This window comes from Ursus americanus, chromosome 6, assembly GCF_024610735.1.
Source record: "Ursus americanus isolate L20-20 chromosome 6, mUrsAme1.1.p, whole genome shotgun sequence".
Classification (NCBI taxonomy): domain Eukaryota; kingdom Metazoa; phylum Chordata; class Mammalia; order Carnivora; family Ursidae; genus Ursus; species Ursus americanus.
Window position 1 is genome coordinate 50,284,633 of NC_142132.1, and position 1,153,433 is coordinate 51,438,065.

At 38.8% G+C, this 1,153,433-nt stretch overlaps 11 protein-coding genes, 1 long non-coding RNA gene, 4 other non-coding genes and 2 pseudogenes across 45 annotated transcripts in view; 9 read left to right on the plus strand and 9 right to left on the minus strand.

Moving 5' to 3' along the window:
* Positions 1-4,018: 4,018 nt before the first annotated feature.
* Positions 4,019-18,420, minus strand: LOC123782869 (small ubiquitin-related modifier 1 pseudogene; annotated as a pseudogene). The gene is made up of 2 exons (XR_006777066.2): positions 17,270-18,420; positions 4,019-14,305 (listed from the first exon to the last, which is right to left on the minus strand). The product of XR_006777066.2 is annotated as a small ubiquitin-related modifier 1 pseudogene (transcript).
* Positions 18,421-18,593: 173 nt separating this feature from the next.
* Positions 18,594-25,871, plus strand: COMTD1 (catechol-O-methyltransferase domain containing 1). Of its 3 annotated transcripts, XR_006777065.2 has the most exons (8): positions 18,594-18,962; positions 19,118-19,245; positions 19,503-19,608; positions 19,699-19,817; positions 19,919-19,973; positions 20,230-20,363; positions 21,322-21,462; positions 21,674-25,871. XR_006777065.2 is itself a non-coding variant. In XM_045783294.2 (7 exons), the coding sequence occupies exons 1-7, from the start codon at positions 18,740-18,742 to the stop codon at positions 21,379-21,381; spliced, it is 825 nt and encodes a 274-aa protein (XP_045639250.1). In that variant the 5' UTR covers positions 18,594-18,739; the 3' UTR covers positions 21,382-25,871. The 3 variants fall into 3 exon arrangements, 2 of the variants coding, with proteins under 2 accessions (XP_045639250.1, XP_045639249.1); XM_045783294.2 differs by having other exon boundaries at positions 21,322-25,871; XM_045783293.2 differs by lacking the exons at positions 21,322-21,462; positions 21,674-25,871 and adding an exon at positions 20,602-20,857.
* VDAC2 (voltage dependent anion channel 2) lies at positions 23,036-34,897 on the minus strand. Of its 2 annotated transcripts, XM_045783295.2 has the most exons (10): positions 34,741-34,897; positions 34,487-34,541; positions 33,349-33,417; positions 32,486-32,535; positions 29,108-29,260; positions 28,963-29,015; positions 28,117-28,344; positions 27,096-27,246; positions 25,072-25,129; positions 23,036-23,787 (listed from the first exon to the last, which is right to left on the minus strand). In XM_045783295.2, exons 2-10 carry the CDS (start codon positions 34,515-34,517, stop codon positions 23,696-23,698), a joined length of 885 nt encoding a protein of 294 aa, XP_045639251.1. In that variant the 5' UTR covers positions 34,518-34,541; positions 34,741-34,897; the 3' UTR covers positions 23,036-23,695. The 2 variants fall into 2 exon arrangements, with proteins under 2 accessions (XP_045639251.1, XP_087719131.1); XM_087863005.1 differs by lacking the exon at positions 32,486-32,535 and having other exon boundaries at positions 34,741-34,884.
* Positions 34,898-38,973: 4,076 nt separating this feature from the next.
* SAMD8 (sterile alpha motif domain containing 8) lies at positions 38,974-98,334 on the minus strand. Of its 4 annotated transcripts, none has more exons than XM_045783374.2 (6): positions 98,108-98,334; positions 79,331-79,923; positions 69,851-69,946; positions 67,751-67,868; positions 62,251-62,401; positions 57,412-62,076 (listed from the first exon to the last, which is right to left on the minus strand). In XM_045783374.2, the coding sequence occupies exons 1-6, from the start codon at positions 98,279-98,281 to the stop codon at positions 61,772-61,774; spliced, it is 1,437 nt and encodes a 478-aa protein (XP_045639330.1). In that variant the 5' UTR covers positions 98,282-98,334; the 3' UTR covers positions 57,412-61,771. The 4 variants fall into 4 exon arrangements, with proteins under 4 accessions (XP_087719132.1, XP_045639330.1, XP_045639331.1 ...); XM_045783375.2 differs by lacking the exon at positions 98,108-98,334 and adding an exon at positions 92,319-95,228; XM_087863006.1 differs by lacking the exons at positions 57,412-62,076; positions 62,251-62,401 and adding an exon at positions 38,974-41,617.
* Positions 98,335-98,448: 114 nt separating this feature from the next.
* On the plus strand, positions 98,449-116,310 carry LOC123782980 (dual specificity protein phosphatase 13B). 11 transcript variants are annotated; one of them, XM_087863012.1, is made up of 9 exons: positions 99,949-100,171; positions 100,946-101,163; positions 102,693-102,745; positions 104,791-104,994; positions 106,025-106,119; positions 108,759-108,848; positions 109,705-109,878; positions 111,350-111,570; positions 112,272-116,310. In XM_087863012.1, the coding sequence occupies exons 1-9, from the start codon at positions 100,023-100,025 to the stop codon at positions 112,472-112,474; spliced, it is 1,407 nt and encodes a 468-aa protein (XP_087719138.1). In that variant the 5' UTR covers positions 99,949-100,022; the 3' UTR covers positions 112,475-116,310. The 11 variants fall into 11 exon arrangements, with proteins under 11 accessions (XP_045639487.2, XP_087719136.1, XP_087719135.1 ...); XM_045783531.2 differs by lacking the exons at positions 99,949-100,171; positions 108,759-108,848 and adding an exon at positions 98,449-98,522 and having other exon boundaries at positions 102,538-102,745; XM_087863007.1 differs by lacking the exons at positions 99,949-100,171; positions 108,759-108,848 and adding an exon at positions 100,227-100,479 and having other exon boundaries at positions 102,538-102,745.
* A 14,229-nt stretch (positions 116,311-130,539) lies between these two features.
* On the plus strand, positions 130,540-167,755 carry DUSP29 (dual specificity phosphatase 29). 4 transcript variants are annotated; one of them, XM_045783621.2, is made up of 5 exons: positions 130,540-130,718; positions 141,936-142,163; positions 154,675-154,895; positions 162,714-162,929; positions 163,073-167,755. In XM_045783621.2, exons 1-5 carry the CDS (start codon positions 130,555-130,557, stop codon positions 163,081-163,083), a joined length of 840 nt encoding a protein of 279 aa, XP_045639577.2. In that variant the 5' UTR covers positions 130,540-130,554; the 3' UTR covers positions 163,084-167,755. The 4 variants fall into 4 exon arrangements, with proteins under 4 accessions (XP_045639577.2, XP_045639576.2, XP_045639578.1 ...); XM_045783622.2 differs by adding an exon at positions 141,214-141,291 and having other exon boundaries at positions 130,658-130,718; positions 162,714-167,755; XM_045783620.2 differs by having other exon boundaries at positions 162,714-167,755.
* Positions 167,756-168,125: 370 nt separating this feature from the next.
* Positions 168,126-345,822, minus strand: KAT6B (lysine acetyltransferase 6B). Of its 4 annotated transcripts, none has more exons than XM_045783444.2 (18): positions 345,703-345,822; positions 334,667-334,737; positions 330,427-331,305; positions 233,599-233,707; positions 221,708-221,823; positions 221,385-221,466; positions 218,864-218,996; positions 215,180-216,111; positions 214,040-214,161; positions 212,379-212,494; positions 210,428-210,569; positions 207,097-207,258; positions 203,678-203,771; positions 178,667-178,898; positions 178,194-178,353; positions 177,261-177,596; positions 174,868-175,159; positions 168,126-171,949 (listed from the first exon to the last, which is right to left on the minus strand). In XM_045783444.2, the coding sequence occupies exons 3-18, from the start codon at positions 331,045-331,047 to the stop codon at positions 169,386-169,388; spliced, it is 6,213 nt and encodes a 2,070-aa protein (XP_045639400.2). In that variant the 5' UTR covers positions 331,048-331,305; positions 334,667-334,737; positions 345,703-345,822; the 3' UTR covers positions 168,126-169,385. The 4 variants fall into 4 exon arrangements, with proteins under 4 accessions (XP_045639400.2, XP_045639399.2, XP_045639401.2 ...); XM_045783443.2 differs by lacking the exon at positions 345,703-345,822 and adding an exon at positions 344,597-344,918; XM_045783445.2 differs by lacking the exon at positions 345,703-345,822 and adding an exon at positions 344,597-344,915 and having other exon boundaries at positions 215,729-216,111.
* On the minus strand, positions 318,035-319,045 carry LOC123782939 (ATP synthase F(0) complex subunit f, mitochondrial). The gene has a single exon (XM_045783447.2). The coding sequence runs from the start codon at positions 318,430-318,432 to the stop codon at positions 318,166-318,168; it is 267 nt and encodes an 88-aa protein (XP_045639403.2). The 5' UTR covers positions 318,433-319,045; the 3' UTR covers positions 318,035-318,165.
* A 63,333-nt stretch (positions 345,823-409,155) lies between the features above and the next one.
* ADK (adenosine kinase) lies at positions 409,156-950,041 on the minus strand. Of its 3 annotated transcripts, none has more exons than XM_045783164.2 (11): positions 949,890-950,041; positions 909,120-909,194; positions 883,476-883,529; positions 770,922-771,000; positions 686,163-686,335; positions 683,011-683,119; positions 575,123-575,293; positions 513,743-513,778; positions 504,731-504,845; positions 442,582-442,668; positions 409,156-409,979 (listed from the first exon to the last, which is right to left on the minus strand). In XM_045783164.2, exons 1-11 carry the CDS (start codon positions 949,952-949,954, stop codon positions 409,855-409,857), a joined length of 1,089 nt encoding a protein of 362 aa, XP_045639120.1. In that variant the 5' UTR covers positions 949,955-950,041; the 3' UTR covers positions 409,156-409,854. The 3 variants fall into 3 exon arrangements, with proteins under 3 accessions (XP_045639120.1, XP_045639121.1, XP_045639122.1); XM_045783165.2 differs by lacking the exon at positions 949,890-950,041 and adding an exon at positions 927,295-927,453; XM_045783166.2 differs by lacking the exon at positions 909,120-909,194 and having other exon boundaries at positions 949,890-950,005.
* On the plus strand, positions 412,152-412,257 carry LOC123783153 (U6 spliceosomal RNA). Its single transcript, XR_006777135.1, has one exon. It is a non-coding gene; the product is annotated as a U6 spliceosomal RNA (small nuclear RNA).
* LOC148109805 (uncharacterized) lies at positions 481,216-504,719 on the minus strand. Its single transcript, XR_015724818.1, has 2 exons — positions 491,286-504,719; positions 481,216-488,977 (listed from the first exon to the last, which is right to left on the minus strand). It is a non-coding gene; the product is annotated as an uncharacterized LOC148109805 (long non-coding RNA).
* Positions 496,036-496,113, plus strand: LOC123783172 (small nucleolar RNA U2-19). Its single transcript, XR_006777150.1, has one exon. It is a non-coding gene; the product is annotated as a small nucleolar RNA U2-19 (small nucleolar RNA).
* Positions 496,274-496,347, plus strand: LOC123783171 (small nucleolar RNA U2-30). Its single transcript, XR_006777149.1, has one exon. It is a non-coding gene; the product is annotated as a small nucleolar RNA U2-30 (small nucleolar RNA).
* On the plus strand, positions 721,227-721,295 carry LOC123783175 (small nucleolar RNA SNORD2). Its single transcript, XR_006777153.1, has one exon. It is a non-coding gene; the product is annotated as a small nucleolar RNA SNORD2 (small nucleolar RNA).
* A 126-nt stretch (positions 950,042-950,167) lies between the features above and the next one.
* Positions 950,168-971,161, plus strand: AP3M1 (adaptor related protein complex 3 subunit mu 1). 2 transcript variants are annotated; one of them, XM_045783161.2, is made up of 9 exons: positions 950,168-950,451; positions 959,493-959,768; positions 960,430-960,601; positions 963,380-963,517; positions 964,677-964,762; positions 965,787-965,920; positions 966,744-966,951; positions 968,426-968,570; positions 969,049-971,161. In XM_045783161.2, the coding sequence occupies exons 2-9, from the start codon at positions 959,496-959,498 to the stop codon at positions 969,147-969,149; spliced, it is 1,257 nt and encodes a 418-aa protein (XP_045639117.1). In that variant the 5' UTR covers positions 950,168-950,451; positions 959,493-959,495; the 3' UTR covers positions 969,150-971,161. The 2 variants fall into 2 exon arrangements, with proteins under 2 accessions (XP_045639117.1, XP_045639118.1); XM_045783162.2 differs by lacking the exon at positions 950,168-950,451 and adding an exon at positions 950,474-950,727.
* Positions 971,162-972,443: 1,282 nt separating this feature from the next.
* On the minus strand, positions 972,444-1,076,248 carry VCL (vinculin). Of its 4 annotated transcripts, none has more exons than XM_045783160.2 (22): positions 1,075,976-1,076,248; positions 1,042,194-1,042,264; positions 1,017,867-1,018,017; positions 1,017,575-1,017,683; positions 1,015,799-1,015,921; positions 1,013,612-1,013,772; positions 1,005,787-1,005,877; positions 1,004,825-1,004,972; positions 1,001,400-1,001,553; positions 1,000,076-1,000,251; positions 996,483-996,673; positions 994,683-994,882; positions 993,415-993,543; positions 988,588-988,737; positions 986,888-986,996; positions 985,470-985,772; positions 984,100-984,224; positions 982,620-982,805; positions 979,565-979,768; positions 977,363-977,566; positions 976,858-976,962; positions 972,444-974,538 (listed from the first exon to the last, which is right to left on the minus strand). In XM_045783160.2, the coding sequence occupies exons 1-22, from the start codon at positions 1,076,141-1,076,143 to the stop codon at positions 974,392-974,394; spliced, it is 3,405 nt and encodes a 1,134-aa protein (XP_045639116.1). In that variant the 5' UTR covers positions 1,076,144-1,076,248; the 3' UTR covers positions 972,444-974,391. The 4 variants fall into 4 exon arrangements, with proteins under 4 accessions (XP_045639116.1, XP_087719140.1, XP_045639115.1 ...); XM_087863014.1 differs by having other exon boundaries at positions 1,005,787-1,005,880; XM_045783159.2 differs by lacking the exon at positions 979,565-979,768 and having other exon boundaries at positions 1,075,976-1,076,247.
* A 22,928-nt stretch (positions 1,076,249-1,099,176) lies between these two features.
* On the plus strand, positions 1,099,177-1,100,275 carry LOC123783023 (actin, cytoplasmic 2 pseudogene; annotated as a pseudogene).
* A 49,583-nt stretch (positions 1,100,276-1,149,858) lies between these two features.
* The window catches only part of PLAU (plasminogen activator, urokinase), a 5,840-nt gene continuing 2,265 nt past the window's right edge, over positions 1,149,859-1,153,433 (minus strand). Inside the window, exons 7-11 of the mRNA XM_045783588.2 lie at positions 1,153,208-1,153,424; positions 1,152,845-1,152,993; positions 1,152,132-1,152,272; positions 1,151,633-1,151,781; positions 1,149,859-1,150,982 (exon numbers count right to left, since the gene is read on the minus strand). Coding sequence (XP_045639544.1) covers positions 1,150,806-1,150,982; positions 1,151,633-1,151,781; positions 1,152,132-1,152,272; positions 1,152,845-1,152,993; positions 1,153,208-1,153,424 — 833 coding nt within the window. The 3' untranslated portion in view covers positions 1,149,859-1,150,805. The remainder of the gene's footprint in view (positions 1,150,983-1,151,632; positions 1,151,782-1,152,131; positions 1,152,273-1,152,844; positions 1,152,994-1,153,207; positions 1,153,425-1,153,433) is intronic.

The following is a 1,153,433-nucleotide window of genomic DNA, read 5'->3' on the forward strand; positions in this document are numbered from 1 at the left end:
CGGCAAATCAGTTAACCTCTCTGAGCCTCAGCTTCCCCATCTGTCAGATAGAAATAATAATATCCATCTCAAGATGCTGACCGGATGATTATTAAGAATAATACTAGATAACATTTACTTTGCTATGTGCCAGCGGCATTGCATTATCTCCTTTAAACATCCCTAATGTTAGACATTTCTATTCCTACTTTACAGAGGAAGAAACAGGTTCAGAGAGGGTAGTGACCAGCCCCAAACCACACAGCCGGGAAGAATCAGGGCAAAGCTGGACACAAGTGTGCTGGTTGGAAAGCCCTGTATTCACCACTACATGCAGGATGCACTGAAGCACCTGGCCAGGCACAGAGTCCCAGGCAAGGTGAATTTTCTTCTTCCCTGAGCCTCAGCTCTGGGGCAGATGAGCCCCACTCCAGGGTCTGAAGGCACCGAGAGCCAGGTGGCCCTTACTGGACTGGTTTGAGGCCGCGGCAGCAGTCCCCACCCCCAGCCAAGCACTAGCCGCCTGGGTTGGCTTCAAGCTTCCAGCAGGTGGCAAGAAGCTCCTTCCCCAACACCCCCTCCCCAGCGGGGATCAGGCTGGGCTCACCCCTGCAGAGGAAGTTCAGCTAGGTCAGGCCTGCCCCTTTCCCACAGCCCCGGAGTGACCCTCCACAGCTTTTCCACTCACCTCTGGGCTGAGAATCTCCCAAGGTCCCCCGCCCAGGGCCTGCGGGGATTATGCTGCCATTGGTCTCGCGCCTTCCATAGGGGACAGCCTAATTCATGCATGACCCACACCAATAAATCAGGGAGGGGTGGGGGGGTGGGGACATTCATAAATCCATATCAAACAGTCCCCAAATTATGACAGATGACACGGCAGTCATAAAATTGCACAAGCAAAACTCACCAAGTCATTAATTTCATGGCCATAGAAAATAAACAGACACATTTTTTCGCAGCCCTAATAAATTTTTAAAAACTCAAAGAATGGTCCATCTGCTTCGAATAATTTTTAATTTCCTATTCTGTCTCATTCCCATTAGCTATTCCACTGAGATATTTGCTAAATTCTTTCATTTACCTCCTCCCATCTGTATTCAATTACCCTATTCCCAAATAGAGTGAGTTTTTGTTTCTCCTAAGCGCGGGACAAAATACCCCCGCCTGTACCTTAAAGCAAATGTTATGTGTGTTTTATTATCTGTTAGACCGTATGAGTCATTCTAACTCGATTGCCTGTGTGGAAAGGTTTGGAGAGCAATCTGATTTTGATGTTTTTTGGCTTGGGTGGAAAACACCTGCCCGATTCTCAAAGCTAATCTATTAACGTGGTAAATGCTGGAGCAGATGTTCCTGAGTGAGCGAGGGGCCGAGCTGGGCTGTGACCAGGCCCGGAGGGTCGGGCACACAGTGGAAATGCTCGGAGATCAGAGGCCAGAAACGTCACTGCGGGCCTGAGCTGTCACAGAGTCGTATTTTCTGGCGGCCCCAGGCTCTGGCTGTGCGGTGACTCCTCGCTGCCTCCCTGGGCTCTGAGCAGCCACTCAAGATAGAAGGACATTTCAAGGTCACCTGGTCCACTCCACCACCCTCCTGTTTTTTACCTAAGGGACACCGAGGCCCAGAGAAGAAACGTGTCTTGCCCCAAACCACACAGCATCCTGAAAAAGGACAACATCCTTTTAGGCTGATCCGATGTCAGGAGACCCTGCAAGTGAGCTGAGACCCATGTTATGGAGCTGAAATATGGACAGGAGGGGGTTCTGCGAGCACACTTTCCCCCCAGTGCCTTCTACCCAGGAAAACAAGATCACTGACGGCCTTTCCAGTCTAAAACTTTTCTATTGCGGGCGCCTGGCTGGCTCAGTCAGTTGCGCATCTGCTTTCGGCTCGGGTCATGATCTTGGGGTCCTGGGATCCAGCCCCACATTGAGCTCCCTGCTGGGCAGGGACCCTGCTTCTCCCTGTCCCTCTGCCTGCCACTCCCTCTGCTTCTGTTCTCTCCCTCTCTCTTTCTCTCTCTCTTTTTCTCTGTCAAATAAATGGACAAAATCTTCAAAAGAAAAAAAAACATTGAACTTTTCTATTCCATCTTTCCTCATCCTGCAGGAGTTGGGCCAGGCCCGCAGGAAGCGGGGTGAGGGGCTGAAGCCTTGCTCCAGGATGGGTTAGTTTCAGCACTAAGTACACACTGGGAACTGCGGAGCTCAGGAACCTGGACTTCCAGGCCAGGCTGCAGATCTGAGGGGGAATCAGGGTCTTCCGAGATGCATGGTATCTATGTAGCTGCACTCTGGGTGCCCACATCCCCTGAGCCCTCATTAAATCCACGCTTGCTAGTGACTTCCTACTATGGGCACCTACGACACTGCCTGAGAGCCTTCTCTGGCCTGGGATCATGCTCAGTAGACCCTCACGACAGGCCAGAGGGGCCAGGGACTTGATACCCCCAAAGGCAACCCTAAAACAATGATGAATGGGAGTTGGTGTGCAAATATCCCCGCTCCCTCCCCTCTTGGATGGGACAATTCTGAGACATGTTCTATACACCTGGTTCTCAACCGGGTATGATCTTGCCCCCAAGGGACATTGACAATGTCTGGAGATATCTTGGTGGAATGGGTGCTACCTGCATCTAGTTGGTAGAGGCCAGGAGGCTGCAAACCTCCTACAGTGCACAGGACAGCCCCCCAGCCAATAATTATTCAGCCCAAAATATCAGTAGTGTGGATGTTGAGAAACGCTATTCTATACCCTCTCCCAGAGGGTCCCAATGGGATTGAGCCTCAGATGCCCATATCAGTAACCTGCTCACTAAGGCACACTCTCCTGACTTCTTTCCCTCCCCTGGCCCACTTCCCCACTCTCCTTTCAGCACTTCCTAGGACCACCTCTCACATAACTACTTTTACTCAAATCCTCATCTCAAGGTGTGCTTCTTGGGGACCCAACCTAAAATCATCCATTACTACAGTCATAGCAACAACCTTGGAAGGTTCTCAAAGACCTGGGTTCCTATTTCAGCCATCTACACTCTTACCATGCATATTCGGTCCCAGTGACACCCACACTGACGTGGCCACTTAAGGACTCACATATGGGGGCACATCAGACCAGCCTGGCCAGGAGGCCCTTTGGTCCTATTCAGGTGCACAAGGTGATTGAAGCTGTGTTTACCCTGAAAAGTGACATAAGACTTGAGTACCAATTCAATATAACCCCTACCAGAACCTCAGCTGACTTCTTTATAGGAACGGATGAGGGATGTCTGCATGGCCCAGTCGGTTAAACGTCAGACTCTTGATTTTAGTTCAGGTCATGACTCAGGGTTGTGAGATTGAGCCCCCACCATCAGACTCTGCACTCAGTGGGGAGTCTGCCTGGGATTCTCTCTCTCCCTCTGCACCCCCTTTCTAAACTAAATAAATAAATCTTTTTTAAAAAATGGATGGACTGATTCTAAAATTCATATGGAATTCCAGGTGAGCAGGAACAGCCAAAACAATACTGAAAAAGAACAGAGTAGGAAGACTCATACTTCCTGACTTCAAAACTTGTCACAAAGCAACAGGAGTCAAGGTAGTGTGGTACTGACACAAAGATATGTAGATCAATAACCTAGAATTGAGAGTAAATAAATACCCATATATCTGTGGTCAACTTTTTTTTTTTTTTAAACGTAGGCTCAACACTGAGCATGGAAACGAATGCAGGGCTTGAACTCACAACCCTGAGATCATGACCTGAGCCGAAACCAAGAGTCGGATGCTTAACTGACTGAGCCACCCAGGCACCCCGACACTTATCCTTAAAAGATAAATTATCATTTAAGAAATCATTTCAGTCTTATTGGGAATTCAGGTATACAATTTTTGGTTGGTATAACTTTTTAAAACCCTTTAAATCTACTTCTCTTCTTTCATTGTTACTTTTAATACTATTATAACTAATCAGCCATTAGTCTAATTTCTTCTAACTATAGCAGTTGTGACCCACAAAAATTTTTCTTTCTAGAACTTTAAAGATCTTCTCCTTGTCCTTGGCATTCCACAATTTGACTATAATGTATCTTTGTATGGACTTGTTTTTATTTATCCTGTTTGGGATTCACTGGAATTCTTTAATTTGAGGATTCACTGAGGTTTTTTTTATTATTTTTTTTACAAATATTTTGCTTATTTCAATGAAGCTGATACAATGTCCATTTAAAACCCATATCCCAGGCTAAAAAGTACAGATAAAATTAAAAAGAGCAGTGTTCTGTTGAATACACTTCTGCATGAATAACTTTATTAACTGCTAATGAAAATTAGAACTTTTCTCAATCTACTGACAAGACTTTTCTTTTACCTTGAAATGCTTTCTCTTCAGTGAAGACATCTTTGGAATTAGTCATTACTCTCACCATCTCTGTCATCTCGACTCCAGCCTGATATTTCTCATCTTTTGGTCCAGACCCTCAAATTTTATAAGTACCTTCAAGTTAAGGAAAGGTCATTTTTTCACAGTTCAGTTCTCTGAAAAACTTTCATCTCCCACTGGAAGTCATAGTCCAGGAATGAAGCAATAACATACCAGAACTTCAGGGCCAACGAGAAAGTCATTATGGACACTTGCATTGGTCAATCTTACTTATCACAAGCCTGAAAATGCAATCCTGGAAAAGGCAGCCTCTCTGTGCACACATGTAATTTTTTAAAAAGGAGAGGGCAAGGGGGCGCCTGGGTGGCTCAGTCGTTAAGCGTCTGCCTTCAGCTCAGGTCATGATCCCAGGGTTCTGGGATCAAGCCCCGCACCAGGCTCCTCCGTTGGGAGCCTGCTTCTTCCTCTCCCACTCCCCCTGCTTGTGTTCCCTCTCTCGCTGGTTGTCTCTCTGTGTGTCAAATAAATAAATAAAATCTTAAAAAAAAAAAAAAGGCAATATGAAGGGGGCTGAGGTTTGACCACCAAAAACCAGCACAACGAAAACAAGTGATAATGAATAACAGGCCTGAGAATTCAAATTACCAGATGTTTTAAGGAGATGGGGTGCCAGTTTTCAAATCCGTACTGAATACCATATTACAAAAGAACTATTTTTAAAAATAAAAAAGGATTGAGGGTAAAGAAAAAAAAATAAAAAGAATAACTAAATCACTGCATGACCCCCTTTTTAATCCTGATAAAGTTCAATCACATCTCTTCCTCCATTCCCGGTTTTTTGCAGTGTGATTATCAGCAGTTCTCTGACCTTCAAAGAGAAACCTGAGTGCATTCATTGGCACTCCCTGTCTTTGACAGTACGATTCTTTGAGTTTCTGGAGACGTGTCGTCATTTTCACTTGGAAGTGAATCTCACTGCTATCCTGTCCAATGACTTTGAGTTTGATGTATTCTCCTTCCTTCTTATCCCCCAGGTCCTCAGTGGAAGGTTTTGCTTCCTGGTCAAACATAGTGATGGTGGCTTCACCCACGGTCTCTGCATGGTAGTGGGCTCGGGGAGGCAGAACCTCACTCCAGGGTTTACAAATCCGCCTCTCTTCCGCACAGCATAACACCATGGCTGGAGGGACTTCCGGGCCACCTCACTCCCCCAGGATTCATGTTTTCTTAATAAACATAGAAAATTCTCAGCTACTATCTCTTTGAACATTGCCTCTCTCCCATTATCCCTATAATTGCTTTCCAAAAAGCTGACTAGACATATCTTAGAGCTTTTCATTCCATCTTCCATGTCTCTTAACCTCTTTTCCATTTCCATTTTTCTTTCTGTGCTGAATGATGTGTGGTATTTTCAGGTCTGTCTTCCAGTGTACTAATTCCCTCTCCAGCTGTGTCTGGTCTATTTAACTGATCCATTGAGTTTTTCATTTCAAATGTGATACACTTAAATTTCTAGAGCCTCTTTTTTTCAAACCTGCCTGGTTTTTTGAATCCCTTGCTTCTTTCTTGTGCCACAGAAGCTCAGGGTGTGGAAGCTGTCAGCTGCCCAGCGAGGTAAGTGCCCCTAGGGAGCGCAGCAGCCCCAGCAACCACTTTCTTTTCTGGGCTGACATTTCCAACTTGTTCCTGGCCTCTCAAAAATCCCGTATTTTCTTACAGGCTCTTTTGTTTACTAAAGGGAATTTCAAAACATATTTCCCAGCATCATTAGATATTTTGTAGCTGACATATTTGTAAGCCTTTAGTCCTCATACAGATTTTAAATCCCTTTGTTCCTTTTCCAACACCCATGTTTTCAGAAAACAACTATTAAGAACCTACTGTATGCCAAGCACCATGCTGGGGATTCAGAGGAGAACAAGGAAGAGACCGTCCCTGCCCTCAGGGTTGCTTATGGTCTAGAGAGAAGCCAAATACTTAACCAGACATCTGCACCCCACCGTTAATCAGCGTGCTCTGATGGGGGAGGCCTTAGAAAAGAAGACCGTGCCAAGATACGCGGAGGCCAGAAATACTCTAATAATCAAGTTGATTCTCTTTAAGTAAATATTCAACACTTATTTAAGGGACTGGAAATACCTTACAAAGCAAAATCCAAGCTCTATTCCTGCATTGGAAGGCGTTAGGGAAGCTGTCTATTATTATCAAAGCACATGTTGTTACTGGAACATGCGTCTTTCGGGGAAAGGATCTAGCCCCACCCCAACCCCAACTTACTTAGAAAATCATTTCCTCCAACCACATTCCTCTTGGAAAGATGGTCTCATAATTTTTCCATCTCCTTACATGTCTACTGGTGTTTCTATTGCTTCCCCAGCCATCCCTTAATTCTGGTGTTCTGAGAACTACTGCTGTATAACGTATCACTCTAAACAGTGGCTCAAAACAACCCTATGGTATAGAGGGTTGAATTATGTCCCCAACAAAGATATGTTGAAGTCCTAACCTTCAGAATATGATGTTATTTGAGAAATAGAGTCATTGCACATGTAATCAGTTAAGATGAGGTCGTACTGAGGTAAGGTGGGCCCCTAATCAAATACGACCAGTGTCCGTATAGAAAGAGGGAAATCTGGACCAGAGACATGGGGAGAACCCAACGCAGAGATGGAGGCAGAGATTGGAGAGATGTATCTGCAAGCCAAGGAATGCCAAGCATTGCCTACAATCACCAGAGCTAGGAGAGAGGCAGGGAACAGATTCTTCCTCAGAGCCCTGGGAAGGAACCAACCCTGCCAACACCTTGATTTTGGACTCTAGCCTCCAGAACTATGAGAGTATAAGTTTCTGGTTTTTTACCTAGTCTGTGGTCATTTGTAACCTAGGCAGTCCTGGGAAACTCACACGTGATCATTTATTCTGCTCCTGAATCAGGAGGCTGTCTGGACTCCAGGCAGTTCCCACTCGGGGTCAAGCATGCGTTGGTGGCTGGGGTTGTGGCCATCTCAAGCACTGGCATCTGGGCTGGGAAGACTCAAACAGCTGGGGCTGGATGCGCTGGGGCCCCTCGGGCATTTGTGTCACCTGGCCGCCTCGGAGAGACGGACACAAGCTCAGGCACACGCCCTCCCACCCCCCAGGCCTCTGCTCTCCAGTGGAGGCCGACCAAAGGTTTGTCCAAGGTCGCGTCCCCCGCCTCTCCAATCCTGCCTCTGCCCTCAGAGCAGCAACCAAGACCGTCAGAGCAGCGCATGCCCGGCAGGAGCACCCATTCAGCTGAGCATCTGCTGCAGGTCGGTACTGCACCCTCGGTCCTCGCCAACCTCCCTACAAGGGAGTGTTCTAGACTACTCCATCACAGGATGAAGCAGCTGAAGCTGCAGGAGGAGGGAACATTCTAGTCTGTGCCTGAGTTGAGACTCATCGTCATGTTTGTCTGAACATTTATCTCTAAAACCTAGACCCTTCTCTTCTCCCTTCCTCCTGCCTTCCTCCTACTCTCCCTCTCCCTCTCTCACCCTGTTCTTCCCCACCTCTATCTGTCTATTTTTGTGTCTCTAGGCTCCTTCTCTCTCTCTTTGCTGTAACCCCCCACAAGTGTCCAGGACTGGTTAGAAGCTAGAATTATCTCCAAAATGGGTTCAACCTTCTCTTCAGTCTTTGGTACCAGATTTTGGCCACACTCATTAGGGAAACTTCAGGAAGGAATGAACGGTGGCTACCTGCCACCTTCTTCCCCCCACCCCACAAGGGACCTTTCCCAGGTCTCTAAGCTGAGACCCAGGCGGGATGGATGGGGGAGGGAATGACCAAAGACCAGAATGGTAAGGGAGGGGGATTATTCCCAGGGGTCAGACTACAATAGGATACATATGCCAGAGGAGACAGGAATTAAACTCTTATCAATAATCAAAATTCCTCCAACTTGAAACCTCCAGCCCAAAAGAATGCTGCCACTTGCCAGCTACGTGACTGTCGTTGTATCACTTAACCTCTCTGAGCTAGTAGTAATCCCTAATTTGGAGAATTGTTACTATGATTTAGTGTTGATTTGTTTGGAATGCCTTGGACAGCAAATAACAGAAAAGTCAACCAAAACTTCTTGAGCAATGAAGATACTCAATTCTTTCACACACTGAGATTCTAGAGGTAGGTGTTTTCAGGTTTTATGCAATAATTGAGAACGCCATTAAAAATTAGTTTCTTTCTATATTTCTGTTCACCATCCTTATTACCCTGCTGTTTTCATTTCATGTTGTTTCCTCATGGTTCAAAGATAGCTGCTGCAGCTCCAGACATCACGTACCACATTTAAAAAGTGGGGTTGGGGGAGGGGGGTTATTAATAATAAACACCCGTTCAGGCACTGGACTCTATTGCAGATGATCTAAGGATCCCACCTTGAGAAATTCTGACCTGCAGCATGATCTCCTAATGTGAAACTCATCGTCATCTCAAGTTCAGAGAAAAGGTGATGCCCCAGTGGTAGGTAAGGCTCCATGCACATGTGGGGATAGGTATGGGCAGGAGAAGCCTTCTTAGCATCTCAAGTCATATCACAGACCTTCAGAGCTGGAAGGGACCAGAGAGAGCCTCCCCCAACCCCAAACATACAAATGAGGAAACCGAGGCCCAGGGCACAGAAGTGATTTCCTCATTGTCACACAGCAGAGCCAGGGTCAAGGCCAAGGATTCCTGGCTCTGAGCCCCTCTTAGCCCTCTGGGGGAAGCCTCAGAAGGGAGGGCTTGGAGCAGGAAATGCAGGGTGTCTTAGGTGGGTTCCCCAGGAGCAGAGCCTGAATCAGGGACCCCTATTCAGATGGTTTCCTGGGAGAGGCTCTGAGAAAGGGAGTGAGGGGAAGCAGCAGAGGGAAAGGGTAAAAGCTAAGTCAGAATGTGGTCTCAGCGGGGGTCTAGCCGCAGTCTAGTCCCACTGAGGGCTCTGCAGCCTGAGCGACCTCACAGAGTTGGTCCTACCTTGAGGCGTGGCGTGGCCTGTTGTACTGCATCGGCCAGTCACTGGCCGCAGTCCGCCCAGCTTGCGTGCGGCCTTCTTGGGGTGGGGTGGGGGCTCGTCTGCCGGAAAGTTGCTTCCAGGGAAGGGGCAGCTGGGAGCCATTAGCAGCAACGCTGCAGCACCTGGGGGATGAGCCCGCCAGCCGGCCCGAAGGAACACAAGCAGCTCTCCTCCCCAGAGCCCTAAGTCATCCCTGGCATTCCCAGCCACAGGGCACAGCGTGCGACAGAACGGGCACACCCCCTCTGCTGCCTCAGTTTCCATGTGCATAAGACGGGCATGCGGGACCGAGGGACTGCTAGACTCCTTGCTAGCTCTTCCTTCCCAGCTTCTTTGATTCCACTTCCACCCACCCCAAAGTTCCAACCGGGCAGCCCAGGCACTGGAAGGACCAGTGAGACCAAAGTAGGGCCTCCACCGAATCGGGCTTAAACCCCATGAGGCGGGCAGAGCCAACAGTTTCTTGGCATCTGTACGTCTCCAGCCTGCTGAGCGGGCCTGGGGAGTCAGTATTTCTTGAAATGTAAGTACCGAGACCACACTGGGTTGTCAGTAAATTCATTATCCCATTACGCAGGCCTGAATTATTCAGCGCTCTTGAGGCCGCCTCAGGAACGTGCCCGAGCACAGTCGATGCCGGCATTAGTGGGATGGATGGAGTCAGGCCCGGGGCAGGGTTGGTGCCAGGATGACGGATCTGGGCCCAGAGAGGCTGCCAGTGCTTGAAGGCACAAGGGAGTGTCTAGCGAGCAGGACCTGGGCCCCGGGTGTTTCTGGGGCCTAGGAAGGGGATAATGCACATATCCACTGTCCGCACACACCCCCACCCCAGGAAATTGGCAGAGTGTGTCCTCGGAGCCCTATCTGTTCCACAGGGCCCAGGGACAGAAGGTCCAGGCTTCATCTTTTTTTCTGGCTGTGTGACGTGGTCGCCTCTCAGAGCCTCAGTTTCTTTATCTGTAAAATGCAGCTAAATGTTCCCAGTACCCATTCTCCCTTTTAAGTTTAATGAACTGATTTCTCTCGGAGAATATAATGCTCTAAAAGAAAGACTATTTCTAAACTGAAGTGTGGCCATATGACTAAGTGCTGATCAAATAATGCAAGTAGGAGTATCCTGTGAAACTTTCAGGAAGTGTCCTTAAAGGAGGGAGGTGAGTCCTGTTTTGTCCCTTTCTTTCTCCTGAAAATTAGGGTGAAGATCGGATGGCTGGAGCTCAAGCAGCCATATTGCTCAATGAAGAGAAGCCACATGATGAGGATGGCAGCACAACAGGGTAGAAGCCTGAATCCCTGTTGGCCCTGGAGCCTCCTTACTAACTCCAAGTTGCACCTCTATAAAATAGAAATCAAATTCTCTCTTGGTTAAGTTGCTACCCTTTTGGATTTTTCTGTCACTCACCACAAAATCCAACCCTACCTTGTTGGGCAAGTCTCAGGGTGAAATAAGACATGATAGGAAAAGCAGCCACCTCCATAGGAATTTCCTGTAGGACACTTCAGTGATTAAGAATTGTAAGCCCTGGGCACCTGGGTGGCTCAGTTGGTTAATCATCTGCCTTCAGTTCAGTCATGATCCCAGGGTCCTGGGATCGAGTCCGACATCGGGCTCCCTGCTCAGCAGGGAGTCCACTTCTCCCTCTCCCTCTGTCCATCCTCCCTGCTCGTTCTCTCTCTCTCTCAAATAAATAAATAAAAATCTTCAAAAAAACAAAACAAAACCTGTAAGCCTTGAAATCTTAGGATCAAAGATCAAATCCCACCTCTACCACTTACAGGCTGTGCAACTTTGGGGAAGTTGCTTAACCTCTCTGTGCTTCAGCTTTCTCATCTGAAGATGGGGATAAAAAATTATACCTTGCCCCTCACAGGATTAATGTGCGGACTAAGTGAGTTAATATGATGTTACAAGAAATGGCCGGAACACAGTAAGTGCTATATAAGTATCAGCAGTTAGTATCCTATTTTTACACATCTAAAAGGGATTCCCTATGTAGCTCAGGGACCTGGGTTCCCACAGCATCTCCCAAAGCTTCATCTCAGCTTGGCTTTTCGCCTGCAGGAGACTGTGCTCTCAGGGCAGCAATGCCAACGGTGTTCCGAGCTTCGGCTGTGACATGAACAGCTTTGCTCTAAGGGAGAGGACCCGATCCGAGCCAACAGAAGCGGGTGGCAGAGACTGGGCTGCCGGTGTGGCCCCTAGAAGACGGACGCTCTCCAGGATGCAGATGAAGTTCTTAGGAAGACAGACAGAGAAAAGAGGCTCCCTTACTGGCTACGTACCCTGCACAGATGTCCCTCCTCTCTGGGTCTTCGGGGAGTGCGTTAAATCAGAGGTCACAGCTCAGGTGCCAGCAGGACGGAGACCAGTATGAAATGCAGGTGAAATGTGTTGGGTCTGAAGCAGTAGGGAGCGGTGGAGACCAGGGCAAGGGCACCAATCCACCGGGGGCAGACATGGCCCAATGCCAGTTAACCTGCCAGGCTGCAAAACGGGCCTACTGTTCTCGAACCTTCCGCCTTTTCAAAAGACATGGAAATCAAATCTGAATTCTTGTGAAGTTTTCTGATTGTTTAGTGTGGCTCCATTCAAACACACAAAACTCTGATAAAGGCACACACACTGTCCCCGGGCCAGCTTCAGGCCGCTAGATGTACACAAGCACAGAGAGGCGTCCTATGCCACCGTCTGAACCCTTGAGTCCCAGGCTGCCTCCCTGGAGTCCCCGGAGTGGGTGGGCTGACGCCGAGCACCGAGCAGAGGCTTTAACCCCACAAGTGTGGTCGTCCTCCTGTGCCCGTGCTGTCTGCGGGGCGCGTGCCTCCCCAGGCAGCCTTGGCCTCAACGCTCTTAAGCCACAGCTGCCGCAGGAGCCCCTCAGCCGCGCTGCTGAGCCAGGGGAGAAAAGCGCATGGCTGTTTTGGAAGCCTCGGCCGCTTGGGCCTGCTACCGGCACTTCTGCCGCAGAGACCTGACTGTGAGGCCGGGAAGAAGGCGCCTTCCCCAGCCCCACCTCCAGCTCACTGCACAAAATCTCCCAGCCTGTGCGGTCATCACCCACTGCCCCAGAAGCCGCTATGCCCCTTGCCCTGAGGCAAACACAGAGAATCCCCCTGGAGTGGGGAGTCCCCCAGGTTGTGGGCTGCGAGACCTTGGATGAGTCACTTCCCCTAAGAGTCACCTGTAGGGTGTGGGTGATCACGCCTACTTCACCAGGGATTGGGAGAGCTCAGTGATACGCCACAGGTCTGAGGGGGGGGATGGGGGAGTTGGGGCGGTGGCCAGTGCTGGTGTTTGTGCTCATCAGGATGGGAGGGACTGGACCAGCCACATGGGCGGATCGCCATCTCCTATGAGAAAGCTCACCCCTGAGGAAAATGAGGGCTCACTTTTGGAGGGCATGATTTTGAGGACAGTGGGGAATGTGACACTCTACACCGAAGAAAACGCAAACAGGGTTATCTAAACCACTCCTGTGAGTGCAGGCCACACTATTTGGAGGCCTGTATCAGGAATGCTTTTGAGCCTTACGTACAATATACAGTTAATTATGGCTTAAATACAACGGGTTCCATTTTCTCTTGGAACAAGGAGTCTGGAGGGAAACAGTTGCTGGCGCTGGTTCAGTGGTTAGATAATGTCTTCAGGGACCGACATCCCATCTTTCCTCTTGCCATCTTTACTGTTTCTTTGGGTTTTTTAAATCATTAATCTTATTGCCTCACAATCACAAGAGAGCTGCTATGGTTCCAAGCATTTCATCTTTACACAACCCCATTAACAGCTAAACAAGAGAAGGGAGGGAAAAGTCCTAGAAGCCCTGCTTTACCCCTGGCCAGAAATTCACCGCAGGTGAGGGTGAAAAAGCACGAATCTTCAAAAAAGGACTGCGTTGGTCCTGACAGCCTGAGACTAATTACAATTCATCCGCCAACGTTGGGCACATTGCCTGAACAAAACCAGGCTCCTGTCGGCAAGGCACAAGGAAGCAGAGGAGCTACAAGAGAGACCAGGCAGCCCATTAACAGTGTCACTGGAGGTGGGAGAATCAGTCCCACCGAAGAGTGCGTACCAGGCAGGACTCTTGACTGCGAACCTTACACGCTGCTCTGTGACAAACAGCAGATTTCACTTAGTTGCAAATAGTAAATTGCACCCTGTTGCAAACCGCTGGCTGGCAGGACCAGAGAATCAGGCTTGGGTGCTGTACGACCCGGTCCGCCGCAGCCAGAAGGCCCACCCGCTCCCCCCATGGGACAGTTCTAGCGAAAACACAGCTGCCAGCACAGCCCACCTCTGGGTCGAGGCTCCCCCGAACCACCCCAGCAGAACAGGCGCGGCCACCGCTCTCACACTTGCTTGCCAGGGATCCACTTCCTTCACGCGGCCCACGCACACTGCCCACACGGGCGCTCAAGTCTTGGGCAGCACCTCTGATCGGCGGAAGCTACATCCCATGCTGGCAGGGGCCTCTGGGAAGTGTGTGTGTTTGTCTTCTTTTTGGGAAGGAAGAACACACAATGTAGGCCAGTGTCTCAATGTGGAGAGGTAAGAGCTGCAAGGAGGCTCTCTGCCGGTTCTCGGAGGGCCCCATGAAGTCTTCACCATTTGAAGGCTCCTGAGGATCAGCCAAGGTGTCCCGCAGAAGCCATGACACCCAGGAGTCACCATGACCACTGTCCACCACGGCCACCCTGGCCATCCCCACTCAGACAAGGAGGAAAGAAACGGGTGACGCCATGAGACACACACCTAGGTCATCAGGGGCTACGGCAGGCAGAATTTTGCCCCACTACTGCCATGACCTCCACCATCGATGTGAATCCTGTGGTTCGTATCTTCAAGGGGGCTTCACAGATGTAACTAGGGTTACTAACCAGTTCACCTTAGAAGAGGGACATCGCTGTGGATTATCTGGGCAGGCCAGTGTAAGCACGTGAGCCCTGAAAAACAGAAGAGAAGGCAGAGTGACTTGAAGCCCCCAAAAGATCCAAGATGTCGTTGCAGGCCTTGCAGGTGGAGCAGCTTCCTGAGATGGGAGTGAAGTCCTCCAACAACTAGTGGGCTAAGGGAAGAGCCCAGAGACCCACAGCAGAACTACAGCCCCAGCGATACCGCGACCTTCGCCTGGTGACACCTCGAGCAGAGAATGCGGTCACACCTCGCCAGACCTCTGCCCCACGGGACTGTGAGATAGTAAATGGGGGCTGCTTTACGCCCCTCCATTTGTGGTAGCTCGGCACAGCAACAGAAACGTCAAGACAGAGGTATCACCCCCATTTTCTAGGTGCCAGACTCTGAACTCACATAGCCACAGAGTGGGGGGACTGATGACAGACCCCAAGGCCACCTGATTCTAGAGCCCATGCCATCGCGTGGCCACTCGGCCTGTCCAGGTAAGGGAGCAGGGGCACCGGAGACTGGGACCTCGCCCGCCCCCGCTCTGTAGCCTCTCAGCTCAGTGGAGGCACAAGCAGGCCGTGGCTCTCCAGCCTCCCAGCTCATCTGAAGAGCCCCAGAAGCCCCTAACTCGTGGTCTATCTGCATCCACCCACTCGGCCCAGAACACCCCCCAGAGTCCTTGGAGTCAGGCACCGCCCCCCGCCCCGAAGGCTTAGGTTAACAGGTGCCGTCCTCTCCCCCAGCTGGGGTCAGACTTCAGGCGGCAAGTTTCTGTGTGGGGAGGCCTACGGAAGCAAGACCTGGAGGGGCGCCTGGGTGGCACAGCGGTTAAGCATCTGCCTTCGGCTCAGGGCGTGATCCCGGCGTTACAGGATCGAGCCCCACATCAGGCTCCTCCGCTATGAGCCTGCTTCTTCCTCTCCCACTCCCCCTGCTTGTGTTCCCTCTCTCGCTGGCTGTCTCTATCTCTGTCGAATAAATAAATAAAATCTTTAAAAAAAATTAAAAAAAAAAAAAGTCCTGGAGAGAGGGTCAAAGGTGCTTCTGGGAGAGCCCACGGAGTGTAGGAAGGGGATGGAGGGCCCACAGGTAGGAAGAGGATTCCTGAGGTGGGGGCAGGGCAGAAGCGTCAGCCAGCCCCAACAGACTCCACTCCTATGTCTTAACTTCTCTCACCCATGCTCCCAGTCAGAGGAAACAGTGGTCCCTTGGGCACAGAGATCAAAGAGTTAGTCAGTTTGGCTGATGCAGGGCTAAAAAAAAAAAAGAAGAAAAAAAAAGTCTAATCCAAATGTTTAAAATTATGGTTTCATATTACCGGCCAGATTTCAACCTTTCTTGAGAAATCAGCAGCTCTGGCCACACTGCACCCATCTTCCCATATGGCGGCATAGGCCACAGCCAAGCAGCTGCCATGCCTGCGGATGGGGAGTGAGCTTTGGAGCGCCACAGTCGCCACTGCCCCCTACTGTCTCCCCTCACCTACCTGTGCGGCCGGTGAACACTTCCCCATTCTAATCCCTTAGGCCTCACTGGACTCTATGACCCTAGTCTTCTCCTCCTGCCCTCAGCAGCCCTGGGGGATCCTGGGGGAGAAGACCCGGCCTCTGCGATGTTAGCAGGAAGGAGAAGTAGAATTTGGGGGTACCAGGATAGAAATCCAGGGGCCTCTTCCAGACCCATTTTGTGGCCAGCTGTTTCCAATGGCCTGTTTTGGCTAAGAATTTGCCAGGGGTCATAGCCCTCCCTTCCTGGCATGGACCTAAAGGCATGAAGGGGCTCCCATGGTCTCTGCCCCCCTGAGCCTGAGGGTTCCTCCGCGCCTAGTGGGGCATTTGAGCTACATTTGACCAAAAAGGCAACTGAGAGAGGTAGAAATGGTCTTCCCCCTCCCCAGCTCCTCCTGCCCCTGGGGGAAGCTGCCCACATCCACAGGGCCCTTTGGGGAGGCCCAGCTCCCCCCTCCCCCACCCCCACAGGGCCACCTCTGAGGAAAAGAAACAGAACCGACAGTTTTCAGCCCCCTGGAAAAGGCGCTGTGGGATCCTGGGGCGACGCTTTGCTCCCTTCCTTGTGAGCGGAGACACTGGTGCTGCAGCACGAGAGACAAGAAATGAGTAGCAAACGGGGGAGGGAGGTGGAAAAATTAAATTTTGCGTGATCAGCAAGGTTTCAAACAATCGCTCGCCAACTGAAGTGGGTGCCACGTCTATAAGTCATTCTGTTTTATAGACCATTAGGATCTCCAGAGAGAACCTGCATGGAGACCACTGCTTTTTGTTGAAATTAAAATGTCAGAGAAAAAGAAATAGAACAAAACAGGGAATCTGCAATTAATTACCAGGCCATAAAAATTCAATAATCAGGAGGCAGAGCGGCCGCGGGCCCAGAGGTATCGGAGCCAGCGTAACAAGAATGGAATACATTAATCTTTTCAAATTAGTTTTTTAATCTGACGGGGATATATGGTGACATGCCTCCCCTCCCTGCCCGCCCCCACCCCCACCCCCTCTCCGGGGCTCTCGCCTGAAGCCGGGCTCGGGGAGGGAGGTTCGGGTGTGAGCTGGGGGCCGGCCCGAATCCGGACCCCCAGACAGGGGAGAAAGTGCTGGTCCGCGGCCCAAGCTGAGCCCAGGGTCCCCATGACCGCGGGCCTGGTGCAGGGAGCCCAGCAGAGCTGCCGGGAAAGCGCTGCTCGGGAGTCCGGCTCCCGCGGGGCCCGGGTGCACGGAGTCAGCGTGCAGAGGGGGCCTCTCTGAGCTTTGGTTTCCTCCTCTGGAAAATGGGAATCCTATCCCAGCCTCACAGGCAGGCTGGCTAGAACGCCGGGCGCTCAGTAGAAGGCCCCTCCGGTTACGGTGTTGACTGCACCGGCAGCTCAGGCAGCAAGGAGCCCGACGCAGCTCCAACGTACTATTCAGAGAGCAATTATTGAGCGTTTGCTGTGTGCTCAGCGCCGGGAGAGACCAGCAGCCTCAGCCCTTACTCTGGGGAATGAGACTTACAGGTCAGAGAAACATTTACTGGGCCACCCAGTGAGGAAGCAGGCGCTTCTCCTCGGAGCAGGGCGCCGGCCGGGAGGCGGGGAACTGGGAGGAGCTAGGACCGCGGCCTCTGGCCCACCCGGCGCACCCCAGCCCAACCCCGGACGGCAGGCTCCGCCCCGCGCCCCGGTCAGTCCCGCCCGTGTGTCTGACTCGAGACGTCGTCGGCTCCCGGAGACTCCGCCGGACTGGGCCTCCTCCGGCGGGCCTCCCAGCGTGGGTCAGTGCTGTGCTTCAGTTTCCGTCCAGCTCGCTCTGATCCTCAGCCTCAGCCGCGCCGCGGCCTCATACCGACCACCCCCAAACCTCGACAAACCTGTCTCCGGGCCTCGGAGTCTGGGGGCCTCGCGCGTGGCCTCCCCTGGGCAGCCCCGGGTGCACTGGTCTGGACACTAGATGGATTGTGGGAGCAGCCACGCCGGGGGAGGTGACCTTGAGCAGCAGTCGGATGACCGTCTGCCCTTTGGACTTTGACTCCTTTGCAGTGTAACAGTATAGCTCACTGAGGGCCAGCTCTGTGTAAGTCCTTCGCTTGGATTTTCTCATTTCATCCATTAATGCCCCGGGGGGAGGGGGCATTAATAACCCCATTTTGCAGAAGAGGAAATTGTGAAAGTGGAGTTGCCCCATTTTTGTGTGTGCTATGCTCCCCGAATGCAGCTTCTCTACGAATAGGCGCCAGCAGTTTCTTTCCCCTTCCGCACTTTGTGTCACAGTAAGTGTCCCACCAATGCTCACTGGATAGTGTCCCTGCGCAACAGCCCTGCGAGGGACCTCACCTACCCTTCCATCACTTTCCTTACCCAAATGTCTCCACTCCAACGCTGCCGTTTCTTGAGCACCTACTGTGTGCCAAGTTGTGGGATCTGGTGCCTTTTGCGGTAAGAATGTGGTTCCTGCTTTACACAAAGGAAACTGAGGCTGAGAACGATGGCCCCAAGAGCTCACACCCATATCTGGCTCCTTGTCTCAGGAACCTTGTCTCAGAGCCCCATCAACGAGACCAGTCTCAGGACTCCCACGCCCCACCTCTGGTTTTGTCCCCAAACCAGGTCCTTCGTTCCTTCAACCAGATACCCTTACTCACCTCCCCCCCAAAAGCCCCCCCTAATTCTCTCAGTCCCTCTCAGAGCTCCCTCTCATTTCTATCACGTTGTACTCATTACTACCTTGTTATACCAAGGGCCCAGCCACCCACCCACATACGCCCCAGGGTCCCAGCAGAAACAGCAGCGGTAAGAGGCATACCCAGGAGGGGGTATCAAATTCCTTCTCCCTGACCCAGGACCGTAGACCTCAGGAGCGGGCAGGGAAACCCCGGACACCACATGCAGGGCTAGCGCCCCTCTCCGGGCGCAGTTCCGAGTGCAGCCACCAGATGGCGCCAGGCTCGTTCTAGCGGGGCTTGCAGTAAAGCTGTGCGGTCGCCAGATGGCGTCCGAGACCTCACCTCCGCGGGCAGCGCCGGGACAGGGCGGAGACTGGAGGGCAGGCGGGTCCCAGTGCGGGCCCAGGAGCCCCAGCCAAGTGACCTGTACGTCGCTGCCTCCTGGCCGCACCATGATCCAGCCCGCACCCCGGCTCTCTGTGCCCGCCGCGCTGGCCCTGGGCTCGGCCGCGCTGGGCGCCGCCTTCGCCACCGGCCTCTTCCTGGGTGAGTAGGGCGGGGCCTGCGGTACCCCCCGCAGAGCCCCGCAGGCGGGGCAGGTGCGGGAACCGAGCCCGGAACTCCGCGAGGCTGGGTGTGGCTGAAGCTCTGCCCTGGCGCCCCGGAGTCCCAGGCCCTGACCCATGACCCCTCCCCGGCAGGGAGACGGTGCCATCCCTGGCGATCCCGGCGAGAGAAGCGCCTGCTGCCCCCTGAAGACAGCCCCCTGTGGCAGTATCTGCTGAGCCGCTCCATGCGGGAGCACCCGGCGCTGCGGAGCCTGCGGCTGGTCAGCAGGGCCAGGGGCGGGAAAAGGCGCCCACCTCGGACCCAGCGGGTCCCACGTGGTTGTGTGACCTTGGGCTGGGCCATGGCGTTCTCGGGACTTCCGGGACACAGCTGGCTGGGAGCGGTGGGCGTTCCCTGAGGGCCTGTCCCGGAGACCACGCCCACGGCCGCGCACCTGGAGGGGGTTGTGGACCCGGGGAGGAGCTGGGTGACTGGCAGTGCTGGCGCGACCCTCTCCCCTCCACCACCGCGACACAGCTGACCCTGGAGCAGCCGCAGGGAGATTCCATGATGACCTGTGAGCAGGCCCAGCTTCTGGCCAACCTGGCGCGGCTCATTAAGGCCAAGAAGGCGCTGGACCTGGGTAGGGCGCACGGCCGGGATCACTGGGAACCAAAGTCACCGGGATGTCCCCCGACTCTGGCCTGAGCCTGTCCATGTCCCTTGCCCCCAGGTACTTTCACAGGCTACTCAGCCCTAGCATTGGCCTTGGCTCTGCCCCCGGCCGGACGCGTGGTAACCTGTGAGGTGAACCCGGGGCCCCCGGAGCTGGGGCGGCCCCTGTGGAGGCAGGTGAGTGTCCCACACAGTTGAGACCCTCATCAGGCCCTTGGAGCCTGGCCACTCTCAGCTCCAGAAAGGCCTTGCTGGCTCTGACCCCACTCCTTCCGCAGGCTGAGGAGGAGCACAAGATCGACCTTCGGTTGAAGCCCGCCCTGGAGACCCTGGGTGAGCAACGGAGTGGAAAGGGCCTTGGCGCCATTTCCAAGTGGGGCCACTGGGCGCGAGCTAGTGACCAGGTCGCTGGGTGGGCTTGAGGCAGTGATAGCCCCCTGCCTCCTGGCCATTCGGCCACATGCTGGGTGGCAGAGCACCCCTCCAGGCCAAAGTCCCTGAATGGTCACAGCGCCTGGGCGGGCCCGGGCAGGGGCTTCGGACCGCTGGGGCAGCGAACTCAAACGCATCTGCCCCCCTCCCCCGCAAGATGAGCTCCTGGCCGCGGGCGAGGCCGGCACCTTCGACATGGCGGTGGTGGACGCAGACAAGGAGAACTGCACCGCCTACTATGAGCGGTGCCTGCAGCTGCTGCGCCCCGGAGGCGTCCTCGCAGTCCTCAGGGTAAGGGAGAGACTAGGGGGAGAAGAAAAAACTCGCCGGGGCTGGGTCTCCCGTCTTTTCACTCGGCTCCTCCCTTTGCCCTGCCCCCATGCCACAAAGCCCCGCCCAGTGCACGCATGTAGTCCCCTAGGCTTTCCCCACCTGGGGTCCTTGGTCTCCAGCTCTCGCTCTGCCCCTCGCTTAGGCACCTCCCCCTCGGCCCTGCGCCCGCCCCCCATGATGCCCCGCCCCTCCACAGGTACTGTGGCGCGGAGAGGTGTTACAGCCTCAACCTCGGGACACCGAGGCTCAGTGCGTGCGAAACCTGAATGAGCGCATCCTGCGGGACGCCAGGGTCCACATCAGCCTCCTGCCTCTGGGCGACGGCCTCACCTTAGCCTTCAAGATCTAGGGCTGGCCCCCAGCGGATGGCCTCTAGAGAGGGGACCTGGGAACCCCAGACACCAACCCTGAGTTATTTTAAATTCAACAATAAAGTGGGGCCTGGGACACGATCTTCTGAGCCTCCGTATGTTGCGCTAAAGTGAGGTAGGGAGGGAAGGCCCTGCACTGGTAGATTCTAAAGCAGAAGGGGGCCTTGAGGTCACAGATGTCATCCCCTCCCTGGCAGAGTCCTAAGGGCCACTTGGCACCAGGTCTATAGCCCGAGTAGGAGCCTCCAGCTAACTGGAGGCAGGATACAGTTTTCATTGACCTGGCCACATACAGGACCCCAGCTCCTCAGGTTTGCCTCCACTCCACAGGATCTGAGGGCTGGCTGCTGCATAGAGCGCCCACCCCTTGGTCTCCCTCCTACTTCACTTCCTAGGAGGGGCAAGTGAGTGAAGGTCTTGTTTGGTGAAGCTGTGACTGGAAACCCTATCTGGGGTCTGAGAGGAAACCGGCCTTGCAGCAGACCAGGCTTGCCACTGGGCACTTTCATAGGTTATGACAGTTCTATTTGCCCATATTTTCACAGAACTGTCAGCTCAACCTCACCTCTGCAGTGGAGGCTCTGCTCAGTGGACATCACCTCTGAGAACCAGGCCACTTGACTTAAGACCTGAGGACCTCAAGGTTGGAGTGTATATCCTGTCCTCCTCTGAAGTCCTGGAGGAAGGTGAGGGACTGGGTGCGATCACTGGCCAGAAACGTGTGAAATGGGCCTAGAGGTAGAAGACCATCAGTATGGCAGTTTTTAAAAGTTCTGCACAGGAAGAGGAATATAAAATTAGGCTTTCCCACATCAGCATCTATGGGAGGTGGTAGACAGGGAGCCGAGTGCTTCAATTCTCTCATTTATTTGGGCCTCCCTAATCCCAATCCCACAGGAAGATCCTATCGCCGCGCCACAGATGAAGATCAGGTGCAAATATTGTGTTTTTTCCGCTAACTGCATGAGCCTAGAATACAATTAGGTTTCCACCACTGGGCTAGGCCTGGGTGCTAGAAGGCTGGAAACTATCAGAAACAAGGCCAGAGGAGGCCACAACTGGCAACTTCCACATTCCTACACCTCCTGAAACATACCTGGCATTTTATGCAACCCTCTGGGCCCTGGTTTGAACCAACCTTCTCTCCTCCACATGTTAAAAACGTTATTAGGATGCACCTGGGTAAATACATCGTTTACTCTTAAATATATCTTTGACCAACTGGTAAGTCACTTGTGCCACACCCCAGTCCTGAGAACATGACCAGGTAATCTCCAGCCACACTGAGGGAAGGCCACCTGTTAGCTGTGGGGCAGGTCATCCAGGGGGCTTCAGGAATCACAGGCCTATGACCAGTTGCTCCCCACCAAGCAGAGTTTCAGAGATGTCTGCTGGTCTACTTCACACCTCTCTTGAGTATCCTAAAAGCAGATGTGCTTTCACACCTAACTTGCAGACATCTTTCCCTGTTTGACCTAGCAAAAGATCCTGACTCAAGCAAATCGGCTCAAATTCCAACTGTCTGCCATTAAATCATGTGTGTCTTATTCACATAGGCCATTCCTGCCAGTCCCCTTAGCACAAACAGATCATAAGGAGCCTTTTATCGCCACAGTGTGGAAAGCTTGCTTTTCTCATCTCTCATCAGATTCTTTCTGACCTGGAAATTTTCAGCATGTTTCACTTTTTTGGGTGCTGAGTCTCAAAGTACTAGATTTCCTTCTCTTAGGCTTCAAACGGTACCTCAGGTCTAGTAGTATAAATGTGTTGAACAAGGCTCTCCCTTCTCTAACCTTTGATCACATCCTTCAAACTATCTTCTCCCATCAGAAACACTTGCTCTTTCCTACTTTTCCAACCAGAATCATCTATTAATTTCTGTCATTCAGCCCAAATGCAGATGAAGGCCAGTGGCCACAAAGCCTGAAGGCACTGCTCTGGTCTCACACTTAAACCCAACCCTTTCAGCCAGTGTCTGCCTAGAAAGGAAAGACTAATGACCTCTCACGGAGGCACACACACTCCCTTCTCACAGTCCCTCTGGTTCCTGACACCTCACTCCATTTGCCTACACCTCGTCCCATCCCACCTAGGGCCTCGTTCACTTCCTGCAGCAACAGCTCACAGGGGTATGGTGTATGTGTATACAGCCGTCAGCATCACCCCTTCATTTTCCTTTCTTCATTACTTCCTCTCCAGCCCCTCTTGGGATCAACAATGATCCAATGGAATTCTGGACAAATTTACAAACTGAAGATATAAAGGCATATATCCTCTTTATTGTAGTCCAAAAAGTTCACGGAGTTACTTTAGGGACACAGAGGACTTTATGGCACAGATTTAGGTAAAAAGCAAAATGCTCACCAGAAAAATAATGTACTACCTAGATACAAGGGAGATCTGACCCTGGCAAATGTTTAAACTCTGCAAATACTTGGAGTCATTAGTTATGTACACTTGTTTTTATTCATAATCTGTAATGTTTGGTGATACCAAAAGTAATTCTAATGATGGCTGAATTTAACAAAAAAATTTTAACCTCATCCTAAAACTTCCACTGATCCATCTCACTCAATGGCAATTTTCCATGTTAATAGGAACATAAAAACAAACATGCACACAATTGCACAGTTTTCATAAAGGTCTATTTCATTATTGGTGGGTAGCGCATTTAACAGTTAAATACATTTAAATAATGTATAGGTGACTGCATGACTGCAGCATTGGTAACTAGATAGATAACCAATTCAACTAGAAACCAGCTAACAAGTAACTGTCTAAATATTTAAAATACAGCTCTTGTTTAGATCATCCTGTTTTGATCACCTTCTTGGGGGGGAAAAAGCCTGCTGGTCACACTGGAAATATATTAAGGCCAAATCTTCTGATATCCATTCCCAGAGGTTTCTTTCAGCTGGATTAAGCCTCCAACTCCAGGGCAAGCCCAAGTTTGTGGCCTCCAGCATTAATGCTCTTCCCGTCTACCAGAGCAGACAGTGTAAGCTTGACACCTGTAAACAAAAGCAGGCAACCATGATTTGCCTGAAACACCTCAAGAGTCTGCAGTCTTAATAATCACCCCAGAGCCTGCCTGTCCCTCCCTCAGCGTGTCAGGTGACCTACTAGTGCCAGCCACCAGAGGGCACTTGGGAGTCCCAGAGATACCAGAGAGAACTCAAGTAGTCCCATCCTAGATTAAGGGATCAAGTCACAGAGCATTAAAAATGTTACTGATAAAGTTCAAAGTGCTCTAGAAAATATAGCAACGTTCAAAACACTACCCAGACTATAAGACACTAAAAGACAATCATAATTGGACCAGGACAACTACAATGAGGAGACAAGTTGGGGAAACTGAACAGACTACATATTCGTATTGCTCAACTAATGGTAATTTCCTTAGCTGTGACAGTGCTATAGTTATGAAGAAAAATGTCTTACTCTTGGGACATGTGTGTTAGGTAGATATGTTTACATGTCCGCAAAACATACATTTAAATAACTGAAAAGGGAATATGGAAAAAGGAATTATGCATGCAGACATGGAGAGGGTTTCAAACAAATGTGGAAGATGTTAGTGAATGTGGGGAAGGGTATACAGGTGTTCTTCATACCAGTCTTTTCTTTAGGTTTCAAAAAGGCCAAAACAGAAGTCTGGGGGAATATCCCTATTTGAAGGGGGAGGGAGTTCCAAGTGCTTTAGAACTTGCTATTTAAATGGTGGCAAGAACCAGTGATGCTGGCATCACCTAAGAGCTCGTTAGAAAGACAGAACTCTTCACCCCAGATCTGCTGGATCAGAATGTGCACTTTAGCAAGAATTCCCAGCTGATTCACACACACTGAACTCTGATCAGTACTGCTCCAGAAAATACAAGGCTCAAAATACACATAAAATAAATGAGACTATAGAGACCAAACAATGAAAGCAGTGAACCTTGATTAGAGAAATAAACACTACTACAAGGCATTTCAGGTACAAGTGAGGAAAGTGACGACAGAATGGACAGTAAATAATATGGAGTAAGTTATTAACTTTCTTAGGTGTGATAATGTTATTATGGTTATGCAGGAGATCAGAACGTTCTTATTTCCGCGCAGACACACGCTGAAGCATTTAAGGAAGTATCAGGATAGCTGCAACTTCCAAACAGCCCAGCAAAAGAAAAAAGAATTTAAAAAATTGTGGCAGAAGGTAAACGTGTTCATTGTACTCTGAAAGGTTTACAAAGTAAGAAGCTGACAAATGAAAAATAATTTTTAAAACACCAATCCTACTTATCAAGAATACTCACCAGGCCTCAGAGTCTGAGTGTAGCCCACTCCAATTAAACTAGAGTTGTTGACTTTTGCCTAAAATAAAATGCAATAACAGCTGTAAAAATTTTTTTTGAATGCAGAGTCAAAGCCCCTGCAGGTTTCCCTATTATGCTGTCAGTAGGACACAATGTTCTTGGTAGCATAAAGGTGACAGCCTCTGGGATCAAAACAGATTTGGAAATTATTTGATGCCTTCGCTCTTTTACAATGTGTAACATCGAAACAGTCCAGAGAGAGAAATACGTAACTACAGGCAGAAGTCACATAAACAGCACCTGTGTTCACATGGCAGTAGAGCCAAGTCTTCAGAAGCCACCAATGACCACGTGAGCTATTAGTCTAAGGAAGAAATGCCCCACTAGTGAACACGTTGTGCCCAACAAATTAAGAACCTGAAACAACTGGATACAAGTTTCTCCTATTTTAGAACAGAAATAAACCACAAAACTGATGGGACATTAAGCAATACTTTGGGGGCGATGCTTAATTGGGGGCATAGCAGCACTACTTAGATGGGAAATGCAAGATACACTTCCAAACACATCCTCAGAAGTCACTCAATGAGGGGCGCCTGGGTGGCACAGCGGTTAAGCATCTGCCTTCAGCTCAGGGCGTGATCCCGGCGTTATGGGATCGAGCCCCACATCAGGCTCCTCTGCTGTGAGCCTGCTTCTTCCTCTCCCACTCCCCCTGCTTGTGTTCCCTCTCTCGCTGGCTATCTCTGTCTCTGTCAAATAAATAAATAAAATCTTTAAAAAAAAAAAAAAAAAAAGAAGTCACTCAATGGCACACAGATACAAAGTTGCCTTCCCATTTTAGGCTATGAGAGCACTACACTGGCTGGCATGAAATCCGTGCTGCTGCCGTAAACATACACTTGAAGAGAACAGCGATGTAGCTACCAGGGAGTAATGTACTACGTAAATCCTAAGGTTTTCACTGCAACAATGCAATCAGAAACAGAGAAGGGAAAATAAATTAATCACTGCCTTGCCAATGGGAAAAGCATTCCGGATGCCTCTCGTGCTCTCTGATTACAGCTGCTAACATAAAATAAGAATGGGGCTAAAAGCTTAACTGCCCAAATTATCAAAAACATTGTTCTCAGGAATGAATATCACTTTATATAACAGAAATAACTCTTGTGGAAGGTTTAACTTTTTCATTCCCAGTACATACAGTACAGGCAGTGCCTGACCTGTAAGACTGACACACAAAACAGCTGCAGCTATGCCTGAAACTAGAGCCAGTGCCTCACACTGTCAGACGCTGCACTCCCTCCTACCCCAAACCCACTATGACTGAAGGAAGAAGTAGCAAAAAAACCCAAGGACAGGAGTAGAGTGTCCATCCACCCCCAACGAACCCAGGATAGGTGGGAGGGAGTCCCTGGGGTGCAGGACTTGTAATGCTAAGGCTGGAATAGTCCCAGGCAAAGCAGGATGAACTAGCTGGTCACCCTAGACAGGAGGGAAATCAAAAGACATGCAAGCCCAATCCTGGCTCTCCCCCATTTCCCCCGCTCTCCTTCCCTAGCAGAGATCCAAGTCCTTTTTCTTCCAAGTTCTGGTATCTACACCTGCAAAATGGCATTTGCACCACCAACCTCTAAGATCAAATCTAAAAGATATTTTGTAAACCTTAAAGACAAAGTCAAAGTAACAAAGTATTATTCCACATAGAAAGACAAAGTAACAAAATACTATTACTCCTGGCCTAGGGCCTGAAACAATGGCTTCCCTGGGCTTAGACAGGCTTGGAGCTCAGGGTTATTATCTACACTAATTGAGTAGCTTTTGAGGTTAAACAAACTGTTGTGCCCTGGATATCAAACACTGCCTCCACAGAAAATGCATGCAGCCTTACAAATTCTCATCTCCATCTGTGAGTAAACTAGGGAATGGGTGAACCAAAGTTCAAATTTTCAGCACAATTCAATATACCAAAAGATGAATTCCCACAACGAAAGACCCCATTGTAAGCCCACAGTAGTACTCACAGAAATGGAAGCAGTGGGATCCAACTGGTATTTGGCTGCAATGCCAAAGCGAGTGCTGTTGGTACCTGATGTCCAAGCAAGGTTTACTGAAGTGTCAAGATCTTCACATACTTTTTGATAAATTGACCCTCCAAATTCTGTCCCATCATTCCTATAAGATATTTTAAATTTGTAAATCTAGAACAGACAATGTAATGTCTATGGCACTAGGTTGATATTGTAGCATTATAGTTAAATAAAAGGCATTGCTCACATGGGGCCGTAGTATTCCACTGAAAACTTTTAAAAGGTCTTTATATCCCAACCTATGCCCCAAAATAAGAGGTCATATAAATCATGATACATCCATCCAATAGAATTACCATACAGCCACTAACAATCATGTTGTAGAATACATAATGCTATAGTAAAATTATTAAAATGTATTAAGGTAGGAAAGAGTTATAAACCAGCCTGGTATGTATTTTATTCATACACACACACACACACACACACACACACACACACACACACGATGAAACTACCAAACATTAACAACAAAGAGTATATATCTAGGTGGTGGGATCATGAGAAATTTTGGTTTTCTTCTTTGTACTTCTGTTATTTACCAATCCTTTATTTTATAAGGGAAAAAAATTCTTAAGTCATTTTCACATATACATCTGATTTGGGTTAGGTAAAAACACCAGACACTTTAGGCAATCCCACCAACTCAGTACCTCACATATCACAATTAAGTCAAATAAACACACTGGTAATTTGGTAACATCTTAGCCTTTACTAAAAATCTAAAGCACATCAAGCCTCATATAAAACAAACATCTACTCTCTCAGCACCAAAAGTCAGACTAACATTTTTTACTATATACTTTGAGAGGTGCCCAGAAATGCCCAAGGATGATGATCTATTTGTGTTAAGAGAAATCCTTTAGATTGTACCTAGATTCCTAAGAGATGACAGGTGACATCAGTATCATCCCCAGGTCATACATCACAATAATCCCAGAAAAGAAATACTCACACATTAGTGTGTAGTTGGAAGTCCCCAGTCCTGTAGCCCACTGCAAAGTTATTTCTTGTCAGCTTTGATTTGGCACTGTCAAAAGTCATCTGGTACCCGGCAAGCCAGCCCTCGTAACCAAAGACAGCTGAACCATGGATTGCAGGTCCAGCAAAATCAAAGTCAACATCACAACCAAGGTTTATACACTCCCTCTTGTAAGAAGACTTGATTTTACCACTTTTCTTTCTGGAAAAAGAACAAACTGACTTAAAACTGATGCCAGTGGGAAAGATTTACATACATAACTTCTGCACAAAGGGCACAAAACAGATTTATGAACAGCAGTATAACTGGGGGAGTAAAAGCAGTAGCATAATCCTAAAAAGTAAAGAAAACATAGCTCAATGAGCTAAAAAACAAGGGCACGGCGGGGGGTGGGGGGGGGTTACTGGACTTTTACCACCACGAGAAGACTGCTTTTGCAGGACTGACAATCAGTCACAAAAGCCTATTAGAGACATGTTAATTACCCAAGTTAGTCCACAATGAAAAAAGACAAATATCTGAAGGGAAGCCAACAATAGCAACCATAGTACTCATGATGCTCCAAAGGCAGAAAGAGAAATTCACCACCACAAGGCAGTTAAGTAAGCTATCAAACAGTAAATGTGCATCTTTCCTAAAGAAACAAGAGAGAAATGCTTTTAAATTTAAAACAGATAAAGGGGCACCTGGCTGGCTCAGTTGGCAGAGCATGTGGCTCTTGATCTCAGGGTCCTGAGTTCAAGCCGCATATTGGGTATAGAGATTACTTAAAGATAAAAATGAAATTTAAAGCAAACAAAAATGTCTGTCCATGCTTACCCCGTGTTTGGTGAAAAGGTGGTATCAAATGTCAGTTTCAAACCTTGACAAATCTATTTTGAAAGAAAAAGAATTTGTTTTCAGCTTTATTTCCTTTCTGAAATACAAAAACAAACTCATACTAGAACACATGTTCAAAAGGTACCTGGTCTTCAATTGCGATTTCTGTTCCCAGGGTGTTATCAGTGTTCCATTTTTCTGTGAAAGTCAGACCATACTCACACCATTTATATTTGGTCTCCAAGGTTCCAGTAACTTTACCAGTGTCCGTATTAGATGAACCAGACGTTGAGAATTCCTAATAAGACAATAAATGACTTCATGAACTTTCTTGTAAGCCTAGAAGAATCACTGCCTAGCTTACACAAAAAACCCACTGAAACAGTAATTTTACTAATCCTTTTTTCTAGTTTCCCAAATACTTCTACACTCTGCTACTGTATGTACAAGAACAAATTAGCCTGTCAGTTACTACTAGCTGCTGTCTTATTTACACATACTTACATTTTCAACCAATCAATGACAAGTTAATCTGTATCTAATTCTCAACAAACTGTTTTAAGGGAACTTCCTTAAAAGGTGATTTTATTTGGAATTCCAGAATCAGGATGGGAGAGGGGAGGAACGAACATTTTAGCACTGTATCCAATCTGCCTGATATTAAATAAAACACTGTTAAAGGTCAGTATTGTTAATCACAGACCCCCATCACTAAAATGAGCACTCATAATAACTGACACACTATTAGGAAATGTTTCCTGAAAATTCTTTTTTTTTTTTTTTAGACTTTATTTATTTATCTATCTATCTATCTGAGAGCAAGACAGAGCACGAGTGGGGAGCGGGAAGAGGAAGAGGCAGGCTTCCCTGCCCAGGACCCGAGGATCATGACCTGAGCCAAAGGCAGATGCTCAACCCACTGAGCCACCCAGGCATCCATTTCCTGAAAATTCTTGAAAGGGAAAGCACCCCACTATAGGAGTTCATGTCATGAAAAAAGACTTAAAAACTTTGGTAACCCCAATATTCTGTTTTTCTGAGATAAAGAGTCTTCACCAGATTTCATACCTCCCCAACCATCTTTCACATTCTCATTTAAAAAGAAAAAAAGTAGGGAAAGGGAATTATAGGAGATTTACTCTACAGCTGATTTATATGATACATAATGTAAACTATATTCAGTACAACAGATAATATCAGTAGAAAAAAATCTATTTAATACAGGTATCAATTTGAAGTGCATTATATAATCTTATGTTTATAGCAAATACAAGTAACTTGCCAGTCCCTAATTGCACAGCAAGTGAAAAAGGCATAATATGGAGGGCTTACTGAAATTTAAAATCTGCTACAGAACATCTAGAAATCTAATAACCTTTCAGAGCTTGGTAGATAGATAGGCAAACTTCCAAGACAAAAGAGTAAAATACCATTTGAGCATTCTGATTCACAATTTGTCTGCTAATGATGGCTACATACTTTGGCCCACTGACAAGGCAAATCTAAATAGACAGCTGATCCGAACTAATAGAGAAGAGAACTCGACCTCAAATTGTGATACCTACAAGAGTGAAAAAAATATCAAAAACTGTATTAATAGGAGAAAAGGCCAATCATCCTTCACTTAGAAAATAGAACATTTGAATAACTATTGCTCTGCAGTGAGACAGACTCAATCTCCTGAAATAAGACACTTAAACAGGAATTTCAAGTCAAAGCTTGGCATTCAATGCCCATATTAAAAAGCACCGGATTATGTTAGGAAAAAATGCTGGATATAAAATTAGAGGAGTCCTGGCATCCAGTTCTGGCTGTCATTTGCTAAATGAATAACACTGAAAAAGACGCTTAACTCTTCTGGGTCTGTTTCCTCAAGTGTAATAACAAAATCTACCTCTGGAGGATTAAACTGGACTGGCACTGTGAAAGCTCTGCACATTTTCCTGTGCTCTATACAAAAGAAAAGCATTATTAAAACAATACATATGGAGCATGTTCTTCTAGCAGATACTTGGAATGGGAAATGTGTAGAAGTAGGTATTTTTAATCCTGAATGACAATGATTAATGACTCTTGAGGCCCAACCCCCTACCACCTATAGATTACGAGCCAGCCTATATACACCCAAGGAATCCTCAAGACACAAAATCAAGATCACACAGTGGGACCAGAATTGGGCCAGATGACACCACTGGCCAAGCTTACACCCTTCACTCCATCACCAAATACTCTGGCTTCTACATTCTGGAATGAACTGGACAACTCTGCAGTTTAGGTGAGAAAACAGAACCGGCTGTTAATAGGACTTATTTGGGGCCAGGCACATACTACAAGATCAGTACCACGCTGAGGTATACATTAAACAGAAATCAAAAAAACTATATGGAATCCAGATCATATACATCCTTCATGATCTTAAACCTAATTCCAAAAAACTTTTAACCATGTCCACAAAAAAAAAGTCTTTTCTCTCCAAAAAAGACTTTGATTAACCAAACTAGTACTAGATATGCTTCTCTCAGTGTTCCCCAGTTTAAAATTTATTTTGTATCTCCAACCAGCAAGTAATAAGCTTTTTAAACACAATGATTGAGTCTCCCTTTTTTGGGAAGGCCTTTCGTGTCTCAACTAGTGCAGAGCGAGTGTTTATAAGGGACCTCAAGAGGGTAAGAGTGGGAACACAAAAAACAAACACTAAGTCACTGCTCTGTACCTTGTACAAGTAAGTCGCTCAACCACAGTGAATATACTCAGGCTTCCTTCCAGACTAAAGAAGCCAAACGACAGATATGACCAATATAAAACCCCAGAAATCCAAGTCTGGGCATTAAAAAACTACAACATGAATAATTTTAATAAGTATCAGTTATATGCACTGAGGGAGTTAACAACAAGAACCAAAATATAACCAGCAATACTCAATATTCACACACTATACCCAGTCTCAAAAAATTTTTGAAGAAAAAAATTACACAAAATTAAATTTTATTTTACTTCCTTTGAGTTAGGCAGAATTAAGACATCCAAATATCAAAATATTAACATCTTTAAAAATACTCAAATCAGGACTCTCTAAATTCACAAAATTCACATGGAAATCTTCCAGAGAAAGCAGCTAGAATATGCCCTTTCTATAAATGATTAGGACACTCCAATTAAGACTTACTGAGTATTTTTATGCCAAGAACTCACAATGCTTAATAGCATAAAAAGTAACGATTACAAAAGAGTGTAACAGGTTCCCTTATTTCAAGCTTGTAATCTTACAGAGTAAACAATCCAAACAACCAATCTTTTCTGCGTTCCTTGTGTGTACACAGTAATATGGCAAAAGACCACCTGAAAATCAGAAATTATATTCAAAGCCCAAGTAAATCAAGTTTCATGCAAATCCCTTAAAATAAAATTAACTTCTGCCTCTTCTTCAAGATAAAATGGGTAGACATTTTTCAGTGGTGACTCTTTTATGGGTTGAAAAATCATATAAAGGCTCATCAGAATTTATGAGATATCTAACACTCACCACACCACTGCATGACTTTGTTTTCACATCCAGTTTCACCAACCCAAAACCTTCAAGTAGAGAGCAAAAAATAACAGAATGATTCCTTTGTATAAAAGACGCATACCAATAGCTGACAACACATTAAAAAAAAAACACAAAAAACAGTAAGACTTCATATGTTCAGAGGGGCATAAAAATGTGGATTGATAAACATTTAAATGAAAAAAAATTTAATTATCCTATATAAACTAACATACACAGCATAGAACATCTCTATGCAGCTTTGCCTAGTGTTGTGGTGTTTATCTGGCACAAAAAATTTTGCTTTCAAGCCATTTTAAAAACCTAAATATCAGATCAGAAAATCAACTCAACTTAAATCTCAGAACAGCCAATAGTTTATTATAATACAGCCATTTAAAACAATTATCCCACAAAGGTAACTTCCTTTGGGATTAATAATCTAAATAACTAGGGAAATAACCTAAAGTGGAGGAGGTTTATGTGGAATAAAACCTGCAAGAAGAAAACCCAAATTCATTTAAAAAAAAACTCATAACCCACTAGGAGTCACCACAAAAGCAAAACAGTAATACATAATTCTAATCAACCAAGGCCTAAGCTATATCCAAAGGAAATGAAAGCACAGTTGTTTTTTTCTTACAGGTAAAATCCTTAAAATACAGTTTGAAAAAACTGGAGGAAACTGAGCTAGAGGGAGATGTGGATTATTACAGTACTATTTTATGAGAAATTCTATCTAAAATGTATCTCATAAATGAATACACCAAGATATTTACAATTTGAAAAAAATTATTAATTTCCCCCAAGCAATCCAAACACATTTCACTTTTGATATGAAAGAAAAAAAAAATTCTTACCAAATCCTTTGTTGAAAATATCTCTGGCAGCTTTGCCAAGGTCAGCATACGATGGAGGAATACACATTGCTAGCGAGAAGAAACATTCCAGCGTTAACCTTCCTGTTCTTCCACTTTCTGTCCAGGAACTAGATTATGACCCACTACTATCCTTAAATTCAAGCAGTCCAACTTGTTGAAGACACTTTTGATACTACCAGGAGCTACAGTGAAACTATACTTCAATGATCCGTGAGATATCACCAATAAAGATTTATTTCTAAACCATAGGTGGCTACACAAACTTGGGAGATTCCTTCCAAAACACAAAAAACAGACTTTCTATTCCTAAATTTACCAACAGCCTCTCACTTCTTAGGACCCAACTAGTAAAAAGGATCAAACACATACACATAAATATATCTATATACACATATCACAGATAATATCCAAAATTCACTGTAATGGGCTGATTTAACCAAATGACATAAAAGCAACACCTAAGACAAGGCCCTCTCCCCTAATATCTCTCTTAGTATCCTCAATGAGTTCTTAAACCAACATTCTGGAGTGGAAAGAGAAAGGTAATTAACACTCTGGTCGTTTAAATGCTGGAACTTAGAAAAAACACGATCATCTAGGTTTCACTATTGTCTACATCAACTAAATATCAAATGGCACTTCGAGCATATTAATATGACACTCAAGTCCTCGGCCAATGCTACTCGGCTTAAGGGCAAGCAATCTGAGGTGGTTACACCAGCTCATTCATTCTACAGAGCACGTCCACGCCCTTAGGAGCACATGTAATGACCTTGCGCTCTCACAAAGGGGGTTACTACTTCCTCTAAAAGAGTGACCCAATCCTCCAAAGGCCGAGGTAACTTTTTGCTTCTGAGTTCGTCAAAGGCACGTCCTGGAACTAAAGGTGAATGAGGCCAAAGACCAACTCCCCTTGCCTAGACCCTCCATCCGAAAACCCGCAGTCCAGCCCCTCCTCCGCAGAGGGAGAGGATCAGACCCTAGAGTGGCTACCGAAAGGGGGGAACTTCCAAGTCCCTGGAGAGATTAGGGGAAAGAAGTTGCGGTTTTCTGGTCGACAGTCTTCGACTGTCCAGCCAACCCCGCCCCATCCCGCAAAGATCTCGGCTCTACTTACGCCGCGCGCAGCTCTGTCCGTAGGTCGCCATGGCGAGGCCACAGGAAGAGGTGATCTGCGGGAGGGACAAGAAGTGCGGTCAGCGGGGTTCAGAAGCAGGTCAAGGGGCCAGAAGGGGGTCTCACACACAGACAGGCGAGGAGCCACGGGGCAGCGCGGCCATCTTAGGGAGCCAGGGCCGACCCCGAGTCTGGTTCAGGCGTCTTGCTTGGCCGTCGGGGCCTAGGCAGTCAAGTGATGCGGACGCAGCGTACCTGGTGGTCTCCTGAGAGGGACCGCTACCGCCGCTGGGCTCGCAGCTGAAGCCGCTGGGCTCGCTCAGGGTCGGGCGGTAGCTACCCCGGCTGGAGGGCGAAGTGAAGGAGACACCGTTCCGCCCGCCGCAACCCTGTCCTCCCCCCGCCAGGACCCCGCCGATGCCCCCGCGGCTGTCCGCCGCGCCGGCCCCCGCAACACCGCCCGCTGCCCACCCCAACCTGCTCCAGAACGGCCACGAGGACCGAAGGCACCCCCGCCCCCGGGGTGGGCTGCTATTCTTCTTCGGCGGGGGCCGGAAAGGCAGAAGCTGCTGGACCTCGGGTCAGGCAGCGACGAGGGCAGCCCCAGAGGCGAGGGGGCGGGGAACGGCGGAGGCAGCGCGGTAGGGACTGCGCGTGCGGGGGATGGGGCGGAGGCCCCGCGCGCGCTCCTCACGGGTGGGGTGGGGCGTCAGGCGCGTGCCCGAGCGGGGCCCGGCGCCACTGGGCGCGGCTGCGCACCACAGGGGTCACGTACAACTCTCCAGCTACCCTTCTCAGCTGTGGTTATCGTGCTCTGCGGAGACAGTCTCCGTACGGGGCATCTGGAAGGAGTCAGCTGAGCGTTACCCGGTGTACACTGAGCACGCGCAGCGTGCGCTTCTGAAAGACTCTTTCTCCAGGCCCAGGGAGAGCGAATGCGGCACGGGGGCGCCACCTCCAGCCCCACGCGCACTCGCTTCCTTCGTCCACCTCCCACCGAGTTGTAATTGCCAGGCTGAGCCGGACTCCGCCGGAGAGGCTTTCCTGGGGCGACTCTCCCAGAGCAAACTTGAGCCTGCCTCGGGGTGCCCCGCCCCTTTTCCTCGCTTCTCGCCTTAGGGTTCCTCTTCTGCCGCCTCCGGGTTTAGAGGATCGTGCCGCTTTGCACACTCGCCCAACCGGAGTTGTCTTGATGAGTCAAGCCTGCTAGAAAATTTAGGAGTCTTGCTGACCAGGCATTAGAATGTTGCACTCGAGTTCCTTGGGTGTGCGCGAAGAGTGAGGAAGCTAAGGGGGCGGGGGGGGGGGGGGGAGGACGAGCCGTCTAATGAGAAATAGGATCAACTGAAGCTCTGGAATCAATCTCCAATCTCAGCATTTTATCTTCACAGTATCGCAGTTCCCTCATCAATAAAACAACACGTTTAAGTGAGACGAAGTGGTCTTTAATAGCCATTCAGCCACACACAATGAGCAAAACCTACCCCAACCCCCATCTCCTCTGGCTCAGAAATCCACCTCTACTCAAATGCTGCCGAGGTTCCACCTTCCTCCTAAACCAAACGATAGCTATATAGACTTCCACAAGGCGAACCCAGATTAAAGGTGCATCCTGGTGGACTCCCTCCCATGTGCAAGCCCAGCCAGCAATCTTGCCTGGTCATGGTAGGAACTACTCCTGCAAGGGATTAGCAAAGGAAGAGTCTCTGCTCTGGCAACAGAAACACTGATTAATTCCTTCATTCAAGCTCAGACAGGTTGAGCTGAAAGCAGCCCAGCTGCACTAGAACTGGTTGTGTTCTCTTTTGTGAACCTGATGGCAGAGACCAAAGTCTCCTCCGAGATACAGCATAACACACCACCTTCCTGGAAAACCCAGTCTGTGCTCAGTTACCTCCATTACCTGCCTAGCGCTTATTCACACTGTGAACTATCTGTAGCATTTTTAACCCCCAGAGAATTTTACTTTGCCACAAAACACAGATTTGAGGCTTTCGCCTCTAGGAACACAAGGAATGTACACAATACCTAATAACCAGGAGAATGATGGCAATTTATTTCAAAGTTGGATTCAGTAAATATATTCTAGTGCTTTCATTCAAAGCTCTTTTGAGGTGCCTAGGTGGCTCAGTTAAGCAGCCCTTTTGGGGCACCTGGGTGGCCACTTGGTTAAGCGTCAGACTCTTGATTTTGGCTCAGGTCATGATCTCAGGGTGGTGAGATCGAGCCCCACATCAGACTCCGGACTCCGTGTTGGGCATGGAGCCTGCTTAGGATTCTCTCTCGTCCTCTCCCTCTCCCTCACCCTCTGCCCCTGCCCTGCTCGCATGTGCGCTGGCTTGCGCGCACTCTCTCTCTCTCAAAAACAAAAACACAACAACAAAACCCCCCAAAACATCAAAGCCCTTCAGAACAACATCAGTAGCAGCCAACACTTACAGAGCAACTAACTACCCTGTGTCACCCATGGGGAAAGCAGAGTTCACTCAACCACACTTGCTTCTCTCAAGGCACTTACGGTCCAGTGTGTGTAGAGGTGTCAAGAACTCTGAAGGGTCCAAGATTTTACCCTTCTCCCAAGTTAATCTAACAAGTTAGTCTGCCATAATTTCATAGGTTCATAAATGCGGGTAGAAGACATGAGACTCGAAGGCCAGAGACAAAGGACTCTATTATTTGTAGCATGGCAGGCAACATAAGGTTCATGTTTGAATTAGTTCCCCTTGCCCTCTCTGTCCACAGGGGTGATTCAGAGCATCCTGTACAGAAGCTGTGCACACTATGTGTGTATGTATGAGACACACTTCTCAGTAAATAAAATCTATCCTCTGCCCCCAGAGAAAGACATTTCCTCTACCTTCCAAGGCTGTTGGCTATGCAGACATCTTGAAAAGAGAGTTTGGGATAAAAGCAGTCACAAGACACATAGAAACTCCATGGAAAACTGTCCCACAACAAAGGATGGGGAATTCAGGAATTGCAAATACAATGCTAAATGCAAGCACAGAGATTTGTGGGCATTGTCAGACTGAGAAGACACTTGCCCTAAAGTCTGAAAGAAGGACTTACAAAATTAAAAAGCCAATAGGTCAAGGGCTGGAAAAGCAAAACTCTAGAAAAAGGCATATGCAAAGCCATACATGGTTCAAGGGGCAAGAATCATTTGGAAACTTCAAGTAATTAAGTAAAGCTGGAAAAACCTGTAGGAAAAGTTGAGAGATTAGTCTAAAGATGTTGGGTGGAGTCAAATTCTGAAGGTCCTAAAAGCAGCAAGTGAAGAGGACTCTAGGATGGCTGGAAACAACATTTCTGACCTGAGCAACTGGAAGTTCAGAGGTTCTACCCAATGTTTTAAGGACTACAGGAAGAGGGACAGGTGTGAGGATGGAGGATGAGGAAGTGAGAGGAAAGAGTATGATTCCATTTCAGATAAGTATGAGGAGCCAGGAGCCACATCTAAATGGAGTTGTGCGGTGGACAATTATAAAGCCTAGGGGAAAGGGTAGGAGACACTGGTATGAAATTTTAAGTTTTAATTATGACTATCCATGGGTGTGATTAAAGTCAATAAAAGATGAGATAGCAGTAAAACTAGTAGAAGCCTTTAGGAGTATTGGTATTCCAGGGGCAAGCCAACTGGCCAGGAGACTAAAAGCAAATTCAGGAGGAAGTACCTTCCTGGAAGCCAAAGGGGGAAAGCGTGAGTGGAAGGTTTTCATATCTTAAAACAACAAACATTTTATTATCTGAAAGTTTCTGTGGATTAAAAATTGGCCTAGCTGGGTGGCTCTAGCTCAGGGCCTCCCACCAAGGTTGCAGTCAAGATAATTAGCTGGGGCGACAGTCATCTGAAGGGTTGGCTGTGCTATAGGATCTGCTTCCAAGATGGCTCCCTCATGTGGCTCTTGGCAAGAGGCCTCAGTTCTTCATCATGTGCATCTCTCCCTATGGCTGCTTGAGTGTCCTCGTGACATGGCAGTTGGTTTCTCCCAGAGCAGGTGATCCGAGAGAGAGAGACCAAAGCCTCAATTTCTTATATGATCCAGCCTCAGAAATCACAATGTCGGGGCACCTGGGTGGCTCATTTGTTAAGCATCTGCCTTCGGCTCAGGTCATGATCCCAGGGTCCTGGGATCGAGCCCCACATTGGGCTCCCCGCTTCTCTTCTCCCTCTGCCTGCTGCTCCCCCTCCTTGTGCTCTCTCTCTGTCAAATAAAAAAATAAAATCTTAAAAAAAAAAGAAAGAAAGAAATCACACTGTCATTTCTGCCCTATTCTGTTTGTTAGGAGTTATTAAAACCAGACCATGCTCAAGAGGAAAGAAATCAGGCTCCATGTTTTGAAAGGAATGTCAAAGAATTTGTGGATATATTTTAAATTACCACAATCTGGTCACATTATTTGCATTTATCCTACATGGAAAACATATTAACTCCCTCCCAAGACTCCCTCCCCCCCAACCCTCCAGCCTTTATAGCATCAGCAAGAGGCTTCTCAGGTCGATTTCTGGAAGTACAGCAACTCCAGTACAGTTCCTCTTGATCTGAAGACCTGTGAACTAAACAGACAAGCTGTCTGCCCCTGACACATACATACATCCAACACGCATGGCATAGGATAGGCACAGGATAACTGCTAAAGACACCCCTGGGCAAAAAGGGGGAAACAGGACATACACCATCATCCATAGCAGTTCTGAAATCCAGCCAGGCAAATTTTGAAGGTTTCCTTATTAGGACTCAGTCCTCTTGCTGCCTATGCCAGATGAGGTCACATAGGGCAAGACAGCCCGAGATTCACATTCCCTCTTTTCCTGCCCCAGGCTCTGTCCCACAATGCAAGGGGTACATCCCAACCCACACGTCCACTCCATCCCCCCTCACATACACATACTCCTTGACCACTGCGTGGGCTTAGGGGTGTGTCACTGGCAGTTCAACCCATGCTCAAGAGAAAGGACTCTGGGAAGGAAATCTATGCAGGCCCCAGAAGCAAGCTCAGAACTGTTTCAGTGGGGAAGACGGATCTTCTATATCGAGCGTTTGGTCCAGGTATGGAGAGGGTGAGCGTGTGGGCATGTTTCTTTGGCCCTGCAGACTCCTCACCCCATTGGAACAGGCACAATCTGAGAAGGGTTTGGGTGGGGCCCTCTTAAGTATGAGGCCCAGGGTGGGAGGGCCCCCTTGCCCAGGTCTAAGGACAGTGCTGGGGCTAAGGACTAGGAATCTTCATGTGATTGAAACAAACACATATTGAGATGAGAGAGAGAGGACTGTAAGCTGTGGTTATAGTTAGAATGTGGGACATTGAGATGTGAGGTATAGCAGTTGAGCATTCTGGGCGGTGAGTATCCATGGAAGGGTGGAGTGGAAGTGAAGTTCACTGGAGTTGAGGAGGTCAAAGATGACAGGTGAGGCTAGGTTGTTGGAGCTAACTGCCCCGCACATATTCAATACACAATGGTGGGATAGGCACAAGTTACTGGCAGGGATACTGAAGTCACCAGGACATTGCTATGATAAGAGGTAGAGAGGAAAACTGGGAGTCAGGTGCCAAAGTCCTCAGGGAATACGGGGGAGTAACCAGGAAGCTGGTCATAAAGGATAACAAGTAGAGGATGGTAGAACTGATGATGGAAGTAATTTTATAGGAGGGTGATTTTATAGGAGGGTGGAGGAGTAAGAAAAGTGATCACCTTCCCATCCCCAGGTCCAGCCCTTGAGTGCAAAAGGGCATGGGAGAATGAGCAGGCTTCCCTCTGGGAAGACGGAACATCTGTGGGTAAAGGTCCTTGTTTGCTAAGGTGAGAAGAGTGAAAGAGCATTCAGCGGTGAAGCTGAAGACTTAGGGTAGTTTATTTACATTAGAACAAGATTCTAGAGGGCATCAAGGGAGAGGGTGGCAGGAAGGGCAGCAGTGAGAGGACAAAACAGAAAGAAGGACATGCAGATAGGACTGGGGTGAAAACTAAGGAGGGTACAAGTGAATAGAGGGACTTAAAATATTTGGGGGAATTAAGATCCATGGCTGGAGGTGAGGGGCATCCTAGGATTAACTGGGCTCAAAAGTAGAGCCAGCACCTGTGAAAAATCCCTGAAATTGTGCATAAAGGACAGTGGGCCTGGTTTTGTGCACACAACTTTGGGCTATCATTCTCAGGTACACCAAAGCATGAAAATCACTGATCTGAACTGCCTATCAAAGCTGAGCAGTGACTAGGGGAAAGGAGAAGGATTCTACAGCTCTCCGGATCACATGCAGTGTGGTCTCGATTGTGATTTCGTATTTAATATAAGATGGGATGATTAAAGAAAATAGTGGAGCTACAGCTTAATAATCAGAACACAAAGTAAGTGCAAGTTTCATAAGGTTCCTCCCAGTTACTATTCTGGTGGAATGATCCTGGTTTGATGCAGAGAGTGAGATAAAAGAACTTTGCTATGTATCATGCAGTCAGCAACCTGTGCTCTTGCTCAGAGCTCCAACTAGAACACTGGCGAAACATTGTTTGTTCCTTGGAAAAGTTCACACCTTCCTTATGGAAAAGCTTCGCCCAAAGTGACAGGGAAAATGAAAAGAGGCTTCTGCCCAAGAAATGTCAGTGACTCCCTTTGCCCGTGGCATCAGGTCCCTGGTTTAAGGAATAGGACCATGACTCTACTCTGCCTTCCATCACAGTCATGTTACCTACCTGCCACCGGCGCTAATTCAGGTCACAGACTATTCCCAAACCACAGTGTTTTCAGTCTCACTCCCTTTGCTTACGCTGCTCATCCCACCTAGAATCTTCCCCATCCCCACCATTTTGAGTTAAACCCTCCGTATCCCTTTAAGCCTGAATCCAATGTTCTCCCACCGCAGTGTTTTCTGACTTACCAGCTTTTACTTTCTCTGAATTTCTATGGCGTTTGTTACTTTATGGCATTTATTACATAGTTTCCCAATATTCTATTATGAAAATTTTCAAACATACAGAAAAGTTGAAAGAATTGCATAATGGATGCCATATATCTACTATCCAGAGTCTACAACTGCCATTTTGTTTTTATGCCATATCCATCCATCTATTCATCAATCCATCTTACCTTTTTGATGCGTTTCAAAGTTAGTTGCAGACATCAATACACTTTACCTGTAAATATTTCATTATGCATATCATTAACTAGAGTTTAATATTTGGTTTTTTAAAAGATTTATTTATTTATTTGAGAGAGAGAGAGAATGAGTGGGGGAAGGGCAGTGGGAGAGGGAGAGGGAGAGAGAAAAATCTCAAGCAGACTCCCCACTAAGTGTGGAGTCCGACTCAAGGCTCAATCTCACGACCCTGAAATCATGACATGAGCCGAGATCATGACCTGAGCCAAAATCAAGATACGGACGCTTAACTGACTGAGCCACCCAGGTGCCCCTACATATTTTTTTTTAAGTAAAATTTACTTACATATCATGTCAAGTTTTTTTAAAAAGTACTCTGCCGTCTGCCTTCCCTCTGAACCTCTTTAATGGTGAGAACTATTTCTTACTCAACTCTATCCCCGCCCACCCAGTATCTAATAATGATGACACTAGTAATCAAAATAATCATGGCTAACACGCATCAGGAACTTTCTCTGTGCCAGGCACTGTTCTAAACACTCCATATGCTTTTTAAAATTCTTTTAACAACCCCATGAAACACGTAGTATAAGGAGATCTGTTGTAGATAAGAAACATAAACGTACAGAGGTTAGGTAACTGGTCCAGGATGCATAGCTAGTTATTTCAGTGAGTGGAGACAGAATTTAAACCCAGCTCCATCTAAGTCCAGGGCATACGCTCTTAACCACCATTCACATTGCCACTCTATGGTCAAAACCTTACCCGTTGAGGGAAATTAATTGTATTTATGGAACATTCAAAAAGTCCACTGCTTTGGACCATCCTTGTCACGGTGCATTGACAGAGATAGTTGGCTTCAGAAATTTTCCCTGGTGAATTTATAGTAGGGGCACGAACCTCCACAATGAAGGGAGAAGAAAGCTGGCTTCTCCAAAGACTTGTCACTGGGTCACTGCTGAGACTGTCTCGTGACTCAGATCCCACGGCGGCCTGCATCTACCGTGTGGCTGCCCTGTATCTTTTGGACCGGTGTGGGAGGCAGTGGAAGGAGGGTGAGGGAGAGTCCTGAAGCCAGGGAAAGTCACGAGGACAGTTTGGCTGGCAGCCTCCTGGACACTCAGAACAGAGCGAAGCTGATGAGGAAGCCAGAGGCACAATAGGCCATTATTTCTGGCTGTAGGAGGTCAGTCAGTTTGCTACTGGGTGACCCACCATCCTCCCACCAGTTGAGTTCTCCTAGACCTTCGGCTGGAATTAAAGCAATTATATTTCAAGTGATTCACAGGCTATGTCTGGAGACTGGGGGAAATCCTGAGGGTCATGATGGCTGTAAATAATCAGGGATCAACTTTGAGGACCACCCTCTTGCTCCGATCCTCACCACACAGCACCTCCAGAGAACACAACTGAGAGCATGACTGCCCTCTTCAGAGCCCCTCCATAAAGCTACCAGTGCACCAGGTTAAACAGGCTAACGCCCTCCACAATATGGCCTAACCTAACTTTCTAAGCAAGCACAGAGTTTTGTTGGCCACTATTTACACAGTGCAGTAATAGAATTTACATATATATAGAAAGAACTCTGTAATCAAATGGATTTGGGAGCTGTTGGATTAGTGACCCCATTCTTTAAGTGGAACTTCTCAGAACCTTGAAGTAATGTGCACCATGAGTCTCTGAAAGGAGAATGCAATATGTTCCCGGTTTAGCTTTTTCAAGAAGTATCACAAGAGACCAGTGTTCTATAGAAAGTGTGCTGTCTCGAATGTCATTCTCAACATAGCTATCCCCGAACTTTACCCAGCTCTCCTCAGCGGCCGCCGTGAAAACGTACAGTGCAGTCTGCCGCAGTGCCCAGCACAGACTCCCGGCTCCCGCTGCGGCCCTGGTGGATCCAGCGCGGTTACGCAGTCGCAGTCCCGCAGTCATCCCTGGCTTGAGACCGAGCTTAACGATGAGCAGGGGTCCTCATCCAGATCCCTCCGCACAACGTGGGACTCCTCTGATAGGTGACTTTTGCTTAAGGATGTCCCTTTGGTCTGGCTGAAACTTTCCCAGAACTGTGTTGCCATCCGAGACTTCCTACCCAATCCTCTTTTTTTTTTTTTTTTTTTTTAATGACAGAGATAGAGACAGCCAGCGAGAGAGGGAACACAAGCAGGGGGAGTGGGAGAGGAAGAAGCAGATTCATAGCAGAGGAGCCTGACGTGGGGCTCGATCCCATAACGCCAGGATCACGCCCTGAGCCGAAGGCAGACGCTTAACCGCTGTGCCACCCAGGCGCCCCTTCCTACCCAATCTTCTTTCCTGTGTTGAACTCTGAAGCTTCTCCAGCTTTTTCTCCTGTCTGTTACAGGCGTGTCCCTCAGTAAATCTCCTGCACATTTAATTCTACCTCAGGCGCCGCTGCTCAGGAGATGTAAACAAGCACACCTATCTCGAACGTGTTTCTAAAGCCTTCCCAGATTCAGCTGGCATCTGCCTTTACGATCTGCACGGGGACAGTAGTGCAGCTCCTGGAAGACGCAGGTTTGAGTACCAACTTTGCACTTACTAGCAGCATAACCTTAAGGAAATTCCTCCACAAGCTGTAAATGGGGGACGATACCACTATCTTACAAGGTTTGCAAGGATTAAATGAAACGTTACCATTTAAAGCACCAGACATATAGCGGGTGCTCAAAAATAGAACAATGATCGTTTATAGTCATTTGTGTTTTTTCTACTTTCCCCTATCAAATTATAAGGACTTGAGGGTGGGCAGTGTGATTTTCATCTTTAACTCCCCCGAAGGGCCTGAGACATAGGTGTTATTCACATGGATCAACAAACAGCTGTTAAACGAAGTGGGAAGAAATGCAGAAGGAAAGGGGTATCTCAGAGAAGAGGGGCAGAAGAGCCGATCAGGAGAGTCAGCCAATGGTATAGGAATGCAAATAGTCAAAATATATAATACACGTATAAAATAGAAAATGTTTACACATACATGTATAGCATATATATTTCATATATATGTTTTAACGTATATTTACATTTAAATATATGAAAGAACCATTATTTCAGAAATAACTGCTCAGAAGAGGGCCAGGAAGACTAAAGTTGTGCTTCCAGACCCCTTTGCAGAGGTTTGCACTCTAAGCCCTGTGAACACAATCTGGAAGGAGAGTTTAGCAGTGAAATCCTCATACCTAAGCTCAGTGCAACGAGGAAAACCCGGCAGGAATGCAAAGCAAGGAAATTGCAAAGATGGATGAGAAACAGTGTGTCAATGAAGAGACACAAATCGAATATACAGAACCAGGGGTTTCCATCCAAGTTCAGAGTATTGCCTTCCTGTTCAGGGTATCAGGCCACCCTGATTTTGGCCTGGCTCAGGGGGGGAAACCACAGTAGTGGTAGCCCCCAGAATAATCTTCTGTGGGTCTTTGCAGGAGGAAACTACTGGAATTCCTAGATCTTATGTCTATATGCCCAGCTATGGCTCCACCTCTGGGGAAGCTCAGGAAAGGACATCATCTGTCTCGGGAGCCCAACATTGCTCTCTGATGGGAGGGGAGGCTTTCATACTCACCTCAGCTTTTCCCAAAGCCTCACTAATTCCTTGAAACACCAGCTCCAGGAAATTTTTAGTAGAGTACAAAAATCATAGCTGGAAGAAATGCTTAAGGCCCTGTTTGTGGAGAACAGCCCTGCATTAATGGCCTCTTTGCTTTCCCAATAGACGTGTGTTTATGCATAGCAAGATTCCCTTCCCAGGTAACACCCTTCTGTTCTAACAGCATGACCTTCCATGACTGGCCTTATGCTTCCTTTATTTAAATCCCTTATGCCACAGGAAAGCTCTATGGGTATATGTGTATAGAAGTTGGATTTTTTTTTTTTTTTTTTTTTTTTTTTTTTTTTTTTTTTTTTTGGAGGACAAGGAGGAGGGGCAGGGGCAAGTTGGGAGCGGTTGCCTGCTAAAAGTCAGGGCTGTTGCTACAGGTCCCCTACAAGTAGTAAGTCACCAAGCTCACTAAGGTTCAAATCTAGAGGCCAAAGTGTATTAGGGACATCTCCTTTATCTCCTTCAGAACAGCATCAGTTTTCTCTGTTTCCAGCAATTTTATGAGACAAGCTACAAAGACACACCACTTGAATGAATCACTCTGCTCTCAATCTGTAATGCCAAGACTTCAAGCATAGTTAATTCAGATTAACTAGGTCCCGCTGACAAGAGTTGGCTTGACTGAATCATAAAGCATTTTAAAAGAAATTCAGTTTTATTGCCTTCAGGAATCTAGTGGAAGTATGCTAATAAATTGCTCCTCAGTATAGATCTTAAGGGAAATCTGTTTTAATGAACAGACGAGAATATCTTCTAATTCAGTCCATCAATTGTTTATATAGAAAGGGTTCCTTGGCAAGTGTATAATGGTTACCTGAAATGCTTGGTCTTGTTTATATCACGTATTTAAGTTGAACAAACTGTTGATAAGGGGTATAAAATAAAAGATCCAATTTATTATTCCTTCAAAATTAGCAAAGTCCCAATTAATGCCACAATGGCTCTCTTAGCCATGAAATCAAGCGAGTGAATTCATCACAGAGAAGGAACACTCAGCTTTCGCGTAAGCTATTCTTCCAGCTCCGGGGACATCCCTGTCCTTTCAGATTTTGTGACACACATTCCTTCCTCTCACACTTCCTTCTGTAAGTGTTTATTAAGCAACTAGTGTGTGTCAGACATTGTAGTAGAGACTAATCTCAAGTCTAGAAAGGGAGACAAACATGAACAAATATTGTAAAGTGCCGTAGGCACAAGGATTGTGATATCAACAGAGGACCATGGATTATGAAGGAGTCAGTTCATCCTGAGAGCATCAGGAAGGCCTCAGATTTAAGCAGATTCTCCAAAATGGAGAATATGTTTATGCGGCCAGCTAGGAGGGAAAGGGCCGCATGCAAGGAAAGATGCCTATGCATGATAGAGCATGGCATGTTGAACGAACTGCAAATAATATGGCAAGAAAGGTACAACAGATGGGATGTCAGCGGAGGAAATAGTAGGAAGAGGGGTTACTCAACAAGGTCAGGCTGGAGAGGTCAGAGGAGGCCAGATCAAGGGAAGTATAGACGGGCTGTCCTCCGTACTAGGCCCACATCACATCTGGAGTATATTTAGGATGATGGTGACAAATTAAGGGGCAACAATGAAGTGAGAGGTTAAATTTGATCCCTATACTCCATCTTGGCCACAGGCAAAAGTCTAAATTTGTGATTTCTTAATAGAAAATTTTTGAAAGCATATGTGTTGGTCTATTTAATTCCAGGCCAAGTCAACTGAAAATGCATCAGTGACTCACCCATGAGATTGCATTTAAGATATACAGCCTCAGAGCTGAGACCAGCCTTGTGAGAGCAGACTTCAGGACAATATGGGACTGGATATTGGCCAAGAAGCCTGGGAAAACACATTCTGACCTCTTAAAGAAAGCCAGGCCTTTCAAAATATAGAAGACCAGTGGGAAGGGGGATTAGAAGGAAAATGTTAGGTCTATCAGTTATCTATTGCAACCTAACAAATACACTAAAACTTAGTGGTTTAAAATAATTTATGTCCAGGATTCTGCACATCAACTAGATAGTTCTCCTGAGCTCTATCGGGCTTACTCATGCAGCTGTCTCCGCTGATGGGTCAGCTAGAGGCTGGGCTCAGCTGGGATAGTTTGGTCTGCTGCGCCTCTCTCTCTCCTTACAGATCTTTTTTTTTTTTTTTTTTAAGATTTTATTTATTTATTTGACAGAGAGAGAGACAGCCAGCGAGAGAGGGAACACAACCAGGGGGAGTGGGAGAGGAAGAAGCAGGCTCCTAGCACAGGAGCCCGATGTGGGCCTCGATCCCAGAACTCCGGGATCACGCCCTGAGCCGAAGGCAGAAGCTTAACGACTGCGCCACCCAGGCGCCCCTCCTTACAGATCTTTCATTCCAGGTTCCTTTATGGCATGGCTATGTCAGGCCAGCATCCCAAGAGGGTGAAAGTGGTAGCCTCATGAGTTACATATCAACACTTCCATCACATTTTATTAGTCACAAAGACAGCTTCTGTAGAGGGGTGGGGAAATAGACTGTCTCTTGATGGAGGGAGCCGTAAAGTCATATTACAGAAGAGTGTGAGTCTACCACAGAGGGCTTGATCCCTACTGCTAAAACACCTGTATGACGTGGGGGAGTGCCAAAGGGCTGCCAAGCAAAGAGAGCCTGACCACACTGGAAAAGCTGAGTGGCAGAGGGGCCAAACTTTGACCAAAGCCTTCAATGAGTAACACTTAGAGGGTCATCTAGCAGAAAAGGCTAATCGGGGCAAACATAAAGGTCAGCAAAAGAGCCCTATGTCAAAAGAGGGCATACTGCTTGGTGTTGCAACTTAACTAAACAAAAAATGAATGGGGGGCGCTTGGGTGGCTCAGTCGGTTAAGTGTCTGCCTTCGGCTCAGGTCATGATCCCAGGGGTCCTGGGATGGGGAGTCGCCTTCTCCCTCTTCCTCTGCCACTCCCCCCTGCTCGTGCTCTCTCTCTCTCTGTTAAATAAATAAAATCTTTAAAAAACGAAAAAACCCCAAACTGATGGTTGCCAGAGGGGAGTGGGGGGGATGGGAAAAATAGATGAAGGGGAGTGGGAGGTATAGGCTTCCAGTTATGAAATGCATAAGTCACAGACATGAAAGGTACAGCACAGGGAATATAGTCAGTGGTACTGTAATAGAGATGTGTGGTGACAGATGGCAGCCACACTGGTGGTGAGCACAGCATAACATACAGAATTGTGGAATCAGTATGTTATACTCTGAAACATTATGTCACATTATGTGTCAACTATACTTCAATAAAACAAACAACCAAACTCCCCCCCCCCCCAATAACAGCCCTCCTCAATCTGTAGACCAAGCACAACTAATTCGACTCTTAAACAGCTTTGGTAAGGTAATAGTCAGAGAGTGGATATCACTTTTCAGTTTCAAAGTACTTTCACACTATGAGCTCAACAGATCCTTATCATGTGATAATGATACCCTATACTTCTGATGTTCCAGATACTATTTTATATCCTTTGCATGTATTAACTCATTAATCCTCATAATAGCCCTATGAACTTAAGTATGATTAGCAACTCAAAACTGAGAGACAAAAAGCCTATACAGCTAGTAAGTAGAGGGGTCGAGATTTAAGTCTGGTCACCTGGCTTCAGAGTCTATGCCCTTAAACCACGATACTATACTGCCTTCCAAATATTATCATCCTATCACATCAAATAAGGAAACTGAGGCAGTGATTTGGTGACTTGCACAAACTCAGGCACAGTACCATTGTATCACATGTAGGAGACGGAAGCCAGGCTTTCCCCATCAGCCAAGCCCTATTACAGTGTAACAGTTGAGGTTATTAGCCATTTCTATTTGAAATGGTTTTCCTAACAGGAAGGATTATATGGGGGGAGAGAGGTGGAGCCCAGAGCGGGAGGCCAAAGGCAGTACAAATTTTTAATCTATTCCAAAACATGCTATACTACAGCTAGGGAAATGAAAACATAATGCATTTTAGACATGCTATTTTCCTTGAGAAGACAACGGCTACCTTTAAGTTTTGAAGCAAAGGAAGGATGAAGCTGTGAAAATGGGAGCTACTTAGTGAATAGACCCTAGAAGCTAGTCCCCAGGAAAAGGAGCTTGACAAAGGGAGGGCCGAGGAAGGTCATGCTCCCAGTGCCAATGTATGAAGGCACCAGGCAGTGTACAGGGAGAGACAACCAACGAATTACATTGCTCCCCGATGCCCTTTATCCCCATTCAACTACTACGCAAGAAATGGCAAACTTCCTCTAGCCTGCTGCCAAGGTTAGAAGCCCAATCTGTTGCTTTCCTTTTGGAGCCCTCCATGAGCATGCAGTTACCAATTCCCATGACCTATCAAATGGGCTGAGGTCTACCTTCACCTCTGCCAAGCCCTGGTCCAGCCCAAGGCTTAACCCAAGAGTCCCCTTGGATGCTGCAACTCAGATACCTGACCCACACAGGAACTCCTGGCTTAGAGTGGCAGGACTGTGCTAACGGCTAGACTCTTCCCACTCCTGGCTAGAGCCTAACCTCCCCACTGTAGGAAGGTAGGGTTCTACTCTTTAGCTCTGGCCAATGAGAACTATTTCGAGGCTAGGTCTCTCTCATCTCAGGGCCAACACCCTCACCATTATTTCAGATGTCTTTCCCCTAAGCGTCCTCAGTAGTCACGTAGAATTCAGAATACTGTCAATTGCTTTGTGACTTGGTGTGTTAACTGCTCCTGAATATCATGACAGAATGGGGTCAGCAGATCTAGTTCTGGCCACGAGAGAAACAAGAATTCAAGATGGAATGGGGGAAGGATAAAATGTCACTATTCATTGGTGGATGAGATTGTCTATGACTATGTGCAAAATCCTAAGAAATCTACAAAAGAACTTCTAGAACTAATACAGTACATGAATTTGGCTGTGTCACAGGATAAAAGGCCAACATCCGGAGCCAATTGTATTTCTGTACACTTCCACAACTGGAAACCAAAATTAAAAGATGGAATGAGAGAACAAAAAAGCTAAGCGTGATGCTTATGGCAACTACTTGTATAGAGCCTCAAGGGACAGAGTACTTTCACAAGCTAGAGGAGGGAGGAAGGAACTCAAGCAGGAACTCTTGCATTCTCACTCCACCCCCTTCTGAAATGCCCTTAGGGGAGGGCGCCTCAGACTGTTGAAAGGCTCTTCAGGGGATTCTTATCACCGCCAGAAAGAGAAATAAACTCACCGGGAGTATCAGCATCTAACGTCTGCACCTGCATCTAACCTGGGAACCTGTTAGAAACAGGAAGGGGGAGGGAAAGCCAGGGGATGGTGATGCAATTTCTATACTTCATTCTGTGCCTGAGACCAAAGCATCCAGGCTGCTGAGGTTTATAGCACCCTCTGCTGGTGCCTGTCTGCAAAGGCCAAACTCTGAACCAAAAACAAGGCTCTCATAACTAATTTGCCCGCCTGTGAATTTTTTATTCAAGTGAAGGAATGTTAAGAAAAATCCTGTTTCCTATTACATCCACTGACGCCTCATTATACCATAGAATTTCTGAGATCATGGTGTATTTTCCTTTGGTTCTGCTGTGGCTTTCACTGCCTTGTGCTTCCTTCCTTCTTTCGGACTTCTAATAAAGGACCCAGAAGAGTTTGATGAAATGTTCACAGACAACGGTCTGCAAGAGGCCAGGCAAGTCACCCGCATAGGAGGTCTTCTCTGCCTTAGCCTAAGGGCAGTGTCACTCTGGCTACAACGGAGTTGTGAGTCACTCGTACACCAACCCAAATTTCTCAATGGCTTCCTCTAACTTGAAACAAAATCTATCTGGTCTTCACCAGGACCTTCAAGGCTTGCATGACTGGAGCCCTGGCTACTTCTTTCTAAGTTCACTTCCAATCATTCTTTCCCTTCCTCACTCTTAAGCTAAGTTGGCCTCTTAATTGTTTGGAGAACATACCAAGCCTATTCTAGAGGTCAGTGCACTCCCTTTGCCCTCAATCCCTAGATATCCACATGGTTCCTCCCCCATTTCATTCAGGCCTCTGCTCAAATGTCACCTCTGCAGAAGGCCTTTCAGTGCTGTCAGATGGCAAGTGCTCCCATTCTCTCTATCCTTTTATGTTTTCTTTCTTTTTAAAAATATTTTATTTATTTGACAGAGAGAGAGTGTGAGCACAAAGCAGGAGGAGTGGCAGGCACAAGGAGAGGGAGAAGCAGGCTCCCCACTGAGCAGGGAGCCTGATGTGGGGCTTGATCTCAGCACCCTGGAATCATAACCTGAACCAAAGGCAGATGCTTTAACTGAATGAGCCACCTAGGCGCCCCTCCTTTTACCTGTTTTATTGTGTGTGTGTGTGTGTGTGTGTGTGTGTGTATCCACTTTTGGCTACCAAAAGTTCAATTCCCACCAAGCAAAGATCATGGCAGGGGGGGGGGGCGCATTAGTCAAAGTTTTTTAAAATTCACTTAGCAAGAGAGACAAAACACTACTGAAAAGTATAGGAAAACTCAGTAAGAGGGTGTTAGGAGGGGCTTACACAGGATTTGGGCTTGAGTTAGGAGATGCTACGGAGGGTTCAAGGAAACACGGAGGTGGGATGCTATTGTGGGTTGAGTGTTTTTAGAAAGCTGGGACAATTCAGTATCTTAGTTACTTACATTAATAGGGAGGGGGTATCTGGTTATTTTTGTGTTGCATATGTCTATCCAGGCCTGTTTATGAGTGAAGATGGTCCATCACAATCATGCAGAGCCCTCATCTGCTGTGATATTCTGTAACACTGTCCGTGTTCGGGGACACCACTGCCAGTTACTAGTTGACACCTGTCACATGCTTCTTTCTTTCTCATATGTTATTATTATTTTTTAAGATTTTTATTTATTTATTTGACAGAGAGAGAGACAGCCAGTGAGAGAGGGAACACAAGCAGGGAGAGTGGAAGAGGATGAAGCAGGCTCCTAGAGGAGCAGGGAGCCCGATGCGGGGCTCGATGCCAGGACTTGGGGATCACGTCCTGAGCCGAAGGCAGACGCTTAAAGACTGAGCCACCCAGGCGCCCCTCTTTCTCATATGTTATTGTTTAGAAAGTAAGCTTCCTGAGGGCAAGGACTTTGTTTCATTTACCACTGAAGCACCAGTCCTTAAATAGTGCCTGGCATATGGTAGGTGCACAATAAATGATAAATATTCATTTAAAACATCTTCCATACTTCAGGTCCTACATATCTAAAATGGTACCCTCTATCTGGGACAGGGTAAATTCAGATCCTTGGAATGGCTCATAGGTCGTGGCAGAGCAAATAGTAGCTGCTGGCGGGCAGGCAGGTATTAACATTTACCTTTATAGAACTTTAAAATGGAAAGCAACTGAGTCGTCCAGACTCTCCCTTAGACTAGAAAGGACTTAGCTTCCTTCGGTGCTTGGGAAAACAATTATCACCCCCCCCCTCCCCTATGCAATGACAAGAGATGGACAAGGTAAAGACTATGCTATAAATAAAACGGGAGAAACCCTTCTAAATCTGTTAAATCATCTTCCTTTTCCCTTTCGATATTTTATAGTCATATGGGCTTTTAACAAAATATATGACACAGTCTGCAATGCAGTTAGTCCTCCAGAAAGATGTGCACCCCAATAAAGCTGTCACGTTCCCTTACTATATTACTATTTAAAAATACCTCTGCAGCTTATGTAGAAAGGAAATTAAGGTATCATTTTTAAACCTATCAGATTGGCAAAAATGATAAAGTTCAGTAATACATTATTTTGGCAATGGTGTGGATTAACTGGCAAAGTCATACATTGCTAGTGGAAGAATAAATTGGTACAACTTCTATTAAGGTCAATCTGACAATATCTAACAAAATTTAAAATGTACAAATGCTTGGACCCAACAACTTCACTTTCAGCAATTTATTCTACAGATGAACTCGCACACATGCAAAGTAATATTTATTGCAGCATTGTTTTTTGATTTTTTATTTTATTTATTTGACAGAGAGAGAGACAACCAGCGAGAGAGGGAACACAAGCAGGGGGAGTGGGAGAGGAAGAAGCAGGCTTCCAGCGGAGGAGCCTGATGTGGGGCTCGATCCCAGAACGCCGGGATCACGCCCTGAGCCAAAGGCAGACGCTTAACGACTGCGCCACCCAGGCGCCCCTGCAGCATTGTTTGAATAGTAAACAATCTAGAAGTCCATCTTTCAGGAAATGAGTAATATATTATGAATGACATCTATACAATGGAATATCATGTTGCCATTAACAAGAATGAAGCAGATTACATTCTTTATGTACTTATGTGGAAAGAACACTAATATATCACGTGGGGAAGAGAAAAGCAGTTCTTGACATTGGGGAGCTGGCCCGGTACCATAAGCTAGAACTTGGATATTGCTAGAAGCTGGCCTGGCACCCACAGCTAGGACTATTGTTTTCTTGTTGAGCATAAAAAATTTCACGGAACACCAACATATGACAAGGAGACCTGTGACCACGATAGAGTAAGATAAAGCAAGGCTATCAATAATCATGTCTGAACACAGATAAAAACATGAACATTATTGAAACCACAAAAACGACCAAATATTCCTCTATCCTAATATGAGTGATTTTTATTTCTTTACCAACTATAACATTTGCTTCAATTCATTCTTCCTGCCTTAAGATTTATAAAGATACCCAATCATAGAATTGCCCCAGCATCCTGAAAGCATCCAATCCAGAGCAAATCCACGCTTTCTTAAATCTTTCCTCCCAAACCACCTAATCCAAACCCACATTCTTTAAGTCCTTTCCCAACACCCTCCCGCTGAGATGCCCTACAATTCACAATGGTGTGCATTCTCCCTCACTGCATTGAACAATAAATCTAACTTATTCAATTAAGGTGTGTCCTTGGAGGGGAAGGCATTGGCATATGTTACGTGAAATAAATAAGGCACAAAACCATGTATATATGCGCATATAGGTATATATGCTACAGTTTGTTTAAATGATATACATAGAAAAAATATGTATTTGTTTGAATACGCATGGAATGCCTCTGGAAAAACATACTAGTTAAAAGTGATTGCCTCTTGGGGCGCCTGGGTGGCACAGCGGTTAAGCGTCTGCCTTCGGCTCAGGGCGTGATCCCGGCGTTATGGGATCGAGCCCCGCATCAGGCTCCTCCCCTAAGAGCCTGCTTCTTCCTCTCCCACTCCCCCTGCTTGTGTTCCCTCTCTCGCTGGCTGTCTCTGTCAAATAAATAAATAGTCTTAAAAAAAAAAAAAGTGATTGCCTTTGGAAGGAGAACTAAACGCTGGGGCACAGGGGTGGGAAGAAAAGATTTCAGTTTATATAGTTTGTTACCATGTTCATTAATTACTCACAATTAATAACTTTTTAAAAAGATACTAAGAATCTTGGCGCCTGGGTGGCTCAGTTGGTTGAGCATCCAGCTCTTGGTTTTGGCTCAGGTCATGATCTCAGGGTCATGGGACTGAGCCCTCCGTCAGGCTCTTGGCTCAGTGTGGAGTCTGCTTCTGTTGCTTGGCCCTTCCCTTTCACCACCTGCATGCGTGCGAGCACGCTCTCTCTCTCAAATGAGTAAATAAATCTTAAAAAAAAAAAAAAGATAGTAAGAATCACAGGTACCCCTATGAACAACAGTGACAAATCATAACCTTGCCTGGACAGTTAGGCTTATCAAACATCTGCAGATGTGATTTCCACCAGGTTGGAGTCCCTCAAATCACATCACTACTGCCAACTGCTCTCCAGCTAGGCCTAGAAAATCAGTCTTTGTGGAAAAAGAGGATCAAATTTCAGGTACAGTGACATCTTATTGATGAAGGCTGCTAATCTGATCAGTCTGTACTGAAAAGCCATTAGGGGGTGTCTGGGTGGTTCAGTTGATTGGGCATCTGCCTTCGGCTCAGGTCATGGTCCCAGGGTCCTGGGATGGAGCCCCGAGTCTAGGCTCCTTGCTCGGTGGGGAGCCTGCTTCTCTCTCTCCCTCTGCCTGCTGCTCCCCCAGCTTGTGCTCTCTCAAATAAATTATTAAAAAAAAAAAAAAGGGAAAAAAGAAAAACCATTAGGTACACGTGTTTTCTTTAGAGTAGGAACCAAGACTCTTAAGGCTGGAATATGAACAGTTCGTGGTGGTTTTATACTTCTAGCTCTCATAGGGGCCCTGTCAGCTGAGAACATACAGCATTTAAATACCATGCTGCTCTAGCAAGGCCTTAAAGCTATCAAGTGGTCTTCAAAGTTACAGCTGATGGTGGTCACTGAGCTCCTCTGAGGCATTCTCTTGCCCCAGCACTCATCTCAAGTCTCTGCCAGAGCTGCTCCCACTCCAATTCATGCTGGCTGCCCAGCACTTAGATGGGTGGGTGAGCTACTTGACCATAAAATAGACCATTTTGGATACAGGGTATATTATATCCTACAGTCATATTACACAATCCAGTAGCACTTGGCATTTCATTTCTGGGGGTCTTGATCTTCCTTCGCTAGGTGCAGAGGCTTCCTACAAGCTGTGCCCAGGCCTGGTCCCGTGACCTATTATATTGGGGTCTGTAGCCTTTCCTTTATCTCCAGTTTGATCTTTTGTGTACTTTCCATCATCCTATCTCTCTCTTTTTTACTTATATTTGTGCCCTTAACTAACCCGTTTCATAAAACTACGTATACCTGTCCCAACAATTCACATCCTGGCAACAGGCATTCCAATGCTCGTATTAAAAACACATACCCTGTCAGGGCACCTGGGTGGCCCAGTCAGTTAAGCATCTGACTCTTGATTTCAGCTCAGGTCATGATCTCAGAGTTGTGAGACTAAGGCTCTGCACTCAGCAGGGAGTCTGCTTGAGATTCTCTCCCTCTGCTCCCCCCCACCTCTGCTCGCTCTCTTTCAGATAATAAAGTAAATCTTAAAAAAAAAAAAAAAATTAAAAAACACATACCCTGTCCACAGTTCCCTAATACATACACAAATCCAATTTTTTGCATGACAATAAGTTTTCTAAACCTTTCATCATGTTCTTATGAATTTTTCCTTCAGGGAAGGCTCAGTTTAAGTTTTACATGCTTAGTAAATTCTGCTTGGACCCTCAGTCCCCACTGAGCCCAAGCTATCATTAAATGAAGACAGTAAAATTATCTATTGACTCAGCTGTTTGCCAACATTTCCTTCCACTATCCTCAACTCTTTTTTCAAAGGAAAATCAAATATGTAAAACACCAACTCTGCATGAAAATGGTACAAACTCCCTACCTCCCTTTCCCCTATCCCTGAAGATGTTTAACCAGGCAGTTTTAAAACTGCAGGTTTATTCTACCAATGAATGTTGTTGGCTACCTTTTCATGTCAACTTCCCAGCTAGATTATTAATTTCCTGGGGGGCATAGGCCCTTTATTATTGACCTAAATTCAACTAATATTTCAGCATTATGTACCAGCTACTAAGCCAGGAAGGGTAGAGTTCTTTTATATATGGCCTTTAATACAACCTATGAGAAAGGCATTTTTTTCTCCCCTTTTTACACATAAAGTGGAGCTGGAAGAAAAGACCCAGTTTAACCAGTGGCAGAGATGCAACTCATACCCAGGCCTTCAGAGTCTAAATCGGTGCATTTTCTATCCCACCAAGTAGCCTCTAGGTCTGTCCTGGACTATTCTTTCCCAGAGTTCCCGAGAGACACTAGCTGGGGCCACCACCAGAGAGGCTACAATTAGTAGTGGTCATGAAAATAAGTTCAGTCATGGATTCAGTTCATCTGGCACTATGACAATGCTTAATGTTTCAATTACTCCATGGTTCTGGGCTACTGAGCTACCTTGAACAGCTGTTTTCCCTTCTTTCCCTGTTCATCATTATTTCCAAAGCTGACCTGCCAGGATGATGGCATCTTCCCATATAATCTACAATTAAATCAAAACCAACCAACCAAACAAAAACTTTAATGTGTTTAGGAATAATTAGCTATTTGCTTCTTTTCCCTCCCTCTCATCTTAATCTACAGTCATTCTAATGCCCTTAGGAAGATTACTTTTCTTTCCTCGTTTACACAAATGAAAGGAGAAAGGGCAAACGGCTTATCTGATAGACAACTAAGAAATTAGCCAATGCCAGGAACTAGATACTGTGTTAAAATTTAAAGTTGCTGGGCCCAATCATTTGCAAAAATAAAAATTTACTGTATAAAAAACAGATGAGCTGCATTAGTAATGCAAAGACATTCAAATAAAAGACTGCAATTCAACTTTCAAATGTTTTATTTTTAGTGTTTTTAAACATTTTAATACAACAAAGATATAAATAATATATAGTTAAATCTGGATTTAATTTAGAATCAAGATATTTACTTATATACAACACTGTGCTTCAAGGTATGGCTACCACAGGAACGTTCACATCTTCAAGTAATACTAGTTTCTCTGTGGACAGAGTTACATTTAAGTAGAGTTCTTAAAACAAAACACGCCCACCTTAGTCCAAGCTAATTTTGCTTCCCCCACTAAGTACCAGTTTCCACTTCCTTTGTTCCGTATCAGAAATATTTCAATTGTCCTAACAATCCATAGATTCTCTGAATAAAAAAGTATTAAAATTCAGCATTCTTAAGACGACATTAATAACATGGCTTGGCTACCATTCAGACAACCCAGCAGTTCATATTGAAACCGCCCTGAAATAACAATGAAATTATCATAGTATTCCCTCTCCCTTCCTATCAGGCACAAACCTTCCTTATGCTTAAACATGGAATGCACTGAATAAAAAGTTCTTTGGCTAATTTAGGGTAGAACATATTCTAAAATCAACTTTACTGGTAGCTGAATTATGGTTTACAGATTTCATAGATATTTTTATTGAACTTGATGTAAAGTAATAGGCCATTTTAGTTACTTGAAATTGGTGGCATTCACTGGGTGTAAGGGGTAGGTGAGAGGGGAGACCAAAACCTACTTTCATAGTAATTTCAGTCATTCAGAGCCACTCAAACACCAAGAGGGAAAAACCCTCAACCTCTTTCCATTCTCATTGGTCACCTGAAACAGTCTGACTTTTGATGTTACTAACAAGTCTCTGTAGAGGTACAGGGGTAATTCAACCTACACTTTCTACAAACGCAAACCATCTTAACCGGCCAGTGAAGATGGCATTAAAACTGACATGCTTTGTTGGCTTTGAAACTATCTAAGAGAAACCAATACTGTTTAAGAAAGCTATTGGACTATTCTAAAAGAGAACTTTCTTGTCTCAAATGCCTGTATACCTTAAAGAACTGACACAGGACGATTACTGTCACTACTCTTTGTAAGGGATAACTTGAGTCTACAAAAAGATTATCGAAGAATACATTTATTAGATCACGGAGTTTAAAACAAGAATATGGTTAACGTTCTCAAGCATTTTGGAACAAGAATCTTTAAAAAATGTTTACTATAAAACTCATGATGAAACTGCCTTTTGCTGAATACAATCAAAGCAGGTTAGTGTTACATGACTTTGAATATATAAATAACACTTTCCAAACAGATGACTCTAAAACAGACTGTTTCATATCAGCTATAAAAGGATTTGGCTTCTCTGTTCTCTGTTTACAAATTGTAAGATTTTTGGAATTCTAAGTAACAACACCCTGGCAGGTACAGGGTCAGAAAGAACACTACTTGCAGTGTCAGAGTTACACAACCAGCAGGTCTTCAGTCAATGGATTTTTTTCTCGTGAACAGTCCACATTTCTTTAGCTGACTGGTTCTAAGGCTACTCTCATTACTTTCCGATTAAAAAAAAAAAAAAAAAAAAGACTAGTAAACAGACCCAGCATGTGGAAGTTGTATTTTTACTCTAGCAATTCTAGCCACTGAGAACTATGGAGAGGGTAACCATTTGAGAATTCTGGATCATAGCCAAGAAAGGTTTCTCCCAAATTATTCAGTGGTAACAGCACACTTGCCTTCTACAAAACCTCCTACTCCCTATGAACTTCAATTACCCTTTAGTAATAATGCTGGGCATAGACTTAAAAAAAAAGAAGAGAAGAGAAGAAAGGAGAGGAGAGGAGAGGAGAGAAAAGAAAAAAGAAAAGAAAAGAAAAGAAAAAAGAAAAGAAAAGAAAAGAAAAGAAAAAGGAAAAAGAAAGGCTACACTACCCCCAGGAATATAGAGAAATGCATTGAGGACTTTCAATACAACCTCCAGTTTGTAACCCCAATCAAAAACCTTCTTGGTTCCTTCTATACTAAGGTCTCAGTATTTAAGAATATAAGCCTCTCATAAATCTGCAACTGTAGACAGGATCAAAAAATATGTACGTAACTTCTCCACCTAGGCACATTCACAACCAAAATGTGAATATAAATACCACCCTTCCAATGGTTTACACTTTAACAAGATAAAAAAATACAAAGACAAAATCTGGAAATTTCTGTACAAAACAAAAAAACAACTAAAACATAGGTTTCATATTAAAAAAAGAAAAGAATTTTGTGTTAAAGTTTTTCAAGAAAGAGACTTGGAGATGATGAATTTATGTAAACACTGCCTTGTATTAGTTATAACAATAAATTATAAATCTAGCTTACCTTTTTCTCAAATCAGATATGATAAATGCAAGGCTGAAAACTTATTTTACAATCCTCACTGCAGTCTGCTATTAGGACTCAATATCAACAGTTCTGCAAAGTTACTTGCATTTTTTTTTCTATTTTGTTCTGGAATTGAATCCATATGAAGGAAAGAAGACTGATGCTAGGAAGTTTACCATTAAGTAGCTATCTAACATTCTTGAATTAATGTTGCCACAGATTTGCTGTGTCACTTGGAAAGAATGGCAGTTACAGGGCTTTGACCTTGAGGGTCAAAGTACTCTAAGTGGTATAGGTATAGGAAACATCCCTTATCCTTCATGATTATGCAATTTCCTTAGATGAAATGTTGACATTTTTGTTCCTAGCATGTATTAGAATCAACAATTTAGGATATTATAAGATTCTGAAGTATGAGATTTAAAAGCATAATAAAACTTGAATTGCCTTGTGCCATTTCACAGGTGAGAAATAGAAAACAATATTCAGAGTAGACTCAAATTGGGGTGATTTAGCCCTGGCTGAAATTTGTTTGCATAATATTCTTCTCCTGCGCAATCCATTCAAGCTCTTCTATAGCTTATACAGGGGTAGGAATATGACTCAAAGTGCAAAAATAAATATTTCACCCACATTCGGAGCGAGTTTCTGCTAAGTGGCCTAATTTTGGACCTCAATATGCCAGCACTTTTTCTAACTCCTTGCTTTAAAATGGAATGTAAAAACTACACAATTAATATTCCAAGTAGCTAAGCTCAATTAGTTGGGGCTCAAAATCCAATCCCATAACTATTCTACCATCATTACTATTAACCAAAATCATTAAAAGTAAAGTGACAAATGTTATCACAAAGGTCAAATACTTAAGGTACTAAACTTCTGGTGTTGTAAACAGCAGCTAAGTTATATCACTTCCTGACTGCCAAATTAAGACTAAATAGAAAGAATGTATGTACACAATTGTAATTAAAAATGAGAAACAACAAAACCTTTTTTCATATCCAAATATGTCTGAGACTGTTTACTTCTGATGGCCAAGAATGACAAATTTCAAAATCCAAAAAGTTGTATTATGCCTGCAACCATTATAAATTTCTTTTCAAAAATAGAAAAAATATTCTTTGCATGCATACCTCCCTACTTACGGACATAAGAACTTTATTTAACATTTGGTAAAACACTCCACTATTTTGCTCATTAAGTAACATCATTTAAAGGCATAAAATTGGGCTGTCATATGTTTAACTAACAACTATAGCACAACATTGTTCCAGGTACCTACCTCACTAAAATTAAGCCAATTTTATTTTTATGGACGCAGCCATTTTCCCCTCATAAACACTTACTGACAGTCATACTGAATCCTTAGAACAAAACAGGAACCGCATCTTTTGTCGCAACTTTGGTAAAAAATGCCAGTACTATATTTGTACCTTGTCACCTCATGTATGGCCCCTTTCATCCTGGGATGTTCAGTATACTTTTCTTAAAGATGGTTCAGAAGGCAAAAATTATTTGTTAGTAACACAGATCACTTTTCTAGAGTAGCATTTTTTAAAAAGACAGAGATTAGTTCAAAGAACAAGTACTGCTCATCTGGTAGGGGTTTTTCCTTTGAAGATAATAAGGACCTTAAAAAAATTATTTCTTGACTAGTGTCCTAATGAAGTTAAAAAACAAAACAAAACAAAAACACTTTCAATCAGCAAACTGCTTAAGTTCAATAAGCAAGTACTGAACAGGTGAGGGTGACAGCCTGACTTCAATTACAACATTAAGTCTGCCAAAAGAGAAGGGTAAAAAACATCTACTTAAGCTTCCTATTCAAATGGATGTGTAAGGACTCTTGATTGCTCTTTCTTGATTTCTATAATCACAGCCTTACTCAGAACATGGAAACTCACTTTGTCAACATATAAGCCAAAAAGCAAGGCATCCAGGAACAGCTTAGGGGGAGAAACAAAGTTATTCACTTTCAACAACTACTGTATATTTAATCAGGAACCCATTACAACGATAGACTTTATCCAATTAATCTTTTCATTATTGCTGGCTTTGAAAATGGCCAACAATATTCATTAGGTACTGTACCATTCACATTGCATTCAAAGAAAGAAAACATCGGAAACCAAATTCTTGCTCTCCTACTCTGCTGATATGCTCTAGTATTGGCTAGAGTATGGTAGTACAAAAAGAGTCTTGTTGTGATATAAAAGGCAATAAACACATCAATGGAATAATGTTCATGAGCAGCCAAAATGAAGAAGATTCCAAAGAGGTTGAGAACCCAGGATAAAGTGTGCAAGAAATTCCAGCTTCTTGGTGTATCTGGGAAAAGGACAGAAAGCTCGTTTTAAAACCACATTCTTTCCAATGCTTCTAAGTCACATGTTTCTTAGGTCAGTCTATTACTCTCATTCTTCACAGAACTTGACACCCTTCCCACAGCCTCCTCTGCAGCCAGTCATCTAATATGCATGGAAGCACTAAAGAGATACTTACATTCAGTGACAAAGAAATTCAGCATAGTTAGGACGACTGTGTGGCCACTGAACATGTAATCTCCACAAGTGTGAACACCAGTTAGGGTCATACCAAAGCCACTCCAAATGGCAAAGGCCCGGTGCAGTTTCTCCCATACACTGCCATATATCTATAAAGAAAGCTACAAATTAGTGCTTCAAGAGCTTAGAGAGGTCGGGGCTTCCAAACATCCACTCACATTGAAACTGAAATGCTGAATGACTTAGAAATAAGATCTAAACAAAAGCAACCAGACTCCCAGTCTAATTAATTCCAGACATCAAGAAAGGATGGTCAGAAATATTCTGGTAATTACATGAAATCAATGTTATTCAAATTTCTCTATTAAGAGTTCCTTTACAATGAAAAGGTCACTATTACACAAAATATTTTCAAGTTTTTAATCCAATAATACAGTAGTATTTATTTGCTGGTTGTTCTTGCCAATAAGAAATAGGCTATGACAGAGACAATAGCTACTTTCAATATCTATTCTCCCCTTCTTCACTGGTAACAGAATGTCAAATTTATTTGAGGTAGCAACGAACTCAACCAAAACACTGCATTTCCTAGCCTTCCTTGCAGCTTGGTGTGGTTTTGTGACTAAGTTCTACACAATTAAGATGTAAGTGGAAGTGTAAAAGAGTTCTGGGAGGGCTACTTACAAAAGAAAGAGATAACAACTAGGAGGAAGTCTTTCACCTTTCCTTCTTTGAGCCTACAACTCAGACATGATAGTTGAAGCTTCAGCAGCCATCCTGGACCACTAAATGGCCTTGAGGATGCAAGCCAAGTGTTAGGACAGGAGAGCAGAAAGAAGAATCATGGGTTTTGGTAACTCCATACAGAAGTGTTAGGATAGGAGAGGAGAAAGAAGAATCATGGGTTTTTGATAAGTCCGTACAGTTACACATGACCTAATTTCAGATTTCTCTTATGAGAGAGAGTAAACCATTGTTTGTTTATTAAACCATGCCATCTGGAATTTCCTGTTATTAACAGCCAAACCCAATCCCAACTCCCAAACGTAAGCTTAAAAAAGCAATCCATTTTGAAGAAGAGTTTGAGTAATGGTCCTTCTTTTTAAAAAAGACATTTAACATGTAATAACAGGACAAAGAATTCCTAAAATTTTACATGCATTTACTATGTGTAAGACACGCTAAGTGCTTTATGTGCTCCTGTATTTAATTTCCACAACAATCCTATGAAGTGATTCAATTATGCAGCTGAGGAAACCGGCTTAGAGAGATCACACAGCTGGTAAGTAACATAACCAGGATGTGAATCCAGGAAGTCCAATTCCAAAGTCCTATGTCTTAGAGGGCCTCTCTACTTACTGGGGTGCTGCCCAGTTCATGAATCATTTAATAAAGTCAGATCTTAAAAACAAAACAAAACAAAACAAAACAAAACAAAACAAAAAACAAAACAAAACAAAACAAAAACACCTCACTAAACAAAACAAAAAAAACAACCAAACAAAAAACCAAAGTCCTATGTTTTAAAGATCCTACTATGGCTAATTAACAGGAACAACCTCATTGGATAACACAATTTCATTAGAAATCTCACCTGCTGATTATATGCTACCTAGCTTTCCCTTTCTGCCTCAGTGAAGGGGAGGACAGGAAGAGGGATTTATTATTAGAGAAAAGGAAAGAAAAGTTACTAAAATACACATGGTTTGATTCTATTCTATTCTTTGATTCTTCCAAGACCTCTAATAAGAATACGGCAGTGAAGAACAGAGACTGCTAGGAAAATCTCTCTCAGACAAGGGCAGGAAACAAGTGATGCCAGTCAAAAGAAAACAATCATTGCTCTGTTACTCAAGTATCCTTGTCCCTTCCAATTTTAAATGTCTCAAATATTCTGTATTTTCTTTCCTTAAGGTGGGCCCATTGCTACATTTCAAAAATAGGTAGGTTCTTGGTTCTGTCCCTAAACCTCCTACTTCTGGGAATGAGATTTCAAGCAATTACTTTATTTCAATGAAAATGCCCTACGGAGTTTACTGTAAGGGACTTGATTGCTAGTTACTATCACCTTAACTTTCTATTTTTAACAACTGCTACAAATAATACAGGTCAATAAGTAGGTTATATTGTAATGTAAAGCAATTAACAGTATTTAGGGCAGATTTGAATAGAAATGTCCATATATAACTAACTGATAATGAAAAACAGTCATTAGAGACAGAAAAAGGGCTATCCATACTGTAGAGGAATGGTATCTAATTTAATTTTGTAGCACACATTACAGGCCTATGCACATATAACATTCTTTTTAGTGGCAGACCCACAATTAAATTCCTCAGCTACAGGAAATTCTCTTTTCAGTGTAATAAGCTTATATTTTTATTCTTTAAAACCTAATCAATTACCATACTACTTGGGGGGAAATTGTTCTATCCCTACTTCACACCATGTGCAGAAATAAATTCAAAACAGTAAATATTTAAATATAAAACATAAGACTGTAGGGGCACCTGGGCAGCTCAGTGGCTTAAACTTCTATCTTCAGCTAAGGTCATGATCTCAGGGTCCTGGGATCAAGCCCAGAGTTGGGCTCTCTCCTTCTGCCATTCTCCCTCTACCCCTCTCCCTCAGCCCCTCCCTCTGCTCATGATCTCTCTCTAATAAATAAATAAATAAAAATCTTTAAAACATAAAACTGTATAAGTCTCATACCATCACCTTTCATTAATCAGAATGGCAATGACTCCAATAATTGATAGTAAGTAGTGCTGGCACGGGAGTGGGAAAACTGACATGCATACAGTGTTGGTAGTAGTGAAAAATTTGTTTTTTCTACTGGACATTTGTGCAATGTGTATTTAATGTGCATATTCTTTGATTTCATAATTCTACTTCCAGGAATTTATCTTAAGTAGATGATTAAATAATGGAAAATGCATAAATGCATAAGAACATTTACAATGGCACAATTTATAAATAGTAAGATTTGAAAACAACACAAATGTACATGATTTGGAAACTGGTAAATCATACAATGTAACACTGGTAAATCATACAATGTAACATATGGCTACATATGGCTATATGTATTTCTTCAGAAAAAAGTAAACTATATACTATTAAAAAAATATAAACCAAAGAATCATGTCAGCAATATAATCTTATCTTTTATTTAAAAAGTATCTATTATAGGGGCGCCTGGGTGGCACAGCGGATAAGCGTCTGCCTTCAACTCAGGGTGTGATCCCGGCGTTCTGGGATTGAGCCCCACATCAGGCTCCTCCGCTAGGAGCCTGCTTCTTCCTCTCCCACTCCCCCTGCTTGTGTTCCCTCTCTCGCTGGCTGTCTCTATCTCTGTCAAATAAATAAATAAAATCTTAAAAAAAAAAGTATCTATTATATAAACTTATGTGAGTGTGTAAACATGCTTAAAAACAGTCTATGTGGGGGCACCTGGGTGGCTCAGTCAAACGGGCAGCTGCCTTCAGCTCAGGTCATGATCCCAGTCAGGGTCCTGGGATCGAGCCCTGCATCAGGTTCCCTGCTCAGCCGGGAGTCTACTTCTCCCTTTCCCTCTGACCCTCCTCCTTGCTTGTGCTCTCTGTCTCAAATAAAATCTTAAAAAAAAAAAAAAAAAAAAAAAGTCTATGTGGCTATATACCCAACTGTTAACAGGATTATTTATGGGATGGGTGAAAGAAGAGGGGATGATGTGAGCTTTTACTTTTTAATTTATATATTTTCAAAAACATTGCCTTCACAATAAATCCGAAGTGTCATATTTGACCCTTCTCCCTTGCTTACTGTCAGTCTCCTGTTCCTAATACCTGGAGAAAGTTTTGTCACCCTTCAGCTCAGGCTATATTTTTAGTTATTGATCTCCCTTTGGCTGTTTCATCTTCCCTTGTTGGCATTTCAGCTGTTTATACTGCAACAAAACGGACATGTAATTTTGTTTTACACATATACAAACGATATTAAAATAACAACAAAGGTGCTAACACATATACTTGAATATTTGGCAATACATAACTAAAGCATGGAAGGTTAGAAAAGTAGGATAATAAATTCTTTTGTCCAAATTTAATGAGTCAACAAAGGCCAATTCTGTATATAAAGTACAGGTGATTTTCAGGTTTTTAAATTTATTTGTTTTTTTTTTTGTTCCCATCTGCATAATCTCCACTCTCTCAATTTAATCAGAAGAGAAGATATTGTCTATAATATACCAAAACAAGCTACAAAATTTAAAACAAAAATAATAAGTAGCCATTATTTAGTATATCCCAACAAAGAGTCAAGTTTAGAATAGTGGGTACTTTATTTTAAATGGAATATGGTCAAACTGAAATAAAAAGGAGTATCATGATAAGGACATTGAAGGGACCACAGTCATGTCATATTGATGTGGAGAACAAAGGCAAAAGAAAAAAAGTTAAATTTCCTTGCAACTTAACAGCCCATTGACAAGTCCTTGAGAGAGGCAGAGTGACCTTCCTCTAGGAACTCAGGGGCCTCGATGTTAACACTTTGCTAAGGGCAAAAGGCAATTTTAGTTTAACATTATCCTGACCTCCAAGATCTTTTAAGTCTCCTTTAATATATAAAAATTCCTTTGGAAACTTCCTTCCTTTATCTCTATCCCCCAAGATACATGTTAGTGGCCATCCTCCAAGATAATGGACCCCTGATATGCATATGAAGGGTCTCATGACTAAGGTTTTACTAGACAGTAATAAATGACCTTTTCCTAACAACAGCTAGCCCCCTCAATGCCCTGGAAACCTTGCTTCCAAAATTCCCTAGAGACTTAACACTATCCCCTAACCCCCTCTCAACTTGAAAGCATATAATCAGTCACCCATGACAACCCCAGTGCAGCTCTTTCTGCCCATGGGTCCTGTCCCTGTGCTTTAATAAAACCACCTAACTACACCCAAGATGTTTCAATAATTCTTTCTTAATCATGTTCTTCGAACCCCAACACTTCCACATCAATATGAGGAACTAAAGATGCTCAGGATGGTGGGAAAGGGAAAACGATAATTGAAAGAAACTTGTTTACTGCAGCTCCACAGCAAAGAACCAGTATCAATGGACAGATGTAACAGGGGGTAGATTCTGGCTTAAGATTTCTACCAAATTATTTCTAGAGGTTTATTACAGGTATTGAAAATACTAAAAACGCACATTTTCAACATTTCATTCATTCATTCACTCATTCCTTAGAAAGAAGAGAGAGGCAGAGGGAGAGGGAGAGAGACAATCTTAAGCAGGCTCCATGGCCAGCTTATGAGCCTGACGCAGGGGGCTCAATCTCACAGCCCTGAGATCATGACCTGAGCCGAGATCAAGAGTTGGACACTTAACCAACTGAGCCACGCAGGCACCCCTAAAAAACATTTTAGTATTAAAAGCAAAGTCTTAGCTCTATTACATATATGGTGCCATCAACCCACCAAGAATAAGAAAGAATGATAAAGAAGGTAGCAGGCTACCTTTCCAGTACACTGCAGGTGCTGTCCTGGCACGGAGAGGGAGGTCACAAACATGGTAAAGCAGCGAAGCAAGAATACAGTGCCCATCAGACTACAGAGCCTTCGGAGAAGTATTGACCTGTGAACAGAGCGACCAAAAAGAGAGAAAGATCACAAGAAAGCAAACCAAAAAACTCCAGGCATCAAGTGTTTATGTAAAAGGAGAGCATGCAGGAAAACCACTAGAACTAGATTCTCTGAAGAAGACAGAAATCTTAGAGAAATCTTAGATCTGAAGCATCACTGTCCAAGAGAACTTTCTGTAATGAAGGAAATGTTCTATAACTGCACTGTCCAATCAGGTATCTACATGTGGCTCTTGAGCACTTAAAATGTGACTAATACATCCAAGGAACTGAATTTTAATCTTATTTCATTTTCATTAATTTAAATAGCCACATGTGGCTAGTATCTGCCATGTCAGACAATGCTGACCTAAGAGCGTCATTTTCTTGATAAGAAAATATGGCTAAAGAGAAAGTAAAAGAAATATGCAAGAAAGAAGTAAGACTAGTACCTATCTTGACTCTTAATGTTAGTGCTGTTATTCATATATTGCCCATAAATTATTTACTTTACGAGAGGTAAAATTAAACATGATTCTAGGGAACTTCTGCTCATAAATAACATTGTAAATTGATTACTGATAGTAGCTATCCTAAACATTCTCTAACTTGTCCTAACTTAAAGTATAAAAATATTAAGTTTTTTTAAATACCAAGTTTTATATTAAGTATACCTAGCAAAAATTTTGAACTGCATTGTATTATCACTTGTGCTGTCATATTAATTTTTTAAGATGTCCAAACCAAAACAGACTATAATCATCTTAAGCACAGGGACTATGCTTTACACGTTTTCAAAATGCTCTTTCCACCCTCAAAAAAGCATTGAACACAAGTTAAGAGATCTCATATTTTAGTGTGTATACCTGGGATGGAGCCTAGGAATCTACATTTTAACAAGAAGCCCGGGGATTCTAATGAAAGCAGTACAAAGGCCACATTAGAAAGAAACACTTTCTTCGACCAATTAAACACCAAAACTTGTATTTAACTGGCCACAGCTATGCTTTGCTAGACCTACCGGGTAAATTCTTCCTTGGTTTGAAGAGTGGATAAACTCAAATTCAAGGGGTCTTGTGAGCCAAAATTAAACCAGAAAGCAGCAGTGATGTTACATGTTTTTAAACCACCTCTGGTTTTAAGCAATCCAGAGTTAAAAATATTGCTGGAAAATGGGAAAGAATGAAACACAATACAGCCTAAAAGTGTGACAACAATAATGATCGACCTTTCTTTTCACCTTCAAAGCAATGAAATAACTGCTGCTTAGGACCTAAAGCACATCGCTGGTTTACCTCAAATACCTCCTGGTGAGGAGAAAGGATAAAAAATTCAAGAAAGTGTCCCTATTCCTCATCAGTGTCCACAGACAATGGAGAGCAGATCCACAAACTTTACAGTTCTTCAAATTTTTTCATTATGCCTGATTTTTTTTTACTTAAATCAAGTAATTTCCCCTTACTAAAGTAGGAAAGAAGCCTCCCCTTACATTCTTTCCTTTATATTTCTTAGTGAAAGTGCCAAAGAAACACTTTCCCTATTCAGCAATTTCCTGTATCATCTTAAGCAAGCCACCTAACTAGATGTATATGGTAGGCAAAATAATCCCTTTTCTAATGGGCCTCCTCCAAGCAGAGAATTTCTTTCATCCAAACATTGCCCTTGGCCAAAGACTGTTCTTGGAGTAGTTTCTATCCTTCTACAGAAAATGACATTTTTGATTTGTTTTCAAAGAAAGTTACGGCTAGACTATTTGTGGTTGGCTCATGGCTGAACATCACCATCTCTGATCTTTGCCTGCAGAATATATTCAGAATACTACTAAACATGTAGGTATTACCTCACAGTGATTTTCTTGTTGATCAAACCCAAAACATTTTCCATAATGACTAAAGAAGGAAATTAACAGGGAAACTACAAAGGAAGAGACAAGGTTTGATGAACTTTATCCAAGACAGTCAAAATACTTTGTCTTTTAATGGAATAACTGAGGTACCTGTGTTTGTGAAGAAGAAGAACCAGGAGCCAAATATAGCACAAAATCATGCCACATACTTCTGTCATGGCAAAGGCCCATGGGATTCTAGGAACACTGGAACAGAAAAAAATTACATTTTGGACTGACAAGAAGTGTATGTACGTAAATGACACCCTTTGCAGTAAGATACTCTTCTAAATTGCTTCCTATAACTTTTATCTCTTTTAGGAGATGGTATTTAAAGAAACTGGGGGGAAAAAACTGTTTCATAAAGTATTCCATTTATCAAAACCTCTTTGCTGTCTGTGATTCCCAATTAATGGTTGTCTGTGAAGAGGTAACAACCCTTTTCTTCCTCCCTGTAGCACGGTAGACCTGGGTACAGAACTGCCCACAAACACCAATGGGAAAAGTTTCACTTCTTGCATGATGCGCTAATTGAAGAATCTGAACTTGACTTTTTTTTTTTTCTTATAATAAACTTGGTTTTGTTTTAGAGGCAGTAAATAGAGTTTTTGTTTTGTTTTACTCCTTTATTTCTCTCTGCCCTCCTTTGTTTTATATCCCTGTTTCCTTCTCTTTTCCATTGATTCCTCTTTCTTCACCAACTCCACAACTCCAGTGGTTATTCATTAGTCAAATACATGTCACATTTCTTAATTTAGAAAGAAAGAGAGAGGGCGACCGGCAGGCTCAGTCGGTGGAGCACGCAACTCCTGATCTCAGGGTTGTAAGTTTGAGCCCCACATTGGGTGTAGAGATTACTTAAAAATAAAATCTTAATAAATAAATATATACATAAAAAGAGAAGGAGGAGGAAAAGGAGACAGAGGAGGGAAGGGAGTAAAGATGAAAATGAGTTAGTGCAAACAGGTCATCTGGTAGGATTATTGTCTTATTTTTATTCTTTGTACATTTCCACTAAAAATTCTTGTACAATAATGTGTTAATTTTATAACTAAGGAAATAAAGGTATTTATTAAAAAGAAAACATGAAATCTGAAAGAATGATATTAATAGTCTACTTCAAACCTTATTCAGAGTTAAGAGAATCAATCATCTTTAGTCAGGGACTTATCTTTTATTTATTACCTCAGAAAAAAAGACTCCTCTTCTGTATTTTTAATCTATTGGTGCCTTATTTATCTGGCATTACTGGGGAAAGGGTTATTTCACATATCAAATTTTCAGATAAAAGAAAGATTCCTGAGGCGCCTGGGTGGCTCAGTCGGTTGAGCATCTGACTCTTGGTTTCAGCTCAGGTCATGGTCATGGTCATGTCTCGGGCTCTGTGCTCAGTGTGGAGTTTGCTTGAGATTTTTTCTCTCTCCTTCTCCCTTTGCCCCTCCCCCCTCAAATAAATACATCTTTAAAAGAACGATTTCTTTAAGTGACTTTTAACTATATACACTTTTAAAATGAACATTTAAAAAAACTCTATGTGTATAATACATACATATATATATATATATATATATATATATATATATATGTCCATATGTGTGTGTATGTGTATATATATAAATGTATACAAATGTTTCACAATGTTTAGGATGAAAATAAATTTTCTGCCCCAACCCTACCTAATTCTTGCTCCCCAGAGGCAATCACTTTCACTCTTCTGTTTTATTTAGCATTATATCTTTTAGTTAGTCCCCCTGCCACCCACTCCCACCATTTTTCCTCCCCTATTCTCAATACTGTTTCACAATTTTTTAAAAAATAATTTCTGGCTTTTACTTAACATATGTTGTAAATATCATTTGCAGCTGAGTCAGTAGAGAACAATGATTAAATCCCTTTCTTGTAGTAGACATTCTTAGAATTCTCTAAAGCTAAAATACAACTTTTTTTTTAAGGTTGCTCTGTTTTTTGTGTGCCATCACATTTCATCTTCAAACTATTCTACAATTTCAATTTTTCTTTTTGGGGAAATTTCTCCTAGAGCTCTTCTTTTTTTTCCAACTTAGTATGGTTACATTTTTTAGTCCTCCTATATGGCTCTTTTCTGAAATAAAACTTGACCATCATCTTGGAAATTCCTCTTTTCTGTATTAGATTCTTTGTTTCCTGAATCCATGTCCTCCTCTTTTTCAGTTTACTCCTTAGTTTTGATGGTGTGTAACCTCCAGTTATTTTCTGAGAAACACAGGCGAAGGATAAACTTGGTTGTTGTTGTTTGTTGTTTGGGTTTTTTTTTGCGGGGCGGGGCGGGAAGGGCAGAGAAAGAATCTTAAGCAGGCTCCGGGTCCAGCTCGGAGCCCCATGCAGTGTTTCATCTCACAACCCTGAGATCATGACCCAAACAGAAACCAATAGTCGGGACGCTCAACTGACGAGCCACCCAGGCACCCCCTAAACTTGTTTTTACTGTTAGTTTTATTGAGGTTTAATTAACAACCAGAAAAAAACCACCCCTGTTGGTGTACAGTTCAATGAGTTTTGACAAACGTATTCAGTCATATAACCACCACCACAATAAAGATTTATTTTCATCACTCCAAAAAGTTGCCCTGTGTCCCTTTGTAATCAATCCCCTCTCTCATTTCTAGCCCTGGGGCAATCATTCAACTGATTTCTGTCCTATAGAGGTTTGCCTTTCCCAGAATGGCATATAAATGGAATCACACAGTATTTATTTACATACCTTTTGGATCTGGCTATTTTCACTTGGCATAATATATTTCAAATTTACCCATGTTATTCCATGTATAAGTCTTTATCCATTCTTCTCTATAATTTCTTTGGTTGATGGATATTTTGGATATTTGATGGATATTTGGATATATCCAGTTTTGGGTGGTTTTGAATTAAGACCATGAGCCATGAAACTGTTGTGTCCTATGTTAAGGGTATGTTTAACTTTTTAAGAAACTGTCAAACTGTTTTAGAAGCCGTTCTGGGGACGCCTGGGTGGCTTAGCCATTAAACGTCTGCTTTCAGCTCAGGTCATGATCCCAGGGTCCTGGGATCGAACCCTGCATCGGGCTCCCTGATCGGCGGGAAGCCTGCTTCTCTCTCTCATACTCCCCTTGCTTGTGTTCCTCCTCTCGCTGTCTCTGTCAAATAAATAAATAAAATCCTAAAAAAAAAAAAAAAAAGCAGTTCTGTCATTTTGCATCTCTACCAGCAATATATGAAGACTATCAGGTGCTCTGGATCCTCATCAGGTGTTGTTACCGATTTTTTTCATTTTAGCAATTCTAGTAGCTGTGGGGTTGGAAAGTAAATATTTTAAGAATTGCAAACTTAAAAATTTCCTTGGGTCTAGCCTTGTAACTAATTGATAGTTTGCCTGGACAGAGAATTCTAGGTTAGACCTTATTTCCTCTCAGAAAGTTAAAGATAATTGCTCTTGTCTTCTAGCTTCCACTGTTGTAAAGTCTGATGCTATGTGGATTTCTAATCTTCGTATGTTACTTGTTCTGCCTCTTAAGAAGCTTTTAGGATCTTCAGTCTATACCCAGTGTTCTGAAATTCTCCATTTCTGGGTGCTTAGTGGGCCCTCCATTCTCCATTTCTCCTCCAATTCTCCATTCTGGGTGCTCCGTGGGCCCTTTCAATCTGTAAAGTCACATTCTTTGAATTTGGGAAATTTCCTTGTAGTATATCCTAAGTAATATCTTCCTTTTCTCTCTGTTTTCTTTCTAGAACCCATATTTGTTTACTGTTGGGCCAACTGGACTAATCTTACTTTTTCTCCTCTACTTTTTTTTAAGATTTTTTTTTTTTTAAAGTAATCTCTATGCCCAATGTGGGGCCCCAAACCCACAACTCCGAGATCAAGAGTCAAATGCTCCACTGACTGAGCCAGCCAGGAGCCCCTCTCTGTTACTTTTCATCTGTTCTACATACTAGGCAATTTCATCAAATCTATGTTCCAATTATTCTGCTGGATTTTAAATTTCTACTTTTTTTATTTTCCAAAAGCTTTTTTTCCTCTGAGTTTTCCTTTTTTATAGCCTACTGTGACTGTCTCATAAAATGTAACATCTCTTATCTGTGAGAACATGCTTATTTTTTTGAAGTGTTCTTCTGATCCCTATTTTGTGTTTCCTACTTTGCTTTTTTCTGTTTGCGTTGGTCTGTTTTCCTTAAATATCTGGTCATTCTTGACTGACCATTCATATTTAACAGTGAAGTACTAAAAAACCAATTTGATGCTCTGTGTGCATAGATTGAGTTTGTCATGTTGTGGGTTCCACTGTAGAGTGATAGAGATGAGATAGGGATATCTCCCCTACCACAATACCTACAGTACTTTTCTCTTGTGCAGGTTTTCCAAGGTGAGGAATCTGTTCTCCTGCTTAGAGAACTGGCACTGGGTAGGAGTGGGGATGGGAAGTCTGGCTACTTAAGGAAGGGAGCTAGAAGTCTCAGTGATCAGTATGTAAATTTACAGTAATCACCTTGAAAACATACTGAAAACAAGCACCTCTGTTCTCATTCGAGCATGGTATCCCAGAGACCCTCACATTTAACTAGTCTGGAGAATATACCACCTATCTTCCGTTGGAATCGAGAAGGTCTAAAAGCTTCATAAATTGCTTTTCAACCAATTCTCCCATATTTATCTGTACCTGGTCACGAAAGATGCTTGGTGCCACCTGTTTTGAGAGTTTTTCTGGAGCTCTGAAATACAAACAAACTCACCTCTTGGACACTGCTAGTCCCCATACCCAATCTTTTTTTTTTTTTTTTAATTTTATTTATTTATCCGACAGAAATAGAGACAGTCAGCGAGAGAGGGAACACAAGCAGGGGGAGTGGGAGAGGAAGAAGCAGGCTCATAGCGGAAGAGCCGGATATGGGGCTCGATCCCATAACGCTGGGATCACGCCCTGAGCCGAAGGCAGATGCTTAACCGCTGTGCCACCCAGGTGCCCCCCCCCGTTCCCAATCTTAAAACAGGCGTTCAGCATTCTACTTTCCAAATTTTCATCATTATCATTGTTTTTGCCTTCATGGGATTATAGAGTTCCCCCTCATCTCCTTTTACTGTCATTTTAGTGAAGTGTTGTGAGGAAATGTTTACTCAATATCTCATATTTATTTTGATGCAAAGTTTTCTAAAATGCATTACACATGGATACGCCTCTTTTTTCTGGATAAAAATTTAATTTTCTTTGGTAATTTAGTCATGATTGTGAACACTGATTATTGCATTGAACATGGTAATGACCTCAGGGACTATTGAGAAGTGAAGGTTAAGCTCCTGACTGGAGTAGTTTCTCCTTTATTTATGTTTGCTTTTTATAGTGCTTCTGGTTCTTCCCTTGCTATTATGGCTATCAGCCATCTTCTCACTGTTGTAAGTGGGATGCCTATAGAGGCATCCCTTTCTCCTTCTAATTTTCTATTTATGATGTGCTGAAGGTTTTGGAATTGTGTGACACAAGTTTAGAAAACAAACTCCGAAACAAAGATGGGTGTGAAAGTGAGTAGCAGTGTTCCCAAGAGAAACCTTAGTATAGTGAGGAAATGAGATCAGGAAGGCGAGTAAGCAAGGCAAGAGTGAAACATTAAACAAAGCCTTGTGGAGTAAGTATGGCAAGGGTTAACTATGCCTCAGTCCTGTGTGGAATTTTCGAAACAGTGTAGGTCCGACCTAAAAGTTGTCCCAATTAGAGTGAAGAAAAAGAAAATATTTATACCCCATCTCATCAGTCATTGGTTAAGGGCTGTTGCGGGTGGGATGTAAAGTCCTAAGTATGTTTGCCTCTCTTTCCAAGCAGGCAAAATGTGTTCAACGGCCCAGATGTAGCTCTCCAACAGAGACACATTTGCTGGATATTGGGAGTATTCGTGTGCAAGAAAATGAAAAAGAGATCTGAGAGTATACAGGAAGAACACTGACAGTACCTGCTACCATTCTCTTATGAATAAAGCATACTTGCTCAAGTGCATGAAGATTTGTAGTGGGAGGCACAATAGAGATGGAAAATTTGGCTTCAAATCCCCATTGCAAACTGAAAATCACATATAGGTCTACACAAAACTTTGTACATAAATGTTCATATGCACCATTATTAACTGTAGCCAAAAAGTGAACAACCATTCATCAACTGATGAACAGATAAACAAAATGTAGTATATCCATACAATGGAATATTATTTTGTAATAAAGAAGAATAAAGTAGTGATACATACTACTATATGGATGAATCTTGAAGATATTATGCTAAATCAAAGAAGCCAATCACAAAAAAGGCCACATATTGTATGATTCCATTTATATGAAATGTCCAGAATAGACAAATCCACAGATACAGAAAGTAGATTAGTGGTTGCCAGGGAATAGAGGGAGGGGGGAATGTAATGGGACTGATAATGGATAGGAGTTTCTTTCTAGGGTGATGAAAATGTCCTGGAATTAGTGGTGATGGTTATGCAACTGTAAATACACTAAAAACCACTGAATTGTACGCTTTAAAAATAAGATCCTAATTTTTCTTCCAGGCCAGTTTTCCTCTTTTCTCCCACTATGCCTTGGTTATAGTCTATATAAAACCTCAGCCTCAGAACTGTTCCATGTTCTGGATTTGTCTTATAATTTCCTCATGATCAGATTTAGGTTATATTTTTGGAGGGGGCAAGATTATTATATAGGTGATGTTGTGAACATCACATCCAATGCACATAATGTCACTTTGTCCCACAGCAATGCTGCATTTGATCATTTGGTTAAAATGATGCATGTCAGATCATGCCATTGTAAAGGTACCTTATTCTCCCTGTAATTAAGTAATATGTGAGATATATTCAGATTATGTGAATATCCTTGACCTTTCACTTAATGATTTTAGCATCTACTGATGACTTGCCTGAATCAATTACTGTGTTGGATGTTGCAAAACAGGCCATCTATGTTTATTCGTATTATTCTTGAAGAATTTCCCCTCTCACCCCACCACTTTTCATTTATCACTATGGATTCACAGATTCTCTTACTCAAAATATTAGAATCCATTACCATCATTATGCTTTTTGATGTTCCAACGGTCCCAGTTTGATCAGTGCAAGCACCTTCAAACCAACTCGAATGCTCTTTTGACATGCTTTCATTGGTTGTGTGCTCTCCCTTGCTTTACGGAACAAGAGCTGTTTTACTCATTTTATACTTTCCTTGCCCCACACTTAAAACCAGCTCACATCAGTTCTTAGAAATCTTCCTCACTCTTCTTTATGATTAAATAGTACTCTGCTATACAGATGTACTAGTATATTCAACCAGTTTTCCATGGATAAGCATTTAGATTATTTCCAATATTTACAATTACTACAAATAATGTCACAACGAATAACTTTATACATATGTTGTTTCATATTTGTGGATATATATCTTCAGGTAAATTCCAGTAAGTCTCCTATTCTCTTTTGAACCCATAACAATCAGCTTTTGTTCTTATTAACTCTTATGAAGGTCACAGATGACCAACATGTTGCTAAATCCAGTGGTCAATTACCCACATTTTACCTGATTCCTCAACAGAACTTGACACAGCTAATTATTAATTATTCCTGCCCTCTTAAAATACTTTTTTTTTTTTAACTGGCTTCCAGGATACTACTTTCTCTTTCTGCCCTGACATCTTCAGTTCTCTTTGCTTGTTCTGCCTTTACTTCTCAGACTTCTGTTATTATGTTCTTGGGCTTCATCTTCAATCTTTCCTCTTCCAAACTCATTCCCTGGAAGACCTTATCTCATACCATGTCTTTACCTATTCTGGCAACTTCCAAATTTCAGCCTGTATCTCTCTGAACTCCAGCTCATCTTTGCATCTCTTACGTGACATCTGATTTTGTGTAAAAGATATCTCAAATTTGACACATCCAAAACCAAATCCTTCTTTTTCTCTCCAGCTCAGCTCCTTCCACAATCTTCCCATCTCTGTAAAGGGCAACTCCATCCTTCCAGATGCTCAGGTCAAAAATCTTAGAGTAATCCTTGACTTTTCTTTGTCTTACACCTTACATGAAAATCTATCAGCAAATCTTGTTGGCTGTGTTTTCTAAATATATGACTAGAATTTGACTCTTTCACACCACCTCTCCCACTACTATCCTCATCCAATTCACCTCATTTCTGTCTAGATGAATTCAATAATTTAATCCCTGCTTTCCCATACCCACATCCACACCCAGGCTATTCTCAATACAACAACTACAGTTACCTTTTAAAATGGAAGTTAGATCACTGTATTCTTCTAAATACTTTCCAATGGCTTCCCTTCTCATTCAGAATGAAAGCTAAAGTCCATAAATGGTCTACAAGTCTCTACACAATCTGGATTCCTGTCTCCTCTCAGACTTCATCTCCAACTGTTCTCCCCATTTCTCACTTGCTGTTTCTTGAACATGCTAAGTATACTACCAATTCAGGATTTCTGCACCTTGCTGTTTCCTCTGCCTAGAATACTCTTTCCTCAAATAGCCACATGCTTTCTTCCTTACTTCCTTGGGTTCTTCTGTTTATAGTTGGGAAAACTGTATAGAATAGGCGAGGAGATTTAGGGATCTAACAGCTTTCTTAAACAGTTCTCACTCTATTCTTATTTTAGCACCACCCTTTCTTTCACCTGCAGTATCCAGAACTTTTGAGAAATCTGCAACATAGACTGATTGGTTTTGTTTTCCTAACTGCTGTACTAGAATTAGGTTATTTTAGGTCTGTTGGTTGCCACTCATCCATCTACTTTCAAACTTCTGAAAATGTATGACTGTTTTATCCTCTCTTATCTGCCCCATCCTTGTAGGCTTACAACTTAAGCAAACAAAAACCTCTTTACTATACTTTTAGTCAGGGTTTAAGAGGAACAAAATGTGATATGTATGTCATTCTACCATCTTAACATGGATACTTTGATTCATTTCATTTTAAAAAATATATACTATAAGGCACTTTCAGAAGGGTAAAACATTTTATAAAAACAAACAAGAAAGCTCTACAAACTTTAAAACTTAAAAAACCACAAATATAAAAACTAATAGTTTATAATTTTGTTCTATTCTTATTTTTTATATGCATATACTATATTCTTTTTCATGCACTCAGCATTTCATAAAAATAAGAAGACACTACCAACGAATCAGTTTGTACTATTCGTGATAATTGCAATTTATGTGGTGATACAGGAGCCCTCCCCCTACTTTTAGAAAAGCTAAACCCCATTCATCATTAAAAAAAGTAACCAAATTTCATTTATTACAGACAATATTCCATGAAACCCTTTTATAATCTCAAGTGCCCAAGGAGCTGTAATATAGCTATAAAAAAAATAAACTAAGCAGCGGCCTTTCCCACTCACATAGGCTTAAGATCTAATTTACACTAGGACAAAAAGGCAATTTCAAAGCGTATCTTCATATATTACCAGATAAAGTAAACAGAAAGTGTATATCAACCAAAATAATAATAAACAACATAATTACAATACATTATTATCATCGCTGTTATAGCAACATTCTACAAACTTGGCAACTACAAACAAAACTTACCTGTCTAAGAAGATATCTGGGAGTGGTGGGTAGGTCTGCATATCAGGCACTCGCTCGTGGACTATAACCATAATGAAAGATGTAAACCCAAATACTATAAAAACATATATACAACTCAATATGGTCTTCCAGTACTCTGGGTCCAATCTTCGAATAGAATGTTTGTTTTTACCATTCATGTACTGGTACTGATCAGAATTCAAATCAGTGATGGGTCCATCACAGTCATGTGAAGGCTCCCCATTACAGAGCCACTCTGTGCTCTGAAGAGCACTGATGAAAGGTGTCATGGAACCCATGGGACTGTCACTGTTGTATCCCATCTCTTCTAAAACATCAATATGTATTTTCTGCAATTTTCGGACTGAAAGCATTAACCTTTTAATGTCCCCTAAGATTTTGATTTCCAGAGGAGGAGACCGGAGATCATATTCAGTCAATGTTAATAATGTGATTCCATCAAGTCGATGCTTATTACATAAAATGTCCACATATTCAAAAAAGCCTTCATCCTTCAGCCAAACAGCTACATGCTTGGTAGTCCAGCGACGAATGCAGAGGTGATTAGGAACAGCCATTTCCTCCTCCACTGCCTGTCCAGGGAAAACAGGAAAACAAAACAAAAACTCAGTGTGTCCTAACAACTCCTTTAAGACCAAATACATATAAACATACCAGAAACAATAATTTATTTACATTGATCTATTGGCTTCTAGAAGAGAGTAAAAGGAACAAAAATTACTCAGTGATTGGTTTTCAGTAGATTAACATTCTAATAATTTTATGCATATAAACCCAAGAGCAGAAGGAAGGCTAACTAAACATTTTTACAAAAAATTACTCTACAAATGGCTTCTCCACACCATAGCAACCATAACTTAATTTAAAAAAGCCTACTGTTGAGAATAATTGAGAAAAATCCTCTATTAAGGCTTTTCATAAAATGAGATATAGAAAGATATGTAATACATAAAAATAAATCAAATTTCAGAAATCTTCATGTTTGATCAAATAAGTATCTCCCACTTCGTCAAGATTAGAAAAAAAAACCAACACAAAGGCAGATAACTACTTTTAGGAAACTCCTTAAACATATTTCTATCTACTATACAAATAATGATTTCTATAACAGATATAAAAACCGTAAACTAGATATAAATATCTATAAATATCTTAATAGCTCGTTCTTTCTATACCTTGAATATACCATTATAGAACTGAGTAAGCAATTTCCTTCTTAAACTATCACTGAGATTTCAGTGACAAATTTTTTTTTAAAGATTTTATTTATTTATTTATTTGACAGAGATAGAGAGAGAGAGAGAGAGAGGAGGCAGTGAGAGAGGGAACACAAGCAGGGGGAGTGGGAGAGAGAGGGAGAAGCAGGCTTTCCGCTGAGCAGGGAGCCCGATGCAGGCTCGCAGGCTCGATCCCAGAATGCTGGGATCATGACCTAAGCCGAAGGCAGATCTGACTGAGCCACCCAGGTGCCCCTCAGTGACAAAATTTTTAAAAGGAAGCTGTCATTTCGATGTACTTAAAATTTGAGGACCCAAACTTTATATTGGCTTATATAAGGCCAATAACGTACTGTTTCAAAAAGCACTAATGATTTTTACTACTTTGATCCACACAGTTCTGTTTATGTTCTTTTTCCATTTTAAAACTTTCAGTATCTTGGGCCTCCACCAGGTTATAAGATACACAGGAGACAAAGGCCTACATTAAAAAAAACCCTATTTCCCTAAAGTACTTTTCTCAATTACTAAAGCATGTGGGTTTTCTGGCATTTTCCAGATGATTTTTTAAAAAACACAGCAGGCAAACTTTAAAGCATAACAACAACAAAGAATCATACAAGAAATACTCATATGCTCATTACCCAGCTTGAAAAAATATAAAATACTCCCAATACAGATGTTCTGTTTCTTAATCTGGGTATTAGTTATACAAGTATGTTCACATTGTAAAAATTCAAGAAGCTGTATACTTATGATCTACACTTTTCTCTACATGTGTTAAACTATGTTTTAAAAAACATAGTTTTGGCTTTAAAAAGCCAAAAACGAAAGATCAATACATGTGAATGTCCCTCTCTGATATCGCCCCCTTCCCCCCTTTCCCAGATGAAATAATTATTGATTTTGGTACTTATCATTTATAACATGTATATTTGGCTATGAAAAACCTTCTATGCTTACTTATGCTGAGAAAAGTAAAAAACTGCTACTGTCCTACATTCTGTCCTATCCACACAAACTCTTGCCATGAAGACTCATAATCACTTGAAAAAGGCAGACACTTAACTACATGAGCACCACTTACACCATCAGAAATATTCAGTCAGCAAGAAACACTCACTAAATATTTCTCAATTGCTAAAAAGCAATCCCAGTTTTTGGAAGCCTTAAATCATATTTTGTTTCCAAACAGAGTTTTTCATATTATCAATCCACAACAGCTTTTCAGTTTTAGGAAATTAACAGCACATCCACCTGTAAGGATCTGTATGTTTTAAAAGGCTAATTCTTTTATACTGTATAGCTACAAGAACTCTTACTCAGCTCTTTTTAGCTACATTGCCATCCCTAAGGCCAAGGAATTACACATCTTATGCAGTTTAACACTGAATTTTATACATGCTAATGTATATCATTTTATGTTATTACATATATATAAAATTCCATTAAAATATGATTTTGCTATTTTAGTTCATATATATACCCAGATGGTTTCATCCCACCCACTACATAAATCTTTTCCCCGAGATATGCTCTGAATAAATTACTTCATCTTTGAATATCCAACAAGCACATGCTACAAACTCTGTAGCAGTTGCAATGTAGCAAATTTTGGAAGCTCATCTCACACACAAAAAGGCCAGATTTCTTCTGTCATTTTTCTATTCTGTTGCCTTTCTCCTTTCTCCAACAGCTTACCACCAATGGGTTCCAAGTCACTCCCATCCTTGTAGTATTATCCTTCAGTATGGTTTTGTCTCAGACACTGCTCAAAATGATCATCTCTCTCATGGTAGTTTTTTTTTTTTTTTAACCCTGTCTTATATCACCAGTTCTCCATGCCCTCAATCAGGCTAACAAAGAGGCTTTGAAACTGGTGTTTCAGCTGCTAGAAAATATGAGTTACACAAGGAAGCCTTCTGGAAGTCTTTGAGCCTGCTGTGGCAATGCCCTAAAAACATGACACACTCCACTAATGTGCTTCATCAGGTCAGGACATGTCCTTTAATTGGATGCTACTACATATATTTAGAGACCTGTATTTTGCTAACACTGTGAAAACCTGCTCTAAAGAGGTATATTAAAAAGATAATAAAAGGCTTTAGGGCCAATTTAATATTTATGTTGTGCCACAGAAACTACATGAAACAGGAGACCTTGAACAAACATATGACAGCTATACGTTTCATACAAATCCAAAAAATGAAGAAATTAGGTTAGTAAGTTTTTAAGAACACTTCTGGCTTTTTTTTTTTTTTTTTGAGGGGGAGGGGCAGAGGGAGAGGGAAAGAGAATCCCAAGCAAGCTCCATGCCCAGCATACAGCCTGATGCAGGACTCTATCTCATGACCCTGAGATCATAACCTGAGCCAAAATCAAGGGCCAGACACTTAAACAACTGAGCCACCCAGGAGCCCCAGGACACTTTCAACTTTAATCTATAATATGAATAAAGTATCAGTTAAAAGGACTCTGTTTCTGACTAAGATATAATAAGAGGGACCAAATTTATCCTCCCATCTCTAACAACCAAACAAGAGACAAAATATATGGGGGGAGAAAAACCAGCTTCAAAACATTGGGCATCAGACAAAAAAGATCCCCGAGAGACGGGAAACAAAGTGAGCCCTACTGCCCCAGCTTACTGCCTTGAGAGTTTCCAAGTGATGTGTGGCACAGGGCACAAAATGGGTGAGGCCTGGAAGACTTATTGAGGGGAGAAGATGGAGCTGAGAGTCTGGGGAGATCCAGGTGGCTAGTGCTCACGAAATAGAATACTGGAGAGGAGAAGGATGCACAGAGAGAACTTGTTATGGACTAAATGTTTGTGTCTCCCCAAAATTCATATGTTGAAATCCTAGCCCACAATTAGAAGGTGATTAGGTCATGAGACAGAACCCCCATAAATGGGATTAATTCCCTTATGACAGATATCCCAGAGAGTTTTATCACTCCTTCCACCACCTTCCAGTCAGCTACAAGATGACTGACTATGAAGCAGGAGGCAGGCCCTCACTAGACACCAAATCTGCTGGGCTTTGATCTTGGACTCCTCAGCCTCCAGGACCGTGAGAAATAAGTGTGTTTTGTTTAAGCGACTTAGTCTACAGTAAGTTTGTTACAGCAACCCAAAAAGACTAAAACGGAACCCCAGAGACCTGCAGAGACTCTCCCTTGAATATGCAGCTAAATACCGATCATCACATATATATGAGGAAACAAGACAGGACAGAAAAAGAACCATCCAGCAAGATTAGGGGAAATAACATCCAGTATATAAATAAGACCAATAAACGTGCCTACCCCAAACAGCCAGACTGAAAAAAAAAACCCTCAAAATCCATGGGGCATTGGGTAAGGCACACAGGAAGATCTTGCCATAGTAGTGAGACAAAATTAATCCTAAAGCAGTAGTTATTCAACTGGGGGCAATTTGCCACCCCTCCCCACATTTGGCAACTTCTGGAGACATTTTTGGTTGTCACAACTGGGGGGTCACCTGAAGGGTAGAGGCTAGGGATGCTGTTAAATATTTTACAAAGCACAGCATAGCCCTTCACAACAAAAGAATTAACCGATCCAAAATGTTATAGTGCTGATATTGAGAAACCCCGCCCTAGAATGAACATGTCTCTGGTCCAGCCAAACAAATCTTAAAAGCAACATCCAAAAGGATCAAATTGTTTTCCAGTAATTTAACTACCTCCCACAACAAAGTTCAAGAATATTTCTAGGAATACAAAAAGTATTCAGTACCCAACAGATAAAATCCATAATGTCTGGCAGCCAACCAAAGATTGCCAGACATGTAAAGTAGGAAAATTCACCTATAATGAACAGAAAACCAATCAGTCAAAATTGACCCAAACTGATACAAATAATAGAATCAGCAAACAAGGAAATTAAGTTATAAGAACTCTATTACATATGTTCAAAAAAGTTAGAGACATGGACAAAAAGAACATCCAATTCAAACTTCTAAAAATGTAATGAAAAATACGCTGGATGGGATTAACAGCTGATTCTTATCTGTAAGAAGGTAAGAATAATAAACTTGAAGATATAACAATAGGAATTATTCTAAATGAAACACAAGAAAAGATTATTTTTCCCTTTCTTTTAGAAAAGGAGAAAACCAATCTCTCTTTCTTCCTCCCTCCCTCGCTTCCTCCCTTTCCTTTCCTCCCTCTCTCCCTTTCTCTCTCTTTTTTTGGGGGGAGGAGGATAGAAGGAGAGGGAAAGAGAGAATCCTACCATGGGGCTTAATCTTACCACCCTGAGACTATATGACCTGAGCCAATATCAAGAGTCAGATTTTTAACCGACTGAGCCACCCAGGTGACCCAAGGAGTCACCTTCATGAATTCATTCCATGAGGCCAGTGTTACCCTGATACCAAAACCAGGCAAAGACACCACAAGAAAATAAAACTACAGCCTGATAGCCCTTTAAGAACATAGATGCAAAAATTTTAAACAAATCTTAGGCAATCAAATCCAACAATATTTAAAAAGGAATTAATACATCATAACCAAGTGGTTATTTATCCCAGGAATGCAAATTTAGCTTAACACTTGAAAACTGAAATAATTCACCATATTAATAAGCTAAAACAGGGAAACCACAAGATTATCACAAAAGACACTAAAAAAGTTGGGGTGCCTGGTTGGCTCAGTTGGAAGAGCATGTGACTCTTGATCTCAGGGCCGTGAGTTTCAGCCCCATGTTGGAGATAGAGATTACCTAAAAATAAAATCTTAAAAAAAAAAACAAAACACTAAAAAAGCATTTGACAAAAACCAATATTCATTCCTGATAAAAACTCTCATCAAACTAAAAAATACAGGGAAGCTTCATCAATTTGATACAGGGCATCTTTGAAAAACCTATAGCTAACATCATCGTACTTAATGATGAAAGACTGAATGCTTCCCTCTAATATGAGTCACAAGGCAAGACTATCCATTCTTGGGTGCCTGGGTGGCTCAGTCTTTTAGCGTCTGCTTTTGGCTCAGGGCGTGATCCCAGGGTCCTGGGATCGAGCCCCACATCGGGCTCCCTGCTCCACTGGGAGCCTGCTCCTTCGTCTCCCACTCCCCCTGCTTGTGTTCCCTCTTTCGCTGGATGTCTCTCTCTCTGTCAAATAAATAAAATCTTAAGAAAAAAAAAAAAAAAGACTATCCACTCTCACCATTACTATAAAACATTGGACATTCTGGTTAATAGGATAAGGCAAGAAATAAAAGCCATACAGATTAGAAAGTTAAGAAATAAAACTCACGATTTGCAGAATTTACAAACAATATGATTATTTATGTAAGAAATTCAATGGAATTCACACATACACACGAAAACTGACTAGAACTAGTAAGTTAGTTTAGCGAGATTGATGGATATAAAATCAACATACAAAAATCAATTGTATTTCTATATACTAGTAATAAAAAATAAAAAACTGAAATTTATAAAATACCATTTATAATAGCATCAAAAAATATCAAATACTCACAGATAAATCTGACCAAACATGGGAAAGACCTGTACACTACTTAAGAGAAATTAAAGATCTAAATAAACAATGAGAGATGGGTTGGTCAGAAGATTCAATATTGTTAAGATGTCAATGCAATGCCGATCAAAATCCCAGCAGACTTTTTTTGTAGATATTGACAAACTTATTTCACAAAAGCTCATATGGAAATGCAGAAGATTCAGAATACTGAAAAAGAACAAAATTTGGGGCACCTTGGTGGTGCCTGACTCTTGATTTCAGCTTAAGTCATGATCTCAGGGTCCTGAGATCAAGCCCCAAGTCAGCTCTGTGCTCAGCTGGGAGTCTACTTGAGACTCTCTCTCCTCTCTCTCTCCTTCTCCCTCTGCCCCTCTTCCTGTGCAGGTGCACGTATGTGCACGCTCTCTCTCTCTCCCAAATAAATGAATAACTCTTTTTTAAAAAGAACAAAATTAGACAGCTGATTTCAAGAATTATCATACAATAATTTTTTTCTACTGATATGTAGCAAATTTCCATAAACTTAGTAGCCACCCATATTTCTTGCTATGTGGCCTCTTCTTATTTTGAAAACCAGCAGCTTCTCCTGTGTTGAATTCCCCTTGTGCCTGGAATCTCTCCAAGAAAAGCACATTCCTTCTTAAGGTCTTGCCTGATTAAGTCAGGTCCACCAAGAATAATCTGTTTCTTAGTCAACTGCGCCATATAACATAACCTAATTACAGCACTGATAGCCCATCATATTCACAGATCCCTTCCATTATTATACAACAGTCACTGGAGGTCATTTTAGAATTGTCTATCATACTACACTAAATCAAGACAAAGTGGTAGCGGCATAAAGATAAACAAATGTGACAGAATGGGGAATCTGGAAACAGACTTACATAGAAAGAAAGATATTTAATTTTCTATAAAGGTGCAAAGGCAATTTAATGAAGAAAGAATAGTCTTCATCAAATAGAATTGGAAAAAATGGATATCCATATGCAAAAAAAATCCATCTCTCACTACATATAAAAATTAACTCCAAATGGATCACAGACCAAATGTAAAATCTAAAACTAGAAAACATCTAGAAGAAAACATAAGAGAAAATCTTTCTGATCTTAGGTTAGGTCAAGATTTTCTTAGCTATGATACCAAAAGCAAATCCATAAAAGAACAAGTTGATAAACTGGTAGGTAGGAGACTGAAGGACTTTTATGGATTTTAGTCTGCAAATTTCTTCATTGTTTGAATCTTTTATAGCAAAGTATTTCTATAATAAAAAGAGAAAATACATAAAAGCAATATATTCATTGAAGAACATTTAAAATATAATTTTAAAATTACCTTTGAGAACTATTATTTGTAATTTGTTATATACCTCTCTCACACAGAATTTTCTATAAAGAGAAATCATGCCATAGATAAATCTGTCTCATTTTACTTAACATTATGACAAGAATCCTACCTAGCATTATTAAATTATCTTTTGAAAAGGACATTCCATTCTATGGCTATACAATAGTTTGTTCATCTCTCCATTGTTGGCAATTGTTCACAATATTATTACTATTACAAATAGTACTGCAGAGCTTGAGATAAGATTTCTAGGAGTGGAATAACTGTATCAAAGAATCTGAAGTGTTTACATACTAATGTCATTAAAGTTTGATTCACATTAAAAAGCACTGCATGCAAAGCTAGTACTTGTCCCAAATGTTAATTAGTATGTATAAAGGAAACATTCCAATTTGAGATAAAATTTTAAAGTTTATTCTGAAATCACGAGCTATTAAGAAATTAATTATCAAAGTACTTTACTATCAAGGCAGTGAGAGAATAAATAGTCCACCCCTGCAGAAAGAACCTCACTATCAATAAGCTTTAGTCAAACAGTTTCAAGTCCTAGATAACAGATAAACAAAAAGAGCTGATTGGTCTGTACAGAGTGGAACAAAAGATATCTTATGGGTGGACTCTGGTTAGAAATTTTTGAAAACTATAAAAAATGCTACTTTCAGCACACCAACTCTTTTACTAGCATGTTTATTTCTTTTCTCTCTAAATATAGTTCCTACTAATTAGCGATTTCACCACCCCGAGAGCAAAAGAGGTCAGTACATTTCCTCTGACGACCTTACCTCCATACTTAAGAAAATGAAAAAAGCTTATCATAAGAACTTTAAATCTGATATTTCTTAATAGAAGCATAGCTATTCTTTAATAAATGAGCCTTTAAGGCATGCCATTAGAGTGACCCAAATATCTTCACAGTAATAACTCAGTTGTCTTCTACTATATTAAAATTGCAAATACTGTATGTTAGTTCTGACGAACTGAGTACAAACGGTCCAGAACAACAAAAGGAGATAATGAATTATCAATAAACTCCTTCCCTACTCCTCCTGTTGAAGCTATTTGTTGTGCTCCACCCTAGCTCCCTATCACCAGCTGCAGGACAGTCTGGCCACCACTGAAAACCACTCAACTAATACTTTTAGAGCATTATCTTCTGTGAATCACCAGTGACTCAGTATCCGTGACAAATATGATATATTTGGCACTCAGTATCTTTTCCAATCTCCCTCTAGTTGTTTTCTGCTACTACAGAGTTTGAAAAGCTAAGAGTTAATCCCCAGGATCCCCTGCAACTAGGGTTCTAAATGTGAATTAGGTTCGGCCAACTAGACCCTCTGATGTGAGATACAGAAAGCAGAAAGTGAAATAGGAGCCGTTTTCCTAAAGTTTTGGCTATTCACAAGACTATGTAACTGTTGATTTTGTGTGTATGTGTGTGTGTGTGTGTGTGTGTGTGTGTGTGTGTGTACATGTAATTCTCCAGCTTTCAGTCACTAACAGTTGAGTGTAAGGAAGCAGTTGCAGTTGTGGAGAAGCGATACTGGCTTTCTAACACCTGTATCACAGAAATGATGGTATGTTCTTTGTTTTGTTTGTGTGTGTTACACTATACACAAAACTTATGATTTTAACCATTTTTAAGTATACAGTTCAGTGGTATTAAGTACATTCACATGGATGTGCAACCACCACCACCATCCACTTCCAGAACTTTTCACCATCCTAAATGAAAACTTTGTATTCATTAAACAATAACTCCCCTCTATCCCCTCTTCCCTCACCCCACAACAACCACCAGTTTACTTTCTGTCTCTATAGACTTGATTATACTAGGTACCTCACATAAGTGGAATTATACAATATTTGTCTTTTTGTGTCTGGCTTATTTTCCTTAGCATAATGTCTTTGAGGTTTGCCCATGTTGTAACATGTGACAGAATTTCCTTCCTTTTTTAAGGCTGAATAGTATTTTGTTGTATGCATTTATCAAATTTTGTTTATCCATTCATCCATCAACAGACATGGGTTGCTTTCAACTTTTGGCCATTGCAAATAATGCTCCTACAAAAGTGGGTGTACAATATCTGTTCAAGTCCTATTTTTCCTTCTTTGGGGTATATACCCAGAAGCAGTCATCTGGGTCACTTGGTTATTCTGTTTACTTTTTTCGGGAACCACCATAACATTTTTCAAAGCAGCTGTACCATTTTACATTTCCATTTCCAATATGATCTTTAAAAAAAAAAAGTATATTCTTAAAAAATTTTACATTTTCCCTTTGTTTAAGCATATTTTAAATTATACAACTTTATTACAAATTCTTCAGGGCTTCAGACAGTTTTACATCAACAAATTTATAATGTCTAATTACCAAGAGATAACCCCTGGTCACTAATTTGATAAATTCATAAGGAATTAGAATCTGGTAATCAGCCTCAAAGATTCAAAACTTGATCTTGTCATTACCCCAGAGTTGATAAAACCAAGGGAGACTAAGAGAAAACTTATAAGGTACTGATAAATAAACTAGAATGCCTCTTAAGTGACTATGAAGGATAGTCAAGAACCTTGTCCCAGGCAGACTCTTTCAAATCTCTGAAGTACCTACGAGGCTGATTTAATAATCAGAATATTACTTATAGAATAAGTAATCAAAGTGAAGAAAAGCAGATGATTTTCTAAAAAAGATTTTATTTATTTGACAGAGTGAGAGAGAGAAAGCGCATGAGCAGGGAGGGGCAGAGGAAGAGGGAGAAGCAAGCTCCCAAATGGGGCTTGATCCCAGCACCCTGGGATCATGACTGAGACTAAAGCAGACACTTAACCGACTGAGCCACCCAGGCACCCGACAAGCAGATGATTTTAAGCAAAATTTAATCCAGATTCTTGTGAGACTTAATGTATAATGTCTGTGCCTCACAGAGTATCTTTCTAGAAAAAGTTGTTCACATCTCCCAGTTTCTCTATCTCCTACACAAAGTAGGATATAAAAGCCTTTGACTCTGGGACACCTGGGTGGGTTGGTCAGGTAAGCAACTGCCTTCGGCTCAGGTAGTGATCCCGGATCCTGGGATTGAGTCCCTGTCGGGCTCCTTGCTCAGCGGGGAGCCTGCTTCTCCCTCTGCCTGCCACGCCCCCTGCTCATGCTCTTTCTCTAACAAATATATAAATCTTAAAAACAAAACAAAACAAAACAAAACAAAACACCTTTGACTCCTCCTTTGCCTACGCGCCAAGGAATTGATATATACAACGGTTTTCAACCTGACTACATGTTAGAATAATCTGAAGTTTAAAAACATGCCTGTTCCACTGCCCATGCCCCACCCCAGAACAACTGGATCAGAATCTCTAAGGGGACAAAAGCTTGACATCTGCATTTTTTTAAAAGTTCCCCCAAGTGATTCTGAAGCACAGTATTACACCATCCAATCTAATTCTGCTTGTTCTTCTATTTCTGGCTTGGCTAACATTTAATCTTTCAAGTCCTTTCACACACATCTTATTTCATCAATTGTATGCTGATTTTGTGTTGAGTAGCTGTCTCTCCTATAATATAATCTACATGACACAACTGAATAAAACAGCTAAACATATACATAGAACTGCTGGTAAAGAAGTATCACACTCTAGGGTTGACTGCTGGTATGTATTAAGAAAAACTGCATTTATTTTACGTTAATTCTTTAGAGTCTATAGTACCAAAACCTAATACCCAGAAAACCCAGAATTTTTATTATTTTATCTTTTTTTTTTTTAAGATTTATTTATTCATTTGAGAGAGAGAATGTGGAAGACTGAGTGGGGGAGCAGCAGAGGGAGAGAATCTTTAAGCAGACTCCTTGCTGAGCAAGGAGCCCACAGGGCTTGATCTCATGACCCATGAGACCATGACCCGAGCCAAAACCAAGAGTCAGATGCTTAACCACTGAGCCACCCAGGTGTCCAGAGAATTTTTATTATTTTTAAATAACTGATCAAATTTATCCACAATTTATGTATTTCTGATAATTATAAGAATAAGGAAATAAGTCTTCAAAATATAGTAAGAATGCTAAAAAATATATCTATAATAAATATTTTTAAATCTGTAAGTCCCTGGTAGGATTTAATAGTTTATTTTCAACCTGTCCTTTGGCTTTAAGGAAAAGCAGCATGATATCGTGAAGAGCAGTGAACTGGTTGTCAAAATTCTTGGAGCTTAAGTTAATTAATATTAACATTTTGAGTGACTTAAAATAGTCTAAACTTTTTGGCATCTAAATACCTTATCTGTAAAATGAGGAGGGAAAGAGCAAGCTAATAGAGGGAAAGCCAGGAAGTGTTCTAAGTGTCTTACTTGCATGCTCAAATAATTTTCACAACCATATAAAGCAGGTATTGTGATCGTCCTCATTTTACAGATGAGATAACTCAAGCAGATGGATTAAATAACTTGCCAAGATAAATGTATACTAGTAACTACCACAGACAAAATTTTCAACCCAGGCAATCTCATTTCAAAGTCCATGTTCTTCCTATACCACACCATCTCACATAAGCTGAAGGCTCTTGTACTTCTGTAGGGACTGAATCTCATAAATATTAAATATTTTCTAGTTATCAGCAGAGGAATTTATCAAAGGTTTTCAGTTATATGACATAAAGATTACATAAATGAGACTGCCTAATGATGAAGGCTTTTTTTTTTTTTTGATGGAAGCTTTCTGAATCACAAATTTTGCACTGTTCAGTCTCAAACATTTACTGCTATATGCGGGTGTCAGGTAATAAGGCATTGGGGATACAGACAGTATTAAAATGCCCTCATGTTATGTTTGTTCACCTATTAAATATTTATTGTGCACACACCATGTGAAGGGTATTGCACTAGGCACGTGGCACTTACCTAGATGAATCTGAAATAGATCCTGCCCTCAATGATTTTAATCTAGAAAGGGATATTAAAGAAAGTCATTTTTTAAAAAAAGGTAAAATGAATTACAGCCGCTAGTTCTTTATATACATTAGATCACTTAATCCATAAAACATTAACAAAGCAGTTTACTTATGAAACGTGCTTAAAAAATTAGAAGGTTAAGGGAGTTGGAAAAGAGGTTATTTCCAGTTGGTGAGATCAGAAGAGTTCCTGGAAGTGACATCTGAGCTGAGTCTTTAGGGAGAGATGAAACTGTGGATAGAGATGGAGAAATAAAAGTATACTAGAAGAAGAAAACTGCATGAGCAAGGGTATGAAGACAAAACAATGGAGAACCATTAGTTTTCACGGGACATAAGGGAGTACTGGGATATTAAGTTGAAAATATGAACTGGGGGCACCTGGGTGGCTCAGTTGGTTAAGCGACTGCCTTCAGCTCAGGTCATGATCCCAGGATCCTAGGATCGAGTCTCACATTGGGCTCCCTGCTCAGCGGGGAGCCTGCTTCTCCCTCTCCCTCTGCTTGCCGCTCCCCCTGCTTGTGTGCGCTCGCGTGTGCTCTCGTTCTCGATCTGACAAATAAATAAATAAACTCTTACAAAAAAAAAAAAAAGGATATATGAATGGCAGAGAAGTACATGAAAAGATGTTCAGCATCACTAGCTGCTAGGGAAATGCAAATTAAGACCATGGTGAGGTATTACTACACACCTGTTGAACAGGAAAAATAAGCTGTGCCAATGTGGAATGCTATCAAGGATGCAGAGAAAAAGGTCCTCTCACACACTGCTGGTAGAAAGTAAAACTGTACAGCCATGCTGGATGATAGTTTGGCAATTTCTTTAAAAACTAAGCACGGACTTACTATACAGCCTAGCAACTGTACTCCTACTCCCAGGCATTTATCCCAGAGAAATGAAAACTAAGGTTCACGCAAAAACCTGTATACAAATGTTCCCAGCTTCATTACTTGTCATAGCTGAAATGTGTATAAAAACAAAGTATCTCACAATATATGAACAGTTAAGATGTGGAACTGTGGTACATCCATAACATGGACTACTACTCAACAATAAAAATTAAACTATGGATACACACAATCGATGGGTCTCAAGGCACTGTGCTAAGTGAAAAAAGTTGATCTCAAATTGTCACATACAGTATGATTCCTTTTATAATCTCACATGATAAAATTATACAGGTAGAAAATAGGTTAGAGGTTGCCAGAAGTTAGAAAGAAGCATGTATCAGGGGTGTGTAGGTTAACCCGAGATCTTTATAGCAATGAAATAATTCTATATGTTTTTAAAAATTTTTTTAGGCTTTTTAAGCTTTTAAATTTATTTAAGTAATCTCTACACCCAGCGTGGGACGAATTCACAACCCAGAGATCAAGAGTCACATGCTCTTCCAACTGAGCCAGTCAGGCGCCCCTCTGTATCTCGACTGGTGAAATGGTTAAACAAATCTACTCATGATAAATGACATACACACATTTTGAACCAATGTCAATTTCCTGGTCTTGATACTGACTGTACTCTAACTATATAAGATATAACTAGCAAGCTGCACCACATTCTATACCACATCCAGAACCGTCTCAGCTCAATGAGTAAGAATCTAATAGATAACAATAGATAACAATGCCCAGTTTAAACCCTCAGTTACAGTAGAAGTTTTTACACAATGATGAAAATTTAGTAAATCTGATGAAGGGTTCTTGATCTGGCTGCATGCCAGTACAAAGAAATACACCAGCAAAGAAGCATATAAAGTTCCAATTCTTATTCTAATCACTAAAATGATATTTAGAAAGGCTAGTGGTTTGACATATTGATTAGTAAAATTTTTATTTTTAAATATGCTATACCTCCAAATCAAAACAACATAATGGAAAATGAGAAACTGGCTCAAGATTTCAAAATCTATTACAATATTGTGAAAATATACTGGACTTGGACCCCAAATTTAATGTATGGTTTTGGCGGTGTTTGACTTTTATGACAATATTTTATTGATGAAACTAACATTGATTTAATTCAATCTCAAAGTTCCAACTAAATCTCATTTGCAGGCATTTTCAGTAACTCGGTGATACAGTTTCACTTATAAGAAGACCCGAAATTAGTAGAATTCGTGGTTCTCATCTCCTACTAGAATGTCTTACAGGTCACGAATTTTAAGAGAACAAAGGGTCAAGATAATAGATACATTACTACCTCTCTTGACCTCTGGCACAATTCAAATGCTTAACTAAACCCACAATAAAAATTTGAGACAAATATAAACATAGGTCACTGACTTCACAACATCCTTTTTAAGGACAAATGATAAAAAACAGTTCTATGGTGAAACACTGTGATTAAACTATTGTAACGAAGTTTTCCCAGTTTCTACTATCCTAAGCAAGAGACAAGACAGACTCATGTTACATTCTGCATTGAAGTGATTTTATTACTGGGAGGACCCAATGTGTAGTGAAGTAACAGAACAATTCAATATGGAGGCATGAAATCTAGAGTCAGCTAGAAGGGGTCAGGCTTAAGATTCAGTGATGATGGTGCTGTGTGTATGGGGGGAGGAATATTGACACCACAAGTCTGTCACAAATCCATATCCCATACTCATATAACAAATTATGAACCAGTGACAGAGGCAGCATGTAAACACTGAATTGATCTCCAAGCAAGTCTGGCTCACACTCTCCAATTTTTGTTAACTTCTGGATTTCTCAAAGCTAAGATGACAGTAAGACCTAAAGTAAGAATCACTGTCATGATTAATGGTCATGTTAGAATCACACTATTAACGTCATATATTACATCAGGTCTAGAGGTAAGAATTTTCAAAGAATATCTAATTAATATGGAAATTCTATAAGAGAAAATAACAATAATATTCATTAGAACATCTGTGATACAACAACTTCTCAAAAACAATGTTCAAATTTCAATTCTCAAAAAAGCAATGAAAATGTCTCTAAATCAGCTATGGCAAAGTTTTGAAAAAGCAGTGAAGATCTGGTGGTTAACAAAATAAGAATGTTTACAAGCAGTTGTGCAATGTGAATTAGAGTCTTTACAGAATGGACAGTACTACTGAAATCAAAACTGATTTATCTAAGTATCTGCATGTTCTGCCATGTGGTCATGATGGCTTCTTCTTGTCTTAGGGAAACTGCTCAAGCACAAAACTGATTTTCTTTACGACTAAGTGTGAGAACTGTCAAAGGGAAACAAAAATAACTATTAGACATGCTAATATATTAACTGTAAACTCCATTTGATGGTTTATTTAATTTCATAGTAATATTAAGATGTAACCTTAATAGAGAGTTCTATTTCAGTTCAATTCCATACATTTTTAAATGCTGACTTTTATTTAGAGCTAAGTATTAAGACATGGTCTTTAGAGAATCTCAGTCTGGTGTCGGTAAGCAGAAACATAAATAATAGTAATACTATCTAACTTCCAACTAAAGATCATCTGTATTAAGTTAAAGAAAAGGGAGTTAATCTTTTGACAACAGTTAAAGAAAAGAGAATTTATCTCTTCTTTGAAGAAATAATTAATGGAGTCCACTGAGCATCTGAACATATGACACAGTCTATACACATAAACTAATATTGAAAAGATTTTGCAATCCGTACATTTTCACTGCATTAAGATTAAACAGTAAATACCCGTTTAGAGAAGAAACACTTGATTAAAAGTTTGTTTTGAAACGGCCAACAAATTTGCAAAATGTATAATCAAATAAAAAGCTGAAAAAGTAGGGGCGCCTGGGTGGCACAGCGGTTAAGCGTCTGCCTTCGGCTCAGGCCGTGATCCCGGCATTATGGGATCAAGCCCCACATCAGGCTCCTCCGCTAGGAGCCTGCTTCTTCCTCTCCCACTCCCCCTGCTTGTGTTCCCTCTCTCGCTGGCTGTCTCTATCTCTGTCAAATAAATAAATAAAATCTTAAAAAAAAAAAGCTGTAAAAGTAATTTTATGAAACACAGCTAAAGTTAAAGCCATGTTGTAATTTAACAATTACAAAAGGAAATTAACTTATTTCTACTAAAATGAATATAAGTATTGCAATAATTTTTCTGGTACAATTATTGTTCCGGTACTATGTCTTCTATAAAAAGTATCTATGTACCCACCTATCCCAGTTCTGTTTATTGCCTACAAGCATCCTCTATTCTTATTTTTCTAGATCACTCTACTAAAAATATTACTCATACAATATATGCAAAATTGCATTAATATTCGTCCCGCAACTTTGTCAAAAGTACCCCCTCCAATTTTCAAGACACCCCAATCCAAGACACTTATGAGTGAGTGAAAGAGCTGGTACACCTGGACGGTGGTGATTTCACATATAGCTGACCCTTGAACAACAAGGTTTGAATTGTACAGGTCCACTTACATGCAGATTTTTTTCAATAAATACAGCACACTCTGTAAATTTATTTTCTCTTCCATATGATTTTCTTAGCATTTTCTTTGTTCCAGGTTACTTTATTATAAGAATATAATACATAATACACATAAAATGTGTTAACTGTTTATGTTATCGGTAAGGCGCCTGGTCAACAGGCTATTAGCTAAGTTTTTGGAGAGTCCAAAGTTATAGGGGATTACGACTGCATGCTTCTGAACTCCTGTTGTTCAAGGGTCACTGTAGTTCTATAAATTCTTTTAACCCAGACACCTGCACCGACCATATTTTTACCCTGTAGGAAATATGTGTCAACTCAAGTTGTCAAAGTGTAACCAGTCAATACTGAGTATCTGTAAAACCTAAGTGTCCAAATACTCGTTTTAATTTTTTAAATTTAAAGGTAACATATTAAATCTTTTCTTTCTTAAAGATCTAAACTTGTCTGGTATTTAAAGTAAACTTTAAGAAAAAAAAAAAACCACACTATTACTGATAGAAGAAACCCAAATGATATCTTTATTGTCAGAATATCTTTTCCGAACATCACTTCCTTTTTACTACTTCCCCCAGCCGTTCCGGCAAATCAGTGTTCAACACCGCCCCATATTCTTAAAAGGATCCACAGAAAGCCCCACAATCCAAGCATATTACCCTAGCGATCTTCGGTGCTTTCAAAGACACCTGTGAAAATGCGAAAGCCTTGAATTAGATCCCCAAAGGGCTCCTTTTCTTTCTTGACCCCATTTCTCTTTTTTTCCCCTAGCCCTTCAGGTCAGACGACTTCCTAACCGACAGCCCCTCCCTCTTCCAATCAAACCTAAACCTTCTCCTAATTAGCAACCCCCCACCCCCACCCTTCGGTCAGCTACCTCGTCATTCACAACACACGGTCCCGTCTCTCTCGCCAGGCCGTAATACCGACCTTGGTCCTGGCTGCTCGGATCCCTCACCCCCACCGCCACATCCCAGAGCATCCCTTCCTCCGGCCCGGCATTCTCGCAGGACCCCTTCAATCCGCTTCCGTCACTACTCGGCTTCCAAACCCCTCCAAGCCCTTGCCTCTTCAAAGCCGCCTCTCCTTCAGGTCTCCCACTACCGTCGCCCCTCCGCCTCCTGCCATCGCACCCCCCCCCCCAGGCCCTCGGCTCAACAGCCTCCATTTCCCACAGATTCCATTCTAGAGCAGACTCTCCCCGCTCCCTCAACTGTCTCCTGTGGCACCTCCGGATCCCAGTCCTCCGCAGTCCGGCTCCGCCCCTGACTCCCAACTCATCCTCGGCTGCCGGCGCCCCCCAAACTCCCCTCTCCTCAGGCACTGCTTCCGCTCACCTCCGAGGTCCGAGTCGGGCTCCCCCGACCCACCTCCGAGTCGGCGTCCGAACCGCCGTCGGAGTCCCGGGCCCTCCGGGCCTCGCCGGAGTGAAGCGCCTCGGGCGGCGGAGGCGGAGCCCGGGGAGGCGAGCCCGAGTGGAGGCGGGGGCGGTGGCGGCTGCGCGCAGGCATCGCTTCGGCTCGTCTCTGCCGCCCCGGCAGCCGCTGGAATCCGAACCGGAACTGCTTCGGGAGGAGGGGCCCTACAGGCGTGAGGCGGAGCCCTACGGGCGTGAGGCGGAGCCCTACTGGCGGGGGCGGGGCCCAAACCGGAAGGGACGCGGCATTCAAGATGGGCGAGGGAAGGAAAACCGCAGCGAGGAAACCCGAGAGCGCATGCGTCAGCCCCAACGCGAAAGTGGGAGAAAATAAGGTGCTGGTGAAGATGGAGGGGGGCCTATGGTAGATGAGGGGGAGCAAGAGGAGGTCACCTAATTCCTTTGGAGGGAGCCAGATCCTCCGCAAGAGCCAGCATCCAATGATCACCGTTACAATTTATTGCCCCTTTAGTTTCTGACAGCCCTTATTCCAAATGCTATATAAATATCTCACTTACTCTTTGTGCCAACTCTGCAGGGTGGTATAACACAGAAGGGCCAAGAAACCTGCTTGAGGTGCAGCAGTTAATATGTCCTAAAGCCAGTCTGCCTACTTAAATCTGTCTAACTTCAGAACGTGTGCTCTTCTCCATTATCTGAAAGTCCCCAACACAGGCTTAGAATTGGCATAGACCAAATCCAAAACCACCTGCGACCTGGCTCCAACCCCTCCTTGACCTTCTTCCTCATCAAGTGCAGGGCAGATTTCAGGGGCTCTGATGGGGTGGAGGCAGGTTCTAGGGTGGACATGAGTGCATACTTCTCCCACCGGGTCCCCTGGTGTAGCCTTTACTCTCAGGCTGGACTACTCTCTTTACACTGCAGCTTATACTCCTTCCAGCCCGTCTGGACCTTCACAAAGTCGCCTGAGAACAGGCAAAGCATCTTACCTCTTCTGCTGGTAACTGGCTCTGACAGAAGGACAGATATAGACCTTTCTCAGTTTCTGTTGTGGGGACAAAAGCCCTTGTAAGCAGGGGAATCTCCCTCCCACCTCAAAAATGTTTCTAATGACAGTTAGTCCTTTGGGTCTAGGGCAACATTCACTTCCCTTCTCCCCACTTTGGTATACATGGCTCATTTCAGCCTCTCTTTTGAGAAATCAGCTATTTTCATTATAGAACCATTGTTCAAACCTTCCCCCACAAACCCCGTGGGAACCCTTTAGATGAAGTCCTCCATGCTTCCTCTCCACATTTCTCTGACTCTACAATGCAGGAAACTTCCCTTGAGCCACATAATCCAGAGGCTCACTCAGCAGCCATATGGTTCCCCCCCAGTTTGTGGCCCACCCAGACCTGCAGAGCTTTTTTAACATCATTCATTGTTGTAACCAACCACCCCCCTCCACCCTGGATCTCCACTTTAACTCAGTCCTCAGAACTAAATAGCCTTATTCAGGGCCCTAAGCCTCTTAGTTCAACAAATGTTTCTTAAGCATCTACTACAGTGTTAAACACAGAATATCCTTTGTTTTATTTAATCCTCATAATTCTTTGAGATAGGTATAATTACCCTTACTTCACGAATGAAGAAACTGAAGTAGAGAGGTAAAGTGACTTGCAGAGATATGACTGATTCCATGTTGTCACGGAGTTTGGGATTAGGGGGGTGACTTGGGGAGAAAAATGTTCTGTTCTTTCTGGAGGCCTCTGTAACTTGCTGAGTCACTTGCTTCTGTCCCACCTGTCCCTGCCAATCTCTGGGAAGGAGAAACGACACTGGAGAGGCAGAGAGGAGTGACCGCAGAGACAGAGGGGTGGGTGGGCTGGCCCATGGCTGAAGCCTCGGTCCCAGAGCTGAGGGGAGATGCCGAAACCACGCCTTGTCCCAGCGTTCTGGAATTGGAGGAGCTCCTGAGGGCAGGGAAAGTTTCTTGCAGCCACGTGGATGAAGTTTGGCCCAACCTTTACATAGGAGATGCGTGAGTGGTAGCTGGTTGAAGGGGTGCGGGGAAGGGGACAAGGTGAGACAGTTCTTGGGCTCTTTACCAGAGATGGGAGCTGGGTGGATAAAGGAGAAATAGTTCTGCTCTGCACATCCCAGGCGGGGGACTTACTCCAGGACCCCAGTGCGCTGGGGACCATGCAGTGATCAGGTGTGACCACCAGGGGGAGCAGGGCTCCTGCCTGCCTGGATGACTGGAGCTCCCAGAGGATCCTGAAGTCTTCTTATATATCCAGGACAATTGGCGAGTCTGGGGGACAGAGGCCTGGGGAATGGTGCTTTCAGGTAGGACATGGGATGGACAGAGAGCTCCCCTTCCTGGTCCCAGCCTCCCTCCTCTGGACACAGAGTGGGTGAGAAAGGTGAATCAGGGAAGGTGTCACCATTAAACATTTGTAAATTAGAAGCAGGTATGAGGTAGTGACCAGGAGACGCCAGATGTGGGTGGGAAGGCATGGGGCAGGAAAGGAGGGGCAGCTGGATTCCAGGGCTGAAGCAATTCTTTCCTTCCTGTCTTGGCCAAGGCAGGAGCAGATGGTGTCAGGAAGTGAAGAGAATCTAAAGATAACTCCCTATACCACCAACTCTTCCACCAGAAAGCTCTGAGGGTGGGGCTCAAGCTTACTGGGTTCCTTGTGGCTCCTTTTGGACCTGTGTGGCTCTGTCCCTCTGAAGCAGGGGGCCAGAAAAAAACCTCCTTCCTGGACCCCGTGGCTCAGCCAGCATCCAGCCCTATTCCTCCCCTTCCTAGGGCCACGGCAAATAACCGCTTTGAGCTATGGAAGCTGGGCATTACCCACGTGCTGAACGCAGCCCACGGGGGACTCTACTGTCAGGGCGGCCCTGACTTCTACGGCAGCAGTGTGAGCTACCTGGGGGTACCAGCTCACGATCTCCCCGATTTCGACATCAGTGCCTACTTCTCCTCAGCAGCCGACTTCATCCACCGTGCCCTCAGCACACCTGGGGGTAGGACTTGGGTCTGAGCCCACATCCCATCATGCTCACTCATGGGGGGCAATGTCCAGTTTCCCCTCAAATATCAGTGCCTTCCCATCTCTACTTTGTTAAAAAGCCTTCACGTTTTTAAAAATCCTCTGCTCAGTGTTCCAACAATTTAGCCAACCTTCTTCCTTCACAGACAGGGAAACTGAGGCCTAGAATCCAAGGTCATGTCGTGAGTTAGGAGCAGTCCCGGGACTGGAAGCCAAGTGTCCCAAACAGCAAAACAGTTCTTTCTCTTCATCATTCAGCCTTGAGAAATTGTCATTTAGTACCTAGATGTCTGGCTTCCATCCCAAAGTATTTTCGAATGGAAAAAAATTAAAAAAACCCAACCCAAACAAACAAACAAAACCCCTTCTACTACCCAGGGTAGAACAGAGGAGCCTGGGGAAGCTGGAGCCCCTGCTTTGTGTTCAACCTGCTTTGTGAGCGCCGTGGCCCTTGTTGCCTGCCCCTGGGTTAGCCAGTATCCCTCTCTGGACTTCAGTTTCTCATCTACGTGACAGGAAAGACAAGACTATGGCTCACAGCACGTTTTACTGTCCAGAGCACTGGACAGTCAATTGTTCGTCATCCATTCGTTTACCGGCTGTTTATTATCTTCTCTGTGCCAGGCGCTGGGCTAGATACTGAGCTGCACTTAGACAAGGCAAAGTCCCTGCTCTCATGGAACTCGTCCTTCTATGTTTCGTGGAGAGACAGTCAAAATTATGAGTACTAGGCATATGAATGGGTACATGTGAAGAGATCTAGGAGAACAGGAATAGGGCAAGGGTGCTCAATCCAGAGGACCAGGGAAGTGAGGGGCCCACCCTCTAAAACAGTATTCACTGGGCCACATGCAGAAAGGATGAGCTGCTCTGTGATTCAAGTGATACCATGAGTGGTCAGGAAAGACTATACAAGGAAACCATGTCTTAGCTGAAACCGGACAGATGAGTAATAGACATTAGTCAGACCAAGAGCAGGAGAAGTTTTACAGGTAGTTGGAATAGCATGTGCTAAGGCTGGAGGCCAGAGTCCAGAAGAACTTTAAAGAACTGAAAGTTACCAAGTGATCCTCAGGGTAAAGGTCAGGGTGGGGCGGCCTAAGATGAAGCTGTAGGGTCAGCAGGGGTCAGCTCACGGAGGGTCTTGTAAGCCACGTTGAGGAGTTTGGACCCTATCCCAAGGGTAGGCTAAATAGGTGTTGGTTACCCATTTGACAGATCAGGAAACTGAGAACCATAAAGGCTAAACAGTTTGCCCAGGGTTACAGAGTATACCTTGGGTCCCTACCCCTGCCCCTGGGTGGGCCAGCAGGTGGGAAAGGGTCTTTCACCAGGATGTCTTCCTCAGCCAAGGTCCTGGTGCACTGTGTGGTAGGGGTGAGCCGCTCCGCCACGCTGGTCCTGGCCTATCTCATGCTGCACCATAGGCTGTCCCTGCGCCAGGCAGTGGTCACCGTGAGGCAACACCGATGGGTCTTCCCCAACCGAGGCTTCCTTCATCAGCTCTGCCAGCTGGACCAGCAGCTGCGGGGTGCAGGCCGGAACTGAGGGGCCAGGTGAGGGCTGGGCAGGGCATGAGGGGGTGAGGGGGCAAGGCTGGGTGCAATTAGAAGTGAGAGGTCAGGTAAGAACTGCGCAGGGAACACGGCAGGGAAGGCCAGTGAGGGCTGGCAGGGGATGTGGAATGGAATCAGTTCAGAGGTGGGTTGCCAGGGTTGTGTGGGGCCAGAAGTGAGGGTGGAAGTGGGCTTGGCCCACTCCTCAAGCTGCTGGGCTCCCTCACCAGCTCAAGGCCTCAACAGGGCCTGGCAGAGGCAACCTTCCAGAAGGACCTGCTCTCCCCAGCCCATCCACATACTTCAGACCCCAGAGAGGATGGAAAGGCCAGGGAGGAAAGAGGTGGAAGGCATAAAATGGAAGAGGGGAGGCTTTCTTACCTGGTCCTGATGCGGCGCTGCCCCGAACCCCACCACGGCAGCAGCACAGCCCGTCCTGACACCCGTGGGCTGCCTGGACCCTCCCACAGCCCTGCATCCCTTCCCCTCGGGTCCGGACCCCAGCTACAGCTCTGGGGGGACAGCATGGCTGCAGCTGTCACTCCACGCTCAGTTATTTTCAGGTCAGCCCTGCATCTCCTTCTCACAATGGGGAAGGAGAACAGGGGCTCCTGCCACCAGCCACGGCCTCCTCTTGATACACAGTTCTCCTGTCATCGTGTCATTCCATTCCCTGCCTTGGACCCAGCGCCCCACTCCTTACCTGCCCTCCCCCAGTCAGTCTGATCTCAGAGTTCCAAAGAAGGAGCCTCCCTAACTTTGCTCCCTCTCTGGTTCTGGGGAATCCCTGTGGGACATAAAAGTCCTCCGGAAGTCTACCCAGCTCCTCTCTGCTTCCGTTTACCCCCTGCCCTGCTGCTCTGTGTGCGGGGCATTGGAGCATTAGCAGACGTCCCTAAGTTGCACATGAGGAACAGACCCTCAACACCTCCTCCCCTAGGTCTCCCCATTCCTGCTGGAGGCCCCAGTGTCCCCAGCTGCCTAGGAGAAGGAGTTGCTCCCCCTGCCCCGAACCACACTGCTGCTCAGGCTTCCAGACCGCAAATGGTCACCGAATGCTGCTTCAGTTTCCTTGGCATCAGCCCTATGAAAAGTGTTCCTCCAGCTCCTACCCATGCTGCCCCTCCCCTCATCTCTCCTCAGCCCTGACTTGGGCTGTGTGTCCCACTGCCCCCTGGCTCAGAGGGGCTGCCCGCTAGGGGTGGGTGACTGGCCTAGGCTCTCTTGGGAGTTGGAAAAGTGGCAGCTTTCTCCTGCCAAGAGCTTCCCAGGGTGTGGATGGAATTTCCCCCAGCCCGATCCCCCACCAAAAGCTGTTTTTGTCTCTGAATACATAACCAGTGCCGCCAAGGGAGAGCACTTTAGCACCCCGCCCTTCTTCCTGATGCTGTCAGGAGGGATGGGGATTAGGGCAGGACAGAGAGCCAGGTTTAGAGTTTGGGGGTGAATGTAATGGAAGAAAATCAGGGTTATAGCTGGGTTTGCGATGAGGCCCAGGGCTGAGCTGGGTGGGAAACTGTTGTGGGGAGCTCTGCAGGTATGGGGAGCCAAGAGGGAGACAGGAATGGCATGTTGGTTTCAGGAAACTGGTAGAACAGCAGATCTCTGATTATGCCCAACTGCCCCACTTCCTTGGCCTGCAGCCCTTAAATACCCTGACCTCTGGCCTCCACATCTTTCCCATCAGGCAGCTGGGTTTGGGGAAATCAGTTGGGCTGCAGCATTGCAAAATTCCTGGAGGTGCCATCCACCAAACATCCTGTGCAACTGGAACCCCCCGGGAATTATGCAGTGTGCAGCCTATGCGGCTGTACAGAGCAGCCCTTGGGACTCTGAAAGATGATGGGGAGAGGTCATTTCTCTCTATGAGCCCTGGACCCCAAACCTGCCTTATCTCTCTCAGCACCCATACCCACATGACCTTACACAGAGGGCTCAAGGCAGAGGCAGGTTTAGGTGGCCATTCTTGTCCCTGTCCTAACAAGTCCCAACCAGTGTGGGCCTTGGGTTGCCAGCCTATAACATGGAGCTCATCTCTCCCCCAGAGCTGGTCCTTCCTCCTGGCCACAGAGCTGTGCCATTTTGTTTCGCTGGCGCTGGCCCTGTTGGTGCTGTGGGAGGCTCTGGCCCAGGTGGATACCAAGAAGATGGTGAGAACCCGGTGTGCCGTCCACCCTAGAGCCCGCTACCCCATCTGCTTCCTCCTGCTGCCTGCGTTCCCTGTCGGCCACTGTCTTCAGTCCCCACAGGTGGGAATGGGCTGCCTTCTTAGCCAATCCCAGAGGCTCCTCAGTCTGGGATTTCAATTTCCCTGGGGTGGGAGGATGGGAGGAGAGTCGGGGGCGGTGGGGGATTCTAAGTGTTCATGAGAGCCCTTGGCCCCAGCTGCCTCCACCAGCTCTCCCCAGAGCTCAGGGAATTCCAGCAGGGGTGAGCCCGGCTCCCTGGATTTCAGACTTCAGAGACCCTGTGTGGTGTGGTTGCAGGTATGCGTATGTCTCTGTGTGTGTCAGTCATTGGGGAGTATGAGTGGAGAAGAATACTGAAGTATATGAGTATATGAGGAGGGTCTCTGGGGAGCAGGAAGGGTTCTTAACAGGCCCAAATCCAAGGTCCCGAACTGACCCCAGTGGCCTTGGGAAGGACCTAAAAGACCATTTTGGTGGCCTCAAGGGACAGTGATGTCTGGGTTAGGAATGCCTTCTAGAGGAGGGAGGAGCCTGGCAGAAGGCACAGTGGCTTCTGGACACACAGCTTCTGACTGCAGGCCAGGGCAGGTCTAAAGTCCTGCTCTGAACCTCACCTACACCTTTGTAAGTGTACCCCCACTTTTCTCAGCCTGGGTCTTCTAGATCTGAATCCTGGGCTAGTCCTATAATTGTCAGCTCCCAGCTAAGCACCCCTGGACCTGGGTTCTGATGTTGGCATTGCTGCCAGTTTGCGTGTGGTTTTGGCTAGTCTCTTTTCTGTCCTCCTCCATGGAAGATCGTTCCAGCTCCAACCTTCTGCCCATGCTTCGCACCACCCTTGAAGGCCAAGGGAGCTTTGAAAATGGCTTATTGGCCCTTCCTTCTCCCTGCCCCACAATCAACATATGCATACACACAGACCACAAGCAGACCCCTGCGGGCTGCCTCCACTCCCAGCAAGGCCAGGTGCCTGGCTGGGCTTGGCACTGACCATGCCAGGGACCAGTGGGTGAGTTGGGAGTGTCAGGGGGAGGCCAGAAGAGGGGAGCAGCACATCATCCTTTATAATTAAACTCAAATCAAAAAATAGAAACAGCATCAAGTGTGCGGAGACAGGGAGCCAGAAGCAGACAGCACAAAGTGCCCGTCAGAGAAGACCACAGCCTGGGCCAGATACCCCCACAGGTGGGTGAGTGCCCCTATTTCAGGGGGGCCACGGAGCATGCTGGGTCATGAGGGCCAGGGCTCCTGGGCCTGTGTGTGTTGTGGATGGACTGGGTTAGATTGGAGGACAGACTGGATTAGACACAGAGGCACAGACAAGGCAGAGTAGTCAGAAAGACGTGGTCTTGAATCCTGGATCCCGTGCTAATTGGCTGTGTGACCTTAAACATATTGGTTAATCTCTCTGAGCCTCAGTTTCCTCATCTATAAAATGGGAATGATAATATTATCTGCTTCATAAGGGTACTGTGAGGATCCAATGAGAAAATGTAAGCATTTAGCTCTGTCTAGTACATAGTACATCCTTAGTAAGTGGTGAATATAATTACAATTATTGTTGAACAGAGAAAGAAACCTTGAGAAACACAAAGAGGTAGAGACTAAGCCTCACTGTCCTGTGGGGAGGTTATTCTCCAGCCAGGATATGGCTGAGGCTTGAAAGGATAAGAGTAATAATAATAGTAATGATAATAATAGTTAAGATGCACCCTTGGGGGGCATCTACCATAAGACAGTCCCTGTGGAAGGGGCCTTGCATTTAGTATCTCATGAAATTCTCGCAGCAGCCCCATGAAGGAACTGGGTCAGCAAAAACCATACAAATACCAGACCTGAGAACTCTGCCCAGATCTGTCCTCCTCCAAGGCCTGCATGCTGAGTGCAGAGCCCCACTGGCAGTCCACCATTGGCTGCCCACCTGCCACCTGCCCCAAGGCGTCCTTTGCCAGACTCCTCATGTGTCGTGCCCTGAGATCTCTGGCCTCCACTGTCCTGTGGCCACAGTCCCATCTGCGTGGGGAGGGGGGGAAGCAGAGAGACTGGGTAGGAGGGAAGACCAGCGGGAACATCTGGAGCTTTAGCTGAGGGGGTGGATGGCCACAGCTGCCCGCTTGCCCTGAGGAGGCCTGTGCCTTGGCCTGAGGCCCCGGGCATGCAGGGTGGTGTGGAGGGAGCATGAGTGCCAGGAGAGGCTGGGGAGAGCCACATGGAGAGGAGAAGGGACACACGCAAAGACAGAAAACCAGCACGTAAACCTGTAAACAACAGCAGCACAAGAGCAGAGACGCCTTGCCTATGGAGGCCACTGCTGGGTTAGGGAGAAGACACAGGAAGGAGGCAGAATGAGGGCTGGAGTGAATGAGGAGAAGAGCCAGGCCTGGCCTGTCCCTACGACAGGCGCATGCATGCTTCACTCTACGGTGGCCAAGGAGATGTGGGGGAGGAGTCAGGCCAGCCTGGGGGCAGCAGAAACCAGGGGAGCTGCTGTAGCCACCGACTTCTCCTCCTTGAAGGATGAGTCCTTGGGAAGGGGGCTGGACCCAGTGGGATAAAGCAGACACTGTGGGGGTACATCTGTGAGCATCAGGTGTGAGGCTCTAGGTAGGACCAGACAAGGAGTACCCCTAAGTCCAAGGAAAAGGCCCCATTCTCCAGACTTGGACCTAAGGCCCCTCAGGGGTTGAAACATGGACTGTGGCCTACCAGCCCCCAATCCTTGACGCCTATGCTGTTTCCTCCTCTTCCCTGGAGTCCCCTGGGGCCAGCTCTGTCTCAGCCAGACCCTGGCTGCTTACTCCCTGGCACAGCTGGGCTGCAATGCACCCACTGGCCACAGGGTGGCGGCCATACCCCATGTCAAGCTCAAAGGCCGGGGTGGGCCTGCCCAGCTTCGCCCAGCTCCATTTCAACCCCACCTGTGGCTCGCTCATCCCCAGCTTTTGGCTCCACACCAGTGTGGCTGTTGGACAAGTCTGGGGCCAGGAGCTTTCCCCACCCCAACACACGACGCTGCTCCCTAACCTGTGGTTCCCACAAACGCAGCCACTGCTCTCTATTGCAGGTCAGAACCCCCCCACCCAGGGAACCCTAAATTCAAGCAAGGCCAGGATCTAGCACATGAGAAAGACAGACCATGGCCCAGACGGCAGCAAAGACTTGCTGGAGGCCATAGAATGAGTTACGGCCACGCTCTCCTCCCTCCCTCCAAAGTTGTCTTTTCACAATTTCTGGTAGCCTCCCATGTCCATGGGGAGTTCCAGGGCCAAGAGACTTTCGTCCCAAAGAGATGCCAAGCAGAGAGCAGCCTGGGGGTTTGGAAGGACTGCACTTCAGTCCACAGCAGCCTAGGTCTGCTGTCGGACCCCACCCCCACCGGCTCCAAGGGAAGGACCTGGAATTCTAGCCACTTCACAGCATTTGTGTTCTGGGCGGAACCTGCCCTGGTTCCGCTCGAGGGCTGAGTCCTGTCCCTGTACCCACTCCCCCATTCCCGGCCTCAGGCCATGCCCTAGGTAGGTGGCAGGCCACTCAGCCTGCCCTGAGAGGTCAGAGTGGGGGATGAGGGGGAAAGCTGGGTCTTCACTTCCACCCTGCCCACCAGCTGCCCACTGGGTGAGCTTGGCCAAGCCGGTGGCCTCCTGGGTACCCATTTCTCTTCCTGGGCCCATCACTGCCTACCCAAGAGAAAAGATGTTCTTTCCAGTTTGTACCTTCCCTAGTTACTGGTTGAGGGGGCCAGGGACAATTAGCCAAGATAGGCACTCCTTCCCAGCACCTCACCAGCCCCAGGTTCTGGTGCCGCTGACCTCCCAGCTCTGCAGGGGCCTGGACACCCCCAGAAAACCGACTCCTGACACAAGCCACCCCACCTGGGTGAGGCCTGACCTGCAGCACTGGCCTGAGTCATGGGGGTAAGGAGGAAAATCCTAGGGCCTAGAGATAGAGGTGTGACAGCAGCACCAGGCTCCCCGTAGAGACAGATGGGTTAATGACCACTCCCTGGAGTCCCCAGAGGTGGCAACTGGAAGGCTTGGAGACAGAACCGAAGGGGCACAACTGGACTGAAACCCCAGCCTTGCTCCCTATCAGCCAGACAGCTTTGGGCATCACTTAAAACATTCTATCTGACCTCTGGCTTTCTCCTATGTAAAATTAGGGACTTATTCCAAGTGAGGTCTCAGGCCCTTAAGAGGCATCTGCTTACTTTGTATGGAGATGCTAACAAATGCCATTTCTTGGCCCAGGCCCCCTCATTCTTGAGATGTGCTCTGTCCTTCAAGCACTGGAAACTGGAAGGGAACGGGGACCTGGGGATCAGCCCTGGAAGTAGCAGAGGCGGGGGCCTGAGATGAGCTGCCAGGTTGTGGGGGCCTTCCTAGGTGTACTCTGGGGTCCCCATCCCTACAAAGTCCCAAGTACCAGTGACTTCAGGAAGGCTGGGGAGTCTGTACTGACTAGTTGCTACAGAAAGGGCACTCCAAGGGCCCCTTGGCCAAAGCTTCCAACATCAGGGACCTCTGGAAAGGGCAGAGGAGACATTCCCAGCTCCAGAGCAGCAACAAGAGATTGATTCCCTTGTTCCCTGGGAAAAGGATCTAGGCCTCAGCCCCAGCTGAGCTGGTTAATAATCTCATCCGAAATAGCTGAGGCCTTTCCTGCTGCATCCTGATGGCCCCTGGGCACTGCACCGTGCCTGGGCGCCCCCATTAGCTGGACTCACCGGTGGGGATCCTGCCTCCAACCACCACAGTGTCCACTCTGTTTCAGGATGGACTCGCTGCCGAAGCAGGATCTCCGGAGGCCCAAGATCCACGGGGCAGCCCGGGGGTCCCCCTACCAGCCGCCCACGCTGGCCCACCTCCAGCGCTTGCTGTGGGTCCGTCGGGCCGCCATGCTGAGCCACGTCAATGAGGTCTGGCCCAACCTCTTCCTAGGAGATGCGTAAGTACAACCCACAGGGGGAGGTGGAGGCAAAAGAAGGGGAGCCTCTCTCAGGGTCCTGCAGGGGCAGAGTTGGCACCACCTCTTTCCACACATCACTATCCTTCTATGTTATTAATTTTAACTGTGGAAATAGAACACACATAAGAAAAGCGCATACAGCACATATGGACAGTTTCACCATCCACGTCAAGAAACAGGACATTCCTTATCCCAGAAGTCACTGGACCCTTCTGAACATAACCCCTTTCCCTGTAGATAACTACTAAGCGTTGAAATAATTATCTCCTTGCTTTTCTTTATAGATTTAACATCTACGTCCTTAACAATGAAGTTAGTTTTGCTTGTCTTTTAAAGTTACATAAGTGGAATCATATTGTGTGCGTCTTGCCCCTGGCATGATGTGCTCAATATTGTCAGATTCGCCCACGTTCTATGCAGCTGCGGCTCATACGTTTTTCATCGCTGTGCACTAGTCAGTCGTAGGACTTTACCATGGTTTCTCCATTCAATTGTATGTGGACTCTGAGTTGTTCTGACTTTTTGGCTTTTATGAACAGTGATCCTAGGAACAGTCTAGTACATGGATCCTGGGAGCACACACACGAGTTTCTCCAGGGTGTACAGTTATAAAGAAAGTAGAATGGCGAGTCATTTTCCCAAAAGTTTTCCTAAAATTTGAAACATATGAATCAATATATGTGGATTTTAGAAATTTTCCTTAATATTTAGAAAATATGGTTCAGTGTCTTGTTAAGAATATGGCAAATATGCTGTCCCCCCACCAGATAACCAGTAATAAAATCCTTGCTGACTTTTAAAAACTGCATGCACACATACGTACATAAATGCTTTTTCACATTTTTTTTTACAAAAATGATACCTCTTTCTAGTCCCATTTTGTAATCTACCTTACATAGAAAGCTTTTTAAATGGAACCACATAACGTCTTTTGAAAACAGTTTTAAACAACGTGCCGTATTGTATCCTGCATTTTTCACAGGTTCTCAATATAGCACAGACGCCTTTCCTCCTTTACGTGCAGCCACAACTTTTAGTGGTTGCATAGTATTTCATTTAGCTATACCATACTCGGTCTCTTGTTACAGGATATTTAGTGATTTTTTCCCAATTTTTCGCTATCTTGAATGTCATTAGATCCACTTTATACACATCTGTAGGCACGTTTTGGATTTTTTTCTTTAAATTCCTCGGAGGGGACTTGCTAAGGCAAAGTATGTATATATTTTGTATATTTTTAAGGCTTTTGATGCATGTGGCCAAACTGCCAGAGTGAAAGGGAGTCTTGAACTCCAACTAGAGGAGCCCCTTCACTCAGGCCTGTGCACTCTTTCCAGTCTCGCACTTGGAGGGGGATGGCAGAGGAGGGAAGGGCATAAGTTCCAGCCCAGCCAGAGGGGACCCAATGAGACCTGCTCCACCTCTCAACTCCCCCATGCCTTCCCTTCAGGTACGCAGCCCGGGACAAGAGCAAGCTGATCCAGCTGGGCATCACCCATGTTGTGAATGTTGCTGCGGGCAAGTTTCAGGTGGACACAGGTGCCAAGTTTTACCGTGGAATGCCCCTGGAGTACTATGGCATTGAGGCTGATGACAACCCCTTCTTCGACCTCAGTGTCTACTTTCTACCTGTTGCTCGATACATCCGAACTGCCCTCAGTGTTCCCCAAGGTGAACTGCTGGCGAAGGCACTGGGGTGGGGGTTGGGGGTGTGTGTGGGGTGGGATCTGGGGCACTTTTTCCAGTAGCACTGGTGGGTTGGGTGTCCAGAGTTATAAACCTCTTCAACAACCTTCCCACCCCATGGAGCAATGAGCTGCTACCATTTAGTGAGTGTCCCCTTCAGGGGACCAACGATCACAGACATAGCTAAGGTCCAGTGTGGTCGTCACTGTAACCATATCCCTCAGTAAGTGTATTGGGCAGAGGGTACAGGGCCTAGCAAAGGCTGAGCAGGCCCTTCTAAGATGAGGCCTTCGCATAGGGCAGCAGGGACAGAGGAAGGGGCAGAACGGGGGGAAGGAGAGGTAGGTGGACACCCCCTGTCATCTGCCTCAAATCCAGGGGACTCTGGAAATACTCTACCCCCTCCCACCCTGCCAGAGTTACAGAGGATGCCAGAGGAAGCGCCTTGGACCTGGAGAAGGGAATCCCAGCTGGTAACCTTGGCTCAGCCACTAACTTGCTGGTGACCTCGAGCCAGTCCCCTTCCCTCTCTGGGCCTCAGTTTCCTCATCTGACTGTGAGAACATTGTCAGTATTCCAGGGTGCTGTGACAGGGGGGCTGAAGGATGGCCAGAAGGATCTCCAATTCCCAGTGGGGTGGTCAGTGCGAGGGCAGGTAGCTGACGCTAGGTTGGGTCTTCCCACAGGCCGTGTGCTGGTACACTGTGCTATGGGGGTGAGCCGCTCTGCTACAGTTGTCCTGGCATTCCTCATGATCTGCGAGAACATGACCCTGGTGGAGGCCATCCAGACGGTGCAGGCCCACCGTGATATCTGCCCCAACTCGGGCTTCCTCCGGCAGCTCCAGGTTCTGGACAACCGACTGGGGCGGGAGACGGGGCGGCTCTGACTTGGTGAGCAGCCGGGAGCCCTGACCCTCTGGCCGGCATGGCCCAACCCAACCAGCCTGGCCCTGGGGACAGCTGCTGTTTCCAATGACCTTGAGGTATAAATAGCAAGTGGGGGCTTAGCTGAGGCAGAAGCAGGGAGAGTCGAGTGGTGACCTTTGGCAGGTGGATTTCCCTGACCCAATCCAGAGATTCTTTATACAGAAGAGAGTTCAGTCTGTCTCTATAATAAAAGGTTCATCATAATAAAGACAGGAGATCTTCTGGTGGTTTGTGGGGTAGGGTCTTGCTCCCAGGATGGCCATGAGGGTCCAGAAGTCTTGCCAGCTCTGAGTCAGCATGATGGCAGCCTACAGAAGGAGTCTGTCAGTTTCCATGAAGACAGAGGGCAGGTGAGGATTAATCAGCGGTATCTGCCTCAGGTGCAAAAGGGAGGAGCGAGGGTACAGGTGCTGAGAATTTGCTGGCCCTTTCCTCATCTTGTCCTCCCTCATACCTTCACCCAAGAGCTAGGCTGTGGGAATCGAGCCCGATGTTCAGTGCGTCAGCATCCTCTCCTTGCCCACCCTAGCAAAACGCGATCGTCAAAAACTGGCTGTGCAAGTAGCAGCTCTTGAATATTTTCATCAACGCTGTACTTTCAAAAGGACTGACTCAAACGAGAGGCATCTGGAAAACACAAGCATGAACCGAGACGATCGGGTCTGGGGAGGAGACAGCCCAGAAATCCCAGGCAAAGGATGGTTATATGATGGAGCAAAAGATTTTGTTCTGAGTTTCTTCGTATTTGTGCCCTAATAAAACAATGTAAAAAGCCCCCAGGTTCCTCAGGGTTCTGGCAGCTGCCTCTTTTCTCCTGCAGAGTTCCCACCCTGCTTGGGGGGAGGGGTGGTCCCCTAGCCCCCACAGCCTCAGTTCCCATCTCCGGGCTGATGATTCTTGGACCCCTCTCGGCAGCCCAGTTCCCCCCGCCCCCAGCTTCAAACCTCTGTATCCCACCGCCCACCTCTATTTGAACATTGCACTTGAATTTCAAACTCAGCTGCACTTTGCATCAGCCCCGCCCCACAGGCTGAATTCTTCCTGCTTCTTCCTTTGAGTGAAGAGTTCCAACAGCCATTGTAGCTCAAGTCAGTGATGGGCGTTACCTTGGACTCCCGCCTCTCAGAAAACTAGCCTGTAATTCTGCCTCCTCAGTCCCACCCGAATCTGCATGCTCAGCTTCATCTTTGGTGTGAGTACCCAAGTTCGAGGCACCCTCACCTCTTCCCTGGCCCCTGGATCACGAGTAGCAGCCCACTATTGGTCTCTCTGCCTCCAGCTTTGCCCAGACAAGTCTCCATGTAGACTTCTTACTAAAATGGAAATCTGATCACGTCACTACTCTGCTTACAACCCCCTAAGTACAAATACCTTGACAAAATATAAAGATGCTTCATTATCTGAGAACCTTCTCGTATCTCTAGCCTTATTTCTTGTAATTCTGTTCCCATACACACCCTGTAATTAAGAAATGCTAAATGCCCTTGCAGTTTCCAGAATGCACCACATTCTCTTACCTCTGGTACTTTGCACAAGCTTCAGATTGTACCACCTGAATGCATCACCCTCACCCATTCTCACCGGGGTCTCTAGGAGTCTCGGTTTAGCTCTTACTTCTGGGAAGCCCTTCTGGACCCTCCAAACCTGAGAGAAGCGCTCTTCCTTGGGCTCCCAAAATGTCCATCCACCTTTTGTGATGTCACCCGTCACTCTGAATCGTAATTTACTGGTGCCTCGTCATTCTCTTTCAAGTGGCTAGCTCTGATCAGCTTCCCATGGTCTCAAGGTCCCCGTGGCTCCCACACTCTGGCTATGATCCTCCCCCCAGGGGGAGCTCTGTGGTCGTGTGGACCACAACGACAGGTTGTCCCCACGGCGGCCATAAGGTCTTCTCTACAGAGGTCACCACGGGGAGTGGACTCCTGCTGGCCCCAGGAGCGGGCCTGCCTCCAGAGGGCACCTCCTCTTCCCCGAGCACCCCGACACCCTCTTCCCAGTGCATCTTGTTCTTCTCTGGCCACCTTGGACACTTCCTACTCACTCCTCACCAGCGCTCTCTGGGGCCAGCTCTGCCTCCTGCGCAGAGGGGTCCTTGCCCTTCTCCGCCATCTGGTCTATTTCCAGAGGGCAGGTGCTTTTCCCTTGCATGAATCAAAAAAGGTGCCCTCTTGAAGCAAATCAGCCCTTCAGGCTTCATCACTCTTGGGCTTGGTTGAGGAAAGCTGTCCCTTTCTCCCAAGCGGACGCAGCTCCGTGTCAGGGTGCCCATCTGAGTGAGCTGAGCACAGGCTGTGTTTTAGTCCCCAGTTCTCCTTCTGCAACTCAAAAACCGCACAAACGTACGCTGCCTCGTCTGATACATAGTGATGAACACCCCGTTTTATCACTGAAGATAAAATGCAGATGGCGTGTTGCCTCAGGTATACAGGGTCTCTGGGCTCCGGCCTCCAAAGGCAAGTAGTGCCCAGCCAGCTCCCTGCTCTCCTCCCTACAGCACTTGGTCCTAATCCCTGGTTGTTGACTACCTGAGGTGCTCTCAGAGCCTTTTCCAAAGGGTAAATGTACATCCTCGCTGGAGGACTGCAGAAGGGCTGCCACTGCGGTGCCCAACCCGCAGGGCCCCTCTCCAATCTGGGGATGGAAAACGGTTCTCAATTCATCCTCAGGTTGGTGGCGCCTATTCTCCAGAACAGACAAAGCTAGTCCCTGCTCAAGAGACCCATCTGCCCACCCCCAATTCCTGTGGATTCCTCCCTGTGCCTGACAACTCAGCCCTTGTTGCTATTTCTTGCTCATGCACTGTCAGCGGGACCCAAAATAGTGGTTCGAAAAGTCAGTCTCTAAACATCCTGGTCTAGGAGTGTGGGCAGCCTGTCCCGGCTGGCTGGGCTGGAGTGCCCAGAATCTAGGTCAGAGCCACACCCTGGGGCTTGAGTTTCAGCAGGTGACCTTCTTGGGGCTTTGAGGTTTGGGCTCAGAACCGGAGGCTGCAGGGAAAAGAGGGAGGGAAGCCTAAGAAGGCACGTGGTAGGAAGGCCAAACATTCCCCGGAGCATCTGAGGAAACAGGTTGAGCTGGGGGTTGGCATCTCCATCGGGAAGAATTCCTGCCCGCCACGCTTGCCCTGGGATGTCCGCCATGATGCGTCTGCTCCCTTTCTTCTCTAGAGCAGCCTCGTGAAAGAAGTGGGGGTATGGTTAAGAGGATGACTTTGGAGCCAGATTACCTGGGTTCAAGTTTTACCTGTGCCCTTTACCTGAGGCGTGTGACCTCAGTGAATCTGTCCATAACTCAGTTTCCTCATCTGTAATGTGGGAGTCATGATAGCCAACATACACGATTGTTGGAAGGATTATGTGGGGAATATAGGAAGTGCTTTGTGCAACATGTGGAGAGCTCCCCAAAATGAGAGCTGTGATTATTGTCACAGTACATAGTCCATGGGCCCCTGGCGTCAGACGAGGCACAGAATCCCATCTTGGACTAAAAGTTGGCTGTGCTCTCAGAGTGTTGAACGAATGATTAAAAATTAGCTGACCTAAATGCAACATCGTAGTTTGGATTAGATTCTGGAACAGAAGAAGGATATAAGTAGAAAAACTGGTGAAATCCGGAAAAAATTTGTGGTTTAGTTAATAGTGTGATACCAATTTTGATCTCTTTGATAAATATGCCACGGTTACATAAGAGGCTAACATTAGAGGTAGCTGGGTGGCAGGTATACAAGAAATGTCTCTGTTAGTGTTGTAACTCTGTAAATGTAAAATTATTTCAAAATAAAAAGTTACAAAAACTTGCTGATGATTACGGGCTGTTTTGCACATGCCAAGCACTATGCGGAGTGCCTCAGATACATCTTTTTTTTTTTTTTCCAGTTTTATTTCTTTAGGGAAGAAAACACAAATCAAATATAGCAAAATATTAAGATTTGACCATATTGAGTTGTAGGAATATAGGTGGTTGTTACATCTTTTCTTTTGTGTTCTTTTTCTTTTAAAAAAAAGATTTCTTATTTATTTATTTGAGAGAGAGAGTGTGCGTTAGAAGAGGGCAGAGGGGCAGGGGGAGAGGGCGAGGGAGAGAGAGGATCTCAAGCAGACTCCCTGCTGAGTGCAGAGCCTGACACAGGGCTCGATCTTACGACCCTGAGATCATGACCTGAGCCAAAACCAGGAGTTGGATGCTCAGGTGACTGAGCCACGCAGGGGCCCCTTCTTGAAATATTTCCCAATTTTGAAAGTAAAAAATAGATTATCTTCTAAAATTAGAAACATCCTATTCTATATACTTAGGTTTTTGAAACCCATATCAAATGGATTTTAGGAAATACTATGAATTTAAATGGTACCATTTTTACTGGCTTCAGGCCTAAAATACTGCAAATTCACATGTTATCCTTTTAAAACTTTCAAAAAGCTTTATTACGGATATTTTGTTTGAAGAAAAATGTAATGATGACCTGGTTTATAGTGTTAGATGAAATAATTGTAATCAAGGAGGAGCTAAGCCATTAAGTCAAGCTACATATTATTTTATCCCATCCTCCCATCCTCACAGCCCAATGGGATAGGTTCCTAACATCACCCTCATCTTATAGATGAGAACACAAGTGTAGAGAGGTTAGGCCAGAAAGTCCCTCACTTCAATTGAGAGTTTATTATGTACCAGTGCCCTAGTCAGGGTAGGCTAATGGCTCCGACAAGCAAAGCTTTACTTTTCCCTCGCAACACAGGTTGGTGGAGGCATGAAGGGTAGGGGAAACAAGCACGGAGGATGTAGAGGCCAGATGTGTCATGTCCCCTCCAGTTCCACGGGCCGAACTCAGTCACATGGTCACACCCAACTGCAGGGGAGCCTGGGACATGTAGTCCATCAGAGTGCCGAAGAAGGAGAAGAAACTGCAGATACTGGTGATCAGGAATAGGCTTTTATACAGCAGTTGTTGATGACACATGTACAATTATTTAATTCTCATAGGCCATAAGAGGTTGATACTATTGCATTCTTCCCATCTTATGGTTGTGAAAACTGAGGCTCAAAGAGTTTAAGTAAGCTTTCTCAAGGTTGCTTAGCTAGCAGTGGTAGAATCATAATATACATCCTGAACCTTCTTCATTCTGTGTTGGCCTTAGTGACTTGCTTGCCCCTAGGATTTGGAGCAAAAGTGGCATTCTGGGATTTCTGAAGCTAGGTCAGAAGATGCCTTATAACTTCTGCCTGGGTTTCTGGGAACACTCTGGGAGCCCTGAACACCATACACGAAGTCCTACTGCCCTAAGACCACCATGCTAGAGAGTCCGTGTGTAGATAAACTAGTCAACATTCTCAGCGGAGTCTAGCCTTTCAGCCTCCCTTCCAAGGTGCTAGATATTTAAATGAATCCATCTTGGACTCTCCAGACCAACATGTCTCGCGGCTAAATACCACTGAGTGACCTCCATCCAAGCCACATGGAACAGAAGAATAGTCCATCCAAGCCTGCCTGAATTAAGGACCCATAAAATCATGTGATATAAGGAAATGCTCCTGTTTTACGATGCTAAATTTTGTGGTTCTTCATTATGTATGAATCCATAACCAGCACAGCAGCAGAGCCAACTCTGACCAAGAGCCCTGGCTTTTAAACACCCAGTTTGCCTCTGGAGGCATGGGTGAGTGAGGGAAGGACAGAGCAGCCACATCCATCCTCTCCACTGCTGGCAGAGTGTGTGGCGATGAGCTCCCACATCTACAGAGGAATACGGAGGACAAGAGGGCCCTGGCTCGTATCTGCTCAGAGCCCCACTCAAGACTGGAAGATAGTTAAGGGCTCCGGGGGAATATTGGTGGCAAAGGTCTTGAGGTGGGCAGGGTGGAGAGGCTGCAGGAAAGGGAACATCTCCCTCCTCACCTCTTTCTGTTCTAAGCTCCAACCAGCCCACCTTCTAGGCCAACAGACTCCTGCTGAGCAGCCCAAGACTTCCTGGCTACCAGGGGCCCCTGTGGATCTGCTGGCCTCCAGCTCCCAGCCTGGTCTTGACAGCTGCCTCCTCCATTTCCTCCCCCACGGGGGGTGGGGAGGGCAGCCACAGTATGGGCTCTGCAGCCACTGGGGCCTTGGGAAAATCTGGTTTGAGGAAAACTCAAAGGGAAATACCCACCCCGTCCCTACCCAGGTACTGCCTTACTGCCAGCTGGCGGGCAGGAGGGACCAGCTCCCAGTATTCTCCCTTTCCTCGGCTCACTCTGCTCTTCCCGGCTTATTCCCCCAGACTCTGCATTAACTTCCTTATCGATGCTTCTTGAGTGATGTGATGTCTGGTCAGCCTGGTCCTCTCTCTTCGGGAGCTGCTAGAATTTTCCCTGCTCTGAGATTTCCTATACCCCAGCTCCTATCTCAGGGCCTTTCATCAGTCCATCTGTGTGTCCTCCCTCCCTTGAAATCCTTCCCTTTTCACATCCCTGTACAGGTATTCGGGCTTTGCCTCCTATATCTTCTAGGCCTAAAATGGGGCTCCTGGGACCCACAACTGGGACCCCAAAAGACTAGCTATCAAGCTTCCCAGGACTCTGGTTCAGTGCTGCTGGCTGCTAGGGCCATCCTGACTTTGGTAGTGACTGGGGATGAGGGTTGCGGCTTAGGCTGACATGAGAAAATTCATAAATAATTTAGTACATGTTGGTTTTCCCAGGATCATGTGCATGCTTTAAAAGGAGTGCTGGGGAAGGTGTTGGTTTTACTGGAATGATGAACTAGCTGACAGGGGAACTACTAAGGGGAAACTTACGGGAGAGGTGAGGGGATGCTTCTAGTTCCTTTTGGAACACACATCACAGATGAAGATAAGTCCTCTGTACCATCCATGCAAGGCCCCCATCAGGCCAGTACCGGCATGTATTCCTTGCTCGGGTATTCCCGGTATCACACGCTCTCTACCATATGGCTCGGCTGTCCTAGCCATAGATGGGTGCATCAGGACGGGCACCTGGGCACAGGTTTCTCCTTGCTCCCAATATCCTCCCCTTTTGGTAAAGAACTTCAGTTATGAGCTGGCTGGCAACGTACCCAGCTAACATAGAACGTCCCAACCTCCCTTGCTGGTAAGTGTGGCCACGTGACTACATTCTGGGGATTAGGATATAAGTGGAATTAATGTGTGGAACTCCCGATAAATCTCTCTAAAGGGGGAAGGGGAGTGCCCTTTGATTTCTCCTCTTCACGGTGTTGCCTGAAGTGGGAGGAGCATTGGCTCATCCTGGACTGCCTCTGCCTCCACATTTCCTTTACGAAAGAAAGAAATGCTTATCCTGTTGAAGCCACTATTTTTCAAGTCTCTGTTACTTGCAGACAAACCTGGCCTCAACTGTTAAATCTCCTCACCCACAAGAAGCCAGAAGTCTGTGGGGTGGTCTAATGTGGGAGGCTGCCCCCATGGGTGCTCTTTCTTGGACAAGACTGCTGACCCAATGAGGTCCTCTCTTTTGGAGAGTTTGAGTGAGAGACGGTAGCAGGATGGGTGGGAAGCTACCCCGAGAGAAGTCAGGAAGCAGGAGCCATAATGTAGCGGTGTCTGGAAGTAGAGAAGCAGAGGGAATCAGCTGGTAGCTACGAGAATATCAGAAGCCAAACGGGGCAAAGCCAAGTTCACTGAAAGCCAGAGCCATGGGATGAGGAGCAGCCTGTACTTGATGAGACCCCAGGCTAAGCTGGTCACCGGAGTCATGGTATAGCCTGGGGGGCATTCCCATTCTCCAGGAGAGCTTGTTTTCAAGTGTATTCTTTCAGTGAATCTCTGAGGTCACATGATTTTAAATCTATCTTTTAGGCTGAAAGAACGTCATCTATTCATTTCATGAACTTCAATCGGACCACAGGCACAGCCGGGCAAGAATGAGTCCTTTTGGCAGGACAATGGGTCAGTGGATTCAGGACTGTCCCAGAATGACCACCACACAGAGGTGCCCAGCTGACCTGCCTCACTCTCAATCCAGCTTTGTCCCTCCTGAGAAGTAGCCGTGTGTCTCGCCACAGCGACCGTAATAGATATCACTACCACCAGCAAGCTGAGCTGCCTGGGGCGGGAAGGGAGTGACGGCAAGAACAGGAACCTGGGGTATATGCGGACTGGGGTTTTCACTCAGACTCGTCCTTGAACCGCCTGTGTGAGCCTGAGCAGTTAGCTGACCCCCCTGAACCTCACATTTCTCAAGTGTAAAACCAGGGAGGATAAGAGCATCACACAGGTCTGTGGGAGGAGGAAAACCAGCACCGAGTACATAGTAGGTGCTCAACAAAAGCTTGAGTTTCTTTCCTTCCAGGGGGTTGGGAAAGAAGATCCGGGTCTCCATCCTTCCTGAACGGGGAGGGTGAGAGGGTCACACAGACCCCAAGAGACATGCAGTCTTTTCCTGCAGCTTCCCAGAACAGCAATGGGGCACAGTGTGGCGGTCACACCCAGTCTGTTTCTAAAAGGCCATCATCTGGATTTAGTTTCGCATTCTTCAAAATAAATGTGTATGATTTATAAACTTTTGCCAAGCAGTTTTACACACATAACAGGCTCTGCATTCGATTACAGGTTTCTTAAGTATGGTTGTAAACTTACATTAGGCGATTAGGCTGTAATGACAAATACAGCCCTCTTACATAAAACCCCAATTCTCCAAACAGTAGAATATTTGCTTAATGAAAAGAGTTTTACAGGCTCTCTGGGCTCCCAGCTCATCTTTATTCTGGTCCTTAATTTAGAGAAAAAGAGAAAAATTAAATGTCACACACACACACACACACACACACACACACAAGCATGCACCTCCTCATTTTTTCAACAAAAACTCTGATGTGGTCTGGCCAAAGTCTATGAATATTCATGCACACACACAAACACAGACACACATACATACACACGCACATGCGTGCACACACACACACATTTCTGAAGGAGGCTTATGAGAAAAATCTGGAATGTCTTGGAATTTTGCTTCTTTTCAATTATAGCTTAATAAAAATGTCCTCATAAAAATTCTAGGTAAGCAACCACTTTGCCAGCAGGATGGGGCTACCCACATCCCAGGGAGGCCTGGCTGGTGAGATTGGGGGGTGAAGGGCAAGAAGCCAAAGGTGGCTCCTTCACCATCCCTCTGCCCCCCGTCCTCAAACACACATACTACACACACAGTGAATTCCTCTAAGGAATCAGGAATAGCCTATGCTAGGAAGGAGGTGGAGGGAAGCTTTCGTTCTGAAGCCCCTCTAAGTCTGTCTAGACAAGAGGCCAGCAGGGGCTAAGCCTTATTTGGGGCATAATATTTTGAAAATTATACAGCTGTGTTTTTCATTGCTCTCTGCCATAGCCAAGTTCCCTAGAAGTAGAAGTACCAGAGAAAATATAGGACACCAGTTAGATTTGAATTTCAGATAACCAACAATTTTTTGGTATAAATATGTCCTAAATATTGCAGAGAACATACTTATGCTAAAAATTTACTTGTACATCAGTCAACCCTACCTGGAAGTCATTTTGTCAGTATGGCCCCAGAGAAATGGGAAAGGAAGGCCAAATCCTTCCAAATCCAAAGGAGGAGGCCCAGAGGATGTTCTGGTAAGAAAGGAAAAGAAGTGGATGGTTAAAGAAGAAGACCGAGGAAGGGGAGCTGGTGGTGAGGCCTACAGCTGGTGGTGACCTCCATTGTGAAAGACAGTGTCCCAGGGACAAAGTGAAAAGTGGGGCGCTTTACTCTTTCGGCATCTGGAAGAAATAATTTTGTCCAACATCAGCAGCAGCCAGGCTCAAGGGGCCCCACACCATCCAGACCCCCTCCCCACTTTGCCTCTTACAGTAAACCTTGAGGTACACCCATAATCCATGTTGGGGAAGAGAGGATTCTGAGGGCTTGAGCTTTTAACTGGGAAAAAGACTGAGATATTATTATTTAGCAAATGAAGTGTCCTGAATTCCCAGCAGGGGGGATGGGGCTTGTGGGGGAGATTAGATGAGCTAATGGAAAATAAATGTGCCTCACTTTTCTTGCATATCCCAGCGAAAAGAAGAGCAGCAACAAGAGGGCAGTGACATCATATATCTTGTTGTCATTTTCCCCTCAGTTTCTAGAACACTGCCTAGCACACAGTAGGTGCTCTATGGGGATGGGCAGAGTGAGTGAATTTTGAACCCACTGTAACCCAGACTCCCTGCAGTGATGAGGGTCTCTCTGGGTCTGGGCTGTACTCTCTCCCCAAGACTGGCCTCAGAGACAGTCTGAGACGATGTGCACAGACACCAAAGGAGTCCCAGACTAGTAAAACACGAACTTCTTTCCTAACTCCATCCATCAGCACCTTGCGCAGGGATAAGTTACGTCATCAGGGTCAGAAAGCCGTTATTGAAAGAGCCACAATACTACTCCGTGCCGGCGCCTGTGTTGGACACTGCATGTTGTTCATTTATTCCTGAACACGCACACCCCTCACAGTCAAAGTTACGAGGCGACACTTCATGATCTACCATCAAACACACCTAGAGTCCGACTCCTTCTCACACACTGCCCCCACCATCCTTGACCAGACCACTGGCATCTCTTGCCTGAACAACCAGAAGAGCCCCTCCCTGGTTCACCTTTTGCTTTCCACATCCCATTCCCCACATACCAGTCAAAATGTTCTTAAACATGCAAATTAGATCATGCAAGCATCCTCCCTAGAATAAAATCCAAACTCCTTTACCGTGGCTGCAAGGCCCTGCGGTCATAGGGTCTCTCATCTGCTAATACTCTCTCCCTCGCTCTCTGTCGAGCAACCACACTGGCCTTCAAACGCATTAGAGCAGGTTACTGTAACACACACTCCAAAACGCAATGGCTTAAAGGGACAGCTGTTTATTTCTCTCTCACATCACTGTACAGAGGTAGGTGGGCAGTCCAGACAGGCAAGGGGACTTGGCTTCAAGAGGCCATGTAAGGACCCAGGTTCCTTCCACCTCATTGCTCTGCCATCTCTGAGAGTGTTGTCCTCGTCTGGTGGGTTGAGCACCTCTGTATTCTATGGCTCCCCAGGTGCTTCAGCTTTACTTATTTGTTCCCGTAACCCCACTCACACTCTGCATGGAATCCCTTCCTTAACATCTTTTCATGTAAACCGTCCCCGATGAATTCTGTCCTTTTTGGACTGTGATTGATCAGGGTACACGAGGGGTCAAAGTCAATCCCTTCCTAAAATTGAGCTCACTCTGGCCGATAGGATTTGCTCAAGGAACCTGTCATGACTAAATTATTATGGGTTGGCCAATGCCTGTCATTGAACAAAAATGTCCATGACAGTATGAGGTAATATTACTCTCAGGGCAACATTTATTGAGTGACTACGCGGTTCACGGATGACCAGCATATGATCATGTGACACTCCCATTCGGCCTTCTTCACCCAGTGCCAAAGTGGGTCTTCTCTGAGCATTTTTACTGAGTCTCCTGGCTCTTCTGGGCAGCACATGGCCCTTGTGCACCCCATCACAGCCGTCACTCACTGAATTCACCCCAGGCAGGGCCTGATTTCCAGCCTCCCTGTTCTGCCACCTGCTTCTAGAACAAAGTCTGGACACAGAGTAGGGTACCACCTCAGTCAATGTCTGCTAAATCCACAGGAAGATTTGGGCTCCCAACAGTTTGTTAATTCAAGCCTTTTTAAGGACTGCTTCATCCTTCCAGTGAGCAGTAACATGATTAACCAGAGTTGAAGGAGAGTGAGGAAAAGAACAGCAGTGACTAGTATGTGTTGGTTGCTTCTTCCAAGCCAAGAGCTTTACATGCATTATCTTATTTAACTTGCTCACTAACCCTATAGGTGAGGTCCTGTTAGCATTTCCAATGCACAAACTCAGAGAAGTTAGGGGACTTGCACCAGCTCAGAGCTAAGTGGCAGGGGCAGGATTTGAACTCAAGTCCTCCTGTTTTGCAAGCACATGCCCTTCACTCTTCTGCTCTCCTGCCTCCCACACACGAGTAACCACACTGTCAAGCCTCATCAATGTCACTTGGATGCACTAACAGGCCGTGAAGAGGAAAGTGCCATCTATCTGCGAAATAAACAGTCCTGACACGAAGACAGAGGTGCTAATAGAGACACAATTTACCCATTTGTCGAGGTCACTGACAGACTTGAGTGCGGCTCAAATGGCATTTAGCCTCCCGGGAAAGGGAGGAGTTTGGGGGACCCCTGCCACTGCCCCTGCCCTGGGTCCTAGGGGCTCCAGAGCCCCCCAGCAGGAGGCTGGCAGCAGGCACTCCCAGTGTTTTGACAGCCAGGGAGATAAACAGAGGTATCGATTTCAGAGAAACATCCTCGGCCCTTAGACCTTCTCTCCAAACACAATGTCCTCACATCGCTTCACTATCAGAGTCAAGAGTGACAGCTTCACAACAGATGTGGCACGGCCAGCTGCCAGCAAACTCCGGGCAAACCACAGAAACCTCTAAGGCACCCACACCACAGGCTTCAGGACCTGGGGACGACTCATGCTGGGAGTAGGGAAGGTCTGCGGTCATCCAATGGGAAGGAGGCAGGCCAGGCCTGGGCAGAAGGACAAATGGAAGTCCCCATTCCATATTCCCCTCCCCACACCGACGTGGCTCATCCTCAGTGATCTAGACCTGGACTGTCTAGTAGGCAAGCCATCAGCCCCGCGGGGCTACTGAGCACTTGCAGGATGGCCAGTCCAAATCGAGGCGTGCTGCAAGCATAAAATACAGATTTCAAAGACTTTGTCTGGAAAAAAGAATGTCAAGTATCTCAATGATTTTTCATATTGATTACATGTTGAAATGATAATATGTGGGGTATAGTCAGTTAAACAGGATATTTTATTAAAATTAATTTCACCTGTTTCTTTGTACTCTGTAATGTGGCTAGTAGAAAATTTTGAATTGCATACATGGCTTGCGTTATATTTCTGCTGGACCGCGCTGATCTGAAGGATCAAAAATAAAATGCAAGCGAATTCGAAGTGAACCAACGTAAATATTTTTATCAAAATGTAAAGTAAGTGAAAACAGTAAAAAACTAAAATTACTTCCATGTAGATTTTCAAAAGGGTTCTTTTTCTAAAACATTAGAAGTTTCTATTAAAAATAAAAGGGAACACAGAGTTATTGAATATCAAATTTTTAAATCAAAATTACCTAAATGAACCTGAAAGTCTTCACCGACTTCTTTGAAAGGTCTTCTAAACTACTGTTATAAAAGTAAAATCATTAAAAAAATAAAAGAAAATCCTTGATAATTCTAGTTGTCAATGTAAAGAATTGGAATTATGCTTCACACTTCTTACATCTGGACCGACCTAGGTATGCCCGAAAGAATAGTCTGAATCGTTTAGTACACCAACATCTTCTTCAGCTGTCCTGTAACAGCTGTGAATATCCGACACTGATTCTGGACCCGCTCCAGAACCCCGGAGTAGAGCACGGGGACACTGTGGGCGCTCACCGCTACCAGCTTTTTGTACTGGGTGGACCACTGGTTAGCCGACTAAGCTGTCTTCTCCCTCACCGAAGCACTTCCACAGCTCAGATCCTCCCCACACTCCAAGCTGAGCAGCAAGCAACACAACCCACCAACCCGCACGGAATTCAAACTCGGTTACCTTTTGTTCTGAGGACCCAGCGCAAGACTGGTATTAATCACAAAAGTGGCCAGAACTTCCTGTCACACTTGACCAGTGCCGAAAGCCAGATCCCAAGGGAAAGAGGCGCCCATGTATTTTTTTTTAAAAGATTTTATTTATTTATTTGAGAGAAAGCACACACACGAGTGGGGCGGGAAGGGGCAGAGGGAGAGGGAGAAGCAGACTCCCCACTGAGCAGGGAGCCCTGACTCTGGCTCCATTCCAAGACCCCAAGATCATGACCTGAGCCGAAGGCAGACACTCAACTGACTAAGTCACCCAGGCGCCCCACCCATGTATCCTTTTTATTTCTAAATTTACATATAGCAAAATCACTCCTTTTGGTTTTACGGACAAATGCACTTAGTTGTGTAACCATCACCGCGACGAAGATACGCAACAGTTCCAGCGCCCCCCAACATTCTTACCAAACTATATCATTGGGTTTTTGTTTGTTTTTAGCCGTTCTAATGGGTATGTAGCAGCGTCTCAATGATTGTACGTTTGTGATATGCAAGGACCTCTAAAAAACCTCAGGGCAGGGCCTCCTGTTTCCAGGGTCTACAGATATTATTGTCTAGGGAAGTAAAAAAGTTCCCCTTTTGGGTTGATGACATAGCCAGGAAAATGCCTTGGGGAGGCTTTTGAATGAGAGAGGGAGGCCCCAGGCTTACTCAGTCTGCTTGGGAGGTTGAGACTGAGAGGGAGCACCTGTTCGGCACAATCAGAAGGGACGAGGAATCTGGAGCCCCTTGAAAGACTCAGCTCGAGAGAGGTAGGTGGGAGACCAAGAATGGGAAAGGAAATCTGTGGTAGCACCTACAGAGAGGAGCCTCGTGGACAGGGCAAGGACGGGGACAGAAGTCTGTGGAGGGAGAAATTCCCTGGGGAAGGGGCCCAGCCAACAGTCTCCTTAGAACAGGAGGCTAGAGATGGAAGTTGTCTCCTGCTTTGTGCCACGGTCCCTTCTGCCTCACACAATGGCACTGGGTGGATTGTTTTTTGCTTTGCTTTGTTTAACGTGAAAGCAGAGAGAGACCTCTGGGAGAGCAGAACGCTTATGGTCATCAGACGACACACATCGGTTATGGAGATGTGCCCTTGGCCCTCTCCGGGTGGAAGCCCTCTTCCCTGGGCTCAAGCTGGATTCAGTGTCCACATAAACTCAGGTATCCACAGAGCACTTGGAGCCTCTGGATCTTTTGGACTCAGGAAAGTCATGTATTAGTCAAATCTCATGTATCGATTTCCTATTGCTGCTGTAACAAATTCCCTCAAATTTAGTGGCTTAAAACAACACATGTATTATCTTACAGTTCTGTAGGTAGGAAGTGTGACGCGGGTCTCGCTGGGCTAGCATCAAGGTGTTGGCAGAAGAGCCTTCCTTCTGCAGGTGCTGGGGGAGAATCCATTTCCTTGCCCTTTCCAACTTGGCTGTGGCCCCTCCTTCCATCTTCAAAACCAGCAACGGGGAGTCGAATCCTTCACACACTGCATCACGCCAGCCTCCCCTGCTGCCTCTCTCTTCCACTTCTTAGAACCTTTGTGATTACACTGGACCCACCTGAATGATCCAGGACACTCGCTCTATTTTAAGGTCAGGTGATGAGCAATCTTCATTCCATCTGCAACTTTAACTCCCCTTTGCCTTGTAACATGATATGTTCACAGGTTCCAGGGATTAGGACATGGACATCTTTGGCTTAAGGAGTGCATTTCTTCTACCGCACCTTGCCACTGGACACAAGTGGGATTCTGATCCAGAGAAGTTGGCGCAAAGAGCAGTGTCCACCTGTATCTGAAAGTGGAGAAAGTATGGGAGATTCTGGGGAAAAGTTTGCTTGTGAAAAGCACACAGGTCAGAGAAGTGGTGGTGGGGAGAAACACATGTCAAATGCTGACAAATAAATTCCCAAGAAGCTACAATGAACGTAACAGCTGGTGCTACAGATCTTACTTTACTTACCTGCTAGTGCTGCTTGCTGATGCGCAGAATCCTGGCGGATTAACCCTGGAGCTTGGAATGAGTCTAGCCGATGCTTACCTGGCTTGCTCCCATCCTGGCAGAATGGTGTGTTTGCTGAGTCCACATAAGACAACACTTGGGGGGGACTACCCATTGCCTGAGTTCTACCCTTAGAGTTGTGCATAAAATACTATTGTAGAGCGCCCAGTGGCTCAGTTGGTTAAGCCTCTGACTTGATTTAGGCTCAGGTCATGATCTCAGGGTGGCGAGATCGAGCTGCGAGTTGGAGTGGGTGCTCAGTGCAGAGTGGGTGCTCAGTGCAGAGTCTGCTAGAGATTCTTTCTTCCTTCTTCTCCCTCCCCCTCTGCTCCTCCCCCTCCTTGTGTTCTCTCTCTTTCTAATAAAATAAATAAATAAAATCTTTTTAAAAACTGGAGGCACCTGGGTGGCTCAATTGGTTAAGCATCTGACTCTTGATTTCAACTCAGGTCATGATCTCAAGGTTCTGGGATCGAACCCTGCATCAGGCTTCCTGCTCCGTGGGGAGTCTGCTTCTCCCTCTCCCTCTGTCCCTTCCCCCCATCCCGCTCTCTCTCTCCCTCTCTCTCTCTCAAATAAATAATCTTAAAAAGAAAAGAAAATGCTATTGTTTCCATCACAGGTCAGCCCTTCAGCTGCTAGAAGACAGACCAGATGTCTCCTGACACCACCACCACTCTTTTCTAATAAAATCTTCCTAGGGCTTCCTACAATTCCTCATAATTACTGGTGTGGTTTTTCCACCCTTCCCTAGTCTTCTCACCCTCTTTTGGGCATACTTGAATGTGTGAAGAATTGGGGCATATGGGATGTGGGGAGGGGGTCGCCACAGTCTTCTGATCAAGTGCATGTAGGGTCTACTCTAATGCAGGGATAATCCAGCAACCCACCTAATTCTTTTCTTGCCTTTATTTACTTGAATATCCCTCCTAGACAGTGTGAAATATTACCTCCCACTCTTATCAATCATCTATCTATCTATCTCAGATGTCTTCAGATATTTGATTTTTGTCCCCTGCTGAACCTATATCTTCAGAAGCCCCTTTTGCTTCCTGAACCCTTGACTAGGGCTGGGGTTAGGGCAGGGGCTGGGACTGGCCCTTCAGGCGCCTTAGCTAGACAGAAATCATTCTCCAACTTTTGACAGTTCCAGCATCTCCATCTCCTTCCGTTCTCGGGGTAATTGCAGAAGAGCCTTTGACCCCGCTGCTCTGACTCCAGCACTTGGCAGTGAGGACATTTGGACCCTCACATTTTGACCTTATTATGCACTCAGGTCCTGAGTCTGTGCCTTGTGAATATTCTTTGTACCAAGAAATCAATACAAGCTAAGCGTTTCAGCAGTTTCACAATGAAAGATACTGGTAGAAATAATCACCCTAAATAAAACTGGTAGTAGCTAAACATGCCAATTGTGAGGAAGAGCTGAGTTGCTGAATACAAAGTTGCAGCGGACAATATAATCACCCCAGCATAAGAAGGCTTCGGTAAGTGAAGCATATGGGGAGACTGGTGACCCCGTTACCTTCCCCCTGATCCTTCACACTTTAAAGTAAGCCCAAAAGGGGGTGCCAAGGATGCGGAAGGATAGAAGAACACCTCATCCACTACAAGGAACTGTAGGAAGCCTTGGAAAGATTTTAATAGAATATTAGAGGAGCCTTGACAAGACGATGGCCCTCAGCACTAAAAAGAGAGATCATAGTAGCAGGGCATGAGAGGGGGCTCCTGGGGCAAAGAAGCCTAGAACCAAAGAGGCAGGAGGTTGAGAGAAGGCACCACCAAGAAGAGAGACCTGGGAGTGACTTTTAAATTGGAAACATTTCTGGGCCTCCTCGTATCATTTTTAAATGTTTGCCAAGTGTTTTCCATACTTTATTTCATTTAACCATCCTAATCACAAGAGGACAGCATTATGATTATTTTCCCCACTGAAGCCCAGAAGGGTTGGACACTTGCTGGAGGTCTCACATGAAATGACATGATGCAAATGAACCCAAGCTTACAGAGTCTCTGTCTGCTGTGTTTCACGGATTGCCCCCCACACTGCAGCATCCCTTCCCTCTACCTCCCCAGAGACAGCTGCCCAAACTTCTGGAAAAGACTGGAGTGGAGAGTCCTTCTCCAGTCTGGGTGCTCCCAACCTTCCCACACGCTCTGTGTTGGCTGGCAAACCTCCCATTCCAGCTGTTCTGGACCAAAGCCCAGGGCAGGGCCCCACGGACACCTGTCCTCGTCCATCCCAAGAAGACAAAGCTGGGAAATCCCCTTGCCTGTCCCCGCCCTGGGCGGCCATGTGTCCTGCCTCTGTCACTGGGCCAGGGACAACTATGTGGGCTGCAGGTACAGGGCTCCCAAAGTCAAGGGTTTCAGGTCACACTGGCACATCATTTTGCAAGCAGATGCCACGGGTCTCTTCCCAGACTGGGCAGCAGGCAAGGTCAGCGTCAGCAGATCTGACCCTAAAAATAGGCTCTTGGATGCCAGTGGAGGTGGCCGGGTGTGCGGCTGCCACCCACCCCACAGACCAGCACCTCCTGACCCGGCCAGGCCCCAGCGCACACAGGTAAGGCCCATTGGCGGGGAGGCTGACACCTCTCGGGTCCAGTCAAGTTTTTGGGGGGCCTGGGTATGGGGGTTGGAAGACCCCTTTCCACTTTGTTTCTAGAGTGGCAGAGAACAGCTGATATCCTTTTAGTATGACAGGTTTCTTGTTGCCCCATCTTTCTCTAGAGGCTCCATAGAATATTCTCAACTTTCCTCCTTCTCAATCTGAGCTTCCAGTTCAATGACCATTTCTCACGGATAATCGGGTGGGTCACAGCCCCGTGGACCTTGTGAGGCACTGGATGCCCTGGATCACATATCATTTCCCAGCTAGGTTCTGCATTTGTCCATTTAGCCAGCAGAGGGGAGAGGAATCTCAGCGGGAGGGGAGAGAGAAACACTGTAGGCTGTCTCATCGTGTGTGTGGAGCAGCACGAATTACAAATATAAGACTCAGAATCCCAGGCAGGAGAACTCTTTCTGTGTTCTGGATAATGGTAAGCATTATTTGGAAAGAGTCACTATTTTTAAAGCTTTTCCCAGTCCTGGCGGGTGGACGAGGATGGGGATGACTGCCCTGGTAGAGAAGGGGAGGCTGGGTCACCAAGGGACAGAGCCACTTGACCAAGACAGCAGCATGTGTGGATAAGAAGGTGGGAAGCCATCCTGCATCTCAGACCAGGGCTCTCCCTGTAGACCCTGGTGCTCTTGTCCTGCGGCCCAATGGCTCCTCATGGGCCTAGAACCCGAGAGCCATGGGAAGTGGGGGGCTCTGACGGTTCAGGAAAGCTGAAAACATTCCAAGGGAAAAGGCTCCCAAGTAAGAAGGGAGGGGGCATGAGGCGCGTGCGTGGGGAGGCCTCCTCACTTCAGGCCCCAGCACCCGAGTGTCCCTGGTACTTGGTATTTGTTCCGTTGCCCTGATCTTCCGTTTGTGGGCCCTTCTTGTTCTATTCATGAGAAAATCATTTTGGTCCCACCAATGACATTTATAAACAATACTTGAAGGGCTTCTGAGCTGAGATATGTTCAAGAAAAGAGCCTTGGGCCTAGGTTTAGCGGGTGGGATGTGGGAGAGGGTCTGAGGAATTCGGGGGCTCTTCAGGGGCAAAAGCACATCTGTGCTAAGGGTGACAAAGGAGGCCACGGTTCGCCACCACCTGGGAAGCTGGAAGCCCATTTCAGTCCTGGGGCATCAGTGGGTTGGGGGAGACTCTAAGTCCTGACTGAGGGTGGAGTTCCTGTGGCTCTTGTCTACCCCACAGGAGATGAGGAGCACAGCAGGGACACTGAGGCTGGAGGCCTGGCTGTAACCCTGTAACCCTGCCGAGGCCCAGCTGAGTCCACCTGGGGAGGAGGCCACCTGCCCTCCACACAGCCGGGGTCGGCTCTGCACAGCCTTATGAGTCTGTACTGTTTCCTGGTACTGATGACGTGTCAGGCACGGTTCCAAAAGCTTTCCTTATAAGTATGAACCCGTTTACTCCTCAGACCTGGAACAGCCCTGTGAGGGAGGTACGTCCTCATCTCCATTTTCAGATGAGGAAGCTGAGACACAAAGGAGTGGAGAGGTTTGTCCGCGTCACACAGCCCAGACAGTAGTAGAGTGTGCCTTCGAGTAAGCTGGCATAGGACTGTGCTCTGGGGCCCCTCCGTGGGGTGGGGGCAGGGGTGACATCGTACTCCCCTGCTTCCCTTGATGCCTGAGCTCCAACCTGGGCCTGGCCCCCAGGGAACAGCCACTCCGGGTCGTGGTGCCAGGGGTCACGGCTCCGCTCGTCCTCAGCAGCCTGACTCCAGAGCAGACGGTGTTTGAATTTTCGCCTCCAGGGACCCCTGATGGTCTGGACCCCCTACTTCCACAGTAAATAGAGGGTCAAGTGTCATAGCAGCCTGGCATGGCCACCAGATGTCAACAGGCTGGAGAGAGCCCTTTCTCCTCCTCCCCAAAGCCTTGCTCATACTTTGCACATGAGCAAATGAGCCCCATCATCCATAGGAAGATGTTCAGGCCTTTTTATGCCCCAGCCCATCACATCCTCCAGAAACCCTCGGCCCTGGCCAAACGGCTCTCCCTACTATTCCCTACTTCCGGTTCAGAACTTAGGTCCCAGCACAATTGGGAATTCCCCATCCGGCCTCCCCACTGCTTCCTTATCCCCTTTCGGGGAACATTTTCTGAGCCCCATCGATGTGCCAAGGACTTATACCATCTCATTTAGTCCAACAACCAGTGAGGTGGATATGATCCCCATTCTACAGATGTGGAAGCCAAAGCCCGGGTTTGTTAGACTCCAAGGCCAGCGAGAGCTCTTCGCACGACTGCACACCACTCTGGGATGCACATTAGGGAAGGAGGCACAAAAATGAAAGGCCCAGGCCTGCCCTCAGGAGTGCAAACCCTGGGACCAAGAATACAGCGACCTTCTACTGACACGGGTGGGGGTGCCTGGCTGCCTGGGTGGAGCCCCAGCCATACCACTTGGTGTCCTGTTACTAACTCTGACCTTCATTTTGCTCGGCTGTGAAGTGGGGGCAGCTAGTCACTGTCTAACAGGTTGGAGAGTAGATTATCACGGGGCACACGATACAGGTAACAACTGTATGATTATTTCCCTGGGGCCTGCCAGGCCTTGATTACTCAGTGAGCTTTCGTGGAGCTTTAAGAAGTGAGTGCTTGGCCCAAAGCCCTCCCAAGGCCCAGAGCCACCTCTGCATAGTACCGAGACAGGCCTAGTAAGCCTAGACGGGGAAATGGAGAGGTGGCAGGCGCATGGTGAGGGCCGCACCCCCACCATCTACCCCAGCTCATCTTTTCCCCATTCACTGAAGCCTCGTGTCCTGGGGTGACGCACAGTGGGAAATAGCTCTTGGGAGTTGTGGGCTAAGAGGCCATCTTTTCCTGAATTCACGAGCTGTGAAATCTCCTGCACTATTTCCACACAACCTCAGAGAAGGCAAAAGCCCAGCCACTTAGGAGTCAGGAACCACAGCTGGCCTGGTCAGACGTCATGGTCTCTTGTCCCCTGAGCCAGAGCCTCTTCTCCCCCACCAGGGTCCAGGCCGCAGAGGTAGAGTCCATCCCAGCCTGCTCCCACGTCTGAGGAGGAAGCCGAGTGTGGGCCTCCAGCCTCCTCATTGTTTCTGGGAGGCTCAACTCTGCCAAACCAAGATTGCGGACATCAATTAGGAGTTCATAAACTACCACCCTGAAGTGCTTTGAAACCATTTGAAGAGTTAATCAAACAAGTTATGACATCAACACCATCACAGAAGGAATATTAAATTACCTCTTTAAATGAAGGTTTTTCTGTTTTTTTAATAAAAGGATTTTCTATTAATTCACATAATTGCCTCCTGTTAACATGCTTGCCAGAATCCAAAAGAAAAAAAGTCCGTTAAACTTGGATGTGTCGGATACGTTAGGAATTAAATTATAGACAACAAAAAATTCCCCGGGTTTTCACATCGAGGTTTTAATTTTTTAAAAATCCGCAACTTTTCCTAGTTGGGATCGTTTTTATGGGTTTGAGATGCGTAAAGACAAGCACTGACTTGCAGTAAATTAAAAGTATGTTTATTTATATATGTACATGGCTGCCAAATTCCAGCCCTTCATATACCCCAGCAGAAGGCATTACTCTCCTAATAGAGTAACTTATCCAACCACAGTAACATTTTTACTTTCCCTCTTCTTTCAAGGCACATTCCAAGCCCAACTTGGGTGGTGTCATGGAAGAAGTTTGGTGTACATGCATTTAAATACAGACTAACTTGCCCCCCGAGATCCCGATGCACTAGGAAGGTGAATACCCAATGTACGCATACGCACAGATACCAGAATGACTTCAAAGGGAGAGGAAATTGTTTTAAACTTACTTTTGAAACTGCTCTACTAGACCAAAAACTTCTAGAGATCTCTCTGGCCCTGGCCATAGTGGGTGCTTAACAGAGGGATGTGTGAGGAAAGCCTGGGGGTGGAGGGCAGGGCCAGGCCTAACTTAAGAGGTGAAGTCAAAAAGAAAACGAGGCCACTCCTCATGCCCATTTGTGACCCCCCGGAGCACCCCTGATGTTGGCTGACTTAGGCTAAAGCAAGACCAGGTAAGGCAAGTCGAGGATGTTGGCTTGGGCACCAGGGGGCAGGGAAAGGGTGCTGCCCTCTTCGCCTGCGGTCTGTCTCCAGTCAGAGGGGAAGGAAGTTTCCCTCAGAGGTGGATTTACCCCAAAGCTTCAGAACCCCACATTTACATGGGCCTCTTCCAAGGCCCTATACCTATTTTGTTTCCCTTTCCTTTTCCTATTTATTTATGTATTTATCAGAGAGACAGCACAAGCAGAGGGAATGGCAGGCAAAGGGAGAAGCAGGCTCCCCACTAAGCAAAGGCCCGATGTGGGGCTCAATCCCAGGACCCCAGGATCATGACCTGAGCCGAAGGCAGAGGCTTAACTGACTGAGCCACCCAGGCGTCCCTAGAATGACCTTCTGGCATGACGTAGGCCTGGCTTTGCTACCAGAGGCCTCAAGGAGGGCATGCTCCCTTTGGGGAGCTCACACCTACTGGGAGGGCACCCAGTACCATGTGAGATGTAAGGACCACCTGGCCAGGCCTCGTCCTGAGGGTCACCTGCCTGTGCCTTAGCCCGCAGGTTTACGGGGAGCATCTACTTTGTCCAGAACAATTCTGAAATAGAACTTTCACGGGCTTCCCCCCCACCCCCACCCCGCTTCATATACTCAAGTGATACGTGTTCAACACAGGAAGTTTAGAATACAGCATTCCGTAGAAAGAAGAAGAATCACATACAATTCCATCCTCCTAAGATAAGCATATAGCCAGTGTTGACTATTTTCGTGAATACTGTACATGCTTCATAAACTTGTGGTCTCTTCTCTCTACCTGCTCAAGCCTCTTTCCCTTTGATTTCTCAAAACCACTGCCAACGTCGCCGCCATCTGTTGCGTCTAACAGTTTCAAGGTTTAGGGTGACAAAGGGCTGCCATAGCCTTAGGGCACTGCCCAGTTCAGCACTGGGAATCCCCGTTCTCAGCAGAATGGTGTGCGCTGGACACTCCACACCTGGCTGTCTGCGGCCCACGTCCTCCCTCCCTTCCCTCCAGCAGGGTCCTTTGCCCCTTTGGGGAATGTTCTAGGAGGCTCAGAACTCCCCTTGCTTCCTTGGACAGAATAATTTAGCTCTTTGTTTCGCGCTGCCATCTTCCCGGTCATACTTCAGGACTTACTATTTTCTCAACCAAAGGGTCCTCAAATGGTATTTTTTGTTGAGCAGGAGGCCTGTTCTGTGGCTCGCATTCCATGGTTACCTGGTCAGTCTTTGCAGGCTCAAGGGTCTACTTAGAGATTTAATTTTCCCCCTGAAATAAATAACGCATCTCTCCGCCTGGCTTCTCCCAGCCTCCCCTTAGAAAGACTTCAGGTTGGGTTTTCGTTTATTTGTTTTTATTTTTTTAATTTTTTTTAAGATTTATTTATTTATTTACTTGAGAGAGAGCATGCACGAGCAGGAGGGGCAGAGGGAGAGAATCTCAAGCAGACTCCTCGCTGAGCAGGGAGCCTGACGCGGGGCTTGATCCCACGACCCTGAGATCACAGCCTGAGCCGGAACCAAGAGTCGGACACTCCATCAGACGCCCCTATTTGTTTGTTTTTAAAGCCATCTTTACCCTTCTTGTTACAGCTCCGTTTCATCAAGAAGAAAGGGACACTCAAGGAGGAAGCGATGCACAGATCTGAGAGTCTTCAGGGATTGTTGGGGCTGTGAGAGCAGACAAGGGCCTCAAGCCAGTGAATGTAGGGAGAGAGGGACAGGGAGGCGGAAGGGCCCCAGGAAAGTGCCAGGTCCTGGGAGCAAGGAAGACAGAGTGGAAATCACAGATTAGAAGTTGCAGGCAGCTTCCTGCTCAGCTGTTCTGTTTGGTCAGCACAGTTTAAAAATATAGACATGGTGGGGCGCCTGGGTGGCACAGCGGTTAAGCGTCTGCTTTTGGCTCAGGGCGTGATCCAGGCGTTATGGGATCGAGCCCCACATCAGGCTCCTCCGCTATGAGTCTGCTTCTTCCTCTCCCACTCCCCCTGCTTGTGTTCCCTCTCTTGCTGGCTCTCTCTATCTCTGTCAAATAAATAAATAAAATCTTTAAACAAAAACAAAAACAAAAAAATATATAGACATGGTGATTTATTATAAAATATGATTATTTATTTGAAGAATCCCAAAACAGAAAACAGAAAAAAAATTCTCCCAGAGTCCTGACACTTGCTCACAGCACTGACATTTTGATATTTTTCTTCTAGTTAAAAAAACAAAACTAAACTAATAAGGTGTTTTGTTTTGTTTTTACATAAAGTCAAATTATGGTATTGAAAGGACAGTTTTGAATTCATTCAAAGCCTTCCCTCATTGGTCAGGGGACACCTTTAACCAAACGTGAGCTATACCTCAAAAATTGTGAAATGGAGTCAGAATTAACAAGGGGCCCCTGTGTTAATTATTCCTGGAAATAGCACCTCGAAGTCCAGGCCACTGTTTCACAGAGGGAATGCCACTCTAGGCCTTAGTGGTCAAGTGTCACTTGGCCTCTGAATTTTCTGTGATCACAGTGTCTTCAAATGTTTTAAAATTAGCAGTAAGTGTCTTAGTTTGGTTTCCCTCCAGAGCTGACCTTGAGACCAAGGTTCGGGTTCACATTGTTTATTTGCAGGTGCACCAGGAGTGTGGTGCAGAGCGAGGTGAGTCTGGGAGGAAGGAGAGGCAGAGCGAGGTGAGTCTGGGAGGAAGGAGAGGCAGAGAGAGGTGAGTCTGGGAGGGAGGAGTCAGCACGGGGGGGAGCACGAGCAGGTCACCATTCTGGGCTGCTGGGGCTGGAACTCTCTGCGGGGCCTCCAGGAGACTGTGTAGAACAGACTTCCCACTGCGGTCCCCCTGAGCGGGGAGGATGCTGGGGTGCCTATTCGCCGATGCCTGCCCCTCATTAGCAATAACTTTTGAGGGTAACTCCTCATATTTTAGGCCTGACCAGCACGAAGCCCAGAAAACACCCTCCAGCAGGGAGATGCGGGGGCTTGAGGGAGGAAGTCTTCTGTGTAGCATAAGGGGACTGACCACTTCCACGGCAGCCATCTGAGCTGAGGAATGGGACAGGGCAAGGATAGCATCTCCGTCAGCTGCCTACACGTAAACAGCAGCAGATTTCTCACAAAACTCTGGCTTTCTGACTTCTCATAAAAACATCAGATAATCTGGACTCGCCTTCCCACAGGGAAGGGCAAGCTGCTGTCCCCTTCAGGGGAGCATTGCTATCGTCACTGCCGCAGTCCCCACCACTCCCTATACTCTCCTGCCCAAGGCCAACAGTAAGGGGGTTTTGTCTGTGTTATTCTCTAACACCCAACCCACTTCCCTCCTCTATGGTACCTGCCTGGCCCCTCCAGGAAGGAGCCTGAGTTTGCTAGCCTTTGAGGAGGAGACAGGCCAAGTAGCCTTCAGGTTGGCATTTGGTTTCCTGGGACCGAACCTTTAAATATGAAGCTGTAACAGAAACCTGGAGGCCTCTCTTGACAACCTGCCCAGCTCTCATTATGACATTTAGCCTGTGATTGATATTATGTGTGTCATTGAGACCTTGGCAGTTAATCTCTGGGTCGAATCTATGGAAACCAAACAGAACAGATTTGTCTTCCCCTTCCATTTTGGCTGTGGTCTGGGAAACAGACGCTCTCGGCTGCTCTGAGATTCAGAAATTTGGGAGCCATGCAGAGAGGGATGCACACAAGCCGCCTTCAGGATTTGGAAAGATTACAGGTCTGTGGTTTCTGGACTGTTCTGTGCTTTGTTCTCTTCCCCCATCAAATCTGCACACTGGAGGATAATAGATCCCAGAGCTCCCTCTGTGTGCCAAGCTGCTCCGGGGAGACCGCACCACTTCCTCTTCTGTCTGGAAATCCAGCCGAGGCTTTCAGCACGGAGATGGGGATGGGGATGGCTCCTTCCAAGTCTAATGAAGGAGGAACAGCCTCAGCAAGGCTGAGGTCAGCTTCAGTGATCAAAGGAGGCAGGCGGAGCTTCCAGAATGCAGTTTATGCCAGCATCTCCCTAAAATCACCTCTCTAAAGCCTCCTTTAGTGGCAGACAGGGTTGCTTGGGCTGGTTCCCGCAACAGAAGTTTCTGGCCATCCCTGGAAACAATGCCTCCCTTTGAAACTGGAAACACCAGCAGGCAGGCCCCCACAGCAGAGTTTGGGTCTGAGAACCACGGGAGACTATCCGTCCTGCACAGTGCCCGTGGCTCACCTTTGCCCCTCCTCCAGTAGCCGAAAGACTCAGTCCTGCCCACTCATTTCTGGCTGAGTCCTTATTAGCACAGGCCATATTCTCCCTTCCTCTCAGCCGTTCACTCACTCATTCCATTCATTCACTACCTGCCAGACACTGGCGCTCAAGAAATAAACACCAAGGAGCCATCGTCAGGGAGTCCCTGGGTGAGGTCATCCAGCTCTTCCCTCCTCCCAGTCCTGCACCTTATTCGGGGCTAGAGACGTGGCCTCTCCTTCATTGAGAAGACAGGAAGTATACTGAACACCTGTTATCTGTCTCTGTCCTTCTCTTGACTCACCAGCTCCTTGACTCTTCAGCCACACTCTTGGGCAATCATTGTCGATCTTCAGTGAGCATCAGACTCACTTGGGAGCTTGTGAACATACACACTCCTAGGTCCCTAGCCCCAGGCCAGGATGTAACCCAGGGATCTGTATTTCTAGCAAATGCCAGATGATTCAGACAGAGGCGGTCTTTAGATCACACTTGGAGAGAATCCCGTGAAGGGTCGCCTCTGTTGCCGCCATCCCCAACTCAGGATTTTGCAGGAGGAAGTCACAGATCCTGGCTTCCCATGATCCCCAAAGACACACAGCTAGCTAGTAATCCTTTAATCCGTCTGCTGTGAACTTAGGAGAATCCAGGCCCTCAGAGCAGTTTCAGCCCTTTCCTTTTCTTCTTAACATTTTTTAACGAAAAATATCAAAGACACATGAAGAGAAACCACAGATACCCTGCAACCACCATCCAACCCCAACCACCACCACCCATGGCCAATCCTGCCTCTTACTTAACCTCCACCACTACTCCCCACCCCAGACACAATATATTGTTACATTTTTCTAAGAATATTATTTTTGAAGCAAATCCCAGACATTATATCATTTCAGCTGTGAATATTTTGATATGTATTTCTAAAAGGTAAGGACCTATGGTATAATTTAGCTGTCCTTGGAATCTCCTGCAAATTGGTTGTGAGGTCTAGACTCTGAGGACTCTGCTAAGATTCAGGTTTTCCTTTGGCAAGACCCTCATGGCGATGGTGTATTCTCCCAACAGTAGGTCCATAATGTCTGATTCTCTCTTCTTGGGTTGTAAACAGAGTTGACTGTCTATAACCAATCATCCATCAGGTGTTGTAAAATGGGGCTTTCTTCCATCTTTATTATCTGGAATACTTCTATAAAAAAGCAAATTTCCCTCATCTACCCAGTAGTACAGTTTGTATCAGAAAGGGACAATAAATGCTAGATTTTTTCCCTTTACTTATCTGTCTTCAAAAGAATGAACAGATCCTCTCCATCTTCCAACAGCGAATAATGTTTTAAGTATCATTATGATTTAAATGTTTGATGCTTTTCAGTCCATTGCAGTTATTTTTATTATTCATGTTCAAATTGTCCCCTTTGACCAGTGGGAGCCTCTCTGAGTTGTGTTCTAAGTCCTTTGACATGATCCTAGTGGTCTTGGAAGCTAGCAACATCTTTTCTTTTTAAGATTTATTTATTTGAGAGAGAGAAAGACAGTGTGCGAGTGAGTAGGGGGAGGGGCAAAGGGAGAGGGAGAGAGAGTCCCAAGCAGACTCCATCCTGAATGTGAAGCCCAGCGCAGGCCTCCATCTCACAACCCTGAGACCTCGACCTGCGCAGAAACCAAGAGTCGGAGGCCTAACCGACTGAGTCACCCAGGCGCCCCACACTAGCAAACTTTTTTTTATGTTCTTCAAATCCCTGGCCTGCCCCCCCTCACCCTGCACCCCCACCTCCCAGCAGCTATTTCTTTCTCAGAAGATTAAGACCATGTGTTACAGACATCCTCAACTTACAATTCTCCTGGCCGGTAAAACAGAGATAATAATAACAATGCCTACCTCAGAGCATTGTTAAGAAGATTAAATGAGTTAATACTTGTAAAGCACTTGGAACAGTGCCTGGCGCAAAGTGAGTGCCAGATAAGTATTTGTTAAATAAAGAACACTCCCTCTCCATCACTCACCTCCATATTTCTCAGTCTTGCTGCCCTTTTCTCCTCCCCTCCAGTCTCAGCGCATAACTTCCCGTCGGGCTGTCTGAGTGTAGATGCATCAGTCACTGAGCTCAGGGAACAAATGCTGCCCAATTCCACAGCGAATTCCTTTCCTTGGGGACAATGGAAACTCTTCTCCCGTATTCCATTTTCAGAGCCTCACAGCTCTCCAAATATGCATTTTAAATCTGCAAACGCAGCTTTCCAGCTTGGAACATCTCTTCTGACCCCTGGTAAGTTAGCACGACTGCCAACCCCCTAGTGTGAGAGCTGCCAACATTGCCTTCAACTGTCCTAACACGCTGAGCAACCCTCATACAGCCAAGCCTCCTTCCGCCCGAGGGCTGCTGAAGCTTCCAGAATGTGCATGGCTGCTCGGATCAAAGAGGCTCTGCATTTACAGGTGTGCCCTCTCCACTGGTGAAAGCTCCCTGCAGGCGTGGAGAATCACAGGCCTGGAATGGCAGGAACCAATGGCCAGAGCCAGCAGATTCCGATCAGATAAAGGAAAAACTAGGCACCAAAGGAGGGCTAAAAGCTAAGAGAAAGGAAGCAAAGGACTGGCAGCCTACAGGGATTTCTGAGGCTTGAAGCCTGTCTTAGGTCTGCTGCAAACCCTCCTTGGCCCATGCCAGAAGGCCGCCAGCCCTCTTGGACCGAAGAAGACTGGAATGTTGGTGAAATGTGGTTTAACTGTCATCATGGTCCTCCTTGGTTACCCCTGTGGCCCGGGAAGAGGAAGCGGGAGCACAGCAGGCAGGGGAAATGCCTGCTGAATCTTCAGATCAGCTTATTCCCACTGCTTTTTGTAAAGACCAATCCCTACCTCTGTCCCCTGCTAACCCAAATTCTGACCCTCTCTCATGACCAATTGCAGAAAGGAAAGAAAATCTGGTGGCTCCAAAATGACATCGAGAGAACCGAAGACAAGCATCCGGAATGCCTACCCATCTCCCAAGAGGCTGCTGCCACAGGTGGAGGGGGAGGCAGAAGCAGACGACTACTGTACCCCGGGAGCCTTCGAGCTGGAGCGTCTCTTCTGGAAGGGCAGTCCTCAGTACACCCACGTCAACGAGGTCTGGCCCCAGCTCTACATAGGTGACGAGTAAGTGTCCAGGCCAAGCCCCACCTCCGACCTCACCCAGGAGAAGGCAGCCCGCCCCTCTGCGGGTCACACCCTTCACCTGCTCTTAGCCTTGGTTTGTTGCTTTTTAGGCTAGTTGTATTGTGAGAACTCAGTTAGGGCTGGGTTTATCTTCATATTATAGAAAACCCAGAGAAGGGGCTTATGCAACATAGAGGTTTATTGCTCTTTCATATAAAAGAAGTCCAGAAGAAGGCGAACTGGGGCTGGCATGGCGACCCCAGGGTCATCAGTGTCTCAGGCTCCTGGTGCTCCTGCCCCACCATCCTGAGGGTGCGGCTTCCTTCCTCGAAGTTGTGATATGGGCCAAGAGTGCTAATAGGGCTCCAGCTACCGTCTGTGGGATGGATCCAGGCCATAGAAGCATGGAGAGAAAGGAAGAGCAAAAGGGCATCTTTCCAGAGGGAAGGGTCACCCAAGACCTCCCCTGCCCCTCGCTGCAAGGGAGGCTGGGAAACGGAGCCTTTTACTTTAGCTGGGTATAATACCAGCAAGAACAAAGCCAGTTCTCAGACTGGTGGCACAGGAACACATCAGCTGATGAACTGGGAAGCATGGTAGGCCTGGCAAAGTTGAGGTCATCATCCCCTCCTCTAGATGTTTGTAGCCACCCTTCCCCACTCCTCCAACAACTGGGAAGCATCTAAATAATATTAATAATAATAATGCCTATCATTTATTGACTACTATGTTCCAGGCACTGTGCTAACCATCTCGCATGAATGATCTCATTTCATTTTCACGACAGCCCAATGAAAGAGGACATCTAATTACTCCCACAAGGCACAGGGCAGTTAAGCAACTGGCCCAAGGTCCACAGGTCAGCAGGTGGTAGAGAGCTGGGATTCAAACGCACTTCTGCCCTACCCAGAAGCTTTTACCTTGAGTAGCGCTCCTACTCCTCCCTCCATTCCCCAGGATTCCCACTCAGGTTTCATCTCTTCTGGGAATTGGTGGTGCAGGAACCCTGAACGCGCAACGTTAACACCTTGCTGTTTAAAACCTAGAGATAACTGTCTAGTCATGGGAAATTCCGGGGGCAGCATCTCCTATCCTTTTTTTTTCTTAGTATTTTTAAATTGAAAAAGTTAGAAAAATTACATGCCCTTTTATACTGCATTAAACTAAATAGAGGGTTGTAAAAACAGACTGCATAATTTCCCTCTGTCCTCTCTCAATTCTTCCATTAAGCAGTATTAAGTTCCCTTGCATACTTGTATTATTTTAGGTACACTTTTGCAAACATAAGGTAACATATACACACACATAAAGGGTCTTCATTTCTTTTAAACAATTTTTAAGGAGAAAAAAAGGAATTGTACTATCCTGTACTTCTACTATTCCATAGTGGGGCCGTCCTGTAATTTATCCAATCATTTCCCAGTTGTGAACATTTAGGGAACCTCCCTGATGGGTATATGAGATTCTCTGTACTGATTTCTTTTTTAAATAGCTATATTGAGAATAGTTCACATTCCATAAAATTCACCTTTCTAAAGTGCAAATTCAGTGGCTTTATTACATTTACTAAGTTGTGTGACCAGCACCACTCATTTGAAAGCATTTTCATCACCTCAAAAGGAAACCACCTCAAAATTCTCCATTCCCCATCTTCTTACCCATGCAACTGACCCATCTGCTTTCTGTTCTATAGATTTAAACTTCTTCTGGGCATTTCATATAAATGGAATCATAATGCATGACTTTTGTGTCTGGCTTCTTTCACTTAGCATAATGTTTTCAGGTTCATCCAAGTTGTACCATGTACTAGTATTTTATTCTTTTTTATTGCCAAATAATCTCTGTACTATTTTTGTGCCTTTTCTGTAACTCTAAAATGAGTTCAAAATTAAAAAAAGGTACACATATACTTTGACCCCAATATCACTTTAAGAAATGTAATTCACCAAAATAAGAGTATCAGGACATAGGAAATATGCAGAACAATGTGTATTTTATCCCTGAAGTAGCAAGAAAAAGGGGGGGATCTGAATCTCTTATCTCTTAATTATAAAATATTACATAAATGCAGTAAATACAGGTTTTCCTATACAAGTAAAACAAGTATAAATATAGAAGTCTTACGTTCTCTATTTGGAGTAGGTTAACAAGAGGACCTTCCTCATTGGTTGTATGGGTTAAGCGAGATAGTATATGTAAAATATTAGTGCAGTGCCTAGTACATAGTGAGCGCTCAATAAAGGTTGCTCTAGTAATAGTGGTCAATGTAAGGAAGAAAATTTAATCTCAGAGCAATCACCAAACCCCATTACTCTGAGGCTACTCCTATTAATATTTCCTCCTCGACTTTCTGTGTATTATTTTGATTTGGTTTGAGTTGATCGATTGATTATTTTGGTTTTAAAACTTGCTTTTATATAGTTGTAACCATATTGATTATTCATCTTATCTTTTTTCCCACATAGGATCATTCATAAACTTCTCCCTTACTACATGTATCTCATACACTTAATTATAATATAATACTATATATCAGATAATACTGTATCCGGTGGGTATAAGGTCACTTATTTAACCACTTCCCTACTGTTGGACTTTTCAGTTATTTCTATGTTCTCACTTTTATAAATACTTCAGTGGCCATCTTTATGGATAAAATCTTTCCATATTTAGGATTATTTCCTTAGATCTGACCCTAATAATGGTAAAACTGGGGGAAGAAGGATTAAGATTTTAAGCCTTACACTGTCTGTCTTTATCTATGCTGTTCCCTTTGCCTAAAATGCCCTGCCCATCACCTCATCTCTGTATCCAGATTCTATGCATTCTACAATGACCACTCAAGTCACTTCTGCCATGAAGCTAGAGTTCCCCAATCCCCGTAGTGAGAAGTTTTTTCTCTGTATATTATATACTATATTTACATTTCCTACAGCTAATAATAATAACAGCTACATTGTGTCGTATACATCTTACCATGTGCCCTGCCCTGTGCTAGTTAACCCTATGAAGGAGGTTCCGTTATTATTCTCATTTTACAAACGGGCAAACTAGGGCTCAGAGAGTTCATCCATTTGCTTAGTCAGTATTTACTGGGCACCTTGCTAGGTGCTGTGGGGGATACAAAGAGGAAATTGAGGCTCAGAGAAATTAAGTGACCAGCTCGAAGTCATACCAACAGTAAATGATAGAATTTATACCTAAACTCAGATCAAGAAAATGTGGTCAATCAGGTAAAGAAGTACTTTTATAGCTGAGGAGAAGAGAGGTGTAGAAATGGAACAGGGAACAGAAGAAGAATGGGTAGTGGAGTGGAAGGAGCGTGGGGTTCGAGTCTTGGCTCTGGCAATCACCAATTCTGTGATCTTAGACAATTTATTTTACCTCTCTTCACCTTATATGGCAGCAGAGATAGGGCTTATTTCATGGGGTGAAGATGAGATGAATTAAAACAAGTAGAGTGCTAGGCACATAGTAAGTAAATGCTTCTCAGTGTTTGGTACGATTATGATTCTGAGAAAGTGTCACAGAAGGGGTGAATTCCAAGCGTGACTCTGGAAGATGCGTAGGACTTCAACAGAGTTCTGGGCAGAGACAGCAGGATGAAGAAATGAATGCAGGTGAGAATAAGCAGGGTGGTTTTTCTGGAACACAGGTGATAAATGTGGTAGAGGTCCACTCTCGGGAGGTCTAGAACTGAGACATGTTTGACCACCATGCGTTCAGCTCAGATTTAGCCGTGCTGCAGTAACAGGTGACCCCAACGTCTCGGTGGCCTACCACAGCAATGGGTTACTTCTCAGGCACGTGACATATCCATGGTGGGCCAGGTCTAACTCTGCTCTACATCCGTGTCCCTCCAGGACTCAGGATTCAGGCTGACAGGGCAGCCCCTATCTGGGATACTGCCAGTCTTCTGGCAGCGAGAAGGGCCGTGGACAATCATAAGCTGACTCAGAAGTGACACGTGCCACTTATGCCCACACATTTCAGTGGCCAAAGCAAGTCCAAGACAAACCCTCATGTTATTAGGGCAGAAAAGCTTGACCTGTCCCTAGGCAGGGTAACACACAGTCCACTCCAGGTGTAGTGGCTTTGGCCAGGTGCTTTTACCACTGTGTGCCTATGTCCTTATCTCTAAAAATGATTACTAAAAAGATTCAAAGAGATATGGAATATAAGAACATTTTGTGTAGACAAATACAAGTATTATCATTATTGCTACTTAGTGACAAAGAAATGTGGGAAGGTAGGTCAGGGCCAGCTTGTGGAAGACTGAATGCCGGCCAAGGGACTCTCTTCAGGAAGCCACTGAGTGTCTTAACAGGAGAGGCAAATTCTAGTTAATAGAGTGCCAGACAACAGGGTGTGATGCAGTGAGATATGCCTGCCTCCTTGACATCTGACCACAATCTTGCTTCCTTCAATCAAGAAAATGTCACCGCCCTTTCAATTCATTCCAACTCTGCCTGGTTGAGCCCCAAAACAAACACACATACGGCCAGTCTAGGCAGGCTCCATAGTCAGTGTGTATGCCCTGCGTGCACCGCGGGGCAGGGCTAACGTCAGCATGGCACAGGGCTTGTCCTCAGCCCTGTTCAGGGTCCCTCCTCGACACCCATTTACAAGGGTAATGAGACTCACAAATGCTTATTGAGAGAGCAATTCATTCCACTGCCAATGCAACCGCATGGAGGCTACGACCCTGCTGACAGCAGGCAGGGCTGCCTGTGTTTCTTGGTCTCTTTGCCCAAAGCAGCAGCAAAAAGCTCACAGCTGGCTCCTTGTGCACAAAGGCTCAGTTTTAATTTCATAGTTGCATTTAGGTTGAACTTTTCCTTTCCTTAGAAGCACCTAAGATTTTTGAAAGGCAAGTATGAAGGCTCTGGAAGTTAGGGCGGTCAGGATCCGAGCGTGAGGATGGATGTCCTGGGGTAGCCAGAACCACTGGCCTAGACCAGTGATGTCTGGGGCCCGCTGGGGACCAGACTTAGCCCAAAGAAGCAGCTCATGTTTTCTCCCTCCTCTCTATGCCCCTCAAGGGCTTCTTTATGGAGACGCAGAATGGCTGAGCATCTGCTCCAAGGCCACCGTGCCCAGTCAAATACTGGTCCCCATGTGGCCTTGTGAACGTCACTCATGCTTTCTGATATTCTATTTCTTTACCTATAAGAGATGGATCCAATGAGTTAATACACCTGCCACTCAGCACAGTGAGTGGCACACCCAGTAAGTGTGAACTATGACAGATCAGGCAGGTTCCTGAAATTCAACTCCCCATGTGCGACGGAGGTAAAGAACAGTCACTGTGCTCTGTCATTAAGGGTTGCTCTGTGCTAAGGGCAGCCTTGAGACAGAAAACACCCCTGGCCAAACTTCTCCCATGGGATGCTATCAGGAACCCAAGGTCAGGTTGGAAGGAAGGTCCCTCCTAATGGGCTTTCTCTGGCTCATGTACCAACCTCCTCCACAGATACTGTCCTGGCCTTCCAGAAACCCACGTGGCCTAAGCCTAAGAAGGCAGAGCCACACCAAAACCCTATCGGCCTGTGGATTTCGGAACTTCTAGAACATTTTCTCAGTCTCGGTTTATTCCAAGGGGATTTACCAAGTGGAGGCCTGGTAACTCTACGTCCCCATGGCTTACCAGCTCAGGGAGAGCAGAATGGATGCCACCACTGAGGCCTGGTGAGAAGAAGCCACAGACAGGAGGGAGATCTGGTTGGTACTGAGTGTGCTGGGTCAGTGGAAGGGGCTGGGCCAGGCCAGCTGGCCACCTATCAGGTATTCTCACCAAGAAGTCATTCTGGCTGGCTCGAGGCACAGCCACCCTCTCCCCACACATTTCCCACAGCTTGGTAGGGGGTCTGAATCTGCCACAGGCGGGAACTGTAGGGTCAGCATGGAGTAAAGCAAAAAGCCTCAAATGGGATTCAGGGCACAGAGTTCAAGCCCCCAGTGCAGGTGGTCCTTAGGTGCTGCCTAGAGCAAAACATTTTCTTGTTCTGGGACTCAGTTTCTTTATTTGTAAAATAAAGGGATGATTTCAAAGGTCCCTTCCAGCTCTAAAATGAAATTCTTTAAGAAATGTGCTATTAAATAAATTAGGCTTTATTAGGTTCAAGCACATACTTGTTTTATTACTTTAAGTCATTCAAATTAGATTCAAATTAGGTTAACCAAGTGTTGCCCTCCAGAGAGCCAGGGACTGGCGTCAATGATGAGATAAGAATAATTCATTGCCTCTTATCAATCAGCAGTCCCTAAATGGGTGCTTCAAAAGTGCTTGAGTATGCTTGAAAGCACTAAGTTTCTGTAATTTAAATATTCTCCCTTTAATCTTATTCACATCTTTCATTTGCTTAGCAAAATCTTTTTTCTTTTTTCTTTTTTTTCCCCTGCAGTCAGCAGGAGGGGAAATATCCTGGCTACTGTCAAAGTGATTGCAAATTCTCAGGCAGGACAGCCTCCCACAGGCTTGGCTGAAGCAGGAAAATTGAGAAATCGCTCTTCTTCCTCCCCACGTCAGCATCCCTGTGAGCCAACGCCACCGCGCTAAGCTGCTCTGTCGCTTGAGTGGCAGGGCCGCTAAGCAGCTCTCCATTTTTATTAAAATGCAGTTGCCTCCAAGGTCTGGCTTTTGGGGGTCATCAACAGCCAGCTGCCTGTCCCCATAAAGCCGGACTCCTCCCTGTGGCCATCCCGACTCAGCCTGAGCATGCTATCGGGGGGTCTTGCTATCTTGTCCTTTCTGTTTTTCTCCTCCCAACCAGACCAATAGCCTCAAAAGCAGAGCCATCTCCAGGCCTCACTTGTAGTCGAGGAGGCTGGAAAGTGAGGTGAAAGCAAATCAGCCAGCTGAGATGGCCCTCGGCCTGTGAGAGGGCCTCTCACCGGTGCACACAGCTGCACCCTCTCCCCACCAAAAGAAGGAACTAATTCAGCCTTAAGGCACCAAGCAGAGTTAACCCTTGACTGGCTTCTCCAGGGTGGGCCATGACTGCTTTAGGACAAAGTGAAAACACAGCCAAGGTTCACAATTTAACAAGCTGAATGTTAATGGAAAGAACTAGAAAACCTGGATTCTGAACCTCCAAGTACCAAAGGTGACTTAGATACAACCGGGCACCGGTCATGGGCAGAGTGAACGGGGGGACCGGGCTGGACGTTTCCAGCTTCTCAGCAAGGGCCTCAAGCAACATCAACTACTTCCTTTCATGGGTAGCAAAATGCCTGGTCTAGTTAATAATACAACATCATTTCTTAGTTCTAGGCCTCCCAGTATTCTCTTTCCCCTTTTAACCTCCATCCCCGGGGCAGATGAAGAGGTTTCTAACAAGAGTTAAAAATGCTGGGGCCACCTTATACCTTTGAGTAGCCAGTGTCTCCGGAGAACTAAGGAAAACATCAATAAAATCATGGTATATGCTTACTTATTAAAGGAATATATGACATATTCATTACCAAAATTTACAAATGAAAGGAAGAAAAATTCTCTATAATCCCCTTACCCAGGGATAGCCAGTGGTAACATTTTGTTGTACATCTTTCTACTGCTTTTTTCCCTTGAATTTATCTTTTAACCTTTCAAAGAAACTAGAGTGCTGCATCAGTTTACAAGAATCTTGTAAGGAAAGTACTGCCAGAGTAATTGGTTCTGTTTAACAAAGGAAGAAAACTGGAGGTCCCAGAGGGTCGGCTGTTTCAGCTCGTGCAGCAGTGTGTAAGCTTACACACTGCACCTGTCAGCCCCGTGTGTTTGGAGAGGACTCCAAAGCAAGCAGCTTCCTCATCAGCATGTAACAAGAACACCCAAGAAACCAGAAAGCCAGCGAATCTCCCTTTCCTATCAGGGGAATTGATGGAGATCAAAAGCTAGAAATGTGCCCGCTGTTTTGAAATCCACCTGCAAGGGGCCGGGATGGTCAAGACTCCAAAGGAGACGGTCCCCATCAGGGTCATGCCCATGAAATGACACGAGGCCACAAGTGTCAAACACACCAGAATGAACAGGATGCCAGACTACAGTCAGGGGCAGGAAATCGGCGGGTCCTCACAGACACAAGGGTGTGGAGACCCGGCCGATCATTAGCGGCCTTTCTTCAGTGCCCAGTGCAGAATGCTGGCAACAGGGCAGCAGCTGGTTTCCTGCCGGAGGGAGCTGGGGGAGGGCTTGTGGAGATGTAGACATGTGTGTCCCCCAAAATGGGCTTTTGGGCAGATGCTGAGGTGTTTGGGCTGGGAGTCAAGGGGGCACCGAGAGGTCTGGAGAAGTGGAATGTCAGGAGTGCTGCCTAAGGAGGCTGCTTCCCCAGGAGTGCTCTGATTCGCAGTTCCTCCAGGGTGGTGGGTTGAAACAAGCTTCCGGGAGGAACTTCAGAGGGGCTGGAAGGAGGCTGGGCCAGGCCAGATAAGGAGGAAGGGAGGGGAGGTCTCGGAATGAGGAAACTGGTCCAGACCAGAAGGAAGTCATTTCCCTGGCCCTCCAATCTAGAGTAAGAACCCAGAGCCAGGTCAGAGGTTTCACAGGGAGAGGAGACAAAGGGAATTGGGTCAAAAACAGAGATAACGGCAATGTTCTTCAAAAGTAAATTGCGTGAGTCCGACGAATGTGTGAGAAAATTTCCAACCTTATTGCTGAAAGGAATGAAAAGGAGATATCTTTATTTATTTACTTATTTTTGCCTATGAAATTAGCAAAGAATAAAAATCAGAATGTAAAATGAGCAAGCTTTCTGGAGGATAATTTAGTAACACGTATCAAATGTGTTAAAAATGCTCATACCCATTGACCCAGCAATTCCACTTTAAAAAAAAACAAACCTCTCCTAAGGACATAATCAAGAGATGTGCCCAAAGAAATACAGCGAAGTTGTTCATTTATAGTGTTTCCTATAATACCTGCCACTCCCCCTTCAGGAGAGAGATAAAGATAGAGACAGAGCGAGAGGGAGAGAGAGGAGACAAAGTCCAAAAATAGGAGCTGGGTGAGGTAAAATTGAGATTTCCCTGCAGAATGGAACAGCACACAGCTCCTGAAGGCTGTATGTTGACAGAGGAAGATGTTTGCAATATATCACCATGTCAAAGTTTTTGAAACTTACATATGGTATCATACCCCAAAACGAATCTCTATATAAAATATATAAATCTATGCATAGAAAAGCAACTGGAGAATCTTACATCAAAAAGCAAAAGACTTTATCTCTAGGGGTAGAAATATAGGTGATTTTTCTGTGCGTATGGGAGGTGGAATCTGGTTTTCACATTCTGCACTGGGCATGTGTTATTTTTATAATTAGATGACATATTTTGATGACATATTATTCTTTAAATAAACAAACTGCTTATATTAGGATTTAATTTTTTTTTTTTTATTAAACCTCCAGAAACTAAGGCTCCTGCATCATCTAGGTTCTAGAGTAAATTCCTAAGTCTGTTTTTCTCTGGAGCTTTTCTCCTCAGCAGAAGCACATTTTTTAGTCTCTCCCACATAACATATCTAAGCAGGTGGGCCTAACATTTAAGAAAACCACAGTACAGGGCTAGGGAGCCCCCTCTGACCCACTCCACTCCCAGGAATTGCTGAGCCAGGCATTTGGGCCAGTTGGGGCCCTGTGTCCGTCACAGCTGCTATGTACCAAGAGTGCTAAGAGTTTCTCTGTCTGCAGACCCCCATTCTGCCATGGATACTCTTCTGAGCTCTTAACTGGACTGAGTGTCAAGCTAGGGGGAAATCCCCAGAGCGGTGTGTAAGGACACCCACCACCTCCCTTTCCTGGCTCAGGCAGCCAGAGCCCATGAAAACCTGCAGTGGGCCTCAGACACCCAGCAGGTCTGATTTCCCCAGGGGCCCTTTTCTCTCCCTCAGACACAGCTAAAGCCAGCTCTGTAGGCTGACTGTGGAGGTGTCAGGCAATGAGTCTTGTCACATATCTACCCTGATCCTTGACCCCCTAAGCAGCAAAGTGCAAACTGGTATTTATTCAAACTGCTGTTTGATCATGTTGAAACGCAGTTGCTGAACCCAGAGAGAACAGTCTTTATGGTGGGTAGGGACTTCCTGTCAAGGACAGTTAATTTTCATTTTTCCACTGAGCTCAACCTCAAAGTGAGGTTGACTGCTACTCTGCAAGATGGACTGCATTAGTGGAGGCTTTAATTGAGCGCAGATCTATGTCCCAAAAGCATAATGTTTGTTGTATACATACTTCGGGACAAGAAGAAAAATGAAAAACAGGTCTTTCTGAGGAAAAATTGAAAGCAGAATGTAGTCCATTGTCAGGATGGCAACACCAAAGGCCAGCTGGGGGGCTTGGAGGAACTCTCCACCATCCCATGGCTCAGTTCCAATGGGCTGTTTGCAAATGTTTCTAAAAGCTCAATGCCTGTGTTTGGGTCTCTCTTTCCCAAACACTGGACTCCATCGTGGTTCCTCTCATGACTCCAGGAAAACAGCAACAGACGAGGGGCTCTTGGCCAAGGGGCCATGGCATATGTTTCCTGCCACAAGGCTCCTTTTGGCCCAAGGTATTGATCAATGTTGGCATTCAATATGGTGCCTCTGTCTACATCCTTTTATCAGCGACCTTGAGATGAGCCCTCAGCTGGAGCGCAATGCTATTTCTGGCCTCTTATTGTTATGGTTCCAGACCCCTTATCTCTTTCCTGAGCTATAGAACTGGTCTTTGTGCTGTTGAGGGGAGATGTCATCTTAGAACCTAGTTAGGATCTCCCCTCCTCAAACACTATCAAAAGCTGTCCTTGAGCCCCCCAAATAGAGATCTAGGCAGTTCCATGATCCAACCCCACACTCCCTCTCCAGACCTTTCTCTCCCCTTGTCTCACATCCTATGCTCTAGCCAAATCAGCTTCCTCCTCCCTGTCCCCTTCCCTATCCATCGGCAAGGTCTGCTGTGACCCCACCTGCTCCAACCGCCTTCCTGTCTTGGCTGTACAACTGCAACAGCCTCCAACAGAGCTCCCTGCTTCTATTCTGTCCCCGTCTCCAATCCATCTCCACACATCTCCAGACTGATTTTTTAAAAAGCAAACAATGCTCACCCCTTTCTTCAAACCCTCCGTAGAAAGGAACACCCTCAGTGTTCCACCACACTGACAGTAAAATGCTAGCTCTTCCCTATGGCCTAGAGGGTCCACCATGACCCGGCCCCGTCTACCTCTCCCACTTGCTCTTGTGCCACTAGCCCTCTTGCTACTAGAGCCACATGTGTTTGCATTCTCTTCTTAGCCCTTGCTGTATCCTCAGCCTGGATGAGACATTCTTCCTCCTGCTCTTCCCCTGCCTAGCTCCTCACCCCTCAGTCTTAGCTTAAATACCACCTCCCAGCAAGGCCTTCGCCAACCACCTTACCTAAAGCAGGACCACAGCCATTCGGTGCAGCTCGTACTGCTATCTGAAATTGTCTTCTTTCTTTCTTTGTTGTTTATATGCTCTCCCTATGAGAATCTGTGCTTCCCAAGGGACCTTGACTAACCTGTTCACTGTTGCATCATCAGCACCCAGGACAGTGCCTGGCACACAAGAGATTCTAAATCATTATTTGTGATAAATGATTGATTACAGGAAATAATAAACATTTCCTGAAGGGCCTTCATTATCTCCAGCCTCCACCCCTTGGGCTGTGCTACTTCCTTGCCCTTGCCTCCCTCTTCCCCTCCATCACCAAGTGCTGACATTTGTAGTAAGGCAAACTCAAAGGGCCTTTGCCCAGGAAGTCTCCCCTGGCCCCTCTAGACATAAATAGCTCCTGCTGCTTCTGACAGCCTGCCTCTGCCCTATATTCCAAGACCACCTACTTCGGTAGAACTTTATTCTTTGTTCTTGGAAATTCTTGCCTAGAAAGATAAGGCTACAAATCAGAAAATCACAGTTGGCTCCAGGAACTTCCTGAAATGAACTCAAACAATAGACAGCTCAAATAGCTCTCCTCAGAAAAATGCTTTGCCCAATTAGGCAATGATTCACCTATCAAAGCAAGAGTTCTATACTGTGTTCACCACCCCTGTGGACAAAAATGTCAAGAATTTTGCCCAATCCCAATCAATTCCTTGCACAGAAACAGCATCTTAAATCATTCATTCGAGCCCCAACCCACCAAACCCCACAAACATCTAGAAGGTTCAGAGGAGAGGCCTGCTCTAAGGCTGAGATGAACAGGTTTTCTGGTGGCCTTTAGGGGATTTGGCAGGTGCCAGTGCGTAGTGTCTAGCACCAACTCTTCTGTAGCTGGTGAATGATGAGAGTGAAGGGACCAATGACTAGCTCACCTACCCCACCCTTCATTCTCTCCCTTCTCAAAGCGGCGGAACTGGGAACATGCGCCAAGGGGTCCGTTAGAGCAAGGCTTTGGACTGGGAAGTCCTATTTCAGTGACTAGGCCTTACTTCGGAATCGATGGCAGAAACTCACCGGCAGCCCCCGAGTTTCCTCCTGATCCAGGCAGGCCAAGCCACCACGCAGCCAAGCAGCCTCTCCCCTTGTGCCCAGGGCGACGGCGCTGGACCGCTACCGGCTGCAGAAGGCGGGCTTCACGCACGTGCTGAATGCGGCTCACGGCCGCTGGAACGTGGACACTGGGCCCGACTACTACCGCGACATGGCCATCGAATACCACGGCGTTGAGGCCGACGACCTGCCCACCTTCGACCTCAGCGTCTTCTTCTACCCGGCGGCCGCTTTCATCGACGCTGCGCTCAGCCGTGACCACAGTAAGAGAGCCGTCACCCTCGGTAGCTCGACCCCAACAAAGCTGCCTAAGGCCCCGCCCCCGCCCCACGAAGGCCCACCCCCAACCCATGAGGCCCCGCCCCTCGCCTTGGCTGGAGGCGGGATCTGCGCACTCTCAAAGCCTGTTCTGCGGTCGGGGGATGTGTGTGATTGAGCTGGGACTGTCTGAGCCCCAGGAGGCTGGGAGCCACACCGAGGGTGTTGCTAGTGGGCTCTGGGCCTTGATTGCCACTGTGAGGAATCGGGATCGGGAGGGTTCAGAGGAAAGTCCTTCTGCCTGAATCCCAATTTCCTAAGGCTCACCAGCAGTCCTTGGAACAGCAGGGACGTCTGGATGCCCTCAGACCTGGGACTACAGCCCAAACGCTAATTGTGCCTGGATCCAAACCTGACTAATAGCTAGGGGCTTTAATGCCAGAAAACCTTCAGGGAGCTGACTTGACTGGGAATCCATTGAGAGACTTCAAATTCTCCTGCCAACCAGCCGAGCCCGTGGCCTCCCCCAACTCTCCCCGACACACACACACACACACAGTCTAGTGAGGCCTCCTATAGAAAGCTTACAACCTAGCCTTCTAAGTGTCAAACTGTATTTGAGAATCTGAGTTTTGCGTCCGTGATGTCCAAGTTTCCAAGGTTAATTATCCATTTTTAAAATCACAGTGCTAGTCCTTGCACTCAAAATGCAGTTTTAGCTGTTTTAATCCAGGTAAAGGCTACAAGGCTCTTTTGGAGAGAAGCGTTTGGCTTAGGTCTGATTTGAGGTAAAACAATACGTAGTTATTGCTGCAAGGGGGTATTTCAGGGGCATTTCATAGAGGCCAGAGGGACTTCTACTCCCTACTCTGTGCTCTGACTTTAGGCCCACTTGTGGTACCTCTTTATGGGGCCATCACATAACTCAGGGTGTCCAGTTACTGAAAGCCTTCCTTGCCACATGCGGCTGAGATTACGAGGCTCAGCGACTGGCTGATGCCTGCTTGGGGAACTTGCAGTCTGCTGCTGGGCCCAGGCAGAGTCCCAGACCTTGATGGCTGTCCCTTGGTGGTCTTGGCCCCACAGCTAGGCACCAACAGTCTGTCATAATTTTGGTTCAGAAAGCAATGTCGCAATGAAAAAGAAAAACACCTCACAGAGCTGAAGGGCTTCTATTAGGGGATGCCTCTGATTTCAAAGTCATGCTTTTATGAGACTATTTATGGACCATCTTTGCATTCTGCACATTCTGGGTTTCTAAGCAGTATCGAAAAGCAACTGCACTCTGACTCATCAACATGAGGTAAAATTCACCTCTGATTATTTGAAGTTAACCGAAAACATATTTGACAAGAAAAAACAAAAAGCTGCCACAGCCCAGTCCTTCGGTTTCTGTTTAATGTACTCTTTCGCCATTACTGTATCTCCAAACTTTCTCTTAATGGAAGGGGTCTGGCAGGCCTTGGAGAAGACAGGGTGGGGTTCAAATTCACGCCATACAACTTACTAACACTGTGATTTCTCTAAGCCTTGCTTTCTCAATCTGGTGATGAAAATATTTACCTTGAAAGGTTATAATGAGGGTCAGTAACCCACACAGAGCACTTAACGTCGAACCTGGTGCACAGCGGGTTCTCAGATGTGTTTGATAAAGAGAGGTCGTGCACCATGAAACACATAACCACACTAGCGTGTGTGCATCATAATAATGAAGTTTCCAATCCCAAAAGAAAAAAAAAGGAAAAAAGACATTCCAACTTTGAACTAGTACAGTGACTCACATGACAGCTTGTTTCAGTTCCTGGCACACCATTTTAGGGTCCTCAACCCTCTGCTGAGTTAGGAAAGAATGGGGCCGCAAGTCATATGTAGGCCTGGGGAGATCGCAGAGCACTGATGAGATGTCAGGCTGGGGTGGGACCCGACTCCTGGGTCATATGTTTGAGAGCACCTAGCAAAGAAAAGGGAGGGTCAAGTGAGAAAAGTACGTGCTCAAGTCTGAAAACATGCAGGGGCTAGAATCAGTGGGCGGGGGTGTGGGGCTAGACCAGTTGGCTGGGGAAGGGGAGCAGTGCATGACCTCATGGCCAGGTGGGAGACTGGGGTCCCTTCTCAGTGCCTTTGCGCTTGAATATCTTCAAGTCTGGGGCTCAAATCAAATGTGAACCCCGCAGAACCTGGCAGGGAGAAGAAGCTGGACCGCGTGGGGGGTGGGGAGGGCGTGCTTGTGGCCAGGTGGAGAGTCCCATATACTCTCCAAGGGGGCGCCTGCTACTCAGTCTCAGCCAACATGAGTCTTGTGAGAATCAGTGCAAATGGGGTAGATCTGATTTTTCGGGAAAAGTCTTCAGTCTGGATTTTAACGTGAAATTGCCCAATTTTTAACTGTTGGCAACACCTTGAAAATTTCTTAAAATACTACAAAGGCCACACAAAAGAAATCCAGTGGCTGTCCGTTTGTAACCTAGGCTGAGTCGTCCGAGTAACGAAATAAAATGCTCATTAGCCAGCAGTGGCATTGTTGCAGGCTCCATCCAATGGGGACGGCAGGTGCTCAGCCTTCATGGGGCATGCGGTGGGCGGCATGGTGGGTCTAGTCACTCAACGGAAGTCTAGGGGACACGACTCGAGCATATTAGAGCCAGGCTCCCTCATGTGCTTCTTATTATACTCGTGATGTAAGAGGTGTTGATGGACAGCCTGGCCCGAACACAAGGCATCTCTCTCTCCCCTCTCTTGTCTTTCCTGTCTTCCTTGGCTGGTTTCAACCGAGGGTACACTGTTTCCCTCTGCTGCCCCTTGCGTGCAGTCTTGCTTACTCTTGTTGAAAAGCCTTGCTCATGGTGTTGCAGAGCTGTACCCGTGCCTGCTGTGAGCCCCATGGGACCCACCCCTCTCCGGTCCTACCCTGACCCATCTCTTCCGAAAGAACTTCCCAGACAACTGTAGTCACCCTTGCAAAATCTCAGAAATAAGCTAGTCCGGTGTCTGGCCCTTAGAGCTGGGGAAACAGAGGCCCAGAGAAGCCAAGTCACGTGCCCAGGGTCACAGAGCTAATGAGAGGCCAGCAGGAATTCTTTCTGTCACCCAGGCCTCTCAGAAGAGTCCTGTGCCCTTATTTTGAACATCCAGTGACTTCTCTGTATAAGAGGTCACCAAAAATCATGAAAGGTGAGGCACGCCAGCTGGTTATAAGATCTGAAATAGCTGAACGTGTCATTCTTCAGCCGAGAAAGAACTACGGACAAAATACTGCCGCGAAACCCCGTTTGGACGGCCTGCACCGCTCCCGGCGTGGCCGCTTCGGAGGCGAAGTCACGCGGTTTTAATTTACGAAAGCCCGGCGCAGATACCGGGAGGCTCTACGGATCAGGTTTTAGTATCGCCACTCTCCTTTTGTTCTTTCTTTCTTTCTCTTAAACAGTCCATAGCCTGCTTTTGAAGCCTTCTTAAAATCTACTATGGATAAGGCGGGTATGAACCCTGGCTCTCCGGTGTTTCTAAGCTTTACCCAGACCAGACTGTCAGGGTATTTTAAGGGTCCCCTGCCCCACGGCAGCACACGCAGCCCTGCCCCCTCGCAGTTCAAAACACCGCATGCACCCTTTTCCAGACGCCTTCCACATACCCAGAGCTGTTGCAGGGGGAGTATGAACCCCGCCTCTGCGGGGTGCTGAGGAAGGCAGGTGAGTGAGAGACGCGCGAAGAGCATTCCTCCAACACCAAGGAAGGAGGTTGCTTATGAGAGAACACACCTGGCAGGGGTGGGGTTGAATTGAGGGTGGGGGTTGGTGGGTCTGGTGGGTAACAGGCATGGCCTGTATATCTGATTTCAGTGACGGGGCCTATCTTTTGGTCACCAGTGAAAATGTGCAATTGGGGACTAACAGAGTTCTGGATATGGGTTTTCTTTATATGATTGTGGGACTTTACCTTTTGGTAAAGGCTAAGGCGAATTATTGCATTGAAATCACCATTTTTGAAACATAGATTGGGACCTCTCAGTGCATCATAGAAATCAATTTAGTGGGTGCAACCAGCATTTCTTTTAAGAAAATGAATAGATTAGAAAAGAATTGAAAATATCAGCATGTATTGCACGTAGTAAAAGTTCCTATTACCTTGTGGAACTTTTGTCTGATATACACACACTTGTGATGCCACCAGCATCGAAGATCTCCGAATCGGCATCAGGTAGCCTGGGTGCGAATCACGGTTCTGCCACTTCCCAGCTGTGCAGACTGGACAGACCAGCTCTTTGCACTTCATCTCCCCTGTAAAGCGGGCATGATCATTGTATCCACCACATCCGTTTGCTGTGCCGATTGGCTGTGGTGAACTATGTACTTAGATTCGGGGGTGAGGTGAGTAAGCTGTGAACCGTGGTGTGCTGCAGGGGGGTGCACTGAACTAGGAAATGCCAACCCCGACAAAGCTGCCTTCGTGAGGGGCCCTTGCCCTGGCTGGTGTCTAACAGAGAGCCTCCCAGCGTCTCTGGTGTGGGCCATGCCCGGAGCAGGCCCCATGCAGCTTTCCTTGCCCTTGCCCTTGTCTTTTTTTTTTTTTAAGATTTTATTTATTTATGTGACAGAGAGACAGCCAGTGAGAGAGGGAACGCAGCAGGGGAGTGGGAGAGGAAGAAGCAGGCTCCCAGCAGAGGAGCCCGATGTGGGACTCGATCCCGGAACGCCGGGATCACGCCCTGAGCCGAAGGCAGACGCTTAACAACTGCGCTACCCAGGCGCCCCCCTTGCCCTTGTCTTCTGAACCCTCCTGGGAGCGTGCTCACCACCCCACCGGACGCTGGACCCCAAGGGGTGGTGCTTAGCTGAGCCACGGAGCAAAGAGGGAGCAGTGCCCTGGGGGTGCCGAGACAGGCCCTTTAACCCAAGGGAGACCTACTGAGCTCACAGGGCTGATGGCATTAATGCTGCTTTTGTAAAACCAAAATTCAGCTCCTGGAGCCTCTGCCGGAGCCAAGTGCGCCGTTCCCTCCCTTCCCCCTTTCTCTTCCAACCCCCTCCATCTCCCTTCGCCCTTTTTCTCCCCTCCCCTCCTCCCACTTAACAGACTTCAGGCTCCCAAAAGACTTAATGAACTACAGCTTTCGTCTGTTTCAAGCATTTAGTCATGACAGAAAGAATTACCCTTTTTGCCAGGAGAGGAAGAAACGCTTTAGTTATCAGCAGAGCTGGCAAGAGGCCAGGCAGCCTCTGGAACAGTCTGTGGGGATTAGAATGCCAGAGGTACATTCCAGTCCAGGAGCAGTCATGCCACGCAAGAGCCAGGGCCGGCCTCCCCCAAACCCGACCCAGCAATAAAGAAGCCGGCCCTGCTTCTCGCCTTCCTTTCTAGCCCGTGTGCACAAGGAAAACGTTGTGTACTCACGTTCTTGTAGCTCAGCAACATGGCGGGTGGGATTGAGGGCCCCGGCTAGCTTGTGGAGATTCGTGAAAACGAATGGTGATAAAGAGAACAGTTCTTATGACGCACGTCTCTGTGCCAGCACTGGGTGTGCAGAGGGACCAAAATGGAGTCCTCCCTGCCGGGCAACGTGTGCGGGCCTCGCCAGCCGGGGGAGGAGAGAGAATCCCCGGGCCTGGTGGTCGGGGCCTCCTGGATTTCTCATGCTGCCTGGGCTGCCGACCATCGCCACTGTCCTGGGCATGGTCCCCTGGCAAGGTGAGGGGGTGAGTGTGAGAAGGACACGGGGGAGCCACACCTGCTCGGAAATGTCCTTTAGCAAGCTGTTCTCGTATCCTGCTGACGTTCCACAAAGCCAGTGACGTCCCTAAGTCTTCTCTGTCATCCTTCTGAGCTTCAGGTCCGAGACTCAGGAATAGAGACATGGCTGGGGTCACAAGTCACACAGCTCAAACTGCCCCAGCCATCTCAACCCCAGCCGAGCTATCCCACAGTGACAGAGAGGGCAGCGGCTGGGGCGGCCGTGGTGGGGACGGGCGGAGAGCTGAATCTTCTTACTTTCTCTGTCCACAGAGCACTGAGGCCAGTGGTCAGCACACAGAAGGGCCTCAATAGCAAGTTGCTTTAAACCATTTCTAGGGACGGCACTTGCTTTTTAGGTGACCTCTGGTATGTCATTTCACCACGCTGAGCCCATTTCCCATCGGTAAAACAGGGACGATGATAATGAAGCTTGAAGGTTCTGGTAAGGATAAAATGAGATCAAGCACGCTGACGCTGTGTGAGCTCCAGAGTGCTACCAAATTCTGACCTGAAGGTCGGACAAGCTGCTTCACCTTGTGGCTTCTCAGCCGGACTCAGCTGACGCCATGGTCGTGTCCAAAGGGAGTTTTTTGGTTTGTTTGTTTATGGAGATTCTTCTAGATCTCTGGTTCTCAAGCTTTCTAGTCTCAGAACGCTTTGACACTCTTAAAAAGTATTGAAGTTTTCATAGAGCTTTTGTTCGTGTAGGTTTTATCTATCAATATTTATGCTATTAGAAATAAAAACTGAAAAACTTAAAAATATTTGTTCAAAATTTGAAAACCCATTGCATGTTAAAATAATAACATGCTTTGATGAAAAAAATTGTATTTTCTAAAATAAAGCTAGGGAGAAGAGTGGCATTATTTTACATTTTTTGCAAATCTCTTCAATGTTAGGCCTATTACGATTCTGTTCGATTCTCATATCAGCTTCTACATTCAATCTGTTGCGGTACGTTGTTTCGGTTGAAGTATATTAAGAAAATCCAGCCTCATTCAGACATGTAGTTGGAGAAAGGAGGGTTATTATTTTTTAAATTTTTTTAGGGAGGGATATTTTAATAGCTTTTCCAGATAATTGTGGATATTCTTCTTTAATACTACACCAAAGCTTGACAAGTAATAGTTTGTTTTTTTATAATAATTTTTTATTATGTTATGTTAGTCACCATACAGTACATCCTTAGTTTTTGATGTAGTGTTCCATGAGTCATTATTTGCATGTAACACCCAGTGCTCCATGCAATACGTGCCCTCCTTACTACCCATCACTGGGCTATCCCAATCCCCCACCCCCCTCCCCTCTGAAGCCCTCAGTTTGTTTCCCAGACAAGTAATAGTTTTTTAAAGGCTAGCTGTGATGTGGCAACTGAAACATATTGATAAACTTCATACATACTCTGTTATATGAAAATCCATTGGTCTGTCTCGCACTTTGAATGGATTTTTTTTTACCCATGCATGATTTCATAATATTGGTCATTTGGAAAATATCAGTTCCCTAAGTTATGTTGATCTTTCAATTGTTGACACTTTTCATTTTACATTATCAAAAGAACACATTTATTAATATCATCAGTATTAGGAAACTGTCAACCTCACAGTAATAGATAAAAGTTTTCAAAAATTCTAATTTTGTGCTCAAAAGCTTGGATTTTATCACTGGCAGCAAATACCATTGGTTGTTTTCTTTGAAATGAGAGGCTTACTTTGTTCACTTTTGAGACAGAGCTTGCCAAATACCCAAGTGTGAATTATCCTGGTTTTTCTGTCATTTGTTCTTTTAAGTAAAAACAGTGTTTCATGAACAGTGGCTAACTCAGCTTGCAACGCGATCTCCCATGTGTTTTCCTTGAGATAACCATCTTACTTTGGTACTCAGCCAAAGCGCTTTATGGGAACGTACCATTTCATCACACAGAATATTAGGTAGAAGTGTAACCCAAAGCTGAAATTTGATAAAATTTATTTTTACTGCTTCATCAAGGGTGTTCGTAAGGGCAATGGGCACTTCTTCCCCCGAGAGTGCGTGGTGGCGAAGAACGCAATGACTACTAGTATAGTTTGGTGCCTCTTCTCCCCACTGCATTTCAGGTAAGATCCTGGTTCACTGTGTCATGGGCCGCAGCCGGTCGGCGACCCTGGTCCTGGCCTACCTGATGATTCACAAGCACATGACCCTGGTGGACGCCATTCGACAAGTGGCCAAGAACCGCTGTGTCCTACCCAACCGGGGCTTTCTGAAGCAGCTCCGGGAACTGGACAAGCAGCTGGTGGAGCAGAGGCGACAGACCACGCACAGCGACAACGGTGAGAAGGCTGGTGAGACGGAGCCGTAGGGCCCCTCGCAGGGCACGCAGAGACCCTCGGAACGGAGAGGGAAGGCCGAAATCGCCCTGCCCTGGGGCTTGGGACAGTGAAACCAAAGCTTGACCTCCTCTTAAACTTCCCAGGTGCGCGCTGACGAGCAGGGAGGATTCAAAGCCGCGTCCTGGATGAGCGCTTGGCTTCCCGGCAGAGCGAGGCCGACAGCCTTCAGCAGAACTGGTTACAGATGAGCACAGCTCTGCACCGAGGCGCCTGTATTTTTTAAATTTTTTTTATCTGGTAAGATGGAAGCAGAAAAGGATTGGAAAATGTGTAGGCATTGTGCTGTGATTAAATGTTTTGCCTTTGTCTGAAAGTCATACTTTTTTTTTTTTTAAGATTTTATTTATTTGTCAGAGAGAGCACAAGCAGGTGGAGCAGCAGGTGAGGGGGAGGGCAGAAACAGGCTCCCCGCCGAGCAAGGAGCCTGATGTGGGACTCGATCCCAGGACCCTGGGATCATGACCTGAGCCAAAGGCAGATCTTAACCGACTGAACCACCCAGGCATCCTTGAAAGTCATATTCTTAAAAAATAATTTTAAAATATAATTTTTTATTTTTCTAGCTGCAGGAAAGTGCCCTGGGGAGTTGTGTTACAGGAGACTTGTGTTACACAAGAGTTTGCACAGCTTATTAGCAGGCCCCCTCTTTGGGGCATCCGTACTTTCTCACCAACTCCTGCATCCTCTTTTCCACGGAATCCCCAGGCTTGGGTCGCCCCCCGTAGACGCTGCTCTCTGCAAGGTGCAGAGAGTAACTCATTTATTAGGACTGGGGTGGGTGTCCTGAGTCTCTGTACACAGGCCCCTGCCTGGTGTTCTTCCTCCTTCCTCAGGAGCCAGGGCTCTTTAGAATCTTAGCCAGAGCTGCCGCTACCCAGAAAAGTTCCATGAATTGTGGACAAGAGTTTGACTTTACAATTTCGGAAAAAAGAAGGAGGATACTACTTGGAGAAGCTCCTTTCATTTTGATTCTAGTCAAAGTAACAAGGGCTTGTTTTCAGTCACACCAGAAAGTATTTGCAAACGTGTTTGCTGTTTAATGGGAGCATAAGTCAGGTGAGTTCACGTGTGGAATTTCCCTGCCCCTGAGGCCTAAGCCAGGAGCCACGAGTGTCTGATTTTTATTCTGAAGGAGAAAACAGCAGGAGGCACCAAGCAGGTAGATGGCTTCTGGAACCAGGAACCCTAAACTAGACAGAACGCACAGAGAGATGCCGATGGAGATGCCAGAGGTCAAGGACCAGAAAGGACCAAGATCAGGTCTTCATAATGACTCAGATTTCAGTGTGATGGGAGCTGTACACAGGCTCTTGGGAAAGATATACAGACCAAAAGGGGCTCCAGGGTCACAGAGGTGCCTACCTCGACTTTCCTGTCACAGGATCCCAATAACCCACTCAAAACTCATTTATCTCCTATGTCTAATCTATTCCTTGTCCAGAGAGAAATTAGTATTTCCATTTTAATGAAATATTGTATTTAATACATCATAATGAAATACTTACATTTAAATGAATCCATTATGTAGGAAGGATGTAATGCTGGTGTTCTCTTGAGCTTCTCCGCACCTTCCTACATGCTCCCACCCCTTTGTGGGCTACGAATCCTACCGAGGACAGCAGAAGCAGAGAACTTTAAGGTTGGTGTACTGGTCTCTTCAAGATGGCTCCCGGGCACCAGAGGTAGGAGAAAGTAGCAACAGAAATTTTTGCAAAAGCATTTCAAGTCTTCAGAGGTAAATTATTTGGTCAACAAGTATTCACTGAGAACCTACCACATGCCCTAAACTGGGTTAGGAAGTCAAAAGTCAAAACAAAATGGCATGTTGTGATCGAGTACAATGAGGAAACGGGTACCGAGGTGAGGAACAGTTGGGCATGGGGCAAAGACCTCTCTGAGGAGATGCGGTGAGCAGAGTCTTGAAGGATCACACCTTCCAAAGGGGGAGGGATCACTTTAGGCCGGGGAACAGAACAGCACAGGTGAAGGCCCCAGGGTGACAAAGAGGTGTCTTTGAGGAACTGTCCCTCAGTGAAGCTGGAGCTCGTGGGTGAGAGGGGAAGTGGAAGAAGAGGGTTATAGAAACTAGATTTTATTCCAAATGCAGAAAAAAACCAGAGTGGTATTAGGCAAGGGAATGGTATGACCTATGTTTTAAGGAGATCACTCCTGCCGAACTATGGAGAATGGCTTGTTGGGACTTAAGAAAGGAGGCAAGACGACCAGTCAGGAGGCTGATGGAACTGTGGACAGGAAGAGGAAGGTGGCCTAGACTGAGACAGCACCAGGGAAGTAGTCCTCAAGATTTGTTTGGAATTACTCTGGAATCAACAGAACCTGCTGAGAGGGGAGAGAAAAATGAAAGATACTGATTTGGTTTCTTGCCTGAATATGGAGATGGGGTTTACTAGAGCAGAAATGGGGGGAGGGGGCTGGAGATCACTAGTTCTGTCAGGTTGGTAAGACATACAAAAGGTGTCCCATACCATTTGAGCTTGAATCTAGAGGGAGCTTAGAGGAATGTTCACAAATGCTGATTAATTCTGGGTATTATCTGTATACAGGTGGTGTCTGAGCTCATTGTAGGACGAGGTGAGATGAGAAAAGAGAGGAAGCCCCAGGCCTGAGCGCTTCAACATCCATGTTTAAAGCTGGGCCTGGGTGGCAGAGGGAGATCCAAGGAAGGGGACAGAGAAGGGAGAAGGAAAACCAGGAGTGTGGAATTATGGGCACCTGGGCACAAAAAAAATGGAAGGTACTGCTTCACAACATAACAGAACTGGTACTCTGAGTATTGACTGTAGACTGCTGGAGACAACGCTTGCTCTTAACAACCAAGTAAACTATATTCGTATGGCACTTACCAGTTCCTATAGCATCATGGATTTGTTGGCTAAGCCTTTGAATCAGAGAGAGGACTATGGCGTTTTCACAAAGTCAGGTGTTGTAGGAAGAGCTGCCATTTGGAGAACCGGGTTTGTTTCAGCTCACAAAGTTTAGCTGAGGGAGTTTGGGCAATCGAGTTGGCTCCTGGGAGCCCCATCTCCTCACCTACACGCCAGAGACAACTGCCCCACCTCAGGCTGGGCGTGTGGATCACGTGGAAGCTGTTTGTGAAAGCGTGGCAACAACATTGAGTCATTATTTCTAAAACAGAACGTCGGTGAGGAAGGCTAATGCTTTCACACCCGGGAAGGAACCGCTTGAGTTATTCAAAAGTTAACGGTCGACAGCTGACAGCCACTAGACTCTTACAAGGTAAATGAAAGAACACATTTCTGGTCTTAAAAACGTGGCTTGTTAACGCATCTCAACCTAATGGTGACTCCATGTCACTCCTGACGAATCCAAGTTCCTGTTTTCCAGGATCCTTGGCATCACATTTAGGTCTGAACTGCTTTCTCTAGTGAGAGTGGGTAAGTGGGGAGGAGCACGCAGGGTGTTCTGAGGCCACTCTGACCCGCAGCTCCTCTCCTCCCCAAAGCTTTCTGTCCTGCCCGTGAATGTTGGAGATTGGGCCTCTACCTGGCTATGCTGCAGTCGCTTGGGAGCCTGTGACACAGGGTCCCCAGTACTGGTATCTAGCAGGTCTGGGGCAGTGACCACAACTTCCCCACGAGCTCCCTGGAGGACTGTGAGGCAGGCAGGGTGTGGGGGGTGACGGAACCCCAGTTTCACACAAACCATAGGGTGTGATTAGCAAGCCACTGCGAAAGGGAAACACAGGGGAATCTCAGTCCCCAAAGAACCTCAAGAGAAGAGACTACATAGGTGAAGGTTTCAAGAGGGGGCCTGTGGAAGCTTCCAGATCAGCTCGTTAGCAGGCCCCGCACCCCAGCTCCTGGGCTCAAGGCAGCCTCTTGCCTGACGGGCACACCCACTGGGTGGCTGAGATTCGAGATTGCAGCCCAACTGAGGCTGTAGCGGATTCGAACAAGCGGCACACCATCACCTCCCACTCGAGGTGGATTACTTTCCTCTCAGACCAGAACAGCACCCAAAGTTTCCTTCCCTTTGTGACAACAGCCCTTGCAGAAGCGTCCTGGAAGCGCTCCCTCAGCCACTGCAGGTATCCCCCTCACCGACTGCATCTGTAGAAGGGAAAGACCAAAAGACAAGGTCTTGCCACTAAACCCAGACGGCTTTGTAACTGTGACAGAAACATAGGGTGAGAGCACAGGGCAAAAAACCCAGCGGGCATCCTCCCTCTGCAGGGCCTGCGACCCCGGGCTGTACGAACTAGCCTGCCTTCTCCGTTTTATTCTGAGTCGGCTTGAGGTTTGTGTCTACGATCTATGAAACAGGTGATTTTTTGTGTTGAACCACTAGTGGAAAAGCAACGCTCTCCCTCAAAGAGGTCTACAAGAAGTGGCGGGAGAGTAGTAAGCACCCACATTTAGACATGTTGCGAGCTTAGTGGGCCGTTTTCACATGGGTGCCAAGTCAAGCATTTATTTCTATGTCTGTAGCTTAAACAATAAAATATTTGAAGGGTCAGACAGAACTTTCTCTGAATGCCATAAAATAATGTTTGTGAACAATGACTTTTTTTGGGGGGGGGTCTAACCTTAAGAAAACATCCAATCACTCATTCACAACAGAACAAAACTTTCACACTTTTTTTGAGAAAATGATTTTTCAAATATGCAGTCCCAAATTGGGTGCTTTTGGGTATTAACTTTTATAAAAATGAAGTTTGCTACCACTGTGCTGAGGCCCTGAGGGGTGTTTATACAGACTGTACAAATGAGGCAAGTGGCTATTTGTGCAGGGTCCCTTTGCAAATGAAGATCAAAGTCAAAAAGAAAAAAACAAATTCACTTTATTTTAAAGACAATGATTGGCATACAGAAGGTATGCACCAGCATAAAATAAACTTTCATGAAAAGCATTAAAATCCATTATAAATTAATTTATTAAATAGGTATTTGGTATATGTGATGGTTTTATTAGATATTACTCTTATTTATTGCCAACCCCCTCCCCCAAAGTCAAAACAAATCAGAAAATCTCATAACTCCAATTTACACTAAATAATTTATTTTCCCAAAATGTGTATGTGTTCTGAGATGTGACACATGATACAGTTCAATTGGTCATTCTCTATCAATCATAATATGACAGGACACAAGAGGCTAAAAATGGCTCATCATAATTTATTTTATGTTAAAATGTACAGCTTTTTTTTTGTTTGTTTTTTTTTTCTTTTTTTTGAAGTGACTGACTAAAAAGAGAACAGATAAATACAAGAGTGTCGCTGGCTCCTATTTTATACAAGGATTACGCCTCTCCTGCTTGGCCCTCACAGTCACCCTGTACAGGTACAAAGGCTACAAAAAAGGAAGCAATATAAACAGACACAAATAACTTTTTTGCTTTTTTACATGCGGTTTGTAAGCTTAGTTTGAGCTATTCACAAGCTACTTCTCTATTTTTCCTTAAAAAATAACTCCAATATTTTATAAAGATAGAAAAATCTACAGATGGAATGAAAATGTAAAGTTAGAGGCATTTCCATAAAATAGCAACTTTACACCAAATTCACTATTTTTTTTTAAATCCTGCCAAGTATTTGGACATATATGAAATGTTTCAAAACCTGACAGATAAACACTGAGATATGCTTCATTCAATAAACAGAAGTCTGCATTTATAAAACAGAAAGCTGCCTTTTTTCCCCAAAGAAATCTGTCACCAAAATGGAAAAGGGTCTCAACTTTACACCAAACATTTAGCAATAAAACCCTTTTGACTAACCAAATGGGAATAGCTTTTATAGCTCTTTACAGTTTTATAATTAACAAAAATATAGTTTTTTTTTTAAACCCTCAAATCAGGGCACCCTAATCAAGGCAAAAAACTTAAGAAATGGCTTACTGTTAGCACAACACTTGTACAGTACTACAAAATGCACTGTCACTAACAAAGACATTAGCGGCATGCTCAAGTGTCACCTTAAACAAAATATACAATAACTGAAAGGCTAAAGGCATTTACATGGAGTGGACAGGGAAGAAAAAAAAAAAGTTCTCGGTTCAGTATTAAAACAGATAATTTGGTGGGGCGGGGCTTGATATCCACATCGTTTAATGGAAGCAGGCACAACAAGTGGCTGCCTTCAAACTGTAGTCCAGAGAGGCCTTCCTTTGCAGAGAATTTCATATAAAAGTAACAGAAACAAAGATACCAAAAAAGAAAAAGGAAAAAAAGAAAAACAACTTGTATAAGGCTTTCTGCTGCATACAGCTTTTTTTTTTTTTTTTTTAAATAAATGGTGCCAACAAATGTTTTTGCATTCACACCAATTGCTGGTTTTGAAATCGTACTCTTCGAAGGTATTTGTGCAGATTCAATCCAATAGTGATGCCCGGGGGATCCTGTCACTGCCCCTGCCGCCTACCTTCTCATGTAGGAGCCATTGAGAGACTGTTTGGACATGCCCGTGTTCATGTAGCCGTGATGCCCGGGGGCCGTGTACATCATGTTACCGTGGGGCGGGGTCTGCATTGGCTGCTGGGCATATGGCTGCGTTCCCATCATGCCCATCTGCATCTGCATAGGGTACTGGGGTGTTTGATTCATGTAGCCATGATTGCTGTGGTAGCCACTGTTCATCATCGGCTGGGACATGCTGTACCCATTCATGGCGTTGAGAGTATTCATGTTCATGTTCACAGAGTTGACATTGTAGGCTGGGGCTGGCATCAGGTTCACACTCATGTTCATGCCTCTCTGCATCGTTAAAGTCCGCGCGGGACCCTGCATGGCTACCGTCTGGGAGCGCCCATAGATCTGCGACTGATGGGTGGCAGCGGCTGGTGACAGAGACGCCGATTTGGTTCTCATGGAGACGTGGCCCTTGCTGGCGATCTGGGTTTGCAGTCTTTGGCTGTGGGAGATGCCAATATTTGATGCAGCCATGTTCCGTTGCAAAAGAGGCGGTGGCAGGTTCATTGGAGGAGGAGTCAGGTTGGGGGGTGGGGTCATGGTAGCTTGTGCTTGGGGTCCCCCGGGGACAGAGTGCGGAGACTGAGAAAGCTGAACAAGCCCTGTGTTACTTAATGGTGTGGACAAAGAGGCACTGTTTGCATAGGAAGTTACAGCAGCGGAATGGCTGTAAGGCAATGAATGATCAATAAGTGTATTAGTTAACTGCTGTAGTTTGGCAAGGCTGAAGGTGGCTGACGGCTGTGGGTAATGCCCAGCCCCAAAATCACTCTGACCCATTCGCTCGTATAAGCCAAGGTTGGCGTTGCCGGTCTCGGGGATCTCAGCCAGCTGCATGGGCGGGGTGAAGTTGGCAGCCATGCTGCACTGAGCCAGCTGCTGGCTGCTGCTCGGGGGCCTCTCCACCACACAGCCTTGAGGAGACTTGACCCCGCAGGTCGGGGGGGAGCTGATGCTGGTCTGCTGCAGCATGCTGCAGCTCCCACTCATGTTGGACATCTGCTGGGTGACAGCACAGCTGCTCTGCGTCAGATTGCTGGAGGTGAGGTTGCTATAGGAGCAGCTGTTCTGTGAGGAGCCGTTTCCACAAATGCTGCCACCCATAGTAGAATCATAGCTACTCGGGTTTTCGTAGTTCTCGGTTGTGCTCTCAATACTGCCCAGGTCACTAAATCCGCTGTCCACGACTTGCTGTGAGTGGTCTGACACTGACGGGACATCCATCATTGGACTGGTTTCCATGTTCTGCAAAGATGGCACCGAGATGGCACTTTGATCTGGGCTGATTTGGGCATAGCTGTTTTCCAGGGCAGGGACGCTTGGGCTGTTGACAGAACGTACTGACTGGCCAGGATGGGAATGGACGGATGAAACGGGGCTACTGTGGTCTGACTGCTGGCAATCGTCCAGAGTGGCGGCGATCTGTGGACTTTGGTCTGCGTGGGTGTAGTTCTGTAGGCTTCTACAAGCCTCCTGAGTCTCGGTGCAATCCTGGAAAGTGTCGTCCTGTTCGCTGTTCTCCTGGGTTAAGGACTGAACTGCCTGAACGGTCTCAGAGTCAATTTCCAGGGTTGCGGTATTTCTCTCTTTGAACCCAGCGTCCACTTCTTCGCTGCTCTTTTGGTCCTGCTTCTGTGCCTGTTCTTCTGGGGATTCCTCATCAGACTCAGGTGCAGCGTCGGTGTCTCCAGCAAGCTCCTTAGGTTCACTGTTACAAGCAGCGGCAAGGTCAACGCCACAGTCCATTAAGACTTCTGAGTTCGAATGACTAGGCTGGACACTAAGGTCTAAAAAAGCCTCCTGGTTTTCTAGTACTTCTTTGAAGGCTTCTCTCGGGCGTTCCTCCTTCTCTGCTTCTGTGCACTCCATGTGACTGTCATCCTCATCATCCGCATCATGGCCCTCGTTGTGAGATGGCTCTTCATCCTCTTCCTCCTCCTCCTCATGCTCATCCAAGGGAACGGGCTCTTCTTTGTCCATGCAGACTTCTGGTTCCTCTTTCTCCTGACTTTTAGCACCACCTGGGTCTTTGTCTACATTTTCTTCTTCTTCCTCCTCCTCCTCTTCTTCCTCCTCCTCCTCTTCGTCATCTTCCTCTTCCTCCTCCTCCTCCTCCTCCTCCTCCTCAGGTTTGATGAGATCATCTTCTGGTTTTTCACCCGGTGATTTGTTTGGACTTACAGGTGCACATGTTTCGTCCCTTCTGTTTTCGTCCCGAGGCAGCAGGGGCTCCACGGTTTCCTTGACCTCCTCCTCAATCCTGGTGGGAGTGGGGCTAGTTTTGTCTTCCGGAGTCTCCTTCTGTTCTTCTACTGTTATCTGGTCATCAGGTTCCATGGGTGTTTCTGGCGGGGTGTACAAGTTCAGTTTAAATCCGGTCTTCCTCTCTTTGTTCGGCCTCCACTTAGACAGACCACGTTTTGTTCCTTTTGGCCACACTTGTTTGCACTTTAGAGGTTCGGGATTGTCTCTACTGCTGTCTTTCAAGTTATCTGTGTTGTCATCCATATTGTCTTAGCGAGGAGACAGAAACAGGAGGAGAAAAACAAAAGTCTTAGAAAGTATCACCTTGAACAACTTGAATTCATTCTTCTAAATTACTTAGTATGCAAGAGTTGATGATAAAGACACAATCAAAACTAATACAGAATCACATTGTGCCATAAACCAAGTAAATCACCTAAGTCTGGGACAATAATATGTATCTCAAATAGTCCCTCCCTCCTCCCCCAACAGAAAGTTGTACTTTTTATAGAAAGCATGTGGATGCAGACAGCTATAATAAACTGCTTTGAGTTTAACAAGTAAGACGTTCGTTCTCTGACGTAAAAGCCCAGAATTCCGCAATGTAAAAAAATCAGTTTGAATACGTACGAATTAGAACCTACAGGGGAAAAGGAGTTAATGCTAGCTCATCTCGAAAGCACCACTGTCCTGGAGAAATGAACAGAAGCCCAACTCACACACCTATCCTGAGAAAGTGAACTTCTGTTTGTGGACATTTACTGGATTTAAATAATCTCAGATGACATTATTTACTTTGATTCGAATGTTCTCTCTGGCATAAAAAGAAACTGTGCACCTCTGAAACAAATGAAGAGATGCCTAAGTGTCCCGATCAGATGCGTCTGTAATGTACTAGAGGGTCATCATTTCCTGCACGACACGAACGATAACGTATTTACCATGAAATGAATATTTAAACTACAGGTATTCTCTCGACTGCTAATTCTGTCCACATTGTATTGAGGATCAACTTGCTGCTCGAGTGTAAGGTCTGAACGCTACAGTAAATAAGAAATAAACCATAATTGTCACGTTCATTTTAACTTGGCTAATCTTATTTTTACTGTACCTTTCTGCATGCACATATGATTATAAAGAGATTTGTAAATATATTTATCTAAATATAAGCAAACAAATATACGAATAAATACAAATATAAAACACCTAAGTCTTCATGAGATCTTTAGAAAGAAAGTTAAAGTTCACACTGATCTGGAAGGGTCAATGTAAAGGAAAAGCTTTACAAAGAAAAATAGCCTTATTACAAACACTACTTTGGAAAACAGACATAAGATCTCACATTCAATGTGGAACTGAGATCCTTTTTGCCAGAATGGAGTGATTTCTAATCCAATCAGTACACAGCAGGGTAAGCTCTTAGTTCATTTATGTAACAAAAGGATTACACATAAACTTACCTCCAAGTATTACATTCAAATTGGCTAGCTGAGAAGAACAGGTAAGTGAGGCAGACTGATTCCTTCAGAAGTACAAAGTACAATACCCAATTAACAGTCACTCCAAGGTGTCCAAATGGTTTTATTTCTAGTCACATGGGCAGGTTAATAGCCATGCCAATGTGCTCATATTCCACATGCTACTGGACCTACCAGCTTTTGTAGGAACACCTCTCTAAATCAGAAGATGAGTTTTCTCATGATTAAGGAGATCCTGAAAGGAACCAGTTTAATATGGCCACTTAGAATTTTAAAGGCAAATGGCCCTAGAGTGGAGAATAAAGGTAGTGATGATTCCTTTACAGGCTCCTGAAAAGAAGCAGAAATAAGGCTCAATGTCCACAAACAAAAAATGGTATTTTACTGCAGTTTGTTGTCACTGTTTGTTTGTTTAAAGAAACTAAAGAACAGGGGCGCCTGGGTGGCTCAGTCAGTTGGGAGCCTGACTCTTGGTTTGGCTCAGGTCGTGGGACAGAGTCCCTTGTGGGGCTAGCGGGGAGTCTGCTTGAAAGATTCACTTCCCTCTGCCCCTGCCCCTCTTCACCCCTCAAATAAATAAATAAATCTTAAAAAAAAAAAAAAAAAGAAGAAAAAAGAAAGAAAAGAGAAACTAAAGAACAAGGCTTGGATTCTTTATACCCAGTGTAAGATGTCATTCTCTCAGCAAACGACTGTATACAGCAATAGTATTCCAGCTAATTATGAAAGTCAGGAAGATGCTTGCTCATGCCCTTAAAATTGTGGCTTTTCTTTTCTTTTCTTTTTTTTAAGTAATCTCTATACCAAACATGGGACTCAAAGTCACAACCATGAGATCAAGAGTCTCATGCTCCACCCACTGAGCCAGGTGCCCCAAACCGTGGCTTCTCAAAAAGCAAGAGACACTAGCAATTCCCAGGGAAATGAGATGGCCTGTTTCTAGATTAGAAGAGATACTAGATTAAGTTCTTAAATTGAGTCATTTCAGCTGCAGAGCAGAGAGACTGTCCGCAGATCCTTATGATTCAGCTGGGAACTCAAGAATCCAAGCCAAAAGGCAAGGAATGGCTGCTTTTAAACACAGCATCTAAGATGATTTATTGGTGCTGGTATTTTTTTTTTTTTTTTTAAGGAGATGGGGTGGGGTGTCCCTGCCAACAGCAAATTGTAAAATAGTAATTTAAAAGGAAGGACAATTTCCTGATTTCCACATTATCCTATATTATCAAAGCTAATACTGATGCTGTGGTGAGTTTAAATGGTTCTTGGTAATAATGTATCCTAAGACACCACTAATTACAAGCTGCACCATCCATTTACTAAATTCATTTTTCAGGAAGAAAGAAACTACTGCATTCGATGCTCACATTGACAGGAATATAAACCCTGATTCCGGAAATACTAGATGTGAAAAAAAGTACCTATGAGAATCAAGGAAATGCAGTGTGTTTCTTATTGAGAGACTTCAGAGTTTTTGAGGACAAGCCAATTTGTGGAAAGTAAGATGAACCCACCTAGAAGAATGTTCTGGCCTTAGAAGTTGTTTAAAATAAAATCCAATTCCAGGAAGAAGGGATAGAACCTTTCATGAATGAGAGAGGACATATGAGCACTGATTCCTGGTGGGCCGACACAACCTCAGAGCTGCCTTTGGGCGGTCATATACGAGACATGCACAAGGATGAGATTTGTATAATCCCTCCACTTACTTCTACAAGGGTCAGCATTCTTAAAACAATGATTGTCTTTTTCTTCGTCTTCCTCTGTTTGTCTTTTCTTCCCAGGCTGATGTTGGAACACTTTTCTCAGGACTGGCTTCCCGCCGTCTTCCTCCACTTCAATCTCACAGGTAGGCTCCAGGTGCGGCATTGGCCTCTCTTCATCTGAGTTGTCAAAGGGCTCGTTCAGGACTTCTGTCGTCTCAGAAATGGTCTCAGTTGTTACGCTGCTGTTGATCCTCCTGCGTTTACGACCCCTTTTCTTCTTTAGCACAAAAGGCCTCTGAATTTAATTCCAAACATAATACATAAGAGCTCATGAGAAATTAAATGGTTGAGTCGATAGGCAGCAAACATGTACCAAAGGCCTGTCTGAGAATCTTAACACGTAGAGACTTCTGGAACGCCTTTGTACTTAACCTTCCATCTGATGTTTAACATCCCTCTCGGGCTCTAACTACACAGGCAAGTGTCTTCCAAATAAAACAGCTGTTTACTCAAGAAGATGCTTTGAGAGGGAACACTGCCTCAGCTTAACTGTAGATTTTAAAAGCTAAGGTTTGCTTTTCTAGCATACATCTTCCAGTGGTACCTGCAGACTTCAATATCCTGTACATCATCGCTATTCAGTCATCACCAACACACGTTTCCGTAAATGTTGCAATAATCGACTAGCCACTGGGTCACTCATTTAATACTTGATAACTTCATGGAGCACCTGCTATAAGCAAAGTGCTGTAAAGATTAACCTACTTGTTCCCCGTTTCACAGGACTTCAGAACGATGAAAAGGGGATGAGGACAGGGTACTAGAAGAAAGGATTATTCTACTGCTTAAAATATTAAGGCAGTCATGTACTGATGACTGCAAGGATGTCAGCAACTGGTAATTCTATAAAATATTTTATTATAGAAGGCATCTAAAGAATGGAAAGACATGTGAAATCTGTCTTATTTATGTAAGACAGGAAACTTTTTTTTCCCCCCAATTGCACCACAGGCTGGCACAGAGGACTCTCCATAATAGCAACTATAAAATACTTCTGCCCAAGCAACAAAGTATTTAATGAAGCAAAACTAAAACACAGGAGTAACACTTTTGCTGCTAAAATGCAATCTGTCAATAAAGGGCCTGAAAACTTATTTAAAATACATTGCAAAGAAGGTTCAATATGCTTGGTTAAAACTCTATACAAACTGTATCCAAGAATTATTGTTGGCTCACATTAACTCTCTGAACGTTCACCTATAAACCTGATGACCATATTCTATAATTTAACATTTATGGTTATTAACAGCCCCAGTTGGCCTGCCCTCCCTAACCCACTGGAATTTACTCAAACGTGAGTACAGCTGATATAAAGAACTGTTTTTTTCCTGACTGAATCCATTTATATGATGGGAATCCATATCATGCCTTTGATAATTCTGGTTTTGATGTTTTTAAAACAAATTTCTTTTGTAGTATATACATAATAACTGAACACATTTTCCTTGTAAGCAATCAAAAGATTACCCACAAACCTGAAGTGTGCTTTACGGGGTGCTCTTTTCTACCCCCTTGCCACAGCTGCCCTCCCACTAACAGACGACCAAGCTGGGGAGTAGAACAGCAGGTTCTTTGACAGGCGGTCCACCAGACAACCTTGGGGCAGAGCCTCAACCTGCGATATTTCTAGAAGTCTTGGCTAGACTAACAATAGCTGGTCCCTCACTATGTCACAGATACTGAAGACAAAGGTATCAGATCTGGGTTGAACAATTACCTAAGGACAAAAATCAATTTTTTACTTTCTGCACAAGGTATATCTAGAGAGACCACCCAGCTCTGAGAAATTTCAGCAATGTGACTTGGCCACAAAAACGAAGTATCAGCATGAACATGGACAGCCTGAAATACCTTCTAACAATTCTGTGCCAAGAACAAGAAACAGACACAGTTACCAGGGGCGCTGGGCTTGAAACCGGGGTCCTCATCTTGTTCTGGCTCCATCTCTAAGGAGTTGTGTGACCTTGGACAAGTCTCCTGGCCTCCTTAGGCCTTGGTATTTTCATCCAAATGCACTGAAGGGTGGCTTTAAGTGCTCTCCAGGACCCTTTTCTGCTCCCATAGCCTGACTTACTCTAGTCCCACACACCAGCAGGTGGCAGTAACTACTAGGCGAGGAAGCCTGCCTGTCTCTGTTTCCTGTCCCGGCACTAACAAACCTCACAAAGTAAACACAATCATGACTAAGAGAAATGATGATGATATATGATCAGCAGGACTGAATACAAATAAACTACATCTAAAGAACAGAGAATGAAACAAATACTAATAGACTGTTTGCAATGACAAGATTTGATTGAAACGGATTCAGAGTGCAAATCTAAACAGACACATACCTTTCTCTTTATGGCAACTGATTGTGGTTTAGTCAATCTTGGAGGAGAACTCTGAATATTTTCTTCTTCCTCTTCCTCCTCCTCCTCCTCCTCCTCTTCCTCCTCCTCTTCCTCCTCCTCCTCCTCTTCCTCCTCCTCCTCCTCTTCTTCGCTGCTATCTTTAGACAGCTCCATCAGCTGCCCTCGCTCCCCTGCCACTGGCCGGCTCTCCGGGGAATGCAAATATTTATTTTTCGATTGTACTTTTGCAGGTGATTGCCTACTGTTCGCTCTAGAGGACAGGATTTCTTGCTCCTCCTTTTCCCAGCAGCTAGCTTGTTCCATTAGCCGCTCAGCCTAAAGTGGGGGAGGGTAAAAACGGTGGGCCAGTGAAAGGGCAGTTAAGCCAGAGCCTCTAAGGATCAAAGGCAGAGGATGTCTTAAGTCGTTTCTGATCAGGACAGTCAGCCAGGCAAGCAACATTCCAGCTGCATCATCTCAGGACTCTTTTGCATCAGTTAGGATAACAAATCAAAGAAGATTGGGTTTCATGGGATATTTAGCAGTATTAATGATGCAGCGAATTGATTTGAGTCCTTTATCACTACATTACATGCTCGCTGGCATGGAGCACTTTAAGCAAGTTCATAAACACAAAGAATCGATTGACACTGCAGCCTTGGAGCTCAGCACCAAATGTGATCTGATTACATGCTGTCAGTAGTGAAAAATGCTGCTTTGTGATCAATGATAAATGTTTCATTTTTCATACTCAATTCAATAAAATTATCATGTCTTACCATGCAACCTCAGTTAGGATAAATTAGTGCCATATCATTTCACAAGCTCTCTCTACATAACCAAGCCTTTGACAACGACGGTAATGACTTTCTTAGCTTAAGAATGCTGTGACACTGAAGTCACACGACTTAGGCAGATGAAGCCAATCATTACCTCTTTCTCAGCTTCCCGCTCTTCTTCAGAAACTGCAGCATTAGAAATTAAAATTGGGGTCCACCTTAGACTTTCTGGATCAAGTTCATTGGTCCGGGAACAGGTTTTCAGCTTTTCCATGTGGCCCAATATCAACTTTTCCCTTCTAATGATGACAAATCTGTGATGTGATGAGGCAGAACAAAGCACAATCAAAAGCTGAAATTCCATTTCACCTTCACACGTTGACAAATGCTAGTGCTATTTCCCGGGGTACGACTGATGAGGAAGCTCATCAATGAAAAAGTATAGCGAACTGAAATCTGACCAGCAAAAAAGTATCATTTCCTGTTTTCTATTTAGAGGAAAGGTTCTGATAATACCTTTTATCAACCTCTTATCTTAAACTGGAATACATTCCCCTAACGCCAGGGACCCCTCCTGGTGTGAGATGCTTGAGAGGCAGCCAACGACGCCCCGGCATTGGTACTCACCTGCCATCCCTCTTGTCAATCATATGGAGGTGCTGCAGAGTGGTGGCGATGTCATGTGGGCACATGCCCGTAGCTCTGCTGATGGCCTTGATGCTGATGTGCCTCTCCTGGTGGTGGTAGAGATATTCTAAGATGACGCTCTTCCAGTAGGCCAGGTAGGAGAGACGGCCCAGATCAGAGAGTGGCTTTTCAGGAGACCCTGCTTGGCCTTCTCTTCTAGAAAGCAAATAGCCTAGGGCAGAAAAAGCCAAAGTTGACCTCACTGTGGTGTTTTTAGACATTGGAACAGGGGCCACTTGGAAATAACGTTAAGTAGCAATACGGTAAAAACAGTGTGACTTTATGTCTGTGGTCTCTTCCCAGTTACAGTGATTTGATCTCCATGAAGTTTACGCTTTTGTACCTTTTATAGTAGCACTCCAAGTCAACTCACATAGCTGGCGGCAGCATTCCAAACACACGTCACGGCATATTTAACAAAGCTAAGGTTGAGGGACGTTACTTCTGATAAATTTCAACATCCAAGTTTCCCACCAGCTTTAGATTAATCTACTTTCAAAAAATGAAATGTCAGGCACTTACTCAGAAATCCTGTCGAGGGACCACCCCAAACATTAATGGGCAAGTTGTTTTCCACAGGAAGGACCTAATGACCCTTTGACAGCTGGGTCTTAATAAAAGAGAAGGGTCTCTGTTGACTCAGATTCTATATTGCTTGTTACATTTAACTAGTCGGCTGATCTGAAGCTTTGTTTGAGGACTAATAAAAGAATGTCTTTTAAGTCAACTGCTGCAACTCACATCAGCTCCACTAGCTCTATTTTCACCTCTTTCATGTAAATTAATTTATAATCCAAACCCAGAAAACTGCCTCTACAAATTAAAACAAAACAACTTCCTTAAAATAAACTGTTTCATGTATTTTCAGAAAATCCCTGGGCATGGTAAGCTTTGAATGTGCATCTATAGCATTATACGGTGAAGGTTCCTTGGCAAAGGGACTTTAAAATGATTTAAAACCTTAAATCCACTTGAAGGTAATGAATGAAAGCTGGCGGCGGTCTTGGTAATTAAGAGCCACTTATGGAGCAGAGAAGAAATGCTATAAACTAATGATGGCTACCTTGCTCTAATTATCGATTTCAATAGCCTCACCTTCATGAACTTCCTAAATTTAAACAAACATCACCCACGTACAGTAGGTGGCAGCAATTACAAAATCATGCTGCTCTGTACACCACCCGAATCTTCAGCACTTTTCTTCTTTATCTGCATTTCCAAAATGGCTGCATTCTCAAGAATTTTCTCAATTTTGGATTTTTTTCTTAGAAGGAGAAATCATGCCTCTGATGCATTTTCCTGCCTCTCAAAATCACTGTGCATAATGCAGAAATAGAGAACAAGAAATCCACCCTGACCCTAGAGGGGTGTAACCACAGCATTTTGCATTTTGACGGTTTTAATCTGAATGTCATTATAAAGAATAAGCATATATTTAACTTTAGGCTTTCCTGAAGTCTTCTGACTTATTTGTCTCTTTAACTCATGTTTAAGTGTAACGTATTTGATCAAATGCAAACAAGCACCACAAAATTTTGCAGTCAAACCGCTGTCGACACGTCATTCAGCTGCATACAGAGGCTTTCAAGAGCAGTGTCAGGAATGCTAACAGTGATGACCACGGTGCTCAATCTCGCCCAGATCATGCCCTGTCAGTTTGGAGAAGAGCTCTCTGTCACTCAAGTACAAACAGTGCCCAGGCCTCACGACGACACAGATAATTGGCACATCCGTCACCTGCCTCCTAAGTGCTTGGCACATGCTGAGAAATTTACTCAGCTGGCTGGAGGACCCAGCTCTGTCCCCTCTGTGCTGGGGGGGAGAGGACCAGAGTATCCAGGCTATGCAACTATCCTCTGGGGACCATGAGATCCCACAATTAAAAGTCCCCTGCAATGCCCGTGAAATTCCCTAGTCCCTCACTGGTTCTTATCTGAACCCCATAGGTAGGGACAGAAAGCCCCACTCCCACAGCCCAGCAGCAAGATTTCTGTACGACCTTAGTCAGAAGGCGGTAGGTGCCCTTCCTACCTTCTGTTCTCCACTCCTATGAGCAACCTTAGCCAGGAAGCACATGGATTTCTTTGTTCTGTCTTCTCTTCCCTTAATCCCTACCCCGGGCTCAACCAGAATCCCCCCAAAACATATTTTACACAGCTGTTCATGTTTTCACACCCTGGGGCAGTACAAACACCTTTATCAGGGCCTTAGCCTGAACTGGTCGGGCCACTGCAACTCTCAGGCAACATGGGGTCTGCGGAGAGCGTTTAGGCATGAACTGAAACTCAGCACCTGCGATTCCCATCATGGTAAGCGAGGGTGTCCTGGGACACTCCCTCGGACACAGTGTGCACTCTGTGACTGCCACTGCCACGGGAGAGTCCTGGGGCCCAAGGTGGGCTGGGGAGGCAGCAGCAGGGCAATAAGCCCCACTGAGCGTGCATACTCTGAGCCTGCTGAGCCCACTGGATTTTCACAGCAAGCACCCTACACCGCACCAGCGAAGACTACAGAGCAGGAAGGCTACCAACATCCGCCAGCAAGGGATAGTCTCCTGGGTGCTGGGGAGAAAAAACTGCCAACCAGAACTCCAACCAGAACACATCAAGCAGGTTTTCAGGGATGCTGTGCACCAACATTCCAGACCACACGGTGCCACTGTCTAAAGGCGTCCCTGCATTGCCTGAAGCTAGTTTTTCCTTCCCTGATTCATGAGACCCTCCAAGAGCTTATCCCAACGGAAGGAACTTGCACTTAAGCTGGAAGCCAGTAAGTCCACAGTCTCTTTCTGAAGGAAAAGTTTTTAAATTAAATGGCATCCATTTCACAATCAAAACGACCAAAGGTAAATTTCTGATTCCTTACTACTTAAGTGAAATCACTTGTAATATGTTAAAATGCATAGCTTAGAAGAAAAAGCTGTCGTGTCTACTCTATTCCACTGGTGACCAGGTTGATACAGAACTTCACCTGCAGGAGGCACTTTCTCTCGAAAAAGCCGTAGCTGGTAGCACTTCACTAATCTGACTTTTTTAAAAAGATTTTATTTACTTATTTGAGAGAGAGAGAGAAGAGTGTGTGTGTGTGAATGAGAGGGACAGGGAGAGAGAATCTGAAGCAGGCTCTGCCCTGAGCACAGAGCCCAACATGGGGCTCGATCCCACAACCGCAAGATCATGACCTGAGCTGAAACCAAGAGTTGGATGCTTTACCGGCTGAGGCACCCAGGCGCCCCCTACTCTGACCTCTGTAACATGGGATGATTTAAATAATGAATTTCTTGCTACTTTTGTTTCATTCTCCTTTTTCTAGGCTCCTCAAATCATAATTACTACATAGCCAATTGACAGAATAATTTTTGGTAAGAACATTTAGATTATTGAGTAATTATAGCAACGTGGTGGTTTAATGTTACAGCTCCTACATTTAACTTACCAAAAAGATTCCAAATAATTGATCTAAGATGAGGGAAATAAAAGGCACTTATCTTGGAACCCGGTGTATTATCCTGAAGATCTGAAACAAGTACAACACACCCCTGGTGAATAGATTCCCATGGTGCTCGAACACCTTTCCTTAACTGAGGACACTTTCAATCAGAAAACCTGAACTATCCCCTGGGGGAACCTGACTGTTCAGGCTAAAAACAAAGTGGTGTTTGGAGGACAAATCCCAGTAGCTGCAGTCTGATTAATTGCTGGTGAAATTATTCCCTTTAAAAGGTCCGTGAGCCAGAGGTGCTGGTGAAGAGCACTTACTCTGTGATCAGGAGACTTGTAATTGGAAATTGACTGGCTCGTAAGCCCCTCACCCGCATCAACTATCTCGATACTACTGAAAGCCGGCTTTCTCTTTTGCTTTACTGGAACAACTTATTCAAAAGAAGACGAGTCTAACTTTCAGTGTATAAACCACACACTTAATTCAAAAGATTACCAAACTGTTTGCTTAAGTGGAAAGGTAAGAACAATGTGATATCTACAAAAAGTAGCATTTCTAAGCTGTACTGACTGCCTGGGACCCAAATTCCGTTAAGGCTGACCTACTTGTAGTAAGAGAATCAATTCTCATGTTAACTAGCCCTGATCCCTTGTGTTTGAAATGGTTAACTCTCTTCTAGGGAGAGGGGAAAAAAAAAAAAAAAAAAAAAGATGGTAGAAAGTTGCCTTTTTTTTTTTTGCCTTTCTGTTGACAGACAGATCTATTAGGATAAAGAGGGAACTATAGACAAGGTCAAGATTTGTTTTTACAGACCTAAATTCCCAAATTAATTGAGCTCCCAGCATATTAGCTGCAAGGTTAACCCTTGTTTAATATGAAACATTCCTTCCTTTTAAACTAGTAATATTTCAAAATTGTAAACTGGACCAGAAGTGGAATAATATTCATGGATAAGGATTTCCCCCCACAAAGGCAGCCACCCCTCCTTCTGCACACCTTCATCTTCTACCATCTGGAACCAAACCATACGAACTTTCTCAAATACAAAGTGTGAACTTTGGCAAGCTACTCCCAATTCCCATCTGTCTGGATTATGTGAGTCTGGGGTTACTAGCTGCTTCTAGGGGAAGATAATCTTCAAGGATTACACACCTTTCATCAGACACCTGTTTAGCTCAGCAAACCTTGCTAAAAGTTTCATATCACTAGACAGCAACTGGGTTTGCAAGCCTGGGAACTGACACCAGGCCAGAGATTTATGGCAGCTCTTGAGCAGAGGAAATTCGATGGCTCTAACCATGTATCTCGTGACTAGGGACTGAAATTCACTGGTCTGTGCTCATCTGTTACTGGTTTCTGGGGTTAAGCAGCTCTGTGACCAAGTGCATGAATGGCGTGTTATCAGTTTAAATAGTGATAAATGAACCTGACAGGCTATTTATGTCTCCTTGCTGAAATCTTGTGGTGATTTTGCAATTAGGAAGGAAGCTGAACCTTAGTCTTCCTACTGTTTTCAGAGAACTGGAGTGTTCCAAATGACCCATGACCTGCCAGATTTCTTACTACTTTCCATTTATTAAAAGATGTAGATGCATCCCTAGCAAAAATGGAAATTTCGAATTTTTGAATTATTTTATAATTTAAGAGATTGGTTTTGAAAAGGTGAATGTGATATTGTTCCCATAACTCTATGGGCTCGAAAAAAATATTGCTTGACTTTTCTACAGACTTGCTCTACTTCCTATGGACCAGTGGTTTTCAAAGACTGGTCTCCCAGACTGGCAATATCAGCATCACCTGGTAACTTATGAGAACTGCAAATTCTCAGACCTCCGAACCAGAAACACTGGGGGCAGGACCCAGCACTTCTGCTTTAACAAGCCTGCCAGGTGATTCTGATGCACACAAAGTTGAGGACCACTGCTATAAACTCTGCTACGGAGCTGCTGGTTTTGACGAGGATGTGAAAATCACCTTTTGCAGGAGGAAAGCCACTAGGTAGACAGTGGGACTGAAGAATCTCGATGGGTAAAGAGACCTCACCCAGCAACTCAGTGGTAGAGAACTGGGGACAGGAATCTCCAAAGCCCCACCAGACAGAAATTTAGCAAGAGGTCACTGATTTGCTGAGTGGCTTTGTCCATAAATTTTATGTCTGTGCTTCCCAACCTTCACTGTGCAATCACCTCTTGTTACAAAGGGGCTCTGAATTGGCAGGTCGGGGGTGGGGCCTGAGATTCTGCATTTCTAATAAGTTCCTATGCTATGGGCCACATTTGAATTGTAAGGGTTTATACACTCAATCTGGTTCTCAAGTTTTTTGGTCTTGAGACCTCTTTACATTTAGAAAAGTATTTAAGAGCTTCTGTTTGTAAGAGCTATACCTACTAACTTAACAGAGAAATTTGACAAGTATTTATTAAGAACCGATAAACCCATTATGTGTCAACATTTTTTTATGAAAAAAATTGTATTTTCCAAAATACCAAAAAAAAAAAAAAAAAGTGAGGAGAGACACTGTTTTGCATTTTTGCAAATCTCTTCAATGTTTGGCTTGAGAGAAAAGCTAGATTCTCATATTTGCTTTGGTATTCAATCTGCTATGATATCACAGGTCATGAAATTACTTGACAACTCCAATGTACACTCGTGAGAGTGAAAAGGACAAGCAGCATCTTAGTAGTACTTTGAAAATAGTTATGGCCTTGTGGACTCCCTAAAAGGCCCTTAGGGATCCCCTGGATCATACTTTTGAGACCATCTGCATTATATAAAAAATGACAAGAATTTTTAAAAGTTGGGCAACAAGGCCATAGGTATTTTAAAACAATATGGCATTTATTAAATACAGTATGACAGGTCATAAAAGGGACTACAGGCTGCTTAAGAGCAAAGGTGCTAGAATGAGACTGCCTGGAATGGAATCCAGGGTCCACTACGAATTAACTATGTGACCTTGGCTGGGCAAGTTATTTAACCTCTCTGTGCTTCAAGTCCCTCTCATCCATAAAATTCGGAGAATAACCATACCTATCTCTTAGGGATGTCATAAGAATTAAATGAATAAATACAAAGCATGCAGAACCATGCCTGGCATGTTACCGAAAGGCTACGCGTTAGCTAGTATCATTATTCAACATACTGAATGAATGGAATCTCAAGGGGATCATTTGGGTGACTACATACAGTTAATGTACGGGAAAGACAGAAAATGTGGAAGAAAATGTGGACAGAAGGAAGAAGACAGACTGCTCTATAGAATCAGACTGAGAAGAGTTACCTCTCTTTTCCTACTTCTGCCTTAGGCACCTGAAAATCATTCCATTTACTCCAATGCCTCAGACAAAAGTTCTCCTCCCCCTACCCCCCAGCTAACCACCCAAATATAAATTTAATTAAAGAAAGAAGCCATGAAAAAACACACACACAACATATTCTGCCTCAGGAATGATCTTAAGAAACTGACGACTGCAGTTCACAGTAAGCACAGTTCTGTGCTCCCCAAATTCCCTTTGGCCCTTAAGTCCTTAACTTCAAGGACTATCCTCAGAAAACAGCAAGGCCTGCAAACCACAATAACAATGATTGCTTGAGGGCGTCAGAAGAACCCAGAGACAATCCCAGGACAGATGAAACAAAGACCCAAATGTTCTAGAAGACCCAAGTTTGTCCCTGCGAAAATGGTCTGAGCCAGCGAAACCCAGAGAAAGGAGACAGTGGGTCTTTGGGGGAAGGCAGGCTGGCTGCTCTGGGTCATATACCAGACTGTGTCTATCTAAGCCCCCTCTTAAGATCTCCCTTCTCACAAGCTCCTCAGCACACTGCTCAGGACGCTGAGCTCTGGCTCAATTATATGGCGGCAACACTGGACTTTCTTACTGCACGCGGCATCCGCCTCCTTCCTGGCCAGGTCCACGCGGGGGAGGAATGATGCTCCTTCAACTCCCCCCCACCCCCCCAGTGGAAGAGGGTATGGTAGGGGCATGACTCCCCTGCTGCTGTTTGTGTAAGAACCTACAGACCATGCTGGAACTTACCAGAAGAGTCCCACGATTCCATGACTGGGCGTGAAGGAGGTGGTCACATTCTGTGTGTCAGTCACCCAGGAAATACATGAACTCACCTACTGTATGAACTCACAAATAGGGCAGCAGGCAGCAGGGAAGGGAATGCTCCTCCCTCTGCGGTACCCTTGTGTTGAGGAGCGCGAGCCCCTGTGAACGAGCTTCCGAGCTGGGGATGACCAGGGCCAGAGACAGACCTCTGTGAGATAGTCACAGGCCAAAAACAAGTCAATGGTATTTTTTTAACTGATAATCTAATTCACTGAGAATGTCTCTAGTTCTCCTTTCTTTACCCTCTCGTCTAGCCCAATGCTTCTCAACCCTGGCTGTACATTAGAATCACTCAGGGGCTTTTAAAAACTACAGATGTCCGTACCCTACCCAATATCAACTCATGCTTATCTTGGGCCAAACTGGTCATAGACGTATTATGGGTTATATTAAGCGAGGGGTCTTGAGGACTATCCCATGGCCAGAATGTTAAACAGGGGTGGAACACCAGTCCCACTCCCCCACTACTGCTACCCCAAAGGGCTGTGGTGGTAGCACTGGTGCCTGATGAGGGAGCTACGGAGAAGGGGAACCTTGGGGAAAATGTAGGCATCTAAGAGTTGAAGCTAAAGGGAGGAGATGGTCACTTGGTAAAGAGAGATCTGTGACAGACTTCACAGGAGTTTTCTTTCTTTAGACATTTGACTGAGGAATATTTGTTTGGCATGTCACCATACCAGCAAAGTTCTGGCCTGGTGTATTAGAAGAACGTAATTTTTCTTTCTGAGAAGATGATCGTATATAAAATAGATTCAGCCTCTCAATTTGTTATGAAAATGAGGCACCTCTGATAAAGGTTAAAATGGTCATGGAGCAAGAGAACTGTCAATATCACTTATTCCCAAACTAAATCATTTGGGGAAGGATTTTCAAAAATATCTTTCCTTAAATATAACTGGGAAGTAACTGCATTCTTCATGAAGCCCACTGCTTAGTACAAATCTAACTTGAAGCTTGGATCCATCACCCAGAGGCACCTCTGGTTAGGTAATGATAAAGCACTAGGATCATGGCCCTTCAAGAGACAGAAATTAGAAAGACATGTCAAAATAATGTCTTCCCTCTTTGACCTTTTTGATTTTCCACAGTTCAAGTCACTTTTAAATTCTGGCAAGTTTTGAGAAAAACAGATTTACAAACACAAGTCATTTTTAAGATGGAGTAATTTGGCATTTTAAAATTACTTCCTCGTATAAATAGGCAAAAAGTCCAGACCGGCAATTCAATCTGCAAAACTATTTCAGAAACAAATTTAATTCTCCCAAGTTAAAACCTGGATAAAATTTTCACACCTAAGTAACAAAACCTTGGTAACAAGAATTCACCACTGAGAAGTTGTAAGACTTGAAACATTGCATTAAACACATATGCACTTCCAATAAAGCATCCGCTCCAAGCAAAGAACTGCATGTACTTTTAATGCCTCACCTGTAAGACCGCTCTCCAGTTGTCAGAACACTACAATTAAACCTGTGGCAGCGTGGACACTGCCACTGATTTCAGAACCAAGCTCTGAGAGTCAGAATTGATAGAAGAGCAACTCTCCTTTTCACTGGCTCTCCCACAACCCACCCCAAATTCTGTGTGTGTGTACCAGCTATAATTTTCTAAAACAGAACAAAGAAATGTAATTCTAATTCTGAGTGATAAGCTCTCACTCAGCAAACACAAATCTCCAGCAAGACTGAAGAAAGGAAAAAGTGGGGAATACAAATCTCTCTAAAAGTTTTGTCTTCCAATTACATTTCAAAGGGAATCTGTCAGTTTTTGGGGATAACATTCGAAAATCAAAGCACAGGCCACCGCCCAATCTGACTGATCAATTTAATGTTGAAAGCGTAAGGTAGAGAAACTATCTCTAGTTGTCCTCAGGTCATTTAGACAAACAGTCCTATCCCACTGTTCTGCAGAAGTTGAAAACTTCTCTTTTCACTTATTTTTTATTTATTTCCCATACGCTTTCCAACAGGAGTTGAGGTAAAAAGCCTCTGGCGATAAATGGTGGTGTCCCCACTGAGTTACTGTCGAGCCCGTTCTGACAGACACGTAGGCTGGGGTGGGATGAAGTGTTCCCTCAGTGTCTGGCTGCTTTGCCAGCAGATCGGTGTCATGTAGGTATCTAGCCCTTAATCCTACAGGAATCTTAAAGTCCAAAGTAGCTAGAGTTAGATGCTAGCTGTTGGGAAAACAAAAATGTATGAAATATCATCACTGGCAGTATTTATTAAAAGATGCCAGTTACTAGCCCCCTCAGTTAGTAGGTGACACCTTTCTCGAAGTGCACTGTTTACATTGCCTCCCTAATGCCAGCAACGCTTAGTGAGCCTTCAGTAACAATATATTAGTATCAGCACCGCTTTGGCCACAATATTATCCCCATGAGCCTTTTACTGCAGGGTCACTGTTAATCAAAGAAACTCCATTCATCTTTCCAAGGACTGAAATGGTTTAGTCCTGTGTTCAGCAGTTGAGTGCATCCTATGTTTCAGGCACTTTTCTAGTTAGGGTGTGCACAGACACTCCATTTTCTAAATTTAATAAGGAAAAAAGCTCTGGGAGTTTAATTTCTTAACTACTATGCAACTGCTGAACGCAAGAACCACAAACTACATAAATAACAGGAACTCAAATAGACATGTTAACAGCTCAAGTTCATTTTTAAGAATCAATTCAATATGCTACATTGCAAGCAATCAATCACCCTGCAATCATCATTTACAAATCAAAGTACAAGGCAGATACTCATGGGGGTATATACAACTAGGTGGAAGTGTGTGATTATGGACGAGCAGATTGAAACTGTAAATTATGTAACTGTCTCTTGTAATTACCCTGCTTGAGAACCAAAAGAAACTTCCTGTATAATTTTGCAGGAGAATGGGGATGGAGATACAGAATTGCTTTTTAGTTGGTTTTAACCCTTCAACAGCTATTTAATTATGTGTGATAAGGTCAAAGAAAGTTTATGCTTAATTTATGAAAAGTTGGCAGGGAGGTATTTCAAAGTAATCCTCCGAAAAGCTCCAGATTATTAATGAAACCTGATGATTTCGCTTCCTCCTCAGGAAAGATTTATCTAAATTATTTGGTAAAATAAACATTTAAAACAAATTCACAGATGTCATTCATTTTATTTTCTAACAACATTCATTATGGTCTCCAAGTTTTTAACTGGATGCAACTCGAAAATCTGCAGGAGTACAAGACTGTCAGAGTCCTCAGACATATCTTCTGCTTTGGTAGGAAAAAAATCTCATTAACTTCCTTAAATTCATGGGGAAAAGCTCCAACACTGGGCAAACCACAGGGCAGGACTTCTAATCTATGAACAGAGGACCATCATCTTCTTAAGAAGAAGGGAAGCCTGTTTTTTGCAATAAATAATCAGTAAAACTTCGTTTCAGGACATTCTAGCCCTTTTCTTTCCCTTTCTTAAAGTCTAACATTTAACACCTTTTCTCTTCTGTAAGCATGGTTTCTGGTGCCTAAAAATTTGCCCCAAATATCAGAACTCTGAATGCCCAGCATTCTGGGAGGAAGGAAGTTACAGTGGTGCTTTCCCTCATTTTAAATCAAAAAAGAAAAGGGAGGGAAGAAGGAGGGGAGAGGATAAGAGGGGAGAGACAGACAGACAAAGAACATGAGAAGTTCCAATGCTGCTGTGGCCTCTCTTTATTGTATTTTCTCTCCCATCCACCCCTATCCTCACGGCCATTCTTTGTCTGAATGCACTGTTTTATCACCACTCTGTTAACATACAACTCTTCAATTATGTTTCTCTAGGTTTAAGAGTGGAAACACAATTTACAGGAATGCAGTTTTCTAATGGACTAGACTCAACACTTGAGAGGATATGATTCTGGTACATTTCAGTACATTTCCTTCGCATAAAACTAGTTTTGCAAAGTCTGATGTGGAGAAGCTCCTAATACACCAAATACCCATGTACTCGCATTTTATTTAAAACAGTAAAGGTGAAAAACTGTTATCTCTTTTATTTTACTTTTTATTTTATTATTTCTTTGAGAGAGAGAGGGAGAGAGAGAGTGACTGCTAGCAGTGGGGTGGGGTGGGGGGCGGAGGGGCGGAGGGAGAGGGGGAGAGAGAATCTTAAGCAGCCTCCACGCCCAGTGCCTGATGCGGGGCTTGATCCCACGACACCAGGATCACAACCCAAGCTGAAACCAAAAGTCAGAGCTAAACCAATTCAGCCATCCAGGTGCCTGAAAAACTGTTATCTCTTTTAAAAACATCACTAACATAATGCCACCAATAAATCAAAAAATTTTCACTTTAAGAGTTACAAAAATCTAAGCTCCAAAACAGATACCGTAGGGCGTGAACTCCCATTTTAAAACCATCACTTTCTTAAAAAACAGTAAAAGGCAAAAATAAAACAGATTTAGAAAACGACATTAAACAAATATATGAAAGGCAACCACCTTTGTAATCATCAGCCAGGATCAAGAAATAGAATGTTTGCCAGTCACCCTGAAAAACCTTCCATTTGTCCCATCCCAGTCACCCCTTCTTTTTCCCTCACAAGTAACCACTATCCCAACTTTCCTAGTAAATCCTTGTGTTCCCTTATGCTTTTATCACCAACATAGCCCCAGGTACTACAATACGGTCTTGTCCATTTAAAAAAATATGTATCTTTTAAGTCTCTTTTAGTCTATGCGTTTCCCTCTCCACTCCCTTTCTTTTCCTTGTAATTTATCTATTGATGAACTGGGGCCATCTGACCTACAGAGCTTCCACAATCTGGATTTTGCTGACTGCATACACGTGATGCAGTTCAATTTGTTCCTCTTTCCTCTGTGTTCCTGCAAAATGGCAGCTGGATCCAGAGGCTTGGTGAGACTTTGGGTTCCATCCTCTGGATGGTATGTCCCTTGATCAGCAAGCGCGTTAATTTCTGGCTGTGTCCCTTTTCACAACGCTGTTGTTGTTGAAGTTCAAGGTCTAGATCAGTTAGTTCATTGGTAGAATCACAAAACGGCCATGTTTTAATTTTATCATTTCGTTTCATTTGTTAGCTGGAATATCTTTATAAAAAGATGTTTTCCCTCATTAACTATTTGTTTACCTAGTGGTATAGTTCATATAGGAAAGGCAAGTTAAATGCTTTATTTATCCATTTGTAAAATAATGAACTGGTTCCTATCATCCTCTAAATTCGTTTTTAAGTGTCATTATGAATGTGTGAGTTTAAACATTTGGTGAGTTTCAATCAATTGCAATTGTTGTCTTTACTGTTATATTTATTGTCCCATGGGAACCTCTTCAAGTTAAATTCTGAGCCCTTTTGACAAAACCCTGATAATTTTCACCTCCCTGCTACCAAGTATGAAAGAAGAAATATTCCAAACACTCCTTTTTACAGAAAGAACTCTCTACGTCATTTTAAATGATTCAATCAGCCCCCCAAAAAGGAAATATGCAAATATATTGCATACAGCGAGGTCTACCTGTATCACATTTCCTCAAGATTTCACCGACACGTTTTCAATTCTTTTTGCTATATAATCACACTGCGTATTTTTTCAATGTGGACAAATAGTTACATGCATAACTGAATCGCTTTTAATCCACTCAACTATTTTAAAGCACTTTATAAACTTTAATTTAAAACAATTTTATTGAGGGGCACCTGGGTGGCTCAATCGTTAAGTATCTGCCTTCGGCTAAGGGCATGATCCCAGGTTCCTGGGATCAAGCCCCATGCCCGGCTCCTCCGCTGGGAGCCTGCTTCTTCCTCTCCCACTCCCCCTGCCTGTGTTCCCTCTCTCACTGGCTGTCTCTCTCTGTCCAATAAATAAATACAACCTTTAACCCCCCCCCAAAAAAACAATTTTATTGAAAAAAAGGAGCTCCTCTATGATGTTAACCCAAAGCAGGACTCAATAGAAATAATTACAAAACAGAGGCTTTTGGATTAGTGAACATGAACATGGACCACTAATACCAGAGTAAAGACAAGCTAACCACAAATTGATGGGGGAGGGAAAAAAAAATCAGATTCCTAACTAGTATTTTCCTACCAGAATGCTGAACAAATGAGAGAAAAATCTTTTGCTTTACCCAAAACAAATTGATGTGGGGGGGGAAAAAAAAACCCTACTACCTCATAGACAGCTGAGATTATAAATGTGCTGGTTAGAAATCCTATCATGAGAGGATGTTATCCTAGGATATTGTGCTACAAATATAAGACTACAAGCTGGAAAATATATTTAAGGGGAATGGGTCCCTGGAAACCAAAATCAGGTATAGTACTAATCTCAACCAATCAAAACAGAATCTTCCTTGATCTTGTTTTGGGTAACGTACAAATGCTTCCCTTGCATGTACCTGAACTGGGAAAACAGAGAGTTGCAGGCATTTCCTCTCTGGTCCTGACACAGCCCCATGTGCCACCCAAACATTCAGCATCGCACACCTGGGATGAATCCTTCGTGCATCTGACTGCCCACTGACCTGTGGGCAAGGCCGAGACCCTTTATCCTTATGGTCTCACCACCTAGGCCAGCCCCTGGCACAGTCCACGTAAATAAAGCATGTTTACTGAAGGAAGTGATGAGGGAATAAAAAAGGGGAAAAAGACTGAGAAGACATCTCCGGTCAAGCATCAACTGCCATAAGCCAGCCAGGTGAATGTGGCAGGTGCCGTCAGGAACACAGAAGAGCACTGATGTGACGTCGGCATTCCTCTATTCACTGACTTCCACAACAAACCCTTTTCTGGCTCACCTACTATGTGCATCCCGCTGTGCTCACGGCTTAGAGTTCAGCAGTGAGCCAGCCTGGCCCTCATGATAGTACTGTCAGGCTTCCATTTACTGCTGAAGATAGGTTTTCCTGTACTAATTACGTGAACACAATTTGCCCAGTAGTAGGGTTCCAAAATGACTCACTACAAATGCCGGTCAGTGCTAGAAATCCAAAAAGACCAAAGGTCTCTAAAAACAATCCACCTGCATGCCAAACCTTGGAAAAATTCTGAGCTACATGAGGCAAAATGGTAGCTGTGGACCGTATGTGTCTTACTTACAATGTTTTCATTGAAGCAATGAATACAAACTATTCTATAAGACCTATTTATTTGCTCTGATTTATGACAAGCTTTGTTAAAAAAAAAAAAGACACATAAATAAATCGTTAGCTGCACTGCCTCGTGCCACTTATTTCTAGGCATTTGGTAACAGTCAACCTCTGAATGAATCACCGAGCTCAATTTTCAACCTTCACGTTATCTTCAACATATTAAAATATATTGCACTTCAGTCCAATGTCATAAAACAGTCATGACAAAGGCTTTTAGCACAACATATTGTAGTGAGAAAATAAGGAAAAGTAGCCATTTTCTTTATTATATTATAAACTAGAATCCTATTAAAATATATGTCACCATGATACTTATTCTTCTGTAAGTCAAAACACATCTTCTAAAACCCAGCAAAAATCTGAGGACACAGCCCCCAGTCCTATCTTTCCACACGTGTCATGGTGGAGGTGTGGGGAGGGTATATTAGAAAAGGCTATAAAGGACTTGAGCCCCATTTCAAAAGCATAACTGATTATTCTTTAATGACTGCCTTGGCTGTGCCCACCCAGGGAGGAGAGTTGCCAGGAATGTTCTGCAAAGAAAAAAAGCTTTCTCGACAGTTCCTTAACACCAAAGTTGGAATTTTCCTTCCAAAATAAATGCATAAGGAAATGAATTATCTGATAAAAGTCAGGAAAAGATAAGCTTCTCTTCAACCAACTGTGTGTAAATGTGAATTTTGTCACAGCTCTCATCTCTCAGCCCAAGGGTTATGGTAGATAATGGCAATCTTCTTTCTGATGCAGCTTAAATGATCTTAAGACAGAACAAAAACACCAGCCCTCAAAAGGAGGCAGGGCACACCCGACATCATGTGTAAGTAAGTAAACCACAGCTGACTATGTTCTAAGAAAATAAAATTCTTCTTCCTAAGAATCACGTGTGAGGAGAGAAAGTACATTAAGAGAGCTCTTCTCATAGTAATTCATTCAACATTTGGTCAGCAAACAATAAGGACCTACCAAGTGCCGGGCTCTTTCAGGAGGGAGACTGCCCCAGCGAACAAAGTCTCTACGCCCAGGAATCTTACTTTTGGTGAAGGAAATGGGCAATAAACAATAAATATACAAAAGACACATGCAACTTTCTAAATGACTTTACACTTGCTCAGTCTTTAGCTGTTTTAATAGTCAGTGCCACTGAAAAAAGAGAAAACTATTAACTACAAGCTGCATAAGGAAATACTTACAGGGAATCAGAGGGTTTCAGTCCTATAACATGTCCCCAAGAGACATTGTCACAGTCCCTCAAAACCTTTGATGCTCGGCTTGTGGGGCTCAGAAATGGGGGAAAGTGAAATATTGACACTGCAATCCACCAAACTGAGGCCCCAAGTGAGTGCTTCATGGCCTCTACCCCATCATGGAGGGGACAGAATTCACATGTCTCGCTGGGGTAAAAGGATGAGGCTGCTCAGAGTGAGGTGACAGGCGCCAGAGTTCTGGCCACCATGGGGCTGAAGGTAGTGCTATTTGTGCCTCCCTGTAACCATTCTTGGGTCACCCACTGGGAAGGGTAGTGATGCCCAGAGACCCTTCCTAAAGAAGTGGGATGCCTCACCAGGACCTGTCAGGCCAGGACCCAGCTCCTGGGAAGAATGTGCTTACCCTAAAATTATACTCAACTTGCTGTCAGAGAGAAGTCAGTGACCCCTACACAGTCTCAGCAACTTGGACTTAACCACCAGTCAGGTAAAACATGTCTTACGAGAATACAACCAACTGGATTTCTAAATAAAAACTCCTACTCAACTGGAGAGAGGCCTGTCAGTATCAAGAATTTACTCCAAAAAAGCAATTTTCATGTAGGATGAAACAACTCTAAATCTCTGGTTAAAAGTCGTCTTAAGTTCTTAAGCTTTACTTAAATTGTGTTTTGCAAAGTTTGTAAGTGGCAGGCCTTTTAAAGTAGTCTGCTGAAAGCTGACTATTAAAACTCCAAGTTGCTAGCTGATGACCTCAACTACTATGACACGTATTCCTGAATTCAGGAATCATATATTACAACATTTAAGCCAGTAGCTAGCATCTAAGATACGGGGGAAGAAGCTGTTTTCTTTGAGAGAGTGGATATGGTTACCCTCTGAACATCACACTCTTCTAGGTTGAGATGAGGTATGCGGCTTCTTTCTTTCTTTCTAATTCTGCTTCATGGACCTAGAAGAGCTCTGAGAAGTAGGAAGTGGAAACCAGACAGAAGATGCTTTCTTGTTCTAAGGAGTGCTTTTTCAGGAAACCCGCCAAGAGTTATAAGGCGGCTAAGAAAGACAAGCCTGGGACTCTCTAGGTACCTGAGAGATCCCTGTCATCAGAACCAGAAGGGGGAAAGAATGAAGGTGTAGAAGATTAACCCACCAATTCTCAGTGAGAAAGAAACAAGATAGTAAATTGTACCAAGAGGCATCTTTCCTCCAAAGTTTCTTTTATTCCTTATTTTTCTTAAATCCAGGTATGTGTGTGTATATGTGTGCCATTTTTAAGAAAACAGAAGTCAAAGGACATTGCTGACTACACTGACAACGTGACCAAGTCGTAACTTGCAGGCACAAAACTGGGTCATCTGCACCCATCTTCTAGCAGCACTTGCTAAACACAGACTCAGTTCTTACATGGTATACATTCCTCATGAAAGCCACAGAGAAACCCCTCAACAGAAATCACAGGAAAGGTCAGCAAAGGGGACTTTCTGAAATGAGTGCTTAATTCAGCCAATCACTCCTACTTCCTCTCAAGTTCTATTCCATGAGAACAGTCCTGAGACACTGCACAATATTTTAATACTGAATAAAGAAAGCCAAGAATTTAATCTGCTTACAAACTTTCATCATTAGTCTACAAATAAACAGACATTAATTTTAAAAAATGCCTAAATGTATAGTTAATGGACCATTTACGTAACTGATAAACTTACTGCAAGACCAAAGGTGTAAGTTTGTAAACTTTTGCACCTACTGTCATCTACCCTTTATAAAAGCTTCCCCAAGGTTATGCCAAGGCTGAAACAAACAAGAAAGAGGATTCTTAAAATTCTCGTATGTTTGATTATTTAAAATTAGGAAAGAAATTGAATTTCATCAAATGCCTTTTCTGAATTTGCATTAAAAAAACCCATCTAGTATCACTTTTTGTTTTTCCCATCACTGCTCCCTGGCCTTCTTTCTACCAGTGCTCTAGCCTCTGTAGTTTAAAAAACAAAAACCAGGTTCCTGTGCCCCAGCCCTTGATGGTTGAGCTTTCTGAATTCACTTTTTAAAATTCCACATACACCACGGTCCTCCAAAGTATACTTCTTAGACCTTATCTTAATCTTCTTCTCTGGGGCACTGGGCACTGAACACAGGCTGGGGAGTGATTCTGGACAAGCTTCTCAGTGGTAACTTAACCAACCTCCTGAGGTCTTTGCAAGGATGAAGCAAATTAACCTGTGTAATTCAGGTGACGGGGCCTGGCACACACTAAGTGCTCTAGAAAGGTCAGCTAAGATTACGACTATTGTTGTTGCAATGCTGACGTCTTTTGGCTTCCCTGACCCCTTTCTCCCCTGATCCTCTTCCTACTTCTGGACCCTTTTCAGTTGCCTTGATAACTTCCTCATCCTCGATTAGCCCTTAACATGTTGGAACTTCAAGCACTCCAGCCTCAGCCCTGTCTCCCTAACCTCCCCTGGCTTGTCCTCATCTATACTTATGGTGGCCACTACAGTCTGCCCACCACTCCCAGCAGCCCCGTTTAATGCACTCCCCTGCTGAGCTCCAAACTCCCAAGGAAAGCCGCGCGTGGATGTTCAAAATCACAGTGAAGGCAACACAACCAAAGCTGCACTCACTACCTTTCCAAGCTCAGTTCATTCAACCATTCGCCTAGCACCTACTGAGCAGCTCGAGGTGCCAGGGAGAATTCTACCTGCTGCAGAACAGGGAACTACCTGCTTCATTTCCACGTGTCCTCATTGCCACTCCCCTAGGTCAGGCCTTCGCGGAGTCTGAAATTAGTTTTCTTTCTATTTATAGCAAAAAGTATGAAGAAGAAAATTAAAATTGCCTATGATTCTAATTCGAGAGAGAATCTGGAAGTGTGTTTCTTTCCCTTCTTTGCATATACTTTTCATGTAATTGAGAACACATATATATACAATTTTGAAAGCCATGTATTCATCATAACCATCTTCCTATTTTATTAAAAATTCTTTAGAACATAATTCTTAACAGCTAATAATATTCCATTATATACATGTACCGTAATTTTCTCAGGGGAATGGTTCTGTTACTTTTGAATGTTGAGATGGTTTCAGTTTTTTGTTTCTACTATGAACAATGACACTGTGACAGACAACTGTACCATTGACTCTCTGAGTAAGAGAAGTGTGGGGGGTTTAATTTTCTCTTGTTATCTTATCTGTTTTCTAATTTTCCACTACGAGTTGTTATACTGCTGCAATTGGGGGAGGGGGTGAAGGGAGAAGGGAAGTCCACTCTTTAAAAAACTAACACAGAACAAAACATGCTGTTACATCAAATATGAAATTAATGCACAGTGATTAAAGTATACTGATTTCCTTAGAATAAATTCCTTTCTGATGTTTTTGATATATACTGTCAAAGTTCTGGAAAATGCCTACCATTTTACACCTTCTCCAGTGTAAATGTAATAGCCCACCTATGTCAACTTAGATTTGGCTGTATTTAAAAGTCTTTACTAATTTGGTAGGCAAAAAATTATAATCTTGCAGTTATTTGAATTTCCATTTTTAAATTACCAACAATTTTTTTTCACATTTTCATTAGCCATTTGTACTTGACAGACTTTGGAGCATTGTGGCCAAGAGTCCAAGTGCTTGGACTCAAACGAGAGCGGTGCCATGTATTGTTTGTATAGCTGTGCCTTGTTTCCTCACCCATAAAGCAAGATTAAAATGTCTCAACCCGTGTTGTGAGAGTTGAATGAGTCAGGACTCTTAGGAAAGTGGTTGGCACACAGCAGGCACTCAGCAAATGTCAGCAATGTTGCTGCCACCAAGCAGTTTCCTTTTCTGTGCATTTCTCATTCATGTCCTCTGCTCATTTTTCTATTAAGGTTTATGCTTTAACACTATCAAACCTTTCCTTTTAAATATGTTTAAATACTACAGCTGTCAAAGCTTTGCCTGGCATGTTTGTTGCAAACATCTTTCCCATTATATTGACTTTTAAATATTAATACTTTTTACCGTACAGACATTTTACCTTTTTATACAGTCAAATCATCTGTATATTCTTCTGTGATTTCTTTCGTTGTGTTAACACTTAGTGTTAGGATGTCCTTGACCATTCAAAGACCTGATAATTGTAGAGCCTTTCTTCTACTTTTTACAAGTTTTTGTGTTTTCATTTTCTGTTAATCATCTAAACCTTTTTTTCTTAAAGAGAGTGAGCGAGCGAGCAGGGGGATGGGCAGAGGGAGGGAGAGAGTCTTAAGCAGGCTCCACATCCAGCATGGAGTCTGACACACCAGCCCAAGATCATGACCTGAGCTGAAATCAAGAAATCAAGAGTCGGACACTTAAACGCCCAGGGGCCCCAATCATTTAAGTATTTCATCTACCTGGAGTTTCCTTTGTAGTTATTCAAACATCTAACATGTTTCCTCCCATGGTCATGATTCAGATTCTCTCAGTCTGGAATGTTTTCATTCAACTTCTTATGGGCTCTCAATGTATACTTTACAAACATACTATCCAGCAACTTTTGACTTAGTGAACTTGACCACCCAGAAAGAACTATGTCTTCTTCAGTTCTGTCACTGCTGTTTGGCAGAGTGCCAACGAGGGTGCCCCCCATCAACAAAGGTTGCATGAAGAGGTAAAAAAAGAAACAGTCACACTTTGCTATCCCCCTCTGCTATCCAATTTAAAATCAGATAAATGCATTTACAACAAACACACCAGTAAGTTAACGATGATGCCACCTTCTTTCACAACTATCTGGCACAATTTTCTGCAACCTACTGCTCAATCAGTTTGCTTTCCTTAGGTCAGCTGAGAAGGATGGGTTTTGCATCCTGCTCCCCAGGTGGGTTTCTGGCTCTGCAGGCTCGAGTAAAAGACAATTCATTATCAGCTTATCTACTGCCCAGCCAAGCAGAGCCCTGAACAACTAAAGCATATATAATAAACCAAACCTGCTACATAAGTATGTATCAGTCAAAATATGCCCAAGGCTACTCACTACAGCACTTTTAAAACTGTGAAATATTGGGAAACATCCTATGTGCCCATACCTAAGAGAGCGGGTGGATAAACTGTACATCCACACACTGGAGTACAATGCAGTTCCAGAAGACAATAAGATCGTTAAGTAGTAGTATGGAGTGATTTCCAGGATATATCGTTAAGTGGAAAAAAGCAAAATATAAAAGACTATCTATAGTATGCTTCCTTTTGTGTAAGAAAGGAGGAGAAATTAGAAAATACACAACTTCTCATTTGTACAAAAAGAAACCTGGGAAGGATAAATGAAAACCCAACGAGGTCAGTGACCTGCAGGAAAGGACTGGGGATGGGTAGAGGGGATGGGGGAGGGGAATGACACTTCTCTGAGGGTACCCTTTAATATAGTTTCAACTTTGAAAATCATGTTTTATGTTTCAAAAACAAAAAACAAGGATATAGAAAAAACTAAATGGGTAACAAACAGAAACAAAAAAGCCTAATTGTATTTCAAATGAATGATATAACCACACTGAGGGGAGAAAAAATTAAAAAGAACTAAGCCAAGTAACACTCGAACACAATATTTTGACTAAATACACTCACGATAAAGTTAAAAACAAATATATACAAATATTGACCTCTACTTAGGAAGTCTGATTTCTAGGTGGTGGTATGAGTATTTCTGAAACTACTTAATGTGTAACCTAGGGCTGAGCATGTCAGGAAATATATTGTGGATAACAGAAGTCAGATTTCTCACTGTCAGAGAAAAGAGTTACAAATATGGAAATGTGGAAAGACAGAATAAAACCCTGTGGTGTTGCTGATCTGGAATGCAAGGTTCCAGTATGAATTCAGAACTGGGGTGTGGGGTGTGGTGTATGTAGACAGAGATGAGGACGACTTAATATCCTGACTGAAGAAAAGAAGGAATCTCAGATTCCAGGAGAGAAGGGATGGGGTATCAACTTCAACCTTGACAGTCACTCCTTCCACTACCCATTTAAGTTCTGAGCAGAGAGTCACAAAACCCATGAGGTGGTTTATGAACGTGCTGGGAGTTGGTACCGTTTAGTCACTTTGGCCAAGCTCCACAAATGACCCCTTGGGGAGCTCTGCTCCGACAAATCCCAGACAGGCTGTTTCAGGAAGAGTAAGACAACAACTTATTCCAAGGGCAGCATTTGGTCCCATGGATGACCATTCCCCCTCTGGATGGTCCTGGAGAACAGTGCTCAAAGTTTTGGGATTTGCAGTTCTTTATATACACACACTTCACACTGTATGGCACCCCTGTCTCTAATCCAGTGTGCAAGTGGGAGGCTGGGCAGCTACAGCTTTCTTCCTACTGCTCCTGTCTCAGCTTCCTAAACTGGCAGTTACTATAGACAGAATGTCTTCCTGCCTTACAACTTTATTTGAATTACTGAAAACACATCTTTTGACCAAAAGACCCTCAGGCTCATGTACAAAACAGAAATAAAATAAATCAAACCATTAAAAGGTCCCTTAAAAAAAAAAAAAAAACAGCACAGTTTAGAAAACCAGTAACCTTGGTTATCTGTTTTGCCCTGAGTTCTGAATTATAAGGTTAACAAGGATTATGAGAGGTCATGAGGTTTATCTTCTTACTTTGCAAGATTGGATCCAAATCATTCTAGAAAGATATTTATCTACTATTATTTTAAGTAACTCCAAAGGAGAAGATGTTATCAATTTTTTCAGCAGCCTACTCTATCTTCTTTAAAACCTTTGTGGCCAAGGAATTTTTTTTCGGTTTTAAATTGAATTTCTATTGGGTTTACACCAGTTCCCATTTTCATTGAGTATTATAAAATTCTTCCCCCGGTTTCCTCTTCTCTGAAGGAGTAACACCAAGCCCTTTTCAACTTTATTCAAATCATTCACCACATTCCTTAACCCCACCCCAGCGTAGGGGCAATGTCAAGTGTACAGGAAAGAGAAAATCTACAAATTATACCCTCAGCGCTGTACTACCCAGGCACACCCTAATGGATGGCATTCATCATGATGGCCCTGAGCAATCCAGCAAGGTTCCAATGGGCTCCAGAGTTCTGGTTTAAAAATACAGGGTAGACTCAAATACAGTTTTCACTAAAACAGTTAACATAAAGATTCAGCATTTGAAGGGAACGTCTTTGTTGCTGGGTTGATCTCTTATGTAGGAGGCCTTAATCTCAGATCATGCTGTACAAATAAGATGCTACTGTATTTAGAGACTTGCGTTTTTATCTGTTAAGTACTAGTCCCTTTAAAAATTTTAGATAGAAAATCATTGTGGGCAGTACCGTGTATCACTTTGGAGATTCCATTAAAATCAAGAAAAATACATTAAATGCAGATCACTGATCCTACTGACCTACTGAAAACAAGAAGGTATCCAAGGAATTTACAGTCAGTTGGAAGTATGACACATCAGTTATCAGCACTAAAGCAGGCGCTAAGTCTAGGTGCTACGCTACAGAGATACGGAGCCAAGAAGGGAACGAAATCAATCTCCAGGAGGGGGGATCAAGGAGGGGAGATCAAACAGGAGAGATTCTTGAGCTGGTTCTTAACAAGGGGTAGGATTCTGAACAGGAGGAGGATGGGGAAGGAGGAACTGGTCACTTCAGGAGAGGGACTGCATAGACAAGAATGGAAATATGGAAACATGCTCAGAAAATGTGAGGAAAAAGAGATTAGCAGATGAACAATCAGCTGGAAGTAGGTGTGAGGAGACCTTCAATACTGAGCTCAGGAGTGCCGTATTCTGTAGGCACGAAGATGCTAAAAGTATCAAAAGGTTAAGGCTTGGACCGTTGCTATGCACATCGGAAACCATAATGTTTATGAACAACTTCTATATGGTGGCCACACACACAAAAAAGGGATTTGCCCATAGAACCGATTACACCTAGAACTCTGTAAAATAAAAATGGTGACTTCCTGGTAAAATGGCCCTCCATGGGAGAACTAGATCAGGAAATGAAGGATAAGACTAAGATAATAAATTAATAACTGGAAATGTTAACTGAAAATATAAAAGTCACTAGATAATACTTCAAAAAAAAGAACAATATCCTCAATGTCAATAAATTGCTTAAATCTGCCCAAAACTGCTATACGGTCATTTTTTTACCCCAACTTTAATATTTCAATATCTAGTAATACAGATTTGGACTCAACGTATTTATTCATTATTTTCCTTGAGCACATTTATATTGTGGTTTTTACATTTGATGTACCTTATGAAGATTATGCAATCTCCTAAATTTTCCTTCTTTCAGTTTAAAATCAGACAAACTACAATCTAGTAATGAAGAAGCACACAGTTCCCAGAAATTACTATTATCATGGATACTTGGCTTTTGTGTTATCTGGGTATTTTGAAATGAATTCTTCCAATGTAGCCTTAGCACTCCATTTACACACAAGGAGGAAAAAACCTACCCATATTTTTTACATTAGTGTGCATACTTTTTTGTATTAGTCCAATTTTAATTGAAGAGACTCTGAAGATACAAATGTATATAAAAAATATTTCTTGGGCAACCTTCTAGATAAAACACTGTAATAATTTCCGTAACAGAAAAAGGGAAATTAACAAAATAAGACATTTTGTTATTTCTACTAGAAAAGACTCAAAAGGATAAGCCACCAAAAGAATTGTTTTCTAGGTAGAAACATCCCTTTCTTGCTCTGTACTGATAAGATTATAGGTAAAATTTTAGAAAGCTGAAAATCCTTTTAAATAATACTTCCGTTAGCTCTAATCACAAATAATTGCCTCTTCTGGTGCTAATGAGCGTGAGCGCCATGGAATGGAATGTAATTCTGCCGGTTCATTCAGGGTAATGGCTTTGTGAGCTAGTGACACTGCCGAGAAATCTAGTCTCAATTTCCTAGAGCACAGTAAGTGAGCAGCAGTAAATTTTTCACTTGAGGAAGATTTTCTAACCTATGTAAATATAAAAAGTAAGCCTATTATCTACTGATAAAAACAACAAAGTACGTTAAATAAAGTTTTATGTGTTACTCGTTTCCTTTAACAGCCATCAGCTCCCTGGGTCATGAAAGTAAGTAAAGCACTTCACTTACTGAAATCAATGAGAAACCGTCCAAATCCTTGCCTTTGGTGCTGGGGCATGATCATTATGCAGGAGACATTATACTTCTGCTGGCAAAGCTTTTCCTGAGGGAAGGAGAAACAGATCAAGTATGTCAGAGCTCTGCTGAAGTGGGCAATTCCCTGCACCTGCCACCATCCTTGCACGACAGTCCACTAAGGTGAGCCAATGTGTTAGGTCGGGATCAAGCAGATTAATCCCATTGTGTTGATCAATCAAACTACCTGCTAACAACAAACCATCAACTCCAGGCATGCTTCTCAATTACACCTTTATGCCTGAAAGTTGGGAGCATAAAATACGAATAAAGAATCCAAGTAATGACGAGCCAAATGAAATAGAACACAGACAGTATGCAAGAAATTATTTCCGTGCTCAAACAACTTGGGAGATGGAGGAAAAAACCCAAATATCCAGAGAGTCACACAGCGGGCTAAGGTAGGACTGTGCTGGCTACCTTGCTAAACAGCTTAGACTTTGAAACAGCAATCTGTCTTCTGCCTTTGACCAAATGCCCCAGGGAAACGAAAACGGTGCACGTGTAGGCAGATCTGCGCAGATACATTTCTCTTATGGATAAAAAGTCAAAGTAAAAAGCTAGAGAAGTAATTAATCTCATTTCAAACCGGGAAAACAAATCAAAACAAAAAAGACCAGGGCAATAGAAACCTCAAAGCCTCCACACAAAAGTGAGGCCAAAATATTACCAACAGTATGAAACCAGGAGGGGAAGACTGGGAAGAATATGGTGGGAAACCATCCTTAGAGTTAGGAAAAATTTGCAATTTTCATGGGATGTGGCATCAGAGCAGCAATATTTTATTCAGAGTACACAGAAGCAGCCAAAGCCTACACAGAGAAGATCTGGAAAAGGCTTTTGAGGTTGTGAATGCTCTGGCCAAATATAAACCACAAATAAGACTGACCACAAATGGTACTAACCACATGAAAGAATTACTTCAGAACACCCAGATCTTTAATGAACCTATTTGAAAGATCATAGGAAATTGTTGTGGAAAAAACCCTACAGGGCAGAATTAGAGATTTCTTTGTGAAAAAGATGTGCTCCCAACATTTCACATTTATAGCTGTCCTTGGAGTCTCTAAGAAATGAGAAGGAAGAAATAATGTGTGTCAGTTTCCCTAAGAAACTGGATTGTCCATCACTGGATGTGCACATCAGAGGGAAATGTTCAAATAATTAGTCTTCTCTGCAAAGTTAGACAAATGGTTCACTCTATCTAAAGAGAGATGTACTCTGCGTTGAAAGGAGTCATCCTTTATGCCATTCTTTTTTTTTTGGTCCCAAGCCATTCCTACCTTTTGATTTTGTAAGCCACCCCAACCCTCCCCTCCACCCCACTTCCACCTTTAACACATGTTACTACAGCTTAATTCTAATCTATGGATAAAGTAACTGTTCCTGCTTTCCCTCCTGTGTAGTCTTCTATTATCTGCCTGCAAAGTCATATGCATGTAATGACTTACAATGAAATTTTCTAGGTCATCTTGGCCATTCTCTAGCTATAAACTCTAGTATGGCTGGTTTAAGTATAACCCCAAAGGGCCACAGTCCTTCACACTCCAATTGACACATTAGAATATGGTTTAATTTGCATGTATCTCGACTTTTAAAATGGTTTTTTTAAGATTAATTTTTGTTTTACTACACTGCCCAAAAATGAGTTTTCCGGGTAGGAAATGACAGTAGCTGCTGCCATGCTGTAAAAGAAAACTGTGGCAAAATGAGAAAAGCTTTGCTTGTTTTAAGTAAAATGCTGGGTTCCCCGGAAGAAGATAGGCAGACACCAAAACTATAAGAGTCCCCATCAACTGTAGACCCAGAGGCCAATTTGAGACAAGGACCATAGGCACCATTAAGCATCTACATTTAAACAGACTAGAAACATCATTCTTTTTTTTTTTTTTTTTTTTTAAGTAGACTCCACGCACAGCATGGAGCCCAACATGGGGTTGTGGGCTGACTGAGCCATCCAGACACCTCAAGAAATGCCATTTTCTAACAGGAAGGACAATCATGACCACTATTCCTTTTTTTTTTTTTTGAAGAAATTTCTACCCAACGTGGGGCTCAAACTTACGACCCTGAGACCGAGAGTTGCATGCTCTACCGACTAAGACAGCCAGGCGCCCCATGACAACCACTCTTTTTAACTCATTGGAGAAAAAGATCTTTATAAACCTAAACAAAAGGTAAGATGTTTACATTATATAAATAGATTTCCTATTTATTGTTTTTTTTGTGTGTGTGTTAATTCTCTGTCATCTTTTTAACCTGTTATGTGCAAATTAACTTTTGTCTTTTTTGTTTTGGAGCCTTACCAAATATGTGTACTAAAATACTGATGCTGTTTCCCATGAATGCTATCACTTATTTATATTTTTGTTTATGACCTTTGGGTTGATTCTAAACTTTAGAAAAACTGCAGTTTGCAATGGACCTTCACATATACTCTATCTTTTGATATTCCATGAAAACGACACTTCCATAAGGCATTCCATTTACATTATTATGCAAGAGTAGATTCACTAAAATTCATTGATCACCTAACACACAAAACTGTATCATAAAATAAATAAAATATAGGGTTCAGCTCATTTACTGTGTGCATGGAAGTCTTATAATTACCATCCTGGCACATTAAACTATCTCCTAGGTGTGTAAGAAAAGTTAAGCTCATTACCTGGTAAATATCTCCAAACTCAGTTTTTCCTTATTGCATATGAGTTATTATCAGAAGCCTTTGAACAGAGGAATGTGAGTATAAAAGACAAACTATAACCACTCAGTATGTCACGGGCTTCCCTATTAACAGCTGGAGATACTCAGGCTTTCTAAAGGTGAGGCTGCTTTAGATCTTAAAACAACAGCATAGAGAGTAAGAGACAAAAGAGTAAACCTAGTCATTATATCACCTTGACTGTCCAAATGCCAACCTTCCAACTCACTGAGATACTGATGACCACAGAGGGAATACACTGAGGAGAAATGAGAACCATCTCTTAAATGCTACACTACACTGAAACCTTCATGTTGATACCACTGAGAGGGGGCAAGGGAAATAAGCTTAACATTTAAAAAAATCAAAGATGCTAGGTGGTCCAAGGCAGCAATTATAATGTTACATGGTTGCTGACAGTTAAGACAGCAAACACTGCTGAGGTCCTTTACACACTTTCTAGGCATGATGTTTACTGTTTTTTTAAATTAGCTCTGAACAAGAACCTGAGCTTTCAGAAATATGTATCACTTATTCAAATTATAGTCATTAAAAAAAAAACAACAAAAACCAACCCTCTCCAAAGAATTGGGCTCTACCAAAAACATTTTGAATAAGAAAATGAAGGTCATACTGGCTCTTGTTTTACCTTAGAGAAGTATCCAACCAGATGACAGCCCTTTTCATCATTTTTTGTAAGGACATAAAAAAGGAATGGCTCGACATCATAATACAACGTTTTGTGGTCCAGGAAGAGCTTGGCTAACAAGCAAAGGTTTTGGCAATAAATTTTGCTCATATTCCCATCAACCTAGCAAAGAGAAACAGACATTATTTAACATAAAAATGCCACTCAATATAAAATTATTTTTATATGGTATTTTTGGAAAGTATATAATTTTATTTCCAAGTCCCAAACTGAGAGATTGAACTACTCCATTTAACAAGTATAAAGTCAACCAGAAAACAGTTGTCACCTGGCAAATAAGAATTCCACTTTTTCTCTTAAATTAGGGTAAATTTAAGTTCGCTTAAATCTCTTTAAGCTACCTGAAGAAAGCCGAAACCACTAATGAAAGAGTCATTCTTATTTGCAATTTACTACAAGTAAAACAATCAGGCATGTCCTCCCTGTTTGAACCAAGTAAATCTGAATTGAAGAAATGTAAACACATCAAAATACCGCTCAAGGAAGTTAAACTTTATGTAGTTTTCAAAAGGACTTCATATGAAAATAAAATAAATGCACAGTATTATTCTGATTCCTCAGAAGTGTAGATTAGCAAAAGAGGATTCCATTTTGGTTTTATCCCAAGCATCATTTGCAATATAATTGGAAGAGATAAAATTTCTATGTTGGGAATACTTACAGAGAAAGTGAGATGAATTTCAACCTACAATAAGTACCATGATTACAGTCTACTTCTCTTCAAAATAAAAGAATCAAGCTGTGATACTGATGGTTATAGACAGGAGGCTAGGCACAGATGCCAATTTCTTTGATCAAATGTAGTTACTTGTTGAAAACCAAAAGCACAGCAGATTCAAGAATTTCCCTAGCACTATTCTTAAGGGAAATGGGTATTTGCTAACCAGAGCTCTGTAACAATGAACTTGACCGTTCTCCAGTCTCCTGTGGACCATACACGTTCTCATATTGCACAAATTATTTTTAGACTTCATATAACTATTTCCCTTGGATGAAACCTAGGTCCCACGCATAGCAACATAATCAAATATGGGCAATGGACACAGAGGATACAATTCTCTCTTTAATTAAAGGAAGTTTTTATGTATTTGAGAGTACGGTCCTTTCGGAAATGATAGTTCATTACAAAAAGGAAAGACAGAGATGTAGGTGTTGACAAACCAGAAAAAAAGAGGATGCTGCTGAAGCAAATTCTTATCAGCTGTGTAAGGTCTAATATGCACGCTTTCAAGAGGGATAAAGACAGGAAAGTATTAATTTATGATTACTCTTCGTTTACTATAAAGGTTACTTAGGAGACTGCTGAGAGAAAAGTTTCCTATATGCTATTCTCTAAATATTAACTCAGACTCTAGAATAGGGACTTTGGCACAGAAAATCCAATTCTTTCAAATATTTTTATGCGTGCATTTTACTAATTTGTTTTCATTTTTCCCCTCTGATCTTGGTGATTGTTCAAAAGCACCTGCCCTGAAATAGCAGATCATTGTTGTCAGACTTCCAAAATTGACTCTCTTATCCCTGAGAGGACTCTGCCAGGATTTATGAGAGCTTAAACCCCACAAGCAGGTTCATGACGATTTAGTTCACCATTACTTAAAGGCAACAATGTGTTTTGTCCTTTGGGAAACAGAGACAGTGATTTTCATTTCATTTCGGTTTTAAGAAAGGATCCCAGGCATGAAGGAAGGAGCCAACAGGAAAGTTGAACTTGTGACATAACTTAAGTCTCCAATGAGAATAGCTCTGTTGTCTCACCTGGTTGGGGCTGACTGAGTGACATCCCAAAATGAACTTAATGACTTGCATTCACTTTCCCTCTAGCCCAGGGGGCCTCAAGGGGAGTAAGTTTGCCTCCTAAGCGACACTATGCCAGGAAAAAATTGTGCTTGTTACAGCTGGAAGCAATGTGGTACTACTAGCAGTTAGTGGGTAGAGGCCAGGGATGCCACCGAACACTCTACGATGCACAGGATGCTCCCTACGCTAAAGAACTATCTAGCCTGAGAAGTGAATAGTGCCCAGGCTCAGAAACCCTGCCCCTATCCTCTGGTAAGTACTAATAAATTATTAAATCTTCCTAGCAACAATACCCTTCTTCCTTCAAGCTTACCAAAAGAGCCTGATATAACCAGGAAGAGGGTCTTTAAAAAAATCCTAACACGCAGCTGGAGTTACTGTGCTCTCTGACTGGCCTTCAGAAAAAGCAGCGGGCCCTGGCTAGTCTGCAAGAGGTAGCCTAGTCAATGAGAGAAGCCTATGTGTGACCGTCCCCTATTCTAAATATAATGCAAGACATTACACACCAGAACTAAGGTGAAATTTGGGCAGAATAATAAATTTCAGTCTGACCAACTCAAAAATAGAGAAATCTAAAGTAAAACTGTATTTCAGAGAAAAAAAACACATGTCTGCTGCGCAGGGAAGGCTTGTTCTGAACACCCATGCATGAAAACAATGCACCGAGATGGGTAACAGAGAAGGGAATTAGGCAGGGCAATGGAAGTGCTCAACTGGAGGAACGAGAACAAAGTAGAGAATGAAGAATCCCTGAGAACAGGCAAGAACACGAAAGAAAGGCATGGTCTCTTCAAGGTACAAGTGACACAGCTAAACTGACAATAGAACATGATTAAACAATGAAACGATATGCAGGCAAAGACCTTTTGCTATTAAATCAGTTCTGAAAACACAAAATGTCTTTAAGAACCCACAATGACAGACACATGGCCACAAGGGGTTCCTGTGAACAGCAGAGTTCTCCAGGGGTGGCCATCAACCCAGATGAGGGGGGCAGTCCCAACATCTGCTAGGGTCTCACCAAAAGGATTATCCACCCTGCCAAGAAATGGATGGAAACACAGGTGGTTGTGTATTGAGGAGATATGTACAGCTGCTCAATTCCCTGGAAGAGTGAGCACCTGCCAGACATTGGCTGGAGCTGCTGAACAAAGCGAATTTCTCTTGCCAAAGAAAGTAGAATTTACAAAGAGTTGAGAAGATCATAAATTCACTGGTGAATATATCTGGTGCAGACAGGGATTTGGGGGAAGACAAAAAAGTTAATGTGATGAAGTAGGAATTCATCATCAATCTAAATGGTTGCTCAATATAGTTAAACATTCCAAAACATGGAGATATTTTAAAGAGCAGTCTAAATTTGAAGCCAAAATCGAATACACTGTGCACCTTCTAGAAACAAATGAGAATGTAATCAACAATTGGAAGTAGTAGGTCTCAAAAGCTGAATTTTTTATTTACACATGCTTACCTCAAATACTGAAAGGTCTTTCCTTCGGTAAATTTCATTTGCTGGAGGATGAAACCATCCACATTTCTTTGAGTGTCTTAACAAAATATTTTTACTTTTCATATATTTAAGACAGAATTCACACAGGTAAAGCTTTGGTAATCTGTTAAAATTTTAAAATCAAAGAATCTATCAGATTGATTATACTGTTCAGGAAAAAAATATTAAATATTGTTCGATTTTCTCCAAGTCATAATAAGGCTGTACAACAGTATTTGAAAGAAGTGGTTTCAAAAAAAGAAAAAGAAAATAGAAAGCCAATAGTAAAGAGAATGTACAAAGCTTACGTTATTTTTCAGTATAATAATATTTGCTGCCATTATTTTGTGAACAAATCATTTGTTTCCTTAGAAACACTGTACAGACAAAAAGGTTTTCAGACCTAGAACCACTACTTGAAAAATCAACAATAAGGATGGCCCGCTGTCAGGTAAACATGAATATTTTTCAAATTTCAGATTTAATGTCATAGTGTCAATAGTATGTATGGTCAGTGGTGTAACTAGTCATCTTTTACTCTGAGGGAAGTACATTCATTATTTTAAAAAATGATCTGTGTACTTATAAGGCAGAGAAGTCCTAGAATTTAATTAACATTTCTATTGATGGATGAGGTAACTTTAAAGTCTTATCACAATTACATATACATCTAAAGCAGTAAATGTAGAAAAATCCAAACATCTTATTTCTACAAATTTCACTGACTCTGAGTAACATTATACAAATAGGTTTCTCTTCCATGATGACTTTTTCTTCACTTTTAAAATTATAACATTTTTAATGTGTGCCCGATCACACTTAAACATATAGTTAGTATCGTTAAGAAAATGTTTAGAAGCACTTTACAGGTCTTTGGGGTGTAAGAATGGGTAGAACGGTTTTGGGGAAAATTAGCTACAGACTCAGAGAATAGTAATTTAAAAATCTTGGAGTTATATACAAATTGTACTCAAAGCTCTCAGAACACATGACTTGTGATTACCCATACCAATTGAAGCTCATAGGTGTTTTTAAAAGTTGTTCAAGAACACACAGCAGAGTCATATAAGCTAGAAAGAGAAACCGAGACTCCTGACTCTTACTCTGCCACTTAACTTCTAAAACACCCTCCCCATTTTCTCCAGTAGATGATGGGCCAGACACCCATGTGGTGGAGAAAAGGACAATTATCTACTGTAGAAGAAAAGCAAGTTTGTGATTACCAGAAACTTCGCAGGCTTAAAGCATTTGAGAAGATACTAATCAAGTATATCCTGGTGTACCTGAAGGAAGAGATCTGGTCACAGGATAGCCACTTCTAGATACCTCAGTTCAAGACAATTTCACAGCTAATCTTAGTTCAAGACAAAAAGAACTCTAGATCATTATTTTCTCTTCATTTTTAACAAGTTAGTCACAAATGGCTCTAAAAGTAAAGATTTGGTGAAAGGTCTCTTAAGGCTACCCACTCCCACCTACTTTCTTTCATTTTTCCTTCTGCTACTTTTCTGTAAAAAACTTGAAAACAAAATGTCAGATATCAGAGATAAAACGAACAGGGCTAATTAGGAAAATAAACAGGGCAATGAGAAGAAACCACCAATTACTTTACAATGGTCAGTGTTTTTTCTCCTTATTTGGTTTCATCCACAAACAACATTTGTCCAATTAACCAGAGAGAGAAAGCATGATCTTAGAAGCTCAAAGGCAAAATTTACAATGCCTGTGTAAGTAAGGAGTGGAAGGAGTCTATGCAGAATAGTAAATACTACTATAAAAAGACACTGACAAAAGTAATAGTTTGGGAAGCGCTTAGACTTGACTATTGAAATTTATGTCCTATAAATCATCTAATTCCTGCTTCAGAACTGAGAAATCCCCTTCCTCACATATATGACATTCAAGTTATATGCCTTCTGGGCTGTTCCATTACCTTGCATATTCCTGTGGGTAAGGCGAGGAGTACCAGGTTTGGATTTCGTATTTCCCGAATTCTATTACAGAAGGGTACCGGCCACAGTCTTCCACTCCACTTTCACACTCTATTTTCTGTCAGAGAAAAGAAAAGGAAGGAAATAAAATGTGTGTATTAGAAGAGAAATTCTTCACTTACCTTTTGGTTCTTTCACCAGTGGATATGAAAACCTATCAAGAACAGACACTAATCTTCATGGGGAATTTTCATGTTGTTGAAAACACATTAGAGGATCTTGGTAAAATAATCAACTTTGTGTAAGATTCATATATGAACAAACTAATACCCTAAGAAACAGTATCACCAAGACAGAAAATGAGTACACGGTAAATACATACAAATGTCTACTGAACTGAATGAATTTAATGACCTGGTGCAATGCATTAAAACTGAGTAAATGAGAAGATGATCTAGCCGTTAGACACTCTCACAGTCCCCTGTTCCTCCATGAAGTTAACAGCGATCCCAACTGTAATTATATCATCAACTGTGAAAGGCTGCAGTTTAATAACCATCTCCTCTTTCTCCCCTTACTCGCAAGCAGTACACTCCATGTGGTTAAGAAGTTTGCCTGCCTGATACAGAGAAGAAATGTTCTTGAGTGAAATGCCTGTGTTACTGTACTGGAAAGAAAGGGCTTAAAATTTAACAGCATTTTTCAGATAATGGCCTACTGTTCATCAAGTCTGTCTATGAATGCCAGAAGTACGCTGAAAATGTGATAATATTTAAGGACTTCAAATCTCAGAAACTGGGAGAATTTCTGACATTTATTTTAGCCAAAGGAAAACAATACACAGCATACTGATGGGGAAGAATGAGGAATGGAAATATCCAATGGCTCCTTAAATTAGAAACTGTCAGAAGTATTTAGCCCAAGTGGCTGCTACTAAAAATAAAGCTTGAGAGCCTACAGATAGCTCCCTCCCCACACCACAAAAAGTGAGATTAGGTAGGAAGTCTCTCTGAATAGTTTGCCATAGAAACTGAACATGCTCTACTGACGTAACACATTCATGCTCCATAATAAATCTGACCTCGAAAAGCCCAAAGCCTTGCCTGTCACCTGTTTTGGTGACAATAAACTACCTGGAGTTACTATTTTAAGTGGAATCATTTAAACAAATTACTGGACAATGAAAATAAAAGTGATTATAACTGATTGTGCAACACAATATTGTCTTAACGCCAAAGTGTTAAAATTACGAGACATTTTTCATATGGCTGGCCATCTGTGTTGGAAGAACCATTGGTAAATTTAAAAGTGATGTTCTTTTTAACCATTTAAAACTGCTGTTTTCTACAGTTCCACAAAAATCGTAAGAAATCTAGTCCTTCATACCTAGAAGCATTTTTCCAAATCTGCTTCAACTACTGCTACTCTGGTCTATTTTTTGAGACCAGCTGAGCCCTTATCAACTTTTGAGAGTGGAGACAATTTTATAAAGACACTCTGCTTTTGAAGCTAGAGTCAACACGAACAATCATGTAACAGTTAAAGGACCACAAAGGATTCTGAGGGGGATTCGCAATAAAAGCAAAGCAGTAATTTTGTAATAGTCACATACAGAAAAATCACATCTTATCCTTGTTACTATAATGTGGTATCCTGGCCTTACCTCCCAAGAAAGTTCCTGGGCCTGCTTAAAAACATCCAAATCCTCTTCAGTAACGGTATCCTTGTTTCCAATCACATTTATATCTGTACTTTCTTGTTTGATGCTTATTTTGATTTCAGTATCTGTTATTTAAAACCAGCAGAAAGTGCATTCACTGACTTGAATCATGAGTAACCACCATATATTACCAAAATGGCACCAAATTAGCATAGTGGGCAAATAGGGATATTTTTCTAAGCTTTATAAGCTTTTATATCTAAGCACTGCTCCAAGATCCAGCAGTACCCTTTCCCTGCTGTACCCAAATTTTTATTTGAATTACCACTATCATCTTTTTATAGTTTCAACAAATAAATGAGGGAAAGTAAGAGCAATACAAAGCAAAATCATATTTTTCAACCGAGATTAGAAGTTATATCAATGTTTAGTTATAGAATTCCCATTATCCCTTTTGAGATTAAAAAAAACAAACAAACTACCGCTTTGTCGAAATGACACATTTTTGTTTTTTGGTTTTTTTTTTTTTTTGTTTTATAAAGGGTAGCAAATGTAACGGGCCAATTTGTTAAATGAAATCATGAAATCCGTTTTCTCCCTACGGTGAATATACACACAGACACACTCACACCCAAAAGCACACTTCACAGAATCACAGATCAGGCTTTGTGGAGAAGGAAGCAGGATGAACTTGGTCATGAGAAAGCAATGGAGCAGAGGGAGCGGAAATGAGGAGCTGAACCCCCCCTGCGGAAGCACTGACGGCACGGAAGCAAGCGGCGCCGTGGCTGAGGGGGCGGCATGGCGGAGGACATGGCAGAAGCGTGACAGTGGCTACTCATGCGGGACTACAAAGCCAGAAGCAACACTATGGAGGCATCTGGGGGTCCTAGTGTCACTACGGATGGAAATAAATAATAAAAGGTGGGAGAGTATTAGTTGGAAAAAAAAACAACATTTTGGAGGTTTAGTCAGCATTAGAAAAAGGTCAAAGTTTCACTGCTTCTGTATGAAAGTGAAGTGAGAACAAGAGAAATAGCTAAGACCTATGTGACAAATAGGAATTGATTGATTTATTTTTTTCGGGGTTGGGGAGAAAGGGACGGGACGCAGGTTTGGTTGGAGCTTTGACCTTTTGCTTACCATCATCCTGATCAGGTTTAATCCTTCCGTCTGTCAAGCTCCCCTTCCCTGGTGAGGGGGTCCCCATCTGAGGGGTCACTTTATATTTTAATCTGCCTAGCATCCTGTGCTTTTTAAGGAAAGTTGTTCGCTTGAAGTGAGCAATTGCTTTAAAAATACGTCCTCTAGCCATCCCCCAGCTAGAGGAGGAGGAGTGAGCAATAAACCTACTTCTAATATCTCTTTTTCCAAAGAAATGGGCTTTAGATTTTGCCGTGGAAGATAATTCAGTTTTACGACGCATACGTTTGGGTGGTGCATAACTTGGGTGTCCCTTTTTTCGAGACTGTCCCTGAGTGGTATAGATATGAGAGAGTCCATCAAAGAGTGCCTTCAGCTGGCTGTTCTTAGTCAGACTGCTAAAGGAGGGCACACTGGACTGGCTAGAAGAACTCTGGGGAGAGGTAGAAGAAGTGGAGGTGCTGGACTTTTGTGAACTGGGGCTCTGACCAGAGATGGGGGTTGGGGGTGGAAGTGAAGAAGGTGGAGGTTTTAGCTTTTGTGTGGTACCTGTAGCCAACACATGAGAAGTGCATGACTGTTTCTGAGAGACCTTTTTCCTTGGACGATAGTGCTTTGAAAAGTCTATTATTTCACCTCGTGATCTGCGACCATCAGGTGATGGTGTAAAAAACTTAGTAAGGCCATCAATGAGCCCTTTGGTTTTCTTGTTAACTTTAAGTGTAGAGGCAGAAATGTAGGTGGAGGTGGTGGTGATTTTGGTGGTGGCACCAGGCCGAGTGGGGTCTGTAACAGCCAATCTGCTGCTTGAGTCCTTCCCAGATGCAGCATGACCAGATGAAGGTGTGGTACAGACTTTAGTCTTTTGACCCCTACCAGGTGACCCCCTTCCTGTGAATGCATTCATGGATCCTTCATCACTGGTTACAGACCTAGGCAAAAATTTAGAGAATAGTATCAGCATTTAATAATAGAATTATAAAGGTATCTAAAACAAATTTATAGCAACTAGATGCATTCAATGTGCTTAAACTTAAGAGCTGAACTGCAACCCTAAGAACTGTGTCTGTGTGTGCACCTCCATTTGGTGTTTCTCTGTTCAAACGGGAAGTGGCCACTACATGTGCATGTCGTGATTCTCCCAGGGCCCTTCCAGGAGGACTGGAAGAAGCCACGTGGACCCAGGGGCAATAGAAGTAAGACAATTTTTGAAGCAACTCAAAGAACATGCAATGCTTTCATTATACTTAAATAAAAATGGTACCCCCTGTGTGGTCACAAGTCATTATGATTTCCTATGTCTTTTAAAAAGTATTAAAGGACATAAGTCGTTAAGCATTATCTAGAAGTGAAAGAATAAGCTCATCTAATCTCTAGTGAGAAGCAATTTTAACTCAATTGGAAAATTTATATAAATAGAATTTGAGTAAGTCTATAAATTAGTACTTTGTTGTTGTTAAAGAAAACACTGAAGATATCCTCTTCCTCTCGGCAGTTTATGCTTAGGATGATAAGATAACCAATAATACTCTCTAAGTAGAGGAGACAATTAATTACAGCATAAAATATTGCTGAAAAAAGGACAACAATAGCAAAAACTGAAGAAATGATTAAAGAAAAGCTACAGCGGGTCAGACATGACATGGAAAGTCTGGTGAAGAAGCAGCACATTAACCATGGTCATTATCAGATACTTGGCATCAGAATCTTTATACACTACTTCAGCTCATTTGAGGCTGGTCCTGCCCATCCAGCTGTGTGGTCAATAGAGACCAGAGGCCACTCTACAACCACAGCTGCTTAGAACAACAGCAGCTGCCTGCCTTCACCTCAGGCTAGGGCTTGGAAAGCTACCCATTTTGCAGCAGAATTTTATACAATAGAAACATTTGCATGTGAATTATGGCAGTGCTGGGGCCCAAGAATGCACTTTAAAAATTATCAATTTAGCTGAAGGCTCATAATGAAGAAATGGAAGCCTGAAAATGATATGATATTCCATTATAAAAATATCTTAATTACAAATAGAAGAGCACATTTTAGTGGTCATCCTGTACACTAATGAACAATTTCAGCAGTCAGCTGCAGCGGATTCTGGTGCAGAGCAACTGGGCGAGCTCCTGGGCTCACGTGAGGCAGCTCCGCCGCCAGGAGCTCTGCCCAACACCAGTGATACAGCCGAATCAGGTTAACACTGGAGATCTCTAGTGTCACAGTGAGGGTTACCAATAAGCAATCATCCGAGCTAAAATGTTTCCCATTAGAATGCTGCATTTGGACTGTATCTGGAATCGATTGCCCAGAAAGGATAAGATGCTTATAAAGCATGTAAAAAGGAAAACTCCCTAGACCGTCTTAAAAATTCCTAAGCTCAAAGGACAATTTTGGACAAACAAAAAGTTAGGACTGGTGCCAGATGCAATTTTCAGCTGTGTCCTTTGTTTAGAAAGTTTATATCCTAATTTGGTTTTTTTAATTGGGCCCTGAGGATACAGTCCCATTTTGAGAACAATGCTTACACAGGATGAATGCAAAAACATATAATTTCTACTTCAAATGATGCTAATATGAAAGATTTTATTCATAAATGTTTCATGTTTGCCTCGAGAAATTAACAAAAATTCCATTTAAAAATGTCCACCAGTTAAAGGGCTTTCATAAAAAAACTCTATAAAGGAATGTGCATTTTCTACTTCTCCGCTGGGAAACAGAGGTGCAGGAGAAGATAGGTTTTTCTGAGAGTAGGTAAGGTAGTGAACTGCTTCAGATAAAATTAGGGGGAAGAGTAGCAAGTAAGTAAGATATCTGGTGTTTTGTTCACAGTGTGTGCAGAGCATCTGTTCATTTCTACAGCACAATGACCCTTTCATGAAGCTTAGAGAGGCGGGTGATGGTTTTATTGATAGAACTCCTTTAGATATGCAACTCCCTATTTGAATTGATAGTCAATTCTATATTCCAAAGGTTTAAAAAAACCCATCCATTTCTCCCATTATCTCTCCTCTACTTCTCTAAGTTAAACTCCTGCTAAATGCTCTACTGGGCCTTAATGGCAACTATACTGACACAGGCTAGTAGAAACGAGATTATCATAGTACCCGTGCAGGCCACCACGAACATACTATTTCATATGTATGTCTGCACACATGTGCACAGATCAAATGGTTCTGTCTAACTCTGTGTGTGCAAACATGAGGACAGTCATTTACAGGTTTCTCAGGGGCTCCTATTTCATATAAGGGATCTTAAATGCTGTAATACTAAATTAGCACCAGCAAAGAGAAGTACTTTTTTCTAAAATGCTATCTGGGGTGACAAAAGAGAACTCACTCATGGATGTGAATAAATCCCTCTCGTTTTAAAATCCCCATAAAAATATTTATATAATTAAGCTTTTCTAATGCTTAGCCAGTAATAAAGTAGGCAGAATGATTGTTTCCAATTCTTACATTCTGCTTCCATCCTGCTGCATCAGATACTGCCAACAGAAGATCCCCAAATGCCAATTGTAATTAAAAATGTTATTTTCAAAAAATTTCCACAGCTTATGCAAAAGGAGAACTATTCCTCAACCCGTGAGTTTATAAAATGATGCTAAAAAGTTAATGGAATCTAAGGGGGTTACAATCGCCTATATTTTAAAGCACAACATAAAAGATTTCTTTTGATAAGATCTCAACCTACAACAATCGTTGCTTTAATTTATTTTTCGGTCGTCCAATGGGTTTTGCATATCGTCGTTTTATTTGTGCAGCTTTCTCATGAAGCAGTTTTCTTCCCTTTTTCTTTGGTCTGCAGACTTGGCAAATCCACATCCCTGAATTAATATATATATGAGAAAAATATTTTAATGTTTCATTTTAGGAGAAGATATTAAATATAAACTGCAGCTGAAATAAGCTGCCCAAGGGTGCCTGTATGCAGAACTTTATTCCAGAAGGTAGGTCATTCCCTTGTGTCATCCTCCTCAGGGAGCCGTCATTAAAGGTTAATTTCCATTTCCACCCCCCCCCCCCCCGGGGTCAAGGTGATGAGAGGGCTGCCCCTATCTCCAAACCCTTCTGTGAGGCTTTTTGCAACATGTCACCAAACCTCCCTCCACCACATAAACACACAGGAAAACCCAATCCTGTCAGATATATCTTTCGAATAGAGGGACACATTTTCAAGTCAATTGGTTTTTGGAATTTCGGGGAAAAAAATTGTTTTATTTCTTTCTGGAAATCTTCCACACAGAAAGAAAGAAAGAAAGAAAGAAAGAAAGAATCAGTATAAAAAATAATTTTTGAATTAAAACAGAATTTTTAAGTACTCTGGAGCTGCAATAATTAAAACTATACGTCTGGCATAGGGAAATAGGTAACTGGACAAGAACTTTTAGACCAAAACAACTAAAGCCTATAGAAAAGTTGAGCATATCAAAAGGTCATATTTCAAGTCAGTGGGGAAAGGATGAAATGACTCAGTGAAGTGGTGATAGAACAAACAGCCATCTATACGGAAGGAAAATAATTACTTCTTATCCTTTTTAAAAATAAATTCTGGGCAGATGAATATTGTGACAAATTAAATGTTACAAGTATCAGGAAAAATATATGGATATTTATTTAATTTAGCATGACTGGCATTTAAGACTGAAGCCATAAAGACAAAGATTCACAGATTGGACTACATAAAATTATAAAGAGCTTCTACAAATCAGTAAGAAAAAGGTGAAAACACCAAGAGAAAAATGATTAATGGGTAAAAACAAGCATTTTACAAAGATGATATACAAACAGCCAATAACCAAACACAAAATGCTTTCAGTCTCACTGCTTAAAGTAAAAAATTATCAGACATCTTTTTTTCTATTATCAAACTGGTAAAAATTTTAAATAATAGCATTGTATTTCACTGAGTCTGAGACACTACTGACTATAAAAAGCATCCAATTTAAAAAAAATGTGTCTAGGCTTAATGAAATATAGTAACGGTGAGTGTTGGGCATAATACAGGGAAACAGGTATTCTCACACACTGGTGGTCGGTCTGAAAACTGATACAACTTTTCATGTACATAGCCTTTGATCCAGCAATTCCTCCCCTAGGAATTTATCTTAAGGAAATAATTGTGGATGGAAAAAATTGAAAACATTTGTAATGTCCACCATAGGGGATTGGTTAAATAAGTTATGGTTTGTTTATACATGGGGTTGCAAAATCAAGTTATGTTCAGGAGCCACCCAGGGATAATGCATGTGACTGAAGCAAGCTGGAATTCAAGACAAGAGGGAGGAGTGAGATTGGAGCAAGTTTGAACATGCATACTCCATCTAAAGGACGCAAATTCAAAATTTTAAAAATATTGTACCAGCTCGCCTATAATGCATTTAGAGAAGTCTTAACATAGATGTATGTTTTCTCAACAAAGCCTACCTATGGCCCACAGTCACTGGGTGTGTAACCCCTCTCTATACTACGGAGTTCTCTGCACTCATTAAAAACTGTTTAGGAGAACATTTAATGATATGGGGATGTTAGTATCATAAAGATGGAAAAGACATAAGATTACAACATGTATAGAATGTCCCATTTCTTTTTTAAAAAGTGTGTAGGGAACTGGGAAGGAATTTCTGATTATTCTTCATACGCCTTTTTGTCAATCTGTATTTACTAAATCTTCCACAATAAGAAATGGATAAATTTTGTAAAGGAACAGTTATTTTTAATGTTTAATGTATTATAAGATGAGGAAAAGGAGGCTGAGCTAGGCTTACTTACACAACAAATAAAAGACAAAAATCCATATGTCATATGGATATATCCAGATAAAATAGTTCAGATGCTCATGTCGTAGGACTTTGGAGACATCATTACAACCATTATGGAAAATATGTAATTTCTCACCTCTGACCACAGTACTGAATAATATGGAGAATGTTCTGAACTTCTGACCTACCTAATCTAAATTTATTCTAATAAGGGAATGGTTTTGGGAGAGGAATGCTCTTCTTTATCCCTGTGTCTGAATTAGAGTCTTTATTATATACATTACCCGAAAACTAAAAGCTTTTACACTCCTCTGTTCACAACCTGTGCCAAACCCACAGGAATAAGGAAGGTGGGAGGGATGGATAAAGCTCATGGAATCTGTATACCTCTGGGCTGGACAAGGCTAATGAGTATGTAATAAAACACATTTTTACTATGGTTTAAAAGTTCACCTTTTGGCATTCTGGAAAGTGGGGGGTCACAGCACTCCATATGGAATCCTCTATCACAGGAGTCACAAAAAAGCATATTATCCTGTAAGATAACATATTAGAGAGTTAATTAAGACTGAAATCAGCTATAAAAGGTCACAAATTCTTATCTTATCTGATGAACAATAATAAAATATAATGGAGGGGTAGCACAATCTCTGCTGAAATCTGGTTATCTCCTGTGTTTAAATCTTTGAAAATAGCAACAGTCTACAAAGATGAAAAATCTTAACACTGAAAGCTCGCCATTTACCTGGAGGTGGACTACTGAAGGCCGTACTCACCGCATTTTTGCCTTGGATTCTACATGCACTGCACGTCTTGCATTCAATACACTGCCACCTTAAGGCCTTTACGTTTGTTGTTAGTTCAGGACAAAATTTCAAACAGGACGGGTGTCCTAGAAGAACAAAAAGCAAATTGCTTTATGGGAATGTGGCTTTAGATTTTTTCAACTCTCATTCCCTCATACTTAATAGAGAGTGATAATGTCAGTTAACGACCTGAAGAACTTGAAAACACAAAAAAGATCAGAGAGTCTACTTCCCTTTCTGCCTTTCTTCCCCCCCCTGTATATAACTGAGTGACTATACAAATGTTTCCCTAAGAGAAATTTGGGCAATTTATACCAGTTCCCATCACAAGTCTTGGAGACCTTGAAGATAACGTGTGCTCCAACCACGTTCTCATTCCTGTGCCTTCGGCGCATCTCCTTCCTGCCCTGGCCCTCCTCATCAACCACCATTTACGCAAAGTTTGCCGGTTTGCTGGACTGTGAGGAGAGTATGAAGTTCAAATAATTCCTGCTCTGTGTAATGAAATCATAAAATTTAAAATGACAGCTAAATAAAAAAACGGGCTGCTTAACAATACAATTGCAAATGCAAAAAAAAAAAATATTCTACAGCGAATATCCCATTGCTGGGGTATACAAAGATGATACTGTTGCCACCTTGCCCCTGGGTCCCTGAATTTAAATTTTGGAAGTAGAGGCAGAAATCATGAATTTGAGAGTTAAGAAGTTGGCAGATCCAGGTCAAATGGAATATGCCAAGAAGCAACACCCCCAGCAGGATTCCCCCATTTTTTTGAGTGTCCAGCTTTTTCACACTGTTTTGGGCATACTTTTCATCTAGCTTCGCTCACATCACGGAGGAAAAGTGGAGATCCTGAGGGGCAACGCCATTCAAGGAAGCCACCCAGGCTACACTGAGTCACAGATTCCTCCAAAAGGCTTAGGGAGTGTGAACCTACATTCTTTGGAAGACAGTTCAGTTTAAAATGTGATGGTCTTTTATCACACAGACCTGAGATCTCTAAACTTGATTTTATTTTTCTAAATCTGGTCTTAAAATAGTAAGAACATTAGTAAATCCCATGTGAAAGAACTTATAACCAAGCTGCAAAAGAAACCTGAGGGTAATAAAAAAAGCAGATTCTGCAATTTCAAAACTGTTTTATAATTTCCTGACTTTGGCAGGCTCATTGTTTAAATATGTATTTTGGGTTTCTGCCAAAAAGGTCCTCCTCCCTAAAGCTTAACAGGTGCTTCATAAAATTCCACCCACTAGGAGAGTTGGCTTTTTGAAGTAAAAACATTCAAAATCAATCATCAATACCGTTAATAAAAGCACACTATTCCTGAGTTAAAAAAAAAAAAAACCCAAACATCTGTATTTAAGATGTTGAGCAAATAAAATGTTGTCATAAGATTACAACCTCAGGCTGCAGAGACACCCAGGCAGATGCATTTAACCTGTGACACCATTCTTTTATAAGGGCTCCTCTCATTCAAATGAGTAGTACAGGGGGAGGTAGTTGGAATATATAAAAATGGTATCAATCACCTCTTTCTGTTCAGGAACAGCAAATAAAGACAGCTTGCTGGTCTACTTTAAGAAGAATACTCTGAAGGGGGAGGGGAGAGATCTACTTTGATCAAGGTTCCCCCACCCTCGGCCGCTTATATAGTTAGGGGGTAAGAACTCAAGTTTTAAAGAACAGCAATTTAAATTCCACCCTTAAAATAGGTCCCATCAGCTTAAAAGTATACCATTTACTTCTCTTTTCCCCCTTTTTATTACTTCCTGTAAGTCATACATCACTAGCACATATGACCTCAATTTCATGCACTAAATTTTTTTCTACGTTTAAATCTGCTTTTGTACTCTGTAGTTTAATATTCAGTAACTAAGGTAATTCACATCCTATTATAGTTTACTATTTATTCTCACAGAGATCCTATGGAAAATACTCTTTAATAATTGCACATTTTGAAAATTAATGGATCTTCAGCAACTGTCAATCAAAAGCAAGGAATATTCTTCCTCTTACCACTTTCTCTCACTTTAAGCAGCATTATATCTCTAAACTACCATTTAAGCTACCTTGTCAAATTCTAAAATCTTCAGCCTATCTTTCCTTTAGGCAGCAATCTTACCTTTATTTAGCTCAAGAGAATTGGCCATAGATCCCTTCCAGCTCTAAATTTCTATGACTCTGTAAAGGATGCTGAGGGATGAAGAAACATTGCCATTTTATTTTCTCACGACCACTTTAAATTAACACAGAAGACTGTAACTGAGTCTTGATATAGCACTACACAATTACAGTAATCAGATAAAGAACAAAAATGCTACTGATAATGAAATTCCTTACCTCCCATTTAACCATTCCATAAACTCAACAACTCCCTCTAAAATGTAGGATCTCTCTGCTGACACAATTTGTGGTGGTTTGTCTTTCTGGAGTTTTACTTTTGTGACGTGCAGTTTGTCAGATCTGAGAGCATAATATGTATTTATTCACTCATTCATTCTTATTACAAACACATATGAAGCACTAGTCGCTTACAGTAGTTTTATCTAACAAAACCAAAGGAATACTGTTTAAAACTAAACAAGTACCAATGAAACCACAAACCAGTAAAAATAATTTTTGGAGGAAATACTGTGGGAGAAAAAAAAAACATGGGTTCTGTAGTAGACAGAATAATGCCCCCCAAAGATGTCTATGCCATAATCCCTGTAACCTGTATCTATATTACCTGAAACGTTAAACAGGACTTTGCAGGTATGACTAAGGGTACGACCTTAAGACAAGAAAATTATCCTGGGTCATCTGGGTAGAGCCAATCTAATCATGAGTACTTAAAAGCAGAGAATCTTTTCCAGATGGGTTAGTAAAAAGAGATGAAAAAGGGAGGATGTGAAAGACTCCACCCAGCTTTGTTAGCTTTGAAGATGGGAGAGAGACCAGAAACCATGAAATATGAGTGGCCTTTAGAAGCAGGGAATGTCATTCACCTAACAGCCAGCAAGAAACTGGGGGTCTTGGCACAGCTAACATCATACTCAGTGAGGCTTTAGGGGTGCCTGGCTGGCTCAGTCAGTGAGGCATGCGACTCTCGGTCACAGGGCCATGAAATCTGAGCCCCATGTTGGGGAGAGAGTTTACTTAAAAAATAAATAAATAAAATCTTAAAAACAAAAACTGAAAGCTTTATCCTTAACATCAAGAATAAGACAAGAATATCTACTCTCATCACTTTTATTCAACAGAGTACTGGAAGTCCTAGTCACAGCAATCAGACAAGAAAAAGGAATAAAAGGCGTCCAATTGGTAAGAAAAAAGTAACACTTTCACTATTTGTAGATGACATGATAGTCTATATAGAAAACCCAAAAACTCCCCCATAAAACTACTAGCACTAATAAATGAGTTAAATGAAGTCACGGGATACAAAAATCAATCTACAGGAATCTGTTGCATTTCTATATGCCAATAATGAACCAGCAGAAAGAGAAATTAAGAAAACAATCCCATTTATGGGGCGCCTGGGTGGCACAGCGGTTAAGCGTCTGCCTTCGGCTCAGGGCGTGATCCCGGCGTTCTGGGATCGAGCCCCACATCAGGCTCTTCCGCTATGAGCCTGCTTCTTCCTCTCCCACTCCCCCTGCTTGTGTTCCCTCTCTCGCTGGCTGTCTCTATCTCTGTTGAATGAATAAATAAAATAAAATCTTAAAAAAAAAAAAAAAGGTAAAAAAAAAAAAAAAAAAGAAAACAATCCCATTTACGACTGAACCAAAAATAAACTTAACCAAGGAGGTGAAAGACCTATACTCTGAAAACTATAAAACATCAATGAAAGAAATTCAAGACGATGCAAAGAAATGGAAAGATATTCCATGCTCGTGGGTTGGGGAACAAATATTGTTAAAATGTCCATATAACCCAAAGCAATCTACAGATTTAACGCAATTCCTATCAAAATACCAAGAGCATTTTTTCCCAGAACTAGAACAAACAATCCTAAAATCTGTATGGAACCATAAAAGATCCTGAATGGCCAAAGCAATCTTATAAAAGAGAAACAAACCTGGAGGTATCACAATTCTAGATTAGTTATACTACAAGCCTGCAGTAATGAAAACAGTACAGTACTGGCACAAAAACAGACACATAGATCAATGGAACAGGAAAAAAAGCCCAGAAACAAACCCACAATTGTATGGTCAATTGATCATCGACAAAGGAGGCAACAATATGCAATAAGAAAAAGACAGTTTCCTCAACAAATGGTGCTGGGAAAACTGGACAGCTCCGTGCAAAAGAATGAAGCTGGTCCACTTTCTTACACCACTGACAAAAATAAGCTCAAAATGGATTAAGGACCTAAATGTGAGGCCTGAAACCATACAAACCCTAGAAGAAAGCACAGGCAGCACCTTCTCTGACACTGGCTGTAGCAACTTTTTTCTAGATGTGTTTCCTGAGGCAAGGGAAATATAAGCAAAATTAAGCCACCGGGACTAAATGAAAATAAAAAGCTTCTGCACAGCGAAGGAATCAATCAACGGCACTAAAAGACAAGCTACTGAATGGGAGAAGATATTTGCAAAAGACATATCAGATAAAGGGTTAGTATCCAAAACATATAAAGAACTTATAAAACTCAACACCCAAAAAACAAATAATCCAATTAAAAATGGGCAGAAGACATGAACAGACATTTCTCCAAAGACAACATACAGATGGCCAGCAGTTACATGAAAAGATGCTCATCACTTCTCAGGGAAATGCAAATCAAAACTACATGAGGTATCACTTCACACCTGTCAGAATGGCTAAAATAAAAAACACAAGAAACAACAAGTGTTGGTGAAGATGTGGAGAAAAAAGAACCCTTGTGCACTGTTTGTGGGAATGCTAACTGGTGCAGCCACTGTGGAAAACAGTATGGAGGTTCCTCAAAAAGTTAAAAATAGAACCACCATATGATCCAGTAATTGCACTATTGTGCATTTACCCAAAGAATCAAAACACTAATTCAAAAGGATATCTGCACCCTGATGTTTATAGCAGCATTATTCACAACAGCCAAATTATGGAAGCAGCCTAAGTGTCCACTGCAGATGAATGGATAAAGGTGTGTGTGTGTGTGTGTGTGTGTGTGTGTGTGTGTGTGTGTGTGTTGGAGTATTATTCAGCCATAAAAAAGAATGAAATCTTGCCATTTGCAATGATATGGACAGATCTAGAGAGTATAATGCTAAGTGAAATCAGTCAGTCAGAGAATGACAAATACCATATGATTTCATTCCTATGTGGAATTTAAGAAACAAAGGGGGGGGGGAATAAAGACAGACAAGCCAAAAATAGACTCTTAACTATATACAGAACAAACAGATGGTTACCAGAGGGGAGGTGGGTGGGGGATGGGTGAAATAGGTGAAGGGGATTAAGAGTACACTTATCTTGATAGAGCACTGAGTCACTGAGTTGTTGACTCACTATATTGTACACCTGAAACTAACATAACACTGTACGTTAACTACATGGAATTAAAATTTAAAATATATATACATACAAACATACATACACACACATAATATTCACATTAGCTTCATGGTGAAAGAGCTTCCCAAATGTATGGAGGGAGATGATACAGAGAGCCTCTGGTGATTGATCCTGAGTTGAGAAAGCACATTCACAGCAGCATCAGGGAAGAAATCCAGACTGGGTTCCTGAGGAGCAGAGAGGTAAATTCTTTGGACATTTTTTATTTACCTCTACTGGATTAGATCCCATTTTATCTATCTTGTGTGTTTTTTTCTAAATGTCAAGAAACATTATCTTGGAATATAACTTTGCTATCTTTATAAGGAGATGACTTTCTGAAATGATATATACAAGCATTTGTTTAAAAAAATAAAGGAAAGAAGGAAGGAAAGAAAATGGGGATCTTGGTCCTACAAACACAAGGAAGTGAGTTCCGTCAACAACTGTGGTAATTGGCTATAGCAGAAATGGAAAACTAATGAACACTCTGACATTGGGTGCCTCAGACTGGCTATCTGACCAATCATCTGTCCATCTGAGATGCCATAAGGAAAAGGACAAACATTTCAGATCATACAGTCTAGCAGGAAAGAGACACATTAAATTAAGAATTAGAATCAATGTCTGACAAGGCTGGTTCAGAGATATAGATGAATCTAGCAGGAGATCAGAGGAAGGGCTTCCTAAAGAAGAAACCCATAGGATGAGTGGCATTAGATGGGAAAAGGTGGGAGAAGCTAGCATGTGCTGAGGGAGAGGGGGACATGGCGCATTCACAGAGGAAAGGTGCAGTATTACCAGTGTGCACAATATTGGGGGGGGGGGTTTGTGATGCAGAATAGAGTTAACAGGAGCCCAGCCAGAAGAGGGTTTGGGGGCTAGATTCAAGAATTTGAATTTTTCCTAAGGGTAATTGGTAGCCACTAAAATAAATCTGCGAATAGATTTTGAAGTTTAAAAAATTCACTTAGCCTGCAGCATGGAAAATGGATGAGGGGAAAGAGGGTCAAGATTAGATTTAGGTTATTGTAACAGCAGATCTGAGTGGTTCTGGTAGGAGTGTGTGGATATATTGAGGATGTGGGATATAGATTAGGACATACAATCAATATATTTTTGGTGATTTCTTGGTGTGAGAGACAGGACAGAGGATGGCTTGTGGAAATGAGTGGCCAGTGGGGTGCCATTTGCTGAAACTGGAAATCCCTAAGGAGAAGAAAGAGGTTAGTTTGCTGAGATTTCTACTGTTACTGCAGTGTTCGCTGTTTTGGGGCGGCAGACGTACTGCAAGGTTGACAGGCTGTTTGGGATACTTAACTCTGAGAAGCCTATGGGGCGTCCAAGTGGAGAAATTCTGAAGGCATTTACATCTAAGGATCTGGAGCTCAGGGGAAGCTATGAGGCAGAGTAAGAAACACAGGGCTAAGGACAGAAGCCTGAAGAAACATTTAGGGGATGGAGAGAGACAAAGGAGCAAACAAAACATGTGTGAAAGGAAGTGATGATAGAACACACAGAGAATATGGGATCACAGAAGCCACAGGAAAAGAATGGTTAAGGAAAGAGATTTTCCACAGGCCAAATAGGGCTGGGGACTATCTGGTGTGAACTGAAAGATGTACGCTAGAGTCTGATACAGACTGAAAAGTGACCTTTAAATTTTGCCACATGCACGTCACTGGTAATTCCGACCTGCACAATTTCAGTGAAATAAAAGACCGGGCGCAAGGTTTCTGCTTCCTGTTTCTCCGCTTGGATGGTCAGTCCAGTGCAGACTATTGGAAGGTGGGGCTCACCAATCCTTCCTTCCTTGACCTATGTATTCCTCTTTGGATTCCATCTTTAAGTTTCTCTCTAGTCAAGGGTCTCCCTCCCAACCTGCTCATTCAAGCCTTGTCTACACAGCGTGAAGCTGGGTAACTAGACAACCAACCCCCGAGGCATTTTCGCACAGTGACCTTAAGAAACTAGTGATTTTGTAAATATACCTATTTATCTGCATACCACACCTACCAGCTGACTCTGGGAGCAGACAGCAGGCCAGTTTTGTTCAGGGTTGACACACGTATAAAGACAAACCCCGCAGAGACGTCAGGTGTCCTGAGGGCAGACTGGAGTCTGGCGCCACAGCTCCCGTTCCCTTTGCTGTATGAAGGTGTTTGCCTTACCTTCCCAGCTGCACCACAGCAGCCCCTCTCTGCCGCCGATTTCAACAAGCTTCCACTTAGAATGATGCTGTAATTTTGAACTGTACACTTATCGTAGATTTGCTAATTTGAAAACACGCATGCATACAACTCATCTGTAAGTAAGATTTAACCACCCAGCAATCTGAGCAGCAGACACAAAATTTCATTTGGTATAATATCTAATACTTATGTGAAGCTAATTAAAGATAATTTGGTCTTAATGAGGCAAAGAGAATATAACAGTGTTAATTTCAAAGTAGGCTGATCCATGAAAGTCAAGTAAAATCACTTCCTAGGCCCAACATTTCCAAAGACCTGCATATAACTATCTGATGATTCCCACATTCATATTAGTGGTTAGAATGAATAATCCTTCACCACCTGTGTGATGTTTTAGAGTTATTGATAATCTTCATATCGTGGTCTCGCTGGATGCTCACAACAGCTCTATGGAGCAGGGCTGCAGACGTCACCCTGGACATTTTACAGATGCGTGAAAGGTGCAGTTACACAGCCGGCAGGCAGGAACCTGGAAAACTGTATTTGGGGCTCTGTGCACTCTGCACCTCACCTCATATTTTTACTACCTGCAAACCTGAATTATTTTTTCAAAGGAACTTGCAGCAGGAAAAACACAGTTAAAGAAAATACTGCCCATTTGCAGCACTAAGCCACATTAAAAATAGAGACATTTCTAATTGGCTTACTTTATGATGTAAGGAGAAGGAAACATTTATTACTCCCATCTATGAAATCTAAGCAGAGTTTAAATGTGACATCATACAAATGGTACTTCAGACACAGGCGACTACAAACCAACAGGCACATATGGGAAACACATTTAAGAATGATCTTCCTTATGGGCTGCCATCTATATTTCCTATTTCTGGTTTTATACTGCTATGGGTATTTTTTTCACATAAACATTTTACATTAGGGAGTCCTTTGATCATTACAAACAGTTTCAATTCAGTCCTAGAACAAACGGACTCTTTGGAGTGTGAGATAGTGGCCATTTCCATAAGGCCAACTAGGGGTGCCACCCACTCTGTAATTCCCACTTGAGAAACTGGACTGGACCATGACCATGGGGCTTCTGCCATTATTAGAGGGTAGTGTTGGGCCATGCCAGCCTATTTTATTACCTTCCCCCTCTAATTATCAAGTGTCACAACAGAACATTATAACTGTAAGAATCCCCCCCCAGCTCTCCAAACAACTACTATATTTGATTTTGATTCGTCTTATTTAAAGAGTAGCACGTAATAAATCTACTCATCTGATCTACCAGAGAAACTAAATGTCTACAGTCCATCTCCCTAAGGTAGGAACAATGCTTTTTCTCTTGACTAAAGTAGCTAAATCCAGATTGGCACAGTACATTCAAGGAAACATTAAGTGAACCTCAACATTGAGCCAGATCCCATGGTGGAGTGCAGAGAAGCTCTCTCAGCCACCCACTGTCCTTAACAAAGGGATATGATGCCCCCAGGGCTTGAATTTCCACCATGACCCAAACCTTGACTCCAAAGCCTCTGGCTTTTTCTACCTGAAAGAAGGTGGGAAAGGAGAACTGGCTCACAAAATGACTCAAAGCTATATAAGCCTTCCAAGACAGTATCCTTAGTCCATTCTTCTCCATTTGTTAAACGAGAAAACATAACATTACACCTACATACCCTGGTAAAGTAAGAAACTTTAGGGGGAAAAAAAAAGTTCGGTGACCTCAAAGTACAAAGGAGATCAAACTTCTCCCCTGGCAGGTTTTCAATCTGGTAAAGACGAAGGGAGATTGATTACATCAGAAAATCTAAGATGTACTTGTTTAGAATTACACCTTTATACCTTGTGAAGGAGGCCTTGAAGTTATGATCTGGTAGATAATGATCTCAAATTCCTTATCAACTCAAGTAAGTGTCTCAGAAGTAAGGAAATATATGAAGGGAACTTTTCTTCCCACATTTAAGTGCATTTTTAATCTGTCTCGGAGCCCAGACAAATAGATACTCAAAAAAATAAATAAATAAGTAAAACAGTGAAGGTAGTTTTTAAAGTACCACCTTAAAAATCACAAAGGGTAAACCCCAGAGAAGTGCACACCACTAAACTGATCAGGCAGTTAAACAAAAGAATAATTCATTCAGAGTGAGCCTCGTAAGAAAACCCAAAAGATAACTCCAGAGTCAGACCTGATGAGTGAGAGACTACCTCACCAGGATAAAACAGGGCGACTGCAGGATTGAAATTTATTAAACTGAACATACAGATAATGTTTCCATGCCCTTTCGTCACTATCTATGATACCATGGGCAGGTAAAGAATTTTAATGACTCTGTAAAGCCCATCAAAAAGACTGTCAGAATGCATTTCTCAGGCAGAGTTTGAAATGTCTTATTTCCAAGGCTCCCCTCCTAGTCAGGTCCTGAGAGCTGCAGAACCACATAGAGCTTATCCAGTTAAACCTTTATAGGAGGAGGAAGAATCATTACACAACACTGTCATTCCCCAGTGAATGAACATTTCCTCTAACCAACCGTCAAGCAGCTGTCAAAAATGATGATAAGATTTGAAATCATTTGCAGCAATCAAGAACAGTATCAAACGTGCCAAATAATGACAATAGCTGACATTTATAGCACACTTACCATAGTTGCTGTAGACCCTGTGCTAGGCTATTTACTTGTGTTCTCTCATTGAACTCCCACAAAATCCAAGAGGTAGGTGCTACCATTAGCTTATTTTTCTAGTGAGCAAATCAAGGCACAAAATAGTAAAGTAACTAACTCAAAGTAGAAGAACTGGGCTATGGCTGGCTCTTGAATTTTCCTTAACTACTATACTATACTGACTTCCTAAATGATGGTATGCTATGGTATTCTGCAAGACTGTTGTTGTTTTTAAAGTTAACTGTAATTAGAGAAATACTTGGTTATGAATGTTAAAATAACACTTCGGGAGGAAAGAAGTTTCTGTAGGCTGAGAGAAGAAAATTTAAAGATTAACACTAAGAGATTATTTTTTAAAAATCCAATTAACTACCACTCAATCTTTTGTGTGTGTGTGTGTGTGTGTATACATATACATAGCTATATATAAGACTATGTATAGGGGCGCCTGGGTGGCTCAAGACGGTTAAACATCTGACTCTCAGTGTTGGCTCAGGTCATGATCCCAGGGTCCTGGGATCAAGCCCCAAGTCAGGCTCCCTGCTCAGGGGCAAGTCCGCTCCTCCCGCTCCCTCTGCCCCTCCCCCTGCTCACATTCTCTCTCACTTAAATAAATAAATATTAAAAAAAAAAAAAAAAAAGAAACCCTACATATATAAAACCTAGGCAACTATCACATGATTAGCAAGAAGGAAGACCAGCTTGGTAAGACAAATTCTTTTAATGTAAGCACAATTTGACTTTTTTCCACTTTAAAGGTATGGTCTTAAAATCTTAGATTGAGAAAAAGGCAGAGGTGCCAGTATCTTGACAGCATTTTAAATATTGCGATTTGCCAATGGTCAATCCAGTGTCCCCACCCAGCAAATCCTTGATTTCAACATCACCTTCTATTTGACCACTCTTTTCCTCTCTTATCCTAGGCAACTGGAATTTTTTCATGATGAATTCTAAATTCTGTCATTGCAGTTTCCAGAACATTGTCCCTTTCATTTAGAGTCACACAGAGCTAGGTTGTAAATATTACATTTCACCAGTAGGTGTCATGACCTTAAACACTATATATTCCAACTCAAGAATCTCTTAAATTGAAGCCGAGGGTTATAGAAAACAAGTGATTCTAGTCGTATTCAGCTTGAAGACTTAGAATTCTCTATACTGGATTTACCTGCAATGTAAAATACTCCATACTGAATTACCAATGCTGGTATGAAATCAAAGCTTAATTATAAATATTAATATATAGTATTACATAAACATAAATAATATCTTTGTTACTGCTAATACACTCACTCTTCTTCCCCCGCTACCTGAACTTACTTTTTAAATTTGAATACTACGCTATAACCAAGTAATTGCTTTAAAAAATAAATGCAGTTTTGATAGAGATACAAATAACAGTTCTGGAGGAGACACTGTACACACACACACACACACACACACACACACACACACACACACAAAACAATACCAACTTACCACTACTGCCACAATCTGCACAAGAGAGGAGTTCTTCTGGTTTCTTTTCACGATTTGATTCTTTAGTCCCCAAACAGAAGCTACATATTGGAATGGGATCAGCACGTGGCTATGATAAAAATGAAAAAATACTGTCAGTTTTCCACTTCAAAATTAACAACAAAACATTAGAGTCAAAGCTTCTTATATATTTCTTTAACAACAAAAACCTGCTGAATAAGGTATTCCAATCAACATTTTCTAATTTAAAAAAATCTCTTTAATTATTTGATGCTAAAGTATTACCTGAATAATGCATTTAAGATTCAGAAGTACTTTTTGCTAAACCAATGAAATCTAAGACATTTACAGATTATATAACCTTCCTAAAATGAACATTATTAAAGATTCTTTTGGGGGCGCCTGGCCGGCTCAGTCCAGACAGCATGCAACCCTTGATCTCCAGGCCACGAGTTCGAGCCCCCACCTTGGGTATAGAGATTACTTAAAAAAAAAAAAAAAAAAAAGATTCATTTGAAATCTCAATTGTTTCCATAATTTATAGGCCTATAATAAATTGACTCATCCATTCAGTATTATAATTTATGAGTATCATCTAGTTGTTATTTCAACTATCAAAAGCTTTAGTGCAGGTTACTATTACTCATCTATTAAATTTTTTGACCTATAATATATTGGTAAGCTTTTAGGTGACACAACAACAGAGAACTAAGCAAGAACTTTCAAATTCTGCAGGACCACTTGGGAAGCTCAAAAGATCATGGACAAGGACTTTCTGGCACCAAGGTCTTCAAAAGTAAACTGCACCATGCCACACAAAGGAGATAAACTCTCAATCTCTGACATTCCCACTTTAATAAAAGAAACAACAAAACATTTGTCTAAGCCCCTAGTACTCTTTAGCTCTCACTGAGGAAATTGCTTTTAACAATGTATTAAGGCTGCATACATCTCAGTGTCTCCAATGTTATTTATGGCTACCAGCAATGCTAATATTCCCATTCATATGAACAGTTGACTGTGCCTACAGATCTGGTCACATTTATTCTGAACAGCCAAAACTGTATGAAAATTAAAATTTTATTGCATATTCCAAGCCTTCACACATGTTGTCTCTAGCCATCTGAATGTAACTATAACGTATTTATATTTGAATCTCATGAATCAAAAATTCAGGGCAAGAAAAGTTAGCATAATCATACATGTTTTTTTAATGTAAATTAAAAAATGAGATCTTGCAAGGTCTAACTTTTAAAATATACATCAGCAGAGAATAAACCTCATTTATTCAGCTACTCTATCCCAAATGCCTAATTAATACATTGCCTGATACACAGTAGGCACTCAAAATATATGTTAACTGAATAAATGGAAGAAACATATGCTAGTTAAGAGAAGAAACTCTCATCTCTAAGATACTATTTCAAATGGTTATAAGGCTCCAACAAATGTCTTGGTTCACTGTGAAAACATGTCATCAAAAACCAGAATTCAGCTTATGACTGAGGATTTGTAAAATGTTCAATATGATTGTTAATTTCATCCTACAACGTGAGTGTTCATTATCTTGCCCTTATTTTCAGTTTAATTTGTTCTTTTAATATGCACAGCCTTTACTTTCTGAAGTAGCTATGCAAATGTGTTTTTGTAGCCCCAGTTAAAAAGCAGAATATGAAACACTTTGTACTAGAAAAACCCAAAAAGACAAGCTACAACAAATTGGTCACTGACTCCAGCCACAATTTTTTAAATGCCAGATAATCAGCACTGCATAATTATGGATCCATAGTTATTACTTGCAACTGCTCAACTGTAGTACCTTGGGAACACTTTTGTTCCTTTAAATAGCAATTAAAAGAACAATCTGGTTTTAAAGTGACAACATTCCCCTGATAGATTTTAGCTAAAACCCAGTCCTTGTACTAATGGGATTCCTGCTTTCATTTGATATAACAATGCTCAAGCCATTGCTGCCATCCTTGCGGTGATAAATAATTTACAAAATGTCACATATCATTCATGCAATGAAACAAATCTGAATCTGCAATCCCATTTTTCTTTCCCCGATGAATTTTTAGCTGTAAGAAAGGCATGGCCATCAGCCAGCACTCATGCTCATTTTTCGTTTTTAACTAAAGGTAACACAAAGGACAAAGGTTGCTAGTAGTTCATGGCCAGAAAGACTGATGTCCCACACTTTGCCCAATAATAGAAAGCATAGATGCTATCACTTCACGCTACATTCAAGTGAACCCCACCACGCTGATGTATGCTCACAACCATTTATTTTAGGGGTAACTATCTCACAATACTCTATAAAACCACTGCATTATACAGAAATGTCTGCCCTGCTGAATTATTGATAATTCAAAGCACTTTTTGCTAACCTCAGTATAGCCGAGTCTAATTAACTTTAAAAAATTGTCACTTGTAAGAAATGAAACTTTTACAGTAATGCATGTAAATGGGTCACAAAATTATTATGATTCACTGTTCTCAATCAGACTTCATATAAACTGTTTCAAAAAATAATCCCTGGTAATAGATTAAAATGGACTGCAGTCAGAAAGAGGTCCAAATAAATGGCAATTCAATTCTACACAAGTCCACCACAGACAAATCATATTTAAGATGTCTGAAAATGAAACCAAACATCTCCTAATTCTTAACCACTTTCTTTGAAATTTCATAAAGGCACCTAACCTGTTGATCACATTTTTTTTTTTATCAACGTGACTGAGTATTTCAAACTAATCTCAAGCATTAACACCCATGATGGATAGGTTTAAACTCTGCAAGCTCGGATCAGGAAGCAACTTCTCCTCATCTCCCGTGCAATCCGTGGTCCTCATGTAGCTGCCAGGTTACACTATCTCATTTAATCATCTCAACAATCCTGCCAGGAATGTTTATTATTATACCCATTTTAGGGAGGAAACAGAGGATCTGAGAAGTGAGGTAACTTTTCTAAAGCTGCCCCAAGTTCAACTGTGGAACTGGGATTCAAACACAGGTCTGTCTTCACTAAAGCCCATTTCTCACCTTCAGAACTTAATTCCCCCACCCCCCACTTCTCTCCTCTCAGAAAAACAAACATTTAAAATTATCTTTCCATCTGTGGGAATAACTCTTTACTAATGTGCTCATAATCTTTTCCACCCAATTTCTGCCATGACCAATGGCATATTTTAAAAACGATTTTAAAAGCAACCACTACTATCCTATAGATTATGTATTAATTACAATGGTGAAAAGGTACCTTTACAATGGAGACACCTCCTCACCCAAGTGATCAGACCTATCACCAGCATGTGATAAACTGACATTATGTGTCTCCCAAGTGTGGCATTAAAGGACTCAGCACAGCCTATGCAGGATTCTTGCGGGAATTATTCACCCTGAATCTAACCATAAGGAACCAATCGGGCAAATCCAAATGGAGGGACATTCTGAAAACAACTGGCCTGGACTCTTCGAAAAATGTCAATGTCACATAAGACCCAATTACAGGGCTGAACCGATTTAGGCAACTAAAGTGGAGTGGCCTGAAAACTAAATACAATTTGTGATTCGTATATGGATTCTGGATTTTTAAAAAATTGACCCTGGGACGCCTGGGTGGTGCAGTCAGTTAAGGGTCCAACTCTGGGTTTCAGCTCAGGTCCTGATCTCAGGCTCAGCGCCCAGTATGGAGTAGGCTTAAGACTCTGCCCCACCACCCTTGTGTGCACACTCTCTCTCTAAAATAAATAAATCTTTAAAAAAACTTTACTCACAGCTAATAAGGACATTATTTCGATAATTAGGGAAATACACACTAGATAGTAGACAATATACAAACAGGGTAGAACATAAACTTCTTCAGTCAACACAACTGGGTTTATATGAGAGAATGTCCTCGTTATTGGCAATTATGTGCTGAAATATTTTGGAGTAAAGTGTCATGATGTCTGTAACTTAAGCTCAAAAGATGCTGGGGGGGGGAAACTGTGTATTTGTACATGTATTAACAGTGTTAAGGGTTGGTCAATCTATGTAAAGGTTACATGGGTGTTCATTTTATTTTTCAATTTTTCTTCATGTGTGCAGTTTTCTAAACAAAACAGTGGGGGTGGGTGTAAAATAGTACCCCCTCCACTGTTAGAAAAAGATCTATAATGGATTGGATTATTATATAACTGGATTACAAGCGTTTATAAAATAAAGTATCTCAATCCAATTAATGATTAGTAGGCAATAGAGAGGACAGAGGACTTGTCAATCCGTACAGCAAGGGGATGCAAGTTACCAACACTCTTGAGGACAAATGACCCAGTTTTCTTCAACAAATAAATTAAAAGGGAGACAGAGTGAGCAAGCAAGGAGAGAGAGCAATAGATTCAGAGTAAGAACCAACAGATTAAGAGAGACTTAAAAGGCTAATCTGCCTATCACAATGTATGGTCCTTATCCTGATAATTTTTTTTTTTTTTTAAGATTTTATTTATTTATTTGGCAGAGAGAGCACAAGCAGAGGGAGCGGCAGGCAGAGGAAGAGGGAGAAGCAGGCTCCCGGTGGAGCAGGGAGTCGGATGCAGGGCTCGATTCCTGGGATCATGACCAGAGCCAAAGGCAGACGCTTAACAGAGCCACCCAGGCGCCCCCTCATAATGATTCAAATAAAGTATAAAATAAAACACAACAGGATGACCCACTGAAGGAACTGGGGCTAGTCAGCCTTGAACAGACTGTTGGGAAGGAACAGGCTGGATGTCTTCATCCCCGGGAAGGGCTAGATTTGTTCTTCATGGCTTCAGAGTGCCAAACTTGAGTAGGGCTTATCCTAAAGGGAGTTAAAACTTTCCAACAGAAATGTCCAGAAACTGAATGGATTGTTTTTTCCTGCTTCCTTTATTTTTCTAATTGTGGCAAAATATACATAACACAAAATCTACCATCTTAACCATTTTTAAGTATACAGTTCAGTGGCATTAAGTATATTTACACTGTTGTACAACCAATACCATTATTCATCTCCAGAACTTTTTCATCTTCCCAAACTAAAACTCTGTCCCCATTAAACATTAACTTCCTATTTCCCCCTTCTACTTTCTGTCTCCATGAATTTGATTATTCTAGGTACCTCATGTAAGTGGAATCATATAGTCTTCACAGAATGGATTATTTTTGGAAGGCCCCCTATAATCAGAAACCACCACGGGAGAGGCTGGACCAGGATGGTGAGGACGTCACAGAAGACAAAGCAATCTCATACAAGCTGGGGACACGGGACCCTTCCACGGTCCTTTCCAGATCACATATTCTAATGGTTCCATAGCTGGATAACCTCTGAGCGCCTTCCCAAGTCTGCTTTAATTTTTTTATTGATTCTATTATACTTAAAAGACATTTAAAAATAAGTCTTCAGGACCCTCAGCCTCAAAATTAAATAATCTTTTCTGAGAAAACATTCTTTAATTCCAAGACCATTCATTTTGAGAAGTTTTGTATTTGCTTATGGTTACTTTTGTTTCTGCCCTGAAGGAAACATGTTGATTAATCCTGTCGGTCTAAGTAAGTGGAGAAAAATAAATGAAAGTTCATGCTAGTTTGGAGCCAGGTGCACATCCTCTTTGACAATGACACAAAAAGAGGTTTTGTCTCCATGATCTCCACTCACAATGATCAGGGACACAGCCCTCTCTTTTCCATTATCCATATGCATTCACGCCTCGAGTCATCTAGAACTTTCTCGAATCTACTTAAAAAACATACCATTTTAGTAGTTTCTAGTGTTAAAAGCAGCTCACCATTTTTCATTCATATATTCATACCTGTACCATTGTAAGATCTGGATTTAAATACTGATCTCAGCCACAGTTCTCATTTGTAAAAGGGCACAGTAGTGTCCACGTTGTCTAGCTCTGGGGTTGCTAAAGCCCAAAATGTGAGTGTGTGAAAGTACTTTGTACACTGTAAAGCTCTATACAAATATTCTGATTATTGCAAAATTCACTTTGGCCATAAAAATAAAAAGAACAAACAAACAACTTCAAGTCCTTAACAAACATCGGCACAAATGAATTGTTGTGGAGCTTAGAATTATTCTATAAAAGACTTTGACTCTGTGAGTCCCCATGATAAATATTAATCTCAGAGGGTTGTTATGGTTTTTTTAAATGAATTCATCAGGGAGTCAAAGAACAGGATAGAAAATGTCTCGACTGAGAGCCAAGAGGCCTGATTTAATAAAAGGAAAGGTCAAAGAAAAAGATGCCAAAGGAAGAAAAGCACAAACAAATATAAAATTGTAAATACCACAAAAGTAAACGAAGATGAATATAAATCCTTTTTACCCAAGTATCAAGCAGTTCATCTTTGGAGAGTGTTCTCTACACTTCAGCTCAGACAACTTAATTCGCTAACTCCAAAGCGTGTTGTATAGAAGGGTTCTAAGGCTCGTCCATATGCATCTCTTCACATTGTACCCTTTTACCATCTTGTACTGCAATCTCAAGTTTAGGTAATGCTTCGCTGTTTACCAAAATGCTTTCTTCAAGTGCTCACAAGTGACAAACACAAACCCTATGAGACAGGACTGCAGCTTTTTCTGGCTCCGTTTTACAGGTAAGTTAAATGCCTCCCTAAGGTCACACAGCTGTCAAGACAGAAGGTCCCAGGCTGCTGACGGCAAGCCCTTTGCTCTTCCACTTTTCTACAGCTGGCCCCTTCGTTTCCATTGGAGCTCACATTCAGATATCACCTTATCAGAGAGGCTTATCCCTGACCATTCTCTCTGAAATTGCATTCCACCAGCACCACTCCCGATTCCCCAGGCCTTGCTGTATTTCTCTGCAAAGCATTCATCACTGCCTGGCATATTCTGTATCATTTGTCTATTTTGTTTCACTTACTGAACTATCAAAGCTCCATTCTGAGGGCAGAGACTTTGTTCACTGCTGTGGCTCCAGCTTCAAAGTGCATTTTTTGAATAAATGAACAAATGAACAAACTGCTTTTAGGTTAGGAAGTGGTTCCTCTGGTTCGACAAGGTCCCAAGGACTATTGTTTTGTAACATGCATCCTTAATAACTACAATGTGACGTGGGGTAAGCAACTATCAATGGCAAGGCGGCTTCCATCACGGTCTAACCTGAAGGCTTTTTTTCAACTTTGACCATTTATAATGAATGACCATTTGGGCATAACTGTACTTTTCTGGGTATAACCTGACAAGACAGAACCACAACTTAAATAGCAGGTGGGAGGAAATTCTCTCCACCGCTACTGGGGCTCCCTCAGTGATAGTCACTATAGGTTGTATGTAAAATACATCTGGGGCCGTGCCCAGTTGCTAGTACCTAACTGGGAGCCTCCTTACCTTGTTTCCCTCTCAAGAGAGAATACAAGTTTAAAAAAAAAAAAAAAGTAGGAGTAGGAGTAGGAGCAAGAAAATGAATACCCTGAAGTGAGAATAACAAAAGTATAACAACAGCATGAATCTGTTCAAGCTATTAAAAAATATTTTACAAATGTTGGTGCTCTGTTATTGCTAGTGAATCATTTAAAATCCCACAGACTTCACAACTGATAGCACGGGTACCACAGAGGTTGAAAAATATTTGTTTTTAGGGTAACTTTTTTTTTTTTTTTTGACGCTTATCTAATAAAGAATTAGGTTTCATTTCTTGCCACTTAACCCACTCATTCAACTGATCAAGCCGGCTCCTATTAGGATACAGATCACACACACTCAGCATTTCCCTGTGCGGCAATCTGCTGTAAGACGTAGTCTCTGAAAATACAGTTAACTCTGAAAGCAGAGACTTCCCATGATGATCTAAATTGTCTCGGATCTTGAGAGCACTATCTTGTTCCCATCGGCATGTGCTGTAACTGTGGTCAGTACAGCCCTGCCTCTGCAGGAAGGTTTGGTGACTGGCTCACGCTCATGGCCGTACTACGGCCACTTCAGGTCCTTCAGGGGCACAAAAGAACCTTGTTTGTGACATGTCTGTTGCCGTTTTCTCTACACTCACGAACCCTTTTGTTTTATTCCAACGCTATTCTTACAATTCTATTACGAATTTTGAATTGAATAGATGCCTAAATAATTTCTTCCAGAAGATAATTGGAGATACACTTACTGTAAGACTTTCCACAGGCAACAATTTTACCCTAATTTTATACTCGCTGTATAGATTTTTGTTTTATCACCTCCCCTGCTCATTATACTTCTCTGTGGGTAATTGGTTCTATGAGGGAGCACTACATTATCCCCACTGGCTCTGGACTGAGTTTCCGCATTACTCTGGGCAAAAGGATTTATTATTGCTAATGTATGGAGATCTTAAATGTGACTGCTTTGTATTTCACCTCCTTGCTACAGTGAAGAGGGTTCTCTGTATTAAGAGTGACAAATAAATTAAATCTAAAAAAATAAAAATATTTAAAAACATCCCCATACATATTCATAAATATGTCACTTCTTTTTTCATTTAAAGAATCCCTTAGAAACAAAAACAGTATCAATGACCAATACTAGGAAATACCCACAGTCAGAGGCTGATTCAGAAGCAAAAAACAGCAAAAGCCTGACATCAAAGAAATAAGAAAAGGACATAAGGAAAGACTTTCTAAGAACATCAGCCCCAACAGTTATCAATTGTGTAGAGCTAATTGAAATGCTCACACTGTATCTGTACTCTAGAACTTGTTCTAATTAGGCAGGTGTGCCATTTATAAGAGTGCTGATTAAGGAAAGGGATTCTATTGGAAGGAAACAAATTAATCCGGCATACTGCATTTAACAATAGCATCTCATTTTTTTTGTTGTTGTTATTTATTTGTTTTTGTTTTTGGAGATAAAGCCTACAAATTTGTGGAGGGTGGGGAAACCCATGAAACAATTGCTTTCACCAGCATCTTTAATTTCTTATCTGGACAGGGACTTAGCTTTTAAGATTTCATCTGAACGTCTCTCCTCCACCCCTACCATTAGAAACTGCAGATACTGCATTTATCTTCTTAAGAGGGATCAAAGTCTGATTCAACACAGCTGGAAATTCAACACATGGTTACAGGAAGTCTGCTTAGGATTTACAAACTATTCTCTTTGGCAAGCATGTCACAATATTAGCAAGAGAATATAAACTCTACTCTAGGTTTTGAAAAATGGAATTTAAAAATCAATTCATATTCAAGTGTCACAAATCTTTAATTTTTTTTTTCAAACTTTTATTTTTTTTAAGAGCAGTTCTGGTTCACAGGAAAACTGAGAGGAAGGAACAGAAATTTCCCATATCCCCCTGCTCCACACATGCATAGCCTCCTCCATTATCAACATCTCCCCACCAGAGTGGTACCTTTGTTATAAGTTAAGAACCTACAATGACACATCAAATCATCCAAGGCCACAGATTACATCAGGGTTCTTTCTCACCATTCCATGTTCTACGGGTTTGGAAAAATTTATGATGCCCTGTATCTACCATCATATTATCATACAGAGTATTTTCACTGCCCTAAAAAATCTGCCTACTCATTTCTCCCTCCCCTCTAACTCCTGGCAAGCACTGACCTTATTTACTGTATCCACAGTTTTACCTTTTCCAGAATGTCATATAGTTGGAATAATAAAACTGGCTTTCTTGGTCACCTGAAGGCATCCGTTTTGATCTAGATGTGGTGCCAAATACCCCACGTAGGCACAATGTGAATCGCAGCCATTCACATTGCCAATTCTACCAAGAGAAACCTGCACTAACTGCTAAGAGACACAGGCTACTGAATCTATTGTAATTAGATGCAAAAAGGGAAGTAGAACGAGGAGATATAGGTAAGTAGGTATTAACAAACTAGAAAAGTCACATGTTAGTTTCTCAATATCACCATCGCCAGCACCGCTGACAATGTTCTGCATTCAGAGATTTATGTCAGTTAAGATGCTATGTACTATTCAAGAAGTTACTAATGTTTACTCAGCACCCAACTATGCCAAGGAGAATATAATTGGTACTCCAAGTGCTTGTCGTCACAGAACCAATAGAAGTAGCGTAATTCCATTAACACACTTAATTCTCAATTGCCGTGGGTACATAAACCATCTGGTCTACAGAATTTCCATGCCCTTGACTTTTCTGCTTTTGTTTTCCTCACTTTCAGATGACCTTTGACCCTTTCAATTACAGTAGTCACAAGCAGTAGGAAAAGAGAACTGCTTGGGTAATTACTGACTTGACCTTGTTTTTTTGGACTCTTCCCCAACTTTGTTGTGGTGGAGGCTCTAAATCTACTAATGCTTTAGGTCAGGCACCAACTGAGCATTACGGACACTCTGCTCTTTGGTGCTCCAGCAGCATGGCAGGCTGTGCGGGAACTGCACAAAACAGCCTCCCCACTACAAGTGCAAGCTACAGCAAGGCCAGGAAGAGAAACACCAGATGTCACAGGTTTTCCCCCCAAGGGCAAAGGTTTTTAAGCTCAATTTCCTAGAACTTTAAGTCTTACAGAAGCCTACTAAAGGGTATTCAATAGGTACAGGAAAAGCTCTTATTTACGTGAAATCTTTTTTTTTTTTTATTTTAAGTCAAAGCTTAGTACACTGTGAGTTCTTTGAAGAAGATCCATGTTTGTTTACCTAAATTAGTGCACATAATGAAGAACTCTACACTGTAGATGTTTGATAAATATTTGCTGAATATATAACTTTAACATTGTTTCTCATACCTGGTACTTTCTCATCATTTTCTAAATTACATTTCTACTTTAGTATATAAATGGTAAGTAAACAATAATAGAACAGCATGTGGTTATGGGGGACAGTAAATACTTTTTAAATGCCTGCCCACTTAGAACCTTCACATCCACCCTCCTACATTTTTTTAACTGTAAAATATATATAACACAATACGTACCACTTCAAGCATTTTTAACTCCAAAGTTCAGTGGCACTAAATACATTCACACTGGTGTACAACTAAGTTAACGTGTATTTTCACATATAATGAAATTGACAGTTCAAAGTTTTGAATAAATGCATATAACTCATGTAAACTCATCACATCTCTATCAACATATGGAACACTCCATAACCCCAGAAGTTCTCTCCTGCCCCCTCCCAATCAAGTCCTTTCCTGTCTCCTTCTCAAGCACCCACTACTCCGATTTCTACCACCACATTTTGATTTGGTCTGCTCTAGAACTTCATGTAAATGGAACCAAACACTGAATTCTTTTTGTGGGGCTTCTTTCAACTCACTATATTGTCATAATCATTCATATTGCTGCATATATCAATAATTCATTTCTTTTTACTACTGAATAATATTTTATTGTAAAATCCACAAAAACTTGTTTACTCTCTCTATAGGTGATCAGCATTTAAGCTGTTTTCAGCTTAGGGCTAAAATGAATAAAAAATTGTTATAAACATTCTTACATAAGTACTTTTGCAGGCATGTGCTTTCATCTCTCGGGTAAATACCTAGGACTGGAACTGCTAAGTCATAAGGTAGGAAGATGCTTAACATTATTAAAAACCTGTAACTACAGGCACTCTACAGTTTTGAGCTGTATGAATAAAGCCACTATGAACATTCGTGTAAAAGTCTTTCTGTATCTATGTTTTCATTTCTCTTTGGTAAATACTCAGGAGTGGAATTGCTGGGTCATAATGGTAAGTGCATGTTTAACAGCTAATCAAGAAAAGGAAAAATAGTTAATTACCAAAATAAGAAGTAAGAAGGGGATATCACTACAAATTGTTAAGACATCAAAATGATGGGCAATACCAGGACAGCTTCATGCCAATAAATCAGACAACTCAGATAAACAGGCAACGTCACTGACAGACCGAATTAATCAAACAACACAAGAGGAAACAGAACATCTGAATAACTGTAAATCCATTAAAGAAAATGATTCATTACTTTAAAAACCCCTACGAAGAACTCCAGGCCCAGACACCTTTGCTGGTGAAATCTTTCAAAGATTTAAAAATACAATACCAATCTTATACAATCTATTTCAAAAAAAAAAAAAAAGAGAGAGAGCGAGCAAGCAAGAGAGAGAAATGAACTATTTCTTAACTAATTTTACTAGGCCAGCATAATTCTGATACCAAAATCAGATGAAAACATTACCATAAAAGAAAATTAAAAGAACCACCAGTATCCCTCATTAACATAAACCCCCATTTGTTTTCTTCTTAAATTTTACTTAAAAAAAACAACTTTACTAAGGTATAATTTATATATAATAAAATGCACCCTTTTAAAGTTTGTACAAATACATATATTTATGTAATTTTCGCAACAACAGAGAATCAGAATCCTTTTGTCACTTCAGAAAGTTCCCTTAAGGGTGAAACAGGTGAAGGGGATTAAGAGTACACTGTAATGAGCACTGAGCAACGTATAGAATTGTTGAATCACTATATTATACACCCGAAACTAAGAGAACGCTGTATGTTAACTATACCAGAGTTAAAACAAGACAAAACAAAAAACAAGTTCCCTCAAGCACTTCTGTTCCCTCTACAGACGCAGGCAACCACTGATCTGCTAACACCACACATTATTTTGGCTGTTCCAGAATTTCATATATGACGTCATACAGTGTGCACTCTTCTGTGACTTCCTTATACTCAGCATGTTTTTGATATTCATCCATGTTGTTGCTGGTGAACAGTTTATTCCTTTTAATGCTACACAGTATCACATTGTATCAATATATCTAAATTAGTTTATCCATTCACGACATTTGCACTCTACAGTTTTGAGCTGTATGAATAAAGCCACTATGAACATTCGTGTAAAAGTCTTTCTGTATCTATGTTTTCATTTCTCTTTGGTAAATACTCAGGAGTGGAATTGCTGGGTCATAATGGTAAGTGCATGTTTAACTTTTATAGTGTCAGTTCTTCCACAGTGACTCCCAGGACTTGCACTTGGTACTGCCAGTCTTTTTAATTTAACCATTCCAGGCAGTGCGTAGGCATGTCCTGTAGAGCTTCAACTTTGCATATCCTTGACAGCTAATGACGTTAGATAGGTTTTCATGTGCTTAATGGCCATTCATACATCTTCTTTTACGCAGTTTCTGTTACATCTTCCACCGGTCACCATGGTCTACTGCAATCTACTGCCAGACCCTTTTACAGTGAAAAATCTGCTGTCCCAGCTAGTGAGAATGCTACAGGCAGTTTTCAGTTGACACTCCCTTCAGGGACTGCTTCAGCTGCAGGGAGTCATGTCATCTAAGGACACGTGACATGCCCCTTCTTGGGGTGGCCCACATCCAGGTGGTACAAGTCCTCCTCACTGACTGATAAATATATAAAGGCATGCTCAACTTGACCCAACTCTTTTTCCAATTCTCTCCAACACTGAAGAACCAATCTAGCTCCAGAGCTACATATGAAGTCAGCCAAACTGTTACTGAGCTGCGTCACTGCTCTCCCTCCTCCCTCTACATGATGCACTTTGTTGCTCTTCCTCCCAGTGCAGGTGATAATCCTAAGGGCATCCCTTAATAAATATCCTATACACAAAACTTTTATCTCAGAACCTGCTTTCTGAGGAACACAATCTGTAACACCTATTTTTTAACTTGGGTTGTCTTACTGAGTTGTAAGAGTTCCTTAGATATGTATACTGAATACAAGTCCTTTGTACGTATATGTATGTATAATAATGTGTATTCTGAATATTTTCTCTCATGCTATGGCTTATCTGTTCATTTTCCTAACAATTGCTTTTGAAAAACATCAGTTTTTAATTTTGATGAGGTCCCACTTATCAATTTTAATCTTTATGTCCAACCTAAGAAATCTTTGCCTATTCTAAAGTTGCAAGGGCTTTGTCCTATATTTTCTTCTAATTTCATGGTTTTAGTCTTCAAGACTATGATCCATTTTTTAGTTAATTTTTGTATGTGGAGTGAGGTAAGAATCAAGATTCACTTTTTTCTGTATGTACATCTAGTTACTCCAGCATCATTTATTGGGAGAATTTTCTTTTTCCCACTGAATTAGTCCTTCAAATTTGGTCTTTTGTTTCCAAATTTGTTTTTAGCTATTCTAGGTTCTTTGCACTGCCATGTAATTTTAAAAATCAGCTTGTTAATTCTAGAAAAAATAGTCTGCTGGGATCTCTCTTGGGATTGTGTTGACTGTATAGATCAGTTTGGAAAGTACTGACTTTGTAATATTACTGAGTCTTAGCATTTATGAACATAGATTTTTCTCCATTTGCTTAGGTCTTCTTTAATTTCTTTCAACAATGATTAACAGTTTTGGGGGTATACCTTTTGTTCATATTTTGCTAAATTTATCCCTATATATTTTCATACTGTTTGGAAGCTACTGTAAATGATATTTCGATTTCTGAATGTTTGCTGCTACTATACAGAAATACAATGGGATTCTGTATATTAACCTTATATCGTTGCTTCACTTCACTCTACCTTTTTAGTAGCTTTCTTAAAGATTCCTTAGTATCTTCTATAATATAAATAATTGTGATCTGAAACTAGAGACAGGTTTACTCTTTCTCCCAATCTGTATGCTTTTCATTTCATTATGCTGCCTTACTGCATTAGCTAGGAACTCCAGTGCAATGCTGAATAGAAATGATGAAAGGGGGCACACCTGTCTTACTCCCGACTTTACCAAGGAAGAGGTTGGTCTTTTACCATTACTAATGGTGTTGGCTATGTTGTATTTTTTTTTTAAGATGCTTTGTATCAGACGGATGAAGTTCCTTCTATTCCTAGTTTGCTGAGAGGTTTCTTTTGTTTAATGATGAATGGATTTTTAGTTTTGTCAACTGCTTTTCCTGTATCTATTGAGATGATCAAATGTTGTCTTCATTTTAGAGTATTAAGCCAACCTCACATTTCTGGATAAATCCCATTCTGGATAAACTTTGTAATATATTATTCTTTTTATATGTTTCTGGTTGATTTGCCAATATTTCTTGAAAGATTTTGGTGTTTATGTCATGAATAATATTGTCCCATAATTTCCCTTTTTTGCAATGTCTTTGGTTAGTTTGGTATCAAAGTAATGCTGATCTCATAAAATGAATTGGGATGTGTTTCCTCCTACTTTCTGAAAGAATTTATCTAATGCCTGCATTATTAAATGTTTGATGGACTTCACCATTTACATTCACTGCCTACTCTTAACAACTGTAGGTCTAAGGGCCCCAGAGACATGAGCTGATATACATGATAATGCCTTCAAAGTAAGAAAAAAATATGTAAGTGTTAAAAATCATCGCTTAAGGGGCACCTGGCTGGTTCAGTCGGTGGGGCATGACTCTGAATCTTGGGGTCATGAGATCGAGACCCACATCAGGGATGGGGTTTACTTTAAAAAAAGAAAAAAAAGACACGGTTTATATCACTTCAATGAGTGGGTTATCTTGTTTTTAAAATTACAGAGAGGGGCGTCTGAGTGGCTCAGTCGGTTGGGGCCTAACTCTTGGTTTTTGCTCAGGTCATGATTTCAGGGTCATGGGATTGAGGCCCCACGTCCGACTCTGCACTCAGCATGGAGTCTGCTTGAGAGATTCTCCACCTTTCCCTCCATCTCTACCCCTCCCCTGACTCATGCTCCCTCACGCTCTCTCAAATAAATAAAATCTTAAAACTAAAAAAATAAATAAAATTACATATATACATGGCTACCAAAAATAAAGTACAAAGATATACAGAATGGAAAAGAAGTCTCCCAGCTATGTCTAATCCCTGGACATTCAAATCCACTTTCTAAACTTCCGTTGATAGGCCTGGGGCATGCAAATATATAACATCTTTAAAAAGAAAAACAAAAGTGAGTTACACTAAACTATTTTCATTCTAATAGAGGTTATTACCACCCTTTTGCTCCTACAAAAATGTACATAAGTGTATTTGCATGTGCAAATATACCTGTAGGATAAATTCCTAGACACGATAGTGGTTAGTCACAGAACATGGGCCCTTCTAACTGCATGAGGTTGTGCCACTGCATATCCCTTACATTTTGTCAAATTTTCCCTTGTCAGTTTTAACTTAAATTTGTTTTTCAAATCATTTGATAAAAAAATGGATTCAAAGGTCATACTTTGAGAGAAATGAGAATTTTTCCTCATCCCATAGTATATGATAATACAAACAAAGCTGTGCCTCTACAATCTTTCATAATTCATGGTTCATCAGTGGTGTTATATATCCTCACAACTTTTACATAGGAGGAAACCAACCACAGAAAGGCAGAAGCACTAGCCAAACAACACAGAGAACGGTAAATGAAATGCTACTCTCCCATCCAATGATCTTGCAGGATCAGCACATAAGGGACATCATCTTGACACCAAAAAGTTAATTAAAGTACAATTAAGAGAACTGCACTGTGTGTGTACGTGAGAAAAGAAGAGGTATGTAGTAACTGCTGATGCTGCGAGTTAAAAGTAAACTCTCCGAAGCCAGCTTGACAGATACCAGCCCATAAAATTTCAGTCTTCTTTTCCATTCAGTGTCACAACAATGAACAATCTGAAATCAGTGAGCACAGACCCATCAACAGAATTAGAATATTAGAATTGTCAGGCATGGTTCTTCTTCTCTCTTTCCAATTACCTGTCACACGTCTACTGTGAAGGCCTGGTTCACGTAGTACTGTTGGTTGTCCACTGCTCGTAGTGATCTCTAAATTATTCAGATGATTTTGAAGATAGGTTGGGGGGGAGGGTGTGACAGGAAATTATGTAGATCAGTGCTTCTCAAACCTTAATATGCAAACATACGCCTAGCGATTTTGTTAAAATGCAGATGCTGATTCAGCAGTTCTGGGATGGGGCCAAAGAGTCTACATTTCTAACAAGCTCCCTGGTGATACTGACAATGCTGATCTGCAGTCCACACCTTAGAGTAATAAGAATAAAGATACTTTTAAACAGTAACCCCCGAACTCATATTCAAAGTTGGGATAGGATTCTCCACTTTAATAAGAGGATGCACCAAAGAGCTGAAAACTCTGGAGTGAATGCCCTGAAGGGGGAGCTATTATAATAGTGTCAGTAATAGTTGGTGTGGCAGTAGTTACAGGGTTAGTAGCAGCAGCAGTAACAGTAAATGGCAGCAGCCAACATTTGAAGAGCACTCACTATGAACAGATACTCGGGTAAGCATGTATCTAATCATTAAAATGTTAGAAGGTAGGTACTATTTATTTCCACATTACAGATGAGGAAGATGGAGTTAATTTTCCCAAGACTATTATTATGCTCCAGGACCATGCAGAACCCTTGTCTCTGGTTATCAAGTCCACCATCACTGTGTAGTAATGGATGTCATCATTTCTCAACCTGACACATAGGAGGGGATGATTGTTTAAATGCCTTATTTTTTAGTTCCTGTAAAGTCCAGCTTAGATAAATAAATAGACAAATCATTGTAACGGATCACTCTGAGTCAAGGTCAGGAAGAATTTTAAACTATTATTTGACACAACAGATAATCTACCCCGAATAATCAAGACTGGCTGTGTTCAGAGGCCGCAGAGATGATAATGTTGTTGTTTTTAAAATCTCTTGGCTCTATGTGTTAACTATAGTGTGACAGAGTGGAAGAGCTTGCTTTTGAAGTTATCTGAAGACTAACTTTGGTTACAATATGAATTCCAGCATATTTGGCTTCGAAACTACATTTTACGCTTTTTAGAGATCAAGCTAAACATACAGTTCTCAGTAAAAAAGCCCTGTAGAGTAACCTGATATGAACGGGGCGCTTTAACTCAATGCCAAATAAAAAGCATGATCTCCTTATTCCACACAAATACCATTCTCGGATAGGCCAATTAATCATGAATATAACTTTTCAGACATTACATAATTTCACATAGACTTGCTTCCAGTAGCCTGCCAAAGAAAACAGCAATTTGTATCACTAGGAATAAATCTACATTTGAAAAGAAATGAAAGTTACAAACATGATATACTGCAGCTCTGGTCACCTTTTTCATGCCATACTCTGTCATAATTTCTCTAATAATTTTGTTTTACAAAACCTAATTAATAAAACCTAAAAATTAAATTTAAAAACCTAATTAATTAAAATTAATTAATAAAACCTAAAATGTATAAGCAATGAAATTACATCAATAAAGTAAAATAAGGAAATACAAGTAATTTTTATACCAACAAGAGTAGCAACCTCTCAGATATGAGTAATGTCACTAAATATATATATATTTATTATGACCTTATTAGTCATATGAACACTTCATACTTCTGGGTCCTCCAAGATCACACAAATAACACCGGTGCATTAAATCATTTATTGTTATTTTTAGAAGGTTCCATTTTCCTACTTAAAATGATTTTTGTTCTCTAAATAAATGTTTCACTGATACATTTCATGGCAAATCAGGAATAAGAGATTAATTTAAAAGCAACCAACCAGTATCTACAGTCAACATTTTAAAATAAAAATAATCAATATAAGCTGGTAAGTATTCTACATAAATACACCCCATCAGGGTGGCTCAGTCAGTTAAGTGTTGGAGTCTTGATTTCAGCTCAGGTCATGGAGCCTGCTTAAGATTCTCTCTCCCTCTGCAACCACCCCCCCGCCCCGCACGAACTTGCACGTGCTCCCTCTCTCTCTAAAGAAATAATAAAAATTAAGAAAGGGAGGGAGGGAATATACCTGTCAGCCCAGGATTACCTTCAGCATGTTTATAAAATTCCTTAACAGAATATTTATAAGCAACAAAACTAGGAAAACAAAAGCCATTAATTATCCTCATGCCAAACACAAGCTGTACTGAAGATAGATAACAGCTTTAAGGGGCATGCATAACAAGATACATATTTATCCGAACCGGCCCAAGCCATTTTCAAAGAGGATGTTATCCATGGCACTATCCTTTTTTTAAAAAGTAATTTCTCTTTCATTTACTTAAATTGGGTGATTAGGGTCTGCTTCTGAAACTTACCTAAGGAAAATCTGTCACGCTAATCATTATCGCTCAGAAGCACGCAGGGGCCTATATATACATATGGGGCTCCAGTGCTTTTAAGCAAAGACCAAACCACCAACGCCAGATCTTTAGTAGATGCGCACAAACAACCAGCACAGTGATTCCTAAACCCTCGCCTCAGCCAGGATTTTGTTAATCTTATGTTGTGTGTTTTGCATTTACAAATATGTACTTTTTCATTTCTTAAAAAAAGTTACATCACAATTCTGAAGATTTTTCCAAACTATGCAACTAGGTATGTGTATGTGCAGATGTGTGTGCACACGTGTGTATGAAATGTGGCGGTGTGCCTTTCATTCTCCCCCCGCCCAGGCAATAAATAATCACAATAACAGCTGATATTTACTGCCTACCTATTTTGCGTCGGGTACCGTGTGAAGTGCTTAAATTATTTCAACAATCTCAGGTAGGTGTTGTGATTTTCCCCATCTTATTAAGGAGGAAACTGTGGCACAGAAAGCTCAAATAATGGGCCCAAAGGAGCACAGCTGCAAGTGGCAGAGCTCAGATTCCAAGTCAGGCAGTTGACCTTAGAACCCGCTTTGTTCACCCCCACCCCCATGTAAGTCTCTAAATTAGGAACAGTAACCAGAACAGGGTTGGGATATACTGTTATTACACATAAGTCAAGGTCAAGGGTCATTGTGGAAGTGGGAAGCAGAGATGAGTTTATAATGGGGGTGGATATTAGAGGAAGGAGCTATGGGAGGTCTGTTACTGTGAGGAAAGATGAAGAGAAGACCATCAGCAATTCTCTGCTTAATTCAAACTGACTATTACAGAAGATGGGATTTCAGGAGTTATTCAGAACAGAAGAAAAAAGAACAAGAGAGTCTAAGAAAATGACAGTGCTTGGGAGATGGCTCAAAGACTGATGTAATGAGTTCACAAGCAAGGTGAGAGAGAGAGAGAATGAATGAATGAAAAAGCTGGGGACCTAAGTAGCAGATGAGAGTAATGAGATAATCCAGAGCCTGCCAGTGACTGGCTTTGATGCATGGGGCGAACAGCTAGAGTAGATGCAAAAGGAAATGAGAAACCACTGTAAAGATTTAAGGAAGGGGTAGGTATGGTCAGGAAGTCCTCACAGCAGGAGTAACCGCCCATTCTAGGAACTTGGAAGAGAAGGCAAGGAGAAGAGATGGACAGGTCTAGGAGCTACTGAATTTAGTGGATTCCATGATGATTTCATAAAGATTGCTGTTATTCTGGACAAGTCTGTATGTTGAGGGAAAACAGTCGGCCAGAAATGGCTCTAAATTCAATAAAATCTTCAGAAAATATTGCCAAGGCAGAAAACTTCCTAATGCCTTTGCCAGTAAAGCTAATTGCTTAGCAGTTACTGGCCATGAGCATAACAGAAATTGCAGACATTTTAAAAGTCTTACACCACGAGGAACTATGTCTCAAAGCCCTTGAAATTTTTAGTGGTATTTGGGCATGCTCTGAGCAAAGTTCTCTACCCATGTCATCAGAATAAAGATGATCATTTTCCAAAGAAAATTGTTGTCTCCTCCATTAAGTCAGTTACCCTCCGCTAAGATGTACATATGAATAATTTATACTCACCTGGAATGGTTAGCAGATGAGCATACTATTCCAAAGATACAGCCAGTTTTCTTACACTTCATATCACAGAATTCCTACCAGTCTTTCTCATTTCATTAAAGGGATAAAATACAAACACTTACGGGGGGAAAATAACTTTAGTAGCTTATTGATTTAGCTTTAGGTGTATTTCACAACTGAGTCATTTCTAACGGCATACAATCAAGGGCATATCTAATCAATACTGAACATCTACCTTGCAGTTGGGGCTCATGAATTAATCAGCATCTATTCAAACCCAAAGCATCAGGCAAAAATCAACAGTGACCTAAATCTCTTTGAATACGGTTGAATCCCCCAAACGATGTTATTGTTTACAATAATGACAGCAAACTAAAACTCCCAACCACAAGCAACAAAACCAGTACCTCTATTCATGAGTTATTTATTTTTAGGTTACCTCTTTTTTTCCAAGGAACTATGAGCAGGAATTAAGGTTGCCACTTGCAACACCTCCCACATTGCTGTATTAGCCACATCACGTAACACTACAAACCAAAAGCTGAGAAGGGGCCAGGGATAACCCCAAGGCCACGTGGCAAAATAAGGGGGTGCGGGGAATCTGGATCTCTCCAATAGATTCAATGGTCTATTGTTAGGCCAAGTAACCTATTTCCTGATCAGCATGTGAGACAATAGAGGAGAAAATGGTGGGTGAGCAGAAAGTCTTTCCTCATGAGCTGCAAATTATATAAAGAAGGTTTTATTTCTAATTATGGTCATATAATTACAGACACTTTAAGGAGAAGAGCCTGTTTGTTCTCCCTGGTGTGAGCAACTCACTGATTTAGGCTCTCTTGAAGCCAGCAGCCAAGTGGCGGTGGCACCGATCCAGGAGTTCCTAGAGGAGAACAGATGGACAGCTATCCTAAAAAAAAGAGCTCCCTGATGTCGCCCCGCAGTGAGATGTGAGAGCTTGATAAATATACCATCCTCATTCAGGTGTTATACGTATAAATGAAAAGGTTCGCAGTGTAAGCAGATATTTTTCTCATTGGGTAGCAGACAATACCATACTTGGTCTCCTAGTCTCTCTCATTTTCTAATGAGGTCTTACCAAGGCACCCTATTTGGCAAAAATCTACTTCTGCTAAGGATTATTTTTTAGTTTTTCATTAAGTTTGGTTAAGAGAAAATGTATATATTATCTAAGCTTTTAGAACTTCTTACAGAAAGTTTCCAAAAGGTTGGTGACCCACACTATAGTAAAGGAATTAAGGGCATGGAATCTGAAATCAGACTCACTAGGTTTGACTCCTAGCTTTAACATTTTCTAGTATGACCTCAGCCAAGTATCTGACTCTTTCTTTAGTTTCTCTATCAGTAAAATGGGAATAACAACAGTTGTGTGAATCACATATATAAAGTGCTTAAGACAGTGTACAGCATGTGGTAATTGGATCAAAAGATGTTAGCAGCTATGAGATGTTATTTTATTTGATGTAGATTTTTTGGCCAGCATTTTTTTCAGTACCTGCTACTTACTTCCAATGGTTCAAGAGGACAGACTCTATCCACTAAAGCCAAACACAATTCAAAGAATGCGAACATATGACCTATGCCTTGAAGGGTTTACACATTACATAGGGAAAGATCGTATGTATACAATTCAAGAACATGCTTTCAGACAACAAAATCCCACCAACACACGTTTCTTGCTTTCTTCAATAGTATATCCTGTGGAATGTTAGCTAGTCACATTCTAAAAGGCCAGTTCCTTGACCATGCTTTCTTTCCCCCCTCTACCCCTTTTAAAAGAAAGGTATGGTGAACAGTTTGGACAATTAAACATCTCAAGAATTGTTATGTAAGTCAACTGTATCTCAATAAAGGTGGGGGGAAAGTTATCCCATTATCTAAGTTCATACGGCTAAAGAAATATTTGCACACTTATTATATACAGGACATTATACCTGATACTAAAATTCAGGTTTCTGAAGTTTTGTTTCATTAAAGCTGTATAGACAGAACATAAAATTATCAATAGAAGTATAAAAGTTGAGTCCAGTTGATCCATAGGGCTTCTATAAAGAGGTGAATTTTGATGCAAATTTTTAAATGGAGGGTAGAGAGATTTTAGTTAGAAACAAACAGCAGAGGTTAAGGATATGGATAGGAAAGGGAGGGGTGGTGGCCACGGCGATTAAAATATATGCACTTAAGCAAGGATTCAGGCAGGGACTGGAGAAAAAGGGAGGTCCTTCAGATAGACAGCCAATCTGGCAAGAGCCTCAAATTAAAAAACAAACAAAAAGCCTATGCTCTCTAACTGACCACCATGTGACAGCCTCAGCAGTGGAGAGCTCTTTATTTCCCCACAAAATGCTCATCACTAGTGGCTAATAAGCTATTGTGTAGGACACCTGTGCACTTCTGCTTCCACCTGTTGAGTTCTGTGCTTAATCGTGTTTGTTTTCAAATCTGTTTATGTCAGTTATGCCTGTTACTATAATTAAATACCTTAAGCAAACACTGTTCTCCAACAGCCAATAACCTATGTGTACAACAACAGTTGTAGTCTCTACGGACACTTAGTCAAATGCTTTTAGATCGGTTTGACTAACAGTGAAAAACATTACTGCAAGATTTGGAGAAAATTACAATCTAGAAGAATTCTGCATTCAGACTGCTTCTCAAGCGCCTCTAAGGAAACTGAGACTGAAAATCTTTGAGAAAAAAAATGAGACACTCCAGCTCATGCTCCAAAAAAAAGCCTGGAGCCCCCACTATATAACTGGCAAATATGTTATATACATCTTATAAGTTAAAATGTTAATTACATGTTTTATAGGGGCACGTGGGTGGCTCAGTCAGTTAAGCGTTCGACTCCATCTCGGCGTCATGAGTTCAAGCCCTATGTTGGGCTCCACACTGGGCATGGAACCTAATACATGCATATAAACATACATTTATATAAATGTATGTATGACTTGAAAAATGTCATTTTTAAGTAGTGTTTACATATATAACTTCTAATTCCTTTTAACACACCTATTTAATTGACCAACCAATTCTTACCACATCAAATAAAAAAGCTTCTATAATGAAAACAAGTGGACCATACAATCATTTTTGGAAAAAAATTACCAAAAACCTCACCTGTATACAAGTGCGGGAAATCCTAGTCAAATACTTAAGTTTTTATATCTATCCTCACTGTCTTGTCTCATTTCAGCTAAGTCTCCATAAGTCAAAATAACAGGTAAATTTACACAAACACTGTTAAATATTTTGCCCAGAAAACTCCCATCTCATACTAACTTAGATATTTGTATTGTGTAGCCCCATCCTTAATATGTTTTCATTTTATCTAATGCAAAATAAAATTTCACAGTATCATAAAATAATCAAGAAAGGATATATACTGCAAGGATACTCAGTCTATGAAAAGCAATCATTTTTTAAATAATATAATTTGACTCTTTTCCTTGAGTGGGTTAAAACACAGGTAAGAATGAGACCTAAGATGTATTAATAAGAATTATTTTATTTACTATGAATTATTTTGGGTATACACTTAACTGCTTCTGAGGCTAGCAGCCTAGTAAGAGCCACACATATTTTCCCATTAATTACCCAGAGCAGGTTATTAATCATAATTGCAAACAAATTGTTCAACTGATGGCTCCTTGGTTTTTTTGACATGACCATTTCACAGATAATTAGACTATAAAACCACTAAATAGGGACTGTATCTTGGACTATGTCCTATACATGATGATGAATACACTGGTGGCACTCAGTCAATGTATGACTAATGATAACACTGCCATTCGTTTATTTTTCAAATACTTTATGTTCACTGAAAAATATTTATCACAGGATTTCACTGTATGCAAGAGCATCTGTAACACAGGGTAGAAACGGAATGTTTTCAAAACAGAGAGCCTGGAAACATTAGCCAGAACTCAGGCGGCCAGTATTTGGGGATTTTTTTGGCAGGCACATAAAATAGATCAGACATTCCAGTTAGAAAACTAAATTCCCCAGCAATAGGTAGAAGAAACCAATTTCATTCAAGATAAATGATTACTTTCAAATTCCATTAAGAGGAAAGAATCTCTGGTAGAAACAGGCATAAAGTCATGAAAGACTATATATGCGATGAGGCCCAAATCACTACCACCTCGTATTACGCAGCATTTCCCATCACAGAGCCCCAAAGACTTTACAAATTATTTAATTATAAATCACTAAACAAATCCTGGCAAGGGTGAGGACACACCTTGGACAAAAAGAGTCCGAACAAAGAGTCTAAGTGCTACCACACAACAAAAGAGAAAAACATTCAGCAAAGGAAAACCAAGGTTCTTGGCTTAATGCTCAACTCACCATCTTGTACTTATCAAAGTCATCTTAAGAGGCATTATTCTAGGGTTACTCTACTGTTGTCTAAAATCTAAAAAATGTACATGCATTGGCCCAAGGTCAGTGCTCAGTAAATACTTGCTGACTTGATGTCTTAATTTTTCAAGAAAAGGGCTATGAAATCTTTTGAAGTTTTAACAACTATGTATGAAAACTAAAGATGTCTTTCTCCAAAAAAGGTTAAGTTCATATGTCAAGTGACATAAATAAGCTAAGAATTTTAAACTACAGAATAAAATCCAGGCTCTCCCACAGTGATTAAAAAGGTAATCCAAGTTTTTCTTACTGAGAAGAGAACAGAAAATATTACAAATATTTATTTCTCCCATAGTAGTGGATTTTACTAAATAATATTTACATCTCATCTTTCTTCCTTCCTACACATACAGTACTTAAAACTGAAATCATGCACTATTACACTTGATTCCCACTCAAACTATCTAGCATTCTCTGTTTCACATACATAAGTCTTATCCACTCAATCACACTGCTAGTTTCTTGAGAGAGGGTCTTATGCTTTTTACATCCTCTTCAGGGCCTAATGCACCATCAGGATATAACAGACTTTCAAAACATTACTTATCTATCAGGCAAGTGATAATTTAACCAGGCAAAGAGAAAGCAAACTCTTGCATCTGGCACAAGCAAGGGATACTTGCTTGACTCAAATATCCTGGCTCATAGAAAAGGATTAACAATTTCACACATTTTGAGCAGAGTAAAGAACATGGTATTACAGCTATAGAAAACACAATTTACTTTTCTCAAGTTTTGCAATGTACACCCTTGCATTATTACCCTTGATGAAATAGAGGACTGCCAGTTAAAAGAAATTTCCAAATAATCAATGCCAGGTAGACCATTTCTTTTTCCTGGAGCCCTCTTTGTGGGTGAGTTCAGATGTCTGACTTATGATCTGGGTTAGCTGGCATAAGACTGTGGAGTCCTCTAGAGTTTAAGCTCAGAGGGTCTTTCTACCTACAAGCATTGGAAAGCAGGACGTGAGCACTTGATCTGCATGCTTCCTAGGCTGGAGAGCACACAGTCCAAGGGCAAAGATCACTGTGGAAACTGCCACACAGTCTCCAGGTGCACTGCAGTGATACTGGATGCTTGCAAACAGCCAAGGACATCAACAAAGGCAAGTGGGTTAAGAAACATGGCGTCCACTCCAAGCCCGCATGAGAAAGACACCTGAGGTGAGGGGTGAGGGGCTGCGGAGATGAGTGGCTGAAAGAACCTAGAGGTCCCTGAGCCTTCCTCATCCCCTCAATGCCCAGTGAATAATCTAGCCCATCATTACTTCCTGATATTCTGAATCAGAAAGGATTTTAAATTATCTGTTTTTTAAAAAGGAGATTTTCAATTTCCTCAACAAGTCTGTCAGAGCCAAAAAAATGTTTCTTACAGCAGGCTCTAGTCAGCCAAGAAGAGGTGCCTCCTGCTGAGCCGCTGGCTCCCCAGTTCAGATTTCCTGAATCATTCAGGCTTTCCTGAGAGGTTTCTTTATATTCACAGAAACAGTGAGGTCTCACTCCACAGGGATGTGCTCTAGGCAGTCCCTTGCCAGTTGACAGATATGACTCCTAATTCATTAGCAGTCTGTACTACTGGGGTGGGGGTTTTAAGTGATGCACAGAAGCCTGAAAGGGGCCTTGTCAAGCACCTATACTGGGTCAACACACTAACTGGTGGAGAACTACTTATTACATCAACATTTAGGTCAAACCTAGAATACTGGTGTCCTTAGTAAGATTCTGAATTATATTTCTGGAATGTGCATTCTAAGGAACAATAGTAGTGCAGTAATAATTAATGCCAAGTATGAGGATTCCACTGCCTTACATTTACTGAATATGCTTAATTCTCACTTATTACACTTAATCTTCACAACCCTGTTTAAGAGGAAGGACAGATACCCCAAAATGAAGGAATGAGACACAGAGCTGACTTGACTAGAGGTCACTCCTTCCTGGGAGAGCTAAGCAGGAGCCTCTGATGTATACCGAGGAAGCTATGGAAACAGATAACAGTCCTTCATGAAACTTCTGTCTGATGCCTCCATGTGAAGTGGAGGACCAAGGTCTAGGACTTCGTAGATAAATATAACATGGTCCTTGTCCTTTAGGAGTTGTGAGATGCTATGGAAGGACCAAGGTGGCACGTAGGGTGGGTCTCAAAGGGTGAGCGGGCATTGCTAGGTGAACATGTGAAACTTGTTCAGAGGCGTGAACCCAAGAAAGAACTTGGGTCAGGTTATTTTTTTAATCTTTTTTTTTTTTATGATTTTATTTATTTATTTGTCAGAGAGAGAGCGAGAGCACACAAGCAGGGGCAGCAGCAAGCAGAGGAGCAAGGAGCCCCGCTGAGCAAGGAATCTGATGCGGGCTTGATCCCAGGACCCTGGGGGTCCTGGGATCATGACTTGTGCCGAAGGCAGACACTTAACCAACTGAGCCACCTAGGCGTCCCTGGGTCAGATTATTTTTAAAACTATGTAAAATAAGTAGTAATAGTCTACTATTCTAAGTAATAGACATCGCTATGAATAGTCTAAGTCTAGTCTAAGTCTAGAAATAGCCTATTATCCTAAGCAATTCTAAGAAACAGACATACAATGGTGTTTTGTTTTTGATCACACATTCCTTTCTTGACTAGTCCAAATCTTCAAATGTCCGTCCAATTAGAAAATCAAATTCAACAATTATTTACTGAGTTCACAATATACCTATTATTATACATATTAGGTACCCAGTTAGACACCCACTGTGCCCTGCACCTATTACCATCGTAACTACACGGTTATCTGTGTGATGCTCTGTAGACCGGCTGCCCTGCCCTCCACCCTGCCATGGGCTATATAAGCTCCATGTGGTACAAACTCCATCTGTTCCGCTCACTGCTCTCTCACCTGCACACAAGCCACAGCCACATCCGGCACATAATGAGCACTCAATGCATTCTTTCAGTGAAGGAATAAATGTCTATCAGGCACTGTGTTCTAAAAGAATTCCCACTCTTCAAAACAGAGTGACACCCAAAAACTAATGATAACACTATGTAATGAGAGCTGTAAGAGTTATTGTTAAAGAGCTTTGAAGACACAGATAAAGGAACAAATAATCCAGTTCAGATATCCTCCTACATATCACCCTATATAGTTTCTGCCTCTTAATAATTTGCTTTTATAACAAATACTCATCTAACAGAATCTATATTATCCTGTGAAGGAAATTTAAGCAATAAAAGTGACTCAATTTCTAGGTATAGGTTTCACAAAATGCTTTATTCTCTGCCAACCACTGTGATTACCAGCGCCTTTGTAAGGATTATCAAAAAGAAATGTTATTATAAAGAAAGACTGGAACAGACTAACCCTAGACCTACTTAGGAAATCCTCTTCACTGAAAATTCTGTGGGCTAGGGGGATAGGGGTGAGGCCTAGGGAGGGGGGAAGTGTAGAATGATTATCCCACCCAAAGAGAGAAAGAGAGAAGAGAGGGAGATTTTACATTTTGGTTTGGATACAGAGGCTAAAAGATCTCCTCTAGCATCCCATAAATTCCAATATCAGACCTTCAGCTTTCAGATGTTAAGAAATAGTTTATGTCCCAAAGGCTCAATTAAAACAAAGTTGAAAAAAATAATTCAATAGAGCAAACTGACAGATTCCATCATCTGATTTCATCACAGAGCAGTAGGAAACATTTAACTGGCCTATGGAGAGACAGAAAAGTGGTCCTCTTGGCTGGAAGGCACACAATCCCACTTTCTAGTTTTTTGACAAAAGGATTAGGATGTCCAATCAGCACAGTGAGGAGCAAGTTGTAGAAGTTCTAATTTTTAAAAGTCAATTTCATAGTTGAAAAGTGGTGTTCACTGGTAATGAATACCTTTTCATTTTTAAAACCTGACCAGAAGAATTAAGTCAGGAACATTCAACTAAGATAGGTATTTCCAAGGGTAATGTCCCTTCCTTTCAAAGTTGAAACTCCTAATATTCACTTGGCTTGGAACATGTTTTTTAGTCATTCCCATTCTTTGAATCTTTGCCTAATACAAGCTTTCATTTGGATACACCACTCCTATTGATGTTTATAAGAATGTCTTGCTATTAACCTCTAACCCAATTAGTCACCAAATTGGCAAAATACATTGCTATTTGGAAGCCAAGAGCTTATGAACGAAGTTAAAAAAAAAAATCTGAGCAAAATGAGCTATATTATGACTTTATTTATAGTTTTTCAAGATATTCTAGGAAAACTACAGTAACAAAATCAGAATAAAAGCAAGTACAGGTCCTTTGTGTGCAATGCCCAAGGAGTGGGATTATTTTAAATAAAAATAAATTGAAAAAACTTTGAAATGGGGCGCCTGGGTGGCGCAGTCATTAAGCATCTGCCTTCGGCTCAAGGTGTGATACCAGCGATCTGGGATCGAGCCCCACATCAGGCTTCTCCGTGAGGAGCCTGCTTCTTCCTCTCCCACCTCCCTCTCGCTGGCTGTCTCTGTCAAATAAATAAACAAATAAATAATCTTAAAAAAAAAAAAAACCAACTTTGAAGTTACAGCCTACCTTCTACCATATGCATCCTTTGCCCTTACTCTCACTACTAACTGTTCATCTCAGTAAATGATACTTCATCCTTCCAACTACTCAGGCCAATAACCTTGAAGTCTTCTTTCTTTCTCTTTTAAAAAAAAGATTTATTCATTTATTTGAGAGAGAGAGAAAGAGAGTGTGTGCATGCATGTGAATGGGGGAGAGGAGAGGGAGAGAGAGAATCTCAAGCAGACTCCCCGCCAAGCTCTGAGTCAATGTGGGGCTTGGTTGTGACCCCAGCAGAATCCAAGAGTTGGACACTCAACCTACTGAGCCACCCAGGCGTCCCAGTCTTCTCTTTTTATAATACTGTACACTGACGTCTATCTACAAATTCTGGTGGCTCTACTTCAGAACATATACACAATCCGACCACCCTCTCCACCATCAACACCAGTCTAAACCCTCGTATCTCCGGCTTGATATACAGCAGTAGGCTCCTAGGCGGGCCTCACTGTGACATCCTACAGTTTATTCTCCACACAGGAGCCTTGTTAGAACAGTCAGTCAAATCATGTCTCTCATCTGCTCAAAACCTTGCAAAGGCTTCCCATTTTACTCCCAAACCAAGCCAGAGGCCTTCCTTCCTGACTCTACCCTCATCCCTTACTACTCTCCCTTCTTACTCCACTCCAGCTACACTAGCCTCCTTTCTGTTTCTCAAACGTGTCAGAGCACACTCTATCAGGGTACTTTGTACTGGCTATTCCCTCCATCTAGAGTGCTCCTTCCCCGAGCACAGCATGCTCCTCACTGCTTTCAGAATCAAGTGTCACTTCCTCAGGGAGGCCCTTCAAATCAAACCAATTAAAATAGCAATCTTGACTTCCCAACCCAGTCGCTCACTAACCCTTCTTTATTTATCTCCATAGTAATTATCACCAAGTGACACGCTATACATTTACTTGTTTATTATGTCTCCTCCCGTTAGAATGTAGATGATTTTCATGAGGGCAGAGGCCTGTTCCGTTCCTTACTGTATCCCCAGTGCCTACAACAGTGTCTGACATACTACAAGTGCTCAAGAAATACCATTTGAATTAATGAATAAGTGGGTGAATGAATGAATGAATGAATGCATGCTAGGTTTCTCCCACTCCTCCATATTACTTCTAACAATAGCATTGTTTGCCCATAATTCCTCAATAAAATTGTCTTCAGTTTATAATTGTCTTGAGTTTGATCTGTTTTAAATTATTAACTCTTACAATCCTGGGCCTGCACACAATAAATAGGCAGGAACTGAAGAAACCAACTTAGTTACCTTCTGGTTAGTATTAGGGACCTAAGACCTTCCAATAACCCCTGCCTGCTTCTGAGGCCCTGCAGTTTCTTCTGTCACAAGGTACAATTCAGTGTTTCCCAATTCTCAGTCATTTCCAGACCCCCCTCAGTGATTTTGCTTCATCCACACATCACCTGTGTTATTCTTTTCTGTTTAACTTGACTCACTTTTGTTCTTTTTAGAAGTGTATATAAAAAGAAACTCATCTTAAGCAATATCCTTGAAACGGCAGGTTTGAAGCATTCCCTTACCCCACGCCTCATACTATCAAAATAAAAGTGTGGCATAGAAATGAAGTGTTTGTCCACAGTCCACGACCAGTGGTACAATACCATACTCTAGGATTCACTGATACAAGCCAGAGTTTACCATGGAGCCTGCAATACCTTTAGGAAGTCACACCACACCACACCCCCCCACACACACTCCCCACTGCCTGCCTTTGCTTTACACCATGTAAGAATTCAAATCACAACTGAATCAGATCATCTACGGACTTGAAATACATCATGAAGAAATGTCTAATTTTCTAGCCAGATTGATTTAGACCATCGCAACTAAGCTCCTAAAGGGAAAATCTGTTCAATTATCTGTTGGGCCCTTTTGCAAGATATCATCTGCTAAAATGCTCCGGTAGGGGTGGCTCGGCGGCTCAGTAGGTTGAGTGTCTGCCTTTGGCTCGGGTCATGGTTCCCAGGTCCTGGGATGGAGCCTACATGAGGCTCCCTGCTCGCGGGGTGGGGGGGAGTCTGTTTCTTCCTCTCCCTCTGCCCCCCCCGTTCATGTTTGTTCTCTCTCCCCAATAAACATATAAAACCGTCAAAAAGTAAAAAAAATAAAATGTTCTGGTAAAGACCAAACTTGCATGTTTTTCTAGAAAAGATCTTTGAGCACCATTTGATTCATCTATATATGTATCTATCTTCTTTCCTTCCTCCCTAGTTCCTTCCTTCCTTCGTTTTAGAAGGGGCAAAGGGGCCTTTCTTTTTTAGGGTGGAGTAAAGGTGCCCGGAAGATAGTTCCTAAACTTGATAGATTTCTTCATATCAATTTCGTTGTTTATTTCTAGTGCCTTATCAAATTTGAAGTAAGAATCTCTGATTCTTAGAAAAAAGAACAAAGATCTTTTACAAGCTAAAATGGCATCCTTATTCTCAAATGTTTTAAAATGTTGAGCAGTATTCTAGACTTCATTCAGACACCCCCTACAATCACAAGAGTTATTTTAAGAAAAAGCCTCAGATGGACATGTCTACGGAAGCTAATACTAATGTGCTGTTCTTCCAACGAAAAGGTTACTGACCTATCAGTAGGAGTTGTCTTTTCTGGCAGAGATGATAGATTTGCCTTGTCTTATCTACACCCCCTGCTCTGTCCCCATAATGAGCCATGGCATACATGTGCAAGACAGCTGGCAAGGGGGAGTCAGGGTCTGTGGCCATGGGCCAGAGCAAAGCTTACCAACCCACTCAGAGCCTGGACCTATGACCCGTGTCTCATTAGCACCTTGCTCCAAGCAACTGAGCTGCCACAAAGAGCAACAGTGGCTTAAGCCATTTTGTCTACAAGTGAAACAAATCAGGTTAGACTGACAACCAATAGTTCAAGCAGCCACTAGAGAATTGCCAAAGTACAGAAGAACCAATAGTGAGGAAGAATCACAAGGGTCTTGCAGTCCTGGTTTGGGGATACCCCTCCACCCAAGCAAGCATGAATTTGGAAGGGGAACAAGAATGTAATTTGAATATACCAAGTATTCAGTGCATGTTAATGGGAGATAATAAGAGAAACAGCTACAGCTTCATAGGTAATACCCTTCTTACTCAGTGGGTAGAACATACTTGGGTAGATGCATAAAGAAGAGCAAGAAACTGTACTCAGGAACTGCAAGCTTGAAAAATCTATAGTCTAAAAATACTTTGATTATAGTAATCCGTTTACATTAGGGAACCACTTGATTTAAGGCAAAATGGAAGAAACAAAAATAAATTAACAGCAAATCAAGTTCAAAAGAAATCATTATACAAATATCTCATTAGCAAAATTTTGGATTTCCAAAACATCCAAATAATCTTTCCTTTTAGAGCACACACAAGTTAATATTAAGAAAAGCTCCTTGTGTACCACTTTATGCAAGGCTTTTAGTGGTTACTTTAATTGGGGTTATCCCACCTTGGGGTGGAACAGTAAAGGAGAGGAGAAAAGTGGATATGGCTATTTTTTTTTTAAAGATTTTATTTATTTATTTGACAGAGAGAGAGACAGCCAGCGAGAGAGGGGACACAAGCAGGGGGAGTGGGAGAGGAAAAAGCAGGCTCCCAGCAGAGGAGCCTGACGCGGGGCTCGATCCCAGGATTCTGTGATCACGCCCTGAGCCGAAGGCAGGCGCTTAACGGATGAGCCACCCAGGCGCCCCGGACATGGTTATTTTTAAACTGTAACAAATCTCCTTTTGAGGAACAAAAGCAGCCTTATGAATAATAAGGAGAAAACACCAGAGGTTGGAAAATTGCTGCTTTAATCTGATTTAATCAGTCATTCAACCAAGAGATAGTTATGAAGAACCAATTATCCAGTTACCGTTGCAATAAATGCTATGCGATATGGATAAGAAATATTAACACAGAGCCCTAACCACAAAGCTTATGATGTGGCTGAAGACCTAAGATTAACAAATGTTAAAAAAACAAACAATCCAACTAAAATACTGATCTAGTTTAGGCAAGTAAATGCTGGAGGCATTCTTCTGGTGATGGCAGAATAAAAAGCTGAACAAAGTAAATATATCTTCATACAAGCACCGAAGAGCTGAGATGGGGCTGAATTACCTGTCCAAGATTGGTGAGGAAAGGAGGCTGGAGCAATAAGCCCAACACCCACGGCCACTTTTGTCCTGAGGGTATTTACAATCCCGGAAGAGAAGCTGAGATGAAACTGTGACGGCCTCTAAGGCCAAAAATGCTGGGTGTCTCTAGTAGGCTAACCCCTACTGTGAGCTGGGCCACAGATAAGGGGGAACCATGAACTGTAAGTAACTAGCCTACACCTGGATTTGCAGCCCAAATCACAACACCTGAATTGTGAACCTGGACTGAGAAGGCCTTGAACCGCTCAACACTGAATAACTGCAATCAGGAAATCAATGAATGAGTTTAATGGCAGATTAGATACAACTATAGAAAGAATTCGTAAGCTGCAACTGAGAAGAAATTATTTTGAGTAAAGCTCAGAGAGATAAAAAGATGAAAAATACAGAAGAGGGGGTAAAAGGCATAGGGCATACAGTGAGAAATTATAACATATGTTTAAGTGGAAACCCAAAGAAGAGAGAAGAAAGAGGATGAATCAGAAACAATATGTAAATAAATAATGGCTGAGTATTTTCCTGAACTAATGAAAGATACCAATCCTCAGATCCCTAACAAAGTAAACTGAATGACATCTAGGCATATCATAGCAAAACTTCAAAGATAAAAACCAAAGAAAATAGTTTAAAAAGGAACCAGAAAAAAGGCAGTTGCCTAGACTGACAAATGAAGTCATAAAACAATGGAACAGCTTCAATGTGTCCAAAGTAAATAACCACCCAGAATCTATACCTAGGCAAGAATGAATGTGAAATAAAGATAAAATTATATTAGAACTAGAACCACTGGAATGTATTAGAACAAGAGCAGGAATTTTTCTGTTTTCTTTGTTGCTATGTCCCTCACCTAAAACAGTGTCATCACATAATAAGTGTCCAATAGATACTATAAAATAAATTCATAGTCTCATTACTGAGAGAACTTTTAAAATATTAGATGCTACCACTGACTTGAAACTCCAAAAATACAATAAATTCTTAAAGTGCATTCTAGAATTAAAAACACTAATCACAAATTAAACGCCCAAGTATGGGTAACTTGAAATTAAAAAAAAAAAAAAAGCCAAAACTTGCCTCATAAGTATGAGAATATATTTATCTACTATTAAAAAAAAAAAAGGAAATCAAAGGGGCATTTGCACCCCTATGTTTATAGCAGCAATGTCCACAATAGACAAAATATGGAAAGAGCCCAGATGTCCAACAACAGATGAATGGATCGAGATGGGGGGGGGGTTATGGAATATTACTCAGCCATTAAAAAGAATGAAATCATGCCATTTGCAATGACATAGATGGAACTAGAGGGTATTACGCTAAGCAAAATAAGGCAGCAAGAGAAACAGAAATATATGATTGCACTCATATGTGGAATTTAAGAAACAGATGGGGGCGCCTGGGTGGCTCAGTCGTTAAGCATCTGCCTTCCGCGCAGGGCGTGATCCCGGAGTTCTGGGATTGAGCACCGCATCAGGCTCCTCCGTTTGGAGCCTGCTTCTTCCTCTCCCACTCCCCCTGCTTGTGTTCCCTCTCTCGCTGGCTGTCTTTCTCTCTGTCAAATAAAAAAATAAAATCTTTAATAAAAAAAAAGAAAAAAAAACAAAACAGATGAGCACAGGGGAAAGGAAGGAAAAATAAGACAAAATCGGAGGAGACAAATCTTAAGAGATGCTTAACTCTAGAAAATAAACTGAGGGTTGCTGGAGGGGAGAGGATGGGGGGATGGGGTAATTGGGTGATGGGCATTAAGGAGGGCACTTGATGTAATGAGCACTTTACATAAAACTAAGCTCTACAGAGCACTGTGGCATGCTACGGAATAGGAAACTATGCCATTGATAAAACTGTTAAGATTGTAATAATACAAATGCGAGGTCAGTTTAACTTAAGGAAAAATATGAATTATCAGGGAAAGCACCAATTCAGTAAAACATTTAGAACTACAGATATAAATGAAAGTACAAAAGTGATCTACAAGACAAGTTACCACTAAGCATTATGATGTCTCACAGGGTCACTTTGATGGCAGCAGCAGTATAAAAAAATTAGAGATTTTTAAATACTACAATCACAGGGCGCCTGGGTGCCACAGTTGGTTAAGCGTCCGACTCCTGTTGTTGGCTCAGGTTGTGATCTCAGGATGGTGAGATCCAGCCCCCCGTTTGGCTCCGCTTAGCACTCATCTCCCTCTGCACGTCCCCCCACATTCTCTCTCCCTCTCTAATAAATCAATCCTTTAAAAAAATACTACAACCATAAGCAATGTAAGTTAATTTTAAATCCTCTTTGGAACATTGGTAACAGTGGCAATGGGCAGCAAATACTGGAGTGGGGGATTTGAATTGATCCACCAGCATGAGTAATCTTGTGAAACGGTTTCCATTTCAGACAAAGGTAACTAGATAATTCTTTACCTGAAAGACCTATGATGAAGAAAGAAAACACTTTCAGTCTACAAATATTCCCAGAAATTTATTATGTGTCAGGCACTGTGTTAGAGTTGGGGATACAGAAAGATACAGCCCTCACTTTACTGGGGTTTAGGAGGAGACAGTACTAGTAAATGTGATTGTGTTGTGTTAGTTATAAACAGGAGACAGTGGCGGCTCAGAGTCTAGGCAGGGAAGACCTCCCAGATTCCAGTTACATTTACACTCAGATCTAATGGATGAGTCTCAGCTAGATAAAAGGAGTGGAGGTGTGAGGTAGGGTTCCTGCAATGAGGCACCTAATATGAGAGGAAATCTTCAAGTATATGGAGCATGGCCGATTCAAGGAAGCAAGGAAAATCACAACACTAGAATGTACAGTGGGATGGGGTAGAACCTGCACTGATCAGCCTGCAGCATGATTCTCAAAAAACTGAGAGACTTACATGGATGCTTTAAACAACTGGTTCTCTTAAGCTACACATAGTAATAATTTATCACTGTGATTACCACTACTTTTGCCAAAGTAAGTATATGTTTTAATGAAAACCTGTATTTTCAAGTATGTTTTCTTTGCTTTTAGGGAATCTGTATAAACTAGGCTTTGAATACAAAGCAGAATCTGTCAACAGAAAAACTAATCAATTTGTACTGAGTGTACACTGGAATCATAACCTAGCTATGCAGGCCTTTTAAATTGTTGAATACAAAAAAGGATGGCTCATTATTAAAGAAATTCCTAATTTCTTGAGACAGCTGCTTGAAAAGTTACCAATTTTGGCTGAAGTCCCTTACTCATAAGATCCTAAAATTTTCCAGAAGAAATAAATTGCTTTAATCTTCGCAGTAAATAAAAATTAAACATGATAAATACTGAATTAACCAAATCCAAGTTGGTTCTAAGCATCTAATATCAGGAAAATTATGTTGAAAGCTACCCACATAACAATTTTTCAATTTAGAAAGAATTCATTTAAATAATAAATCTGATTGAATTTTATTTCTCATTTTTTGTGAGAGAACAATATCTGTTTTCTGTCCTAGGACTTTTAATTTCTGGATTAACTAATTATACTTTGAGAAAGCACAGTGATACACTGTAAGAAAAAATGCTACAGTCTTGCTAAATAAATAACATTTACAGCTCATGCTAGACTTGAGGACAGGTCTACTGTACTGGCCTGAGAGAAATGGAGAAGCAGGAGACACGGGTGCTGGGCACAGCTCTCTGCTGGGGAAGCCCTAGGTGATGCCCACAGGTCAGGTTGCTTCACGTCTCCAGAAGCAGATATATTAGTGGGCCTTGGGCATACACGTTTTCTTTCATCCTTGTGCACTCTCTCTCTCAAAAATGCAAATTTCTAAAATACATTTTTGCTTAACTCGTATCAGGGAATGTGCTTCTTTAGCATGATCGAAGTCTAATTCAATCCTTGTGAATTCTAGAAGCAATTAACATTATGAGAGTATTTAAAAATCTATTTGAAAGTTTACCAGGAGGATGCTTAACTACAGATTGCCCTTAATAAAAGATATCTGCAGACTTCCCTAACATACAAAGTAACTACACTGAATAGCTTATTACACCAACCCTCTCTAACTAGTCTGCCTACTCTTTTCCCTCTCTTTATACCCCAAATTCAAGTAATACTTCACATGACACTTACTTATCTCCAGGATTATCATATAACTACCATTTATGTTTAGATCCTTTTTTTGCACTTGACTGAACTACCCAATCAATAGCAACAAGGACACTCTGCTGTCAAAAGCAGACGGCTGCTCTAGCTGCTGGTTCCCCCTGGGTCGATGTTGGGGAGCCATGTTAAAGAGCCCCTGCCAGGCCGGCACAATGCAACACCTTCACTGTGCTCTCTCCATCACAGAGACATGGACATCAGGTAGAGCACTAAATTACGTGGGTCAATTTAACGAACTTAGCCATAACTAGGCAATGCCACAGAATAAGAAATGAGGGAACGCATCCCAATATGTGTACAAATACAGGACAGTTCATCACAGCTTCCACTGTACTTGCAATTTTGAAAGCCTAAAAATTAGATATGGCTGCTTATTTTATAAATTGCAATTACACGTGTTATAACTATGTTAAAGAGGGAGAAACAGGAGAAAGCAAACTGCCCACATAATAAATAACCTTTCCATAATATAGGCAGAGAGCTAAATATAAGACACATGGTTGAACTTCTGCATAAACAGATTCACAATACAGCAAGTTATATATTGACTGACTATTTAATAGAAAATCTATTAAAAGTTGGAATTCCTCCTCCAACCCTTTCCCCCACCCACTTCAACCTTTAACTATCATACACATATATGCAAGACATTTGAGTAACATGCCCAAGCAGCCTAGAAATTAGAATATTTGTAGGCTGAACTCAATAGCTACTAAAGATATGCTTAGAAGGAAACCAGTCTAGAAATCTTTTGTAATACAAAAGGAATTAAAATTCTGGAGAACAATCTGCTTTTTAAAAAGTAATCACAGGGGCGCCTGGCTGGCTCAGCATGCCAACTCCTGATCTCAGTGTTAAGTTCAAGCCCCATAATGGGTGTAGAGATTACTTAAAAATAAAATCTTAAAAAAAAAAAAAAAGGGTGGGACACCTGGGTGGCTCCGTTGGTTGAGTGTCTGACTCTTGATTTTTGCTAAGGTCATGATCTCAGGGTTGTGAGATCAAGCCCTGTGGCAGGCTACCCACTCAGTGGGGAGTCTGCTTGAGATTCTCTTTATCCCTCTCCCTTTGCCCCTTTCCCCCTCGTGCGTGCTCACGTGCATACACACATGCACTCACTCTCTCTCTCAAATAAATAAATCCTTAAAAAAAAAGTAATCACAAACACTATGTTTCCCCCTCAGATTATGGACATAATACACAGTCTTTCTAGAAAATGTATTAAAAATTTTTAAAGATAATTTGAAATGGATGCAAGAATCCCAAATATTACAAAATAATAAAGATAAATCATAATGAGAAGGCATCAAGAAAAACCAGTAACATGGTTCTATAAGCATGGCATGAACAGCAGGTAGACTAAGGCCTCAAATGTGTGAAAACAGTGAAAAATTATGTTTAATCTATTAAAAAAAAAAGTCCCCACCTACACACAGTCACGTACACATATATGTAGTCATTTAAGAGCATGAATCCCAGAGGAGTTCAAACAGTGTTTATCAAATATTCTCACACATAACATACTCTGCTAGGCAACTCGTAGAAATCAAAGAAAAATATGACTTTGAAGATTTTAGAAGAAAGATATTTTACAAATAAAGTACCCAATCTCAAAATATATGTTTAAAAATGTTCTTTCAAGAATGAAGAAAAATACCAAAATCCTCTCTCAAGAATCAAAGAAAAGTATCTTGAAAATGGCCAGGTTAGACAAGATAAAGAACTCAAGCTCAAGATGGGAGAAGAAATGGGGAGAGAGGACACGACTTCTGTGTATATATGTATTTATACAGTGCCTTTGTCCATAAACACTGATGGTGCTATCTGCTTTACAGTAGTTTCCAGGCCCAGATAAACTTCTTCTTAAATCCAAGAAGACTTAACAGGGAGGCTGACGATCTGTAGTCTGCTAATTAAGTCTGAAAAGTCAGGAGGAATGGCTGAGGTGCCTGAAGTCCGAATGGGAGCAGATGGTTTGTGTGTGCATGCACGCACTCGCACACATGAAGAATAGAAACTCAGAAAATAACAGACAAGAAAATACTGCATTTACTCTCTGCAAACACTTGAGAGAAAAGTTAAACACATTATTTCTGAGTACTCAGAAATTAAGTATCTTTAGAAGCCAACATGGAGTTCGGTAAGCACTACACCTCTCTACTTGGTAAGGTCACAGAAAACGCCACCCAAGAAAGGCAGGTAATACATTCCTTTCATGCTAGAATTATGGAGAAATGAGAAAAATTAGCTTAAAGACAGGTGAATTCACTAATTGATTGAAAAACGACACTATGACCAGAGTAGACTGATGAATAGAGGCACAACGATGGGAGGTCTTTCCTTTGTCCCATCCTACTCAACAGGTACATGGCCTTAACACAGCAGGAGAGTAAAACAGTGGAAACATTGGGGGAAAGAGACAGCAGAATAGAAAAGTGTATTAGCCTCCTCCCTTAAAGTGGTTTGGGATCTAAGTTGTTTGGGGTGGGGCTCAGAAGCTGGGCACTCTGCTCGTCATATGAATACTACAACTACTCCACAAAATTTCATTTGAAACACAGAAAGGGAAAGAGCTGATATCCGATCAATAAAGAACTGGACAAGGACCCATTCTTCTGCACAATCAAGAGAGTAAATTCTACAATTGATTTTAGGGAACGGGACTGGCCTCATTTACACTTTAGTAAGGCCAAGATAACCAAATTACTTTTCACAGATTTCTCATGTCATATATATATATATATTTGTGGACATGATGATTAAGAAACCTTGGTTCAGAGTCCAAAAACCTGAGAATTTGGGGAACAATTCACAGCTCATCTGGGGAAGAGGAGCTAAGGCCGAATTTGAGCTGCAGTGGGCCAAATCCCTGGGGCCTATCAGAGTAAAGATAACATAAAATAATAAAAATATATAAAAAGAAAAAAGGAACTAAGAACCTACATTAAGGACTTCACAGGATGTTATTTAACTAGAAGAAAATATAAACCAGAAAAGAAGATCATCAGGAGGAAAACATTGGTCGACCCATACAAAATTGCCATTTTTATAGGTCAAAAACAGGTATCAGCAACTTCACAAGATTCAAGTGAATATACATTGTAACACATTTTGCACTGGGAAAGACTGATTTACTCCATGCAACTGCACTGGACAGCTTAGACTCAATATGAACGTTGCACCTGACAAATGGGCAGCCAAACTGGGAACTGGAGGTACGGAAACACAACAGGGTAACCCTCTCTACACTTCTGTAGTGAGTGATCTTTAAGATCCCTTCTGAATTATTCCGAAGGTTCTTGCCCACTTAGTCTAAGCAAATTTTGGCAGCTTTGGCTCTGCCTGTAGTGAGAGTGGAAGACAGGTAGATGCGAAAAGAATGCATTATGAAAAGAGAATGGGGCAAGAGAAATTCAGGAAGGCAAGCAAATGACCATTTCCACCAGTTTCAGCCCACCTTCTACAAAACCTGCAGATCACCCTGCCCTCAATGCCATGAAATCTCAGCCAACATCTGCAGGCAGAAAGGAGGAGGCCTGTAAGTATAGTCAGGACTTAGCACCACTAAAATGCAGTTAAGGGGTCTGGAATGGAAGGCTTCACTGAGCTAAAGGGACTTAAAACTGCAGAAGTGTGACTGGGCAGGTTTGGGTGGTTGGGTAGGGATGGTTAATTTGGGACAAGCACAGTGGAGAGCACTCCAGGGGTTGAAGTTCTAGAAGTAGCAGAGTAGAGAGACAATAAATTTAGCTGAACAGAGAGTCCGGGGCGATAAGTCAGGGAAAGTGGGCTGAGGCCAAGACTGGAAATCATCCTGATTGCCAAGCTCATGCTTACACTCTAAGTTTGTTCACTGAAATCTTTTAAGCATGGTTTATAGACAACATGAAAGAGTAAAGGATATATTTCATGTATTCATGTACACGTCTGAAATATAAATATCACAATGTTTAGGATTCAGACATAGAGAAAAGCAAAAATATGTTTTGATTAATCAGTTGTTTGATTTTTCTATTTCTCAGGTCAGATTTTGCTACATTCTACTCTTAGTGGTTTACGATCCGTACCAAAAATTTCTCATTTTTATTACACCAATTTTTGTACACACTTCTATCACACATGTTATTAGACCATGTTCACCCAGCATTGCCTCTCTAATGAAAACAATGAAAAGGTATTAATGAAGACATCTGAGCTGAGCTCAAATGTAAGAAGGGCAATAACAGCGTACGTTTTGAACACTTACATGGAAGACAGTGGCATTTCAAGGGGTAGATGGATGGAGTGGTTTGCCCCCCCGCCATGGTGCAGGCAATAAGGGGGAACCTTGCCTATAGAGAATTTAAAAACAGTAATAAACTCACTAAAAGTCGGTCTGTTTTTTATTATCACCTGCACTGGCAATTCCAAACAATTCTAACTTCTCCCTGCTGGGGCAAGATGGCTCCCACACAGCCACCCCTCCTTGGTTCACCGCCAGTATTAGTCCTCAGCATCCTGTCAAGTGTTTTACAGCCAGTCTCTTTTAACTCTCATTTCACAGACAGGAGAAGAAAGGCTCGGGAAACTGGGGCAAATGGGAGAATGGGGATTTACTGCAAGCAGTCTGATTCCCAGGTCTGCATATTTAACCTGTAAGCTACCACCACTCAAGGAAAATGAGCAAATGACAGCAGATACCCCAAGTTCAGCTCAACTTGAGTCACAGCTAAGTTTCAATGTCATCTTCCATTAGCCTACCTCTTACCTTTTCCATCAGTCAATCAACAACTGACTCCCTAGTTCACAGAACACTTTTTACTTATTAATTCATTGCCCGATTCTTGACAGTTTCCCTAGAGAGTGAGGCAGGTTAACTCTGCCACATTCTTGGCCACCGTGGCCCGAGGCAGTGATCTCCCACAACAGAAGGGCGACAGTAAAAACCTACCTCATGAAAACATTCTGGACTCCTTAGCATTCATTTTAATGGGCAAGGACATCTATGTTTATGTAATGTCAAAATCCCCATAATAGAAAACCTTTTCCTTAATTGCTTCAATTTTAGACTATGCCTTTTACTGGAAGTCACCACACTGAAAAATGCAGGAAATAAATAAGTAAAAAACAAGGTACTTGCATTTCTTAGATGGTTAAAAATTTAACTGTGCAAGCAACTCATTTCTTCTCAATTTCTCTATCTATTAAGTGGAATGTTAAGTTACAATCTTGAAAAGTTCAGTAAGGGTAGAATTTGTCTAATAATCTAAAATCTTTAGACCATGGAACTACAAACAGAGGCCACTGCTGTCAGGACCTTGGAAATTAAAGACACTGTCCGTCATCGCATTCCCCCAACTACTAAAGGGAGAAAAAAATAAAATTGCCTTCACCAATTTAAACTTTAAGATCAACACATTCTGAATATGAGCTATGTAGTAACTTTAGTGATGCAAAACAGCTTCCAAGCCTGGACTTCTAAGCGCTGGATGTATTACCACTGTCACAGTGGCTGCACACTCATGCAGTGGTAGGAAGGATTCTAAGATAGTCTTCTAGTATATACATCCTCTAGAATTCCCTCCCCTGAAGTGTGAGCAGAACCATGAATATGACGGATTTCACTCCCGATCAGGTTATGTTATAGGACCAAGGTGAGGGGAATTTTGCTGATGTCATTAAGACCCCAAATCCATCAATTTTGAGCCCATCAGGAGGGAGATCATCCGGGGTTGGCCTGACTTAATCAGATTGAGGTTTTTAAAAGGACCAGAGATTGTAAAGATTGGATGCATATAAGAAATCCTCAAACTGACCTGAAAAAGCAAAAAGCTATGTTGCAGAGAGGGCCATGTGGCAGAAAAGCCTCTAGGAGCACAGGGCCTCTGTCCTACAACCACAAGCAACTGAACACTGCCCACAGCCAGTGAGCTTGGAAAAGGACCTCAACCCTCAGACAAGATCACAGCCTGAGCCGACATCTTGATTTCAGCTTGGTGAAGCCCTAAGCAGAGAACCCAACTAATCCATGCCTGGACTCATGACCTATGAGGAATGAGATAATAAATGTCTTGGTTTTAGCTGCCAAATTGTGGTGACTTGTTAATATAGCAACTGAAAACTAATACAGCAAATCTACAGTAAGTTGGAAGTACCATCCTAAACACTGTCGAGGACATAGGGAAGGCATCCCTGTTCTGGTTAGATGCCATGCTCACTAATACAAGACTGGCTTCACACACAGGTGTCCCTTCACAGAAATAATATACTGACCATTCAAATTGAGAATCTTGGTCTTTGGGACAATTATTTCTCAGGCAAACAAATAAACATACTGGTCCCCTGACTTCATATATATGTTTCTTTAGCTGGACTAATGTGAGTCTGTCCCTACAAGAGAGCTCTACCCTTAACATCCAGAGAAAATCAGGATATAATCTGACAAAGTTGACAATCAGCCAGATCTAGAACTGCATTAGTTTTCCACTGACACAAATGGTGGATTAAAACAACACCCATTTATTAGTTCACAGTTCCATAGGCCAGACATCCAGACAGGTTTGACTAGGTTCTCTGCTTAAGGTCTCACAGAGCCCAAATGAAGGCGTTGGCTAAGACTGGCTCTTATCTGGAGCCTCTTGAGAAGAATCCACTTTCAAGCTAAATTTAGGTTGTTGGCAGAATTCAGTTCCCAGTGGTTACAGAACTGAGGTCCCCATTTCTTTGCTGGTTGTCAGCTGGGGGAGTCACACTCAGCTTCTAGAAGCTACCCATATTCCCCGGTACATGTCCCCTCCATGTTCAAAGCCAGGAAAAACACAATTGAATCAAATCCTACTCATGCTTTGAATCTTTCTTCCCAGTAACCAGAACAAACTCTGCTCTTAACCGGCTAATGTAATGAGATTAGCCTACCTGGACACTCTCCCTTTTGCCATACGAGGAAGTGTAATCATGGGAGTGCTATCTCAACATATTCACAGGTTCGACCCAAACTCAAAGGGTTACACAAAGGGCAAGGGTCATTTGGGGGGTCATTCTTAGAATTCTGCCTACCACACCAGACCATGGCAAATCTAACAAGATAACAAAGGCTACCCTGGGAGGGAGGCTGAAAGAGAAGAACCAGCCAGCTTCCTACAGAAGGCATCTCATACACCACATGGACTGTCAAAATTTGCATTCATCTTAGAGCAAGTAGGCTATTTCCTTTATTGATGTATTTTGAGCACAGACAGAAATCACATTAAAAAAAATTAAACAAAAAGCACAGACCAAACACTGGACAACCACTTACTATGAGGCACTATGTTAAGCATAAAAAAATATATAATATGAATATATATGGTGCGCCTGCATGGCTCAATCGGTTAAGCATCTGCCTTCAGGTCATGATACCGTAAGCCCAGGGTTCCAGCCCCTCCTTCCGCTCCCCGCTCCCCGCTCAGTGGGGAGTCTGCTTCTCCCTCTGCCCCTCCCACTACCTGTGTGCTCAAGAGCGCTCTCAAATAAATAAATAAATAAAATCTTTTTTAAAAAAGCGTAACTACTCTCAAAGGGACTGAAAAGTAATGCAAGTCGAAGATAATATAAATTGACTAATGATGCCACGCTTAATATTAGTCAGAAGTCCAGGAACTAATAAAATCTTCACACCAAACTGCAGAGCTTTTAAAAAATGCTTATAGCCAGAAGTATTCCTACTAATGTCACTGGTGACTTGCAGATATGAAGACCTTTAGAATATTACCAATATGAAGGAAAAAAATGCCAATATGATTCTAAATTTTGGGGAGTGTTTTATGTGTATACAATTTTTTTTTAAGAGTTATTTGTTTGAGAGAGAAAGAGAAAGAGACAGCAAGCAAGCACACAGAGGAGAGCGGGAGGAGAATCAGACTCCCTGCCAAGCAGGGAGCCTGACACCGGGCTCAATCCCAGGACCCTGGGATTATGACCTGAGCGGAAGGCAGATGATTAACCGACCCAGCCACCCAGGAGCTCCTGTGTATCCAATTTTTATGTGTAAACAAGAAAAAAATAAAAGAGGAAATATACCAAAGTTGTTAACTATTTGAATAGTGCTATTATAGGAGATTTTAACTACATTTTTATCAATTTTTTAAATGTTCTCATTTTTTTCAATAAGCATGTAGCATTTTTATAATACGGGGGAATTTATATACATACAAACAAATATTTATATTGAGCAAGTCATGGCATTTGGTCCAACCAACCTTTCTTTCAGGCCAAATCCTGTCTTGTACATAGCCCCTTGATCTAGAAAACACAGGCAATTTTCATATAGCACAAAAAAGATTAGCAAGTAGAGACCCCACTATCTGAAATCTGAACAAGAAAACAGACTTGTTAACAGCAAAAAACTAAAGCTGAAAGGATACAAGAGAGCTGAAACTAGTAAGCTCCACAACAAACAGCACAATATAACAGAAATGATGAATAAACAGACACTATGGAGGTAGAGGAAAAGCTACAAGAGCGGAGAGGGAGGAAGCAACAGAGGAAAGGAGGGAGCGGAACAAGCCATGTGCAGAGGAAGGCAAAGGCAGAAACCAGATGGGATGAGAGGAGAATGGATGAGTGGAGGGCAGACGGACCAGCAGAGAGAGGGATGGACGGACAGATGGACAGAAAGCCAGAGCTAGCTAGTGTCCAGTGTCCAGTTCTCCTAAGGTGCCTTTAATCTCTGAGAATTTTCCAGCCCCACTTTTTAATAAATGATTTTTCATTCCTTTTGACCAAAATGAGCCCAACTAAAATGACATTAAAAATATTACTTCTATAAAGCTAAAAATTAAAATAAAAGACAAGTTTTTAAGGTCTTCTAAAAGATAATTTCTAAATTTAGGGGTTTTTTTCCCTTCTTCAAATCTAGTTCCTCCCAAAAGCTGGTGGGAATCTGGGAATCTCTGAATCTCCCCACCGCCAGCACTCACAAACAGAGCAATCCCAGCCAGAAAAGGATTTGCCTATTAGCCACGCTATCTCTACCAAGACAGCAGCCTTATTAAATTACAACTGTTTGAACAAGGTCAAGCACTCAGAGTTTAATTCAAAGTGTTTCCAGGTATAATGCTGTCAGGTCAACTTAAACAAGCCAACAGAGGCTTGGAGCCTGATTAAATATTAAAACAGAATCTTTCACATCTGTTTTTACCCAAGGATGAAATTACTGTACATCACTTCAACCAGCTCATTAATACACTATCCACACATCTTGCCTCAAAGGTTACAGGAATATCAATGCTTCCGAGGCCTGCAGTGAAACCTGCTCACACAGCCAGAAGTGAGGTCACTGCATACTTTACAGGACGTCAATACCTCTTTACAAAATGTGAGAGATAATCAGTTAGACATAGACACATTTTAAATTAAAGGATGAAAACCTCCATGAAGTTAAGCCAGTTGCTTTTGATCTAAACCTTTTAATCATTCATTCAGCTGGCTTTGATAGGTAACTTGATAGCACACGTTGAGCAAAAATTTTGATTCAACAGTAATTATTTTATAAAATGGAGGGCTGTCACATCCAAATAAATGGCCAGGGTGACTACATGTTTTAACTTACAAAAGCACACATATAAAAGGCACACATAAATACTTTAAAGCACAAACATTTGGGACACTCATGGTGCATTAGGTAAAAGAGTGGCTGCAGATTTGCTACTTTTAAAACTACTATATAACAGGGAATAACACCTGGACAAACAGTCTAGAATTACTTAGACTATTTCTGTGTCCCCCATACCTGACAGGTATGTGTCGTGGTTGATAGGTATGTGTCCCGTAGAACTGAACCCAGTGAACAATTTAAAAACTGCAATACTATGTTTGCCGTCGATTGTAACACCTATACTGTGTGGCTGCTATGCACATTTCCTACCTTCTCCCCTTCCACTGGTACACTACCCCGTTTCTTCTGGGGAGTGCCACTTCATTCCTGGTCCTGGAGAGCTGTCACTCACAGTGCCCTCGGCCCCTACCCTGGATAGACACACCCCCAAACCACAGTCCCCAGGCCTCTGGTGACAGTGGCTTGTCTAAGGGTTGGGCACATCAGGCAGGCCCTTTCTATATGTTTCTATATGCATGTTGAGAGAGAAAACAGTCTTTGGTGGCTGGGATTGCTTACCTGGCAGGATGTATGGGCAGACACTTTCCCATCCCCAAGAGCGCAGATACACAAATTACGTATATAGAGGGAGCAGAGCTGACGATGCAGAGAAACAGCCCCGTCCACATCTTCTGAGCAACGGAAGCCAACTGAGCTTGGTCCACCCTCCACTTTCTGTTTTGAATATTAGACGACTCTGGATAATATTAACATTGCTATTCTGACCCAAGGTACAGTTAAATGCATGCTTGCTCTAGGAAATCCTACTATCTCTCTTTTCTTAGGTTCTACAGAACTTCAGCTTCTACAACATTACCTGGAGATTATACCTTGCACTTCCTTCTTACAGCTTCATATGTATAATTGATTTAAAATTTAAATTTCTTGTTGCTGTATATTAAGAATATAAAGGCTGCTTAAATCTAAGATATTTTAAATTATGTAGTTAGTTCAACATACACAAGGATAGTAAATTCAAGCTATGTAATATCTGACCAAAAATAAAGACGCTAGTATTAATGTGTTACTTGTGGAGTCTGTTTCACTACAATATTGCCAGACCTCATATATTAAGGTTTGTTTTCATGAAAACAAATGATCATTCACTTACTCAGAAGAAGAGATCAACTTCTCACCCAAAGAAGAGTGGTTACAGTGCATAGATCCCTTGCAATAAAACCGTCACAATCCAATTTGAACCTAAAGAACCAGTTGCTGGATTATGGAATTTTAAAAATCCACTTAGAATGGTGATATATTGTCTCAAGGAATAATTTGGGAGATGAAAAATCCAAGGTTCATTTTCCCCCCCAAAGGTATAATTACATTGGAAAATGAAGGTGACTGTAAGTAAAGAACTGCTTTATGCTCCTTTATCTGCCACAGCACAGTAAATAGTATTTTCAGTGGAAAGACCACTGGACGTGGAGCCAGGAGACCCAAAGAGGAGTTCTTGCTCTGCCACGAGCTGATCATGCGAAGATAAAATAGATAAAACTTTTCTTGAACCTGTTTTCTTAGCTGCGCAAGAGTAATGCCCACCTTACTCACTATATAAGTGGGCAGAAGACCCAGTGAAATGAAACCCATTGACATTTCAACATCTGAAAGCAATACACAAATAGAAGTTGCTGTCTAGAAAAAATACATTAGTTAAGATGATGTGCTATGATCCTAAACCTCTTCCAATTTTATAAATGAGAAAATAAAGCTCAAAGAGGTTAATCTTAACTTGTACAGAGCCACAGAGCCGGTACAAAAGACAGGTCTGTTCAGGGCCTACACCGTTCCCCATCAAAGCCCAGCCTTCAGTGACCACAAAACAAGGAAGCTACACACTTGACTCATGAGGATCCAAATTCTAGGTCACTTTGCCTGGTTTACAAATGCATTTCACATGTGCTGAGAAGATAAGAGTTCTATAATAGGCTCTTTATTTTTGTCCGTTTTTATTAAAAGCAGTTTATTACTGACAAAGAAAAGGCCTAGCAAATAGGCCCTGCTGTGTTTTGTTGAACAAAAATTTTACAGTATCTATGCTAGGCTTGATATGGTTAAAAAGCTAATTTAACACGGCAAAAATATCTGCAACTGAGTTCTAGTTAACTTCCTATGGAATTTTCAAGTTCTAAGAAATAAAACAGTTCCCAAATTTTCAACTTTTGGAGCCAAAACAGCAACACAGATCCCTACTTATAGGTTCATAGTGTTCATTTACTGAATGTAAACCGTGATGAATATATTTACATTTTTAATAAGATGCATTTTTTATAGAAACGCTGAAATTTCCTGACTAGTGATTTATAACATGACGCAAGTCGAAATCATTTAAAAATCAAGTCCATCTTGGATGAAGATCATTGCTAAGACGCAAAATAGATGCTCACACCATCTTTTATCTTCTGCAGGATGTGACCAACACGCCTTGTTAGTAGGTAACAGAAAAAAGAGAGTCTCCGGGTAGTCATGACTCACTGGGTGCTCCCTGCCCACAGGCCTAATGGAAGTTAAAGGAAATAATCAATCTACCAGGCCAAGGGTGAGAGCTGTGGATGCCTGAGGGGCTGCCCCAGTGGGGAGAGGGCTGCAGCACAAGGGCTACTAGACCACTCTGGGTGCACAATCTGATGATTTCTTGGACAGACATTTCATATCATGTTGGGGTGAGGAGGACGGGAAAAAGGAAGGCTCCCTGGTGTGTGTGCCAGAGTGTCTATGCCTGGGCTTGTTTCAAGGGTGGAGAAGGATGCGGTGAAACCAGAAGGTTAGGCTGTGTAATTATAATAAAAGCATTCAAATACTTAGGAAAAAAAGGCTTTTTAAAATTTTAAACCATTAAATTTAAACACCAATAGTTAATAAAATACAAATAATTTGTTTAACAGAACTCCAATACAGCACAATCTTATACCACACACAAATTCATACTTGAACGATACAATCAAGCAGAGTAAACCATACTAAATGTAAAGTCAATAAATTCTTTTTTGATTGTTCAGCCCCACCACCACCACCAGAGAAGACTATAAGGAATTTAACAGAAGGAAATTAATCATTATAATACTCTGGTTCAATACTGAGCTATAGTGAAATAATTTGGGCATTAGTACAGTTTACTTGAAATAAGATTTAAAGCAGCACATTTAAATGAAGCAGAATTCATTAAGCAACCTCTCAAAAGGATCATTTCCTCTAATTATTGCTTTTATAACAGAAGACAAAAGCAACCCAATGTAAGTTCATAAAATCCACAATTAGCTGCCAAAAATCTTACCAGATAAAATTAGAAGAGAAAGGTTATTTAGAAACACCATTGGTAAAAGTTCTGTTGTTCCTTTAAAAAAGGCATTTGCTCTTTCTCCCCATAATCATTTAAAGCAGAGAAAAATCATGGGCCAGATATTGTGGTAGGTCCTCAAGAATGAAGGGGGGAAAGGAGAAGACCAAGCGGGATGCTCCAGCAGCTCACTGTGCTGGGGTGGAAGGGAGGAGGGTGACAAAAACTCACACTACCTCCAGACGAGTGTTCTAACATGAGCTGCATCGAAGAAGCTATGGGAGAAGGAAGCTGTGACTACCTGGTTGAGTGGAGAATCTCCACATTTAAGCCGTGTCTCCTAGGAGGACAATGAGCCTAAAAAACAAGGTAAAAGAAGAGGGAAAGTAAGGCATTCCACAGCCTGTGCAAAAGAAACAACAGTGTGTGAAAGGGTACCAAGGATGAAACAGAGTATTTGAGGGAATCTTTGGACAGATGAGGAGTGGGGGAGAATAAGAAGGCATGATATGGGGTGCACACAGCAGGAAAGAAGAGTGTTTCAGTCTAACTATGGAATTAGCTCAAGCTTTATGCCTTACTCAAAAGGGCTTGCTGGGAAGATACTGAAGACCAGATCAATATCTGTCATATTATCTATTACACTTTTCAGTATTCCAAAGTATTTAGTAATTATACTGGTTTAACTGCAAAAGACATATATGTATAATTAAAGGCAAAATGAAAAGGCAACCCATGAAATGGAAAAAAATATTATCAAACCATATACCAAATAAGGGGTTAATTAATATCCAGAATATATAAAGAAATGCTACAACTCAACAACCAAACAACAGTATGATTTTTCAAATGGGAAAGGACTTGAAAATGGCCAGCATGCACACTAATGGAAACTCAACACCACTAATCTAAGAGAAATACAAACCAAAACCACAATGGGAAACACCCTAACATCCATCAGGATGGCCTCTATCAAAAGTACAGAAAAGAACAAGTGTTGGCGAGGATGCGGAGAAATCAGAACCCCTGTGCACTGTTGGTGGGAAGGTAATTTCCTGTGGCCATTATGGAAAACAATATAGAGGTTTCTCAAAAACTTAAAAAGAGAATTACCATAGGATTCCAGCAAGCCTACTTCTGGGAATATATCCAAAAGAAATGAAAACAGGATCCTGAAGAGGTATTTGCAACACGTTCACTGCAGCATTATTCACAACAGCCAAGAGGTGGAAGCAACCGAAATGTCCATTAACAGACCAATGAATAAAAACTGTGGTATATACATACACTGGAATATCACTTGGCCTTAAGAAGGAAATCCTGCCATACGCTTCAATATGGATAAACCTTGGGGATATTATGCGAAGTGAAATAAGCCAGTCACAAAAGACAAATCTTACATGATTCCACTTATATGAAATGTCTATGGTAATCAAACTCTTAGAAAGTAGAATGATAAGGGACTCCTGGCTCATTCACTCCGTAAAGCATTCAGCTCTTGATCCTGGGATCATGAGTTCGAGCCCCATGTTCTGCAGTTACTTTAAAAAAATAAAAATATTAATGGGATGCTTGAGTGGCTCAGCTGGTTAAGCATCAACTCCTGATTTTGGCTCAGGTCATCATCTCAGGGTCGTGAGATGAAGCCCCTTGTTGGCTCTGCACTCAGTGGGGAGTCTGCTTAAGATTCTCTTCCCTTCTCCCTTTCTCCCACTCCTGCCCCACACATGCTTTCTCTCTAAAATAAATAAATAAATCTATTTAAAGAAAAGATTTGAAAATCTACCGTACTATATACCTTAACCTTAAAAATGGCTACAATGGCAAATTTTGTCTTGTTTTTCACCACTATAAAACAAACAAACCAATTAAAAAAAATAAAAAATTACAATGAAAGGTTGCAAAGTTCCAGGTGAATTCATAAGGAGCCCCTGAATGCCAATATGGGGACATGACCTGTATTAGCTGTATAGTGAGTTATCAAATTTACAGTGTCCCACTTATAGGGAAATTTCAACTTTCTCAGATGACACAGTAATTGCTGGCAAGCTGTATGCCTGAAATCCGCAGGGCACAGAATAAATGAAACTGCACGTACCTGTAAGACCCAGCTCTAGTCAACTGGTGCTGAGATTGTTCACTGTGCCGTCATGGAAGGATTTTTCAGGGTTCAGTAACCTACAACTACTGATTGGTAGCTAGAATTTAAAAAAGAAATCATGATCTCAAATGAATATAGCCAAACTTCCAGTTATTAAAAAGTCCAATTTAGTCTAAATCAAAACTAATTGCATCCAATGTGAAGCTTTTTCCCTCAGACCAGTAGCGAGGCGAGGGCAGGGCTCAGAGAATGACATGAGGCAAGTGTGAGGCAAAGAAAGCAGAGAAGTCTATCCACTATCTATGGTCCCCTGGCCTGTAGAAGAGCTGCCAGTTGCAGGAGTTCAAAGGCAGGCTCTCTCTAGTGTGACTCCTTCACTGGGACCCCCACGATGCCTGATGCAGGCAATAGGGGCCCTTGGCTCATCTCTCACCACCTCCTCTCAGCTACCGCCCCTGCAATTCACTCACAGCCTCTTTCTGCTGGGGTCCTACAGCTGGACTGGCGGGCAGTCCTTGTACCAGGGACCGTCTTTCAAGATGACTCACAGCTGCCCTCCAGGCAGACCTCCTGGCCAGCAGGAAACGTCAAGCATTTGCCGTCCCCTCTCCACACACTGTCCCCCACCCCCACCCCAGGGTAGCTCCAGCCACTCGTTCCCGTCTCTGTGCTCACAAGACATCGCCAAACTCAAGGAGATTCACACTACAGTCTCAAGAACTCTTTCTTACGATTCCAATCTAACCTCATACCAGCTTGGGCCTCTCTCAAATGGGCTGTGGGGAGAATACAGAGAGGGAACTTACTTCCCCCAGAGAAGAGCACACTCTACTCCTAGGAGTTCCTTGCATGGAATCCTTTCTAGTCTTCCTGACACAGCCTGGGTTATAGGGTGGAGGATATAATAGTTGTTAGATACATTTGGCCACCTCTTGACAAATCCTGCAATGGATGATTCTACAGTCTCTTCAAACAATGTGGGTACTTACCAAACCTACTGGCAACTGCTTCGGGGGCTAGGTCAAAATTTCATACAACGGGAAAACTCCCACTTAAACTACAGTAATATATCTGTACAGTAACAGGAGAGAAAAACCATGAAGACTCCATCCAACTGAGGTACTCTGTTATCAGGTGCCCAAGGTACCTTCATGAGGCCCAAAATTCCTCAGAGGACAGTCTGAAATTCAGCTCTAATAAATATTCAAATAACAGCACAAATAAGTGCGAAGACAGCAACACTACTGAACGCAAACTGCTGGCTGGCAGGCAGTGTCACCATGCAAAAGCTTAGACTGTCACCCAATGCTGAAAGTTCTGATTATGTGCACAAAGGTGGTTAGAGATATCAGTGCAAAATGTACAAAAGTAAACACTGTATTAACTCTGATGTGTGCAACTAAGACTATCCTGGAAGGAAATCTTCATAATTTTAGTAATTCTGCCACTACTAGAAGTGCCTACATTTTAGAACATTCTCTCCAGATTCAAACTCCGTCGTAAGAGCAGTCAGGAGGCTGAGCCTAAGTAGTGCCCCCCGCCCCAACTCCCAGGAGGAAAGAACAGGAAACACTCATTAGACCTAAACTGGCTTCCACGCAGAAGGTAAACCCTACCATGGCCCACCAGTGCATAACCTATAGTGAACATCTTCCTTAACTCAGAATGTAAGTCGAAACAATACTAGCAATGACAAACTATGTTATTTCTGGCAGTCCACATTACATGCCAGTATCATTTCATCTAAAAAATAATTTATAAAAGCGTATCATCACCACAATCTGCCATCACCCGTCAGAGTCAACAAAAAATGAAAGCTCCCAGAAGGGCTAAGATCATTAATGCAAAGCTGATAACAAAGATGCCAGGAGATTATTTAATTTTTTATGTCATATCATGTTAATTGTCATGTTTAAATTTGTAAATTGTTGCTTGTTTAAAAATCCATTTACTAAAATAATAAATAATGCATGTTGTGACATATTAGTGAAATTATTATTTTTTAAAGCATCACAGGCACAGATGAATAACCATTTCAGTGCAATCGCTTGTACCATTCAGAGAAAAACAAGAGGATCTGATTAAGTTACATCATGGCAGAAAAAGCAAGAATTGCTACCACATTTCCCTACAGCAAACTGACCCTCTACATTTCAGATTCTTTAGGTCAGCTCAGCTCAGCAAGGCACTTGGGGAGCCAAAGCCAGAACCTGAAGCAGTATCATCATCAGCGAACACGGAAGTTGAGCTAGCAATGGAAAGGTGGCCAGGTTTAAAAGAAGGGCTGTAAGGAACTGCCAGGACAAAAGATTTTCCAAATCATGCTATAGCAAAGAAAGCAAGGGTCATGGCTCTGCTCTAACTTTATTCCATAAATCTTTCATGTGGAATTTTCACCTCTTCATGCAGGACTCTGTTCTTTCATTGGATAAGGGTAAATACTAGCATCTCCTTTGAAAGTGAAGTGGTTATTTGCAAATGTTGGCAGGCAGAGAGCAAAACTAGAGTGTGTAGCACAAATGTAATTTTGAAATTCAGCCATTTACAAGCAAAAAAACTCCAATGTTCTACTAACTTTTAACACAAGATTTAAACCTCTATCATAAACCCTTAGAAAATAAACTTGAAGTGACTGAATTAAATAAAAGTCAAACCAATGATGTTACAAAAATACCTGGTAACCAAAGATTAAACAGAAAACATGAGCCTACTGAGTCAAGGTCAAAGTCCCAAACCTGACATTCTCAGCTCTCTGTGGTCTGGCCATAAGCTACCTTTTTAAATCTTACTTCCTACTGCGTCCCTTTTATACACCTGTTCTATATACCTGTTTGTATGCCTGTACCAAGGAAACTACTGCTCACAGTTCCTCATATTCCCCTTTTTGTGCCTTTGTTCACAGTGGTGAGCCCTCCTTCCTTTCCTTTCTATCCCTCCTTAAAAATTCACAGGTCCAAATTCTACCACCCCAAATGACATCTTGGCCAAGAAGCTTCCCTGGATTTTCCAGGGACTGCTCTCTCCTTCCTCTGGCTCCCACAGCTCTGCCTGTCGTCTTACAATAAATGACACTCTGTGCCTTTTTAATAGTCATCTTTGGTGATAGTGTCACTACTAAACTCTCGGTGTGTATCTTCACAATGCAGCTCTCATGGACAGCGAGCCACCCACACTATGCCCTGTTTACATACAAGGAGCCCAGGGTCCAGCCTCCAGAGCACAGCAACCTCTCATCTAGGGTAGGTCATCTCCTACCTGCCTCGTTACACCCCCCCCCCCGGGTATAAAAGCACATTTACTCCTTTTACTCTTCCCACTAAGCCTTAGCTCCCCACCTGGACAATGCGTTCTCCTTTCAATGTCACTGGGTAATATTCCTTGGTTTGACCTATTTTCTGCCTCACCATAGAACTCCTTCATCCAAACAGTGGATGGGATACCACCGACCGGGTGTGCAGCAGGGAACCCCCAGTAGGTGATGGGTAACCCTGCAGTAAGTACCCCTGGCTAACCAGGCACCACCTTGTAGGCTGAGGTCTTCAATCTCTTCACACAGACAGGAAAGGTTACAAAGAGCAACTGGCCCTGGTCTCTACAGAGTCCTGCTCCCTCTTTTCTTGGACCTCAGCACCCAATTCTCTCCCACTCAATCTTTACAGCTATTTAACTTCTTAATGGAGCTGAACAATCTCTCAGTCATCTGGGCCTTGAAGTTCTCAGATGAAGCAGAGTATCAAGTATAATGGCAGAGGCGGAGATAACTCAGAGAAGTGAATTCATTTTCATCATCAAAAGAATTTCAGGGACGCCAGGGTGGCTCAGTCAGCTGGGCGTCCAACTCTTGGTTTCAGCTCAGATCATGATCTTAGGGTCGTGAGACCCACATCGGCTCTGTGCTCAGCAGGGAAATCTGCTTGAGATTCTCTCTCCCTCTTCTCCACGCTATGCATGTGATCTCTCTCTCTCTCATTCTCTCAAGAGAGAGGCTCAATCTCGGGACTCCGGGATCATGACCTGAGCCAAAGGCAGATGCTTAACTGACTGAGCCATGAGCCACCGAGGCACCACTAAAAAAATCTTTTAAAAAAATTTTCAAATAATACAGATGATACAGATGAAGTCAGTCTCTACTGACATCTCCTCAATCCCATCCCAGTCCTTCGAGTCCTTTTCATTAATGCATTTATGTATCATCTGCCATCAAATCTAATCTTATCACTTATAATATATATCATGCTTCACCAAGAAAGAAGTTTAACTACTAAACTATGCCACCAATTGCTAGATACACTGATTTTAGAAATTCTAACATGTGAAAAACATGTTTTAGAATCCATGAAGAACACCTAGAATTCAAATGATTTTATATATAGATTTCATATGCACAACACATACAGAATCTATAAAATGCAATACATATAGAAATACATATAGTTTTGAGGAGTTTTTTTTTTTTACATATATTTTATAATTTATTTTTCTCAATAAAAATGTATCAGGGAGAGTTTCCCACCTCAGTTGCTACAGATCTACCACATGCTTTCAGGTGTTGCGTAGTATTTCACATGGGGGCTGTACCGCTATGCATTCAGTTATTCCATATTTTACCACTACTAACAATGACAGGATACGACTGTACACGGGTGTATCTTGCTAGACACAAAATTACTGAATCAAAGATACCTGACCTTATTTTCATAGTTACTGCCAAACTGCCCTCCCAAAAAGATCTGAACAATTTATACATTCACCATATGTAAATGATACCCATTCTTCCTCACTGTTGCCGAAACAGATTATTCATCTTTTTAATTCCTGCCAATCTAATGGGAGAAAATCATACCTGATTATTTTGCAGAAGGTTCCTTATATCCTCTGCATTTATAATTTGTCTATTACACATGGCCTATTTTCTCCCAGTCTCCCATTTGTCTCTTAATTATATTTGTAGTTTTTGCCTTCAGTGATACAGACATTTCATATCTTTAAAAAGTCAAATGTACCCATCTTTTCCCATCTATAGCCAAGATTACTTACTTTTGGAAATATTTTCCTCTAATAGTTAACCCATTCTTTGCAAATGCCACTGATGTTCTGGCCTGGCAGTGCTTAGAGGGAGATGGGATATACTCCCATAACCCCCACACTGGAAAATTTCCACACAGTTATCCTGAGCCCACCTCTGACAGGGGCAGGTGCCAGTCAGGGCTCTGCAAGCCTGTGGGCACTATGTCAGGAAGGACTAGCCAGTTCCCTTCCTTAATGTCTGAAGCAGAAGCCTAACCCATTCCAGGCTATGTGTGCCAAACCATTCCAGGCTACATGTGCCAACCCAGTCAGGCTGACATCATGGCCCAAGGCCAGAGACCAAGGACCCAAACACACAGACAGGCAAGCATCCCACTATCCACGGCTGAGTTCTGAGCCAGGAGTGTCTGGACACCTCGTGTGAAGACTGTCAACCCATGTCCCCGTACTCCCTCAGTCTCAGATGTAACAGACTGCCTGAGGAGCTGTATCCCTGACCTGGCAAAAACAAACCCCAGCACACTGGGTAACTCTGCTGACTCGATCCTGATGGACCCAGCTGCCAAGACACAAGTCCATGTGACACAAGTCCCCTGTCCCAGGGAGCCAAGGGGGAAAGGCTGGCTCTTCTCCCACCACATCTGCACCATGAGATCAGATCAGTAATTCCTGTGTGTCCAGCTCACCACTGTTTACACGGTCTCCCTTTCTTACTCCATAACCTACTGTTCCAGCCTGTCTGAGCTTCACCCTTCAGGCCCTCATGACTCACCCAACTGCCAGAAAGAGAGCCCAGGACAGTTAGGTTCCGAGTTCCCTGATTGCAAACAGCATAAAGTGAACGCTGGTTAGTGGCTCAGTGGGTAACAGACTGGTGGGAACACACACCCCTCTGCTATAAGTTCATGGTTTATTTAGCTAAAAACACAGAACTTAGTGAGCAAGTAAGGTGGCTGTACAAGTAGGAGCAGATACGGCCTGTTTTTGTGTGGCTTGTCCTTGACCCCTGGGTTTCCAACTAAGAGCACAGCCAAGTGAACTCAGGTGGGGTCTTACCAGTTGGGAGGGAAAAAAAAAAAGCTGAATTCTTACTGTGACTTTTAAAAATCTGGCTTGCCTAACAATCTCTATACTTCTGTTTAAGGGAATATTTATTTCCATTATTCACTGCTGGTTGTTGAGCCAAACTCAGCATTATCAAGAATTCTTCCTCAGCTCAGTGAGGGGGAGTGTGGATGGGGAAGGGTCAATGTTCAATGTCTCTGCATCCAGCATTCCAGAGACCAGGGAAAGCCCACCTCCCGGAGGTGGGGGAGACCTGAGGGGCCTGCTCAGACACACTGGAATCCGGCAGAGCTTCTTGCCGCGCGCACCTGAAGAAGTCCCAATCCCGCCTCAAGTCTCTCTTGACTGAAATCAATCTTGCCTGTCACAGCGGACAGGCAGCTCTCTGTTCCCGGGTATCAACAGTTCCTCCTTGAGCTGTTAAGCCCAGCCCTCCTGCAAAGCAATGAAGCCAAATCCTGATGGTAATGCCCGACTTGGCATTCTGTGATCTAGAGCGACAGAGCTCACCCGCTGGCCTATCAAAGCCTCTGGAGGAAAACTCAAACAGAAAGCTCCTTGAGGGGATGACCTAATTCCACTCACCTTCTAGCCTCCATATTCAGTATACTTCTTTATACATAGGAAATACTTTCCAAATTATTTGTTCAATTCATTATATGCAATTATTTTTGAAATGGAGACTTGCCTTCTCAAAGAAGTTCACTTCTAATATATTTAAGTCCAATAAACTCACATCTTTGTTAAAGAAGTCTTTCCCCATGGCTAAGAGCAATACTATCCATTATCAATTTCAAATTTAACCAGCCTCAACTTCCCAACCAAAAACAAGGAAATTTGAAATTCCAGGACGCCATTATACTAAACAGAGTTTTTCTACGTGCTCGAGATGTCTGCTATCCAATATGGTAACCACTAACCACATGCGACTACTTAAAATTTTAATTTTAAAGAAATTTAAAATGCAATTTCTGTCTCACTAGCCACATTTTAAGTGCCCCACAGTCATCTGTGCCTATTTTACTAAACAGTGTAGATATTGAACATTTCCATCATTCTTTTGCTCTAGATGCATTATACATCTTAAAAACCCAAAGAATTCTTAGCTTGCAGCCAGTATCAGATCATCAAAGTGCCATAATTAAATTTAAAAATACACTGCTCCTTTAATTAAAACAACAGAAAGAAACACTCTCACTGATGAGTAGAGAGCTTTTATAGTAATGGATTTGTCTCATCACAATGAAAAATTTAAATGCAGCAAAATTCTCATCTATCTCTGGTTGCCAAAATTAATATGCTATGCAGAGGGCAATGCATACTTGGAGTGGCATGAATCCTGTCTTTGGACAGATAAGATTTCTGGTTAATGGTCATTTAGGGAGCTAATTTTTATATAACTCTTAAAGTCCTAGGCTGAGTAGAGTGTGTAAACATCCAGGAAATGTTCAACCCAGGGATTTCAAAATGTATGCATACAAAACCAAAACATCTAAGTCTTCTAAGAGCTCAAAATTTGAAACTAGGAGGAAGGGTGCTATGAATACGTCAAGAGAAACTATGTAAATTAGAACACAGGAAGCCTCTAGGTGGAGTGTACTCTTTCCCCCTCCCCACTGAACGCCAACATGCCTTAACAGATAAAACACACATATAGGGAGTTAAAGCAAAGGGATCTTCTATTTCTTTTATAGACTTCTAGGACACTGAGACGTCAAGGTAAAAGTCCCAGGCAGCAACATTACAGCTCTGGAATAAAAAAGATCTTCCCCCACAGTGAAGCAATGAGAGGGATAATAAGTGTGCAATGAAAATAAATCAAAACCCAGATGGATAACGATGTACAGAAGGGGAAGCCTGGGGGTAAGACAAAAGATAACTTATCCAGGAGTGTCAAGGTATAGAACAATGCACTGGAGTCTGAATTTTACACATTTTTGTAAGTATTTGTGATGTTCTCATTGGGTTTCCATGACACTGTCCAATCAGTTAAGAGTTAAATGCCCAAGGTCACTCACCTGAAGACCACCCCAGTGGGTCACAAACAACTCTACTTTGTTTTCAGCTCAGTTTTATGCTGGATCCTAAGGCCTAAGACAGCCTACTAATGTAAAGGTCAAAGGAAATACATCCCTAAAATATTTCCAAGACAACAGCTAGAGATATTACAGGCGACAAACAACTGGGAGCTTAGTGGTATCAACTTCTAACTTTCATCTCACCCTTTCCCCTCCACACTATCTCCTGCTCCTCAAACAGTGATCATCCTTTTATACCTGACTCCAGTGTCCTTGAAAAGTTATTTGTTATCATGAGATCAAACCGTATTTTCTCCTTTGGGAACACACATGTTGTATGACAAGACAGAAAATCCTTAGACCATGATGGGTAGAACTGTATTAGACTCACATACTGACCTTGACTTTACTGGAAAATTTCAAGCGGTAAAAATTTCATCAAGGTAAAAATTTCATCAAGGTAAGAGAGGAACAAATGAGAAACATTTTTCCCTCCACTTTACATATTCATTATTTCAATTCTGTTGCCAAATGTTTGTAATTTTTTTATACTCTCAGGAACTCAAGAGAAAACAGTGCATGAGTCACTCTCCCAACAGCATATAAATGATGAAAAATATATTATCATATGCACACATTCATTGAAATTTTTATTTAGTTTTTTTTAATAAAAACCCGTATGATCATCAAAAGTGTATTTTAAGCATGTTACAGATTCTAGCACAGATTTCTTAAAATTCAGAAGAAAGTATGTGGACCAAAAAGGCATTAATACATCAACCTTCAGGAAGAGGCTTAAAAGGTTTAAAATATTAAAAACAAAATGTTAAAAGCCTTAAAAGATTAAAAACAAAATGTTTTAACTAGAATTTATCAGATTTACTAAAAAATTTCTTGACTGAAACATTAGAGAAGAAATTAACGTTTTAAACAAAGACAATTTCTTACAGTAAGCAATCTTACAAAATGTTTATCTAACAGAATCCAGGCATTCTGGCTATAGCATCTCTATTGACATACCTAAAAAACCACAAATTACTATGAAATTCAAGGTCTGGAAACATGTGGCCCACGTAGAAAAGGCCTTTAACAAAGAGAGAATTCTTTCTGAATTACGTCGGTGCTCAGGAGGTGGAACAACTGGTTACAGACGAAGAGCATTAGTCACACACTAAGTAACGCCTTTACCAATAAGAGAGTATGTCCGAATAGCACACCTTTTTTTTTTTTTTAACAAAACTTAATCATCAGAGGCTAGAACTGAGAAGCATAGGGACTAGTTCCAAGATATCAGATAAGAGGATGGCTACAGAATGAAATTATCGTTAAATATTAACTAAACGTCAAACATGCAAGAAAATATTAAATACGCATCCCAGTTTTAGGATGAGGTTAAGGAAAGAAGCCAGTGAGCCAGGTTCCTATTAACAGTAAGAGGAGAAGTAAGAGGACTCTGTTCAAACAGCGAAGGGAAGACAGCGGAGGAAAATCTTGAAGAAGAGAACTCTGGGCTGTAAGTGAAGTGAAGGGGAGGATCCTCCTGACTCCTGGAGGCCCAGCAGACACATCCAGCCCATGTCTCAGCTTCAGGTAGAGGGGTGGAGAAGGGAAAAAGGGTTCTTTCTGATCCTATTCTCCCAACCGTGCCACCTACGAAGGGTCTACATTAGGGCTGCTTTCAAGATCAACCTCAGCAGCAAGCCTGGCGTCACCAGGGCCTCTGGTGTCTAACAGTCTACCCCACGTGCGTGCTAGCGAGTACACGCCTGCAACAGAGTTTAACACGCGTACCCTGCCGGAGACGACGTACAGTTCTTTTCAGTATAAGCAGTCAATTAATCAAAAGTACGGCAGAATCAGTTCTAGGCGGCTGTGAACAAAGCCCCCTAGAGTTGGGTAACACTGCAGCCCCAAGACACCAGGTCAAAATCTCACAGCACTAAGCAACATGGAGCGCTGCTTCCAATCTGCTCCACGGACTCAGTATCATTTATTTCTCATTGTAAATTATTAAAATATTATTTAATAGTTCAGTCATGATTTTATATAATTTATAATTAAGTTACTATCCTATATTATTAAATTATTTTTTCAGTTTTTGTAAGCCTAGTGAAGGCGGCTCCATACTCAAGAGATGACACAGTTAATAAAGAGAATAGGACAGGATGAAGGTGACAATCATCCTGGTTTTCCTACAGACTGTCCAGGTTATGGCACTGAAAGGCTTACCTCCCAGGAAATGTCTCAGTCCCAGGCAAACCAGGACACCAGTCACCCTAGGTAAGATCCAGAAGTTGGTAACTATATCAAGATAATACTGCCCTAAGAAGAGTAGATACTACGTAGACTGATAAAAACACACTCCACCACCTTCTCCTTCGCATTCTAACCAAGAAGACTGGAAAGTTAAATTCTTGGCCTCCCTCACTACCTCAGCTAGGGGATGACCTTGTGACTCAGCTCAGGATAATGAAATAAAAGCCGCTGGTGGGAAGCGGCCTGCCTCATTTACTAAATATGAAGGAAAAGCCTCAACAGGAGAAAGCTTTTGCTGTTACCCTTGGCCCATTCCCTCTGTTCCCTGCTGGAACAAAGAACTGGTGCGTAAACACAAAGAAGTTACTTTGTGAGAAGGGCGCCTGGGTGGCTCAGTTGGTTCAGCATTGCCTTCCACTCAGGTTTTGATCCCAGGGACCTGGGATCCAGTCCTGTTTTCCCTCTGCCCCTTCCCCTGCTTGTGCTCCCTCTCTCCTCCTCTCTCTCAAATAAATAAATAAAATCTTTAAAAAATAATAATAATTTACTTTGTGAGAAGGAGACGAGCATGAGAAAAACCTCTATGCTAAAGTTGGTGAAGCTGAGACATGCAAAGGCCCTGGTTCTGGAGAGCACTATGGCAGCAAAGGCAGCTGGCGCCCCACTTCAGCGTCCTCCCCATGACTGCTGCAAGAGACAAAGAACTCCCACATGTTCAATCTCCACTGAAGGTCCCCATTATCTGAGGTGAACATATCCCTAACTTATATTAACTGTGAGACTTAAGAGTCAGCAGGTCACTCCGGGCTTAAAGTACTCATGGGAAACAACTTAAAAAAGTAAACTGTTCTCTTTTGTGGTTTTTTTGTTTGTTTGTTTTGTTTACAGCAGGTATGTATATTTTACCAAGGAAAACAAGGGGGAAAAAAAGGCTTAGGGATGAATAAGGCTTGGGTCAGACATGGGGTAGGAGCCTTTGCTAGGTATACAGCTGGGTAATTTTTTAAAAGCTGAAAGGCGAATAGTTTGTTTTCCATGGTCAGGAAACAGGTGTGAACATCAACTCTACAACCACAAAATGGCCTCTTCAAAATGTCAGGTAGCTTTCTTGGAGATATTCCGGTCTGAATTAACAAATGCTTTTTCTTTTGAAGCTTCCACAGATACTAATCTTTCCACTTTGCAGATGAGAAGACTGTGACTTCAAGATAAAGGAAAAGGCCCAGAGTCACAGAGTTCAAATGTGGAGAAGCCAGTATCCACAACTAGCATCAGCCCAAAGACTCCCACTGCCTCTGGCCCAGGGATGCGGGGCATGGACTAGAACACCCTGAACAGTGCACCACTCTGCCTGAACGAGGAGAGGGTACGTGGAGGTTACAGTGGCACATAGTACTTCATCATGATTTCTTCCAAAAAAAAAAGTTTTTTAGATGAGTTTGACTGTATTGTAAAGAGGCTTTATTTAGTCTTAAAGACAAAGATCTATACGTATTAGATAAGGAGGTATCATGTGGTTAAAAGTAAAATTTCTGCTAAGATATTTACTAATACAGGGGGCTAGTTGGTGGCTAGTTAGCTCAGTTAGAATGTGGCAGGGAACACCAACATCATGGGTTTGATCCCTGGAACAGGTCCTGAGGGCAGCAATTTTCATATTTAATAAAAATTAATTTAAAGAAAAGATTATTTACCAATACAATTACTACTTAGAGGGAACAAAATGGAAGTAAAACAGCCCAGAATACACAGGAATAACGAACAGGCCCCCTTCCTGGGCTACTCGTCGAATGTCGGTATTCCCAGAGACCAGTTCTCTTCTCCGCAACCATCACGCCTCAGACTCCTGGCTCTCATCTCACGACCATTCAGATCAGAAACATCTCTGCATTTTGACCCATCCTCTCAACCCACACAGTTGCTGCGCTACAGCAGTTCTCCCTTACCTCACTTAGCATCTTAATCCCCAGACCCACAATCGAGTTTCACGCTTCTACCTGTTTTGTACCTCAAACATAATTCTTTCCTCCTCTGCTTAAAAGCCGACTTACAGAATAAGGCCCAATTTTTTTTTTCTGGACACAACTCTACCATCTTCACAGCTTCGTCTCCCACACACGTCTCTGAGCCATACGCTCTGCTCGGCCGTCCGCGACTCACCATTGCTCACGCAGGCAATCTGGATGGATCACGCCTCCAAAACTCGGGGCTTACTGTTCTCTCTGCCTAGAACGCCCTCCCACTTTTGGGCTATCTGCTGCCCTCTGATACTCACTTGCAACCTGAAAGTTCCTCCCTCTGCAAAGCCTTCCCCAGCAAAACAAAATTCTCCTTTGTGCTCTCAAGGTCATTCGTCCACTACAAGCCCAGGCACTCAGCACACAACATCAGCATTAGCAGTTCGTTACTGACGCACCCACCCTACTAGATCCCAGCTGAACACTCTACTATACCCATATTAGATACTAAGTGAATAAATATGGAATATCTGATGAAATACTGAATGTAAGTGAACCCCATGAATCCTTGAGCTTCTTAGGGGAAAGAGTTCTCTTACTCATTTCTATGTTCCTAACATGAGCAAATCTGAGATGTCCAATAAATGTCTGCTAAACTTATTATCATCAAAACCCCTTACAAAAATGTCTCCACTGGGGCACCTGGTTAGTTCAGTCTGTAGGGCATGAGACTCTCAATCTCAGGGCCATGAGTTCGAGCCCCATGTTGGGCACAGAGCCTACTTAAAATTAAATGAATAAATAAATAAACAAAACAAAAAAACACTCCTTCGGTGAGTAACGATTTAATGTTGCCCCTTTCTGTGAACTGAGAAGTAGCATCATTCAAGGAAACTTCATTTCTATACATGTATTTCTGACTTGTCTGAAATCTTTCTCTTTATATAAACAGCATGCATTATTTTTACAATCAGGTGTTTCCCTTTTGGGGAAAAGGAGAAAGAAGAGTGGGAAGAAAGACTGTCAACGGTATTACTCATTGTTGACTATACAGGATTAGAATCCAAAATAAATTGCCTTTAAATTCAGAAAAAGCAGGGAAAAAATTCTTTCTTCTCAAACTTCTATGCTGCCTTGTCTGAGGATGAAAATCTTAAAAACCACATCATTCCCACATCATTCTCTTTTCTCCTTAGCTTCTAGGATATTTATAACCAAATTATTCATTCTAGACACAAGGTTTACCTATTCCTTCACCTTAATTATTTCTGATGCTTTGAAAAACAGGTTAGTATACTAAATATATTTTATTAACCTTAGTGACCTAAAATCATTTAGGGATGCAGGCAAAGTATAACCACCATGTAATAGATGAAATTAGGGAAAGCCACTTAATGCAGCTTGATCAAAACTGTAGTACAGCCATGAAAAAAATTATTTATCGCCGAAATCTGGGCAAAATCATCTCCCCTTTTCTAAAGTATCTCAATGTATTTTAACTAGCTTTTTCATTTTGATTGGCATCTTTAAACCATTACATACTCAGACATCATTTAAAATCTTCGTTTGTACAGCATTAGACTACCCACACTGACACACAAAACCTTAGCTCTACATTATTCTGTTCCCAGAAACCCTTGTGGCTGGCTTAATTTTGCCTTGGAACAAAAGGTCTACATAAATTGAGAAATAATTCTCTATGATAACTACAAAAGCAGTAACTCCTCAAAATAAAATTCTGTCTTGGATGCCTACAAAATAGTACTACAAAAAACAACAAAAAGTGAGGATTAGCTTTAAAAAAAAAAAAAAAAACAAGTCTTTGTGTGGAAAAAAAGTAATGCCCGTCACAAAGAAAGAACACTTACATAGCTCTTCCACATTCCCTACCTAACAGAGCAGACACACTCCTAAGAAGTTGAAGCTTATTTTTCTACTGCTATAGCAGAAACATGGGAGATACATTTACATTTTCAGAGCAATGTTGACATGAAGTTTCAAGTGTAAATATTTGTTCCCTTTTGGTTTATAAATTTCACGATGATAAAATTCTGTGTATAAAGCCACTAATTAAAAAGGAATCTATTTGCCTAGTAGGATGCTTGAGGTTGTATGTTTATTCGAGATGAAGAAAATGGTACACACTAGTAAGGAATGGGAATTAGAATTTTGAACTTTATTGGTTTAACAAGTTCCTCCTGGGAAGGAAAAGAGAGTTCATTTGTCAATTCAAAGAAGCTTCTTCAGATGATAATTTGTGTGAAGATGTAGCAATATAGTAAAAATTACAATCTCCCCGACCTTGAAAGTAACGAAGGATGGTATGTGAGGAAGAAACAGCAAATTAAATGTTTCAGAAAAAGACGACCATTTTCCATTACTTTGATTTTTAGGGTCACTTACTGTCACCATTTAATGGCAATCTAGTAACAAGGTCCCCTCATTGTTCAAGACTGCTTTAATATGCTGCTCAGCTAAACAAAATTGATTATCACATAACACATTCAGATGAATAGCCAGCACTACTACTATCTTTCTTCTCTACTAATCTGGAATCTAGACCTTAGGCCTGAATTGATTTCTTATAATAAGCACCACTGCCACTAACAACTCACAGTGACTGAGTTCTTACTGTGTGCCAGGGACTGTCTGAAGCACCCTCTGTGTATTAACTAATTTAATTTACCGAACAGCTCTGCGAAATGAGTACTATTATCACCAATTTATTCAATAAAACATTTTAAAATCAAAACCACATATATCTTACACAGAGGAGTGAGTTCTCAAAATCAGTAACTTTCCTTACTGCTAGTAGGTCTAGAGCTCAAAAGTAGGGAGTCAACTCTACAAAAATTAATATTAAGCACCCCCCCTCCACAAAACACTTTCTCTCCCACAAGGCTTTCCTCTTTTGTCACTGTTGCTCCTTTCTCTTACCTGTCCTGGCAATCCGGCCTCAGGCCTCTGCTCTTCTGATCCACCCTTTCACCCAGGTAAACTCAGGTAAACTCGTCAGCCCCACGCCAGCTGTATATTCATGGGTCTCAAATTTCTATTTCTAGTCCACACCTCTTACCCAAGATCCTGACTATCGAACTGACCCCAATGAGCCTCTTTATGGATGCCCAATAGGCCGTTCAACTTCATGGCCAGACAGAACTACAGATTTCTTTTTCTCTCAAATCACATTTTTCTATCAGCCTCCAGCCCTCCCTACCAGTGAACAGCACCATTATCTACCCAGATTGATCCTTAAGTCCTTCACTCTAAATCCTACATTCAATCCATGTATTAAGTCCTGTTGGCTTTATCTCCAACAAATATCTTAAATCTGACCTCCTCTCCCTCCACTCTCCCCCGATCCCTACACTACAGTTTCAAGCACCATATTTCTGTCCTCCTAACACCAGTGGCTTCTTTGCAACTCAAGGCTTTTGACCTGGGCTGCCGCTTCTGACGCTTTTCCCTGAGGCAAAGCAGGATCTTCAGTTTGTCAGGTCTGAACTCAAAACATCACCTTCCCAGACAAGTCCTACTGAATCAAAGCACCTATCAGTTAATACAGCGGAAGGAATATTTTGGTTTTACTTGGTAACATATTTAAAGGTAAGCTCCTTGAGGGCCATGTCTGTCCTGCTCACTCCTACTGCCAAGAACAATGCCTGGTACACAGAAAGCACTCGGTATTTGTTGACTTTAAGACTGAAAGTAAAGGATGACTAAGAAGTCAACTAAGAAAACACTGACTTATAGCTCATCAATCATTAAAGAAATAAACAACATAGGACAGCCAACAGTAGCCACCCAAGTGAGTTTGTCTTTTGCTTTCTTATTCCCATGGGAACTGCAAGACCTCTGTTTACAATAATCCTCTCTGCATGTCTTTCCAACTTTTGACTCTAACTCAAAGTAAAAAATATATTTTATCTTACGACCTAGTGTATAGACATATACATATTTAACCAAAACAAGTTCCATGAGACCTTACTTACACCTTTCTTACACGGAACATGCTGTTTATTCGGTTTGTTTCTTTCTTTAATGATAAAGTAGTCATTCACTACACTGATTTCACAACCACCTAATGGCAAAGAATTCAGTTTGAAGAGCACTAATCCTATGCTTGTATTTTGGTTTTTCTTGGTAAAGAAAGTAAATTTTCTAAAAAAGTAAATTTTCTGCCCGTATCTGCTGACTTTGAAGGAGTCACTTCTCCTCCCTGAGCCTCCCCTCACCTGCGAAACGAATCCCTGTGGTAACTACCCAGAGAGGGGCAGGCTGGAGTAAAACAGATTGGGGGTGAAAGCTACTGGAATTCAGTCCATAACAATCAGGGAGCCCCAAGGGGCAACATCTATGTTCCCCTCTTTCGTTGGCCACCACATCCAATCCATCAGCAAGCTCTGCCAATTCCCCCTCCAAAACACATTTCTGATCTGTCCTCCTCTCTTCCTCTCCACTGTGACACCCCAGTGCATGCAGCCATCATCCCAACAGCCTCCTGCCGGCCGCCTGCCTGCCTCTCTTGCCCCCATAACTTCTCCCACACACAGCAGACTCAGTGACCTTTAGTTTTATTTTGAAAAACTTTCAACCCAGAATATTACAATAAACACACATATGCCCTTAACAATTTGCCATCTCTGATTCCTCCTGTTTTATCCTGAACCATTTGAGAATAAGCTGCAAAGATCATGACCCTTTGCCCCTCCTAAGAATGAGGGCATTCTCTTCATAACCACAATGGATTATCAAATTCAGGAAATTTAACATTGATATAATACTATTAACTAATATCTGGTGCATAGTCTAATTCTGCCATTTGTCCTAATACTGTCCTTTAAAGCAACTTTTTTTTCCCAATCCAGAAACACACATTTCATTTAATTGTCATGCCTCTCAGTGATGTTAAAAACACAACCCGGGTTGTATTGTTCCCCAGCTTTAAACTCTCTGCTGCCCTTCCAAGGGTCTCTCTGCTTTAGCATGAGATGCCTTTTTCTTCCTCAAACACAATTACTGAAGCCTTCCCTCCAGGAGCTTGTCAGCGCTTCCCACAGCTGACCCCTTCTCATCCTTTCATCTCTCCTCAGGAACCTTCCAGAGCATGATGTCTACAGCCTCACTCCTTGGTTTTTCTGTCTCCCTTGGCTCAAGATTTCCTTCACATCACTTAACACAGTCCGTAATTACCTTGTTGGTTTATTTGCTTATCGTCATCTGCCCGCTAGAATATAAATTCCATGAAAGCAGGGGTGTCTCTGAGAACAGTGCTTGGCTCAGAGTATGCACTCAATAAATATTTTTGAATGAACAAAGGAAAGAATTAATAAATAAACTGCTGAAAAAGAGAAGTGGCCATATGTCAATGACATCCCTGGGTAAGACTACACACTGATAGGTACCAGTCAGTAAGACCCCTTCTCTTCCACAGGAAGCACAGTACAGTACGTAGTCACAACGGGGAAGCATTCAACATTAACACTCACCCTGAGATGAGCACTCCTGAAGGTTACCACAATGAGTAAGACCAAGATGGTTTAACATCCCCGAACAAGGAGGTTTACAGTGCTGGAAAGATACACATCCTCAGCTTGAAAGGAAAGCCCACCGTGGTATTAAAAAAAGGACTAGCTCTGCGGTCAGAAGATGGGGTTTGACTCCTATTATGTGTGACCCTACCTCTCTGGGCCTCAATTTCCTCATACGTTTAGTGAGGACAGTATGCATTCTGTAGTCCATCTGAGAGGAGAGGGTGCTACAGGAGAGTTGAGTGGCAGGCCCTTTAAACCCCTAAAAGGAAAATTGGCTCCTCAACAGAAGTGAGGAGGAAGTAAATTATCCTTTATTAAAAGTAACCTAAACACCAGGGTGCCTGGGTGGCTCAGCTGGTTAATCGTCCAACTCTTAGTTTTACTCAGGTCATGATCTCAGGGTTGTGAGATGGAGCCCAATGGCTCCACCTGCGTAAAATTCTCTCTCCCCTTCTGCCCCTCCCCACCCCCCACTCCACTCTTTCTCCCTCTCTCCAAAAAACAAAACAAAACAAAGCAAGAACAACCGTAACACCTATCATAATGAGCACTGGGTAATATACAGAATTGTTGGAATCACTATACTGTACACCTGAAACTGATGACACTGTATGTTAAATACATTGGAATTACAATTTTTAAAAAATTTTCTAATAAATAAATAAATAACCTAGACAAAACAAACCAACCAACCCCCCCCCCACACACACACACACACAAACCAGTAAGGTAAGTGAAATGTCCAGGACTGTGTCTGGCATGTCTAGGTACTCAGTAGTTCCCTTCTCCCTCCTGTTCAGCCCTATTTGGACCCACAGCAGAGAGCAGCTCCAAATATACAAATAGACAATAACACACCCTAAAGACAAAAACTGCTTCTGGGCATAGGGGCTCCCAACCTTGCAATATTTCAGCAGACGCTACATGACCATTTGTGAGGACTGCAGAAGCAATTCAAGCATGGGTTCAGCTACATGGCCCATAAGGTCTCTTTCAACTCTGAGATTCTGTAATTTTTTAAAAAACTGAATCAAGCACGTTCCTGTGGTAGGCAGCATGGATGATAAAAATAAGTTTAAGACATAGTCTCTATCCGCAGAAAAAGCATTTGACAAAGTACAATATCCACTCATGATAAAAACCCTCAACAGAGTAGGTTTAGAGTGAACATACCTCAACATAATTAAGGCCAAAAATGAAACACCCACAGCTAACAACATTCTTAATGGAGAAAAACTGAGAGCTTTAAACCCTAAGGTTAGGAATAAGACAAGAATGTCCACTGTCAACCCATTTATTCAACAGCATATTGGAAGTCCTAGTCCCAGCAATCAGACAACAAAAAGAAAAAGAAGCATCGAAGCCACTAAGGAAAAAGTAAAATCACTATTTGCAGATGACATGATACTATATACAGAAAACCTGAAAGACCACCGAAACACTGCTAGAGCTGATAGATAAATTCAGTAAAGTCACAGGATACAAAATCAATCTACAGAAATCTGCTGCATTTCTATACACCAATAATGAAGCAGCAAGAAGAGAAACTAAGAAAACAAACCCATTTACAACTGCACCAAAAACAGTTAAGATACCTAGGAACAAACCTAACCAAAGAAGTGAAAGACCTGTACTCTGAAAACTTATTTTAAAACATTGATGAAAGAAATTGAAGATGACACAAAGAAACGGAAAGACATTACATGCTCATGGATTGGAAGAACAAATATTGTTGAACTGTTCATACTACCTAAAGCAATTTATAGATTTAATGTGGTCCCTATCGAAATACCAACTGTATTTTTCACAGAATCCTAAAATTTGCATGGAATACAAAAGACCCTGAATAGCCAAAGCAATCTTGAAAAAGAAAAGCAAAGCTGGAAGCATCTCAATTCTGGACTTCAAGTTATATTACAAAGCTGTAATAATCAAAACAGTATGGTACCAGCACAAAAACAGATACATAAATCAATGAAACAGAACAGAAAACCCAGAAATAAACTCACAATTATATGGCCAATTAATCTTCCACAAAGCAGGAAAAGATATCCAATGGGAAAAAGACAGGCTCTTTAATACATCATGTAGGGAAAACCAGACAGCTACAAGCAAAAGAATGAAACTGGAGCACTTTCTTACACCACTGACAAAAGTAAGTTCAAAATAATTAAAGAGCTAAATGTGAAACCTAAAACCATAAAAATCCTGGAAGAGAATACAGGCAGTACCTTCTCTAACATCAGCCATAGCAACTTTTCTCTAGACAGGTATCCTGAGGCAAGGGAAACAAAAGCAGAAATAAAATATCGAGACTTCATCAAAATAAAAAGCTTCTGCACAGTGAAGAAATCAACGATGAAGGGCAACTAAAAGGCAACTTACTGAATGGGAGAAGATATTTGCAAATGACATATCTGACAAAGGGTTAGTATCCAAAATATATAAAGAACTGATACAACTCAATACCCAAAAACCAAATTATCCTATTAAAAATCGGGCAGAAGACATGAACAGACATTTCTTCAAAGAAGATGAAAAGATGGGGCGCCTGGGTGGCTCAGTCGTTAAGCGTCTGCCTTCGGCTCAGGGCGTGATCCCGGAGTTCTGGGATCGAGCCCCACATCAGGCTCCTCCGTTGGAAGCCTGCTTCTTCCTCTCCCACTCCCCCTGCTTGTGTTCCCTCTCACACTGGCTGTCTCTATCTCTGTCAAATAAATAAATAAAATCTTTAAAAAAAAAAAAAAGATACTCATCGTCACTTATCATCAATAATGCAAATCAAAACTACAATGAGGTATCACCTCACACCTGTCAGAATGGCTAACATCAAAAACACAAAAAACAGGTGTTATCAAGAATGTGGAGAAAAAGGAACCCTCTTGCACTGTTGGTGGGAATGCAAACTGAAGCAGCCATTCTGGAAAACAGTATGAAGGTTCCTCAAAAAGTTAAAAATAGAACTACCCTACTACCCAGCAATCACATAATACAAAAACACTATTTCAAAGGGATATATGCACCCCTATGTTTATAGCAGCATTATACACAATAGCAAAGATGTGGAAGCAGCCCAAGCGTCCATCAAATGATGAATGGAATATTATTTAGCCATAAAAAAGAATAGCATCTTGCCATTTGCAACAACTAGATGCAGCTAGAAGAGTATTATGCTAAGTGAAATAAGTCAGTGAGAGAAAGACAAATACCATACGATTTCACTCATGTGGAATTTAAGAAACAACAGAGCGAAGGGGAAAAAAGAGAAAGGCAGACTGACAGACCAACAAAAAGACTCTTTAACTATAGAGAACAAACTGATGGTTACCAGGGAAGAGGTGGTTGCGAGAGATGGGTGAACTGGTGAGAGGGATTAAGGAGTGCATTTGTCATGATAAGCACATGATTAAAATAAAAACTTTTTAAAAATTAAAAGAAAAAAAAAAGACACAGTCTCCCTTTCCAAAGAGCTTCCAACTAGCTTAGAGTGTCAAGACCCATAGAACAGAGGAGTTACAGATAGTACCAATGAGGAAGACAGACAATAAAGATCATAATGTTACAATGGTTCAGAAAAGGAGAAATTACTAGAGGCAAGGAGACTGTCAAAGGGGAGGTGAAAAAGTTCTCACCACAAGAAAAAAAAAATCTGTAACTACATACGGTGACAGATGCTAACTAGATTTGTTGCAGTGACCATTTCACAATATATACAAATATCCCACCATTATGTTGCACGCCTGAAACTAATGTAATGTTATATGCCAATTATACCTCAATTAAAAGAAAAAAAGCAGCAGCAGAGGCAACAAAAAGGCTGCTAGGATGCTACGACCGTGGAACATGTGGCTACTTGAGGGCTGTATCCTCTGCTAATCTGTATTAGTGGTACTTGCCTTCTCGTGCTGCTGGTTCCGGCCTCAGCCTGACACACAGCCATGTGTGGACACCGCCAGGACAGGAGGCACATCTAACTGCTGGTTTCATGTTCAGCACAGGTTCCAGAGCTTGTGGTTACTTGGCAAACATTCTGCTACTCGGATCATGACATGGGACAGTACGAAGGAGAAAGGACGGACTGTGGAAGAATCCTTTGGGGTGGGGTGGGGGGGCAGGAGAACAGTGAGCTTACAGAAGAAATAAGCAGACCTTGGCAGCAGCGGTACATGGTACGAAGCCTGCAGAATTAGAGTGAAGGGTGACTGAAATTAACTCCTGTTTCCATTTGTTCTCCTAAGACTCAAAGGCTGATCTTCCACCCCCTCAATTCAAAACTCTTCTTTTAAATGTCAAATATTAAAAATGACTTTTGTTTTAATTTGACTCTTCCTATTTTTTTTTCCATCTGCAGATATGTACACATTATTCTAGTAAGATTTTTATAATACTAGGCAGCTGGCTTTCTTACTCACCTAAAGTATCTGATTTATTTTAGACTTTCCTAATAATCACTATATACCCCACAGGGTTACGTGTAACACAGTCTCTTCTTGCAACCAAATTCTAGTCTCAAATAGTGACAAATCCTAATGTCTTTTATACTACAAACATTTGCAATGCTTAATTTGTTTCACTAGTTCATAAAAGTGTTTCGCAGGAGAGAAATAGCAATTAAAATAATCTTTCAATAGATAATTTAAGTTCAAACAAGCAAAATGAAAATGGAGATCAAATGGATCTATTTGAAATTAGCTGGTATCTGATAGGGAGACCCATTGGTCATCATTAAATAGATTCTTGCCACTGTTCATCCTAGATCAAGATACAGAGTAACCCAAGTGAGCAGCTTTCGACTGAAATGCAAACCAAGGCCTGCCATTTTAATAACCTAACCTTAGGACTCTGAATTTAGGTCTCACATTTAAAATGTCTCTATAGTACCTCTAACACAGACATATGACATATGTCTCCTGATCATCTTAAACACACTCTCCAAAAGCCCTCCAAGTTTGGTGAAAATCTGTCCAATAGTTTCTGGACAGATTGTGTGTTTCTATGTTGGAGTTAAGAGACAAACGGAAACCCAATTTTAGCTAATAAATAATGTAACTACTTGCACTCATTCAACAGAGGTGAGCAAAGAGATATGGTCTCTGTATTTGTGGAGCTTTTCCATCTGGAGGGGACAACTGAAGTTAAAAAGTAATGAGACAAATAAATACATAATTATAGACTGTAAAAAGGGCTAATAAGAAAAAATATAGGGCACTTCCTTAGAATTACTAAAGAGACTTCATTTAGATGGGAGGTTCAAAAGATCAGGAAAAGCCTTTTTAAAGACTGACATTTAAAATGGAAAATACTGGGGGGCGCCTGGGTGGCACAGCGGTTGAGCGTCTGCCTTCGGCTCAGGGCGTGATCCCGGCATTATGGGATCGAGCCCCACATCAGGCTCCTCTGCTGTGAGCCTGCTTCTTCCTCTCCCACTCCCCCTGCTTGTGTTCCCTCTCTCGCTGGCTGTCTCTATCTCTGTCAAATAAATAAATAAAATCTTTAAAAAAATAAAAAAATAAATAAAATGGAAAATACTGGCCTGCCTGGCTGGCTCAGTTGGAAGAGCATGTGACTCTTGATCTTGGGGTAGTGAGTTTGAGCCCCACGTTGGGTACAGAGATTAAATAAATAAACTCTAGAAATAAAATAAAATGGAAAACATTTATGAAATAACAGTGTTTTTTCAAAAGCAGAAGACAGTTGCAGATATGCTTTGATTATAGTTACGGAGAAGGACAAGCACACAGACAAATCTGGAAGAGAAAACCAAAAACCAAATAGTTGTGTTAGGGTGCTAAGATTATGGACAGGGTTCACACTTCAAAAAAGTCTTTTACTGTTGTTCTATTATTTTTACCATAATTATGACATGCATCGACACAGAATCTGAAACCCTAAAAGAGAACTTTTAGTTTGCCTTTAAGTTTGACCAAAAAACTAGCTCAGTAACAAGACTGACCTTCCTTAAAACTACAGTCGGGCAGGGGCAGGGGCGTCTGGCGGTTGAGAATCCGACTCCTGATTTCAGCTCAGGGAGGAGTCTGCTTGAGATTCTCTCCCCCTCCCTCTGCCGACCCCCACCACCTCTCTCTCTCTCTCTCTCTCTCTCTCTCTCTCTCAAACACATAAAGAAATCTTGAAAACAACAGCAGCAGCAGGGAAGAATAGAATTTGAGCCTTGGAGGCTAAGAGCCTTGGACTCCAATATGGCCCAGGTACTAATTAGCTGCATGATGCGGGACAAATTACTTGCGCTCCCTGGGAGGCTGTTTGGTCATCTCTAAGATGGAGCTAATACGACCTGCCTCATAAAGTTGTTGTGAGGATAGAACGAAAGGACAGAGAGAGCTGAGTCCAGTGCCCAGTGGAGAACATGTGCTTACTAAATGTTGATAGGCATTATGATCAATCCAAATGAAAAAGTGGGCTCTGTATCAAAAGTCTCCCAGGCCCAACAGAGGAGCAAACTAGAGAAATCAGATGGCTCCTCACCAATCACTAGTAAATGATTTCTCTCGGACAGTAAATCAACGAGGGGCTGCATTCATTTTCTCTGAGAACACCTACATTTACCCTGAGTAAAACCAAAAAGAGCAGTCCAAGAAAAAATTTTCCTAAAGGAGAAATGAGCCCCAAATTTTAGCAATTTACTAAAAACAATTAAGGACACGTTTATTAAAAATGAAGCCTCATGGGGCAGCTGACTGGCTGAGTCAGTAGAGTAGGCAACTCTTGATCTTGGGGTTCTGAGTTCAAGCCCCACATTTACTTAAAAAAAGAAAGAAAAAAGAAGAAGCCTCCTGAAACAGTTTCCAGAAACTGAGGTAGAATCCATATAAAAATGTGGTAGATTTACACAGCTGCAATTTGCCAAGCAATGACATCACTGAGGCATGCTTTCATTTCCAGACTATTTGTGAAAATAAACTTAAAAAACAACAAGTCCATCAGACTGCCATGCATCTTCAAACACAGACACTGCCATTAAATTAGAAGGCTCTAACATCAAATATTAGGGTATTTTCTTCAACTTAAAACATTAGGTAAAAAAAATTCGGAAGCATTCAGCCAAACACTCAAAAAACCATTACTTTAATCATTTAGTTAATTGAGCAAAAAGTAAAAACGTTTTTGTTCATTCACTTCCATCAGAACAGAAAACAGTGTCAAAAGAGAAGAAGGCTTTCACTATTGCTTTGTTGAATACCTGGATTAGACTGACCACCCTTTAAGATAGTCTTTGTGTACTTCAAAACTCAAACCAAGCCACACAGAGCAGCTGCTCACTGACCAACTGGTCTGCAGAATTCAATGAACGACAAAAGGTTACCTTAATTCAATAAGATAATCAGCACACATTTACCCACCACCCAGAGTCTAACCATCTGCAAGGCGGCAGAGCCAAATGCCTATAAAACAACTGGCAGCATGCAGACATGTCCTCGTGTCCCTCATGTCAATGAAATTTCTCTCTTAGCAACAGCTAAAAAGAAGCTGAACTTTCAGAAAATCAAGATATCATGATCCAACAACTTGTTAGTAAGTTATTTTGAGTGCCACTGAGATTTCCAGGCCAGATGGGTAATATGTTTTATTCAATTGAGTCTTGTACTGGGATAACAAAATGTGAGGCAGACTCGATCTGGATCCTTTCATTGTTCAAGAGGCAAAGCAACCTAGTGGCTTCCAAATAACAGCAGGAACAATACAGCAGGAAAGAAAAGAAAAGAAAAGAAAAGAAAAAAGAAAAGAAAAGAAAAGAAAAGAAAAGAAAAGAAAAGAAAGAAAAAAAAAAAAAACAACGAACCAGCAAAACCCCAACCACAAGAGCAACTTCAGAGCAAAAAACCAGTGACAATTCAGACTGCAAATCTGACATCTGCCTTTGGCCAGGATACCATTCGGCTAAACATGCATCTGTAGTGATCAAAACTACCAAATGATGATGATAATTCAACACAGAAGAGCACTGTAAACAGAATTCAATACAGAAGTTTATTTTCTTCCTAACACACTACACTTAAATCAATGGAGGCAGTATTTCCCAAGTATGGTGATGCTTTGAGGTGACCTGAATCTCAGAGTGATAAAGCTGTTGTTCCCTTTTCTATTTTCTTTCATACTCTCTCATTAAGCCAAGGAGAGGTCTCAGTTTGGTGCTAATATGTCTTTAACACCTCTGTAATGTTTGCTAATGTTCCTTTGAGAGAGCAGGCCTCAGACTCAGAGCCTTGGCAGATAGAAGTACCCAGCCACATTTTAATAAAATTTTTGAAAGTAACTTTTACAGTTACCTTCTATATCCTTTATGACAAGGAATGCTTGTTTCCTACTTATGGTAATAACAAAGTTTCCTTTTTCAATAGATCTATTAAAGTAAAGAAAGTGAGGCGATTTAATTTTTAATAAGTATTCTAATTATTTAGTTTTCCAAATTTACATTTTGAAAAAATTGAGTCTACAAAAAAACTGAAGTAGTACAATCATGCTTATATACTCTTCACCTAGATTCACCAATTAACATTTTTGCCTCATATCTTTATGTACGTCAGTATCTCTACGCATACAATCTACTCACACGTATATATTTGTGTACACACACCTCTGTTATGGTTGTTGTTGAACCATTTAGAAGTAAGTTGCATCAGCATGACACTTCACCATTAGATATTTCAGAATGCATATCCTAACTTATAAGCACATATCTCAGATAACCAAAATGTCATTATTGTAAGAGCATTAATGCCTTAATTTCCCCTAATATTTGGTTCAAATTTAAATTAATCTAATTATCCCCCAATATCTGGTCCAGAAACCAAGGTTCATGTGTGGCATTTCATTTGTTATACCTGTTTAGGGGGATAATCTGAAAGAAATATGAAGAATATAATTAATATAATATATGAAACTGGCAGAAATTGTGAAGGAGGCACATTCTGGTTTGAAAACAATGAACTGATTAATAACGTGAGGGGAACGAGGGAAAGAATAATGTAAATAATTAATAAAGAAGGAAAAAAGACCTCTGCTATTAAACTAAACTCATATTGATAGCACAAAAAGCTATGAAGGAAAATATTTAAGACCTTCTCTTTTTTACAGGGCCTTGAACGAAGACAAAAGTAAGTGAAAAGATCACTGTCAGATCATACAGTTATATGCCAAATTGTGCTTCATTAAAAATTCCAGAGCTGATATATGTTCAAAATAACTAGCTCATCTTTTTTTATTGAACAGACACTGTGCTAGGGCCTTAAATACATCATCTCATTAAATCCTAATTGGCAGCCCCATGAAGAGTATTTTTTTATTCCTATTTTACAGATGAGATGACTGAAACGCAGGGAGTTTGTATGGGCCATTGTTTTCTTCCTATCACTAGAACTTTCCCAAGAAGAATGCACTCGTATATTTCTTATATACCTAAAAAACAAATTTCAAAAGAACAAAAAACACCGAAAGTATGAATCTATTTTTTGTTAAAATATATATACAAATGTATATACAGTATTTATTTACAACTGCTTTAAAAGGGCTTGGAAGAATACATACGAATCACTAACTACGGCTGTCTCTGGAAGGCTGTTTTAGGGGAAGAACATACAGGGCCAATGAAAAACAACTCTTACTTTTTACTTTATACATTAAAATTTTTGACATTAGGTATTACTTTTATAGCTTCTTAAAAGTCAGAAACTAAATTTTAAATGCCCATATTCTTTCAATCATATTATGCTGCCACACATATGTCTTCAGTATTACCACCCATTAAGACATACTTGGTTTTGATTTAATGGTAAAAAAATAATTACTTTAAATTATAAATTATTACACTATAGTTTGTTACAACACAGATCTGGATATACCATGCATTACAATGTATTACATACATCACAGCTTCTAAAACCTAGGATGGTGTTTTATCCCTCTTGTATGATGATGTACTCTCTTCCCCTCCTTCCCCTCTCCCTCTTTCACTCCCTCCCTCCCTCTCTCTCACACACAAACATGCCCATGCACATCCGTGCGTGCGCGCGCACACACACACACACACTCTGGTCCCCTAATATAAGCATAACAAAAGGACTGGCAAGAGGGAATAAGCTTACTAATAAGAACACGTCTTTACTGAATAGACATGTTTATAAAATGCTAGAGGTATATTCATTAAGACTGAAATTTTAAAATATGTCAGGAAAATTTACTACTCAAAGGACTGTCACTCATTAAATAATACACCATGAATATGTGGGATTCATACTCTGAAAGTAAGGATGGTTAAATATTAGGAAATTGGTTATTATAATTAATCATATGAAAGATTAAAGGAGAAAAACTGTTCTCCATAAAACCTGAAAAGATATTCGGTAAAATTAAAAATCCACACCTGATATAACTTCTTTAACATAATGAATGCATAAGCCAGCATCACATTTAACAGGGAGATATTGAAGTATTCCCCCAAAGCATCTTCACTATCACTAGTATTCATTAACATCATAGAAAAAACCATATCATGCAAACAGTAATGGCTACCTGAGTATCAGAAAACAGACTTTAACATAAAGTTGTTACTAGAGGGATGCCTGGATGGTGCAGTCGGTTAAGCGTCTGATCCAACTCTGGGTTTTGGCTCAGGTCATGATCTCAGGGTTGTGAGATAGAGTCCTGTGTCGGGCTCTGCAGTCTGTTTGAGAGTCTCTCTCCGTCTCCCTCTGCCCCTCCCCACCTCCTGCGCGCTCGCTCGCTCTCTCTCAAATAAATAAATCTTAAAAAAAAAAGTTGTTACTAGAAAAAAAAAAAGACATTGTATAATTATGAAAGGTTCAATAAATGAAGAAAACATAGCAATTATAAATACATATGCACCTAATAGGGCCTCAAGACAGGTTAAGAAAAATGGACAATAATGAAAGAACAGACTATTCAGTATTAATACTTTCAGTAATAATCAAGGAGAAGATCAACAAACAGAAGGTTTGAACAGCACTACAAACCAACTAGATCTAACCGACATTTACAGATGTCTCTAGTCAAGAACAGCAGAATACATCTTCTTCTCAAGTGCACATAGAACATTTTTCAGATAGAACGCAGGTTAAGCCATAAAGCAAGCCTCAATCAATGAGAAAGGACTGAAATCATACAAACTATGTTCTCTGACCACAATGGAATGAAATTAGAAATCCGTTTTTAAAAAGTAAATTTAGGAAATTTACAGCCCATTGTAAATCTCTGAGCAACACTAAATGAGAGTGAGGTAGCTGGAAAGGTCAGGCAGCAGGATAGGGGCCAGAGTATGATAGGCAACAGTTCAAAGTATGCCCACCAAGAAACCCACTCTCTCCCAAACGTGTCAGATTTAATGCAGCAAGCATTTCTGACAAATGCACTTTTACAGCATTAAAGCTAATAGCTAATCAGTTAAAATAAACCCTTTTTGGAACCCTCAGTTTCACAAGATGATCATAAGAAGTTAGTGAAACAGGCTGGCTGACATACAGGGATAGCTAAGACCCTCTAGTGCCCCTTTAAGGGGCAAATGATTTCAAGGATATATCTATTCCAGCAATCCTTGGAAATGGGAATACTGTACCATGGAGGCCACTTGCATCTTGCTTCCTCCCTCCTCCCCAACATTCCAAAGGAAAACTAGAGACAGAGAGCTCCACAGGTTAAATAAGGTTAAGTGAAATAAAAGTTGGAAAGTTAATTTAATTAAAATTTTCAAAGGCAAAAGTGAAACTGTATTAAGAGAGATCTGGATTTCTGATAGATATAAAGTTACTATATAATTTTATAAAAGCATCATAAATTAGTGCAGAAAGTAAGAATTATATGATACTGAAATAATTAGTCCACTATTAAAGCAAACGAACAAAAAACGGATCCTTATACCATTTACCAAAAGAAAAATTACAATTTTAATGACTTAAGTATAACAGTACTAGAGACAAACCAAAAAAAAACAAAAGGAAATATTAGTAAATGCCTTCTCTTAATTCAAGACTGGGAAGAACATTCTAAAAATAACCAAGAAAAAAAAACAAAAATTGGTAATAGTATACAGTATACTTCATGGTTCTACCAGAGTAATATTTACATACTTATAAAAGTATAAACACTGAATACAAATACTGTCCTAAGCAAAAATGAAAGGCAATGGGAAAGGGAAGGGAATATGTGTATGAAAGAACTTTATCCTTATTTTTGCTCAGCAAGAAGTCAACAGAAAATGTCTAAAGTTGAAACTTAAGAAATAGCATTGTAAGAATGTTGTTTAAAAATACAAAACTCTACCTTCCAGAAGAAATGACTAAATATGGTTGAAAGAGTTGACGATGGTTGCCTCCAGGGGAAGAAGGATGGGGAGATAATCAAAACACAGTTATTGAACAATGGCTATTAAACACAAAACATGTTCGAGTTATTCATAAAGAAACGCAAAGGAAAGTAACAGGGGTTCACTCTTACGTCTACCACATTAGCAAGATAAGAAGCCAAGTGGATGACCAAAGCCTCTCATACTCTGCCTACTTTTTGACAATATGTTCCAAGAGTCTTGGAAAAAGAATTCATGTTTATGCTCCGGTATACCCCCTCCAATAATTTACCCTATGGGAAATAATTACCTCTATATGCACAAATTTTTAGTAGCAATAACAAATAAATATATAATAAATAAATAAAGGAAGGAAGGAATAAATAACTAAAACTGTAATAATATTACAGTATTATCTGTAATAGCAGAGCAGTTAGGAATATCCCACATGTTGAAAACATGTCAGAGGCAATACTTCCAGCCATTTAAAGTCACACTGCAAAGGATAATGAACAATATAGAAAAAGGCTCACAAAAGATTTTAAATGTAGAAAGCAACAGATAAAAGTATATAGCTAATACAGTCCTCTTTTTTAACAAATATATACATGTAGGAGGAAAAAAAAGAGTAGAAGTACATACAAAGTTTTTAACAGTGTTTATCTTTGGAGTGAAATCTGCAGTCAGGGTGTATCGCCCCTGAACCTTTCTGTATTTTTCAAAGTCTATCCAGCAAACATGTATTACTCTGAAAACATACTCTTTTTCTGACTATGTAAATAACAAGAAGTGGGGAAGCAACAACACAGAAATGTGGATGTTAGCAACTCATGGCCTATGTGAATAGAGCAAGCGTCCAATAGGAAAGAAGGTCTTCATGAGAAGGTGATACAGACATCAATTTACACTTTTCCCTCAAGAGCAGAAGGGCCGCTGCCCCTTCCACAACCTGGACTCTGCTCAGCTGCCCCTCCTATCATGGCCTAGGAAAAGCTCAGTACCTCGCTATCTGAGGGCTATGCAGTTGGAGCAGACAATCCCCATTCAGTTGGTGCTATTATCTCCATTCATCGGCCGAGGAAACTGAGGCACAGACTGAACTTGGCCAGCAGGAAAGTCAGGATCTGAACTAAGCATTCTGGCTTCAGAGCCTTTTTCTTTAGAATATCTGTAAGATCCCTTTCAGCAGAAACCAGGGCTTCACCCAACTAGCACAACCTAGACTTCCCTCAACCACCTGACGAGACTCCTGCACGTCTACAGAAGAAAGTTAGCCCGGGGAGGGATTCCCAAACTTCCACTGCACACCGGCATTTCCTGGAGCTTTTCAAGAAGTTCTAATGCCTGGCTCCCACCCTCAACATTGATTTAGTAGGTATGGGGTGTGATCTGGGCTTCAGAATTTTTTTTTTTTTTTTTTACCAGTCATCTTTTATTGGATGCTAATTCTGAATTAGGATATGAAAGGATTCAAGGGTGCCAGGCAAAGGTCACGGTCAGGAATGCCGAATGTGCCTCCACACTGGGCCCTCTTCAGTGGTACTTGCGTAGCCGCTCGTGTTTGAGTTCCTTGTAACAACGACAGTAGTTGAAGAGCACGTAAGCTGCCAGCACCATAGAAATCCCAGCCACGCCCCCTCTCTTCACATTGACATACTTGTTGTAATACCGGTAGTAACCTCTTTGAAATGCTCCGGCAATGCCCTTAGGGGTGAAATCCCGCATCAGTATCCAGCTAGGCAGCTCTCCTAGTTTCACATCCATGAGCTTCTTCTCCTTCACTGGTACTACTGACGCCATTTTGGAGTCCTGGGTGTCCCGGGCTTCAGAATTTTTAAATGCTCCTCAGATGATTCAAATGTGCAACAAAGTTTGGGAACCACTGGCCTGAGTCCAATGATTTGTTGAAGGAGAGGAGAGGGGAGAAACTCCAGAAAAATACTCATAAGCTAAGCCCAACAATTTGCATAAAACCTAGAGGTTCACAGCTCCCTGAAAACAGTCCTTGGAACTTAGCTTAAAACACATAAACTTGGGGTCACCTGGGTGGCACAGTTGGTTGAGCATCTGACTTGGTTTCGCCTCGGGTCATAATCTTCGGGTCATGGGATGGAGCCCCGAGTCAGGCTCCGCACTCAGCACAGAGTCCACTTGGGCCTCTCTCCCTCTCCCACGGCCCCTCCCCACCGCACTTTCTCACGCTCTCTAAAATGGATAAATAAATCTGTAAAAACAACACATGAACTTGGTGATCTTAAAGTTCACCTGCAACTCTAAAATCTTACTCTTTAGTTGAAGAATTATCATACAACAGTTTTACTGAATTAATTCATGGTAGACAAGAAATGAATGTGATGCTTTTTGGTTTTCTTCTCTGAACCACAAACTACAACTTCAACTAATGAATGATTTCCTCTGGGATGTGTATTTGGGAGAAATGAGGAAAGAGATCAGTTGTATAACCTTTACTTCAGCACAATCCAAACTCCTCAACCAAACACAAAGATGTCTAGACAAATGAATGGTTGTTGTGAAGAGAAAGGCAGAGGGGAGGGCCCATCATCAAACCATCTTGGGAAACTGAGGGTTAAGCAAGTTAAATATCAGAACTCCTCAGGGGCTTTGAATCTCAGAACATTATTAGCATCATGAACATCTTCCAAAGAGTACTTCATTCTACCTCAGAACATCATCTGGGAAAAGCCACCTTATGTGATGTCATACTATAAATTTTAAGTCTTTTCAGTCACTCCTGTAATGAACACTAAAAAGGCACTTAGAGGTCCAAGTTTATACAAACCTGTGTAACTCTCTTTAATACCTTTAAAAGAAGTTTTTCTTCAAGAGGCAAATAAGAGGTAGTGTACCATAGTGGTTAAGTGTACAAACTACAGAGCCAAGATGCCTGGGTTTGAATCCTGGCTCTACTACACGACAGCTCTGTGACCTTGGGCAAGTCCTTTAACCCCATGTGCCTCAATTCCCTCTTTTGTAAACTAAGAATGAAAAGAAGTACTACCTCATAGGCAAGTTAACTATATTTAAAGCACTTTAAGTAGTGCCTGCCTCACGATAAGCAATACAGAAATGTTGGTGATTTTTTTAAAGATTTTATTTGTATTTACTTGAGAGAGAGAGACAGCGTGTGCACACACACAAGCAGGGGGCAGGGACAGAGGGAGAGCGAGCAGCAGACTCTACACCGAGCAGGGAGCCTGATGTGGGGCTCGATGCCCATGACCTGAGCAGACATTTAAACGACTGAGCCACCCAGGTGCCCTGAAACGTTGGTGGTTAGTATTCATTCCTATAGAAAAGATGATCTCAATCACTCCGTAAATGAACACTACCACACTGGTCATTTGAGAAGGAATCATATAGCTGCGTGTTTTGGTATGTTTCAATTGATAATCTTAATTACCATTTGGATATCATTTATATTTTATAATTTCTATAGTGCCTAGTACAGTGCTTTATATGTTAGAATTCTGTAGATATGTGCTGATTTCATCCAGGTAAAGGAGAAGCCTAGAAAGTGATGCTGTGGCTATATTCCAACCTTTGTGCCAGGATTAAAACACCAGCTCCAACACGTCCTGTGCACTCTTGGGAAACGTACCTTCTCTGGCCTGTTTCTTCATCTGTAAAATTCCGTTAATAACAGTACTTATTTCTCAGAGTTCATATAATATTATTTTGTATATAGTAAGTACGTACAGTGTTACCTGGTACATAGTAAGCACTGAGTGTTTAATATTAGTATCTTCTTACATGTTTTCTATAGAGCCTTCCTATCTAATATGAACTGCTTATTAAGCACACTTTACAAGGTGCGTGCTTTAACCACATTCCTTTGCTTCTGTTGTGTATCAGAGACAAAATGGGGAACTTTAAAATAGTCAAAAACACAAATAATGAATTTTAGAAGAGCCAAGGTACTTCCTGCAAGATACATGGTGATGTTTATGTCAGATTAAAAACGACCTAAAAAGTGGCAGTCTTGTCGGTATCTATTTATTTCATTTTGCTCTGAAATTTTCAGGAGCTAGAAAAATACATACAATTTGCACTTGATCAATGTTCTGCAAACTGCCTGCAGGACTGTATGCATACCCCAGTAAGATTTATTGCTAAGCAACATGCCATGCTAAATTGAAATCAAGATATTACACAATATTCCAATAAAGAGGTTATTTTATAAGTTGGTATAAATGCTTTGTGAGGATGTAATTGTTGGCATCTTGTTATATTTCAATAGCTGGTAGAAAATGAGATAAGTTGGAAGGTTTACAGAGGGTCAGAGCTCATCAGATGAGAAGATCATCTTTTTTTATCAGCTCTACAGAGCACATTTATAGGCTGATAACTAAACAGCTATTCTTTAACAATTGGAACAGTCATTATTTCCAAAACATTCCAACCAAGTGCAGCTACTATGGGAGATTCTACTAAAACACTATGAAATGAAAGAAAAAGAATCCTTGAGGTTAACTGCCTTTGTGAATCTTGATTTGATATTTATCTTTTCTGAGTTTTTACTAAGAACTGAAAGAATACAATATATATCCACCTGCATATTTTACTTTCCAACTTTATTCAGATATAATTGGCATAACACTGTAAGCATGACATTGTTCTTTTTAAAATGAGTCCGTTTCTTTTTCAGCCTATTTAGAGTTTTCTAATTGAGGATTCAAAGACGACATAAAATTCTTCCAATGACACTTAGTATTTAAAATGTCACCAAAGAGCCTATCTTATTAAGTATCTTACATATTTTTTTCATGCACTCTGTGGGCATTTAAAGAAAGATCCTTCTTTACAACTTTAAATGCACTTCTCAGAGAACAGTCTGGATATCCAACTCCTATTGTTAAAAACTGCCAAATCCATCTTTCAACTTGCCAGTTAAGAAACACTAAGTGGAAGCAGGACGCAGCCCCTGTTCCTGTTCTTATGGAAATGATTCAGGATGTACCATCAGGCCACCTGACTCCCAGCCTTCAGCTAGCATTAACCCCATAAACTGTGATTCATTCTTTTCTAAGCAGATTTATAGACCGTGTTACATCATAGCCCCCAAACCCTCAAAGACTGGCAACCTCCAATGTAAAAACTGATTTAGGTGAGGATACCGAGACCACTGCGTGGGAAGCAGAATAATGCACCACCACCACCACCACCCTCTCAACCAGTATCCACTTCCTAATACCAAGAACCTGTGGATCTGTCACCTTATATGGCAAAATGATCCTACAGGTAGGATTAAGTTAAGGACTTTGAGATGGGGAGATTATCCTGGATTCTCTAAATGGCCTCAATCTAATCACATGAATCCTTTGAAAGCTGTCCAGGTTGTGGTCAGAGAGAGATGTGACTACGGAAGAATGGTCAGAGAGATTCAAGAGATTCAACGCTGCTGGTTTTGAAGATGAGGGAGATGGCCAGAGCCAAGGAATGCAGGCAGCATGCAGAAGCTGGAAAAGGTGAGGAAACACATTTTCCCCTACAGGCTCCCTATCCACGCTTTGATTTTAATCCAGTGAGGCCCATGTTGGACTTCTGACCTACAGAACTGTTAAGACAATAAATTTGCATTGTTTTAAGCTATTAAGTTTGTGGTAATTTGTTACAACAGTAATAGAAAACTAATACACACAAATGAAAAACTAATACACACCATTCACATGGTAAAGAGAAATCTAAGAGCACCTTAGTCAACTCATCAAATAAGCACCACCATAACGAGACAACCTAAAAGGATGTATCTCCTGATAGGACATCACCCACACAGTATTCTTGCCAAAAAGAATCTGATCATGAGGAACACAATCATGTAAACACTAGTTGTGGGACATCCCATAAGACAATTGTCCTAGACTTGATAAAATGTCACTGATGTATTATGTGTCACTTATACTCAAATAAAAAAAATTAATTTTTAAAAATCGTAAAAAATAATCAAAAAATAAACCGCAAAAAAAGCCACTGATGTGAAAAGCAAAAAAAGAGGGAAAACCATTCTCTATTAAAGATATAACAACCAAATGCAATGCACAATCCTTAACTGGATCCCAGATTAAAAACAAAAGTTACTGACATTTTCCAACCATTTGGGAAACCATGGTCTACTGGATAACACTCGTTTCACTGTTGAATTTCTTACATAAAGTAACAATATTGTGGTTATATAGGAAAATGTTTCTCAGTATATAATTATCATTATGACTTAATATCATAACATCTTAACATCTTAATGTCTGCCATTTATTTTCGTAACAGTTTAGCCAAAAATTATGACTACGTTATGTATTTGTATACACACACAGAAGAGAGAGAAAGAACAAATGGACCAAAATGTTAACAACTGGTGAATCTAAGTGAAAGAAATACAGCGCTTACTGTACTACTCTTCAACTTTTATGAAATATTGCAATTTCACAAATTACAAAGTTAAGGGGGAAATACCTTCCCAGTTCCCTTCACTACCTACCTTTCCTAGTCCCCTCACCAGCCACCAGAAGCCTAACAGGAATAAGGCATGTTCTTCAAACCACACTCTTCGTTAGCGGATCCTGTTTTCTGCAGCGTTACATACATCTCAAGCCTCAATAGCTAGGGTTGGGTTTTAATACAAGGTAGAAGCTTCTACATGGCATTAAAATACCAGTTTTGTAAACAAGCTGACCAAGTATCAAACAGGAATCATCATTTGATGTCCTTTAATTCTAGCTTTGAGTATGAGCCTCTCTCACTATTTCTCTTACCCCATATAACTTTTAACCTCTATTTCTTGAATTTCATCATGCCCATTTATGATTTGAGACAATCAGAAGCATGGCAGTAAACCATGGACAAAAATCAGGACTGGCCACATCAGATACTACTCCAGAAACATTCAAGTGCTGCCTGCCTCTGGCTCCCAGCCCACATCACTCTGAGTATCACAGGCAGCCCAGACCAAAGCTCACCTCCTTCCTGTAGGCCTCACTGCTGTCCATATGGCAGCTTACTGACATCAAAGAAGATGGAAGAAATTATCTAAATTCACCAGGCTAGTCCCATTCCCTCCCTTGAACTGTAGAAGAGTCACTGATATCTCAATTACCTCTTCTGCAATACCTTTTCCCTTGTATGCTAAGATTTTGCAATGCTAAATAAAAGGGGGGGCAAGGGGGAGGATACTGGACTAACAGATGGAGGATTAAGAACAAAAGACCTCCCTGACAGGGGGAACAAGAGCTAAAATGTTTGTATACCTACCATAATAGTACAGAGGAACAAAAATTGAACTTGTAAATAAAATTAAGTTGTTCTTCTGAAACGCCTGTCTAGCTACAGACAGGAAAAGGCCCAGCATGGTTTCTATGTATGTTATGCTGTTTCTAATAGAAAGGACACAATCAAGCCAAAACAAACATCTGTTAAACAGTTAAGTTTGTTAATGAAACAAAATTGCAGCTGGTTTTATCAAAGATCAAAAGTGAAGCAAATTAGAGAAAGGATGTCTGAACAAAGCTGGTTTCTAAAAAATAATGGCTAAAGAATTCTAAACCTACTTGTCAAATTAACACAAATCCTTCCTGGATTTTACTTAGACCACTGATTAGTATTTATTTTGTAGCTTTGTAAAGACCAGACTCACAGTTTAAATCTAATAACAGTCACTCTAGAGCTTTCGTCTCTATAGTTCATTTTGCAGATTTTTCAAAATGCTACCTTCATAAAGCAAAAAGTTATGCTCTCTGTTAATATTCTGTGACTTAAAAGGCTCACATGTAAAAGGAAAAAACAATAGTATACAGTTTGCAGCTCCTGGAGACGGCTGTGGGAAAGCAGTCTGACCCCAAGCAGAAGCCTAATAATGGATTAGCACTTCACAAGGCACGGCCATACCTCCTCTTCTTACATGTACAAAGCCCCCATCACCACCTGAAGACCGTGAGATAAGGGCACCTACACACAAATACAAACATGTTTTTTTCATGGCCCTGCTAACTCAAAATGTCACAAACAAATTACATGGCTGACTCATTTGCTAACTTTGATTTAGTCAGCTAATTGATGTTTACGTACTCAGAAACATTAATAGATCACAGAGATCAAGGTACCTGAGAAGATGCAGACTCATGTGTGAAATGCTGGTGTAACTAGAGATGAGCAGTTTCATCAAATCTACTGCAGCTTAACGTGCCAGCCAAGAAAACAATCTGTAAGCTAAACAAAGTCTTGACAATCAAAATTTGCCAGTGCAGTGATACACCAATGACGTTTTCTCGTGTACCCTTTGTACATGATTAATGCACAAAGAAAATACATAAAAAGAACAGAGACCTTCATTCTGAGAAACCTTAAAATATACTACTTATTAAAATAAAGTAAAATAAAGTTTGTAGAGAAAGGGCGAATAAAAATCTTTGCCATTCCAGATACAATCTGAATGAATCACCAAACAGCACTTAACTGTTAAATAACTTCAAAGCTATAAAACAAAGATTTTCTTGGCACTTCAAGTACATCAAATGTGGCTCTTGTAAGCCAAACAGGACCATGGGGTACAGTAAATTCCTGAATGCTGCTGAAAAATATCCAGAATTAGTCAAAAACCCACCCCCTTAGAATCCCTGACGCTTGGAAGAAAATGACAGGAGGAAATCAGAAAACAGACTGATCTATACACACAGATCATCCAGGACACATGTGCTGTCGAAAAGGCAGCTCCGGTATCAAGTACATCTAGGATCCAAAGAGTTAAAAAGGACGTTTTAAGACTCATTCTCCGACATAACGTTGCTACTTTACCTGAAGCCTACTCCATTAGGAGTCTAGACAAGTCCCATCTTGATCAAAGCTCAAAAGCGGAACAAGCTGTCGTGCCTCAGAGACCAACAGAAAGACTCATTCACTCTTCATTTTATCTTTCCCTTGACCCGACTAACTAGTTTGAGACAATCCAAGTGCTCGCTCAATAACGCCTCAACAACTGGTATTATTATCTGCCCACAAAGTAGTCCTCAGATAGTCTATTTGGAAGAACTACCGAAGCTTAATTATAGAACAACGTAAACTGCAAGATTTTTCCTTCCCTGACCCCGAAACAGAAGGTATTTGATCCATCTAGTCTTCCACATTGACCACACTGTCTGACTTTAGTCCTTCTAAAACTGACTTTTATCCACACCAATTCCAAAATTCAGGTTGTACGGAGGAGTGTATTTTACAATGTTTAGGGCTCTATCCCACTTTCAGCTGAATACACAGAGCTAAGCACTCTTTGAGAAATGTGACATCTGCAATACAAAGGACAGCAATTCAAAGGAAAACTAACAAGGTCAACAGAGAGGAGGACACTTGGACTCTATATAATTAGCAGATAGAAAATACACACATTTCTGCCAAAAAGATCCAGCGTCTGAGACTATGAACAATTCCCCTAGGGCCGAGAGACTTCTGGAAGCCTGCCACATCAAAGAACAATATGGACTAGTGAATGGTCCTTCACAAAGTACAGGCGATTGGAAAAGTCCCAGAGAAAGACAAGGAGGGTCTCTCTAGGGCAGGGATAATGGGACTGGAGAGGCAAGGACAAAGTGGAGAAAACCAAAGAAAGGGAACTAAAAATAAAGTTCTTTTATTTATGGCATTACACAACACAGGAAAGTAACGAAGGATGTACACTAATCTTATATTTATGGAAATATTTCATACTAATAACATTGTCAAAAGCCCTAATAAAGTATCTCCCTAAAAGGGAGCGGGGGACAAACAGAACAAACACTGAACGAGCCAGGACCACAAGGGATTTTTAACACAGTATGGTCTCTCAGCCCTGTTTCAGATCATCTGTGGTCCTTTTTAAACTCCTTATGGAAAGTGTCACTGTTTTTGTTAATTCTTTTTGAAGGCTTCTACAAGATTGTTATTTCACTTCTTCAAGAAAAAAAACATCAAAAGCCCTACCTGATAATAGAAGCATCTCCCTTTCCAACTATAGCAGCCTAAAATGAGAGTTCCCATATTACGTACTGTACTGGAAACAGCAATATTTGATACTTAATTATAGCAAACATTGCCAATAAAGTGAAATACCAAGGATTCTGTTTAAAATTGAACTAAACTGGGGCTCCTGGGTGGCACAGCGGTTAAGCGTCTGCCTTCAGCTCAGGGCGTGATCCCGGTGTTATGGGATCGAGCCCCTCATCGGGCTCCTCTGCTATGAGCCTGCTTCTTCCTCTCCCACTCCCCCTGCTTGTGTTCCCTCTCTCACTGGCTGTCTCTATCTCTGTCAAATAAATAAAATCTTTAAAAAAAATAGAAATAAAAAAATAAAATTGAACTAAACTGATTTTATAAAAATGCTAAAGCCCAAATATTCAAATGGAATCTTAATGCTACAAAGTGTGTGGTTGATAACTCAAGTCTCTCTCAGAATATTTGACTTTCCGAAGTCCTCATAATCTGACCTAATTGAGCTTTACCACTTTTAATGAGAAACACTAATACTATCCTTTAGGAGTTCCCTCACCAAGTCAAAGATAAAAGTTTTATCTTCAGTGGTTTAATTCATTTCCATATCACCTCACCAAAGAGAGCTTTCTTAAATAAATACAAAGAAGTTATGCTAAGGAGCCAGTGTGGTAATATCCAATTTGAATTCTAGACTATCAGAAAATGTGCAATTACATTTCAGAAAGGAAGGAGCCCTTCTATTTTAACTTGCATTGTATTCCTCCTAGCAGCCATGCATAGGAATGATGATGATGTTAAATCTAATTAGACACAGATTTACTACTTTCCCTACTGCTTTCCCATATTGCTAATATTATAAATAGTACCTGCTTTAAAAACTGTAATAAGCTCACTGCAACTACCAAATTTAAAATGCCAGAAATCTATTTGTTGAGGGAAAACTGCTTCTAAACATCCAAGGAAATGGAAGAGATACTTTTACTGTTAATGAAAAGCCACCACTGTTGACCAGTAAACAGCCCAGCAGTAAAGCCGTCTGGAGTCACAGTGTCTCCTCAGAATCCTGGCTTCACCACTCACCAGCTCTAGCAGTGATCTTGCGCAAATTACTCAGGCTTTGAGCCTCAGTTTTTCATGTGCAAAATAAGGATAAAAATCCTATGGCCCTCACCATTATTGTGTAAGTCAAGGAGATAATAAATATAAAGCACTTGGAATACTGCCTGCATTTAAGTGTTAAGAAATGTTAGTTATTATTTTTACCATTTTTGTCTTCATTTTCACAATTAAATGAAACTATTCAGCAAAAATAACTAGAGTAACAGCTTCTCTGAGACACATCAGTTGGCTAAATTGTAACTGAGATGACTCCATCTCTGTACAAACAGTTGTCATTTGTATGATGAACATCCTCCCACAATACAAACACTACAGATTTCTAGCTCATGGAGAACAATGATAATTTGCCCTTTGCATATATTACAAAAGTCCTATATATACAAAACCATAGTACAAGTAGTCTATATTCAGATCCAAGTTTAGCAGCTATAAAGTAAGAATAATCAAAAGACAACAACTAGCACATTATGGTTTTAGTAAAAAAACAACAAATATTTTCTAGAGTACTAAAATATTCACGTTGGCTATTTGACATTTTGGATCCCTTCGAGAATCGGGTAAGATAAAAACAAAACAAAACAAAAAAACGAAACAGACCTAAACCTTAGAAAAATGTGTGGATACAGATGACTTTATATTCCATTTCTGGGGATTTGTGGCCTATCTCAAGCTCATTCGTGGGCCCAAGTTAAGAATTTCTATTACATTTACTTAGCAAGTCTGCATGGTTGTAAACTATTTACCACTTGTAATCTGGAAGGGCAATATTACATTTTCAAAGAAAAATACTACTGTAACATACAATATAAACAATACAATAGCTTATGGTCAAATTGATTTGATATGATTTTTATTAAGCTATATTTCTTCTTTTTTAAGAATCAGATTATGACTACAGATTTTTTTTAAGAATCAGATTATGAATACTACAACTGATCTCCAAATTCCATTGAGTAAAAATTTTAGGACACATTTCCTCTGTTTTCCTTGTTCAATAATGGTGCTAACTGGACAATATAAAAAGATCAGCATCACAGAAGAGCAGTAACGACTGCAGGCTAAGCAATAAATTACTCTGTTCTCAATCCTAGATACTTTCAGACATGAATTTTCCTTTAGACTAAAAATACTTCCATACAGATGCTGCATGGAAAAAAGATAAGGTTAGCAAGAAATGATGGGCAGGGTTAAAGAGAACGATAGGAAAGGGACTGTGATCCCCTGGATCACAAATTTATTGAAACACTGTTAAGGTGCCTAAAGCTGCCTGAATTAGCCCATGTACCTGGTAATTATAAAACCTTAACACACCTCAGGGTAATGTACAGGTTTTAAAAACAAAGATATCCAAATCCATCAAGAAATGGTTCTACATTCCCTTAAGGAATTGCCCCATGGTGTATAAGCTTTTATAAAAATATTTCATGAGAAACAGAAGTGCTTAATGTGGCTGTGTCAGATGCATGAATTAGGATTTGAGTCACTCAATATATTTTTTTGAAACAAATGTTATTAAAAATTTTTTTCTTGTAAGTTTACTTACTTCTTTCTTTATGCCTACATTTTCTCACAAAGAACTGAGGGTTGGTTACACAAACACAAATGACACCAAAAGATAAATATATTTCAGGAAAATTAATACAATAAAAATTAAAAATTAAAAAATTAAGAAATAAATGCTAGGGTTTAGATTAGTCTGTAAGAGGCAAATAACCTGGTCCTACCCAGTTTCTGGAGCCTCTATCAGCTTAAACCATTGAGGAGAGCAGGGTCCATCTCCAGAGCTGGCAGCATCCAAAGAGGAAAAACAAGCCATCGGCTACACAACTTTTCCTAATACTTGTGTTTCCATCACTTCTAGAAATGTAATCAACACATACAACCACTCTTTCTAACAACAATGAAAGGCCTGAATAGAAACAATTTGCTGTTGCTCTACTTTGGTTTTAGTTTGGGAGGTAACTTCAGTAGCTTTGAAATGGAACAAAAAGCCTACTCTAATACTTGAAACTGTAGCCATTGCTTAAGGAGAAATCTGCCATGTATATATATAAATACTACAGAAATAACGTAAGACCCAGAGAAACCAAAGAGTTTAAGAAAAGACACGTATGAGACAAAATAAACGTTCACTTTCACCCACTGAGAAGTGGACAATAATAAATGACTTTAAATAGGCAGGATTTGGGTTGCATATTAAAACAATTCCAGGAATGCACAGGTTATCAGTATTAACTAAGTCTATAGTCTCCTCTGAAAATAATAAAGAAAAAAATTTATCAATTACACCTCAATAAAGCAGAAAAAAAATAAATTACAAACAATTTTAAAATTTTAAGAAAGAAAAATACACGATGGCCTTTCCTAGATTTTTGAAATACATATGGCTTGCCTTAATAAAGGAGGATTAAAGTTATCTATCCAGGTCCCTTCAAGTACTCGCCAATTAGAGTTTAAAAAACAAATCATATAATCATCACATTTAATTCTTACTTGACCAGTGAGGAAGCCCTCAATACATTAACAGTATAGAACAATTTATATTATAAACAATGTATACATTTCAAACTACAAAAGTCTGCTCTTAAGGCAAAACAGTTGATTTTACTCAACTTCACTTGGAACTTTTGCCCATATAAAATTTAACTGAAACTGTGCAAGTCAGAGGGGCAATATTTAGAATGTATTAACCTTCTCTTCACTTACCTGGTCTTTCTCATGGGGTAGAAGGCTGACAGGTGGTAGCGAGGATGGGAAAGCACTGGGATATTTGGGAGCCCCTTTGCCATCTAAGCTTCCATAATTGACCCTGTACTGAGGTCCATCTTTCAGTAACCTCCCGTTGTTCACTGCACGTTTAGCCCCTAGTCGCAGCCGCTGCTGAAAGGCTGGGTTGTTGGTGGTGCTTGTGAGATCACTTTGACTTCTGAGATACTTCTCGATGTTCTTCAGGGAGGAGCCATTTGGCTCCTCGAGTCCTTCAATTGCTCTCCTTAAAAGTTTATTCCAATCCACATTGCGGAGATCATTACATGATCCCCTAGACCCCTTGGTTGACTTAGGAAAAGTGCCTGGTTTAACTGATGAAAAGCGCCCAGGGTTGTCTGGGTCCTTATAGGAGGCAAGGCCTTTGTTGGTGACTTTGAGAACTGAGCCATCCTGAACACTGAGTTCCAGCTGCTCAGAGACTGTCTTCTTATCCAACCCATGGGAAGTGCTGACTGCATGGCAGATTCTCTCTTCAGAGGGCCTTTGCTTTTGCTTTTTTATTTTCTGTATAGCTTCAAGAATCCACTCTGTATAAAGTGGGTTTGCAAGTTTTACCATGGTTGACAAATGACTTCTTCAATACCAAAGTTACCCATAGAGGTTCTCCTTGTATTTAACAGAACTTGAACATTTAAAAGTCATTTACAACTCAACAAATGGGCAGAATATTCCAGACCTTATTAAGCAAAACCTCACAAACATCCATCCTTAAGAGATTAAAAACAGGACACACAGGCAATGTTGATAGTTGTCTTAATTGACCAACAGGAAAGACTGCATTCAGGTGAAGAACATCTTTAACAAGGAAATCAAGACCTTAAACGATAAAAAGGGGGAAAAGGCTCTTAATAACAGAACTTCTAAAAATAAAAGACTATTTAGTATTACTTTTCAGATGCAAAAGGACCACAGAAGTAATGACAGGCAGGTATTATGTAACAAAGCCACAGTGACTGTATTTCCTAACCAGAAATTGGGTCATAGCCTGAGAAGGAAATTTTTTTAGGAATTTCACCTGTTATTTATATGAAGTCATTTATGGAGCATTTAAAAGATCACACCTAAGTTACTTATTTAATGGATTAACCTTTGTTGAAATTAATAAAATTACATGAGTGTCCAAGATATATGTCTATCATAAATATAAAACCAACCTCAAAGAGTAAGTCTATGACACAAAAACCCTGATGAAAGTACAATTGACCTGGGGCACCTGGGTGGCTCAGTCATTAAGCCTCTACCTTCGGCTCAGGTCATGATCTCAGGGTCCTGGGATCGAGCCCCACATCGCAGGCTCTCTGCTCAGCGGGGAGCCTGCTTCTCCCTCTCCCTCTGCCACTGCTTGTGCCCCATCTCTCTCTCTCCCTCTCTGTCAAATTAATAAATAAAATATTTTTTTTTAAAAAGTACAACTGACCCTTGAGCAATATGGGGGATTGGGGCATCAACCCTCACACCGTCAAAACTCTTAGGTACACCAAAAACTTAATAGCCCACTGATAAATGGAAGACTTACCAACAACATAAATAGTTGATGAACACATGTTTCGTATGTTATATGTATTATATACTGTATTTTTACAATAAAGTAAGCTTAAGAAGATAAATTTGTTAAGAAAATCATAAGGATGAGAAAATACCTTTACAGTACTGTATTTATTTAAAAAAAACAAATCCATGTATAAGTGGACCTACGCAGTTCAAACCCATGTTGTTCAAGGGTCAACTATACATTAACCTTACCTCAAAAAACCCTGAACTTGGGGGGGGGAGGGGGAAGAGGCAATAACCTTTGATTCTTCTATTTCAGCTAGATATTATATTTCTCAAGTCTCACATGTAAGAAAATTTCCCATCCAACCACTTCTACAGAATCATATCCTCCCATCCCTCTGCAAAGGGTCTGTAACACTCTTTAACCCACAGGTTGGAAAACTGAAACTAACACGTTAACATAACCCTTCACCTTTTAAATAATATACCATTCTAGGTATCTTAATCCCTGCTCAGTATAAGGAAGGTTCATACAAATCTGATTCCAGGTGAACAGTGGTATTGCTCTCTGAAAGCCTCCTGTGTACACCAAAACCACCCTACATCACTTATCTGTACTGAGTACACCTGAAAAGAACACCAGGAGAAAGTGCCCTGGTCCCAGACTTGGGTCATATCTGGGCTCTAATCTTGCCTTCCAAGGATAATATCCACGTCTGAACTTTTCTTATACTTTCAAGTTTACAGAGTATGCTCACATGTAATTTGTCATTTAATCCGCAAGACAACTCTATGGGTAAACTGATGTTCAGGGGAAGATGGAACTCATGCAAGGTAACGGTCCACAGTAAACTTAAGGCTCAAATGCCATTATTCTAAAATCCAAGTCCAGTGCTATCTTCATCTGAGCCACAACTGCCTCTGAAATCAGACTTAATGGCATGAATACCAGCTCTACCAACATCCAGTGGAGAAACCCTGGTAAATGACTTAAGTTTCAGTCACCTTACGTGTAGGGCAATAGTAGTATATCCCGCACAGGAGTGCTGAAGGAGAATTAAGTGAATATGATATCTAATATTCAACATACAGTAGCTATCACCACTTCCCATTTATGCAATGTCTGTATGCTTCGAAAAATGCCTCATAAAAAAGTTAAATTTATCTCTGGTTATTTATTTAATGTACCTACAAGGGAAAAATAATACCTTTCCTCAAAACTTTAGCCAGATATAATGAAATATGTAACATTTGCTCTGTTGCTGAAAAACTGGGCCACTGAACTATACTTGCTCAGTCAGCCTGAAAGAGGCAGTTTAAAAAGGACCATCCTCTTTGCAGTAAATTGTAGGTTCACTCCATTTTTCCCCTCTCGGATTCAGAAACTTGAGGCTAAAGGGACTGGAGAGGTCACCCCATCTAATCTCTAGTTATCCAGTAAAAGATCCCTTGTTCAATAACCCCAACAGATGGGCCACCAAGTCTAAAATACTTCCAGTAACAGAGAATGTATAACTTTTTGAGGCAGTTCACTTCGCTGTTAGACAGTTCTAACTGTAATAATATATTCCTTGTTCCCAGGAGCCAAAATCTGTCTTCCCATAACGTCTACCCTCTAGATTGTTTCCCTAAAACAATCCCAAGAAATTCTCACTAATTCTTTAATATGACAGGCCTTCAAGTATTTGAAAACAAGCGTCTTTTGAAAACCACTAAAACTAACTCCATTCTTCCTCCCACCCTACTTTAGACCACTCATATTCCAGCTCCTTAACACTTCCACATCACATGGTTTCCAAGCACTTCCTTCTTTTGGTTGTTCACTAGTTTGGCTAATGCCCATCTTAAAACCTGGCAGTCCAGGCATTATCCAAGTATAAATGCAGTCCAAGGTTACATGAACTTTCTTAACAGCCTTGCCACACAACTGACTCATGCTAAGCATGCAGTCCAACTAAAAATCCCACATCTTCTTTCGAAAATGCTGTCAAGCTGAGTCTTTCCATTCCCTTCCTTGTGCAAATATAAATGCTGGGATTTAAAATTTATTATGGCTCAAGTTCATTTTGTTGGTTTGAGTCTATCTTCCAACCTGTTAGATCGTTTTGAATCTTGATTCTGTCATCTATGTCATCTGTAAATCTAATAAGCGCTCCCCTTTGTGTCATTATATAAATCACTGAAAACATGTTAGACTTGGAATATGGTGTGTTTAAGAATGAAATCACTGGCTTTCATAGTGCAACTACTTTCAAGATAGAACATGGGAATCATTGTGTTTTATTAAGTTTATAACAGGACGCATCTTTCCAAAGTAAAATGGTTTGGGGCAAAATTTCATTAGAAGACATTTCACTATGTCCAAGTAATTATTTCATCTTTCATCATTTACTCAGGATGAATCAACTAATTTAATTTGATTGCACAAAATACGACTGCAGGAAGCAGGAGGAAAGGTCACAGAAAAGTATCCAATATTGCAAAGGTGCTCTCAGGCATTTTGATTACACAAGTAAATGAATATACCTTAAAACAAAAACTAATAAATACTCAAAATATACCTTCATGACAAGCTATTATCACAATCTTTACACACAATCAACAAAATTGTTCTTATCCATTAACAACACACTTCAATAAGACTGACATTTTGTATCTTAAAAATATAATAAAGGGAAAATACCAGAATTGGAACTCCAAATGTATCAAAAGTCCATGACAAAAAAAAAAGATTGTCCAGATCTTCAAGCAAATCTGCCAAAGAAAAAAAAGTAAATGTTAATGTGGGCATAAAGACATCCTTCAAATTCAGGAACCATCTATGGATCTTCACAACCGTCCAATACAAACAACTGCAATGAGTTTAGCACTTTAATTTTGGTGCTATATTAACTCTTTCCTACCACTTAAGGGTATTTAAGAACATGGAATTCAGGACAGGAAATGAAGCCCCAAAGCAGCGCTTAAATAAAAAAAATTTTGCTCTTAAGACCAGATTTACTTTCTAAATTTTAAAAATCAGGTTGTGGGGGCACCTGGGTGGCAGTCATTAAGCGTCTGCCTTCAGCTCAGGGCATGATCCTGGCGTTCTGGGATCAAGCCCCGCATCAGGCTCCTCCACTGGGAGCCTGCTTCTTCGTCTCCCACTCCCCCTGCTTGTGTTCCCTCTCTCATTGGCTGTCTCTCTCTCTCTGTCAAATAAATAAATAAAATCTTAAAAAAAAAAAAAATCAGGTTGTGATAGGGACACCTGGGTAGCTCAGTTGGTTAAGCATCAGACTCCTGATCTCAGCTCAGGTCTTGATCTCAGGTTGTGAGTTCAAGCCCCACACCGAGCATGGAGCCTACTCAAAAAAAAATAAATAAATAAATAAAATAAAATTTAAAAATCAGGCTGTGATAGAGTCTAAGAAAGAATGTCATCACGGGGGGGAAAAAATCTTGGTATTACTCAAATAGCCAGGCAGGTATAACATTTTGTCTGAAAACAAGAAAGTCAAATGTTGTTTGAAGCTCAGTTATTAACTTTCCAGGAAACATTCACTATTTGTCCCAAAGGTCACCTGGCATCTGTGTACTGACTGGATAATCAAGATATGGCCAGTAACTGCACCTAAGAGAAGGATGTGCCAGTTTCCACAAGATGAGTATATACTGACACAGGTCCACTTCAGGACAATAGTGATCATTTTCACTTCACAGGCAAAAAATAAATGTAAAACAAAATTGTGAATAACTGCACTTTGATCTTACACAAACCAACCAAGGAACCTTAGGTCCTCCTTCTCCCCTCCCCCAGCCACAGACACACACACACCCCACTCCTCAATTTAATCTCAAAATTAGCTCTCATCTGACACCAACCAACAGAGTTAATTAGGCAGAAGCAGATGTAACTGAGCAGCTCTATGCTATAATCAGAATCTGTGCTAAAGTGTACACACACACACACACAGAGCTAGGAGAGGAACAAAATCAGTAGTCACTTATCTGTAGCCAATTCTCAACTAAACACATGTATATCATCCACTTTGTATATGATCCACTGCAAATTTTTTAAATCCTAGGAAGGTTTGTTACTGACATCCCACTGCCCCACTATAAATTGGTATACGCTAAGAGAATAGACTGAAAACCAATTTAATTTTAGTCTAAGCAGTATCCAACTAGAAAGACAAGTCTACAGGAAAAAAAAATGTTCATTCAAATAGCCAAATAGAAATGCTTTTTTCCCCCGATTTGGAATTATCCACACCACTTCTCTTTTTCAGAGTACTAGGATTTGTTCCACATATAGATAGGACATTCTATCAGAAGTACAACCTTAAAAATCATTATTCTCCTTTTATTTTTTTCTATAAAATGGAAGTTGGACTAAAAGGCCATCAAAAAGGGAGTGAATCATTCCAAATTAATTCTGGGGACTCATGCGACATCAAATTAAATTATTCTATTTTCTAAGGTTTTGAATCACTTTATTTTTAACTACAAAATAATATCAGTAAATTATATGGTTGTATGGATATATTTACATCGTTCATTACAAACTATTCTAAACAGATCTAGAGAAATGCTTAGTCCAACACGAGCTTCTGGCTTCATAAGGATTATATAAATATCAACACTATTCAGAAATATTCATGTCAGCATAAGAGGAGTCAAAATACCCTGGATCATAAATATTATGTGAAACCTCCTCAATGCTTTCACTAAAGCTGTGTGCTGTTTCAAAATCAATGTCGTAACACTCGAGTCGTATCATAGATGAGCCAAAAACAGTTGTTAAAAAAAATAAAGATTAACAATAGAGTTTACTCTTTTGTCATCCAGGGTTTTACTTGCTAACAGTTATTTTTAGCTTTCTCACTTTTATATGCTCCTGGATCTTTTCACAGCCGATTATGTAACTGAGTGAGGACCCACAAATCTTCTGCTTAAGGGAAGAGACCGTAACTTTTTTCTTGTATAACCACTCAGCACAGGCTATTTGCATGCTTGCTCAAAACAGTGTCCACAGTTAACAAATACCTGCTGTCTGACAACATCAAACATTATTCAATTTGTTATCTTTCAAGTCCTGGATGTATCTACTGCCCCGAAAATTAATGCTTGAGGCTCCAAATATGTGAATTGGAAGGAGAGGATACAAATACTAATCAACGAACAATCAACAAAATTTAGCAAGATATTCCCTGTATGCAGCCCTATGGTAGGTGCTAGGGGCATAAGCAGCAGCTCAGAAACAACAAAGCACTGTTTGGTAGTTCTTCAAAAAGCTGAACAGGAAATTACCCTAAGACCCACAATTCAACAACTAGGTATATACCCTGATGAACTGAAAACAGGTACTCAAATAAGTATACATACACACTTTTGTAACAGCACTATTTACAATAGCCAGAAAGTGGACAGAGACCAAATGTCCATCAACAGTTGAATGGAAACTGGGTGATGGGCATTAAGGCAGGCACACAATGGAATGAACACTGGGTATTATATGCAACTGATGAATCACTGAACTCTACCTCTGAAACTAATAATACACTGTATGTTAATTAATTGAATTTAAATAAAATAAAATTTTTAAAAAGTAATAAAGTAAAAAGTTTAAAAACAACAACATTTGAATGGATTAACAAAAAATGGTATATCCATGCAGTGGAGTTATTATTCAGTCATAAAAAGAAATGAAATACTGATACATGCTACAGTGTGGACAAACCTTAAAAACATGTTGCAAAAGAAGCCAGACACAAAAGTCACATGTGGTATAATGCCATTTATATGAAACATCCAGAACAGATAAATCCACACATAGAACATAGACCGGTGGGGCCTGGGGAGTGGAAGGATGGAGGGAAACTGCTTAACGGGTAAGGGATTTTACTTTAGATTGATGAAAAGGTTTTGGAACTAGATAGAGGTGGTGGTACTGGGAATGTACTAAATGTCACTGAATTGTTCACTTTAAATGGTTAAATTTGTTATGTAAATTTCACCTCAGTAAGTCTTAATCTAAAAAAAGAAAAGAAAGAAAGCACTGAACTATAATACCAGCCATTTTCTGACACCTACTGTGGGCCAGGGACTTTACACAGATCATCAGTACACAAACTAGATTATAAGTAAACCTTGAAACAACTCTGTAAGGTAGCACTGTTGCCCAATTTTGCAAAAGGAAAACTGAGACATGACTTGGTCAACGTTTCAGACCACTGAGTCATGAATGATTTTACCTCAGATGTTAAAACCTGAACTCTTTCCTGTGTCTCCACTGGCTTTCAAATGGGACTCCTTGGATCTCTTGTGAGAAAGTGCCTCAGGTATCACCTACAGGCGCTCCTGTGGGTTAAACACTAGGGTTAAATGAACTCCTTGCACCCAACAAAGGAGCTCCATTTTAACTGTCCCATTTATAATAGGCTTCTCCTGAAGATTCACTTCACAGAAAGGGTTCCTCTGACTACAGAAGGGAAAAAGTCTGGAACCACTGTGACTTTACCTTGCTGAGTGGGCAGAACACCCCTTGGGTGGATGGGACGTAAACTGGACCTTGAAAGACAAGGCGGAACTTGGAACACTGCCCAGTTTCTTCACCCAAATGAAATAAAAATTCAAATCCTTCATGGTCCAGTAAAAACTGACACCTTCTCAGAAGCCCTACATCTCTTTGTCTAACAGGAAGCTTTTAGCTATCTTAGTATTCTAGCATTCATTTTTCCACTTTGTATTATGCTCATTTGTGTACTGACCTCATCTCCCTTACTAGAACTGTGAAATTCTTAAGAGCAGGATTCATGTTTGATTTCACCTTTGTATGTCCCTAGATTTCTCGGGACCACTACTTGAACATAAGAGGGGTGCCGTGCCTTTTTGCTAGATGAACGCATCAGTGAATGAAAGAAGAGAATCTAGCAGAGGGCAAAGGAGCTAAGAATGAACTGCCTTAAAAAGGGACACCAAGTCCATGTGCGTGTCTAGAGCCAGCTGAAAAGAAGTTAAAGAAGTAAGAAATAAAGTTGGATGTAACAAAAACCAGGCTGAGGCGTGTGAACATGACAGATGAAGTAATAGGAAGCCAATGCAGGAGTAGCGACACAATACGGCATAGTGAAGCGCACCCACACACATGCACGAATTTGTTGAGTGTCTGAATCACTCCGGCAATAGTATCCAGCCAGTAGAAGTTGGAGGGAAGGATGACTGAACAAACAAAAGCAACCAGGACTTCATCCCTCCCAACATCAATCTTGTTCAACTTATATTTATGAGCCTAACTCAGCAGCAAGCCCAGAGTAGGCACTCAATAAATGTTAATTGAATTGAATATTTAATTCCCCGTTTTTTTGGAATAATAGTAAATTCTTTCTCACTACTCATTAACATCGAGAGTTTTCAATTCACAAGCTAATAATGTTTTCCAAGGATTTCTAAGAGGCTAAATCACCATGAAAATTATCATTTCAACTAATACATATTATATTAATTGGAGGTTTAATTTTTCATGTCATGCTCTCCTAGTTGACAATATCCTTGTTATGTCATTAAACTATAATTGTGTAAATCTGCTTCAACAAACAATAACTGAACCATCAATAAACTATTATGGCTTCCATAATCCCTAGCAAAGATTAGTTTCAACATCATCATCACAAATCAGTAGAGACATGCCCCAAATCTCCTGGTGAAACCCAAGAATTAGGTTTGCATAGTCGTCCCTACATTTATGTGCTCAATAGTTTTAGCCTCTAAACTTCAATCACACTGTTAGGAACCTCACAGGAAATTTGATCCCTTGTAAAACAGAGGATTTTAGACAAGATGAAAAGTCATTTGAAGTCATCAGGCCTTTGGAGCCAGGGTACACTGATTAGGAATGATATTATAACTAAGCACTCTCACTTAAGAAATAATCAACTAAATTTAGAATGTCTTTTTTGGCATTTAAAAATTCCTATTCAACCCTAGATTTCTTCCTAATTATACATTAGCTTAAACCAGGTTTTAATGAGAAAGACTGAGAAAAATGTATTGAGGAAAAAAAACCTGACATCTGAATTTTTAAAAGATTATTTTGAAAATACAGATCATATTAAGCATATTAAGAATTCTGCATTAGCTTTACTACAAGTCTTCAAACAGGACATCCTGTATAGCCTGAAAACCAATTAGTGTTCCCCTTTGAGTCAAGAAAACGACAGATCTATTTTTTAAAGTGAACACATGTACATACAGTCATTTGCATACAATTTCAAGGGTTTACAGGACCTCTATCACCTATCCTAAAACCCCTTAAGGCCTACTGACTACTCTACTTACTTTAATATATACAGAGAGGTCAATAATTTTATTGAGTTTCAAAGTAACTATCTCTATGTTTGCTTTATTTTATTTTATTTTATTTTATTTTATTTTATTTTATTTGAAGATTTTACGTGCAGAACACAAGTGGTGGGGGGGTAGGGGGCACAGGGCAGGGGGAGGGCAGAGGGAGAAGCAGACTCCCCAGGGAGCCTAAGCAACCCTGGGGCTCGATTCCAGGACCCTGAGATCATGACCTGAGCAGAAGGCAGACGCTTAACCGACTGAGCCACCCAGGCACCCCTCTGTGTGCTTTAATGAGGACATGTTACATTGTAAGTAAGAAAGTTTTCTCATTGGTTTTGGATATTATCAAACAGGGGTCTGAAATCTTATTCAACAAGGAGGTGTGCTGTGATGGGGCATACCTAGAGAGTTCAGGGATCAAGTCCCCACTTTGCAGCTACCTAAGCTGTGGAATACTGGACATGTTAATCAATCTAAATCTTAGTTTTGTCCTCTGTGAAAAAGATTATACATCCCTGTTTGACAGAACTGTTAAGAGGAATAATTGAGATAACAAATATGAAAGAACCAAGGATGGTGGCAGACACATAGCAGGTACACAGTAAAATGCTAGCTCATAAAAGGAAAAAGGCAATACAGTCAGCTGGAGACCTGTAAAATCTAATCTGGCTGAACTTCTGTCTATATGACCATTTTCTCCTGAAAGACAGGGGAAGTTGGCACCTGGCCCTTAGTTATAGTTGCAAACAAGTGAAAATTCAAGACAGAGCACAGAGGAAAGTGAACCAAAGCAAAAACAGATTTGTAATGGCAAGGGTAGGGTCAAGAACAGTGTATTTTACTCATGATCATACATCTTTTAACGTCAATAAAGCTTTTAGAAGATAATACCGCATAGGAGAATATCTTCTTGACCTGAGGGTAGGAAAAGAGTCTTAAAACAAGACACAAAAAGCACTAACCATAAAGAAAAGACCAATAAATCTGACTCCATTAAAATTAAGAACTTCTGTTCATTAAAAGACACCATAAAGTAAGTGAAAAGGCAAGCCACAGAATGGAAGCAGGCACTTGCAACATACACACGACAAAGGATCTGTATCTAGAGTAAATAAAGAACTTGGAAATACCAATAAAAGACACAAGGCCCAATTTAAAAAATAAATAAATTCCTTGAACAGGAATTTTACAAATGAGGAAATCCAAATGGCCAATAAATACATGAAAAGCTATTCAACCCGATTACTAACCAGTTAAATGCAAAGTTTACCAGATTCGCTAATTTGAAAACCAGCGAATCTGAGACTTGAAGAGGACAAGAAGCAACGGGAATTCTTATATGTCACCGAAGGGAATGTGGTCTGGTACAACACTTCGGAAAACAGTCTGACTATACCTAGACAAGTTGAAGACAAGCGTACCCCATGACTAGAGCAACCATACAACTCATCATCAGACACTTTTGAGAATTAAAGGTGTTATATTAATGATTACACTGCGAAAACAGCCATAAGCTAGGATAAATGGTCACCCTGCCCATGAACTAGCAATTTTGTTCCTAGGTGTATGCCTTAGAAAACATATGCACATGTGTAACCAAATGACGGGTACAGGAACACTCTAACAGCTCTGTTCACAATTTCCCCAAACTGGAAACAACTCAAATATCCAACAGTAGAATGGATGATTTAAAAAAAAAAATTGTGCAAGATTGTGAGTCTTACAAAAAGGCGCTTAAGGGTGCTTTGGAAATGCAAATTAAAACATTTTAAGGGAAGAAAAATATCCCTTCATCACACTTCTCCCACCCATACAATAGTACCATTCTGCAAGCAAAGACTGATCACTATAGCTCACACATCCCCAACTTTCATAAAACAATTTCCTTTCTGCACACTTTACACAAATATAAGCAAGTATATGCATGTGGAAAACTGAAGGTATTATGTAGAAAATGATCTAAGAGACTGAAAAGTCACCTGTTAGGAATCCTGGCATTTAATAAAGCCAGACCAGTTGGTTAACATGGTATATAAAAATCCATGAAGTTTTTTGAAGTATATTAAAATTACTTATTAAATTCCTCAGCTACCTTTCCACACTCACCCTATTTTACCTTTCACTCACGTTATGCCTTACATCTGACAGTTTCAATCTTATCTCCACAAGAAGTGCATGAGATAAACATTTGGCGTAACGGCAATGACGGAACACCCACTCTACTCAGAGGCCTGGGTATGGCTGGTAGGTAAAACTTCTACTGACCATGTCATCACCCCCAACCAGTCATTCCCCTAAGTTCCTCCTTTAATGTTACCACCTTCCTCTATGGTCTTTTTTTTTTTTTTTTTTAAGTCATTATTTCACCTCCCCAACCTTCAACCCTAAGTAGAGGTTCTCAGGTAAAAATATTATCCTTTATTGAAACATGCAATATTTTCCTATTCTTCTTAAAAACATAAAAAGATTGCCCCAATTCATTTTGATACATATGTGAAGAATTTATGGGTAAGAATGGAATGAATGGAGGGGCGCCTGGGTGGCACAGCGGTTAAGCGTCTGCCTTCGGCTCAGGGCGTGATCCCAGCGTTGTGGGATCGAGCCCCACATCAGGCTCCTCCGCTATGAGCCTGCTTCTTCCTCTCCCACTCCCCCTGCTTGTGTTCCCTCTCTCGCTGGCTGTCTCTATCTCTGTCGGATAAATAAATAAAATCTTTAAAAAAAAAAAAAAAGAATGGAATGAATGGAGTGTTTTATTTCAGGGCTATCCCAGAAAATCTAGGATACACAAGTAAAGGAAGAATGTACTTTACTCACAATTATACCAAAATAATAATAAGGATAACTTTTTTGGAGCACCACAGAACACTATCCCAATATAATTAATTCCCATGTGCTACTTTCACCTCCTGTCCATATACAAAAGAGTTTTTATGTACTACCTTGAATTTCTTCGTACCTCCACCCCAAACATACTTGATACTTGGTTCATTGGTTCTCTTTTCTTATTTTCCACACCTGTAATTCTTTACCACTATTCCCTCACAACCTCTGTCTAATACTGTTTATCACATCCCAATACCTTCTCCCAATTGCAGGGCTTAAACTCCTTCATGGGGCACAGGAAACCATTTGTAATCTCTTCCTTTGCCCCTTGTCTCCCACAACTTCCTGCACTCTACCCGTACTAAACTACTTACAAATTCAAAAAGACACAATGTCCTTTCCCAAGGTAGTACTCGAGCCTCCCCTCCAGACAGACACCCTGCCCCACCTTCAAGACTCCAGCTCAAGTTTCACCCAAGAAATCCAGCCTGTCAACAACCTGGTCTCCCAAACTAACACCTTTCTCTGCCCTATCCCTACTCCTGGTGCAGTCCACCACATCACATTCACCCAGCCCCACGGCCCAGCCCCACCCATTTTTTTTCACACCCACCACCTTTTCTCAACCCCCTGAATCCCCCATCCCCATAAGATCTTCTGCTACAGACATTAATGCAAGTTCTGCTCTGCTGTCTTATCATCGTTAAAGACTCTCCCAAGCATATCCATGTCATTCTTCCATGTTTTTTTAATGCTTCATAGACCCCAGACATTCTTTATAATTCCAATGCCAATTTACCCAAGTACCTGCTACCCACTACGGCAACTGTACTTGCGTCTCACATTCCCCCAATACTTTCCCCAATTCAAAATCTACTCTGCACTGCTCTCAATACCACTCCATATCCACCACACCCAAACCTATTCTTACTGTCCCCAGAAAATTGCAATCCCACCTTTCTGCATCATTTCACCTCCCCTCACATACCCCTCAATTCCCCTTCCACATCTCCAATGTGGCACCTCTCCCTACCCTCACTTTGCACCTGCTTGCACACCTCCAGTTTCCCCTCGGACCCACCCCCTCACCAGTCTTTCCAGACACTCACTGGCCCCCCCACGGTTCCTACCAGGTGACTCCCACTCAGAAAACCCCTCCAAACCCCCGCCTTCCAACCACCCGAGCCCCGCCCCCACCCCGGTATCGCCCCGCCCCCTCCACCATCGAGCCCCGCCCCTTGCCCTGGAGGCCCTGCTGAGGGGCGGGGCCTGTCCCTCCTCCCTTTTCCCCCCGCCCCCTACCGTCACGCTCAGGGGCAGCCTGACCCCGAGCGGCCCCGCGGTGACCCTCGCGCAGAGGCCTGTGGGAGGGGCGTCACAAGCCCCCGATCCCCCCCACCTTCCGCCCCCCTCCCGCCCAGTCTCCTCCCCCTGGGAATGCGCGGGGTGGATGACAGACCTGGCCGCGCGCCACCGCCACCGCGCCTGCCGGGGGCGCTGCCGCTGCCTGAGAAAGAAGCCGCGGCTGCCGCCTGGAGGAGGTGCCGTCGCCTCCGCCACCGCTGCCGCCGCCGCCAGGGGTAGGAGCTAAGCCGCCGCCATTTTGTGTCCCCCTGTTGTTGTCGTTGACATGAATCCGACATGACACTGATTACAGCCCAATGGAGTCTCATTAAACCCGAGCCGCGGCCCCGCCCCGGCGCTGCTCCATTGGACGAGACCACAGACACTTATGGCCACCCGTTGGCCTGCGGGTCTGTCCGTCACCCACACACTAGCCACTCTGCAGCCCATTGGGGCAGGTTCCTGCCGGTCATCTCGCCTCCGCATAGACACACCCCTCGACCCATCATCCCCCCCTCCGGAACCACCCTGGGGGTGGGTCCACTGCCAGTACCAATCAACAGACTGCGGGGCCCGCCCCTTCTGGGCACCTATTGGTCCAGCCCTTTTTCTCTCTCCCAGACACCGCGCCACCTCTACTTCCACCTACCCGCCCCCCCACCTCTAGAAATGGATTGGGTCTACTCGCAGTAGAAGCGCTTGGCCTTATTGGCTGCACACAACGCCAATCAGAAGGCCTTTTCCCTCTCCCCTCCCCCACTCAACCCCAAATCCCCTAGCCCGCAGCTAAAGTTTGTGTGAGAGCTGATCGCTGGCGGCGGCCGCAGGATTTAGGGGTGGGCGCGGGCGGGCGCGCGCGGGCGGGCACGCGAAGTTAAAATTCGAGGTTCTCAGTCGCCAGCTCCCGCGGTGGGGCGCGCGGACGGGCGCGCCGCCCGGAGCGTTCCATCCCGCCCCCTCCTCCACCCTCTCCCGTCCCGTCCCGGGCGACTACTCGCCCGCCCCCTGGCTCGCATCCTTACCCCCCACACACCCCTACCCTGCAAGCCCCAGGCCGGGTGCAGGCAGAACGATGTCGCTGCAGCCTCCTCGCCATCCCATGCCGAAGGGGAGCAAGCCCCCTACCCGCCGGGCGTGCACCCCCCGGCTCCACACTCGCCCGTGTCTGCAAGCACGTGCACCGTTCGCCGCTGCCTCCAGCCACCCCGGTCCCCGGCTAACCTCGCCTGCAGCCCGGCCAATCGCTTGCTGCCCTTTGTTGCTGCAGCCCGGGTCTCCCCGCTGCCTTCCTCAGCCTCCGCCTCGTCCTTTGCCAGCCGCCCGGGTCCGCAGCGCCGCGCTCCCCCCGCCCGGGACCCACCGCCGCCGCCTCCTTCTCCTCCTCCGCCTCCTCCTCCTCGGCTCCGGGCTGCAGCGCACAGAGCCCGAGGCAGCGCCGCCCAGCCCCGCTCCCCCCGCGCCGCCAGCTAGCCCGCCCGGCCCGGCCGGGGGCGCAGCCTGGACCCCGCCCGCCCCAGTCCCCGCCCCGGGGGTACCTGCCTCCGCCCTGGGGGGCTCCGCTCGCCGCCCTCGGGGGAGGGCGGGGATGCCGGTGTCCGCGGGAGGATGGGGAAGCCTGGGCCGTTTGGGGCGGGGAGTGTGCCCGCCAGGGCTGGGACTGAGAGGTGCGGTCCTCGCCAACGTGCCCCCCTCCCCCCCGCCGCTGTGGGCCCTAAACTTCGTCCTCCACCAGGGCCTTACACCCTCGGGTGATCGCGGCAGTTTGGGGGTAGGAGATGCCTCGGGAGCTGTGTCTACCCTGATCAGGAGGAAGAGGGAGCAGTGACATTCAGCGACCGCGGACAGGGCACGGCGGCAGCATCCTTGGGTGGGAGTGGGGATGTCAGACGCGGGCAGGAGGGGGAAAACTGCCCCCTCAAGATGCCCTCTCCCGGCCTGCGATGAGCTGGAGAGCTCAGAGCTGCGTTCTGAGTGCTTTCTTGGGCGGTGCAGCCGGATGGCAGAGGTGCTGGGGGCGGGGGGAGTGGGGGAAAGACCGCTGGGGGGCCCTTCCCCCTCTCCTCTAGCCAGCGCTAGAAGGAAGGCTGATGGCGAAGTTCGGTTTTCCAGGCTTCCCCTGGGCCCCCCGAGTTCCTGAGGCCCACAGGAGGGAGGCTGGGGCTCCTCTGGCCGCCCAGGCGAGGCCACTCTGACGCTGCCCACATACCTCCCAGCGCCCTCCAGACTCTGAAAAGAGCGTCCCTCGCTCTTCCCAAGGATGGATGGGATGCTGGCAGGGGAGACTTCAGAAAATAGGAAAAGTAGGCTCGAGAAATGGCTCCTACAGAGTTGGAGTTCGAAGTTTCCCTTCTGAGGCGCCATTTCTTCCGGAGGGGGAGAACTATGGCTTTGTAAAGGAACCAAGTTCCAGGCTTGGTGGCCTGGGTGGAAAACCACCTGTTGACTGAAGTCTGTCCCTGGAGTCAGGGAGATCTTGGGCCCTGGCAGTGAGAGGCAAGGTGCCAGGGAGAGGCCCCCCGGCTTCCTGCCCTGGTTGACTCCAGCATCTTCAAGCCACTGACACTGCGGCAGCATCTTCAATCCCCCATGCAAAACCACTGTGCGAACTAGGTAGGTACTTCGTTAGAGCAACTTATCTCTGACAAACAAAATAAGCAGCACAACCCTGACAGCAAATGCAGAGCACAGTACACACTTCACTTTTTAAAGATGTCTGCTCCTTCGGGGTGTGAGCTGCCCCTACTTTAGGTGCTTCTTGGCAACAAGGTGAGAAAGGAGCTAAGACAAAGAGCACAGAGTTGGATGAAAGGATAGAAAAAGGGAGAGGGGAGCAGAAGAGTTGTAATACTGCACTCAAAACTGTCACCGGTTCCATTATAAACCCCTTTTATAGGTGTTTTATTACTTGGTTGTTAGTTTTTAAAACAAACCTCTTTAGATTAAATCTTGGCATTCGCAGGCTCAGCTCAGGGAAACAAAACACGGGGAAACAAAACACGGGGAAAGTTCCCCCATCCACCACTGGCTTGGCTACTTTTGAGCTACATTACTGATAAAACAAACAAACAGTGGGTTGGGTTTCCTCAGTCTATCTCTCACTTAGTATCTTCAGTAGCTGGCTCAAGGTGAATTTTTACAAGCCATTAGTTCATAATTCAGCCTAGTTCATTTAGGTATTTCAAAGAGTAGGACATTTATAAGGTATGTTCTTTTTATAATGCAGGTGCTGGGTTTTTTCTTCTCCGAAGAAGTTACTAAGTGAACTTAAGAATCTTGGCAGACACATTAGCCTTTATGTTATTTTTTTCCCCCTACGGTGTGCCCAGATGCACTTTATTTTGTAACTTAGATTTGAGTCCCCCAGACTGCATTTTATCTCAAGTAATAAAAACAAACCATGTCTTAATTAAAAACAAGTTTCAAAACCCCAAATCTGTACACTGAAACTGAAGTATGCTAAGAAGCAATCAAAGACATTAAAAGCCAAAAAGTCCACATTTAAGATGTCTTCAGCCAATGAATTGTGGGAGATTTATGATCATCTAACACATGCTATCACTAATGAGTTAGCCACATGGATTTCCAGTGACACACCTTCAGAGGAGACACCTTTAGAAAGAAATGGTCCTTATTTGCCTGAACTTGTGCTCCTGTAACCCCCGGAGCTGGCAAACAAACACAGAAGAAAGAAGTATCTTTATCCAACATCTTGATGTGTTTTTTGATATTCTTAACATAGTTCTCTAATGGGCATGGCAAGGAAAGGGAATGTGCTGCTTTCCCCTTGATACTTCCCTCTAAGGTTACTTGTCCTTTGAGAAATCCTGGCTCTTCAGATAAGTGGAACTGGAAAGGATAAGAGAGGGACAGGCAGAGATACTTAATGCCTACTTCTAAACCTTTCTCTTATCTGTGGTATCTCAAGTCCTCTGCTGAGCTGAACAGCTCAATTAAGAAGTTACCCTAGAAATAACTTTGAACTGAAAACCAAGCAACCTGCAAAATTTGCAAGCTAACTGTGCTGGAGGATTATGAATCCAGGGGCTCATTTAACCGATCCTCCTCCCTACCCCAAAACAGCTGCCAGTGGCCACCTGGCAGAATTACTGACAAGTACAGTCATACTGCTCGGTCAGGTCCATAGATAGCCGGCATCAGAATGATCTGGCAACACAGTTTCCTTGGCCTACCCAAGAGATTCTGATTCAGTAGGTTGTCAAGTAGGGCTCCCAACTCTACATTTTCAGCCCCTGACTTGACTTGAAGCTTAATGATCACTGAATCTTGAGAACCACTGGCTAGGCTGAATCCTCTTCTTCCCAAGCTGGGAAAGAATGTTTATTCTGTGACTGTCTTAACCAGGTTAAGTACATTCCTAGCACTGGGATGATTCCATGGCATGACCTATTTGTCCTTGAGTCCTAAGTAAAGATAAAAAAGAATGCAGAGGAGCTTCAGGAGCTGAAGGGAACCTGAATGGTTTGATCTGTTGGGTTTGTTTACTTGCTCTTGAGGCAAGTGAGACAAACAGCCTGATAAGAGGTATCACTTCTACCAACATCCTAACAAGTCCTTCTGAAGGATATCAGGTAAGGAGGCAGCAAGCAGGGAACCCGATCTGATTTGTCCAGACCTCAGTGCGTGATGAATCTCCTTATTTCAGTTAGTCACTTAAAAAGCATTGGTCTGCACCCCACTTCCCACTGCCACATGGAATCCTCTCTCCTCACTGACCAGACACTGCGTCCCCATAGGATCATAATGTCTAGTTTTGTCAGTCAAGGGCGGAAGGGTCCTTGATCGGTCAAATCATCAATTTTAAATAGGCTAGCAAATTTAATCTATAGCTTTGTATGAACAGCCTATACTATCCTAAATACCAGTATTCTCTACCTACATCCCCTTTGTGCTTTTCCACTTATAAACACCTAATGTTTAAAATGCATTCTGGATCAAGTCTACACTCCTTCGTTAATCTACCTCTAAGGATGCGTACATCTGCACACAACCAATTACTCATCTCTAGCTTCTCCCAGCCTAACACACTCCTCTATGCAGGGCACACACTGTTCCCTCAGCAGCCGTGCCTCCCTACCTTATCTGATGAAGACCTTGAAGGAGGAGTCCTCCAAATCCCTGCTGGGCTGCTGCCTCTGCTATGAGGTTTTTCTGGTCTTTGCAGGTAGCCCGGAGAACGGTGAGCATACCTTTACTCCAGCCCTGGCACTTGTTAAGGGCACTGTTATTATTTGTTGAATTACGGAATAAATGAAAGTGCTGACCACACTCTTGTCACATTTCGCCCTTCTGTTTTCCTCATTAGCTTTTCTACTGCACAGACCAGATTGATCATCCTTGGAACTGCCCTAGTACCTGACACGTAGAAGCTACTTCAGAAACATGATGTGTACATAACTGTGGTTCCCAGGCCTGGGGGCAGGTTAAAATCACCTGAGGGATTTTTCAACCAGTCTAGCCGCCCAAGTCCCACCTGAGGCCACTTAAATAAAAATACCTGGGGGTGTGGCCCATTCATCAGGGTTTGTTTGGTTTGGTTTTTTGTCGTTGTTGTTTTACGTAGACTCCACATCTAACATGGGGCTTGAACTCAGGTCTGAGACATCAAGAGTCACATGCCCTACGGACTGAGCCAAACCAGCCAAGCGCCCCTCAGGTTTGTGTGTGTGTGTGTGTGTGTGTGTGTGTGTGTGTGTGTGTGTGTATGTGTGTGTTTTAAGTACCCTGTGCCATCAGAGTAAAAAAAACATTGATTTATAGAAACCAGCAGGATTCCTCAACAGTGAGAAACTGAAAGAGGATGGTAAAAGAGCTCAACATTAGCTAAATGTTGCTAATTTTGGAGAGGGCAGAGTTTTCAGGGATCTTTGCATTTTTGTTGAGACTTGAACGTGTGGTGGCCTCTTACTAATCCTAAGAGTCTTAATAAAGCAGTTTTTAGCATCAGGCTATACCTAAGAAAATCTGAACTACCCCAATAGTTAATGTAATGATTCCCAGTTGTTTGGATTTTGCAATTTGAGGGAAACTGACAAAGTTGCCAAATTTTCATTTTGCTCATAAGGGCATTTTTAAAAAGAACTAACTGCCATCTACTATCTGCATCGTCTCATAGAAAAAAAGGCATTTCCGCTCCCCAAATAATAAGAAAAACATAATCTGAATAAAGGTTAGCCCCCCACCTCCATGAAACGAAAGTGGGCAACTTTACATCAACATGTACAATTTCTTTCTTCCTCTTTTTTCCCCCCGTTTCAATGCAGACAGTGAAACGTTATCTCAAGTCTGGCTAGCTGACCTGAGTACATTTAGAAATCAAATCACTAAGCTATACTTTTCCAGGGGTTAAGAAACTATAGATCACGCTGAATCTAACCACTAACAGTTTTCTCCAATATGCCCTATACAATGTGCTCAACTGATCAAAGGTGGTCTTCCCTTATTCTGTCTACAATACAGAAAGAAAATGCACAGCTCAGAGGGTCAGCAGCAAGAGAAGATGGAAGAGAGCACCAAGTTAAAAGTAGAACTTCAGATTTTTACCCATCTCTGCCACCAACTAATGTATGTTCTTGGCAAATCACGGAGTAGTGAAAACTTGGGTTTTCTGGGACAGTACGCCCCATGTGGGCAGTGCATCCTCAGAGCTTAACACAGGCGCCTGGTTCGTCGTAGATGCTCAATAAATATTCGTGACATTAATGCAGAGATTAAATCAAGGGGGTAGTTTACATCAAATATGTAAAATGGTCTTAGCCAAGGCCCCAAATCCTATAAGTTATTTAAATAGTAAAGTCTCTGCCTTTATTAATTATTAATTTACCCTGTAATTCCTAAAAAGTCATTATTCTTGTATGTAAAGTGCCTGAAGAATGGATGAAAGAATGAAACTTCTGAATAACTACGGCATTTTTAATTGTAAAATGTGTATGCATATTTGTCACAGAAAGTATGGATAATACAGAAAAAGAAGGAAAATAAGGAGAAACATTAGTCGTAGGTCCTTACACTGAAAGAGAGTATTTTGGGACATTTTCTTCTAACTTTTTATGTCAGTCAAGATTTGTATTGTTAGTGGAGGTTGAGAAAAAATTTTCAGCTAAGGAAACTAGAGTAGTAAAAAGTAACTTCCAAGAAGTTACCAGAATGTTGTGCCTATCAGAGGGTTCTTCTTCTTATCATTATTCCATGTCTGGAAAAATAGCAATTTTTCAATATCATTACAGACAGAGAGCCTGACATAGTCTCCCCAGCCATTAGGTGTTCGATGCAGTCAACCTCCCATCATTCAAGTTAGCACACCTTTTACCAGCCTCATGCCTTTCTTGGTATTAGCAACAAACTGCTTGTGGGAGAACATGGTTGAGCTTGATCGTTAACAACCTTGCCAGAAATTCCTTCAGGGTTGGGATTGGGTTTGGTTTATATTCTCCAATTTGCCTTGCACACAGTAATAATAAATGATATTGAGTAAAATTAAAGCAGAGGTAAGGAATCTGTTGTCTATCTGCCTATCTAAAGCCTATGTTCTAAAATTCATAAATTAGACTGTAAACCTCATAAGCTTAAAGATTTCTTACGTAGTGTTTTACACACCATAAGCATTCGTGAAATAAATGAAGTTTGGACAGATACATTTCCTAACCACTGTAAAACAGTACTTCCTGTTACCAAATCTAAAACTACTTTTTATGTATGTTTGTTGAGGAAATGTTAAATGTTTAACATTTGACCAATGGGTGTGTTTTATTTATTATATACATTTGCTTTTTTTTTTTTCTGCTATGTATACATGTATATACATAGTCTGGAACCAGTCTCATCTAATATCAAGAGTTCCATACTTTGCAGAGCTCCTCTCCATTCCCGCAAAGGTTTTAACTCTCCCCCTCCTCCCCGCGCCCCCAGCCCAGAGTTTGTGGCCTATTAATCTGCTCCCTGTGGCTTTTCAGTGGCTGATGTGACTTGACATGTATCTATTAGCTGTGACTGAGATCTTCTGTTTTCTTTCAATTGTAATGCCACACATTGAGTGATAACCTTCAGTAAACGGTCTATAATGGCTCCTGATTTTGTTTCCTGAATCATAATAGATGACCTGAAATTACAACTTCAAGTTCAGTTTATTTGTACTTTGTAGTATCTCAATCTCTGACAGAGAGATTAATGTTCATCAAATATTCCCCACGCTCCCCTACATTTCACAGCCTTCCTTTCAATTAAGTTAGAACCATGTGGCTAGTTTCAGCCAATGGTAATGAGAAGTGGCATGCCTTACTTCTGGGTCAAGAGACTTAAGGAACCCGGGCGGGCATTCTCCATTCCTCTCTTTCCCTTCCGGAGCATCTCAGAAGCCATGTGTCCCAGATGAGGAGCCGCAGAGCCACTATTAGCCTGGACCCTTAAGTGACTCAATGGAGCAGATTCTTCCTAACCTCCTCCTACACATACCCCACCACTTGCTTTGACATGTAATAGGAGAAATAAACGTGGTTTATTTATTTCAAATACCTTTCTTAAATCTCACTGACTGTGTCACTGAAGCAAAAGCACTTCCCTTCCCACTAATCAACCCCTCCTCCAGCACCCCACTTGACTGGCCACTGGCCAGGGTTGCGATGGATACGTCAGCTACATCAAGTTATGGTGGAACTTCCCCATAGTACTTCAGCAAAACTATTCATAGATGGAAAGAACTGAAAAGTGGATTTGGTTCTCCGTGTGAATAAAGCTGGGAAAGCCTGAAGCAGTAGTGTCATCCTCGGGCGAGAATCTACTATTTTGCCCCAACGGGGGAGAAAAGCAAGTCAGAATAACCTTAGCCCTTCAGTGTGACTACATTGGCTTCCAAATAATTAACTTTCTCGCCACTGTATAAGTCGAGCTTTTGAAATATGGACATTCCTTGGGAAGACAGCCGTTGCTTCTGAGAGAGAAATTCTGTCCCAGTCCATTCAGCAGCCTGCTTCCATCTCCTCAGCCTCGTTTTGGGAGCTCCAAGAAATGACCAGTGACCTAGGAGCTGAGCTGCAATGTGGCTAGGAGAAGCACATTCTCTTCCCGCTAACTAAAGGAGTAGCAGGGGGAGGCGTGTTGGTCCTTGGGTTACACGTCTGTGGCTCCACACAAAACCTCTAAAGATAAAACAGTGTGGGAACTCGGGATGCTGAAGGGGGCTGAGAGCATGTCTGCGAACATGGCTTTAGGGTGCTCAGTGTAACTATATTATTAATAATAGCTAGCACTTAGGCAGTATTTACAGTGCTAAGTCATTTCCCCAAATTGGCTCATTTGATCATCACAACGTTTCTCTTTAAATACTGCTACTAGCTCCCCTTTTACAGACAAGGAAACCGTGGCCCCAAGGTGTTGAGCAGCTGGCAAGAGGTCCGAATTCCACCTGGCTCAACATTACACTCCGCCTGCGCCCCTCTGAGGCCGCTGCTGCGTGGTGTGTGCGGCCGATGAGGACCCGGAGAGGAACCTGCCCTCCCGGGACCGCCCAGGCGGCGCCCGTGGTCCAGGAGCAGCCCTGAGAACCGACGCCCTCACCGAGGCACGCAGGCCCGAGGCCCTTGGCCAGACCGGAGACTGGCGCCACCGATGATCTGAACGAACGAAGGAGGGAGGGAGGCCAGGGAGGGCAACGCGGTGTCTGGGGCGGAAGGAAGGGGTGCTGGCACGTGACGCAAAAGAGAACGAGAAGGTGCTGGGCAGCTACCCAGAAAAGAACCGTCTCAGGCCCGGCCTAGAAGAAGCCTGAGGCCCAACCATTTCCAGGCTGTAAGGACACCGTCATAACCACTTTTTGGCTTGCAAAAACCTCTCAACTTAATTCCTGCAAGAATCCTTGTACAGGGAGAGGGACAAGGGGCGAAGACTCCACCGCTTCCCCAGGCAGCGGCGGGAGCAGGGCCTGCTCAGCGCAAACCCTGTGCCCGCCGTGCCCCCGCCCCCCGCCAACCCTCGCCACCCGGCGATGCTCTGCGCCTTTGTCATTCCGCATCCCTCGGTGCCAGCGAAGTCACTCAGCTGTCACAATCCGGCCCGGAGCTGCAGGATACAGAGTAACTCAGCGAGACCTCCCTGGGGCGGGGGCGGGGGCCGGAAGGCCGGGCCTTCTCCGCGTGCAAAGGAGCACCAGCTGCATCTCGCAAGTTGCTAAATTAGCCGGGCTGTTGTTTTGCTTTTAATTTTTGTGTGAATTCAAGAATAGGTCGCGGATGTCTTGGCAGCGTGTGAATGAGACTCTTTCCGAAAGAATTCACCTTGCTGAAGGGCCGCTGTCAGGCGCACAAAACTCGTAGTGAGAAGCGGGCTTTGACAGAAGCCTCCTGCTCGCTCTCCCCACTTCTGCTTACTTGGCCTCCCTTCCCCGCGGGCCTGCCTCCCGGAACCCTGTGCCTCCGAGCCACCGCCTCCCCTTCCTCGCAGGGCAGTGTGCCTGCTCCCTTCCAGCCGGGAAGCCTGAGCCAGAGCCCGGCTCTGGGCCTGGCGTGGCCTCCGCACCCTCCGCAGTCCGGGAGCCCTCGCCCAGCCCAGTGGCTGGGGCAATCACGCAGAAGGTTCTGGAAACTGACAGGCTTGCTCCTGGAGGAGCTCTACTCTGCGCGGAAATGTGCGCCTGCCTCTGGGCACTCCAGCCAGCGAGTCCTGAGGCCATCACCAACCCATCAACAATCAAACGGAAGGACCATTCCAGTGATGATGGCCCCAGACGATCGTCATCATTTGTTGCCCTAGCAGAAAGGGATACATAGATGGTAACATCCTGGTGTTGGTTTTATTTAAGCACCACACCCAAGGCCTTGCTGCTACCTGTCTCAATCTGAATGTGTCCGATTTCTCCTAGAGCGGTTTGTCCCAGGCCTCCTAGACGTGGATCTCCAGCTTCAAGGCAAGAACACAGAGGCAGCACCACCCATCTGGTTGCCTCGGCGGCAGCTTTTGCCCTCACTTACCAAGTGAGACTAGATAAGAATCCACAGGCTACATTTTTAAGAAGTTTTATATATTTTTAAAGATATAGTCAACCATGAACACTTGACAAAGGAGAAGAAGTACGAACAGCTAATAAATGTATGAAAAATGTTCAGACTCACTAGTTACTGAAGACCTGTGAGACAATGTTTATTTCCCTTCCAAAAGAGCAAAATGAAAATATGGAATCCCCAACACTGGTCTGAGTGAGACGAATTTAGCACTCAGTTGGGGGTATAACCTGGTATGAGACTTCTGGAAAATAATTTGACGAAGCTTACTGAGACCCTGACATATACTCCGCTCAGATGAGTGGGCTCTAAGTCAGGGGCTTGGGAGCCAAGCAGATATGAGTCCTGACCACCCACCATTCCAGCTGTGTGCCCCACGACAAATGACTTTGCCTCTTTAAATCCCTTTCCTCAAATAGGAAAGTGGGGGCTGCTCCTCCCTACCTCACAGGCCTGTTGTAGGGAAGAGAAAAAATATAGGCTGCTTAACAGTGATGCTTGCTGCAATGGTGGTTATAAATTCTCTTTGGCCCAGTAATCTGGCCTGTCCCAAGGAAATAATCTGAGATGTGGAGAGAGATTCATTCACAAAAGGTTTGCACACACACACAAAAAGTCTATCTACGTTACTTAAAAAAACATGGAAACCAGCCACGTACCCAGCAGCAGGGGAAAAGTTAAGGAACTATGGTATGGTCTTATATAGAAACTCTGCGATAGTTTATGATATGCACTGTTCTGTACTTTGCTTTTTTCACTTAACAGTATGACATTTTGCAAGTTTTAAGTGTGTCTGTAGGGTAAGTACCTAGCACTGGAATTGCTGGGTCAAAGGATGTGTATTTTACATTTCGAAAGCTATGGCCAACTTGCCCCACGGGGAGGTTGTCCAACGCACACTCCCAACAGATACTGGAAAGCCTGTTTCCCCAGCTCTCCACAGTAAAATGATCAACCTTTTATTCTTGGCCAAGGTGAAAGGAGTATCCCATTGAAATTTCAATTTGCATTTCTCTTATTATGAGCAAGGTTGAGCACCTTTTCATATGTTTAAGAGCCATTCGTATTTTCTTTTCACAGAATTATAGGCTCAAGTACCTTTGGCCACAGTTTCTATTGAGTAGTGGGTCTTTTTTTTTTTTTTTTTTGCACTGTTTTAGCCACACATATGCAAATGTATTTTTCCTCCAGTTTCTCACTTATTTTTAAGTTTTAGTGGTTTTGCCATTCGCCTTTAAAAAAAAAAAAGCATTGTCTAGGTTCTAAACAGTTGCTTTTTCTGTGCTCTAACACTCACTATTGTCCACACCCACTGACTCTTGTCACGGTCTCTGAGCTCAGGGAAGGGACCATGACTTTCATCTAGTTCACCCGGTGAAGCCTCGAAGCCCCAGCAGGCACCCACCAGATACTTGTTCAGTGACTATAGTCCCACCTTGAGAATGAGCGCCAAGAACCTGTGTTCTTGTAGGTAAATTTACATAGTATACAAGGAAAAAACATTCTCGATTTCTATCAACTTCTGCCACTTGCCATGAAAGTCACATTCAAATTGCAACAAAAACATAGGGAATTTTCACAGTAGTATCCCAGCCTGAGATGTCAGCAGCCTCAACATCCAAGAGCACATGGGTTGAGAAACCCACCCCCAGCCTCCCACCCAGCTCAGCCCCAGCCCAACCCCTGGCAGACTCACTGCGCTCTGGGTCCCCACTGAGCGGGCTGACAGGCAAGCCCCCATCCACAGGGCCTGGGTCAGCTTCGGAAGACCCTCAACTTGTCTTCTCAGGGGACTGGGAGGAAAAGGAAACTCCTTTTCTAACAGCCGAGAGCAGGGTGGCTCAGATTGTGTCATGCAAATGATTAACTCTAATCTATGGAGATTTTGGAGCATTCCTGGCCTCACCAGGAAGAACCAAGAAAATTCAAATTTAAAAAAAGGAAGAGGAAGAGGAAGAGAATATAGAAGTATTTACAGTCTTCAGCAGAGGTGGGCCAGGCTAGGCAAGTTTGCCAGGGTCTCGTATATTATTTCTGGTCAGGGGCAAAATTGGGTAGAGGTACGAAATTTAACCTTGTCCTGGAAGCTGACTGCACTTTGGAGCTTTGCCATCAGTATCAGTTTTCGAAGAGCTGTATTTCATGAACAAGGAACGTCGTTGTGACACGAGGAGGACTGTGTTCAGGCGTCAGATCCTCTACTCCCATGGCTGAGCCCCCTCTTCCCAGAAACCAGAAGGGAGCCAACTCGAAATTATGACTCCAACCGGACCAGAGATAGCGGAGATGTTTTTATATTTTTGCATATAGTAAAGGCTTTTTTATGTCAAATTTTTTATTTTGAAAAATACATCAAATCTACAGAAAAGTTGCAAAAAACACTTCAACGAACTCCTGTACACTCCTCACCTGGAGTCACCAATTATTTTTGCTACATTTGCTTTATCTCTCTATATACAAGATATACTATTGGTATCTTTTTAATGAACTATGAGAGCAAATTTAGACTTTTACCCCTAAATATTTCTATCTTTGCTACTAGCATTAAGGACAGCCTTTTAAATAATTACAGTACAATTATCAAATTCAGAAAATTCAACATTGTTAAATTACTGTTATCTAATCTGCAGTTCATATTCAAATTTCACTAATTGTCCCAATAAAGCCCTTAATAGCTTTTTTGTTCCCAGACCAGGATCCGATCCTGGCTCCATTTAGTTGTTTTGTCTTCTTAATTTCCTTTAATCTGGAAGAATTCCTCAACTTGGTCTTTATGACCTTGATGTTTTTAAAGATTACAGGCCAGTTGTTATGTAGAATTTCCTTTAGTTTGGATTTTTGATGTTTTTCTCGTGATTATGCATTTTTGATAAAAAACACCTTTAATTGCTCCTGCTTCTTTGTATGGTATAACCAAATTATCAAGTGAGTCACATTTTGAAAGAAGTTTTCACGATAGTTCATATTCATTTGCAGCTTACTTTCTCATACACTATTTTCTACATTTTTGTACTATCTTGGTAAATTTTCAACTTGGTAAAATAAATTTTTTTGCATTTAGTGTTTATTCCTTTTTGTTTGTCTTGGATTTGGGATTTTTTTGTTTGTTTGTTTTCATAATCTTTTTGCCGAATATGGGGCTTGAGCACACCACCCAATGATCAAGAGTCCCAGGCTCCACTACGTCAGGTGCCCCTAGCATTTATGGTTTTGAACACAGATCAGGGTGTCTCTCTTGCTGGCTCACTCTCTTTTCGTCAGGTGTTTTTTGCATCTGTTTATAATATTTGGATATTGACAGTTTATTTTAAAACTAAAAAGTCGTTCCCCCCCACCCCTGCCCCAGACCAAGTCTCTTTTGTTCTCCTCTGCATGCCTGTGTCTAGCAACAGTAATACCTGGCAACACTCAGGAAGCCTTCGGGAAATGCTGGTGGACTCACTGAATTAATTTTGAGGCTGCACACTGGATTTTCTGAAATCAGGTCCTCCTTAGCAAATGGTGTTGGTTGTTCGTAATTACTGGACACACTGAGAAACAGAAGAATTCAGGGATTACAATTTTACAAAAATTTCTTCTACTGATGATTTAAGCATCTCCATCTTCCAAGTAGCCCAAAGTCCACCATCTTTGACTGAAGCCCTATTGAGCACTAGTGCATTTGAAAAGGGAAGGCTGTGGCTGGGGGTGGGGAGTTGGCGGGTCAGAAGCCAGGTTTCTCTCAGGAAAGGCTCCTCCCAGAAATGCAGGCAGAGACAGGCCAGAGGCTTTCAGCCTCTACTGAAGGACACAGAGCCTGAATGCGGAGAATGTGACCTCAGTCACTCCTAAGTCTGAACCTTCTAGGTTGCAGTATGGGTCACAGTCACGTCAGCCCGAAGCTCTGGGCGCTTAGTGGGCCAGGTCTGCCCACCTCTCCCAGCTCAGCCTCTCCCTTCCCTCTGTTCCTCTTCTCTCCTCCTTCCAGTTGTGATGTTTGCTTCATTGATGAAAAGAGGCTCAAAATCACAGAGAATTACACAAAGTTAAACTATAATGAAATATCCGTTTAAATTGATCAGACTGGCAAAGATCAGATAGATTAATTATACCCAGGAATGTGGCCAAAAATACTTTTATGGACTTTCATATATTTTATGGCATCTGTTTAAATTTAAGGGGTCTTTACCTGCGGGTCAAACCTGTCCACCCTGGGACTCTTTCCTATGGAAATACTCATGCAAGGACAGAAAGAAACATGTAAAAGCATGTTTGCTGTAGCTTTTTTGCAATAAGGAAAACATGGAAACTGCTCACGCAACTATCCACCAGGATGATAGGATGATACAACTGGCTATCAATCAGCTTAAAAAGAAAAGGTAGATCTGCATGATCTACGATGGAACATGCCCAAGATATGTAGTGAAATGGAGAAAGCAATTTGTAAAACAGATTAAATACGGTTACTAATATGGTGAAAATATTAATTAGCTTATATTTTAATATATGCACGGCTAAAAATCTGGGAAACCTACATTAAACTACAAAGAATGATTAGCTCAGGAATGTGGGATTATGGGAGGCTTTCACATTCTCTGTTCTGTACCTTTGTGGGGTTTTTTAAAAATTTTATTTATTTATTTGTCAGAGAGAGAGCACGAGAGCATGCACAAGCAGGGGGTGTGGCACACACAGGGAGAAGCAGGCTGCCCGCTGAGCAAGGAGCCCAATGTGGGGCTCCATCCCAGGACACCCCCCCCCATCATGACCTGAGCCGAAGGCAGACGCTTAACCAACTGGGCCACCCAGGTGCCCCTGTTCTGTGCATTTGTAATGTTTAAAATTTTTGTAAAAAATATTACTTGAGGGGCACCTGTCTGGCTCAGCAACTTTGGGGCACGCAACTTTGATCGGGTTGTGCGTTTGAGCCCCCTGATGGGGGTAGAGATTACTTAAAAAAATAAACAGAAAAAAGAAATATTATTTGAAAATCAGACAAAAACCCACAAAGATTTTAAAAAGCCCATCAGTCAAAAACACTGGTAGTGTGTGGGACCAGGAAATTGTTGGGGGTCCAGATGTAGCAAGACTGACCGCATGTTGACAATTACTGAAGCTATGGGAGGGGTACATAGAGATTCCTTCTATTCTCTAAATTCGTATATGTTAGAATATTTCATAATAAAAAGTAAAACAACAACAGCAACGAAACAACCCACGAGAAAACCCAGACGGGTAGGACAACAGCAAGCACAGCCTGTATGTCAGCAGCAGAAGGGCCTTCTACAGAGTTCCGTAAACATCTAAGTTTAGATTTTAGTAGGTAGAGAATGAGGAGCATTACTGACTTTTTAAAAGTATGAAAACTGATTTTTAGAAAAAATTTATATTATATATGAAATAAAATTATATTTTATATTTTTATACTCTGTATAAATCAAGTTGAAGACAAGGATTAGGGGTGAGGAGGCTGACTAGAAATCACTTTGCCACAGGCCAGCAGCAAAAAGGTAGAAAAGAAGGGTCAATTAGAGGTAGGATGGAAGTCACACAGAAAAGTCGTGGCGCCTGGCTGGCCCAATCCGAAGAGCACGTGGCTCTTGATCTTGGCATTGTAGGTTTGAGTCCCATGTTGGGTGTAGAGATTACATTAAAAAAAAAAAAAAGAAAACTTAAAAAAAAAGTCACGGTGACTGGCGGAGGGTGGGAGGGGTGAGAGGAGTCCCATCTAATGTCTCAGTCCTACTTCAGAGAACCTGGTAGGCTGGTGGGGCCATCAACAGACTCAGGAACCCATTGGTTTTTTGAGCGCCACACTCCATCTGCTTTGCCTGCACTGCCCACCCAGGAAACCGTCCCAGCCTCTCAGCTGGCTCTTGCCAGAGCTTGAGCAACTGGCCTCTGCTTTTATTCCACTTTTCCTCTCTATTCCTCCCAACTCCATTTTCCATTTCTTGTAGGGTTCCCTATTTGGCTATAGGAGTTAGCCAGAAGGTTGTGTGTGTGTGTGTGTGTGTGTGTGTGTGTGTGTGTGTGTGTGTAATATTCATTTATTCATCAAGTATCTTTATTTATTTTTTTTAAGATTTTATTTATATGCCAGAGAGAGAGAAAGAGAGAGCACAAGCAGGGGGAGCAGTGGGCAGAGGGAAAAGCAGGCACCCTGCTGAGCAGGGAGCCCAATGCAGGCCTCAAACCCAGGACCCTGGATCATGACCTGAGCTGAAGACAGATGCTTAACCCACTGAGCCACCCAGGAACCCCTCATCTAGTGTCTTTAAGTACCCACAAGCCCAGACATTGAGCACACACAATGATGAATAGAATGGACAATTACTGGTCTTTTGGAGTCTACCATCCATTTTCCCACCATCACATACGTAGCTTTGTTTATTTTTCTCCTTTAAAAAATTATTATGATCGTTGTAGTAAAATACACATGACATAAAATTTACCATCCTAACCATTTTTAAATATACATTTAGGCATTAATTACATTCATTCTTGCAAGACTGAAACTCTATACCTATTAAATAATAACTTCCTATTCCAGGCCTCGTCCCTGCCCTTAGCAACCAGCATTCTGCTTTCTGTCTCTATTCTATTTCTGTCTCTGATTTGATACTTATCTCAGATAAGCGGAGTTATACAGTATTTGTCTTTTTGCGTCTAGCTTACTTCACTTAGCATATGGTCCTCTAGGTTCATCCATGCTGTAGCATGTGTCAGAATTTTTTTCTTTTTCAGGCTGAATTAACATTCCATTGTATGTGTAGCCCATATTTTCTTGGGTTACTTCCACCTTTTGGCTATTGGGGTAATGCTGCTGTGAACACGGGTGTGCAAATATTTCTTTGAATCTCTGCTCTCCAGTCTTCAGGTATATACCCAGAAGTGGAATTGCTGGATCATATGGTAATTCTATTTTTAATTTTTTGAGGAACTGCCCTCCTGTTTTCTATAGCAACTGCACTGTTTTGCATTCTCACCAACAGTGAACCACAAGGGTTCCAATTTCTCCAAAGCCTCACACACTTCTTATGTTGTTTGCTTGTTTGTTTTCATAGCAGCCTCCTAATGGGTGGGAAGTGGCAGGATAGATTGTAAAATGTAAAACTGATTTGCAACTAATATTGCTCAAGGATACATGATCTGCGACTCAAAAGGTTCTTTCGCCCTGTATTAAACCGCCGCAATCAGAGGCCGAAAGCTCTGGGAAGGACCAGCAGTGAGCTCCTTCTTGCAAGGTGCCTAATCCCACCATCCCGAATACAGCACACGGGAGGGTTCAAAACAGGTTTTTGTTTGTTTGTGTTGTTTTGTTTTGTTTTTATTTGAGAGAGTGAGCAAGAGAGAGAGAGAGAGCACGATTACGGGGAGGAGCAGAGGGAGAAGGAGAAGCACACTCCCCACTGAGCAGGGAGTCCAACTAGGGTTCGACCCCAGGATCATGGCCTGAGCTGAAGGCAGATGCTTAACCGACCAAGCCACGCAGGCGCCCTGGAGGATTCAATTTACTCCACATCGGGTTGCGCTTTAGATCAGTCTAAGTTTACATGAGTTAATTCATCTAAGCACTTAGACCAGGGCCTGACATAGCATAAGCTCTGTGTAAGCACTTGTTAAATAAAATAATAAAAGTGTTTTTCCATTTTTGTGGCTTCTTTGGAGGTACGGATGGAATGTTAGAATTGCGTATTATCCTGGAAAGAAACGTTAGTTTAGGAAAGCTCTGTGGAAGTCAGGGACAGTTTGAGGCACTGGAAGGGGACACAGGAGATGGCCCCGCACTACCCAGGGGCTGAGGCACACCAGTAGGAGCAGTAAGAAGTTTCTGAACTCCAAGTTTCGGCTTACCCTGAATTAAAAACATGAGTGCTCATCGACTCTGGAACAGCACCGCATGCTGGGCACGGCCCTGGGCATTTTATACGCCATTTCTAATCCTGACCATAGCCTTCTAAAGCAGAGATTAATCCCAGTGTACAGATGATGAAATCTAGACCCTGTGGGGTTCAGTGACTTGTCCAAGATGGGGAGCATGGGAGGAGAGAAGTCTAGGAAGCAAACAGGGCCAGCTCACCCCAAAGCTTGAGACCTTTGGGTTCATGAACGTCTGCCTTTTACTGAGTCTTGCCAAGCCAGGCCCAGGAAGCCTTTACACGTGGGACTCATCATGGGGCTCATCATTAGAGGAAGAACTCTTCAGGGAGGGACTTTCACCAAAGAGGAACCGGAAGCAGAGTGAAGCTAAATCATCAGCCAGGAAAAAGTGGGTTCATTACCCAGTTGCCGGACATGTGGAAGGGTGTTTCAGCACTACCTTAGAGTTTAAAAAGAGACCACTTGCATCAAAATCGCCTGGGTTGCATATCAAAATGCAGACCTCTGGGCCCCCACCTCAGGCCCGCTAAATAAAAATCCGCTTAGGATTTGGGTATTTCAGTAAAGCTGTCCCTGGAGCCTGGAAATGAGGGGAACGGCCCACTGAGAGTTAAACCATGAAATCAGCATTAAAGAATCCGGCAAGATATGCAGTCACCTCTGAAGGGACAGATCAGTCTTCCTCTTTCCTCTTAACGCTAACCAGATTGATTGTATTAACAAAATAAGGGATGGATGAATAGGAGAAAATGCTATGACCTTGGCATAGAAGAGCATTTCTTAAATAAATCCCAAAAAGTACAAACCTTAAAAGGATTCAAATATTCAACCGTATAAAAATTAAAAACTTCTGTACAACAAAAGATGTCTTAAAAAAAAAAGTGACGACAAGCCAGAGAGGGGAGAAGATATTTACATTACATATAATCAACAACAGATTGTGTATAATTGACACAAGCTCAATATCTAGAATATATAAAGAACTTTTAAAAATCAATTTTTAAAAAAGGGAGAGGGGCGCCTGGGTGGCTCAGTCAGTTAAGTGTCTGCCTTCGGCTCGGGTCATGATCCAGGGGTCCTGGGATGGAGTCCTGCATTGGGTTCCCCGTTCAGCGGGGAGTCTGCTTCTCCCTCTGCCCCTCCCCCTGCCCGTGCTTTCTCTCTCTCTCTCTCTCTCTCTCTCTGACAAATAAATAAATAAAATCTTTAAAAATAAAAATATAAATAAATAAATTTAAAAAGGGAGAAATCTCTTCTCAGAATATGGACCAAAGGACGTGATCAGGTGATTAGAAGAAAAGCCCAAACCACAAATAAATGTGTGGAAAGGTGTTCAGCTTTACTGGGGATAGAAAAATGCAAATTGAAACCACAGAGTGATATTTTAAGGTCCAGGGAAGCTAGGCAGCGAATGAAACTTCACACACACTGATGCCCATGTAAAGCGGGACATGCTCTTTGCAGAGCAATTTGGCAAGAACTAATAACATTAAAGAGGCAAATACCCCACAATCCAGTCATTCTTCTAGAAAAATTCTCCCACATGGGCTCAAAGGACAAGTAAAAAAAATATCCACTGTATCACTGTATACAATAAAAATGGAGACAATTCAAACTAATAGGAGAGTGAAAAAATATGTATACAAGTGTATATCCTGCAGACCACGTGCGAAAGCTAAAATGAATGAACCAGATGTAACAATAAATATCAAATCCATGAACCAACATTTTATTTTTTTAATATTTTATTTATTTATCTGAGAGAGAGCGAGAGAGAGAGAGAGAGCACACGAGCTGGGGGGAGGGGCAGAAGGACAGGGAGAAGCAGGCTCCCTGCTGAACAGGGACCCTGACTTGGGGCTTGATCCCAGGACCCAGGGATCATGACCTGAGCCAAAGGCAGACACTCAACTGACTGAGCCACCCAGGTGCCCTGAATAAACATTTTTAAAATGTAAGTCAGATCATCACATCCCTCCTCTGCTCCAAACACTTCAATGGCTGCCCATTTCATGAGGAAAGAAAAATCTTCACAATGGCCTACAAACTTCTCTGTGATTGGCATCCTCCATCCCATCAATTGTTTTTCTGACATTACTTGGAATGTGCTCCATGACTCCCTCCTTCACTTCCGTCGAGTCTCGGCTCAGCTGTCAACTTTCACGTGAGGCACACTGCTATCACTCAATTTACAATTTATTGTTACAATTACAAATTACAGTCAAAAATGCCTCGCCACTGGGTGCTCAAGCCCACTTGCCCTGTTGTACTTTTCCTTTCTCTCTAGCATGATCTCCTTTTAAATATAATTCCCATATAATATTTAGTGCTTACTTTCTGTCTTCCCCGAGTAGAATGTAAGTTTCATGAGGGCAGAAATCTTTGTCAGCTTTGTTGACTGCTGTATCCCAGACTCCAAGAATGAATGAACACAGCTAAATCTCAAAATCATATTAACCAATAAAATCATTATGCCGAAGGTCATTTCTGGTATATCATACTACATAAAGTTTTAAGACCTGTAAAACACTACTGCATATTGTTTATATATGCATACATATAGTAAAAGTATAAAAACTTGAGGGAATGATAAATTTAGAATAGTATTTCTCTCTCATTTCAGGAGTGAGGGCCATGGATTGCAATTGATTTGTGATGTTTTGTCTTAAAAAATTGATGTGAGACAAATATGACAAAATCTTGACACTTGGCAAAGCTGAGAAAACAGTTCTAGTGTTTTCTTTGCATAGCCTTGAAATATTCCGTAACTTTAGAAGAAAAAAATAATAAATGGATTCAAAAGAAGTTAGGTGAGCCTGACTAACCTAGACAAGGACAAAGGCTTGGAGAGAAGCTGTCCACCAGGAAATCATTGCAGCTCCTTTAGCTAAGACCATCCTATTCTGAAAGGAAGCTATCAGCTACGGAATACTGAGCCACTAAAGGCCACTAAGTGCTGGCAAGGATGGGGAGTGATTGACACTTTTATACACACTGGAAAACTCTCTGTCAGCATTATGAAAACTGAACAGATGATGTCCTATGATGTAGCAATTCTACTCTCAAGGATATAACTAACAGAAATGCATAGGCAAGACCTCAAATGACATGTATACAAGAATATTCATAGCAGCACCATTCATAATTGCCATGAACTGGAAACAACCCAAAAGTTCACCAAGAGAACAGATACATATGGGGCACCTGAGTGGTTTAAGTCGGTTAAACATCTGTCTTCTGCTCAGGTCATGATCTCCGGGTCCCAGGATTGAGCCCCTTATCCCCACATCTGGTTCCCTGCTCAACAGGGAGCCTGCTTCTCCCTCTCCCTCTGCCCCTCCACCCCACTTGTGCTCTCTCTCTCTCAAATAAATAAATAAAAGATAAAAAAAAAGAGAGAGAGAGATAGAACAGATACATAAACTGCAGTGTGTTCATACTGGAGTACTTAGAACAATGAAGAGTACTACAGCACATCCGGCACCACAGGTAATGTTGAATCCAAAAAGCCAGATACAAAAAAACACATGTCCTGTGATTTCATCTGTATATGGTTAAAAATGAGCAAAATGAGGGGCGCCTGGGTGGCTCAGTCGTTAAGCGTCTGCCTTCGGCTCAGGGCGTGATCCCGGCGTTCTGGGATTGAGTCCCACATCAGGCTCCTCTGCTGGGAGCCTGCTTCTTCCTCTCCCACTCCCCCTGCTTGTGTTCCCTCTCTCGCTGGCTGTCTCTCTCTGTCAAATAAATAAATAAAATCTTTAAAAAAAAAAAAAGCTGCTGAAAAAAAATCAGCAAAATGAAAACGGGGTGTTAGAAGCCATGAAACTTAGTTTGGAGAGGAGGGAGGAGGTAGTAGTTGGGAGGAGTCCCAGGGGGCTGGTGCTTATTGGAAACAGGAATGTTAGATATCTTGACTGGGGTGTGGTTCCAAGGTTAGGTTCACTTTGGGTTCTTGTTTTGTTTTGTTTTTAAGGTTTTATTTATTTATTTGAGAAAGAGAGGATGAGCGCAAGTGGAGGGAGGGGCAGAGGGAAAGGGAGAAGCAGACTCCCGGCCGAGCAGGGAGCCCGAAACGGGGCTGGATCCCAGGACCCCGAGATCATGATCTGAGCCCAAAGCAGATGCTTGGGCGCCCCTGTTCTTTTTAAAGATTTTATTTTTTTCAGTCATCTATACACCCACTGTGGTTCCAACTCACAACTCCAAGATCAAGAGTCACGTGTTCTTCCTCCTGAGCCATGTTCACGGGTGCCCCATGAATACGATTTAGTTTCCAAGGGAGAGAAAGTGCAAGCCACATTATCTGGTTTTTCCATTTTTTTGCAAAATTTTCTTTTTTTTTTTAAGAAGTTGTTTTTTAGTAGGCTTTACTTCCAACACGGGGATTGAACTCATGACCCTGAGATCAAGAGTAACATGTTTTACAGACTGAGCCAGTCAGGCGCCCCTCTTTGCAAGTTATTCAGTCATTAATTCAACAACTATTTATAGACTACCTCCCCTGTGTTGAGCGCCCTGCGACATGGAGGATATACAATGATGAACAAAATCAGACATGGTGCTCGCCTTTGTAGGGCCTACAGACTCGTGCTAGAGACAGCGCTGATGAGCCATGCACATTAAGAGCACTATTGTTTTATGCTCTATACATAAACTGGCTTTTGGCCATGATGGAGAATGCTTTATAAAGTTAGTGTGCAAGGTTTTGGTGGGAACATATATTCTCATTTTTCTTGCTCTCTTCCTAGGAACGGCTATGTCATATGGTAGCTCGATGATTAAACTTTGGAGGATCTGCCAGACCGTTTTGTAAAGTGGCTGCATCATTTACATTCCCACCCACAATGTACAAGAGTTTTAATTCTCTGCATTCTTGCCAACATTTGTTATTATGTTTTTTTATTATTATAGCCACCGTAGTGGGTGTGAAGTGGTATCTCATTGTGGTTTTGATTCACATTTCCATGATGGCTAATGATGGTAAGCATCTTTTCATGTGCTTAATTGGCCATATATATCTTCTTTTGTTTTTGAGAAATATCTATTCAGATATCTATTCAGATCCTTTGCTCATTTTTAATTATTTTTCTATTTTTTTAAGTCAATTTATTTTTAGTTAATTTAGTTAACTAAATTAGTTAACTTAGTTAACTTAGTTAAATAAGTCAATTTTAAGTTAATTTATTATTAAGTCAACAATATTTTGTAGTTTTCAATGTACCATGCTGCACCCCTTTGTTAATTTTATTTCTAAATATTTTGTTCTTTTTTGAATGAAATTATAAGTCGTACAATTTAATTGTTTCCTTACATTCATTTTTGGATTGTTCAATGCCAATGTATAGAAATACAATTGATTTTGGTATATTGATATTGTATCCTGCAACCTTTCTGAACTTGTTTATTAGTAATAACAGTTTTTTTGTGGACTCCCCAGGATTTTCTATATTCAAGATTTATCATCTGTGAAAGATAGTTTTATTTCTTTCTTTTCAAGTCTGGATGCCTTTTATTTTCTTTCTTGCCCAATTGTCTTGACTATAACTTCCGTCACAATGTTGAATACAAGTGGCAAGAATGGGCATCTTGTTCCTAATGTCTTGTTCCTAATGTAGGAGGGAAAGCTTTCAATCTCTCATTAAGCGGTCTGTTAGCTAAGAGTTTTTCATAGACACCCTTTATCAGAGTGAGGAAGTTCTTAGTCTGGTGAGTGTTTGGATCATGAATGAATGGTGAGTGTTGTCAAAACTTTTTTCTGCATCTATTGAGTTCATTTGTTTTTGGTCTTTTGTTCTATAAATAGGTGAGTCACACTAATTTTTGCATGTTAAACCAACGTTGGATTCCTGGGATAAATCCTACATGGTTGTGGAGTATAATCCTTTTGATATGTCACTAAATTTGGTTTGCTAGTGTGTTGTTGAGGATTTTGCATCTATATTTTTATGGGATTTTGGTTTGTAGTTTTCTTTATGTTGATTTTGGGATGAGGGTAATACTGGTGTCATAGAATGAATTTGGAATAATCCCTCCTCTTCTATTTCTTGGAAGACTTTGTGAAGGACTGGTGTTAATTCTTTAAACATATTGTAGAATCCACCAGTGAAGCCATCTGGTTCTGGGCTTTACTCCATTGGAAAGTTTTTGATGACTGATTTGGTCTTTGTCTTTATTATGGATCTAGTCAGATTCTCTATTTCTTCTTGAATAGTTTCAGTACTTTATTTTTTCTAAGAATTTGTTGATTTCATCTACTTTGCCTGGTTTGTTTGTATACAATTATTCATAGAACACTTCTTTGGGTACAACTAGCAATTCATTCTTGATTTTAATAATTTGAATATAATTTCTTTTTTTCTCTGTCTAGCTAAACGTTTGCCAATTTCATTGATCTTTTCAAAGAACCACCTTTTGTGTTGTTAATATTCTCTGCTTTTCTAGTCTCTAATTCACTTATTTCTGCTCTGAATTTTATTATCTCTTTTCTTCTGCTTGTGTAGAGTTTAGTTTGTTCTTCTTTTTCTCATTTCTTAAGGTGAAAGTTTAAGTCATTAAGTTGAGATCTTTCTTCTTTTTAATATAGGTACTTAAAGCCATACATTTCCTCCTAAGCATTGCTTTCATTGCATTCCATAAGTTTTGGTATGTTGGCTTTTCATTTTCATTCATCTCAAAGTATTTTGTAATTTCCCCTGTGACTTCTTTGACCCACTGGTTGTTTAAGAGTATATCGTATAATTTCAACATATTTGTGAATTTCCCAAATTGCCTTCTGTTATAGATTTGTACTTTCATTTCATTGTGATCAGAGGCATATTTGTATGATTTCAGTCCTTTTAAATGTATTGAAAAAATTGCATGGCCTAACATATGGCCTATCCTGGAAAATATTCCATGTGCACTTGAGAAGAAAGTGTATTGTGCTGTTGTTAGTATATTCTATAGATGTCTGTTAGTTGGTTTATAATGTTGCTCAATTTTTCTATTTCCTAGTTAATCTTCTATCTAGTTATTCCACCCACTATTGAAAATAGGAAATTAAGTTTTCAACTATTTAAGTGAATTGTCTATTTCTTGTTTCAGTTCTGATTGTTTTTGCTTCATATATTTTGGGGCTTTGTTTTATTTATATTATATTATATTATATTATATTATATTATATTATATTATATTACATATATATCTCCATAGACGTATGCTTATTGCTTTGTCTTCTTTTTTTTTTTTTTTTTTTTTAAAGATTTTATTTATTTATTTGACAGAGATAGAGACAGCCAGCGAGAGAGGGAACACAAGCAGGGGAAGTGAGAGAGGAAGAAGCAGGCTCATAGTGGAGGAGCCCGATGTGGGGCTCGATCCCAGAACGCTGGGATCACGCCCTGAGCCGAAGGCAGACGCTTAACCGCTGTGCCACCCAGGCGCCCCTATTGCTTTTATATATTGACCATTTTATAATTACATCATCTTCTTTGTCTGTAGTAACTACTTTTGTTATAAAGTATATTTTGTCTGATACTCTGTAGACATCCCAGCTCTTTCAGTGACTGCATGGCATATATTTTTCCATTTCTTTGCTTTTAATCAATCTGTGTCTTTGAATCTAAAATGTGTCTCTCTTAGGGACGACAAAGAGCATGTGACTCTTGATCTCAGGGTCCAGTTTGAGCCCCATGTTCAGTGTAGAGATTACCTAAATAAATAATGTTTTAAAAGTTAAAAAATTAGGGGCACCTGGTTGGCTCAGTTGGTTAAGCGTCTGAATCTGGCTCAGGTCAGGATGATCTCAGGGTCCTGGGATGGAGCCCCATGTGGGGCTCTGTACTTAGAGAGGAGTCTGCTTCTTCCCCCCTTCCCTCTCCCTTTGCTTCTCCCCCTGCTCATGTTCTCTCTCTCATATAAATAAATAAAATCTTTTTTAAAAAGTTAAAAAAATAAAATGTGTTTCTTGTAGATAAAATATAGCTGGATTACTTTTTATCTTTTCTAAAATCCTTACCTATTGATCGGAGTGTTCAATCCACTTACATTTAATTTAATTACTAATAATATCGGGTTTACGTCTGTCAGTTTGCTCTTTGTTTACCATGTGTCTTAAGTCATTTTTATTCCTCTGTTCCTCCATTCCCGCTTTCTTTTTTTTTTAAGTAGATATTTCTAGTGTAGCATTCTAATTTCACGTCATTTCTGAGGCACCCAGGGGCCCCTGCAGTTCATATCTTAAATCAATGAACCTCTTCTCCCCCTGGGACAGGAGAAAGTGCCCAGCTGCCCCAGGACATCTATCTCTGCTGAGTGTTTCCCAGACTTTACAATGAAGTATCAGTATTACTGTGTTATCATTAGCTGAGCTGTAGTATTATTTGTGAAAAGCTTTATTTAACTAAACTGCTCTTTTACTTCAATGTAGTCAAAACAAGTATTTTTTAAAGATTTTATTTATTTGAGAGAGAGCAAGCAAGCAAGCACATGAGCATGGGGGGAGGGGCAGAGGGAGAGGGAGAGTCTTAAGCAGACGCTGTGCTGAGCACAGAGCCAGACACGGGGCTCAATCTCATGACCCTGAGATCACAACCTGAGCTGAAACCAACAGTCAAATGCTTAACTGACTGTGCCACCCAGGCGCCCGTAACAGAAGTTTTATATCAATATCATAAGTAGAAATGCCTGTATCACTTGCCTTCATTCATTTAAATATATATGCTAATGTTTGTTAATTTAAAAAAAATTCCTTTGTGTATTCCCTAAGGTGATCTTGGGTACCATACTTTGGGAAACACCACTTCTCACTCAGCACTCTTCCTATCATCTACACTGCCCGTTTACTTGGCATGTGGAATTTCTGATTTCTCCCTGTCCTTTGGCTTCCCAAGGAGCAGAGATGCTGTGTCCGATAGAAGACAAAATGTATTTCGCTTAATTTGAATTTATCTGGGGTTGTCTCAGGATGGTCCGGCAGAGCCCATCAGGCTGTGATGTTCCAGTTTGTACCCTGCTGTCCTCCATGGTTCCCAGTCACTGGGTCCCCGTGGTGCCCACTCAGGACTGAAGCCGCCACACCCTGCCTCTGAGTACAAAGCATTAGATTTTAATGATTTGTAAATCTGATTCCCAAAAAGATGAAGATAAGGGCCCACAGGAATACCTAGAACCACCAGGAAAAAAAAAAAAACCCATGCCATTATTACACACCATGTCATGGTCTCCAAATAGCCTGGGATTCGCTTTTAGACTCTGAAACTCAAGTATCTCTAAACATGCTAGGAGAAATTATTTTTTTTGGAGAAGTTATTTTTTGTAAAATATCCTACATAATTATATCATTGCTACTGATTTGTAATTTCCATTATAAACAATTTTGCTGAGAGGTTCATAACTCTGCTTTAGTTTCCATCAAGCTCCTTTTTGGCAGGTAGATTGTTGAATTGGATGCAAATCCTCTCTCTAAATTAAGTGAAAACTTGTTAAGTCACTTTATTTAGATCAAGGGGGGACTTTGATTTATTTTTGGAGAGGGTATGGATACTTTTTGGTCCTGCCACTCCCCACAGCTATAGAAGGCTGTTTTACAAGGAGAAGCTGGGGAGGTTTGCCTTGGTTCACATTTAAGTGCTGCTGAAAACTGGAAGGCCCTTTTCCTTCTTGCATGCTAAGGGGCAGAACTGCCAGGCGACAGGGAGCTAGAAACCAGTTCTCCTGTGCTCTGCTAGGGGAGAACCCACGCCTACCGGCAAGTGTGTCTTCCTCCTGCAGGGGAGGCCCCCAAATGTCCTACCCCCAGCTCTGCCCCTCCAGCCTGGCTGTGGTCACCAGAGTTCAGTTCTGACATGACGTGGCCCCAAGTGTCAGCAGGCCTGGGCAGGCCTCCAGGCTCTCATATCTTTGGTCCCAGCCTCCTACAGAATTTGATTCGAAGAATTTGGCAGGGCGGTGGGGGGGGGGGAGGGGTGCCTGGGTGGCTTAGTTGATTGAGGGAACAACTCTTGATTTCTGCTCAGGTCATGATCTCAGGGTCCTGGGATCAAGCCCCATGTCAGGCTCTGCACTCATGGGGGTTCTGTGGAGATTCTCTCTCTCCTCCCTTTCCCTCTCCCTCTGCCCCCCATCCCCCACTCTCACGCTCTTTCTCTCAAATAAATAAATCTTAAAAAACAAAAACATTAAAAAGGAAAAGAAGAATTTTAGGGACTCTTGTGAGAGGGACAGGTCCTCTGGCCAATCCAAGTGACTGGTTAGCTCCCCCAAACTGATAAGTGACTGTGGCAAATAAATCACAGTCACTAATTTCAGAATATAAAGTCTAAAAATTCCATCTTGGAAAGAATATCAGCTACAAGTTTTTCTTTTAAGGCTCCAGTGAAGTCAGTGATAAAGTAGTTTTTGGCTTCCCTTGTGTAGGTCTTCTTAAGTGGGTGTGAAGGGGAAGGAAGGTGTCTTTTGACACCTTCTGTTTGCATTTGTTCTTTTGAGCATTTTTGTTTCTCAGTGACAGCAGCTCGGTGACCACACGGAGAACAGCAGAGGCTCTGTCTTCGGTCTGAGTCATTCCCACGTGCTCATATCTTCATGTTCACACAGAATAATTCCTATGAAGAAGAATTCACTCTCCACTGATAACATACCAGTGATTCCTGCTTCTGACGCTAGATGTTAACATCCCCTGTGTTGGGGAGGCCGCAGTTGCCTGGGCTGCGACTTTCATCAGTCCGTGTCACCTACCTGGAAAGCCATCTATATTTTTAACTGCCCATCTCAAATGCCGGATCGTCCAAGTTGCTTTTCCATCTCTCCCTCCTTGAAACATCCATAGCACTTCGTGGGTTTCTCCTCCAGCTTCCCTCGCTCTTCCCACGTGCCGGGCTGCCTGCACCTTGAAAACAGGACCTGTGTCACCTCACGTCCGGAGTCCAGCCTGACCTCCCGGAGGAGCTGACTACATTATTTATTGAACTCAGTCAAATTGCATCTCTCTTTGCTTCTTTATTTTCTATTCTCCCTCCCCCCATTTGAATGCTTAGCTTCAGTCTTCACAAGTTTCTGTATGTATTTTCTCTTTCTATTCACTCACGTCTTCAGTCCTTGAACATCTTTGTGTGCCTTCCAAGTGTCAGGCACTGGACTAGGCACTGAGGAGGGCACGGTAAGCCGAACACTGTCCCCGGTGCCAAGAAGCCCCAATCCAAGGGGAAAACAGGGAAGAGAGGACGCACAGTGTGAGGGAGGCCACAGAGGCAGTTTCGGGAAGCCGGGAAGGCCTTCCAGGGCTGCGGTGTCTAAGCTGAGACCCCTGGCATTTGCTTGTGTATTTCCGCTGCTTGGAGGGACTCTCTTCAACCCCTGAGAGCAAATCCACATGGTTCTCTCCCCTCCAAAACCTCCTCCTAGAGGTGGTCTCCTCTCTCAGTTTTCAAGATGGTTGCCTTCCTGGTCTTCTGACATTCTGCTCTTTCTCAGGATCCAAAGGCTTTGGCAAGGTTTTGTTCTCCACCTCCTCCCCATTCTTCCTGGTTGGGCCTCATCCGGATGCAGATGACGTCTCAACGTGTGTCTCTAAGCCCTGTCTTCTCGCCTGAAATACATGGCTACCTGCCCGCTGTTGACGTGCTGCTGTATCTTCAAACTCTGGCCCGTCAAGAACAGAATGTGGTGCTTTTCTGAGTAACTGCTCCTGAGACACTCAGGTGGTTGTGGTTATTCTCTAAAGGTTTTAGGCTGGAACCAGGTAGGAGGCAGGGCGCCATTTGCTTTTATCTTTTTATGTAACTGATACAAAGTCTATCCTTGTCATGTTCTCTCCCAATTAGACACACTCTTTTGTGACAAATACAACCATACCATTTTATTATTTGTCTCTGTTCATAGGTAAGGTTTCTATTGTGCTGCCTCAAGAAGCCCAGCTCATAGCTTACTTCTCTGATGTGGCCCAGCCATGGCAAGCAGCTGCTGTGGGCTCAGCTCCCATTGGTTGTGTTTGCTTGTGGCCAGTTGTCTGAACGCCAGTCAGTGCTGCTAGTTTAGGGGGGTCATTCCTACTAATCACCAAATACTTCCAGCTCTCTGCCCTTGCAAGACATGCATTTCTCAGGTATGTAACTCGTAGCTCATGAGTCTTCAGGGGAAGTACTGTGCCTGGGCTGCGGCGTTTCATTGTGAGTGCAAGATCCTTCTGAGGTCCGTCCCTTTGCATGGCGACTGGCAATGTGTGCAGTGACAGCAGCTTCCCCAGCCTGGGCCCTGCAAGGAGGAGATGTGGAGCAGGGGCTTCAGCCAGCTCATGATAGGCACGGAGCTCGGGTGAGAAATAAACCTTTGTTGTTAGGAACCACAGACGTTTGGGTTGTTTGTAATGTATCTTAAATCGACTAGCATCCTACTAGTGTGACATGAAGTCCTATTGAGCACCTTTCACATTTTAAGCCTGCATCCTCCGATTTTTATAAGGAAATAGCTGACACATCAATTTCCATGAACTCTGTAGATAAAATTCCCCAAAGCAATAGGTTTTTCTCTCTCTCTAAACAATGGTTGAAAATATATACACATTCATAGCGTCTATTTTATGCAAACCTCACCTGGGTGAAATCAGACTATGGAGCGCACTGAATGAGTCAGAAAGGTAGGCTGGGCCCGCACTTACTGGCCAGCCTGCCCTTACTGGCCAGCCTGCCCTAACCACAGCTGCCTCTGCCGCCCGCCGCATGCTCGTTCTGCGGCTCAGTGCTGACTTGGGGTCCGCAGGACCCAGCAGGTGGTGGCTGCCTCCGGCCCCTTCGTTTCCACTGTCACTCACATTGACAAGTCAGAAGTGGTGTTTCCACTGGTGTGAACCCCTGTTCTAACCTGCCACCAGAGTTTCAAGTTAGAAGTGTCCCTGTGGTCACACACCCATTTCTCGAACCCTGGAACAGAGAAAGGGAAACCAGGTGGGACCATCTCTAAGTGGCAGAGGATGAACCCCCCAGGGTCCAGCCAAGGACCGTCCTTGCAGATCCTACCATAGACCTCATTCCCTCCGCTTCAAATGCTGCTCCAGTCTCTAACCCCGATGTGGGACTCGAACTCACAACACCAGGATCAAGAGTTGTATGCTCTACTGACCGAGCCAGCCAGGCGCCCTGCACGCAGGTTCTTAATAAAGAAGCTAATGTTCCATTGGGAAGACGCAGAAGACAGCTGCTTCAGCCAGGTCTTCTGACTCCGTGTTTTCCTTTGGGCCCACGTGATCAGGGGTCACTCCGCAGGCAAGTTCTGCGGTGGCCACGCCGACTATCGGATCTTTTGAGGCTTCTCCATTTCACATCAATTTCCTTCATTTTCTAGAGCATTTAGAATAGAACAGAATCTCCATACAAGGTCCACCCAGGTTTAGGCTGACCCCCCTCTCTGAAGCTTGAATCTTTCCCACAGGAGTCTGAATAAATTGTAGGCCTGTCTCTCTTTGGATGTATCCAAGGCCAGAGGAAAGTCATTGCTTTTTAAGTAATAAGTTCTGTTAGTGGATGACTTGGTGATGACGGCGACAGCAGCAGAGTTACCACTATTTCTTGTGCCCTCGCATCGAGGTCACACACATCATCTCCTTTTAATTCTTACAACAACCATCGGAGACAGTTACTATTAGTCCATTTCACAGAGAAGCACGGAGAACGGATCTGCTCAAAGTCACACTATTATTTTAATGGTGTGATCTAGGTTCAAACCCCAGGTCCACTGGACTGCGAAACCTGTGGTTCTAAGCACCATTCCCTTTCCAAATACACGCTTGTGGTAGAAAACAGATTTGAGGTTCTCTTCCCCTCTCCAGGCACACAGTAGGGCTACATTTCCCAGAACTTTTTTGGTTAGGTGGGAGTGTAGTACTATTTCTAGCCTGGAACTTCTAGGCTGAGGCATCTAAGAGCAGGTGTGAGTTCTCCATTTTCTCTTTTCCCTGTTGCAGGAACCCTGGAAGCAATGAGATAGGGGAACTATGACACGAAAGGTGCCTGGATTTAATTTGCATGAGCAGGATACAAACTCTTATGTGTTAAGCCTCTGAGAATTTAAGGTTTGTTTGTTCGTGTACTGTAGACTATCCCATCCTGAGTATTAAAGCTGCATATTATAATTGACTCCATTTTTTTCCTTTTGATTGGAGTTCTGCCTTCTAGGCAAGGATATGCCTGCCGCATAATGTCAGTTTCTGGTACCTGCTATCTCGTTTTATTTGTGTTTGTCTCCTATGTGTTGATCTCAGGGTACTGAATAGTTATGATCTTCTTAGCAGGTCAGAGATTACGTTTTATGTTTCTTCTTTATGCTAACAGCTCTAGGCACAAAATTGGTGTAGAAGCAATGCTAGTTAATTGTTTAATCTATAATACCGAGAAAAAAACTATTTGTATTTACTCTGGTTTTTACAAGTCACTATTCATTAGACTTTTAAGTTCAGTTGAGGACACTATTCTATTTATAAGTCTAGAATATTTTAGCAATTTCTTTTAAGGAACTTTTAAATAATAATTTGGTCCCATTTACAGATTCGGTTAAATACTTTCAACCATTTAAAACTGCATTTATAAATGTAATATATTCTATTTCCTTTTAGAAGTACTTCAATTGTCTGACAAACCCTCCCTAAGTACCTAAGTAATTTTTATAAATCTAATAAATTAAACATGCAGACATGGCGAACCTAATTTCTCTGAAATGTTTCACTACTATATATAAACTTGGTAAGATTTCTACTTAAAAATCATAAATGTTAATCAATTATCCGATTACATGTTTTTGATACAAATACAGATTTATACAAAAGTTGAAAGTATGGTACAAAGACCTTTTTCTTTTCTTTTTTTTTTTTTTTAAAGATTTTATTTATTTATTCGACAGAGATAGAGACAGCCAGCGAGAGAGGGAACACAAGCAGGGGGAGTGGGAGAGGAAGAAGCAGGCTCCCAGCGGAGGAGCCTGATGTGGGGCTCGATCCCATAACGCCGGGATCACGCCCTGAGCCGAAGGCAGACGCTTAACCGCTGTGCCACCCAGGCGCCCCCAAAGACCTTTTTCTAAACCATTTGAGAGTAAGTTGCCAATCCGATGCCCCGTCACCTCTGAGTATTTTAGTGTGTGCTTTCCTACAGACAGACATCCTCCTATATAAGCACCACACAGCCCTTCAAAGCAGGAAATTAACGCTGATACATCACTGTTATTTACCCTCAGACCCCACGCAAGTTTTGTCTCTTGTCCCAACGATGTCCTTTAGAGCAAAGGGCTCCTGTCCAGCATCATGTGTTCATGTAGTTGTCGTTGTCTTTGTTCTCCTTCAATCTGGAACCGTTCCTTAGCCTGCCTTTGACTTCCATGTTCTCGATATTTTTGAAGCTTGTAGGCCAATTATTCGGCAGAATATTCCCTGGTTTGGGTATAACTGATCCTCAAGATTAGGTTCAGATTACGTATCTTGGGCAAGAATATCCCAGAAGCAGTATTGTGTTCTTCCTACTGCATTCTGTCAATTTCAGTTTTTCTCATTACTTTATCATGTTCACTTTTTATTTATTTATTTATTTATTTATTTATTTATTTATTTATTTATTTGACAGAAAGAGATAGCCAGTGGAGAGGGAACACAGCAAGGGGAGTGGGAGAGGAAGAAGCAGGCTCCCGGCGGAGGAGCCCGATGTGGGGCTCGATCCCAGGACTCTGGGATCATGCCCTGAGCTGAAGGCAGATGCTTAACGACTGAGCCACCCAGGTGTCCCTATCATGTTCACTTTGATTACTTGATTAAGGTGGTGTCTTCACCCTAAACTGAATTTTTAACCCCTTTGTAACTTAACAGTATTTCAAAACTATGCAAATATCCTAATTTTGTAAAAGTTTTCTAAGACCTTTATTTATTTGTTTATGTATGCCTGTATGTTTCCTATTTTGTTGAATGGGCTCTAATCCATTGCTACCATTCTTGGTTTTGATTCTCATAGTATCTCTAATCAAGCTGGCTTGTTCCTTTTGACCTGCCACTGTAACTTTTTTGAGCATTCCTTTGCCTCATGGCACAATAAGATGTTTCAGGTTTATATTGCATCTTCCCTGCCCTAGCCCCAGAATCATCCATTTCTCCAAGGAGCCATGGAAAATAGTATTTAGAAGCCAGGACCTACCCTTCGTGTATGCTCATTGCCATTGGGGTAATGTTGCTCCCAGTCCTTCCATTGGACAGAAAACAGAGAGAAAATTGGCTTCCATTGCCCTTCATATGTTTACTTTTTGGTCAATAGCTATGTATTGATTAATTAATCAGTCTCCCATCTGGGCTGCCACCCTCTTTGCCCTGTTTGCACTCTCTCTCCTCTGAGCCTCCCCCTGCCTGGGTCTCATCCTCATCCTGCTTGGGATCTGCCACCTGCTGTGGTCTGCTGCAGCTCCTCACTCTTTCTGAAGCTCTAGCAGATTCTCATCAGAGGTAGATCTGTTCTATAAAGTTGTTGCAAACACTGAATTAGTGAATACCCAATCTTTGCTCCTAAGGGAAATAGAGAGCTAGGTTCCTGAGGGCCTCTGGCCACATTTTTGTCAACCAATCAATACATACTCTGTTTTATGGGCATTTCTTATTATTTAAGGCATCTTATTTAATAGATATTGTTGATTCATTAACTCACAGCCAACAGCACTATAACCCACGCCTGAGCAAAGCTTATCTACCACACATATGTTCTCCGTAAGGCACATCACAGCCTTCTTGCATTTGGGAAAAGCAGACAACACTTCAGGACTACACTTGGAGGCCATCTTACACAGTGAAATCAGCAATAAATAGAACAAAAATGTGAAACACACGGCACTAAGTAGACCAAGAAAAGGACAGTATTACTCACAGTACAAGAGCTAAAACAACAAGGCAGAGTGTCGCCTTGTTCGGCCTCAGCTGGGAAGGTGTTCCCGGGGTGTCTCAAATTTTCCGCCACTCTGTGCATGTCTGTGAATGACGGCAAAAGCACTGTGAGTATTGATTTTGAGGTTACAAATGCATTTTAGTCAGTAGGCGAATTTGCAAATATGAGATCCTCAAATAATGAGGACTGACTACGAATCTATTTTGCTCTGCCTCACCTCACGGCTTTTGGACAGACGGGGAAGGAGAGGGAAAGGAAGGAAGACGAAGGGATTGACTGCATATTTGAAATTACAGGCACAAGGCTGAGCTGTTACACTAACAGGCTGAATTCCTTTCAGCATCATAAGTACATAAAAGACTGAGGAAGTACAAACATTAACCTGAACATATTAATACTATGAATTGTCTTCTTTTCAACATTCCCATACTTAATTCTAAAATAATCATCCATTAAGGGAATGATAATGTTTCACACAATTTCTGAAGTTATCTTCACATATCATGTTTGAAGTTGCTGCGTTGACTTACTTAAGGTTGCAAGAGTGCCAGAGAAGTGGGCTGCTGATGGGATTCTGGTTGGTGACCTTGACAGGAATCGGGGAATCTGAGTGTACTGAAGCCACTCGCGTAGGATCACGAGAGACGGCGGAGCCGCCTCTTCCCAGCTCTACGTTCCGGGCCTTGTGTTAGTAATTTGAAATTGGCCATGTTGGGTGTATTTACACCATGGAAATCTGCAAATGCTACAAGTCAGGGTTTTTTTGGAGAACTGGTTGTTAAATCTTAACCAGCACACCACTGCCGTGAACCCTATTTATAGCTGCTGTGCCATTGACTCTATAACCCAAAAAGGGAATGCTCACAAAGCCAGAGACCTTCTAACCTCTCCTCGCGGAAGTCTTCAACCCTTATATTGCTTGTTCAGATACTGCATTTCTTTGCCTCTTAAGATACGTAACCTCAACTCTGAAGATTTAAATTTGATGGCATCCTGGAGCGCCTGGCTGGCTCAGTTGGGAGAGCATGTGACTCCTGATCTTGAGGTCATAAGATCGAGCCCCATGTTGGGTGCAGAGATTACTATAAATAAATAAATAAATAAATAAATAAATAAATAAATAAACAAACAAACAAACTAACTAACTAACTAACTTAAAAAAAAATCTTGATAAATTTGGTGGTTTCCTGCATTTTTTTTACCTTCTTAGGAGCACAACTCTTACAATATGGAAATAAAATCTGACTGAGTCTGGGCCCTCATTCTCAGCTTCGTCCAGTTCAGTCATGACCTTAAGGTGATTCTGTGTCCCCCCATCTCCACCCCCAACTTGATGCATGTCCTCCTGCAGTGTCCAGCCCAGAATCCTCGTGCTAGAAATTTTCCTTGTTTCTTCTTTCCTGTGTAGGGTCCAGATCCAGGCTCCTTTTGCAGAGAAGCCCCCTGGCCTCAGAGCTTGGGGTGTAGGTACCCCCTGCCCTGCCTGCAGGTCTCCTTGAGTGGGGTGAGCCACCATAGCCAGCTCCTTTAACACCTGGCACCAGCATGTGGACAAAGAACTCATGCTGTTTGCTGATCCTGGGGACTCAGGTTGTAAAATTGCAGGCCAAGCTGTTAAACTCAGAGGCAGGTAGACAGCCAAACAGGGCCACGGCTGCCCAGCATCTGGGTTTTGGCAGACAGAGCAGTTTCTCCATCTGCGGGGGCCTTGGTGTGGCCTTTCCCTCCAGGAGGCAATGCCAGTATAATTTATTGGGCCATAATTGTTGAAAGGAATAGTCCTTCAGGCCATTCATTCAGGCCAAAAATGTTTCTTTATGGAGCATTCTCAGTGTTCTCAGCCTTGTGCTATGCGGAGTGCGTGTGTGCATGTGTGTGTGCGTGTATGTGTGTGTTGAGAGGAGAGTCACCAGAAAGACCCAGACCCAGTCCCTCTTCTCTGATTTTCCAGTTGAGCAACAGTAGAAAGCAGAATATGCTAAATGTAGGGGCATCTGACTGACTCAGTTGGTGGAGCATGAGACTCTTGGTCTCGGAGTTGTAAGTTCGAGCCCCACACTGGGTATAGAGATTACTTACAAAGAAAATCTTTAAAAACAAACAAATAAAATGAAGGTATTCCTTTTTTTTTAAAAAAAGAATATGCTGAATGACAAATAAGCAGTAGAAACATGAAATGCTGAAGAATTTCAGAGGAAACACTGTTTATCACCATGACGAGCAGCCTTCACAGGGTGGGTCTGAAGGAAGGATAGGATCCGGTCAGCGAGGAGCAGGGTGAGACAGCGCCTCACCGGGAAGAAGAGCTCACAGGGTGGGGGTGGAAGGGCCCAGGACCCGTTCAGGGAGTGGCGACTTGCAGGTGTGCAGCTCCCAAGGTGGCGGCTCCTGGGGAAGGTCTCCTTAGAGAAGAGCTGAAGATGTGGACAGAGGCAACAGGGGAGAGGACCTCAAATAACCAGCAAAGGAATTTAAACTCCATTCAGTAGGAAACAGAAACCCTCCTCAAAAGTTGTTTTGTTTTTAAAGATTTTATCCATTTACTTGAGAAAAGAGAGAGCCCGCGAGCTTGCGCAAGTGGAGGGAGGGGCAGAGGGAGAGGGAGAAGAAGACTCCTCACTGAGCACAGAGCCCAGCATGGGGCTCAATCCCAGGACCCTGAGATCACGACCTGAGCTGAAGGCAGACACCTAACTGACTGAGCCACCCAGGCGCCCCTCACCAAAAGTTTTTAAGGAGAGGAGTGGCATGATCTGGTCTTTGTCAAATGAGGTCGAAATTGGGATTTCTGTTCTTACCGTTGGAGGTATTTTCTCTAAGAGGAGCTTTAGCCATGTTCTGAGGTTGCCAGGCTGAGGAGGTCATGAGTGAGGGAAGAAAGACGGTTTCCAAGAGCATCTCTTCTGTGCTCACTAGCCTGTTCTTGCCTGGTCACCACCTGCAGTAGATGTCAGAGATAATACCGTGGTCCATAACAATAACGACAACCATAAACAACAAGAATAGGTAAAATTTACTGACGAATTTCTAGGTACTAGATCCTGGGCCAAGCTCTCTATGATGATTTTGTAAAATACTTATATCAGTTGTATGATACTATTATCTCCATTTTACAGTTGAGAAAACTAAAGCACAGCGAAGTGAAGGGATTAACCTAAGGTCACACAGACTGGAAGTGACAGTGGGAAGATGAGAACCCAGCACTGTCCGAGCTGTGCCCTCCTACACTGTATATATATATTCTCCTCTGAGATGAATCGCTTTCTCTGTGGAGCCATCCCCAGGATATCTGTGACTGGATTGTGACTGGAAGGCCGCATTTCTACCCACGCAGGTGGTTTCACAAGTGATGGACGGACCACATTCAGCAGGTGATGGAGAGTGAACTCAGATTGCCATGGAAGGTGCTTTCTGGGACGTGTAGCAGGTGTTGGCCACCATCCTTAGAGTTCAATTAGCTTAATGATGAATGAATGGGTGAATGAATGAATTGATTGCTAACTGGTGGCCCACAGGATATCTGTTCTACAGATATTTTTGTCCCACATGCTGTTAAAAAGAAAACATAGAATCAGTGTTTTAAAATCAAGTGATTTTTTAAAAAATCCAGAATCCTAAATTCTCTTATGCAATTTGGAAATCTGGCAGGAGTACGTTTGCATTTCGGTGGAGCGATAGTCCGCTGGAATGAGCAGCCACCGTCCCCCACCCCCACCTATGCCAAGGGGCTTTATTCCCTGTTCACACAGCCCACAGCACTCACACGGAGTGTGCACTTACACCAGCCCCACTGATCCATTTATGTCACCTCCTCGGTCTCTATCGGTATTTGATTTTGAAACCCTGTTGACAGATGCTTCCCTAAATAATCATAGGTGAAGCGAAAATGGAAGGAATAGCAAGAAAATGGATAACATCAAGCTCCAGAAAGATTTAATCAATAGATGTCCATCTAGTGAAAGTTTAATCCAGATAAATATAAAATCTTATAACTGTTCATCAAATCAAGTGTGCTAGTGGGGACACAGGGATATGGCTTAACAGTAATAAACTGAAAAAAAATCCCCACAAGTTTCAGCTGATGAAAACCTCAATGTGAGTCAACGGCATGACGTAAGTGTCAAAAAAACTGTGACTTTAGGCTATATTAACAGAAGTATATAGCCAATGTTTGGCTTCCTCATAACAGGGATTAGAGGTGTACTGCTTAGCCTCCCGGGAAGAGTACAAATTAATTTTGCAGGGTGGAGGCTGAGGGAGGCCAGATATTGACACAGTGCAAGGACGCTGCCCAGAGCCGCCCAGAGATGGAATAGCGGCTCAGGAGGTGGCACGTTCCCTGGGAACTGGAGTGTTCAAGCACGGACAGGATGACCGCTTGGCACAAATCTGACAGACTGAAACGATCAGAGGATGATTGCTCTCAGAGAACTTCAGGTCCGTCTTGACCCTCACATTCCATGATTCCGTGTACTAGAAGTCTCTTTGGAGAAAGAGAAATGAATAGTACTCTTTGAGCCATTTCATGGGCGAGAGCTACACATATGGCCCTAGTTCGGCGGAAAGCACTGGTTAACTGTGAAAGCATCTAGCAAGATCTTTGAAAGCTGAGGGCTCCCTGCCTTAGGCTCATCACTGGAGGGCCCACCGTGGTGCTTCAGATGTGAGTTGGGCTGAAGATGGCATTTTGCCACCTCCCAGGTTTGCGGAATGGCGAACTTACAATGGAGACGTGGTGCACACTGAGGAGACCCACAGGCGTCGAGTTATTAAGTCACAGCCACTGTATGCAGACAACCTGCTAGTTTTCAGGGTTCCCTGGGTAGCCTCAAACCAAGTCTGGAAGTTTGCTCCCTGGCACCCCGTGGTAACCAGCGGGCTGGCCACGCGTCTGTTGTATCTAATGCCCATGATTGCGACACACAGGAGAAGACGCTACGCGGCGGGAAAGAACACGGGCTCCGGAGTCAGACGGCCCGGGTTCAAATCCTGCTCCAGGTTACTCCTGCGTAACAGACGGTGGATAATCACACCTACATACAAAATATATAAAGTGTTTTTAACTTAGGAAATGATGCACAGAAATTAACCAAAGACTTGTTTTTCTTTATGAATATTTTTAACACTGGCCTGTTTTTCTTGTTTTCATCCTGCTGTGGTTTGTCTGTGGGGCTGCTCGGATTTCAGCAGCTGTGGCCCCTTAGAGAAAATGTGTGTTGAGGAAACCGGATAGAGGAATTAGAAGACATGAGCTCCAGTTACGGGCAGAATCAACCCGCCATTCACACGGAGAGATCATCAATAGCGATTTTAAAAGGAAGCTCCTGGGGTGCCTGGTAGAGCTTACGACTCTTGATCTCAGGGTCATGAGTTCAAGCCCCACGTTGGGGGTAGAGCTTACTTAAAAAAAATATTTCAAGGTAAGAACTTCAAAAATTAAAAAAAAAAACATAAAAGGAAGCTCCTTATTTGCCATCTACCTCAGGATCTCCTGTAAGAGTCTCTGCGGGAGGAATTTCTGTCACTAGCTCCTCAAAGTGCCACCTGCAGGTCCTCAAAATGCCAAGCACACCCTGACGGGAGCCTTTTTGCTTACTGGTTCTTCTGCCTGGAACTCTCTTGCCTCGGATATGTGCATGACTCAGTCTGTTCTTCATTCAAATATTGCCTTGTTGGAGGAAGCTTCCGCAGCAGCATATCTAGAAGAGCATCTTTCCCTCGTCCCGATCTCTCTCTCTTGCCCCGACACCTGACACATGGTGTAATTAGTTATTACCTCTGTTGCCTCACTAAACGGCTGTTCCGTGAGAGCAGGGACTTGGTCATAAACAGAGCTCTTTCCCCGGGGCCTGGAAGCTGCTGGTGTCTGTGAGGTCTCCACGAACATTTTCGGGCTGGGTACTTTACTGTGACTTTCTGGGTGGCTTTATTGCTTCCCAGAAAACCTCTACCCCAAACCATCCTGAGTTCACTCCGAATAATAGGTCTGTGGCCAAACAGCAGTTCTAGAGAGACAACGCGACGCCCCCGTCCCGGGCACCTGAACGGGCCTGTTGTGCGATTGGCTCCCCTACTTTTTGCCTCCCTGCTGCTGAGGAAGGTAAACAGTAACAGCGAGAGCAGGAGCAGGAGCCGGGGCTCCTGGAAGAATGAGACACTTACTCACATAAAGGGGAAGCAGGACAAAGCGCCCTATTTCTATGGAGCCGACAGAATAATCCCTGGAAATGGGTAGCACTTACCAGTCCTGTCTTTCAATGGTCGGATTGTCTGGCACCACGGAGCTGTTAAAGCTGTTTATAGATGGGCTTTCACACTCGAGCAAGGCAAGAGTCTCCTTCTGATTGTGCAGCTGAAGGTAGACCTTTAATATGTCTCATCTGTATACAGCCATTGCGTTTTATTCACGTGGAAGCTCCTGTTTACTCCTTTGGCCCTTAAAGGGCTGATGCTGTTGAAGCAATTACTCAACCAGCAGTTCACCTGCTGCCTGAACCTGGACTTCAGAGCTGTGTTTGGCATGAGAGAGTCAATTGGCTTGGAGGGGGTGTGTGTGTGTGTGTGTGTGTGTGTGTGTGTGTGTGTAGCATTTGGCCTTGTTGGGCAGGGGGAACATTTGGGCTGACAGTTCAAGGAGTATCTTCTGATAGAAAGTGGTCAGATGGGGGCACCTGGTTGGCACAGGGGTTAAGCGTCTGCCTTCAGCTCAGGGCGTGATCCCAGCGTTATGGGATCGAGTCCCCCATCAGGCTCCTCCGCTGGGAGCCTGCTTCTTCCTCTCCCACTCCCCCTGCTTGTGTTCCCTCTCTCGCTGGCTGTCTGTCAAATAAATAAATAAAATCTTAAAAAAAAAAAAAAAAAGAAAGTGGTCAGATGGATATGGCCGTGGATCTGATGTGAGGAGACATTTTTGGATTTCTATGAATACAATTATGTTTTGCATGATATTGATTTAAAAAATCTAAACCGATAAAAGTAAACAACTCACAGAGTGGGGGAGTGAGGGCTGAAAAACAACATTTAGATTTTAGTAAGCTAATTAATTCAGCAATTAGCCGTATTTGGTATTCTGTATTTGTCCTTCATAACATGCAGCATATGTGGCATTTGTCCTTGTCACCAGAGCTTGCCGTAAGCTGCTTCTGGCCACAGAGAACGGACAGAGGCTCCCGCCTTTCCTTCAAATTAGGGGATGGAAATGTGGTGAGAGTATGTATTTGGTGACTCCTTAATATATTGAATATATTTTGTATATATTCAATGCCCATAAAAAATGGCCAAGGCCCAGAGAGAGGAGAGGCAGAGATCATGGCCTTTTTTAAAGGACCTTCAAGCATGTAATAAACCAACTCTGGAACAAGCATAAACATACCTATTTCCATCTCTGTGCTACTCCTCCTTGTCTCACTCAGTAAGATGGTGAGTCATTAAATGGTGGAGTCTATGAGTCATTCCCCTGGGTCTAGAAAGTGCCTGGCACAGGGTGCTCAATAATGATTGTTGAATAGAACTGAGTGATCACAGAACAGAATTTCAGAAATGGAAGGACTTCAGAGATCATCTAGGCCAAGAACCTGATTTCATAGAGGAGGTGAGAGAATTTGCCTAAGAACCCAAAGGCTGGCAGCCACCAATGACCAGGGCTCTTGCTTCCTTGCCAGACCTTTTTTGAAAAACAGGGCTAAACGTGGCCTTGGCATTTGTGAAACATCCTTCAGGTGTGTGTGTGTGTGTGTGTGTGTGTGTGTGTGTGTGTGTGTTTCTGCTAGTAGCATAAAGAAAAAAATCAAAAGTCATCCTAACACTTTCATTCATAGATGAGGAGGTGGAGGTCCGGATTCACCAGGCAGTTCAGGATTCCACAGTCGGTATATGGCAGGCAGAGCCAGGGTCTCCTTATTCCCTAGGAGGTAAGCCTGGGGTTTTCCTGGGTGACCCAGCACCAGGCTCTCCAGGGAACTGTGACTCTAACGTAGTGCTCATGGGGACGTGTGAGACCATGTCATCCAACCACAATAAAACCCTCCCCAGCGGCAAAGACCTTAAACCTACCGCAGTGCTTAGCACACACTAGGTGTTCAGAAAGCATTCACTGAATGAATCAACTACTAAAAGTATTTTGAAGTGGACGATGTAGAAAAGGCTATAGAATTACAGCATAAAAATTTTAAAAAACCCACTTTAACAGAACATTTATATCGAAATGAGTCTTGTCTTCCAAAGGATTCACGTTTCGAGGCTATGTACATTTATTTCAATGTGCTACTACTGTTCAAAACTGTTGAAAGTTCTCTTTTTGGCATTTCCGTCTGAGTTCTTTAATTAAGTCATATAAAACCAATGTCAGAAAGGATAAAAAGGGGGGTGCTTGGCTGGCTCGGTCGGTAGAGCACGTGACTCTTGGTCTCAGGGTTGTGAGTTAGAGCCCCACGTTGGATGTGGAGATTACTTAAAATAAAATCTTTAAAGAAAATATGATAAAATAAAACCAGTGTCATTACTTTATAGTCACATCCTCTTTTTTGACCTAAACAGAACTTTCGCAGTCAACCCTCCTGTCATATTCATCATATTTTACTTATTGAAAGATGTTTATTAAAAGTCTTTTGTATGCTAACATATCTGACTTCAAGATTTAGAATCCAGTCATACTATATATATGAGCAGTGAACGCTCATTGAATGCCAGTCACTGTGTTTATAAGCACTTCATAGAAAATGATTTATTTAATCCTCACAATTTTATTTATTTAATTTTTAAAGATTAATTTATTTGAGAGAGGGAGACACTGCGCATGTGCACGTGGGGGAGGGGCGGAGGGACAGGGACAGGGAAAGAATCTCAAGCAGGCTCCCCACAGAGCCCAACATGGGGCTGGATTTCACAACCCTGAGAGGATGACCCAAGCTAAAACCGAGAGTCAGACCCTTAAACTGACTGACCCAGCCAGGCACCACTCCTCACAACAACTTTGAAAAGTAGATATGGAAATTGAAGTTAAGAGAGGTTAACCAGATTGCCTCATGACACAAAACTTGGAAGAGATAGGTTTTGAATATAGGTCTGACTCCAGAGCCCAATGGCCTGAACATTCTGATATTTACTAAGTCAGAACATACTCTTCAACAGGATTTTTTTTTAATTTTTAAAAAAGATTTTATTTATTTATTTGACACAGAGAGAGACAGAGAGAGAGCACAGCGGAGGCAGAGGGAGAAGCAGACTCCCCACTGAGCAGGGAGCCCAATGCGGGGCTCCATCCTAGGACCCCGGGTTCACGACCTGAGCTGAAGGCAGATGTTTAACCGACTGAGCCACCCGGGAGCCCCAGGATTTTTTTTTAAAGTAAGCTCTAGGTCCCACATGGGGCTTGAACTCATGACCCCAAGATCAAGAGTAGCGCGCTGTGCTGACTGAGTCAGCCAGGCTCTCTTCAACATGATTTTTAAGGGCTCTGTGGTATTCCAGCATAACTTGACTATAACCCACCAAAGCAGCTTTCTATTCAGAACATTTAAATTATTTCCATTAAACATATTTTAAGGAATTTCATGATAAATATCCTCGAACACAAATCTTTACATACATTGCTTGATCTCTTCTTCAGAAAAAAATTCTAGATACAGCATTTCCAGGTCATATCTTAAAGTCTGTTAACCGCCTTCTACAGTATAGGAAGTGCTTGCTTCCCAGGACTTATATTAGCATTATTTAAACCATTGCCAGGCTGGGAGGTATAAAAAGATAACTTATTTTGATTTGTATTTTCATGTTTATTAGTGAGGATTAACATTTCTTTTTTCCATTTGTATTCTTTTGTGAATTGCCTTTGTTCTTTTGTTCATTTTATCTGAAAGGTTGTATGTCTTTTTCCTTCTGCTTTGCAAGACTGTTTTTCAAATTAAAAATAATAAGCCTTTGTCTATCTATCATGTTGCCAATATTTTATCCCTGTTTGTGGTTTGCCTTTTCATTTTTAAAAAAATCAAACATAAGTTTTTAAGTTTTATATAGGCAAATCTATGCATCTTTTATGATTTTTTAAAGATTTTAAAATAATTTTTATTTTTATTTTTATTTTTTTAATTTTTATTTTTTATTTTTTTTTAAAAGATTTTATTTATTTATTCGACAGAGAGAGAGACAGCCAGCGAGAGAGAGAAAGAACACAAGCAGGGGGAGTGGGAGAGGAAGAAGCAGGCTCATAGCAGAGGAGCCTGATGTGGGGCTCCATCCCGGAACGCCGGGATCACGCCCTGAGCCGAAGGCAGACGCTTAACCGCTGTGCCACCCAGGCGCCCCATAAAATAATTTTTAAATAATCTCTACACCTAACATGGGGCTCGAACTTACAACTCCGAGATCAAGTTATATGCTCTACCGACTGAGCCAGCCAGGTGTCCCCTTCTATGATTTTTGCTTTAGGTACTATCCTTTGAAAAACCTTTATGACTTACGATTACATAAAACGCTTTCTATATTCTCCAGTTATTTAAGGTATTTAAAAAAATAACTCATTGCGGTGTTGCGAAGTTGGTTAACTTCTGACTCTTGGTTTCGGCTCAGGCTGTGATATCAGGGTCACAGGATCGAGTCCTGCATCGGGCTCCACACGCAATGCAGAGTCTGCTTAAGACTTTCACTCCCTCTCCCACTGCCCCCACCCCCTTAAAATCAATCAGTCAATCAGTCTTTAAAAAAATAACTCATTTATTTGGAGCTTTGTCTTGATGATTGACATGTAGTAGGAACTCAAGCTTAATTTTTCCAAACAGAAATCAAGTATCCCAGCACTATTTGCTAGCATATTTTCCCCCTCTGAGTTTTTTAATTGAGATATAATTGACATATAACATATTAATTTCAGTTGTCAACATAATGGTTTGATATTTGTATATTGTGAAACGATCAACACAATCAGTCTAGTTAATATCTGTCACTATAGTTACAAATTGTTTTTCTTGTGATGAGAACTTTTAAGATCTACTCTCTTGGCAACTTTCAAATATGCAATACAGTGTTATCAACTATTAGTCACATGCTGTACATTATAGCCCCATGACTTAACTTATTTTAAAACTGGAAGCTTGTACCTTTTGACTCCCTTCACCTATGTCACCTTCTGATTTTAATTTTTTAAAAAGATTTTATATATTTATTTGTCAGAGGGAGAGAGAGAGAGAACAAGCAGGAGGGGAGCGGAAGGCAGAGGGAGAAGCAGGCTCCCTGCTGAGCAAGGAGCCTGATGCGCAGGGAGCCTGATGTGGGACTTGATCCTAGGGTCCTGGGATCATGACCTGAGCCAGAGGCACCCTCTGATTTTAAATGCTACTTTTATCATATACTCAATACTTGTATATATTTGGGTCTGTTGGAAAGTTTTAAATTTTATTTTACTGATCTGTGCCAAATCTCAATGTTTTAACTATTCTGCCTTTATAATAGGTTTTAATACTTAAAATATCCCGTCATATTTCTTTCTTTTCCCCCAAAATTCATTGACTCACCCCTTCCAATATCTCTTTTGGATTTTAATGGGAACTGCACTACATTTATAAATTAGTTTGGGAAGAAGTGTCATATTTATAATATTGCATTTGCTTATCCACGGATGTGACATGTCTCTCATATATTTATCTTTTTTTAAATACTATATTTTTTATTTTTGGTTTTCAGGATCATTTTGGAAATATTTCTTTCCTTTTTCCATCTTTATTGAGGTGGAGTTGACAATTTAAAATTATATATATTTAAGGTGTGTGGCTTGATGATTTGACACATGTCCACTATGAAATGATCACCTCAGTGAAGGTAATGAATATACACGTCACTTCACATAGTTAACCTTTTCTTTTTTCTTTTCTTTTCTTTTTGTGATGAGAACATTGAGGATTTACAGCTCACTTAGCAAATTTCAAGTATACAATCCAGTATTTTTTAAAAGATTTTATTTATTTGAGAGAGAAAGAGAGCACAAGCAGGGGGGCGGGGGAGGAGGAGAAGGAGAAGCAGACTTCCCCCTGAGCAGGGAGCCTGATGCAGGACTCAATTCTAGGACCCTGGGATCATGACCTGAGCCCAAGGCAGATACTTAACCAACTGAGCCACCAGGCATCCCTACAATACAGTATTTTTAACTATAGTTACATTGTACATATATTTATCTCCTTTTATGTACCTTGGTAAAATTTTGCTTTCCTTCAAGTAGATCTTAAAAACATTTTGTTTATTCCTGGATGAAACATATACATGTACATACATAAACACACACACACACATATAAACACATATATGCATTTTTATATACTTACATAGAATTGCTATAATTGCTACTTGAATGGGATCTTTTTCTCATTCTACTTTCAAATGGCTTATTGGTAGTGAATATTCATTTAGTCATTCAGCAAATACTTATTGTTTACTGTGTGCCGGTCATTATGTTGGATACCAGGACAATGTTATGTACCAAACAGACCCTGTATATAGTATTAATAAATTGTAGAATATTCATCACCCTTGCATTTCTGGGCCAAGCCCTGCTTGGTAATGGAATAATAGTAATGTATTGTACTGATGGGTTAGATTTAGTAGTATTCCATTTAGGATGTAAGTTTATTAATTCCATATAAATAACTTAAGTGAGACTGGTCTGGTCCAGACTATGGGGTGTGTGTGTATGTGTGTGTGTGTGTGTGTGTGTTTATGTTAGCTTTGTAAAATAAATTGGAAACCTCCCCATGATTTCTATAGTGTATATAACATTGGAATTATGTGTTTCATTCTTATTCCTTGACGATCACATTAAATCATTAGGTTCAAGCTGGACGACTAAAACTGGGAAAGGCCCCAGGTTTCCTGAGTCTCAGACCTTTGAAGAATTTATGGAAACAAGACAGAATGAGGATTTATACAGCAACAAGCCAGAAGGCAAGAAATGTATTTCATGTTTTGGTCCTGCCCCTTCCCTGGGGAACAGTGAACTTGTCTGTGCACTTCTTGGAAGGACTGGCTTTTTTTCCAGGGATGACACCAAGTAGGACCCCATTCTAGAGCTTTCCAGTACTCTTGGTTGGTGCCAGACTGGACTGATGACTGGAGGCAAGGGTGACCAATTGGCTTTGTACGAAGTGAATAGAAAACTCCAGTGGCAGCAAGCAAGGGGCAAAAAGCAGCACTCATTCCTTCCTCATAGAACCTCCCCATAGAAACTGCAGAGATTAGACATGAATAAAAATCCAATATCTCCCACTTATCTTTATCCTGCACCTTTCTGAATTTCTACAACTGTAGCTAAATCTGTCAGACCGGTTCCATGCCCGCTGTAGAGTCCAAAGTCAGAGCCGACTTGGGAGCCGAAAGCCCTGGTTCTGTGATATAATAGAATTCCTCTAATAATATTTTTAATTGATATCCCTGAATATGTCTTCCAATTTTAAAATGTAAGCACCACTCTCCTTGCCTTCCCTGACAAAGAATTTTTAAGCACACGGGGTTCCTAAATCTTTTCCCGATAACTCTTGTATTGGTTTTTTCTACCACCATGTAACATATTGGCACAATTTAGAAGATTGAAACAAGGGGCACCTGGGTGGCTCAGTCAGTTAAGCATCTGCCTTCAGCTCAGGTCACGATCTCAGGTCCTGGGATCTAATCCTGCATCAGGCTCCCCACCAAGCGGGGAGTCAACTTCTCCCTCTCCCCTGCTCATGCTCTCTCTTGCTACCTCTCTCTCTCAAATAAATAAGATCTTAAAAAAAAAAAAAAAACGAAGAAGAAGAAGAAGAAGCTTCAAACAATACACACCTTAGAGTTTTTAGTCACCAGTCCAGTGGTACTTCCCTTCAGATTTCAAAATGCCCAAATCGAGTGCTCTGCAGGGCTTTTTTCCTTACTGGCGGCTTTGGGGAAGAATCCTCCAACAAGTTCACTCTGGGGGTTGGTCAAATGCACTTCCTTGTGGTTGGACGGCTGAGGTCCCGTTTCCTTTCCAGCTGGAGCCCTGGAGCCCTGTCAGCTCATTACGGTTTCCTGTATTCCTGGTCACATTGCTTCTACATCTTCCAAGCCAGCAGGGGTGGACTGAGTCCATCCCATGCTTCATACCTGCCTGACTTCTCCTGCCTCATTTCTCCTCCTTCCTGCTGGAGAAAGTTCTCTGCTTTTCAAGGCTCGCCCAGATTAGACTGGGCTCACCGAGATCATCCAGAATAATCTCCTTATTTGAAAGTCGGTAACTTTAATTACATCTGCAAGGTCCCTTTTGCCATGTTACGTAATATGCTCACAGTTTTCAGGGAGTAGGGCACGCACGTCTGTGGGACTGTTATGCTTATCAAAGCTTTCATTTCTTTTTTTTCTATACAGGATATTTCAGGATCATCTTTTCCCCTGAAAAGGAAGACAGTTCCATCCTTTTGGAAAAAATAAACTGCCAGTCATCATCATGCCCAAAACTCACAGAAACATCATGCGTTCAGTTTATGACCATCAAGTTATTTGATTCTCGCATCAAACTCAGTGAAATTCGTTCGGTGGATTTAAAGATTTGAGACAGGGGCGCCTGGGTGGCACAGCGGTTAAGCGTCTGCCTTCGGCTCAGGGCGTGATCCCGGCGTTGTGCGATCGAGCCCCACATCAGGCTCCTCTGCTATGAGCCTGCTTCTTCCTCTCCCACTCCCCCTGCTTGTGTTCCCTCTCTCGCTGGCTGTCTCTATCTCTGTCAAATAAATAAATAAAATCTTTAAAAAAATAAAAAAATAAAGATTTGAGACAGCCAAATATTGACACACCATTAGGTGGCACTTGATTAGAAAACTTGCTTCTGCCTAAACTCTCCCAAGGCAGCAATCTGCCAAGATGGAAAGAAAACTCTGATGTAAATGGAGCAGAGTGGGGGATGGCGTCCTTAGTCATTGCATGAAAATCATTAAAGACAAAAACTATCCAAGACTTGAAAGTAATTTGTACATTCAAGCTAACTTTAGAGAGCTTAATTATTACTTAGCAACTGTAAACGGGTTATTTAAACTCTTTTACACAGGATAATTTTTATAAATCCTGGGGTCAAAAAATTACCTCTAATAATTTTTATTGGCTGCAACACTTGTATTATGTTAATAATGAGGAATTTCCATGGAGTGCTTATTATATGCAGGGGAGGGATATAATGAGCACTACAATGTCCTACTTACTCTGGCCCGTATTTTGCACCAAGCTGTGTTTCTCTGAAATGGTACCGTACAACAAAAATGTAATTCCAGCCATATATGTAATTTTTAACAGCTTTTTTTTGAAATATAATTTACATGCCAGTAAGTTTACCTGTTTAAGGCATATGATTCAATGGTTTTTAGTATATTTATAGAGTTGTGCAACCATCACCATAATCTAATTTTAGAATTTTTCATCATCTCCAATAGAAAGCTTGTATCCATTAGCGGTCACTTCCAACTCTCCCCTACCCTTAGGCTTAGGCAGCCACTAATCTACTTCCTGTTTCTACAGATTTTGCTGTTCTGGACTTTTCACATAAATGGGATCATACAGCACATGGTGTTCTGTGATGGTTCTTTCACTCAGCGTAACATTTTGATGTTCATTCATGTTGTACCATGTATTAGTACTTGATTTCTTTTTATATCTAAATAATAATTCTCCATTATATGGATATAGCATATTTGTTTACCGTTCATCAGTTGATGACATTTGAGTTGCTGTCATCTATCAACTGATGAATGAATAAACGAAGTGTGCTATATCCTTATGAGGTAATATTATTCGGCAGCTGGAAGGAATGGACTGCTGCGTCATGCCACAATATAGATGAATCTTGAGAAAATTAGGCTATGTGAAAGAAGCCAGTCATAGAAGACCAAGTCGTGTATAATTCTGTTTATACCAAATGTCCAGAATAAGCAAATCTGGAGAGAAAGAAAGTAGATTAGGGTTGCTTAGGGTTGAGGGAGGTAGTAGGGGAGATGGGGAGTGGCTGCTAAGAAGTACAGGGTTTCTTCCTGGGGGATCAGAAAAGATCTGTAGATTGCAGTGATCGTTGAACAACCCTGTGAACTTACTAAAACTAAAAAAACATTGCATTGTACCCACTTGAATGGGTAAATAGTATGGTTTGTAAATTATGTCTCATAAAGCTGTTAAAGAATCCACTTGTCATTTATATGTGTCATTTATATTTCCGTACTCTATTCCTTTCCGTTTGTCTCTTTATGCAAATGTCACACTGTTTGGATTATTGCAGCTTTATAATATATCTGGAATCAGGTAATGTGAATCCCCTAACTTTGCTCTTCTTTTTCAGAGTTGTTTTGGCTGTTATAGGCCCTGTGACTTGCATATGAATTTTAGAATCAGTTTTCACAAAAGAAGCCTGCAGACATTTTTATTGTGATTGCACAGCATCTATAGCTCAATTTGGGGACAAGTGGTATCTTCACATTGCCGAGTCCTCTGATCTATGAAGAAGGTGAATCTTAGACCTTCTTTAATTTGTCTTGGCAGCATTTTGTGGTTTCCAGTGTAGAGGGTTTTCACATATTTTATCAGATTTATTCCTAAGTATTTCATATTTTTTGAAAATAACTTTCTGATGATTTAAAAAAAGATATTACCCTTTATTTGACACAGAGAGAGAGAGAGAACACAAGCAGGGGAACAGTAGAGGGAGCTGCAGAGGGAGAGGGAGAAGCAGGGTCCCCACTGAGCAGGGAGCCTGACATGGGGCTCCATCCCAGGACCCTGACATTATGACCTGAGCCAAAACCAAGAGTTGCTTAATTGGCTGAGCCACCCAGGAACCCTGAGGAAGTTTCTCTCTATTCTAAGTTTACTGAGAGGTGTTGTTGTTGTTGTTGTTTTAAATCAGGAATGGATACCAGATTTTATCAAATGCTTTTTCCATGTCTATTAAGATGATCATATGTTTTTTTTCATGGTTTGTTATTATGATGAATTACATTGATTGATTTTGAATGTTAAACCAAATTTTGTATTTCTGTGATAAACCTCACTTGGTTCTAATGCACTAATCTTTTAATATATTGTTGGATTCAATTTGCTAAAAAATATTTTTTTTTTAATATTTAAATCAATGTTCATGAAGGATATTGGCTTGTTATTTTTTTCAAATGTCATTATCTGCTTCTGGCACTGGCCTCACAGAATGAGTTGGGAAGAATTCTGTTGTCTTCATCTTTTTTTTTTTTGGAAGAGTATATACAGAATTGTATTCTTTCTTCTTTACATGTTTGATAGAATTCATGAGGGAAGCCATATGGGCCTGGGGTGTTCTTTGTGTGAAGGCTTTTTTAGACTACAAATTCAATTTCTTTAACATATAATGGCAATTTATGTTATGTTTTTGTTTCAAAGTAATTTTTATTGAGATATCATTCACATATCCTAAAATTCACCTTTTAAAGTGTAAAATTCAGTGATTTTTTAAAAAGAATATATTCAGTTTGTGCAACCACTCCTGTTACCTAATTCCAGAATATTACCATCACTCCAAGAAAAAATTCCATAACCATGAGCCGTCACTCTCTGTTCCTCCTATTCTCCCAGTCCCTGGCAACCACTAATCTATTCTCTGGCTTTATGATTCTGATTATTTCCAATTTAATTTCAATAGTATCCAAAACCTTTGCTCCTATGTAGCTTTGTCCTCCTTTAATTTTGTATTCTATGTTGTTATTCTCACAAATTATATCTTTACACATTGCATGCCCATCAACATATATTTATAATTATTGCTTTATGCCATTATCTTTTTTTTTTTTTGAAGTGAAAACAGAGTTTACTGTATGTGTAATGGATACAGTACAGCAGACACAGTGTCTGGGAGACTTGGAAAGAAGAGGACAGTGAGTCTAGTCTCTCTGTCACTTGGGGTTAGGAGTTTATACTGGAAAGGGGTCCAGCGTCCATGTTCCTTCAGGAATTCAGGGTAGGGCAAGGTCCAATCAAAGGCAAGTGTCCGGCAAATAATAGGTGTTATTTCATAAGTCACTGAAGATAGGGGGTGTTGATGCCAGCATTGGCCCAGGTTTGTTTGAAGCTAATGTTCTGGAACATGTTTGGGATCCGGTTCATAGACATCATCAGGCGTCTGGGGGCTTATTGGTCCTTTGGAAGAGCAACTTGAGATCTTTCACAGGTTCGCTGGTATAAACTGGTGTTTCTTCCATGGGATCCTGGGGCGCCTGGCTGGCTCAGTCGGCAGAGTGAGTCCCGACCTCTGGGTTATGCGTTCAAGCCCCATGTTGGGTGCAGAGATTGCTTAAAAATAAAATCTTCTGCTGTTTGTCAGATGTCCCAAGGATTTCTCAGCTGCAGCAGTGTCCAGGACGAGCAATGTCTAGTGAGTTGAAGCATCCTGCCAACCATGCCAACTGTCAGGGAGGAAGACCTCCCTCTGCCCTGTGGTCCTTCTAGCTGGATTTAGAATCGAATTGATATGAGACAGATTAACAGGAGAAAATAAAGTTTAATAGGCATACCTACAAGGAATCCACACAGACCTGAAATCCCCTATGCGGTTAACTTTTAAATCAGATAGGATGAGTTACAATAAAAGTACATTATTAAAAAAAAATACTCACCCATGTAGTAACCCTGACCAGTGTTCTTCATTTCTTTGTGTGGATTCAAGCTACTGGCTAGTGTCCTTTCACTTCAGCCTGAAGGACACAGCATATCTTTCGGGGCAGGTCAGCCAGCAATGAACACCCTAAATTTTTTTTTTATCTGGGAATATCTCAATTTCACCTTCAGTTCTGAAGGATATTTTTGCTGAATTCTTGGCTAATAGTATTTTTTTTTCTGTCAGCACTTTGAATATGTCATCCCATAGCTTTTTTATTTTTAATATTTATTTTTTAGAGAAGTTTAAGGTTCACAGCAAAATTGAATAGAAAGTACAGGGAATTACCATATATATACTCCCTGCCCCCCCTCCACGCCCAGCTTCCCCTACTGTGAGTATTCCACACAAGAGGGGTACATTTCTGCAACTGATGAGCCTACACTGACACATCATTATCACCCAAGTGCATATTTTACATTAGGGCTCACTCTTGGTGTGGTACCTTCTATGGTTTTGAACAAGTGTATAATGATGTATTCATTATTACGGTTTCATACAGAATAGTTTCACTGCCCTAAATATCCTCTGTGCTCTGCTTATTCATCCCACACCCCCCCCCCCCCGTCAATCTTTGGAGACCACTGATTTTTTTTTTTTTTTGAGTTTTATTTTTATTTAAGTAAGCCCTACATCCGACACGGGGCTTGAACTCACGCCTCTGAGATCCAGAGTCACATGCTCTTCTGACCAAGTCAGCCAAGCGCCCCTGGCAACCACGGATCTTTTTATTGTTGCCATAGTTTTGTCTTTTCCAAAATGTCATATAATTGGAATCGTAGAGTTTGTAGCCTTCTCAGATTGGCTTCTTTCACTTAGTAGTATGCATTTAAGGTACTTGCATATCTTCTCGTGGCTTGGTGGTTTCTTCTTTCTTAGCACAAATATTATTCCATTATCTGCGTGTACCACAGTTTGTTTATTCATTCACCTATTGAAGGACATCTTGGTTGCTTCCGACTTTTGGCAATTGTGAATAAAGCTGCTATAAAAATCTGTATGTAGGTTTTAGTGTGGATGTAAGTTTTCAGTTTTTTTGGGTGGATACCAAGGAGTGTGATTGCTGGATCAATATGAGAAGAGTATGTTTAGTTTTGTAAGAAACAGTTAAACTATCTTCAAAACTGGCTGCACTATTTTGTATTCCCGCCAGCAATGAATGAGAGTTCCTATTGCTCCACATCCTCAATAGCATTTTGTGTTGTCGGTGCTCTGGGTTTTGGCCTTTATAATAGGTGTGAAGTTGTTTTAATTTGCGGTTCCCTCATGACATGCGATGCTGAACATCTTTTCATACAATTAATTTTCATTTGTATAACTTCTTTGGTGAGATGTCTGTTCAGGTCTTTGGCTCATTTTTAATCAAGTTCTTTTCTTTTTCTTTTTTCTTTTTATTTTTTTAAAGATTTTATTTATTTATTTGATAGAGAGACAGCCAGCGAGAGAGGGAACACAAGCAGGGGGAGTGGGAGAGGAAGAAGCAGGCCCTCAGCAGGGAGCCTGATGTGGGGCTCCATCCCAGGACCCTGGGATCACGCCCTGAGCCGAAGGCAGACACTTAACGACTGAGCCACCCAGGCGCCCCTAATCAAGTTGTTTTCTTATTGTTGAGTTTTAAGAGTTCTTTGTATATTTTTGGATAACAATTCTTTATCAGATATGTTTTTTGCAAATATTTTCTCCCAGTCTGTGCCTTGTATTCTCATTTTGTTCACCTATTATCTTTTGGCTTTCCTGATTTCTGATGAGAAATCAGCTTTTAATCTTATTGAGGATTCTTGGCATGTGAAGAGACTCTTCTTTTTTGCTGCTTTCAGGATTTTTTGTCTCTCTTTTGACAGTTTGATTGCGAATCTCTTTGAGTTTATCCTACTTGGAGTGTTTTGATCTTACCGGATGTGTAGATTTATGTTTGTTATCAAACTTGGGGAGATTTCAGCCATTATTTCTTCACGTATTCTTTTTCTCTCTTCTCTCGTTTTGGGATTCCCATGATGCATATGGTGGTATGCTTGATGGTATACCATGGGTCTTCATTTGTCTGCTTATTCTTTCTGCTCCTCAGAGAGATAATCTCAATTGACCTACCTTCAAGGTTTCTGATTCTTTCTTCTGCCTAGTCAAATCTGTTGTTGAACCCCTCTAATGAATTCTTCATTTGAGTTATTGTAATTTTCAACCTCAGGGTATCAATTTTTTTTTAAGATTTTATGTTTAAGTAATCTCTACACCCAACGTGGGGCTCAAACTCACAACCCCAAGATCAAGGGTCACATGCTCTATTGGCTGAGCCAGCCAGTTGCCCCTGTTTGATTCCTTTTTATATTTTCTACCTTCTTATTGATATTCTCTATTTGGCAAGACATGATGCTTTCCTTTAGACGTGTTTTCTTTTAGCTATTTGAACATAGTTAAACTGGCTGATTTAAAGTCTTTGTCCAGTAAGTCAATGTCTGGGCTTCCCCAGGGACAGTTTTATATTAGTTGCTTTTTTCCCTGTGTATAGGCCATACTTTCTTCCTTCTTGCATTCCTTTGAGTGTGGGAGATGGGACTAAGTCAAGGTAAAATGCCACAAAGCTCATCATTATTAAGATGTAGCCATTTAAAAATTTGAGTATAGTTGATGGATGCAGGCATTTTTCTTAAAAAAAGTGCTCCCTAAGTTGCTTCAAATTTTTTATTACTGTCCAGAATTCTGAAGAAGTTGATTTTCACAGTTTTTGCTAGTTTTTAGTTGCTCTTATAGAAAGGTGGACTTTTGGCATGCCTTACTCAGTTATTTTCACTGACACCTGTCTTCTAAATCTTTAAAATCTGGCTTGCTTTATACTTGCAGCCCTACTCTTCCAATTAGCCACATTTCAAGTGATCAATAGCCAAATGGGGCTAGTAGCTACCATACTGGATAGTGCAGGCCTATAAGAATATATTCATCGTAGTTATTTAGAAAATATAAATGAGAAATAAGGTCTCTAATCTAATTGCTTTCTTGTACCTGGGACAGAATTGATTTCATAAGTACTTTATGAGCCATAGATAGCAAATAATAACCACCACCTCTTAAGTACTTTACTTAATGCCAGATAACATTTGAAGACTTACATGTATTAATGCTTTTATTCTTTTCAAACATAATGGGGTAGGTATTGTTGTGCTTTAAGGATGCAGAAAATAAAACAGCAATAAGTTAAGCAACTTACCCAATATCTCACAGCTAAAAAGTGGCAGAGTCAGGATTCAAACCTTGAAAGTCTGGTTTAAGCCCATGCTGTTAACTTCTACTCTATGCTACTTAGCAGACCTTAAAGAAGGAATTCAGAGAAAATTATTTTGACCAAAGGAGAACAGGGTGGGGAAGAAACACCCCTATGCAGAATATTAAAAACATAATAAAGTCCAAAACACACTTGCAAGAAAAAACCTGTTTTATTGAGTGCTATATACCTGCACCTAGCATATTACTTGACACTTAATAAGCCGTGAATGTTTGTTGAATGAATGGATGACTCCTGCATATTTATACATTGTGCTAGTTCTTTAAAAATGTCTCACGCGAAGTCATTTTAAAGAGCAGAAACTGAAGCTCAGCCTGGAGTAATAATTTTCCCCCTTAACTGCTAGATGGTGCAGGGATTAGACTAGAGCCCGGTTCTCAAATTCTAGCTCCACTATAGCTTTTTCTGACACGAGAAAGGATCAAGAAGTCACAAAGGATAAAAGCTTGCACCATATCACACAATCATGCTTCATTTATGTGCATGTAGATTATGTGGTTGGAATGGGGAGAGAAGGTGTTTCAGCTGTGGTACTCTGGCTACCCTTTTCTCTTGCCCACTTAGGGAACAGACTTCTAAGAATGAAGATAAATAGGAAAGACAAGCGGGTTTTAGTGGGGAGAATGTGATCAGAAATATAGGCAGACACTATAAACAATTGTAACTGTCCTGGCAGCTAAAATCCTTGGTGATTTTGCCATCCCCAAGTCTCTAATTCACCACGGGGATCTGGAGAAATGAGAGAGGACTTCACTGAGCGAACATTTATTCAGCATTTACTATGTGGCAGTGGATAGTCCTACCTTAGATGAAGGTATATACATCAGTAAATAATGATATGATTGTATAAGCTACAGTAAGGCACATGTAGGGAAATATGCAAGGTACTTTAAGAGAAAAAAGGACAGAGCAGCAACTAACCTGGGAGGGTTAGAGAAAGCTTTTTAAAGGACCTGATTTTTGGACTGGATCTACAGCTGAGTTGTCGTAGAAGGAAAACAGTAATCCGTATAGAGGCATGAGCATAGATATATGCTTGGGCTGGAGTGAGGGTTACAAAGAGGGATGGCATTAGGAAGGCTGTTAAAGTGGTTAAATGGTGGATGGTCAAGAAGTTTAAACAGTCTTGTGGGGGTGGAGGCTTCTTGACACTGAAGAGAGCATAGGATTTTAAACAGATGAAGTAAGCAACTGAAACATTTACAACCCTTCTGGGCCCATACGAACATTGTTTTTCGCTTTCCGTACAGTATTCGAACATTACATGAAACATTCAGCTTTATTATAAAATATGCTTTGTGTGAGATGATTTTGCCCAACTGTAGGCTAAGGTAAGTGTTCCGAGTACATTGAAGGTAAGCTAGGTTAAACTATGACGCTCAGTAGGTGTATTACATGCATTTTTGACTTACAATATTTTCAGCTTATGATGGGTTTATTGGGATATGTAAATCCCAATCCCAAATTGAGGAAGATCTGTGTATTTTGTGTTATGTACTGTTTTATCTTCTTCATGAGATGCTGTTGATCAAGTTTCATAGGTTTTCCTAACTACTTTATATTTTCCCCAATGTTAGGAAAAATTTCAACCATTTGGAAATGTTGAAAAGCAAACATCCATTTACTACCTAGGTTCCACAATTAACATTTTGCTGTATTTGTTACATATCTATTCATCCCTCTTTCCATTCATCTTATTTTTTGATGCACTTCAGTGTAAGTTGAAGACATCAATGCATATCATTGATGTCTCTGTTGGCATGCATATCATTAACTAGAGTTCATGATTTGCTTAGGCTTCTTTGTGTGTGTGATTAAATAATCATGGAACTTAAGTAGGACAGTCTCTGAGTTTTGACAAATGCATACACCTGTGCATCCCATATTATGACACGGAACATCACTGCCAGCTTAGAAAGTCCCCTCATCTCCAGTCGTAGTTTCCTCTTCTCTCTTCCACAAAGCCAATCCTTGGTCTGATTTTTTCACTATAGGTAGGTTTTGCCTGTTCTAGAACTTTATATGGATTCTTAGTCTGTGCTCTTTCATGTCTGGCTTCTTTCACTCAGTAAAATGTTTCTGAGATTGATTCATGTTGTTTCATTAGTAGTTAATTTTCTTTTGCTGAGTATTAGTCCATTGTTTGCATATACCAGTTTTTCTCTCTTCTGCTGTTGGGCAACTACCCTGTTTCCAGTTTCTGGCAACAATGAATAAAACTGCTATAAATAGTCTAATACAAGTCTTTTTGTGGACATCTGCTTTCATTTCTCTTGGGTAAATACCAGAGTGGAATGGCTGGCTCAAAGAATAGGTGTGTTTAATTTTATAAGAAACTCCCAGGCCTTTTTCCAAAATGGTCGTTCCATTTTACACTTCCACTAGCCATGTTGCTTCATATCCTCTCTAACATTTGGTGTTGTCATTTAAATTTTAGTCATTCCAGTACAGAGCTAACTCACTGAGTAATTTTTAATGTTCGTTTCTCTACAACTAATGATGCTGAATACTTTATCATGTGCTTATTGGCATTCATATATTTTCTTTTGTAAGGTCATCTGTCTTTTCACTGTTGAGTTGTAGGAGTTTTTAATCTATTCTAAATATAAATTCTTTGTTGAAATGTATGTGTTCTGAATACTTCATCCTGGCCTGTGGCTTGTTTATTCATATTCTTAATGGTGTCTTGATGAACAAAAAGTTAGATATTTTTTGGAGTTCAGTTTATCAATATTTTTTCTTTTGTGGCTACTGCTTTCAAAGCCCTCTCCAAGAAACTTTTGCCTACCCACAAGCTGTGAAAATATTCTCGTATGTCTTCTTCTAAAAGCATACTAGTTTTGGCTTTTATGTTGTGGCCATGATCCATCTCTAACTTTTATGTATGGTGTGAGGTAAGGTTCATTTTTTCTCATATAGATATCAAATTGTTACAGCATTATCTATTGAAAAGACTCCTTTCCCCACTGGGTTTCTTTGGTACCTTTGTAAAATATCAAACTACTTCATATTTAAGTTTATTTAACCACTTATAAAATGTTTTTACGTATACTTTCTCTTAACATTCTGTCACTGGGAGTGGATATGTTTTCCTCATTTTACAGGTGAGAAAACCAATGCTCAGAGTAGTTCGAGAAGTTGTCCAAGGAGATACAGAGCTGGGGACTAGAACACAGAACTACTACTGAATCATTAAAAAAAAAAAGTTTACATTTTAAACCTATTTTTTCTAATGGAAATATTACTAAATGGACACTTTTTCTGAAGGTGATGTAGTTAACAGAAATGAGTAAGAGTGTATTTTTCTATTTCTACACTAGTAGTAGTTTTAGACTGCCAGCCAAACACATGCTTCCTTTGTAGGCTTATGTATATCTAAACCAATTTTTACATTATGCATCTTTGTTTTAAAAGGGTAAAAAATTATAATGCTTGCTTTGCAAAATTTGGTAAGAATAGCTTTTAGCCAAAGTTGCTTGGCCTTTAGTTAAGATAAAGAATGTATTTCCCTCACCCTGATCTTAAAAAAAAAAAAAAAAAAGGCCTTACTCTGATTTTTTTGGAGAAGTAAAGCAGTATTTAAAGGTACATATCATAAAGATAGATAGGTGGAAAAACTATAAGAAAACACAATAGCTACTCTTGTGTTTTTCTTTTTTCTTTCTCCCCTACTCTGTTATATACTCGAGCACCCAGCTTCTCTTCAAATGCTTGTACTACCTTCTTTTCCAATCTCATGGAAGCAATTTTCTGGCAGCCTTGATCATTTGCTGAGACTTGGCCAAACTCAATGTGCTAATTCTCCAGATCACCTATGCCCCCCCGCCCGAATTATCAGTCTTCTGTCCTTACCTCATTTGCCCAACTGTGACTCACAAATAAATGGCCTTTCTGGCTCACTACTCAGGGAAGAGCCACCTTTCCCCATGCACCTTTAAGAAGGCAACCTTATTAAAACTTTTACTAAACCTTAATAAAAATTTAAAAAAATTTAAGATAAAAAATATATTAAAAATATAATTACATTTTAGAGACATCACAAATAAAGTATCTACATCTGGTGAATTACATAGACTAAGGGTCACATGGGTATTTGAAGCCAACCTGGGGCCAGAGCTCATGTCTTCTTGATAACTTCATTATTCTTCTCTCATACTGCATGTCCTCCTCCGAATATCTGTTAAACCAGGATGCTATAAAGCAAGACTAGGTTAACTATTCCTCACTCCAAGATGCAAAAACTGAGGCTATAGTGGGGAATGCATAACAACCAGTCAGAGCCAGGTTTCCTGAGACCAAGTTTGTTGGGCTAGCTATTACCTTTCTTTTGTCCTTTATCAAAACAGAGAACTAAAAAAGGCGTCATAAACTCAAGGACAAAATACACATATCCCAAAGACTGTCTTTTATTACAAGAAAGTTATGTGATCTGTGTGCATGTTAAGTGCTACCAAATAGCATACTTTGGAATGTCCGTCTGACAATGACTGTCAGAAGTCTAGGTAGTAAGTGGTTCCTGATCAATAGTGTTGGGATAAGAAAGTTTCTCATCAGAAAGAGTAGAAAAGGTTTACCAGTGTCCCTCTTACTTATTTAAGAGGAAGACATTCTGTAGTAGTTTTAATATGATAAAGATGCCCGACCATTCAAACTAATTGTTCTTGAGAGACAAAGTTGTAGGACTTACACTTCCTAATTTCAAAACTTACTCAAAGCTCCAATAATCGAAGCAGTCTGGACTGGTACAAGGATAGACATACAGAAAATGGAATGGAACTGAGAGTCCGGCAATTGAACCTTACATTTATGGCTGGTTGATTTTTGACAAGGGTGCCTAGAAAATTCAATAATGGAGAAAATAGTCTTTTCAATAAGGTGCTGGGACAACTGGGATAGCTGGATGCAAGAGAATTAATTTAGACTCTCTACCTCACATATATATAAAAATAAACTCAAAATGGATCAAAGATTAAAATGTAAGAGCAAAAACTATAAAACTCTCAAAAGAAAACACACGTGTCATTCCTTGTGATCTTGGATTAGGCAAATGATTTCTTAGATATGAAACCAAAAGCACAAACGACAAAAGAAAAAATAGACAAATTGGACTGCATACAAATTAAAAACATTTGTGCTTCAAGGGACACCAACAAGAAAGTAAAAACAACCCAGAGAATGGAAGAACATATTAGTAAATCACATACCTGATGAGACATATCTAGAATATATAAAGAACTCTTAGAAGTCAATAATGAAAGGACAAATCACTCAATTAAGAATGGGCAAGGGAGGGGCACCTGGGTGGCTCAGTCGGTTGAGTGTCTGACTCTTGGTTTCGGCTCAGGTCATGATCTTGGGGTCGTGAGATTAAGCCCCGTGCAGGGCTCCATGCTCAGTGTGGAGTCTCCTTAAGATTCTCTCTCTCCCTCTGTTCTCCCCTAGCTTGCATGCTCTCTCTCTCTAATCTTTAAAAAGATAAAAATTATAAAAAATGGGCAATGGATACGAACAGATTTTTCTCCACAGAAAAAATTTAAATGGTCAAGAAGCACATAAAAAAGATGTTCCATATCATAAGCCATTGGGGAACTGCAAATCAAAACCATAATGAAATATCCCTTCCTACCCACCAAGATGGCTACAATCAGAGAGATAATAGCAAGCCCTGGGGATGGTGTGGAGAAATTGAACCCTCAAACCTTGTGATGAGAATGTAAAATGGTGCAGTCTCTTTAGAAAAAGTTTGGCAGTTTCTCAAAAAGTTAAACATTGGTTTACCGTGTCACCCAGCAATTCCACTCCTAGATATATACACCAAAGAACTGAAACCATAATCCACACAAAAAACTTGTACATGAATGTTCATAGCTACACTATTCGTAATAGCCAAAAAGTGCTAACAACCCAAATGTCCATCAACTGGTGAATGGATAAACAGAATCTGGTATATCTATACAATAAACTATTATCTGGCAAATTAAAAAAGTACTGATATACATTATAAGATAGGTGTGCCTTGAAAACATGCTAAGTGAAAGAAGCCAGACACAAAGAACACACATTATATGACTCCACTTTTATGAATGTCCAGAATAGGCAAATCTATAGTGACAGAAAATAAATGACTTGTTGCCAGGGGATGGGGAGTGTGGTGAATTGGGAGATACAGTGTCTCTTTTGGGGGTGATAAAAACGGTGATGGATATACAATTTTGTGAATACACTAAAACCCAATGAACTGTATGAATTATATCTCTATAAAAAAAGAAAAAGACAAGTAAGCATAGCATACCTTAAAGTCTTCCTAAACATATAATAAACAAAAACTTGTACACTTTTCTATGGTTTGAATTCAGTTTTATAAATGTTACCTTTTTCTTTCTTTTCAAAAATTTTTACTTATTTATTTGAGAGAGAGAGCACATGTGTAAGCGGGGGGAGGAGCAGAGGAAGACTGAAAGAGAGGGGGAAAGGATCTCAAGCAAACTGCGCACGGAGCCTGACGCAGGGCTTGATCTTACCACCCTGAGCCAAAACCAAGAGTCAGAAGCTTAACTAACTAAGCCACCCAGACGCCCACCTTTTTCCTCTTCAACAATAATCATAATGATAAAAATAGCAGGTACTTATTAAGCACTTACTAGGCATGTAGCAAGCATTTTATACTTGGTATTCTCTCTCAAATCATCTCAGTAATCTTGTACGTGGAGTTATTATCCCATTTTATAGAAAGAAAATTGAAGATAAAAGAGGCAGAGTAATTTGCGCAAGGTTATATAAAGGTAATTAAGTCTGACTCCAGAGGTTCTGCTATGCAATTCTGTTTTCCTTAAAACAGTGACTTACTGGTCTCAAATACTAAGTTATTTTTCAATGTATTATGTTGTTCTTTCTATCACCATCATTGAGTTAGGTATCATTTCAAGGCCCAATATTAAATAATGAGCTTACTTCCTAAGTTTATTGAGCACAGAGCAAGGATAGAAAAAATTCCCATATGACAAGTTTTTATTTGTATCAAATCAGAGTATCATAGGTAAATATAAGATTATAATTTGAATATTGTAATATAACATAATTTGGCAAGTTATTTAATTATCCAAAGTTTATTACATGTTTGAGTATGTGCTAAAGAGATTATTTGGCATAACTTGGCAAGATATATATTTCTGTACCTTATTTGACCATTTTTCATTTATATATGTGGTACACATATACGTATGTATGCATATACACACATACATATATACATACATAAATTCCTAAATTAAATATACTTGTATAAAAAGCTGAAGATTGATGTGTTAGAATTAATTCCTGTTTAAAAATCTATAATATTAAATTGCATCTGCATTCAAAGCAGAAATGTAAAAAAAACTGATCAATTTGCTAAATACGCATGAATTTACAAAGTAATTGAAAATGAAATAAAAATTTCCATTGAAATGTTATATTCCTGTTTAATCAACATTTAAGTGGCACTATCAAACTATGGAAATAGACATTATTTTTTAGATTGTTGAGAGAATAAAGATTCTACTGAGCATTACTGTACTCCCTAAATTAAGAATGAATATTATTATAGTAGGAAAAGATGGCAGATAATTTTCTTCTTTATTAATATGGGAATTCTCAGGAAGCAATCAGGGCAGTGTCTATACTCCTGGGCTTGGGTTTCCTCCTTTTCTATCAGTGGAAGTCTGGCTTCTCAGGAAAAGTGCAGCCAGTCCGCCTAATTATGACGCTTGCGGCATAGTGGCCAGCACGGATGCATTCGGTCAGAGGCTTCTCAGAGACCAGTTGAGACAGAAAACCTGGAACACAGACAAACGGAAAAACATGAGTACTACATAACAGCATCAGAAAGGTCATATTGGGTCAGGCCAAAAAATAGTCTATGCACCGATCGCTTTCTTCAGTGTTGATAGTTAAGTGTTTAACCTCAAATGTTAGAGCGTTCTTCCCTCAAACATTATGAGCTTCCCTCAATATTTCTTTCAAAGAGCTCAAGCTGGGACATGACAACTTATCATGAAGTCACTCTAATCTTTGTATGCCTAAAGCGTCATCATGCTTTCCTTTAGTTTTGAGATTAAGAGGTTGTGAGTAAGAAGTACTGGCCAACTAATATTACCTTGGGTTTTTACAGCTGAGAAGGTATTAGTTATCCCTCTCTCCAGCTCTCTGGATTCCTTATGTGTTGTTATTTCTAGCACACTGCTTTTGGACAAAATTCTATCATCTGGATGTCTCTCCAAGTACAGACGTAAGAGTTGAAGAGTTACAAAGGACCTTACATCTCCCTTTTACTCCCAGGAGTAACAGTGAAATGATTTCTATAGTCAAACATCATGGACCAGCTTGACATTAAATACATGTGATAAAGTAGAAAACAGTGTTGAGGACTTCTGTTTCTGACCAAGAGGAAATAAAAGGAACCACATTTATCCTTTCTCCAGAAACAACTAAAATAAAGACAAAGTAAATGAAACAATGTTTTTCCAATACTGTAAAAGATCCATGAAAGAAGAGAAACAAATGGGATAAACTGTAAAATTGCTCTAGCTTACCACCTAGAGAGAGTTACTAGGCTACAGCACAAGGAGCGACAACCTAGGCCGAGCTCAACAGTGTCACTCAGCTGAGGAGATGGATTGGGGAGTCAAAGTAGGACAAAATTAAACACGTAGGCAGGATGATCAGCAAGAAAGAGAGAGAAGACATAAATCACCAGTATTGGTAATAAAAGAGGTGATGTCACTATAGAATCTACATGCACTAAAAGAATAATAAAGAAACAATAACAACTTTGTGCCAATAGATTTGACAAGTTGATGAATTGGACAAATTCCTGGAAAGACACAAACTATCAAAGCTGAAGCTCAGGAAGAAATAGATAACACGATTAGCTTTGTACCTATTAAATATATTGACTTTACAGTTAAAAAGCTTCCCAAAAAGATAATTCCAGGTCCAGGTGGTGTCACTGGTGAATTCTACCAAATATTTAAGGAGTAAAAATAGTATCAATGCTATACAAAAACCTCTTCAGAAAGCTGAAAACTGAAAATACTTCCCAAATTCCTTGAGGACAGCATTACTCTGACACCAAAATAAAAAAAGATGCAAATACTTTAAAGAAAATTTTAGCAAATCAAATCCAATAGTATATTTAAAAAGATAATAAATTATTATCAGATGGGGTTTATCCTAGGAATGCAAGGTTGGTTTAACATTCAAAAATTAATTAATGTAATTTGGCATAACTAACAAAACCATAAAGATCACCTAATGCAAGAAGAAAAAGCATCTGGAAAATTCAACATATATTTCTTTTTTTTTTTTTAAGATTTTATTTATTTATTTAACAGAGATAGAGGAGACAGCCAGCGAGAGAGGGAACACAAGCAGGGGGAGTGGGAGAGGAAGAAGCAGGCTCATTTCGGAGGAGCCTGATGTGGGGCTCGATCCCACAACGCCGGGATCACACCCTGAGCCGAAGGCAGACGCTTAACTGCTGTGCCACCCAGGCGCCCCCTCAACATATATTTCTAATAGCAACTTCAAGCAACCTAGGAATAGAAGGGAACCTGCTCAACCTGATAAAGGGAACTTATAAAACTTACAGTTAAAATTATTCTTTTTTTTTTTTTAAAGATTTTATTTATTTATTTGACAGAGATAGAGACAGCCAGCGAGAGAGGGAACACAAGCAGGGGGAGTGGGAGAGGAAGAAGCAGGCTCATAGCGGAGGAGCCTGATGTGGGGCTCGATCCCATAACGCTGGGATCACGCCCTGAGCTGAAGGCAGACGCTTAACCGCTGTGCCACCCAGGCACCCCATTAAAATTATTCTTAATGGTGGATGATGTAATGTTTTCCCTTTAAGATCAAGAACAAGACAAACATGTTTGCTCTTAAACACCGTACTGGACACTTTAGCCAGTGCAATAAGGCAAACAAAAGAAATAAACAAAAGGCATTAAGTGCTCACTTTGGCAGCACGTATACTAAAATTGGAATAATACAGACAAGATTAGCATGGCCCTTGCACAAAGTGACAAGCAAAGTCGTGAAATGTTTCCTATTTTAGAAAAAGGCATCAAGATGGAAAAAGAAGTAAAATTGTCTTTATATGCAGATGGTATGTCTATGGTTCTCCATGTTGGATAATTTTGCTCCCCCCACTGCCCCAGGACATTTGGCAATGTCTGGCAATTTTTGGTTTTCATAACTGGGGCAGAGGGTGCTATTGGCATCTAGTGAGTAGAGTGAGGGATGCTGCTAAAAATCTTACAATGTCTATAATCTGAGATCGAGAAATCACTGGTCTTTGTAAAATATCCTATGGAATCTAGAAAAAAGTTACTAGAACTAGGAAGTGACCTTAGTAAAGTTGCAGGATACAAGAGCACTATACAAAAATCAATTGAATTTTCATACCATATACACATCATACTGTGTGTATATATAGCAACTGTATATATTAGCAACAGTTAGAAATTGATATTAAAAATACCTTGTACCATACCATCAAATATGTGTAATACATGATAAAAGTGTAAGACCTACACACTGAAAATGACAAAACGATCCTGAAAAAAGCAGTAAAAGAAACCTACAAAAATGGGGAGATAGAAAGTGTTCACAGTCCAGAAGATTCAATATTGTTAACAGCTCTAAGAAAATTTTCTGTGGATTTAATGTAATACCAATCAAAATTCCAGCAGGCTTTTCTTTTTTTTAAAAGATTTTATTTATTTATTTGTCAGAGAAAGAGAGAGAAACACAAACAGGGAGCAGCAGGCAGAGGGAGAAGCAGGCTCCCCACTGAGCAAGAAGCCCAATGTGGGACTTGATCCCAGGACCCTGGGATCATGACCTGAGCTGAAGGCAGATGCTTAACCAACTGAGCCATCCAGGTGTCCCTCCAGCAGGCTTTTCATATAGAAACTGAGAAGCTGATTCCAATACTAATGTGGAAATGAAAAAGACTAAGATTAGTCAAACATACCTTTGAAAAACAAGACTACCTGAGTTAAAACTTATTATAGAACTAAAATAATCAAGACACTACACTATTGGCATAAAGAAAAACAAGTAGGTGAATGCAACTGCACAGTCCAGAAATAAACCTACTTCTGTATCAATTGATTTTTGACAGAAGTATCAAAGCAATCCAGTGGGAGAAGAGATAATCTTTTAAACAAATGGTCTTAGAACAGCTGGATGGCATATTTGAAAAAACAAACAAACCACTTCAACCCTTACCTCACATCACCTACAGAAATAACTTGAAATGCTTCGCAAATCTAAATATAAGAGCTAAAACTATAAACTTTCAAGAAGGAAACACAGAAAATCTTAGTGACTTTGAATTTGCCAAAAATCTCTTGAGTAAGACATAAAAAGTACAACCTTTTATGAAGGAAAAAATAACTGGACTTTGCCAAATTAAATACTTCTACACCTCAATAAGAAAGAACCCAATAAAAAATGGGTTCAAAAGAGTTGAACTAACATTTTAGTAAAGAAGATAAACAAATGCCAAATAAGCTCAGGAAAAGATGTTCAATACCATTATTCATTAGAGAAATGCAAATTAAAATCACAATTAGATACTACTGCCAACCCACTAGAATGGCTAAAATTAAAAAGACTGACCATAACAAGTGTTGACAAGGGTGTGGGTGATTTGAAACTCTCATATACTGATAGTGGGAATATGAAATGATAATACCACTTTGAAAACCATATGTCAGTGTCTTAAAAAGTCAAACATACAATTACCATATGACCCAGTCATTCTATTTCTAGGCATTTAATTCAAGGTAAATGAAAGCATATATTCACACCAAAGGCTTGTAGTGAATGTTCACAACAGCTTATTTATAATAGCCCCAAACTGGAAATGATCCAAATGTGGATGAGAAGAGGAAGGAAGTCAGGATTACAAAACAGCACCAGAATAGTAGATATGTCTACACTGATGGTTTCATGGATGTATGCATGCCTATGTTAACATTTGCAAAATTGTACACTTTAAATATGTGCAGTTTATTGTATATCAGTTATAGTAAAATAAAACTATAAAAGAAGAAAAAAGGGAAAAAGTGTTGTAGTTACAAATAAGACAGGTCAAGAACAGAAGAATCTGGGGCTACTTTCCCTCCAGGGGAAACGTGAGCTGCTTAGCAGCACTCAAATACTCAGAAGAACAGATAATGAGAAACTGTTCTGTAGCCAGACTTCCAGGCTGTTCCCTAGGCCCTGGCAGCCTGCTGGGGGTGAAGATTAATTGAGAAGCTATGGTATAATGACCTGTAGAGAGCATTATAAGAGATTTACGTCCTTTCTTCTCTACCATTCTGACCACACAAGCTTTTTCCCTGTCAGATTTGGGGAATGCTCTGTATCTAGTAAAATAAGTATTCCCAACCAAAGAATAAAATTAATTTGGTTAATGGAGTGATATATTTTGAAGACATTTGCTTAGAATGTGAAATCACTCCCTCAAGAGGTTTAGTACGAGTATTTGATCACTGAGTTTTCAGGTAACAGTCAAAGGTCAATATTAACTTTCAGCCAAACTGTGAGACTAAAATGCTCAGCCCACACAGTGAATGGAGCAGACGCCAAATTCAGAGTCAGATCAGCTTACAGTGGAAACACGTCTATGAGAAGCCTTATACGCAACATCTGTTTTCCTCATTCCTTCTGGTATGATCTTTGTGAGAAAAGGAAAAGCTTATGTTTATGAAATATTTTTGTGAAGCTAAGTGCCAGCATCCTCTAAGAGAAGAGCTAGTTGATGTCTGAAGTGAAGTACTCTGAAGAGACATTTGCTTTGACAAGTGGAAAGCCTGAATGCAGAAAAAAGCTAAGACCTTTGCCCTAGGAGAATAACAGTTTTCAATAATCTATTTTGAAAAACCAACTGAGACAAACTACAGGGTTATACAATCAATTGTAAGTGGAACCTTCATAAAGTAGCTGATGTGAATCTTAGAAGTTGTGTAAAATGGTTTAAACAAAGGGAGCTTATATTTTAAGAATCCTAGGGAATCCTATTATAACACGAATAAACATTCTAAGATAATTTTTTATTGTGTAAAAGATATATAACCTAGTTTACCATTTTAACCATTTTTAAGTGTGCAATTCATGGCATTAAGATCATTTTGTGAAGTTGTGTAATTGTCACTTTCATCAATTTCCAGAACTTTTTCCTCGCTTCAACAGAAACCCCAAATTCTTTAAACGATAACTCTATTCCTCCATACTTCTGGCCTCTGGCAACTGCTACTCTACTTTCTGTCTCTATGAATTTGCCTGTTCTAGGTACCTCATATGAGTGGGATCACACAATAGTTGTCCTTTTGTATCTGGCTTATTTGAGTTACTGTAATGTTTCCCAACATAATAGAATTTTTAATTATTAGCTGACCAAAAGTGTATTTTAAATAAAATGCTTTATTTGGAAATAATTTCAAATTCACAGAAAAGTTGCAGGAATAAAAATAATGTGAAAAACACCATATATCCTTTACCCAGATGCACTTATTGTTAACATTTCCTCCTTTTGTGCACATAGACTCTCCCTTTCTACAGGTTTTTGCTGTATTTGAGAACAAGTTGCATTTATCATGCTTCTTTACCTTTAAATACAGCAGGGCTTCTTTCCTGAGAATAAGACTATTCTCTTAAATATCCACAGTTATTAACTTCAGTAACACTGTTAGAATACCGTTATCTAATTTCACTCTCCATATCCCAGTTTTGACAATGATCCAATAATCCAATAATTTTTTAAGACTTTATTTTTAAGTAATCTCTACACCCAACATGGGGCTTGAACTCAAAATTCTGAGATCAAGAGTCACATGCTCTACTGCCTGAGCCAGATAGGCACTCCCAAATAATGTACTTTATAGCACTTTTTTTTTTTCCCTTTCAGGATAGAATCCAGTGTAGGATTTGTTATGTTTTTGGTCTTCTATACTTTCGAACATCCCTCAGACTTTCTTTGACTTTTGTGACAGGGACATTTTTGAGCATATAGTCTTCCCCTAATTCCTATTTATCAGAGTGATTCTCATTTGGGTTTGTCTGATATTTCCTCATATTTAAGTCAGATTATGCACTTATGGCCAGAATACTAGAAAAATTACGTTGTGTCCTTCTCAGGGTATCACATTTAGAGGTACATTATGTCTAGTTGCTAATCACTGGCGATGTTCATTTTGATCACCTGGACATAGTTTCCAGTGCTTCGCAGTCACAAAGAATGCCAAAATGGATAACTTTTTGCATATATGTCTTTGTATTATTGAGGGGTGATGTATCTTCAGGATAAATTTCTGGATGTAGAACTTTTGAGCTGAAGAGTAGATAAATAAGTAGTTCTGTTAGATATTGCCAAATCCCCTTTCATAGAAGTTGAACGACTTTGTATTTCCACTAGTAATGTTTAAGAGTGCTTGTTTCCCCATAACCTCACCAACAGCGTGTACTGTCAGGCTTTTGAATTTTTGCCAATGGGTCAGAAACGGTATCTCAATGTAATTTTAATTTGTATTTCTCTTATTATGAGTGAGGCCGACATTTTATATGTTTGAAGAACAAATCTCTGGTTTGTTCTTATCTTTCACCTATTCTAAAGGATTTTTGGTCTTCCTCTATTTTTAAAAGTTATTTGCATTTTGGGGGTATTATTCTAATAAATTATTTTTTTAAGTAGGGAAAAATATCAACAGTAGCAATATGCTATTAATATATACAAATACTATGTCAGCAAGGAAACAAAGTGATTGTTCATATCTTATTCACTGAATGTGAATTTTAAAGAGTGTGGTTGGCACACACTATAACAGATAAGTAAGGCTTGCAGATATATATCAAAAAAGAAGTTTGCTCTCTTTTAGTGAAGGTTTTGGGTCTATCAGGAATTCAACAAGAAAAATCTTAAATGACTGACTTGGCATGTGTGCTCAATGAAAAAATCCTCTAGGAGACCTTTTCGTTGATGCTTTTCTCCTGGTTCTTATATTCCTCATCAGTACATTATCTTAAAAACAAAGGGTAAGGTACTGTATATATGCCTTCCAACATAGTCAAGAGAACAGAAACAGGAGGCATAAAACTGGAGAAGAAGAAACATCAACATAGGTTTTCAATCGGGAACTCATATGCTGAGCCAGCTGTTGCCTTTCTACTTTGGTTCCTTCTCTCTGGGATCTGAAGAACTGCTTTCTAATCCTTCTACCAATAGGCTTATCCTATAGCCTCTCTGACTTTTCTGAAATTTAGGTCATGTCATGGACCTTAGGTCTCAAGCTGTTGAAGCATATGGTGGGTGAAGGCTTCTCACTGACAATGAATTTGGTTCCTGGGCTAGTGTTGGCTGGCTCTGAATCTTGGAACAATCACAGATCCAGAGGTATCAGAATAAACCTCTGTCCATTAGCAATCAGTCTAGCTTATTACCTTCTGGTTACTTTCATTTGGATTTTTCTTTTACTGATGTTAAGGAGAGTGATCATTTTTAGCATAACTGAATACAGTATCTGAGATGAGACCTGAAATATATATATATATATATATTAATTATATGTTAGTCACCATACAGCACATCATCAATTTTTGATGTAGTGTTCCATGATTCACTGAAACATGTATTTAAACTATTCAGAGAGGAGGTGCTAGGCTAGTTTCCTCAAAGCACATGTAGAGGTGGGATGGCTGGTGTGGACAAAAGACAATATAATTTCCTGACTTAATATGTCTATTTTATGTAGTTACTGTATAAGAGATATAATACCCAGAATTTTTTCAGTGTGATTTACAGAAAAGTGAGAAATATGTCAGGAGGTATGAAAGCCTTAATCAAGACACTTAAGAGCTAGGGATATTTATGAAGAAATGAACAAAGTCTGTAAGTCAATTTTTTTCTTTTCCATATATAGTTCCTTCACCAATAGTTTTCACGGTGGGTGGAACTAAAAGCCAGTAGACTCTATTATTGTTCATTCAACAATTCACAACAAAAAGAATGACTTAGCTTTTCTGGTTGTCCTCACATAAGAAAGCTGTGCCACACAGATTTTACGAACTTGGAAGAATTAAGGTTTTGTTGTTGTTTGTTTGTTTTGATTACTGATTCAGTTTCATTGCTAGTAACTGGGTCTGTTCAAATTTTTGATTTCTTCCTGATTCAGTTTTGGAAAGTTATATGTTTCCAGGAATTTATCCATTTCTTCTAGGTTGTCCAACTGGCATCTAAGTTTTCATAATAGTCTCTCATAATTGTTTGTATTTCTGTGGTGTTGGCTGTTGTTCCTCCTTCATTTCTGATTTTATTTAGTGAGTCCTCTCTCTTTTTTTCTTGATGAGTCTAGCTAAGAGTTTATCAATTTTGTTGATCTTTTCAAAGGACAAGCTTCTGATTTCATTGATCTGTTCTATTGTTTTTTAAATTTCTATTTCATTTATTTCTGCTCTAATCTTTATTATTTCCTTCCTTCTACTGGTTTTGGGCTTTGTTCTTTATTCTCTAGCTTCTTCAGGTATAAGGTTAGGTTGTTTATTTGAGATTTTTCTTCTCTTGGTTCTTGAGGTAGGCCTGTATCACTATAATCTTCCCTCTTAGAACAGCTTTTGCTGCATCCGAAAGAGTTTGGACCATTGTGTTTTCATTTTCATTTGTACCATGTATTTTTTGATTTCCTCTTTGATTTCTTGGTTCATCCATTCATTGTTTAGTAGCATGTTATTTAGCCTCCACGTATTTGTGTTCTTTCCAGACTTTTTCTTGTGTTTAATAAAGAAAAGATAAACAAAGGAATCTAAGCATAGCACTAAAAAAAGCCATCGAACTACAAGGGAAGAGAACAAGAAAAGAAGAAAGGAGCAGAGAGGAAGTACAAAAACAACCAGAAAACAAGTAACAAAATGGCAATAAGTAACTTACGTATCAATAAGTACTTCGAATGTAAATGGACTAAATGCTCTAGTCAAAGACAGGGTGATTGAATGGATGAAAAAATAAGACCTATGTATATGCTGCTGACAAGAGACTCACTTCAGACCTAAAAACACATGCAGACTGGAAGTGAAAGGATGGAAAAATATTTACCATGCATATGGAAGCAAAAAGAAAGCAGGGGTAGAAATACTTACACTGGACAAAATAGACTTTATTTATTTATCTTTTAAGTAGGCTCCATGGCCAGCATGGAGCCCAACGTAGGGCTTGAAGTCATGAGCCTGAGACCAAGACCTGAATTGAGATCAAGAGTCAGACACTCAACTGACTGAGCCACCCAGGTGTCCTGGGCAAAACAGACTTTAAAACAAAGACTGTTAAGAGAGACAGAGAAGGACACTACATAAAAGAAACAATTCAACAAGAGGATATAACATCCATAGAGATCTATGCACCCAATATGGGAGCACCTAAATACATAAAGCAACTATTAATAGACACAAAGGAAGAAAGTGATAGTAATACAGTAACAATAGGGGACTTTAGCACCCCATTTACATCAATGGATAGATCATCCAGAGAGAAAAATCAACAAGGAAACAATGCCTTTGAATGACACATTGGACCTGATGGATATCACATATATACAGAACATTCTTTCCAAAAACAGCAGAATACACATTCTTTTCACGTGTACATGGAACATTCTCCAGAATAGATCATATGTTAGGCCACAAAACAAGTCTCAATAAAGACAAAAGATCAAAATCATATATCATGCATCTTTTCTGAACACAATGGAAGAATGAAATTGAATAATTCACCTTTTACAAGTGTTAGCATCTTGTATTAGTCTCAAATTGTTTCTCCAACAATACTGCATAAGTACGTATTAGTGATTATCTCTTTCCTACATAGTCTCCAAAGCCTTTTAATATATAGTAGACCACAATATGTATATGAGAGTAAAACATCTGAAAGTATTTTTAGAATATATATAATTTTCTTTAAAAATCACATTTTATGCTAAATTTAAATTTTTATACGTTTAGATAGTATAGTACTTTGTTTACTTGACAATACAGACAAATGTATATGTGCTTGAAGTAGTTTTTTTTTTTTTTTAAAGATTTTATTTATTTATTTGACAGAGATAGAGACAGCCAGCAAGAGAGGGAACACAAGCAGGGGGAGTGGGAGAGGAAGAAGCAGGCTCCCAGCGGAGGAGCCTGATGTGGGGCTCGATCCCAGAACACCGGGATCACGCCCTGAGCTGAAGGCAGACACTTAACGACTGAGCCACCCAGGCGCCCCTTGAAGTAGTTTTTAAGCCATATAATTTAAAGGTCAGAGAAAATTAACAAGGTGAAATAGAGTAATACCTCAGGTATAAGACTTGAAGCAATAGCTGCCATGGTCATGCATATTACACTTTCAATGACCACCCCTCAGAACTTCACTGAGAGCCTGTTTAGTTCAAGAAAGCAAGGGGAAAATTTTTTTTCCTGATTGCAAAAGTAATAACCAATAAGTGTAAAAAAAGTGGAAAAAAGTAGTAAAACAGTAGAATTAAGAAGTAAATAAAACACACGTAGTCCCATTATAAAGAATAATCAGTGCCATATAGCATGGAGATACTAACAAGAGCTGTAAGACTAAGAAAAAAAATTAGAAAGTGTAAAAAATGAAATAAATTTGCCATTATTTTCAGTTAAGAGAACTGTATATAGAAAACCTCAAATAATCTATAAATTGTTGGACTTAAGGGACTTTGGAAAGATTGCTGGATATAACAGAAATATACCAAAGTCAATTATTCATATACATGTCAGCAATTATTCATATATATATGTATCAGAAGACAAAAGAAATTTGAGAAAAGATATAAAAGCAACATAAATTATGCCAGTCTCTAATGAAAATTATAAATCCTTATCAAGCAACATTTTTATAAAGGACCTAAATAAATAGAGAGTTGTGCCAGGTTCTTGGATAAGAAGATTCATTAATGCAAAATCAAAGTCTCAACAAGGTTTTGGGGAACTGACAAGTTGATCCTAAAATCTGTATGAAAAACAAAGAATCAAGAAGAGCCAAACATTCCTGCTGAAGAAAAACAAGGTAGGAAAGACCAAATCCAACACTTAGAAAACTATAATAATAAATACAGTGTAGTATTAGCATAGGTATAGATAAATAGTGCAAAGGAAAAGAAAAGATAGTTCTGAAATGGGCCTATGCAAATGTGGAAATCTGAGCTTCAAAGGAATTAGCATTGTGAATCCATGGTGAAAGGGTCGTTTATTAGAAAATAGCGTTTAGGCAACTAGTTTTTGATTTGGCAAAATAAAATTACCTTATTCCACATTAAAAAAATCCAGATGTATCAAGGAATGAAATGTGAATGGCAAAACTAAGACTTTTAGAAGAAAATAAAGAATATACTAATGTTGTAGACGGAAGGATTTCTTAAACAAGACACAAAAAGCACAAACTAACTCCAAAGTAAAAGAATAAAAAATCCAACTATGCTGAAATGAAAACTTCTGTTTCTCCAAAGACACCTTAAAGAGAAGGGAAAAAATCAAATTTGTTTTCCGGATTCTAATATCTAATTGGTATTAATCACACATATGTGTCTCGATATCATACTTTAAATATTGTCATGTAACCTTTTTTCACTTAATATATTATCTAAACAATGTGATACCATTTTTCACCTGAGAGATTAGTAAAGATAAAAATAGTTAATACACTGTATTATCAAAGAGAGTGAACATAATTATATACTGGAGGGTAAGTTAGCACTCTTTTTGAAAGGCACTTAGGCAATATCTACCAAAACTGTAAGTGTACAGGGGTGCCTGACTGGCTCAGTTGGAAGAGCGTCCGACTTCTGATCCTGGGGTGGTAAGTTCGAGCCCCACACAGGATGTAAAGATTTCTTTTTTTTTTAAAAAAGATTTTATTTATTTATTCGACAGAGATAGACAGCCAGCGAGAGAGGGAACACAAGCAGGGGGAGTGGGAGAGGAAGAAGCAGGCTCATAGCAGAAGAGCCTGATGTGGGGCTCGATCCCATCACGCCGGGATCACGCCCTGAGCCGAAGGCAGACGCTTAACCGCTGTGCCACCCAGGCGCCCCAGGATGTAAAGATTTCTTAAATAAATAAACTTAAAAAAACAAAACCGAAAAACTTTAAGTGCACAAAGTTCAAGCTCAGCAATTCTTCTAAGAATTGGAAATGACCTCTAAACTACATATATGCATATATGTGTACAAAGGCATAAGTAGAAGGACACTGCAGCATTGTTTGTAATAAAAAAGACCAACTTAATATTAATACTGTACTATATCTAATATACAGAACATATTAAAGTATCCTTGCTTGACACAGTAATATCCTTTATAGAATTTTTTTCCTGCTTCAGAATCTAATCCAGGATCACAGTTCCATTTAGTTATCATGTTCCTTTAGTCTCTTTTAATCTAGAAAAGTACCCCCTCCCATTCAGCAGTTTAAAACTGGCATTTTTAAAGAGTCCAGCTAAGTTGCTTTGCATAATATCCCTCAATTTGGGTTTGTCTAATGTTTCTTCATGGTTACATTCAGGTTTAACAAGTTTGGAAGGGGTATCACAGAAATGATGTCGTGTCCTTCTTAGGGTATTTCACTGGGGGTACATGGTGTTGATTTGTTCCATCCTTGGTGATGTTAAGTTTGATCACTTGGCAAAGGTAGTATCAACCATATTTCTTCTTAAAAATGTTGTATGATTTATGTTAAAAAAAATCCATCAATTTGAAGAGGGGAGTGGTTAAATCCATGGAATGGAATAATATAAAGCAGTTAGCCAGAATGAGGTAGATCTTTATATGCTGCTATGAAACAATGTCCAAGATAGGAGTAAATGAAAGACCAAGGGTATAGAACAGTAAGCACAGTATATAGTATTCTCATTTGATAAAAACTGGGATATTAATACATACACAAACTTCACACGTGCAGGATATTTCTGGATGGATTTAATAGAAACTAGCAAAGAAAGCTGCCTCAAGGAGGGGAATTAGAGGACTGGGGTAGGACCAATGTCTACTTTTCATTGTATCTACTACTTCTACTATATGCATATATCCTTTTTATACTGTTGTATTTTCTACTTATTTTATTATTTCTGCAATAAAAAGTATATTATTTTCCCATATTTTTAAATATTCCTAGAGACAATGCTTTTTAAATGTGGATATAGCGTAATTTACTTAATCCTAGTATTGGGTATTTAGGTTGTTTCTTTTTCTTTCTTTCTTTCTTTCTTTCTTTCTTTCTTTCTTTCTTTCTTTCTTTCTTTCTTTTTACTATAAATAAACTGTTTTTTTTTTTTTTTTTTTTTTTTTTTTAAAGATTTTATTTATTTATTTGACAGAGAGAGACAGCCAGCGAGTGAAGGAACACAAGCAGGGGGAGTGGGAGAGGAAGAAGCAGGCTCTTAGTGGAGGAGCCTGATGTGGGGCTCGAACCCAGAACGCTGGGATCACGCCCTGAGCGGAAGGCAGATGCTTAACCACTGCGCTACCCAGGCGCCCCTATAAATAAACTGTTATGAATATCTCTATGAAATTCTTACAGCATTAATTATTGTGCACATTTTTAATTTCCTTAGGATAAATTTCCTTAAGGGTAATTAATAATTTTTCAGGCTTTACATACATATTGCCAAATTTCTTTTCAAAAAGATCTTATTAATGTACACTCCCAAAAGCATTCTTGCTATTAAAAATTCTGTTCAATAATTTGAAAAGTTAAAGGCAGAATCTTGTTTTACTTTAGTTATTTGCTTATTAGGGATATTGAAAACTTTTTTGTTTATATGCCTACTAGCCATTTGTATTTCTTTTTATAAACTGAAGGCAACTTTTACCCATTTTTCTGTTGGAATACTTCTCTTCTTTTATTGATTTTTAAGAGATTCCCAGTTTGTCTACTATATATGTTGCAAATACTTTTCCTTACTTTGTCATTTGTCTTTTATTTTTATTGTGATATAGATTAACCTTTTCTTTAGTAAATTGTCCACTGAATTTAGGCTGAGAAAGGTCTTCCACACCATGAGATCAGATAAATATTAGACTACCTTTTAATTCATTTGGGGTCATTTAACTCTTTATTCCATCTGAAAATTCTTTCCGTATAATGATTGGTAGAGATCAACCTTTGTTTTTTCCAAAAAGTTGTATTTTTGTTTCATTACCATGCCTTAAGTAATCCATCCTGCTCTAGTTGTTCTTAAACATTTTATTTGGAAATAATTTTAGATTCTCAGAAGAATTGCAAAGATAGTACAGAGTGCTATTGTACCCACCCTGGACCCATTTTTAGTTTTTTGTCAGATCCACGGAACACACTTTAGAAACCTTTTTTTCTTTCTTTACTTTTTTTTTTTGAGAGACAGAGAGAGCATGTGCATGAGTGGGGGTGGGGTGGGTGGAGGGAGCAGAGGGAGAGAGAATCTTAAGCAGCCTCCACACTCAGCATAGAGCCTGATGAGAGGCTCGATCTCATGACCCTGAGATCATGACCTCAGCTGAAATCAAGAGTCAGATGCTTAACTGATTGAGCCACCCAGGCGCCCTCACTTTAGAAACATTTTTATTCAAAATAATAAAAAGGCAAAAATTTTATGTGTGTCTAAAAAGACAACATTATCATTTCCAGATTTCAAAGATGATTTTTTTTATTATTTGCTCTTCTCATCTCCTAAATATTCTATAATAAGCAATATTACTTTTATAATCCAAAAAAAGCCAATAAAAGTTATTTTAAACAATAACATGGGGATATTTAACTATTCAGATAAATAGTTAAGAATAACTCATTCAAGAATTTCAGCTAAGTGATGTTTTGTTCTAACGGTTTTCCAGTTATGCCTTTAGATTTCATTAATAATTGTAGCCACTTGGGAATAGAGTTTCCACAAAGTAAATCAGTGTAAGTATCAGTATAAGTACAATGAAATTGGTCACTCTTCTTAAAAGATTCCTCAAGGACATAACGATCTTTACTACTTTCTGCATTCTTACACTTAGGGAAACACAGGCTGTGTGAGAGGGCACATCTTAGAAAGTTTCTGAGGAGACTTTAGCTCAGTCTTTCTTCCCCAAATGAAGTCTTCATCTATAGAAACTATATGCCAAGTAAATCAGTCTGCATCTTTTGAAATGGAAATTCAAGGACCAATGCTTCCCCAGAAGGGATTGCTGGGAAAATTCCTGACAGAATTAAGCAGAAAGGATCACTGTACTTGGATAGAGTGGCTATTATGTGATATCAGTGAAAACAAGCTTTTTGGTAAAAACTGTGAGGTCACTGGCCATAAGACACTCAGCACCATAGGACACCATAGCTGATGAAACACAGGGCATACACATATGCCGAAGATACTAGTAAAATGAGATAGGTGGAAGAAAAGTTTTTCCACTTTGGCATTTTAAAAAAATTAATAAACTCTATTTTTTGGAGCATTTTTAAGTTTCCAGAAAAACTGAAAGGAAAGTACAGAATTCCTTTATACTCTCTCATCCCCCATCCTTCAGTTTCCCCTATTGTTAACATCTTGCATTGGTGTGGTACATTTGTTACAACTGATGAGCCAATATTGATTCATTTGTACATTTGTTTGTTTTTTTAGAGAGTGCAAGTGTGCACAAGCTGCAGGGGAAGGGGCAGAGGGAGAGAGAGAATCTTAAGCAGGCTCCACAGTCAGCGTGGAGCCCTATGCAGGGCTTGATCTCACGGCCCTGAGACCTGAGCTGCAATCAACAGTTGGATGTTTAACCCACTGAGCCACCCAGGTGCCCCAATATTGATTCATTATTAACAACTAAAGTCCATGGTTTACACTAGGGGTCGCTTTTTGTGTTCATTCTATAAGACTTGAAAAATGTTTAATGATCTGTTTTCCACCATTGCAGTATCATACAAAACCCCTGTACTTTACCCATTTATCTGTCTCTACTCCCCACCCCAAGTCCTTGACAACCACTGATATTTTCACTGTGTCCACAGTTTTGCCTTTCCCAGAATGTCATATAGTCGAAATCACAGTATATAGCCTTTTCAGATGGGCCTCTTTCATTTAGTACTATGTGTTTAAGTTTCCTCTGTCTTTTCATGGCTTGACAGCTCACTTCCTTTCATGGTTGAATACTATTCCACTGTATGGGTGTGCCACAGTTTGTCTATCCAGTCACCTATTGAAGGATATCTTGGTTGCTTCCAAGTTTTGTCAGTTAAATTGATTAAGGCTGCTATCAACACCCATGTGCATCCATTTTAACACGGACCTAAGTTTTCAACTTATTTGAGTAAATACCAGGGAGTATGATCGTTGGGTCATATGGTAAGAGGATGTTTTGTAAGAAATTGCCAAACTGTTTTCCAAAGTGGCTGTACCATTTTGCATTCCCATGAGCAATGAATGAGAGTTCCTGGTGCTGCACATCCTTACCACATGGGCCACACCTATAAACTCAAGAAGCTGGAAATGATACGACTGAAAGAATGGTTTTTCCATTAAAAAAATTCTTGACATTTACTTAAAAAGAAAAACCTCCTCAAACAAAATGGACTGTTTAAAAGTATATATGCATTATACCAAACTCACTTATCTGTTCTACTGTTTGGTACATTTATTTATTTTATTGTATGTTTTTTGTCTTCAGAAAGCTATATCGTTCACCTCAGATTCCATTGGTACTTTCCAGGGCCTTGGCTCAGATCCTTGAGGACTGGGTCAATGATCTAATGAATCATTAGAATTCCTGACTGTTACAATACTATGATTTCCCTACTGTCTCTATCCCTTGCCCGACCCCAGCTCATTCATTTATCAATGTTCTTTATACACGAGTAATATCAAACTACACACTGTATAGTAGTGACAAGTTAATTACATAGTTATTAAGAGATAATGTGGGAGTAGTAACATAAGTTATCATGTAATTTACCTTTGTTCTTTGAGACATTACCATGTAATTAAAGCAAACCTGATATAATATTTTACAGCAACTAACAGTGCTGAATTCTATACTCTCCCTGTAAAAAATTTGCTCTCAGTCATTTCTGGGTCAATTTGATTTTTCAATTCTTTGTTTGTTTTCCACCTTTCTTAGATACCTACACTTTAGTGATGATTTATGTGCTTTCTTAAACTGGCCTGCTATACCTTCTAGATCAATAATTACCAGATACATGCTGCCACATGGCACACAAGACAGTCAACTTAAAGGCTGAATTTTTTTTTTAAGGCTGTATTTTTATTGCATGTAGCTGCTTAAGGGAATAAAATACATACTAAAACTTTGACTAGTCTAATCCTCAATTTATTAGACTCATGCCACTACCACTCCTATACTTAATGTTTCATTGTAAGAAGCAAAAGAAAAGGAAGTAAAAATGCTGAATGCTATCAAAAATACTTTGATTTATTCAATCAATCAACAGCTTTCAAATGCCTACCATTACTAAACATCATGATTCAAAGATGGATAAAATATAGTTTGTCTTTGAGAATTTTATTGTTTTAGGAGAGAAAGTTATGTAAATACTTTAAAAATAATCATAGCAGAAATGTGAAGGATGAACTTACTAGGAAAGAGATTGTTGGCAGAGAGATCAAATTGGAATCTAGTACAATATTTTAGGAGTGGTTCTCAAAGTGTGGTCTCTTGGGGCGCCTGGGTGGCACAGCGGTTAAGCGTCTGCCTTCGGCTCAGGGTGTGATCCCGGCGTTACAGAATCGAGCCCCACATCGGGCTCCTCCGCTATGAGCCTGCTTCTTCCTCTCCCACTCCCCCTGCTTGTGTTCCCTCTCTCGCTGGCTGTCTCTATCTCTGTCAAATAAATAAATAAAATCTTAAAAAAAAAAAAAAGTGTGGTCTCCGGATCACCTAAGTCCCACCCTCGACCTACCAAATCAGAAATTGGATAGGGCCCAGCAACTGCCTTTTAACAAGTCTTCCAGGTGATCCACATGCATGCTCAAGTTTGAGAACCACTGTTCTAGGTGATAGATAATAAGGACAGGAAGGAGAAAACTCAAGTTTAGTGATCTGACATGGGTGCTGATGAAAAGTTGAGCAGTTAAGGACAATTCTGTGGCTTAAAGCTGAGGAAACTGTGTGGACAATGAAACATGGACTATGTCCCAGACTCAGTTCATATCAAGTGCTCTTCACTAGAGATTCTTATTGCTTTCTTTAGGGAGGATCTACTTTTAACTACACTCCCACCTGTCAGTGGAGGAATACCAGCAAAGATCCTAGGTAGGACAGGACAGAGGTGCTGTTATTTGATGCACTGGACATTCACTGGGCATTCTGGTAAACCAAATATAGATATCTACAGGATGACTTCAATATATTCTGTGAAATCTTGAGTGGCGCCTCTGACCTGTATGCTACTGCCTATTGCAGCAGGAACTGATTTACAGATTTATGATCTTGAGAATTAGTTTTTTTATTTGTATTATACTTATGACAGTTGGTATTAGATGTTGTCTTCTTTCCTAACACATGTATACTCTCCATATTCACCTTTATTTTGTTTTTTTAAATAATCTCTCTGTGTAACGTGGGGCTCAAACTCATGACCCACCCTGACATTAAGAGTCACATGCTCTATGGACTCGGCCAGTCACATACTCTCCATATTTACCTCTATTTTAAGTAATAGTAAGAAAAAGGTAGCTGTGATCAGTCTCTATGTCACTGGATTAGTTACACACACGTTAGCATGGATTAATCTTTTTTTAAATTAAAAACAATTTTTTTTTAGCATGGGTTAATCTTCAAGCAAGGCGATCTGATACTAAAGTATGGCTTACTCTATTTCCTGACTCATTCCACACCTTCTGACAAAATCCTTTAATAACCAGTTTCTTAGATATATTGACTAGAATGGTTTTTATTTGATGGTAGGGTGAAAGTCTGCTTGCAGCTGGCCATGTGATTGATTGACCGATTCATAAAACTAATATTTGCTGAGTATTTATTCTATGCCAGGCACTCTGTTGGGTCCTGGTGAGTAAGACACACGGAGTCCCTGTTCTCTCGAAGCTTATATTTTAATGAGGGAGATAAAAAAAAATCCCAAGTAATAAGTTAGCAATTAAGATAACTAAGATAATAAATAAGTAAATAAGATAATTCTAGAGAGTGTTAAGTGCTATTAAGGAAAATAACTGTGTGTATCAGTAGAGAATAAGAGTGAAGGGACCCACATTAGACAGGATAATTAGAGAAGGTGAAACTGAGGATGAGAAAGAGCCAAGTAAAGAGTAGGGGAAGACAATTCTAGACTAAGGGAGCTCCATGTGCAAAGTGTATAAGGCCTAAAAGAAGAAGACCAATATAGCCAGAGCAAGAAAGCAAAGCTGAGAGCAGCATGAAATACAGATTCTTGGATAGCGGATCATATAGATCCTTTCAGGCCACTACAGGAGTTTAGATTTTTAGTCTAAGTGCAACTAGAAGCCACTGAAGCAAGGAAGTAAAGTAATTGTTTCTTTCTAAAAGAATTATTTTGGCTACTGTATAGAAAATGGAATGGAGAATAAGAAAGAGCGAAAGTATGAAGATCAGTTAGGAGCCACTATAGTTAAGTAGAAAACAGGCCTGACCTAAGGTGATGGGAGAAAAGTGGATGGATCTGAGGTAAGATGATATGAGATATATTCTAAAAATTGACTCAAAGAACTCACTGAAGGTATGGACAGGTGGAAAGGAATGCATCACTTGTGCACTGTTGGTGGGAATGGAAACTGGTGCAGCCACTTTGGAAAACAGTACGGAGGTTCCTCAAAAAGTTAGAAGTAGAACTGCCCTACAATCTAGCAAGTGCACTACTAGGTATTTACCCCAAAGGTACAAAAACATGAATTCAAAGGGATACATGCACTCCAATGTTTACAGCAGCATGATTTACAATAGCCATATATGGCAGCAGCCCAAGTGTCCATAGATAGATGAACAGATAAAGAAGATGTGGTGCATATATACACACATAGTGGAATATTACTCAGCCATAAAAAGTATGAAATCTTGCCATTTGCAACGATGTGGACAGAGCCACAGAGTGAAATGCTAAACAAAATAAGTCAGAGAAAGACAGGTACCATAAGATACCATAAACTCACATATGGAGTTTAAGAAACAAAACAAAATGAGCAAAGGGAGGAAAAAAGAGAGAGAGAGAGAGAGAGAGAGAGAGAGAGAGACAAACCAAGAAACAGACTCTTAATTAGAGAAAAAACTGGTGATTACCAGAGAGGAAATAGGTAAAACAGATGATAAGGATTAAGGAGGGCACTTGTGATGAGCACTGGGTGATGTATGGGATTGTTAAATCACTACATTGTACACCTGAAACTAATATAAAACTATATGTTAACAAAACTGCAATTAAAATAAAAACTTAATAAAAAAATTGAATCCTAGGTTTCTAGCTTGAGATACAGGGTATTTGATGTCCCATGTACTGTGTGATAGATGGATTGTGCTGTGAACACTTCTAGGACCGTAAGTATGAGAAAAAGGGTGTTGACAGGCATACAAACATACACATTGATAGAACCCATCCATTCATTACCTTTTTAAGAAAAATCACATCCTCTCTAGCATTGCTGGAGGGGGTCGGTTGGTATATTTTGTGCATGTAAATCAATCCTTAGTACTAACTGAACCAAGGGGAAGCAATCAACGTATGGTTCTGCCAGTGTTCTACTTATGAATGGCACCAAAATTGAGCTAACCTAGTGTTCTCTTTCAGGAGCCAGAATGGAAAGCAAAGAAAGACCAGAAAGCTGATTTTGAGGTAGGAGGAAGCCCACATGCAATGGCAGCTGAGTAACATTACTGTGTAAGCACTGGAGAGAAGATCCATGAATATCTGCTGTTCAGGTCTCTAGAATTACCATCTGGCTCCACTCTCAGTGAAAAACTGTCCGGTTTTGGCTCTTGTTTGAGATTCCTCTTATTACAGATAACACTTAATGAGGCCTTATGATGCTTTACATACATTATTTAACTTTCATGATAACCCAAATTAGGTAGGTGCTCCTTCTCGTCATTTTTATAGATGAGAAAACTAAGGCTTAGGAAATGTTAAGTTAACTTGTCCATAGTCCTAGTTAATGGCAGTCCCAGGAATCAAACCTGCATCTTGTGACCCAGTGACTTAATTGCTATGTTACAATGTCTTCCTTAATGCTTGTGTGCTTCCTTAAAAAAATTCCTTATCCTGAACTAAATGAAATGGGTTTCTGTTCCTTTTGTTCAAAGGAGTCAGATGAAACAGTGCCTTAAAGCTGAAGTATGGCTGCCTACTATATCTTGCCCTTCCTTCCATGCCAACAAGCTCCCTCACATAGTTGTCTTAAGAAGACTGAATAGAACAAAATATATTGCTGTATTGTGGGGATTTTGAAATGTACATGTAAAAAATAGGATGATATGTTATAATTATAAATCCATATCCTTTCTTTTCCCTCTGCTTTTGAATACTTTAATATATAATAGAGCTATAAATACAAATGTGAAGGGGCGCCTGGCTGGCTCAGTTGGTAGAGCATGCAACTCTTGATCTTGGGGTCGTGAGTTCAAGCCCCATGTTGGGGCTAAAGCTTACTTAAATAAATAAACACATACAACTCTGAAAAACCAACTTCCTCCTCTGCCTTCTGAAAAATTAAAAGAGCTCTGGTGGTGCTCTCTTATGTAACAAAACTTCATAATCTACTATTTCATGGCTTAAAGACTTAATTAACTCAGGGCAGAATTTGGCTTATAACTACATAGCATTTCAAAGGCAAAGAACCACAGCTCTCAGGGACGCCTGGGTGGCTCAGTTGGTTAAGCGTCTGCCTTCAGTTCAGGTTATGAGCTAAGGGTCCTGGGATTGAGCCCCGCATCGGGCTCCCTGCTCAGTAGGGAATCTGCTTCTCCCTCTACCTGCTATTTCCCCTGCTTGTGCTCTCTGATAAATAAATAAATAAAATCTTAAAAAAAAAAAAAAAAAAGAACCACACCCCCCCCAACATCTTTCACCATCCTTTTTGACAGTCTGTTGCTTCTAGGCTTTAGAAGAGGTCATCCCTCGGATTATCATTATTTTTACGAGTCATTTAGGCAGATTGGGGCAGTAGTACCAGAGGGCATGAGAAGTTTACTATAGTGCAGTGAAGAAATGATTACAGCTATGAGAGGAAGACTAATTTTAAATTTAATGGTCAAGCTTATTTTAAATAAAGTTTTCAATTTTATGTTCATCATCCCAGGTGAGTGATTTTTTTCGACTATGATGTTTTCCTAGCCATTTGCAAGAGGGCAGGTAGACTGTTTATATGAACACCTTTCATCAAATTTAATAGCTAGTTCAGTTTCTATAGAAGGTAAGCAACCCCTCAGTCTGACCTTTTCTTTTACACAGATGTACATCAACTTTTATCTTTAAGATGATGACTTATAGCTGCTAGAATATTTTAGATTCTTCTTTAATGAAGAATGGTATTTAAGAACAAGGGTGGCATTGACAGTTTTATGTGTCTAGGTCATGTTGTGCTACAAAAACATTTAAGTTTAATAAAGATGTTAACAGGATATTTTTTTCTACAACAACATGTGTTTTAAATATTTTATAATTGCTTTACCACTTTAAAATTGATTTTTCAGAAAAATCACATACTTTTTCTTCCTATGAGTGCAGATCACTGTCCCTTTACATTGTGTTCTGCTGTTAGTCTAATTACTAGAATGAGAAAAAGTCTGGAAAACCTTTACCCATTAAATTCATATATTTAACAAGTCACAACCTTGAAATCTTGCTCTACCTGAAAGCACCATTAAAAGTGCTTGACTATTATTACTAGAGGAAATTTTTAATAAAAGCTAATTAAGCTACAAAACTCCCAAGCGGCTAACTGATTTTAGGGGCTAAATTTCTGGTACTTCTAATTATCCTCTGATGGCTTTACTTAGTGTTTCACAACCATGACAGATGACAATGAAAAGCTGCAGTGAAATTCATCCACCCTGACACTGTGCTAAGCACCGGTTTCTCCCTCTCCAAGTTAAATCAATACTCTGTTTGAGTAAACACATTTACAGCTTTATTAGGATGTCTTGCTTGTTCTGTAACAGCTACTTGAAGCTGTGGTAACAAATCGACTCAACTCAGTTAAACCTAGAGAGCTGGGTAAGAGGCCCATCGATAAGGTTGTTATAAAAATAAACTGCAGGAGATCAGAAAGCTGGAGCAAACAGTCTGGTAAATGTCAATATTTTCCTTTACAGAGGATGACAAAAACAGTGAGATCATGTGGAAAGTCTTTTTTTTCCTCCCTTAAAAATGTTTCTTGTTTCAATTGGATAAGAGCATTTCTACTTTTTGTGTACAACTCTTCTGAATGAAATTTTTGCTTCCTAATTCCCATGTGCATCCAGAACAGGAAGTTCATGTAAATATTTGGTATTTTCCCTGCCATTTCAGATTCTTTATTTTCCTTCGTATTTAGAGGTTTATTTTGGTCGTCGGTGACTTTGTAAAATGACCTTATTCAAGTTATCTGGAGTACCTGCGTGGCTCAGTTTTACCTTCTTTTTATTAATTAAACAAAACTTCTGTCATCTATGTTTGGGAGGTCATTGCCATTGTAGTATTGACTCTTGCTATAGTATCTGTGAGACCTGATGTTGTACTTTCCGAATTAGGCCTTTCGTATTTATGTATTTAACAAGACCAAACAGCGTTCGCTTTAGGCAGGCCACACAACCTCCTGACTTGTGGTAGTACATAAAAATGTCTGCTACCTATTAGGAGCAAGCTTCCATAGTGGCAATAGCCCTACCAAACAAGAACTCGTATACCCTCTTTTAGATGTTCACAGGTTGCTCAAAGGAGTAACATCTGGCAGGAAATTCCCACTTCAATTTGGCTAGCTTAGACTACCCAGATGTGACAAAGCAATGGTTTCCCCCAGCGGAAAAGTGCTCTGCATGTAAACTCTTTTTCTTTCGTTTTCTATGTGCTCTAGTTAGTAAAATTTTGTTTTGTTGTGCTTTGACTCCATGTTGACTACCAACTAGTCATGAACTCAAGTAACACGTTATGACCAATATGCTAGAAAACACAGATTTTTCTGGAAAAAGAAAGTCAACAAACATTACATTTTGAAATAACTTAAAAAGCTACTTTGCCTGCCAGGGTAAGGTCTGACTTAGTAGGTATTTGCATAATGAAAACCAAAGCCTAAGTGGTGTCAGATGGTGCAGTGACTGACACGGACAGGAAGTCAATTCAGAGCAAAGGCTCCTTTGCAATAGCTCAGCACCACACATCCTCCCACACAGAGTGAGCAACCGAGCAGCACGGTGGAACATATAGGCAAGTGGCCAGTGCTATAACTATGAGGGTAACTTATTTCCTTTTTCTGGTGACTGAAAATGGAAACCTGTCAAATTCTATTAACATGGCATGGGATACTGCATGCAAATTAAAAAAACCTCCAAACCCCAAAACTTTTAAATGCCCCCAATTCAAGAAAGACCCTGAAGAGGACCACGAAACAGTATGTTCTACTCATATAGATAAGTTGCCCTTCTGCCCCAACCCCTTTCAAAATACTGCTTTAAAGATCACTCCTCCCCATGAAACAGAAATGTACAAGATCAGGTTAGAATTTGAATTTTCAACCTAATGTGTGATCTCTTGATGTGGCTCCCAAAATAAAAGTGTAGCATATGCTTCTGTTTATAAGTTGAAGTCAAACATCTTGGATACCCACATGCCAAGAAAAAGTACATCAAAGGCTTCTATCCATTTGGGATATTGACTCTTGACCTATATATTTCCAAGAGGCCTATGTAACAGATTGCTCAATGGACAACTTTCATTTGGGTTATTAACATGTATAATTACTGGACCATGAATTAACGAGTCAGGAGATCTGGCTCTTCTATTGCATATTTACAATTAACTCCCTTTCTTTGGGACTCAGTTTCCTTATCCATCAAATGGGGACTTCTGAACAGATCATGGTTTTCATACCCAATATTGTTTTGCTCCAGGAGTTATTTTATGGGCCACCAAATAAAATGTAGATAAGGCCAAATGAGGATTTGTTTAATCTCCTTTCACTCTGATTCAGATATGAGCGCATCTGAAGAACAGTTTCATGACTGAAAACAGTTTAAAAATCTGAAAACCAGAAAATGTGATTTTCAAAAATATTCCCTTCCAGGGACGCCTGGATGGCTCAGTTGGTTAAGTGTCTGCCTTTGGCTCAGGTGGTGATCTTGGGGTCCCGAGATCGAGCCCCAGATTAGGCTCGTTGCTCGGTGGGGAGTCTGCTTCTCTCTCTACCTGCTATTCCCTCTGCTTGTGTTCTCTCTCTCTCTGACAAATAAATAAATAAAATTAAAAAAAAATTCCCTTTCAGCACTAACATATTAAGTAACATAGTTAATATAGTCTTTAGGACAAGGTCATAGGTGCTAGAATGAGATGATAACAAGCTTATTTACGTGAGCTTATTTATGCCCTAATTCATAAGCAAGATAACTAATATTATTATTATTTAACTCAATTGAAAAGCTGTTATTTGATCAACTGACAATTCCTCAAAGCAGGGTGGTTCTAAAATTTTAAGAGCATTTGATGAAAGAAACTGGTTTTTAATTTGCCGTCTGTTTCATGGACTAGAATAAAACAAACATATCTCATCTCTATAAAACGTCAATGTTAACTGGATAATTAAGTGAAAAATAAATTAAGAGCCTGTGTTCATACCACAGACTTGAGAATTCATATATCTGAAGTGAGAATAGTTGTAAACTTAGTAACTCTGTAGCTAATTTTTGTTTTATTCAGACCTGATAGTAAATAGCTTTACAATATCAGAGGTTATGTGTTACACAAATTTCCATATAAGAAGTTTGGCAAGTTGTTTCTAATGACTTATTTACCAGGACTAAGACTTCTGTTAGGTCCCTGGGTCAGCCAGGCTATGCATCAGCACTACGAACATGATTTTATTTATTTTGATTTTATTAATTATAAAGCCAATAAAAGGTACATTGTACCAATTTCAAACATAAATGAGACAAGATTTAAAACTGAATATATTTAGCTTCAAGAAAACTTACAATATTGCTTCTACCTTTTTTCATCTTGGTATTGGCTGATAAAATCTGTTAGGTCATAGATAGGCATCAGTCTAAGGACTAGTGTTTAGAAAACCATTTGGTTATTCCTCCTGCCTTGGAGAGGAAGATATACTAATAGAGCAGAGTATAACAAAAGAATGAGGGGTAAGAACTCTAGGGTCAAACTTTGAGTTTGAATCCAGGTTTTCACTGTGATTTTGGGCATACTTAACCTCTTGTACCTCTGAGACTAGAGGACTGTCCACCTGACCCTAGGCCCAGTTACCAACCAACAGATTTGTGGAGCTAAGTAAATGGTTGTTGTTTTAGGTCACAAAGTTTTGGGGGTGGTTCATTATGCATACAACTAATACATGTTATATGAATCAGACAGATAGGGTAGGTAAAATGGACCAAATCCATGTAATAGCAGCTGGGGCCACTAGTAAATTCAAATTAGTTCCATTTGACTCACAAATATTCTAGGCCAGGAAACTGATACACGTATATTTTGCCATGTCACAATTCTAAGAAAATTAATTTTGCTTCTGACATTTTCTCGGGTCCTCTGCCACTAAATATAATCTTATAAACATCAACATTGTTTTCTTGGAATTAACATTTCTTAGTAATCTTCACATATAGGAAACTTAGGTTCATATTTGAGCTTTAGGGTCTGATAGTCTGGATGGCTCAGACTATCTTTGTCTTATCAAAACCTCCACAAGACAAAGTCCTTTGAATTCCATTACCTATCTGTAATTGCCTCTAGGTGGAGGCCATCCAGGACACTAGATCTTTGAGGAAACATTCATGTTTGGAGAGATTCCAGACTTTACAACTTAAAATCATCCAGTACTCCACATGAACTAAAGTTATTTCTCTTTTTTGGTCATGGTTGGTTATTTCGCTTTTTTGAGAAGCGTCTTTACCTTTTTCAACCAACAAAGGCTTGAATAATCTTAGGTAATATTCTTGAACTTTGTTGCTGGTCCCATATCAGCTTTTCTAATAGCATGTCATGAAGTGTTCTATGAATGTGTAAGGTGTGACTCTCCACTTCCATGAACTTGAGCTGATGTCTGTAGTGAATTTCATATTCCTATTGATGAAGTCAATTTTATACCTCATTGATGGTTTTAAGGAAAATTGCTGCTTAAGAGATAAAATACCAAAGATGTCCTACTTAAGACAGGGACAGATATTATAATTAAGAGACAGGACAAGGTATTATTGTTTCTTTGGGTGTGGGTGTGGGATGGGTAGGAGTATGCAGTTCTCATCTTGGTCACAATCAAATAAATCCTCTGCATACAAAGGTCCTATGAAAGTTCTGATTTTTGAGTGAATTAGTGTGAGAAATAACATATTTAAGTTATTTTCTAGTTTTCTGAGTTGGACAGCTAAGAAAAGAGGTGGTGCAGAAAAAAAAAAACAACAACCCATAAGAATTCCACACCACTTTTTTGCAGAGCACAATTTAGCAGCAATAAAGAAGAATGGGAAAGTAAGCTACACATGTTTGGGAGCAAACAAACAAGGTGAGACTAGAAAATACAAAGATAATTTAGAGAATCCCCATGACTCTCCGAAGTATAGCCATGTGCTACATGAGAAGGAAATAGCATCCTTGTTTTAGAAACTTAAATCTTCTTTAACCAAAAATTTTTTTGAAAATGAATTAGAAAGTAACATTAATGCTTCTTTTTATTAGATGGGAAATAGGATAATTATTTACATTGGGATTGCTAAGTGGCTTTAATAGTCATGTGTGTGCTGTAGGTATTATCCTTTAGGGTTACTACATTTTCCCTGCTAAACCTGTCATGAGAAACTTAAAAATAAAAAGTATTAGAGGTAGGTAGCACAGTTACTTTACTGTCATTCAAAAGAAACTGTTCTAAGCTATACATGGCTCTTAACCACATTTAACGAAGCTTTTTTAATCCTAAGAATGTTGGTCCTTGGGTGAGGTCTTCAGTCTTTTATCTGAGAGCTATATATATGTGCTTGGGTATAATCTGTCAAAGGCGTACTCACTTTAGTCTAAAGATGATTTGTAGGTCTAGTCCATATTCCTACAGCTGCCATAAAACATACAACTAAATCATATTAGATTAACACAGGCTGGTATTGACAGCCCACTGGGAACATATTGATTAGGTCCTCTTTCATGTTATTTGTTATGATTTTTCTTCTCAGTTTCATTTACTGGGAAGACACAGGGGAAGAGATTTCACCAGGAACAATGACAGTGCCTGTCACAAAATGTTCTCAATGTTTCCATTTGTTACTATGGCAGTGACAAAGAGGGTTCCAAATGAAAAGGCAGACCTGCTGTGACAAAGCACAGCAGGACAACAGGAAGAAATTTTCTCCTGACCTGGGAAATTAGGAAATCACACTTAGAGATTACAGAATTGTCTCCATTTCCAAGGGTACAATCGTAGCACTTGGGCTTTGAGGGAGAATGTGAAAAGGGTAGTTCCATCAGGCCTGGCTACGGACAAATAAAGGACAAATGTTACAGAGTGCTTAAGATCTCCAAATAGAATGAGAAGGCATAGTTGTAGAGGCTAGAGGGAATTGTCACTGTTACTGAACCCCTGAGATGGAACAATGAATTTAATTTATGTACATGTGGGGTACTCATTTTAAAATTATACGTGAAAATCTATGATGTACTATAGTTCTATATCTCTTATGTGGCTAATGAGAACACATGGCACTCTGGTACTGGGATATGTAATTAGCACATGGTAGATGAAGTGATGTTTTATCCAAGAACTTGAAATTGAGACTGGAATACAGTTATGCAAAGTCACGAAAGACAGAAATACTCTTCAGCCAGCAAAACTTGGAAGTAATAGGAGAAATATATTCTCTATCTAAAGATAGAATGTGTCAATCAGAGAGGAGATATGTTAATCAGGCAATAAAATAGAGCAAAGAAAAAGAAACTACATAGTAAATGCAAAGTTACCATTGCCTTTCCATCCATATTCAAGGTAGAGAAGTATGTTTCAATAGCTGGAGTATTTCCAATCCTAGTAGAAAGGCTTTCCTTAGTATAGAGATGGAAGTAGGGGTTTTAACCAATGGATTTTTTAGTATTTCCAACTGATAAGACCATCTCTATTGTAAGATGGAATGCATTAGCTTGGTGCTATTAAATGGTTGATTCATATAACTCCTTGTATTTAGATTCCATGCTGACCCAGCAAGTTTATGATCTGTCTTTCTGTATCTCTGTAGCGCAATCAATTCTACTGCTTAGCAAAAAGCTCCTGGTTCAAACTCACCAGGGACTATAGTCCTTCGATTAGTTTCCCTTTCCCTTTCTCTTTTTTTCTGCAACGATCTTACCCTAGAGTCCTCAGAATCCTATCAGATAACAAAAGCTCCTGTTCAATACATGAAATCATCTATTCAGATAATAGAAAGATTCTCTTTGGCAAAACCCAGCTTTGGTTAGTAAGGCTGGTCTGTGGCTCTCAGTCCTAATGATGAGATTCCCCTAAAAGTTGAGAGAAGCAATATAGTACAGCGAGTAAGAGCACTGACTCTGGAACCAGACTGCCTGGACCAAATTTTGGCTCTGGTACTCTATAGCTATGAGCCTTTGTGCAAGTTACCTAACCCTTCTGTGTCTCAGTTTTCTCATCAGTAAAATGGGGTTATTAATAACCTACTACAGGGTCTCCTGGGTGGCTCAGTCGGTTGAGTCCAACTCTTGATTTCAGCTCAGGTTGTGATCTCAGAGTCATGAGATTGAGCCCTGCTTTGGGCTGGGTCTCAGTGGAGTCTGCTTCTCTCCCTCTCCTTTTGCCCCTCCCCCTGCTTGTGCACGCATGCTCACTCTCTCAAATAAATAATTAAATCTTAAAAAAAAAAAAGCAGCCCTACTTCAGTGAGCTTTTATGAACATTAAATGAGTTAATGTATGTACTGAGCTTAAGATGCTTACTGGCTAGTAAGTGCTATATAAATGTTATCTATTGCTATATCGTATGGCTTGACTTACATAGAATGTGCTAAACATGCCAACGTAAGTATTTCAATGCTAAAATGACATTAGAGTCTTCATGTCATTGTATGACTCAGTCTTTCAGGATCTGATTATCCTGGAAACTGATCAGAGTAGGGTTAAAGTGAGAAAAATGGCTACCAGTAAAGTCCTGCCTAGTGTCAGCCTGCCTTCCACTTTCTCTAAAGTGATTTCAACAGCATGTAGTGAAACCCAGTGTTTGGAGCCAGGGTATGATGAAAGTGAATAAAGCTAGGAAGCTGCCAACATATTACACAAGGGGTTGACAAATTAGAGCCTGAGGGCCAAATCCAGTCTGTGGCCTGTTTCGGTATAACTGGAGAGCTACAAAAGGTTTTTACATTTTTAGAATGTTATAAAAAACCAAAACCAAAACAAAAAGCAAGCAAGCAAGCAAGCACACAAATAAACAAAACAAGAATAATATGCAATACAGCTTGTATAGGATTTGCAAACCTAAAATATTCACTATCTGGCCCTTTACAAAAAAACTGTTTGTGGCTCCCTATTCCACACTCTCCCGTTACTATTTACTTCACTATACCCCAACAATAAATACATAGGTAGATAGAGTGAGATAAAAAAGAGGCTTAAAATCCTGTAATAGAGAGCCCAAGTGCTTTGGTGAGGTAGTTCATTTATTATCCTTACCACAATACACATGGGTAGCTAGCTGTTCCTACCTTAGTACCCTAAGAATGACTTCTCTCCCTCAGAAAGTCCATATGTTCTTACATAGTACTGGGAACATTTTAGGTAGTTAGGTGTTTGTAAAGGAGTCTGTTTTTGCAAGGCTAGGTGGCCCAGGACCCAAGGTAGTGACTAATTAGGTCACCATCATATTTATGACGGCCTCACAATGTACCCTACTAAATATTAAAAAAAAAAATAGAATACTTACTGTTTTAAATATTTGAACTTAAACAATGTACACACAAGGAGTAAGTTTAAAAGTTATGTACTAAGATTCCTGGTTTAAACAATTTTACACGAGAAATCCATAGTGTTTCCTTAATGTATTACAGAATTTAGCTCAATTCTGGATAAGACATTTTTAGCATACATGGATTTATAGGTCTGAAGTATGGCATAGGAAAAACAGCTGGAAGACACTCTAATCAATGATTAAGTCTTTCAGAGCAAAGACACAAAAGATACAAGCATGACAGTAAAGTAGAATGTTATCTGTCGTATGTACTATTTCCACAGAATAGGGCATGGAGCATGTCTATTGGTAAACAGCTCATTGAAGAGTAGGCATGAAGTTTCAAAGAAGGAAATATGAAAAATTTATGTTGGTGAAAAAAAAATTAAAACAAAAGAATATCTATATTTGAAATACTATGTTAAAACCATCACATAATTTAACTTTCCCATGAGAAAGATAATTTGAATTATCTTCCAAGGAAAGGAGGACAATGGTCAATTCTATTTGCCTTTGTTCCTTGTCCAGCTTGATGTTATAAGAAACAGAGAGAGATCAAGAGGGACTCTTCTGGATTATCATTCAGGAATCAAAAGCTTTCTAGAGACCACTGTCTAGCTTAACTACACTTAACTAGAAGGGCTTTAGACATATCAAAAGAACTTTTGAACCAGATTTTAGATCAATCTAATTCATCAAGCCAAGAATCTTCTGATTGTCTTCTTATTTTTGAATACTCATTCCAAAAAAGACTTAGTCCTGATAAATTGTGCCAGTTCTTACTAAGTCTGAACCAGACAAAATTTTAACCCTTCCTAGTACATTTATAAACATTTAACTATTGTGTTAGAAACAGATGTTGCAATCAAATGATATAATCCAAACACATCATCCTTAGTTAATATTCATCACAACTTGTTTTAAAGAACAATGTGTTAACATTTAAGCCTGAAGGCCTAAGAATACACTACATACTGTACTTGATACAGCTTGTTTATTCAATATTCTCGCAGGCACAATTAATTTTGTGAAAATGACCTGGGAACAGCACAACAGCAAATTATCTTTGAGCCCCAAATAAGTATTTTTCCTGTAGTAAAATACCCTCACGATACTCACAGTGATAGTAGCATATGGAAAGAACATTAGGAGTTAATTATTTAAAAGAAGAAATTATTAAATTCATAAATCTTGGCTATGTAGCAGAGGCAAGGGTTAAAGAAAATGTTTGACTTGTAAGTATGAAATAAATGAATCTGTACCTCCAACAAATGCATCTCCAGCTCCATTGGTATCAACAATTTCTTTCTGGTCTTGATCCAAGACAGCAAAAGCAGTGACTTCACTTTCTGCAAGCAGAGCCAACGAAAGGCAGATTGACTTCTCTTTGTAACACTCAATACAGAAACTCATCTAGTAAAGTTTGAAGCTCCTTCATCATTCATCATTCAAAGAGCGAGATAACATGAGTTCCATATTCTGTACATGAGTACTTGGGAACCAAGGTGCAGTCATCTGTAAACAATGGTTTTTTTGGGTAATTTCCAGCATACAGATACTGCATATGTTTTGTTAGAGTTATTCTTAGGTAGATCACATATTTTGGGAATGACTGTAAACCACAGCAGTACCTTTTTGGACAGTATAAATACTTGCACAGAAACTACGAGTGAAAGAAAGTGTTTGTAAGGACTGGATCATGGATCTCTAATAAAGCTTCAAGCCTGACTGCATTCTTGGCAGTGAAATCTTGGATACAGTTAAGGAGCTGTAAATTTAAAATATATAAATAACGAGTCTTGGGTGTTTCTCTACAGAAAATCACAATGGCATAATAAAAACATAACTACTATTCTGTTATAATTCTTCATTCCAATGTTAAGAATTACTGATTTTACTTGGCTTATTATTAATAACCGTATCTGGTTACTTTTTACAAAGGAGTTGCTATTTCCTTTAAACTATCTGTCAACTAGCAAAAGGGAAAGCTAGGTAGAACAAAACGGACAGTGCAATGGGTTCCTGTCTTATAGCAGTCTGGACCAGGGCTTGATTGTTTTGATTATAAAATAACCTAACACAGTACTTTAAGCTTGGCACATGACAGTGGAATGGAGTTATTTGTGATGAAATTTGGCCCAGAGGACATCTGCAAAAGATTGGACAGTGCTTTTTATTAGTGGCTGGAACTTTTTTTTTTTTTTTTTTTTTTAAAGATTTTATTTATTTATTTGACAGAGAGAGAGAGACAGCCAGTGAGAGAGGGAACACAAGCAGGGGGAGTGGGAGAGGAAGAAGCAGCCTCCCATCGGAGGAGCCTGATGTGGGGCTCGATCCCACAACGCCAGGATCACGCCCTGAGCCGAAGGCAGATGCCCAACGACTGAGCCACCCAGGCGCCCCTAGTGGCTGAACTTTTGAAATCACAAATTTGCATCCCTTATGTGGACAGAATGTGGCCAAAAACTTGTAAACTTCAGTCTCACCTAAGATCTAGAGAGAGGGAAAAGGAGATACTGAGCACCTTAGGGTCTTAATAAAGAACCTAAGAATCTCAACAAGCATATTCTGTCTTCTGTTACCTGGTACTAATGGATACTTTCAACAAGAGATAAGCACAGTTATGATAATTAAAAAAAAAAATCCTACTGGAAAGACTGATATTTAAGAAGAGGATTCTTCACTAAGTGAAGGGTCAATCCCTTTTGACCATATGACTGTAGAGGTAAGAAGATTCCATATCAGAAGTATCTATTTAGGGGCGCCTGGGTGGCGCAGTCGTTAAGTGTCTGCCTTCGGCTCAGGGCGTGATCCCGGCATTATGGGATCGAGCCCCACATCAGGCTCCTCCGCTGGGAGCCTGCTTCTTCCTCTCCCACTCCCCATGCTTGTGTTCCCTCTCTCTCTGGCTGTCTCTAACTCTTCAAAAAAATAAGAAAATAAAATCTTAAAAAAAAAAAAAAGTATCTATTTAAATCCTTTGAAGTAGCTAACTTTCCACACTTTGTAACACCAGGACCTACACAGTAGTTCGCAGGATTTTGGTTAACTGGAAGTTAAGGCATAAATACCCAGGATTAAATTTTCTAGGGAGTATTCAGTACACACTGCTACACAGGCAAAAAGAAAAAAAAAAGAAAAAGAAAAAAAAGAAAAAAAGCAGACTTTATTAGAAATAATTAGGAAAGGGCTACAGTCTGATTTAGGAAAAAGGACTATACCATAAATATTTATAAAGAAATCTGATTTTATTACTTCCAAGTACAAGTCATACTATAAAGAGAATTAACAACTATAAAGTCAGAACAAACAGCCACTAAATAAGTAAAATGAGCTAAGTTAATGACGCTATTACCATTTATAATAGGGTTACATTATGCAATAATAAAATATGTCTATAAAACACTTTAGGTAATGTAAGTGTTAATATAAGAATTAATTACTGGATTATAGATTTGAAAAATAATTACATATAAATGGGAAGTAAGCCATAATTAGATATAATTCCTTGAGTTCTTTGAAAAAGTCATGGATTTTTGGTTGGATAAATCTTTATTTATGAATAGAACCTAATTCAAAATAGAACAGATTACTTGGAACTTTGTTCTTGAGATTCATGACTTCTTGGTCTAAACTACTGAAAATTCTAAATGAATGCAGTTTTCTGGATATACGTGTATATCTTGAGATGTTTTATCCTTAGGTGACATAGAAGTTCAATTTCTTGTAATAGAAAGAATTATTTTTCATCTTTTCTTTTTTTATGTTCAATTAGGCAACATATAGTACATTATTAGTTTCTGATGTAGTGTTCGACGATTCATTAGTTGCATATTACACCCAGTGCTCATCATCACATGTGCCCTCCTTAATACCCATCCCCCAGTTACTCCATCCCCCCATCCCCTTCCCTTCTGTAACCCTCAGTTTGGTTCCCAAAGTCCAGAGTCTCTCATGATTTGTCTCCCTCTCTGATTTCTTCCCATTTAGTTTTCCCTTCCTTCCCCTGTGGTTCCCCGCAGTACTCCTTATGTTCCACATATGAGTGAAACCATATGATAATTGTCTTTCTCTGCTTGACTTATTTCACTTAGCATAATCCCCTCCAGTTCCATCCATGTCAATGCAAATGGTGGGTATTCATCCTTTCTGATGGCTGAGTAATATTCCATTGTGTATATGAACCACATCTTCTTTATCCATTCATCTGTTGAAGGGTATCTCGGCTCCTTCCACAGTTTGGCTATTGTGGACACCTTTTTTTAGTTGTGTTTGTTTGTTTTTAATTTAACCTTTTTGAACAGGTAATGCATACATATAGTTAAAAAATACAAATTTATTAAAAGGTATCCTATAAAAAAAACTTTCTCACTTCTTATCTCTTGTTCATCCAGTTTCTAATTCTACTGCTTTCCAATACGGTTATCACAGTTACTGCTTTTCTGTATATCCTTCCAGAATTTCTCTATGCATATATAAGTAAACACATTCTTATTTTTTTTAATTCTTTTTTTTTAAAAAATATTTATTTATTAGAGAGAGTGAGTGTGTGGGAGGGAGCAGGAGAGAGAATCTGAAGCAGAATCCTTGCTGAGTGCAGAGCTGGATGTGGGGCTCACTCCCACAACTGTAAGATCATGACAGGAGCCAATACCAAGAGTCAAACCAAGACTCAGAGGCTTAATGACTGAGCTACCCAGGCGTCCCTCCTCTTTTATTCTTAAACGAAAATGTATCCATCTATGCAGGCTGCTTTGGACCATGTTTTTTCACTTGGAAATCTTTCTATGTTGATAAGCAGAGAATGTCTGCATTTTTATCGCTGCATAATAGTCCATTGTGTGGATATATTATAATTTATTTAAGCAATCCTTTATTGATGGACTGTTAGGTTGTTTTCAGTCTTCTGTTATTACACACAATGTTGCAAAGCACTAATTCTTTTATTTTAAATAGACTCTAAATTTAATTATTTTACTTAAAAGCCAAGTCAATAATCATTCCTACTTTTATAGGGAACTGACATAAGAAAACCAAACTGTTATACAAAGAGCATGAAATATGCCTGTGTCAAAGAAGAGGAAAAAAGTGAGAATCCAGGAAATGCTTTTCTTTTCATTAGGATACACATACCAGGATATGAGCAAAGACACCCTGCTCAGACTGCCCTAATAAACAGGGTAATGAAACAGATGACAAATTCTACTAATAATAGAGATTTATAGAACAATCCTAATTAACAAGGACTTTTGGGGAATGAAGAGCTCTGGGTTAATTTAATTTTCTGGTTAACTAAAGAAAAAGCAGAAAGTCTTTTTTAGTTAGAAATCTTTCTAAATGTATTAATATAATAATATACCATGACACCCCTGCTTTAATTAGTTTAGTTTATTGAACTGAATGAAATTTTTCTTTGATAATAGAGAATACTATTGCACATGTTAATGTCATTATTCTGAATATCAATTCTTATTGTAGCTCCAAAGGTGTAAGTGCTTTCATGAAAGGCAGGATAAATGGTATGGTTGGAGGAACACTGGATTAGGACTCAAAGGACCCATGGTTTTAGTCTGGTTTTGGTTCAGCTACTTTATTCAACAAATGCTTATTAAGAGCTTATCATGTGTCAGGCACTCAGAGACTGGGAATATAGATGTGAATAGGACAGACAAAAACCCTGCTCTCATGGGACCTATATTCTAGTGAGGATAGACAGTATACAAGAAACAAACAAACAAAAAATGAACAAGATAATTTGAGATAATAATAAACACCACAAAGAAAATAAAAGGATGATGTGATGAAGTATGACTGGGGAGGCAAAGTACTGTAGATGGGAGCACTTCTCGCTGAGGAGGTGATATTTGCTTTGAGATTTCAGTAGCAAGAAGGAGCCAGCCATGTGAAGATGCAGGTGCAGAATATGCAAGAGCAGAGGCTCTAGGCTAGCAACAAGCTTGGTGAACTAAGCTTGTTTAAGGTTAAGAAGCCCCTATAAGTAGAGTGTAGTGAGTGTGGGGAGATCAAGAGTGTGTGTGTGTGTATGTGTGAGTGGGGGTGGTGGTGGTAGAATTTCATTCTATGTAAAATGGGAAACCACTGGAAGGTTTTAATTTTTTTCAAAGATTTATTTATTTATTTTAGGGAGCGCTCGTGTGGGAGCGAGATGGGGTAGGGGGAGGGGCAGAGGGAGAGGTTGAGAAAGCCTCAAGTAGACTCTGTGCTGAGTGCAGAGCCTAACATGGGGCTTGACCTCAGGACCCTGAGATCATGATCCTGAGATCACAACCTGAACTGAAACCAAGAGTCAACACTTAACTGACTGCGCCACCCAGGAACCCCCATTGTAAGGTTTTAAACAGGAGAGTGACATGATCCCATCTTTGATTGAAAAAGATTATCTGGTACCCTTACACAAAATGGACAGAATGGTGGGGGTTGAGAGGAGAATCAATGATGCTACTTTTTAAGACCTTGCATGAGTCACTATGTTACTTACTTTCAGTTTTATTATACTAAGAAGATGAGATGAGTGCCTGGGTGGCTTAGTTGGTTAAGTGTGGAACTCTTGATTTCAGCTCAGGTCATGATCTCAGGGTCATGAGATTGAGTCCCATGTTGGACTCTGCTCAGCCGGGAGTGCTCTCTCTACCTCTGTCCCTCCCCCTGACTTGCACACATGCATGCTCTCTCTCAAATAAATAAATCTTAAAAAAAAAAGAAAAAAAGAAAATGAGAACACTGGTTCTAGCTATTTTCTGTAATTCTTATATGGATTAAGTATTAACATTATGAAAGCACCTTTTCAAATATAAAGCCCTATACAATTTTTAAAAAATTATTAAATATAGTTTAATACTCTTCATTTCTAATGCATCACAACACCAAGATTTTGCTGCTTAGGATCTCTCTGTAGAAACTATAGAGAATGCAAAGGCTATGTTTTTCACCCCTTCTTATTTATGTGTTTGTATGTGTAAATGTAATACTTATCACTATATATTGATACATAATTTTATAAGGTATTCTTAGGAACTTATTTTCTTCAATCAGGTAACAAGTATTTGTTGAGCACTTGCCATGAGCTCCTTATACTCTGCTAGATCCTTTGGGGGAGACACGGGAGAAATATTAAGACATCATCTGTCTTTTGAAATATTTTATAATCTAGACAGAAAGAGAAATCTAGCACATGTGAAAGAATCTGTGAAGTATCATACAATGTAATATTCATTATAACTGCAACAGGAGTTCAAAGGAGGAAAGAAACAATGTGAGTTTAATTGACTGGAGATGGTTTCATGGAGAAGACTGAACTTAAGCTGGGTTTTATAGAGGTGGATAGTGAAGAGGAGAGGAAATAAAGGTATATATATTCCAGGAGGCAGAGAGAAAGAAAGAAGTTTATATGTTAGATAAGGAAAGAAATAATGCAAGATGGGTGGGGTCCAGTCATCTCTAGGAAGACAAACGTTTGGATTTAATACATCAAATGATGGGATGCAATTGCAGGCTTTGAGCTAGCAAAGTGACACGGAAATGCTTACTGTGCACTAAGTACTGCAGCAAGTGTTTCATATACTTTTATCATGTATTTCTCACTGCAATCCCACGAGTTAGGTATTATTGACCTGACTATATAAATGAAGACATTGAAGCTCACAGAGATTGTCAACTGCATAGGGTCCTGTGGGAAAGGATTTTGGGACAAAAAAAAAAAAAAAAAAAGAGAGAGAGAGAGAGAATAAAATGGGATTCCAAAGTTACCATTTGAGCAACGTTGCTATCATTTTTTTTCTAAAAAAAAGGGTGATTATGGAAAAAAAACAAGATTTTGATTAAGCAGTATATAGCAGCTAATTGACATTTAAATTCCCATTCTAAGCCCTGTACTGATAACTAAATTTGACCAAATTAAGTAGATAAATACTCCTCAGAGAATAGAGGCAGTATAATATTGTATTAAGAATATAAATCAGACTGCTTGGGTTCATATTCCCAATTACTAGTAAATTCCCATTTACTAGCTCATCACCAAGTCAAACTCTCTATGCCTCAGTGTTCTCATGTGCAAAATAGGGGCAATAACAGTAATTATCTCACAGTGTTTCCTTGAGGCTAAATCAGTTAATACACGTACAGCACTTAGAGCAAAAGTTGGCACATAGTAAGCATTTAATGAATAAATGGACAAGAATATTATTAATCTTAAAATAAGACTCTTGGGTATAGGGGATTGAGATCCACACTTAAAATTGCTGCTACTGAAGGCATGGTTTTGATATGGAGCACTACTATCATTGTTTGCAGTTAAAGCCTCCCAGTTTGTTCGTGTTTTCTTTGAATTTTCTATAAATGTTTCAAGTAAATGTCAGTTAAAATCTTCAGTGCTGAATATAGACAGGTAAGAGAGTAGAAGAGTGTTTGCTTTGAATATGAAAATAGTTTTTCAGAGAAAAGTGACTGAGGGGGCATCTGGGTGGCTTAGTTGGTTAAGCATCCAACTCTTGGTTTCAGCTCAGGTCATGACCTCATGGGTCGTGAGATCAAGCTCTGCATTGGGCTCCATGCTCAGCAGGGCCTCTGCTTGAAGATTCTCCCCCTCTGCCCCTCCCTGCGCGCACTCTCTCTCAAGCAAATAAATAAATCTTAAAAATAAAAAATCATAAGAAAAGTGACCAAGAAAACAATGATAAATGGAATTACTGTTTTAAAATCTTATTTCCCCTTTGTTTAGTGTCTGCCTCCCTCCCTCTCTTCCTCCCTTCCTTCCGAGGTTTCTGATACCTTTAATAGCTTCACTACTTGAAGCATATCTCTTTAACTTGACATAAAGCAGTTCATTCAAACTGTTCTCTCTCTGCTTTTTTCTATGCACTTGCTCCATTCTCATATCTATAAAAACTGGTTTCCTCTGTGGCTTAGCTCATATGTCCCTGGCCATCTATAGACTGCCTAACCTTGTTGAGATTCCTAGCTCTGATTCAATCAGCTGTGCCCAGGGAAGCAGCCAGGGTTCATGGCACAAACCTTGGCTACTCAGGTAAGAAGGGCTACAAGAAAGGCAACTTGTCTGATGATCTTTAGTACCCAGAACTATGCTTTGCGCATTCTAGGTGCTCAGTAAGCATTTGCTGAATGAACAGACTGATTTTTCATGAGTACAAATCTGATCATGCTCTTCTGTTACAAACCCTTTGATGGTTCTCTATTGAAGTCTTAACTCTAGGACATGAATCTAGCCTACTGTTTAAACCTTATCTTTTACCATTTCCTGAGCTATGATTGTTTCTCTGTCGTGCTCATAATTTTTCAAATGTGTCATGCTTTTTTTTTATACCTATGTACATACCAGCTTTACTGCTCAAATCATCTTTCACTATTAATTCCAAAACCCAGGTAAGGTTGTCTTCTTGGACGCAGTCCCTGACTTCTCAGGGTTTTGCTTAGAAGCAGAGCTAACTGCTTCCTCTTTTATGCCATCATTTATAACCTTCACATATCTCTAAGAAAGGACTTATCTTATTTATAGTTCTACTTATTTACAAGCATTTTTCTCTACTAAACTATGAGCTCCTTATGGACTTAATCATAGTCCCAATATGCAGTAGGTGCTTGATAAACATTTATTACTGAATGATTATTTCTACTAGATTTTAACTTCTTTATGACTGGTCTCTTTTTCATGTAGTAGAGTATGTACTCATGATGTATTTTCTGAATGATTTTTGAGTAAGTGGTACCTAATTACAACATACTTCTCTAGGTTAGTTTTAGTAAACCAAGTAAACTAACGGTTCTAGTTGTCCACGATCCTGTTTTTTAGAGTTATTAGGATCTAATCTAGCATTCTAAATGCTTGTATGAAAGGAAATCATACAAGTACTTGAAAATCAGAGGGTAATATGTTATTTCAATAGTGAATAAGTTCAACCTTGTGTAACTTGTCCTAAAAATCTTTCCAGATCTAACTGTGCTGAACACATCCTGGAGAAATAATAAAAATATATGATTGGCACACCTTCAAGCAAGTTGCTATTATTCAGAAATGAAGACACTTCTATGATTCAATAAACCTAGGTTCAGATCCTGTTTAAAGATAGAAGGTTCTGATATAAGGACTTGGAGTTAACTCTTAGATTGGATCAAACCAGGGCAATCAAATGGATCATAGTGACAAGGGTGGGGTTCACCTCATGAAGACACCATGTAAGTCCAACCAACATCTATATGTATGTGATCCTTCCTTATAAAGAAATTGTAGGCTGTTAAAACTAGAACAGGAATAGGCATTTGTTACATAATCTGGACCAAGGTATCACGGTTATGAAAAAACAGAGTGACCAAATATCAACAGTGTTCTTAAATTTTGTGTGTGTGGTTTAGTCCTAATCACTGCAGTAGGAGGATATAGGACATTACTGATATTTTAAATGTACCCCTTCTTAATGTCATGTATTTCCTCTGAGTACAATAGTGAAGATTTTCAAAATGATATGCATATGCAAAGTTGTTCTCTTTTATTAGGGCAAAAGTGATCGATGCCAGTACTTCTTTCTTTCTTTTTTTTTTTTTAAAGATTTTATTTATTTATTTGACAGAGACAGCCAGCGAGAGAGGGAACACAAGCAGGGGGAGTGGGAGAGGAAGAAGCAGGCTCCCAGCGGAGGAGCCTGATGTGGGGCTCGATCCCAGAATGCCGGGATCATGCCCTGAGCCGAAGGTAGATGCTTAACAACTGCGTCACCCAGGCGCCCCTGATGCCAGTACTTCTAATCATGGACTTCCCATCAGTAAGATTTCTGTTTGAACTGCTGACAGTGGGAATGGCAAATGTTTATGAAATTTACAAAAGAAAAGCTGCATCAGATATAAGGGGACCAGTGTCTCCTTTTTTCTCTTCATGGATTAGAAGAAATCATAGAGTAAGAAAGTAATGCTGAGATATCACTGATGTTTTAGTGCAATCTGGTTTGCGGGGATGATAATGCTTCAAGGTAATGTCATAGATATATGCTGAAAAAATGTTTTAAAAATATTCTATACTGTACAATAAAGTTAAAGTTCCTCAAAGTATGAGGTCAATTTCATTGGGTGCCTCGACAAACATGGATAAAAGTTATGAGTACTATCTATTGTCCAATAAACTAAATTGGAATCACAGATAACTTGACTACTGGCAGTATAGTGATAAACACCAGTAAACAACCATTTTACCCAATTTAAACAGAATACTTTTCTTTATTGAGTCATTTGCCAATCTCTCTTGCACTTAAAAGTAGATTAAAATGTGTAAACGTATGGTTAATTACCTGTTAAAAAAACCCTCTCAAGTACCATATTTTATAATGCCTTTAAAGGTTGGTTGTACTTCTCATCATTCCTTCTGAACAGAAGTTGCAGCATCAGATTTTTAAAAAGTTACAGGAATAATTTAAGGATCATACTCATGCCTATCAGGATATTAAGAAGAATGGCATAACTCTATTTATGAAAATGATAAAGACCGTGTGTCAAAGCAGGCTGGCATTTGTCGTCCAAACACTGTGCCAGTTACTGCAATTCCTCTCAGAATTGGTCCTACTAAGGATCCTTAGCGGGTGCTTATGTTTCCCTCCCCAAGGTATCATTTTAAATGTCTTTTTAAAGTCACCAAATAATTCTCACCCTCAGAGAGAAGAGAAGCTGTTAGGTGTTAAGTCTTTACACTTTGCTAGTTATGTTGAACTACTAATAGTTCTTCCATCAAACAATACAAGGATCAGTATCTTTCTTTCTCAGACTGGAAGAAGGTGGCAGACAATTCAATTTAGTAACACCACATTGCATAGCTATTATATCATGTAGCTATTTATACTCTAGTCTATGTAATTGGCACCTGCTTGACTTGGCCTATTCATAGATGACAATACTATTTGTACTTCCTCAGATGACCCAGAGACAATATACAAATTGGTCAAGCTATAGAAGTCAGTGCAGCAAGGCTGGTGTTATTACTTGTGTGGTATGTGAAGTTTTAATGTTGGTTACATCTGGACAGAAGAGATTTGTGCGGTGCTAGTTAATGCTTTGAAAAGATAAAGTCTTGTACCCCTAAAGAAGTAAAATAAGCAACAACAGCCTTACAGGGCAGATACCCATTTGTTCATTCTTTTCTTTTCTTTTTTTCCTTTGAGTGAGGGAGGGAGGGATGGAGAGAGAGAAAGACAGAGAGAGAGAGAGAGAGCAAGTAAGTGTGAGCAGGGTAGAGGGGCAGAGGGAGAGAGAGCATCTCAAGCAGGTTCCACACCCAGTGTGGAGCTTGATGCAAGGCTCGATCTCATGATCCTGAGATTATGACCTGAGCTGAAACTAAAGTAGCATGCTTAACTGACTGAGCCACCTAGGTGCCCCATTTGTTCATCTATTTTATTTTATTTTATTTTAATTTTTAAAAATTTTTTATATTCTTTTTCTTATTTTAATTTTTTTTTTTTATATTATGTTAGTCACCATACAGTACATCCCTGGTTTCTGATGTAAAGTTCGATGATTCATTAGTTGCATATAACACCCAGTGCGCCAAGCAATATGTGCCCTCCTTAATACCCATCACCAGTCTATCCCATTCCCCCACCCCCTCCCCTCTGAAGCCCTCAGTTTGTTTCTCAGAGTCCACAGTCTCTCATGCTTCATTGCCCCTTCTGATTACCCCCTTCTTTATCTCTTTCTTTCCCTACCGATCTTCCTAGTTCTTATGTTCCATAGATGAGAGAAATCATATAATTGTCTTTCTCTGCTTGACTTATTTCACTTAGCATTATCTCCTCCAGTGCCATCCATGTTGCAGCAAATGTTGAGAAATCGTTCTTTCTGATAGCTAAGTAATATTCCATTGTATATATGGACCACATCTTCTTAATCCAGTCATCTGTTGAAGGGCATCTCGGTTCCTTCCACGATTTAGCTATTGTGGACAATGCTGCTATGAACATTGGGGTGCATATGGCCCTTCTCTTCACTACGTCTGTATCTTTGGGGTAAACACCCAGTAGTGCAATGGCTGGGTCATAGGGTAGCTCAATTTTTAACTTTTTAAGGGACCTCCACACTGTTTTCCACAGTGGCTGTACCAACTTGCATTCCCACCAACAATGTAGGAGGGATCCCCTTTCTCCACATCCTCTCCAGCAATTGTTGTTTCTTGCCTTGTCAATTTTTGCCATTCTAACTGGCGCAAGGTGTTATCTCAATGTGGTTTTGATTTGAATTTCCCTGATGGCTAATGATTTTGAACATTTTTTCATGCGTCTGTTAGCCATTTGTATGTCATCATTGGAAAAGTGTCTGTTCATATCTTCTGCCCATTTTATGATTTGTTTCTTTCTTTCTTGTGTAATGAGTTTGAGAAGTTCTTTGTAGATCTTGGATACCAGTCTTTTATCTGTAGCATCATTTGCAAATATATTCTCCCATTCCGTGGGCTGCCTCTTAGTTTTTTTGACTGCTTCCTTGGCTGTGCAGAAGCTTTTTAACTTGATGAAGTCCTACGAGTTCATTTTTTCTTTTGTTTCTCTTGCCTTTGGAGATGTGTCATGAAAAAGGTTGCTTTGGCTGATGTCGTAGAGGTTGCTGCCTATGTTCTCCTCTAGGATTTTGATGGATTCCTGTCTCACATCAAGGTCTTTCATCCATTTGGAGTTTATCTTTGTGTATGCTGTGAGACAGTGGTCAAGTTTCATTCTTTTGCATGTAGCTGTCCAATTTTCCCAGCACCATTTATTGAAGAGACTGTCTTTTTTCCACCGGATGTTTTTTCCTGCTTTATCAAAGATTAGCTGCCCAAAGAGCCGAGGGTCCATTTCTGGGTTCTCTATTCTGTTCTATTGGTCTATGTGTCTGTTTTTGTGCCATTACTATGCTGTCTTTGTGATCACAGCTTTGTAGTACAGCTCGAAATCCGGCATTGTGATGCCCCAGCTTTGTTTTTCCTTTTCAACAGTTCCTTGGTGATTCGGGGCCTTTTCTGGTTCCATACAAATTTAAGGACTATTTGTTCCAGTTCTTTGAAAAATGTCATCGGTATTTTGATCGGGATAGCATTGAAAGTGTAGATTGCTCTGGGTAGCATGGACATTTTAACTATGTTAATTCTTCCGATCCATGAGCATGGAATATTTTTCCATCTTTTTGTGTCTTCTTCAATGTCTTTCAAGAGTGATTTATAGTTTCTAGAATATAGATCCTTTACGTCTCTGGTTAAGTTAATTCCAAGGTAACGTATGGTTTTTGGTGCTATTGTAAATGGGATGGATTCCCTAATTTCTCTTTCTTCAGTCTCGTTATTCGTGTATAGAAAAGCAACTGATTTCTGAGCATTGATTTTGTATCCTGCCACATTACTGAATTGCTCTATAACTTCTAATAGTTTGGGAGTGGATTATTTTGGGTTTTCCACATAGAGTATCATGTCATCTGCGAAGAGAGACAGTTTGACTTCTTCTTTGCCGATTTGGATACCTTTTATCCCTTTTTGTTGTCTGATTGCTGTTGCAAGGACTTCTAGTACTATGTTGAAAAATAGTGGCGAGAGTGGGCATCCTTGTCGAGTTCCTGATCTTAAGGGAAAGGCTTCCAGCTTTTCCCCATTGAGATTGATATTTGTTGTAGGCTTTTCATAGATGGTTTTTATGAGATTGAGGAATGTACCCTCTATTCCTACACTCTGAAGGGTTTTAATCAGGAAGGGATGCTGTATTTTGTCAAATGCTTTTTCTGCATCTATTGAGAGAATCTAGAAACAGAAGGAAAGCTACAAAACTCATTCTATGAGGCCAATATTACCTTGATCCCCAAACCAGGCAAAGACCGATCAAAAAGGAGAATTACAGACCGATTTCCCTAATGAATATGGACGCCAAAATCCTCTACAAGATCCTGGCTAATATAATCCAACAGTACATTAAAAGGATTATCCATCATGACCAAGTGGGATTCATCCCTGGGATACAGGGTGGTTCAACATTCGCAAATCTCAGTGTCTTAGATTTTATCCAGAAAGAAAAATGTTCATCTATTTTAATACCTCATTTCAGATACTATTTAGGTAAATGTTCTATGTGAGCTATAATATACAATGAAAGTATCAGCAATTACTTTTTATTCTACTATAGTGGCTGTTGATAAGGAAAAGGAAAAAAACTCCATGTTCTGGTTAACTCATTCTGAAAGTCTAGAATTTGAGTGTCTGAGGGTAAGGTCCACATTTTCTGATAGTGATGGCAATACCCTAAATACTTTGAGAGTGAAGGGAACATATACTTGACCACATAGGTGGCTTCTACTCCTCACAGCCAGGTATCTTGGTTTTAAACACAGGGAGATAGACAAAAAATTTTCATCCCTTCAGGGAATCATGAGCACAAGTTTTCATGTTCCTTAGAGCATAGATGTGGCTGGAAAATATGAAAATGTGAACATTTTATCTAGCATATTCCAACACTAGGAAGCCACTCTAGATATCAGATAACTTTTCTTTTTTATTATACATTTATGAATTTAGTGGGAAGAAACAGGGACAACTATTGAAAGCTAGAAGAGGAGCATCTGGGTGGCTCAGTCCTTTAAGCGTCTGCCTTCAGCTCAGGTCATGATCTCAGGGTCCTGGGACGGAGCCCCGCATCGAGATCCCTGCTCAGTGGGCAGCCTGCTTCTCCCTCTCCCTTTGTGATCTCTCTTGCTTTCACTCTCTCTCAAATAAATAAATAAAATCTTTAAAAAAAAATAAGAAAATAAAGCTCATTATTTTAGGTACTCCATAAATACTCGGTGACTGACTGCCAGTAGAATTTAAAAGCCTTCTTTTTTTTTTTTATTTTTTTTTTTATTTTTAACCAGAACATTTACTTTATTTTTCAAGCATATTAAGAATCAGTTATAATCTACATTGTTTTCTTAGATATCTGCAGGTAAGACTGTCTTCTCTGAATTTCATATTAGCTTAGAACTAGAAATTCTCATCTACTCTCTCTCCCCCAACTCTACCACTTTAGATTTAGCCATACTCAGGGATTTTCATTTTTTTTAATGCTCCATGTGTTTCTACACAAGAGTAACATGTATCAATTTTCTCATGATATTGTGCAAGGTGAAATTAGGACATCTCCATCTTGACTCACTTAAAATGTTCTTAACATGGCCTTTTACATGACTGCTTAGCAAGTCCTTATGGGTATAAATAAAGAAAAATGACCAATTATAGATGGCTCTAAAGCTCTTCTGCTTGCTAAGAACTGACTGTTCAGAGGCCCCTGTCCTGTTAGAACTTAACTGTCTGAATAGGGTAAATTCTTTCAAAATGTTCTTAGGACCCCTCAGTTGCCTGTTACACATGCAAAAAGATAAATTGTCATCACTGCTGGTCTAGAAATCTTAAACCTATCTTAAAGATTATCATCACTATCTAGAAGTGGTTTTCAAGAATTGTTTTCAAGGTTGATTATAAATTGTGAGTAAAATTTTATATGCCTTGCCCAGGCACCAATTTTATAACATCACCTTTTCCTTTATTCCTTTTCTTTTTTTTTTTTTTTTTTTAATGATTTTTTATTATATTATGTTAGTCACCATACAGTACATCCCCGGTTTCCGATGTAAGGCTCGATGATTCATTAGTTGTGTATAACACCCAGTGCACCATGCAATACGTGCCCTCCTTACCACCCATCACCGGTCTATCCCATTCCCCCACCCCCCTCCCCTCTGAAGTCCTCAGTTTGTTTCTCATAGTCCATAGTCTCTCATGTTTCATTCCCCCTTCTGATTACCCCCCCTTTCTTTATCCCTTTCTTCCCCTACCGATCATCCTAGTTCTTATGTTCCATAGATGAGAGAAATCATATGATAGTTGTCTTTCTCTGCTTGACTTATTTCACTTAGCATTATCTCCTCCAGTGCTGTCCATGTTGTAGCAAATGTTGAGAACTCGTTCTTTCTGATAGCTGAGTAATATTCCATTGTATATACGGACCACAGCTTCTTAATCCAGTCATCTGTTGAAGGGCATCTCGGCTCCTTCCACGATTTAGCTATTGTGGACATTGCTGCTATGAACATTGGGGTGCATATGGCCCTTCTCTTCACTACGTCTGTATCTTTGGGGTAAATACCCAGTAGTGCAATGGCTGGATCATAGGGTAGCTCAATTTTTAACTTTTTAAGGGACCTCCACACTGTTTTCCACAGTGGCTGTACCAACTTGCATTCCCACCAACAATGTAGGAGGGATCCCCTTTCTCCACATCCTCTCCAACAATTGTTGTTTCTTGCCTTGTCTATTTTTGCCATTCTAACTGGCGTAAGGTGGTATCTCAGTGTGGTTTTGATTTGAATTTCCTTGATGGCTAATGATTTTGAACATTTTTTCATGTGTCTGTTAGCCATTTGTATGTCTTCATTGGAAAAGTGTCTGTTCATATCTTCTGCCCATTTTTTGATTTGTTTATTTGTTTCTCGTGTATTGAGTTTGAGAAGTTCTTTGTAGATCTTGGATACCAGTCCTTTATCTGTAGTGTCATTTGCAAATATATTCTCCCATTCCGTGGGCTGCCTCTTAGTTTTTCTGACTGTTTCCTTGGCTGTGCAGAAACTTTTAATCTTGATGAAGTCCCATAAATTCATTTTATCTTTTGTTTCTCTTGCCTTTGGGGATGTGTCATGAAAAAGGTTGCTTTGGCCGATGTCGTAGAGGTTGTTGCCTATGTTCTCCTCTAGAATTTTGATAGATTCCTGTCTCACATCGAGGTCTTTCATCCATTTGGAGTTTATTTTTGTGTATGGTGTGAGATAGTGGTCAAGTTTCATTCTTTTGCATGTAGCTGTCCAATTTTCCCAGCACCATTTATTGAAGAGACTGTCTTTTTCCCACCGGATGTTTTTTCCTGCTTTATCAAATATTAGTTGCCCAAAGAGCCGAGGGTCCATTTCTGGGCTCTCTATTCTGTTCCATTGGTCTATGTGTCTGTTTTTGTGCCAGTACCATGCTGTCTTTGTGATCACAGCTTTGTAGTACAGCTCGAAATCCGGCATTGTGATGCCCCCAGCTTTGTTTTTCCTTTTCAACAGTTCCTTGGAGATTCGGGGCCTTTTCTGTTTCCATACAAATTTAAGGACTGTTTGTTCCAGTTCTTTGAAAAATGTCCTTGGTATTTTGATCGGGATAGCATTGAAAGTGTAGATTGCTCTGGGTAGCATGGACATTTTAACTATGTTAATTCTTCCGATCCATGAGCATGGAATATCTTTCCATCTTTTTATGTCTTCCTCAATGTCTTTCAAGAGTGATTTATAGTTTCTAGAATATAGGTCCTTTACGTCTCTGGTTAAGTTAATTCCAAGGTAACGTATGGTTTTTGGTGCTATTGTAAATGGGATGGATTCCCTAATTTCTCTTTCTTCGGTCTCGTTATTCGTGTATAGAAATGCAACTGATTTCTGAGCATTTATTTTGTATCCTGCCACGTTACTGAATTGCTCTATAACTTCTAATAATTTGGGAGTGGCTTCTTTTGGGTTTTCCATATAGAGTATCATGTCATCTGCAAAGAGAGACATTTTGACTTCTTCTTTGCCAATTTGAATACCTTTGATCCCTTTTTGTCGTCTGATTGCTGTTGCAAGGACTTCTAGTACTATGTTGAATAATAGTGGCGAGAGTGGGCATCCTTGTCGAGTTCCTGATCTTAAGGGAAAGGCTTCCAGCTTTTCTCCATTGAGAATAATATTTGCAGTAGGCTTTTCATAGATGGCTTTTATGAGATTGAGAAATGTACCTTCTATTCCTACACTCTGAAGGGTTTTAATCAGGAAAGGATGCTGTATTTTGTCAAATGCTTTTTCGGCATCGATTGAGAGGATCATATGGTTCCTGAGACTTTTCTTGTTGATATGATGTATCACGCTGATTGATTTGCGAATATTGAACCACGCTTGCATCCCAGGTATGAATCCCACTTGATCGTGATGGATAATCCTTTTAATGTACTGTTGGATTCTATTAGCAAGTATCTTGTTGAGGATTTTGGCGTCCATATTCATTAGGGAAATCGGTCTGTAATTCTCCTTTTTGAGGGGGTCTTTGCCTGGTTTGGGGATCAAGGTAATATTGGCCTCATAGAATGAGTTTGGTAGCTTTCCTTCTGTTTCTATTTTTTGAAATAGCTTTAGGAGAATAGGTATTATTTCTTCTTTGAATGTTTGGTAGAATTCCCCAGGAAAACCGTCCGGGCCTGGAGTTTTGTTATTTGGAAGGTTGTTTATCACTGACTCAATTTCTTCATAATTAATTGGCCTGTTTAAGGAATCAATTTCTTCCGGTTTCAATCTTGGTAGTTTATAGGTTTCCAGGAAGGATTCCATCTCTTCCAGATTGCTTAGTTTATTGGCATATAGCTGTTGATAAAAATTTCTAATAATCCTTCCAATTTCAATGGTGCTCGTCGTGACCTCTCCTTTTTCATTCATAATTTTAATAATCTGGGTCCTTTCTCTTTTCTTTTGGATAAGTCTTGCCAGTGGTCTGTCAATTTTATTGATTCTCTCAAAGAACCAGCTTCTAGTCCTGTTGATCTGCTCTACTGTACTTCTGGTTTCTGCTTGATTGATTTCAGCTCTAATTTTGGTCAACTGCTTCCTCGTGCGTGGATTAGGCCTGTCCCTCTGTTGCTGTTCCAGCTTCTTGAGGTGAGAATATAAAAACTGCATTTTAGATTTTTCTATTCTTTTGAGTGTGGCTTGGATGGCTATGTATTTCCCCCTTAGGACTGCCTTTGCAGTATCCCATAGGTTTTGGACTGTTGTATTTTCATTCTCATTGGTCTCCATAAATTGTTTAATTTGATTTTTGATTTCCTGGTTTATCGAGTCATTCCTGAGCAGGATGGTTCTTAGTCTCCAAGTGTTTGAGTTTCTTCCAAATTTTTCCTTGTGGTTGAGTTCCAATTTCAGAGCGTTGTGGTCTGAGAATATGCAGGGGATAATTTCAATCTTTTGGTATCGGTTGAGACCTGTTTTGTGTCCCAGAACATGGTCTATTCTTGAGAATGTTCCATGGGCATTAGAATAGAATGAGTATTCTTTGGTTCTGGGGTGTAGTGTTCTATATATATCTATGAGGTCCAACTCGTCGAGTATGGCATTCAAAGCCTTTGATTCTTTGCTTAGTTTTTGCCAGGGTGTTCTGTCTATTTCTGATAGTGGAGTGTTGAGGTCCCCTACTATTAATGTATTTTCATTTATATGTCTCTTTATTCTGGATAAGAGTTGGCTTGTGTATCTTGCTGCTCCCCTGTTGGGGGCATATATATTTATAATTGTCATATCCACTTGTTGAATACTTCCCTTAAGAATAATATAGTGCCCTTCTGCGTCTCTAACTATAGTCTGTAGTTTAAAATCCAATTTATCTGATATGAGAATTGCTACCCCAGCTTTCTTTTGAGGACCATTTGCGTGAAAGATGGTACTCCATCCCCTTACTCTCAGTCTGAATGCATCTTTGGGTTTGAAATGAGTCTCTTGTAGACAGCAAATGGATGGGTCATTTCTTTTTATCCAATCTGCAACCCTGTGGCGTTTTATGGGATGGTTCAAACCATTTACATTAAGACTGATTACTGATAGATATGATTTTAATGTTGCCATGTTGCCAGTAAAGTCTTTTTTTGTATTGGCTGTGACTTTCTGTTCTGTATCACTCTTGGGGCCTTTTTACTTTTATAGAACCCCCCGTAATATCTCCTGTAGGGCTGGTTTCGTAGTTACAAAATTGGTTAGTGACTGGCGATTCTGAAATGTCTTTATTTCTCCATCAATTCTGAATGACAGTCTTGCTGGATAAAGGATCCTTGGCTGCATGTTTTTCTCTGAAAGAGCTTTAAATATGCTCCCCCAACCCTTTCTCTCATTCCAGGTCTGTGTAGACAGGTCTGACGTAATTCTGATGCTTTTGCCTTGGTACGTGAGAAATTTCTTTGCCCTGGCCGCTTTCAATACTGTATCCTTGCATCTAATATTTGCGAAATGCACTATGACGTGACGTGGCGTAGGTTTGTCGTGGTTGAGCTTGGGAGGGGTCCTCTCTGCCTCTTGGACACGAATGTTTGTTTCCCTTGCTAGATTAGGGAAGTTTTCAGCTACAATTTGTTCAAATATCTCTTCTAGACCTCTGTTTTTCTCCACCCCCTCGGGGATGCCGATGATTCTAACATTGGATCGTTTCATTGAGTCAGTAATCTCCCGTAACCTACATTCGTGGGCATGGATTTTTTTAAGACCATCTTCTATTTTCATTTTTTCCTCTATTAACCCATCCTCCAATTCACTAACCCGTTCCTCTGCTTCTGCGACCCTGGCTGTCAGAGCCTCTAGTTTTGCCTGCATTTGGCTCATAGAATTTTTAATTTCTGTCAGATTCGCTCTCATTTCTGTCCTTAGGGATTCTATATTCTCAGTAACCTTTTCGTTTATACTTTTTTCAATTCTACTTATCATTTTGACCATCGTTACTCTGAATTCCATTTCTGATAATTTGGTTACATCCATATCCATTATTTCTGTGGCAGAGGCCACAGTCTCACTGTCTTTTCTTTGCTGGGGGGGGCTTCTCCTTCTTGTCATTCTGATGAAGAGAGGTTGCAGGGTTTCCAGAGCCCAAATTATTGACTGGGTCCCAGGCCGTGCCCCTTGTTTTATAGGGATCTTAGGGATGTGGGCTTCTTCTTTAAAGATTTTATTTATTTATGTGGCAGCCAACCAGCGAGAGAGGGAACAGAAGCAGGGGAGTGGGAGAGGAAGAAGCAGGCTCCCAGCGGAGGAGCCCGACGAGGGACTCCTTTCCGGAACGCCGGGATCACGCCCTAAGCCGAAGGCAGGCGCTCAATGACTGCGCCACCCAGGCGCCTGGGTTGTGGGCTTCTTGATTTTTCAGCCTGCCTTCTGTGTTCTGGGGGAGGGGCCTGCCACGCCGATACTCAGGCAGCCCTGTTTGGGTAGAGTCTCCGTGTCCCCTGCGAGGGGGGATGGGGATGGGCACTCCCTGAGCCTGTATTTCCAGGCTTTTGTTCTCTGGCGGTTTTCCCTGGCGGTTTGCTGTGCCTCTTCTGAGAGTCAGAGCAGCAGCGGCCAAATTTCAGCCTCTGTCACGGAACAGGATTGCGGCCCGTTCTCTACTAATGTTCTGGCCACTTTAACTCTGTTTCTGTTGGTGCTGCTCAACCCTGCGGTGTCCCGGGATGTGCGCCCCACACCCGGCGTCCCAGCCCTCACTTCCAGGGCCGGCGCGTCTCTGTCCTTTGTGTTCCTAATGCCGCCAGGCGCCAGCCGCCCCGCGCGCGCTCCCGGATCTCCTGGTCTCAGTCTGGATCCAGTGAGCGCACCAGGATTCCGGGGTTCCGCGAGATGCCTGGTGGCGCGCGCACCCGGCTCACGGTCTCAGTCTGCTGTTTTGCGGGTGCCGACCGTGAGCCCCGCCCGCTCTCCCGTGCAAGTGGCTACCGCTTCCCGGCGCCCGAACGCGGCGGCTCCCTCCCCCTTCCGTTTATCTTCCGATATCTCTCCACAGTTTCATGGCTCCCCGCTTCGTACCTCAATACTCAGCGCTGGAGATGTTCATTTGTAGAGATCCAGATGCGTCTTCCTGCGTCTCAGGCTGGTTCCGTGGTTGTTTAGGCTGGTCTGGTACCTATCCGGCTCGACTCGGAGGACCGGCTGAAAACGGTGTCTCCTACTCCTCCGCCATCTTAACTCCTCCCCCTAAAAGCCTTCTAAGCTAGCAATCAAGTACATTTTCTAATAGACTAATTTTTATATACTTTTTTTTTTTTTTGAGAGGGAAAGAGAGCATGAATGGGAAGGGGCAGAGGGAGAAGGAGAGAGAATCTTAAGTAAGGGGCAGAGGGAGAAGGAAAGAGAATCTTAAGTAGGTTCCATGCTCAGTGTGGAGCCTGATGAGGGGTTGATCCCACAACCCTGAGATCATGACCTGAGCCAAAATCAAGAGATGGATGCTTAACCAACTGAGCTATGCAGGTGCCCCTAATTTTTATAAAGTATTCTAACAAAAGAGATAAAAATTCTGTATTCATTAGATATTTTTGTAGCGGATACTATGGGGATTATAACTAACATCCTAAATATATAACAATCTAGTTTGAATTGGTACCAACTTAACTTCAATAGCATATAAAACCTTTCTTCCTATACAGCTCCTTCCCTGCTACAGTTGTTGTTATAAATTACATCTTTATACATGTGTGCCAATTAGCATATATTTATAATTACTTTCCAGTGTATCTGTCTTTTAAATCATGTATGACATAAAAGAGTTATAAACCAAAAATACATTAATACTGGCTATTACATTTACCAACATAGTTCCCTTTGCTGGAGTTCTTTCTTTCTTCATATGGCTATGAGTGACTGTCTAGCATCTGTTCGTTTCAGCCTGAAGGATTCCCTTCAGTATTTCTCATAGGGCAGGTCTCTGAGACCTGAACTCCTAGTACTGAACTCCTTTAGGCTTTTGTTTAACTGGAAATGACTTAATTTTTCCTTCACTTCTGATCGACAGTTTTGTCAGATATAGAACTTCTGTATTCTTAGGCCCATTTTTTCAGATGTTAAACTACAAATATAATTATCAAAAAAGCTAATTCACCAAGTAGATTCTCCATTATTCATAACGCATTTTAATATGTTGAAGATAAAATCATAGTGTGGCCAAAGCTCAGTGTTGAGCTCAAGACAGGAAAGCTTTTCAACAGCTAGTTGCTGATTGTACTTTGATAATTAAATATACGAACTTATGATCCTTTTAGGCTCACCTAATTAGTATCAAATGAGTTTACTTAATTACAGCTGTAAATTAAATGCACAGAGTTTGCCTCATCTCAAAATAATTACATGTGCATTGTAATGTGAATTATGGAACATTAATTTGTAGTTTATCGATTATTCCCTAAATAGAGACTGAGACTCATTAGGACAAAGTTATTATCATAGCAGGTTTGATAAATAGCTCCTAGAAAGGGTTCCTGAAAATGTCTGCATATAAGTTCTTTAAGGGAAAGGTGTATATGTGTCAGAATTGGTACTGCAGACATTTATTGCAAAGCCCCAGCCTAGAAAAATGTGCTCTCTGAAGTATTCAGGTGAAAGGCATAAATATGTATATGTATGTATATAAAATCTTCACCTTCATTCTGCATGGAGCTAGACATTTTTCAAGTTTATAGGAAAGGCTGCAATTACTTCAAGAGTCTTTTAGTGCAGTGTTAAGTAATTACAAGTCAAACTATTACCTTTAACAAACCAGTTCTTAGCATCCCTCAGATAGAGGAAATGATAGGTTAACGATCATGTTAAAAAAGCTTCTGCTATGTTCTTTATAACCAAAAACCACAAAAAAGGGGGCAAAAACTCTATCTTCCTTTACTCTTTGGGTAATTAACTATAGCAGTGCTTTCCTCCCTTCTTTCTATGATCTTTAAAAAAATCTGAGAAGGGAAGAAAAATTTTCTGTTAGAAAATGAATGGAATTATTAAAGGCATAAATACAGACTAATCAGGTAGAGAAAATATTCTAATTCTAGACTTTTTTTTTTTAAAGGAAATAACTATGTTAATCAGTTGGGAAGAAATAGCTTAGCTCAAATGGGGCTCACTCAATTTAAGATTTTTAATTTTTTTGTGAGGGAAAGGAATCTTAATCACCAATTAAAGTATTTCAAATGCAATTTCAGAACAGGCCTCAGATTTTCCTTAAATATAAAATGAATTTAAATAAAAATGTGAGATTTTCTTGTTTAAATGGGACAAGCTTTTCAGAACAGACCCTTGCTTTACTTGCTTTAAATGCACCCATTGTTTTTCATATTTTCCTATTCCTGCTCAATGGTGAGGCAACTCCCACTGATCACACCAATAAACTTATTGAGCTTATATTATTTCCCTTCATTTTTGGGGGGATATTTTGCACTGTGTGCAAAAAAGGAACTCTGCTGCCACACAGCCTAAGGAATGCACGTGGCTGCTTACGGTAAATGCTCACATTTTTCTAGTTAGGAGTACTGGCATTATCAGGCTTCAAAAAAGCAACAAAGGTAAAGGCTGAACAAGTATGTTAAGCCTTTCTTCTACCCTTTGGAATTTCTAACTTTGGCCAGCATAGCTTTTTTCTTGCTATATTTGTAATTTTCTGCCATTTTCTCCCTTTAAATATAGAGGCTGAGGGGAAGACCTCGGCATAATAATCGTGTTTTATTTCGGCCCAATTCTGGCCTAAAGCAAACATCTCATTACTTGTGATTAATTCTTAAGAATATAACCTACTCTCATGTTCAATGGGTCTGTGTTTGAATCTAACTAGTGGCTTCCTCATTTTTTGCTGCCTTTCTTTCTTTTCTCTGTGTTAACTTAATCCCCCAAGTGACTGAGGAATCATAAACTGCCATTCTCCTGCTACACAAAATATCTGTATTATGCAATTCACATTTTAGGGACTTACATTATTAGCCTTGAATCATGTGTTCAAATTTAGACTTCTGTAAAAAATGACAAGATGCATGAGAGCACTGTAATCTAGGCAACCATAATTATACAATTATTGATGAAATTCCTGTTGATAAACAATGCAAACATTAGGAAATACTATTTTGCAATTAAATGATGAAGAAAGCTGTTTATTGCCTTCTATTCTATCCCCTGTTAATAAGACTGAAGTTGCAGATGTTCATGTATGCTGCATTGATGTTAAATGGTGCATGATGCTCTAGGTGGTTCCCATAACCTTGCTTTGTCTACTATGAACTGACTCAATTGATATGATAATAGAGAAAAGAGAGGGGCTGAACTGGCACAATTTGCATAGCCTTGAAATTTGCTATTATTGGACAGCCAACTGCTCCTAAAAGTTCTTGTTCAGTTGTCATTGACAACAATATGTTAGACAAACAATATTTTGAAATTAACCACTCAGGTGGGGGCATCACTTATTGAAGCTTTTATCCCATCAAACAAGGTACTCATCAATGCATTTCTAAAGCCAACAATGGGGAATTTTGTGATCTTCTTTGGAATCAATTACTATTAGATTTAGTACAAAGAAAGCAGACAACATTCAGGGGTCACAAAACAGTGGTAGCACTTGCTGCTTTTTGACACAGGAAATATATTTGGAGCATACAACTTTCCCTTTCAAAGAACCTATATTTCCATCTCATCATTAAATAAATACTATATTTTAGATTAAGAAATAATAAAATCTTCCATGTTGCTTAATATTTTACTTTACTCATGGAAAAAAATCATTATATAAGACATTCCATACAATAATAGTAGGAATTGCTCTGATTCATGAAAATGACACACTAGAAAACCTCAAACATTAAAGAAAATCCCAATACATGCCAAAAATGTTTTGAACAAGTAATAGGAGAATAGCTAGAAAAGTACCACCAAGTTTAATGGAGAACTCTGAGTTTAGAATTTATGGGCATATATAATGAATGAAAGGGTAGAAGACAGTAAATGTACCTTTGGTGGGTGGGCGATTAAAACAATTAGGAGAAGAGAGGAGAATTGCAAATAAATGGGAATAATGTAATTTAAAGTTAAAACAAACAAAATTGTTTAAAAAGAAATCCTAGAAAATCTAATATGGAAAATTTAGTGCTCATGAAAGCATAGTACAAAATGGAAAACACAACTGGGCCACTCTGTAATACCTAGAGGTCAATATTTAAGATTTAACTCCCCAAAGAGCAAATTCCTATATGACTGGTTGGATAAGACTGGTTGGGATAAAGGAATTTAGAGAAATACCAGATGAAAGAAACTGTGCACACACAGAATTAATGTTTTAAAAAAGAGCCTAGAGTGGTTTTTAAAACAAACTCAATTCTTTAGCTTAATTCAAGGTTTAAACAATAGTTTGTTCTGATGTTTTGTTTTCAGTTGGTTTAAATTCTAAATTACAACAAGATCTTTCATTCTAAGCATTAGTTTTAAAACAGGAAGACCAGAATATATATAAACCTGTGAAGGAAAATGGAGCCAATGTACATTGTATTCACTGTCTGCCCTTACTGGCCTTATCCCTGTGGGAAAACTGTAATCTGTTTAATTTATACTTCCTATCTGATCAATATCAGGCTTGGCCATGTGACTTGCTTCAGCTAATGAAATGTGAGGGGGAAGTGATGCAAGAGCTGTAACTGCTATGCGGTTCTTTTATCTTCCTACCTCTAATAAAACTAGCAATGTTCTGGATTGGGGCTGTCCCTCAGTTTTGGTCCTAGAATAAATACAACATGGAGTAGTGCCTCAACTAAACCAGTGTAGAACAAGAATGTAACAGAAAAATAAATATCTATTACTGAAAGTCATTCAGATTTTGAGAGTTATTTGTTAGGCTACTACCTTAGCCTAACCTGGTTAATAAACATAAAAAAGGCAACACTGTGACTTTTAATCCAAACAGAATTTACAATTATGAGATGAAGGCTATAGAGTAACTGCTTACTTGAATAATACCTTCCCTTTGTCTGAACCAAGTATAAAATCAGACTGAACATTCAAGAAGTGCTCTTAAAGAGTACCTGGATGAATGTGGTACAGATAAGATGTGTATATGAGGATGTTCTGGTAAGACATCCTGACCCTGTTTCCTAAGTATCCCAGAAGGCCAGAGAAGTATTAATATTAATTTAAGTAGGTTCTAGGGGCTTTTGATAATGGCAGACTACATAATTTAGACCAACTGTCTCAAGAAGAACAATTAGAACATCTGGGTAAAATGTATTTTAAAAGTGTGTTTGAAGGCATTGAAGGCCTAATTAACAAGTAAAGAATTACCAGAATGGGATCTCAAGGATGACAGGGCCCAGAGAGGAGTCTGGTGTTGGATACTGCTAGGAAGACAAAATTTGGAATCTAGAGTCTGTCAAGAGAAATGGCCCTGGTAAAACTTCCTTATGCAAGGAAACCCAAAGGGCTGCACCTATGAATATGGGTGAACAGGAAGGAGACAGGCCTAGGAAAGGACAACAGCTGACTTTCCAATTCTGAATTCCTAAACTTAGATCAAGATGACTCTAGTGTGCCAGTGTTTCTGCAACTGCCAAAAGCAAACATGAATCATCCTATGCTTCACATTATTTCTGCAAGGAATTTTCCAAATACACTGTCTTGCTCACAATAAAAAATGAATAGTAAATAAATAGTAAATAAGGAGACAAGGAAGGAAATTAAAACCAGCAGAAATGATATAATAGAAAGTAGTCTCAAATAGTTCCAGATATTAAACTTATCAAACAGAAACTGTGAAATAACTATGCTTACTGAACTTCAGCAGAGGACTATGAAGTATAAAAAATTGAAGTTAAGAATCAATAGGTTTAAATGGAATTTGAAAATAAGAATTCAGTGGATAAATTCAACAGAAACTTAGACACAGCTTAGAAAAGAATTAGTGAACTGGAAGGTAGATCAGAAGAAAATATCCAGAATGCAACATAGCCAAGATGGGTAAGATATATTCTACATAGTTCCTGAAAATGGAATTAGGACCAATGGACAGAAATGATAAAATAAATTCTGTTCAACAGAAGAAAAAACTTTCTAACAATTTGGAGTTTATAAAACTGAAATGAATAGATCTGGGAATTTGATAAGATGATGTCTATTCCCTTTTCAAGACCTTAGGTTTTTTAAGAATTCAGACTTATTAATTAAATGGAAGTGTCTCATGAGGTAAAGTTTGGAAAAGTACAGTATGATCCTATATATGCAAAATTATGTAATGTGTGCATGAAAGCCCGCAATAAAAAGACATCTGGAAGGATAATCACTAAATTGTTACCATTTGCTATCTCTGACTGGGGGAATTTCAGTGGTATTTTATTTATGGTCGTATGTTGAGGATGGCATTGGTAGACGAGATCAGAGGATTGCAACTAAGAGTATTACATTAGAGTAGGTGTTCTCAAATTTTATAGTTATAGGACTCGTGTTATACTCCTAGAAATTGAGAACCTCAAATAGCTTTTGCTTATGTGAATTAAATTTATCAATTTATTAATATTTACTGTATTAGAAACTTAAAAAGATGTATTAGTAAGCAAGTTACACTTCAACATATTTCTATGAAAAATAATAATGTATTCCAAACAAAAATGTGAGAACAGTGGCATTTATATTTTTGCTGACCTCTTTAATGTCTGGTTTAATAAAGGACAGCTGGGTTTTCATATCTGTTTTAGTATTTGATTTGTTGCTATATCACTCATTACATAGTCCCTGGAAAACTCTACTGAAATTGATGGTCAAAAAAGCAAATAATAGCTTAATATTACTGTGAAATAGCTTTGACTTCATGGAAGAGACAACTTGAAGGAGTCTCAGAGACCTCTAATGGGTCCATACTTCGAAAACTGCTGCATTAAAGTAAGGGTTATAGTTGTCAGCATGCTGAGATGGTAGACCTGCTGACTCTGGATAAGCTGTAAGTACAAGAGTATGTCAGTTCTGTTGGGCTTACAGCTGTGTTTAGTGAAGAATAGGTCAGTAAGGAATTAATGCTCTGAAGCTTAAAAAGTAAAGATCCCAAACAGTGCTGAGATGAAAGCAAGCTGGCAAACAAGAATATTTTAGACTTCTTTAGGCAGATAATGTGTCACTGTGCTGATCCCTTCATGTAATAATAGGTCTGAATTAATTATCCCAACCCGTGGTTGCTTTGTTGTTAGAGCAAACAGAAGTAAAGTTTGATATAAATGCACTAGACAAAGTAGATTAGCTGAGGCCTGAGGTGGGAGGACTAACAAAGGTCTCCCAAATGAAGACAGACCGATTTCCACATTAGAATCCTGGTAATTTAAGACCAAGATATAAACCCAACCCAAGATAGATGGAGATCTGAAGTCTGCCTAGCATGGCAGTCACTCTGTTCTGAAACACATACACACGGGGTCTGCAGCTCACATTATCATGAAAGGCATGATTTAGCCGATTTTATCAGAAACAAAATTAACAGGCATTGAACTCTGGTCCTACTAGGCTCAAAGAATTTTGAAGACTTTAAAGAATCATTAAGTGTTGTAGACATCATTATTCTCCCTTAATTGAGAAAGCTCAGGGTTCCTCAATTGCAGAGAATTTAATACAACAGTTTAGTGACAGGATATTTTTATCCTTTTCCCATGGTGTTAAACTCAGATAGTGAAATATCATTTTATATTTGACTAATCCTTAAAAGAAAAACGAAGGAAAGAATGGTGTCACAGAAAAAAGGTTTACATCCTATCCTCCCAAAGAATTCTTTTAATTACATTTCCATTATTTTAATATCTAGACCAGGGGTTGTCCAACTGTGGCCTATGGGCCGAATCTGGCTAGTGCCTATTTTTGTAAATAAAGTTTTATTGGAACACAGCTACACCCATTTGTTTATGTGTATTGTTACATATGGCTGTTTTCATGCTAGAGAAGCATAGTTGAACAGTTGTGACTGAGACTGTCTGTACTGCAAAGCTGAGAATATTTACCATTTGGCTCTTTAGAGAAAAGTTCACTGACTCCTGATCTAGATACATAGTTCATTAGAACAGCAAGCTATATTAGAGATTTTCTAGTCAGTCCTTTCATTTTATAGCTGAATAAAATGAAGCCTAGAGAACTGAAAAAGCAGCACGGTGAGTACACAGAAGACAACTGGAAGCACCCTAGCACATGGGATTCCTTCTTTGCTATTTTCTAGCCTCCTCATTCCACACTAGGAATGCTCTGCCTAAAGCAAGAGTCCTGTGGAGTCTCTTAAAAGCCACATATGGTCTTGGCACAGAAATCGTTTTTTCAACACCTGGGTAACCAGGCTATGTAGGTCCCGGGAGTGCAGCAGTGCCCTCAGCATCAGTTCTAGCCATTCCCTGAGGAGTCAGATCTGAGAGAGAGCCACTTTCAAGGCCCTGCCTCATTAGTCCCTGCTGCCACCAATCTAGCTCAGAGAAAATTGATCCTTCCCTCATGCCTGCTGCACCAAGGCCAGTCTTGGGAAAGAGATTTTGTTCATAGAGGATTTGTTTATTAAGTCATCACTGTACTAATGAAACCCCAGAGCTTCAGCCACTAGTTATCTATGTTACTTTAGGGTAGCTAAATTTGTTAATTAAAAGGAGTATGGTCTTTTAAAAATGACTAATAATTAAAAAAATAAAAAAAAATAAGATATGGAAAACACATAGTATTTATCATCTTACCCCCTACAATAATCACTCTTGCTATTTTGATGGTAATTTTATATTCTGATTTTTTTATACTTACTGAAAAGTCCTCAAATTTTAAGTTAACGAAGTTTCACAAAATGAATGAACCCACTGTATTGGTTTACTTTTCATCTAACATACATCTAACATACAAATTGCTGCATTATTTTTAATGGTAGTATCAATAAATAACATAGTTTACCCATTATATTAAAGTTCCTTTTAATTTTTACTGTTATATATAAAAATGACACAAATACATTTTCACATGTAGCTGCTCCCATATTTTTAGTTATTTAGATTAAACTCCATTAACTGAAGTTACTGTATAAAAGGGTATAAGTACTTTCACTATTTATACTCTAGCAATATTATAAGGGCATCTGACTGACCACACTCCAAGCACCAAATAGCAAATTCTTTTGAAAGTTTCTCTTATATCATATATCCCAATTTGAACTTCTTTATTAAAGTCATAGCCAGGACGACACTGTCAGAAAGCCATTAATAGTCTGATTCTAAAAGGAAATCTCATTAATAAAGCAAAAGTGTGCAAAGGTTAGAAGAAAGTTTTATTGAAAGTGTTTATTATGATGTGAGGCACCTGAAATACTGATCATTCTGCATCTCTCACAGGGAAAAAATATTCAAACTAATGTGATATTGATGTATTCTAAAAGCTGCTTAAAAGCCAGTTTAATGGGGTGCCTCGGTGGCTCAGTCGGTTAAGTGTCTGCCTTGGCTAGGTCATGATCCGGGGGTCCTGGGATGGAGTCCTGAGTCAAGCTCCCTCGCCCTCTGCCCCTCCCCCTGCTTGTGCTCTCTCTCAAATAAATAGATAAAATCTTAAAAAAAAAAAAAAGCCAGTTTAACATCCATTCCATACATTCCAACTTTCAAGAAAAATAATCACCAGAATCAGCATAGTGCCATATACACACGAATGTACAGCTTAATGAAGTGTATTACTTTAAGACTCTAGTTAAAAATCACTATACTCAATTCATCATAACTCAGGTAGTCTTGATTTCTTCAAGCTGTGTTTTTTGTATTTGTATTACATTTTATATTTATATTAAATAAATTAAAATATATTTTATATTTTAAAATGGCTAACTTTTCAATATGGATAATGGTGCAGGACTAAAAAATATTATATCTGACTATTCTAAAATTTTTTTTTTAAAGATTTTTATTTATTTATTTGACAGAGAGACAGCCAGCGAGAGAGGGAACACAAGCAGGGGGAGTGGGAGAGGAAGAAGCAGGCTCATAGTGGAGGAGCCTGACGTGGGGCTCGATCTCGTAACGCCGGGATCACGCCCTGAGCCGAAGGCAGACGCTTAACCGCTTGTGCCACCCAGGCGCCCCTGACTATTCTAAAATTTAATTAATTTTTTAATTAAAAGCTTTATTGAGGTACATCTGATATACAATAAATGGTACATATTTAAAGTGTACAGTTGGTAAGTTTGAATATGAATATATCCATGAAACTATCACTACAACCGAGATAATGAACACATTCATCACTTCTAAAAATTTCTTTGCTCTTCTTAGTACGCCCCCACTTCTTTCTGCCCTCCGGGCCCCAAGGAACCATTCATCTGGGTCCACAGTATCAAAGTTTGATTTGGATTTTTAATCAATTACTCTATAATGATTCAGGTAACGCTACCTGTACTCAGTGGGTTTTTTCCTCCATAAATGGATATGTAATTTGAATAATACAGGTTACTTTCTAGGAAAATTTCTGAGCTACAGATTCATTGGACCAATAGCAGCTTTAAGCATTCTGCTAAGTGCCAGTCTTCTGTGGAGATTGCCAGTCTTGTCATATATTAACACATAATTACAGACTTCCAGCATTAGCTGATAATTGGTGGTTCTTGAAACAACAGTATTTTAAAACAAATGAAAGAGGAATTAATTTGATTATTTAAAACCAAACCTTTGGAACATTCATAGCAAGTCTGTTTCTTCTTCAGTTGTCCTATATGTATTTAAAGATTTCTCTTTCTTCTGAGTTAAGAAAAACATTCATTCAGGTAATTTTTCTTTTCTTTTACATTCTGTAATTATTTCAATGGTCAACTGGCACAATAATCAATTCTAGGTTGTTGGTTGACTGTAAGAACCTGTGTATCTGATATTCAGACTTTCATTGATTTACTGTTATTCTTCACACATACTTAAAAAAGACCTCCTAGATATTTTATGCCCAAATCAGATGAAAACTATCTATACGCTATGTAATGTGATAACACTTTGTATTATCATCTTTCCAGTCACTTGAATTCAAAATCTTTGGACTACTTTTGTTTTCTTACATAGTCACTAAATCCTATTAAACCTTTCATGATGTCTTTTTGCCTTTAGTAATGTGATCCTTCTTTATCTTTCTAGCTTCTTGTACCTATGCTTAGCTTGCACTGTAGGCATACGAAATATATCCCCCAGGGCATGAGGCTTGACTCTTCTTTGCCTATGCTTTGGCATATGTTGTTTCTTCTGTGTAGATTTTTATTTTTATTTTTTGGCCGTCTTTGCTTGTCAAGCCTCAAATACCCATCTAATGTTAAATCTTGTATAAAGCATTTCTTAGACTCCTCCATGCAATTAATTGTTCCCTCTTCTTAGGTCTTTAACATTTTAAGCATTCATCTACTACAGCTCTTATAACAATAAACTGTGATTATTTCTTTACACATCTCTATTTCATATATTGTGAGTTCCCTGTAGGTAGACACCTCCACATATACAGTACATTACCAGTGCCTGCAATACAGTAGGCCCTCAATCCCTATATGTGAGTTATTAAATAAATTCTTTTCTGTCAGCTTTTCACTATTCTAATTCAAATCCCAAGGGTGCATATCCAAATTTTTGCTTCCAAAAGGGTCTACCTGGTTATAACCTCTGATTCTTCCAAGTGATTTTTTTTATACTAGCATGGAATTATATCTCCTAAAATGCTGTCTTGGATCATATTATTTCCCTGCCTAAAACCCTTTAATAACTTCCTTTCAAATCAGACCCAACTCCTTCACCAAGCATCCAAAATCTCAGTGCAATCTAACCCTAAGTTCTCTCTCTCTCTCTTTTTTCTTTTGCTTTATCATCATTTTCCTTACAAAAACTTTATACTAGTCATATAGAAGTACTTATATTTTCTGGAACATCTCGTAGTCTCTATTTTTGCTACATTATTCTTTATAAAATAGGTTCTCTACTGTTTGCACCCCCTTTGAAAGTAGACTTTTTGTTGAGGTATAACACCTATACAGGAAAGTGTACAAATTGGAAGCCTGATCCTGAAGTACTGAGTCAGACTAAATGGAGAGACAGAAAAGGTTCTAGCCATCCTTAATGAGTCCAGCCTGCAGCCAACACCTAGCTAAATGCGGTCACACTGGTGATCACTGTCAATGCCAGGAGAAGAACTGCCCAGCTGAGTCTAGCCTTGACTGCAGAATTGGGAGAAAATAAAACTGCTATTATTTTTAAGCTACTAATTTGTGGGCCGGTTAGTTGTGTTGAAATACTCTCTTCTTGCAATACCAATCCCCTCCAAGGGTAACCTGACTTCTGTTTCCACTGACTTTATATAAGCAGAATCGCATGGTGTGTAATTTTTGTTTATAGGAAAATGTATTAATTTTACTTTCATCCCTGAAGAAAAAATTTTGCTGGGTATAGAATTCTGGGTTGGTAGATTTCTTTCAGCACTTTAAAAAGATTTTACTGTTAAGTAATCTCCATAGTTAATGTGGAACTTGAACTTATAACCCCGAGATCAAGAACTGCATGCTCCACTGAGCCAACCAGACACCCCTGCTTTCAGCACTTTAAAGATGTTGTCCCACTCTCTTTTGACCAACGTTTTTTCTGATAAGAAATCTGTAATTGTTCATATAACCTCCCCTTTGTATGTAACATGCTATTTTGCACTAGCAACTTTCAATACCTTCTTTTTATCTTTTGGTTTGGTAGTTTGATTATAATTATAATATGTTTAATTTTGGTTTTCTTTGTATTTATTCTGTTTGTGACTCACTGAATGTCCTGAATCTACAAGTTCAGGTCTCTGATCATTATTGGAAAACTGTCAGTCCTTAATTCATCAAATACTTCTCCTGCCCCATTCTCTCTCTCCTTTCCTTCTGGAACTCCAATTACACATAGACTAAGGCCTTTGATATTGTCCCACAGGTTACAGAAGCTCTGTTCATTCTGTTTCAATCTTTTTCTTTCTTTGTTCTTCACACCTATAATCTCTATAGCTCTATATTCAAGTTTGCTGGCTCTCCTGTCATCTCTAAACTGTTGAAAGAGCACCTACTGAATTTTTTATTTCAGAGATTACATTTCTCATTTCTAGAATTTCCATTTTTTAAAGTTTCCATTTCTCTGTTGAGATTTTCTAATTGTTCATTCATATGAGCAAATTTCCTTTTACATCTTGGAGTACAGTTAAAATAATTATTTTAAAATTGTGTGCTAATTCCAACATTAAAGTCATTTCACAGTTGGTCTCTACTAATTTCTTTCTTTTTTATCTTTTGATTTTTTTAAAAATTTCAGTATAGTTGACACACAATGTTACACTAGTTTCAGATGTGTAACACAGCGTTTCAACATCTCTATACATTATGCTATGCTCACCACAAGTATAGTTACCATCTGTTATCACACGACACTATTATAATAGCAGTGAGTATATTCTCTATGCTGTACTTTTTATTCCTATGACTTATTCATTCTATAACTGGAAGGCTGTATCTCCCACTCCCCTTCACCTATTTGCCCTGTCCCTCTACTCCCCTCCCCTCTGGCAACCATTAGTTTGTTCTGTATATTTATAGGTCTAATTCTGCTCCCCCCCCCGATTCTGTTTGTTGTTCATTCGTTTTGTTTTTTAGATTCTACATGAGTAAAATCATACAGTATTTGTCTTTCTCAGTCTGATTTATTTCGCATAGCATAATATCCACCAGGTCCATCCACGTTGTCACAAACGACATAATCTCATCCTTTCTTATAGCTGTGTAATATTCCTCTGTGTGTGTGTGTATGTGTGTGTGTGTGTGTGTGTGTGTCTGTACCCTACATCCTACTTATCCACTTGTCTATCAATGGACACTTAGGCTGCCTGCCTCCACATCTCGGCTATAGTAAATAATGCCAAGGCTGGGGCACTTGGGTGGCTCAGCCAGTTAAGTGTCTGCCTTTGGCTCAGGTCATGATCTGGGGCTCCTGGGATCGAGTCCCACTGAGCAGGAGCTTGCTTCTTCCTCTGCCTGCCAATCCCCCAGCTTGTGCTTTCTCTTTCTCTCTCTCTCTGACCAAAACACACACACACACACACACACAAAACCTTTCAAAAAAAAAAAAAATGCCAAGGCTGCAATGAACATAGGACTGCATATATCTTTTTGAATTAGTGTTTTCATTTTCTTTGGGTAGATACCAGTTCCACTGTTTTCTTTTGTTCTTCATTGTGCATGTTTCTTTGTATGTCTTATAATTTTAGACTGTATCCTGAATATTATAAACGAGATGTTGTGGAGTAGGGGTTGGCGAACTACAGCCAGTGGGCAGGTCACCTGATTTGTGAATAAAGTTTAGTGGAACAGTCATTCCCATTTGTGCATGTATTGTCTATAGATGCTTTTGCATTACAGTGGCATAGTTGAGCAGCTGCAACAGAGACCACTTGGCCTATAAGTCTAAAATATTTAATTTTTAACCCTTTAAGAAAGTTTGCTGACCCCTGTTGTAGAGAGCAGTCAACTGTGTTTCCATGAAGAGGGTTAATTTTTTTTTCATAAAGTAGGCAGTTAATCTTTGCTAGACTCAAATTCTAACCTGTCAGTCAGACTGCATGTTTTCTATCATGTTTTAGGCGTGCCACTTAATGCCAACGTGGGCTTGCCCTAGAGATAAAAGCCATAAAAGGTGGAAACTTGAGACCATTCCCTTATTTCAAATATAGATTCTCCTTCAGTTTCTGCCTAATTTTCGTTGTTTTCTGGTGTTCCCAGGTTGTTGCTTTTATATTTTGTTCAGCGTTACATTGCTTCCTTCAAGAAAGAATGGTCTAAAAGGAACTATTTTTACTGTAAGTTGGAAGTCAGGATTCACTCTTTCAGTTTTGATTTTGCTCAACATTATGTTTGTTTAATTCATATTGTTAAGTGTAGTAATTCATTCATTTTCTTCTCATTACATATTCCACCATATTAATATATCATTTATTTATCCATTTTACTGTTTATAGACATTTGTATTGTTTCTAATTATTTTGGTCATTACAAATAGTACCACTCTATTTGTTGTAGCAAAAGACTAGAAATAACCAAGATGTACATAGGAAGATCAGTAAAATAAATGATGGTGCATTAATGAAATGGAATAGTATGTAGTCCTAAAAACATGGAATGATCTCCAAGATACATTAGCTGAAAAAGCAAGGTGTGGAAAAGCATGCATAATTGACTTCCAATAGAAGTACTGGTTGACTCTGGGAAAAAGAAATTAATAGATGAGGAAAAAGATTAAGAAGAAAAATTTCATGCTTTGTAAATGTATGATACATTAAAAACAAATTTATAGAAAAGCACAAATATATTATGTATACCTTCCCATGTTAATAAAATGCTTTTATGACTAATCAATTTCCATCTTACGGATATGTTAATAAATTCTCTATGGTTGAATATTTAGATTAGAATGAGTAAGATCTCTGTGAAGTAATATGGAGAGATTTCCTGGATATGTTACAAAGTGAAAAAACCGAAATACAGAGTACAACAGTGTGCCATCTTTCAAATAAAAAGGAAGGGGAAATAAGAAAATATTCACGTATCTGCTCATTGGGCATAAACAAATTTAGGAATGAAATGTCTTTCAACTGTTGATGGATAAACAGAATGTGGTATATTTATATGTAATGGGTAGAACAGAGTCCACTTAAAATTTATGCTCACCTGGAACCTCAGAATGTGACCTTATTTAAAAATAAGGTAGGTATAATTGCATACGTAATGAGTTAAGAGTGTCCTTATAATAAGAGGTGAGGACATACAAAAATACAGCTATAAGCCAAGGAATGTTAAGGATTGATTGCCAAGTACCATCAGAAGCTAGGAAGATACAAAGAATTCTTCCCTATGGACTTCAGAGAGAACACAGCCCTGTGATATCTTTATCACTCTAAATGCTAATATCTAGAGACTTTAAGGCTTTAGAACTGTGAGAGAATAAATTTATGCTGTTTTAAGCCTGCCAATTTGTAGTAATTTGTTATGGCAGCCCTAGGAAATTATTATACCATGCAATGGAATATTACATGGCAATAAAAAGGAATGAATTATTGATACATGCTATAAAATGGATGAACCTTGAAAGCATTATACCAAATGAAAGAAGCTTGTACAAAACACATTGTAAGATTCCATTTTTGTGGATTTCTAGACTAGGCATATGCACAGACAGATTAGTTGTTGCAAAAGATTGGCAGAAGTTGGAGAAACTGAGGAGAGAGTTTCTTTTAGGGTGATAAAAATGTTCTAAAATTGACTGTGGTGATAGTTGCACAACTCTGTGAATATACCAAAAAACTGAATTATACATTTTAAATGAGTAAATTATATGGTATGTGAATTATATTCCAATAAAGCTGTTCGGGGAAAAATAAGATGAAACACAGGCAGGATATATCAGAAACTCAAGAATTCAGTGCCTCCAAGAGGTAAGTGGAAAAAGGATAGAATGGGAAAATGGGAATGGAGAAGGGATGTGGGGAGAGGGACAGTTCACTGAGTATATCTTTGTAAATAGACACCATGGTATCTATAGAGCCATGGTAACTCTCTACATACCATTAAAAAAGTTAAAATTAACCATGGGGGGGAAACGCTGTTGTGTTATATTGGAGTAGGCAATATAAGTACGAACTCATATTTGAAAAAATAAATACGTATACACAGATAGATACAGGAATAGATATAGACAAGTAGATATAGAAATAGATAGAGATGTATGCATATATTCATTTATTTCTTAATTCCATCCACAGAGAAACCTAGGAGAAAAAACAAGCCAGTAGCAATGAGAACAGGTAGTGACAATAAAAGGAACTAGAATTTTGAGAAATGGCTAATTCCATGCTTAGGGCAGGAAAACTTGGAGCATCTTGTGTCAGAATATAAAGAAGTCAAAATATGATGGCAATATGTCAAAAGCGTGTAACAGCCATCCTAAAGGCACTTCCAATGGACAAATCTAGGACAATCTGAGCAAAAAACAAAAAATGATAGCAAGGAATTTTAATCATAGAATAAAATGAATATCCCACAAATCCATACTGATATAAATAAGTATATGAATAAGCAAATAAATGGGCAGAAGAGAAAGCTCTTCCTAACAATAGAATTCTAATTAATAATGTATAGGGAATAATAAAAATAGACAATCATTATTTGGCTAACACCACAGTAATAATTATTTTTATTTATTTCCTTTTTTTCTTTTTTTTTTTAGAGAGAGAGAGGGAGAGAGCATGTGTGTGCAAGCAGGAGGAGGGGCAAAGGGAGAGGGAGAGAGAGAGAATGTTAAGCAGGCTCCACGCTGAGTGTGGAGCCTGATGAGGAGCTCGATCTCACAACCCCAAGATCATGACCTGAGCTGAATTAAATCAAAAGTTGGATGCTTAACTGACTGAGCCACCCAGGCGCCCCCACAGAATAATTATTACTGATTAATCAATGGTGTTAAAATTAGATGGCGAAAGTATGATAAGACCAAAAAAGAAAAAAAAAAGATGAAAGACACATAATCTCAAAGTATTTCTCCACAAGATATTTATGGAGAATTAACATCATCACTATTGGTATCATAAGTGTCCTGATACGATATGCTAAGAGCATAATTTCATTTCTGTGGTATTCTTGCCTAAAATTTATAACTTGAATTTAGTCAAGCCCAAATTGAGAGACATTATACAGAATACTGGGTAGCACTCTTCAAAAGTGTCAAAGTTATGGAAATGGAAGACAAAGGTAAAACTCTTGCCACAGTGGCAAGAAAATAAGAGAAATTGACTACTAATGCAATGTGGGGTCCTGGATTGTATTCGAGACCAGAAAAACAACATTAGTGAGATAACTGGCAACATCTGAATAAGGTCTGTAGCTTTATTAACAGTATTCTTTCAATATTAATTTCCTGGTTTTGATAATTGTGCTACGGTTATATAAAATGTTAGTGTTTGGGAAAGCTGGGTGAAGGATATATGGAAGATCTCTACTATTTCTTCAATCTCCTTGCTGTAAAATGAGAAGTTAAAAATATTAAAAATTTAAGATCAATGCTGTTATGAATATCCTTGCATGTAAATCTTTGTGCATATGCTAAATTATTCCATAGGATTAATTCCTGTAACTAAAATTACTGAGTCAAAGGATATGCATATTTTAAAGGCTTTTGATATGTATTCTCAAGCTGTCACCCAGGAAAGCTGTACAAAATTTCACCCACCAGCAGTGGTTCTCAATTATTTTTCAAATTTCCAAAATGTACTAGATGATCTCTAAGGTCATTTCTAGTTCTTATCTGCATCAAAACCTCACTTATGTTGCACAAACCAGTTTACATGTCTCTTAAAAGATATACTGTTTTCCTGATCACTACTGTAAAGTGAACTCATGCTTGCATTATTATTTCTACAGCCCATTTCTTGGTAAAATTCAAATAATGTTTTCTATACATGGTTTTCTAGTGTATATCTCATCTGCTTTCTTTAAGTCTAAGCTCTCTGAAGGAAGGGCCTTATAACTTTGTTTCCAATATTACCCCAGCACAGTATATATGCTATACACAGCAGTGGTTCAATTTAGGGTTTTAGGAGTTAAGTTGCAACTTGCCTCTTGCCATAGACATGTTCAGATACCTTATTGGCTGGTATTTCAAGTCCTGTATTGTTTGCATGGGGGCCTTCCTCATTTTGCCCTCCTTCTATCTTTCCTGGGTCTTTATAGTTCAGGCTGTACTTGCAGAGGTGGGTACCCCAACATTAAGCCAGTCCTAACAAGGGCAGGATATGTTATCAAGAGTAGGGTACAGAATTCCTTTAGACTTTCAGATGCAAGCTGTGGTAGCCCAACTGGAACTGCAAAGCTTTTGTTTTACTTTAATAAATTGTCTTCTGCACTAATCAATCCTGAGAACTGGCCTGGGCTTCAGTCTAAGATGTCTATCCTCAGCCCTGAGTGATTATCCTACCCAACACTCTAGGCTCCACCTTCTAAAAACTAAACTGTTTGCTAGCTCCTGGCAACCTTTCCTTTTAGAAAACCAGTCCAGCTCCTTTTATGTAAGAATAGACTTCTCTGAATGGTATTCATTGCCTCCCGAGAAAGGACTTTTTTCCTTTTTCCACTACCACTCCTAGTTCACATAATATCTTGCTGTGTTCATACCAGAATTGCTCAGGCTGCCGTACCCTTAGAGGCTGTACTTAAAATGACTTAATGCCAGATTTGCTACCAACTCCTGTGTCCAGACACTTTATCTCAACATCTGCCTCACCTGAGTTAAGTTTTTTCCCAGTCCCTGCTGGCTCTGCTTTCCTGACCTTCCTGTTTAACCAATCTGCTATGCCTCCATCCCGGACCATTAATCTAACTTATTATAATCTACCTTATCACAGCTTTGGCTTGTAAACTATAGAAATAGCACAAAAGGTCAACACCTGAAACCTTTTTGATTGGCATGATTCATCTGGAGAAAAATTATCACCCCGATAGGATCTATTTAATATTTCCATTTTCCTCTGTTTAGGTAAAATTCAGAATAACTCAAAGGGAAAAGCTAGCTATGGTTTGAAGCTGAACCACCAAATAATACATAGTAACACATGGAAAACTGAGCTGTAAACAGATCCTAGATTAAATGTCAGTACTGTCAATGGTGACAAATGCCTTTATGCTTTATAGATAAGCTTACAAGTGGCATGCTGGGTTGGCTTCTTGCTATCACATGTCAAAGAAACCTAATGACCTCCATTATGATCCACTTCTTATGCTGGCATACCAAACAGCAGGTTTCTAAAAGTTTACTGCAGCTGAATGTTCAGTTAAGGCTTAATAGACATATTACACATATATTAACATATCCATATAATATATAATATAAATCAATATATTAATATATTTATCAAATATATTACATATAATAACCATTTATTTTTTCCCTCTAAATGGTTCTTTGTACTTATAAAAACACCCAATAAAAAAAAATCTAAATGTTGATATCTTTTACAGAGGAATGTGAAGACAGAAATGGATTAAATCTAAGGCTATTTCAAAAAAAAGCTTTTTTGATTACCCTTTGTGTCAAATTCTCAAAGTAGCTATAGCCAAGGCTCTAAAAAGCTTAAATCTATATGGATTTGCTATAATGGCTTAAGGTTTAAATGCTTTAACAGATTCCAGAATAGCTGACTGCAAAGCTATTTATTTGATCATAACAAAGAGAACTGTTGATCTTTTACAATAATCATGCTATGATCTGTAATTTATGATAGAAATGTAATGGTTAATCCTACTGCAAGTCACAGAAATTCAAGGCCATGGTTTACTTTCTAGGACTCATGGGCATATTCAGATTAACCAGCAGTTTAGACAGAAATATGAACCTTGCTAGGGATCCAAGTAATTGTTTCAGGGAACTGGACCTTTTGTCTAGGCCCCCATTCATTGTTCCTCATCCAATCTTCCTTAAGACCTAGATATACTCTAGGTATTTAAGCAACATCTAGAAGAATTAAGACCATTTTAAACCAGTTTCTTCATTAAAATGTGAATCACAGAAGGAATAGTGTTCTTTAGAAAATGCAATGACAAAGATCCACTTTGAATCATAGAATATAATCACATTATACAGGTTGTAAATGTAGACCCTTCAGGAAAGACATATTTCTACTACTCTCAATTTTAGCTGGCTCTATCATTCACTTATTAACCCTAAACCAGGAATATCTCGTGGAAATGGAGACATTTCTCTAGTGTTACCTGATGCTTCTGTATAGATTTAAAAATGGGGTGAACATAGTTTATTTAATTTTAAACATTATTTTGAACTTCTATTTCTAGCTTCCAGTGTTTATTATCAGAATTTCTATAATTTTATTAACAGCTATATTATCTCCTAATTTAGTGTCAACTGTAAATTTTATTAATGGGTTATTACTCTTTTTCCTTAAAATAAAGGAAAAAAAAACTTAATAAAGCCAGTCCAGCAGCATTTCCTTTAGAAAGCACTTTAGTATGAACTGTCTCCATGACTGAATTCATTACCCTTTTGCATTAGTCTTTGTTTATCATCTTTAAACCAAACCAATCTTTATTAATTTTCTAAGGCATTTTCCCTAGTGCTCTTACCATGATTTATATATAGCTTTTCTCTACAATTTTCCTAACCCTATCAAATTTGTCTCACTCTAACCCCATGGGTTTGTTCATTACTAATACCTTTTAGAGGGATTACTGCAGCTTTTATTCTTTGGCATTTAATTAAAAAAAAAAAAAGATCTTCATGTTTAGTATTTGTTGATCCCTCTGAAACAGGGCTTTATAAACAAATAGAAGTGCATTATGATAAACTGATCACAAGATGTTTCTCAGCCCAAATGATCTCTTCTTTCTCTGTATGCACTTTAAGATTTTATCTATCTATCTATCTATCTATCTATCTATCTATCTATCTATCTATTGGAGTGGGGGCACCTGGGTGGCTCAGTTGGTTAAGTATCTGCCTTCTGCTCAGGTCATGATCCCAGTGTCCTGGCATCGAGCCCTACATCAGGCTCTCTGCTCAGCAGGGAGCCAGCTTCTCCCTCTCCCTCTGCTTGTGTTCTCTCTCTCTGTCAAATAAATAAATAAAATCTTTAAAAATAAAAGAGAGAGAGAGAGGGAGAGCGAGAGTAAGCAGGGGGAGGGGCAGAAGGAGAGAGTCCGACTTCACACTTAGCGCAGAGCCTGATGCAGAGCTCAATCTCATGACCCTGAGATCATGACCTGAGCTGAAATCAAGAGTCGCATGCTTAACCCACTGAGCCACCCAGGCACCACCCCTCCAAGTATGTTCTTTAAGCATTTAATCATGTACTTTCCAGCAAAGCATTCAAAGGCCTATCACAACTTACCATTCATGCTTACCCACAAGTCTCTCCCCAATATTTGACATTCTCTGTGATACATTATAACCTTTTAGGCTTCTTTGCTTTTTTATCTTATTATTCCATTAATTTACATTCCTTTGTAATCTCAATTTGCCAAAAATGAACTGCATTCTTCAAAGCCTAGTTAAAACACACTTCTTTGTGAAACTTTCTCCAATTCCTTGTGCCTTCTGTTCAATACAGTGTAGTTCATTAAAATCATCTACCACTTCTCATTATTGTGTATAGGATTATGTCTCTCCTTGATTTCAAGGAATGGAGTTTTTGTCTTTATTTATCTTTATAACCACAATTCTTGACACATAGTAGGTACTCAGTAAAACCATACTGATTTGAATTCATTTGTACTGTTACTTTACTGTTTTATCTATTGGTATCTTGCCTCTCTGACCTGTCCTGTTAGAGATTCTCAGATTTCTTTAAGTTCTCTATTACCTGGCATATTCTTAGCACATGATCAAGAATCTTTGAGTTGGAAGAAATGTTAGAAACAGCACAGCCCAAAAACTCAAACCAATACAAGAATTCATTTCACTAAATACCTTTGTTTAATTATCTCTAATAAGGAGCAGGACAATATGGACTGGTTTGATCAGGATAACCCAGGTATAATTAATGGCACCCTTGTTCACTCTCAAAAGTATCTGAGTTTTGTTAAGTTTTGTGGTCATCTTAATAATGAAAAACTGCTTATTTCCTCACAAGTAGTGGACAGCTGAACAGTCCTAATTATTGTTGTCTTTTGAATTCTGAACCATGTAGATATATTGCCTATTCATGGAACACTTTTAAAAATTTCCCCTTTGCTATAGGTAAGTAAGGGTAGAGTTCTCAGACTAAATGAAATAATTAAGAGTACAGGCAAAATTTAGGAGCGCCTGGGTGGCTCAGTCATTAAGCATCTGCTTTCAGCTCAGGGCGTGATCCTAGGGTCCTGGGATCGAGTCCCACATTGGGCTCCCTGCTGAGCTGGTAGCCTGCTTCTTCCTCTCCCACTCCCCCTGCTTGTGTTCCCTCTCTCACTGGCTGTCTCTCTCTCTGTCAAATAAATAAGTAAACAAAACCTTAAAAAAAAAAAAAGAGTACAGGCAAAATTTAATATGATAAATACATCAGGGGTGCCTGGGTGGCTCTGTCAGTTAAACGTCTGACTTGATTTTGGCTCAGGTCATGATCTAAGGGTCATGAGATTGGGCCCTGCATTGGGCTCCATGCTGGTGTAGAGCCTGATTAAGATTCTCTCTTTCTCCCTCTCCCCCCACTTGCGTGCACAGGCATGTGCACTCTCTCTCTCTCTAGGAAAAAAAAAAAAAATATATATATATATAGAGAGAGAGAGAGCGAGAGAGATAGATATAGATAGATATAGATAGATATATATCTATATGTCTATATGATAAATAAATTGAATAGGGGTCTAAGTGCAAAATGATTAATTTGACAAAAAATTAGGACATTTTCTTGAGAGTTTAGATTGCTTATTAAACCAGAAAAGCACTGAATATAAGAACTTAAAATAGCTTAATAGAAGCAGAGAAAAGCTAAATAAACTTCATGGGCCAAGATTAAACAACAGGGAATCCTTACGAATAGTGGCTTCTATTTTGGCTACTTCAAAGGTCAATGAATATAAAAAATGATGTATGCTTCTAAAGAAGTTTAATTAGGATAAACTGTCTTGGCTAAGGCTTAAAGGAATAAGGCAAAGATAAGTCTTCATTTAAGTATAGTTTTTAATATCCAACGAGCAAAACTTTATTCCTTTTAACCCAAGAAATTTTAACTGTTCAATTATCTGAATCAGATTTTTCTGCTACACCTCCAAAGACTTTTATCTGAGCCAAAAACATGCATGCCATGTTTCAGCCAAAATAAAATTCTGCCACCAAGCTGTAATGCTCTGAAAAATAAATTTTGGAGTCTAACCGAATTTTAGAAGAATCACTCATTGGGTACAAACAATAATTATTCTGAAAAACATTTGGTAATATACTTCTTAGATAAATATCCATTTTTAATATATTTTCAAGAGCTTCAAGAAATTGATTATTTGGAGTTTTAAAAGAAGATGGAAACATTCTCTAAGAACCATTTAAGTTAATGTGTACATATATATCTATAAATGTGTACGTAAATGTAGCTATCATCTAGATAGCCATTCACATATACATAATCCATTTATGGATATTACACACCTCCACATGAGAATGTTTTAACCACCTCTAAAAATTCTATCTAAAGAATTTAAATCTTTATTATTAATATTCTATATTAAGAAATTAATATCTAAAGTCTTAAAATTGGAGATTATTTGGCTGAAGCTCTGAGAAACACAGTTCACCAAATATCTACTAGATCATATGTGGACGTTTTCTTGAGTCAAAAGGTCTCTGGATGTATTCCTACTAAAATCTATTGGTATTGATCTAATGGTTAAGTGTAATGAAGAAGCAGAAAGTGATCCTTTAAATATACATTCTCAGATACAGTATAAGCCAGGGTTTTCCCAACCTTGGCATTACTGATATTTTGGGCCAGATAATTCTTTGTTGTGGGTGGCTGTCCTGTACATTACAGGATGTATAAGTGGCATCTTTGGCTTCTATCCACTAGATGCCAGTTGAATTCTCCCATTCTCTACTGCCTACCCAGCTGTGACAACCAAAAGTGAGGGGAAAAATTGCTCCTGGTTGAGAACCACTGCTGTAAATAAGTGAGGCAATGTGGTATAGAACAGATTAGACTACACTGGGGTTTAAGAGGTTGGATTCTGATACAGGTTTTTTGTCTCTAACTTTGGGATCTTGCGTAAATTACTTCATCCAGCCATTCTCAAAGTAGGTTATAGATGCCGGTATTGCTAAATCATCTAATAACCTTATATAACAGATGAATCCACTTAACTTTCTTGGGCCATATATTTTTCTATTTTATAATTAAAAATATTGACTAGGAACTTTGATTTAGGCTCTAATGCCATAGCTTGTGATAAACCACTTCCTATACCACTTCCTATACAGCTAGAAAAGCTCTAAGACTAAAAGAATAATAAATGGAGGTATGAGAGTGCTGTCAAGGTAGCCAAGACTTGATAAGACAAGATCCCGGGGAGTAGAAAACCTTAAAGAATTAAAACCCTTCAGAGTGTAGGAATAGAAGGTACATTTCTCAATCTCATAAAAGCCATCTATGAAAAGCCTACTGCAAATATTATTCTCAATGGGGAAAAGCTGGAAGCCTTTCCCTTAAGATCAGGAACACGACAAGGATGCCCACTCTCGCCACTATTATTCAACATGGTACTAGAAGTCCTTGCAACAGCAATCAGACGACAAAAAGGGATCAAAGGTATTCAAATTGGCAAAGAAGAAGTCAAAATGTCTCTCTTCGCAGATGACATGATACTCTATATGGAAAACCCAAAAGAAGCCACTCCCAAATTATTAGAAGTTATAGAGCAATTCAGTAACGTGGCAGGATACAAAATAAATGCTCAGAAATCAGTTGCATTTCTATACACGAATAACGAGACCGAAGAAAGAGAAATTAGGGAATCCATCCCATTTACAATAGCACCAAAAACCATACGTTACCTTGGAATTAACTTAACCAGAGACGTAAAGGACCTATATTCTAGAAACTATAAATCACTCTTGAGAGACATTGAGGAAGACATAAAAAGATGGAAAGATATTCCATGCTCATGGATCGGAAGAATTAACATAGTTAAAATGTCCATGCTACCCAGAGCAATCTACACTTTCAATGCTATCCCGATCAAAATACCAAGGACATTTTTCAAAGAACTGGAACAAACAGTCCTTAAATTTGTATGGAAACAGAAAAGGCCCCGAATCTCCAAGGAACTGTTGAAAAGGAAAAACAAAGCTGGGGGCATCACAATGCCGGATTTCGAGCTGTACTACAAAGCTGTGATCACAAAGACAGCATGGTACTGGCACAAAAACAGACACATAGACCAATGGAACAGAATAGAGAGCCCAGAAATGGACCCTCGGCTCTTTGGGCAACTAATATTTGATAAAGCAGGAAAAAACATCCGGTGGGAAAAAGACAGTCTCTTCAATAAATGGTGCTGGGAAAATTGGACAGCTACATGCAAGAGAATGAAACTTGACCACTATCTCACACCATACACAAAAATAAACTCCAAATGGACGAAAGACCTCGATGTGAGACAGGAATCCATCAAAATTCTAGAGGAGAACATAGGCAACAACCTCTACGACATCGGCCAAAGCAACCTTTTTCATGACACATCCCCAAAGGCAAGAGAAACAAAAGATAAAATGAATTTATGGGACTTCATCAAGATTAAAAGTTTCTGCACAGCCAAGGAAACAGTCAGAAAAACTAAGAGGCAGCCCACGGAATGGGAGAATATATTTGCAAATGACACTACAGATAAAGGACTGGTATCCAAGATCTACAAAGAACTTCTCAAACTCAATACACGAGAAACAAATAAACAAATCAAAAAATGGGCAGAAGATATGAACAGACACTTTTCCAATGAAGACATACAAATGGCTAACAGACACATGAAAAAATGTTCAAAATCATTAGCCATCAAGGAAATTCAAATCAAAACCACACTGAGATACCACCTTACGCCAGTTAGAATGGCAAAAATAGACAAGGCAAGAAACAACAATTGTTGGAGAGGATGTGGAGAAAGGGGATCCCTCCTACATTGTTGGTGGGAATGCAAGTTGGTACAGCCACTCTGGAAAACAGTGTGGAGGTCCCTTAAAAAGTTAAAAATTGAGCTACCCTATGATCCAGCCATTGCACTACTGGGTATTTACCCCAAAGATACAGACGTAGTGAAGAGAAGGGCCATATGCGCCCCAATGTTCATAGCAGCAATGTCCACAATAGCCAAATCGTGGAAGGAGCCGAGATGCCCTTCAACAGATGACTGGATTAAGAAGTTGTGGTCCATATATACGATGGAATATTACTCAGCTATCAGAAAGAACGAGTTCTCAACATTTGCTACAACATGGACAGCACTGGAGGAGATAATGCTAAGTGAAATAAGTCAAGCAGAGAAAGACAACTATCATATGATTTCTCTCATCTATGGAACATAAGAACTAGGATGATCAGTAGGGGAAGAAAGGGATAAAGAAAGGGGGGGTAATCAGAAGGGGGAATGAAACATGAGAGACTATGGACTATGAGAAACAAACTGAGGACTTCAGAGGGGAGGGGGGCGGGGGAATGGGATAGACCGGTGATGGGTAGTAAAGAGGGCACGTATTGCATGGTGCACTGGGTGTTATACAGAACTAATGAATCATTGAGCCTTACATTGGAAACCGGGGATGTACTGTATGGTGACTAACATAATATAATAAAAAATCATTAAAAAAAAAAAAAAAAAAAAAAAAAAAAAGAAAACCTTAAAGAGCTAGGCTGACATTTTAAAAGTTGATTTTCCCCTCAGGGCATCTGCAAATTTTTGGCGCTTGGTTAGAGGTTGAGAATCTAGGAAAAGGGCTTTTAATAAGAGGTGGAGAAGCCAACAGCGCTTTTGACAATCTCCAGGGTTGCTGAGACAAAAATTGGAATTTGGGGCTGCCAAGGCAGTCAGAGTTGAGGTGTCATGTTCTTGAAGAGAAGGAAACATTTGGAGTAAGCCTGACAGTCAGGGGTCTTCTCTTTTGAGGTATTTGTAAAATTTGTAATGTTATAGGACAAGAAGGCAAGACACTAAGCAGAAGATCTCTAAAAGGCAGAGTAGTATTTTTAGCAGTTGTGTGGTGCCAACGTTCAAGGAGTATGGACCCTCATAAATAGTGCAGGATTTCAGGTGAAATTTCAGGAGAGCTACAGCATAGGAGTGGAGGCAAATTAGAAGCCTTACAAAAAACTGTAACCCAACCTTGAGTTGGTTCAGTCCTCAACAGAAACACTATCGTTTAGCATGGACAATATTTAGTATTTAATGAAAATTTATCAGGCAAACCAAGATATAAGGCCTTCCCAAAAGAAGTAAAAAAACCAGACTCATAGATGACTGAGATATTATAATTTTTGGACATGTAATTTATTATTACTATGATTAACATGTTCAAGAAATAAATGACAAGGTAGATGATTACAGTATGGAACTGACAGAAAAAAGAATCAAGTAATTAGGAAATAAAAAATGTGACTACTGAAATGAAGAACTCAATAGATGTGCTGAAATGCAGACTGGACAAAGTAGAAGAGAGATTCGTGAACTAAATGCCAGGTCAGTACAAATATATGAGCTGAATCTTGAAGAGGAAAAATGATAAAAAACACAAAAAAGATCATAAAAGACATATGAGACACAATAAAAAGGCCTAAGATATGAGTAACTGGTGTCCCAACTGTAAAGAGAGGAATGCAGTATCTAAAGAGATAATGGTTGGAAAATCTCCAAAACTGGTAAGAGTCATCAATCACAGATTCAAGAAGTACTAAAAACCCCAGCAGAATAAATACAAGAAAAATCAGAACCAAGCCCAAAGATAAAGTCAAAGAAAAATTCTAAAAAGCAGACAAAGAAAGTAGAAATATATCCAAAGAAGCAAGAATAAGACTAACAACTGACTTCTTGACAAAAATAAGAAAATCCAAAGATTATGGAAGGTCATCGTTAAAGAGTCAAAGAATATAATTTCCAATGTAGAATTCTATACTTACTGAAAGGCAAAACCAAAGTTATCTGCAGGGGGGCCTGGCTGGCTCAGCTGGTTAAGCATCCCTCTAGTTTTTGGCTTGGGTCATGATCTCAGGGTCATAAGACTGAGCCCTGTGTTGGGCTCTGTGCTGGATGTGGAGCCTCCTTGGGATTCCCTCTCCCTCCCTCTCACTCTGTATGCCCAACCCCCACACTCACTCCCTCTCTTTCTCAGAAAATAAAAAAATCTGCACACAAAAGCTAAGAGAATTCACACACTGAGTGAAAACTAAAAGAAGCTGTGTAGTCAGAAGAAAAATGATAAAATAATTCATAATTATCCAGACGAAAACACGGAAATGCAGGAAGAGGAGAAAAACAATGGGAAGAGTAAAATTCAACTGCACAAAATGATAATAGTATTTTGTCTCTACTAGGCATTAAAATGTAGAATTAAGGTGACTGACAACAATAATACAAAAGGTTAGAAGTCTTAAATGGAATTAAAATGTTCTAAAATCCCACCATTGTATGAGAAGTGGCAAACCTTATAGTTTATATTTGACTTTAATATGTCAAGGATACATTTTGTAATCTTTAGGGCAAACATCAAAAGGATATACAACTGCTAAGCAAATAGAAAAGGAAATGAAAATAAAAAATACTTGTTCAATCCAAAAGAAGCAGGAAAGAAGAAAAAAAAAGAAGATAAACGTGGCAAACAGGAAAAAAAAGTAAGATGTGAGACAGGAATCTAATTATATGAGTAATGTATATTAAATATAAATAGACTCCAATTAAAAGATAGAATGAATTAAAAAATAAAAAGTCACAAAAAATAATAGAGCAGTAAAAAGTTACAAAAAATCTTGTATTTAAGAACAGAAAGGTTGAAAGTAAAAGGATGGAAAAACCATTCAAACACTAAAACATAAAGCTGGCATAGTTATACTAATAACAGAGACAAAAGATATTCAGGCCAGCATCATTAGAGGTAAAGAAGGATATCTCCAAATGATAAAAGTTTCAATCCATCAGGAAGATACAAGAATTCTAAACTTATAAACATGTAAGCTATATAATTGTATATATAAACTTACACATGAAAGATAGCTTCAAAATATATAAAGCAAAATTAGATAGAACCAAAAGGAGAGATATAATCCCAATCATAGCAGGACACTTTAATAAATGTCTCTCAATAACTGATAAAACAAGAAGACAAAAACTAAACAAGAGTATAAATGATCTGGACAACAAACTCAACAAACTTGACTTTACTGTATATACTAAGACTATATTTAAGAATGTTAGCATATTAAAAAAGAATGTCAGCATATACATTATTTTCAAACTCACAAAGAACGTGTATAAAATTGACCATATGATGTTTAATAAGATAAAATTATAACAAATTTTTGAAGAACTAAAATCATTCTGCATATCTGACCACAATGAAATTAAAACAAAAATCAGAAACAAAAAGATAATTAGAAAATCTCCAAATATGTTCCAGATATTTAAAACTTATGCAAAACTTCCTAAATAACTTATGGAGTAAAGAAGAAATCACAATAGGAATTAGAGAATGTTTTGAACTAAAAATAATGAAAATAGATATACCAAAATTTAGAAATTAAATGTGTAGAATATAGAAGAAAGAAAATAGTATCCAAAATTTAAAAAATAAAAAACAAACATTCAATAGAGAAAATCAACAAAGGCAGAGTTGGTTCTTTTCTTTTTTAAGGATTTTACTTATTTATTAGGGAGAGAGAGTGAGTGAAAGAGAGAGAGCACAAGCAGACTCTACGGTCAGCAGGGAGTCCAACATGGGGCTCGATCATGACCTGAGCTGAAGGCAGATACTTAACCAACTGAGCCACCCAGGTGCCCCAGTTCTTTATAAGACTAATAAAATTGATAAACCTTGTTATGGCCATGAAAATGTGCCTCTCAGATGTGCCAAGTGGAGCTATGCTTTGAAATTCACCACTGCATTCATATTGAGGCCATGCTTCCCACAAGCATAACAAAATAGCATGGAGACCTATTCCTGAGATATGTGGGGCTCCTTTGGGCAACTGGCTTGAGGACTCCACACTGGCCTTGTCAAAACTTAACTATATTGCAAACTATGCCTCTTGCTGCCCAACCATCCTTCAGTCCTGCTCTCCAACACAGGGGTCAGACCTGTACTACAATTTAAGAGGTCTCCCTGTTTCCTCTGGCTCTTAACTTATCTTCCATTACAGACATTTCCTTCAATAAATCTCCTGAATGTCTAACCTCATCTTGGCATCTATTTCTTTGAAAATCCAAATTAGCATAAACTTATAGTAACAGTGATCAAGGAAAAGGGAAAGAGCATAAATTTAATTTTAAGATTAGGAATTAAAAAAGGAAAATCAGTACAGGTTCTATAGTAATTAAGAGGATGAGAGAATATTAGAAATAATTTTATGCTAATAAATTTGAATATTTAGATGAAATAGACAAATTCTGAGAGAAATACAACCTATCAAAACTGACACAGGAAGAAATAGAAAAAATCGGACATTCCTATTCAATTAAAGAAGAATCTGTAATTAAAAACTATCCAACAAAGTATTATCTAGGCCCGGATATTTTGATGGGTGAGCTCTTTCAAATATTTATATAAAAATAAACTTAAGCTTATAAAACCCTCCCAGAACAGAAAAAAGGCACTCCTTAATTCACTTTATAAGGTCATCATAATGTTCCTACCCAAACTAACAAGGACGTTTTAAAAAAGGAAAATTAAGAAACAAACTCTTTCGTAACAACACTGCAAAAACCTGAGAAAAATATAATCAGATCAAATCCAGTGATATATTAAAGGAATATCCTGCCTATATTGGGACTATCCCAAGAATGCAAAGGTGGTTTACCATTTCAAAATCATGCTGTAATTCACACATTAAAAAGGGGGGAATCATACAGTAATTTCTAATAGATGCAGAAAAGTTATTTGATAAAACTCAACATTCTTTCATGACTAAAAACACCTTAATATCATCGACAACGAAACTCTTTGCAAACTATTAATGAAAGGAAACTTCTTTAATCTGTTAAGCAGTATCTACAAAGAAACTGAAGCAAACTTTATCCTTTTTGATGAAATACTGAAGGTTTTCCACAGGAGACTGGGAATGAGACAAAGGTACTTATTATAACCTTTTCAATTATATTCATATTCATTGTGCTTCACTGTGCTAGTGGTGCAGTAAGAAAAACAAAAAAAATAAATACAAAGATTGGGAAAGAAGAAATGAAACTGTCATTATTCACATGCATATTTTCTATATGCATAGAAAATCCAAAAGAATCAACAGACATATTATTACAATTAATAAATGGAAACAATGTCATTATAAAAAAATTATATACCTGTGAAACACAAACAGAAACTGAAACTAAAAGGATGCCATTTAAAAATGGATAGCATCATTCCCTGAGATCTGCTCTTACTGAAACAGATCAATATGAAAATAGATAAATCTGAGCATCAAAGACCTTCCAGCCTATCTGATGCATGATCTCTGTAGTTCTGAGAAGCAAAAGTATTCAAAACAATAAGGGCCTGTATCTGGAGTTGTGAGTGTGTGTGTGTGCACCTGTGTGTATAAAGGTGACGGTGGGTAACTGAGGATTTGTTGATGGATGGTGAGATTGGGGGGTGCATTATGTATGTGTACGAAAGACTAATAAGTTCTGAGCAATGGAAAGGTGGAAAGGTTTTCTACTGACCTTTATAACTATGAAGGTTTCTATACTTGATCTGAGCTCAGAATTAAAAAAAAAAAAGGATAGTATCAAAAAACAAATAATAAGCAGGACGCCTGGATGGCTCAGTTGGTAGAACACGTGATACTTAATCTCAAGGTCATGAATTCAAGCTCCATGTTGGGCACAGGGATCACTTAAAAAAATACAAAAAACAAATGATAGGAATCTTATAAAAGTTATATATGTGAGACGATTATACTGAAAAAACAAACATTTTGAGAAAAATTAAAGACCAGCTAAATTAACAGAGAAAAATACTCTATGGATTGGAAGACACAATATTGTAAAGATGTCAGTTCTTTCCACACTGGTTCACAGATTCAATGTAAAATTCAATTCAATAAAATTCTGGTAAAAATTAAAAAAATTTCAGGGGGGCAACAACAATCTGATTCTAAAATTTATGTGGAAATGCAAAGAGCCAGGAAAAGCCAGGACAACCTTGAAGAACAAAGTTGGAAGTCTGGCATTACCAAATAAATAAAACTAATTATAAGTTAAATAATTAAGAGAATGTAAACTGGTTATAAGGATAAAACAATGGAATAGAATAGATAATCTAGAAGAAGACTCACAGATATAAGGTAATGTGAAATGTGACAAACGTGTCAATTTACTGTGGTAAGGGAAGGGATGTTCCTTTTAATAAATGATGGTGGGTTAACTGGTTATTCATATGGGCAAAAGAAATGAATTGTCCCTCTACCCCATACCATACATAAAAATTAATTATAATTCCAGAAGGACTATGAATCTAGATGAAAAGAGTAATATAAAAATTTTAGGGAAAAAAAAAGAGCAACAGGAAAATCTCTTAATGAGCTAGGGATATGCAAAGATTTTCTTTAAAAGACTATGAAAAGTACTACCCATAAGGGGAAAACATTATTAACTGGACTGTATTAAAAATGAAGAGCTTTATTTCTCAAAAGATACCATAAAGAGAATGAAAAGGCAAGCCACAAGGTAGGAGAATATATTTGCAATACATCTATCTAGCAAAAGACTTGTATGCAGACTGCAAAAAGAATTATACATCAATAAGACAATCTAATATGGGCAAAAGACAGGAACTTTACAAAAGAAGATATTTAAATTCTAATAAGCAGATGAATAGGTGCCCCACCTCACTAAATTAGGGAAATTCTAATGAAAAATACAATGAGAAACTAGAGCATACTCACCAGAATGGCTAAAATAAAAAACATGGACGGCAGAAAATGCTGATGAAAATGTATAAAAATAAAAGCCATTCTATATACTTCTGGTGGGCATATAAATTGGTACCACCACTTCGGAAAACTACAAGTGAAAAATAGAACTCTTCTCTGGTATAACTATGGTGGTGGTTGCATGATCTTATTCATTTGTTAAAGCACACAGAACTGGAACACCATGCAGGGTAAACTGTACTTATTTTAAAAACCAACCTAGATATGAAAGGAAATCAAAATGGAATATAAACTCTTAGAAACAAACCTAACTGTATTACAAATGATTAATGTAACCACATTGAAGTGGATGGAATAAAAGAACTAACCTGAAATGATTTTGGGTAACAGTATTTTGACTAGACATCAGAGGGCTAAAGATAAAAAGACTTGTAAACAAATACTGTACTCTAGGAAGTAAGTATGTTTCACACAAGGGTGTGGGCAAGTAATTCAAAACTACTTTGGGATGGAACAAATAAGTAAATGTATTTTAGATAATGAGAGCCAGAACTTTCAATGTCAGAGGAAGAAGTTAAACGGAAGGAAAGGGTGTAGACTAGAATGAACTCTGTTGCTGGAGTGGAATCAAAGGTATCAGCAGTTTCAACTCATGGAATTCAAATTTATAAATAGATAGATAGATATGGAAATAAATACAGATGGATATGTATGCATGAGTTATTATATGTACATATATTGCCAATCTATTTGCTAAGAAGGTCCCAAAGCAATGATTCTCAATTAGCAATGAACATGTCTAGCACCCAGATCTGGGTTTCTGAATATCATCTGCTAATTAAAGAAACCAGGGTTACTTGAAGAAGTGGTTGATTCCAGGACTGAAGCAGGGAAAATACAAGCACCTAAAGCATCATAGGTTGTCAAAAAGTAAGATAATGCTCAAAAAAGGATGGAGACAGAACAAGATAAAAAGTCTATATACTGGGTGATTCTATTTCAAAAAGAGACAGAACTAATTGTTAGTAGTAGAAACCAAAATAATAGCGGCTTCTAAAGTGCTACAAGTGGTCTATCTTGATCTGGTGGTAGTGACATGTATGTGTCACTATGTGACTACTATGTGACTACTATGAAGTAGTACTAACTTCATAGGCATAAAACTTAAAAACAAACTGTATAAGATGTTCTATATTTTGATTATGGTGATTATTTAGTGACATATGTGCATTTTACTATATGTAATCTATACCTCAATAAATCTGACTAAAGGTCCTACCAAAATAATTCTATAATAGGGTTAACTTTTGTCTAGGCTAGTCTCCCAGGGCTAGGTCTGAGATCATAAACCATACAAACCACGCCCAAAGATATTCCTTTGTCAGGAATGTGACAGTTCCACATATGTTATTCTAAATTATTTTTGACCTCTTGGTTAGTTAAAGGACTTTGTCTTTTGTGGTTACAAAAATCTAAAAATGGGACATGAGTTAATAACTTAGTTGTTTATATTTCTGGTTAAGAAATATACATTATTCAAAATCCAAGGAACTTTTTTCTATGAATGTCATACATAGACATTCTGAAAGAATGCTACTCAGTTTGTTCTATCCACACCATCACCAACCTATGCCAACAAGATCATCATTTAAAATTATTTTGGCTGTAGTATAGATAACATTTTCAAAATGACTTATAACAATATTTTGTAGGAGTAGGAGCTGTGATGATGTGCTGACATTATTCTTCCATCTGCTGAAGCCGTTTTTCTTTAGAGTTTGCATTTTCTATTCCACACTTTCTGTACTTTATGTCTACCAGAATTGCAAAGCACATTGACCTTTTCTTATAGAGTAATGTACAGCACTAAGTATTATCAAAGAACATGAAAACTTAACCGGCAAATGGGGTGACAAGTTTCTTTAAGTTCTCAGCAACATGAAGACAAGTAACTTTAATAACCCCATTTACTTATAAGGAAATGACAAAGGGCACTATGATGTGACTATCTTAAATTATAAGCTAATCAAACACAGTTACTATTTAAAATAATATATGTAGATTGCTAGTAATAAATGAGTACATGACACTGATTTATCAAGAGAGAGAAGCATTCACCAAGACTTACTGAAGTACTAGATGCTTAGCTGCTAAAAGGTTCTATTTCTATCATCCCAGAAAATCATAAACCTGAGGGAACATTATCAAATCACCTAATCCAATGGTTCCTAAAGTGAAAGATGGAGGATAGATAGCATTGCTACATTACCTAAAGGATCTTTTCAACAAATACCCAATCCTACACTTACCATCCCCCAGACTCTACAACCCCCATTCTCATACATCTTCTTGAGGATATATATTCTAATACTCTTCACAGGGATGTATCAGGTTGAATCAAACATACTTCTATGAAAGCAGAACTATATTTACTAAAAGTCCACTGGGTGATTCTGACATGGCAGCCCCTGTCTTCCAGTTGAAAACCTAATGACCTAACCTATTTTCTCCTGTTGGGCAAAATTACAATTCAAACAGCCCAGAAAGAATTCTGGAAGTATTCAGAAAAGTCTACAATTTATTCTTTAGTGGACCTATTTCATTGTGTCACATAAGAGCCAGAGTGTGAAATGTTATTATTTTCAATTTAGAATAAAAATCTTATTGCTCTTTCCAATTTTTAGGGATGTATTTGGTACAGAAACTTGGATAAATGTAAACTTTCTGTAAAGACATATATATCTGTATATGTATGTATGTATATATGCATGTATATAAAATATTTTTATAATTGTTAATAAAATAAAGTGTTAATATATGAAGACCTCACTAGCAGGTGCTGTCCAGTAGGTAATAAAAATCTTTAGTGCTGGTTTTTCTACATTTATAGACACAGGAATGACTTCCTTGACCTGACTCCCATGCTACCTAACAGATTCATTTAATATTTATTAAGAGGATCAAAATGTACAGAATCATATTTTCTTTCCTGGCGTCATTCCTGGCTTCTTACTCTTATTACTTTCCAGTGCTCCTTGCCCCACCTCCTACATTCCAAAAAAGCTTGGAACTCAATTAGCCTGCAAGCAATGAGACAATGCTTGATATGTGACAAAACCTCTGGGCTAGATGGTTATACAAAATGGTTACACAACTGAAATAGAGGTGACCAAAAAGACAGGTGTTAAAGACTTTAGATTCACAATTTAGCAAAGAGGAATTCAAAGAACTACATGTATAAAATAACAGAAAGTTGGTTTATAGACACCATATCTCACAAGGAGAAAGGTCTCTAGAATTAAATACCAAGAAAACTGATTTTGTTACATTATTGCTAAATGCCAAAAACTTAGCAATGATCATTTAAAAATACTCTACAATGTGAGATTTAAGGAACAATGATTCCTAATTAGTGTTTTAATAAGTGTGTTAGCACTGCCTTGTGCCATTCTGGAATGTCACTTATGGTAAATTAAGGGACACTTTCCCTCTCCATCTTCCATTAGTATTTTAATGCTAGGAGGTGGGAAAAAGCTGATCCATATTCAAGAGCAAAGGAGGAAAAACAATAACAAATTGGCATCTCTTCTGTGAATTGCCCCACAGGCCAAGCATTTTTATGTTCTTAATCATTATTAAATGACTTAACATGACACCCACAGCCTGGCGAATGATTGCATCCTGACATGAGAACGAATTACAAATGAAATGAAAGATCAAGCCGTATTAGAGGATTGCCTCTGGGAAATGAAAATCTTTAATTCTCTTTTATTATTGACATTTATTTGGCTGCCATGAATAACAACATAGCAAAGAGATTCAGCTATGCTTGTGCACTGAATAGCTTATCCCAGGGCTCAAAACTGCATTAACATTTATCATGTTTGCTTTTGTAGCTGACACCACTGAACAGATTCTCTATCCATCTTGTATTTATCATGCATTGCAGATATAGTGCATCCTCTAATTTAAGTTCATTTTCATACAGTAGGAAGAGCAAAGATTAGCCAATGTCTTTCCTCAAATAAATTCCTGCTAGTAAGTATTCCTAAGAATGGTTTAATAGATTTAATAAAGAACAAAATGAGTTGACAAAGAAATTGAGTCACGGGGGGGAGGGGGACTAATTTTCAAGGTTTCAACTTTGGGGAAATTGTGCAAATTCACAATGAAGAAGACACTTGTATGATATATGTATCTGGAATATATAAAGCCTTAAAATAAATGTCTCCATAAAGAGCAACCAAATAGCATTTTATAAATCTGAAGGCAGTACTACAGTTCCTGTAAGATAAGAAGTCTGCATGTTTTTCACTTTTCCAAACAGTGTTCATTGCTAAGATAGGAACAGGCCACATACTATATGAAGACAGCAATCCAGATAGTTATTATCAATGCAGGGATATCTTTTCATGACATTTCTTTTATCTCTTGCACAAAGTAACAGTGTGGCTTTTTCTGTCATAACAATAAAAGATTATATGGTACCTGATGCCTTTGCTCATATGATCTTCTTTGCTCATATCACTGGATTGCCCTCCTTTCTTTAAATCCTTCATAGAATTCAAGGCTCAGTAAGGATATCAATGTATCTTGGGAAAATCACTTAGTATCTCTGATTTTTTTTTAAAAGGCTTATTTATTTTAGAGAGAGAAAAAGAGAGAGCATGAGCATGAACATGGGGTAGGGGGACAGAGGGAGAGGAAGAGAATCTCAAGCAGACTCCCTGCTGAACACAGAGCCAGATGTGGGGCTCGATCCCACGACCCCGAGATCATGACCCAGGCAGAAACCAACAGCTAAAATCTCAACTGACTGAGCCACCCAGACGCCCCTGTACCTCTGATTCTTGATTAAAGATTATTTTTTAGTTTTCTGTCTTTCTGTTTTATAATTTTAATCATGGAAAACTTTAAACATATACACAAGTAGAGGTAATAACATAATGACAACCCCTCATATACCCATTACCCAGCTTCTACAATTATTAACTCAGGAAAAATCTCATTTTATCTATAACCCCACTTCACTATTTGTCACTCACTGAATCATTACGAAATAAATATTTTTGGAAGTAAGACTTTGAATCTTGCTTTTGACAATTCTAAAGTAAGAAAGTTGGAATGAATTAATTCTAAGGTTCCTTCTCCCCAGAATTGGACAATAATTTCTTCTTTGACCCTTTCCAGGCTTATAGATTTAATTCAACAAAAATTTACTTCATATTCACTATAACATCTTTCTTCAGGCTTAATCAATTGATCTCCTTCTCTGAGTCAATACAACCCATATAGTCTGTACCAATAATGAAGAAGTATAATTATACTTCTTTGTATTTATATTTTTATGTATATTAATTTTATTTCCCAGTTAGATGTTTAAGGCTCATATCTTAAATTTCTATTTAGCAGTGTACTAAAAAAAAAACCAAAGATAATTAATCGCTACTGTTTATAATAATTATTAATTAACTGATGGGTTTTAATCTTAATGGTTCAGATAGAATTAACAGGTTGGTATTTGGCTTTAATAGTAGGTAGCATCATACTGACAATATTAATCATTTTAACCAATAAAATGTTTGTTTACTAGATGAAATTCCTATTCTATTTTTCTATTTTTTTTTTTTTAAAGATTTTATTTATTTATTCGACAGAGATAGAGACAGCCAGCGAGAGAGGGAACACAAGCAGGGGGAGTGGGAGAGGAAGAAGCAGGCTCACAGCAGAGGAGCCTGACGTGGGGCTCGATCCCATAACGCCGGGATCACGCCCTGAGCCGAAGGCTGACGCTTAACCCCTGTGCCACCCAGGCGCCCCCCTATTCTATTTCTGTGTCATAAAATAGATGACTGAGTAAAAACAGAAGTGAGGTTTTCTTCTAGAAGTGTAAAGCTGAGGAAGTAACTTATCTCTGGATTTTATTTGCTTATAATTAGATATATTCATTTAAGTTAAGCATAGGAATTTGCTAAGTAAATTTTTTTTTTTCAGGAAAGACATTACAAGCTGATGGTATCTCCAAAATATCAGAGTAAATAAACCAAATCAAAGTGGATTTACTCAACTGAATTTTAATAAATTACCTTCTTGAAAATGAAATCTTTTCTACTGAGATAGAAGGTTGGTATATTTACTAAAATAAAAACACTACAAAAGGTACATTTTCACAGAAATAGAATAAACAACTCTAAAATTTATATAGAACCACAAAAGACCCCTAATAGTCAAAGCAATCTTGAGAAAGAAGAACAAAGCTGGAGGTATCACACTTCCTGATTTCAAACTATATTATAACGATACAGTAATGAAATCAGTATGGTACTGGCATAAAAACAGACAGACACCTGAAAAGGACAGTGTCTTCAATGAATGGTGCTGGAAAAACTGCTACATGCAAAAGAATGAAACTGGATTGTTATTATGGATGCCCAACAGGTACATGTAAAGATGCTTAATGGTAATCATCAGGGAAATGCAAATCAAAACCAGTGAGATATCACCTCACACCTGTTAGAATGCTTATTATCAAAAAGATAAGAAATAAATGTAAGGTGAGGACATGGAGAAAAGGGAACACTTGCACATTGTTGGTGGGGCTCTAAATTGGTAGAGTCTCTATGGAAAACAGTATGGAAGTTCCTAAAAAAATTAAAAATAGAACTGCCATATGATCCTCAATTCCATTTCTGGGTATTGATCTGAAAGAAACAAAAACACTAACTCAAAAAGATATCTACACCCCCATGTTCATTGCAACATTATTTATAATGCTAAGACAATAGCTTAGTGTCCATTGATGGATGAATGGATAAAGAAAATGTGGCGTGTATATATATATGATAGAATATTATTCAGCCATAAAAAAGAGAAGAAAATCCTGCCATTTAAACAATATGGATGAGCCCTGAATGCATTATGCCAAGTGAAATCATTCAGAGAGAGAAAGACAAATACTGTATGATCTTACTGGTATGTGGAATCTAAAAAAACAAAGCAAAATTGAACTTATACACAGAGAGAACACACTGGTGGTTGCCAGAAGTAGGGGTTGGGGTGGGATAAGCAAAATACATGAAGGTGGTAAAAAAAAAAAAAAAAAGAAAGAAAAATATGTTGTTTTCAAATAAATTATAATATAAAGAATATAGAATTCTATTATAAAAATTAATCTTCATTATACCGGGCTTTGCATACAATTTCCACACATACCTGTAGCCATTATAGTATCTTCTCTCCCTTGGGTGAAAACTACGATTCGCTGCCTCTTTGGGTTCACCTTTGGCAGAGCTTGTGCCTTTCTGGCTATCTCTTTAATGTCTTCAGTCTATCAACAGAGAGGAGGAAAAAGTTCTTATAACCAGTACAATAAAGCAAAACTTACTAAAGATTTAGCTTGTCGTGTTCAAACTAGGAGAGACACACACCCCTATTATAAGAGTTATTCTTTTAAAATTTTAACCATATACAGAAGTAAATAGAGAGAGTACAATAGCCTCCAAGGAACCCACCATCAAGTTGCAACAATTTTAAATTTATGATAAATTTTACTTCATCTGTAGTTTCATCTATTTGCCTTTCATATTATTTTGAAGCAAATTCTAGATACAATATAATGTTATCTGTAAATATTTTATTATGTACTCCTGAAAGGTAATGACTTAAAAATAACCACATAACTACTATATTCTAAAAAATTTACAAAAATTTATCAATATCAGCAAATAGCCAATTTTCAAATTTCCAGTTACAGAGAGATTTGTAAAAAAAAAAAGAAAAGAAAAGAAAAGAAAAAGGAATATTTAATTATTTTAGAGGTCTGGAGAATTATACTGACTCTGGAAATAATGTTTTTAAAATGTCAAATTTTTTAAAGAACTAAAATGAGAGGAGGAGATGCTGTTTCCTATAGACTTAATTTTATTTTAAAAAGATAAAGTTGAAAAAACCTAGAAATTATTTCTAGAAACCTAATGCTATTTTTCATATCACATAGGTCACCAAGTCTTACATCATAAATGTTCTGACTTGAAATCTAACTCTTGGGCTATTATTAGTAGGATTTTTAGAATCATGCTTTCAACAATTTTAGGTAACTTAAAAATCTATGTCTGAATTTAGTGAGCCTCTAATCCATCCATGGTTTGGGCTTTATTGGTACTCTGTTGTTGTGCAGTTTCAAACAGTTATGGAGAGAGACACATACCAGAGGAGAAATATATCTGAGTGGTATCGAGAAAGTTTAAATAGAATATATAGGACAGAAAAATTTAGGTACTCAAGGTAGACAAGTCATAATGGTTACAAAGAACATCAGAAACTATGACAATTTTATTTTTATTATTTATTTATTTTTAAAGATTTTATTTATTTATTTGAGAGAGAGAGAGAGAGAGCACGAGTGGGGAGGGGGAGGGGCAGAGGGGCAGAGGGAGAAGCAGGCTCCCCGCTGAGCAGGGAGTTCCACATGGGGCTTGATCCCCTAGGATCACAACCCCATCTGAAGGCAGACGCTTAACTGACTGAACCACCCAGGCACCCCAGAAACTATAACATTTTTAAAGGTATGAAAATCTTTAGTGAAATATTTGTATATTGCTTGTTCACTACATATTTGTATGTTGTTTGTTCACTACATACTTAAGAAATTCCAGGTGATACATGAAGCTAAGCTTCTACTACACCTAACATGATGATTCCAGACGACCGTTGTTTCTCAAAAGAATAGCCATGTGTGGTAAGACAATGCTGCTGACCTTTCAAACACGTTGACTATTTCACTTTTGGTTGCTTATTTTAGAACAAAACTAAGCCTGAACTCTGATAATATAAGAAGAGAAATTCCCTCAGTTTTTGGGGAATGACTATTAGAAATGACTAGTAACAGCTGAAAGGACCAAAAAAAAAATTTTTTTAAAAAGCCACATAATGACAATGTTTTCACTCTCTCAAATAAATGTATACATTTAATTAAAATGAATGACATATATTCTCCCAATCTCTTTACTACACTTAAGTTTTACAATTGTCAGAGTTTTGCTCATGTTGGAGTACATTCATATTTAATAAAGATAAAGGGGTAAAGCCCAGAAACACATTCACTTTATCATCTTGGGAGCAGAATACCATGTATGTAATGTTTTTTAAATAGAGGTCTTTCTTCAATGTGGTATAAGGAATAAATTAAGAATGACAATCTACGGTTGTCTTCTACCAAGCCAGTGGGAAGATACATATATTTTATGGAAGTTTTGGTAAACTAATCAAAGAAAACTTTCTTATGTCTCAAATGAAAGCTTATAAAAATGGCAATTCAAGATTGAAATAAACTTCCCAAATATAAAACACAAATCTTTACAGGGTGGTTAAACTTTATTCTACTTGTATCCATGTCCACAGTTCGTACAAAACTCCTCTGTCACTCTGGGATCACTGTCAGTGATCACCAAATCTAAATTTCTTACTATGCCTTTGAGGAGCCATTGTTTCGGCCTCAATAGTTGACCCCCATCTAGGATGAAAACTTTTCTTAAAACCTCAATTCTGTCTTCTCAAAGCTAAATGTTTCTAGTTCTGCAGCTACCTCCACCTCCCTATAGATTCTTCTCCCTTATACTTGGGCTAACATCTTAGCAGAATTATGAAATTACAAGGGACTTGAGAGTGTGACACACCTAGATTTTTGCACCTTGAGCAGGTAAATAAACCTCTGTGCGGCTCCATTTCCTCATCTACAAACTAAGAAAATATTTACGTTAAAAGACATTGGGGGGCGCTCAAGGGGTGCAGTCAGTTGAGCATCTAACTCTTGGTTTCAACTCAGGTTGTCATCTCAGGGTCATGGATGGGGTCAAGCCTGGCCTCGGGCTCTGTGCTCAGAGTGGGAGTCTGTTTAAAGACTCTCTCTCCCTCTCCCTTTGCCCCTTTCCCTGCATGTCTCTCTCTCTCTCAAAGAAAATCTTAAAAAAAAAAAATGAGGTTGGGAAAGAAATATGCCCAAATAGTGGGCAAAAGTTTGAAAACAATCAGGATATTTGCATAGTCTCAAAGTATCTCCCCCAAGATACTCCTCATTACAGATTAGTAGGTGAAATGAGATATTTGCATAGTCCCCAAATATCACCCCCAAGATATTTATTAAATACAATGAGAAAATAGTAACTTTACAAAAAATAAACTGGAAAACATCACCTTGACCCAGTGATGAAAGTGAACATCATCAACATTAAGACAATGGGACATCATATACCTCCCCAAGATCATGCACTGAGAAGGGCAAATCGCTTCTGTGATATTTCTGGCAAAATGCATAACCTCAACTTAATTAACAGAAAATATCAGAGAAACTCAAATTGAGGGGCATTTATAAAATGATTGGCAAGTACTCTTCAGAAGGATCAAGATCGTAAACAAGGAAAGAATGAGAAACTGTCACAGATAGGAAGAGACAAAGGAGACCTGACAAATAAATGCAATTTGTTTTCCTGGATTAGATTCTCAAACGGAAAAAGGAAATTAAGGAGAAACTGGTGAAATCAGAATAAAGACTGTAGTTCAGTTATTGGTAGCATACTAATGTTAACTTCCTTGTTTTGATCATTATACTTTTCATTTGTGTAAGATGTTACATTAGGGAAAGCTGAGTGTTTTCCCTATTTTTGCAAATTTTCTAAGTCTAAAATTATTTCAAAATAAAAGTTGAAAATAATTGTTGTGAGGATGAAAGAAGATGAGGTAAGTGAAAGACCTTAATGCAATATTTAGCACATGCTAAGTACTTAATAAATATTAATTTCTTTCCTCTAATGACCACCATTTTAATACTCTCCAAAACTGCCATATCCTGAGGTTGCCCCAAAATCTCTAGAAAAGGCCTCAAGAGTTTTGAGTATTGGGAATTCAATTATGTTATCTAATAAGGGAGGAGAGAAAGGAAAAAGGGGGGAGGAGTAGAAGAAAGCTCATACAATTTAGCTATGAGCCATGTATATAGCTCTGAAGTGCTCACTAAATCTTAACTTCTACAAGCAGTAGGTATTATTCCTATATCCTCATTTTGTAGGTGAATAAACTGAGTCACAGAGAAGTTAAGAAGCTTCCCAAGGTCATAAATATACTAAGTGGTGGAGGCAGGGCTAGCACCCACAAAGTCTGACCCCAGAAATTACACTCATAACCAATATTCCATGCTATGCACAGGCTGTACTGCTTTTTGAATTCCGGCAGTGTGCTTTCTGTTGTTATCACAAAACTATAGCATGTTCAACTGAAATAATTTTTCTACCACATGCACAAGTCATTACTGATCTTGTATTTAAGTTTCCTGTTTTTTTTTCTCTTAATTATTCTGGCTTGTATTTTAGCCTAGTGATTTTCAATTTTTGACTTCCAAGATATTTCTCATTTTCCAAGGTCATTTGGAAATCTAATCTCCTCCTCCAATATGTTAGGATGTGAATGAGAAAGAAGTGTAGTATATAAAGAGTATGAGACTTAAAGAGCTCGCCCTGGTTCTGGCTCTATGGTATATTAGCTATGTGTGACCTTGAACAAGTCATGTAGCCTATTTTTTTATCTGTTGAACTAAAACGGCAATACACGCCCTACCTACCCCCAAAAGGTGTGTGTGAATATTAAATGTATTAATCATATGTTGGAAAAGGTTTTATAAACTGCGAGGCATTTTATAAATGTTAAATTATGCTTTTATTGTCACTGCTGATCACACACTTAAATTTAGCATTGTCTTCCAAATTAAAGAATACACTCTCTTCATTCCATTTTTAACAAGCTGATGATACAAATGTTAATACTGTCATAATCTACCTACTCCTATAGAATACCAATTGTGGTGTTCCCACACATTGCCTCACTTAACCATATCACACTCCTTTGTTTTCCAAATAGAAACTCCTATAATAATTATGGTGTTCACATGACGTGTCAGTCTCCAGTCTTATCTCCTACTACCTCCTCCTCGCTTACTTCATTCCAGTCACATTGGCCTTCTGTCAGTTCTTGAAGTACATAGTACATTATGCTCTTTCCTCTTTGGGGGCCTATATACTCTTGTTCGTCTGTTTGAAATTTGTTTCCCTGTTGTGTGTTTGTTTTGCTTTTTTCTGTCAATGCTCTATATCCGTATCTTTCAAGTTTTACTTTCTTCAGAGAGTCCTTCCATGGCTATCGTATCTAAAAAACAGGAAACCCTCCCATGTTCTCTTTCACAGTATACTCTCTGGTTATTTCTGTCTTGTCTTCAGGGTCTATCAAAGTGTTAGGCACAGAGTTAGTGCTCAGTAAATATTTATTGAATGAATAAATGAGTAAATGCAGAGAATTAAAAGACTACCTTTCTCTTTCTGTTAATTTACTCTCTTAAAACTGTCCTCTTTTGGGACTCAGTCACCTAGAAAAGCAGCATTGTACTCTCTTAACGAGCACGACCTAACGTAGTGTCTTATTTCCAGACACTCTGGGTGATCATTCATTGTATTCCTTGTATTTGTGAGGAACACAAGAACCTTAGAAAAATCTTGGGAGAATTCTTTGGGAATCAATACCTCCTGAATACTCTGTGGACCTTCTATCCAGTGTTGATCAATGGCATTTTCTGTGATGATGGATATGTTCTATATCTGCACTGTCTAGTATGGTAGTCCCTAGCTACATAAGCTATAGAGTGCACTTGAAATGTCCTGTTGAGATTTAGGAACTGAATTTTAAATTTTATTTAATTTGAATTAATTTGAATTTAAATAACCATATGTGGCTAATGGATGCCATATTGGATAACACAATTCAATACTTTCCTGCCTTGGTGGTACAAGATGATAAAGTTATTAATGGTCAGAGAAAGATTACAAGTCTGAGATTCTCTGGATAGAGTCAGGGGCTGTGGGAAAAGTTGGAAAAGGGAAAAGGATTGCTTTGTTTCCTCTATGGTCAGAAGTAATATATCTTAGAGATCTAAAATAAAATTAAAATTCTTTGCTTGGAGTAAACTGAATAAATGACCCAGTAGAGAAGTTATGAATTACCTTCATCATTTGGCATAGAGTCCATTGCACAAAGAATGAAAATACAAAGAATATTATATTTAGGTTTTGGAGGTATTTATTTAATTTAAATCAATTTTCAATACAGCTTTTAAAAGGTTTCATAATGAAACATTTTTAAGTACCTTATTTTTATTTAGGTTCTAAAAATACAAACCTTTAATCGCTTCAGTTCAAGATAAAGTAGATTTAAAAACACACTGCAGTCTGAACTTATTTTCCAGAATAATAAAAGGCCTCATGAAACTTTTTACCTCAAGAATTGTCATTTTAAATTCTTAGCAGGTCTGTCACTTAAATCAGGCACTATGCAATTTTCTATCATATATATATATATATATATACATATATATATATCCTCTCCTGCTTTGTGCTCTGCCCAGCTTCAGTTTTTATCTCACTCTCCAGTGCCCTCCTAAGCTGCCTCTTCTTACTAAAAATTGCCCAATTCATTTTAAAGATTAAAGATTTTTTTAAAAAGAAAGACTATCTAAAATTTGCAGAGAAGCTAACCAGAATATCATAAACAATGCCACTGAAGATATTTCCTGATGAATAAACACTGGTTATTTTTAGAGGCATTTGGACTGGTCTGTTAACAGACATATCACTAGTGGCAATACTCAGTGGCTTTGGGAACTGATTGGGATTTATAATGGAAAATGAGGATAGGACAGCAGAGCTGGTGGAAAGAAAAAAAAATGCTCACCTTTCTTTTTAATCTTTTCATTTCTTTCCTCATTCATGTCCCAATTTAGAGGTAAAATTAAGGTTGAGAAGGATAAAATGTAGATTTTGTCTATTTTGTCACAGACCTGAGAGCACTGACACATTTCTATAGGTATTAAACCATTAAGATAAAGTGATTTATTCTTGTTTGAATCTTTAAAAACACCAAGTTTCAAACCTAGGCTTTCCTATTACTGTCTAATAGACTAAGGAAACTTTAATGACATTTAAAAACCACTGAATTCCCCTCGATAGCATTCCATATATGGATTATATTTATAATAACAAAAATATTCTACTCATGGCTCTTATATATTTTGCAATGCTTGTAGTATTTTAGGGAACCCATGAAGGGACACATCAAGACACGGTGTGCTTTACCTAATCTAACATATCACTGTCAACATCACCAACAGAGTAGTTTTGCTATGTTAGAAGGTAATAAGATATACTATTATAAACATCATCACCTTGTTTATATGCTGTAATCAATTACAGCAGATTTATGGTAAAAAAAAAATTCTAGAATCGGTAAATAAGAACAGAAAAGTTAATATGTGCCGGTTAGTAGAAAATAGAAAAAGTAGTTTGTCACTAAGACTGAATTTAAACCAAGCATATTCAAAGCATGTAGCTCAAGTGGGCAATAAAAGTATGAATTTGGGTTTAATAAACTATTTAAAAATTATTATCTGCACGTACTACAGAGTCATGATCATTTGTTAAGCAACATGTTATATTTCTAAGCATATATAAAACCAGTTATTTTCTAGAACTAAAATACATTTTTTAATGTTAGCACTGAAAACAAGCTATAAATTTACATTTGACAAGCTCTTATCTATGGAGAATACTGATGTAACAAAAGAGAGTATCGATTGTTAATATTACAACTTAACATTATGAAACCTTAAGACATGACTGCAAACATTTACTTAAATTCTCATGATCAAAACATTTGACATTTAAATTGAAAATTACCCTGAGTATATTTACTTGTGAATACCAATTACCAGTTTGGGAAATTACAAAGTGAAACTTAAATTAGATTAAAAAAATACTTGGAAATTTTTATTTCTTCTACATGTGAATCAACCCTACATTTATAAGAATGTATTAAAACAATAAAAGAAAACTCCCAAGCAGCTATCATAGTTCTAATAATCAAGTATTTTGAAGCAAGCTTTTCTGCTCTGAATTGATTTTTTCATAGAACTTATACCACAAGCTACTGACTTCCTCCAAGAAGAGGAAGCTTTATGTCTGGTTGTCAAGTCCTATGACATGTATTACTTTGTTGCTTGATAATGAATCTGTCTTTAGTACATTTAAATAGTAGTTCCATCACAAATTCATATAACACTTTTCTCTAAAGAGTTCAAAGTGAGCTTACTGATACATCTAAATCAATGCTCACAGCTTCTGTAGATGGTAGACAATACTGAGCATGTAAATAAAAGAGTTTCTATATTCCAGCTCTAGTCAGTTTAATTTTTAAAAATTACTACCATGCAACATTCCAAGTTGCTGTACAGAACACAGCATTCTACATAGTTCTGGCTCAATAATTATGATGCTTATAAAACTTATAAACTCAGTTTGTGAATTCTCTTTCACTTAACCTGGGTTCAGATTAAAGTCAGTGTTCTCTAACAATCAACTAGAAAATGGATATTATATAGATAAAAACATGGTCTTGTCTGTTATCATAATTTTGCCAACAACAACAACCACATGAAGTTTTGAATCTTGACAAGTAATACTTCCACTAGGAAAACAGAATTCGGACCTGGAAATTAAAGTCAATTATTGATACTTGGTTTCAGAAAATTTATATGTTTTATGCTATCAAAAAAAAAAAAAAAAAAAAAAAGAAGAGAAAGAGAGAGAAAGATGGAAAAAGAAAGATTAAAACAGGAAGTTTATATGAGCAGGATTTAAATTAATCAGTTCATAACAACTGTTAAGTACAACCTTTTGGAAATTAATTTGCATAATGATAATCTACATGTGGTAGGGGTGAAATTATTTAAATGACATTATATTTCACTATTTAGTCTTGCTCCACCACTGCTTTAGCAGTGAATCCTTATGAAATGTAATACAGCTAATGAGGTAGCTTTTTAACTGAACAAACTGACAGGCCCCATATCTGCAGAGGCAGCTTGAAACCGTGCCCAACCTCTTGGCTTCCCAAGAGGCTTTTCAAAATTCAATAAATAACATCTGTAGGCGATGTTGGGTGCAGACCTAGCAGAGTGCGTCATAACACTGTGCTGGCAGAACAAAGAAACCATGACGACTGCCAAGTTTCCATGGCAACTGCTGCGAGGCTCTGAGAGTATAATAGCACATCAATCACTGTCCAAAAGAACTTCATTATCAGCTAGAAAAAACCTTTAGGATCTGTTTAGTGTGCAATTGTGGGTTAACTCACCTCAAAGCCTTGCTCTCTAGCAAAAGTGGCAGCTTCCTGAAATAAAAAAAAAAAGAACAGTTAATTATAAAGTGCTAGGTAATGAAGAAATAATCCATTTTGAAACTCATTCAAACAGTCTTCTTTTTACACAATTATCTCAATATACCCACATAGTTCAATTTTTATTCTTATACCAAAAAAGATTTCTTCTTTTCCTTGGCATGAAAAAAAAAGGCAGCATAATGTCAACACACTTCACAAGTTGGAATAAAGAAGATGTAGTGCATGTTTTTACTGTAGCTGTCACAGTGAGTTCAGGTGTTTTGACCCCAGCAAAGAAAGACAATCATTTGAAACCTAAGGAACATACCGGTGGTTGTGTTTTAATTGAAACAATACCTTTCAGAAAGCTCTTCTGCAGAGAAGAATGTCTGCTAATAAATGTATAGATTCAGAAAATCACCATTTTGCAATCCCTGATGAAATTTATTCAGGCAAGGATCATCAATGGATGCTAAATTTATTAGATAAAAGGATGACGGGAAGCTGGGTATTTCATGGAATCAAAATATCCCAGATTATATGCCAGTCACGAGGAGCAAAGTATAACTTTATAATGGAAGGATCAAGCTGTCATCACCTTAACCCAGTGATCGATCTTATCAGTTTTCATCATTAATAGTGGAATCACTAAATATTCTGTGCCTGTCATTCTGATGCAGTATAAAGGACACAGCACCACCTATAAAGTTTTCTGACCACATTTTTAACATTAATTAATCAAAACTTTAATTCAATAACTGCAGTCTACAGAAATATAGAGGATAGGAGAACAAGTTAAATGATACAATGAGAAAGTAAATGGGGAAATCCAGAAAGTAGGCCATTCTACAGGACAAATAGCTTGGTCTCTTCAATAAATCAATGTCATGACAACTTGGGGAGGGGAAAAATGACCAAGAGCAATGTATAGACCTTAACTGAATCTTGTCTTTAACAAACTATTCAAGAAAGGCATTTTTTTGGACAATTAGAGAAATTTGATTATGAAGCAGGATTGAGATAACATTAGGAATTATTAATTTGATAATATAAATTTCCTTAATTTTAGGTTTCTTCTGAAGTATTCAGGGATAAAATGGCATTATATATGTACCTTATTTTAGAATACTAAAAAATTAAAGTGAAGTAAAAATGGCAAAATGTTATTAACTATTAAATCTAGATGTATTTTATCACTGAAATTTTTAATATATTGTCATCTCGTTTGTTAGCATTGTCTTTGTTATTTAATGCTCATTTCAAATTTGTATTTTGTTGCCTTTTTTCCAATCTAAGTTTTTCATGGAGCTAACTGTTCAAACATACCACTTTTTGGGATATTTTCTATTTTCCATTTTTTCTTTCTCACTGAGGTTATTCAGAATTATATAGTCAGATTTGGAGAAGGTTTTCCTCCAAAAAAAAATCTAGATGTATTTAGTATTTTTACTTTGTGTGTTTGAAAACTTTTATAGCACATAGTCTTCCTTCTCCCCAATTTCTCTTTTATATAGATGACAGGGTAACGAAAGTTGAACATTAAAAAAAAGTTAAAATTTTTATTTTTATTTTATTTTTTAAATATTTAATCTATTTATTAGAGAGAGAGAACGAGAGGGGGAAGGGGCAGAGGGAGAGAGAGAATCTCAAGCAGACTACATGCTGAGTGTGAAGCCAGACATGGGGCTGGATCTCACGACCCTGAGATCACAACCTGAGTTGAAATCAAGAGTCGGATATTTAACCAACTGAGCCACCCACCAGGCACCCCTATTTAAAATTTTTAAATCGCGGTTTTTCTAGGTTCCTAAATATCTTAAGGGCACAATCTGATGAACATTACTATATCCACTAATGCTCTTAAAACAGGCTATCAAATGACAAAAACACATCTGTGTAACCAAATCCTTTCCCTTTCTGTACTCTCTGCATATATTTTAATTTTAGGACTGATACAGAAAATAGAAGCAATATTACTTTTCAACTCAACTTCCCTCTTGAAAATGAAAAAAAAAAATACTGCAGACAACTGTCAAGAGCCTCTACATCTTAACTTACATTCCTCCAAAATTATCTTTGCCAAGAGATATTAATAGAAGGATGGGATTTGAGCCTGAGTAGTGAGCAGATCCAACTCAACTGAAACGACTGCTGCACCAAACCATGTAAGGCAGAAAGTCAGTGTCTCCAGCACAAATTTGGGTACTATCTACGTGTTAAGGAAAACACTAGGAAAAGAAGTATGTATGCACTTATGGTCCAATATACTAAAGACATATAGATTTAAAGACCCATTGTGAGGGCTTGAAAAGGTCGAAATGGATGATTTCAGCTAAACGCTGAAGTTAACAGAGATAAGCTGAAAGTACAATTCCTCAGGCTGTTTGCTAGAGAAGCATAAGGCTGATTGAGTTAGCCTTGGTGATGTAGATTAATGAAAAACTGAATTATGATCGTAACAATAGGCATGAGCAAGGTTAGCCTCTTGGACAACTTACTTATAACAGAACTTGATATACCACATAGTCAATAATATTTGCTGGCCTGAATGTCAAGGAAAAGGTTAAGTTTCAAAAGATATCAATGTAATATTTTTCCAAGCTGTTCAATCCAAGAATTAACCAAGCTAATTCTTATATCAAAAAAGATAACTGAAAAGCTCTGCTAGAATTGCTTATTTATATAGAGCTTCATCAGAGGCATGAAAGAAGCCCAGAGAACCAGAAGACAAAATTAATATGAAGAATCTGTATGACTAAAACTGCACTAAGACACAAAAAACTCAAAATTCAACATACAGTAGTTAAAATGCTTTTTTAATGTCCAGTTTTGCTCACACATTAACTGTGATCTGTTACGGTATAGTGGAACTGACTAATTGCAAGAAGACACATACATAAATGTCAGATCATTATTCTTTAAGGAAACCAGGCCCTAGGACACTTCCACATCTGTAAACTATTTGAAGTGCCAACATATTTCTGATTGAGGAAGGATACGCTGAAGAGAAGTCAACTCAATTTTTTATCTTAGCGCCCCCTCACTCAGGTTTGCAGAGCTGTGCCCTATCACTGAAAAGCTAAGCACTTGTTCTATAGCTTAAAAAGATCTTATCTCCTGACTTCCTCCCACCTTCTTTTGATCTTGAGCTGGTGCCCCCAGTCACTCCATTAGAGAAGGCAGCTGGCTCACATCATTGCAGATTTTCCCACAGCTAACCTCTGATCTGAAGGTGTTTGTAGATACAATGATGGTACAACATTTATTTTTTCCCTCCCAGCAAAACAAATAATAAAACAACATAGGGGAAACAGTTTGACCTAGTAAGAATTTTAACCAGAACTTTAGTCCTCAGATTCACTGCATGGAGGGACAGAAAGAAGAGGCATTAGGTCTGAAAGTAGGGAAGGAAAAAGGGGTATAGATGGTGGGCAGAAGAGTAAGGCAGGTTCCAAATATCAGGGTTAATTCCAAGTGAACTGATCATACTAAATTGAAAAGGACTTTTTAGTGTGTCTTTGCAGCAAAAGTGAGAAAAGAAAACAAGCACGTCCCCATCTGTGCTGCCCCAGGGCGCCACGTACTGAGTTCACAAATCTAATGAAGCAGTCAGGTTAAAATCCAACCGCAGAGTGGATGTGACGTGCGGAGAACAGCTAGGGTTAGAATAGAGAAGCAGGGCGGTTCCTAATGCAGGTGATTATCCATGTGATAATCATTATATTTACAGGCTTTCCATTTTAGATCTGACATCAAAAATCACAAAGGAGGAGGGATTAAGGAAATAAACAACTGACAGAGGCTTTCCTGTTCCCCTGAGAGTGTAGCACTTTCATTCATGCATGACAAGCAACAAAAGCAAAACCAAACAGGCCAGGGAAGAGTATTTCTGAGAGGGCTGGATTTCACATTAACACTTCTTTCCATTTTGATAACTTTTACTATTATTCAGTTTCCAAGACAGGTCACATTTTCAGAATTAGTTCCCATTGTTGTCTATGCTCTAATACAGTATCATTTTTGGTTTACAATGAATGATACTCACATAATATGTCTTTTACAACAGCAAAGACATTTTTTTCCTTCCTGGAATTGAGTGTTGTGAATAAAATGACATATAATTAAAGTCTCAGACTCTCATCTACACCACGTTATTTAGGATTTGCAGTAGGCTTGCTGCTTCATCGACCAGGCTAAAAGGGTGCTAGTGAAACAACCACCACGTATGGGTTCTGAGGTTTACAAAAGAAAGAAGCTGAAATTCATGGTTAATGAAAACTATGGAATACTTACATTGTGAGCTATTTAAAGGGATTAGCAAGCCACTATTAGAAAGCACAATCCTTAGATTATACAGAAAGGAAGGAGAAGCTCAGGTGCATGTTTGTGTGTATCAAAGAGCTATTTCCTTTATATTCAATTGAGGAGAAAACTGTTTTCTCTGCAGTTTGTCTGATAACACCACAGTTTTAATTTATAAAGGGGAATGATCTGTAATCAATATTAAACTAAAATCATAAATTGTCCATATTCTTATTTCAATTCCAATTATTTGTTGCTAGTTATAGGGAAATACAAATGATTTCTGTATTGACCTTGTACCCTCTGACTTTGTGAAATTTACTTTTTAGTTATAGGAACTATTATTTTGCTTCTGTAAATAAAGATAGTTTTCTATGGTCCTATTAAACATACTACAAAGTTATTTTGAGAAGTTAGAAAATGCCTTTAAAAACAAAATTTACCTCTCTTTTCTCCAGGGTTATCTGAAGAGTATGACTATTAATGACCATCACTACCACAGCTCATAACCCTTGCCCTTGCACTTCTTGCTCTGCACTTGAAGGCACTGAGCCCAGTTAGAACCATCATCTGCTTGCTAATGTTACCACTCTATTTTTAATCTCAGACATGAGGGGTCCTGGTATAGGCTGAAACTTCATGTAATGAAATAAAAATGCAGAAGATCCAACTCAGGACCAAACAAAGGTAACTTCTGACTATCCACAGAAAGGAGCCCATCCAACCAAAACAAATTACTTTGCTGCTCCAAAGTATGGAGGAAGCAGAAAATTCACGGCGGGGGTGGGGGGTGGGTGGGTGAGGGGGGCATGGTCCACAGTCAAGTCACAGGAGTCCAGAGCTTTTGGAAAAGCCAAGGGCGAATGGAGCCACCAAACCACTAATGTTGTTTTTACTTTGTTATCGCTCCATTTAACAAGTATTTATCTCCTATGTATAGTTTAAGTTAATCCTTACAAAAATCCTCACAAAAATCAAATCAAATCAAAGTAAGTCCAGTCAACAGATGAATCACAGGGTGAGCAAATTATGAAAAGATAATTCAAATACATACTATCTAAATGGTTTTGTATAACTGATTATGGTTAACAATTTCTTCTATACAGATAACCAGGATATATTATCTTTTACATAAAATTTGCTTTTTGGCCTCAAGTTTAGTTTCAATTTACAATGTCCTTCATTATTCTGAAGCAATGATTACCTTACTGAGAACAGAGTAAGGTATTTAAGTAGTGCCAGATCCTCGGGTGAGAAAAATATTATTGAATCAAGTCTAATACTATTATAAGGTCTGTGACAGCTGTAGCAGGGATACACTTCTAAATCATTCTAATATTTAATGATAAAGAACTACCTGTTGCTTATTTCTTTTCATGTAATATATCATAAAGACTTATGTTGCTTAAGCTTTTAAATATTTCCTCATGCTGTCCTTCAGACTAAGAATTACCTTTTCTTTATGCTATCTAAAAAGTCATTTATATACTTTTTATGACACTGCATTAATGTTATACTATTTTTAATACACTGATTTTGATGAAGAAAAGTTTAAATTTGAAAATAAAGTAAATGGGTAGAGAAAAATCAGTAAGTAAATTATGTGCCTGGGAACTGCTTTTTAAAATAAATTTTATTCACAAAAATTTCTGTGCTGGCTTCTCCAAGGAATATAACACACAACTTTTTGGGGATTTTCAACCTGTGCTCTGACATTTATTACCATATGCTTCCTGTCTGCAGAATGCTGAATAGAAATATTATTTAACATTTATTGAGTGCCAAAAACTCAGTGGGGCAAAGTATAAGCTATAAAGACATTCATGGCCCCGATCCAATAGGTTTATAATAAAAGTCACATAGACAGTATATAAATTATACCTCAATAAACATGACTGAAAAAAAACATTAGGCAGCCAAAATACAAGGCAAAAAAATAGTTTTAGCTTAGGACATACCTAACCCTTTCACAAAGTAGTTTATTAGCTGATGAGTCTATTATAGCAAGGAGAGTTGTTCATTCCCACCTTTAAGCATATTTAATGGTGGTAACTAAAAGAAAACAAAGTTAGGAAAAGTACTTCAACGAAATTGATTGATTAGCTGTTTCGGTAACTTCTAGACTAACCAAGTTTTTCAGATACTGAAGAAAGAGGAGAGATGATAGTATAAGAAAAATCTCAGACCTGTTATTGGGCCTCTTATTGGATATTATATGTCCATTTTTAATGAGACAACACATGCTTGACACAAAGGAAACACTCAACAAATGTCTATTATTTTCCTTATCTCATTTGATCCTCATAAAAATCCCATAAAATAGATTCCTCATCTCACAGATGAGTATCTGAAGGTTCAGAGAAATTAAAGTATGTCCAAGACCATATAGCTATAATTATTATAGGTAGCACTTGGATCTGAGCCTTCCTAAATGGTTTGTGCTGGTCTTCTACTGATGAATTCTTTCAGTTTTTATGCCTAAAAAAGTCTTTGTTTTGGTTTTGGTTTTTTGAAAGGTATTTTTGCTAGGTATAGAATTCTAGGTTGTCAATTTTTTTCTTTCAGTGCGCTATGCTTGCACTGTTTCAGATTCTAAGACTGCTATTATTCTAATCTTTGTTTCTCTGTACATAATGTGTCTTAAAAAAAATTAACCTGGCTGCTTCTAAGATTTTATCACTGATTACATGCAATTTCATTGTGATGTTTCTTGGTATGGTTTTCTCCTTGTTTTTTGGGGCTTACGATTTGTTGAACTTCTTGGATTTGTGGGGTTTATAGTTTTCATCAAATTTGGAACATTTATGAATTCAAATATTTTCCTTCACTCTCTTCTTTCCTAAGACTCCATATACGTATATTAGATCACCTGATACTGTCCCACAGCTCATTCATGCACGGATCATTGTTTTTCAGTGACTTTATTCTCTCAGTGTTTAATTTCAAATAGCTTCTGCTGCTGTGTCTTAAAGATCACTAATTACTATTTTTTTCTTCTGCAATGTCTGTTTTCATCCAGTGCATTTTTCCTCTCTAGAAGTTGTCTTTTTTATGTCTCTTCTTAACAGGCTTATGCTTTCCTTTACCCTCTTGAGATACAGAATATATTTAGAAATGTTAATCCTTGTCAAATAATTCTAACATCTGTGCCATTTCTAAATCCATGTCTATTGATTGATGCTTGTTCTCATTTTGGGTTGTATTTTCCTGCATCTTTACATGGCTCAGTAATTTTGACTGGATGTTGGACATTATGAATTTTATGTTTTTGGGTGCTGGATTTTTGGTATTACTTTACACATTTTTTGACGTTTACTCTGAAATTCAGTTAGGTTACTTGGAAATAGTTTGGTCCTTTCTAGGTTTATTTTTAAGCTTTGGTAGGTGAAATGACAGCAGCCTTTAATCTAGAGCAAATCTGATATCCTACTGATGTAATATCTTTTTGAGTACTAAATAAAATATCCCATTTATTAGAGAGAGGTTTCTCCACTCTGGCTACTGGAGACATAAACTGCTATCACTCTGTGTGAACTTGGGGGAATGTTCCATCTGGTTCTTTCCAGTGGTTTCATCCTTCACCTTGAATACTCTCCTCATATACACGTGCTGACCAGCGTTCACCTAAAGACTCCAGGGAACCCTCTGCAGATATTTAGTGTGTGTGTTTTGTGTCTGTGCAGCTTTCTTCTCTGGTATTCTTTCCTGTAAATTCTAGCTATCTTGGCCTCCTTCAGTTCTTAACTCAGTTTCTGTTCAGTTGGACCTCTGGGTTTAGGACCTCCCTTCCTGTACTGTAGACTAGAAACTCTGTTTAAACAGAATGCTATGGCAATTGTAGTATTCTCTCATTTGTTTACCTTCTCTGAGGGATCACTATCCTGTGCTGGCTATTGTCTAATGTCTGGAGACTGTTGTTTTATTTATTTTGTCTGGTTTTACATTGTTTAAGGAGGGAAGATAAATCCAGTGTCTCTTACTCAATTATTCTAGCAGAAGTTCAGTGTGGGTCCATCTTAAAGTACAGATTCTAAAATATCCTGGCACATTCAACAAATCTGTAGTTCTCTATTTAGTGGTTAAAAAAGCCAAAGACAAAACAGATTGATCATTTATCTTAAGCATCTCATACATTGCTTTTTGCATCTTATTGTACAAAGGATACAGTTCCTATACTTAGAGCTGCTGCACTAAATCATAAACACTCTACTTTATCAGTAATCTATATCTGAAATCCTTTGAAGAATAACTCTAGTTCTAAACCCTTTTTTACTTTACATGTCCTATATAATTGTCATTTTCTTGCTTTTTATCTTACCAGCTAGAAAGCCCCAGATAAGTAGCAACATCTTTCCTTTTTAAAAATTTTTTTTCCCTGAGCCTCTCCTTCAACCAATAGTGGGCTTTAATATAATGTATGATCAATACATTATGCCCAGGGTCAGCAGCCTACAAGACCAATTGGGCCCACTGCCTATTTTTATAAATGAAGTTTTACTGGAACACAGCAATGCTCATTCATTGACACATTGTCTATTATTGCTATCATGTTACCACAGCAGAGTTAACTAGTTCAATAGAGACCATACTCGCTGGATTTCTACAGAAAAAGTTTGCTGACCCCTAAATTATGTTATTAGTAGGGTACTTATATGTTTCAAAACAGATTTTTTCTTTTTAATTAAGTTACCAATGAAGAATTGAAGGCCCTATGAAGAGTAGGCTTCAGCTTGTTAGCCTTGAGGAAAGTAAAATGTGTATCTTTTGACAAGTCTTGTTTCTTTCATTCACTGGCAAAACAAAAACAAAAACAAAAACAAAAACAAAAACAAACAAACAAAAAACAAACCAAAAAACAAAAAAGCCAAAACAAACCAAACCAACCCAAAACACTAAAACCCAAATCACTAACGTTAAAAATAAAAAAAAAAAGACAGCAGAAGTCAGATAAATAATCAATTCTTATGAGTTTAGATACATATGTACTCACGACAACAAGAAAGGCATTATGGACCAGTGCTAAGTATTAGACAAAGGGAAAATCTCAGATGGGGAGAGATTAGCATTCTGTTAACTGCCTAATGATTCCTTTCTCTCAGTTTAAAGATGTACCAATATCCTTTATATTTTCCATATTCCATGCATGATCCTTCCCAAGTTGTCAGGGTGTGATACCACTGCCACCATAAAGCCCGGAGGCCACTCTAATGACCCAACTTATTCTAGTCTGGAAATCATACAAAATTAACTTTAAGAAAATAAGGTAAAAATAAAATGAAAACAATATGTAAAACACAGAAATGGACAACTGCACAGGGCAGAGTTGTTTTTATAAACCTTTCTGTGAGCAAAGCGGCAAGGGTAAGGCATAAGATATGGCAGAGGAATATGGATTTTACAGAGATCACCAGTTTCTAGTTGTTTTGACTCTTAAGTTCAGATCTATCACAAAAGCTCCTCTATTCCTTAGGTCTCTTGGTCTTCTGAGGAAGAAGAGAGAATATTAATATTCACGGTCCAAAATGTTACTGGACTAGTAAAAAAAGGAATTTATAGGAGTACATTGTGATTTAATAACGCAACAAAATATAGTAAAAACGAAAAAGCATCTAGTCTCCTACCTTTAGTAAAAAAAAAAGGAAACAAATAAGAAAAAGCTAATTTCTCCCCAGTCTGAATTTTGACCTATGGATATATATATATAAAATACCACTTTTTAAAAAAACCATTTATTTATTTATTTATTTATTTATTTATTTATTTATTTATTTATTTATTTATTTATCAGAGATAGACAGCCAGCTAGAGAGGGAACACAAGCAGGGGGAGTGGGAGAGGAAGAAGCAGGCTCCCAGCGGAGGAGCCCGATGTGGGACTCGATCCTGAAATGCCGGGATCACGCCCTGAGCCAAAGGCAGACGCCTAACGACTGCGCCACCCAGGCGCTCCTAAAATACCACTTTCAAAAATCACCAATACCAGTATCACTTCCTTCTTGTTGCTAGCTAATAATAATTACGTACAGAGTGGATTGTAACAAGTCCAACGTATAAACAAACTTAAGTTCACGATGGCCAGTGGGAAGTAGCAAGGATAGCCATGGAAGTAATGATCAACACAGGTATCCTCAGAGAGAAGAAAAAGAAGTCAAAGAAAAAAATCCAGTGAAAAAGAAATTAGCCAAATGTACAAGTCAGGCTATTAAAAAAAAGTCAAAGAAAAATGGTAGAAAACACCCAACAGAGCAAGTAGCAGGGTACTCAATAAATGTCAGATGGAAAGTGTGATTTCACTTACCCTTGCTGTATGAAAAATAGGTTTGAAAAGATATTAAATATTTCTGAAAAGCTCATATTGCATTTGATAATGAAATGGGAGCCAATCATTTTAGTCTAAAAACTAGAATTCAAGAAATGTCTATCTTTCTACTTCTTGTCAGAATCTGAGAGAACACATTATCCAATCTTAGTGCTTGCCTGTGGAGTTTTGGAGTCAAAGGATGAGTTTTCATTGGGTATCAACAACACATGGGTAATTGAAGGTAATACAGCACAGAGCTAGTAACAAAATACTGGCATTTTTATTGCACTGAACATTATAAAGTGATTGGGCTAACAGATGGGATTTTGCTAACAGCAATTTTGACTTATTGTACATTGTATTACAAGTTGGCTTCCACCTACATCCATTTCAGAGACTGTGTTCTCACCAATCTTAGCCTTTCCTCTTGACTTTTTTGAATAGGACTTAATTGCTTTTCTTGAAGGAAGAAGGATTTCTGCATAGTGTAAAATTTAGGAATAATTTTTAAAAATAAAATGAGTACTCATTTCCTTCTATTCTTTCAGAGGTTTAGTTTCAATCTCCAAATTTCTTTGCATTGCCAATTACTCTTCATTTCTTGAATAAATATTTTCCCTCCTTTGGGTCTTTGGACAATTTTCCCCAGCTTAATCCTGTACATTCAAGCTCTTTTGTTTGGATTTCCTAATTCCAGTGGATAATTTAATAGGTGAGAAATGAGACTTCACTGATATTTCAGAGTTTGAATTTCCTACCCATTCCTAGAAACTCTCCTTCCTACTTTTCTGTTGTGTATCTTCTTTCCCCCACCCCCATTTTTTAAAAGATTTATTTATTTGAGAGAGAGAGAGAGATTACGGGGGGGGGGCAGGGGCAGAGAAAGAGAGAGACTCTCCAGCAGACTCCCCACTGACTGGTGAGCCTGATGCGGGGCTTGATCGCATTACCCTGAGGATCATGACCTGAGCTGAAGTGAAGAGTAAGAGGCTTTTTTTTTTTTTTTTAAGATTTTTAAAAATTTATTTATTTGACAGTGATATAAAGCCAGCGAAAGAGAGAACACAAGCAGGGGGAGCGGGAGAGGAAGAAGTAGGCTCCCAGCAGAGGAGCCCGATGCGGGGCTCGATCCCAGGACCCTGGGATCACGCCCTTAGCTGAAGGCAGATGCTTAATGACTGAGCCACTCAGGCGCCCCAAGAGTCAGAGGCTTAACTGACTGAGCTACTCAGGCTTTTCTTTCCCTTTCTTTTCTCATCTTTGTTGCTTATCTTCTTTCTCATTTGTTAAATTACCTAAAGACAGTCTTTCTCTAGAATTCAGCTACCAATTTTCTGATCTGTTTTCTCTTTACATTTTTGGGAGGGTAATTTCCTCTATTATTTTTATTTGCTATCATCACCATATATCCTGTCTAACTTCCAGAGTCCCTTTGACACTTTCTCTTTGTATCTGATAGCTTCAAAGTTCTGCCAAGAACATTTTATAAGCATAAGGCCTGTAGTATCTGTAGCCTTGTTTCCATTCCTACCAACAAAACCCTAGGTCAGGCCTGTACTACCTCTTGCCTAGATTATATAGTCACTTAACCAGTCTTTGGTACCAGTCACCCTCAGCTTGAATGCATCCTTGCACATGACCATTAGATTGACCTTCCTAAATATCAACTCGATTAGCTTTTGCCCAAAAAGCTACCTATTGCTTCCTGATTAAAGTCCTAGTTCCACAGCCTGACTTTCAAAGGTCCTCCATAAAGCGCCCCTACTTTTCCTTTCTAGCCTGCTCTTTTACTATTCCCTTATACATGTACCAGATGCCACTCAAACTAGAATACTTGCTATTCTCTGAACATGCCCCAGGCTTTTTTGTCTTCATGCTACCTTGCACATGTAGGCACTAAATGAATTAGAATGCCCTTCAACCACCCTTGTCAAAATCCTACCAATCCCTCCAGGGTTAGTTCAACCATCTTCTGCTTAATGGAAGCCTCCTTGAATTGTTCATGGTCTCTCCTTTCCCTATCTCCAGAAGTGGCTTTCTGCATTGCAGAAGAGTTTTGCTCAATTTGTAAAGGTTTCTCTTATGGCAATTATGTGCAGACTGGAAATATAGTTATTTGTATAGACAGTTTATCTCTCCTACTAGATTATAAATTTTTAGCACAGAAACTCTTTCCCACTTTGTATCCTCAAAGCATCTAACATATTGCTCTGCACAGAATCCTTGTTGATTTACCAAATGATAAAGACAAAGCACTTGCCTACATTAAGCAAAGAATACCTCTGCAGTAGATTTATATTGACTTGATTTCTTGTGTTCATACTTTATTTTTGGGATCAGAGTTCACTAACTTAGTGCTGTGTATATGCCTCTATTATGCTATTTCTTGCTCTGAATTATAATTTATTTATATGGTCTCTTTTTTCCCTTAGCCTATGAGCTTCTTGAGAACTGGGTTTTATATCTTATCCTAGAACTTTGCCTTGCACATAGTGTGACTAGATAAATGTGCACTGGAATGAGTTAAACTGATCAAAAGAATGTTATTTAAAAAGGCAAAAGATCTTTGTATATCGGGGCGCCTGGGTGGCACAGCGGTTAAGTATCTGCCTTCGGCTTAGGGCGTGATCCCGGCGTTGTGGGATTGAGCCCCACATCAGGCTCCTCCGAAATGAGCCTGCTTCTTCCTCTCCCACTCCCCCTGCTTGTGTTCCCTCTCTCGCTGGCTGTCTCTATCTCTGTCGAATAAATAAATAAAATCTTTAAAAAAAAAAAAGATCTCTGTATATATGAGTATTGAGATTTTCTAAGATTTGGTTAAATATTTCATAAACTGCTGGTCTGCTGTGTTCTGTGAGTATTTATGCAATCCACATCTTGGTCATATTGGCAGTTCTGCTCTGGAAAGTTACCATAAAGGTTGTTGGCATTTGCCTCATTTCCAAGTAACATACAAATAATCACTCTGGACTCCAGAAGTGTGGGAAAATAAATTTCTGTTGTTTAAGCCAAAAAACCCCAAAACAAACAAACAAACAAACAAACAAAAAACCCTTACAAATAATCAGGGTGATAGCTTTTCCCAAGATAATACTTTATTCTGAATTTTAAAATTATAATTATATTTTCAAAGACACATAGAGTCCAGACATCACTGGCAGATACTGGGTATCAAAGAGTACCATATAAGGATAAGTGTCAAAGATTTACGATAGAAGCAGCAAGAACAGCAAAAAACAAACCAACAAGTTAACTAAACAAAAACCATAAGACACCCTACATACAGATTAAATAATAGGGGTAAATAGTAAACACAATTCAATTTGAGGACCAACTAAGCACTTTTATGACAAGCTACTATTTTACTTTGCTGACCTGCAAGATAATTAGAAAATTTATAGCATGTGGGATAAAAACAGAAGTCTAAATGAGCTTATAACCAGCAATAAGTGACTTTGGTACACTTCACGATTTAAAAATGAAGCCTTTCTTTTTTCTCTAGCAAATAAATACTAATATATACTTGTAGGACTTCTCTTGGTTGTGATGATTTAAGCAAATTTTTGATTATCTGTTGTAGGAATAAAACGGGGGTAGCAATAACTGTCTTACATCTGTTTCAAGAACTTTAGCAACCAATGAACACATTAGATACCACTTATTTCCAGGGTTATATGGAACTCTGCTAGACTCATCTGATTAAATAAAATAAGAATAATTAAGATAAAAGCAAAAACTAAAGTCAGAGTATAGTAGGTTGCAATTGAAATTAAAAGGAAAGAGAACAAAAGAAGGCTTTAGGGTGAAGGGAAATTTTTTTTAAAGCAAACCCCACCCCCAACATGGGGCTTGAACTCACAGTCCCAAGATCAAGAGTTGCATGGTCTACTGACTGAGGCAGCCAGGTACCCCAGAATTTGATATAAATCTAGAAACACAGGTAAAAATTAATGTGAAGCTATAATAAGGAAGGACACAGAGGTACGGAAAATGAAAGATATATTCTGAGAATAGCAAGTGGTCCATTTTGGCTGGATCATAAGGGATGAGTACAGGAGCAGAAAGCACTACAATTTGAAAGGTAGAGTTAGTCTTTAATAAGTTCGGGCAATGGATTTATTAATTTATTTCACGATGTAGTAAGTAGATGGAGAAGGTGAGAGATATTAAGGTTTTTGAGCAGGTAAGTGGCATAATTAGGACTAGATTTTAGAAAGATTAGCTTACTTAGCAGCATTATGTAGACTGGATAGAGAAGGGAAGACAAATGAAGATTCTTAGATGGCAATCAGAAAACAGATGACTAATGCAAAATATTTTAACTCAAAGAATAAAGTATAGAAATGACAAGTTCTGGGGCACCTGGGTAGTTCAGTCAGTTAAGCCTCTGACTCTTGGTTTTGACTCAGGGCATGATCTCAGGGTTGTAGGATGGAGCCCCACGTTGGGTTCCATCCTCAGTGAGGAGTAGGCTTGAGATTCTTTCTCCACCCCCCTCTGCTCTTCCCCCTGCTCACACTCTCTCTCTGAATGAATAAAATCTTTTTTTTTTAAAGATGTTATTTATTTATTTGACAGAGAGAGAGACAGCCAGTGAGAGAGGGAACACAAGCAGGGGGAGTGGGAGAGGAAGAAGCAGGCTCATAGCAGAGGAGTCTGACGTGAGGCTCGATCCCAGAATGCTGGGATCATGCCCTGAGCCAAAGGCAGACGCTTAACGACTGCGCCACCCAGGCGCCCTAAATAAATAAAATCTTTTTAAAAAAATTAAAAGAAGAAAGAAATGACAAGTTCTCAGATATACACAATATAATAAATTTTAGGTAAACAATCAGCTTGCTTTCCATGTTCATAAAATAATGGTATAAAAACAATCCTAGAGTTGGAATCAAGAAACTTGATTTCCAATTCTTGCTTTGCCTCTTACTTTGCCTCTCATATGACTTTGGACAAGACACAAACTGTCTTTCTCAGATTCCTCATCTCAAAAATGAGACACTTATAATATTGTCTTAAGTCCTTCTAATTCTAAAATTCAACGACTATAAAAATGACTTTTGGAAGGTCTCTAACAACCAGATAACCTCCTATCAGGGAGGGTTTCCTAAGCAAAAAGTCCAGCGACTTTGGCTTAAATCAGTGAGTAGATTTAATTATCTGTCATTTTCTACTGCTTATATCTTTTTGTAAAAGGTAAAGTAACTTTTTAGAAGACAGGAAAAGATTCATTCCTTCTTTAAAAGCCAAAATTCAAGAAACCTTTCGCCTTATTCATGGATACTTAAACCCTTGCCAAGAAAAACAAATTGTAAAATATGGAGGTTGGAAAATGTGAATCATCACTGGTATTAAAACCTACAGTTAATAATTATGTTGCAGTTTCAAACTACTGCTGAATCCCATTAGGTTTTTAAGCATAAATTCAATAAGAATTTATGATTTTATAAATGGCATTTAAATGTATTCAGAAGTAGAAACAAGAACCATCTGATAGAGAAGTGATTGTGGCTAAAACGAAAAGAAGGAGAAAATAAAGACATAAGGAGGCCAGAAGGTGAAGGAGAGGAAGGAAATAGAAAGTAATGATTCTATGGCTAAAGTCAGGCAAATGCTTATAAATTTATCTTTTGCGTTATTCATTTTCTTACTTGATGGAATTCTGAATTAATACTACAGTAAAAGATGAGGCACCTGTCATTTAAGAAGCAGAAATTATTTCAGCAGAACTTTGTGCCAAGTTCTTGAGGATTTTCAGAACATATGGAAATATGCACCACATGACTGAAAATAACAATTTGGCCTTTATTCCACATCCAATTTGGATTTTATTTAACTGTCTTCTAAAATTTTTATTCCATCTTAATTTTATCATATTCATTAATCTGAAAACTAGAATTGCAAGTGGGGTCTTGTAACATTGTTCTTCTTCCTAAAACAAGGTTTATGTCTTATTTTTGATATGATCACTTGTTTAAAAGATCACCAGTGTCATAGGCAGTAATCTTGAATTGTTAAAATCTTTAACTCGTAATTCAGTTGTAGGGAATAGTTTTGCAAATACTGTTTCATCAACTCAACAAGCACATATTAAGGATACAGTAATGTTCCTGGAGCATTACTGGAGCTAGGCTGAATTCTAAAACCTGTAATTTGACTTTCCAGGTTGTAACTCCCCTTTTCCCAATCCTTTTACTTTCACCCAATCTTCCAACTTCCAGGGCTTTAAAACCATATTTTAAAAAATTTAAGGCCCCATATTGTCTATATACCTTTTCTGTCCATGCTACTAAGCAATTTTCTTAGGGTCCTCAAGGACAGAATAGCGAAGGGAAGGAGTAAAATATCAATCCGTTTTTTAAAAAGGTTTTATTTATTTATTTATTTGAGAGAGAGAGAGAGCGTGTGCATGAGGGGAGGGGCAGAGGGAGAGGGCGAGAGAGAATCTCAAGCAGATTCTGTGCTGAGCACAGAGTCCAACACTGGGCTCGATCCCACAACCCTGAGATCATGACCTGAGCTGTAACCAAAAGTTGGTCACTTAACCAAGTGAGTCACCCAGGCACCTCATAAAATGTCAACCTTGAAGGACCAACAGAAAATACCGAACACAGGAAGTTATATCTAAGCTACTATAGCTATCAGCCTTGGCCAAGTTTCTCACACTCCAAGAAGGAGCAGAGCCACTGGACTTGAAGGGCTAACAGTGGGACTCTCAGTAGAGCCAATGGGGACAGAAGATTCATTGGAAGTGGGGGGGGGAGGGGCGGATGTTTTACTTTGTGAGAACCTTGAGGAGGTGAAGGAAAGTACCCCAGTAATGACTTATATTTAATTTTTTAGGAAAGGGATTTAAAATTGTATTTCATTTAATTCAAGGAAAATAAGATTAAAGTGATTTGGACAGTGTGTGTGGGTCATGTGAGATTAAGGAGCAAGAACACAGCAAACAGGGGCGCCTGGGTGGCACAGCGGTTAAGCGTCTGCCTTCAGCTCAGGGCGTGATCCCGGCGTTCTGGGATCGAGCCCCACATCAGGCTCCTCCGCTATGAGCCTGCTTCTTCCTCTCCCACTCCCCCTGCTTGTGTTCCCTTTCTCGCTGGCTGTCTCTATTTCTGTCAAATAAATAAATAAAATCTTTAAAAAAAAAAAAAACCACAGCAAACACACACACACACACACAAAGAGGCTACAATAAAAAAATAACGTATATTTGACTGAATACATGATAGTATAGTGTACAAAAGCTGAGAAATATATACTAACATGGTGAAAAAATTCAGAGTTCCAAAAAAAAAAAAAAAAAAAAAAGGAAGAGGGTTAGTCAGGAAAAGTTTATTAGAGAAAAAAGGATTTCTGAGTTGGATCTTGAAAGAGCATCTTGGGAAGAAAAACACTAAAAGCATAAAAGCAAAAACTATTACAGGATGCTAAGGAAATCACAGGACTGGGGCACATTGGCCATCAAAAAGAATAGATGAAATACCATTAGTTTTCAGGTTTTGAAAATTAAAGGTAGAATGTAATATATTTTCTTTTCTTTCAAGTGGCTTTCCTCCAAATCTTGATGGACTCTTTTAATTTAAATGGTCTTTTCTGGGAGATTTCAGAGATTCTGACTTTTGACTCCAAGCAAAGAACTATTAGAAGCCAAAGATACAGACAGAAAGATGCTTGGGGAAGTTTATATGTGAAACAGTTTTTTTTCCTAGACATATTTGTTAGGCAATTATTGCACAACAGTATTCACTAAAGTAGTAGCTTTCAAGGTTTCTTGACAGCAACCACAGTAAAATATTCACTTTACTTTGCAACATGCCATACACAAACATATGTACACATGCATTTATATAGATGTATATACCCTTATATCTTTCATACTTATTTCACTCAGAACTGCTAATTTTGGCCCCTAAAGTAAAAGTAAGTATATCATTTACAAAGTAACATGGACCTTTGAAATTCAGACTTGAGAAAGTTCCTTGAGAGAATTTTATAGTGACTAGAACATAGTAAGTACTCAATATATTAATCTATCCTTTCACTTCGCTAGGTGCCAGGGACTATTAAGAACTAGTAATATAGTAGTATTAAAGGGAATGTTTAAAACTGTATTTTAAAGTTGGCTGTGGTTTGCCTCTACCAACTAAGAGAATGGTAGTTGAGGCTTAAGAATGTATAAGAGTTAACTGGGTGAATAATACTGAATAATGGGGTAAAAATAGGTCAAGGCAGAAGGAAGAGCATTTGCAAAGAGCCTGAGAGGACAGGAGAAAGAATTCAATGGTTTTTTAAAACTGAAAATAGGCCAGCGTGGCAGGAGAATGTTAGTGGAGTGACAGTGTTATGGATTCTGAATTTTGTTCTCAGTGAAAAAAAAAAAATAAATAAAGCAAATACCCATAACACAATATATCCAAACAAAGAAAAAATGGTATTTGTTCAATATAAAACTAAATCCAGAAACCAAATTTAATTTTGCCCTTGACCTGGTTTGCAAGGACAGTTTTAAAGTTATAGAGCATAAAATATAATGCAAGTGTACTTGACACAAAGAACACTGATTTAATTTCTTGCCAAAGCAGGCATTTATTGAAAGCACATGTACTACACTAAAAAGGATCCTAAAATTTTATGTGCCACATTTGATAAGGGATCTAATTTATATTCTGGCATTTAGCTGGAAGCCTGGATTAGTGATGCAGTAACATAATAAGGACCTAATTTTCTCTGTTCTTTTATAGATATGTCATATTCACTTGGTCACTGACAATTCCAATCAGCACAAACTGATGCACTAATTTCAAACAAAGGTTAAAGGTCATGAACAAGGAGAATAAGACCATCTCTAAAGAAAATGAAACAAATTGCTCATCAGTGGAAATGGATTTGTACCCATTCCAATATACTCTAGTCCTTGACTCCATCCCCAAATCAGAACTTTTTATGGCTTTTCTACCTGCTCTACTTACCCTAGTTCTGTACAAAGTACCCTATAGACCTATATTTTTAAAAAGTCTATATTCCTTTTAAAATGCCATATAGGCCTTAATTACTCAAAAAGCATTTATTAAGTACGTAGTATGTGAAGGCAGTGGGCCATAAAGAAAAGACATGAATCATAGCCTTATACTTCTCCTGTAATGGTATTTTCCACAATTAATGCTGGTGTTTCCCTGTCTCACTTTTCTCCTAGACTACCCATCTTGCTCACTGTTTTATCAGGAGAAGTGCTTGGCACCCAGAAGGCAATTAAATATTTTCTGAATTAATAAATGGTTTTTAGGGACCTTTAGTGGTGAGAAGTTTGTGTAAATGCTCCAGAACACCAGATAATAGACGACTAAGCACCAAAAAACCCTCCCGATTAAATGTCACTTGAACTTAACTCTAGATGGTAATACCAGAGGTCAAACTTTAAGGATCCATTATAAAAAATTATAAGGTAAAGTTGGGAGGCAAGGCAATGGAGAAACAGTAAAACTGTGTCACTAATCCTTACAAGACCTTTTAGAACATATTTTGGACTCTCCAAAGAGTACAAAATTCATTCTGATAAAAGCCACGTCTATAAAATTCATTAAATATCCAGATTTTCAGTCTTGTACCCTAAGGAACACATTTTGCATATGCAGATATCTCATATATAATAGCAATATAAAGTGGCAAGTAGTTTAATTGAACTGTAAATGGAGTACTTTCAGTGTCCCACCTACTTTCTTATAGGGCCTTGGGTGAAAGACTAAGTCAAGTAAAATATATTCCTAAATGAGGTATTTCCTTTTGTAGTATTAAAAAACAAAAATTAACTTGACAGCCTTTATGGGCTTCAGATTTTACAACTGTAAAATGAAAGGATAGATTCAGATGGCCTCTTAAGGGGACCCTTCTAGTTCTAAGTCTTGTTTTATGACCAGTGACGAAGCTTATTTTCTGAGTGTGACTGGAGTTCTCATAGTATGATTATATTACATGAAAATATTTGTGGAGTTACCAGTCGTAGGGGAAGTATTTTTTGTGAATTACGATCAAGAAAATAATTATTTAAATGACGTCTAAAGGATTACAATGGCTTTTTTTTTTTTTAAATGTGTCAACTTGGTTAGGCTAAACTATATTCCCCAGTTATTCAATCGAACACTAATCTAGCTGCTGCTGTGATGGAATTTTGCAAATGTAATTAGAGTCCCTAATCAGTTGAATTTAAGTCAGTCAAAGGGAGATTATCCCAGGTGGGCCTGACTTAATTAGGTGAGCCCTGTAAAAGAGAGCTTAGGCTTTCCCTGAACTGAGAGACTAACCAGCTTATGTCCACAGGAGTTCAAACTATTTATGATCCTCCTTTCCTGAGAGGATTTTGGGTTTATTTTGCTACTCTCCAGAACTGTATATGCCAATTCCTTGTAACAAATTCCTATATCTGCATCTACTGGTTCTGCTTCTCTGTCTTAACTCTGATTCATATAATGATGCTTCACAAATTATAAACAGGGAACACCTTAAAATATTTTAATAATTCCAATCAATTTCAATAAAATGAGTGAAGCTGAGGAGTAGACACATGCATATTGGATGAAGTCTATATTCAGAGGAACCTCTGAGGTGTTCCAAGGTTACCTTTGATGTCCTATCCCCAGATTCACACTGTTCATCTTCTCCCCTTACCTCAGATACTAGTCTTCTCATTGTCTCTTACCTTCCATACTGAAAACTGAGATGAGGAAAGGCTCTTAAACTTATTCACACTGTGGTGTTAATACTTGACATTTCGAATGCTAAAATTTCCGAAAGGTACATCAACTTTAATAGAGTAAAAGCTTTAACACAAAGGAGTAACTGGCAAGTGGTGGGAAAAGCAGACTTAAAATCAGAAATTCTCAGATGAGTGTGTATTCTGCCTACTTGTAAACTGGCCACGTTCAGTTTTTTTGATGATTTCTTTTTTTTTTAAACACCATTTTATTAAAATTAAAGTTTGACTGACACACAATGTTACAATAGCTTTTGGTGTACAACACAGTGATTCAACAAGCCTGTACTTTACGCTATGCTCACCACAAGTATACCTACCATCTGTCACCACACAATGCTATTACAATATCATTGACTATATTCCCTATGCTGTACCTTTTATTCTATATTTCACTTATCTGTGGAATCTAAAAAAAACAAAACAAATGAATAAAAAAAAAAAACCCAACCAGAAACAGACCCCCAAATACAAAGAACTGATGGTTGCCAGAGAGGAAGGGATGGGAGGTGGGCAAAATGGGTGAAGGAGAGTGGGAAATACAGGCTTTCTATGATTTCGTTATTTTACATTCTAGAAATGACTACAGCCAAAGCTTCCACACCAGTGACATTTCCTTAGCAGACAGTACTGCTCCAGAAGAGATAAACAGTGTTTTCTATTGCTTTATTTTTGTTTTGGGAAGGGGTCTTTATACATCATTGGATAATTGTAATTTATTTAACCATTAAACTTTTTTTTTTTTTTTTTTTTTTTTTTTTTAAGATGGGAAGGAGGGAGAGACAGAGGGAAAGGAAGAGAGAATCTTAAGCAGGCTCCATGCCCAGCACGGAGCCCAACACCGGGCTTGATCTCACAACCTTGAGATTATGACCTGAGCCAAAATCAAGAGTCAGACACTTAACTGACTGAGCCACCTAGGCACACCTATCATTTAACTTTTAAAGTACTTATGCTACATATTCCAAACTAGATCACCACAAGCTCTTTGAAGATAGGCTAAAAAACAAAACCAAAAACAAATACATTCTAGGGCACCTGGCTGGCTTAATTAGCGGAGCATGCGACTCCTGATCTCAGGGTCGTGAGTTTGAGCCCCACATTGGGGGAAGAGATTAAATTAAAAGAAAAAAGTTCCACCACTTCTTTTTCTTGTAAGAGCTAGCAATTAAACAGGTACCCAATAAATATTTGTTGATTTAATAATTTCTAGAACAGTATGTAGAATGAGGATAATTGTGGTTTGGCTTTTATGTAAAGGAATCTTTTTTGCTCTCTGAGAAATGCCAGTAGCCATTTCTTTCATAATAATACCATAACTAGGAAAGGTGTAGATGTATTAGTCGCAAAACTAATAGTAAATACTAAGACATATAAAGACTAAACTAGCTAAATTTCAAAAAAGGACAGACTACTTGTTTGTTATATGTAGCTTCTAACTTTTGCTTAACATGTTACACATTATTTTCACTTTACAGTAATATTCAAAAGTAGTTGCTAATAATTCTAGAGAATTTGGTCATGTTATGTGTTAATTTGCTTTACAGCAATATTCAGAAGTACCTGCTAACCATTCTAGAGAATTTGATCTGTTGCTACCCTAAGACATTGTTGCAAATATGATTAAGTCCTTAGATTGTACAGAGTACTGACCCACCATCTAGCAGACACCTGCTAGGACTCAGATAATTAGATTCTGTAAACAAGTGAATGAATATGTACATGAGACCCATCTGAAATGTACAATTCAATTTTAATAAATAAGGGATAGAAGTTATAAAAAACAAGACTAACTATATATAAATTAAAAACCTCCATACACCAGAAAGCACCAAAAATAAAGACAAAAGACAAACTGGAAGGAACATTTTCAAGACAATTAGGAATTTTTTCTAGTGAACAAAGAAAAGGAAACACACAAGAAAAAAGTTAGTAGGAAAAAACTGAACCATCCAAAAGAAAGTTGGACAAAGAATTAAGGAGAAAACAGAAGATGAAAATACAAATGGCTTAGAAACATGAAAAGATGTGGAACTTCAAAGTAACTCCAGAAATACAAATTAAAATGAAGAGATGTCATTTAAAATTTATCATTTCAGCAAAGCTTAAAAACACATTTAAATTGGAGATATGGTTTGGTAGAAATTCTCAGGGCAATAGGCAAATTATATCAAAATTTAAAATATTCACTTCCTAAGAATCAGCAGTTATAGTTCTAGAAATCGAGCCTATAGAAAAATTTACATAAAAGTACAGAAACATATATTAACATAGCACTACTACAATTACAAAAAATGGAAAACACCCCAGTAGCCTTCAATAGGAGAACAAACTATGGTACCAGTCATATAATAATACAACTATTATAAAAAATAAGGAAGATAAAGTCTATATTAACAAGAAAAGCGATCTAGGTTGTTAGAAAAAAAGCTGCAAAGCAGAAGTATAGTATCCTCTCAAAATAAATGTTTTAAATACTTCTTATAATAAAAAATAATCTGGAAGGGTATAAGACATTATCTCACTATGAGATGTGGTGGGATTACAAAAGAGTTTCCTTTCTGTACTATTTCTGTAGTGTACAATCTTTTTTCTTTTTAGAAAGTCTTGTTTATTTTTAATTTAATGTTTTTTTAGATTTTATTTAAATTCAAGTTAGTTAACATATAGTGTATTACTAGACTCAGGGGTAGAATTTAGTGATTCATCAGTTGCATATAACCCCCAGGGCTCATAACATCAAGTGCCCTCCTTAATGCCCATCACCCAATTACCCCATTCTCCCAATCACCTCCTCTCCAGAAACCCTCAGTTTATTCCCTATAGTTAACAGTCTCCTATGGTTTGCCTTCCTCTCTGTTCTTATTTTATTTTTAATTTCCTTCCCTATGTTCATCAGTGTAGTGTACAATTTTTAAATAAGGACCAAGAAAGGGATGCCTGAGTGCCTCAGTCAGTTAAGCATCTGCCTTCGGCTCAGGTCATGATCCCAGGGTCCTGGGATGGAGTTCTGCATTGGGCTCCTTGCTCAGCAGGGACCCTGCTTCTTCCTCTGCCTGCTCTCCCTCCTTGTGCTCGCTCTCTCTCTCTCTCCCTGACAAATAAATAAATACATAAATAAATAAAATGTTAAAAAAAATAATGACCAAGAAAAAAAATAAGGTTCAAGGACAAGATTATAATGACATCTCCAATCACTTGTTCTATTTTGTTGTAAATTATCTGGATATTAAAGCACCCATATTACATAGGTTTTTTGTTTTTTGTTTTCGTTTTGGATTTATTTATCTGAAAGAGAAAGAGTGTGCGTGTGCTCGCGCATGGGTGTACGAGCAGGGGGAGGAGAAGGAGAGAGAGAAAAACCTCAAGCCGATTCCCTGATGAGTACAGAGTCTGACGTGGGGCTGGATTCTAGGACTCTGAGATCATGACCTGAGCCGAAATCAAGAGTCCGACAATTTACCGTCTGAGCCACCCAGGTGCACCTATGTGGTTTATGTAATACTAAATCACATGTTTTTTAAATTATAAAGGGGATGAAAAAGCAAACACAAATATTAAACAATCAACATATATCCCCCATTAGTAGTAGCCAGCCAGCCAAATACATATGCTTAGTTAGCTTCTTAAATTGACTAATTAGTGTGTGAAGACCTGTGATTCACCTTTACAAAATTTAGTCAAGAGTATAAGGTAATGAGGAAATAAAGCACTGGAGTCCTCCATTATCTATAGTGTAGCTGTTTCTAGTAGTTTCAATACATAATAATAAAAATTTTTAATTTATAGTTCTAGTGATAACTGGTAGCTCAAATTGAAATTTATTTCCTTATTTTATTCCAGTGCTTATTTTATACATGTTAGAAACAGTTACAGAGTAGCATCATTCACTGACATGTCATAGCCCTTGGACTATTTCAAGTAAATACGTAAGATCCACAGTAATGGGGTATGCTGTTTTATTTCTTGAGGTCTGACAGTCTACCACATACTCTAAAAGAATGCAAGAGTAAGGCAGAAGTGGGGACCTGACAGCACCAATCACGAAATCTGCAGCCCTCTTCTATCCATACACTGCTGTGTAACCTATGCTTAAATCTTACAGAGCAATAATGGTCCTAAAAGGGAACTAATAGCGTATCTCCAACTGTGCCTGGCGTCCTCCTCTCCTCAAATTCTCAAAAGAATCCTATTTTTTAAAAACTGGATACATAAAAGGAAACAGTAGGAGAAAAGCTAAGATTGGTTAAGGATTGGTCAATAAAACTGAGAAAATGTTTCCATCAATGGTATATATGCCCCTCCCATCTAATCTCCTGAGTGGTACTGATATTCCAGTAGAAGATGTTTGGTTAAATATATAATAGCAGAGTCCCTGCTGGTCAAAGCTAGTAAAGCTGTCCTTTTAGCTCAGTGGCAAAGAATACATACCATATAGTACAAGAAAGGTTGGAGACTTGATATGTACTCTTGCCAATTGCTTTTTACTTTAAAAGCTTTCTAAATCAATGACAAGCTATCTGCACCGAGAAGGGTATGGAATAGCCTCAAGTTGTATATGCAGTCCTTATGTAGAAAATAAGCATGGCTCATATGGCATATTGCTGTTCTCTATTTTAGAACTAGCACAGGAACCATGTGATGTGTTCATTGCTATGGTAACTACATTTCAGTAGTGAACAGGAGAGCAAACGGGCATGTAAAACATGTATAAGTTGTCAATATTTAAGTAATTGCTATCCTGGAATTGCGATAACTTAAAATGTCCTTGCTGCATGACTTATTAAAATAAAATTCCACCTTTTACATTTTTAAAAAATGAGGTTAATAAGCCTTCACTCCCCATATTGCCTTCCCCATTCAAGAAAACAAATGCATAATGTCTTTCAGACAGGGTTTCAGTTGCTTCATAGAGAACTACTGTTATTGTTATTAGAGATCTAGGCTTCTAAAAAAGTATGTGAAGTGTACTATGTGATGTAAAAACGAACGGAGTCATAGCCTGGTCAACAGAAAAACAGTGTTCTATCTTCTCTAATGTGTTGAGTCTACTGTTAGGACCAACTCAGTAAAGTTTTTAGGTTGATTTAGGGGGAAAAAAAATCTCTCATTTGACATAAGAGTTATTTCACTTCTATGTCCTTTCTCACCAGAGCAACCTAGAAAGAAGATTCTCCTAAGACTTGATTATCTTTGATTACCTTTAGATCAGTCTCTGATTGTCCTGCATCTTAATGAGATACTTACAATACTGCATATTTAATTTTAAACTTCCTGTATGATGCCACTTAGGAATAGAAATCATAACAAGTTTCTCTCACAGTCCTCTCTCTCCTCCAACTCCTCCCTCTCTCCTTCTCTCCCTCTCTTTTGATCCATGATTCTGATTTGTGGAAAAGTAAAAGGAATTTCACACCAATGACTTAAAAAAAAAAGTTAATTAGTTGAATGAGTTAAAAATGTAATGAGGGGCGCCTGGGTGGCTCAGTCAGTTGAGTGTCGGACTCTTGGTTTCCTCTCAGATCATGATCTCAGGGTTGTGAGATTAAGTCCCAAGTTGGGCTCCGTGCTGGGCGGGGAGCCTGCTTGGGATTCTCTCTCTCTCTCCCTCTGCCCCTCCCCCCGCCCCCGCCCCCCGGCTCACACACACGTACTTTCTCTCAACAAAAATATGTAAGGAAAAAAAATCAGCCCCTAATACAAATTATATTAAAACAAATTTATACCAAATTTCATATTATCTTAAGCCTGTGGTTACATTAATAAAATGGCTTACCACAATGACTATAATACTATGGTTATGGGGGTGCCTGCGTGGCACAGTCAAGTGTCTGCCTTCAGCTCAGGTCATGATCCCAGGGTCCTGGGATAGAGCCCTGCATCGGGCTCCCTGCTCAGTGGGGAGTCTGCATCTCCCTCTCTGCCCCTCCCCACCACTCATGCTCTTGCTCTCTTTCTCTATATTAAATAAATAAAATCTTTAAAAAAATACTTGGTTATGAATAAAAATAAGCTATACCTGCATGTACACAAAATTACGTTTTTATGTAAGTACTTTAGGGTTCTCTTATAAAGGACCATATTCTGTGAGAAATAAAACACTGTTTCACTACAACAAATATTAATATCAAAATGGACTACTAAAAAACCCATCAGGATTATGGTTATTCTTTATAGTGAATGACAATGTTCTAAGCTTCATATCTCATAACTTGGTATTAACTTTGACCTGCAACTTTTTTTTGTTACAACTTCCAAATTTAGAAAACATAGTACCATTTTATTGGAAAATGGAGGGAAATCACACCAACGTGTGATAAAGCACATTATATTTACAGTCAATACATTTTATACATATAATTATTCATATAGAAATTTAGCTGAAAAGATGATAAGTTTGTATAAAAAAGAGTAATTCGTACTCTGTGCTGTTTCAGCAGTAAGAACAATTTCTTCAAACTCATTGGTTCAGAGGCACCATATGGGGCATGTGGATCTTCAGATACCAAAAATGTCTCCAAGATACATTTCATTCTACTGTGTTAAAACTTTCTACCCTGCAGCTGTCATTATAGCTATATAATTCATACCCTACTATAAAAATGCAAATCATATAGCTTACTATGCTTATAGGAATAGAAGGAATTTCTAATGGTATCTGTATTTCCAAGTCATAATCACAACTCTTTGTTAGAAGCATTCCATACATGTGAAGTCACTGATAATTTTCCTGATTTAACAAGCGGGTCAAAGGATGAGAAAGGAAATGGGAGCAAAAAAATATTTCAACAATAGAAAATTATATAGCAATGTAAATTAATAAACTTTAGCTATGTACAGCAACATGGACGAATCACAGAAACCTATTATTGAAGGAAAAGACCAATACCGTAATACACCACTTCTATAAAGTTAAAAGCACATAATATATTGTATAAAAATATATATGTATATGTACACACATATGTATACATACACATATATATGCACATATGCAAGGTATAGATACATACACACACACAAGGAAATGAAAATACAAAAGTCAGAATAGGCATTAGCTCTGCAAGGGATTGCTAAAACCTTTAAATACTTCAAATGAAGAGGGAGGCAGAGGCATCTGCTTTGTAACGTATTACATATATTCTTTGATACATATTAAATATTTCATTATAAAGAAAAAAGAAAAAATATAAGAGAAGGGAAAAAGAGCTCATCAATGTATAATTACCTTTCCATGGCCAGAACATTATAGTTCACATTTTACCACAAGAAATGGTAAGAGAACAGAATACAAGAGCCTATGGTGGGAAATCACCTTTTCCCCTCAATATAAATGCATATGCAAGAAGGCAAAATATTCACCCTTTTCCACAGGTAATCTTTAGTCCATTTGTTTAGATAATATTTCGTAATTTGTATGCCAGATATAAGTATATAAAAATAGCATTAAATAAAACTGTTTTCTTTCTCTGGGAACAGAGAAGCAGGACTTATTTTTTTTATTAATAGAATCGTTTGGTTGGCTTGCGATCAGCTATTACGTACAGCATTTTGTATTTACTTGTTATTGAGACATAATAAATGTACGATATGATGTACAGATCTTAAATGTTCACCCCAAACAAGATACAGAACATTTCCATCATCCCAGAAAGTTCTCTACTGTCCCTCACTAGTCAATCCCTTTGCCTCTGTAACAAAGAAAAAACACTTTCTGACTTCCATTACAGATTGTTTACATGAAATATAGAACACAAATATCTTTTGTGTCTAACTCTTTTTGCTCAACATAATGCTTTTTGAGATTTATCCTTGTGGTTGGGGATATCAGTAGTTCATTCCTTTTATTTTCTAGTAGTGTATTATAATATGAATATACTATAATTGGCTGAAAAATTATCCTGTTGATGGACATTTTGGTTTCCTGCTATGAATATTTTTATGTAATTTTTTTTGTGGACATATGTTTTTGCTCTTCTTGGGTAAATGACTTGCTGAGTCATAGAGCAGATGTATGATGAACTTTATAAAACAAAATAATTCCCAAATAGTTCTCCAAATTTGTGGTCCCATCAGCAAAGAATGAGAGCTCCAGTTGTTCCATATCCTTGCCAACACTTGGTAGCTCTATTAACTTAAACCACTGAAGTGGGTAGGCAATGGTATCTTCACTGTGGTGTTTATTTGTATTTCCCTCATGATTAATGATGTTGAGCCCCTTTTCATGTGCTCATTGGCCATTATATTATTCCTTTTTTTGAAGTGTCCAAACATTTTTCCCAATTTTTTTTATTGTGCTGTTTGTCATCTTACTGATTTGTAGGAGTTCTTTATATATTCTGTATATAATCCTTTGTCAGATATATGAATTGTAAATGTTTACTCTTCGTCTGTGGTTGGCCTATTTATTATCTTAGTAGTGTCCTTTAAAAAAAGTAGCTTTATTAAGGTATTAATTTATACTCTACAAAAGTACAGTATGAGAGAGGTTAGTGACCCATGTCAAGCAGCAGATATTGGCAAGCAGATATTATTTAACTACCAAGAATATAAAGTCTTTAAGAAATGATTGTGCTACCCTGTTTCCCTACTATTATGCCAAGTCAACACACATTTACTATGCCTCTATTAAACATAATGTGGCCATGTCAAAGCACAGAGATTGTAATGCTACCACCACTGCTCAAAACCTTCCGATATCTTCCTTTTGTTGCTGCAAGCAGGACAAGACCACGGAAGAGCAATTATGAGGCTATTGTAATAATCCAGGAAAGTGATGACAGGATCAGGAACCAGAAGGAAAGCAAAAGAAGTGGTAAGAAGTAGTCAGATTTTCAATATATATTGAAGACATTCAAAAGCAACTGCTTTGATTAAAGTTAATGTGTGACAATGGTTATCAAAGCTCCCTGACTGCCAATCACTAGACATCTATTCCTGACCTAAAATTGCCACTCAAGGTCTATAAACTAAGAATGACATCTAGACACCACAAACTTCTTCAGGTTGCTCAAAGAATGAAGAAATAATCTCTTAGATGTATATGGCATAGCTACCACTATCAAAAGCTCACCCTATTCTCAACTTAGGTTTTTAAGAATATACCCTCATTTTATGTGATTTCAGAACAAAGTATTTTCCCCTTATAATGTGTCTGTTTGTAATTATAAATGAATGAGTGGTTTAATTAAATAATGTTTGTCACTCTCACTAGATTCTAAAATCCATGAGGGTAGAAATCATGTCTATTCTTGTTCACTGAAGTCTCCCTAAAATCTGATAAATGGTAGAAACTTAATGAATCATTATATTTCTTTTTAAAAATTTCTTTATATTTCACATTTCTATTTCAGCTGAATGAAGGAAGGCAGGACTTCCAAATTTGTCTGCCAGGTATTCCAAACTCATGGAAATTTGATTCTTATCAACTTAGATACAATGAGTAACTTTTCTCCAAAAGGCCTGATTTTGTTCATAGTGCAAATAAATTCATTCATTCATTCAGAAAATATTTACTGGGTATCTACAGTGTACAGGCACTGTTTAAGGGGTTGGGGATGTAGCAGTGAATGAGACACAAAGTCTTTATCCTTATGGACTATACTGCATAGAAACTATATTCACTCTTGCTTCAGTGGCATTCTCAAGCCATTCATTCTATGAAACGTTGTCTTCACTTCCTCCATCACTATCATGAGGTTTTTCTGAACAGTCAATCCTCCAACAGGGTCGACAGACAAAATACAAAAAACTTAGCTAAATTTGAATTTCAGCTATGCAATGAATAATTTTTTAATGGATGTCCCAAATATTGTGTGTCCCATCTGAAATTCAAAATTAAATGGATATCCTGTATTTCTATTTCCTAAATCGGGCAACCTCATTATCTGGTAATTTCCCCCGTTTCCAAATTTCCATTCTAATTATATTCAGAATCACAGAGATTAACATTTAATTATTGTCTTCTGTAGGATTTTTGTTTTATTGCTCCATGTTGTAAGCACTTAACAAACACTTGATAGATGTATTCAGAAATTTAAATTACAATGAAGATTTATTTATAAGATGTTCTTCCCAACTGCATTAGTAATACTAAAAAAAGAGAAACTGTAAAAATGTCCAATAAAAGACTAATGAAAATAAAAAATACATAGCCACCCAAAATGGTAATCGAAAGAGCAATTAATGACACTAGAAAATGCTAAAAATATAATACTAAATGAGAAAAAGGATATAAAATTATAATGGAAATAATTTCAATTTCTTGAAATTTTGCATATATAGAAGAGCTGGCTCTACTCTTTAAAAATGCCAATGTCATGAAAGAGAGAGAATGACCAAGGAACTGTTCCAGATTAAAGGAAATAAAAAACTAATGATGTACTGTATGGTGACTAATGTATCATAATTAAAAAAAAAAAAAAAAAAAAAGGAAACCAAGAGCTATGGTATGTAAAGGCAATGTATGCTCCGGGATTGGATTTTGGAGTAGGAAAACAAAATTGCTAGAAAGGGCATTCTTGGGAGAACTAGAAATATTTGAATATGTACTGTGGTTAGGTGTATATATGCAGAGAGAAGGAACGCTCAAAGCATAGGGGAGAAATGTAATTGTCCTCTTCTTACAACTCTTCTCTAAGTTGGAAATCATTTCAAACTAAAAATATGTTTAAAAATATGTATGGAAAAAACACTGTAATAAAACACATGAAAAAATTTAGAGTTGTTAATGCTGGTTGATGTGATGAATGTTGATTTTAATTTTTTCCTTTGCATGTTTCTATATTTTTCATTCTCTACAATGAGCATGCATTATTATTATAGCTGGAAATTTTAAAAAGTCATTTAAAGATACATCAATGAAATACATAATTCACAATTCATTAATTTCTCAAGTTTATCTATTTGATGTCCCATGCTGATATTTTATAAACTTCCAGGATAAGAAATTATTTTAAACATTTTACTAAATGATCATTGTAAAATAAATTACAGGATGAATATATTCTCAATTACTTTCCTAAGAATTAGAGGTACCAAAAATGAGTGTCAAAACAGCTTGTTCATCTACTAGTGTAAGTCTACTCTTTTACCCCACTACCCAGAACATTCTATTGTCTTGTAATATAGATAATTTTTTTTTTAAATACAGGTAATTTTTAAAGGCTCTAACTTGAAACTGATCTAAGTATAAGCAACCTTTTCAGACATATTCCCTGTACTCATGTTACTTATCTTACAGAGACAAAGGCAATCTGAAACTAAAATCAGCAATGTCTTGGGAATATTTTTCTATTGCTTAGGGGAAAAAAAGAAAGAAATACAAATCCTGAGATAAGTTAACATAAATCTGAGAGTATCTAAAGAAATTGAGATGAGAATATTTCTAGAAAAGGCCCACCTCTTCCTATGCCCTTGCCACACAGTAATTAATGCATTAAAATCACATTTTTAAAGGCAACCCTGTCTCATATATCTTCCACTTCCTCAATTTGTTATTTGAAAAACAGTACTAAGTACCATTTAGTTGTGATAATGTTGTTTGGTAAATTTAAATCTTTTTCATTCATTTTGTAGCTGTTGAAATGTCCTCAACAATAAGCAAAATTTCTGCTAATTTATTTTGCAGTATTTTATTCCTTGTGGTGATTTCTAATCCACATAACGAGAAATATAAACTCTGACTTTAGCATAACAAAGGTGAAGTTTGATTATGAAGGAGTAAACACTGTTCCTCCTGAAAGAGGTAGGTCATTTTTGTATTAATGCCATGCTGAGAGAAAGAAAATATGTATTTCCTCATATGTTAAGAAATTAATTTTCTACAACCTTTCAACCCAAGTTGGCTTGATGCTGTAAATAAAAGATTCTATTTATCAAATTAAGAATTCTACCTTAATTTGAATAAGTGATTGCTAATATCCACTCTATTAACTGTCTTCATGTTTAATATTAGTTTTATTCAGATCAATTACTGAAAAAATACATTGCCTCTCAAAACAAATTATTCCTTATTGCTTATAAATAGCTCATATAGCTCAAAAGGAATAGTAGTTTAACAGTAAACAACAGTAACGGAAACACCACATCTGTTGGGCTTGAAAACATCTAACACAAATCCTATGAGCAGTCATATTTCTGAATGAATATTAAAACACCCTTCCAAGGAAAAGGAATTAAAAATAGGAGGACCAATCAGCTCTTGAATATAGGAAATGATGATAGATTTAAGTCTTCTGTTATTTGGGTAGCAATATTCGACAACTGAGAGCTAAAGTCCTAGTCCCCTAGCCTTCTCTATGTTATGGATAAAACCAGAGAGGAAGAAAGCTGACAAAATGCTTTTAGTGGAAACCAGAATCCCTGGGCTTGTTAAATTAGTACAGGGTTACCACAAAACTTAGGCTTTTTAAACTATTTATATTAGCTGAGACCCCTAAGTTGGACCTGAACTTAATATGTGAAAACATATTGCAGATTCCTATTCTGAAAAAAGTTGAGAAGAGAGACTGTGGTAAGTAATTGACTGTATGTAATAGCAGTGCTAAACATTCTTAAGAAGTTTTAGAATACCTAGTACAGAATACCATGCCTGACACAGAATATGCTCTCAATAAATTCTGTTTAAATTGAAGGACATTAAATCTCTAAGAGAGTACCTTAAACTAAAAGGAAGAAATTAAACTTTCAACTCTATTTCTTTCAAAATCAATCACCCAATCACTCTGTTTTCATATTGATCACTTTAACAAAGTATGAAAGATATTCTTTCATACTTATGCCTGTGCTCCAGATCATACAGATTCTACTTTACTTTCATTGTATTCTGCAATAACAGAGAGAAGTAAAATAGAATATCACTGACTTGCTTTTATAGAACATTTTGTATTTCTGAAATCATGTTAACATATTTTACTTAATACTGACAAAACTAGAGTATGCTTATTACCATTTTTCAGATGAGAAAATTAAGGGCTAGAGAAGTTAAATGGACTTGTCATTGCCACACAGCGTAATTGGCTAACAGATGAGAGGTTCCACTGACTCCCAGGCTAGCACTCTAACAACCATATCATACTGGAGAGTACATCTAGCAAAGAGATAAAGTATTAATATATATATATCAATACCATTAGTTGAGGAAGAGGCTAAATGTAAATGATATAAAAACCGGGAAATCTATTGTTTATACTTGGACTCAGGTCCAATGTAGATGAGCAAGCCCCAGATACCCTGCTTCATGATATCCTTCTGACTTTGAAAAGGTGAAAACTGAAAGTAATATACAAATCTTAGTCACAAACAGTAATTATCTTCTGTGCCATTTTAACAAGAAAATGTTATCCTTGACCTTTTCTTGCTTTCTTCTTTAAAGATTTTATTTATTTGAGAAAGAGAGAGAGAGAAAGAGCACGAATGGGGGGGAGGGGAAGAGGGAGAAGAACAAGCAGACTCCCTGCTGAGAGCGGAGCTTGAGGGGGGGGGGCGGCTCCATCCCAGGACCCTGAGATATGACTTGAGTCAAAGTTAGACGCTTAACCAACCAACTGAGCTACCCAGGCGGCCCCCTGACTTTTTCTTTCAATCTATTAGTAAATCTAGTTGGTTCCATCTTCAAAATTTATTCAGACTTAAACAATTCTCATTACTGATACCACTGACACCTTGGTTTAAACCTCTGTTATCTTTTGCTTAGATTATTCGTATAACCTGACAATGAGTCTCTTTGCTTTTGCCTTTGCCCCCTTTCTAGTGTAGTCTTTCTTAGTGAGGTATCAGTTTAGGAAGGTGGGTATTTTTGTGTTTTGATTCTCAGCACTTAGCACATAAGAGTCACTCAAAAAGTATTTAATTAATAAACATAGCAGTCAGAATAATTCCTTCAAGAGGTAAATATTACCATTTCACTCCCCTGTTTAAAACCACACCCATTTCCCTCCTATCTATATAAAAGTTAAAGTCCTTTAATCGGTCACCAAGACCCTGAATAACCTAGCACCCTATACAGTCTGACGTCATCTCTTAACGCTCCCCTTTCTAGCCACACTAATCTCAGTCTCACTTAAGTCCATTTACTGTCCATCTGCTTGGAATGCTCTTCCCTCAGATATGTGTCCTCCAGATCTCTGCTCAAACACTAATTTTTCAGTGAGGTGTGCCCTGATCATCCTACACATATGTTTCAGATACATTTTTTTAGTGTCTAAAATAGATTATTTTTTAAAAAAATGAGTACAACACCACTACCTACTTAAAAAAAAAATTAACAGTATTTCCTTAGCAACAAATAATCCAATCACTGTTCATATTTCCCCCACTGCCTTGTACGTTTTTCTGTTTTTGATTTTTTTTTTTTTAGTTTGTTGAACTGGGATTGGGACACAAAGTCTGCTTTGTCATTGGTTGACACATCTGCTAGGTTTCTTATAACCTATACATTTTCTCTCTTCCTCTTTTAAAACAGTGAGTTATTTGTCCTGTAGCATGTCTCTGTGTTGAATAGATCTCTGTGATGTTATTTAACATGCTTCTCTGCCTCTTATATTTACCATCGTAGTTAGGTTTTGAGAGTTTATAGATTAAGGTTCAAGTTTGTTTTTGTTTTTCCTTACATAAGTGGTATTGTCTAGTTTTGAGAGACAGTGCATAATGACTGAATAGGATAGAATTTCTAAGTATAATGAAAGCATGCCAGAAAGACTGTTCACAAATTATAATTTACTATTTCAAAACAATCTAAAAGAGATTAAGAAAACGATACAAACCATGAAAAAAAAACATGTTAGAATGAGAAAAATGCAGAAATGAAGTAACAGAATTTAGGAAAGAATTACAATTTAAAAAAAATTTTCAAAAATGAAGAGTAAACTAGAATGGACAAAATAACAATTTTTGTCTTAAGAGAAAAAGAAGACAAAAGGAGAAAATTTAAAAACAATTATATGAAGACACAAAAATTTTTGAGTAAAAGAAACAAATCTTGAAGCCAGGCAAAGAAGATCCAGCATATGGATAAAAAGAGTGCCTGAAAAAAGAAAACCAAAGCAAGAAAACACCACAAATACCAAAAGCTGTATTTTAAGAAAAATTTCCTGAAAAAAAACAAACAACAAAATAACATTTAAAACTATGTATTGAAAAAGCATGCACACTATGTTTCTGAGAATTTAAGACCCACAATGAACAACACACCAAGACATGCTCTACTGAAATTAAAGAAAAAGAAGACTGCAAAAAGCACAAAGTACAAGTGACTTGTAAGGGGAAAATTAGATTATTATCAGACTGTGACAGCAAAGGAATGGAAGCAATATGTTTAAAACACAGAAGGAAAAAAATAAGGCAAGAATTTTATATCCAGCAAGACAAAGTTTCATGTATAAAAACTACAAACTATTAGCAACACGAGACAACTCAAGGAATATTGTTCCCATGAGGCTTTCCTGAGGAAACCACTATATAATAAGCTTTAGATAAAAACTACTAAAGAAACATCAACACAGGATAAGGGGAGTAATTAAATACATAGTTACTCACAGAACTAAGAATAAATGAGTGTTTAACAGTGAGAGAATAACATATAATGACTATATAATCTAAAAATGTAGTACAACTTGTAAAAATGGGAGAAAACATAGAGATCCAAGTAAAAAAAATAAGAATATATATATATATATATATTTAAGATTTTATTTATTCATTTGACAGAGAGAGACAGGCAGCGAGAGAGGGAACACAAGCAGGGGGAGTGGGAGAGGAAGAAGCAGGCTCACAGCGGAGGAGCCTGACGTGGGGCTCGATCCCATAACGCTGGGACCACGCCCTGAGCTGAAGGCAGACGCCTAACCGCTGTGCCACCCAGGCGCCCCAAAAATATTTTTGGTAATCACATTGGCAATGGTGGCATTAAGAATATTATTATGAGACTGCTGTATATGTTCAATGGAATAAAGTAAATGAGCAAGTATGTGGATTTCTACACCTATCATGTCCTGTGTTCTAAAAAACCAAGATTCTTAGTGTGAAAAATAGGGAATAAAACATATACTATAGAGGTTAGGTAAAAAGCCTGTAGCCTGAAAGTTGAACTGGAAGTAACAGCACAAATTCGTGGGTTAGTTAGGTTAACAAATTAAATACACATACAGATATATATGTATATACATTTATAAGTATGTGTGAGTGTGTGTGCATATATAACACCCATATTTCCTAGCTCTATCCACAGAAGGGGACTATAACAACAAAGAAACAATCTTTAAAAAATTGTTTTAACTTATTTTTAAAATTCCAGTATAATTAACATACCGTGTTATATTAGTTTCAGGTGTACAATACAAAGTGATTCAACAATTCTACATATTACTCAGTGCTCATCACAGTAAGTATACTCTTAAGCTCCTTCACCTAATTCATTCATCCCTCCACCCACCTCCCCTCTGGTAACAAGTTTGTTCTCTATACTTAAAAGTCTGGTTTTTGTCTGTCTTTTCTTCTTTGTTCATTTCTTTTGTTTCTTAAATTCCACATGAGTTAAATAATATGGTACTTGTCTTTCTCTGACTTATTTCACTTAGCATTATACCTTTAGATCCATCCATCTTGTTGAAATAGCAAGATTTCATTCTTTTTAATAGCTGAATAATATTCCACCATGTGCATACACACACACACGCACACACACTATCTTCTTCATCCATTCATCTATCGATGGACACTTGGGTTGCTTCCATTTTGGTTACTGTAAACAATGGTGGAACAAACATAGGGGTGCATATATTGCTTTGAATTAGTGTTTTCATATTCTTTGAGTAAATACCCAGTAGTATGATTACTGGATCACACAGTAGTTATATATTCAATTTTTTAAGGAATCTCCATACTGTTTTCTACGGTGGCTGCACCAGTTTGCATTCCTACCAAAAGTGCATGAGGGTTCCTTTTCCTCCACATTTATGCAAACACATGTTGGTCCTTGTGTTTTTGATTTTAGCCATTCTGACAGATATGAGGTGATATTGTAGTTTTGATTTGCATTTCCCCGATGATGAGTGATATTGAGCATCTTTTCATGTCTATTGCCATCTGTATGTCTTCTTTGGAGATATTTCTGTTCTTGTCTTCTGCCCATTTTTAAGTGCACTATTTGTTTTTTTGGTGTTGAGTTGTATCAGTTCTTTATATATTTTGGATACTCACCTCTTATCGGATATGTCATCTGCAAATGTCTTCTCTCATTCAGTAGGTAGCCTTTTAGTTTTTTGACTGTTTCCTTTGCTGTGCAGAAGCTTTTTATTTTGGTGTAGTCCCAATAATTTATTTTTGCTTTTGTTTCCCTTGTCTCAGGAGACATATCTAGAACAACGTTGCCATAGCCAATGTCAAAGAAATTACTACCGCTGCTCTTTTATGGGATTTTTAGTTTCAGGTCTCACATTTAGGTCTTTAATCCATTTTGAGTTTATTTTTGTGTATGGTGTAAGAAAAGTGGTCAATTTCATTCTTTTGCATGTAGCTGTCTTGTTTTCCCAACACCATTTGTTGAAGAGACTTTTTCCCATTTTATATTCTTGCATCCTTTGTTGTAGATTAATTGACCATATAATTGTGTGTTTTATTTCTTGGTTTTCTATTCTTTTTTCTAATTTTATTTAAATTCAATTAATTAACATATAGTGTATCATTAGTTTCAGAGGTAGAGTTCAATTATTCATCAGTTGCATATAACACCCAGTAACATGCCCTCCTTAATGCCTAGCACCCGGTTACCCCATGGCCCCAACCCCCTCAACAACTGTCAGTTTGTTTCCTATAGTTAGGAGCCTCTTATGGTTTGTTTCCCCCTCTGATTTCACCTTATTTTATTTTTTCCTCCCTTCCTCTATGATCCTCTGTTTTGTTTCTTAAATTCCACATGAGTGAAATCATATAATTGTCTTTCTCTGATTGACTTATTTCGCTTAGCATAATACCCTCTAGTTCTATCCATGTTGTTGCAAATGGTAAGATTTCATTTTTAATGGCTGAGTAATATTCCAGTGTGTGTGTGTGTGTGTGTGTGTGTGTGTGTGTGTGTGTGTATGTGTGTGTGTGTATGTATGTATGTATGTGTGTATACACACACACGCACACCCCACATCTTATATTCATTCATCTGTTGATGGACATCTGGGCTCTTTCCACAGTTTGGCTCTTGTGGACATTGCTGCTATAAAGTGTGGGGTGCAGGTGCCCTTTCAGATCACTATGTTTGTATCCTTTGGGTAAATACCTAGTAGCACAATTGCTGGGTCATAGGGTAGTTCTATTTTTAAGCTTTTGAGGAACCTCCACACTGCTTTCCAGAGTGGCTATACTAGCTTGCGTTCCCACCAACAGTGTAAGAGGGTTCCCCTTTCTCCACATCCTCACCAACATTTGTTGTTTCCTAACTTGTTAATTTTAGCCATTCTAATTGGTATTGCACTTTTTATTCTGTTGCATTGATTTATGTGTCTATTTTTGTGCAATAACCATACTGTTTTGATCACTACAGCTTTGTAGTGTTATCTTGAAATCTGGGATTGTCCTACCTCTAGTTTTGTTTCTCTTTTTCAAGATTACTTTGGCTATTTGGGGTCTTTTTTGTTCCATATGAATTTTAGGATTATTTGTTCTAGTGAAAAATGCTGTTGGATAATCTCATAGGAATTGCATTAAATCTATTGATTGCTTTGCATAGTATGAACATTTTAACAATACTCGTTCTCCCAATCTTTGAGTATGGAATATCTTTCCATTTCTTTGTGTCATCTCAATTTCTTTCATCAATGTTTTATAGTTTTCAGAGTACAGGTCTTTCACCTCTTTGGTTAAGTTTATTCTAGGTATTTTAGTATTTTTGATGCAACTGAATATGGGATTGTTTTATTAATTCAATAAAAAAGCAATCTTGTAGCCATGAGTATCCCTATCACCCATACTATGTTCTCAAAATAAACTTTCTAACAGATTTCTCAGTTTTCATTATTTACCTCTGTCATTTCAAATTTCGTGTATCTGTACTTAATCTCCTTTTTATGGATTACATTATATGATTCTATACTCCCTTACCCAATTACAAAGCTTGTGCAAATAATAATCTATTCAGTATAGCCTTAATGTGGTATAATAGGGAATGTATCTGGTCCTTGTCCTAGGTTCCTGGTACAGAGTTTAAAAACCCTTGAAATTCCCACCAACAGTGGAAGAGGGTTCCCCTTTCTCCACATCCTCGCCAACATTTGTTGTTTCCTGTCTTGGTAATTTTAGCCATTCTAACTGGTGTAAGGTGGCATCTCATTGTGGTTTTGATTTGTATTTCCCCGATGGCAAGTGATGTGGAGCATTTTTTCATGTCTGTTGGTCATTTGGATGTCTTCTCTGGAGAAGTGTTTATTCATGTCTTCTGCCCATTTCTTGACTGGATTATTTGTTTTCTGGGTGTTGAGTTTGATAAGTTCTTTATAGATCTTGGATACCAGCCCTTTATCTCTATGTCATTGACAAATACCCTCTCCCATTCCGTAGGTTGCCTTTTAGTTTTGTTGACTACTGTATCCCTTGCCATGCAGAAGCTTTTATTTTGATGAAGTCCCAATAGTTCATTTTTACTTTTGTTTCCCCTGCCTTTAGAGACATGTCTTCAAGAAGTTGCTGCAGCCAAGGCCCAAGAGGTTACTGCCTGTATTATCCTCAAGGATTTTGATGGATTCCTGTCTCATATTTAGGTCTTTCATCCATTTTGAATTTATCTTTGTGTATGGTGTAAGAGAATGGTCCAGTTTCATTCTTCTGCATGTGGCTGTCCAATTTTCCCAGCACCATTTATTGAAGAGACTATCTTTTTTCCATTGGATATTCTTTCCTGCTTTGTCGAAGATTAGTTGACCACAGAGTTGAGGGTCCATTTCTGGGCTCTCTATTCTGTTCCATCGATCTATGTGTTTTTGTGCCAGTACCATGCTGTCTTGATGATCGCAGCTAATATAGCTTGAAGTCAGGCATTGTAATACCCCCAGCTTTGGTTTTGTTTTTCAACATTCCCCTGGCTATTTGGGGTCTTTTTTGGTTCCATACAAATTTTGGTTCCATACAAAGAGATCACTCTTACACTGTTGATGGGAATGCAAGGTGGTACAGCCACCCTGGAAAACAGTATGGAGGTTCCTCGGAAGTTAAAAATAGAGCTACCCTATGACCCAGCAATTGCACTACTGAGTATTTACTCCAAAGATACAGATGTAGTGAAAAGGGGCACATGCACTCCAATGTTCAAAGTAGCAACATCCACAAAAGCCAAACTGTGGAAGGAGCCAAGATGTCCTTCAACAGATGAATGGATAAAGAAAATGTGGTTCATGTATACAATGGAATATTACTCAGCCTTGAGAAAGGATAAATACCTTCCATTTACATTGACATGGATGGAACTGGAGGGTATTATGCTAAGTGAAATAAGTCAATCAGAGGAAGACAATTATATGGTCACTCATATGTGGAATATAAGGAATAGCACAGAGAATCATAGGGACAGGAAGGGAAAAGTGAACGGGAAGAAATCAGAGAGGGAGACGAACCTTAAGAGACTCTTGACTCTAGGATACAAACTGAACGTTGTGGAAAGGGAGGTGGGTGGGGATGGAATAACTGGGTGATGGGCATTAGGGAGGGCACATTATGTGAAGAGCCCTGGATGTTGTATGTAACTGATCAATCATTGAACATTACACCAAAAACTAATGATGTATTAAATGTTGGCTAACTGAATTTAAATAAAAAAATAAAAATAAGAACCCTTGAAATTTTCTGACTGATAGGAGTGTCTTTCTTATGAGGTGACTCATTATGGGTCCCTAGACAGCTTCCAGATTGGGTTGGAACTTTGGGTCCACCCATCCTCCAAAGATGGGGGAACTAGAGATTGAATTTAATCACATGGCTAATGATATAATCAATCACACTTATGTAATGAAACTGCAATAAAAATTCTGGACACTGAGGCTTAGTGGAGCTCCCTGGTGGGCAAACACACTGATGTGGTAGGAAAGTGATATGCCTTGAGTATAAGGGGAGAGGTCAGAGAAGCTCTGTCTAAGATCCTCACAGACCCTTCCCTATGCATCTCTGCATCTGGCTGTTTCTGAGTTATATCTTTATAATAAAGCTGTAATTGTAAGTATAGTGCCTTCTTGGGTTCTATGAATCATCTAGATGAATTATTAAACCTGAGAGGGTTGTGGGAATCCCTGAACTCGTAGCCAAGTTGGTCAGAAGTGTAGGTGGCTAAAGTTCAGCTGGAATCTTAAGTATGAAGAGTTGAGCCCTTAAACCTATATAGTCAGATGTTAAATCTGGGTAGTTGCTGTCAGAATTGAATTGAAGCCCACCCTGTTGCTATGGAGACAAAACTAATGTAAAAAGTAATGATCAAGGAAAAGAAAAGTACACAAGCATACATTGTGCATGTTGTCACCTAGTGCTAGTGCCTAGAAGGCAAGAAAAATGTATGCATTTTTAAACTATAAAAATGATAGGGCTCAGTATTTTTCACTTTTACTTGATACGTATCTACAAAATATTTCTTCACACTGTTCCAAGAGTTATGAATTTTAGGGCTGCCATTCAAATTCAAGAGCCAACCTAATAGCCCATGTAATGTATAACGTTCTATTTTATGAAGGGAAAAGAAAAGTATGAGTCAGCAGTGAAGAGAACATTCAAAGTTTATTTCATTACAGGTTAATTTTAATTTTGCATAGTTTTAATTTTATGTTACACAGAATACATAAAACTATCAATGCAAGGGTCAATATTTTATTCTAAAAATATTTTAAATGTCAAATATAAAATAGTTACAAAATTTAGTTTGGTAGATTCATATTTAAGATCAAGTCTTAAATCTTAGATCTTTCTAAGATCAAAAGTAGTGATTAAGTAGGAGCATAAATATTTGTAAAGGTAACTATTCTCTATAATTTGCAAAGATTTAAATTCTCCTTATAAAAGAAAAAATTCATTCACTCATTTATTAAATATTTAATAATTACATATATGTTAGGCAGTAGGACTCTAATGAAGAATGAAAGTGTGCTGTGAAGGAACACATTCTAGTGTAAAAGAAAACCCATTAAGATGTCATTACTAAACAATGTTAAGTTGTATAATGACACACAAAATATTACAGAATCACATTTTAAAAAAGACTAGGAGAGTAGTGGTGGAGGGGGTAGAGAAGGAGGGGAGAAGGTGTGAAGGAAGCAATATATGAACTGAGATTTTTAAAAAAATATTTTATTTTTAAGTAATCTCTACACACAGAGTGGGGCTCAAACTCACAACCCCAAGATTAAGAGTTGCATGTTCTACTGATTGAGCCAGCCAGGCACTCCAGTATATGAACTGAATTTTAATGGATAAGTAGAAGTTTACCAGATAGAATTAAATTGGAGAGGAATGAGGATAAAGACAGAAAGAGTGGCATATGAAAGGGCATGAAGCCAAAAGTGGCCATACTGCGCTCTGGAAAATAGTTATGTAGTACAGGAGAAAAAGGAACTTGTGGGATAGAAGTAAGAGATAAAGATAAAAATAAAGGGCCAGAAAACAAAACTAAACAGTATATAATGGGGATTCATTCATATCCATCTAATGTTTTTAAACAAACAAGCAAAAATGAAATGAGTCTTTAAAGTCTATACCTTAAAGAATGATCCCTTTTTAGTTCTTGGATTATTTTTACTGTGCTAAAATGAAATGGCTAGTAGGGCTAAATCATGTTAGTCAATTCAGTTTAATTCTTGCAGCAACTAAAAAAAAATTTTTTTTTAAGTAAGCTCTACGCCCAACATGGGACTTGAACTCACGACTCTGAAATCAAAGATAACATGTTCTACCGACTGAGCCACTGAAATAAGACTAGAATTTTACCCTTTTAGTGAATTGTTATTAGATGGCAATGTCTTATAAACATCTGATAACTAAACATTAAAATAACTCCATTAGAAAAAGGCATTCACATGCATTGCTGTTGGGAATGAAAATAGTTATAATTCTTTTGGAGAGCAATTTGGCATTATCTAACAAAACCACATATGCACTTATCCTTTGACCCAACAGTCCCACTTATAGGAATTTACGCTGAAAAAAAAAAAAAACTTCTACTAACCTGAAAATATGAGTGCATAAAGTTATTCAATTAAAGACTTTTAACTGCAAAATACTGGAAACAACCTAAATGCCATATACAAGAGAGTGATGAATAAACTCTGCTACATTCACACAGTGAGGTAAAATGCAGCTATTAAAAAAAGTGAGGACGATCTCTCTGAGCTTTTATAGAATGATTTCCAAGATATAATTAATAACAACAAATAAAAGCTAAATGCAAAGAGGATCTACAGTGTACTGCATTTTATGTAATAAAGAAGGGATGTAAGAAAATAAGAAAATACACCTGTTGCTGCTAACTTACGCTAAAAGAAATACAGGAATGTAAGCCAGAAACTAATGAGATTACCCAGAGGGCAGAGGGCAGGTGGGAAGAAAGAGAGTTGGAAGAATGAGAGGAGGAGGAAAGAAGTAGATGAGAAATGAGGTCCTGGGGAGTAACACCCACACGTAAGCTTTCTGCACAGTTCTGGTGTTTAAAACCCTGTAAATGTTTCACATACTTAAATTAAAATAATTCAGAATGCTGGGGAATCCCAGTAGAATGCAAATAGTAGCAAATGAACCTATTTGTAATTAAATATAACCACCCTGAGGGATTGTGGGAAAAAAGAACTAACCTAGGTCACTTAAAAAAGAAAAGTATTTTGACTACAAAAACAGCTATACATAAATAGTGGAGTTTTGGGGCACAGTCAGTTAAGCGTCTGCCTCTGGCTTGGGTCATGATCCCAGGGTCCTGGGATCGTGTCCAGCATTGGGCTCCTGTTTATCGGGGAGCCTGCTTCTCCCTCTCCCTCTGCTCCTCCCCCTTGCTCGTGCTCTCTCTCTCATAAATAAATAAATACATCTTAAAAAAAAAAACAGTGAAGTCTAGTTCTTAAATCTCTTTTTCACAGCAAGTATTAGTTATCTATTATTGCATGAGAAATTGCTCCAAAACTTAGTGGCTTTAAACAACGAACACTTATCTCATAGATTCTATGGATAAGGAATCCATGGCTGGCTTAGCTTAGGTGCCTCTTAATCAAGGTTTTTCCAAAGGTTTCAACCATGGCGTAGGCCAGGGCTGCAGTCATTACATGTTTAAGGGAGCATGTGCTTCAAACCTCATTCATATGGCTGTTGGTAGCACTCAAGTCCTCCCTGGCTACTGACTGGGGACATCAGTTCCTTGCTATGTGAGTCTGCCTTTAGGGTCACTCAAAACATGGCAGAGTGAGGGCTCCAAGAGTGAGAACGAGAAAGGGAAAATGAGACAGAAGTCACAGTACTTTTGAAATGTAATTTTGGAAAAGACCTGTTATCACTTTTGCCATAGTCTATTTGTTACAAGTCACTCTAGCTCCACGGGCAAGGAGAGGAGACAACATAAGATCATGAATACCAGGAGGTAGCGATCAGTGTGGGACATTTTATAGGCTGCCTATCACTGTCTTCTAGTCCACAATTCATGTCCCTCCTACATGCAAAATATATTCACCTTCTCCCAAAGGTGATTTCACAATTCTGCAACTACTTTATATATACTTTAGATCTGAGCAAATAAGTCATTAAATTGTAGATAATAAAAGTCAGTTTTCTTACTGCCAAAGAAAGGAAATACGAATAAGGAAAGAAGGAAGGCTAGTTTTAACTCTGTGGTGTTGGACTGCAATCTGAGGTATCATTATGGTGTCATTTTTTTTCTTTTTTTTTAAAACTCAGTTAGCCAACATATAGTATATCATTAGTTTTTGGTGTTGTGTTCAATGATTCATTAGTTGCGTGTAACACCCAGTGCTTGTCATATCATATGCCCTCCTTAATTCCCAACACCGAGTTACCCCATTCCCCCACCCACCTCCCTTTCCACAACACTCAGTTTGTTTCTCAGAGTCAAGAGTCTCTCATGGTTTGTCTCCCTCTCTGATTTCTTCCCATTCAGCTTTCTGTCCCTTTCCCTATGATCCTCTGAGCTATTTCTTATATTCACATGTTTTGTTTTTAAAGATTTTATTTATTTATTTGATTGAGAGAGAGACAACAAGAGAGGGAACACAGGGGGAGTGTGAGAGGAAGAAGTAGGCTTCCCGCTGAGCAGGGAGCCCGATGCAGTGCTCAATTCCAGGACCCTGGGATCACAACCTGAGCAGAAGGCAGACGCTTAATGACTGAGCCACCCAGGTGCCCCAATACATGTTTTTTAATATAAACAGAGATACAGCAGATGGGCAGATAGATATAGACGTGTATATTCACATATACATACTTCTTAGATCTGTTTGTTGAGAGGACCCAGAAGTAAAGACAACCAACTAGTAGCACTGAGCACATCTAGTTCATAGCTCTTGGTTTCTAAATGTCAATTTCTAATAAATCCGTCTCCAAGGAACCAGGACTCTATAGAGAAATGGATGATTCCAGAGCTGAGATAAAGAAAATATAACATGAACTTGGAATGACTTGTGGTACCAGACAGTTAAGTGCTCAAAAATTAATGAAGGTACATCAAAAGAACAGAGGAGCCAACATGAAGAAGCTCCCAATGGCCAAAATCAGGACAACTGGAGAAACAACACTATAACCCATAGAATGAAATAAATATCAATAAATTTTAAGTTAAGAAATTAATAACTGGGGGAGAAGGTGCAGCACAGAAAAATCACCTTACATGAAAAAAATCATCATTTGGCAAATATCACAATACATCTGAATCAAACTGAATAATTATTAGAGGCAAGAATCATCAGATAGATGCTAAAAGTAGTGGGTAAAATATAATGAAAGGACAAAATATTTACACAGTCTCTTGTATTTTCCCATAACTTACTTATTAATTAAATTACAAGAGGAAAAATAATTTTAAAATAACTGGGTCAACATCTCCTTAACCAAGTGTTCAAAATATGACCAGTAATGAGAAATGTTGAAATCCTGATACACAGTATGAAAAACAGACACAATAGCATTTCTGAGATATTCTTGCCAAAAAAAGCATTAATTAGAGGAACTATTAGTCAATCCTACATTGAAGGAAAGTCTATAAAATAACTGGCCGAAACTCTTCAAAAGTGTCATGGTCTTAAAACACAAAGAAAAACCAAGGAGCTGTTCCAGATTAAAGAGACCAAGGAAACATGAAAACTAAATGCAATATAGGATCCTAGGTTGGGTCTGAATCAAAAAAAGGACATTAGGAACTTTCCAAATATGAACATTTTACACAACCACTGTAGAATCATCAAAGTTCAGAAATGACTGTTGATAAAATACTAATTTACAGAACCTATTTAAATTTTGCTAATTAACCTCCTAACATCCAAGAGGAAAGGCACAGAAAAAATTCAAGCTGAATCAAAAACCAGATTTTCTCAATAAAGTCCAGTGCTCCTTCCATTGTCATATAAATTTACTTTTTATGTACAAGGATAAGTCCATTTCATTTAATAATCTTAATAAGACACTTAAAAATTAATAAGAACTTTAAATATTTGCTCATTACTTTTATATCATGGCATACTAGATAGATAATAATAGTCACAAGTTTGTAGTACAGTAACTGAATCAAATAAATAAAAGATTAATTGAAATACCGAGTAACACAGTATATATGGCATTAGAAAAAAATATGATCATCTCCAAAGCCATTCAAGCTATTTCAAATTACTGTTTTTAAAAGTTTTTTTTTTTTTTTTTTTTTTTTTTTTTTACCAAAAATGGATGGTAGTCTGGGAATGACTTAAAAAACTTTCCTCTTTGGAGAGGCAATGGAGTTGGTAAGGGGACAGAGAGAAAGGGACCAAGAAAGGAATGGTATATTGCTGGGGATCAGAGAAATGGAGAAAAGGAGTTAAGTAGAGGGGAAGGAAGGGAGATGTAATTCACATAGTTACAGCCTTTGGCTCTTTCTGAATCCTTTCAATAACACATCTTTACAACATGCTACTGACGACATTAGGAGCCTCCCTTGTGCTACAGTGAATCTCATTTTTTCACCAGATCAGTAAAATATATCAGAAAGACCCCAAGGAGAAAGTTAAATCCAGGAACTAAATAGCGATCTTATGATGCCATAGTCCTGTCTTAATTGAAATTTCATTATCCTCAGCAAAAAAAAATGTCAGAATTTTATAAGAGTACCATAAGTTTTTATTTATTTTTTTGAAGGGGTTATGTACTGCAAACATCTCTTTCCACCTTCCTTGACTGATCTTATAACAACCTTAGATTTTGTCTATATCAAAGGCTCTTCTCACTGCTTATAGAAAAGAAAGAGGAATGGAAAGATCTGTATGAAGTTTTAGGAAGGTGTCTTCCACTTTTCCTTGGAAGAAATAAGGCACTTCCGTATACTTAAAAGGGTAGCATTACCATTTTAGATAATCCACATTCATGATGGGAATACCTCTAAACAAGGAAAAAAAAAAACCCATCTCTTCTACTGTCGGAATATGGATCTGGTGAGAGGTTGGCTCTCTGCAAATGTTTGAAAATCATGTATCTTAAGGACTCAGATTTGACAAAAAGATATAAAAATTAAAAAAAGAAATTCTCTTAGAATAAAACATGCACAGACTTGAGAGACAAAGAACTTCCAAAAATTAAAAATAATAACTTTACAAAGAACAGAAAGTTTCCTAACCAAAGAAATTATCTGAGTGAAGATGTATTCATGTACAGCACTTATCATATGTGGCACACATAATTTGTAGATTTACAGATTTTCATATTGAAATAGCAAAAATCTTCCATTTCACAGTTGCACAAAAACTGACAAAATACTTCAGCTAAAACAGAGTTTATCAAAGGTTAATTAAAATTAAAAGCACTATTGTTGCTTTTAAATTATTAACTTTTGTCATTTAAAAAAGAATCAATGGCTATTAGATCAAAATGGACTTAACAGTGTAAACAATAAATACCAATAAAATCCCCACCCCGACCCCCCAAATAGGTAAACAGAGAAGAAAAACCTAACCTATTCCATCTGGTTTAGTAAAAAGATGATTAAGAGATTACTTATAAGGAGACACAGCCATTAGTCAGGTTTAGAAAACATGGATTCAAATACCTAAAGCCAATTTCACATTTCTTTCAAAATGTCCTGATGCATTCCTCCAAAGCAGCATTCTTGCCTGGGGCTGCGTATCACTGTCCTAATGAGATTGAAGGGCTACTCAACACCACCACCACATTGACAAACTGCAGAATTATGATCGCTGTTTTGTGACTCATTCATTGATAAAATAGCTATTTTTTTTTAAAGTTAAATCATCACTTAGGAAAGAGTAATTTTAGTTTTCCTGGTCTATACTAGACATTTTTAATATAGTGAATCTTCTGTAGGGTCCAGAGATTTAAAATGGATTTCCCTGCAAGATAACATATAATATGGGAACATTGCCAGCAAAAGGACTGATGAAACAGAGTAATATATAGTCTTTATAAATAGAAATCATCTGTGAGATTCAAAATACTAGGTACAGGAGAGGGAGTTTTATCTAAAATGTTACCATTCTTAATCTGTCTGAAATAATTAAACTGCATTCTTCTGCCTGATTTTCAAGCTGTATTTTATTATTTAAACTATCTTAAAAGTGCATTGTATGGGTGATGTGACGTTTCACTGTGGAATTAAGTGGTAATTCTTGACAAAGCAGTTATTATCATGAGATAATTGACCTTATTTGAGAGTTAAGCATCCTGAGGCAAAGTTGAGTGTACTTAATCCTGGCAGGTTAATTATCTAGTGATTATGGAGCCTTGAAAGGTATTACTCTTAAGAACCATTTGCAAAATGACACTGTTCAAAAAAAAATTTCTTAATTTAATAAAAATGAAAAACAAGAATAATCAAGTTCTTTAGTCATGTATTTCTACATAATGACTACAAAGCAGCTTGCATTAGCAGGCATCAATGGATATAATTACCTGCATGTAGAAAGTTCTTTATTAAGCTGATTACACGTGATTCCAGCTAACAAATGTTTGTTGCTGAAGGGAAATATTTTAAACTTTGGCAATTTCAGAAAAAAATTAAAAATAACAATATAACATGTAAAGAAGTTCTATACCAGAGTAGTTTCAAAACTACCTTAACAAGAAATTGTTAAATTCAGGTGTGCAGTTTAAAAGTACAAAAATACAACGTAACCAGTCATCAAAAAATTTTGAGGTAACAGAGAAATTTGTTTCTATGCATTTCTGAATCTCTGTTAAAAGCTAACCACGCAAATCAAAATCACAAAGAGATGTTACTTCACATCCATTAGGATGGCTAGTGTCAAAAAAGGGCAAAATGATAAATTTTAGGAAGGATACAGAGAAATTGGAACTACTATGCTTTGCTGGTGGGAACAGAAATGGTGCAGCTGCCGTGGAAAACAATTTGGTGGTTCCTCAAAAAGTTAAATATAGAATTATTATCATATAATCTGGCAATTCCACTTCTAGGTAAATGCCTAAAAGTCCTGAAAGCAGGTACTCAAACAGATGCTTCTGCAGCAGTGTTCACAAAAACCGAAAACAAACTGAATGTCTATTAACAGATGACTGAATAAATAAAGACAAAATCCTGATACATGTTACATGGATAAACACTGAAAACATTCAGTTAAGGTGAAATAACACACACAAACAGATAACTACTGTGTGATCCTACTTAAATGAAGAATCTAGAATAGGCAAATTCAGAGAGACAGACAATAGAATAGTGGTTATCAGGGATGTGTGGAGTTATTGTTTAATATGTACAGAGCTTCTGCTTGAGATGATGAAAGGTTCTGGAAATGGATACTGATGATGGCTGCACAACATTGTGGGTGTATTTAATGCTACCGAATTGTACACTTAAAAATGGTAAATTTTCTGTTGTGTATTTTTTACTACAATGAAAGAAAAGAAAGAAAAAAAGTAAGTTATATCACTTAATAATTATAGTTCATTTTTATCACATTAATGCAGTAATGGTATTCCTGTGGACACTTCTACTTTGTGTCTGGATTTGCCCAACCAAATATTTTCAGATATTCCCTGGAGAAGAATATCATTTTCCCTGGGCAAATCAGATAAAAGAAATAGTGAGGATGAGAAATGGGAAAAATCTAGCTTGAAAGGTACTACAGTTGAGCCTGTAATACTAACAATGAAAAAAGAATAACTATCTAAAGTTAAATATGGTAGGCATTTTATTTTAGATTTCAGAACAAGGACTTTCCTGATTTAGAATAAAATTGGTTAGTGTTACTGAATATTAGAATATGTGAGAAAATGAATCCTTAGGTTTTTAAAAACATTTTAAGCTCTAAGAAAAAACTTAAAGAATCATCTAGTATTTCTACATAAATCCCTCACTTAACACATGAGGAAATTAAAGGAATAGCAGTTGACTAATAAATCAACAAGTTGATTAAAATAAGGAAAAATTATGCATTATATTAATACCTAAAATATATCATTTGCTAATATTTAAAGTGGGGTCAAAACTTTGAGTATGTGTCTGCTGACTGATATTCTAGAATCTTTCTTATAGAACCAAACCCATAATTCATAGTTTCTGATTTCCAGTTTTAGTTTCTTAAAAGCAGAGTGAAAACTTGTAGACATTCATAAAGCTACTCCTGAGTGTAGATATTTATAGCTTTTCACTTCTTTTAATATTTTATAATTTTCATGCCCACATCTAATTCAAGAGCAACTTTTAAAAGCAATTTATCTTTATTGCATTTTGTACCCCAAATTAATTCATTAAGCAAATCCTCATTCTATTTGTACTCACATTTTATCAGATTATATAATAACTAAATAATTAATAATGAAGACAAACTGCATTAAAAAGGTTTAGGAATAAATAAATTGACTCTTGGTAAACAAAAAACATTGTGGGAACAGAAATAAGGTGGTATAACAATGAAGAGCCTAATATCCACGAGTTCTCCCTCATTTACTTGTAACTACTTGTTATGTTTCATCAAGGAAATGAGGTGTGCATGTTATCTAAGCAAGCTAGTTAAGCAAAAATTAATAGAGGAATAAGATCAACATTCCTAATAACACTACCAATATCACCTAACAAAAACTGAGTACTTTCTATGAGTAGAGCTGAAATTTTATACACATTAGAAAACCAGCCACAGATTGTGTAGATTAAATGATTTTTAAAAACATTTTATGTATTTATTTGAGAGAGAGAAAGAGAGACAGAGAGAACATGAGTTCTTGACAGCACAAACTGGGGTGGGAGGAGAGGGAGAAGCAGACTCCCCACCATGCAAGGAGCCTGACGCAGGGCTCAATCCCCAGACCCTGGGATCATGACCTGAGCCGAAGGTAGAGACTTAACCAACTGAGCCACCCAGGTGCCCCTAAATGATGGTTTTTGTAACTTTAAAGCATTACTCAATGGTAAGGTATGATAATTTTTAATAGTCTGTAAAATTAAAACCCAGGACTATCAAAGCACTTCTCCTTTGGCTTGATAATACCATGGAAATTAAGGAAATGGTTCATAGAAATAACAAATTTGATACAGGGTCAACAAAAAAATAAATTGGTAATTATTCATTTTAACATTGGTTCTTTGGAACTTTTTATTTGAGAGACTCGATTAATTCTTCCTACTTTTAGACTTCTATAAATGGAATCACATAGTATATTTTTTAAAAATTTTGAGATATAATTTTGGAGACAATAATTGTCATATAATAATCTGCACAAATTAAGAGTGTATAAGTAGACAGGTGTTGACACATGAATCAAGTTCTGAAACCATAACCACAGTCAAGATAAAGAACATATCCATTACTTCCAACATTTTCCTAACGTCTGTTTGTGTGATCGTTGCCTCACAGTGCATCTCTATCCCTAAGCAACCATGGATCTATTCTCTGTCACTACAGATTAGTTTGAATTTTCTAGAACTTAATTTAAATAGAATCATACAGAGTGTACTTTTGCCTGGCATCTCATCTTTCATTCAGCATATATATTCTAAGATTCATCCATGTAGGTGCATGTATAAATAGTTGACTTCTTTTATAGTTGAGCAGTATTCTACTGTATGGATATGTAACAATTTGTTTATCCAGTCACCAGTTGATGGACATTTGGGTTCTTTCCAGACATTGGGTATTACAAATAAAACTGCCATGAGCATTTGTGTATGTCTTTATATGAACATATGCTTTCATCTCTCTTGGGTAAATACCTACGAGTGGAATAGCAAGGTGATACGGTGGGTGTATATGTGACTTTCTAAGAAACTGGAAAACTATTTTTCAAAGCATTTGTACTCTTTTACATTCTTACCAGCTGGATATGACAGTTCTAGCTCTATATTTTGCCAATATTTGGTATGGTCACATTTTTAAATTTTGGACACTCGAATAGCTATACAGTTGTATGGACTCAAGTTTTGCTTTTTTGGATATAGATATTCAATTGCTACAGCACAATTTGTTAAAAAGACTACTCCCCATGGAATGACCTCTGAAACGTCTTTGAAAAAATCAATTATGGGTCTATTTATGTAAATGACTATCCCTTCTGTTTCATGATCTATTTGTCTATCTTTAGGCCAATGCCACATTGTATTGATTACTGTAGCTTTATAGTAAGTATTGAAACCATATAGTATAGGTCCTATGAGTTTTTTTTTTTTTTTTCAAAGTTGGCCTGGCTGTTCTAGTCCAGGGCTTTCCATATGAATTTTAGAATAAGTTTGATGACTTCTACCCCAAAAAACTGCTGGGATTCTGATTAAGTTATGTTGGATCCATACTCCAATTTTAGAACTAACACTTAACAAGTCTTAAAATCCATGAACATGCTATTTCTTTCCATTTAATTCTTCTTTAAGTTTTCTCAACAATGTTTTGTAGTATTTAGCATATACAAACTTTGCACATCTTTTCTCAGGTTTATTCCAAATATGTCATACATTTTTATGATATCAGAAATAACATTTTTAAATTTATTTTTTAAAGTTTTATTTAAGTAATCTCTACACCCCACGTGGGGTTAAACTCACAACCCTGAGATCAAGAGTAGTAGCATCCTCCTCCAACTGAGCCAGCCAGGCACCCTGGTATCAGAAATAGTATTATAAAAAAATTAATTAATTAATTGTTATTTATTTATTTCTCTCCAGGAGAGATAAAATCCCAAGCAGACTCCTTGCTGAGCGCAGAGCCTGATGCAGGGCTCGATCCCATGACTCTGAAATCATGACCTGAGCTGAAATCAAGAGCTGGACACTTAATTGACTGAGCCACCCAGGAACCCCAGAAATAGTATTTTTAAATATCAATTTCTAAGTGTTTGCTGCTAATATATAGAAATACAATTGGTTTTTGTATGTTTATCTTGTATCCTACAGCCTTGCTAAACTCCCTTTTAGTCGTAATAGCTTTTCGCAGATTTTACAGAATAAAAAAAAAATAATGGTGTTTGATAATAGAGATAATTTTACTTCTTCCTTTTTAATCTGGATGTTTCTCATGCCTTACCAGCACTGTACAATGCTGAACAGAAGTTAAGAGTTTTGTTTTCTTCCTGATCTTATAAGGAATATATTCAGTCTTTCATCACCAACTATGATGTTAGCTGTACATTATTTGTGAATGTCTTTTGTTGGACTGAAGAAGTTTTCTTCTATTAGTATTCTGAAGGCTTTTATCAGGAAAGGATATTGGATTTCATCAAATGTTTTCTCCATCTCTATTCAGATGATCATGTTTTCTTCTTAGTTTTACTAAGGTGGATTATATTGATTGATTTCTGCATTCCTAATCATGACAATTATCCTTTCTACATATTGTTGGATTTGATTTGCTAAATTTATCTTAAGAATTTTTGGATCTATTTTTATGAGGGATATTGGTCCATAGCTTTTTAATTCTTTGATTTTTGGTACTATTTCTTATTCAATAGTTTGTATAGAACTATTATTATTTCTTCCTTAAATTTGTGCCAGAATTCAACACAGCAGCAATCTGGCTCTTGGATTTCTTTGTGGGAAAGGTTTTAACTAAAAATTCAATTTCTTTAATAGGTAACCTGAATAGTCCTATTTCTATTTTTTCTTGAGTGTGCTTTGGTACTGTATGTTTTTCAAGGAATTTGTCCATTACATTAGAATAATATTGTTATGAGAGGAACCACAGTATCTTCTACTCTAGTCTAATTTGCTCCATTAGTGTTCTGAGTACTCTATCTGGAGCCCCATGAATTATGAGGTTATTTACTCTGGCTCACAGAACAAGAATGATTACAGGTTCTACATGTACTCTGAGGATTATTCCCTCTAATCTTTTCAGGTGGTTCTCAGCCTTCACTAGTTTCCTGACAAATATGCACTGATTAGTTCTCAGCTGAAGATTTGGGTGGGACTCCGCCAATCTGTGTTTTCCGTCTATGCAGCTCTTTTCTCTCTGGCACTCTGACTTGCAAACTATAGCTGTCCAGCTGTTAGATTTCCTGAATTTTTAGCTCTGTCTCCTCAGTTCAAAAGACTGCCAAGAGGGTCCCCCCTTTGTGCTGTCGCCTGGAAATTCTCTCCAAGCAATAAATTGAGGTAATCATAGGGATCACCTCATTCATTTCTTGTCTCACAAGGATCAGTGTGAAGAGAGAACCTTGGTGGACAAGGCATTTTTACATTTTTAATATTAAGGTTATCAGGAAAGCTTTAAAGCATCATTAGTAGTGTATAACCTTCTGAAAAAGGGAAGGTGGTATCAAGTAGAAAATAAGAGCCAAGTTTGTTTTGTTTTGGCTAACTGCTAACATTTTGAAAATTTATAGTAAGCACAAAATTTTTTTAAAGATTTTATTTATTTGAGAGAGGGAGAGAGTGCACACATGTGCAAGAGCACAAACTGGGGTGGGGGGTGAGGCAGAGGGAAAGGGAGATGCAGACACCCCACTGAGCAGGCAGCCTGAAAAAGGGCTCAATCCCATGACCTGGGATCATGACTTGAGCCAAAGGCAGATGCTAAGTGACTGAGCCTCCCAGATGCCCCAATAAGCACAGACTTGGGGGTGAGGCGGAGAAAGAAAGATAAAACAATGCCATATGTATTCTCTGAGGAATATATTTTACACCTCATTGCATTTTAGAAATAAAATGTCCCTTTTTCTCCTGGAGACCTAAAGATAGTTTATGATTACTAAAGTATTCAAGAAGAACAATGAGAGATGAGATTAAAGAAATAAAACAATACCACACTTGCCTTTTATAATCAATATGGAATCATTTACATTTATCCTTATTAAATTTCATCACTCAACTGATATTTCCAGTCTATTAAAGTTTTCAAAAGTCTCATTTGACATTCAACTTACTTGATATTTGTTAAAGTATTGCATTATTTGCATTCTCTGCATTTGCATTATCTGCAAATACAGCTTTATCTGAATCACTGATAGCTGAGCAAAGCTCAGAGTAAACACCGAGGTATATCACTAGAAAACTATTTATTTATGAGCAGACATTTTGAGACTGGTTCAACAAAATACCAAATATATCTAACTGCCCTGTATCCAATATTTATTAACCTATAATCCACATTATGACAGATGGTCTCAAATATACTATACATCCATTGTTTATTGGTCTGCCATAATAGGTACTACATATCTACTGAAATGAATTCAAATGAATAGTAATTACACCAACAAAGTAAAAAGCTATCCTGACAGCACTTGTAGCTTGTAATTTTACAACTTCCTCTTCTAGGTAGGAAAACCAATTCCTTTAATTATATATACTATATATAGATTATAATAGCATAATATTCTCCAAGTCCTAGTCTAACTTTACTGGTTTATAGAAACAATCATTTCAACAACATAGCAAAATAAATATAAGACAAAATTTTACCATTTTAAGTGTTCAAATCAGTGACATTAAGTGCATTCATAATGTTGTACAACCATCACCATTATCCATTTCCAGACCTTTTTTGTTAGCCTAAATAGAAGCTTTGTACCCATTAAGCACAACTCCTAATTCCCCCTTTCTTGCAGTGCCCGGTAACCACTATTCATTTGTTTCTATGAATTTGACTATTCTAGGCACCTCATATAAGTGGAGTCCTTAGAGGAAAATCCAGTAGTTGTGTATGGCTTATTTCACTCAACATAATGTTCGCAAAATTAATTCATGTTGTATTATGTATCAGAGTTCCATTTCTTTTTAAGGCTGAATAATATTCCATTTTACGTACATATCAAATTTTATCTATTCATTTGGCTACTGGAAATAATGCTACCATAAATATTGGTGTACAAGTATTTGAGTCCCTGCTTTCAGGATTTTTGGATATATACCTATTAGGAGAACTGCTGGATCATATGGTAATAATTCTATGTTTAACATTTTGAAGAACCACCAAATTGTTTTCCACAGCAGCTGCACCATTTTACATTCCAATCAACAAATGCAAAAAGGTTTCAATTTCTCCACCTCCTTGGCAATACTTTTTTTCCCCTCCGTATTTTTGAAAATAAGCATCCTAATGTGTATCAAGTGGTATCTCATTTTGCTTTTTTAATGCATTTCAGTAATGAGTAGTGACGGTAAGCATCTTTTCATGTGCTTATTAGCCATTTATATATCTTCTTTGGAGAAATGTTTATTTAGGTCCTTTGACAATTTATGAACCGGGTTGTTTCCTTGTTAAGATATATATTCTGGATGTGAATACCTTACCAGATATATCATTTGCAAATATTTCCTTTCACTCCATGGGCTTTCACTTTTTTTTTTTAAGTTTTATTTAAATTCAGTTAGTTAACATACAGTGTAATATTAGTTTCAGGTGTGCATTATAGTCATTCAACACTTCATAGTGGCCTCATAGAATGAATTTGGAAGTTTTCCTTCCATTTCTATTTTTTGGAATAGTTTGAAAATAGGGATTAACTTGTTATTAACTTTTCTTCATATATTTTTTAAGATTTTATTTATTTATTTGAGAGAGAGAAAGAATGAGCAGAGACACAGAGGGAGAGGGAGAAGCAGACTCCCCATGGAGCAGGGAGCCTGATGTGGGGCTAGATCCCAGGACCCTGAGATCATGACCTGAGCCGAATGCAGACACTTAACCCACTGAGCCACTCAGGCACCCCTTAACTTTTCTTTAAATGTTTATTAAAATTTGCCTGTGAAGCCATCTGATCCTGGACTTTTGTTTGTTGGGAGTTTTTTGATTACTGATTCAGTTTCCTTGCTTGTTACGGGTCTGTTCAAGTTTTCTATTTCTTCCTGTTTCAGTTTTGGTAGTTTATATGTTTCTAAGAATTTACCCATTTCTTCCAGGTTGTTCAATTTGCTGGCATATAGTTTTTCATCATATTCTAATTGTTTGTATTTCTGTGATGTTGGCTGTTATTTCTCCTCTCATTTGTGATTTTATTTATTCGGGTGCTTTCTCTTTTCTTTTTGATAAGCCTGACTTGAGGTTTATTAGTTTTACTAATTTTTTCAAAGAACCAGCTCCTGATCTGTTCTATTGTTTTTTTAGTTTCTATATCATTTATTTCTGTTGTAATCTTTTTTTTTAAAAAAAGATTTTATTTATTTATTTGACACAGAGAGAGAGACAGCCAGTGAGAGAGGGAACACAAAGAGGAGGAGTGGGAGAGGAAGAAGCAGGCTCCCAGCGGAGCAGGGAAACTGATGTGGGGCTCGATCCCAGGTCCCTGGGATCACGCCCTGAGCCAAAGGCCAACGCTTAACGACTAAGCCACAGAGGCGCCCCTCTGTTGTAATCTTTATTATTTCCTTCCTTCTGCTGGCTTTAGGCTTTACTTTTTTGATAGTGTCCTTTGATGCACAAAAGTTTTTAATTTTGATGAAGTCCAATTACTTTTTTTTGTTCTTGCTTTTGGAGTTTGTTTTTTTTTTAAAGTGAAGACCATTTTGATATCATCGGCATTTTCTGCGAACCTAAGAATCTTGTACCTCTATTTTTTTCTATTCTTCTAAATCTTTGCCAAACTTTCAGCATTATTCTCTGGTTCTATAAATGCTTTCCATCTTTTTTTTTACACGTGTTTAACAAATGAGCTCTTTTTTTTCCTTAGATTTTTAAAATTTATTTTGAGAGTGTGCATGCATGCATGTACAAGTAGGGGGAGGGGCAGAGGGAGAAAGAGAATCTCCAGCAGACTGTGCTGAGCATGGAGCCCCATGTGGCTCTATCTTACAACTCTGAGATCATGACCTGAGCTGAAACCAAGAGTCAGATGCTTAACTGAATGAGCCATGCACATGCCCCAAATATGAGCTCTTATTAAAACATTTTCTGTGTGCTCTGCAATATTTTGCTTTTAAGGCCCCTCCCCATTTTCTTCCTAATTATGGTCATTTGATATTATAAAGTCAGAACTGAATTTTTGATGGTATTCAATTCTCTCAAGTTATCCTTAATTCTAAAATCTCATTCTTTGGAATGGTATTTATCTTTTTAGAAGTTTTAAATATTTGTCTTTTTAAAGTACAGAACATATATTTAAGTACTACCAGTTTGATTTTTCTTGACTACAAAAAATCTCTGATTTCAAATATCAATTTCTCCCAAGGATTCTCAGACCACCATACTGATGACCAATTCTCTCATGTTATTTTAAAAGGCCAGATAGCACTTTTCCTAGTTACTTCCTTTTTCCTTCAGAAAATAAAACCAGCAATAAAGGAAATGTGAAATGTAGATTTTAATCAAATGAGACTTCCAGCAGATACTCAGGAGTTCAAGGCCATTACCACTATTTCTTGCCATTATGTCAGTTTGTAAATCATCAAGAATGTAGCATTTCCTTCAAAGTGTCTTTGAAGATACTCATACCATATTATTTCTACAAATCACCAAGGTGATCTCATAAATTATGTCTAGGTCTAATTTATGTTATTCTAAACAGACAACAAAGTTATCTTATTTGGATATTAAATCAGTTATATAATCAAACTGTGTTACAACAATATAATTCAAATCAAAATGGACTTCTGGGATAGTACAACATGTTCAGTTTACACATAAAGACTCTGAGATTCATGAAAGTTAAGTGATACTGCCTAGGTCATTTTTATTTTTTTAATCTTTTTCATGGATGTTTAAAATCTACAGGTTAAACAGATGCTATAAATATTATAGGAGCAAAAAAATTATTTTCCACTAATTTAGAATAAAAGAAAGTATAATCTTGGTAAAAAGGAAAAGCTGTGAAAGTCTTAAAAAACCCCATTTTATCAACTTCAAATACAACATACAAATATTAGCAAAAATGATATTAATAAAAATTTAATACAAATCATAATATACCAACATTTACTCACAATTTAGACTCACACTTCAAATAAATAGTTAAATTCATAAAACTAATTATCCTTTATCTTAATCCATGAAAATTTCAGGGGAAAATATTATTTTACTGGTCAGAAGACAAATCAGTTGATGTGAAGGGATCAGGATAAGGGGATGGGTTGACTGAAAGGGGTGACAGAAATGATTTTTATTCTTGATTGTGGTCATGGCTACATGTCAGGTATGCATTCTCACAGAAATGTACATTAAAAAGTTAATTTTACTATATGTAAATTATAAACCTCAATAATCTAACCTTTTAAAAGACCAAATTTTTACTATGAAAGAAAACTAGTATATACTGAAGGAAATACTAAAAATACTGAATTAGAGGGGTCTAAGCTGAGGTAGTTTTGTTGTGTAATTTTCAATTATATTTATGCAAATATTTCAGTTTTTATCTCTAAACTTACACACAAACCAAAAAAACAACCCAACTGAAAAAAACACTTATTTTTTTAAAAAGTAACTCACCGTCTCATTTCCAAAAAGGATGTCAATATAAGGCATAACTTTCATCAATGGTTCCTTGTAGAACTGACTAATGAATGGTGCAGACAAATTCAAAGTGAAAACTCTGTTGTTTTCAGAAGCATGTTTAGCCACTTTTAATACCGACTCGGGGGAAACTGTAAGAAAAAAGCCCTGGATAAAGAAAAAAAGGAGGGGAAATTAAAAATGCCATCTCCACAGAGTCATTCTCAGTCAGAATAAAAGACACCTATAAAAAAATACAATCATCTATATAATACAAACTTTAAAATACAGTTATAAAACGCAAGGCAGAAAACAGCAGCATTTGATTAGGAAAAAATCTATCATATGAGTACAATATGCTTAGAATGTGCCATTATGTCAGAGTATAACACATCACTTATTTCATATTAGATTTGTATACTCAATGCTGAAAGAATTTCGGGAATCCACATAAGAAAGAATATTTCAAAGGTCACATCTGAGACAATAATTACACTTAAATTAGGGAAATAGTAATAAAGGCAGATTGGATCCTTTCAGCTTCTTATAAACAGTTTGGATTCTTTTTTTTTTTTTTTTAAGATTTATTTATTTGTCAGAGAGAGAGAGAGTGAGAGAGAGAGAGTTTGAGCACTCACAAGCAGGGGGAGCAGCAGGCAGAGAGAGAAAAAGGCTCCTCGCCAAACAAGGAGGCTGGTGAGGGACTCGATCCCAGGACCCTGGGATCATGACCTGAGCCAAAGGCAGACGCTTAAATGACTGAGCCACCCAGGTGTCCCAACAGTTTGGATTCTTATAAGTGACATACCACTTATTAAAAAATGAAATTAGTTTACTAAAATCATTGCTTGTTAACTTATGCTGGAAGTGAATTTTTTAGGAAGATTCTGATTTGAAATTTTCAAATAATGAAAAAATAATTCAGTAATAATAGAAAAATATTTTAATTACAATTTTATGTCAGGAACGCTATATTTTAAAATGCTATTTATCTACATCTTAAATGTTAAAAAAGGCCATTTAAAAATAGACTTGTGTTCACAGCTTTGTAGTATAGCTTGAAATCAGGTAACTTGATGCCCCCAGTTTTGTTTTTCCTTTTCAACAATTCCTTGGCGATTCAGGGCCTTTTCTGGTTCCACACAAATTTAAGGGCTGTTTGTACCAGCTCTTTGAAAAATGTCATTGGTATTTTGATCGGGATGGTATTGAAAGTGTAGATTGCTCTGAGGTAGCATAGTCATTTTAACTATGTTTATTCTTCCGATCCATGAGCATGGAATGTTTTTCCATCTTTTTGTGTCTTCTTCAATGTCTTTCAAGAGTGATCTGTAGTTTCTAGAGTACAGATCCTTTACCTCACTGGTTAAGTTAATTCCAAAATACCGTATGATTTTTGGTGCTATTGTAAATGGAATCGATTCCCTAATTTCTCTTTCTTCAGTCTCATTGTTCATTAGCCATCAGGCAAATTCAAATCAAAACCACATTGAGATACCACCTTACGCCAGTTAGAATTGCAAAAATTGACAAGGCAAGAAACAACAATTGCTGGAGAGGATGTGGAGACAGGGGATCCCTCTTACACTGTTGGTGGGAATGCAAATTGGTACAGCCACTGTGGAAAACAGTGTGGAGGTCCCTTAAAAAGTTAAAAATTGAGCTACCCTATGATCCAGCCATTGCACTATTGGGTATTTACCCCAAAGATACAGTTGTAGTGAAGAGAAGGGCCATATGCACCCCAATGTTCATAGCAGCATTGTCCACAATAGCTAAATTGTGGAAGGAGCCGAGATGCCCTTCAATAGATGACTGGATTAAGAAGATGTGGTCCATATATACAATGGAATATTACTCAGCCATCAGAAAGAACGATTACCAACATTTGCAGCAACACGGACGGGACTGGAGGAGATAATGCTAAGTGAAATAAGTCAAGCAGAGAAAGACAATTATCATATGGTTTCACTCATTTATGGAACATAAGAAATAGCAGGGAGATCAGTAGGAGAAGGAAGAGAAGAATGAAGGGGGGGTAAACAGAAGGAGGAATGAACCACGAGAGACTATGGACTCTGGGAAACAAACTGAGGGCTTCAGAGGGGAGAGGGGCGGGGGATTGGGATAGGCCGCTGATGGGTATTAAGGAGGGCACATATTGCATGGAGCACTGTGTGTTATATGCAAACAATGAATCATGGGACATTACATCAAAAACTAAGGATGTACTGTATGGTGACTAACATAACATAATAAAAAATTATTATTAAAAAAAAAGTAATTTCCCCTAAATGTGCAATAAAGCATCAGATGTGACCTATAAAAAAATGACTTAGGCCTTCTAGATAAAAGTGCAAGCAAAAACGTGGATGCTTACATGGGAAATTGGTTTGAATGGTGCACGAGTGAAGGAATACACAAAGAGCAACAGAAGATAAAGTTGGAAAGGCCAGTTGAGTCAAGAATGAAAAATGCCTCGAGTGGCAGGCAAGGAGTCAATTATGTGTGGTGGGGATATATGATGGGTAATGAAGACTTCCTTGAAAGAAAGGAATAACAACTTTGTGTGAAAATTTAAAGGAAAGTTAATCTGGACAGCAACAATTCAACAGCAGTCAAAAGCAGAAAAGAAAAATGTAAAGGAGAGAACAAGAGGAAGGCAAATGAGGACAGTAAATGATGACAGAGAAATCTAACAAGGAAATTTTAAGAAGTTACGTAAAGGTACCCAGTGCTATCAATGGATAGAGAAAGAAAGGATGAGGAAAAGCCACTGGATTTGATGATTAAGAGAAAGTACTTATGGGATAAAGGTAAAAAAATAAAGTCAGCTGTTAAAGAAAGAATGGTGAGAAAGCAGGGGTAAAGATTACAAATTATTTTTGGAAGATTTATTAATGAAAAATAATAGACCCATCTGAAAATTACTGAGCAATTATTGTGTTCCAGGCACTATACCAAAAGCTTTATGTATCTTAACCCAGTTATCATTTTTTTTCCTTATATCAAACCTATGAGGTGAAGACTGCTATTCTCATTTTATGAATGAAAAAGGCAAAATAGGCAAGGGAAGAAATGTCCACCCAGGTCATACGGTCTCTATGTGATGGAGCTTAGATTCAAATAACTACAGATAATGTCCCTAGTTTGAATAGGTAATAGAAAAGAGCAAAAAGATATTTTACTGGGGGAGAGAAGTGTGAGAGTTGTTTTTAAGAAGAGTGTTAAATCGAAGGATCTACTGGAGAAAGAGAAGAATGAGGAAACAAGACAAGGAGGATGATGAGAAAGAATAAGGAACCAGAGAAGTTAGGGCAGTGGGAACCAGAAGGAAAGAAAGTTAACTTATAAACGGAAGAAATAACCTTGAAAATGTAAAGGAAACTTCTTTTAAAATTACAAAAGGGCTACTGAAATATTCAACTACAACTAAGGGACTAACCACTTCCATCATGTAAACTTTAAAAAGTTTAAAAAGACAAAAACACATTTTTTTCTATTACTTTCAAATTGAATATTAAAAGACTATTAAAAAATTAACTTTGAGGTAGGAGTCATGTATACTTGGATTTGAAGGGTTCAGTGCCCTTATAAACTCTGAGATATTAAGAGAGAATTTTATAGTATAATTGTTTCTTATTACTTTAAAGTATTGTTAATGAAATTCTAATAAAAATGTTTCCTTATTATAATAACATAATATTTTCTCATTATTTAAAAATCCCAATCCATTAATTCTTTACCAATATTCAACCATTCTAAAAGGTAACAAGTCTTAGTCTTAGGTAACGTTCTTTTTTTAAATGTTTTCACCTTACTTTTTTAACCAACTACCATGTCACTTGCAAACTATGAACATCCAAGCTGTTTCCTTTGCTATTTTTGTCACTTGGAGAATTAAAACGAACAGTTTATATAGCATCTTGTCTCCATAGTAATATGTATGTACTTGCTTTTTAGTCTTTCATTTAATGAGGAGCGTTTAAAGCTAATCCCCCTCCCATTTCTCCCCAAACTATTCCAGCATGAAATAAAAACCTCCCAGAGCTAGTATTCTGCCAGCTGTGGATTAACCACAGACAGCCATAGAATGGTCTACACAAATAGTAACCTGGTCAAATAATTAGGCTTCTCACCAACTTTGGACTGAAAATTTGATCTGTGCTAAAATACATCTGATTGTAATTTAAGGTACTGAACAGTATGCCCCTGGAGTCTAAATTTGGCCTCATTCCAAATGTGTGTATGTGTGTTTTACTTTAAAATGCGACACAAGAGTATTGTGATGTGGACAATATAACTTCCATTTTGTTAATTTTATAAAGAATACACAAAGAACTATCAACTTTTAAATGAGGAAAATTCACAATTTAAATTAATTCCATTTTTGAATAGTCTCTTGTTTTACATTAAGTAAATATTTAGTATTTAAACAATTTAGGATTTGTATTTCGTTATAGTGCAAAGGCTTAAAGTTGATGCCAACCATAATTTTCCTTCCTAGATTTATATCCTTTGCTAGGCCACACGTTCTAGACTGTATTATCACCAAAAATAAAAACAGTGCCATTATAAAAAATTTTTTTCAAGTGTCATGTTTGCAATAAAAATATGCCAATAGTTTAAATGGCTATAGTTTAGAAAAATACTCTATATAATCAACAAACTCTTGTGATTTTTCTAATCAGGAATTTCGGTCTATACAACAGTTAATTCTATTATTCTTTGTCCCTACGAGCACCAGAAAGCAAAGCAGATTCTAACACTTAAGAGATCTGGTAATATTAATCAGCACTGAGAGTGAGGCAAGATGATTTTATCCATTAAAATGGTAAACAAAACAGAACAAAAAGGTAAGAGTAGGAGGGATGGGGAAAGACTAAGGCAGAGCCAAAGAACCATTTTAGCATAGCCAGACCTAATGTTTAGAAATCTCAAATACATGTGTTCGAACTGCGCAGGTCCACTTATGCACACATCTTTTTGGATAAATACAGTACAGTCCTATAAATGTATTTTTTCTTTCTTATAATTTTCTTAATAATATGTTCTTTTCTCTAGCTTACTTTATTGTAATATGTATTTAATAGACTGTTTATGTTATCGGTAAGGCTCCTGGTCAACAGTAGTTAAATACCATCAGTTAAGTTTTGGGTGAATCAAGAGTTACGCTCACATTTTTGACTGCGCAGGGTTTTGGCCCCCCTCAACCCCTGCATTCTTCAAGAATCAACTGTAAATAAATCGTCATCCAACTACTCTAAGGATTTCTTCATGTGACTTATTATTTTTTTTAAAGATTATTTATTTGAGAGAGAGACAGAGCGAGCATAAGCAGGGGGAGTGGGAGAGGGAGAAGCAGGCTCCCTGCTCAGCAGGGAGCCCCATGTGGGGCTCAATCCTAGGACCCTGGGGGATCATGACCTGAGCTGAGTGCAGACGCTTAACTGACTGAGCCACCCAGGAACCCGTCTTGGTGTAGCTTAAATGTCACACAGGAGGATGTAAGAAATTAAATTGTTTAATATACTAAAAGATAAGGAAAAGACTTGCTCTTCTAGCTCTTTACCAGTATAAACTTTAATTCAGGAAAATCATTTCGGGTTCTTTTTAATTGTCCTTACCTAAGAGTACAAATTCTGTTTATTATTTCCATTAACAATTATCTAAAGAACAGAAGTGCCTGTGTGGGCACGTGCGTGCGTGTACATTGTAAATTTTAGGGATCCTGGAAGTCTTGGAAGTATAAAAATATTGATTAAAAAGAGACTAAAGCTACACAGAGTATCATGCCTTATAATTATCAAACGTAAGTACACAGTGATATTGGGGGAGAAAGGACCTTTTATTTAGAAAAGGACTCTAATTAAAATATAACAGGGTAGAAATAGATCATGTTATTTTGAAGCATTCGAACCAATCTACTTGAACCTATTTGGGTAAAATTTCACACACAGTAGCAGGAGACATAGGTCAGTAACCTTTTGAGTTTTATCTACAAGTAGTAAGCTCTGGATTTTGACTAAAGATTAAGAACTTGTAATTTAGTTTTCTTTCTTGCAAATACAGAACTATATAAATTCCAGTTTGATTAAAGAGTTTCCTTTTTCTTTTTAAAAAAAACATAGACGATCTATAATAAAATGAAGTAAATATCAAAATTCTGGAGTAGAAATGACTTTTGAGCCTAAACAGAGAAAATTATCTAAAGATTTGCTATAGAAAAACTAATCTTCAGATGATTCTCTTCCAATGCTAGGAGAGGTAAACAAAAGCAAAGAAAAGACCAGGAAAAATGTCTATAGTAAATATGATAAGGGTTAATATCTATAGTCTATAAAGAGCTTTAAAAATAGATTAAGAATTAAACAAACATGAGGACACCAACAGATAAATGAGCCAAGAACATGAAAAAGCATTCCATTAAAAGCAAAAAAGAAATATACTAGTAAATAAATATATAGGTAAGTATTTCTTTCTAGCAATTAAAGAAACAACATGGTGAAGAAAGGTTCTTCAGTGATAAAGAAAGGTTGGTGAAATTAATATATTAATACTGCCGATGGGAGTGCAACTGATACTGTTTCTCAGAAAATAATCTGAAAATACACATGAGGAGCCACAAACAAATTCATACTCTTTGACCCAATAATTCTATATTTGAGAATCTGCTTTAAAGAAATAATCTAAAATATGGGAAATATTCTTTCATGAACACACCAGTATAGTATTTATTTTACCGAAAACCTGGAAACAGTGTAAATACTTAATGATTGAGAAAGAAATAGTCAAGAAAGAATTGGCATATTCTTTCTACTTTTCCACTCTAAACCTGGCTGTTGATCATTTAAAATGTGGCTAGTTAAAAAAAAATGTGACTAGTTCAACTGAAGATCTGAATTTCAAATTTTATTTAATTTTAATTTAAATGTAAGAACACATGTAGCTAATAAACATGTGCAATGCGGCTAGTGCGACTGTGGAACTTGGTTTTAATTTAATTTATTTAAATTTAAATAGAAGCTGTGGACAATATTTTTCTGCTAAACATAATTTTATTGTTTTGGTAGGGCTACATTTCATTTTGATCACTGACAATTTAGTGACTGAACTGACTGCTGTAAATTTAAGATAGACGTGCATGTCTTTACCAATTTTAAAGGCTTAGTATGAACAAAAGAATGTCAAAAATATAAATAGTTTTATGTAATTACATGCTGAAGTGAAAAATCTAAAATATTAATTTTAGAATTAGAATTAGTTAATTAGAATTAGTTAGAATTATGGGGCGCCTGGGTGGCACAGCGGTTAAGCGTCTGCCTTCGGCTCAGGGCGTGATCCCAGCGTTATGGGATCGAGCCCCACATCAGGCTCCTCTGCTATGAGCCTGCTTCTTCCTCTCCCACTCCCCCTGCTTGTGTTCCCTCTCTCGCTGGCTGTCTCTATCTCTGTTGAATAAATAAATAAAATCTTAAAAAAAAAAAAAGAATTAGAATTAGTTAGAAAATTAGTAATTAATTTTACCTGTTTCTTTTTACTTTTTCAATGTGGCTACTAGAAAATTTTCAATGATATGTGACTTATATTTCTATTGGACATTGCTGTTCTACAGAATACTTCGAAAAATTTAAAAATTATGATTATGGTAAAAATTATGATTATGAAAACTAAATGGAAAAGTGGAAAATGTTTACACCATGTAAAAATATTAAATAAAACATACAGCATACAAATAGTGTGTACAAAATACAGTTATAAACTACACTAAATCGAAAGGAAAAAAGTGGAAGAGAATACACCCAGAGTAAAATGGTTAAATATGAGCAGAAAAATTATGGATAATTTTAATTTTTTTATTTTTCAAATTTTGGTGATGCCATTCAATTCTCTTCTGATAAAAATTATTTAAATGACAAAATATTTTGTTACCTGAAGTAAATCTCTACACAAACGAGATGTTTATAAATGGAGAGAAGCTTAATTCGGTAAACAAGAGTAAGAGCAGATAAATATAGAGAGTAAGTCTATTTTACTTCTTCAAGTAGATGGCAGAAAAAAGGAAAAAACTAAATATGAGACTGGTGACTTTGGTAAACCTAAATCACTATTCACAACAGCAAAAGAGAAAATTAAAAAGGAAATGTAGTAACAGAAAAATCTTTAACCAACCAAAGAGTGCCCCCAAACCTAGACTACCAATGATGAGAGGGCTGAGTGTACCAGACGTGTCTGAGGACATACCACTGTTGTCTGTTCTAAAGAACACATTTATTAGTCTGTTTTCCATAGCATGATGAAGGTGCCATAGTAATACTCGGCAGAGAATGAGGCTGAAAGAATGAATAAACGAGAAGCCAAAAAACAAACACAACAACCAAATAGTAATGTTTTCTTCTTAATAGGATCTACATGTTTTGTAAAACTCCCAGAGAGTGTAAAATGTATTTCCTTATAGGAGAGGGAGGATCAAATATGAATTATGACAAAGCATAGTTCCTATGTGCTTGTAAGGAAAATACTGACTTTGACAACCATTAAGATAATGTATAAATCATCTACAATTACCATGTTATGATATGCACTACTTCATACCAATGACAGCAATGGAATCACTAAAAGAAAAAAGCCAGAACAAATGCACTAGCAAATACTTGTTACCACTGACTGAATGTAATGCATTAATGGAACAAAATAATTTACTCAGGTCTTCCTGCCTATGCGGCTCCTTTTGGAAGCATCAATGAAATCACTCATTCCACATATATTTTAATCTTTTTAGGGATTAAAATACCTGCAATCTTAACTGTTCTATGAACACAGAAGTTAGCTTTTCTTCCATCTGAAATAATCTCCTGAAAAAGCATGTAACAGGAGGCAGCAAGACAGAGTGGAAAGAAGATAGGTTTTAGGGGAACATACATAGGATATTAATCACAGCGTTGCTGGAACTGAAAGGCAGTGTTAGGCATCCTGCAAGTCCATTTCTAGGGGGAAAAAATAAGGAAAATGTGGTAAATGCAACTATTATATAGAGATTAAAAGCAATAAACTAGAAATATATACATCAGATTGGACAAGCTATATAGTTCATACTTTTATATATTGTGTATAATGTAAACACGCATCTAAAAAAACTATACATTTTTCAAGGACATAAAACTCATATCAAACACATTAGAGTTCCCATGGTGAGAAGAGGAATGGGATTAGGGATCAGGAATGATATGAAAAATAAAATAATAAGAGAGGAGCCATGTCTAAGCCAGATGAAAATAATCTGACAGGATTCACTCAATTCTCAGCACCAGAGAGTTTAAACAAACCAGTATACTTATTTATTTATTTATTTATAAGCAAACTCTACACCCAACATGGGGCTTGAACTCACAACCCTGAGAGCAAGAGTTGCATGTTCTACTGACTGAGCCAGCCAGATACCCCGATAGCGGGATGAGGAGTTAAGATGGCGGAGGAGTAGGAGACACCGTTTTCAGCCGGTCCTCCGAGTCGAGCTGGATAGGTACCAGACCAGCCTAAACAACCACGGAACCAGCCTGAGACGCAGGAAGACGCACTAGATCTCTACAAATGAACATCTCCAGCGCTGAGTATTGAGGTACGAAGCGGGGAGCCATGAAACTGTGCACAGATATCGGAAGATAAACGGAAGGGGGAGGGAGCCGCCGCGTTCGGGTGCCGGGAAGCGGTAGCCACTTGCACGGGAGAGCGGGCGGGGCTCGCGGTCGGCACCCGCAGAACAGCAGACTGAGACCGTGAGCCGGGTGCGCGCGCCACCAGGCATCTCGCGGAACCCCGGAATCCCGGTGCGCTCACTGGATCCAGACTGAGACCGGGAGATCCGGGAGCGGGCGCGGGGCGGCTGGCGGCATTAGAAACACAAAGGACAGAGACGCGCCGGCCCTGGAAGTGAGGGCTGGGATGCCGGGTGTGGGGCGCACATCCCGGGACGCTGCAGGGTTGAGCAGCACCAACAGAAACAGAGTTAAAGTGGCCAGAACATTAGTAGAGAACGGGCCGCAATCCCTCTGTTCCGTGACAGAGGCTGAAATTTGGCCGCTGCTGCTCTGACTCTCAGAAGAGGCACAGCAAACCGCCAGGGAAAGCCGCCAGAGAACAAAAGCCTGGAAATACCGGCTCAGGGAGTGCCCATCCCCATCCCCCCTCGCAGGGGACACGGAGCCTCTACCCAAACAGGGTTGCCTGAGTATCGGCGCGGCAGGCCCCTCCCCCAGAAGGCAGGCTGAAAAATCAAGAAGCCCACAACCCGGGCGCCTGGGTGGCGCAGTCATTGAGCGCCTGCCTTCGGCTTAGGGTGTGATCCCAGCGTTCTGGAAAGGAGTCCCTCATCGGGCTCCTCCGCTGGGAGCCTGCTTCTTCCTCTCCCACTCCCCTGCTTCTGTTCCCTCTCTCGCTGGTTGGCTGCCACATAAATAAATAAAATCTTTAAAGAAGAAGCCCACATCCCTAAGATCCCTATAAAACAAGGGGCACGGCCTGGGACCCAGTCAATAATTTGGGCTCTGGAAACCCCGCAACCTCTCTTCATCAGAATGACAAGAAGGAGAAGCCCCCCCCAGCAAAGAAAAGACAGTGAGACTGTGGCCTCTGCCACAGAAATAATGGATATGGATGTAACCAAATTATCAGAAATGGAATTCAGAGTAACGATGGTCAAAATGATGAGTAGAATTGAAAAAAGTATAAACGAAAAGGTTACTGAGAATATAGAATCCCTAAGGACAGAAATGAGAGCGAATCTGACAGAAATTAAAAATTCTATGAGCCAAATGCAGGCAAAACTAGAGGCTCTGACAGCCAGGGTCACAGAAGCAGAGGAACGGGTTAGTGAATTGGAGGATGGGTTAATAGAGGAAAAAATGAAAATAGAAGATGGTCTTAAAAAAATCCACGCCCACGAATGTAGGTTACGGGAGATTACTGACTCAATGAAACGATCCAATGTTAGAATCATCGGCATCCCCGAGGGGGTGGAGAAAAACAGAGGTCTAGAAGAGATATTTGAACAAATTGTAGCTGAAAACTTCCCTAATCTAGCAAGGGAAACAAACATTCGTGTCCAAGAGGCAGAGAGGACCCCTCCCAAGCTCAACCACGACAAACCTACGCCACGTCACGTCATAGTGCATTTTGCAAATATTAGATGCAAGGATACAGTATTGAAAGCGGCCAGGGCAAAGAAATTTCTCACGTACCAAGGCAAAAGCATCAGAATTACGTCAGACCTGTCTACACAGACCTGGAATGAGAGAAAGGGTTGGGGGAGCATATTTAAAGCTCTTTCAGAGAAAAACATGCAGCCAAGGATCCTTTATCCAGCAAGACTGTCATTCAGAATTGATGGAGAAATAAAGACATTTCAGAATCGCCAGTCTCTAACCAATTTTGTAACTACGAAACCAGCCCTACAGGAGATATTACGGGGGGTTTTATAAAAGTAAAAAGGCCCCAAGAGTGATACAGAACAGAAAGTCACAGCCAATACAAAAAAAGACTTTACTGGCAACATGGCAACATTAAAATCATATCTATCAGTAATCAGTCTTAATGTAAATGGTTTGAACCATCCCATAAAACGCCACAGGGTTGCAGATTGGATAAAAAGAAATGACCCATCCATTTGCTGTCTACAAGAGACTCATTTCAAACCCAAAGATGCATTCAGACTGAGAGTAAGGGGATGGAGTACCATCTTTCACGCAAATGGTCCTCAAAAGAAAGCTGGGGTAGCAATTCTCATATCAGATAAATTGGATTTTAAACTACAGACTATAGTTAGAGACGCAGAAGGGCACTATATTATTCTTAAGGGAAGTATTCAACAAGTGGATATGACAATTATAAATATATATGCCCCCAACAGGGGAGCAGCAAGATACACAAGCCAACTCTTATCCAGAATAAAGAGACATATAAATGAAAATACATTAATAGTAGGGGACCTCAACACTCCACTATCAGAAATAGACAGAACACCCTGGCAAAAACTAAGCAAAGAATCAAAGGCTTTGAATGCCATACTCGACGAGTTGGACCTCATAGATATATATAGAACACTACACCCCAGAACCAAAGAATACTCATTCTATTCTAATGCCCATGGAACATTCTCAAGAATAGACCATGTTCTGGGACACAAAACAGGTCTCAACCGATACCAAAAGATTGAAATTATCCCCTGCATATTCTCAGACCACAACGCTCTGAAATTGGAACTCAACCACAAGGAAAAATTTGGAAGAAACTCAAACACTTGGAGACTAAGAACCATCCTGCTCAGGAATGACTCGATAAACCAGGAAATCAAAAATCAAATTAAACAATTTATGGAGACCAATGAGAATGAAAATACAACAGTCCAAAACCTATGGGATACTGCAAAAGCAGTCCTAAGGGGGAAATACATAGCCATCCAAGCCACACTCAAAAGAATAAAAAAATCTAAAATGCAGTTTTTATATTCTCACCTCAAGAAGCTGGAACAGCAACAGAGGGACAGGCCTAATCCACGCACGAGGAAGCAGTTGACCAAAATTAGAGCTGAAATCAATCAAGCAGAAACCAGAAGTACAGTAGAGCAGATCAACAGGACTAGAAGCTGGTTCTTTGAGAGAATCAATAAAATTGACAGACCACTGGCAAGACTTATCCAAAAGAAAAGAGAAAGGACCCAGATTATTAAAATTATGAATGAAAAAGGAGAGGTCACGACGAGCACCATTGAAATTGGAAGGATTATTAGAAATTTTTATCAACAGCTATATGCCAATAAACTAAGCAATCTGGAAGAGATGGAATCCTTCCTGGAAACCTATAAACTACCAAGATTGAAACCGGAAGAAATTGATTCCTTAAACAGGCCAATTAATTATGAAGAAATTGAGTCAGTGATAAACAACCTTCCAAATAACAAAACTCCAGGCCCGGACGGTTTTCCTGGGGAATTCTACCAAACATTCAAAGAAGAAATAATACCTATTCTCCTAAAGCTATTTCAAAAAATAGAAACAGAAGGAAAGCTACCAAACTCATTCTATGAGGCCAATATTACCTTGATCCCCAAACCAGGCAAAGACCCCCTCAAAAAGGAGAATTACAGACCGATTTCCCTAATGAATATGGACGCCAAAATCCTCAACAAGATACTTGCTAATAGAATCCAACAGTACATTAAAAGGATTATCCATCACGATCAAGTGGGATTCATACCTGGGATGCAAGCGTGGTTCAATATTCGCAAATCAATCAGCGTGATACATCATATCAACAAGAAAAGACTCAGGAACCATATGATCCTCTCAATCGATGCCGAAAAAGCATTTGACAAAATACAGCATCCTTTCCTGATTAAAACCCTCCAGAGTGTAGGAATAGAAGGTACATTTCTCAATATCATAAAAGCCATCTATGAAAAGCCTACTGCAAATATTATTCTCAATGGGGAAAAGCTGGAAGCCTTTCCCTTAAGATCAGGAACTCGACAAGGATGCCCACTCTCGCCACTATTATTCAACATAGTACTAGAAGTCCTTGCAACAGCAATCAGACGACAAAAAGGGATCAAAGGTATTCAAATTGGCAAAGAAGAAGTCAAAATGTCTCTCTTTGCAGATGACATGATACTCTATATGGAAAACCCAAAAGAAGCCACTCCCAAATTATTAGAAGTTATAGAGCAATTCAGTAACGTGGCAGGATACAAAATAAATGCTCAGAAATCAGTTGCATTTCTATACACGAATAACGAGACCGAAGAAAGAGAAATTAGGGAATCCATCCCATTTACAATAGCACCAAAAACCATACGTTACCTTGGAATTAACTTAACCAGAGACGTAAAGGACCTATATTCTAGAAACTATAAATCACTCTTGAAAGACATTGAGGAAGACATAAAAAGATGGAAAGATATTCCATGCTCATGGATCGGAAGAATTAACATAGTTAAAATGTCCATGCTACCCAGAGCAATCTACACTTTCAATGCTATCCCGATCAAAATACCAAGGACATTTTTCAAAGAACTGGAACAAACAGTCCTTAAATTTGTATGGAAACAGAAAAGGCCCCGAATCTCCAAGGAACTGTTGAAAAGGAAAAACAAAGCTGGGGGCATCACAATGCCGGATTTCGAGCTGTACTACAAAGCTGTGATCACAAAGACAGCATGGTACTGGCACAAAAACAGACACATAGACCAATGGAACAGAATAGAGAGCCCAGAAATGGACCCTCGGCTCTTTGGGCAACTAATATTTGATAAAGCAGGAAAAAAGATCCGGTGGGAAAAAGACAGTCTCTTCAATAAATGGTGCTGGGAAAATTGGACAGCTACATGCAAAAGAATGAAACTTGACCACTATCTCACACCATACACAAAAATAAACTCCAAATGGATGAAAGACCTCGATGTGAGACAGGAATCCATCAAAATTCTAGAGGAGAACATAGGCAACAACCTCTACGACATCGGCCAAAGCAACCTTTTTCATGACACATCCCCAAAGGCAAGAGAAACAAAAGATAAAATGAATTTATGGGACTTCATCAAGATTAAAAGTTTCTGCACAGCCAAGGAAACAGTCAGAAAAACTAAGAGGCAGCCCACGGAATGGGAGAATATATTTGCAAATGACACTACAGATAAAGGACTGGTATCCAAGATCTACAAAGAACTTCTCAAACTCAATACACGAGAAACAAATAAACAAATCAAAAAATGGGCAGAAGATATGAACAGACACTTTTCCAATGAAGACATACAAATGGCTAACAGACACATGAAAAAATGTTCAAAATCATTAGCCATCAAGGAAATTCAAATCAAAACCACACTGAGATACCACCTTACGCCAGTTAGAATGGCAAAAATAGACAAGGCAAGAAACAACAATTGTTGGAGAGGATGTGGAGAAAGGGGATCCCTCCTACATTGTTGGTGGGAATGCAAGTTGGTACAGCCACTCTGGAAAACAGTGTGGAGGTCCCTTAAAAAGTTAAAAATTGAGCTACCCTATGATCCAGCCATTGCACTACTGGGTATTTACCCCAAAGATACAGACGTAGTGAAGAGAAGGGCCATATGCACCCCAATGTTCATAGCAGCAATGTCCACAATAGCTAAATCGTGGAAGGAGCCGAGATGCCCTTCAACAGATGACTGGATTAAGAAGTTGTGGTCCATATATACAATGGAATATTACTCAGCTATCAGAAAGAACGAGTTCTCAACATTTGCTACAACATGGACGGCACTGGAGGAGATAATGCTAAGTGAAATAAGTCAAGCAGAGAAAGACAACTATCATATGATTTCTCTCATCTATGGAACATAAGAACTAGGATGATCAGTAGGGGAAGAAAGGGATAAAGAAAGGGGGGGTAATCAGAAGGGGGAATGAAACATGAGAGACTATGGACTATGAGAAACAAACTGAGGACTTCAGAGGGGAGGGGGGTGGGGGAATGGGATAGACCGGTCATGGGTAGTAAGGAGGGCACGTATTGCATGGTGCACTGGGTGTTATACACAACTAATGAATCATCGAGCCTTACATCGGAAACCGGGGATGTATTGTATGGTGACTAACATAATATAATAAAAAATCATTAAAAAAAATAAATAAATAAAAAATAAAAAATAAAACATGAAAAAAAAAAAAAAAGATACCCCGATAGCATATTTATTTTTAACAGTTTTGCCAATCTGACTACTATTTAACTGTGATTTGGGGTTATATAACTTCCCTAGGCCTCGCCTCGTTCTCATCTAAAAAATGGGAATGGTAATATCTATCAAGGACACTGTAAGAACTAAATGAGTGCTTAATACAGTGTTTGTCATGTTATATGTGCTTCACGCGTTTCCATTATATTATTATTATTTCTGAAGTAATACAAAGAACATTAGAAAGTTTTGTTTTTGCATGAATGGTGAGTTCTACAGTTATGACTCTCAGTTACAATGTTGAACAAAAGTATGCTCTTTAACGTCATATACAGTTTGGTATTTCCTTTGAAATATAAATACATAAAACAAAATCCATCATTCCCTTTCCAAAAGCTCTGCCTCCTCTCTTTCCCTGATTTAATCATCCTATATCCCGCTGACAGATTAATCACCCTAATCACTCTTCTTTTCCTAGCAAATTAAATCCAAATGCCTCACACCCCAGCATTCAAAACTCTCCACAAAATACTCCAACTTCCACAGTAAACCAGCTGTAACCTCTATTACTCCACAACGTATGTCCAAATCATACAGAATGATTTGCTTCTCCCAAAATAAGTCTTCTGAGTCTTCATGTTGTTCTTTCTATCTGAAATATCCACTACCTGTTGGAATTTACCCCTCCATCAAGGCCCATTTAAATCTGAATTTCACCCCACAAAGACTTAACTATGTTCCCACCAAGATGTACTCATTCTTCTTTGAACCTCCTTAATATGTAATAGGATGAAATGACCAAGAGAATTTTATTTTATTTTTAAACAACTTGCATTTGCCTTATCGCCCTTACCTGACTGTAACGAACCTTAAGGGCCAGTGTACTTTTTTAAATGTTTGCTCCAGTACGAAGCACATTGTATATGGTGTATAGATAATTTAAAAATATCTGGTTAAATTTTTGTTGAGAGTCCACCTAGATTCCCATGTAACTGAAATGCTATTTTGAAAAAAAGAAAAGAAAAAAGAACTGCTGCATTTTCACATGTTAAGAGAAGAGTATATTCATTTCAGAGTTGGACAACTCTTTAGTTCAGAGGATCTGAAATTTTCTCAGTTCCCAGCACCCTAAGGGTATAAGTAAAGGTGCTCTAAGGCCTAACAGTTCTAGATGTTTTTGTTTGTTTGTTTGTTTGTTTGTTTTTAAACAGGTCCAAATAACCTAAGTACTGAAAATCCTAACAACTTAATAGCTGGTTTAAGAAAATAATACATATAAATTTTACAAAATATTTTTTACTTCAAAAATAACCATAATACTTATTAATGGGATATGTGCACAACTCCTTAAGCCTTAAATTCGAATGGAATAGTGTAACTCTCATTCCCTGTTCTACACTGATTTTCAGGAGGTACTTGCTTTTTTAAATCACGGCAACCAATCCCAAAATAGGATATCATCCTAAGGAAGAAAAGGAATGTATAGCTATCTAATGTTGAAATTGTGTATTACTCTGACATAAAATATTCTATAGCACTCTTGTGAATTTGCTGCAGTACCCTGGGGTGTCTCATTACACAGTCTGGGAACTATGGATCTAGTTGAAGAAAATACCTTGATGAACATTTTTATTTGAAAGACCTAAAGTCCTTCTTGGGTATGATTCAGATTATTTAGAAAATGGAAATAATTTACTCTACATGAGAGAAATAAATCTGAGTATAAGAATAGCATTCAGGGGAGCAGAGGTAAGAGGATTTTACAGAGATGGACCCTGAGTAGATGATAGCAGTGGGGTACCCTGAAAGTAAAATACAACCAATGAAAACTTGCCTGTGGCTGGGATGCCCTAACAACTTTAGTAATGACGATACTTAGTAATCAATTTTCATTTGTTTTCTAACCTCCGTAGTGTTATAATCGCTCTCTGCTAACTTAAACCTTCCATAAAAATTAGCTTTTCAGGGGCGCCTGGGTGGCTCAGTCATTAAGCGTCTGCCTTTGGCTCAGGGCGTGATCCTAGCGTTCTGGGTTCGAGCCCCACATCGGGCTCCATGCTCTTCTGGGAGCCTGCTTCTTCCTCTCCCACCCCCTCTGCTTGTGTTCCCTCTCTCACTGGCTGTCTCTCTCTCTGTCAAATAAATAAATAAATAAAGTCTTAAAAAAAATTAGCTCTTCACTTTCCAAATACGTGTAATTTTTCATTTTATGCTCAATAAAGTTTGAATTTAAGAATTATATTACCTTTGTCCTCAAATCCAGTGTTTAATTTCCAGTCAATTTTTAAAAAATATTTTATTTATTTATTTGAGAGAAAGAGCAGAGTTGGGAGGGGCAGAGGGAGAGGGAATAGCAAGACCCTGGGATCATGACCTGAGCCGAAAGCAGAAGCTTCACTGACTAAGCCACCCAGGCACCCATATCCAATCAATTTTTAACTCTGTAGTAACTCTTCCAACTATGCCATCTTTCTCATTAATACAACATTAGTATTAACTTCCCATTAATATACCTTCATTACTTTGTAAACACTGCTGCAACAGTTTCCTGTTTTGGCAAAATTCCTTTGCTCAAAGACCTTAAATGGCTCATTTCCTAATAATACATTTAAGTTCCCGATACGGCATTAAAAATCCTCTAATCTATCTTTCCTGCATTACCTGTGATGATTCACCTTCATGAAACTCTTATTTTGACCACATGGGTCTTCTAGCTAGCCTAAGCAGAAATTCTCTATTTTCCTACATACTTTCATTTGCTGGTGATATTTATTCACTCTTTAGAATCTGTTCTTTACCTTCCACTTAGTCAACAAAAGCAAGGGCTGGCAAATGTTTCTGTTAAAGGCCCAAGAGAAAATATTTTAGGTTTGTGGGGCATATGATTTCTACTGCAATACCCAAATCTGCTATTGTAGCACTAAAGCAGTTATAGACAATACATAAAAGACAGCATGGCTGTGTTTGAATAAAACTTTATTCACAATAATAGGCAGTGGGTGAAATCTGCCCCAAGGGTCATACTTTGCTGACTCTTGAACTAAAGGAAAAGAAAGAAATACACACTACTAAGTGGAAATGAAAACAATCACTAAGATAAAAAGAAAGTTGGTAGAGAATATTAGCAAGAAATCCAATGTAAGGTGGTAATGAGAGTTCGCTTCCTCTTAATAATAAAGAGCATGAAGAAATTGAAGGTTAAAGTGGGTTTATAGAGAGAATGAAACTATAATTGCATTTCCTAATGTCCTATCTAGAATTGAGAACATCTGACTAGGCTTTCTGAGGCTAACACTAAAACAACACAAATCGCTTACATTTAAATATTACACCAATTTCCATAGGATACCGATACCCTGTTTTAGTTGTTGCTCCCCATCTCCACCCCTCAATCCCACCCAATGCTTCTCCCTAGAAGTAGAGTTAGTGGTGGAATATGTTAATAAAGCTAACCAATGTTTTTGAAGACAATTTTTGAACTTTTAAAAACAATCATAATTGGAGTGCTTGGCTGGCTCAGCCAGTAGAGCATGTGACTCTTGATCTTGGGGTCGTGAGTTCAAGTCCCATGTTGGGCATAGAGATTATTTAAGAAAACAAACAAATCACAATTGCGGTAGAAGCTTGGGGTTCACAAACCAGGCAACTGTAGACCACAATGAAAATACAGAGTGGCTTCTTTGATTGCCAAGGTATTAGAGAGGAGTGTTCTTCTAATTCAAACTTTGGCCTGCTCTTGGCAATTTACTGAAATAAACACTGCTATTCTCACCTTTTTAAAAAAGAAAGTGGCACAAATGAGCTATCTTTCCTCGTCTTTATTTTTATGGAGAAGTAAAAACTAGAGTAGTATGTTCCCCTGCAATGTAAAAAATAGCAACAGATAATATAATAGCATGCTATAGTTAAAAAAAAAAAAAAGAAATGACTGGACTAGAAATTCTAGTCTAGGTTTTAGACAAGCTGCTTTGAAACATTTGAGCAATATATTTAATCTTGATGAGCTTTGGTTTCTTCAATTATAAAAAATAGAAAAAGGTTGGGTGGATGATCTTCAGAGCCCCTTTCATCTCAAAAATAGAATTCAGGGACACCTGGCTGTCTCAGTCGGTAGAGCATGCAACTCTTGATACTGGGGTTGTGAGCTCAAGCCACACGCTGGGAATAGAGTTTACTTAAAATAAATAAATAAAGGGGCACTTAAAAAAATAGAACTCAGGTTTAAAATTAACAACTGTTAATTGAGGTGAAATTCATATAACATAAAATTAACCATTTTTATTTATCTTTTTAAAATATTTTTTTATTATTAGAGAGAGAGAGAGCATGCATGTGCGGGAGGGAGGGGTAGAGGAAGAGGGAGACAGAATCTCAACAGACTCCCTGCTGAGAGCAGAGCCCAACTCAGAGCTCAATCCCACGACCCTGAGATCATGACCTGAGCCAAAATCAAGAGCTGATGCTTACCAACTGAGACACCCAGCTGCCACCAAATCAACCACTTTGAAGTGAACAATTCAATATCATTTAGTACATTAACAATGTTGTACAACCATGACCTCTATTTAGTTTTGAAACATTTTCATCACCCTGTCACTCATTAAAAAGTTACTCCTAGTCACTGGCAACCGCTAATCTGTTTTTTGTTTCTATGGATTTATGTATTCTCGGTTTTCATATAAATGGAATTATACATTATATGATCTTTTATGTCTGGCTTCTTTCACTTAGCATAACATTTTTGAAGTTCATTCATGTTGAGGTATGTTGTATATTTATTACTTTTTATGGCTGAATAATATTCCATTGCAAATACATCTATCTGGTTTGTCCATCCATCTGGTTAGGGACATCTGGCTTGCTTCCATAACTCATTCTTTTTCCATAGTATTTTCAGAAGCAATAAATAATATACATGTACATATTAAAAGTGCACTTCAAACATAGGATAGAGCTAAACTGCCAACAAATGCACTTACACTGACCCTGACATTTTTCTCCTTTGTGCTGCCAGCATGTCAAAGGGAAAGGACTGCTTTTAGACTTGAATAATTTCTTTATTGCTGAAGCCAACCTTGACTGCTACCTGATTAGTATCCAGCCACTCACAACAGTAGCACAGGAAGTCAAAAAGGTATAGATAACTCATGACACTAGCTATGAAAACTTTATGACGTTGAAAGCTTGTATGTTAACGAAATACTATTTTTCAGATAATATATTACTTAGATATTATCTTCTGGCTAAGTTATATGATTGATATAATTTTTAAGATAAGAGCCTAAAATGCATTTTTAATACTGATATAGGACAGTAGTTTACTCTTCTTCTTCTTCTTTTTTTTTTTTTTAGGATTTTATTTATTTATTTGACAGAGAGAAAAAGACAGCATGAGCAGAGGAGTGGCAGAGGGAAAGGGAGAAGCAGGCTCCCCGTGAAGCAAGGAACCCAAGGCAGGGCTCGATCCCACGACCCTGAGATCATGACCTGAGCTGAAGGCAGCCGCTTAACCAACCCAGCCACCCAGGAGTCCCTAGGACAGTTTTCAAAGTGTAATTCCTGAATCAGCAGCTATCGTATCACTAGGAACTTGTTAAAAATGAAAAACCCAGGTCCCATCCCAGACCTATACGATCAGAAACTGTGGGTGGGCATAGCAATCTGTTTTCACAAGCCCTCCAGGTGATTTTCATGCATATTAAAGTATGAAAACCACTGATCTAGAATAACAAATGATCCACTCATTATCCTTAAGACTCTTATCCAACATAGAGAAACTAAAAATCTTCACGAAGATGGCAAAAAGGGGACCCACTAAAAATATAAAACCTGTCTTAGTGGAGGAAAAACATGTTGTACCTTTTTGTTCCAAAAGGTAGCTCTAACATTATCTAGATCAAAAATTAGGATTAATTCTAGATATGTCTCCTGAGGCCAGGCAAACAAAAGCAAAAATGAACTACTGGGGACTACATCAGAATAAAAAGCTTCTACACGGCAAAGGAAATAATCAACAAAACTAAAAGACAACCTATTGAATGGGAGAAGATATTTGCAAATGCCATATCTGATAAGGGGTTAGTATCCAAAATAGATAAAGAATTGATACAACTCAATACCAAAAAACCAAATACAATTTAAAAATGGACAGAAGACATGAAGAGACATTTTTCTCCAAAGAAGACATACAGTTGGCCAGCCAACACACACATGAAAAGATTCTCAACATTACTCATCATCAGGGAAATGCAAATCAAAACCACAATAAGATACCACCACACACCTGTCAGGATGCCTAAAATCAAAAACACAAGAAACAAGTATTAGTGAGGATGTAGAGTAAAAGGAACCCTTGTGCACTGTTGGTGGGAATGCAAACTGGCACAGCCACTGTAGAAAACAGTATGGGGGTTCCCCCCAAAATTAAAAATAGAACAACTGTATGATCCAGTAATCACATTACTGGATATTTACCCAAGGAAAAACCTAATTAAAAATGATATATGCATGCCTATGTTTATAGCAGCATTATTTATAATAGCCAAATTATGGAAGCAGCCCAGTGTCCATTGACAGATGAATGGATAAAGAAATGTGGTATATATACACAATGAAATATTATTCAGCCATAAAAAAGAATGATATCTCACCATTTGCAACAACATGGATGGGTATAGAGAGTATAATGCTAAGCAAGATAAGTCAGTCTGAGAAAGACAAATAACATATGATTTCACTCATATGTGGAATTCAAGAAACAAAACAAACAAAGGGGGAAAAAAAGACAAACCAAGCAGACTCATTATTATAGAGAACAATAAGATGGTTACCAGAGAGGAGTTGGGTGGTGGGTAAAAATGTGAAGGGGATTAAGAGTACACTTATCTTTGACCAGCACTGAGTAATATACGGAATTGTTGAATCACTATATTATACACCTGAAACTAATATAACCTCTATGTTAAATATAGTGTAATTAAAATAAAATAATTTTTAGCAAAGTTAGTTTGCCTGTAACTATGACATTAGCCTGAACACAGCCATTCTTCTATTATTTGGTCCATATGTTGGGCTTCCAAGTTATTTCCAATGAAAAGAGGGTTCTGCAGTAAAATATTTAAAATTAAACCTCAGAGAGGTTGCTCTAGTAATCTGAGGTCATACAACTAATGATCTTAGGAGGCACTAGAATTTCAGTCTACTGTCTCACATATCTGCTTACTTGTTTATATTCACCCCTGCCATGTTCTATAAATAATGAGACAGCTTAAAAAAAAAAGATCAGGGAGAATATAACTCAGATTAGGTTAAGTTTGGGGGTAAAATGAAATACATGGCACAGGAGTCTTGAATTAACTCTGAATCTGGTTCTACATTTCTTGACAGCCCAAGCAAAAAGTAAGACATCCAGTTATCTGGCTTTCATTCTTGAAGAGATGAAAAATAACATTTTTGTATGAGAAGCATTTTTTTTAAAAGATTTTATTTATTTATTTGACACAGAGAAAGAGAGCACAAGCAGGGGGAGCAGCAGGCAGAGGGAGAGGAGAAGCAGGCTCACCGCTGAGCAGGGAGCCCCACTCGGGGCTTGATCCCAGGACCGTGAGATCATGACCTGAGCCAAGGCAGACACTTAACTGGCTGAGTTACCCAGGCGCCCGAGAAACATTTGTTTCTAAAACATACTTCTCATATGGTATATAACATATAGGACACTGATTAATATAGAAGACTATGCTGTCTGCAACAACTTCTCAATAGCAAGTTCATTCTATTTACTATAACATTCTTCGGTGAAAGACTATGGCCTTGATATCAAAACAACTCAGTGAAAGCAATGCAGGTGGGAGTAAAGACCAAGTAAATAGTTCTTTGATGTCCGAGCATAAAACTTTGTAGTTTTTAGAGAAAAGGATAGACTCTATGTTCCTTAAATAATCCTCTATCAATATCAATTCTCTAAAGCAGGGTGAGAAAACAGTTGAAGAGTAGATAATTTGAGGTTATACCTTCTCTAAGAGTCTTCTCATTTGGTACATGTTCCATATACCATGCCATCCGCTCTATTATATAAAGAATCAAATTATTTGTCATGGAAATCTTCTCAGTGGTAAAATCTTTATGATTTCTATAAGGTAAATGGCAATATAAGAAGATATACATTACTGTTCTATAACACAGTTTGCTCAAAGAGATTTTCACAAACTATTCTAGGTAGTACTGCAATGTACTCAAACTTGTCATTTTTATACAGCTTTATTTATTTTTAAACACAGCATTCATCACTACCTAACATTATGTTATACATTCACTTATTTATTTTATTTGTTCTCTCTACGATTGGAATGTAGAATCTAGCAGGGCAAGAACATCTGTTTTATTCATTATTGCACCCGTAGAGCAATGCCTGGCATGTAGTTAGAAAAATATTTTAAATATTTTTTGAATGAATGAGTTTACTTAGACTGGAGAGAGAGTGGAAAAAAAGATGGTATTAAGTTAAAACAAATTAATTTGAGAATACCAGGTGGCTGAGCAACGGCTGCCACCTATGTCTTATCTCTCTCCAAAACAATACAGAACAAGGACGGAAAAATAAATCTACAAAAAACACGCCCGTAGCATAACCTGAAGACAAAAAGAATGCCCAAACATCAAAATAACTATAATTAAAAAGAGAAAAACCACCAAGTTCCATTGTAAGATCTCTTACATTCATGACCCACCCCCACTCTACCACGAGGCCTTGTGAAGAGCAAAGGCAGTTTGAGAAAAACTGTTGGGTAAAGAGAATTTGGTAACCGGGCCTAAGGTCAAACTAAAAACTATGGTCAGAAAGGTGATTTCCATCCTAAATATGAAAATATTAAACAGGTATCCAAGTAGATCAGAGGAGGAAATTAAAAGTACACTACTTTAAAGGGATGTTCTTTCAAATGCATATTTCCTGAGGAAGAGAAAACAGGCAAGAAAGAAGCCCCTTCAGCAACTGAGCAATAAAAATGAAAAGAAGGAAAGGGAAATTTTAGGATTTTAAAAGCGAGCACAAAATTAAGAACTCACAATCCCTAACCTATCCCAGAAGAAAAATATACTGAAAACAACTCCTATCCCCATCCTACAAAACAAATCCACCAAAGAATCTGCATTTTGATATATTAATGGAAGGGGGTACTGCTTTTTACTAGGAATCACTTAAAGCGCCATAATACAGCCCCCCACCCGCCACCATCACATACACATACTCACACTGACCAAGAGAAAGAATAACAGATAGCTACCAAACATCAGAAATGAAAATCAATACATATCAACGGAGGAAAACTCCATCAAGGAAAATCAATCAGAGGCAGAAGAAAATAACAAGGCAATACCACAAATGGAATGAAATATAGTCAAACAAGCATTTGAAGATATGAAAACCCATCATGAATCTGAAATTCCAAAACTAAGAACAGAAATAAAACAACAGAAAGAGAGTTGACTGAACTCAGCAAAGAGAAAGGAAGACAAAGATAAAATCAATTCAGAAATGAAGAATAAATTACAGGGTGCCCAAGGAAGAATAAACTCAAATGAAAATTTAATAAGGGACACTGAAGAAAGGCAGGAAACTAAAAGAGAATGAAAATGAGATAATAAGGAGGTAAAAAGAGTCAAAGAAGAATAATGGAAATAGGGAAAAGAGGAATAACATTCACACTGTTTGAGCACCCCCTCCCCCAAAATACAAGGGAACAAAGTTAATATTTAAAACTACTATCCCAAAAAACTTTTAAAGAATAAGAAACACTTGAATCTAGACACTGAGAGGGCCCCCTGGATACCTGAGAAAATGAACCCATAATGAGCAACCTGTAGATGTATCAGAGTGAAACGATTACATTTCAAGAATAAAAACCACACCTCCAGGTACAACAATCAAATAATTTATAAAGGCAAAATAATTTGACTGGTATTAGACTTTTCAAAACCAACGTATGAAACAAGGCAACAATTGAGCAGCAAATTTTTAAAAATTCAAAAAAAGGGCAAACCAAAGATTTTTATAACCAAACAAGCTTTCCTTTAAATATAAAGACTAGAAAAACAGATTTCAATACATAGAATTTAGGTAATTCTGTGCCCATGAGTTGTTTTGAGGAGTCAATTAGAGGAGGAGTTTTGAAATGATGGTAAACATTTAAAAATACATACATGGACATCTATGACTAAAATAAAAATAGAGGTATGGATAAAAGAGTAAGGTACAAATTTTATATGTCAGGAAAAGAAGAAATAATGTATATAAATGTAACTAAATATGATACAGAAGGAACCAGAATAAAGTAAAGGACTGTTATATACACAATAGATAAGAGTTAAAGCATACCAACCCCAAACAGACGAACCACACAGTAAAAGGTTAAGTAAAATAACAGGGGACTTAGAAAAGATTATTTAAAAAGGTATAAGTAGGGGTGTCTGGGTGGCTCAGTTGGTTAAGCGTCTGCCTTTGGCTCAGGTCATGATCCCAGGGTCCTGGGATTGAGCCCCCATGTTGGGCTTCCTGCTCAGCTTCTCCTGCTCCCTCTGCCCCTCTTCCCTGCTCATTCTCTCTCTCTCTCTCCCTCGTTCTCTCTCTAGTAAGTAAATAAAATCTTTTTTAAAAAGGTGTTAAGTATAAAGGTAACCATTAAAACAAAAATATAAATCTTCCTCAATAAACACAGACCACTTTTTCAAAGTTTTATTAAAAACAAAATTGTGTTTTTCACAGGCAAACTTGATGAGTCAACTGAGAACATTCAAAAAGTCATTTCTCTTGTCTTTAAGAAGGACTATATTTGCTTAATGAGCAACAAATACTTCCATTTCTGGCAAATAGTACATGATTAATAAATGTATAAGAAATGAGATGAATCTTCATTTTTGGCGAAATGTTGGTAGTATGCTATTTTTATTTAGAAATGCTGCTAAAAGAAATGCCACGCTCTTGTTCTAATGAAATAGAATATTACCTATCTCAGACAATAAAATATTATTCTTAAATATTTATTTAAATGGAATAGATTATTTAAAAGTCAGATTAAGGAAAACTTCATTTATTAAAACTATTTCTAACTACTGAAAGATTTTAATGAGAAATCATTAAAACATGTAGATTTGGTTTTAAGATAGCATTTCTGATGCCAGAGTATAGACATTTCTACACATTCTCTTCTCAAAAATCACCTCAAAATAATACAGAGAATGAGAAACTAAAACAGAACTCCTTTATAAATAAAACTATAAGATACTGACAATCATGGGTTGTGATAGCTGAAGGCAGAAAGTATATGGAGAAGCGGTGACAAGATTTGCAGAGTAAAAGAAGCTGACGTATAAATGCCTAAGATTCCAACAAGAAACAAGCGTCTTCACCCAAAGAACCTTGGGAAGCTCAGAAAACGACAGTGCCAGGTATCTACTGGAGCTGAAAATTGGGGAAGATAATTAAGAGTAAACTTTCAGATTTCCTTTCGCACCCCACATAGCCAGACACATATACTTCCCTATCTCTGCAAGAAAATGGAAAGAAGGTAGGCTGGGAAAGAACTGGAAAGGTTTCAAGCTCAGGAACTCTGAGCATAATGGAAAATAGAGTTCAAGACCAAGTGCTGAAAACAGGCTGGTGTGGTTATGTGAAAATCTATATACCAAATAGCCCTTCAAACCCTTTTTCCTGACTAGCATTCTGGCTTAAGTTTAGTCAAGCAGAATATTGGAGGATCCAATCTTCTCTGGAGAAACTAAATAGCCCTGAAGTAGACCTTCAAATGATCTCTCCCATGAAAAAGCTGTCTTTTATTCAAATACCCCCAAGAAGTTCAAAAGTCTCGTTTTGTGCATAGTCTAATCAGGTAATCATTCAGTGCATCACTCCAAAATATAAACAATCAGCAATACCAGATATTGCGAGAGTCTCTAACAAAAAGGAAAATACAAAAAAGGAATTCCAACAAGACAGAAAAACAGATCAGAAAAAGATCAAGTGAAAAATAAGAAAAGTAGAGCACGAATCCAAGGAATCAAATTTCTGACTAACAAAAGTTCCAAAAGGAAAGAACAAAAAAATTTGTAGGATGAAAACTATAAAAGAATGACATTAAAAAATTCTCCAGAACTTCCTTATTGTCTAGATTCATAGGAACCAACAGTTAATACAACAAATGAAAAGACCATTATTATTGGTCAGGAAAAATTTAGAAAACCAGAGATAAAGATTCTAAGTGCTTTTAGAAAAAAAATCAGGTCACACACAAAATTTAGGAAAAAAAAGACTTCCCAAAAGCAACATTTGAGGTTAGAATATAATACAGCAATTATTGCACAATTCTAATGGACTTTTCTTCCTAGAGTTCCATATGCGCCAAACTATTAATCTAAAGTGAGAATAAATGATGGTTATATTTTGAAATATTTAGGTCTCTAAATATTTATCTCTCTTGTATTCTCTCTCAGAAAGTTAACAGAGGATGTGTACGTTCAAACCAAGAATGTAACTAAAGAAGAATCCATGGGATTCTAGAAACCATGTATACAACACAGAGCAGAGATGAAGGGAATTTCAGGATGATAGTGAAAAAAGGCATTGTATAATCTTTATCTCAAATTAGAACCATCAAAGACTTTTATAAATAGCTTAAGTTAGGTACTAACAGATTTTTTTTCTAGTGTCCATTTTAAGCTGATACAGTATTTAATATTTAATTGATAAATGCTTGCATATTATCAAAATCTTACTTATTAGAATTTTATAGGGTCATTATTTTGGGTGACTCAATGTACCACACTTTTGAAATAAAAAGATGACATTCCATTCCATTGAGAAATATATAATTCTTCCTATAAATAAAAGATAAAAATTAAAATGATCACAGATGTATAAATACAAACCTAATCTAACACCTGATGCATGAGTGTGTACAACACTATTTCTACCGAGTTGCAATCTGTGAGTTACTAAGAGAAAATCAATGGAAGTTTCAAGCTAAAAAAGCTTTTGGGATCATCTTCTTGAATCCCACTAGGAGAAAACTAAGACAAACATCAACCAACTGACTTGCCCAAGGATCAAAAACAAAACAAAGAACTGTGTTATTAGGCAGAGATGAAAGGTATTGAAATCTTTGGCCTTTTGGATTCTTCTGAATAGGAGACTGAAGCTGGAATACTGGATCAAAGATTTATTTTTCTCTAGCATTATGGAAATAACCATAACCATTAAAGCTTAAGTTAGGCTCTGAAGCTCTGTTCTAATTGTGGCAACGTATTCTGGAGATCATATGCTGCATTGGGATATAATATGGTACCATCTAGATATAAAGAAAGAATGTAAAAAGACAAAAAGACTACATTTTCAACTGCATAATTAAATTTGTGGCTGTTGGTAAATCCCTGGCAGTATTTTGTGGGTTAACATAGTTCTATGTTATCATTAATTACATAATATATACCATATGTCGAACCTATTTAGAGTTAGTAGTTAAGTATCTTTACAGAAACACACTGATAAAATCAATATTGCAATGAATGCATAAAGAAGTTTTTATTTCCTCATTTTTATCTAATTTGGAAAATCTCTTCTAAAACATTTAAAACATGCTTATTTTTTTTACTATTGAAATATTTTCCAAATTCAGAATAAAGAAATTTGAAAAGAAAGAATAAAGGGAAGGAATTTTAAGTATATAGATTATGACTGGCAAAGTGATTCATTTTCAGAACTATTGGTTAAATGCTCTAATGCTTTCAAAAATATGGGCTCAAATATTATATTAAGTTAAAAGTGATGTGGGCTATTTGGATTTAACAAATTTATAAAACTCAAATCATTTTACATGATTTTATAGAATTTCTTTAAAAAGCATTTCAAACCCCACTATATTATTCCTACTTACACAAGACTTTTCTCTACCTGACATTTAGTGGTTTCAGTAAATTAGATGTAATATTGTGTCTTAGGTCTAAAAAAATTCTTTGCATTCCATTTTAACTGGATAAAATGGAAATTGGTTTAATTTAGTGAGTTAGCATTTAGTAGTTATACACAGAACTTAGGTTGAGCCATCACACTGTGATCCAACTGGAGAATAATCAGAAAATTATCCCATCCTGCTCTGAGTCTGGCATAGTAACAGCAACGTTCTTAGAACTAGATATATCCCTATTTCAAAAAATGCCATCAAAAACAGGGTGCAGAGGGAATGATTTCATAACATCAGAATTTAATTCAAATTTAAACATTCTGAAGATTTCTTTCTCATATATGTACACACACACACACACACACACACAGTCTAGTCCACTGAATATACTACATATATTCTAAGGGTAATTCTACCCTTCCTCAAGTCATCCTCAAGTCATTATCTCAGCTGGGAATAAGTCTCCTTTCCTCATTTCTCTAATCTCTACCCAAAATTGATGACCTTCCTTTACTGATACAAATTTGCTGAATTTATATGAACAGTATTTTTTTATGCTTATCATACAAGCTTTCTCCTTAGTATATTCTAATGTGTCTTTTGACCTGAAATCTACCTTTCACATTGTAAAACTTGGTATGACTGAAAAGATGAGTAAGCATATAAGCAAAGTGTTCTTTTTTATTTTATTTTTATATTTTTAGAGAGAATGAGGGAGTGAGGGAGGAGGGGCAGAGGGAGAGAGAGAGAGAGAGTCCCAAGCAGGCTCCATGCCCAGTGTGAGCCTGAAGCAGGACTCAATCTCCCGACCCTGAGACCGTGATCCAAGCTGAAATCAAGAGTTGGATGCCCAACTGACTGAGCCACCCAAGTGCCCCACATATAAGTGAAGTGTTCTTTATGAACTTTCTTACTATAAAATGTGTAATTATCGTCTCTGTGATTCAAACTATTACATTGTGAACTCAGTGGCAGTTCAGTCTTACACTGGTACCCTATTAGCAAAGATCCAGGTAATAAGATCAAGAACTGTAACGACAGCAGCAGCTATACTTTTTAGCATATTGTATGTGCCAGGCTCCTTCCTGGAGCCTGCTCCAAATATATTAACTCATTTAATCATTACTAAAACCCTAAGAGATAGGTACTATTATTATTACCCCATTTGATATACTTTAAAATTAAAGTATAATTAACATACAGTGCTGTATTATTTCAGGTGAACAATATAATGATTCACAGATTCTATACATTATGAGGTGCTCATTAAGTGCATGTATATATATACTTTTTTTTTTAAAGGAAGTGTACTCTTGATACCCTTTATCTCCATCCCTCCTCCTCCCCCCTCTGGCAACTATCAGTTTGTTCTTGGTATTTAATAGTGTTTTTCTTGTTTCTTTTTCTTCCTTTGTTTGTTTGCTTTGTTTCTTAAATTTCACACGTGAGTGAAATCATACAGGATATATCTTTCATGGACATATTTCACATAGCACTATAACTCTAGGTCCATCCATGTTGTTGCAAATGGCAATATCTCATTCTTTTTTATGGCCGAGTAATATTCCATTATACACACACACACACACACACACACACACACACACACACATCTTCTTTATCCATTCATCTATGGATGGATACTTGGGTTGTTTCCTTATCTTGGTTATTATAAATAATGTTGCAATACACACAGGGGTGTGTATATTGCTTTGAATTCGTCTTTTTGTATTCTTTGGGTAAATATCCAATAGTGTGATTACTGGATCAGGTGCTGGTTCTACTTTTAAGTTTTTGAGAATACTCCATACTGTTTTTGACAGTGACTATACCAGTTTACAATAACAACAGTGCACGAGGATTCCCTTTTCTCCACATCTTTGCCAAGACTTGTTGTTTCTTGTGTTTTTGATTTTAGCCATTGTGACAAGTGTGAAGTAACATTTCATTGTAGTTTTGATTTGCATTTCCCTGATGATGAGTGATGTTGAGCATCTTTTCATGTGTCTGTTTTCCACCGGTTTATCTTCTTTCAAAAAAGTGCCTATTTAGGTCCTCTGCCCATTTTGGTGTTGAGTTGTATGTCTTTATATATATCCTCTTACAAATATCTTCTATTCAGTAGGTTGTCTTTTGTTGTGTTGATGGTTTCCTTTGCTGTGCAAAAGCTTTTTCTTTTGGTATAGTTCCAAGTTTAATTTTGCTTTTGTTTTGCTTGCCTGAGGAGACATATCTAAAAAAATGTTTCTACAGCTGCTGTCAAAGAAATCACTGCCTATTTTCTAACCTAATAGGTATTTTCAGAAAATTTCATCCCCAAACAGTAGAATATACATTTTTTTCAAGTGTATATAGAACCTACTCCAGAAAAGATCAAATGTTAGGCCAAAGAACAAGTCTTAATAAATTAAAAAAGACTGAAACCATGTCATACATATTTTATGACCACAATGGTATGAAACCAGAAATCAATCACAAGGAAATATCTGGAAAGAACACAAATTCATGGGGGTTAAATAATATACTACTAAACAATGAATGGGTCAACCAAGAAATCAGAGGAAATAAACAATACATGGAGACAAATGAAAATGAAAACACAATGATCCAAAACCTTTGGGATGCAGCAAAAGTTGTTCAAAGAGGGAAGATTATAGCAATACAGGTCTACCTTAAAAAACTAGAAAAATTTCAAACAATCTAGCCTTACACCTAAAGGATAGAAAAAGAAGAACAAATAAAGTCCAAAGCCAATAGAAGGAAGAAAATAATAAAGATTAGAGTGGAAATAAATGAAACAGAGACTAACAATACAATAGACCAGATCAATGAAACCAGGAGCTGGTTCATTGAAAAGAGCAACAAAACTGATAAACTTTTAGCCAGTCTTATTTAAAGAGAGAGAGAGAGAAACAGAGAATGAGAAAGAGAACTCAAATAAATAAAATCAGAAATGAAGAAGGAGAAATAACAATCAACTGCACAGAAATACAAAGGATTATAAGAGAATATTATGAAAAATTATATCCCAATTGGACAACCTAGAAGAAATGGGTAAATTCCTAGAAACATGTAACATCCCATAGCTGAATCAGAAAGAAATAGAAAATCTTAACAGAACAATTATTAGCAATGATATTGAATCAGTAATTAAAAAACTCCCAACAAACAAAAGTCCAGGACCAGACGGCTTCACAGGTGAATTATACAAAACATTTAAAGAAGAATTAATACCTATTCATGTCAAACTATTCCAAAAAACAGAAGAGGAAGAAAAACTCCAAATTCATTCTACAGGGCCAGCATCACCCTAATACCAAAAACAGAAAAAGACACCACCAAAAAAAAAAAAAAAAAAAAAAAGAGAACTACTGGCCAATATCTCTGATTAACATAGACACAAAAATCCTCAACAAAATATTAGCAAGCTGAATCCAAAAGTACATTAAAAAGTGTCATTCACCAATATCAAGTAGGATTTATTCCACAAATGCAAGTGTGGTTCAATATTTGCAAATCTATCAGTATGATATATCACATTAACAAAAGAAAGGATAAAAACCATATGATCATTTTGATAGATGCAGAAAAAGCATTTGACAAAGTATAACATTAATTTATGATAAAATCTCTTAGTAAAGTATGTTTAGAGGGAACATGCCTCAACATAATAAAGGCCATATGAGAAAAGTTCACAACTAAAATCACACTCAATGGTGAAAAACAGAGAGCTTTTCCTGTAAGATTAGGAACATGACAGGGATGTCCACTCTCACTATTTTTATTCAACACAGTACTGGAAGTCCTAGCCACAGCAATCAGACAAGAAAAAGAAACAGGCATCCAATTGGTAAGGAAGAAGTAAAACTTTCACTGTTTGCAGATGACATGATACCAAATACATAGATAAACCCAAAAGACTCCACCAAGAAAACTACTAGGACTGATAAATGAATTCAGTAAAGTCATAGGATAGAAAATTAATATACAGAAATATGTTGCGGGGTGCCTGGGTGGCGCAGTCGTTAAGCATCTGCCTTTGGCTCAGGGCGTGATCCCAGCATTCTGGGATCGAGCCCCACATCAGGTTCCTCCGCTAGGAGCCTGCTTCTTCCTCTCCCACTCCCCCTGCTTGTGTTCCCTCTCTCGCTGGCTGTCTCTGTCAAATAAATAAATAAAATCCTAAAAAAAAAAAAAAAAAAAAGAAATGTGTTGCATTTCTATACTCTAATAATGAAGCAGTAGAAAGAAATTAAGAAAATAGTCTCATTTACAATTACACTAAAAATAATCAAATTATCTAGCAATAAACTTAACCAAGGTGGTAAAAGACCTGTATTCCAAAAACCATAAAATACTGACGAAAGAAATTGAAGAGGACACAAACAAATAGAAAGATAATTCATACTCATGGATTGGAGGAACCAATATTGTTAAAATAATCATAATACCCAAAGCAATCTACAGACTTAATGCAATCCCTATCAAAATCCCAACAATATTTTTCACAGAACTAGAACAAATAATATGAAAATTTGTAAGGAACCGCAAAAGACCCTGAGTGGCCAAAGCAAGCTTGAGAAAGAAGAACAAATGTGAAGGCAGCACAATCCCAGATTCCAAGACATAATAAAAAGCTAGAATAATCAAAACAGTATGGTACCTGCACAAAAATGACACACAGATCAGTAGAACAGAATAGAGAGCCCAGAAATAAGCCCATGTTTATATGGTCAATGAATCCACGACAAAGGAGGCAAGAATATGCAATGGGAAAATATAGTTTACAAATGGTGCTCAGAAAACTGGACAGCTACATGGAAAAGAATGAAATTGGACCATTTTCTTGTACAATACATAAAAATAAACTCCAAATAAATTAAAGACCTAAATGTGAGACCTAGAACCATAAAACTAGAAGAATACTCCATTTGATATTTGAGGAGTGAAGCTCAGACATGTCAAATAACTCATCTAAGATCACACATTTGCTAAGTGGTGGAATCAGGCTATAAATCTGGACAATCTTAGCCTATAAGATTAGCCATGGTGTTATTTTTCTAGCAACTATTCTTTCCTAAACTGAAGCATAAATTCACATTAGAAAATATTCTTAATAGCAAATAATACCTTTAGCATGTACAAAATTAGGTTCCAATCAGTTTAATTACTATAAAATACTATAAGAAATGGCTTACTATAAAATCTTTACACTTAACCCTTTTCTAAACCAAACTGCATTATTTTCAAGAATATTAGTAATTTTGAGGGCTTTTAATTTTTCATCAAGCTATGATAATCAACGTTTACAAAACCACTTTAAGAATATAAGGCAAAAATTTGAGATGCGTGGATGGACCTGGAGGATATTATGTTAAGTGAAATAAGTTAGACTGAGAAAGACAAATACCATATGATTTTACTCTATGTGGAAACTATAAAAAAGAAATGAATAAAAAAAAAAAAAACAAGCTGAATCAGACCTGTAAATAGAGTGAACTAATGGTTGTCAGAGAGGAGGGGTCTGGGTTGATGGGACAAATGGGTGAAGGGGAGTGGGAGATACAGGCTTCTAGCTATGGAATGACTAAGTCACAGGAATAAAAGGCACAGCACAAGGAATATAGTCAATAACACTGTAATAGTGTTGCATGGTGAAAGATGATAGCTACACCTGTGAGCATAATACAGTATAAAGTTGTCAAATCACTATGTTGTACACCTGAAATTAATATAACATTATGTGTCAAGTACACTCAAAAAAATTAATTTTAAAAAGTATTAAAAAAACGAATACAAGGCAACAGTAGGGCTCTTCTAAAACTGTAAAACTAATCCTGATTAGGAAGCATTCTGAATAAGGAGTTACACATTAAAAAAAAAAAAGCTCCAATGGCAACCATGACATAAGGCACAACTTGATAAGCTTAAATATAATAAGTAGTGCATCACAGATTTGTGAAATGTGAATTCTTATCAGGACTAAAAAGTGTTTATTGTTCCTGAGAAACATAATAACAAGGATGCATTATCAAGGGCATAGCCTGTGCTGGCAGGATTACATTTGTTATTTCTAATTGTCATCCAAATCCTGAGAGGGAAAATTTATTATTTCATGTTAGAGATAAAGAAACCAAGAACCAGAATGGTTAAATAATTGCCTTCTGACAAGTAGCTAGTAAGTGCACGACTGAACTGGGAAACTCGGGTCTAACCTCAAAGGCCATAATCCAATCACTCTGTCTGTCTCTCAAGGCAATAGATTTTGATTAAAGGAATATACACATATTTATGATAAAGTTTCAAAAATGTATTGAAAGCAGCTTATGTTTAAAACATATATCATTACCTTCAACACACTAATCAAAATGTAAGACGGGTATCTGTGGGTGTGCTTCTGATTCTCTACTCACTTCCACTATTTATCATAGCACCACTGTGACAATATCTTTATTACTTTTATTATAATTTTATTGCTCTTTATATACAGGCAACTACCGTCTTCCATTTTCTTTGTCTTTTTTTTTTTTTTAAGATTTATTTATTTGAGAGAGAGAGTGGGGGGAGGAGCAGAGGGAGAGAATCTCAAGGAGACTCCCTGCTGAGGGCAGAGTCGGACACCGGGCTTTATCTTACCACCCATGATATCATGACCTGAGCCGAAACCAAGAGTCAGATGCTTAACCAATTGGGCCACCCAGGCATGCTCATCTTGTTTGTCTTTAAGTGGATCTTCAATACTAATGATTCTTTGAATGTCCAAAAACATTTAAGAATCTATTTGTCAATTTACACATATACACAATGCTGTTAGAATTTTTACCAGAATTCCATTGAATCTACAGATCAGTCTGAGAACTGATATTGGATCTTTACAAGATTAAGTCTTCTAACCCATGAACATCTTAAAGATGTATCTTTAAGTTTAGGTTTATAATTTTTCATTATGTTTATCTAATCTTTTGTACAGAGCTCTTGTATATGGCTCATGAGATAAAGTTTCAAATATCAGATACAATTAGTGTCCAAAAGGAACAAAATTTACTGGGCTGTAGGGAATTCATATCTTTGACCTTAAAAAATAATGAAATAGTGTTTTCCAAAGTATGTAAGAGTTATTAAACTTAATCCTGGGAAGCATTTGGAAGTGTTAAACTTTAAAACAGTCTTTTCCTTTATGCTTTTGGTGTCCTGCTCAAGAAATCATTCCTTACCATATACAGATATTCCTCAACGTTACCTCCAAGAAGCTCTTTTACTTTACTTAAATATTTAGATTTACAGTTCACTTGAAACTGTTTTTTGTGTATGGTATACAACAGGAATTTTGGTTTTTTTCTTTATAAAAAAATAATTATCCAGCACCATTTGTTAAATAATCAACTATTTCTTTGCTGAGCTTCAAATGCTAGCTCTTTCATAACCAAGTTACTATGTATGAGGGGTCTGTCTTTGTCCTCCCTATTTCAATAGTCTGTCTAACGCTGTGCCAACAGGACACTGTCTAAATAAAACAAATGTAAAATATTTGCACATATGGTAGGATATGTCCCACCTCCCCTTATTGTGCTTCTTTAGGAGGATCATAATTATTTTGACTTTTTGCCATTCCCAAGAATCTTATTTGCATGGTCACTGGAATGGCACTGACTTTATGGCAGTGTGTGGGATGAACTGACACTTTGAATGACATTAAATTTTTCATTTTATGAATGTATTATAAGAATGATATTTTTGATATTAGACTTAAAATTTAATAACCAAAAACAAGAGCATTTCATCAATAGCTGAAAGTCACTAGAAACTATGGCAAATTTTCCCTAGATGTCACCAAAGTTTAATGAAAAGGAAATGTGATATAACATGCTTGAGGGTGGTCACAAGAAAACATAAAGTTAATTTGTATTTGCATTATGACATTCAGACCATTAAATAAACTGATGCATATGTATGATAAGGAAAAATCCTGCTAGTAGGGAACACATTCCTAACCCCTTTCTTATATGAACTTCCTGTAAAATGGCTTAGAAAAAAACACACCTTCTTTGAACACAGAAAAATCAGAAGGGGGCCAGCTGTACACAGATTAAAAAAAAAAAAGTAAACTCTCAAAATAAATGACACATGAAAGACAGTTAGTTACCAGATATATATATATATATATATATATATATATATATATATATATATATATATATATATAAATGGAATATATAAAAATTCAGAACTGAATATACAAAGACAAATTTCATGAAGCAAGATCCCTATTAATCAGAGATATGAAAGCATGGAGAAGATATAATTATAGATATTAACAAGGGATATATAAACTGGGTTCAAAGAGAAATGTAAAAAAAAAACAACAACAAAAACCAGAATAGAAATGGACAGAAGACATTAGTAACAATGTTTTAAATGAAATAGAGACAGGATGGGGTGGGTAGAGTAAGCAAAATGATTTGGGAATTAATGAAAGTAATAAAATAAGTTAGTAAGGAATTGGCAGAAAACAACTGAGGATATTTAGGGCAGTGAAAATACTATGTATGATACTATAACGATGAATACATGCCACTATACATTTGTCTAAATCCACTGAATATACAACACCAAGAGAGAACCCTACTATAAACTACGGACTTCAGGTTATTATGATGTGTCAATGTAGGTTCATTAATTGTGATAAATGAGCCACTCTGCTGGGAGATGTGGATAATGGGGGAGGCTATGCTTGTGCGAGGGCAGGGGTATATGGGAAATCTCTGTAGTTTCTTCTCAATTTTGCTGTGAACCTAAAACTGATTTTAAAAAAGAAAATCTTTAAAATAAATAAGTGCAGAATTTACAAAAAACCTGTAAACACAAAACAAGTAAATCTATTATAACAATGATATTCTTAAATTAGAGTAATAAAATAGATCATAAAAATAGTAAAATAATGTATTTGAAGATAACTGCATTGACCTTAAATGAAATTTCTACTCATATCCTTTTTTTTTTTTTTTAAGATTTAATTTATTTATTTGATAGAGAGAGCACAAGCACGGGGAGCAGCAGGCAGAGGGCGTGGGAGAAGCAGGCTTCCTGCTGAACAGAGAGTCCGATGTGGGGCTCAATCCCAGCCTGGGATCATGACCTGAGCGGAACGCAGAGGCTTAACCGACTGAGCCACCCAGGCGCCCCTACTCCTATCCTTTCAATAAGCAACAATAACAAGGAGAGCAAATAAAACAACACATTACCATTTCTTCAGCTTTATGTAAGGTGAAGAATTCAGGGATGAAATGAAAGAAAAAGATAAAACTACTGCAGAAATAAATTGCAAAATGTCCAAGAGAGATTACATTCAAATAAAACTATAATATTAGACACTGAAGAAATTAAGGCAAACAACAAAGAGAACAAAAATGAGATAAGAAAGAAAAAGGACCAGAAAGTGGATGAAACGGAAGACAGGCAAAGAAGATCCAACATATGCACGGTTATAGTCCCAAGAAAGAGAAAACAACTGGACAGAAATAGTATTTCAAATATCAGAAAAATTTCCAAAATTAAAGAAAATTGAATCTACATATTTAAAAGACTTAAGACTGTGTACCTAGGAAAACTGACCACAAATAATAAAATGTGAGACATATCCTGGTAAAATTATTAGACTTTAATGACAAAATATTCTCAGAGCCTCTAAACAAAAAGATATAATTATTCATAAGGGTAAGAAGATTAGGCTGGTATTAGAATTCTCAAGAGCAATATACAAAGGAAGACAATAGTAGAGCAACTAAAGTCAAAGATTTTGTATCCAGCCAAGCTGTCGTTCAAATATAAAAGTTAGAGAAAAAAACAAAACAAAACAGTGAACAGTATCTATATGTGCTCCTTCCTGAGTAATCCATTAGAAGATAAGCTTCATCCAGGCAAGAGATAATTGGGGGAAACTACAAGGACTGTTGAGGAGGATTCACTATATGTAATTATACAACTACAATTATAAATTAAAAGGATGGAAGGAAGAATCATTTATAAATATGATATACTCTGAGAAAATAGAAATAACATAATTTAAAAACTGAGAGAAGGGAGAAAGAAACAAATAGAATAACATCTGGGACTACTGTATAGGTACTAAGTGGGGATCAAGGGATACCATTTAAAACTGGTAGAGTAGATTATAAAATGTTAAGAAAAAAGAGGAATAAGGGTATATAAGAGGCATAAATAAAAGTTCACAGTAGAAAAGATACACAAACCTTTCAAAATAAAAACAGCAAAGGAAACACACCACACGGAGAGAAAAACACCATACAAAATACATTCAGTAACTATCACATAGATAACATGACAGAGGTTGAGGCTAAACAGTGGCCTATTAAAAGAAAATAATTTTTTCTTTTCTTTTTTTTTAGAGAAAGAGAGTAAGCATGCACATGTGTGGGGTGGGGAAGGGGAAGAGGGAGAGGGAGAGAGAGAGAGACTCTTAAGCAGTCTCCATGCCCGGCCAGAGCTCCATCTCATGTGACCTGAGCAGAAATCAAGAGTCAGGCACTTAACTGACTGAACCACCCAGGCGCCCCTGAAGGAAAATAATTTTCAAATTGTTTCAGGAAGAAAAACCAGACTTTCTGCTATATAGCACAGACACACGATCAGAGTGATTCAAAGTAGCTAGAAGAGATAAAGATAAACCAGGCCAATGGGAACAATAATAACAAAAAACAAAACAAAACAAAACAAAACAAACCCCTGAAATTGCAATCCTGTTACAAAGATATATTTGAGAAAATTCTGTAGAAATAAAACGTAAGTCTGGAGCTGGAAAGAACCTAACATTGACATGTAACGGTTAAGAACAAGACCTACCCTCCTAGTAAAGGTAAGGAATTCAAATCACAGAAAGACGACTTTGGTGAACCAACAAAATGATCAAGTAACATTATCATATGATTTCTCTCATCTGTGGAACATAAGAACTAGGAAGATCGGTAGGGGAAGAAAGGGATAAAGAAAGGGGGGTAATCAGAAGGGGGAATGAAGCATGAGAGACTATGGACTCTGAGAAACAAACTGAGGGCTTCAGAGGGGAGGGGGGTGGGGGAATGGGATAGACCAGTGATGGGTAATAAGGAGGGCATGTATTGCATGGTGCACTGGGTGTTATACACAACTAATGAATCATCGAACTTTACATCAGAAACCGGGGATATACTGTATGGTGACTACCATAATATAATAAAAAAATATTAAAAAAAAAAGGTCAAGTAACATATAAGGAGGGAGGATGGGACAGAATCAGTCTATTCTCATTAATGCAACAAATGTTTATTAGATATATACTACGTAGTGAGTCCTAACCTAGATTCTCCGAATTCAGCAGTAAACAAATGAGACCAAATCCCTTTATTATTGATTTGGCATTTAGTTGGATAGAGACAGACAACAAAGAAATAAAACAAGGAATATACCTATCAGGTGGTGGAAGAAAAGTGAAGCTAGAGAAGAGAACAGAGTTGCCAAAGAAGAGGAAAGAAATATATGTGAGTGCTCGGACTATTCAAAGCATCACATAAAGCCATAAGACAACGAAGCAATGCTAATCATCTCAAGGAAAATCTAGCTAAGAATTTCATATCTGACTAAAGTATCAAGTAAGTACAAATGAAAAAATAAAAACTTCTGAACATAAAAGACCTTGTGGTATAATAGTTCCTACATGGCTTTCTGAGGAAATGACTGAGAATAAACCTTAGCAAAACAGAGATGAAGTGACTTTATTATAAAAGCCTTGACAATGAATGTTTTCAACTGTTAAGAAGACCAAAAAGTGTGAGTGGGTCAGAGTGGTTATCATTATAGAACAGAATGTCAATGTTATAAACCAGGGCAATAAAGATATATATAAAATACAGTAGTTGAGAGAGGAAGGTGAGAGAGTATGAGATTTCCTTATCTTTTAGAGCCTGGGGTCAAAGAGATTCTGAAAAGTTGATAAATCATGTAATTGCAGTTCTAAGTATACTTAGAAGTACAAAGGGAAAGAAACATTTTGTAAGAAAAAGGAATGAAAAATTCCTCATAAGAATCTATAGCTAATATCTTAAAAAGCTTTATTTTATATAAAGTTACAAATCTAAAGGTAACCATTAGAATAAAAACACAAGCCTTATAAATTATTGGAAGAAACACAAACATGAACCAAAGGAAGGGGAGACCATTGCAAAAGATAAAAATAAAACCCCCTTATAAAACAGAAAGCATAATAAAAAATGACAGAATTCAGCCCCCCAAATATATTTTACATAATAAACACGAATTCTTGATTCATACAGCCTGAACGAATCTGAAATGCATTTAGCTACAAGAAAGAAGGCTACATACTATATGATGATTCCATTTAAATGACATTGTAGAAAATACAAAAATATAGAGATGAAAAACCAATTGTTTCCCAGGCGTGGTGGGTAGGGGTGGAGGTTGTCTAGAAAGGAGCCATGCTCTTGAATTTTTAGGATAATAGTATCTCTCTGCACTGGTGTATCCATGACTATTTGTTAAAACCTAGAGAACTGTATGTCAAAATGAGTTACTTTTAGGGAATGAAAATGTTAAAATATCAATTAGGATGCTGGGAAAACCTAGGACGGAATACCAACTGTGATAAATTAGTCTAACTATATTACATATGTATGATACAATCTTATTGAAGGTGGTAGGGAAGAAAGGAGTTAGCTTAAATTGAACAAAAAGTACTTTGCTTAGATACTATAAGCCTAAAGACAAAAGAAGAACTGTATATCAACACTGTACTTTAATTTGTAAATTGTTAATCAGAGGAGTATGAGAGCAGCAATTCTGAAACTACTTTGCAGGTATACCAAGGTTGAGCAAGTAAAGTAAATATATGTCATTAAGTACCAACTTTCTCACTATCAGAGAAAAAAGTTACAGATAAGCAAAAAGAAATGCCACACACACATACACACACACACATACACACACACACACACACACACACACACGTATATACAGGAAATAAATATACTGTGTAACACATGAGCAAATACACATAAATATATTTCCTAGCTCTACTTGCTGCCAGAAGCAATGACAACTAGTAGCCAACCTAATGTCCAGATATTGGTTTTTAAATACCATTCTTCAATAAATGGAACTGGGAAATACAGAAATGGGAAAATAAACAGGTGGAGGTAGGGCAAGTACCGAAAGGTAAAGAAGTGCTAAGGGCAGGAGGACTGTCACAAGGATACAGAAGCCAGCCTAAGAGAGCTCCCAATAGTCAAAGCCAATATCTGAGCAACAAAATTAGTGGAGTATTGGATTATAACCCCCAATCTAAATAAACATCCATTATCCATACTGATACATTTTTATTGAGATATAATTGATACATAACACGTGTAAGATTAAGTCACATGACATGATCTGACATACATATATATTATGAAATGATTACTATAAATAAGGTTAACAAGTATCACCTCACAGTTACCTTTATTTAATGTGGTCAAAAACATATAAAGGTGGGTAATGGGTACACAGGGGTTCAATATGCTATTCCATGTATTTTTAGGAGTTCATATTTTCCATAATAAAATTGTTCAAAAAACTATAGGTTTTTAGAGCTGGAAGAGACTTAAAAAATAATCTATTCATCTTCCAGTTTAAGTAGTATAGGCCCAGACATTTATTAAACTTGAACATTAACAGCAAAACTATGATTAATACTTGAAACCTGATTTGCCATCTAGTGCTCTACCAATACACAATACAGACTCCTTTATGAAAGCTCTAACAATGAACACAGAATATATATCATAAATTTTACTGCTACCTCTATAGCTAGCTAAAAAATTAAAAAGCCATGCCATTAACAATTATCATTAAAAATCAACATGACAGCAATGTCATATTTGAAAAGATCACTAGATCTGTAGGTTTGGGGAACATAAGTTTATTAAAATTGTGTTGAATCACTACATTGAAATTAATATTACACTGTATGTTAACTAAGTGAAATTTAAATAAAAACTAAAAAAATAAAAATAAAAGTAAACTAAAGGACATTAAAAAAAAGTAAAGGACCTTTTGGTTCATTTTTATTTGAGTTTCTCACCTTAAAAACATCAAAAATACTCCAAAGACATCCCTATTAAGTGGCCTCAAAAATAAGAAAGGCAATAAGTCAGTTAAGGCACAGCCTTTGTCTGAGAAGGTGAGGGGAGCCTCTCTTTAAGAGTCATAACTGTACATCTATCTACTTTCCTAAGGGCCTTTTAATACCACTAGCTATAATACCACCTTCTCCCTCTCCCCAGTCAGAATCATTGACCACCTGGGACCCTTGAATAGAAACAGTACTGAATGGAAAAGGGCACTTGAGAAGAGAAGTATAGTTGTACTTTAACAGTGTAATAAAATACAAAAAGTTAAGAGGAGGAAATTGCCTATACAGTGTAGTGAGAACTAATGAGGAAATGTGGTATAAGGGAAAAAAGACGGGGTAGTACCTGAGCTTGAAACTGGCTGTCAGAGCCTAATGAGGTACGTGACCTCTACCTAGGTCCATAAAGATGACAGTTACCTTATTCAATCTAAATAAACTGAGAGTGCAAACTCAGCTATCATGCAAAAATAAATTTTTATATAAATTGTGATTGTGTGGCACTATAAGATAAACTTTAATATACAGTTGTAAATAAAAATGAATAATGAGAATTAATATTGTCATTATGAAATATGTTATGAAAAATTCAAATAGAGAAAAACAGTGAAAAGTTACCTATAACCTATTTCCTAGAGATAAAAATGAATAGTTTTACTATTGATTTTTAACTACCATAAAAAATAAAAGATTTAATACATTATTAATCTGCCATGAAATTATCTGGATAATTTCCATTTATGGTAATGCAGCACTGAATGTAGTAAGTAAAAAATTTCGCCTCATTCTTTTGGATTCTAAGTCTTAATGACTGGCAATCTGGACTGTGAAATCAAAGACACAAGGAAAGCCCTGGAGATATAAATAATCCATAACTTCAGGTTAACACTTGCTGCAACTTTATGTACTATCTGCTCAAGATAGAGGCGTCCAGAAATGGCAGTTGTTTTTCACTGCACCAAGTCTCAAGTACCATAGTAACTCACAGTTTCTTTGATACAAACTTACAACAGTGATATAGTGTTAGGTTATTCAGAAGGTGAAGGGACCAGTAAAAGTACCCATACATTTTATTTTAATGTTAAAAGATAGCCACGGTTCTTTCTTTGAGGTCATTTACCTTCACTGAAATAGAATACTAGATAAAATAAATGAAAAATGAAAAAGAGGTGGGTAATTACAGTGCTGGATCAATTAATATTCTATATTTACAAAAGATAAAATTTTGATCTATATATTTTCCAAAAGTACCTAAAATTAATCATCTCAAAAAATATATATACATATAGAATAATACAGCCACATATATTCATTTATCATTTTACTCTTCTTGGGAAGATGTGCAATTTCATAAAGTAATTTTTTATCTAGATTTGTTAAATTGGATTGATGATTTTATTTATTGCATGTAAATACTACTAAATCATTAGATGTCTCATGTAACATATTAAATGAAGATATGACATTTCAGCTAATGAAGCAAAGCCATTTATCTTGAAATTTTCTTGCTATAGAAAGAGAAACCTTTAAACGTGGCCTTAAGTTTGCAAAAATCAGCAACTTTAATCTATCCACTTTCTTTTGACCTTTACACTCAACCTCAAAAAAATGTTCAGCAACATAAATTCGATCTCAAAAGGCTGCTGCAGATCTCATTTTCTGCTGTTTTTCCATTAGGTATTTATGGGACTTGCTAGTGTTACAAGGGACTAGTAAAACGCCAAAGTAATCCTGCAGTTCCTGTGTATGAATTCAGCTTTTCCCTTTGAGATGATAACTTTTTTTTTCCCTTGCCAAGGTCTTTTCAGAATTGAGTATAAAACTAAGACTATAGGTGTAATGTTCTTTTTTAAGAGGTAGGATGGGTGACTCCAGACAAGGCAGAGGGAAAGAACATTAACCAGGTTTAGCAGTTAAACTATTAAAACAAAATAATTTTTTCAAGCCATTAAGGTAGCTTGTTACACATTTGTACTAATTGAAATCACAGCATGATTACATAGGACAGAAACTGAATCCAATGAATCCTGAAGTTTGAAGATCTCAGCTGTGTGCAAGCCTTCTCTTAACTGCACAGGAAACCAGCTGCTTCCATTTATGAACTGCACTGAACACATGTGCGCCAGTGTAGCCATGACATAACATGTAACACTATACTTTCAAACAAGTTTGCCAAGAAGGGGGAGGGTGTACAAATATGTTAGTGAGACAAAAAACATTATATATGCTTTTTAAAAATGTTATTAAGGAAAGAAAAGAACTTCAAGTTGTATTTCCATTAATGTGCTTCATAATTCATTATAATATAAATAATGAAATCAATGAACTTACAAAGAAATCAGTTCACTCATTATAAATACAGAAGTGTATCAAAGTCTAAGTCCAAATCAAGTCTGAGACAAAGAGAAATATTAAATTAGTCAATCCTATCCCTCACTATGGACAAGGGACTATATTAGCCGTAGGAACTGGGCTATGAGACTAAAACTTTCCATAATTTATATAAAACTAGACCAAATTCTCCCCATTTCCCTCATCTCAGTTAACAGAAGCTCCATCTTTACTTCTTTCTCACATACCTTACTTCCAATCCAACAGGAAATTCTTTTATACCTAGTTGCAAACTATATTCAGAATCTAATTGTTCTTTCTCACCCCTTCCACTGCTAATGACCTAATCCAGTCTATTATCTCTCTCACCTGGATTACTGCAATGGTCTCTAAAGTGATTTCCCCACTTCTATTTTTTAAAAAAGATTTAATTATTTGACAGAGAGAGAGAGAGAGAGAGAAAGCATGCACAAGCTGGGGGAGCAGTAAGCAGAGGGAGAGGGATAGGGAGAGGTCCCAAGCCAAAGGCAGACGCTTAACCTACTGAGCCACCCAGGTGCCCCAATTTCCCTACTTTTATATTTGTCCCATTCATTTCCTTGTCCACATAGCAGCCAGAATAATCCTACTAAAATATACATCAGGTTACTTTTCTCCTCTACACAAAGCCCTCCAAAGTCTTTTTATTTCACTCAGGGTAAAAAAATAAAGCCTTTACAATGGCCTATAAAGTCTTATTCAACATGCCCCTCATTCAACATGCCCCTCTTTCCTTCTATAATTACATCTCCTACTATTTTTCCCATTGCTCACTCCACTCCAGTCATATTAGTCTCCTTGTTTCCTTTTCGTTTGTTTGTTTTGTTTCAAGTTATTTAAATTCTAGTTAGTTAACACATAATGTAATACTGGCTTCAGGAAGCTTCTTTGTTTCTTAAGTATGCTATACTCCTGGCATAGAGCCTTTATACTTGCTATTTATTCCCTGTATCTTGATTGTTTTTGTCCCTAATATGTGTATGACTGGCTCTTTTAGCATCTTCAAATTTTTACTTAAATGTTATACCTTTTTGGGTAACACTCTCCCCTTAGTCCTATTTGAAAGTGTAACCCCTCTCTCCAAGCCCCAGAAATCCTTAGCTTCCTTTTCTGTTTTATTTTTTCTATAGCTCTTATTATCATATAATATACTTTATATTTTGTTTAAAGTTTTTACCCACCAAAATGTAAGTTCCCTGGGGATAGTAATTTTTAATGTTCTTGGTCACTCCAATATTTTTAGCACAAAGAGAAATAGCAGGCACAAAGTAAGACTTTAATAGAAATCAATTAGGCATACAAAACATTCAAATTTAAGTACATTTCTTTTTTTAAAGATTTATTTATTTGAGAGAGAGAGAGTGATGTGCGAGCAGCGGGAGAGGAAGAGAGAGAATCCTCAAGCAGACTCCCTGCTGAGTGCAGAGCCTAATGTGGGCCAATCCCACAACCCTGAAGTCACGACCCCAGCCAAAATCAGGAGTTGGATACTTAATTGACATAGCCACTCATGCCTCCCTCCCTTTTAAGAGAGAAACAGTGCATGCGCATGAGGGGCAGGGAGGGGGCCAAGGGAGAGACGGACAGAGAATCTTAAGCAGGCTCTACACCTGAACCGGCGCCTCGATCTCATGACTTCAAGATCATGACCTGAGCTGAAACCAAGGGTCAGACATTAACCAACTGAGCCACCCAGGCGCCCCTAAATATAAGTACATTTCTTTTGAACTTTCTTTTGAACTTTTGCTTCTGTATCTTTTGAGTAAAAATGATTAAAGGCTCATGAAATATTCTTTCAAGGTATGATGGAAACAACTATACAGTAAAACTCTAAAATAGTAGCATTCCATGAATTTATAAATTCTTATTTTAATTGACTAAGCAAGAGCACACTCTCACCCTGTTCTCACAAAGATGAAAATTTCCAGAAATCAGAACACAAAGGATACAGAAAAAGTTGAGTGTTGTGTATAAAATGTATCTTACGTATATTCCTGAAATTTTTCTTGGTAGTCCTTGTTCATTAATACAAATGCTTCAAGTGTATACTTTTGGAAGCATACAGAAAATACATGCGGTACGGGAATCTTTGGGTGTCCAAGAATACACCAATTCAGATTAATCAAAAAAGCAACAGTCCTTTCTAATACAGTAAACATCACTTAAGGAAGTTTTGCTTATAATTTTTCTCTCCTAATACATTTAGGATCTATATGTTCTCAAATAATAATCTAGGATCATTTCCTTGAGTTTTATTACTATTTTATTTACAGTTTGTCTAATTCCTTGAGAATTAAGGTGATTTAGAAGGATGTAAAAAAGATAAGACCACGACTAAAAAGAGGAAAACAGAATAAACCTTAAATGAATGCCATAAGCTACACAAAAGAGATTTGCTTTTTAGCCTTCTAATAACCATGGGAAAAGGAAAAATACAGAGATACAACTGAAAATGTACAAAAGATTGGCATTTGGGTAAAGAGTATATGGAGGTTCTTTCCTTAAAAAATATACAAAGATAAAATAATCACATTACATAGAAATTTCTCGAGAACTTTAGTTGTAGTTTAGTTGTTTAGTTTTTTCCCCCCATATTTATTGATGATATCGGAGTCTTCATCATCTTGGAATTCCAGAAGACAACTGAAAAATTTCACAAATCCTTACATCCATTAAGTAGGGATGTGCTAACTAAAACTTCTGTTTTTATCCTATGTGAGAGTCATCTTTCCTTTACGTGTATATCTAAACCTAAAACGAATCAGTTTTTTAGCCCCACTATAGCTTTCCCTTCTTATTTAAAGGTAATTTTTTTAGAAAGAATCCAAGTTCTTATCATTTCAGAAGGACAACTCTTATTTGATAAACTGTAGAGAACCATAAAATATGTCACAACGGAGGCTAAAGAGTTGACTAGGTTCATTCATTACCTAAGATCGTGGCAAATGTGAGCCAAGCTATGAAAGCTAAATTCGTGAATGGCAGCGAACGATCTTGTTCTTTCATTTCATGAAGTGGATGACTCAGCTATGACTAAACTATAAGACTCTACCTGATGGCAAAAACACAAAAATTACATGTATCTTTGAAATTAGATATGAAACATATATTAGTTATTGAATCACTTTCCAAAACTTTAATAGTTGGTTTTAGGAGAAAATGTGGTCTCTATATTTTTTAGAACTTTCTTTCCTATACTTTTTTTCTCTACAGGTTGACCTACAGAATTTTACAAAAGCTCTTTAAATGTACTCTCATAAAAAGGTTATATTTTTGTGATAAATGAGTTTTTTCTTAATATGTTGTACAACTCCTAATTTTTCCAAATTGTTAAAAATATTTTCATGTTCCCAATAATAGGTGAATAATTTTAAAAATATATTAATGATATCATAAAATAACCAAAGCAGTGTTGTATGCAAATTTGTTGGTGCTTAGAATTTGCAGTTCTAGTATAAAAACAAAACAAATAAACAAAAAAGACACACAACAAAGAGATTAGACTGTTCTCAAAACCTGTAAGGCATTTGTGTAAGATTTAAAACAGACATGCTTTTAAAGTCAAGAACTTTCAAATGCAACAGTTAATCCACATAATAATTCAACAACCAAGATAGGTTCAAAGTTCTAACAAATACCATATGCAACCTGTAATAAAACCTGAGTTAAGATATTTCAAGCAACAGGATAATTTCATTTTCCATTTTAAGTACCCATTTATTTTTAGTTAACAGGCTATGATATAGCACATGAAAATGCTGTAATTACTGTACAATAAAACTCTAGTACAGATAAGATATTTTATTAGTCAGGAAGCTAAGACTTGGGGAGCAATATTTCAGAAACATTTTTCTATGGTTACTACAGATAATGAATACAGAATTTATCATTAATTGTAAAAAGTCGTGAAGTCTAGGAACTCTTAAATCTAGCTAAGAAAGCTGATGAAACAGCAGGAGAGTTATATTTGCCTTGAAAGTGTATGTGTTCCAAATCATCATTCATTATATTGAGCACCTACTGTAAGTAAAGCTCTATGTCAGTCATAAAGGGAATACATGTTTGTAAGACGTTCTACCACTGCAGTGGTAATTACCAACCCCCCCCCAAAAAAACAAAACAACAACAACAAAAAAACAAAAAAAACCCCACTGAGATACAGAAGGTTCAGTGATATATTTAAAATTTTCCACATTTTAAACTGGAAGGAAACAATTAAATGAAGTGCAAACAGAATTGTCAGGACTTTTCTCCAACATACAGAATCTAAGTCTTTGTCCTGACAATCATAACAACAGAGGGTTGCATAAGCCATTCAGACTAGGAAGGTGAGAAAAGTTTTAAAATGTAATCAATGTGCAGATAAAATCAGATGTCAGCTGAGTAAAGGAAGAAGTATATTCACTGTTTTTTGCTAACAGTTTTTGAGACAAAGGAACAAGTGTCTGGCAGCTGAACCAAGAAAAGTTGGGAACTTAAACGGCATTGTTAAAAGGAAATATCATTTTTTATTTCTGGCTTCTCAAGTTTATAGTTGGTTTACTCTAAGGACTTATTCTAAGTATCCCTCAGTTTAATCACAGAAGATGTTCTGTAAATTTAAAGACAGAAAACTGGCAACCCTCATCAGCAGTATTTCAATATTACAATAGTGTCTTTTATTAGAAACTCAGTACTCCTAATTCATTCATCTGCTAGACAGAACTTCCTGGCTAAGAGTCCATTGTGATGACATAACTTCTGACAAAGGCATTCTCAGTAAAATGGAGACTACCAGGACTAAACATTATAGTTTTACTTTAAATCTTTTCTTAAGCTGTTTGTAATTAATGGAATAAAAGGAACACTTCACTAGAATATACACAGCACATCATGTCACCCTGAAGGAGTAACTTCACAGAGCAAAAGGTATAAACAGACAAAAATCTCATAGATTTCATGTTCTTTAGGGACAACTGTGCTTATCCTATAGCGTTCGCAGCACAGTGTATTAACTGTGCATAGTAGGGATAAGACAAACAGGACAATCTGGCACTCTGAGTGAAATGGAAATAGTTACATTGAATATAAAATCCTAACGGAAATTTTAGGAAAAACTAAGCATCTTTGAATAGGAATCTCTCCATTATTTGCATTATAAAAAAATAAAATGGAATTAATGAACATCTGATAAAACTACAATCTTTTTAACATTCATGTAACTTTTTTTTAGCAACAATACTATACATGTGAGATAAATAAAAATACAACCCACAAATTGGATATACAAATGTCTGAAATTTCACAATTGCAGAGCAGAAGAAGCATAAACACAACAAATGAAATAAGCTCTACCCTCCCCAACAACCAAAATGACTTCGTGTGTGTGTGTGTGTGTGTGTGTGTGTGTGTGTGTGTGTGTGAGTATCGCACAGCTTATGTCAAAAGGACCTTTTGGTACACAGAGGTATCACAAGGACTTTTTTGTTTTTCCATCAAAAACTGCTTTATCTGGGGTAAGCTTGAGAGAATAATGTTCAAAGAGTGCTCAATAGCAGGTGTTCTTTCACAGTATTTTCCCCTTGGGGTAGAGGAACAGTTAGGTAGCCAGAGAGAGAGACAAGCTTCCAAAACCAAATCTCTTTCTAATTTGAAATTTGAAAACAAAACAGACTGTCTTGTATTTCTTAAAGTGTAAGTGTAATTACGGGGAGAAATACTCTTACAGGGACTCTAAAAGCAAGAAGTGCTCATGGGGGCGGGGGTGTGGGTGGGAACATATTTAGATATTTTTTTCTTTTTAAATCATTGGGAGGCAAGAAAGAACCAGTAAAGGTTGGCATGGCAATTAAGCAAGGAGGAAAAAAAAATAACTGCCTTATTTCAGCAGTGAAAATGCATGACTCCTGACTACAGAAAGCTGACTTTTTGTATGAGTATTTCCAAACTGTGTCTTATTAAACCCTAGTGTCCCCTGAGATATAAAAAGATATTTTATGAAAAAAGGGTTTTGTCCCCCAATAAAGAAATCCGTTCACTTTTTGCCTGTCCTTACATTTGCCAGCTAATTTGGAAACGAAACTCTTTTCTCCTGGAGTAGAATTTGGGAAAAAAATCACATTTCAACACATGTTAAGGGAGCATATACATGTGCATATTTAAAGAAAAAAATCTTTTAATCAAGTTTTGCTTAATTATTTCATGTTCTTTTCCATATTAAACCTTAACTGACCAAAAGAACTCTATGGTTAGGGAAGAAAACTAGATGGTCTGCGGGCTGGTCCTAAGGGTAAGGTAGATGAGAAATTTCGAGAACAGTATGGCAAAGAAAGGTATTTATTATTGTTTGTTTTGGCAGCTGAGATGAGTGGAAGCTGGTAGTACAGGTGAAATGTGTAGAATGTCTATACCAAACTGGATCTGCATCACATTACTAGAAGTATGGAGCAATAATAAAATTTTCAAAGCTAAACTGAATGAGAATACACAATTTTTCTTTGGAATAGGTCTCAGAGTACCCACACCTGAATGACAGAAAAGAGTAGTAACTTCAAACTAGGGTGCGAGTGGGAACATGAGGGATCTGAGGAATAAATCTGAAGTTAAAATTTCTTAATCATTCATTTTTTAAAAATCATGGAAATACTGCATTAAAATGTTTTCATGTAAAATTTTAAAAATTACTCCCAATTTTACATTCAAGAAGATGTGGCATACTCCCGATATTTTTCAAGCCAGTTTGAAAGGCAGGGGCTTAGGTCAATTAAGAAAACAGCTAATAAAAAACAGTTTGCTTGTTTTGCCAAGAGAATAACACAATGATCTGGGCCAATATTGCAAGCATCAGTTTGTCATTCAATAAAAATTTACTGATCACGTTATGTGCTAACCACTGTTTTTAGGGCCACAAAACATTTTCTCTTCTCTCATGACAAATGGTTCTTGGTCCTCAAAAATATCTTGCATTCTTTACTCTCTGTTCCACCTGTCTGGAACACTGGTATTTTAGACATATACACGACTTCCCCCTCAAATAATTTCTGCCTCTGTCAGAAGTACTTTTATCTTTAAAGGGATCTTCCAAGAACACTGTTTAGAAGAGCATACCCCTATTCCCTTCCAGTTAAGTTCTAACTGATTTTCCTGGTTTATTCTTCTATAAAGTACTTACTACCACCTAAATATATTCTACATAATTGTTTATTATACCCTACTCCTTCCTTTCCTTTGCTTCTCTGAAATGAAAGGTCCTTGGAAACAAGGATTTTTATTTCTGCAGTATACCTGGTATCCTGCATATAGTATGGACTCACTTAATATTTCCTGTTGAACTTGAATGCCAAATGGATTAAGGAGAGAAAGCATATTAAATGGAAGTGACCCAGTTAGGAAGTGATGACTGAGACAAAAGCTGATGGAACTATAGAGTTAACTAGGTAAAGGAAGGTGAGAATATGAGAGTTGTTTCAGCAGAGAAGAATGAAATCTAGAAATTCAGTGTGGCTGGAGCTGGGAGCACACTGTATGAAGACAGGCAAGATAGGCAGGTAGAAACCAGACAAAGAAAGGTCTTTTTAGTAAGTCAAAAAGATTTTAAATTAAATTGTCCCTTAAAGATTTGCTTAGAGGAAGAGGCAGAGGATAGTTTTGTGTGTTGTAAAGCCAGGTCATTGCAATGTACGTTAATAAAAAAAATCATTCAGAAATATTCATGTAATTTAGATGAAGCAATATTTTTCAAAAAGAAAGTTAAATATTTCCTATGTTACACAAATGGAAGTCACTTGTGAATCATGAAATCAAACCTGGCAGATGCTATTTACTCAATATAACTCAACCATAAATGCAAAAGTTAACCACCTTTTCTGAACTGTGAGGTTGCTTTGTACAGAGTTCTGTTCCAGTGAACTATAAAGAACTGTCATCATACCGAGTAAACTACCAGCCAAATGTGTTATTTCTTTTACAGTTAGATTGTCTTTTTATTGGGATTCATCTTCTCTGGTTGGCATTCCTTTGACTTAACTTTGGAATAAACATATATAAAATCTAACACGGAGTCTGGCAAATAACAAAAATATCTTCGTAGCAAACATTTGGTGAGCGTTTCTTGTGGGCCATGCACTGCTCTGACAACTTAAACATGTTATCTCATTTTATCATTATGAGGTAGGTATTATCATCTTCCCCTTTTTGCAGATGAAGAAAGTGAGGTTCAGAAGTTAACTTCCCAATCATACAGCTAGTAAGTACTGAAACTTGATTCTACATCCTGATAGTTTAACTCCAAGGTATACCCTCTTAACCAGTAAAATATTCTTGTCTTAAAATAGGAGAAAGTTAAGCTCCTAATAAAAATTCAATATAATTTTTATACATATTTTAAAGGAAAAAATATAAAATATCAAGAACGTTTCTATAAATTATTTACATTTCATATACTCATTGCAGTAACTTTAAAACCTCCCCAAGTTACCTCAAATGTACTCTACTGATGGTTTCTTCAAAATAATCAAGTACACTAATGAAACAAATTGAATCAAGTACTGTAATTGAAACTATGCCACTACAAACACCAGGAAAACAATTCTGATAAACATTTTTTTAAAATGGGGAAAGAATAAAGAAATGGCACCAATGATTCCCATTATATATAAATTAAGCCAAACGATTTTTATCTAATCAATGCTGTAGCAGTCCCAAAGACTTAGGTGGTCTTCATTTAACATTCTTACTTCTGATGTGCTAAAGAAAGGTCCATTCACTGCAAAAGTTAAGGAACTAAACATATGAGCATCTGCTCCCTCTGAGAAAATTTTAAGATATTAATAAAACTTGAATTTACAAAGTGTTTGCCTTGCTGAAAGAAAAAGTGTATGTATATATATACTTTTTCAGTTTTTTGGCAATTACTAAATAATTTTTAGATTCAATTCTTGTCATTGTTTTCCAAATTCATTATGGCTTCTATCATTAATACCCATAAGTTTAAAACAGGTCTTATAAAACAAAGCCAAAAATTTCATTAGTCCTTTAAAAAATTGTGTTAATTAAAATATTATTAAGTTATTAAATTACAAGTTTATGAGTTGTTACTTTTTACGAAATCAATCAATGAAATGGTTGTTTCAGTCCTTTTTTCTAGAATTTTATAGGTTGGGGAGGGGAGAGAAATGAGAAGAAAAGGAAATAATCATAAAATGATGAAGTAATTTTTAAAAGCAAAATCACTGAAAGACCACTAATAACTTCAAGTGAAATGCCATATAAAAGCTTTTAATTGCCTTAAATTTGTGAAAAACTACCCAGGAGATCAACAAATTCACATCAATGAACTGCATTATACTAATAAGAGACCCCTGGCCTCTAGCCAGAGAGAACAAACAAAACGAACCATTCTCACATGGCTGCAAATTATCCAAAAGGAAGAGAAAGAGACAGTCAAAGTAACATGTTTGCACGGTGGGAAAAAGATCAAATATTGATCAGTCCAAGCTGAGGTAATTAGAGCCATAGTCAAGGAGATGGGATGCATGTTCTTAGTCCTAAGAACTGCATCCTAAATTCTGAGCAAATTAGCTGTTCACTAGTTGGACTGTCCTTAAAAAAAAAATTCCATGAAACATCTGCATGGTACCAGGTAGCCATACTTTTAAAATTTAATAACTTCTTGATGCTTTAAGAAATCATCTCATTTGTGTGATTTTCAGAAAAATTTATAAGATTTGCTTGAATTTTATCTCTGTTATCATGAGACTAATCACTTGCCCATATGTTAAACCATGGGTTGTCAAATAACCAGAAAGTAAAATAACTGCAAAACGAAGACAATTTAAAATCACTACATCTGATTAAGTGTCTGTCTATAAAGTTATAAATTATGAAGCTTACATAAGTTTTTCCGATTTTTATTATAGTAAAACCTAGGCACTTCCTTTTTTATGAGGATATTACCATTGAAAACTTCAGTGGTTATCATAACCTAAAAAAAATGGAAAAAATTCTTAATAGTCTGTGGCAAGAAGCAAACTAGAAATTTGTCTATTACTTGTTCCAAATGAATGTTTTCATTTTATGAGCTTTTCTAATTATAAGCACGAAGTGCATAAGAGAGTTAAAATCAAATATCTGTATTAAAAATTTGTGGTCAGGGGTGCCTGGGAGGCTCAGTCCGACTCTTGGTTTCGGCTCAGGTCAAGATCTCAGAGTCATGAGATCAAGCGCCGCCTCCCCCCCCCACCTCCCGCCCCGGTCGGGTTCTGCCCTCAGCATGGAGTTGCTTGAGATTGTCTCTCTTCCTCTGCTCCTCCCCCAGCTCAGGCTCAAGCTCTCTCTCTCTCCCAAAATAAAAAAATCTTCAAAAAAAAAAAAATTGTGGTCAGTCATGACATAAACTAGAATGAAAATGTTCAACCAGAATCAACTTGCCACGAAAGACTGTTCTCAAAAACACCAGAAAAAAAGTCTTATTACTATTCTGCAGTAATATGAAGCTCTCATTTATAAATTTCCTGACATATATCCAAAGGATTGTGTTTCTATATCTATTTATAAATTCACAGTTTTATAAAGTTGAAATAAACGTAAAGCTTGTAAATCTAACCTTATTTCTTCCTACCACATTCATGTGTGTTGATAATTAGACTAATTTTAAAAATTCTGTAACAAATAGCAAATCATTAACAGTTCTAAAGAAAGTAGTACCACAAAGCTTTTTTTACTATAAATTCAGTACTTCAAAAGTAGTCAATAAGTGGAATGAATGCCTATTTCCACCTTCCCGCTAACGACATAATTCATATGCAGATTAAATTATAGGTAAATCTGAAAATTTAAAATTCATTTATCTAAAATATATCTTTCATGTTTTCTTGTCAACCAAGTCTATTTCTTAGTTGTAAAGTCACTAAAATACTATTTGTTCAAAATAAGGTATATTGTTCTTCTAATCACACATGATGATATTTAATTTTTGTGTAACACATCATGTCTACACCATGAACAATTAATTACAGATGGTCCACCATGAACAAGCAAACAGGCAATTGAGATATTTAATCAAGATACTTGTTCTGATCAAGTTATTTCATGCCTCTTTTCCCCAAAATACCAAATACAGGAAAAAGTAAATAAATCCTAATATAATCATCATTTTATATTACGAGTTATGTTAATATTTTTTCAAAGAATCGTGTATTTTTTTCCCCTTTCACACTTTCTAGCATTTTATTCCTTCATTTTAGGATAGTTTTGTTCTATCATTTACTTCTTTATAAAGAGAATGAATCACATCTATTTGTGCCAAATTCTTCATCTCAGTGAAGCTTTCACAGATGGAATAAAATATTCAAATAGTCACTTTAGTAGCTTTGCTATACATTAGCCCTTCCACCCCCACCTTTTTTATGAAATGCTGGAAAAAGTGGATCAGGACATGTGATGAAAATGAACTGCTGATCTAGATGTCACCTCGGAAAAATAGGTTTCATTTCTAAGTTTTTCATCACATTTCAAGAAACAGATATACTCATCTTTCATCATTAGCATTTTTCACCATATCTATAATCATGATAAAATCGTGATAAAAACTACCGGTACTCCCCAAGAAAGAGTGCAGTTAGCCAACTGTTCCACAGGAACACTGCTTTTATCACCTCTTTGGGAAAAAGTGAAAAAGTAAATACACTGCTCTGCATTTTGTTACCTAGCTTGCAGATAACTTTACTGGTGAAAATAGATAATAAAGCAGTGTTTGTCTAGTAATAAAATCACTGAGAAGCTATCAGAGTAAGATATCCTTTGCTCCCTCCCACTCCCCACAAGGAAATGTCTGCATCTTATTGGTTGGTATTATAAAATTAAGATCAATTGAAAAAATCATAAAATCTACAGAAGAACTATTACTTTACCCTTTACATAAAAATCCCAGGAAAAACTAATTTAACTATGAAAGAAAAAAAAGCAGTAGAGCCATAGTTCTTACAAATTTTAAAAGCACAAGAAAGAGAAAGGATGTCCAGTTGTTCCTTTGACATTTTTCTAATACTTAGTTAGAAGTGGAAACACAGTGGGAAATAAAGCAATTTCTGTGTATTAACAGACCACTGACCTACAAATGAGATAGGAAGGTAAAAAGATAGCACAGTTAATTAATCTTTAAACCATTTATCTCATAAACCTTTAATCCCCAAACAAATATTTGTACTCAGTAGGATAAAACTATAGCAGCTTTCCTTTATATTCAATTGCTTTGCCTTGTTCCACAGAAAAGCTATAAAGATGTCTTGTTCACTGAGAGATCCCAAACCTGAGAAATTTTATAATACTTTAAGACAAAATAATTGAACATAAACTTTAAATACATAAAAGTAGGAATAATGAAAAAAAATCAGCTTACTATTCTTCAATTACATGATATATTTCAATTACATGATGTATTTCAAATATTTTGGTTTCTTTTAGTCTCAAAGGAGATATATTAAAAAACTAAGTTTGGATTTCTTCTGTGTGCTTTTTTCATGAATTCAACAAGCAATATTTATTAAGTATCTTTTAAATGCAAAGCAATAAAACACTAAGATGAGATCCAAAATTGCATAATAATTCTTGCCCTCAGAGGGTTCACATTCTTGTGAGGGAAGATGTGTTAGAAAATGGCTTTCTCCAATTTAGGAATTGGGGCTGTACTGATTCTTCTTCTTCTTTTTTTATTTTTTATTATGTTATGTTAGTCACCATACAGTATATCATTAGTTTTGACATAGTGTTCCATGACTCATTGTTTGCGTATAGCACCCAGTGCTCCATGCAATACGTGCCCTCCTTAATACCCATCATGGGCCTATCCCAATCCCCCACCCCCCTCCCCTCTGAAACCCTCAGTTTGTACTGATTCTTAACTAAGTTAAACATGGTGCTTTGATTTCAAGTTCAGTCACCTCTGAATACATATGATGGATCACACTATAACACAGACAGGTTTGAAATTATCCTTTTATTCATTATTTAATCCACTTAAACAACAAATAATTGCTGAACACTTTTTTCTAGGTATTGTGTCAGGTCAGGGTGATACAAAGAAAACTAACATACAATACGAGCTTTTAGAAAGCTCATGGTCTAGATATACTCTTGATATTATTAACTCTTTATCCTCTTAGTCACCAAACATCTTCCCGCCTCAATCTATGCTTAATCACACATTGGAACAGATCACTCCTTTTCTGTCAATCCAACTATATTTATGATTCAAGTTTTACCTCTTCTATCAATCCTTACAATGATTTCAGGCAGTGTTTGAATGAACTAAGATTTAAAATTTGGAAAAAAAGATATCCTCTGTTTCCTTTTAAAATCTCAGCAAAATACTAGGTATATATATAATGGATTCTTAAAAAATTTAGAGTTAAAAAAACCCAACGTGATATAACATGCATAATACATAAAAACAAAGACCAAATACACTGACTGAACTTGCTATTTCTTTCACAGAAATTTATCCTCTCTGATGTTTTTGATGGGACAACTTGGGTAGGCTACAAACTCCAGTTATTCAATCAAATACTAACTTAGGTGTTACTCCGAAGGTATTTTTCAGATATAGTTAAAACCCCTAATCAGTTGACATCTAGTAAAGGACTATCTTTGATAATCTGGGAAGGCAGACTGAATCAGTTGGAAGGCCTTAAAATCATAGCAAAGGTTTCCCTGACAGAATAAATTCTACGTGTATAAGACAGTTTCAGCCTTTGCCTATGGAGTTTGAGTCTGCTGGTGATCTCCAAAGAGACCTTTGTGCTGGTGTCACAAAGAAAGAGGACATGGTTTTATGTAGAAGTTGCTTAACATCCTGGGGCAAGACAAGTGGTCAAGCAAGTCTATATGGAGGAGGAGGTGACATAAAAGGAATATTTATTATAAGCCAGATTTTATTTATATATAAATAAAATTGTTTATTTTATTTATTGTTACACACACACACAGCCTCATCTAATCCTCATAATTAAATGACGTAAACATTATTTCCATTTCCAGATGGGAAAGCTGAGGCTTAGAATTGTCCAAGGTCACATAGCTAATAAGTAGCAGAATCAGCATTTGAACACAAGCCTATTTTTAAAGCTCCAATTTTTTCTTTTTCTTTTTTTAAAGGTTTTATTTATTTATTTGACAGAGACAGACAGCCAGAGAGGGAACACAGCAGGGGGAGTGGGAGAGGAAGAAGCAGGCTCCCAGTGGAGGAGCCTGATGTGGGGCTCAATCCCAGAATGCTGGGATCACGCCCTGAGCCGAAGGCAGACGCTCAATGGCTGAGCCACCCAGGCGCCCCTAAAGCTCCAATTTTTTCATCTGCATTGTAGACTCTTAGAAGGAAACGATTCCCTAAGAATAAAAAGAATCATTCCTCGAGCACTTATGATGTTAGACCATTTTATTAAACATTTAAATGTATTTTAATGACACTTTTAAAAAAGATGTATTTATTGTAAAGTGAGAGAGAGCAAGTGCATAGGCATGCACGAGAGAGGGAGGGGCAGAGGGAGAGAATCTCAAGGAGACTCCCTGCTGAGTGCAGAGCCCCACATAGGGCTTGATCTCATGACCCTGAGATCATGGCCTGAGCCGAAACCAAGGGTCAGACTGGATGCTCAACTGACTGACCCACCCAGGTGCCCCTTGACTTTTTAGAATCTTTTGAGGTAAGTACTATCATAACTTCCATTTTATAAATGAGGGAATTAAGGTGGGAAATTGACAGAGAGTAGTAGGATATTACTCAAAAGTTAATCATCTTAATTCAGTGCCCTGGGAGTAGTCCATAGCCAATTTACATTCTTCTGGGGGAATAGGAGATATTTAAGTAAATATAGCAAATATTATAGATGCTAATTTAAAAATCAGTGTGAACATAATAAAAAATGTTTGATAGAGTGTATTACTGGAAAGGTAGATGATTTGAAATGCTTTCAGTAAAGCATTACAAAAATAAAAATCAAAACCCAAAGCTTCCTCAGTAAAAATCAGTGAGTGAGGGGGCACCTGGGTGCCTCAGTGGGTTAAGTGAACAACTCTTGGTTTCAGCTCAAGTTGTGATCTCAGAGTCATGGGCCCTGCAAGTGGTCCACACTCAGCAGGGAGTCTGCTTGAGATTCTTTCCCTCTCTCTCTGCCCCTGCCGTGGCTCACCATCACTCTCTCTAAAATAAATACACACATACATATATACATACATACATACATACATACATACCAGTGAATGAGGAACATGGGTTGCTTTAAGACTAATCATATATACTTTGGCTTACAAAATCAAAGTAGAAGTTTGCTTAAAATCATTGTAATACATAAACTAGAGCAAATACAGTTGATGAAATAAGTTTATAACCGTCTCAACATATTTCAAAGCTCCAAAATAACAAGAAACTGAAGACTATTTGAATATCATTGTCTTCCATATTTCATTCACTTTATGTACCTGAAACCACTAGCATAAAGGGTTAAATGCAAATGTACAATTACCAACCCGCTCACTACCATTCTTCCAAATTATAGTCTCTTATCACACTCCTTCTTAAAAGGATTTTATGGTTCCCAACTGCTTACAGTGTAGAGTTCATACTTCTAAGCATGGAATATAAGGTCCTTCTGACTTTTTTACATTTCTACCATCATCTGCTACCATTCCTCCACATGCAACCTAGCCTTAGTATTTCACAATCTGTTCCACAGGAGAGGTTAATAAGTTCTCTTTGAAAAAAGCTTGAGTGGCAAATAGATTTTTAAAAGCTGCATATCATATCTTCCTCTGGGAAATTAAAAATGAACATCAGCCTATTAAGGGCTGGTTGGGGGAGGGGGCAGGTTGGAAGGATTTGAGAAAATAAGTAAATTACACAAGGGTTACACAATTAGTGGCAGAACACCCCCCCCCCAACAAAGTTCAAGTAATTAGAATAAGGAGATAAATTACCAGTCTTAAATCAGTACAAAAGGAAAAGTTAAAGCCCTTTAAAGTACATACCACCCACTTTAGTATTTACCTGACAGAACCTATTCCCAAATTATTTACTTGGTTTTGGCTAACCTACTATTTAAGTGTAATAAAAAAATAAGTTTAAGCTGAATGTTTTGATTAATTCAAAATCACTACTAAAGTAACAAATCAAAACACTATATATATTCATTTATGTATTCATATTTAAACAGCTCTTAATTTTTAAAAAGGTATAAGTTTTAAAAATGATAGAAATTCATTGAGTGAATTGCAATCCCTGAGAGAGATGAGAGCAGTTATAACTCTTTCATTTATACTTGACATTTTCCATTACCCTTTCTTAGAATTCTCAGTAAACAATTACTTGCACTCACTTTATGATTTAGGTAAGGCTCAACAGCCACTTCCTCTAAATAAGGAAACCAAGGTTAAGAGAGGTTAAATGCCTCAGAGCAGATCAGAGGTGGAACCAGCTATATAACTGTGGGGTTCTCAGGAAATAATTTACTCTTTCCTTCAAGCAGGTGTAAACATATAAGACATGTGATATTACTGACATTCCAAGAAGATTCTTTTACATTTCAACCACTTTCTTTCACTCAAAGGCACTTAAAAAGTATTGTATAATAATAAAAAAATATATATAGAAGAATGAATATGAAAGCAAGTTATAAACATATAGGAATTATTATTATGATCAGCAGGACTTTATTCTCTATTAAATAAAAGTTATATAATAATTGCTTAGTTAACTGGAAAATTCTTCATTTAAAGAACAAATAATAAGAAACATAAGGTGTTAATGAAATTGTATTTACATTAATGACAGTCACACTTGTTATTAACATGTTAATCACTAAGTACTCAAGATTTGTCGAGCCAGGGGCAGCTGATTTTAACAGAATATCTTTTCAGCAGTATAACCATCTGTAAATTTCATGTCAGAATAGGGAAAGAAAAAAAAATTTAAACTACTGCAAAAGTGTATAAAAATTAATTGTGCATGTTTATTAACTCTTTATGAAAATACTGAACAATCTATTTATAGCCTACTATTTACATTTATTTTTCTAAATTTGTGATTATGACATTAAAATAGAAATTCTACCAGAATGTTTACTCTTAATGTCTTCTTTTTCTTTTCTAACCTGTATCTTTAATCTTCTGAGTGTATGTGTACTATAATCAGACGCTGTGAAAATTATTATACTGTCACAGGAAATGGATTTTGTGATTTCTGGCAAGAAATACAGCAATCAGACAAACGAAGCATTAGAGGGAAAAAAACTGTATTTTTTATGAAAAATAATGGCTCAAGATATTAATGACCACCACACCTAAACTCATTACTGGATGCTGAAGAAAAAGAATCTAAGCCCCTTAAGGCTGAATTAAGAAGGAATGGTTCTTTAAAAGACAAAACCTTCTTTATTCCACATTATGAATTATATGTTTATACTATAGTCATGGGAGAGATGTTGCCAGAGGAGAAGCTGCCTTAGAGGATATTCCCTACATCCCTCATTGCTTTCCATGTCTGCTTACTGAGGTTAAGTAAGAACCTCTTTATTTTTAACAGGGAAGACTAGAAAGCAACTGAAAGATGTTTACTCTTTAAAGGTTCCTATCAGTTATATAATCACGATTAAAGAGAAGATAAGTGAGTCTACTAACTCCCAAATATGTGTTCATCACATAACGGACAAATATGCCCCATTAACAGTACAAAACCTCAGACAGGATTTACCTCTTCCTCGGCTTTCACTACGGGTCCCTTGCTTCCTACCTAATTAATGCTTTAATTTAGCTACATTTAAGTGTTAAGCATTTACAGAGTAGTGTGGGAAATTAACCCACATTTGTACATGGGGTTAATTTCTGTGGGGAAACAAATTTTAAGCTCAAATAACTAAATTACACATAAACTTTGGGCATGTTTCTCATTTGTTCACACTGGATGTTCTGATGAAGTGCCCAAAGAGATAATCATGTTAATTGGTAGGTCAGTTGCATATACCTGAAACCGAGAGGCAAGTGATAGGTGATGCATAAATTTCTGATATCAGTTCTTCCTTACTGGATTACCAACATTTGAGTTTCATTCTAAATACTGTAATATATTTAACCAATAAGGACTATGATGAAACGAATAAGTTAACAACACCATGATGTATGATAAAAATAACAAATAAAACAGCAGTAATAATACTTTTACATTATAAATTTCTTTAAGGCGTCCCTCTCTAAATTTATGCTTATAACACTACAAATAAATATACTTCTAAATATTAATTTCTTTGTTCTTAGGTATGCCAAGGAGTCTAAGTAGTGTAAAAGTTCTGAAACACCAACTTTTTTTTTATAACGAATTTATCGAGATCTAATTCATATACCATACAATGCACACATTTAAAGTGCACAATTCAGTGGTTTTTAGTATATTCACAGAGATACGCAATCATATGACAGATCTACTTTTTGGATATTATAAATAATGCTGTTACAAACATTCATGTACAAATTTTTGTGTAGCTACAGGCTTTCATTTCTCTTGGGTATGCACCTAGAAGTGAAATTGCTGGGTCCTATGGTAACTTTATATTCAGCCTTTTGGGGAACTGCAAACATTTCTACCAGCAATGCATGAGGGTTCCACTTTCTCCACATCCTTGTTAATACTTGTTATTATCTGTCTTTCGTTTCTAGCCATCTGTAAGTGTGAAGTTGAATTGCATTCCCATTTTGATTTGTTTTTTTCTGATACCTAAAGACTCTGAGCATCTTTTCATGTGCTTATTAACACCTCTGTTTTTGTATGTGTTTCAGAAAGTGGATTTAAGGACTTGAGTTTGTAAGGCTACAGAATTAGCATAAAGGTGATAAAATTACAGTTGTTGCCTTTGACAGCTTAGCTGAGGAAACCCTCACATATACTAAGTAAGCATTTACCACTCTAATTTATATTGTAATAGATCTTATCCTTCCTAAGAAATTGGTAGTTCAATAAAGCCAGAACCCATGTTTTCTTTAGGTTGGTATCTGCTACATTACTTAATAGGATACACAGAGTAGGCAGTCTCAATGAATGATGTTTAAACTAATACATTTAATGTCTGATCTTACATTACTTCCACAAATCCCTAAGATAGAATGGACTGGTAGTATTCAATCCCCTTTAGAAAAATAATGATCATAAATAATTCTGCTTTCAATTAGTGAGATCATTACAAAGCTCCAAATTTCCTAATCCCAAGTTTAGTACTCAGTATGCCTTTGATTAGGCAAGAGACTCTTTATGTTCAGATGATGCAAGTTTTAAAGTACTCATTTCTATGATAAAGTAATGTCAGTTTTTTTTTTTTTTTAAGATTTTATTTATTGATTTGTCAGACAAAGAGAGCACAAGCAGGGGGAGTGGCAGGCAAAGCAGGCAGAGGGAGAAGCAGGCTCCCCGCTGAGCAAGGAGCCCGATGAGGGACTTGATCTTAGGACTTTGAGATCATGACCTGAGCCAAAGGCAGAGGCTTAAACGACGGAGCCACCCAGGCATCCCAATATATATATATTTTTAAGTAGGTTTCATGCCCAGTGTAGAACACAATGTGTTGCTTGAACTCAGGACCCTGAGACCAAGACCTGCACTGAGACCAAGAGTCAGATACTTAACTGAATGAGCCACCCAGGCACCCCTAAAGCAATGTCTTTATTTTGGTTTTTGTACACGAATAAGTACTTCACATATATTAAGCAAAATTTAAAAAATACCATCTCATTAAAATATGATAAAACTTAATTTTCTTATTAGTTGTGAAATAAGTGATCAATGGAGTCTTTTGTTCCTCACAAGTATAAGAGGCAAAATTGTGGAATCTTGGTTTACTTTGATGAACCTATAATGAGGGCTTAAATTTTAGTCCCAAATCTACAACTTATGAGTTGGGTAACCTTGACCAAATTATTTAACTTCTCTGACCTTTAGTTTCTGCATTTTTTAAGTGGAAAACAGAATTTAACTCCAAGAGTTATTGTAGGGAATAACTATGTAATGTACTAGCATGTGGCAAGCATGTATTGAAATAAACTATCATTATTCAAGAAAACATTGCATATATATCCAATGTGGAATCCATTTCCAAATGAAAAAATTCTTTAACCTATAACAAGCCAGTAGGATTAATCTAAATAGCTTGGTGGGGAACTAGATGACAGAGATGGGAGAGATGAACCTGTACCATTTGAATTACATATTATTTGCATATATTATATATTCAAATTAGCCAACAAAACAAATAACCAAACAGCTTTAATTACTTAATTATTAAAAGAAATAATCATGTTATGAAAAAGCTATTTCTATATTATATGGCCTAATAACGTGGGTCACTAATACCAAATGTATACGCTTATAGGAAATTACACATTTCTATATATTGAAATTCAGCCATGTTGGTTTGTAAAGCAAATATGTGATTATTTCAAATTGGGACTTAATTTGAACATTAAATGAACATAAAATGGTTTAACACTAGAGATTTAATTTTATGTGATGCACTGAGTACATTTGCTTGATTTATTATATATTACATATTTTATAAACATGAAAACCATATTTACTGATTTAAGTAAACATTTTTAATATAAAGACAAACTTTCTTTTGGAAGCCAAGACAGATTATAATCCATTAATATATCTTTCAACAAAAAGGATGAAATCTTCCACTGGTTAGGCTAATAAACTCTTTCATGTCAAAACTAAGCCTCTTTATCATGATAACCCAGAATAATGGTCGGCTGCTCTAGGCACTTTATCTACTTTACAGATGAAAAATCAGCTCTACTTTCATGGAATTAGATTAATGCCATAACAGGAAATACTTCTGGGGCTGAACTTGCTTCATGCCTTCAAAGCTGCCTGTAAATTTAAAGTACTTCCTGAATTCAAAAGATAAGACAGGAGAAGGAAAAAGAAAAACAGTACAGTGACCCTTTTACTGAAGGAAAATATTGCTTCCTGAAAAAGCTGTTGAAAGCTACTTGCTAAGGGCATTATGCTCTAGAAAGCCTAGGGCAAGTCTGTTTTAGTTGAACATGGGCATTCTGGTTATATATCAGACAGTTGTTATAAATCTGCTCTTTCTATAATCCTTTTTGATAAACTTTCTTCAAGTCATCGCAGTGAAAGCTGAAGTAATAACTTTCTCAGCTTATAGTACATAGAAAATTGCTCACTATTTTACATATAACATTTTATAAAGGATTACAGTTTAACACATTTGGAAAAATGCTGACCCCAAGCTCTAGAGTTAAATTTTGGTTCAGAACATGTACCAAAGGTAGCAGATCCAGTTAACACTTATTGGTGCTCTACTTAACATTAAAAAAAAAAAAAAAGCATTATGTGGAACAAATATAATAAAACAAGTGATTATATGATCTAAAACAGAAGGGAGAAAGGAAGAAATCGGACCACAATGAAAACAACAAAGAAAAGCAACAGAAATACAACAACTATCTATCTATCTATCTATCTATCTATCTATCTATCTATCTATCTGGCTGCTTACAATGTGCTCAGCACTGTGGAGTGTACAAAAAGAAAAGCATCAGGGCCCCTGGGTGGCTCAGTCGGTTAAGCGTCTGCCTTTGGTGCAGGTCATGATCCCTGGGTCCCAGAATCGAGACCTGTATCAGGCTCCCTGCTCAGTGGGCCTCTTCTCCCTCTCCCTCTGCCCCTACTCCCTGCTCGTGCTCTCTCTCTCTCAATAAACAAAATTCTTAAAAAGAAAAAGGAAAAGCATCTATAGATGCATACTGAATGTACATTAAATACTGGGCACTATACTAAATGCTAGAGGTTATGTGCTTATTAAGACAGGCAAGGACTTACTTTACACCTTCTCATCTAGCTAGCATTTGAGGAGGGACTAGACAAAGTAATACCACATGAGATAACTAAGGCAACTAGCATGGTTATATGATAGGTAGTGAGTGGGTTGAAATTGAACAATGACAACAGTTCACAGAAAGCCAGATAAGCAATTTTAGATAGAGGACCAGAAAAAGTCTTGCTGAGAGGATGACAGTTGAGTTGAAAGCCAAAGGGTTTCAACGAGTCAGCCCTTAGCGTGAAGGACCTAAGAAGGAAAGCTCTTGGATATTTAAGGAACTGTCAATGAGGGAAGGAATAGAATAAGATGATATGACTTCTAAGAAAAAGACATAAGACATTTAGGGTCTTACATAAATATCATTGCACAAAGTATGGACTTTATTCTGTGAGCAACTAGCAGCTATGCAAGGGATTTTAACACCAAAGTGTCTTATGCTGATCTGCATTTTTAAAAGATCACTCCAATTATTCTGTGGAGAATAGCCTGAAAGAGTTAAAAACGTAAAAGTGAGGAGACCATTTAACGCAGTAGGCCAGGAGTAAAATAATGATGTCTCATAATAAGATAATAATTACTGATAAAAGAAGAGTAAATAAATACCAGATATACTTTAAAGATTGAGACTTCCTGAAGAAAAAAGGATAATCAAGGATGATTCCTATGGTTTGACCAGACAATCCTGAGCCTTACAGTAGTACCATGTATAGAGATGTATTAGACATAACGTAGAACCAGGATCAAAAGTGAACATCAAAATAATATACTACTAAACAATGAATGGGTCAAACAAGAAATCAAAGAAGAAATAAAAAATTACATGGAAACAAATGAAAATACAACAGTCCAAAACATTTGGGATGCAGCAAAAGTGATTCTAAGAGGTAAGTTTATAGCAATACAGGCCTACCTCAAGAATCAAGAAAAACCTCAAATAAATAACCTTACACATAAAGGAGCTGAGAAAAGAAAACAAAAATACCCCAAAACCAGCAAAAGGAAGAAAATAATAAGATTAGAGCAGAAATAAATGATATAGAAACTAAAAAACAATAGAACAGATCAATGAAATCAGGAGCTGGTACTTTGAAAACCTCAATAAAAATGATAAACCTGTAGCCAGACTCATTAAAAACAAACAAACAAAAAAGAAGACTCAAACTAAATCACGAATGAAAGAGGAGAAATAACAACCAACATCAGAGAAATACAAACAATTGTAAGAAAATATTATGAAAAATTATATGCCAACATATTGGAAAACATAGAAGAAATGGAGAAATTCCCAGAAACATAACTTACCAAAACTGAAGCAGGAAGAAATAGAAAATTTGAACAGACTGATTACCAGCAATAAAATTGAATCAATAATCAAAAAACTCCCAACAAACAAAAGTCCAGGACCAGATGGCTTCATGGGTAAATGCTACCAAACACTTAAAGGAGACTTAATACGTATTCGTGTCAAACTATTCCAAAAAGCAGAAGAGGAAGGAAAACTTCCAAGTTCATTGTATGAAGCTAGCATTACTCTGACACCAGATAGACTCCACTAAAAAAGAGAACTACAAGCCAATATCTCTGTTGAACATAGATAGATGCCAAAGTTCTCAACAAAATACTAAGAAACTGAGTCCATAAGCACATTAAAAAAAAATCATTTGCCATGATCAAGTGGGATTTATTCCCAGGATGCAAGCGTGGTTCAATATTCACAAATCAATCAATGTGATACATCACATCAATAAGAGAAAGGATAAAAATCATATGATCATTTCAATAGATGCAGAAAAAGCATTTGACATATTACATGATAAAAACGCTCAACAAAGTAGATTTAGAGGGAACATACCTTATATGAAAAACCCACAATGAACATCATACTTGACAAAAATTGAGAGCTTTTCCCCTAATGTCAGGAACAAGACAAGGATGTCCACTGTCACCACTTTTACTCAACATAGTACTGGAAGTCCTAGCCACAGCAATCAGACAACAAAAAGAAAAAAAAGGTATCCAAACTGGTAGGGAAAAGGAAAACTTTCACTATTTGCAGATGACATGATACCATATATAGAAAACACAAAAGACCCCACCAAAAAACTATCAGAATAAATGAATTCAATAAAATTGCAGGATATAAAATCAATGTACAGAAATCTGTCCCATTTCTGTACACTAATAATGAAGCAGCAGGAGAAATTAAGAAAACAATCCCATTTACAATTACACCAAAAATAATAAAATATGTAGAAATAAACAAAGAAGTGGAAGACCCGTACTCTGAAAACTATAAAACACTGATGAAATAAATTAAAAATGATATAAGGAAATGAAAGATATTCCATGCTCATGCCCTGGAAGAACAAATAATGTTAAAATGTCTGCTACCAAAAGCAATCTACAGATTTAATGTAATCCTGATCAAAATACCAACAGCATTTTTCATAGAAATAGAACAAACAATCCTAAAATTTGTATAGAACCACAAAAGACCCCAAACAGTTAAAGGAATCATGAAAAAAGAAAAATAAAACTAAAGGTATTAAATTCCAAACTTCAAGTTATATTACAAAGCTGTATTAATCAAAACAGTATGGTACTGGCACAAAAACAGACACACAGATCAACAGAGTAGGATAAAAAAACCCAGAAATCAACCCACAATTATGTGGTCAATTAATCTTTGACAAAGGAGGCAAGAATATGCAATGGGAAAAACACAGTCTCTCAAGCAAATGGTGTTAGGAAAACTGGACAGCCACATGCAAAAGAATGAAACCAGACCACTTTCTTACACCATACACAAAAACGAACTCAAAATGGAATAAAAACCTAAACGTCAGACCTGAAACCATAAAAATCTCAGAAGAGAGCACAGGCAGTAATTTCTCTGACACTGGTCATAGCAACATCTTTCTAGATATGTCTCCTGAGGCAAGGGAAACAAAAGCAAAAATAAACAACTGGGACTATATCAAAATAAAAAGCTTTTGCACAGCAAAGGAAACAATCAACAAAACTGAAAGGCAACCTATGGAATGGGAAAAGATATTTGTAAATGATATATCTGATAAGGAGTTAGTATCCAAAATATATAAAGAACTGGGAAAACTCAACACCAACCCCCCCAAACCCCAACAACACCACCACCAAAACCAAACAACGACCCCCCCCAAAAAATCCAATTAAAAAATGGGCAGAAGACATGAATAGACATTTCTCCAAAGAAGACATCCAGATGGCCAACAGACACATGAAGAGATGTTCAACATCACTCATCATCAGGCAAATGCAAATCAAAACTACAATGAAATATCATCTCACACCTGTCAGAATGGCTAAAATCAAAACCACAAGAAACAAGTGTTGATGAGGATGAGGAGAAAAAGGAACCCTCTTGGCACTGTTGGTCGGAATGCAAACTAGTGAGCCACCATGGAAAACTGTACGGAGGTTCCTCAAAAACATTAAGAACAGAACTACTACGTGATCCAATAATCACACTACTGGGTATTTACCCAAAAAACCCCAAACACTCTACTTCAAAGGGATACATGCATCCCTATGTTTACTGCAGTATTGTTTACAATAGCTAAATTATAGAAGTGTCCCAAGTGTCCACCAATAGATGGACATTCATCAATAGATAAATGGATAGATGAATGGATAAAGACTAGTATATATATACAATGGAATGTTATTCAGCCATAAAAAAGAATGAAATCTTGCTAATGTAATGACATGAATGGATCCAAAGAGTATAATGCCAAATGAAATACAATAGCCAAAGAAAGACAAAACCATATGATTTCACTCACATGGGGAATTTAAGAAACATAACAAATGAACAAAGGAAAAAGAAACAGAGACAGAGGCAAACCAAGAAACAGACTCTTCACTATAGTGAACAAATGGATGTTTACCAGAGGGGGAATGGGTAAAATAGATGATGGGGATTGAAGAGTAGGCTTATCATGATGAGCACTGAGTAATACATAGAACTGCTGAATCACTGTATTGTACACCTTAAACTAATAGAACATTGTATGTAAACTACACTGGAATTAAAATTAAATTTTTTTAAGAAGTGTACATCAAGACTCCTGTTTGCATATAATCAAGTAACCAGCTGGACATTACACTTGGAGATCAGAAAAGCGGTATGCACTAAAACATATATCTGGAAATCATCACCTTATGAATGGTATTTATAGCCCTAAGTAAGGCTCAGATCAAATACGATAATGCATATATAAAAGAGAAAATTTTTGAAAGTGTCAAACTTTTCAACTTATTGGTCCAAATTTCTTCCTGAAACTGTTTACTTTTTACACATTGTTTTCATTTCTAATATTGCCGATTTGTGCCTTTTCTTTCTTCACCTGATTAATCTTACCAGTACTTTGTCTATTTGATTAATCTTGTTTTTAAAAGATTTTATTTATTTATTTGAGAGACAGAGTGAGTATGAGTGGGGTGGGGAGGGAAAGAGGGATAGGGTGAAGCAAACTCCCCTCTGAGCAGGGAGCCCAGTGTGGGGCTCAATCCTAGGACCATGGGATCATGACCTGAGCCAAAGGCAGACACTTAACTGACTGAGCCACCCAGGCACTCCTATATGATTAATCTTATTTAAAAAGCTAGGTTTTATTTTATTTTTTAAAATTTAAATTCAATTAGTCAACATATAGTAAGTACATCATTAGTTTCAGGTATAGAGTTCAGTAATTCATCAGTTGCATATAACACCCAGTGCTCCCCCATCAAGTGCCCTCCTTAATGCCCATCACCCAGTTACCCCATAGCCGCCCCCCCCATCTCTCCTCCAGCAACCCTCAGTTTCTTTCCCATAGTTAAGAGTCTCACATGGTTTGTCTCCCTCTCTGATTTCTTCCCATTCTGTTTTTCCCTCCCTTCCCCTATGATCCTCTGCTATTTCTTGTATTCCTCATATGAATGAAACGGTATAATTGTCTTTCTCTGATTGACTTCTTTCACTCAGCATAATACCCTCCAGTTCCATCCATGTAGATGTAAATGGTAAGATTTCGTCCTTTCTGATGGCTGAGTAACATTCTAGTGTGTGTGTGTGTGTGTGTGTGTGTGTGTGTGTGTGTGTGTGTATACACACACATACCACATCTTCTTTATCCATTCATCTGTTGATGGACATCTTGGCTCTTTCCACAGTTTGGTTATTATGGACATTGCTGCTATAATCATTGGGGTGCAGGTGCCCCTTCAGATCACTACATTTGTATCTCTGGGGCAAATACCTAGTAGTGCAATTGCTGGTTCATAGGACAGCTGTATTTTTAACTTTTTGAGGAACCTCCATACTGTTTTCCAGAGTGGTTGAACGAGCTTGCATTCCCACCAACAGTGTAAGAGGGTTCCCCTTTCCCTGCATCCTCGCCAACATCTGTTGTTTCCTGATTTTTTAATTTCAGCCATTCTGACCAGTGTGAGGTGGTATCTCATTGTGGTTTTGGTTAGTACTTCCCTGAAGCCGAGTGATGTTGAGCATTTTTTAATGTGTCTCTTGTTCATCTGTATGTCTCCTTAGGAAAAACGTCTGTTCATGTCTTTTGTCCATTTCTTGACTGGATTATTTGTTTTCTGGGTGTTGAGTTTGAGAAGTTCTTTATAAATTTTGGATACTAGCCCTTTATCTTATTATTTTTTTTTAAAGATTTTATTTATTTGACAGAGAGACAGCCAGTGAGAGAGGGAACACAAGCAGGGGGAGTGGGAGAGGAAGAAGCAGGCTCCCAGCAGAGCAGGGAGTCCCATGTGGGCCTTGATCCCAGGACTCTGGGATCATGTCCTCAGCCAAAGGCAGATGCTTAACGACTGAGCCACCCAGGCGCCCCACTAGCCCTATATCTGATAAGACATTTGCAAATATGTTCTCCCATTCTGTAGGTTGCCTTTTAGTTTTGTCGACTGTTTCCTTTGCTGTGCAAAAGCTTTTTACCTTGAAGTCCCAATAGTTCATTTTTGCTTTTGTTTCCCTTGGCTTAAAAAGCTAGGTTTTAGATTTAAGTCTCCTGGCCTCATTTTCTACTTCACTACTTTCTGTAATAAGAGCAATAATCCCACTCATGAGGGCTCTGCCTTTAAGACCTAATTACTTCTCAAAGACCTTAACTCCAAATACTACAACACTGGGGATTAGACCTCAGCAAATGAATTTTGGAGGGACACAGTTTATAACAGATGGTTTTACTACTTTCTTATCTAGATGTCTTTTATTTTTCTTGCTTAATTGTTATGGCTAGAACTGCTTGTACAATGTAGAATAGAAGTTTGCTTAGCTCTAGATCCAGATTTTCTCCCATGTCTTTTTCTAGAAGTTTCATAGTTTTCATTTTACATTTAAATCTGTGATGTATTTTGATTTGATTTTGTATTAACTGTGAGGTTTAGGTCAAGGTTCATTTTTCTGCCTATGGATGGCCAATTGCTGAAGCAACATTTTGGAAAAGACATCCTTCCTGCATTGAATTGGTTTTCTACCTTTGTCAAATATCAGCTGAGCATATTTGTATGGGTTCTTTAATAATTTTTAATTATTACTTTTTGGTATTTTCTCATTGGTTGTTCTAAGGCTTACAATATACATCTTATCATAATCTATTTCAGATTCACATAAACTTAATTCCATTAATATACAGAAACTTTATCCTATATAGCACTATTCCCTCCTCTCTCATGCTATTATTATTATTACACATATTAAATCTATGTTACAATATACATTAAGTCTACATGAATTGCTATTACATATTATTTTATAAAATTTTATGCCTTTAGGGAAATTATGTATTTACAGAGTTTGTTACATTGACCTTCTTATTTATCATTCTGGTTCTGAATTTCTTCCTGTGGATTTAGGCCACCATCTAATGTCATTTTCTTACTTCAATACAGCTTTGTTGCCACTCACCTCCTTTGTGCTATTGTGTGTGCCACTCACACCTATTGTTACGTATATTACATTCTGATATGTTATACAGATAAGAATACAACTTTATATATAACATATAAAATTTATACTACATATAAATTTATATATAAAATGTTTATATATTTTAATTTATATATATTTGTATATACTTGCTTTTAAATGAGTTGAGAAAAAGAAATATGCAATAATACTTTAAAAATTACTTACATAATTACCTTTATTGGTACTCTTTGTTTTATTGTGTATAAATGTGAATTACTGTCTGTTGTCACTTTCAGCTTGAAAAATTCTCTAGCATTCTTTGTAAGGCAGATCTGCTAGCAACAAATTCTTTAGATTTGCTTATCTAGGAAATTATTTTACCTTCATTTTTTAGATCTTTCTGCTGGACAGAAAGTTATTTATTGACAATTTTTTTCTCTCTGCACTTTAAATATGTCATCTCACCTTCTGGTCTTCACTGATTCTGATGAGATGTCAACTAAAAAATCTTATTGGTGTTCCCTTTCATGTGATGACTTTTTTTTTTTTTCCTTGCTGCTTTCATGATTCCCTCTGTTGTCTTTCAAAAATTTGACTCTTATGTGTCTTGCACTTATCCTACTTGGCATTCCTTGAGCTTCTGAGATGTGTAGATTAATGTTTTTCAATAAGTTTGGGAAGTCTTCAGCCATTATTTCTGCAAATATTTTTCTGGCCTTATTTCCAGACCTCATAGTAGATATAGTATAGAACTAGGCATGAAAATATTTCCATCCTCTCACCATGTGATCATGGATAAGACACTTAAAACTTGTTGTCTCAACTTCTTTACATGTAAAGGGGGATAAATTATACCAATTATATTCCATTTAACTGACTGGATTCCTCTGAAGATAAAATTGAATGGTATCTAGAACACATAAAATATTGACTAAGTGTACAATTTTTTCCCTCAAAGATAAAGCCGTTATATGCCTTTGATCTAATTTTATCCATTAGTTATCATTTTCTATATTGTATCATTATACTCTTCTGTTCTATCATATCTTTCTCAGCCAATATACAACTGCCAATCTCTTATGTCTTTAAGTGAAATTTCCCTCTCACCAGAGCTCATTAACCTTATGCAATCTGCTACTATCATCATCTCTCTGGTGTAGTCCTTCTCAAACTCTGTGGTAAAGGACAAATTGGTTATTTTAACCCATTCCAACCTGAACCCATATATGGAGCTTCGGTGTATGACTCATGTACAGATTATACCAAAGGAAGCTCATCGCAGGTGTTTCCCACCATTGAATCTGTCCATTCCCTGTTCAATGAGGAATCCAGTGATAATGCACCTGGATACTGGGGGCAATGTCAACTTGCTAAAAAGCTTCTAAATACTTACTCTCAATTTCTGTATTTAATTCACTGTAGACTGGGATCAGATCTTTCCCAGACCATACTTTGATCCAGTGATTTTTTTTTTTAACTGTCACCAGTGGTATAATCAAGGTCTACCACTTAGTTCACTCAGTGATGAACTCTTATCTTTCATAGCCGCCATTGTCTCTCTCTCCTCTGTTGCTTTTAATTTTTCTTCTCCATTTAGGAAACATGGAAAATATTCTAGAAGCTTTACCAAATCCATCATTATAGCAGACGCCCAAATCTGTGCCTTTAGCTCTGACTCACTTCTAAAGAGCCAGAGTTACATTTTAGATTACCTATGGGTAATTTGGCATTTCTATTTCGACATGTCCTGAAACAAACTCATTATATATCTAGACAATCATTTCTCCCTCTGGATTTATTAATAGAGCCATATTCTCTCAACTTATCCAAGACCATAACCTCTAACTTGTTTTACTCTGCCATACACATTCCTTTCCAAAAGCTCTTGAATTCTCTCCTTTCTTACTGGTATCTTAGTTAACATCCTTATCTCTCTTGCCTTGACCTAGACTAAAGTAACACTTTTCTATTTAGTGTTCCTCTAAGTAATCTCTCTCAACCCAGGTCAGATTAATATAGCCAGTACAGTTCTGATTTTACTACTTCCCTACCTACTCAGAACTTTCAAAAAAACCTCATTGCTTTAGCACTCCATGATATAGCACTAATTTCAAATTTTACCACTAACTTATATAAATAAGTTTGACAAGCAACAATTTCCTTAACACACCAAGCAACTGTAAACATCAGTAAATAGCTATTGAATAACTTAAATGATGAAAACACTTAGATTCAAAATAATTCAGATTAAAAATCACTCTCTCTACTGTTTATATGATTATATGCTTTTATATTACTATTCTTTTTACCAAAACCATCCACAACCAATGCTATTTTCACATGTCTAATAATATTGCTGCTGGTTTTACTTTTGGATGAACTACATTCTAGCCTCCTGCTGTTACTGAGAAATGCATTAAAGCAGGTCACGTGGTTTTCCTCATGTCAACAAATGATGGCTCAATTAGGCAGATAAGTATCTACAGCCCTCAGCAGAATCTTCAGTCCATTCTCAGCAGTTTAGAAAAGCACTCTGGTTAGCATTAGAGCTAAGGAAAGGAACACTTGTAATTCTTTAAGCATTCAATTAAATTTTTAAATTCAAGACTGGCTATTGAATGTTTCCAAACACAAACAGTGTGGAAGTAGACTTTCATCATGAATGAGCACTCTAAAATCTGATGTGTATGTAAATTTCTTAATGAAATGAGATTATGACATTTCTGATTCACTGTTTGCAGTATAAACACTTATGGATGATCCATTTTGCTAATTTTCTCATCAACAGAATAATTCTATGCTGGATTTCCTAATTAATGGGCAGTGTTTGCTTGCAATGAAGCAAAGGACTTCCAACTAAAAAATACATGGAACTACTGATGAGTCACCTCGTTGAATAAAGCCTTACAGTTAATGAAAGGAAACCTCAGGAATGCAGAGTACAAATGAAAATCAGGAAGCAGAAAAGGTCCCAGAGTAGTCAAAACCCAAAATATTTAGTACTTGACTTATTCTTTTCTTCTTCTTCTTTTTTTAAAAAGGTTTGAATTATTTATTCGTTTATTTGTTTATAGAGAGCAGGAACTGGGGAGTGACGGGGGAGAGGGAGAAAGAAACTCAAGCAGACTCTGTGAGGAGCTCAGAGCCCAACATGGGGATTGATCTCATGACCCTGAGATCATGACCTGAGCTGAAATCAAGAGTTGGATGCTTAACTGACTAAGTCATCCAGGTGCCCCTATTTACTCTTTTCTAAAACTGATACCTAGCTAGTAAGATTTTTCACACCCTAAAAAATTAGAATAAAAAAAGAAGTTTGTTAATGATGATACATGATACACACCAGCTCTAGAAGTGGTAAAATTATTACAAAATATCTATATGCATTTAAAAGACATAGCAGTTTGGAGCTAACTAAAAGGAAATAAATGTACCAGAGAATAGACCCATAAAAAAACCCAATAAATAACAGATACTGTAAATGATGATCTTTACATATGAAGAAAAACTGATTATATTCATGGAATTGATGAAAGAAGACTATGAATTTGAACCATTTATATATAGCTACATTGATATCTGAAAGAATAGAATGTAGAGAAGTTTCTACTCAATATATATTTTTTTAAGATTTTATTTATTTGTGAGAGAGAGAGAGAGAGCAAGCGCACACAAGCATGGAGCGGCAGGCAGAGGGAGGAGCAGGCTTCCTGCTGAGCAAGGAGCCCGATGCGGGGCTGGATCCCAGGACCCTTGGGTCATCACCTGAGCTGAAGGCAGATGCTTAACCAACTGAGCCACCCAGGTGTCCCCCACTCAATATTTTAAGATTCACTACTGTCCTTTACAATTCTGGATGAGTATCACTAAACAAAGTTTTAATAATACTAATAGCAGTGTTGAATTTATCCCAATGAAAAAAAATTGTCTATAGTTATTTATGACAGTTGCCATTCCATTTATACAGTTGCCAGTAAAAGAATGCACTGTGAGACATCCCTCCAAGACATGGAAATAAAGGGGTGCCTGGCTGGCTCAATTTGAAGAGCATGTGACTCTTGATCTTGGGGTCATGAGTTCAAGCCCCACACTGGGTGTAAAGCTTAAATAAATAAAATTCAAAAAAAAAGTAAAAAAAAAAAAGGATATAAGGAATATTAATACCGTCTTTTAGTCAACCATAAAACAACAAAATAGGATAAGACATGCAATTTGGCCTCTTTGAATATATTAACAAATCTGGAGAAAAGATTATGCTGAGGTTAGGCGTAGGGTTAATGTTGCCAGGTTGTGAAAGTGGGACAAAGCCAATGGTTAAATACTACCTATTAAAGAAGAGCTCAAGAAGGCTTGATCAATGGACATTTTATCTTTTAGGTTCTTAAGGATGAGATAAATGTAACATACTCAGATGCTATTAAAGTTAATTTATTCAAGTCCTCTTATTCTGACTCCACAGAGAAAATATTTAGCTTCCAACTTAAATTTACCTACAGATAGACAACGTGCAGATTAAGTGGACACAAACATTTGGGTTTCTGTGATAATTCTATTTTCTCCTATGAATGAATAAGGTGACCTACTGGTTTTCACATATAATTTTGAACTTGCTAAACTGAATCATCCTTGCCCCCTCTCCTCTCATATCCAACAATCAACCCATCAAAAAATTTTGTGATATCTACTTCAAAGTATATCCAAAAACTGTCCCATGTTTAACACCTCCACCACCAGTGTAAGCCACCACCACGTATTATGTGGACTATTGTAACAGCCCCTAATTGCTTTCCCTTGCCCAAGGGTGATTTATTTTCTACACAACAGCTACAATGATTGTAAAATATAATAAAGAATATGCCACTCCTTTACGCAAACTCCTCAATGGTTGCCCCTCTCCCTACAGAAAATGTAAAACCTTACGTATCTTATAGATCTGACTCACAGGTGCCTTTCAGAGCTTATCTCCTTCCATTCTCCTTGTTGTGTGCCTCACTGTCCTCCTTACTACGTCTCAAACACTCCAGGCATATTCCTACCTCAAGGCGCTTGCTCCCTCTGCCTGAATCATGCTTTCTCCAAATAGCTACATGGCTTTTTCCCTCACTTACTTTAGGTCTCTTCTCAATGTCACCTGAGCAGCAACCCAGTCTCTATTTATTGAGTGATGGTAGAATGTGATGGATGACGCTTAGAAGCAGATCAGAAATATGAAAACAAATATAAACAAATGTTTATAGCAGCTTATTTGTAATACAAATAAGTATTTGTATTGTAATACAAATACAAATAAGAAATTTGTAATTTCTCAACAAGAAACAACCTAGGTGTCTTTTAATGAAAGAATACTTAAGTTGTGGCACTTCCATACCATGGAATACTATTTACCAATAAAAAGGAATGAACCACTGATATATGGAACAATCTAGATAAATCTCCAGAGGATTATGCTGAATAAATCTCCAGAGGATTATGCTGAATAAAAAAAAAGCCAATCTCAAAAGGTGACATACTGCATGATTCCATTTATACAACATTCTTGAAACGACAAAATTATGTACATGGAAGATGGATTAGTGGTTGCCAGGGATTAGGCTGGGGGATGGGTGGCCTAGGGGTAGATGGGAGGAGGATATAGCTGTAAAGATGCAACACAAATACTATGGACTGGCTGTTCGGTTCCCTTCAAATTTATATATTTAAGTTCTAATCTCCAATATGATATTTTTGAAGGTGGGGGTATTTGAAAGTAATTAGGTCCTGAGAGTAGGGCCTCATGAATGGGATTAGTACCCTTATAAGAAGGGACAAGAGAGATGAACCCTTCTCTCTACAATGTAGGGCTACAGTAAAAAGACAGTCCTCTGAAAACTAGGAAGAGAACCCTTATCAGAACTCAAACATGTTGTCACCCTGATCTTGGGCTTCCCAACACTGAGTACTATGAGAAACAAACTCCATTGTTTAAGCTACACAGTTTACAGTACTTTGTCATAGTAGCCTGAACGAAGATAATGAGGGATCCTTGTGAGGGATATGTTTGGTATCTGGATTACATCAGGGTCAATATAATGGTTGTAATATACTACTATATGGTTTATACAGGTGATCTTTGGGAAAACCTGTGTAAAGGGTATGTGATATTTCTTTGTATTATTTGTTATAATTGCATGTGAATCTTCAATTATCTCAAAATAAAAATTTTGTTAAAAAAAAAGACTGGGGGCACCTGGGCAGCTCAGTCAGTTAAGCATCTGCCTTCAGCTCAGGTCATGATCTCAGGGTCATGGGATCGAGCCCAACGTCGGGCTCCCTGCTCAGCAAGGAGTCTGCTTCTCCCTCTCCCCCACTCATGCTCTCTCACTATCTCTCTCTCAAATAAACACAAATTTTTAAAAATCTTAAAAAAAAGAAGACTGGACACCAGAGCCAACCCAATGAGTTCAAATCTTGGGTTGGCAGCTTACCAGCTGTGAGACCTGGAGCAAGTTAATAACATCTCCATGCCTCTGTTTCTTCATCTATGAAATGGAGGTAGTAATAGTAGTGCCTACTACCCTCATAAGGTTTTTGAAGTAAATTAATTAATACATTTAAAAATATTAGAATGGTATGTAGCACAGAGTGTTACATAAAAATCTACTATTAGTAACAATTCTTCAGAAAATGTTGTCTGTTTTATTGTCCATTAAAATACATGATCTTTATTCACCACTGTATTCTTAATTCCTAAAACTACCTGGTACATGATAAGCACTCAATAAATATTTGTTGAATGAGCAAATGAATGCTCTTGAGAGATGTGCCTATAGTATACTGATAAAATCATTCTTCTGAATCTCCAAGTTTAAGAACACCTCTAGTCAAACTTTCTTTTTGTTTTTGTAAAATTGATTATGGTTGGCAACAAAAAATTTCCCTCTATATTAAAGAGTTCCTCCTTCTCATGAAAATTTTCTTGGCTTAAAATACATTAATATTACACTCAAAATGACTAAAAGAGCTGATAGACATATTTTTAATCTCTTCCTTCCCTACTTCTACTACAGACATGAATTATGGTAATAAGGACACTTGTCTGAAGAATTAGGTATCTTGTCTGAAGAAGTAGGTATCTTCAAATAATTCTAAGCATATTTTGCATGCATATAAAAATAGTTTACAGTTAATGGAAAGAACACAGATATTTTATTGGGAGATACAATTATATACATAGAACTATGTATAAACCACATGTGTATATATTAACTATAATATGCATATGAACTATATATATACAACTACATATTAAACTACTATCATGTGTTAAATCTGAAGGTGATTTTAGGTAACATAATTTAGTACTGTAAGAGGCATTTAGTCCATGTAATAAGACATTTGACAATTAACACAAAATCAGCTTCCTAAATGAATAGTTTAAAAAATATTCTCTTAGAAAAGTGGCTGGAAGAAGGGTGGCCCAAGACGGTGGCAAAGGAAGATTCTGAACTCACCTTTTCCCATGGCCACACTGAATCTACATACGGAACTACATATGGAATGTGCATGTGGAGCTATATATAGAACAACCCCATCTGAAAAAGGCCTGAAAACTAGCTGTACAACTTTTTTGCAACAAATGGTAACAGAACACACTGAGAGAGGTTGTAGAGGCAGAGATGCGGTCTCACTAAAAACCCCATCCCTGATGTGGCAACCAATGATCAAGAGGGATTTCAAAAACAGATTTTCTTTCAGGAGTGATGGTTTTGTGGTCCATAGCAGGCACCCCAATGCCTGACCTACAGAGGAGAGATGAGTCCCCAAAATATCTGGCTTTGAAAACCATTGGGGTTTACATCCAAGAGACTCAAACTGCAATAAAGGAACTTAGATGCTTTTCTTAAAGGGCTCTTCTTTACATTGGAAACCAGGGATGTACTGTATGGTGACTAACATAATATAATAAAAAATCATTAAAAAAGGGGGGGGGCTCTTCTGCAGACTGATTTGCCCCTGTAACCACTGCAAAACAGTAGTTTCAAAGTATGTAGACTATATGTAAAGGAGATTCATTTGCCAACCTCAGGGTGTCTGCTGGAGGAGCAGGGGCTTGTTGGGACTCTCTCCAGGATGGAGGCTCTAGTAGGTGCCATTTTTGTGCTCTTCGTCTTCAATGACAGCGTCAGCAAGTGCATCCTGGCCCTACGTTTTCCTGTAGACTAAAAAAGCTAGCAGGTGAGTGCAAGCCCTGCGCTTTACTGCTGCCTCACTAAAATTAGCAGGCATGATCAGACAACACAGGGGACACTCCTTGAACACCTGGCTCTGGTGGCCAGGGAGGTTTGCGTTCCTGGGTTCCATGGGACTGCAACAATCAGAAAGACAGCTTTTGGCAGGCCACCACACCCAGGGCACTACACAGGCAACAGACTGAAACACATCCCCAATCTTTCTGTGAAAAAGGTTTATTTACTTACCCTCGAGTTTCAGCCTGAGGGGCAGGCTTCAGTTTTGCCACACATCTAGATGCTACAGAGGTATTCTCAGGGAAAATAGGCCAGGGGTCCCCATCTTTCCACTGTCTCTTGGCTTGCTAGTACCTCCCCAAAAGGAGCTTATACACTCATCTAAAGCCACAGTTTTTTGCAACTGTCACCCCAGGGACACTTCCAGATAAATTGTTCTGGAGGACAGCAGGATTACGACTGTAGTCCCAAAGGACTGTATATAATTGCATACTTTAAAAGCTGCTGCCTGAGGGTCTGGCTTCCAGTCTAGGTACTGACTGAGATCCTCCCTCCTGAACACTGACAGGTCCAGGCACACCCTCAAGAACTGGGACTTATCAAGAATAAACCAGGCTGCTTACACAATCACAAAGGCTTGAGAGACAACCACAAGCTAGGGCAAGGTTCAAAGGTAAGTTTCATCTCCTGCAGGAAGTCACTCCCTCAAGACCGGAAGAGGAAGCTATTTCAGCTAACACATAAAAAATAACAGAGAGTCAAGTAAATGAGGAAACAGAGCACTATGTTCCATACAACAGAACTAGATAAAATCTCAGGGAGGAAAAAAAAACAACCTTAATGATAGGGAGATAACTACCCAATAAAAAGTTCAAAGTAATGGTCATAAAGATGATCACTGAACTTGGGAGAAGCATGAATGAATGAATGAATGAATGAAGCACGAATGAACGAATGAAGTGGCAACTTCAACAAAGAGAGAAAATGTAAGAAAGTACCAAACAGAATTCACAGAGCTGAGGAATACAATAATTGAGCTGAAGAATAAACTAGAAGAAGCAAAAGAAAAGATCTGTGATCTAGAAGACAGGGCAGTAGAACTCACCCAGAGTATCAAAAAGAAAAAAGAATTTTAAAAAAAGTGAGGACAGCTTAAGGGAAATATTGAGTGGGACATCATTTGCATTACAGAGTTCCCAAAAGGAAAAGGGAGAAAAGGGGGGCAGAAAATTTATTGAAAAAAATAATGGCTGAAAACATCCCTAACCTGGGGCAGGAAACAGATGTCCAGATCCAGAAGCCCAGAGAGGTGCAAATAAGAATCCAAAGAAAACCACACCAAAACACATTCTAATTAAAATGTCTAAAGTTACAGATAAAGAGAGAATCTTAAAAATAACAAGAGAAAAAACTTGTTATGTACAATGAAACTCCCATAAGACTATATGCAGATTTTTCAACAGATTTGCAGACCAGAGGGAGTGGCAAGATATATTCATAGTGCTGAAGGGAAAAAACTTCCAACCCAGAATACTTTACCCTTCAAGGTTATCATTCAGAATTGAAGGTAAGATAAAGAGTTTTCCAAACACACAAAAGCTAAAGGAGTTCACTAACATTAAACTGATGTTAAAGAAATCTTAAAGGGACTTCTTTAAGCTGAATGGAAAGCATTAATTAGTAATAAGAAAACATATAAAAGTAGAAATCTCACTGGTAAGTGTAAATATACAGTAAGGTAGGGGATTAATCATTTATAAAACTATTATGAACCTTAAAATACAAAAGTAGTAAAAATAATCATAACTACAATAATCAGTTCAGGGATACACAAGGAGATGTAAAATGTGACATTGTTGTCATAAAATGTTGGGGGGGGAGGGAAATAAAAACATAGAGCTTCAGAATGCATTCAAACTTAAGTTGATATCAAATTAAACTATTATGTATATGTGGGCTGTTACATGTGAGCCGCATGGTAACCACAAAGCAAAAACCTGTAATGGACACATAAAATATAATATAAAGTAATCTAAGCAAAACACTGAAGAAAGCCATCACCAGGAGGGAGGGTAGCAAGAGAAGAAAGGAACATGAAGGAACCACAAACATCCAGAAAACAATTAGCAAAATGGCAGTAAGAACATACCTTTAAATGTAAATGGACTAAATTCACCAATCAGAAGACAATGAGCAGCTGAATGGATTTAAAAAAAAAAAAAGACCCACCTATATGCTACGTATAAGACACTTACCTAAGATGTAAGGACACAAATAAACTGAAAATAAAGGGATGGAAAAGGGTGTTCCACATTAATGGAAACCAAAAAACAACTAGGGTAGCTATACTTATATTGGACTAAATAGACTTTAAAACAAATAATGTAATAAAAGACAAAGAAGGGCATTACATAATTATAAAGGGGTCAATCCAACAAGAGGATAATACATTTGTTAGTATTTATGCATCCAACATAGGAGCACCTGAATACAAAAATCAAATATTAAGACCTATAGGGAGAAACTGGCAGGAATACAATAATGAGGAACTTTAATACCTCACTTAAATCAATGGATAGATCTTTCACAGTGAAAATCATTAAGAAAACATCAGCCTTAAATGACACATTAGACCAAATGGACATAATAGATATACACAGAACATTTCATCCAAAGGCAGTAGAATACACATTTTCTCAAGTGCACACAGAACATTCTCCAGGACAGATCATATGTTAGGCCACAATACAAGTCTCAATAAATTTACTAACACTGAAATCATATCATGCATATTTTCTGACCACAATGGTGTGAGACTAAAAATCAATTACAAGAAGAAAACCAAAAAAGATCACAAATACGTGGAGATTAAACAATACACTATTGAGTAACCAATAGGTCAAAAAAGAAATCAAAGGAGAAATCAAAAAATGCCTGCAGACAAATGAAAATGGAAATACAACTTCCAAAATCGATGGGATGAAAGAAAGGCAGTTCTTAGGGGGAAGTTCACAGGCCTACCTCTCAAATCAAAAAAATATCAAATAATCTAACTTTACACCTGAAAGAATAGAAAAAGACAAAAAAATGAGCTCGAAGTTCATAGAAGGAAGGAAATAACAAAGATCAAAGTGGAAGTAAATGAAACAGATGAGGAGTGCCTGGCTGGATCAGATGGTGGGGCATGTGACTCTTGATCTTGGGGTTGTAAACTCAAGCGCAATGTCACACGTAGAGATAACTTCAAAAAATGAAACAGATGAAAAAGATAATAGAAAATATCAATGAAACTAAGAGCTAGTTCTTTGAAAAGATAAACAAGATTGACTACCTTTAGCTAGAGAATTCACAAAAAATAAAAGCAGAAACTAAAGACAGATTACAACTGAAACCACAGAAATCGAAAGGATCATGAGAAACTACTGTGAACAATTATAAGCTAACAAATTGGACCTAGAAAAAAAAATGGATAAATTTCTAGGAACATTCAATTTTCCAAGACTGAGTCATGAAGAAATGTAACATCTGAATAGACCATTACTGGTAAGGAGACTGAATCAGTTGTCAAAAATCTGCCATCAAACGAAAGTCTAAAGCTAGATGGCTTCACTGGTGACTTTTACCAAACATTTAAAGAAGATTTAATACCTATCCTTCTCAAACTTAAAAAAAAAGGGGGATGAGGGGAAGGAAATATTCAAAACTTGTTTTATGGGGCTAGCGTTACCCTGACACCAAAACCAGACAAGAACAACACAAGAAAAGAATTATAGGCCAATATTGTTGATGAACACAGATGCAAATATCCTCAGTGAAATATTAGCAAATCATATTCAATATGGCATTCAAAGGATCATACATCATGATTAAATGGTTTTTATTCTGGGGATGCAAATATGGTTCAACATCTACAAATCATTAAACATGACACACATTAACAAAATGAAGGATAAAAATCACATGATCATCTCAACAGATGCAGGAAAGGCATGCTGACATTATTCAACACTGTTTATTACAAAAACTCTTAAAACAGTGGGTAGAGACAGTATGTACATCTACATAATAAAGGCCATATATGACAAGTCCACAGCTAACATCATACTCAATGATGAAATGCTAAAAGCTTTTCCTCTAAGATCAGAAACAAGACAAAGACATCCACTCTCACCACTTTTATTCAATAGTGTTGAAAATCCTAGCCAGAGATATTAGGCAAGAAAAAGAAATAAAAGGCAACCAAATCCAAAAGGAAGAGGTAAAACTGTTACTATTTATAGGTAACATGATATTTTATATAGAAACCCTAAAGATTCCACGAAAAACTCTTAAAATAAAAAAATTCAGTAAAGATGGAGGATACAATATCAATATACAACAATTTGATTCATTTCTATACAGTAATAATAAACTATCCAAAAGAGAAATATAATTATATATTTACACAGATATCCCTAATATAATCCATCTGCTACAGTGTTCTTTCCTGTGTTCTCCCACTTCACATTGCATGTCCTTTTTTCCACAGTGAGAACACAGCTCCCAAATGATATCAACTCATTTACTCACATGCTCAAAAAAGTTTCAGAATTAGTTTGCCCATACCACTAAAATAAACAAACGTACTAAAAAGAGTTCAGGATTTATTTTTGTAATAATTTCCTCCTCTGCTACTCTGGCCCAAACTGAAGATCTATATACTCCAATGTTGTGTGTGCTCAGAAATTACTTGGATTAGTCCTCCCTTCTTTCTTCCCTTCTTTTTCATCTTCACCGTGATTATAGTATTCATTTCATTTTTGCCAATTAAGTTCATTTGTTTCAGTTTACTTACAGTTTCAGGTCCCATATCCTACTGATAATATTTTTACTTAACCCTTTGAATAGGTAGGATATTAATATGCTATCATAATTACCCAAAAATATACCCCCAAGAAGTGTCATGCCCTCCCATATCTTTTCTACTGCACTTTCTTTTCTACCACATGAAGTTACTGATTTTATTGTTTTTTGCTTTATCCTTCCTGCACATATGCATGTTTTATTTTTCCTTTTTCTTACATAAAAGGTAACACTATATATGCTCTTTTGTGCTTTCCTTTTGTGATTTCCTAACATTTCCTGGAAATCACTCCATAATGGTCTATTGTATGTAGTACCATAGTTTTATTCAACCAATCTCTTATGATTGGTCATTTACATAGTTTCTAGTATTTTGTAATTATTAATAGGCTTCAAAGAATATTAGGAAAATTATTTTTATATGCTGGAAAGATTGGATTCCTGGATTAAATTAATTCTCATGTGTGCAGACTTTTTATTTTACTCTCATGTGTAACTGGTGTGGGGGATATTGTGGAGGAATATTTAATGACATGAGCAAACATTCATTAAATATAAAGAAATAAAAATCATATTATGAAATAGTAGATACAGTACAATGCAAATTGTATAAAAACTCAAAAAGACACAAGTATTCACAAAATATAAACATGTATGATGGGACTGTGGGGGATTTTAACATTCTTCTCCCTTTTAAAAAATATTTCTTAAGTTTAATGTAATCAACATGAATTATGTTTACAATTAAAAAACAATAAATTATACTTGCAAACAAGAAGAAGGAATTCCATTTCTGACAATAAAGCTGACAAGTACCATAACACAGCCCTTTTACTAAAAATAACAAATGATAAGTTAAAAATAGAAAACAAAAAAATCTTTTTAGTTTTAAATATATTGCTTGGTTGACACAGAATACGCAGAAAGCTAAAACAAAGTAAAATGGAAATCCAGGGAGGTAAGCAAACACTCAAATGTCTTTCATTCAGGAGATATGGCAAACCCATGAATTGAGCTTCAGTTTTTGCAGCCATGTACAGAGAGCTGGCAGTGGTATCCTGCAGCCAGCTTGTGAAAACTAACTATACATATCTTTACCCAAATTCATGTTCAGTGACTTCACATTGGTAGTGTGAAATCAGCCACAACACAAATTCAAAAATATTACAAATAAGGACTTTTTCCCCTCCAGAGAACTGGTTTTAAAATATTTACCAGCATACTATTGAGCCCAAGATTGAGGAGAGAAATCCTAGGTATACTAAACATAGGGAGTCTAATTGGAGATCTCCATATAAAGCCGCATGTCTAGTAGAACTTAGCAGAACTACACCTATCCCACAGAAAGAATCAGCAAGGAAATCTGCCTGTTTCAAACTTGGGGGGAGGTAAAAATATCTTCCCTGAAAATGTTAACCAGAAGCCCACCTTCATGAAAGTTTATGCATCTGGAACTCATGCTATCTATGCAGCCCACAAAACTTTAAGCCTAAAATCTATTTCAGTATGTTCCCAGGTTGACAGTATCCCCAGGCTCTTGGCAGATTCAAATGCAAATCCTCTCTTTGGAAACATATCTTCATGTCAGCCTTGGAAATTACCACAAATAACGAACATGAACTCACACACAAAAAGTGAGGCAGCTTGAAGTACGAGCTAGCAGAAACAACAGACAACAAAATCAGAACTGCAAAAGTTTTAAATATCAGGCTAGGCACAAAATAGAAAATAATAAGTTTAATATATTTTTTAAATAAAATGATTATAAATAGGAGAAAGCAAAGTTTATCAAAATGATAAAAGAAGCAGATTTGAGAGAATGAAGTGAAAATCTTAAAAATAGAAATGTATATTAAAACTCAATGGACAGATAAAACAATATTAGACACCACTCTAGACAGCCAGATGATAAAGTAGATCTGGATAAAGTTTCAAGAATGGAGCAAAGAAAACAAAGATACTGTAACTATGTTAAGAGGTGAAGAGTTGAAGAGCCACAATAGAATGATCAGGGATACATACGTGGTTAAGCTATAGAGTATGTAATAATAATCATACAATTCCAATCATGCTTACCTCTGGAGTGGAAAGAAACATGGGATCATGAGGAGCACATAGAGATTCGAAGATACTAATAATGTTCTGTTTCTTGAGATAGGTGGTAGATACACATATTTTTTATTTTAAAATAATGTTTTATTTGGAAGTAATTTTAGATCTACAGAAAAAACTCCAAACATAATAGAGTTCCCATATACCAGTTTGCCCTATGTTAACATATTACCATGGTCCACTTGTCCAAACTGAGAAAACAACTTTGTTGCATTACTATTAACTATAGTCCATACTTAATTTAGATTTCACCAGTTTTTACACTAACATCCCTTTTTTTTTGTTCTGGATCCGATCCAAAAAACCACTTTGTATTTAGCTGTCATGTCTCTTTAACCTTCTCTTGTCAGTGACAAGTTCTCAGTCTTTCCTTGTTTTTTATGACCTTGACAGTTTTGAGGAATATTCTTTAGGTATTCCATAGAATGTCCAGCTGTTTGGATTTGTCTGATGTTTTTCTCATGATCAGATTAAGGCTATGGGTTTGGGAGAAGTGTATAAGATGCTCCATGTTCGTGCTGCACTTTCCCTGCCCTAGCCCTAGAATCAGCCATTTCTCCAAAGAACACTAGATCCTTTTATTGGAGAACAGTATTTACAAACCCAGATCAGGCTGTTATAGGTATGTTTGTCACTACTGGGATATCACTGCTTCTAAGCCTTCTCAGTGGACAGAACTAGGAAATATATGTCTGTATCTAATCCATGTATAAACATGTATCTGTGATTATTTCTGCATTTATCCATTTATATATATTAAGCTAAACATAAATTCGTAAGATTATCTCCAACTCTAATCCAGTACGACAGGGTTTTACTCTAGCTCTTCCCCTTGCTTCTCTTGTTTATCTGTAATTTCCCTCTCTGATAGTGAGAAACCTGAATCACAACATTCATCATTTATTTAGATATTTGTCCAACCCCAGTATATAGACAAAGCAGGTTCAGAACTATTAACTCATATCCTTACAAGAAACAAATTTACCTACTAAAATACAGTGCTTCTGTAATGTTCTTTTGTCTTCAGCTTCTCATTTTCCAGTCTAGATACCATTTTCCCGAAGTTACTTAGATCAGCTCCTTTTTTTCTCCCACCCCCTCAGTGAGGTAATGTCATATAGTTGCAATAGAGGCAGAGTCATTTGTGACAGACTGCATCACATCCTAGGATTCACAACATTTAAAAAAATTTGCATATTTTAAAGTTAAATCCTTGTGCTATACAGTTCTATGGGCTTTAATAAATGCACATAATCAAGGATCTACCCTATAGTACCATGCAGAACAGTTCTATAACCCTAAAAATTAACGTGTGTCCTCTTTGTAGTCAACCATTTTCCTTACCCGTCTTTTGTAATTTTAATATTTGAAAAGATTAAAAATCAGAGTGTAAAAGTAAATATCATGATTCTTCACAGAATAAACCCTAAAATTATATGGAGAGTCACTGCTTAAAAGTTATTAGCACTGAGAGCTTATAATCTTTCACTTTAAAGTTCTAGACTGGAGAAAAGTCACCTAAGTTCTTTAATTAGCTTTTCCATGGCATTGCTATACAACATGTGAGACTATGAGATCAAGTTTGACATTGTTCATGGTTGAGAGTTGGGTTCTAGTCCCAAGCACCTATTTTCTACATTTATAAAATGTTCTCCAAGGGAAGAATCCACAGTCTTTGCTCACACATTTGTTTAGGATTGAATTGTTAATGGTTTACTACAGAGCTATTTAAACACAAAACTATATTGCAATGACAATAATCTAGAAAACTATCTTACAGGCTATTCAATGTTGCTATATTAATTATGTGATTATTTCATCTTAATAGATATGCTCTGATAGCTGCCCAGTATCACAGATCTAAAGCATTCAATTTCAGGAGGACAGCTCCTCAAATAGATTGACAGATAATACAAGAACAATACAAATCTTTAGGCTGCTTATTTGTACTCTCTCTGTTAAAACAATACAAAACAAAACATGAGGTAGGAAAGTTTCCATTTTACTTACACTTAAACAGTGTGGTAAGTCTGTACAGATTTCACGTACAATTTTAGAATAATGTCCCCAAAGGCAGGTGTCATCGGGTAAGGTGGTTAACTATATCCGTCTAAGCAGTACAATCTACTTGCTGGCAGTAACATCAGTTAAAGACTTTAAGTTTAGCTTTCTCCCCCTGGTGGTAGTGTCTGTGTTGATAACATTTTAAAAATATTTGTATAGTATCTTAATGTTTATGGCTGCTACAGTCAATTATAGCTAGGCAATTTTGGGATAGAAGTAGATTTAAATGAAATCGAAGCAGATATCAAAACACTTCTGAAGGAAGCACTTGTCTCCTATAGTTCCTCTTTTTTTTTTTCCAAAACGCAATTACAACCATTACATCATTGTAAATTACATGCTGGGGTTATCTCAGTAGGTAACTGCCAAATGTAAAACTTACAGAAGGTCTTCAATGTAATAATGATGTTTTATCATTTTAATTACAAACTCTTTAAAAAACTCCCTAAAGTGTACCAATTGGGGTGGTCTAAATTAACACTATCTTAGTAGCCCAAGGGTAGTAAAAATAGATTGAACTACCAAATTTCATCATACTTATAGCAGCTGTCTTCCTGCCTCTAGGAAGCTAAGTATTTAACAAAGCAGACAGCTTGGCATTGGCATCTGATTAGCAGTGTGTGTATTGTCAGATAGAATGTGCTTGGCTCTTTTGTTCCAAGGTTCGATTAGAAATCTGGAGAGCAGTGGCATCATGTAACTTTATTCTTATGGCTTCCGAAAGGTAAATAAACCATGATGCTTCCCCTGGTATTGTACATGAAAACTAAACAATGCTTTTCTGGTAATATGCTTTATCAAATTCCAGAAAATTTAAATAAAAGAATTATTTTTTAAACACATCACAGACTGATTGAAATAGGCAGATCTTAATTTCATTTTAAATATTTTATGTATTAAAAATATTTTTATAATTGAGTGCTTGGAGTCACATTGAGTCCCGTAATTAAAATACTGTTGGTGGGGAGGAAATGATCGTTTTGGAGCACATAAATAGAAGATTCTATTTCTAAAAATATCAACAGTCTAAATGGAGATTCAGAAAAAAAAATTTAAAACGGCTATGAACATCTTACTGGAAAAACAACAATCCTGTAAGAATAGTATTGTTTTGATGCAGGTGCCCAAACATTAAACTATGAAACGGTGACTCTCATTACCATCTCCCCACAAATTTCTTTGAGAATTTATTACAAATGATTGTGCTTATTGGCAAAGTTCAAAATCAGTAGAGTCCATGCAAACAATCTACTTCAATGAGAAGTACATTCTTTTACTCTATCAAATCCATCGGAGGTAATCAGACTGGATGTTTTATTCAACAGGGCTGAAGAAAATTGTTCTACAATAGGTTAATTCAAAATGGCAGCATAGAAAATGCATCTGTCAGTGGGGATCAAATTACAGGGCAAGCTCCTCTCAATGCTTAGAAAAACAAGTCTGCAGTTCTACAGATTATGTGCCTGTGTGTGTTTAAAGGGGTGGGAAAGGAGCTAAATATCTGAGCTAACCTCCAATTAAAGTCAATCATAAAAACAGCCAATTTAATGAGTGCGGATTTCTTTGGGTAATTATAACACCAACCACTTTTTTCTCTTTTAAATCTGTAATTCTGCCTTCTTGTTATTGCTTGCTTTGTCATTAATCGCCTCAGGACCTTGATTTCCTAGCAACAGACTGCCACCAAACATTTGGCTCCTGTTCAACATTTTCTTTGTGAAAAATGGCACTGCTGTTGCCGCCTGGGCTGCTGCAGCTAGACTGGCTGTGTAAGTGCTCTAATAATGTATTCCACTGGAAAAAAAAATCACATGATATGGGGTGCAATGACTGAGCTCAGTTAATTACTGAGCTGGGAAGTTTATCTACAATCTAAAAGCTGTGTTGAGGGGAAGGGGGACATACGGATTAAAAAGGTGCTCCTTCCATTATCAATAATTTACAGGTGAGAATTTACAAAGAAATATTTTATTCTTGAGTTGACAGGTTTCTGTTTATTTAGAAAAGGGTACAAAAGGCCAATGTCTCTTAAATGTTGCTTGACAAATTCTTTCTCTACAAAATAGCCCAAACACACAAAAGAATCACAGAACAACTTGCTGCAATTTTAAAAAGCAAATTAACCTATGTATCTGTCAGCTGTTTCTTTTCTACTTAAGGCAAAAATCATGTGTATATGTAAATATGCTATGAAATGGCAGAATGAGGTTTTCATTCACAATATGAACACTAGACACAATGAAAAGAGAATAATTCAAAATACTGTGTTTTGATATACTGTATACTTAAATAACTATTTTATAATCCACGATAGCAGAAAAAAGATGTTTATCATTATTTTTGAAATGAGTCAACTGAGCTTGAAGGAAGTCATAATTGGAAACCTAATGATAAGGTAGGTATTTTACCATTTTTTACTTGGTAGGTTTATTAAGATTTTTTATGTCTTATAAATATTACCAACCCCAGTAATAATAGTTATGGAAATTAACATGGCATGTCAGATATGGTTCGCTAATACCTTGCTTTAGTTCTCAGAAATATGGCTATATAAGAATGGCATGTTTCAGGATTGCTGTCAGGATATGATAATTTAATATACCCAAGAGTACACTAAGTATTATGGAAGCATCTGTGAAACTAATAAGTCAGTGGACATTCCGATTCTTAGCAATGTCTACAGACTTTATAAAAAACTTCCCACAAAGTATAGTCCCAATTCAGCTCATTTGACGAAGAGAAAATGCTACAAGTCTACCTGAAAATATCACAATAACCACCATGACAGGCCGAAATAAAAACGACATTCAGGAATATTTATAAAACAGCAATGGCATTAAAAGGCTGTTGGTTAATTAAGGTAGTTAAAATATATACATATTTTTAGGAGAGAGCAAATGAAGATATTTGAATGATGTTACAGAATTCTGTTTATCACTGGCCTGAAACCACATCATCTCACCACTGAGTCTGACTCCCCACTTTAATATATTTTTACAAAAATCAATTCTTAATTGATATAAGAAAGTAAATACACATTCACAATTGGAAAAGTTTTAGAAATTCAGAATGGACATTTTTAAATAAGGAACTATAACTGGAATATGTATCGATTTAATTCACTATTTGCCATGACAGAGGTTCTTGACCTGGGCTCCAAGAATTAGCAAAAAGTCTTTTGAAATCTATAACTTCCAAAAATTAAATGAAAAATTTGTGAGTAAATAAATTTTTCTGGTAGGGTTCAAAGCTAAGATTAAAAATCACTACTCTAAGAATATCAATCTACCTGAGAAATGCTAGCTATATTCCCAAGTAAAGTAATACTTTAAAGATTTCATTTAGTTTATTATAGCTGTCAAATTAAATAAATGTTAACATTACAAGGAGCTATGTAAGTGTAAAAATATTTTTGAGGAACAAATAATGGAATACATGGCGCTCTTTAACTTTATTACATGTGTATCTTTCTGGAAAAGTTGAACTAAGAAGGTTTTGGTGGGTTATTGTACATTTTATATTTTATTTGATTGTGACTGTTTCTGTCATATCCCCTAAATTTAACAGTACTATAATAATATGATGTGGTCTTAAATTCTTTATAGAATGAAGAAAGAAATACTTTGAAAAAGGAATATACAAAATGACCAGAAAAACTGGTGGCAGAAATCTCTATAGAGAACAAGAGGAACGTAATTTGAAAAAGCAGCAGTCTATCTTTCATACCATCTTCCAACTATGTAGCATTTGCTAATATCAGGACAATGTCAGAGAAAAAGATAGTATGAGTATGTCCTAGAAGTCTAGAGGGTTCCCTCCAGCTTCCAGAAGCTATTTCTAAGGGGTAGAGAGAAAACACATGATGCACACAAGAGTTTAGAGTCAAATGAGTATACTAAGCAGCTGAGAAACCTGTGTTAGTCTGAAACTGGGTAACAGTAAATATGAATTTATATATTAACTTGTCTTCCTGAGTTAATTATTAGAAGGAAGAAAATGGTTTTTTATTTTTTCATCACACTTTACCAAATATATTTTTTAAAAAAAAACTTCATCTACTGTATGTCATCCATCCAAATAAAAAAATTGACATTTTAAAGAACTGACCCCAAAACATAGTTATATTACATCTAGAACAAATAAATAACAAAAGCTTGAAAGACCTTTTTAAAGTGCCTGCAAGAAAGAAACAGGTAGCAGCAAGAAATCAAAATAGACTTATTACAACTTCCATTACATATGTCAAAGAACAAAGACATAAATTCATTATGTGTCTAATTAGGAACAATTGTATCATTTGTAGCCATAATACCTGAGTATCACTGAAATTATTATGAAAGATGTAGATATAAGATTGAATCCAGGGGCCACAGGGAATAACCGCTAATGGGTACAAAGTTTCTTTCTATGGTGATGTGAATGTTCTAAAGTTAGATTATGCTGATTGTTACAGAACTCTGTACATATTCTAACAATCATTGAATTGTACACTTTAAACAGGTGAATTTTATGGCATATAAATATCTCAGTAAAGCTGTTATAAAAAGATTAAAGCCAATTTTATCTAGGATAGACAACAGAACACATGGGTTAAGTTATTTAAGATTTAAACCTCTATAATGTGTACAGAAAAATATGTTGAAAAACAGACTTATGCATACAGATACGAAACTATTTATGTCCAGCTTACATAAAATTTCAAAGATATGGCAACACATAAAAATGTACACGGCCATCATGTTTATAAATTTCCCCTCTCTTAATCATGTTTATTAAAGAGATTTAGTAAACATTTCATCTTCTTAATCAGTTGCTGACTGGTCTGAAATACATAAATAAAGTACATGGAAGTGGAAACATTTCAGTAGATGGTTTGTTAATTCATTTGGGGCTCTATATAAGGGCCTACTGTCTTAACAACTAAGTGCTATACACATGTTTATTTTCTTACCATTCTAAGGCAATTAGCACATAGTGTGGTTTCTAACCTCCTATAAATTCCAGGGCTTCATTATAATGCCACAAGACCAAAACACAAAAATCTCCAATCTTTATCTTTAGAGCTCAAAACTTCTTTAACTAATATATCTTACTTCTACAAAGTGAAAAGATTATTCTATTTAAGTAAAAATAATCTTACTTTAATATTCCCTCCCCGTATTAGAGTTCTACATTTGACAACATGCCAAAATAAGACTTAACGAAAATTACAGAAATTCAGGAGTAAATTGCACAACTTGGAGAAAACATTTATCTACAAAAATCGCAAAGTATTAGCCTAAAAAAGTGATAACGTTATTAGCATTTAATGTGCCCCCGCAAAAAATCTAGAGAAATTGGAAATGAATAAAGAATTTCTTCAAGGAAGAAGTAAAAACATTAATCATTTGTGCAGCTCCCAGAACATCAATACACACATGGAAAATTCTTTAAAGTTAAATATTGAACTCTAATGCTAATGCTTAAGAAGCCACATAATTAACAGTCTTTTTCTTGTATCTCTCTGTATTATATCTGAACTTTAAAAAAATGTCTTTACCACATAGTTTTGGACTTTACTTGAAAGTATACCAAACCGGCACATAAAGTTTTAAATCACTGTATGACAAAAATTTGGGTATACTAAGTGTCAGGAATTATACACAAACATGAAATGCTCAACAGAAGGAAAAAAAACAAACCCTCTACATATTTCTTCTCTTACATTTTTTTTTGAGTTTATAATATTTAAGGTAACCTAAAAGTGTATTTTCAAATAAAGACTAAACAAGTCATATTAACCCCTAATGAAGTTAATGAAGCAGTGCTGAATAGGATGGTCAAAAACTCGGGCAAAAAATACAGAATAAATCCAAATGAGGATCACTGATTTGACCAAAATAATGAGAGTTCTAATATTTAACAGTTGAAAACTGCATTTAGAACACAGATAAAATGAAGAGTCAGTGGTAGTTCAACCATCCTACCTCCTTAAGCAATAATCTCAGAAGAATATTATAAAGATTAATTTATAAATTCCAAAAAGTGTTTTGAATTCTATCTAAATGTTTCATAAAGAATTGTGATATCATAAATCAGATGTCATTTACAAAATAACTTAAATTTTTAAAAAATTCCATTAGTTTACTTACTCTACCAAAGTATATTTATTTTAAAAGTACAGCTTTCAAAAGATAGTATTACAAAGGTTTTTTCCATAGTCTATTATCATTTAAGACAATAAGTTTAAGTAACTGTCCACAAGTTAGTAAAACTTTCCTATCTTCAACTGTCCAGATTTTTTGGGGGAGGGGTGGGGTATAAATCATAAACATACATATTAAAGTAATAGTTACCTTACATTTTTTACATTACTCCAGTTTCTATTAGGTTACCATTACAAGACAAATTCACTCACTTTCACTAGAACCTTTTTCAAATCTTTTCACAACAGAGCTAAGAATGTCAGATGATACATACTACATTTTGAGCATAATCAAAACAAACTTTAAAATTCCTAGCCAAGTTTTACTTGTAAGTATATCTTTTGGTAAATATTATCAAAAGATAACCAAATCCTAAAAAAACAGTAATTACATATTTTATTATACATTCATTCCAATTTGGAACCACATTCATAGAAAACATTGCTAAAAGAAAATTTTCAAATATATGATCTCTTAGACTATATTTCTTACAACTTATCACAACACCTCATTTTAAGGATGTTAGTTACTGCTTTCAAGCAACTGAGAAAGATATTTAAGTGTAACTGAGTCTAAATAACAGTTCTTTTTTTTTTTTTTAAGATTTTATTTATTTATTTGACAGAGAGAGACAGCCAGCGAGAGAGGGAACACAAGCAGGGGGAGTGGGAGAGGAAGAAGCAGGCTCCTAGTGGAGAAGCCTGATGTGGGGCTCGATCCCAGAACGCTGGGATCACGCCCTGAGCTGAAGGCAGGAGCTTAAGGACTGTGCCACCCAGGTGCCCCTAAATAACAGTTCTACTAAGATAAATTAGTACTTGTGGCATCATTAAAAATTTTAGTAGAAAACCCAAATAGGCCAAACGAAATGTGAGATGTAAAACCCAAACAGTAATTATTACTTGTCCTTTATATACAAATACTATTTCTTTCAAAATATAAACTCTATTCCGTTCTTCCAAGGTTGTACAGTTCTCCAAACAATGTGTCTCCTACTCATCTCTTATCATACCTTCTTTTATTCCAGAAGTGAACATTAGTAACACCTTCTTGAACACCCTACTCTCACAAAAACCATATTCCTCAAAATGGTAGGATTCTAGGCTGAAAAGAGATAAGCGGTCAAGACAGAGTTATAAAATAAGCATAGAGAGGGGAAAAGAGATCCGTAATCAGCCATGGGAACTGGAACAATCACAGAAAGAAGAAAATAAACATCGTTGCCAAAAGAAAATTACAACTGCAAGTCCCATAAACTCAGACAATGATCGACAAACTATGATTCTCTGTTCTTTCATTTAAAGGGCTTAATTTTCAATCAGTAAAAAAGGGAACAGATCTAGCTAAATCTATGGAGTAAGTTATAAGATACTGAAAGCTTTTGATAATCCTATTTCTTAAATATCTGTTAATATCTCAAGTTTAAAACTTTCCCCATGATAAGTCTAAACTTCCAAGGTGATTAGTATTTGAAACTTGGAAACTTTTCTCAAAAAAAAAAAAAAAAAAACATTAGAAATAATGCATAGATTTCTATGCAAAATCTCACTGTATTCACAATGTAGTCTAAAACACTATAAAGGGGTGACTGAAAATATTAGAAAAAATTACTATAACATTAGTAATTATATACAGATGAACAGCTATATATTTACTAAGCTGAGAATTTTAAAAATTATTTTTAATTGATAAAATGGTAACTAAAGAATTTTACAGAATCTAAAATAATAGTTTGGGGAACTTATGAGGCTGAATCAACCTCAAGACCAATTTAAAACTCATTTCTCAGGGCGCCAGGGTGGCTCAGTCATTAAGCAATGAACTCTTGATTTTGGCTCAGGTCATGATCTCAGGGTCATGAGATCGAGCCCCATGTAGGGCTATGCGCTGGGCACGGAGCCTGTTTAAGATTCTCTCTGTCTTTCCCTCTGCTCCCCAACTCCCTAAAAATGATAAAACTCATCTCACCAAAACTTGAAATTTTTGCTGTTACTTGATTGTTCCCTCTAACAGATTTATGAGTGATGTTTTTTTTTCATTCTAGCTTTCAAACAGTTCAAGAAAGAAAAAATAAAATTTGGGGACAGGAAAAGAAAAAATTAATGAGGTTTACTGAGAACTAAATCTGCATTTTGAAATAAATACCATGTTCCATGAAAGTCAGTATAGAACAATAGACACAGAGATAAACCATGGTTAAGTTAATAATAAGTTCAAATTCAAAGAGAAAGTTAGCTAGGCAATCTTGCAGAAAAAGACAGTCATCTAAGAAAGGTAAAGAAAAATCAGCCTGGGGATTTCAGCTTCCAACCAAGATGGAGTAACAGGAAATGGATTTATGCTTAAACAATTTAAACTTAAACAATTATAAAAATGGAAAAAAAAAACCCTGTATGTAACAATCTTCAGACACTGAATAATAATCATACAAGGAACAGTATCAGGTGACTCCTACAATTGCTCAAACTTACTCCCTGAAGACAGTTTCCAAGCTGCAGTTCAGACAGAGAGAGCCTTAAGTAGAGTCATTCATCTCCACTTGAGGAGGCCACGGTGGCCAGCGCATGCAAGGGCAGATACTAGACAAGACAGAGGTGACAGAAAGAAGAGATTTGAAATGAAAACTTGAGATCTGCAGGGGTTTCCCACTGAGTCTTCAGCACATGTGCATAAGGCAACAACCCAATGCCAAAGTAAGAGCCAGAAAAAACAAAAAACAAAAAACCACGTGGAATAAAATTAGTAGGCAAGGATATTAAAACAGCTGTTATAACTACATTACGAAAGTTAAAAATGAGAGACGGCAACATGAGTATGTAAAGTAGTCATGGCAGAAGTGAAGAAGGCCCAAATCAAATTTCCAGGGATGAAAACTGTCATGTCTGAGGTAAAATCTACACTGGATGGGATTCATGGCAGATTAGACATTGTAACAGAAATGACTAAGTTTAGGACACAGCTATATTAATTATACAAATTTGAAGAAGAGAGAGAGAAAAAATGTAAAAAGCGTACTAAGGTAAGGGACATTCCAAGGGGCTTATTAATAACTGGACTTTCCAAGAGGGGAAGGGGATGGAGAGAGAATATATTTACAGAAAAATTTCCAAACTGAACAAACCACATTCACAAGAAATATAAAGAAAACCATACCAAGGTACATCATAGTAAAATTGCTTAAAACCAGTGATAGAAAATCTTAAAAAGCAGAGAAAAAGAGATAGATATGGAGAAACAATAAGGATGACTTCCTTTCTAAAAATAATGCAAGGCAGAAGACAGTGGAGAAACAGACTGTATATATCTTCCAACAGGAAACAAAAACAAACATGGTGCATACAACAATGGTTTTTAAAACTATGGACATCAAGGATGAAAAATAGTGATCTTTGAGAGATGGGAAACCATCCAGGTGAGCCCTAATACTGAATCAGCATACTGCTTGTGAGAGTTCCCAGGCTACAGCACCAGACGCTGAAATGGGAATGACAGAGCCCCGGCAGTCAGGGAGACAGAACTGAGGGTGGGAAGAATGGAGCAGTTAGAGTGCAGAGGCTAGAACAGCAGAGAAGAGAAAATGTTAAAGAGAACACTGGAAATCTGCAGATTCCTCTTGAACATTCATCAGATCAGAACTTAGGAACGAGCCATCCAAAAGAATGAGAGGGAAAAGGATTAGAGGAAACAGTACCCAGGGCACACATAATTCTGGGAATAGTGTCTGTTTCCACCATCTAGAGCAGAAGAACTCACTATTAACGGGGCATTGAGCAGAGCACAGGAAAGCCTTGCCTCAGTAGTAGGGAACATGTAGCTTTAGACCAGGGTTTCTTAACCTTGGCTCTACTGATATTTAGAACTAGATGATCCTTTATTGTAGAGTGCTGTCTTATACACTATAGGATGCTTAGCAACATTCTTGTCTTATACTTACTAGTATCAACATTCACTCATCATAATAATAAATATCTCCAGATTTTGCCAAATGTCCCTAAAGGGGAAAATTGTCCCTGGTTAAGAAACCACTGCCATTAAATGAATAACACTCTGGACTCACCTAACAAGACATAAAAGCAAGATCAAAATGCATCAGACTTGCCCCAAGTAACATAACTGCATCCCAGAATAAACCTCAAGAAGATTTATCAATGACAGCTAATGATTACTAAACCTACAAAGAGAAAGGAAAACATAATCTTTAGAAGGAGGATAACTAAACCTTAAAACTACCCCAGAATCAACACAGATGTAAAGACTAACAGAGAAAGACATCAAAATAGTTCTTTTAACTGTATTTTATGTGTCCAAAGTAGAGACAAAGAAGAAATAAAAGACCCAAATCAATCTTATAGATATGAAATTAACAAATGAAATGAAGAATACTCTGTATGGGATTAATGACAGTTCAGATATTACAGGAGAAAATATTAGTGAACTAGAAGGCATACCAAAAGAAACTATCCAAAGTAAAAAACAAAGGAAAAAAAAAAAAGAATTCAAAAAAAGGAAAAGGGTGGCATCACTGAGCTATGAGACAACTTCCTGGGTAATTTGAGATGCAAAGGTGGGGGGCAGCTGGGCAGAATATATATTTAAAATAATGGCTGAAAACATTCCAAACATAATAAAAATTACAAATCAACAGCTGTAAGAAGTTAAGCTCCATATACAAGAAACATGAAAAGAATACACTAAGGCACAATATAATCACACTGATCAAAACCAGTGATAAATAAAAAAAATTTTAACAGCAGCCAGGGATGGGGGCATGTGAAATGTTTCGTCCAAAAGAACAAAGGTATGGATGTCAGATTTCTCATCAAAACCAATTCAAATGAGAAGACAGTAAAGCAATGTTTTTCAAGTACTGAAAGACAAAAAAAAAAAAACTGTCAACCTAGAACTGGCAAAAATCTCTTTTAAAAATAAAGGTGAAATAAAGAAGTTTTCAAACATACAAAAGCTGAAAACATTCATCACCAACAGACCCAAATATATGAAATGCTAAAAATGTTCTTCAGGCAGAAGGAAAATTATACCAGATGGAAATCTAATTCTAAGCAAAGGAATGAAGAGAACTGGAAGTGGTAATTAAATGAGTAAATATGTTTTTTAATTGTTGAAATTTCTTTAAAAGGTATTTGACAATTTAAACAAAAATAATGTGTTACAGTGTTTATAACATGAGTAAAAGTAAAATTTGTCTGTTGTATGGTATGTCAATTATATATTAATAAAGCTGTTTAAAAAACTTAAAATTTTAAAAAAGGAAAATGTGACAATGACAGCATAAAGGCTTGGAGAGGTGAAACTGAAGTATGTTATTGTAAGATTATTATACTATATGTGACAGTTGATAATATTATGTAAAGGCAGACATGGCTCAGTTGGTACAGCATGCATCTCTTGATCTCAGGGTTGTGAGTTCGAGACCCACACTGGGCAGAAAGCTTAGTTAATTAAAAAAAAAAAATTAAGGCAGAGAGTGATGAGTTAAAGATGTATACTATCAATCCTAATGCAGTCACTAAAATAAAAAAAAGGAGATATTAAGGAGATATTAAAGATATTATGGAAATAAAAATACTGGATTAACCTAAAAGAAGGCAGGAGAGCGTAAAACCAGAATGAAGGACAAACAGAAAACAAATACCAAGATGAAGAAGTAAAATCTAACCATATCAATAATCACATTAAATGGGAATGGTATAAACATCTGACTTAAAAGGTAGACATTGTTAGGTTGGACAAAAATTAAGATCCAATGATCTGCTATCTACAAGAGATGCACTTTAAAAATAAAGACACAAATAATTAGTAAAAGGGTAGAAAAAGATATACCAACATATCAATGGGAAAAAAAAGTTGGACTGGCTATATTAATATCAGAGTATCAGACAAAATAGTTGTGGGGACAAAGTATAATACCAGGAATAAATATTTCAAAATGACAAGTGGGTCAAGTAATCAATTCTACACCTTTAAACACACTGTTTAAACACACTGAAGAAAAATCTGACAGAACAGCCAAGAAGAATATACAAATCCATAATACTAGTAAACGGAAGATCTCTGGGAAATCTTCGTATTTAGAAAATAAATGACATACTTCTAAATAACTCATGAATCAAAGAAGAAAGTAAAAGAGAAGGCAGAAACTTTTACAAGCTGAATGAAAATGAAAATGTGACATATCAAAATTTGTGGGAGGTAGCCAAATCAAAGCTTACAGAGAAATTCATAGCACTACATGTCGACAGTAGAAAAAAGTGTCAAATCAATGAATTATTCTTCCACCTTAAAAAACAAGCACAGGTGGAGCAGGAAGGGGGGGGAGGTGAGGATGAAGGATGGGGAGTAGAAGAGGAGCAAATTAAATTTAAAGTAAGCAGAAATAAGGAAATAATAAAGAACAGAAATAAAAAATCAACCTGGGCTCAGGTTTCCCATAAAAAGTTGCTAGAAAATGAAGCAATATTTACAAAGTAGTACTTTGTTTCACAAAATACTACAACAAACAAGTTGTCATTTTTGCATAAAGCAACAAGAAGTAAATAAAATCTCAAGAAGAGAGAAGATGTGAGTCCTTCCTTGGGGGGAAAATGATGACAAAATGCAGCCAAATGAGGGATATTCAAAATAAACAATGAAGGAATGGGAAGACAGGGTAAAATAATTGGTGGTGGTTAAGCATTTAACTCATTTAAATGTAGACACAAGATTGTTAAGTATTATGGTTATAGAATAGAATGCAAATATTTAAATCCTAATGCTAACATGAAGAGCACCTGAAATTTATTTTTTCAGAAGCATAATTAGCTATCACCATAACCAGTAATCCTTAATCACATACTATCAAGGAGTTTGGGAATTTGGTTTAAACTTCATTGGAGGTGAAGGTAAAAGAAGATGTAAACATTTATTTAAACCAAAAGAAAATGCTGATATATGCATATTCCATTTCAGCTTTTTTTCAGCAAAGTTTTTGATGTGAACTCTGCATTGCGGATTTACTGAATTATTTGACAGAGAAAATGATCAAGGTTTGGGATTTTCTCAATGCTCATGACCATTACTAATTTATGGAATAGTGGAAAGAAGAGCTGAGTATGTAGATCTGGTTTACATAATGCAGACAGATGTCTTAATTATGGAAATTTTTTGAATAGATATACTGAGCTGCTTCCTCAGACCAAGAAATTTTGAAATTAAAGAGCTCCCAGAATTTCAACTTGTTGAACCTCAGTAGTTTATATAATGAAAATGTGAGAAGATTGCTGACTCTACAGAACCAATATGGAGGAGCCCAACTAATTTGTTCAAGTATTGATATATCTACTCAATCTAAACTTGTGGTTTGAGCATATGCTAAGAAAAGACTACACTGGATGTTCTGACCTCAAAGGAAATTAAAGGTTTAAAAGAATGTAGAGGTATTATATATAAGTGATGAACCACTAAATTCTACTGAAACTAATATTACACCATATGTTAACTAGCCAGAATTTAAGTAAAAACTTGAAACATTAAAAAAATAAATTAAATTAAAAAATAATAAAAGAAGGGCAGAATATCTTTGCACAAATATCATTACATTTCAGAAGAGATTTCAAAGACTTTAATGAGTAAGGATTATGCTCTTAGTTAATAGGAAAATAAACAGTTGTAGAATATATAGCATCCAAGGTATCCCATATGACTCTAATATTTTCAGAACTATTTTAAAATAGCTAAACTACACAAACGATTGATTTACCTGCCAATGTAAAAGACCATTCTTTTTACGAAATTGCTGAAAGAGAAACTAAGAGCTAACAACTCACAGATATTAGCTGGAGTCCATTTTGATATTTGTTTCTGGTTGTTTTTGACAAGTTTCAAAAATAATTCAATTTTCTTTATTAATTTGTCCCAAAATGATCACTCTACATTTTATATAAAACTGGACTTGTATAAATAGTTAATACTATTATAAAAATTCCAATTTACCCGAAGTTGGCTAGATGCATTACAGTACATAACTGTTAAAACTCTGAGTTGTTTGCAAAATGGGTCTATAACTCCTATAAAAATTCCTTTCATCCAGGCTTGGCCAATGTTAGATATACATAACTGTTAAAACTGAGTGTTTCCACTCATAATTTGGAGTCCAATAGATCTATATAGAAATATAATTGCCTGGTAAATGTAGTTTTCCACCATAATATATTGTCATACTTCATAGCCAATATAAATAATATGACATAAATAATGTTGAATTTTAAACCATGTGTTCTAAGAAAATCAGACTTTCAAATGTACAATGGTTTGAAATAGCACATAAATCCCCCCTAAAGAACCACACTACAAAAACATGCTCCCAAGATACTAACAAAAAAATTAGACCATTTAGCGAAACAGAAGATAATCAAGAGGGAATTTTTTTTTTATTTTTTGAAATGTTTTCTCACACACTGTCTAAAGAGCTAACATGACTTTCCTCTATAAAATCCTCTCAATGTAAGCATTTACTTGACATTATAAAGGGGCAGGATTTGCCATACAGAAGAATCAATAATAACCTTGTAAAGCCTAAAGCAGTGAACATAAACATGCTGTAGGAGACATTAACACTAGACTGAAAGAAATAATTATACTTTCAATAAACATGCTCCTACTGGATAATCAATTTTTTACACGTCTTTGCAGCTGTTTCACAGCTCAGATAGTGAATGGCAGCAGCTGTTATATCAAAACCATATATTATATGCATATGAGGTACTTTTAATTTTTCATAGGTATCTAACTTATTTGCGATCAGCCACATTTAACTCATATTAAATAAAAACAAGGTGTTCATGGGGTGATTAATTCAGGAGGATTTTTAGTACCATCTTATTTTAGAAGTGAATTCTTAAACCAATTATTTTTATGTCAGAATATTTAATAATTCAAATTACATGCTGCCCTTATTCCTAGATTTAAGAGATTTGTCACGATCAATGTTTCTGAAATATTAAATTAAAACGTGTCATGGTAATTACTATGCAATAAACAGCAATTAAGATTTTTTAGGCAAATAAGCTCAAACTGTTTGCAGTGCATATTTATATGACTAATATTTTCCCACACAAAGCATGCATCATTCACAACAAGTAGCCTAAAAATATAAAATGTAAATTTGTAGAATTATTTCAAAAAATCTTAAGATCTTTTGATTTAATATGGAATTTGATACTTAGTTAAGAAATATCTATGTATAATGTATCCAAAAAGAGGTAGACTTAAATGTTAAGGAATACAAATAATGTTAGCACAGAATGATGTTTTTTCCTGTATTTGTAATAGAGAACCTAACACATGTTGTAAATAAATATTTAAAAATACATATCTACTAACAAACTATAATTAATAGTATAAATATGTACCAGAAATTTGAATTAGGTAAATACTTACTGCTATATAATAAACGCTTGCTTTTTCTACCAATGTCCAGTTTTTCTCTATATCAAGATGTTTTTCCTTTTTATAACAATTGGCAGCAGCAAGATTAGCCACAAGGGACCTAAATCAACAACAAAAAGCAAGTAGGCTTTAATACTATAGTTAAAGTTGTCGTGTACTTCCATACAATTAATTAGCAATATTTTTTGCAAATTGTTTTTTATATTTTAATTCTTAATTTTTCAAAATTGCTATACATTGATATTAATAAATGTAAATAAAATTAAATTTGTTTTGAGCACTTTTTGAGACTTCTATGTTGCCTTTGAGATAAAGAGATATCAATCCTTGCTCTAAATACCACCTGGTATTTTGAGAAACTGAAATTTATGTTTCCTTTGGTACTAAAATGATAAGATTATCTATTTTCTGCATTTAAATAGTTCAAAAATGCAGTTAGGAAATTAAACTATTATGTTGTTATACAAAAAAAATATGCAAAAAAAGATATATACACACACATACATATATACAACTAAACACAGTGTTTAAGTATCAACATACTATATACATTGATTATTTAATCTAATGCTTTAAAAGCCAAGTATGGGATTAACTTCACAAAACACACCTATAAATGTAGGCCCTATTTGCAAACCAATACATTTTAAAGACTGGAGTAAAATTAGTATCTATAGTTGAAAACTCCTTATTCTGGTCCAGTTGTACAGCTGAAAAATCTAAGCAGGCTACTGCATTTAAACTCTTCCTACTCACGCCAGACAGGAATTTTTTTAATTGCCCAACAATTAATCAAATAATTATTTATGTGAAATACAAATTAATAAAAATATTTTTTCTCATTCTGACTCAGAAATTAAAAAGTAACTTGCCATTTTTTCACTCTTTCTAATCAAAAGGAAACAGTTACGGTTAAAAAATGGATACATCACTTCATCACTTGAGATTTTTATAATATGGTTGTTTCCTCTGTTAAGGAAAAAAAAAAACTGATTCTCTTCCAAAGCATATTTCTACTCATCCATATGCCAATTGACTACTAAAGGATATCAATTCAATTTATGCTCAATTAAATGATTAAAAATAAGAACAATATGAATCAGTATATTTATATGCAAGTATTACTATATTACCAAGTTAATTTACAAAGTCAGTCATCATGACTTTAACAAAATTTTGACTGAAATGGTTATATATAAAAATAAAAACAAACACTTCTGGCACCAGTTACAAAATTCTATTTTGATAATAAAACTACTCTTTGATAGGAAGCTACACTGTTTCTCCAAAATATAAGTATTCTCACTATCCAAATGAATGCGGTTCAGAGTTTAGAAAGAGAACCTGAATTAAAAAGACTAATGCATTATCCCAATTCTTTGATTCCTGGGTTTTGGAGAGTGGTGGTAAGAGTTACCAGCCCTGTCTAAAACAATTTATCCAAATCTTAGGTTCTATAATTTAATTGATAATGAATTTGATAGTGGGAGTTTCCCCCCAGTTTTTGATTTCCAATATTATCTGAACATTACTGATCACCATAACCATAATATTATAAATTAAGTAAATTAATTAAGCTTTTGACATCTAGGAGACCTAATATTATCATAACTGCTCTTTTAAAATAGCAATTTAGCACACAAAAACAATTTAGCGATTTTACACTAGACTGAGAGGTAGCAGAAGCAAAACTTGATCTATTTCTCACTAATGAGAAAAGTGCACCTGCATATTACAGCTGGTTTTAGGAAAACTGAAAAGGGAAAAGGTCTAAATAAAAATGAAATATCATTTCAGTATTTGAACAATAATGGTTTTATTTATTAAAACCTTAAATGATAAAGTTCTCCTATACACAAAAAATAAAATTACAGAAAACCTGGTTTAAAAATGGTTTTGGCACTCTAATTATTTTTAAAAGCTACATTTTAGTTATTTAATGACTACTGGCCAGAAGAGTGTCAGGTCCTTAACATACATCTGCTAAAGGTCAAGGAGTGAGCAAAGTAAGAAAGAGGAAGGGAACAAGGGGAAGAGAGAGAAAGGAGGAAATAAAGGAAGACAAGAGGCAAATAAGAAAGGAGAGAAAGAAGGGCAAGGAAGGAGACAGGGAGTGGAGGAGGATACACTAAATATTTCTAGCTATAAGGAAAGTAAAATTTCTAGTGAATCACTATTTAGAAAGAGATATTGTTGCTGATTTTAATAATATAATAGCTAGATAAGTTATTTTGTTTTTCCCTTGCAAAGGAGAAAAAAGGATGTGCTGATGAGCAACATAGTGTGTATTGAAGAAAAACCTCTATGTGGCTGCAAAAGGCGTGAATACAACCAATGTATGGAAAGTCCTGAGACACAGATTTCAAGTTCATTGAAAGAAGAATTTTCTAAAAAGTAAAATTGTATAGAAATGTAACGAATTGTTTTCTGAGTGGTGCATTACCCACACTGAAGCTGTTTGATATGGATAGAAGACTATTTGCCAGAAATGCTTTGCATGACCTAATGCATACGACAGTGGATATAATGCAGTATTTTATATATGTTACAAAATACATGAGTCTTATCTGTCTATGTATCTGAATATTCCAATCTCACGATATGGTAAAAAGAGCATTCTTTTCATCCCAGTTTCAGCAAGAAACTACAAGCACTGAAAAAAATGTTTTCCTGGGGCGCCTGGGTGGCTCAGTCGTTAAGCATCTGCCTTCGGCTCAGGGTGTGATCCCAGCATTCTGGGATTGAGCCCCGCATCAGGCTCCTCCACTGGGAGCCTGCTCTTCCTCTCCCATTCCCCTTGCTTGTGTTCCCTCTCTCGCTGGCTGTCTCTCTCTCTGTCAAATAAATAAATAAAATCTTTAAAAAAAAAATGTTTTCCTTATTTCCCTTTTCTGATCCTAATTACAAAAATTAGAGCCAGGGATGGATAATCTCAAAGCTTTCCTTCCACATGCCTCATGAATACAAAAGCAGGTACAACAAGGGCATTTTTTTTTAAAAGAAAAATGACATAAGAAGAGTTATTAAAACATTGAAAGCAATTAAAAACATGAGACCTAAATTCCAAATCCAGATTGGAATTCAGATTTTAGGACTGTTTAAATATCCAGTTGGAACAAACCTTTCCTTGGAATTACACTGACCTGTTGCTACCAGTGATGCACACAGCACAAGTCCCCGTTGTTTGCTCATTTTGCTCATAGTAATGAGCATCCACATGGGCTTCAGCTGCTTTTTTCTTCAAGATCTCTCCAAATGTATCTGTCCCAATGCAGCCAAAGAATGTTGCTGCTTTGTATGGCTGCTGAATCATCCACTGAAAAACAGGAACACAAATAATTTTAATGGCTTAGAAATATGGTACACATAGAATGGTGGCATAAAAGGGATGCTTTGGTAGATGCTGTGGCTGTTATGAATGGAATTCCAATCCTGTACTAATGCTTAGGATAACAAATTTGATATAACAACCCCATAAAATCTTATTATACTGCTTTCAGGGAGAGAAATAGAGCATAGTGGGGTTAAGAACTCAGGATCTAGTCACATAGACTCTAGGTCAATGCTAGCTTGATACAGAAAAATAATAGTGAATCCCAACAGAGGTAGAGTAGCATTGTCATTAAAAGCCCAGAATCTATACTGAAGACTGTCTGGGTTCAAATCTTGCCTCTGCTAATTATTACCTATCTGAATAAGAGCATGTCACTGAACATTTCTATACCTCATTTTCCTCACCTATAAATGGAAAAATATATAAGTACATCTCATGAGGTTGTTGAGAATTAAACTAAATAACTTAATGTATATACACTGCTGAACACTGTATCCAGCACACAGTAAACGATATATACTAGCTGTGGTGGTCACTATTATTTTCATACTTGTTGTAATTCATATGTAAATTAAGCTAAACTATGCTTAAATCTGATAAATTGTTTTAAAAATTCAAGAATAGTGTTAAAAATTCTAATTCTAATATCTCAGTCTTTCAGTAGTATCAAACTTTAATTTCCTTGCTATAAATTGGCAGTGGGTTGCTTTTAAAATGTGTATCTTAAAATATACCATGAACGATTATCTTTCATAATTACCTCAAATTCCTGAGATTTCTAATACTTACATTAACTACTCTAAAACCGTCATCTGTTTTGTTTGTTTCTAAAACCTGTATGAGCAAAATACTCCATATACTAAGTCAAAAGAAATCACAATCTTAACCACATTCTCAAATATTTGAATTATAAAAGAAATGCATGTATATTTGAGAGTTAAAGGGACAAAGAAACAAAAAGTAACAAAGAAAACTGTAAGATAAATATATAATAACTGTTAAGGAATTTGTTCTGAAGATACATGTCCACAAATATGAAACAACATATGCATAAGTACTCACTGAGACATCATTTGTAATGCCAAAAAGTTAGAAACAACCCAAATGCCCATCCATAGAAGACTGGTTGAATAAACTGATAAATCCCCTCAGTGGAGCATCACACAGCAACTTAAAAAACAATCAAACAATGATAAGCTATACAGAGTAGTCCATTTACATAGAGTAATTGCCAGGATCTTTTCTGAAGATCAAAAAAAAAAAAAAAAAAAAAAAGACCAGAATTCAAAAGTGTGCCTGTATGTGTGCATGTATGTTTTAGGAGACAGCGAGAATTAAAATCATATATATCCTTTTAGTACATACACATACTCTTTGAGAATTTATACATAATTTTAAGTTTGCTTATTTTATAAAAAGAAACACAGAGAATAAACCATGAACTAATGAAAAATGGTTTTCTATCAGAGTGGGCGGGAAAGGAATAAAGAAACTGAAAACAGAAGAAAGGTTCCTCTGAATGTGCCACTACACATAAAGCAGCATGTTGAAATGCTAAAATTGTAGATTTTTTTGAAAGTGCAAATCAATTTGAAGTTTAAATTCAGTGGAAAACAGTGATAAAGTTGAATGCACAGAAACAAATCAAAGAAAATATAAAATTGTAACATAATCCAATAGAAAAAATGCAAATAACTTTCAATATACTATTACTCTTCAATATACTAAGGAACAAAACCCAAAAAATATTGGAGAATAGAACATTCGAAATTATTGACTCAGAAGAGCAAAAGGAAAGAAAAGAATGAAAAAGAGTGAAAAAGAACTTAAATAACTGTGTGCCTGGGTGGCGCAGTCGGTCAAGCATCTGACTGTTGATTTCAGCTAAGATTGTGATCTCATGCTTGTGAGATCAAGCCCCATGTCAGGCTCCGTCCGTACTAGGCATGGAGCCTGCTTAAGATCCTCTTTCTCTCCCTCTCTTCCTGCCCCTCCCCCTTTCTCTCGACAAAAAGAAAAGAAAAAGAAAGAATTTTCGCATTATGAGAATTCCAGAAGGAGAAGAGAAAAAGGACAGAAAGAATATTTAAAGCAATAATGGCCGAAAACTTCCTGAACACAGAAATAGAAATGGACATCCAGATCCATGAGGCCCTCCAAAACCCAAACAGGTTGAATATGAATAGGGCTACACTGAGACACATTACAATTAAATTGTCAAGAGTTAAAGACAAAGAATTTTAGAAAGTTATATACAAGAAAACCCCCATATGAATATGGGTGGATTTCTCAACAGAAACTTTACAGGCCAGGGGAAAATGAGATGAAACATTCAAAGTATTAAAAGGAAAAAAAAAAACCTGTTAATCAAGATTTCTATATCCAGCAAATCTGTCATTCAGAAATGAAGGAGGGATAAAGACTTTCCTAAACAAACAAAAGCTGAGGGAGTTCATTACCACTAGATCTAGCTTATAAGAAACATTAAATGGAGTTCTTTGAGTGGAAAGGATGCTAATTAACATCATAATAATATAAGAAGGTAGCATAAAACTAACTGGTAGTGGTAAATATGCTGTCCAAGTTAGATTCTGTAATTTGGTAATTGTGCATAATTCACTTAGAACTTCAGTTTAAGTTTAAAAACATGACTGTAGTAAAAATAACCATAAACACAATAATCTGTAATTAGTTACACAATATAAAAATATGCAAATTGTCCAGGAGCCTGGGTGGCTCAGCTGTTAAGCGTCTGCCTTCGGCTCAGGGCGTGATCCCAGGGTACTGGGATCGAGCCCCGCATTGGGCTCCCTGATCCACTGGGAGCCTGCTTCTTCCTCTCCTACTCTCCCTGCCCGTGTTCCCTCTCTTGCTGGCTGTCTCTCTCTGTCAAATAAATAAATAAAATCTTAAAAAATATATATGCAAATTGTAACAGCAATAACCTAAAGTGTGAGGGGGAAGAGAAGTAAAAGTGTAAAATTTAGGAATTCTAATGAAGTTAAGTTGTTATTGGCTTAAAGTAGTGTTATAATTTTAACATATTTTATGTAAGCCTCATGGTAACCACAAGGGGAAAACTTGTAGCAATTATACAAAATAACATGATAAAAAAGTCAAAGCATACTGTTACTGAAAGACATCAAAACATGGAAAATGACCAGAGGGTAAAAATAAGGAACAACATATCTACAAAAAAATTAAGAAATAATTAACAAAATGGCAACAGTAAGTCCATACCTATTGATAATTACAGTAGTCTCCTTTTTTCTGCAGAAGATATGTTCCCAGATCCCCAGTAGATGCCTGAAACAGCTGATAGTACTGATCCCTGTATATATTATGATTTTTTCCTATACATATATATCCATTATAAAGTTTAATTTATAAATTATGCACAGTAAGAGATTAACAATAATATAAAATAGAAAAACTATAACAAATATATTGTAACAATAGTTATGTAAATATTGCTTTCTCTCTCTCAAAGTATCTTACTGCACTTTACTCTTCCTTCTTGGGATGATGAGGGATGATAAAATGCCTAGATGAGATTAAGGTGAATAACATAGGCACTGTGACACACAGCATTATGCTACTACTGATGTTCTGATGACATGACAGGAAAAGGATCATCTGCATCCAGGCCATGGTTGACTGTAGGTAACTGAAACTATAGACTAGGGGTGGTAGTGGGGTAATACTGTGTTTCAAACATAAACATATTACATTCTCCAATCCAAAGACATGGAATGTCTGAAATAAAAAAACAAGATCCAACAAGATGCTGCCTACAAGAGACTCACTTCAGCCTTAAAGACACATATTGGCTGAGAGTGAAGGGATGGAAAAAAGGCATTTCAAGGAAATGGTAACCAAAACAAAGCAGGGGTAGCTATGCTAATATCAGACAAAATAGACTTCGAACTAAAAATAGTACAAAGAGACAAAGAAAGTCATTATATAATGATAAAGGGGCCAATCTATCCATAAGGTTTAACAACTGTAAATATTTATGCACCCAACACTGGAGTACCTAAATATATAAGAAAGAAACACAACTAAAAAGAGTAATGAAAATCAATACAATGATAGGGACTTTAATACCCCACTCTCAACCATGAATCATCCAGATCATCCAGACAGAGAATGAGAGAATGGGAGAATGAGAATAAGGTAATAGTGAATTTCAACAAAACTATAGAACAAATGGACCTAACAGACATATATAGAACATTCCATCCAACAGCAGCAGAATACACATTTTTCTCAAGTACATATAGAGTATTTTCTAGGCTAGTTCATATGTTAGACCACAAAACAAATCTTAGCAAATTCAACAAGGCTGAAATCATACCAAGTATCTTCTTTGACTACAATGGTATAAAACCAGAAAACAATAACAAGAGGAAATATGGAAAATTCACAAATACATGGAAATTGAACAACACTCTCCTGAAAATCCAATGGATCAAAGATGAAATTAAGGGGAATAGAATATTTTCTTGAGAAAACTGAAAATGGACAGACCAGAATTCGGGGGATGAAGCAAAAGCAATTCTAACAGGGAAGTTTATACTAATAACTACTTACATTAACAAGCAAGAAAGATCCTAAATTAACAATCAAACATTATGCCTTATGAAACTAGAAAAAGAAGAACAAACAGCCCAAAGGTAGATGAATAAAGGAAATAATACAGATTAAAGCAGACATAAATGAAATAGAGAACAGAAAACAACAGAGAAGCTTAACCAAACTAAAAGCTGATTCTTTGAAAAGATAAGCAAAATTCATAATCCTTAGCTAGACTAACCAAAGGGGGTCAAAAAAAAAAAGGGGGAGAACACAAATTATCAAAATTATAAACAAAAAAAAGGAGGCATTACAACTGATGCCACAGAAATAGAAAGGATCATAAGAGGCTACTATTAACAATTACATGCCAACAAACTGGACAACCTATAAAAGGAATGAAAAAATTCTTAGAAACGTGTAATTTACCAAGACTGAATGAGGATGAAATACAAAATCTGAATAAACCAATTACTATTCAGGAGATTGAATAAGTAACAAAAACTCTCTAAATGAAGAAAAGCCCAGGGCCAGATGACTTCAATGATGAATTTTACCTAAGATTTAAATAGAAATTAACATCAATCCCTCTCAAACTCTTCCAAAAAACTGAAGAGGAGGGAACACTATAAAATTTGTTTTATAAGTCAAGCATTATCCTGATACAAAAGCCAAATAAGGACACTGCTAGGGGAAATAATGGCAGGCCAATATCCTGTTAAACACAGATGCAAAAATTCTCAACCAAATACTAACAAATGGAAATCAGCACCACATTAAAAGGATCATTCACCATGATCAAGTAGGATTTATTCCAAGGATGCAGTGATGGTCCAACATACACAAATGATAGAATGAAAGAAAAAAAAATCATATGATCTTAATAAACACAGAAAAAGTATTTGACAAAATTCAACATCTGTTCATGATAAAAACAATTAAGCATAAAAAAATATCTCTACTATATAAAGGCCATATATATTAAGCCCAAAGCTAACAACATCCTCAATGCTGAAAGATTAAAAGCCTTTTCTCTATGATCGGGAAAAAGACAAGAATGCCCACTCTCACCACTCCTATTTAAAACAGTACTGAAAATACCAGCTAGAGTAATCAGGCAAGAAAAAGAAAAGGCATCATTACTGGAAAGAAAGAAGTAAATCTCTATTTGCAGATGATGTGATTTTATATATAGAAAATCAATAAAAAAAAAAGCTAGAACTAATCAATTCAGTAAAGTTGTAAGATACAAAATAAACATACAAAAATCAGTGGCATTTGTATACACTAACAACAAATTCTCTGAAAAAGAATTTTAAAAATCAGTTCCATTTACAATAGTAGCAAATAAACAATAAAATAGTTAGGAATAAAGTTAATCAAGGAGGTTAAAGATCTCTGTTCTTAAAACTACAAGATATTGATGAAAGAAATCAACAAGACACAGATAAACATAAAGGAATCCCATATTCAAGATTCCAATGGCCTTTTTTTACAGAAATAAACAATCCTAAAATTTAGATGGAATAAGAAAAGACCCCAAATACCCAAAAATATCCTGAGAAAGAAGGTCAGAGCAAGAGGTGTCACATTACATTTTTTTTTATTTAAGGCTACACTATAAAGTTATAGTAATTAAAACAGCATGGTACTGGCCTAAAAACAAACCAATGGAACAGTACCAAGAGCCCAGGAATAAACCCAAACATATATGGCCAACTGATATTTGACAAGGGAGCCAAAAATACTCAAGGGAGAAAAGACAGCTTCTCCAATTAATGGGGCTGACAAAATTTACTATTCACATGTAAAAGAATGAAACTTGACCCCTAACTTACACACTCAAAAAATTAACGGGAAGTGTATTAAAAGACTTAAATGTATGACCTCCAGTCATGAAACTCTGAAGAAAACATAGGAAAAAACACCTCCTTGACATGGGTCTTAGAAATGACTTTTTGGAAATCACAACTAAAGCACAAGCAACAATGTCGAAAATAAACAAGTGGGTCTACATCAAACTAAAAATCTTCTGCATTGCAAAAGAAACCTTCAACAAAGTGAAAAGACAACCTATGGAATGGGAAAAAATATTTGTAAACCATATATCTGATAAGGGCTTAACATCCAAAACATATAAAGAACCCATAAAACTCAACAGCAGAAAAACAAATAATCAAATTTAAAATGGGCCAAGGACCTGAATAGACATTTTTCCAAAGAAAATATATAATTGGCCAACAGGTATATGAAATGATGCTTCATTCAGGTATATGAAATGATGCTCAACACTGCTAATCATTAGAGAAATGCAAATTAAAATCACAGTGAGATATCACCTCATGCCTGTTAGAATGGGTATTATTGGTGCGCCTGAGTGGCTTAGTTGTTAAGCACCCAACGCTTGATTTCAGCTCAGGTTGTGATCTCAGGGTTGTGAGACAGAGCCCCGCCTCAGGGCTAAGGATTCTCTCTCCCTCTGCCCCTCCGCCCTCCCCTGCTCTTAAAAAAAAAAAAAAAAAAGCCATTATCAAAAAGATTAGAGATAACAATAATGGTGTGGATGTAGAGAACTCTTATGTACTAATGGTGGGAATATAAATTGGTACAGCTACTATGAAAAACAGTTTGGAGTTCCTCAAAAAATTAAAAATAGGGGGCTCCTGGCTGGCTCAGTTGGTAGAGCATGCAAACCGATCTCCTGGGTTCATGAGTTTGAGCCCCATGTTGGATGTAGAGATTACTTTAAAAAAAAAAAAAAGAAAAGTTAAAAAAAATTTAAAAATAGAACTACCATATGATCCACCATTTCTATTCTGGGACTGTATCCAAAAGAAATGAAAACAATAATTCAAAAAGGTATTCGTAGCCTCATGTTCATAGCAGCATTATTTCCAATAGCGAAGATATGGAATCAACCTAAGTGTCCTTCAATGGATAAATGGATATATATATATTTCTTTCAGATAGAAAGCATGGTTAAATGATCAACCATGTCTGTTTTATGTGGTAAAATACAAAAACAAAATCAATAACAAACTTTAGTATGATTATTTAAATAACAATATGCCATCAAAATAATGGGAAACTCCATTCAGTGAAAGCAAAGCCATTATAATGTAATTAAGCCTAACTGAATGAAAGTTTACATGTTCAAACTGTAGTGTAAAAAAGGGGTGATATCCAGGCTTAAATCTGACTTGTAACTCTTTCATTACCAATCAATATTACTTAAACCTGCAAGACAAAAAATGAAAGATAATAGAAATATTCAGCAGGTTTTGTTATAATTCCATCATGGAATATTTCATCAGAGGAAATTGGCTAACATCTTATTTCTGATATTAGTATATCGGGACACTGACAAAAATAAGAGAACTTTACTCTTGATCACTGATTTCCATTTAAGTTTGTCAATCCATTGTGAATGTTTACTAGGCTGAGTAAACACCCAGAACTAATAGAAACCAGATTCACTGCTTCAAAGCACTTAATAACCTAGCTGAGTAATTAAAGATGTTATAATCAGAAAGCTGAAATAAATTAAAAATCATTTTTTAAAAGTTTATAGATTACTTTGATGAGTTTTATTAAAATTTTAAATTCTCTAACTTTATCTCAAACACAATGTATTACCAATACCTCACCAATCCTACCATTCTGACAACCAGTCAATAAACATTAATGCATGTCTAGTAGAGGATAAGAAGAAGAAAGTGACAGTGTCCCTAATACAGTCACACCACTACATTTTCAGATTCTCCAGAAAAGAGATTCAACCCTTTTCATAACCTCTTATTATGCTGCTCCTTTTAGCTAAAACAAATTGCTCAGCTTGTCTTTGTTTATGTATGTGTAGTACATCCTTAAACACCTATCTTTATCTCTCCTAAAAGAGTCCAGAATTGCATGTATGTTGTGAGTAACTAGGAAACAAAACCAAAAGGAAACAAGCACAGAACTTTCAGACACAGGACAAAGGCAAAGCAGGGCTGTGATCTCTAGTAAAAAAGAAACAAGGTAGGCCCTTACATCAGGTAGGCTCTCTCTGCAGTAGGCAATTTCCAGACTGTGGTGCAGGGAGAAAGAAGCCAAACAGACCCAGGCATTCTAGTGAAATGAGGAGATGGAGATAAGTGTTCAAGGAGAGTCAAATGACTAGAAATTGTGAAAAAAAAGTTTCTGAGAGTAGTGTGCTAAAATCATAACTCTTGAGGCTCTGGCTGAACTCCATCCAACCTGTGCATATTTAAAGAATATATGATATCACAAGGAATCTACATAAATGCCTCAGGATTAAAAACTGAGTTTATCAAGGTCTCAGGATTCAGTAGCAATATACAAAAATCTAATGTAATTCTACATACTATCAAGGAACAGTTGAAAATTAAAATTAAGAAAATACTGTCATTTATGATCACATTAAAAATGAAACACACTGGGACAAAATTTGAGAAAATGTGTGAAAGACCTATACATAAAACACTATAAAGTTTGCTGAGGGGGGAAAAAACTATATAAACGGAGAGCTATACTAAATGCATAGATTAGAAAACTCAATATTCTTAAGAAAGCAATTCTCCCCAACCTGATTCATAGATCTGCTGCAACCCCAATCGGTACCTTAATAAGATTTCTAAAGATACCAAAAAGCTGGTTCTATAAATCAACAGTAAAGGAAAGGGAACTAGAAGAGTCAAAGGTTGGGAGGTATGTCAATGTGAAGTAAGCCAATATTGCTAAACCCCAATTTCTTCAAATATAAAATGTGGATAATATAATCTATGATCTTATAAGGATGTTTCAAGAATTAGAAACAATATAATCTATGATCTTATAAGGATGTTTCAAGAATTAGAAACAGACTAACAAGCCATGTAATTTAGTTCAGTAAATGATACTTATTATAGTGGGATCTCTTTTACACAGAATGAAAGGCCTCACATTATGTTGTAAGTACACTTAAATGGAGATCAAGAAAGCCACAGTCATAACTGGTAACTTTAAATAAACATGCGAATTAGTTTATTTCAATTTTAAAAGCAACAGTAAAGGCAGAATGTCAACAGAAAAGACCCAGGAGGGAGATTAACTGCAGTTGAGGGGATCAGAAAAGGCTTCTGGAGACAGGTGACTTGATCAATTCATGTATGAAGAATGGGTATAATATTCAAAAATGGCTATAAACTGGAAAGAAAGTAGAGGCACTGAGTACATGCCTCCTTTCCTATCTTAGGAATTTTATCATGGTGTTCCTAAGGTAAAAGAAATTCTGTGTATTAAGTAGTTAGTTCCAAACAACTTAATAAGTTATTTATTTCCTAACAGTTTAGCACATGTCACACACCGTAAAATTCTCAAAACTTGGAATCAGATTCAGGGCCACCAACTCCATTTCCTGTTTCACACTGATTCTTGTCCAGTACTTAAAAGATTTTTTTTCTTTTTTACCACCCAAAACCCAGTTTTGTAGAGTATCTGATACCACCGAAGGAATGTAGCAATTCTAATGTTAAAACCGAAATATCTGGAGCTAGCGGTTCGTATTCTTTCTGATAGGTGTCACTGTTTCGCTAGAAAATTTAAAATATCCTGTGGACCCAATGTGGGTTTGTTACAGAACCCAAGGGGCCTTTAGCATACAGATTGGAAAATAAAAGAGTATAGTGTCAACAAAAACAATGAAAAAGAGAGATAAAGAACTATTAGGAATATAATGACAGCGCTACGTGGGAGGGATGACTATGAGAAAAGATGACCCAGGCCAGATCATTAAATGCCACTTTAAGAAGATGAGGCAGCAGGGGCACCTGGTTGGCTCAGTCAGCAGAGCACGTGACTCTTGATCTAGGGGTTGTGAGTTCGAGTCCCATGCTGGGTGTAAAGATTATTTAAAAAATAAATTAATAAAACCTAAAAAAAAGAAGTTGAGGCAGCATTTTGTAGGTAGAAGGGCGCACATGAGGGGTTTTGAACAAAGGAATAAGAGATGATGCTTCATTAAGGTAGGGAAGCAGAAGGAGAAAATTTACAACTGAATTTAAATAGGTGCTGAATAAATGACACATTAAAGTTTCATATCAACAGTCTTTAACAACTTATAGAAAGACTTCTAGGGGCACCTGGGTGGCTCAGTTAGGCGCCCAACTCTTGGTTTTAGCAAAGGTCATGATCTCAGGGTCCTGGATAGAGCCCTTGTTGGGCTCCACACTCAGCAAGGAGTCTGTTTGAGGATTTCTCTCCCTCTCCAACTACCCCACCTCCCCCCACTGGTACATGCACATGCTCTCTCTCTACAATAAATCAATCTTTTTAATAAAAAGGAAAAAAAGAGAAGGATTTCTAGTAATATTAACTTTACCTTCCAGAAGAATTTCCTTTTTGCCACCTAATGCAGTATTTACGGCAATACACCTGACAATGATGCTCAAGAGCCAGTCACTTCTAAGATAATGCTTATGTATTTTAATTCAATTCATAATAGAATAATGAAGAATGACACTAAAATAATGATACTAAAACAGTTGCAGACTGAGCCAAAGATAAGCAATTTTGTATCAGAAAACCCAATGAGGAATTTCAGGAAAACTGTAAACCACAACAAAAAGAAATTAAATGTCAGCTGGGAAATAACAGCAACAAGCAGATTGCAAAAGTTTATAAGGAAATCAAAATTGAAGTAGTTGGTTAGGAAAACAGCGTTTATCACATGGCTTAAAGGGCTGATTGTCTCAGATGACTGCTATGCTACCAAGTGACACAGTGAAACAAAATTTTCATAAATATTATTAAAGAATCTATTCTCTCTCAATAACTAGTACGTTACACTCCTTTCCTGACAAAACTGCTGTTTCCCTTGTTAGCAGGTGTCCTATTAATAAAAATTGATTTGTGATAGTCCTACTATTAGCCCCAACAATCTTTACTTTTCTTTTCTTGTTAAATACCTATTAACATTTTTCTCAGAAGAAATTTTAGGAAACTTTGGCCTAGTAAGAAAAAAGCATAAACGTTAGACTCAGCTATATATAAATTCATCCAGTTGTGTGACAATAAATTATATACTCTATCAGAGCTTTACTTACAGAATTATTGTGAGAATTAAATAAGATAAGCCAAGTGCCTATAGTAGTGCCTGTTAAATAGTATTGATGGACATTATTATAGTAAATAACGGATAAAGCAGCATTTCTCTATCTCTTTTGTAGGCTTCCTTTCTTTTCCCTATCCCTTGGTATGTTGCAGGCCTGCATCCAAGGATTATCTGCCCTTTTCACCCTATACCCTTTTCCTAGATATGATCTAATCTATCCCCACGGTTTAAATTCCCATCTACACACTGAGACTCCTCACCTCTATTTTTAGTTTAAACCTGTCTTCAGATTACTGACCTGAATATCCAAATGCCTACTATTTTGCCACTAAATCTGGACATTTCTACTTCTATCTCCATTATTACCACCTAAGTGCAAGCCACCATCTTCTCTCAATTAGACTACTGTTAAAGTTTCTTTAAAAATTTTTGTTGAAATATAGTCACATACCATAAAAGTTACCACTTGAAAGAGTATAGTTCAGTTGTTTCTTATACATTCACAAGGCTGTGCAGCCATCAGCACTATCTAACTCCAGGACATTTCATGTCTCCCCAAAGAAACCTGTGTCCAGGGGCCCCTAGGTAGCTCAGTTAGTTAAATGTCTACCCTCAGCTCAGGTCATGATCCCAGAGTCCCAGAATTGAGCCCCTGCTCAGTGGGGCGTCTGCTTCTCCCTCAGCCCCTCCTCTCACTCATGTGTGTGCACGTGCTCTATAAATTAATTAATTAATTAATTAATTAAAAAAGAAAACTGTGTCTGTTAGCAGTCATGCTCCATTCTTCTCCCCACTCTAACCTCCACGACCATTTGTAAAAGGTCCCGTCTGCCTTCAGTTCTTACGTGTGTGTTTCTATTTATTTTATTATTTTTTAAATTTTTTATTGTAATTCCAGTTAACAGTGTTGTATTAGTTTCAGGTGTACAATATAGGGATTCAACTCCCTGCCTTAAGCTCTGCTTCCTTCCAATGCACTATACTTTGAGTTATAGTTCAAAAATATCCTTCAAGCAGAGTTCAAAATAAATAATTTTAGGACTGAACCACCAACTGCCTCTCCAAGTTAATCTAAAGGTATTCACTCTCTGGAATGCAATGTTCTAGCACCATTCCATTCATATGCTCATTCCATTCATATTTTATCTCTTGTTCTTTCTAGGTTAGATTATAGGTCTCACTGTCTTGGGTAAGCTATTCTTGAACACTAAATGCCCATGTTTTATTTTGTCACAGCAAAGTGTATCAATTCTACTTAATTATAATTTCCTGTTCAACACACTTGTTTTCCTGGCTTCTGTGAAAGACCTATAGGGTAGATTTCTATATCTAGAAGGGTGACTCCATATTCCATGTACTTAAGTATCTGTCAAATGAATGAATGAACAGAAAAGGCATAATCCTCTCTTCTTCTAAGCTTACAGTTTAGGGTTATATAAAAATTACCCAAAAAAAGGACATTACCATTAAGGAGTTTTGGGGAAGATGACAGAATAGGAGGATCCTGAGGATCTTAGAGACAAGAGTGCATTAAAAAGGGTAGGAGGGGGCACCTGGGTGGTGCAGTCAGTTAGGTAACCTGGTCTTGATTTCTGCTCAGGTCGTGATCTCAAGGTCCTGGGACTGAGCCTTGCATCGGGCTCCATGCTCAGTGGAAAGTCTGCTTGAGGATTTTTCCCCTCTCCCTTTGCTCTTCCCCCACTCACGCCCCCCCAAACAAATATATCATTCTTTTTATTTTTTTTTAAGATTTTATTCTTTTATTTGACAGAGAGAAAGAGAGAGAGCACAAGCAGGGGAGGCGGCAAGCAGAGGGAGAGGGAGAAACAGGCTCCTGCTGAGCAGAGAGCCTGATGTAAGGCTCGATCCCAGGACTCTGGGATCATGACCTGAGCTGAAGGCAGATGCTTAACTGATTGAGCCACCCAGGTGCCCCCCCCCCAAAAAAAGTGGGAGAGGTGGTTGGTAACCAAATCCCCTGTGTGACTAGCCACAAATAAGACGGACGTCACAAGCATGGCAAAGCAAGCAGACCAAACCTCACACCAGGCACACCCAGCACTGGGGACCTAACCTGGGAAGACAACTCCCCATAACATCTAGCTTTCAAAACCAGTGGGCCTTAACTCCAGGAAAGCCAAAGGGCAATAGTTAACTGAGTCCACACCCTTAAAGAGCCAGTGTACTGAAGAACTCAGCCCAGGACACAGCACAGAAGCAGCAGTCTGAAAAGCACCTTGAAGGAGATATGACGACTAATGTTAGAATATATGCCTGAGACACAGGGACCTTCAAAAGATTTCCCTCACACACCTTGTCTCTCCCTCTCTCCTCGCCTGGATAATTGGGGGCTCTCAGAAGCTAGTACCAATACTCTCCATCCACCTTGCTAGCACCTTGTGCCCCCAACCCAGTGTGTTCCCATAGAGATGGTCCTACCAAAGTGACTCCTGTCCCCACCACACCCTGCAGGCAGGCCTTGCCTGGACAGGCACCACTCCAAAGTGGCTCCTGGTCTGGGGAGGGGAAAAGATAGGCCCACACACCAGTGCACCCACACTTCTTGCAGCTGAGCCTCTTAGCCCGCTGTGCAGAGAGCAAGCCCTGCCCTACAGTGCAGTCATTTCTTCTACATTGGCCTTGGCAACATCTTTATGGATATGTCTCCTCAGGCAAGAGAAACAAAAAGAAAAACAGACTACTGGGACTACACCAAAATAAAACTTCTGCACACACAAAAAAGAAACCATCAACAAAACAAGGAGACAACCTACTGAATGGCAGAATATATTTGCAAATGATATATCCGATAAAGGGTTAATATGCAAAATATATAAAGAACATATACAACTTGACATCAAAAAAACCCAAACAATCTGATTAAAAAATGGGCAGAGGACCTGAATAGTCATTTTTCTCAAAAAAGACATACCGACAGATGATCAACAGACACATGAAAAAATGCTCAACATCACTAATCAGGGAAATGCAAATCAAAACCACACGAGGTAACACCTCACACCAGTCAGAATGGCCAGTATTAAAAAGACAAGGAATAAGATTTGGCAAGGATGCCGAGAAAAGGGAAACCTTATGCACCAATGGTGGGAATGTAAATTGGTGCAACCACTGTGGAAAACAGTATGGCAGTTTCTCAAAATACTAAAAATAGATGGGGATCTGGGTGGCACAGTCAGTTGGGTGTCCGACTCTTGATTTCAGCTCAGGTAGTGATCTCAGGGTCGTGAGATGGAGACTCGCGGTTGGCTCAGCTTAGGAGTCTTTTTTCCCTCTCCCTCTGCCCCTCCCTCCTCCTCTCTCTCCAAAATAAATAAAACATTTTTTTAAAAAAATTCATTTATTTATTTGAGAGAGAAAGAGCAGGGAGAGAGGGGTAGTGGGAGAGGGAGAGAGAGAATCTTCAAGCATACTCCCTGCCAAGCCCCATGCAGTGGTGGATCCTAGGACCCTAAGATCACAACCAAAGCAGAAATCAAGAGTCAGACACTTAACTGAAGAGCCACCCACGTGCCCCTAAAATAAATAAATCTTTTAAAAAATATTAAAAATACAAATATCATATGATCCAGTAATCCCACTATTGGGTATTTACCCAAAGAAAATGACAACATTAATTCAAAAATGTATATGCACCTCTAGTTTTATTGCAGCATTATTTACAATAGCCAAGATACGGAAGCAACCCAAATGCCCATCAACAGATGAATGGATACACATACACACAATGGAATATTACTCAGCCATAAAACAAATGAGATCTTGCCATTTGCAATTACATGGATAGACCCAGAAAGTATCCTAAGTAAGTTGGACAGAGTAAAACAAGTACCATATGATTTCTCTTATATGTGGAATCTAAAAAGCAGAACAGATGGATAAGCAAAAACCAAACTCTTAAATACAGAGAACTGGTGGTTGCCAGAGGGGACAAGGGTGAATGGATGGGTGAAACAGATAAAGGAGGTTAAGAGGTACAAACTTCCAGTTATAAAAATAAATAAGTCATGGAGATGGAAAGTACAACAAAAGGAAAAGAGTCAATAATATTGTAGTAACATTTTATGGTGACATGTAATGATCACACTTCTTGTGGTGAGCACTGAGTAACATACAGAATTGTTGAATCTTAAACGTTGTACACCTGAAACTAATATAATATTGTATATCAATTATACTTCAATAAAAAGTACATTACTATTTATTATAAAATATATAGAGAAAGCTACTGCAGCACATAGGAGTAGCACCTATCTTAGACTTTGGGGAATGGCCAAAAAAAGGGAAATATAAGAAACAATGTCCAAGCTGAAACTTGTAGGAATTAAGGGACATGGTAGGTCTTGGGGAAGGACAGTTAATTTTCACAAAAAGAAGGATGACAGAAGCAAAAACAAGACTATTGGCAGTAGAGAACTAAAAGTAAATTCAGTATTCCCAAAACATTTTGGTACCTTGTAAATGCAATGAAAGAAAATGAATAAAAGGTCTTAAAGAGAATCAAAATGCATACAATCTCCTTCAATCTGTACTCTAAAGATACAGTACTTTCTCAAGCACACAATAAATGCCTACTGAATATATTCTACATAAAGATGTCATTAATATAAACATTAATCCACATTAAAGGTTCAGCATAGGACCTGACAAAGTTGGCACAGAATAAATTTTAACTATTATTATAATTACTACTAATATTGAAATTATAATGTTGGCATCAATAACACTATTATTATTTCAAAGACAAATTGTTAAATATTTAGAATACTAAGAAGGAGTTTGAATTTTATTTTCTAAAGAGATCTGTAGCCTGAGGTCCATGGGCCCCTATCAGGTTAAGGTCTGTGTGGGAGGAAGGGAGTAATCTATGAACTCCCAGAAATTGTGAGGAATTTTTTATGTATTTTTCAGAGGAAAGGATTCACAGATTTCATCAGTTTCCCAAAAGGGACTAGGCCATCCATACCAACACGGAGGGTATGGGGGGTACAGGGAAAACACAACCACAACCAGAGAGGAATCCTTTTTCTTTTTAAGCAGAAGAGTAACAAAGTTACAGAACTGTGCCAAATTAACCAAGAAAACCATTTAATACAATGCTATTAATCTAGAATAAAAAATAATGTATAAATTACGTTTTTTAATTAACATATTATCTGAACCTTATACTTAATCTCTTTAACTATCAAAAATAAATAGCCTGGGGCACCTGGGTGGCTTAGTCAGTTGAGTATTTGCCTTTGGCTCAGGTCATGATCCCAGGGTCCTGGGATGGAGTCCTGTGTTGGGCTCCCTGTTCAGTGGGGAGCCTGCTTCTCCCTCTCCCCCAACCCCTCCCCCCCAGCTCATGCTCTTTCAGTGTGCTCTCTCAAATAAATAAATAAAAATCTTTAAAAAAAAAGTAGCCTAGATTTATTTCAAAGGTCTCCAAAACTAGGTGACAAAAAATAACACAGTGCCTAAATATGGTGTTATAAAAAGCTTCAGGTTTTTACTCAATCTGACTTCCACCAGAAGGCTTTATGCAACAAGATTTCTAACAAATGGATAGTACACAGTCTACTTCTATATTCTCCCAAGATTTTAAAAATCACACATACTTTTCCTTTAATTTCTTGTTTACACACACTAAAATCTTTCTTTTATGTTAGAATAAAAAGAGATATCTTAAGGAAAAATCTGATCTTTTAACGAAAAAGTCTGGAAAATGTCTTCAGAAACAGAATTCAATACAGCATTTGCACAACATTAAGTGAAATTACTAAATTTCCTTATATAATGAAATGATGTTGTAAATATGTGGCAATATGCTGATGGGGTTCAGGACACGCTACTCCAAATTATGGCATGCTGGTTGAAGGAATTTGAGAAAATAGCAGCAGCAGGACAGTCACTCTGATCTTCCTCCCCTTCTTCCCTGAAACAGGTCATAAAACCTTCACGTGAGAGGTTCTCCCTATATCTGGAGGAAAAGAGCACCCTCGTCTCCAAAGACAAAGGGACCAAAAGAATTTTAACAAAAAAGCCTTGCTAAATTCCCCCCAGTTTTACTACATTGGCCTCATACTCTCATTCATATTTCTACCAAATTTCCCACTATTGGGATACCTGGGTGGCTCAGCTGGTTAAGCATCTGCCTTCGGCTCAGGTCATGATCCCAGGGTCCTGGGATTGAGCCCCATATCGGACTCCTTGCTCAGCAGAGAGCCTGCTTCTCCATCTGCCTACCACTCCCCCTGCTTGTGCTCTCTCTTCTGTGACAAATAAATAAATAAAATCTTTAAAAAAAATTCCCACTCTTCATCAGACCCAGCATAAAAATACTCAGGTCAAACTGCTTCTTTGGGCCTTCATTTTCTAATGAAGACCCTGTATTACAACAAACTTGTATTAAATAATCTGTATCCTTTGTCAGTTTAATTTTCAGACCCAGCCAGGGACCCTGAGAGGGTTCAGGAATACCTTTTCCTCCCCTAATGCCCAAGCAACTTCAAATTAAAGGAGATGGTATGGATAGCTGCTATGGGGTTTAAAGGACATTTTTATTCACCTATATATTTATTATAATTTAAAATTAATTTCTAAAATCATATTACGATTTTTTGCATATATTCCAAATACTTTCCCCTAGCAACTTAAGAAAAACTGCACTAAAAACCATATGAAACCAAAGGTTAGCTAAAAACCACCATAATTAGCCAATGGTGAATTAGAAATAACAATATACTAAATTTCTCTGGTTATCATTGTCCGTCATAAAATTATGGTGATTTTCTAAAAGATCCATCACTTCAAGCTATGAAAAGAACTGAAGAATATATGGTATATACATCAAAGAAAAAATCTAAATAGAACTTTATCATGGCCAATTAAAACTAGGACAGAGAGGTAGGAGGGTAAGAAACCTTTAGAAAGAAAGCACAGTGGTCTTTAGAGGTAAGATTGTCACTCAGATGCATTTGCCCAGAAATTCTACAAAATCCACAGAGAAGTATGCCAACTAACAACCAAAGAGCAAGAAAAGAATTGAGAAAAATCCTTCTCCTTTACTATTTCTAACATACATGTTGTAAAAAGCAAAATCCCTCAAGGCAGTAAACATCTGCCCATCAACACCTATCAGCAGCAACATCAAAAACATAAGGCAAAGGTCAAGTCAAAGTTTATTGACAATGATGAACTATGACAGCCTCTATTAAATTACCCCTTCCTTCAAGGTGTATGTGATCAAAGCAGCAAAGATATTTTCACTCAGTCACATAACAAGCTATTTGTTGAGATTGAAACATCTGGTCAATATCTCCTAACACTGCAATTTCATGCACAGTTAGCATTAGGGCACATTTCTTCTCCTCTTCTTACAGGGTCCATAAGGGTGGCACATATGGCTGATCATTTCATTCAAAAAGGATTCAATTCAGGGCATTACACACAATCGTCTGTGCTTTATGATGTTTTAAGTCTACCTGCCATCGTTTTCCATCACCATTGCTCACTGCTGTTCTCTTCTACTATAAAAGCCTGCAAATATGACAGAGCACTTAAAGCTTAACAGCTTTCCTCCACCGGAGTTAGAAAGCATTTAAAGCAAAGGAATCTATAAAGTGGCAAGTCGTTTTCCATTGTCAAAAACTCCCAATACGTTAAACTGTTTACCACTTTATTTACCATTTAAGCAAAGATCTAACACAGACTGAAAAAATAATTTTTAATGTCAAATCAAATGCTTAATTTTCTGCATGACAGAATTGTGCAAGTATATTCTTTTGGTATAATTTTAAGTTACAATAAGTGACTTGAAAACGATATCATAGAAACATTTAAAAATTAATTTTAACAGGGGTTTTCAGAATATATTTTTTAACTTGACAAAGAGCAATTCTATACTAAGAGAATAGGATTGCTACAATTTTATCAGTACCATATGCTGAAAATTTTCCTCTTGAAATTCATGCATTTGTTGTCATGGTAACAGGGCCCTTTCTTAAACACTTATGGTAGTAAACCTGAACTCACACCATAGATTTCTCTTTTTCCCTTTCTTCCTTTAGGATAAGGAAAAAACAGGGTGGGGGTAGGGGATGTCTTTGAAGCTACTGTTTCGTGTTTCCTTTGACCCATCTCCCTGACAAGTAGCATAACTGTATGAGTAGAGTTGTCTTCTGAAATATAAGAATTTGCATAGACAATAACCAAATGAATTTCAATAAGGAAATATTCTTCTAGTGATAAAGAACCACTTATGACCACCTTACAATAAGCAATATGCAATGGCTGATTAAAGAAGGAGAATATCAAAATAACAAGATTGAACTAAAATCTAAGTTAGGTGTAATGTCCAGGACTGTTACCCTAGCATATAATGTAAATACATCGTTTATTCATTTGTTCATTAATTTCATCAGTCAATCAAATCTAAAGCTATTTATTGAATAGGTCTATAGGCCAGGTGCCAAGCTGGCACTGGAACACAAAATTAAACAAGTCAGACATGTTGCTGTCTCGTGGAGATTCCACACAGAGCAAAACAAAATGCATAACAAACAAAAACTTTAAACAGAAAAATAACTGCAAGAAATGCTATGAAGGAAAAAAACAAATGGCTGAAAAGGACAATGGGTGAGAGAGGGGGCAAGGAAAAGTATCTACTTTAAATAGACTGTCTAAGGACATTCCAATTGAGACATAAAATATGCAAATGAGCTAATCAGGTACAGAGTGAGCTTAGGGGTTGGGGAAATTTTCCAAACAGAAATACCAAGTGCAAAATCTTATGAGGCAAGAAAGAGGTTGGCATATTCAAAAAACTGAAACGCAGTGTGGCTAAAGCTCAGTGAGGGAGATGGAGAGCAGCTAAGATAAATTTGGAAAAATATGCAGGTTTCAGATTATGCACACCTTGCTGACGATGGGAAGGAGAATAAATCTTATTCATAGTACAGTAGGATGTCACAGAAGGGTCTAAACAAAAAAGCAAAATTATCAAATTTAAATAAGGATCACTTTTGCTACTATATATAAAAGGATTTTATACTGTATATAAAAGTAGAAGTAGTAAGATCAGTTAGGTGTTATTCACATCCCTATCCAGTCCTTTGAAAAAGCTTACTGGTTCTATCCTTAAATTATTTACAGATTTTAACCACTTTCTTTCCAACCACTTTTCATTAATTCCACTGCTATCAATCATCTAAGTTACCATAACCTCTTGCATGGATTGTTGCAATAGTTTCCTAATCTCCTTGCTTCCAACCTCGACATTTTCCTTTTAAAATGTTAAATCAGGGCGCCTGGGTGACTCAGTTGTTAAGCATCTGCCTTTGGCTCAGGTCATGATCCCAGGGTTCAGGGATCGAGCCCCACATCGGGGCTCCCTACTCAGCAGGAATCCTGTTTCTTCCTCTCCTACTCCCCCTGCTTGTGTTTCCTCTCTCGCTCTCTGTCAAATAAATAAACAAAATCTCAAAAAAAATGTTAAGTCAGTAAATGCCATTCCTTTGCTCAAATCCTGCAATGCTCTCCATATCATTCATTAAGAAGCAAATATCCTTACATTAGTCTATGAGGCCCTACAGGGTCAAGTCACTCTCCTTATCTCCTGCTGTCTCTTTAACCTCATCTCCTGCACTTGTCGTATTCTGCTCCAACCAAACTCAACTCCTTGCAGGATTTTGAAACATGCCAAGCATGCTCTCCCTTAGCAACTGCTGACATCTCTACTAGACTGGATTTCCCCAGCTAGCCAGATGGCTCTTCCCTCATCTTGAAAGTCTGTATTCAAATTTCCTCCTCAAGGAAACTGTTCCCATACATCCCATTTAATATTGTAAAATGCCTCTTTGTTTCCAACATTCCCAATACCACATTCTCCTTTTTATCCCTATTCTAACTCCTTCCTATATTACATTCATTATATTTCTCCCTTCCACTAAAATATGAGCTCTATGAAGGCAGGAAATTTTTATATTTTGCTCACCAATGCATCCCTAGCACTTGACACGTAAGTAGATACTTAATAGGTATTTGATGAATTGTAGCTTAATAACAAATCAAGAGATAGCAAAGGGGGGTCAATAGATATCGAACATTTATTTATAAGCTATCCATCACATATTCCTAAAACAGCATATTTATTTTAAAATAAGAATAAAATGAGAATAAAATAATGCTTCCAAAAATATTACCTATTAATATTACTGAAGGATGCATGTTATCACTGCCATTATTTAATAGTGTTATGGCCAGTATAATTATATCCTAAAATTAAATAAAGCACTAAAAACACTGAAGAGGTAAAAACATAATGTCACAATCTGCAAAAGTAAAGGAAAATTTACAAACATTCTTAAGTTCTGCAATATTATGGAAAACAACTCACTCTTCATTATAAACCATGAGGTAGGTACACTTATAATTCCCCTTTTACAGATGAAGAAACTGAGGCACAGAAAATGTAAATAACCCAGGACTTGCATCTAGACATTTTTACAAACAAAGCCCAAGTTTAAACCACTATACTATAATGATCCCTGAAGACGATCCACTAAAAAATTATTAGAAATAGTAAAGAGAGTTTGGTAAGATGTTCAGTTACTGAAACATGTATTTAAAAACTTTCTCATATATTATTAATAACCTACTATAAAAACAAGTAAAAATTTCTATATAAAATAGTATCAAGAAAAAACCACACTGAACTCACTGATCAATATTAGCAACACTAAAAGTGCAACAAAAAGATATGATGCGTTACAAATGAGATATAATAAAAATAATAGAGTAGCAGTTTTAAGATTTTTGCCTAAGGAAACTAAAAGTGCATCTTAACACACCTCAAGCTCTAACAATAAGCAAAGATAAAATATGAAGCAACTAATGAAATACAGAGAGTAAGATTATTTTACAAAGAACCCCATTTCTCTTAAAACATTTTTTTAAGAGGGGGAAGCAGGATTACTATCGAAATGATGCAAGTATTAATGCAATGTTTGATTCTTATTTAGATCCTGATCCAAATAAACCTACCACAAATGTGTACTTTTGAAACAATTACGAAAATCTGAATCAGAACTGGATATTAAATAGCAGTAAGAAATTAATATTTTCAGGTAATAGTATGGTTTTTTTTTTTAAAGCATCATTCTTGGAAAGGCAATCTGAGGCTTTAAAGATGAAATGACCAGAGAACTGGGACTTACCTCATGAGAAAAAGAAAAAAGCTGGGCCAAATGCTGATACTTTATTGAAGCAAGATAATGGGTAAATGGGGTTCACTATACTATTCTTTTTTTTTTTAAGATTTACTTATTTATTTGAGGTGGGGCAGAGGGAGAGAGAGAATCTGAAGTAGACTCCCCACTGAGCATGGAGCCCCACGTGGGGCTCAATCTCAGGACCCTGAGATCATGACTCGAGCCGAAATCCAGAGTCGGAAACTTAACTGACTGAGCCACCCAGGCTCCCCTATACTATTCTACTCCTGTATAGGTTTGAAATTTTCTGTAATAAAAAAGTAATATAACAAACACAAAGTAGGAAATTAAAATTAAAATCTTGATGTAGAAAAAAATACTCTAAAAAATTTATTATAAAAATGTTATTTTCTCTCCAGTGAACCTATAAATTCCAATGTGATATTTTGAAAACATCAGTATGATCCTTAAATTCATCTGAGGGGATAATAGGAAAGTACATTCTGAAAAGAATGAGTAATAATGATAGTGGAGGGGTACCTGGCTGGCTCAGTCAGTAAAACACATGACTCTTGTTCTTGGGGTTCTGAGTTCAAGCCCCACATTGGATGTAGAGTTTACTCAAAAAAAAAAAAAAAAATCACGTGGAGATGGCTGAGAGGGAAGGATTTACTACCAGGTATTAAAATGTATTATTTGGCAACCGCAATTAAAACAATTTAGTACTGACACAGAAATGAATGAGAAAAGACAGAATTCAAACACAGACCCAACAGCAATTACCTAAGGCAATACAGTATAGGGTATAGATGAAATTTCATAAAGATGACAAAAGAGCAAATTATTCAATACACTGAACTAGGATAAGTACATAGTCATTTGGGGGGAAAAACTCCCCTCACCAGTTAACCAAAAATGTAAAAAAAACAGAAATGTAGAGAATTCAGCAACTTATTTTAAAACCTTAAAACATGGACAGATTTCCTAATGAATGCCAACTAGTATTAAGGAAAATACTGGTAGTTGGGACCAGATATAAACCTAAGATCACTACCCAGGAAAAAGTGTGCATATGTGGCAGGGAGTAGAGGGTGCACAGGAAGAGGTCAGTATTCTTAATATATGAAGCACTCTCAAAAATCAATAAGAAAAAGATCCAAAAATTTGTCATAAGGATGGCAGGGCTTGAGAGAGTAATGACCATAGATACAAGCAATAATACACATACTCTTTTAATTTAGGTAAAGAATATAAGCATTTAAAATCCCGAGAAAGCTATAACACAGAAAAACTGCAGCACTTTGCAAATACAAGAGCAATCTTCATTGGCTTTCCAATCTGTATTAAGGATGTGTCGATGCTATTTCCTGTTCAGAGGGAGGATGCCATATGTCTTTCAACAAGCTCCCTTTGCCTTTCTCATCATACTGCTGAGGTGCTTATACTATTCTGGCTTCTCCTGATTGAATCTAAGAGACATTAGCTTTGAGCCTGCCTACCCACTAAGTGTAAATAAGTGGTAATAACTACATCATAGTACCAAGTGTTAACTGCTGAGTCACAGGACAATTTCCCAGGCATATCCGTACCTCTGGTGGGCCCACACTTTAGCCTGTCTGTATCTATTCTTACAATAAAATAAATAGCAATGAACAATAATCATGTATATTTTTTGCAAAGTAATATCAGATAATTACACAGTAACATCAGACAATTAAAATATATAGCGTTCTTTTAGGAAAAAGATTTACATGCAAATAATTCAAGGAGAATCTTATCAGTAGCTCAATTATAACATCATCAGAATAAAAACGTTACTGGGGACACACCATGGAATTATATACTTGTTAATCCAATAAACTTCTATTAAGCTCTTATTATATCTAAAGTACTCTGTGAGGGAATACAAGCTCAAATAAGACCTTAAGGAGTTCACAGTCTACTGAAGAGTCAGCATGGAAATAATTAAAATACAATGAGCATTACAAGAGAGACGTGCACAAAATATTCTGAGAGCACCAAGAAGTTTGAGAGTAATGAAAACGTCAAAGAGAAAATGACAAGCTGGTTGTTGAAGGTTGAAAATTTGACCAGGTTGAGAATAAGTAAAAGAAAAGTAAATTACACAGAGAGAAAAATATGTGTAAAAACACAGAGGGATACTACATTCAAAGCTTACCCAGGGAATTAGTAAAGCACAGGGTCCATAATAGGGTATTTTATGATAGACTACTCATCCATACTACTGAAAAACAGGCTGGAATCAGAGTTACACGATAAAAATGTATTTTAGGTAGATAATTTTGGCAACAATGTTCAGAAAACTAACCAAAAAATGTTGGGAGACAATTCTCCATGGGTTGATCATGTCTCTATAGGTCTTTATCAAAATTTTTTTTTTTTTTTTAAATAGCGAACAGCCTTAAAAGATAAAGATAGTGACTTTATCTCAGGGTAAAAGTTGGGCAGGTTTCTAAGAAGCACCTTTAAAGACTGGGGTTTCTTAAGTTCGAGATTACTCAATTGCGATATAAACTGCGAACACAACTTCCATCTGGGTCAATCTCCACATTGCCCCTGAGTGACTGGGGAGACAAGCAGAACCAATGGGAATATGAAACTCATGCTTCCTGCTGTGCCTTGAGAAAAATTCATTTGTCTCTGACACAGTAGGCTCTTGTCTTCTGTCAACATCTATGAAACTGTGGAAGACTAATTTGTTAGTTTGCAAGTGGGGTAAAATCCAAGACATTTCAATGTTTTTGACAAAAACCAGAGGAGACCAGAGCAGGTCACAAGACCAATTACCAAGCTATGCAGTATTACAAAAAGAAACAAAGATCTCAACATTAAGAATTATGAGGAAATAAGGAAACAGACGTAAGAAACATTTTTTAGAGGCAAAAAGGACAAGATTTGGGACTGATTAAATGTGGAAGGTGTGGGAGAGTGTAGGTTGAGTATGACTATACTGTCTCTAATTGGATGACTGGTGGATGGTTATGTCATTAACAGGAAAAGATAATATAAGAACACAGGAGCAAGTGCAATGTAAAAAGCCACAGAGTTTGAATATACAGAATTAAAAAGATACTAATGGAGAGATACCTACTGGATTATTGCAATTAGGTTTGTAGTTCCAGAAAGAGGTCAGGAATAGAGAAAAATCACTGAGAATCAGCTACTGAAAAAGGATCAGAAGCCCCTTGGAAGCCCCTGAGAACTTGTCAGGGTATCCACAAAGTCAACTTTTTAAATTTTCAATTTTCACAACATTGAGGTGTTATTTGCATTTTTACTATGTTGACATTTGCTTTCATACTGCAAATTCAATATGAAACTGCTGGTACCCAAGAACAAAAAAAGGGCAGTGGAACCAAGTTGTAGTAGTAGTCACCAAATTTAACACAACCCTGTGCTCATATTAAAAAGATACCAAATAAATTTAAGAATAGTTTGGAGAAGCTGCAAAAATCATTGATTCTTATTAAACAATGACCCTTAAATATACATCTTTTTAATACTCTGTGTACGAATGAAGTACAATGGTTTCCTGAGGAAAAGCACTTGCGCAGTTGAGTTTCTACATGAACTGCTCTTTTTATTTAAAAAAAAAAAAACACTTTTTATTTGAAAAAATGATTGACAGACAAATGATAGTTATTCAGAGTTGGGTATTTGGCAGACATTTTCTTGAAAACGAAGAAAAGGGAAGACTGTCACTTAAAAAAATAACTGTCAGGAATATTGCTAATAATAAAATTTGAGCTTTCAACTGAAAATTATAATTGTGTAAAACTCATATACACCACAGTGAGATTCCTAATACATAAAAGACCATTTTCTTGAGATTGGTAGTGATATTGGCAAATGAGACATTTTACAACATTTGCAAGATCTGCATAATAAACAAAAACTTTGCAAATGACCAGTACACCACAGTGAAAGTCATGTATGGCCAGAAGAGTTAAATAGACCAAAAGATTTTTTTAACATACAGCTTTGTTGAGATACAATCCACATACACTACAATTTATATTTAAAGTATACAATTCAATGGCAGCTAGTATATTCAGAGTTGTTCAAGCACCACTACATTAATTTTAGAATATTTTCAACACCCCCCAAAAAACCCCTTAACACAGTCGTCACACCCAAACCCTTGTACTCAGAAGCCCTGAGCAACCACTAATGTATTTTCTGTCAGTATAAATATGCATATTCAGGACATTTCACAGAGATGGAATCATAAAATATACAGGCTTTTGTAAATGGCTTCTTTCATTTAACATAATGTTTTCAGGGTTCTTCCATATTGTGGCATGCATCAGTGCTTCATTTCTTTTCATAGCCAATATTCTATCAGATGGATACTCCACATTCTACTTATCCATTCATCAGTTGATGGGCATGGGGTGTTTTCACTTTTCTGCTATTATGACCAATACTGCTATGAACATTCATGTACAAGATTTTATGCACTTTATGCACTGATGTGAGATTCTATGCATTTTATGTTTTCATTTCTCTTGGGTATATTCCAGAATTGCTGGATCATACAGTAACTGTATCTTTAGCCTTTTGAAGAGTAACCAGACTATATCCCAAAGCAGATGCACTATTTTTTTGTTTTTTAAAGATTTATTAATTTTAGAGAAAGCGAGTGTGTGAGTGGGGGGAGGGGCAAAGAGAGACTCTTTAAGCAGACTTCCCACTGAGTGCAGAGCCCAAAGTGGGGCTCATCCCACAACCCATGAGATCATGACCCAAGGCGAAACCAAGAATGGGACGTTTAACAACTGAGCCACCCACGTGACCGACAGCTACACTATTTTAAAATCCCACCAGCACGATTTCTCAACACCCTAACCAAAATTTTTGTATATGGTGTGAGGCAGGGGTACAACTCAATTTTTTTTGTATGTAAATACCTCATTTTCTCAGCATCATTTGTTGAAAAGGCCATCTTTTCTTTATTGGACTATCTTGATATCCTTGTCAAAAATTAATTGACCAAGGATGGATGAACTGCTGGACTCTTAAACCTATGACAACTAAATCTGACAAAGGTGCAAAAGTAATTCAACAGAGAAAGAATGGCTTTTTCAACAAATGATGCTAGAATTAATGGAGAGTCATATAAAAAAAATCTTCAACCCATTCTTTATAATATAAACAAAAATACTTCAAAATGGATCAAAACCTAAATGTAAAATTTGAAACTATAAAAATTCCAGAAAACGGGAGAAAATCTCTGTGATCCTGAATTGACTTTGATCAATACATTTTTAAATACCAATTTAAAATATATAACTGACATTAACTAAGTGCTAGTGGTATCATAACTTTTTATCTTGGTCACTTAGTACTTCATACATAGATACATCATAATGACTATAATTTCTCCCCTGTTGTTGAACATTTAGATTGTCCTCAGTTTTCTAAATTACAAATACTGGCTTCATATTTTCAGTATTACTTATGCACATAACTTTTTTTATTGGATAGATACTTAAAGTAGGAATTACTGGGTCAAAGATTATGTGCATATTAAATTTGTAAAGATACTGCCAAATTGCTCTACCATAAGGTGTATCTTACAGAAGAGTATAAAAGGGTATAAAAGAGTTCTTTGCTTTTTATCTTCCCTAACACTGAATTCTAATCAGTTTATTTTTAAAAATGTGACAACAAATATGGCAACTTTTATTTTAACTTGTATTTTTTATTGTTAATTAAGGTGAGGAGCTTTTCATTTACTTATAAACAATTCATATTTCTTATATAAATTGAATTACTCATCCTATCTTTTGTTTACTTTTCATTTGGGTTTTTCTTTTCTTCTTAATGATGCCATCAATCCAAGAATCTGTTTTCATATTAGGTACCTACTACCTCTTTGACACATTTGGAAATATTTTCCTTGTTTCTTTTCATATTTGTTTATTTCCTTTCACCCAAAATCTTTTTGGCCTTTTAATGTATATCTTCACAGTTTATGAGATTAGAAACAATAAAAATTGACAGAGAAAGGTAAGCCAGTGAAGGGTACAGAGAAAGGACATCAAAGAATTAATAAGCAAAGAACGAAGAGTGTCATTTTTCCTGAAAGATAAAGAAAGTTAAGTTTCAAAATTGAGAGAATAAGCAACAAATTAAACAACCTCAAGTAGGCCAATTAGGGTCCAGATTTTTAAACAGTCATTGGATTTAACAATTTTATTATCAGTGACCTCTGTAAAAAAACACGTTTCCAAAGAGAGATAAGATTGGGTGTTATATGCAACTAATGAATAGTTGAAACTACACCAAAAACTAAAGATGTACTATATGTTGGCTAATTGAACATAATAATGAAAAAAAATTGAGATCCCAGATTGGAGATACTGAATAAACAATGAGTGGGAAGTGGACCAGTGGTGATAATAAATGTATAGTACTGGGGTGCCTGGGTGCCTCAGTCAATTAGGAGTCAGACTCTTGATTTCCACTCAGGTCATGATCTCAGAGTTCTGAGATAGAGCCCACCGTTGAGCTCTGCACTCAGCAGGGAGTCTGCTTAGGATTCTCTCTCACACTCTCTTTTTGCCCCCCATGTCTCTAAAATAAGTAAATAAATCTTAAAAAAAAATTTATACTATGCTATCTATACATCTGGTAGTGAAGGGAAGGGGAATAACAGTTTGAGGTTCTAGAGAATGAAAAAGACAACAGAATAGAGTTAAAAAGACACGATTATACAAACAAGTTTGAAGACAACAGGGAGAAAAGGTAAAAAAGTTGAAACCTGGTGATTTCTATTATATTTACACAGTGGGATATGAAGTTGCTTGTTGAGGGTACGGTAAGATGATACAGGAAATAAAGATTTGAACAAATACATAGAAAAATGACAACAGGAGAAGAAACGGAAAGTACTGTAGATGCAGACATGTGTCACTCCCTTATAATGCCTAGAAAAATGTCTTGCACATAGATGGACTCATTGAATGGGTTTAAAATTTAATTTTAGATAATTAAAAAATATACATGCTTTAGGAAATTTAGTTTTCATATCAGTTTTTTATATAAATTTTATGTAACCAGTATGCTAATATAATAACTACACTGTGATGTGATTTCCCAAGGAGAATAAGTAATTCTATTTATTTAATTTCTACAGAATTACATAAAGTTCAGATTAAGGGGTTGGCAATTTGATGAAATGACAGTAATTGAATTTTATATCTGAAACATAGCATGAAAGATTTGCAAATGTCACTAAAAATGGAATGTTTAAAATTTCTCTAGGTATTTAATAAATAATATTTTAAATATATGTACAACCCAAGAAATAAGGAAAATTTAAAATATTATAACATAAAATGTGAGAATAATACGGAATCAGTCAGGTTTCTATCTGAACTATATTAGCGGGAGTAACTATCAAATCATTTCCAAAATAAAAGGAAAAGTAAAAAGTACTAAAATTGTTAATCAATGGTAAAGCTTGTATCTAAATAGAGTTAGAATGAACACATTACTAAACGTATTCAGGTACTAAAGGTATTCTGAAAATGATTTTTTAATTAATAAACTGACATCAAGGGGGAAATTAGGTAATGATTACATGGGAACTCTCTGTACTACCTTGGAAACTTTTCTGTAAACCTAAAATTATTCCAAATAATGAGTTTATTTTTAAAAACTAACAATGAAGCTTTTTTTTTACCTTTTTACTTTAAAATAATTTTATACTTACAGAAAAGTTGCAGAAATAATACAGAGAATTCCCATACACCTTTTACAAAGATTACTCTAATATTAGCATGTTATATAATGAATATTATCAAAATCCTGGAATTGCTTTCACATTTTGAAACGTGTATCCTGCATATCATAAAAAATCTCTGTGTCATAAAGCAGTATTTTTATTACAAAATTTCTTTGACATGGCTTGTTCTACTCATCTCAGGTGATAAATACAAGAACACATTTCTACTTGTAAGCAGAGTAAAAGAAAGTAGTGTTTTCACCTATCAATTGTATTTCTCAACTTTCTAGAATGTATTCCTATTTTGGAAATGAATATCCTGTAAGTGGATGAATAATAAAGTATTTATAAAATTATATATGACATATTAATTTTCAAAAGAATTTCCAGAAAGAAATCTACAATTTTCAAAAATGTTACAGCATGAGCCAAGTGAGGGTTTGAAGACCAAAAATGTGTAAAAGGACCCACCTGTATAATATTAGTATTATGATTTTCACTTAATAGTCTCAATATCCAAGGTATAAAAGAGTAGTGGATGGTAAGTTAGACTGATCTAGAATTGGTAGATAGGTGAAATAAAAGGACATAAAAATTGAGAGAAAAACTTAAGTGAGGTCGGATGCATTATCCAAGTGCAATGGAATGGCAGATTTGAAGGCAGTGAAACTTAGAGGTACAAGGGGTAGGAGAATTCTATGCAATCAAAGAGTGAAATTACAGGAGAAAAGTCAGGGAAAGATTACAAAGGATGAGAAGCTTTAGTCCGACAGTAGAATATTAGAACTTTAGATTTCATACATAGAACTGTAAGGAATGATGATGTACAGCATGGCCAACATGAGAGCACTAGTGGGGCTGAAAAAGAACCAAGTTCAACAAACTCTGAAATTAGGATGATTACTGGGTTACAACAATGAAGTCAGGGGCACCCAGGTGGTTCAGCTGGTTAAGCGTCTGCCTTCGGCTCAGGTCATGATCCCATGATCTCCCTCTCCCTCTGCTCATGCGTATGCTCTCTTCTCTCTCTCTCCCAAATCAATCAATCTTTAAAAAAAACCAAACCAAAACAAAAAACAAAACAAAACAAAAAAAACAACAAAAAAACATACCATGAAGTCAAGCCACCACCAGGTAGATTATTCCTTACCTTTCCAGCTTCAGAATCCTTGATAGATACCGATATGTCACAATTAAATTCACTTAAACATCTTTAGACTATAAGGATATAAAAATTATTAAAATGTGCATTTTATCTGGCTTCTGTTGGACCCAAATAAGTAACACAATTAAAAAAAGAAAGACTGCCAAAGAAGAAATGTTAAATTATCCTGAGAAGGGAGTATTAGAGCAGAATTGTCATTTCACAATTTTTTCCTAGTTTTTCAAATAATGCCTCCTATTATTAACTTGAACTGAAGTAATATAGTTATATTCATAAGAGTTTTATTTCTTAAAAAAATAAAATCAGTCATTTGAAATATTTTAAAATTCAAGAAATGTACTCTAAATCAATGCTATAAAGAAATATTAAGCATTCAATAAACGCCTACTGACTCAGCATGGAAGGATCTGAAGTACATGTAAAAATCATGCTGAAATTTAATATAAAGTCATTGTTCTGAGGAGAGCAAGAAAAAACAATGACCGAGACTATAACTGATGTGAAAATATGAGTGGAATTTTTATTAAAATAAAAAGTACTGATTATCATAAATGTCCCATTTATTAGAGAGTTAGGATTTAAATAACCACAACAAGTGATCACAGAGGCACTAAGTAACAAAAAATATAGTTAAAAAACACAGGCAACTATTACTTCAAAAACTGTAAGCCTTCATTTAGTTCACTTTTAACAGCTGTAAACACTATATATAGACCCCAGGAGTCAACTAGTATCAAAAATTACAAGTTACTAATAGACACTCAAAAAAGTTTATTATTCAGAGAAACTACTACTTTGTGAGGTCCACAAAAAATAGAATATTTCAATTCCAAGAAAATTCATTACTCATTTCTAAGAAATAATTGGCACACGATGGAAATTCCTTGATAGCCAAGATGTGTATATAATTAAAGCATGTAATTAACTGAATGTATAAATTCTCTCTTGCAAAAAACAATCTCTTTCATACACTGATTATCAATGGATGTGTCAGCATTATGGCTAAACCTTCCAGTTTTTCCTGAATGTAAGTAAAAAATAAATACACATCCTTTCAGAATGCATATGTTAGAAATCTAAACCATTTCAGAATGTTAAGGGGAATTGACTTTATCTTTTGGTGTGTGAGGCAGCAACCTTTACATTATGATTTTTCTACTATATAAACATGACTGATTTTACATTTTTTTCAAGCCCCAAATTTGCAACTGTGAAGACACACATTTCATTGTGAATTTTTCATTATAATGTATTGTTTGAAAAGGAAACATTATGATTAAAAATGTACTAGGTGATCAGTAAAGTTACCCTGAAACGAACAGTTTATCATACCTCCACATAAGAATTTCAAGAATATTTTGAAATACCTCAACATTACTCCATATGATCTTTAAAACTATTAATCAAAGATTCTTAATAGTAAGTAATTCTTAAATATTTTCTACTCTAAACACGCATATCCCAAACTCATTTCTAACCATAATCTACTGGACCAATTGTTTATCAGAAGAAACTGAAGAAAAATGTTCAAAAGATGTTGCTCAGATTCTGGAATGCTAGTACAAACATTGTGGTAGGCAAATGTATTTTAACAAGTAAACAAGTTGGTCAAGCCTATGAATACTTAAGCTAGATCTGGTTTTCAAAGAAATAATGTTAATTGATATCGAATAATCTATACCACACTCATTAACTTTTTGTTTAGTGATGTTCAATCATTTTTAGAGATTATCTTCTGATTAAAAATTGAATGGACTTCAGACAACCCATTTAGTGTAACATGGTCATAAACTCCCTTAGTTTTTCCATCTGTTGATTTGTTTTGATAGCTTTACAAAGGTTTAAATGATGGAAAATTACTTGTACAAATTTAAGATATAAAATTATGTGAGGTTTGACCTAGGTATATACCCAATGTACAATTAATCAATATTTTCTTTTATAGATTATTCTACTGGTTACGTATCTTAGATATCTGTCCATGTAATTTCATTCAGTAATGTTTTATAGTTTTAAGTATGCAAGTCTCATATTTTTTTTGTCAGATTTGTCCCTATATTATTGATGCTATGGTAAACATAGCTTTTTAAATTTCAAATTTTTAATTGCTAGAGAAATACGCTCAATTGAAAATACTGATCTTGAATCCTATAAATATACTAAACTCAATTATTAGCTCTAGGACCTTTTTGTAGATTCTACAGGATAATGAACATAGATGATATCATCGGTGAATAATGACAGATTTGCTTCTGCTTTTCTAATCTAGATGCTTTTCTTTTTATTGCCTAATGACTGGCTAGACCTTCCACTACAATGTTAAATAGAAGTGGTGAAAGCAGACATTCTTGTCTTGTTCCTAATCTTAGCGGGAAAGCATTCAGCCTTTCAACAACAAATACGATGTTACCATTGGTTCTTCATAGATACTATCTGTCAGGCTGGGGGTTCCCCAATATTCCCAGTCTGCAGAGTGATTTTATGAGGAATCAATGTCAGATTTTGTCAAATGCTTTTTCTGCATCTATAGACATCACTTTTTAGCTTTTCTTTTATTATTTCAGGTGGGAGGATAAATCCAATATTTGTTACTCTGTCAGAAAGAGGGAGTCTCAAATTCTTTTACTTTTGGATAATGAAAAATACACTTTGATTCACTGAATGTAGTCACTTGACTGAATGTAGTCAAGTATGCAAATATATAGCTCATAATAATTAGATAAAGATCTGTTTCTAACTTTTCATCTATTAATAAATTAGCAAGCCCTCAGATAAAATGACTAAACTCAGTCTAAACATGGTTACCAATATCCTATAGCAAAATACGGTATTATATTCCAAAATATGGCATAATGAGCAGTAATAACATTTCAGGCAGAAACCTGAAGCAGACCAATGAATTCTGGCAGAGCTACAAAGTAAAAATATGAAGTCCACTTAAATCAACAGCAGTTATGGTTATGTTAGAAGCAAGTGATGTGAGGTAGTAAGAGATGAATGCTGCATAGCCTGATTTAACGTCAGTAAATGTTCACAAAAAGCAAATCAAGAAATACTAAGTTTAAAAAGACAGACTTCAGTGAAATGATGGCAATCATCTTTCAGGACTGACCTGAAATGAAAAGAATACTCATTGCTGATCACTTGATTATTTGGGCATAATTAATGTTCCAAACGGAATACACGATGTGAACCAGAAGTTGTGGTTTGATGTGGGATTGGTTAAATTAAAAAAAAAAAAGAAGACTTCAAAAGGTCATTGAGATTAGCCTCCTTGGCTCTAATTTGTGAATATGGAACCACTGCTCCTAGGGGAAATACAGGGTTAGGTTCCTGTGATGCCCTGGTTACATTCTTTGTCAACCAGTTAATATCACTACATAACTTTGTTTTTTGTGTCTTTTTGTTTAGAGGGACATTTTATTTATGTTTATATATACACATATAAAAAGCTATATATATCTATATCTATGTATGAGTATATATACATATATACATTAATATTTGATTCATTAACATTGAAATCATGATCAAAAGCACTATAACTCATGCCAGAACAAAGCACGTCTAACAAAATTTTCTCTAAGGCACCTCACAACCCTCTAGCATCTAGGAACACTAGACTGCATTTCAGTACTATGCTTGGTGGCCTTTTTAAACAACAAAATCACCAAAGAAAAGCACAAAAATGAAAAAAAAAAGGGGGGGGGCACTAAATACCATGCAAAGGATACTTGTTTATGAGTGTAATGAAACAAGGCGGCCAAGTGTTACCGGAGATGGCAAGGTACACATCACTTGACTTTTTTCTTTTTTTGCTCCTCTGTTTATATCTGTGAATGACTGCAAAGGTACCCTGAATACTGATTTTGGATTTGCAAGTAAATTTTTACTGAGTAGGTGAACTTGAAAATATAGTATCTACAAATAAGGAGGATTAACTGTATATATAATAGGACCCCCTGTGGCCTTTATCAGTGGTTTTAAATCAGTGGTTCTTAACCATTTTTGAAGTCTTGGATTTCTTTTTTGAGAATATGATAAAAGTTAAGTATCCTCCCCAAAAAATCACACATTAAAAGTTATGATTTTAATGGATTTACAGACCTCCTATACGTCCATAGACAGACCTCCATTCCAACTGATAATCCATGAGCCATGGTTTAAAAATGATAGCTTTAAAGGTTATAGGCAAATTTTTAAAGCATCCATTGATAACTATTTTAGATTTCAACTAATGCTTAAATCCTCATATTTACAAAATAGCCATCATTATACCTATCAGCTTACATTTTCTGAATGCATAGTACAATAATGATTATAGTTTACCAACTAGATACAATATACAAGTGTCATAGAACATAAAATGTATTTGCAATTTTCACTCTTTCCAAAAGAAATTTTCCTTGCCTTTCTTGCAGAATTACTATTTTAAAAAATCTATAGAATATAAGCAGAAAAGCAACACATGAACTAATTTGGAGAGCTCTTCATGCTTCTTAAAACACTCCAATTTGGGGACATGAACATATAAAGTGTGAAGTTTCATAGCACATTGATATTTATATTAACTTTATAATTTTATTTGGTTCTCTACATACGAAATATCTGAAAATGTTGATTGTAATCCAGTATCCCTTCACTCTCAAAGAAAAAGTTTGACTGCCAAAGACACTTTCATTTAAAATTTTTTTTTTTCAAAAACAATTTTATATCTGTTTTACAACTGACACATTAACTTGGTAAATGTAAAGTACTAACAAGAAAGCAAGTGGTATTTTTTATTTTATTTTATTTTTTATTTTTTTAATAATAATTTTTTATTATGTTATGTTAGTCACCATACAGTATATCCTTAGTTTTTGATGTAGTGTTCCATGATTCATTATTTGTGTATAACACCCAGAACTCCATGCAATAATGTGCCCTCCTTAATACCCATCACCGGCCTATCCCAATCTCCTGCCCCCTCCCCTCTGAAGCCCTCAGTTTGTTTCCTAGAGTCCATAGTCTCTCATGGTTCATTCCCCCTTCTGTTTACAGAGGGGCAAGTGGTATTTTTTTTTTTTAAAGAAACAACAGAGAAAACAAATATCAGCAATTACTACAGCATTAAGCAATAACAGTTAATCAACAAAGAAAATTACACCCTTGCCATAATTATATATTAGGGTATGAAGAAGGGCTAAGTGGGAATGTTCTATATTAAAAATTTCAAAAGGTACTGGATATTTAGTACAAAGACTAAAAAATAACTTACTGCATTTTAGGTACAGAGGGTTCAGACATTGAGAACACTTCTAAATGACTAAAGTGAATGCTTAGCAGGAGAAGTTGAGAAGTTGTCTCCTGATAAAGGGAGAGGAGATCGGTCAGGGGTCTGAAGCTAGGAATAAATTATTCAAGTATATTCTGAAGAAAATAAGAAAGAAAGGTGACTGAAAAGCAAACAAAAGAATTGAAAAAAGGTTGAAGGCCCAACTTCATCTGAAAAACTGGGTTATTCTGCCTCTGTACATACAGCATGATTTTATGCAAGTTTCTATCCATCCCTTATTCTGTTATCATCTTGATTTCTTCTGGCATGATATGCAATTTGGAATAACTATGATTCAGAATATCCTAAGTAGTCAATATTTACAAATTATGTATGTTGCTAAATTTTTTTCATAATTATCCATATCAGACAGTTCTAGCTATACTTCAGGAAATGTGGCTGTATTTATGAATGGATATGTAGAGATGTAGTAAGTATCTGTTGATGTATCTGTAGTGTTTGTTGATGACAGCTTACGTAAAAACAAGAATACCTTCATCTTCCTCATGTAGGCAAATACAGGATAAAAAATTCCTAGCTCTGGGAATGAAAGGTTTAGTCAGTTTCTTACCTCCTATTGTGAAATATATATAATGCAAATTACATATACATGTAAGTGGATATGAAGGGTTTTTTAATATAAAATTATATTAATAAAGAACTAATCCATATGCTTTTGCATAAACTATTTTATATTCTTTATATATGGAAAAATTTGAAATAAATGGACAATAGGTTTACATTAGACACAGATGTTAATGTTAAATCAACTGTTATATACATCACATAGAAACCTATGTTAATGCTAAATGAAGGAATTTCCCTTAAATGTTCCATAAGCTCAACTTACATTATGAGTTACTCCTTAAAACACAGGATTAATAAATAATACCCAAAGTATTACATCAACCCCTCACTTGAAATCAATATTTATGGATACGAGGCAATCCCATAACAAGTAATATAGATATACTCTAATTTTGCACCTGTCACAATTAGGAGATTTAGTTTTTAAACTTTTATTATAAATAAATGAGAAATTAAGTCCAGTTTTTTAGTTTGCATTATAATTCTAACTACTGAGAAATATGTTAACTTCAAAAATTCTAGAATTATTTTTATTCTCTGGGCATGAAGTAGATTCTTTTAATTAAACTTATTTTTCAATGTACTATGAAATATATGTATATATTTATACAAAATTTTATCCATATAAATAGAATTTCAACCCTAGATATCCCAATCTCAGCCTACCACCTTTTTTTAGTTTAACAGAGAGGTGTGGAGAGAAAAATATTCAGAATCATAGATCATAAACGTGCATATGTGACAGAAAATATGTATGTTATCTGCCTATGCCAAATTCTAGTCATTAGCGCTATATTTTCTAGTTATGTTATCCACCTATGTAAGCCTTAAGGCCAAACTGCAGTTCTGCTACTTACTAACTGCACAGCCCTGCACTTCCTATAAACAAGTATTAATTCAGAAACCATCAAGGGTCTGATATTTAATCCTACTTACATTAATAAATTAGCCAGTGTCTGCCTGTTTCTTTCTTTTTTTCTCTACACACACACACACACACACACACACAGTGACATAAGGACATGAGACCTCTGGATCAGAGACAAAGACAATTTATTGCTCATGGCAAAAACAGCAGCCAGAGCAATAACTTAGTGCTATTTCCCTGAGTTCCAATCCTCATGAGGCAATGCAATGAAAGCTGGATATTACTGGCACATGTAGCAGAGAACAGCACAGGAGAGTAATCCCAAAACTAAGAAACTTTGATCTTTTAAGGTTTCTACTCTGCTCTAGAAAGAAAGATTACCCATTATTCTAGTAAAGAAGCAAATCTCCTAAAGGAAGGGAAAGGTGAGGGTCTTTTATTTTAATTTTAATTTTGGGATGTCTCTGATGTCATGTTACTACTAGTTTGACTATCCAGGAATTTCTCCTCATACAAAACACTGGCAATGCAAATGCCTTTGCTTAGAGACTGTGCAGGCACGTGAAAAATCTATGAACTATCTCCCAACACTCAGTTTTCCATCTCCAAATGAGGATAATAACAGATGCAATGAAGTACTATAAGGTTTAGATGTAAGGTGTCTAATGAAGTGACCAGCATATAGAGTAACTATTTGAGACAGAAAAACCTGAAATAGGGGATGCCTGGGTGGCTCAGTCGGTTAAGCGTCTTCCTTCAGCTCAGGTCATGATTCCAGGGTCCTGGGATCAAGCCCTGCCTCAGGCTCCTTGCTCAGTGGGGAGCCTGTTTCTCCCCCCCGCCTGCCGCTCCCCCTGCTTGTTCTCTCTCTCTCTAATAAACTTTTTTTTTTTTTTTTTTTTTTAAGGAAAGACTTGAAATAGGCTTGTTAAAGATGTACTGACCAGTAGGGTTCTTGATTCACTAGATACAAAATTTAAAAAATAGGAAAACCTTAATATTTATAACAAGATACAAACCATCCTATGAAATGAGTATGTTACAAAATAACCCAATAATATCTACTATGTGAACAAGATTGAGAAGATTCTTTTATTTATACTAACCAACATCTTTCAGTGATTTTCAAGCAGTATTATGTGATGCACTAACAGAGGATGATAATTATAATGGGTCACAACCATCATTTTTTTAATCTAATAGAACAGAATAAAAAACCAAAGTACAAGGTACTAAGGGTAGAAATTATTTAGTGAAAAATTTCAGTTAAATAAATACACACAGGCACCCTTAGAAGTGATGTAAACTGCATTTCTTAGTGTGGATTAGCAGACATATGTATTCAGTTATATGATAAATAAACAGTTCCCAAGAATTGGGAATTTATAAATAGTACCTAATATTTACCAATAAATAACTGCTTAAGAAAATAAAATTGAGGAAACCTCAGTTTTAAACATAATGAAAATAAGAAAGAACATGGACCAACTGTCCAATTCGAACTGAAGACAAGATAGAAGGAACTGATTAAATTGCAACAGAAAAAAAAAATTAGATGGTCCTGACTGAGAAGAGCTAAATATCTTAATGAAAAATTTGAATAATATTAAAAAATCTTTTAAGGACAATATGCTTTTCTGTTCAGCTTCCAAAAATTCTATCTGTAAATCTTCCCCAACTCATCTGGCCCCACACACTACATTTCTAGGAATATACTAAGCATTAAAGAAGATAAAAGCCATATTAAATAACCACTACCCCAAAGGGGCTTATAATAAAACAAAATTTAGCCTAGTCTACATTGTATCATTAACTCTTGATTGCATTGGACTAAGTATATACTTTACATATTATCTAAGATGTTTTTCTTCCCTTTTTTGGGTCATTTTATTATTCCTTCAAGTGACAGAGAAGTTTTTAAAAAGCTGACATATACATACTTTGTTGATAATTCTAAAAAGTGAAATGATGGGGGCGCCTGGGTAGTACAGTCATTAAGCGTCTGCCTTCAGCTCAGGGCTTGATCCCGGCGTTATGGAATCGAGCCCCACATCAGGCTCCTCCGCTGGAAGCCTGCTTCTTCCTCTCCCACTCCCCCTGCTTGTGTTCCCTATCTGGCTAGCTGTCTCTCTGTCAAATAAATAAATAAAATCTTTAAAAAATAAAGTAAAATAAAAAGTGAAATGATGGAAAAGCAACTAAGTGGTTTAACTTGTAGGAATAAATTGAGTCAGGAAAGCTGGGCTTGAACACTTAGCCTTACTTATCACAGCATCTAGCCACGTGAGCTTGGCCAAGTAACAAACTCTTAAGATATGCATATAAAATTCGAAAAAAATTGACCACAGTACAACCAAATCCACAGAGTGAATAAATACTTATAATGAAGTTCTGGTGATTTACCACAGTCCTCTGCTTGGACTACGTGCATTAAGTGCATATGGCTTAAATAATCATAATCACACACAGTGGAAGCAGTGAGTGAAAAGTGAGAAGCAATAAGATATCTAGCAACTCAAATTTAATTTAAGTGCTAATAGAACTTTCCCTTTGAATATGATATGGGTTTTTTATTTAGATTTAAAAAAACAATATAATTAAAAATGGAGAGATGCCGTGAAATTTTGGAACCATAATGAGTCTTAGTAATCAAGACTAAAATAATTAGTGAATAGATTAAGAAGCTGAAGCACTTCCCCAAGATCACTTACCTACCTGATGGCAGAGCACAGAGAAGACCTTCTATCTCGTGAGCTCCCACCATAACCTGTCACTTGTCATGACTGCTTCTATCATCCAAGAGGTTTACAAAGTTTTTCTTAAGACTATACAAAAAGATGTCTTCCTCTAAAGAGCCACAAAACAGTTGAAGTAAACATGTTTTTACATTACCAGTATCCAGAGGTAATACTCATTCAAAACAACAGATGTTTTAATAATAATAATAATATTCAAGGACTTCATGGATAATTATCAAAAGATCTTAAGGTTGAAGGATCAGTGTTGTGGGGCAATTTTTACCGTTTATAAAAGAATTGTGTAGGAGTCAAAGACACGCAATGTTTCCAGCAAAAGAAATTACACAAACACTGGAATCTTTCTGTGAGAGTCAATGAGTCTGTACATGTGATTCACTTCAGGGCAGCACAAGGTTTGCTATACTGATAAAAAGATAAAAATTACTATCTTGCCTCTGGCAGAAACTTATTCCAGATGCTCAGGGGAATGATGAGTTCACTTTTTCCTATTCCCATATGAAACTTCTTACTCAACAGCAGTAATCAGTAGAGAAGACTAAGTAAAGCCAGAGATTTAGTTGCTTGTATGATAATCCATACACCAATTTGTTGAATACATATTGTAAGCACTGTTTTAGAGTGATGCTTTTTAAAAAAATGAAAACCATTTTTTTAATGCAAAAGGATATAGCACATTTTTAAAACTTTATTTCTGTTCTATGCCTTTTTTAATTCAGAAAAGCATTTTTTTTAATCCCTAAGGAACTTTTATATACAAAATCAAATAAACTGAACATTACAAAAACAAGATTGCTCTTTTTTTACATTATGGAATACGTTTAACTTTGCATTTGAATAATTTTAGTGTTTTCTTTCCACATATAAGAGATTTTTAAGGCAAAAAAACAAAATATAAAAAATATTGATTCAAGTCAGATTGATTAGAAACTGAAAATCAATAAAACTTTAGACTAGTTTGCATTAATTATAAGCTAATTAATCAATTATAGCTGAGGCCCACCCATATTATAATTACGTTTTATTGTAACTGTAAATCACTTATCAATATCATTAGTGGCATACAATTCTCAATGGCAATAAACTTTCAAAACAAAAATTTATCAGAGAAAAATGTTATGACACATAAATTTAATTAAAGTGTTATATTTAATACTTGTATCTCCATGACAGAAGATAACCTTATGAAATATATAACCACTACTTAATAAGATTAAAATCTCGTATTCATGAAACTCCAAGTAACTCTTTCTGTTTTTGTGATCTGCACCATGGCATGAAAATAAGGGGAATAAACATGAACTTTTGAATATTAGATAACAGGAGTTTTTAAATGCAATGAAACTTTAGCTTATTCAAATGTTTTTCTCAAAGGCCTTAGTAAAAATTAAGCTGTGTTTTATATACAGAGCAGAAGACATTTTATGGAAGAGCAAACTGACTCCCATGCAAATAATATAAAGGGGCAAATTTCACACTGTCATATCAATAGTTATGATAACTCTATCTAAAAGACATGTATGGGGTGCCTGGGGGGCTCAGACGATTGAGCATCTGACTCTTGGTTTCTGCTTGGGTGGGGCCCCAAGGTCGTGGGATTGGGCCCTGGGTCGGGCTCTATGTTCAGTGGGGAGTCGCTTGAGATTCTCTCTCTCCCTCTCTCACTGCCCTTCCCCTGCTTGCACCCACACACTCTCACTCAAATAAATAAATCTTAAAAATAAATAAAGACATACATGTATGTCTACAGAAGACATACTTTAGGCTAAAAGTTACAAATAGATTGAAAGTAAAAGGACAGAAAATATACAGAAGTTTCTGAAAGTGGAGTGTTCCTATGAAATCTTTCAAAAGCCAAAATGGTGGGGTGCCTGGGTGGCTCAGTCATTAAGGCGTCTGCCTTCGGCTCAGGGCGTGATCGCACAGTCCTGGGATCGAGCCCCACATCAGGCTCCTCCACTGGGAGCCTGCTTCTTCCTCTCCCACTCCCCCTGCCTGTGTTCCCTCTTTCACTGGCTGTCTCTCTCTGTGTCAAATAAATAAATAAAATCTAAAAAAAAAAAAAAAAAAAGCCAAAATGGTAAGAAGCAAAGAGTATTCCCTACTTTTCTAAAGTTTGTGTTACACCACTTCACTTTTATGAAAGACCTACGTTAGAAACTGTTTTTGCTAACCAAAACAGCAGTTTAATTTAGGGAAAGGGAGTTTATAGATGGTACCAAGGAACGGTGACATTTGTGCTAAATATATGCTTTACATTTTTAAAATCTTTAAACATTTGAAAATACACATATAGCCAACAATTATCCACAACAGCACAAGCCTGGGCATGCTGCTCTTGCAATGCATATTTCTGCACTAAGAAAGTTCATAAATGAACAACTGTCAAAACAATTTTCAATACAATGACAGCCAAATAAATATATGAAACTCCAAGAACAGTTATTTGTATTATGTAAGCAACTACATGAGCGCCAACACATGGTGGATTTTGGATTGAGGACATCCAAACATAAAAAAACTTTGAAGAAGCCATAAGTAGAAAGCAAAAGAAAACAAACGAACAGAAACAGAAAGAGCAAGAAACAAGGGTAATGATTATAAAAATCCATTTGAATATAGACTATGGCAAGTATAAGAAATTTTGGTGGTACCAAAGTAAAAATGAATTTAAATGTGAAAGAAACAAATTGAGGACATCACTGAATACACCTTGGTAGTACACTATCAAGGAGAAGAAACATAACTGTAAGTAGGAAACTAACTTTTGATGTCACAAGGTTACATATAGCACAAGAAAATGAGGACAAATGTTCACGGGGAAGGGCAGGCATAAAATTTGTCTCACTCTAAATTTCTGACATAAAGGACAAGGGTGTATGTCTGAATTAGATATTAGATGCAAAGGATGTGACAAATACGACTTACTGCATGACCAAGAGTTAATCTTAACAATCACTAAGAAATGTCTGTTAGAGAAGAAGTTTGTGGTGTTTTCTTTACAAGAATTTGAAAGGCACTGTCTAACGTTCTACATGTTGTACTATTACCAGTCCAATTATATTCTGCAAAATGACAATAATTAAATATTGATTAAACAAACTGCTACTGCATAAACATGCCAGCCATTTTAACTTTTCAAAATTACGTATTTATTTAAATTGATAATACATGGCACATTATAAAAATGATTAAAACAGTAAGAAAGCACACTGAGTGGAAAATAATTCTCCCCAAATACCAATGCCTCCTACACTGGTTGCCAGTTTTTATATACTCTGACTGAATTTCCATTTCTATTCATGTTTATTTCTTCACTCTGTTCTGATCCCCTAATCTGTCAATCTATATATCCAGATGATATATATACATTAAAACTACATATCCTAAATTTTCCAGAAGAGTCCAAACTTCTATTCAGTTTATCAAAGCAAATAGTACTACCCCTCATTTTCACAAAACATCTACTGCCTACTGTTTTGAATAGTAACATTAAGAGTTCCCAAACTAGAAATCGGAGTATATGATCTGAAATCTGGTTTAGAAAATATTTTAAGAATGAAAAGTCACTAGGTGCAGAAATGAAAACTGTCACATTACTCAAACTGTCAAATAGTATGTGGGAATATAGGAAAACAAGTGAGTTTTTCTCATATAATAATATAAACAATGCAAAATGTACATACATGGTCAAACACTGAAAACATTTCCTTAGATTTTTAGCCAGTATTCTACAACTTTTCCTTCCCCTCACACTCCCCCACAAAACACTATTTTTCTGGTCAATAGAGTTGAATCTTAAAATTATGCTAAACGAATATAAATCAGTAGGTATTTTTAAAATCAAGCTAAAGACTATTTATAGTAATAGAATACGTTAATATCAGCTCAAATATTTAAAATTCTCTCATATGTAGGAGAAAAATGGCCCTGCAAAATGGAAAAGAATTTCATCAACGGGTTTTAAAATAACAATGAAATGAAGAGCAGAACAGACAAGACTACTATTGGCCTCTGGCTTCCTTCAATATAGAAGTATTATAAAGGGAAGAGTAAGCCAGCATTGATATAATAAAGAAACCTCCACTTTAATAAATCATTTTTTCAGGAAAAGGAGAAGTCTGCAAAATCTGTGAAAGTGATTTATCTTCAGGTGAATAAAATGAACAGCAATTGATCTTGTACCTAGGGAGTGATTCTTCTTTCACCAGTTACAAATATATCTCTGTTAAATATCACTAGAATGGGTTGGGTGGTCTCATGTTTTGAATAATTTATTTGTACATTTAAGATTTAGGATGTATTCTGAAGTTTTACACTGAATGCCCCTGTTTCAGTTGGGTGATTAACTTGCCTATTATTTGGTCATTTTGTACATCTGTAAAATGAATGTAGCCTGGTATAAGAACGTACGAGTGGCACTAAACATAGATTTGAAGAGGAGTATCAAAGGCAAGAACTCCATGAGAAAATGATGTTTAACCTTGAGACACATTAAATGGGTACAAATTGGTCAAATGAAGGAAAATAATTTTATAGGCAGAGGAGATTTTATGTTTATGCCAATGAGATAGGTGACCAACAAAAGTTTCACTTTATAGCATAGAATTCAGAAGAAATCATGAAGACCCTCTAGTTTTGTCTATAAAGTAGATCATTCTGCAAACAAAACTACTTTATTTACATTTGTATCCCTGGAATTTTGCAAAGAAGGTAAAAAATAGACAAAGGAGAAATAGGTTACAAAACTGATTTTCGTGCAATTAGTTCTGAAGTCTTTTAAGCCCTTGTTTTGTACTAAAAAAAAAAAACACACACACATCATGGAATTATTCTGTCATGGAGAGAGAATTAGCTTAGATTTAAGATGCAAATTATGTGAATAAATGGGACTTACTCAATGACCACATACTAATTTTAGATTCACAAGAAATTGCAAAAACAGTACAAAGGGCTCCCATGTCACCTTCTGCCAGCCTGCTCTAATGATAACATATTACATGACCATGGTCCATTTTCAAATCCAGGAACCGGCCACTGGTACAGTAGTAAATTACTAAATCCATTCAGATTTCACTAGATTTTATATGTACTCTTGCTTGTGTAAGTGTATTTAGTCTATGAAATCTTATCAGCTGTACAGATTTGTGAAACAACCAGCACAATCAATATATAGAACTGTTCCATCACCATCACGAAGACCCCTTGTGCAACAACTTTATATTCACACTCTCCTTCTTTCCCCTTCATCCCTACCCTCTGGCAACCACTATTCTGTTTTCCAAAACTATATATATGTTTTAAAATGCAAGAACATTCTATTTTTGAAATCATATAGAATGCAACCTTTCAGATCGTTTTTTTAAACTCAGTGTGATGCCCCTGATATCCATGCAAACTGTTGTCTGTATCAATACATTATTCCTTTTTAAAGCTGAGTAGTATTTTATTGTATAGACAGATCAGTTTGTTTATCCATTCACCTGTTGAAGGTTATTTGGATTGTTTCTAATTTGGAGCAATTACAAATAAAGCTGCTATAAATATTTGTGTATCAAGTTTTTTGTGTGAACATAAGTTTTCCATTTCTCTATGATAAATACTCAAGAATTCTGAGTCATATGGAATGTATGTTTAATTTTATAAGAAATGCCAATCTGTTTCTAAGAGTGGCTACGTCATTTTACATTCCCACCAGTAGTGTATGAGAGATTCAGTCATTCTAGATTCTCACCAGCACATGTTATTGTCAGTATTTTTAATTTTTAGCTATTTAAATATATATGCAGGGATTTTGTGTAGTTTTAATTTGTACTTTTCTGATGGCTAAAGATATTGAAAACATTTTATATGCTTATCTGCCATCTTATATATCCTCATCATTTAACATTTTAAAATATATGATCTGAAAAGGGAATACACTATAATATCTCTAAATGTGCAGTTAGGAAGCTCTTCTAGGTAATTAAATAGTATGACAACAGGGATAAATGTATAAAAAGTTAATGAAGCTGTATGAATAAAAAGTAGAGAAAAGCATAAGTATAGAAAATTTAATCTAAATTATTTAGAAAATATCATTACAGGGATGATCTGATTAAAGTTATTTATTATAATAATCCAGGAAGGGCACTTAAAAGCCATAAGGTATGCATCAAATGCTGTCAATGTCCCTCCCATATCTTTTGGACCTAACCATTTACCCTTGCTCTGGTTACTTCTAACGGCTGATATCTTCCTGTTTATGCCAAAGAGGTTTTCTCCTAAACTGGTGAAAGCTGCTATGATCACCTGAGCACCAGACAGGTGAACAATTCTCTGGACTGCACTCCACAACCATTAACAGGAAATACACTCACACCTCCTGTCGGTTCATTCTGAAAGCAATTTTGACATTGATTTTTCTCAAAATTTACCCACAGGATAAAGCTCCAGCAACCTATCATGGTATCTGGCTTAATTACCTTTTATTAGTTGCACTGCCGTCCCTGAATCACCTTCCTGTCACCCCTGCCGGTGTAACCTATATCTCTCATATAGACCATTTGTTCTAAAATCTGTGTCCACGGTTATGTTGCTGGAAAAACCTATAAAAATCAAACCACTTAGCACAACAAAATAAGTCTCCTTTAAGAATAAATATTTAAAACAAAAAGGTAGTGACAATAAGATGTATAAACTCTCCTTTTATTATTTACTTTTTCTTATTAGTCCTATTATTTCAAAATCCCCTTCAACTAAGTTAACAGCATTTTCCTCTACAGTATCTGAAAACACATTTTCTAACATGTACATTATATCAAAATCCAACAGTGAAAATTTATAGAAGACATTTTCAACCTATAAAATGTAATAATTTCAACTTCCAGACTCATTTTTAACATGATTATAGAGATAAAAAACAAAAAACAAAAAATCCCAAACACATCAAGGGTTACTAGGAAGCTGCAGGAATCAGTACAGCATGATACTGGAGAAAGAATAAATATACAGATCGATGGAATAGAATACAGAGTACAGAAATACAACCATATAATTGATTTTCAAGAAATGCACAAAGGCAATTAAAACAATTTTTAAAAACTTCAGGAAAGGGGATGGACTAGAACAACTGGATAGCCATATGCCAAAGAGGGAGAAAAAGAGGAACCTTGTTCCATATCTTATCTTACACACACAAATATTAACTCAAATGGATCAGAGATGTAAATATAAAAGGTAAAATAATAAAATCTTTATTAGAAAATACAGGAGAAAATCTTTCTGACCCTGGGTTGGGCAAAGAGTTCTTAACTATCACATAAAAGCGTAATCGATAAAAACAAAACTGATAAATTGGTAAGACCTTCTGCTCATTGAAAGACACTATTCAGAAAATGAAAAGATAAGAACAGATGGGAGAAAGCATTTGCAATCACATATCTGATGAAAGACTTGTATTCAGAATATAGAAAGAACTCTCAAAACTCAGTAATAATGAACATACAGTACAATGTTAACGCAAAAACTTACACACAAATGTTTGTATCAGCTTTATTCACAATCGCCAAAATGAAAACATAGGGATGAACAAAGAAGCTGCAGCACATCTATATGATGGAATAGTAGTCAGCTGTAAAGGAAATAAATTACTCATACACAACAAATGGATGAATCTCAGATGCACTTATGCCAACTGAAGGAAGCCAGATTCAAAAGCTATACACTGTATGATTCCATTGTTTTGTGTCAAGAACTCCAGTGAGCTGGAGAGAGCTGAGCTGCCAGATTCTGTGGTAGTCAATTTAGACAAGACAAAATGTATCACTTACTATGATACAATTAAGAGGCTAAAGGAGAGGTAGTGCCAGCTCTCCACTTCCATTTTCCCTCAAGGACCAGCATACTGGTCAAGGAGTATCAGCACAGATGTGGGGGTTGTTTGTCCTGGGAGACCCCAATAAAAGGGTCCTGCAGTTTTATGACCCTGAGTCCCAGGGAAGGTAGAGAAGGAAGAACTAGGAGTGGAAAAGCCTGACTACTAAGTTACAGCAGAGAAACGGGTCTTCAAAGTCCCCCTCACTCCCCTAGTAAGCAGCTCTTGACAGAGGCATCTGAGGCAGGCCTCTCTGAAAGGCTCAGATAAAGAGGCTCCCAAATGAAGATGCGTGGGCTAGGAATGCAGATGTATGTAAGAACACAGCTGCCCAGGGGGGATGAGTCCTTGACTGAAACTGCCTTCAGAAACTGCAATGTACTGGCTTTGCACCAGGCTTTCCCACTAAAACCAGCTACGTAAAACCTTTGTAAATGCCTCTAATTGAGCCTGAAAAATCACAGGAAAGTTTTTGGCCAGGACCTGGATTCCTCAATATGAAACACTGAAAAAGGCAGAACCATAAGAACAGAAATACATGAGATATGGGATTTGATTTTACCCTGTTTAAAAAAAGTCGGTTACTAAATTCATAGATGAAGGCAGAAGACATAAGACTCGTGGGTCAAACACAAAAGACTTTATTACTCATGGCAAAGTATAAGAATGCAAGCCTATCTGCACCAATTACCCTTCCCCCCATCCTATGGAGGTGAGACGATATGGTTCAAATAGATGCTATGTATGCAGTGGGTTTGCACAGGCAGGTGAGGAACATCAAGCCTGGGGAATCCACCAATTTTATAGCAAACAGTAATGAAGTCTGTTACCTCATATCTTAACTCCACCAGCTGTATAAACAATGCTCAGAAATCTCCCAGGAAAAAGAGCAGTTAGAGCCTTAGTCTTGGCACACCAAACAAGGAGCACTATCCCTACCAACAAAAACAGAGTAGTGATTGTCAGAGCTGAGGTAGGGGAGGGGTTGACTACAAAGGGCATGGGGAAATTCTATGGGGATGGAACTATTCTGTATCTTATTTCTGGTAGTGGTTACATGACTGTGTGCACGTGTCATAATGTTAGGGAACTGTGCATTAAAAAGGTCAACTTAACTGTATGTAAATTATACCGAAATTTTTTAAATGGGAAAAAAATACCGAAAGAAAGAAAGAAAGAAAGAAAGAAAGAAAGAAAGAAAGAAAGAAAGAAAGAAAGAAGGAAAGAGAGAGAGAGAGAGAGAGAGAGAGAGAGAGAGAAAGAAAGAAAGAAAGAAAGAAAGAAAGAAAGAAAGAAAGAAAGAAAGAAAGAAAGAAAAGAGAAGAGAAAAGAAAGAAAAGAAAAGAAACGAAACGAAACGAAACTTAGGACCTTGTGTTAACATCCCCCTGTAGCCCTTTCTGTATGTCCACTTTCAACTGCCAACTGCTTAAGTGTTTCCAACATTCATTTAAAGTTAATTGATTATACTTTTAGATATACTTAAACCACCTAAACTTATTGAATCTGGACTCGGTTTCTAAATCTCTTGTTTTTACAATTCTTGAGGAAGAAATAACTTAAATTCGCAAAACAAAATAAATAAAATAGTAATATAGTTTGCTGTTGCCTTTCAACTTTCTAAATTAAGACATCCAAAATACAATAACATTTGGCAAACTTCCCTTCACCCTCCCTACCACCAATATTAACTGACAAACAGAATAAATTTTAAAATCATTAAATTGCCATTGTTCATGTTTCTCCTATTGACCAGTGATCTAAACATTCATTTTAGTTAAGAAGGTTTTTAATAGAATGTAACATCTGTTTTATGTTACATGAGAGACAGCAAAATTCTTCCTCTCTGACTGGATTATTAATGTTCATGCCTTCTATGGAGTTATTCTCTTCATTCAGCAACCCCACACTAGCTCTCTAAAGTGCAACATACCCCCTGATGTAATACATTTTCCTGCTAACTGCACAATACCGTGGATATCATAACTTTAATGTGACATGCTGGTATTTCTTTTTTAAGCCACAAATGCGTTTCTTATTCTCAATCACAAATTTAAATTTCCTGTATATTCCCAGCCCACCAGGCTTTTTGTTTTAAAACAGCTGAATAAAAATAGATGATTTCTATTTTTTGATTTGTCATTTCATTTTTTATAGACCTTTCCAACTCTTAGAACGGAAAAGTGAAAAGATATTTGTTTTTACACTTTTACTATTAGATCAACTCAAGCTTCAGAAAAATTTTAAACTAGCCCATGACATGTAAAATTATTTAAAATAACATCTGCATTAAATTCATAACAAATACCTTTCAGAGAGGCATTGTCCCAGTGTTCAACTCCAAAATTATTTTAACATGAGTTTTTGTTTTCATTTTTAAAAGTTCTCAAAATTTGGTATATATTCGTCATTTTGTTTCGAGATTTACACCAAGATTTATCTGAGGCCATCTTACATTTCATGGATTAAAATGAAGGTAAAATAATAGGCCAAATGGAGTTATTATTGTATTTATATTACCATTAGCCTTCCTTGTTTTGCAATATTTTGTTCATTACGAATAGATTCTGACAAAATTGAGACAAACCACATCAGTACTGATGATTCTCAATTAGTTCTTCAGTTCATTTCCCCTGCCTAACTCTAAGAAAACTACATATGGTTTAAACCACTGGTATTTTTTACCTTCTGCCAATACACAAATCATGCTTTTTTTGTGTTGAAAACATTCCCATGAATAATTATAATAGTCTCCAAAGAGACCAGATGGTAATAAACTCTAGAGCAGATCTGGAAGCTAACCATAAATTTACCTTTTCATAGTCTCCCCACCATAATACAGTTCTTTGTGCTATGCCATTAAAAAAAATACTGGTGATAGAAACAATATGAGTACACTTTGCACTTAAATAAAAAGATATACAATCATGTTAGGGTCTTTCATAACTATACACCCCTCATCTTATATTGTTAGCAACAATTTTTAAGAGAGCATCAACTTGATAGAGTTATGACACTACTAAACACATTACAGTGATATTTACATTAACAAAATCACTATTAAAGTAAAACACAAGAAATATGATCCAGTTAACAGCAACAAATGATTTGAAGTTAAAGAAATAGAAATACATATATAAGCTAAAGTTAATATAAAATTGCCATTGATTTTTATTTTGTTATTCTTCTGGGAAACATAATTAAATTATTCTGGCCATGCTTTCAATTTAAGTAAAATGTCTTGTATAATCACTTATCACTCCAATTATTTACGAGTACAACATTTGTGAGAAATAAAAATAAACAGTGGTTTGCAAAGACAGAAGCATGTTTCAAAATTTTTAAAACACACCATGGTATATAGATTTAGATTTCAGGCATGTCCCTGCATCTGTAAAAACTAAAGTTTAGCCAAGAGCCAAAAGTTAGTTATTTTGTACTTTTTTATTTAAGCTACAATACGAAAGTACAATATTTCCAAATTCATTGTAATATATAATCTGTAATGTTTCTGTTATTATTCTTATAGCTTAAAACAACAAAGATATAAAATTACATAGAGAAAAAAAAATAAAACAGGAGACAAGAAAAATAAAGCTTTAACAGGAAATATAAATGGGGGAGCAGAGATCATAGACAACAGGGATAAATATAATAATAGCTCGCTCAGTCAGTGGAGCATGCACCTCTTAATCTGGGGGTCATGAGTTCGAGCCCCACGCTGGTTGAAAAGATTACTTAAGTAAATAAATGCTAATAATAATAATAATATCTGTTCAAAAGTATTTTATCTTTTGTTTGCTATTGTAAATGAAGCTTATACTTTGTACATACAGTCTATTAATTTCAGTACCTTGATACGTTAGTTTTAAATCTAGCTAATTTATTGAGTCTCTGTTCATAACTTTTGACTTTATTTTTTTTTTTAAGATTTTATTTATTTATTTGACAGAGACAGCCAGCGAGAGAGGGAACACAAGCAGGGGGAGTGGGAGAGGAAGAAGCAGGCTCATAGCAGAAGAGCCTGATGTGGGGCTCGATCCCAGAACGCCGGGATCACGCCCTGAGCCGAAGGCAGACGCTTAACGACTGCGCTACCCAGGCGCCCCACTGCGCTACCCAGGCGCCCCAACTTTTGACTTTATTGCACTGGAGTTTTCCACCATATAATCAACAAAGATAGTGTTCATCTATTTTCCCATTTTATCTATAAAATATGATGCTGGCATTGGAATTGAGAGAGATAAAATCTATCATTTTAAAGAATCATATATCTATCATCATCAATAGATGCTGCTTTAAAATCTCCATAAAAGATTCTATTACTCATTTGTTTATTGATATGTGACCAAAATGATAGACTTTGTATTACTGAACCATCCTTGAATTTCCAGAATTAGCCCTACTTCCCAACTTGGTCATATTATTAATGTGGTACTAGATTCTATTTCCAAAAATTTTGAGATTTTTTACAATAGTCGCAAAGAGAATTAATCTATACTTTTCCCTTAGTTTTATGCTCACTTATTTCTTTTTCTTTCTGCTATCCATGTTGGATTATGGAATTGATGTGAGACCAGCTTGGAAAAAAAATAATCTAAAAGCTTTTTTTCTCCTATGGTACCAAATTATTTAGAATTTTCTCAGAATTATCTACCCACATAGGTTTGGTGTATTTTCCTAATGAAGCCAACTAGGACTATTACTCTTGTGGAGAGAAAGTTCTTTGATAACCTGCTCTATTTCTTGTATGGGCGTAATTCCATTCAACATTTTCATCTCTTTCTAGAGTGAATTTTGGTGATTTATTTCTCTTGGAAAATAGTTTACTCCATCCAAGTACTTCATTTCATCCACAGAAATGTAAATGTAAACTTTCAATGGGATATTATTTATCACACATCATATTGACAAGGAACATTCTGAATAATATTCTGAATTAGTAAGGCTGTATTAAAACAAACATATTCAGGGCACCTGGGAGGCTCAGTGGGTTAAGTATCCAACTCCTGATTTCCGCTCAGGTCATGACCTCAGGGTCCTAGGATGGATCCGGCAACCCCTTCCCCTCTTCCCCCCCATTCGGGGACTCCCCGCTTAGTGGGGAATCTGCTTGTCTCTCTCTCTCTCCGCTCATCCCCTTGCTTGTGCTTGTGTGCACACGCTCTCTCTATTAAATAAATAAATCTTTAAAAAAATGTTCATTTAGCTCTGGTGGAAATAAGAATTGGTAAAATTTTTACATGGAAAAGGCTGGCAACTTCTAGAAACGTGCCACACCTATGCTTTTTGAGTCAGCAATTCTATTTTTAAGAATAAAAGGAAAAACAAAGCTGGGGGCATCACAATGCTGGATTTCGAGCTGTACTACAAAGCTATGATCACAAAGACAGCATGGTACTGGCACAAAAACAGACACATAGACCAATGGAACAGAACAGAGAACCCAGAAACGGACCCTCGGCTCTTTGGGCAGCTAATCTTTGATAAAGCAGGAAAAAACATCCAGTGGAAAAAAGACAGTCTCTTCAATAAATGGTGCTGGGAAAATTGGACAGCTACATGCAAAAGAATGAAACTTGACCACTCTCCCACACCATACACAAAAATAAACTCCAAATGGATGAAAGACCTCGATGTGAGACAGGAATCCATCAAAATCTTAGAGGAGAACATAGGCAGCAACCTATACGACATCGGCCAAAGTAGCCTTTTTCATGACACATCTCCAAAGGCAAGAGAAACAAAAGATAAAATGAACTTGTGGGACTTCATCAAGATAAAAAGCTTCTGCACAGCCAAGGAAACAGTCAAAAAACTAAGAGGCACCCCACGGAATGGGAGAATATATTTGCAAATGACACTACAGATAAAAGACTGGCATCCAAAATCTACAAAGAACTTCTCAAACTCAATACGCGAGAAACAAATAAATCAAAAAATGGGCAGAAGATATGAACAGACACTTTTCCAATGAAGACATACAAATGGCTAACAGACACATGAAAAAATGTTCAAAATCATTAGCCATCAGGGAAATTCAAATCAAAACCACACTGAGATACCACCTTACGCCAGTTAGAATGGCAAAAATTGACAAGGCCAGAAACAACAATTGCTGGAGAGGATGTGGAGAAAGGGGATCCCTCCTACATTGTTGGTGGGAATGCAAGTTGGTACAGCCACTCTGGAAAACAGTGTGGAGGTCCATTAAAAAGTTAAAAATTGAGCTACCCTATGACCCAGCCATTGCACTATTGGGTATTTACCCCAAAGATACAGACGTAGTGAAGAGAAGGGCCATATGCACCCCAATGTTCATAGCAGCATTGTTCACAATAGCTAAATCGTGGAACGAACCGAGATGCCCTTCAACAGATGACTGGAGTAAGAAGTTGTGGTCCATATATACAATGGAATATTACTCAGCTATCAGAAAGAACGAGTTCTCAACATTTGCTGCAACATGGATGGCACTGGAGGAGATAATGCTAAATGGAATAAGTCAAGCAGAGAAAGACAATTATCATATGATTTCTCTCATCTATGGAACATACTAGGAAGATCGGTAGGGGAAGAAAGGGATAAAGAAAGGGGGGGTAATCAGAAGGGGGAATGAAGCATGAGAGACTATGGACTCTGAGAAACAAACAGGGCTTCGGAGGGGAGGGGGTGGGTGAATGGGATAGACTGGTGATGGGTAGTAAGGAGGGCACAAATTGCATGGTGCACTGGGGTGTTATACGCAACTAATGAATCATCGAACTTTACATCAGAAACCAGGGATGTACTGTATGGTGACTAACATAATATAATAAAAAAACATTAAAAAAAAGAATAAACGATAAAGATATACTTACACAAATGGAAAATGTTATGTATATTAAGGTACTCATTGAACATCTTTGTAAGCTACCTAAATGTCCAAACATAGGGGATTCATTAAACAGTGATAATGCTGTCATAGAATGGGCCATTATAGCCATTAGAAAGAATTAGCCATATCTATTTTGTATGATATGGAACAATCTCCGATACATGGTAAGAAAAAAAACCAAGATACAAAACTACGTATATAGTGTAATAAATGCAGATAACACACATTAATAGATATACACATAGATGTAAAGGAACAGAGTATTTTTGGAAGCATGTACAAAAAACTTATTACAGGAATCACATATAATGAAGTCAACTGGGCAAGTAGAGTATGGCCAAAGGAAAAAACACTCTACTTTCCAGTATACACTCTTATGTACATTTAAAATTTTGGATTTTTTGCATATCAGTTATCTGCTGCTGCCAAACATAGTGGAAATATAATCTTACATAGTTTTTATGGCTCAGGATTTTGAGATTGGCTTAGCAGAGCAGTTCTGGCTCAGTGTATCTCATTAGGCTGCAGTAAATAAGTTGGCCAGAGTTCCAGTCATCTGAAGATTTGATTAGGGCTGGCTCTTTCATACGGCTAGCATTTGGTGCTGGTTGGTGGTGGGAAAGCTTTAGTTCCTCCCTATGTGGGCCTTCCCATTGGCTGACTGAGTGTCCTCATGACATGGTGGTTGACTTGATGGGCATTTCAAAAGAAAATAATGTGGATGTAACAATGCTTCTCATGATCTAACGTTAGAAATAGCACACCGTCATTGCCACACTTTCTGTTAGAAGCAAGTCACTAAACCTGGCTCATAATCAAGAGCAGGGAAATTAGGCTCCACCTTCTAAATGAAGGAATGTCAAAGAATGTGTGAACGTACTTTTACATAACCAAAATGTACATATCCCATTTTGGAAAATACAAATAGAATAATATATGAAATTAAAGCAAAAGATTCACTTAGTTTTATTAAAGACAAGCTTTTATCATTAATAAAAAGAATGATGGAGAGGACTGGGGGATTTAACTTTTATAAAATGATAACAAACATTTCAATCCACGATGAACATATGCTGACATCTAAAATTCAACCCATAATATGTGCTTCTGAGAAGTCACAGTAGGCAGAGCAGCAATTTAATAAATATATAACTAAAAATAGAAGATTCTGGGAATATGAATACAGGACTCTTTTGAAACTGGCTTTGTCCAGTGTAATTTATCCATGTGCCCTACCTACTTCATATAAATATTCATATGAAAATACTGAAGAATTAAATCACATAATCTTTGATGATGATGTGGACATGGAAATATAATAACATCTATCATAACAAAGTTTTTATGTGCCGACACTTTACCTACTATTCATACCTTTACTTTATACTTTACTCACACACCCCCAAATGTACAGTGTCCATTTTAGAGCGTACAAATGAGCAAAGTGAAGCACAGGAAGGCTGTGTAAATTTGCCCAAGGTCACACACAGCAAGTAAGAATTCTGTCATATATTTTAATTGTAAGTTTCCCAGAACTAAGCACCAGAGTCAAGAAATATATCGTACTAAGTCCATTTTCTTTTACCTGGAATACTATTTTTACATTATTTTCCCTAAGATTGTGTTTCGGTGGCTCCCTAAAACTACATGAACAAACTAAATTTACTTTAAAAAACAAAGCAAAATGTTTTCTCCCCCAAACAAATATAAAATTGTAGAACTACATAAACACACACGCTAACTTACATACAACTGGAAGAAAGCAAAACAAAACAAAAAAGGGTTATTGGTCATTTTTTCCTTTCTTTACTTTTCAATTTTCTAACATATTATAAGTTTAACAAAACCAATTTAAAAAATTTAAGGAATACTCCATATTTGTGGGTGTAAGGACAAAGAATAAATCTGCCACAACTTCTGAGGTGCCAGGTTTAATTACAAGTAATTAACAGGAGCCCAACAGCAGAGCTTGCTTCTCTACCTACCAGATAATCTCTCCAAAAATATAAGCCCTGTCAAATCAGAAGCTTTGTACATGTCCCAAGGTCTGTACATTACTTGTAGCCAATATGGCTACAAAATTAAGATTCATCTCTGAGGGACATAAAGGAGATGGTTAAGAATCGACAGTTGCTGCTTTAAAAAAATTGCACCACTAACTACACTATTAGTGACTATGATCTTTCACATTTAGTAGAATTTTCCTCAGGGTAGGATTAAATCTGTAAGTTTTGGGAAGGGAAAATGACTCATTTTAAATAATTTAAAGAAGTGCTCTACGTATTTAAAGTTTTAAAATTTTTCATCATTTAAGGCACATGACACATTTATATGAATGCTTCATGGAGATATTACTTCTCAGTACCCTAGTATTTTTAAATAACTCCACGTTTCAAATATTAGTTTTCTGTGTTAGTTACATTAATCTACGTGAAGAACATTTCCTTTGATTTTATGAACTATTACATAAAACACAAAACCCTGGTGGTCAATAAATATGAATAATTACTATTTTTAACAGAAATGAAAAGTAATTTGATCTTGTTAATAAAACATATTATTGTAATTCTTCATATCTACATAAATGGTATGCCATCTTCATAAAGGACTGAACGAACTGGTATTGCTTTTATAAAACCAAATATAAGTTTAATTTTATCAGATCTCTAATTTCTAAAATCATCAATATTTTCACAGTTTTCTATTATATGTTGTGAAATCACTTCTAAATAAATAAATAGTAAATGGCAAAGGTTTTGTTTTGTTTTTAATAGCAAAGTTTTTAAGCTTAAGTATACACCATCTACAACCAACCTCTCTCTACTCCTACCAAGAAGAGTTTCTCAGTGGTCAGCTAACATCTACCCAATCACCCCATTTTCTTTTCTTTTATTTCAAGTCTGCTGCATAGCTGCTAATTTTCATGTACAGACTTCTGAGAAAGAAGAAAATTCTGGTCTATGATGGAATGAACAGCAATTACTACCAGGTAAAACCTACCTTTGTAATTATTTCAAATTTCATTAACAAAAGATCAGGCCTTTTATTTCATAATAATATAAATATTAAACAAGTACATATTTAAATAAGCTTAAAAATCAGTGTGAATACATTCTCTTGAAAATGCCAAAGATGGAATGAGACTCTTAAACACTAAAGGAGTAAAGTTAGAAAATAGGAAGTCTGAACTTCAGTACATTCAGGATTCTGAATGCAAAGCAACAATGCCTCTGAGGGGGAAAAGGAGAGACAAGAAAAGAGATGGGGGTTCTGAGTATCTGGTTACCTCTATGTAGCAAAGCACAGGGTAGCACATATTTTCACAGTTAAAGAGGAGCACGAGGCAAATAATAGAACTTGGAAAGTAATACCACAGATTCTGAATTAGACAATTCACTATTACAGATTACAAAATTTGATATTATACTACAATACCCAGACTATATCTATGAAGAATGAAAGAGCAATTTCCTAAGACTTAAGGCAAACTCTAATATTTTAACAGATGCACAATTCATTTACTATTCAAGATTTTTATCAATAAGCTATTATATTCAAAAGACTAATCATAAAGTACTGTTATAAAAAAAAATCTGCTGTAAGGATTTTTGATATACTTAGAATTTCTTTCCCAGTGGAATCACAAGAAAGTTTTATAAAAATTCTCAACTTAAAATTAGAAAAACACTATTTCCTATACATTTTGTCCTGGATACTATCAACGGAATTCCATGGCTAAATGATGACCTTAAATGAGTAATATCCTAGAAATGTCTGAAATTTCCACTTTATGTAACACAGAATGTGTTCAAAATTCAAACCTCTGGCTTAACCCTCAGAAATCAGGTAATTGTCCACTGTTCTAAGGTACCAAAATGAATCTGGACATTATTTTCCTAGGTATGGTGAATATCTTATGATAGCATGTATTCAAAAGAATGTAAAAATCTCTCTTTTTAAAAGTTTTGTGACCAACTGGAGTCTTTGTGTTTAAAATGTAAAACACAGTGCAAATGCAAGACATAAAATTTCTTTTCTATTGAAGTATAATAGAACTAGAACACTATTATTTCAGGTGTACAACATAGTGATTCAAAATTTGTATATATTGAGAAATGATCATCACAGTAAGTCTAGCTGACATCTAGATGGCATATGTTAGTTACAAATTTTTTTCTTGTGATGAGAACTTTTAAAATCTACTCTCTTGATGATTTCAAATATGCAATACAATACTATTAATTATAGTTACCACACTGTACATTATACCTCCATGACTTATTTTATGACTGGAAGTTTGTACCTTTGATCCCCTTAACCCACTTCCCCAATCCAGCCTATGGCAACCACCAATCTGTTCTCTGTATCTATGAGCTTGGTTTTGTGTATGTGTGTGTTTTAGACTCCACATGTGAGATCATATGTTGTCTTTCTCCATCTGACTCATTTCACTTAGCATAATGCCCTCAAGGTCCACCCATGTTGTTGCAAATGACAACATTTCATTCTTTTTTTTTGGCTGAATAATATTTCATTCAATATGTGTGTGTGTGTGTGTGTGTGTGTGGACACGCACACATACACATCACATCTTCTTTATCTATTCATGCCTCAGTGGACACTTAGGTTGTTTCCATATCTTGGCTATTATAAATAATGCTGCAATGAACATGAGGGTGTATATAACTTTTTGAATTGGTATTTTCATTTTCTTTGGAGAAATACCCAGAAGTGGAATTTCTGGATCATACGATAATTCTATTTTTTATTTTTTTTAAGGAACCTCTGCAGTGTTTTTCACAGAGGTGGAACTATTTTACATTCCCACCAACAGTGTACAAGAGTTCCCTTTTTTCTACATCCTTGCCAACACTCGTTACTTCTAGTCTTTCTGATAATAGCCACTCTTAACAGATGGGAGGTGGTACGTGTTGTGTGGTTTTGATTTGCATTTCCCTGATGATTTGTGGTGTTGATCATCTTTTCATGTATTTATTGACCGTTTGTATGTCTTCTTTGGAAAAATGTCTCCTGTGATCTTCTGCTCACTTTTATTTTTCAAGAGAGTGAGCAAGAGCAAATGGTCAGGGGGAGAGGGAGAGACTCCCAAGCAAGCTCATGCTGCTTGAACTCACAACCCCGAGCTCATGATCTGAGCCAAAGTTGGACCCTTAACCAATTGAGCCACCCAGGTGCCCCTCTTTTGTTCATTTTTTTAGAAAAATTTATTAATTTATTTTAGAGAAAGAGCCTGCACGGGTGAGGGAGGGACAGAGGGAGAAAATTTCAAGAAGACTCCCCACTGAGCACAGAGCCTGATGCAGGGGTCAATCTCATAATCCTGAGATCATGATCTGAGCCAAAATCAAGATTCGGACTTAACTGATTGAGCCACACAGAAAGGAATTTGGAAACATGTTTCTAACACAGTCGTCTTGGTCATTTCTGGTAACCAGAGACAGTTGAAGAAAACACCCCATCCCTTTGTGTTCCTGAAACAGTTTACTGCAAGGAACCATTCTTTCTCGTATGACTAGAAAAGACTCATACATAACTCCCTTGCTTACCTTATGACAAGGCCAGACACAGACCCTCCAAATTCCCATTCTTTGCCCAAAAATGATTACTTGAACTGGTTGTACCCAATGATCAATCTCAACAAAATACCTGCTACCCTTTTTAACTAAATGTTAGTTAAAAAACTTCTCTACTTCCCTGAGACCCCTGAACATTGACCGAACCTCAGCATGAACCAACATACAACCTAACAGCCCCTCCTGAGGATGGGCTGATCTCAAAGTAAAACAGTCTCTGTACTATCCCATCACTCCACCTCTACCCACCTACATCTATTAATTCCACTTCCACACACCAGGTTCTTTCTAGCTTCATTCTCTCTTCCTTCTGACAGAAAAGACTTTTCTACTTGACTTTTGAGACCCCTGCAGATCTCATGGTGGGAGCATTTTCTTTATTGTAATAATCCCCAACCCCCTATTGCAAAGGTCCCTTTCCCCACTCTTGCAATAACCCTTGTGACTAAAACCTCCCTTTACAGGATTTTGGATGTGTTTTTTAATTTAACAAAAGGCTCTACTTCTGGTTCAGATAATAAAGTGTAAGGGTAGGCATAATCTAGGATCGACTTGATTAGAAGTACAAGTGTTCATGATCAGAGGGTCAAATAAATAATACAAAGGGGTGTAGGGACTCATTATTTGCCCATTATATGGTAAGTATTGTGTTATGGAAATTAATCCAGTGATGAATAATGGAAAAAAACATGATCAATGATTTCTATGCAGTTAAAGGGGAAGATAAAATTACTGACAGAATATCATAAACAAATGCACAGACTCAGCTGGGCTAAGCTATATAAAGAGATACATATGCTCCTGTAAGAACTTTTAACATGGGGGAAATAAAAAGTCAGAAAGATCGTTTATCTCTGGAAATGACAGGTGAATTCAGAAGGGATGAGAAAAAAATGGTAGGTAAACAGCATTTTAGGCAGAGGAAAGTACATACAGGAAGGTGAAGACTAACAAAAATTTAATAACTAAATAGAACAAACAGGTTCACAGGACTTGATAAAAAGTGGTATTTGGAGTGATTCATTGATTCACTGGCATCCAGAGGCATCAATACTCTATATACTTCTAGTGGCCTACGCCGTGGGATAGTAAGAGGCTGATTAGAATTAAAAACTGGTTTCAAGACTGTGCTCTGAGCTTTCTGTGATGTCTACTTAGCTTAAGTAAGACAGAAGCTTAAGTAAGACAGACATGAAAACCAAGAAAATGTAAGGAAAATTACTGAATATATACTGTGGAATTAGGAGTGTGGTATGGAAGATAAATACTTACAAAACTGACTTAGATGCAATAATTACAGATTATTATCTTGTTCTTTAAAAAACTGTTCTTTTACAAAGGAATTTACTATAAATTTCACTAAAGAAAAACTTGGGGTGTTTAAGTTAATATTTAACACAAAATGAATGTAAACTACATCTTTATGTAAGTGCCATGCTCAGATATGAAGAGACTTATTTATTTTCTTTTGCATTCAATTATCAATGAATAATCCTTACTGATGTCAATCAACCAATAAATCTTCCAACAACTGTAGACAACAAAGAATTTCCAAATCACTAACCAAAACAATCTAGGTAACCAAGTAAAGCATTCAGGAGCTTAGAACAAGATTAAAATTTATTCAACTTTTTTTTTCTTTTCAAATTTCTATTTAAATTCAGTTAGTTGACATATAGTGTTATATTGATTTCAGGAGTAGAATTTAATGATTCATCACTTACATATAACACAGAGTGCTCAACATGACAAGTGTCCTCCTTAATATCCATCATCCGTCTAGCCCATTTCTTACCCACCTCCCTCCAACACCACTCAGTTTGTCCTACATCATTAAGAGTCCCTTAAGGTTTGCTGGGGCACTTGGGTGGCTCAGTCCGTTGAGCAACCTTTTCTTGATTTTGGCTCAGGTCATGATCGCAGGGTCATGAGACTGAGCCCTGTATTGGGCTCTGCACTATGCATGGAATCTGCTTGAGATTCTCTCCCTCTCCTTCTGCTCCTCCCCCTACTTGCACACGCATGTGCGCATGCACTCACATTCTCTCAAATAAAGAAATTAATTAAAAAAAAATTCTCTTATGGTTTGCGCTACCCTTTTTTCCCTTCCCATATGTTCATTTGTTTTGTTTCTTAAATTCCACATGAGTGAAATCATATGGTATTTGTCTTTCTCTGACTGACTTATTTTGCTTAGTGTAATACACTCAAGCTCCATCCATGTCATTGCAAATGGCAAGATTTCATTCTTTCTGATGGAGGAGTAATATTCCTGTGGATATATATACCACATCTTCTTTATCCATTCATTAATCGATGACATTTGGGCTCTATCCCCGTAAGAACCAATTCACTAACCAATTTTAGGTCCCATTTTTCTAGTTTTGAAAGAATTTGTTTTGAGACAAACAGGTGTGAAGGAAGGAATATCTGGTATATTTTATCGCTTTAAATACATTCTCATCAAATTGCTGGAATTACACATTAAGTTTAATGTCTGTCATATACATACAGCTATAATTTATTGAGCTCTCATTATGTATAAGTACTGAACTACATATACTGTTTATACTATATCATTTAATTCTAACACCACATTATATTGAGTTAGATAGCATCAAAGAAAAAAACTGTGAAAGATTTTGAAATGGACCAAAAAGACTGCAGATATTTGTGGAAGCCTATGCATTTTTTTAGAGCATAGCCTTCTAGATTTCTGATTCTATGTGGTTTATACCTTTTATCATCTTTAAGCTATTTGATAAGTCTATATGTTACTTACGGCAGTAATTCTTGTGTATAAATCAGTAAATAAAATTTGACCCTATAGAGAGAATTAAAATCTGTCACCCCAGCAAGAAGTCATTTTTATAATACTTGTAGATTTCTTTCATCAACCACACGTCTCTGGACTTTGAATTTTCTTTTAAATAAACTGCAACATCTTATCTGTTCATTCGTTAATTACATGAATTAGATAAAATTGTTAACATGTTCATTTTCTATGAGATTCATGACTTTACCCTTTTGAAAATATTAGGCTATAAAATTATTATAATTATTTCCAAAAAAAAAAAAAGAAACTGAAACTTGAAGAAGTTAGCTGACTTGCCCAAGTTTTTGCTTGCCCAGCTTTGCTTAATTCCACAGAATATCCTCTATAGCCCTAATCACCATGCCTTGCTAAAATTTAGACTATTTGGTTTTTTACTTTGTTATCTCAAGTATCTCATCATCAAAAGTACCAAAGAACACAGAAATACTCTAGAAAAGCTTTTCTTTAAAAAAACAGGCAGCTTGATAGTACCACTATATAATTTAATTGGCAAAGACCATCCTCATTGTCCAACCAACTAAACAAATGAGACTTTTTTCTACCCAAAGAGGTCTGACTTTATTTTTCAGTTCAAACAAATGAATACATTATCCATAAGACATTTATTTTTCAAGTTTCTGAATTCTAACTCTAAACCAGAATGAAGAGGAAAGGAACCAAGGCAATAGTTTTATCCCATGGATGAAATTAGAAACTGTCACTTGTAGTATTTCTTACAGAAGTCTCTTTGTTTTGCTCTCAGGCAGGAGAAACACAATCTCAAATTGTACCCATATTTAACATCATACCATAGAACAAAGCACCACACTGAAATTTATAAGGTTTATACTGGTAAAAGAATCTCTCAATATAAGGTATAAAGTTTAAGGGAAAAAAAACTGAAAGAAAAAAAGAAGGAAGAAAGGAAGCATAAAGAGGAAAGGGAAGGACTGAGGGGGTAAGGAAGAGAGAGAAGGAAGGAGCATATATATGAATAGGAGAAGATGAATTTTGCTTTACATTAAAAACCTGACAGCCTTTCTCCACCCATTCCCAGAAGAGGAGAAGAGGAAGCACAAGAGTAAGTGCGCAAAGCCCCAACTCCTCCTTTATGGATGTGAAGTGTCCAGGATGCTATAAAATCACCACCATCCTTAGCCATGCGCAAATGGTAGTTCTGTGTGTTGGCTGCTCCACTGTCCTCAGCCAGCCTACAGAAGGAAAAGCAAGGCTTACAGAAGGATGCTCCTCTGACGGAAGCAGCACTAAAAGCACCCTGAACTGAGATGATATCCCAATAAACAGATGGTGGATCAACAAAAAGATAATAATAATAATAAACAAAAATAAATTTTAAAAAATTAAAAACCTGACATAGAAAAATGTCAGGAAAACAAAACACTGCTTTTTTCACCATATTTACCTATTCAAGTCTCTCACAATCTCATCCAACAAGGAAAAAGGATTACCAAAGAAAGGAGGTATTAATTCATATTTATATTTTTTTCAACTGCAAAAAGAAGTATTTTGAATAGTCAACTGTATTTTGTAAGACCCAAATTACTTAAAATTATTCATTAATCTAAAATTGGCACCAATAGGAAACTCCTTTTTAATGACCTGAGGTTTGACAAGCCTCTGTGTTGCATCACCATCTGTCACATCCTGCTCTGATATTTATATATACAGTTGTGCTACTGACGTTTCTACAACTGCTCCAGGTGTAAGACATTAGAATGGAGAATTCTCTTTGATCACTCCAATGTCATTTCTTCGTTATAAATGTAAGCAGTCTGGACTGTTCCCAGATTCCCGGAAATACATCTAGTAAAAAGCCTTTTAATCTCTAACTGGCTTTTGCAGGTAAGACAGGTCACAAAAAAAAGAGATCATCAGAAATATATATTAATACAGAATAACCACACAGATTAACTGTTTTTTTTTTTAAAGAAAAGAAATATGAAGGTCTTGATTTTCAATTTTAATTTCTAGATACTATGACTCAGTTGGAAATGCTACATGGTTCTTGAAATACCAACTTTACAATTTTTGGTTCAACATGTTTCTATTCATTCAAATAGAATTCTTGAAACTTAAAAGGTTTTAGGAACTCAATGTACATAGTTAGGGAAAACTTTAAAACACAATTCTGGAAACTGGTTCATAACATGATATTTGCATCAAAGAAAAAAACAATGCACTCCCCTTCTCCTTCAGGTGAAATCCTGTATAAAAATATAAACACAGGTACTTGGTTCTCTCAAAAATTAATTAAAAACAAAACAAAACAAAAACTTGGTTAAAGTTTCATTAGTAGCTAAATATAAATATGGAGGATTATCTAACTAGGAAAAACATGAGAAATTGGAAAACTGGAAAGTTGATGATCAGAGAACTAGGTTAGGAATTAAAAGAAATAAGGATCTAAGAATTCAAGAAAAGACAAAGCTAAATGTTTAATGCTTCTGTGAAGAAAAATTCAGATCCATTACTGATGGTTTTGTATATATGATTAAGGAAGAAAACCTGTAATTAGAGGCATAGTGTCAACTCTACTACTTAAAGACAAATGGAGTCAGAAGTTTAAAGAACATATATTCACAAATAAAGTAGTTTCTATAAAATTATCTAGAGTACAACAAAGAAAGAAGTATTATTTTATCCCAAAGATCTCTGCCTTAAGTTGGAGAAAAATACACTTTATTTACAAAGATGGCAGTTACTAAAGTAACAGAAAAATGGTTACTCTTTATTATTGAATAGACAGTCATAAAAATCCACATAGCCTCAACATTTTGGGGGATGACAGGAAGAAGTAATAATTTATTCTGTTAAAAAGAAAACCACAGGTCCAAACTAAAGTCACTTATGTCAAGAGCCCCACATTAGCAAACCAAGACTTAATACCTAACCTAACTACAATTTCAATACCCCCAAGAATGTAACCTTTTAACCAGTCAACATGGAATTTCCTGGTCAGCACTAGGAAATGTACTGATAGGGTCCCTTCATTCCCCTTAGAAGGGCAACATTCTTTCCTAATAATTTCCTTTTTTCAATTCCCATTCTACCTTTAAAAACTGTTCATTTTTGGCAGCTGAACAGAGCTTTCCTCTACTTGTAAGATGGGATGCTGCCTGATTCACAAATCATTTAATAAAGCCAATTAGATCTTCAATTTCAGTTTTGTTGTTTAACAATTATAATGATGACCTACTTATAGTTCAGTTGACAAAGGGTAAGACACTTACAAGATTTGATTAGATACCCAGAAAAAACAATGACAAACTTTTAACAACTACAGAATATTAGAAAAATCAGTAAATCAATTTGCAGGAACATAAAAACAAGTGAACTTACATAACTTAAAACTAAAACGACATAGGAATACCACATGTAGCTGGTCATCAGGCTTCTGAAAAATTCAATAATTCAGAAAAAAGCATAAATGTCCAAGAATCAAAAAGGTACCTAAACATCAAGGAAAACTGCTGTCCCTAAGAAGCATGAAAGAAAGAATTGGTTTACTCAGAACTATATTTAAAATGATGGATACTTGATTTTCCCTGACAACCTCCAATTCTTCCTAAATTGAAGCTGACTGCAAGAAGTGCAGAGGGTATGTGAAAACACTCAAAACCTCAAACATATAGACAAGTCAAAACGGAGTCTTCTAAGGAAGAGGAAAAAAAATCTCTAGTAAGGAGAGCAATCAGAAGTTCCAGTTAAAACACCTGAGTTCTAATTCTACTTTGCTTATTCTCATCAAGGCATTTTTGTCTATCTTAATCAGACTCTTTCCTTATTAAAATGGAGACCACATTGTTTTGTCTATCTCATAAGCTGTTGTGAGGATCTAAAAAATAAGGATCACAAAGAGGTAATATAAGTAAGTTAAGTAGGCCAGGTTTAAGAAACCCAACAGCTCCAGTGTGGAAATAGAAAACAACAGGCCACTGGCCTTAATGTACAGTAACCAAGAGTTTAGAATGCTAACCCAAGAATGGACATACCAGACAAAATATATATAATGTTATAACAAATAATTATGGAACAAACTGGTAGGGTAGATAGCTCCAAACTCGTTCAACAGAAATATCAAAAAGAAAAAACAATCACCAAGCAGACCAATGTATGTATTATAGAAATCCAAGGAGAAAGAGAGAGAGGCATAGAAAAAAAAATATCTGAAAATAGGATGGCCTAAAACTTCCCAAATTTGATGAAATACATGAATTTACACATCTAGAAGCCCAATGAACTCCAAAGAAGATAAAATCAAAGAGATCCATACCAAGACTTGACCAAATTATCAAAGATAAAGAAAGAAACTTAAAAACACAGAGAGAGAGTGACTTTTTATGAATAAGGGGTCCTCAATAAGATTAAAAGCTGACTTCTCATCAGTAACCATGGAGGCCACAAAGCAGTGAGATGACATATAAACTGCTAAAAGAAAGGTCAACCAACAATTATATATCCAGCAAAACTATCCTTTGTGAATAAAGGAGAAATTAAGACATTCCCAGATAAAAGCTAAAGGAGTTTTAATAGATTTGACCTACAAGAAATGATAAAAGGAGTCCTTGAGACTGAAATGAAAGGACACTAGATGGTAACCTGAAGACATAACAAGAAATAAAGAACACCAGTAAGGTAACTGCATAGATAAATACAGTAGTATTATCACACTTTTGGTTTGCAACTCCTCTTTTATTCCTGTAGGAATTAAAAGGCAAATGAATAAAACAATTATAAATCTATATTAATGGGCACACAATGTATAAAGAAGTAATTACTGACGATAACAACATAAAGGGGAAGGATGGAAAGGCAAGGGAGAGGAGTGTTTGTATGCCATTGAAACTAAGTTGGTACTATTTAAACTAGGTTGTTATAAGTTTAGTATGTTCATTGCAATCCCCAAAGTAACCACTAAGAAAATTACTAAAACACATACACAAAAGGAAATTAGAAGAAAATCAAAATGGTACACTACCAAAAGTAAAAAACATACAAATGAGTACTTGGAATGCTCTGAATTGTGTCCTACCCAAATTCACATGTTGAAGCCCTAAGACCCAGAACTTAAGCATGCAACTGTTATTTAGAAACAGGGTCTTGAAAGTGGTAATTAAGCTAAAATGAGGCCCTTATGGTAGATTCTAAGCCAATCTCACCATTGTCCTTATAAAAATAGATACAAATACATACAGAGACACCAGGGGTGTGCAGAGTGAAAATTACGTGAAGAGACAGCAACAGGAGAGAGGACTCAGAAGAAATCAAAGCTGGGATGTCTGGGTGGTTCAGTTGGTTCAGCGACTGTTAGTTTCCACCTGGGTCATGATCTAGGGGTTGTGGGATGGTTGTCCTCCACGTGGGGCTAGAGCTCCATGTTCAGCATGGAGACTGCCTGGGATTCTTCTCTCCCTCCCCTTCTGCCCTCTCCCTGATCCTGTGCACTGGCACATGCCTGCTCCCTCTCTCTCTTCGTCAAATAAATACAATCTTAAAAAAAAAAAAAAGTAGAAGAAATCAAAGCTGCTAACACCTTGATCTTGGACTTCTAATATCCAGAACTCTGATTAAATAAATTTCTCTTGGATAGCCACTCAGTCTGTGGTATTGCTACAGCAGCCTGAACAAACCAATACAGTACTTATTTGAAAGTATATATTATTCTGTATTATTTACTTTTCTGTTATGTAAGTGCTACTATTTAAACAAAGGAGAACACTTAACAGTGGCAATTAGTAATAATTAAAAGTAGGACTAATTAAATAATGTGTGAGAAAATATAATAATCATTAGTTTCTTTTGTTAAAATAAATACAGCAATTTATTTTACCTTTTTTAACTCTTTATTGGAATTTAAATTTTATAGGCCATATTGTATATTCTTAATGTATACAAATGAAAGATTTTTTAAAAGAAGAGTAAAAACAGTTGGATTAAAAAGATATTGCCAGTATTTAGAAAAAATAACGGTATGTTTCTTTTTGTCCCATGAAATAGAATAGTTTTACTCTTTGTGTCTCCCTTCCAGTAATACTTCTCTGAACTGAGTAGAACCATTAGGACAGCCTTTTTTTTTAGTGTGGTAATAATCTAGTTAAATGTAAGCTTCATTTTGACTGCTCTGCCTGTATCAAGTCCATATTCTTGGTGTCAGTCCTGTGATAATATTAAGCTAAATACCTCTCAATAAAAGCATTCGAGCATGGAATACTTAGGATTGTACTTACTAGCAATGGCAAGTATTTAGATATGTAAGAACTGGTTTCAAACTCTACAAAATATCCATCTACTTTGAATCTAAATGCTTGTTTTGGTATTCCAACTGTTTATCAATCATGTCCTTTGCATTGATAGATTAAATTATACATGCTTTCCATGTGTAAAATGAACATCATTTCAGAAGCACATTGGTAATTTCAATTTATGCTGTCAAAGTTGCATTCCAAATGAGTTACAGTTTTAGTAAAGAAATTGAGAAGGTCTTATTTAACTTGGCTGCCCTTTTGTGGTGACTTTTTTCCCCCCACCTTGAGTTATGAAGCAGTCATATTACACAATAATGAGACATTTGTTTGTTGTGTAAGTTTTTTCTAGTCTCCGTATGGCTTCTTCAAATATCATCAAACACTTTTGGAGAAATGGCATATAAATTTCTGTTTTAGTAAAATCTTTTTCTCCATTCTCATCCTCAATGTATTGCCAAATTAGACAAGGACATTCTTCTTGTCTCACACTTTAAAAATATTTTACTGCAGGATATCTTTTCTAAGTCCAACAACAATTATAGCCATTTTTAAGGCACATGTCCAAGGAGGCTACCTCCTTCCATTTCTTTACAGTCAAAAATCACATTAAGTACACTCATACATATTGAGAAAATTGAAGTATCCCAAAACCTTCACTATGAAAGCATCGATATCACAGGTAAGCAAATCATACCACTTTTTAGCAGTGCTGTATACAAAGGGTGTAGAATACTTTTTTTTTTTTTTTATTAATAACAATTTTTTATTATATTATGTTAGTCACCATACAGTACATCCCCGGTTTTCGATGTAAGGCTCGATGATTCATTAGTTGTGTATAACACCCAGTGCACCATGCAATATGTGCCCTCCTTACTACCCATCACCGGTCTATCCCATTCCCCCACCCCCCTCCCCTCTGTAGCCCTCAGTTTGTTTCTCATAGTCCATAGTCTCTCATGTTTCATTCCCCCTTCTGATTACCCCCCCTTTCTTTATCCCTTTCTTCCCCTACTGATCATTCTAGTTCTTATGTTCCATAGATGAGAGAAATCATATGATAGTTGTCTTTCTCTGCTTGACTTATTTCACTAAGCATTATCTCCTCCAGTGCTGTCCATGTTGTAGCAAATGTTGAGAACTCATTCTTTCTGATTGCTGAGTAATATTCCATTGTATATATGGACCACAACTTCTTAATCCAGTCATCTGTTGCAGGGCATCTCGGCTCCTTCCACGATTTAGCTATTGTGGACATTGCTGCTATGAACATTGGGGTGCATATGGCCCTTCTCTTCACTACGTCTGTATCTTTGGGGTAAACACCCAGTAGTGCAATGGCTGGATCATAGGGTAGCTCAATTTTTAACTTTTTAAGGGACCTCCACACGGTCTTCCAGAGTGGCTGTACCAACTTGCATTCCCACCAACAATGTAGGAGGGATCCCCTTTCTCCACATCCTCTCCAACAATTGTTGTTTCTTGCCTTGTCTATTTTTGCCATTCTAACTGGCGTAAGGTGGTATCTCAGTGTGGTTTTGATTTGAATTTCCTTGATGGCTAATGATTTTGAACATTTTTTCATGTGTCTGTTAGCCATTTGTATGTCTTCATTGGAAAAGTGTCTGTTCATATCTTCTGCCCATTTTTTGATTTGTTTATTTGTTTCTCGTGTATTGAGTTTGAGAAGTTCTTTGTAGATCTTGGATACCAGTCCTTTATCTGTAGTGTCATTTGCAAATATATTCTCCCATTCCGTGGGCTGCCTCTTAGTTTTTCTGACTGTTTCCTTGGCTGTGCAGAAACTTTTAATCTTGATGAAGTCCCATAAATTCATTTTATCTTTTGTTTCTCTTGCCTTTGGGGATGTGTCATGAAAAAGGTTGCTTTGGCCGATGTCGTAGAGGTTGCTGCCTATGTTCTCCTCTAGAATTCTGAAGGATTCCTGTCTCACATCGAGGTCTTTCATCCATTTGGAGTTTATTTTTGTGTATGGTGTGAGATAGTGATCAAGTTTCATTCTTTTGCATGTAGCTGTCCAATTTTCCCAGCACCATTTATTGAAGAGACTGTCTTTTTCCCACCGGATGTTTTTTCATGCTTTATCAAATATTAGTTGCCCAAAGAGCTGAGGGTCCATTTCTGGGCTCTCTATTCTGTTCCATTGGTCTATGTGTCTGTTTTTGTGCCAGTACCATGCTGTCTTTGTGATCACAGCTTTGTAGTACAGCTCGAAATCCGGCATTGTGATGCCCCCAGCTTTGTTTTTCCTTTTCAACAGTTCCTTGGAGATTCGGGGTCTTTTCTGGTTCCATACAAATTTAAGGACTATTTGTTCCAGTTCTTTGAAAAACGTTCTCGGTATTTTGATCGGGATAGCATTGAAAGTGTAGATTGCTCTGGGTAGCATGGACATTTTAACTATGTTAATTCTTCCGATCCATGAGCATGGAATATCTTTCCATCTTTTTATGTCTTCCTCAATGTCTTTTAAGAGTGATTTATAGTTTCTAGAATAAAGGTCCTTTACGTCTCTGGTTAAGTTAATTCCAAGGTAACGTATGGTTTTTGGTGCTATTGTAAATGGGATGGATTCCCTGATTTCTCTTTCTTCGTTCTCGTTATTCGTGTACAGAAATGCGACTGATTTCTGAGCATTGATTTTGTATCCCGCCACGTTACTGAATTGCTCTATAACTTCTAATAGTTTGGGAGTGGCTTCTTTTGGGTTTTCCATATAGAGTATCATGTCGTCTGCGAAGAGAGACATTTTGACTTCTTCTTTGCCGATTTGAATACCTTTGATCCCTTTTTGTTGTCTGATTGCTGTTGCAAGGACTTCTAGTACTATGTTGAATAATAGTGGCGAGAGTGGGCATCCTTGTCGTGTTCCTGATCTTAAGGGAAAGGCTTCCAGCTTTTCCCCATTGAGAATAATATTTGCAGTAGGCTTTTCATAGATGGCTTTTATGAGATTGAGAAATGTACCTTCTATTCCTACACTCTGAAGGGTTTTAATCAGGAAAGGATGCTGTATTTTGTCAAATGCTTTTTCGGCATCGATTGAGAGGATCATATGGTTCTTGAGTCTTTTCTTGTTGATATGATGTATCACGCTGATTGATTTGCGAATATTGAACCACGCTTGCATCCCAGGTATGAATCCCACTTGATCGTGGTGGATAATCCTTTTAATGAACTGTTGGATTCTATTAGCAAGTATCTTGTTGAGGATTTTGGCGTCCATATTCATTAGGGAAATCGGTCTGTAATTCTCCTTTTTGAGGGGGTCTTTGCCTGGTTTGGGGATCAAGGTAATATTGGCCTCATAGAATGAGTTTGGTAGCTTTCCTTCTGTTTCTATTTTTTGAAATAGCTTTAGGAGAATAGGTATTATTTCTTCTTTGAATGTTTGGTAGAATTCCCCAGGAAAACCGTCCGGGCCTGGAGTTTTGTTATTTGGAAGGTTGTTTATCACTGACTCAATTTCTTCATAATTAATTGGCCTGTTTAAGAAATCAATTTCTTCCTTTTTCAATCTTGGTAGTTTATAGGTTTCGAGGAAGGATTCCATCTCTTCCAGATTGCTTAGTTTATTGGCATATAGCTGTTGATAAAAATTTCTAATAATCCTTCCAATTTCAATGGTGTTCGTCGTGACCTCTCCTTTTTCATTCATAATTTTAATAATCTGGGTCCTTTCTTTTTTCTTTTGGATAAGTCTTGCCAGTGGTCTGTCAATTTTATTGATTCTCTCCAAGAACCAGCTTCTAGTCCTGTTGATCTGCTCTACTGTACTTCTGGTTTCTGCTTGATTGATTTCAGCTTTAATTTTGGTCAACTGCTTCCTTGTGCGTGGATTAGGCCTGTCCCTCTGTTGCTGTTCCAGCTTCTTGAGGTGAGAATATAAAAACTGCATTTTAGATTTTTCTATTCTTTTGAGTGAGGCTTGGATGGCTATGTATTTCCCCCTTAGGACTGCCTTTGCAGTATCCCATAGGTTTTGGACTGTTGTATTTTCATTCTCATTGGTCTCCATAAATTGTTTAATTTGATTTTTGATTTCCTGGTTTATCGAGTCATTCCTGAGCAGGATGGTTCTTAGTCTCCAAGTGTTTGAGTTTCTTCCAAATTTTTCCTTGTGGTTGAGTTCCAATTTCAGAGCGTTGTGGTCTGAGAATATGCAGGGGATAATTTCAATCTTTTGGTATCGGCTGAGACCTGTTTTGTGTCCCAGAACATGGTCTATTCTTGAAAATGTTCCATGGGCATTAGAATAGAATGAGTATTCTTTGGTTCTGGGGTGCAGTGTTCTATATATATCTAAGAGGTCCAACTCGTCGAGTATGGCATTCAAAGCCTTTGATTCTTTGCTTAGTTTTTGCCAGGGTGTTCTGTCTATTTCTGAGAGTGGAGTGTTGAGGTCCCCTACTATTGATGTATTTTTATCTATATGTCTCTTTATTCTGGTTAAGAGTTGGCTTGTGTATCTTGCTGCTCCCCTGTTGGGGGCATATATATTTATAATTGTCATATCCACTTGTTGAATACTTCCTTTAAGAATAATATAGTGCCCTTCTGCATCTCTAACTATAGTCTGTAGTTTAAAATCCAATTTATCTGATATGAGAATTGCTACCCCAGCTTTCTTTTGAGGTCCATTTGCGTGAAAGATGGTACTCCATCCCCTTACTCTCAGTCTGAATGCATCTTTGGGTTCAAAATGAGTCTCTTGTAGACAGCAAATGGATGGGTCATTTCTTTTTATCCAATCTGCAACCCTGTGGCGTTTGAAACCAGAATTTAAACCATTAATGTTCAGGCTGAGTACTGAGAGATATGCTTTTAATTCTGCCATGTTGTCAGTAAAGTCTTTGTTTGTATTGGCTGTGACTTTCTGTTTTGTATCACTCTTGGGGCCTTTTTACTTTTATAGAACCCCCCGTAATACCTCCTGTAGGGCTGGTTTCGTGGTTACGAAATTGGCTAGTGACTGTCGATTCTGAAATGTCTTTATTTCTCCATCAATTCTGAATGACAGCCTTGCTGGATAAAGGATCCTTGGCTGCATGTTTTTCTCTGAAAGAGCTTTAAAAATGCTCCCCCAACCCTTTCTCTCATTCCAGGTCTGTGTAGACAGGTCTGATGTAATTCTGATGCCTTTGCCTTGGTACGTGAGAAATTTCTTTGCCCTGGCCGCTTTCAATACTGTTTCCTTGGATCTCATATTTGCGAATTGCACTATGACGTGACGTGGTGTAGGTCTGTCATGGTTGAGCTTGGGAGGGGTCCTCTCTGCCTCTTGGACACGAATGTTTGTTTCCCTTGCTAGATTAGGGAAGTTTTCAGCTACAATTTCTTCAAATATCTCTTCTAGACCTCTGTTTTTCTCCACCCCCTCGGGGATGCCGATGATTCTAACATTGGATCGTTTCGTTGAGTCAGTAATCTCCCGTAGCCAACATTCGTGGGCGTGGATTTTTTTAAGACCATCTTCTATTTTTATTTTTTCCTCTATTAACCCATCCTCCAATTCACTAACCCTTTCCTCCGCTTCCGTGACCCTGGCCGTCAGAGCCTCTAGTTTTGCCTGCATTTGGCTCATAGAATTTTTAATTTCTGTCAAATTCGCTCTCATTTCCGCCCTTAGGGATTGTATATTCTCAGTAATATTTTCCTGAATACTTTTTTCAAGTCTACTCATTATCTTGACCATTGTTACTCTGAATTCCATTTCTGATAATTTGGTTACATCCATATCCGTTACTTCTGTGGCAGAGGCCACTGATTCACTGTCTTTTCTTTGCTGGGGGGGGCTTCTCCTTCTTGTCATTCTGATGAAGAGAGGTTGCGGGCTTTCCAGAGCCCAAAATTATTGACTGGGTCCCAGGCCGTGCCCCTTGTTTTATAGGGATCTTAGAGATGTGGGCTTCTTCTTTAAAGATTTTATTTATTTACTTATCTGAGAGAGGGAAACAGACAGTCAGCAAGAACGAAACAGAAGCAGGGGAGTGAGAGAGGAAGAAGCAGGCTCCCAGCGGAGGAGCCCGATGAGGGACTCCTTTCCGGAACGCCGGGATCACGCCCTAAGCCGGAGACAGGAGCTCAATGACTGCGCCACCCAGGCGCCTCGGGTTGTGGGCTTCTTGATTTTTCAGCCTGCCTTCTGTGTTCTGGGGGAGGGGCCTGCCGCGCCGATACTCAGGCAACCCTGTTTGGTTAGAGTCTCCGTGTCCCCTGCGAGGGAGGATGGGGATGGGCACTCTCTGAGCCGGTATTTCCAGGCTTTTGTTCTCTGGCGGCTTTCCCTGGCGGCCGGCTATGCCTCTTCTGAGGGTCAGAGCAGCAGAGGCTGCATTGTCACAGAACAGAGGGATTGCGGCCCGTTCTCCACTGATGTTCTGGCCACTTTAACTCTGTTACTGTTGGTGCTGCTCAACCCTGCGGCCGTCCCGGGATGTGCGCACCAACTCGGCGACCCTGCCCTCACTTCCAGGGCCGGCGCGTCTCTGTCTAAAGGGTGTAGAATACTTTTTAGATAAGACTTTTAAATTTTCATTAAAAAGACGTTCACACTGAATGAAATTTTACAAGATTTAAATTTGCACTGTCAAACATGCAGATGAGAAAAGTCTAGGATTGTATTTGGATATCGCAACAATACTATTTTATGTTGCCTGTGGTTACATTAAAATCTCCAAGAACCTAACTTAACAAATCAAAGTATTAAAGAACTAATGGGAACACTTTCTTGCTGACATGATTTGCCACATCAATTGATATATCAAAGTATGACTGTTCGTCAGATCTGACAGAATGAGCTCTACACTGATTGTAAAGTGTTAACATTTACTCTCTGTATGACTTTTAGCTCTTCTTTCATAGAAGTGATGATCTTTGCAAACAATGCTCCCTTTCAATGTTTCTGCATATTTTTACATAGCTACCACGTAAGGTATTATTAAACCATGGAACAAGGAGAAATCCACTTAAACCTAGTATTGTGTGGGGAAATTACCTTGAAGCACTAGTAGCCTCCAAATATGTAAACATGCCAGCTATCCCCGAAGGCAAAGAAAAAAAAAGGCTTACCAACCAAATTAAGATGTTGATACTACACATTTATCCATTAAAAAAAAAAACAGCAAGGAGAAAAGCTAAGAATCACACTGTAACACGTTAGGAGGCAATCAAGTTATAAGGACCTCACTATAGCTGAATGTTCAAATGCCCTGTCTATTCACCTCATCAGCCTTCCCTGATGATGATGGTGTACTTATGAGAAGAGGGTCACAGTTCAAGCAAGAGGGCCACAGACAGTAGGGCTTAGGATCACACATACACACTCTACTTGTTCTCTGAGAGAAACTCAAGAGCAAAGACGTTAAAGCTTTGAAAATGGCCTGCCGAACAGTCAAGGTTTTATTTGCCTTTCCTGGGTAGTGTGTGTGGGGCCAGAATGAGAACATACTAAGTGTCACTAATGAGTGGTCAATTTGGGGTGATATAACTATTAGCCCAGTGGTACATGCTGACGATATTGTTTTCCATCCCTTTCTATAAGTAATACTCTTACTTGTTACAACAGTTTTTTTTAGTCTATTCTTAGCAGTCTTACAGGTTACAAACTTACTTGCTATTTATATACAGCACATCAGATTTGCCTATTTCCTAAGCTACTTAATTATTTACGGTCTACACTTTTAAAAAAGTCCTATGACTTTTGCTTCAATCTTACAACCTATTAGTTTACTATATATGAATTCCATCCACCCGTTTTATATTACATAAAACACATACAGATATAGAAAACACATATTTCACATGGTATATATACCATCAAGAAATATACAGAATTAAGTGGTCTACGAAAACTCAGATGATCACTGAATTTTTACCCTTAGAATAGATCCCAACCTATTTCATATCTACAGTTCCCAGCATCTGGCAGACATTCAGTTATTGTAGCTCTCCTGGGTTGTTAGTTGCTGCCCAATACTTGTTTCTTTAATAATGTAGAATGATAGAAAAAATGCAACCTGTAATCCAGTTGTTTGTGGACTAAAGGAGAACTCAAATGGATAAGAAAAGCCCCAAACCAACCAATCAAACACACTAACACAAAACAAAACCCAGTACTTTTCCTGGTGGGCTATCCCTATCAACTCCTTCCTATTGTATTTGCATAGACTTTTTAAACCACTGTAAGCTCAACCTCAATGTCCTCATTGAACAAGACTATATCAGAATTAGATACAACAAAGACTGTATCAGAATTGCTCACTCTAAGACTCTATTTTTTCAGATTTTTCTTCAAATTTGACAAGAGAGCTTAAGTTACCAGTTACTACCTAGAACAAGGACTAGCACATAGCAGACACTCAATAAATATGCACTTTATCTACAAATGAATCAGTTCTTCCTATTATTGTCTGCCAAGGAAAATCTGAGAAGTTGTCCTTCTAAAGGAAAGTACTTCTAATGTCCTATTTTTGAAAACTGTGTGGCTATCCTAGACATAAATTATAATTTGGCAATTATGTAGTTGGATCATCAGTCAGAGGGAAAGGAAAAGTAGCCTCAAAATATTAGGGGAAATGAAAAGCAAAACAAGATGTGCAATTGAGGGCTAGATTGAAATTACTATTTTCAAGTGGATGAGAGCCACAATTCTGGTTGTCCTGTCCATAAATGGGTAAATTTAAGTTTTGTTAAGATGAAAAACATACAGAAAAATGGCAAAAAAAAAAAAAAAAAAAAGCCTTCAACCTCAGTGGTTTCCAAGCTTTCTTTTTAAAAGTAGTATAATTTTTATAAACATTATCACATTAATCCTTACAACTTCCAAGATAAGCTTTAACCACCACATTTACAGATGAAAGACCCAGAAAAGCTGAATAAATTGCTCGTGGCTTCAAGGCCAGTAAAGTGACAAAGCTTGAACTCAATTCCAGTTCTAACGTACTCCCACGGTCCCAAGAATAAGCCCATGCTCTTAAATTGTTACACTGCCTCACTGATTGGTGAATAAGCAAATGAAATCTGTAACTTGAATCACCCTGATATCATTGCCCACTGAAGCATTTCTAGAATCTATTTTTAAATTTACTTTTTAATTGTGGTAAAACAGACATAAACTTTTTTTTTTTAAAGATTTTATTTATTTATTTGACAGAGATAGAGACAGCCAGCGAGAGAGGGAACACAAGCAGGGGGAGTGGGAGAGGAAGAAGCAGGCTCATAGCAGAGGAGCCTGATGTGGGGCTCGATCCCATAATGCCGGGATCACGTCCTGAGCCGAAGGCAGACGCTTAACCGCTGTGCCACCCAGGCGCCCCCAAAATTTACCTTTTTAATCAGCTGTATGTGTACAGTGCAGTGACATTAAGTACATTCACATTGTTGAAGAACCATCACCACTAACCATCTCTAGAACACATTTCATCTTGTAAAACTGAAACTCTATAATCATTAAGCAATAACTCCCCCTTCTTTTTTTTTTTTTTTTTTAAAGATTTTATTTATTTATGTGAAAGAGAGACAGCCAGCGAGAGAGGGAACAGAGCAGGCGAGTGAGAGAGGAAGAAGCAGGCTCCCAGCAGAGGAGCCCGATGTGGGACCCGATCCCGGAACGCCGGGATCACGCCCTGAGCCGAAGGCAGACGCTTTAACGACTGCGCTACCCAGGCGCCCCAATAACTCCCCCTTCTTGCTAACCCTTGGCAATCACCATTCTACTTTCCATCTCCATGAATCTGACAACCCAAGGTATCTTACATAAGGAGAATCATGAGTATTCAGCCTTTTGTGACTAGGTTATTTCACTTAGCATAATGCCCTCAAGATTCATCCATGTTGCTGAAGGTGTGAGAATTTCCTTCCTTTTAATAGTTCTATGTTTTCCTTTTAGCTATTGTGAATAACGTTGCTATGAAGATGGGTGTACGAATATTTCTTCAAGACCCTCCTTTCAATTCTTGTGGGTATGTAATCTGTCTTAGTCTGCTTAGGCTGCCACAATTGAAATACCATAGACTGGATAGCATAAACAACAGAAATTTATTTCTTACTGTTCTGGAGGCTTGGAAATCCAAGATCCCAGGTGCAGTCAGTTTGGTTCCTGGAGATGACTCTCTTCCTGGCTTGTAGATGGCCACCATCTCACTGTGCCCTCATGTGGTAGTGGGAGGGAGGGGCAGTGCAAACTCTCGTGTATCTTCTTATAAAAGAACTAATTCTTCATGATTAGATAACTCATATCCTCATCTAACCCCCTAATAACGGCTCCATCTCCAAATACCATCACATTGGGAGTTAGGGCTTCAACATATAAATTTGGGGGGACACAAACATATAGTCCACAGCATACTCAGAAGTGGAATTATTGGATCAGATGATAATTCTCTTTGTAATTTTTCTGAAGAAACATACTGTTTTCCATAGTGGATACACCATTTTACATGCTCACCAACAGAGTATGGGGTTCCAATTTCTCTATATCCTTGGCAACATAAACATAAAAATCTTTGATATGACAGTAGCCATCCTAATGGGTATGAGTGGGCAGTGTAACTTAAAATAATTCAATTTTATACCAAAGCTAATATACAAAATATAAAGCAGAACAGCTCTGCTTTTAAAGCAACAAATCTAGAACAAATCAAGCATCACCCTTGCCTCTTTCTGGCAGCTTCTGAGAGGTTCCACAAACAGTCTGAAAAAAATCTTACAAAATAGACTGATAAGTCAGTCTTACGCCAGGGGAGGAAGGGTTCAAGTTAGATAGAGAAAAATTGTTTTCATGGGTATCTCTTTTAGTTTTCCTAGTTCAAATTTTAAACTTCCTAAAATCTAGAACATGAGGGGCGCCTGGGTGGCGCAGTCGTTAAGCATCTGCCTTCGGCTCAGGGCATGATCCCCGCCTTCTGGGATCGAGCCCCACATTGGGCTCCTCCGCTAAGAGCCTGCTTCTTCCTCTCCCACTCCCCCTGCTTGTGTTCCCTCTCTCGCTGGCTGTCTCTCTCTGTCAAATAAATAAATAAAATCCTTAAAAAAAAAAAATCTAGAACATGAGATAAAAAGCCTGAGAAAATGGGAATTGTCGTGATTCAGCTAGTAACTGAGTATCATATTGGAGGTGTACTTGGGAAGATATATAGAGTTTTGCCTTCAGGTTTCCAGAAACTCACATACATGAGTACTGATGTATTTTTACTCTGGTTCTTGTAAATGGGTTTGTTTATCTGTCTTTTAGGGGCAGAGAGGATTTTTTCTATAACATTATATTGTACTTAATAGTTTATCATTCTCTCTCTGCACCCCACCACCCCTTTCCCCATCCGTATTTTGATTATAAGGAAAGCTTCAAAAATATGGACCGAGTCTATCATTAACATCTGACTAACATCTAACAGACTACCTGGCACACAGTAAGAATTTAATAAGTAATGAAGAAAAAGAGAAAGAGCAGAAGAGGAAAATTTAGGATAGTGGTTAAAGAGAAAAGAAATGTTAAGTTTCCCAATATAAGCAAGAATTTTGTAAACAAGGAACATTTCTTGTTTATTGATGTGTCTATCATATAGCACAGAGCTTTATACATATCAACACATGTTGGTTGAACTGCTTTGCCTATGATAAAAAAGAAAATGGATAGTCTGGCAATCAGGATAGGATGTTAACCCCAAATTTACGACTAATAATAATAAAATAAAAATATCGTTTGAATTGCCCAAAATTTTAAATTCCATTTCTTCCTTTTTTAAAGCTAAGAACAATACAGTATTACTAAAATACATTGTTACAGGGCACATATAATATTATGAATGTTGCAAAATAATAAGTTAGGCAATCACTGATTTACTAATGAGACTAACATTGGGTATAAATCCAATGGAGACTTTGATATTTTTTAAGTATAAACTTCGGAAAGGTAGAAATTGATGAAGATCCTCAAGTAAGGAGCGAACTTATTAGTGGACAGCTAGTATCCTCCCAGATCCAGGAGAAAAAAGACTGAAGAGGCAGTAGCACATGCTTTGATAGATTGAGGCTTTAAAAGAATTATCTGTTACAGAATTATCTGGACAGAACGGTGCTCCTCTCCCCAAAAATTCATATATTGAAGCCCTAAACCACAATGTGGCTGTTTTTGGATAGGACCTTGAATTAAAGTTAAATAAGGTCCTCTGAATGAGGCCCTCATCCCATAGGAGTGGTGTCCTTACCAGAAGTGAAACAAACACCAGAGATCTCTTTCTGAGTGGACACAGAAGAAAGGCCACGTGAGGACAAAGCGAGAAGGCAGGCATTCATAAGCCAGGAAGAAGTCCTTACCAGAAATCAATCCTGATGGCCCCCTCAGCCCTGGACCTCTAGCTTCCAGAACTGTGAGAAATAACTTTCTATTGTTTAAACCACAGAGTCTGTGTTATTTTGTTTCGGCAGCTCAAGCAGCTAATATATAACCTAAGGACAAAAAGTAAATTATCCTCTTTCTGTTAACGGGAGCTCACGAAGTGACCAGCAGGAAGAGGTTTTACAGAAACAATACAAATCAATCGATAAATGCAAGGACCTTCTCCCCAGGCCACTCCACACAAATGACCACACTACCTTAGAAATTAATTTTTACAACTGAAAATATTTTAATAGTATGATGAAATCTGAGCTTTAGAAGTATGTGGGATAATTACACTGTATGTCTAAGTCAACTAAGACTTAGTTCAAAAATTCAGAAATTGCTCAACTTTTGTCAACTTTCCACTTCTCTAGTCTTTTAAAGTTACTTAAAATTCAAAAGAAAAGCATTTATCAATGAGAACTCAAAATGACCTAAGTCCATCAGAGTTGACCTACAACTGCAGTTAAGTAGGATTTTGAGCTAATTTTCAAATTGCAGAGGTAAGAACCAGCGGTAGTGGTAAAGCTTTTTCATGTCCCTCATAATTAGAAGTATACACAGAACATTAACACTCTCATTCAAGATTAGGTTCGGCTGTTGACTTGAAGAGTATATATCAAAATGAATTTACCCAATTATCCACCGGAAGATACAAATGGGTATAGATACAGAGATATGAATTTACACATACAGGTAATACGTTTATGTATGTACATATGTATAAAAGAGATATGCCTATATAGCTGCATTTAACACAAGCAAATGGCAGTATCTTGTTACAGGAATGTCCTTTCTATATAATATATGAAATACCAGAGCCATAAAGTTTAATTATAGTTTAAAAAAACTGAAAACTAGGGTTTCTGGGTGGTGCAGTCACTTAAAGCATCTGACTCTTGGTTTTGGCTCAGGTTTGATCTCAGAGTCATGACAGCGAGCCCCACATCAGGCTCCATGCTCAGAGAGGAGTCTACTTGAGTTTCCCTCTTCCTCCCTTTGCCCCTCCCTGCTGCTTGCTCACTTGTTCTCTCCAATAAATAAATCTTTAAAAAAATAAAAACAAATCTAAGAACTCTGGCACAGTAAACTAATCAGAGTTAAAGTACAAATAAGAAATAAATACTTCCAACTGATAAAGGGAATAATATCCTCAAAATATGAAGAATTCCTATAAATTATTAACATATGAAATATAAAATAAAGTCAATAAATTCAACAAGTAATTAAGAAGAAATATAAATGAACAATAAACATATTAAAGGATGTTCAAGCTCACCAATAATGAAAGGAATAACAAAATAATTTTTGTTGATTAGATGGGCAGTGATTGCTAAAATCCCAATTCAAAACTGACAAAACTATTCTGTAGCAATAAAATAGCCTAGAATAATTCTGAATCCATTTCTTTATAACTTTTAAAATAATTAACCAACCTGTGCCACTTTAATTGAATTCTGGGTAGAGCCACCAGCATGATATTCAACCTTGAATTTTTTTACAAGTTCATCAAACCTACAAGGAAATCACAGTAGAAAAAAGTTAGCATCTGTCAGTCATGACAATGCAAATTTTTCTGATTAGAAGTACACTAAATCGCAATTACTAAAATATTTTGAATGACATAATTATGTTGAATGAATTGAAATATGAAAAACAACTTTGCTAAATTCCAATACTTACAAAATTTTTTCCACAAATGTACAATTATAAAAATTCAAAATATATAAGCTGTCCATTTTTAACCATTAAACCAGAAAAGGTAAAAATAAAATTCATAAATTATTATAAGCAATGCATATTTTCCCATATTAAGTGATTGTACAAATGTATATTCTAATAAGTTTAAAGTTTTAAATATCATAAAGACAATCAGTTTATAATTTAAAGAACTGGGGACGCCTGGGTGGCTCAGTCAGTTAAGCGTCTGCCTTCAACCCAGGTCATGAATCGAGTCCTGCATCAGGCTCCTTTACTTGGTGGGGAACCTGCTTCTTTCTCTCCCTCTGCCTGTCACTCCCTCTGCCTGTTCTCTCTCTCTGATGAATAAATAAATAAAATTGAAAAAAAGAAAGAACGAACGAGAGAATGAAAGAAAGAAAGTGAGGGAGAAAGAAAGTGAGGGAGAAAGAAAGTGAGGGAGAAAGAGAGAAAGAAAGAAAGGAAAGGAGGGAAAGAAAGGAAGAAAGAACGAACGAACTAGGAAACTACACTGAGTTGTATGATTCTAAGCAAGTTGCTTGGTGACATAATTTCTGTATCTGCCAAATAAAGGCATAGAGAGAAATGCTTTAAAAGCTTTGATACTTCATTATTTTGGCATCTGATAAAAGCTATAGAACTTCTTTCCAGGAAAATAAATACATTCACCACACATGAAGCTTTTCATTTAAGACAATCCATGTATACCCCTTCTACTACACATATGCTGCCAAAGGACTATGGACACTGATCTGAATAAATCTCAAATTAGATGGCACTTATTAATCTGGATCTCAAATCAATACTACTTATTACATAGCTCAGCATGTTAGAGTCTGTGAGAGAAATCCAAGGGGCATAAGTACGTAATTTAATTTCAAAGGGCTAACAAGCTTTGGAGGGACAAAAGGATGAATACACGAGAAAATAGAGAAAATTAGAAAACATCAAATTATCAAATAACAAAATATATGCAATGTAGGCAGCAAATGCTACGGGAGGTCAGTCAAAAAAGAGAGAGATTGGGATATGAGCAGAATATTCAAGGAAGGTTTCAGTTTTGAAAAGTATTTTTAAACCTTTAAAAATTTTAAGTACAGAAGTAGATCCTTTCACTAAAATAAAACATTTCACAGAATCTCAAAATAAAAAAAGACAAATATAGAGATGGTTATATCAGAAATAGGAAAAATGGAGTTATACCCACTCCCATACCTCCAACTGCCTTGGGATTATATCTATAATACCCTGAGATGCCAATAAACACAATTAGCAAACCTGCCCAGAACACTGACAGCGGTATCTGTATACCACTAACAATACTAATATAATAATAAGAGTAGAGAAGGCAAAGTAGATAGGCACAGAAGCAGAGGTGGGTAGTTGCAGTAGTTCAAAGAAAGTTGTCTTCTACTTACTTTCTGAACTAGGTATCAGTTAAGAGTGATGTTAGAGATTAGAGAAAGGAAGAGTGAATGGATAAAGTAAACATACAGTGATGAATTGCCAGGTGCATTTGAAGTCCCTCCACTTTCAAAAACCAATTCCTCCAAAGGTTTTGGATGATATTTGTAATGAGCTGAATTACAAATGGGTGGCCTCCAAAAAGATATGCCCCCCCCCCAGAACCTGTGAATGTAATCTTATTGGAAAAAGAGTCTTTGCAGATATAAGTTAAGGATAAGACCATTCCTCCTGTATTACCCAGGTGGGCCCTAAATCCAATAACAAGTCTTCTTAGACAGAAGTGGAGACACAAAGGTGAAGACCATGCGAAGATGGGGGCAAAGACCAAGTGATAAGCCAAGAAAGCCAAGGAATACCAACACCCATCAAAAGCAGGAAGAGGCAAGAAGGATTCTCTCCTAGGCTCTTCAGAAGGAACAAAGCCATGCCAACCCCCTTAATTCAAACTCCTACCCTCCAGAACTGTGAAAGAATAGATTCTGTTGTAAGCTCCCTATTTATGGTAGTTATAGCAATACCATCCTTTCTCATTTCCTCAAGAATCTCTTTCCTTAAGTTATAGCCTTCTTTAATCCATCATCAATTTCTCCCTTCAAACAACTACTAATGAAATAGCTATAATATTTTGGGGGGAAATGAGATGGGCCTAAATTTGTTATAGATACCAAAATCATAATAAACCAACTACAGTACATTTCTAAGAACTTGGGAAAGTTTAATGAAAAATGTAAAATGAATGTCTGTTTTGGAAGGCATACACATACTGCTCAACAGCAATCTGCCTACAGACCAGAATACAAATTGTACCACTTCCTGTGTGTTCTTGGCCACATCTATGAATCCTTCTGTGTTTCACTTTCCAATGAGGAAAGTAAATAGGAGCTAAATAGTACCCACCTCATAAACTTGTGGTGAGCATTTAAAAAATTACGATTTGAATGAAATGTTTAAAACAGTAACTTTAGGCATAGAATAAGTATTATAGAAACGTTAGCTGTGGAACCAAACCCTAAAGCCTCAGAGAGTCCTAAGTACCCGTAAGTTTTAGGAAAACTGAGTGATAGTTAAATAGGCTTCTTTCTTCAGAATATCTCAAGGCCTCTGATATGCTGATAAGCATATTAAAATTTAAGATGGATATAGTACACATACTTCCTCAGCTTATTTGGTCATATAATCCTTTTTCTCCAGATCATCTAACAAAATTAGTATTTTTTAAACCAGAACAGTCTAGAACCATATTGGTCTAGTAAGGTAGCTACTGGTCTCCTACAGCTACAGACATTCAAATTTAAGCTAATAAAGTTAAATAAAATTTAAAATTCAGTTCATCGGTCATACTAGCCACGTTTCAAGTGTTCAACAGCCACGTGTAAATAGTGGCTATCATATCAGATACACAAATAAAGAACATCCCACTCTTACAAAAAAGTACTATTGCATGGTGCAGGGAGAGTTCAATAACAAAAATAAAGTGAAAAACAGAGTAAACATGATCAATTTTAGAGATGAAATGGACCTAAAAGAATGCCTTCATTTAAGAAATGAGAAAAGTTGGGGGCTCTCAGCTGGCTCAGTCAGTACAGCTTATGACTCTTAATCTCAGGGTCATGGATTCGAGTCCCATGTTGGGTGCAGAGATTACTTTAAAAAAAGAAGACAGAAATAGGAAAAGTTAGACATAAAGTTTGAGTAGATTGCCAAACAGAGGTCACATATGGCACAATGGTGAATCAAAATCAGAACTGTAGTATCAAAATGACTTGTTAATTACAAACACGCAAAAATCAGTGTGTGTGTGTGTGTGTGTGTATAAATCAGTGTATATTTCTCCTCATTCCAGCCAATGAAGAGAGTTTTCTATAGAAACCAAAATTTTGTTTATTAACATTACTTTTGGAATCAGTTCAAGAGGTACAAAAATATCAGGACCTCACATGTCAAGATGGTTGATGAAGCATATGTTTGCTTCCTCTTCCAAGTCTTACTGGATGTCAAAAAACATGTTTTATATATATTTATACATATACATGTATATGAACAAATGTGTAACAGCACCACTAAGCAAGCAAAGAGGCCACACACAGACCACAAATTTGAGAAATAATAAATCTAGCTTAAGAGAAAGAAAATATAATAGAATTGACAAAGCAGTGATAGGAGACATAAAAATAAGAGTAATTCCTTTAAACACTCTATTTGGAACACACTCCTACCTTATCCACAAGAATAAAATGTGTTTAAATGTTCCAATCTGCTGCTGTAAAGTCTTCCATATACTGACAACTGTGTAGCTTCTTAGCCTACCTGACAACTTTTTTCCTTTAAATTTTTTTTTTTTGGTAACAGCTTTATTGAAATGCAATTCATATACCACACAATTCACCCATTTAAAGTCTACAATCCAATCATTTTAAGTATATTCATAATTGTGCAACCATCACCACTATCAATTTTAGAATATATTCATTAACTCATAAAGAAACCTCCATATCTTTAGTTATGAAAACCAAATATCCCCATCCCTAAGTAACCACTCATCTACTTTCTATCTCTGTATTTTTGTCTATTTTGGACATTTCATATAAATGGAATCATATGCTATGTATATGATTTTGTTGACTAGATTCCTTCACTTAGAATATTGTTATCAGTATTCATACATGCTAGAGCATCTGTCAGTACTTGATTTCTTTTTATGGCTGAATAACATTGTGTTCTATGGATGTACCATGTTTTTTCCATTCATCCATCCCTGGAACAGGTTGTTTTCATCTTTTGGCTATTATGAATAATACTGTGATGAACACTCACATACAAGATTTTGTGTGGACATACTATTTTCATTTCTCTTGGGCATATACCTAGGAGTGGAATTGCTGGATCAGTTTAACTTTTAACTGCTAACTTTCACTGTTTAACTTTCTGAAGAACTGCTGCAGTATATTCCACTACTTGCCTATTTTTTTTCTCAGAGACAATACAGGCATATCTGTCTGCCTAATTATATGAAAAAGAAGCAACCAGGAAATAACAGAGTTTCTATAAATTAGCTTAACCACTGTTGAAATTTTTACAAATATCAATTGTTGAAAGGATGACCTGAACAATAAAAATGGACGTGGATAAAAAAATAAGATGAGGTAAGGGAGCTGAAAACACCCAGGAATACACCCAAAAATCCAAAGGAAATCCATAAGAAATATAAGAGATGAAAAGAAAAATTAAGAGGCACAGAGAATGGATCAGGTGGCCCAAGATCCATTTAAGAAGAATGATGGGAGGGGCGCCTGGGTGGCTCAGTCGTTAACCGTCTGCCTTCGGCCCAGGGCGTGATCCCAGGGTACTGGGATAGAGCCTGTTTCTTCCTCTTCCACTCCCCCTGCTTGTGTTCCCTCTCTCGCTGGCTGTCTCTCTCTCTGTCAAATAAATAAATAAATAAATAAATAAATAAATAAATAAATAAATAAATCTTTTAGAAGAAGAAGAAGAAGAAGAAGAAGAAGAAGAAGAAGAAGAAGAAGGGGAGTGATGGGGACACTAGAGATAATGAAGAGTAAGAAAAAAATACTAGAAAAAAAAGTATTCAAAAGAGAAAAAAATATAATCCTCAGATTTGTCCAAATATGAAGCAATTCTATTAGGGAGGGGACTAGGATCTATACTTGGACAATACCTCGTTCAATTTCAGAACTTTTCATATTAAGAGAAAACCTTAAGAACTTCTAGAGTGAAAAATAACAGATTATCTGAAAAGGAATAAGGATCAGAATACACCAGACTTCTTAAAGAATACAGGATGCTAAAAAAAATATTATATTCTATGCTAGAAGAAAAAAAGATTTCCCAAATAGAATTCAATATCCACCCAGATTAATAACCATAAGGGAAAATACAAGCCTCACATATAAGTGTTGTTTTGCCTTGCATTTATAAAAGAAAATTACTAAGCTGGAGGTATAACAATCAAAAGGAAACATAAGAAAGAAGGCAGCATGGGTTGTTAAAAAAAAAAAAAAGGAAAGGAAAGGAAAGAAAAGAAAAGAAAAAGTGAGAATGTATGTCCAAAGTGTATGACTTTGGAAAAGTAAAGGAATCCAAAAAGAAATTTAAAGAGGGCCCATTACATCTTATTACACATGAAATTCTCCCTTAAATAGCAAAAGCTTTAATAAAAAAGGAATGTAGTTTGTGTTCTATGAATCCTTCCAATCACGCTACTTGGTTCTACAGAGAACAGTTACCTAGTTGTTCGGTAATGAAGTTTTGTTTGGTTTTCAATTTTAGAATCTATGCTGAGATACAACATATAACATTTAATTACAGTTGCAAACATTTGTAACATTTAATAGCATTTACAAAATGTAAAAACATTATATATAACACTGACATTTTGAAGATGGGAAAAGGGAGAGATGAAAGAAAAAGTTTACTAATTTTCTCTCCTTCAGTTAAAGAGTCCATAAGTATCTCAAATGTTAATAATCAACTTTTCAAAAGAGGTTCTAAGTATATTGTTTAAAGTCATAAAATCAATCATTAGAAAAATTAAAATATATAAAAAGCATAAAAGAAGGCAATGAGGAAAGAAAAAGAAAAAACAGTAAAAGTGCACTATATTCTTCATCTTCCAGAGGAGAGTCAATAGACATGTAAATTTGTTAATTAAAGAATGGGGCATAACCATATTAAGTAAATTTATAATGATAAACTAAAAACATTAACTTAATATTTGTAGCCCTATGGAGTGGAGAAGGAGGGAACTTACATTGTTGGGCTTTCTTTAGTTTTGTTTTTTTAATAAATTTCTTAAGGGTATCTTAAATAAATATGCAATTTTAAAAAGTTATAAAGTGAACAGTGGTGTAACCTCCAGAACCATTATCACTATAGATAGATAGATAGATAGATAGATAGATAGATAGATAGATAATGATTTATGCATGCTTGACCATCTTTGGGTTCTTAATTCTGATTCATTGATATGTATATCTCCCCTGCACAAACTGCATTTTGTCTTACTTACTATTGCCTTATAAGTCTTAATGAAAAACAAGTATCTTCACCTTGTTCTTCTTCATGAGTGCATTGAATATTCTTGTACCTCCATATAAATGTGTAACTAGATGTCAGTTTCCAAAAAACAATTTGCAGAGATTTTGACTAAGATTGCATTAAAGATAGATAGATAGATAGATAGATACAGATACAGATATATATGGGAAAGTGATAACCTTTCCAATATTAAACTGTCTAATCCTTGATCACACTGTACATCACAATATATTTATTTAGGTCTTTAATATTTCTCAATTAGTTTCATTATTTTCCCCATAAATCTTGCACATCTTTTATTAGAGTCACTATTCCATACTTTGTTCTAGTACTACTGTAAGTGATATTTGTTTAAACCTAATTTTTACTTGTTGATGGTATTTAGAAATATAATTCTCTTTTTAAGATTTATTTTAGAGAGAGAAAGAGTGAGAGTGGGGTGTGGGGGGGAAGGGGCCAAGGAGGACAGAAACCCATGCAGACTGCACTGAGCATGGAGCCTGACGTGGGGCTCAAGCTCATGACCCTGATATCAGACCTGAGCCAAAACCAAGAGTCGGACACAACAAACTATGCCACCCAGCAGCCCCAGAGATATAATTCTTTATATAACAAGTTTTTTCTATTCAAGTTGCTAATATCTCTAATTAATTCCAATAATTTATCTGTTTTTGCCATACATACATAATCATCATTTGTGAACAATGACAATTTTTTTTTTCTTTTCTTTTCTTTCCTCACTTTTTCTTGCCTTAGTTCAGAGACTTAGGACCTCCAGCATAACATGCACAGATAGTAGTGGGTAGTAATATTAGTAAGTGCGCAAACTTAGTCTTACTACAAATTTTGACCTAATAAATTCTAACAAATCCTAATGAAAGTCAGGGTAAGTCCATTTCCCAAAGCAAGAAGTCTTAGAGAAAAGTGTTTAATTTTTCACTTTATTTTTACTGTGTGTATGCACTGCCTCTACTAAAGAGTTAAAATTTTTAAAATGTTAGACTTGAATCTATTGACATTACCATATATTTCAATTTAAAAATATTAAGTTACCAAAACAAACACACAATATAATCCAACAAAATTACAATATACATGTGTATATTACAAACAAAATTACCCCATACACACACACACACACACACACACACACACACACACACACACAGAATCTGGAAGAGTACAACCAAGGTGTTAACAGTGGTTAGCTCCAAAGTAGGAGCAAGTATGGATATTGTATACATTTATTTTGTCTGTGTAATAAGCATATAAACTGCTTTGCAACAAAAACATTTTTAATCTATTTCATTTTATAATGGAAGAACATAACAATTTTCCATACAATTATCTAAAAAGAACTACATATAGAACAAAGCCGAATAAAAAGCATGGAGCAGAGAAGTGAGTGATTCTGAATGAAAGAGGCAGGGAATATGTAACATATGAACTAAATTTGACAGATAAGGGAGAAAAAAATATTCAGGGCTGAGGGTACAACAAAAACATGACATATTCAGAGAAACTATTTAAACACAGACTAAAATATAGGCCAAAATCAAAGCAGTAAAAACTGGCAATGAAAAGGAAACTCTCTCTGCCAGGTTAATAAATTTAGACATTATTCAGCAGGCAAGCAGAAATTACTAAAATCTGTTTGCTAATAGTGTGAAAGGCAGACTTGTTTTTAAAAGATGAAGACAGCACTGTTTGGAGGACAATGTAGAATAAAGAGAGGCAGATTGCCACCTTTCAAATAGTTCATACCAAAGATTAGATGTTGAGCTAAGGCACTAGAGAAGAATTATTAAACTGAGGAAGCATTTCTGAGTTGAAGATATAACATGTGATAAATAGCAGGAAGTAGAAGATGTAGAGGGATGACAATCCTGAGATTTCTAGTTTGGATGACCAGGTGGATGATGTTGAGAAAGGAAATACAAGAGAGAAGAAAACTTGTACCAAGCAAAGGGAATTCCTACATAGTGACAAACCAAGAAACATTCCTATTTAGGGAAATGATTGTAATGAGTTAATATTTGTTTCTTTTTATCTCTTGCAGGGAACGGGCACATAAGTTATATCCTGATTTTCTCTGTATACTTTTCCAGCTGATAGAAAACTTTCTGTTTGTCTGTGAATGGTCTACCTTGTCTGGGTCAAAACTATCAATGTAGCCAATGGAAAATGCTAGGGAAAGGTGAGTATCTTTAATGAATGAAACCAAAAATTCAGGCTGAAACATTAATGAACTTCAAAACTAGGAGTATAACTTGATAGGTAAATAATCTAATCAACTGTGTAAAAATCTTAAGTATTTCCTAAGTTTTTTAGAGATGAAATTGTTTAATAGCTTTACATATTATGGGAAACTTCAATATATTTCCATTATGTGATATATATATATATTTTAGGCGGGGGATAGAGGGAGAGGAAGAGGGAGAATCTTAAGCAGGCTCCATGCCCAGGGCAGAGCCAGACATAGGGCTCAATCTCATAAACTGAGATTATGCCCTGAGCTGAAACCAAGAGTCAGATTCTTAACTGACTGAGCCACCCAGGTGCCCCTCCATTATGTGATTTTTTCCTACAGGGAATAAAGTGTGGCAATTTTAGTACTTGATAAATTCATTCTTACTTTCTCCTTTTGGTTAAATTTCTTTGTCTGAATGGAATGGGCATATCAAACACTTCAATCAAATGACTGACAGGAGTGAAAGAACAGTAGCTGATCCATTTTCGTACTAGCACTCTATTTGTGAAACCCAAATTAATAAAATATACAGCTTTCATAATGTTTAAAAACTTCCAGAGGAAATGTTACTTGAATAAAATGCTAGAGGAAAAACTGGATTCAGTACTTATCAAAGTTATAGATGACAGTTTACAGATAATGGAAACAAAAAAAGAATAAAAACAAATCTGATAATATAAAAATATTTAAAACTTTTCTATATAAAAGCAAAACAGAACAAATCAAAAATTTTAAATATAAAGATGTTTAGCAATATGAAAAATGGTTATTGAATTTACTTATATATTTTTAAAAATATTTCAAAATATGATTTTATACATTTTAGTATTAATTTAATAAATTAGTTCATTTCTTTTTTTAAAAAAAGATTTTATTTATTTATTTGACAGAGAGAGAGAGAACACAAGTAGGCAGAGCAGCAGCCAGAGGAAGAGGGAGAAGCAGGCTCCCCACTAAGCAGAGAGCCCAATGTGGAGCTCCATCCCAGGACCCTGGGATCATAACCTGAGCTGAAGGCAGACACTCAACCGACTGAGCCACCCAGGTGCCCCTCCATTTTTAAATGTTATTTTAATATTCTCATACAGATGAGAAATAAAAATGTTAAGGCTCAGACAACTGGACAAATGGACAAAAAATAAAAAAAAAAAAAGATAAATTTATGTTCAAAACAGAGATGAATTTAATGCATTCATTGTTTTTCTACAAAAATTATTAACAAAATGACCAGAAGAAAATACATGAACATGCAATGGTATTTTTATTTATTTATTTTAAAAATTTTTATTTATTTGAGAGAGAAAGAATGAAAGGGAGAGCCTGAGCAAGGAGGACGGGCAGAGGGAGAGGGAGAAGCAGGCCCCCTGTTGAATGGGGAGCACAATGTGGGGCTCAATTCCAGGACCCTGGGATCACAACCTGAGCCCAAGGCAGATGCTTAACCGACTGAGCCACCCAGGCATCCCTGATATTTTTTCTATAAGCCTTTTCCTTTTTATACTTCCTACAATTTGATCATATGCTTATATTCATTTTATAATGACAGTATTTTTATTAAAGAAAACTTTTACATACAAGTTAATGTCACTGGAATATAATTCAGAATTTCTTGTGGACTAACCTTATGGAAAAAAGCAAAAAGCAACATGCCACATACCCCTAAAGAAGTCTTAATACTTGTTCTGATACTGAATAGGAGAATTTAAATTGTAAATAATGCTTTCCACTCATATCACATATTATTAAATACTTTATAAACAATTGCTAATTCCTGACAATTAATAAGATAGCTATCTTTTTTTTTTTTTTAAGATTTTATTTGTTTATTTGACGGAGAGAGGGAAACAGCCAGCGAGAGAGGGAACACAAGCAGGGGGAGTGGGAGAGGAAGAAGCAGGCTCCCAGCAGAGGAGCCCAATGTGGGGCTCGATCCTAGGACCCCAGGATCACGCTCTGAGCCGAAGGCAGATGCTCAACGACTGAGCCACCCAGGCGCCCCTAAGATAGCTATCTTTACATCTTTTTTGCTCTTTGAGAAAAAAGTAAAATACAAGGAAGGAGAGAAGCTGTCAAACACTAATGCTTGGTAGGCACAGCTGTGACTAACCACTAGTTTTCCGATGCTAGGTTTAATAGTAAATCTTTTGAGATACAGTATCACCTCAGCATGGTACTATACACAAGGAAAGGTATCAAACGAAATGATCAAATACGGAAATTTAAAGTCTACGAAAAAATAGCACTGACTTCTGGTAAAAATAAACATAATATTGATGATCGTAAGCATGCTACTATCAGTAGCACACAGCTTCCAGCCGCGGAAAGTTGGGCAGTAACTAAATGACTAACTTAAACATAAGCAAAGTAACATAATTTGTCCATTAGAATAAAAGGCCCTTTAAGCATTAAAATCAAGGGACAATTATTAATAGAAATAAATGTATGAAGGCATAATACAAACAGATTCACCTTTTCAAAAGCAGTAACTGTACTAAGTACAACATGAGCAGAAAGTTATAGGAAGGTCAGTAAATGAAAATTTTAATGGAACAGAATTAATTGATTGATGCTATACTGAAAAGAGAGCAGCTAGACTTTGCTGCTTGTCATTAAAGTGGACTGATTGTTTCCTAAGACTTCCTAATAGTTTCCACTTTACAGGGTGAGGAACAAGCAGTAATTGATATTTCGAGTTTTAAGAGGTAGATTAATAACAGCATAAACACATGCAAAGTCTAACACAATAAATATAATGAAATAAGCCTACTCTGCTTAGAAAATCTAGCACTCACGAATAAACAATACCCAGTACACAACAGTAAAGAAAATCAGGGGTCTGAAAGGTAAGGAGGACAACATTTGTTAGATGATAATGAAACAATGTATATTCACTATACTGTAGAAAAACAATCCCAGGACTCTTAATTCCAATAACTATGAGCCACACAAAAAAATCTAATGAAAAAGTAAAGCCCTACTCCTATAATCTAAGGATCAAAATACTCCTGTTCAATTTGAAAGATTCAAAGAAAGTTTCAAAATCTATCTTCAGTTTTTAAAAGGTTAAGAAATTTCTTTCAAATAACCTCTTTTTTTAAGCCTAAATAAATTACCCCGGCAATATTGTAAATTGCCAAGACAATGGCAAAGTTATATAAATGTGAGAAATTCAATAGGAAATTTTACAAATACAAACTTTTTATTTTCAGACATTCCTGAAAACAGTGACTTACTACCAAGTTATGACATTTTTTTATGTTACATAACATTAATTCCTGACAAGTCTGACAACCTATGTTCACTCTAAACAGGTCATAGTGAGTCTAACAAATAAGGGTACCAAAACACTGTTCATAATTTGACTTAAATATGATTGACCTAATATTTCAAAAATATGCTTATTGTTATAGAAGTAGGCCTTTTAATATTTATTATAAATATTTACTTTGAGAAGGATATACTATCCCAAAAATATTTTTTAAAAACTCTCAGAACTCAATAGTGAGAAAAAAAATCCGATAAAAATTGGGCAAAAGATTAATAGAAACATATCCAAAGAAAAGATACAGTTGGCAAATTAAGCATAGACTTCAATATCATTAGTCATCAGGGAAAATCCAACTGAAAACCATAAGGAAATACATCTACTAGAATGGCTTAAAAAAACTGGCAATACTAAGTGCTGATGAGGATGTGGAGCAACTGAAACTTCCATAAATTGCAGATGGAAATAAAAAATGATACATCCTTTTTAGAAAACAATTTGCAATTTCTTAGAAAAATAAACATACACTACCAGACAACTCAGATACATGACTATTTAGAACACCCTCATTTATAACCACCAAACACTTGAAACAACCCAAATGTCCATCAAGTAGTAAATGCATAAACAAATTATGGTACATCCATGCAAAGTTAAGCAACACAAACAAACAATACATTCAAGGAACTTGGATGAATCTCTAAAGTATTATGCTATGTGAAAGAAGCCAGACAAAAAGCGCTACACAAATATGAATCCGTTTATTTGACATTCTGGGTATGGAGTATATGTAGGCAATTTAAAAAAAGAAGAATGAACCATCTAGAGAAACAAACAAAGAAATTCCAAAGACTATCCCTCTCTGCATGTATGTGTGTGCAAATCTATCGAGCTACCTCCCTCCACAGAAAGATATACACATGGACACACAGAGATACACGTGAAACACACTTGAAACTCAAAACAAACCTAGGAGACAAGATTCATGTAAACACCCCAATTTTCTAAGACACATATTTAGAGTTTTAGTGACTTTTGTTTTAGAAATAATTTCAAACTACGGAAAGACTACAAGATAATACAGAGAACACCCGTACACCTTTTACCAAGATCCACCAATTTTTAACATTTTGAACATTTGTCCCTTTTTGTCTATTGTTAACATAGACATTTAGTCTTTACAAATTATTTTGGAGTAGGTTATATATATAATGCACTTTTATTATGTATAATACCTCAATGAAAACTTCCTAAGAAGACAAAGTTTGTATCTGTGAATTCACTTTTATGGGCTCATATGGTTATCTCCAATTCCAATCCAACACAATTCAAAGCCGTTGTCTTCTCCCATTTGTTGTCATCTTTTTTTTCATTATGTCTCTGTCCTTCTTCTTACATTAAGATCCCTTGCTCTGAGGCCCAGGACATGGTTCACTACTTACACTGGACAAGCCCCTCCCAGTGTAAAAAAAGAAATCTAACTGGAATGGATTGGGGATGGTGCACCAGGAAGAGAGCCTGCTTGATGCTGCTCTATGTCCAAAGTACAGGTCCCAACTTTTTCTTTTAAGGCGTGATTGTGTCTGTTTTTGAACTATATTCTCCACATCTCTTTCTTCTTCTCTCTTAAGCACCCCCACCAAATCCCTGCTCTCCAAAGGTACAGAAACATAGAAGTAGTAAGAGCTCTACTGGAATATGATGTTTATTCCTCTACTTATAAGAAATTTGATTTCTAGTATATTCTATCTCCTAACAATTTTGTAGGTGCAGATTATGTGTGATTCTATTTGTATCTCTAGTTTTTTCTTTTTTAAAAAAGAATATTTATGTATTTATTTATTTATTCGAGAGACAGAGAATGAGCATGAGCAGAAAGGGCAGAAGGAGAGGAAGACAGAATCTGAAGTATACTCTGTGCTTAGCGCAGAGCCCAACACAGGGCTTGTTCCCACGGTGAGACCTGAGCTGAAACCAAGAGTCGGACACTCAACCAACTGAGCCATCCAGACACCACTGCATCCCTTGTTTTAAGGATGAGGAAATTCAGATTCATTATCCTCCAAGCCCAGTTTAAGTGACTTTTGATGGATTTCTCACAATTGTTAAGTAGCACACTAGGGACTGGGAGATCCATCCAATAATTAAGAAAACATTACAATCGTATATAATAAAAATAAGAATATTTAGAATAAAACATCTCATGGACCAAAACTGAATGAATCTCTTTGTAATTAAAGGTAGTTGTGGCTTAATTATTTTTAAGATGCATCCAGAAGATGCATTCTATAAAACCAGAAAAATGAAAGAAAATGAGAATGATGACGAAGGAAAAAAGGAGAGGAGAAATTAAAAAGAAATAGCTCTTTAAATTTTAATGTGCCATTTTTTCTAGCTATCTGATTTGAAGCAAATACTACTTGAAATGAGAATGATTTCGTGACTAGATCCTGTAACTGAGCACCAGTTATCCTTATATGGAAAAAACTGTCCTTATAAAAAAGATATAGTAAGAATTATGAACAGGAAAATGTCCACAAAAGCACCCTTTACAACTTCTAGTTTTAACCTAGTGTAACTGCTTCCCACTTTCACAGTAACTAAAGCCTCTTTTTTTCTCACTCTTGAGAGAAAAAGAGAAGTCATCATATACCAGGAGATAAAGATCTCACATTGTGTTAACATCACCATAGCACAGAAACAAACATCAATGATTTTGAACATTTCATAGAGAAAGGAAAATAAGACAAGTAAGTCCTTTACAGAAAAATAAAAAATTTAGCTTCCTTAAGAAAGCATTCACAACAGCCATTTGGGTTTTTGATGAAGTCCTTTCTTAAACTTCTCATCTAAACAAATAATAAAATGAAAAAATCAGTAATTCTAAACAGATTATACTTATTAAGACCAAATGTTAATAGAATAATGCAGGGGAGGGAGTGAATCCATAGGCAAATTGTAAGATTCAAAGCTTTGAAATCTTTTACCACAAATGTTCAGTAAGTTTGAAAAAAATCTGCTTAAATGTCAGTCTGATAAAAGCCAAAAGAACATTTCCCACATGTGTTTATATTTAACCATATTTTTAAAAGATGGAAAAGTAATAGTCATTCAAAACCAAGGTTAAGCTATTAGTTCATATGAATTGTAATTTAAGGGTATTTCTCCAACCTCTAACTTTATTTTCTTTGATAAGAAAGCACTTTTAAGCATGTATCGCTTAGGTAAATCTTTATTCCATCCTAAAATGTTTAAAGGTTTAATTCTTTTCATTTATTACTCTGAAGATTTTTTTGCATGTAAGATAATCAAATATCAGATGCATATGTATATTCAGTTTCTACCCATTATAAAAACACAACAAAATTTCACTAAGCCAATTTACAATTTTTATTAAATAGTAAAACTGTCTGACATACAGTTTTAAACCATACCAAAAAAAGCCATACGAGAAAAAGAGAAATAGTGCAGGACAGTGGTTCTCAAAACGAAACACACAGCTTCCTGGTAAACCTAGAGTGCCATCCATATGTCCACAGGCAGTTCCAAAACACAAATTATACTTTTTCTCTCCTTTATTGGTTTGGTTCAGCTGTTACTTCTGTCACAGAATCCATAGTTTATAAGGGGTCTTAGATTATAGAAAAATTCTAGAAACATATGTAACAGACACAAAGAGAAGGTATTCATGCAATAATTAATCATTTTTCTCTATCAAACTTTAAAATATATCACTCATCAGAAACACTCAAACACTTAAATCTCTTATCAAAACATAACATATGGAACTTCTGATTCTGAATAGCATATAGTGGATGACAGCCAGCATTCATACTGACAACAACTAGAAAAGTCATATAAATTATAAAATATAAATCATAAATCATTAAAGGTACCAAAAAGCTGCAGAGGGAAAAGGATCAAATGAATACATTTCCAAGGTGGTGAGAACTGTTCGGAGGGCAGCCTAGAACTGGCAGATGATTTTCCAACCTGCCTGAATTTGTAGTCAGTAGCATGGAGTTACACAAAATCTGACATTTGAGGGACCTCAAATACACAGTTGGTTTGTCCCATAACACATTTGCTGAATTCTGAAACTGAATGGTAAGCTAAAAAGGTTAACCAAAATCACCTGAAAAGCAGAAAGTTTTCCAAGTCTGGCAGGGCTTAAAAAACGAAGACAGGAATAGAGAAAGAACTAAAAACACAACAGGCAAAAAATGAAATCCCTAGGAGGAATGGAGAATAAAATCTAAAGATAATACAGATACTTTTTCCCTGGGGACTGGAAGAGGACATCTATGTATAGTGTTTACAACTAGAAGCTGCAAATTCAGACCTTGGACTTAAGGGAACACTGACAAGGGGGTGGAGGGCAAGGGGGTAAAAGAAAGATAGGGATTTCAGCCACTATTAGTGCTAAAGTGATAAAATTGGAAACAGAGGGTCTAAAATAAAAGGTCAGTTTTCCACTTGAGGTATCTGCCAAATTTTCAAGTGGATTAGGCTTAAGGATAAAGAATTAAGCTGGAAATCTTTAAGAGCCATTCCGTTGCCACGTTTCAGATCTGATGAGACAGAGACCTAATGGCCTCAATTAAAAGTCCAAGAGGGTCAAGCAAACAGGGTAGACTAACCTATCAAAACTGAAAATCAACTCTGACCTACCTTAATCTTTGATTTTATTAAGATAATCAACCCTTCCATCACTTCATATCAGCCTGATAGAGAAAAGGGTAAGCATTCTTGTAGATGATAAAATCTAAAGGATCTATAGCTCTTACAGAAATAATAGACAGCTGGTAGTTATGCAAAGAGGCAAAGTAATTTAACTACACACAAAAAGGAAACAGCAAGAGAAAAAGTTTCAGAAATATAGACAAAGGAAATAAAGGGACTTCCGAAAAACTATGATTAATATTTTCAAGGAAACAGAAAACATAAACTAGATAAAAGAATGGAGAATTGCAACAGAGAATTAAAATTACAAAGAAAACAATAAAATAAACATCTAGAACTTAATTTAACACTTGAGTTAAAAAATTCATTGAGTAAGTTTAATATTTAACACAACCCCCACAATATACCAACAGCATTTTTCACAGAACTAGAACAAACAATCCTAAAATTTGTATGGAACCACAAAAGACCTTGAATAGCCAAAGCAATCTTGAAAAAGAAAAGCAAAGCTGGAGGCATCACAATTCCGGACTTCAAGCTATCTTACAAAGCTGTAGTAATCAAGACAGTACAGTATTGGCACAAAAATAGACACATAGATCAATGAAACAGAACAGAAAACCCAGAAATGAACCCACAACTATATGGTCAATTAATCTTTGACAAAGCAGGAAAGAATATCCAATGGGAAAAAGACAGTCTCTTCAACGAATGGTGTTGGAAAAACTGGACAGCAACATGCAAAAGAATGAAGCTGGACCATTTAATTACACCAAACACAAAATTAAATTCAAAGTGGATTAAAGACGTACATGTGAGGCCTGAAACCATAAAAATCCTAGAGGAGAACACAGGCAGTAACCTCTTTGACACTGGCCATAGCAACTTCTTTCTAGATATGTCCCCTGAGGCAAGGGAAACAAAAGCAAAAATAAACTACTGGTACTTCATCAAAACATAAAGCTTCTGCACAGCAAAGGAAATAATCAACAAAACTAAAAGGCAGCCTACAGAATGGGAGATGTTTGCAAATGGCATATCTGATAAAAGGTTAGTATCCAAAATACATAAAGAACTTAAAAAACTCAACACCCAAAAAACAAATAATCCAATTAAAAAATGGGCAGAAGATAGGAACAGACATTTCTCCAAAGAAGACATCGAGATGGCCAACAGACACCTGAAAAAATGCTCATCATCACTTACCATCAGGAAAATGCAAAACAAACCTACGACGAGAGACCACCTCACACCTGTCAGAATGGCTAAAATCAAAAACACAAGAAACAACAGGTGTTGGCAAGGATATGGAGAAAAAGGAACCATCTTGCACTGCTGCGGGGAATGCAAACTGGTGCAGTCACTCTGGAAAATAGTATGAAGGTTCCTCAAAAAGTTAAAAATAGAACTACCACATGATCCAATAATTGCACTAGTGGGTATTTAACCAAAGAATACAAAAACATTAATTCAAAGGGATACATGTACCCCTATGTTTATAGCAGCATTATCTACAATATCCAAATCATGGAAGTAGCCTAAACGTCCACAGACTGATGAATGGATAAAGAAGATGTGTGGGGTATGTGTGTATATGTATTACTCAGCCATAAAAAAGAATGAAAACTTGCCATTTGCAATGACATGGACAGAGCTCGAGAATATAATGCTAAGTGAAATAAGTCAGAGAAAGACAAATACCTTATGATTTCACTCATATGTGGAATTTAAGAAAACAAACAAGCAAAGGGGAAAAGAGAGAGAGAGACAGACCAACAAACCAAGAAACAGACTCTTAATTACAGAGAATAGAGGGGAGGTGGGTAGGGGATGGGTTAAACAGGTGATGGGGATTAAGGAGTGCACCTCTGATGAGCACCAAGTGATGTATGGAATTGTTGAATCACTATACTGTACACCTAAAACTAATATAACACTGTACGTTAACTGGAATTAAAATAAAAGCTTTTTAAAAAAGAATTCATGAATAAGTTTAAATTTAAACTATTCTCCCTGAATCTTCCTACTACTTAGCCCCAGACATGGTATCAGTCATGGAAGGATATAGCACAACTGGGAAAATAAAACCCCAGTTCTCTGGCTAGAGGACCAAGAAGAGAACTCCAGGGAACCACAGAGTACTAGGGCTCTTGACACATCTGGAAAAAACAAAAGATTAAACAAAGATGCAGAAGATATAAAGAAAACCAAGGAAAAATTTCAGTAATTGAAATTTTAAAGCCCGTTTGCTGGGCTCAATTGCAAAATGGAGAAGAAAGAACTAAGACTCCATATGCTTGAAGACAGATCAACAAAAATGTTCCAGTCTGAACACAAATATTATTTTTAAAAAATGAACAAAGACTCAGACACCCATGAGATAATACTAAAACATCTAACATTTATGTCATTAAAGTACCAGAAGAAGAGGAAAAAAGAGCGTGCAGAAGAAAATTTTGAAAAAAATAACAGCTTAAAACTTTCCAAATTTGAATAAAGACACATTCCTACAGGCTCAAGAAGTTCAGGAACCCCAAATAGTATAAACTCACAGAAATTTATGCCCAGACACATGAGAAGAACCCATGAGAAGAACCCAAAGGGTGGAACTGGGTGATATATCAATATTTAAGAGGAAAAGGACCAACAGAGAGGAAGAGAAACACCCACCTACCCTCTCCCCTCGGCCCCCCAAAAAAGAGCCTGGTAAGAGTGAGATATCAAGAAGGAAGGAAGGAATATCCAGCACAGCCAAATTCCATACTAAAGGACATTAAAGGCAAATTTGTTATCAATGTGATCAAAATAGGATTTCATATTGCAAGTCATTAGGGTAGGAAGCATTCCTTAATCGTTTAAAGCAAAGGCTCTGGTGTCAGACAGACCTGGCTTTAATTTCATGTTCATCTAATTATCTGACATAGCACAAGTAACTTAAATTCCCTGAGATTAGGTTTCATCATTTGTAAAACATGGTATTAAAGACCATATCTGTTTTTGCATTCTATGATATTTAAGTACAGTGCCTAACAGATACTGGGTATATACATGCTGAAAAAAAATTGGTAAATAAATGAATGAATGGATGGATGGACAGAAGAATTATGGAAGGATTAAATGACAGTCTTCTTGCTGCTGGCTGCTGCTTTTGGGTTTTTAAGAAAGTGCAGACTACCAATCTGTATACATTTTAACAAAATTAAGTTTTTCTTAAATATTTTTTAGAAGAATTTGGCATTGATTTGAATTTCGCCTCTAAGACACCTACAGGACACCAGATTTAAAAAAAAAAAAAATCAGTGCAAAAGAACTTTAAAAAAAACAAGAATGCAGAACATTGTTATTAGTGAAAAATTTAAACAATAAGACACAAATTTTAGGTTAATAATTAGACATCATATTATCTAGTGAGAAAAAACAAAATCAAGGTATTTCTGAACAACTGAGATTAGATTAAGGTGCTCTGAGCTGGTCCTCCTACAATAGGCTCAAGATGAGAAAAAGTGTGTGTGTGCAGTGTACTATTTTACTTTCATTTCATTTAAGAACTTATCTTTCTTTCAATTAATACAAAGCATTACCACTCAGTTGTGGTATGCAGTGCCTTGAATATAGTAAACAATAAATGTTGCCAACTATTTGTCTAATTGTGGAGGAACAACTTGCTGATTTTGCAGAGAATGTTCAATTTGACTATCATCTAAAAAAACTAAATGATTGACATCTTTACAACTTTAAATTCAAACTATCCAAAATCCTGGAAAACATCTGATGCAAAATATTCTCAATCTTTACTTCATTAAATAAGAAAAAATAAAACCTACTGCATAACCAAATGTTACAGTTATACAAAACCAATACCAACCACATAACAATGTTGATTCAAAAGCACATAGAGCGACACAATATTGTTTTTTACATTACTGTTAATGGAATTCTCGTTTTGATATTACTTTTTAAAAGCAAGGATTTTGAAAAGTTATCAGTATGGAAGTTTTATCTTATGCATGCCTTTGCAGCAAAAGATATTAAAACCAATATGAAAAGTGTTTAGATACTAAGGAGATGTTTTCTTTCATCTTCCCAACACTACAAACAGAGATTCCAATAAAGAAAACCACAAGTTTGCTGAAGTTTAAAACATCTGGGGAGTATCTTAAGATATTCATTCTTAAGAGCTCCAAGTTAAAGAACAGCCTGAAGGGTAGATGATAAATCTACTCTAAAAGTGGAAGTGTGTTTTTAATCCCTTTGAATATAAACAGACTTTTTAAAAAAAAGAAAAAAGGAACTATAATTCTAAAGCAAAGTGCCAAGAGACAAAAATGCTCCACAAAAGGAAACTTTAAAAATAAACATTAGGGTTCAATTATAAAATAAAAAGAACTTAATTATTAAATAATCATGAGAATATAATGATTTTAGGACATTAGCGACCAGAAAGTAACTGTCAATAATCCTTTGTAATTGCTATTGAAGTGTATTGGGTGATGGGTTCAGATTACAAATATTCTTTTGTAAAAGATGTTTCCCAGCTGTAAATTCTCATATGATAATAATAAACTCTCAGAAAGCTATTGTAAGAAAGAAATGAGATAATTTATATTTTAAAAAACTGAAGATGTATCTTCTACATCAAGTTAAGACAATATTAATACAAAAGTCTGTTTCATAAAAAAATTATTTGCCAAAATACACAATATAGACCATATTGAGGCATGATACATAAGATCCTAAAACTCAGATATAATTTTAAAGTAAGCTCTATGCCCAACACGGGGCTTGAACTCGCGACCCTGAAATCAAGAGTCATATGCTCTACTGACGGAGCCAGCCAGGCGCCCCTAAAACTCATTTTTTTTTAAAAGAATTTACAATAAAACTGCCCATAAAGTTTATTAATTTGAAGAGCGTATTCATGTTACTTTTAAAACAACCGCCAACACTGGACTCAATACAATGTGAAATACATTCTTTTCAGTACATACTGAATTTCAAAAGTAAAAACTTTGAACAAACTATCATCAGCCAATTTGGAAGCAAAAGCAAACAAGACAAGGTAAAATAGGCAAAGCCCTAAATTTCAAAGTTATTTAGCTACTACAGAAGAGTGTTAACCCTACAGGAGATACTGATATATAATTTATAGGTAAATTTGTTTCCCACGTTTCAAAGATTTAAATTACATTACTTTGATAATAAACTTCACCAAATTTCAACATTTTTAGTACTTTCTAAATGCAGTAACTCTAAAATGAGAATAAAGAAATAGGAAGATCGGTAGGAGAAGGAAGGGAAGAATGGGGGGGGGTAAACAGAAGGGGGAATGAACCATGAGAGACTATGGACTCTGGGAAACAAACTGAGGGCTTCAGAGGGGAGGGGGGTGGGGGATTGGGATAGGCCGGTGATGGGTATTAAGGAGGGCATATATTGCATGGAGCATTGGGTGTTAAACGCAAATAATGAATCATGGAACACTACATCAAAAACTAAGGATGTACTGTATGGTGACTAACATAATAAGAAATTATTATTAAAAAAATAAAGTAAAATGAGAATAAAGGACAATTAATCCAACACATAACTGATTTTTAATTAGACATACAATTATTCTTTCTGGAGGGGAGGGGAGGTTGGAAAGCTTTCTCTATAAAAGGCCAGGTAGTAAATAATTTAGGCCTTTGTAGGTAAAGAGAAAACTCAAGGATATCTTTTAGGTGGTTGGAAGATAAGAGAGAAAACAAATTTCCAAATAAAATTTTTCCTGATAAAATTAAAAATATAATTGAATAGTGTTTTATTTTTTGCTTGTTAGTCTGTTTTATATTTCAGGTCTACTAATAAGAAGAATATAATTCTTTTGAGGAGAATAACATTTCATTTAATTGGTGTTCAACGTTACTGTTCCCTATCATCAAAAATGACTGCAAATGTTCATCTGTTAACATTGATCTATTATGAGATTTTACATATTTCAACTTTGAAAATGTCTTTTCACACAAACAGATACTGCCAAATACTGATATCAATCCACAAGCATATGATTTTAATTGAGTATATTCATCACGTAGAAGGCATTTATAAAATTCTATTACGGGAGCCTCTTGATATTTGTCTTTTAGCATGTCACTATCTTGTAGATTAATCAATTCCGACTCAAAATTAGATAGATGCTCCTCAATTACATTGTTAGAGGATTTAAAATAAGGAAGCACCCTTTGCACTACCATCAAGGTCTGAAAAATACTCCTGGAACTATTGTTTCAGCCTGAAAATTCTATCTGTTATAAATAGTGTGAGAATGGAGATATGACTTCTTTTTTAACTTCTAACACAATGAGACATATATAAAGTAACTTGACATTATTCATGATTCAAACTACAGTAGTTGCCGTGAAATGAACACCATGGTATACGTTTCAAATGTTTAAGTGCTATAGGCCTCACGATTAAGAAACAATATCAGGATCATTAAGAAACAATATAAAGACTGAAAAAACAGGTAATTTTCAAACCCATTTCATGTACTACAAAATCGCTTAATGGAGCTTCTTATCTCAAAAACTTTGATTCTTTTTTTTTTTTTAAGATTTTATTTATTTATTTATTTATTTATTTATTTATTTATTTGACAGAGAGAGAGAGATAGCCAGTGAGACAGCGAACACAAGCAGGGGGGAGTGGGAGAGGAAGAAGCAGGCTCCCAGCAGAGGAGCCTGACTTGGGGCTCGATCCCAGAACGCCGGGATCACACTGAGCTGAAGGCAGACGCTTAATGACTGCGCCACCCAGGCGCCCCTCAAAAACTTTGATTCTTGACTGTGAACTCAAAATAATTGCAGCAATCAAATGGTAGCTCAAGTGAAATAGCTCAAATTTCTGACAAAAACTTATGAAACTATCTCTTCATGAGATCAAATGAAGCTCACTGCTTTTATTACTAGTTCAATAATAAATGAGAGATCCAAATATTTTACACAATTTTGTAATTATAATAACACAATGAATAACCATAGGCTTGAAAACCTTACATTTTTCCAAACTCTGTAAATGCGTCCAATTAACTCTTTTTTCTGTTCCATATGAATTTTTACCACCATCAGCTATAACACCTCTTAACAGATTACACTCACACTATACACTGAAATTGTGTTTTCTTAACTTCTTTGAAAATAGTCTTGCCTCCAGTTGTTTGATCGAGACTTTTCATGGAGGCTAATTAATTCTCCAATCACTTGAAACTCAGTATCACCTCTTTGAATAAAAAACAACTGAACACTGTCAGTAAATACCTATTGATTTGCCAAAAGCTAAGGAAAACCACTCAAAATCATGATCTTCTTTAATTGAATATTGATGTTGCTACCAATGTCCTCAATTGTTAAAGCAACTATTGCCACCAAAAAACTGATAGTCTTATATTTATTTTCTCTTAACACATTTCTTTGGCTACTACAATAAAACATCGTTTAATTAAGTCACCATTGGTAAATGGCTCTTATTACTTGGCTTAGAGACTTTGGGTGTAGCCTCATTTTGATTTTTTTGTGTGTATGTGTGAAAAAATTCTGTTGTGATAAGCTATTATACTTTAAATTTTCTAATTGTCATCTGAATTGCTTTTCTGTGAGTCTGGAACACTGTAAGTGCCTAGAGCCTGGTAACGGCATATACAGTAGACTTTTAATAGAGTTTAATAAACCTAATGTTTTACCATCTAATTTAATTAAATAATCCATAGTCCCCTATTCCTTAAAAACCAGGAGATTCAAAGTCCCCTTTTCTCTCCTTTTCTTGTTTCGACATGATGGGCATGCAGTAGAAATAAAAAATAAAGTGTTATGTCATAGAACACATGTGACACTTAAAACACCCGTGAGTAACTATTTCACTGGTATGTGTAGTATGCCAAGCAGCAGTGTGAAGCAATGAGAATGACACATCAAATCTTTTGTAACTAGTCAACTCTGCCATAGTGGTGGGAAAGCAGCCATAGACAATACATAAATAAATGAGCATGAGTATCTTCTAACAAACTTTAATTATGGACAGTGAAATCTGAATTTCAATAACTTTCACATCATAAAATATTCTTCTTTTTTTTACTAATCATTTAAAAATATAAAACCCAGTTGGTTGAGCGCCTGACTCTTAATTTCAGCTCAGGTCATCATGATCTCAGAATCCGGGGCTCAAGCCCCACATGGGGCTCCACACTTAGCAGGGAGTCTGCTCAAGGTTTCTCTACCTCTCCCTTTGTCCCTCCCCCAACTCATGCATGGGCACACTCTCTTTATTCAAAAATAAATAAACAAACCTTTAAAAATATATATAAATATATAAAAAATACCATACACGCGCACGCACACACACACACACCATTCTTAGCTTACAGACCACACAAAAAACAAGTGGTGGACAGATCTGGCCTACAGGACGTTGTTTGCCAACCTCTGCTTTAAAAATGTCACATACTCTCTTGGGCTCAGTTCACTCTTCCACAATAGGTAAATAAAATAATGATTGTTATACCTATTTACCACAGAGGGAAATGAAAACGGTCATCAAAGAAAATATGTGAACAGGTTCTGAAACTATAAAACAAATGAGTATCCACAAATTCTATTTTACATTCACAAAATATTGATTATACAACATTCAATGTACTATCCAGTCAATTCAATTCCATAAAGATAACAAAACAAACACTAAGCATTTACCCATAAAATACACAGGCACTTCAGAAATACACTATGTACACACAAAACACAAACACTTTACTTACAAACTCTCTTGATAAATGTTTTATTTCAGCAACCAGTCTTTTCTGGAGCTTGTTTCATACAAGCAGCACCTAGAGTCTACCTCATTTTAGCGGGTTCAGAGTTTTCCATTGTATAGCTACAAACTTAATCTCTAGAATAAACATTTAGGTTTTGTCTAATTTTGTTTGCCTTTACAGGTATTACTATAAAAACAAACATCCTTACACATATATACAGTTTATAGATCAAAAGGCATTTAAGACTAAAGATTTTGATAAATAATATAAACTATTCCTTCAAAAAGGTTGTGGTAATTTATACTCCCACCACATTATGAAACTGCCTATTGCCTATAATCCTTGTCAATATAAGAATTATAACAGGTTTATTTAATTCCTCTTATGTACAAGGATGAACATCCTTTCATATGTTTACATACCATTAATATCAACTTTTCTATCCATCATCACTTCACATTGTTCATTATTAATATATAATTGTTCTTACTGATTTCTAGAAGCTCTTGGACTCTGATGTACTTGGCAATTATTTTTATCAGTTGGTAAAATGTCTTCTGACTTAATACAAACTTTTTTTGCCATGTATAAAAAATAATATTTTTTAAAGATTTATTTATTTGTCAGAGAGAAAGAGCACAAGCAGGGGGAGTGGCAGGCAGAGGGAGAAGCAGGCTCCCCAGTGAGCAAGGAGCCCGATGCAGAACTCGATCCCAAGACCCCAGGATCATGACCTGAGCCGAAGGCAGACGCTTAACTGACTGAGCCACCCAGGTGTCCCCAAAAATATTTTTAATATGGGCAATCATCCACTGCAAGAATGTAAAAATAAAAGGAACTGCAAAATAAACCCAAAGATTGTAGAAAGAAGAGATTAACAAGGCACTGAATACGTAGAAATAGAAAACAAGCCTGCTCACTCTACAGGGAAACAATAATGCCAAAGTTGGTTCTTTGAAAAGGCTACTAAAATTGATAAGCCCCCCCCCACCAAGAAGGAACAAATAACCATTAGCAGAAATGCAAAAGGATACTTTCTCCATTGATCATATAAATATTAAAAGATCACAGAAAGATACTATGAACATATGTCTATGTACATGTTAGACAAAATGTAAAAATATTTATAAATTCAAATCTTACCAAAGCTGACATAAGAGTAAGTGGAAAAATCTAAAAAGTCCTTAGTTTTTTTTTAATGGAATATTCCCAAGAAGGAAAACTCCAGGTCTACATAGCATTATCAGTGAATTCTACCAAATATTTAAGGTATAGACAAACCACAGGCACAATAGTCCAGAGAGTAAAAAAGGACAGGAACACCATAAAGAGTATCCACATTAACATGATGAAGTCTATTCATGAAATGATATCATGAAGAGAGTGAAAAGAACCAAGTCAGAGAAGGCATTTACCAAATAAGTCATAACCTGAATATGTAGAGAATTCCTATGAACTATTCAAAGATTATTAATAGAAAACTGGAAAAAGGAACTTGCAATTCACAAAGAAAGTATATCGAAATGGTCAATATACAAATAAGAATATGCTTAACTTTATTAGTGGTCATGGTCAAGGAAATACAATTAAAACTATAAAGAGATACCACTAGTCACCCACTCACCAATATGGCTAAAACAAAAATTTTAAAGACCATAAATACCAGTACAACTACTGGAACCCTCAGCCCTGTTGATGAGAATATAAAACTTAGGAAATCTCTTTTGGTAGTATTTAGTAAAGTTTAGGACAAGGACACCTAGTGACCCGGTATTTCCATTCCTACTTACAATTCCAACAGAGATTGTGTGCACATGAACACCAAAAGACACATACAAGAATGTTCATTACTAGCATTATTTGTAACAAAGCCAAACCCAAAACAACCCAAATACACATCAACAGTAGAATACAAAATTAAATTGAGACAGATTTGTACAATGGAACTGGATAGAGAAAAGAAAATGAACAAAGCACTACCACATACAAGGATGTGGATAAATCACACAAATAGAGATGAGCCAGAGAAGCCAGAAACAAAAAATACGCACTATATGATTCCATTTATTTAAAGTTCAAAACAGCAAAGCTAATCTCTGGTGTTATAAGTCAGGATTGTGGATACCTTTGGGGAAAAAAGGAGGGGGGCCAAGGGTGCTTCTGGGCTCCTGGCCAAGTTCTATTTCTAGAACTGGTTGGTGGTTAAACAAGTATGTTTACTTTGAGGTAATTCTTTCAGCTGTACACTTATGATTTGTATACTTTTCTATGTGTGTTATATTTCAATTCATAAAAAGTTAATAAAAGAAGAATGAATGTTGAGTTTTGCAAATGCATTTTAGCATCTATGAAAATAATCATACAAAACTTCTCCAAAAATCAAATGGTACGTTGGTCTGTGTCCAATCAAAAGATTAAAACCACACAATAAGTTAAACAGGGAAATTTTAACATAAAGAATTATTAACTATGATAAAAAAGAAAGATCCACATGGTACTCCAGGGCTGACTGAAGAGAACCCAAGGAAGGAAAAATTTATAAAGGATCAGACCTGATTTGAGAAAGTGTGGCTCAGCCACCAGATAGCAGAGTTCATTGGTTTAGCTGGTCTAGCGTTGTTAAGCAAACAACAGAAACCCTCTGGGAAGCAGTTGGAGAAGCATGGTAAATCATATTAATAGACTGCCTAATTCTGAACTATCCTTTCATTTTGGAATAAACCCAACTTGTACTATTCTCTTGATATCTGACTGTATTCAGTTTATATTGCTCTTAATTTATCATTTGTGACTCTTTGTATTTAGAAAAGTACTAAAAATATATTTTTGTATGTTAATTCTGTAATCACCCACCAAGTCAATGTTGATTTCTAATTATTTTTCACTTGCTATTTTTTGTTTTACAAAAATACAGTAATTTCATCTGCAAATAATAGTTCCCTTCTTTACCATTTCTATACTTATTTTTATCAGAGTATCATGATCTGACTAATGTTATTAAAAAGTCAACGCTGAGAATATAAGGAAAGCAGCAAGGGTGGATGGAGAGAGACTAGGTAAGAAGCCATTGTAATAATTCAGGCAAAGGATGATAGCGACACAAAGCATGGAACAGAGGATTACAGCAGTGTAGATGGTAAGAAGTGATTAGAATTAAGATATATTTCAAAGGTGGTCTAGTAGAATGTGTGAAGGGCTAGATATGTGCTATAAGAAAAAGAGAAGGATCAAGAATACCTTTAAGGTGTTTAGCCTAAACAACCAGGATAAAGTTGCCATCAAGTGAAACAGAGAAGCCTGCAGGTGGAACACATTTGGGGAGGGGGCAAGGGAGATAGGGAGTTCAGTGTGGATTTGTTTAGAATTTTAAAAAAAAAGCAAATTCATTTTTTTAAGTTATTTATTTATTTATTTATTTGAGAGAGAGAGAGAGAGAGAGAGAGAACAAGCAGGCAGAGGAGCAGAGGGAGAAGGAGAAACAGACTCACTGGTGAGCAGGGAGCCTGAAACAGGGCTCGATCCCAGGACCCTGGGATCATGACCTGAGCCCAAGACAGATGCTTAACCAACTGAGCCACCCAGGCGCCCCCCAAGCACATTCATTAAATAAATGCTGAATGAACAAATCACCCAATCAATCTCTCAAACACAACTGATCCTCCAATTTTCCAAAACTGCTATGATTAAGGACACAAAGAATTACGCCATAGCAAACACTCTATTTCATTACAAAGAAATGATTCTTTGAGACCCGCAAAAAGAATAGACTTCACAACAGGAACCATCCTCCCATGGCAGAAACTGGCCTATATAGCCTGATGTCATGTGCAAAAAGAACCAAAATGCAGGCTTTCCTAAGGCAGAACCAAAAGGTTGAAATTCCCCTCCAGTATATTACACATGATCTTTGTAAATTAAAAAAACAGGTAAAGAACTAGCATTCTTTGTATAGCAGACCAACAGCAAGCTAACAATAGTTCTAGATAGAGAATGAGGAGAGACAGACATACAGATCCATGCTAAATAAATAAATTGGTAGGAGAAGGAAGGGAAGAACGAAGGGGGTTAAAAACAGAAGAGGGAATGAACCATGAGAGACTGTGGACTCTGGGAAACAAACTGAGGGCTTCAGAGGGGAGGGGGGGTAGGGGATTGGGATAGGCCGGTGATGGGTATTAAGGAGGGCACATATTGCATGGTGCACTGGGTGTTATACGCAAATAATGAATCACGGAACATTGCATCAAAAACTGGGGACCTACTGTATGGTGACTAATATAACAAAATAAAAATTATAAAAAATAAAATACATAAATAAATAAATAAATAAATAAATAAATAAATAAATAAATAAATAAATCTGAGGAAAAGGGGGGAAAAATCCCATAGTTCGTGGTGGTAGTGATTTAGTCCTTTTGTGACCAAGAAAAAACTGGCAAAGTTCACCTCAAAAAAGATAATTAGAAACAAAAATCTGAACTATAATATCTTCATATTTTTCAGTATGTTATACTTTTCATTATTCCATGCTACCTCCTTTCATTCCTGCAAAAAAAAGTCATGAGGAAAAAAATACTGTGCAGATGAGAAAAATGAAGTAAGCAATCATTGTAACATGTACAAGGGAAACCAATATTAGAACTGGTATCTCCCAAATCCCTTGCCAGTTACCCACTTTCAAAGAATTTCTAATTTTGTAAAGCTGTAATACTCACTTAAATATGAGGTAACAAAAAAACTATAAAAATTTAGCACATTATCAAAATTCCAACGACATCTTCTGCAGAAAAAGAAAAAACACTATCTTAAAATTCATATGGAATCTCAAGGGACCCCCAAACAGCCAAAACAATCTTGAAAAAGAAGAACAAAGCTAGAGGACTCACACTTCCTGATTTTAAAACTCAGTGCGAAGCTACAATAATCAAAAGTGTGTACTGGCAAAAAGACAGACACACAGGCCAATGGACTAATATAGAGAACCCAGGAATAAACACTCACATATATGGTTAAATGACTTTTGACAAGGATGCAAAGACCATTCAATGGAAAAACAAGAGTCTTTTCAACAAATGGTGCTGAGAAAAGTGGATATTTACATGCAAAAAAATGAGATAGGACCCTTATCTAACAACATAAAGAAAAATTAACCCAAAATAGATTAAAGGTATAAATTTTAAGAACTACAACTATGAAACTCTAAGAAAAAAACATAAGGTGGTAGAGTCAGTTGAGCCACCAACTCTTGGTTTCAGTTCAGGTTGTGATCTCAGGCTCATGAGATCAAGCCCTGGGTCAGGTTTTGTGCTCAGTATGGAGTCTGCTTCAGATTCTCACACCCTCTCCCTCCGCCCCTCCCACTCATGCTCTCCCTCTCTCTAAAATAAAGAAATAAAGTTAAAAAAAAAAAAATGGGGCGCCTGGCTGGCTCAGTCAGTTAAGCATCTAACTCTTGGTTTCGGCTCAGGTCATGATCTCAGGGTTGTGAGATCCAGCCCTGTGTGCAGCTCTGCACTCAGGAGGGAATCTCCTTGAGATTCCTTCTCTCCCTCTACCCCTGCCCCTCTGCGCTCTCAGTCTCTCTCAAAATAAATAAATAAAATCTTTAAACAACAACAACAAAAAAAAACAAAAGAAAGCAAGAAAGAAAAAACATAAGGCAAAAGCTTTATGACATTGGATTTGGCAATGATTTTTTGGATATGACACCAAAAGCATAGGCAACAACAAAAATAGACAAATTGGACTTCATGAAAATTAAAAACCTTTGTGCATCAAAGACAGTACCAAAACTAAAAAGACAACCCACAGAATGGGAAAAAATATTTATGAATCGTATATCTGATAAGAAAATAATACCCAGAATATATAGAGAACTCCTAAAACTCAACAACAACAAAACAAACAGCCTGATTCAAAAATGGGCAAAGGACTTGAATAAACATATCACCAAAGAACATAAACAAATGGCCAATAAGCACAAGAAAATTTCAACATCACTCATCATTAGGAAAATGCAAATCAAAATGACAAGATACTACCTCACACCCATTAAGAAAACTACTATCAAAAAAGTGGAAAACAAGAGTTGGCAAGGACATGAAGAAATTAGAACCCTTGTGCACAGTTGGTGGGAATGTAAAATGGTATAGCCACTATGAAAAACAGTATAGTCGGTCCCTCAAAAATTAAAAATAGAATTATATGATTCAACAATTTCACTTCTGGCTATATATACAAAAAAAAATGAAAGCAGGGTCTCAAAGAGATATTTGTACATACATGTTCAAAGCAGTATTATTCACAAAAGTGGAAACATGGAAGCCACTCAAGTGTCCACTGATGGATGAACAGGTAAGTAAAAATGGTATATATGTACAATGCAGTATTATTGAGCCTTAAAAAGGAAAGGAATGCTGACACAGGCTACAACATGGGTAAACTTGGAGAATATTATACTAAGTAAAATCACCAGCCACAGAAAAAGACAAATACTATGTAATTCCATTTATATGAGGTACTTCGAATAGTCAGAATCACAGAAACAGCAAATAGAATGGCTGTTGCCAGGGGGGAGAGGAAAGAGGGGAGGAGGAATGATTGCTTAATGGGTACAGAAATACAGATTTATAAGAGAAACAGTTACATAATGGATGATGGTAATGGCTGCACAACAGTATGAATATATTTAATACCACTGAACCTACACTTAAAAATGGCTAAGATGGTAAATTTTATGTTAAGTGTATTTTACCAAAATTTAAAAATGGGAAAAAGTTAAGTGAATATAAAATAAAAATACTTTTAAAAAAATTAATATTTCAATAATCATAAAACTTTACCCAGTTACTAAAAATTATCATTAAGATTTGACCACTGTGAGCTTCCTCAAAAAATTAAAAATAGAATTATCATATAATCCAGTAATTCCACTACTGGGTATTTATCCAAAGTATATATGGAAACACTAATTGTAAAGATATATGCACCCCTATGTTTACTGCACCATTATCTACAATAGCCAACTTATGGAAGGAACCCAAGTGTCCACTGATAGGTGAATGGATAAAGAAGATGTGATATGTATACACGATGGATTATTAGTCCACCAAAAAAGAATGAAATCTTGCCATTTGCAACAACATGGATGGATCTAGAAGGTATAACGTTAAATGAAATAAGTCAGTCAGAGAAAGACAAATACCATATGATTTCACGTGTGGAATTTAAGAAACAAAACAAACAACAACAACAACAAAAAGAGACAAACCAAAAAAACAGACTCTTAAATATAGAGAACAAATTGATGGCAACCAGAGGAGAAATGATGGACAGATGAGTGAAACAGATGAAGGGGATTAAGAGTACAGGTATGAAACTGATGAGCACTATTATGGAATTGTTGAATCATTATATTGTACACCTGAAACTAATAAAACACTGTATGCTAACTATACTGGAATTAAAATTTTTACATACATACATACATAAACTTTTTAAAAAAGATTTGACCACTGCTATTTATCCTGTATATAAGAGAATTTCATTGAGCTTATGCTAGCTTCCCACTTGCCTGTAAGTCATAACAATCTACACAATGCTTTGGTAGAAAATGCTTTCTTTTTCCTATATGTGACATCAGGATTATTATTTTTTTGTTTTTATCAGCTGAAGATAATAATGAGCAAAATGCTTCTACATCCTTTAGTGTATATTTTACATATGGGCAATAAAATGTATTATGAAACAGTTTCCATTTTAAGTTTGTTATTTGGCAGAAAATCTCCTACAGTGTTTAACTTATTATTATTATTTGCTACAGACTCTTCCTAAAAGCAAGAGGCAGCCCATTTTCTCCAGATGACTCATTAACAAAAGTCACAGTAGAATGAAGTGTTCCAACTTGAAATACCAACAGCTAAATATAACCTCTTCCACAACATTAGAAAACGCAGTGCCTCTCTTTAGTCTATAACAGCAATCTTAAAGGGTCACCTTAGCAAAACACATTTAGCACATTAGGTGATCAACCAGAAAAGCCTGAAACAATGCATAGTTTTTTAAAAAGAAAGCAAAAATTGGGAAAAGTTGGTAAATCACAAAAAAATAAAACTAATTTTTCTCCTTCTGTAGGTAAAACACATCTCTTTCATAAAAGCATTAATGCCTTAGAGTATGAATACTGGTCACAAATATTAAAATTTACCTCCTGGTACGTAGTGTTAACTGAAAGGCTTTTTTAGCCATTAAACAAATGACAATCTTATCAGAGATGTTTCATTTGAGATTACTCTTTTGAGGAAGAAGAGTGAAATACATTGTAAATCTTATAAAAATATTAAACCAAACTATTTTGCTGGATATTCATCTTGCATATAAAAATGTAAAAACAATATATGAAATTACTAGCTAATGAACAGTACTAATAATTTTTCAAAAAAGCAAGAAGAAAAACTAGCATAAAACCAAGAAAACACAGTAAGTCGAAGTAAAAAAAAAAGATGAATTTAAAAAAGGCAGTTTAACAAACTGAAGATAATTTTTCAGAGACAAATAAAGGGAAGAACTGAAGAAAAAAAAATCTGACAGCTTTTGAGTCCTTAGATTTAGTCATCTCTAAGGCCCAACAGTACCCATACTTTTGTGTGTGTGCATTTTAGTGACTTGAGTTACTGAATTCGTTTTTTAGCCTAAGCTAGTGCTAGTTAGTTTTCTTGTCACATGCACCCAAGAATCCTAACAGAGTTTAGAAATACTATTTTAAGAATAAGTAAGCTACTAATTGTCCATGTATCTACAGAAATACATCAATTTTCAGGTATACTATGACATCATACACTTCATCTTCTCTCCTTTTTCCATAAAAGAGAATTTTCTTCCCTTTATTTTAGGGGGTAGAGGTCGTTAAAACATCACCAAAAGAAGATTCATTACAGGAGATTGCTTTAGAGACAATTTTTTCAAAAAGCACCAATTTAAGAAAGTAAACTGATAGCAAACTTTCCTGAAGTACTCACCTCTTCAAAAAATGTAGCACTATTTTTAACAGAAAAATTAGTTAAAAGGGAATACAAAGTGGTAATCTTATTTTATTCTCAGTGGAATTACTGATGATCTTTATATTTTTCATTCTATTTTTATGTATTTTCTAAATTCTTACCACTCAGAAAGAATTATGTCATTTTTTAAATAAGGATAAATCTTAAGTAATTTTAACCTTCATCACAGTTCAAAGGACATACTTGCTTGAGGCTTCATCTTCACACAATTCAACAAATATATATCGAATACCTACTATGTGTAAAGCAGAGTGTCATAACAAAAATAGTATGTAGTTCATGAAAGAAGCCATAAAAAAGACTTCAGTGAATGTAGAGTTTATGTAGTATAGGTATGTGTTGTATTTGTATATGTGTGTGATATCTGAGTTGCAATAAAGCCTAATCCAGGCTCTATGTCACAACCTCATGGTTTAATTCATTCTGAGATTTTCATTTCCTAGCTACTGACATAATTTTCAAAGTACCCATCCTCCCCCGTTAGTTGCAATACAAGCTTTTAAAACATTACTCCCTATAAATAACCTCTTAAATAATTTAAGGCAAAATAACTTCCATGGAGAATAAGAGAGTGAGGTGACAATGTTACCCAGGTTCCATCCCGTTTTCCACTGTGTTAAATAGTTATCAAGGTTCCATTCCACAGGTATATAAAGAGATAACTCTAGTATAGCTTAACCTCACTATAATATTTTAACAGTCAATAAATAGGCAAAAAACTATGATTTTTAGGTGAAAAATTCTATAGTCAAGTTTTTAAAGTCTACTTCTATTTACTATGGTCACTTGCTTTAGAAGCCACAACACTGATTTACACGACTCCCCAGCCAAAGTTTGTTTTCAGTGCTGGAGAATGTGAAAACTGAAAGTTCGGAAGCTATTTAAACTCAAAAGATTCTACTGCATGGGCAAGTTCTAGAACTTCCACTGTGCCCCCTTCCAGGAACCAGAATGTAACTGAGCTGTTGGGCATTCAGGTAAAGCTTGATAAATGAAAAGGTCTCCAAGCTCAACATTTGGCCAAGGTGTTTAAAAAACATACTTCAAAAAAAAAAAAAAATCCACACTTAAAAATAAATAAATAAATAATCACACACACACACACACACACACACACACACACACACCCCTACATCTATATCTCTCTATCAATCTATATCTTGGATTGGCACAACTAACTCTCCCAAGTTGAGTATAACCTGAGAAATCATTCCTCTTACTCACTTTTAACACTACTAAATCTGTTGATTCCACCTCCCAAAGAGCCTTCGAGCTCTACCTTACTTCCCCGTCAATCTCACTGACACATTTCAGGACCTCCTTATTTCTTACTCAGGCTATTCCAACAAACTAAAAGGCCTTTGATTTCAGAAAGGCCTTGCTCTAATCCATTCTTCACAATGTTTAATCAATTAATTCTCCTACTTAAAATCATGCCCATCACCTACTAAAAACAAATCTAAACTCATCAGCGCGTATATATAATACCACCTGATTGCCGTTACATCTGCTGAACCCACTCTCAGTTCCAACTCTGGCACTATGGTTCAGTCATATTGAGGTCTTCCCATAAAATGTTTTCTTATATCTCTGCACGTCTTTTGCAAAGACTGTTCACAAGTACAACCATGCTACACACATACCTTCCTATCTGTATATCGGTTTTTTTTTTTAAGATTTTATCTATTTATTCATTTGAGAGAGAGCAAGAGAATAAGAGAGTGACTGTGCACATGAGTTGGGGGAGGAGCAGAAGGGGAGCGAGAGAGAATCCTCAAGCAGACTCCCTGCTGAGCACAGAACCTGACACAGGGCTCCATCCCAGGACCCTGAGATTATGACCTGAGCTCAAATCAAGAGCCAGCCACTTAACTGACTGAGCCTCCCTGGCGCCCCTCTGTGTATCTTTTTTTCTAACTAGCATCACACTTGCCTCGAAAGACTCCACTTAAGGAGTCTTCTCAGTGAAGCCTACTTTAATTGTTAATCTTCCAATCCTAAACTAGATATCTCTCCTCTATGTTCTCAGAGGTCCCTTTTCAAGTAATTATCATAACACTTATCACTTGTTTATAGAATCATTAGCTGTGTGATTGCTCAGAGTTCTCTGTGATTCAGTTTGGTCATCTGTACAATGACTAACAGACTGAAGGACTTTTGTAAGAATAAATCCAGGGGGTGCCTAACACTTAACAAAAGTTCTAGTAAATGACAGATATACCTAGTCATTAATATTTTTCTCAAAGGCAAATACCTTAGCATTCATCTTCCTTACTCTAGCAGCTAATCCAGTACTTGGCAAAAAGTAAGCTGCTATATATTTGCAAAATGAATAAATCCATGTTTCAGAAGGATGACTCCTATAGCACTATAGAGGGTGGAATTGAGAAAGTCCTGCAACAGATCCTGCAGGACCTCAGGAAGAAGGAAGAAAATCACTTTGAGGGTGTTTTCAAAACTAAATACGCACTACAGAGACTCAATATTTGGTGCCTCAGTTGAGAATTACTACTGAAAGGACCTTCTCTTAATTAAGGGGTGGAGATGGGTGGATGGGAATCCAATTCCCTCATATGTTGATGGGGTAGAAAAGGCAGAAAGAAAGAGCCACCGGAGAAATGCAGCCAGAGAACAATGGACAACAGGACTCAATGCAAGAGATGATATAGGGGCAATAAACATGAGAGTACCAAAGACGGGTGAGATCTGAGAGACATTTCAGATGATAAATAAGAGCAGGCAAATAATCTGCTTGTGAAGGTTTAAGGAGTAGAACTAAATATGACTGAAAACACCTACTATGACAAAAAAAATTGTGATATAAAGTCAAGAAGCAAGGCATACAATTAAACTGACCCAGGTTCAGAAACTGGCAAGGTCAGGGAAGCCTGGGTGGCTCAGTCGGTTAAGCATCTGCCGTTGGCTAATGTCATGATCCCAGGATCCTGGGATCAAGCCCCATGTCAGGCTCCTTGATCAGCAGAGAGCCTGCTTCTCCCTCTGCCTGCTGCTCCCCCTGCTTGTGCTCTCTCTCTGACAAATAAATAAATAAAATCTTTAAAAAAAAGAAGAAGAAACTGGCAAGGTCAAAAGGGAGAGAGAATTGAAGGCAATGTCAAAATGTAGTTGAAACAACCAACCATGCCACTCAGGCTAAATAAAGAGAATAAAGTAAAAATAAAAGGAGCTATACAGGAAGCAGATACAAAAAAAATTTTTAAAGCAGTCAAGGCAGGGACTGGGTTCAAAATGTGGAAATAGTGTTACTCAAGTGGAATTGATATAAAGCTAGTTATAATAGAGGAGTTTAAGAAAGTCTAATAACTGGTGCTGGAAATATCATCCACAGGAGAACTAAGAAGACAAGAGAAAACAGAATATTTGTAAAACAGGTACCAAAGTTTTCTAAGAACGTGAAGGGGTCTAAAAGGATTAAGCTTCCCAACAACCTTTCCTAAGCGTGATCTAATGTTTGCCTTGTTGACTTAAGAAGTTAATTAAAGTTTGCTTCTGTTTCCTCTAACTTACCACTGTCTTCCAAAACAAGACTTCCCTAACTATTTTCCGGTATTTTTTCGATAGAAACTTCAGTTTGCCATGGCCAGAGACTACATTCTACATGAGGAGACTTTCACACATTGTAAAACAAAAATAACAACAAAAAAATCTGATTTGACACTGAACACTTAATAATCTTATAGTATAAGGTATCAATGAACAATTATTCATTCTACAGGTTCTGGTAAGAGAATGACTTAAAGGAAAGCAAGAAAAAAACTTCATGTATGTATTTGAGACAGTTGTGAACACATATAAAAATACATGTTTTCTGGGAAACTTCAGCTTGTTATCATCACACATCAATGATTATTCTTATTGTTATGTACAGTTTTAAAAGCGACGAAAACAATTTCTTATTAAGATGGTCAAATCCAACAAGGAATAAAACTAAATCTTGCAACCCTTAAAAGCTTAAGAGAATTATTACAATTTAAAGCCACTGATAATATTTTAGTACATTTTAAATGATCCAACTACAGTGTCTTTTCATAAGTACTTGGAATCACCATGCAATTTTAATCCATATGCTTAAACCTCTTTCACAGTTTACAGGAACAAAGCAGTTTTGATTCACAAACAATGCCCTGCAGTCAAATACGCTCATGAGGTATTAATTTACAACTTCATCTGTGATCAGTTAAACTCCATGTGAAATCTTAAACATCCTTAAAAAGCTCACCACAAATAGTTCAATAAGAGATTTTTTGGTTAACATTACTTTAACAAAAAACATATAAGATTAAATTCTATTGTAAAATAAAACCAAATGCCACTGCTTTTAAGGATAAGCCACTAACAAAACAATCTTTTAAACTGTCACCTTTTGCATCTAAAATATTAATTAAAAATGTAATGCCAGTATCAAAAACATATGCTTCCAAGTTTTGGCAAGACAAGTCACAGATAAAAAGAAAAAACAATTTCATGAAAAAAATGTACATATTTCAACAAATAAGATGTTTCTTTAATCAGTCCTAAGAGCCAGGCTTATTAAAATGTCAGGTCAACCTGAATCATACCAAAACAAAAGATTAAAATTACCAGTTTTACCAAATAGCTAAAATGTCAGATGCATAAAAGTTATGGACAAAGACAACACTAATGAAAGAACATGATATAAATAGCCAATTCAGCTTATTTTAGTAAAAAACAATAATTACTAACTTCTCAGAAAATGGCAGTTTTGAGCTTTAATATTTATGTAATTTGAACTTGAGAACATTTATTTACTTAGGATTTCTTTTAGCTAGATACAAGTAATATTTTATTTTGATTTTTTTAAGACAATCAGAGGAATTATTACCACATATAACAAAATATCCAGGGCTAAAACAGTTCTGGGATTAATTTACAACTCAACATCTTTTGAGGCCTAGGTTCTAGCCGCATTTTCCCTGTGCCATCCTTAGTGTGATGACTTTGTCCCTTAATGGTTCAAAACCAGCTACAACTGTTGCCAGTATCACTTCACTTAATGTCCGAAGTTCAGAAGAAAGACTGCCCCTTCTTTATATCTAACAAAAAAAAAAAAAAAAAAAAGGGAAAACTTTCTCATTAAACTTCAAGTGTTGCTGACCACTTAATACTAAATCAATCACTGGGAAAGGGAATTAAGTAGCCATGATTGGTTTAGATTAATTCAAATTCAGCCCCTGAAGGTAAAGAAGAACCCAGCTTCCCATAAGGCCCATCGTATCTGGTAAGAGGTAAAAGCTGAAGTATCGAGTTAACTGTATCAAAAATGAAGGATCAAATCAATGCTACTCTCATACATTACGTATAATACACAAAAGTCATTATTTCCTTCACATGCTTCAAATGAGTATTACATATGCCAATGTGCCCAACTTTTTCTGTAACCATTAATATCTCAATTCTGATCAACTAAATATCTCACCAGGAAACTATTACATAATGCAATAATTTTCCACCTAAATTAAGAAAGACAAAATAAGATAAAAGCAATAATGCAAAACATGTCACACTTTAAAAACCAAGGGACTGAAACTTCTGATTCCTCCTGAACCCCGCTAAAACTACTCTCAAAGACAAAAAGGAAACACTGGTGACAAAAATTTAGATACTGTAAAGCAGAGTGAGGAACAATGATTTAACTCAACAGACCCAAGAAAGCTGAATCCTAAACAGAAGTGGAGAAAGGCAGAAGAAAATTGGGAAGCAATCAAATTTACACTGTCATACCCCCAAAAGGCACTGACTGACATCGGGAATCTTTAAGAATGGGAATGAAGGCAGGACATAAGAGTTTAAGATGCAGGCAGACTTCCAGATCCCATCCTGTACTCAGCACATCAAGGCAAATAACCTCTTTCTTAACCAGGCAGAAGACTAGAGGTCCATTTTCTGAACAGGATAAAAAGAAAGCAAAAAAATATACTGAAAATATGAGGATTAACTGAAAGCTGACACACTAAACTTTGGGACCCCCCAATTTTTTTTTTTCTTTCTTAATTCCAGAAGGCAGTTAGGAAAGTAACCTTCCTATAATTGAACTAGTTTAAGAAACAACCTAATGATATCAACATGGAATTCAGCTACAGAACAGCCCAGCCAGATCATTTAACAGTGATACAAACAGTTTGCAACTCCTACACATCCACAGTACATTTACTGTCTTTCAATTTCCCACCCTTAAAAAAAAATAAGCAGAGACAAATATCACCAGATACTTAAAGAAAATCTCTACTGTGAAAGACTGAGGCCAAAATAAACAAAAATTAAAAATGACAACTTGGAGGAAAGGGAGACATCTGATAGGAAAAAAGCTTGAGAAAAACTTTATCTTATTATTAATATTCTCAGAGAGATGACAGGAGATATTGCATCCATGAGACAAGAACAGATGCTACTAAAAAAAAAAAAAACAAAAAACACTTAAATAAAAACCCCTTGAAATAAAAATAACAGTAAATTTCTCAAAAACAAAAATAAAATTAGAAAAGTAATTTAGATGTCCAATGACCAAATAATTGGAGTTCAAAAAACAAAGAGTGAGAGAGAGAACAAAGAAAATAAGAAGAAATCAAATAAATGATTCAGGAAAATTTCTTAGAACTAATGGACATGATCCATGTCAAAAGAATCCATCACCAACGTGTCCAGCAAAATCAATGAAAAGAGACCCCTACAAAGACATTATCAGGACAAAGAGCCTAAAAGGCTTTCCCTTTTGTAGAATAAAACAAATGTTTCAAACAAAGGATCAAGAATCAGAAGGGCATCAGATTTCACCACAGCAACACTGAAAGCTGGGAGATAATGGAGCGCTGCCTTGAAAATACAAACACAATTTTGACCAAAAAAAAAAAAGAAAGAAAGAAACTTAACTACTGAGACTTAAAATAGCCTTAAAACAAAAAAAGATCTGCGTTAAGTAAGTTTCGACAGCCGGGATCCTAAGAGAGGAGTAGCATCACTCAAATCTGAGTAACTCTAAATATTTCAATTCTACGCAAAGTAAAAAAAATGGAATTGTAGTTGAAATTCTGACAAGAACATCTATTGTTCATTAGACACTTTCTTCCTCCTATTGGAAATCATGCAAAATCAAGGAAAACGAAAACAGCACTTTATTTTCAGTAAAATTAGGGACATATCAGAAGGTATTGTAAATTAATCAGGAGAACATGGAATAATCAATGACTGTATGGGACAACCATAAACATACACGGTAAGCTCTGTCAGAAGCAGCTGCCATGCAGTAGGAAGAAAAGTACAAAGTGGCCAGAGTCCAGTGATAGAAATTCACTAAAAAGAACCTACAAAATAACGCAAGGGGAGTACCATGAAATCCATAACTATACTACTAATTTGCCAAGCGAAAACTAAGACAAGAAACTCCACTATCACCACTACCATTTAGCATCACACTGGAATACTAGCCAACACCATTAATGAAGGAAACCAGAAGAATAAATATTGGGAATCAAGAAATAAACCTACTACTACTTAAAACTGTTATTACTGCACAGCTTAAAATTCTTCAAAAAAATTTAACAAAAAACTTAATAAAACAGTAAGAGAAGGTGATAAGGTATATGGGTAAGAAAAATAATGCATTAAAGTCAGGAACTTTCATTTATAGAAACCAAATAAAAAGATCTTGATTCACAAAACCAATAAGAGATAAACTTTAAAAATATACAATACCTATGAGAAAATAAACTTAAAACACTCCTGAAGGCATTAACATAAGACTTAAAGCAAAAAACGTACAAATCATGCTCTTGCATAGGAAGACTCAATATTAATGTCAATTTACCTTCATTTAATTTCTAATTTTAACATAATAATCATATCAAGAGCAACAGGTTTCATTTTTTTGTTGTTTTTGTTTTTGTGGGATGAGTAGTACAAATGAAAAAAGATAAAATGTTGAAAAATAAGCAAGGATAACCTAGGAAGCTCTAAAAAATATATATATATATAATGAAACGAGGGACAACAGCCCAGCTGAAAACAAAACTTCCATGATGTTTCAATAATTAAACTGGCACACAAGAATGAGTCATATCCATGGAACTTGAGAAAAAGTCCAAAACAAACCATAATAAACACATAAATTGGGATATGATGATAACATATAGTTAAAGCAGTATCTCAAAATAATGAGAAAGAGATGAAGTAGTCAATGAACGGTATGGGAAAACCAAATAACCTACTATAAAAAATAAAACGGGGGCACCTGGCTGGCTCAGTTGGTAGAACATGCAACTTTTCATCTCGGGGTTAGAAGTTTGAGCCCCACGTTGGATGTAAAAATTACTTAAAAATAAAATATTTTCAATAAAATAAAATAGGGTCCATATCCCATACTGTGTATGAAAATAAATTATAGGATGGATCAAATAAATAAGAGTAAAAAAACTAGAGTTAGAAGTCTTAAACAAATTCCATTATATAATAAAAATAAAATTAGCAAAAGAAAATCCGAATTATAACCTTGTAAAAATGCTTGCAACTCATATCACAAAAGGACTTACATTCCTAGCATACAGAAAAGATCCCAGAAATCACTAAGAAGACCAACAATTCCACTAAAAAGTTAAGTGTGGTGTAGAAGATATGAACAGACGTTTCACAGAAAGAGAAAAGCAAATGGTTTTTAAATAAGATTCTCAACTTGTTAAAAAAAAAATACAAATTAGACATAGGCTAAAACACCACTATTTAATGATTAAGCTGGCAAAAAACAAAACAAAAAGCACACGAAAATCAGAAGTTTGAAGTTTAAGAAATCCACTGGCAAGGTTCCGGGTAAAAGCACTGATTTTTTTTTTTTAAAGGCAAGAAAGGAGGAAAAAAGGAAAGAGGACAATTTTTAAAAATCACAATTATGCTAAAAGAGATTTTAAGATGAGATTTTTAAAATCCAACTAATGGCTGTTACAAAAGATACATCAGAAGCATAAAGACACCTAATATTCTAAAGTGAAAGAAGAAAAAGAATATGCTGGTCAAATGCTGAAGAAAAGAAAGAAATTGAACTGTAATTACTATTAATTAAAATAGAAAGGGATATTACATAATAATTTTTTTTAAAGTTCAGTATACCAGGGAGATATAGTACTTCTAAAAGTATATGTGCTTAATAAGTCAAATATATTAAGCAAAAGTTTAAAAATCTTAAAAAGAAATGGACAAATCTAGCATTCCAGTAGATTTCTACACACCTCTTTTCATTATTGACCAGTCAAGCATATAAACAAAAATTATATGCAAGAAATAACAATTTACAAGCCAGATCATGAGAGGATCATATAATGACCTAATTAAATATATGGAATTCCTCATCTAACAATTACAGAGCACATATTCTTATCAAGTACACATAAAACATTACAAAAGATATTAGAAGAGGAACAACAGATTTAACCCAAAGAATGTAAAAGGAAAGAAATAAGGGCAAAAAATCAATCAAATAGAAAGCCAAGGTACAAAAGAGATCAATTTAAAAACACACACATGTAACTGTAGATATAGTGGAGATTAAAGAGATAAAAGACCCACGAACAACAGCAAGCAAGCAAGCAAATGGGGACCTCAATCCTACAACTCCAAATAACTGAATTTGGCCAACAACTTGAATGAGCGTGGAAGCATACATCCTTAGAACCCCCAGAGAGGAATATAATCCTGCCAACATTTGGAATTCTGCCTATGAAACCTCAAGCAGAGAACCAGCAGAGTTAAGACACACTGTACCAACTTCTGACAGAACTATGAGATTATAATTGTTTTAAGCTGCTAAATTCATGGCAATCTGTACAGCAACAACAGAAAAATACTATGCCATCCTTGCTTAACGGTTAAGTGCTGCTCCCCAGCTTTTACTACTCCAAGATCCTATCATTCCCCTTGCTACTAGACTCCAGTTTCGTAAAGGCATCTTCTACCATCAGCTTCCATCTACAGTAAATAACAACTCTTGAGGCTTCTCTATGATGCCGGTGCTCCCTTCACTCTACATTTCCTTACTGCATTATTGACAGACAAAGTATCTTTCTGGTCTTAATACAGTAGATCCATTCTAGCATGCTCGCTTCTCTGAGCCTTTTGATTCCTTGCTCTACTATCTGCCAGGCAGCCCTGACATCCCTACTTCATTTAATATAGGCCATCACTTCTCCCAAGCTTCCAAGAGCCATCACAGCAGCATATTACAATCAGCTTCAGTGGCCTATGCCAGGAAGTTAATTGCCGTGTCACTGGAGAATGCTCCCACATCAACAGAGCTTTTGGCTTGACTGCTGACCAAAATCAAAGGTTTACAATATTTAGTTTGACCCTAAATCCAAAAAAAAGAATCAAAAGCCTTTCCTTCTTAAGTCTTTGATGAGAAAGACATGTAGTTTTCAATCTATCCTTAAGAATATTGTGAAAGCTATAGACCGAATCAGAATAATGTATATCCACGGGGGCAGGGAGGGGGGAATCACATAGAATTTTACAAAAGATTTAAAAAAAACCTCCCTATTACAATCTGGATTCTCTAAAAACAGACACTGAGATAGTTTGGGGTGCAAGACGTTTATTAAGGATCAACCCCTGTGAAAAGGGGGGAAGCAGGACTGCAAAACAGGAAGTCAGATTACATACAGACCTCACGCAGCCTCAGGCAACCTGGCAGGGATCTCTGGAACTATATTATTTGTCAGAGCTGTCTCAGGTATGCACAAAATGGCTGGGCCCTTATAACCTCCATCTTGATCAGGGGCAGGATGGGAGCGGCCCTGGGAGGACTGGGGTTTATTTAGGCAAGGAGGCTTTTGGCAATAGAGGCAGAGCCTGAAGGGGCTGAAGATGAAAGCTTTCTGATTACCTTCCTCCCCCAGCCAGGCTGCAATTCCTCCCTGAAGGAGGATCTGAGCAGCACAACTCCACATCTACCACACTTTGCCTCAGGAACCTATTTTATCCATTCTAAAAATCCTCTCCTCTCTTCTAGTTTCTACTTTTACTCTTTTCTACTTCTGATTATACCAGTGTGCTTTCTTAATAAAAAAGCCCAAGCATTTGTGGCCAGGTCTGCGCACTGTAAAGACTTCACAAAAGAGGTCTACTATAAATCATGGACAGACTGAAGCTGGATATAGGTAGAAGCCCCACTCGGAGCAAGAGAACCTCAATTTATTTGTAAATTGCCGACTAAGACTGTAAATGAAATAATTAGATAGGAATACTGACAAAATGATCTAACAGCAAACCAAGTAGGAGACTTCCAACAAACTGAACTGGAATTAAACACAGGATGGCTTGTAATTCATCCATCACAATAAGAAGCAATAAGATATCACTATTTGAAGGCTATAAAATTAAGCATTTATAATAGCATCTTTTTTATTATAATTAGAATTAGAAAATAAGGCATATTTTTAATGTTTTCATCATACACTGCATTTAAATACAACCTTCCTTCATACAGTAACATTTAAGTTCCTACTGTGTGTCAATCGCTCCTAGCAGCTAGATATAGAAGTCAACAGGACAAAGCTCCTGCCTTCAAGGACCTTCTATATTCTAGTTAGAGGACCTGGATAATGAACAGTGAAACAAAGTCATTTCATATATGACTAAGTGCTATGAGAAGTGTCATTTGAACTGAGAACTGAAAGAAGTCCAAAAAAAACCATAAGGAAGAGCATTCCAAAAAGAGTAGACAACATATGCAAAGGTCTCAAGGTAGGAATGAGTACTTGTTGAAATAACAAGACAAAGATCAGTATCACTGAAACATTATGCACAAGGGTACTCTTACAGGAGGTAAGAGTTATACTCAAAGTTTCAACAACAGGATCAATCATCCTTCCTCCTACCTAATCTGTTTATTGTTGTTTACTGTTAGAGAATTATGAAAATGCTTGAGACTGAAACCTGATAAGTAAACACTTCCAGATCTTGCCAGTAACTAGTAATGCTTCCCATATGTTCTATTCCTCTTATATTAAAAAAAGATAAATCTACATTTTCATAGAAACTGAAGAAACAGAAATAAAGAATGAAAAAATATCCTACATCCCTTACAAGGAAAATTAATTTTGCATGTAACATTCTGTAATGCAAAAGATATTAGAATACTTCCCCTTTATGCAAATTATCTACATAGATTTTGACTGAGTCACATTAAAGACAGTAAACAAATCATTTACACATCATAACATAAGTATATTCTGAATAATTAAGCTTTCCCTACATGTTAAATCTATGCAAATAATGTAATATCAATGGATCTGCAGTGTCAGTTTGTTTCTACTCAGAAGAAACAAGTATTTGTTTGCTGGACTTAACAAAGAGGAGGTGAAGCTAAGTCTGATAATACCAAGTGGCTTTGTCATACCAAATAATTAAAATTATTAGAACAAACAAATGATATATTTAAAACAAAATTGCCTTAAAGTATATCTGAATGAAAGTGTAAAACAAATATTTTTAATTTCTAAGCATGAAAACATAAATGGCTAACGTACGTGATCAATAGAATTAGACCTAAAATTTCCAACATTAGAAATGACAATTACTAAAGATACTGTCTCCATGCTTCACATTAACAACTGTCAATGTGGAGATATCAAAAAGCCCTCAACTTGAGGTCAGGGTGAATATATGGTATACTCAATACAGAAAGAAGTCCTATTTATAAGTAGGCTAAATCATTTGTTCCATAATCTAACATAATCAGTCCCTACATATAATCCTGCAGATAGAAGATTACAGTGTTATCCTCTACTCCTAAGTTGATGGTACATGCATTCTACCAGGCTTCTTTCTCCAAAATACTACAGCTTTGCCTACACTAAAAATTGGTTGTGAGAGATAATTTCTCTCTTCTTGATGATCTCTGCACAAGTGTTGTAAGAAAATTTTACCAGCTATGGTATCCAAAATTGCTGCTCTGTCACTTACGTGGTTATCACATGGACTTGAAGGGCCTTAACCCCACAGAACTATCTCTTGCTGTGACAAGATTGATTGTCAGCACCAACACTGCTTTAGACTTTAAACTCTCAAACACTCGGACTTTTAACATAAAGTCAGTAGACATCTACAACTATAATTCATGATGCTCAGCCATACTCAGACTCTGCTGTAAATTCAAAAGAATTTCTACGAATATTTCTTATTGATTATTTTCAATTGTATAGACCAGCAGTTCTCAAAGCATGGTCCATGAATCACATGGGTCTCTAAAATTCTTGCAGGAAACCCACAGGTTAAAATTGTCTGCTTTTTTCCAATGTTATTTTTGTACATCGGTCCCGTGAAGTTTTCCAGAGGGTACATAACAAAATAACATCATTCTGGTGGCTAATGGAATGGATGCTTGTGTATTTGTTTTGTTCTGTTTTGAAAAATTTTTAATGTAATGCATCAAGGGTATTAATATGTGTTTTCAGAGATTAATTAAATTTGTTTTCCAAACTTCTGTCCTCTTACTAGCTATACCTGCTATAATCTAAGTATGTGTGTGAGGCAATATTTTATTCATATATTTCAATCAATATCAATATTTAAACATACATATTTATATCAGATATTTCAATCAATATATTGCAACAGACTGAATGAGGAAACAGATGAGACTCCATCTGCCTTCTATTAAGTTAGACACTAAAGAGATTTACAAAAATGTAAAACAATACCACTCTTTTTACAATATTTTTAGTTTGGGAAAATATAGGTATTTTTTACAAAACTATGTTACTTTCATTACTCATGTTAATTATGGGTTAAAAATAACAACTATCTTTAAATGTATTAATAAATATTTCAAATGTCTCAACTTAAATTTTTAAAAAAATTTTTTTACGTAAACTCTACACCCAACATGGGTTTTCAGTGCACAACTTCAAGATCAAGAGTCACTATTAAGTGAGCCAGTCAGGTGCCCCTTTTTAAATTTCTGATATGGTAAATAACAATAGATATAACCATTAAGCAATACCTCTGGGGCATTGGCACTCTACTATACACATGTTTAATCACTGTTTTTTTCTTCAAAATAATTCCTGTTGTTGCACAAACCAATTTTCCACCATTTTCAATTTTTTAAAAAAAATTCTCTACTTTTAATTACCATCAGATTGATACCTCTTCGCCTTATTAGCATTTCACATTCCTATTGCTTTCACATAAATACAATATTCTTAAAAATGAATTGCAATTAAAACACAAGCAAAGCAAACATAGTACAGAATAATAAACACAATAACCAACAATAAAATGACCGGGGCACAGCTGTTTACAACATCCTTTGGTCTGATGCGACTTTATTTTGTTTACAAAACTTTATATGGTGAAATCTGATAAAAAGAACTTTTTATCTTTTATATATTTATATATAATATATAATATATATTTAGTATATATATATTATATATATAATATAAATATAATATATATTTATCTTTTATATATTTATATATAATATATAATATATACATATACATAAATATATACTTATTTAAAATATATACATAAATATATATACTTATTTAAAATATATATTCATATATATATTTATGTATATATTAACCAATTATGAATAAAAGATACTAGTATAACACGGCTTATAGCTAACCACATTTAAATATGCTATGAGTCAAATAATGATGTACCATTATGTTATTTTATAAGGAAAATTAATAGTTCTATGCCATCACTATCAAGAGTGTCATGTGTATTGCTGGCTACTGGAAATGTGGGTTACCAAATATCTAATGTTCAAATAGTTTAAAAACCATTATAGGAGTTCTTTCCTTGAGACTATACACCAGTGAACTTAAATGAATTACAAAAGCCTTATAGTTGGTGAAAAAAATTATGATAAATATAAGCAATATTTTCTAATAAAGATAAATGGTAATTGAAAAATTAATGTTACATTTAAAATACATTCCAAATATTGTACACAGCAATGAAGCACTTTAATTAAAAAACAAGTTTAAACAATATTTAATCATTCATCTTTCTCTCTTGCTGCCAACTTCCTTCTACTCCTAAACACATGAAGCTGTTTATATTATTTGCCCAAATAATAAAACCATTTATCATAATTTCACTATATTTACTGCTGTCTTTAAAGATAATTTATATTTTCCAACATAGATTAATTACAAAAATCTTGTATGAATGAAATCTACACATTCAATACAAGTATAAAAATACAAGTAAGTCATGAATAGGACAGTATCTTTCAACTGTCATACAAGTGCCTGAAAGTAGTAATCAATAAATTAATGACTTTTAAAAATTATCATAAAAAAACTACCAAATTTGAAATATTGACAGAGTACAGACAAATATAAAATACAGCAGTGTTGATAAAACTCAAAAGTGTCTGGCTCATAATCATGCTCATAGGTAAATTAACATTTCTAGAATATCTAATATATGCCAGGCACGAGGCTAGGTATTTCATATGCATTATCTTATTTTATCAGCACAATAATTACAATCCCAATTTGCCAATAATGAAATGGATTCTTGGAAGTCACATAACTAATAAGTAGCAGGAATGGGATCTAAGTAAAGACAAATTCTAGTGACATAAAATCAAAAGAATGAAAACAGTTTTAAGATAACTTTCTTAAACAAATGACTGTCATTTTACATCCATTCTTTATTTCCAAAACAAGACTCCAAATTTGCTTTTGGGGAACCATCTCCCCAAAATTCTTTTTTTCTCTATAACATTCTTCATCTATATATTTCCAGCAGTGCTAAGTCTATCTCCAACTACAGAAGTAGGTAGGTAGCTCAAGCCAAGCTAAACAGACCTAATATGATCAAATACCACAACTTTTCTTGGAGCCACTAGAACAGATGCAAGAAAGTGAAAAGGATGTAAACTGATAGCTGCTGGCAGCTACCCTACCTCCAGGAGATGCGAGCCTATTTGCAAAAGGAGCCAATACCAAGATAAACAGAGGGAACGGTTGAAGAGGGTCCAAAAACATTATTTGAGCCACTGGATCAAGCTTCACCTGAAATTGGCCACACCATGATCTTTTAAATTATGTGACCCAATAAATTTCCATTTGCTTATGCCAGTCTGAGTTGGGGGACTTCTGTCACTTTCAGTGTACCTACCAATAAAAATTTAATGTAAATCATCTGCAGAAATCAAATGATGTACTTAATTATTCTCAATCTGGAACCTAAAAAAAATTAACAGAAATCAAGGAACTAGTTTCAGTGTTTCAAAAAGCTTAACGGAGCTGCACAGTGACCTGGAATAGAGTGCCTAAAGCTTAATGAAACAACTAAGTTCTTTCTGACTACATCATTTCAATATGAAAACTTCAGTTATTTTGTTTTAATGAGTTCTAAACAGAAATAGATTTTTATATATACTTTATTTTTAAATTGGAAACAAATTGTTACTTTTAAAATGCAGTTTATTTAAAAGACAAACTGTTTTAAAACAGGAAATTTTCCAAAATGATCACTGGAGAAGAAAACATGAAAAACTATATTACTTCAAAATATACTTAATAATATAATTCACACCTTTAATATGTCAGCAATTCCTGACTAACCCCTTAATTTCTGAATGCCTTTCTGTCTCTCTACCCTGAGGCTATTCAGGCCCCATGAGGTATCAAATAAGCAGTCTAGGCTAATGGCACCACCTAGTGTCCTGTGCTGGTCACTGTCAGACTCACTGTTTTTCATTGTTGTTCTCATTTATAAATCTTCCCAAATCCAAGTCTTTCTTATTCATTTGTACATACACATTGTCTTAAATATCCTCTCATGCCTCTCTCAACAACAGTCCATTACTTTAGAAACAACTACTTAACAGGCGCTTGATATTTGCCAGGTAACTCGTGCTTAATGTGAGCTAGCAGAGGCACTTGCTGAAGTGACTACTATGAGGATCCCATTCACATGCCAAAGCTCACAGATCACTGGACAGGCAGTGATTTAAACTTATATTCATAATTACTATTCATAAGGCTCATGCTCCTTTTTCTTAATTCTTCATTTCATAGTACTACCAAACCACTTAAAAAAAAAAAAAAGTAATCATTCCAGTTCTGGTCCAAGATGGCGACATAGGAACACCCTGAACTCACCTCCTTCAAGGAACACAAGAAATTACACTTATTTACAAAATAACTCCTCCTGAAGAAGAACTGAGGGCCGACTGAACAACTTCTAAATAACGAGAGACAGAGAGAAAGGCAAAAGAGAACAGCAAGAGAGATGGAAACATGGTCTCCAAGAATGCCACACCGGATGCTGCAAATAGCAGTGGGGAAGGATGGTACAGAGGGACCAGGAACAGATTCCTCTGTCCTTGGGCACAGGAAAAAAAACAAAAAACAAAACCAAACAAACAAACAAAAACCCTGGTTTAAATAAGTAAATACCCATTTTTTAAATTCTTCAAAGTTAAGCCAAGCTTTCCTCAAATACCATCACAGAAAAAACTGTTTCTGTTCACATCCATTAGTTGTATTAATATCATTTGCTAATATTTTGTATTATGAATTATAATCCTCCAGCTTATCATCAATTAAATCATTTCTGGGGGGAGGACATAGACCTAACCACCACTTTATCTTAAGAAAATTCAATTGAAATAATGGTATAGTGATAAAGAGACCAATGAAACAGAATTAGAACCCAGAAAGAGACTCCCACACATATAGAAAACTCAACATATCACAGTGGACTGTTCAAAAAAAATGGCAGGATAATTGGCTATCCATGTGCAAAGTACTTCAGTCTCAAACTCTACCTCTACACAAAAATCCTATTCCAACTGGATAAAAAGATCAGATCTAGAGAGCACATACAGGAAACTCTTTGACTTTGGGATAGGAAGGAATTTCTTAAGGTGTAAAAGCATAAAAGAAAAAGACTGATAGATTTGATTATATCAAATTGTAAAAATTGTATGAAACAAAAGACACCACAAAGTTAGTCACACAGAGAGCAGATATGTGCAACAAATACCAAGAATTAGTATGCATAAAATATAAAGAACTTCTACAAATAGTAATTTTAAATATTCCAACAGAAAAAAATTAAGCAAAGACACTAAGTGGCAATCACAAAACAGGAAACTTCAGGCAAATAAACATAAAAAAAATATGTCCAGCCTCACATTCTTAAAATGTAAGTTAAAACCACATGAAATACATTTCACACCTACCAAAACTGAAATAAATTAAAATGTCTACAGATACCAATTCTTAGCAAGACAACTAAGAAAGGGAATGCTCAGATACTGCTAGTAAGAACAATTCTAAAATCTAGTAAAATGTAAGAGGTACCTGATCAACAATTCCACAGGCACATATAAATCCCAGGCAGCACTGTCCTATACAGCTTTCTGGAGTAACAGAAATACCCCTTATCTATAATACCCAATATATTAGCTGTTAGTTGCATGTGGCTATTGAGCACTTCAAATGTGGCTAGTGCAACCAAGGAACAAAATTAATTCCATTACATTTTAATTAACTTAAATTAAAAAACCCACATGTGGCTAGCGGCTACCGTCCTGAACAATACAGCCCTAGAAAATCACTCACATATGCATATAGAGATAAATACAAGAATTTTAATTACAGCAGTGTTACTAATACTGAAACATTTGTAAGTCCTTAACAGAATAAATTGGCATATTCATACAGTACCATAATAGGAAAAAATAGTTAATAATTACATTAAAAATATATATTAACATACAGAAATCTCAAGAATATAATACTGCATTTAAAAAGCAATGCGAAGATAGACAGAGTAAAAAGCATTTAGATAATATTCTAGAACCTGCAAATCAATCTCTCATGTTGTTTATGGATACACACATATATAGCTTAAGCACTAAAAAAAGTATTATAGTTACAACAACTAAAAATACCAGTCATCTTTGGGATAAGGGGGAGAATGGAATTGCAGAGAAGTAGAGGGCCCCCACTGTATCTGTAATGTTTTATTGCATACCCCCATCACACTCAAACCTTCAACAAATATAGCAGTGTTAAGACACTGGGTATGTGGGTGCTTTGGTATTGTCAAGTTTTACCATATACTTAAAATATTTCTTAAGGAAGTCTAAAAACAAGAAAATTCATGCTCCAAACTGTAGAACACAACCACCTGAAAGTTTTAAAGTTCCAGTTTATTCTTTAATTTCTCTGCCTCTCATTCAGTTTTCTAACATCCACTACTAAAGACAATGAAATCAAATTTGTGAAGGCCTAAAATACCCAATTGTATTTTCATGATGAAGCATAGCCTATCACTAAAACTGTTTTCTACTTCCTAGTAAAAGCAGTAAAAATGTAAGGTTTCTCTTTTTTCTTATGACTTTTTGACTTCTTATTCAATTCCCCTATGTAGTGTTTGTGGAAATCAAGTATTTAAGCATGAAAAAACAAAAACCAAAAAACAAAACAAAAAACGTTGCCATATTAGAATTACCCTTGGGATAATTCATGGATTCCTGAACCAGGCCATTTAGCCATGAGGTCAACTAAAACATATGTTTTAAATAACATTTAATCTACTTTGCTGAACCCCTTATTGAATGTTTATGTTTTGCAACAACTGAAGAAACTCATAAGGATCACATATTAGGTCTTTCTGCCAAAACATTCTGCTCTCTTCCAGTTTTAAAAATCAAAAGCTAATAAATGTGTTCATGAAAACAGAAACAAACATAGCATTCCATTTAAAGAAAGCCTGTCTCTGAATTCGAAAGTTTTCTTGAGTTATTCAATCCCATGGTTGAGAAGCACAAAATACATGTTTTATCAATTAGACTCCCACCAATCCCTGGGACTGTAAGTTCCATGAGAGCAAGTAGTGTAGCCCCAAAGATTAACACAAAATGGATGAATAAATGAAGACTCAATGAATAAAACTACCTATTTACATTTATAATGAGTATCTAATGTGTTCCACATTGGTTTGTTAGACTTCATCACTTGGTAAAATGAAAAATTGGATATAAACTTATTTGAAAAAGCAATTCTAAATGTTGAAGCTTCACACCAGAATTTGAAGTTCAGGCAGGAGAATCTCAAAACTCCTCTCTCCCTCCGCCTTAATGGAACCCACTGTCCTTCCTCGAACAGAGGAAGCACTGACAAACAGGATGAAGGCCAAATCCCAATTTTAAGGTTAAAAATCTCTTGTCTTATGGCAAGGTTTTCTCTTAGTGCTCCATTTGGCTGGGAACAAGCCCCTTTGTCTACAGAATGACAAAGCCAGGAAAAAGGCTTGGAGTGGATGGCTTAGGCCAATCACTGTCAGCCTAAAGGAAAAGAGATCTTTCCTTGATCCATTAACTCCTGAATTGATTCTCTTCATGCTATGTCTGTCCCATTAGAATGCTAAGATTGGAAAGACAAATATTAGGGATGAATGTAGGAGAAAATAATTCTGTCTGCAGAATGAATACAAAAGGAGCCTTTGCAAAATATATTACAAATGGCCAATAAAACAAAAATGCTCTCAACCTCAGCAATAATCACAGAAAAGCTTATTAGAGCTATTAAATGTCATATTTGCACCTATCTCATTGTAGCACGTGTAAATAAATACTATTATACTCTATCATAAGTAACTGATACAACTTTTATGAAATTTCACATCTCTCAAAAGTTAAAATGTGTATTCCTTTTAGTTAAATCTTATTAAAAACACTGGCACAATTTTTTAAAGTCCATGCAAAAAGATTATAAATGTGAGTAGTTTTGGTAGTGAAAAATTAGAAAAACCCAAAGTATTCACTAGTAGGAAATGGTTAATAAAAATAATTCACAGTTCTAGAGAGAAAAAACAGAGAAAATGGTGAAGTGGAAATTATCCAAAACGTATAACAAAAATGGCAGGAAGGACACTCAAGTTTCCAGATTGTAAGTGCCAATCGCATGCTCAGCACAGTGAAAAAAGAAGAGCCATCCTAAGAAAAATCACATAAAGAACTCTTAAAATACCAAGGGAAAGAAAAGATCTTATCTAAGACATTCCAAAGAGAAAAAAACGAATCACATATAAAAGCTCAGAAATCAGAACATCAGTCTTCTCATGGGCATCACTGGGTACTAATGGAGCAAGGCCTTCAAATTTTTAAGAAAAGATTATTTTCAACTTACAATTCCATACGCAGTTGAAATACCAATCTAATGTGAAGGTAGAATAAATACATTTTATAGGCTTGCAAGTACTCAAAGTTTTATATTCTACCCTTTCTTTTTTCAGCATCTCTGGAGGATATGCCTTAGCAAAATGAGGGAATAAACTTATTAATAAGAGGAAAAACAAACAAAAAGCAATTTATCCAATAAAAGAGCAACAAAGGGAAGTGTGATCAGAGCCGTGGAAACTGAAAACCAAAACCAAACAAAACAAAAACTGAGTGAAGCAAGATAGAGGATTAAGGGAAAGAAGTCGACAGAAAAATATTTATTGAGCTTTGGGGCCTACATTTAAATACTTGAAAAAAAAAAATCAATGAGCAATGCCTGAGAAAGCTGCTGAAACAGAGAGGGAAATTAGCAATTTAGCCCACAGGAAACTAAGCAAATGAAGAAGCAAGGCAATAAATAATATGGAATGGGGGAAAGGACAAAAAAATGTATTTAAGTAAATAACCATAATATAATGCATTATGTTATTTAGTACTTACATCATTAAAATATAAAGTATAGATTGTTTATAGATTTAACCAAAATTATAACTTCCCAAAACTTCAGCAGGAGTAGATAAGCAATATGATCTGAATCCCAAATTGCTATAAAAAGGTCAACATATATCTAAAATTGGTTCATCGAGGGGCGCCTGGGTGGCGCAGTCGTTAAGAGTCTGCCTTTGGTTCAGGGAGTGATCCCAGCGTTCTGGGATCGAGTCCCTCATCAGGCTCCTCCGCTAGGAGCCCGCTTCTTCCTCTCCCACTTCCCCTGCTTGTGTTCCCTCTCTCGCTGGCTGTCTCTCTCTGTCAAATAAATAAATAAAATAAAATAAAATAAAATAAAATAAAATAAAATAAAATAAAATAAAATAAAATAAAATAAAATAAAATAAAATAAAATAATAAAATAAAATAAAATAAAATTGGTTCATCAAGGAAAGCTGAATAAGTATACTACTAGACACAAAGTAGTATCAGAAGGAATAAACTAATACATTAAAAATTGTTGTTTCTAGAGAACTGAGAGTGTTACTGAATGATCTATCACAGCCGCTGACTCAGGAAATGAAAGGGTAAAGCTCTAGAGTGCTGCCAAGGCCAACTCCTCCATCCTTGTGAATCTCAAAGGGGCTGGTCAAATCCAAAGCACAGCTCCTGGCCAGGTTTGCCAACCCTGTTCCCAAACAGAGGATAAACTCATTTCAAGAAAAGCCAATAACTCGAGAGGAGTTAAGATGGCGGAGGAGTAGGGGACCCCTTTTTCAGCCGGTCCCCTGAGTCAAGTTGGGTAGGTACCAGACCAGCCTGAAGATCCACGGAATCAGCCTGAGACGCAGGAAGATACATCTGGATCTCTAACAAATGAATACCCCCAGCACTGAGTACTGAGGTACGAAGCGGGGAGCCGTGAAACCGCGCACAGATATCGGAAGATAAACGGAAGGGGGAGGGAGCCGCCACGTTCGGGCGCCAGAAAGCAGGAGCCACCTGCACGGGGGAGCCCGCGGACTCCCAGACCGGCACCCGCAAGAGAGCAGACTGAGACCGTGAGCCAGGGAAGGCACAACCAGACTGAAAACTGGAGCTCCGGTGTGCTCACTGGAACCAGACTGAGACAGGGAACTCCGGAGCGCACGGGGGCAGCTGGCGGCTGGCAGTGTTAGAAACACAAAGGACAGAGACGCGCCGGCCCGGCCCAGGAAGTGAGGAGTGGGACGCCAGGTGTGGGGTGCACATCCCTGGACGCTGCAGGGTTGAGCAGCACCAACAGAAACAGAGTAAAGTGGCCAGAACATCAGTGGAGAACGCTCCGCGATCCCTCTGTTCTGAGACAGAGGCTGAGATTCGGCCACTGCTGCTCTGACTCTCAGAAGAGGCACAGCAAACCACAAGGGAAAGCCGCCAGAGAATAAAAGCCTGGAAATACTAGCTCACAGTGTGCCCACCCCCATTCCCCCTCGCAGGGGACACGGAGACTCTACCCAAACAGGGTTGCCTGAGTATCGGTGCGGCAGGCCCCTCCCCCAGAAGGCAGGCTAAAAAATCAAGAAGCCCACATCCCTAAGATCCCTATAAAACAAGGGCACACAGCCTGGGTCCCGGTCAATAATTTGGGCTCTGGACAACCCCGCAACCTCTCCTCATCAGAATGACGAGAAGGAGAAATACCCCCCAGCAAAGAAAAGACAATGAGGCTGTGGCCTCTGCCACAGAACTAATGGATGTGGACATAACCAAATTATTAGAAATGGAATTCAGAGTAACGATGGTCAAGATGATGTGTAGACTTGAAAAAAGTATTAATGAAAATCTTAATGAGAATATAGAATCTCTAAGGGCGGAAATGAGAGTGAATCTGGCAGAAATTAAAAATTCTATGAGCCAAATGCAGTCAAAACTAGAGGCTCTGATGGCCAGGGTGAATGAGGCAGAAGAACGTATCAGCGAATTGGAGGATAGGTTAGTAGAAGAGAAAGCTAAAATAGAATCTGGACTTAAAAAAATCCACACTCAAGAATGTAGGTTATGGGAGATTACTGACTCAATGAAACGTTCTAATGTCAGAATCATCAGCATCCCCGAGGGGGTGGAGAAAAACAGAGGTCTAGAAGAGATATTTGAACAAATTGTAGAGGAAAACTTCCCTAATCTAGCAAGGGAAACAAACATTCATGTCCAAGGGGCAGAGAGGACCCCTCCCAAGCTCAACCACGACAAACCTACGCCACATCACGTCATAGTGCATTTCGCAAATATTAGATCCAAGGATACAGTACTGAAAGCGGCCAGGGCAAAGAGATTTCTCACGTACCAAGGCAAAGGTATCAGAATTACGTCAGACCTGTCTACACAGACCTGGAATGAGAGAAAGGGTTGGGGGGGCATTTTTAAAGCTCTTTCAGAGAAAAACATGCAGCCAAGGATCCTTTATCCAGCAAGGCTGTCATTCAGAATTCATGGAGAAATAAAGACCTTCCAAAATTGCCAGTCACTGACCAATTTCATAACCACGAAACCAGCCCTACAGGAGATCTTAAGGGGGGTTCTATAAAGGTAAAAAGGCTCCAAGAGTGATACAGAACAGAAAGTCACAATCGATAGAAACAAAGACTTTACTGGCAACATGGCGTCATTAAAATCATATCTCTCAATATTCAGTCTCAATGTAAATGGACTAAATGCTCCCATAAACGGCACAGGGTTGCAGATTGGATAAAAAGACATGACCCATCCATTTGCTGTCTATAAGAGACTCATTTTGAACCTAAAAATACATTCAGACTGAAAGTAAAGGATGGAATACCATCTTTCACGCCAATGGACCTCAAAAAAAAAAAAGCTGGGGTAGCAATTCTCATATCAAACAGATTGGATTTTAAACTAAAGACTATAGTTAGAGATACAGAAGGGCACTATATTATTCTTAAAGGATGTATCCAACAAGTGGATATGACAATTATAAATATATATGCCCCCAACAGGGGAGCAGCAAGATACACAAGCCACCTCTTAACCAGAATAAAGAGACATATAGATAAAAATATGTTAATAGTAGAGGACCTCAACACTCCACTATCAGAAATAGACAGAACACCCATGCAAAAAATCGACAAAGAAACAAGGGCTTTGAATGCCATACTTGACGAGCTGGACCTCATAGATATATATAGAACACTACACCCCAGAACCAAAGAATACTCATTCTATTCTAATGCCCATGGAACATTCTCAAGAATAGACCATGTTCTGGGACACAAAACAGGTCTCAACCGATACCAAAAGACTGAAATTATTCCCTGCATATTCTCAGACCAAAACGCTCTGAAATTGGAACTCAACCACAAGGAAAAATTTGGAAGAAACTCAAACACTTGGAGACTAAGAACCATCCTGCTCAAGAATGATTGGGTAAACCAGGGAATTAAGAAGGAGATTAAGCAACTTCTGGAGACCAATGAATATGAAAACATATCAGTCCAAAACCTACGGGACACTGCAAAGGCAGTCCTAAGGGGGAAATACATAGCCATCCAAGCCTCACTCAAAAGAATAAAAAAATCTAAAATGCAGTTTTTATATTCTCACCTCAAGAAGCTGGAACAGCAATAGAGGGACAGGCCTAATCCGCTCACGAGGAAGCAGTTGACCAAGATTAGAGCAGAAATCAATGAATTAGAAACCAGAAGTACAGTAGAGCAGATCAACAGGACTAGAAGCAGGTTCTTTGAGAGACTCAATAAAATTGACAAACCGCTGGCAAGACTTATCCAAAAGAATAGAGAAAGGACCCAAATTAATAAAATTATGAATGAAAAAGGAGAGGTCAAACCAACACCAATGAAATTGGAAGGATTATTAGAAACTTTTATCAACAGCTATATGCCAATAAATTAAGCAATCTGGAAGAGATGGAGGCCTTCCTGGAAACCTATAAACTACCAAGACTGAAAGAGGAAGAAATTGATTTTTTAAACAGGCCAATTAATTATGAAGAGATTGAGTCAGTGATAAACAACCTTCCAAAAAACAAACTCCAGGCCCGGACGGTTTTCCTGGGGATTTCTACCAAACATTCAAAGAAGAAATATTACCTATTCTCCTAAAGCTATTTCGAAAAATAGAAACAGAAGGAAAGCTACCAAACTCATTCTATGAGGCCAATATTACCTTGATCCCCAAACCAGGCAAAGACCCCATCAAAAAGGAGAATTACAGACCGATTTCCCTAATGAATATGGACGCCAAAATCCTCAACAAGATCCTGGCTAATAGAATCCAACAGTACATTAAAAGGATTATCCATCATGACCAAGTGGGATTCATCCCTGGGATGCAAGGGTGGTTCAACATTTGCAAATCTATCAGTGTCTTAGATTTTATCCAGAAAGAAAAATTCAGAAATCATATGATTCTCTCAATAGATGCAGAAAAAGCATTTGACAAAATACAGCATCCTTTCCTGATTAAAACCCTTCAGAGTGCAGGGATAGAGGGTACATTCCTCAATCTCATAAAAACCATCTATGAAAAGCCTACAGCAAATATCATTCTCAATGGGGAAAAGCTGGAAGACTTTCCCTTAAGATCAGGAACACGACAAGGATGCCCACTCTCGCCACTATTTTTTTTTTTTTTAAAGATTTTATTTATTTATTCGACAGAGAGAGAGACAGCCAGCGAGAGAGGGAACACAAGCAGGGGGAGTGGGAGAGGAAGAAGCAGGCTCCTAGCGGAGGAGCCTGACGTGGGGCTCGATCCCATAACGCCGGGATCACGCCCTGAGCCGAAGGCAGACGCTTAACGACTGCGCCACCCAGGCGCCCCCACTCTCGCCACTATTATTCAACATAGTACTAGAAGTCCTTGCAACAGCAATCAGACAACAAAAAGGGATCAAAGGTATCCAAATCGGCAAAGAAGAAGTCAAAATGTCTCTCTTCACAGATGACATGATACTCTATATGGAAAACCCAAAAGAATCACTCCCAAACTATTAGAAGTTATACAGCAATTCAGTAATGTGGCGGGATACAAAATCAATGCTCAGAAATCAGTTCCATTTCTATACACGAATAATGAGACTGAAGAAAGAGAAATTTGGGAATCCATCCCATTTATAATAGCACCAAAAAACCATACGTTACCTTGGAATTAACTTACCCAGAGACGTAAAGGTTCTATATTCTAGAAACTATAAATCACTCTTGAAAGACATTGAAGAAGACACAAAAAGATGGAAAAATATTCCATGCTCATGGATCGGAAGAATTAACATAGTTAAAATGTCCATGCTACCCAGAGCAATCCACACTTTCAATGCTATCCCGATCAAAATACGGAGGACATTTTTCAAAGAACTGGAACAAATAGTCCTTAAATTTGTATGGAACCAGAAAAGGCCCCGAATCGCCAAGGAACTGTTGAAAAGGAAAAACAAAGCAGGGGGCATCACAATGCCAGATTTCGAGCTGTACTACAAAGCTGTGATCACAAAGACAGCATGGTACTGGCACAAAAACAGACACATAGACCAATGGAACAGAACAGAGAATGCAGAAATGGACCCTCGGCTCTTTGGGCAACTCATCTTTGATAAAGCAGGAAAAAACATCCGGTGGAAAAAAGACAGTCTCTTCAATAAATGGTGCTGGGAAAATTGGACAGCTACATGCAAAAGAATGAAACTTGACCACTCTCCCACACCATACACAAAGATAAACTCCAAATGGATGAAAGACCTCGATGTGAGGCAGGAATCCATCAAAATCCTAGAGGAGAACATAGGCAGCAACCTCTATGACATCGGCCAAAGTAACCTTTTTCATGACACATCTCCAAAGGCAAGAGAAACAAAAGATAAAATGAACTTGTGGGACTTCATCAAGATAAAAAGCTTCTGCACAGCCAAGGAAACAGTCAAAAAAAACTAAGAGGCAGCCCGCAGAATGGGAGAATATATTTGCAAATGACACTACAGATAAAAGACTGGTATCCAAGATCAACAAAGAACTTCTCAAACTCAATACACGAGAAACAAATAAACAAATCATAAAATGGGCAGAAGATATGAACAGACACTTTTCCAATGAAGACATACAAATGGCTAACAGACACATGAAAAAATGTTCAAAATCATTAGCCATCAAGGAAATTCAAATCAAAACCACACTAAGATACCACGTTACGCCAGTTAGAATGGCAAAAATTGACAAGGCAAGAAACAACAATTGCTGGAGAGGATGTGGAGAAAGGGGATCCCTCCTACATTGCTGGTGGGAATGCAAGTTGGTATAGCCACTGTGGAAAACAGTGTGGAGGTCCCTTAAAAAGTTAAAAATTGAGCTACCCTATGACCCAGCCATTGCACTATTGGGTATTTACCCCAAAGATACAGACGTAGTGAAGAGAAAGGCCATATGCACCCCAATGTTCATAGCAGCATTGTCCACAATAGCTAAATTGTGGAAGGAACCGAATGCCTTCAACAGATGACTGGATTAAGAAGTTGTGGTCCATATATACAATGGAATATTACTCAGCTATCAGAAAGAACGAGTTCTCAACATTTGCTGCAACATGGACGGCACTGGAGGAGATAATGCTAAGTGAAATAAGTCAAGCAGAGAAAGACAATTATCATATGATTTCTCTCATCTATGGAACATAAGAACTAGGAAGATCGGTAGGGGAAGAAAGGGATAAAGAAAGGGGGGTAATCAGAAGGGGGAATGAAGCATGAGAGACTATGGACCCTGAGAAACAAACTGAGGGCTTCAGAGGGGAGGGGGGTGGGGGAATGGGATAGGCTGGTGATGGGTAGTAAGGACGGCACGTATTGCATGGTGCACTGGGTGTTATACGCAACTAATGAATCATCGAACTTTACATCAGAAACCAGGGATGTACTGTATGGTGACTAACATAATATAATAAAGAAAACATTAAAAAAAAAAAAAAAGAAAAGCCAGTAACTCAAGAGACAAGGGTTCAGAAAAGAGAAAGGAGAAATTTATCTCAGGTACCAACAGCAAGAGAGGTGGCCGGTTCAAGCCTTAACAACAGACCTCTCCACTGGCAAGAGGAACACCCAGAGGTTTTATGAGGCGAGGTCAAGTGGGTACAAGCAAGAAACCAGACAGAGGTCACATGATCCTGGGTGGGGGTTGATGTGTGCTCAGTGGTGATCATGGGCAGGGAAGGGGATGTGGTGGGGTGTGGTCTTCTAGGAATTCTATTGCTATCAGGGCTTTTCTGGTGTGGTGGTTGGAATGCAAAGTCATTGCAAAGACCTTCATCAATGCCTAAAGAAAATGTGATAAGAAATAAGCCAACAAAGGGTTTTAGTTCAGCATGAGTTAAGCAGTCATGTCTATTTCTTGTTTTAGTTGTTGGGGTCTATTGTTGAGCAAGAGGGCTCACTAACAAGAGGAGGGCAGGAGACTACTCTATCATATTGTAAACCTTTTGACAATAATCTGGTTTTTTTTCCCATATGCAAGAATTACTTTAATTAAAAAAATTCTTATGTCCTGTTGGGGCTACATGAAAAAAAAGAAGCTCCTTGTATAATCAACTTTGATGATGCTAAAATTAAAAGAAGCTGAGAGAAAACAGGGAACACAGTTAATAAAACATGAAATATATAATTTGGAGATGTAAAATAACCAATTTAGGCACTGAAACAGTGATCAAAACAGGGTGAAGAAAAGGTAGAGATGGTGTGAGATGAAGAGTCACCTAATCATAGAAGAACACAGCAAAGCAGAAACATCAAGAAATATTATATAATCCTACTACAGGTAGAGATAACCACAATAAGCAGTCAAATCAGAGTTAGTTAAAAGTGGCTGCCTTTGGGGGAACGGCAATAGGGAAATGTGGAGCTGGATTTCTCTTGTTTTTCATTTTAAGACCGTCTGTTCTATTTGATTTCTAACCATGTACATATATCACCTTTGAATTTTTAAAAAGTGGCCCTGAGATATAATGGATCGAAGGCCCATGGGGTTCCCTGGAACTTGTTACCAAGAATAACTTTCTCAAAAGGGTGAAATGCATTTAACATAGTCTTCACAACTGAGAAAAACTCCATCTAGGACATTCTTATAAAGAAATACAAGATAAGTGAACAAAAGAATACTATTTTATTTAGAAGAAAGCTGGGTAGGGCAGGGAGTACTCCCAATAATATGAACATGTAGAGAGGAATGAATACTGAAATTTAATCTGAATCACTTAATTCAAAGAGATTATTTGAGATATATTATCAGAGTTCGTAATTCATTCCTAGAATTCTAAGGCACACTTAAGTCACCACCTCAACAAAAATAAAACCTTAACAATAGATCACTTTGCTAAAGATTTTCAAGTTAGTTGTATCTAATCATCTTATTATAATTCTGAAAAAAAATATACTTGAGCACACGTTTACATGTTCGAAACAAACTACTAATAAATATTCTGTGTTAGTCATGACAAGGAACAGGTTGAAAAGCAATGAATGAAAGTATATATATCCATATGATATATTATATATACAACTATGCTATTGAAAACAAATTTGGTAACCTTTAAAAAAAAGGTAAAGGCTGGCTCAGTCAGTTAAGTGTTTGACTCGTGACCTCAGCTCAGGTCTTGATCTCAGGGTCGTGAGTTCAAGCCCCATGTTGGGCTCCACGCTGGACATGGAGCCTACTTTTTTAATTAATTTATTTACTATTATTTTAGGGGCGCCTGGGTGTCTCAGTCATTAACCGTCTGCCTTTGGCTCAGGGCGTGATCCTGGCATTCTGGGATCGAGCCCCACATCAGGCTCCTCTGCTGGGAGCCTGCTTCTTCCTCTCCCACTCCCCCTGATTGTGTTCCCTCTCTCACTGGCTGTCTCTCTGTCAAATAAATAAAATCTTTAAAAAATAATAATTATTATTTTAAAAGCTAAAAATTTAAGGGAAAAGACAATAAAAAAACTATATTATTAATATCTAAAGATATTACATAATCACCATCTCATACCACCGTACTCAACAATGAACACAAATGGCAGATGCACATCTTCATTTTTTAAAAAGATGAATTTCTTAGTTTATCAGAGCTGATATGCGAATTACTTGACATTAGGATCCTTCAATTTTTCTCTGCTAAATAAAATGCTTCAAATTTTGATCATTTCTAAATCTGTTGTATTAAGGCTGAAACCAATTAATGATGCACTGTACCCAGATAAGTAGAATTAAATTAGTGTATAATTGATTGGTGTATAATTGAAGCAGTTGTAGATTTACCAACTTTAATTAGGATGGCTTATTACAGATAACTTACACTCTAAGAGAGAAAATAGAATCAAGAAGGTCATCAAAACCTTAAATTAAGATCAGAGATACAATATTATAGATTAGAAAGGGCTATACACTAATACCAAGTACTCTGAAAGTAAATCATTGTAGTCCAAAATCCTTTAACAGAAGAAAATTAATTATTAACCTTTTAGCCTAGATTTTTCAAGTTATTACACTATTTATGGTAATCTAATAGATGATGCTAACTTACGCGAGTAAATGAAAGCGTACCAATAATACTGTGTCTACCTACAACACTAAAGACTAAAAAGAACACATACAAAAATACTTAAATATTTCTCATAACTCCTTTAAAAGGTATTCAAGCAAGTGAAAAATCCCGTAAGTCTTACCCTAGAAATAAATAAAAACTAATTTACCAACAAGAAGCAAGTAAGGAGAAAGAGCATCCCAGCCACAAAACACAGAAATAATGTCTGCAGTTCTCTCAATACCCTTGTGGGTGGTAACTACAGCCCAGAAAGTTCCACACATAAATTGCTAACTCCCCCGAGTTTAAAGCCATGGTAATTAGGTTCATTATCTTACATGCTAATGACACAGAGATAATAAGTTTGCAGTGAATAATTCATATACTACCAGCTCTCACTGCGATGCTCATTGCTAATAGTTTATTTACAGTACAAGTTACACTGCATTTTTTCTATAGTTTAAATTTATTGCCTAGATAAACAGGAATCATTTACTGTGGAAATCTAATTTACTATCAGTAAACAGTAACAATCTTAAGCATATATTTGTTTGTATATTTGTAGTGTGATTTTTACTCATTATTCCTAATTAGTTATGATAATAATCAAAACACCAAAAGAGTATCTTATAGAAAGATTAAGGTACTTATATCTATATAGATGATTATTCTTATGATACTGGATAATGATTACTCAAAACAATTAACTGATGTCAATAAATTGTGAATTGCTTTAGTAACTCATATTTTCAAATAAATAGTAATATCAACACACTCCTTATCAAAAATGTACATATAGATTATTTTAGAACTATGAATATTAAAGTGCAATGAAGCACTTAGGTTTCTTATTATATAAATACTTACTGTAAAATAATATGCTAATATGCAGTGTAAGATTAATCAGTGACCAATACAACAGCAGTTGTCTTCAATGTTTATTTTGTAATGGATTCATATCACTATCACACTTGCTATATTTATGTCAACAAATTAAAGGTAATTTTAATCTCTTTCAAAATGACTTTATAGATACTTGCAATAACTCATCTCATAGACTCCACATATTACAAAAACTTTTCTATTACTGTATACACGAACTACTATGGTTTCAATATCTCTAAATCAGATTAGGTAAAAATTTTTCTATAATTTTTATACTTCTACATGATTCCTTCTAAAATAACTTTATTTCCAAGCTAAGACTCTTTTAATATGCAGGCCGCATCAATGAAGACAGGTGAGGCAGGGTTCAGGTAATATTTATCAGGTAACAAGTACAAAATCTCAGTGGCTTAAAACAAAGTCTTTTTCTCAGTTACAGTAGATGTCCATGGGTCACCGAAGGGTTCTGCTCCATGCCTTTTTATTTCAGTTCCCAAGATGATGGAGCAGTCATTATCTCAAATTTCACCAGTCATCACAGCAGATGGAAACAGAGCTCTGGACAGTCTTGCACTGGTCATTTAAATGTTCCGACCCAGAAAAACACATTTCACTTCTGCTTTTAATCCATTTGTCCAATTATCTGAGAAAGTAAAACCCTGAAAAAGTTTAAATCTTTAAAAAAAATTTTTTTAAGATTTAATTTTTAAGTAATCTCTACATCCAATGTGGGGCTACAACTTATAACCCGGAGATCAAGAGTCTCAAGCTCTGCCAACAGAGCCAGCCAGCTGCCCTCCCTCAAACTTTTTCAAATCTCTCTTGTTATAACACTGGGTGCTGTATGTAAGTGATGAATCACTAAATTCTACACCTAAAACTAATGTTACACTGTGTGTTAACTGGAATTTAAACAAACACTTGAAAGAAATTTCTCAAAGACATCTACTTCACTAAGTCAGTTATGAAGATAGGTTAGATAGTGTTCATAAAGGGTTTTGAATACAAATAGCACTCCAAATTCCTTTTTGTATTACTTCATTATCATATCACAACAATCTGTTCTTGCCAAATCTGCCAAAAGTAGGGTAATTATCAAGCAAATTTGAACAGACCACCTGCTTAAAATCCTCTAATCACCCTCCATGAAACGATCCCTGCCTTTTCTGTCATCTCAGAACACTCAATAAAACATACAGAATGCTCCAGGAAGACAAAACTAATAAATATGCTGTACTCAGGCTTCTCCATCTTTTTACATGCTGCCCATGTCAGAATCCTCTCTGCCACCTCCACCCAATGAAACCATACTCCTTCTCCAACTAAGCTTAAGCCCATCTCCACACTGAAGCTTCACTTGAGTCTGATCCCAGCACCCAGTTCTGCACTCCCTCAACAGTGATTCCACATCTCCACCATGACTGTTCATTGGCTACACACTAGATTATGAACTCCTTGAAAGCAAACTGTCATATTTACCTCTGAATCGCTAGCCCCTGACATTTACTGGCTAATCAACAAATAAATGTCTAGAAAAATAACTAACATCCCATCGTCTCAAATGAATGATCTGAAAGGAAAGCAACATGTTTTGATAAAGAATAAGGGTCCTGTCAGTTCATGAAGTTATAACTGCAAAAATAATTTTGCCCTATGAGCTCCTTGCAGTATCTAAATGATGGAGTCAGTTTGTTGGTGGCAATTCTGATAAAATTACCTTAAAGCTATAGGACATTCAGTTCATTTTTCCTTCATCCACTCCCCAGCCTTTAATTTATTCAACTAAGATTTACCAAATGCCAAGAATTGTGGAGGTTCTAAAGATGGCATTAACTGTAAGTGTAGTTATTGTCATCAATAGGAGACAAAAACAGGTCAGTTCAATATTTTGCTCAGTGATGCCTCACCTAATTTTTTCACAGTTCACTTTACCATCACCATAACAGGAAGGCTAATACTGCACAGTGTAATTTTATGCTAACATAATTCACTGTAGTTATCAAAAATTTTGGAATATTATCCATTGGCCATAAGAGTGTCAACTATCTTTAGCTTAAAAATCTTTTTTTGAAGTGTATTATAGAAGAACTTCTTTCAAGTTCACAATTTTAATATTAAACACCTTAGTTAAACAAGAGCAAACCGTTACATTAAAATAGATGGGTTTATTTTTAGAAGCAAAATGAGGTAGTAAAAAAAATGAAGGCATGTTCAAATTCAGTTGCTGGATCTGAAAGGGTAAATACTGAAAATGCTGCACACAAAAAATTAATAAAAATTATAAACCGAGTATTATTTGTAATGATACCTTACAAATGAAAGATTAAAATCTTCCAAAGTAATAAGACACTTGGAAAAACAGCATGCTCTACATTCCTGAAATATTTTCAGAGAAAGAAAAAGGACAAAGTTATCAGTGCAGTACTTAGTCATTCTAGTTATCACCATTTAGTTGCCTAACACATAGCAAAAGAAAGTGACTCACACAGCCACTGAACATTTTTTACAAGGCATTGTGCAGAGAATGTATTTTTTTAAGAGCATATTTGTTTTAATAATAAAAGAGCTGACGAATTAGAAACTGTATCTTTTGGTAATGATACTATTACATAACATCTGTACTACTGCACAAATAACAAGAAACAACGTTTATTTCTCATTTTTTGTCATATAAATTTCATAACCTAACTTGATAGTAATTTTTTCAATTTATGTCAGATACATGTCAGAAGACCATTTAATATAAGATTTTCTGTAGTGTAGAAATTTTAACCTCTTATATAACTGGCTTAAATATATTTATAGAATTATGAAGTATGCTCTTGATCAATATAAATTGAACTAAAAAATTTACAACAATTGTAAGTGATAGAGCAACAAAGAATCATTCTTAAAAATTAGGAGGCTACTAAAACAGTTGGTTAGATGATTGTTTTATATAATAAAGCTCTAGCACAGAAATTCCACCAGATCTCATGGGTAAAATGTAATAAAAGCTGTTAATGTAATGAAAGGAAGCTCACTGAATAGCTGACTTTCTAAAGTATTTTGTTCAGAGACTGGAACTAACCATACCCACTTATAATACAATATTAAAGTGCATTTACTGGTTTTTGAGAAGAAAGAATGCTAAGCAGAGGAAATGGTATGAAATGCAGGAATAAGATATACCTTTTTATTCAAGTGAATAAAAAATCTCAACTGGCACATACTGTCAAAAAATGACAAAATAGGCATATTTAATTGATTATTTTAAACACTCTAAAAGAAATAAATGTGAAACTATAGGTAATAATGATATATTTTAATACATCAGACATATCCAAGGATACCAAAAGACATTAATGTTATAGTAAATAAAACTTAAAATTAAAAAATCTAGCCACTGTATATTCCCAAGCTTAATGAAGAGATTATTATTAATAAAGACAGGTTTGAATTAAATGATAAATACAATATATTGTAACTTCTAACCTCCCTGTGTAAAACATTTCATGATTAATTTCTGAAAGAGAAACTTGAAACATTAAAGAAAAACATTTGGATAAAAGATCCAGTTTTTAGACCATGAATCAATAATTATATTAAATTTGATGCCCAACCAAACAGAATGAATTATTTTAGATTAGGAAATTTCTACTGCTAAAGAGAAAGAGTATATTACCATAGACAACAACCTACTAATACAAATAGGATTCCAACTGTGACTTAATGAAAAACATAGAAAATCAACAGGCTCAACAGTGTACCAAATAAACACACGGCTGTTCTATACACAGTTTACTGAAATGAATTTATGAAGAGGCAAGATTACACTTCATAAAAATTTCCAAAATTGTATAAATATTTCCAAAACAAAATATTTCTAAAGATGCATGTTTGTATTGCTCATTTTAGAGATTATTAAACTGTATTTGTTATTATTTCTTATATTTTTATTTTATTATGTTTAGTAATAAAAGTGCTATTTCCTGAAATCTGAGTTCCAATCAGAGGAGGGTGTGTTTGTATATGTATGTGTGTGTGTGTGTGTGTGTGTGTGTGTGTCTATAGGGGCACTTCAATGTAAAATGTATGTATGTATGTGTGTGTGTATTTATTTATTTATTTTTAAAGATTGACAGAGAGAAAGAGCACAGGCAGAGGGAGAAGCAGGCAGAGTGAGAAGCAGGCTCCCTGCCTAGCAGAGAGTCCGATGTAAGGCTTGGTCCCAGGACCCTGGGATCACGACCTGCGCCAAAGGCAGATGCTTAACCAACTGAACCACTTAGGCGCCCCGTAAAATGTATTTCTTGCTGTTAGTTGCAGTTGACAGTATTTTGATAACCACTACCTGAAACAAATCCTTGCATATGCACAAGAGGCACTATAAGAATGCTCATGATCACAAAACAATTGGAAATGACATAAGTGTCCATCAATACGTGAATAGAAAAATAAAATGATACATATTCACGCAGTGGAATACTAGTTTTTCAACAATGAAAATCAATGAACTATAGCTACATGTATCAACAAGGATAAATCATAGAAATACACAAAAATGTATTAATCTTATACATTTTAAAAACAAAACTGAAAAACATATTGTTTAGGAATATATATTCATGGTAAAACTATTAAGAAAATGAATTCTATTTTAAAAAACACACACCAAATCTATAGTCAGGGGGATGGTTACTTTTGTGGGGAGTTTAGAAGAATGAGATCTAGGCAGAGTACAAAAGGAGTCTCAAAACTATTAATAATATTAGATTTCTTAAATTGGGTGATGAGTTCATGAAGTTTAGTTTCATTGGTATGCTTTACAACATGATACGTATTTTTTTGTTTATATCAAATACTCTTTAAGGAAATGTTGGAAAAATATATACCAAATTATTGGTATTAGTTATCTCATGGGAAAGGAACTGTGGGGAACACTTCTGCTTTCTACATATTTATGAATCATTTTGATCTTTCGTAAGGAACACAAACCAAAAAGGAACATGGAACCAAAAAAGGATGAATTTTTTAATTTTGAAAATTTATATTAACTAAAAAATATGAAATAGAATAATAGCTTACTGAAGTTATAGCCTCCAGAAAAAGAAAGCTGTTAAGAGTTTTATTAGTTATTTTATTAGATATATTAGTATTTTTAAAATGTATAACAAAACTTTCATGTACATGTTCAGTACAAATGCATTTAAAATAAATTTCAGGGGCACCTGGCTGGCTTAGTTGCTGGAGCGTGCAGCTCTTGGTCTCACGGTCATGAGTTCGAGCCCCACATTGTGTGTAGAGATTACTTAAAAATAAAATGTTTTTAAAAATAAAATAAAATAAATTTTATAAAATTATATAACATAGTTAAGTGGAACAAAGCGACACAAAAGCCCAGATTTCTTAAGGAAAATTACACTTTTAAATATTTAAAAATTATAGTTCTTTACATATTTAGGCACACACAGAGAAAGCAAGAGAGCACGTGATGAGTGACAACAGCAGAAAAACGTTCACTTTAAGCTCAGAAGGCTGACCTATAGTCTGCATAGTTTTGATAAGGATCAAGTAAGTGCTGGTTGCTACATTCTTAAAAGTCTCATGACTACCTATAGATCTCACCAATAGTTGTTATCGAACTGAATGATAAACAACAGAGAAATGTTGTGAAAGTAGTTTTACTTGTAGAAACTCGAAGAAGACATTTATGATCTAATACTCCCTGCACGTCTTGCACTATGAAATGTCTCAAGAATTCTTTCTTAACTGTTGCCCTCAACAATCCCACAACATTTGTGCATGTGAGCACACTACATTAAAAAATTTTTTTCCTTTAAATGTTTCATTATTTTCAGTAGAGATGAAAGAATTAAAACACAGTTTCTATCTTAAAATAATATACAATTTATAGGAAATGGCAAATCAAAAATAATTTTAATACAGTGCAAAAAGTACTAACATGGGAGCTCAGGAGAGGTTAGCATGACAGAGAGAGGGGGATCACGAAGGCTCTCAGATAACGTTTTAAGGAATCCTGAATTTACCTGGGGCTAACCAGAAAACTAAAGCCTGAATTAAAAGGCTCAGGGAGAAACTAGATAGGGGTTCTCAAGTCATCCGAAAGACTATCCTGTTGATCCTCAATACTGATGTTACTGGAAGTTAATCATTCCCTCCTCTAAGCTAGCTCTGTATCTTACTATTTATTTAACGAAAATTCATAAAGGGAAACCTCACTAAAATGGAGTCAGGAGGACAGATGAGGAGCCCTCATGCCCTACCACTGGTCGTCACCTGCAAGCCCAACAGGAAGAGATGCGCCTTGCAAATCCATACTACTTTATTTTTTTGAAGATTTTATCTATGTATCTGAGAGAGGGTGAGTGAGAAAGTGAGCGAATGAGAGAGAGAGAGAGAGTGCACAAGCAGGGGGAGGGGCAGAAGGAGAAGGAGAAGCAGCCTCCCCACTGAGCAGGGAGCTGGATGCTTGCAGGACTCGATCCCAACACTGGGATGGAGAAGACCTGAGCTGAGGCGAAGGCAGATGCTCAACAGACTGAGCCACCGAAGTGCCCTCACACTGCTTTAGCTACTACATGACTAACCCAGCAGGAGGAAGAGAGGTTTTCCTCCTCCCCAGACAACAGCCCAGTCAATGAGAGACTGTCACAACTCAGCCAGTGAAAAGCACTATACTTGGAACTCCCAGTTTACTCCAATGGATTTTTTTGTTTATAAAAGTCTTCCCAACTTCCCCCTTTCCCCTATAAAAAAGCGTAACTCTCCTTTGGTCTCTGGACTCGCCTACGGTTTTGCCGCACCTTGCTTATCCCGAATTCCAATTTTTTATTCCCAACTAAACCCATTTTTGCCAGTAAAATAACTGGCAGTTTTATTTTTAAGGTTAACAGTTTGAAGTAAATTCACTCACGGTTTTCTGATTATAGCATCATAATTATCATTACTTTTGCTACTAATCTATCCTGGTCAGAAATCACCTCTATCCTTCCCCAAGAGAAACCACTATTTGAAGCCTACTACACATTGTTTTACAAGATGCTTCTTCACACATTAAAAACTCCATAAGGTCAGGGACTAGGTCTGTTTTATAGACTAAGAACAAGACCTAGTATAAGACCTAATATGTCTTGAAGTCACCATAAAGTGGAAGTCACCTAAAAATGGAAATCAGCACATAGAATATAGAGCCTCAGTTCCCATGACTGTAAAGCCAACCTGGGCTACCAACTTCCAGACTTCTATTACATCAAAGAAAAATAAAGTTCTATCTTATTTCTGTCACTGTGATTCTGGACTTTTCGCTGTATGCAAATCCAACCTAAGTGACACTAATCCGAATTAGTGATTGACATCTCCTGATAATGAAACACTGGAACACATGAGAGGCCAAAAAGTAAAATGTTCCACCTCCTATGAATGAAGTTGAACATCCCCATATGTGAGTTTGTCCATATATTTTGTTGAGTGCTATAAGTTACCAAGTCCTAAATTGTGTTCAGTATCTTGGCAATTAATTTTAGAATTTGTCTTTCCAGAGGTCTTCTCTTCCAACCTCAACTAGTGTACTGCAATTAAATTCTGGTAATAATCACCCAGAGTTAGCAGACCCCACAAGTCAATGGACTCAGTTCACAGCATGACTCCTTCACATCAGACCACCCACACTTCTGATTGCCTACAAATTTGGGGGTTTCTATTACCCCTCCATAGGTTCAATAATTTACTAGAATGACTCACATAACTGAGAAAAGTGCTATACAGTTGGCACTTGAATGACACAGGTTTGAACTGTATAGGTCCCACTTACACATGGACTTTTTACAGGACAGTACTGTATTTTCTCCTCCTTGTAGTTTTCTTAATAGTATTGTCTTTGCTCTAGCTTATTTATTGTAAGAATACAGTCTATAATACATATAGCATACAAAATATGTGTTAATCAACAATAGTAGGCTATTAGTAGTTCAATTTTGGGGTAGTCAAAAGTTATATATGGATTTTCAAATGCATGGACAATTGGCGCCCCTAAAACCCTGTGCTGTTCAAGGGTCAACTGTATTTATAATTCCAGTTTTATTGTAAATGATACAACTCAAGAACAACCAAATGAAGAGGCAAATAAGGTGAGGTCTGAAAGAGTCCCAAACACAGAGCTTTGATGCCTTCTACCTGTGGAATCAGAGCACAACACATTCCTGCCAAGTATTTTGTTCATTAACAAGGAACTTTCACTGAGCTTCAATGTCCAGAGTTTTTATTGGGATTTCATTACAATGATTGACTGAATCACTGGCCACACAACTTAACTCAATCTCCAAACCCCTTTCGCAGAAGCTAGGCTGGCTCCAAGTCCCAACCCTTTAAACAATCACATGATTTGATCTTCCTGGGTGACCAGCACCCCTCCCAAAGTGATCTAGGGGCTCGCCATGAGTCACCTAATAAGCATAATGACAGTGATAGCACAGTGATCCAAGTAGCTCATAAATAACAAAGACATTCTGTCACTTGGGAAATTCCAAGGGTTTTAGTTGCTCTGTACCAGGAACCCAGGGCAAAAACCAAATTCTTTATTATACAACAGGGAGTCATTCTGTCTGTTCTTCATCAGCTAGCACATGGTAGAGGCCTTTGTTCCCCTCATCAAATCTCTCCCATTTAGTTTCTGAAGAACATTAATGAAGAAAATATCATCAAGGTTACCACAGCCATGTACCAGAAGGAATCTGATAAAATTTTAAGGGAACCAAACTGTAGATGTTAAAATAGCTACATTCTATTCTACCCCAAATCTCTGTTCATTTCAGGTTTTTTTTATCTTTATATGCTATCACAACACTGAAACATGGGACTTCCCTTAACTGTCACTTAACTACTTCAACACTTACACAAAACAAATCTTAGCTTTTGTTTCCTTGAAGAATGAATCCAGGTTTTGTGGACCAGTATCTTTTACAACTTAGAGAACTCTCTTTAAGGAAAAGGATACAAAATTAGATGTGAAGCAAACATTTATTTAGAATATGATAAATAAACCACAATAAATTACAAATTTTTAAAAGCTGACAAATATAACATCATAATTCCAGAAAGACTGGCACATTTTAAATCAACTGCTTGACCAACCTCTATAGTGCTCTTATTTTCCTACACTTCTGGCTGCATACTTTTGATTGCCTTTTCATATAAAAATTTTATAATATTAAGGAAATACAAAGATAATTCAGTCCTTCTGCTAGTAAGTTTGATCGGTTTTTATTACTGATAGTTTAGAAAAGTTATTTGTCAGTTTTAAAAGTTATTACTGATAAGGTCATATACATTTTTAGGAATGTTGTCAGATTTAGGACAACTCCTATTCAGTTTCTTTCATATATGAATTCTAAGATTTGGAAAAATTTTCCAGACTAGCTTCTGACTCCATATACTTAAACCATGTTTTATCTCCTCTGCCTAAATATTTCTAGTACCAGACCCACAGAACATATTTAGATTGTTCTAAGACCCCTGGTCTTACATCTACATATCACAAAGCCATCAGCACAGTGGACAATAAGAATATTCCTGGGGAGCACCTGGGTGGTATAGTCAGTCGAACATCTGACTCTTGGTTTCAGCTCAGGTCATGATCAGGGTCCTGTGATTGAGCCCTGCCTCAGGCTCTGCGCTTAGCGCAGAATCTGCTGTAGACTCTCTCTGCCAGAGTGCTTGGGTAGCTTAGTCGGTTGGGTGTTGGACTCTGGATTTCAGCTCAGGTCGTGATCTCTGGGTCGTGGGATCAGGCCCAAGTCAGGCTCTGCGCTAAGCAGAGTGTCTCCTTGTCCGTCTCCCTCTGCTTCTCCCCCTGATCATGGCTCACTCGCTCTCTCTCTCTCAAATAAATAAAATCTTAAAAAAAAAAATAAAAAAAAGATTCTCTCCCTCTACCCCTGCCCCCACGCAGTCGCTTGTGCGCTCTCTCTCTAATAAATAAGTAAATCTTAAAAAAACAATAATATTATTCCTGGAAGTCATAACTATGCCAGAACAGCTAGTAAGAACTTAACGATACACAGAACCAACTACAAACCATGTACCCCATCTCAACGTATCCCCTTAACCAGATCCCAAAAATGCCTCTGGCCACTCTAATGCCACCCAACATGAGAGTATGATAGAGGGAAAGTCAAAGTGAAAGAAAATTTTAATTGGTTAAAATATCTAACTCTTGAGGGGAAATATCTAACTCTTGTGGGGCACCTGGGTGGCTCAGTCAGTTAAGCATCTGCCTTCAGCTCAGGTCATGATCCCAGGGTCCTGGGATCCAGGCCTGCATCAGGCTCCCTGCTCAACAGGGAACCTGCTTCTCCTTCTCCCTCTCCCTCTGCCTGCTGCTCCTGTTTGTGCTGTCAAATAAATAAATAAAATCTTTAAAAATATATGTATATCTAACTTTTGTACACTTAACCCCCCTAAAATATAGCTATGTAAACAAATTGCTTGGAATCCTCGCATGGCCTTGGAGGGGTCTACATGAGGAGCCCTGAAACTTGTTAACTGACTACAAATTAAACCCCTATCTATTTCATACCCTAATTTGAAGACTGGTTTCCTATTCCTTTTACCTATTTAGCTATTATCAAAATAATCAGACTTATTTCCTCAATGGCACTTTGCTACTTTAACATATAACATCTATTTTCTAGAACATGATCATTTCTAGCTTCTACCCCAATGAACTTAGACGCACTGATACTAAAATTGTCTACTATTCCTGTTTTAAGTGTATCTTAATAGTAATGCAAGCCTTGCAATGGCTTTTTATTGTACCTCGGGTCAAGGGTAGATACTGTAGACCCCAGTTAAGTTTCTTTCAGTCGTAAATATGAAAAAAAAAAAAAAACAATTCAAAATGGCTGAATAAATTTCCTCTAATTTCACATACAACTTAGTCATTAAGCAGGGTAGCTTTAGGATTGGGTAATATAGCAGCTCAACAAAATCACTACAGATCCAGGTTCTCTCCATCTTTTCACTCTGCTATACAGTGTTTTGATCTCATACTCAACTAGCCCTTATATGGCTACAAAGTAGCTCTCACAATACCAAGCACCAACCTAGATGGAGAACATCCAGAAATAGGGGGGAAAAACCTTTCCCAGAAACTCTTCATCAAACCTCCCCTCATGTCTCAATGGCCAGATATGAGTCACCTGTCTATGTCTTAATTAACTGGCACAAAAAAAACGGGACAACCATAATTGAACTGGACTGACAAGTACTTACTCAACTCACATGGTAGAGGGATAAGCCAACACACACACACATTCACACATTCACACACACACACACACACACACACACACACAGAAGGTTGCCTCAAGGACAACAGCAGTAATGAATGGTGCTGGGTAAGCTTTTTATTAAGTAAACTGGATAGCTAATTGTGACTAAAATTACAGATTTCAGCTATGACATATATTTAATTATAGGTCATGGCTAGATGTCTTCAGATCCATTTCAGCTCTCACGTTCTACAAGACAAACAGCATAGTGGTTAAGAGCCTAGGTTGTAAAGTCAGACTGACAGATTGTTTGAATGACCATTCAGCCACTTATTTGCTGTAAAATCTTGGTCAAAATACCTTCTCTTATGAAAATCCAGATAGTAATATTTAATTTACACCGGTATGAGAATCAAATAGGAAAATGAATGCAAAATGTTTAGCATTTTAGCTAAGCTTCAGAGCAAGCACTCAAAAATTTTTAACTAGTATTATTAGTTTATAACATACATAATTATTATGATTTCTTTTTTTTCTTAAAGATTTATTTATGTGAGAGAGAGAGAAAGAGAGAAAGGGACAGTGCCAACAGGGGGAGGGGCAGCGGGAGAGAGAATCCTGAGCAGACTTCCCACTGAGCACAGAGCCCGACTGGACAGGGGGCTCAATTCATGACCTGAGCCAAAACCAAGAATCGGATGATTAACCGAATGAGCCACCCAGGTGCCTCATGATTTCTGCACTACTAATTTAGAATTTGTGATAACTAAAACATTGCTCATCTCCAAACCAGAAAACAATGATAGATGCCACCTCCCATATACTCTAAATAACAGGCTGAGATATACCTTACAGCTACCTCTCTCCTAATTATTCTTTCTCTTGAATAGGCATTTCTTCTACCTACAACTTAAACACCTCCATTGCGCCTTTAGACTTACTCCTCCACACTCAACATCACAAAACCAAATTCATAACTTCTCCCAAATCATGCTGCTTTTACTTTCAAAGTTAATAGCACGGCCATTTATCTATAAAGATGCCAAAGATAAAATTTCAAATCTTCCTGGATGCCCTCTCTCTTCATTGATCAGTCACTAAATCTCAAGTCAAACCTCTGAATTATATTTTGAATTCACCCCCTTGTTCTAAAGTCACCACTACCTCCTTACAACAGATCCTCATTATCTTATTCATCCATCATGAAATTAGGATACCTGAGCCAGCCTCAACTTCTACTTCATCCTATATTCTATCAACTGTCCTAGTAAAATACAAACTAAACATGTTTGCTTGCTTAAAAACCTTCCACAGATCTGAAATACCTCCCACATAAAAACCTAACTACTTCGCCCAGTATATAAGACCTCACACGATTGGGCTCCAACCTACAAGTATAGCTTCTTCTCTTACCACTCCTTTCATGACATACCTAGAGTTTTACCCAGACTTTACAAATACTTCATCATTCTCCAAATACACTTTACTCACTCATGTTTCTGGGTGTTCATGCAGATCCCTGTAACGGGACATTGGGTAACTCCTCCTTTGTTCATGCTGATTCCTCTGTTCCCAACTAATTCCTATTCATTCTTCAAGTCCCAGCTCAAATATCAGCTCTTTGAGATAGCTTTTTGTATCCCTCACAGCTAGAGTAATCGACTCCTCTTTTAAGATTTATAATTTAATCATAGCAGTTATCACACTGTGTGATAGCTAGCAATTGTCTGTCTATAATCCTGAAGTGACTGAATTTTTAAGGTAGGGTTATATCTTACTAATCTCTACATTTCTGGCATATATAATAAACATTTAATACTAATGTTAACCGGATAAGAAATCGAGTCATTAGACTCCATGTTGTAAGCTATTTTACTTTACATGTTACTAGAAACATTTATTGAATAAGAAATTTAATACTCAAATCTGTCTTCCCTGTTAGACTATGAACTCTATGAGTGAAGGAAAACTTTTGATGCTCTTTATCCAATGTCTAAAGTGATGCTTTATACATAGTTAAGATTAATAAATATTAGTTAAATGAATAAATACATGAATTAATTAATAAATAAAAGAAAATCTCACCATACTTACAAAATGGGATGATCACTTTATTTGTCTAATGACGACAGGTTAACCAGGAAACCCTCTCATTCAGTTCTGGTCTAATTTCTTAACTATTTACATATCACATATAAAAACCTTATTTACATTGTATAACTGAAAGCAAGATCCTACAGTGCCACGGATCTTATTTTGAAAAGAGGTTATAATGTATCTATCAATCAATATATATTGCTTCAAATTGGCTCATTTCACTCACTCATTTCCCACCTGAACCCTGTAGGTAATTGAACTTAAATCCTATGCCAGGACTTCAATAAATGTCTGATGAACAAATAAAACCCTGTGTGTGTATGTCTGTGTACCAGAAGACTTTATAAGATCTCAAATTCTTTTTGGAAGTATTAAGAATATAAACGATATATAAAGACACATGCGTAGACACAGAATCACAAACACCTACTCCCAAATGAAATAAAGCCAAATATTTTTTTAAAGATTTTTATTTATTTGAGAGAGAAAGAGTGAGCACGAATGGGGTAAGGGGCAGAGGGAAAAGCAGACTCCCCACTTAGCAGAGAGTCCAGTGTGGGGCTTGATCCCGGGACTTTGAGATCATGACCCAAGCCAAAGGCAGACAATCAACCGACTAAGCCACCCAGGCACCCCAAATAAAGCCAAATATTTTATTATTATCCATTTACTTCTAGTAATAGTAAGAGTATATATTTCCCTCTAGTGCACCAAGAAAAAAAGAGCTAAAAATATTAAAGTAGACACTTCTCTCCTCTTCTTCCAAAATACTCTGTTAAATTAGGAAGTTACACAACATGTTTTAATGCGGTCATCATTTTAATGATTATATTACAAAGGACCCTACTACTTAACAAAATCACCACCAAATGAGAAGAATTGCATACAGACACAGTTATGAAGTTTAGTTTGTTGGAATTTAAGGAAAAGAAACAGATAAGAGTGGTAACAAGAGGCAGAAAATATCTGTGATCATAAACAAATTAGGAAATAAAATAAACCCCAAAATATCAACTCAATGTACATCTTCAAAATGGCTTTTATCAGGGAGCCTGGCTGGCTCAGTCGGTAGAGCATATGACTCTAGATCTCAGGGTTATGAGTTCAAGCCCCATGCTGGTTGCGGAGCCTACTTAAAAAAATTTTTAAACATGAGGGGCGCCTGGGTGGCACAGCGGTTAAGCGTCTGCCTTCGGCTCAGGGCGTGATCCCGGCGTTATGGGATCGAGCCCCACATCAGGCTCTTCTGCTGTGAGCCTGCTTCTTTCTCTCCCACTCCCCTGCTTGTGTTCCCTCTCTTGCTGGCTGTCTCTATCTCTGTCGAATGAATAAATAAAATCTTTAAAAAAAAAAAAAATTTTTTAAACATGAAAATATTTAAAATGGTTTTTATCTTCCTTTCTAGTGCTTATCATCTTTTTCTCTTCCAAATTTTTGCTACCAATCAATCATCTTTTCAAGTGGCTTGCAATGAAAGGAACAAATAAAATACACCCTCTTGGGAAAATCAATTACATTGTTTATGGCAAAACCATAGATTCGTAAAGTCTTCAGATTTATTGATTAGTTGATACAAGAGTAGAATATATCTACTAAACCAATTGTCTTTTTAAAATTAACTCTTATTTTAAAAATAAAACTCTTATAAATTAAAAGTTATTTTTAACAAGTATACAAAGAAATAGGTCATTTCTTTATACAAAGAAAAAGGGTCATTTAACCCAATTAATTGTATCTCCTTGACTCACGTGCCAAGTTAGCTAACTTCCACCAAGTAATCTGGTCTATACCTTAATGCCTCCTGAGAAAGGGAATTCATTACCTCTAAAACAAGCTTATTCTATTTTTGTATTTCTTTACTACTAGAAATTTTTCCTTTATTGAGCTAAAATGATTCAATCTATACCATCCACTCATTGGTTTTTCTATCCTTGAGGTTTCACAAATAAATCAATAGACCTAATCTCATTTCCACATGAAGAAATCTCATCAAATGAAGGAGGGTTATCATATATGTCCTGGTTCTCTTTCTTCCAAGTAAAAACTACCCAGCTTTTCAATCCATCTTCATGACATGATTCTAAATTCCTTCAACAATGAACAAAAGGAATGTTTTAGAATCCACCCTCTCAAACATGAGTTTCAACATGAGAAATAATACACATCTAACAAAAGAGCAATACAAGATTATCGTCCTCTTAATTTTTGAAACCTAACGATAGAATACTTTGTTCTTGTATGAATGGAATGCCATAAATGTCCAGGGAAGCTTGTAACCAATGTTTTATTGTTGATGAAGGAGGAAAAAAAAAAAAAGTAAAGAAGATAGTCAAAGAGTCTCTAAAATGCAAGAGGCTACCTCTTTGCCCTCGACTTTATTTTTTTTGACACTAAGGCTACATTATTTCACGTATCAATTCCCTTTTCCTACGAGAAAGTTCATAGTTTATAGCAAGGTTATACTAGATATTTCATCTGTTAAAAAAAAAAAAAAAGACACCATTTTATTGTAGCTGAAAAATCAGGTCAATGTTCCCAATTTGTTCATGCATTTAATAAAGTTAAAAAGCTAAACTAAAAAACAGTTTAAGGAGCTCAGAGTTGGTATGAAGTTGGAGAATATTTACATAGTAAAACAGTTAATAAAATAAATCAAAGGAGTCAAAAGTCAGGGATGCAAGTATCAGCTAAGCCAAACATGACCGAGTATACTTGACTAAACCATTTAACCCTTCTAAGCCTCAGAGAACCATCACTAGTGAAACAAGGATAAAGCATTAGGATCAGAAGATCTCATATGCTTCGATCTCAGCACCTCTCTATACTTTAAAAAAAGTACTGAGTACTTCAAAGAGTTTTCATATACATCCCTGTTTACCACATTAAAACTAATATTTGTTATTTTTTTAAATAACAGAAACATTAAATGTCAACATAAGTAACATTTTATGAAAAACAAAGCTAACCTAAAAAAATTTAGTGAGAAGAGTAACACTGTTTTATAATTACTGTAAATCTCTTTAATGTCTGGCTTAATAGAAGACAGCTAGCTTTTCATATGCTTACCCATTTAATCAATATCGCATATCATGTAACCTCTGGAAAACTACTTTATTCGTGAGAAAATGAGAATGAAAGGGACAAGCGATGCCTAAGTATCATTTTGAAAATAGTTCTGCTTTCATGGACTCCCTGAAAAAGGTCTTATGAACCCTCCCAAGAAGTTCTGTACCACACTAGATCATCTGTCATTCTCAAGATCCACATGAAGCCAGACTGATGACAAGATTTTATTTTTTAAAAAATGAAAATATACCTAACTTCCTATGATAGAATGCATCACTATCATGATTCTAACATATTTCAGCAAGATGACCCTTTTTAAACCAACTATAAAAAGCCATCTCAGAAAAGAAGTATAAGATAAAAACAACAGCATATAGAATACTATTTGTTCCTATGGAAATTCCCACAAGGAGGAAAAGCTATCTAAATAATTTCCTCTGTATTACAATACTCCTAATACTTGGCATAACAAAATTACTCTTTTTAAAATATTTATTTATTTACTTATTTATGTAATCTCTATACCCAATGTGCGCCTCAAACTGATGACCCCAAGATCAAGTCACATGTTCTGCCAAATAAGCCAGACAGGTGCCCCCAAAACTACTCCTTATGTAATAAATATATACAGATCATCTACTATATGTAAAGCACTGTCCTAAGTAGAATGAGGGGAACTAAAGCAGGAAGAACTTTATACTCTTACAGGAGGTATCTGGATTCCAAAACTACAAGACAAAGTAAAAGGAAAAAAAAAAAAAAGACAATGTTGTAAGATAAAGCAGTATGGTGGTTCATAATCTTAAGAGTATTACGAAGATGATGTTAACATAATTATGATTTTTTTTAAGATTTTTAATTTATTTATTTGACAGAGAGAAACAGGCAGCGAGAGAGGGAACACAAGCAGTGGGAGTGGGAGAGGAAGAAGCAGGCTCTCAGCAGAGGAGCCTGATGCGGAGCTCGATCCCAGAACTCCGGGATCACGCCCTGAGCCAAAGGCAGACGCTTAACGACTGAGCCACCCAGGCGCCCCAATGTTAACATAATTATGATTAAACTATTCACAAAGTTTAGGAATACAAGAAAATCCATCTATATTTACTAGCCTACAGTGGTATGTCTTATTCACTGAATTCACAGTAACACATGTACTTTTCCAGAGGAAAAAAATCAAATTTAAGAAATAAAAGCAACTTCAATTTCTGAATTTCACACATTCCAATAAAATCATTTGGGCATAATCGACAAGGACTTTGGCAAATAGTTATAATAGCACCTACATACTTTCATGCTTCAATCTCATGGCCAGACACAAATAAAAACAGAAGTGATAATAAGATCAGAAAAACTAAGTCAACTAAAACCCTAGGAATACTAGCTGAATCTTTTGTGCTTCACTAAGAAGTATAATTCATTAGCTATTTTTAACTATATAATGGATAGTCACTCAATTGTAGCATCTAAATGAACAGTACACAACATACTCCTTTCTTCCTAATACGCAAATTAATTTAGAAGAGTCATCCTTTTCTTTTGTAAAAATAATGAATTCAAGCCTAATTTTCTCTCCTTTATTTAGAAAATGTCAAGATTACATAAAATAATCAAAATGTTTCCCTTAATTAGTAAATAACCATGTAACTCAGATAGTAATATTGCTTACTTGAAAATGTAAAGAAAACTAAAACATAAATTTTGGTAATATACAATTCCTTTATAAATATATTTTTCATGCATTTGGAATTATGACAGTTAATAGGATTTACATTATGCCAATCTTAAGAATATCTACTTAATTTTAGACTAAATAGAAGTTTCTCTGGCATATAATTCTAGCAATAGCTTCTACCTTTACAATAAAATTCAGTACTGAATATAAGTTATGTTTGAATACTTTCCACTGAGCTCGCTATCCCCAAAATATGTCCTAAAAATATCAGAAGATCTTCCATACACTTTTTAAAAGTTCTGTATTCATTTATCCTCTGTATTTGCACAAACAAAACAGGCAAAATAGCACCATCTGGTGGGTATCACCTTAGTTTTAAAATAATTGTCTACATTTACCTTATTAAGACTTCTTTGAAAACAATGCCTAATAGGGAATCATTTTAAAGTACTATGAATTAATGATGAAAGTAGCTTACTTAGCAACCAAAAGTATACTTTAAAATTGAACCAAGGTTGCAGGATTGTTTCTTAATTACTAAGAAGTTAACTGTTTCTGTGATGCCACTAAGGATAAAATCTCCTCAGAACTTAACCTTGTTGTCTTCGCTTAGAAAGAAGTGTTCAGGGGCGCCTGGGTAGCGCAGTCGTTAAAGCGTCTGCCTTCGGCTCAGGGCGTGATCCTGGTGATCTGGGATCGAGTCCCACATCAGGCTCTTCCGCTATGAGCCTGCTTCTTCCTCTCCCACTCCCCCTGCTGTGTTCCCTCTCTCGCTGGCTGTCTCTCTGTCACATAAATAAATAAAATCTTTAAAAAAAAAAAAAAGAAAGAAAGAAAGAAGTGTTCATATTCACTACAAAAATACGTCTATAGTATTCAATGAAAATGTTGAGATGTGAACATAATAATGTTCACAAAAGATAGTATGGTCTGTTATTTACACTTATTTTAGAGTTTTTTTTTAATTTTTTTTAGATGTGTGTCTAAATTATTAGCTGAAATTAGTGAGGCTGGTTTCAAGGTTTATTAACAATAAAAGTTTTCTGTGTACTAACAATGTACTAGATAATGGTCAGAACATAAGTTAACTCCCAATTTTTGTAAGCCAAATAAACAACTATGGAAAGTATTATAAACAAACAGAAGACAAAATCAGAAGAAAGGTGGGGTTTTTTTCTGGTAATTTTCATATCAGGCTTTCAAAGGTGAAATGGAGAAGGAAAGCAGGATCAAAATACTAAAGCCAAACAAAAAGACAGCATATTTCTTAGATGCACTTTTTTCTACAATGATAAAAATTACAAAATATGTCTTTCTAGTAACTAGTGGTTAACCACGTATTACCTCACACTATACAAGTCACTGTTTATACAATGGGGTGCAAATACAAACATACAAAAGATACAAACCCATTCTCTTATGGAGCTTACAAGGTAGCTGCTGTTTTTCCCCACTCTCTGAGCACCTTCCAGGTGTACCAATTCTTCCCCATTTTAATTACACTGTTGTTTTCTAATATAACAGACTGAACATCTCAATATATATAACTTTTAACACTAAAAATATGCTGACCATTATTAACTTCTGCTTCAACACAAAAGTCTTAAAGTTTATCTCTGTTCCTTGTACTAAAATGACTAAGAACTCACAAGAACAATATTTTTGGTGAAAAATATCCATAATATATTGAAGTCCTTAAAGTAACAGAAATACTAATGTCTGAACAAGAAGACCAGAGAAGGAGGAAGGGAAGAAAGAAACAAGAAGCAAATAAGTTTACTTGCAGAACTACCAAAGAACTCAGAAATTTCTGGAGACAAGGGCTATGTATCCATATTAAAAAGCAGAGAGATTAAATAAAAGTCTGCACACAGAAGAATAAAATAACTTCCCCCCACTCAAGCACACACTACTACTCCCCTGCCTTCCCCCTTTCCCAACTCTTCCTCTTCTCCTTCCTACTTCACCCCTTTCTCTCCCTTACCTGACAACAAATAAGGTGGTAAGATGACATCAGCATGGGACTAAAGTAATGATCTGGAATGTTCTGATAATTAACTATAAAAAAAAGGATTATGGATCAAAATCTTTTTCATATTTTCCCAGAACATTCAATACAAAGAAATTAGAATCATTTTAAATTATCTAACAGTCCTTCTATAAACAAAAAAAAAATCTCATCATTTTGGATTAATGATTTGAAAATTGATTAATGCTTTAAAACTAACATCATTTTCCTAAAATTCCTGATGTACCATTTTCTTAAAATTTAACTTCCAATTCAAATAATAGTTATTCCATAAGCTACAGACATTCAGTTAGCATCATCAGCATCAATAAGCAGATCTATGTACTACAGACAAGCAAAATTGGATATTAAATAGTCACAGGCCCTCAAGAGGTTCAGTCTAATACGAAAGATAACACAGACAAATTATAGTACAACAGAAGCAAATTTATTAGAGGTGATGAGGGAGCTTTCTGGAAAAAGCAGCTAAGTTTTGAAGTTCCCAGGCAGCTAAGATTTGGGAGGGATAGAACAGCACATGCAAAGCCACAGATAAAATAACAAGCAATTAATTCTTACTAAGGCTAAAGGTCGAAGGCTGTTGGCAGGAAATAGTGCCAAAGGAAAAAGAGTGACTGATCTGCTTCCAAATGCATGCTATAGTAACTTAAAATTCATCCTGTAGGCAACGGGAGAACTATTAGTGTTGTAATAACATGGTCAAGTGATGGGACAAATTAGTGTCTTAGAAAGATGGACAATCAGTAGGACAGACAACAAACATTAAAAAGAAGAACGTGAAGTAAGGACAGGAGAAAGGGTGAGATTGGAGGGAAAGTTATGAGGTGCTACTATAACATCCCGGGCAAAAACTATGAAAAAAAGAACAGATCGGGTTGGAGAGATACAGGCATGATATGTATTCATGTACTGAGTTCCTATAATATGTTTGGTATAGTGCCAAGCCCTGATGATACAAACATAAAAGTATGGAGCTCATACTTTTATGTAGCTCATACTCTATAGGAGACAAAAGAAAACAGGGAATTACAAAATGATCTAATAATTCCACTAACATAAAATCTGCATATAACCTAGATTGAGCAGGTGCTAAAAAGAATACAACAAGTCTAAACTGAAGTCAATTATGCTAAGCCCCACAACACCAAACCAAGATTTAATTACAGTTTCAGCTTTCCCAGAAATGAAACATTTAACCAATCGGGAATGGCCTGATAGTACTAGTTTGGTAATCTGCCTAATTAGACCCCTGCCATCCCCTAAAGGAAGCTAACTGCAAAACCAAACTGCTTTTTTGTCTAATAAAACTTTCTTGTTCCCACTCCCTTCAGCCTAGAAAAGTCTTTCATTTTGTATAGCTCCTTGGATCTCCTTTCTTTATGCTAGACTGGATGTGGCCTAGTTCATGAATCACTGAATTGTTAAAAACAAAACCACAAGACCAAAATGGAGTCACTTATTGCTAAGCCACCACATCACAAACCAAGACTTAATACCAAACCTAATTGGAGTTTAAAGAACACCCCTCCTTACCTCATCCTCCCCACCAAGAATGCAACCTTTAACCAGCTAACCTGTAGTTTGCATTGTTTTAGGCAAAGTTGTCCTCCTGCTGAGAGATACAAGAAAAATGTTCACCTTTAACCCAGAAGACTGACCTATAGCCTGCATAATTCGATAAGGATCAAGTAAGCGCTGGTTGCTACATTCTTAAAGGGTCTCATGACTGCCTGTATATTTCACCAAGAGTTAATATCAAAGTGAATGATAAGCACCAGAGAAATCTTGCAAAAGTACTTTTACAAGTAGAAACTTGATTAAGATATTTATGATCTAATATTCCTTGCATGTCCCCTCCCCCTTGAGCTCTAAGCATGTAACCAACCGCCAGCTTCACAGAGCGAAAGTGCACCCCTTTCCACCCACAAGTCCTGTCCCCACGCTACTTAAATAAACTTACTAAGTTGCACTGCAAAATGTTTCAAGAATTCTTTCTTGGCTGCTGCACTCCAAGATTCCGCAACATTTTTGGCGGCCACGGGGATTACGGAATAAACGGGGATTACGGAATAAATGGGGATTACGGAATAAATCTAAGAGCCTCGAAGTAACTTGGTAAGTCATCTTTGCCCCAGTCTTTGTTTCTTACCTATTCTTTTTCCTTTTTCAGAGATGTCCTGAATAGTATGACCCTTCAGCACATGCCTTCAGAACATGTTTTACTCAAGTGTTCAGGAGAGAGCCTCTTGCCCGCGGTGGCTACACTATTGGCAGGGAAGGACTACGGCCACACTAGTACCTTGGCCATAATGGCGTTGGACTCAGAAATCAGACTCTCCTAATTTTTCCTGGTCTTTTAATGCATATATTCTTGCCAGGCATAGGACAGCCACCAATCCCAAGACTCCCATGTGTAAGGTTTCCTCCTTAACCGGGCATGATCCCTCAATGAGCATAAAATCCAAGTTACGTCTGACCGTGTGCTTCCTAAAAGGGACAAGAGCTGTTACCCAGTTGGGGCACTCACCCAGTGGGGAACCATTCCCTTAGGACTGGATCATGGAGAGAGCTCCCAAGAAAGTTGCCTGCATTAGACAGGAATTCCATACTTTCATTTTTTCATGTCTCTTATTTATCCTTACCCATGCATGGGCTGTTTGGCATTCTCGGTCCTGCTCTCAGAATGAAAGTACTTTTATGGGGCTCCTGGGTGGTGCAGTCGTTAAGCGTCTGCCTTTGGTTCAGGGTGTGATCCCAGTGTTCTGGGATCGAGCCCCACATCAGGCTCCTCCGCTAGGAGCCTGCTTCTTCCTCTCCCACTCCCCCTGCTTGTGTTCCCTCTCTCACTGGCTGTCTCTGTCAAATAAATACATAAAATCTTAAAAAAAAAAAAAAAAAAAAGAATGAAAGTACTTTTAGCTTAGATATATGATCCTTAATACAATATAAAGTAGCTGCTCCTTCTTAACAAAGGCCAGGACCTCTACCCCATCCATTAATACTAGATCCAGAGGGTTTCAAAGGTCACCAAATATATCCACTCCCTCAAAATGGAAAGAGGCAGCCCCAATCTCTGCAGCAATTCAGTCCACTTACCAGCACCTGTTGTAGGCTAGAATGCAATGGGGAAGCAAAGGGAAGTCAACATCCCTTCTCAGGTGGTACAAAGGTACCAAAGCAGTCAAGAAAGAGAAATGCCTCCCACCACTGTGAACTCCAGGAACCTGTGGAAATATTCCTGATGGGATGCCATTCAAAGCCAAGGGGGATTTTGGTAATGGACTCCTAGGTAGTTAGTGTACTTTCCTCATTTTATAGGAATTGATTGTGGCTCAACTTCCTCAATCCCAAAGGATTTCCTTTGGGCTGTCTCCTAACACACTGAAATCAATTTGGACAAAAGGATTTAAAGAAGAAGTGCCTCATCTTCTTCTATAATAATGCCTGGCCTCAATACTCTCTGGAGGATGGTTTAAAAAAAAAAAAAAGGTCCATTAATGGGTCCTTAAGCTTCAATACTATTTAGCAATTAGACTTTTTTTGTGAGTGTCAAGGAAAATGGACCAAAAACTCTTAATGTCAGGCCTTTATGGCCCTGTACCAAAACACTGATCTGTCACATAGTCCTCTAGGGGGCCCAAAGACACCTCTCCTTATCTTCTACACTTCAACCCACCATCAGCTCAGCTGCCTCAAGCCTTTCTACTGTTAATCTACAACCTTACCTGTGTTCTCTCCTATTCGTTATGTGCACCCTCCCTTTGTTTCTCTTGTAAACAGGTTGCTGCCAACATCCTGTACATGCATCCCTCTGTTTTTCCTGAGTCACTTGTCTCCTCTTTCTTTGCTTCTTCTTTTGTGTGTCAGATCTGAAATATTTCTTGACAGGACTAGATGAATGTGTCTGACTCTTGTTGTATGTGGGGTTTTCGCCATCATTCATTTCCGGGGTTACCAGCTGTTAACCCAATTGCCTGGTTAGTGTGCTTCAGGATGGGGACTTTAAGGAATATTCCCAAGCAGCTGCTGAAACTCGTTCTGTTTCTTGGACTCCCCAACAACTGTGCAACTCAACTATCACCTTGACAAACTTTATGTGGCTGGGATAATAAAACTGCTCCTTAAAGCCAGAGGGTACCCAACTCCATAGGGTTAGCTATGAACTTGTACAGATAATGGATAGCCCCAGTATCCTTTTTTTTAAAAGATTATTTATTTATTTTTAAAGAGAGAGGGAAAGAGAGTGTGCGAGCAGGGGTAGGGCCAGGTGGAGGGAGAGCGAGAGAGACAGAGAGAGAGAGAATACTCAAGCAGACTCCCCACTGAGCGTGGAGCCCAACACAGCTTCACCCCAGGACCCTGAGATCATGACCTGAGCCAACATCAAGAGTCAGATGCTTAACAAACTAAGACACCAGGTGCTTAGTGGTGCCCTACTTTCCTTGTAATTGGATTGGAGAATGCACATGGGGATGCCCTTATCTCCTCAAGACAAGTCATCTTCTACTTGCCAGCAATTCCTCGTAATTAGGATAGTGTTAAGGCTAGACATCAGGCAAAGAAACTTCTTAATGGTTTTATTCCTTAACCATATTTGTCTTGGGAGACATCTCTATTGATGTAAAAATTACAAATAGCTTTAGTCAAGCATACAGCAGCTACCTTTAATAGAACCCAACATGAAGTCACCCACAAATTCGAAAAGTGGCACTCCAAAACCTCATGGCCCTTGATATCCTGACTGCAAATCAGGAAAGAAGTTATTATGCTAATATTGAGACTAAATGTTGTATATGTATCCCAGATGACTTTGCTAATGTAATCCAAAGTTTTAGCTCATACACACCCAAATTAAGGCAATGTCTAACTCTTAGTTCTCTCAATTATTAGTTTTTAGTTGGGAGGTGGACTGCGGTCTACCTTAAAGGGTCTTCTTATCACATCTCTTATATTTATTATATTAATCCTGAAGTGTTGTCTCTTTTGTTTTGTTCTCTCCTAATAGCAAGATACATGCAAACAGTTCCTGATTCCTTCACCCAGCCAACAGATGATCCTTACTACTCAAAACCAATTCACCGCAATGTCCATTCTAGATTCTACAGCAATGGCCTTCCATAGTGATTACTTATAGGGACAGACAGTAATCAATTTCAGTCCATACGTAGGAACATCTCTATGACCCCTGTCAGCTTGAAGAAGTTACAGAAGATGAGTTTTTTGCCCTTCAACAACCTTAAAGATTTAAGAACCAAAATTTGGTCAGGGGGAAAATGATGAAGGATAGAAGCAGGAAAATGTTCACCTTTAGCCCAGAAGGCTGACATATAGCCTGCATAATTTCAACAAGGATCAAATATGTGCTCGTTGCTACATCTTTTAAAGATTTTATTTTTAAGTAATCTCTATACCCAACGTGGGGATCAAACTCACAACCCAGAGATCAAGAGTCCCACATTCTACTGACTGAGCCAGCTAGATGCCCATTCTTAAAGGGTCTCATGACTGCCTGCATATTTCACCAATAGTTATCGAACTGAATGATAAGCACCAGAAAACTCTTGCAAAAGTAATTTTATAAGTAGAAATTCGAAGAAAACATTAATACTCCCTGCACATCCCCTCCCCCTTGAGCACTAAGCATTTAACAGCCAGCTTCATACAGCAAAAGTGCAGCCCTTTCTGCCCATGCGTCCTGTTCCCATGCTACATAAATAAATTTACTAAGTTGCACCATACAACAGGTCAAGAATTCTCTCTTGGCTGTCGCACTCCACAATCCAGCAACACTTCTAAGGTGAACAGAAGGGATCTATCAGTGGATTACCTTAGCATGCTGATCAGGATTCTCTGCTAATAATTTCCTTCTTTTCATTCCCTGTCTACCCTTAAAAAACCTTTCCTTTCCTGCAGCTCAGTGGGGCTCCTTTCTATTGCCAGATATGAGATAAGGAAACTAAAGGGACCCCATGAAAAACTGCTTCCCCTCATCCCCACTCCTTTTCCTGCTTCTGTTTTTGCTAGGACGGACACCTATGCTTTACAAACATCTTATAGAAGAGATAATATATGTCCTCCTTGTAGAGATAAAGGATTTAATAATTTCTTTGGAGTCTTCCAACACAATACGTAACATCTAAGGAGTGACCAGGCAGGGTCATTATGAACTTTTCAAGACCACTGACTCATCAAGACCCTGACTCCAGGGTTCAAGTAATTTATGGAGCACACCAAAACACTTCTCTGTTCCTGGATTACTGATAAGACACAGGGCACCACCCTCAATAAAAACCCCAGGCCCCAAGCAAAGACAAGACTCACTCTTCTTTCTTTTCTGAGTCTTCCTGACACTCTGTCTGTATCTACACTCTTTCTATGTCTTCAAAAAATTCTGCTCCCACTTCCCCTTGGCTTGCATTTGATTTCTATCCTCCATGAAGCCATGGACCCTCTTGGCTGGTCCTGTGGGTCACTCCTCTGAGTCTCTGGACCCAGCCAGTCTTCATCAGATGGGGTGATGCAAGATTCATAAATCATCAAATAAAGCCAAGTTGATCTTTAAATTTACTCAGATAAATTTTGTTTTTTAACAGAGATCGAAGTTTTCCAGATAAAGATCTGAAACTTGAAAAGGATTTGGAGTGGTGAGAGACCTAGAAGGAGGAGGTTTTTAGAGAGCCAAATACATATGCAAATACATGGACAAGAGGGACATGTTCAATGAACTGCGAAAAGATGCCAAACCTAGCGATTAAAAAGCAAAGAAAGTTCTTTTGGTTTCATTATGCAGAGAAGTCATTAAAAGGTTTTAAACCTGGCAGAAAGAAGATCAGATTTTCAACTTACAAAAATTATAAAAGGCCAAAGATAAATAATGTACATATTTGTGTGTCCCCACACCTGAGAACTAGATGATTCACATGAATTACCTTACATTAACAATACAAAGGGTGACAAAAGAGCCGAAGAGCTACAATTGATCTAAGCACTCTTGATTCGACACATACACTGTGACCTTGAACAAGTATGTTCAATTTCTAGTCCCCTATTCTTAAGAGGAGGAAACATTACTATTACTTCAAAAGAGGTCATGACAATAAAGGATAGAATACTTAATAACTGGGTAACTAGGTAACCCGAATTCAAACTAAAAATCCACAGTCTGAAAATAAAGAACAAATCTGCTGCTTTTCTGAAAGGATATCAATTCAAAATGCAATGTTTCCATAATGCATATATTGGGAAAATGACTACGATTTGGTAAAATGCAAAGAACAATGGACTAAAGAGAAGACCCAGTTACAGTCTTTTCCTTGCTAATTTTGATTTCTATGCCTCAGCTTACTCAGTACTAAAATTAAAGGAATGGTACTAAATGTTTTCTACAGCTGAAAACATTCAAGAACCTGAGGGACATTTTAATTACTGCTATAAGAGAAGAATGGCATAACCTAAAACATTAATACCTTTTGAATAACTTCGTGGATGGGAAATGGAATCATTCATTTTAATCAATCATTCAAGATAAAACACAAATTTACCACCAAAAAAAATTGTATATAAAAAGGCCATAAGCAGACGGACTTAAAACCGTACCACCCTAAGTCTTTTAAAAATTTTTTTCCTAAATAAAATACCTACAGACAGTAAGCTGTATGCTAAATCATCCCTGGAATTAAACCTGTATAATGGCTTTATTTATTCTGCCATACAAACATGGACATAAGGGGATAATGACTAATAACGATGATAAACTGCTAACAATAACAACATCAAAGTCAATGTCATGATCCCCAGAATCCAACAGAACCTCACAGTCTTACTGATAAACTTTGTTTTACAGTATCAATAAATCATTCCAGACAGAACAAAGAAGACCATTAATAAACCTACACCTTCACATAGGGGTTTCCCAGTGTAACCTGAAATTAGCAATAAAAAGAAGTGCTTCACCTCATACAATATTCATTTTTCCAAGTCACTAACTTGGGTTTACAAGGTTAAATTACTACAGTTTTAAAATAAATATTTGATTTATGCAGGCCCAGGTAAAACTTACATTTTATATAACTTTACAGTATACTTTTACAGACCACAAATCTAAGGTGAGAACAACAAAAAAAATCCCTCCATTATACAAACTAATGGAAGACAATGAAACATTATGCACATTAAGTTCTCAATCAAGTCAGTCAACAAATATAATGGTCTATGAGTCGTGAAAACACAAATGAGAGTTTCTACACCTAAAAAATGTTTAATCACCTTTAAATATCTGATGAAATTTCCTATAGACAGCATTATAATGTATAATATGCTTGTAGGCTTCCAGTTATGGAATAAATAAATCATGGGAATAAAAGGTACAGCATAAGGAATTTGCTCAATGGCACTGTAATAGTGTATATGGTGACAGGTGGTAACTACACTTGTGATGAGTATAGGAAAACATATAGTTATCCAATCACTATGTTGTACACCTGAAACTAATATAATATTGTATGTCAACTACACTCAAATACAAACATTAAATAAATAAATAAATTTATACTATGCTAACTCCCGAGGGCATAATTAGAATCAACAAGGGAAATAAGAAACATGCAAATGATAACAATGACAGTTAAAAATAATATGAAAGTCTTGAAGAGCAGCTGATAATTACCCATGTCTCAGGAATATTGTAAAATTAGACACCACTATAATCTTTAAGGAATTGCAATACTATTACTATTATTTTCCAAGTTTCACATTAACAAAAAAAGCTTTGCAGAGAAATGAAAAGCATAAATATATATAAAAATTATGAAAATTAAGGCAGAGCTTTCTACTTTAAAAGTTCTTCACATGCAAGGGAAACTGAATTTTTGTAGTTTGGCTATTACAAACTGATTAAAAGATACCTAAATTAGAATATTTTAATTACACAATTACCTACTAATAATAAACATTCTCACATATAGTACTAGAATGACAGCACACCTTGCTTTTTCCAGAGATGATTCAATTCTACTTTTATTCTTTCTTCAAGATGGACTGAACTCAGTTATTGCTTTCATCAAAGGCTAATCTATACCTCTTTGCATAGGAGTTAATGTTCTTATATTATGGAAACGATCTAAACCTACCTTTATCAAGCGACTCAGTAAAATAATTCTAAACAAGTTACTGAGTAATGATTTATAGTAGCCTATAATAAAATCCCCAAAAGTACTAAGATATTCAACTCCCCCCCAAAAAAACTATACCATAACGGTATTTTCAGGAGGCAGTAGAAATGTGACCAGCTTCCCCACCATGATCCCCTAAAAATATGCAGCATCTCTTTTCAAATATAAAGCACTAACAAAAGCAGCAGTTTACACTGTATATCATTCTTCTGAATGTATTTTTCTACCTTCCCTGGTTTAGAGGCAGTAAATAATTTTGTTTCCTTTTCAAGTTTTCCTGCTGGGTTGCTATGGATGAAATTGAGGAAAAGGCTTGAAAATTATATCCAGAAAGAAAGGGCTTCTTGATGATGTTCCTGAAGCACTGAATTAACCAACCTTTACCTCCAGATTTATTGTGTTAAATAATAAAATCTTCCATTTATAGGTTAAGTCATTTTGTTTTGGGTATCTGTTACTTAACAACCAAAGACACAAACACTATAAATATCTCCTGATTTTGGAGAGAATTAGTTCTGGAAAAGCTCATGCTCTCATCTACCAAATATTTTTAAAAAGGAAAAAAAATCTAATTAAAAAAACCTAAAATTGACATTAAAAAAATTATCTCAGAATCCAGACCTGTGGGGGCAGTCACACAAATTATTCCAAACTTAATCACCAACACCAGCTACCTACTAGAATTAGAGGCACTTATATACAAGTCAATCCAAACGTTAGAGTAAAAACAGAAACTTGTTTGCTCTCTACTAAGAAAACTTAGGTTGATAATATTTAAGGACTAATGAGAAAAGCACTTAACTCAGGATTTTGATTTTCATAAGAAGCCTGCTGTTAAATTTGATTACATTCACAAAGACAAAACTTGGAAAACAAAACTGTTTCATTAATCATCAACCTTGTAGTAAAACACAAACAACCAAAATTACTGTAAATAAGCCCACTTAATGGTAAAATACACAAATAAACATATGAATTGAAAGCATCATAGATACTCTGCAGACTAAAATAGTCTGTAAGTATTCACAAACATTTACTAAATCTCTACTAGGTGCTAGGCACTGGGGAAACAAAGATGAACAAAATAGGAAGCTTGTGCTCAAAGTACTAAGTCTAGAGGAAGGAAAACAAAAAATAAATAAAAGTAGTAGTAGTTATTCACATGCCGGGCATCACGGAATTCTCTATATTGCTTAAACCTCACAATAATTCTATAAGGTTAAGTGTCATCGTTCTTATAATTTACATGAAAAAAATATTTAAAGGAATAAGTAACTAACCCAAAGTCTCACAACCAGTAATTATCAAAATCAGGATTTTAATTCTGGTCTGCCTGATGGTTTGCACCAAACTAATCCCAGAGTACAGAAGAGTGTACAACAGAGAAAGCTACCAGATAGAATTAATATCTGAGTTAAGCCTTAAAAGATGAATAGGGGTGGGGCGCCTAGATGGCTCAGTAGGTTAAGCAACCAACTCCTGGTTTCAGGTCAGGTCATGATCTCAGGGTCCTGGGATCAAGCCCCGCATCGGGCTCTGGGCTGAGCGGGAAGTCTGCGTGTGGTTTCTCTCTCTCCCTCTGCCCCTCCTCTTGCTCATGCCTGCTCTCTCCCTAATAAATAAATAAATCTTTTTAAAAAAATAAAAATGTTTTACCTGTATAAAAAAGGTACTTACTATAGCCATTACTGATCCATATGGCCAAGTGAGATACTTGAGACTATTTTTTTTAATTTCTTATTTTGAAATGATTTCTAACTTACAAAAAAAGAAAAAAGAAAAAATTGTACTAACTCCTGTATACTCTTCACATAAATTTACTTAACATTATACCATGGTTTGATGTATCTCACTATATATTACTATTTATTATTACTCATAGTTATTGCTGAACCATTTGAGGACATTGCAGACATCAACGCTCTTTATCCCCAAGTATCTGTGTGCTATTTCCTAAAAATAAGACTACTGTCCTTCATAACCACAGTACATTTATTAATTCGGGATATTTAGCACTGCTACCATACTATAATATACAGTCTGTACACAGCTTTGCCAAGTGTTCCAACAACGTACTTTAAAATATCCTTCCTTTCCTCTCAGGATACAATGCAGGATCATGTATTACATTGACTTGTTACATTTCCTTGGTTCCTCTCAATCTAGAAAGTTTCTCAGTCTTTATCTTTCACAACAGTGACTCTTTTAAAGAATAAAGACCAGCTGTTTTGTTGAATTTGGGTCTGATGTTTCTCTCACAATCAGATTCATGAATAAATTTTGTAGGAACACTACACGTGATATTCTGTCCTCCTCTGTGCACCGCATCAGGAACCACATGAGGTCAACTAGTACTTGAGACAATACTGAGTGGCAAACATTTTTTCTTTATTAAGTTCTATAATTAAATGTATTAAACTCATAATTTCATGAGTATTAACAAGATGAGGCTAATTTTTTAAGTTAACATTAAGAAAACTTTAACTAGTACAAGAAGTACTAACAATGGAAAGCACTTCTACTATACATGTGACCCACAGTTAACCAAATTCAAAATGACATGGACTTAAAAGTAGCCAGTAATAATTATAAAGGAAGCTCACTCCAGATTTCTTCCAAAGACTAATGGGAAATGAGTTAGCTATCCTTAAAGACTGAGAAGGTAACTGATTAAAAGATAAAAACTAGGGGTGCCCGGGTGACTCGGTCGACTGAGCATTTGACTCTTGGTTTCAGCTTGGTCATGATCTCAGGGTCGTGGGATCGAGTCCCTCCCTGGCTCTTTGCTGAAGCTCAGCACAGAGTCCGCTTGAGATTCTGATCCCTTCCCTCTCCCTCCCCCTCTACTCCTCCTACCCCCTTGTTCTCTCTCAGAAAGAAACAAACTCTAATAACCCCCAGCAAAATATTTATATATTGATACAAAATTTTTACTGACATAAGAAAACATTATTACTATTTCAAGGACATAACATATGCTTTAAAGATAACAAAGGATGGATCTGTTTTATTAATAAAACTAGTTCAATTCTATTCTTTTAAATAATTATCTGATCAATGAAGGTCAACAAATATAAAAATGAATAAAATGAATTTCTTTGAGCCACCATAATGCATGCCTGTGTTTGTGTAAACTACGTTACACTTTAACAGAATAATAAATATTTAGTCTAGTATTAACGAAGGGTTCAAATATAATTATCCTACAAAATTGTTTAAAAGCCTGTTCATGCATAATCCTAACAATGACCTTCAATCCTACTTAGTAAATAAAAGAGTACAGTTAAATTTTTATAAATTCAAAGAGCACATACACTTTAGTGCTTTCCTATCTTCATTACTTACATTTCAGTCCCTAGCTTTACAGTTGATATTGGTTTGCCCATTTTTCTAAATTCCATCTTGGAAGCCAATCATATTCCCTCTGCCCTCATTCTAGAATGGAAAATATCTTTGAAAAAGTAATTATACAATTTAATATTTAAATGTAAAACAGTTTGGGAAACAAAGGAGAAAAACCAGTGGTAGAAGAAATATACACACTCTTGCAAAGAGAAATCAGTAGTAGGATTTGATAAAGAATTTTCTTTACAAGAGCATAAATTTACAGAAATTATATATGGAAAAGATATTTCCTATATTTCTTTGTTGAATTTTGGGATCCTACTAAGATATATCTCTTTGCTCTTTCTACCAAGCACAAATTTTGTCTCTTTTCAGTAAGTCCAAAACAAAACAAAAAAATCCTTCAATGAACATTTCTCACCCAATTCAACACTGAAAAACTAAAACAAAACAAGAAACAAAAAAACAAAAAACAAAACCAAAAAAAAAAAAACCCATAAATTCAAACTTCAAACTCCAAAACATTTTTTTTCTAACTCTTCCATTAGGCTTTTTTTCTATCTCCTGTCTAACCTAACACAGAGCTATAGACTTAGAACTTGCAAGTATTTCTGGAATTCCCAAACAAAAAAGCACATAAGTCGTAGGAATGTTTGAGGAAGGTGGTTTCACTTTGAATGTGCTATTAAAATTCAATATATACAAGGTGAGACATTTCTATAAAAGTAACATTTCACAAGAAAAATACTGGGAATTATTAGGATACAAAGTAAAATTTTATAAGAAAAATTTAAAATCTATTCTAAATGTTTCATTTTGCTAAATAATCGAAAAAGTCATGTTGCAATCATAACAAAGTTCCACAGAGGGAGCTAGCATCACAAAGAATAACTTTATAGTACATTGAACTTCAAGAAACGACCTAGTCTATTAGAAATACTGGATTTCCATTCATCAACATGAGCTCAAATTATCTTCTAAGATTTTACCTTAGACATTAACCACCGCCCAAAATACAGTATTACCCACAGATTATGGCATAATTCTACTAAACCGTATTAAAACTTATGAAATGTAATATTCAGCACAAGTACATTTAAATACTTTGTGAAGTAGGTATGTTCATTTTAAATATTATTATTTCTCCCAAAAAAGGTAGAAAATATTCTTTCTCCTAAGTCACTGAATTTAGCAAAGTACAAAGCCATAAAATACACCTGAAATCAAATCACAATCTATCCTTTCCTATTCTAAGACAAGTCATGAATTGTTCCAAGCCTGTTTCTCATAAAATGGGAATAATTATATATTTACATTCTAGGATTGCTGTGAAGATTAAATTAAAGCATAAAACTGAAATAAGGCCTTCTTTCCTTGTTTTTTAACACATGTTATTTAATCGTTCACACTTCCCAAAAATAAATCAATAAGTATAATTAGTAAAGAAAACATTTTCAAGGATTAGATTAGCTGTTAATAAATACTAAAAGTTCCCCAAAACTCCCAAATCCATATCCTTCCCAAGAAGTCTGCCTCAATCCTTAAGGGAATATAGAGAGTGTTGGCATAACCCTCACATTATTTTTCAGACAGAAATCTGTCTTCATTCTCAAAATATTCCTGTTTGGTGTAGACCAAGGAAAATAAGAATTCAACATATCAGCAGTTTCTGCTGTCTCCATCCCATACTGGCCCTAATGAATATTTGCCCCAGAAATATTACATACTGAAATACTGTCAAGTAAACTGTTTGCAACAAAGGGTCCACGAACTACACTTACACTAAAACATTCTGGGATAAAGTTTCAGGAAACACCTCACCCTTCCACCCAAAACATCAGAGAAATATAGAACAAAATTAATAATAATAATAATAATAATAATAATAATAATAATAATAATGAGGAGGAGGAGGAGGAGAATGATAATACATTTAAAAAAACAGAGAGAAGAAGTCCGTTAGCATTTTTTGCCTAAAGAACTTCAGGCTAGATTCAGGAACTATACAACGGGATTATTGAATAGGCTAAAAGAAAAGTAGCTAGATTAAAGAAATCATTTGCTTAATGGATAATAATAAAATAGCAAAGCACTAATCTAATCCCACCATATCTGAGAGGCAGCTACTTCAAGAGCAGAAGCCAGTTCGAGTTTTCATGATCATCAAACACAAAAACTTACATGACACAAATTACTTCATATAACCTTTTCATAGTTCAAAACTTTTTCACATATATAATTTCATTTAACTCTCATTAAACTTAATAAGACACACATGGAATTATCACCATTTTACAAATATTAAATTCAGAAAATTAAATGATTAATCCGAGTGTGGCAGGTTTTATACTGTGTCAACTAGAACTGGATTTCCCAGAATTTCCTTCTCTGTATGGTTTCAGATTAGGATTAACCACCAAAAAAAAAAAAAAAAAAAAAGTACAATTTGGGGGGGTCCAAGTGAAGAAGCAGCCATTTTACTGTAGTTATTGGTTACAGGTAGTGAAAGACAGAGAAGTAGGGGAGAATTCCGGTTGGTCCTTATATCCTCACTCCACCTCCAGTTCCCCTTCCCAAACAGTCCCAAGCCTGTCACCAGACGTTTCACTGAAAATTCAGAGGTGATAGCTGCGAAGAGCCAACAACCTACCAGCCTCCTTCACAGTTTACTCCAGGAGGTGAATTCTTGAAAGCTTCAATTCATGAACCTACACCAGGACTGGATTTTTCTGATTCTTTGTGGGCCTTCACTTTCCTAGTTTTCCCCACAATTGAATAAGGTTTAGTTCCTATAATAAATTCCTGATTTCTTAATACTCATAGTGGCACTGACACACCAAGGCTGTAGTCTATGCAAAATTCACACGTAAGTTTCCTCTAATGCTAAGTCCAAGGCAGCACACATTTCATCAAAAGCAGAAGGTAACAAGTTAGGATTAAGGTTTCACCAATAATATCATACATTTTTCATTCATCTATCAAACATACATGAATATAAATCCATTTTTTTCTCAAGATTTTACTTATTTATTTGAGAGAGAGAGAGAGAGAGAGAGAGAAGGTACAAGAGGGAGGAGGATCAGAGGGAGAAGCAGACTCCCCACTGAGTGGAAACATGGGACTTGATCCTGGGACTCCGGGATCATGACCGGAGCCAAAGGCTTAACTCACTGAGCCACCCAGGCGCCCTAAATCCAATTTTAATCCTAAAATTATCTCTTGTAATGACTTCTTTATGACAGGGTTAACAGTTTTGTTTCAAACAATAAAATATTAAAGCAAATCTTTTAGAAGTTTCATTAATCCAGGTACAACAACAGATAAGAAGAAACTATGAAATCCTAGAATTTTAAAGTGAGAGCAGTCAAAGGTTCACCAAAAAGGATAAACTCTGCTCACAGGTAAGGTGAGAACCATTTGTGGTTGCCTGAAATAAATTCAATCAATGCGAGTTTGGGATTCTCACAGAAGACACCTGATGGTATTAGTTTTAAAAAGGAGCAAAAAACCTAACAGAGTTTGTATGTATTCCTGGAGACATAGTTTCATAAGCACAAATGGTAACAGTTATAGCCTTTAAAGATCAATTTAGAAAGCAATATAGTAGGGGCACGGAGGTGGCTCAGTCAAACAACTGCCTTCAGCTCAGGTCATGATCCCAGGGTTCTGGGATCGAGCCCCACTTCGGGCTCCTTGCTCAGTGGGGAGCCTGCTTCTCCCTCTCCACCCTCTCGTGCTCTCTCTCTCTCTCTCTCAAATAAATTAATAAAATCTTTTAAAAAAAAGCGTTATAGTAAACAGTTACTTTACAAGGATCATGACTATATATCAAAATCAATTTAAGAAACACTTTTCTCAAGTAAGAGGCATTTATAACGTAGGATGAAAGGTCTAATGAAAGTATCATACATGGAATCAAACAATTTAGATCAAAGAAGACTAATGTGTCCTAGAGAAAAACATTCTAGTGGTGACAAAGATGTTGATGATGAAGATTCTGAATGTTCAAAGAAATCAGAGTAAAAAAAGAAAAAAGTACTTTAAAATTATTTCACATAACATGTAGATTGTGAATGTTCAAAGAACTGAAAAGTAAAAAAGAAAAAAAATTTTAATTATTTCACATAATACGTGGTTGTAAATATATGATGGAACTAAATTATAACTATAAATTTGCCTTATTTCATAAACATCTCCCAAAGCATTTAGAATCAAGTTAGCCAAAAAAGCTTTGTGGTATACCATTTCCTTGGAAGAATGAGAAGAGCCTTGCATTTGGAAGTCAGGCTTACATACATTTGAGTTTCTTCAACTCACTCAACAGTGGCTACTGGTCTGAGCTGATTTTTAAAACCATAGTACAATACTAGAAAATTAATCAATCATTGAGTCTTGATAAAGCTATTGAGTTCTTCATAATCAGTTACTGAGTCTTGCAATGGATATTAACCCCTTTTTATCGAAACAAAAAAATCACTGTATACTTAGGGAGCTGCTTGGTGTGACAGAAAAAGCACTTAAATGGCAATCAGGAGACATGGGTTCTGGTCCAGTACTGTCAGTGAGTAGCAGTATAACCTGCAGCAAGTCATTTTATCATATAAATCCCATCCAACTCATTATAAAAAATGGGTATTAGTTCTAGGGTTTATTTCTAGAATCAAAGTTCTGTAATTTAAAAGATATGAAAGAAAATGGCACTTGAGAAAGGGGCCATGGGGGCACCTGGGTGCTGCAGTCGGTTGGGCCACCGACTCTTGGTTTCAGCTGGGGTGGGGATCTCAGGGTTCTGAGGTTGAGCCCCGTGTGGGCTCCACACTCAGTTGGAGTCCATTTGAGACTCTCTCTCCCTCTCCTCTTCCCCTCCACCCTGTGCACACGCGCCTGCAGGAATGCTCTTTCCTTCAAATAATTAAATAAATATTTTTAAAAAATCCATGATACTTAAAATGCTATACCTTCTTCATGAATGTTGAAAAAAATACAAACCGTTTACTTAACCTTTTGTTGTTGGACCTAGATATTTTTTCACATTTTAATAAGTTTTAATAGACATATAGTTGACACTAGTTATTTTTTTTTAAGATTTTATTTATTTATTTGAGAGAGAGAGAGAGCACAAGAAGGAGGGAGGGGCAGAGGGAGAAGCAAACTCCCAAGGAACAGGAAGCCCAACCTGGGGCTCCATCCCAGGACCCTAATATCATGAGGCCAGCCAAAGGCAGACAGACACTTAATCGACTGAGCCACCCAGGCACCCCAGATGTTATTTCAATTTCAACTTTTCACTTGCTAGTTTTTTTCCTCTCTACAGGCATCAGTTCTTGTGTTATTCTTACAAAACAATCTTGATGTTTTCAAAGAACTACTAAGTCACAACATTAATACTGGATTTAAGAGCATGTTAATGATTGTCTCTAAGGGCTCTGAACATGAATTTTTTGTTTTCGTTTTAAGTAAAATCTACCCCCAACACAGGGCTTGAACTCAAAATGCCGAGATCAAGAGTCACATTCTCTATCAACTGAGCTGGCCAGGTGTCCCTGAACATGCTCTTGAACATGTAACTTAAATACTTACAACTCTCGCCTGCTGAGAAATTGGGAGCTGTTCTCTGAGACATTATAATACTTTTACACTGAACCAAAGATCAAGGTATAACAGCATTCTAACACTGTGCTTCATACCCCTTGCATAACTCATTTATTTTCTCCCATTTCATCATAATCTGAATTGACTAAAACTTAAATACAATATAATTCTTCTAAGATAAAACTTAAAAATTTAAGGGGGATATTGAGACAAAATAATTTAATCCCTGACATAAAAAATAGTCATTAAAAAGAATTCATTCAATATGAAATGGGAAAATACCCTTCGCATCTAGAACAGCATACAGTGTCTGTAAAAATTCACCTTCTATCTTGGCCGCTATTTTGAAAAGTCAAGTAAATAAACGTGAATCTCTTTTAAACAAGTCTTCCCCATGTCTTACATAGTACAGCAAACCAACAAAAATCCTCAGATCAAGTTACTTCTGTCTATATGTAAGTGGTAATGAATACTTGTGAATTTATGTATATTTGCCTTCAGAATTTGTCTCTAATTCCTATTCAGTTTTTAACTTTACTTATCTGAATCTTTATGCTCTTATATCATTCTAGTCAAGGTAATATAAAATTTAGATATTCATAAAATGAACAAATATTCATAGAAACAAAATAGTCCTATTCTTCTATAACTGCAGATATGTCCAATAATAAGAAAATCCAGTATTACAAAATCTCCAATTTATGAAACTGTATTGTAACATAAAGTAATATTAAACTGGAGAGTAAATCTCCATTCAAAAATGAAGTCAGTATCTTTACTGTAAATAGGACCAAGCAAAGTGACAGGTAGGCAGGTGAAAAAATATTTATTGGATGAAATAGTGATGTTTTTCTTATTTATTTTAAATTATTTCATTTATAAAACTAAAACTATGACAGATCGAGAAAAATCTATATATAGAAGACTAATGAAACCATTCATTATTGGACCATGTATAGAGCAAAGTATAAATTCCATAGCTTTGGATTAATCACATCCCAAATACAATTGGTTGGCCTTCCCTATTTAAAATCATCTTCCAGAATCCTCAGTATGTAGAACATTAAAAAACAGGAATTTGAGAAAGAACATTTGCTTAAAAAAAAACAAGGGTCACGGACATTGTTAACGACTCTTCCCTGTTTTGTGGTATGTCCAATTTCCCCAGACAGAGAAATAAAGGGTGTATCTGTGAAGCATAAGTGATTAAGTTTATACAAAATGTGAATCACCACAGTTTGGGAACTAAGAATATTTTAAATGAAAATACAGTTAATATTTACCACATAATGTAATACTAAGATAGTGTTATCATTGTACTCACTTACTGGTCTACATTAAACAACATTTTCAAAAAGCTGGCTAATATGATGGTGCCAATGTATTTTTCAATGTCGTGATGAATCAAAACCATCTTTAATGGATTAAAATTAAGAAGAAATAATGTTTTATGAATAAACCATGGAATTATTAATTGGATAATTAAATTTTGTTTTATATCTACATTTGTTATGGTATTTAAAAAGTTGGTCTTGAGCACAAACAGATCTTGGTTAATTTTAACTGTAAAGACAAAAATAAAATTATTTATGAGGACCTTCATAAAGGGCTAATGTTGAATTCTTAAAAATTAATAGTGTGCTCTAACACTGGAATATTCAACTGAGAGTTTTCTATAGCATGTAAGTCAAAAACTACAGGGCAGAGAGCCAACATCCAAGGAATTAAGATAATGAACTAATGCCAAAACAATAAAGTGACAATACTATCAAGTTTAATAAGACCTTGGTTATATATATACTAGTTATTCAGAAGAAGGAAGACTTCAAGACATACACACTTTTTTTTTTAATTCAGGCCCTCTCAGCCCTTTAGGCCCTCACTATGTTTGTTTACTTAGTTCACCAATTATAATTATACAGTTGAAAAAGTGCATCCTGTAAAAGGTAAGTATATTATTAAACAATTTAATTTAGGGGATTTATCATCTCTTTCATTAAGTTCTTTTTTTCTTTTCTGGTCATAGAAATAACACAACCCATTAGAGAAGATTTAAAATACACATAGGGGTGCCTGAGTGGCTCAGTCAGGTAAGCATCTGACTCTTGATCTCAGGGCTGTGAGTTCAAAGACCCCCACATTAAAAAAAAATTTTTTTTTAAGATTTTATTTATTTATTTATTTGACAAAGAGAGAGAGTGCGTGAGCACAAGCAGAAGAGCAACAGAGTTAGAAGGAAAGGTAGAAGCAGGCTTCCTGCTGAGCAAGAGGCCTGATGTAAGGCTTGATCCCAGAACCCTAGGATTGTGACCTGAGCCAAAGGCAGGCGCTTAACTGACTGAGCCACCCAGGCACCCCAAAATTTTTTAAATAAATAAATAAAATAAAATACATCAAAAGTACAAAGAAGAAAATAAAATTCACCCATAATCCAGTTACCCAAAAATCTACTATTCTGAAATTTTATTCTAGGATATGTATAAGCAAGGTTTTTCACCTACTTAATCATATTAAATCTTTTCCAAAAAACATTTTAATAACTGCATAATATTCCAATAGAGTTCATTAATTGCATAGGAAAAAAACATCATTTAAGACTAATCCAGTTGTACAGTAGCTGCCATTTTTAAATGGCCAACAAAATTCGTGTTTTCTGTAAAATGTGCATATATTAAATGTTAAGACACAAGTCACATGGCCACTGATAAGATTCTAGACCCCTTTCTATCACTTTTTAATTGAAATAAAATAAGTAAAGCAAAGAGTACTCTAGAGAATATGTCATTTTTTATTGCTTTTTAAGCAGTGATAACAGAAAAGGTCTAATAATCTAAATATCTGCTCCAATCATTAATAATGTATTTTTCTCATCAAAACACTATATACAATTTTCTTTTCCAAAGCAATTACATTAGATTAAAAATGTGAGCTATTAACCTACCATAAGGCTACATACCTTGAAGAGAATTATTGCAGGTTTAAGTTAAATATCTACCTTTCTCTCCCAGTCCCAGTGTGACCAATGATACCCATTTGGATCACAGCTGGCAAAGATTAGGGACAATACTCATTCTCCTCAGAGTGAACGTAAAACACAGCTAAATAAATGTGGTTTAAAAAAAAATGTATACACACACACACGCATATATATTTAGTAACTCCGATATAATCTTAGTGATAAATATTAATTTATAAAATAATTGCTATATAGCGTATTCAAAGAGAAATAGAAATCTGCAAGAAGAATGATAAGAACAGGTATATAATAACCAAATCCAGAAGATGTTCAAGTAGCGTGAAAAAAAAGAAAGAAAATTCTGGAAAAGGACAGATTATTGACACTGAACCAATGTTTTATACTTGATACTGTTAATGAGACGAGACTGCCCTAAGATCTTTTTTTTTTTTTAAGATTTATTTATTTGAGAGAGAGACAGTGCGTGAACGGGGGAGCGGCAGAGGGAGAGAGAGAAGCAGACTCCCTGCTGAGCAGGAAGCCTGACCCAGGGCTCGATCCCAGGACCCTGGGATCATGACCTGAGCAGAAGGCAGTCACTTAACCAAATGAGTCACCTAGGTGCCCCCTAAGGTCTTTTATAGTATATCCAGAAGAGGTAGTAGGGCTGTATTCATTTGGCCAAAGACATGCAAAAAAACCTTCTTCACTGAAAAGGACAAAATACTGCTAAGAGAAATTTAAAAAGGACTCAATATTGTTAAGATGCCAATTCTCCCCAAAATAGATTCGATATAATCCCCACAAGAACCCCAAAAGGTTTTTCTGAGAAAACTGACAAGCTGATTCTAAAATAAATAAAGGGTCTAATACATCCAAAGCAATCTTCAAAAAGAACGAAGTTGGAGGACTTACACTAACTGGCTTCAATACTTGCTAAAGTAGGTCACTGGTCCAAACAGTGGCAAGTGAATCAGTGGAACAAAATAGACCCACATTTCTATAGTTATTTTATTTCTACAAAGCCACCAAAGCAATCCAGTGACAAGCAAAGTCTATTCAGCAAATGGAGCTGGAATAACTAGGTATCCTAGTTATCCATGCAGGAAAAAAAAAAAAAAAAATGAACCTCAACCTCTACTTTACATCGTACACAAATACTGATTCATGATAGACCATAGACCTAAACATAAAAAGTAAAACCATACAGCTTTTAACGAAAAAAAATGATGATCTTCATAAATTAAGATTTGTTAAACCAAAGACAGCAATAATCATAAAGAAAAAAATTGATAAATTAGACTTCATCAAGATTAAAAACTCGCTACTCAAGAAAAAACTTGCTACTCAAAAAAAAATTTTTTTAATTTAAAATTTGCTTACCAAAACACCATTAAGAAAGAAGGTAAGCCAGGGACCAGGCAGAAAAAATTTGTGCAACCTACCAGACACAGACTGGTATCTAGAATACATAAAGAATTCTAACAACTCATCAGTAAAAAGAAAAACCCCAATTTTTTCACATCAGCAAAAGATGTGAACACACTTCAAAGTAAATACGAATGGCCAATACACAAATGTGTAAGTGTTCAATGTTACTAGTCATTATGGAAATAAATGCAAACTAAACCACAATGAAATACCACTACGTGCCCACCAGAATAGCTAAAATTAGAAAGACCAACACCACCAAACGCTGATAAAGATGTAGAGCAACTGGAACTCTCACATATTGCTGGTAGGCATGTAAAATGGCACAAGTACTTTGGAAGAAAATCTAGTAGTTTCTTATAGAACCAAAAACACTACTACCCTATTGACTCAGCAATCTACTCCTAATTACCCATGAGAAATAAAAATATGTTCACAGAAAAACTTGTACAAAAATGTCAATAGCAACTTTATTCATAGTAGCCAAAAACTGGAAAGGAAACAGCATAGGAGTCCATAATAAGAGAACAGATAAACAAATGGATTATTAATAAGCAATGAAAAGAAATTAACTGATACATTGATGAATGTCAAAAATATTATACTGAGGGAAAGAAGTATTATATAAAACAGGATATACACATGATTTCATTTATAAGAAATTCTAGAACAGAGAAAACTTCATTTGTGGTAGAAAAAAAATCATAACAACAGTAACCTCTTGGAGTGTAAGAGCAGAGATTAACTACAAAGAGGCATAAAGAAACTTCCCAGGCTGGTGATAATGTTCTATATCTAGAGGTTTGGGTGACAAACATTTTTTTTTTAGTTGTTTTTTTTTTTAAGATTTTATTTTTAAGTAATCTCCATACCCAACATGGGGCTCGAGCTTAGGACCCTGAGATCAAGCATTTCATGCTCCACGGACTGAGCCAGCCAGGCACCCCAGGTTACAAACATTTATGCATTTGTCAAAACTCAACAAATGTACACTTATGTGTGCATTTTATTGCGTGAACTTTTCACGTAAAGGAAAAAAGCTCTATAAAGTATTGACCTGTAGTTGATGATACGCATGTTAAAATATTTAGAGGATAACATACTGATGTCTGCAGTTGCATTCAAAACACTGATAAAGAAATGGATGGATAGAAGAATGAATATACATGTGATGCTAATGATAAATCTAGTTGCTAAGTATATGGGTGAATATATATTGCATATTTAAAATTTTTCATAATAAAATCTAAGTTAAAAAAATCAGTCTACCCATAGAGGTGAACTATATCATAGACAGTAAATGAAATTTTAAATGAATTAACACACTATACCAAAAGAGCTCTGTTATCAGACCTATAAATAACAAATATCCAACCAATGGTACAGTGACAATCACTATCCTCATTGATTATACTTGGCAGTAAAGAAAGAAACTGAATACAATTTCTTGACAATATACTTGACAACACACTATGAAGATCATAATCAAATGAGCTTGAAAAGCTGGCATAACAATGGGATACATCAACTGTAAGAACTCTTAAAGAAAACATCTCCCTACACATTGGTCCTACCATTTTAAGATTAACACTTATTACAATGTCTTCGATATGAAAGAAAAAAATAAAATAACTTGGGAAAGGTTTTTAAAAAGCAGTTTTAAAAGTACTTTAAAAAATCACTATATAACCTTGAGAAAAAAATATTTTGTGTGTGGACTTTTTGAGTATAATTGACACACAATGTTACATTAGTTTCAGCTGTACAACATAGTGATACAACACTTTTATATGTTTTTCTATGCTCACCACAAGTGTAGCTACCATCTGTCACCACACAATGGTATTACAATATCATTGACTATATTCCCTTCGCTGCACCTAAAAAAAATAGTCTTGAAGAACTCTATCAGAAAGAGTGATTCTCCATACAGATGTATACCAATTGAAGACTGCATTTAACTAAACCATAAGGGACCTGAGTCCAATGTTAAAATATCTTTAACATCAGGAAGTGCCAAACATTAGGGAAATCCCCAAGAAAGCATGTGAAATTCACCAATACACTTATCAATTGGATAGAACATTAAGTATTATCAAGAATAAGTGTGGTCCAACCTGAAGGTGTTTAGCCAGCCACAGATTCCTCAAATTCTTAATTCTACAGTATTATTTGACATTAGGTGTTTGCATAATAATTAAGGTCATCAGAACTTTCTTACTGCACAATGGGAAAAAGAAAGTAGACCAGAAAATAGAAGCATATAAATTCTTTTTTAGCTGTCCTCCTTGGACAATGTCATGATACTGAAAAGATTAAGATGAATTTTTTTAAATTCCCAAATCTGTCATTTTTAAAGAAACCTCAAAGTTTCCATGAAGCAATAATCTTTTAAATACTACAAGAGAGCAGAAAAATAGCCATGGAGGTATCCCAGAATCATATGTTCAAGTTATTTTTACCTGAAAGAACACTAAAATTTTAAAAGGAACAAAATTTTATTCATATTTCAAATTTCACATTTAAAGTGTTTTGCCCTGTGCCAATCACTACCAGGCATTTACCTTTTCATAAAGAAACAAAATTATATTTCACTATCTTAAGCACGAAGGCGGGGAAGTCAACTGAATAAAAGCCAAAATTAACAACAACTTAATATTTTATGTGGAGAAAGATCATGAAATTACATATTTCCCAGTATGCCCTTATTCTAGATGATAGAATACAATACTACATGTTTTAACGTCCATGCAGGAAGAATTATTTCCCATGTTAACCGTATGTAATGTAAACTATTCTAATCTTACCAGGATTAAGTTCATAGTGTTAATTACATCTTTATATTTTATACAATTTTAAAAATCAGATGGTTTACATACATCTCCATAGAAGAGTAAACTATGTACCATCTAGTGTTTAATGTACTTACAATTCCTTGTGTTTGTCTTCAGCCAAGATTTGGTCATTTGGCTTAAGAGAATACCTGTAACACAGAAAACAAAAAAATACTGGTCATATAATATTTAAGTACGTTTGCCTCATGGACATCTCACTATGGGTATCGACATACAGTCAGTTAACCCCTATCAAACAAGCACTACCACACTGTTACAAGTCTCTGTCCTCACTGATAAAACATTAATGCTTAAGTTCTTTGCTGTTCTGTTAGTCACCTCCACAGATACCATCCAAAGAACTTCGAAAACACAAGGTATCTCCAGTAGTCCTCTGTAGTGAATAATCTGCAATGTTACATTCATCCAGCAGTTCAAAATTCAAGAAACTACCCGCAGAAGTATTTAAGAGTTCACAAAACAATATGCAGTTATTTATTCATTAAATACACAGTAAAAATCTGTGTACCACACTGTGTCCTGGGTGGTGCGACATGGAAGGAAAAATAAGTCTTGGAGTTCCTTGTCTAAACCATTTATTTAGCTTAATGACCACAGGCAATTACTTCATTTCTTTAAGTCTCACCTTCCCTGTCTATAAAACAGAGGTTGCTATAAATATTACAACAGGTATCTTCCAAATTACCACGTATTTGTCGTGCTAAAAGTAAACAGAATTCTGGGGAGTACCCAGAAAAAAATAAACAACAGATGGCAAATCCCGGGTCTTCAAATTCCACTTGTATTCAACCCTTCCCTAAAAACGAAGCTGCCTGACAATAGGTCAGAGGTCCAAGTGGAAACGTCATGTAGAGTCTCCTTTCTTGCCTCCCCTCTCACAAATGCCTTTACCCACTTTACAAAAAGAATGGCATCCTGAATAGAACTGTACCGCAGTGGCTGGGGTATAAAAACCTCTGAGGCACTAAACAAGAAATGGTTCATAGTATTTTGGTCTGCAAAGCCTCTTTAAGTGAAGTACCATAAACTGACTATAGAGATTACTGTTTGATACATTATTTCTGTAAAAAATGAAGCTACAAATTATGAATGGGGAACCGTCTGTCACGGGATGTTCTATTTTCAGATACATTATGGAATGGGGCCCAAGTTGATCACTTTTCTTTAAAAAGTTTATCTTTTCCATCCCATGTACAGCATGAAAGAATGCATTACTTATCAGGAAGAATCCTATGAAGCAAAGCTAAGAGAGTTTCCAATAAAAAACAAGAAAGAAAGTGTCAACTTATTCCCCCAAGCAACAAATTTTTAAAACAAGGTTCCTTGTCTTTCATTTATCTACTGAGGATTAAATATCAGAACATGGTTGTCACAGAAACACAAGTCAAATCATTTATTTGAACTGAAAAATGAAGCCAGACTTTTTTTATCATGAAAGTAAATCTGATTTGTTTGACTGCAGAACAATTTTACCAATGATTCCAAGGCAGACAATGGTCTTCAAATAAATGAACGGTTTTGACTAAAACATGTTTAAGGCACTCAATAAAAAGATTTTATCAAGAAAAATCCTTTTGACATAGGTATATTGAAATTAACAATATTTAACTTACCCTAGCATCTCCTAAAATGTTTAGGTAAACATATGCCTATAAGTAAAACACTAATAGGTATAATTACTAGCTATTCAGGAAGCCTTACTACAGCCTTTTTTGGTGTATTTCCTAGAATTGCATGTCTCTAATGACTCTAATGACTGGAAAGTCAGGTGGTTTCTAATGATTTGCTTCTAACAAAACTGAAAATGGACCTAATAAAATAACCAGCTGACAAATAAAAATAATTTTTGATGATAGATAATTTGATAATAGAGAAGCTCAAACAACTGAGTGATGCCACTGAAGTAAAATTCTGCTCATTACCATCCAGTTAATTATGTGAACACATCTCTCAACACTTCTACCTGTCAGGGAGCAAGAATTCCTCATCCCCTTCTCAGGGAATAAGAACTCCTGTCCCCTTCAAGGTCCTTCTAACTGGACTAAGAATCAAATTGACAGATTAACAGGAGAAAATCAAATTTAATAAGCATACATATGGGGAATCCACATGGACATGGAAATCCGAAAGACAGTCAAACAAAGTGAGGTATACGTATCATTCTGAAATAAGGAGAAGGGGGTAGGGGCCTAGGATTTCAAGCAAAGGAATGCACTTTACAGGACGATAAGAAGAGATGTTTGGGGGGCACCTGGCTGGCTCAGTTGGTTAAGTATTTGACTCCTGATTTCAGTTCAAGTCATGACCTCAGGGTCCTAAGATGGAGCCCTGCATAGGGCTCTCTGCTGAGCATGGAGCCTGCTTATTAGGTTTCTCTCCGTCTCCCTCTGCCCCTCCCTGCTCTCCGCCTACCCCCCATTAAAAAAAAAAAAGAGAGAGAGAGAGAGATGTTTGGTAATTAGATATTTGCCCTATCATATAAATGTGTCGCTCAGATATAATTTATCTCTGTTAACAACGCTTATTCTGGGAAAGATCCCCAATTTAGATTCTTCTGTGTGGTTAAGGGAGGGACAGTAGTTTCTCATGAGCCCACGGGGTCTCAAGTGCCTTCAACTCAAAATAATCCACATGCCAAAGTAGCACATTCTGAGGGGGGCCTATCCTGAACCTTTTCACATTTTTAAAGAAAAGGGGGAAATAAAAATGATGCTGAACATCTGTCTTATTGCAGCATTGAGTATTATTTATCCAAGGAAGTTTGAACTAAATGAAAAAAATTAGTTTCACCCACCTCATTAAAAGACGCATTTCCAATAAAATGTTTTCTTGTTTATTATTTAACAAAATTTTAATACATCTATGCTGTTGAACTAACTATATGTTAATTATAATTTAATGACTAGGAGGTATTTTTAAATTCAATTTACATGCATAAAAATATATTACCTTCATAATATATGCATAATATATTACATAAAATAATTCATGCACAAAAATACATTATATAAGGATAAAATCTGTTGGCAAAAAGTGTAATAGGTATACAAATTTAAATAGAAAGGAGTATGAAATTTTTCAGTAGTAAGGAAAGAGCTTGTTTGTGTCTTTTTACAAATGGATGATGGTAAAAAAAATTTTATTTAAATAAATGGATGATGGTAAGTATCAAACTCCTATGGTATTTAGAGTCCACTAAAAGAATGTTTATCAGTTTTATTTAACATTACAATAAAAAAGTCATAAATATTAACCTAATGAGTGAGGAAGTTTATTAAAATTTATTAAAACATTTTTATGAAAATTGAAATGTTTGAAACCAGTGGATTTGATGATATCTATGTCTTAGCAAGGTGTTTTTGTACATATACAATAGCAACTAAATCAATGTTACTTTCCCTCTCCAGCTGGCTGGTGATAGAGAATAACAAACATTTCTTGCACTTAAGGACCTTGAGATTCAGTATGTGAATCAGAATAAAAATAACTGCTTGTATGATAAGGTTACAATAAAGTGAAGCACAATGTACAGTGTTCAAACAAAACATTGAGTAACAAGTCTCCTTCCTAAGAGAGTCTAAAAAGGGGCAGCTTTTTAATCTGTTCCCCAACTTTCCTTTCCTTCCCCACTTCATCTCTCTTCTCTGTTCCTTTCCCATTAAAACAAAAACAAAACAAACAAAATGCCCTTTCCTTTTAAAGTCTCAGGATAAGAATTTAAAGGGAATGGTGAAAGAAGCCAGAGGGGGGAAAAGGGTCCACATAGGCAAGAAGCAGGCAAGGAAGGAGAGCCTGATTTTGATCAAATCACCAAAAGGGAAATATTACTCTCCTAATTCACAGAGTACCTCTCCAGACCCCAAGAATAAATTTACAAGAACCATTCTGAACTATTTTCTAAGTAAATTAGTTCTCTAATCCCAAACGTCAAAGCAGTCACTCTTCCCATAGCATTTCTTTCTCTCATCTGATTTCCCCCTACCCCAAACCAGGTAACTTTTCATATCTCATAACTTTAATTTTTCTTCATCTTTGCTGTTATCTTCCTTATCTCTTCCTTGACTCTTGCACACTGCATTTTAGGAAACTGCACGATACGTAAATATCCAAAGTCAGCCAAAATGCAACGTTTGAGGAAACAGTACCCAATACCCAACTGCAAGTTCAGGAGGTTCCCCAAACCACCCTCCAATTCAGTAACTCACTAGGACTTACAGAACTCACTGAAAACTATTATACTCATGGTTATGGATTACAAGGAAAGGATACAGGTCAAAGTCCAAGGGAAGAGACATATGGAGCAGTGCCTGGGAGGGTTCCAAATGCAACACTTGTCCTGGCATCAGGACAATACAGCACATTGCTGATATGACAATGTGGTATGCAGTATTGCCAACAAGGGAAGTTCACCCGAGCTTCAGTGTCCAGATTTTTTATTGGGGCTTCATTACATAGGCATGATTGATCAAGTGACTGCCCACGTGGTTTAACTCAGTCTTCAAGTCAACTGATATCATATGACCCAAAGCCTAACCCTAAATCATGTAACCGGTCACTCCGTGGGGTGTGGCCAGCCCTGTCCTAAACAAAAAGACACTTCCATCAGGTATGATATAGATTACCTCCCAGACAGCTCTTTGGACAAGGCCAAAATCTTTACTACACATACCCTTATATGTGTTTATTTACTTACATATGTCCATAAATATGTGTATGTATGTGTATTTCTTTATTCATAAACTTCTATCTACTTTTTTCATAGAACTTTCCCTTATTAATACTCACTTTACCAAATTTCAGTTGGTTAATAAATATATGAAATGCACTAACTAATACTCTAACTTTTAAAACGGAGCATTGATTTAGTTTGCAAATTTTTAAAAAAGGCACTTGTAAAGAGAGGTAATTTGTTTCTCTATGCAACTTAAATACATTTCCAAAGCTCATAAACTATGACCAAACTATTTATATAGATGGTTATTCATAAGAGAATAAAAACTTTATTTTAAAGTGTTTGCAGAACACCTTTAAAATGTACACAAAAAGTAGTATACACCTATAATTGTAAAAATTATGTTTTAACTAAGAAATTCCTCAAATTTATTTTAAAGTAAGTATAAATTATAAATGTACAGGTAAATATATCATCAGGACCATAACCCCTACTAAAGAAATGGAGCTATTCTCACTGAAATGTACAGCTGAATGTTTTTTTATATGTGGAATTATAGTTATATGATTTCTCAGTTTCATTTAGTATGTCCTGTTCTGCCAATTTAACTGCTGTTGACAGAAGGTATACAGTGTTTTTAATCTATCACATTTAACAACTCTCTGAACATTCAGTTTTATTTTTTTTTAAGTAGGCTCCAAGCCCCATGTGAGGCTTGAACTCACAACCCTAGGATCAAAAGTCACATGCTCTACCTACTGAGCCAGCCAGGTGCCCCCTCAATGTTTTAAATTAGTAAATGTCAAGGGGAAAATTCAACGTAGTAGGAATTAGAAAGTAGAGAGCTATACCTCAACTTTCTACCATGTCCCTCTCTGAATGATAATACAGCCTACTCTTTAGTTGGGTTTTGTTTCCTAAAGACATGATTAGATAGATGTTCTGCTTTTATATCCATTTCTTAAATTCAAACATAAACATGGCCCTTAAGAAGCCAGAGACCACACAACGGTATAGTGGCCGTTCTCAATCATTTTTCTGCCTGGATTTACCAGACGATAAAGACAAGCACTTACTCTCATCGGCAGAAGATAAGGAAGCTGACCTTCTTCATCTGCCTCTAGCCTCCACAGAGAACCTCTGAGTGAAAGAACATTAAACTGAAAGTCTAAGACCTGTGTTACTGTCCTGATTCTGCCATTAAATAGCTTTCTGAAGTGGGCAAGCCATTTAATTTCTCTAAGAAGCATAAAACTACCTACACCACAGGGTTGCTATGTGGATCAAATAAGATCATACATGAAGTGTTCAAGTGCCAGCACATGAACGTGTAATAAATACTCATCTCTCCCCCCTTTCTTGTAATGCTTCCACCTCTGTAAAATGACTAATTCAATTAGCTCAAATAGGGAGGGAAGGAAGTTTAAAGTGGTCACGTGTTTTGAAACAAATGCATAACTACAAATTTCCAACAAGAAAACATCAGAGTGTTGTATATAACTGTCAATGAGAGCATTATTTATGGAAAAGTAAAACTGTAAGAAAATACCGCAGAAAGTAGCAGATTTATAATTAGTAAATTACAGCACGTTGGGGAAATGGTTCAAGATTAAGTTTAAAACAAAACAGGGGCGCCTGGGTGGCACAGCGGTTAGGCGTCTGCCTTCGGCTCAGGGCGTGATCCCGGCGTTCTGGGATCAAGCCCCACATCAGGCTCCTCCGCTATGAGCCTGCTCCTTCCTCTCCCACTCTCCCTGCTTGTGTTCCCTCTCTCGCTAGCTGTCTCTATGTCTGTCAAATAAATAAATAAAATCTTTAAAAAAAAAAAAAGTTTAAAACAAAACAAAACAAAACAAAAAAGGCAATATACTCCCAAAAAGAATTGGAAACATAACTTCAAAATATTATATAGATTACAGATTATTTTTATTCTCTTCTTTGTGCTTTTTTGAGATGTAAATAATAAGCAAATTACTTTTGAAATTAAAAAATATATATTAAAAACAAATACATATAGCACTTTACAATGCGGTCATAATATTCATCCAGATGTAGTTTTCACTTAAATTTTTCAACCAATGAACATTTAAGCTTCCAAAGATTAGTTCAAAACTTTTCTTGTATAAAATTTTTTAAATAAATTTAAATATTTTTACTGTATAAATATGTATAGCAACAGGTGACAAGTAGATAGGAAGAAAGAGAGAAGGAAGGAAAAGAGGAAGTGGAAAGGAGAGAAATAAGGGAGGAGGGGAAGAAGTAGGAGGGGAGAAGGAGGATTAATTTCCTTCATCCCTGCCTGAGTTGTTAAAGCAAGACACACTCGAAGCAAAAAAGAATAAAATCCAGTAATGACAGTCCCACCATGGGTAATGGGAAAATGGTACTGTTACTTAGGTTTATAATTAAATATCAGAATACATAAGTAAAATGTATTACTACATGATAGATAACTATTAAGATACGCTAGAACAGCAGTAGTGTGCAACTAACAGTAATAAAGGTTGGGCCTTGAGACTGAAACAAACATTATTCAAATGTGCTTTCCCTGAAGATTAGCAGAACATAAAATTTCAGACCTAGGAAGGTCCTTAAAGATACTGTAAAGCGCAGAAACAGCCCAATCATAAATGAAATGGCAAACACGGCATCACACAAATAGTTAATGCCAAGTTAAGACTCACTACATAGCACGACGACAATAAAATATTCCATAAATACTTGCAACTAAGATTGCCCTCTGAGAATTACACAAGTAAAATCTCAAGAAATCTATAAATATTACCACATGGTCCAAAGAATCCTAATAGTAGCATGCAAAGTTTTATAGAATTAGCAGATGCAATCAGACAGTGTGGCAAGAACTTAAACAACATGTTTAATTAGCCCTAGCAATTAAAAAATAAACATATCAAAATATACTCAAAAGGGAAAAAAAAGGAGGCTAAAAGTGTTAATCACCACAGCAATGTTTCAGACTACAGCTGAAATTTAAGAGGCTTATAAAGAAACAATTAAAGGGTAATCCACAGGGTTAGAATGAAAATAATGGCAAAAAGTTACAAGGTTTATGAAAATAATATTTTAAATTCTCATTAGTAAACTAAATGAGATTATAACTCAATACAGAAGGCTGAAGAAAAAGAATTAAACCAGATTTACACTTAAACAAATAGAACGATACTCTGTATTGTTAAAGTTTTCTCTTATGTTTTTATTTTTAAAAATCATTGATAATTATTCAAAATGACTAGCCACATATTTTCATTAAAGGAAATTTTAACATTTGGCTTGTAAGATGTCACTGCTTGCTTGGCTAGTGGACCATGATGTGAAATGTTGGGGTTCAGAAGCAAACAGTCAAGAAAGAATTCTAGAGATGTCTTCAGTGCAAAACAGGTGGTTTTATTAAAACACAGGGACAGGACCAAGGGAAAAAAGCTGTACTGGGATTGGGAGGAGTGACTGATTATATATTTTTAAGTTGGGAGGGAGTCAGGGATAGTGTAAGTCTCTAAGGAATTTGAAAGCAAGGTTTCCAAGACCTTAAGGGGCCATTTACTACTGTCTAGTAAAACCTTAGTCATGAGACCCTTCAGATGTGTATCAGTGAGCCATATGTTTGGAGAATGACTGCTAATATATATCTTCCGGAGGGGAGGACGGGGAGTAGAAACAAAGGAAGTTTCCAAAGGGATTTTTATATGTTAAAAGAGACTTACAGGATCCTGGAGGTCCAGCTAATGTCAAGCTAAAGTTGCCTTTTGCCCTTAGCAAAGTATTAACCTTGAGGCAGTTGAGTTCCTGGAGGAAGGTCACCCTTCCTATCTTAAGTACAATCAATGGGCTGCCAAGGAAATTTAATTTTTTTTACATTTCTTTTTCCTTTTTTCCTCTAGATTAGGCCATATTAAAAAAACTGCCCCGCTTCACATCACACCTCCCATTTCTTTCTTCTTTCTTTCTTTCTTTCTTTCTTTCTTTCTTTCTTTCTTTCTTTCTTTCTTTTTTTAAGATTTATTTATTTATTTGACAGACAGAGAGAGAGAGAGAGAGAGAGCACAAGCTGGCAGAGCAGCAGGCAGAGCAGCAGGCAGAGGGAGAGGGAGAAGCAGGCTCCCTGCTGAGCACGGAGCCCAACATGGAGCTCAATTCCAGGACCCTGGGATCATGACTGAGCCAAGGGCAGATGCTTGACTGACTGAGCCACCCAGGTGCCCCCCATTTATTTCTTATATGTTTCAATTTGACTTCTGTCCCTACCATTCCACTGTGATTTACCTAGCTGAGCTCACTGCTGACATCCTATCATAAAATCTAGTGAATTCCTGTAGGCTTTATGTTACTAGGCATCTCATCTCTCTTACATGTGATGTTATTAACCGCTCTGTCATACAAGCTCACTATACTTCATAAGACTGTGTTTTATTTAGTTCTCCTGCTAAAAACTTATTTCTTCTCTATCTCCTTCTATAATTCTTTTTCATTTACCCATCTATTCAGTGTTTTATCTTCCAGACCACCTCCTTTACTTTTACCCTTTCTCTAGAAAGGCTCATTCATTGGTTGCTTTATTTTAAGTTAGTTAGTTACTTAGTTTATGTATGTATGTATGTATGTATGTATGTAATCGTTACACCCAACTGTGGGGTTCGAACTCATGACCCCAAGAGATCAAGAGTTGTACATTCTCACAACTGAGCCAGCCAGGTGCCCCCACTGATTGTTTTAAATACCACCTATTTTGGGGCGCCTGGGTGGCTCAGTCACTTAAGTGTCTGCCTTTGGCTTGGGTCATGATCCCATGGTCCAGGGACCAAGCCCCAAGCCAGGCTCCCTGCTCAGTAGGGAGCCTGCTTCTCCCTCTCCCTCTGCCCGCCACCCCCCATGCTCTCTTTCTCTCATAAATATTTTTTAAAAATAAATAAATACCACCTATTTTAATGATGACGATGATGATGTAATAATAACAGCTAACATTTATTGAGTGGCATTGTATCAAAGTAAAATTAAATACAATTCTGATTTATTATATACCCCTTCAGTCATGAATTCTCTACCTACCAGAAACATGTATCAAATTATCTTCTAAATGGGTCCACCTGGATATCACATATTCATCTCATGCATGAGCAAAACTGAACTCAATCTCGCCACTCTAACATGTCCTCCTCTCATACTCCCTAACTCAATTGTAAATACCACCATCTACCCAGTCACCAAAACCTAAAGTTGGAATGTCATCCCTGACTCCTTTGCCCTCTTCGTTAATCAATCATTAAACTTACCTTTATAAAGCTAAAATACTATTGAACTTTCTCCAAACCATCATTTCCTAACTACAATGATCAGGTCACCATCCATCAACAATCTATCACTACAGCCTCCTCTAATCTATCTCCTCAAACCCACTGATTACTGAAACACATGCTTTCTGTAATTCTAAATGTAAATCCGACCAGTCATTCCCCTGTTTAAACTCCCTCAAGTGCTCTCCATCGCCTACAAAAAAGACATGAAGGACATTCCAAGCTCCCTAGTAGCCAGTAACATTAGCTAACATCTGGCAAATACATAAATTATCTCATTCAATCCTCACGTTATAACAGTCCTATTTTAATATTCTTTTTTTTTTTTTGCCACAAGAAAAGTGATCTTCCATAGATTAAGAAACATAATAAGGTCATACAACTGCAAGTGGCTCCAAAGCACACACTTTTAATCTCTACTCTATAATGCCACACTAATAAGGTGATTTCGCTCTACATCTGTCTTTTCAATCAGACTTGCTAGCCGCTTAAAGGCGAGAAACATCTAACTCTGTACTTGGCAAAATGATGACCACAAAGCAAGTGCTCCAAAACAGTTGTACTGAGCCAACACGAACTACTAAAAATGAATCCATGTTAGGTAAGCCTGGGGAATACCATCTTCTCAATATTCTGAGTCAGGTCTGAACATCAGAGAATCCATAAGGAACACCATCTTATGATGTATGGGGCAAAATAAAGGCTCCATAAATCATTCTGTGTTCATTCAGTTTCCATAATTTAGATCTTATTTGAGGAAGCCTCAGAGCAACTCAAGACTAATCACTTAGTAGGTGAAATAATCTAAAAATTCAGAATCAAATGTCAGTTTATCCCAAAATCTAAGAATCTAGAATTCAGAATAGTCAAAGACCATCTTTCTTTCAATGCAGATAACAAGGTAACTAAGTTAAAGAAAATATTCAAAATTCAGTAGCATTTCCAAATACCAGCAATAATCTAAAAAATATTTTTGAAAAAATATTCTACTCACAATAGCAACAACTTTATTTTTAAAATACCTAGAATAAACCTAACAAAAAATGTATACCTATGAAGAAAACTATACAATTTTGTAATAAGGCCTAAGTTGCACTAATATTAGTAACAACTCATCATATATGACTATTTAAATTTAATTAATTAGGGGCACCTGGCTGGCTCAGTCAGAGGATATGACTCTTGATCACGGGGTTGTAGGTTTGACCCCCATGTTGGGTGCAGAGATTACTAAAAATAATAATAATAAACTTTTAAAAAATCAATAAAATAAAAATAAATTTAATTATTTTAAATAAACTTTTAATTCAATTCCTTAGTTGCAATAATCACATTTCAAATACTGTTCAAAGCTAAGACTACTGGTTACCCTATTGGACAACACAGACACACAACATTTCCATCATCACAGAAAATTCTAGTGGACAGTACTGCTGTAGAGATAATAACTTACTCCAGATTTTGTTTTTACTTTAGTCACTTCTACATGGTTCGGGTTTTTTCCAAAACAGAATTATTTTTATAATTTTCAAAGCTAACAAATTTAGCAAAGATCATACTATAAGATGTTTAAGTCTGGAAAAAAAAAAAACTAACCACTTTGTAACACTGTATTTAATGTACTTAACTCTATGTGTTACTAAAATATATAAAAGAATACCTTAAAAAAATTGAGATGTAAATGCAAGATATATGGTAAAGATCTCATTTTTCCAAATTAATCTAAAAATGCAATGCAATCCTAAAGAAAATCCCAGAAAGAATTTTTTTAGAACTTGACATACTCATTCTGAAATTTATGTACAAAAGAGCCAAGAATAACCAAGAAAATTCTTGAATACGAACCAAGTGTAGGGACTTGCCCTACAAGACATCAAGATTTATTATATACCTTAACAAAATAAAGACAGAGCTGCATTAGTTCAAGGACAAATGACAAGCAGAAAAAGAATTGGGATAAATAAAACAGATAAATAAAAATTGGCATTGAAGATCAGTGGGTAAAGATTAGACTATCCACAATACAGTGATGTAACAGTTGATTTCCCTTAAGGAAAAAAAAAATTTCTTTTAACTAGATCCCTACTTCACATCATAAACAAAAAAATCAATTCAAGTCAATTAAAAATCTAAATAAACAGATCATAATTTTAAAACTTCTACAAGAAAATATTGCAAAATAGCTTTATAAAGAATTAACTACAAAAGTGTCAGAGCATTTCATAATTAGTTTTAAAACAAAACAATTACAGCTTTTAACCTTACATATGGAGTATCACTCGACACTCCAAATATTGTTTTACTTCAAACCTAATATACATTCATTCATTGAAATAATTCATCTTAATTTATACAAATAATCCAGTTGTAAATTTTTGGTATTGAATAATTAGCACTGAAATTCACAACCGTTACTATCTTGAGTATTTTTAGAGTGAATATTAAGTAATGTCTTTCATTCATGCTTACATTAATCAAGGCCTAACTAAGGTTTATACGACTGCATTATTAAAGATTTAGATTGGTAAGAAAAACATATTTCCTCAACCACTCTAACCTCCCTTCTTAAAATTGACTATTTTCTTTTCTAATGATGGTTTTTACTTCCCAATTACCATGTCATTAATTCTCGTCATACCTCTTACTTCTGTGGTATTTATCTAGTGTCAAGAAAAATCAAAACAAACCTGTCATATATTCTTTCACTTCCCTTTGTATATACTTCTTCCTATATTCTTCATAATTAGGTCAACGCTCATCTGGAAGTATTTATATGTTCCACATTTTCTTCTCTCCTCACACCCAATGTGTCTCTTCAATATGCTAGGAAAGATTATTTTCACTAGCCTACTTCCTGCCTCACATTTTCCTACTTATTTTCAGTTATTACACTTTGGCAAATTGGACACATCAAAATCAACTAATTTAATTCTGCTTTTCTTTCAATTAGATAAAGATCCTACATTTTTTTTTATTCCAGGGAAATAACTGGCTTTATAATCCTTAAATAAACAACAGGATATTCTAGAAAAAGTTTAATTTTTAAATACAAATAACGATCTAATTGTTATTTCAGAATGATGGCAACGCTTGTTCTATTCCGGAAACAGGTCAATCACAGGCAACATGCCAACTCTCAACACAAGAAGTGCATTGTTTTTGAAAACTTAGTCAAGAGAATTGAGTGGTTCAATCTCTCACACAGGATTTATTAATCTACTCTAATGAACTAATTAAAACTAAATATTAGGGCACCTGGGTGGGTTAGTCGGTTAAGAATCTGCCTTCGGCTCAGGTTATGATCCCAGGGTCCTGGGATCAAGTCCCACACTGGGCTTCCCTGCTCAGTGGGGAGTCTGCTTCTCCCTCTACCCCTCGCCCCTGCTTGTGCTCTCGCTCTCTCAGCTCTCTCTCATGCTCTCTCTTAAAAAAAAAAAACACTAAATATTAATAATTTTTAGAGCTAATTACACACATTTTTCTCACCTATATACTACTGAAGGAAAACACAATTTCACTGAGTTTATAAACCTTCACATATCTACCAGAATTTACACCAAAAAAATCCAGATATATAACTGAATTTTTCACTTCCAAATTAATACTTTCATAGTAAGGGAGCAAAAAATAATGAATACAGATTTTACAATTAAAACAAACCTGTATTTCAAATCTCTGCACAATGACATGTGTTCTTTGGACATGAACAAATTTCTTAAGATCTGAATTATTCTTTATGAGATACCTACCTCATAAAGTTGTCAAGAGGACTAAACTGATACAATGTATACATAATACATGCTGAATGTTATTTTTATCAGATAATAATTCTTAAAATTTATTATATTCTTGTTTTTCTCATACTCTTTTTCTCTGAATGTTTTCCAGATGGATTGTCCATGGTCCTTCTTTATATTCAACTCTTTGTGGTGCTCAGTCCAATGTGCAAAGATCATTAGCATATGATGGTTCTGATTCTTTAGAAAAACTGCTCTGAAAGCTGGACAAACACATTATATGAAACACATATCTAAAGGCAAAAAAATCAATTCCCTCATTAACTTTAAACACTTCAAATCCCATTTTATTGCTTTTTAAAGATTTATTTGAGAGAGAGAGAAGCCACACGCAGGGGGAGAGGCAGAAGAAGGGAGAGGGAGCATCTCAAGCAGACTCCCTGCTGAGCATGGAGCCTGAGGTGGGGCTCAATCTCATGACCCTGAGATCATGACCTGAGCCATAATCAAGAGTTGGCCGCTTAACTAACTGAGCTACCCAGGCACCCCTAAAATCCCACTATAAAAACGACTTACCATAAGAATTTTTTTTCAGGCAGATGCTATTTCCCAAGTACCTAACATGTACCCAGGACTATGCTATCATCGTGTACCGAAAATACAGTGTAGTTCCTTTACACCAAGAGTTTACTGTATATATAACAGATTTACTAAGATACTTTCCTTAATTGTGTCTCTCCCCAACAATGTTTCTAAATCCTACATGCAAGGCTTATACTATGGATATCCAATTATAAACTTAGTATGGGGTCCCCTGGGTGGCACAGTCAGTTAAGCGGCCGACTCTTGATTTTGGCTCAGGTCAAGATCTCAGGGTAGTGGCATTCAGGCCTGTGTCAGGCTCTGTGCTCAGCACTGAGTTAGCTTGGGACTCTCTCTCTCTCTCTCTCTCTCCCCCTCTGCCCCTCCCCCCTGCTCACGCCCAAGCTCTCTCTCTCAAAAATAAATTAGAAAAAACAAAACACAAAAAAAAACCTAGTAGCAAAAACAAAACAAAAAACTGAACTTCCTTTCAACAACAGATTAGGAAGCAGAAGAGAATAAGTAAATGAGAGCCAAGAAATCAAAGGAAACTGTAAATTAAAGAAAAAAGCTCTGTTTTATTCTGACACTGCTTGTTTGAGAAATTATAAGATCGCATAAATTATATACATTATTAAATACTTAGGGAATAAAGCCAGCAATCAAAAAATATATATATAAAAGATTTGAACCTAAGAAAAGATAATCATTTATTTACCCAGTGATTGCTCTATAAGGTAGCAATGAGGCCTACTCATTTAAAACCCCAAAACCTGGCATGTAGTTATTATTAACTCATATGTTTTAATTATCTATAACTTAATAATTCTTTTGTCGTTAAGAAATAAAGGTCGTTAGTGTGGCATTGTGGAAAAGGAAACGAGTAACAGTCAAGAGATACAGATTCTATCTGAGGCTTACACTGCTAACTATAATCATGGGCACAACAGGGACCTTCTCTGAGCCTGTTCCTCAGTTGTAAAATGAATAAAGAGGATTAAGTTATCACCAAATTCCAATCCATCTCAAAAATTCTACGAATCTGTAGTTATATATTTCCTGCCACTGTACATATAATAATTGTGAAATATTATACACATATACTCCTTGGACTTCCACTTAAATATGGCAGAAAGACTATCTACTCTTCGTTCCAAGACTCTGTTAAAATAATAATAAAGGTACAAAAAAAAAAAAAAGATGAAGATCTATAGGATCTAAAAGAATAGTGATGTAAGCATTAATGGCCAAGAGATTTCTACAAATCTTCATAAAAAGGAGAGCAAGGTGGGCCTGGCTTGCTCAGTCAGTGGAGTATGCAACTCTTGATCTTGGGGTTGTGAGTTCGAGCCCTATGCTGGGTACAGAGATTACTTAAAATATAAGAACCTTCAAAAAAAGAAAAGAAAAATGAAAGCAAATGAGGAACTTAACTGAGCTGAAAAAATTAAAATCTCAATTGCAATTGATAGAAGCTATACATATATGATAGGCAAGCCCTGTCTACTAGGAGAAGCCCTAAGTCTCAGAGGAAATGGATAAGACACGGAGCTAAAACTAGAGAAACAGACTACCATCTCACCAAAACACCTTACAATTCCTAAAATAAATTAGAGATTTATTCTCTGAAGAAACCAAACAGAAGCATCTCTTAACTGACAGACAACAGGCAAAACAGGAAAGATAGGAAGGGACAGATCAAACCACCTACTCAAATATGGTACCTTTAGCTCTCTTACCCTGTCCAACTCTAAGAATAAAGCAGCCACGCTTGGAAGACTTTTCTGTGAAGAAATTGAACAGATTCAGAGAACAGCCTTCCAGATACTAATACTAGGGGTCACCCCCTAAAAATACGCTTTCAGTATAATCAAGTATAATCAAGCCACAATAAAGCCCCATTAGTCAACAAGCCCAACTTATGTATACCAACCTTTCAATGAGGTTTTGAATATGGGGTATGGGCTGTGTATGTGCACACGCACGTGTGCCTGTGTATTTGAAAAAAAAATTTTTTTTTGCTTTGTTTATTTATTAGTGTTCTTTGGCTATGTAACAAATTCACCCAAAACTTGGCAGATTAGGGGCACTGGGTGGTTCAGTCAGTTAAGCATCCGACTCTTGATCTTGATTCAGGTCATGATCTCAGGGTTGTGGGATCAAGCCCCATTCTGGACGCTGCACAGAGTATGCTTTAGATTCTCTCCCTCAGCCCCCCGCCCAAGCTCACTCTCTCTCAAATAAATGAATAAATAAAATCTTTTTTAAAAAAAGTTTAAAAAGGGGGTTCCTGAGTGGCTCCAGGGGCTTGGTAGGTTAACTGTCTGCCTTTGGCTCAGGTCATGATCTCACGGTCCTAGGATCGAGCCCCACGTTAGGCTCCCTGCTCAGAAGGAAGTCTGTTTCTCTCTCTCCCTCTGCCAGTTGCCTCTGCTTGTGCTCTCTCTCTCACTCTCTCTGGAATAAATAAATAAATTTTTTTTAAAATGCTTTAAAAAAAAGAAAACTTGGCAGATTAAAACAATACTCATCATCCCACACAGTTTTTAAGGGTCAGGAATCCGGGAGTGGCTTAGCTAACTGATTCTGGCTCAAGCTCTCTCATGAGGATAAAATCAAGCTGTCAGCCAGAGCTGCAGTCATCTCAAGGCTCAAAAGAGGATGGAGAATCCATTTCTAAGCTCATGTACAAAGCTGCTGGCAGGTCTCCATTCCTTACTGGCTGTAAAGCAGAAGCCTCTTATCTCCAGCCACTTGAGTCTCTGCACAGGGTGCCTGATTGTCAAGACATGGCAGCTAGCCTCCCCCAGAATGAGTAATCCAAAAGAAAGAAAGAGAAAAGTGTGCACACAGACAAGTCAGAGAACCACCAAGATGGAAACCACAGTCTTTTACAACCTAATCTGTCAAGTAGCTTATCACCACACTTCTGCTGTATGCCATTCCTTATATAGCTGAGCCCTGGTACACTACTGGAGGAGACTACTCAAGGGAATACCAGGAGGAGGGGATCACTGGGAGCCATCTTGGAGGCTGGCTATCACAGTGTGTCCTCTGCCCGCCGCTCCCCTGCCAAGGATCCCTGCCTCTTGTTTTTCATATTCATGTGTACTGCCCTCCCCCACATTATACCAGGTTTGGTCTGTATAACCAATAGCATATGGCAAAAGTGATAGCATGTCACTTCTAAGATTAGGTTATAAAAAAGACAAGTTTCCATCTAGGGAAAATTATTCTCTCTCTAAAATCATGTGTTGATCCATGAGTTGAGGAACGGAGGCCCTCAGTTTAAAAGCTTTTAAGAAACTGAGGGCAGCCAAAAAGCGAATCCTCCAGCCATGGGTGAGCCCTGAAATGACCGCCACCCTGGCCAAGAGACTGACTGCAACTTGATCAGAGACCCTAAGGAAGAATCACCCAGCTACGCCACGCTGTCTCAAATTCCTGACTCTCAGAAACTCTGGGAGATACTAAATGTTTGTTACTTTAAGCAGCCAACTTTGGGGGTAACATGTTACACAGCAATAAATAACTTAATAAAAGTTATTTTTTTAAGATTTATTTACTTGAGAGAGAGAGAGAGTACAAGCAGGGGGAATGGCAGAAGGACAAGCAGACTCTGCGCTGAGTGGGAAGCCTGCTGATCCCAGGACCCTGAGATCATGACCTAAGCTGAAGTCGGACACTTAGCCAACTGAGCCATGCAGGTGCCCCAAATGCTTTTTAAAGAAATTATAAAAAAAAACGGGATGCTTGGGTGGCTCAGTCAGTTAAGTGTCTGCCTTCGGCTCGGATCATGATCCCAGGGTCCTAGGATCGAGTTCCACATCGGACTCCTTGCTCAGGGGGAGCCTGCTTCTCCCTCTGCCCCCTGCTTGTGATCACTCTCTTTCTCTCTCTCTCTGACAAATAAATAAAATCTTTTAAAAACAGTATAAAAAACAATTCAGAATTGTTATAAAAATCTTAAACTGTACAGAATGTTGAAATAAAAATACCTACCCTAGTCAATCTACCCTCCCACAACTGTTATTGTTTACAACATACCTTTCATATTTTTTCTTATTCCTATAGAAATAAATGGAATGATCTTTTTAACGTCTTACCCTTAAATATGAATAGATGGCCAAAATCACCAAATATTGGAGGAAAGTCTCCATTGTGAAGGAGAAAGACTACAATAAACAATGAGAAAAGAGCAATCCACAAAAAACTGAGATAAAGCAGGAAACAGAAGATAAACCTTCAAAAAACAAATGAAACCATCTCTAATTAATATGCTTAGACAGGGAAAAAACTATATTCACAACACAAATAAAACGTTACATAAGAATAATTTACTAACAGCAAGGAAAAAAAAAACAATACTAAAAGCTTCCACAGAGAAAAAGACTGGTGATCTACAAAGGAAGGAGATGCATTTGATACACTGGTAGACAACGGTACATGCCTTCAAAATTTGCAAAGAAAATCCTATCTAACCAATTAATAAGATACGAAGGAAAAAAATTTTTAAAGATCATCACACATATGCAAGGATTTAAAAAAGTGTACTATATATGTACTCATGCACTCTTTCTCTTAGGAAGCTACTGAGGCTATGCTACACACACACACACACACACACACACACACACACACACACAGAGAGGAAACCAATTAAGACGATATGAGGTATAGGAAACAAGAGATCCAAAACAAGCAGACGCAGCGAAGTTCGAGGAAAACTCCTGTTTAAAAAAAAAAGAAAAAGAAAAAGAAAGTCTTAATACCACAACCAATTCAGTATGGGGCACAAAGATGGAGAACTCTAAAAGGGAGGTCCACCAGAGAAAAAGAGGTTGACAGACTAATTGATTTTGAGGAATGAGGAGTCAGAGGGGGAGGGAAGAGGTTAATAGGCATGTGACAGATTTAATAGAGTGGTTTGAAAATTTCAGTAAGTGTACAAAAAATGGTGCAAATGAATACAAGACACAATAAGTAACTGGAAGAAAAATAAAAAGTTTTATAAGTAATCACAGTCCACAATTTTGTTCACAATGATTACTGATTTGTTTTAACATAATTTAATAATATGGCGAAGATGAAGAGGAAATGGTGGTAGGCGAAAGAAAACTCAAGCTTTCACAAGCTATCACAATAGGGAGTCAATACACAGTATCTAAGACTGACAAACTCAAGAGACTTCTAGCTGGCTAAGACAGTAGGTAGAATATGCGACCCTTGGTCTCACCGCTGTGATTTCTTGAGCCCCACCTTGGGGGCAGAGTTTTAAAAATATAAATAAAATTTTTTTTAATTTTAATAAGTAAATAAAAACTGACAAACCCAAGAAATACCTAGTAATAGACCTCAAACAGTCCCTAAGCTTAGGACTGCCAGACAGATTGTTTGCATGAGAAATTAACCTTCAATTCACCTAGTGTCACAGTAAACATTCAGGAATGTATACCAGTTTTTACCAATTACTAGAACCTGGTCAGCAAGTAGGTAAGTAATCAGAGACTCAACAATTAAACATCAAGAGATTATAAAATTCCTGGTAAGAATGGCAAAAGCGAAATTCTCAGAAGGACAGAGGAAATCCTCCACACTATCATCAGGAACATGATTAGGTTATCTCTTCCCACAGGAACTTGAAGACCAAGTGTGTCCCTCCAGCAGAACACTGTGTTATGGAAACCATCCTAATGGAATCCTGATCTTGTATCCTTTCCCTACATTAAAGGAACATTTATTATTTGCCTCTCCAATCAATTATCCTTGTCATTTGCCTCTCCAGTCAACTATCCTTATCAAAATCACACACAGCAATATTACCGTATTATTTAGAAACAAACAGATACCAGGAAAAAACAGCTAATGGAATTAAAAATGGTTTCTTTTGGAAAAACAGCATTTACGAGGGATAGGGAAAAAGCAAGGGGAGTGGTGGAAGATGCAGCAAAGGACTAACATCATTCCCTAAAAACCTTCAGTACTAGCTTATTTTTTAACTAGCCTTGATAAGTACTTTTTTTATTGAACAGGCCAGAAAGTTTTCTTAAAACTCAGAATCAGAAAATATATTTTATCAAAAAAATTTGGATGGTTAACTCATTTTCATATTGTAAAATACTAATAAATACATATTTATTTCATTTGCTCTGTACCTATTTCTGGAAAATTTATATTTACACAGTTGGAATGTAAAAAATACTTAACTAAACATGGTCTGAAATGTAAATTAAACACAGTCTACTGAAATAATAAGCAACACTTTCAAAGTATATTTTGGAAAAAAATGATGAGGGATATAAGAATAGAGAAGTCTCTACATTTATGATTAGGGTCCAAAAACTTGCTTTTTATCTCTAAGTACTAACTCAAAAATCAAGGTTAAAAATAAAAACCCTCCCAAAATAAAAATATTAAGTGTCAGCTGGCCAGTCAGGATCAGCTGCTAATGAAACAAAGAAGCTACTTGAGCTCCCTGTAGTATCAGCACACAGCTGCCAGATCATCATCTGCTCACGTTTGCATGAACTTTTAAAAACAAATAGCCAGGGGCGCCTGCCTGGCTAAACTGGTGGTACATGCAATTCTTGATTTCAGGGTTCTGAGTTCAAGTCCCATGCTGGGTGTAGAGATAACTTAAAAAAATAAAAAATCTAAAATAAATAAATAGGGGCGCCTGGGTGGCTCAGCCATTAAGCATCTGCCTTCTGCTCAGGTCATGATCCCAGGGTCCTGGGATCAAGCCCTGCATCGGGCTCCCTGCTCAGCGGGAAGCCTGCTTCTCCCTCTCATACTCCCCTTGCTATGTTCCCTTTCTCGCTGTCTCTGTCTGTCAAATAAATAAATAAAATATTAAAAGTAAATAAATAAATAAAATAAAAATAAAAACAACTGGGGCGCCTGGGTGGCATAGCGGTTAAGCGTCTGCCTTCGGCTCAGGGCGTGATCCCGGCGTTCTGGGATCGAGCCCCACATCAGGCTCCTCCGCTATGAGCCTGCTTCTTCCTCTCCCACTCCCCCTGCTTGTGTTCCCTCTCTCGCTGGCTGTCTCTATCTCTGTCGAAAAAATAAATAAAAATCTTTAAAAAAAAAATAAATAAATAAAAATAAAAACAACTATCCAAAATATAATATAGAGTAAGAAAAAAGCAAATTACCTAAAACTATACATAGTATTATTCCATAAACACAAACACGTACCTCTAGGTTGTATATTCCTAAGAGATGTCTGGAGGCATGTTCATCAAAATAGTAACACTAGTAACACACACCATAAAAAAATTTTTTTTTAATATTTTATTTATTTATTTGACAGAGAGAAAGAGAGACAGCAAGCGAGGGAACACCAGGAGGGGGAGCAGGAGAGGGAGAAGCAGGCTTCCGGCTGAGCAGGGAGCCCGATGCGGGGCTCAATCCCAGGACCTGAGTCAAAGGCAGACACCTAACGACTGAGGCACCCAAGCACCCCAAAATTTCAAATTTCTTACTTTCTCCTTGTATTTTTATATGCCATTTCATTTTTTAAGTAGTGACCATTAATAAGTTGATTTCCTGAACAAAACATCTCACATTAAGCAAAGAAGGAGCTCTAACTTCAAGCTCATGAATTCATGTTCAATTGATTTTATTTTTATATTACTATTTAGTTTATAAAGCTTTGAGGTATAAATGATATATAATACACCATATATATTTAAAGTGTACAATTTGATAAGTTTTGATACATATTTATACTCATGAAATCATCACATAATCAAGATAACGAACATACCCCCAAAAGCTCCCTCCTGTCCCCTTATAATCTCTCCTTCCCACGTTCCACCATACCCTGTCCCATGCATATGAAACAAATGATCTGCTTTCTCTATCATTACAGATTAAATTGCATTTTCTGTAATCTCATATAAATGGAATCATACAGTATATATTCCTTCTTGTCTGGTTTCTTTCAATTAACACAACTATTCTGAGTTTCATCCAGTCAATACTCCATTCCTTTTTCATTTCTGACTAGTATTCCACTATGCAGGTGAACAATCAGCTTTATGATTCACCTGCTGATATTTAGGTAATGTCCAATTTTAGCTATTACAAACAAAGTTACCATGAACATTGGCGAATAAGTTTCTGTACGGACATATGCTGTCACTTCTGTTGGATAAATACCTAAGAACACAACAGCAGGATCAAATAGCTGATACACGTTTAACTTTTTAAGACTATCAAACTCAGTGCAGCATTTTACATTCCCATAAGCAGAAGGTTCCAGTTTCTCCACATTCTGGTCAACATCTGGTATGCTCAATTTTAAACTTTAAGCCATTATAAAAAATGTGTAGTAGTATTTCATCACAGCTTTAATTTGCATTTCCCTAATAACAAAAGAGGTTGAGAATCTTTTCATGTGCTTACTTGTCATCCATATACCCTCAGTGAATGTTCGTTATCTCTTGCACATTTTTTAATTTGGCTGTTTTTTTTCTGATTGAGTTTTGAGAGTTCTTTATATATTTTCATCAGTGGTCCTTTGTGAGACATATGCTTTGCAAAGATTTTCTCCCAGCTTGTGGTCTGTCCTTTCATTCCCTTAACAGTGCTTTTCCAATAGCAGATATTTTTCATTTTGGTGAAGTCCAAATCATCAGTTTTTTCTTTTACAGAACATGCTCTGGTGTTATGTATAAGAAATAATGGCTCAAGCCATAGTCAGAAAGATTTTCTCCTATGTTATCATCCAGAAGTTTAATAGTTTTAGGTTTGACATTAAGTTTTATCTGTTAATTTTATATACGGTGCAAAATATGGGTCCAAATTGGGGTTTTGTGCATGTGGATATTCAATTGTTCCAGCACCAGCTCTTCAAGAGACAATCCTTTCTCTACTGAACTGCCTTGCACATTTGTCAAAAATCAGTTGTCCATTTGCGTGTGGGTCTTTTTCCGGATTTTCGATTCTATGCCTATAGTATCTTTATGGCGGTATCACCATTTTGATTACTGTAAATTTGATTATAAAATTTTACTGTAAAATTGATTACTGAAAACTATTAGCTTTATAATAGTTCTTGAACTTAGTAGTAGCTTTTTTGCAGATTTCATTAAATAGTCTGTATGTCTTTTATTTCATCTTGCCTGATTGCCCCACTTAGAATCTTTAGGACCACTGTACACATTTTGAAGTGTTAAGAATCAACATCCTTAACTGTTCCTAATCTTAGGGGAAATCATTCAGCATTTCACCATTAAGTGTTATGTTATTTATTAGTAGGCTTTTCCCTAACCTAACTACTTCAAAACTTACTACAATGCTACAATAATCAAAACAAGGTGGTACTGGCTAAAGGACAGACATATAGATCAATGGAATAGAACTGGGGATCCAGAAATTAACCCACAAGTCTATGGGCAATTGATTTTCATTAAGAGTACCAAGAGCATTCAATGGGGGGAAGAACAGTCTCTTCAAGAAATGGTGGTGGGACAACCAGATTTCCACATGCAAAAGAATCAAATGAACCTTTAACATGTATCTTCTACAAAAATTAACTCAAAACAGATCAAACACCTAAATTTCAGTGCTAAAACTATAAAACTCTTAGAAGAAAACATACTCATGAATCTTTATGACCTTGGATTTAGAATGAATTCTCAGATATGACAGCAAAACCACAAGCAACAAAAGAAAAAACAGATAAACTTTTGTGCATCAAATGAAACTACCAAAAAAGATTTTATTTTTTAAGTAATCTCTACACCCAACATGGGGCTCAAACCTACAACCCTGAGATCAAGAGTCGCAGACTCTACTGACCAAGTCAGCCAGGCGGCCCCCCAAAATAAAATCTTTAAAAATAAATGAAGAAAGAAAGAAAGAAAGAAAGAAAGAAAGAAAGAAAGAAAGAAAGAAAGAAAGAAAGAGAGAAAGAAAGAAAGAACAGAACAAGTTTTGGCAAGAAAATGGAATTCTCATACAACACTGGTAGGAATGCAAAAGGATGCAACCAGTGTAGAAAAGTTAGGTAGTTCCTCAAAAAGTTAAACAAAGAACTACCACACTCGGCAATTCCACTCCAATGTATGTATCTTAGAGAAATAAAAACATGTCCACACCAAACTCGTACACAGATAATAATAGAAGCTTGATTCACAACAGCCAAAAAAGAAAACAACCGAAGTGTCCATCAATCAATCAAAGGATAAATACAGTGTGTATGTATATGTATGTGTGTATAAAGATAAAGATACAGATATAGATATCCATACAATGAGATATCATTTTGCCATAAAAGGAATAAAGTACTGATACATGCTACTTGGATAAACCTTGAAGAACATCATGCTTAGTGAAATAAGACAGACATAAAAGGTCACATACTGTACATTTCCATTTATATGAAATAAAATGTCCGGAATAAGGAAATCCACAGAAACAGAAAGTAGAATGGTAGTTCCCAGGAGACCAGGGCACAGGGAAGAGATGGGGGAAGGGCAGGCAGGGATAGTGAAATGATTCTTTTTGGGGTGATGAAATGTCCTGGAATTAAGATAGAGGTGATAGTTGCACAACACTGCAAATGTACTGGCAGTCACTGAATTATATACTTTAAAATTGTTAAAATTATATATTTTAAGTGAACTTTACCTCATTTTTTTTAAAGTGACTGCCCCTGGGCACAGAACTTGCTTTCTCATGATTAATCCTTTTTTTACTACCCAATTTTCTCTTGTACCAAACAGTGTCAGACAGCCAGAAAAAGAAATACAAACTGACTTCTCAGCTCAGTTAAAAACATCAAAAGTTACTATTAAGGGAGAAATAATAAAGATTCCTGGCCTCTGAATTATGTCCTGCATATTCTTCTTGTCCTCTCTAATCCTATTTCTTCTCCCATTTATGTTATAGTACCATGACAGATGGAGTTCACTGACAGCAATCTAAAAATTTGGGAATTAAATCATTAGGTAAATCATATATACTTCTTCTTGCACAGAATAAAATATAAATTTCAAGTGAAACTAGCAATAAGATTGAACAAATTGTACGTAAAGTTTTCCCAGGGAAAACTGTGGTCAAGCAATAAATAATGATAGTGCAACTTGCTATTAATGAGTTTAAATTTCCTGAGTTTTCCTCCAATTGAAGGTGCTGGAGTCCAGAGTATTCACTAGTTTTCTTTAGATATAAGTTTCACATAGTGGGGCACCTGGGTGGCACAATCAGTTAAGCGTCTGCCTCGGGTCATAATCCCAGGGACCTGGGATGGAGTCCCACATTGGGCTCCCTGTGCAGCGGGGAGCCTGCTTCTCCCTCTGCCTGCCGCTCCCCCTGCTTGTGCTCTCTCTCTCTGTCAAATAAAGAAATAAAATCTTAAAAAAAAAATAAGTTCCACATGGTACATACAAAGAATTTAATACTTACTTATCAAGGAAATCCTTATCCACTACAGCAGTGATGTCAAGAAGAGGATTTCCCATTCCAAAGAGAATATTTTCACTAAAAAAAACACACACAAAAAAATGCAAGCATAAGTTAGAAACACCACTGAAAGTAAGCTGATATATAAAACCCACACAAATATAAAAAAAAAATACCTTCATTTTACCTTGAAATTAAATCTAACGTACTAACTAGTTTATTAAACCTTTGATTTGCCTTTTACATTTCAGATAACATTTTAGAGGTAGCACAAGCCATTAAGAAAAGATGATGATTTTTAAACTGTATGAAATAATAGAGGAAACCAGATCCTGTGATCTTTTTTCATAATATTCAAAAGCTAATCACTGAAGCTAATTAATTTCAATGTTTTTTTTTAAAACGTTCTATCATAACAAAGTTCTGTACTCAACAAACATGACAGATAATTAACTCTTTCTAGCTAGTAAGATACCCAGCTACCAAAAGTTATTGGGGAGGTTGCAGAAAGTCCTACAGCAGTCCAGCCAAGAGCCCCATCCTTGACAAACTGGGAATGACTGTGGAGAGACCTGTTCAGTGGGTATCAAAAATCGTGTAATTTTCAATTACATTTAACAGACTTTGAAGAAGTCTGTTTTCACAATGATCACAGTATGGATCAAAACCAAGGGAAAGCTAGAACTCCACCACAAGCGATACCTTAAACGGGAGCCCAACTGACAGCAAGAAATGGACCAGTGGCCATGGTTGGGTCAGCCTTGACGGGAGGAATTCTTCTAGGTTTTTCAATGAAATTTGCTTCCGTGTCATCTCCCACTGATCTCCAGTTTGCTGAAGATCTCTTCCAGTTGCCTTCAAACCAGTTACCATCCTCCCCATTTGGAGATCAGAAATATCAATAGGACTGGTACCCCAGAGTTTAAGAGAATGGGATATAATCTCTGATTATAGTCTATCATGATTTAGAAGACTGAATTACAGTATTGTATTAAAACCACAGACTGGGGGCGCCTGGGTGGCTGAGTTGGTCAAGCATCTGCCTCCGGCTCACGTCATGATCCCAGGGTTCTGGGACTGGGCCCAGCGTCGGGCTCCCTGCTCAGGCTCCCTGTTCAGCGAAAGAGTCTACCTCTCCCTCTCTCTCTGTCCCTCCCCCCTGCTCGGGCTCTCTTCCTCTCTTTCTCTCTCTCTCAAATAAATAAAAATCTTTTAAAAAATAAATAAATAAAATAAAACCACAGATTGGGCAACTATGGCCAAATATACAATGTTATTTGTCCCTTTTTTTCTTTTTAAAGAAAGCTGAATGGGGGAGAGTTAAAACAAAATACATTTATCTATTCAGGCTTAAGTTGTATTTGTAATCAGAATAAAAACTCAATATAAAAAGAAAATACTTTAAGTGCTTAGAAGATAAAGAATCAACAGGCAGATACAGTAAAACTTGAGGATCATTTTATTAGAAACTTCTCTTTCTCTGATTTATGTAGTTACTCAAACATCAAAAACTCCTAGAACTTGATTTTTAAAAAAAGTATGGGGTGTTACTGGGATGCCTGGCTGTTTCTTTTTATTCAGTCTTTTTTATTTTTTAGTGTTTGGTAAATGTATACAGTCATCAAGCTGCCACCAGAATCAAAATATGCCACATTTCTAACACCACAAAGTATCTTGCTACCTTCATGTCAATCTCTCCACCCCAACTTGTCCCCTCTTGGTTTTAAGGACTATAATTATGACATTTCTTTTTCAGAAGTCAATGCTTTGAACATCTCTTGCATTCCCAAAATAGTTCATTGCACTCTATTTGAAAATTTAGTATAGTATTAATAGGTCAGTGCACCCTCTCTGGCCCTAAGGTTTCTTTTTTTTTTTTTTTTTAAGACTTTTATTTATTTATTAGAGAGAGAGCACAAGCAAGGGGAGCAGCAGGCAGAGGGAGAAGGAGGCTCCCTGTTGAGCAAGGAGCCCGATGCAGGACTCAACCCCAGGACCCTGAGCCAAAGGCAGACACTTAACCAACTGAGCCACCCAGGCATCCTGGCTTAAGGTTTCTATAGTCAAATTAGTATAGGGGAAGAAATGAGCACACAGAATCACAGAACCCTGTTTAAACTTATATTCCTAAACTTATTTGTCTAGCAAAACTTTTTCCTGAATGCAAATGGACAAGAATACATTTACACAAAGAACAAGGATATGCTGGGACTGAATCGCTCAAATTTAAGACTGGAAGTAATTTTTTATATATTATCAAGAATAATGACTGGGTGGGGAGCACCCAGGTGGCTCAGTTGGTTAAGCATCTGCCTTCAGCTCAGGTCATGATCCCAAGGTCCTGGGATCCAGCTGTGTGTCAGGTTCCCTGCTCAGCACAGAGTCTGTTTCTTCCTCTCCCTTTGCCCCCCTCCCACCCACTCATGCTCCCTCTTACTCTCTCAAATAAATAAAATCTTTAAAAAAAAAAAAAATGATTGGGAAAAAATTTAACTGGTAACTTGTTCTTTCATATTTATTAATAAACTAAATGACAACCTTTTCCTTGTTATTGCCAAATAATATTACAATTCAGTTAAGGTCATTTGAAGCCATTCTCATAATAAACTAGAACTGTGTGCTTGTCATCTATTCCTTGTCATCCTCCTACTTTCACCCCAAATTTCCTCGTTCAAGAGATCTGAGTGAAAGTGATCCACTCTAGTTCATGGAGAATGAAAGTCTGATTGGCTTAACCTTGAGGCACAGCAAAGCCTAAACAATCAGCACAATCTATTTCTCTACCCTTACTGATCAGAGATAGGCACGTAACCTAAGCCAGTCAAATCAAAATGGACCCCAAGATTTTTTTCTAGGAGTGATCACATCTTCCTTCCTATATAGTAGATATAAATGCAGAAGGGATTGGCACCTTTAAGTACCTCTAGGTCCCCAGGTGGGCTACCTTGGGAAAAATCTGACATCACAGAGGGCAGAATGGAAAAACAAAAAGAAACTGGGTCATAGATGAAGTTGTTGGACCAGTTAAGCTTCACCTGAAACCTATACCCTCTTTGAACTTTTCAATTACATATAGGTTAGTTATTTTGTTGATTCCAGTCTCAAATTCATTTCCCAATACTAACAGATACAAATTGTTACATTCATTTTGGAAATCCGCTTTATTTTGTAATTCATTTTTATTATAAAGCCATAATATAGACAAGATTGTTGAGATTTGCATTACAAATCCACGTTCCATTAAGTTCCTCTTAAGATAAAGTCTTAACTTATTCTCAGGCAGATCTCTTGGGTTTCTTTTCTTTCCCTCTATGGGGAAGGTTATATGGATTATACTTTTACTGTTATTGAAACGGGGCTTGAAAAAAATATGTTCGACCAACATTTGCCATTTTCTTTGTATATTTCCAATAAATGGTAACAGTAGTTTCATATATTCAAATAAATTCTACTTATTCACATATAGATGCTGCTTTGTGTCTTAACTTATAAAATTATTTCTAATTCTTGAACTGTACACCTAGACTACTTCTCCAAGAATAATTCAATAAATATACTAGAAGATGCCAATCGAAATTTTAACATAAATCTTAAAAACATAATAAATTAAGATGGTGTAGAAGTTTCTAGGTGGGTGAACTCAACCACTGGGAGGGTCACACTGACCAAGGAAGTTTCATTTCCCCACTCCCATACCATTCTTTGATACTGTGGTTTAGAATAAGAAATGTATACTTGGCCTTCATCCTCGTCCCTGGCAAAGAGCTCCTTGAAACTTCGGCATTTCCCAAGAGTGGGATAAAGGTGTTCTGTTGTATTAATGAGGTTACTATTGGAAAACTCCTAGGTAACCTAAGGATATGGGGGGGGGGGGGACCTCAGGTGACTAGAGGATTCGAATTTTCAGTTCCAACCCCACCTCCAGGGAGGGGAAAGGGGCTGGAGACTTGTTCAATCATCAACCATTTAATCAACTGTGCCTTTGTAATGAAGCCTCCATATAAACCCAAAGAGAACTTCCAGGCCGGTGAACATATGTGGAGATTTGGGGAAAGTGGCTCATCCACAGCGCATGGAAGTACCTGTCCTTTCCCACATATTGACTTATGCATCTCTTCCTTCTGGGTGTTCCTCAGTTATATCCTTTTGTAATGTTAAAATAAACTTCTAGGCCCAAGATGGAGCCATCTCCTGCCCAGAGTGCCCCATCAGCAAACTAAACTTTTGTCTTCCTGTAAATGGTCCAACTGACCAGAAATGTAGTATATCCAGTCAGCTACTACCCCAACACCAGCCAACCCTACACTTACTTCCTTGTTCCCTGATCTTTCTAAATAAGGCCAGATATGCAACCCGAGGCAATCACACCATTCCCAAGTTGCCCCTTTTAACACTTTATAAAGCACACTCTTGACCAAAATCCCCTGGGAGGAGCACTGCACTGCTTGTAAGGCACTGTACTCCCTGAATCCATCAGCTTTCCCTTGAAAAAAGGACATCAAACTCGTTACCAAATTGTTTTGGTTTTGTTATCTGACAATAATAAACCATAATCTAGTAAGTAAAATGCTTCTCTGAGTTCTGTGAGCCACCCTGACAAATTACTGAAGCCAAGGGGGGGTCAGGGAAATCTTTGATCTACAACTGGTTGGTCAGAAGTACAGATAATAGGGTTGCCTGGGTGGCTCAGTTGGTTAAGCGTCCAACTCTTGGTTTCAGCTCAGGTCATGATGTCTAGGGTCATGATAGCAAGCCCTGCTCGGGACTCCATACCCAGCACAGAGTCAGCCTGAGATTTGTCCACACTCCTTCCCTCCCCCCACCCCTCCCCCCAACTCGCATGAAGCTCACTCTTTAAAATAAATAAATAAAATCTTAAAAAAAATAAAAAGAAGTACAGATAATAACCTGGACTTGTGATTGGAATCTCAAGTGTGGGAGGGGACAGTTTTGTGGGACTGAGCCCTTAACTTGTGGCATCTAATACTATCTCCATGTAGATAGCATCAGAATTGAGTTAATTGATTGGTGGTGTTGGAAAACCCACATATTGTACTGCCCATGCATCTCATCCATTTGGCTTTATACTTTATGATAAACAAGTAACAATAAACAAGTATACATTATGTAGGTAAACATTAAAAATATAATAAATAGGTAAACATTAAAAAAAAAATAAAATGGTATCTTAGACTAGAGCCAAAAGCAGAGCCTGAGACAAGGGCTCATAAACAGGGCCCTTATTTGAAAAGTGATTCCAGAAAGCAGAAGTGAGAGATGAGGGAGTGATACAAAAAAAAGTAAAAGTCTGTGAAGATGTTACTGAGTTGGCCATGATTAGAAATGATATCACTCAATCCCATCACTACAAGTGACTGTGGCTCAAACTTTTCAGGAAAACTTTTAAAATGTGATTCAGAGATCCCTGTCTAAAGGACGAAAGAGAGAGCATTTATACAGTGACTACTCTCTCCTGTTACAAAAGTACGAAGCATGGACCCTAACAAGAAATGCCACTAGGCTGTAATTGTCCAAAGTCTGTGTGGAACCTGTTGCAGCAACAATGGCTAGTCTAAGAGGTGGGGACAAAATGTAAAGTAGCACATTAAGAGGTGTCTTCACACAGTAAGTTAAAATTATACAATTACTTCTTGGGGCACCTAGCTGGCTCGGTCAGTAGAACACGCAACTCTTGATCTTGGGGTTGTGAGTTTGAGTCCCGTGTTGGCGGTAGAGATTACTTAAAAAAAAATTATACAATTATTTCCAAAAGCAAATACTTTAAACTACTCTCCATCATTGTATCATTAATATGACTTCATTCTAGTATGACAAATTAAAACTGTACTAAAAACACCAATTCTTCAAAATGGCCCACTTCTTAAATACAAACACACAGAAACTAGTGTCCAGGCCAGTACATACTAAGACATGCATTACACTTCTTAAATGGCAAAGAACCTATAGAAGTAAGCATTTATTGTGATCTTGTTCTACTAGGTGTAAAAGGATGGTGTCCGGTCTGTGGCCAAAAACTATGACTGACCCACACTAGGATTACTCTTTTGTTCCAGATGTTATTAATGTCTTTTTCCTGGAATGCATGCTAAGATGAAAGATACTGAATGTAGTTTTGGTCAGTAATTTTCAAATTCCTCATAATTTAGGCCCCCAGACAACATAAACCTGTCCTCTAATTATTATCTTGTTTGACAGCCAACAAATTTTATATAATAACACAGATATCAGAGTAAAAGTTCCTGAGAATAATTTGTCTAGGCTATTGATAAATTAATGTTGATTAGCCCTCTGGCTAGCAAAAATGTTTAGTTGCACTATCGTGCCAGAATGAATACTAATAAAGAGTGTCCTTAACTGTTCTACCAATCACCGTCACTTTAAATCCAGAAACCTTCGCTTTATATGTCACTTCTCTTTCCACCAACAAGCACCATCTTACCAGTAACTATATTTTCTCAGTTTTATCAAATGGTTCTTTTTTTTTTTTTAAGATTTTATTTATTTATTCGACAGAGACAGCCAGCGAGAGAGGGAACACAAGCAGGGGGAGTGGGAGAGGAAGAAGCAGGCTCCCAGAGGAGGAGCCTGATGTGAGGCTCAATCCCAGAACGCTGGGATCACGCCCTGAGCCGAAGGCAGACGCTTAATGACTGCACCACCCAGGCGCCCCTATCAAACGGTTCTTAAACCAGGAACCTCCACAACATCCCACTGGCATTGCTTTTAACTAGGCCTAAATTCTATATTACTAATTATTTGGCCACAATAAAATCTATACAATATCACCAGAATTACATTATTTAAACAAATCTATTGTATTTTTCCACTTAAAGTCAGTCTAGCTTCCAATTATATATAGGATAAAATCTAAAAGACTTAGCCTTTTTAACATAAAGGACATTGAATCTAGCTGGAACCTACCATAATTCATCAAATCTAAGATGCCATGAACCGTAATATATATTCCAATTTCTCATGGTGATTGGCAAGACACAATCAGTTATAAAACACATGCTAATTTCAGAGATACTAAAATGGGAAGAATTGTGCATATTCAAATCACTGCAATACAGTGCCTAACTTTATCTCTCACCATTCTAATACATACACAATCTATTTGCTAATCATAACACTTCACTGTTCCTGAAAAAGACTGACTGCAGTCCTTCCCCTACTTCTTTTGCCTGGCAAATTCCCACTGATCTTTCTAAAATTTCTCATATGACACCTCTTTCAGATAATCTCTGCCCAACTCATACCAAAAGGTTCCCATGTAAAGGTGCACAAGCCGTCCCTCCAGAGGGTGATGTTTACAGAATGGATGATAGCTTCTGGAGTTCTGTGTTAAGTACTGCTACCCGTCCTCCCAAAGTTTTATTCATTCTCTCCCCCTAGATTCTGTAAGTTCTTTGATAAATTTTTTTAAGAGTGAAATGACAGAACACTAATTCAAGATAGGTTGTAATAAGTTAAAAAGGAATGTTGTGCTCCCTAGAGCAATCACTAAACAATAATACAACAAGGGGCACCTGGGTGGCTCAGTCAGTTAAGCATCTGCCTTCAGCTCAGGTCATAATCCCAGAGTCCTAGGATCAAGCCCCGCATAAGGCTCCCAGCTCAGTGGGGAGTCTGCTTCTCTCTCCCTCTCCCTCTTTGTCTCCCCCTCCCCCATCTCATGTGCTCTCTCTCTCATTCTGTCTCTAAATTAAATAAATCTTTAAAAAAAAACCCAATACAACAAAATCAAATAGAGGATATAAAATGAAAAACTACAACATACTCGACTTAGAAAAGAAGGCAGGAAAGACAAAACAACATAAAGGATAAATGGAATACAAAAGGATGGTACACTAAAATGCAACCATATTAGTAATTATATTAAATGTAAATGGATTAAACACTCCAATTAAAAGATAAAGATTGTCACACTGGATTAAAAACATAAATTAAATGGGCATGCCTAGGGGGCTCAATCAGTTGGGCGTCCAACTCTTGATTCTGGCACGATGGTGATCTCAGGGTCATGGGATGGAGCCCCACATCAGGCTCCATGCTCAGCGCAGGATCCACCTGGGATTCTCTCTCTTCCTTTCCCCTGACCCGCCCCCTCCCCCGCTTGCATACACTCTGTCTAAATAATAGCTAAAATATTTTTAAAAACAAAAACAAATTAAACATAATTTACTAGAGATACGCTTTAAATATAAAGGCATAGAGAGTTTGAAAATAAAAGAGTGAATAAAAAGATATTCTATGTAAATGCTAATTATAAGAAAATTGCAGTGGCTACATTAATATCATACAAGGTAGACGTTATTAAAGTATAGTTGACGTATAATGTTACATTAGTTTTAGGTGTATAAAATAGTGATTCAACAACTCTATACATTATGTTATGCTCACAAGTGTAGCTACCATCTGTCACCATATAATGCTACCACAATACCATCAACTATATTCCCTATGCTGTACAGATTTTAAAACTAGGTAGACTTGAAAACAAGGAGTGGCACCATAGAAAAAGGATTTCATATAAATAAGTCATTTCATTAAGAAAAGAAAATAAATGGCTTCAAAATACTTGGGGAAAAAAACTTGAGAGAAACAAATTAGACAAATGCACAATCTTAACACCCCTCCTTTGGTAATTGGTAAAACACAAAAATAAGGAAGGAATCACACTATTGGACATTTATCCTAGAAAAAGGAAAACTTAAGTTCACACAAAAACCTGTACACAAATGTTCACAACAGCTTTATCTGTACTAGCAAAAAAAGTTGGAAATGACCAAATGTTCTTCAACAAGTTAGTAGGTAAACAAACTGTGGTACACACCAATAAAATAGACAAACATGGAATAATGAAAAGAAATGAACTATGATACAATTTGGATGTATCTCAAAGACACAGACTGTGTGAAAATAAAAACCATATATATGTGTTAGATACTGTATGATTCCATCTATATAACACTCTCAAAGTGACAAAATTATATTGTTGAAGAACAGATGAGTAGTTGCCAGGGCTTGAGGGGAGGGGATGAACGTAAAGGGATAACACAAAGTGGTTTCTTTGTGGTGACAGAACAGTTTAGGACCCTGTGTTAATGGTTACACTAATCTGGACATGATAAAATTTTACAGAACTATATATCACCACCACCCCACCAATAAAAAACTGTGTGCAAAAACTGGTAACATCCTAGTAACATCTGTAGTGAACTTAAGAGTCCTGTATCATTAGGGGAAGTTGGGTGAAGAGCACACAGGAACTCTCTGTACTATCTCTGCAATTTCTTGTGAGTCTTAATGTATTTCAGAAGAAAAGAAGAGTATATTAAAAATGTTTTAAAAGACAATTAGGGTGACATTATGACAAATAAGAGCCTCCAAAAACCATCTCTTCCATTAAAGCAACAAGACATCAAAAGAAAAAAAAAAGGTCAAAAATCAACTTTTTCAGAACTCTAAATATTAACCAAAGGCTTACCGAAAAAAGGCCAAATATCATTAAAAAACAGCAAGCTTTGTGCCATTTTAACTTGCCCTATTCCCATCCCCCTCTTCCAAGCTGCATGGTAGCCTTAAAAAGCAAAAGCCCACACACACAGTGAAAACCAGGAGCCAAGCACCTACTGGAGGGGTCAGAAGAGGACTGGAGCTCTTTCAAAGCCCTGTTTTCAGAGAACTTGAGCTTACAGGCAGTTCCCTGAAAAACCCCACTCCTGAGGCTTCTTATTATTTGACCTGACTCAGAGCTTGCCCAGCTCTAACAGCCTTTTCTCCAGGGGTATTTGTCAAAAACAATCAGCTGCAATTGTTTAACATCCCAGCTTCTGAAGCAGTTGGCACAAACAAGAAGCTAACCAAAAAACTTAAAAGGAAAAGTGGGGGCATGAGATAGGGTTCTGAAAAGTTCTGAATATTCCTGAGAATCTAGAAGGCCAAATACATGTGCCCAGAGCTGTGGCATGCTCAAGAAAGACCTGAAAGGTCCTGAGCAATCATCTCTGAACCATAAGCCTCTGCACAAGCAGGAAATAAAGGTTATGGCAGAGTTGAAAGCCTGCCTGAGTGTTAAATACGTGCTTCTGCAAGCACACAGAGCACTCAGCAAAGACTGGGAGACAGTAACAAGTATTGGCAAGAATGTGGAGAAATTGGGGCACCTGGGTGACTCAGTCGATTAAGTAGCCAGCTCTCGATTTCAGCTCAGGTCATAATCTCAGGGTCCTGGGACTGAGTCCCCTCCTGTTGGGCTCTGAGCTCAGCAGGGAGTCTGCTTAAGGATTCTTTCTTTCCCTCACCCTCTGCCCCTCCCCCCTGCCCACATACCTGCATGCTTTCTCTCTCTTTAAAATAAATAAATATTTTTAAAAATTCTTTAAATCTTCTATCCTTTTACCCAAAAAAACATTCCAGGCCCAGAGAGCTTCGTTACTGAATTCTATAAAAAATTTAAAGAAACAATACCGATCATACAAAACTACATTAAGACAGTGTGGTACTGGCATAACAATATGCAAAAAGATCAATGGATCAAAATAGTGAGTCCTGGAAAAAAACCTGCACCAATCTAATCAATTGACTGAGGACTCTTTCAAGAAACTCTTACACCACAGCAAGAATATACTTTAAGATGGATCATAGATACAAATGTGAAAGCTAAAACTATAAAACTTTTAGAAGAAAACATAACAGAATAGTTACACAATTTTGTGACAGTGATAAGGAAAGATTCCTAAGAACACAATAAGTAATAATCATAAAATAAATCTATTAATTTGACTTCATCAAAATTTAAAACTTCTGCTCCCAAAGAATACTAAAATGGAAAGACATGGCTTAAAGTGGGGAGAAAACATCTGCTACATATTTAAGTGTATGTGTGAGAGTGTGTGTGCATGTGAGTGTGTATGTAAAATCAGACAAATAACTTGTGTCCGAAATATAAAGAGAACTACAAATCAGCAACAAACCCCAATCAAACTCTAGGTAAAAGACTTCAACTTATAGTTCAAAAGAAAAGATAAACAAATGGTGTATAATTACAACATCATTAGTCATCAAGCGACCGAAAACTAAAACCATGAAATACAACTACAAATCCACCAGAATGGCTAAATTAAAAAAATGCCAAGCACTGTTAAGAATATGGAATAACTGGGGGCACCCAGGTGGCTCAGTCAGTTAAGTGTCTGCCTTTGGCTCAGGTCATGATCCCGGGGTCCTGGGATGGAGTCCAGTATCAGGCTCCTTGCTCAGTGGGGAGTCTGTTTCTACCTCTATCCCTTCCCCCTTCTCATGATCTCTCTCTCTCTCTCAAATAAATAAATAAAATCTTAAAAAAAAAAAAAAGAGTATGGAATAATTGGGGGCACCTGGGTGGCTCAGTTGATTGAGTGTCTGTCTTCAACTCAGGTCATGATCTCAGGGTCCTGGGATCAAGCTCCGTGTTTGGCTCCCTGCTCAGCAGGGAGTCTTCTCTCTCTCTCCCTCTGCCCCTCCCTCAACTTACGCTTTCTCTATCTCTCAAATAAATAAGTAAAATCTTAAAAAAAAAAAAAAAAAGAATATGGAATAACTGGAAGTCTTATAACACCACTAGTAGGAATGTGGAATGTGTTCAGTTTTCCATTTTGAAAAAGCTTGGTGGTTTCAAGTTAAACAGGCATCTATCCTAGGACACAGCAATTCCACACCTAGGTATTTACAAAAGTCCATACAAAGACTTTAAAAAAAAAATGTTCACAGCAACTTTATTTATAGTAACCAAAAACTAGAAACAACCCAAAGTCCACCAACAAGATAATTGTTACTATCTCTGTATAATGGAATATTACTCAGCAATGAAAAGGAACAAACTACTGATATACACATCAAAATGGATGAATCTCAAATTATTGAACAAAAGTAATCAGATAAAAATAAATAGACACAAATAGTACTTACCATATAATTCCATGTAAATGAAGTTCTACAACAGGCAAACCAATATCTACCAATAGAAGTCAGAAAATGGTTGCCTGGATGGGACAGGGAGTAGGACTGATCGAAAGAGGCAGGGGAAATGAACTTGTTTTATATATTGACCTGAGTTGTATTTATACAAATATATATATATATGTATAATATATGTATATATATATATATACACACATATATATATATTCATATTCAAAATTCAGTGAACTTAGGATCTGTGATTTTACTGTATGTAAATTATATCACTGGCATTTTTTTCATAAGCCAAGTGAATAGACTAAGGAAATATTTGTGTCCCTTAGGCTCTGTAAGGCCAATTCTTGCATTTGTATTCTGAATATGCCTTCTTGCATACTCAAGAAAATGATCTCTGATACAGTAACTTATTTAATAAAACTCTCTTTTTTTGACAAAAAGATAAAAGTTTATAGTCTTCCCTACTAATGAGACACTAATTTATGTAGTAAATCTCTCTTTTTTTTTTTAAGATTTTATTTATTTGGCGGAGAGAGAGAGAAAGCGTACAAGCAGGGAGAGCAGTGAGCGGAGGGAGAAGTAGGCTCCCCGCTGAGCAAGGAGCCTAATGAGGAACTCGATCCTAGGACCCTGGGAGCATGAACTAAGCCAAAGGCAGACACTTAACCGACTGAGCCACCCAGGCATCCCAAGTAATACATCTCTTTTTGACCAAAAAAAAAAAAAAAAACCTCTTCCCTCTGTCCAGCATCATCTGTTTTTTTGCTTCCCAAAGGATCATTCTTTTCAGCATACCAATAATGTTGAAATTTCAGCCCTCCCCCCCAAAATATCTCCATATGTATCTTCACCTACTATTAATTCCCTGCTGCCCACAAGAGTAAAACACTTCTAAAAGATAGTCTATGCTCTATTAAATAGTAAGTTCCCTTAAACTAGATAAAATTGTTCATTTTATTTAATTTTTTTAGTTATCTCTACACCCAACATGGGGCTTGAACTCATGACCCCGAGATCAAGCTGGATGTTCTTCCGACTGAGCCAGCCAGGCACTCCAAAACTGTTCATTTTAAATTCAATTTTCAGAAGTACATATGTGACATGACTAACCCTTATAATTTGTAGCTTAAACATTTTTAGGGGCGCCTGGGTAGCGCAGTCGTTAAGCGTCTGCCTTTGGCTCAGGGCGTGATCCCGGCGTTCCGGGATCAAGTCCCACATCCGCTGGGAGCCTGCTTCTTCCTCTCCCACTCCCCCTGCTTGTGTTCCCTCTCTCGCTGGCTGTCTCTCTGTCATGTAAATAAATAAAAATCTTTAAAAAAATAAATAAATAAACATTTTTATATGTTCCTGTCTTTATTTTTTTGTTGTTATTGTCTTTAAATCCTCACAATAGCCCCATAGGACAGTTATTGCAATTATCTCTATCTAACAGAAATAAGGGGTTCAGAAAGGTTATATAACCTGCCAAAAGTCAAACAAATAAATAATTCCCAACTTCAAATCATGTGCTTTTGTGTTTTATATACTTACATCTGGACATCCAGAACTCTCAATACAATAAAAATGTCTGACCAATGAAAAATACCAAAATTCAGCCAAAATATAGGCTAATATTCCATTATCTTTTGGTCCTATTTAAAATCTACTACAACAAAGTTATTACGGTGCATAAGTAGATGACCAGATAATTGATTACCCAAATGGGACACTTTTGAGAATAAAGGAAGAGCTATTAATAATTATGCCAGGATAACTAGCATGATCCAGGACTGTCCTGGGCAAACTGGGACATATGGTCATCCTATTTATAAGCTAGCTTTGATATTTGAAAATAAAAATCCATACTTATGTTTTATTATAGTATTTTTTAAATAACAATTTAAAATCGAGAAGGCATGAAGAGGTAAAGAAACAAGACTGTTAACCCATGTTACAGGAAAGGGTTAACATCAAACAGTCTAGGCAATCATTTTGGTTCCCTTTTATCTTTGACAGTTCTTAATGTAGCAATACTGTGGCTGGGAAGATTTGTAGCTAGAAAACCTTGTATGCTTTTTCAAACAAAGATGACCTATTTACAAATATACGCATTAACAACTGACAACATTGCACAGTTCTGTATGAGAAGGATGTCTGTTTTCATTCTTCAGAATATTTCATAAATGAAACAATTACATTTTATTTTAAAAGCTCATCTGCCTAAGAAGTCCCATAGCATAAAAAAGGTTGCATAGTAATCTGAAATTTACAATTCCTATAAAAGACACTGTAGGTCCTGCAATGAGTCTGAAAACTCTATTTAAAGGCTCCAAAGAAACTAACTCAACTAAGCAAGGCAGTTTCAATCTTAGCCACATTTTAGTCTCCATATGAATGTTCACCATCTGAGTGGCTTGGCAGATCTTATTGGACGCATTTCAGAAGTCTTGAGTGTTAGGAGAAAAATACCCTAGGACCCAACCCACAGCCCACATAAATTTTCCAATGTAGGCCTAACCCACAAAAGTAGTTCCAGAATCATCATGTAGGGCACAGTCATGTAAAGTCCCAGAATAGACCAAATTTGACCTGTCTGGACAGGCCACAGTATAGGGTTCCTTAGCTCTATAGCAAACACTCTGTCTCCCTACCTCATTTTCCTAGTCTTCCCTGGCACAAAATCAAGCTCTAAAGCAATGTCCAAAACCAGTCTAGGCATTGAAGTTAGGAAAACAAGGCAATATTCAGAGCAGCATTTTGAAACAGTGTTGCTCAGTGAAAAGTACATAAAGTAGGAGACCTAAGTTCTATCTTAAGCTCTACCACTGCCTAACTAGGACATACCCTTCACTTTGAGCCTCAAGGTCCAGTATAGAGAAAGGAAAAGGGTAAAATGCCCTCTAAGACTTTTTTTTTTAAGGGTTTTTTATTTATTTAATTGAGAGAGAGAGAGTGCACAGGAGCAGGCAGAGGGGCAGAGGGAGAGGGAGAAGCAGACGCCCTGCTGAGCAGGGAGCCCAATGCAGGACTTGATCCAGGCAACCCCCCAGATCATGACCTGACCTGAAGGCAGATGCTTAACCGAATGAGCCACTCAGGTGCCCTCTAAGATTCTCATCTAGTCCTGACACTGCACATGAACTTCCAATATCTCCTGAATTTAACACAAGCATCAACTTTCCTATTGAGCCAATTAAAAATGACAAAAGCATCAACTTATCAAATATGTTCTATCATTTCCCAAATAAAGACCAGCTGGAATCTGATGCATAAACAAAAGACAAAAGTTATTCTTCAAGGATTATTGGTTTTAGAGGCTGTAAATTTAGACTCTTCATCAGTAATGATGTCGCAGAGTAGAATACAAATAATTAGTCGAAAAGACAGTATCTCCAGTCAAATTCATTCAAAGATCTTAAGTTTTTAAAAAATGCTTTTGATTTAAATTATTTATGAATTCCTAATAGGTGAATACTAAATTGTAAAGGGCAATGAACGAGGGGTCTAGAGATCTGGATTCTAGTTCAAGATCTACAATTGTTTGGTTGAGCTAAACAAACAGCAGTATCTCTTAGCTTCTTGAAGTTTCTTGAAATGGAAAATGAGGGAATCAGATAGTTAAGTTTGCTTCCTATTTAAAAATTTAAAATTCAAACTTTTTTTTCAGACAACACTATTCTCTAAGAGATTCAAATTGCTTTGAGAGAACACTGCATTTACAAAATGCCCTAGAATTTAAAAGCACTTTCACACCTACCCAACAACACTGTGGGATACATATTAATATCATTATCACTGAGTATTTCATTAAAAAATGTCCAGGGGCGCCTGGGTGGCACAGCGGTTAAGCGTCTGCCTTCGGCTCAGGGCGTGATCCCGGCGTTATGGGATCGAGCCCCACATCAGGCTCTTCCGCTATGAGCCTGCTTCTTCCTCTCCCACTCCCCCTGCTTGTGTTCCCTCTCTCGCTGGCTGTCTCTATCTCTGTCAAGTAAATAAATAAAATCTTTAAAAAAAAAAAAAAAATGTCCAGAGAAGAAAAGAAAAGGAAAATCAATTAACTCAAGAAAAATGACTCAGTTAGAACCCAGGTATGCTGACCACTATTAGTCCTCACTGGTTTCCAATCTTACATTCTGTCATTGCCAAAAACTTACATATTACTATATTTAGCAACAATTATTTTAAGTATAGTGTAAAAAACAACATTGGACATAAAGTCAGATTTGGATAATTTCGTGATCTTGATCACTCTCCTCACCAGTAAAAGCCGATCAATAATACCTACCTTTGGGCTACTGTTAGACTTGGCACAAAATGGGAGCAAGCCTAATACCATGTTTGCGGAAACTAAAACTGACAAAATTCACTGAATGCAGTCCTCAGTGGAAAGTGGCTGGTATCTGCAGGATTACCAACTCATTCAAAACTGCCAGCATCTATAGAGAGAGTTGCTTCAACTTCAGTAAGTCTCCCTGCCTACTCGTCAACCTAAGTTCTAAGTTATCAAGTTCCTTAGAGGACTAAAGCAAAGCAAAAGAGTTGCTATAATTGTTTCTCACAATACTTGACAATTTTTGTCCATAGAAGCAGCTTTTTCAAGAAATTTACTTCTTCTCTCTCCCCCTACCTGCCGCTCCTACTGCTTGTGCGTGCGTGGACTCTGTCAAGTAAATTAATAAAATCTTTAAAAAAATAAAAATAAAAAAATTGGGGGGTCATCACTATAATTCAAGACTATGTAAAATACAAACAAATATCTGAAGAAACAACCATAAAATTTAACTATTAGCAATTATCAATCCTTCCATAAGTCAAATAAGGCTGATGTCAACCTCTAATTCAGTCTTGAAAACAACAGCCATTCAACCCCTACACTGAAACACCCATCCGGTTGTCACTTGCCAGCAACAGAAGCTTTAGATTAGTGTTTCTCCACTGAAGAGCAGCCAGGAAGACAATGGTCAATTAAAATTGTGTCCACGTAAGAACTGATTCTTAACAAAGTATTTGACCCACACTCCTAATTAGCAGCAGGCTGCAAGTATGGAAATGGAAGTGGGAGTGAGGTGAGGAGAGATTTACTTGACAGCATAAAGTTAATTCATCCGAAAACACTCTTGGCATTAAAAGCTAGACTCTTATGCCCCAACATAACTTACTGTGAAACCTTTCCATGTGGGTCTCCGAGTTCAGCACAGTTGCATCTTACCTTATCTTACCTGAGGATTAGGTTCCCAAGTCATCTCTTAAATATTATATTGTCAAAATTAGCACTGAGATATCATCAGGGCTTAGATTGCGGGAAGCTCACAGACCAAAAATTAATTTAGTTTATTCTCTTCAGTTTATGCTAGAGCCTTCCTTTCCCTGGGACAATGAACGCCAAGGTCTACTTTAAAAGAGGCAGTTCAGAACACTGGGTAAATAAAGCAATTTATCTCTTTTTATAAATAGTCTCATTAGCATAGTTAAATATTCAGTCAATGCTACCTGCAGAAAGTGGAGCAGCCCATTAAGCTGTCACCATTAACAAAACAAAAACAAAAACAAAAAAAAACAAACCTTCACAACTTTGGAAGAGCAATTAGGAGTAAGTCTCCTGTTCATTGCTCTCACTATATACCTACTATCTCACAAAAGTCATTTCACTTGTGACTCAGATAAAAGTAGGTAAACAGATGGTACCTTGGGGAACCAGAGCACTAATTCCAGTCATAAGCAAACATTTTAGGAACACACAATTTTGCAACTTAGGGGCTATGTATCTGCATCAGAGAAGGGCGAAATATGTTGGTCTGCTCATGGCCACCAACGAAGTTGTCAGAAGGCATGACATGCAGGCATGGCCACACACGGTCCACGTCACACTTCCTCAGGCGCTGGGTCACCCCCGGGGGGTAAAGGTAGCTGCATTTTTTTTTTTTTCATGAGAAATCCACGACACACACAAGCAAGCTTCAAACCCTGGAATCTGGGCGAGGGTCACCTCAGCGGTGTGGCTAGTTACAGGGCTCCGCCATGTGCCGGAGAGCCAAAAACTTCTGAGAGCAGAAATGACCAAATGAAAAGTGCAGAGAGAACCTCCAACGTAAAGGGGACCCGTGCCATGGGGAGGCTGCAGACCACTCAAGAAAAGGAGCGACAGTTCTCAGCAGTCGGGAGGCTAACGCCCAGCAGGCGAGCACTTTAGGCTGCCGCCCTCTCTCATTACCTGATGGACGTCATGGCTTCACTTTCCTGCCCCACGCACCAGCGCTCGCCTCAGATGCTCTGCGTCCGCACCGGCGGCAGCAGCAGCAGCAGGTACCACGGCAACTGCTCCTCTGCTCAGGCACTCGGCGACCGGGAGCGCGTCCTCACACACCCCGCACGCCGGCGGCCCCCGCCGAGACAGCCCCACGCGCTGATTGGCTGCGCCGGGAGGGGGCGGGCACTCCGCCCACGGCCGGCGGCCGGAGATGAGCCCCGGGCGCCTCCGGCCGAGGCGAGCCGCCCGCGTGTCTCGTGTCGGCTCCCTGGCGCGCTGGCTAGCAGAGTGGCTAGCGGGCGCGGTGGCCATCTTGAGTCTTGGTAACAAGGTTCCCCCTATTCCCGGCTTAGGGGGCATGAGGTTGGGTGCCCGCCTCAAAAATGGCCGCCCCAACTGGCAACCGGTTTGTCAGTCACATGGCCACGGTCTACCTCTGCAAGCTCAGGTCGCTTTAGCAGGACTTGGGACCGGGGCGCTGTCAGGGCAGTCTTCGGGGATGGGGTTTAACAGCCTGGAAAATCCATCTGCAGAAGAAAAGCAGCAACCTCCAGGGAAAACCTGAGCCCGGGAAAAATCGAATGCGTAACAACAGCAGCAGGATGTGTTAAATTCGAACTCGCAGCCTTTAAGAATAAGCTGCTGAGTCCGGTCGTCTCCAAACGTTCTTGGACTTGAGAAACACTTAGAATGGCTTATTTAACATGGAAGTGTCCAGGGCCCACTATAAACTTTGTGCATCAGAATCTAGAAAGGTGGGGCCCAGATACTGGTATTTTTAGCGAGTACCAGGTGATCCAGGTACGCATATAAAGCTTTAAAGCCTCTGGGCCAAATTAGCCCACTCATACTATACTGCTTACCACACTTTTCTGAAAAGTATACAAAGCTCTGAAGCAAGCATCGAATGCCACCGGGTGGGGGGGGGGGGGGGAGGATGGAAGAACCCTAACTCCTGGCCCTAACCTTACAATTTAGTGGGGCTAAAGGGTTAAGAAACTGATTCTAAACCATTAATAAGACAGGTAAATTTCAACTGCGGTAAGGATAGGAGGGAGTAAAATCATTATAAGCTTTATGACCTACATAGCTTTTCTTTATTCCCCCTTTATTCTCTGTAAAGTATTATTTATATTAACATATCCTCCAGTGGCATTCACTTACTGGCCATATAGGGTGTGATCAATTCCATAGGTCTGAAACCAGTTATATTAGAAACACAATCCAACATATGATACTGAAATGTGCCCAATGTGATCGAAATAACAATTTTTTATTTTATTTAATTAAATTTTAAAACCAAAGCAATGTAAAATATTTTCCATCAAACACAATTTTGTTTTCATTGGACTGTATTTCACTTTTTAACTGTTGAAAATTTAGCACCCAAATTGAGACACTGTAAATATAAAATACCAAATTTTTCAAGACTTAGTACAAAAAAATAATTTTATATTGATTACATGTTGTAATAATACTTTGCTACACTGGGTTAAATAAAATATATTAAGATTAATTTAAACTGTTTTTTGCTTTTTTAATGTGGCTAATAGAAAACTTAAAACATACACATCTTGCATTACATTTCTACTAGACATTGCTGTTCTACTGTCCAAGTTAGACTTCCTTCTTTTCTTACCTATCATTGCTCCTCTGACAGAATAATTATGTTCACAAAATGAAATTAGTAGGGAGACCAGTTTATACAGATCTGTGGTTCCTTGCTAACCATCTAAAACAACAAATATTTCCAGTTTCATTCAAAAATGCTTTTTTTTAGCATTGTTCTCTTTAATTTGGTAAATGACTATCCAGAATGAAACCTATGGACTATAAATCTGGTGCGTTTAGTCCATGACTAAAGACTGTTAAAAACAAACCTATGCTTGGCTGAGTGAGACTTTGACCAAATGTCCACAAGCAGACAAATCAGTTGTTCCTCTGGATTAAAAAAGATCTGAATCAAAGAAGCTGCAGAACAGCAATCTGAAAGTGGGGGAGACATGAACAATTCAACAGTTTCCCTCCTCCTCTTAGGGAAAATGATAGCCCACATGAACTGAAGTCAAATCAGGAATAACCCTTAGAAAGGATTTCAAATCCTCAATGTAATTTTTAATATACGATGTAGTATGGTGCTTCTTTATTACACATACACATCATTTGAGGGATCTTGTTAAAATAAGGGTCTAACTCAATAGGTCTCTGTGGCCAAGATTTTGCCAGTTCTTTATGCACCCAGATCTCATCAATTGCTTCTGGTCCATGGGCCATGTTAAGTAGCAAGGTAGCAACACAGACAATGTTTGGAACCTCTGCTTGACTCCCTACTAGCTGCATGACCTTGGGCTGGTTCTTAACCTATCTGTCCCTCAGTTTACCCATTACATGCTTTTCAGGGCATTGTGAAAATTAAAAATTAATTCTAATAAAGTGCCTAATGGAGCCCTTGGCACATGAGGTAAGTACTACTTCATTAGAATCACACTGGTTAGGGGCACCTGGGTGGCACAGCGGTTAAGCGTCTGCCTTTGGCTCAGGGCGTGATCCCGGCGTTATGGGATCGAGCCCCACATCAGGCTCCTCTGCTAGGAGCCTGCTTCTTCCTCTCCTACTCCCCCTGCTTGTGTTCCCTCTCTCGCTGGCTGTCTCTATCTCTGTCGAATAAATAAATAAAATCTTTAAAAAAAAAAAAAAAAGAATCACACTGGTTAAAATTAGATCTCTGGGAAGCATGACATGAAATGAACATGAGGGGTGCCTGGGTGGCTCAGTCGGTTAAGTGTCTGCCTTTGGCTCAGGTCATGATCCCAGGGTTCTGGGATTGAGCCCCATGTCAGGCTCCCTGATCAGCTGGGAGTCTGCTGCTCCCTCTTCTCCCCGATTTTCTCTCTCTCAAATAAATAAATAAAATCTAAAAAAAAAAAAAAAAAAAATGAACTTGGCCCTATGAAAAATAAAGTGCACTTTTCCTCAGGTCTAAAATACTTCAGTGATTCACAGTTTTGATTTTTTATAATAAAAGTTTTTTTAATTAATTTTGGTACAAAACAGCTAGACTCGAAATTTTTTTTAACAAATATACTGAATTCTGTGTCATTAAGAGTCTGCAATATTCAAATCTTTAATCAAAATAAAGCCATATCACATCCTATTCATCTAACAATCAAAACTTTAAATGTTTTTTACTCATAATCAGTCAATGCAACTTTCAAAAAGCTTATTCTTTTAAAATGTATTTAGGTACCAGTTCATTTCAGCAGGTATAGACATAAAAATGTTATTTCAGCAAACAGGGCTAATGTGTGATTGTTCTTTCAGAGTCCATCAGGTAGGGACAAAAGTAAAGATATGTTTTTCCATGCAAAAGCAGATCTTTATTCTTTCTCTCCTAGGCCTTTTATTCTTTTTCTAATCTTTCCTATCCTCTCTTCCACCCAGTTTTTCCCACTTCTCCCTTTTTCCCTCCCTCTCTCTCTCTCTCATACAAATACACACACACAGCTGAGTAACTATTAAACTTTTTTTTTAAGATTTTATTTATTTATTTGACAGAGAGAATGCCAGAGTGAGCACAAGCAGGGGGAATGGGAGAGGGAGAAGCAGACTCCCACCTGAGCAGGGAGCCCAATGTGGGATTCTATCCCAGGACCTGAGCCGAAGGCAGACGCATAACACCCAGGCGGCCTACCTAAACTTTTTTGATCAATTTTTTAAGTAACTTATTTCAAATGTAATCTTTTCACTTTAGGGAAAAAGCAGACAACTGAAATTTCTAACTTTCATTAACCTCCTTATAGCTTAAATCGTTGCATCAAGATAAGTGAGTCAGAATAGTTTGCTCTTGGGTAGATAAATAAATATTCTATTTTATTTAACAGTTTGGTTAGTCAGCCACTATAAAAGCAAATAGATAACTAACCCCAAAGAGCTAAGTGCTTCCGGGTAGCCTAAATAAATACGTAGACCCACCCTACTGCATTTTTTCAACAAATGCTTCAAGCCCCAAAATGATAGCAAAGTTCTCTTCAAAAACAACCAGTTTGCTGTTAAGGGTGCAATAAAATAAGCACTTTCATACATTGTTAGTGGAAGTATAAATTAATACATTTCTAGAAAGCTTTCTGGCAATATGTGCCACCAATTCCTTTTTTAGGCAAATATCATAAATAAAATAGAACAATGTGAACAAAGATTTGTACACCCATTTATTCATTTCAACATTAATAACAGAAAAAAAATTATGATATTCTAAATAACCAAAAATAGGGTAATGGTTAAATAAATTGCAGAAGAATGTTATGGAGCTATTACAAAATGTTTTCATTGACCTTTTAAGGATGTAGGAAAATACTCATGATATGTTAAATGAAGAAGCAAAATAAACAAAAGGAATGTAGAGTATGATCCTGACTGTTTTTAAAAAAAATACATGCCATTATGCAAAGAAAAAAGATGGGAAAGATATATACCAATGTGTCATAATGGGTTTCTCTGGAAAGTGGGATTATGTGTAATTTTTACTTTCTTTTTCATATTGATCTACCTTACAAACGTTCTACTATATATTGGTTTTATTAATGTAAAATTTTCATATTATTAAATTTTAATTATCTTTCTGAAATATTTTAAAAATACAAAACTTATTCCTCCTGTTTTTTAAAATGTATTTTTTAAATCACAACCCATCAAAACTACACTTTATTTTTAGAGGAACTGGGCTTATTTTATACATCTCATCTTTTCATGTATGAAGATCATTTAACACAGGAATAACAAAAACAAAATGTCTTTATGATTTTCTTGGTTAATTTCAAATCTTAACTTGGCAAAAATTAAAAGCATAAATACCACTTTTAGAGCTCTGCAGAGCCCTTATAAGGCCAGCTGTCACAACACTGGATGTGGAATGCCTTCCCTGCATACTACTTAAAAATACATCTCCTCGTTTCCTATAAATTAAGAAGCTAATAAAATAATACTTCTAAGACAATCTATATCCTACTCCAAAAACAGAAATTTCTTAAGAAATAAAAATAAGTAGTGTGCCACAGCATAAGGTTCAGAAACCTGGGGAAAAGGAGGTAGGAATTCTAATCCCGGACCTAACAAAGAATGTTATAACCTTTAGCCAACAGTTTTCTTACCTGAAACAAAGGGAGTTTGTTATAGGTGACATCTTAAGTCCTAAAATTTCAGTTTTTATTAGCCAAAGAAAGAAAAAAGTTCACTTGTGTCTCAATACAACTTGGGTTGTTTCTTTAAAGAGTTGATCAACTCTAATGCAATTTTAGTTACCTTCCATTATGGACAAGATTATTCCAAGAAACATGGCTAAATGTATTAACTCTTCCCCAAAGACATTATATATAAAAGGTCTACTATTTTTATTTTCTTTTAATTATTAGCTGTAGATTCGTATGTCACATTTTACTTAAACATTACATATTCAAACAATATGATCTTTAAATGGAACCTGACCATTTAGGGGCGCCTGGGTGGCGCAGTCATTAAGCATCTGCCTTCTGCTCAGGGCGTGATCCCGGCGTTCTGGGATCGAGCCCCACATCAGGCTTCTCCGCTGGGAGCCTGCTTCTTCCTCTCCCACTCCCCCTGCCTGTGTTCCCTCTCTCGCTGGCTGTCTCTTCTCTGTCAAATAAATAAATAAAATCTTTAAAAAAAAAAAAAAAAAGGAACCTGACCATTTATTTCCCAGGAGAATGTGAAGAATATTAATAACATTTGATTGATGGAACATTATTTAGTAAAAATTCTTAGCAAAACTCCCTCCCAGGAACACTTACCTACACAGTGCTTCTTTATTTCCAGTGAACTACAAATCTCTGAAACTCAAAGAAAACCTCTAGTCTGACGTACAGGATAACATGCTATCCAATTATTTATGCTGCCAAGAACACATTTTTTAATTATACAATTGGATATCACTACCATTTCATTAAAGAAAGGGCATTTTAACATAAAAATGTATGAAGGAGGGGTTCCTGGGTGGCTCAGTTGATTAAGTGTCCGGCTCTTGATTTCGGCTCAGGTCATGATCTCAAGGTCATGAGATCCAGCCCTGCGTTGGCCTCCACGCTCATCATGGAATCTGCTTGTCCCTCTCCCTCTGCTCCTCTCCCCGCTCGCTCTCTCTTTGTCTAATAAATAAATAAACAAAATATTTTTTTAAATGTGTGAAGGAATCACAAAATAAGAACAGCTCTTCCCAAAGTATTGTTGGAATCTTACAAAGTATAGTTTCTATAGAATAGATTTTTCTTATTTTTATTTCACCACAGATCTGGTCTATGGTACTTAACAAACAAGCTTTCAGGAATCATTCACTCATTAACAAATATTTACTGAACAGCTACTCGACTGCTTAAGACACTAGAGATGCAGCTACAATCAAGAACATGAACTGCCTTCATATTCTAGTGAGGGGATGTGGATGAATAATCCAACAGTAAGAACATCAAATGATCATAAGTGCTATGCACAGAATTAAAACCAGCAGATCAATGTAAAGAAGGGGTCCTTTTAGATAGTCAGGGAAGGCTTCCAGCAGGAAAGAACTGAATGACAAGGAAAAGCCAGGTAGAGGAAGGTCATTACTGATAGCACTAAAATGCTGGCTAAAAGAGGAATGTGAAAAAAGGCAAGGGAGAGAAGAAACGTGGTGGGAGCAAGCAGCAGATCATGTTAGCTTTTATGAGCCTATGAAGTTTTGATTTTGTTATAATAAGCATAACAGGAAGCCACTGTTTTAACATTTTAAACAGATGAATAACAATTATCTAATTTTGTTTTCAAAGATCATCCTAGGTTATTGTGTAGAGGATGGACTACAGAAGCACGAAAGGAGAAAGACCAAATTAGAAGGCTATTATAGTAATAGAGCTGACAAATAATAGTGGTGGACATAGAAGAAGATGGACATTTTAGAGACAGAATGACAGAACTTGCTGGTGGACTTAGATATGAAAGACTAAGGGAAAGGAAGGAATCAAGAGCAACTCCTAGATTTTGGAATATATTGGGTAAATTTGGACTAGGTAAATGGTGCTGTTTATTAAAATGGAGAAGGCACAAGAGAAGCTCAGAAGACTGGAGCTCTAGAAGAGGTCAGAGTTGGAGAAAGACCTGCCAAACAGATTTTTCCTTCTAATTTTTCTTACTTTGTGGTGCCAACCGTTTTCTATTGATAGACTACAAACAAATGTCCACAATTGAATAAACAGTTTTACTTGAACAACACCCCAAGAGAGGAACCATTCTTGGAATCAACTGCTAGCAGTCATAGGTCTATATATAAGTAGAATAATAGGTAAAACTTACTGAGTGCATAGTATACCCCAGACACCATGCTATATATCTTTCAAGTACTATCCCACTTTACCTCTCAAATATGAGGAGATGTTTTATTATTGCCATTTTACAGATGAAGAAATTGAAGTTCAGAGTTAAACAACTTGCCCAGTCACACATTACAGAACAGAAATCCTAACTCTAGTGGTATGACTCTAGAACTGGGGCTAATGACCACAGTACATACACAGTGTCACAGGAATAAACCCAAAAGTCTGCTACAAGTCTGAGACTTTTATAAATATCCAAATTTCAGAACACCACATTATGATGTCACGCATAAGATGCAGTGATCCAGTGACAGCTTCCCTATTAGCTGGAACACCATCTGGAGTATTTTCAGAAATTGCTTCCTTTGTTCCCATATATGCTTAAATAAATTAAATCTATTTAATGAATGAATGAAAATGCCAATGAATTGGCATTTTAATCTTTAATTTAACCAAGACTCCTAATTAAAACCAAGAATCATTTCTTAGGTCTCTCAATTTTTCAAAATTTCAACCATAATTTCATTTCTGTCAAAATCATAAGAGTGATTTTTGACAAAAACAAAAACAAAAACATGTTTTAACCACTCTGCTAGAATTTAGGGTACACAATGAAGAACAAGTGGCTAAGTTCACTACCAAGCTAAGTAAATTTCCCATCCTAGACATTCAGTTCTGTTAATCTAATTTAGGCCTTACTAAGGCCTTGCTTATCAAGATCTTTCTTGCTAGGCCTTGCTTATCAAGATCTTTCAAGATCTAAGTCTTTATCAAGACTCAGAAGTCGAAATCACAAATGTTCACAAAAGCTTCCAAAACAAATTTACTTATATAGCCCTTAGGTACATCTTTTTTCTGACTCCTAGTCCCTACCATTTTCTTTAAAAGAGAAATATAAATATGGTCTCAAATTGAATATGCACTTTTATCTGAAAAATGTCCTAAGAAATAATCTTTTCTACTTGGTTGTTTTATAAATATTGGAACGGTTTTCTAACGTTTTCTTTTATTCAACATTTTTGTTTTCTTTACTGAAAAGTGGTGGAATGTGTGTGGGGAACAGAAGCAGATTTCTCACCCTTTCTGTTTTCAACAAAAACATAACAGCCTCAGCCTGTATGTGAAGGGAGTTATTAAATCCAAATGTAATCTTTAGGCATTGTAAGAAAGCAGCTCCTTTTGCATGCCAAATAGACTTTTTAGGTAGTGTCAGATAGCAAACATAAGACTTCACAGAAATTTTTGAATCTTAAATCATTTCTTCAAAAACCAAAAACACTCAGTATTTCATGGAAAAATAATATATACATTTAAATTAAATTCTGAACTTTGAAACCAAAACTAGATATATTTTCCAATGGGGAATTGGGGACTATAAAAAGTAATCATCTTTCAAGGGGCAATAACAGAATTAAAAGCTTGGAAATATAATTCAGTCATGTTTTCCAAAATTATTTTACCATAATTGTAGCAGATTAAAAATGGCCTCAGTTTCCTGGAGACAAGAGTCTATATTCCGTCCTCTGACCAATAGAGTATATGATGTGATGCTATAACAGATTCCAGGCTATCCTTAAGAGGACTGCCAGCTCCTTCTTGGTCTCTTGGAGACCTGAACTGCCAGGTAAGAAGCCCAACTAAGAGGTTGAAGAAACCACACAGAGAGATTCACGAACTACGTGGAGAGGAAGAGAAGCAGAGTTGAGCCAAGCTTTCCAGCCATCCTCAACAAAGCATCAGACAAGTAAGAACAATCTCAACACTCCAGACCAGACCTGTTGTCAGCTAAATACCTCCAAGTGATACTAGTCAGTACCACACGGAGCAGAGGAATCAATCAGACAAACCACGTCTGAATTCCTGATCCACTAAATCATGAACTCTAATAAAATGGTGGTTATTTTAAACCACTAAATTTGGGGATAGAAAACGAAACTCACTGTGAAAAAGACGTTTTGTATTGCAACCTAGTATGCTATACTTATACCCAGTTGAACAATGTTTCACAAAGCAATATTAATGCTTACCATATTCAATGCACTGAAATTTTCTATTCTATTTTCCTTTTATAAAATACCAGTTGTGCTACAACCAAATTGAGTCATGGTGTAGTATGAAAAGCATTTTAGTCTATACTACTCACTTCACAGGTACATACACAAAGCTAGACAAAAACCTTAATAGCACCTAGTTCATAACAAGAAGTTTCTCACAAACTCCCATTCACAGCTCAGAGCTGAGTGAAAAGCTGAAAAGATGAGGTATCTAAGGTTGGAGGCTATACAGAAATCAGAAATAGCTAAACGGAGTTGAGCCTTTTTCTATCACATCCCTTTACTTCCCCCTTCCTGTTCACAGATCTCTATTACCCTCCCCCCACTTCTTTTTTCCTATGATTATCAAGCATTATGAAATTGAGGTTTTTAAATATCATTTGAATTTAATGAAATGTTGTGGCCCTATTCTTAAAAGTAGGCTAATGGAACATTTCATTTCTTTTAAAAGGTTGCCTTTATTATTATTTATATGAGGTCCAAGGCTAATCATGACTGCAGGTCATTTTAAATGAAAAGGAGTTCTCATCACTACCATCTCAGATCTGGTAGAACATTTTCATAGGATTTCAAATTACTAATAGTATTAAAAGATTAATAGCTTTTTAGAGGATTAGTAGTACTTGTTTCAAATATAATATAGGAATATTTTTTGAAGCAAAGGGTGTGCTTAATTTTTTAATCATACAAATTACCGTTGATTCCTGTTGCTGTTGGTTATATAATATTTGAATATTATAGCTAATTAAGAAAAATCTTTAGTAAGACAGATTCAGGTTTGAATCCTATCTCTGCCACTCACTAATTGTGTAATCTTGCGCAGATTAAACTTTCTAACCAATAATAGTTACCTCATTTTATTATAATTGATAATGATAAAGACAAGACTGAAATCATTAATATCAGGGGAAAGTGCAAAATCTCCAAAGTAAATTAAAATTACGAGAAATTGCTCTCTCAACTGAACACTTCAGCTCTTAAACATAAGCAAAATTGGTTTGCTCAAGGCTTTTTAATTAGAAATCTGCTTCAAATTCAAGTTCAAGGAGTTAATCCATTTGCAAAGCATACCATTAAGTATATCCCACAAGGGAATACAGTATTTATTCTTGGGAAGAGGGGAAGGGCTACATACGTGTCAAGAGAACGTGAAAGACAAAAATCTAAAGGTTACTAAGCACAGTGCCACAGAATTTATTTAACTAATGTGCTTATCTAGCACACACAGAATTCACTTTGACAAGTTCTCAATTTACAGCTTCATAAGTGTAACATAAACAGCAGGAAATGTGAGTCCTAGGTCCTGAGTGTGAACTGAGAGCTCACTACTTAGGGAATCTTAACTTCTCTGTGTCTATTTCCTCAGCTGAAGACTGTTACCTTCATGCGAGGATCAGTAAGAAAAGGTAAGGGAAAGCATCTGATAAAATCTTTAAATATGTTATTCTTATCTCAAAACAAACAAAAAACTTCAAGGAAAACAGATACTTCATTTCTTGTTCCAGAGGATAAATACAATGGAAAGTTATAGGATTTGGGATCAAATCTCAACTCAAATACTTCATAGCTTTAAGTAACTAGCTGTGTTACCTGACTGGTATCAGTTAACCTCTCTGGGCTTCAATTCTCTCAACCGTACAATGTAAATATTAGACTGATTTTAAGTACCTCATCAGGCACTAACAATCTAAAAATTGTAAAACATGTTCAAAGAGTTTCTAAAAATCACATGAAATTGTAAATTAAAATTTCAGAGGCACATCTTGGCTGAGATACGCTATTGTTTTCACACTCCAACTCCATAATTTGCAGGAAACCTCAGCTCTGGGAGGTACCACCCTAACAGGGAATTTGCACTCAGTCATCACCTCCCACCCCTGTTTCTACCCCCCACTCCCATCAGCATTTTCCAGCAGTCTCTGGAAACACTTCCAAAAGGGAATAGCTAGAGAGCCTGCTAATGAGTATAGACCCGTTTTATAAGTATAAAGATGCAACATCTTGGTCAACAGATCATTTAAAGAGCTCTGAATTGGACTTGATATCTACAGGATATTAGCAAATCTTCTCAGGAATGTAGTTTATTCAAGCTTCACATAAGTCAAAGGTCTCTGGTGTGTATGTGTTTCCATTACTGGAAAAATGTACTCCTCTTCCCTTATTTGTGCTGAATCTAGGGGAGGAATGGTACACAAGTAGGGGAAGAGGAGTGCTCAAGAAGGGATTCTTGCCTAATGTAGTAGGCTGGCCAAGAAAACTTAGTATCTCTCCCAATTCCAAGGACCTGTGAGTGTAAATCTAGAAGTTTACATATTTTTTTTTAAGAGTTTATTTATTTATTTGACAGAGATAGAGACAGCCAGCGAGAGAGGGAACACAAGCAGGGGGAGTGGGAGAGGAAGAAGCAGGCTCATAGCGGAGGAGCCTGATGTGGGGCGCGATCCCAGAACGCCGGGATCACGCCCTGAGCCGAAGGCAGACGCTTAACCGCTGTGCCACCCAGGCGCCCCAGATGTTTATATATTTTTCTACAGAGCATCCTTATAATATTCAAACACAGGGAAAAACCCAAAGAAGTCAAACCTACAACAGAGAGAAGAACCTACACTTCCCCCCCACACACACACACACCCAGAAAGACAAATGTTTTCCTTTCTTTTTTACTAAAATATTATATTTAATACTATACACTGAGTACTACTTACTGAATTAAATAGTGTAACTATGTTTTATTTTAATATTTCAAAGGCAACTACCCAGTTCTATACCTTTGGATAAGAAAGCGCTAAGTAAAACAAAAAAGACAAAGTAGAATTTTGTCAGTATGCTTTCATGTGTGTCAACATGCTATCCCATGTTAAAACAGAATATACTCCGTTCATCCTGAGTGTGTGAGAACAGAGACAGCACTGAGGGTGTAAGCCTGCAACACTTCTACAGCTTAACGGCTTTAATCTTCAACAAAACTAAGAAGTAAAAATGATAACTAAGGTCTCATCTCTCTTTAGGGAAAACAATTTTTTGAAAAACTCTATTTTAGGAGGAGCCTAAGACTTCCCTCAGTCATGCCTATAAAACAAGAAAATGTTCAAATCTCTAATGTGGTTAACTTCAAAGACAACGTATTTGAACTGTTTATTTTTGAAGGAAATAATTCTCTTGTATTTCTACTTGTTTACTCAAAAACTGACATGGTTTTTCAGACTTCAGCTCTAGGGCTCAGGGAGTACAACAGTTTATATTGCTATGTCAAGCTTAAAGGAATTCGAGAAAACCTAAGACATCTGAATTTGATTCTTTTGCTATATTTGTTTTCAAGTGACCCCTCCTAGATGAGTCAACGAGACAGATTTCTTTAAAAGACCATTTTGTGGTATTATCCATTGGTTACATAGCACATTATGTTACACAGTACGCTACAAAATTAAGAGTGGTATTGCTAATCCTCAATGTTTTTAGAGTTCTGAATACATTGCAAATAGTCTTACTAATTAAGGACTTGCTAACCCAAAGGAAAAAGATTAATCATTCTGATAGGTGACTGAGACCTTTGTAAATTCACTCTTTAAGAAAATTTATTCCTCCACCAAATAAGCAATTCTGCATTTAAAAAAGAAAGAAAAGAAAACACTGACCACAGGGCCTTAATAAAATGTTACTGTTTATGCAGAAGTATATTTTTTACTTCCGAAGGAATTTTCCCCATGGACAAAAGGAAGAAATTATTATTATAATCGAAGTTCACTACAGTCACCAGAAAGAACAAAAATGCAGTCTAGGGGCTTTTCTCTTGCCTCTACTGTCCTGCGGTATTGGATTTCTTTTGTACACAAGCTCACTACCTATAACAAGAAAAATGAAAGGTCCAAAAACCATCAAGTGTTCCAGTAAGGATTCTATCAACTCTTAGGAACAGGTAAGAGTTTACCGCTAATACATGCAACCACTTTGCAACACTGAGCACTACAAACACAATCATAAAACATCTTTAAGGAGTTACTTAAGAATTTATTTATTCAACAAAAGTTTAGAGCCTGTTATATTGCAATGAAGTAATTAACTATGAGGCACTAAGAGTTATTCAACTAGCTTCCTGACTTCAAGCAGCAGTAGGCGAGATAAAACATGCACATTATACACAGCAATAATACGAAGTATAAAGTACAAACAGCCAGAGGAGATGTTTCCAAGCTGGATGATTAGGAGAGTTTTATAAAGAAGACAGACTTTGGCTGGACCCTGAGGAACGAGATCATCAGTAGGGGGATGGTTCCCTTGTTTTCACAAATATTTTCTATACATGCTATAGAAATGGGTTTTTTTATGCTATGGATTTTTCTCATGCTGAAGGAATGACACCACCTCCTTCACTCTACAAGGCCCTGGCAGAGTTATTGATTAGAGTGTCCCCCTGAATCCATCTACTACCCCATACATACAAACACCACTGGCTCACACACCCACATCTACACGGGCACACATGACACACAGGATGAAGAATAAGAATATATCCAAGGCTGGCCAAAATCCCCACCTCTGATATAGTAACTGGCTCAATAGCGGGTATGTAACCTAGGCAGTTCCAATCAAAGTATTTTCAAAACTGATACATGGATGTGGAAAATCTCTTCCACTGGGCTCAGGAGATTTTGGCTTGGGGTTGAGAGATACCATATTTCTTGTTATATTAAGATGGCCTATGTGAGAAACAAATCCAATATACCCGAGGACAATGGGGCAAGAGATGCATTCCTATAATGAGTCATATTTGGCTGGGGTTACCAGTTATGTTAGTTCACTGAATCTCTTAAGAGACTTAGAAATGGTTCTACTAGGGGCGCCTGGATGGCTCAGTCGTTAAGCGTCTGCCTTTGGCTCAGGGCGTGATCCCAGCATTCTGGGATTAAGCCCCGCATCAGGCTCCTCCACTGGGAGCCTGCTTCTTCCTCTCCCACTCCCCCTGCTTGTATTTCCTCTCTCTCTGGCTGTCTCTCTGTCAAATAAATAAATAAAATATTAAAAAAAAAAAAAAAAAAGAAATGGTTCTCCTAGGGATGCACTAATAAAGCCCAGCCTCAGCCTCTAAAAGGCAAATAGCCAAGTAATCACTTCAATATCATTTCTAATCATTCCTAATTTTGTGAGTGATCAATGATCACATCCACTACCTTCATATATCTACAATCCTGCATTTGCAGGTAACAGCAAAATAGGATTTACTAGCAACTAAATGTGGCTAAAGAGCCAGAGCCTGTTGTCACAAGTAACCAAACTGATGTGCCTTGAGAAGGTAAGAATTTCTTACATGAAAATTGCTGTACAGATTTTCTTACTCTATTCTAGAAAATATATTGAAATCAGCATGCATGAGATGAAAGCCAAAATGCAAATGGAAACTCACATGTTCAGATAGTCCTTTTTTTTTTTTAAGATTTTATTTATTTATTTTGAGAGAGAGAGAGCACATGAGCAGAGGGGAGCAGAGGGACAGGGAGTAGCAGACTCCCCACTGAGCAGGGAGCCTGATGCAGGACTCATTCCCAGGAACCCGGGATCATTACCTGAGCTGAAGGCACACTTAACTGACTGAGTCACCCAGGCACCCCTGTTCAATGTTCTTATGCTGAAAGCTAATTCCATTGCTTACTAGATGAACACAAATCATACAAGGCCATAAGTTACAAACAAGTACAAGCAAAAACATCAGAAATAAAACAAGTAAGGGCAACAACTTTAAATCAGCTTTGGAAAATTTCAAAAAGTATCTTTTTCAAGCAGTATGTGAAACTTCAGTTTGTGAGGCTTGTTTCAGTGAAATAAGCCTTTCAAATCTTGAGGTCCAGAAGTTGAAGAAAAATCTTTAATCAGTATTAGAGAGAAAGAAAAGCCTAATAATTCAATGACATAACCAATACCAGTATTATGAAAGATTTTATTATATATATTAGTATTATAAAAGAGATCTTTGAAATAAACATTTCTTTAAAATCACAGATATGTAGAATGGGAATCTTCGGAAAAATGCAGTAACTGACTGATGAGAACTTAATGTTTCTGAACAATGGCAAACTTTTAAAAGCAATTAAAAATTTTAATAAAGGTCTTCAATCCTCTTGCTGACTTCTTTGGGCAAGATATATTTTAGGGCCAGAATTTTATGAGACTCCAAATTTTACAGCTTTTAGGAAGATAATACACTGTATGTACTATATGTTTTCTAAACTACCCAGAGTTTCATGCAGCATGCCATTAACAAACGGACTACTATTTCTACAACAAAACATATACATTTGTGTAAGGCAGATAAACACTACAGAGTGCCTCAAATCAAGTTTTGCTGCCAAATTAATTCATCTCAAACTTTTTTTAAAAACTTCCAGTTTTCAGAGCTTTTGAAATTTCAGAAATATAGATGAAAAGATTACAACCTATAATAAAATCATACTACTACTTATTTTATAAAGTTCCAGATCTACTTAGTATCCCAGAGTTGCATTCTGTAATGGTAATATCTAGCCACTCAGCACTTGCCCAAGACACGTATTTAGTGCACATGGTTTCTCCAGCTTAAAATCCAGAGTGCCAATATACACACACATGCAGTATAGGAAAGTTGGAAAACACAAAAAAATAAAAATAAAGAACATGAAAGTAACCACCATCCTTCCACGCAGAGATAACTACTATTAAATTTTTGGTGTTGTCTAAATGTTCAGATTCTTTCTATACACATTTATAATTAGGATCAAAATCCTACAATCTTATTGTGGATTTTTGTTTTTATCTTACTATGTACCTCGAATACCCTTTCAACCTGAGAACAATGACATTAAAAGTCTGGAAAAATTCTCAGCCATCATCTCTTCTAATATGTCCTCTCTACCATTCACGCTAGTTCCTCTTTTTGGAACACCCAGTTAGATGTTAAGTTGTTGCCTCTCAATTTATATTCATATCTCTTAATTCCTCTTTCTCTTTGCTACATCTGGGTGAATTATTCAGTATTATCTTCCAATTCACTAATCTTCCCTTCAAATACGTTTGGTGTAGTTTGATCACCCTAGTTTTTTGTTTTAATTTCAATCTCCATTTAGTCTTTTACATAGGTATTTATTTCATATTTATTAATTTTTGATTCATAACATGTTTTTTAATGGCTACTACTTTATCTTTTAAGGATCTCTGAAGTAGTCATTTTGAAATTGCTGAATAATTCCATTTGATTTTGAGTGAATTTATCTCCTGAAGGTTGTGCTTATTTTCTAAATAATGTTCTTCCTCATTATGGTTGCAGGCTCAAACTTTCCTTTCCTTTTTTCTGGGGGTTTGAGATAGATCACCCCCCTTCCAGATCACATGACTCCAAGCTTGGTGCTCTTGTAGCACGTGATAGTGTGGAAATTACAGTCCTCAACTCTGAGCTATCTGGCAGCTCAGCCATTTCCGTGCCGCCTCGTCAGGTCCACAGCTTTTTAAAGAACAGACAGGGGCAGAGGCACTTCTTTTCACCCAGCCCTGCCCAGCTCCTAGTTTCATCCATTGTATGACTCCAGTTCCCCTACACAGTTATTTCCACCAGCTCCTGAACCCGGAGTCTAATTGCATGTTTCCCTCTTGTGTTAGTTCCTGGAGATGTTTATCTTGTTCTCCAATATACCATATCTTTCTGTTTTCTTTTTTAATTTGTAATTGCTACATTTGGAGCAGAGTAGGGGTCGACAGTAGGATAAAGAGTATCATAGTAATAACAGCCAACATTTATTGAAGACTTATGAGCTGCCAATTTTATATGTATTTTCTCATGAAATCAACATTTTGAAGTACGCACTATTATTATACCAATTTCATAGGTGAGAAAACAGAGGCAGAGGCCAGTAAGCAACTGTCCCAAGATCACCAGCTAGGAAGGACCAAGAGTCAAACCAGATGTCAGATTCCAGAGACCATGCTCTTAATCACTGCTCTACTGATTTCCATCCTGATTAAAATGCTCTGTATGATTCTCTCTCTCTCTCTCTCTTATTCATTTAACTGTGAACATTCTGCACACAGGCAGAATTTTAATTGATGGAAGGGAAGTGGAGCCATATTCCAGGTAAAAAGTAGCATATCTGCCTCATGTTTTATTTAGTGTTATTCAGTCTAGGCCTACACCTAAAATCAGAAACACAGTTTTCAATGCCTCTCTTTTTCCTAGAGCCCTTTCCACTTTCCCTGAGCTCTAAGCATTTCGCACTTGCCCCTAGACACCCAGGACCAACCACGCAGGCTTTCCCCTGGCTCTCTCTCTACCTCCTTCACTCTGTCCTAGCATATAATGCCCAGGAGAGCACCTTATTAGAACACTCATGCAAAGTACCTCAGGAGAATTTTGTTTTCCACTTTCCTTGATAGTGTAAACCCTTAATCTTAAAGAATTACATTTGTGAATATAAGAAAACAGCTTGTAGTATCATCCAAAAAAGAACTGCCAACTTCAATTTTAGGCTGTGTTATTAAAAATACAAGATGTAGAAAAGTGAAGGTTTTCAGTCCCACTCTATGCTGTGCTAATAATTCACTCAACAAACATTAATTGAACAGCTCCTAAGAATCAAGCACTGTACAACACACTAAGGACACTTGATCATCCTTGCTCCTTTCCAGTCTGCATATATTCTCCTCATTTAATCCTCAAAACAGACCACTCCTGGAACAGTGTGCTCAGTTTGTAAAAATAATCTTCCAGAGAATTTTCTGAAAGAGAAAAAAATGTGCCTTAGAAGAACGGGTTACTAAAACTGTTACTTGGTCACCTAGGATACTTACAGAGTTTTCTTCCTATATTTACTATACAATTTTAAAACACAGGGTCCATAGTGAGGTAGGACACACAGAGAAAGAATAAAAGGAATCCAGGGAAGTGAAAGGGTTACGAAGCAATAATTTGAGAAAAGTCAATATTTGCTGATTGGAGAATTGCAGTTTGTTTCCTTTTTAATATTACTAAAAGTCATGACCTGGAACAATCTTTAATTGCTAATGTCAGAGAATTATGATGTGGGCTCTTAGGATTCAACCCTCCTAACATCAACGTCAGAGCTTACAAGTATTTGCAATGATGAACAAGTAGAGCTACACCTGAAGAAAATTAGGAAGAACTTGATACTGGAGGTAGAGAGACTAGTTAGAAAGCCAACAAAGTCTAAGCAAGATAAAGTTTACGCCTGAATTGTGGCAGCAGGAATGGAAAAGGAAAGGTATTTATGAAACATTACTGAAGAAGAAAAGACCAACTTTGATAACTATATGTGGATGGAAAATGAAGCAAATACCTAGGTTCCAAACTTTGGAGAAAGAGAAGTTAGTGGAGCCATTGAGAAACACAGGAACCATGGAAGAAGGTGCAGATTTAGGACAACAGATAGATTTAGTTTGATATATATGACTCTGAAGAGTCAGCAAGACACTCAGAAGGAGATGTTCAGCAGACAGTTAAAATTAGGTTCTGAGAACTTAAGGATATAGGGAAAGATCACCCATGTGATCCAGTACATATCCAGAACAAAGTCTGGATGCCCTCTACTTTCTGCTCCAGTCAGACCAAACCATCTGTAGTTCCCCTAGAGGCAGCTCTTTCCCATCTCTACCTCCAAACCAACTTCCCTATAAAGCCAGACACCCTACTTCATACTTGGTTAACTCCTTGTCATCTTTCAGAATGCTCAGGTATCATTTTCCCAAACCTTACTCATTTCCCACAAAGAGTATGGTACCTGTGTCTTACCTCTCTACATATTAGCACCTAATTTTTAGCACCATGTCTAAAATAGCAGCCATTTAAAGACAGACTGAAAAAAACAGACTTGGCATGTGTTCAATAAGCTTTCGAAGGATCAGGATCCTCTTAGAGGTGACTGCTAAAGAATTAGGATGAGATTTCCAAAGGAGAGAAAAGAAAATGAGTGGTCCTAAATACAGTTATTCATCATGGAACATATTCATCTAGGGATCAGTTCTGAAAATGTTTCTCAACTTCTTTCAGCTCCAAATACCTCATCTGTAACACAAGGATTGTCACCTACCTCACAGGTTGCTGGTAGATTAAAGGGGATAGCTTATACAAGGCACCTACTGTAACAATGTCTGGCGCTCAATTAATTATGTTCCCTTCTGTTCCCCAACCCAATGTGAAAACATGTTAGAGCCTACTTATTTCTTCACAACTTTAGTAACTGCTACAACCTGAAAATCATTCCAACATAGAGAAATAATGGATATTTGAAAAAGGGAGGCTAGACTCGTCAGATGCTCTTCCTTAGTTTTTTTCTATCTCGACACTATTGTTAATTTTGGCTAGATAATTCTTTTTTTTTTTTAAAGATTTTATTTATTTATTTGACAGAGAGACAGCCAGCGAGAGAGGGAACACAAGCAGGGGGAGTGGGAGAGGGAGAAGCAGGCTCTCAGCGGAGGAGCCTGATGCGGGGCTGATCCCATAACGCCAGGATCACGCCCTGAGCCAAAGGCAGTAGCTTACCGACTGCGCCACCCAGGCACCCCTTGGCTAGATAATTCTTCGTTGTTGCAGGGAGCTTTATGTGCATTGTAGAAGGTTAAGCAGCATCCTGAACTCTACTTACTAGGTGCCATTAGCACTCCCTACCAAAATGTCCCCTGGGAGGTAAAATTTCACCTGGTTGAGAACTACTACCCTAGAGCTAACTGAAATTCTCAAAGTCCTAAGTCTTTTCAGTGACATCTACAAACATGTCTCATACATTTATTTTTTCCCCACCCATTGATTCTACACATTAAATTTTGCTTAGGCTTTATAAGCCGTTTCCCTTAAAAATCAACCAAAACTGGTAGCTAGCCCTTTAACTGTCAAGCCAGTCATCATAGATAACGCATGCAGTCCAACCACTCAGTGCATTATCACACTGCAACCCTTAAAGACAAATATAATAAAAGTAGGAATAGCTAATCCCAAAAGGCCTTCACACAAAATTAAGAGATTTGTTCAAGTACTCAAGTGTTTAATCTTTTAACCTCATGTCTACAGGTGGCACCAATAGATATTATATAAAATGAGTTTTAGTTGCCTAAGGACTTTTCCAAGTTTTTCTGTTTGTTTTTAAGTAAGCTCTTTGCCCAACATGGAGTTTGAACCCATGACCCTGAGATCAAGAGTCACATGCTCTACCAACTGACCCTCCCAGGCACCCCAGGACTCTCACAAGTTTTAAATAAACACAATGACACATACAACACATTCTGTATATTTAAGTATGATATGACTATATATTGCAACAACAGAAAAAGTTATGTACATTAACAACAACGACCAAAAAAATAAGCTAAAGTAGACAAAAACTGACTTAACAGTTCACAAGGGTTTTTGGATAACTGTTTGAGGTGAGTTAAGTATAGCATGGTAATTAAGAGCACAGACCTGGAATCAGACTATCTGGATTAAAATCCCAATCCCACCATTTACTAGATGGGTGACCTTGATCAACTTAACATCTCTATGCCTATTTCTTCCTTAGTAAAATGAAGATAATTACAGTATCTACTTCTAGGTTGTTGTGGGATTGAATGAGCTAAAATAGGTAAATTGCTGAAGCAGTGCCTGATACATACATACTTAAGTATTAAACATTATTTATCATTGTTTTTAAGGATACATAAGCAGAGAGAAGTGTTTCTTGGGTGGTTATATAAAAGCAGAAACAGTAGAGTCAAACAATTGACTTGCACCCAGACACTCTGGATTCATATTTCCTTAACTAACTGTTTGATTTGGGCTTCAATTTCCTCATCTGTGAAATAGGAAAGTGCTCTGAAAATGAATTAGCGTAAGGGAAAATCTAAGGGCCATATGTTTAGTGGGTTACTGGGGAAAAGTTGCATCTGTCTTCCAATTTGGTAGAGGAAACTTTGTGAAGGACGTACCTTTTAAAGAAATAACTCTAATAATGGGCAAAGTAGGGAAAGCACATGCCTTGAACCCAGGTAGGTCTGACTCAAAAGGCCTTTGCTTTATTTACTCTATGGTTTGAAAGCTTAAAGTAAAAATAAAACATTCTGAGTTGTTACAAGAAAAAAAAGTTTATTTTTTTAATAAGGTAGGCACACTAATTGAGAGTAGTAGGAATACATTAAAGCACTGGCAGGGATTTGATCACCATCCATTCAAAACAGCATGAAAACACTACCAGGCCCCTAACTGACCTTTTCTTTTCATTTACAAATGCTTTATTCTTTTGGGGGTGAAGAGGGATGATGTTGGAAAAAATGAGACTTATCTTGTATCATCAAGGAAGGTCCCAATGGTTTTAAATCAATTTATGTCTAATTTTAGATAGAAAAATCAACGCCTTCCAACAAACATTTCAAAATCATCCAGGACTGTGCATGTTGTACTTCATACTTAGGAGGGAATATTTTAACAAACAACTTTTATAAGTTGAAACGTCAATCACATGTGAGGCAGGTCGGTGTTAGGCGCAGAACTGTTTCAACTGCTGCCAAAAAGTACAGAGAAAAGAAGAATCAACATTTCCTATCTGTTCAGCCAAATTCCGCCCCTGCAAAGCCTCGGAGGCGGGGTATCTGGGTCCCTGAAGAGGGTCTTTAAAGGGGTCAACTTGCAGAGTAGGTACAAAAACGAAGGTCAAGGCGCCCTTCCGCAACACTTGACGAAAAATCCCCAAGAATTTTGTCTTTGCCCCAGGGTAGAGCAGTCGCTGCGCCTCCTCCTCGTTACCCCACCCCTCCACCCCCACCCAAGGAATAGGAGGTGGCTGCATTAAACTGCTCTGGTCGGGTCTGGTCCTCTAGGGCCACACCAGCCCAGCCAGGCGAAGGCTCCCACGTGGCGCCCTCAGCCTGCCCACAACCGGCTAGGTTCTCCCCAAGCCGGGTTCTGATTGGCCAAGAGCAGCCGGAACCGCTGCGGAGCAGGCAGCTACTCCGCCAAACTGGGCTGGCGCCGGGCGAAAGGTCACAGCCTTGCGGGCAGCTCCCCGAGCAGCCGGTCCTCGAGCGTTGGCCCCAAGCCGGCAGCGAGAACACCATTCGCTGCCGGAGCAGCGCGACCCCACGTGGGCCCTGGTTAGAGACAGTCGCCGTCACCCTCAGCCCTACATCGAGGAGCGCTCACCTCAGCGCTCGGGGCGCCTCCACCTTCATCTTTTTGGGCTTCGGCTCCTCCTCGGCCGCAGCCATCTTCGTGCTCCCACCCCACTTAGGCTCCGGCGTGCGCCCCACCCCTTCTGCTCCTTGACCCTACCTCCTCTCCTCATCACCGCCTCCTCCTCCCCGAACCCCGCCTCTCCTGACTCTCCACTCGCAGTCTTTTCCTTCCACAGCCATTGGCCCAGCCCCTTTCTGGCCCCGCCCACCCGACTGTAGGGGGACCCCAGACTGAGTTAGGCTGCGTACGAGCGCCTGAGTCCACATAGTGTGAAACCCCCCTTTCTTCTAGGTTCTGGGTGATCTAGAAGATTTAGATCCTAAACCTCAAGAGACGTCTTTCTTCTCATTCAACGTCTTTCCGCTTACTTAGCTTTCCAATACGGTAGCCGCAGTTGGTTTCTTTGAAGCTGCTAGTCAGGCAATCTATCGGGCAACCCAACTGCAGGGTCCTCGCGGCCTTCTCAGCTGCCTCACCCTGGGTCCGAGGTGGACCTGGCGCCGAATCACTGGCTGGCCCAGGTGTCGGGGTGAGTGTGGGGGGCGGGGAGTCTGCGGACAGGGAGCAGCTCGAAAACTGGGGAGCAGGCTGAATAGCTGGGACTCCGGACTCCAGCCTGGGCTGCGGGAGAGCCTCTGATGCTGACCGCGCCTCTCTCTCGGCCTTCCGGGCTTTATTGCCGGCGGGGCCGGAAGGGAGAGGTGCACCTGCAGCCCGGCCTTCTCGGGTCCCAAGCCCAAGAGGTTCAGACTCATTGGGGTCCCTTTCTGTGCTTCGGCGCGGGAAAAAGATCTTGTCACCCACGGTGAGCTGGAGTACCCACAACTTGGACCTCAGTCCCAGGCTTCTGCTTTGGAAGACAAAACCCCTGACTAACCTGAACAGACATCCTGTTAGAGGGTGGCGCCTGGATGAGCTTGGGGTAGGGAATACCGCGAGGAGAGTGTTCCAGTCTTTCAGGAGAGGTGACAGGAATCTAAACTGAGTATGGAAAAGTGATGAGCTCTGTGGCTGGTTGGATTTGGATTGTGCCCGAAGTTGAAACGTATAGCCTGTGTGATTAAGAAGGTGGTGCCATTAAAATTAGGAGACCTTACATGAGGAGGAAGAATTTTGTGGAACTTGGGATATATCGAGTTTGAAACAGTGGCTTAGGTGTGGATGGTAGAAATTTTAAAAGGGGGGGCGGGGGCTGGGAAGTAAGCCGAAAAGAAACTTTCAAGGTGAGAACCAAATCAGGTGAAGTTTCACGTAATAAGGTAAGAAGTATTTGTTTTGGTTTGGGGAAAGTTACCAATGACATGAAATGCCCCAAGGGTCAAAGGAGGAAGTTGAAGTCTGAGGCTAGGTGGCTGGATTTGATCATTAGGAAGTCATTATGTCATTTGAGAGAGGTGCTTTGATACAGCCAGTAACTGGTAGGAGAAACTGCAAGTGTAAACTAATCCTTCATCATTTGGAGCAGGAAGCAAAAGATTATTGTGGATGTCAAGTCCCTAAAAGGATCGGGGTTTGTTTTAAAGAATACAAGGCACATTCTGTTTTGGGGCAGAAAGCAAGTAACCAATGTGTAAGATTAAAGATTCAAGAAAGAGGAGATAAGACCCAGAAGAGAGAGAAGGGAGTGGGATCAAAATTTCAAATGGAAGGATTCGTTTTGGAGAGAAAGGAGGACACTTTCAATTGAGACTATAGAAAAAGCTGGGGAATGAGGTGAATGAGGAATTACTTGAAATTTGCATGTCTTTGGTAGGAAAGCTCTCTTTGCAGTAAGGTTAGTTTTTCTTACTAGATCTTAGGATCCTTACAATATTTCTAAACATTCACCATAATATACTATTGGAGTTCCCTGCAGAATATTTTTAAGTAGCCCAATAATATCTCAATGCATGAGTAGCAAATAGCTTTTATAGAGAAGAGGAATTCTCTTTCCCTCTACAAATGATGTCTCCTATTACACAGAAAAGATAGAAGCAATCATCTTCCTACAACCAGACATACAAACCTCCTTCCCTTTTGTTTAAAAAAGAAACGTGTCCAGAGGCACCTGGGTGGCTCAGTCAGTTAAGTGGCTGCCTTCAGTTATGGTCATGATCCCAGGGTCCTGGGATAGAGCCCCGAGTCAGGCTCCCTTCTCAGCGGGGAGCCTGCTTCTCCCTCTCCTCCACTTGTGCTGTCTCGTGCTCTTTCTCTCTCTCAAATGAATAAATAAAATCTGGGAAAAAAAAAAAAAAGAGGAAAAGTGTCCCTTATTGAGGAAGGCAGATCCTTTCATCTAGTTTCCCAATACCATCCTCACCTACTCTATCAGGATCCTCTTTTTTTCAATTATTTCCTCTCTCCTACATTATCCGCCTTTCCCCTCCTACACACACCTTTCCTTCAACAATTAGAAATATTCTTCCTTAACTGTGTGAAATACTCCCATTTATTTTCATGTCTTTTCATCCTCTTCACAGCTAGAGTTCTTGAATGTATCTACTCTCCTTATCTCTAATTTTCCCACCTCTTGTTATTTATTTCTTAGCCCATTTCAGCCTGTCTTGTTTCCTGCATTCCACTGAACTATCACTAAAACTACCTTTACTAAGATCACTAATGTCCTCTATGTGTTAAATCATAAATTCTCAATAGGGACAAAAATTGCTTCTTGTGAGGCAAAAAATAATAATACTCTTTATGTATTAAACAGTATATTTACAGTACATAAGGAGATATACAGATATCTATTATATAATATTAAAATTTTATGGGGGAGGGTGTGATTAAGGGGAGTCTGAAAAAGCCCCTCAGCAGGTAATTTTTAAAAAAAGATATTTTCAGGTTTTTTTTTCTTTTTTTGTTCAGTTCTTCTTGTAGCTTGACCTCTTTGTGCCATTTAAAATGTTTAGTATTCCGGGGGCGCCTGGGTGGCACAGCGGTTAAGCGTCTGCCTTCGGCTCAGGGCGTGATCCCGCGTTATGGGATCGAGCCCCACATCAGGCTCCTCCACTATGAGCCTGCTTCTTCCTCTCCCATTCCCCCTGCTTGTGTTCCTTCTCTCGATGGCTGTCTCTATCTCTATCGAATAAATAAATAAAATCTTTAAAAAAAAATAAATAAAATAAAATAAAATGTTTAGTATTCCATTCTTCTGGAAACACACTAACATACTCTAGTTACTAAAAATCGTTACCCCCCCCTTTTTTTTTTACTGCTCTTCAGCCACATCTTCTCAGCCTTTTTTTAGGCCCACTTCCTTGACCTACTTGCTATTCAGATGTTGTTCTTTCCATAGGCTCTCTTCTTACTATGCACATTCCCTCTTTGTAGTTTTTTTCTCCTTGTAGCTATAATTCCCATTAACAAAAAGGCATGTTTACTCATAAGTGTGTCTCCAACTTGGCTTCTCTCTGAAGCACTAGACCTACATATATAATAGTCTTTGAATATATCCATTTGGGTCAAATATATCCAGAATTGGGTCAATATATAGGACCAGGGCTAAGCGCCTCATTTTTCCTCTCATCTCCACCCCCCAAATCCACCTAATCTTTGCTCAAAACTAAACATTTCTTTTACCTTTTTATTTTACTCCATCCCTGCTGTCAGCACTGTAGCCCATGGCCATCACCATAATTCATCTTAGAACTGGTGTCCTATTATTCAATTTACACAGTGCAATTTCTCTTACAACTGTAAATCGAATTTCATGAATTCCCTTCTTAAAACCATTAAAAATTGCACTGAGAATTAAGTAAACCAATCTCTGCTTATCTCCTTGCCAGTCTCATCTCGCCACTTCTCTTCACCTCCTAAAATTGCTAAATTTGTACTGGATTTCTTTACTTGTGTTCTCTGTCATCTCGAAGATTTGTGGAATTTTGAAGGACAGTGTATTTCCCCTGTCATAATAGGAATTGCATCTTACTGTGTTAAGTTGTTTGCCTTCTTTGCCGAAGGCAAAGGTTCACCTTTCTATCCCCATTGCTTACTACATAAAACATATTCGGAACTACTTGTTGAATGAATAAGTGGTCAAAATACTGTCTGAAAATCAGAGAAGCTAGATTCTTGGCTGGTCTCATGTTCTTACCTTGCATATAGGCCCTTTTATGCCTCTATTCTATGTAGAAGGAATACATTTTCTTTTTTAGACATTATTCCAAGGATATTTTGACTACCGTTCTTCCTTGACTTATGTTGAGGTTATGTCCTGAAAATATTGTAAGTCAAAGATGCATTTAATATACCTCAACCTACTGTGCGTCATAGCTTAGCCTAGCCTACCTTAAATGTGCTCAGAACACTTAACTTTAGCTCACAGTTGGGCAAAATTATCTAACACAAAGTTTATTTTATAGTTAAGTGTTGAATATCTTGTGTAATTTATTGAATGATGAAGTGAAGAACGGAATGGTTGTAAGTGTATTTGTTGTTTACTCTGGTGATCTGGTGGCTGACTGGGAGTTGCATCTTGCTGCCTCTACCCAGCATCTCAAGAGAGTATTATATCGCTCTCCTGGAAAAAGATCAAAATTCAATGTATGGATACTAATGGATGCATATCACTTTTGCACAGTTGTAAAGTAGAAAAATCTTAAGTCAAACCATCGTAAGTTAGGGACCATCTGTATTATAATTGCATGGTTTGTGAATCATCAGGTTGACTGTCCAACATTGGGTAAAGAGGATTTATGAAGTTAGCAGTCAAAGTTCTGACGGAATTTTCTCAAGTGGCTTTAAAATAAGCTGGTAGCATTCTGTTTTCTGATTCAAGTCACTAAGAACAAAAAGATGGTTGTGGTTGTAATGAGTGTGTAGCTTTCCCAGAAAGTTTATTAGAATGATTAAAGGAGTAACTGCAGCTACTAAAAGGATAAGTAACTAAAGAAACAGGCTAAATTACACTGTCGCGCGTGGCAATTATTGTTATATCCATTAGGCTCTTGATCGTAAAGGAATAGAAGAAATAAGCTCTCTCTTACATTCTTACAGTAGAAGGGTAAGGTGGGGTTACAGCTAAGCACTGTTGAGAGCTCCAAGTGTTAGGCTTTCATCTCAGCACTAAAGATAACAATAAATCCAAATGGCCGGTTTAACTTACTGTATTCTTCTGAGATTAGAACTATTGCCAACAAAAACAACTTTGTGCAAACTTCCAGGAAAGAATTTTTCACCAGTTTAAGAGGATGAGTAGAAATCTGGCCTCTAAAATAAAGGAACCATGAAGTCACTTCAAGAACAAGCAGCTCTTTTAGGGTGTACTGTGGCAACAAACTACCACAGATCCATATGAACTCTACCTTCTATAAGGTATAGTTAAGAAGATAACTTATGTAAATATAATTTCTGCTCTAAATAATTTATTAGAACACATTTTGGCTTCTGACTAAGTAAGAAGCACATCCTTCAGCTCTTCTTAAATTATAACCTCAAAGAGCACATTTGCTGCTCAGTCCGGTATGGTAACCACCAGCTACATGTAGTTATATATATTTAAATTAGTTAAAATTAAAACTTCAGTACATCCATTGCCTCAGCCACGTTTCAAGTGTCCAGTGGCCACACATGATTAGTGGATACTATATTGGACAGCACAGGTGTAAGACATGGCCATCATTGCAGGAAATCCTGTTATACAGTGCGGCATTAGAGTATGTTCCTAATAATTAGTCTCCAGGAGTCAGGTAAGAACAGGAGCCCAAGATTCACCCAGACCTAGGTTTGAACCTTAGCTGATACTTATTGTGTGATCTGATTTAACATTTCTAAGACTTTACTGTCTTACCTGTAAAACGGGGGTAAGCGCAATATTTATAACATTGAATTGTGAAGATTCAACGAGATAATGTAGGGAAGTGCCTAGCATAGTGCCTGGCCCACAGTAAGTACTCAGTACCTTTTAGATATTATTAATGTATTTATTCTTAATGAATAAAAAGCTTTGAATAGAGCTGAAAATTTAGTTTTGTGAAGAGTACCATATTCCATAGCTGGCTCACTTACATGCTCAAATCTGAGTCTCTGAGTGGATTACAGTGTTCTCCTTTCAGCCACACTATATTTCAGATGATGATTTTATTCTACAAAAAGGTGTCATAATACAAATTTAGTTGCAGATCTTATCATTGGATATTCCTGTTTCTTTTTCTTTTTTAAGTGTATCAGCAGGGTTAAAGTTAAAGTCAGTAGGTTCTGTATAACAAGTCTGTATTCCAGTGACACTACTTAACACTCAAATAGAAATATACAGCTGACACAAAGCAAACCTGTTAAACAAAGCATCTGACTGTATAATTTCTTTATCTGACTAGATAAAGTAGAAAAATTTAACAGGTTTCAGTATTAATCCAGAAAAATTTAGTAGGTCCAAAACCTCAGGGTTTATTGCTGCCAAATCACATTGATTGCTTGGCTAAATAGAGATGGCTTTGAACAAAGAAACATTTTTTGTTTCTAATAATCAGGAACCGTAAAATGTTAACAGCATTCATATTTATTAAAACAGTAATTACTAAAACACATCTTAGTATTTACATAAAAACTTCTGAACATGTGCCAAATGGGAAGGGGAAATCATCACCAGGTAGTCCTTATATGTCAGCTGCTTTCATAAAATAAATGACTTGCTCTCAAAAGAACTGGTCAGGTTGGTGTCATTGTTTTCTGTCTCAACAGAATTGAATAAATCCATTCTGGAAAATCTTCCTTTCCTCTTTGGAATTTATCTTCATGCAGAGAAACTGTATGTATTCATTTTAAATTTTTTATATTTGGACTACACTTACACAATACTATAATTTTGAATTAGTGGACCACTAGACTAAACACTTGGTAAGTGATGTTACCTACATAAAAGAAAGGAACACGTTAAGGTAATTAGGTATTTTTCTATTGTCCCCCATTTGCAAGGATAATAAAGTTTTTATCTGAAGTATAGTTAACACTCAGAAAATTATATGTCACAATATAAAACCCAATGCATTATCACAAAATGAATACAACTTGTAACTATCATGTAAATCAAGAAATAAAACATTACAAGCACCTTAGGAAAAAAAAAAAGTGGACAAATTCACATACTACAAAACTCATCATTTTAAAGCATACCATTTAGTAGTTTTTAGTGTATTCACAAGGTTGCACAACCATTATCTCTAATTCCAGATTTTTATCACCTTAAAAAGAAATGGCAAACCCATAAACACTAACTCCCCATTCTTTCTCTTCCACCCAGCCCCTGGCAACCACTAACCTAATTTCTGTCTCTGTAGATTTGCTTATTCTGGACATTTTATGAAATGAAATCATATAATATGTGACCTTTTGTGTCTGGCTTCTTTTACCCAGCGTAATATTTTCATGGTTCATTCCTTTTTATAGTTGAATAATATTCCATTGTTGGGAAATTATGTACTCATTCATCAGTTGATAGACATTTGAGTTGTGTCCACTTTTTGACTATTCTGAATAATGCTGCTAGGAACATTTGTATATGAGTTTTTGTATGGACATCCATTTCCAGTTCTCTTGCTTACATACCTACGAGTATAATTGCTGAGTTATTTGGTAACTCTGTCTTTAACTTTTTGAAGAACTCCGTTTTCCACCCCATCTGTACCATTTTACATTTCTGCGAACAATGTATGAGGGTTCCAGTTTCTCCACATTCTTGTGAATACTTGTTATTGTCTGCATCTTAATTATATCTAGCCTAATGGATATGAAATGTTACCCCATTGTGATTTTGATTTACAGTTGAAAAGGTGTTGAGCACCTTCCCATGTGCTTATTGATCATTTGTGTGTCTATCTTCTTTGAAGTAATGTCTTCAGATTCTTTGCCCATTTTTTTTTATTATGTTCTTTTTATTATTCAGTGGTAAGCATTCTTTTTATATTCTGGATAGTAGTCTCATAAGATATATGGTTTACGATTATTCTCTCATTCTGTGGGTCATCTTTTTATTTTCTTGATAATGTCCTTCAAAATACAAAAGTTTTAAATTCTGATACAAGTCCAGGTTATCTGTTTCTTCTTTTGTTGCTCGTGCTTTTGGTGTCATCTAAAAAAAAAGTAATCCAGGGTCATGAGGACTTAATGGATACATTTTTTTCTAAGGGTTTTTAATAGTTTCAGCTCTTATATTTCGGTCTTGATACATTTTGAGTTACTTTTTATACATGGTATGAGGTAGAGGTCCACATTCATTCTTTTGCATGTGGGGATCCAGTTGTCCCAGCACCATTTGTTGAAAAGACTATTCTCTCTTCCACTGAATGGTCTTGGCAATTTTATCAAAAAATCAATTGACCATATATGTAAAGGTGAATTTCAGAATTCTCCATTCTATTCCATGGATCTGTACAACTGTTCTGCCAGTACCACATAGTACATTTGTAGTAGGTTTTGAAATCTAGAAGTATGAGTCCACCAGATTTATTCGTTTTCAAGATTGTTTTGGCTATCCTTGGTCTCTTTCATTTCTGTATGAATTTTAGGATCATCCTGTTAGTTTCCACAAAAAAAGGCAGCTGGCACTATAGTAGGGATTGCATTGAATCTTAAGCCAATTTGGGAGGTATTGCTATCTTAACAATTTTACGTTTTCTAATCCATGGATGTGAAATGTCTTCCCATGTTTTAGATATTTTTAATTTCTAATTTCTTCCAGTGATGTTCTGTACTACTCAATGTATACTAATAATGTTCTGTACTATTCTATATTGATGACATTCTGTACTATTCAGCGTACTTGCACTTTGTTAAATTTAGTCCTAAATATTTTGATCTCCTTGATGCTCTTGTAAATGGAATTATTTTCTCAATTTCGTTTTCAGGTTATTCATTGCTAATGTGTAGAAATACAGTTGGTTTTTTAAAAATATTAATCTTGGATCCTGCAACCTTGCTGAACCCGTTTATTAGCTATGATTTTGTGCATGTGAGCATGTGTGTGTGTGTTCCTTAGGACTTTACATATGCAAGATTGTATCATCTGCAAATTGAGGTAGTTTTATTTCTTCCTTTCCAATTTAGAAACGTTTTGTTTCATTTTCTTGTCTAAGTGCCCTGGCTAGAATCTCCAGTACCATACTGAACAAAAATGGTGAGAGTGAACATCATTGTTTATTCTTGATATTAAAGGGAAAGCTTTTAATCTGTAGTCATTAAATATGATGTTAGTTATGGGATTTTCACAGATGCTCTGCTCTCTTGGCGTTAGGAAGTTTCTTTTTCTAGTTGAAGTGTTTTTATTGTAAACAGATGCTAGATTTAATCCAATGATTTTCCTGCATGTTCTGAAATAATTAAGTGTTTGTCTTTTATGTATATTGTATGTTACATTGATTGATTTTCATATGCTGAACCCATCTTCCATTCTTAGAATAAATCCCATTCGTCGAGGTATATAATCTTTATGTGTTGCTAGATTCAGTTTCTTAGTATTTTGTCAAGGATTTCTACAGCTATTCTTAAGTGATCTTGGTCTGTGGTTTCTTCTGTTGCCTTGGTCTTGTTTTGGTGTCAGAATAATACAAAGATAATTTTTGATGTACACTAAATTTAAACTTTTTTTCCCCCCAGAAAATGATCCACAGTCTATTTCTCATAAACTGTTCCGGTGACATATTTCTTGAGAAGCACTGGAAGAGTGTTGTGAGCCAGTCTGTCTGTGATTATTTCTTTGAAGCTCAAGAGAAAGCTGCTGATGTTGAAAATGTACCACCTGTCATTTCAACACCTCATCACTACCTCATCAGTATCTACCGGGATAAGCTCTTCTTTGTGTCTGTCATACAGACTGAAGTGCCACCTCTCTTTGTAATTGAGTTCCTACATCGAGTTGCTGACACTTTTCAGGTAGTTATTCATCAGGTTTTTTTAACTTAAACTCCTCAAGTTAACTGGGGATGGGACACATAATTACATTCTTTAATTATCCAGTTTTTGATATGTCTTCTGTCTGTCTGTCTCTCCTTTTCAGCTAAGCATAAATTCATAAACCCTTTTTTTGGGGTGCACAGCAGTACACATGGCTGCTCCATTCACTGTTTCAGTGGAGCACAGTAATCTCGTGGTCATGGAAGCCATATTTTTTATGTGTATTACATATTATGTCATCAGGAAACAGTAATGCCCTCTACATACAGTTCTCTGAATGGTCCCAAGATTTTTATTGGTTATGTAATCTTCTAATATTTACATTTTATTACTTGCTAATTATACTAAATAATTGAAAACTTATCTGTGTTTTGGGGGTTACCTAATCAGGGCAAATTAAGTTTATAGTACACATCCTAGTTTAATGTTTCAATGTACTCTCTGGCTTAATATGTAATAGGAATTCAGTTCAATCTAAAAATATTGAGGAATAGAACTATAGAGGGTTTTTTCTCTCTGATTTACATATTTTCAACATCTTAATGAATTATGCTACTGTAAGTTTATTCTTCTGAACAGAGTATTTAGAAAGCCTTTCTTCATGCCTTCCATTGTGCAATATTGTGTACATTTTGTTAAGGACTACTTTGGTGAGTGTTCGGAAGCTGCAATTAAGGATAATGTGGTCATTGTATATGAGCTCTTGGAAGAAATGTTAGACAACGGATTTCCACTGGCTACTGAATCTAATATTTTGAAAGAACTGATTAAACCACCAACAATTCTCCGTTCTGTCGTCAACTCTATTACAGGTAAGGTGAAAACGTGCTGTATTAGGAACTGAACAATTAAAACTTTATAAACAACTCCTTGTTGCTTATGATCTGGCAGATTATTAAGGTACTCCAGTTTGGCCAGAGTTAAAGTTAGTAGTATTGTTAAAATGAATGTGTATTTCTTTTCATGGGGAAACTAGGTCTTAAATGGAAAGAAAACTTGATTATTACCCTTTTATTATAGATAGGTTTTTCTATAAGACCACAATAACATTATTACTGTTACTTAACACTAAATAATAAGACTGAATAAATTTTCCCAGTTAATCCTAAAAAGCCAGTATAGTGAGGCTATAAAAGGGAAGCCTTTATGTGAGGCTACTTAGAAGAACATTTAATCTATTTATAGACTGGCATTTTAATATTTAAATTAGCGTTATTTTATGTGATGTGATGAAGATGTCAGCTAACACTATACTGGGTGATCATTGTAGTAGATAAGTGTATCAAGTCAACATGCTGTATACCTTAAACTTAACACAATGTTGTATGTCAATGATACCTCAATAAAAGCTGGGAGAAAAATAAAAATTAATAAATAGCATTATAAAACTGGCATTATGTTGCTACCCCAAATTACTAGGAAATAGAAAATTTAAGACTCTCCACCACAGAGTACATATTGTCTCCTCCAAGTCTTTGTTTTAAACATGCAAAAGATTTATTAAAACAAAAAGAGATAGGAAATTAGTCTACTTTTGAGATCTCATGCATTATGGGCCTTGTACTTGTGTTATTAATTTTTGTTTATTTCTTGAGTATAGCTAGAAATTAGGTACATCCAGATGACAGTATTTTTTGAGAGTATTGAAGTCTTCTAGAGAAAGATTTCCGTGAAATATTACATGCCACACCAGCTGTCTACCATTTTAAATCCCTCTCCACGTGTATTGACCTAAAAAATGGGGCACGAGAAGCCTATGAAAAAGCTATATCCATCTTCTGTATAAGGCTGAGTGTTAGCAGAAATTCACGAAAAGATAAAATGGAATGTATGTACCTAGAACTTATGCTCTGGATGGGAGATTGGGAAAAAAATTAAAGTGCATAAATAATATAAGATTGTAAAAGGCAATTCCATACTTTACAAACAATACAATGACACTGGAAAGTACACATGATATAGTATTAAATAGAAAAAAAATCACAAAACTATAAAAATTTCTCTTAATTACACATAAACATTGATACAGACAGAAAAGTTCTAAAATGTTTTCAGTGACCATCTCCAGCTAAGAAGCTGCATACTGTCTTTATTTTTACTTTATACTTTATAATTTTTAAAATAAACATGTATTTTATAGTAACAAAAAGTAGAATGAAAATGTATAGATTATTAACGTAGTGTATTATGAAATTAAGGAGAATGGTTCAGTAGATAAACTGTGGTGCTTAGCCCCAGTGCAGGGCCCTAGAGAATCAGCAGAATTTAGGGAGAGAGGGAGGAATAAGAGCATTCTATAGATGGAATTATATAAGAAAACACACATAGTGAAAAACCACGAATTGTATTAATTCATTTATCAGGAACAGAGCTGTTTTTTTAGCTGAGTAATGAGGTTTAAAACTTAAAAGTTGAGGAAGTTCTTGAATGCTAGGCTAAATATTTAGTTTTTATCATAAAGCCAGTGTGGAAACATTGAAAGTTTGAACAGGAAGGTGAAAGCAATGTTTTTAGAAAATTCTGGAAACCAAAAGGTTTGGAGACACAAACACCAATCATAATTAGACTGTAAAGTTATACATACAGTATGATCACAATTGTATTTTAAGGTGCAGTCAGAAAAAAAGCAAACCTATCAGAATAGAAAAAAATAAGTACAACCTATTTATGAGGGAAATGTTTAAAGAAATATACCAAAATGTTAATGGTAGTTGTATTTTGGTACTAGGAAAATGGATTCCTTTTAGCCACTTTTCTGAACTTTCCATGTGTTGGTGTTATTAAGCATGTACTACATTTGAGTTGGAAATGTAAATTAACCAAAATGTTAACTATGTCACAGCTCAAGGGCATGTTTTGGAAACCAGACTTATTTTCAGACATATGTCAATTTACCAGTAAATTAGCCAGATATTAAACATTAGCCATATTGCAGCCATTTGGGTGTGCCGACCTTAAAATGGGAAAAGGCCAAAGTGTATTCTTCATCCAGTTACTCCGCTGAGGCCTGCTTGGCAGTATCCCATGTAGAATTTAAGCTGAATACCAAAGGCCTACTTACCACTCTGTATTCTCAGTGGAGACATTTTATCGGCAGAAGGTTTTGAAACAACTAGCCTCTTTTTCATCAGTGGCAGCAGGACGAGATTCTGTTGTTGAGCCACTGGAATTAGGTTAGGTTACTGTTAACACACAGGAAGCAAAAGATAAGTAAATGAATTTAACCTGGTTTGGCACATAGAAGACCACATGGCCTATTTCTGTCTTCTAGAAATTTGATCATGTTGGTATGGCTGTATCTCCAACAATTCTGGAAACTATCCACAACTTCAGTGAAGGAAAACCCAAACATTTAAAGAAGCAGCTACAGCATTCTTTTTTTTTTTTTTTTCTGTTAATAGCTTTTCTTTCTTTCTTTTTTTGTTTTTAAAGTAAACTATACACCCAATGTGGGCTCAGACTCACAACCCCAAGGCCAAGAAAACACAGTCTCACACTCTACCAACTGAGCCAGCCAGGAACCTCTGTTAATAGCTTTCCTGATCACCATTTTATGCATTACCTTTGCTTTCTCCTTTTTCGACTTCTAGGCAGTAGTAATGTTGGGGACACACTCCCCACTGGGCAGCTGTCCAACATCCCATGGCGCCGGGCAGGGGTAAAGTACACAAACAATGAAGCCTATTTTGATGTCGTTGAAGAAATAGATGCAATTATAGATAAATCAGGTAATTGTGTGCATGTGGTCTTATTTGGGAAGAACAGTTGAGCTGTCATAAGCTGAATAGAAAATTGAAATCCCTTGGTAGTACGGTTTCAGCAGAAAGGCATTCATTTCCTAATAGCTTAAAAATCTGTTTATTTTGCCCAGAGGTTACATATAATTTTCATAACCACTAGCTGAGCTCTGCCAAACCTTTGTAAATCAGATCTCATGCTGCCTTACTTTAAACCAGTTATTACCCTGTATGCCTCTTCCTCTTGCCATTTTTTCAACATTTATTGTTTTCTACCATGCACCATACTTTTGCTACCACTGTATATGCACTACTTCTAATAAAGACCCCAGACAAGACAGCAGTACTGTAATTAGAAACATAAAATTTTATTAAAAACATCTAGTCTAACCCTCACATTTTATACATAAGGAAACTGAGGCTCAGAAGGGTTTAGTAATCTGCTTAAGGTCACACAGATAGTTGGTGTGTGAAAATGAGCTATTGTGAATTAATAGCCAATATCTTTTCTTCATTGAGTGCCCTTTTCATTATAAAATCCCATCATACAGAATAATAGCTGTATTATTACAGAATATTGGCTCCTATTTCTTAAAAAGTTGACAGCTTAGTCCATTTCAATGAGAAATTCACCTCATTTTTAAATTCCATTAAAAATATTTTAACTTCAAACACTTTTTTTTCCTAAGAGGGAAAGAGTTGGGGGAGAGGACAGAGGGAGGGAGAGAATCTTAAGCAGACTTCACACCCAGCATGGAGCCCAAGGCAGGGTTCAATCGCATGACCCTGAGATCAGGACCTGAGGCGAAATGAAGAGTCAGACGCTTAAGCAACTGAACCACCCAGGCACCCCAAAAATACTTTAATTTCATCTCCAGCAGTCTTACGAGGTTGACTCTATCAAGATAGAGGCAGGTTTGATATTCCTTAGAATTTCCACAGTCCTACCAGAATTAGGTGTGGGCTGTGGCACTTAGCAAAGAAGCTGCCGTAACCAATGTAATGGATCCGCTATCCACTAACTTGTTAGTAGATGTGGAAGTTTCATTATGTCTGACACCCAGGAGTTGTCTCCATTACTTCAGATACAGTGATCGCTCTAGTAAAGACTCAGATTCCGGTGATGTTATCACTTTCTTTCTTTCTTCAGGATCTACAGTCTTTGCAGAAATTCAGGGGGTCATTGATGCTTGCATTAAGCTATCTGGAATGCCTGACCTTTCTCTTTCTTTCATGGTAAGTTTTGTTCTGTCCTATAGCTCTTTGCATGCCTAATATATATGAGGTACTAAATGAAATGATAAATACTGAGAGTTGTTTATCTCTTAGATTGTAAGGATTATCTCAGAAATATTGTAAAATTATTTATTTATTTATGTGTTTATTTATTTATAGAACGTGTGTGCACATGAGTGAGCAGGGGGAGGGGCAGAGGGAGAGAAAGAGAGAATCTCAAGCAGACTTCATGCTGAGCCAGGAGCCCAACATGGGGCTCGATCTCACAACCCTGAGGTCATGACCTGAGCGGAAATCAAGAGTCAGCCCTTAACTGGCTGAGCCACCCAAGCACCCCCATCTCAGAAATACTCTTAACCAGCTTCCCAAGACAGTAGTTTATGTGATGAGCATGGTCTTTATGGAAGGCTGAGGAGAGGTCTTCTCCTGGGTGTTTTAGTGGCTTAAATGGCTGGCTGGCTTGTGCAAATCTGTAGTCTCACTTACTAAATTAGTATTTGCTTTGCTGGTATGAAAAGGCATTGATCTTTTGCATCATTTTAGACTCAGCATGATCTACTACTAAGAAAAGAGAATGGAGTTCTAATGCTAACTTAACTTGTCCTGCCCCACATATAAAATATTTGTGGGGCACCTGGGTGGCTCAGTCGGTTAAGTAGCCGGCTCATGATTTTGCCTCAGGTCATGATCTCAGGGTTCTGGGATCGAGCTCCATGTCGGGCTCCATGCTCAGTGGGGAGTGTGCTTGAGGATTCTTTCTCCCTCTACCTTTGCCCCTTCCCCCACTCACGCACATGCACGCACACGCTCTTTCTCTCTCTGTCTCTCAAATCAATAAATAAATCTTTAAAAATATATTTGAAAGCCTTGTGAGACCATTAAGTTTGTGTTATTGTGGTCATAGTAACAAACTCTTAACATGACTGTTTTATCCTTAGGGAGTATATTAATGTCTCATAATATCTGAGTAGAGTTGCCATATTGCATGCACTCTATGAATATTGCTGTCTTGTTTTCCTGGCAGAACCCACGTCTTCTAGATGATGTCAGCTTCCACCCCTGCATCCGGTTCAAGCGCTGGGAATCTGAAAGAGTTTTGTCATTTATTCCTCCAGATGGAAATTTCCGACTCATATCATATCGTGTCAGCTCACAAAAGTATGTTGATACATCAGCTAGAAATCTGTATCAGTGTGATGGGTATTCACCTTACCTTTTTCATTCTGACAGTCAGATACTTGAATTCGTCACTGCTCCCTTTAGCCATAGCTCGCCAGGAAACTCAGGAAGAACTGGTGAAAATATTTATCTAAAATAATCAGCATACCTTGAATATGAGAATGTAAAAGAGACTAGTAAAACATACACCTAAGAACAAGCATTTTGGACTGTGCATAGCCCACACAAAACCTTGAACCCATGCCATAATTTTACTGTGGTCTGTAGATTTCAGAGCTGACGGGAGACAAACACATCTCTAGCTCTCTAGGCTATCTGCCAGCTAACTGGCTTCAGGTCACTCTTTTGTGTACTAAGGTTTAAATGAATTGGCATTGTGAATTGTAAATGGTTTGTCCCTTGAAAATATTAGAAGGTATGTGGGTAATATCAGATGGGACTCAAAAGCAGATATGTGGCTATTACCACATAGGAACTGTTTTATTTAGGATAATTTTAAATTATCTTTTCTGTGGGAATTTCTTCAGACGAGGGCTATTTGTCCCAGTTGTTTATACTATCTTGATTCCTGTCTTGATTTGTATACTTACTGCTCAGAAATTGTGTAATTCCTCGTGCAGTGGTACTCATACCCTCTGGTGAGTATCACTGAATGCTGAATCGCCAGGTCTGGGGGGTAAATGGCCCCATAATGGAGTCAAAGGTAGGGTAGGATACTCTGGACTTAGGTTTCCAGGCTACCTCAGGAGCTGTCTCACACTATTAATTATGTTTGTGGTTGTGTCTGTCTTTCTCTTCTCAGTCTAGTGGCAATACCGGTGTATGTGAAACATAGCATCAGCTTTAAGGAGAACAGTTCTTGTGGTAGATTTGATATTACAATTGGACCAAAGCAGAATATGGGAAAAACTATTGAAGGAATCACAGTAACAGTTCACATGCCAAAAGTTGTGCTGAATATGAACCTGACACCAACACAAGGCAGCTATACATTTGATCCGGTTACCAAGGTACAGCCACCTCTAATCAAGAGTGAGCAAATGTTTCTGCAATCTTTATTTTATGATGGCAGGGAGGGCAGAAGGAAGGGTTTGATGTCTTGGTTAAAACTAAAGTTACTGGGGCGCCTGGGTGGCGCAGTCGTTGGGCATCTGCTTCGGCTCAGGGCGTGATCCCGGCGTTCTGGGATCGAGCCCCACATCAGGCTCCTCCGCTGGGAGCCTGCTTCTTCCTCTCCCACTCCCCCTGCTTGTGTTCCCTCTCTCGCTGGCTGTCTCTGTCAAATAAATAAATTTAAAAAAAAAAAAAAAAAACTAAAGTTCCTAACGAAACCTGGAGAGCGTACTGTGCTGTGCTCTCGCCACTGACTGTGGAGGGAATCCCACATCTGCTGCTGCAGAGACAAACCAAAAAGTGAGACTCATTCTGTTCTCCTTCAGAGTGTGCCTTTCCTCATCCAGCGAGATGCACTCGCTGAGGAATAAGATGTAAAAAGCCTTTTAAAAAGAGAAAAGCGTTATCTGGATATAAGGAGTTAGTATTGTAGTCTGTTAATTGTTAAATTTTCTGTAGAAATTGATCGTTAAGACTTTTCTTTTTAATTTAAAAGCACTGTTCCATACTCTTCTACAGGGGATGCTGGCTAGGAAAGCAGCTTCCTCACCACACATAAACGTGTCTCTAGCAAAGGGTTTTCAGGGAAACTGTAGAAGATGGGTTTTCTCTTAGCTTCTTGCTTGGGGAAAAAGTATGATTAAACAGCAGAGTCATTGAGCCGCCTGATACGTGAAAAGGCGTATTTTTAAATAAAATCTTTGAATGTTCAAGATCATCTAATCCAGTCCTAAAGATTTGAAGAACCTCCCCAGAGACTACCCAGGCCTGAGAAATGGAGGGAGAGTAGCTCCAGATCCCTGGCCCTTCACCTTGGCTTCAACTGTAATAGCTTCCTTTTCTTGACTATTACTGAGCTTCCACACTAAAGATTTTATTGGAACAAAGAAAGCTAAAAGCTTAAGCAGCATCAATTTAGGTCCATTTTCTCATGTCACAGGAAAGTAAACTGAGGCCGGAGGCTTACAGTGAAGGTGGTATAGTAGAAGGAACATATGAAATCCGATTAGCTTCAAATTCTAGCCGTGCTTTTACACTAGCTGTGTGACCTTGAGCAAGTCATTTGACCACTGAGCCTCAGTTTCCTTGTAAAAGAAGACAAAATCTGTATCACAGGCCTCTTTGAGATAATGTATGAATAGTGCTAAGCACAGTGCTGTATCCAAAAGTAAGTAGATTCTCTACAAATGTTGGTCCTCTGCCCTCACCATTCAGAGTCACAGAACTGATTCATGGTAAAGTTCCGTGAAGATCCCAGGTCTGTTGTTTCCAAGACACTGTGCTTCATTCTGTACGGAAGTTGATGGTGTCTTTGAACATTTGTCTTTAGTAAATGGTTCAGATTGTATTTGTTTTCTATGTCTTTTTAAGGTACTAACATGGGATGTGGGAAAAATTACTCCACAAAAGCTCCCAAGTCTTAAAGGACTGGTAAATTTACAGTCTGGAGCACCCAAGCCAGAAGAGAATCCGAGTCTCAACATACAGTTCAAGATCCAGCAGCTTGCTATTTCTGGTAAGGAGAAGTTTTGACTTGTGTTTAAGTGTGAACTAAGTTTTGCTGAGGTCAGCTCTCAGGAGCTCAGAAGGGTACGAGCATACCCTCTTTAGAGAGAACAACAGCTCCAGTTTGCCTGTCACACTGGGCTATGGGGCCATCCTCTCAGGTACGATGATTTTGCAGAGCACCTTATTTCACACAGCTTTCTTCCACGGCACCCTCCTCCTCCAAGCACAAAGGAAGGAGTCATTCATACTCAGAAAGAATTATCCTTAAAAGACATTCCTTGCCCACATGGGAATCTAAACTAAAACCATCCCCCCACAGTGCTGTAATTTGTGAATAGAAGAAGGGAGATTGCTTCCAAATGGTAGAAGGGACACTTGGTTAATGTCACATTTACTGGGTAGTGTTCATTGCTAAACAAATACTTGTTGGTTGGTGTGGCCAGGAAAATAATTTGTCCTTTCCTTACCTATTCTTTTTGATACAGGCTTAAAAGTAAACCGCTTGGACATGTATGGGGAGAAATATAAGCCATTTAAAGGAGTCAAATATGTCACGAAAGCTGGAAAGTTCCAAGTGAGAACATGAGAAGAGGCCAAAATTCCTCAAGATCTGTTTGTTTTCCTAGTGTCATTATAGTTTATTACTGTTAGGTACCAAGTGGGTGGGAATACATATTCTAGTCCAAGCATTCCTATTGAGCTACACACAGCTACCGAAGTTGCTTAGTAATCAACGTAGGGTTCTGAAGAGCTTTAAGCTAAGGAAACTTTGAATGACTTAGCTTATTTTGTATCTTTTCGGTTAGGAAGATTCTGGAGGTGATTGCCTCCATAGGGGGGCATCAGCTGGAGGCTGCACATTATCACAGTAAAAGGCAAAGGCTGCAGTGATGACTCTCCCCTGAAACAAGTGACCTGGTCTCAGCAGGAGCTGTCTTCATCTGTAATATGATGTATCAAGTGCAGCCAAACGTCACACCTGTCCCGAATCAGCATCTGTCCCAGCAGAGGAAGTTCCCCCCACCCCAAGAAGTTTACAAAAAACTGCCTCTTCAAGTGTTTGCCTTATTCAGCTTTTCACTTGTGCCATTAAGCAAGCACTGTAGCAAAAGCCACTTCCACTGGCCCTGGCACGGAGCCCCACTGCTCCAGGCTCCATTCTCACTGTACTTGGTCTTGTATTTTTTATAAATAAGATTTTTATGTAGAGCTCAGATTTTGATTTACAGGGACCTTGCTGCAGGAAGTACTATCTCAGTTTTGTGCCACTAGTTTAGCTGTTAGATAGCATAGCAAAAATTATTTCTATCAAAGGGGCGAATGCTTTATTAAGGCAATAAAAGGGAACACTACTGCTTTTAGGAAGTTATTGCAAGCACAAGCATTTGAGATTTGAAGCAAATTAAAGCGTAAAAGAGAAACTTAAGTGAACTTTGCCACCTTCATGTTTTATAAAGCTTATCAACACCCCTTAAACCATTGTTAGCCTAAAGGCCTCAAGCCCTAGTTCAGCAAAAGAAAGAAGATGTGCCTGCTTCACTGTCCTCACTTTTTGTTAATCTTTTATCTTTTTTATTGTTGTTCTTAAGGTCTTGAAATTACCTGCATCCCTTGTCTTCAGGGGGAGCTCCCTTTTCATATAGTGTGTGCTTCCCAAGGCTACAGTGGTCAATAAGTTCCTTCCTGAAGCTGTTGTCGTAATTGTTACTTGCATGTCTCTACTGTACTGACAGAGTACTTGAAGTACACGATATTGAGGCAGTAACAAGATCCTCAGTAACACTGATGAAACCATATTGATCGTCTTGGTTGGTAAGCCAGTCTAGAGTTGTATCATTTCACTCAACTTCACTGGCTTTGAAGTCCTTGCCCAGTCATTTTGCCTCATTAGACCTAAAGAATGGAGAAGGGCTGAGAGATACAAGTACTTGTTCTTGATGGTTCCCACTTGTTCTTGCTTATGCTGTTAGTTTTCCTCTCCTGTTCCTCTATTCTTTTCATTCCTCTAGGCTTATAAATCTCTTTTCCTTAACCTGCTAACAATGGCCCTTAAATTCATCCCATTCTGCTGTCAAGGGCTAGTGGTCGATGCTGCTACAGAGAGCCCACCAGACAGCAGCCTTCTTACCTTTGCCTGCCTGGGGATCCTAGCCTTCCTTTCATCTAATGGGAAATGGCACTTTTTGCAAATATGAAATTTCTTGGGTAACCAATATCAGCTTGGCAGCTAAAATGAAGATGTTGCCAAATATTTATTCCCTTTGCCTAACATTGATTACCCAGTCCAATTGCTTTTATTTTCAATGTCTTTTAATGTCCTATCTCAAAAGAACAATCAGTACATTTGTTTTTCTTTCTGCAGAATCCCTAATCTCAACCATGTATATCTGGACTGTCCAGTTTTCTTTCTGTGCTATCTTCTCTTATATATAAATAAGCAGATTATATGCAAAGAGTTCCTTGTCTCTAGCAATTTCTGCTAAAACTTCCAAGTAGATTGTTTCCTTTTACAATTAAATTATTGTATTTATTAATTTGAATCCAGTAAATCCTTTCTCCAATCTGGCTATACTGTCAATAAAAAGATGAAAGCAACGAGTTGATTTTTTAGCTCGACTGTTGATTGAGGGTTCTCAGATGGGCACGCCTCAGCGTCAGAGCAGGCCAAGCATGACCAGACTTTGTTCTGTATCGTCCCATAAGGTGTCAGGGTTGCTGCAAAGCATTAACAAGTGCTCCTCTCTTAACCTCAGTGTGTTAACAGCCATGGATACTTTCTCTGAACATTACCCTCTGGCCAGAGACTAAGCAGTAAGTGATCACAGTTACTCTCCCTGTCCCCACCCCCACCTACTATATTTAAAGATCCATGAATACTTTGTAATAGTAGAATGTTTTTCAAACACAGAATCCAGCTAATCTCAGAATTGCCCCATTTTATAAATTCTTAAAGGAGATCTCCTAAGAGCAAATGAAGTAGATGCTCATTTTCTGCATAAGGAAGTTACCATCCATTTATTCAAAGAGAATTCATGGGATGGGTTCATTCCTAAAGTGGTGCCACAGAACAACCCTTGGAAGATGCTGGTCTTAACTGTTCTGAGAGTCCTCTGGTTTGAGAAAACAGCTAAAAAATATAATGCAGCAGGAAGGCAGCACCCATGAACATATGGTGAGTAACAAAAATGAGACCATGAATTCTGTTTTCAGATATTGCCGATCTAATTCCGTAGCCTTGGACGCTTCTCTTTAATTCCGGCAGTCTGGAATCTTGCCTCCCTTGTCAGCAACACTTCTAAATCAGCAATAAATCCATCTTTAATGATCCCCTTTCAAATCCCGAAAATCAGGCAAAAACAGTGATATGTCCACTCTCCCAAGTACCTAGTCCTACATTTTAGTCAGTGCTTCCTCCCTCAAGCAAGAGGAACGTGTCCCCCAAAGCTAGCTCTGCGGATCTCTGACAGCCCTACTGTTCTATAGTGGGCTTCGAAATATAAAAAAATAGACCTGTGGCATTCCTGCACGTGTACAGCTTCGGCTTCTTAGGGGTGAAGGTTTCCACAACTAGCAGTTTTTGAGATGAAGACAGACTCCTTCAGCCTGAGGATGAGCCACGTCATCTGGCTGTTTTCTTCCTGTTGTTCATCCCGGTCACCTCCTTCTAGTGTAAAATCCCCGGAGTTGTGCTTTATTGTGCAGACCCTTGTTAAGTCAACACGCTACTGCTATACGGGAGTAGTATACTGTCATCCAGTGCCATACTTGGATTACATAAAAGTCTTTAGTTTCCAGATCCTGAGGATTAGTTTCACTGGCTATTTTTCAAAACAAAGGAGAAAGCTGATCAAAACGTTTTGCTAAAATAATATACCCATCATTTAAAGCATTATTTATACAAATGCACTTTATTGTTTTAAACAGAACAAAAGAAGATGCAGAAAATATTTGCGTATAACAAATCCTAGCTTATAAATGTAGTTTTTTAGTGGTGATGTCTCTAATCAGTCTTCAGGGATTTTTTTTTTTTCTTTTAATTTGCTTCACTGTGTCTTGAGCACTGATATTAGAGAAAAGCACATCAGCATAAAGTGTAAACCAGTGTCTCAAAACACTGGAAGAACCTGGAGAGCAAACACGATTTTTCTTATTTCCTCTAAGTAATCTTTCATAAAACAAAAGGTGATCTTTGGCATAGATTCATACTTTAAAGGCATTAATATTGCATTTATATCAGGTAAGCAACTATACAAATATGCTGAGGGCCTTGAAAATAATATTCATCAGTTAAAACAGAGGAAGCCTGAGTGTACAGTACCAACTGAAGACAAGTTTCACACATTCGATGCTGGGATTTGACACACACTGGAGGTGAGAAGAGAGGACATTCAGGCAACGGTTCTTACTCCTTTACTCATCCAGTTCTGGCTTTGGGAAGAAGTAGGATTTCGTGTGCTGGGCAATGCTTAGACAGCAGTGATAAGTGCAAAAAAGGAGAAATTCTTCTCACTTTGCTAATAGGAAACTTACGGTGATAATTAAATATTATACCCATTACTCGCGAGCATTCGTACTTGGGAGGGAGGAGAGGATACAGGGGCTTGGTTAAGGGAGGTAGGAATATACTGAGGACTATTTCCCATTGATTCATCCCCAACAGCTCCAGAATTCCAGTCTGCAAGTACCAATCTCCCTTAGGTAGGAAGTGCCCTTCAGACAGGATTGCCTTTCTATTAAACATTCCTGGGGGCAAGCACCAGTTCTTAGGACTGAATTTCAAAAGGATAAAAAGGATCTTTCAAAATTACAATGAACAAACACATATCTTTAAAATCTTGTTGAGGAAGGGTATGAAGGAAGAATACAAAAGCCAGGATTGGAGACATGATTTGGTTAAAAACTAAATGCAGCATTTCAGCTCAGAAAGAACAGTAGGGCTAAGAATGAATGGTAAGGCCTCAGCACAGACCTCTGCAGGCAGTGAAGACGGGCAGGGCCGTGCCCGGCTACTCCGCCCCTCCCGTGGCAGAGAGCACCAGGACACACAGTGTGTGGGATGGCTACCTTGACAGGCCGAGGCGGGCTACAGGACGGGAAGTTTCCCTAGCACAGACGTTGCTCAAGGGCAAGGTAAAGACAGAATCGCGTGATTCTGTGATTTCCTCCTGAGAGTGAAATTTGGTTTTGCACTGTGGGAAATGCGAAGGGATTAAGCTGGGGAAGGGCAAGAGGTGAACCCAGGCCCCACACGCTGGGGCTCCCCAGAGGCCACCTTCCCTTGTAGCAGCAAAGCTCACTCCTGAAAAGGACCCAGATAGCACAGTCAGGGTCAGGAACAACACGGAAAGCCCAAAACAAATTTTGGAGGCACAGTGATTTCCTTCTTAACTAACTTGCCTGGACCCTGGGTCTTGGGAGCCTGGTGGGGAGAACGGGGGGGTGGGAGGGGCAGGCGGAGCAGTGAAAAGGAAGCAGAAGAGGAACTGTCCCCTAGGGAACGAGGGCAGAGCAGGGTGTCTGGCTAGTGTTCAGTCTTGGATTCTGAGCTTACGTGAAGTCCATGGGCTAGAAACCCAGTCTTCCTATTGGGATAGAATGTGCACGAGTATAACTGTGTTTGAGAATACAGGCTTTATACGGAAAAACATTTCAAAGTGTCCATGACAAGAGTATAAATGGTTTCTAAAGTGAAGAGGCCCCATTCCTTCTGTTATGTCAGGCCGGGATGTGGCTTATAACCCCCTAGCAATTCTCAGCATCTTCTGGGACTCAGATCATTTCATTCTGTTTAGTAGGGGTTTCTGTGCCAGCCAGGTTGGACCAGGCGCCTACTGGTACCAGGGAGTCTTTCTAACCCAGCGCAGTGTAAATCCAGCATCTGTTCGAATTTTGATTGAAGCAGCTTCTGCTTCTCGGACAGTCTCCTTCACGGACTGCATGAGGTTCTGCGCGTTGTGAACCAGCATCTCTGTGGCCTGCAAGGAAAGAGAAACGCTCTGTTACCCGTTGTCCCTGATGCGACCCTTCCTCCAAAACCAGCCTAAGCTAGGAGTGGACTGCAGTCACCCTACCTGCAGCTGGCATCCCCGTACTTGTCACATCACTGGTGGGTTAGGGGGGAGCACCAAAAAGAACCCAAAAAAGGACATCCATGATTATGACTATACCCACAGCCGGCCTCTAGCACATACTCTTTCCTGGTCTTCAGACAAGCTCCTGCCTGGGGCTCTTGCTGTTCCCTCTACTTGGAATGCTTTTCCCTCACGGCTCAGCCCTCACCTCCATCAGATCTTTGCTCAGATGTCACTTTGGTGAGGCATTCCCTGGTCACCTTATTTTAAATCACAAACACCTTCCCAAGTGACAGCATTCCTCATCCTCCAATTCTTCATTTTTCTCCATAGAACCCATCATTACTACTGATATGCTTTATGTAAATTTTACCTAGTTTGTATATCTTTTCATTTTATTTAAAGTTAAAGTTCCACAAGGGCAGTGATTTTTGTGAGTTTTGCTCACTGCTGTGCCCTGTGTTAGAACAGTGCCTGGCGCACAAAAGTATTTCGTAAATATTTAATTTTAATAATAAATGAAAAAATAACCAAATGAACAAACCAATTATCTTCTAAATCCATGAAAATCTAAAGAAGTAAATGTCCTAAACACACAAACTTACAGGACCGGGATCACACTGGTACTCCAACATAGAAACTCAAAGAACTTACTGATCCGTTAGCTCAGTAATTTTTTTTTCAATTCTTCACTATTTTTGAGCCACCACACACACACACACACACACACACACACACACACACACACACACAGTTTTTGAGCCACAGACCCTTTGAGGATTTCGTGAAGTCTACAGATTCTTCCCTGGAAAATGCTCACTTGTGTCAAATTTGCCCATGCCATTTCCGAGGGTTCATCGGCTCTGAGAGGCATAACTGTGGGCTTAAATTCCTGGTCAGCTGATCTTTTCACCCAGTCAACAAAGAGGCTGAGGCCCAGATAGGTTCAGAGATTTGCAACAAAACTCACACAATAATCAGGATGAGGACTCAAAACTCCTGACTCGCAGCCCTGTGTTGTTGCATTCTACCACACTGTCAGTTTCTATCTTTTTTTATTGGAATATGAGGTGGAACATAGTCAATATTCCCAGAATACACTTGTGTTGGTTAATTAAATGATATAGTCTGAAACTATGCATCCTATCCTTCCTTCTCTGTTTCTTCCACTTCCTTTTCTTGGGGCAGATGAGATCACATGACAGGAAAACAGCCCAGTGCCCAAATCCTGCCTAGAATACACGGAAGTTAGGGGTGAAGCTCCAATCCCCACGGTGTACGAGGAGGGTGAGGGTGAGAGCTGTTGGATTAAAACACGGCAGTGAAAGCAGCACCACTGGACCAGATGGTAGCCTCCCTGTCTCCTCCAAGGTGCTCCTGGCCTGAGATCAGGGATGGTCTCCCAAACTACCTGTGAGTTCCCCGAGGAGAGAAACTGTGTCTATTTTTTTTTTAACTCCCCTATACAGTAACAGTGCCACACACATCCTCATGTCTGCTGAGCCTGTCTGGGCAGTTCAAGAAAAGACGCCCACCTACTGTAGAACGACATTGGAAGTATGGCTCACAGCAGGGCCTACTAGAGAGGAGATAAGGAGAGGAAGAGCTGCTCAAGGAGGGCTTTCCCAATGGTCCTGGGCCACATTTCCAGGAGGCAGCAAAGGAGGACAGACTCCAAAGAGTGGTTGCCAGCCCTTAAGAGAACCCTCCCGCCATCCTTATTTCAACGTCTGTTAAAGAAACCAAGAGAAGCACGTCCTCTGAGCTGGCATTTCAGCCTCAGCACACGCCCGTCTCATGCCCCTGAAAAGCCGACACTCTTCACCCTCCCCGAGGTACTTCTCGCCCAGTGAGCTGGGAAACACAAGTGCTCTCCAGCCACGAAGACACAATGGGCAGGAGTGAACAGACACTGGAGGCCTCAAGAGAGTCACCCCTGTTCCACGGAGACAAAGAATGAGCAGAGTCCCAAGGGTTACTGGCACTTCACCCCAGGCCTCAACTTCCCATCTGTGAAGTGACAAAAGTTGCACAAGAGCTTTCCTTCCCCCTTCGAAGTTTCTGATGCATCTGTCCAACACAGATGCCCTTCTGAGAGTTACAGACTCCGTTCCACGTACTGAATACTCAAGACACAGGTAAAATTTCCCCCAAAGCTGAATTAAATTGCTACGAAGTGGCACCGAAGCTGCTGGAAAAAAACCAGAAGCAGCAGACACATACCTGCTCAGACTCCTCGTCACTGATGTTGGTCCGGCCCAGCATGGTGGCCTTCACCGTGGACAGGATCTTGAGCTGGGTGCTTATGGTCGGGATTCGCTCACATACCTAAGAAGCAAACTTAGTTTAGCATGTTTCTAATGTTTTCCTTGCCCACAAACTCTTTGAGGGCAAGACTTTTCCACCTCTGTGTTCCCAGAGGCTGGCATGCAGAAGGCACCCAATAAACTAGCAGCAGGGTCCCGCTGGCTTTCTCCCTAGGACCAGTAGAGTCCCTTTGTTCAGAAAGGAAGCATTATAATGTTCTCATTTGATTAGGAAAGAAAGGTTCCTGATCTGTCTTTCCCAAACATATATATGTATTCCCCCTTTCTGCTATTTCTTCAGAGCTCCTCCACCTCCTCCTTGCTCATCCAGTTTTCTCTCTTCTGCTTTCTCCCTCCCACACCCCCGAGACACACACACACACACACACACACACACACGTGTGCACGCTTCTCTCGAGTACCTGTAAGAGGTTGGTTCTAATCCGCTTATCTGTGCACTGCTTGGCAACCTCCTTGGCCAGCCGCGTCACCTCGTCTGAGGCCTTGGCAATGTCCTTGGCACACTGAATCAGTGCCCGCTTGGTACCACTGCCCCCTCTTACCAGCCGAGACATCTCAGCCATCAGCAGAGCCATGCGCTTGGCTGCTGCAATGATGTCATTGCCCTAGAGAGAGAAGCAAAGATATAATGTGAGCTCAGCCCACACTGTGGCCAAGTTAGGGAAGGAAGTAGAAGCACAGAGAAGAGAGGAGGGAGCCTGCTGCTCTAGCAGCCTCTGAAAGGGTGAGGAGAGGAGAGAAGAACTGCTCTTGAGTGATACGGACAGTCCAGGAAGACAGGAAGAGTGAGCGAGGGCACTCCTCCCAGTACTCAGTGAGAGAGAGAGAAAGAGACGACCCCACTGAAAAGAGGAAGACCTGTAGATTAGTCTGGAAGGAACATGTGCGCCCCTGGCATAGCACTGAACAAGCACTTCATCTCCAAGTTAATCATGTCAACAAAAATGAGGACGGGGCCGAGACGTTGGTTAAACAGGCATTTTCCTTTCTAACGGGGGAAAGCAGGAGAGCTGGCTTGAGGGGAAAAATACAGAGGAGCCTTTCCAGACACTGAAATCATCCTTTTCACCCTAACCCTTGTTACAAATAGCAGCCAAGGACTATTGCTGCTGAGCTAGAATTTAAACCAAGTACTATGATCAGCCTTGGTGAGAAAAGATCTATTTTCTCACCTAGACTGCTCCTGCCCTCCCTGCTACTGCCTCTTATTTGTCCTGTCAGCCTCAGGGAACACGTTATTTTAATTTGTCACATTTAGAAAGGCCAAGAATCAATGCTTCAGTCCTCTCAGCTAAGTGGCTTCAATTAAAGAAACCTTCAGCTAAGAGCAGAAAAATAAAAATCACGAGTCAAGCTGTACATGGAACCCCCACTCCAGCTCATAGCAGTTACCTTCGATGGGGCATTCGGGTTCATTAAAACCTTCGTGGATCATAATAAAGAAATGTATAAGGAATTAACTTTATGCCCTCAAAAGGTGCATCTCTTGGCTGCTAACAATGAAAAATAACAACAGCAATGTTCAAAACTACCTAAAAGGTCAGGCCCTCCTCATTTTTCCCCTCATGCTTTTCAATTTTCTTACAAGGCAGTGAGGCGCACACAAACCATGCCGCTGCGGGGCTCTCCGTGAGACACCCCCACAGGCATCACGAGGTGGCGGATCGCTATGCTGGGAGGCGTGGGACATCTCAGGCAGTCACTGAGGCCAGAGAGAATACAGGGATGGGAAGAAGTCACGAGAACAGGGGCAGGTTAGACAAGGCCGTCTGGGCCCATCTCTTCCAGTGCAGACCTGGGATCATTCCAGGATTCATAAACTTGATTAGAAGACAGCGTAGAGCTGGGGTTAGTTATTACCCATCACTCTGCAAACCCTTTCTTCTTGCAACATGCTACCTTCAAAGGGAAAACAGTGATCACCCTCTTCCTCCACTCCCCACACTAGTGCTGGCGCAGCCCCAAGGCCAACGCTCTGGGCTGCCCGTCCTGCAGCCCTGAGTGCTCTGCGTTCCCCACCCTCGGCCCCCTCCCCGGAACACCTGGACAAGCAGTCAGTGAAGCCCCTTCCCTGTGGGTTCCCACTAAGGCAGCATCTGCCAGGCAGCCAAGTGCAGGGCAGCAAGCGGTCCGCCCCAGAGACCCTGCCGTATAAAGCCGCTTCTCACCCTGGGCCACTCTGCCTGAGCCGTCCGTGACGGGTCAGCAGAGGAGGGTGTGGCAGGCAAAGCTCAACGGTCAGGCCAGGTGACCTCTTAATGGTCTACAGTGGTTCCTGACCCGCAAGTCATTGAGAGACAGACCCACGGCTTCCCAAGGAGTTTAAGGTTCCAATCGTGGCCCCGAGGTCAGTAAGAAAAGGAATCCTTTCAGAAAGTGACCCCATCTCTCTCCCCAACAAAACATAAACGCAATCCAATTAATCTGGCATTAGCAGACCTATCAAACTTGTGAAGCCACTCCTAACAACAAGGTGCAGACAGACAGATGCCCGCCCCGCTCAGACTCACAGGACTCGCACAGATCATGAGTGATGCAATGTGTCAAGGCTGCACATGGCCGGATGCATATGGAGCAGCCCCACCGGGGGTGCTAATCAGTACCTTACTAGACCACTTGGTAGCTTCCCGATGCAAGGACTGAGCCGCGGCCAGAATGGGCTGGTTGACCGGCTGATTGGATGGCATTAACAGCAGCTCAGGTTCGAAATCGTCTTCCATGTCAGGGGGGACAGGGAACCCAACAGCATCGGCCGCATCTGCCTCAGCTAGAACACCTATACCCACCTCAGCGGCTCGGTTACCCGGCTTTGTCGATGGCAGGAAGGATGAGAAACAGGGACAGTGTTAGTAAGAGCAGTAGGACGGGGGTGGGAAAGCTGAGCATCAGCTGGTTTAGTAACCAAAGCTTGTCTAGGATGGGAAAGAAAAATGGCATCTTTCCAGAAGCCAGATGAACCAAACTCCACAAAAGGGGACTTCCCAGCCTCCAGCACCAGCCCAAGCCCCCCCTGTTGTCAGTGAGGGGAAGAAAAAGACTCACTCACTCCAGTGGCAAAAAGTTTCCAGAGAAAAATTTAAACCAAGAAAGCAAGTGGCATTCCTTTTTTATACACTTACCACCAAAGTTAAATTTGCCAAGAATAATTTTCATGTCAGAATATTTTTGAGAAGCCAAACAACCAAACAATGGTAGCTGATTACCTTTAAAAGGGATCCAGAGGGAAAAAGTCAATGCAGCCACACAGCCTGCTTTGAACCAAACAAAGCGATCCCCCCCTGCTGGCTTCTATGGACACTGTTCTAGATCTTCCAGGACACAGGAAGTGACCTGGATCAACTCTGCAGTTGCTAGACACAGATCATTATTTCCAGCAGGAGTTAAAAAGTCCCAGAGTTTAAAATGATACAGCAGAGGCCACTGACAGCAAACCAGCAAAGAGGCAAAGAAAACAAACGCACTGGTGAGTGAGGAGGACTTATCAAATAGCCCACAACCAGCCAGCTGAAAGAAGCCTCCGGAATGTGCCTCATCCAGCTTCCCATCTTGGGGAAAAGCCACACTTCAGACCAGCTCTGTCTCTCCCCTCGAGGCCTTCAGAGACAGCACCTCCGCAACCTCCCCCTGCATCCACTGCTAGTACTGACTCAGAAGGCTGTTCCTTGGGTACAACCTAGCTCTCTCCCGTTGCACACTAGGCTTCTCACCCCAGTCTGAACTCACATACTTCTCAGGTAACCCAGGAACATAGCAACTGACCACGGCTGAGTTGAGAGGAGCCCAAATCAGTGCCCATGAGAGAACAGGACCCATGAAGGGGAGAGAACGGATTTAATACCAGGGATTCCAAAAGCCCAGGGCAAGAGGCAGTGTGATCAGATGCTGAAATAGGCAGAGGGGAAAGAAAATAAGAGGAACTGGCTCAATGAAGCCAAACCACGTATATGAAGAATGGTGAACCCAGGTTCTTCTTTAAAAAAATAATAACAATTTTTTTTTAATCTCTATACCTACTGTGGAGCTCGAACTCACGACTCCGAGATCAAGAGTCACATGTTCTCCCTACTGAGCCGGCCAGGCATCCCTGAACACAGGCTCTTTGTATCATACATCTCTAACCAAGAGGAAGTAAGAGTTTACCTGGAAGTTTATTTGAGGTTGCTATCACTCCTCAAATTCTTATCCTGCACAGGAAACCTGTCTCCAAAAGGTGATGACAAAGTTGGAGAATTCAGGGCAAACGAGGGGTTCAGGTACATTCTAAACCCTTTCCCTAAACTCTGTCTCAACCAGGACTCATCCCCGTTCCTTAGAGGCCAGCTCACTGCTGCTGGGGTGCAGAGTCTCAAAGTGTACAAAGACAGACCAACAGACACACAGACACATCCCACCCGCACCCCCCAAACACACACGGGTCAAGGAGCTCCTGACTCACAGCTCAAAGTCAGCAAGCCCCTGATGCTCCAAGCCTCCAGAGAGTCAGACCTAAAGACTTCTGGCCACAAACAGCAGAGCGGGATAAGTATGCAGGCCGATGCTGTCTGCCCCTTAAGTTTGTTTATAATTCATGCATATTTTGTGTCCTGCTACACAATATATCTGGGTTTACTGTAATGAAATTTAAATTGCGTTTTAAAATCTTTGAGTAAAACCAACCCCTGCTGTCGCCTCCACCCCACTTTCCACACGCCCTGGGACTCTGCGGACGGTCCTGGAGGTGTGTGCGCCCAGGTGGACAGATAAGATAATAAATAATTCCACAGTCAGGCCCGACACCAGCAAGGTCACTATTTATTCCTTCTTAGAACCTAGGCTCACAGCTAACGGCACCGAGACGCACAGAGTTAAAACCCAACGTCGATTTCCCAGCCTGGAAAAACCCAAGATCAGCTGCATGCAGAAGGTCCCTGGGGGACTACAGTCAATACAAGAGCTGGAGATGGCCGAGGGCATGAAAAGGCAAATAAATGGTGGGAATAAAGATCTAGAAGAGAGGGTCATATTACAAACAGTTGAGAACTGAGAACTGTATTTCACTGCCAAGTTAACAGTAATATTTAGCTCTTATCTAGAAAAGCTGCCACACACTTTTCATCATTTAGGGGGAAATAGGCAAAAGGCATTTCACAGGGCCTAACTTCTGCAACATCCCCATCTTCACCGACCACGTGAATATTTACACTCTCGGATGTGTCCAGCTGGAGTTAGCCTGCAGCGGTCTTGAACTGAGGGGTAAGATGATCTGAGAAAAGGGCAAAGCACATGGCTCCTAAGACATCAATCTACCTGCTTTCATGAAAAAGAGAAGGAAAATGCAAACACTTCGTCTAACTCTAGCAGAGCCCATAGAAGACTATTTCACCTCTGGAGTGCTGGTAATTAGCAAGAGAGCATCTAAAGACATTCAGCAATCCCGAGAAAGAAAAGCAATTTCTAGAAGACCCCAAATCTCCAGCGTCACAGGAGCTGACACTCGTATGGACAGAGGAAAGGCACCTCCTCTCAAACATCTTACTAAATCACAAGTAAGAAGAGGGTCATGTTATTGGCAACAGCAGGAACCAAAGCAGAGAGAGGGTAACTTTCCAATCAGACTCTACTTCCTGGGCTGCGCGCCCTTCTTCATCCTTTTCCAACAAGAAAAGCCTCGTTACTTACCTTGCTGGACCATTTGCGAGCTTCATCATGGAGCTGCCTGGCAGCCATCATCATCGGCTGGTTAATCACCTCCCCGGCTTTCTGCTCGGGGAACTCTTCATCCTTCTCCTCTGGCGGTGGGGGCCTGGGCGGAGGGACCTCACCCTCGGGCAGAGGTGGTTTGGGAGGAGCAAGCTCATCTGCCAGCTAAGAAAGAATCGCCGGGTTGTAAGTAAAACCCTAGGAACGACTCCCCTCTAGAATTCTTTCCTTTCCTCTCAAAAGCATCCCCAGAAAGGCCACCCACGTTCATTCTATGTAAGACCACCCACATGGAGCACAGCGACCACCTGCTTCCATCTCAACAGATGCGTATTTTCTTCCTTGCTTCTCCACAAGAAGCCAGCAGCTACAGCTTGGGATGTATCCCAGGGAGGCGCACACAGCACTACTGGACAGTTCGATCTAATCTGTCGTCCTGACGGTTGAAGGGCAGTTGCACAGGCGACTAACTTCTCCACTGGGCCTCAGTTTCCTCATCCGTCAATGAGGAGTAGCTAAACCAAATGACCTCTAAGATCTTGATTCTAAGTGTCATGAATCTGTTGATCACATAAGAAGCCAGGCCCCAGAAAAGCCCTCCTGCTGGCCCTAACCAGGCACCAAGAGCCCAGCTACAAAGAAGCAAAAGAAGTTGGAGCATTGGAGGCCAGGGAAACACTGTGCCTCAGCTTGGGTAAAGGGACCCAATTCTGTCCTCAACCAACTTAGAAACTTCCACCTTTTACTGACATGAAACATGGGAAAGTAAGTCAAGGAAAGTAAATCACATTTTTAACTTGATGAGCTATTCCCAAAGTCCAGCTATTTCCAATACTGTTAGTTTGAATCATCACTATTTCCTATTCTAGAATTTGTATCTATAAGATATTGCCCAGCTAAGCCTCCTCCGAAACCATTTACCTATGGAAGAATAAATTTATGGTACTTTGGGGTACATAAAAAAAGTTTAAATTATACTTGGAGAAAAATAAATTTAAGAAAAAAGCTATTACTTTTGCTACTTAAAAAAAAAGTCAAGTAAAGAAAGAAGAATGTACACAAGCCCAGCCACCTCAGTTTTGCTATTGTCAACTGGGAACACAAAAAAATTTCCTCACCACCAGATCATTTTCCCACTCCTCGTTAATTCGTTCAACGACCTCATCACTCATCACATCCACACTTCCCAAAGCCAGCTCCTCTGCTCCAGTCAGTCCCTGTCACAGCAGGCCAAGCCCACAGCCAACCCCCCCACCCCCCCACCCAGCACACCCCATGCATAAGCACGGGGGTAGGACTCTACTGATTTTGGAATGAAAGTCAACTTGTGCGCCTAAGCTTCAGATAAAAGCTAAACGAAGACACCTCGTCAACGAGGCTCCAGAGCAGAGCTTCCTCTCTCTTGCTACAGTCCCAGCACCCTCTGCTCAGTTCTCCCCACCACTCTGAATTTACTTACACGGAGCTGTTCAAGATCCGGAGGAGGAGGCGGGAAGTCAGGCTCCTGAGGTTGGAAGGCTTCTCTGACCTTGGCCACAGCTCCCAAGATCCGATATCCTGAGTCCAGGAAGCTCTTTTGCAGGCCTAAACATAAGACGCCCTCACTTTCAGCTGGGCAGGTCAGTGCCCTGGAGCACTGTCTGTCCGGCGCAGAACTGGTTTCTATGAACAAAAGCTGGATGTGGAGCTGCCAGGAAGCATCACAGGCAGTGACTGGAGGGGAAGGGACATTAGGGCACGGCAGGTGCCATAACGCCCACAAAGAGTCATGAGTGTCACAAACCAGCTCATCTGCCTTCTTGCCTGTAGTGATTAGCAAGTACTCAAGACGTTCCTGGGCGTGGTCACTCTGGGCTCAGGTGGTGTTCACCACCTCTCTTGTGATGACGCAGTCAAGAGATAAGCCTGCCCAACTCAGAACAGGGGAGATGTCAGTTTCAGATTGGGCAGACATCCTCCACAGTACATCTCACCTTTCTCCCGACTCCTTTGCTCAACTCGTCATTAAGTGTGTTAACCCCTAGGTTGAGCTGCCGCTGCTACAATGCCCAGTCACCTGGGATTCAGGAATTCTACTTGAACCACTAGAAACTCCAACTGGGAAACAGAGCCTGTCCTTAGTGACAGTGGGTTGAAGATATGAGAAGGATCCTGCCTGAACTAGGGATGAATAGGGCAGCCCTTCCTTCCCAGTCCCTTACGCTGCCTGGATTCTACTCATAGGCTAGACACACTGGATGCTCAGAACAGGAAGGACTTCAGATGTTTCTCACCAAAGGAGTGGTAACATCTTCAGTAATACTGAAAACGTGCTCACAATTCAGTTAAAGAAAATCCAGATTCTTTGGTGTAAGATCAGGATATTCACCAAGGAGATCTACAGGTTAATTTAAGCCCTCCAGATTTGACAGAAACAGAAAATGTCTTACAGAGAAAAAAGCATTTTAAGAAAAGCAGAAGAGAAGTTATGCCCATTACATAAGCTAAATGGTTGATAAAATGTTTTCGTGCCTCTTTTGAACAATTTCCAAAATAATGACTAAACAGAGACAGGAGCCATCTAGTCAAACAACGCAAAGAAAGCACAGAAAAGATGGTCCAGAGAAACTAACTTGCAATGAACCTGGCAATACTGCAGAAAATATTCTGTGCCATAATTTTTTGTGGACATAAAAAGATTAATCTAGCATTCTCAAACTAAGGATCTGCACTGTTTGCTCCCAGACGCAGAATGTGGTGATGGCAGGGCAGGGGCACGTTGTCTCGGCACCCTGTCGGCTTCCTGAGGTAACCTCCCAAGTGAGGTGAACCACACCAGGCACTGCTTACCAGGGTCAGAAATGTTTCCAGCCACAGCCTTTGCATCCATCACCATTGGGGAGATGGTTTTGCTCAACTCGTCAGAGGCGGCTTTCACAGCCTCACGGAACTTGGGATCCTCCGAGTTCTCCACCTCCCTCTTGGCCACCAGCAGGATACGGTTGGCCCGACGGGCGATGCTGGTTGCCCCGGCGACCAACATCTGCGGCTGGATGTTGGCCATGGCTACTTTACACTTGTCCAGGTCTTTTTTAATTGCTTCTTCAGAAGCATCCAACAGAGATTTGGTATCAATAGCTTCGTCCACCAGCCCTGTCAGGAGAACAGAAATGGAATTTCATTTCTATCTTAGAAGAACAGCGACTCAAAAACCCTCTTGTCTACTCAAGGTTCTGAGGTGAAAGTAAAACACCCAGAATTCTCTCCTTCAGCTCTAAGCCCTTCCTAAACAATCAAAAGCTTCCAGGTGATTACCTGAGTTCAAAAAAAAAAAGTGAAGATGTCGTCCAGGAGGCCGTAGAGCTTCACAAGATTCATACCCACCGTGGTCACTGGCCCTCTCATGTCCACCACAGCCCGGCCGGAAGAGCAGCAACAACAGCGGGATGGCGTCTCCGGCCTTTAGCACATCTCCACAGTATGTGAGTAACACTCTCCCCCTTCCCGGCTCACCCCACACCCATCTGTTGCTTGTTGGCAGCCTGTCGTGCCCAAGATGAGCCACGAGGAGGATTCTAATAACCCTGGCCGCCCGCTTGTCACCTCTCTTCCGACACCGCAGCAGCTCCGCTTTCATCTCGGGCTGCTGTGGACCCTGTCACAGCAGGCTCTGCAGGGAGGCCGAAGAGCCCGCGTTCCTCATCGCTTCCCTCCTCTGCTATCCCGCCCTCCACAGAGCGCCAAGAAGATTCAGAGGTGCCACTTCACTAGCACAGACACACGTTTGTTGGCGGTTGGTTTCTCCTTTTTTAAAAAAAACTACGTAGTTGATAAGTTGGAGGAAACTCTGAGACAAGTTGTATTAAATGGTAGCTATTGTGGTTCCTTGAAATACGAACCAACTGAAAATGACAGGGACGCTTACTGTATCCACAAACACCGCCTCCCAGCCTCTGAAACCAAACTCTGGCTCAGACTGGGCAAAGGCACTATTCAAAGAGAAGATAGGAGCTGTAACAATAAGCATCACACAGGGAGGGCAGCATTAAAATAAAAGAAACTCAAAGAGCCTCTCTTCAAACAAAGTGGCAAGGCTTGAATGAGAAGCCGCTGCTGCTTCAAGGGCCTTAATCAGGGCCAAGTACACAGTCGGGCACATGACCGTCCCTTCATCCAATTACAGCTGAGTAACATAACCGGGCCTGCTCGAGTTTCTCAGAACTCATTCCTCAAGGACCAGACAGTAAGAACTTCGCACACAACTCCACCTGTCATTTTTTCGACATTATCGATCCACTGGTTCTTCATGGTCTCAAAATGTTCATAAGCAGCTTGATTTCCAGGATTCCTAAGTAAGATGCGAGCAGCTGAGACAACCTGTCAATGAGAAAACAACCTTGAAACCCCAGGGCACCCTTCCACTGGAATACAAACCTCCAGCAAAGCTTTCCCCTCTCCACCTACAGATGGCACTAGAAAGCCAAAAATGGACAAGTCTTTTCAGGCTGAACACAGGAGACTTGGTCTCCTAAATAGTTCACCCAAATGGGCCGGTACGAAAGGTTTTACAGTCACTGCCTGATTTTGAGAAGGTCACAGAATGACACAGGAAATGGCATTCACTTGATACTTCAGAACATACACAAAACTGACATATGTTTAAACCCTTAATGTAGACTCTTCATCTTAAAAAGCACCACCAAGAAAAATACTAAAAAAAACCTTTAAAGTGAAATTCATGAATATTTATAAAAAAAGTACTGCCTACAGTTAATGAAGTACTTTCACATCCATTATCTACTGACTCCTCACAACAACCCTATGAACAGGATGGGTAATTTCTCCAACTTTATAGACACAAAAACCAAGACTCCGAAAATGTAAGTGACTTGCTCAAGAGCTCCCAGAGAACCAGTTACAGCAGTTAGGGAAGCAACTAACATTTACTGAGTATTTGGTTAAGTTACAGGCTATACACATACCCTCTTAACCCTCCAAAATATCCATTAGGAAGGAATTTACAGATGAGGAAACTCAAGATCACAGAGGATTCAAGTCCAGATCTGTCTCCAAAATCCTTACTCTTGCTGTAGTTGGTATCTTTAGTTTTCTGTTTCTCTTTTTTAGAAATCTGTTTTATACAGAAATACCTATGTTCTATGTTGCATGTTTTATGGAAATTTTTAAAGAAAGTTACACATGTTCATATTTTGTGGAAGCATTTTTTTAAAAGTTGGATATGTATGATTTTTCAAGTGAATCTAATTTGTTAACATGCCACGTGGGCAAAAGATAAACAATAAAGAGGTGGGGGGGGGGGTTCCATCCTTTCCTGCAAGTTCCCACCAAAGCCAGTATCACAGATGTGCACAGTCTAGCAGGTTCCTGATGTACCACAGGTACGTAATACGTATCGGCTGAATGAATCAATTTAAAAAATGAATTTTCTATAATTTGATTAGAAAAAATGTACAAACATGACACTAAATGATGTTGAACTGGTATTTTTAAGTACACCTATCACATATTAGAACTTTAATTCCCGTCCCATTTGCTTTCTTTTGTTCCCACTCTTCCAGGATACTGTTCACAGCATACTGGCTATAACTTGGTTATAGAATGAAGTAGAAAAAAGAAAACAACTACGAACACAACCTCAAAGAGACGTGGGGAAATCCATAAGCTGTACAATCAAAACAGACTAACCTCTCAGAATTATCCAAATCTTTCCCTAATTATGGGTACGTGTGTGTAGGGGTTGCTTTACCAGTTTTTTTTCTACTCTCAAAAGTAATCTACAATCATTGTAGAAAACCAAAACATTATAAAAGTGAGGTTGACACTGTGTGTTTCTTTCATGACAATGTACAGAAACTGTTCAAAAATGCAGAGAAACTGTTCTGTAATTGACCTTTACTGAACACTATATGGTGAGGGCTGAAACAATGAAGCGTGAACAAAATTCAACCTGGGGTGTGAGTTCTCGGGCCGTCTTCACTGAGGCCTGAATGCCTTCCACCGTGGATTTATTAGCAGTTCCAACAGCAGCTGCCTTTTCCGCTGTGGCACCAAGCCTTCCCGAATGGTGCTCAAAGTTAGCTGCCCTCTCGTCAAATACCTTGAGGAAAAAACAAACACATTAGCAAAACTTATTTCAATAAAATGAGTCAGGAAGCCTAAGGAAAACATCTAAGTAGAGGCAGCAACTGCTCAAGCAAAGACTTCAGAGATGACGTCAAACCCTAGTTAATACGACAACAATGTGGCGATTGCCAGGTCTTGGCCTTGTTCCGTCTCCTCAGAGGTCAGCCATAGCATCACGTGCGTACACGCGCACACCCACAAACCGTTGAATTTCAGTTCCACGATGCTTACCAAGTGCAGACAGGACACGCAGCACTGTGTAGTCTGCAACAAGGAGTTTACAGAATGTGAAGACTTCAAAAATCCCTATTCCCGAAAGTCTTATCCTGTGGTTTGAAGAAGACAGACAAACCCACTCCGGGCTCCAGTGTAGGTGGCTGGATGCATGAAAATCTCAAGAATATCGACAGTCCTAAGCTGAACTCCAGCCTCCTCAAGCAGCATCCCTCACATATCCATTACCATTAATGTTGTAAAAACTCTCCCCTGACCTCCATGGGAAAAACGATAGCTGGTGCTCACTCTCAGGCCTGACGCTAGGGCAAGGAAGGCTGATTTTTAATACCCTGAATACAAAACCATCTACTGAATTGTTCATTCACCTCTCAAATTTAAAAAAAAAAAGTTAGCTTTTCCTTTGACGCGGTTATTATGCAAGGTGGAGTACAATGAAGGGGACTATTTAACTCAGATAAAATGACAAAAGCCCTTCTGTCACTTGTTTGGATAACAATACTTGAAAACGCAAGGCATCCCAAACCATGCTGGGTCAGGTTTATACTCTACACAGAGCATGTCAGAAAGTACCTGGAGGATCCATCCTCTCTTTGCCGCCTCCTAAGGGTCTGCCTGCCCTACTCGGGGACCAGCTCGAGCTCCTGGCAGACCACGTCTAAAGCTCTAAAGGTCTCCTGGCCCAAGAGCAGGCTCCAGTCGCATTGCCAGGGTGCTGTGTTGACCCACTCAAGTCTCTTCCCCACATTGGCCTCCTGTTTCAGCTCAGTCACCTGGGTTCTTGCTATTTAATGCTCAGAATCTCCGTCTAAATCTCTGATCGCCGAGTCCCCTTCTCCTAGCCTCAGTCCTTGTTTCTTATCTTGGCTGGCCTCCCACACCCTGGATCTACAGGGCCTTCGCTTACCCTACTTAATCACCCCAATTCCGGCCCTGTCTGCTGCTCCCTTTGGTTTAACTGGCTGCTTAGCCTGCTTTTCTCATCACTCAAGTCAAAATTTACTGAGCACCTACTATGTGCTAGACCCTGGAGGAGGCGCTGAAGATACAAAAATGAATAAAGCACAATTTCTGCATCTCAGGAGTTCACATCCTTGAGATGTAAAAAAGGCCCATAAGCAGATACTTACAATAGAGTGTACTATGTAGGATCTAAAGCTAAGCACTGTTATCATGGGAACATAAGGAAAGGCGCTTAAACCTATCCCGGAAGTAAAGGACAAAAGGATAAAGGATAAATAGGAACTAGCCAAAAAAGAAGAAGGGAAAGATGATTAGACAGAGACAAAAAGAACAAAGACATGGAAGGGCGAGGACAGAGTCTGCAGGAAACTATTCGTAATTAAGTACTGCTGGGCATGAACTGAGAGGCCGGGGTTTGTGGGAAACAGGTATAGAGAAAGTATTAGGAGCAGATTCTAGCACTCTGGCTTTATCCTATGAGAAAGGGAAGGCCCGCTGAAGGGCTTAGCAGTAAAATAGGGTCAGATCTGTATTCTTATTTTATTGGTGGCCTAGTGACAGATTCAAAGACGACCCATCACAGCTGTGTAGTCATTAGACAGCAGGGGACAAGGATCAGAACTAGAGCTGGAGCAACGTGAATGGAAGATGTAAAGGATTCAAGAAACGTTTGTAAGATCAAATTAGCTTGCCTTAGTTATTTATTGGTGTGGAAAGACTCAATGGCAACTCACAAATTTCCGAGAGAGAGACCAGGAGGACAACATATGCTAACGTACCAATGAACCAGCAGAGACTTTGCTCTACTAGTCTCAAACTCAGAGCAGTCTGGAATGAAAAGAATAGCAAATCACCCTAGTCTAAGGGGACCATAAACTGAACTGTGTCGTGACCTAGGCTACAGAAAGAAAATAGGGGTCACCAGTAAATAAGAATTACACAAACCTCCACCCACCAATTCTACCTGGTCTTAGGTGCCTGACCCAACAACCCCTTCTTCTTTCCTGCCAATACTTGCTTTCCTAGATTCCGCTGCAGCTGGAGCAGCTTATGAAACATAAGCAAAAGTCTCCTGGAGGATTTCTGGGAAAGCCTTCACTTTCATTTATTCAGCACCAACAATGTGTCAGGCATTGTTTTAAGAACTGGGAATATTCTTTCCTGCTTTGTCAAAGATTAGCTGACCACAGAGCTGACGGTCCATTTCTGGGTTCTCTATTCTGTTCCATTGATCTGTGTGTCTGTTTCTGAGCCAAGATGTCCATCGACAGATGAATGGAAAAAGATGTGGTATAGATAGATAGATAGATAGATAGATAGATAGATAGATAGATAGATAGATAGATAGATAGACACACACAATGCAGTATTACTCAGCCATCAGAAAGGATGAAATCTTACCATTTACATAGACATGAATGGAACTGGAGGGTATTACGCTGAGCGAAATAAGTCAATCAGAGAAAGACAATTATCATATGGTATCACTCATATGAGGAATATAAGAAATAGCACAGAGGATTATAGGGGAAGGGAGGGAAAATGGAATAGGAAGAAATCAGAGAGGGAGACAAACCATGAGAGACTCTTTTTTTTTTTTAAAGATTTTATTTATTTATTTGACAGAGAGAGCCAGCCAGCGAGAGAGGGAACACAAGCAGGGGGAGTGGGAGAGGAAGAAGCAGGCTCCTAGCGGAGGAGCTTGATGTGGGGCTCGATCCCCGAACGCCGGGATCACGCCCTGAGCCGAAGGCAGACGCTCAACGACTGCGCTACCCAGGCGCCCCACCATGAGAGACTCTTAACTATGGGAAACAAACTGAGGGTTGCTGGAGGGGAGGTAGGTGGGGGGACGGGGTAACTGGGTGATGAGCATTAAGGAGGGCACGTGATGTGAGGAGCACTGGGTGTTATATGCAACTGTGATGAATTACTGAACTAATCTGAATTAATCATCAGAACTAATGATGTTCTATATGTTGGTTAATTGAATTTAAATTAAAAAAATAAAAATTTTTAAAAAGAACTAGGAATAAAGGGGCACCTGGGTGGCTCAGTTGGTTAAGCATCTGCTTTCAACTCAGGTCATGATCCCAGGTTCCTGGTATCAAGCCCCAAGCTGGACTCCCTGCTCAGCGAGGACCCTGCTTCTCCCTTTCCTTCTGCTCTCCGCCTCCCCCGCTCATGCTCACTCTCGTGCTCTCTCTCTCACTCACTCTCAAATAAATAAAATCTTTAAAAAGAACTGGGAATTAGTATGACAAAACAAAGTCCTTGCCTGCGTGGCCTTTCATGCCAATGTGAGGAAGAGAGACAAACAAGAAGTGAGGTAAACATGTCAAATGTTGAAAAATGCTGAGGAGAAAAGTAGGATATGGAGATTAGGAAATCCCTGGGGCTGGGGGTGGAGTTGTATCTTGGGCAGTGACCCAAAAGTGACATTTCAGTAGGAGCTGAAGAAAGGGAATGAACAACACAAACAATTCTCTATGGGAGGAACAGTGAGAACAAGCACAACGGCCGCAAGGTTAGAACACAGTGAATATACACAGGGCAGACAGGGAATACAACACAAGCCATTGGTGTAGACCAAGGAGCGTGACGGGTGAGGATGGCAGGACCTGAAGTCAGAGAAGTAGGAGGGAACCAGATGCAGTGGGGTGCTGAAGCCACAGTCACAACTCCCGCCAGGCCCTCAGAGCCAAAAGTGCCCATCTCTTCCCAAGTCTGCGTTCAGTGACCCCACATGCAGACAGCCACCATGGGAATATTTACATCATGGAAATAAACAAACATGACAAATCAGGGCTTTTTGGGGTTTTAGCTTTTTTTCCTGGAGTGCTGCCCTAAGCACATCACTGGTCTTATTGTCATTGTAAGGACCGTGGCTTCACTCGGGGACAGGAAGGAGCCATCAGAAGGGGCTAAGTAGAAGAATGACATCAGATCATTTGATGAGAATGACTTCTGTGTTGAGAATAAAATGTCCTAATAAAAGGGACAGTTGGGACTGGAGTGCCCTATCCCTGTTTCTTACTGCCCTGAACACGATGCGTGGGGTTATAACAGCTATCTCACACCATTATGAAAAGACCAAGAAAATCGCAGACATGCCAGCTCTCATGGTCTCAAGCTGCCGAACCTATCAAGGGCTACCCATCTCCACGTTTCTTGTTACACAATAAAAAGAAAACCCATTTGTCTTCGTCTCTGAGAGGCAGATCTTCTACAGCTTACGACTAAAGACACGTCCTACAGACATTCCTGACTGAGTCACTTGGTGACTAAGGAAGAGGGAGCAAGGCCTTCCCTCCTCTACCCTTCATCCACAATTTCCCAACCACTGCCCCCAATGTACACGGAAATCACATTTTACCTTTACAAATACACAAACAGATTGGGGGGGGTACACATGTCTGGCCAACAGACGAAATGAAAGATCTCAGATACTCACTTCCTCCCTACTGGGAGCATCAGGAGGTGCAGTGGCCGCCACTGCCAACAGCTTGATGGGAGTTGTGGTATCACTGAAAACATCTGACACCTCCTGAGTCATCGCCTCCTGCATCCGGGCTTTCAGATCCTTAAAAACATTGTTTACAAATAAAAATTACCAAAAATGTCCAAAAAGCACATCGGCCAATGTCCTCACTTCAGTGACACATTCATCCATTCATTCACTCTTTCATTCAGTAAGTATTCACTGTCAACTCTGTACAAAGTACTGAGCCAGCCTGGACCAGGTGTAAGATATGAATCCTGCCCTCTAAGAGATTCGCCTCTAATAGGAAGGGTAAGACAGGAACCACATTTCCCTGGAGACTGCTCCACCCAACAAGAAATCTTACTTCCTTTCTTGGTGGCTTCTAAGAAATGACACTGAGATTCACAGGTTAGAACCCAAAGAAGACACTGAAATGAAACAGAGTTTCTCACCACTCCCAATGCTGGAGGAGCCTGATAATAACCACAGAAATGGTAAGGATTGTTTGGTGGATGCAGTGCCAAATTTCTAAGCATCTTCTCACATTAAGAGTAAAGAAATTAAGGATGGGAATTTTTTTTGATACATGTTTTTCCAGTTAAGTTTCTAGAAAAACTTTGATAACTAGTCCATGTATCCATTTCTTAACATGGGTCTAAAGAGGATTCTTAGAAGTTATGAAAAGGCTCCTTTTCATGGTTATCATACTTAGCCCAATAAGTTTTCTGGATTTATACAAAGAAGTCTCAGTCACTCCCACTGTTTCTCAAGGTGTGTGGCTCATGATACCTGAGATGATTTTAGGTGTTAGGCCAATATTCTTATTTTAATAATTACATGTTTTCTTTTAAAGAATATCAGGAAAAATATAACTAGCTCATCAGGCTCATGATTTCAGGATTATTATAAAGTGTTCTTTTAAATAGATCCACTTAAGTTTAAAAGGGGAGTCCATTTTAAGAAAAATATGGACCAAATAAAGAAGTACAGGTGACACATGGTGGAGCAGATATCACAAAAGAGTTCCCTCTGGACTGAAACTTGAAAAACTTCAGCTGTTGTCAAACACAGGTGAGCTTTTTTCCTAATAAGCTCTAGACTTCCTTATATTCTCCTCGATCCACTCTTCACTTGCCCTAGACTCAAGAAATTACGTATTTTTAAAATCTCTCTCCCTCCCTAGTTTGTCAATAGCAGTTAAGTAGAGAAATGTCATGATACGTGCTCCGAAGTTCTACCTTTAAGGAGTCTTGGAGCTGAGAGGCAAGCGCTCTCGCCTGAGGACTCTCGCCTTCCCCTCTGGCAGCAAGGTCAGCCAGCTGTGCCGTCAGCTGGTCCACGCGGTCACACTTTGCAAGAAGATCTTGGCGATACGGCCCCATCATGACATTGGCCAGACGATGCCCTTCGGCCACAAGCCCCCGGATGGCAGCCTGACCTGGATCCAGAGGAAAACACTGTAAGTCCCATAGACCCAGAGAAGGCAACTGCAGTGCCATTGTGCTAAACTATTGCGTTGTTGGGTTTTTCAAAAAATAATAACATTTAGTGGGGTTTTTGTCCCTAACAATAGAAAAATTTAGGAAACTCAGAAAAGTATAAATAAGAATAGATAATCCACCCATAATCCTCAGAGATTGATACAGTTGAACATTTCCTTCCTGTCTTCTGAAAAATTATTCTACTGTAATTATTCACTTAATTTTAATTCCAGTATAGTTCACATACAGTGTTATATCAGTTTTAAGAGTACAATATAGTGACTTGACAATTCTACACGTTACTCAGTGCTCATCTCTGCTAAGTGTACTCTTAATCCCTTTCACCTATTTCACCCATCCCCCTACTCACCTCCCCTCTAATAACCATCAATTTGTTCTCTATAGTTAAGTCTGGTTTTTTTGGTTTGTCTCAATTTCTTTGTTCGTTTGTTTTGTTTCTTAAATTCTACATATGAGTGAAATCATATGGTATTTGTCTTTCTCTGAGTGACATATTTCACTTAGCATTATACCTTCTAAATCCATCCATGTTATTGCAAATCTTCCAGTCTTTTTTAATGCACTGCATATTCCTATACAAATACACTCTTTTACAAAACTGAGATCATACTTTACATTAAATTTTATTCCTCACTTTTTTTATTTAATGGGAGCATTTTTCCACATCACTGAATATTCTTAAAATATCATGATCTAAAAATCTATGTAGTATTTTATCATATTAACTACAATTATTGATCATTTACTTATTATTAAACTTTTATGTTGTTTATATACATTCTTGTATGTAACTTCTTAGAAAATGCCTAATTATTTCTTATAATAAACTCCTCGAAGTCAAATTGCTAAGTCAATGAGTATGAACTTTTTTAAAGCTCTTAACATGTAATACTAAATTGCTGTTCAGAACATTTATACCAATTTATTCCTCCCCCAGTAAATTATACATCTGTCTGATTTCCCAACACTGGGAATCACCAATTTAAAAATTTATCTTTTTATCCAACAATACAGTAAATAGATCTTTCAGCTTCAGCTGGCTTGCTATCATAAAATGACCTAAATTCTTTTAGATTCATCCCTAAAATCTCCCCAAAATCAAAAGCCTAGGTTATCAATTCTACCGGTGACTGTGTGACGCAGGAGCCCTTACAAATGAAAATAACCTTGGCAGCTAAGTGCCTCTTATTTTCAAAAATTACATTTAACTGGGTATTTTCTAAGGACTGTAATCAAAATACAATAGAATGGCAGTATACATAGACTGGAAATAATTAGTTCAAAGTTTCAATTCCAACCTGAGGACCTTTCTATTTGCCGACAGCAAAATCATTTATTTGCTAATTCTTTCTGATTAAATCACAAGAATCATGTTGGCTACATTTGGAAAAGGAGTCCCACTGTAGAATGACTTACTCACCAGTAGATGAAGAACCCCTTCTGCACCTAATTACAGATGAACGAGATCTCTATCAACAACTTGCTTATTTTCACTGAGACCAGTTTAATGAAGATTAAATGCACTTATGGCCTTACCAACGCCCCGGTCATCCACTGTGGGATTATCAATCCACCGCTGTGCCTGCTCAATCTTGCCCTCCAGGTGGACAGCTGCCTTGGCGGGCCTGCTGTTGGCCACAGCTCTATTCGTTTTGGTCTGCAAGTTCTGCAGGGCTGTGGCCACCTGTTTGGCCAATGCTCGGGCCTCTGGGGAATCTCCTTTGCCCCTGAAGAAAAAGAAAAGCCATCCTGTCACAGACACTATTTACATTGAGATGGTTTTAATTGCTATACAAATGCTAATGAGATGACAAATTGCTAATGATTATTATTAGCTTAGTTTGGAAGGAGATTGGTTTATTTGGCACTAAAATAAGAAATTAATAATTTAAATTCAGATTGTATTATTCCAGTTAAAACATTAAATATGGGGGCGCCTGGGTGGCTCAGTCGTTAAGCGTCTGCCTTTGGCTCAGGGCGTGATCCCGGCATTCTGGGATCGAGCCCCACATCAGGCTCCTCAGCTGGGAGCCTGCCTCTTCCTCTCCCACTCCCCCTGCTTGTGGTCCCTCTCTCGCTGGCTGTCTCTCTCTCTGTCAAATAAATAAAATCTTTAAAAAAAAAAAAACATTATGAGTTTGAGTCAGTCTACCTCAATCAAGCTCAACCACTTGGTTAGCTGAGCTCAATCAAACATCACGTAGTCAGCCATCGTGGAAAATGCTAGTTCTCTCAAGAACTAGGTGGGCCCAGGTAGCCATGTGTGTTGTATAACAGTAGTTGAAGTAGTTACAGAACTAGTTATTGTAGAACTAGTAGTAGTACAATCTTTTTATTTTTTTTGAGAGAGAGCGAGCGCACAAGCGAGGGGCGGGGGTGGGGGGGAGGCTCCCTTCAGCAGGAAGCCTGGCACAGGGCTTGATCCCAGGACCCTGAGATCACGGCCTGAGCTGAAGGCAGACACTTAACCCATTGAGCCACCCAACGCCCAGGAGTACAGTTTTTTGAGTCCCAACTCTGACAGGTACCATTGCAAACACTCTTATATTATTTAATCCTCACAACAACCCTATGAGGTAGGTACGAGTATTATTCCCATTATTCAAAAAGCAAAACTGAGGTTCTTAAAGGTTGGACAATTTACCCAAGGTCCTGTCACTTCTTTTGGTGGACTCAGGATTCAAACCCAGGCATTCTGTCTGACCTCCGAGTCCTCACTCTTAGATACTTACATTGCTGTCAAGTAATTCCCCAGTCCTTGCCATAACTGATTGAACTGGTTATCTAACTCAAAGACAACATGGCCACAGTCAAGCAAGGCACCTACTTCCAGTGTGTATAAAAGTCACCTGGGATCTTAGTTTTAAATGCAGATTGTTAAATCCACCATCAAGAGATTCTGATTAAGTATGCTGGTGTGGGGTTCAGGGTACACATTTTTTTTACTACCTTCCCAGGTGATTCTAGGGTAAGCTGTCCTTGGTCCATACTTCAAAAACACTGCATAGTCAACTAGTGGTGGATGTGGAACTAAAAGTCCTACTAAGCCTGGGACATGGTAGGTCAAAGCTAGATGAAGAACCCAAATAAACAAAGTCAATACACAGAGTGAAGCAGACAGCGTACCATACAGCTACTAAGAGGTGGAGGGAGGAACTTGCAGCTGCCACCAGCCCTGGCCATACTTCAAATGATTCAGTTCCATTAGATGCCTCTACATATTTCTAATAAACTTCCACTTTTTACTTGAGTTAGTTCCTTGCAACCAAAGAACTTCAACAAGAACATCAACACAGAAATAAAAAGAAAACCATACTAAGAGAGATTACTGCCCCCAAAATCCTACTCCAAAGACTTCAGATTCTAACCATTATGAACATATAGAGTCTGACACATTTTATATCTCACGTCCACTTAGAAAGAACTTCAAGCTAATCTTATCTGTCTCACCAATAAAAATGAAAATACTAGTCTACCCAACAGAATGACTAATTTAGATACTCTCTAAAGAACTGCTTTGTGACTTTAAATTTCTATACCTTCTCCATTATAAAGCTGGACAAAAAAGGTATTTACCATGGTTCTGATCATGGCCGCTCCTACTGCCAGGAAGCTATGTATATGTCTATTACTATGTTATAGTAATACGTAATGATGGCATGTGACCACACAGGGAGGCTTGCCGTTAACACCACTACCATCAATTCTCTCTTCATTATTAAGAAACATTAATGAGTACCTGGTACATACATGGAATTGTGTTAGGGTCTTTAAAACAGTTTTCTCCTTTGCGTATTTTTAAACTAATAAGAATGTAAACAGATTATATACATGGGTTAATAGTAATGAACACAGACCTAACTGCATAGACATTATATTTTACAATTGTCAAATTATTTATTTTCTCCACCTAAACAATTCAAGATTTGGGGTATAAAACAGTGATCCCTAGGGGCGCCTGGGTGGCACAGCGGTTGGGCGTCTGCCTTCGGCTCAGGGCATGATCCCAGCGTTATGGGATCGAGCCCCGCATCAGGCTCCTCCGCTATAAGCCTGCTTCTTCCTCTCCCACTCCCCCTGCTTGTGTTCCCTCTCTCGCTGGCTGTCTCTATCTCTATCGAATAAATAAATTTAAAAAAAAAATCTTAAAACAGTGATCCCTAAATGATCGAGCTCAGTATATAATCAAACTTGAGCTGTTATTTAAGTGGCCTCCATCACAACCTCCTGCCTAAAGTGTATCTACTCTGTTCCCACCCATCTCCTATTTCACGGTCCTAGGCAGGCAGGAATGTGCCTTCTTAACCAACATTGTCCTCTTGGTCAATACAAGACTTGAAAGAACTCCAAGGTACCAGTCACTGAAAAAAGGCTGGTACTCCCCCATGAAAGAACAGGAAATGAAATGTACAAGTTACATGAAAAGCCAAATCTCACAAAACACTTGACTATGGTTATCCATGGAGAAGTGGCTGGAGGATTGAGGTGGGGAAGAAGCAAGTTTTACTTCTGACATTGTACTCTTTTTTTAATGTTCTTTTAGCATGTACTGCAGTTTGTTTAAGAGAGAAAAATATTGATCAAAAGAACAAAGCAACACTTCTTTTCTATATAATCGAAGTGGATGCCACGAAAGTCTTTAAAAGCAGCAGCTGTGGTGAGGACATTGTATTTAAGGATCTTTTATAATTGTTACATAAGAAATAACATTGCTAGGGAAAGAAGAAAGCGTCTTCTTATGCCTACCCCCTACCCCCTCCACAGAATCTTTTCTTAGATAGCCACAAAAATTTTTTTCCTCATATGTCTGGGAAACGGTTATGCCGCGAACATGAGATAGCAGGAAAAGTCCCAGCTTAGAACGTAAAAAGTTCTCAAGAGCTCAAAAAAGGAGTTCTTAGCATCCTAAATTTATTCATTTCAAACCATGTAATCAGCAATGAATCATTAAACCTCAGTTACGTCAATAATAAAATAGAAGTAGCATCTGACCGAGCCATGTCACACAGAATCAACAAGAATATAGGGGCAGAGCATCTTACAGGCATTTAACCTACAGCATTCAACCATTTATGTGCCTGAGGAAGAAAAGAGAGATTAAAGGGCAATATCAGAAATTAAATACATACTGTCTCCGCAGATCTGCTAATTTAGAAGTCAGAGCAGATATTTCCCCAAGAGAACGTAGAATGTCATCTCTCTCTTTAGGATCATCACATAATTCGGCTATTTTCCGAGCTTCAGCCAAAGCCCCTCGAATCTGTTCTTCTCCTTCGGGTCCACCATTTGGATCTGCAAGCCAATTCTACACACACAGGTACAGAAAAGAAGCACACTGAGATCTCCTCATAGACCACATTTCTTTAAACTTAACAAGGCCATCAGAAAGATTTCAAAAGTAATCACAAGAAACACCAGTGATTTTTTATAATGCTGATTCTTATTGCTTGTTTGTTTGTTTTTTTTTAAAGATTTTATTTATTTGACAGAGATAGAGACAGCCAGCGAGAGAGGGAACACAAGCAGGGGGAGTGGGAGAGGAAGAAGCAGGCTCATAGCGGAAGAGCCTGATGTGGGGCTCGATCCCATAACACCAGGATCACGCCCTGAGCCGAAGGCAGACGCCTAACCGCTGTGCCACCCAGGCGCCCCTGTTTGTTTGTTTTTTAAACAATTTGCTTATCTTTTTTTTTAAAGATTTTATTTATTTATTTGACAGAGATAGAGAGAGACAGCCAGCGAGAGAGGGAACACAAGCAGGGGGAGTGGGAGAGGAAGAAGCAGGCTCCCAACAGAGAAGCCTGATGCGGGGCTCGATCCCAGAACGCCGGGATCACGCCCTGAGCCGAAGGCAGAGGCTTAACGACTGAGCCACCCAGGCGCCCTTGATTCTTATTGTTTTATACAGGTTCTTATCTCAGGTAAAGTCAAATCCATCCTTCGTCTTCTCATAAGTTATTTTTTTTCATCCCCATTAGAACAAATATTTTCACAAGCTTTATCTTATCTTTGACTTAATCACACCTTATTAATTCAAACTCTCAAATATTTGTGTTTCTCTGTGACATGCTTGAAAATCATTTTACAGGAGAGTAGCATCAGAAAACTTTAACCCTTTAACATCGCTATGACCAAACCCAGTGGGGAGTTCCAAGATGAAGAACAGTTTTTATATACTGTGATCTATAACCAGAACTAGTAGTATTCTCTTGGTACTCAGAGTACTTCCTTTTAACTTAATTCAAAATAAAGATCCCTATTTCAAAATATAGATAAACATGAGTCTAAACCTGTGGTGGGAGGAGAGGTGTTAACACGGTAATTGCTGGGAATCGGTCATCACTTAGAAACGCCCGTTGTCCACCCACAGTCAGAGAGACAGACAGGGATGCAGGAGAGCTCTGGAGCACTTGTCTTCCACTTCCCGCCCCTCCCGAAAGTTATTGTCACTACCTGAGCAGCATCAATCTTCTTGGCAATGCTCTGCTTGGAGTTGGTCATAGCTTCCAGCTTGCGGGCTGCATTTTCCACTTTGGCTGTGAGTACATCCAGACCCTGCGACACCTGCTGGGCTTTCTGCATGGCCACCGGTGAGGCCCCTTGTCCTCTGCTCAAAACAGATGTTGTCACTGTACTCTCTCAGATACTTACTGACAAGATATCATGAGACACACAAATATGTCATTTTTATTAACCTGCTTGTCTTTTTCCTTTCCTCCCGTAAATCTGGGACAGCACGAGAAAACACAGAAATAAAGCAAAACACCTAAACCATCTACTTTCCCCCTTTGCTTTTAAAAATATGCATTAGCTTCCCGGAACGGCATAACCACTTTAAAGACCAGCCTACAAATTTTGATAATAATGATTCTTCTCTTGATGGTGATTACATAATCAAGTCTGAACTTCAGGGAGAAAATGTGCTTGTGATCTTCTTGCTATGGAGGGTTTGTTACCATAGTAATGTGTGCTTTAGAAAAAAAAAAATCCCATTAGATTGTCTTATTTATGGGCAAGTATACACTGAAAATGTTTCAGGGGGTAGCATGCACAGTGTTAGTGAAAGCACACCACACTGGGACCAAGCAGATCTGTGTTCAAATCCTCACTCCTGGGGCCTGTGAACCTTGTTTATGATGGACTTCAGCTTTCTAACTTATAAAATGAGAGGTGGGTAGGAAACAGTACTTTGCTTGCTTACCCAACAGAGTGGTTTCAAGCAAAAGGATAAACTGAAAACACTATGGCAATAAAGCAATACAAATATATAACTACTACTGTTATTGAATTGTCATTATTATTATAAACCTAATAAGAATCTTAAATGTCTACCTTCCACTCCTATGCAATCTATAAATATCAAAACCAGTTGGTACAGAGGGGAAAAAAGCACTGTTGATAAGAAACTGTTTGGTTTTTTTTTCCCCATCAAATTCCTGAAGACCTAATTTTACTGTTTGCCTCTCTCAGAAGTGGTAGGCTCCTAAAATGACATACATTATTAGACACTCATTTTCGCTTTGGAAGAGACTTTCCAAGTCATAACAAAGTAAGATTTGCCACCTTTTCACAAGATCAGATTTTTCTTAATTCACTCAGCCTGGTAAACTCTCCATGATGGGGTGGTAACTTTGTCAGCTTGTAGAATGGCAGGGCTTATCTTCCTAACCTGAGCTTCTGACTGTAGGATGAACTCCAAACCATCATTGCTTCTCTTAATAGTAGCATGGATCTGTCATTCATTTATCTCTCCTCTTAAAATTCATCTTTATTTTTCATCTATACCAGTATCTGAAATAATGAACTCAATAATATTTATTGCCAGGTATATAAAAGGTATAGATACCTTTCATTTGTACTTGAGGCTTCCCTTTTATGTGCAGAGGAGCGGAAGACTTTTGGGACCTTTTACGATTTAATATGCTTTTTCCTTCAACGCTAGTAACTCATGATGAGACACCTTTTTAGTATAAAAGTCCAACTGTGAAAATGTAAAAATATTTACGGGCCACATAATTTTTCACTCAAAATAAACGCTTACTGAGTCCCATGGGAGGAAAAATCGATCCTTACAACCTAGAAACTGTAGGTGACTGATAAGAAGCTTATCAATGAGGAAACTGTTGCTGAGTCTCAGCCACTGAAATGTTAAATAGCCAGGCATATTTAAGAAAGGCTAACAGGGAGATAGCTTTCCAATCTTTCATCAGGAAAGGACACTTCAGGCTGCAGTGTGAAGCAGGCCCATAGCTCCTCATCACTGTTCCAGCCTTTTCTCTTTACAGACTTACGGTCGATCCCATACAGCAACCACCTTGTTCTCTTGCTCAAATTCATCTTTCTCTAAACACATACAACTGTGTATTCGAGAATTCCAAGTGAGAACTGTCTACCACACTGTGAAAAGGCTGCAGACAAAAGAGCCAGCAGTGAGAAATTAGAAGAGCCAAGAGTCTTGTCAAGCTGCATTGGCATTTCTCCGAACGGGAACAGAACTTCTTTTTGTCCTTTCTGTAAAGTTCTTGTCATGCTCATGACAGGGGAGACTGTTTCACAGCAGGAGAAAAAGGCTCACTGAGCTCAATGCAATCACATTTATTTATGCAGTTCCTTCTCCCTACAAGGTAGAGACTCTTGACCCGAAACCCATGGAGCTTCCAGGGCCACAGTGAATCCACGAACCTCTGGAAATTATACATAATATTATATGGGCACGTTTATGTGCATCTTTTTACATACAGATTCATGGTTTTCATCAGATTAAAAAAATTATCTTGACCCAAAAAAGGTTGAGAACCACTCCTTTAAGAACTATATTCTTGGAGCACCTGGCTGGTTCAGTCAGTGAGGTGTGCAACTCTTGATTTTGGGATCGTGGGTTTGAGCCCCACGCTGGGTGTAGCGATCATTAAAAAATAAATAAACTTAAAAAAAAAAAGAACCACATATATATTTTTTAAGTAACCTCTACATCCAACGTGAAGCTCAAACTCACAACCCCAAGATCAAGAGTAGCACACTCCACCAACTGAGTCAACCAGGTGCCCTAAGAACTGTATTCTTAAGTCTACTCTGTTAATACATTTGAAACCAGGTCTAACAGTGTACAACATGTCAAGGGGTGTTTCTGAGGCCTGTTTGTATGGAGACCCTGTATATTCCAATTATCTCAAGATGTTTCATGACATTCTTGAAGCCAAATTAAACTTCATCTACACTGGTATCTCAGCACATTTCAATTCTTCCCTAATGCCCATATTATAAAATTGCATAAAAATAAGGATCTTTTAGAACTTCCTTGACTCTGTGGACGAGTTCCAAAGAAGCCTATATTATACTGAGTTTTCCTAATAGCAGACTATATATATTTAGTTTACAGGGGGGATAGTTTTAAAAGTCAAGTCCTGAAGTAGGTAAAAGAATTATGAAACCAAATGAATAATGATGAAATACAAACTCAAAAAAAGCCTAGAAATAACCAACTTACATGATAACCTACTTAACCAGTTTTTTAAACAATGTGAAATAATTCCAGTGTTTTCACTCTTTATGTTTCTTTTTACCCATTCTTCATAGAAGATACGCCTACCCATGCCAGACTTCACCACCACCCCTTATTCATCATAAGCCTATGGCTAGAAACTAAGATATCAGATTTCTATTTCAATTTCAACTTTCCTATAAAACATCTGCCTATTTTAAGAGTGTATCAAAGGAAAAGTTCACTTCAATCTCAAAAGAATAGAATATAATAATCTGTGTTATCCTTTAGTCAAAAAGAACACAGTAAAATTGGCAGAGACTTGCTCTCTTAATCACTCTATCAGGAGTTCCATCCGATCCGTTACTTAACTTGGGTAAGTGCAAAGGAACTTTACCTGGCTCGGAGTTCAGCCACCTGATCAGTCATCTGCCCCAGCATTTTACAGGTTCCCAGGATCTCCCTGCGTTCTTTGCCTGCACAGAGTTCACCAACTTTTCCAGCTTCATCTAAGATCTGTCTGATGGCCTGCTCACCAGCATCCCCTAAAATAAAGAGATACTCAATATCTACACCGTTGACGCATTAATTATTTAGGAAGGATGCTTTACAAGTCATTTCATTCATGAAGGAATGGATGATTTTAAACGACAAGTGAATAGAAGACAATACATCTGATCGCTAACAGCCAAGCAGTGCCCTTAAACCGGACGGTGAGGTTTCAACCACAGATTCTTCTAAAAAAGATCCTTGGAATCATATCCATCTGGAGATGATAAGCAGCTTGTGGTAAGAATATGGATGATGAAAACACACTCTACTCATTTAGTACTACTTAGCACCTCTAACCTCCATTAGGCTTTTCACATTCATTCAAATATTAATCTAAAACTGAATATTAGATTAGAAAATCCATAAAAACTAGCTCAATAACCCATTTGGGTCTTTACATAAGTCAACTTCGCTTTCCAATTCTTATTGGCATCATCATCATTTAATCTGCTTAATTAAGTACTTTGTTGACATAAATGGAAATCTGCCCAATGGGAACGAGAAGAGTTTTTATTCAAAATAATTACCTTTCTGATTCAGAGAGGTGAACCAATAATCCGGCAAAGAACGCTCGGTTCAGCTTGGCTAATTCCTCCATGATAAGAGGTGTTTATCTTTGTCCTTCATCCTTTTAAGGACCAGTAATGCTTCAATTAGTCAAAACTATCAGAATACAGAATATGCCCCTAACTGTTGTAGTAGTTACCTCAGAATTATGAGATTATGGGAAGATTTCTTTATTTCTTTTGTTTGCTTGATTTTTAGCTTTTTATTGTATCCATCAGAAAAGCAGAACCAGAGGATTACCTGGGGAGGCACTGGGATCACGAAGCCAACCTTTGGCCTGGTTCAATTTGGAGTCTATGGAGGCCAATGCTCTCTTCATGGCTTCAGTGTCCTTTTGAAGAGAAATACAATTATTTTCTTTGCAAAAATGGAGATACCGTGATACAAAGTAAGACAGAGAAAAAGTTACAGCACTTAACATACAGTAGCTAAGGTAGTCCTACAACAGCCTTAAAAATACTCTCATCACACCAGAATGCTTATTTCTGTCAAAAATGCAGCATCGTGCATGCAAATCTTCAGTTAATTCTATTTTGTTTTCTGGTCTCTCTATTGCTAAACTGTGCAAACTGGTAAAAATCACTCAAGCCAAGAGATGCTTCATGTCTGCAGCAGGAAAAAGCCCTGTTGTCACATGCCTCATTATCAGCCTTCCACTCCACATTCATCTACGGCAGCCCTGGCACAGCCTTCCCTGCATCCGGGAAGCCTCATTAGCACGTGGCACCACAAATCACAGTTCTTTTACATCTTGCTCGGAAATACACAAACACTGGATGATGCTTCGCTATACTTAATTAATCTGAAAAACTTGGAATTACTAGTTGGAAAAAAAGTGAAAATTTTAATCTAGCAATTTAGTTTTAATTCCACAAATAAACTGCTCCATGTAATGCAAGAAAAAAAGTGTCATTCTGGCCTTCCCTGCCGTCCTCCTCATCCTCCTCATTCTGAGTTCCCTTACCATCCTAACCCGGGAGAAGAGGCAGGATAAACAAAGTGGGTCTCAGTTTCTTGTTTACAATCAGGATTCATAATGGCTAGCATTAAACCCAGGACAGAGCATGAAAAGCTGAAGCAGACTAAAAATACACCAAGTGTTTGATGAAGTTTTTAAAATATAGAAAAATGTAAAGAACGATATAGTAAATACCCATGTGTCCACCCTCACAACTGACAGGCTGGCTATCTCATAAGTCTCTATTTAAACACCTTAAAAGACAAATGAGTGGGTGGCTCAGTCAGTTAAGCATCTGACTCTTGATTTTAGCTCAGGTCATGATCTCAGGGTCCTGGGGTCGAGCCCTGTGTCAGGCTCCATGCTCAGCACGGAGTCTGCTTGGGATTCTCTCTCCCCCTCTCACTCTGCCCCTCCACCCACTAATACTCTCCTTCTGTCTCTCTCTAAAATAAATAAAATAAAATAAAATAAAATAAAATAAAATAAGAAATAAAAAGACAGCCAAACTCCGTTTTGCTCTAGGGAACTGGCTCTTACGGCGTTCCATGGACCAAAGCACAGAGTTAACCTCTGAAATTCTAGGCAATGCCCTGAATCCCTAACTTTTTTTCACTTTTCAGTCCTGCAAAACCAGGGTTCTCAAAGGTGTTGTATCACTACTCTTCCACACGGGGGCACGAGGAGCAACCCCACTTCTAATCCAAACAAAACCCAGCACTAGGACAAAATAAGGGCAGACAGCACTCAGAGGCATAAGGTCAGCAGCCTGACCACAGCTTTTCCAACGCACCTATTGAAACTATGAGGACTCTCAGCTTAAGGATTTCCTCCTTCCCAATCTAAACAGATATAGATTGTTCTACTGTTTTTAACCTCGGCTATCAAAGGCTCTAAATAGCAAATTCTCAGTCATGGCAACTGAAGAGAAACGAATTACTGAAAAAAATGTAAATAAAATTATTCTTTATTATCAAGTTATATGGAATTATGGAGGCTATCTCTCAATAGAAGGCAGGGAGTATCTATTTTGAAATCCATTTGTAGTTAGTACAAGTAGACAAATGGCATTTTTTAAGTGCTTTCATTCTCAAATGGCTTAAATATCTACTCCTCTTCCATCTTCTCCTGCATTAATCTGCACAGCAAACCCTGACTTTAAAAGTCAGCTTTAGCTTGATTCCAGATTAGCAAGGCCCAAATCAATACCTGTTTAAAGAGAGGCTCATGCAACTCCCAACCTCAGAGAATTAGATAGCCTTTAGGGTCTAATACAAGTTACAGGACTTTGTCTAGGTACAGGAAAAAAAAATTCACCATCTCTTACTAGGGAAGTATGTGCATACTCTAAAGAGATATTATATCCATGTAAAAATAATTTAAAATCTATTAACATTTCTCTAACACATTTTTTAGAGTAAAAAAAAAACCTGGAGATTGATTTCATTTCAAAAATACGAATTCAAGGGGAACAAAGATCAAATATTTTCTGTGTCTACTCTAGCATTAAAGGCTACTGTTCGGGGCGCCTGGCTGGCTCAGTCGGTAGAGCATGCAACTCTTGACCTCGGGGTCATGAGTTCAAGTCCCATATCGGATGTGGAGCCTACTTAAAAAAAAAAATCAAAAAGAGACAAGGCTACTAGTTTGGAAACTAACTGAAGATTTCTTGCATATTAGGTTCTGTTTTAGGTATTGTTCCCTCATTACTTCATTGAACCTCAAATTTAAATATAATTTCATTTTATAAATTAAGAAACAAGGGCCCAGTCCTACAAACCCAATTGATCTCAGGTTTGCTGACATCAAACTTATTTTTCATCAAACTCATGAATTTTTTCTTTTACCAAAAAGAGTTACTGAAGATATTCTTCTAACCTCCTGTAATAGCAAGACTTTGCCTTGTTGATTTTGGCTTTGGTTAATACTGACCAGAAAATAAGCTCTAGAAATCAAAATCCTAATCCTCACTACCCAAAATGACTTATTTTTTTCTTTATTGCCAAAAAATTATTTGAAACATGATGGAAAAAGTAGCTTTGCTCTATTTAGTATCCTCAAAAATCATTGCTTTTTTTTCTCCCTAATAAAGCATGAATGGCCACCACCCCTCAAGGGAAGAATCTAATTCTTAGGAAGTGAGTAATTTACTCCTGAGTGGGAGGTGATGTGACGTCAGTAAGTTAAAATTAAGAGGTGCCCCCTTTCCCCTAAAAATGACCCATGGCAAATTTGAAATGAAGCTGCGCTTTTTAAACTGGGCATTTCAGTTAGTTACCAAAGTTTTTAATAGCATGAATTTTAGACAATTTTGATAATTTAAAACAGTAATTGAAAGGACCACCATCGATTTTTTCTGGAACAGAGCAAGTTTTTAATAATCATTTAACCATATTACGCTTTAATGTCATATCTATGAAAATAAAAAATGTCCATGGCAACAAATATTTTGGTCTTCTAAGAATCTTGTATATACTTCTTTAGAAGGGCTGTTTTATTATGGAATTGACAGAACTGTCATAAGCAGCGTAAGAAGTACATTAATACTGGATATGCTGTGAACCAATTCACTGAACAACCAGGACTAGAAGTCAATTTTGAGGTACATTTATAAAAAGTAAAAATAACCATAACCCTGTGGTCAACCATACAATGTACCACAAAGCTTTCAGTTAAACCATGTCACACCTAAGGACCCAGAGTACAATCTGGGTATGAAACAGAAGAGAAATAAATCTTCATTTGAGTATTTTCTCCATAAAATCTCAAATTTGGGAAAGAGAAAAGTCTCCACCAATCTCTATTCTAGGTTTTTGTTATTGTTCTTCTTCTTCTTCTTCTTCTTCTTTTTTAAGTGTAAAAAAGACCATATCTAGGCATGCACCTTTGGGGACACCTGGCAGGGACCTGGGCACTTCCCCCAAAGTCCCTAGGAGTAAAACTCTTAGGAGTTCAGGTTTTAAATAAAAAAACCACACTGGCTTGGCACTGTCCCACAAACACACCAAAAGGTGGAAGGACAACCTTAAAAGAACTCCTTTTTACACGCTCTCCCAGGAACCAAAACACTCCTAAAATGCAATATAGTTAGATCTAAAGAACACTGAATCGTACTGAGAACCACGGAGTTCCTCCTAGAGATAATCAAAAGGAACTTCGGTAGAAAAAGTGAGGTCCTACAATGCCAGGTTCTAGAAAATTTTCAGTATGGGACTAAGGACTCCATTTTGTTCGCTGTCCAACGTACCCTCCCTTTTCCCACTGACACCTCCCCTCCCAGACTTCAGTTGCTCATCTTTAAGAATACCTTCACCGTTCTAAAATTCAAGGCCACCTATGTGCATACAATCAGATGTACCAACTAAAAGATCACTTTAATCAGAAGAGAAATGTCAATTGTTTTAACATTTTGGGCCGTTCTCCAATTTGAGGGGAGGGGCCAAAATATCATAAACTCCTGAATAAACTATTTATTTGAAACTCCAAGAGATAAGTCTTTTATTGCATTAGCTGCTAAAATAAAATAAGACTCATTAAGAAGATCACATATTGTCAAATCACTATGTGTACACCTGAAACTAATAGAACATGGTATGTCAACTATATTTCAGTAATAACAATAAAACACCTAAAGCAGAATCAGTGTAATTAATTGATTCAATCTTAAATCGTGTTTCATATTCATAGTAGACATTCTAATAATAAAAAAAATTCACATACAACCTTATTTTTTCAAAAATGAAATAAGAATCAACCCTTAAACCTCAGTCGTCTGTAGTTAAGAGCAAGCATTATAGGCTCACATGCTCTAACCAATATTTCCCTCTTTGGTAGAGTACGGAAATCTTCTGCGCAAGACATCTGAGTCAGTCACTATATCCACCACCAGCCTAGGCCCACAGTGGCAGGAATCCACCACAAGAACTAATTCTGAAGAACAGCAGTAATGACTCAAAGTGAGGTTTGCAGAAGCGCCTACATAGGGTTCAAAAAATTCTTAGCTTAAAATTTTTCTCACTTCCTCTTAATTCTCAGCATGCATCAAGAAACAAGTAATAAAATACCAAAAAAATAAGAGAGAGATTAAGTATTGATTGCTAAATTTACAAAGGGCAGAATTAGAATTGTGTTTAATTCACAAATTCGTTTGTTTCATAATGTACACTAAATTAATTTTTAATGATCACTATACAATGACTGCTGATTTCAGGAGGGGAAAATTGTTATTTTCAAAACAAAATGAGGTGTTTAAGTACTTTCAAATGTGTAAATCTGCAATTTGAATGTAGGTATAAAAGGTAAAATAATCAGTTACTGCATTGCCTCTTTTAAAACTTAACTTATTTGGCAAGACGCACTTTTACCAAAAATTTTTTCCACTTACTTTCTTCCCCCACTTTTCTAGAGGAACCATCACTTTCCAGGAGAAAACTGCACCAATGGGGAAGCATGAAACAAGTATGGTAAGACAAAGTTAATTCTTAATTGGTAGGGTCGAGAGGAGGTAAAAGATACCACGTATTAAAATAGAATGGGGACCCAGTGGCCACAGACAGACACGAGGTCTGATTAATTCACCACTTATGGTCGAGCAGTGAAAGATGCACAATGCTACTAACCTGAAAAATAACCAAAATTCTAGCTACCAGTTTCCATGGTCAAGGTAAAAAATTTTTTTCTAATTATTCTTGCAACTAATGAACACAATCACTCTTAAGGGGTAGGGAGAAGTAGAGTGGATGGGGATGGGGTTGGAAGTAAGCTTTGTCATGTATATCTTTTTATAGCATTTTGATTTTTGAACCAGGTAAATGTATAACAAAAGCAAAATGAGATTTAAAAATAAACATTTCTTGTTCATTCTGATGTCATTATGTACTTAGCTTCTTTTGGCTGAACTAATTTTATTTACTTTCTTTCATTCTGAGAGTTAAGTTTTGCAGCACCCGTTACAGTCTGGTTCCTTCCAGATGAGCATAAAACTGAGACAGCTACAAGAATGTACACAGTGGGGACCAGGTCCATTTCCCTTGTATTATCTCCCCCGGTGCCTCATCCTTGTTCTGAAAAACTCAACTGACCACATTTTTTTTTTTTAAAGAAGCATCTCCCAATGGCACTGGCACAAAATAAAGCTCAGCAGCCCCTATTTACTAAATGATGGATAACTATTCCCCTCCAAACACAGAAAAACACTGAGGTTGTAAGGTCTGCTCCTCTTTTTTGCTATTTCTCATCTGCTAGAAGCAAAGGAGAGAGAATAAGGAAAGAGATTAGGTTAGAGGAAGGTGAGGTCATGGAGAACCATGGCTGATTCACAGCTGAGCAGAACATGCAGTGAACCACGGACTGAAGTTAGGAGAAACTTTAGATACACTTAACTTTTTCCCTTTTGAGTCTGAAGGCTAGGATCATTGTGAAAGACAGGTGCCCCATCTAAACTCCTGAGCCTATTCATTTTTGGGTTGAAAACCTCAATGACACATCTCCAAAAGCAAAATTCCAGAGCCTGCAAAGGAGACTGGGAGGAAATGCAAATAGAGAGATGACATCGGCTGAGAGTTTCATTTCCCAAGAGCAGGGTCCACACAGGTCACCTGGAGGTCACCCAGCTACTGAGAGAAACTTGCCCCTCAAATGAAGTCAGTGGGAATGACCAGGCCAAAACGGTTCTCAGGAGCCTGTTCAAAAAGATGAAAGCACCCACCAAATATAGAAAGCCTGATATCCCATAGTAATGTTTTTTCTTCTGCTTTCCCCAAAGAAATCGCTCAGTATGAGCCAGAGTCAGTCCGCCTAGCACAGCCCCAAGTCCCGTATGAAATGACATTCTGACGAATATTCGAGCACAGTGTTACACACCGGCACACGGAAAAAGGCACAGCACACAGCACAAGAAAACCTCACAGACATGCTTTTTTTCTCTTTTGAAGCGAAAAAGAGACTAGAGGGCAAGAGAAAGCTTACCTTCTAAATGTGAGAAAAAGAATATAACAAACAAGAGAACAAAAAAAAGATGCATAAAGAAGTCATAACAGGGAAGTGAAAGTTGTCAAATATGCAAAAGCAAAATTAAGTAAAATCCCAAAGACTTAAAATGATTTCACCGTCTAGATTTAAAACACAGTCTTAAAACTCGTTAGAGAATTTTGTGCCTCTGTGAACAAATCCAGAGTTAAGAGAAGCTAATTTCCTTCTGCATATTTAGATTCACTTTCTGGGCAATGTGATTTTCAGACCCCAGCTTTGACCTTACCTTATTGGTGTCCTGGAGAACAAACAAGCCCTACTGGATACCCAATGGAAGGCATACTACAAATCCCCTCTTTGCTACCAGCCTGCTGGGGGGCCCTGGAAATACCACTTGGGTCACATGTGGGGAAGCTGGATCCTGGAGACAAGTGTGTTTTCCCCACTGCTCGAATCTTGGGAAGGTGTAAACCCAAGTGCTTCTGTTCTCCCAGGCAGTCACTAGACAGGGAGAAGGAGACCAAAGCAGCAGCAACATAAGACCACTGCTGTGAGGCTCTAGAAGGAATCCACCAACCCTTTTGGAGGCCAGGAGGAAATTCTAGAGAAAGGGTGAGAGGACCCCTCAAACTCACTGACGAATGTGAAAACTAATATTTTAATTAACCTTCCTTAAGGAAAATGGTATGACAAATGGACGCACCTAGAAATCCCAAGAGCTTCCTCTGTAGACTTCTTAGGTCAAAGGTTGGTTAAGGAAAAGTTTCCACAAAATTCAGTCACAGTTATATTCTGTATCTTACTTATTAGTCACCTAGCAACAACCACCCACATAAAAAGGCAGGGTTCCCACCCAGGGGAGTATACACCATACAAGAATTCCTCCACCAGCCCAATGAGTGTCCAGCTTGAAGAAAAAGCTACACATCTTAGCCTTCAACCCCACATACCTATTTATTTGTTCTAGTTTGGGGCAAAGGAAGTTTGCAAAAGCAGCAAGTAACCCATGAAACCCATGAAAAGTGAAGTAGAAATTATTTCATAATATCTGAGGGGTCTTATGCTACCCACAATTACAAGATAAAGTGTGAGGGGAGAATTCAGGACTTTGCTTATTTCTCCTCCAGTAACACTTACCTTGCTGGCCCAGGCATCTTCATCCCAAGAAGTGAGTTGTAATACCCGAATGATCTCATTAATTTCAGCACTCATCTTCTCTACAGTAAAGTTGCGGTTTTTCAAAGCTTCTTCTATGCCTTGGTTTTTTGAATTTTTAGTTGTTACAAAAATCTTCATAGCTGTAAAAATAAACAAACGATCAGAAACTAAGCTTGGAATTTAATCTTGCTATATAACAACATTCACACAAGATGTTCCTCACTTTGAGTACATGCTTTGGGTTCTTAAGGTCTTAAAAAGAATATATTAGCCTGGCTCAGTCAGTAGAGCATGTGACTCTGGATCTCCAGGTTGTAGGTTCAAGCTCCACACCGGATATAGAAATTACTTAAAAAAATAGAATCTTAACAACAACAAAACAAACATATTAAAAACAAAACAAACAAACACTGCAAGTCTGCCAATGCAGTTCCAATAACAGCCACCTTAAGGCACAAAACATCATTAAAACAGGATCAGGGAGCTAATTTAACATGCATATACTGATGACCTACAATCACAAAATACCCAATACCTTTCTAAATCAGTTATCATCCCAGCCCTGACAATGGCCCCATCTAACACACACCTATCAGGACAAGATGAAAACAGTCAGTAAGACTGTAACTGGCACATCCTGCTGCCCCCAATCCTAATGGAAGATGCCAAAGTGTTGAGTTTCTCTTCTAGAATTTCTCTCAACATGTAGCAGGAACTTTCTAACCCCCAAGAGTAAAGAAGAAAATAATAATAATTTGAAGCATGGGAGAAAGAGAATATCTTCTCATAAAATAATTGAAATTGTTAAAACAAAGGTTAATCAACATTTTATTGAGTTACCCAGATTAGAAAGAAATCTTACTCCCAAAACCTTTCCACCACATGGAAGAGCTGGCCTCAAAAACATATTTCCCATGGAGATTTTAAGACTCTTCTTACACATTTTTTTGTTTTCTAGTTCAAATAAGGGCTTTCTGAGCTTTTACCCTCACCTCTCCTTTTCTAGCTACTACCTGAAATGCCCAAGCAGGAAGGCAGGAGCTGGGGGTGACAGTGACATGCCTCATTAAGATTTTGAAAATAGAGCTGCCCTCTGCTAGTTAAACTAATTAACCCATAACTTGATTAAGATAACTTATGTAAACCATAAGGTGTCTGGTACATACTAGACACCCAATGAGTACAGCTCCCTTTTGCTAGCTGAAAGAGCAGCCACCAGGCTCTACCCAGTGGGGGAGTGGTCCCATGTGGTCTAGACCACCAGCTCTGTAATGTAGAGAACAGTTAAATTTCTTCTAGGAAAAACAGTGTTAGGGTAACACTGAAAAGGGCTTTTGGTTCACTTCTTTATCCTACAGTGCTCTATGATATCCATTCCAGCTCCTAATTTTTTTTCATAACATAAATAAAAGTGTAAAAAATCCTTATGTCCAGGGGGCGCCTGGGTGGCACAGCGGTTAAGCGTCTGCCTTCGGCTCAGGGCGTGATCCCGGCGTTCTGGGATCGAGCCCCACATCAGGCTCTTCTGCTATGAGCCTGCTTCTTCCTCTCCCACTCCCCCTGCTTGTGTTCCCTCTCTCGCTGGCCGTCTCTATCTCTGTCGAATAAATAAATAAAAATGTTTAAAAAAAAAAAAAAATCCTTATGTCCAAGGGGCATCTGGGTGGCTTAGTCAGGTGAGCGTCTGCCTTTGGCTTGGGTCATGACGCCAGGGTCCTGGGATTGAGCCCACATCGGGCTCCCTGCATAGTGAGGGGCCTGCTTCTCCCTCTCCTGCTCCTCCTGCTTGCTCTCTCTCTCGCTCTCACTCTCTCTGTCAGATAAATAAATCAAATCTTAAAAAAAAAAAAAAAATTCATGTCCAAGACTAAAGTTTCTAGATATTTCACCTCCCTGCAAAGGGGCCAGTTAGAGCTTCAGAACAGAGCAAGGCAACAGGAAGGGCAAGCTTCAAGCAATGAACAGGAGAAGGAGAGCATTCGGGAAGATGAATACTGGTTCTTAGCCAATCAGCTGCAGCCATCAGGTAACAACCTGATCTATCAGGCCTCATTTTTCCCAGCCTGAAGGACATGCAACTAAGCAGTAAAAGAAAATTAACATCAGAGTTTAGAATACACTGACTTTTTTTTTTTCCCTGTAAGATCATGTACAGGCAGAAAATACCTGAAATGAGAACTGGCAGCAATTCTTTCACGGTGTTCATGGAGTTCACCAACATCACTCGGTGCTCCTGGTGAGTCAGTTCCTGCTGCCTCTCATCAATCATCTTGGCCATCTTTGTCATTCCTGGGGCACAAAGAATAAATTGTGCAGGGTGAATAGTGAAACGCTCCAGACTCTGGCGTTCTGAGGCTAAATCCGTTATGAAGGACTATGAAAATCCAAGCTGATTGCCCAGATAACTATCACTGAACTGTAGCATTTATGATATAGAATTTTCTAGACAGGTCTAACTTAATGCAACTTCATTCATTTCAATTGAAAGTAATTTATTAAATGTGAATACTAAATATGACATCATTTTCACACGTTTGACATAAATACACTCACAAATACAAAAACATGCTGAAAAAATAAATATATATTTGTAAAAAACAAATAAAAATATTTTTCCTGGTTACCACGCATACCAAGTTCACGTCACGTATCTGGCCACTGTGCCTGTGTAAGCATCTCATGCAAGCCTAGTACTGAGAAGCCAGTAGCTGAAAAAAATCTTAAGAATTACAATAATTGTGTTTTGTTTTCATCTTTATATTTTTCTGTTCTTTCCAATTTGTCCAAAATAAGCATGTACTATCTTTATAATTAGAAACAAACAAAAATATTATAAAAAAAATTATAGTTAGGACAGCAATCAAAAGCATCTGGTGTTTTGGAATCAGCCTGCTAGCTAGCCCTTTTTGTTTACTTTGGTTATTATTCAAAGGTACTATGTGATTCTCTAAAGCTTTGGTTTTCAAACTGCTCGTAAGATTTTAGTAGTTTCACAGATCATCTAGGGGTACCAAAGGGAGGTGGAAAAGGAGGGGTTACCCCTGCTCCATTCAGTAGCTCCATTTTTGTCTTTCATATGTTGGGATTCTGCATAAGATTGTATTTGAAGAAATAAACTTCTTTTCTCAATGCTATGAGAAAGCTTAAAGAACGCTGCTCTAAAGGCATTTCCTGCTGATCTTCAATGATGGCTCAGAGAAATTCTTAAATGCCATCAGTTTACAGAATGACTGTATGGGAACCTCATGAAAATACTGTTAATTAAGAATCATTTTACCTAAGACAAGACTCTTATGAGGTGGTATGCGATCTTTAATACTGACAAGTTAACCATGTGTCTTGTCATTGGTCTCAATCATACTTTAAGAACCCTCCAGGTCATGTTACATGTCTCTAACAGAAAAATCTGGTATCTGTTCATGTATTTTGAATATTCAATTCTCAGGTGACTAAATCATTTCAAAATGAGACTTAGTCACAGTAGCTCCTCTCTCTTTCTAGGTCTGATTGTATTATGCAGCCTCGGGCTGGGGCATGAATCCATAATAGTAGGCGGGCTAATTAACGAGCTAAGAGGTCATAAAGAGCTACAGGCCAGCTGGCAGAGAGTGAAGGAATACTGTATAATGTGGAATGGAGAGGTCAGAATTCAGGGTGGCCTTAAGCATTACAGTAATAGAAAAGCATTTCCTACATTCTCCAGCAACATTTGCAATGTCTAGTTTAATTCATTAGGCAGGGCCAGGGTTTGTAGAAAGCATATTTAGCTTTCAGAAACAATGATATCTCCTCAGCAGAAACACAGTATCAGCTCCATCAACAGAGGAGAGACACCTAAGAGCCCAATGAATGCATCATTACTTATCTTCTGCAAAAAGCAGGAGGGATCAGACACGGACAAACCATAAAAACATTTTATTATAAAAACTGGACAAGACTAACCTGGTCCAAGATTCTTTGTGTAGGTGACCAAATCTTCCATAGTTTCCACCACCTCTGCCACTGTAAGATATTCCAAAATTCCTTTGCAAACTCTAATGATTTTACGAACCTGAAAATATATTTCAGTTTTTAGTCAAGTGAGTGAACAAGAAATAGAAAACATGCTAATTGAGCTGTGTAGCTATTCAACATTTTCTCATCCTAAATCATCACCAATTCTCCATTATTACCTTTAAGACTATCCTTAAGACTTTTGTCTGGAAGAGGTCTGCATGGGCCTCAGATTGCCTACCTCAGCCTCATCGAAGGTGAGGAGCAGGTCTGATGTGCCGGAGAGGATGCCCCTTGACCCATCGATTAGATAATCTCGAGCAGGCACTGAGTAAGGATCCGACTGAAGCATCTGGGCTGCCTGGACAAGCTTGGTGCAAGCATTCTCAACCCTGTGGGGAGGAACATGGACTTAACTCACTGGCAGAACCAAGCAGAAGACGACGACATGCAAATACAAAGAACATAAATGGACATATTCACATTTTTTTCTGACACAGAAAACAGCCAAGACCAATTTACAACAGGACTCAAGTTTTTAGCTTTTAAAATCTACAATTAAGGGCTACCCATCCATTCATCCATTCATTCATTCATTCACCTCATTCACTGCACTAAGCCCTTGCTCTTTGTTATTTCCTGGCAACAAAAAAATGATGACAAAATGTTTTAGACCTTTCACTTTAGGTTGCTATACATCTCTACAACTCCTTTGTTTTCTTCTTCCTCACCCTATACACACTGCCATTAAAAGACACTACACAAAGAACGGAAATCCTTGACAACAGTTTCAGATTTAATATCTGGAACTAAAATGCCAAAGCATTGTGTGAAGTGAAACTTAATAATCAGATAACACAAAGGATTAGGAGGAAACAAAAAGTATGAAGTAATGCATAAATTTCCCATTCATCTAGCTAAATGGATTTGACAAATCCACTGGACTGTTTGAAAACAACCCTATAAAACTGTTTTGTTTTGTTTTTTTTAAAGATTTTATTTATTTGACAGAGAGAGAGACAGCCAGTGAGAGAGGGAACACAAGTAGGGGGAGTGGGAGAGGAAGAAGCAGGCTTCCAGCAGAGGAGCCTGATGTGGGGCTCAATCCCGGAACGCCGGGATCACGCCCTGAGCCGAAGGCAGACGCTTAATGGCTGAGCCACCCAGGCGCCCCTATAAAACTGTATTGTTAATTAACATGTCACTAGCATTAATAACTGAACCAGTTATTAATAGTTTAATGTTAATACAGTTTAATAATATAGATAACCTGATCATATGTAACAATGAATGAATGAATGAATGAATGAATGAATGAATGAATCAGTGAAGAGCAAGACCTCATGGCTGTGGCTTTGGATCACTCTTAAAGGACTGGTTGTTTATTGTTCCTTTTTAATTTTTAAATTAAATTTTTAATTTAATTTTAACTTATAGAATATATATATTCATATTTATGACACAGCGAAAAATCACCTTCTTTCCACTATGTCCTAAGCATTCAAATTCCATCTACTTGCAACCAATGTTATGAGTCTCCTCTGTATTCTTCAAAATAAGACACTTTATGCATACAGAAACAAAAACAGGCTTCCACCTTTTTTATACAAATAGGATCATACCAGGCATACTCTCTGCATTCTGCTTTTTCCACTTAATTTAACTTAGAGATGTTCTAATAAAAGTACATAGAGAGCCTCCTCATTCTTTAATATAGCTACACAGTCCATAATTTATTAGCCCGCTACAATAAATCACCTTGAATAATATCACTGTGAAATGTATATATCTGTACGATACAGGCCAGAAATGGAACTGCTGAATCAAAGGTGTAGACATTTACAATTTTGACACATGTTGCCATATTGCCATCCACAGAGGTTACTTACATTCCCCCCACAGTGGATGACAGCAGTACCTGTTTCCTCAGTCTTAACAACTCGGTATATAATCAAACTTAAGTTTCTCTTCACCAATATGATAGACCAAAACTGAATCTCAATATAGTTTTTTAATTAAGGTGAAATTCACATAACACACAATTAGTTGCTCTAAAGGGTACACACAATTCAATGGTATTTAGTGTATTCACAATGATGAACAACTACCACCTCTCTCTTGGGTCAAAATTTTATCACCTCAGAAATGCACCCTGAACCCATTATGTAATCACTCCCCATTTCCCCTTTTCCCCCATCCCCTGGTAACCACTAATCTGCTATCTCTATGAATTTGCCAATTCTGGATATATCATATAAAAAGAATCATGTGACTACGTGACTTTTTGTGTCTGGCTTCTTTCACTCAGCATAAGTGTTTTCAAGGTTCGTCCAGGTTATAGCACGTGTGAGGAACTTGTTCTTTTTCATACCTGAATAATCTTTTATTGTATGTGTATATGCAAAAATTTAGAAATTTGCTTATCCATCCAGGTACTGATGGACATCTGGGTTGTTTCCACCTTTTGGCAATTACGAATAATGCTGCTACTCACATTCAGACACAACCTCCACGTGGATTTAGGTTTTCATTTCTCTTGGATATATACTTACAAGTGGAAGTCTATGTTAATTTTTTGAGGAAATGTCAAACTGTTTTTCACAGCAATTGCACCACTTTACATTCCTACCAGCTTTGTAGAAGGGTTCCTATTTCTTCACATTTTTGCCAACACTTGTTATTTTTCAGTTTTTACGGTTTTGGGAGGTTAAAGCCATACTACTGGGTGTGAAGTGGTATCTCATTGTGGTTCTTTACTCACCAAAGATGTTGAACATCTTTTCATATGCCTGTGGGCTACTTGTATATCTTCTTTGGAGAAATGTTTATTGAAGTCCTTTGTTCATTTTTTAATTGGGATGTCTGTCTTGTTGCTGAGTTGTTAGAATTATTTATCTACTCTGGGTATTAAATCTTTATTAGATATATAATTTGCAAACATTTTTTTTCCCTATTCTGCAGGTGCTTTTTACTCAACATAGTTTTAATTTTCATTTCTTTTATTATTAATGAAGTTAAGAACATTTTTATATTTTTTAAATTGCAAAATCAAATTACACAAAGACTGTATGACCACTATGCTCAAACAAATACCATATATACAACAATCATACTTCAGAAGTGAAATATTACCAAGCACTGTAGAAGACCCACCCTAACCAAATGTTCTTTATTTCCCAGAACTCATCATTATCCTGCATTTTGTTCATCTCTTCTCTCGATTTTTTGTATACTTTCAGCACCTATGTGTCTATACATACCTAAACAACATATCATTTAGTTTTGTCTATATTAAAATCTTAAATAAGTGTAATTATACTGTTACATATACTTATGTGTGTGTTCTTTTGCTCAATATTATGATTTTGAGATCCATCATGTTGAGGACAATAGCTAATGTGTCATATTCCACTGTATGGATATACCATAATTTGTTTACCCATTTGACTTCTGATTGGACATTAGAGGTACTGTAGGTTAGGGCTTCTGGTTCACGTGAACAGTATATTTAGTAGTGGAAAAACTGAGTTGCAGAAAATGCATATATTGAGCTCTACCGAGGAAAGTCAGACTGTTTTCCAAAGTGATTACACCAATTTAATATGTTGACCAGTAGTATTCACAATTGCTCCACAACCTTACCAACAGTTGGCATTGTGAATTTTTAAATTTGCCAAAGTGGTCATTGTGAAATGCTAAATTATTGTGAATTTAATTTGCATGTCCCTGTTACTAATGAAACTGTTGTGGGTGGGGTAGGGTGGTTTTGTTGGTTTTTTTTTTTTATGTTTATGGGCCCCAAGAGTTTTGACAGGTAGCATTTTTGTTGTCATCCAGCTCTAAATAATTCTCATTATGACATCTTTCACAATGAATTGTTTGGGTATTTTAAAATATGCTTCAAAACATAAGGGGCTTTTCTAGTTATCTTTTTGCTATTGATTTATCATTCACATGCATCGTGCCAGGGAACGTGGCCTGTAATATAACAAGGCTTTAAAATGTGTTGAGGCTAACTTGATGGTTTAATACATGATCAATTTTTATAAATTTTCTACGTGTACCTGAAAAGAATGAGTATGCTCCAATTTTTATGTGAAATATTTTACATATTCCATTCGCTCAAGCTTGTTAATTAAAACTGCTCAAATTTCCTATACCCTTGCTGATATTTATTGTCTGTTTTATCTATCAACTACTGAGCGATGAAATCTCCTACCATAATAACAGATTAGTCTACATCTCCTTGTAGTTCTATTTGTGTTTTAGATATACTGAAGCTAATTTTTTAGGTACATATAAGTTTACAATTATTATATAACGTGAACCTACTTATCATTATGTAACACCTCTCTATATCTCCAATGTTTGTTGCCTTAATGCCTATTTTGCCTGACATTAATATTGCAAATCAGTTTCTTTGACTATTTTCAATCTCTCTGTCACTATGTTTAAAATGTATCTTTTTAAATAACATGTAGCTACATATTTTTAATCCAGTTTAGGAAACTTTAACTTAATGATTGAGCTCATTTAAATTTATTAATATTAATGGTACATTTAGAATTATTTTCTTTTTTCCAAGATTTTATTTATTTATTTGAAAGAGAGAGCAAAAGCAGGGTGAGAGGCAGATGGAGAGGGAGAAGCAGACTTCCTGCTGAGCAGGGAGCAAGACACTGGGCTCAATCCCAGCACCCTGGGATCATGACCTGAGCAGAAAGCAGACACACCCAACTGATTGAGACACCCAGGCACCCCATCCTTTTTTTTTTTTAAGAATTTTTTTTTCTTTTTTATTAGAGAGAGGGAGAGGGAAGAGCAGAGGGACAGGGAAAGAGAGAATCCTAAGCAGTCTCCACACCCAGCACAGAACCCGACTCAGGGCTCAATCCCACAACCCTGAGATCATGATCTGAGTGGAAATCAAGAGTTGGACATTTAGCCAACTGAGACACGCAGGCGCCCTTAGAATTATTTTCATATCTTATTATTTATTTTCCACATGGCTTATAGTTTTAACTTATTTTTTCCCTTTTCTTTATCTTTTTTGGGGGGATGGGGAGAAGATTGCTAGTTTTTATACCTTTTTCTTGTTCCCTTTACTAATTTTAAAGGTTATACACTCTGTTCTTTTTGTGGTTACCTTAAATATTTTAGCATGCACACTTGGCATGTTAAAAATCTAAAATAAAAGCTGACCTCTTAACACAGTTGGCAGTTCGTCAGTCTCATAAAAATCTAAAATGAGTCAATATTTTTACCTCCTTCCCAAAGAATGATCTTAGGATAGTTAATTCCCAGTCATCCCTTTCCTGACCTTTATGCTATTATTTTCAAGTTTTGTTTTATGTTTACATTGTTTTCATGTATAAAATGTTACATCTTTCATTTTAAACCTTTAAATCTTGTTAGATATTACATTGTTATACTATATAAGTCAAAGTTTGTTTACATTTACCAACAAAGTGTCCCATATTTTGGCTAATCATTCCCTCTTATATCTCAGGCCTTACATCTAGAATCATCTGATTCTGTCTGAATTACATTCTTCAGAATCTCCTCTACTAAGAGAATGCTGGTGACAAAATGTAACCATTTTTATTGTTTGAAAATGTCTATTTTGTCCTCTACTTCAAAGACCATCTCAGTAGTACAGATTTCTAGGTTGACAGCTACTTTATTGCACATTGAATGTATTCTTTCCCTATGATGTAACAAAAGAAGCAGAAAAAGATATGATGACAGAAGCAGAGGTAAGAGTAATGCAGGGTTACAAGCCAAGGACTTTGAGCAGCTTCTAGAAGCTGAAAAAAGCAAGAAACAGATTCTTTAGAATCTCCAGAAGAAACACAACTCTATTAACCCATTTTGAACTTCCGAACTCCAGAATTGGAAGACAAAACATTTGTATTGTGTTTGTTATAACAGTAATATGACACTGGCCTCCAAGTGAAATTTGCCAGGCATACAAATACACATGAAAACACCACCCACAATGAAAAGAAAAAACAATAACTCAAAAACAACCCAGAAATGACACAGATGACAGACTTAATAGACAAGAATGCTAAAACCATTATTATAACTATATTCCATATGTTCAAAAAGGAAAGTTTCCATTTATTAAATAGACAAATTAAAGATATAAAAACAAGCCTCAAACAGAACAACTGGAAATGTGTCTCAGATATAAAAATACACTAAATTTTAAATTACTAACACATAAGATATTGCATGAAAAAAAAGATTAGTGAAATTCAAGTCATGGCAATTAAAATTATACAAAAGGAAACAGGGAGAAAAAAAAGACTTAAAAAAAATGAACAGCTCATCATTGAGCCGCATGGTACAACTTGAAGCAGCCTGACACATGTGCAATTTGAGTCCCCAAAAGAGAGGAAGGAGGGAGACAGAAAACAATATTTGAAGAATGATGGCCAAAATTTTTCTATATTTAATGAACACTGTAAAGCCCCTGGTCCAAGAAGTTCAATAAACTTCAAGCACAAAAAATATCCAGAGAACTACAAGGCACATCATAAATTGCTTAAAGGCACATTAATAAAATTGTTGAAAACCAAGATTGAAGACAAAATATTAAAGTAGCAGGAGAAAAATGACACTTTATATACAAAGGAACAAAGAATAACAGACTTCTCATTAGAAACAATGCAAGCCATAAGACAGTGAAGCAAAGTACTGGAAAAAAAAAAACCTGTCAGCCTCAAAATCTATACCCCAAAAAATATACATTTCAAAAATTAAGGCAAAATAAAGACTTTTTCAGATATGTAAGAGCTGAAAGAATTCAGCAGCAGCAAACCTGAACTATACGATAAGTGAAAGGAAATCCCTCAGGAAGAAGGAAAATCATATCAGATGGAAACTTGGATTTACAGGAAAAAAAATATGACAACTAACAAACAATAAAATGTTATAAATAACAAAATGTTAACTCAGTGAGTAAATATAAAAAAAATTCTTATGATTTAAATATGCTTAAAAGACAACTGACTAAAGCAAGAACTTTTTAAAAAATGAAGTTTAAAAAAAGTAAATTTGATTCAGCTGGCTAGATACACAATGAGGACTGGCTTTGCCAATGATTATGGCAGATGTTTTCCATAAATCAAATGAACCAAAATTACATGGAAACATATTTAAGACAGGAATATGATACACAATATGGCAGAAAATACATGCTGTGAAACTAGTTAAACTCACGATTAAAAAATGTTTCTGGAATTTAAGAAACAAAACAAATGAGCAAGGGGGGAAAAAAGAGAGAGAAAAGCCAAGAAACAGACTCTTAACTGTTGAGAACAAGCTGATGGTTACCAGAGGGGAGGTGGGGGAGGCGGGTTAAACAGCTGATGGGGATTAAGGTGTGCACTTATGATGAGCACCAGGTGTCGTATGGAAGTGTTGAATTACTGTATCATACACCTGAAACTAATATAACACTGTATTTTTTTTTAAGATTTTATTTATTTATTTGAGAGAGAGAGAGCACGGAAGGAGAGGGAGAGGGAGAAGCCGACTCCCCACTAAGCCAGGAGCCGATGCAGCACTCAATCCCAGGACCCTGAGATCATGACCTGAGCCAAAGGCAGATGCTTACCTGACTGAGACACCCAGGCACCCCATAACACTGTATGTTAACTATACTGGAATTAAAATAAAATAAGATCAATAAAAATGAAACTTTAAATGAAAACTTTAAAATATTCAAAGGTATTTCAAAAGATCTTTAGGAATGGCCAACCACTCATTGAAGACCATTACTTGAAAGAGCAATGAAGTCTTGCTTCAAGATTTTTTATATCCATTCCCACTAATTCAAACATCTCTCTTTCCCCTCTTTTGCTTGACTAACCACTACTTATTCTCTTCGACTCTGCCTTTAAATGACTCTTTCTTCAGGAAACCATCCCAAATCTACAAGTACCTCTCCTACATGCTCCAGGAGACTTATCATCCCCTCTCAGTTTAGTTTTCTCTATTTTCCACAAAACTCTAACTTCAGCAAGGTCCAGAACCTTGTCTATCTTGTTCATTAATGTATTCACAACGCAGAATGCCTGACACATAACAAATGTCCAATAAATATTTGTTGAATGAACGAATATATGAATTTTCACCCAGTACAGGCCCATAGAAATCATTACCTTTAAAAAGTCACAAAACTTGATTCTATTTCCAGGTAACACGAACACTGATGAAATTAAAGCAAGCAAACCTAAGAATCACAAAATGCAATGGTTGTGCTACCCCTACTTGCAAGGATCTAGTTACTGCATAAGTGTTTCAAATGTGGAAAAAAACAAAAAACCATCATGGAGAAAAGAAACAGAAAAAAAAAATGATGAAATCGAAAAGCTCTGCAAGAATCAATTTGATTCTCCACTAATGGTTCCCTTGTGTGGTAAAATGATAGGGCTAAAACAGACACTGTACCATTTTTTCTACAATAAGACATCTGATCTGTACATTAAAACTTAATGGCATTCATAAAAGCCAAACAAATCCCACCATGACTAACCAGTGGTTAGAAACAGATAGGAGTCTGTTTTGTCCGCGGAAAATGAGATTTTATTAAAACATTCAAACTGCCTCACTTCTTAAAGTGATCTTCTACTTTTTAACACAAATCTCAATTTTTTAAAAAGCATTTTAGAGAATGATAGTAGGGAGACGGTCTGTTTCCTAAATAAATATATATCTTGACTATATCCTAATACTATTGATTTAGACACTTCAATCGACTATCACAAGTTGAAAGCTTTAGTCTGCCTTTTTGAGTCTTTAACTTAAATTAACAGAAAAGTCTTATGCTTTAGATCAGTGGGCCAAAGACAGCCTCACAGGACCCAAAATATGTTCACCCATAACCCACAAATCCATTCTTTCCAGGATTACGTGTGATATAACTTGATACAATTTAAGATATATAAAAATCCCAAACTATGTGGTCCCAAGTGATTTCAATTATCACTAATTAAGAAGCTTAAGCTTATGCAGAATTTTTAATTTAAGAAATATAAGAGAAAAACATATCCAGAGATGATAAAGACTGATTGCCATAAGTTATTTTTAAAGGTTCTACTAGACCGCATCCAATCTTAAATTCCTTTCATTTAATTCTTTCATATATTTGTTCATCTATTGAGGACATGCTACATGCTGTAAGAATCCTAGGAATACAAAGTATTTGTAAGTCCTTACCTTCAGAGGGTTACCACCTGAGTAGGAGAAGGCATACATGTAAACAAATATCCATTTGTATTTGGTAGTACATCCAGCACATGCCAAGGGGACGCAAGAGTGGGAACAGTCATTTTTACCCGAGAGATTAGGAAAGTGGTGATGGAGAAGGTGGAGGCAACATTGCTCCTGCCTCAGAAGCTCAGCACTGCTTATAAAGATGATCCTCTGCATAGCATCTCTTTGAGTTGTTTTTATAATGGAATAATATTCTCTCTCAATCACACACACACAAACACACACACACACACACACACACAGTCCTTTCTGTGAAAAGTAACATGCATTTGCCATAGACCTGGTTTGACTAGAGAGGGCAGTCTACTATCACAAAGTGCAGGAACTCATTCACCGTGAAGCCAAACAATCTCTGAAGGCCCCTGTAAAAATCAACCAGCCAATCCCAGCTCACTGACTTAGCAGAGGGAAGAAGAGAGAGCTCTGGAACAAAATAATGTAAAGGAAACAGTGTGCTGGCCTATTTAGACATATACTGCTCCATAACATAAAACTGAAAAGCTCTCTGAAATATTCAACAAGTTAAACTTCACCCCACCACAAAAAAAAACAAAAAACAAACAAACAAGCAAACAAACAAAATCATGTTGGAAAGTGGGAGAAAGGGTCCTATAACAAAATCCCTGTCTTAAAAAAATCTGAAGTTAATCAGTATAGCCATTTAGGCTATTCTCTCTCTCCCTCTCTCTCTCTCTCTCTCTCTCTCACCCACACACGCACACACACACACACACACATTCTGTCTGCTAAAGACTGAGGTGGAGCAGAACACCTGAAAATTTGATTTCATGGAAGTCAGATTACCCTGGAGCACACCCAGCAAAGCAGGTGTTTACATTTTGGACCTGTCCTTTCAAGAGAGAGTTGGTCAGGCCACAAGCATATCCATCACACAAAACAACATTTGGAAGATAGGAAGGAAACAGGCGAAAGAAGGAGAACATGATCACCTGGTCGGTGAGGCACTCCCCCCTGTGCACTGCGCCCAGCACGTCCATCACTGCCACTTCCCACCAGACTGGCCTTGGCATAATTATTTGGCAGGCAAAATGGACTGTCAAGGCTATTCCTGCTCTTATCTTAACCTTTGTTGAGACTTCCTTTCCTTCCCATCTGTGTAGGGTCTCTCAGAGGTCAAGAAAGACCCAGATCACTTCCAAGTTTGAGAAGCTCATCATATTTCAAAATTAAGAAATGCAAAAACGAGGGGCGCCTGGGTGGCTCAGTCGTTAAGCGTCTGCCTTCGGCTCAGGGCGTGGTCCTGGAGTCCTGGGATCGAGTCCCACATAGGGCTCCCTGCTCCACTGGGAGCCCGCTTCTTCCTCTCCCACTCCCCCTGCTTGTGTTCCTTCTCTTGCTGGCTGTCTCTCTCTCTGTCAAATAAATAAATAAAATCTTAAAAAAAAAAAAAAACACTATTATTTAAAAGAAAAAGAAATGTGAAAACGGGGTCATAAAAATGGTGGTACAGTTAGTGTTTACATTTAATAATTTTAATTGCATGATAAACACCTTTTTTAAAGATTTTATTTATTTATTTGGGGGGGGGGGGGGTTAGGAGGAGGGAGAGGAAGAGGGAAAGAATCCCAACCAGGCTCCATGCTGAGCCCAGAACCTGATGCAGGGCTCACTCTCACAACCTTCAGATCATGACCTGAGCTGAGACCAAGTGTCAGATGCTTAACCGACCGAGCCACCCAGGCACCCCAACACCTTCTTTTAAGACTCCCTCTTTTTCTCTGACTACATATATGGTATCATTTCAAAATAATATTGAAGTCCAGGCCTGAGCCTGAGAGAGAGGCCAGGGTGTGGGGTCAGGGTCAGGCCCTCAAACTCTCCCTGCTTTCCCAAATTTAGAGCCTAGCCTCAGTCAAATGTATGATAAGTGAAAATGACTGCTGAGACCTCAAAAATTCTCCCTTCACCAGGCATTTAAGCATTTAAATTGTTAACCTGAGGAATGAGCTCCAGGGAAATTTCAGGCATCAGCAACTGACAGTTCAACCTTTCTAGTGTTCTTCCAATAGGAAGTGCTGCTATAAGTGATTCATTTCATCCTCAGATCTTGTTGTGTATATACACAGGATTAAAAAGTAATAATAAAAATAATACATGTGAATGGGATGCCCAGGTGGCTCAGTTGGTTAAGCATCCGACTCTTGGTTTCAGCTCAGGTCATGATCTCAGGGTGGTGGGATAGAGCCCTACATCAGGCTCCACACTCAGCAGGAAGTCTGCTTGAGGATTCTTTTTCCCTCTCCCCCTACCCCTCTCCCCACCCACACTCTCTCTCTCTCTCTCTAAAATAAATAAACTAATCTTTAAAAAAAATTATAGATGTGAAGATCACAAAAGTCTCAGGGAGATGTGTGAAAATAAACATTTCTTTTATATACTAGCCATCTGGCACAAACTTTTCTTTGAAATAGCAAAAGTAGAATCATTCTATGGCATCCCAGGACTAGGACTAGCCAATACGCTTTGGTCCTAGTGTTGCCATTCTGAGAAAGGTCAAGGATCCTCAGCCATTAGTCATCTAGAAACCTGAGTGAAGGCCACAAGAATAGTTACAGTTTTTAGGAGGGAGCTGGGAACACAGAGTACAATGACAAACTTTAATCTAGTTCACGTAGAAAGTACACAGTAGCAATTCACCCACATGTACACTGTGATAACACTACAACAGGCTGTTCCAACCCCGTGCTCCCAGATTTAAAGATCCTATAAGCCCCATCCACCAATTATTCTTTTCCCTTTCCTAACTCAGTGATAGTATAGGACACTGCATGTATACACCCAAAACTAAAATTAGAAACCACAATGAGTCATATTTAAAACATTCAAAGCCTTTTAAGGGCCACACCAATCTCTTTCTGCTGAACATGTACACTGAGATACTAAAGCTAAAAGATACACAGAAACACACAGGCTCACTAAATTCTTTTTTTTCAGATGAGAGTAGGAGAGTATGGGACCAGTTCTAACTTGGTCTTCAAACAAAACAGGATTCTGCCAGAGCCGAGAAATTAACTGAAGAGGAAGCACCATGTTGGGAAGGAAGGTTAGGGGTGTCACTAATGCCCAAACCACATGCTCTTCAAGTCTTGGTAGACCGCTTATTGGAAAGGCAGAGTATGAGTCATACCCTTTGAATCCTTTAAAGCCTGAATGATTAGTCATAGTCTTTCTCCCCACTTCCTTCACCCCTTGTTCAAATCTGGCATCTGTGAAGGGAGAAGAGATTCGAGCCTGCAAGTTTCAGGCAAGAACTCTGCTACCTGTAGGTCCATTGGCTTCTATGGTCCTTCCTCCCTCTCATGGTAAGATTACAGCAGAAACAGAAGAATATAGATGCAAGTGTGTCTTACAGAAACCAGCAGGTTTTTAATGTATCTTAAGGCTGATGTGATGAATAAAACAAAATTTTATTTTGAAACATTATAAAATCGTTGTATCTTTCGTTCTTATCCATTCTTAATCAAATAATAATAAAAATCTCACTATTATTATTTGAAGGTCCTTATGCTAAAAAAAAGTTGACAATCACTGTTCCATGGCAGAATGTAACAAATGAGTTAGGGGTATAAATATCTAAACACAAAATGAAATGGAATAGACACAGCAGAAGAATATTTTTACTTATGAAAAAAAACTGCCAAAAATGAAGATAGGGTTTACGAAAATATCTGGAGATACAAGTCAACAGGAGACTAACATCAATCAAAGTCATTCTTTTAAAAGGGCAATAAATGGGCACCTGCATGACTCAGCCAGTTGAGTGTCCAACTCTTGATTTCGGCTCAGGTCATGATCTGTCAGGGTTGTGGGATCAGGCCACATATGGCTCCGTGCTCAGCCGGGAGTCTGCTAGAGGTTCTTTCTCCCCCTCTCCCTTTGCCCCATCCCCTGCTCATGTGCACAAACATGCTCTCTCTCTCTCTCGCTCTCGCTCTCTCTCTCTCATGAATAAAAAAATCTTTTTTAAAAAGGGGTAATAAATAACAAAACAACTGACAGAATTTAGGATGCAGGAGAATCATAACCTTGCAACCACTTACTACTAATAGTATTGCTTTGAAATACATAAAGCTAAAGCTGACAATTATGAGAAAAACTGACAAGCCTACAATTATTATAGGAGATTTCAACATACTTCATCATAAACTGATAGTTCAAACAGACAAAACAGTAAGGCAATAAAAGGTTTGATCAGTAATATTTAGGGGCTCCTGGGTGACTCAGTCAGTAGAGCGTGCTACTCTCGATGTCAGGGTTGTGAGCTCAAGTACCATGCTGGGTGTAGAGATTACTTAAAAATAAAATCTTAAAATAATATTTATATGTTGACCTAATTGATATAAAGAAACCCTAACCCAAGCAAAAGAGAATATACTTTCTTTTCAAGCACACATAGCACACTTACGAAAACTGACCATATATTATATCACAGAACAATTTCCAAGAATTGATGTTGTATTAATCATGTTTTGGGCACAATGCACTTAAATTAGAACAATAAAAAGATAATAAAAGGAATTGTGAAATTTTTAAAACGGACTCCTCAATAAAGCATATTATTAAAGAGGAATTCACAACCAAAATTACAACTATTAAAGTTTCTATAGCTGGAAAATTCACAGTCTCATTTACAACTGCATCAAAAAGAATAACAAACCTAGGAATAAATTTACCCAAGGAGGTGAAAGACCTATATATTGAAAACAACAAAACATTAATGAAATAAACTGATGACACAAACAGAAAGGTATTCCATGCTCATGATTTAGAAGAATTAATATCATTAAAATGTCCATCCTACATGAAGCAATATACAGATTCAATGCAATCCCTCTCAGAATTTCAGTGGCATTTTTCACAGAAATAGAACAATCCTAAAATTTGTATGAAACCAAAAAGGTCCCAAATAAACAAAACAATCTTGAGAAAGAACAAAGCTGGAGACATCACACGCCCTAATTTCAAACTATGTTACAAAGCTAAAATAATTTAAACTGTATGGTATTGGCTTAAAAACAGACACATAAGTCAATGGAACAGAGAGTTCAGAATAAACCCACATATGTATGGTCAACTAATTCATGGCAAAGAAGTGAAGAATATACAATGGTGAAAGGACAGTCTCTTCGATAAATGGTGTTGATAAAACTGGACAGCCACATGCAAAAGAATAAAACTGGACCTCTATCTTTCTTAAGTAGGCTCCATGCCCAGCACAGAGCACAATGCAGGGCTCAAACTCCCAACCTCAAGATCAAGACCTGAGCTGAGATCAAGAATCAGATGCTTAACCGACTGAGCCACCCAGGTGCCCCAAAACTGGACCCCTATCTTCCATCACTAACAAAAATTAACTCAAAATGGATTAAAGACTTGAATATAAAACTTGAAACCATGATATTCCAGAAGACAACATAAATGGTAAGCTCCTTGACACAGGTCTTGACAATGATTTTTCTAACCTAACAACAAAAACAAAAGCAACAAAAGTAAAAATAAGTAGGACTATATCATACTAAAAACCTTCTGCACAGCAAAGGAAGCCATCAACAAAATGAAAAGGCAACCTACTGAACAGGAGAAAATATTTATAAATCATTTATCTGAGAAGGGGCTAATATCCAAAATATATAAAGAACTCCTATAACTCAAGAGCAAAAAAAAAAAAAAATCAATCCAATTTAAAAATTGGCAGAATATATGAATGGACATTTTTCCAAAGAAGACATACAAATGGCCAACAGGCATATGAAAGGATGTGCTATATCACTAATCATCAGGAAAATGCAAATCAAAATCACAATAAGATATCACCTTACACCAGTCAGAATGGCTATTATCAAAAAGACTAGAAATAACAAGTGTTGACAAGGATGTGGAGAAAAGGGAACTCTTGCACGCTGTTGGTGGAAATTCAAACTGATGCCGCCACTATGGAAAACAGTATGGAGGTTTCTCAAAAAACTAAAAGTAGAACTAGCGTATGATCCAGCAATTCTGCTTCTGGGTTTTTATCCAAAGAAAATGAAAACACTAATTTGAAAAGATATACGCACCCCTATGTTCACTGTAGCATTACTTATTACAATAACCAAGATATGGAAATACCTTAAGGGTCTACCAATGGATAAATGGATAAAGAAATTGTGGTATATATATAATTAAATATTATTTGGCCATTAAAAAAGAATGAAATCTTGCTATTTGTAACATGGATGGACCTCAAGAGCACTACGGTAAGTGAAATAAGACAGAAAGACAAATGCCATAACATCTCTCTTATATGTGAAATTAATCAATCAAATAAATGGATGGATGGATGGATGGATGGATGGATGGATGGATGGATGGGCAACCAACCTCATAGATACAGGGAAGAGATTGGTGGTTGCCAGAGGCAGAGGTCAGGGGTGAAAGAAATGGGTAAATTGTTTGTGTCCTTTTCTTTAGTTTAAATACATTGAATAATAACAAAACATACCAATAGCTGCTTCCAAACTTGTAGAACTTAGGACAAAATTAAGAGCCTAAAATATATTTATTTAAAAACAAGAAAGCTTGAACATAAGGACTGAAATATTGAAAATAAGGTATTTAAATAACAAACTTAAAATGGAATGAATAAGCATAGGAATAAAATGTATAGCATAGGAAATATAGTCAATGATGTTGTATGGTGACAGATGGTGCTACACTTGTAAGTCCAGTACAACATATAAACTTGTCAAATCTCCTATGTTGTACACCTGAAACTAATATAACATTGTGTGTCAACTCTACTTCAGTTAAAAAACAAATAATAAACTTTAATAAATATGACAGAAGAATTTAATGAAATGACCATTGAGGGAAAATAATAAAACATAAATCTCTAAGATTACTAGTGACGAAAAAAGGCAGAAATAAATAATGCTGAACAAAAAAGGTGATATAACTAGAGATGTTACAGATGAAAAATAATAGGTTACTATGAACTTCATACTAATAAATTTGTGAACTTAGATGAATGGTTAACTTCTTAGAAAAGTATCAGATTAGCAAAGTTGACTCAAAATGAATTTAAGACCAGAATTATATTTAAAAAAAAAAAAAAAAAAGGACACTGAATGAGTAATCAAGTTTCTTCTTCCAAAAGATACTAGACCCAGAGTTTTATATACAAGTTTGGCCAAACTTTCAAAAAACAGATAATGTTTATGTAAACTGTTTCAAAAACTAGAAAAAGATCCTATTTTATGAAGCTAAAATAACCTTGACACCACAACTGGATAAGAACAGAACAAGGAAATTATAGATCAAGATACCTCATGAACAAAGAAGCAATATCCTTTTAAAATATTAGCAAATTGTGGGGCACCTCGGTAGCTCACTCGGTTAAGCATCTACCTTCAGCTCAAGTTATGATCCCAGAGTCCTGGGATCAAGCCCCACGTTGGGCTCCCTGCTCGGGGAGGAGCCTGCCTGTCCCTCTCCCTCTGCTCCCCACCCTGATTGTTCGCTCTCTTATCTCTCTCTCCATCAAATAAATAATCTTTAAAAATATATATTAGCGAATTGAATTTAACACTGTATTTTCTTTTTTAAAATCACAACCAAGTAGAGTTTATCCTAGAAACGCAAAGATGGTTCACCATCACAAAATCTATATTCATGTAGTAGACCAGTCTATCTCAAAAGGATAAAAATTGTATTACCATCTCAATAGATACAGAAAGAGCTTTAAATAAAAACAAGCAATCATGTTTTGTTTTGTTTTTTTAAAGACCTTACCATAGGAGACAATGAAAATGTTCTCTGAGAAAAGCTTAAAAAGCAACTGATTTTATTTGAAGAAAAGGACTGGAAAAAAATGATTGAAAAGCTAAGGACAGAAGCTAATAATCACCAATGTCTTTTTTTTTCCAGGTACTTTCACATACATTATCTCACTCATTTAAGCCTCACAAAAACGGTTAGGCTATAAGAGGTTATTTTAATGAAGAGGGAAAGAGTCTTAGCATACTGGAATGAGCACAGCGTGGGAGTCAGTCCAGGGTTTTTTGAATCCTGCCTCTACCACTGATGTAACTGAGAGACTTTACAACAAGTTCCTAAGCTTCTCTGGGTCTTAGCTTCCTCACTGCAAGATGAAGTGAATTAAAGAATACAACTTAAAGTACCCAGTTCATAAAAGGTATTCAAGAAATGGAGCTATTTTTATAAGGTTCTTTTGCTGTACTAAGGAAAGAACAATAAAGATTTTAAACAGATGTGGGGAAAAACTTTTAATCTTGAGAATTTCCTGATTTGGGACTTGACCTATATAGGAACAGTCAAGGTAATAATTAAGGGAATACTTGTGTCTAATTATTTATAGTGTTTCTGTTTGGTTTGGGGCAGTAGGGTAGACATAGCCAATGACCTCCATTCATCTATAAAATAAAGCAGTTGGAGTAAATAATCTCTAGGATTCCTTTTAACCTTAAAATGTTATGACTTTAACTTCTTTACAGCTTAAGAGTTGCAAGACACTGCAATATATCACAAACTACATCTGCAACATTCCTTCTGCGGAAATGCTTAGGAAAAGTGTAAACTGTTATCCTCTACGAGTGGTATAAAATTAGCACTGCCTTAGAGAGAAGGATGGACTACATGATTTCGTGGAAGGTCAGACGGTGGAAAGAACATGAACTCAGAAGCCAAGAGCCCACCAACAGGAACCATGTCCTGCCATATAACAAGCTGATCTTGGGTAAGCTAAAGTTTGTCAAACCTCAGTTCTTTACCTGTAAAATGAATGTATCGATATACTGAAGTTGATGTTATCAGTAAATGAAAATATGTAAGTACCTGGCCCAATAATATGTACTTTATAAATGTGAGTTCCCTTGGTCCCTTGATTTCCTTTCAATCATATGATTTTGATTACTCTGTAGAAATAGAAACCAAAGGATTGCACGTTTAAAGTTTTGTTTATTTCTTAATCAGAAAGGGTATACAAACTAAACCAAGGATCAAATCCCTGCCAAACTGTTTGGAACTCTTCCGCAAACTAATAATACTGACTCACAGTTCATTATTGAGAAGACTTAAAAACTTAAATCATTTTTGCTTGAGAATGTCTGTGAAAAACAGTAGTACCCAATTATGTTTAATGTGGCAAGTTCAAAGGTGAACTATTTAAAGTCTGAGTGTTTGCTCTAGGTCAAGAATGCAGTAAGTCAGCCAGCAGATGCGAATAACTGTCTCACAGAACCTTGATCATCCATGTTAAGAGACAAAAATCTTCTCTTAAATAGCAATGGAAAGGATCACAAAAAACTCAAATTAAAAAATAGAACATTAGAATCACATATGAGCCCCAGATAAGCAAAGTGCATTGAGTGGTATGATCAAAGAATTAATTCTAAAAAGAGAGATACTCTGGGCACTTCCACTGAGAAGAGTGTTTAAAAATATAAATTTCACCACAGATTATTTTGAGGGTTCAAGATCATAAGCAAAGGAAAACCTAAATATAAGGGCTGGTGATCTAAAAATAGGGCACCACTATTTTAGGTCTAAAGAGATCTAAATTAAGTGTAAGCATGTTTCAACCCTTTTCAAATTTCTTCTTTGTTGTACATGAATATCAATCAAGGTAAAACCGTACAAATATTACTGTAATTGGGCCTGCCTAAGAAAGTTTAAGAGTTAAAACAAGGCAATTTTCTAGGAAATATTTTTAATGGCAATCACGCAGATTGTTAATAGTACATAAACCCTTTTGCAGAGTATTTTAGGAACATTCTTTTATTCAATAGGCCTAGACATTACAATATGTTTCAAAAAATATTCCAAGCTGGTGAATCAACCCAAGTTTTGATGATTTCAAGCAGACTGTTCAGAGCAGCACTAAACGGAAAGTGGCAACACTTCGCGGTTCTAAATCAAACTATCATTTGCCTGCCAACAGACAAAGCCACTGATGCCCTTTTTAAGGAGTTCGTACCACAGGGCCACCTCACAAGTGACACGTTTTCATACATTCAGATACTGAACACCCTTGCATAAGGTCCAAAAACCACCTCCCTTTTCATTTCTGCCCCACTGCAGAAATAAGAATGAAATGCCATTGTACACTACACAGCAATTTTTCCAAGGCAAATAAAACAGTTTGCCATAAACATCTTTTACCTATAAGGAATCCAACTGAAGCAAATCCACACTGGCAGAAAATGAATCTGGTAGGTTCACATGGCTTACCCTCCTTCACTAGCCTTTATTACTCAGCCGGTATTTGGCTATGAATTGTGAAAAACCACTTTCAGCCTGTCATCTTACTGCTCAAGAACTGCAAGAGTTTGCCCAGTTCCAAATTCCTCTGCCTGGCTTCCAAGGGCCTTTATCACCCAGCGGAACCTACCTCAGCTTACTTCCTACCACTCCCAACATGACTGTCCCTCTCCTCCCAGGCCCCACGACTTGCTCCTGTAGTTCATTCTAACCGCAGTATTTTCCTTTTCCCCACATCTATCTTTACCAAGTCCCACTTCCTACATGCAGCCTCTTTCTACTATTCCTACCTACAATGATAGCACCTTCTCTGAATTCCTATTATATAGGGAAAGTCAGTCTGCAATACAGTTCTTTTTTTAAATTTATTTGAGAGAGAGAGAGTGGGGGAAGGGAGTACAGAGGGAGAGGGAGAGAGAAACTCAAGTGGACTCCACGCTAAGCGAGAGCCGGACACCAGGCTCAATCTCACAACCCTGAGATTTCAGACCTGAGCCAAAACCAAGAGTCAGACACTTAACCGATTGTGCCACCCAGGTGCCCCTCCGCGTTATAGCTCTTCAATTTAAAACTTCTTAAAGCATTTTTTTTACTTCTTTTTTTTTTAAGTTGTTTTTTTTTTTTTAAGCAATCTCTATACCCAACATGCTGGAACTCATAACCCTGAGATCATGAGTTGCATGCTCCACCAAATGAGCCAGCCAGGCACCCCCTTCTTACAGCATCTTAAAAAAATTTCTCTGCAGTAGAAATTTGTTCCTCCATGATACAAGAAGAATAAAACCCACATAGGGGGCGCCTAGGTGGCTCAGTCCGTTAAGCGTCTGCCTTCGGCTCAGGTCATGATCCCCAGGTCCTGGGATCAAGCCCCCAAATTGGGCTCCCTGCTGGTCTCCCTCTCCCTCTGCCTGCCACTCCCCCTGCTTGTGCTCTCTCTCCCTTCCTCTCTCTCTCCTTCTGTCAAATAAATAAAAATATTTTAAAAAAAGAATAAAACCCATATGTATGACATTCCCCACGGGTATATCTGGGATTATGCACAATTTCCAGCCATAACAACTATAATTTCATTAATACCTCTCCTACTAAAAAAAAAAGCATAATATAAAGCAAGTGCCTATATTATACTTCAATAAAAATTAAAAGAAAAAAACAATTACCTACTAAACAGGAATGAGAGGGATGTTATTATACACATGACTTTGAATATGCTCAATTTACTTTAAAAAATAAAGCATTTGCAAATTTTGGCATTTTATTACTACTAATAAATAACTTACAATACATCTTACAAGTGATCATTCATAATACACTGGTAAGAACTGCCATCCTATGTAGCACGTGGTGCGCTGGACATAATAGAAGGTAATCAATAAATACTTAACTAACCAATTAGTGTGTCTAGCTCATTAATCAGTCAATTACACATAAATATTACTGCCGTTGCTGCCTGATCATGAAGATTGACAATGATGCAAAATACTCTTCTGCTGACAGTCTCCAAAGGAACAAATGACTTCTTACAGGGAAAATCTAACCAATATTATGCAAATCTAACCAATATTATAACAGCACAGCATGACCGTTACACTCCTGAAGTTTATGAAGATTGAGACCGTTTCTGTAGCAATCATCTTGCAACCCTACACTTCCTGTGCAACAGTGTGGCTACTATTACAATCTTGGGTAAAATTATTAAATTGTAAACTCTATATGCTAGGGCAGTTAGAGATCAGATAACTTTTGCTCCACCCAAAAAAAGGAATTCTGTAACAATGCAAATTTTGCTCTACATTAAAATGTTCTCATTTCTACAATAAGGAATTGCCCAAGCATTAGAAGCCCCTCATCAAAAGTTTTAACTCAAATATATAATCTTTAACTGATATTAAACCCATTCTCCAGCATATCAACATGCCTTTAACTGCCAGTCACTCAAATAGACTAAGATTTGATTTTGATAACCCCCAAATGCTAAAAATGTCAAAAATCCTGAAAATACATCTTTCCCTGAAAAATCTCTAAACATATATCAGATTGCTTAGGTATAAATCTATCTAAAGACCAGGATTCTGTTTTCTCTAGTCCTGACATTCTAACATTCTAGGAGCAGAAATTAATCTAAGAATAAAATTTTAAAACATTTTTTTTCTTTAGTGTGGCCTAAGCAGGCACTATTTAGAAGTCTTTGTAAAAGTGGATGACAGAGGAAACTCTGTCATGCCCTGGAAACCTCCAAACATCAACCAAACAGCCCAAAAGAATGTCCTACTCAACAGTTCCAAGGATGTCATTAATTGCTTCCATCTGTTTCCCTCTCTGTCCCCTCCCCCTTAGAGTCAAGGCATCTACTAAAGTTATTTTCTGCTTCATTTTGCATTCTAAAGAAAAGCATGAAGAACCATAACGTTTTAAATTGTGGAATGTTTGCCCCCCAAATTTGTTTGACAACCACAGCCATATTGTTTATACTCTATCCTATTTTCAAGTAACATACTAAGTTATGTACTTTTTAAACATTGCTCAGTAAATTTTTCAGTAGATTGTAACATAGTGTTTTTCCCTGATTCTCCATGGAGACCGGGATTTTTCCCTGTGGTGGAATAAAGATCAAAACCTCCCAATGGTTTCACCTATTGATGATGCTTACCTAAATCAACTGTTTAAAATTGCATAATTTTATTATGCATAATTAAAATGGCATAATTATGACTTTCTAATTCTGCCATTAATTCCACATTTGTTGGAATTCCCCTCATCAACTAGCGTTATTAGGCTACTCTGAGCTAGTCTGTACACGGAAAGCAAGATAGTTACAATTTTGGGGGAGGGGGATGACAACTTTAACATCTATTCCCTTAGCAACTTCCAAATATACAATACAGTATTGTTAACTATAGTTACTATGCTGTACATTACATTCCCAGGACTTATCTTATAAATGAAGTCTGTACTTTTCAACCACCTTCATTCACTTCCCCCATATACACACACAAACATATCATATTTTCTTTATCCATTCATTCTCTGATGGACACTTGGGTTGTTTCTATGTTTTGGCTATTATAAGTAATGTTGCAACGAACATGGGAGTGCAGGTATCTTTTTGAGATCGTGATTTTGTTTCTTTTGGATAAATATACAGAAGTAGAATTGCTGGATCATATGGTAGTTCTGACAGCACAGGACTCCTCTTAATATTACCATGTGGATGAAATGGCACATAAACAAAGTAGGCTCACATTGGTTAGAGCTGGAAGAAACCTTGGAGGTTACCAATTCCAATGAAGGCAAATCAGACAAGATACTCCCACAAAACAGGCTCTACAAAAAAACACAGATGCTTCTGGCCCCTTACTTCCTGACACATGAACATTTTGCAGAATTAACAGAAACACCGTTATGTAGAAGCACCCACACAAGTAAGTTAGAAATAAGAAGACATCAATATGGGTGAAATTTTGCATCTGTTCAATGAAAATAGAACATAAGGAGGATAAAAATAAAGGAATACTTCTCACTTTATTTAAAATTGTGATATGTAACATACATACAGAAAATTGTATAAAACATATGTATAATATAAAGAATAAAACAACCACCCATATAACTCAACACTTATGTCAAGAAATACATTACCATTTTATTTGTTTGTTTGGGTTTTTTTTTTACATTATTACCATTTTGGAAGCCCCCGTGTGCCTCTCCCCAAGTATAGCCCTCCTCCTTCCTCTGAGAGGTACTACTACCCGGATTTTTGCAATCATTATTTCCTTACTTATCTTTATCTCTTTACCACATAAATAGGCATCCTTAAACAACACAGTTTATTTCTACATATTTTTGAACTTTAAATAAATGGGACCTGCCTACATATCTATCATTCATTTCTCTCAATTATTTTTGATATTCATTCATTTTTTTAATTAAGGTGAAATTCATGTAACATAAAATTAACCATTTTCAATCCTTTTCATTACTGATTAGTATTCCAATTTATGACTATACCATAATTGTTTTCATCCATTCTACTATAAATAGATCATGAACAATGTTGATACCAATATTTTCATATATAGATCCTAGTGTGCATGAGCATTAGTTTCTCTAACAATTACCTGTCTTCTACTTTACTAACACCAAACTGTTTTCCAAAGTGGCTGCACCAATTTACATTACCAATAGCAGTGTTTGAGAGTTCCAATTGCTCCACATCCTTATCAACAACGGATATTATCAGACTTCTTAATGTAGAGGTTATAATAGAATAATTTGCACTGATGACTAATGAGATAGAGCACCTGTTCATAATTTTTTGGCCATTTGGGTTTCCTCTCTTTTGAAGTGCCTATTCAAATCCTTTGCCCTTCTTTTTGTAACTGAATAGACTTACCTTACTCTTGACTTGTAGAGGTTCTGCATTTTTTTTTTTTTGTCTTATGCGTCAGCCTTTACTTTTACATGGTACTTGACTGCCATAGAATAAAGCCATTGAGCGAAGACAACATAATCAAGAACTTTACAAAGTTTTAACTAATCAAAAGTTAGCATCTCTGCTTTTACTCAGGATAGGCCAAAACACCTGCAAATTATTTGTAGGAGTTTGGGTGATATGTAAATATAACTGAAATTTAAAATGCTACTGAAATACATTGTAATTATTTTTTAAAGTTTGTATCTATTGTTATTCCCTTATCTCCGAGCAAAGGTGTTCAGCGTATTACTCAGATTCATGCCTGCTAAGGTCAGAATGTTTCTGAATCCCTTCCATTCCAGACAATGAAACTCAGAAATTATAGTTTTATTAAAAATTATTATGTCAAAAATGCCTAACAGCAGTGAATACAATCAACAGTAGGAAACCAGAGTGTTAAAAGATCAAAAGTCAAAATTTCAATTGTAAATACTTTAAAAAAAAAAAAAGCTGTTCCTGGAATCATTAAATTTTCTTTCCTAACAAGAGGATTATTCTGCTTAGCAAGAGAAGAATGTTTTAATTACTCACTTAATAAATGCTGGTGGCATATCTCTCTTCAAAATCTGATCCTCAGTGGTTTGAACAGTCTCTTTTCCAACCTACAGAAGAAAAAGATTCACAATTCAATAATAAATTCTCAGACTTTTAAAAACTATTACTTCACTGTGGACTCTGAGAAACAAACTGAGGGCTTCAGGGGGGGAAATGGGGGAATGGGACAGGCTGGTGATGGGTAGTAAGAAGGGCACGTATTACATGGTGCACTGGGTGTTATAGGCAACTAATGAATCATCGAGCCTTACATCGGAAACCGGGGATGTACTGTATGGTGACTAACATAATATAATAAAAAAATATTATTATAAAAAAAAACATTACTTCAACATATTTGAAACATATACTTTACATATAATCTATCATTGAAGTTTCTGGATTCAAAGAAAATTTCTGGATTTATGAAATTATCAAGATTGTTCCCATATATGCTTCCACAATATACTTGGATAACAATATGGAGTACAAACATAATGTATTGGGGCACCTGGGTGGCTTAGTCGTTAAGCATCTACCTTCAGCTCAGGGCGTGATCCCAGGGTCCTGGGATAGAGCCCTGCATCAGGCTCCCTGCTCCGCTGGGAGCCTCCTTCTTCCTCTCCCACTCCCCCTGCCTGTCTCTCTCTCTGTCAAATAGATAAATAAAATCTTTAAAAAAAAAAAAAACCCATAATGTATGACACCTTCTTCAGAATAACTCATTTGAAGGCACCACTGAGCACAGTAAAAAAAAAAAAAGAGAGAGAGAGAGACAAATTCATCACTGAGATTTAAGTGTATATGTTTAATTGGCAAACTGCTATATCTCTTTTTTTTAAGATTTTATTTTTAAGCAATCTCTACACCCAATGTGGGGTTCGAATTCACAACCCCAAGATCAAGAGTCGCATGCTCTACCAACTGAGCCAGCCAGGTACCCTATATCTCTAAAACAATTCATGAAGTACATGAATTAAGCAAGGTAAGTAGGCTAAAATGTCTACACAGAAAAAAACAGATGTTACTGGAACTGAAAAAATATGAAGCAATTACGATGCTGAAACTAGAAACCAAACATAAGAAAATATGCAACTTCACCAGTCATCTAATAAATTCAAACTAAAACATGATTTTTCCCCTAATTATAGAGCTACTTTTAAAAAAATAATATAAAATGCTAAATTCTACAATGGAATAGTTTTATATCCTTCTAGTGGCAATGTAAACTGGCATACTCTCTTTAGAAAAGGATTTGCTAATACGAATTAAGAAATATAAAAAAATGTCATATCTATGAATTCCACTAATGAGAATATACCCTATAAGCAATAATACTAAATGTAGTAATAACAATATTCACAAAAATATTCACTATCATGTTAGTTATAAAAGCTAAAATATTTTTTAAATAACTTATCCAACAATGAGGAACAGTTAAGTAAATTAAGATATATCTTTAAATAGTGTACTATAGGGCCATTAAAACAATCATTATAAAGACTCAACACTACAGGAAGATGTTTATGTCATTATATTTCATTTAAAAGGAATAAAAATAAATACAGAATGATTACAACAAACCAAAAAAATCCATATGCATGAAGTAAAACACTGGAAGAATACAAAACGAAATGTTAACAGTGGTTATAATGCTGCTTAGGAAATTCTGTATCTGTATATCCTTTATTCTAATTTTCTGAAATGTGAATATACAATTTTTTTAATTTAAAAAGTAATATTAAAATGTTACTCTGGGTTATTTAGATGCAACTATTTTCTACCTAATAACTGTAATAATTATGTCATTTCATATAAATCTTCCAAATAGTAATAGCTTTATAAAAATATATCAAAATATTAAAAGTCACACTAACCAGATTGTGTATATGTGCAGATGTATTTATTATACCACAAATGGTACACAAACTCGCTTTCTTCAAGATTACTCCAATGTAGGGCTTAGATGTCAATTTTTCTTTCACTACATTTATATCCCATATTCTACAGTACTTTAAAAGAGGTTAAATTTGAATACAGTAAATGGGGAAATTCACTCATTTTATCAACATAAAGCTACACAAAAGTGCTAAATCACAAATATAAACCACAGCTTGATACAGAAATCGTGAAAAATTTTAAAAACCAGAATGGAAAGTATCTCAATCCTACTATTTAACCATTTAACTTTCGATTGAGTTTAAAGGAGAAAAATGAGTAAGAGAAATCCCTAAGTGCACAGTAAATCAGCTAAAGAAAAATAATACAATAAACTATTCTCAGGGACTACAAGTCATGCATAAGTTAATGAATACAAGTTTTTTCTCTCAAGTTAATAGCTCAGAAAAAAGCAAAACACATATAATAACACTGTGTAATACCCAGGGCTCTTGTAGACAATAGACTGTCTGTATCATAATAAAAGACTTTCAAATCAGCAGCTGATTCTCTAGAAGTTTCTCAGATCAAAACATGACAGAATATTTCCAGATGTATTGTTCACTATATTTTCCAACTAAAATCAACCATTCAAAAAGCTGTGGGCCATGATTTCATGAAGTAAAAAATGAAGTTCAGCAACAAAGTCACTAGTTCATACTAAGTATGAAGGGCCTAGAAGGATATTCACATTTAGACACATGGAGATTTATTTTACACACACAGAGACAGAGCAAGGGAAGAAGAGGAGTGAGTTCCTCTTATAACTCCTTTAGGAAACATTCAGTTATTCAGCATTATTAAACATTTACTGATCACAACTACATAAGCCAGGCGCTGTTCTAGGTACTGAGGGGTAGAACAGGGAGTAAAAATAAGTCTCCTGCCCTCATGGAACTTATATTCCAGTAGTAGACAGAGAGTATACAAGTAAATAAATAAACCAACAAAATTCATCCCAGATAAGGGTGATGCCATAAAGTGTATGGGGCAGGAGTAGAGGGAGCCTACTTCAAGAAGAGTGGATAAAGAAGGCTTCTCTGAGGAAGTTACACTGGAGTTGAGGTTCTGAAGCTGAGAAGAAACCATTCATGCAGGAGCTGGGAAAGAACACTCCAGAGGGAGAAACAAGAAAAAAGACCCCATGGCAGGAAAGTTTGAGTATATTTAAGGAAGTGGAAGGAGGTGAGAGCGGCTAAAGTTCAGTGAGGGGAGAAGGTGTGGTGATAGGATTGGATAAAATGGCAAGGGCCAGATCACAAACAGCCTTTTAGGCCAGGTTAAGATGTGTGGAATCTTTTCTAAATACAGTAAGAAGCAGGAGTGTTAAACAGGAGATTGACATGATCTGATTTTCTTTTTAAAAAGTCATTTTGCCTGTTATGTGGCAAAGTGATCTTAGCGGGCAAAGGGAAGCAGGGTGACCAGTTAGGGTCTATTGTGGTCGTGCAGGAGAGAGAGGGCAGTGCCTTAAAACAAGACATGAAAGCGGAAATGGAGAATTAGTTCTTTTGGAGGAAGAAATAGTAGGACCTACTCTTAAACTGGGAGGTGCAGGGGGGTGAGGAGTAGATTGAGGGGTAAAAAAATCGGGAATGACTTCTAGATCAATTAAGTGAAAGGTCTTTGAAGGCAGCAATGCCAGAAGGCTGATATATGGCAACGATTTTTCATCAAAAAATAAAACAATCATGAGTACACCTAACAAAACCATTAAAACATTTTTGCAAATAGCCAATATTCTTACCCTGGTGGAGGTAATTACTAAAGAATGAATTTTATTTAATTATTTTATGTCTCCATTTTAAGGGTAGGGGTAGGTGGGGAAAAAAAATATATAATAAAAATATACTCAAAGGCGGGCACCTGGGTGGATCAGTCAGTTAAGCATCTGCTTAACTATTTGACAAATCCATAAGGACATGTATCCATCATTATAGTATCATATAGAGAACTGCGCTAAAAATCCTTGGGCTCTGGCTATTCATCCCTCCCAGGCCCCAAATCTCTGGCAACCACTGATCTTTTTCACTGTCTCCACAGTTTCACCTTTTCTGGAACATGATACAGTCAGAATCATCCAGTATGTAGACTTTACAGATTGGCTTCTTTCAATTAATTTTAATTTAAATTGCCACATGTGGCTAGGTGCTACTATATTGCACAGCTCAGGTCTGTGGGACTTTCACTGTCTCCTAAAACTGGCCTTCCTGCCTCCAGACTTCCTTCTTCTAATTTACTCTTCACACAGCTGCTAGATTAACTTTCATTTTTGCCTTTGCTACGTGGTCTCTTCACAGAAGAAAGGAGCTAGGCCTGGAAAGGCAGAGGTTGCCAGATGGAGAACAGAGGGATCAGACAGCCCAAGCAGAAAGGAGAAAACAGGCAAACACTCGGATGTGTTTGAGCACATGGTTGACTAGACAAGAAAAACAGGCTGGTTGCGCCTCAGCAAAAGAAATGAGGCTAGAAAGGAAAGCTCCAGTCACCCTGGGAAGGGCTTTGTATGTCAAGCAAAGGCAGAGAGGATTATGTAACTTAACCTGCCTATATATTCAAAGGTTGTCATCCTCTGTTCTAGATCTTTCCAAGTCAGTGTTCTATCACTGAAGGATCAACTCAAGAAGTTCCAAAGAAGACAGCTTCTAAAGGTACACAGGACCAGAAAGGCATCTTCTATTTGTGATCAACTGGCAGAGTCTATCTAGGAAAGCCAAAACAAAGCTTGACATTTTTAAGCCATCAACCAGGAAATGACAAGAAATGCACTTTCCTCCTCCTTCTTCACACTGTCTAAGCAGAAACAGCTTTTTTAGTACCCATCTTTTCCAAATAAAAAAAGTAGAACAATTAAGAAGCGGATTAATTCACAAAATGCTTTTTGTTAACTAGCAAGAATCTTCTGTGCTGAGCACAGAGCCCAACCCAGGGCACAATCCCACAGCCCGGCATCATGATCCGGAGATCATGACCCTGAGAACTCAACCAGAGCTGAAATCAAGAGTCCGGATGCCTAACCGACTAAGCCATCCAGGCTGCCCTGGTCAGTAATAATCTTAACAAATGCTTCTCGAACCTGTGCAGCACCAGTCACCAAAACACCTGACTAGTTAAGACATACGTGTTAAGAACACATGCATAGGAATTTGGTGATTTGGTTTCTAGTTCCAGCTTAGCTAATAATGGTCAGGTGACCTCAAATAAATCATATAATTACTCAATATTTCTTCTAAGTTATGTGATCCCTTTAGGTATCTCCTTACTTGTCTACTGTAGGTTGGCCAAACTTCCTTTTAACTCTCTGATAAAAGGAAATTTACCTTTATCTTTTCTACCTGAAGTCCTCATTTATCACCTCAAATTCTTTTTAGGAACAAGGCAAGGTACGAAACGATTAACAAATGCAAAATTTAAAAGCTCTCACTTCCTGTATATTTTACCTATACATTTTATGATTGTGAGATTAAAGTAGATGCCTGATTTTTTAACCTTAAATCTTATTCCCTTTGAAAAAAAGACCCACAGTTAAAGGGTTAAAAAAGGGGGGCAGGGAAAAGAATGACAAATAGTCTTAGTTATAGTTTAAGTTCTGAGCAGTTTTCCCAGATCGGCATTTAAAAACAACCCTTTCAAAGTAATCTAACTTTAGAGTAAATACATTTTATTACTTCCAAGCTTTATTCCATTGCTGAAATTCAGATTCGTTGATTCTATTCACTGCTAAAACTATTTCTCTTTTATTTTTTTCTTCAGAGAATTGCCTCTAACTCTTGAGACCCAATTCCGCTCAATTCAATAAACAGGCAGTAAGTGCCAACTATGTGTCCGCTAGGTGGTGGGAAGAGAATGAGATAAGAAATAAAGCATCCTTAGACAGATAAACTGAAATAATGGTAGTGAATGAGTAAGAGGCCTGCGGGCATTTTTAGGGGGCTTGGCAGGAAGCCCTGTTTCTTTTGAAGAGCTCTTACTTTGTTAGGTAGTTAATTTAAATATCTTTTGTTCAATATGTGACTTTAGTTCAAAATTCCATGTGAGAGGCCTTTTGTCTTCTGCTGTTGTTATTATTACTCCTTTTATCACAATCTACTCAATTTGGTTCAGTAATGTAGAGAGATTTGGTTTCTTTACAGAAAAGGAAAAAAAAAATCTTGGCTGGTTCAAGTCATTACCCAGACTAAAAAATATGTTAACGTAGATGTCTCCCTTAGCTAAACTAAGAAAACAGGAAGACAAAAAACATCAGGGAGGACTTGGGATACAGATTTGTACAGTATAAGTGTATAGAACATAGAAAATCTATAGAACATCACATTTAGGGGCGCCTGGGTGGCTCAGTCGTTAAGCGTCTGCCTTTGGCTCAGGGCGTGATCCCAGAGTCCCAGGATCGAGCCCCGCAGCAGGCTCCCTGCTCCGCTGGGAGCCTGCTTCTTCCTCTCCCACTCCCCCTGCTTGTGTTCCCTCTCTCGTTGGCTGTCTCTCTGTCAAATAAATAAATAAAATCTTAAAAAAAAAAAAAAAAGAACATCACATTTAAAAAAAAAAGAACATCACATTTAAAGGATGCAGGAGATGGTAATCAACACAAGTTCCTAATATATTTGGACAAGAAGATGCAAATGATGAAAATGTGAGCCTAATGTACAGTTAAAGTTACAGTAGGCCAGCTATGGAGCCAACTGATGGAAACCAACTGACTGTGACCTGACGAGGGAATATGCACCCATCTGCCTGTGGGTTTGGCTCAAATCACTGTTTCTACAGTGTAAGTATTAGGCTGATCAATCCATTATACTGAATAGCCATTATGATACACAGCTGTGTCTAGTACCACATCGGGATCATACAAGGATGGTAACAACATATGTGCCCACCATCAGCAACATTTTTGGTTGTTTTCCTGCAGTGGTGATGGACTTGTGATCCATCCACCCCTATGGTACCTTCTGCATCATTCACAGATGATATACTAGAGTCAGGTATTTAAAAAGCCATATACCCAGAAAAACTAGGACTCTCTAACCTTCTCTGATTTCCAACTCACTCATTTAATCAAGAACTTATTGAGTACTTCCTATGTGGGAGGCACTGTGTACAACACTGTGTGTGATGGCAATACAAAAATAAATGAGACTCAGTCTTTGTCCTTCACGGAAAGACAAGACAAATGCTTAAACAAATCACTGTAACACAGTGTAATGCATGCTCTAATAGAGTTACATCCAAGCTTCAGCTCTGCATCAATGAGGTAGGAAAGGTTTCACAGAGGAAAAAAAAAACTCTAGAAAGGCTAAGAGTTCTCCAAGAGTAACAGGAAGTGAGGCAGCATGTGTGAAGGTATGGCCAGTTCAGGAACACAGATCCACAGGGAAGAAGTATAGAGAGGACAGGAGGTTGGAGAAGCAGAAAGGGACATTAGGGAGGGCCTTGTATGCAGTGGACTTAGACTTCATTCTCTAAGCAATGGGAAATAATTTAATGGCTCTAACCAAAAGACATTATTAGGTTTGCATTTCAATAAGAAAAATTCAGCAGCAAAAATGGACCAAAGATTTAAAAAATTACAATGACAAGTTCATGTGTTAGTTCATTTATTTAATCAAACATTTATATAACATACGACGTGCCAGGTATTATAGACCGTTATGAAGAAAATACATATGGCCCCTGACCTCACAGAGCTCAGTCTTCCTGAAAGATAACTACAGATGAGCTAAAGCACCAGCAGTTTGGATGGACAGGAGGGCAGACTTAAGAGCTACGTCTACATGACACTCCCGTGTGGAGGGTAAGGGAGAAACCTAGAATAACTCCCAGCCTCCTGACTCAAATGGACTTGGGAGTAGAGGTAATATAGGCAGAGCAAACCAGATCTGAGAGGGAAACTCATTACTACCCATTGGGGTTTTTAGATGGAGATAAGCAAATGTTCCATAAGCAACTGAAGAGATGGTTCCTTGGTTTACATGCCTGGGCTGAAGAAACAGATTGCAGCTGGTAGAAGAGCAAACTGGTGAAAAGAGCTGAGAAGGAAATGTCTGAGAGCAGTGTGTGGGGATGGCTGAACGATGCCATAAAAGCCAAAGGAATCGAGTTTCAAGGATGTGAGAGAAGAGTCATTAGTGTCAACTGCCAGAGTTAATGGTTTCTAGAATAAGCAGAGAGTTGTGCAACCATCACCATAATCAATTTTTGAACATTTTCATCATCCCACAGAGAAACCCAACAGCAGTCACTCCTTTCATTTACCCTTAACCCTTCTCCAACCCCATCTAGCCGTAGGCAATCAGTAATTTATCTTCGGTCTCTACAGATTTGCCTATATTTGATACAAATGCGATCACACAATATATGACCTTTAGTGACTGGCTTCTTTCGTGTTGGAGTATATATCAATATTTCATTGCTTTTTATTGACAAATGTGGCTATACCACATTTTGTTTATCACTCATCGATTGGTGGACATTTGGATTATTTTCACTTTTTGACTCCTATGAATAAGGCTGCTATGATCATTAGTATACATGTTTTTATGTGGATATTTGTTTTCATTTCTCTTGGGTATATATATATCTAGGGATAGAATTGCTCAATCACATGGTAACTCTATGTTTAAACTCTTGAGAAACTATCAGAATGTCTTCCAAAGAGGCAGTACCATTGAACATTCCCACCAGCAATAGCAAGGTATGAGGGTTCCAATTTCTCCACATCCTCAGTAACATAATTATCTGTCCTTTTTAAAATCATAGCCATCCTAGTGCAATGGTGTCTCACTGTGGTTTTGATTTGAACATCCCTGATGGCTAACGATGTTGAACATCTTTCTATGTGCCTATTAACCATTTGTATATCTTCTTCAGAGAAATGTCTATTCAGATCCTTTACCTATACTTTAATTTTAGTTCTGTGTCTTCTGCAAATATTTTCTCCCAGTCTGTGAGTTGTCTTCGCTTTCTTGATGGTGTCCTTTGTAGGACAAAAATTTTCAATTTTGATGAAATTCAATTTACCTATTTTTTTCTTTTGTGGCTTGTGCTTTTAGTATAGTATCTAAGAAGGCTTTGCATAACCAAGGTCATGAAGATCTACTCCTATATTTTATTCTAAGAATTTTATAATTTTAGCTCTTAAAAAACAAGCATGTTGATAGGCTGAAGGAAAGGAAGCAGGAAACAAGACACTGGTTATGAAGCAAGGTCTCTGAAGAGGCAGGGAAAGAACCCAGAGAACAAAGTAGAGAGACTAACATTTACCAGGAGGAAATCACCTCTTCCTCAGAGAAACAGGGATGGTGAGGTAAATGAGTAGAACAGAGATATTAACTGTAACTGTGAAGTCTATGAGCTATATCTTCTTAGGAATTTACAAAACGTTAGTTTAAGGATCTAAGATAAACTTCAGTCAGGAAATGTTTAATTTTATTTAATCCGCCACTTTACAAATTCTTTATTTCTTAATACCTACTAACCTATGATGGAATTAGGATTTGTAGAATACACTTGGGGAAACAGTGATCCAGGCCATGAGTTACAAACTAGTGGAATTTGGACCAAGGGTAATTTTACTTTCGGCCACATTTTTTTTGAAATCAAGAAATTTCATAAAGATACAAATTTCTGACATTTCTTGAAATATCAAAAGATGTGGCCACATCAGATCTGCATTTCAGCAAAGAAACAATTTATTAGAACCCAACTGTCTCATATAGGAAATATACTCTCTGCACCACTCCCTATAATCTTAACATCCAGACCATTTCATTCATTTATGTCACTTCCTGGTCCCTGTGGGTACCTGGGTTTATCATTTCTACAGTAAGCAATCCTTTCAGTGTCTACACAGAGTGAAAATTCCTGAAGCCACTCTTAGACATTCCTTATCCAAGTCCTCTAAATATTTTCTATTAAAAAGGTGCTCTTCTTGCGAGAGCTATGAGAAAGACCAGGAGAAGTATTTATGTCAGGAATGACAAAATGTTGGTGTATGGGCCAGGTGCAATCTACAGCCCTATTTTGTTTGATCTGCACAGTATTTTTTTGAATGGAAAACTTCACATTAAAAAGAAATATAGGGACACCTGGGTGGCTCAGTCAGTTAAGCATCTGCCTACAGCTCAGGTCATGATCCCAATGTCCTGGAATAGAGCTCCATGCTGCTGAGCAGGGAGCCTGCTTGTCCCTCTCCTCCCTGTTTGTGCTCTCTCTCACTACCTCTATCACTATCTCTTTCTCTCTCAAATAAATAAATAAAATCTTTTAAAAATAAATAAAAAGAAATACAGATTTCTAGATTTTATTGGATATCAGGAAGATCTGGTAACACCAGGCTCTGTTTCCATATGCAACAATAACCTAGAGATAGTAGCAGTTTTCTTCAGTCAGGTCCTGCATTTTTCAATTTACCACAGTCTCCACCACTCCCCATTGTCCTCTAACTGGTCTGATTCACAATTTACCCATTTGGCCATGCAGGCATTCTGAGTTTGTGCCACCCAATTTAACAAAAAGATTCAGTGCATGAGGCAAGATTCCCAGCATCATAAGTGTCATGGGAAATTCTACTTATGCCTTGGCTATCTCACTAATGAAATATCCCACTCTCCCTCAAATACATATCCACATTAAAAAAAAAAAAAAAAAAGACTGGAAGGAAACACAACACAGAAAGTAGAATTTCACCTGATCTCTATTTTCTTCTTAATCTTTTTCTGTACTTTCTAGATTTTTAAAAATAGACTATGGGGGCACCTGGGTGACACAGTCAGTTGAACAGCTGACTCTTGGTTTCAGATCGGGTTGTGATCTTGAGGTTGTGAGATCAAGACCTGCATTGGGCACATTTGGCCCAGAGTCTTCTCTCTCCTTCTCCCTCTACCCCTCCCACTCATGCTTGCTTTCTCTCTCTCCCTCTCTAAAATAAATAAGTAAGTCTTTTTAAAAATGACTACATGTTGCCTTCATAATCAGAAAAATATAAACTAAATTTCTAAAATGGGTCAACAATATTCTTGGTAAGTAATAATCTATAAAGTAATGAGAAATCACCAGTGCCTAAAAGGCTCGAATTTTGACCAACTGCCAAAAACTGAATTTAAATGTGCATCGATGATAACACAATCACATGAGATAAACAGTAGATGAACCATGTCAGTGGCAAGTTCTAGTGTCAAGCAAGCTTATTTGCTGCAACATACTTTCCTTAGAACTAGTGTTAAGTTGCCTTAGCAGCAGCTGTTTATTGTAACCCAACATAAGATTGACTGTATCAATTAAGGCTAGATCCATGTTAGCAGAGCAGCCTGCTCACCAGATTCCTATTTATGAAGATACTATGGGCAGGCTTCCAATTGCAGATACTATACTTCATTCTTTCCCTCAACTCAGGATTCTTCTGTACACGTGTGCTCTGGATGGCCACTAAGTTAATAATAAAGCACATCATCAGCACAGGGAACTTCTTCCCAAAACCCAGTTTCTCCTGAGCCCTCTCAAATGAACACAAAATATGCTCCTTCCCATTTCACAGAAAATTTCAGAGTAAAAAAGAATTTGGGGGGACACCCAGGTGGCTCAGTCGGTTAAACATCTGCCTTCGGCCCAGGTCATGATCCTGGGATCGGGCCCAGTGTTGCGCCCTCCCCCCACCCCGGCTCAGCGGGGAGTCTGCTTCTCCCTCTCACTCTCCCTCTGGGCTCTCTCTCTCTCAAATAAAAATCTTTAAAAAAAGAAAAAAAGAATCTGGCAGTCTAATCCAAATGCATCACATCAGAAAGCTCAGAAAGGTAATTCCTCTAAGAAAGTTGCAGGACTTGAAGGTGAATCCAAACCTCATGGCTCCATTTCCCATGTTTTTAGGTACACTTTCTAACTTGCGAGCATGACATTAAATGACAAAATTACACACATTTACAGCATGCCGATTCCTACTTAAAATAATTTCATTTTGTTTTGAAACATACAGAAGCAAATACTACATCACATAAAGATTCGCCAATTCTCACCCTTTCGTCCTACATTTAGTAACAGGAAAGCAAGCAAATATTACGGGAAAATAAAAGGATTGTTTTTCATTCAATCTGCTTTAATTTTTCTAACTTTTTTAGTTATTAAAAAGATAACTTAAACCGGAACTCAGCAGAAGTCACTCTAGTCTTATAATTAAATAACTATCACGTATTCATGAATATTGGTGGGTAGGAAAAGATCATCACATGATCTGAATATAATCTTCAACAGTTGCTTCATGTAAAGAACGAATTCCACTGGGGTCAGGTCTGGATTGTTCTTTCCTCATGGCCATGATACACAGCGACTGACAAAGTGCTCAAAATGTAGGGATGCCTGGGTAGCTCAGTCGGTTAAGTGACCAACTCTTGATTTCGGCTCAGGCCACACTCTCAGGGTCCCCAGATCCAGCCCTGCGTCTGGCTCCATGCTCAGCAGGGAGTCTGCTTGTCCCTTTCCTTCTCCCTCTCCCCTCCCCACCCAGGTGTGGCCATGCGCAGTCTGTCTCTCTCTCTCTCTCTCTCTCTCTCTCTCTCGTTCTCTCTCAAATACATAAAATCTTTAAAAAAATTTTTAAAAAAGTGCCAACAAAAACAAAATTAACATTTAATTCTACCATTTTCATATCTGCCCACATATACTCTTTATTCCCTTCTAATTACTTCTATTTCTACAATTAACTAAGGAAGACCTTCATTCTTTTATTTTCATTCATTCTTCAATACACTTACAAACTAATCTTCTATTAAAGTGACTAGCTAGGCTCCTTTAAAAAAAAAATCATGGATTAAATCACAAAAAAAGAAAGCTAACTATTGCCAAGGAAAATTAGGTCGACTCTACCACCTGTCCTATATGCCTCATACATGATTATAAGGAAATAATGCATAAGAATATGCTTTGTACATCATCAAAGTGTTATCAAATATAGGCTGTCTCTGGGCTATAAATATTTAGTCCTTCAAAGTATCACACAGGCCCCACCAGCATTAAAAGTCTCTTCTTCTTACTGCTCTCTAACCAAATCTGCTTTTCGCAAAGAACTACTATTCCACAGAATTTAAAACATACTTTTTTTTTGTTTTTCTGCTTTAATAGCCAGAATTGCAAATGCATTTCTTCTTAACAGTTTTAGTTCATAAATATGCATAATTTCAATAACAATGTAGCTTTTGCAGATAAGTCTGGGTATGAAACCACCATTTGTAATGTCCCTATGGAAAAATAACTCCAATTTGTAGATGAATTTTCAAAATGCAACCCATTTGTAGGTAGGGAACACTGGGGACCTCGTGGAAGGTAAAATGGAGCAGTGGAAAAAGTACTGGGGCTTTCGAATGAATCTCTCCTCCTGCTCTGCTATTATTAATATTCTGTATGTCCTTGGGCAAGTAACTTAATCTCTTTGAGCCTCCTAACCAGTAAAACGGGAAAAGCAAAATCTCTCTCTCCCGGCTAAAGAATGTAATACATTTGTAAATTAACTAATACATATGTATCTTCCAAGGCCTGGAAGATAATAGGTACTAAATAAATATTAGTCCCTTTTCCCTCTGCCATTGTGGTATTCATTTGTGACTTCTGTTTTCTCCTTTTTAAAAAGTTTTTTTTAGGGGCGCCTGGTGGCACAGCGGTTAAGCGTCTGCCTTCGGCTCAGGGCGTGATCCCGGCATTCTGGTGATCCTGGCATTCTGGGATCGAGCCCCACAACAGACTCCTCCGCTAGGAGCCTGCTTCTTCCTCTCCCACTCCCCCTGCTTGTGTTCCCTCTCTCGCTGGCTGTCTCTATCTCTGTTGAATAAATAAATAAAATCTCTAAAAAAAAATAAAAAAATAAAAATAAAAAAATAAAAAGTTTTTTTTATAATTGAGCATATCCTGTAAGTTAGGAACTCTTTATTACCTCACTAAATCTTTACAACAACAACCCTATGAGGTAGGTACCATTACCATCTCATTTTACAGATGACGAACAGAGGCACAGAGAGGTTCCTTGATTTGCCTAAAATTACTCAGATAATGGTGTTGACTTCAGCATACGCATGCTCTAATTCTAACCCACTCAACTGTGTATGTGTGTGTTTTTTTAATGAGGGTGGGGGATCCAATGATGTGTAATGTTTCCTATTGTTATATTGCATGATTCTGTAACTCTATGGAACTATCAGATGGCAAGGACAAGAAAAACTTCAGGCTCACAACAGGCAAATATAAACTATCAGGCCGCAGTCTAATCAACTCATACCCAATTGTTCCCATTTCCCTTCCCAGAAGCTGGAAGGTTTCCACAGACAGGATGGGTTAGGCTCGCTAGGGCTGCAGCTGTTTCAGCTCCATAACTGTTATTTGGTTAGGATTAGTTTTTTAAATTGAACCAGGACTGACAAATAATGTAGACTTTTACTTTTTTTTTTTTTTTTTTAAGACTTGTTTATTTAGAGAGTGCACAGGAGCGGGGAGAGGGGTGGAGGGGCAGAGGAGTAGGGGCATAAATGAGCAGAGGGACAGGGAGAAAATCTCAGGCGGACTCTGCACTGAGCACAGAGCCCGATAAGGGGCTCAATCTCACAACCCTGAGATCACGACCTGAGCCAAAATCAAGAGTCAGATACCCAACCACCTGAGCCCGGACTTTTGTTGTTGTTGTTGTTGTTTAATTACAGGTGTGGTCAAAATTTGAAATAGTAACCTAATGGCAAAAGTTGTTAAGTGTCTTTACTAACGGGAGCCATCCTGCTTGCTAACTGGAGATCATTCAGAGTCACTTTTACAGTTTAGTAATTAAATTTGGCTCCAGGCTGTAATAGACACTCTGACCCATTAAATTAGGGCCAGAAGCAAAATTACTCTATTTCTCCGCTCAAGCTACAAACGCATTTCTTAAACAGCCAGAACTGGAAATCCAATGTTCCAGAGCATTCATGTGGCAAGTGGTTAAGCCTGACGATTTAAAATGCCCATAGAAAAAACTTGTTTAATGGTACCTATACTAAATAAACCCCCACTGTTTTACCTGTAGGCTTTTGTTTTTCATGTTTTTACCTCTTCTTCTCAATGACTACAAACATATTCAGTGTGACTACATATGGGCTGAGCAAGACTCAATTCTAAACTTGCTGAAAAGTGAAATAAGAGCACAGACCAAATTGGCCAAGATGTACAGACAGAAAAGAAGCTGTCAACCATCCCCAGAACAGTGTCTGTGGTTGTGCCTTTGGCAGATTGTATTTCATCACTGCTCCTCATACAACATGAATAGAGTAGACACAGCCTTGGTTTAATCAGAAGACTTTTACAGGAATATTAAGTTTATTCCCTTTCATTTCACTTGCTTACTAATACAAAAGATCAGTACTACAAGCCTACCTGTTGAATAGTTGCCACAGACAACTAAATCCTTTAGTAAGTTCTGGCTCTACCATCTTAGATAACTTATTCCCAGTTGGGCAAAAGGAAGAAACAGAATTGGTCAGAACTGAGAGAATTACACTATCATGAGAGTCCATTCACATCTATCTTTTTTTTGTTGTTAATGTTGCTTTAAGCGAAGTTTAAAAGTCAATGCTGGCAAAGCCCCTATATACTAAACTACAATCCTTTTGTCTTCATTCACCACTAAATACTAAGTTCACTCCTAATGGTTCATTACAGAACAATACAAGGCTATATTGGTTCATAATTGGAAAACTTCCCAAATTGAATTTACATGGAAGATGTAACAGCAGAGAATCCCTGGAGATCAACAATGCATAAGGTTATCACTGTTGAATTTGAAGTTAAAGTGTGAATTCCTACATTAGCAGGCAAGTTTCTATAAGCCTGGTGATCAATAAATATATTCGTGTTGGGGCACCTGGGTGGCTCAGTTGGTTAAGTGTCTGCCTTCAGCTCAGGTCATTAATCCTGGGGTCCTGGGATCAGGATCCTGGGATAGAGCCCCAGATCGGGCTCCCTGCTCATTGGGGAGTCTGCTTCTCCATCTGCCCGTCCCCCTCTGCTGGTGTTCTCCCTCTCTCAAATAAAGAAATAAAACCTTTAAAAAAAATTATATTTCTCCCTCTCCCCCTCTCCACTTGTCTCAAAAAAAAAAAAAAAAAAAAAAAGTAAGTATATACACATACATACTCATCTTAAATAATAATCACATAATTAGGTGACCTTCCTTAGGACAAATCCAAGTTCTCCCTAGGGTATACATCATCAATTGCTAGGTAGATATTGTGTAGGTAAACTCACCATGAATTCTTCTATACAGCTGATCCCATCAAAAATATTAGTGGTGCTGCATTTTCTTCTTTTTTTTCCCATAATAGACATAAACTAGAGATGTTGAAGGCATTTCTTGTATCCTGACATTTTTAGATTTATTCTTTAAATAATGTCCTGAGAATTCTATGTGTAAGGCAATATGCAGGTGACACAAAGATGCAGTTAGGGAGTTTATGGCCTGGAACAGCATCATGACTACATGAATGCCACCAGGGAGGTAGAACTTGGCACTACTGGGGATAAATGGACAGACAGTACAACCAGTTGTTGAGATTAGTCTTCGGTATTTGAGCTGAGCCTTAAAGTGTAGATATGATTTCTGGAGGGAAGAGGTATCTTAGATGGAAGGAAATGCAGTATATGCAAAGAAACAGAACTGAGAAGGACCTGAATTTGCTCATGAAATGCCAAGCAGTCTCCCGGGGCTAGTACAGCCTTTGAGGGAAGGGCACTACGGTGGGGTAGGATCAACAGTGGATTCTGATTTTGGCTTTTCCACTGTTAAACGTACCTACTTCAGACACCCTGTTGATCATGCCTCAGAACACATTTTCTCATTTTTAAAATGAGAGAGTTGAGGGCATCTGGCCGACTCAGTCAGTAAGAGCATGAAACTCTTGATCTTGGGGCCAGGAGTTCGAGCCCTATGTTGGCCACAGAGCTTACTTACAAAAAAAAAAAAAAAAAAAATGAGAGAGTTGGATTAGAACATCTCTGAGGTCTATTTCCCACTTTACAAATCTAAGGCTCTGGGTGGGGGCTGGCAAACTTTTTCTATAAAGGGTCAGATAGTAAGTATTTTAGACTTTGTGGATCATATGGCCTCTGTCTCTGTCACAACTTCTCAACACTGTTGCAGGGTGAAAACAGTCATAGAAAATATGAAAATGAGTGGGTAGGGCTGTTCCAATGAAGTTGAATTTATGGATATTGAAATTTTAATTTTATATAACTTCATGTAACAAGAAATATTTTTTTTTTTTTCCGAACATTTAAAAATATAAACACTATTTTAGCTCCTGGGTAGTCCACATTTTGGCCCACAGGCTGTAGTTTGCTGATTTCTCCACTCCAAAGAGAAATAAGAACAGAAAGGGGTTGGGGGCTGATAGCCCTCAAGAATGGGGAAGATGGGGATTTTGCATTCCCATCCCTCAGTGCCATTAGTACATGACTGCAGTAGACTGAGGAATTTGCTTGTGTATGGAAACTTTAGAACAAATAGCCCAAGTTGGAGCTTCCAGTTCAAAGATGAAAGTTTTCTGGTCTATTTCAGGTAAAATGTAACATTCATGTTTCCGTGTTAGAGATGCAATAGATATGGCAGTTTTAGAGATGATGTTTGTTTATTTATGGCTCCTTGTTCTCCAGGGACTTTTCAGCAGCCTTCTCAAATTAGGACACAGTATTCATCTGGTGTATATAGATATATCATTGCGCTCAGAATTTTAAAATCACTCTGCTGACTGTGACTTGGAATTTATATCTATTTCTTCTCCCTCTGATGGAGATAAAACTGCAGTGCTGCAAACACAATGGATTTAGCATTACACTATCTACCAAGTGCAAGTAATCCCACTGTATGAGAGTCCTGCATGCCTTCCAGAACTCAAATTTGTAAGGTGGGTGAGGATGGAGGGAAGAGGAGGACAAACACACATGCACATAAGTAGCTCCAATTCATGACAGTATCTGATAAGAAAAATAGGAAGCCTTATGGAAAGATTAATTTCAACTGAGCAGCCTGGAAAGGACTTCATGGAGAAAGTGACATCAACATTGGGCCCATTTCAACAAGAGAGAAAGGGTGATTCCCAGCATTGAGAACAGTGCAAACAGTAACAAGAAAAAGATATGGGAAAATACTGGATTTATCTTTTTTACTTCAAAAGTGATACATGTTCACTGTTAAGGGAAAAACATGAATTGTAAGAAAAAAAGTGTGTAACCTGAAATCCCACCACTCAATCCTACCACATTTTAGTGTATGCTCTTCCACACATAGGATAATATGAAATGGGATCATTCTAAATATACCCCCCTACTGTTTTTTGCCTAACATCTTAGCACAGATATCTGTCCATGCCAGGCTGGAATACATACTGGAGTGATTAAAAATCACTGGCATACCTGAGTTCAAGGCCACATATAGCCCTCTCCTTAGAGCTCCCACTTCAATCTGATCTTTTTCTGTTTTCTTCCAAGATCTCTACAGGTGGATCCATGCTATTAGCCACTGTATTTAACTTTTCATTCTTCCATATGAAATCAAAAAGGTATGGGTATGACTTACTTAATAAAATAATTCATAATTTTTAAAACCATTTTTGGGGGCGCCTGGGTGGCTCAGCCGTTAAGCGTCTGCCTTTGGCTCAGGTTCTAATTCCAGGATCCTGGGATTGAGGCGGGAGGCCTGCTTCTCCCTCTCACACTCCCCTTGCTTGTGTTCCCTCTCCGCTGTCTTTCTCTGTCAAATAAATAAATAAAATCTTTAAAAAAATAAAATAAAATAAAACCATTTTTGTTTCACCGATGCATTTCTGAAATTGAGAACACTATGAATCCAAGTGTAAATTATGTAATAAAGAGTTTCTCTAGAATTTACCCCCTCTTTCTCTATTTGCACTCCCCCAATGCCTGAAGGCAGCCTTCACTATCTCTTGGATGGATGGCTCTCCAACAATGTGGGTCTCACTCTCCGATCTATTTTCCTCATCACTACCAGGGTTATCTTTCCCAAACCCAAAACTGTCCATGTTATACCTCAATTTAAAATCTTTCCATTGCTGGGACCTGGGTGGCTCAGTTGGTTTAGTGCCCGGCTCTTGATTTTGGCTCAAGTCATGATCTCAGGGGCATGGGATTGGGCCCCATGTCGGCTCCACACCGGCTATGGAGCCTGCTTAAGATTCTCTCTCTCCCTCTCCCTCTGTCCCTCCTCCCCTTCCCTCTTAAATAAATAAATAAATATTGTTCCATTAACATCCACTGCTTGGAATGGTCCCCTTCTAGAAATTATCCTATAAATATACTTGCACAAGCATAAAATGACCTAAGTGTGTCATTCATTGCCCCAGTCAGAAATAGCAAAAGATCACAAATAACCTAAGGTCCTTCCATAAGGACCTAACTGCATAAATTATGTTATAATCATCAATAGATTATTATGGAACTGTCAAAAGACTCAATATAAACTGATCAAAAATGTTCTCCAAAGTATGTTAACGGAAAAAAGAAAATCAAGGAACAGGTACGATAGGTCACCATTCATATAAAAGGGGAAAACATATTGCCTGAATATGCATAAGTTATCTCTAGAAGCATACCCAAGACATTGGGTTTCCTATGTTCATTGGTTTCCTACTGAAACCATGGCTGGAGTTCAAGGGTGGGAGAGAGACTACTTACTAAATCCCTTGCCAAAACTTTTAAATTTGGAACCAGGTTGGGGTACCTGGTTCGGTCAATTTAGCATTCAGTTCAGGTCATGATCCCAGGGTCCTAGGATGGAGCCCCGAATCAGGCTCCCTGCTCCTCCCTCTCCCTCTACCTCTCCCCTCCCGCTCCCCCGCTTGCTCTCTCCTCTCTCTCTCTCTCTCTCACAAATAAATAAATATAAAATTTGTTTTAAAAATTTTTTGAACCAGGTGAGTTTTTTACTTATTCAAAAATTAAAGTTGGGTTTTTTCCTGATTGGTTAATAAGGCACATAAGTCCCTTCCCAAACTAGCACAATCTACCTCAGTAGTCTCTTTACTAAAGCCGCCCACTCCCTCTCTTTGCTCATTCACACTCCTGCCCTGCACAGAAGGCTTTCCCATTTTTCTCTGGCTGGCAAACTTCTTCGTGCTTCAAATACTGCCTCTCTAAGACAGAATGAACTTCCCCTCCTGTCTTCCTGCCATACTGTGCATAAGGGCCTTTGGCCTGATTTGATTATGTGTTTGCTCCCTGGCATCAGTGGCTGGGTTCACAGTCTTACCTGACTCCATGAAGGGGTTCTACCACTCAGAGACAAAGTCCAGACTTCAGAAGGCAATAAAAGAGTGATGAAATAGCAGCATTATTCACAGTAGCCAAAAAAAAAAAAAAAAAAAAAAGGAACCCAAGTGTCCATCAATGGATGAATGGATAAGCAAAATGCAGTATATACATACAATGGAGTATCATTTAGCCTTAAAAAGGAAGGAAATTCTGACAAAAGCTATAACACGGATGAACCTTGAAGACATTATGCTAAGTAAAATAAGCCAGTCACAAAAGGACAGATACTGTATGATTCTACTTATATGAGTTACCTAGAGAAGTCAAACTCAAAGCAATAGAAAGTAGAATTGCAGTTGTCAGAGACTCAGGGGAGTGAGAAATGAGAAGTTAGGGTTTAATGAGTACAGAGTCTCATTCGGGGGGCAATGAAAAGGTTCTAGAGGTAGAAGGTGGTAATGGTGACACAACAATGTGAATGTCCTTAACGTCACAGAACTGCACACTTAAAAATAGTTAAAATGGTAACTTTTACGTTATGTATAATTTTACTGCAATAAAAAAATTAAAGAAGGGGCCCCTGGGTGGCGCAGTCAGTTAAACATCTGACTTTGGCTCAGGTAGTGATCTCGGGGTCCTGGGATTGAGCCCTGTGTCCAGCTACATGCTCAGTGGGTTTGTCCTTGTCCTTCTGCCCCTCCCCCTGCTGGTGCTCGCTCTCTCTCTCTCTCTCTCTCTCAAATAAATAAATAAATAAAATCTCTTTAAAAAATTAAAGAAAAAAAGAAAAGAATGAGAGACTTCTACAGTCTCAAGACAGTCATATTACCCTGGCATTTCTTCGTATTTCTTTCTTTCTTTTTTTTTTTTTTTAAGATTTTATTTATTTATTTATTTGACAGAGATAGAGACAGCCAGCGAGAGAGGGAACACAAGCAGGGGGAGTGGGAGAGGAAGAAGCAGGCTCACAGCAGAGGAGCCTGACGTGGGGCTCGATCCCAGAATGCCGGGATCACGCCCTGAGCCGAAGGCAGACGCTTAACCGCTGTGCCACCCAGGCGCCCCCATTTCTTCATATTTCAAAAGTACCTTTCTATTCTCATCCTGATATTAGCTCTTATAGGTTCTACACTCCAACATATTTCTTATTAAACCAAAAAAAAAAAAAAAAAAGAGGGAGAATATAAAACATTAGAAAGGTCTGATGAAAGAACAAGAGACTATCAAAACTGCAAGCAGATTTTGAGAAAGATACAAACAGAATTCTAGAAGTAAAAAATAGTCATTTAAATTAAAAATGAAGGAGATGTATTAAATGACATATTAGACACAGCTGTGTAAGAATTAGCAAACTGGAAGATCTGAAGAAATTACCAAATGGAAAATACAAACTGAGAAAAGATAGGAAGGAGAATGAGAAAGTACATTTTTCCAACTAGAGTTCCCAAGGGAGAGAATAAAATGAGGGAAGAGGTAAAAATTCAAAGAGATAATGGCTAAGAATTTTCTAGGATTGGTTAAAAGAAATCAAACCTCAAAAATCAGGGAGCCCAAAAAAATCCCAAGAAAGATAAATAAGGTGTTAAAACCCCCAGGGACAAAAGTCATAATGTAGAGCAAAACAACAATTAGACCAATGGCTGATTCGAATGCAGAAATACTGGAATAATATTTTCAAAGCGCTGTAAAAAAATTACTATCAGCCCTGAATTGTTTATCTAATGAAATTATCTTTCAAAAAAGAAGACGAAAGATATTTTAGACAAATAAAAACTTAAGAGAGTGTACTGCCCAAAAACCCTATTAAAGTTACTAGTGTGGGGGCGCCTGGGTGGCACAGCGGTTAAGCGTCTGCCTTCGGCTCAGGGCGTGATCCTGGCGTTCTGGGATCGAGCCCCACATCAGGCTCCTCCGCTATGAGCCTGCTTCTTCCTCTCCCACTCCCCCTGCTTGTGTTCCCTCTCTCACTGGCTATCTCTATCTCTGTCGAATAAATAAATAAAATCTTTAAATAAATAAATAAATAAATAAAATAAAGATACTAGTGTGGGGTGGACCTCAGGAAGTGGAGATATACCTAGAAAAAAGATCTATTCATTTCTCTTATAGCTCATAGAAAACGGTAAATGTGAGTAAATGGGGGGAAAAGCAACAGTGTAAGACAACAACAGTATCTAATTTATGGGTGAAAAAAGAAGACAGAAACAAATCTTAGACAACAATATATAAAGGGACAATGGAACTAGAGGTATTTTACAATCTTTACATTACTCAGGAAGACAGTGAAGATGTTAATTAATTTAAGACTTTGAAGTTAAATACACATGTTAAAAATTTTCCTGAAAACCACCACAAGACTAGAAATAATAGGTATACTTTCCAAACTAGCAGTGTGACCACCATGTTCGACTCTTAACTCTCATGCTGATAGGACATCTGAAAGAAATTCTAGCCCTCCTTTCAGACAAGAGATACTAAGCCCATCCAGTATCTATCACAGTATGTAGTCATTACATATTTGTTACATTAATTTGGCTGTTCCAGAATTAAATGAATTCTATTTCACAGATTATACTTCTCAACTCTACCTAGAAGGCTGATTCCATCTTATTATTTTAGCGAGTGACCTAACTATCCCTTCAATATTTTCTTTTTTAGAAACTAGGACAGTGAATGCTTGGGATAAAATACCAAATCCTAAACCTCATTTCTTGCTTCTAAGCTGGGAGGAAAAAATATTTATATATATGCTTTTCCCCTTACTATTGCTCCAAAGGAGATATCAATCAAAAATTTAAATGTCTGATTTTAATCATGGGAAAATGGCAATCAAAAGCTCAGGCACCTAAACTGTGAGTGGTATTTTCCCCACAGTTGGTAAAACTGTATATTCCACAACATATGGAATTCTACTGAAAGCTTTCACTGGCACTTTGCCTTGTTAAGCAAAAGTTAGAAGTTATGCTAAGACATTTAAAAAAAAAAATGAACACTGCCTTTTCATTAGACTAACATTTGAAATATGACTTAAATACCATGGAAAATATATTAATATATCTAACACTCACTGAGCTCTTAACTATATGTCAGGCATAGTTCTAAACATTTTTATGAACTCATTAATCCTCACAAAAATACATGATGAGTCAGGTAGTACTGTGAGTAGCTCTGCTTTACAGAGGAGGACCATGAGAAAGAGATTAAATAATTTCCCCAATTTACATACCTCAAAGGTGTCAATCAATACTGGGATACAAACCCAAGGAGTTTAGATCTGGAGCTTTTACTCTTAACCATTACACTATACTGCCTCCCAAGATTCTTGTCATGTTTATATGCTTACTTACCTTGTATCTATTATCTAAGTCTGACTTTGGTATTTGCTAACTCATACTAGATGCATTTTGCCAAAGTTGTCTATTTTGTTTATTTGCAAAGGATTAAAAGTAAAAGAGAATTCCAAATCCATGTTATATTTTTACTTACACTTACGAATTCTGCATATTCCTGTGTTGGGTGGGATTATTCTCATCTGCACCCCAGGACTTCATGCCTGGAGTTTCTTCATTCAGGAAACAGGAATTGGATGGTCCTACTACATGCAATGCCCTGTGCTAAGCAACAATTTACAGCTACTTCCTAAGTGGCAGTTACATTTCACCAAGATTCACCCACAGCATGATATATATTTTTCCAAAGAAGCATAAAACCATTTTTGTAGGGAAGCAGTAAATGGTCTTCCCATTTGTTCACTCAACAAATATTCTTCAAGACTCTACTATGTACCAAAACACTATGACGGGTGCTGAAAATTCAAGGGCAAACACAGCAGAATCAATATTTGCCCCATAGGGCTCCAGTGGGGAGAAAAGACGTTTAAATAAGTAATAATCACACAAATAATTACTTATAACTGTGATAAGCAAAATAAGGAAAAAAACATAGGAATCATATGATAGACAGACCTAACTCAGTTTTAGAGGTAAAGTCAGGGAAGGTGTCCCTAAAACACTGACATTTAATATGGAAGTTGAGGATTCGTAGAAATTACCCAAATAAAGAAGTACTGAAGAGTAGTTCAGGCAGAGGAAGAACACCGTGCTTTGGAAGAACTGAAAATCAAGTGTGCCTGGAGTACCGCAAGAAGACAGCAGCTGAGGCCAATGCTCAAAGGTCTTTTCCTCACTATGAGGCCCACCACCTGCTCATTCTGCTGCTGGCCCACTCATATTTTCTCCACAGCTCCAAGGAAGAAAGTATTTGCAGTACTAGTGCACAACCCTTTAAAATGAATAACTTAAATTCTGCAAACAATTTCACTGGTGGAGAGGATGTGAATAAGATAAATCTTTTGTAAGACTATAAATTTCATCTGTATTTTAACAACTTGGGGCCAGAGACCACATCTTATATATCCTACTATCATTCAGAACACCTAGCAATGTGCATAGCAAGGGTCTGATAACTAATTTTGCTATTTGGGGAGAAGAGCTGTAAGATAAAAAATTCAAGTGTTAGTAGTCTCAATTTTTTTCTATGTAAGAATTACTTCCCCATTCACATGTCAATTTTTTTCTATGTAAGAATTACTTCCCCATTCATATATCCCTATCTCCTTTAATTGTATGACTAAAAACATGTTGTCTACCTTACAGAAAAAAGATGAGCCAGTTCTTCAGAGATGGGTTGGATAAAGAAAGAAGGCTTAAAACATAGGGAGCTAGATAATAGAGGTCCCTCACCTCCCAACTCTAAGAACAAATGTGCTATTTCTCTTTTTTCCCAGAAAGCTTACTTGTGGGAATAAGTTAAACTTATTTCAAAAGAAGGAATGACTTTTACTTGGATTATGGCCAGCTGCAATGAAATTCAGCCACTTTCCTCTTAAAAGTCATTCAACTGGAAATCTTATCTGTGGGAAATTCTCTAAGGGCCAAAGATTCTATTTTCTGCAACTTAACAATATCTGTAAAACATTTTTAGTTCTAAGATTCACTACCTCTCATCCTCTGTACACACATACATCCCACATTCATACCAATCCAATGAGCTGACTTCTAATAGAAGTGACATAAAATTTTTTGGACTCTAAAAGTCCAAATATGTAACAACACAATATAACATCATTTATGAATCTTTGTTCCTCTCTGTGATTACATTACATTTGTATACAGCAACATCTGAGGGCAGGAAAAGAGAATCACCATGCCTTCCAAAGGAGGCAAGAGATAGTGAGCTATCCTCATCAGAATGACTAGCTGGGATAGCAAGTATCAAAGCACAATACACTTATAGAAGGAATACCATGAGCAAGGGACTGGGATAAGAACAGCACTGGAAATATCAAGAATATAGCCCAGTCCTTGCCCTCCAGAAACCAATAGTCTAAAAGGGAGATACCCGGGGGCAGGGGGCAGAAAAGCCACAAATCAATCATCAAAGATTAATGATCAGCATACGAGGACACAAAATCTACTAAGGGACTGGAAAGAAGGCAACAAATCCCCAACTTCTTGTGTCTAATTATCCAAGTCCCCTTTTATCCATTACTCTATCAGATTCTACCTATCTCTCTGTCTGTACAAAATGCACGTACCTAAATAGATTTAATCAGACTAAAGCCCCCATATCTTTAACAAGCATGTCCAGATTAGAAATTCTAACCTAACCTAGATTAGATTAGGACCTAGCCCATTATTTTGAAGTCATCTCACTTCACACTTACTGAAACAAGCAGTTAGCTAAGTACATCGTGACTCCTTAAACTGCACATGACAAAGTCCTGGGATATTGTATCAGACTCAGTCTCCTCACTTTTCTTTGCAAACTTTTAAACAGGAAAAGTGAATTACAGGGTTGGGGGGGGCTAAATGGTGAAAAAGAATAAGAACTGGTGCATATATATATAGTTTAGTTTGCATTTATATCCAGGGAAACACAAATTGGTTTGGAGTAGAGAGAAAAGAAAAAGAGAGAGTAAGACAAATCAAATTCAAATAGACTGAAAAGGGCTGAGAAAACAGAGAAGGCTGTGACTAAAGACAGATTTTCTAAATTTCAACAAGGAAAATGTAATACTTTTGTAACAAGAAAATTTTGTTCTTTTTGAAAGACTATATGAAGGCTCAGCATGATAATAGTATACAGTTCAATATTATTTATATTATTATATGAAGGATATAATATTTTAATTATGATAAAAATACAAATGAAAAAAATTCCCTACCTACATATTAATCTCAACCTCGTTCCCTAATAAATCTTTCTACAAATTATTAAGAAAAACTGAGGGGGAGGGGGCTCTTGGTGGCTCAGTGGGTTAAGCGGCCAGCTCTTGATTTTGGCTCAGGTCATGATCTCAGGGTCATGGGACCCCACCTGGGGCTCCACACTCAGCAGGGAGTCTGCTTAAGGATTCTCTCTCCCTCTCCCTCTGCCCTTCCCTCCAGTCTCTCTCAAATAAACAAATAAATCTATTTTAATAAAGAAAAAACAAGTAAGACAGTCTTCCCCTCCATAATCATTCCCAATGAAAACTAAGTAAGTACTAAAATGGCTGAAAAAGATAAAGAAGCAGACACCTTGATCATTCAAAACTTATGTTATCTGAACCTAATTCTGTGGCCCAATATCCCAAACACCTATTGCAAGAATCCTACAGTTCCAATGTACAAGGAATAGGAAGACAGATAAAAGCCTCCAATGGGAGACCTACCTCCAATACACCAACTTTCTTCTCTGGGTGTTTCAGAGTCTTATTACATAATCAAACTTTACTCCTTAAACCTCACTTTGACGTATTTATACTACATATATAGCACTGAAGGCTGCTGAAGCTTAAAGAAGTCAAGGCTGAAATTTATGTTTTCTCCTTCTAGGCCTGTCTATATGGGAAGGTTTAAGGGCAGCAACTTGAAGTAATTAAATGACCCTTCCTCAGCAAAAATACTGAGTATATAGCATTATTCTAGAAAGAAATCCTGCTGTGATATCAGCTAATCTCTGACATTTGCTCATTAAGGACTGCTACTTCTTTTGATACTGCTCTAATGCTGGCTTATTAGGTAAAAAGGTACCCCACTGTCACAACCATGACATAAGGTTCAGTGAAAAGGCTGGGTCAGATCAGTCAAAAAGCAAAAAAGAGGCAGTTCAACTTTATGATAATCGTTGTCTCCTGCCATATGGTTCAAGGAAGCAAGGATCTCTTAATAAGGAATTCATGACCCATAGTATGTTCCTACACTGTAATCAGCAGGACTCCAAATAATGTATGAACACCTGGTCTAAATTGTTAAATTTTAAAAAGACACTTCCAATTTTAAAAGAACGCAAGATCCCAATGCCTCTTTCAGATAGGAACATATTCTCACATTAGGAATTTAGTAAGTGGCCTGCGTATTTGAAATGACTCTGAAACAGAGAACCACAACCCAAAATAGCCTGAACACTTTTGTTATCTTAACCAACGGGCAGTTAGCCATTCATGCCTTCCTCTTACTATATATTCTACTTGTTTCAGACAAAGCCCACAATAAATTCAATGAGACTGTTAAAATTCAGCTATATCAGATGTTTAAAGCTGGGGATAAAAAATATTCATTGCACAAAATTCCTATTACAATATTTTGCACATAAAAAATAAATACTATGTGTATGTTCATTTAGTAAAAAAAATCCTATTGTACACCTATGGTCACAGCCTGACACTGGAAATAAAGTAATGAACACAACTGATGTGGTCCCTGACACTGAAGAACCTACAATCTAATGGAGAAAACAAACACTGAGCAAGTATGGTGAATGTCACTGGACCATGCATATACATGCTATGCTGAATTGTAGTAAAAACACCAGGAATAATAAGACCCTCTCAGTCATGATACATATAAAGCATAAGCATTTTATATGTATATAAATGACCAGTAGTTAAATAAGTATATAAAACCAAACTCCTTTTTTAACAAATATATAAGAAATATTAAGTTCCAAGTAAGTCCCATCCCCATAAAAGTAGTTGCCTTAATACTGCCCTTAATACTCCTGGACTGTAGCAGAAGGAGGCAACTTAAGATACTGTGGTTAATACCACAAGACTTTTACTCCAACTTTTATTCTGTCCACTTAAGAGTTATACCAGTGCTATTTATAAAACATCTTCAGAAAAGCCCAACTTTCTACTGTGTAGATATATAAACAAATATTTTTTAAAAGATTTTATTTATTTAAGAGAGAGAGTGTGTGCATAAGCAGGAGGGGCAGAGGGAGAGGGAGAAGCTGACACCCTGCTGAGCAGGGAGCCCAACAACGACTCCCAGGACCCCAGGATCATGACCTGAGCCAAAAGCGGATGCTTAATCAACTGAGCCACCCAGGCGCCCCTAAACAAATATTTAAATTGAGGCTCTACTAAAATAAAAACATGGTTATAAAAACATTATAATCTTCAAAACTCTTCTGTTCTCTCAATCACATGAGTAAATGGTAAGTATTATTGGAACAAAGTTCACAATCTGACCCATTCATTTATCTCTTTTGATCCAAGGTTTTTCATTTCTCAAATGAAACTTCATGATTGCCCAAAGAATCCACAAACCTACCTTAAATGTTATGTAAATACAGAAATCCTATAAAAATTTAATACTTTAAATACTATTAATTCTAACAGGCTTTCAAGCTGAGCAGCCATATATAGTATAAAAAGCCTTTAACTGTTTTGCAGGCATAAATACTCCTAGGCTGATCTGTAGCTACTCTTTTTTTTTTTTTTTTTCCCTAAAGAAATGCTGCAAAATGGAATGGTGCTGTGAAACAGAACCCTACCTTCACATCATTCTTTTCATATATAGGCCCTTCATGCAGGCCATGCCAAAACGAGGCTTTAAACAGATAATCTTGCCAGGCCCAGACATATGGAAACTCTATGACTAATGGCATCCTTGTTGCTTCAAATTCTAGGTGGAAAACTTCCACTGATACTCAACAACCTTGCTCTAAGTGGACACAGAATAGTGCAGTAAAGAAAGCACAGGATACAGAGTAAGAGAAACAGAGTGTTTGGGTTCAAGCTCTACCACTAATTAGCTGCATCACTGTGGGCAAGTTACTTAAATTCTCTGACCTACAGTATCCTAATCTGTAAAACTGGGACCATCGCAATACGTACCTTAAAGGATTACTATAATAGTATATAGGAAAGTATTTTATTAACTATAAAGGATTATACAAATGTTCTTTTTATTCATTTTATTTTTTCCTTAATTTAGTAATTATATGTTCATTTTAAAAATTGGAAAATACAGAGAAACATTAAAGAGAAAAAAAATCACCCACAGTCCTATCACCATTGTCGTTATTTATTTAATTATTTCTTAAGATTTTTTTTTTCTAAGTAATCTCTACAGGCAACATGGGGCTCAAACTCTACAACCCCGAGATCAAGAGTCACATGTTCTTCCAACTGAGCCAGCCAGGTGCCCCTGTTGTTATTTATTTTAACTGAAATAAATCTAACATCAACCAAGAAAAAAAAATTAGAGTAAAAATAATTTCAGATGCTAATATTGATCATTTACAAATGACAAAATTAATTGCGGATCTCTTTTTAAGAGCAGAACAGTCTTTCCCATCTATCAGGTTAAAGTAAAGACAATGCTGCTATTTGTACCAGAGCTGGTCTCAAGAGGGTATGATATATAGGTGAGGCTCGTAAAAGTCAAGGTCACAAAAACTCCCAAAATAAATATTTCATGAGCCCGAGGAGTAGTTACAACACATGCCCTCAGATGCAATGGAGAAGGCAACGGGTCTGAAGCCCCATTAATAAAGCTACCACAACTGTAGGGTCACAAAGACTGACAGCCCATGGGTCACTTCAATAGGAAAAAAAAAGAAAGAAAGAAAAATTTATGTACCTTTCTACAAGACAGGCAGTCTAAGACTTCTAACTTTTTCACACTGCTTACAGAATCCCACCCTTGGAACTTCTTACCCCTCCTCTGTTTTTCCTTTCCCACCCTTCTTTCTCTTAGAACCCCTTCCTTGTTTTATTATTGTATTAGAATCACCCTCTGTGTTTAAAAGGGCCTTATTCCATACAGTGGAATATTATTCAGCAACAAAAGGAATGAAGTTCTGATACATACTATACAACACCATGGAAGAACCTTGAAAACATTATGCAAAGTGGAAGAAGTCAGACACAAAGACCTCGTATTTTATGATTCCATTAACACAAAATGTCCAGAATAGGCAAATCCACAGAGACAGACAGTAGACTGGGAAGGTGGGGGATGGAGAGAATGAGTGACCAGGTGACGAGATTTCTTCTTGAGGGACACAAACTTCCTAAAATTAGATTGTAGTGATGGCGGCACAACTCTGTCAATGTATTTTTAAAAATACACTTAATTGTATACTTTAAATGGGGGAATTGTATGGTATGTGAATTATATTCCCACAAAACTGTTTTTAAAAAATGGTCTTGTTCAGGATCCTGAGTTGAAAAAAGGACATGTGAATAAATACTCCCATCCTACTCCTCCCTAAGTGCACAGTAAAAGTGATGACTCAGTTGCGATAAGATATGTATTAAGTGACCGGACTACTTTTGTTTAACAAATATACATGAAATTACAAATCCAAATGAGTCTTGCCCCTCCAAAAGTAGTCACCTTAATGATGCCCTAAGTCAAAACCTGGTCCTCAGATTGTATAATTCTATGCCTTTGTTTGGGTAGTAGTTTCCGCTTAAAATGCCTTTCTTACCATAGTATTTGTTCAAAAATCAGTTTCCTTATTTCAAAATAACACCACATGTTTTTTCCTAGCAAAACCTGAGAGTTCTATCATCAAGTTCTATTAACTCTTCTTCTACTATATTTCTAATTAATTCCTTTTCCATTTTCTCTGCCACATGCAAAGTCCAGGGCCTCATTATCTTCATGACCAACCAATTTAAAAGGTCTCCTAATTTATCTCCCCTCTCATAGTTCCTTCTTTCCTTCAGGAATACTTATTGGGCCATCCTGTGTGCCAAAGTTGAGGGTAGGAACTGGGGAGCACATAAAGAAATATCAAATGAGGCTTGTTCTCCAGACACAACCTAGTTGGGAACTTGACACATGTACATAATTCATCACAATACTCAGTAGCATATATAAAAGGGCCACAACTGGCATTGAGAATTTCAAGCAGTGGGCAGGTTCTCTGGCCTCCAGAGAATACAACCTACAGTCCCCCTCAAACACTATTCTCATCCCCACACCTCCCGCCACTGTCTTTGTTCATCTTATTGGATAAGGATTTCTGTTAAACTGCCCATATGTCATACACTGACTTCGTCTCTAATTTCTCACCAACTTACTTTCTGAGTTAGTCCAGACAATATACTTGTTATAACCTGGAAAAGACCTACCAGTACCTTTGTTCATTATTGACTATCAGAACAATCCTCCCAACTTTCTCTCTGCTAATTCAGATCTACCACCAATCCCAAGTCCCTTTTTTTTTGGTATGTATTGGGATATAACTATATGTAATTTTTTTTTTCAGCTCCCGCCTGGGCTTATTTCTTTTGTATTTGTCTCACAATGTCTTTGCAGTGTTTCCTAACAAAGCATGTATCACAACCACCTATGGAGCTTCTTAAAAATACAAAAGGCCTTGAGACTACCCCATGAAGAGCTCCTCAGTTAAGTCTGAGATGGGAGTTGGACATCTTTATTATTAAAACGCCCCACCGGTGATTCTGACGCACAGCCCAACCTGAGAACCACTGATTTATTACAATGCTCCCTACACAGCATTCAATTCTTATTAATTCATACAATGAAGCTCATAAATAACTGTTCTCTAAATAGCCTAACCAGATATCAACCCCTAGACTAAACTAGTTCTGTTCCAAGTACAACATGTGGTTTTAAGATTTCATTTCCTGAAGTACTCCATGGAGGGACACTATTACCCTGTCTCTTTACATTGTTTCCTATTTGTTGAAAAATGGAGGCCTGGAATGCAGCCATGTTAGACAACACTACATAAGAATGTACTCTGGAGTCTTAGATTAAAATTAGTTATAAAAAGAACAAGAACAATGTAGAACTAGATATTCTGAATGAAGACAGTATTCTTACTGAATCGATTCTAACTAAATTTATACAGAAGGAAGAAGAGGAATTTGGTCAGTAGAGTTCCCCCCATCTTCCTAATTAACAGCCTCCTGAACTGCCTGAGAAGGGCCCCCAAAGACTGAGGAAGACTTTCAGCAGCTACAGTGCCCCTGGTGCGTTCAGTGCTCTAATCAGATAAGTAACCCAAGCCCCACCCAGACCCACAGTTGCCTACCAACCTGCCAACTACCCTGACACAAACTATTTACACAGCTCGGTGGGGGAGCAGTATGAACTTTTTCCAAAGTTGTCCCTCACAGGCAGCAGCGGTCTGAGTCACCCGCCCAGGGTGGGAAAGAAAGCGTGGTATTAGTCAGGGGAGTGTTAGGAGACTGGTCACAGCACCTCTTTTCCCATTTCGGGAGTGAGCTCCGCCTGCCCTAGGAACCACCTAAGTTATTAGTCACAGCTGTGGGCTACAGGGGTCTGCAAGGGCCACTCGGCCACCCACAAAATTGTGGGTCGGGGAGGAGACGCCCCGTCCTTCTCTCCGGCAGGGGCCGCAGATCCCAGATTCCACAGGCCTCTCCCAGCACTCCATCTTGCTTCCTGCCAGGAGGAGGGGCCGAGGAGGAGGGCCCCCCCGAGTCTGGAAAGGCCCCAGGGGGCGGAAGCCGTTTGACAGCAGGTAAAGCCAGGTGGAAATCTCCACGGGAGGGAATAAAATGAAAGGCGGCAGGGTGAGACGAAAGAGCAAAGAAGACTCGTGGTCATGAATTACTGCATAAAGAAATATAAAGAAATCACCCGGTGTTTGAGAGTGCCAGAGGTGTGAGCTGAAGTAGAAATGCCTAGGGAGAAAGGAGGAGACCGGGAGACGAGTGGCCAGGAAGACAAGTGGACAAAAGAGCCAGCCTCCGGGAGCGCGGGGGAAGGGTGGTCCGTGAGGCAGGTCTCAGGGTGAGGGGCAGAAGTATTAGAAAGGTGAACAACGCGGCTCAAACAAGAATCCCTGGAAGGAAAGGCGGGGAATCCGTAGGGGAGCGCGCCAGCCCATAGGCCAGACTGGGGAGGCCTAAAAAGGAGCTGAGAGCAAGGCTGTCAACGTGAGGGGCGACAGCCTGCTGAGTGAAAGGGGCCATGAGACACCCTAACAACTATCATTTACGGAGCGCCTACTATGGGTCATACGCTGCGCTAGGCACTTTACGAATACCACCTCGCTGAATCTTCACAACAAACCCGCAAGGCAGGCAATACTATGATTGCCCCCATTTTATAGATGAAGAAACTGAGGCCCATAGAAGCTGGGGGGCTCGCTCAAGGTCACAGAGTGGGGGAATCGGGATTCGAACCCATGGCCATCTGGCTCCAGAGCCCACGCGCAGAGCCATAGGCAGCTAGACGGCGAAGGGGAGCCACTGGGATGTCTCCGGACCCCGCTCCCCATCCCAGGCCCAGCGCGCTCACCCGGACAAGGTTGCTGACGGCCGCCTGCACGGCGGCCACGGGCGCGGTGAGGTCAGGGATGGCTTTGCCGTCCACCTCGCCTTCCTCGTGCATGATCACCAGGTGTGAGATCTGCTGCGCCACCGGCTCCAAGATGCTCTCGATCGTGCGCGTATGAAACACCGGCATCGCGGCGGCTAGCGGGGCGGCGAACCGCGGGCTACAGAGAATTGGGAACGGCGGGGCCGGGAACCCGCTGAAAGGCGGACTGCGAGCAGCAACTACGGAGTCCGGGCTTCCCTCGGCGTAACCAGCCTCGCGGGCGCCCCGCCCCATCGCGTCGCCGCGCCCAATAGCAGCACCGCTCAGACCGGTGTCGCCACTCCTATTGGTCCCGCTTCGAGATGCTCCGCCCCCGCTACCGCGCCGCCAAGACCCCGCCCCGCCCCCATTCCCAAGGGAGGGGCCTGGGATTGGGGCTGCGCCGCAGGGATTGCAACCGGATTCCGGAGCCCTAACACTGGGCGCTCCTTATAAGGGCATGGTGGGAGAGGAACGTGAGGCTGGAATCAGTGGCCCCACCCCCAGGAGCCACCTCCCGCCTGGGCTCTGCAGAGCTCCGCCCCTCTGCAGAATCACCTCAGTGGGGCGGGGTCTCCTCACCTCCGGCGGCGTTGGAGTCTCAAGAGACCAGGGAGCCATAGGTCTCCCCGCCCCCCTCCTCAACTTTTTCCCTTTGCACAATGCCCTCAAAACAGTCTTTCCATTTCTTCTCAGTAATACATGGAAATGTTTTTGGTAAAACATTCGAATAACAAGTGCATAGAGAAACATGAGTGTCCCATTCATTCACACAAACATTCCACCGACTCCCTTCCTCAGAGATACTCACTGTTAACAGTTTAGTGTGTAGTCTTCTAGACTTTTGCCTATTCATTTTCTTGTAGATATATTATTTCTAAGTGGGGTTAAACATTTCCTGGAATTTGATATTTTTCCCCTTAATTAAAATCCCCTGGTTATCTTTCACCATTGATAAATATAGATCTACTTCTTTTTTAGTGGCTGCATGGTAGTGCATTGCATGAAATCAAACAATTTATATAACTAATTTCCTAGTAGTGGACATTTAGGTTGAATTCTGCTTTTCAGTATTTAAAAAACAATTCTGCATGAGCATCATTGTACCTGCCTCTGTATTGTGCATGTGTGTAGTTTTCTAGGACAGATACCTAGAAAGGAAGTAAAAATGAAAAAAGTATATACATTTTACATTTTGATACGACCAAATTACTAATCCTCTCACAGTGCACTTTGTGTACATCTTGTGAATGTCTTCCTCATCTCATATTCTCTATTGCCCAAGCTTTCCGGTGCTGAGGTAACACTTTCACTAATACGTCCAAGCTGAAGATCCTCAAGTCAAATGAAAATATTTCTCGAGATGCCTGCGTGGCTCACTTGGTTAAGCGTCTGCCTTCGGCTCAGGTCATGATCTCAGGGTCCTGAGATGGAGTCCCACATCGGGCTACCTGCTGGGGGCGGGGGGAGTCTGCTTCCCTTCTCCTTCTCCCTCTGCCCCTCCCCCTACTCATCCTCTCTGTCTCTCTCTCTCTCAAATGAATAAATAAAATCACTTGAAAAAAGGGAAAAAAAATATTTCTCAAGGTCCCACATTTTGCAAGAGGCTAAACTATGTGTGTGTTGTCCTGTGCAGTTTTTTTGAAAAGATTTATTTATTTAAGAGAGACAGAGAGAGCTTGGTGGGGAGGGGCAGAGGGAGAATCTCCAGGAGACTCCCACTGAGTGGGGAGCACAGAATCCATCCCACCACCAGAGATCATGACCTGAGCTGAAATCAAGAGTCCCACGATTAGCTGACTGAGCCACCCAGGAGCCCCTGTCCCGTTCGGTTTTTAAGCTATTTTTGCCTGGTGATATATATCCCTTGTTTCTGTTGTGCATGTTGCCAAATCCTGCACTTTTCCTTCTCACAATACCTTCACTTTCTTATTACTGCTTCCATATTCTTATATGGACAATGGAATTCTCTATCCCTCTATTTTAAGCTAACATTTATTTAGTACTATATAAGTTCTAGGCACTGTATAAGTCCTTATTCAAATTGAGGTACATGCAGTATATAGTATTTTATTCTCCCCCATTCTACAGATAAGGAAACTAAACTCTGTAGTTTATCCAAAATTTCACAAGGGTCAAGCTATCCAATTTGTGGGACCCAGTGCAAAATAAAAATGTGGATTCACTTGTTCAAAAAGCAGGGAAAACTGCTGTTAGAGACACTAAAATAGGGGCACCTGGGTGGTACGTTGTTAAGCATCCAACTCTTGGTTTGGGCTCAGGTTGTGATCTCAGCATTGTGAGATGAAGAGTCTGCTGGAGACTCTCTTTCCCTCTCTCCTTGCCCCTCTCTGCTCTCTAAAATAAATAAATCTTTAAAAAAAAAAAGATTCCAAAATATAAAATTTGTTCCCTTCTTTGGCAACCTCTCTCTCAACCTGTAATGTTATTTTTTATTTACTATTTATTGTCACATTAACCTGATCAGAGAGATACCTTTTAGGTGAATATAGACACCCCAAAGGAACATGGGGGCCCATGCAAACCACTGGCTGCCTGATGCCCCCTCCTGCCAGCTGCTAGACTGACATACTGTTCCCAGCTAGAGGGAGGAAGCCAAGCCAGGTATCTCCCCTTCCCACAGTCCTTCCTCCACAACCCATAGCAGATGCGTGACCTCAAAAGGCATCTTTCCCTCCACACGGAGGCTTGCTCAGTAACTGGACCAAAGGAGGGAAAGAGGCCCACTGCCACCTAACAATTGCCAAACATGCTTTGGCACTGATAGCTTGAGTTGAGAATGGCCACCATAATGCCTCACCCCTAGACACTATTGAGAGCACACTTGAAATCCTGCCCAAGAGCAGAAACCAGCTGTGATCACTGGACAGGAGTGGGGAGGGGGAGGTGACGTGGGGTGAGAATAGGGGACCAAGACGTTGGGGGAGCAGACATATTCACAATCTCCAAAAATCACTGGTGGAGTTTTTCTTTTAAGCTTTTGCCTACATTTCTTTCCCAACTAGAAAGCTCTCTCTGCTTGTCTAAGTCGTACCTACTGTGGTAGGTAAAATTCTAAGATGTCTGCCTAGATTTCCTATCCCTGGTATCGTCTGTAAGACTTCAAATGTAATGGATTTTACCTCCATGGTGATGTTTGATATAGAACAGTTGACCTTAAAATAGGGAGATTATCCAGGCAAGTCTGACCTAATCACACCAGCTCCTTTAAAGCAGAGAGTTTTCTTCAGCTGATCACAGAAGAAGTTAAAAATTAGGACCACAAGAAGGATTTAACAAACTGTCCCTAGATTAAAGATGCAGTAGGCCACATGTCAAGGAATGTAGGCAACCTCTAGGAACTGTGAGTGGACCCTGGCTGACAGACAGCAGGCAAACGTGGACCTCATTCCCACAGCTGCAAAGAACTAAATTCTTCCAACAAGAAGAATGATCCTGAAACAAATTTTCCCCCGGAGTCCCCAGACAAGAACTCAGTCCATTCGACACCTTGATTTCAGACTGTGATACTGAGCATTGAACCCAGCCACACCATGCAGGACGAACATCTGACCTTTACATTTGTGAATACATGAGTGCTGGGAGGCATTTGTTACATTGCAATAGAATACTAATGTACCTACCTTCAAGGCCTATTTCTAGTCCTTTCTATATGACTTCCCACCACAAAACTCTGGCATAAACTATTGGTATAAATCCTTTTTCCTTCATAACACTTGTCACAATTGTCCTTTTATCACATGACCATTTTACATTTCTTTCCTGTCTATTACAGAGACTGCTAGATGCCCTCAATATTTGTTCTGTTCTTTCTCCACAGGAACACAACCCCAGATTTATAGCTGAGCATTTAGCCACACCATCCAATTTGACACATGGCAAGTTACAAAGCTTTGGTTTTTCTCATCTCCAAAACAGGGATAATAATATTTTCAATCTTTTTAATACAAAGGGCTTAGCACATAGTTGGCACAAGAAAGACATTAACCGAGGTCAATTCACAGCTGGGACTGGACTAAGAACCATGATGAAACTAAGTCACAAATAATGTGGTGAAGACCAGTGGTCATGTACCAGCCAAGAAGAGATCACCATGGCCCTAAGGATAAGAAAGAGTTTATGGGACAGTGGAACTAAATCTGGCCTCAAAGGAAGAACAATGTTTGGTTAGGCAGGCAAGAGGCAGATGTTCCAGACTGAGCAAGGCCTGGAGGTGGGAGCACATTCCAGGACAGTGATTACAATACAGTAGTCTACCCTTACTCACCGGGGAATACATTCCAAGACTCCCAGTGAATGCCCAAAACTGCAGATACTATTGAACCCTATATACACTGTTTTTTCCTACAGGTACATACCTATGATAAAGTTTAATTTATAAAATAGGCACAGGAAGAGATTAACAACAATAACTAACAATAAAAAAGAACAATAATGACGACATACAACAATAAGAGTTTGTGAATGTGGTTTTTCAAAATACCTTCCTGTACGATATTCACCTTTCTTCTTGTGATGCTGTGAGGTGATCAAATGCCTACGTGAAGAGACGAATGAGGGGAATGGCAGGCGCTGTGATGAAGCGCAGATGACTATCCCACCTTCTGCCGTTTGTCAGAAGGGAGATCAGCTGTTTCGGGGCCGCAGTGGACTGTGGATAACTGAAACCCCTGAAAGTGAAACTTTGGATGGTGGAGACTACGGTCATCTTACTACAGTGAAGGTTCACACAGCTCAAAGATAAGAATGAAAAGGTAAATTTCCACAAGATTATAACCTACCGAAGTTAAGGACTGTGTGACATTTTCTCGTGGTCACAGCCAGCTCAGCAATGCTCTGCCCTATAATTAGTCTGAAGGCCACTAATGATAGGGAACCTTGTAAGAGATGTAAAAATTTAGCATTTCTCAGTTAAAAATAATTGGGGAAGAGTTCTGGATGGTGGCAATTATTTTATACAGTGCCCATTGGCATGAGGAACTTCAGATTCTTCTGAGTCTACAGTGGTTCCCTGCGACAGGTGGAAAACCAGAAGTACAGCTCTCTTTTATGACACAAACTGGGAAATTGAGACATAGTAGCGACTGTCAGTAGGAATACAGTTTGTGGACATTTTAATCAAGGAAAGAGCTGGATTTAAAATCCGAGTCTTCTGTATTTAGTCGTATTTATTTGTTTCGTTTCTGTGCTCTCCTCCTGATTAGCTTTTGGGCTGCTCTACTTCAGTCGTGTGTCCAAGGACTGGCTTACACCTTCTCGGTACTCTCTGGTATACTTCACACCCACATGAGCAAGTCTACAACTCACACACACACATTGCATCCCCCAGTTTGCACAGAAGGACCTTCACTATTCAGACCACCTCAACAACCTCTTCCCCACACTGTCCCCACATCAGAACCACACAGCAGCTCAATTAGAACTGCTTCCTTTTCTTCCCTAAACGCTGCATGTACACACCACACCCGCCTCCCGCCTCCCACCCCCACCCCAAACCACAACCACTTCCCCCATCTCTTTGAAAACAGCACGGATCTTCTTCTTTTCTTTTTTACCCCATCTTGTATTGTGTTCTTCTTTATTGCATCTTTAACAAAACTTTTTATATACATACACATATATATATACACACATATATAGTATACAACATAATGTTTTGATAAAATATACATTGTGAAATGATTACTACAAACAAGCTATTTCACACATTCGTAATCTCATACAGTTACCATTCTTTCCTGTGTATGAGAATACTTAAGATCTACTCTCTCAGAAAATGTCAAGTATACAATGCATTATTATTAACTATAGTCACCATGCTGTACATTAGGTCTCTAGAACTTATTCATCTTATAACTGAAAATTTGCACCCTTTGATAAACATCTCTCCATTCTCCCACTCTGCCCCACACCCCACCCCCTGGTATTCACCCTTATTTGTTTTTTCTTTTCTTTTTTTTTAATTTTTAAAATTTGAGTATAGTTGACACACAATGTTACATTAGTTTCAGGTGTACAACACAGTGACTCCCCAAGTTTATACATTATGCTATGCTCACAAGCGTAGCTACCATCTGCCACCATACCACACCGTTACAATATCATTGACTATATTCCTTATGTGTAGCTTTTATTCCCACACCCTTTCTACTCTGTTTCTGAGTTCAATTTTTTTTAGATTCCACATATCGAGTAGTATTTTATCTTTGTGTGCCTGGTTTATTTCACTCAGCATCATGTCCTCCATGTTCATCTGTACTGTCACAAATGAAAGAATTTACTTCTTTGTTAAGGGTGAATAATATTCCACTCTATACATATACCACATTTGCTTTACTCTTTGACAGGCAGTTCAGTTGTTCCATGTCCTAACTATTGTGAATAACGCTGCAATGAACATGGGAGTACAGACATCTCTTCAAGATCTAGATTCGTTTTCCCCCAGAAGGGGGATTGCATTTTCCAAAGACATCCAAGCAGCCAACAGGTATACGAAAATCATCAAAAAGTCAAAAAATAATAAATGTTAGCAAGGATGTGGAGAAAAGTGAATCCTTATTCACTGTTGGGAATGTATATTTGTACAGGCATTACGGAAAACAGAAGGGAGTTCCCTCAAAAAATCAAAAATAGAACTACCTTGTGATCCTGCTCTTCTCCTTTTGACCAATTTTTCTTAAAAATTCAATGTGGATTTCAATCGTTTTCAGCTTCACACTTTTTCCAGTGTTCTCACTTTTTTATTGCACTCCGACCTTCTACATTGTGTGAGAAAGCTACAAAGACGGATATTAAATACTATGTAAAATTTCAGCTCTCAGAGATAACTACAAATAACATTTTAATATATTCCCTTTCAGCCTTTTTTCTGCTCATATATATTTTAATGTATGTGTTCATTTTTTTCTCATACAAATTTTTTACTGAGATAATTTACACACCATAAAATTCACCGTTTTAACGTATAGTGTTCAATTTTTATTCCTGCTATTTTCACCTTACCATTATTATATCAAGAACATATGCTCATGACATTGAATATTCTTCAAAACTTGATTTTTATATAGTTAGTTTATAGCCATATTACATTTAAAGTATGCAAGATTCATAATTTATTTAAATATCTTCTTATTGGACTTCTAGGTTGCCTCCAACTTTTCATTATTGTAAATATTGCTTTGAAAAATGGCCTTGAGTTTTTATTTTTATAGGCATTGAATTATTGTTTTAGCACATTTGTTACTTATGAGATGGGCAAGCACCATTTGTTGCCCACCCAATAAGCATTCTCTCCTTCATCCTTAGCTTATAGAATCTCACAGTTTGGAGAGGTATATATATATACCTCTATAAATTACTCCAAAACAACAATTCTTTATTCTCTCTCATGTTTTCTGTGCCTTAAGAATTTGGAAGTGGTTTGGCTGGGAGGTTCTAGCTCAGAGTCTCTCATAAGGTTGCAGTCATCTGGAGTCATCTCCAAAGTTCTTTCAGTCACATGTTTGACACTTGGACTGGAAAGATGAAGAGAGCTGGGAGCTTAAATGGTAGAGCCTTTCGAGAATCTCTTTCTATGTCTATGTGGTCCCCCCACCATTATCTCTCAAGCATGCCAACTTCAGGGTAGCCAGACTTCTTTTTTTTTTTTTAAGATTTTATTTATTTATTTGACAGAGAGAGACAGCGAGAGAGGCAACACAAGCAAGGGGAATGTGAGAGGGAGAAGCAGGCTTCCCGCAGAGCAGGGAGCCTGATGCGGGGCTCGATCCCAGGACCCTAGGATCATGACTTGAGCCGAAGGCAGACGCTTAACAGCTGAGCCACCCAGGCGCCCCCAGGGTAGCCAGACTTCTTATACAGGACTCCGTACTACAAAAGCATATCTCTCAAGATCAAGAGCTAGGCAGAGACTGTATCACCTTTTCTAACCTTGTCTTGCAAATTACAAATAGCATTTCCCACCTGAGTAATGCATAGGCCTACCCAGATTTCAGAAAAGGAACATAGAGAAGTATCAATGTCACATTAAGGAGAACATTTGGAAAACCTAACCTGCCAGAAGAGGCAGACGTCCTCAGAAAAAGTGGAACCCTACCCAAACTTAAGGGATGAACTGTGCTTTGTCCGAACCAAGTATGCTAATCCTACTCTTTGTTGTTAGTATAAAAGACACTGCAAGCCATCTACCCAAAATTTATTTCCCCTTCCTGCCATCAGAACCCAGCTAAACATACTAAATTACCAGGCACTCTTGCAGCTAGGATAGCCAAGTGATAAATTCAACCTTAATGAAAGTAAGCTAAGAGATCTAGGAAAACTTTCATTTTCCTGATGTAGGTCCTTGACCCTTTCTGATGCGCAAGAATACAGCTTCAGGGACAGTGCCTGATAGGCATGGGCCAATCAGTACTGTCTATCTACCAGCGCAGAGTGATTGGTTCAGGAAAGAGCATTTGATCCAATTTGGCCCAATATGAGAAAGAGACTCCCAGGTATACAAGCGCCTACAGACATGCTTTCTTTTTCCCTCAAGGCATGATATGTGAAAATAGGAAGCATCTGCAATCATTTTGCTTTCATTAGGTGAAAGTTTGGAGCGCTGAGGAACACCGTAGGAGCCTGAACTTGAAGGCAACGTCAAGAAGGGAGAGAGAGGCAGAGAGAGAAATATGCCTGCAGTGAAATTTTTATTCTGGACTCAATCCTCACCTAAAGCCAGACTGACCTCAGGATTTTGCAGTTACTGAATGTATTAGTCAGGGCTCTCTTGAGAAACAGAGCCAATAGGAATGAAAGAGATTTATTATAAAGAATTGGCTCATGCCATTGTAGAGGAGGGCAAGTCCCAAGATCTTCAGGATGATTGGCAAACTGGAGACCCAGGAGAGCAATGTTTTAGTTCTAGTCTAAGTGTGAAGGACTAAGAACCAGGAGAGCTGATGGTGTAATTCCTGTCAAAGGCCGACAGGCTCAAGACCCAGGAAAAGCTCATATTTCAGTTTTAGTCTGGAGACAGGAAACAAGCTAATGTCCCAGTTGGAAGGTGGTCAGGAAAGAAAGAATTCTCTCTTACACCCAAAAACCTCAGCTTTTCCCACCCAACGTGAGGCTCAGACTCACAACCCTGAGTTCAAGAGCTGCATGCTCTACCGACTGAGCCAAGCAGGTGCCCCTTTTAGGTTTTTGTTTGTTTTTTAAGTAAGCTTTACACCCAGTGTGGGGCTTGAACTCATGACCCTGCAATCAAGAGTCGCATGTTCTATGGACTGAACCAGCCAGGCATCACCCAGTCTACCAATTTAAATATTAATCTCACCCAAGAACACTCTTCCCAGAAACACCCAGAATAATGTTTAACCAAATATCGGAGCACCCCATGTCCCAGGCTAGCTACACAAAATTAACCAACACACTGAGCAAATTAATTCCTCTTGTGGTTTAAGCCAGTTTGATTTGGGTTTTCTTTCACCCGCAACCAAACAAGACTAAAATTGATACAGGGAAACTACTGTGTGCCAGACTGTGTCAGGTGCACGAGAACAGTGACTAAGACAGATCTTCCAGTCTAGCAACATGTGTAGGGAAAGCATTGCTTTTTCTGTTTTTTATTTGTTTGTTTGTTTGTTTTAGTTTCCCTGAGTAATCTCTACGCCAAGGTGGGCCTCAGGCTCGCAACCCTGAGAGCAAGAGTTGCACCTTCCACTGACTGACCCAGCGAGGGGTCCCAAGACCACTGCTTTTTTTTTTCCCCAGAAATGGTATTAAAGCATAACATTCAGATGATCGCAAGCTGGTTGACATCTTGACTGCAAATATCATGAGAGACCCCAAACCAGAACCACTCTGATAAGCTGCTTCTAAGTCCTTGACCCGCAGACATCTGTGTGAGGTAATGATCATTTTTGTTTTGTTGTTGTTGTTGTTTAGAGATTTTACTTATTTATTTGATAGAGCAAGCGACAGAGCATAAACGGGGGGAGCGAAAGTGGGAGAGGGAGAAGCAGGCTCTCAGCTGAGCAGGGAGCCTGATGCAGGCTCGATCCCAGGACCCTGGGATCACCACCCAAGCCAAAGGCAGACGCTTAACCGAATGAGCCACCCAGGCACTCCTATTTTTTGCTGTTTGATGCCATTAAGATTACACGTAGTTTTTTACACAGGAATAGGTATGTAATACACCCCTTCCCCAGGCATATGCACTAACCTGACTTCTACCATCATCATAGGTTAGCTTTGCCTCTTCTTGAAATTGATATAAAGGAATTCATACAGTATGCTCTCTTTTGTTCTTGGCTTCTTTTACTCACCATCATATCTCTGAGGTTCATCACATGCTTACGTCTAGCAATAATCTGTTCTTTGTTATTGTCCTATAAATACACCAAAATGTATCCTTTCTACTGGTGGTGGACATTTGATTTTTTCCCCATCTTGACTGTATAAAGAAAGCTAATATGAACATTCATATAAGCCCTTTGGTTGGATACATACATATTTGTTTTTCTTGGAAGTCATTTTTAAAATGTAATATTTCTTGCTTCTAACATTCCCATACTACTGCCTACTCTGATATTTTGTTTATTAGCTTGTCCCACTGTTCTTTTGAAAATGAAAACTCAATCTCCTCTTTTAAACATCTCCAAACAACCTTTCATTTGTAAATCTTAACTACTTATAATGGCACAGGAATACTCAGAGGACACTGTTTTCTTAGCTGTGTGGAGAATGAGTTCTATCTCCCTCATTCCCATGGGTTTTTGTAATCCATCAAATGGAAATTTCATTCCTGGATTTTTATGTACAGAGAACTACTTGCAGCAGTGTTTTTGCAGATCCCAGAATTATGCTAGTGAGTGAAACTAGTACATACCAAAATTGATGAATGGCTCATTTTGCGTAGGCCAGCAGTTCTCAAATGTTTTGGTCTCAGAACGTCTATACACTTCTAGAAATTATTGAGGACCCCAAAGATCTTTTGCTTATGTGATTATATTTATCAATATTTACTGTTTTAAAGTAACTGATAAAACTTTTACATATTTATTAATTCATTTTTAAAACAATGATAAACCCATCATGTGCTAACATAAATAACCTATTTTTATGAAAAATAATGTGGACCCCATGTAAGTGTCTCCGAGACTCAAAGCAGTCCCTGGACTGCACTTTGAGAACCACTGGTCTGTGCAATGAGTTCTTTGCCCCTATCATATCATTTTGTAGCAATCATCTTTTATTTTGACTTTCTAGCATCACATCTATCTTTATTTGGTGACAAAACCCTTCTTTCCTTTTTTTTTTTTTGAGGTTTTTTTTTTTTATTATGTTCAGTTAGCTAGCATATAGTACATCATAAGTTTTTGTTGTAGTGTTCAACCATTCATTAGTTGCGTATAACATCCAGCGCTCATCCCAAAAATTGTCCTCCTTAATACCCATCACCCGGTTACCCCATCACCCCAGCCCCTTCCCTTCTGTAACCCTGTTTGTTTCCCAGAGTCCAGAGTCTCTCATGGTTTGTCTCCCTCTGATTTCTTGCCGTTCAGTTTTCCTTCCCTTCCCCTGTGGTCCTCCGCTCTATTCCTTATGTTCCACATACGAAAACCCTTCTTTCCTAAAGAGAACCTATTCGAGGTGGTTCAGATGAAGCTGACCACACCCCTTTTCTCACTCAGTGATAAGCATGTGACCTATGATTGGCTAGAGATTCTTGGGAACTCTCATGCTGAGTTATTGGAAAATCATTTCTCTCTCAATCTCTCTCCCTCTCTCTTTCTCTCTCTCTTTCCTTCTCTCTGTCTTCCCTTTCTACCCCCTGGTTGCAAATCATGGCCTAATAACAGCTTTCTTCCCCATTAAGTGGAGAGAGCCTTCTAAAAGATGGACCCAATCCCTGATGACATCGTTTGAACTATTGGAGCTAGTCAGGACTGAAAAATCTCTCCTCCCTTTTCTCAGTTGTGTTAGCCAGTTTGCTTAGGTTAGGTCTTAGTCACTGGCAAGTGAAGAAACACTGGTTAATACACATTGATAACATTTGTACATCAATTATAACCTTCAGTATTTAAATGTAACATGAAAATTTCAGGATAGTGGTAGGACAACAGGCAAACATTTAGGGGCATGAAGTCTTCCAGTCATTTAGGTCAGTGGTTCTAAAATTTGGGTGTACCTCAGCAACAACTAGAGGAGCTTTTTCAAAATACAAACTTTTTAAAAAAGATTTTATTTATTTATTTGACATAGAGCAAGAACACAAGCAGGGGGAGGAGCAGGCAGCGGGAGTGGGAGAAGCAGGCTCTCCACCAAGTGGAGAGCCCAACATGGGGCTCAATCCCAGGACCCTAGGATCACGTCCTGAGTGAAGGCAGACACTCAACTGACTGAGCCACCCAGGCACCCCAAAAATACAAACTTTTAAAGCCCTCCCAAAATACTCTGACTCAGTTGGTCTGTGATGCAGCTAAAGAATACGTATTATTAGTAAGGTCCCTTGGTGATTCTGACAAAATCAGCCCAAGATCTAGCATTTGATAAACACTAATCTAGGAAGCTATCCATTCCACCTATAAGAACAATATTTGCTACAGTGTGGATTTCTATGCTTCTATAAAGAAAACTTCCTTGGCTGGTACAAGAAAACCATGATTTCCAGAAATTCACTTAAGAGAAATCCTGAAATTTATAAATTTAGTAAAATGTTCACACGAGGCATAGCACCCATGTACTTCCCATTCCGTTTCAGCCAAGATCATATAGAAGTTCCTTATAGATTTTGGATACTAAGCCTTTGTCTGATACAACATTTGCAAAAATCTCCCATCCGTATGTTGTCTTTTGGTTTTGTCAACTGTTTCCTCTGCTGTGCAAAAGCTTTTTATCTTGATGAAGTCCCAATAGTTCATTTTTGCCTTTGTTTCCCTTGCCTTGGGGATGTGTCTAGCCAGAAGTTGCTGTGGCTGAGATCAAAGAGGTTGCTGCCTGTGTTCTTGTCTAGGATTTTGACAGATTGCTTTCTCACATTTAGGTCTTTCATCCAATTCAAGTTTGTTTTGTGTGTGGTGTAATAAAATGGTCCAGTTTCATTCTTCTGCATTGGCTGTCCAATTTTCCCAACACCATTTGTTGAAGACACTGTCTCTTTTTCATTGGATATTCTTTCCTGCTTTGTTGAAGATTAGTTGACCATAGAGTTGAGGGTCCATTTCTGGGTTCTCTATTCTGTTCCATTGATTTATGTGTCTGTTTTTGTGCCAGTACCATACTGTCTTGATGATTACAGCTTTGTAATATAGCTATAAAGAACTTATCAAACTCAACACCCAAATAACAAATAATCCAGTCAAGAAGTGGGCAGAAGACATAAACAGACATTTCTCCAAAGAAGACATCCAAATGGTCAATAGACACTTGAAAAAAAGTGCTCAACATCCCTCAGCATCAGGGATCAGGGAAATACAAATCAAAACCACAATGAGAGACCATCTCATACCAGTCAGAATGGCTAAAATTAACAAGTCAGGAATCAACAAATGTTGGCAAGGATGCAGAGAAAGGGGAACCCTCTTACACTGCTGGTACAGCCACTTTGGAAAATGGTTCCTCAAAAAGCTGAAAATAGAGCTACCCTATGACCCAGCAATTGCACTACTAGGTATATACCCCCAAAGATACAAATGTAGTGATCTGAAGAGGTACCTGCACTCCAATATTTATGGCAGCAATATCCACAATAGCCAAACTATGGAAAGAGTCCAGATGTCCATCAGCAGATGAATGGGTAAAGAGGATGTGTTATATATATACAATGGAATACTACTCAGCCATCAAAAATGAAATCTTGCCATTTGCAAAGATGTGGATGGAACTAGAGGGTATTATGCTAAGTGAAATAAGTCAATCAAAGAAAGACAATTATATGATTTCATTAATAAGTGCAATTTAAGGGGCACCTGGGTTGCCCAGTTGTTAAGCGCCTGCCCTTGGCTTGGGGCGTGATCCCGGTGCTCTGGGATCGAGCCCCACATCAGGCTCCTCTGCTCGGAGTCTGCTTCTTCCTCTCCCACTCCCCCTGCTTGTGTTCCGTCTCTCGCTGGCTGTCTCTCTCTGTCAAATAAATAAATAAAATCTTTTAAAAAAAATAAGTGCAATTTAAGAAACAAAACAGAAGAGCATGGAGGAAGGGAAGGAAAAATTAAAAAAGACATAATCAGAGAGAAAGACAAACAATAAGAGACTTTTTTAAAAGATTTTATTTATTTATTTGAGAGAGAGCGAGCAGAGAGAGAGAGAGAGAGAGAGAGAGAGCACAAGCGGGGGGAGGGGCAGAGGGAGAGGGAGAAACAGACTCTCCACTGAGCAAGGAGCCCAAAGTGGGGCTCAATCCCAGCACCCTGAGATCATGACCCGAACCAAAGGCAGATGCTTAGCTGACAGAACCACCCAGGGGCCCCAAACTTTAAGAGACTCTTAACCATAGGAAATAAACTGAGGGTTGCTGGAGGGGAGAGGAATGGGAGGATGGGGTAACAGGGTAAAGGGCATTAAGGAGGGCATGTGATATAATGGGCACCAGGTGTTATATACAACTGATGAATCGCTGACTTCTACCTCTGAAACTAACAATACACTATATGTTAATTAATTGAATTTAATTTTCTTAAAAAATAAGTTTCTTCCTTTCTTCAAATTTCTATCTTGTCCACACCTTTGCTAATGAAATTGTTAACTGTATGTGTTAACATGCATATATAACATATAACTCTGCACAGTATCAGGCAACTCAGCCTTTTGCCAACCAATAACAGACATCATTCATACATGCCAAAAACAACTAATAAGGACAGCAACTTGAACACCATTAGGTTGGGCACCAAAGCAAAATTTAGGCACAAGTTTCTAATAATTGACCATTATCAGACTTGAGCTGATCTAAAGTGCAGGGTAAATTCTGAGAGAAAATCTTCAAATCCTCATTCTCAGAAATATTTCGAAACCGTATTTGCAAATAAGAATTCTGTATATGATAATTATAGAAGTTTTGTTTTGTGTTCCTTCAATAAAATGTATTGTGTTTTTCAGAGATGAATTATCTTATTAAATTTATTTGTAGGTATTCATAGTTTGTTGATAACTGGAATGGCTTTTTAAATTATCCTTTCTAGGAAATTATTTATAATTTAAAGAAAGGTTATTTTTAAATTTGCCATAAGATAAATTCTCTTAGTTATAAATAAGTTTTATTTTTGGTAGTCTCTTGGGTTTTCTTATTATGTCGTCATATCCTTTGAAAAATCAAATTCAAGTTGTCGCTTTATTTCCAATATTTATTCTCTTATCTTTTATTTTTTTATTTTCTTTTATTTTTTTCTTATCTTTTTTTTCTTATTTTATTTTTTTATCTTACTGCGTTAGCTACAACCTTCGGTATGTCAAAGGTAGTGATGCTAATAGTCATCTCTTTTTTAATGATAATAACGTTAGTATATCACCAGTTAAAATGAGTTTAACCTTTGTTTGATAAACAGTAAAGATTATGTTTTAGTAAGAATATAAATTAGCCACCTAAATGATTTCAGAGAGGCAGGTATCCATTAAGAATGCTTCAGCTGCAAATAACAGAACCTTAAGACTGGCATAAACAAATAGGAAATTAACTAAATTTTGACCAAGACAGAGTAACCGGGACCAGATTTGCCCTCTTGCCTAAAAACTAGAAAAAAGACAAAATATTTGAAACAATCATTTTCAAACATTGGACAATAGGCAGTGCATGGGAGTGATTGATCCCTGAAAGAAGGGAAACAAGGGGTGCAAGGCTTTAGGATTGCCCTGGCTTCCCGCTGGGAAGAGTCCACGGCGCCCCTGAGTTGAGGAGGTTTTGCTGGGAGTACAGGCAGGTCAAGGTGAATCAAAACTTAAACAAAACAAAAAAAAGTGCCATGTTTTGCACAGATAGAAGAATATCCGAGGATAAGATCTGCAGCCAGCCTCATCAAAGACAGAACAAAAGGAATCAGGGAGTGGTCAGATATAGTAACTGCTGCCTTCTGTTTCTGTGTCTTTTCTGGGGCCCCTTGTTCTCTTGGGCACCTGCTTCATTCTCCTCCTTCTGTAGTCTTGAGTTTCTTTTTCTTTACTTTTCTTCCACAGTCTGGAAAATGACTGTCCCAACTCCCTTTGTTCTCTCTCCATTTTCTCTCACACACATTTCCCCTCATTTCTTGCCCATTTAATAGCATCTTGATTTGCTTTTCGGAGGATCCAAGCTAACAAATGAGCATCAGTACATTCTGGTTTATTCAGTCTTAAAAGCTATCATGTGGGGGTGCCTGGGTGGGTCAGTGAGTTAAGCTTCTGACTTCGGCTCAGGTCATGAACTCAGGGTCCTGGGATCAAGCCCTGCATTGGGCTCCCTGCTCAGTGGGGAGTCTGCTTCTTCCTATGCCCCTCCCCCTACTCGTGCTCTCTTCTCTCTCTCTCTCTCTCTCAAATAAATAAATGAAATCCTCAAAAAATAAAAAATAAAAAAACTATCAGTGGAATATGGCAGTAGTCCAGGGCTACCATCGTGTACAGTCAATCCTCCAACATGAGATGAAGTTCACACCTGTGGTCCCTCGTGCAGTCCTCAGGGTTCCCTCATGAAAAAAACAGCAGGAGAAAAAAACTTACCTACTCTCCAGGAATGAGTAATAATTATAGGCATAGGGCAGCCTAATTCATGGAAGAAAAAAATGGAACCTTCCTCTTCTGGGTCCTTAAAGATACCCCCAATTTACATAATCAAACACATAATTTCTTAATTGAAAAAAATCACTATATTTTAGTTTGTTTTCTGTATTCAATTTTTCTCCTAAGAACAAAGGGTGAATACTTTGTATTTATTTGTATATTTTTAAAACATAGTCATGGTTTTTCCAGAACAAAGGGCAGTCAACTTTCAGTGTGTATCCAAATCTTCAGTTATTAGCAAGAAGGAACTGCATATAACTTTTAAGTAATGGTTTTTATTTGACTTTAAAAATCTCAAGATCCAGTTTTTATCAAGGTAATCCATTGTAAATATGTTGTTTTATTTAGTCCCCAAAACAAAAATGTCTTCCATTCATCTCCATTTTACAGAAGAGGAAACTTAATTTCAGAGAAATTGGGAAATTTACCCAAAGTTGCTTCACTGAGTCGTAGAGACAGAAGTTAAACTGAGTTCCTTCTAGTTCACAATGTCATTCTTTTCATTACTTGCTGAGATGCCACTGAAAATCTAGTTTGCTAAAATCTTTGTTAATGATAATATATGGATCTTTAAGCAAACCTGCTTGTCCTTTTTCTTCTTTTTTTTTCTTGAGAGAGAGTTCGTGGGGGGGGCGGCGGGGAGGGGGTGTGGAGCAGAGGGAAAGAGAGACAATCTGAAGCAGGCTTCATGCCCAGCATGCAGCCCCACACAGGGCTCAATCTCAGAACCCTGAGATCATGACCTGAGCCAAAGTCAAGAGTCAGATGCTTAACCGACGGAGCCACTCAGGTGCCCTGCCCTTTTTGCTATTTAAGAAAATGTGAACTCCAGGGGCGCCTGGGTGGCACAGCGGTTAAGGTTAAGCGTCTGCCTTCGGCTCAGGGCGTGATCCCGGCGTTATGGGATCGAGCCCCACATCAGGCTCCTCCGCTATGAGCCTGCTTCTTCCTCTCCCACTCCCCCTGCTTGTGTTCCCTCTCTCACTGGCTGTCTCTATCTCTGTCGAATAAATAAATAAAATCTTTAAAAAAAAAAAAAAAAGAAAAGAAAATGTGAACTCCAGGGGCGCCTGGGTGGCACAGCGGTTAAGCGTCTGCCTTTGGCTCAGGGCGTGATTCTGGCGTTACAGGATCGAGCCCCACGTCAGGCTCCTCTGCTGGGAGCCTGCTTCTTCCTCTCCCACTCCCCCTGCTTGTGTTCCCTCTCTCGCTGGCTGTCTCTCTCTCTGTCAAATAAATAAATAAAATCTTTTAAAAAAAAATGTGACCTCTGAACTGCTTGGTCAAAAAGTTGAATATACATAAATGTTTGCTATATGTTGCTCAAGTTTCTGACACATAGAAAGAAAAAAGCCTTTTCTTTTCCTCTTTCCCTTCATTGGGGCTGAGCTTTCCACTTGTCATGTCCAGGGTTAGACAAATAAAGAAATACAGATTTCTCACTATCAGAGAAAATTATTACAACTATGGAAGGTAGGAAGTCCAGAATATATACCGGAGTGTTGCATAGGAATTGGAGATATCAGTATTATGGCCTGATTAGATAGACAGGCAGATAAATATAATTGTGTGTAGGGCATCTGGGTGGCTCAGTCGGTTAAGCATCTGCCTTTGGCTCAGGTCATGATCCCAGAGTCCTGGGATCAAGCCCCATGTCTGGCTCCCTGCTCATCCGGGAGTCTGGTTCTCCCTCCTCCCCCACTCATATGCATGCGCACACATGCTTTCTCTCTCTCTCTCTCCCCCTTTCTCAAATAAACAAAATCTTTCAAAAAAGCTATAAAAATAATAATGATTGTGTGTATATGTGCCTGTGTTCTAACCCCGTTCACTAAGAGGGTCTAGACACAATAGCATTCTGATAACATAAGTTTATTTAGATCTTGGTTTCTAGATGACATTATCCACTAAAAGGAACCAGTTCTCCTTGCCAAAATGGCCAACTCTAGGGGAAATATAAGATGTATGTGTTTAGAACATTTATGACACTAGAAAGTAAAAAACAAAACAAAGTAAAACAAAACAAAACAAAAAACGCTTGAAAAATGATGGGGACATGTCGATAAGACATAGCAACCAGCTTGAAGGGGCTCCCACTGATCAAGTCTGGGACAAAGTGTGTATCAAAATAAATAATGATAGTAACAGATTATAACTCTATGAGTAAGAGAGAAATCCCCCCCAAAAAAGAAAAGAAAACCTGAGTCCATACTGACATTAATTAATAAAGAAAGGAAAGTTCTATCCTACCTAATAAATCTAGAAGGAATGATAAGTTTAGAAAATAGCTATTTCATAATCATCAGAATAATAATTTATTCAGGTTAGAATCATTAATCAATGCTAAAACTGTTGAAAATTTGATAAGAAACAAGATATTCAAATGATCTCAAAGATTCTTGCTACAAAATAATTATTAATTATGTTACAATAGAGAACCTGGCAGACACCATCTTAACTAAGTAATAAAAGTCGACAAATTGACATCATGTGCCTTCTCATACGATTCCTAGAGACTAGCACAGCGTTAGTTCTGTGAGATTCCTGACAAAATAAATACATTATAAAGAAATAGCAGACAAGTTCCCATAATTGAGAAACGTTCTCAAAAGTAATTGGTTTGGGCTCTTCGAAACCGTCAAGATCATGAAAGATAACTAAGAAACTGAAAAACTTCCAGATTAAAGAAGGCTAAAGAGATATGACAACTAAATGCAACACGTGATTCTAAATCGAATCCTGGACCTATAAGGGACATTACTGAGACCATGGGTAAGATTTGTGTGGGGTATATAGATTAGATGATATTATTGAATCAAGTTAATTTCCTAATTTTGATTGTTGCACTGAATCCTTGCACTCAACAAATACAAACTGGAATATTAAAGGGGTAATGGGGCATCATGCCTACAACTTCTTCTCAAATGATTAAGAAATAATAATAAGTCGAGGATCAAGATGAAGGTCTGTGTACCATTTTGTCACTTTTTTTGTAAATCTGAAATTATTTCCAAAGAAAAGGTTTTTAAAATGAGAAACTATGGCAGTTTCTTCCCCCAAAGAGCTCTAAGAACAGCAGAGCCACAAACACCTGTGGGCTGATTGGAAGAATACAAACCAAAAATATTCACTTCAATTATTTATGGCTACATAATAAAAACACTCCAAAATTCAGTAGCTTTATTGTATTATCTGTCGCAATTCCGTGGATCAATCGGCCTCAGTTGGGAGTTCTGCTTCATGTGATGTCAGATGAAGCTGCAGTCATTTGGGTCTCCACTAGGTGGGAACATCCAGGATGGCACACTCCCATGTCTGGAAATTTGCTGAGGTTGGTTAGGAGGAGGAGGGCAGAAATGGGCTGCTGGGATGGCCTCTTTCTCCATGCAGTCTCAGGGTCTCACCCTTTCTACCTGGCCTCTCCACGTCACTTTTCTGTGTGATCCCTGTAGGGCCACCCTATTGGGTAGAAGCCAGTAGTGTGGGTGATGACAGAATTCACCCAAGGCAGAACAAACGAGATAGTTTACTGCCTACACTACAACGGAACATCGAGCAGGACAGTAATGGAGAGACTGTCTGCTAGGAAGCAGTGGTGGGGGGCTGCAGTTAAGAGTGGGAACTAAGTGTGGGAACTGTGGAATTTTCTTTTTTTGGTCCCTGTGTCCAGGTGTAAGTAACCCGTTGGTCAGCTAAGGCTAATGGATACTTTGAGGTGGGTCGCCTAATGGGCCTGTTTGTATTCAGCTAGAAGGTCACTGTGGGTACCCCACCTACGTTTCCGTTGCTTAAGTTGGTTGCCTAAAAGTGGTCTCTACGATCTCTCCAGCAGGATAGCCAGACTTTTTACATGGCACTTCAGGACACTCCAAAAGTGAAAAAATGGGGCACCTGGGTGGCTCAGTCGGTTAAGCATCGGACTCTTGATCTCGGCTCAGGTCTTGACCTTAGGGTCGTGAGGTCGAGCCCCACCAGGAGCACCCCCATCCCCGGGTGCTGGGCTGGAGACTGCTTAAGATTCCCTCTCCCTTTCCCTGTGCCCCTTACCCCCTACCATCCCCCCCGCCCCCAGCGTGCATGCTCTTTCTCCCTCTCTCTAAAAAAAATATGCAAAAGCAAAAATTGCCAAGTACTTGTAAGGCTTAAGTCTAGAACTGATCTAATGTCATTTTCACTGTGTTCTACTGGTTAAAACAAAACAAAGCAAAACAAAAAAGTAGAGAAACGTTCAAACGTAAAAGAAAATATGAGTGTTCACACACCCATCATCAAGCTTCAAAATTTTGTATGACACTTTAAATCTAATTTAAATTATTACTAATTTAAAAAAAAAGAGTGGGGTCAATCCAGATTCTACATGAGAGGGGACCATACAAAAGCATGAAAAATAGGGAGTATATGAGGGATCATCTTTGGAGCTTAGCTACCATGCCATCACAGCTACCTGTCTCCTTTGCCAGAAATTTGTCATATTTTAAAATCATGTTAGGGACACCTGGGTGACTCAGTTGGTTAAGCGTCTGCCTTCAGCTCGGGTATCATGATCCCAGGGTCCTGGGATCGAGTCCTGCATTGGGCTCTCTACTCAGTGGGGAGCCTGCTTCTCCCTCTGCCTGCCACTCCCCCTGCTTGTGCTCTCTGACTCTCTCTCAATCTCTCTCTCTGAAAAATAAATAAACAAATTTTAAAAATATAAATAAATAAATAAATAAAATCATGTCAAAGAAGTTTTTAAATTCCAAATATGAACCAATGCAAACTAAATCAAAGCTGAGACGTGCTATAGATTCTTGTACAAGTTTTCTTTTCTTCCTTCTTTCTGACCATTTATGTAACTTTATGATTGCTACTTGTGGTTTTAAAACATCTGCTTTTTCTTCTCATTAAAACCTTGTCATATTTGAGCAACAAACTACCTTGATTTATGAAGGTGTTCTTGATTATATTTTTATTAATTCTTTAGGTTTCAAGAACAGGTAGAAATAACCAATGGATTTTGATCATAATGTTCTTTCACTGTCATGAAGTTTCAGCAGCTTTATTAAGATTTACTTTAAATGATATAAAATTCATACATTTAAAGTATACAGTCCAACGGCTTTTAATATATTTTAGAGTTGTGAAACCATCACCACAATCAGTTTTAGAATATTTTCATCATCCCCAAAAGAAACCTAGCTTTTCTCAGTCACTCCCTATAACACACCCCTAACCCCAGGCCTAGGTATCACTAATGTATGTTCGGTCTCTATTGATTTACTTATTCTGGAGAATTCACATAAGTGGAATTATACAGTATGTGGTCCTTTATGATTGCCTTCTTTCAATTAGCATGATTTCAAGGTTCATCAATAGGATAGCATGTATCAGTACTTCATTCCTTTTTATCGCTAATAATATTCCGTTGTGTGAGTATACCACATTTTGCTTACCAATCAGCAGTTTATGGGAATTTGGATTGTTTCCAATTTTTGACTATTATGAATAATGCTGCTATGAACATTCACATACATGTTTTTATGTAGATATGATTTTTCATTTCCCTTGGGTTGACATCTGGGTCCATGAATATTTAAATATATTTTATAATATATTAATTCTATATATTTAATTAATTTTATATAATTAATTAATTATATTTAATTACATGTATACATTTAATTAATTTTATATGTCTTATACTATATCTGATTCATTGATATTTTTATGAGAAAGCTAATGGTTATTTCCAAGTTACTAAACTTTATCTTTCCAATCTACAGTGAACAGTAAATAATAGTTAATTTGGGAAAGACGATTAGAGAAGTTGATGGGACCTTTACTTAAAGGGTAAAGGAGGGGCGCCTGAGTGGCGCAGTTGTTAAGCATCTGCCTTCCGCTCAGGGCATGATCCTGGCGTTCTGGGATCGAGCCCCACATCAGGCTTCTCCGTTAGGAGCCTGCTTCTTCCTCTCCCACTCCCCCTGCTTGTGTTCCCTCTCTCATCGGCTCTCTCTCTCTGTCAAATAAATAAATAAAATCTTAAAAAGAAAAAGGGTAAAGGAGTCTAAGAGCTTAGACGTTGAATGCAACTGCATGGTTTAAATCCTGATTCTAGGGGCGCCTGGGTGGCACAGCGGTTAAGCGTCTGCCTTCAACTCAGGGTGTGATCCCGGCGTTGTGGGATCGAGCCCCACATCAGGCTCCTCCGCTATGAGCCTGCTTCTTCCTCTCCCACTCTCCCTGTTTGTGTTCCCTCTCTCGCTGGCTGTCTCTATCTCTGTCAAATAAATAAATAAAATCTTTTAAAAAAATAAAAAATAAAATAAATAAATAAATCCTGATTCTAGCTCACTCCCCGCAGCCAGCCCCCACTCCGTGTTCTCGCGCCACCTTCACCGACCACAATGGAAAAGGAGATCCCAGTGCTCCTCATTGACAATGGCTCTGGTAGGTGCAAGGTGGACTTTGCTGGGCATGATGCCCCCCGAGCCCTCTTCCCATCAATCTCCTGGTAACCCCGACATCAGGGCATTATGGTGGGCATGGGCCAGAAGGACTCCTTCGTGGGCAATGAAGCCCAGAGCAAGTGGGGCATCCTGACCCTCAAGGACACCATTGAACATGGCATTGTCACCAACTGGGATGACATGGAGAAGATCCAGCATTACACCTTCTACAACAAGGTGTGTGTGGCCCCTGAGGAGCACCCCATGCTGCTGACAAGGCCCCCCTGAACCCCAAGGCCAGTCATGAGATGACTCAGATCCTGGAAACCTTCACCACCCCAGCCATGTAGGTGACCATCCAGGCTGTGATGTCCCCTGCTATGCTTCTGGCCACACCACTGGTATTGTCATGGACTCTGAGGATGAGGTAACCCACACTGTGCCCGTCTACGAGGGGAACACCTTGCCCCATGCCATCCTGTGTCTGGACTGGTTGGACAGGTCATACCTCCTCAAGATCCTCATGGAGGGTGGTTACAGCTTCACCACCACCACCGAGTGGGAAATCGTGCATGACATCAAGGAGAAGCTCTGCTACATCGCTCTGGATTTCAAGCAGGAGATGGCCATCATCTCGTCCTCCTCCTCCCTGGAGAAGAGCTATGAGCTGCCAGGTGGGCAGGTGATCACCAGTGGCAACGAGGGATTCCCCTGTCCCAAGGTGCTCTTCCAGCCTTCCTTCCTGGGTATGGAGTCCTGTGGCATCCTCGAGACCACCTTCAACTCCATCATGAAGTGTGACATCGACATCCGGAAGGACCGCTACACTAACACGGTGCTGTCTGGTGGGTCCACCGTGTACTCCGGCATCGCAGACAAGATGCAGATGCAGAAGATCACAGCGCTGGCACCCAGCATGATGAAGATCCAGATCATCTCTCCTCCTGAACACAAATACTCCATCCTGGCCCCACTTTCCACCTTCCAGCAGATGTGGATCAGCAAGCAGGAGTATGATGAGTTGGGCCCCTCCATCGTCCACCACATATGCTTCTAAATGGACTGTGGGCAGATGTGTAGCATTTGCTGCATGAGCGAATTCCAGAGTATAAATGTGCCCCGGCAAATGTATACACCTCGTGCTGGCCTCAGGACCCTGGAATAAGCCTTTGAGAAGAAATCTGTCCTTGAAGCTTGTATCTGATATCAGCACTGGACTGTAGAACTTGTTGCTGATCTTGACCTTGTATGCAAGTTAACTATTCCCTTGGTATATTTTTAATATCCTGTACATATCTTTGATTTAAACCCTAGCACATGTGGCTCAGTCACTCTGTCCTGAGGTTGAGAACATGTTTATGGAAGAGAAATCTATTGACTTGAGAATCTGCGAGACCATGAGGTTCTTGATCTGTGCAGGGTATTAATGTGTAAAAGCTGCCTATTCCGGGATTTCTCTAGAGGCTGGCAGGAGTCCTGAACCAGTTGTCATTGCTGTCTTGCCGGTCTGACAGGGTTGGGAAGGTCTGAGCCTTAGGTAAACCCACTTTCCTTTCTTACCAGTTGTTTTCCTGCCAAAGCACGGTTCTTTAGTTGCCTTGAGCTGGAAAATGATTTGTGTTTCCTACTGTAAATTTATTCATCCTTTTAATTTATGTAAAGTTTTTATACACAATTCTCAATTCCTTAAGAGATGTCAACAAATTTTGGGTTTCTACTGTCATGTGAGAACATTAGGCCCCAGCAACGCCTTAATGTGTGAGGAAAATAAAGTGCCGCAGTGAAAAAAAAAAATCAAATCAAATTCAATACTGATTCTACCATTCACAAGATGTGTGACCTTAAGGAAGTTACTTAACCTCTCTGAACTTCACTTTCCTCATCTGCAAAGCGGAGGAAAATATCATAACTACCTTATCAGGTGATTGTGAAGATTAAATCAGATACCTCTAAACCCAGGGCTGGGCACTTGGTAAGCATGCATTAATTGTTAGTAATTATTGGTAATAATTTATATACTGCTGCATTCTTACATTTTAAAAATAGAGGTATTTATTTATTTTAGAGAGAGCAGGGGGAGGGGCAGAGGGAGAGGGAGAGAAAATCTTAAGCAGACTCTGCCCTGAGCGTGGAGCTGAGATGGGGTTTGATCTTACGACCCTGAGATCGGACCCTGAGATCGGGACCTGAGCGGAAACCAAGAGCCAGTTGCTTAACTAACTGTGCCAGCCAGGCGCCCCTGCACTCTTATATTTTTATAATGAACATGCATTGCTTTTGAAATTCCAAAAACAATTTTTAAATGTGTGAAGTCAACCTTAATTTTGAGTGTTTACTAATTTAAACACATTCTTAAATTATCAAATCATGCTTTGAGCTGGAAAATTTCACCCTGCTCTCTTGGTGTTTCAGAGAAGATGGAGGCGGCTGACAAGGTCTGAATTGTGCTTTATTTATTTGTTTCCATTTTATAAAACAGGGAGGGAAAATTTCCTGGGCACAAAAATTCATGAAGTCATGATACCATTCTTACCAAAATCGATCCTGAAACAACCACTAGCAGTATTAAATTTCCTAATCTACAAAGAGTTCCTTTTAATATTCCATTGGTCATTTAGATTTTGGAGCAAAGCAATTCCAACTAAATTTCATGTTGACCCCTAAGGCTTTTTGTTTTAGTGCAAAAGAACTCTGTTAATAATCTAGCATCTTTCCCAAGATCCTGTCTCATTTCCCTTTGGCTGATTTGAGCATTCCATTTTAATTCATTGCCTGTGGATTTAGTAATTATATGATTTCTCTTGTGACTCCAATCTTAAATAATGATATCCCTTTAATAAGGCTTGTTCTATTTATAGGGCTTGAAGAGAAATTTGATTTTTAAGAGAAAACAGCAGCAATACTAGAAATAACTGTTTAAATGTATTCTAGAAGCCATTTTCTGGGCTGTTTTTTATTGCTTTATTCATGTTTCTGGTCAAAAGAACCAGAGGTTCTTTTGTGAGGTTCTCAACCCAGCTCCTCCCATCAATGCTTGGACTCAACTAGTGGCCACTCACTAGATCTCCAAATGGATACCAGGGCCATTTTCCAGACCTCAGGAGTCCTATAGCCTTTAACCAACCAATCTGTAAGTACCTACAAGGTAACAAGTACTTTTCTCGAAGCTATCTTTCTCTCTCTCTCGCTCTCTCTCTCTCTCTGTGTGTGTGTGTGTGTATAACAGCTTTGTTGAGATAGTTTACATACTATGCAATTTACCCATTTAAAGTGTACAATTCATTGATTTTTCATATATTCACAGAGTTGTGCAATCCTTAACCACAATGAATTTTACAACATTTTCATCACCCATAGGAAGCCCATACCCATTAACAACACTCCCCTTTTCACATAATGACAACAAAGCTTACCAAAAATGTATTCAAATTTATCCTACTAAAGCAAAAGAAACAGATCAGAGAGAAAGCTCAAACTGAGCGTAGTGGTCTAGTTTTTAAATTCTGTAATTGTGTTTTGTCCTATCTCAAATTGTGGAAAGAATATTTTTAAGGATTTTAATATTTTTTAATTTGGGAAATTTATACTTTATAACTCAAAAAATTGAAACTAGGAAGATACAGAATTTTCTAGCATCTAAAATTATTAAAATGGGCACCTACATAGCTCAGTCCGTTAAGCACTCGCTCTCGATTTCAGGCCAGTTAATGATCTCAGGGTGTTGAGATCAAGCTCTGCGTCCCTCTCCACCCTCAGCATGGGACCTGCTTACGATTCTCTCCCTGTTCCTCTGCCCCTCCTCCCCCGCCCCCTGCCCGCTCACACACAAGCTCAATATCTGTCTCTCTAATAAATGAATGAATGAATGAATGAATGAATGAATAAATAAATAAATAAATAAAATTGTTAAGACAATTAAAAGAATCATAGAAAGAAAACAAAACAAAGAAACACACAACTCCCCTTTTCTCCTAGTCTTAGGCAACCACTAATCTTTTTTCTGTCTCTGTGAGTTTGACTATTCTGGAAATTTCATATGAATGACATCATATAATATGTGGCCTTTTGTTTCAGACTTTTTCATTTATCTTAATGTTTTCCAAGTTCATCCATGTTGCAGTGTGTATCAGCACACGTTTCTTTTTATGGCTGAATAATATTCCTTTGTATGGGTGTACCACATTTTGGTCATCCATTCACTAGTTAATGGACACTGGGTTGTTTCTACTTCTTAGCTATTATGAATAATGCTGCTATGAACATTCATGTGCAAGTTTTTGTGTAAATATATTTTTTCATTTCTCTTGGGTGTATGTATACTTAAGCGTGGAATTACTGGACCATATGTTTAACCTTTTGAGAAATTGCCAGATTGTTTTCCAAAGTGGCTGCACCATTTTACATCAAGGCTATCTTAAGATCTACTTGGTCTTGGGTTAATTGTTGTTCCGTTTGGGTATGGCCTTGGAACAGGCCCTTGTTGTTCAGGTAAGAAGCTTCTGTCAAAGATTCTCACTATATTATTATCTGAACTTAGCAGTCTAAAAGAGTACGTGTTTTTCAACATTTTTGAAAATATGATGATGAACATTCTTCTATCTAGAAGGGGGAAAAAATGATCCTGTTTATCAAGTTTCCAGAATTGTATAGACTCTTATGGAGCACTTGCCCCTTCTCACCCTAAACGGCTGAGTAGGCGTTAGGGGCAGGTGGAGCAAGGCATAGTGGTATAAATTAAGGACCATTACAAAAGAAAATATGTCTTCATTACCAAAGGAAATTCTTCATTTCACTTACAACATCCCTGGCTACAGAAGTCAGAAATTCATATGGGCTAATAAATTTTTACTGTAGTCACTCACACCTTAGCACAAATTATTTTAATAATCACACTTTCCTCTTAACCCTTGGTTAAGCACAGATTAAGGTGTTCTGGTAGCAGAGGAGGTACCTTAAAAAGGATGGAAAACAAGTAATTTTAGAGCCTAAAAAGGGGAATTGGGACATACTACATACATTTATCAGGTTATTTACTGCTCACAACGCCATGAGATAAGCAGTATCATTTTTACTTTATTTTTATTTTTTTAATTTTATTTATTTATTATGGAGAGAGATAATGAGTGCACACAAAGAGGGGGAAGGGCAGAGGGAGAGGGAGAAGCAGGCTCCCCACTGATCGGGGAGCCCCACATGGGGCTCAATCCTAGGACCCTGGGATCATGACCTGGGCCAAAGGCAGACACTTAACCGACTGAGCCACCCAGGTGCCCCTCATTTTTACTCTAAAAGAAAGGGAAGAGGCTAAGGGCACCTGGGCTCAGGTCATGATCTCAGGGTCGTGAGATCAAAGCCCCCTGTCGGACTCTGTGCTCAGTGTAGCGGTCTGCTTGGGATTCTCTCTCTCCCTTTCCCTCTGCCCCTCCCCACTCACGCTGTCTCTAAATAAATAAATAATCCTGAAAGAGAAAGAAAGAAAGAAAGAAAGAAAGAAAGAAAGAAAGAAAGAAAGAAAGAAAGAAAGAAAGAAAAGAAAGAAAAGAAAAGAAAAGAAAAGAAAAGAAAAGAAAAGAAAAGAAAAAAAGTCTAAAAAAGTTCAGTAACTTACTAAAGGTCACGTTATATGTGGAGAGCCAGGATTTTAACTCCTATCTATCTGATTCCCAAAAATCAGAGCATCCACTTTGAATAGAGAATAAACACTTGGAGGATGCTGGGGCTGGAAAGGAAGGAATGTGGAGAGCAGGGGTGTGCTGAAACCAAACTTTGCCTTCTCTACAAATTTTTTTTTCCATGTCCCTGGTTGCCACAACCACCTGCTGGCAGCACCCCCCACCTCAATGGTTTAGCGTGCAAAAGTGCTAACGGGTCCCTAAACGCTTCCTGGCTTCGTGGAGAGTGGAGCCACTGTATTTGACTAGGCTAGGATGGCAGCAACGGCTGCTGCCTGAGCCACACACACTCCAGCAAAACTTCCTTATTTGGAAAAGTCTTTTTTCCGTGCTATCTGGGTAGAAAGAATACAATCTCACATTTAAGAAAAACAAAATGCTTTGACCTACATCAGAAGGGGCACTTGAAAACACTAAAACACAAAAAAATGACGAAATGATCAAGTGTATTTCTTTTTTTTTTTAAGGTTTATTTATTTGTTTGAGAAAGAAAATGCAAGTGCTTGCAAGCAAGCAAGCAAGCAAGCAGGGGGAGGGGCAGAGGGAGAGAGAATCCTGAAGCAGACTCCCCAGCCTAGCACAGATCTCAATGCAGGGCTCAATCCCAGGACCCTGAGATCATGAACTAAACTGAAATCAAGAGTCAGCTGCTTAACCAACTGAGCCACCCAGGCGCCCCATGATCAAGTATATTGACTTTGGTCAAGTGGAAGGTAGGGGGATGCTTCATCAGATAGCTAAAAGAACGTTCATAAATCCCTTTTTCTTTACCCCAGAAGCTGTTCTAGTTAGCAGTAAGCTTTGTGTCTCAGTTACACAAAATTTAGCATACTTCATACTGGAACAAAGAAAAAATACATTTTGGATTTATGCTGTGCAAACCAGGAGGGACCTTACTGGCAGGACACTGTAGTTTCTCAGATAAGGTTTAGCATTGCTTCTCCTCCCCTGTGCAGAGGTTATATTTGAAAAGGCAGGACCAAGTGGATAGTTGGAGGATGGGCCAGTGAGGTCAGCCTGAATGTTAGCTCCTATGGTTTCTGGAGCAGCTTGGTAGAGCGATGAACAGAGGAGACTTAAGTCTCAACTCTGCCACTAACTTGCTGGGTGAACTTGGGCAAATTACTTAATCTCTCTGGGGGGACCTCAATTTGCTCTTCTTTGAAGAGGGGTTGGACTAAATGACCTCCAACAGCCTTTCCAGAATTGACTTTCTATTTTGTGATTTCCATGATTTAGAAAATGGCTTGTCTAGGCTAGAGCGTGCAACAGAAACCATGGGTTTCCAATGTCCTCTAGACACACCCCTCATTTCCTAACTTCCCTCCTGGTAGTCCCTCCCAAAAGACCCATTGGTATGCAAAGCACGATAAGCTGACTATCATTCCCAGTGCTTATCAAATTTTATCTGTCCCATGTTCCATTCCAGCAGAGTCTGCTTTCAGCCACCTGGCCCTGAGTGATGATGGCTTAAATCAGATAAAATAACCCTCATTGAGATTGGCTGACATGTAATCCTCCTCATAAAATAGCTTAAAAATAATAAGAATATACATTCCCCCTCCAAAGTTCCTAATATCTGCATTATTCACTTATGTGGAAGGAGAGTATTGATGGAGGCGTCTTCCTGTGCCCCTCAAATTGCATTAAGGTTGGATTGCCTTCTCTGATCAGTGACACTTGGAGAAGTTGTCCTATCTTGGCAGGAAGATTGTAAACTCAAGATGGAGATTTTGTTTTCCTCTGCATTAATCTGCAGCTAATGCCAGTGAACATTATCCCTGTTTAATTACATTCACTAACCAACTGACACAACTTCCCCTGGGAAGCAGCTTATCCGACTCTGACTCACGCTTTACAGCATGTTGGATTTGAGGAAATGGATAATATACGCCCCGCTGGCTTTGGAATTTTAAACAGAAACCCACATGCCGCCAAGTCTCCAGCTTACTCCCAAATATGGGAGAATGTGTGCTACAGCCACGGTTGCAAGAGACATGCTCAGTGTGACAAAAGGCAAAACCCACGGTGTGTGCTGAGTGCCAGGCCAGGCGTGGAGAGTCAGAGCAAGCCTGCACTTAAAGGAAAAGGAACCACCCCGGAGAAGGGAGGGAGGATGCCACCTTTAAGGACGATGTCCCTTTTCTGGAGCTATCTTGATGATAACGTAATAGCGAAGGTCTTGTTAAACGTGAAATGAATCACCAGCACCCAGGGACTAAAGAGGTGAGATTTCAAGGGACCAAGCTTTAGATAGAGGTTTTTAAAGCAGTACTCACAGACACAGCATGTCAGAACAGGAGATGAAATGATAGGAGCTTTGTGCTGAGCTGGTCAGGTCACACTGTACCCAGATCATGGCAAGAAATCCTCTGGTAGACGGTATGCACCAGGATTCTCTAGAATCAGAGACGTTGCCAGACTAGAGCTAATTGGGACAATTGCTCTTGTGTCTGAGCTTAGGGTACAGGGAGCAGTGACCCAGCACAGAAAGAGATGGTTCCTCAGCTGGAGGCCAAAAAGAAAGGCTCACGGTCCAGTTCAATCCCTAACCCCAGCTCCATGGTTGAGCCCCTCCCTCCTTTGGCCCGCAGCCCCTAAGGCTCCAATGCCCTCCTACAAACTCTTTTCCCTTTCAGGACTGCCCCTGGGGTTTTTTTATTTAAAAAATCTTTATTATTTTTATTTTAAAAATGTGTTTGTTGAAAAATATCGAACAATAGAGAAATATAACAATAACTGCTTCCATTTATGGGGTATTTTCTTTGCATAAAATACTGTAGGAGAGCACTTAATGTGCATCATTTTACTCAGGTAGGTTTATTATCGTCCCCACTTACAGATAATAAGATGAAAGTTCATACAGGTGAAGTAACTTGCCCAAAGTCACCTAACCAGTACACAGCAAAGCTGAGGTTTGAACCCAAGTGCTTGCTTTCCAAAGGCCATGTGTTTATTACACAGGCTGCCTTAAAAAGTACAAGAAAGAGGGAAATATCAACCCTAATCCACCACTCAAAGATAACCAGTGTATTATCTTTCCAGGCCTCTCTTTACAGAAATGTTTGTGGTGTTTATTTTAACCTGATTTTAGGAGAATAAAATCTGGGGTTGACTGGGCTTCCAGGAAAAGGGAGAATGAGTCACCCACTATAATTTATTCAGATTTCTCTTCCCCTTAAAAAGCTCTAGTTCAGGGAACCTGAGTCCTGAGCCCTCTGCTGGTCTCCAAGAGGCATGGGTATCTTGCTGGGAGCATCATGCCAAGCACACAGTAGGTACTCAATTATTTCTCTCCAGTGGTATTATCAGGGACGGGTTTTTCTATGATCCTTGGCCTCTGCTCCAGTGTAGGTATTTAAGAGCTATGAGCTCCTTCCCTGTCCAGATGGTGCTGGTGTTGGTGTTGGAGCCAAATAACCAACTGCCCAAGTGAGCTTAGAAATGCAGACATGTCAACGCTCTGGAGAGCAAAATCGATGTCACTATTGCTGTCCTGGGACTACCCTTTAAAACCTTGCTGAAGGCGCCTGCGTGGCTCAGTCGGTTAAGTGTCTGACTCTTGATTTTGGCCCAGGTCATGATCTGGGGGTTGTGAGGTCAAGTCCCACATCGGCGTGGAGCCTGCTTAAGGTTCTCTCCCTCTCCCTCTGCCCCTTTCCCCATCTCCCTCGGATAGATAAACAAACAAACAAACAAACAAACAAACCTCTTACTGAATTTGTAATCCTGGTCTTTCTCATGGCTGCTGATGAAAAGAAGAGCTTCAGGGGTAGAGATAGTCACAAGTGACTAAATGTGTGTGTTAAGGTAGTCAGGCAACAGAGTGGGATCTAGATTCAATGACACTTCTAGAGCTCATAGGAGCTCGTGTCATCAGATCTTGCCTGACCTCAGGGGGCTGGAGGATCACCCACAGCGAATGGACTGATTCCAAGTGGCAGTGAATTACCCTGCTTGGTCATGAGACCTTAGCTGAGCAAGCAGAGTGAATGACGGCAGGCATGATGGAAGCTGATCAGGGACACAGGAAACCTGTCTTTCCTTCTCAGTTCTCACTAACCAGCACCTTCCGTGCAACACATACACCCACATATTCTCCTAAAAAGAAAACCAAAATCATTAAGTAATAATTTTATGTTACGTATATTTTACTATGATTAAAAAGAAGATACCAACCCAGGTTAAATATTCTCTCTCCTTATTCCTATGTCTATGTATTCCTCAGGGTTTTTTCCCCAAGCACTGTAATCCACATTATTGCATCTGAATCCCCTCAATTTGTGATATAATAAGAGTAGTTATCTAGTTTCCTAAACCAGAATTACTGATTTTTTTCTTTTTCTTTTTCTTAACTTTTTGTGGAAGTATAACATATACAGAAAAGTGCACAAATCATAAATATACAGCTCTATAAATTTTCAAACAAACACCTTCTTATAACCAAAACCTAAATGAAGAAACAGAATGTCCCCAGAGGCCCTCCCTTGACCCCTTCCAGTCCTAGTCTCTGAAGCATAATTCCTATTCATAAATTAAACGCATAGATTAATCTTTTCCTGTTTTGGAACTTGACATAAATGGAATTATAGATATGTACTTTTTTCTGTCTGGCTTCCTCCACTTAACTTTATATTTGTGATATTCGCCCTGACTATTGTATGTAGTTATGGACAGTTTTTTCCCACTGCTGTATAATACCCCATTATATGAATTCACCATGATTTATTTATCCATTCTCTTGTTGGTGGACATTTGAATTGTTTCTGGCTTTTAGCTATTACACATAATGGCACCATGAGCATTCTTGTACATATCTCTTAGTGAACATGTGTTTTTCTAGAAAAGTAATTGCTTATCATAAGGTATGCATATGTTCAACTTCAACAGATATTGTCAGATGTTTTTCCAAGATGGTTGTAACCAATTTACACTCCCACTAGCAGTGTATAAGAGTTCCAGTTGTTCCATACCCTCACCAACATGTAGCATTGTCTGTCTTTTTTATTTTAGCCATTCTGATGAGATGTGTAGAGATATCCTATTGTGCTTTTAATTTGCATTTTCGTGCTGATTAGTGAATTGAATATTTTTTCATGTGTTTATTAGCCACTTGGATATTCTAGGGACTTTTTAAAGTTTTGTTTTCCCAGTTATTAAAGTAATACATGCTAATCGAAGAAGGTTTGGCAAATACAGAAAGCAATCACAATGGCTTTGTACTATGTCGACTTGGCTAAACTGGAATTATGTTTTTCAGAATTTTTTTCCTTGTCTGGTCCTGGGCTAGGGTTGGCCACAAGAAAATTTGCATAAGACTTGAAGGGCAGGGGCGCCTGGGTGGCACAGTGGTTAAGCGCCTGCCTTCGGCTCAGGGCGTGATCCCGGCGTTATGGGATCGAGCCCCACATCAGGCTCCTCCGCTAGGAGCCTGCTTCTTCCTCTCCCACTCCCCCTGCTTGTGTTCCCTCTCTCGCTGGCTGTCTCTCTCTCTGTCAAATAAAAAAAAAAAATCTTAAAAAAAAAAAAAGACTTGAAGGGCAGACATGAAGCAGTCATGTTTCTGCTCAGAAGGTCTGTATAGAGGCAGGCACCATTGCAACTCACACACGTTGTCCCAGATCTGCTGGCTGAGCTTGTTGGCATGGGAAGGCAGTTGGACCCACAGTTCCCACCAGATCTCGTCCTTCAGCTTATTCAACTCCTGGCTCACATGTGTGTTTAGCTCATGCCAAAGGACCCAGCTCCTTTTGCAGGTCCCTGGCATCACTGAAGTTGGAGGTTGTGGAGGCAGTGAGAGACTGATACAGGATCCACCTCACCCTTGCGGGTGCCACATTTTCTTGCAATTTCCGATTTGTCCTCACTCCCCCATATGTCATGCTTCTTTATTCTTCCTGACTACCTGCCCTCCTGACTTCAGGCCCAACACCAAAAACATAAGCAGCAAGTGCACACAAGCTGTTTAACCAGCTCCCACAACCGCATAACATCAAATCCCTAATAAACCCCTGACTCGATGTCATTCTCAGAAGTTCTGCATCTCTAATTAAACCCTGATACAGGCATTGAGAAGAAGCCAACTTTACCCGGATTCCCACACCCAGCGTGGACCACTGTCAACATCTCAGTGTGTATTTTTCCTGCCTGGAGTATTTTCATTGAAGAGAATGAGCTCTGGAGAGGTTAAGGGCTGCTCAGGGTTTGATTGGGAAGGTGGCAGAGCTGAGCAGCCAGAGAGCTGGTTTCATCCCTGCCAAGGTGGTGTTACTTCCACTGTGTCTCAGAATCCCTGAGTGACCCTTTACTCCTCCAGCCTTCCTGGGGCCCTCTAGCTCTGAGCACGAGATCTGTGCCTGGGAGAGCAGCTTTTGAACACATCTTCCTGGGCTTTGTGGCCACCTGCTTTTACAGCTTCCCCATTTTGTTCTGACCAAATTATAGGAGTTCCACCTTTCTGTTCCTCTTTAGAAGAAGAACAGTCTTTTAAAACGAGAGTCATGCTGTGTCATACACATCCGGAGAACCCACTGAGAAGTGATGGCCACCGGGGGGCCAGAGAGAGTCCTGAGGCCTTCCCCTCCCCACCAAACACAGCTCCCGTAAAGTCATTTAGAGATGGAGTCCTTTGATTTAAGCATTACTGCCTTGAGAGTTCTCTTTTTAAAATATAAGTACTCCTGAGAGAGGCAACACACGAAATCCATAATTCTTCAGAATGAATTTCCCAGATGTCGCAGTAGGTGACATCATATCACAAAAGCTTTGGTAGAGAATGGGCTGGGCAGGGGACAGCCAGCTGGAGGCGAAGCCAACGACAAACTGCCTATCGTGCAATCTGGCCAAGAGCTTCCTGGACCCTGAGTTTTACAAAAACAAGAGTCAACAGGGCTTTCCTGCTCAAACCTGAGACTTGGGCCTGGGCTCTGCTCCTCAGCTGGACGGTGGACCCACTAGGACAGATTTGCTTCCCTGAGAGGAACAGAACCAGAGGGAAGCATCGTAGATGGAGTGCAATTTAGAAACTAGTGATGATGAAAAGAAACTGGTGACACACACTCTCCCAGCGTGTCAGTTCTGCCTGGCTGGTTTCTTGAAGAACAAAAAGTGGATGTTGTACTTAAGGTTTCTTGGTTTGCTTACTTTTCTCTTCCAACAGCAATCCCTCCTGTGGGCTTTATTCCTGATTTTTTCCTATCACTGCCCCCCAAGTAGAGGGGACAATTACCCTACAAGTTGGCCGCTTAGCTGGGAGCCCCAGGAAGGCAGGGAGGCCACAGCCTGAAGCAGGAGTGCCCAGGGGTAACATTATCCTGCCAGAGCTAAACAAGGAACTGAGTGTTTAGAATAACTTCAAGAAAGTCGTGGGTGTTTCCTCTGTCAGAGAAACAAGAAACCACAGTGAGATAATGGATGGCTATATTCAGTCAGAGATTATCAGCTGCCATTGCTGCTTCCTGCTCAGAATTCGATGAAACTTCTTTCTAGTCACTGAAGCCTCATGGATTCTGCAAGTGACAGCATTTAGCGATGTGGGGTTTGGGAGCACTGCTAACCAGAGGTGGAACTGGGGTATTTTTTGGCGGTGGGGAATGAGACTTCAGGGGCCTGTTCCTGGTAGAGTAGGCGGTGAGTGAGGGACCAAGAGTGAGAATAATTTTTGCCAAACTCTTGGTATTTTTCAGGCTTTTAGACTTAAGAGATTTTTGTGGACTATCTCATTTGACTCTTGTTTTTTAAAGACTTTATTTTCAAATACTCTTGACACTAGAACTCACAACCCCAAGATCAAGAGTCACATGCTCCACCAACTGAGCCAGCCATCATTTGACTCTTAAAACAAGTGCTATGCAAAAGACAAATGTTGGTAAGGATGCGGCGAACCTGGAACCCTTGTACACTGTTAGCAGGAATGCAAAATGGTGTAGCCACTATGAAAAGCAGTGTGGAGGTTCTTCAGAATATTGAAAATAGAATTAACCCACAACTATATGGTCAATTAATCTTCAACAAAGTAGGAAAGGATATCCAATGGGAAGAAGACAGTCCCCTCTTCAACAAATGGTGTTGGGAAAACTGTACAACAACATAAAAAAGAATGAAGCTGGACCACTTTCTTACACCAAACACAAAAATTAATCCAAAATGGATTAAAGACCTAAGTGTGAAACCCAAAACCATAAAAATCCCAGAGAAGAACATAAGCAGTAACCTCTTAGGCATCGGCTGTAGCAAATTCTTTCTAGATATGTCTCCTGAGCCAAAGGAAACAAAAGCAAAAATAAACCATTGGGACTTCATCACAATAAAATCTTCTGCACCGCGAAGGAAACAATCAACAAAACTAAAAGGCAACCTACTAAATGGGAGAAGATATTTGCAAATGATGTATCTGAGAAAGGATTAGTATCCAAAATATATAAAGAATTTCTCAAACTCAACACCCAAGAAATGAATAGTCCAACTAAAAAATGGGCAGAAGACATGAATAGACATTTTTCCAAAGAAGACGTACAGATGGCCAACAGACACATGAAAAGATGCTCAACATCACTAATCATCAGGGAAATGCAAATCAAAACTATAGTGAGATATCACCTCACACCTGTCAGAATGGCTAAAATTAACAACACAGGAAAAAACAGATGTAGGTGAGGATGGGGAGAAAGAGAAACGCTCTTACACTGTTGGTGGGAATGCAAGCTGGTGCAGCCATTCTGGAAAACAGTGTGGAGTTTCCTCAAAAAGTTAAAAATAGAACTACCACATGATCTAGCAATTGCACTACTGGGTATTTACCCAAGTAATACAAAAATATTAATTATAAACATATAAAAAGGGATACTGGGGCACCTGGGTGGCTCAGTCAGTTAAGTGTCCCACACTTGATCTCACCTCAGGCCTTGATCTCAGGGTAATGAGGTCAAAGCCTCTGTTTTAAAAAGGGGGGGAGAAACAAGCACCCTGATGTTTATAGCAGCATTATCTATAATAGCCAAATTATGGAAACAGCCCAAGTGTCCATCAAGATAAAGATGTGGAGGGGCCCCTGGGTGGCTCAGTCAGTTAAGTGTCTGCCTTTGGCTCAGGTCATGATCTCGGAGTCCTGGGATCAAGCCCCAAGTCAGGGTCCCTGATCAGTAGAGAGCCTGCTTCTCCCTCTTCCTCTGCCTCTCCCCCCACTGATGATCTCAATCTCCCTCTCTCTCTCGTGCACATGCATGCATGTGCAGATAAATACATAAAGTCTTTTAAAGAAAGAAAAAAAAAGATGTGGTACACACACACACAAATGCATGTGCATTGGAATATTACTCAGCCATAAAAAAGAAAGAAATCTTGCCATTTGAAATGACATGAATGAAGCCAGAGAGTATTATGCAAAGAAAAATAAGTAAGTCAGAGAAGGGCAAATACCATATGATTTCACTCATATGTGAAATTTAAGAAACAAAACAAACAAGCAAAGGGAAAAAGAGAGAGAGGCAAACCAAGAAACAGACCCTTAACTACAGAGAACAAACTGACGGTTACAGGGGAGAGGGTGGGTGGGGGGATGAGTGAAATAGGTGATGGGGATTAAAGCATGTACTTGTTGTGATGACACTGAGTGTCATATAGAATTGATGAATCACGGGGCGCCTGGGTGGCTCAGTCGTTAAGCGTCTGCCTTTGGCTCAGGGCATGATCCTGGAGTTCTGGGATCGAGCCCCACATCAGGCTCCCCCACAGGGAGCCTGCTTCTCCCTCTCCCACTCCCCCTGCTTGTGTTCCCTCTCTCGCTGGCTGTCTCTCTCTGTCAAATAAATAAATAAAATCTTTTAAAAAAAAAGAATTAATGAATCACTATATTGTACACCTGAAACTAATATTATGCTGTATGTTAACTAACTGGAATTAATTTTTTTAAAGATTTTATTTATTTATTTGACACAGAGAGAGAGAGAGAGCGCACAAGCAGGGGTAGCCACAGACAGAGGGAGAGAGAGAAGCAGGCTCTCTGCTGAGCAGGGAGCCAGTTGTGGAACTTGATCCCAGGACCCTGGGATCATGACCTGAGCCCAGGGCAGATGCTTAACCAACAAAGCCACCCAGGCACCCCAATTAATTGGAATTTAAATAAAAACTTTTAAAAAATTGAAAATAGAACTATTGGGTCATCCAGCAATCCCACTTCTGGGTATTTATCCAAAAGAATTGAAATCAGGATCACAAATCAATATTAGCACTTCTATGTCCATTGCACCACTATTCACAATAGTCAAGATGTAGAAGCAATCTAAATGTCTACTGAAGAATGAATGGATAAAGAAAATGTAGGGGCACATGGGTGGTATAGTCGGTTAAGCCTCTGACTCTTGGTTTCAGCCCAGGTGGTGATCTCAGGGTCCTGGGTTTGAGCCCCATGTGGGGCTCTGTGCTCAGTGTGGAGTCAGCTTGGGATTCTCTCTCCCCTCTCCCTCTGCCCCTTACGCCCCTACTCCCCCACACATGCACTCTCTCTCTCTTTCACTAAAATAAATAAATCGTTTAAAAAAAGAAAGAAAATGTATATATACATACAACAATATTATTCAGCTTTTAAAAAGAAGGTAACCCTAAAAATATAGGACAACATGGTTGAGCCTTAAGGACATAATGCTAAGTGAAATAAGCCAGTCACAGGACAAATACTGTATGGTTGTACTTATATGAGGTATCGAAAATAGTCAAACACAAAGAAGCAGAAAACAGAACAGTGGCTGCCAGGGGCAGGCTGGGGAGTTGCTAATCAACAGGTTTAAAGCTTCAGTAATGCAAAATGGATAAGTTCTAGAGATCTGTACAACATTGTACCTATAGTTAACAGTATTGTGTTGTACACTTAAAAATCTGTTAAGAACAGATATCATCTTAAGTGTTCTTACCACAATAAAATAAAAATAGAAACTTAATTTAAAAACCACCCTATGAGGGCTCCTGGGTGGCTCGGTCGGTTAAGCATCTGCCTTTGGCTCAGGTCATTATCTGGGATCCAGTCTCATAGCAGCTTCCTGCTCAGCGGGGAGTCTGCTTCTCTCTCTCCCTCTGCCCCTCCCCATGCTCATGTTCTCCCACGCGCCAGCTCTCTCTCTCAAATGAATAAGTAAAGTCTTAAAAAAAAAAAAAAAAAAAACCACCAGGGCTTAGCAAGATGGCGGAGGAGCAGGAGACTGAAATTTCATCTGGTCCCAGGAATTCAACTAGATAGTTATCAAACCATTCTGAACACCTACGGACTCAACCGGAGAATGAGGAAAAGAGTAGCAGCAACTCTATGAACAGAAAAGCGACCACTTTCTGGAAGGTAGGACATGTGGAGTAGTAAATCTGAGGCGAAATATGGAAAGATGGGGGCGGGGGGGGGGGGAGCCGCCGTCAGCCGGCTACGGGCAAGTGCTAGAGACCCAGAACACAAAATTGGAACTTGTAGAAGTCTGCTCCAGTGAGAGACGTCGCTCCAGTGGCTAAGCGGGGTGGGGGGACCCTCGCTGGGACAGTGTGGTCTCAGGACTCTCGGGGTCACAGAAGGACTGAGGGTGCCTGAGTGCGGTGGAGCTCCCGAGTGCGGTGGTAGCGGGGAAGCCAGCTGCAAAGAGTGAGCCGGGGAGTGGGCGCTCAGCTTGGGGTGGCCATAAACCGTGATCAGCAGCACCGCGGGCGAGCTCTTGGAGCAGTGACCCAACAAGCAGCAGATCCGGGGAGACTCCCCTTCCTCCCCCTGGAGGAGCGGCATGGGAGCGCCCGCAGGAATCTACTGGGTTTGGACAGTCCAAAGGCGGTTGTGCGCCAGAGTTAGAAACGCTCAGTCACAGGCCAGGTGAGCACAGAGTGGCCAGAGAGCAGGGAGACAGGAGTGACTGACTGCTTTTCTCTGAGGGCACCCTGAGGAGTGGGGCCCTGAGCTCTCGGCTCCTCCCGGGCCAGAGATTGGGAGGCCGCCATTTTCAAGTCCATCCTCTAAAGCTGCGCAGAAAAGCCTTCAGGGAACAAAAGCTACCAAGAGCAAACCCAAGCAGATGACTTAACCTGGCTGGCGGCAAGGGCGGTACAATTCCACCTCCACAAAGACACCTGAGCCTCACTGCAACAGGCCCCTCTACCAGAAGATCAGCAAGAACGTCCATCCAAGACCTAGTTTGTTGATCAATGAGAACTGCAAAACTTCAGTGCTGGGGAAATACAGCACATAGAATTCATGGCTTTTCCCCATGATTCTTTAGTCTTTCAAAGTTAATTTTTTAAATTTTCTTTATTTTGTTCTTTTTCTATTTTTTTTTGAATTTTTCTTCTTTCCTTTTTCAACCAACTTCTTATCTTATCAACTCCTTTTATAAAATCTTTTTTAATGTTCATTTTTATAGTCATATTCCATCCTTACATTGTATTTACCCTTATTTGTGTGTGTGTGTGTGTGTGTGTGTGTGTGTGTATAAGCTTTTCTTTCTCTAAAATTTTGGGAGGCATTTTCTTCTAACAGACCAAAATACACCTAAAATCCAGTGTGAGGCTCTGTTCTATTCACCAGCCCGATCATATTCTCCCCCCCCCCCGCCCCCAGTTTCGGGTCTCTCTGATTTGTTTAGTGTATCTTTTTCTGGGGTCATTGTTATCCTTTTAGCATTTTGTTCTCTCGTTCATGTATTCTTCTTGGGACAAAATGACAGAAAGGAAAACTAACCTCAAAAAAAAAAAAAAAAAAAAAAGAACAAGAGGCAGTACTGACTGCCAGGGATCTAATCAACATGGACATTAGTAAGATGTCAGAGCTAGAGTTCAGAATAACAATTACAAAGATACTGGCTGGGCTTGAAAAAAGCATAGAAGATACTAGAGAAACCCCTTTCTGGAGAAATAAAATCTAACCAAGTCGAAATAAAAAAGGCTATTAATGAGGTGCAATCAAAAATGGGGCTCTAACTGCTAGGATAAATGAGACAGAAGAGAGAATTAGTGATATAGAAGACCAAATGATGGAGAATAAAGAAGCTGAGAAAAAACTGAAGCTGAGATTAAAAACTACTGGATCACAAGGGGAGAATTCAAGAGATAAGGGATACCATAAAGCAAAACAATATTAGAATGATTGGGATCCCAGAAGAAGAAGAAAGAGAGAGAGGGGCAGAAGGTATATTGGAGCAAATTATAGTGGAGAACTTCCCTAATTTGAGGAAGGACACAGGCATCAAAATCAAGAAGGCAGAGAGAACCCCCTTCAAAATCAATAAAAATAGGTCAACACCCTGACATCTAATAGTAAAACTTAACAAATCTCAGAGACAAAGAGAAAATCATGAAAGCAGCTTGCTACTATAACCTACAATGGTAGAAACATTAGATTGGCAGCAGACCTATCCGCAGAGACCTGGTAGACCAGAAAGGATTGGCATGATATATTCAGGGCACTAAATGAGAAAAATATGCAGCCAAGAATACTATATTCAGCCAGGCTGTCATTGAAAATAGAAGGAGAGATAAAAAGCTTTCAGGACAAACAGAAGCTAAAAGAATTTGCAATCACCAAACCAGCCATACAAGAAATATTGAAAGGGGTCCTCTAAGCAGAGAGAGAGCCTAAAAGTAACATAGACCAGAAAGGAACAGAGACAATAAACAATAATAGTCACCTTGCAGGCAATACAATGGCACTAAATTCATATCTTTCAATAGTTACCCTAGATGTAAATGGGCTAAATGCCCCAATCAAAAGACACAGGCTATCAGATTGGATTTTAAAAAAAACAAGACCCAATGATATGCTGTCTGCAAGACACTCATTTTAGACCCCAAAACACCTCCAGATTTAAAGTGAGGGTGTGGAAAACCATTTACCATGCTAATGGACATCAAAAGAAAGCTGGGGGGCAATCCTTATATCAGGCAAATTAGATTTTAAACCAAAGACTATAATAAGAGATGAAGAGGGACACTATATCATACTTAAAGGGTCTATCCAACAAGAAGATCTAACAATTGTAAATATTTATGCCCCTAACATGGGAGCTGGCAATTATACAAGTCAATTAATAACAAAATCAAAGAAACACATCAACAATAATACAATAATAGTAGGGTACTTTAACACCCCCTCACTGAAATGGACACATCATCTAAGCAAAAGATCAACAAGGAAATAAGGGCTTTAAATGACACACTGGACCAGATGGACTTCGCAGATATATTCAGAACATTCTATCCCAATGCGGCAGAATACACATTCTTCTCTAGTGCACATGGAACATTCTCCACAATAGATCACATCCTGGGTCACAAATCAGGTCTCAACTGGTACCAAAAGATTGGGATCATTCCCTGCACATTTTCAGACCATAATGCTTTGAAACTCGAACTCAATCAGAAGAGGAAAGTTGAAAAGAACTCAAATACGTGAAGGCTAAAGAGCATCCCAAGAATGAATGGGTCAACCAGGAAATTAAAGAAGAATTTTTAAAAATTCATGGAAACAAATGACAATGAAAACACAATTGTTCAAAATCTTTGGGATTCGGCAAAGGCAGTCCTAAGAGGAAAGTACATAGCAATACAAGCCTTTCTCAAGAAACAAAAAAGGTCTCAAATACACAATCTAACCTTACACCTAAAGGAGCTGGAGAAAGAACAGCAAATAAAGCTTAAACCCAGCAGGAGAAGAGAAATAAGAAAGATCAGAGCAGAAATAAATGAAATAAAAACCAAAAGAACAGTAGAATAGGTCAACAAATCAATTAATAAGATTGATAAACCCCTAGCCAGACTTACCAAAAACAAAAGAGAAAGGACCCAAATAAATAAAATCATGAATGAAAGAGGAGAGATCACAACCAACACCAAAGAAATAACAAACAATTACAAGAACATATTATGAGCAACTATATGCCAACAAGTTAGACAATCTGGAAGAAACAGATGCATTCCAAGAGATGTATAAACTACCAAAATCAAACAGGAAGAAATAGAAAACCTGAGCATACCCATCACCAGCAAGGAAAACCAGCTAGGAAATTGAAGCAGTAATCAAAAATCTCCCAACAAACAATAGCCCACGGCCAGATGGCTTCTCAGGGGAATTCTACCAAACATTTAAAGAAGAATTAATACCTATTCTTCTGAAACTGTTCCAAAAAATAGAAATGGAAGGAAAACTTCCAAACTCATTTTATGAGGCCAGCATTGCCTAGATCCCAAAACCAGACAAAGACCCCACCAAAAAGGAGAATTACAGACCAATATCCCTGTTGAACATGGATGCAAAAATTCTCACCAAAATACTAGCCAATGGGATTCAACAATATATTAACCACAACCAAGTGGGATTTATTCCTGGGCTACAAGGGTGGTTCAACATCCACAAATCAATCAGTGTGATACACTACATTATTAAAGGAAAGAACAAGAACCATACGATCCTCTCAGTAGATGCAGAAAAAGCATTTGACAGAGTACAGCATCCTTTCTTGATTAAAACTCTTCACAATGTAGGGATAGAGGGTACATACCTCAATATCATAAAAGCCATCTATGAAAAACCCACAGCAAATATCATTCTCAATGGGGAAAAACTGAGAGCTTTTCCCCGAAGGTCAGGAACACGACAGGTATGTCCACTATCACCACTGCTATTCAGCAGGGTACTAGAAGTCCTAGCCTCAGAAATCAGACAACAAAAAGAAATAAAAGGCATCCGAATCAGCAGAGAAGTCAAACTCTCACTCTTTGCAGATGTTGTGATATTTTATGTGGAAAACCCAAAAGTCTCCACCCCAAAACTGCTAGAACTCATACAGGAATTCAGTAAAGTGGCAGGATATAAAATCAATACACAGAAATCAGTTCCATTTCTACACACCAACGAGACAGAAGAAAGAGAAATTAAGGAGTCGATCCCATTTACAATTGCACCAAAAACCATAAGATACCTAGGAATAAATCTAACCAAAGAGGAAAAGAATTCGTACTCAGAAAACTATAGAATACTCATGAAAGAAATTGAGGAAGCCACAAAGAAATGGAAAAACATTCCATGCTCATGGATTGGAGGAACAAATATTGTGAAAATGTCTATGCTACCTAGAGCGATCTACAGATTCACTGCAATCCCCATCAAAATACCATACTTTTTTTCACAGAAATGGAACAAATAATCCTGAAGTTTGTATGGAACCTGAAAAGACCCCGAATAGTGAGAGGAATGCTGAAAAAGAAAACCAAAGCTGGTGGCATCACAATTCCAGACTTCAATCTCTATTACAAAGCTATAATGATCAAGACAGTGTGGTACTGGCACAAAAACAGACACATAGATCAATGGAACAGAATAGCGAGCCCAGAAATGGACCCTCAACTCGGTGGTCAACTAATCTTCGACAAAGCGGGAAAGAATGTCCAATGGAAAAAAAGACAGTCTCTTCAACAAATGGTGTTGGGAAAACTGGACAACCACATGCAGAATGAAACTGGACCTTTTCCTTACACCATACACAAAAATAGACTCAAAATGGATGAAAGACCTTAATGTGAGACAGGAATACATCAAAATCCTTGAGGAGAACACAGGCAGCAACCTCTTCCAACTCAGCCACAGCAACTTCTTCCTAGGCACATCGCCAAAGGCAAGGGAAGCAAGGGCCAAAATGAACTATTGGGACTTCATCAAGATAAAAAGCTTTTGCACAGCCAAGGAAACAGTCAACAAAACCAAATGACAACCAACAGAATGGGAGAAGATATTTGCAAATGACATATCAGATAAAGGGCTAGTATCAAAAATCTAGAAAGAACTTATCAAACTCAACACCCAAAGAACATATAATCCAATCATAAAATGAATAGAAGACATGAACAGACATTTCTGCAAAGAAGACATCCAAATGGCCAACAGACACATGAAAAAGTGCTTAACATCACTCGGCATCCGGGAAATACAAATCAAAACCTCATTGAGATACCACCTCACCAGTCAGAATGGTTAAAATTAACAAGTCAGGAAATGACAGACATTGGTGAGGATGCGGAGAAAGGGGAACCCTCCTACACTGTTTGTAAGAATGCAAGCTGGTGCAGCCACTCTGGAAAACAGTATGGAGGTTCCTCAAAAAGTTGAAAATAGAGCTACCCTATGACCCAGCAATTGCATTACTGGGTATTTACCCCAAAGATACAAATGTAGTGATCCGAAGGGGCACCTGCACCCCAATGTTTATAGCGGCAATGTCCACAATAGCTGAACTATGGAAAGAGCCTAGATGTCCATCAACAGATGAATGGATAAAAAAGATGTGGTATATATATAATGGAATGTTATGCAGCCGTCAAAAAAATGAAATCTTGCCATTTGCAACAACGTGGTTGGAACTAGAGGGTATTATACTAAGCAAAATAAGTCAATCAGAGAAAGACAATTATATGATCTCACTGATATGTGGAATTTGAGAAACAAGGCAGAGGATCATAGGGAAAGTGAGGAAAAAATGAAACAAGATGAAACAGACAGGGAGACAAACTATAAGAGACTCTTAATCTCAGGAAACAAACTGAGGGCTGCTGGAGTGGAGGGGGGTGAGAGGGATGGGGTGGCTGGGTGATGGACATTGGGGAGCATATGTGCTATGGTGAGTGCTGTGAATGGCATAAGACTGATGAATCACAGACCTGTACCCTTGAAACAAATAATACATTATATGTTAATTAAAAAAAACACCCTGTAAGAATGGTACTGTTATTATCCCCATTTTATAGATGAGGCAAGAGGATCATAAATGTTAAAGTAATTTGCCCAGGGGTCACAGTGGTAGAACTGGGAACTAGAATCAAGACTTGCTTCTCTCTCTCTCTCTCTCTCTCTCTCTCTCTCTCTCTCTCTCAGTACTTTATTGAACTATCACATACACCCAGATTAAAATTAGAGTATTTATATCATTCTGAAAATTTCCCCCATGCCCCTCCCCAGCAAGTACGCACTCTCCCTAACTTCCAAGGTAGCCAATATTCTGACTTCTATCCTTATAGATTCATTTGACCTATTTTTGAACTTCATAGGAGTGAAATCATACTCTTCTATCTGGCTTCTTTTGTTCAGGATAGTATGTCTAGAATTGTCCACATTGTCATATGTATCAACAGTTTACTCCTTTTTATTGCTCAATAGTATTTGATTTTTTGAATAAACCACCCAGTTTACTTACCTATCCTCTTGTTGATAAATATCTGGGTTGTTTCCAGTTTTAGACCCTTTTGAATAAGAATGCCATGAACATTTTTCTTTCTTTTTTTTTTTAAGATTTTATTTATTTATTTGACAGAGAGAGACAGCCAGCGAGAGAGGGAACACAAGCAGGGGGAGTGGGAGAGGAAGAAGCAGGCTCCCAGCGGAAGAGCCTGATGTGGAGCTTGATCCCAGAACACTGCCCTGAGCCAAAGGCAGACACCTAACGACTGAGCCACCCAGGCGCCCCGATGAACCTTTTTCTTAGGTAAGAATAGGTTTTACTTTATTAAGTACTGCCAGTCTGGTTGCTCCACATCCCTGCCCACACATGGCATTGTTGGTCTTTTCATTTTAGCCATTAGGATGAGTGTGAGAATCAGCTCTTTCAGATTCCAAAGCCTGTGCATCATCCTAAAGCTCTGGATCTGAGCTCCTGCTACATCCATGACTCTCTGTCTTGGGTGGGAATAAGTAGCCTAAGTACCACTTATATGCTGGCAGCAAGGATGGAAAGTGGCTTTCCAGAACAGCTAGGTGATAGGAGATCTGCCTCCTCCATCATTTCTGAGGCGTGCCCGTCAAATTCAAGATTGAGTGAATGTGTGCATGCCATTCTCTAGGAAAAGCTGTCTTAGAGAAAGCTCTCCTGTGGCTTCTGGGACAAGGGTGTGCCAAGAGTGTGGCCAGTGTGGTCAGAGCCTACTGTGATGTTGGGCCTGTTCTTTGCTGCTAACAACTTGGAGTGGTTCAAGCCAGAACATTAGAAGACTCTCAAGGATGTCCTGGTCCAGGAAGCACTGTAGCCTGAAGCCTAAGAACTCTAGAACCATTTTGTAGCTTGACCTTATCCCCCAGTGTGGCCTTGAGCAAGTTATTTAACCTTCTGTGACTCAGTCTTGTAAATTATTAAATGGGGCAACAATGCCTGTACTACATCTCACACAAGGTTCTTCAAGGGCTTCTTACTATTCTTAGAGTGTCTGTTTCTCCAGCCCATCTTTCCCCCATGTCCCCTGTGCTTCTACCACACTGGCCTATTTAATGTTCATGAGCAGGATATCTTCTTTCACTCCTTCACATTTTTATAAAAGCTGCTCTTATATGGGGTGTTCCCTTTCTCTGGAATACCCTTTCTCACCTAGTCCAACTGGCAAACTTCTCTTCATTCTCCAACACTCAGCATAAGCAACACCTCCTCTGTGAAGCCTTCCCTAGGCATTCCTTGACTCTTCTGGCAGATGGATGGCCCCATAACCCTTGGTGTTATACACCCACTCATATCACATGGTTTTCTTCCGAGTCTTCCATATCAGACTGTGAGTTCCTTAAGAAGAAAAACTCCTAGCCCTGTGTCAGGCTGAGAGCAGTTGCTCAATAAACATTTACTGAATTAATGAATAAATCTTGAAAGAAAAGGAAACGTGGAAGTAATTTTTTAAAAAAGGAAATTAAGCCTTCATTATTGTCTTCATTCGTTAAAAAAAGAAAAATTTTGCATATTATAAAATACTAAAGAAAGAGAAGTAGAGTTTCCCCCTAACCCACCCCACATCCTGGGACAACCCTATCAGCAATTTGCTTTCAGACCTTTTTCCATATGTATACAATTTTTCCTCCAAAATGGGGTCACATTGTTCAGAGCTTGTTGCTATTTTGGGTTACCTGGGTGGGTCAGATGGTTAAGTATCTGCCTTCGGCTCAGTTCATGTGGGATTGAGCCCCATGTCGGGCTCCCTGCTCGGCGAGGAACCTGCTTCTCCCTCTCCCTCTGCTGTTCCCCCTGCTTGTGCGCTCTCTCTCTCTCTGTCAAATAAATAAAATCTTAAAAAGAAAAGAAAAGAAGAGAAGAGAAGAGAAGAGAAGAGAAGAGAAGAGAAGAGAAGAGAAAAGAAAAGAAAAGAAAAGAAAAGAAAAGAAAAGAAAAGAAAAGAAAAGAAAAGAAAAGAAAAGAACCTGTTGCTATTTATTATATTATGAACACCCTTTGGAAATGTCTTCCTTTTTTTTCATTATTATTCAGATATAAGTTGGAAGGACAAGTCTTAGACTCTGTAAATGGGTCAGGGATAGAAACTTAAGGACAGAGTTTCCTTCTCCATTCACCCCTCTAAGAAATCAAAAAAGTCCCTATTCATTCATTCCTTTGTTCCTAATTTTTTGCATGGAGCCCAGTGCAAGATGAACTCACAACCGTGAGATGAAGACCTGAGCTGAGATCAGGAGTTGAATGCTTTAACTGACTGAGCCACCCAGGTGCCCCAAATCCTTTGGTTTTTTTCATTTAAAAAAAAAAATTTTTAAGGGAGGGTTGGAAGGAGAGGGAGAGAGAGAATCCCAAGCCAGCTCCATGCCCAACACAGAGCCCAACATGGGGCTCAATCCCACAACCCTGAGATCATGACCTGAGCCAAAATCAAGAGTTGGACGCTTAACCAACTGAACCACCCAGGCGCCCCAAATCCTTTGCTCTTTTATTATTATTATTATTATTATTTTAGATTTTATTTATTTATTTGACAGAGAGAAAGAAAGAACACAGTCAGGGGAAGCAGCAGGCTGAGGGAGAGGGAGAAGCAGGCTCCCCGCTGAGCAGGGAGCCCATGTGGGGCTTGACCCCAGGACCCTGGGATCATGACCTGAGCCAAAGGCAGACACTTAACTGACTGAGCCACCCAGGCACCCCTCCTTGGTTCTTTTAATTACAGAATTAACATGCGTGCACTGTAACAAATTCAGACAAAACAGAAATGTATAAATAAGAAAGTAGATGTTTTCTATATATGTATGTATATAGGTGTATGCACAATTTTTGAGAAGAAAAAGAAGACTGTACTACATGTGTTGCTTTTTTTCACTTAATAGCTCATGGACGGCTTTCTATATCAATCACGTTCTTTCTGATGCTTGTATAGTATTCTTTTGAACGATGTACCATGATTTAGACGTTTTCTAATCCTCTGTTGATTACAATATATCCATTCAAAAAATACCCATGGAGTACCAATAGAAAAAATTAAATATCAGGGTGGAGCTCACTATGACAGATTTATCTGAGAATGCCGAGGGAGCCCAGGGGAGACACAGCCTGGGACCCCTGTGTCTGATGGCACCTGCAGCATCAAGAATGGAACAGAAAGTGTGAATCTAAAAGGCCAGCTGCCCAGCACTCCTTCCCATCCAGGCCTTGCATCTCACCGGCTAGAACAAGACAGGATCCAGGACCCCCAGAAGGAGCTTCCAGAACATGAGCTGAAAGGAGCAAGCACAGTTTGCTTTAGATGAACAAATTGATTTTGCAGAAACAGGAAATTTCTCTCATACTTTAAGTCCTAAAATAGAAGAAACATGCTGGGATGCACAGGGACTTAGGGAATTTGGTTAACGTTGTAAAGCAAAGCTGACGTGCATTTTGAATCTGACAATCTCAATGTGAGCTGTTCCTCACTTCTTGGAAAGGCTTTTATTGAAAATCAAGCAATGGCAACAATCAAGGAATGTTCACACAGTCATAGAGTGGAGTAAGAGAACACTTCTAAGTATTGCTGGTCTCTAAGGTGCAGGAAATGGAGCCCTTCATGCTCCACTGGGGAGACTATGAATCAGGCAGTCTAGAGGGCCAAGTGAGGCCTGCCCCAGCCTTCCTCTTCAGCCTCGCCTGCAGGTTTTCTCCTGACACTGGCCCTGGTGTTCCTCCAACTCAGCACACTGTCCCCTGAGGGCCTCTACACAGGCCTTCCTTGTCTGGAAAGCCCCTTCTTCCCCGGTCATCCACCAGACCCCTTGTCTGTCTAGTCTTCCTGTTCATCCTTGAATTCTCAGCTTCAGGGAGGCTGTCTCTAAACCCCTAGTATCAGTTAGGTTCTTCTGTCTACATTCTCTGACATCCCTGTTCTTTTTCTTCAAAGAAGTTACCGCAGTCCCCATTATATATTGATTTGTATGATTGTTTGTTGAGTGATCATGTTTGTTTAGTGACATAGGATGAGGCTGTGTCGGCTTGCTCATAGCTGAATTCCTAGGGTCTCATAAATGCCTGACCCAAAATCATACCCAGTATATTCTTGTTGAATAAATGAGTGCTTTTAGATGGCAGTCTCTATCAAAAGTGTAAATGTGATACTGTGTGATTCAGCCATCCTACTGGAAGAATCTATCCTGTGGAAATAGCAAAACTGCACTAAGACATTGGTGTAAGTGTCTCTGGGGATGCTTCATGGGTACCAGCAGAGGTTCAGAAAATGCCTCATATGTACATCATTCAGTGGAATACTACATAACCATTCAAAGGAATGACATATATATATATACTATTGAATTACTCATATGAAAAATGTCAAGGGAGGGATGAATAAGTAGAGCACAAAGGATTTTTAAGGCAATGAAATTACTCTGTATGATGCAAAAATGATGGATACATGTCATTATATATTTGTCAAAACCCATAGAATGGTCAACACCAGGAGTGAACCCCAGTGTAAACTCTGGACTTTGGATGATAATGGTGTTTCAACATAGGTTCATTGATTATAACAAATATACTACTCTGGCGGGGCGGGTGGGGGGGATGTTGATAGTGGGGGAGGGCTGTATGTGGTTGGGTGTAGGGAGTATATGGGAAATCTTTGTACCTTCCACTCAGCTTTGCTGTGAGCTTAAAAATGTTCTTTTAAAAAGTCTATTTTTTAAAAAAGAAGTCTTTGGGCCATATATGGAGGGTTTCTACCTTTTCATTTACACATTTATGTTTTCTGAATTTTTTACACTGCACATATCTATCAAATACCTTTGTAATAGAGAAATACTAAAGATCAAAAAGAAAGGAAAAATAAATACTGTCAGTCTATATATACAGTCTATACAGTACAATTGCATGCATGCGCAGTAACAAGCAGACGTGCAACAGGCTCAGAGCTCTCTAACCACCAGTAATAGTACGCAAGCTTTTCCCTGACAATTGCAGGGCTATGCATTTTCATTCAGCATAGACCTTGCAGTGGGAGAGGAAAGCTGCTCAACTCCAGGACGTATGATCAAACCTGGTCCTGTGAGACGATGAACCTGGGACCCAGTGGAGGTTGGAATCTGTGCAAGACATCCAAAGACGTGTCTTCTAAGCCCGGCACCTGTTCTTTCAGGGAAGCCCAAATGAGGTTTCTTTTTTTCCTCACACTTATAACATTTACATATTTTTTAAAGATTTATTTATTTGAGAGAGAGAGCGAGCAGGGAGGGGGTGCGGAAGGGAGGGGCACAGGGAGAGGGAGAGAGGATATCCCAAGCGGACTCCGAGCTAAGCTCAGAGCCCAACATGGGGCTCAATCTCATGTCTCTGAGATCATGACCTGACTTAAGAGTCAAACACGTAACCGACTGAGCCACCCAGGTGCCCAAACATGTACATATTTTTATTGTGAAATTTAGACAATTCAAAAAAGTACAAAGAAAAGAACCAACAACCTATAGCTCCACATCCTAGTAATAATATGACCTAGAGATAAAAAATACTTTGGTGTAAATTCTTCTAAACTTAAAAATTCGCACATTTATAAACGTGTGTATGCAAACATCTTATATATGACACATACCTGATTGATATATTTCCCTATTTTCATTTCTTTTTATATGCCTTTGCACTGAAGCTTTTACTTTTTTTAAAGAAACTTTTTATTCTGGAATAATTTTAGATTTACAGAAAAGTTGCAAAGATAGAGAGTTCCTGTATAACCTTCATCCAGTTTGCCCTAATATTAATACCTTACATACACCTGAAGGTGGTTGATCATCAAAACCAAGAAATTAACATCAGTATAGTACTATTAACCTAAATTTAGACACTGTTCAGATTTTACCAGTTTTCCACTTTTGCCTTTTTTCTGTTCCAGCGTACCAAACTGCACTGAGACAAATAAGTTTTCGCAAATTTCACCTGCTTCTTAAGTCACTACTGCATGTAGCACTAACCTGGGTTCAGAGGGCCCTCCTTCATTTTTCTGTTTCCTTGCTTTTGGGCCAGATATTTACTTTTCTTATGTGTTTCTCCATAGACTGGGAACCCCACAAACATGAGGTCTCCCTAAAGACTCCTTTGGTCATACAAATCCTGCTCACTGTCCTTTCTCTGAGAGGATAATTCTAGCCAGGAGGTTTGCCCATTAGGAGGCATCTCACCCAGGACTGGATTGGATCCACTGTGTTCTGGCTTCCCTCATTGTGCACCTTCCCTATGCCTTCCTTTGTAAGTCTAACACCATGACTTCCCTAAGTGTGTCACCTGGGAGCCTAAGCCTTTTCCTTCTTTCTCACTCATACAATTCCTATGTCACTTTTAAATGCCTCCAAGGGTGCCTGGGTGACTCAGTTGGTTAAGCGACCAACTCTTGGTTTCAGCTCAAATCATGATCTCAGGGTGGTGAGATGGAACCCCTCGCTGGGCTCCATGCTGGGCGTGAAGCCTGCTTAAGATTCTCTTCCTCTTCCTCTGTCCCTCCCACTCCCTCTCTTAAGATGATAAGATAAGATAAGATAAGATAAGATAAGATAAGATAAGATAAGATAAGATAAGAAAAGATAAAGCCTCCAAGATGCCTGAAACATTTTGTGATGACCTTCATGGATCTTCCTTTGAAATGTCCTGATCCAATTTTATATAGCTGCCAACTATTCCAATCATTAAGGGAAGCTCAAGATGCCCTTATAATTGACCAACTTTTGGGGGGATAACTTTTTTTTTTGTCTCTGGTACAGAAAGTTGGACAAATCTCTTTAGTTTGTTGTACATTATTTCATCATCAGTAAGTAGGTACCTTCTTTTATTTTTTTCCCCATTTATCCCCCTACACACTCATCCTTCTTCTCACCCAATAAGGGGCACTTGCTATAATGCATTTAATACATGCCTTGTGAGGTGCCTGGATGACTGTCAGTTAAATGGCCAACTCTTGATTTCGGCTCAGGTCATGATGTCAGGGTCATGGGATGGAGCCCCGTCCCCGTGTTGGGCTCCCCACTCAGCGGGGAGTCGGCTTCAGGATTCTGTCTCTCCCTCTACCCATCCCCTTGCTTGCTCTCTCTCTCTAAAATAAATAAATCTTTTAAAAAAAAAAAAGGAAGTTACAAATCATATGTAATTCTTTTTTAAAAAGATTTATTTATTCATTTGAGAGAGAGAGAGAGCAGGAGCAGGGAGAGGGGCAGAGGGAGAAGCAGACTCCCCTCCAAGCAGGGAGACCAATGCGGGGCTCAATCCCCGGACCCCTGGATCATGACCTGAGCCCAAGGCAGACCAACTGAGCCACCCAGGTGCCCCTATAACTCTTAAAAAAAAAAAAAAAAGAAAGAAAATTGTTATTAAAAAATACATGTTCTTGGGTATATAGGCATTCTTAAAAGACACATAGTGTTCTTGTTTGGGTAGATGTGATGTTAGCCTACATAAATGGTATTATACCATAAATTTTAGTGTATTTCTTCCTTATATGACGTATATTTTTAATATTGTTGTGTGGCTGTAAGTACATTTGGTTCACTACATCTGACTGCTGCGGAGTACTGCAAAATGGGCATCCACACATTTCACTTCATCATTTTTCCAGCAATGAACACCTGGGTTGCCTCTGCACACAATCCTCTAACAAATATGCTTGTTTACGCTCCATTAGGGACTTGTTTGTGACTTTTTTTTCCAAGGCAGTATACCCAGGAGTGGGGTTGCTGGCTCTTTGGGTATAGCTTATTTAAATTCATGAAACAGAGTCAGATGGCTTCTAGAATGGTTCTTCGAGTTTATACTCCCCCCCTCCCCCCGTGGTTCCCTTTTTCCCACATCCTTGCCAACACTTGTTAGGTAACACATGACTTGTCTAACTTTCGCTAATCTAATGAGCACAAAGTGATATCATATTTAAATTTGCATTGCTCAGAATACTCTTAAGGTTGAGCATCTCTTCACACCCCAGTGAGCCATTCTGATTTCCCTTCTGTGGTTTCCTAATCTATCAATTGTTCACTTTTCCATTGGGTTTCTGGTCTTTGTCTTGATCTGTGGTAGTTTCCTATACGTTCCAGATAGTAGTCCTGAGTCTGAGCAAACTTGATGCCTACACACAGCCTGCTCTAGAAATGGGTTTTTTCAATTGTTACAAATATACTTTTCCTCTTTACTGTCCATTGATATAACACCAACCATCATAATGTGGTGGAGCCAGAGTCTCCATCCTGTGAAATCCACAATCATGACAAGGGTCTGTGCCGTGACCAGTCAGGGCTGAGCTGGGCGTATGAGTAGAGGGGGGCATGATTTCAGGGGCTGCTGAACCTATATCATGACGCTGGGTAATAGACAAAACAAGAAAGAGGATGGAATTGGGGGCCGCTGCTACCACTATTAACTTAATGACCCCAAACTTCATACAGAAGTGTTCTTAGTCCATGTGAAACTGAGCTGTTTTCTTCTATCAAGTTTCCATCTGCAATATTGGATGAGAAACAGGGTGAAGGGGGGAAAGCAAGCTGTGGTGATATAAACTGCTTTATTCATGATGACTACAAGCTCTGTCTGGTTGAAGTGAGCCTTCACTAGACCTAAAAGGCTCTATTTTCTCAATAACCTGATACCAGCTTCCGTCACTAGCCACGGCAGCTGCAGTAAGCTGTGGGCTCCCGTGAGTTATTTTTATCCCACTTGGTCACGAGTATGTGCAAAGATGGGTTTGGGGGCCTGAATGCTTCCATCTACTTCACAGGGATGAATGCCACATGGGCAAGAAGAAGCATTTTTATTAAGTGGTTGGGTAAGGATCCCGCAGACCCTCAGAACAAGGTTCTTCAGTAAAAGCTGGATCAGAGAACTCAACCGTGGCCAAGAGACTTCAGCAAGGCTTCCTGTTCCCTCTCTCTGAATCAGAGAGTTCATGACCCAACCAGTTGCATGGAGGAGGTCTACCCTTCTCAGAGAGGCCAGGCCCTTTATGGTCCATATGGAGGCAGGAATCAGAAGAGAAGAAATTGAGTCATTAATCCCCACCCAGCCACAGACCATTTCTCTCCCTGGGCTAAGCCATCTTGCCCTCAGACCTGGACTTGCCTTCCTTCTTCAGCACCACTGTCAGAACGATTTCTAAAACCCAGAGAGTGCCATAAACAACCTCAAGGTAGGCAAAGCTTATCTTCTCTGAGCCGCCTTTGACAGCAAGGTCCACTCACTGACCATCAGGCCATCCCACCCATACTTTCATCCCAGCCTGTGTTCTGGGCGCCACCCCATCCGTGGACGCTTTCACCCCCCAGCCCAGCAGAGGCCGCTAGAGGAATGCAGATGGAGCCAGAGTTGGCAGGAGCAGGGAAGGAAGGGCTCCCAACAGGGCCTAGGGGCTGGCATGATAGTCTGTCCTTCAAGAACTCTTAATCCACGCACCCAGTTGGGACAGCACTCTGAGTCTTCTGCTTGGAGCTCCCCTCATCCCTCTCAGAAGTGAAGTTAGGGCCAGAGTACTTCCATCTTATCATTTTTAAAAATACGTTTACTGTTTCCATTTTTGTGGCTCCCGATGTTTTTTTTAATGCCCCCCAAATTACTAAAATTGTGGTTTATTTCAAATGTTCATACTTAGCAAATTAAACCTTGTGATTCACCCCCTTACCCCCCCTCACACACACATACTGCAACATAATGGTACCATTCACAAGCTGTATGAAAACAATTTACAGCACACTACAGTGGACATGGTCTAGTAATGGGACGCGTTTGGGTTGCATGTTTTCTTTTGATCCCAGAGAGTGAGACTGGGTGTAGCTCTGTGATGCATGCATAAGCCCCACATTTTAGGTCTGTATTTGAGGCCCCTCATAAATGGGAGGCCCTAGCCAAATGGCCCTTCTAGTCCACTGCCTACTCCCCACCCCTACCCTCCAAGGACCAGGCCACAGTGAAATATTACACTTAGTGCAGAGTGGAGAAGAAGGGGGGTGTCAGAAGATACTGGTCCCCCTCTTCCAGCTCCCAACCTATCACCTTTAGGTGAAGGAAAGCACTCGGCAGGCTTGAGCCATATAGCTGGATGGTAAGAGGGAGGCTTCCCTGCTCCCATTTGTTCTCTCTACAAGCCTCACCCCCCAAAACCTCTACTCTGGGCCATTATTCCCACCACATAGGCCCCAGAGCCTTTTCCTGTGGTTGTGTTGTTTTTCTTAGGGCAGGAAGTCTTCCTGGAAATTCTCCAGGAATCCAACATCCTCCTTCTTACCCAGGGGACACTGGCCTCAGGCCTGCAGCCCACCCCACCCACCCCACCTCCGCTCCGGGCTGGGACATGAGGCCTGAACAACAGGAAGTCATCTTCCCAGAGACCTAGCATCTTGCCCTCAGAGTGCCCTGGGCCTCTTCTCCTCAGCAACACTCAGAACAACAACCTTTTGCAGTTGAAGAGAAAACGACAACCTGTATTTCCACAGTGCTGCTTGTCTGTCCCTTTTCTCACCTGGGACCTGGAGGCTGAGAACCATGAACCCCCACACCTTGCCCCCCCCCCAAAGATCTGTGGTTCCTGCTCTGGTGCTCAACACTTTCAACCTCTTCCTCCTTGTTCAGCTGTCAGAATCCCCATCTCATCTGGTTGGCATGGGAAATGTTAGGGCTAATGTGAATGACCGCCTAGGACCCCAGTGTGTTCCCTGTCCTGGGAAGGTTGTATTACAGACTAATAGCTCAGGGTATCCTAAAGAGTCTATGCAAGACTAGTCCTGCTGGATGCTTTTGGAAAATGGGGTCTGTGGTCAAATATGTTGGGGGGACCTTATTTACATATATATGTGTAAATATATATACATACATATATATATGTGTGTGTGTATATATATGTATATATATATGTATATATATCCATGATCATTTATTCACAATGTTGAAGTCGAAAAAAGTCCTGAAAACAAAGGTTTTCACCACTCAGGGGTAAAAGCTGACCTAAATGATGTGTAGCTTTTCAGATTCTTTATTTAACCTACTTGGTGTGACTGTCCATATGTTTTGCAGCGGAAGTATATGACTACAGAGCCTGCTCCACTCTGCTGGGGATGCTATGGAATAAACAGCATATTCACTATATTATTAAAATATGAAAAATTCCGAATTCTGAATACATCTGGCCACAAGGGTTTTGGATACTGGATTGTGAACTGCGTCAGTCCCCACTACTGGATGTTTATCCCATCCATAGCATTTCAAGGCTCTGAGAAGCCTTGTAGCCAAGAAACTAAACTTAGAGCATTCCCCAAATTTATTTGGCTACAAAATGCTTTGTTCCACTTCATATCTATTAATACCTCACGAAATTTCCATGTGGACACACGAGATGTTTAGAAGAATTTGACTCTCTAACAGTGGACTCCTAGATGTAGGAAAAGGTGGATCTTCCTGAAAGCTCTTAGATCCTAGGTCCTAGGGATAGTTTTTTCTTATTTTCAGGGCTAATACTGTGGCCAAGACAAAAAACTGGAATAGGGCAGACTGAGGCAAGACTTTGATGACTCATGTGGGCCTGGGACAGGGACAGGGCCTGCTAGAAAACCCAGTTAGGAGAGACACATGTCAAGAGTCAAACCAGAGAGCCAGACAAGAACAAGGAGGGAAGCAGTTAAAAGCTCAGCTAAAGATCAGAAATCAAGAGATACGCAGAATTTAAAGCACTCGGGAGTCCATCTACCCAACATAAAAATCCTGGAAACTAAGGCAACATTTTGCCCCATCCTGTGAGCTTTTATATGCCTCCTAGAAAGACACACACCCATTCTAGAGTTGACAGGTAGAAAGGTAAGTGAATGCTTCTGGCTGGTGTGTTAAATCAGTGATTAGGCAGCTAACCCACATAATGTTCTCTCCTGACCTAGGTGGAAGGGAACTAAGGGATTTGTAAGAACAGCAAATTGAGGCAATAAGGACTTCCAATATATTTTTTGTATCTCTGGTCTCTGGCTGCTGCTGGATGTTATCATTCTTTAAAATTACAGATTGGTAAAAAAAAAAAAAAAATTGGGGCTCAGTTACCATGTATCGATAGGACCAGATCTGGGAGCTTCAGCCCGTCAGAATATGCTAGTGAGGAGGTGGCCATCCCCTTAGCAGTCTTGAGTCTGTTAGGTGTCAGTAAACTCTTCAGAGTTAGCTCTGGGTAACTCAGGATCACTCATTAATGACTGTCTCCGAGCTCTTAAGGCTGGTGCTCTGGGGCGGCAGAAGCATGCTGGGAAAAAGATGTACCAAACCCATCCCAGGCTTTGTTGTAGCTGACCCCTGCCTCTTGCTACTGTGAGTACAGTATGTTCAAGGCCTTTTAAAAATATCTCTTCCAAAAGTCTCACACTCACCTTCTGGCTACCTCCCTGTGCCTGCCCTTGATGGCTTATTCTCAGTCTCAGGATTTCTCAACCTTGGCACTATTGACATTTGGGGCCGGATAATTCTTTGCTGTGCACTGCTGTCCTGTGCATTGAAGGATGCAAGTTACCCACTAGATGCCAGTAGCATCTCCCCAGTTGTGACAACCAAAACTATTTCCAGAAACTTCCAAATGTCTCCAGAGGGGCAAAATCACCACTCCCTGTTGAGAACCACTGCTCTATATGAATGAGGAGATAGCATGGCAGACTGAGTGCCTGGGTGAGACCCCTGTTCTGCCCTGGGCTAGCTGTATGCTTAGAATCTATCCTATTTCCTATATGACCCTATAATATTTCTGGCTGAATTTAACCTCTCTGATCCTCAATTTCCTCATAAAAGAGAGACAAAATGATAATAAATATCTCATAGGCTTGTTGGGAGGGTTAAATGAAGTAACTCATGTAAATAGATTAAAGTGCTTGGCACAAAAGAGCATTCCAAGACCTGTGGGTTATTATTTACCTCTGTCCCCCAGGGCTCAACACCTGCTTTCAGGGTGACCACTAACTGACTTTAAACCACGTTATAAAACATTTCAAAACATTTCATTCCGACCTTCCCTCTCAAACTTCATTTCTTCAACATTGCCTCCAACTCAACACTCCAGACCTACTGACTGCTTGCCATTCCAGGGAAGCAGCCAACCTTTTTATGGCCCCTGTGGTCCTTGTAATGCATGTATGTTGCTCCTTATGCCTGGTACTCTCCTCCCCTCCCCTGGCTAACGGCTACATACCTTTCAAGTCTCAGTGTGGGAAGCACCAAGTCCAGAAAGGCTGCACCTCCCAAGTCAAGGCAGAGGAGCCTCCTTTGCGACTCCCATCATCGAGCTTCTGACACTCGCCTGGTCATTGCCCGGTTCTCCGAACTCCTCTCCTGACTGGGATCTCTGTGAGGCAAGGGATGCTGTGTTGCTCAACGCGGAGTCTCCAGAACCTAGCTCCGGACCTGACGCCCAACAGGGACTTTGTAATGTGTTGCAGTCAATGGCCAACTTGATGAACTGCTTCAGCACTAATACGGAAAAAGCTTTTCCTCTTCCTTCACAGATAACCATGTATTATTCTTTCCATTTCAATAGGTAGTATTTGAAAATGGAACAAAATTCGAGTTAGCAGAAGGTATAGAGGGGGCGCCTGTGTGGTGCAGTCGGTTGAGCATCCAACTCTTGGTTTCGGCTCAGGTCATGATCTCAGGGTCTGGGGAGCAAACCCTGTGTTGGGATTCACACTCAGCAGGGAGTCTGCTTGATATTCTCTCTCTCCCTCTCCCTCTGCCCCTCCTGCTTGTATGCTCTCTCTCTCTCTCTCTCTCAAATAAATAAATAAAATCTTTAAAAATAAAAGGTATATGGAGAAAAGTAAGGCTCCTTTTCCCATCCTCCAGCTACCTAGTCTCCCTACCTGGAGGCCACTATAGTACCATCCAGCCTTCCATTGATGTCCCACTATGTACTTTACATGGAGCCTTTGTAATTTAGTACCAGGCTTTCCTATGTGCTACCCCACTGTCAGGACTCCAGTCCAGGCAGCCAACATGAGTTCTCCCCATTCCCCAAATCCCACTTTCTATATTCAAGAAAATGGTTGTGTGGGGTGGGAAACAAACTTTTGACCCTCTTCAAAGGCAGCAAGGTAGGAGGTGGCAGAGGGCAGAGGTGACATACAGCAAAGGGGAAGTCTGGGATCTATCAGATCTAATCTCCTAGACTAACTACACACAGACACACACACGCACATACATACACATACCCAGAATAAAAGCAGAAGCTGTGGGGACACTCCAGGGGACATCCCCTGGAGCACTGTCACCTGCAAAGCCTCACCCTCTCCCTCACTATCTTGAGAAATTTGAGGGAGAGGGAGGGTTAGGCCCAGCTTCAGGCTTCCTCCTCCCTCCCCAGTAAGAGGAAGCAAACTTCAATGCTTAGTCATTTCCCATGGGGTTGGGCTTTACCTGGGGGTCTGAGTCACCACACAGGTGCCAGTGAGGGAGAGGTGCTCTCCAACATGACACATCTGCTTGCCCAGGAAAGACGTTAGCCGTTGGGGTTGCGGGCACCACTACAAGTCTGACCCTGGATGCTAAGAACCCATGCTGTTCTGTGAAGAACTTCGGTGTTCCAGGTCAAGGGCAAGGCCTTAGGATCCTTTGCTTGTCTAACACCTTTTCCTTTCTCCCTCTGATCCCCTTCCACCCATGGGGAACCAGCCATCCTGACCTGCAGCAACCAGCACCTCAGTGGGTAAAGCCACAACCTTCCTGAGAGGGCAGGGGTAAAGGGCCCTAGAGTCCCAGGCACTTGGTGGGCCTTCAACAAATGCTATTTGCCTTTTCCTCTCTCTGAATTGAAGAGAAAGTCCAGGGCCTAAGGGGTACCAATATGCATACTGATCCCAAAGTAGCCTCAGCACCTGACCAAACATTTCAACCATGCCAGGGCTTCCTGGAACTGGCCAGAGGTAACCAACCAAACCCTGGGAGAGGCTGGACTCTATCCTGGGAAACTTCACCTTGGCTTGACTTTCACTGTGTCTATAGCAACTGTTTCCACTCCTATTAAGCTGTACTAACTGTAGTGGGCTAAATAATAACCTCCCAAAGATGTCCACATCCTAATCCCTGGGACTTACGAATCCCACCTTACATGGCAAAGGAGACTTTGCAGATGCAGTTGAGTTAAGGATCTTGAGATGAGGATATTATCCTGGATTATCTGGGTGGGCCCAATGTCATCACAAAGCTCCTTGTAAGAGGGAAACAGAGGAACCAGAGTGAGAAGAGGAGATGTCATCATGGAAACAGAGGTCAGAGTGATACGGGACCATGAACCAAGGAATGCAGGCAGCCTTTAGAAGCTGGAAGAAGCAAGAAAACATTCTGCCTAGAGCTCTGGTCCTGCTGACTCATTTTGGACTTTTGACTTCTAGAACAATAAAATAATACATCTGTGTTATTTTAAGCCACTAAGTTTGTGGTCCTTTGCTACAGCAACAGTAGAAACTAATACAGATTTTGGTACTAGGAGTAGGGTGCTGATATAACAAATACTTTAAAAACCAAGTGGCTTTGGAATTGGGCAGTAGGCAGTGGATGGCAGAATTTTAAGAAGAATGATAGAAGAACTCTAGGTTGCCTTGAACAGACTTGTTAGTAGAATTATGGATGTTAAAAACTCTGCTAGTGTGGAATGAGAAGGAAGCGAGGAGCACAGTGAGGAAAACCTATGTTTTCTTAGAGAATACCTAAGTCGTCATAAACAGAATGTTAGTAAAAATACGAACATTAAAGGTAATGCTGGTGAGGGCTTAGAAGTGAGGAATATTTTATTGAAACCTGGAGGACAGAGAGGAGGGGTCTCTGTTATATAGTGGTAGAAAACTTATCTGAATTGTATCCTTCAGTTATATAGAAAGCAGAACTTCTGAGGAATGAACTTGGGTATTTAGCTTGGGAGATTTCCAAGCAAAGTACTGAAGATGCAACCTGGCTTATTTTTGTTCTTTATGGTAAAATGTGAGAGAAGGATATAAATTGAGGGAAGAACTATGAGCAAAAAGGAAGCAGTACTAGTAATTTGGGGAATTCTCAGCCTATCCGGTTGGAAAGGATGCTAAAATTAGGAGATTCACTGTCAGAAAGGAATACTCTGGAGAGAAAGCCAAAGGTGTGACTAGACAACCTGTTGTTAATGCCTTGAAAGGATCAAAAGGTATTCATTTACACAGAGGACTCTTCGAAAATACTAGGCATGTGACTCATGAATCCCCACAACCATCTCAGCAGAATCCAGAAATAGAGGTGGGATCATCTAGGAAAAGTCTGTGGAGGAGCCTTTTGTCTAATGAAGTCAATGCTTGTGACATACATTGGAGACCCACAAGGTTCTTGTTAATTTTATACCAGCAGAAACACTGTCAACCTGGACTGAAGGGGACAGAGAAAAAATAAAATGAGGGAAGGATGACAGACTCCCAACATTCTATGGGCAAGAAACAAGATGATAAAATTACTCAGCTGCAAACAGAATTACCCTCCAAGAAAAAGGTAAGCCCAGAGGTTAGAGTCTCGAGCCACAGAAGATTATTCCCAGGCCTTGAAACCTAAAAGAGTTTGCCCAGCTATATTTTGGAATTTCTTAGGACTGGTGACTTCTTTTTTCCTCCCATTTTCTCCCTTTTTTGAGTGAGAATGTCTAGAACTATTATTCAGTGCCTATCCCTTGAAGCTGATAACTTGTTTCTTCAGTTTTACAGGTTCACAGATGGAGAGAAAATGGTCCTTAGGGTGGATTGTATCCAGTGTCTCACCGTATCTTATTTAGAATATCTAGATGGTGAGATGTGAGGATTTTGAGCTGATGAGATTTAGATCAGATTTTAGACTTTGAGTTGATTCTCTAATGGATTGAGGTTTTGCGAGAGATTGGAATGGAGTGAATGTATTTTGTATATGAGGTAAATGTGAGTCTTTGGGGCCCAGAGGGCAGACTCTGGTAGGCTGAGTAATGACTCTCAAAAATATCCACATCTTAATCCCTGGAATCTGTGAAGATGTTAGCTTACATGACAAAAGGGACTTTGCAGATGTGATGAAGTTAAGGATTTTGAGATGGGGAGATTATTCTAGATGATCTGGGTAATCACAGTGTGTAAGGGGATTCTTATAAGAGGGAAACAGGAGGGAAACAGGAGGGTCAGAGTGAGAGAAGGAGATGTGACGACAGAGGGAAAGATTGGAATGATGTGCAGTCATGAGCCAGGGAACGTAGGCAGCCTCTAGGAGCTGGGAAAAGCAAAGAAATGGATTCTGTTCACCTAGAGCCTCCAGAAGGAACGCAGCCCTGCTGACTCATTTTGGACTTCTGACCTCAAGAACTGTGAAACAATAACTTTGTGTTCTTTTAAATCACTAAATCATGGTAATCTGTTGCAGCAGCAGTAGGATACTAACACACTAACCCTCTTCATTCACCAAGCTCCATACCGCTCAAGCCAACCTACTCACTCTTCACCTCAGGCACTTTCCACCTTTCTATCTCCTCTAGACTTCCAACTTGACATTTATAACTAATTTCCGCCCCTGCCCCCCAGGCTTCCACCAACTGTTTCCTTGGCACTCCTTCACATTCTCCTGTTTCCTGACCCTTCCCAGATATGCATTATCCTTTAACTGGATGGTTTAACCCTAACAATAGATTAAAATCATGTGGATGTGGCTGGATGGGGTGGGCCTGGGGGAGGGGGAAGACTTGTAAAAATACTGAAGCCCCAGCCCGGATGGGTTAAAGCAGACCGTCAGGTATGTCATTATTAAAGCTACCAGGTGATTCTAATGTGCATACTATCATTGAGAACACCTGCCAACTTGTTGCTCCAGGGTTATCAAACTTTCACATACATAAGAATTACCTAGAGAACTCTGCATGTAAATGCCAGGGCCTCAGGCCCAGAGAGTCTGCTTCAATACTCAGATAGCAGATCCTACTCTTCTAACAAGCTCCCCAGAGGGTCAGATGCAGGTGACATTTGGAACTTTAAGAAACATTTCTGCAGCCTTCTGTCTGCTCTCTCCCCAAGAGACTCAGTAATTGATAAGATGAATTCCTTAGATCAGTGATTCTCAATCTTTGATGAATATCAGAATCACCTAGGGAGCTTGCTAAAAATACAGTTTCCCAGACACCAGTCGGGGTTCGTTTAACCAGGTTATGGTTAACAAGCTCCCCAGGTGGTTTGGGTTTATACTGCAGTCTGAGAATCAATGCCTTAGATCAGTGATTCTCAGACTTGGGTATGTAACAGAATCACCTGCAGGGCTTCCTAAAACTCAGATGGTTGGGCTCCATCTCTAGAGTTTATGATTCAGTTGGTCTTGGGTAGGGCCTGATAATTTGCATTTCTAACAATTGCCGGGTGATACTGAAGTTGCTGATTTGAGAACCATACTTGGAGGACCACCACTTTGTCTGTTCTTTAAAATAAGCTATATGCCCAACATGGGGCTTGAACTTAAACTCACAACCCCAAGATCAGGAGTCCCATGTTCCACCAACTGAGCCAGCCAGGCACCCCCAGAGAACCACCACTTTAGAGTGATGTTCTAAGCAAAGTGTTTATCTCACCGTGTGCCCCTTTCCATCCTTTCTCCTGATTCTCTCAGCCATGAAAGAGTCTAGCCAAGTAGAAAGAAAGGGCCAAGGCAAGTGGCCAAGCGAGTCTTGACTTGAGGGGGCTACAAGAAGGGCTATCAGAGGACTTCTGGTAAGCTCACCAGAGGGGCATCCTGGCATAAATCTAATAGGTCTCCAAGGCCAGGGATGGTAGCCAAATTCCAGTGGAAAATAAAAGTGATATGATCAATAGCTGTTAACTCCACATATACGTTCGGCCCCACTGGGAGTCAAGGGCTTAGAGCTTCCCTGGCAGAGCCTCTCAGCCTGGGATGGTAAAGGTTATGCAGGTATAGTGAGTTATAAGAGAAAATCTAAGGTCACCTTTGTCACCAAAGTAATGAGAGGAAAAGCCAAGCTGAGACTATAGAGTCCCTCTCACCAGTGATATTGACCTCAGCTTATACACATGCTCTGAAGAGGAGTGCTAAAGAGACCAAAAAGCAAAAGTGGAAAGAGCCAGGTGGGAGAGGAAAGTCATTCCCTGTCCTTTTTCTTAAGAGGGAATGAAAAATTAAAGGTACTGGCAGGCCACAACTGGTAGGGGGTTGGAAGGATTGGGCTGGAAACCCAACCAGCCAAAGTTCTTACAAAATGCACTTTATTTTCACACTCTGCATGCAGAACTTGGCTATGTGCTAAGTGTACATGACCTGCTCAAACACCAGAAGTCACGTCTCAGTTTCAGGAAGCCAGAGGGCAGACAGCTAGTTCTAGTCTGCATATCCCCTTATATATACCACAAGCCCATCTACTAACTCTCTGACAGTGCATCACGGGACTGGAGGTTTTGGAGAAGTTTCTGGAGTCAGAACCACAGTCACAGGGCTGAACAGACTTGGGATGTTTAGGCAATGAACATCAATGCCTGCAGGTTTGGGTAACGTCACTACTTAGTGATTTTGGTGATCAGGAAGTTCTCTAGTTGGGTGGACAGAGTCACAGAGGCCTCAGCAGGTCTAGCCTGCCCTATAGATACTGATCCCCCAAATTCCACCAGTAATAACTCTAGTTCGTTCAACTACTTACTAGATATGGCTTTAGGGAAATCACTTATGGTAGAACTTCAGCTATAAAATTATGCAGCATCTTACCTGTCTGAAGGCAGGAGACTAAGCCACGTGATACCTCCTTCTCCTTCCACGCCCCCAGCCATGCACCAAGTTAATCCTGTCTTCACAAAATCTCACATATCTGCACATTCTCCTCACACCCCACTGCCACCGCCCTGGTTCAGACCCTCCTCAGTTCCCACTTGGCTCAGCGTAGTGGTCTCTGAACCGGCTTTCCTTGTCCATAATACCATCTAGGCTAAGAATCTTCTTTTAATCCATCGTTCACACTGCTATCACATACTTCAAATTTTTTACTAACTCTCCACAAACTGGCTTTATACCCCAGCCGCTTGAACCACCTGCAGTTCCTTGAGTGTCCCCTTGCTTTCTCCTTCCTCTTCACTCTTTTTTTTTTTTTAAGATTTTATTTATTCATTCGACAGAGATAGAGACAGCCAGCGAGAGAGGGAACACAAGCAGGGGGAGTGGGAGAGGAAGAAGCAGGCTCATAGCGGAGGAGCCTGATGTGGGGCTCGATCCCATAACGCCAGGATCACGCCCTGAGCCGACGCAGACGCTTAACCGCTGTGCCACCCAGGCGCCCCTCCTTCCTCTTCACTCTTGCACATGCTGTGTCCTCTGCTCAGATTGTCATTTCTCCCTTCCATATTTGCCCTCCAAGACTCCACTCTTAGTTGTCCATGACCATCTTGCACATCTTCCTCATAACTATGCTCTCACTGTACTCCATTCATTTGCTTGTCTGTTTCCCCACATGATCTTTTATCCCCCTGAAGCTGAGACCAGGGCTTTCACCTCCACACCCAGTACACAGCACAGTGCCAGGCCTACAAGCAACTCTCAACAAGTGTTTGTTAAATGGATGAAAGATGAAGCAATGAATCAATGAATATCCTGAGTCCCCTCCTACCCCACTAAACCTCATCAACTTGGCCTGAGTGTCCTTTTAGAAGTGCTTTTAAAAAACGCAAATGTCCTTGGGCTGGTAGCATATAAAAGTTAATGAGTTATTTTAGACTTTAACTAGGTGATCAGACAGAACAAGGGCACCAAAAAAAAAAAAAAAAAAAAGGAAAGGAAAGGAGTATGGTGGCAAGGGTGGGGAGGGCAAATACATTTCCTTTTACATGCAAATAATACTGCCTCATATGTATATACAGTTTACAAAGAACTTTCACATACTTTATCTATGATGCCTGAATCCAGAAAGGTAGGTTGGATAAGTGTTATTAGCTACATTGTACATACAAGGCTTGGCAGTATTTGTAACACCGTAGGAAAAGGCTTATGACAAAATACTCAAAGGAAAAGGACAAGATACAAAAAATTATATATAAGCTGTGAACACAACTCTGTAAAAAAGAAGCAGATAGGGAAAAAAGGAAAGAAATACATCAGAATGCATTCATTCAATAAAGACTTATTAAATGTCTGCCATATTCTAGTCATCGTGCTAGGTGCTAGGGTTACAGTAGTGATCAAAAACATCTTGTCCCTCATGGAGGTTATAATTTGATGAAAAAGCAAACACTAATCAAATACTGATGCAGCAAAGGTAGGACTTGCAGCAATTATAAGTGCATCAAAGAGGTGGTACTTATCATGAGACCATAGACAAAACAGAGGGATCTTACATAAATATAGGCAGCCCAGCAAAGACTCCCTTGAGGAAATGATCTCTGAAGCACAAGGAAAAACTTAATTAGTCAAAGAAAGTCCCAGGCAGAGGAAACATCATGAACAAGGGCCCCGTGGAAAGAGAGGGACTGATGAGTAAGAGAATGGTGCAGTAGGGCAAGACTGGAGAGGCTGGTGCCAGGTGGAACTGGAGAGGGAAATAGGGGCCAGATGCTGCCCCAGATAGCCAGCCAGACGCAATGGGAGCCATTAGGCACACTTGAATTTTCAAAAGATTTCTCCAGAATGCATTGGGGGTGAGGGAGGAAGTGGGGGTAGGGATAGAGTCAATGGGGGAGGCCAGCTGGGAAGCTATTGTGGTAGTCCAAGCAGAAGTAGATGGTGGCTCAATAAATGGTGGTGGAGCAAATGGAGAGAAATGGATGATTTCGAGAGCTATGAGGCAAATTGCCAGGATGGGATGAGGGGAGGTAGAGGAGAGAAGCATCAGGATGACTCCTAGGTTTCTGGATATGAATGGAGGTGGTGCCGTCACCTGAGACGGAGAGTGATAGAAGAAGTCCACCAGGTTGGGGCCTGAAGACAGGGCCAATTTGGGGCAGGTTGAGTTTGAGGTGCCCTGTGACAGACAAAAGGGGGTGTCAAGTAGACAACAGAAAATAAGGGTAGGTCTGGCTGGAAATAAGCATTTGCAAGTCACCTATTTATTGGTGGTAATTTAAGCCTGGGTATGAATGAGACTGTGTGAGAGAAAGTTTAGGATGGGAAGAGGAGAAGGTCTAGGATGAGGCCTTAGGGAACCCAATATTTAGGGCCAAGTAGAGGATGTTGATTGCAAAGGAGACACAAGAAACCAGAGATGTTAAGAACAACTATGACATGCTATGGAAGTAATATATTCTTACAGTTTTATAATTGGGTGGAATTTTTTTTTTTAAGATCCATCCATTTATTCTGGGGGAGGGGAGGGACAGAGGGAGAGAGAGAATTCCAGGAAGATTCCCTGCTGAGTACAGAGCCCAACAGAGGGCTCTATCCCACAACCCTGAGGTCATGACCTGAGCCAAAATCAAGAGTCCAACATTTGACTGACTGAGCCACCCAGGTGCCCCTATTTGGGTGAAAATTTTTATTCAAAGGGGAAAAAAAGAACTTTCTATGGCTCCTTGACCTTAATTAACTTTCTGGATTTTGAAAAATAGTCCCTGAGGGCAAGAGGTGATATCAAAATATTTAACTAGTAGGACTTCAGAGTACCAACACTTGGATGGCAGCTGGAGAGGGAGGGTCTCAGAGGCTCCTGTTAGGGAGCACTCTGCCCAGCTTTAACCCTATGGTTGCTGGATCGTGAAGTGGAAAGAGGCTAGGTGGCAGGAGGACATATTGGAACAGTAGTTATTTCATGATGGCTACTGATTATCAGCCCTGCCTAAGGTTCCTCACCAACTGGATCCCACCAGCTCCTTCCCCCGCTGTTCTCTGCCTGCTCATTGCCAACCCCCAAACTCTTTTTTCTAGCACAGCAGTTTATTCATCATTTCTTCCTTTTTTAAAAGTAATCTCTATGCTCAACATGGGGCTTGAACTCACGACCCCGAGATCAAGATCAGAACCCCAATGACTGAGCCAGCCAGGCACCCCTAGTCATCATTTCTTGAGACTGCCTTGCCTTTTCATGTCTTCATGATCTTCCCTCTGCCTAGAATGCCTTTCTTCTGGTTTGGCAAATTTCTTTGCATCTTTATAGGCCCAGGTAAAATATCACCTCCTCTATAAAGTCTTCCATGCACTTTATACATACTTTATTATAGCATTTATCACACTGAATTGTGGACTTGGTTCTGTCTCCTTCGCAAAGTTGTGAGTTCCTTGAGGACTAGGACTATGTCCCATTCATCCTGTACCCCAGCATCTAAAATAATGCCTAGTGTCCAGGTACTTAATTGTCTTTAATTTGTTGAATGACTCTCAATGGGACTGCAAGGTCAGAAGGGGGCCTAGACCATCTTTTCTCCCAGTTTGCTATTTAAAACTCAGCAACAGTCCTGATACGCACTACATCAATGAAACTGGAAAACATTATGACAAGCAAAAGAAGTCAGTCACAAAAGACCACATATTATATGGTTCCAGTTGTATGAAATGTCCAGTGTAGGCAAACCCATAGAGATAGAAAGCAGATTAGGGGATTGAAGGGATGGGGAGAAAAAGGGAGCGACAGCCAATGAGTATGGGGTTTCTTTTTGAGGTGCTAAAAATGTTCTAGAATTGGTTGTGGTGATGGTTGCACACCTCTGTGAATATAAAATTCATTAAGTTGTTCACTTTAAGGGGGTGAATTGTATATGAATTATTTCTCAATAGTACTGTTTTTTTAAAAACACCTCAGCAACTTCTCCCACTGTGTCTGATTTAAATGGAAAGTTCAAATGTTTGCTGCTGAGGAGGAAGATGGACACGCTGGGAGTGAGCGTGGAGGGTAGGTGAGGTGTGTGGTTGTCGTGGGTGGTTGGCATAAGTGGAAATCAAGTTGAGTCCTCGTGATAGAATGGGCCACAGATGGGGCGCCTGGGTGGCGCAGTCGTTAAGCGTCTGCCTTCGGCTCAGGGCGTGATCCCGGCGTTCTGGGATCGAGCCCCACATCAGGCTCCTCCGCTATGAGCCTGCTTCTTCCTCTCCCACTCCCCCTGCTTGTGTTCCCTCTCTCGCTGGCCGTCGTTCTCTGTCAACTAAATAAATAAAATCTTAAAAAAAAAAAAAAGAATGGGCCACAGAATATTTCAGAAGGAGGAGTTCTGGTGAAAACGGAAACCACTTCAATGAAATCAGGTTTCAGCAGAAAAGGATGAGGTTAGCTTGAGAAGAGTGAAATTTTACTTTGAAGCTGGTGACTGAGTATGGTCTCCTCACATGGCTTGGGAATCTTTAAAGAAGAAAGAGTTATAATATATAATATAGTATAATATATAATATAATACATAATGTTTTATAAAATATCATATAGGCAGGGGTGGAAATTCTGATACACAGCCTAGAAACCCAGCATCTCCAAAGTAGGGAGCTTGAAAGGGGGCCTGTTCTCCTTTTCCCAGGTTGGGCCCTGCTGGGAGGTCACGTGTCACAGTGCTGGGCCTGTGTCCTCTTGAAGCCAGCTGAACCCTGGCTCTGCCACTTACCAGATGTGATGCCTTGGGCAAATCACTCAATCTCCCTCTGCGCTTCCATTTTCTCAACTTAAAATGGGGTAATGATAGCACCTTCCTCATAGGACTGTTGTGAGAATTAAATCAGATCACATATGAAGAACTTAACACAGTGTCCATTACAGGGGACCTGGCTGGCTCAGTAGAGCATGTGACTCTTGAGCTAGGGGTCATAATTTCAAGCCCCATGTTGGGCATAGAATTTACTTAGAAAACAAAACAAGAAAACAAAAACAAAACACAGTGCCCCCTACATAGTGAGGACTAGAAGAAGGCAGATCCCAAAGTGAGTGCCAGGTTAGTATCTAGAGCCACGATTGCTGGAGAAGTGGCTGTTCCCTGGATAGCCTTGAGAGAGATTAGGAAAGAGGTAGCAACCGGGGCTGGTGGCTGGTGGTGGCTGGGGCTGCGGTGGTGGGGAGGTGGGGGTGTCAGGTCTGGGTGGTGGCTGGGAAATGATCTGAAAAGAGTTAGCAGTGTCATTGCTCAACCCAGCCGGTGGGGCTCATACTTCCTGTTTTCAGTGTCTGTGAGCCCTGATGCTGGAACAGCTCATGTTGGAACAAGATCTTTCTTGGCCCCTGGGGGGGGGGGGACACAGAGGCTGAGAAGCAACTCAGCCTGGGCTGGGCCCCTTAGCTTCACATCATGCCTTTTCTTTCCTGGCAAGTTTCAGCTCCCACAAAACCCACTAATGCAATCCTGGGTAGAAGAGAGGAGGGGGCTCCCACTCGATTCTGTAAGAATTTACAGTTTTGTAATAACAGCCATCGTTTTTTGCCTTTACTAGGTGCCAGTATTTGTGAACTCATGTATCCTTATAACATTCCTTATAACATTATTATCTCTTTTTTACAGATGGGGAAACTGGGGCACAGAGAGGTTACGAGTCTTTCCCAAGTCACACAGCTAGTGTCAGAGCCAAGATTCTAGTCCAGACGACCCAACTCTATAACCCATGCACTGTAGCACAATAAATAAGACGACATGCTAGATTACAGGGATTAAAAGCAGAATACTCTGGGCCCCTGCCCTCCAGGCGCACATGGTCTAGGGAGCATCTGAACAGGAAGCCCAGAATTTGCACCCCCAAACTCCATTCCAAAAACTATTCATGCAGAGAACACATACTGACAATATCTTGAAATTACTTGGCCCTTCACATAATCTGGCCAGTTGTCCCCAAAGGATCTCAATCAGGAGTGCTTATCAGAAACACCCGAGGAACTTTTCTAAACTCACGATTCCTGGCACCAGCCCTGAGCTGAATTATAATCTCTGTGGGTGGAGCAGCAACATGTATATATTTTTAAAAATGTTCTCAGGTGACTTGGTTAAGAAACACCGCCAAAACCCATTAACATGGCTTGGAAACTCCAACATTTTGGCGTCCAGCTGTATCTCCCCACCTGTCTTCTTCTTCTTCTTCTTTTTTTTTTAAGTGTTTATTTACTTGACACAGAGAGAGAGAACACAAGCAGGGGGAGCAACAGTGGGAAAGAGAGAAGCAGACTCCCCGCTGAGCAGGGAGCCCGATGCCAGGCTCGATCCCACGACCCTGGGATCATGACTGGAGCCGAAGGCAGATGCTCGACCGACTGAGCCACCCAGGCGCCCCTCCCCACCTGCCTTCTACACCCCAGTTCTTCAGAAATTGATGTTTGGTTCAAAATGTGTGGTCACCTCCATTAGGATACCCTAGCTTTAGATTCTGAGTCCCCTGATATTGGGGATAGCAGTGACTGATCATGAGCTCCATTAACACACAGAAAACTTAGCACCAGTCCCTCACACGGATGTTGGGAAATTGTTTTCCGTTCCCTAAATGCCACACTCAAGCTGGGCTGGGTTTTGGATCAGCAGTTTTCACTCATGCAGGTATTCTCCTTGGTTGAGGTCAGCCCCAGGATTGTTATGGGCAGAGTGAACACAATATGGCGGGACTTATCCTATGAGGATCACTGTGTACAGCTGTACAAGATGTGCGCTGTACAAAGGCATCAGGCTAAGGAGGGAATTGACAGTTGATATGCAGTTTCACACCAGACTGTACCTTATGTGCTATGGAGGACTTATTCTACAACTCTTCTAGCCTCTACTTTCCAAAGCCCCATTAAGTCCAGAGATTCAGCCCTTAAGAACTCTGGGGTAGATGCCACCATCATCATTTTCCACTTTTTATCCTCCCCAACTCCCTCCCATACAAGTACTAAGAAAGAACTAAAGTCTTGAGAAAAATCACATTTTATTGACCTTTATTCAAAATTACAAAAATAGATATAAATAAAAATAGCAGAATATAATTATTAAATATTCAGTGTATAGGAGTGGTCCTCACCTCATCCAGTGAGGATTGGATAAACTCAGATGAAAGGTCAGAAGGGATAACTGGCCAAGAAAGAACATCTATGTAAAAGTGAAACTGAAAATTTAGTGCTGGTCACATGCCATGCCCCAGAATGATGCATTCATAGGCATGATCACATGAGAGACCCAAGAGGCCCTAGGAGTGACCCAGGACCTCTTCAGACAGACCCTTCTATGTGGCATCATAGTCCACTCAGTTTAGGGAAATATCTAGACTTGCAGTCAAACACAGGAACACCAGCTGTTACTCACAGACACAGCCCGTGCACAAGTGTGCAAACATATACACACATATATAATATTTCCTGATACATTCATGGAATGTCAGAGCCCTTCCCTCAAGTCAGTGTCTCCACTCCCCAAGAGACCAAGCTCCCTCAAGAGACCTCGATTCTGTTCTATTTCCTAATTGAGAAATTATTCATTTCCCAACAGTGGGCCTCATGAATGCCCACTGTTGGGGGTGCTGGCTCTCCTTCTACCCATGCACAAGAAATGGCGTTTTTCACTCCAGGAGGCTTTCATTCAGAAAAAGACAAAAAACTGGTCAATAACCATCCTGGGTCAGGGCCATCCCTCCGTCCTGGCCCCAGGGGATCTGGGCACTCAGCACCCAGGCCTGTATCTGAGGATCAAGCTATTGTTGCTCACCCTGGTGGGTGGCACAAGCAAAACCATCTCTGCAAGAGCCTGTCTTCCTCAGGTTCGTCCTTATACAGAGCTGATGCAGACGGTCCTCCTGCAAAAACGACAGTCAGCATGGAAGTGGGTGGTACCCCTCTCTTCCCTTGGCTCCCTGGGGAGCCTCAGAGGGTTCGACCATTCTGTTCCCCCGTGTGCCTGCTGATCCAGGTCAGGAATTTTGAGACCCTTGTGTAGACGCCTGGCTTGTCCTTCATGGCACATCCACTGCCCCAGCTCACAATTCCAGTCAGAGTCAGGCGGCCTTGGACAGAGCAAATCAGGGGGCCCCCGGAGTCTCCCTGTTAAGCCAAAGACACAGAAGGTGAGCCCTCGGAAAAGGGAGGAGGGGGCCATCTGATCCAATCACCCAGTCATGAGAGAGAGAGAGAGAGAAGTATTTCTTAGAATCAAAGTCCTTAGTGGCTCCCCATTTCCTACCATATCAAGTTTAAAATCCCCTGCCGTCCACCAGAACTCCATCTACATTCTCAGACCCTTTTCCTCCCCATCCTGGAATACGCCATGCTCATTCTCATTTTTGTATCTTTCAACTGGAACGGTCTTTCTTCCCTGCGCCTCCTCAAATTCCTCCAGTCACATTCTCTTTAAAGCCTTCCCTCTGTGACCACCTAATTAGTATTCACCTCTCGCTCCCAAACATCTGATCATTTACAATCCATACCACACCCTGGGACTGAGTTGTATTGTTTTCTATTGTTTTCTTCTTTCTTATGGTCTTGTTCCCTTCCCTTCTCCAGTCTGAAGTGCCTAGCACAGAGCCAGGCTACCAACAAATGTTTGGTAAACACATGAGGATTAATTTAAACTAAGACCTGAGCTCCTAATTCTGACTTTCTGGGGCTTTGGCTGGACAGAGGCTCCCCGAAGCTGGCAGGGACAGGCCCAGGAGAGATTTGGGGGTGACAGGAAGAGAGGCTGGAACTCTCACCTGGCAGGAATCTGTTTCCCACTGTGGGTCAGCAGCACACAGCATTTTGGTGGTGACTTCGGAGCCATAGTAGTGGGGCTGCTGACACTCCCGGTGGGAAACCAGCTTCACGACGGTCATTTTCAGCTGCTCTGGATAGAGGTAGTCAGCTAGACGGAGGAAACAAAGAGAAGTTTACACTAAGGTGTGTCTGCCCAGCCTTCCTACTGGGACTCTCTGCCAGGAGGGGACCAAACAGTGTCCCTACCAGGGAAAGCCTTTATTCTTGCCCACCCAAATCTGAGCCTTTACCCCATGTATAGCCCCTTACCCCCCATCTATTTACCTTTATGGCACATAACTCCCTAAACAGTGCTCCCCACTCCATCCCTGGACCCATCTGCTACCTCCACAATGCTCCCATCGCTATCTCCACAGTCCTCTCTTGATCAAGTTGAGCTTACTTCCAGGTTACAACACTCCCCCAGGACCCTCTCAGCCAGCCCCAAATGTCACTTACTGGTATTCTCTTTTCCGAAGCCAGCGATCTCACAGCTTGTGCCAAAAAGAGCATCGCCATCCGATGGAGGCAGGCAGATGGTCTGTATGGACCTGGATGGCTGTGCACACTGGCCCGTGTTGGAGCGGATCTTCAGCAAGGCTGGGGGAAGAGGGAAGCAGAAGAGGTCAGGGGGAAAGATCTCTACCTGACCAGGTGGTCACCATCTCTCCCCTCCAAATGCTGAAGGACTGGATGTCTATCCCTAAATCATTTAGTGTCAGAGATCATCCTGGAGGGTCTGCTGGTAGCTTATTACCTGAAACAAGCCTCTCCTGTCCCATGCCTCAAGGGCTTTGTTCCAGCTGCTGACATAGGGCTTGGCCAGCCAGGGCTGCTGTATACAGATGTATGGGTGGCTGAGGTAAATGGGCTAAATTCAGCCCAATGCTCTAAGTTCCAGATCCTGGGACAGGCAGAAGTTGTAGCCAACAAAAGAAGGGGCCTCCCAGCCCGCGTCCTATACTCATGGGGCCATTGCCATCTAGGGGAGTCTAAATGTTTGGAAATTCAAAGACTCTGCGGAGGAGCAGTAGGCCCCTCACATATGTCCCTTTGCTATACAAAGCAGGATCTTCAGTTCCCCTACAACCTCAACCTCCCATTTGTGTCTCTTCTTGGACCCCTCTTCCTCTAACCATCATCATTATGGCAGGTAAGGGTTTTCCACTCACCAATATCATTGTGGTGAGCCAGGCTGTCAGCATTATAGTCCTCATGCAAGATGAGCTTTTCCACTTCAAACATCACCTCCCCAGGTGTCTTGGAGTTACGCTTTGACCGACCCAGGTAGACAATGTAGTCCTCCTTCTTCTGGTAGTTACTGTGGGAGGGGAGGCTTGTCAGATAGTCTGATCTCATGAGATCTTGTCACTTCCCCTCCACAGCGACCTCAGAGCATGACTTGCCCCCAAAGCCATGGAGTGCATGGAAGGGGCCTAAGGGGGTAAATTTAAGTGGCATCCTTTGCTGGGAAGGAGAATGAGATGTGTTTGGGGTAAGGCAGGAGGGTCAGGGAGAAGAGACAGAGGACTTACATGAAGCAGTGTGTGGCGCTGGCCACCCAGCAAGGACTGATGAGGCTGCCACCACACTGGTAGGTGACAGAGCCTCCACGGTGCCTCCTATAGATGGCTGCAAACCAAGGCTGGTTCTCAATGGTGGTGAATTCTCCACCAACAATCTTAAAGCGAGGCCTCAGAGCCTTCTGGCCACACTGAAACTCTTTTTCCGAAGGAGAGAGGGAATTTTTTCCTGGAGAAG

Coding starts and splice junctions, on each gene's coding strand:
- COMTD1 (XM_045783293.2), top strand. CDS start 18,740: ATGGCGTCCGAGACCTCACCTCCGCGGGCAGCGCCGGGACAGGGCGGA. Junction 18,963..19,117: donor CGCCACCGGCCTCTTCCTGG/GTGAGTAGGGCG, acceptor CCTCCCCGGCAG/GGAGACGGTGCCATCCCTGG. Junction 19,609..19,698: donor CAAGAAGGCGCTGGACCTGG/GTAGGGCGCACG, acceptor CCTTGCCCCCAG/GTACTTTCACAGGCTACTCA.
- VCL (XM_087863014.1), bottom strand. CDS start 1,076,143: ATGCCGGTGTTTCATACGCGCACGATCGAGAGCATCTTGGAGCCGGTG. Junction 982,806..984,099: donor CGGATCTTGAACAGCTCCGT/GTAAGTAAATTC, acceptor ATTCTTTCTTAG/CTGGCAGATGAGCTTGCTCC. Junction 979,769..982,619: donor CTCGCAAATGGTCCAGCAAG/GTAAGTAACGAG, acceptor CCATCGACAAAG/CCGGGTAACCGAGCCGCTGA.
- VDAC2 (XM_045783295.2), bottom strand. CDS start 34,517: ATGGCGACCTACGGACAGAGCTGCGCGCGGC. Junction 29,261..32,485: donor CAAAGTCATGCAGTGGTGTG/GTGAGTGTTAGA, acceptor TTGTCTTATTAG/GAATTCTCAACGTCTGGTTC. Junction 25,130..27,095: donor ATCCCACTGCTTCCATTTCT/GTGAGTACTACT, acceptor ATTTTATTTTAG/GCAAAAGTCAACAACTCTAG.
- SAMD8 (XM_045783374.2), bottom strand. CDS start 98,281: ATGCCTGCGCGCAGCCGCCACCGCCCCCGCCTCCACTCGGGCTCGCCT. Junction 79,924..98,107: donor GCCCGACTCGGACCTCGGAG/GTGAGCGGAAGC, acceptor TTCCCTGGACAG/GCAGTGGAGGAGGAAATGGC. Junction 62,077..62,250: donor GAATTTCTTTGTCACTGAAT/GTAAGTATCTCT, acceptor TCCTTTTCCCAG/ATACACCAAGAAGCTGGAAT.
- LOC123782939 (XM_045783447.2), bottom strand. CDS start 318,432: ATGGCGTCAGTAGTACCAGTGAAGGAGAAGAAGCTCATGGATGTGAAA.
- LOC123782980 (XM_087863012.1), top strand. CDS start 100,023: ATGGCTGAAGCCTCGGTCCCAGAGCTGAGGGGAGATGCCGAAACCACG. Junction 100,172..100,945: donor AACCTTTACATAGGAGATGC/GTGAGTGGTAGC, acceptor TCCCCTTCCTAG/GGCCACGGCAAATAACCGCT. Junction 104,995..106,024: donor ACTGTCTTCAGTCCCCACAG/GTGGGAATGGGC, acceptor ATCAAAAAATAG/AAACAGCATCAAGTGTGCGG.
- DUSP29 (XM_045783620.2), top strand. CDS start 130,555: ATGCCACGGGTCTCTTCCCAGACTGGGCAGCAGGCAAGGTCAGCGTCA. Junction 130,719..141,935: donor CCAGGCCCCAGCGCACACAG/GTAAGGCCCATT, acceptor GACCAATTGCAG/AAAGGAAAGAAAATCTGGTG. Junction 142,164..154,674: donor CAGCTCTACATAGGTGACGA/GTAAGTGTCCAG, acceptor CCTTGTGCCCAG/GGCGACGGCGCTGGACCGCT.
- AP3M1 (XM_045783161.2), top strand. CDS start 959,496: ATGATCCACAGTCTATTTCTCATAAACTGTTCCGGTGACATATTTCTT. Junction 963,518..964,676: donor TGCAATTATAGATAAATCAG/GTAATTGTGTGC, acceptor TTCTTTCTTCAG/GATCTACAGTCTTTGCAGAA. Junction 966,952..968,425: donor CATTTGATCCGGTTACCAAG/GTACAGCCACCT, acceptor TGTCTTTTTAAG/GTACTAACATGGGATGTGGG.
- ADK (XM_045783164.2), bottom strand. CDS start 949,954: ATGGCTGCGGCCGAGGAGGAGCCGAAGCCCAAAAAGATGAAGGTGGAG. Junction 686,336..770,921: donor ATTCAATTAAAGTGGCACAG/GTTGGTTAATTA, acceptor CCTGTTTTTCAG/TGGATGATTCAGCAGCCATA. Junction 575,294..683,010: donor CAAGCGTTTATTATATAGCA/GTAAGTATTTAC, acceptor TTCTTTATCCAG/GGCTTTTTTCTTACAGTTTC.
- KAT6B (XM_045783444.2), bottom strand. CDS start 331,047: ATGGTAAAACTTGCAAACCCACTTTATACAGAGTGGATTCTTGAAGCT. Junction 218,997..221,384: donor ACTTTCCAGAATGCCAAAAG/GTGAACTTTTAA, acceptor ATATTAATTCAG/GGATGTGGATTTGCCAAGTC. Junction 175,160..177,260: donor CAGTTGCCATAAAGAGAAAG/GTATGTGTCTGT, acceptor AATTAAATTCAG/AGGCCTTTTGTGCTAAAGAA.